We start from the raw sequence: 1,119,386 nt of genomic DNA, 5'->3' as shown, positions 1-1,119,386 counted from the left end.
CGGCTGTTGGAAAAACTTTTCTGAATAGAAATAAAATAAATGCGCTCATTGCAATGAATGTAGAGCAAGTGTTATGCTGTTCTGAGGAAAATTTGAAAAGTTTTGCAGATGGAATTACAGTTTTAACAAAATAAAAAATTAGTTTTTCAAATCTAAAACCAAAAAACAAAAGAGCGAAAAAGCAACAACAAATTTGAGAAGCAATTATTTGTGCTTATTTACTATATATATTCGTTTCATTTATAAATAACAATTTATCTATGTTATGATAGCCTTTTAATAATAAAGCAATAGCTTAAAGTTGGCATTGCTCTTTTAATCAAATAAATGCAAATACATTGTTTTTTTAAATCTAGTAGGAACATAAGATGTCCACAATTTGAAAAAGAAGTATTAGTGTGTATTAACCACATTTGTTATTTATTCTTTTTATTTACAAATAAACATTTTTCTTTGATACGATAACGAATCAAAGCTTTAGCTAACGAAAAGTATGTGTTACCTTATTTATTGCAATAGTCGTCTATTTGCCAACAATAGCTTCAGGCCAATAACAGACAGCAGTTCGTAAATAAGGAGTAAAAAGAAGTGTAAGCAAAGCAAGAGACAGTACAAACAACTGAACAACGATAAAACTGCTTGAAAAGCAGCAAACAGCAGGCAAAAGGCAGAAGGCAAGACAAACTCTGGCCACCCACACACACAGTAGTAGTATAGTAGTATAAAAAACTAACACGCACTATGGCAGCAAGAAGTACAACAATAATAATAGCAACAAGAATGTCCGTCTTGTCTGATATATAAAAAGCAAAATAATTGGCGTGTCAGACATTTTGTTACGCCCAATTTAAGTGCTTCCGCCTTTGCATGGCAGTCAACTACGCTTCGCTCTACTCGGCTCTGTTCTGTTCTGTGTGGCACGCAGTGTGGCAGACAATTGGAAAGCTGCACTCACAAGACCAGAACAGAAGGGGAGTCTAGATCGAGGGTCGAAAGTCACACCAATCGTGCGCTCAACCCTCGACACAGAATGCTGTAGGAAAAAAAATTTAAATGATTTTTCAGCTGGCGAAAGCTATTTTGTATAACTACTCGGATTTATTAAATTGCATTGTTGCAACTATTTACCTGCCGCATAAAATGCAGATAGGTATTTTTTTAATAAAGTCATGCCTTTTTTGTGCGTTAAACAAGATTTGCTTAGATTGTAAATTCAATGAAAAGTCCCGCGTTTTTTTATGAATGCACATTTGCAATTATGCTGCATTATTAATATATATTTCGTAATTACGATTATTTGCAAGCCATTCATTTAGAGTGTCTTTCGAATTAATCAAGTGCATTCAGTCGACATATTGACATTGTCGCCATTTATATATTATTATTAACATTTTTTTTGCGTGGTTGTATTTGTCCACACTAAATTAAAATACATCCGTTCGATGGTTCCGTTGACTGTGAAATAATTAATTTCCATAACAAAATTTGCATTAATTAAATATACCAAAATGGCGAATGTAAATGCGCATTTAAATGTAAATAATTAAATGAAGCATTATTCAATTGCCTCGGGCCAATAAATGCAATTAAGATCGATTAAGAGATGACAATATACAAAACAACAAAAACAAAATAAAAACATACGCATATCAATAATAACAGTTGGATGTCTGTGAGCGCGCTTTACGTGATTTTAATAGTTAATTTAATAATTGAATTTTAATGTATTATTGATTTTGCATGTATAGATAATTTGTAATGCTAATGGTAAAAAATAATACTCTTTAAATTTACACAAATTTAAGTTACTCTGTTGTTTATAAAGTTCTTACATCTAATAATTTTCTATTTGATTATGAAGTGTTTACTTCGGATAACAATTGTAGCTGCCATAATTTAATTATACCTTAAGTTATCACACGATTTGTAATAATAGCCATAAAAAAGAATATTTTCTAAATAATGTTTTGGTTATAAAATAACACACATTTCTCCACAACAATTTCCACGTTTTACGATAACTGAAAAGTTAAATGCCAACACAGCTTTCGGTGTTCGGAAAACAAACCGTTTGCGAGTTTGCATGCGATGCAAACATTTAGCCGTCAATCCATGTAATTACCAATACATACACAATCGTGCATACATATATAAATGTGGTTAGAAAGCTGCGTACTTCCGTTTAAAACCTTTGACTTCCGTTTAACAGTGCAGTTAAAATGTATGCAACAAGCGAAAGGCAAAAACATCTGAAATATTGAGCTTGTATATTTCTTCTTTCTCCTTTTTTTTTTGTGCATCGCATGCGACACGCACATGTAAATATTTTTCCCCCAATTTTTTACTTTACTTTATTTGCGCAAAGAAAAATGGGAAAGACTGAAAGATGATGTTGATATTTGTATGCGAGCAACGGCGATGGAAAGTATGCTACAGAAATATGTATTGAAACTGTCGCCGTTTGGGGATCTGCTGCGTATGCGCTTGCATATTATCGCCTGTAAATTATGGCGACAAAAAGCAATCAATTTTTAATTTGCGTTTAATTAAAAATGTAGCAGCCGAGGCGCAATTTAAATTGTGAACCGGGCCCAAGAGGCCGCCGCCGCCAATGTCAATAATGTATTTGGATCCGATGCTGATGCTGATGCTGATGCCTATGTCGATGTCGATGGCGATGTCGCTGTCGAAAGTTAGCAAACGCAAAGCGACGCTTAAATGACAGCAACCAAAATCTGGTTTTGTTGCAATCAATCATGTCCAGTCTCCAACACTATCCAACACTCACAGTCACAGTCATCCGGGCGATGCAGCGTCGTCAGCGGTAATTGGAAATAGGTGGCGTTGTGATTGCGTGGTCAGCGTATGCCAGCTGACACATGGATGTGCATATGTAGCTGCTGCTGCTGCTCCTGCCACCAGCCAGCAGCCATCGACCACCGGCACTGTGGTTGCCACTCAAAAAGTTTCGCATGACACTCACTCACTCATTTTGATGACTTTATTAGCGGGCGAACGTGGCGTATACGTGATATGCGCATAATAAGCATACGCATAAATTTGATAAACATCCAGCAAACAAAACCAACCAATAGCCAAATGCTACTCGATTGAAGCGCTGCTCATAATGTCAAGTCAAGCATGAATACAAATGCACCTGTTGCCACAGAGATTAACTGAAGTGCGACTCTGAAATTCGACAATCCAGTCGCCAGTCACAGACGCAGCAGCTCGTTGTTGTACAAATTATGGGCCATAAATTACTTGCGAGTCACCCGAGTTGGGACCATTGAGAAATTCCATTAACGTTAATGCAAATGTACCTGTCGCCCAGTCGCCGCCGTCGTCTGTCGTTTAAAAATGTCACAAACATGAAATTTAATAATTCTAATTTGTTAAATTTATGAAGTTTATTACTTGTTTAATAGACATAAATGCTATGGTGCCAATGCCATCCCGTTGCGTCAACTTCCACATTGTTTTGAATCCATCGCACCAGAACCATGGCCAGAAACAGAAACAGTAACTACCCCGACACCAACTCACCAACAGGAACAGCAACACAAACATGGTGGGAAAAGCCACATCAAGCCACAGCACAGCAAACGCTAAGCATATACTTACAACAGCAGGCGGCAAAATACATGTATCCGTGCATGGGATAAGTCTTTGTTGTTTTAAATACGACGACATTAAAATACGCTCTCTACAAAAGTTGTTCAAATTTATAAAGCTTTACAATAATAATGTTTAATAACAAACAAGTATTAAATCAACTGCTCTCGACTGAGATACCCGCTAACCATTTCAATAAAAGCTGTTATTTTTTTTTTAATGCTCCAAATTAATAAATATATTCTCTTTAAACAAATTGCAATATTTTTTAAGCTGTTTCTAATTGAATTCTTGTAATTACTCTCTCGCATTTTGAGTGCATTCAAAATTCGCTCTTTATATTTTATTTGCTCAACATTTTTTTCTCTCATATTTTTTTGCGTTGTTTAGCTCGCATTTCATGATGTTTTTCGCTGTGGGAACTTTGTTGTGTGGCTCTTGAATTTTTTTCATTTTATTATTTTTATTTTTCTTTTGTTTTTTTTTTTGTAACGCGGCGTCATGTCGCACTTGGAGCTTAGGCAAGTCTTCGCCGCTGTGGGCTACGTGCGGAAATGTCTCTAAATTGTGTGTAAAAATTTTTGGCTTTTCGTTATTTGTTTTCTCGCTCTCTCGCACTCCCTGTGTCCCTGTCTGTCTGTGCCGCTTTGTGCCCTTCTGACACCATATGGCCCCAGCAGATAAGACTAAGTAATTGATGGACATTGTGAAAGTTAAATGCAAACCAAAATGCTTTGCTAGATCTATCTATTAACTTGAGGTGACTGCAGGAGGGGGGGAAAAACAACATTAAATAAACGTGAACTGGAGTAGAGACTATTACTTAAAGTGTGACTCCATTTAAAACAAGCGTCCCAGCTCACATGGCAACCACAAATGACTAGCAATAGTTCGTTTCTAGTTTCTGCTAGCTGCAGTTGCAGTTGACTTGCTTCGGCTATCAAAATCAGTGTTTAACTATGAAATTGAGACATGTTCCTTGACTACATTTTGCGGTTTACTCAGATGGCACAGTTTTCCAGCAGCAAGCACTAAAATCCATGTACCGTAACGAGCTGCACTTTGTTTGCCTAAAACTTATCAAGGCCATTGCATGTGGATGCCCAGAAGCGGGTAGCCAGAGCAAACAAGCGGCTAAATGCTTCAAGCTGCATTGATCTAGTTCCCTCCCCAAGCTCTATTCACATATGTATGTGTGTATGTGTGTGTGTATAGCACTCGTATAGTCAATTGTCGATTTTCTGTGGATATTGTGCACTACGTATGTGTGTGTGAGTGTGTGTAGCCTTTTCTCTCTCGCATATCTCGATTCGAAGGGGTTTGCTGGTCATTTTCACTTGATTGGGCAATTTCCAACTGAACATTGTCTAAGCGACCACAAGCTGATGGCTAAATTAACTGGCACACATCGCATTTTCCATTTGCTTCTGACTACTCGACTCGCTCTCAAATGGTCATAAGAAATCAGAGAAAAGAAAAAGTCGATAGAGGCAGCTAAAAACAAAACATTGAATCGTCGTGTGTAATAACTTTAGTAATAACTTGAATTCAATAACAATTTGCCAGTTAACTTAATGTTCAATTGAATTAATAAAACATTTGATATTGTCTGCAAACGCAAAACATTCATATATTTAATGTCGAGACAGTTGCTCGCTTAAGCCACAAAAGTTTTTGTGCTACAAAACCATAAATTCCGCCTGAATTTTGTAAGTGTGCATAGTAAATGGTATTCGCAGGACTCTGGTCAGAAGGCCCAACTAAAAGCTGTCAACAAGGGCAAAATACAATAAATATGCGCTGCTTATGATTAATGATTTACGCACAAAAGCAAAACCCCTAAGAGTAACAAACGCAAGCGAGTGATAAAGACAGATGCAGAGAGAGTGAGAAAGTGAGTGCGCCTAAAAGCAGGCAACGGCGAACGTCAACAGCCAGCGGCTATGGGGCTGCGGCTTTCAGTTTGTTTGGCTTTACAGGCAGCGTAGCGTGTATTAAGGGAATTAAAATGTTATTATATAAAATAAGAATGAGGGCCCCTGAACAGGCTCAGGCTCAGTGCTCTGTGTTGCTGTAGCTAAAGCTAGAGGATGGTGCCAAGTGGTTGACTGTTTGGGCCAGCCACTGATCCTGGATAACGATGCGATAATCACACCCAGCACACAACCAACAGCAGCAACTACCATATGACAGACGAAGAGACAGTCGAATGGACGCTCAGACGGACGGACAGAGGAACAGAATAACAGACAGGTGACTTGTGCATAATTCTCAATTTTCACTTCTCTTGCTCTTTGTGCTGAACTTAATTTTACGCTCTTGCATTCGCCAACGGAAATAAGCTAGGGTCAGGGTAAAGCCAAATGGAGACGACGAAGGATCAGAGAGGAATGAAGTGCGAATGGATTTTGAAAAATTGACATGCTGGAATGAAAGCCACCCAAGCTGCCTCCATTTTAATAAGTTCCCTCTGTTTATTCAATTTAAAAGTGAATTTAAAGCGCAGAAATTTAAGGGTAGTAAAATACATTCTAAGGTTAAAGTTAAATTTAAAGTGCGAAGCTGATAAATTATATACAAATTAGAATAATGTATTAACATATATTGTATCAATTCCAAGTATGTATATTTATCCAGTTAATATAGTTGCAATTTTTAAAAAACTGTAAGTTAAGCAAATTTCAAAAACACTATATTAAATTACTATAGAGATTATGTATACGCACCGTTTACAAAACATTGTAAGATATATTATATTATTTTATCATTGCTCTAAAGAATGTAAACAATTGATATGAAAACTTTAGCATCTGCTGAAATAAATATTTAAATAGAAGCAAAAAAAATAACAATATTACGTATACGCACCGCCATGTATGTGGCCATAGAGACGGGTGTAAACTTGTAGGTGCGCAGCACACGAGACTCACATGAGCGCATGATAAAGAAGAGCATCATGCGGCGGTAGTTACGATCGCCATCATACCAATTATTATAGAAAGCCGCTGGCAACAATTTGTCACTCTAGAAATAAAATAAATAAAACTAAATTACATATTGCATAATACATATTACATAAATGAAAAATAACTTACAGCCAAGGTGAACTGAGTGCCGTTGTAGCAAATGAAAACCGAAAATACGAGAAAGGACATGAGGCCGACAGAGTACTTAAAGGCGGCAGCCAAATTGATCATGACCATGGCAAAGCCCATCAAACAGATGGCAATCGTCGAAGTGGAAAAGTTGCTCAAAAACATAAAGTTAAAGATGCGATTTATTTGCTGCTCAATATGCAGCAAACGACAGTGGTAGACTATCATTTCTTTTAGCTGCTCATTGGCCTCCGAGTGACGGGCATCCAACGTACTCAGGCCATTAGCCAATGCATCAAAGTGTAACCGCATCTGTGTGGTGAAAAAGCACATCAAATACTGACCGCTCATGATGACGGCCACACCGGACAAGGACGATATAGCCTGACAGATATATGAGGCAGCAAAGCTTAAAGCTGAACGCTCTGGCAAGAACAAATGCCAAGGATACCAGGTATCACTCTGCGCCTTGTATTTCACTTGCTGCGATGCCGCCAGCAGTTCATAGCACAGTTCCACAATGGGCAGCGAATTGTAATAAGCGTATGCAAATAAGAAAAACGTTGTTGAATGCTTCATCAAGCGCGTCGATTGCTAGTAGTAGTGCTTGATGCGATAGATTCGCTGTCGCCTAGGAGGATACAATTCTTGCAGTTCACCCAGCACAGCTTCGATTTCTCGGCGATAATAGAGTAACATCCACATATTACTTGCACCAACTAAAGTGAGTCCCATCACGCTGCAAGTCTCTGATATTTGTGCTATGAATGCGGAGAGTTCCTTTTGAGTCTCTGACAGACTTAGATCGATTACCAGACCGAGATTCTGATAGAACAAATTGATGGCACCCAATAGAAACCACAATTGCTGAACTAAAGTTTGCTCGACAGCTGGCGATTTACTCCCTCTCCACTCGTAGCATCGTATCATGGCCAAACGACATCCCAAATCTGGATAGTACATAAAATCCTTTAGCTGCATGATGAGGCACTCGAATGAAACTTGAAATTGTTGAAATTTGCTTTGCTTTCTCACTTTTATAGCAACTTTTTGGCATAGGAACTTACCGATAATTGAGGAAGAGCTCATTAAGTAATCTTTTTTCACTTGTGGAAATTACGAAAATTGCACAATATTAAATGAGCTGCTTGGGAAAATGCAACTGAAATGTTAGATCGATAATTTCTAAATTAGATAAACTATTTCAAGAATATAATCAGATAAGTTTGCAGCGAAAAAATGTCACAAACTTTTCCTGTTTTTTGTTGATGAAGACTGCAAAACAACTTAAATATTAATATAAAAAGCTAAAACCGAGGTGCTTTTAAATATTTAATACTTCTATTTGCCCGGTTTGTGTTCGGTAAGTGTTCAAGTTTCGCCTCTCATGAAAAATGGCAAAAGTTCCGAGAGCAGCGAGAGCAGATTTATCACCGTTGCGTTTCAGCAGAGGATTCCTGCCAAAATAGAAATGTTGCACTACAAAAAATACGAAAATCCATTTATATATAATGAAACTAAAAACTAGAATTTTCAAAGTATTTATACAAGTCTAAATTGAACTAAATGGAAATATTTAAGAAAGAGAAAGTAGTAAACAAAAGGCTGGATTGGAGATTACTTTAGGCAACTTATTGTAGTCATGGTAATAAAAGGAATAAAGAATTTAAGTTTTACTAATCGAGATGGCAAATTCCATTTAAGATGTTAACATCTGTAGTATTTATTTTATGAGCTTATGAAGTTGATAAGGTGTATAAGTAAACAGATACATACTCGTACATATGGAGGCTTGTTTTATTATAGGTTTTTTATTTTATTTAATTTTATTTTATTTGTATTGAGTGCATTGAGAAGCTGATGACAAGCAAATAACGAAGCGCGTTGTGTCGCGTCTCGTCTCGTCTTGTCTCGTTTTGTTTAGTTCTTTTATATTTGTGTCAACCTCATAATGTGATGCCTCTAAGCCGAGCTATCAGTCTTTTATATTTGGCTCGCTGCTGTTGCCATTGGCGTTGTCTGCCATCTTTGTGCGTCTATTTGCTTGCACACGCATGTGTGTGTGTGTGTGGGTGTTTGTCTATGTGTTTGTGCACTCCATTTCCGCCGGAAGCCCTGCGACAAACATACAGATTCGTCGCGCACTCGTGTATATATTGTACTTACCGCTTGCTGCCTTGTTTATTTCTTTGTTTATGGCCATTCTTGTTTTTATGGGCGACACTCACTCTCTCTCTCTCTCGCCCCGTTCCATCGCTTCTCTGATTGTCGCTTTTATATTTATGTGGTTTATACGCTCGCGCGCCTCATATGGTAACTTTGAGTCTGAGTCTCAGTCGCTGAGTTGGAGTCTATGTCAATCTATATGGCTTCTATGTCTATGAATTTCTCAGGGTTTGGCTTGGCCCTTTTTGCTTTATGGTCTGCTTATGGTGCTTTATTTATCCTTGTGAATTCGTTAGCGTCTGTTTGCTCTTCTTTTTTTCCCCCGGCTTTGGCATCACCTTTTGTCAGTCGTTTGTTGTGGTAATTAAACTTTGATTGCTTTCAAATTGTTTTTATTGATTGGCAGATTTTACTTCAGCATGAGTCGCCGTCGCCGCCCTCTTAACGAGTTTCGTTGGCATTTTCCAATGGAAAGCTAATAACAATTGCTGCTGTCATTCGAACAACTAATTGAGCTAACAAGTTTCTGTCGAAACAAGGAAAAGCGAGCATAAAATAATCAAAATTCCACAGACTTTTCAACATATGGAATTCAGCATATTTTGTACAAAAAATTAAAGTTATTTAAATGTATTTCAATTAAAGAAATTTTATTTAACAAGATACATTTATTAAGTGAAATTTGATTAAGCAAATAATTAGATTTAAGCAACGAGTTTACTTATTTTTAAATTTCAAAATTTTAATTTCTTTAATCTGTAAAGAAAATTAAATGAGATTTAAATTAAAGCTTTTTCTAGTCGATAATTTTGGCTTGATTTCAGACTTGAGCAAATATTTTGCATTGATCACATTTGGGGCAGCTGCAATTCTGCATTATGTGAAAGCAAAGCGATGCTTTCAGACACTTTGAATGCCATTTGGCCAACAATTTGAGTTGAACGTGTCCGCACAGTCCAAGACAAACAGCAGAGAAACTTGGCAACGCCAACAATTGGGGGAGACGAGGTTGCAAATAGACTTGCCCCGCGGAGATGCTACTTCAATGGCGGCAGCACGTACACAGACAGCCAATTGCCAGCCAGGAGGACTCAGGCTCAAACACGCACAGAAAGCAGAGAACAGAAAAATGAAACTCAAACTCCAACTCCGACTACAACTGCAAGTCAAACTCAAATCGAGCGGCAGCTGCGCGAAATGGACAATCTGAATTATAACCAAGGCAAAAAGGACGAGTGCAGAACGATTCGTGTGGCGAGAGTGTGAGTAATAGTTTTTTGGCTGGCAAAGCGCCGAGTGTCGAGCGCCTCCGCCTGGAATTTATAGACGGAGTCCAACGGAGTGGTATTCATTTTTGAATACTCGTATTCGTATTCGTACACTTGGCAAGCCAAAGCAGCGACATCCATCTTCCGGGACTCACTGACAACTGCAAGGAACTGCGCCCAACTGTTGGATTTATCGATCCTCCGTTCTATGGGGGCACATGGGTCGTATGGGCTATATGGGGCGGAGGTCATTGGGCTTGCCTTTTAAACTAATTAGGCTCTAGCTTATGGCCAGGACCAACACATGCTACTAATTTCCCCAAAAAACTGTTCACTTGTTTGTTTTTGGCCGCAGTCGAAATAAATTGCCAAAATACTTAGATTGGGTTAGGTTTCGGACGACCCTTATGCGTATGCCACGCCTCCTCCGCCCAACTCTGTACGTTCAGAACCTTTGGCTATAAATTCAATTCAAAAACTGAATTTGAAGCGGTAAGTTTTGTTTGCGTTGTTTACAAGATGCTCCTGTGCCAAAATAGTATCCTTGGATTTAGTTTACCTTTTTTTCCTTCTTTTTTACACTCGTGCCAAAAAATTATAGCCATTCGGAGAATTTATGCGCCACATGCCCATGGAAATTAAACGTTTTAGAGCAGTTTACGAGCAGTCCAAACAGCTGCATCTACTTCCGATTTCCACACTATAAAAATAGTGTGAAAAATTGTTGCTGCCGCCACAGTTAAAATTTTAAATTAAGATAAATGTGCCCATTAGTCAGCGAAATTTATTTGTTTTGATGCGAATTAAACGATGCGAGCAGAACAATGGCGAATCCCTTGACTTAGGCTAAATAGACTAATGAATTAACTATGACCCCAGTATCCACAAAAATATATCACACGATGATCACAATGCTAAAATGTACAGCAATAAATTATAATTAACGTTAAATGTATTATGGTGAGTTTTAATATACATGAAAAAACAAAGCAATATGCACTTAAATTAAAATGTCAATGATTTAATAATACAAATTATTATTCTAATTTGAAACATGTGTTAAATTGTTATTTGTATTTGGTATTTCAATTAAAGAATATATATCAATATTTTAGTGCAGTTTAATAAGAATTTCAATAAATCATTATTTAATTTATACAATAAGTAATTCAATTTGAATGTCAATGATTTAATAATTTAATAATTTTTATTCTAAATTGAAACATGTGTTAAGAAGTAATTAACTTCAGAATGCAATTTTTTTTTAAACAGAATATATATAAATAATAATTATTTATGTTAAGCAATAACTAATTACATTTACATTGATATCAATGATTAAAGTATACAAATTATGAATGATTTGAAACATGTTTTAATGAATATCAAAGATCTAATAAACTTTAAATATTATGTAGCTTATCACAAAGTCAGAAATACAGTTGTAATGTCTTTGACAACTTGGATTTTAAACAATTACTAAACTTAATTTCATGAAAGTTTTTATTTTATTGGCTTATCTCATGAATTTTGGTGGAATTTACCTTTTGCTGAACTGAAATGCTGACACATTTGTAAGAGCGTTACTAAATCTAATTACGTAATAAGCCGAATCGCAAACATAAAAACAATGTTTCAGCCTGTCTGTCGAGAACTTTTGTGCGAAGTAAATTCAATTAAAGTAATTCGACTGATAAAAACAGCCAAACAACAACGGAAAAAAGCGAGTTGATGCCCGTAATAACATGGTAAAAATAAAATCAAAGGGCGAAAGGTGAAATGCGAAGGGTGAATTGCGAATTGCGATGCGGATGCGGATGTAAGCTTCAGGTTAGTTCGACTAATTTGCGCACCTCTGGCTGGCAATAAATTTAATACTAATTAAGTAATGAAAGTGCGCACACACACATACACACATAACTGATGATGGCGCATCGTCTTGCGTCTGTATAGCTGCCCTTCAAGTGCCTCCACATGCCACGAGTAAGTAAGCGAATGCACATCAAAGGGCATGTACACGCAGTTTGTATACCCTTTAGCTGTGAAATCCAGCAAGCAAGTAAATCACGCGCCAACACACACAAAGGCACACACACAGAACACGCGCAGACATCAAGCACTGCAAATGTATACAGGATTCAAGGCATAAATCACAATTTCTTAGCCATTAAGACGAAACCGCAAAGATTTGCGGCACTTCTAAAGTTGATGATGAAGCGAAAGCGTCGGGTTTTGCTCCCTAACCACCAGGGGCCTCCGAAATTTGAATGGGACAGCCTTTAGCAGTGGCAGTGGCACCCAACACCCTGGCTAAAGTGGTGGTAACGAGGCCAAAAGAATGTAAAACCTCAGACACTGCCACAAAACGGAAACTTCTTGCACTTGCAAAAGTCGAAAAGTAGCTGCAAATTGTAAGATTTTACTAAATTTGTACGTGTTGCCAAAGTGTTGAATTTTATATTGAATTAAATATAAATACTTTTTCTTTTGTTTTTACTATTCACAATTATTGTTGATCTGCAACCAACCTTAGATTATTTATATTATTATAGCGTATCTTTTAGATATTCTGTAGTATTACACACCTCATTTCTTACAGTGCAGTGTCGTAAGCCGTGGCTCAACAATTTCTCGCTTGTTGCTAACAGAACAAGAGCCGTCACGACATTTTGAAGAAGCCAACAAACATATTTTGGCACTCGCGACTTCAGATACATTTGTAGCATAGATGCTGCGACCGCAGCTGAGAGCTGTTTAATAACACACAAATACATACACACACACAGACATGTGTATATAAATGTATATAAGTGTAGGTCTTAAATCAGCATTCGAATTAGTTGCTAAAGTTCTTTTTTTTTTTTTGGGGGGAAACTTAAAGCATGAATGTACACTTTAATTTGCTTTCACTTTGCCAAATAGCCACAAATAAATTCCGGCCACGGCCAAGAAGGAAGGGGAGAGGTGAACTGAAGTGAAGAGGGTAGCGAGAGCAACCAGTAAATTACATTTGCAGGACGCTCTCCCTCGACCCGCTAACAAATTGCTATGGCATTTTGTTTAGTTGCCGGAGGTACCGAAAAGTAGGCGGCCTGCCGTTAGTATAGTAGCCTATATAACATAGTAGGGCACAGCCGAAAGCCGAAACCTACAATTTTCTTCACTTTATTTCACACTTGGCCACTGTTGCTTCCCCTCCGCCCCCTTTCTTGGTAACCAGCCGCACATAAGGTGTGTCCATTTTATCTTGTTGCCCCAAAAAAAAGTAAGAAAAAAGCGAAACTGTAACATCGAGTGAAAAACTTTTCTCAACTGCTTTTGCTTTTGCTTTTCACTTCGCCTACTTAGTTACTTGCCAGCGTCCCAGTTACACCTACACGCCACCTGGCGGCTGTATTTATCAGTGTGTGAGTGTGTTGAAGTAATTCAACTATAGCGGTTGCATTTGTTGCTGCCAATCTGACAACAAAGATAAATTAGACAAAACACAGTCCACACTTCTTACTTGCCCCAAAAAGTATACTACAATTTAGTTCAAAATATTTTGCACGTCATTTAATGTTACACCAAAAACTGTTTAGAAACACTTTATAAAATTTAATTTATTATATTTATTTCATATTTTACTATTAGTTAGTCCTTACTTTTCAGTTGCCCCAAAAAGTATGCTGCAATTTCTTTTTTTCATTTTTATTTTTCAAATTATTTAATGTCGTTTTGCAAAATATTTACGAATACTTTGATTGAATTGAAATGTATCGTATTTATCTTATTTTTTGCAATAAGGTAATGCACATTTTGTGCTCAAATATTTGCAATATTTTCAATATTTCATATAAGTGATAGGGAAAATGCTTTAGAAACCAAAGAATTTTTGTCCAAGTGTTGACACACGCATTGAGCTGAGATGCCCAATTGGAATTTAGTTTTTTGTTTGCAACTAGTATTTTTACCTTGAAGCTCTGCTTTAGTTTGCTGTTGACCCCATTGCGACTATGCTTATTAAAAAAGTTTTTTTTTTTGTATATAGTAAATAGAAATAGTTTGCTGTTTTGAGGTCAGCAAAAGTCTTGTGGATTTAATGAGGCAGTTCAAATATGAGTACGAGTAAGACTGATAAACGTTGCCAAATTCACCACACAAAGGGCTCAATTGCAGCTGGGCGCCAGCATATTATGCGCGTAATAATACCGGTCGCAGTTTGTGCCACTTTGTAGCACAGGTAGAAATAATTTTCAGAAATTATATATGACCACTTAAGGCGTCATTAACGTTAACGACCAGGACAAGAAGAAAAGAAAAGAGAACTAGGCATGTTGCGGCGGTATTATGAAATGTTTAACAGCCTGGCTAAGTGCTGCCTGCAAGCTACTGAATTCTTTTCTTTCCTCGTTCTTCGTTTATTTTTTTGGGGGCCACCAAGCTGGCGAATTGGCTAGTGCTGGTGCTTGGGTAATCCAAAATTAATGGCCTGTCAGTCATAGTCGTCTACCACCGCACAGAGAACAGCCTGAGCCGAGAGCCAACTGGCAGCAGTTAAGAGCCCGTGTGTTTGGCCTTTCGGCACTCGTGTTCGCTGCCGCCTGCTGCAATTTCGCCTCATTTCGGTTGCAGTTTTGGGGCCACTTACTCTCGTAACATACAACAGCGCAAGTTCTGCTACATCCTGTCTTTGTGTAAATTTCCGCTTCCTTTCGAAAGTGTTTGCCAGCCAACCAACCAACCAAAGAGTCCAACAGATTCCGTGCTGCGGCTCAGCACAAGAGCGGCTTAATCGAAAAACGTATGAATGTAACACACACACACACACACACAAACACACAGGCAGGCAGAAGCATTCTTTTCGAAGGAAGTCTGAAGGCTGCAGGCAATCGGGTCTACAAGCCACAGCACCGACTGCACTTAAGTCCTTTTCGTATTGCGCTTTCTCATGCGCAGGACGATAGCGGGAAGAGAGAGAGAGAAGGGAGCCCAGTCAAGTTATTACAAGCGCAAAAATATTTTCACTTAAGTAGCTGCCACTATTTTGCTCAATTTATTTCAACATTCCCCAAGCTCTACTTATTTTTAATTTCTCTTCTTCTCTCAAAAAAAAAAAGAACCGCATATGCCATACACCATTTGAGTAGGTGTCGTTTTCTTTTCAATTTGCTCTTCTATGGATTGCTACACAAATAAAGCACTCTTCGTTTCGCAGACTGCAGTTGCAATAATAATATTGTTATATGTTCTTAGAAATTTCATTGCATTTCCAATGCATTTGAGCAACGAAAATTCAATTGATTTGTGCCAAGAAAATGTTCGCAACTGGATTGCAAGTAATATTGAGAATATTGTACACTTTTTAACTTTTGACAAAAGTTATGGCATTACATAAGTGATGTGGTAATTGGGGAAACAATATCGCTCAATGAACTAGTCATTTCTTTTATTCGACTTTTGCCTTTCGTAAATTTCATTCCATATTTTGTTACAATTCTCATCTTTTGGTTTACATGCTTTTATTTATTATTTTTTTCCCCTCTTTCTGTATAATTGTGGGTGCGTGCAACTTGTAATGCAATTTTTGGGCATTTATTTCTATATATACGAACAGTTTTTGTACGTTTTGCAACGCAACCATGTGCAAATAGTCAAAATTGCAGTCTCTGAATATGAGCTACAAATATGTAAATACCCATTAGTCAAGAAAACAGAAGGGGTAGATAATATTTTGTTTTTTTTTGTTGACATTTTCTACCTTCAAACATTACATTACAGTATTTAAAATAATAAGACAATTTTTAAAATTGAATAATCATTTTTACAGGGTATTGAAAAGCCTTTCATTGTCTATAGTTTAGTGCAAAAATCGACTGCCCAAATATGTTTTCCCCATGGTAGTGCATGGTGGTGCATTCGTGTGCATTTGGGCATTTAACAATGTGTGAAAATGAATTCATTTCACTAATTGAAATGCGGCGTTTCAGAATTTCATTTGAAACGAATGCTTGTCTCTCTCTGTGTCTGTTATTATTATTATTTTTGGAAATTAAGCACATACACTCTGCTGTCTTCGTTTTTTTCATTCTTGTTTGTTTGGTTTGTGCATTTTTCACTTTTCTGGTAAATATTAAAATACTTGCACCTACATTTTGCTCTCATGTGCGTATAAATGTCATTTTCTGCAAGTTATAAATATTTATTTTATTTATGAATATTTTAGCATGTTGTAGATTTATCTACGAAATTTTCTTCAATCAAGCACATGCATTATTAATATAAATTAAACTTCTTTCCGCATTAAATGAATGTGTCAACTTTCAGTTCGAAAAAATCAATAAAAAGTGTTGAGCCTGACAACATGTCGTAAATAATTCTCAACCTCTCGCACGTCAAAATACCCCGAGGCATGCCGTGAATTCCCAAGACTTGAAGCCTTGATTAGCTGCAAATGAGATGCAATGAGATACAGTGCGAGTTACTAGCGAAATAGCCGCTCGCGCCTGGTATCGAAAATTATGAGACGTTTTCGGCCAAAACGTATGCGAGTGACCCATAAAATAGCACGTATACGCCATGTATGCCGTGCAGACACCACACACACAACACAGCACAACACACGTAACTGGCGCGTTATGCTCGATGCGTTTTTATGATTTGTGGCATACTGCCAGCCCAGCACACAGCTGATTGTAAATCTATGCGGGCAAGCCAATCCCCTCGCTGCTTCTTCTTCCCCTAACTGCGGTTATTGCGAATTTTTTGTGGTGGTTGTAGAGTTCAGGGCTTTGGGTTGATTTCCACGCACAGCAGCAGCTGTCACTTTCATCTTTAAACTTTAATGGTAAAGCAAAGTTTTTGTGGTGCTGAGTTTTGGTCAGCAGCATCAGCAGCAGCAGGCCCGCACGTCTTGGCAACCATTTTTAGTGGTGATGGTTTTGCTGCCGTTGCCGTTGCCGTTACCATTCCTCTTGCTGTTGCTGTTGCTGTTGCTCTTGCTGTTGCTCTTGCTAATCCCCAGTACGTGTTCTGCCAGCGAAACGTTTTTCGTAAATATTTATTTATTATTTACTCCTGTGGTTCGTCCGCTCTCGGTTCTATTGCGCACCTTGTTGGGCGCAACCGAAAAAAAAATAAGAATTGACTTGACATTGTTGCTGCTGGCAGCGGATCTAAGGAGCTTCTCGTTTCAAATACGTGCCGTTTTCTTCTGCTTGTTACACAACTAAAAGCTGTCAAACACGGCGTATACTTAATATTAATTACATAGACAACAGGAACAAGCAAAGCAAACGCACTTTGTAATGCCCGCTGCTAATCTTTTTGCTGTCACACCAACAACAATAACAACAAGGCCGACGACGAAAAATCAAAAGCACACAGCAAAATTGTGTCCTGTAAGTGGACTCGTAAGCCTCAGCGACTCAACGACTCAACGAAGTCTCTGTGCTACGCAGTGATAAACATCTTGAAACTTATCCTGCTGCACTGAAATCATTTGGTTGCGTTTGCTTTGCTTTGGCAATTGACTAACTAGCAGTATATGCAATAATTAGTCAGCTTAATTATATTATTAAGTCGTTAACGTAATTACTTTAAGCGGACTCACTTGAGTAATGCTCTTATTGCCTTTCACAGCATAAGGAAATTAGCTGAAGTTCGGATGATTGATGGGCAAGTCGTAAGTTTAGTATATACGACAGAGTCGAGGCTCTTTAAGCGCTCCCTCTCTCTCTATTTAAGTTGGAAGTATAAAAATATGCCAAGTTTTAATTTGTTACCTACATTCAATACTGCGTTTTTTCGCTCAGTGTAAACACTTTCGTTTCTTGTCCAAGTATTTGAAAGAGTGTGGAACACCCATCCACTTGCAATTAACACTTAAATTAATTCATATTAATTAAGGCCCATGCTCCGCCCGACCGAAGACCAAATGAGAACGCACTTAACGCTTTGTGCGTGAAGAGAGAGAGAGGCTGTTCGCCTTTATGGTTGCCCCAAAAATTGGTTGGGCGTAGCAAAAAGTAAACGCATTTAACCTCAACGCAATCAACATGGCAAGAGCGGCAAATATTCGTATAATAAATAACAACAACAACAAGAACAAGAACAACAACCATGACGACGGCGACGGCGACGTCGACGAATAGCCAAAAGTCCTGGCCAGACACAACAGGACTCATTAATAAAGAGCGTGAAAGAAAATTGTGGCACAGCGGGACATGAGAACCACAACCACAAGAACAACAACGACAAGAAAATATTAATCACGTTTAATAAGTTGTAGAAATTAGCCAGCGTCTCGGACGGTGGTAAGTTGTGCTCCAATTTTGCTAATTATTATGAATCCCTATACATAGGGACTTTGACTTTAATACGATATGTGCATGTGGTTAACATTTGTTTAGCATTTTTCACCTGAAATACAATACGACCAGAGGCAAACAACAACTTTTACAGGGCCAAAACGACCGACAATTACACATGAAATAAATTTATTCAACTGCAAATGAGTTAAATATCAAATTTCGGAACAAAGCAAAAGTTTTGCCCACACACACACACAAAACTCTGCATGAAATGAAAAAGTTTCGTTTTTTATTTTTCTGTTTTTTTATATATTTGATACATAATATGCGAAAACAATTGCAATAAAAAGCGAAATAAAATATACATGTAATGAAGTCGGTTCGTTAGTAAATATTGGCATGTCGACAGCTAAAACTATGTTGTGTAATTGGTTTAATTATTAAAACGCAATTTCGAAGTTGTGTATGATATTTTAATTGGCAGCATCAGCCATCATGGTCCTCGTCATATGTGAGTAACTAAGTACTATATGATCCCCAATCAATTTCAGTTTCTTGAGCATCGAACTGAACTGCAAACAAAAAACTTTCCGGAGAAACTTTTTGTGTTTTTCTCGCTCTTGGCACTTGCAATTGCAGCGGAAGCTGATGGCAAGTTGACGTTAAGTTCTTTGCCAAAACTGTAAGTACAAACAAGACACGACATGACACAGAGCGCTTCAGACAGGTGAGAAAAATTCGGGAATGAAATAAATAAAGCAAACTAAAATGCAAGTGAAAAAAACTTAATAAAAATGTATGTATCAAGCTAAGAGAAGAAATTCTAATAAATTGCGATTTCTTTGCATGTCAAAACGAATAAATGGCCAGGAACAATGCGAAATCCATGCCGGAACTTTGATAAGCGAAAATTTGCAATGTAACAAGCAAACGGAAATGTTTCTATGGAACGTGAATTTCAAAGGCTTTCGCTTCGCTACGAGAGCTAGCAAGAAGAATATTATTCCAAGATTCGTTGGGATATAGTTTTTCGTTGATATATGACTTTAATGCTGAACAACGAATCCTTCGACAATGACATGGCCACAGAATCCCCACAAACTCCAAGACATAAATATCAATCAGAGCACTTTGACGGTGGAACGCCCACAAGCGAATTGAATTGCCTTTGAATCCATCCACGCACACATTAAGCATCTAGCATCCCACATCCAACATCCAGAGAAACCACGAGAAGCAACCACTGTCTATGTTAAGCTTGAGCTTGAGCTTGAACACAGGTGTTGCCACCTACACGACGCTTGATTTGATTGCCTATATTTAGATTCTGCTAAGAGCTGACGCTGAAATTGCATTAATATTAATATTTCGCCAGCGGCAGAGCAAGTGACATCAGTTAATCTAAGTAGTTCCCAGTTCAGTTCCCGTAGCTAATCAAATATGCAAGCAGTGTGTGAGTGAGTGGATGTTTATATGGTTTAATTTGAGCTCATACATACACACAAAGTTTGGCAAGTTGTGGATGAAAATAATTGGTAGAGTTAGTCCGTTGAATATATTATTGAGTATTCAACTTCGAGCTGGCATTTGAAGGCCTTCACCTATTGTGAATTACACTAAACCAAGCCAAAGATGACCCAATTATGCCTTATTAACATAGTAACTATGAAAATTACAGAGTTTACAGGAACTTCAGTATTTCAACTGAAAGCAGAGCCATCAATTGTTCACAAAGCTACCACAAATTTGTGCAGAAAAAGTGAAATGCAAAACCGAACTAATAAAAAAGTACACTCCAGTTTCAGTTAGTTGGTTTTTGCTTGCCACAAAGAGCAGCACAAAAGAGGAATGAGAGGGAATGAGCTTATTGCAATTTTATGATAAATTTGAAATAACTGCACAGCTTCGATAAAGGTCATTTAAAAGCAAAGTTGCCAAAGGAGGCAGCATTCAGGGTCTGCACTCGCTTCCAGTTGAAATAATTTTACGCACAAGAGCACAGCCTTCACTTCACTCCGCCTTTTCGCTCTTCCGTTTGTGTCCCCCCATAGACTACTGTGTTCATGTTTCCAGCAATGTTTGGGCCAAACAACAAAGTCATGAATCAGACATCTTACTTCCCGCAGTCGTAACAGAAGACCGTCCCGACCCCATATCACATTTGCTACCAAAGTAACAAGAAAAACGAAAAGAGAAGGAAAGAAAAGCATTGGCAGAAAGGCATAAGATGGAAACCAGCAAAATAAAAGCAAAGAAAAGAATGCAGAAGTAGACGCAGCGCTGTAAAAAATTACTTATCTGTGCCCCCCAAAATGATTTATTGGCCCAAATGCAAGCAAATAGCATTAAAAGTGCGCTCTTGCTGCCTGACCGAAGGGTTGCTGCATAAATAACCAAAACAAGACGCTTTCGAATGCGAAAATAAAATGCTTCAGTCAGCTAATGTAGGCGTGGTCAAGTACTGCCTGAATAGCCGAGGTGCTTGGTTGCCTCGTTGCCTTGTGGCTGGCAGCTGCTCAAGGTAAACTATGCAAGCACAACAACAATACAACAAACGGCCAACTCGTTTTAGCCAGACGGGCGTGAACTCAAGCTGAAATAGACCAAATTGCGGGTCAGAGGCAGCTTCAAGCAACAGCTGGTCTGGCACTTAAATCCACGCTAAAATATCCCAAAATATTTTATAGATGGATAGCTTAAATATTCACTAAGAAATTTAATATGCTTATACCTAACCATTTTGAATATTTGGCCTTTGCCTTCGGACAAAAATGTGAATGAAAACAATTTGTATAGATGAGGTAAAGCGATAACCTATTAACTACAAAATATTTCAAATTTCTTTTGTGTTTTATTATCTTTCTTTAGTATGAACTGAAATACGCACTGATGTTTTTTGTTATTTTATTAAGTTCAAAATCGGAATGAATAATAATAACATATTATATTATATTGAACAACATTCCTTCATTCAGTTCATCTGTATAACATTTTTTAATCTTATCTAAAACCTCAAATTCAAAATGTATTTTTACCATTTCATCAGTCATCAGTACGAGTACATAAATACAAACAGATTGTAGTCTTGCAATCTAAAATCAGAAAAAGATTGACATCAATTAGTGATCCCAATTAGTATTAGTAGTTCAAAATATAGAATACTAGAGCGTTGAGATTTAAAATATATGTGGCGTCACCTTGGGCAAAAAAATAACAATAAATGAGAAAACTACGGTCGAGATTCAACTGTAATAAAGGGGATTATCAGTATTTACAAAAACACTTCAGTGCCCCATTAGAACGTACTGCTTTGTAACATAGCAAGCAGTGCACACATTTTGTAATTGATTGCAAGCAGTTTAGAACTAAAGAATATTGAGTTTCTTGATGGAATTTTGACAAAATTCTAAACTTGTTAAAAACTTATCCACAATTTTAACTTTTAGCAAATGAAATGTTTCTGCGGTTAACTTGGCTTCAAGCTTGAAGCGCTTTTGTGGTAGCCTAGCCGAAAAGAAATTTAATAAAAATCATTTTCGCCTGATGTGCGGCTCTCAAAAGTTTGACAGCTGTCGCTCAAGATCTAAGCTAACTTTGACCTGAAGATAACCTCAGCTGTGATTGAACCTTCAGACTTGAGATTACATGTCTGCAGACAATATGATGAATATACATATTTATAAATCTATATTTTGTTGCACATAAATGAATTGCTCCCAATATAAGATGATAAGACTTGACTGGCTGCGTTTTTAATGTTTATGTCAATTTCGTTCAATCAGCTCACAACACCGAGCGAAAATGTTTGCTGGCCGATTAATTGTCATACTACTGGTATCTTATATCAATAATGAAGATGCCGTAACTTACACAAGTCTCCATCAATCGGTCTGAATTTTGTGTCCATCAAATCGATTCTGTGTACTCAACAGTGTGAAGGCCGAACGACAACGGAAATGCATGAGAAATGCGGCATTTATACGTTTTATAAAATGAAACCTCTTTTACTTGGGAGAATAACAATAACATTACCAACTGCTGAAAACGAGAATAAAGAACTGCAAAAAGATGTAAGGTCTTCAGGCCAAAAATCAGGAAATAGCGTAAAGCGCCATCCAAAACGTCAAACAAATATCAGATTTGGAATCCGAAATTGAAAGGCAAAAGATGAACAACCAATTGTAGATCGAAAGACAGAGAACTCTCCAGAAGGAAAATATCAATCTCGAAGCTGAAATTTAAAATCTGGTAGAAAACTTAAGGAAATATAAACAAAATGGGCCTTGGTTTTCTATTTCTTTAAAATAATAAAATACGCATTAAATTTCTATGAAATTGAGTTATCAACTAACATGAATACAGCATGAATTTTAAACCCATCGTAACCTCAAACTAATTTAAATTTTATGTTTTAGTTTTTTAGTCAAATATTTAGAGGTAAACCTGTTTCTATGGCATCGTAATCGATTTACATGTGTTGTAAATAAAAATACATATTATTTTTTACTTGTTGCGCATGTCAACGGACAGTTTTGCGCTTTGCTGCTGTCCAATCAACCGAATTCGTTAGTTCGTTAAAAAATAATAGTTTTCTGTTCATCAGAAAAAAAAACACTGAAAGAGAATACAAAATACTGCAATTCAATGCTTGACTAGAAAATACCTTCAAAAAAATATTTTAGTGCGAGCAAAATTTTTGCTGAAAACATAAAAGAACAACAAATTGTCTAGTAACAGCAGCTTTCAACTTTAATGTATTTGCTGTTGACTAGTTTTAAGGAAACTTTGACACTCAACAACACTATGGATTGAAACCTCCTTTGTTATGCTTAACGTTGCAAAGTATTTTTTCAACTAAATTGACACACAGATTGTTAAACAAATAGCAAAACATTCTGCTCTTGATAGCTGCATATGTAAAACAAATAAAGTACGCACGAGTACACGTTAAATTTATTAATTAAAATGTGTTAGATACCTTTGAATAAACATCAGCTTAATTGACTGAAAGCAACATAATAACGTTTTCGTAAAATTTTTCGATATAAAGTATGAATTAAAGAACATATATTTATTTTGTCTGAAAGAATGCAAACGGTGGTATACTAAAGTTGTTCTCAGTATTGTATTCGCTAAGGTTGATATGCTATTTTCGAAAGTAACTAAACTTAGTTCAAATTTAATTACAATACAATTGTTAATACTGATTTTCTTATATCCGAAAAAGGCGATATCGCAAGTGAGAATAGTTTGGTATATGTGTTTTACACGTACAAAAATCATAGCAACAACTGTCATCAAAAAAAATAAAGGAAATAAAGGAAAAATGTAACCAGCTTCACTTTAAATGTATTTTTGCAATTTTAATGAAATGAAATGCATGTGGGTTCAGGCTCGGGCTCAAACACAAGCCCAGCCTCAGGCCCAGGCCCAGGCCCAGTGCCAGGCTGAGTGTAAATGTAAATGCGCCGCCAGACACGCACGTGCAGCAGCAACGAAACAGCAACGCAACTGCCTCCCCGCATTCCTCCCGCAACACAACCCTATCAGAGCGGCATGCCTTTAAGGTTTTTACTTTTTTCGCTGCCTTTACCGTATATGAATATGTGGGTGTGTATATAGATGTGTGTGTGTGTGTGTGTGTGTTTAAATGCAAATTACATTTCATTTCATTATAGTATGCGGCATTTTGCACGTTGGGCATGAAATAAGAATGCAAAAAGTTCTCTGACTGCTTACTGCCTTCTGCTTTTGCTTTTGCTGCTGCATGCGAAACGAGTTTAAAATGGCGGCCGTTACCGTTAGATGCCGAGTACATACAGCCTTGAGGTACGCATTAGAACCGGACTCGGAGTCGCAGTCGCAGTTGAAGTCCGTTGTCGTTCACAGTGGCTGCCAGTTGAACTCACACTCAGCGTAGACACAGACACAAGCACAGACAGGCTGAGTCTTGTGCTGAGCACAACAGTTATGAACATTCACGCTAATGCTTTGTGAATGTTCCAGCATTACCTATACCCTGTGATGAAATTATAAAAGCTGGGTATTGCGAATAACAAACGAAACTAACTGAAATGCATTTTTAAATGAGAAAATCACCAAAGAAAGTAAAAAGGGACTAACGGAAACGGAAATGGATAAGATAGTATAGGATAGGATAGGATGGGATAGGATAGGATAGGATAGGATAGAAAAGGATAGGATGGGATAGAATAGGATAGGATAGGATAGGATAGGATAGGATAGGATAGGATATGATAGGATAGGATAGAAAAATTATTTAGTAACGATAATAATAAAATAATAAGAATAATATTTACGAGGGATATTTCTTAGTCGATCATTATAAAATGCCATTCCTTTGCTTGTTTTTATGTATAAATAAATGTTAGCAAGTGTTGCTCATCGCATTGGATACCCAGAAGAAGCTGTCCTCCTCTCTGCTAATATGCAGCACAGTGCCCACTTCTCTCCTTTATGCATCTTACCTCTTCTTTGCCCACTCTACAAGAATATCTATGTACGTTACTTCATGCTCTTGTCTATCCCTTCGTACTTGGTTCGTCCAGTGAGGCGACTGCACAGGTGCGCTTGCACCTTTTTTCTTTTTTGTTTTGCCTGCATTTGCCTCAGACACTGTTTTGCATGGGAAATTAAATTACGTTTAAGATTTAAAGTGCAGGGCACAAATTGCCATTTGCCGTGTGCTACTAAATATAATGAATTATAATCAACTTTTCGTTTCGCAAAATAAAACACAAGCAAATTGCTTTAGGTTGACGCAAGAAAAGTGACTCAAAATTCTCATTGCCTTCTACATCTTCTCCTTACTCTATTATTATGATGTTTTTTTTTTGGCGACGACAAGAAATGGATTTGTGTTGAGCAACAGCCACTAAAAAGATTTCCCCCAATTTATTTCGTACTAGTTTTTCGTACCTCGGACAGACGTTAAAGTATTTGTGTGGTCTGCAACATTTATAGCCGTAAACCGACCCAAATTGCCATGCATGTGCAAATGTGCGGAGCGAAGCCAAATATAAAACATGGCTGGCTTTCACTGAAATTACGTATACGCACTGTGCACTGTGTCACAACAAAGAGTGCGAGGGTGAATGTGTTGTTTCTTATTGTAGCTGCTAATTTAGTAGCACTTCCCGCAGCCCCTTCGCCAACTACCTCCTCAGCCAAACAACTAACCCCTTGTGCAATCCCTCTAAAAACTATGACCCATAAAGTTTTGCAGCAACAGCAATCCCCTCTCCATCTCTCCTCAACACCCCCCATCGACCACCCGCCACACGCAGTGCATATTTCGTTAGCAAATCCTTGTAAGCCACAAAGACTTGAAAATTTGTGCGGAGCCACAAATTTCATGGGAATAAAATTGCAACGAAATAAACTTATACTCAGACGCATACACATAAAAAAAAGCAACCAAACAAACACACACACACACATACACACGCATAGCCACAACAACAGGAAAACAACATCAAAAGAACACCGAAAATGCAATTGAAGTAAAAAGCACTCGAAAAATCAGCGGCAAAAACCTAAAACGAATGGGCACTCAATAGCCTGGTGGTCTGGTCTGGTTCAGTCTGGTCTCTAGTCTGGTCTGCTTGCACGGGAATTGGATGGATGAACTGAGAGCAGTGAGTACTGTGAAAACTATGAACTGTACTAACTGCTAGCTGGTGACTGGTGACTGGTAAATGGTAGCTGGGAATGCAGCACTAACAGCAAACCAATCGATTTGGCAATGCGTACTAGTTTCCAATTAAAAGTTTACTAATTATTTCTAAACTTTTGTGCAGCGATCAATGAGCACTGAGCATGCAAGCCAACAACTGGCAATGGAACTCAATAAACAGTGGACCCAAGTGAGTTAATTGCAACTAAAATAATGTAATGTTATTTTAATGTGAACATATTTAATATAAGAGAAATGGAAAATAAATCTATTTAATTTATAATCTTTTACAAAATAACCATCGAATTCCAAAGCAATAAAAATAGCAAAAAGAATTAAATCGAATATTTAACTAAATATTCGGCTTTTAAAATAACATAAATTTTTATTTCTATACTTTTTAGTGGATAATGTAACTAAATATTTTTGTAATACATACTCCAAATATTATTCATTTATTCATAAATAAGTTATTTCTTGAAGAAATAAAAAGTGAAATTGATAGAGAGAGGTTATTTTGGTTTATTATTTTAGAGGAAGAACGTTTGAAATTGGTGTTTTTTTTTAATTTTGCAGATGAATTTTTTTTAAAAACTATTTATAAATAGTTAAATTGATTATATAAATGAATTGATGAAGTTATTTTAAAAATCATTAGCAAATAAGAGAATGCAATTAAATTATATCTAGGACATCACAAAATGTTGTGTTTGCAAGTCGAAAATGAATTTGAATGAATAATAATAGCAAGAAGTACTTTACTGAATAAATATATAAATCAAATAATATTCAACACTAAAAAAGTAAACTATTTGAACTACTAATTAGTTATATTGCTCCACTGTGCAGCAAAGAGACAGACGACAAAACCGAAAATCCAGCCGCAAATTGGTTACGATTGCGAAAATGTGTAAGTGCCTTCGTGTGTGTGTGTGTTTGTGTGTGTGCGACTGTAGATGTACAACTGTGTAATAGTGTCAGTGTGTGTGTACGTGTGTAGTTTACGATTTGGCTAGAGGTGTGCTGACCAGGCAGCCATTTGGCTGATGAGACGCCCGGGATGTGTTCTCGTGTCCTCGACATCGTCAATATGGCAAGTTGCCGTAATTGACTATGCGTTGACTTTTGTTAATTTCGCTGCGTTATGGGCCGGCACTTGTGTTTGCTAGTTCCGTCATTTTGTTACCACACTCGCGTATACACACACACACTCACTTGCACACACTCTCACATAAAATGGCTTGCATTGAGTAGTCAATCAAAGCACAAATCGATTGCCATGACGTCCATTTGGGACAATGACTCGCAACGTGGGAGGCGGCATCAGCAGCGGCTTCTGGTATTAACGGCAATTGCATTTTGCCCGTGGCCATGTTGATTGTAATCATTGGCTTTCGCTGATGTCTGCGACATGCCCATTATTTTTGCAGTCTAACGAGTTTTGCCAAGAATCCAGCCACCCCCGTCTGCCTCTCATCTCAAACTGATTGGCACGAAATCGAAGTGCCAAAAGCCTGCAGATAAAAATGAAGAAGACAGGTAAAACAGAACGTGTCGTTACCAATTACAAGTCTAGCATCTAACACAGTAAAACTTCGCTAAGCCGATCAAAAGTTTTCATTAACTGCAACGTGATTTTTTAGCTAAGACGATTTTATTAGTGGCAAGGTACGAAGTCGAGTGAAATTTGTCAGTATAAAAATTAAGGAAAATAGTCAATAATTTGTTATATGGAAAATCAACTTAAAATATTCTTGTTTACTCGCATTAAATGTCGAGTTAATCGATCATATGCTGCTCTCACTTTGAAAGCCACATCATTTTCAATTACATTGTTAAGTAATTTTCAAGCACTTTGGCATGCATTTCACTGGCAAAACAAACAGCAGCAGAAAAGTCAGATGACAAATAGCTCGACTACAAATAATACAAGCGCAAGTACTCAGACTCACGCTCCCACTCACACTCGCTATCGCAAACGTATCTGATAGATATCCACGAAAACCCTATATCACATGGCAATTGAAAATGCGACAGCACTTTGCACAGCGACCAATATTTGTTATTGCAGTCCATACGCCAAAAGAGCGCGAGGGAGAGGGAAGGGGGACTTACTGCCGACACATTTGTCGCCGATTTGTTGGCGTCATTATGCCCCACAAACGTGGACGGTGGGGGAAAGAGGGACAGTATGGGTGGGAGATAATGCTCGTCGTGTCCCATGTTGACGCACTTAACATTGCAATTTGCAAGCTGTGCTTTATTTTCAGTCGCCATACGCGTCGTATACGCAACGCCAGACAAACAATTGTACACCTAGCACATTTACACAGTTACCTCACTCTCTCTACAGCAATTGACTCGATTTGTCTATTGTTTATCAAATGTTTGTCTGCATGTGTGGTCGCTTAATTATTTTTGCCTGCAGCGTTTCAAATTATTTTCCACTAAAGTCTATACAGCGATTATTTAGCTGACACTTCATTTTACCCCAGCACTCGCCATTGCCAGCAGGCATTTTTCAAATTGCGATTCATTAAAAACATAATTTAAATATGCAATCAATTTTCATATTTGCGTTTAATAAATAAACTCAATAGAATTTATCAAATTTTTATCTATTTAATAATGAAATAATTTAGAGAATTCCAAACGTTTTTAATTAACACAACTGACAGTTGAGGGTGTCTGGCCAACGGATATCCTACAAATATATTATGTATTGCTCGCTTTAACAATTTAGAATATAAAATACACTTTTTTAATGTACTGACATATTTAAATTTATGAATGAAAAAGGGTATTTCCTAGTTTCCCCTTTAATACGCTCGGCTTTTGTTTTATTATTTTCGTTTGCTGTACTTTTTTATTGCCATTCTATACAGACATATGTATGTCTATATATGACTTGCACATTTATTGGCATTATGCTTGTTGTTCGTGTTTTGTTGTTGTTCAGTTTGTGATTGTGATTCTGATTCTGATTCCGATTCTATTCGCTCTGTTTAGACATTTTTACAGTCCGGACCGCACTGCGTGAGCTGCATAAAGGGATTGGATTGGGGTGCTCTTGGCGGGCCCAACAAACTTCGCAGCACGTGATCACAGACTATAAACACACGCACACACACTCTCACACACACAGTGAGCTGGAAATGTACTCACACACGTTTCCGCGTTATGGCATTTTATTGGCAGCATTTTATTTGAAACGCGTGAGTCGCCAGAAACGTTTTGCTTTTGCTTTTGTTTTTGTTTATTATGCATACGAGTCTGAATGAATCCACCATAAAGTAGATTGATGACTCAGTCATAGAATAATAAAATATACGAATACGCGGATTAGTTTATAAAATTGTGCTATTTTTAGTCAAGCTGGGATTAAAATCAAAAAATATATATTCAAATCAAAATCGAGCTTTAAATTTATTTATTCAAGCTTAAGCTTGGTGGAATCGAAACATGTTGTTGCATATTTTAAACACTTTTTCAATGCTTGGGGAGCAGATAAGAATTGCATCCGAAAGTTTAATGCCTGCATTTGTCGCTGCTCTGCGGCAGTGTAAATAAACGACAATACAACACGTCAACACGGCTGGCAGTTGCCATTGCCATTGCCATCCCCATCGCCATTGCCATTGCAATTGCAGTTTTGTGCCTGCTGCACTAAACAAATTTTATTTGCTCACACACACACACACACACACACTTACTGTGAGATGAACGAAGGAAAAGTTTTGCCATTGCCCGAGGCTATGACCACGCCACCGTCATTGAAGCAAAAGCAACAAAAAAAAAAAAAGGGAAAACTGCATGTTTGCGATTTTCATCTTGTACGAGTTTATTTAATGCCTTTTTCTTCCCCTCTCCCTCCGTCGACACTCTTTGCCACAGCAATAGTCCTCGGGCTAGACTCTACTCGACTACTCGTTCTCTTGGCAGCCGGTTTGCAACGTCATTTCGTTGTTGCGGGAACTGCGGAAATGCCATGCTCCGGGTTTGTTGCCGCTGTCTGACGGCATCCGAGTGTGCTCAAGTCAAATAGTCAAACTGTCAAACTGCATGTCGATATATTCTTTAGCGTCTCTACTTTGAACCTCCGTCAACATGTTGCTCGCACTTGTATAATGATTTCAGTTGTCAGACGTTGTCGGGGCGTATGCGCAATTTTGCAGCCTGATTGAAATAAATCGCCTGAATTGCCGCTCGCATTCGCATCGCTTTCATATCTCGGTCACATTTGGCGTGACCCGCTTTTTATTTATTTATACAATTTTTACCATTTTTTTGCGCTTTGCACAGACGAGAGGCAATTGACAATTTATTACACATTTCATTGGGTGAAACATAAAAACGCACTATATATTCAAAGAAAATAATCGATCAAGCTATGCATAATTTACAATTTATTTGAATATTATTTTAAGCGCTGGCAACAACAAAAAAATTGTGAAAATACATTAATCTAGATACAATTTCAATCAGTTCAGCAAATAGATGTCCCATTAAAGCATTAAATTTGCCGTGAACTGCGACGACTGTAAATCCATTTTGTGCAAATACTTGTCAAAGCTAAAAACAAAAAAAAGTTGACCAACTTTAAGCATACAACTTGTCGTTTAAAATATGCAGCTCAAAAGTTGTCACTTTAATCCCTGTTCCTTATGTTTTGCTGCTTGACTTTTTATAGAAGATTCCTTTTATGCTTTTTTGCTTTTTCGCTTGCCGCTTTTCTTACGCAGACGTCGTCTCTGTGTGTCGCATGTCCCCAAAAGTCTCCCCCCTCCTTAAGTCTGCCGTAATCCAACTGCTTTTGAGCTGCAACTTTATCTTCTGTGTTCTGTGTTCTGCGTTCTGTGTGGCAATTTCAGTGCTGATTAATTGCTGCCTCTTAACGCCGTGGCTGACCACTCAAGGGCCGTCGACTAAGAGCACTTCCTTCACTTCACTCACAACAACAGCAACATCACAAAAACATCCGCTTTTGCCGCGTTTGCTGCTCTCACTCAGCTGAGCTCAGCTCACTTCCTTCTTTACGTTGCTTTGCCCTGGCCAAAAGTTCGAATTAATAACGCATTTTACTTTTCAGCATCCCTCGACACAGTTTTTGCAGTTTTTTTTCTCTTTTTTTTTGGGTTTCGTTTTCGTTTTGTGCTTGCTTTCAGTCAGGGTCAACGCTGCTTCGGGGTTCGGGCTTTGGGATTTCTCAGGACATGCAACATGCATTGAGTTGCATTTTTAATTAATTGAAATAAAGCTGACGCACTTGGCCACAAGCTGTCCTTTTGAAGGCCACATTGCACTTTGAAATGAGGTTAAAGCATTTTAAGAGCCAATTTCAGTTGCGCCGAAAGAAAAACAAATAAAATATTCACGAGTTGTAAGTAATGTTTGCAAGTAATTTAAACCCGCTTTCGCATTCTCTTTTCTGCCGCATTTTTTTGATTATTTATTTAATAATTGTTTATTATCTTACTTTCTTTTGCTGCAGTTGACCGTTAACTCGTTTTAAAGATAATCTTAAAACGTTCTTGGCCAAAATTTAGGCAATTAAAACAAAATATTGGCCTAAACTGAGCTGTATTTAGCACATTTACTTCAATTAGAGCAAAGTCTTTAACATGAAGTCAAGTTGGGGGGGGAGCAAAAGAAGTTCAGGGATAAAATGCAACAAAGTACATGTTATAGATACAATTGTGTTTGTTGTGTAATTACACAAATGCATTTATGTTGCGCAGAGACTAAAACACACATTCACTCTCACACACACACACATCAACAAATTTGCAGACGTTTTGTATTTGTGCAGCCATTCAGAACAGAACAAAACACAACAAAACAACTCACACACACACACACACACAGAGAGAGAGAGAGAGCAAAGTGTAAACAAAATATGTACATGTATGCCAACATTTTAGACTCGCTCGGGCGCAGAACATTTCCCCTCTCTCTCTACACACATACACACACACACACACATCACACACAACACACACATAATCAGTGGCATTTTCATTTGGCTGAATCAGCACAAAAGAGGAACCGACTCAGACTTAATTAAAATTTCATTGTATATGTGTGGTTCACCTTTTACTTGTTGTTGTTGTTGCTGCTGTTTTTCCTCACATTTGAGATTCTGATTCTGATTCTGATTTCACCCTTCGCCAGTTAAACAATTGTTTTTTTGTGTTAATGCGTTCGACTCGCTCTCTCGCACTCTCGCTCTCACTCTCTTTCTCAGTCTCTAGTTGTCGTTTATTGTTTGCCTCTGACCCTTGAGACATCCACACACACAATGCCCACTTGTTAGCCCTTGCATTTTAGCCATGACTTTCTATACCAGCTTGCGGCTCCCATTTACCAACAACCAGCTACCAGTTAGCACTTTTCCCATTTTTGCAATTGTCTTTTGCTGGCTCCGTAATTAGCGCCAATTGCACAAAAGTATGCTGCAAACACACACAGCAAAGAGTGAGACGAAGAGGGAAAGTGAAAGCCACACCCTTTCTGGTAATTGGCGAGCTTTTTGGGCCACCGAAATAGTCCGGGCCACTAATTTGCAAAATTGCTCAAATAATTGGCCAAGTTGATGTATTTCATTTTAAATTAAACGACGTTTCACTCCCGCAAACTGTCCCACCAAAAAAAAAAAAAAAAAAGTAGAGAAAAACGCACAAGGAAAGCGAAGCGAGAAAAAAGGGAAGCCACATTGCCACAACAGCGCAGCACAGCACAGCACAGCAGAGAACAGCACGACTGCAATTGGCAGCACGCTTTGAGCTACGAATTTAACTGAGTTTTGCTTTTTTAAGTAAAAGCGTTCTACAATGTCCTTGCCAGCCAAAAAACATTGCGTAAACATACAACACCATTTGGCAGTTTTTTCAATTTTAAATATATTTCCTAGTATTTTTTGTGAAGTATCAAAAATGACATGTGAGTTAAATTAAATAGTCGTATACTTAATATTTTCGAATATGCTACTTACATTGTCTGCAATTATAGTATTACTTTGTAAATACATATTTAAGATAAATAGTCATAAAAATAATATTGTTAATGATAAATTAATCTCATATCATTGCATTTATTTTTATGTTCGTTTCATTTACTTGAAGAACGATAATTTCTACTTGCAAAACTATTTCGTTCGTGTTGAAATTCTTATTAAAATTGTGTTAATATATAATTTCAATAAATGTTCTTAATTATTACTTATTTTGCAACCCTTTTTCTAATTTATCAAAAAATTTTAAATTTATAAAATTTTTAATTCCTTTTAGAGCATTCACAGTTCGTCTTTAAATTTTGGGAACTTTTTCTGTTTGCTTTCTGCTTAATGTACATTTTTGCATGTATATAATTTTAGCCAATTAAGCGCATTTACAGTATTTGCGATAATTAAGAATGTTGTGCAGCAATTTTTGGTGCATGTTACGTATACGCCGCGTGGTCCAAGTGAATTGCGGCTTTAAAACGCTGCGTCATTTAATCATAGGAAGTCGCACATATTTTTGCGTCATAAAATCAATAATAAATTTCATAATGCATATAAGAAAATTAATGATGTTCTCAGGCTCTCACGCCTGCGTGGAATTTAATGTGGCTGCTTTTGCTTTTGCCCCTTGGCGTTTGGGCTTTTGCATTTGGGGTTTGAGGTCACAAGTGGAATGCTGAATGGCTGAAGCTGAAACGATGACATAGATATAGACATACTATATACATATATTAAATGGATGGCATATTTATGGGTCAGCTGATTCTTGCGCACTTTGTTATTGTTGTTGTCGAGTCTTTTGCATTAACGGCACTTCTTTTTGTCATCATTTATCATCGATTGCTTGCATATGTCGTTGTCCTTCGAGTGGATTTCGGGTCATACAAATGACGACTATGGATCGTTAAAGCCAAACAAGATACAGATACTACGTGCTACGTATCTGCGCTTAACGATAAACTGTGAAGCGTTTCATGACGGAATGCGAATCGATTTCACTTTGCCACACAATTAAGGCGATATATAACGCGTTGTTATTGCTATACGCTCTCTCCCTACAGATTTACTGCCTTCTATGCTGAGAGGGAGATTGTAATACCCTTTCCCAATGGACAGACTTAGCTCATTTGCGGGCACTCATTGAGTTTTCCCAGTCATTGCGTTAGTAGGTTTTGTAAATCAACTTCAAATTGGCAACAAGCATGCAACATGGCAACAAACTTCAGTTGGCAGAGCAGCTGCATCTACTATTTACAAATTAAGTGCACTCAGAGTGCGTGTGGATTTGTGTGTGTGTGTGTGTGTGTGTTTGGGTGTGTGTGTGTTTACATGTGCTTGTGTATTTGGTTGTTGTTTGTATTCACATCAGCTTGTATTCACATGCAAATGAGTCAATATTCACAAGCCACGCAGCATAGCACACATAATGTTGGCAAATTTACCGCAAAATTTTATCATTTTGTTGGCAAATTGTGCACCGATTTATCCCACAGTGCACACACACGCACACATACACACACGCATTTGTGTACACTTTTAACTATTGCATAATTTGACGGAAAATGCGCTTTTCAAATTCGCACTCATCTGCTTGTCACTGTGTTCAACATTGTCGGTTATCTTTACTGCTGCTGCTGCTGTTGTTGTTGTTGTTGTTGCCGTCATAGCATTCGTTGTCTTTGTTGTTGCACAAAATTGATATGTCAATCAATATTTTTGCTGATTGATCCCATTGTCAGCGTGTCAAATGTTGAAGCTTCACTGTGGTTCATAACATATGATTAATGTTCACTGCGCGCTCATAGTCAAGTGACAATAACCAACTTATCTGATGTTCCAATAATTAAAGGCTAAAACGATTCCATTTAATTGCACCAAGCGAGAGTGAGAATGAAAGTAAATGAATGTGAGATAACATCCGCAAAATAATAATAATTAAAAATATATCAATTGGACTATTCTGTAAGCTTTAAAACACGCAGCCCTGACAGCTAAGGCAATGCATTATTGATGAAGAAGCTGTTACAAACATCACGCGAGCCATGAGCGCTAGATGGCGCTAGTATAGTCTTTCGACATTCATATTAAGATTGATAGTTTTTATAGAATATATAAAATTTAAAATAGAAATATATAATACAAATAATTTAAAATGAATGAATAATACAAATTTTATATGTTGGAGAATATGAAAGCAGTGGAATGTTTGGTATGCAAGTTTAAATTGTAACCTTTGACTGTGTTGGTAGGTTCTAGTTCTCGTAAAATGGGTTTTCAGGTTGAGAAGTGAGGCTTTATGTCGCTTCGTATGCGTCACTCTAGTCACTCTTCTCTTCTCGCTCTGACATGAGACATGTGTGTTCAATAAAAGAAAAGTAATAATTACGTTGCATCCCGACACCAGAACCAAGAGTAAGCGACTAACAGATTAGACATATGTACGAGTATATTAAAACTGCTAATTATCAGTTTTTTTACATTACAAATTTTAATAATACAATTATTAAAATATATTTGTATTTCAGATAAAATATTTTGTGCTACTACTATTAAAGGAATTAACTTAATGAAAGACAACTGTCAAACAATTAAATCGAATTTATATAGAAGAATATTCTTGAGGAATTTCGAAGTAAATATTCATTTCTATTTGCTTGCATCTTTGTGATTGGTGAGCTAAGCGAGAATCTGTTATAAGCAGTACTGCACCAGAGCTCTGCCCACTGCAGTTTGTTAATAATCTGTGCTTAAGTTGGGGAAATGTTAAATAAATCTGCTGACAGATGCTGCACACAAAATGAGCCAACAATTGACCAAGCTGGCGCAAATGAAGAGCTCGCTTCTCAGTGGTTCAGTGGCTGCATTGCCTTGTTATTAGTTTTTGTTGCTGTTGCTGTTGGCGTTGCTGTTGCCATTACCACTGCCGTTGCCATATTGTTGTTGCTGTGCATTTCGTTTTTGCCACTTTGAGTTTTGCTTTTGAACTTGCCAACTTTTTGTGCAAGAACGAAATGAAAATCTCAAATGGAGTGCGAGACCCGAGCCCCAAAGTCCCGACGAGTCCAAGTACGAGAGTCGAGAATACAAAAGACAAAAATTGTTCGGCATTCAAAAGCATTTAGAGAGGTGCGCGGGCAATTCGAAAAGTTTGTCGAATAGTCGACAAATGGAAAAATTGACAGCATGCCAACGGGAATGGGTGGATGATGGGGAGGGAAGGGGGAATGCTTGAGACTTCAATTTAAACTTTTGGCAAATTCATTTATTTTTATTCGGATTTTGACAAAATACTATGGAGATGGTGCGTTAAATTAGTCGACTATGACAGTTCAGTTTAGGCCATGGCTTAGAGACTTTGACGTTTTAATTTAGCATTTTGCCTGCCATCCAAAGGGTCGACTTAGCTTGGTAATCGCATTTGATTAGCCGCAGCAAATAAAAACTAATATTGAAATTAAAATAAATACAAGACGCTTTCGAGTGGTTCCCCCGAATCGGAAAGTATCTCCGTCCTCCGAACACATGTCCAAAATTTTGATGTGGGTGCAAGGCCACCGACATCTCAATTTTGACCACAAAAGCCTGGCTCTCTAATGCCATGAGCCGCAAAAAGGTCTTGTGCTCCCTTTTAGCTATATAGTACAGCAGGCGAAGGCTCAATTCGCTTAGCTTCAAACTTTTCCAAACCGAATTTAATTCAGAAAAAATATAGATTTCTTTTCATTTCACTCCTCCTTCTCCAATTTTGCACAGTTGTCAATAGTTTTTGTGGCAGGCATGCAGTGCCTTCAACTTTATGTTATCATCGACACTTTGAAGTGAGTTCAAAAGGTGCGTATCTAGTTAGGCACTTTGCCTATCTCTCTCCTTCTCTTCCTTTTTTTCTCTCCCCAACGCGTCTAGCGTAAATTTGAGAGCTGCCTATTTTTGGGATGACTCGCACAGTCACACAAAATTGGCATAGCCATTGAAATGGATATATGGAAAAATTCCATAGACGAAAAGGCAATTGGAAATAAGTCAAGTATGTGCGAATAGCAGGTAAAGAATTTAAACAATTTTTTAGATCACAATTTGCATATTGATGACCGGGAAAATGTGACGAGAAAAACATTTCTGATAGGACGGCGACTATACAAGAATATTTTTTAAATTGTTGATACACCATAAAGTGAGAATTAATAAATTACAAATCAGAAACGTCATATGTTTGTGGGCATTGCAAAAAGTAAAAGATACATGATATTAAATTACAATTGAATTAAAATAAAGAGAAAAAAATGCTTAAACTAAAAATTATTGAATAAATAAATGTTTTACTTATTGGAATTTGAAATTAACGAAGATATTCTATCGTCATAGAAATTTTCTAGTCAAACTTCTGGCCAGAAATGCTCTAATAAACATACAAGTAAATACAATTAATTAAGAATATTTTAAACATAAAATGTATTGTTTAAAGACACTTATTCTATAGTGAGAACAACATTTCTGGCCAGGAAAATACTCTTTTATAAAATGAATATTAAAATGATGTTAAAACACATTTCGTCATAAGAGAAATAATCTAGTTGTCAAGCGTTAAGCTTCAAATTAATAATTTCCGTTACCATTTGTTTTTTAATTCAGTTCATATTTCGATCTTAATTTTAATCGCTAGATAGATATTCCATAGTTTCCACATGAAGAACAATTAAATAAATCGATTTTAAAGTAAATTTTAAGCTGACAATATGCCCAAGGTAGAAGTAATCAACAAACAGATATGGGAAATGGAAATGAAGATGGAAAAAAAAGTTGCAGGAAATCAAGGATAATGAGGTGAAAGAGGAAGAGCGTCGCAAGGCCATAACACATATATGCCGAGTGCCTGGCTACTGTCCAGTTGGACGATGCACCGAAATCGTATTCCCATCGAATCTGATGATGCACATGCTGCATAAGCATAGCCGGAATGCCAGCATAACCACCTCGGAGGTCTTTGAGCACAAACCTTGTGTGGTCTGCTTCGATCCCACGGGCTATGAGTATGGTGAAAATCAATGTGTGGCATCGCTGATGTATGCCGGTGTGAAAGATCAACTCGATACGTTGCCAGGCATCAGCTATTTGAGTCTGCCGAATTCGGCGCTCATCCACGATCGTCACAAGTTCGACAATCATTTGCCCATCATGATGATTGGCTGTCGCTGCAGTTGGTATTGTCAACTGAAGGACAAAAAGCTGGAACGCGAATTGGTCGCTCTAAATGCCAAGAATTCTGGCATCTATGTCTTCTGGCTGGTGGCACCGAAGACAACACGCAAACTGTATTACACTCTGACTGTCTATGATCGACACTATCTAAACTCTCGCAGTGTTATTCGCACTGTTCGCGATTATACAAATTTTCAAAATCCCAGCGATTTTCTGCCCAACGAAGATGATTATTTGGTGTTGCGCGACTCCGAAGTCGATGAGTTCTTGAATATCAAAACGAAGAAGAAATCTAAGAAGCCGCCTAAGCGTGGAATTCCAATGGAGATCATAGTCTATGAGAATCCATCAACAACGCCCATTAAACATAGCAGCCAAAAGGATTTAAAAGCCGCAGCAGAACAAGTTGGAGTGCAGTATATTAAGGACACTTGCTGCGATCACGCTAAGCAAACCGGCAAATCGTCCTTGAAGAGAAATTCATGCCAAACATCTGCGAAAACCAATTCAAAGTTATCCGCGTAAATCGAGAAACGAATCATTTCTGTCATTTCCTTATTAACCAAATTGTGAAAATAGGCATTAAATATAACAAACTCATTATAGATACAAATATAATTTGCTTTACTCAAAGCATCATATAAAATATACAGAGTTTAAAATTAAAGACTTCAATTTGCAAATTCATTTGGAAAATCTTATAATTTATTTGTCTATTTTATTAAATGTTCAATTAAAACGTTCCAATTTTTTATGAACATTCAAAGTAGTATTTATATATATTTTCTTTTTATTTTTTTAAATTCATAATATTAAAAAAAAAATAAATAAATATACAGCTTCTATATTATATATACATATATCAAAAATTTTGGTTTCCTAATCTTTTTAATTCAAGATTATTTGCTTTCCTAATGAAACTCTGAATTCATTTTGAATATTATTTTGATTAAAAATATTTTTAAGATACAATAGTGGCTTCATGTGGGTTACATATAACCAGTAAAATTTGTATTTAGCGGTCTATATGGTAGTAATTGAATTGGATAATAAAATAAGAGCACAACGTAGGTACTTAAGAGATTCTGATGATTCTGATTGAATTACAATAATCTCTAAAATTGCTTTAAAACTTAAAATTGTTTAAATTTCAAATAATAGAAAAACTGCATTAATGATTTATTTAATATTATGTAACCTTAGTTGGAATATTTTTAAAACCTTAACAATAATTCAATTGAAATATATTCTTAAAAAAAATGGGTTATACATATCGTTTTCCAACTTGGTTTCCATTGGCTTGAAAATTCACAAATCTAAAATAAAACCACTTTTCAATTCAAATTCCAAATTGTTGTAATTGAATTGGATATGAAAAAAAGAGCACAACATGTGTACTTGCTAGTTGCTTCGGTTTGCAACAGTTTTCTCACTAGTGTAATTAATTACAACCATTAGCTGACTTTGCAGACTTATCACCTAATCAACTGTACAGAATGGTGTATGTGTATGTGTATGTGTGAGTGTGTGTGGTAAATATAATGCTTGTTACTAATCAATATGGTACAAGTTAATGAGCGTTGCGAGTGGACATGCAACAGGCAACGAATGCCGCACATTTCACTCATTTATTTGACTCTTATTTAATTTTCATTACAAATTTGAGGCCGCACGTGATGTGCATGCCATTTTCATTTCCCATTTCCACATTTTCATTTTCATTACTATTTGCCTTCGAGTAGATGGGCAGAGATAATGCCATACCTAATACATACTAACATGCTCGACCCTTGGCTCAACTGTTCGCATTTGTATGCGCCATTAGCAGATGAAATACAATACAAAAATTAGTTCAGGCCATGGCAGAGCGACAGACAAAAGGAATTGGAATACAATCGAGATATCATGTTGCTTTCAGCCAGCTGCTCTTGGCCATTTTCCTGCTCCTTATTTAATTAAGCACTTAATTATTTAATGCGCTGATTGTGCAATATTTCCAAAGTACCCCGACCACCTGCTTAAATTCGCCTTTGTCTGATTAATCAGAGCTCAGCCAGATGCAAGTAGTGAAAGTGTCAGTCTATGTAGGTGTGTGTGTGTGTGTTAAGGTGTCATAATTACCACATGCAACTGAAATTTAATCAGGCGACCACAAGCCGTTGAGTTGAACATGGCTCAAGTCAAACTCACCTGGGCCTTGGTAATTAATGACGCATTTCCACTGGGCTGCATTTAGTCGCATTATCACAGCACCAACTGAGCTGGCATTAGTCTTTGGCCAATTGATTGCATAATTGGGCTACTCACGGTTCAATTGAATAAGCAAAGTAAATAAATATCAAGCCAGCAAACGATTTGACAATTTCCATTTCGAGCTACCTTATTTTGCCTTTTCTCTCAATTTATGTTAATTTAATCATGCTAATATCTTCGACCTCAGACGTTCATTTGTCGCCATCTGGGACTGCAAGTCTGCTCTTTTAATTATTTTAATATAATTTTAATAGTGCCAGCCATTTTTCTTGCCAGTTGCATTTCATTACCATGTGCTGGCGTTAATTAAACTTTATGAAATGCCCAGCATTTGTTGCCCGTCCAGCATTATTAAACACTTCTGTGGCGTGTGTTCCGACTTCGGATTTCTCACAAATTCTACAACAATTTAAAGTGAATATTTCGCTATTGTCAAAAACTATCATATCTAAATAACAGAACAGTCTGGTGCATACATTTTGGCTTTTTAGTCTTTATTTGTGGTCAGTAAAGTGTCAATTTACTGTATGTGGCATCAAATTGATTTAATTAAATGTATACGAGAGCAATTTATTTGGCAACTGTTGATATTTGAACATTGAATATGGTTTTAGCTTCAACACAAGAGATCAAACGAAATAATTATTTGGAGACTGTTGGCAAACAATGTTGCCCATAAAAAGCATAAATAAATAAATATGTAAAACAGAATAAAAATGTTGATGCACTTAAATTAAGAACACAAACCGCTCGCTGCAATTGTGCAAGCAAACAAATGTGCAACTATATTAAATGGTATCGCATACAAAAATTTGTTGCGCCAACAAATAAAAATGTTGTAAATAAGCGAATGAAAATTGAAAATGGAGAATAAATATGCATAAAAAATTAAAATAAATATTTTGTTTTAAGCGAACCTATTTACAGCGCATAAGAAAATTACTTGGTGTAAAGTTAAAGTGTTGTTTGTAAATGCTTTTCATGCTCAACTGTAGAAGGACGACAACAAATGACACACACTGTTATCTCCATGAGTATACAAGTACATATATGTATATATACTATATATTGCGGGGGACTGAGGCAATGCATCTGTATTATTTCTGTTGTGCAACAGAAAATTTGCACTATTAATATTTGCATTCAACTGGCACAAACAGCTCCCTCAGCTCTCTCCCTTGTTGTAGTACTTGGATCTTTCAACACATTCGCCAGCGGCATTGTCAGTTGACAATGGCAACGGCAACGGCAGCGAACTGTGGGCGGTGGGCGTGGCTCGTTTGGCTGGCAATGATGCGTATTTTTATGCGAGCGCCTCTGAGTATCTATATTTAAAAAGGCTCAAGCGGCACTTAACTTGTGCTCAGCCCATTTGCTACATTGCAGCACAGTGGCGCAAAATTGATTGAAAAAGTAACAAGGAAGAAAGCTACATTCGAGTGTGCTCGACTGTAAGATACCCGATACCCATTTTGAATAGCAGCATAACAATTATTATTAAAATATATCGAATTAATATACCACATAAATACTATACAAATAGTTAAGGCATTCCTTGGTATATTGATACATTAGAGATATACTACAGATTACTAAACATACCAGATTGTCCGCCAAGACAGCTAAGACCCTGTTGCAGTATGTATTTTTTCCATGCGAAAGTATTTTTTAAATAACTTCTGCAAATTTTCAAAAATACTGTAGTTATTATTATGTGTTCCAACTTTAACTTCATTCTAGCTTCAAATTACGCATGTTTCGATTGGCGGAGATGCCTCCTTCTACCTGTTCCTATAGGTAGCGGGTATAACAAGAAAAATCTAAGAATTATGTTGGTCACCTTTAAAATTAGTATTTTTAGTTTCATATATATTTCTTCTGTCATATTTTCACTATAATTTTTCATAGGCTGCTGCACTGTGCCATGCACGTATTCGTAGCATACTTTTATGCGTCGCTTGTTGCGGTTGACTAAATTCATTCGTTTAATCGCTTAAATATAGCTGAAGGTTATTAAATACATAGATCAATGCCGCTCCAACAATGTGTATAAAACTTAAAACTTCAAAATAAAATAACTTGCATCGCTTTTAGTAAATCTATTAAACATTTGCAACTTTTTATAAGTTATGATTATGTTGGAGTGTATAAAGTATGTAAGCTGATACTCTTGTAGCAACCGCGAAAGTTTTGCTTAACATATAATATAAATTCAACGTTTATTATTCAACTTTTATAATCTGCTGTTTTCAAAATTAACTCCTTTTACTCTATACCAAATAGTTAAATGAAGTGTATAAAAATTGTTAAAAACAAGTATTTTGACTACAAAAAAAGTGTTGAATGTTTAAAGTTTAGTTATGTAAATCAAACAATAAGCATAATTATGCCTACGTTCGGTTTATATATTTAAGCATCAAAAGAGTTTCAACTTTTAATTAATAATTGACAACATTAATCGCCTATCATTACGTATGCATTGCGCAATAAATGTTGCATTGCCATTAATTCGTATATAGTAATTGATTAGGGATTAGTTTTTGCATATTTTAAACATACAATTTTAATTGATAATATTCAAATAATTTTTTTTTTTACTCTTTTTAATTACAATTCTACAAAATGCTCTTTAATTAGGAAAATAAAATCGTTTGAGCTTTTACAAATGCAAGAGAATCTCTGTCAACTAACAGCTAACAATTCTCTTTGAGTATTAGCACTTTAACACAAAGTCTTTAAATCCCATTGAATTGACCAAAGCTGGCTGAAATTCTGACAGCAGCAAGACCCTTGGCTCGTTTTCAGTTTATTTAACGCATGTGTAGCTTATGATAAATGCGTTAGGCTGATGGATGGAGAGGAAGTGGGAGAAGGAGTAGCGAGGGGCAGGGGTCGTGCTTTTGTTAAGCTGATGTCAATTATCTGTGCATACTTTGTGGCATGACACATATTGCTGTATCGCCGAGGAAAACTGTAACGGTGCGTCGACATCGAGAGACAAACAAGAAACAGAAACAGAAGCAAAAGCAGCAGCAGCAACAGCAGCAGAAGAAGAAAATCCCTTTTGCCAACAAGCGCCGCACACTGTAATTAAGAGACACTCAACGGTGATGAGGTGGGATGGCAATGGAAATGGGAAAGGGAATGGGAACGGGAATGGGAATGGAGATACTAGATATATGTATGTGGTATATGGAGGAGGTCTGACTGTGCCTGCGGCCAATGGCAATGGGAAAACAATGATGGGCAGACGTGGTGCGCCCTCAAAATGCTGCTGACCCAATTAGCAGACTCTCGCTGGGATGTTTCTTTTTTTCTGTTCTTTTTTTTTTTTGCTTTGGTGTCTGCTTGGCATCGATGGTGTTGCTGATGATGACGACGCTTAGCACTAGTTGGATGCCACGTTTTGTAGCCACGTTAATTAAATTATCACGTGTCAATTAATGCTGCTCCCAGGGCAACAGGCAACAGCAACGGCAACACTAGCAGCAGCAGCAGCAGCATCAGCAGCAGCGGCAACTCACAAAAAGAGACGGTGCACATATGACGGTGCGTATGAGTGATTTTAATGCAGCAACTGCTTCGGTTCTGTTGTTGTTGTTGTTGTTGCTGCTGCACTGTCTGTGCCAACTACTATCAACTGTCATAATTTTTTGCACCGTCTCTTGGCAACTTTGGCGATCCGCCTCGCTGCGAATTTATTTTCCACACTCTCCAACCAAAAAGTGTCGCTCACAAATTTTTGCGTTTTTGAGTCTGCGTCAAAGTTGCCGCTTGTGGCATTGTATTGGATGGCCTGCCACTCGCTGTTTGCTGCTCTCTATTCTCGGCTCACTGCAAACTAAAAAGTGTCGTTTACTGTGTATGGTATATATATATTCTCTTGGGACGACAAGTCTCGTTTAAAGTTTTTCAATTAAACGCTTAAATTCAGCGCACTTCTCGCTGTTCGCTGCTCGCTGCTCAGGTTTAATTAAACTCCGCCCACGGGGCAACAGAGAAACGCTAACTGCCACCGAGAGTCTCTAGAATTTTGTTTAGATTTATGCTCAATTTGATTGGCAAAATGCCTGAGGCCGGCATCAAATCATTTTGCGTGTACTTCTGGTTAATTAAGGTCCAAAACGTTGAGCCATGAGTTGGCAAAGCTTTAAGCACGCGACGCTTGCAACGAACCAAAACCAAAACCAAAAAACCCGCCTACAAAAGGCAAATTTTTGGTCCACAAAGTTTTTAGCAAATAATCGCTGAACTTATTAAGAATACGCCTAAAACCTCGCTCATTAAAAAAGGGCAACATTTTGGGCAAACTTACAAGATTTCCCTAAAGGTTGACTGTGCTTAACTCAAGAGTGAATCAATATGCTAAAGTAAAAAGAGAGGAAATGTATATTGTAATTTAATGCTAATGCGTGTGATAGACAAAAGGTGCCTATACTTTTCTATATCGATTTACCACGAACGTAGAAAAACTGCCGTCAATATTAAAGCAGGCGAAATTCTTTAATAAATACAAAACATATTCAAGGCGTAAACTGGCGCCATCTAGTGTTCGTGTTAATAAATTCACGCATATTTTCATATTAAGCAACCGCAACAAGTCGCATATTAAATTTGCCTGGTTTTCTCTACCCATTATTTTGTGTTAAGCAAAAAATCCGATTAATTTAAAGCCGTCAATTTGGCAGGCGCTTCGATAATCAACGCGTTGAATGTGCATATGAATTTATATATTTAATAAGGGCTTTTACAATAAAAATCTTGCAAAAGCATATTTCACGCCTAACAAGCTTAACAGCTCTCCCAGAAAAGGACGGCTGTTGTTATCCTTTACCTGTTGTGATGTTGTTGTTGTCGTTGTTGTTGTTGTTGTTGTTGTGCTTAAAAGGATAACCACAAAACCGCAAAATTTGTGTTGCATTTGCCAGTTTGGCAGCATTTCAAGCACTCAGCTTATGTAAATGCATAAATATACATTATACAGATATACAATATGTATGCAGTATAGATATACATATATAGATGTGTATATGTATGTATTGTGTCTATAGCATAGTCTCAATTTTAATAGCACACTTTTGGGCGCTGCGCCAACCACCTGTTCAGCAGGAGGAAGGAGAGTAGTGGAGAGGAGACGGAGGGAAACACAGGCATACATTCTCGAAAATGTGTCTCAGGTGTGAAACATCAACGACACGTTATTGTCGCCATTGCAGTTGTCCATAATGGTCTCCCCATAAGCTCCGCCAATGGCGCAGCACACAAAGAGTGAGAGACAGAGAGCGGAAGAGGAAGGGAGGGGAAGAGAGAAGGGGAGTGGGACACACAGATACGACACGGTCCCGCAGGACAATTGTCCTGCCTTGGCCGGCACATGCATAAACATTAACAAGCGCTTTTTATCGCCAGCGCAACATGCGCCACTTGCAATTCCTTTCTTTTTTTATATCTTTTTTTCATATTTCTTCTCTTTTTCTGCGTTAATTTTTTCTCTCTTTTTTTTTGGTTATTTGCTAGGCTCGCTTTTAATTTCACTTGAGGTTTTACGGGGCGTCTCGTTATGTGTGTAATTATGTGCAACGGAAATGTTTAGCACCGGAAATTATGCAGCAATAACTTTAACTGGCAGCCAAGCACTTAAAACACATTGCTAATATTGCCATACTCACGCACACCAATACACAAGATGCCCCCGCACACTCACACACGCGTAAACACGCGCAACACCCGCTGATCCTTTAAGCAAGCATTGCGTATACTCGATTTTTATTGTTTGTCATTTGTTTTGGTTCTGCTTTTATACGCTACACAAGAAGAAGGCGAAGAGGTATATTAGCAGTGTTGAAGTGTATGTAACAGACTTGAAATATTATAGGAATAATTATTGATTATTATGTTTTAATAGTAATTACTAATGAAAATTAAATGCAAATGCAGTCTATTGATGAGACTCTTTATTAGCTACTACATTCATCATGTCTGCGAAATTAAAAAGTACTCTTTTCGCTTTTCAAATTTTTATTATTCAGTATCATGAATATCCAATTAATTTAGTATAATTAAATTAATAATGCAACAGTCTTTTTTAAAGTTTAAAGGGTATTGCTTAGTCTATCCGCTATCTTAACCAGTCTTAGCCAGTTCCCCAGTTAGCAGTAAAATTCAGTGGCAACAAATATGAAAAAGACAAGCCGAGCATTACGCACTGGTTGCTGCTCAGGGATTGCCATTGGAATTGGGATTGGAATCGGAATCGGAATCGAGCTGACATTGCAGCACGAAATCTCAACATTTGTTTTACCCACTTAGACAAAATTAGCTTCAGTCCGTCGATCTGTCTGTCCGCCAGTCTCTCTCTCTCTCTTTCTCTGTCTCTGTCTCTGTCTGCCTTTGTATGTTTATGTTGTTTGAATTTGGTGTCTTTTATTTGCGGTTCGGCGATTGTGTATTTTATGGTTATATCATAAGATTTTCATAGCATTTATACTTATGTGGCAAAAAGGTGAGCTCAAATTGAAACTGCAATTCAATCTGTTTGTCTTTCGCAAGGATAAACCTGCTAAATTGTGCAGATTTCTCCCCAAGGACTTTCACAGCCGTTTCGTATTATTTCATAGTAGATACTACAGTAGAAAATTAAATTCCCAATCGAACTGTTTGAGAACGAATCACTTTTTGGTGACTCAAAACATAATGTGCAAAATGTATGAAGTCATTCCAGACTTAATTTAAACCACAGTCTTAATGGCTCCTTCAATCAACTTTCATTGCATTTGCATTAAAGTAGAGCTAAAAAAAAGAAAAACTTTTAATTTGTGGAAAAGAACTAACAAAGCGAACCATACAAAGTGCTCTATAATATGATATAATATTATATTGATAACGCAAACTGAAAGCATGTACGTGAATGAATATACTATATATTATAGTTAACGCATGACGATGCATCCCGTCTTAAGAGACTGCGAGTATGTGGCAAATGCCTTTAGCAGACAGAGAGAGATAGAGAGAAAGTTATCCACTTTGTGGCAACGAGCAAAGTTTCCGCAAATGAAAACTTTAAAAATGCATACAGCTTAAGAGCTGCACATCAGAATTTTTGGGTAAAGTTCCAAGCTAAAAGGAGAAACCGGTTTGGGTCTGAATAGTTGACAGGAATTTGTGCAAAGCTCAAAAATCCATGTCCGGAATTTAATAAACAAAAACCAAAAATGGCCGCAAAGCAAACTAACACACATCCATTCATGTGTACGTTGAGTACACACAACACTTGAGAGTTTTCTGGTGAATGCTGCAATTGTTTGAATCATGAGATGGAAAAATTGATTCAAATTGCATAAACATTGGTGCCCCTTGAGTCTATTTCGAATCGTAGCTGGACAGGCTATCTAATCAAATGGGTGGCCATGCCTAACTTATGGCAATTCCATCCATCAGGAGAGCCAGGAGATTGGAGGAGGGGCCGATGAGACACTTTGGGGCAGGGCTTTCTAAGCCGTTAAGCTCTCAAGTGCCATCGCTATAGTCGCTTCAGTGACTTTTCCTCTGTTGCTGTCTCTGTCTCTGTTTCTGTCTATGTCACTGTCTCCATCAATAAACTTGAGCAATTGACTTTTGTTCTTTAGGGCTGGCAACTTAATATTCATGATTTATTTGCCTTTATGCCTTTATACTATTGTTTTGAGGTCATCAAGTGCTTCAATTTGAACCCATCCGCAACGAACTGTAATAGCATTTTAAATACATTTAATGCTCGTAAATATTCCACCTGCCATTTTGCCTACAATTTTGTTATTTTATTTGCTGTCAACGTTCCTTAAATAATTTATCATTAATCATTTTCGCGGCCAGGACATGACCAGGACATTGAGCTCACTGCCAGTCACAATTTTGTTTTTGCTTTTTTCTGCCGCTTTTTAATTTTTTTGTACTTCACTTTTGACACAACATGGAAGAATTTCCATTTCATTGTTGCTTTTTGCCACTCTATGCTGTTGGTTTTTAATGCATTTTAAATCGTGTACATTGAGCAATTGTCAAGATCTGAATTAATGAGAATCTCCTTGATTTATGAATGTCGCCTGGCATTATAGCAGATTTTTAACTTTCATTTTGTTTTTGTTTTTGTTCTTTTTTCAGCCTATTTGAAATTCATTATAGCAACAGCGACAACATTAATCAAAAGTGCTGAAAAGAACAATGATGATTTGCTGTCAGGTTGAATGTCAAGTATACTGGGCTGGTATTTTTTGCTTTGAAATATACCAAATCGATCGACACTGCTTGACACTGCTTTGAGAGCAGTGGGTCATTGAACTGCTTTGTTAGCCGTAGGCCATTACACTGCTTGCTACATTCACAACGCAACAAGTATTCACTGACTTTGCTTATTCCCTTGTTTTATTTTTCTCCCCCTTCTTTTTATCTCTCACCTTCTATCAATCAGCTTATAGTCATTGCTATTGGATATGTTCAGTCTGGCCTTGGGGATACAAAACTAATTAACAGCCCATTTGAATGCCCTTGGCTATCATCAATTCTTTGGCCTTGCTAAGTTTGCGTCTCTAATGTGCAAAAAACACCTGCCCCTCCGCCACACAGATAAATTATCCCTTGTGTCTGCCTCCCTCTTAGAGGGAAAGAGGGTGGGTGAGCTTAGTCTATCCACCCAGCCATCAAACAATGGGGTATATCCAGCTAAGCAATTAAAAATCCTTTTGCGTAACATAAAAATACCATTAAATCTAGGCCGATTATCCTTTTGGGCCTTGTCTGCCGCTCTAGTGCCGGTCGACGCATGTGTGAGTGTGCACATATGTGTTAGTGTATACGGCGTGTGTTACGCACACTAATGCGAGTACATATACATAGATGTTTAGATAAACACCGAGGACTCTGGACCACTAATACACCCCGAGTGCTTGTCCAGTCATTTGGACATATTTCAGTTGTGTCCACTATGTAGTTGTCCTTGTTGTTGTTATTTTGATGGCCAATTGCATTTTTTACATAGCTCTGTGGCTGGTCCCGACGCGCCTCCTTATGGCCATAATGATTATTTTCGAGGATTATTTCTTCGGGTACTTTTCTGGCTATGCGCCTTACTTATGTTTATTGGCATTGTTAATATTTGTTTTCTTGCCCCATTGTTTATTTCCTCTCTTATTACATACACACGCCATACACATACACACTCATTTGGTTTTATGTTTTTTTTTGGGCACAAAGTATTAAAGCCATGTTTTTGTGGCAACTTAAGCAGCAGCTGCTGCGATTTAAGCTGGAACATTTTCTGAAGGCGTTGAAAAGTCTCAACTTAGCACACAACGAAATATTACCCCCAATATTACCTCGATCCCTAAATAATAATAATAATAATAATTTTTGGCGTTCAGATACAAATCATTGCTTTCGTTATGTGTGTATTTCCTAGAATATTATATATAGAAACGTATTTAATAGAAAAAACGCCGCTGGTGTCTTAGATAAACATTTATGAGAGCATTTTCCAGGAAAAGTAATTTTCATATGTGTTGAAAGAATAATAAAATATTTGTCGTCGGTTCACATAAAAGAACGCAATTATTTTAGCAAGCAAATTTTGTTATTTTCAAATAATTTTTGAAGTAGTTAATTGGAAGTATAAATTCCGAAAATAAACTTTAAAGTAACTGTACTGTAAATCTATTTTAAATTAATCTAAGTTAAAAAACTGGAAGCAAATTTTATTAGATAGTTTTATTATTATTTTTTATTTATAAATATTTTTAAAACCTATTTTAAGTTGATCTAACTAACTAACTAACTATTCATAGTATAATTGATAATTAGAAAGATTTTTTTTTAATTACTCTTTTAAATAGTTTACTTAAATGTAAATACTATTTAATGTATTTTTTATAATCTATTTCAAATTGATCTAAGTTAAAGTACACATAACATATATTGTTAGATAGTTACCCTCAATGTACATATTAAAGCATTCACTTTAAGCTTTGTTTAAAAAGCAAATCCTTACTTTCAAACTACGCGTACATCCAAAATTTATGCAAAATAACTCAACTACATAGTAGATGCTAAGATACTCGTATCCAATATGCACACACTACACTCTAATATTGGACATGGCGCATTTGCCTATCGGTTGGAGGAGAGGTTTCCATTGTTTACGCCAAATTGGCACTCAACTTTATGGGGTATTTGTCCTGCGTCCTGCAACCTGCAACCTGCGATCCGCGAGCTGCGGCCTTCGTGCTGTGCTGCAGAGTCTCGTTGTATGTAAATTCGCTTTGTGGTCATCTGAAATGCGACTCTCGCTTAGCAGTCATCGCAATTGCGGCATAATTACAATTTCAGTTCGCGTTTGCAGCGTTGCAGTGCCATTTATGTAGCTGTAGCAACAGCCACAATTTTCTTTGCTATTTCATTAAACTGCTCTTTGGTTTGCCAACAGCACGCCACAACCACACACACACACACACACACACACATACACGTATACATACAGTGTGGCAGCATACTATATGCCACATTTCGCTGCAGTTGCAGACAGCAAACTATTAAAGGCCACTTCAAAACGAAACCGCAGGCGGTCCACAGTGCTCCAAAACCTCTCTGTCTGAATATACGACTGTCTCTCTGTTTGTCTGTCTGTCTGTCTGTCCGTTTGTCTCTGCCTTGGTTGACTGCATGACTGTCTGTCTGATTGCTTAAAATTTCAGTTACGTGCGCGGTATACGTGTGTGCCACACCTGCCCCAATCGCAGTCACAGTCGCAGTCGCTGTCTCAGTCAGAATCGCACTCACTGTTGGGAGACAGAAACAATGGGGTAACTGCAAACTGGCAACGGGTGAGCTACGTAATTTAATGTTTTATTTCTAGACCCTCACACACACATATGTACACATAGAGTTGGCCGCGCTGGCGTATACGTAATAACAGTCGGCACACGTCGAGCACGCGATGCCAACGTGCTGCAACCTTTTCCTAACCCTATGACGTTAACGGCTAACAAATACCCACAACAACAGAGCTGAGCACGTGATCGTCTCACACACGACTAAATAGCGGCTCATAAAAATCTTTACCGAATTGAAGAGATCTAAAAAATAGTAAAGTTGAGGACAGCGTAAGGAAGTTGTTCATTAATTTAATTAATTTTATCATTATTATTATTATTATTATTATTGTTATTATTATTATTATTATTATTATTATTATTATTATTATTATTATTATTATTATTATTATTATTATTATTATTATTATTATTATTATTATTATTATTATTATTATTATTATTATTATTATTATTATTATTATTATTATTATTATTATTATTATTATTATTATTATCATATAATATTCATCAAAATGGAAACATTAATAATAAAAATATTTTTAAAGCTTTTCAAATTGGTTACTAAATATAATACAAGATTTACCTTAAAGCAATTTTTGAAATTTTCAGAAATTTATAAATTATAAATTATATAAATACAATTAATTGTATATTCGGCTTGGAATAATTAATGTGTTTCTAATGTGCATGTGAGGCTCAATTGTATCAAGAAAAAATATGAAAAATTTTCGAAGCAATTTCTAAATATCCTTTGACATTTTTCATTAACAGAACATTTGGGAATTCTAAAAATTAATACTTGATTCTAGGCATCAGATTGTAAATCTAATCTTTCAAAGAAAAGACTCTCTAACTACTCATCGAATTCTCTATTGTATCTGAAACTATCACGCGTGCAGAGCAGACATTGTGGCAAAAGTTTTTGGCAGACAAAAGTCAAAGTCCAAATTGGAGTTTAGTCGTCACCGTTGCTCGAAGTGTTTTCCACACCGCCCCGTGTACAATTAGGGTAATTAGTGCTACGTTGTTGCTATTAGTATTGCTGCCAATGTTGCCAATGTTGCCGATGTTGCTTGTTGCTGCTGCTGCTGCTACATATTGCTGCTAGTGTTATTGCTGTTGCTGCTGGGTATACACACTCGTGGAATAACATGCAAAGCCATTTTCATGTTACACATGCATAAGTATCAAAGCCCAAACGCCAACGCAATCAGCCGTTCATTTATTTTGTTTTTCGTGTTATTTATTTTTGTTGTCGTCGCGTGTTCACAACAACTTCATTGCTGTTGTTGTTGTTGTTGTTGTTGCTGTTGCTGTCGCTGTCGCTGATGTCCATGTCGTTGTTGCTGTCGCTTGTTATTGTTGATTTAAGTCGTGACATCGAATCACTGCCATATCACAAGTCTTGCCCCCAATTGACCCTCCAACAGGATTGGCTTATGTTCTGCATTCAATTTACAAAAATCAAATACATTTCCAGCCGCACAATCGGAATATATAATTAGAGGGTTCACTTCATTTGCATACTCACACACACACACACACACACACACACACACACACTCTTTCTCTGTCATGGAAAATGTTTTGCAGATTCCCTCATCAACATATTTATTCTTTTTTTTTTAGAAATTTCACTAATTAATATGTGCATGTGATTAAATTTAAATTGATAATAACTCGTTGGCCTGATGTTACCATCAACATTAAATTATTAAATTTTCTAAATAACTCTTGAATTTATGACAGATCAAATTTATTAATATACTTTCGAAATCAGACAAATTTACAATGAATAAATTTATAGATTGTCATAACAAACAAATACCAAAAAGTGCTTCTAACAGTTAATTTACTTATTGAACACTTTTGACTGTTATTGCGTCTTTTTGGAGTTTAAATTAAAATTCTCTTTGAAGGCGAGTGTCCAATGCATGGTGAAGAAAATGCACTGAGCACACAACGGTTTCCTTTTGGATCTAATTAGAAGCACAAAAGCGGCTTCTGCAACGGCAACAGCAATGAGGCGATGCGATGCGATGAGCTTGGCTCGCATCTAAGCGCATTAAGTATGCGCCTCGTGCGCCAATTAAGTTGAGTCAGCTTCGTATCAGCATCAACATTGGCGTCAGCAGCGTTGTCAGCTCCATTGGTCTGCCGCGTGGTTAGTTACACATTTTTTCATCAAGCCGCTTACAAAGCAATTAACCTTTTCGCTTCGCAGCCGCTTAGCGTTTGTAAATCTCTTAATCGCTGCGGACTTCAGGTGTGCCAGGAGATTGTTCCAAGATAAACTAAAATTAAAAAAAGATTGCAATATTAATTTGTTTTCATACAACAAACTAAGTGTTTAGTAAACACTGTTTACCTAGGTTTATTGCATTGTGCTTCGATCCTAGAGGAAAAAAATTATAAATATGAAACAATTAAAATATGCCTCTAAGTAACTCAATTATAAACCTAAGCGGGAACATTAAGTATTATTAGAATACAACATTTGTGGCTTGAACTAAAATGTTTTTCTGGTTGAATTCAAAAAACTGTTATGATTTATAGCTCGAACTAAGAAGATTATGGAAAAATACCAATTCCATGTTTCTATGAGCAAAAGATAATTGACCAAACGAAAGCTGGTAACACCAAGAGTGTTTTGCTCTTCTCTTTTGACTCTCTCATTCGCATTCGATTTATGTATCTACCGTAGAACGGTATTAAACGTGAATTTAATAACTTAAAACAAACATACGAGTTGTTCTTATTTAATTCTAATACCTGAGTAGCCTTTTTATAACAGAGTTCTTGCTGGTATGGAATATTAAGCAATTAACTGCATTCCCAATTAAATACATGTATAATCATTTTCAATCAACTGCTGCGAAATATAAATGTTATTGCAAAACCAAATCAAGTAATACAATATTCGTAGCTTACCAAAAGTCGACCAAAGGGAATTTACCTTGGAAACCTAGCAACATAGCAAATTTAGTTGCAATTCATTTTGCTTGACTTTACTTAACTTGCAGACAATTGTCTGTCGTCTGGCTGCCATGACAGTTAACTCCTCTTGTACCAGAGATGATAATGTTTGGTGCATAGCAGCGGAGCAATGGAAGACAGGGAAGGAAGGTAAGCTGCTGTGCTGAATGTATTGAGAGTTAGTGCTCATGGCTTAAGCCAAAGTCAATTGCAATTAGTAAATTTGACAATTAAAACATTTGCCAATATCTCTTTTGGTAATTTGCGGCACTCAACAACAAACAAGGTTCCGGAATACAAGCTTATTGGCAAATAGCACTCAAGAAGCCCTTGGCCCTCTTTGTGTTGGCAAAATTAGTCAGAGAAGCCATTTAATAAATTGGTCAAGCTTTTCTCACTGCAACTGGAAATTTAAATTGAATGTTGGAAACTGCAGTATATGGAAATGTAGCATCACGTTGGATGCAAAAACAGTAGTTATATATATACATACATATGTTATCGGAACATCACATCACTAAAATATTAAATTATTTATCGAATATCGATTGATGTTTGGTTGTCGGCAATAAAAAAAACTTATAAAACTAAAGTCTAAGCATAATGGCAATAATGATACACACATTCCACAAAGGGAAGATGATGCAGTTATTTAAAATCTTTAATTAGTTCAACTTTATGGCTATTGTCTGACGCCTAGTTTCATGGCAAGTAGTTAAAGAAAATAAATTGCAGTAAGAAATTAGCTTAAATATTAAAAATAAAACAAATTTACTAATTGCAATAATGTTTAATGCAATAGTAGGCGAACCTTGTCTGTTTAGACTTATTTTCATAGTTTACAAATAACTGTCGACGGTTTTTTTTTGTGCTCTCGTTGCGAGCACAACCGAAAAAGTTCATACTCTCTCGCTCTGAGCAATAGACTTTTGCTGTGTTCATTTCTGTTTTCTGTTGAGCGCTTTTCGTTGAGCTCTTTGTATTTCGGTCGTTCAATGAGCAGTGCGTAAAGAGCGGAACGAGAAACGCTCGCACAAAGAGAGTCAGCAAAAGACCGATTGACCGAAAAACTCAACGCAAACGGTCTTCACAGTGTGAACTTCACATTTACTTTCGTTGTTGTTGCAATTAATATACAGTAGAATCCGATTATAGCGACTTTCAAGGGACCGTCCTTATATCTGGAAGACCCACTAACCAAAAGGAGAAAAATAAATTTTTTTTTATTTTATAGTTGCCATAGATTTTTAAAATATAACTAATTTTTTAATCAATTTAATTTGTATTGGGACCCACCAAGTCATCGAGTTTTCGTCACAATAACCGGACGGACGCTATAAGCGGCGTCGTTATAGCCGGATTTTACTGTATTTCGTCTGCAAAACGAACGCTTCACGATTTGCTTGCCTATGCTTGTAAATGTACATATACCAAACATACGCAAAAGACTTTTTGCTTCACTGAACACGCCAAAACGGTCTTGGAACAACCGAAACAAAACAGAATAGAAAAAAGGTTTTCGGTCTGAGTGCGAGCGATCTCATTCAAGAACCCATAAATCGGTTACTCTTTGAGTCTTTTCGCAAAGAGTCAGAGAGAGACACTTATTTGCAGACAACGAGAAACGGTCGGCAGTTATTTGCGAGCTCTGCTTTTTTTTGCTAGAAATTAATCGAAAATCGAACTTCATTAGTAATGCAAACAATATATCGAAGCGAATCGTCATACTCGCTTTTGTGTTTCATCCCTAATTGCAATTTTGCCTCTTCCGTTTCTTTGCTGTCAATATTCGAAGTCATATGTTACATTAACATATGTCTTTAAACTAACTTTTTAAAGTTCACATTTTAGATAGCTGAGTTACACTAGTAATTGATTGTTAACGAAAGTAATACTTAATAGGACTGCGTGAAAATGAATGGGGCAAACAACAATTGTGCAATCTGGAAGCAGTGCGACAGCGATAGCGGCGATAGCGTGTCTACATTTTCCTCTGCACCACTTTGGAATCATAAAGGAGTCAAGTGCGCCTCACTGCTATCGCATGAAATGCAATCGCTGGAAAAGAAATTACAACGCATTATATTTATACAGCAAACGGATCAATCGTATCACTTGGCACTTGACGATATTCGTGATCAGTCCGAAATCTCTTTGTTGGTGGAGCCCAGTTTTTATGGACGCCATTGCAGTACATCTGTTATCGCAATTGCCACATCGAATAATACCTATATTTTTGATGTCCGTGCACTGGGTAAAATATTCAAGTCACTGTCGGAGCTGCTGGAAGCAAAAGTTCCTCGCAAAATAATGCACTACAGCCATCGGATCTGCGATTTATTTGCTCATAAGCACAACATTAAAATTGATGGTATTTGCGACACTTTCGTTGAGCTGTGTGTGACGCGTCAGGATCGAGGACTTTGCTCTCTAAGGGAGGCCATATCTTTAACATTGAATATACCGATGTCCGAATTAACCTGTGATGAGATCGAAAGCGTAAGTTTTAAACTACACACATTGATCTCGTGAAATTCCTTCTCCCACTGACTGAACTATAACCATTATTAACACTAAAATTGGTCTGACAGAGGAGATTTCGGTGTGTATTTCTACATTAAGTTCATGTACGACCGTAGCATAAATTTCAAGCAATTTTTATCGAAAACAGCATCCAATTAGGCGTATTTTTAATTTTAAAAATGAAACGGTTTAAATTTACTAGTATATAACGAATCGAATTGTATGTTTTTTAAAATAGTATGCCTTAATTAATTTTTCTCATTGCAGCCAAGGGAGTCGGTACGGAACTTTACCGGTCGTCCGTTGTCTAAGGATCAACTTCAGATCCTGGGAAAGCTTGCCATATTGCAACAAAAATTACACGACAGGCTAATTTATGGAAACATTTGCACTGAGCTGCAGCAAATGACTACAAACTTTAGTTATGAATTCAAAAAACATTCGAATTCCACTGAAGAAATTGCCTTAAATATGGCACCTGAAAGCAAAATAGGAACCGAATGCATCAATCAATTTTATTTAATTTCTACCAAAATGAGTGACTCCTGATTTATTTCTGTTAATACATTGTTATTCGAACTATGCATATAAAAACCTGCACGGACTACAGTAGAATCCTGTTATAGCGACTTTCAAGGGACCGTCGTTATATCCGGAACACCCACTATCCAAAAGTTGAAAAATAAAATTTTGTTTATTTTATGGTAGCCATAGGTTTTTAAAATAAAACTAATTAATGTTTTAATCAATTTAATTTGTATGGGAACCCACCAAGTCATCGAATTTTCGTCACAAAAACCGGACGGACGCTATAAGCGGCGTCGTTATAACCGGATTCTACCTTATCTATATTTTTGCTTGGCTCCATTCCAAAAAAAAAAGTTTATTATACCCGCTACCCATAGGGTAGAAGGGTATTATAACTTTGTGCCGGCAGGAAATGTATGTAACAGGTAGAAGGAGGCATCTCCGACCCTATAAAGTATATATATTCTTGATCAGCGTCAACAGCCGAGACGATATAGCCATGTCCGTCTGTCCGTCTGTGTGTCTGTGTGTCTGTCCGTCTGTCCGTATGAACACCTAGATCTCAGAGACTATAAGAGATAGAGCTATAATTTTTTTTCGACAGCATTTGATATGTTTGCACGCAGATCAAGTTTGTTTCAAATTTTTGCCACGCCCACTTCCGCCCCCGGAAATCAAAAAAATCGAATAACAAGCGTAAATTTAAAGCTGGAGTTGCGAATTTTGGTATATACTATAATTGCTATAGTAGTTATCATTCCTGAAAATTTGGTTGCGATCAGATAAAAATTGTGGAAGTTGTTAAAGAAATACTTTTGTATGGGCAAAAACGCCTACTTACTAGGGGGTCTTAGTTGCTTTGGCTGACAATCTGGTACATTGCGCCGTCTATGGTATATTTTGAATGGTGTGCTGTATCGATATACCAAACATACCATTTGGTATATTTTTAGTATTTTTTAGTATTTTCGGTATATTTTGAAATAATACCGCAATATTTTGCCCCTATTAAAAATGGGTAGCGGGTATCTCACAGTCGAGCACACTCGACTGTAACTTTCTTACTTGTTTTTTACTTTCTTTTGTGTATTTAAAACTCTTTTTAGTGGATACTTCCCCAGTTTACCAGTCTTGACTACTCCAAATATATAAATTATAATACTCTTCTACACTATGGAAACCAGATAATTGCAAAAACATATCTAAGCAGAGAATCGCCGCCCTTTCATTGTAAATGTTAACTCCGTAACTCCTACTTTCCATTTAAAAAAATGAATGTTGATTAAATTTATAAATGTTGCAAAATATGACTTTTATTTAATTGAAAACTTGTATATATACAAGCATATGTTTATGCTTATCATTGACATTATATATTTGCTGCGCACAATTTGGCCCGCATTCATTTAACGCTTTATTGAAGAGTACTTTTGTGAGCACATCTGATTAGTTTGAATTATTACGCGGGCACTTCTTCCAATTATCGAATACAATATAGGTTATAGCGATAGAATTAAATTCGTGTTTGAATTATCGATACAGCACAGCTATGCATCGATAGCAGCAAAACTTTAAAAGCATCGATACAAACAAATAATTAGATAATTTTACGAACAACTGCGACCGGCCCGCACGTGTAGTGAAGTTCAATTGCAAGTATCAATTAAGTTTTAGTTCATTAAAGCGCTCCAGATTGCATTTAATAATATAGAAATGGTGAGCAATAATTTAGCAATATATACAAACAAAATTATCATTCTATAGAATATTTTTGAGTCGGGCTTCTCGAAGTTTCCACACTGATAACTCGCCTTGCCGGGTTGTTGTGTAACTTTCTGGCCCCAGCATAGAAGGCAGATTAATTGATTAAATGATGTTTCTTCAATTATATGTTTGCAGGCTGCTGCTATTAAGAGAATCATCCCCATGTTGGATCGCATTCTGGTGCAACGCGCTGAAGCTCTAACCACAACCAAAGGCGGCATTGTCTTGCCCGAGAAATCTGTGGGAAAAGTGCTGGAAGGTACTGTTGTGGCCGTTGGACCCGGTGCCCGCAATGCTGTGAGTATATTTCATAATTAACATGATAATTGCAACATTATCTACATCTTAATTTTTTGCTTTAGACCAATGGCAACCATGTTCCAATTGGCGTTAAGGAGGGTGACCGCGTTCTGCTGCCCGAATTTGGGGGCACCAAGGTTCAATTGGATGAGAAAAAGGAGCTGTTCCTTTTCCGCGAGTCAGATATCTTGGCTAAACTAGAATAAACCATGTTTCATTTCAATTAGTACGTAACCCTAACAAATAAACGTTTAATGCAATGTTTTTGTTTGCATGACCCACAAAATAAATCTTGGAATCTTCGCTTACTATATGTATATGAAAACTATATATTTTATTTGTATAAAGCTTAAATTAATCGAGCTTCAGATTGCTCAGTCCATAGACCTGATTGAAGGCTGATCTGCGCTTAATATCTGGCAATCCCTCCACAGCGGCACGTTCCCGTGAAATATTCACCAAGGCCTCAAAAGAGCGCGGTTCCCAAATCGCCAAATCCGACAGCATTTTTCTGGGAAAGTAGTGAATACAATAAATATATATGTTTATCTTAAGTATTGTGTATATTGCTCACTTGTTCAGCAGAATATCGGATCGTGCGAGACCCTCCTTAAATGTGTCCAAGGCGACTCCGTATTGCTGGCAGCCAGCTTCGACGCGTGTCGTCCACAACTGAGCCATGTCCAGCTTTTTGAGTTTGCGTCCCTTAGTGGCATAGGCGAGGGCACGATGCACGCTACGTATAGCAAAGGTGTAGACATTGCGTGTGCGACTCCGATAGTGCTAAAAAGAATTATTTGTCAGTTAAAATATGGAATGGATTTGTTTTGATGGCTTACCGCTGCTAGTTTGAAAATACGTCGCTTGCGCCAGAACTCATCGGGGCCGCGTGCGCGAACCAACAGTGGCAGGTTTAGGAACACCATAACGCAGTGTTTTACAAATATTTATGGTAAATTTAAGAACTTTTAATTAATAAATGTAGCAATTTACATAACCTGCATGCCAAAATATATCGAATTTGTATTCGGCACAGCTGACTATCGGCAAGCTGGCAGCACAGCACAAGTATCGATAGCTACAAAGAGTATTCAATAGTGAAAGATTACGCCAAACACAAAAGTCACCGGTTCCACGTGACGTCACAACATACAATATTTGTATTTACTTTATTTAAAAAAAAAATACATTATTTTCTGCAATGTAAATAAGTGTGGAATGAACACTTCTAATTAGTTTTTTATTATAGTAAATTTACTTACAACGTAATTAATTTGTGTGACTATTGATGACGTACATGCAAGTTTGCATTGCGACGCAATCTTATACATAGGAATACTTTGATTCCAGTGTCAATAAACGAGTTACCAACGTTTTGCCGGTCAACAGACTTCTTGCAAATGATGTGAAATATCTAATTTTTAATGTGTTTTGCAAATCGCACAAAAAATCTTGTTATTTAGTTGTAATATTGTGAGAAATATCAAACATTTTCCCAGCATGCTGTGCAAAGAAGGCCGCGTCAGCTTGTATTGTTTTCTGATCACAGCGTGCTGTGTCCTGCTGCCGTCGATACCGCAGATTTATTATGGAATTGTACCAAATGTTTGGGGCGCCATCCTCTGGGGTCCTGTGTTGTATTACGCACTAATTAATATCATCATACGCTTTGTGCTGCGCAATACCGATTATCAGGTATGAACTACATGACTCACTTTGTTGGCCAGCTTTCATCATTGTTTTGATTTTTATTTTGGTTTTGAAGGTTGCCATTCGAGCCTCTTTTCTGGGCTTCACAGAAGCTGTAAGTGTGCTGGTCATTTGCTTTGCGCCCATGCAATGGCAGCAATTTGGCGTCTATGGCTGCTTTATGTCCTTCTTCCACTATTCGGAGTTTTTGGTGATTGCGTGGGCCAATCCACGCACGTTATCCTTGGACTCTTTCATGCTTAATCATTCGGTGCACTATGGGTTGGCGGCCACAGCCAGCTGGCTGGAGTTCATACTTGAACTCTACTTTTTGCCCGAATTCAAACGTTTTGGCCACATATGGTTGCTGGGCGTGGTTATGTGCACTTGTGGCGAGCTGATACGCAAGGTGGCCATCATTACAGCGGGTCGCAGCTTTACCCATTTGGTAAATGAATCTCTAATTCGTCTTTACTGTCAATTAGTTGCTCATTGTATTATCTATTGTCATTTAGGTGCAAGATGAAAAGCATGCCGACCACAAGCTGATCACCAGTGGCATTTATGCTTATAGTCGGCATCCGTCGTATGTGGGCTGGTTCTATTGGTCAATTGGCACACAGGTGATCATGATGAATCCCCTGTGCATTATTATCTACACACTAGTCAGTTGGATGTTCTTCTACGATCGTATCAGAATCGAAGAGTATTCCCTCTTGCAGTTCTTCAAATCCGATTACGTTCGTTATCAGAAGCGAGTCTCAACGGGCCTGCCTTTTATCACCGGCTATCAGATTGAGTAACACACAACCCCAACACAAAAAGTTAGTAAAGTCAATCACACAAACAACAAAACAAATGTAGCATTTAAGATTTTGTAAGGTTAATAAATTATAAATTCAAATCAAAGCAATGTGTATTGTTTAGAAAATAGAATTCTTTGTATTTGGTATTGTATTGAGGATTATTTGTGTAACAAAGAAGTAAATTATATGTTGCTTACACGGTGGATTATGAAACTAGTGACAAGCGCGATTATCAAGATAAGAATTCCAATGAAATTGGTAATTAGCTGCAATACGCGTCAGAGATAAAAAAGCAGGTGTGTCATAAGTATATATATATATATATAAATCATTGTCCGATATGGTGTGATATATTATAGAGAAATAAATATTTGCCATACAATGTTGTGGCCATAGCTGTAATCCTGTCAATCTAATCTGAATAGCTAACTCAGCGATTGCGCACATCCCGGAAACTGAACCGAGTTTGACCAGCTTTAATCGTTTAAATATGGTTCGTTTCCTCAATAAGCAATTGTTGGTGTACATGTATTCTTAAAAATATTGCTGTTCATAGAAAATTTATCAGTTAAGTTCATCTCTGGATCAGCAACCCATTGTGCTCGTAGAAACAAAAAACAAATTGTGTTTTATTTTTAGTTTTTGTGTATGTTAGTGGTATTTGTTTTTTATTATTATCAATTTAAATTCGAATATTGCTCTAACTTTTGTATATAAACCACAATGCCCACAAGTTGTTCCGTGCATAGCTCACAAAAATGTATATTAATGGGTGTCCATGTGAGTGTGTGTGTGTAGAATATATGTACAAATAATTATCAACGTTAATAAATTGTCTTAGTCACTCTTTGAACTTAATATTTGCAGTTGGTGGCTGCAAATCTCTATTTGCGCAATGCTTCTGCCTCTTACAAGGTTGTCAGTGTCTGTGTGTCTGTATGCTTGTGAATGTGTGTGTGTGTGTGTGCTGTGTGTAGATTATTTGATCCTCTGTGTGTTCCGTATTTATTCAACAAACTGCGGCGCACCGGAATACGTGCAACCGGGATTCTTGATGATGTGACCGGCCGCATAGTTGCCACAGCGTATGCACACGTCCAACGACTTGCCCTGCACAAACTGCGCCAGGAAACCACCAACGAATGCATCCCCAGCGCCATTGGTATCCACAATTTCATGCGCCGCCAAACTCGTGACCTCGAACTCTTGAATCGAATCGTGCTGAATCAACAGCACTGGGTCACAGCCCTGCGTGAGGATGGCAATGCGCGGCCTTGATGCATTTAGCTTGTTGAGAGCAACCAAACGTTTGCCAATCTCACGCAGATCCTCCTTCTCGGGCCAACCTTGGGCGGTGGCAAAGGCATGCGCCTCGGCCTCGTTGCCAAAGATGATGTCCACGTAGGGCATAACATCGAGCAGCGGCTGCATGAAGAATTGCGATATGAATGGTGCGCTGAGGTTCATTAGGAACGGCCGCTGCTTGGCAAGGGCGGCAGCTGCTACGCGCATTATGCTGGGCGGACTAACGGTCAGGAAGAAGCCCTAGAACATTGAAGGATATAAATGAATATAAATATGACGGATTTATAATTCCAAATTCCATAATTGCACTTACAGAGATATAGTAATAGAGCGCATTCTCCACCAGCGCCTTATTCGCTGGCTGCTCCAGATGATCGATGGTGAACTTGTTGGCCGCCGCCAGATTGGCACACAACGAACGATGGGTGCCCGTGATGAGCACAGCACAGGTGCCAGTTGGTGTGTCCGCACTCACTTGATAATGTGCATCGACGCCGGCCTCTCGTGCCTTCTCTCTCAAGGTGGACGCATAATCATCTTGACCAACGCAGCCAAAGAAGACGGCCACATTTGGTTTGCCAATGATCCATTGAGCAATGCGCAATGAATTTTGAACCGACCCGCCAGCGAGAAATTCAGCCCTGTGATTATCCACAAGCTCACGATATATGGGCATGTGTCGCTCCTCGGCCAGGATTGCATCATCTTCGTTCATCTCATATTTCTTGAGGAAATCCATGGGAACGGTGGCGGAAATGTCGAGCAGCGGATTGCCGCATCCGACAAGTGCACCTGTCCTACAGGGAAACAATTTTAAATCAAAATTAGTATTCATCGTCAATTTAGATGCCAAAAAATAAAATGTGCTTAAATTAAAGTACGAAACCTTGCGCCACACACTGATTTACACTGTTTGTCGCACATGCTGCCCCGAGAGCTTGTTGTAGTCTAATTAACAATTAGAAAGAAACTGAGACTATCAACAGCCATCCGCTGGAGGCAAATAATGTTTGTGGTTGTTATTGTTGTCGAGCTGCCTCATTCAGTATCAGTTGTCGATGAACTATAGCGATAGCCCCCAAAAAGAATACACTGATGACTAGAATAATTCACACAGACTTAAAAAACAAAAAAAAAGAAAACGTAAATAAATTAAACGCAAATTAACTTTTTCCAAATCTTCAACGACGTTTCGAAACAAAGTAAAATTTTTGAATTTCGATATATTTTATTAGAAGCTTCTTTTATCGGTATCGCTTTGAAGTCGTTATCGATACATGGAATCCAGCTGTTAACTGGCACATTTTTATGGAAGCCACTATATTCCAGCTTGTTTACGCTTAGCCTTTTGTTGTATTTGTTGACAAAAATGCCCGTTATCAGCGCGGCACTTTCATATGGCAAACAAATTTAAAAGTTCATTCATGCCCCGACCCGATGCCAAAAGGGATCAACAAAAAACACACCGAGAACTTATCTCACACACACATGCATACACATTTAGTACACAGCCGCCAAAGAGAATGTGACGATGATGGCACACGATTTTCACATGTCACTGTAAATTTTCGGCAATTAGATTGAAACGAGCAACACGAGCACGTGGTGATTTTTTGTAGAGATTAGGAAACTATGCAAGGGGCATAAAGAGGGGAGCGCCGGGCACCTCAACTTACTGTAGCTCGCTTGTCATTGTTGTTGATGTTGTCGTTGTAGTAAAAACTAGTTGTACTAGCTGGTTATGTAAACATAAAAACGTTATTGCACTTAGGAGATGCTAAAGCCTAAAATTGACTTTGTAACACTTTACAAATTATTGACTTAGTTAAACTACACCTATTACGCTATATGTGGTAGAGGTGGAGAGACATCGATAGCACTATCGATGGACAAGCACTATTGCGGCTATCGAATGTAGTTTTTACAATCGATATTGTATTGTGCTTTGCATTTTTAAAATCACGCGCTGCTATAACTAAAATATCAAAATATCGATTTATATAGCTCCAGCTCTCTATATATGTAAATATTAAGACTACCGCGGATTTATGAGCAATGATAAGTATTTGATTTTCTGTAGATATATAAAAAGGATTTCTTTTGATATATTTTTTATTAAGAAAGTATGTTTTTTTAACACATGAGTCGTAGTGTGACCATAAACATATATAATTTGGAAAAACAAAAAACTCGGCAAGCAAGTACCGCTTTGTTATACTTTCAAGAAGATTTTGTGTCACTTTAAACATTACAATTTTATGTTGAGCTATGCGTTGATAGTTCAGTTAAAACGAACAATTTTAAATTTATAGATACTCTCACTATTTTACGTTCTTACACATCTTTGTATTTCAATAGCATTTACCCAGATAACTGTTAAAAAAATAAAAACTTTATTTTTTATGACGTTTTTATATATGCCTCAAAATAATTTTCATGGGTTACAATCGCATTCTTAATTTTTTATCATTTCGGACTGTTTTTTTAAGTACGCGGCTTTAGGAGTTAGTAGCATAATGACTTGTCTGATATTGTTGCACGAATTTCCCCAATTCATCAGACCCCAATAAATGAATTCAAACTTATTGGTTATTTCTTGGCGAGATATGTTCCCATTTAAATTGCTGTAGAATTAAAAAATAAAATAAATTAGAACAATATATATGAATAGTTTTTTTTTTAAAAACCTGCAACTCACCAAAGTTGATGATCACCCTTAAGGTCCCACCAGCCCCTTTTTAATTTTGGGCACAGACAGAATTCTTGATTTTCACTAAGACGCATCATATCGCCGGCAGTTCCTTTGTAATCACCCAATGACTTTAGCTTGTAGTTTTCATCTTTCCCGCCAACAACAAAGTTGTCATATTCAGCAAAATACATTTTTCCGGCATAGTCATACATTTCAATTCTGAGAACATGCGGCTGATTGTTTGTTATTATGTGAATGTATTCCAATCCCATCCAAAAATCACCGGAACAGTCTCCAAATCCTTCATGGTATTCAATCAAGGTTCTTTCAAAACTAAATTTTTCGTTATGACGATTCTGAATCAGAAGATAACCAAGTGCATTAAATTTATACAGCGCAACTCGAAAGGGTGGAGTGTGTGTCTTGTGTCTTTCACAAGTTCCGTATGGAGTGTAAATGTGTAAATCATTTTCATATTCGTTAATTTTTTTAGTTACATCCGTCAGGTTCTTCTCTTTTTCAAAAACTTTGATATTTAATTCTGCAAGAGTTTCATCTAGTTTTTTGATGGTTGATTCACTGCTTTTAATCGGCTTATTGATGTCATTATTAGTTATCTGATTTAACTGTTGAGAAATATTTTCACCTTCGTAGTCATTCTTGTCAATTGATTTATTATATTCAATGTTTTCTGATTGATGACCTTTTTGATATTCATTTGTGAGCAAATCCATTGATTGGGCGACTGCATTTTCAATTAAAGCCCAGTTATTCGACAACGCGGCGATAATATTATCCTTCTCTATGATTTTCTGGTTGAGCATATTTATCAGCTCTTTGCAATCAGATAACTTTCCCTGAAGTTCGGCTACATTTTCTTCTTTCATTTGAAGAATCTTTGCAAATGCGTCGACATCAACTGAATGCTCAAGCAATACCTTGACAGCTCTTGAGTAGACAGAATCGCAATGGGATTCCCCAGAATTGTTCTGGAAAATAAATTACACATTAAAACCAAACGAAGAAAATTAAATTGTTAATTTACTAACAGAATCATTATCTGAAGCGTTTTCCTCCTTGTTTTCAGCTAATATATTTAATTCATTTTTTCCAGAATCCATTTTTTACTTTATTCTTAAGACTTGAAAACGCTTAAAACACTGTACCGCAAGCTTCTAATGTGAAATAAATGTTGAAGACTTTAGAGATGGCGCTTTTCAATGCATCGATATTTTTTTTTTAAATATTTTAAAACATCGATTTTTAATGGGAAGCATGTATAAAATAAATTAATTTTACTCATATTTTTAATGAAATTATATCTTCGTATACCATTTATTAATTGTATATATTATAATATTTTGGTAAAAGGGGAGTAAAACCGAAAATTCCCGCAAATAAAAAATGTTTTATAGCAATCAGCTTGTATAATTGCACAGTGTTGCATTGCTGATATCGAACTATCAAAGCAACCCTAAAGCCATGAAGTTGGCTGCAACACAGCTAGGGTCTCTTTCTTTCCGGTTGTCAAAAAAGGTACGAAAGTGTATTAATTGTGCCGAAGCCGCATCTCTGAAATTAATTCACAAATATGTGAGTAATCCTTAACAATAATAGTTTAATTTTTATCGTTTACAGTGCAGTGCATCCTCAACCTATCAATTATGGCCGACGTTGATGTGTAAGTGCAATATGCTCAAATAACAATTTCCAAGTTCAAGTTTGTTGATGAAATTAATTGGTCCGTGTTTATGAATTTACGTTGATTATAAATCTTCCAATTACTGAATATCAAGTGCAAAACGAACTGATAAACACAATTTCTGTCATGACTTGACAAGATTATAAATTAATATTAAATTTTCTACCCGCAGAGATGTTCCCTCCGCTGCTCCCGTCCTTGGCGGTGCCATGGATATCAACACCGCGTTGCAGGAAGTGCTGAAGAAGTCTCTGATCGCCGATGGACTCGTCCATGGCATCCATCAGGCCTGCAAGGCTTTGGACAAGTAAGTAAATGCGTTGAATTCTATTTCAATTGGCGTATCACGCTGATGAAATTAATTGGTCCGTGTTTATGAATTTTACATTGATTAACAATCTTTCCAATTACTGAGTTTTTAAAATTGGCCAAACGCATCCTCATATATTTGAATCACATGGTAGCTAAATTTGATTTTTCAATTATTTAGGCGTCAGGCTGTTCTCTGCATTTTGGCCGAATCCTTCGATGAGCCCAACTACAAGAAGCTCGTCACCGCGCTGTGCAACGAGCACCAAATCCCACTGATCCGCGTCGACTCGCACAAGAAATTGGGCGAATGGTCGGGTCTGTGCAAGATCGACAAGGAGGGCAAGCCCCGCAAGGTTTGCGGCTGCTCGGTGGTCGTCATCAAGGACTTTGGTGAGGAAACGCCCGCTTTGGATGTGGTTAAGGACCATCTCAGACAGAACAGCTAAATTAAACGGCTTATGTTTTGTCTGCTGAATGAGAGACTACGTGGCATGATTTTTTATTGCTAAACTAAATAAATTCGTAAGAAATCCAGACACATTACATTTTTGGAATGCTCTTTTAATATGGATTTTTGTTTAAACTATCATTGATGTAATTAGTTTGCCTGACAGGCATTTTTGTGCGTTGGCCAATCCTTCAATTGACACTCGCTGTAATGAAAAGATTGTATAGTGAGATACCCGGCTTAACTGAAAACTAAACTTGATCTTTACCGTGAACAGTAGTGCACGTGTTTGCAGTTCGCGCATTTCTTTTTGGCCGGCTCCTGACACGTGCCGCATTTGTGCGACGTCTTCAGCTCCGCATCTACACCGTCGCCAGCGGCACCTTGTTCCGGCTTTACTTCCTGCGGCTTCTGCAGTTCGAGATCAGCCAAATGCTGTTCCAGTTCACAAAGAGTTTCCGTACCATAGGCGCTGCTCAATCTGGTGGCCAGCGCGCATATCTCTTCCTTGTTGTTGTTCAAGAAGATGCCATCCTGACTCTGAGCTATTTGATAGAAGCCACCATCGCTTTCTACCTGCTTCAGAAGTTGCTCCTGTATTTGGGGCATGTCCTCTAAAATGAGATTTTGTTGCTTGTTTGCCGTATTCCCACTGAGCGTTAAGCGACTGACGAACTGCTTCAGCTCTATTAATACAGGCAGCTGATCCAACAGCGTCTCGTGCAACATTCCAAGCAGCTGGAATAGAAACGATCACAACTGAAATGATGATTAATAAGCCTCATTTTTCTTACCTTAGAGAGTTGCTTGCAACGCGACTCGTTTAGCGTGTAGTTCTCCATGAGCTGCGGATTAAGTAGCAGCTGGCGCACACAAAACCAAGCTTGCGCTTCGATCTTGGTGATTTTGGCTGCATCCTCGACCGCTGTCCATTTCTCGTCGATGAACTGCTCAAGTCCCTTGCTCGTCTTGCGTTGCCACGGCCGGAAACACAACACATCCACCATCAGCCAGGGAATATCGTGTGTGACGAGCAAACGACGTCCGGCACTTAAATGGAACAGCGACACATTGTCGGCCACATAATTGAGCAAGGAAACGCAACGCAAACCGATCTTATAGAGAAGATCGCGTTTTTGACGCTCCAATTCGGTGAGCACCGCTTCATCCACATCGATCTTGGTCTCGTTTTCATGGTAACCCATGCTCACCAGCCCAATGACCTGGGCCACACTTTGGGCACAGTAATCAATCAAATCCAGCACTGAATCCTGCAAAGATTCACAGCCGCTGGGATGATAGAGACAAAGATCTAGCAGCGCCACGGCAGCGGCCTCGTGATACAGTGCGGTGTAGATGAGAAATGTGGCCTGCGGATTGGGATCGATCTCCAGCAGATGTGGCAGCACCCGCGATTTCCACAGATTCACACAGTACGCCTCATGGATGAGCACCGAAAGTTTATCGCGCGAGATGAGAAACTCCTTAACCTCTTCCTCACGATGCTCGGCCACCTCGAGTGCCGCCTGCTGACTAAGCTTGATGATCATTTCGTGGACTTCGAGCCATTTGCTGTTGCCCACATCGCGGACTTGGAAGCAGCGAATGCTCTCCACAAATAAATATAGCTCTTCTGGATATACAAAGTTCAGCATTTTGCTTATTTACGACAGCGAGAGTTACAAGATTATGAAATAATGCTGCCAAACGTTGAATTGAGAGTGAGGAAAACTGTTAGATAGATAAATAAATGTTGTAATAGGGTTGCCATGGAAATGCAGAGGTTGCTATGCGAACTACACATCTATTTTGTACATTCAGATTTGTATTTAAATTACAATACATTGGGGAGATATGGGGTAAACAAACTCACGTCAATAATTATAATTGGGAGATTTTGGCATACATGAAATGCAACTTAACTATGTCATTTTGCTAATACTTTAAGTAGTGTGTGTATGCTTTCATCTCTCAATGCAAACATATATCATATACATTAAGAATCGAGAATAAATTGGTAATATATATGCATCTATATACATATACTATGTTAATGACTCGTCGCTTTTCACTTAATCACACGTTTTCAGTTTCGAATTGGAATTAAAATGCAGCCAATTCCTGCTCTTAACTCGTTAACGATAGAGCTTCACTTGTTGCTTAAGCTCACTATCACTGATGCGATCCTTAAGATTCAATTCATCCTCTTGCTTGCGCAATAATTCAAAAATCGCTGCCAGCTGTTCGCGCTCGATGCGCCGCTCCTCCTCAATTTGACTCGGCGAAAGATTCTCGGCCAACTGGTGTTGATAGTGCTTCGCTTTGATTTTCCCCATTAGATTACTGTAATTGTAATTGTTCATAGCCTTGTCGCCATCACCATCGCCATCACTCTCGCTAAACGCTTCTAATTGCTCCTCCTCGTCGTCCTCTTCATCTTCTTCGTAGGCTTCATCATCATCGATTTCACGTTGAAGTCGGGATCGAAGCTGTGCCTGCAGTTCGGCATCGTCTTCCATGCGCACCTCAGCTCCAATACCTTCGTCCTCAAGCTCCTGCAATGCAATGCGTTATTTTACATTAATTTGCCATAGCAACTGAAATTTAAATATGATTTTGTTTACTACTCACTGTGTCGTCCTTTAAAAAGTTGGCAAAGTATAATGATATTAATATGCAGAGCAGTAGCGTCGTCAAGGCGACCACATAATACCCAGATGGATCGAACCATATGTCGCCTGCTGCTTTCACCGTATGCTGCATTATTTTTTTTCACTTTATTGTTGTTTGGTCTTCTGCGTTTTTGTTTTGATATCACCATCTAGTGTTGGCAAAACAATCGATAGCATGGTAATCAAATGATTTCCTTACAATCGATTACAAAGCCATCCAATGTTTTCGATATCAAACTAGGCAAATGTTTTGCCTCAATCGATATGCAATTTCAACCGTTACTACCAAAATTACCAAAAACTAAACTCCTCGTTTATTAAAGAAAAAAATAATTATTTTCGTATAAATTTATTTTACTCAAATATTGGTTAACTTTGATATAGATTATATATTGGGAAATATTACCATTTTGACTCCGGAGACGTTTTGACATTTATTTCCCCAATCCTTAAGCCCCCAGTAAATGTATTCAAAGTCATTCTCTTTGATGTCACTCGAAGTTTTTCCGTTTAAATTACTGCACAAAAAAATAAAATATATAAGAATAATGTACACATTGTCTAAATAGACTAGGACTTACCAGTGCTGCACAGCATTTTTTACGTCCCACCAGCCTCTTTTAAGTGTGGAACAAACCTGAAATTCCTGATTTTCACTGAAACGCATCATGTCATCTGCGTTTCCAGTGTATTTACCCAGTGATTTTAGCTTGTAATTTTCTTCTTTACCCGCAACAGTGAAGTTGTCATACTCAGCGAAATATTTTTTTCCGCAATAAGCGAACATATCAATTCTAAGAACATGCCTTTGACTCGACGTTATTCTATGAATGTATTCCAATCCAATCCAAAAATTACTGAAAATGTCGCCAAATCCTTCATAATAGTCTTTCAAGTCTCTATCAAAACTGAATTTTCCAATTAACCTATTTTGAATAATGATGGCTCCTCGTCCTTTAAAAGGCTCCACTACAACTTCAAGGGGAGCTGTGTTTGGAATATGTAGAATTTGTCTTGAAGTTCCATATGGAATTGCAATTCGTAGGCGGCCTTCCCATTTCAAAAGCTTTTCGGATAATTCTAAAAGTTTCCCGTCTTTTTCAGTTAGTTTGGCAGTTAGAAAAGCAATAGTCTCCTCTAGTTTTTTAATGGTGGGTTTCAATGGATCATTGATGTCATTAATTGTTAAGTCATTTAGTTCTTCAGTAATTTCTAATGGAGAAATGTGGCCTTCTTCGTGTACGATATTATCAGTAGATTCGACAATTTCATCATTATTTGTGAACGGTTGATTATTAGCAATAAGAATTTCCATTAATTTGTCAAATTTAGTTTTAATTGAAGACGATTCATGAGATAATACGGCTATCAAATCATCCTTATCTTTCATTTTTTGGTTGTAAATGTTTATCCGCTCCTTATAGACTGATAATTTTATTTCAAGCTCAGTTACCTTATCTTCCGCATTCTTTATTTGATCGTCCTTTATTTGAAGAATTTTAGTAAATTCTTCGAATTCATTTCGTGTAACAATTGAATTTTCGAAAAATTCTTTTACTTTCCTAGCGCAGACAACTTCGCATGGGGTGTAATTTCGGGAATTCCCCAAATTAAACTAAAAAATATGAATATTTAATTAATTCAATGTACACCCATAACACGCCGTATACTAACAGAAAAGTTATCCGATGAATGTTCCATAGCATTTTCATCTAATACAATGTTCAATTTCTTAGGATCCATTATCTCGGCAGTCAAAGAAAATTAACAAAACTACACAACTGGCTTCTTGCGTACGTGATAGGGCAATAAACAGCTGATTAATAATCGAAATTTTTAACACCGATCAAATATAACTCTGCTATCGATATTGTACCATCGATCGAATATTCGATTTTCTATCTTGCTTTATTTAAAAATGTGGCATTATTCAAAACTTAAAAAAATAGAACACTAACATTTTTTTTTACCAATTCAGCTATTAGATTTTATAGTTGTAAGTTCTTTTTTAAGGTAAGCGGCTTTAGGAGTTATTCCGATTTGGACATAAGCAATATTGTGGCACGATTTTCCCCAATTCATCAGTCCCCAATAAATGAAATCAAACTTATTGGTTATTACTTTCTCAGACAGTTCCCCGTTTAAATTGCTGTAAATTAAAAAAAAAACAAAAATTGAAATTAATATATATGTAAAATATATCTAATAATATTTAAAATAGTCCGCAACCTACCAATTTGAAGCTTCAACCTCTTGGCTCCACCACCCCCCCCTAATTTGGGGCACACCTGGAATTCCTTATTTTCATTAAAACGCATCATATCGCCGGCATTTCCTTTGTAATCACCTAATGACTTTAGCTTGTAGTTTTCATCTTTCCCGCCAACAACAAAGTTGTCATATTCAGCAAAATATTGTTCTTCGCTATAGTCCCATATTTGAATTCTAAGAACATGTGGTTGATAGTTTGTTATTTTGTGAATTGTTTCCAATCCAATCCAAAAATCGTCGCGAGATTTACCAAATCCTTCGCAGTATTCTTGTAAACTTCTTTTAAAGCTATATGTTTCGTTGGTCCGATTTTGAATAATAATATAACCAAGTTTATTATATTTTTCCACATTAACTTTAAAAGGTGGTGTATGTGGAATGAACATTAATGCATTCGCTGTGCCATACGGAATGCAAATTCGTAAACCATTTTCAAAATCGTCAAGCTTTTTAATTAAATCCGACAATTTTTCGTCTTTCTCAATGACTTTGTCAGATAAATTTTTAATTGTTTCCTCTAATTTGTTGATGGTGGATTTAGTTGGTTTATTGATCTTATTAGTAGACAGTTTATTGAGTTCTGTACTAGTCTCTTTTTGAGATATGTTTTCGATTTCGGAAATGTCCTCATCATTTAAATAATCAATTGGAACCTTATGTTCATCAGTTTCATAATTGTTTTGCTGATTTTTCTTTAGCAAATCCATTAAATTATCGATTGTATTTTTAATAGACGTTGAACCTGCCGACAAGGAGGTTAATAATTCGTCCTTCTCTTTAATTTTCTGGTTGCAAATGTTTATCCGTTCCTCGTAAAAACATATTTTTTTCTGAAGCTCTGTTATCTTATCATTCGCATTCTTTAATTGTTCGTCCTTAATTTGAAAAATCTTGGTGAAAACTTCGACTTCTACAGAATGCTCGAGCAATTCCTTCACCGCCCTCGAGCAGACAAGTTCGCAATTTGATTCCCCTGAATAGTTCTGGAAAATATGTATGTACATATATACATATGTATGTATGCAAGTCATTGATTCAGCACATTTATGTATGTATGTATGTAAAGAAGAGAAAATTTAAGTGTAAATTCACTAACAGAATAATTATCTGGATATGTTTCCTCCATATTTTCATCGAATAGAATGTTTAATAATTTCTTAGCATCCATTTTGTTGTTTTTTTTTTATGAGTTGAATACACTTCGATTATACAGAACAGAAAAAAACAAGACAGATCTGCGCGTTCTACGAACAATACATTAATATTAAATATTGGCTCCATGACAAGGGTGAACAGCTGATATGGTATCGATATGTTTAATCTCCGATTTATCGACTTACTAAATCGACATGCAAAGGATCTTCTATAATTACATACATATGTATGTATGTATATATCGTATCAGATTCAAACCGTTTTTGTCTTTACAAATTGTAGAGGAACTAAATTTGATGGGTCATGTTTGTATTCGACAAACTTTATTATTTTATATTTAATTTGAAAATGTTTAACAAACAATTTTTTTTTACAGAAATCAATCATTTTTTGGTCTTATCAACATTTGAACAGATTTAATATGATTTCGCCCCTTTCCCCATTTGCCCAGTCCCCAATATAGATAGTGCCAATCATTAACTTGGGTATTAGAATACTTTCCATTTAGATTGCTGCAAAATTAAAAAAATAAATATGTCATTCTGGTTTAAAGAATTATCATTATTTATGGTCTTACCAATTTGGATTTGATTTTTTCAAGTCCCACCATCCATTCTTATATTTTGGGCAAACCCAGAAATTTACTTTTTCGCTCATTCGCATCATATCGCCTGCATCTCCGAAATAAATACCGAGTGACTTTAATTGATATTCCTCGTCTTTGGAACCAATTAAAAACTTGTCGTAACGTGCATAGTGTGTCTCATTCTCATAATCGACAATATGAATATAGAGTTCATGCCGTTGATGAACTGTAATTCGATGCATCCTCTCCAGTCCTAGCCAGAACTCGCCGTGGGGATCGCCGAAGCCTTTGTGATAAGTGGCCAAGTCTCTATCGAAGTCGACGCTGCCATCAAATCGACGCTGAATGACAATCCAGCCATTGCCAGCAATCTTATCATCCAGAGTTGGCTCAAATGGTTCAATGCCAGGTACTTGCATTAGTCTAGCCGTCGTTCCATAAGGTATATAAATACGAATAACCTTTTCACTTTGTGTCAATTGTTTTTTGATTTCTCTTTGCTTCAATTTTAAATTTAAATCTGCAATTGTCTGCTCCAGTCTTCTTATTGTCGACTCTTGTGATCCAATTTGCGATTTGCTTTCTTCAATTAACGCGATATTCTCCTTTAATTGAATGTCATTGGATTTAATTTTCGATTCCAAAATAGCAATTTGGTTATCCTTCTCCTTGATGGATTCTTCATTTGCCGAGATTTGATCGTCACAGGTTGATATTACCTCTTCCAATTTATCCATTTTGTTTTTTATCGAAGACGTTTCAAAATCATCTTCATCTTTTAAATTTCCGTTGAAAATAGTTGTCATTTCCTTCAAAAACTGGCTTTTTTATTCATAAACTTAACAGAATATTTATTGTAGATATTACTTTAGTTAATTAAAGAGCTCTTTCAATCGTGCAAGCACTTCCAACGTTTCAATAGCAACTAAACTGATAACTTAAAGTACAAATATAAGTATTGTGAACTGATAAGATGTCTGTATATGCAACTTGTAGATAATTGCCGATTACATAGTTTAATGACGTACATGATTATTCTCCACAATTAATCTTATGTGACTATTCTTAGCCTTATCGATTGAAAGTTTTATCGCTCTTATTACGTACATTTTAGTGAGCTGATGTCACTTAGCACATACGAATAAATTAGATAGATAGATAAATGAAGTGAATTTAGTTAGTTGGTTGAGTTATTGGCTTAAGATATTGTTCCGGATGTTCAAGGAATGTATCCAGAAAAGCAATGCCCTTTGGTAAGAACTGAATTTTTTCATCGAAATGATACAGCGGCGGCTCAAGAATATTTTCAAATGATAGCTTCTCCACATTAGTGATTTCAATGATAAAATTTGTTTTCTCATAGCGAGAGTGTGCCTCATCCTTTGTTCGAGTCATTTTTCGAATAGTTTTTCTGACTACAGTGCGATTGGGTTGCCTTAACGAATGAGAAAAGAATTTCGTGAATTAGTTATAAAAATAATAAAGAGCAATAAAGCTCTTACCTTATAAGCAAGGCCTGTTTTGATATTAATAACAAGCGCAGATCATTGCATAACTTTTTGGTCTTCACGCAAATAGTATCGATGTGTTTTAGAAATTTCACGACATCATCCACTTTATTGCCATCTAAAAGTATCATGAGATTGAATGGCAGTGCAAGTCTTAACTGAAAGTCCATCAGATGCGAAAGTACTCCCCATTGGGCTGTATAAAGTAAGAATAATTTTAATAAGTTTTCTGAGCTACAAACATTAATGCTTACACTTTGTAATAATGGTGTTAAAAGTCGTGGCTTTTATTTTGCGCACTTTTATATCAGTTTCCATAATATCCAGCGGTTCATAGTTGATAACCAAGCGAAATGTGCTAATTGTTTTATGCGTGACGATATATTGACGATCGCATTGGAGTTCACAATCGAAAATCCAACGAGGTGACTGTTCTTGCAGTGCGGTTTTCAATCGTTTGGCATAAGACCCGACTATAACAGGTTCGGGCAAATTTTTCGACATTCTAAAAATAAAATAGTTGCTCAATTAGTAGGAATAGGGTAAAACTGAAGGATAGTATTCGATAATAATAATTAGGTAGATGAAACAATTGAACAATAATAATAATAATAAAAAAGCTAACTGGAAGCTTAACATAAAACGTGCGACAAACAAGAAGATAATGAAACAGAGATCAACTTACTCCTCAAATTTGCGCTTGAAATCAGCAAGCAAATCTTGTAGTGTTATGCGATGTGTATCCTCATCGGATGATTCGCTGAGATCACTAACACTGGAATACCGTTCCATATCCTTGAGTTCAAAATATCTTTCGACTTCATCAAGCGTTGGATGTTGTCGCAAACGCTTCAATCGCTCAAGTCCCAGCTCCAGCGCATCCCAATTTGGTAACTCAAATGTTTCAACTGTTTCATTTGGCAGCGTTGCACTTAAGGAACGTCTGCAATGTGTGCATTTCTTGCACGCATACACAGACCCAGCTGGCGCTGGTGGATTTACTCGTTCGAGGCATGCCTCAGGCTCTGTTATAGGTTCAGGCTCCGCCTTGAGTTCGATGTCAACGCCATCAACAAGGCTGGCTTCCTCCTCGTCTAACAAGGTTGACACCAAACTTAGCCGCGTCTTTTCAATTTCATTGTCTTCAAGCGACAAGTCAATAACTTCAGCGGCGTCAAAGATTTCCGTATCTCCGCTGAGATTGAGAAACTTTTTGTGCGATCTTCCATAGCTTTTATTGCTATTCTCGTTGGAGCTGCCGCTGGTGCTTGAAGTGTTCTTTGTATCCTGCTTGGCGAGTTCCTTTTGTGCTGCAAAATGACTTGACACATCGGATATGGTAATCGGGTTGTCCTCATAAGTTGCTATTGTTCGTTCTTTCAAATTTTGTTCCATGGGTCGCAAGGTTTCTACACGTGTTTGGCGTATCATTTGCGCTCTAACCATTTGAACAGTGCCATCTAGCTGTTCAGTTTCTGAATATGGCGAGTTCAAGGACTTGCCAAGCACAAGAATATGTGATTTGTTCTTGCTAGTTGAAAGAGGTGCATCTGTTTCCTTAACTGGTCTATCCAACTGAAGTTGAGAGCTGTAAAATAAATAAATATTCGAATTATTGAATTAATTTAATTTGAATATCAACTTGACTGACTTGTTTGAATCGTTTTGTTTTCCAGAGTATTGTGTATTGCGTTTCTTTGGTTGTGGCAGATTTGGAGTCAAATGAGTAGGCAATCGTTTGACGTTAAAGGATGTCAATGGCGTACCAAAGATGGATTTATCTACTTCCATGTCCACAGACTGTTTCGATGCAGCATTTGTCGTTGCTAATTCTGAGTTGCCGATATTGCACATCTCCTCCACGTCTTCGTATTCGATAATTGAACGACCAGGTGTGATGGGGAAACAGCTTCGTTGTATCATTTTCTTGTTTTTGGGCGTTTCCATAGTCACTTTTCTGCTTTCTGTTTTATCATTGTTGGGATTCACATAAGTTTTACGCATCTTGGCATTCATTTGCGCAAGCCATTCGCCCGAATCTGAGGGAGAATCGCAACCGGCCTTGTCTGCAACTGGGCTGAGAAATTCCAAATCCATATTCTCAAGAAACGTTATTCTTGGTTGGATGCTACTTGGCTCAGGCGGTGTAGTTGCTGGCATGTCATCTTCATTCATATCTACGGACATACATAATGTCTGGTGAGGCTTTAGCACTGCTGGATATGTGGGGACTATTTCAATGCAACTGTCATCGATATCAATGACATCTTGTCTCGTCGTGGCTGCTGACTGTGTCTGGCAAATGTCTTTTTCATTCCTTATTGAATTCTCATCAAAAGGCTCAGGTAGAGCTAGAGTTTGTCGTTGATTGCTTTTCGAGGTCGGTTCCTTTTTAATTACTTCCCTCAAATGCAGCGTTGGGCACTGCTTCTGGCGAGAATCTATAGGAGCAGCCGCTTGTTTAATGTTTATACTGAAGGAGTCCTCTTCGATGGGTTCAGCCATGTGTAGTGTTTGTCTATGTTTATTGCTTTTTTGTTCTAGTGAACCACCTCCTATACTTGAATGCATTTCACGCTGAAGGGGTTGAATGTCTTCTTCCATTTCCTCCTCAAAGTGCAGTGTCTGTCTATGAATTCTTGACATCTGCAGAGCAAAAGAAGCACATTTTGCTTTAAGATGAATTGGTACATTGACTGCCTCCTCTTCCATTGGCTCTGCCATATGCATCGTTTGTGTGCGTTTGTTGCTCTTTTCTTCCGTTGAAGAAACTCCCTCATTTATCATTTCGCGTTGTATGGGCTGAATGTCTTCTTCAATTTCCTCCTCAAAGTGAAGTGTCTGTCTGCGAATACCGTGTGGCTTTACAGCAGAAGGAGCCAACTTTGCTTTAGGATCATTTGGTATAATAAGCAAGTCGACTTCTATGGGTTCAGCCAAGTGCATTGTTTGCCTGTTTCTGTTGTTAATTTCTTTCATTGCATTAGATCCTGCTTCTTGCATTTCCTCATCAAAGTGCAGCGTCTGTTTGCGAATGCTGTGAGTCTGTACAGCAAAGGGAGCGGGCTTTCCTCCAGGATCACTTGATATATTTGGCAAGTCTTCTATGATGGGCTCATCCAAGTGCATTGTTTGTCTGTTTGGCTTGAACGATTGCTCAATCTTATGCGTACTTGGAGCAACTGAAATAGATTCCTCACTTGCTTTCCCAACATATAAAGGCTTGGCTCGGTGTCCAGCAGTTAATGGCTTTAATTGCATTGGCTCCTCTTCAATAGGTTCGGACAGATGCAATGTTTGCCTGCGTCCGCTTTTCGACTGTTCTCCATTAGCAGCTGCTGGTTGCATTGCTTCTTCCTCGATGGGTTCAGCCATCAACAATGTTTCCCTGCGTCGACTTGATGCGTGTTCGAGTGGAGAAGGCAGATGTTTATTTGGTAAATGCCTTCTGTAATCGGTTTGGCGTTGATTGGTTAGATATTCCTTCTCTGTGATCGGTTCTGATTTCATTAGATCTTCTTCGATGGGCTCCGCTAAGAGCAATGTTTGCCGTCTGTTCGACTGATGTTCTACTTCAGCAGTCGGAAGTTGGGGGTTAAGTTCCTCCTCTTCGATGGCCTCCGACATCAACAATGTCTCTCTGCGTCGACTTGATGCGAGTTCAAGTGAAGAAGGCAGATATTTGGTTGGTAATTGCTTTGTTAAATCTGCTTTACGTTGGCTAAAAGAAGAAATTGACTGTACTCTGATTGGCTCCTCTTCCATGGGTTCAGACATGTGTAATGTTTGTCGCCTTCTTTCTTTTGGGTGCTCTACTGCTGTAGTTTCTATTTGTGGGTTCGTCTCCTCCTCTTCAATGGCTTCTGCCATTAGCAATGTCTCTCTTCGTCGACTTGATGCGTGTTCAAGTGGAGAAGGCAGGTATTTAGTTGGTAAATGCTTTTTAGCAGAAGCAGCTGACTGCACTTTCATAGGCTCCTCTTCCATGGGTTCAGACATGTGTAATGTTTTCCGCTTTCTTTCTTTTGGATACTTCACTGCTTCAGTTTCGAGTTGTGGATTTTGTTCCTCCTCTTCGATGTCTTCTGACATTAGCAATGTCTCTCTGCGTCGACACCGAGCGTGTTCAAGTGGAGAAGGCAGATATTTGGTTAGTAATTGCTTTGTTAAATCTGCTTTACGTTGGCTAAAAGAAGAAATTGACTGTACTCTGATTGGCTCCTCTTCCATGGGTTCAGACATGTGTAATGTTTGTCGCCTTCTTTCTTTTGGGTGCTCTACTGCTGTAGTTTCTATTTGTGGGTTCGTCTCCTCCTCTTCAATGGCTTCTGCCATTAGCAATGTCTCTCTTCGTCGACTTGATGCGTGTTCAAGTGGAGAAGGCAGGTATTTAGTTGGTAAATGCTTTTTAGCAGAAGCAGCTGACTGCACTTTCATAGGCTCCTCTTCCTTTCTTTCTTTTGGATACTTCACTGCTTCAGTTTCGAGTTGTGGATTTTGTTCCTCCTCTTCGATGTCTTCTGACATTAGCAATGTCTCTCTGCGTCGACACCGAGCGTGTTCAAGTGGAGACGGCAAATATTTTGTTGGTAGTTCCTTTCTGGCAGATGCAACTGATTTATGCTCTTCTTCCATGGGTTCAGACATGTGCAAAGTTTGTCGCTTTCTTTCTTTTAGACACTCCAATGCTGCAGCTTTTAGCTGTGGCTTTTGTTTCTCCTCTTCCATTGATTCTGACATTAGCAAAGTCTCTCTGCGTTGATTTGATTTGTGTGTTGGTGGAGCAGCTTGAGATTTGGATTGTGTGTCGATGATAGGACTTGGCATATCTATATCAATAGCTTCCGTAAAGCATAAAGATTGCTTGCGTTGCTTTGTGGCAGGTTCCATTAATGGATCTTTTTGTGGCGGTTTCACCTGGTCCTCTTCAATGACGTCTTCATCCATGTCTTCTGCCAAGTGTACAGTTTGTCTGCGACGATTCGATTGGACTTTGAATGGTGCCTGCGGCTTTGCTTCGTTATGTGGTTTTTGTGCATCCACGTAAATAGATTCGGCCATCAACAATGTTTGTCTGTTGACTGGCAATTTTTTTTCCTTCTTCGCACTTTGCATTTCTTCATCCATGTCCTCAGCGAAGTGCATTGTTTGTCTTCGCGCAGCTGTACGCGAATCCCTTGGAGGACTCTGCTGATCTTCGTCGATTGCTTCTGCAAAGCGCATTGTTTGTCTGCGTATTACATACTCCTTTTCCGCAACTGGTATTGCAGGCTCTTGAATAGACGTATCCTTGTCTATGGCTTTCGCCAATTGTGATTGATTTTGGTCTACTTCAATTGATTCATTCATCTGCATAGTGCGACTGAGTCTTTGTTTCGTTTGAATATCACTCTCATCTATTGCGACACAACGCTGCAACTTTTGTTGGCGTGTGACTTTCTCGAGAGCAGCTACAACGGCTGCTTCTTGTTTCTCAAGATCATCTAGTTCCATGGCAGTATTATCGTAGGTGGTCTCTCGCCGCGAGGCACTCTTGGAGCTATTTCTTGACTGTGTTTCATCGCCCATTTTGGCGTGGACCAAAAAGTTTGTATTATCCAGCATAAATTCATCAGCCTGGGAAAAGCGATTGTTGCGCTTAAACTGATCTTCCTTCTTTTTGCCGCTAACTGGATAATCTATAGGATTTTTCATAGGTTTATTTGGTTGTTGCGATACTGGCGACACCATCATGCTTTCACTAAAGTTGAGCGTGCCACGCGGTTTGATGGCATCTCTTAGTGGCAATTCCTGTTGATCCTGCTGCTGTTCCAGTCCATGCCAAAAGCGTGGTGGCTTCACAATCTTATCTGTTGTTGGTGTTCTCGGTCCATGGGGAAATAGTTGTATACGACCAGCGTTTAAGGCATCATTAAGCTGCCGAAAGTTGAGTTTTCTACTAATGTTGTTTTCGTTAATCACATCCAATGGTATCAATGGTGACGATGTGGATTCGTCAGCCAAATAGTTGATACAATCTCGATCTTCCATAGCAAACGATTCATGCTTTGGGGTTGCAGCAACATTAACAGCAACCGCAGCAGCTGCTACACTTTGCTGGGGATCTGCAAAAGTAAGAAATGTAGCTGCAGTTGCTTATTCATTAAATTTGCTTACCAATATCACTGAAATCACACGTTATATTATTGTCCTCAAAGAGCACGGTCTTTTGTTGCACAATATTTTCCTTGTCGGCCACACAACTCATATCGATGGTATTTAAAATCCTGTCTCCCTTGGCCGATTGCTTGCAGTCCAGCTGTCATACAAATAATTAGTAAATGACTAATAAATCTTCGACCATATAATCTCAATTTACCTCATCAATGAACATTTTCTGTGGCATTAAATCCATAGTTTTCTCACTTAACGGCACTTTATACATGCTATTTTCACGCAACTTCTCGCGTTCCACATCCGACAGCGACAAGCTATCGAACTCCATAGGCATCGTAGTGGTTAGACGTTGATATTTGGCCAATTCGTGCGGCATTAGCGTCAGATTGACGCTCGTCTGCAGTTGTAGCGTGAAATCGTTGTGTTGTTGCTGATCGTATTGTGTTGATATCGATTCTCTTATGCTCGTCATCTTCTCGTTCTCCTTGTCTCCTTGCCGCGCTGTGAGCTGCAGCAGAGTTGAGGTTGCTGCTGCTCCAGTGCCATGGCTGTCGTCGCCATTCGTATGATCCGAGATTTCATATGAGTTGTCATAGTCTCGGGGCTTCTCTGTGGTATCGAATTCGCTAAAAAAAAAAAAAAAATGGTACACTTATTATTAATTTGTAAAAGAAGGGAATGCTAAAATGCTGTGTTTGGGGACATGGCCTTACTGCTCCCTTTACTTAAATAATAATATTCTTATAGGCTTACTTACCGTATAAACTTTTTGCCACTGAAACTGATGCGACGATTCACTGCTTTTATGGTAGGATCATTTTCGTCCAAGACTTTTTTCAGCTATAAACAAATACATTTATTAAATTTCTATCGCAATTTTTTTTAATTATGCACTCACCGAACTGCGGGGTTTTCTATTCATGTTTGTCTGCTCAAATTAAGTTGTAATCTTTTAGTTTTCAGTTTGAAACCAAATAGACGCCAACATTGGACTTAGTGTGACCAGAGCTTAAATTTTCAAAAAGATGCAATATTGCAATGCAACAAATATACCAAAATAATGATGTATTTCATTGATATCTATGAACATATCGATAAATATATATATATATATATGGATCGATTTTGAGACGTTAATTTAATCGGACTCAATCACAATCACGGACTCATCTACAATATGTCAAAATCTCATTGAAGTTTTTTAAACCAGGAAATTTTGTATTCATTTAAATTCATATATTTCTTTATTTTTTTTTATCAATCGGCATTTCACTGACTTATATTCATAGCTGAAGTATCTGAGCTGACATCGGCAATGTGAAATGAAGCATCTTCAGCCGGCATGTCATCCTCATCGGTGTATAAGCGACGCAATCGTTCCTTGTACCTAAATAACATGAAACAGCATTAAACAACCGGTTGACATATGCAGAGTTGATACGACTAACAATTCACTATCGGGATTATTGTTTTGATTGCGGCACTTGTCCAACTTCTTTTCAATTGCTTTGACTGCCTCCCGATCCGGTGGCTCATAATTCTTGACCAGCATACGAATTTCTAGTTTAATAAAACAATCAATATGTGATAATGTACTTTAAAAATTGATTAAGCAATCAGTTTCTTACTGCGGACAGCTTCAATGAGACCGCGGAGCCTCTCTGGCGCAGAGACAAAGAGTAAATCGGTCACATAACTGTCCAGATTTTCCTGCTCCTTGCTAGCAGCATGCAGAATGGAAGCAAGAGCAATCTGCGAAGGAGTGTGCAGCATGCACGCGTCTGTAAAGAATATGGAGTCAATGAAGCTATCAATATGTGGACGCAAGCGATCTGGATTTATCATTTTGCTACGTGTCTGAAATACAATCAATGATAGTTAATTTGCCTATTAATTAAGTTATATCATTTGTATCTACACACCTTTATATCAATAAGAAAGCCTTCGATAGGTCGAAATGGATTGTGCACAGTGAGATAATAGTTTAATTGGCCAATTAAGAGTAATTCATTGGAGAGCACAATGTCTGTGGCCTTGTTGCGATCGCCTTTAATGTTGTTAACAAACTGATTGATGGACACATTGAATTCCTCCACTTTGCAGGCAACAAAAACACATGTGGCTCTAAAATATAAAATGCTTAAATGAATTCCATAACATAATCCATATACGTGCTTACAATATCTCCTTGGGATGATAGTCCATTGGTGTATTATTGAGGTAGAAGCGTTTGAAATAATGGAACGCTGTGCCAATCACACATTTTGGCATTGGGGGCTCGAAACGTCGACAAAAGTCCACCAAGTAAATTTCATATTGCTTCAGCAACAGGCGTTCTTCTTCCGGCGTCAGAAAGAAATCGTTTAGATTGCCAGTTGATGGAGCCTCAGCTTCGTGCTCCTCTATGTACTTGGTGTTTTGTTCGACGCGAAATACGCGCAGCTGTTCTTCATTGGCAAATGTCCAGGAACGTCTTTGTGAACTAAGTGGATACATTATGGCATAGTTTGTAAATTTTTAACAACAAACAATCAAAACAAAACTAGACGGCTTTGTCCACAATTTGTAAACTGTGCTGTCGCCGACAGTGTGACCGTAACTTGAACTTTAAAATATGCCACTTTCTCAGTATCGATATTTAAGCAAAATGGTTTGCCATTCTCAGTGGACAAACTCGCCTTCAATATTATCGTTTTCGTTATCCTGCATACTCTTAGGCGCCTGTTTTAAATGTAATAAATTCGATAGTTTCATTTGTCCAGCTGTTTGGATAACACGCATGTGTTGTGCATTTTGAACGTACGCAGCAACAGGAACAAAAGAAAGCATGGTGAAGGAGATGAGGGAGAAGTCAGGTCCAGTCATCGAAATTGAATTAATTTTAGTTGTTGCTTTTGTTTTGATGTTGATTCGGCATGAAATTGGGTCATTTTGATTGTTTGTTCTCTCTTAAGTGTAAGCAGGTACAGATTTTAAAGTTTACACTGAATTTTGGAGACTCTTACAGACACAAAACATGTTTGGCCTGACAAAGCCAAATATTTTTGAAGGCTTTTCAGCTGTGTCACCAATCGCATTGAACAGTGTTAATACCCTAATGGACTGAGTATGCTACTTTGTATGCAGGAGCTGTGTTCGTTGGCAATAAAATTGCAATTAATTTTTATTGACAACTCTGAACTCTTGTTACAACAAGCGATTTGTTGGCGATCTTTTTGTGATTTCACTGTCGCGATTCAGAGTTCAGTTTGCGAGCAAGCGCCAATATTATATGTATATAAAGCTGCTGCTTAAGATTGAGTCCAAGTTCGTTTTTAGTATCTCGAAATAAATGCCTTTGTTGATCAAATTGGACTAAAATGTGTACTACATACTTTTGTTATAGTATTTCTTTATGTAGACCACCCAAATATTGGGATCTACTTATGAAATACAATACAAAATAGATTTTGTGACGATTTACGACTGAACTGAAGTTTGGGCTTACAATAAAACCGAAATAAATAAATAAATCGCTGGTTGAAAAAGAAATCAGTTTACAATAAAAGCTGGCGAGCATTTACAAACAATGAAATTCAATGCAATAATTCAATATTCAATTGAATTTTAAGCACGCCCGACTCCAAGTTTGAGCCCCCAAGTTGAAGCTGACGACCTAACTTTGGCTTCTTGCAGCTCTGAAACTAGAAACGGGCAACTGGGAACTGGCATCTGGCATCTGGCAGCGTCTGACGGTCAGTCAGTCAAGACTCAGTGACGGCAATCCATCTTGGCTTGTCTGCGGCGCACGCGCACTGACTTGACTAAGGCGTAGCTGACTCAGACTCGGACTCAGACTCCAGCTCAGATTCAGACGAATGTTTAAGCGGGAATTGGCCTCAAAAAGATGACGGGCAAACCGAAAGAAATGTGGGGTGGCTTATGGGCGGCGATGAAGAGCACTGTTTATTGGCTATAAAACTGGACTGCTCGACGAGGCAAATACCATATATAGACAAATACCACAAGATTCCACGAAAACTCGCAAATTTTTTTTCACAAATTTTGAAAAATGTGACCTATTTGACGTTTATAAATTAAGTAATCTTTGTTTTAATTCTGAATACAAAACATCTAACTAAACTGAAGTTCTGTGAAATTTACACTTGAGCAAGAAGATCGAAAAATAACAATACATCTTTAGTTATACTTTTATCTCTTAATACTATATTTTTTAGTGTTTTTTTCTTTATGTACATTAAGCAATAATATTTTTGTCTAAATGAACGGGAACTTTTAATTGAAATTTTTATAATGTTTCGAATTTTGCAAATATGTACAAGTTGAGTGCTCAATAATATAAGATATAATTCAAATTGATTTTCATCATTAATATTTTACAAGCAGAAGTTGTAGCACTGTGTTATTATCGCACTAAATTTCTTCCATAATTTTACAGGGTATTTGTATTAAATACGAAGCGATTCTAGTTGTTACTTATCGTGTACACTAAACAATTGCATTATTCGCATGCTCTGCTCTCGCTTTGTGGTTGATCACAATCAGCGACATCAATAAAATCATTGCAAAAATATCTCCAACAAGCAATCTACACACACAACACTCACACACTCACATCCACACACTGAGGAACACTCACTCGCATACACACTTGTTGGCCTGATCACATTCGGTTCGCTTTGGTGCATAAATGCATTTTAAAGGCATTTGCCAGACGCTCGTTGCCTGTCTGAGAGATAGACAGACAACACACAGTCTTGTTTGTATTTATTTATTTATTTGTTTGTTTAAAAGATTGTTGCAGTTGCTGTTGCTGTGGCTGTTGCTGCTTCTGTTTGGCTGGCTGCTAATTGTGCGAGTGTCGTGGATTATGTTTGGCTTTTGGCATCTCACTTTGTCGCTACTCTCTGGGGGCGTGTTCGTACACATACACACACAACCAATATATACATATATATGTATAGTTGTCTTGTCACTTGATGCTAAACCAATGGGAGTTATGTACATCTACTTATAAAACTCACTTTAAGCATTCATTGGTTTGGCTAATTTCACTTTCAGTTCGTTGCCTAAGTCATTTGTTTTGCGCGCATAAAAGTCAAAAAAGATGTTGGGGTTGGATTGTTTGCAATTTAAGGTTGCAGACATAATAAAAAATAACACTCTAGAGTTAAGAGATTAGTTTTATACTATTTAAAAGGAATCTACATTATTTTTGTTTAAATTGTTTTATAAGTGTAATAAAATATAATTAAATCGTTACAGTTTACCTTTGATTACTCTTTCCTATTGGTGTATAGGTTTTTAAGTTCATTGCCTTTGATTTGCTGATTGGATTGGCTTGTAAATTTATTACTAATAATATTTAAAGTTAATTAGTGTCAGTTTACTGGCTAGATTAATAAAATTTCTTTCAGTCGAGTTTTCTTTGCTATGCTCGTTTGTTGTTTTACCCATCAGTTCGTTGCTTAAGTCATTTGTTTTGTACCTTCGCTGATGTCGGAATCAGTTGTCATCTGTCGAGCATTGTCATAATTACATTTATATATAGTCAATAAACTGATAGCTGACATTTGGAAATGCGTCAACGCAGCTTACGTAAGCGCTCTTGCCTTTGGTCGTCTTTCAAGGAGCCTTTGATCGTGTAAGCCCAGAGCATGTGACAGTTGAATCGCAAATATATTGAACAATTTGCTGTAAATGGTCATGTAAAGTCCACTCATGTGTCAATTCATTTTGCTGTGCGCTGACTTTCATAGTACAAAGTATGAATTTTTTAATAACAAATCATCGCAACTCAATCATGTCTAGGAATGAAAAACAAAAAAGAAAAAATCGGTTTTTGAATTGCGATTTGAGTTTTGTTTTCTTTTATTTGTATCATTTCTTTGCTGTCGCTTACAATTGTGTTTTCATAGCTTAAGTGTCTACTGAATAAATTATTTAAAAGTAAAAAACAAACAGAAAGTTCAATTGGCGAAAACAACACATACTACTAAGATGACGAATTAAATTAAGTGCTATAAATACGGGCTTAAATAAATTAAGTAAAATACAAATATGTAATAATCAAAAACACAATGCAAATGACAGTCAATAGAAAATTTGGCTAAACACAATTATTGCATTAATTATGCTTGATTTGAAGTGTGTTTCAATGCGTTTGAATTGAGCTAAAAACAAATTATTTGTACATACTTTCACTGGCACCAATATCAAATATATTTTTTACGGTAGTACGGAGGCGATTACAGAGTGACTGTGCTACAAACGACCCCAACTATGTGTGTGTGTGTGTGTGAGTGTGTGACCCATGGCACTCTAATGAATTCCAGGCTAGCTAGCTATGATCCTCATCCTGTCAGCGTTTGGGAACGCACTAGCGTCAGATCAAGCGGCGTCGACTTGCGCACAAATGTTGTCGTGGAGGAGGACGAAACGGATGGCAGGTTGGCTGACTCGCTGAGCGGACTACTATTGGAACTATTGGCCACCGGACTAACGACATCCGAGCGCGATCGCAGCGATAAATCAATGGGTTGCTCCTCCTCCTCGGCTGGACTTGCGGCGGGGAAGGGAAACAACAGATCCGATTTGAATTGTTCCTTGAAGATGGGCAACGGTGGCATGTTGCTGCCCACCAGCGAGGGTGGCAATGTGAATGGCGTAAACGAGCTGTACAACGGCTCCGAGTGACTGCGAAAGATGTCGAGCAGCTCTTTGTGTCGCCGCTGCTGTTGCTCCATCAAATCAGCCTCGGAGCTGCCCGCATACGTGGAGCTGCTTGGTCGCAGCGCTTTGCGTATGCTGCTCGTCGTAGCACTCAACACACTGGTGCCATCATCCGTGGGATCGCCGGCCGAGGAGGCGCCCGAATCGCTGGGCGTATTGCTGAGGCGGGACTCGAGCTTCAGCTGACGTTGCTGCTGCTGTTGCTGCTGTTGCTCATTCAGATATTTCGCTGCCTGCAGAAAGCCAGGCAGACTGGGCGACGAGGCACCGGCTGAGGCAGCTGCAGTTGCCGCTGACGCCGCCGATTGCAGCGTCATGCTGCTGGGCGGCGTCGCTGCTGTGGCCGATTTGATGCAGGGATTCGTTTTGTCCTGATACGTTTGACGCGCCTGATTGCTCGCCTGCTGCAGTCGCGCCAATTGATCCAGATTCGCATTCCCAACGCTGCCGTTGCCATTGCCCGCGCTCGCTGAGCCACCTTGCTGCTCCTGCAGCAGACAGTGGATCTTGAACCAGTTGGAGCGTCGGCCATAGCGCGATCCGCTCTTGGACATGCCCACCAGGAGACACTTGCGCAGTCGGCAGGCTTTGCACGCCGTGCGATTCTTTTTGTTGATCACGCAGTCGCCGTTGTGCTTGCAACCGGCAATTGCCGCAATATTGTTGTAAGTGCGTCCAAAAAACGACTGCAATGAAAAAGAGGTTCAACAAACGATTAGTGAAAATTATTGTACTTATTTATTATATTAAATCTACCATTTAATAGTACACTGGGACCTTCGACTCGAAAAATAGTGAAAATTATCAAAATTTTGTTATGAATTTTGTTTATTAATAATTCTAATTACTTTTGCAAATATTTCAATTCACCAAGTTAATATATTTTAATTTTATTTTTAATGGTTGACAAATTGTAAAAGAGGATATTACTTAGTGATTTATATTTGATAAGTTTGTTATGTGTAATCCTAAGTTTATTTGCTCTTAAAATTGCTTGAAATTTACATTTGAATTTATTTATTCTATTTATATAAATTAATGATATTTTATTTAAGAAAACTTCTATTTTCTATCTATATTTTTATAGTTGTTTTAACTATAATTATTATGTGATATATATTTCTTTGTTAAAATTGTTTAAAATTAACATACGAATTTACTTTTTATACTTTCTTTCTGTATACTTTTTACAACCAGAATCATAATAAATATTTAAGTGATTTATAGTTCTTTATTTTGTAAATGTTTACTTATTAAATTCGATCAAAATTTACATATGAATATATTTTTTTTTATTTACAAATCGCAAATCGCAAAACTTAAATTTTCTGTTTATATCTTTCTTTTTATACAATTTTATTCTTAATAATTTTGTAATTGTATTACTTTTTTTTTATCATTTATGCTATTAAATTAGAGAAAAATTTATCTTCCCTTCTCTACTATTATACTATTTTTAGCTACAATTATCATAAATAAATATTACAGTGAAAGTTTTCCACAATATATAAATAAAATAAATTGTATTATTACATTTTATTTGTCTAAAATATGTTATGCTCTCCTATTTATTTACCTTAGAAACCAAGAGATTTCTCATATCTCACTTTTGCTGTTTTACCTTTGCTCTTTTTGGCACCTGCGCGCTCACCTGTGATTAGCATTCAGCAAGTGGCATAATTTCAACAATCTGAATGCTTCAATTACCAAATGCGCGTTAATAAATTGCCAACTCGCAGACGAAGGGGAGTTCCATGCACTATTTATTGTATCTGAATACACTTTTGTATCTTTGTGTTTTGTTTATGTTTTTTATGTGCTCTTTTTTCTATTTTTTTTTTTTGGTTTTTGGCCAACTCATGCTCGAACTCTGATTGTCTTGGCATTTGCCGCGCTGCTGATGAAGTTCATGTTCAGCAATGAGTTTACAATTGCGCTGACTCATCTAATATGCATGTAATTTTTATTTGATTGACTGCAGTTTACAATTGTATGTTAGTTGCCTTGATCTCGCTGTAGCTGTAGCTCTACCTCTAGCTCTATATATTGTAGTATCGCCGTGTTTGCTGCTCTAAATTCGCAGAAATCTTTTTCCCATGCCATTCGAATGGGGTATCCCATTGTGTGCTCGCGACTCCGACTCTACGGAGTCGTAAGTATCTACTTAAAGTCAATTAAAAATCGATTAATCTACCGAATTGAATTTTAATTATAGCAATAACATTTTTCACTCTTTACTTCGCTTTTTTTCCTTTTATGCTTGAAAAGTAAAAGCCAAAATTAAGTTTATTTTTGCACATTTTGTGGGAAATACATACGTATATAGAAGGAAAGTAGTACTTACTAAAATTCGTGTCTATTACAGTAAGTTTTCTGGCAAATATTTTTTGTATGTGTAGAGAATTGGCAATTAAATATTCTGTTTTTAATTTTTCTTCATATTTATTACATTTGTTTTCTATTTTTGGATGAAATTATGTTGAGCAATCATTTTTAATATCTGAAAGCCTTAATAAATAGCATAATTTGAAATTGTTTTTGATTTTACCTTGCAACCTTCACATGTAAATGCTCCAAAATGAAAACCAGCCGCCGGTTCGCCGCATACTTTGCACAGCTGGTTCATCTGAAATAAAGACATAAATTACTTTAGGTATTTGCTAATAAATCTCCAACGATACTCATAATTTAAAAATATGTTTTATTAAAATTAATTATTAAATGTTATCTATAGAATAAAATTTACTGCATCTTATCAGTTACAAATAAAAACGAAAATATTATTACATTGGGTATGTTGTTATTCAAATTATTTTTAATAATCTTTATAGATATATTTTTCAGATTAATTGAGTTAATTATCAGTTTGATCAGATTATTTCAATAATCTTTACCTCCTTTACTTTAATGATGCCATCATTTTAGTTGGTTGCTTAATCGCTTTGGATCACAATGTGGTATATTTTGTATATGTATGTATATATGTTATATGTACTATGTAGTACTTTGTCAATATACCAAATATAGCCCTTGCAATAGATTAGTATTTTTCCAGTATATTACTTAGGTATATTTTAGGAATAAAACCGCACTGCTTGGGTTTAATTCAAAAACAGTATCTTACAGTTCAGTACACTCGACTATAGCTTTCTTACTTGAATTTTATATTTATTACATTTCATTTCTATTTTTTTTTCAGAATTTATTTCAAGTAATCATAAAATTTTTGAATAACAAAAAAAAAACCCCTAATAAATAGCATAATAAAATTAATGTAATTTCATTAAACGTTTTGGCCTAAAGACAAGCAAAGTTAAATCTTTCACGATTGTCCTTGTTGTTGTTGCTGTTGTTATTTCTGTGGTCGGTCACATACCCAGAAAACAGTGAAACTGCTTAACAGTAATAATAACAGCCAGAATAGCAACAACAACAACAATAATGAGAAGAAGAAGAAGCATAACCGATGACCCACTGCGTTTCTCTTTATTTTTTTTTTGTGCTTTTTGTGATTTTTCGCCACAGGTCGTGGTTAGAAATTGAGGTATGCAAGCGACCGGTTTGGGCTGGCACCATATCCAAGACTCGATTCCTTGGCCACTGTCGCTTCTTCTTCCGCATCTTCTCCCCATCTACCGCCGCCACCCGTTGTCGTTTCCCTTGCCGGCGAAAGCTCTCTACATGTGGATGGGTCGTGTTCACACATCTAATGTACGTAGTGACTTGTTTTGCTGCGCCTGATGATCATAAAGCTAAGGTCAAACAGAACAAAAAGAAACTGGAGAAAAAATTACAAACATTTTGCGTCAAATATTTGATCAGCGTGAAAATGTTTGGGAAGATCACACAGAATTCTCTATGTGTTGTCGAAGAGGGGCATGAAATTGTCAAACGACAACGGCAAAAATGTGCAATGCAAAGCTGCTTGTAGAATATTTGATAACCTTCTCATATGGGCAATAAAGTAGCTTTTATTTATTGAGCATAAATAATTAAATTAACTTTGAATATATGAAAAGAAAAATAATTCGAATTTCAACATGTATAATTTAAATAGCCAAACTTTTTTATTCAGATTTGGTTTTCAAAAATTCTCAAACAAATGACATACAAAATGTTTTGTTAAAAAAAACGTGAAAATATAAAAGCCTTTAATAAAACATGATATTAAAAAATATTTGTTTCTAAATATTTTCAATAAAAATGATGTAAAAAATAACTTTTTTAAATATTGAGGTAACTATTCTAAATAAATGTTATCTAAAAGGTTTTCGTACAATTAAAAAAAAAAATTTAAAAGAAAGAAAAAATTGAATATATTTGTTAAAACTATTCTAAGAAAATTGTAAATTTTAAGTATTCGTATGATATATAATTTTAACATATGATGTGATAATTATTTTGCTCTCTAAAGTTTGCAAATAAAAACTTTTGTTTTCCTTTGTTAAATTGTTAAAGTAAACATCGATCTGTAAGTGTTGTGTCAAGCATGATCAATAATAAATAGACTTTGCTAACACAAACAACTAGGTTTTATCAGCTACACGAAGCGCAATACATAAAAGTTAAGCTTCGGCGACAATCAAGATTATCGATGGCACTTAGCACTTGGGGGAATTTTGGGTCGTCTTCTCAGGCTTTTCTTCTGGCACTTTGTCGACTTTTCGCCATTGCAAATACAGTTTTTTATATGTTTCCTTTTTCTTTTTTATCTGCACTGCTGCTTCTTTTCTGGAAAAGCGCACCGCTGTGCCTAAAATTGTCACGGTTTTTTTTTTCAGCGGCCGCTGCCGCTGTGAAGGTGCAAATTTAATGTTTGCCAATTTAGCAGCGCTCGCTGTCACCTTTGGTGTCCATTAGCGCGCGTTTATATGCAAAGTGGCGGTCTGGCGTGTTCGCCATTATCACAGGAGCAGCATCACGCCGGGGCCACCACCTGCTGAGCGTTGCTCTGGCTGCCGCACAAACAACAACAGTTGTGTCGCGCCGCACCGCACCGCACCGCAAAAGCCAATGCAAAATCAAAAGCAAAAGCTGCCAAAGCGATTCGCCCTCCTGCCCAGCAAAAAGCGGCGAAGTCAGTGTCAGAGATATGGACACACAATAACGAACCTAAACTCGCAAATGCAATGCAATACCCAGAGACAACTGCCAAAGACGTGAAGTGCTTATGTTTAATGCTCGCCATTTACCCCCTTTTTGTTACTTTATTGGGTCAAAGCACATTTGCAGGCTATTTTCTCAGTGAGCTGAGCTGCGAAGGAAATCCGGATTGATCAACTGAAAAGTGTTCTACTTATTTTATAGCATTCTTATATCTCAATTATTTTCACTTAATTATATATTTCTTTTTAAACTAAGATATCAAATATTTGGGTTTATATATAACGTAATTTAATTTAGTAGAATTTGGCAGGATTTCAAATAATTAAATTCAGAAAATAACTGTAAACAACTCACATAAAGAATTATAGGATAAATTGTCATCAAAAAATGTATTAAGTAATTTAATTTTTATTAAACATTTTATATTTTTATTTTTTACTTTCAAAGTGCTACAATAAATATTTAGTTAAGTTCATTTACATATTTAATTTTCTATATTTCCTATTTCTTTTATTTAATTGAATTAAATGAGGAATGCACTAAATAGAATCGTTTAGAGTTCAGTATTCTGGTTTTGATTAGAGACTTTGCTAGCCACAAGATATTGATCTTAAGCCGATCATTGTCGATGTTTCGAGTGGCTGTAGTTACATTTAAATACAAGTTTTTCTTTTTGGTGTTTGCATTTGCGATCAGAGGTAAAGACTCGTTCATTTGGTAACAATGAGAACAAGATCAGTTGTACTTATGTAGCTAAAGTTTTGAACAAGCTCATCAAGTAGCTGTTGACATAGACAACAGTCGAAGGACTTGCAGTCCATGAGTGTGGCATAGTAGAATAAACAACAATAATAAAAAAAATGTGTCCTTAAAAGCAAACAAAATCATGTACAATACTCGTACAAATCAGATAAAAGCTATTGCTGACAGACCTGAAGAGGGAGAGCCATTAAGAAAAGGTGTTCAAACAAGCAAACCACGATTGTTGAAAATATTTTGAAGCAGCTACAAAATAGAACAAGTCCAAGTCCAAACAGGAGCAGAAACAGAAACAGAAACAGCAAAAGCAACAGACAGACACACAAAACTGAACAAACTAAAAGATCGAGATCGGTGACACACAGCACAACCCCGAATGGACGACGACAATAAACAATTGCCCGTAATATGCTTTATTATTAGCCTTTTGCCAAAAGACATTGCAATATGCAAATCCATTCAACAGAGTCACACGCTCTAGTTTGAATTGTTCGCTTCCTGACTCGATCGTCTCCCATCTTAATGCTTAGCCCTTTTTGTACTTGATTGCCAGCAGCAGTCAGACAATTAAATGCATGAATATCTTCAACATTTTACTCTTTTTTTTTTTTTTTTTTTGTATATTCCACATCTTCGTTTTACCAACAACTCTTGTCGTCCTATTGTAATCATTTCTTGACACTTATCGCACAAAAGGCAATAACATAATTAATGAGCATGTCAATGAGCGTCTTTTGTTTTCATTTCTGCTTCCTGAATGTTGTCGCTTAGGTAATCCTTTGAGCATGACAAAGCTTTGCCCAAGCAAGTGCCCCCAGACATGTGACCGAACTGGTAGTTGATCCCCAGTTATTCGAGTAGCTAGATTATTTGATATAAGTTTCTATTTTCTACTCTGTGATGATACATACGCTTTAATATTTCAGTTACATACTATATGCTGGTGTATTAGCATATGATATAGTCAATTGCCAGCTGATGCATTTTATTAAAAGAAAAATCTAAAATGCAGCTACGACTCACTAGCCATAAATTAGCCAAAAGGTCAAGGCTGGCAAATAATGATCAATTTATGCAAACACTTTTGCTGTTGTTGCAGATATTTAATTATAAAATTGAAAACAAAATTGAATATTAATATTATTTAATCGAAAATATTTTTCACATTTTTTTTTTTTGAATTAAAATTTTAATTTTATCTAATTTTTTCGCAAAACTTTCATATTTAACTGCCTAGTCTCCAAAGCTAATTTTATTAATTCACTTTAATCTGCACTCACCCTTTCACAATTCGATTGTGCAGAAGACTGCACTCAAAACATAAATTGTATTTGTAGTTTTCTTGTATTTTGACACAATAAACACACTTTATTTACTTTTAATAATTTTCACAATTTATTTGAATTATTTTTATGAATGATCTTTATGCAATCAATTGATCATTTTTTGTGCTTGTTTTGTTGTTGTTGTTGCATTATTATTTGAACCAATTTAGCGACGGCTTTTCACGCGAAACTCGTGAGCAATCACGTGCCGCACATAACCGATAGATAACCGCGATATTTATATCGCGAGAGACACTTTGAAATAGCGGTATTCTGCAGCCTTGCGATGCTTTGCAGCGTAGCGCCCATCCGAGACTAAATCCTCATCATCGTTCTGAGCTCCAACCAACCGACTGACTGGCCCTGGCCTCAAAGATCATCAGCAGCAGCAGCATTTGAAGTCGCGCGCGCACGCGTCTTCTCTTCTCTGTGTGTGTGTTTGTGTGTTTGTGTGTGCGCCTGCATGCATGTGTTCGTGTGAAACACACTGTAACATCCCAGCAGGAATTTATTCCGGGCTGGAAGCATGCAATTGGAAAGACTTTTTGAAAAGTCTTTTTTTTATTTCTTAAAAATATAAATGTTTTACAATATGATTTTTTTTTTAAATTTTATTTTCTAACATTTAAATTACATAAAATAAATAAATATATTTTAACGGTATTATTTAATATGTATTTATTTTGCTATCTTTTACTTATTCTGTTTGTATCAAAATTTTTCTGGTACTTAATTGATTTATATATTCAGTAATATGCCTTCAGAGTAAGGCATTTTCTCTAGACTTTAATTAAATACATGAAATTTATTTCAATTGATTATGATACTTCTGGTTTACATTTAAAGATATTAATTAAAAACTATTAAATATTGATTAATTACAATTCAGAAATTATTATTCTTATTTATTTATAGTTAAACATTGATTTTTAGATAAGAAATAACTTTGGGTCTAATTAAACTGTAGTTGTTTAAAGCGAGCTTCTGATTTTTAGGATGAGCATCAGCAGAAAATTCAGCTACTCGTTTAACTAAGCATTGCAGAGGGCAATCACGATTTCCTGTTTACAAACAGCTGCTGCTGTTGCTGCTTCTGCTGCCGCTTCTGCTGCTGTGCGCTGTTAATGTTAAGTGCTGTGAACTGTTAAAAGCCGGCTTTCGGTGTTCAACGTTGTTGTTGTTGTTATTGTTTTTGCTAGTGGTGGTTGGTGTGCTCTTTGGATTGCTCTTTGCCTTTTCATGCTGCATTGTGGTTGGCTGTTGGCAGCGGCACGATCTGCCAGCGTTCGTTTGTTTTCATTGAATTTCTCGATGTGGTTGGCTGTTGATTTTTTTTTCACGATTTGCTTTGCTGTTGCTCTCTTTGTTGTTGTTGTTGACTTTACACACAGTACAGTTATTATCGCTCGATTGCATGTGCCAGTCGCTCTGCCACTCTGTGTGTGTGTGTGCGAGAGTCTGTCTCTGAGTGTTTATATTGTAAATGTGCATTCATTTGTATTCGTATTGGACTAATGTGCCAAAGAGGTGGGCACTTAATGCCCGTTGAGCTGTGTAAATAAAAGCGCCAGAGCGAACAACATTTTCTAATGAAATTAGTAGCTTGTTTACAAAATGGTGAATAAACGAGTTTGTTGCCTAAGTCTTTCGTTTTACGACACTATGATTTAAAGCGAATATATTTTGCGTGTGACCAACAAAATATACTGAGCTGTTATTTAAGTTAAATGTGGTTAAAGATGGTAATATAATCATCGTTTTTATGACTACGAATTATTATTTTTCAATATACCATACTCTACTATTATTACTTTTCTTTCCACAGGCTGATATCTTTATAACTGTAGATTCGAAGGAAATCTACTTAAGATTAGCTACTCCTCAAAATTCAAAGATTACGTTGTTAAAACACACCACAAGGATTAACACAATGTGGATATTTTTTGGAAGATTAGTTGTGGCATTCTTAAGCGCAGCAGCAGTCAGATACTATTCGTGGCGCGCGTTTTAACGCGTTCTTTCTTTATCTAATTGAATTCGCTTGTCATAAGCCAGATCTGTGGCAGTTGAGATCAGTTGTGAGTGGTTCCCCGCAGGGGCAGGGCAATGTCAGTAGTAGGTAGGACCGCTTGTGTCACTTCATGATGATGATGATTTCATTTTAATAACACCACTTGCAGTCCACTTGCAGACAACAGTCCGAGCTGAGAGAGTGAGAGCGAGAAGAAGATCCATTTAATGCTCCAGACTCAACAGCACCACAACCCGCTGGAGCCGTTGTATGTCAACACCAGTTGACGGAGTAACAAGGAAGCGCAACACTCTAAAACGACGTGTAATTTATCACAGCACGAGCAGCATTTAGCCATGAAACTGGACGTGTACAATGTTGTTAGATTTTCCTCACCGACTAACTACGAATATGACTTTAACTCTAACTCCGTCTCTGACTGTGGCTGTTGCTGTCAGCAGCGCTGTCCTCGCCATAATCTCTTTCTCTCGCATTCGCATTCGCAGAGTCGTCATAGTCATCGTCATCATCATCGTCGACATTTCTTCTCGGTAGGCAAATCTGTTGCATCTGGCAGCGTTTTAATTTTAATTAAGTTTACGCGCTAGTCTCGGACGACGAACGGCCTTAAACCTCATAAGCCGCCGTCGTAACTGCAGACTGGCAATCGCGTGCTCATGGTGATGAGTTGGGGCATTAGCTTTGATGCCTGCTCATATTTATTAGAGCGCAATCTACTTCAAATTATTGTTGAGTACCACTGTGCAGAGAGTAAGATTTATTTACGAGCTACTCGTTAAAATACTACACTCATATTTGAATATGTGCTTGTAAATTCACTGAACTATCTAGATTGGTTGAAGATCTAATTTTTAATAGGATTTGCAAGTAAAAAGTGAATGAATTTTGTACAAGAACGTTTGGTTTTATTTTTTCATTAATTCTAAACGGTTAAAGCTGGAGTAATCTAATTTCATTTAACAATTATAGGAAGTTTTTTCTAGATACTATATATTTAATTTTTCAATTAAGAAATATGCTCTTGATTACATTTTTATTAAACTATAATTAAATACTCATATTAGCTATTCAGTCAAATAATAAATAAATGGATAGTATTAAAAAATCAATAAAAGTAAAGAAAGATGCACAAACGTCGAATTCGAATATGTATGTAAATGGTAAGCAAATCATTGCATGAGAATTACAATGACAGCAAGGCCAAATAAAAAGACCAAAACGAATACCGATGATGAGGATGTTGAAAGAGTTAAACATGCAACATTTCCAAATACAAATTGTCGATTGCCAAAAACAGTAGCAGGCCAACAAAATAGGCGACAAATCTGCTTCTGCATGCGGCCAAAGGCATGCCAAGTGCAACAGCACAGCAGCAACTTCGCAGGATAGCCAAGCACCTGAGAGAAGACTGAGGAGTGAGGAGGGGAGAGAAGGGGGACTCTGGGAGGATAGACGAATGCGACATGGCCACATGGCGACATTGCGACATTCGATCGCTGCCAAATCGATCCAGATACAGATACTTTAAATCACAATTTCAACTGAGCGCAAGCCAAGCCAAAAGCGTTGCACAAAATCAAAATGAGAGAAAAAAAGAGAGAAAAGCAAATAAAAAATAGCTGTGCGCACATGTCAAAGGCGGTAGCAAAAAGCTACCAGCAACAGCAACAACTACAACACCAACATCAGCAGCAACTTGGCAGCAGCATTTTATTTCAATTTCAATTGATTGTCGTACAATCGCCATGAATAATTCAATTTTACAATTGCATTGCTCTTCGGCTAGAGAAAGATAGAGACAAACACAAACACAAACACACACACATTGACTCACACACACATAGAGGTGGGCGTGAGTGCGAGTGCGATAGAAGCTAGAGTAAGAGTAAGCGATACGGAACATATTTTAGTCACTGTCTGAGCTGCTGCTGATGTTGCTGCTGCTGCTGCTGGCTGTCAATGTTGCTGGCGACAGTGAAAACAACAAAAAACAACAACAGCAACAAAACGGTTTACGATGAAGACGACCACCTATAGTAAGTATTACAATTACACACAATACTCGTAGTCATGCCAGATATTAAAGTACCACTTTGTAGTACCTGCTACCAGAATAAACTGAGTCACAGCAGGAAATCGAAAGCTGCAGATCAATCAATAAATCGTAATTGTACTCTCTAATTTTTATTGCACAATTAATTTATTTATAAAGTTGTTAATTACAACTACGGCATAAAGTTTAGTTTATGAGTTAAATAAAGAGTTGTGAAATTCAAGTTTAATTTATTTTTTTTTAGATTTTATGAACTACAGGATATCAAATATTGATGGCTTCAGCAGCATGCGGTAATATCTAAATATAGTTTTTTAATGGTTGTTAAAAAAGCGTTGAAAACATTTAATTTAATATAACTTATAGCAGGTCATCAAAGTTTATAGACGTGTTTAATAAAGTCTCGCACTCATTATTGAATTGCAATAAAACAAAACGAATTCAATTTTAAATATATCAACTTCCCTTTCCAATTTTAAAATCCAACCACTTTCGCTGGCTAATTTCTTTGACAGCAAACTACAAATGTTAACAAATGATGGCAGATGGACTGGGGCGGAAATAACTGAGGGGAATGAATCAAAATATCATCTTGAACCATTAGCAAAGTTCAGTTATGTTACCTTTTTTGAGAGAATTGAAATGGACTGTGGACTAGTTCATTCATTGTTTGATTAATGAGTTTATTATGCAACAATTATGTATGTAAACATTTCCAGTTTTCAAGAGCACGGCTCATGTCAAATTAATGAACTTGGCTCTTGACTTTGACACTTCATAAAGGTGTCGACGCTCAAGGATGGGAATGGGAATGGGATGAATGGTCCAGGACATCGTGCTGCATGCAAGAGCTTAGTAGAGTGTTCCTAATTTCATTTGGCGCAGTTTTATGCAGAGGCAGGCGCTGACATCCCAATCCCTGACGCACATAAATCACCGCACTGAAGAGCCTGGAAAATTTGCATAACTTAGCAGCACTGATGCTGACGCTGATGGTGACTCTGACATTGAATCTGCCTTGGAATCTGGAAACTGAATTCGTTCTACTATTCTCTACCTAAAACTAGTTTGCATCCTGGCATGGGACACACAACAGCTACTACAACGACGCTTGCAACCTCTTTGCCACATGATGGACGAGTGTCAACACAATGCTCAGGCTCTCTTCGAGGCATAGGTCGGCATCTGCGTCATCCAATCTGTGTGTGTGTGTGTGCTCCGCTGCGCCGCGCCTTTTTGGGGCACATATTTGGCCAGTGATGTCATCGCAGCGCACATTTCTCCAGCTCGCATAAGTTCGTAGCCCAATTTGTTAAGAGCGCGTGCTTCAGTTTCGCTCCTCGCAACTCGCAACTCGCGACACGATGCGACGAGCCGCGGCGATTGTGGCGGCATTTGCTCAAAAGAGCCTAATAACAATTGTGCGATCTGGTTTGCTCTTCTGGCCGTGCTTCACTTTGCTCCAGACGCTCCTCTTCACAGCTAACGAGCACATGTTCGCCAAGGCGTACCACAAATGCTCTAAGAGGTATACTTTGTTTTGTTTTTTAAATTTAAAAATTTAACAAAAATCAGACATTGTTTTAAATACATGTTTTTAAATCGAGAAAATAATATATCAAATTTTAATAAATGGAGTTTTCAATTTATTTTTAAATTCTATAAAGAAACAAGATTGTGTGCATAATGCCTAGAACACTTCTTGATCCAATATCTAGATCTGTAATAAATAGACTAAACTTTCTCAACATTATTATATAAAATTGAATAAAACGATAGCTGCAAGTTTATGCTATCATCCCTATGAATACTTATTGTGTATCTAAATATTTGACTTCACCCAACTTTTTCCAAATTAAAATATGTAATAAATATAAAACATACAACTCAAAATTATCTTAAAGTGTGAACTAAGGATATTCTAATAACTTTGGATTGTTTTTTAGGGGTAAGATTGATTTTTCTGTTTTTCGTTGATTTTTTTCCCTTTTGCACAAATTTAGTATTTTATGTCTTTTTTTTCATACAATTTTAAAACAATTTTTATAGCATTAGACATTTTTGCGTACATTCTTATATAAAAATGTAAAGCCTATTAAAGTAAAGGAGACTCTTTGAAATAGTAGAGTATATAACAAAATTTTGCATTTGGCTGTGCAGAGCCTACAAAAAAATTCTGAAAATTAAAAAAAATATACGTATATAAAACGAGTGACAAATTGGAGCGCCTTCAACTTGAGTTTCAGCTTCAGCTTGGCTCTGGGTGTAAGTAGCGCGTACAGCTCGCGACGTATGTGGAAAGATTTTAGGGCTTGGCTTTAAGTGGATTTCATTTCGTTGCGCCCCACAACAAAAAATTGGTTTACCCTATAAATCTCTGGTAGTACGAGTGCGATTATTTTTTTCTCTTTTTACGACTGACATTAATTGAATTTGGGGGCTGTTGTTGGAAGCTTATGTTTTGGAGCTGCCCTCAACTTTTGGCATAGCACACGCTTCATTTGATTTATATGCAATGCGTAAGCGACTTTACAAATTGCCAAAGTTCAGGCTTTATTCGGGGGTTCAAAGAATTGCATATGCCACAGTGGGAATTGGTTTGAATTGCCTCGCCCCAGCTTCTGCAGCGGCTTTAGAACAAAGTGCAACCGAAATGCCAAAGACAATTGCATCACATTTTCATTTCCCTCCCGCCACGCTCTTACTCTCTTTGGATTTGCAACTTTCTTTTGGTATGCTTAATAGTGCAGACCAACTGGGCTAGTGCCGCGACTAGTCGGGTGCTTTGGGGCAAGATCAAAGCTCGGCGATATAATTGGTCGTTGTTTTGTTTGACCGCAGATCTGTGCGCGCACAACATAGCACTGCACAGCATTCACATCCAGAACCACATAGAGATGCACTTTGGTGCCTGACTTTGCCTCTGCCCGCTTAATAATAATTCGTTTTGGCAAACAATGTAAATTCTTCATTAGCCTAGCTTCCTAATTTGCTAGGGGGAAAAGAACGTTCGCTACTTGGTAATTGAAGGCATGCCAGCCAGAGCATCCGAACATCTTCAGTTTCAGATGGAGCTGAAGGAGCGAGATCTGGATAAAGGTATTTATGAGGGTTGAGTTGAAATTCGTTACATTTTCAAATTGTTTTGCTATATTGGGAAATGTGTCAGGAAAACAAACGTTAAACGTTAAATCATGGCATGAAATTGTATTGCACTCTCTCATTGGAAAGTCACATCTGATAAATACTTTGATATATTCTCCATAGTTGTGTGCATCCTCATAGTCATCTGATGAGTTTCACAATGCGACATTCGACATTCTGGCGTGTGCATATTCGAAATGCTCTCACTGTCGCAATTTTTCACTCCACATGCTACTCTCTTGGAATGGGAATGCTCTGGTGATTGATCGATTGATTGAGTGATTGACAACGGCGCCAATGAAATCAAAGCTGTCGCTTAGTATAAGTTCACGTTCTCTCTCTAATTAATTAAATGCCAAATGCCAAACATATCAAAATCAAATCAAATATGGCAAAAACCTGCACAGTCTGTAGTTTCCAAGTCTCTGCTAGACTCTCTTCTGGTTGGAGGTCTGGGGTTCCGGTTGAGGTTTTGGGTTCGGGTTTGGAACTCCGCGGAGTATATTACAATAGGAATTTCCTGTTTTATAGGTGCTGTGTTTATTTTGGCCCGCTCTTCGGTGTCGACGACTTAGACGGCGACTGCAACTGCGACCATTCTTTACGAGCGGCAATAAATTTAACAATTTGTTTAGTGGAGACACACACACACACATGGCAACACACACACACATACACACTGCACTAGAGACACGCAAAGTGTCTACGTAGCACCATATATGGCATATGGGGACCTGAGGCGCAGATGCCAAAAGCAAAGCAATTTGTCCAGCGGTAAACAAAAAACGCTTTGGGGCCACTTGGGAGTCTGCGTCCAACTGGACTGGTTATAAGACTTGCAGTCAATTGTTCTCCCAGACATTGAAAAGACCTCGACTTATAGCGGCAGCCGTCGAAAGCAAGAGTATTAAAAATGTTGATGCTTTATGGACTTCAAACGTTGTAATCTAGCTGAGAGCAAGAAAAATAACATTTACTATGAAAATATGTTGGAAATTATAACTAAAACTAAAAAATTGAGAGGAGCGAGATCTGGATAAAGGTATTTATAAGGGTTGAGCTGAAATTCGTTAAAAAAATGTACAATATATATATTTATTGAGGAAAATATATATATTTTAATTCAGGTTTTTCTAATAGTTGCTTTAACAATTAATTTGAACTTAATTTTAATTTATTCATTTCATTTTATAGTACTGTATTTCATATCAAGGCTATAACCGCAAACTAATTTCCAAAGAAATACATTTCAATAAGATAAGTGGGGATTTTCCTTAGCTCAGTAGTGATTGCATTTTTAGTGCGCTTAAATAAATTTATGTAGCATTACCACAGAGATTATTAAAATCAACATTCTAACAAACTAATTTAAAAATTTATATATAATTTTTTTTACATAATTATGCATTCATTTAAATTTATTTTTGACTAAGATCAATAAGCACTTCTCTCAATGGTTCTTTTAAGTCAACTGCCTAATTTGATTATTTATATTTAACATTTTGCTCATATGTTGATTTAAACTATTTTGTTGGCAACACTTTTATTGTTACCAAATTAATTTACAAAGCAATACGAGTTTCAGCAATTGATTTTTGATTCTAAAACATAACTGCAAGCAACTTTCTCTGCTGTTGCTAGGCAACTGCACTCTGATGGATAAGTTAAATTCGGCACACTGAGCACAGAGAGGAGAGAGAGAGAGAGTGTAGAGGTGGAAAGGGGTTCGAGGCGGTCAAGGGGTCGCTGGATGGCGCGGCGTCTGGACAACTCTTGGCAAGGCTATACACAATATTTCTTAAATTAAATTATCAAAAAGAATTTCGCTAGTTGGCATGCCTAGCCCGAAACAGCATGAAGAAAGAGCGAGCGAAAGATTTGCCCCACCACGCCCCACTCGCTTACAGCTGCAGCCCCAAAAAAAACAAAACCGAGACAAAAACCTGTCTGCAGCGAGGGGCCTAAAAGAAATTCCGAAAATTTTCCCACACTTCTTGGCTGGAACAGACGACGACGTCCACGAGGAAGCCAGCTAGCAAGCCAGCACAGGCTGCACAGCTACTCATATTTGTTTATGGCCAGGTCGTTCTCTCTGTCGCTGTGTCTATGTCTATGCCTCAGCGTGTATGTGTGTGTGTGTGTGTGTGTGTCGTGAAGCACATGTTGCATTTGCCTCCGTCCGTGGTTGATGAGCTGCATTATATGGCTGGCAGTACGAGTATAGAGTATCGGCATCCATCCACACACGAGGCCGTGGCCAATGTGGAGGCCGATGCTGCCAATGCTGCCAAATGGGCATCCACTTGTTGCTGCTATTTACCTTTTGGTTCTGCTTGTTGCATTGCCTCCTTCTCTTCTCTTGGCTTTTCACTTCTGTGTCTTATTGTTGCAGTTACTTGTACATTTCTTGTTGCTGCCGCTGCTGCTGCTGCTTCTGCTGTTGTTGTCTTCGCGCATTGACACCAATTTTATTTGCATATACGCCCTTTCTTTGCGGCAAGTGGAAAGCAACTGAAATCGAACACTGCCTGGCAAATAAAATTGTTATGGCCATTGAAATGGAAACTCTAAATCTTCTGACTATTATCAGGATGCTTACTATCTTATCTATCTTTTTAAATACCCTGTAGACACTCTGCAATGGCAGCTCAAATTGGCCATATACTTATATTTTAGTACAACTTTAGCTTCTCTCTAGCTACTACAGCATAAATAAACCAACATTTATTTGAAACGGATTGGTACCAAGTTTGAGTTAAGCTACGGACAGTTTATTGTATTCTGATAATTTCGTAATAATACACATTTGTTGACGGTTCATTGACAACCTTTTTTTTATACCCGATAAAGGTATAAGATCTTGATTAATCTTGGAAATGATACAAATTGTATAAGTTATTTATAAAATGGTTTTAAATGCAAAAATGTTTCTGCTGTGGAGTCTTATTTGTTTCGGTTGACCATGTAGTATATTTTGTTCTCTATGCTATATTATGAATGTAATAGTATCAAGTATTAATTTGGTTTATTTTTAGAATAGTATGGTAATATATTGCTTTAATTAAAGCTGGGTAGTGAGTATCTCATAGTTGATCACAATCGATTGTAGCTTTCTTATCAATTGATTTTAGATTTATTTATTTAACTTTCAAAAATATGAATACAAATTTTATTATTTTATTACGTTTAGTTTGATTTACCTTTTATTCCCACAAGTCCTATTCCCTTATTCTTTCACTTTTATTTGCTCGCTATTTATGCCTTTTACCGAGTTGCAGTTGATTGATATTTCATCATTCTTCCCTGAGCATAGCAAGTCATCAGCCTCATCATCATCATCATCATTGTCATCGTCAACATTACCATCATCATCATTATCATTTGCGACACATTACAGAGATCTCGTTTAGCTACGCATAGTTTAGTTTATAACGTCGATTAGTTGCACTATAAGCAACACCTTTAACTGCCAACAAATTACAACTTTATCATGCCGCAAACGATGACGATGACGCTGACGCTGACAATGCAACATTGCCTGGCATTGCCTGGCCCATGCCACTCTATCCATTCTGCTCTCCATCGGTTCGCTTGCCGCTTACTCTGAGTCTGAGTCTGAGTCTGAGCCTGAGTTTCAGCTCGCATAATTAATGAAGTGCAGGAATGGCGATGCTCCGGGAAAACCGCAAAGGCAACTGCCGCCGCGCGACACAAATGAAGCTATTGCCGCTGGCCGAGAGTCAGTTGGCATCTGAGACACCAGCTCAGCAGCCGCTGACTGCAACTTTAGCTCGGTCGCAAGCTCCTCCATATTTATACAGAGCGAACACGTTAAATAAAAGATAAGCAGCAAATGCGGCGAGTGTCACGCGCGCCATAATTGCCAGCTGATGATGTCTGGCAGCAGGATGTTGGGATATCGAGAATTGGCTGTGGGGAAATATGACTGAACTATCCTTTGCAAGAGCAATGTAATAAACTACAATCGGTAACCAAATTAGAATAGTGCGAGAACACATTAAATGAAACTTGTGAAGAGCAGTTCTGTAAGTAATGTTCATAAATTAAAATAAAGCTAATTCCTTATAAGTAATGGAATATAATAAAACTTTACTTTACTTTACTTTCCACAACTATTTCATTCAGCGACTCTATTTATTATTTCTTGTTATTAGACGCAATCAACAAAACTAAATTTGAGTGTCTTAACTTGAACGTAGAAATAAGGCAATAATAATTGTATTAAGGATTAAACAAAATCCTAACATTTATACCTTCATTTAAGTTTATAGAATTGAATTGCAAGCAGAAAAAACGAAACAAATAATGCCTTACATATTATAAAACAATAAATTCCAAAATAAATAAATATATTTTGAAGGCTGTGAAACTGAGTTGCACCAGAAGTAAAAATCTAATAAAAGAATAAATTTAATAAAAAAAGTAATTTTATATATTTTTAAAATCAAACTTTAAATATTCAGTGAATAAACGACATTCTTTAAATATTTTTTTTATATTTATTGACTTAAACTAATAGCCAGATTTCAGGAAATTCAATAAACGAAAATGTAAATATAATAGTCTAACAAACTAGAGTCCTTTGTCGTAAAAAAAAGTGTTGTGCATTTGTCTTAATACTAAAAGCCAATACAAATTGAAAATCCCTGTGTGCCAGGACAAGGGCAGCAGCTATTAGTATGCTGTAAATATAGTATGCAATATGCATCATTTTTGATTTTTGTATGCGTGTGCACGTCGTCTTCGGATCGTTGTCGTTGCCTTGGCTTGGTTGCTGTTCCCAAATGCATTTGTCAATGTCGTTGACGTGTCGCTCTGACACTAGCACTGAATGAAAGTCCAAGTCCTCCGTTTGCACACAAATACAAAAAAAAAAGAAAAAACTTTCGCCTGCGCATTGTTGCATGCAACTGAGCTGCGGGCAAGCGACTTGGTCATAGTTACAGTTTAAAGGAGTTGCAACTAGGTGGGCAAGAGGTGGCAAGAGGATTGGGATGCAAAGTCGCAGTTCGAGTCGAAGTTGAAGGTGGCCTACAGGTACTGAGTAAAATGCGTGACGTGAACGAGAGGCGTCTGACTTGGTTCGCTTTTATCGTTTTTTTTGGCTGCCCTATTCATAGGACTGTGGCATACAACATAACTCTAATTTGCAACATTTCACGTTCATGGCCCAAACAATAAATACGTTTTGGGGGCAACTAGTTAGTGGCAAATGAGTTATGACTGTTGCACTTGGTACCGACACATTAACAATGTTTGACGAATGGCCAAAAAAAAAAAAAAAGAATAACAAGTAAAAATGCTACAGTTGAGTGTGCTCGACTGTGAGACACCCGCTACCCATTTTGAATAAAAGCTAAACAGTTTGCTATGATTCTTAAAATACAGTAAATCAAATATACCGGAGGCTATCATTGCTTTATTCATATAGAACTTTATAAAAATATATCATAGATCACAAAATATATCAAATTATAAGCGAAAGCTACTAAGACAAGTAGTAAGAGTGTTTCTCCCAGTGTTTCTTCATAAATAACATCTACATTTTTAATTTTTTATCGCAAATAAATTTTCAGGTATCATAAATACTATAGTTATCTTTGTAGCAAAACTTTTAATTAGCTTGATCTGCGTACAAACAAAACAAGCGCTGCCTTCAAAAAATTATATCTCTATCTCTTATAGTCCCTGAGATGTAGGTTTTCATACGGACAGACAGACAGACGAACACGGCTAGATCGTCTCGGCTGTTGATGCTGATTAAGAATGTCTATATTTTATAGGGTCGGATACTTATAATACTCTTGCACCCTACGAGTAGCGGGTTTAACAACGGTCAAAGAAAAATAAAACGAGACTGAAGCTGAGGCAGAGGATGCTTCAGTTCTCAGCTGTAGATACTAAAGATCCCAGAGGCAGTTCCCGTATTTGGGTTGTCCAACTTTGAGCACTGCAATTACTATATGAGTGAGTATATTCATACGCGCTGTGTGAATACACTCGCAGTGATACTCGTTTGCATTACGCACTTGTCGCTCTAAGCTGATCCAGCTTTGCCATGCCTGATTGCCATCGCTATGAGGCTGGCAAACGTAATTAAAATGAAATCAGCATACGGCTTAATTTCGTCTTCTTCACTTTGCAAAGCAAAAAAGATCTCTTGGATTTGAAATTTTCGACTCGTCCGACTGCTTCTTGTTTGTCTAATGCGTAACATCGTTATACCCCCGTCCTCCGCCCATCTATCATTGCAGCTGTCTCTCTTATTAGCCAGTCTCTCTTGCTCCAAATCTGTCCGTTCTCATAAATCTGTCTGACATTTTGCATGCCAGTCATCAGCTCTTAACTCGCGCCATGGATTAATTTAAATCCTTTTTCTTCCGATTTATTCAGGAATTTTTCTAGCTACACCGTTAACACTTTATGGATTTTCCATGCTTTTTCCTGAAGTATTCAACAGTTTTCTAATCGCGTTATGCATAGAAATGCCCTAATTGAAGAGTAACATTTGACACATTTTTAATAGTAATAATAAAATATTAAAATTCAAATCAAAAAATTTAAAATACTTTTAAAATCTTTTCTTTCGTTAGTTATGTGCAGTAATTGCAATAATCATTGTCAATTTTTATTAGGAATTCGATAACTTGGCACATTTTAATACTAATAATAAAAGTAGCTGCAATAGTTGTTAGTCACTTGGGATTCTAATATGAAAATTCAATACTTTGTCACATTTTAATAATAACCTTAAAATGAGTTCTTCAATATACAAAATATCAAATTCTTACATTATAAACTAACTGCAATAACTGCTTTAAACCTTGGAAATATATTTTCCAAAACTTTTCTACCTAAAGCTAACTATTATAATTGCTAATAATAATAATTTTATCGTTTGCCATGTTTTAATAGTGAAATTAAAATGAGTTCGTTCATACAACAAAATTAAATTAAAGATATATATTGAAAAGCTTTTCAATCTTTAGCTAATGTAATAATTGGCAATTCTAATTAAGAATTTGATAAAAAAGTAATGTTCTTGTCGCAACTAACATAAAGCAACTGGGAGTCTCTGGAGCTGCATTGGTTTAAGGCCATAACATAATGCTGCTTACGGCTGGTGTTTGCCTTATTGTGTTGACAGTTTTGTAATTGATAACATGGACTAAACTGTCATAAACTGTCGTAAACGATGTACAGAAATGATCTTGATCTAGATTGTCCAATACAGACGTCAGATGTAGCAAGTAATTTACCAAAAATGATTGAGAATGAACTTGTTGCAGTTGCCGCCACAGTGTCTCTCTATGACTATAAACAATCAAGAGCTGTAAGAGCTGTGTGGTGTGAGAGCAGAAAGATCTAGATGCTGACTGGATCTGGGGACTGTGTCTGGCTATCGAGGTGAACTTGTAAGGAGAGCCCCCAAAAAGCTAACACAACACAAGAGATGCCCCCAAGGCGCTGCCGTTGTCGAGTCGCATTTCAAAAGACAGCGCGGAGCACAAAGATATCGACCTGTGGGTATCATCGATCATCGATCATCTGGCCGCGGTCTAAAAATGGTTTCCAGCTGCGTAGGAAAACACCATCGCATGACCAAATCGCAATCGCTAAGTATTCGATACTTTCTTCATCTCTTTGCTCGAGTTGTGATTGCGTTTTGCGATCTCAGCGTCAGCGTCAGCGACAGCGACGACAAGTTTGCTTTTTTCCACTTGCCTTATTTTGGGTTGATTATTATACATTTCTTTTGTATTATTTATTATTATTATTATTAAATATCAACGTCGTTTGTCGTTAGACAATTTTTCGTTATTTATGAGCTCAAGTTATGCCTTTTGGGTGTTTTTGAAGAGAACCAGCGATGGCGATGCGATGCGATGATGATAGAGACAGTGCGGCGACATATAGACGTAAACGTAGACGTAGAGTGGTTCGACCCGACCCCATAATACTATACATACATATAAGCAATGCCAATTAATGACCAAATTAGTGGAGGCACTCATGGACAACACTTGACCGCTTATGGCACGGGATTTTCTACTGATTTGGTTCGAATTGTGATTTATTTGAGCGCAATGTGAAGGCTCGCTTTGATTTCTTTGTTAGTCATCGGCAAATGGCGGTGGCAATAGCTGTGGCGGTGGCGGTGGCGGCGGCGGTGGCGAAAGTCCAACGAAAGGAATCAACTCGTTGGAGAACCAAGTGAAATGAATACGAATGCGAAAACGCGCACTCACGCACTCACAAAATCGAATCGACTTCAATGTCAACTGCGCCTGCCATATGCCATATTCATAGTTCTCGGCTCAACATCAAAGCTTTACGATGCCTTTCATATATTCCCCTTAGCAAAAAGGACACCAAATCAAGCTATCCCACATCTCAGTCATCATACAACACAACAGTCCAACCAACATTCAGTCGTTCAGTCTAACAATCTGTCAGTCTCTCAGTCGTCCAGTCTCTCTTCTCTGTCGTCTGTCTCGCGCGCGTAGTAAAAGCTGACAGACCATACAAGGGCCCAACTATTGCTGTGAAATATGATGTGGACTAACTGCTAGTTACCAGCAATAAAGAGTAATTAGCGCCCGGCATTTAATATACCAAATTTAGCACTCTCAATAACTGTTAAATACAAAGTTAACCCTTGCTACTGCATTTACGACACATGTCTGGCCATTCGAGTAGCCTGAGAATCGACTATTTTGTTGCCAATTTTCTCATGACGAAGGTCAGCTTTGATTGTTAACCATTTAAGAAATGAAGAAGTTATGTATTTTTAGTTTTACTCTCTTAGTTCATCTCTAAGTATTTTTCAAAAGTTGAACCTTAGCAATCAATATTTCAATATGCTATTTTAATGCCAAATTATGTAGTTATGTTGAAGGTCTACTGTTATTATTGTGGGCTTTAAATAGTATCAGCTTTTAATTTTATTTCTTAACGACGAGATGTTCTGTATAGAACTTTAATGTTTTCTCTCTTACGTTATCTAAAAGTATTTTGAAAAGCTACAACTTTAACAATCAATATTCCAATCGACTATTTTTCTGCTGAATTTTCCATGCTAAAGTTCAGCTTTTATTATTGTTATTGTGAACTTAAAATAACATCAGCTATGATTGTTGAAACTAAAATAAATTGTGAAGTTGTGGGATCATTTTAATAGATTTACTCTCTTACCTAATTTACAAGTATTTTTACAATCACTATTTCAATTTTTATCGACTACTTTATCAGAAGTAAAAATTAATCGTTTCTACAAATTTACTCCCAATTTATTAACCTTTTAGTACCTAATTAATACCATTTCGACTCATAACATTTTTACTATGATTAAATGCAATAACTTCAACATAAACTATTTTATGTACTACAGATTTAAACAGCAGTCTTTAAAGCAACATATCATGAATATTTGCGTCATTAACTTAACTTCATCATTGTACTATGAAAGATATTTATCTCTTATATAGGTATACCTATATATAATTTTACTATTTAAAATGTTATATATCTGGCTTAACTCAATAAAACCTTCATATTATTACTTAAAGAAACAAATGATCATGTATATTTATTTCATCTTTATAGGTATTTTTTCTTTTTCCTACCTTCAATATTACTTACTAATTCAAGATTTTAATTTCAGCTGCAACAAACAACTGCACCATTGCAACATATGCTGACGATACAGCCATTCTGGCAACAAGCTCTTCTCGAGACGAAGCATCTCAGCTGTTGCAAAGTGAGCTCAGTCTGATTGAAGCCAGGTTTCTTCGCTGGAAAATTAAAATAAATTCCCTGAAGTCTGTCCAAATAACTTTTGCACTAAGACCAGGAAGATGCCCAAATGTAACACTATACGGCTCAGCAATTCCAGAAGATACCTGTGTGAAGTATCTTGGCTTGCACCTCGACCGCAGACTAACATGGAAACCGCACTTAAAAGCGAAATGTCAACAACTTAAAATAAAACAAGTAAGAAAGTTACAGTCGAGTGTGCTCGACTGTGAGATACCCGCTACCCATTTTTAATAAAGGCAAAATATTGCGGTATCATTTTGAAAATATACCGAAAATACTTAAAAAATACTAAAAATATACCAAATGGTATGTTTGGTATATCAATATAGTACCGCATTCAAAATATACCATAGACGGCTCAATATGCCAGATTATCGGCCAAAGCAACTAAGACCCCTAGTAAGTAGGCGTTTTTGCCCATACAAAAGTATTTCTTTTATAACTTCGACAATTTTTATCTGATCGCAACCAAATTTTCAGGAATCATAACTACTATAGTTATTATTATATATACCAAAATTTGCAACTCTAGCTTCAAAATTACGCTTGTTATTCGATTTTTTTGATTTGCGGGGGCGGAAGTGGGCGTGGCAAAAATTTGAAACAAACTTGATCTGCGTGCAAACATAACAATTGCTGTCGAAAAAAAATTATAGCTCTATCTCTCGTAGTCTCTGAGATCTAGGTGTTCATACGGACAGACGGACGGACACACAGACACACAGACGGACAGACGGACATGGCTAGATCGTCTCGGCTGTTGACGCTGATCAAGAATATATATACTTTATAGGGTCGGAGATGCCTCCTTTTACCTGTTACATACATTTCCTGTCGGCACAAAGTTATAATACCCTTCTACCCTATGGGTAGCGGGTATAAACACTGAAAATGTCCTGGTTACTAAGTAGAAAATCAGCGGTTACTTTGGAAAACAAAATTCTCCTCTACAAAGCCATTTTGAAGCCTGTTTGGACATACGCTATTCAGCTCTGGGGAACAACTAGCAATTCTAATATTGAAATACTTCAGCGCTACCAATCAAAAACATTGCGACAAATTGTTAACGCTCCATTTTATGTAACCAATGCAAATATTCACAGAGATTTAAATATTCCAACTATAAAAGAAGAGATTAAGAAATATAGTAAGAAATACACAGACAGACTTCACAATCATGAAAATAATTTAGCCCTAGCTCTTTTAGACAATAGCTCAACTGTTAGAAGACTTAAAAGATTTCACATCCTTGATCTCCCTGATAGGTAAATTTTAAGTAAACAAGATGTTATATTTAATAGCAGGTTTCACTGGAAATCTGCTATTCCTGTTATGTAAATATTAGTCATAAAATTTTCTTATTGTCTTAAGACAGATTGTAAATAAAAAATTGAACGAAAAAAAAAAAGCTTCAACTTTTTATTCAATTTCGTTGAAAATGTGATTCGCCTAATTTATTTCTATAAATTAATTTAGTATTTAATTGTTATTTCGCAGACATTTGAAGCATTCATTTAAATTGGCAAATTTTCATAGTTGTAGCTGGTAAATTGTTATTAAATTTTCCTCCTGGCTGCACTGCAATTCTTCCTGTCGCTCTTCCAGTTGCAGGTTGTTTTCATAACTGGCTTACAAATTGAAAAACAAATTACTGTCATAAATGTCAGCATTACAACATGACGGCAATCAATACATCAACCTGTTGTCAGTGCACAAAACACAAAACACACTGTACACTCAACAAACATCAAACAACACACAACAAAAGTCAACACAACACAACACAATAAATTATGACAGTTTCGAGTGCATAAAGTATGTAGGAAAAAAACTGAGTTGACTTCTTTTTTTTGCTCCCTCTTGTGTTGCAATTATAAACGATCAACTGGCGTCAAACTGAGCTGGGGATCGAATGGCCAGCAACACATTCGAGAAATTCTACAAATGGCTGAGAGCCAGTGAATGCATTTAATGAAATCAAGAACAGCGCCAATCAAAAGATTGCCTCACAAACAACAAAAACCAAAAAACAGAGCTACAACTAAATGATTACAAAAATCTAAATTGAATTTCGCCATAAATTGAATCAATGGCAAACTTGGCGAACAGCCAGATCGTCAGATCATTCGCAGCTAATCCAAACATGAAAGATCTTCGAATAACCAAGTTGTAGTCGCCATTGCGACTGTATAAATTCTAAGATGAACGCATAAAATATATCAAACAGCACAAAAAACGTCAAAGGAGCTCGATGAAGCTGGCAAGGTAGAATCAGCGGATACACTTTAGTATTGTATATGAACTTAGGAATTTAATTATATAGAAAGAATGAAAATTAATAAATAAAAATAAAATAAATAAGTTTGGAAGGCTTCATTTCACATTTTTGCGGGAAAATAATCTTTTAAGATTAATGAAAATAGCTGAGGATAAATAACATTTAAACATTAAATTTTTAATACGTAGCTGACCTTTTATTAAAACAAATTTGAAGATAAAGAAAACATACTATAATTCTAAGTTCCTAATAAAAGTTTTCCAAGATAAAATTAGAAACTGAGTTTATTAATTAGAGAGTTCGAAGTAAATATAATATTGAAATCAATGAAGTAAATTTGTATGTTCTGTTTATTAATTTATTTTAAAGGAGGCTTATAATTAAACCCTTTCATGACTTTAAGAGTGATGAAATAGTTTATAGTAGTTTTAGTTGATTTACAATTAGCTGTATTAGCTGATGTACCCAAGACGACCTATTTTCTGGCACTAAAGGGCATCTAAAACGTTGGGTGCTATTGTAACGGTGCACCGCTGAGATTATCTAAGAGACTTAGCTTGGGAGCTAAGCTTAAACGTAGTTGGAGTTGGAGTTGAAGATGGACCTGGAGCTGCCTGGACGGCGATGGCAGCTTGGCGGCTTGTGGAGCTGGCAGCTCGCAGATCACAGCTCGCATTCGCAGCGTGGCAATCAATAACTTAAATTACAAAGTAATTGCGCTGGCATTCACAGCACGCTGTATCAGCTTCTGATCCAAGGAGCCAGCTAGGAGAGAGAGAGAGGAGCAGCACCTGAAGCACCTCTTAACTGTGGCGGCGGCGGCGGCTGGCATCTGTCTCTCATCTCGTCTTGTCTCTCAATCTGTCCATGCTGTCTGTTCGTCTGTCTGACTGTTGTCTGTCTGTCTGTCCGACGTCTGCTTGCCTGCCTGTCGTCACAAATGTTACACTTGATGGTAATGATGATGGACAGATTGGTACCAAAGTCACTCAAAAGCGTTGCCGTTGCCAAGCTCTCAGCTTCGAGCTCACAGCTCACAGCTCCCAGATATCTGTGATCTCTCAGCTTAGCTTGGGGCCGAGCCAATCCGGTAGCCGCTCTGTCAGTAAGTTGAAAATTGTTTTAAAATTGCTGTTACATGTCTGAATGCAAGCAGATTGAATTACAAGCTCACCGCGCAACTGCTTCAACCATCTCAAGTGCTTCACCTCTCTCTCTCTCTCTCTCTCTCTCTCTGTCTCTACCTTCCTCTCACTCGATCATTTGGCAGCGAGTAACTGGCGCGTTTCCAGTCCAAAATTAAATATTGCACATGTGCACAGCACCCCAAATATGATCGCGATTACAGTCTGAAAATCAGTCAACGCGTATATGGTATAATCTAATTTTAAGTGTTGACACATTCGATTCGCACACAGCTGATTGATCAACATAAAAGTGGCAGATATAAAAAATATATACAAAAAAAATAAATGTGAAAAAAGTTTGAAAAAATAAGTTTTACTAAATAAATAAGAAGTTTTTGAAAATGTTTTCCTCAAAAGAATTAGAAGATGCCAAATTTCTAATTTTCTCTTTTTGTTCGTCTATTTACCCTTGGACTCTCGCAAATATTTAATTTTGTAATTAAGTGTCCCTTGAATTAAATTAGAATATATGTAAATAATTTTTGTGAAAGCGGAAAATTAAACTTGTTTTTTTTTATTGAAATTAATTCTTTGTATCATTTGACATAGACATCGATTAATGTTGTACAATGTAAACATACTACCATATAAATAAATTTATACTTAAATAAATATACTTGATAAAACTAATTTTTTAATAAACACTGTTTATAAAAATATATATCCAGCAATTGTGTAGTTAAAGCTCTTTAAAATATGCTTCAGTTAAGTTGGCGAATAATTTGCGAAGAAAAATCAACAACTTAAATAATAGTCGAACAATATTCTAAGCACTCCCTAGTCGATTACATAATGAGCCAGACGTTTGCCAACATTACGATTGTTGACAGTTTCTCGATATTGAAACTGAGATATTTAAAATGTGCGCACTGCGTACGCGGACCATATTTAAAAGGCTTTCGGACTGACTGTGAAATTATGGCACCAACTGACCGTATTTGGCTAAAAGTGTTTCGGTTTTTGGCGCGGACATGAACTAAAGCATGATTTATGGTTGCTATTGAAGTCTTGGAATGGACCATAAAGAAGTGACACGTTAGCACACAAAGCAAAGGCATCAAGTGGCGTTCACTTGGCTTGCAGGAAGTGAGAAATCAACTGCATTCAACAGCTACTACTCCTATGTATAGAGCAGAGTAGTATCGATGTGCACAAGTTTAGCTTATGATAATCCTGGCATGAGTAATGCCTAAGCCACAAAAGATGATTCCCGGAGTGTGAGCAATAATAAATTTCACTTGTAAGTGTAACAATTTGTATGTTAAACGCGCCCAGAAACCTCAAGCCTCTCATCTGTTGCCCCGCAGGCGGTAACAGGAGCTGCAGCAGGAGGGGCAGGAGAAGAGCTGCGAAGGAAAAGCGCAGACAGACAGTGTCCCGGGGGAGTCGTTTGTGGCGCATCGGATCGCAGCGTAGCGCATCGCACAGTTGTTGCTACCAGGCGGCGCAACTCGGCGGTTGCATTTGAAAAAGAATAGACAATTGTTTGGCTGCCGCAGCATAACAAGTTGAAGGCAAACGCTCGCACGCTATGCAACAAGTTGCAAGTGGCCAGGGGAGCACTCTGCCTGCCAGTGGCAGCAAAAAGCAAACAAAAACAACAGCAAACAATATAATAATGCCGCACGGAGCGGGTAAAACGCGAAACGCGAAACGCGCAATGCAAAAGCAATGCGAAGCAAAACCGAATGAAAATAGATTTGTATCGAGAGGCGGCTTCTCTGAAGCGCGCCTTGCGATTTGCAAATATTTTGTCATTGTGTGGCGAGATTTATGGAGTGGAGGCTGCTGCGACTGCTGCGACTCACTGCAGTACGAGTAGCAGGCGAAAATGCTGCACACTCGACGATTGTTTCCAGGAAAAACTTTTGGCCAGCAAATATACCGCTAGCTAGCTGGCTAAGGTTTGCTTACTTAGACGCAAACCTAGCATCGCGAGTCGAGTGTCAGCGCATGACTATGTGACACAATTCTCACTCACCTGACATCCACAGCAGGCTGTGTTTGCCGTGTGCAAACATCTCGGCTGCTTCTGCTTCTGCTGGCTGGTGGGGGCAGCACTTGGTATTAACCAGGCTCAGCATGTGCTATGTGAATGTGTCACGGGGCCAGCACGCTCACCATCCACAGCATGCCCACGATCTATCCTCAAATAGTCACATTCTGATGATGATTCCATTTGCTGCCGAACATAGAATATTCCTAAAGTTACCAAGAATCTGATCAAAGATAAAGTTTTTTTAATTTCAGTTAACTTTGTTTTTAAACTATATTAAATTTAAATTAATAAGCAAAACAATCACATTTCCATTCACTATCTAACAGAATTCTGATGATTATTCCATTTGCTGCCGAACATACATAGAATATTCCTAAACTTGCCAAGAATCTGCTCAAAAAAAGTTTACTAAATTTCATTTAACTTATTTATTCAATTATTTCAAATTTAATTTATTTAGCAAGGTAATCATATTTCCATTCACCACCTAACATAATTCTGAAGATGATTCCATTTGCTGCAGAGACAAGAATTTTCCTCAAGTTGCCAAGTTATAACTTTCTTATAAAGTAATAGCTTTTTTTTTTAGAATTTTTTAAATTTAGCTGATTAAATTAGTTATAATACTCGTAGTATAGTAGTTCTAATTCCATTATTCATCTAACAGAATTTTAATGATGATTTGCTGCATAGCTAAGAATATTCCTATTACCAAGAATCTGTTCAGAGCTAACGTTAGCTAAATTTAATTTAATTTCGTTTTTAAGATATTTTATATATAATTTATTTAGCAAAGTAATAACATTTCCATTGATAATCGAACTTATCGCATTTGATTTGCTATCAAATAAAATGTATATATATGTGATGAACCAATCAACCAGCTGGAAAATAGCTGCAGCTGGCATTCAGCGCAATTTCATGGGGCAATGAAGACAAATGACCAACATGCAAGTCATTACTTATCCACACTTAACACATCGCGGGGTAATCAGTGCGCATCAAGTTTGTCGCCTAAGTCATTCGTTTTTTTTTCTTTCTTCGAAGGTGTTGCTCTGAGTAATTGGCCAGCGCAGCAATGTGATTTGATTAGCATGTAGATCATCATATGATCATCAGAAACGAATGTGATCAATGCTGTCGCTGCAGTGTAGAGCAGGAACAACAGAGGGGAGAGCAGGCGAGAAAGAGAGAGAGAGAGAGGGAAAGAGAGATGAAGCAAGCTGTCTGACAGACACAAATAGATAAATTGTTTTGGCGAAAGATTGGCTCGACTCAACGGGCGATCGGGCTGTGAGACAGTAGCATAGGTTATGTATTCCCTCCCCCCTCGATCCCTCGATGGCAATGCCTGGCAACAATTTAGCGCTCCACGGCAGTTTGTCGCCATTAGCGTCGAAGTGAAATCAAATGCTCCATCTGGCTGGCTTCAAACAGCAACCAGGCAGCAGGCAACTGGCAACTGGCAACAGGCAACAGGCATGAGGCATGAGGCAATAGGCAGCCTGGCTTCAGTCTGATGTGGCCACAAATCTGATCGCCTGTGACGGCATTAGAAATACATACAATACAAAAAGCAGACGCGGCACAGCCATACATTTGTGTCATTTGTATGCAAGAGTAACAAGCGAACGAGCCAACAAGCCTAAGCAGCCAACGAACGATCCAAGCGGTCCAAGTCTCGTCCCAGCAGATTAGCAGACCTCGACGCTAACAGCGAACAGCGTCCAGGCCAAAAGACCGCCCCAGAGCTCTGCCTATGTGTGTGTGTGTGTGTGTGTGTGTCAGTTGAAGTTGGACAGCGCCAGAGAGATTCATGAGCACACACAATGAATGGCTGTCGGGTTGTCGGGGCTGCCGATCAGATCGATGCCAGAGCTCCATCGATTTAATTACAACAAACGCGTCAGCAAATTGCCTGACGCGAACATTTGCACACTTTGAAAGCAAAGCAAGCAGCAAAATCACAAAATCACCAACAACAACAACAGCAACAAAAAAGTAGTATAACAAAGAAAGCGCAGTTACAATTTAGCGAAGATTGAATACTCTAAAGGGAAGCAGATTTGTACTAAAGATAAAAAAGTAAAAAAATAAAATAGTTTTAATTCAAATGTAGTTTATTTTGAACTATGCAAAACTTCAATTTAAGAAAACCCATTTTTATTTATTTTTATTATTTACATTATCAGTAATAATACTGTAAAACTTTTTCACAGAGTATGCGCAAATAAAATAAAAGCAATTGCTGACAACGCTTTGCACTGCCTCTGGGAAGCTTTGGTCACTAGACACTAGTTACACTCCAATCCAGCGCAGAGCAGCGCAGCACATCGATATCCACATCCACATCGAGGTACAGGTCCAGGTCCAGTGCAAGAGTCCATCGTGTACCTTGAGCGCCATCGAGTTAACAGCAAGTGGCGGTGAAATCGCTTTGATCTAAACTCAAATCTTTGTTTTGTTGACTGTTTTCCAGCTGCGCTTTTGGCATTGCCCTCTTCTTGTTATTGTGTGCCCGCTGATTCCGAGTGGTTCTGCCTCTGTTTTCCACCTATCTTTGCCACCGCTCTGCCCCAGCTCAATGTTAAATGCCACCAGGTTCACTTGCTGTGATTGCAATTGAATTACAAACACACACATAGTTTGTGCTCGTATTGGATGAATGACATTGACGGCATTGGTTGCTGTGAATGCAACTCTTCTTTGTGTGTTTGTTGGATTTGTTGGTCTCGATACTCGGTACTGAAGGTGTGAAAGGTGTTTAGTCTTGACTAATTGTTGGATTAAAGTGACGAATACAAAGTAGAAACTGACTTTAATGCTACCAACAAGTTCGGTTGTTAAGCTGACATCTAAGCAAAACTACAACAGCTTAGTCAACATGTTTTTAAAATAGAACAAATAATTAGGTTAAATATTCAAAAATAAAATAAGTTAGATATTGCCAATATTTTATATATTATCATTCAAATATATGATTCAAATTTCTATTACTACATTGATATTTTAGTTTATAAATTAAAATTTTATTTTAGGCATATTTTAAGTATTTGCAAATGTTTTCACCTCAATATTTTTGATATTATGTTCTTAAGCTAATTTTATGAAACAACAAACAAAATTTGTATTCCTTAAACCACTCTTAAATATCCACTTTTTATATTAAAGTGTAATTTGAATCAAAAACATTTTTAAAAACCAAAGCCTCTCTAGCATAATTTATTTGCTTCATAAGTGTTTCTTTAATCCGATGAAAGGTAAAATAATTGCATAATATAATTCAAGCCTCTTTAAATTGTAATTTCAAAATGGCAAAAGGATCAACAAATGAACTGTAGGTAGAAGCGTGGAGAAAGGTACGTGAATAACTATTGCGAATTGTCAAAACAAATTGATTGTTATATAATGAACTATATATTGTTCGAGAATGAGTTATGCGTAGCAAATGCTGCAACAAACATAATGAAAACTGTGCTGACAGTTGGAAAACAGAGTCAAAACATCGATCGAGAGAATGCCGAGTCGATGCTTGACTTGTTCAACATTATTTATGGGCTTAGTTTAATGCCGTTTTGTTTCATTGGCTAGACAGAAGGTCATTGTCATTGGGTAGCTGTGGAACTGTGCCATTATACTGTGTTTTATCGTATGTGCGACGCTGCCTTTTGTTGTTGTCTTGTTTCCCAACACGAAACGGGGCATTAATCAATAAATTTGTTTGGCTGCCAGCGACGACACACCGCACAGCTCCGCACCACATTGACGACCCCTCGGTCGAAGCATCAGGACAACAACAAACAATCTGTGTAGCGAAACAAAGCGCAATGTTCTTTCAACAATAAAAGCAAGAGCCAGATAATGGCATGTGCTCTAGCTAGTCCTTGTCCTGGAAATATATATTATCTATGTGTAACTCTGCGCCCTTTTTGTTGTGACACACAAACTGAAAACTGATGACAACAAACTGAGAGTCAAGCGGGAGGACCAAAAGGGCAGCTGCAGTCATTTCAGCAATAATCTCAAGTGGTTGTCGTTAGATACAGCGAATGGTAGGTGTTGCAGTGATATGTGGAGTTACTCCTTCGGTTACGACTCATTAAACAGCAACTCACACATATTGATAATGTGCCAATATCCGACTTATTTTAAGCACTAACCACCGCGTTAATGATGTCGAAGTAACGCCATTAATTTACTGCTGGGAAAAGTTTGGCAGCAAAGTATCAGAGTTGTTGTAAAATATAGATTTTTCTAAAAATTATTTTATAGAAATTGTAAATACATATACGTAAAGTTTGGTGCAAGGTTAAAGATTTAGATAAACTGCATTTATCATTAATATTGATGGAACTTACCATTCATTTGAACAAAAATATTGGCAGCAAAATTAGAAAATTACTATTCATTCATTTCCAAAATAAGAAAGATTTTCAGCAAGGATGCAGAATTTTGAATTATTAAAAATCAAGTTGTTACAGATAAATATAAACATATTATAGTATTTAATTTTGTATTATATTCATGCTGTTTGATTTAGAAATAATACTTTTACTTTTTCATCATTTTATTTAAGATTATTATTATTCTGCAATGCATTTCTCCATTGTCAAACATAATATAATATGTGAATAAATAAATTGTATGTTGAATAAGTAGTCAAAAAAGAAATATGACCAAAATTTGTGCTCTTTTCCAAACACTTTTCCCGTCTTGCAGCAGCTGCTTAAAATAAGTTTTTGTTGCTTTAATGATTGAGTTTATTTCTTGATACTTTTTTTTGCGTTTCTCTGCTCAGCAGCTCTTTTTGTAGTGCAGCCAGGTGTGGAGGAGGGTCGCAAAATTCCCCGATTATACCGAGTCGTACGCATGCCAAACATAGCCCGAATATCTGAGCGTTTAAAGGAGCGAAAAAAAGTGTGAAACGCATGCGCTGCTGTCTTTGTTGGCAGCTGTGTTGAAATGGTGAGCTGAACTGAGCTGCAGAGTCCAAGTCATTGCTGCTGGACGACAATGGAAGCGGCGAGTGTTGCAGCCAGTTCAGAGTTGGAGTTGCAGAGTTCAGAAATGGTAACAAACGATTACATCAATTTATGCGAGCAAACACTATAAAGTAATTTTCAGCTCAAAATAGTAATGGAGCAGCTTCACTTGGAGCACTTGGAGCACTTGAAGTTGACAATGGAGCCGCTATCCGGAATGGATCCGAATGGTTATTGTCAACCAGGCAGTTGACTACCAGCTGCCGTTACCAATTTGGTTCAATTGCAGCTCTATCTATATCGGTGTATCTGTATCTGTATCTGAGAGTTGCATTTGTAGCTGTATCTGTTAGCGGCTTGATGAGTGTTTGTGGTAATTGTTGTTGAGCTTAAGCCCGAGGCATGTATTAATTAAGTTGCCTCTTGGCTTTGCCAATAATAATTCAAAATGTTTTAGCTACCAGCAACAATTGCAGACATGCAACAAGCTTAGCGCAATGTGCAGCGGCAACATGTTGCAGCTACCTGAACATGCAACCGAAGCAGAAGCAGCAGCAACATCAGCAACAACAGCAAAAGCAGCAGCTGCAACAGCATTGGAATCAGATAAACATGGCGCGTAGTTTGCACTAATAACAACTCAATAAATAATAAATGCAACATTCACCGCAGCCACACAATAATAAACATGCGCATCTTTATTTTTTTTTTTATTTTTACTATTTTTCACCCATTTTGCTCACTTTTTGCTGCTGCTTTTGCTGTTGTACTATTTGCTTTTCAAGCCTTATTTGCCTGTGCAAATTTTCCTTAACTTTAGCTTTTTTGCTGGTTCCCAGAGACGCCGTCGCCGTCGCCGCCTTCGCCTTCTTCTTCACCGCCGACGCCAAGATCGAAGCAACCTGCAAATGGGGCTTCCCCACAGTTCCCCACACCATGTGCTCCTTGGCGATGTGTCTGTGTCTGTGCGATCTCGTTCCCAATTGCGATTTGTTGCCGGCAACATTTTGTGGCAATGGCAATCAACTGCTGCAGCAACATTTTGTTGTAGCCGGCGTAAAATTTATGCTAATATCCATTATGTCCAACATGTTATACTTTTTGTACCCAGCATTTATTGCTGCGGATGGTATTATGTACTCAACTTTCATTGCACTATAGCACCAATAAAAGACAAGTGTTTAATAAAGATGATTATTTGATTATGATTATATACAAATTTATAATATTATTTCAAAATAATCGATTGCTTCTATAATATTTAAATATATATGAACTTAACTTATTATTATCGTCTATAAAACTTGTAGATTATTAATATTTTTAAAATAATTCATTGAATTGTAAGTATGATATTTAAATATATCGACTTGAACTGTTGCTGAAAAGTTTTAATGGTATAGTAAAATGTTGTATCTCTAAGATTATATAAATTTATCAACTTAACTGTCAGTACTAATTTGAAAAGGGTCTTTCAATTAAAATACGCTTTTTTATTTCTTAGCTTTATTTTGTAAAGTTCTCTTTCAGTCGCCCTGGTAATAAAATGCAGACAATAGAACAATTTAATAGACTAATAAATATAGAAAAATACAGAAAAATTGCGATTCGATTTTTTTTATTGTAACAACAATATTAAATGCTTTTCTATTACTATATTTTACGAAATACAAAATACTTATTTTGGAATTAATTTAATGATTATTTAATTTTTGAAGCACTAAACACAAGCTATTTAAAACTAGTGCCATGCTTAGCTGTAGTTCGCTTTAATATGTTTTCCTTATTATCTACAGGATATGCTTGTAGTTTGTCATATGCAAAGCTGTGACGTTCTTCTTTTTTTTGGCCAATGCGGGGCGTTAACTTGAAAATTGCTGGTTGCCTGTTGCCTGTTGTAAGTTGCAAGTTTGTCTGTTGCAAGTTGCTCAGTAGCGCAAGTGTTGAGCTCTTAATAGAAAAATCGAAACGCCGCCGTTGCTGTTGCACTTGGAGCAGGAGTTTGAGATGGAGTTGGAGTTGGAGTTGGAGTTGGAGTTTGTATTGGCAATGCCAAGGCAAAGATCCGTAGGCGGCGGCATCAACTAGGGGAGCAGCCAGCCTCGCATCTGCATGCGATGCTGACGTAAATCAGAAGGTGTTATCGTCTGCATAAATATTGATATTGTTGGCGCGAGTGATAGCCGGCGTCGCGCTTGCAGCAGTAATTGCAGCAGCCTCCAACTTGGACTCCTTGGGAAAATTGCCATCGCCATTGCCATTGCCATAGCCTTTTGCCTATAGACACACTAATGTTGCCGCTTAGGTGCGCCTAATGGCTGAGTGTGTGTGCGAGTGTGTGTGTGTGTGTGTTTGTATTTTGCCTTGTGAACGCCTACTTCTTTGGCAATTGCTTTTGGGTCTTTCGGTCTTTCGAGGTTTCGCTTCACATTCGCCTCGACTCGACTCGACTCGCCTCGATTCGTTGGCTCCATCGACAATTTAGTGATTCGAGATTAGGAGGTGTAAATGCGCTTCGAAATTAATTTGTTAGTCACAAATTAAATTTTTATTATTAAAATGCCTTTGCGTGTGGTTTATATGCCTTTCGCCGTTTGCTGTCTTCGGACTCTCTGGACAAGTTAATGATCGTAGCCCAGACTTTGACTGCTAATTCAGCTGTTTCTAGCTGCGAAGTGTATGCTAATGGCGTGAAATTAGCCAAAGGATTTTTACTACCATTTGAGAAAATGCCATTAATGTGACCGGAAAATTAAATTGAATTCAATGGGAAAGCAGTGAAAAATTCCACAGTTTTAGGAAGGTTTTTTCACTTTCAAAGCTCTACTTTAATGTGAACTCTTCGGTGTATCGAAAACCAAATTAATTGCTTCCTTCGAACTTCTTTAAACTTTAATAAATTTGCAATATTTTCTATTCGTATTGTCGTTTCGTAATGCTGACCAAGCTGACCTCAATCGAGAGACAGAAGCTAGTATCTGATCCATTAGCATAACTCTGGCATAAATGAAGACATTTCGATCTGTTTATTTTTTCATTTGGCAAACACAGAAAACAAATATCAACATGATCATGCCAATAATGGGAATCAGAGCAGCACAAAGGCAACTAAAAATTTTCCCAGCTTTTATTATCGCAAAGCGATCTTCTCCAAACATTGTGCTTTGCTGTTGTACTATTTGGTTGGCAAATGCATTGAATTAAATTAAAATTCAATGACAGCATTTAGTGGCTGGATAGAGGAGAGAGCAGAGAGAGGAGACGAGAGGAGAGGAGGGAAGGCACCTACGATACGCTCTTGTCGTGTGCAAAGAGTTTTGTGGCTCAAATCAAAATGAAATCACGGACAAAAGAACACGCCAACTGGAGTCCCAGGTCCAAGTGCTCGGCGGTTGTCCAAGTCGAAGGCATTTCGAGCAATTCGTGACTCAAATGAACCGCAGAAAATCATCACAAAAACGAAGACAACTACAACAAATAAAAAACAGTAGCCAAAGAGCAGAGATGGAGGAGGAGGGATGACAGCAGGGATGGTTTGGAGGAGGCGCCATGACAAAACAAGATCAGTTATGGTAATGATCATGGCAGATTTTGAATACACTCCATGAACATTGAAATAGACATAGACAGAGACATAGACATGGGAGCTACTGCTCGCAAGCTTAATACTTGAAAGCGGAGCTACTGCTGCTGCTACAGTAGTTGTTGTAATACTCGTATGCCTAGCAACAACAGAAGCAGCAACAGCAACAACAATAACGACAACTACGGGCAAATGACAAATCCGCTGGAGAGTTGGGAAACGACGACGACTTCGACGACGACAAATGTGAACGGAATTGGCGGCAAAAATTAAAAGCTTTTGCGCACAAGGGAAAAACTCGGCGAAAAATTATAAATTTAGGTGGAATGTCAACGTTATCGCCGCGCTCATATCTATTGGATGCATCTGCAGCATCAGCAGCCACAGCAGTAGAGCTTCCACTGTCACCAAATAGACGAAATACACTGATAAATATTAATTGATCATTAGAAAGAACTCTTTATTATACATTTTTACAAGCGAACGTAATTTAAATTACAAAAAAAAAACATAACAGGCTAATTTTGTCTTTGCTACTTTTGCTAATTTGAAATTGCATTTGTATTTATTTAAGTAGGAACAAAAATAACGTAATACGCTATTCTAAAAATTACTAACAAAAAATTGTTTTATCAACTGAAAATACTGTTTTAACAGACTATATGTTATATTGTTGGAATATTAATGTATTTCTTAAATACAACTTTAAAGACAAACAAAGACTACTTAAATGAAAGTTTACTTTATAAGTACTCATAATAATTTAATATAAATTAAAATGCTATTTTGCCCATGAAATTTTTCTTAAATTCAGTTTTCCCGTTTACAATGCTTTTTTGCTTATATCTTTATAAGTAAACGAATATTACATAAATGCAGGTATGTCAAATAATTCTCCAAATCAATCCATGTTCAATTTTAAAGCTATTCCCTTGATGTAATTTTTGTAAACTTTAATTCTCTTAATAATATTCCCGTTATATGACTTTACTCGACTTTTATCTATAGAATCTCTGAACATTTCTCTATGTGTAGCATCAGCGGCATTTAGGCATTTGCATGCCGACAGACAGAGTTGCCTTCAAATAATGGCCATAAGCATTTGGTAGGTGTTTCATGGTAGCCACCAAGTCATCGACAAGCCACCTAAACCACTATATACACATATGTATATCCAGTATAGTATAGTATGGAAAAGCAGGCAAACACCAAAACCACAGCAACAACAACAACAACAATTGGCATCGCCCCATCGGTTCGGGGCAGGCAAATTAAACTGTCGAAACTATTTCATGTCCAATGCGCGATTTGGCAAACAATTTGTGACATTTGAATGGACGTTCAATGACAATTGTGGCTTGGTCAGGAGGCTGTTTAGCTGGCTTTTTAGCCAGGCATTTGATACGCTTTCGGCATTGCACACACCAAAAATTCTATTGAACTTTTGGGTTGGGTTCACCAACTGCGAGAAATGTGGGAAATTTTATGATGCGCCAACCAAACGTAATCACACCAGAGGAAAAAATTTTTCAGGTTTTGCAGATACAGTTACGATCTTATAAAGAGCACAAATTGGTATACTTTTTGGTTATACAATAACTAATGCTTAATGTGGAAAATATTGTAAAACTTATTCTGTTTATGTACCTTAGTTGTCCGCCAATGTTTCAAAACTGAAATTGGGATGATAAGCATATTTTTGATGCTGAAATGTAGATAGGTAAATACCTATCAAATTTGTTATAGAATTTTTTCTAGTATTTTATTGAAATACTAAATATTGGGCTGTCAGAGTTGACCTTAAATATTGTAAGCTTTATGAATAAAATAAATGGTGATCAAGAAAACAAAGTGTTTGTTAATTTAAAACTCAAATACTTAAAAATGTAGTTTTGTAAATGTTTCTACACTCTGTTGATTGAGTTTGTAAATGGCAAGCACATGAAATGATCAGAAGCACTCTCAACAAATCTTTGGCTACTGTTGCAACAGTAACAATCAGAACAAGCTGAACAACAAATCCGACAGAGGGAAGAGCTGAGAGAATACTGTGTACAATGATTAAGATTAAGTGCTGATCTGATGGTGTTCAACAATAGATAAATAGCGCATTTGGTGTGGTGGGGAGATCTCTTAAAGCACTCAGCTTCGGCTCGTTTCCAAACTGTCCAAGCGAAAGTCAAAGACCATTTTGTAAAATGTCTCACGTTCTGATTTTTAATCTTGACCACAGGCAATTGCTACCTTTCTAATGCGCGTTTTTATTGGTTTGCCACAGCTGCTGTTACTGGCTGCTGTTGCAGTTGTTGTTGTTGTTGTTGCTGCTGCTGTTGCTGTTGCTATTACTGTGTTGCAGTTGCAGTGGCAATGGCACCTCAGTATCGGCAGCTCGCAGCTGGAATTGTGGCCTGAACCTGAAGCTAAAGAGCTAAAGCTGGAGCGCATCGCATCGCGTCGCTGGCGTGTCAATGCCAGCATAATTTGCTTGCAACATTCAAGTACAACACACGATGCGCAGGCATGGAAAATCTTTTTGCCACTCATTGCAACTGCAACTGCAGTGTGTGCAGTGTGTGTGCTAATTTTGTGTGTGCAACATTTTGCCGGCCCGCATTTAATTTGCGCTCATTTTAATGGCCAAATCGGCCAAATGCAAAACTCATGTTCCACATTGTGAAAATGTACGCACTTTGGACCCCACAATCCCCCAGTAGTGTGTATGTTGCAACATTTAGCTTGCTTGTTTACACTGCCTGCCAGCAGTTTACTCTCGCCACTTACCACTTGCCAGTTACCAGTTACCAGCTACTATCATTTACCATCGACCAGTTAAGCCGTAATAGCCTATTTACAAAGCACTACAACTAACTGTAGCAGTAGCTGTCTCTATCTCAGTGTCAATGCATTGCCTTTTAGTGCTCAGTGTATAAATTACCAGACTCTTGAACTGCTGTCAGACAGCTACATCGGAGCAATTGATCACTTGCCAAGTTTTACTCTCGATTGATATTGATGCTGTAGAGCTGCCTGTTCAATTTATTTTGTGAGTTCGATTACTCGAAGGATAAGCAAATTAAGTGTGTGTTATTGCGATTCTGTAAAAGATGCCTCCAAATAAACATAATTGCCTAAACATCTCTATTATTATTATTTTATTTTAAATGAAAATTGTGGTACCAAAAAAGAGTGCTGCAAACTATATGTCTATATCAATATTCAACTTTACATATATTAACATACAATAATTTAAATTAAAAGTAACTTACATAAATTTGCAAGATTCTATTAATGCTCTAATGCAAAGCCAATAAAATTGCTGCAGAAGCAATATCGCTGAACAAAAATCTATAATAATAAATATAATATTTATATATAAACTTTACAAAAGATTTTTTGAGATTTACGTATATTGATATACAATCTACAAGCTTATCTTTCAGCTAACTTTCTTCTTACCTTAAAATCAAAACCAAAAAAAAGTTCTCTTCAAATGTCAAATCAATAAATTTGCTGCAAAAAAAAGAACCTGAAAGCTGCAAACTTACTATTAAAAATAAAATGAAACCTAATTAAAAGTAACTTAAATACATTTTCAACTTTCTAACAAATCCTCTCTTTGAATGTCAAGCTAATTAATTTGCCTCGAAAAGTTTCTCTAAAAAAAAAGTTCATGAGACCTGCCAACATCCAATCTAAACTGCATTCTAAAGAATTGTTGCATCTGCAATTCATCTCTACTATTACATTATTTTGAAAGTAAATTAAAGTGTTGATAAAGATATCAATTTTCAATTTATAAAAGACTCTGAATTATTTGTATACATATATATTTGATATGCAAGCTATAAATGCATATTTCTGGTCCCTTACTTCTTATTTGAAATTAAAATTAAACTAAATTAAAAGTAAGTTAAATAAATTGCTATGTTTATATCAATCGTTCTCTTTTCATGTTGATAAATTTACTGCTTAAGTTCTCTTCCAACAAAAATCACCTGAAAGCTGCTTACAGCCATTCCAAAATGCATTCTAAGCGATTGTTGCATCTGCAAAATGAGTCAACATTGAAACCGGGGGCTAGTTACTCATATTTGCAATTCCCATGCAATGCAGTCGGAGGCAACCAAATTGATTTTGGCATTAAATGTCAATACGGCAAGCCTTTTATGAGAATTGTAGTGATCGCATTTGTGTGCTCCATATTAAGGATTATTATTGATTTGGTTGCCAAAACGGGGAACAATTGCAGCGATTACCCGACGCTGATAGACTAAACTGTCAATCGATATAAGTATTTGAGAGTCCGAAGCGAAACCAAATTAGTGCAACAATGAGTGCAACGTACACAGTCCAGAGTCGAGTGCGGAGAGTCGAGAGTGCAACCTCCATTTCGACTACTACATAATGTCAAAGTGTCCCGCACAAGTTGGCAACAAAGTTAATGCACTTTGCAAATTGTTGTTGTTATATGTATGTACATATGTATGTGTGTGTTTGCTCGCATGTATTTTAATTAACGCTTTTGCAACAAACTTGCCATTAGTCAGATTTTACAGCCCGTGATTCTTTTTGCAACGCCCGCATTACAAATAACAGTCAAAGCTATTCGCAGGTTCCTCTTTGTTGTTGTTGCAATTTTTAGTAGTAGTAAAAATTGTTAAATAGTCTGCGGCAGGCCAAGAGGTTGGGCCTAGGCCAAAAGTAGCAGCAACGGCAGCAGTTCAACAACAGCAACAGCAACAGCATCAGCAGATCGGCAGCTCGACAACAAACGCACCAGATGCATAGATGTTTAAGAGGAAAAAAGTGAAACCACTTTGGCATCATTAACATCGACTCTAAGCCCTCACTGTCTATGCACAATGGTTGAAAGAAACAAACTGCTGTTAAATTCCATGATCACTCAAAGAAATTGTTCATCGGATGTTTCTAAAAGTACTGAATGTATAACCTTTTTTATGTTGCTTTATTGAAAGCTTTGTATTAATAGTGTAGTATGTTATTTTTTTGGTAATATCGTGATTTTTAATAAGTTTGTAATAAAACCTATATCAACAAATATTTAAATGCTTTCTTTAGTGAAATTGATAATACAGGAAAATATCGAAAATGCAAGGTCGTTTTAATCTATTCGATCATTACATTATTAAAAAAAACGAAAAATGCATACCATTTATTTAAGAACAAATAAATTGATGAACACCTTATTAATAATTTGTTTAAACTTTAAACCTTAATTCAATAAATAATTACTTAAGGCTTCCTCTTAAGAAGAAGAGTCGGAAAACTTTGATACCACATAAGCTATTAAAAATTATAGATATATAATACGATCATTTTGTATGTATATCGTTGTAGGTTACTATTACAAATTTCAGTTTCGGTTTGCAAATTTTGCGTGTATAATTGAATACTTTTTCCACTGTATCGTGCTTCGGTTTCACGCCGCCCTCCTACAAATTGAAGATCATCTGCTCATTCGCACAACCTCATCAGCTGGCTGCCACCTTTTGTTTCTTGTTGTATGTTTTTTTAATTTTCTTTTACCCCCGCAAACATTGTTGCACCTGCACCAGAAAGCCCTCGAATCTGCATTGTAGGTGAGCTGGTGGAATACGAGTGGCATATTGAATGTGTGTGCATTCCATACTATACTATACACATATATGTACATACATATATGCAGATCGCCTGCTGATGATGTTGCCAATGCTGTGGTTATTGGCTGCCTCTTTGTCTGGTCAATGTAATTGGCAACAGGTTTAGCCAAGCAACGGCAGCCCGCTGCTTATTAACAATTTGATTTATGCCCAGTTTCAACTAATTGCCAAACGTTCAGACGTTTTTTGATGGATATGAATGTGATTTGCAAAAGGTAAAGCTGTGATCTCATACATCTTTAAACTCCTAGTAGTATATCATAGTATGTTGCATGAATACATTACGAGGATTTGTATAAAGAAACTGCTCATTAACAAGAAACAACAATTATTTTAATATTCTGATAAAACTATAAAGTTTTATCGTTGACATAAAGTTTTATAAAGAACTGCTTCTCTTCAGAGAACTGCTTCTCTTTATAAAACTTTATATCTACGATACAACTTTATAGTTTTATCAGAATATTAAAATAATTGTTTTTTTCTTCTCTCTACCAATGTTTAAATCTTCGAAATGTATTCATGCTTTATAACAAGAAACGATTCATTTATTATTATTTATTCTGATTTTCTGATAAAGAAAACAACTCATAAAAAATCTATTTGTTTAATATATCTATAAAATCACAAAGTTGTGTTGAGAATGTATCAAATAATTATACATTTTAATATCTTTATTTTTTATATTTTATGAAGATTAATATGAAATGTAGTTTGTTAATTCAATCTACATTAACCTAAATAGTTTTCTACTTCACATAATTCATATATGTATAGTATTTCTTAGCTAGTTCACTGTTTGTCATATAATTAAGCATACGCCTAGTTGGGCGTCGTTTAATCAGCAGCTTTTGTCTTTTGCTTGTGGCACACATTTTTGGCATTGCCACAAAAGCAATTGCCACGCCGCAGTGACTGTAACTGTGACTGCAACTGCAACTGCGGCGGCGGCAAATTCGCCTCAGAGGTTGACAAAATCGTGTTGTTGCAGTTCCGCATTGAATTGCTGCACAACAAAAATTGGTCGGCGGGCAGCTGAACTATGCGACGTCCTCTGCTGCTGTGCATCTTTGCAACTGATTTATCCTACTTCTCCCCTCGATCTTCGGTTGCACATATGTGCAAAAACATTTTAATGAATTAAAACGATCAAATGGCAAAATACTACAACACACTTATTTATTTCTTTTCGTTGGCTTTAACTTATTAAAAGCGATTAAACTTAGAAGATGCTGGCAATTTCAGCTACAATTCCGATTTGCGGCGACCATAATCGAAATTGTTAAATAACAATTCAAATTTATTATACCACTTTGGCATTTAGAAGGTATTTATGAGCATTTGTGCAGCTGGTGAGCAATAAGATTAGGGTAAGAATTATGAAAATGTATCCAACAAAGTGAATAAATTTAATGAAGATTAAAAGAGTACAAATAATAATAATACATACTTGAAGTTATGAATTACAATTTGTAGATGAATATGAATAAATAATATTAGTATTTCTTATATAAATGAAGTGCACAAATTAAAGAATAATTATTATAACCAACTGTTAATTATGATTTCTAGGTAAAGATGAATGCAATAATACATAGAAATTGTATAAATTAAATGTAATCTACTTTAAAAAAATGATAATAATACAAATTTTAAAATTATATTATATTATTATTTCTTAAATGGAAATAGAATACCATTCAGTTTGGATCACCAGCTCTGAAAGTAGTTTATTCGATTGATATTTAAGATCTAAAATTAGTTGATGTTCCAAGCTAAATCTTATTTGATACAATGAATATATTATATAAATATTTAATTTTTATCAAAATTGAAAAATCTACCATTTAATTTACTTTTAAAAATGTAGCACATTCGTTTAATTACTTCAATTTTGAAATCTGCAACTTCATGAACTGTTTATAAACTACATTTTAAATTTTGGATCTATGCCTATTTCAATTGCAACCCACATGAATTTACTGTCAAATCTCATAACGATTAATCGCCCGATTAGTGGCAATATAGATTTCGTTTGCAACATAGAACCAGATATATGGGATTGCTAATAAGGCAATCTGGGGAGCAATCAAGTGTCAATACAGGCACATAAAGTGCCAGATTGGTTGGAAGACAAAATAGATGCGCCGAGTCGACCATTTATTACAACTAATATGCAGCTCGAAGTCGAGATTATCCCCCCTTCGTACTTCTTCTGAGTGAGCTGCCAATCGGGCAGCGATAAAATATTTGGTGGCATTCGATTGGAGCCCGAACATGAGCAGACTCACATCGTAAAGAAGCAACACACGAGAGAGAGAGAGAGAGAGAGAGAGAGAGAGAGGGGGAGGAAAGAAAAGATGCGTATATTTAGTACGTTCCGGTTTTTGGTTACGTATCGTTTTCATAGTGCGAAAAGCAATGCAAGGGATTCGAAAAATTCCCAGGCGTATGGAGCGACGACGAAGCGGACGACGAGATGGCCATCTAATAAATTCAACTAATTAATGGCGAGTATGAGAGCAGAACAGATTGACTCTTCTGTGTGTATGTATGTGTGTGTGTGTGCCACGTAATGCCGCACAACAAAAAGAAAAGCAAAACCAGTGCCGAGGCTGCACATTAGCACAAAATCTACATGATATTGAGATGCCGATGCCGATGGCGATGCAATGCCAATGTTGACCATGGCCAAGTTGCAAGTGCCTATTTGGCTCTTGGCTCTTAGCTCTCGACTGTTGGCTCTCGGTTGCTGCCAATCGACAAAGCGCACACCTGAATTCCAGGGCCAAAAGCAAAGCCAAGATCTCTCTGCTCATTACGCTTCACAGAAGCGTGGCGTGGCGTGGCGGCAACGTCCTTAGATACAGATTTCTTATCATTAATTAAACTTAAGCATGTTAGCTACCGTGTTCACAGATATCGAGCGCAGTCTCTCACTCTCTGTCTCCCTCTCTCTCCCACTCCTCGACTCTCACACTCTTTGGCCCCAAGGCGATTGATCGCGCCACTCAGCAGCGAGACTTTGTTGCAACTGTTGCGACTCCGGTTGCGGCACACGCCTTATCACAGACATGCAATCGCCCACAGTTTCGCATTCCCCTTCCCCTTCCATATTCCATCTTCAATGCGGCGAGGGCGAGAATCTTTTTACTATACGAGCATGTGGACAACTTCACTTGATTATTTATTGCACCTACTCATGATGTTAACAGTTATTAGTTTAGCTTAGCAAGTTTAAGTGAATTATTTTCAGAGAAAAATTTATATAGGCTATAAAGCATACATTTCAATTGATTTCTTAACTTAATACTTTAATTAGCTTTTAGTTGATATATAAATTAAACTAATTAAATTATATTACATTTATTAGGACGCACTTTTTTATTATTAATTGGTATACATAATTTAAACATCTTGAATTTATATTTATTTAGACAGAAAACTTACTTTTAAAATATTTTTTTAAAATAAGATAAAGTATTAAAAAGTAAAATATGCAATTTGTTAAAATATAAAGCAACATTTAATGTAAACCTAAGATTTATGTTTACTTAATTACACTTTGTTTAAAATATATATTAAACAAAACAAAACTTTTGCTGTTAATTGTGAAATATAATTAAAACATATAAAAATTCAAATATTGAAATGCATTTTTTTCCATCAACATCAAACAATATAATATGAAAGCGTTAATATACTGACTTTTAATGTGTGCAAATTAAAGAATTTCGAAGTTTTTCCTTTTTTCGATATCTTCGAGAGCGACATTTATGTTTACAATGAAGTTCTTTACAGAACATTGATTTTAAGAATATAGAGTGCCTTCTTATATTTAAGTATAGCCAACTATTTGTATAATGAATTACTTCAACAACAGTGTAGAATCTTTTTAATTATCAATCATAATTTATTGCATTATAAGTAATTTTGAAAAATATTTGTAATACAAGTATCATAAGAAAACCTTTTCTTTGATTATCAATGTAAAGTATTCTAGTTTATGTGGGATAAATCTAGCTAAAAATACGTAAATAAAGTAGAAGCTCTATGCAAAATTGTCTGAAACATCGCTATCCGTTTACTACTTGTAAATTCTGCCGGGGTATCTGAATCAATACATTTCTTACAACTGTGTATTTTCTCTACCTAAGAGTTCTTCTGCGGCACCTTGACAATGACGCTTTTAACTTCTGTGTAGTTGGACAAAGCATATTCGCCATTCTCCCGCCCATGGCCGGACATCTTATAGCCGCCAAATGGAGCTTGGGCGGGCAGGTTGTTGTAGTTATTGACCCAAACGGTGCCGGCGCGCAAACCATTCGCCAGATAGTTGGCCTTATCCAGATCCTTGGTGTAGATACCAGCAGCTAGTCCATACTCCGAGTTGTTGGCTCTCGTGATGGCATCGTCGAGATCCTTAAAGCGTATCAGCTGCTGCACGGGACCGAAGATCTCCTCACGAGCAATAGTCATGTCATCCTTGACATCGGCAAAGACGGTGGGCTGCACAAAGTAACCAGGCATATCCTCAGGACGTTCACCACCAGCCACCAGCTTGGCGCCTTCCTCCTTGCCCGACTTGATGAGGCACAGAATCTTCTCCATTTGCTCTTCGCTGATCTGTGGTCCTTGCTCGGTCTTCTCCTCGAAAGGATTACCGACGACACGTTTCTTGGCGCGCTCTGCGCTGCGTTGCACAAACTCATCGTAGATCTTGTCCTCGACAAAGGTACGCGAACCCGCACAGCAACATTGACCCATGTTGAAGAAGAGCGCAAAATGCGCCTGCTCGACGGCAAAATCCAAATCCGAGTCGGCCAAAATAATGTTGGGTGATTTTCCGCCCAACTCGAGTGTGACACGCTTCAGATTCGTATTGCCTGAGGCCAGCTGTATCAAGTGTCCCACCTCTGTGGAGCCGGTGAAGGCAACCTTATCGACATCCCAGTGATTGGCCAGCAAAGCGCCAGCTTCACCGAATCCCGGCACCACATTGACCACACCCGGCGGAAAGCCTGCCTCTTTGATCAGTTGCGCAATGTACAAGGCTGTGAGACTCGTTTGCTCCGCCGGTTTGAGGATGATCGTGTTGCCAGTGGCCAGCGCAGGTCCGAGTTTCCAGCACATCATTAAAATCGGGAAGTTCCAGGGTATAATCTGGGCGCATACGCCCACCGGCTCGTGGCGTGTGTAGGCGAAGAAGTCGCCATCGATGGGAATCGTTTTGCCATGGTTCTTATCCGCCCAGCCGGCAAAGTAGCGCAAACTCTTGATCGACATGGGCAAATCCACGTTGTAGGACATTGCATACGGTTTGCCATTGTCCAGCGTCTCCAGACTTGCGAGATAAACCCAATCGCGTTCTAAGAGTGATGCCAGCTTGTAAAGCAGTTGGCCACGATCCGAAGCATCCATGCGACGCCAGGGGGAACCCCACTTGAAAGCCTGACGCGCCGCCTTGACGGCGAGTTCAACATCCTCCTTGCATCCGCATTGCACTTCGGCAATCGGTTCCTCGGTGGCGGGATTGATGGTCTCGAAGCTCTTGCCCGACTTGCTCTTCTGCCACTCGTTGTTGATGAAGATGTCCGTGTGACGGACTTCCGGACAAGTTTGCGGCTTTGGGATTGAGCTGGAGTACTTCAAGAAAGCAGTTACATTTCGGTGTCGTATACGCAATAAAGCGCGAGTCCTTAAAATATTAAACATACTAAACTATTAAATTAAAAAAAAAGAAAAACTTTTATAAATTTGGAAAAGCCTACGTACTGTAAAATGAAAATGGAATATGAATTTGCTGTGTCAAGTCAACATTTTAAGGGAAAACTGTCAAAAATAGATTAAGAAAATAAGCATTTCAGTTGAAGTTCGACTTTTACAAATAATTTATGTTTTGTTAAATGAAAGTTTAAAAATATAACTTTTAAATACAAATATTGAAAAATCTCAAGTAATTGAATTTATCACTTTCGCGATCGAAAAGTGGGATTGTTGTGACTTAGCTGTTCTTCAACTAATTTTACTCCAAATGTTTGTTTACATTGTTATCCTAACTTAACTAAAGTGGCGAAGCGCAGCGAATTCGCTCAGAAAGCTTTATTGCGCTCTCCCTTCACCCTAATTTAAACAATTTTAATAATTCCCTCAGAAATGTCAGCAAAATTGCTAAACATACTAAAAAATACAATTTTAGGCTTACAACAGTTTAGTTAAAATAATTCTTTTGTATATTTTTGATTCTTTTATTGTGTTGTGTTTTAATATCGCTTTATTAAATTATTCATTTTTATACCCGCTACCCATAGGGTAGAAGGGTATTATAACTTTGTGCCGGCAGGAAATGTATGTAACAGGTAGAAGGAGGCATCTCCGACCCTATAAAGTATATATATTCTTGATCAGCGTCAACAGCCGAGACGATATAGCCATGTCCGTCTGTCCGTCTGTGTGTCTGTGTGTCTGTGTGTCTGTGTGTCCGTCCGTCTGTCCGTATGAACACCTAGATCTCAGAGACTACGAGAGATAGAGCTATAATTTTTTTTCGACAGCATTTGTTATGTTTGCACGCAGATCAAGTTTGTTTCAAATTTTTGCCACGCCCACTTCCGCCCCCGCAAATCAAAAAAATCGAATAACAAGCGTAATTTTAAAGCTAGAGTTGCGAATTTTGGTATATATAATAATAACTATAGTAGTTATGATTCCTGAAAGTTTGGTTGCGATCAGATAAAAATTGTGGAAGTTATAAAAGAAATACTTTTGTATGGGCAAAAACGCCTACTTATAAGGGTCTTAGTTACTTTGGCTGACAATCTGGTATATTGAGCCGTCTATGGTATATTTTGAATGTGGTACTATATTGATATACCAAACATACCATTTGGTATATTTTTAGTATTTTTTAAGTATTTTCGGTATATTTTCAAAATGATACCGCAATATTTTGCCTTTATTAAAAATGGGTAGCGGGTATCTCACAGTCGAGCACACTCGACTGTAACTTTCTTACTTGTTTTCATTGAATATATTATTTGTGTATCCACATTATATTTTATGCGCGTGATTCATTATTGGATTTTGAGGGAATATTATAAAATAAATTATGTATTATTTGCATTATTTATATATAAGTACAACAATTCACATTATACAAAGAAAGTTCAAATGAAAAAATAATATAACATACATGAAAGTTTTCTTTTGGAATATACTAATAGTTAGTTAACTACATCTTATTTTTATTAAGAAAAAAATAAATTATTTAAATGATTTAAAGAGGATTTTAAAGGGATAAGCATGCATATATATGGAAATAGTTTGAAATTAAAACTGAATGAAGTCTTCATTATAAGTTTAGTAAATGAAAAAGTTGTTTTTAAAAAATAAACGAAAACTCGCTATCAAAATGCCGCGAAAATAAATGAAAGTTGGATAGAGAATAGGTTTGAGTTTTGATATCCAAAAATTGTAACCGCCAGGCAGTTGAAGTTTAGCTGCAATTGAAGTTGCAACTGAAGTTGAAGCTGAAAGCTCTCGAGCTGGCGTTGTCAACAAGGTAATTTATCAGGTAAGCGACATAATTACCTGCCACTTATGGCAATAAAAAAAAACGTCCAGCCCATGGCAGCAAACTTAAGCCGGGATTGCAGCGACTGCTGAGAGAGAAACGGAGAGAGACTGAGGCTGGCTTTGGCTTTGGCAGCGAACAGGAGACGCATTCAAATGCCATCCACAGGCAGTGTGGCAGCATCACAGTGGCTGCGGCAGCCGTGTTGCAAACAGCTGAAGGATTTATGTTCTTACAAAACGCTCCAAGGCGCCTAACAAGTGACCCAACCAACACACGACGACGACGAAGAAGAAGCTGCTCCACAGCAATAGATTGATCGTTGTTGTAGTTGGCGATGGCGAGGACAGCGACGGGCGGCGGGCGGCGGGCGTGCAATGTCCGGCATTGAGGCGGGCCAACGGGGCGTATGTGCAATGAAAATTCCCGCCGTTTTCGGGCTTTTTGCCACCGTTTAGCGCCTCGCTTGCAACTGAAACTGCAACGGCAACGGCGACGGCAAAGCTGCAACTGATTCCCACACCAGCTGTGCCGGCATTTGTGCTTTGATCTTTGTGCTAGGAAGCTGTGAAGTGCTTGCAAATCTTCCAGCAGGAGCTTCGTGTTTCTATCAACATTGTTGTGGCTGTTGCTGCTGTTGTTGCCGCTTGCGAGAGTTTTGCCGCTGGAAGCGTTGACAAGTCACATGAGCATTGTCCATGGCTTGTGTTTTTTGTTACATGCAACAACAGCTGCTGCATTGTTTTTTTGCTTTTAACGAAATCGAAACAGGGCAACACCCACATTGAAGTGCAGCTCTTCAGGATTGTAATTTTATGCAAAGTGATGAAATGGAAGCTTCACTTTGAGCTGCTTTTGGCAGCTGCAGTTTTTCACGAAAAAAGGTAAATAAACAAAGGACTGACATAAAGTACTTTAACTTAGATTAAAACAAAGGGAAATTGGAAAGCATTTGCATCCAATAGTTGGCTTAAGTTGCAAGTTAACAAACTCATAAAATAGTTTGAAAATTGTCTTAAGTCGAATATAAACATTAAAGTGAAAATAGATTTAAACTCTCTTCAGCTCAATATAGGCATTAAAGTTTTGTTTAAAAATTATAAAGATACAGCATTTTATTTGTATTGCATTTTTGTAATATTGTAGAAATCTTTTTACAGGAAACTTTGTGCTTAAACTTAAAACTCTTAAAGCCATTAATTTTATTTATGTTTTCAGAACTTTATTATTTATTATTTATTTTACAATGATAGATACAATTACTAAAATTCAATTTATTTATATTTTTATTAAATCTAGTATTAAATTCTTAATTTAATTATACAGTAAAGAGTGTAAAACATAATCAATAATTAGGTATTATATGAACAACATTTACTTCTGCGGAAAATACAATAAAGATTCTAAGTCAAAAGTCTCAATAGTTATTTTTAGCAATATTTGAGACTTAGTCAAAATAGTCTTAATTTTGATAGTTATATAAGTATTAAATTGACACAAATTTAATAAAAATATACAAATTACGTAAATGTTACCATATATTAATATTATTAGTACAAGTTTTTGCTCTTTCATTTATGAAATTTAGTCAAATAATAAATTTAGCGATGTTTCAGAAATAATCAGTTAACGACAGTCTCCAATTTTGCATTTTTTTTTTAATTTGAATCAACACGGTTGAATATGGGCATTTCCACAGAAAGGTCCACCGCGACCAAAAAATTAAAATTTCTTGAAAATGATTTTTTCCAACATGGTTACATAAAGAAATATTCAAATTTAATAAACTTGAAAGAATTTTGCATTTATCATTTATAGATTTCAAAATATTCGAATGCAAAGTCCCGCAAACGCACCTGTTGTGATTATGATGTTTGTAGGGCATATTTTGTTTTGATAACAACTTCTAAAATAAATGCATTATGCTTTGTCTTTTGCTTTGTAAAATCATTTGGAGATTGCAAGAAACGAAAGAGAACGCAAAAAGTGACATGCGATCACCAATAACGGTAAAAATTTTGATTTGCATTATCACTTATTTTAATGTCCCGTGCGCGACCGAAAAACAACATTTCTTATCAGTAAATCCAAATCACTTGTTCGAATTGCATCAAATTTTTTTTGCAAACAGAGTTTATGCGCGCAGTAAATATATAAATAAAATTTGGAGAAAAAAAATATTTGTATTTTTGGTGATCATTTAAAGTTTGTCCCGTGCGCGACCGTAAGTACACAACATAAGTACCAACTTATTCCTCTCTCATATTTACACAATATGAATGATGGAGTAAGTTGGCAGCATTGCCGCAAAATTAACAAGTAAGAAAGCTACAGTCGAGTGTGCTCGACTGTGAGATACCCGCTACCCATTTTGAAAAAAAGCAATATATTTGCGGTATTATTCTCAAAATATACCAAATATTCAACAAAAATACTAAAAAATATACCAACTGGTATATATGGTATATCGATATAGTACCGCATTCAAAATATACCCTAGACGGCACAATATACCAGATTGTCAGCCAAAGAAACTCAGACCCATAGTAAGTAGGTGTTTTTGCCCATACAAAAGTATTTCTTTAATAACTTCCACAATCTTAGTCTGATCGCAACCAAATTTTTAGGAATCATAACTATTATAGTTATTATTCTATATACCAGAATACGCAACTCTAGCTATAAAATTACGATTGTTATTCAACTTTTTTGATTTGCGGGGCGGAAGTGGGCGTGGAAAAATTTGAAACAAACTTGATCTGCGTGCAAACATAACAAATGCTGTCGAAAAAAAATTATAGCTCTATCTCTTATAGTCTGTGATATCTAGGTGTTCATACGGACAGACACACAGACGGACAGACGGACATGGCTAGATCGTCTCACCTGTTGACGCTGATCATGAATATATATACTTTATGGGGTCGGAGATGCCTCTTTCTACCTGTTACATACATTTCCTGTCGGCACAAAGTTATAATACCCTTCTACCCTATGGGTAGCGGGTGTAAAATAGTGGTGGTAAAAATGTCCCGTGCGCGATGTCCCGTGCGAATTTACTTCAAATTGAATTTAAAAAAAAATACAAGTCGTTTTTGAAAAAAATTATAATCTTCTTAATGAGGCATCAATGCACAAAAATTTAAAATTAGTTGCATTAAAATATTGCCTCTGGATTAGCTGAAATTTGCGTTTGAATTGGTTGACCTCTTAAACCACTTCCGTTTTGTGTCCCGTGCGAATCACTTGACTTCTGCAATTATCTTCTAAATGAAAAAATACCCATCATCAATCTTTGCACCAATGAAAGAGCTAATAAAATGCTGTACATTAAGCGTTTCAGTTGAAAAAAAAAACGTTTCCTTTTTGCCGTGTTTTTACTTTGAACGCGTACGAATGTCCCGTGCGCGATTTTGGAAATGCCCATATGTAATATTAAATACTATTTGATTTACTAAAATATGAGCATATGTCAAATATTATTGGAATCAGCGCTACTCTACCCTCAAGTTAAGTCAGTAATTTTTTATTATTACTTGACTATATAAATACAAATTCATTAAAGCATAGTTTTCGGATTTATAGATTTGTAAAATATTGTCAAAAAAATAACTTTAATTTAAAATAGTTACTTATCTATGTTTACTCAGATATAGTTATGCCCAGAGTTATTATTGAAGTTCAGGGCGATGAAAATATTAAATCTAAAACTTATAACTGAGGATTCCCATGCCACAAATAATTAAACTGGTCAGCTACCAATAAACTAGGCAATTTCCTTCTAGATATTTCTCTCTTTGTTGGTCTTGGCTCAATAAAATGCAATGGACTGCTTTGACTTTGACCCGTCGCTGATCCAATGAACCCCACCTGTTATTATATGCCGTTAGATAAATGCTCTGCCCGACTTCGTAATGCCAAAGCAGAAGAAAAACATGCAAAAAGTCGCAAGGAGGAAGGAAAGGAAGAAACAACAAACTGCAGACAGACAAATTCATATTTTATTGGCTCTGACCAAGCTCGGCCGAAAGCATTAACAAACAATGCTCCAGCAACAACAACAACAATAACAACAACAAAAGCAACAAGAGATCAATGCTAAGCAAATATTTTCACTCTATGCGATGTTGTTTTGGGGCTGGTCGATTGCCTAATCTGAATTGAGCTTCTGGTTAGCAGCAGTTTGTTTGTCTTTTGGCCATTGTTGTTGCTACTTTTCGACCAAATTGTATTTTGAACATAATTTTCATATGTCGGGCTAGCAGTTATAATCACGTTCACAGCTCGTTAGCCGCATGAATCGCTGGCCAAAGCCAAAGCCAAAGCCAAAGCTACAGCTAAAGATACAGGCACAACCACAACCCACCTGTAGCCTGGCTGTTTTTGGCCATAATTGTCCGGGCCACATATCGTACATAAGACGCCATCAGCATCACCATATTGACCATTAGCCGAGTGCGTTTGCATTTTGTGCATCTTCATCGATTTCACCACTTGGCGCGCGGCGCATAATTGGCCAGGCCGGGTCAACAGAGCCGACGGCAACCAGGCAACAAGGCAACCAGGCAACCGGGCAACAGGTAACATCAGCAAAAAAGTCAGCAACACGTTTTATTGTTGTTGTTGCTGTTGCTGCTGATGATTACCGATATTGCCAGGCAGTGAGAAATGCGTCGGATGCGTGGAAAACTCTTTTCTTTTCTTTTTTTTTTGTGTTGCGATGCATTTTCTTGCCAAAATCTGGTGGCTGGCGGCTGCTTGGAAAATATGCACTTGTGTCGTCGCATTGGCTGGAAAAGCGCTTGCATGGCATTCCCATTCGTGGAGATCGTGCACCCGCGTTGTGCAGTTGGCCGCAAAGGAAAATGGAAGCGGGTTTAACACCCGCAGTTCAATGCATTTTCCTACTAAATAAAATAATCTATCGTAATGATTGGCAATCACATGGAAATGCAATTAGTTTATTCTTATTTGTACAACTAAATAAAATCCTGAAGAGCTTTACAAACAGCATACTAAATTCAATTGTATCTTACATTTTCCACTATTCAAATTTACCGCCAACCAGTCTCAGCTGTTTGCTGGCGGCATTGCCAGTCGCAAATTTTACAACAGTGTGGCAGCACTGTTTGCTCCCGCTGCGTGGCAACACTACACAAAACTGTAATTAACAGTCGTCGTCTGTTAAACAAGTTGTGCTGTTATGCTGCCGGGCAAACAACACCAATACTATGGAATTCGCACCACCAACACAACAAAAGACGCCAACGCCAGCGCCGCTGCTGGCAGTGAAAGCTTTGGACCAAGCGCCGCTTCGGCATTGCAACTTCAGCTTCAGGTTCAGTCGCTGTTCATTTTCTAACGGTAACGGGTTCGCTGCGCGCCGTTCGTCCAAGCGTGTCCAAAGCTTGCGTCGCCGTCACCGTCGCGTCGTCGCTTTGAGTGTGCTACACAAACAATAATAATAAAAAAAAAGCGCTAGACAAAATAATAATAGATGCTAATTGGCTGCCATTGTTATTGTTGCCACTGTTGTTATATCGATCATATTAAATGCTGACCAAGCCCAATAAATACAGCTAAAAAGTTTGGCCTTTCGCATTTCCAGCGAATTCGGCGAGTGTAATCAAATAAATATAAAAATTAAAAGCAAAAATCCTTAGTACACTCACACGCACACACAAATACAGCGTGTGTGTTGTGATTGTGTGCGTGTGTATAGAAATGCTTCAGTGCAGCAAGTTTTAGCGCATGCGTCGACGTCGTCAACCAAAAAAGTCGCTGCCAACTTTTGCATTAATTGTATTTTTCGACGAGCCAAAAAAAAGCAACATTTGCAATTACAACAACAACAAACACTGAGACCTGAGACGGTATGTAATTACATGCAAACATATACACACATATTCGTATACAAGCGAACACGTTATGTTTATTAATTTACAAACATTTTTGTTGGCTGTAAGCTTGACGCTCGCTTGCCGACGACGCCTCTGCCTCTGCCGCTGCTGCTGCTGCTGCGTCGATGTCATCAGAGCCGTTTGTTTGGCTTGTCCCCCATACCAATACCCACCCACGGGCACGCACACAAACACACCATTTGTACTCACACAACAGATACACACAGACACGCACACACACACACACACACACATTCACGCAACCAGTCAAACGAGCCGCATTCGTCGTACTCGCACCCCCTTCACTACTTCTGCAACCCAGCAAACAATACTCCACTTCCACCCGCACATTTACTACGCGCGCTTGTCGAAAGCTTTTTCCAGTTGTGCTCTGCGGCGTCGGCTACCATTAGCGTAAGCTTTTTCTTTCATTCAAGTTGTTGGGAGCATTGCCGCCGCTGTCGTCGTCGACGCCGCAGTCGACGTCGTTATGTTGCGTGAAAGTTAATTCCGTTTACTATCGGCATTCATCAACATCATCAGCGGTGTTGGCGTTGCCACTTTGCCATCATCACCCACCTCATCCCCGGTCTCACCCCCTGCACAATGGCCTGTCCTTTCTTCCCTCGCCCCCCCCCCCAACCACTCGCTGAGCGTCTTGCCGGCTTTTGTGTTAAGCATTTAAGTCATAATTGACATGCATTTGGCGATATGTGTTGACAGATAACTATAATTCCTTTGCTCTTTGCCGAGGCTTTCAAGCAGCTTTGCCATTTTTGCGCCCTCAAAAGCTAAAAAAAAAAAGAACTACGATGATTATTTTAATGGCTCTCAGCATTAAATCCATAATGAAGGTGCAGATGGTAGCTCTAGCTCATGGAATTAAAATTCTTGTGCTCGCAATAAAAGATTGTGAGGATTTCATGGAAGTTATGGCTGCTATTTATCATACTTGTACATCTAAATAATCTGAACGCGATTAGCGCTTAAGTATTCTAAATGGAAATCGATTAATCTGCCTCAATTGAAAGTACTTATTTCATAAAGGCGTAAGAAATGAGAATTCTAAAAGTAAATATTCTATTGATTAAATATATTATGAATTAATTAGACTTTCGTGTTGAGTATCAGCTTTTATTAATGACGGAAAATGGGAATAGGAATACATAGTATCTCGATTAAATATATTCGGGATTAAGTTCGAACTTCTGAAAAAAAGATAGAAGAAAAAGGAATTCAAAAATAAATAATCAAATAGCTTATGGATTAGTTGATAATCTTGTTAACTTTCAACATGTCAAATGAAGATTAATTAATATGACTTAAATGAACATTTTTTTTTAAATGGTCTACGGAATATATTTCTGACGGATTAGTTAGATCGAAAATCTTTAATAAAGGCATAGAAATGATTATTATTTAGATTATATATCATTTGGATTGGGTAATTGTTAATTGTATTTAGTTCTTAATAAGAACATATTAATTGGGAACTCTAACAAAAATTATTCTGTAAATCAAATATCTTTTGGATAATTTAAGATACTACTAATCCATTAATCATTATCCATTTTCTCATTTAAGTTTGTTTATTAATATAATTTTGATACATTTACTTAGCACAAATTTAATTTTAAATGATTAGTATTCCACTATTAATTATTATAAATGATTAATTCAGTTATGCGAAATACTCAGAAATGATTAAATATTAAATATTTACCACTCTTCTGTTAATCATTGTAATTAAATGAATTATTTAATCTGTGCAAATAGAAAATCAAAGCAATTGAGATAAATACACATCATCGTCAATGACTTTGTGCTGCTTGAAAAACCACAGACAACATGTTCAATTAATTCAGGACAAAAGCGATTAATATTCTAGGTGTTGACTGTGCAAATTCAATAATTTGTTTTTATAATTTAATTGAGAGCCGACATAATAGATTGTTAATGCCCTAATCCCCTTGTAATATCCAGTCTTGGCTATTATGTATGTGTATTCGAAAAACTCGGGCATTTTATTTTATCACAAAAACAAAACAAAACAGAAACAGAAACAGGAAAAGCAAAAGCAAAGCTCTTGCTCTCTAAAAGCATTTGCAATTCTGAGGTCACTTTCAAATTCAGCGTGTAAATTACATTTGAAAGGACATAATCCGCTTTTTGGCTTAGCATTTTGTGCGAGACAAAAAACCCAAATTGCGATGCTCCCCCCTCTCCCGCCTATGCCTCTTCTCTGTCGCCCCCAACTTAATCAGAGCGACGTGCAATTACTTGCATTAGGGAATGAAAATGGCAATGGAAATAGGAATGGGAATGAGAATGCTGAATGCGAATGCGAACTTTGTGCTCATTCTCAACGTTCAGTTGGCTCTTGAGCTTACTTCTTCTCCTGTGTGTGTGTGTGTGTGTGTGTGTGTCCTGACTGCCGCCAACTTCTGCTGGCAGCATCCCGTGTTCTTGCACCTTTTGTCATCATGCCTTTCAGCAGCTCAACGAAGCGAAGCACGAGGCACAGTACAGCAGAGTGAGAGACAGAGATATCGCACTTAAATTGCACTTAATGAAGCTGCATCATCACATTTTGCATTTCATCCTCGTCTCAGTCTCAGTCTCAGTCTCATCGTTTCATCGTCTCAGCCTCGTCCTCTCTCTCAAGTACGTGAGCTGATTCTTGACTTTTGTGTGAAACAATGGCAGCAGCAGCCACTTGCATTCAGCAGACAAATGAGTGGAAATTATGCCAAGACACTGGCAATTAATAAGTGGAAAAGGCGACGGCCACCATGGCTGCCACCTGCCACATGCCGCATGCCTCACCTGGCCAAAGCACTGGGCTGCCATCATAAAGATTACAAACGCCCCCGGAGACGCACAGCCGCCTGCCTCATTTGGCACATTTGCCTGATTTGCATTCAAGCATTTGTTACACAGCCCAAAGAGTAGAGAGAGAGAGCAAGAGAGAGAGACGGAGAGAGGAGGTCGCTTCTAGACTAAGGGGAGTATTTCGCCAACGGGACTCCACATAATAATCCCCCGAACATAGCCGAGTCCACACAATCAGCACTTGGTAATTGTTATGGGGAGCCAGAACGTGAGAGAGAACGAGAGCGAGAGGAAGAGAGAGGGAGAGAGAGATTCCCAATCCAAGCGAATGTGCAACTAATATACATAAACAGACACGCAAGCTGTACGCTGGAATTAAGCAGAGACCAAAATACACACACACTCCACTCCCTCTCACACCTACACACACGTAGAACACACACACACCTTCGCACTCACGTACACGACAATCAATATAAACGCATTTTCATAATTAATCAATGCTGAATAATTTGTGAGGCCGCGCCAGCCAAAGCCAAAGCCAAAGGCTCTCAGCTTGGTTTGTTGACATAGGCAGTGTGTGTGTATGTGTGTGCAAGTGTGTGGCATTAGGTGTGCGAGCGTGTCAATGTGTGTGCGTGAGAGTGTGTGTGTTAATAAGCAAATCTCAGAGGTTTGCTTTTGGCTTTTATCGGTCGCAGCGGCGGCTTTGTGGTTACCCACATAACATATCAATATGAAAACACACGAACGGATTTTCCAGTGGGTGGACGTGCCAATAGCAACAACTATAACAACAACAACTGTAACAAAAACAACAACAACCTCAACAAACAGAATTACAATAACAAGAGCTCTGTTTAGACTAGCAAAGTGAATACATTTTTGTTCAAATTCTGCTATAAATTGAATTTACTCTATAAACATAAATAAGCATATTCATAATTCCCAAAAGATTTATGATACTTTTGGCTGCCTTGTCAAACCCTTATCACGACTGCTCAACATTATTATGAATTATTGGCTTCCAAATTGCTCAACTGATTTCCAACTGAACATTTAACCGATTTTTGACATAAATTCAACACAAATATCGCATTATTTCAAAATTTATGTTTTATAGATATGAATTTATTCTTGGTTTTTCTGCTGCAAGTGCAAAAAAAAAACTTTTTAGATGACAAATTTTAAATTATTTATATAAATAAATTTGGTTAGAGAAGAGATGAAATCGTTTTAAATATAAAACTTAATTTAAGCTCACAAAATACAGACAATTTTTAAATTTATGTATATTAGATTATTTTTTACTGAACAATGAATTTATGTGTTGAATGAAAAAGAAATATTTTCATAAACATATTTGGTTAGAAATGAAATGAATTCGATTTAAATATAATGGTTAACTTTAGCTCACAAGATGACATAATTTTTAATTTTGTGTTATTTATGTTTTTGTTTAATTGTAGTTTTTGCTTAATGTTAATACAACAGATTTAAATGAAAAGTTTTGCGAAACTTTAAGAAAAATATTCATATGTGTTAAATTTTTTTGAATTTAAAGTTGTTTTTATTGACTTATTTGTAGGTTTTGCTGAATGTTTTAAATGAAAACTTAAATCAAACTTTATTTCTGAAATTTATTTTGTTTTTAATGGCAAATGCATTTATTTGTTTATTTATTTGAATGCAAAATGTTGTGCAAACATATTTATAAAACAAATTTTAATTAGAAAAGACATTAAATCCTTTAAAATGGAATGGGTAACTTGTTGACATAAACAAAATTATAGAATGTGCAGTTAATTCTCCAAATGTTCAGGAAATAATGCTAATTATGATTTGGCAAACAAACTAGTTGTGAAATGATTTCCAAAAAGATTAAAATACAATCATAAAATAAAAAAAAAGATAAACACTAAATGTAAGAAAAGTCGTAACTTGCCTAACCTAGCTCTCTTTGCAAATTCAGCACACAAAAAACAACATAATTAAAATGTATTCAAGATAAACATTTCCATGTAACTGGTGTGAACAGGGCTTCAATTTCAGATTGGCTTTCAGTGAGCTAGCATTGGCAAAAACAAGCAAAAACCGCAACTAAATGACTAAAGCATCATCTCAACTAAATTTTCCGACTGTTCGCACACTACACACACAAACACACAAAGAGAGTGAGAGAGTGTGTGTGTGTGTCTGCGCATTATGTGTATTTAAAGATCATTAGTGTACAATTTGTTGCACGTATAGGTTTAATATACATATCGATTTCCACCAGTTGAGCGGTCTTTGAGCTTAACGCCAACAACGTCGACGCCAAACGCGGCATTGTTAAGAATGATTAAGAGGCTCACCGCACGGCTTGCCGGCGAATGGGAGATGGTATGGGAGTTGCTCTTAGAGAACTTGCAATCGCACTCTCTCTTTTATTAAATGCCCCCTGGCAGCGGCAACATTGGCTTGTGGCAAGTAGCTGCTGGCAGCTGCCAGGCGATGTCAAGGCCATATGCGTTTAACTGTGTATGTGTGTGTGTATTTGGCGTATCTATATGTAATTATCGAAATATAATGTGACACGGGTTATACTTATATATACAGTATATAATATTATATATGAACGACCTGCAGCATAAGAGTACGTGAGCAGAGCACTTTGCCTTTTCCTTCTCGTTCTCGTTCTTGTCTATGGCGCACTCAACTCCCTCGTTGGCAACTATTAAACGCATTTAATTGACGCTGGCAGTTTGCTGGATAAAAACAAAAATTTCATTTTCCGAGCACATCTGCTGTGTGTCTGCTTTCTGCCTTTTTCCAAAAATTCAATTCGCATTGCCTCTGTTTTTGCTGCTTTTTCTTTAAGCAATCAAAATCACGTTTTATCGTTGAAATTAAATTATTCTTTTTTTTTTATTTTTGTTAATCTAACAGAATGCGTTGAGTTTACGAATTCGGCTACACATCAAATTTATATGCATATTTATTGCTATTTTTAACAATTTATATATTTGCCACTAAAGTTTAGATACTTCACAAGCATTCAATAATAAATACGATTTTTTATTCCAAAAAGTTTGTGGTTTGCCATTTGCAGACAGCAAACGATAATTTAATATATGTGCAACTGAAGTTTAGATGGCTTCAAAATATTTAAAAATAAATGCGAATTTTTATTCCAAAAGTCTGTGGTTTGACATTGACAGACAGCATTGTTAATCTAATCTATTTTGAAAAATTTCGATATTTGCAACTGAACTTTATATGGCCTGAAAATAAAAATGAGAATTTTTATTTAGGATGTGTCATTTGAAATGCACAGAATAAAATGGTACTTTAATATGTTTTCAACTGAAGTTTAGATGAGTCAAAAATATTCAACAAAATTTGGGAATTTTATTCAAGATGTGTGACAGCCTAAATTAGAATTTAATACATTTGTAACTGAAGTTTAGATGGCTCATAAAAATGGAAAAAAAATTGCAATTTTTGTTTCAAATTTTTTGTTTGGAACTCAAGCCTTGATGCTTCAAAAATCTTGAGTAAAAAAAATGAAAATTTTCATTTAATAACTTAGTTCATCTAGAAAAGCATTTATATATTTCACTTTAATATATTTTTTCTTGATTCACTCTTCCTAAAAGAAAAACTTATTAATTTGTTCTAAAACAGAATTTTGTACAAATATTTTGCTCAAATTCTTTGTACTTACTTTTAGCAAAGTTTAATATTTTTATATACTATCCAATCCCTTAGCTGACCTACATAGAGTCAAAGCAAACAAGCAGTTTTTGTTAGCAGAACTCATTGTTTGACCCTATTTCAATTGTTGAGAAGAATATGTTATATACTTGCTTGATTTTCCACCTGTATAAGCGCTTAGTGCGATACTATCTAAATATATTATGTGACATTTTGTGTTTTTTATTTAACTTACTAACGGTGTATGTGTGTAGGAGTGTGTGTGTGTGTGTGTTACAAGCGAGTGCACAAAGTCAATTGAACCGTTTCGTCGAGGGAAAAAAAGATTACGAATGAAAGTCGGAGGGAAGAAAAACATTTGCCAAGGTTGGCAACAAATTAATGGTAGCAAACGTGGCTGGCGTGGGAGTACATGTTGTTGCTTGCCACATGCAGACATGACTGTAATGAAGCGGCACCCACACACTCAAACAGCCACATATACATGCATATATACACACATACTTATACAGATGGCGCTGGGGTAAATTCCGCGAATGCTCGCGGCTGAAGCTGAAGCTGCAAAGGAGCAACCCATAAATATTTTTCGAAATAAATTCTCGTTTACAAATTATGATTTTATGACTTTTTGATGGCGTAGCCACAAAACTCCCTCACACACACACATATACATACGCCTACACACACACACACATTGGTATAGATATGCAGAGAGACAGAGAAAGAGGCAGAAAGAGAGAGAGAGAGAGAGAGAGAGAGACAGATTGGGGAACAAAGTGTCGAGGCAAATGCTGCAAGGCAAACGCTTGCGTATTTATTTATTGCCGCCTCACGCCCTCTGCGTTATATCAATACAAAAACTCTTGCACTCACATTTGCACATTTTAAATTAAAAAAAAAACCCCACACACACACACACAAGTGAGTAAAATTGGCACAAAAAACAAAGCTGGCCAAAAAGAAAAACTTTAAAGCACAAAATAATAAAAACAAAAACCAAATAAAAGTTATTTCTGAAAAGCGAGCATAAAAATTTCGAGTTGAATGCAACTTGCATGTGTGCGCTTGTCTCTGTCTCTGTGTGTGTGTGTGTGTGTGTGTGTGTGTGTGTGTGTGTGTTTTTTTTTATTTCGACTTTGCTCTACTATTACTAGTTTTAATATGCTAACGAGATATACAATATAAATAAATTATGATGGGTATAGGGCAGAGCGATCCCCTGTGGTACGGCCGTGAAGCAATGCTTCACAAGAGACATAGCGCCACCTATTCCATCGACTCTCTCCTGGCTCTCTCCATGCTTCGTTGGGTCTGCATCACAGTTGACACAAACTCGCATATCACGACCCAGTTGCCCACTGATTGCAGCATAAGCGGGACCAAGTTTCCCACCGCAATCGATACGCCAAGTGCCCTTTCCAAGTCATTGCGTAGTGATCCGTAAATCTTGCAGGCGAACATAGTATGCTCAGCATCCTCCAGTGTTCCACACTCAGAGCAGTTGCCAGAAGCTTCATGACCAAAGCGGTGCAGATAGCTTCTGAAGCATCCATGGCCGCTTAGCACCTGAGTCAAGTGGAAGTTGACTTGGCCGTGCTTCCTGCCGGTCCATTCCCCGATGTTCGGGATGAGCCGATGCGTCCAGCGGCCTTTTGGAGACCTATCCCAACGTCGTTGCCACCTCTCTAGGCATTCTTGCCGACCTGCCGTCCGCACGGTTCGCGTTTCGGCGTTGCTGTGGTACCGGGAACGCAGCTGCCGATAGGTATCAGCTCGCTCTCTGGCCATTTCCACAAACGGAGGTACACCAGCAATGACGAACGCAGCGTCCTCAGAGATTGTGCGGAATCCGCTAATGATGCGGATGGCACTCTTCCTGAACGCTGCCTCCAGCCCTTGGCAGTAACTCCTAGTGTCCAGTGCTCGAACCCATACTGGTGCCGCGAACAGTGCGATGGATCGCATGGCACCCGCGATCAGCGATCGTCGCAATTGTTTTGGGCCTCCAATATTCGCCATGAGCTTCGAAAGTAGCCGGTTCATGCCTGCAGCTTTATTGCTCGTCGCTTCCAGGTGCTCTCGAAAGCTGAGCCTTGTATCGATCCATACTCCCAGATACTTAATCGCTCTTTTGGACGAAATAGTTGTGCAACCAACCGAAATTTTCGCTACTTCTACACGTTTCCTGCTGCTTATCAGCACGGCTTCCGTTTTATGCGGCGCAAGTGCCAGCCCAACTGAGACAAGCCACTGCTGGATGGTCGCAATTGCTTGGTTGCACACACTCTCGGCCTGCAACAGCTCCTTCCTCACGACAAGGACAGCGATGTCGTCTGCGAAGCCAACCATGTGCGTGCCCGGTGGGAGGGTTAGTCTCAGGATGCCATCATACATGACATTCCACAGAAGAGGGCCCAAGACCGACCCTTGTGGAACACCTGCCGTCACGACGTACTCCTCTGTACCAGCGCTTGTCTCGTACAATAGCCGCCTGCAGGATAGGTAGCTACGCACGATTTCCAGAAGATAACTCGGCACTTGGAACACTGCCAGAGCCTTGAGAATGCAGTCCCAACGAGCCGAGTTAAAGGCATTCTTGATGTCCAGCGTGACCATTAAGCAGTACTCCTTGGCTCCACCTTTCCATCTGCTGCCCGCTATGGCGTGTGAGGCGATCTCCACAACTCTAGTCGCTGCGTCGACTGTCGATCTGGCCTTGCGAAAACCAAATTGATTTGGCGATAGGTCACCTCCTGCGGCAATAGCGCGCTCCAGCCGGGTGCATATGATTTTCTCCAACATTTTTCCCGCATTGTCAATGAGGCAGATTGGCCGATATGCAGCAGGTTCGCCCGGATTCTTGCCTGGTTTAGGGAGCAGAACCAGTCTCTGCGATTTCCAGATATTTGGAAAGACAGCCTCCTGTAGACACCTGTTGAACATGTCAACGAAGATTTCCGGCCTCAGAGCGCAGGCGAGCCGAAGAGCTCTCAGTGGAATGCCATCCGGCCCAGGCGCCTTTCCCAGCTTCATGCTTCCAGCGATAGTACTTATCTCTGCACTGGTAACTAACTCAATTGCCGCACTATTATTGGATGTGGCGACATCACGATTTCGCACCGTCTCACCAGCTGTAGTCGGAAACAGCTCACGGACAATGCAGTGCATCACATCATCCGGTGGCATAGACGCTTTGTGTGCCGAGATCTTTTAGTGACCAGTTGATACGCCTTCCCCCATGGGTCGCTCTCCAAAGTCTCACAAAGCTCGATGAAGCATTTGCGTTTGCTCGCCTTGATGGCATGTTTCAGAGCTTTCCGCCTCTCTTTGAATTCGCGCTGCCACGATGTGTAGGACGGTCTGCCTCGCGATCGCTGGTAGCATCTTCTCACGCGGTTGCATTCCCGCCTGGCGGTGGCGATATCCTCATTCCACCAGTACACTGGCAGATGGTGATGGGTGGAAGATCTTCTGGGGGCATCGTGTCTTTGCATGCTTGCGCTAACGCATGCAATGCTATCGTAGCCATCTGCTCGGCGCTTCCTGCCGCTTCCATGCACTGGATGCGAGCGCTGAAGCGCAGCACATCCATCTTATCCGCGTTGAAGCTAACCCATCTTGATGGGTCACTTGTATTGCTGGGGCGCCGCCCGCCAACTTCGCACAGAATGGCACGGTGGTCGCTAGCTGTGTAGGCGTCGCTCAAGCGCCAACGTGCCGAAGGCGACAACGCGCTGCACACGTAAGTCAGGTCGACTATGGACCCCACGCCAGCTCTGCAAAAAGTCTGCTGCGTGCCCTCGTTCAAAAGGATTAGATCCAGCATTTGAAACGTCTCCGTCACAATCGAGCCTCTCGCATTTGTGCAGGGACTGCCCCATTCCATTGCCCATGCGTTGAAGTCGCCGCCGACAATTAATGGGGAGCGGCCTATAGCATCTGCTGCGAGTTCATCCAGAGTGCGCCCGTATTCCTCCAGAGACAGACTGGGGGCCAGATACACGCTGTAGACCCATGTACCGCCAATTTTTGCTCGCACAAATCCACGTGCAGCATGCTCGTGTCCGAACTGCAACGGTGATTTGCCGCACACCCAGATTGCTGCCTTGCCCGTAGTATCCGCTGCCCAGACTGAGCCTGTTACCGCTCTGTACGGTTCACTTATGATAGCTACATCAGCGCTATCGTCTCGCACTGCTTGCTGAAGAAGATCATGCGCAGCTGCACAGTGATTTAGGTTGAGCTGGACTACTTGCATGAGTGTGCTTTCGTTGCGCTCTTTGCTACCAATGGGCAATTGCGACTACCAGCCTGGTGGTTTAGCTGTTTGCTTCCGTTTGCGCTGCAAATGTAGCAATTCGCTGCGTTGGTGCACGATGCCACTTTGTGGCCAGGTACTCCACATCTTAGACAGCAGTTACTCCTATCTATGAGATTTTTGCATCTGCTGGCTATGTGCCCGATCTCAAGGCATTTGAAGCACCTCGTCCTCTGCTCTTGCTCCACAATTCTGCAGCGAGACCACCCTACCTTGAGTTTGCCCAACTCAAGGATTTTTGGAGCCCATAGTGGTGGCACCTGAAGAATAGCTACCTGCGTGCCTGCGTATGCCGCTCTCAGGCTCTTCAGCTGGCACACGTCGATAGGAACGCCCGCTTGCGCATGCACTGCTGCCAACACTTCCTCCTGTCGCGTGAGTTCGTCCAAGTCACGAATAGCAATTGTGGTCCGCTGGGTTATGCTGCGCACCTCTGCGCAATCCCCTAGCACGTTCTCGATTGCGTCCTTCAGTTTGGAAGTACTGTCCAGCCCAGAGCCGCCGAGCTCCAACAGAAGATCTCCCTTGGCAGTTCTTCGCGCTGTGATCACGCTATCAGCGACATTTTGCAGCTTCCCATCCTGCCGTCTGGTAACCATTGAGAGCACGTCACTATAGCTCATCTCTCCTTTTGCACTGACCACCAGTGCGTCAGGGCGTGGCTTGGTAGTGGTCCTCTTCCTCCCCGTGCTTTTCGACTCCACAGTAGTCCACTCGGCGTGAGTTACTGCTGTTTTATTTCGCTTAGGTGGAGTTTTCCTCGGCTCCGCCTCGGTGTCCCTCTGTCTCTTGGGCGTTGCCGACGGCTTGATGCCGGTTGCCGCTGACACGACTGCTCTTGGGGCCGCTTTATCCAATGCTCCTTCAGTGGCTGTGTCTGTGGTGACTGTGACGCTTGCCTCTTTACACAGCTCTGTTGCGGCTCGATGCAATTTCTGCATTCTTGCCAACTTGCTCCTCATTTTTTCGTTGATGTGCCTCTGTGAGGCAAACTGCTCGGAAAGGCCGTCCAGCTCCGTGCCCAAGCGCTCCAACAAGTCTTTAAACGACCTCTTCCCACTGGTTGGGTCAGCAACAGGCACAGTGCGTGTGCCCGCCATATCGTGTGTGTGTGTGTGTGTGTGTGTGTGTGTGTGTGTGCGAGTTTACTGCTGTTGCTGCTGCAACAGCAGCTGCTGCCATTTCCCAGGCATTTTCCCGATTCGGTTTTTTTCTCATTCACTTTTTCGTTGCCTACTTTTCGGGGCGCCGCATAATTTATGACCGCCTAGCATTAAATTAGCCAAAGCGCAGCATGAAAAATGGCCCCGCAGACGGCAGGCGACGTCCAACGTCCGGCGTCCAGCGCTTATTAGGCACCTACAAAAATAAGCGAACGAGTAAAAAAGAAATACACAGAGTAAATGTATAGCGAACCCTACCGCCAATTGCCAGGATGGCACCCGCGGCGTGTGACGTTGAAGTTGTTGAGCATGGGAAGAACACACACAAACACAAACACACACACACACATACACATACTCATGCATTCATAGTCTTCGTCGCTCCCCCGAGCTATTAATATTACGGTTTGATTTTGAATTGTTGCACGAACTTCGTCTAATTAGTCACAACGCGCTAGCAGCTTGGATGGATGGATGGATAACTGGCTAGCTGCCAGGCATAAAGTGGCATCAGTCCCAGCCAGCGAGGGCTGCCCATAAAAAACTGCTTGTAATAATGTGCTTTATAAAAATGGTGGCAAATTTCCTTAATTGCAATTTATTGGAAATAAGGAATAACAAAAAGCTATTAGTCAATGCAATATTTTTGGTAAAGTGTAGGCAAGTTACAAATAGAAATACCAGTTTTTTTTAGATGTACCAACTATTCATTTAAAACTTTAAATGTGCAGCATAGTCTTAGCTATTAATTATAGTAATTATAAAAATACAAAAAGCGTTGGAAACTTTAAGATCAACTCAATTTTGAAAAGCTTTTTTCAACAATCCTTTTCAAACATGCCCAAAAGTATGCTATGCAATTTTTCACTTCTTTTTTTTACAAATTGTCTAAGTGAATACGTATACGTATAAAAGTTTATAAGAATCTTAAACATTAATTTTCACTATTTCAAAGAACGTTCACATAAGACGTTCTGCTTTTAAATTGTATTAAGATTTTTATCTCTAACTGAAGGATCTGAAATAAAAAGATCTTACATTGGCATTATTCATGTAAAGGAACTTGCATGTTCAAAACACACTCAAAAAAAAAAAATATCACATTCATTTACTCTTGTGAATATTTAAGTTTTTGTCAAAAATCAGATTAATTGATTCTAGGCTTCAACTAAAAATGATAAATTTATTATTCTTTTATTCATACATTAACTATTTTCAACACATACATATATTTCTGAGAATGCCACAGAAAACTATTTCTAATTTGATCGATTGATGCTATGTTTTTACTACAAAATATAAATGAATTCATTTTTCATTCCTTTTTCAAGTATTTTCAATACTTATGTTGTCAAAGAATGAATTTCAAATTTGATTAAAAAATGCAATGCTCTCACAACATCAACTCTTTTCTGGGATTCATAAAATAATTTCAATATTTTTTTTTTAAATAAAATTTCGATAGATGCTAGTGATCAAATTTCCTATAGTGTTATGCTTTCACTTCATCATCTTATCAGACATTTATTCATTAAATATTTTCAATAATTAGAAATCCAAATGAATAGATGCCATGCTCTTAGCTACTCCTCAAGTGAACCTCTCTGAGCACATGAATGCCATGTCTCTTTAGCAGTAGCTGTCGACATATGAATTCATGTGTGTGTGTATGTGTGTTGTGCTGTTACTGTTGCTATTTGTTTGTGTTTACTTACAATTATGAGTGTGTTGTCATCTTCGTCGGCGTCGTCTTCAGCTGCCTCGTCCACATTCAAGTCCACGTCAGCGTCAGCGTCGTCGTCATCGTCTCAAGCATTCGCACACTTGGCGCTTTTCACAAAACTTTTTGCTATCCTTACTTGAAGGCTTGGGGCTGTGGCTGTGGCAGTGGCAGTGACAGAGGCAGAGAAGTGTATGCAGCATTGCAATAATAATTACAAATGTTGCACAATAAATTGCAAAGTAAACAGACTCAACGCTCTCTGGCAACGTTGTGGATGTGGCAGGGCCAGAAACGAAGACCGACTGCAGTGGCAAAATTACTTCCTGCTCAAGCGTCAGCGGAAATGTGCATACAAATGCCAGACACACACACACACACACACATGCGAAGCACACACACACACACTCACTCGGAGAGTGGAAGTAAAGTTGACTGCTTGCCGTAGCAGAGGAGTGATGAGGGAAGGGTAGAGGGGCTACACAGGGGAACAGTCACTTGTCAAAAACAAAATCAGACAAAAACTCCCCTCGCGGCAGCGACAAGATGCGTAATTGCAGCTCCTGCTTCTGTTTCTGGCTTCTGTTGACGACTGTTGCGCTCCTTCTGACTGAATGCGAATACGAATGCGAATACGAATCCGATGGATGCACAGGATGCGCACAATTCGCTGCATTTGCATTCTTGTTGCTATTCCAATTGCTCTCCTTATTGCTGTTGTTGTTGTTCTTGTTGCTGTTATCATCTTGCGCTTCTTCTTGCTCTTCATATTGCGTCGTGGAATGCAATAAATCTTGCCCAGCAAAACAATGACAAATGTTGTGACTGTCCTGTCCAAATTTGTGGTTTTGCCCCCCTGCGGACACTTCATTTGATATCCGCTGTTAACCCCAAACATGTTTCCTATCTCTGTCTATCTTTCTCTCCCCCCTTCTCTCTACCACACCCGAATGAATATTTTGCAGATTTGCCGCACCGGAAATTGAGGTGTTTATGGCCAACAGAAGCCACAGTCAGGTGACTTGGGAGGTCTCCAGAGAGCAGAGTGCAGCAACTTGAGGCTTAGCTTGATATTGGGGAAAACGCAGCAGAAAGCTCAACTCGATGTTTTCCCCAAAGAAATCGCAGCTTACTCGAGTTTTAGTCGTCAAGAATGTGAACTATCAGCTGCACGGTTTGCGAGCAATATTTCAGAATTAATAAGAAACTGTTCTGCTTCACAAGTTGAGTGCAATTGAACTGATTTAAGTGTGCAATCAATTTTAAATTGTTCAACAGTGATTTTAATACGAGAAACAATGAGGGTTTTACTATAAAAGTTTATTTAGCATTCTTATCTTACAAAACAACAAAGAAGAGTAACACAAAATTCTTTATACTGCAAGCTATAATAATGTAATTTATTATGGCAAAGAAAATGATGCTTCAAAATGTTCAGATAGTGTTATTTTTACTAATTTTGTGTCATCCCTAAACAAACAAACAAAAATTAATTTTTCTTGTGAACGAACTGAATAGAGATTTTCTTCCTTCACAGTTCGTTTTTATTCAATTTACTTTAGAATCCTAGTTCAATTTTCGTCAGTTATTCACTTTTAATCTTAATGCTTACTCATTTTGTTGAAGTTGTTTTCTGGCTCGTAGTTTTCCTTACTAGTTTCGATGCGTTGCAGCAAAGCCACATATCAATATGGTTATGCCTTAACACAAAATATATATTACACATTCAAAAGGTTTGCATATGATGTACATTTTTACAAATTTTGATTTTTTTGTGTTATTAAAACTGTATAAAGTAAATGCTTGAATCTATACTTTCTTTAATGGAAAATCAAACGAAAACATAATATAACAGAATGATGTATAACAATACTGAGCGATATAGGGAATAAAATCCAAGGAACAAAAAGCACACTCTAGTGCACTGTTTATTGAAATGAACTAACGAATTTATTCAGTGAATTGAATGATATTTAGATAAGGTATATATAAATACTATTTGGAATTAAAGGTCTATATATAGGTCTAAAGTACAATCCATTTAATTTACCAGCAGCGTTAAGTCAACTAAAGTTTATTATCTTAGATATCTTAAAGACGTTCTGATAATTATTTTATTTAAGTATACTTAAGGTATTTTAGTATAACTGTTGTATCTATTTCAAAATGTTCAACTTCTTAAACGTCGTCTTATTTCAGCTGGCGCTGGCGTTGCAATGTAGATCACACCGTGTGGCAACCACTGTAAGCTAGCGACATGGTGGAATCATCGAGTTTGGGGCGCACGCCGCCAGCGGCACAGCAGCCCATACCACAGCAGCATTCGCCGTCGCCGTCGGGAATGCGTTGTGGCAATCTGGAGACGCGGGTGCGCGGCTCCTGGTATCGTGTGATGGTCACACTCGAAACGGACTTTCTGGCCATCAGTCTGGACGAGTCTTGCGAGTCCTCGCAGCACTCTGGCGATGGGCAGTCGACCACATTGAACGGCACACTTGGGTAAGCATCGATAGCATCGAGTAGATAAATGTTAAATTATTGGAATCGTATTTTTGCAGAAGCAATCACAGTGGCGGCGGTGGTGCTGGACAGAATGGCACGCTGCCCAGCTCGGCATCGTTGCAGGGCATGGTTGTGCAGGACACGGAGCTGGATGGCACGGGTTCGGGCAGCGGAACGGGGGGATCGGCAGCGGGGGCGGGCACGAGTAACAACGACAACGGAGAGCTGTGCCTGAACAACAATAACAATGCGGATGGCGTGGGGCTGGACATGTGCGATGTACCTGATCATGTGGCCAATCAGAAGCGACATGTGCGCATCATCAAGTCGGACAACAACGGACTGGGCATCTCGATAAAGGGCGGACGCGAGAATCGCATGCCCATCCTCATCTCGAAGATATTCCGTGGCATGGCCGCCGATCAGGCCAAAGGACTCTATGTGGGTGACGCCATACTCACGGTCAATGGCGAAGAGCTCCGTGATGCCACCCACGATGAGGCAGTGCGTGCGCTGAAGCGTGCCGGTCGAGTGGTGGATTTGGAAGGTAAGTACCAACCTAAACACCCAACCCTATCAACTCATGTGTGTGCTTGCTAGTCCTGTCAAATGCTGACATTGTTGTTTGGCCCCAAAAAAAGAAATTGAGATAGAGAAAAAATAAGAGATAACGTGTGCAAGAGTGCGAGAGTGAGAGCGAGAGCGGGAGTGCTTAAAAAGTGCCATTGAGAGAGTCAAACTAACAAGCAAACTATGTGCACAACTATGCACTGCAAAAAAAATATTTCAAAATAAAAGTACACATAAAAAGTTTCGCAAAATTTGAAATTGCAGCATTGTATATTATGTTTTTATCCAACATTATTATAAAGCACATTTTTAGGTTGGCTAAAAGAGCAAACAAATTTAATTTGAGAGTTTCTAGAGAAATATAAAAATATTTAAATAATAAAAATACTTACTTTTGAAAATATGGTTGTATTTTATCTAGACTTGTAATCTTAATATTAAAGAATTCTTGAATTTTCGAAGTAGGAATATTACTATTTATTTGTATTATTATTGTTGATTTTAGCAAATGTATCTTAAAAGAAATTCGACATAATATTTTCATTTAATGTTAAATCTGGATTGTTTTTCTTTTATGAGATGCAATCTTAAGATGACGTTTTAAGCTATCTTGAAGACATTTACGTCAATTTAGAATTTCGGTCTCTTATCTTAACTGAGCAATTTCCTTTTGGCGAATATAACATAAAGTGTGATCTTATCAATGATAGTTCATAGTTAAACATACTGTAGGATATAATAAACTAAAGTAACTGAATATAAATTGTGATCTTACTACAAGATTACTTTTTTAAATGTTAAATGATTTGTTCTGAAGTTCAGAATCTGAAAACAATTTTTAACGAAAGAAGTGAAACTAAAATTTTTATTTAGGTTTTAAACTTCTGTACATAAAGCGAAAAAGATTCATTAAATTACAAAAACGTAACTAAATATAAACTATGATCTTCTTAATAGATTTTTTGTTTCATTTTAAAACGATTTTTCTCTCTGTGCATTGCTTTTGACGCAAGAAACGAAACTTAATAACGTGCACAGCACGAAGTTAACGCAAATTATAATTTTGCCAGTTTGACTTTAAAACTTTGTCAGTTTTTTGTTGCAGTGCAGCTGATGCAGTGCATACGTGGGATGTGGGATTAGTCAGCACAACATGCGAGTTACTGTCCGCTGTCGCTTTGTTGCTCTTGTTGCTGTTGTTGCTGCTGCTGCTGCTGCAGCTGTGTACTGTTATAAATCCCCCGCATACTGTGCCGAGCCCCTCTCCCACCCATCTTTTGCTGTCAATGCACCCCACCTCTTTTTGCCTGTTGACTCTTAGCTGTTGACTGCTGTTAGTTGCGTTTGGTTTTGTTGGTCGCTCGCTCGCTCGCTCTTCGTTCGTTCGTCGGTTCGTTGGCTCGTTTTGTTGGGTGGGTTGGCTGGTTGGCTGGCTGGCTGGCTGGTTGCTTGGTTTGTTTGTTTGCCTTGGCTCGGCTTGGCAATGAGTAATGAGAAAAGTTTTCCTTCCATTTGATCAAATGGCCCCAAAATACATAGTAGTCAGCCACCAGAGCCGAGTGGGCGTGGCATTCCACTTGCCACTTGCCACTTGCGAATTGAAATGAATGCTACGCACTACATTTTCATACGGCAAAGCAAACGAAGACTCGGTGCCAAATGCCAATATATACATACATATATACATATATATAGGATAATAACATGCCCGAATGCGAAACGGAGATGCTCTACTAATTACTTGGCTAAATACGCAAGTTGCTTGTGGAATTTTCATACCGAAAAGCAGAAAAACTCGCATCAGCAACGTTAATCGAAATGAAGCGATCCTCGGGCCTCGGGCTCTTATTATGTCAAAGTGAGCCAAGCTATAAAAGAGCTTTGCCTTTTTTCGGTAGTTTGCCATAAGCAGCAATTAGATGATTGAGCTAGACTGGCAAATGGATTTGGGGGAAGTTTAAAGCAAACAATACGCAATGAAGCATTGAGCACAATTTTGCTAAAACAACACAAAGTACTTGTGCATGTGTGTGTGTGTGTGTGTGGCAAACACGCACTTCAGTTTGACTTTGATGCAAGTCAATTCCATTTCCGGACAACAGCTGACGAAGCACACGAGAATCGAGACTCGAGACTGAGACGATGAACAAACAACAAACAAGGACTTATAGGCTATCAGCAAATATTTATTATCCATTGTCGATTTGTCAGCTGGGGTCAGTTGAATTTGATTCCGAACTTAGTTCCGACGACGCAGACGCAGACGTTCGCTGCGACGTTGCTTGGGCCGCTCCACAGCAAGAATGAGACGTCCGAATTGACCACCGGCTGCGTTAATGGGCAACAGTATCAGGCGACCGCTGGCCAAACCATCGAGGGCCGCCGCCTCGCTGAGCTCCTGTTCCGCCTCCTCAACCAGTTCCACCTGCGATTCATCCACCTCCAATTCGTTGTCGGGCTCCTCCAGCTCGGGTGGTCCATAGCTGCGTGCAGGTGTGTTTGGTGCTCCATAAGTGTTGGCTGGCGTTGTGGCCGCAGCGAGGGGGGGCAACTCGGCGTCATTGCTGACGCCGCTTAGCGGCGCCTCGGCTTGGTCAGGCAGGGCAGGCAGATCAGCAACAGGCTGCTGCTCAATAGCAGGGCCATCAATGGCAACAGCGGCAAAATCCTCCACAGCCTCGCGTGTGGGTGGCTGAAACTCCTGTGACGGCGCCTGGGCAACCACCTCGATGGTATCCTCGGGATTCACTTCGGAGTCGGTTTCGGGTGCGCCATAAGTGTTGGCTGGCGTGCGTGCATTTATCTCAATTTCCGTTTGCTGTTCCTCTTGCTCCTCCTCATCAACTGTGGTCGTGGTGCTTTGGGCATCTGTGCTGGCGAATTCCTCGACCTCAACCTCAACATCGCTGCTTGAGGTGGCTGCGGCTGGCGTCGTTGTGGTGGCCAATGGCTCCTCCAACTTAGGCTGTCGCTCGCTGGGCAAATCGAAGGGGATTTTGGGACGGAAACCAGCTGCCGGATATGGTGTGCTTGCTGCCACCAATTCCACTTGTCGCTGGCTCTTTATTGACTGCCTCGCATGCTTGCGCAGCGGTGTTGCCGTTACGATGGTGGCGGCTAGCATTAGGCTGATCAGGATTAGTCCAGTGAATGACTGCATGTTGCTGCTGCTTGCTAAACGGTATATGACTGGCTGCTGTGGGTGCACTAGCTTTTATATCACCGTTGAATTGAAGTTGCGTTCGAGTTGAGTGCGGATTCTACATCAGAATTCAGTAACGGTCGCAAGGTCGCCTGTATTATGTAGTTTTTCGGCTATGATAACGATAACTCTTCGGGGCAATGCAAATGGGACACGAGTCGCAATATTCGCGCAATTTAAAAACGTATCGATGGCCCATCAAATGAGCCATCAAGCTCAATGTTAACGCCGCTTTAATATGATACAACCTCACGGCGACAATATTCAACCTCAGCTCCGCACACTCCCACGCCCCTGAAGGCACATCAAACGTCGACGTCGACGTCGATATCCACGTCCACGTCCGTTTCCATTACCCATGCTATCGCTAGCTTCGTCGTCATCGTCAACGTGCCTCGCATTTCGATGCGTGCACCTCGCACACATGCCGCTCCTCTCGCCCCCCTCCCTCGCTCGCCATTCGTTGGTCGACAGCTCCATCGCTGATCCATTTCGCCAAAAAGTTTTGTCATCTACCGCCCCGCCCCGCCCAACAAAAATTAAGAGCACATAAATTCCGAGCAACTAACTAAGCCACCGCTCAACGCATATTGAATGCCCTAACTGGCTGTAAGCTAAAAAGGGTTACGACTTACACAAATATCCTAAAGCTAGTCTCATTTTCACAGCGACATTCTTAACTTTCTCCTTGAGCATTTCATTTTGCGAAATGAGTTACAAACTGAATACTCTCTGACATTGTTCACATCATGTATTTAATGTTATTTTGCTTTTATATTATTTCATAAGGTATTTCTTCTTGATTATGCTTAGGAATAGCATAAAAGAAAATAATTAATTTATTTCTATAAAGAAATTACATTATTTAGATCATATAATTAATGTTATTTTACTTTTATATTTAAGCTAAATTATTCGTTTTTATATGCGATTTATTTTCAATTAAGTATTTAAAAAATATAGTTTATGTCCATCAACAAAATTACATTATTTAAGTTATACATTAATCTGATTTTGCTTTTAATTTCTAATAAATTATTCGTTTTCCTTATTTTTGAACATGTATAGAAATGGCATAAAAGACAATGAAATATAAAGAAATTTGTTTCACATTGAGTGAAAGACTTGGCCAAATAAAATGCTAAACCGAGTCAATTATTAAATTCCAATAAAAATAAAAAATATTTTAAAGAAAAAGATGCAGATGAAAATTCTGCATGACTTCCTTAAATAAAGAGCTTTAGCTTTTTATGCAAAGCTCAAAGATGTAGACGAAATTTAAAATTCAGTTCGCATTTCTTAACAGACTTTACCCTTAAAAATAATAAGTATTTGTTGGGCTAAATTATGCAAATTTCAATTGGTATATCAAATGGACAAATCACGACTTTAGAAAACATGTCTTTAGAAAAAGTTTACCACTTTAATTATTGATGATCTAAAGTTGGCTTAAACAAATGTTGAAATAAAGTTGAGCAACTTGCTTTACTTAATAAAAATACCTTTGTAAGGCTAGAGTATATGAAATTAGCCTTTTGTGTTGATTTGATTATGCATTTTAGGAGGCTTTCATAATTTCAATGGGGGACTGGGCATTAAATGAAATTGGCCCAGATCTATAAGCACGTAAAGTGGCCCAAGCAGGCATTAGCATTAACCCACACACAATGACAGTTGGCAATTGCAATTGCTAAGGTCTTTTTTGGGGCCATGCGAATGGACTGAGCTGTGACTGAGACTTAGACTGCGAATGAGAATGAGAATGGAAATGGGAATGGATTAGGCTGCAAGCTGTATGCTGTAAGCTGTAAGCATGACCCGTGCCTGTTGGCATCTTCGGCTCGAACTTCAATTTACAACTTGGTCCAAGTTGTTTGCCAGACTTGGTTGCCATCGTCGTCTTTAGCCATGCTCATTGTAATTTAAATAAGCTACCCCCGGCCCGTATAGCAACGATTCCAGCGGCGCGAAGCGGGAGCTGGCCAACTTTTGCCAACCGTCCAGTTGCACAAATTCCAGCAAAACTCGCTCCGAACTGCCAAATGTCAACGCCAGATTTCATCGCCCAGGCAAAAGGCGTCGACAACAGTTGGCTACACAGCTTCGCTTCAGTTCCTTCCCGTTGTCCCCCCTCTGTCACCGTAATGTAATGCCTTGCTTTGCCTTGCCTTGGCATTCTTTACCCTCTGCCTACTAAAAGTCCATTAGCAATGGTTTTTACAGCTTGGCATACTTTTGTGGGCAGGCAGTCGACACTCACACACACACACCGACACACTCACATACACACATCCGCCCGCATCTGTACGCTGCCCCCTCTGACCACTCGCCTTCGTCTCTCTGGCAACGCAGCGCGTGAGATTTTACTCTAAAAACTTTGTGCAAAGTTTTAACGCACGATTTGCGAGTGAGAACCGCCTGCACTTGATATCATATTTGTGCGCCCACGGACACGCCCACTTTGGCTGCCTTACGGCGTGATTTATGCGGGCGTACTTCGCTTCCCTTGCCAAAAAGGTGTAAAAAACTTACTTCTCTCCCCCATTTCCCTCTGCGCCACACACCTGTGTAATCTTTGGCCAGACTTTGTCTGCTAAATGCTCAACTCGTATAAGCTGCATTTAGCACTTAGATAGACGGACATGGATAATTGATTTTAATTAAACTTTTGCAGTATGCTATAAATTTCGTTGTTTATATTTCTTATTTATTTCAAATATGTACATTGAAGGTAAATTTATTTTATTTATATGTTTGTATGTTTGCTATACATTTTGTAATTTATATTTGTTATTTATCTACCAAACTATTGTGAAATATATATTAATTCAAGTTATTTGTTCATTTTCATTTTAAGCATTGACATTGATTTGAATTATGTGAAGTCGAGCTACACGTTTTTCATTCCATTTAATCTTTGTTGTTATGTTTATTGTGTATACATACAATATATTAATTTCTATTGTACATATTAAATTTTATGTCTAATATTTATTAACCAAACTCTTATTATTTATTTACCAAATATTTATAATTTATAGTACTTTAATTTATACGTTCATTTTCATGATAAATATTATTGTGTGTATAAAATATACATTGATAATTGATTTGTATTAAACTTTTCATACCTTAACTTGTCATTGCTTAAATGAATTATTTAGTTACCAAACTATTGTAAAATTCATATAAATTTAAGTTATTCATTAATTTCCATCTTAAGCATTAACATTTAATTTATTTGTCTAAAGTTAAGCGTTAAAGTGTTTTATAGCAAGATTCATGTGAAGCAGCACATTTAACATATTTACTTTTAATAAGACAACAAATTGCTCTTCATTTAATTAATGAATATTTAGCATATTTATGTAAACAGTTGCTTGGTTATTAATTTGCACGAACACACAAAGGCAAATTAACTTTAGAAGAGTTGAGTTGCCCCTTTGTGCAAAGGTGACTCTCACATATCAAGTATACGCACATAATGTGAAATTTTAATTAAATTAAGGATTGCATTTAGTTTATTGTTAATTGCGAGCAATATGTGCAGAATGCCGTTAAGAGAAATATTGTTTTTATTTTTCCGTGTGTTTCTTGCAGTATTTGCCAGAGTTTCAATCAAAAGTTGAGAACTTAAAAGGTCATGTGAGTTGAGTTTGCTTTAATATACTGGGCTCATATAAAATATATATTGTATACGAAATGTAATATATATGCACATATCTGAGTGTGTGTTTGTTATATAACTATAACAGTTTACATTTGGCTTACAGCATTTATGGTTTGTTATTGTTGTTTGTTTATTTTCAGTTGTTGTTTTATTTCTCATTTTTGTTATTCTTCTTTTCTGGAATTGCAACTTTATTTACACTGAAATGCAAAAATTTGCACAACTTATTACAGTTGTTATTGTTGTTTCTAAACTTTTGCGTTGCGTTTAGGTTTTGTTTGCTTTTTAGTGCACTCCAAGCTTACCAAATCTCCACCCGCTGCCGCCTCCCACACTTCTAAATGCTGCTGCTCGGCTGCCCAGTTCTCAACAGCGCCTGACGCTATGCTACATTTTTTTTGTAGCTTACTTGCTTGTTTGTTTGCTAGTTGTCGGTTGCATATTTCTGTATGTAAATGTTTACTGAGCTTCCAGCTTCAAGCTAAGGCAATGGCAACGGCAACGGCAACGACAACGAACAACGACGACAACGTCCACTTGGCAACCCGTTTGCTACACGTAAATGCCAAGCAATTAGTGCGGCAATGTGGCCAAGAAGCAGGCGAAGCTGGGAGTTTGAAGTCTGTCAGACAATTATGGCGGCGGCTCGGGAGCCGTCTGGACTAATTAGTTGGTCTAAACACACGAATTGAGTCGCATAAAACGACCCAAACCCTCGGCCAACAGTTGGCATTAAGTGTGAAAATTGAATTTTCAAATCACTCGAACGACAACAACAACAACAACTACAACAACATCGACAACATCCTCATAGTCCACGTCGTCGTCGACGTCGTCAACGGAAATGCAAATGTGCAAATGTTGTGGGCGGAACGGGGTCCGGTGCCCAGATAGACGAGCATCTATGTATACTATACGCATACACATACATATACATATACAAATCTGCCACAAGCCACCTGCCATCAGCATTTGCATAGAGGCTGCACAGTGGTGCACAATCCATTGAAAATGTCTTAGCAATAAGAAAAGTCGAAATTTATATTACAGAAATTAATTTTGTAATTCTTACAAAAACTGTTTTTTATTAACAAGAAAATGTATTTTACAATATCAGCTATAATCCACTTCTTATATAATTAATATCGAAGTCAATAACAATACAAAAGACGCATATAAAAAGCAAAAGAAAAACTCAGATTCATTAAAGATTTAATGTTAATTTGAAGACTCTAAAAATTATGTTGATTTTGAAATTAAATTCGAAATGCAAAACAAAACGTTAATACATAATTATAAACGATTGACTACTGATTTAAAAATTTGTTTAAATCAGTCTAAATTATATTACTAAAGCATAAATTGTGTTGAATTAAGTTACAACTTGAGGCTTTTTAAATATATTGCGTTAGAATCTGACGTAAAGTAGAAGATCAACTTACTAAACTGGATTCAAGAAAAGACTCTTCCATAATGCTGTATTTGGGAATATAGTTTAAAGAATTGTTCTCTAAACTTACATCTTTACCAAGAAAAGCAAAATTTTCAATTTGTTTTAAATAAAATTAAATCATTTCTGCTGGGGCAGCTAAAGAAACGTTGTAATTTTGCGTGCTTAAGCTTAATAGAAAAGAAGCTTGACAACTTTCTGTTAACACACGTACCACAGTGCGTATGTGTGCTTGCAAATCGAATAAAAATGGAGCGGAAACTCTAATGAATTTATGCCGCAACGTTTGTGTTTGACGCTGATGCCGTTGAGAGCGAACTGATTGAATGCTGTGTGTCAGGCTGGGAGTATGTGTATGTGTGTGTGTGAGTGGTTGATGTGTCACCACATCCTGTGCAGAGCCTCACATGTGACGCCATGGGGCAGGGAGGCAGGCGGCAGGCAGGCAGACAGACTGGCAACGACCACAACCCCAACATCCTTTTTGGCATGCATATTCATGTGCCTCAATATTGATGTCTGTCTTCTGGCTTCTTCTATTTGCAGTTAAATTCCTGCGCGAAGTAACGCCCTACTTTCGCAAGGCGAGCATCATTTCGGAGGTGGGATGGGAGCTGCAGCGAGCGTTCCTCTGCCCACTGGGTCCGGGTGCGCCAACATCGCCGCCAGCTCCAACGCCCAAGACGACGCCGCGTGCCGATACGCGCTACATTCCGCTGCAGCTGACGCATCTGGCGCGCAATCTGAAGTACATCGATCCGGGTAAGTTTCTTCCTCACCCCCGATGCTCCCTAACCCAATAATAGTGGATAGTGTGAATGGTAATCGAACAATTGCTTTGCAGAGAATCGCTGCCTGGAGCTGCATTCGCCGGATGGCGTGCACTCGTGCATTCTCCGTGCGGCCGACTCCGCCGAGGCGCTCGTCTGGTTCAATGCGCTCCACTCGGCCATGGGCAGCAGCACGCAGCGCGCTTTGGTCGAGGCCAATCGTGCGTTGGTGAATCTCATCGGTGAGCTCAAGCACATTGGTTGGCTGAGCAAGCGTCTGAATGGAAGCGGTGGCGGCAGTTCTGGCAGTGCTGGTGGTGGTGGCGGCAGTGGAGCCGCCAGCGGTGGCAGCGGCACATCCAATAGCGGGGGTGTTGCCGGCGAGGTGGTAAGTGGGAAGTTTACAATGTGAAGCACATTTGACTAATCGCTGTTAATGATTTGTCTTTAGCCAAGCGGACGATCCAGCTCGGAGAGTTCTGATGAGACCGACAAATGGTTGCCCATCTTTGTGGCGGTGACCGAGCGCGAGTTTCGCATATACGAGAGTGCTCCTTGGTCCGTGGAGGCTTGGAGTCGACCCTTGGAGAGCTATGCGCTGGCCACCACACGTTTGGCGGGCGCCGGCAATAATTCCTCATTGAATGTAAGTACATTATAATGTCGATAAATTGTATAACTAATAAAGTGAATCAAAGCAAAAATTGGAAAAATGGTATTATTTTGTAAATATACCATGTAAATATACCTAAACATTCTAAAATATACTTTTTTTTGTTATTTTTGTTATTGTGCTAAACAAGTGGTATTATCCATTCTTTCTAAATATATACCATTTAATTCAAAATATTTCAAACAAGTGGTATTGATTTAAAATATACCATTTCATTCGAAATATACTAAACAATTGGTATCATCTATCAAATATGCCTAATAAATATATCAATAAATTCAAAAATATACGTAAGGGCTTATATACCATTTCATTCAAAATATACTAAACAAGTGGTACCAATACATTCTAAAATATACGAGCTTAGACCCCATTTCATTTCAAATATACCGTAGATAACAGAATATAATAAACACGTACTATTTTCTACTAAATATACCAAATAAATCTATCCAAAGTATACGCAAGGGCTTATATACCATTTCATTCAAAATATACAATAATATACAAAACATACCATAGTATAAACCAATACAATTAAGCTACGCCAACTTAAGCCGGTTTTTGCCACATCAAATTATTTCTTAAAATACTTCTAAGATTTTATCTGACCGCAAACAAATTTTGAACGTACATCACTTTTTTTTTGTTACAAGTAATTAGCTTAATAAATAACGTAGTTATTATCTATAGTATATAATATGTTCTCAAATATTTACAGGGCCAGCAAACGACAGTGTTTTGTGTGCGCTGCGGCACAGCCCGGGGAGTGCTTGTGTATTGGCTGCGATCGGAGACGCATCGGGATATGGCTGCGTGGGCACGAGCATTGGTTCAGGGCTCCCATCAGGCGGTCAATTTGCAGCGAGAGTTCTCGTTTCGCTGCCTGTACCAGGGCAGGCAGTGTCAATTGGTTGTGCACATAAATCGCGGCTTCTTTCTATACGATTGCGGTGGATTTGCCTCATCCACGCCCACAGCGGCGGTGGCCAACAAAACGCAGCTCTGGCAATTTGCGTTCGATAAGCTGAAGGGTTCGGCGGACGATGGCAATCGCATGCTGTATTTGGATTTTGGCGACGATGGCGAAATCGTAAGTCAAACAGCATACATCTACTGCATCGATACCTGAATTCAACCTTCTTTTATTGCAGGAACTAGACATGGAGTGCTGTCCAAAGCCAGTTGTGTTTGTGGTTCACAATTGCCTCTCGGCCAAGGTGCACAACATTGCCTAGACTGAGGCAGAAGCTGATTAGCTGGGTGTAAAATCTCTCAGAACAGCCACAGAACTTGAACAATTATGTATTAGCAACTTTGTTTTGATTATATTATGATTATTTTTAAAGTGTTTTTGTTTTTTTTGTAATATTTTCACTTTATTTTGTGTTTAATTATTTAATTGATGATATTAATCAGCACATTTATTTAATTGTTTTGTAAATTAGTTGTATATCAGTTATGTTTGTAAGTGATTTCAACATCACATTTTTGAGCTACCATATCGTTAGGATCTGGCAAATGCCGAGTGAGCATTACGTGCTTCCCCTTGGCTATGGGCTATTTGTAAGTTTAGCAAAAAGAAACAAAAGTAGAATCTTTTTGAGTGCGAGCATGAGGAAGAAAATAACTAAAACAAAATAATATTGAAATAACAACAGAAAAGCACAAACCAAAACAATTTTTATATTGTAAGTAGAAGTAAATTCATTTTATACGTGCAGACGAAAAAGAATTAGAGCAAAAAGAATACCATCTAATATGATCTAAAATTAAAATTTATATCGAAATCGAATATCTACAAAATAACTAAAATTTACATCTAAATCCAAATCTGATATCTACATTGAATACACGTTGAACAATAATTATCGTAATTGTACTTAACTAATTGTATCTTGTATCTAAACGAAGCACACATATCTCTCGATGTATTAGGCCCCTCTACCCATATACATATATACATATAAATACATACGTACATATATCGAATATCAAAATCAAATCCATCATGCCATACCAAGTATATACAAAATAATACCTAGCAAAAATCCAAGAATAAGACAAATAACAAAAGATACGCATCTATGTATTTTCTTGCCATTTCGCAACTTCCCCACAACATTCTATTTGTACAACATCGATCGATCATATGCAATTATTATACAAACAAAACTAACGTACATAACAAACATGAAATATTCATTTTATGAAATTAGAAATTTCGTGCAAAACAAAAAACAAAATTAAAACCAAAACATAAATTCAAACGAAAACGAAAAACAAAAAATCAACCAAGAAAATCAACATAAAATCATAAACTTAAGACGTATAATATTTTTAACGTAAGTAGTGTTGAATCTTCGATAATAAACTTATATATAATAATATAAATAAAACATAAAACGTGTGTTTTTCAATGGGAATGTTAATTGGGAAAAATTAGATTTATAATCATGAATTGAAACGTTATTCTTAGCAGCGTTTTCTTTTTTATATTAATAGAAAATATTACTAGGTTTCATTTGATAAATAAAAGACATCAAGTAGTAAAATTGCATGTAAAATCATTTTAACTATTTCTATTTATGGAAAATGGCCAATAAGATTCTTATATAATCATTCAAATTTAATTTAAAACTTTCTGATATTATAAATGTGACAAACATCATTGGAAATTATATAGAGCACTGTAGGCTTTAGCTTAAAATTCATTTTTACGTTGCCATCCCATCTAGAATATTCAGGAAGACAGTTAGCTTAACAGGAACTGGCTTAGTTTGCCATGCAACTTTGATGTTGAATGGCTTAAACAGATGCAAAGGATTGTGAGATGTTTAGTTATTGACATGACTTTACAATATATATATGTATATAGCACAAGGAATGACCATAGATATATATATATATATTTGTGTATGTGTGTGTACCTTCAGAGAGTACGAGAACATGTGGCTATTTATTTCAATTTTCTCAATTCGCATTTAAGACGAAAACAAAGTCACCGAGTGAACGTGACCAGCATGTCGAACATGGCCAACGCCGACAACGACAACGAACACAACTGACACTGGTCAGCCGCAAAAACTTTGCTCATCAGCAACAACAGCAACTACAGCAGACAGTGTTTGCTTGCGACGAGACAGAGTGAAGAGGTAGGTAGGTGGGTGGGGGAGGTATGGAATGTAAAGCGATTTTGGGGCTGACTCGGTGACCATCATTGCGGTCAACGGGCAGGTTTAAGGTGTAACGAACGATGTCCGCCTTTTGGCCTCGACGTTGACACGATGACCACGACTGAGACACTGGCCACCCACACAACCACACCCACGCACACACACACACCGAAGCAGATAGAGAGAGAGAGAATTACATTTCCGGCTTTTTGGGGGTCGGCATGCGGAAGTTGCGCGTCAATTTGGTCACCTTCAGGGCTAAAATTATGACAGCTGCTTTAGTTGCTGCTTCAGCTGGATACTGAGTGAGTTTTTCGGGGATTGACTGGGAATTCGTATAAATATGCGATGTTGGCAAATGTCAGCGCTTAGTAGCACATTCAAATAGCAAATAAACAGAACTAGACCGAAACCTAGAAGATGTGGCAACGATTTGGCATTCATGTGACACTGATGCTCGTCATCGTCCTGGCGAGCACACACTCGGCTGTCATACGCCCAGCAGAGCCAGTGGAGACGACAACAGCAAACACATTGAACGCTGCCGAGGAGACGACGACAATGGCGACGGTGGAGAGCAGCACACCACAGTTTGCAGTGAGTCGCGACAAGGATGCGACTGTGCAAATAGAACTTGAGGCTAGTGTAGATCCAGCGCCAGGTACAGTGGAAGGTGATCTGAATGTGAGGCTGGACAGGCAGCCGCAGAAGTCAGCCAAACTGTTGCTGCTGAGCACGCCCGCCAAGCGGCCCGCTGAGGTGGAACAGCAGTTCGAGGAGCCGGATGAAAGCGAGACCGCAGCTGCTGGCAGTTCGGAGGCCAACGTGCCGACCACAACGCCACAGCAGCAGGAGGAGCAATTGGATAACACCAGCACCACGGAGCACACAGAGACAACAACAGAGGCGACAGCAGCAGTCACTACAGCAGCAACAATTGACCGCAAAGCAACAACTGCAACAACAACCAAACTGTTTGCCATTGATGCGACAATATCCTCGAAGGACTCGTCTGAGCCGAACGTCGCTGTTGCCGTTGCCACAGACAATGCCACAATTTCGATTGCCGAACAGCCGCAGCCAGCTGGCAACAACAATGTGGCCATTGAGTTGGCCCTCGTTGAACCTGAGGCCGAGTACGTGCTGCTCGACACAAGCCCGGACCTGGCATCCGTCTCCGTCTCGTCGGTCACACATGATGAACTGCAGCTGGGCAGCTTCACGCACATTGACAGCGATGCTCACTTGCAGCCTGTGGTGCATTCTGTGGAAATCGTACCCACCCGCTTCGATGACCCCCTCATTGTCAATTATGTGCACAATTTCCGCTGATTCTCTCTCCACGCAGCTAAGCAAAATGGCCACATCCATCGCTGTGACCGCAAAGTTAATGTTTGTTTTTATGTTTTACACAACGAAATACATTTAACAGAATTAGTTTTAGGCAATTAATAATCGAAAATTTATTAAAAAAAAATATTTACTACTCTGAGAAAATTGTATTTGATTATTAAGTAAACGCTTATACTGAAGGTGAAGTGACAAATTTGATAAGCTATCTCTTGATAGGCTTATCGCCCCTTTTATTTTAGGTGATTACACATTCAGCAAATATTCAAGTAATACAGGTTCAATTATTATTTTGTAGTTGTCAAAATGTTTATTTAATTAACATACTTTTGATACTTTAAAATACTTTTAAAATACAGTTTTTTCTCCTACGAACCTTTTATCTGTTTTAATTTAATTACATATATATTATATATATTTTGAATTGTGCAAATCGCATTTGCAGTTATCTTATCAGCCAACAAGTAATCGAAGAGACATTGTGGGCAAAACAAAATTTTTTATGTTAGTTGAATCATTGACAATAAACGTAGCTTTTCAGATTAAGCGCAAAAGTAAAAAGAATCAAGAAAAAACTAGAACACTAATACAAATGAACAAATGGAAGTTATTAAATTTGCAATAAATTTACGTAATAAAGAAAATGAATACCATTATAAAACATAAAGCTGAATGAAAAATTTGAAATTCAAAATTCAATTAAAAAGAGCAATGTTTACAGTAACCAATCTGAACCGGAAATACAAAAAATATTATATATTGTAGAGTTTTTTCAAATAAGCTTAAAGAAATGAATGATTCTATTAATTAAGTAGAGTCGATGGCCTTAGTTGCTAGCACTCCCTTCTTTTAGTTATTATATTATTTTGTATAATAATTAACATGTAAATAAATAAATTAATTAATTAAGTAAGGTATAAGATTTTAAAGTTAGGCTTCCAACATTGGTTAGGGGCAACTTTAAGCTGAGTTCCCTACCAATACAAGATATCCATTACCCATTTTAAATAGAAGCAAAACAGCACGCTATTTGATACCACTTTTGTTTTATTTTAATATAGTAAATGAATAAACTTAAAAAATGTGAAAATATATCAAAAGCTATATTGTGTATATTAATATACTCTTCATTCAAAATATACCATCGAATGCAAAATATACCAAAGCTATTTTGTCCCAGCTGTTGTCGCTGATAAAGAATAAAATTTCTTTATGGTTTCGAACTTCGAAACTTTCGAAGATACATTCTTTGTCTGTTGCAAACATTCGCTGGAGACACTATCCTTTTAAATCTAAGATAATCAACAAGGCTTGGCAGCGAAATTTCAATATATTACATATATTTCTGAACCAATTTCTAAATGATGTTTGCATTATTCTGAAATAGTTCGATAACAAGGAAAACAAACGACTTTAATATAGGAATTAATAGGGGAATTACAATTACTCAAAAGTTAACAGTATAATAGGATTGACTTATTGCTCTACCAACGCTGCTCCACATGCGTTGTGTAGACGAATCCACGACGTGGCGCCTGCATTAGAGGCTGAGAGCGTAGCGGAATCGCCACCGGAATGCCATTAGCTGATGCTGGTGCTGGCACTGGGATTGGGGCACTGGCAACGAGGACAGCTGGTCCCAGATTGCCGGTGATAACGACACTCTCAGCATCGGGTTCGTCCTTGGAGCCCGGCTCCGGTGTAGGCATCAATGGATTCGTGCTGACACCGCAAACTGGATGATTGGCATTATCCTCAGATGCAGCTGGAGCTGCATCAACTTGTTGCTGTTGCTGCTGCTGCTGCTGTTGTTGTTGTTGCTCTGTGGGCAGCAGAAATGCGCGACTTGGTCGATAGCCAGCTGCTGGATACGGTGCCTTAGCATAGGCGCGTCCAGAGCGCAACTCAACCTGCGACGGAGCTGCTGTTGTTGTTGCTGCTGTGGCAACTTCCAGATTATCCACTGTGGTTGTCAGCACGGTGGTTGTGCTCCAGTCAAGTGACTCTGTTGTGCTTGTTGTGGCTTCATCCAAAGGCAATTCAGTTGTTGTTGTCGTCGCTTCATCGCCACCAGCTCCTGAACCTTCACTGGTCGCGTCTACCTCACCCGGCAGCCAGAAGGCGCGTCCCTCTGGTCGATAGCCAGCAGCCGGATACGGCGTCGGCTTCAGCTCTTTAACATCTGCCTGCTGTACGTCATCCTCCTGAACGCTGGCCGCATAACGATTGATTCGTATCTGACGTGTCTCGGCGATTCCAGATGCCCAAAAGCATAGAACGAGAGCGAATATCCACTGCATTCTATATACATATAACGTCTGCTATCTAATTCACCCGATATAAGTGTCTCAACTGATTTGCGGCCCGGATGCGTCTGCTCTTTTTATACAATGTTCTCGGTCCGTCTAAGGTCTCAGCCAATGAAAGCGAGAGTCGTCCCAATCCAGTTGGAGAAGTCATATCGAGAAATATATGTACATGTGTCTATATACTGAATCGGTTTTGTGTATGTATGTGAGAGTGCATAAATGAGACATCATTAGGCGCACGGTTATCACATTTAATGATTTATTTTATAAATTTATACGTAATGCTCTTCAATGCAGCTAAAAGAGGGTATTACAATTTAATAAATTGTTAAATTTATTAAAATTGTAAAGCAATAAATAATAAAGAAAAAAGAAAAAGAAATTAAAATCCATATGAAGTACTTTCAATTTTATTATTGAAACAATTGCATTTAAATTGCAGATATTCAAAATATGTACAATATATTATACATATTATTAATTGAATATTATATTTTAAGAGTTGTGATCACTGCGTACAGGGTATTTTGTTGTCTAACATTCTCAAGTGCATATTTGACATTAATTTTTGTTCACTTCTGGTGTTTGCCAGCTTATCCACGTCCACCACGTCCGAATCGTCGCCATGTTCTATGGAAATAAAAATGCGTTTCCTACGTGATAAGAAAGTTAAAATAGACTCACAACACCATTGACAACTTGGCCACATCAATTGAAAGCGAAAATTTGTTGTCAATTGCATTATGTCAAGTCTCGATTCGTTTTATTTACATATTTATACATTTATGTATAGGTATTTATTTATTTCTTTTTTGACTGTTAGAATTTTTATTAAACACTTATAATCGATATTTATGCGATCAACGACTGGGAAGGGAGGTAATCGTCAAGGGCAACTATGACTAACTAGCCACGTCATGGCACGTCCTCAGTTGGCACACCATAAAGATCGCATATTTGTATATAATAAATAATTTAATATTGAATATTTATATATTTGCTACTAAAATAATATTCTAATTTCCATAAAATGTAGGAAACATACGAATGAAAAACAATTATACATTTCAATCAGAACAATAGAGTATTCAAAATATGAATATTAAAGGACTAAGTGAAAATATAATAATATGTTATAAACGTAAAGCTAGAGAAATTAAACCTCAATAAAACAATTAAACAAACCTAAGAACCATTCACCAAATTGGCCGGCTGTTTTTGGCCTATAAAAATGTAATAATTGATAACAAACTAGTAAACAAAAAAAGTAATAAGTTACTCAGTGATTAAACTTGTTTTCTAGATTATCGTATCTTCAAATGTAATCTTATCTTATCGAAATACATTTCGTGCAAATTTCTCTGCATGTTCAGACATTAGTCTTCCATCAACTTTAGAGTAGAGAAGAACACGGAAGTTAATTCTCAATTTATAAATCAGATAATAAAAATGGAAGATAAGAAACTTAATATACAATTGGAAGAAAATGATATTTCTCAGAAAAGCCTCGAGGACAATTTGGTAATGCAAACAATTAAAATCCTATTACTATTTAATAAACTTTTATAAACTGCTATTTGTACTAGATCGATAATAGTTCAAATTTGTGTGACTCATCATGCTTTAAGGCTGTGAAACAATTGATGGAAAACTCCGATAAGAAAGAAGAATTCGAGGATTTTATTTATATAGTGCATATGAGAGATAATCAATTAATGGACATAAAGGATAAACTCTCAGATCTTGAAGTAAAACTATCAATTTATAAGCAGCAAATTCTGGAGAAGAATAAATTAATAGACATTTTGAAAAGGAAAATTTATTTATCAGATGAAGCAAAAATTAATAACAATGAAAGAACGATTACAGAAACGAACAAGATAAATGCTGAAACAATTAAGGCTAAGGATGAACTAATAGAATCACTTAAAGAATCACTTAAGTTATCTAAAGATAATCGAAAGCTATGGGATAGTAATCAATTAGCAATGACAACAAGAATAGATCTTCTTTTGGCTCAACAGGCAACTGCTAATGAGAATATGATTGAAAAAGATAATGAGATTGTACGGCTAAAATCAAAAACTGATACAAATGAAGTAGAAATTAAAGAAAATATAAAAATTATTGACGAAATGAAACATGAAATAAAAACTGCTAATGAGAATATGATTGAAAGAGATAATGAGATTATACGGCTAAAATCAATAATTGATACAAAAGAGGTAGAAATTAAAGAAAATATAAAAATTATTGACGAAATGAAACATGGAATAAAAACTGCTAATGAGAATATGATTGAAATAGATAATGAGATTATAGGGCTAAAATCAATAATTGATACAAAAGAGGTAGAAATTAAAGAAAATATAAAAATTATTGACGAAATGAAACATGAAATAAAAACTGCTAATGAGAATATGATTAAAAGAGATAATATCATTAAGGAACTAAGAAAAGAATTAGAAAAGGCTGAAATTTGTTTAAGAGATTTATGGTTCTTGCGTCCACGGTCATTTGACTTATTATGATGAAGAACATAATAATGATGATGATTAATTAATTAATTTTTTAATTTTAAAATTTTTTTTATTAAATATAAAATATTTTTTTTTTAAACTTCAATTAACAAATTTCTAATATAAACTTTATCTAAAAAATGATGGAATGATGGAAAAAAAATGGGATGACTTCTGAGTGCCATACTAAAAAAGATCCCTTTTTACTACTAACACTGTGCCTAGAATTTCGTTGAGCTCTTTGCTTGTGTTTGTCCGTTCACAGCTGATGATCAGTTGATCGTAGAGCTTTTAAAACGATTTGATAAATCTAATAAAAGCATCTGTTGTCGACTTGTGAAAAAATATGAACGCTTTTAAAATTTCAAAATTTGAATTAAATGCCACTAGCCAGACCAAATCGCCCAATGTTCGTCGTGGTCAAAACAAACGAATTTAAAAGACTAATCAATAAATTGGATATTCGAGATTACTGCGTCCTTGAAATTAAGTCACTTAAAGGTAATCTTTCGTTTAATTTGCATTATCAGCTAATCATCAAAGATACTATCACGAAAGGGTTAATTGCTTTAAAAAAAAAAACTATCGAAAGACTTTGAAGAAAACAAAGATTGCTTAGTAGTTCGCCCATAAAAATGTTGTACATAAATGTATGCCTAAAATTAAATAATATAAGAAAGCTACAAGTGTACTCGACTGTGAGATACCCATTACCCAATTTCAATAAAAGCGAAATATTTCAAATTTATTCTTGGAATATTTAGTATATATAACATATCATATTTATAATAATATACTATTATTTTAAAAAGATTTTCATACGTAATACACGTTTATCTTATAGCAACCAATCAGGAATTCATACTGACTGTAGTTACGTATGTAGCAAAAATTTGCGGGGCAAAAGATGAAGTCGCAAATATGTAATACAAGTCTAATCTGAGTTATATGTGTTTATACGAATAGACCAATAGACAGATATGAAAGCATCATCTCGGCTAATGAGGCTTTTGGGGCCGGAGATGCCTCCTTCTGCCTTTTACATATATTTTCTGTAGGCACAACGTTATCTATCATACGCTTCTACCCTATGAGTAATCTTCGTATCTTCAAATGCATTTGTACCTTATCGAAATCTTTGATTTCGTGCAAATTTCTCTGCATGACAGCCATTAGTCTTCTATCAACTTGGCAGAAAAGAAGAACACCAAGTTAATTTTGAATTTATAAATCAGATAATCAAAATGGAAGATCAAAAGGTTAATAAAAAAAGAAAATCATATTTCTTAAATTATTAATTAAAATTATATTATTTTTTAATAAAAAACTGATATTTTTCTAGTGCTAGTTTCTAGTTCTAGAGAATTCCAAAAAGAAAGTGGTATTCGAGGAATTTATTTTATTTTTTATTATTATACTAATTTTAGTATTTAATACTACATTTAATAGAAAAGAGAGTACTGAAACAATTAAGACTAAGGATGAACTAATAGAATCATTAAAGGAATCACTTAAGCTATCTAAATATAATCGAAAGCTATGGGATATTAATCAATTAGCAATGACAACAAGAATAGATCTTCTTTTGGCTCAACAAGCAACTGATAAGAAGAATATGATTGAAAGAGATAATGAGATTGTACTGCTGGAATCAAAAATTGATACAAAAAAGGTAGAAATTAAAGAAAAAATTAAAATTATTGACGAAATGAAACATAAAATTATTAGAAGAATCTGTCGTTAATCTATGAAGTCACAAATATGAACTACATTTGAAAAATTTAAAATTAAAATTGTAGAAATTTCATATGTAAAGGCACAACCGACAGATAGACATGTCAGCATCGTCTTGGATATTGGCGATGATCAAGAATATATATACTTTTAAGATCGGGAATACCTCATTCTGCAGATTACATACTTTTTCTGTAGGCACAAAATTATCAATTTACTGCTTAAACTCGTTTAAAAGATTACGACTAGCGCAAACCTATAAAAGCTCATAGCTTCGAATGCATTCTTATCTTATCGAAATTTCGTGCAAATTTCTCTGCATGACAGGCATTAGTCTTCCATCAACTTTACAGTAGAGAAAAACACGCAAGTTAATTCTCAATTTATAAATCAGATAATCGAAATGGAAGATAAGAAACTTAATATACAATTGGAAGAAAATGATATTTCTCAGAAAAGCCTCGAGGACAATTTGGTAATGCAAATAATTAAAATCCTATTACTATTTAATAAACTCTTATAAACTGCTATTTTTACTAGATCGATAATAGTTCAAATTTGTGTGACTCATCATGCTTTAAGGCGGTGAAACAATTGCTGGAGGACTCCGATAAGAAAGCAGAATTCGAGGAATTTTTTTATATGGTGCACATGAGAGATAATCAATTAATGGACATAAAGGATAAACTCTCAGATCTTGAAGTAAAACTATCAATTTATAAGCAGCAAATTCTGGAGAAGAATAAATTAATAGACTATTTGAAAAGGAAAATTTATTTATCAGATGAAGCAAAAATTAATAACAATGAAAGAACGATTACAGAAACCAACGATATAAATGCTGAAACAATTAAGGCTAAGGATCAACTAATAGAAACACTTAAAGAATCACTTGAGTTATCTAAAGATAATCGAAAGCTATGGGATATTAATCAATTAGCAATGACAACAAGAATTGATCTTCTTTTGGCTCAACAGGCAACTGCTAATGAGAATATGATTGAAAAAGATAATGAGATTGTACGGCTAAAATCAAAAACTGATACAAATGAAGTAGAAATTAAAGAAAATATTAAAATTATTAACGAAATGAAAAATGAAATAAAAGCATTAGAAGATACTGTTCTTAGACAAAATAGTACCCGTAAAGAAGTACTAAATAAAATATGTCAATTGCCCAAACGTACTACTCTTAAATTGATTTGTGTGGAAATGAATTTTCGTAGTCTATTGGATTTTCGTGATTACAGCGCTCTTGAAATGAAGTCACTTAAATTTAATCTTTCGCGTACTTTGGATTCTCACAAAGCCCTCAGAAATACAATTAGAGAAGCGTTATTTGCTGTAAACCGACTATTTGCAAACCCTGAAGAAAATAAAAATAAAAATTCCTTAGTAGTTCGCCCATAAAAATGTTATACATAAATGTATGTATAAAATAATATAAATAAATAATATAAATAAAATAATAAAATATAAAATAATTTAAGAAAGATACAATCGAGTGTACTCGACTGTATGATACCTATTACCCAATTTCAATATAAGCGAAATATTACAAATTTGTTCTTGGAAGAACCAACATATTATATCGACAATACTTTTAAATATACCAAAGTCGATATTTAGTATATATATCATATTTAGAATAATATACTATTATATTAAAAAGACCGAAGAAATAAAGACTCTTATCATCAGCTGTATCATATTAAATTATTGCATAAGTAATTCATACTGACTGCAGTTATGTATGTAATTTGCGGGGCGGAAGTTGAAGTCGTGTGTTCATACGAATAGACCGACAGACAGACATGACAGCATCGTCTCGGCTATTGAGGATGATCAAGAATATACATACTTAAATACTTTGGGACCGGAGATGCCTCCATCTGCCTTTTACATATATTTTCTGTAGGCGCAACATTATCTATCATACGTTTCTACCCTATGAGTAAGATATAATTTACTCAATGGTTACACTCGTTTAGAAGATTACGACTATCGCAAACCCATAAAAAAAAAAGTTCGTATCTTCAAATGCATTCGTATCTTATCGAAATCTTTGATTTCGTGCAAATTTCTCTGCATGACAGGCATTAGTCTTCTATCAACTTGGCAGGAAAGAAGAACACCCAAGTAAATTTTGAATTTATAAATTAGATAATCAAAATGGAAGATCAAAAGGTTAATAAATAAAGAAAATTATGTTTTTTAAATTATTAATTAAAATCGTATTACTTTTTATTAAAAAACTGATATTTTTCTAGTTCGATATCCGTCAAAATTTGTGTGAATCATCATGCTTTAAGGCTGTTAATCTTTTGCTGGAGAATTCCAAAAAGAAAGCGGTATTCGAGGAATTTATTTTATTTATTTTATTTTTTTATTATTATACTAATTTTAGTATTTAATACTACATTTAATAGAAAAGAGAGTACTGAAACAATTAAGACTAAGAATGAACTAATAGAATCATTAAAGGAATCACTTAAACTATCTAAAGATAATCGAAAGCTATGGGATATTAATAAACTAGCAATGACAACAAGAATAAATCTTCTTTTGGCTCAACAGGCAACTGCTAATGAGGATATGATTGAAAGAGATAATGAGATTATACGGCTAAAATCAATAATTAATACAAAAGATGTAGAAATTAAAGAAAATATAAAAATTATTGACGAAATGAAACATGAAATAAAAGCATTAGAAGATACTGTTCTTAGACTAAATAGTAACCTTAATGAACTAAAAGAAGAAATACTAGAACTATTTCGCACAGATATTTACAAAGCATGCAGTACAAACGAAATACAAAAATGCATTAAAAATTTAAATATTTGTAATTACAGTGACATTGCAACTAAGACATTTAAAATACGATTTTCGGAATGTATCCATGCGCAACTCATTTACAAAGATACTATTACGAAAGTACTAATAAATAATTAAAAAAAAAAACCAATGGGGGACCTTTGAAGAATATGCCAATTACTAAGTAGTTCATTAATACAATTTTAGTTCATAAATGTATATATTGTATAATTTAAAATAATGGATTGTAGTTAATATTTCGTATTGCATCCAAAAAAATAATAAACAAGAAACTTACAATCGAGTATGCTCGACTGTGAGATACTCGCTACCCTATTTCAATATAAGCAAAATATTACAGTTTTATGCTTGGAATATACCAAATGAATATACCGAAAATATTATTAAATGTACCAAAGTCGGTATTTGGTATATTAATGTACTACTATATTCAAAATATACTATAGAATTAAAAAGATTTTTAACCACAGAAATGCAGCCGTGTCGTGTCATATAAAATTATTTCATCAATACTACTTTTTTATCTGAAATCAGAAATTTATAAAATTAGTAATAATTAGCTATGTATATACCAAAAACTTGCAGGGGGGAAGTTTGAATGGCAAATATCTAATGCAAATTTGGCTTTTATAGACTCTGAGATCTAAGTGTTGATATAAGCAGACCGACAAACAGACATGGCAGCATCGTCTCGGCTATCGAGGATGATCAAGAATATATATACCTATGGAATCGGACATGCCTCATTCTGCCAGTTACATACATTTTCTGTAGGCACAAAGTTATCATGAGTAACGGGATTACAGAGAAATAATTTACTCACTGGTTAAACTCTTTGAGAAGATAACGACTATCGCAAGCCTATAAATGTTCATATCTTTGAATGCATTTTTATCTTATCGAAATACATTTACTGCAAATTTTTCTTCATGTTGAGACATTAGTCTTCCATCAACTTTGCAGAAGAGAAGAACACCTAAGTCAATTCTTAATTCATAAATCAGATAATCAAAATGGAAGATCGAAAGGTTAATATACAATTTGAAGGAGTAAATAATTAAAATCCAATTAATTTTCAATAAAAAACTGATATTTTTTCTAGTTCGATATCAGTCAAAATTTGTGTGAATCATCATGCTTTAAAGCTGCTAAACAATTGCTGGAGAATTCCGATAAGAAAGCGAGATTCGAGGAATTTATTTATTTATTTATTTTTGTTTTTTGTATTATATTAACTCTAGTATTTAATACTATATTTAATAGAAAAGAAAATACTGAAGCACTTAAGACTAAGGATGAACTAATAGAAAAACTAAAAGAATCACTTAAGCTATCCAAAGATAATCACAAGCTATGGGACAAGAACCAATTAGAAATGACAACTAAAATAGATAATCTTATGTCTCAACTGGCAACTGCTAATGAGAAAATGATTAGAAGAGATAATGAGATCGTATGGCTTAAAACAAAAATTAATACAAATGAGGTAATTGAGGTATTAGAATATGCTGTCCGTAGACTAAATAGTAAACGTAATCAACTAAAAAGTGAAATTCGTATTCTATATCAAACAGATATTTACAATACATGCAGCACAAACGAAATACAGAAATTTATTAATAATTTGGATATTCGTGATTACAGTGGAATTGAAATTAAGTCACTTAAAATACAAATTTCGGAATATATCCGAGAGCAACTAACGTACAAAGACATTTTTACGAAAGGAATAAATTCTTTAAAAAATACTTGTTACTAAGTAGTTCTTCAATACAATTTTAGTATATAAATGTATTTATGTATGTATAAAATAAAATAATGGATTGTAATATATATTTTGAACTTCATCCAAACAAATAATAAGCATGTAAGAAACTTACAATCGAGTGTGCTCGACTATGAGATACTCGCAACCCTATTTCAATATAAGCAAAAGAGTGCCGTTTTATTCTTGTCGACATTTGGTATATTAATGTACTACTATATTCAAAATATACCATAGAATTCAAAAGATTTTCAACCAATAAAAATGCTGCCGTGTCGTGCCATATAAAATTATTTCATCAATACTACACTTGATAGCAACTAATCAGGAATTTATAAAATTAGTAATCATAGTGACTGTAGCTATGTAGCAAAAATTTGAGGGGCGGAAGTTTGAATGGCAAATATCTAATGCAAATTTGGCTCTTATAGACAATTAAATCTAAGTGTTGATACAGACAGACTGACAAACAGACATGGCAGCATCGTCTATCGGCGATCGAGGATGATCAAGAATATATATACCTATGGGATCGGACATGCCTTCTTCTGTCATTACATTTTCTGTAGGCACAAAGTTATCGTACGCTTTTAACCCATGAGTAACGGGATTAATGAGAAATAATTTACTCACTGGTTAAACTCTTTGAGAAGATAACGACTATCGCAAACCTATAAAAGTTCATATTTTCGAATGCGTTTTTATCTTATCGAAATACATTTAGTGCAAATTTCTCTTCATGTTGAGACATTAGTCTTCCATCAACTTTGCAGAAGAGAAGAACATCCAAGTCAATTCTTAATTCATAAATCAGATAATCAAAATGGAAGATCGAAAGGTTAATATACAATTTGAAGAAGTAAATAATTAAAATCCAATTTATTTTTAATAAAAAACTGATATTTTTCTAGTTCGATATCAGTCAAAATTTGTGTGAATCATCATGCTTTAAAGCTGCTAAACAATTGCTGGAGAATTCCGATAAGAAAGCGGGATTCGAGGAATTTATTTATTTATTTATTTTTGTTTTTTGTATTATATTAACTCTAGTATTTAATACTATATTTAATAGAAAAGAAAATAATGAAGCACTTAAGACTAAGGATGAACTAATAGAAAAACTAAAAGAATCACTGGAGCTATCTGAAGATAATCGCAAGCTATGGGACAAGAACCAATTAGAAATGACAACTAAAATAGATAATCTTATGGCTCAACTGGCCACTGCCAATGAGAAAATGATTGATAAAGATAATGAGATTGCAATGCTGACATCAACAATTAGTAGAAATGAGAAAGAGATTAATCACGCGATTGAGATTATTATCGGATTGAGCCGTCAAATAAATGGTGACTGATGAACAAGGTTTAAATCCTACATCCTTTGTGAGGTTACTAATTATGTCGAAAGTATTCACCAATCAAAAAAAAAAATGGATAATATATATTAAAAAACGAATAAACCATTGAATAAAATTAGTTAAACACATTTCTTGATTCCCATCCAAACAAATATTAAATTCTAGACTTTAGTTGAAATAACTTTCGATTGTTGGCCCTAATCGATTTATTGGCGATCAAAAGACACTCTCCAGTCACTCTACAATCGCTCCGCTTTTGGATTGATTAATGGCGGAACTATAAATTCGAGCTTCCAGCGCAGCGTAGCTCTACTGCTAGTTCTTCTTTCAGGTCACGTCTATAGCTCATAAAGCCTCCCACCGATCGCAGAATAGTGTGCCGCATGTGTGTGTGTCGACGTCAGAGCGTGTGCCAAAAAAGGATGCCCAAGCATGGAGTATGCGATGCGGCGCACACTAAACAGCTTAGCAATTCCAGTGGCACTTCCAATGCTTGTCCTAGGTATAAAAGCGATGCGCAAGCCAGTCAAGAGCAACAGTTGTCGGCTTCAGCTTTCCAGACACAACCCTCAACAAGAAAATCCTTCGCAGCGATATGGCCAAGTTTCAAGTGGTGCTAATGATTGCCTTCGGCCTGTTGGCCATCGTCGGAGCCCAGCAGCAGCAGCAACGGCAGCAACGACAGCAGCAGCAGCAACAATTTCAGCGCCAGCGTTTGAGCCGCGGACGCTCGCGTTACTTTGCTCGTCAGGAGTTGGCACCAGCAGCGGATGCCGATGCCGCCGTTACGCCATATCCTCTGGCCGATGAACTTAAACCGGAAGTGCCATTCGATGAGGCAGCCGCTCCAGCCGCTGCTGAGCCGACGCCAGATGCCGTCTATGGGCCACCAGATGCAGCGCCAGCACCCAACAATGTGCCCGACGAGGTCTACGGCCCGCCCGATGTCACTGGCAACGATCTGCCCGCTGCCGCCGATGTGCCTGCCGAGCAGCAGGCGCGTCTAGTGGCCGCCAGGCGTGCGGCCAAGCTGCGTCGTGCCAGCCAGCCAGTAGCAGCAGCATCTGTCAGTCGTCGTGTCGTCTCCGCTGCGGCACGTCCGGCCAAGCTGAGCGCAGCCAGACGCTTCTAGAGAGATTCCAGTGCATCTGCTTGCGAGCTGCCTGAGCTGGGCAGTCGCAGAGTTAGATTCCCCGCTAAAACCCATGACGATTCAAAACGACGATACTTCGATGATAATGATGATGACGGCATGCAAAACACACACACACACACACGCACACTGCCACAACACAACACAGCACAAAACATTCACTCACAGCGTAAATAATATATTACTTTGGATTGTATGAGAATTGCAAATAAATTGTTTGGAAATCATAACAAAAGTTCTCCATATACCTATCTAACATATGTACATACATATATGTATGTATACTTGCGTGCATTCAGACAGACATTCCCACTTGCCTCTCTGTCTGTGAATCACAGCGAGCTTTTGGCGCGGTTTTGCTCCCAAATGGTTGTCTGGGGTCCATTGTTTTAAATCGCAAACCGAAAAACCGGTTGCGGGACATACGCGTGCGCGTCATAAAAACAAGAAATTGATGACGAACCTCCCAGAGTCAGAGATTACAGTTGAGTTTGGGTATCTCCCTGACCGCAAGTAAACAAGAAATGCGCAATCTCTCAGCATTAAGACGATGCTGAAATACCCTCAACAAATTTACACCCGACCGGACATAGCATTTGAATATTACAAGTTTATGCAACTGAGATTACAACAATAGATATTTAAATATTTTAAAGCTCACCATTTAACCTTAATAATTGCTTTGGCAATGCCAATTATTGACATCATTAAACAGGACTTTATTTTTCTGACAATTCAATACAAAATAGCATAACAAGTAAGAAACATAACTTTAACTGTAACCATTATAACATATACACATCTTTCTTTTGTGGATTTATATTTGATATATTTCTATTTAAAATTTAACCAAACATATTTAGAAAATGATATGACTTAGAGAAATCAAACAAGGCATCTTTTGTGGACCTGTACTTAATATTTTATTTGTCTTAAGTATATAATTTTCTAAGATTGTTTTGGTAAATTTGTTCTGCTCTGATGCTTTTGTTGGCAAACATTTATTGTAATTTACTTTTTCGTAAAAGTGACTTTTCGATTCAAAACTTCAACTATAATTTAAATTATTTCCATTCAAAAGATGGAATCATCTTTTAGATTCCATGCATACTGGAATTAAATTTGATTATAATTTTCGAAATATATTTTCAGTTCAGTTTCCTCAGCGGAGAATAAAATATTTTACAAAATAAAATAAAAACGGATACAAAAGTATTTAATTTATATTTGAAAAATTTCTTTCATTATAATTTTCGAAATATATTTTTAGTTCTACATATTGTAGAATAGAATATGTAATTTATTTATAATTGAAATATTTGTTTTATTATTTTAGTAAATCTGATTACAATTTTCGAAATATATTTTCATTTCTATTCCTTCTTCTAGAATATTTCACAAAATAATATAAAAATAAAAGCAAACTTGAGGACACAGCTGAAATACCCCAAATTTAATAACTTAAAACCGTAATAGTTGCTGTGAAAAATTATTACAGAGGAGCAGTGAAGTGTACAAATGTAATTTTACGACTACGTGCATATAGAAATTGGAAATTTGGTATGAAAACACAAATCAGTATGTGACATTCGGAATGATATGGCAAAACTGGAAATAATCTATGGGGTCAGCAAGGGTGTCGAATCGTTTTGATAAGCCCGACAACTTTATTGTGGCTGGACTCAGTCTCAGTCTCGATCTCTGTCTCTGTCTCTATCTAACTGAGCGACTTCGCCTCTGGACTGAGTCAATTAAATGCTTGTCGAACAGCATCTGGCAGCTTATTTAAATAATTGCGAAAGCTTTCAGCTCTCAGTCTCAGTGTCAGTCTCAACAAGACAGCAACGTAACTTAACGTAGGCGAAAAGTGAAATTGTGCCAAAAACAATATATGGTCAAAATGCTGCGAAATTTGTGCATATTCATGATACTTGGCGTCGAAATCTCGCTGGCTCAGCGACCCTCGTTCGCTGGCATCCGTCCGCCCGGTGGCCTTAATCAGAAAGATAAATATCTGGGCACACAGAATACGGCCGTGGAGAATCTATCCGGCGTTAGCATTGCCACACGATTCGGTGAGGAGGCCGTTGCCCAGAAGACGCCAATTAATCTACCATTTGGCGCCTCACAAAAGCCGCCAGTGGGCGTGCCCCTAGTGCTGCCCGTCAATAATTTTGTGCCACTGTCCGACCCTGTGCCAGTGGCGCCTTCACAACAGTCATCAACAACAGCCGCGACAAGCGCGGTAGGCGTGGCCAATCGTTTTGGTGGCAGCAATGATGCCACGATTCCACTCAGCGGCACCGCGGGAGTGGCAACTGCGGCTGCCAGCCCGGTGGCCAATGCGCTGCCCATCGATGCTCGCGGCGATCAGGCGTATGTGAATCATCTGAATTCGCTGCCCGAGGATCAGCGTCCGTTCTGGTTCCTCAACTATCAGGCTATCGAAGCATTGCGCAACAGCAGCAGACCCAATGTGAATGCAGTTGAGAATCGGGGATCTTTCTTTGCGGGCTAAAAAACTTGCTTTTCAGCTTTTAAGACATTGCTTTCTTAATATAATTAAAACTAAGCACTCTCGTACATAGAAACAAGTATGCGCACACTCGAAAACAAATGAGTGGAATTACACAAAACGTGAGCTAAGTATTCCACGGAATCTGAATCTGAGATGGCGATAATAATTCAGTGAATTATTAAGTCTCAAGTATTTAAATAAATACATTTTGAATTGATCACATACACATCTGTATATGAGGAAAATGTAAAGCAGTTGCTCCTTATTGAATTTGTAAATATTATTTATTCATTAATAAATTAATGTACATTTAGTTTATATTATACATTTCCTCTTTCCAGCCATCCAGAATATGTATTCTTAATCAATACATCTCAAAATAAGCCATTAAGATTGCTGCAAACTCAAAGAAAGTTAATTCAATTGAATTCCCTTTAGTTTCTGTTTATGCTAACACAGTTTGTCCTTTTCATAATACGTCGACGCTTTCATCTTAGGCTTCGTTTTGCAATCATCTATTTTGGAATAATTCAATTAAATCATTCTGTAATATTTCAATTAAATCATTCTGTTCTCTAAAAAGCTTGTAAAACCGTTCAAACATTTCGCCATTGTTCTCAAAAGGCTCCAGTTGAAGATTACTTTCCGTAAAGTTATCATTATTTCCGTTCTTGAACGATTCAATTCGCAATTTTAAAAATTCAATTTGATCATCCTTATACTTCAGCTTATCTTTATACAAATTCAACTTTTCTTCGTCCAGTGCCGCTTTCATTTCAAGCTTTGATAACTTAGTTTTTAGATCGTATATTTCGGTATCTTGCTGTTGTATAACGTCGTTTAAATTCTCCACTTTATAATTTGTTACACATTGATTGTCATAATGCTTGATCTGAAAATTTTATAGATTTCGAATTAATTTAATGGAACACATATATGAATTTTCATGGTACTTACAAAATAGTGATCGAAGGTGTCGCATTCCGAATTTTCAGCTAATTGTAAATTTAGCGTTTTACCTTCCATGATATAGAGAATACTATTTTTCAATGACGTGAATAGAAACTTAGCTGGCGAAAGTGAGTGACCACAACTTTACCTCCTGAATTCAAAATGTGAACTGACGTTTTCTTTTTAAGATTCTAGGCCTTATATAGTTATCATAGAGGGGGTTTCTATTCTAATGAGCTTCTTCTAGGTAGTGCTTCGTCCTTTTGTTTACCTGCGATGCTTAAATGTATAATCCCTCTCTGGTGTTTTACAATGGGACTGTTTTATGATCAGCCATCTGGTGTTAAAGTAATACGACTCCAGATGGCTCATAAACCTGACAATTTCTCTAATCCCCGATGGAATTTTCGGATATGCATATTATATCTTTAATATTAGCGTGACCTGCTTTTGTAAGTTCGACAAACAACGATTTGTACAAATTACATATTAATTTAATATTATAATAATTTCTATAACAGCATTGCATTTAATTATTTGGGCAATTCCTTTATGGGCCTTATCAGCATTTGCACAGATTTGATATAATTCTTCTTATTTCCCCACGTCTTGTATCCCCAGAAAATATATTCGTGCTTCTCAATACTTGTATCGGTAACTTTGCCACTAAGATTACTGCAAAAAACAAACGAACAGTGATAGTGAGATATTAGCTTCGAATTAATTGAACTAATGGCTGCTTACCAAGTGGGCTTCACATTCGGCATCCACCACCAACCATTCTTGTATGCTTTCGTGGCAACAGAAAATGCTTTGCCCTCATTTAAACGCATCATATCGTTGGCATCTCCGCTGTAATGACCCAATGACCTCAGCACACCTTTCTCCTGCCTGCTGCCCACAACAAAGTTGTCGTATTTTGCATAATGCGCAATGCCATCAAAGTCAACAATGTGTACATAAAGTTCATGCCGCTGATGCGATGTTATTAGATGCATTTTTTCGAGTCCAAGCCAAAAGTCGCCAGTCCTCTTGCCAAACCCATCATAGTACTCGCCTTCATTTCTCTTAAAATCACAGTTGCCGTTGACACGACGATGTATGACAATCCAACCTGGACCGGCAATGTTATTCTCCAGCACAGGCTCAAAGGATTTCAATTGTGGTACTTTCATCGACAATTTCGATCCACCATATTCCATTTGAATACTGATATTATCATTTTTCGTAACCAGTTCGCAGTTCTTCTGCGTATAATTTTCATTGTTCTTTGACGGTTCATTGGTCAATTTTAAAGACTCGATTAGATCCTCTTTAGATTGCAGCTTATCCCTATACAACTTGTCCATTTCTTCACGCATCGACACTTTCTTTTCAAGCTCCGATAACTTAGATTTGAGGTCGTTTATTTGACAATCTTGCTTTTGTATAACATCGATTAAAGTTTCCTTTCCGTTATTTAGGTTATTTGAAGAATCATAACGATTGTCAAAATGATCAAACTGCAGAATGAATAGATTTAAAACTGAATTTTATGGAGTAACTTTGACATTTATCATACTCACATTGCGATCGTCTAATAAGTTGCATGCTGAATTTTCAGCAAATTCAATGTTTAGCTTTTTGTCTTCCATAGTTATTTTTTCGCACAGAACTCGATCGAAACTGAACTGATTCACGAAATTTTCACGGTTATAAATATTTTTCTTTGACTGATAAGAAATTGAACGATAACTGCGAGAAAGACCCCCCATTATCTAATTTGGCATATACATTCATGTGTATATCGATCTAAGCAGCTAAATCAAAGATAACAAGTTTCTTTGTTGTTATCTATTATTATCAATCATCAATGCTACTCAGTAGCACTCTTATAAAAATGTATTAATTGTGAATTATTTGCTACTACACTAGGAATAGAAACCCCATAAATTTATATATACTATGAGTCAATTAAACTAATGGCGAAATTATAAAATGCTAATTAAATTGCATGTGTAGCTTCGAGTTATTGTCTTGTGATTCTATAAGTTAGTACCATAAACATGACACATTTTGTTCAAGTCTGGCGTTCGAAGTTCACCATTAATTGATTGTGCATTACTCAGAGACTGTCACAATAGGATTTACCTTTGAAAATAGAATAATTTGCCAGCTATATATATATATATATATATATATATCAGACGAACTTTTTAATAAGAGCAACCAGTGAATTGCTGCAGGAGAAGAAAAGAAAACTAGCTGAAAAGAAGAAAAAATTTAAAGTTGTGCATGTTCGATAGCGAGATACGCTGTATTCCATACTTAGTATTAGATACAAGAATAATTAAAAATTACTCTGAACACTAGATGGCGCCAGTGTTTTTTTAAATAGTATTTTCTTGAATACATTGTATGGGATAGTTTTTCGTACACTTATGTAGTACAAAATAATGTCTTCGAGAAGTTCTGAGTATTTCTAGTATTCTCACCTAACAGATATAGTTTTCAATTAATGTTGCTGAATAAAAAATACTCACACATCAGAAATGAATGTTGCCCTGAACTCTTGGGTGCCATTTGCAATGAGCACAGGGTACAATAACATTTTATAAGCAGGCGAAAGCATGAAAAATGCATTCAAACGCTGCTCTGAACGCTGAGAACAAAGGCGAAACAAGAGAAATGCGCCGGAAAAAAGGACACTCTAACGACAGGACGAAATGGATTCAAACAATGCAAAGTGCTTGGCAACTTGAGCTGCACTTGAATGGCTTGTTAATGGCCAATGATTTATCCAAGTCGAAGGCGCCAAAGTGTCTCAAGTAAAAGCAAAATGCGAAAAACAAAAATAAAATAGCAGCAAAGTTATGTTTAACGTTATTTAATAGACAAAAACACAAATAACAGCCTTGGGCTTAACACGTTCAATAACAATTAGGCAATCAATCGATCTCTACCAGCCCAGCTGCTGTGGAGCTGCGTTGTAGGCTACCACATACGGCTGCTGGGCACCGACATAGTAGAATTGTGGCACTGGAGCAGCAGCAGCCACGGGCACGGGAGCAGCAACTGGGGCAACAGCAGGGGACAGCTCCTCGAGACGAGCGATGCGTTGACGCTGACGCAGAGGTTGAAGACGCAAACGTTTGGGTTGAGCCTTGGCCAGCTGCAACTTGGCCAGACGCTGGCGACTGATGCGCAGACGAGCTGGAGCAGCAGCGGCTTGAGTTGTCGCCTCCACGGAGTTCTCATCGGTGTCCAGCTCTTCGGCATCCACATCCACATCGACATCGTCGCTTGTCTCGGGCTCTGGCTGCGGCTCAGCATCGGGTTGGAAACTATTCACATCCGGCTCCTGCTCGGCGGGCAGCTCATCCACATCTGTCGACGGCGGTGGGCCATAGATAAGAGCTGGTTCTTCGGGCTTGAGTTCATCGGCCGAGGGATATGGCGTTGGTGCCACCTCCTGGCGAGCAAATTGCTGACGTTGACGCAGCTGGAGGCGCAGTCGACGTGGCGCTTGCGCTGCCGTCGAGGCAACCAAAATGGTCAGGAGCAAAAGGGAGCTGATGAGCTGATAACGTGCCATGATCGTATAACTTGTGGTGAAGCTTTGTTGCCATTCGTATATGGAGCTTGTACTTTTATACTCATAGTAGTTGGCCCCGTGGCCCCGTGGCTCGAACAATTCTAGACCAGCGCCGCAACGCAACGCATATAAAGCAGTCAATAATTTGATAGTACCATTCAAAAACCAAAGAAAATAAACAAACACAAGTCACAACACAGCACAACACAGCAACAAAAAATAATTGACCTGCATGACAAACAGGCGCCGCACAGTGCTTCCAAATGCGAGTTAACATTGTGCGAGCAACAAAAACTTTTAATGGGGTTTTCGGCATTTCACAGAGGTCGCCTTCGAACACTTCTGGGAAACAAGCGCACATGTTGGGGCCTCAAAATAACAGCGAGTTCAGTTTTGCATTGCCAAAGCATTTCAATATTAGACAAATTAATAACAGATATATTTCAGCTTAATTTCTCTTTGTACTTTGTACAAAAACAAAATATACAACTTTTTTATAAGTACTGATAAAGATAGCTGATTTGTAGCAGATCATAGTAAAAAAAAGCAATTTGAGAAACTTAAAGAGTAAACTATGAAAATATAATCAAATATCTTAAATGAAAATATAGCAATAATGCCAATACTCCAGTTGATTTGCCGATAAGTTTTTAATAGTCTACTTATAAAATAATTGTATATATTATATTTATTTCAGAAATTAAACTGAAATCCATCTGATTGTAAAGAAACAAAAAATTTTAAATTTATCAGAAGCAAAAGTATACAATATTTGAATATGAGAATAAAATTAAAACTGCTGAAAAGCTAATAAAATATCTTAAATGGACCAAGTCGATATGCTTAAGATATATTTTCAAAAGGGGGCTTTTATATGAATACTATAAACTTACATAAAGAATAAAGCTTAAGCCAATATGATGGTAAAGAAAAAGGTAATTCTGATTCTATCACAAGTATTTACTATATTTTAATATAATATAAAAAGAAAACTATTGAAGTTAATGAAAATTTTATATTACATCTTGAATGCAAAAATGATTACAATGTCAAAATCTTATTTCAATTATACTATATTATATCAAATATACTTCTTTATGTTGTCATGGCTTTCTCTGACGGAATTTGTCGCGTGCGACATTATAAATCAATTTGAATAATGGTAGTTCTTTTAGATCTGGATTAGCACTATATTTAGAGCTGCGATTAATTTTAGGAACTTTTTCTGTATTACGATAAAACTATATAAATTCGTTCATTATGCAGTTTATACGAATTCGTTAATTTTCGAAATTATCTTAAAACAGAAAAAGAAATCCAAAATTATTCTTAGCTCTAATCAAAGTGCTAAAGTGAAAGTGCTAAATTCACAACATATTATACACATTTTTTTGTTTGTACTTGATTAACCATTTATTTGATTGATGAAACCACAATTTAAAATTAATTGATTAAAACATCTGAACGCCTTTGCTCCAGTGTGCTTGCTAAGTGATTGTCTATGCAATGATCGCTTCTCGTATGTTAAACATAGCGCATTTGGTACCACTGTGCGACTACTTTAAAGCGCTTGGAGTTCAGAGTTAAGTGCCCAAGCGAATTAATGGTCAATGGTTATGGGATGGACATGGGCCCTTGACAAAATATTGTCACGTAGGTACTCGAACCCCGCAAACAAAATACAAAAAAAACCATCATCATAACCACTTTTTTGTCCCTCACGGTGCCATTTATGACTGCCAAAATGTTGTGTATAAAAGCTGCACGATTGCCACTCGATATCAACATTCTAACAACAATCAGCAATTCAGCAACATGGCTTTCAAGTTTACCACCTCTCTGCTCATCCTGGCTGCCATCGCCGCCTTGACTTCCGCGGAACCAGCGCGTTTGCGCAGTCGCAGTCGCTCCTCTCGCCTGCAGCTGGCTCGCCAGGAGGCTGCTCCGGTGGATCCCGTTGTGGATGCGGCACCCACGCCCGCCTCGGCGCCTTATCAACCAGCTGGCGTCACTCCCGAGGTACCATTTGATCTGCCTACTGAGACGGAGACGGAAGCGCAACCAGATTTGACTTATGGCCCACCTGCCGAACCCGACAACACTTACGGTCCACCTGCTGAGCCCGATAACACTTATGGTCCGCCTGCTGAGCCCGACAACACCTACGGTCCTCCGGCTCCCTCGGCTGATCAGGATCTGCCCGTAGAAGACGCTGATCCAGCCTCCGAGCCCATCCCAGCCAGCCTCATCCAGCCACGCAACAGTCGCCTCCGCTTGCGTCGTCCAGTGGCAGAGAAACTACGCGCAGCTCCAGTCCAGATCATCCGCTCGAGGCCCGTTCTAGTGTACACCATTTAAGGTCTAAATTGTTGTTAATACTTAAGCGATTTATCGAAATTTTTGTTACAAATAAAATATAAGAATATCTTTGTTGGCATTTTAAACGGAAACATTTTTTCATTACTTTAGTGGGGAAAAACAATATCCAAACAAATCACAGAATTTCTTAAATCTATAACTCAAGAAGTTACTGTAAGTCCCGTTGGGCGTCCCCTGACGTTACTCAACAGAATTTTACTTTCGAAACATTTGCATAATCATAAAATGTGTTTGGAGAGTGTTTATGGTACTCGTTTTTGTTCTCTTACCATTAAATAAAAGTTCCAGTTCAATTTGATATTTGTAATATTAAAATAAGTATATTTACTCGTAAATACATATCTATATATTGAAAGCTAACTTGTTTTTGAGAATTACTGGTTTCACTTTAAGGTAGTGAATGTGTTTTATAAAAAAATTAATGGAAAACAAATATTGATTGATATTGATATAATAAAGTTATTACTGACAGGCACTTAGTCAATAAAATTGAGTATGTTATATTATATAAAATATACTATAAAACAGAAGATTAATATACAAAGCGAAACTTTGGAAATAAATTGTTAACGTTATTACACCTAAATTTGAGAATACTTTAGACTGAAAACATTTAATAAGCATTAAGATTTGTTTTTCTACTACTACGAAAAATTAAAATTACAACAATTGTTTTTAAATAAAAGAAGGCGAGATTATAAGTTATTACATTTCATGCATGTTATATGTATATTATTTAAACAATAATTTATTAGATACGCAATACCTAAAAGAGAAGATATGAGTAAAATTCATTGCGCTCTAAATAAAATGATTATTTCCATTTCAACTGGTTAAAAATTATTTCTATTTATATAATATATGGGTAAAACCATGACGGATTTGTACCATGCGAGACTCTGTACAGTGAAAATAACATAAACTGAAACAATTTTAAAAACAAGAAAAGGGAATTCATTTAGCTCTAAGTTAGTACTTTAATTAGAGCTAAAAATGGTTTAACATTTTTTTTTCTGCTTTAGGATAATTTCCAAAAAGAAAAAATTCTTACGCAAACCAAAAAAATAAACGAATTTATATATTTTTTATCGTAAAACAGAACAAGTTCCTAAATTCAATCTTAACTCTAAATATAGTGCTTATCTAAAGCTTTAAGAATAACATTCATTTATTTTTAAAACTTTTTCAGTTTATGTTATTTTCACTGTAAAGAGTCTGGCACGGAATAAATTTCGTTATGGAGTTACCCATATTGTATTATTAATTACTAATATATTTTTTAATCAAAACACTAAATGGTAAATTTTATTGAAATAATTTTTTTCAATTTAAATAATTAAAAAAAATTTACAGATTTAATAGGTGTGAATATTCTTCTTAAACAATACTTTAAAATATACTTAATAAAATTAATATTATTATTTATTTCGTTATAGTATTCATTTATAAACAATTTACCATATTATTATAATATATTATTTATAATGTTAATGTTATTTTTAATGTTAACAATAACATATAAAGATATTTGAATTAAAGAAAGGTTCTGCAGTCGAATTTAACAATATGTGGAACAATGTTTTCAAAGTCCTATACTACGAATAAACTGTCGTGTAGGGATAATTTCGTTTTATCCAAGATGAAAAAATGTTATAAGATATAATTCATAATAAATCGCAAAAGGAAATAAAAATCTGTGACCTTGATAAGAACAGCATAATTGGCAAGGTGCAAGAACATAATTAAAGGCAATGAATATTTTATGATTATTGCCTCCGTTTGACCTAGAGAAGAATTATGTCTAATGGGAAGGGCACTCCTCCCAACACCCAACGCCCAACACGTTCCCCCCATCAAGGCCACTGGATTCATATGAATATAAAAGCCATCAAATAAAATTATGAATAGCCAAGAACCAACAAATTGTCCAACAACAAAAAATAGAGAAACGAGCGGACAATTCGATTACGAGCTAAAGCTACCATCGACGACGGCGTGTTAATGAGCAAGAGCTCATCGGAGAAGCTGCCATGTGTTGCATACGGCACATGGCACAAGGCACATGGCACTTGACGCTGTTAGCATTGGCCGCTAAAATTGGGAAAAGGGTCACGTAGTCAGCATTAAAAGCAAAACAGAAACTCAAAAGCCGACTCGATCGGGGCAACATAATCAAAGTGCCGAGTGCCGAGCGAACGGGATAAACAACAACGTTGCTTGGCCAGGCCTAAAACTAAAAACTGAAACTGAAAGTGACGAGCATAAATTATAAAAACAAACTGATCTGCCGTCGACCGTCTCCCGTGACCCATTCGAGTATAAATAGGCCGCCGTGTTGCCCAACTCAGAACATAAACCAAACAGACTTCACAATGACTAAATCAACAACTTGCACTGCCATTCTATTGTTGGGCTTCGCCGTTTTGGCCAGCTCAGAGCCACTGCGTCAACGCTTTGTGCCACGACGTGGCTTGGCACGCCAGGAACTGGCTGCGCCTCCAAGTCCAGCGCCCACAGGCTACCCAGAGGCGGGCATAACGCCCGAAGTACCCTTCGATTTGCCCAGCTCAACTGCGCAACCGGAAGTGAGCTATTTGCCACCGGATAACACATACGGACCACCAGACAGCGTTTACGGACCGCCCACAACAAGTGCGGACGAGCCAGCGCCAGAACCCGAGCCGGAGCAAGAGCCAGAGCAGCCAATTGAAACGGACGACATTCCAGCACCAGAGGAGGCGGAGGAGGAGACGCCTGGCGATGTCAAGCTGCAGCCGGAGCCTGCACCTGAGCCTGAGGATGAGAATGTGCTGGTGGAAGTGTCCGACGATGGCACCGTCATTGCCGTCTCCACGACACTTGATCAGCCAAAGTCAGCGAGATTCTACCAGCGATTCCCCCAAGGACGTCGCCGTGAGCAGCCAGTGCCACAGCGTCTGGTGCTGCGACGCAACTGGTGAACACTTAATTTCTAATCCATAATCCATAACATGTAAACGCTATTAATAAATCTTTGCTTTACACGTAATCGTAATTGTTGTGCTTTACTCACCATCGTCCACCATTATTTGGGCACGTAACCTCTTTTTGGGGTTTGCCGTATAAGTCATCGGACGACCTCGTCGGCATTTTGGTCACTGTGGCCAATGTGTGGATGAAGGTCATCCATGGGCGTATTTAAAGCCACCTTTAGGCTGTTGCTGACATCAGTTTATGCTTGTACAGCAAAATGTTTGGTGGTGCTTCTTCTGTTCGCTTGGTGACGCTTTGTGTGCTGCTCAGCTCGTTGGCTGCCAGCGAGGCGGCAAGATTACGCTTTCCGGGTCCTGTGCTGCAGCGTCAGGAGGCAGCGCCATATCCCGCAGCTGGTGCAACGCCTGATCCACCATTTGAGTTGCCCACTGAGCAGGAGGCAAACTTTCCTCAGCCAGACTTGACTTATGGTCCACCCGAGGAGCCGGAATTGGTGTATGGGCCACCAGAGGAGCAACCCGAGCTGGTTTATGGGCCACCAGAGGAGCAACCTGAGCTAGTTTATGGGCCACCAGAGGAGCAACCCGAACTGGTTTATGGGCCACCAGCTGACACTTATGGCCCTCCAGCTGCAGAAGTGCTGCCTGATCAGACCTACGGGCCACCAGCGAATGATGATGCCAATGCTGCAGCACAAAGTGCAGCCACCATCAGTTTGGCCAGCTTGCGACCTGCGGCACAGTTTGTCCTTCCTCTCGTGCAACGTTTCAACACTTTCCGGCAGCTGCGTCGTCCAGCGACTTCGTCACAACGCAGACCCGCAAAGTTGACGACACGGCCACAGCACAGACCAGCAAAGATCGTCACGGTCAACGCAGCTATCTTTCCAGCCACTCAATTGACGCTTCCGTTTGTCGAGCGTCGCATTCCCTTTAGACCTGCGCGCCTAATTTTGAATGCGCCATTGAAGCGAAAGCCAGCGAAATTAACGGTTAATTCACTAGCACAACTTACGCCAGCTATACGTAGGCCTATTGTATCGGGTGGTCGCATTATTGCCTATTCTGACAGAGCGCAGAACTGGTAAATAATTATAGCACTTGTAAAATATGATTTTAATAAACACAAGCACTTGATTTAAATTGTCGTTATTTATTTTTAATTGGAGAATAATAGAGATGGGAGATTCGAGAAAATACTGTCTGCGGTATTTATGAATATCGATATATTTGTATATCGGAATGCGAAAATCATTTGATTTATATTATTTTCGGGCGATTCACTTTATGTTCTTATTACTTTTATGTTTTTAACAGGAAAAATTTGTTAGTTCAATTTAAATTAGTAAAAGTAAAATTGTTAGTATTTTATAAATATCATAACATTGAAAACATGACATTTCTTAGTTCACTGGAACTAGCTCAGTTCCAGAGCATGCTTCTGTCACACTGTTTTAGGAACTAAACGAAATAAGCACGCTAAACCAAAAATATTTAACAAGTGCCGGAAGAAGTAAATAAAACACGACTTATTCAATTAAAACAGTTAGTACCATATTGGTTAATTAAATAACTATAAGATCAGCAGCATTTAACTGCTAGGAGCCAAACCACAAACTACAAATCATCGACAACGTGAAATTCAACAAAAGGTGCGATTTTGGCGGCAGCAATAAATGAAATTAGTCTAATAACATTTGTTTTTAGTTAACATGGCTGGAGTGCTTTTCGAGGATATATTCAATGTCAAGGACATGGATCCAGAGGGCAAAAAGTTTGACCGTGTCTCCCGCCTGCACTGCGAATCCGAATCCTTCAAAATGGACCTTATCCTGGACATCAACTCGTGGCTGTATCCCATGGAATTGGGTGACAAATTTCGCTTGGTGCTGGCCACAACGCTGCGCGAAGATGGCTGCCCTGACAGCGGCGAATACAATCCTATGGAGCACGAAGGAACGCGCGCAGACAGTTTTGAGTATGTGATGTATGGCAAAATCTATCGCATTGAAGGCGACGAAGCGCACAACGAATCCTCACGTCTGTCGGCGTATGTTTCATTTGGTGGCCTGCTGATGCGTCTGCAAGGTGATGCAAACAATTTGCATGGCTTCGAAGTGGATCAACATATGTACTTGCTGATGAAACGACTGGCATTTTGAGTTGTATATAATAAATCAATTATATTTGTACATTTCTGTTTCCATTCTAGATTTGCAATAACAAAAACATCAGAGAAGTGTGGCTGTAGTTTGGTTCACCAAATATACCATAAAAATTGAATATGCTTTAAATGGTTGAACGCTTGAGATTATGGGAATTTACAAATCGAATTGTTTTGAAGTGTTCAGCAAGCAACATTAGGCTTGGTTTAGTGCAATCGAAAATAAATCCAAGTGAATATGCATATATTTTGAATAAATTCCTGGATATCGTCGCACTTGGTATATTTTTCGATCTCTAATAGAATATTAAAAATCGTTGGTCTCACTGCAAACGGCACAGCGGGTGTGTGTGTGTACGTTGTAGGGAGAAAACTAATTAAACACAACATAACAACTAAACAAATCAATTACTTGGTTCTCCTCTTTTTGGAATGTAATGCAGTGCTGCAATTTGTGTTTGTAAATTACAAAATGTTGTCTGTGCGGCTTCTTAAGGTAAAGCAAATGTGTAATGTGCAGTGCAAAAGAAATGAAAAGAAAGGGGCGTTCGCTGGGCGATTGCACTGAGAGATAAATAAACAAATAAAATGCAGAAAATTGTATTTGCCAAGCCAGCCCAGCAGAAATTGCTCTGTTGGTTGTGTGTGCTTCTGTCTGTCTTTGTGTGTGAGCTGCGTGTGTGTGCGTGTTTGTTTTACTTTTGCTTGCAGCTGCTTCATGAATTAATCACACTTAATTTTGCGGGTAAGTCCGTCTTTTGCTCTGATTTAGTTGTGGTGTTGGTTACTTATTGGATAAATTGTAATTATAGTAGCTGTAAACAATTGCTATTGGTGCTGGTTATTTTACTAACAGAAGTTGTTGATCATTTGTTGTTGTGATTTCAGCGCCACACAAACAAAAGACTTCAATGTGTTTTGACCCCCAGCCAAGTCAAAAGTCTGCCCCTTTGGTGTCCCCTTCCTTCCATTTGCCTATTTAGCATTACAAAATTGTGTGCTGCTGCTGTTTTTGTATTCTTTTGTGTCGCACACCTTTTGTGAATTATTTTCGCTGTCGTTCGTGCTTTTTCCAACGTTCTCTTTCAATTTAATGAATCGCGCTGGTCGCTGGTCTGCTGGGCTGACTACCGTGCGAACGAACGAGAGAGCAAGATGGAGAGAAGTACAGCTGGGCTGCAGTACTCATAGTTACAGTTAAAGCTCTTTTTATTTTGGGATGGGTTTTGGGTTTGTTGTTGGTGCTTCGCGGTCGTCAGTTCACGTTCGCGCTTTCAATTCGCTTTTCAACAGTTGTTTTCATTTTCGTTTTACGCTTCATTTGCGTAACGTGCAGCTGTGTGAACGGTGACTGTGAATATCGCTGTCCCTGTCCCTGCACTTGGAGCAATCATGCTTCAATGCTGCCCTCATCGTCGCCATCGTCATATTCATCATCGTTGTACAGTAAGTTTTTGGCATGCGCCACCCTTTGGCTCAATGAAGCGTCGCCAAAGGTCTATAAACCTCCACACTACCAGCATGTGTGTGTGTGTGTGTGTGTGTGTGTATATAATTATGTATGTGTGTCTGAGTGTTCTCACATCATGGGCAATCTGGTCGCCAGATGTTAACATACATTACTTAGCGCTAACTGTGCCCAGGGTCATCGTCAACTACTCTTGATTTTTACAGTCTTTCTTTGTTGCGCTTGCATTTTCCCAATCGTCGTTTCATTAGAACTTCCGAGATCGACAGCAGCAGCAGCAACTACAGCGGCAGAAATAATTTAAAAAGGTATAGAAAAATGAAGTTACCATATTTTCCATAAGTTAACTCTGTTATCAGTCTTTAGACCTTATCAGTTATTGCCTTTGTTCGTTCGTGGCTTATCAGTAATACACGCTCTCTTTGTCTGCCTGCCTCCCACCTCACATTCCCTTCAGATATCTCGCTCGCATTCGCTCTCGCTGCGTTTTCCAAACAAAAGATTGAGAAAACAAACTGAGAAACTCTTCCAAGTGAGCTCCATGTAACGTGTATGTGTGTGTGTGTGTACCTGGAAATTCTAGCTGATAAAGTGATAAAAGCAAATATTTCGTATTGCTGCACTGCGCAAAATTGTGAGTGAATTGGATAAATATGGGTTATTCTATATAAGTACGTTGTTTCCTAGCAGAAACTTTGGTTATATGTAGAATTTGGCGGAAAGGGACGATATTTCACTAAGGTTTTACCCTCGTTTCTGCATTATTTTTACATAAAATGGTAACATTTTCTCTCGTTTTATTTCGTTAAAAAAAAACAATATTTTAATGCCAGTTGCATATTAAGAGATTGTATATAAAAAGGAAACATTTTAAAGAAACCATTTATTCAAATCTCCCAAAAATTGATTTCTTATATAAAATATTGAATGTTATATCTAACATCAAATATTATGAGATAAAACCCATTCATTTCGCTTAGTGTATTTGTCTCTAAGCACTACGCTCCCCATTTAAAATTGTTCTTATCGTTTACTTCAGTTTTAAAAGTTCGGTGGACACAGCTGAAATTCATATTGTGTTTCGTTTCATTCCGTTTCGATTCGTGTTTTATTCTTTTGTTGTTTATTTCTTGTGAGTTGTGTCGAACGTGGCATTGTGAATGCTAAATAAATAATAGAACTTCAAATTTCTCTTGCAGCAAAACGCTTAACTAAATCGATATAACACGGTGTTTGGGACTCCTTCTTAAACTAAACGTAGACCAAAGTTGAACTCTCCTCGTAGTAACATTAACCCTCTAACAAATCCCATAAACAACAAATAAAAGTAAAATAAAGTAAAGTAAGCAGCTGGTGCCGGGTGCAGCGATAGCCATAAGACTTAACTCCCAGCATGGTGCGCAGTCGTCGCAGTCTCTCCAAGGAGGATGCCGCATCTCTGCTCACCGACAGCGGCATCTCGTTGTCATCGCCGCCGGCGGCACGCGAATCCTCGCCCACAACAACGTTACCACCGATACCGCTAAAGCGACGCAAGAGTAGTCTTGCCAGTCTGCAGGATTTGTTTGTGACTGGCGCACAGGATTCCACAGATGACGATGACGATGATGCTGCTGATGAGGGCGATGCCGAAACGGATGCAGACTATGTGCAACCGGAGCCCAAGAAATCGCCACGCAAGGCGGACACAACGAAACGAAAGCAACACGTGTGCAGTCATTGTTCCAAGGAATTTGGTGGCAAGACGGATCTGTTGCGCCATGTGCTCATCCACTCGGATGAGCGGCCACACAAATGCACGGAATGCGGCAAATGCTATCGCCAGGCGGTGAATCTCAAGAATCACATAACCACCGCCCACGAGCACAAGAAACAATTTGCCTGCACCGCATGTCCCAAGACTTTTGCGCTCAAGGAGCGTCTGAGGCTGCACATGCGACTGCATTCAGGCGAAAAACCGTATCCATGTGCGCTGTGCGACAAACGCTTTGCCCGCGGTGGTCAAGTGAGTCAAGCAATGCTAATTTCCTTTCGAATTCACAGTTTAATAGTTTGATACCATTTACAGCTGCAGCAGCACATGGTGTCGCATCATAAGACGAGCATACAGCAATTTAACTGCACCAAGTGCTCGGCCAGCTTCTCCACGAATGCCAATCTTCGCGTGCACATGGAACGCCACGAACAGGGCATGGAACACAGATGTACCATCTGCGAGAGTCAGTTTGCCAACGAATTAGCGCTGCGAGCACACATCAATCAGGAGCATCACAAGCTCAGCCGTTTCGATTGCGAGATATGCCACAAAACCATTGAGCCGGATGAGGATCTGGCAACGCACATGCAGAAACATGCGGCAGTTAAGACGCACGTCTGCGAAGTGTGCAATTCGTATTTTACACAAAAGTCCCAGTACAATGTCCATATGCGGATGCACACAGGAGAGCGTCCCTATCAATGTCGTGTGAGTCAAGGCGAGAGTTTGGAGAATGACAGATATTCATGTAAGTTCTTTTTGTGCATTGCAGATCTGTCATCAGACCTTTGCCCACTCCAGTGTGCTGAAGCTGCACATACGCAAGCACACGGGCGAGAAGCCGTTTCGCTGTCAGCTCTGTACGGATGAGGTGGCCTTTTCGCAGCTGGCGCATCTCAAGAACCACATGAAGAAGATACACAAACAGCAGAAGCCCTACATGTGCGAAGGCTGCCACGAGTTCTTCAAGATCAAGGTGGAACTGCAGGCGCATGCGGAGCAGTGTGCCAAGTGCCAAGTTACGCAGGATGAGCCCAACGATAATCAGGCGGAGGATGCGCAAACATTGTCCAGCATACGCTTCAATATGGCTGTGGTGCTGAAGAAGATTAGCTCGGCACAAAAGCTGCGACAACTGGGCTACGAGAAACGTCTGATTGATAATGTTATAATTGCATCGCTGAAGTTAGCGCAGCGGCCATCGCATGATGATGCAGCGCTGACACCGTTGGCCCGACTGCGCTTAAATGTTGAGGAGTTCCTCAAGTGGATTGTGCCGGCACCCACAATGCAAAAGTTTAGCGAGGAGTTGCTCTCGATCGATACGATACTCGATAAGATTGCGACAATGTATATGAAACAAAAGTAGAAGCTGTTGAGGTAGTGAAATACTTTCGCGAGTGATTGTGCCATAGATTTAACACATTTTAGCATTAGTTCTTGCCATTTAATTTAGCCCAAGAAATCCTAACAAACGTTGCAACCAAATGATTTAGCCCAAAGATATAAACACTTTAAGCACTGATTTATTATGTGAATTTACCCAACTTTATTATTTTTAAGCTAATACCAAAAAAATGAAGATAAATGAAGTAACAACTTGCCAGAGCAGTGCTTAAACTTTAGATTAAGTTCTAATTTAATTCAATGTGGCCATGCAGAATTATTTACATGAGTGTGTAAGCCAAATGCATTTTGTACAACCTCATTGTAATTAGTTTTAAACTGTGCACAACCATTTAACAAAACCAAATATCGAATTCAACAATTACATATAATGCAAAAGTACAAGTTAAGAAATGCAAACTGTAAGTCAAAGAAAAACTTGTAAAAAACGAAAATAAATGAAGTTAAAAATGCAAAATATTTAAATATAAAGTTTATATTAATAATGTATAAATGCTTATTGAATTTTAGCACTATTATTTGTAGTGTGGATATATCAGTTAATTTATTCATTGTGTATATGGTTGACAAATTCATATGCTCTTATGTATTATGTTTTACAAAAACGTTAAATAGTTGGCGTGCTTCAAGGCAGATCGGATCACACGCATTGCAAATGGACAACAGAGGCAAAGTCGTCAACACACCCAGGGAACCAAAACTGTCTAAATGACCAGCGAAGAAACCACAATAACAGTTATGTACAATCGTCAGGCATTGGATCTAGCTGCTGCTCGACAGTTGGTGGTCCCCCATGGGAGCATGTGACCATGGAACGATGGAGCCATGGGCCCATGGCTGTAATGCTATATGCTATATATGGTCGCGTTTGTGCAAATTTATAAGCCACTCACATTAAGGCGGCAAATATTTTTATGGCCATGTGGTTACAACTGTTGCCGCTGCTGCTGCTGCTGCTCAGCACTTAGACATTCACCTGCTGTCCGCTCAAGGCTTTTCATTGCCCCGTCTCACTATGATCTCCTCTTCCTCTCTTTGAATTGCGATTAATGAAATTTTCACAGCGAATTTATTGAAATGGTTGCTTGCCTTGGTTGGAAAAACTTCAGCGCGCGAAATATTTGAAAATTGTATATAACATATCTAATACTATATACTAAACAAGGTTGTCTGAGTGTTTGTAGTGTGTGTGCATACTTTTTATGATGGAGCCCAGAGAGCTGTGTGGCGTTGGCGTTTGTCCATTGCGTGTCATTGGATGTTAAGGTGCGCCTCGTCTGCTTTGGCCACGGCCAGCAGCTTAATGTCTACATTTGTTCTGGCCATTGCGTGTTCAGTGGCTGCCCTTTCCTTTTGCCATGCACCACCACCACCTCCTCTTCCTCCGCTCTGTGGTTCCAGCTGCAAACCAAAGCTTTGCCATTGACTTTGGCCACTGACTGCGGCTCCAGCTGCTGCCAAGGCGCATTAGAACAAATTGTTCTTGTTACGATAGGAGGATGGACATGCCTTTTGCCTTGTTTGGACCGATGGACAGAGTGCCACTGCTGCGGCTGCCTAGGCCTCGTCTGCTAAGGCTGCTGTCATACACCCTGTAAAATGCTTCAAAAGAAATATATCACATGTTAACAACGAATGTATGAATAAATCACTTCGAAATATATTTTATTATTTTCACTTCTTAATTCAATTAACTTCTATTACTTTTTATAATTTTTAACTAATATATTTTAAATTTAAATTCATTTACTTAGATAATGCTCAAATATAATAAATGTTTTGTTAATTTATTATACTAAATGAAGTATTAAATTACAAACTGAATTGTAACTAAAGGGGCAACGAAAGATAATTAAATGTATTATATAAACTATGATAAAATATTGAATAATATTTCTAACAATGATTTCATATGATAAAACTATTTGTTTAGAGAAATTGATTGCATAAATTGCATCATATAATGAAATTCTTCTGATATTAGGGATAAATTAAAAATACAATAAATAGTGACAATATTTTGTTACTATGAAATTAAATTGTTTGTAAGTAAATAAATTTGTTGAATTTCTGAATATTTAAAGTTTATCAACAGCTAAATATTTCAATGGAATAATATTTCTAAAAAATGTTTCTAATCATTTTGAAGATATGCTTATTATTGTTAGTCAAGGATATTTGCTGGTTGATCATGCCCCAATTGAAGTAGCTTCAATTGAAGATGTTTGTTATTTGTTGTTGTTTGTGACTTCTGCGATTGTAGTTGTTGTTGTTGTTCTACTAGTTTAATGCGCTGCGAATTCGTGAAACAAATAGTCGCAGACACAAGAGCTCTGTAACTAAGTACGCATGTTTCTTGGCCGGCCTCAACTTCATCTGCATGCAAATTTCGCCTGGGCAATGTTAATGATGGGAAAACTGTGCGCTTGATACAAAACTTAAAGAGCTGCAGACGTAAACGAAGACGTAGACGGAGTCGGAGATGGAGACTGAGGAAGACACAGAGAACCATGGAGAAGAAGGAGGATCAGTACCAATGACAGAGCTGTGCTTGGCTTAGCTTAGCTTGGCAGCAATGACGATTCTGGTTCTCGTTTTCATTTTGTGTAGCGCAGCAAATTGATTTGGTTTTGCTTGTCTGCCTCTTGCCTCTCCCGTCTTTGCAGTTGACGTTGCCCGTTTTGCATTATATAATGTGCATATATAATTCTTTTGTTGTCTGATGCTAATTTGCAAAATTTGCGCTGACATTGAGGTAATGTCATAGCTGAAATCCCTCAGCGAAGCCAGAGCTGATACCTTTGCAACGAATCGTGTGGCAAGTTGACCAGCAAGTTGCCTCTTGACTGACATCTAATTGTCCAGCTAATGGGGAAAATTGCCAGTAGTCCACTTAAATATAGAAGAGCATTTTCCTAAACAGAACCTTTTGGTTTATAAAGGAGAATCTTTCGTAGTTAAATACTCTCTTTTTTGTAAGTCTTGCCTTGCAGCTAGTTTGGCTAGACCTTAACATTTAGGAGTTTATGGCTGCTTGTTGCTTGTTGACCATGGAATTTGGACAAAAGCTCATCTGCCGACACATGTCGCGGTCATTCAACTTAACTCAACCTGACCAAAGTCAAAGCCAAGTCAAAAGTCAAAAAAGATATGCAAGCACACAGACTCCAGCTCAAAGCATAAATATACACACAAGTATGTACTGAGATGTAGATGTATGTATGTACATATATGTCTACATATGTATACGTGTTGAAGTATGTGCGTCTACATCTGCTGCTGTTGCCGCTGTTGTTGCTGGTAATCCTTGTCTGCCCTTTGCAGCAGCAGCAACAGCAACAACAATTACAAATGAACGACTTCTTTGTTCTGTCAGCAATGCTTGGGCCCAAGCCTCAAGTTGCAGTCGCAGTCGCAGTCGCAGTTTGCGGTAGCAGCCCAAAAGAGGGGGCGTCGTCAGCGTCTACAACTCACACAGAAGAGTGTTGTACTCCAAAGAGCAACAGCAGCAGCTGCTACGCATAAAGCATAAGCCATTTGGCCATTTGGATGCTGCTGCTGCTGCTGCTGATTCTGCGGATGGGCTGGCCAAAACAAATACACAAGGATGAGACTGTGAGGCTGTGGCAACAAAAATGTGCAACGTTATCATAACTAAGTGCATGGGATGCGTGTGCTCCCCGAAAGCGCCTGCATATGCATAATTCATGCTATTGAACCCTCTCTGCAGACAACAACAAGAACAGTCTCAAGAGAGCAAGATGAAGAGCGGAAGAGCAAGAGAGGGAGAGAAAGAGAGAGGGAGGCAGCAGGCGAGACTGGACCCTGGACATGGACATGGACATGAACCTGGAGTGGCTGTGCGGCCTGGCTAGAAAAATTATAATTTCACAAGTCATAATAGGATTTGCAATTCAAATGCGAACGCAGAGCACAGACAGACACACACACACACACACACACACACACAAACAAGCAAGCACACAGACAGCAAAACTCGGAGTCAGAGTTGGAGTTGGAGTCATAGTCGAAGTCGTAGTCGTAGTTGGACACAGACACAAAACGCAAATACAGAACTCGCAAGTCGAGTTGCGCAAATTTCTGTGGAAGGCGCAGTCAACAAATGACGACAACAATGAGCCTCTCACAGCTCACAGAGGGGACGGGGAAGTAGCTGAGAGGAAGTGCAGCCATAGTTTGCGGCATGGCAGACAATGGTTTCGGACACAGCACACGGCATGGCCAATATGTCAAAAATATTAAGAGACATGGGCCATCGAGCAAGGCATAAATATGCAAACGATAAGGCGCTCGCTCGCCTCTATAAAGTTGTAAAATTGACAAGCGTTGCTCGCTGCTCTCTCCCTCTATCCTTCTCTTTCTCTCTCTCCCTCAAATAAAGCAATAAAATGCGCTAAAACATCGAAGACATGAGGACCCCATCGCTCGACCAGTAGCCGTTCTGCCTTGGTCCAAATGCAAAAATTAGAAATGAAAGCCAGCGGGTTGCCTGCCTAGAAATTTATGCCAGTCCCTCGCATCGATTGGGTTTTTGGTCTGCTGCTGCTGATGTCTGAGGTCTGTTTTTGGTGGCTGCCGACGACAGTGGAGCTAACTCAATCAGTGGAGGAGGCACGCTTGACCATCTATTGAAGATCAATGCATTGCATTGGCATTGCCAATGTGCCATCGGTTGATGTTGTTGGCCTGGGGAGGAAGTGCAGCTCAAGTATCCTACCTGCAGATAACTAATGCGCTACCATCGTCATAATAATGTCAACTGTATGCTGATGATGTTTTCCCCCCATTGGGGACACTTGTCAAATTGCGGCCAAAGGAGCGGAGGGGCTGGCGAAGTCAGCGAAGCAGCTACTGCTTCTTTATGCTGCACATTTCTGATTGTTTATCTTAAGTAGGAAGTGTGTGTTTAGCATTGTTCATGCGGTTGCCAAGGGTAAAATGTGCACACAACTTCTAAGATACGGCATACGGAGGATCAACAGCGAGGAAATAAATTATTAAGCTCCACTAGTTTAGGGATTAGAATAAACACAGCAATTAGTTGGTTCAGTTTTTCTTTTTTAATAAAACTCTTAGTAAATATAAATATATGAAGAATATTTTAATTCAATGGGATTTCGTGTTTTCTGGTTTTTTATTTCCATGTAATCACTTTAAAATAGATACTTTTCTCTATTTTATTTTAAATGTATGTCCGCTTTCTTAGTCAGTTGATTTTTCCAACAATATTCTTCGCTTGTTTTACACATTATTATTGAGAATGCTTGAAATTAGCATAGTATTAAATAATATTCTTCTACTATGTTTCAGACTTTTATTTGAAATACTTGCAAATGTGAAGTTGATTGTCATTTCTCTTTTCTTTATTAGCTGTATCATTTCTTAATGGCTAATTCGTTAAACGATAAAGTTTTTGCTTCTAAAAATCCTTGGTATGAAAAACATTTCAATTTAATATGAGATAGCATATTAAACATTTCTTTTTTATGTATTTAAGTTGATAATAGATAATTTTCTCTATTTTATTTGTTTTGAACACCAAGCTACAATGATTTCCGTTTCTGAATGAGTTAATTTTACAAATTTTTATTTGGAATCCTTGCAAATGTGATTTTTATTCCCATTTTCCTTTCCTTTATTATCTGTATCCTTTGCGAGCAGTCGTGTCAATGGCTAATTTGCCATTTGTTTAACCCCTTTGTGCTTCCACAGAACCCAGCTGAGATGAACGGAAAACAAAAGACTTGGACAACGAACTTGACAAAGTTTTCTAGGTAAAAAGGCAAACGGCCAGCTTACGCGTAAGTTGCTCTCAGTTTTGTGCTCAGCTGGCGCGTCATAAATATTTAATGATAATGATGATATGGCGAGGCAAGGTAAAGGCAAGGCGTGCGCATGCCACATACTACTCGAACCCTAATCCCTGCATGGCCATAGAAATAGCCTTGATCTTAGCCTTAAGCTGCGGCTTTGCCGTTGGCTTTTACCTTCAATTTAAATCAAATGTGCGCGCCGATGCCGCGCTGAGGTTTTACCTTATATTTCTCATTTTGTGTTGTGTTTTATTTTTATTGTATTTTATTTTTAGCATAAGCATATGACCGACACACACACAAACACACACACTCACAGACAAAGCTAAGTTTTGCGCTATTTTTAGAGGTGCATTTAAGTGGCGACCGCTTTTGCGGCCTGAACTCTGGCTAAAATATGTCCCGCTGTGAATTATGTGTCTACATAAATTATCAGTCCAGGAATTAATCATTTTTTATGCAGGACTGCTGCGCCGGACTGCGGACCCGCGCCACACTTCAGCCTCAAATCCAGTTCAGTTCAGCTCAGCTCAGCTCAGCGCTCAACTCAACTGAACGTTGTGTCCATTAGGTACCAGGGCATAGTCATAGTTTGGCATCGACTCGTAACTGGCCCAGGCTTGTGGCCACTTAAAGTCGCTTTGCATTTTTGTCTTTGTCTTGGCGCCTTCAGCAAACACTCTGCACATTGCAGTTCAGCATATTGCAATAGTAAATAAAAAAAAAAAGAAAATACATAAAAATAAAATCTATTGACTGACTACAAGAAAGAGAGGAACATGATATATTAGCGTGTTTGCATAAATTGAGCATAAATCATTTACTGTTAGTTTAGTTGTGTAAACAACAAGTGGATTGCTGCATGCTTCTATTTGCTTGCGCCGTGCTGTACAATTGATTTTCTGGAGCAATTCCCATTGCCCTACAAGCGCTTTGGCCCCCAAACCAATAATTTGATGTCGTTGGCCATATTGAGATTGTGCTGCAAGTTGTTGTTGCTATTGTTGTTGCTGTTGCTGTTGCTGTGGTTGCATATAATTGATACGTGTTGCACTGTGCGCAAAGACAAAATCTGTCCGCGGGCTATTTGCTTTGGCTGCTCGCTTGTTCAGCGAGAGAGAACGCATCTGCAACACGAGTGGGGCGTGGCAGAGGCAGCCAGCGACTCCGACTCCGACTGCGACTGTGGCAGACAAGTTGATGCCCGCCCCAAAACTGCTGCGTCGCCAGTTTGCATTGCATAAATGTCAAGGAAATCGCATGTCCACCCTCGTTTTGTGTGCAATTTTATTGCGCAGTATCAAGGCTGAAAGGCTCTCCACAGCACCGTGTGTGCTGTATGGGGCGTGGCAGGCAGGCTGGCTGGCTGGCTGCAAGAACTTCTACTTCAACTGCAACTCCAACTCCGACTCTGACTCGAACCCATTGGGGCCGACCCACTTGTAAAGCATTTTATAATTTAATTTTCATACGAACGCCTGAAACGTCGCGACGTCTGCGCTATCAAGTGGGTGTTGCTATCGATTATTATCGATTACTTTTGTGCCCTGGCAAGCATAAATCAGTGCTGGGTCCTGTAGGGCTCGACGAGAGCACTCCTTTGCCTCAGCCCACGCCTTCGCTTCATCCTCTTTCCATTTCTTACTTGTCTTTCAGCAGTTCATTTATCTCTTGGCAAATGGCATAGGAAAACAAAAGACTTAGGCAACGAACTAAGTGCGGCTGTCTTCTAATATTCTCATCTGTCGCCTGTCTGTCTTCCAGCTTCTTCCTCGACCAGCACTTATACTTGTGGCGTGCTACCGTCCGGCAACAAAAGTGATAATTAATGTGTAAACTGAATCCCAAAGCGCTCACCTTCTTTGCATCTCTCTCTCTCTCACTGTCGTGTCATGTCCAGGATGCTGGTCGAGCGAAAACAAAATTGTCAACAGGGGGAGCAGAGACCGAGTGAAAGAGAGAGGGAGCGGGAGAGAGAGAGAGAGCGCACTCCGCACTCTGCATGCTAACCAAGGTGCTGACACTAAGCACTTGTCACCCAGCCCCAAGTCTCCATCGAGTCCAACTCGCTCGCTGCATGCGTGTGTCTCCGTTTGTCTCAGTTGCAGACTCTGCCTTTGCCTCTGTCTCTGGGTTTGTCTCATGCAGCTGGACAAATTGCAGTTGTCGTCGTCGTTGTCGTTGCTGCTGTTGTTGCTGCTGTTTCTGTTGCTGCCTCCTTTGGCCCCTTTTATAATATTTCTGCCAGCATCTGCCCGTTGCTATGTGCGTAGTTATGCAAACAGTGGCCAGCCACAAACAAGTTGTCAGTATGTGGTTGTTGTTGTTGTTGTTGTTGTTGCTGTTTCTGTTTGTGCTCCTGCTTCGGTTGTCGTAATTAAAGGTCAACATTTGTGCATGTTGTCAATGGCATGATCAGGCAAACGGAAAAGCAAATTAGACCTGCACAGCTGCAGCATCGACGCATGTTGCCAGCTCAATTGCATGTGAAAAATGTGCTTAAATAATTTTCGAAATTGCGAAATAAACCATAAAATGTTTATGCAATTTTTCCTAATGCATTTTCAATCAATGAGTTCTTTTAAATGATATTAATCTTATTGGCTCGAATGGATTTTTATTCATGATTGTAAGTTTATAAGTTTTTTAGTGATCGTAGTTATCACAAAAACGTCGCTGAACTGAAGATTGCTAAATAAATTTCGTTCTTTATACTACAATTATATATAATAATTTATATTATTATTCTATTCTAATTTAAATTTAATTGAATATATTTTAATTTTTAATTGACATTCATTTTATTTGTCAGAATTGATTTCATTCATGATTTTTTCCCTTGCAACTTTCAACAGGTTTTAAATGATTTTCTTCTTTTTTTTTGTGATTGTAGTTACTACACAAATATCGCTGAACTGGCGATAAGTTGCTGGAATTATAGCTGCAGTATCAATGGATGTTTCCCGCAATGTTAAACTCTGCTCAATTGTATGTGAAAACTGTGCATAAGTAATTCTGAAATTTGTAAAATAAAAAGTTTTTATAAAATTCAATTTATCCCAATGCATTTCACATAATGAATTCTTAAAACTCAATTGAATTAATTTTATCTCAACTTTTAAATGCTCTTCATATTATTTGCTAGATTTCCTTAATGATTTTTTTCTGTTGCAACTCTTAATAAGTTTTGTGTTTTTCTTTCTCGTTATTTGAGTGTGTGCAGTTGTAGCATCGATGGATTGTAAACTTAGCTAATTGTATATGAAAAAGTAGATTTTTTTGAATATTGATAATATAAGAAATGCACTTAAATATAAGTAATTAGCAAATTCATTAATTCTATATTCTTAGTTGAATTTAATTACAAATATACTTACTTGAAAATTTCAACAAGTTTTTGGGTGTTTTTCTTTCTTGTTGTTTAGGTGGTTGTAGCTGTTACACAAATGTCGCTGAACTGTCAGTAAGTTGCCGGAACTGTTGCAAATACAGCCAAATGGGAAGTACTTAAAAGCTGAAGCTGTTAACTTGGCTAGTTTCGACAGCCACTATCACTATAACTAGCCTTGGCAATGGCTTTGACTGTGGCTCTGACTCTTGCTTTTGAGTCTGGGATGTTTGCCACGCTCATTTGCAATTTTATATAAAAGAAAATTTCCATGATGATTACCGACTGCGAGAGAGCATCTTGTTGTTGCTGTTACTGTTGCTATTGCTGTGGTTAGTTTGTTGCTTGTTGCTTGCGGCTGCTGTCGATTTTTTCAATTGCTCATGGGCTGCATCAGGTGCAAAAATTTCACTTTTCGTTCGTTTGTGTGCTGGCGCATTATTACTATTGTTATTCAACCAAAATAATTTTAATTTTAATGAAACTGGCCGAAGTTGCTGCTCCATTGCGCGCACAAATTGCAATCTGTTCTGCGGCCTTCTCTTCGATGTCTGCAACAAAAAATTTTACTTTGCTGCTTTGACTTCGTCATGCTTTCTTTGTTTTAATGCACAATGTGCATTGTTGCTGCTGCTCTCCTTCTCTTAGTTGTTGCTGGTGTTGTTTTTCCCTGCACTAATTACAGCCATAGCTGGCTTTTGTGATTGATTGCAAGTGCAGCGTTGCAGTTGCACTTGCCACAGTCTGCTCCCATGAAGCGTGGCACGTGTTGCGTTCACGTTCGCATTCGCGTTTGCGTTCGCGTTTAATGTGCAGTTTCTATTACTCTCGCCTCTTCTCACTGCTGCTGACTGAAAGTGAAACTTTTAGCTTTATGAGCTCAAAACTCTATCTCAATCTGTGGCTGCTGCTGCTGTTGTTGATGCTGTGGCTGTGGTTGTCGCTGATGCTGATGCTGGGGCGGGGCCTCGGCCTAGGCTTGCCAACAACTTGCACTTTTGATAATTGACCTCATTTAAGATGCGACTGCTGCGATAAGCCAGATAGGAATTAAAAGCGGCATCCACTAATTTAGCCCAAGTTCGAGGATCGAAAGAGACAGAAAGATAGAGAGACCATCTCAACCAGTTGCGCAGCCTGTCCAAGTCCAATGAAACTAGCCAGCCACTCAGCAAGGCTGTGTGTGATGCTTATCGAGCGGCCCTTAAGCCTAGACCAAAAGACGTTGACGTTGGCTGCTGATGCTGCCAGATGCTTCTGCTGCTGCTGCTGCTGCTGCTGCTGCTGTTGCCAATTGCCAATCGCGGCCAGCAATCGCGCCTCGCTAACGAGACGACGATGACAACGTGCTGCAGGCACTATCAGCGAGGGTTTATTCAGAACATTTCCCAATTTTGTCACTAATTAAAGACATGCCAAAAAAATAAAAAAATATTAGACTTTTAAGCCAAATTTATTTAATGCAACTTGCTACGAAAAAGATTTAACACCTAAATTAATATTATACAAAAATTCTGATTAATATTCTGAATAATATATGACCAAATAATATAGTAAAAAAATAGTTTTTATTTAATTTTTAAAATGCCTAATAAATTATAAAATATTTATACATAGATATCTGATTGAGGAAAAGCCAATCATTTTTGAACCTTATTAACAATGAGTATGCTAAAATTATTTCATGATTGTGACTTCATATGGAATATTTCATATGACTACTACTAAACTCGAGTCTTCTCAACTTTTTATGCTTCACTAATTTTAGCTGCTAAAATACTTTATTAATAAATCAGAGTAATTTTTTTGTAGATAATGACTTGAAAATATTTTTATGATATTTTTTAATTTGATTAAAAAATGTTTGCGCTGTATTGATTTCAGCTGCATGCATATTTTCAAAACAAATTATCAATGAATGACTTGTAAATATTTGAAAATATTTGTTAATTGCAATTATTAGTTACAATGATTTGAGCTGCTGCAATCTTTTCATAATGAATCGTAGCATAATATAATTTAAGTTATTTATTAATGTGTTGACACATTGTTCGCAACTTTAGGAGCTACCCTCGTCCATTTGGATGATTCTAAACCTGAACCTGAGACGCGCCTTGCGGTGGCTGCCGCTGCATAAGCATCTGTAACTTTTCGCGCTTATCTAAGCAATAAATCTTCGATGGCGGTGGCAAGTTCCCAACTTGCAACTCCCAACTCCCAACTGCCAGCTACCCAGTTCAAGTCCAAGTCGTGCGGGCGTTGGCTTTGCCTTTTGCCTTAGGCCAACGCTAATGCCAATGCCAGAGCTTCAGCCGCACTTGATGGCCAACTGACTAAGTCGACATCTGCCTCGCTGACTGACTGACTGACAATCAAAGTCTCGATGCGCAATACGCGATATGCGCAATCGCTGCCCAATTCTTGGCGATCCTCAGCCACAGTCTAATGGTCGAATGTCACACTTCCTATCAACCAGAGAGTTGCAATCATACAATTGCTGCTGCTGTTGCTGCCTAACAAATGCGACCCACATACGCGACCAGTTGACTGACCAAATTTTAGATTGACTCCCCTTCCCCATCCCACCTTTTGCTGAATTGTGTTGCGGAACTCGCTTGCATTTTGCAGTGGCTCAGTTGCAATAAATTTCAATTTGCTGCCTGCAACTGCAACTGCGACTGCAACTGAGACTGCGAGCCAGGGCCTGGACTGTCTGCAACTGAGTCTGTGTCTATGTCTGTGTCTGGCTAGGCTGCTTGGCAACAATGCAATGCGGAGGTAAAATGATAAAAATTCGATTACATTCAGGTGTGAAACGTACATATATCGCAGCGATTTACTTGTTTTGTACACAGCAAACACTTCAATTGGCAACTGGCTCAGCTTGGCAGTCGTTGCTGATACCCTTTAGCCATAAATATTTAGAATATTAAATAGCTGCCAAGGCAAGTTGAAACGTCGTCTGCTGATATCCTTGAACAGTTTATAAACTTTAAGTATTTAGAATATTTTGAAATTAACTTATATTTTCGATACTCGCTGCACATCTAATCACATCGAATCTAGAGAAAATAAAACAGGAGAATATTTAAAACTAAATACGGTTACGTTTGATATGGTAATTATGAAACATTATAATAATATGGATACACTTATAACAACTTTTTTTCGGTCAAAAAACAAGTTAAAATTGCGACAGTAGAAGTTCTTGACAGTCGCTGTAGTTTATATACTATAAGTATTTAGAATATTTAATAACTGCTTTTCTTCCCCAGCTCCTTAGTTGATATACTTTAAGTATTTCAAATATTTTATAACTACTTTTCCATTCAGCCAAAAAACAAGTTAAAATTTCGTCAGTAGAAGTTCTTGTTGCCAGGTCGCAGCAATCTTTCCATCCGTGTCAGAGCAGCAGCCACTGCAGTAGCTCATTGGAGAATCGGCTCAAATATCACTTGGGCTGAAGCTAGAAGCTTGCTTGGCTGGCATCCTTTTTCCCTTGTCGTTGTTCTTTTTTCTGTTTTGCTGCTTTGCTGTTCTGCTGTTCTCTTACACGACTTCCATTTGGGATTGGCCTCGGCCCTTGTTGGTCATTAATCATGCGCTGTGAACGACAAGCGTATAAGTTACTAGCGCATTGGCCCAAAAAAGGCCAATGGAATGGAGCTCAAGAGCTCTGCTCTGGCCCTGGCTTAGGTCACTCCTGTGTTGGAGGCTAACAAAGAAAGTAGTATATAGAGCTAGCATATTGCTCAACAAACGCCTAATTGGATGCAGATGCATAACGTGCCACATACATATTTCGCGCGATTTGCGCTCCGTTGAGTTTTTCGGCAATTTTCCATTGCGAGCATGCAATGGATTTGTGTCATAACTGAAATTGCATTCGACTGGTTGCACGCGATTTTCTAAGCGCATCGCCAGCTACAACAATTAAAACCAGTTTTCACTTTTACCACCAATAACCCCAAAACCCTTTTCCCTTCCTGGCCAACGAACCAAGGAGCCGAGCAACATTGCGAGCATTTTCTCTACTCGCATGTGAAGTGCAGAGACAGACAGATCAGAGTGCTGAGAACATTTCGCATTGGAATTTCTATGAGTACACCCACAATGGACACTCAGTGCACTCACAATGCACTATTCACTATTCATACTCCAAAGCCAGCAATGAGTTTGCCATACTGGCCGTTTGTTGAGCCGTCAACAGCCATTAGCACTTTGGCACATAATTGATACGTGGCCGGGCCATAAAGCAAAATGCATAGACAACATATACAACCATACACACACACTCGCACACACACACACACACACACACACACATCCATATCGACTGGCGACTAGACACTTGGATCTCAGAAAATGACGTTGTAAAAATGGCAGCACGTTGAGCGGCTTTTTCATGCTGTGTTTTTCCCCGGCACAAGATTTTCTTATACAACACCTCGGGGGCGTTTTGTGCCGTTTGCCATACGACACCAAAAGAGATGAACAACAACTACAACAACAACAACAACAAAAAGCAACAAGAACTTAAGAAGGGCTGGGATCTCTCTCCAGCTTGCAGCTTGCACTTGGTGTATGGAGTATGAGGTCTGCAGTCCGCAACGTAACTAACAATTTATTTAATATGCTGTACGTGCGCTTTAATAAAAGGCTCAATCAATCTGTGCGCGAAGAGCAACAACAACAACCACATAAACCGAAACAACAATAAGAATATAACAAAAAAAAGTGAACCCTATGAAAAAAATCAAACATGTGGGAACAGCACATTAACAGCTGCTCGACGCAGAGATGCTCTTGACAGTTTATTTCAATGCTTAATAAATATCTACAAGAATTTATAGCAACAATTTGTTACAATATTCGCAGTTAATACGATTAAGTTTAAGATTAATAATTACATACACAATTTAAAAAAAATATTGAGAAAATATTCAGAATATTGAAAGTCAATCAATTTATGTTAAGACAATTTATAGAAAAGACATTATTATATTATTAATAATTAATAATTTTAAAATTAGCTTCAATTCATTCTATTAATAAGAAATAGACTGATAACCAAGTTCAGGATTGTTCTATTAATATTATAATAATAGTTTAAAACCACAAAAATATGTATTTCTATTAATAAAAGTCATCCATTCCAGTTACTTGTTGTGAATTATGAACTTATTGAATTATTATTTTGTCAAGTTCCTCAATAATATGAATATTAATTAAACTTTACAAATAATTTTAGAATTTAAAGAAATAATATAAGAAATTAAATTAATTTTCTTAATTCTAAGATTCTCTAAAGGAAATGTTATTATGTAATTTTTAAATTTAAAAGTAATTTTTCCTATATCAACAGCGTAGATCGACTTATATGAAAACAAATTCAAATATTGTTTGATTTCAAATAAATATTTTAAATATAATATAAAATTATAAACAGTTTATCGTTTTTCCTTATGCTCCGCAAGCACATTTATTTTGGAATTATATGCATTTATTGCATATTAATATTTGGCGTTGTTTTTGTTGCATGCTGCATCGCGCAGAGTCAACACTCGAGTTTGCATATGCCACAAGGGCATGGCGAAGAAGAAGAAGAAGAATCACTTTGAAGTGTGCATACAATGTCTGAAGTGCTTGGGGCTTGTGATGCGAGGTGATGTGATGCTGGGTCGAGCTTGAATTTGAGTTTAAGTTTAAGTTTGAGTTTGACTTTGAGTTCGAGTTCCGACTCGGAGTCAGAGTCCGAGTCCGATACCAAGTGTAGTGACAGTGAGACAACAGCGACGTCGTCGCTGACTTGATGACTGCGTCGATGTCGATCCTTTGCCCCTGTCTCTGCCGCTGTCGCTGCCGCTGCAGACAGCGTGTCGAATGGGATATGTGATGGTGCAGCGATGCAGCGTGGTTGCTGCTTGTGCAGCCAGCGGCTTGGTGTGGGGCGTTTTGGTTGCTGAACGGCTTTTCGCTAATGAAGCCATAAAGATATGTATTATTCCTATGCCATAAATTTAGATGAGCCGCCTTGCGCTTTGGCTATGACACCCACATGGAAATGGAGATGGACATGGAGACGAGAGGAGCAGCCCGAAAGGGGTAAACAGGAAAAAGAGCGTCCCTTTGCATCTGGCACGTCGCCGCTTTGATTATCTGGCAAATGTTTATGCATTTGACGATGGTGCTGCATTTAATTTTTACAACAATTAGCCACGCAACTGCTAAAGCCCCGAGAAGAACGCTTAATACTAACGCTGTGCTGCGCTGTTGCTGCTGGCCATGTCTAACCCTTGCCTTAAAGGTTCTTATTCGATAGCTGTTTCAGCTGTTTTTAGCTGTGCTACCTCTCTCTCTCTCGTTCTCGCTCTCAAATGCCTAACAAGGTGTCAATATCTTAAAAATGTTATCTTTCTGCACATAAAACTCAAGCGGATCATAGTAAATCAGCCTTTGGTAGGCAGACGATGGCCCAGGCTCTAGCTGTGACTATGGCTTTGGCATTGGCTTTAGCTTTGGCGTTGGCTTTGACGATGGCCTGGCCAGGCCGACGAGCCCTGCCCAGCTAGCCAAAAGAGATTCAACAACAATGGCCGATCGAGCCAATGGAGCGAGCAATGCGCCTTTTATACGCCGGATTTACGAGCCAAACCGACGACGTCGTGGCCAAGAAATATTCGATGGCCAGGCAACGATTAAAACGGACTCTTCACGCATGCGCGCGCGCACACACACACACACACACATACTTACACAAACATAGCACTAGCGATGCTGCTGCTGTTGCTGCTGCATAATGGGCAGCAGCTTACAGACACAATGCTGTTCAGCTGTTTAGAAACAGTAGCAATTAATGCAAATTATTACATTTACAAATAGGTTTTCACATTTTATTTTTGAGTCGAAGACCCCAGCACTCAGTACTCTTTACTGTATAATTAAAGATAATATTTAATATCAGATTTAATATAATAAAATCAATAAAAATAAAACACATTTTATAAATATTTTAAGTTTAGTCGTTCAACAAATATAAGAATAGAAAACTAATATTTGCACATTTTATTAAAAATAACTCTGATACTATTTAACAATCATATTTATTTATGGCCAGAACAGTGGACTAAAAATTATTATTCAATGTATTATATAAAGTAATGAATCAAATATTAAATTCAATTTTATATTATAAATAATAATAACACATTTTTTATTTATTCTTCTTTATAAGTTATTTTTAGTATTTATTTATGAGTGTAGAATCCATGGAGCAAAAAATTCCTTCTTAGCAATTAAATTTAATTTGAAAGACGCCAATGCTTATATAGACGTATGAGAAGTAGTTTGTTCTTCTATATAATAATCTTGAAATAAATCAATTATAGGCAGAATTCTGCATTGAAAATAATTAAAGGTAAGGAAAGGAATATATAACATTTTATATTTAATTTTTGCATTTTTGATAGAAAATAATATGAAATAAATTTCAATAACTTCCGTATATATAATATTTTAACATATAATATATATAATAGAATATTATTCTAAACATAAATAAGTTTTAAGTAGTACAATTTAAATAATAATAATTCATCGACAGAGCATTCAAATAAAAATAGTTAACAATATTCAAAATTATTCTAAATTATTATTATTATTATTTATTTTTCTACTCAGAATTACACTCACTTTATTTATCAGGGATGCCTCAGAAAACACTTCCACTCGAATTTCACTTGTAGGTGCCAAAATCCTAAATCACTTGTGATTTCTGTGGCACCCCTGTATGTTATAAGAAATTGACGCATAAGATTTAATCTCAATGTACAACATTTGTTGATTTAATTTAATTTCTTTTTTCTTTCCCATTTTCTTGACTCATGAATATTTAATTGCAATTTAAACAATAACTAATGAGCAGCTCCCCCACTTTTGTGTCCAGCAATGTAAAAAGGGGCTCGCTAGCTGCCTGCTTGGCTGGGTGTTTGCCCTGGCAGCATTTGCAACACCAGAGCGGCATCGACATGAGCATCGGCATCGACATTGCACTCAGCTACAGCTTCAACTGGGGCTGGAGGCATGCATGGTGCATGGCCATAGGGAGACGAGGGAGGGAGAGAAGCGGGAAGGGGGGAATCGCATCATGTGCGCATTGCACGCACGTGATTAAAGCGCAGCCCCGTTGAGTAAGTTGAAGGGGATAGGGGGGAGAGCCCCGCTGGAGCGGGCGTGCGAGCTCTGCTTATAAATCAGAATTCTCTGTGCTGCTCCCAATGACGTCGACAATGAACTCGAAAAGCCGAGCAACTGCGGGTACGCAGCACATATTGATAAATAAATAAGTTTTGCCAAAGGCTTTTGTCTTTACAAGTAACTTCAGTTGCTGTTCCTGATGCAGCTTGTTTTTTTATTTTTGTGTGTGTTTTTTGTGCCAAGTTCAATGCACTTTATGCAACTGGTTTAAATTAAAATTTGAAAATTCATTTTGGTTGATTTATGTGCAGCATCTCTGGTTGCACGTCGAGTCGCCTTCTTTTATACTGTTCTTTTTTTTTTGTATAGTATATTGAGCAAATTAATATCAGAATGCTTTACGATGCAAATTATAAGAGCCCGAAAGAACCTTTTTGCGAATCAACATTCACATTTCAAACGGCGTCCATGGCTGACACTTGACCCTGGCGCCGGATCGTCTTGTTGCCAATAAATTAAGGTGTTCAAAGATATGCCGCAAGGAGCACAAAGCAAACAACAACCAGAATAAACAACAAACAACCAGAAATCTGGTTTGCCAATCAATTGACTTCAAACTTTCATATAGAACACGAAAGAATACTCCAACGTTTTTTTAATTTTTTCTTTTCTAAGATGCTGCAATTTAAAGTTATTTTTCTCATTTCATACTTAGCATTCTTGCTGGTAAATTACAACCTCATTTTGAAAGAAAATTACATCTTCAGCGCCTCTGTCAATGTCAACTTAGCTGCCGCCTAATCCCAGCTTATGACGATTTAATATCTGTCTGCCTTCAGAGCTCTTTAATTAAAGTGTCGCCTGGCCAACTCTTTAGCATAAGCATAATCCTCAACCTTAAGCACTTAGCCTCAAACTCAACAAAATTCTAGCTAGCTAGTTTTGTCGCGTCGCTGACTACGCATTTTGCCGCTTCGTTGCACGATCAAATTTCAGTGTGCTCCATTGACAAACCGGAGACACATTGCGTTAATAACTGATGACTGCACAGCGAGTTGTTGATTTGGCTCGTGCGCAGGCAAAAAAAAAAAAAAAAAAAAAAGAGTTAATTATCTTGGGCTCACATTTCATTAGCAATTGGCTAAGATTTCCTTTCAAGTATGCTGACTTTGCAAAAATGCCAAAAAGAATTTCGAGTATAATTTCTTTTTTTTCTCGAAAAGTTCACTCTGTATTTCGTCGAGTGTAGTTTGCGTCTACTGTTCGGTATGCAAACTTATAAAGTTCGCTCCTTACATGCTTTCTTTATCAACATCAAAACTACACTGTGAATACGAATACCAATATGAATAGTGGAGTGAGTGTGAGTACTACTCATAAATGCGCGTTAGGTATGCTGACACCTCAATCTGGCAATCAGTCATGTACAGTTCAGTTCTGTGGCTGATGCCGACCGCTTGTGGCAGCCAGCGCAACGCACAACTTGGACTACACCTTCATTTATGTGACGGGACAAAAGTGTTGGGGCATGCCGAAAGGTTATTTACCCGCCTTTACGTCAATAATGGAGTACAACAACGGACTGACAGCCGGCCGGCCGGCTGACTGGCTGACTGCCTGGCCACAGTTCTAGCTTAGACAGATCTCCACTAACGATACCGTATGCGGGGCATTTGCTCTCCCCTTCTCCCCTCTTCACACTCCCACCACAAGAGCGAAGTCAACACGATCTACATAACATTTGCTGCGGCTAATGGCTCGTTGTGCGCTATGCCAAATATGGATTGGAATGGAGATGGCTGGATGCGGATTTGTTTCTGGATTTAGATTTCGATTTGGATGACCAACGGCCAATGGGCAGAGTGTCCAATAAATGCGTACACTTTGCAAAATAAATTCAAAATTGCTAATAATAATTAAAAATCAATTGTACTGAAAAATATTTCTAGCAATATTTAAGAAAAACAATAAAAAATGTTTAAAAAAAAATAATAAAGATTTTCAAAAATAAATATTAAATTTCTTCTAACACAAAATATATATTCAAAATTAAATAATATATTTATTTATTTTATTTTATTAGTGTAATATGTATATGACATGATAATAAATTAAAAAAAAGATTATCACTAAAAACTAAGGTTTGGTAAACACTCAATAATTATTATATATAATTACTTTTAGATATATAAGTAGCTTGCAGGCAATTTTTTTTATAAAAACAACGGAGATATTCTACGGATCCATTGTATTATGAAAATTTGGTTATTTCTTTATGACATTATACAAAAAAATAATGTAAAGATTTTTTTTTCGGTCGTGGTTTACCATTTTCAAGAATTGCCCATATATTAATTATTGCTATTATTAGGACAAGCTAAACATAATTTTTATAATGTAATCTATTAATTTAGTATTCATGGAAATTTAAAAATTAAAAAAATCTGTTCTTAACATAATTAGTATGTTTTTCGCTGCTATCGAAATTGATAAGGCAAAAGTGTAAAAGAAATTTAGCAGGTCGTTAACAATATAAATTTGCGGGGCCATTGCCAATAATAATACTTTCGAATGTTACATTGTTGATAATGGATTTGCAAGTGTAAGCTTGACTTGATTCTAACGGTGCTCCAGAACAATAAAAGCTGAAGATCAGAATGTTGCCGCAGCTCTCAGCTGAGTCTGAATGAGGCCTCCGCAGAAAGCTGAGCAGAGTTGAGCTGAACTATATCGATATATCATTAGCAGTCTTTTGATTTACAATCGCCTTTGTTTTGGCCTTTTGTTGGGCCCATTTTGGCGAGTGGTTCGACTCTTTGGTGTTTGGTGTTCGCTTAGCTTAGCACAATAAATGTGCCTGAGTGCGGCTAATAGCACTTTCCAGCCAAAAACCAAATAAAACAATAACAACAACAACTGAAAAGAAGAATACTATTCACATATGCAGAACGAATGAAAGTGTTCTCTATAACAAGCTCCAATTCGCTTCCAGACAGAGTGAAGAGGGAGAGCAAAGCAGAGCAGCGCAGAGCAGAGCAGAGCAAAGCAAAGCAGAGAAGAGATCAAACCAAAGTGTTTGGTATGAGTTGCAAGCGACTTCAAACATGCCTCAAACGGCTCAAGACTGAACCGGGGGGCCAAAGCAAAGGCGAACTTGCAGAGCGGACCAAGACACCAGTCGATGTTGGTTGGGCCTGGCGAGCGGACGTGACGAGCGCGTAAAACGTAAGAGGCGAACATAAAACGATACGATAAAAAGCGATAGCGTTGAACGAAAGACGAAAGCGAAGACGACGAAGAAGAAGTAGAACGTGTAAACGACGCTTTTCTGTTTTGTGACTGTGCGTGTTTCTTACTGTGTGTGTGATTCTGTGTTTGTGTGCGTGTGTGTGTGTTGAGCATGTGCAGCATTTGAGTTAGCACGTAACGGGCGTAACGGCGACTACTCGATCCAAATGGCCAACTGGACTCTGGCCAGACGCTGGATCGAGGCCAGCAGACTGCTGCTGTTGCTCTTGATCATCCTGCAACTGATTGCAGCAACGCCAGCGGCGCGCAATCCCAACACCAACTACAACACAAACAGCAACAACAACAATAACAATGTGAACAATAATAATATTTGGCGACGCGTGCGTCTCGTGACCAGCGTTAGCGCCAGTTCGCCCGCCCAGGAGCGAGAACGCAATGCTTATCAGCTGCTCAAGGCCAACAATAGCAGCTCCACTTCAACAACAACAACAAGCACATCAACAACAACAACGACGTCGACGACGACATCGACGACGCCTGCGACACCGCGTCGCAGTGCCAAGCAGCTGCTGCGTCGCGAGGATCAGCTGCATGTGCTCGAGGGCAATGTGTCGAGTGCGGCGCGTTTGGAAATGTCCACGGAATTCTTTGTGGTGCCCACGTTGACAGCGGGCACCAGGAGCAGCAGCGGAAGTAGCAATCGCAGCAGTGTCACCACAACAGCCACGCCCACGCGCAGTCAAGGCGCCCGAGCACGCGCCGCCAATACGCCGCGTGCCACACAGAGCAGCAACGGAGCAACTGGCAACAGCAATGCGACACCGCCCAGCATTGTGTCCACCACACAGCTGCCGTTCGCCGGACTGCGCAAGGAGGTGTGGGTGGTGCCCGTGCTGGTGCTGGCCAGCTTGACCATGCTAATGATGGGCGCCTTCGAGATCTTTGTGCTGTTCAAGGCTTGGCGCACTTCGCCGTCGCGTCGCCATCTCTTTCTGGGTCAAATGCTGCTGCTCGGTCTCTTCGCCTGCGCCGGACTCGGTGCTGTCATCACTGCTCAGCCCACGCTGCTGAGCTGCGGCGCCATACGCTTTGGCGTGGGCGTTGCTTATGCTTTGGTCTTTGCCGCGCTGCTCGTCAAATGCGTATTCCTCATCAGTCTGAACGGTGGCGTCTATTTGCCCGCACCTTATCAAGGATTATTGCTGCTCTTTGCGCTGCTCATTCAGGTGGCCATCGGTGCACAGTGGCTGCTCACGCAACCGCCGGAGATCTACACGACAAGTGTGCCGGTGATGGGCAGCGGTTTCCTCTCCACGACGGTGGCATCGCAGACCAATTACTCCGCACTCTTCTATCCCACATCGTATACGACGTTGGATGGCACGCCGGAGATTTATACGCGCATTGCGGCCGTCAGCACTGTGTTGATACCGCTATGCAAGACGCAGTTCTCGGAGCTGCTCTTCTCGCTCATCTACATTGTGTTCCTCATCGTTTTCATTGCTGTGCTGGCGATCAAGTCGCGCGGCATACGCGACAATTATCGCGAGGCGACCTACATCGGACTGGCCATCGGTGGCGCTATTCCCATTTGGCTGGGCTGGATGCTCTGCGGCTTGGCTGTGGCAGAGCGGCACAAGGATGCGTGCATTGCTTTTGGTTTGGTGGCCACATCGGCCACCGTGTTTCTGGTGATGTTCATGCCCAAGGGCAGGCAGCTGGCGGCAATGGGCAAGGAGGGACTCTACGTCGAGGATCGCGAGGAGCAGTTCAGTTCGTTGAGTCGCGCCGGTTCGGGCTATTCGCCGTCCTTCTTCCACTTCAAGCCCATCAAATACGGCGTGATGAGTGGCATGCCCAATTCGGCAACGAATACGGGCCAGGGACTGAGCTCCAAGCACTGCTCCAGTGCCAACAATGGTGGAGGTAAGTCTCTCGTTCAGTGTTATCTGATGTTATATCGTTTAGCTTAGGCTTAAAGCACTCTTTGGAGTTTGTCACAATTGCGTGCATCGAATCGCATTTGCAGGCCAGACACAATCGTAGTCACAGACGCAGACGCAGTCGCAGACCCAGACCCAGCCTTAGCTGCAGGGTGTCCCTCGCCTCAGCTGTCAGTTGCTATTAATTTTGTAATAACTTTCTTTTCTTGCTCCACATGTGCCGAGGGGTTGCGGGAAGGGGGTATGTGTGTGTGTGTGTTGCAAGCCTCGAGGCGAACTCTTGAACTCTTTGTTGTGTTTATCTGCTCGTTCGGTCTTTCTAAAAACAAAAACGTAGAAAAGCAAAAGTCTTGACTTTCAAACGGTAGCCAACACACTGCACAGTGGTCCAAACTGCAACTGTTAAGTCCACAATTTAGGCATTGTGCACATAGCAAGCACATTAATTATAGAGCTTAATGTTATTGTTTCGTATTTTATAAAGTTTTTCAGCAATTTTTCTTAAATTTGATACAAACTAAAACAAAAGACTTAGGCAACGAACTTGTAAGACATTTATACAATTTGTCAACTTTGTGATGTTTGTTTTAGGCTTTTTTAGTTATTCTTAAATATGTATATCGTTTAAGGAATTTCATAATAAATTATTTTAAAGACTAACTAACTTTTTTTTTTTGATATTCTATGACTTTTCCTACATTTTATGCAGTCAAAAACGAAAGACTTAGGAAACGAACTTGTAATTAATATGAAACATTTAGGGTCTTGATGTTTTGTGTTTGTAGAGATTAACATTATTGTTTCGTATTCTCGACATATAGAAAAATATTTAACAAATTCAATATTTCATTAATTTAAATCAAGCAGCTGCAAGCAAAAAACTCAGTCGTCAAAACTGGCATCATTTATTATATTATTCTACAAATTATTTAGTTTTTTTTTCTTTTATTTGAACAGTTTAAAACAAAAGACTTAGGCGACGAACTTGAGCTTTATATTGCTTGTTTTTTTCTTCAAGAATTTTTGAGCCATATGAAAAAGAATAATTCTTAGATCAAAGAGTTATGGGTTTGTATTCCCCAAACTAAGAATTTCAAAGAATTTCATAATTTCACGCTGATACAAATAAAAGATTCAGGCAATGAACTAGATTCATTTTTTATTAGCTTAACTATTGTGGAATTATTTTAAGAACTATTAAAATTCATCTGCAATTTTCCTTATTTTTCTCGGCCAAAATCAAAAGACTTAGGCAACAAACTTGACACACACTCACAACGAAAGGAAAATTTCGTCGCAATAAAGCTCAATTGTAGATAGCGCAAATTGTATATCATCAATTGCTTATTGCTGCGCCGCTATGCTATCAATTTTGTGCCACTGTGCAGCGACATCAACTGGGCTTAAAATTGTTTTGCCATGCCGTGTAATTGTTTGGCATATTAATTTCCTCGAGGCCGTCGTGTAAGCCAAGTGTAAAAAGAGCACTCACACACTTACACACACACATACATACATGGAGTTATCCATCTGTCTATCTGCCAGTCTGTCTTTCTGTCTGTCTCTCCGTCTGTCCGACTGTCTGTTTACCTATCTATCTGGCTGTCTCTATCTCCATGTTCATTTGTGTGCTCGCAACGGCTGCTTTCATTTTCGTTGGTGAGAACGTCGCACAAGTTCGTTGCCTAAGTCTTTTGATTTAGTTCCCTCTGCTACGGCGGCTTTCTTAATAATTTTTGATAACTGCTGCGGTTGCTTCTCTTCTACTTGTTGTTGTTGTGCTAATGGAGCCATCAACGAGATCATATTTATTAGCTAGATTTCACATCTGGTCATTAAATGGTGTTAAATGTCATTGTCAATTTGTAGAAATTGGCCGCGACCTCCGACAAAAATGGCGATAGTCAAAGTGGCAAGTGAAACGTTGCCACGGGCAAACAGAATGACATCAAAGGAGATCATTTCTTTTTTGCCAGCATTTTTGTTTGAAATTTCTAAACAACTACAAAGCCGATCAGCAAACAAAACACTGTCTTTTCTTTTGGCTTTCTAATGAAAGCAAAAACAGTTGGATAAGTTGGCAGACAGCAAGAAGAGGGGGAAGTAATGAGTGTGCGTGTCCGAAACATGCAACACACATTTTTACACTTTTACGTAATTTAATTAATAAAAATCCATTAAATTTATGGTTGCATTAAACAATTAACAACAATATTTATAGCCCAAAAGAAAGTAAATAATTGAATAAAGACGAATTCGAAATGCACTTTCTAGGGTTGAGTTAAAGTCTACTTTAGTTGAATAGAATTGCTTATTGCAATAATTTAAATACATTAATAGCAATTGCTTATTTTTAATTAATTGTTTATCGTTTATGTCAACACTTGACAAACAAAGTTGTATGTTAATTAGAGCTATTCAAAACTTAATTAATGTAACCAATTAATGTCTAAATGCTTAATTGCTTATCGATTTTTAATGCGAATACGCAGAAGCACAAATCGCATTATTTAATAACGGATTTGTCATGAGCAAACGCAATTGATGACTCGCCATGGGTTATTCTCGGCGTTTAAGCTGCCATAAGCCAACTTACGTAACAATTCTTCTGGTTAGGGTATAAATGTTGCAATAATTTACCGAATTATAACACTGCGCCGCTGGGCTTAAGTAGGAAGCGTTGCACATGGCAGCTCCTTGACGATGACTTTATGTGTATGCGAGTGTGTGTGTGTGTGTGTTAGATTGCAGCTCATGCCACGCATGAAAGCAAATACAAGCGATACAAAAAGCAGAGAGCTAAAGCCATAGCTGGAGCTGGAGCTGGAGCCGCGCACAGCCCACTGCCGAAACGCTTCGTCTCACGCCAAGTGCCTGTGGGCAGCCTCGCTCTCTGCATCGACTGCGTCGCAGAGCAAAGAAAGCAAGGCAAGCAGAGAAGACAGCTAGACAGACAGACAGACAACAAAATATAGGTAGGTTCGTAGTATATACACACAGATAGATAAATGAAAGATATAGTACTTTTGCCAGGCTGCATATATACGTCAAACTGTCTGCAATTGAAAGTGCATTTGAGGGTAACAGCAACAGCAACAACGACAACATCAGCTATGACAAAAAATATATATAAAAAAAAAAACGAAACTCAAAGACAAATGTCTGGAGACACAGAGCACAAAATCAAAGTTGGCACAGGGCTTATAACAAGCCGGAGATGGAGATGGAGATGGAGATGGAGACGGAGCTGAGCTGAGCCAAGCTGAGCTGACATTATCGGGTACCGTCCCCAGGTCCGGGCCTCTGGCATGTGTGTGGGTTGTAGTTGTGATTTGAGCCAAGCGAAGCCAAGCCAAGCCACAGCGCTGAGTGAAGTGACTGAGGTACAGGCAAAAAGGGTTTTTGCTTGATTAAGGGCAAAACAAAAATCAAAATCCAAATAAAAAAAAACTGGTGCTGTACGTGGGCTGCAAAGCGAACAAAACAAAAAAAAACGAAAACGTAACAACAAACAAATTTACATAAACCAAAGTCAAAAGCAAAAGTAGTTGAGTAACAACAACAAGAAAAATAAAAAGACACAGGAAACGAACCTGCACAGAGCAGCTCAATTTGCAATGATTGAAAGCCTTAAGAACATATGGAATGTGTTATCTGATTGAATTGAGAGCGAGCGCAAAAAACTGAAATATCCAAAGTTGTGTCGACTTTTGATGGCTGTTGCGATAAACATTTTTAAGCTTCAGCAGAAGTCCAGTCATTAAATCGTAATCGAGGATAAACTCAAAGGCAAATAAATGAACCGTTCTTATATAAAGCACAGTCAAATGGTTTCTAATAAACCCACAAGATCAAATTTCCTGTCAAACAGCACAAGCATACCTGCAACTCTAAGTATGTGTGTGCGAGTGTGTGTGTGTGTGTGTGTGGTCGTTCTCAGTAAGCAGTTCGGCACATAATTCACTGAGCAATTTGCAACAATAAACTAAACGACAGCTAACGGCGTTGACGCCAAGGAATGAGCCAAAGTCGAAGTCGAAGTCGATGCCGAAGTCGAGGTTGAGCCACAGACTCCGAATCACTCGATGATTGTTGAGGCAAAGGCAAAAGCCAAAGACGAGGAACGCAGATTGACAGCTTCAGCTACAGCTACAGCTTCAGTTTCAGTGCTTGGCAGAGCTCACTAGTCGGGTTGTTGTTGCTGTTCGGCTGTTTGGCTGTTTGTTATTGTTGTTGCGACGCGTCGCCAACATGGCCAAGGATCGGCTGCTGAGTTGCTGACTCGCGATATGGCCGATATGAGGCCGGCGGTTGCCGTTGATTGAACGCGCATAAACCGCTTGAAAAGAGTTCAAGGTTGCTCGCTTTAATTGAAGGCGCATTGTTGTAACAGCTACAACACCGCCAACCTGGCCAACACGACGACAGCAACGACGACGACTACGACAACGATGATGATGACGATGACGACGACGACGACAGCAGCAGAAACAGCAACAGCAGCAGGGAGCAACTGAACAAACTGAGCGATGACAGGCCTAGTCACAAAAATAGACACTCAGAGGGAGGTTCAATAAATATGTGGGTTTCACCACACAGGGCAACAACAACAACAAATGTCATAAATCAGCTAAATAAATACATTAAGATCTGTGCAAGAAGACTGCAAAATATCAGCGAAAACTATGACATGAAATCAAGTAATAATTAAGGAAGTCTGCCAAGACAATGACTTTCCATAAATGTTTGTTTATTTTATTTTCTTAATGCAATTATAAATGTGGGTTACAAGAAAAACTTAAAAATATTTCCAATATATAAATTGATTAATTAAACAATAAAAGCTGACTCGTAATTCTGTAAACTGTGTTCGTAGCAGCCAAATAATTAAAGACACCACTGAAATTAAAGCTAAGCGCATACAAGCAATAAATAATAAACTTAATGACACAAAATAGGATGATCAACACTTTTGTCCATTGGGCAGATAAGCCCTTTACGCAGCTAACTAAGTACTCAATGAACTACCCCATTATTTAGGTACTTCCGCCGCGGTTGCATGATGAAATCATTTTTTTTCGTGTTGTTGCGTCTCAGTTGTTTTTTGTTTTGTTCAATGATGTGTCGTCGTCAGGCACTTGAACTGACGATGGCCACTTGGTCAGTAAGGTAGAGGCAGAGATGAGGATGAGAGATGCATCTGCCTTGTGGCCTTTGTTCTATGCGACGGCGCATTTTTTCGTAATTTTATTGAGTGACTTTATGCCAGGCAGCTACATACATAAAATCAATCATTCATGCCGATGGCTGCAGCAACGACAACAGCAGCAATAACAATAACATCCAATAATAATAATAATAATAATCGTAGCAACAACAATGCTAATTCACTTACTTGTATTGCGTTGTCAACGTGCTTAACCGGGAGAAGGTTAAGAGCTCTGCGGAAGTTTTTTTCTTCATCTCGTCTCGTCTTGTTTCGTTCGTTCGTTGTTTATCTTGGGGATATGTCAATAGTTATCGCTACAATAAGCCGCCTGAGGAGGCCATAATGGCATATCGATTTAACTGTGCCGACTTTGAGACTTTAAATATACTTGAGAAACTGATCGATCTTTCAATGTCAACAAAACAAGCAAAACTTCAAGCTTAAGCGACTCGGCGAAACGTAAAGAAAGTTCTGTTATAATTAACATAATTTCTGATATTTAAAAGAATTATTCATAACAGAATCATCACAAGTTGCACAAGTCTTTTGTTAAACAAATTGTGGGCAATCAAAAAGCATGTCAACAGTTTTCCCAGCTTTATCTAATGATTTGATAATTGAGCTCGAATTAGTTTAAGAATTAAGGTAACTGTTTTCTAGGTGTGAAATGTTAAATAAATATAGATCTCAAAATGAACCTCTTACTTCTATAGAATTGTTCTTGTGAAGAAAGAAACAAGTTTGTGCCCTCAGTCATTTGATCTGACAGTGAAAGAACCTTCATAATCATGTAATACAAACGGCAGCCTTAACAAATTTTATTGACCTTCGAATAGCTTTCCAAAAAAAAAGTTGTTTTGCTAATGAAACTTGAATCCGAAGAAGAACTAAAAACAATTAATAATCGATATCTGAATGCGAAATAGTTATTGATTACTTTGACCAAAAAAATGTTCGTTATATTTTTAATAATATTATAATGTTGTATCATCAATCTATCGTTTAGAGTTTATTCAACTGTTTTCCAATATGTCCAACACACAACATTTACTTTTCTTTTGTCAAATTCCCCAATTTGAGGCCCTATAAACAACAATAACAGAAAAAAAAACTAAAACTGGCTTGATCGCTTCGAGTGGTTCACTGGATTGCTTTGACCACCAGCATCAGCTGTCAAAAAACAGCAAATATTGGAGATGGAAAAAAAATCGATTAGCCTCAATTGTTCTAAGCCCTCTTCAGCAGCACAAACAAAAAACCAAAGACTTAGGCAACGAACTTGAAATTGAAAAATACTACTCAAAAAAAAAAAGCAAGGAAGGAAAACAAATTGAATTGAACAGAAAATGGACAGCAAAGAACTGAGAACTGAGAGCTGACGATGGCGATGGCGATGACTATGGCGTAACGTACAAATCTGTGAAGTACGTGTTGCTGAGTATCTGTAGTATCTGTATCTGTATGTGTGTGTGTGTGTTGGTAACTTAATATATGAGTCGAGTAAACGCTGCAGCACGTGCTTGAAACGAGCGTCGCTGTATATTACCACAAAATTATAGCGGTTTTGCAATAACAACAGCAGCAGCAGCCCAGCCACAAAGACTGAGACTGCGACTGAGTCTGAAACTCTTGGATGATATTTAAGTTTTGCGCCTAGAAGTGGAGTCACAGAGCTGGGAGCTGGGAGCTGGGAACGATGTGGATGACGACGGCAACGGCGACGTTGTAAACGTAATCGATAACCAGTTCCGAATTGTTGCAATGAAACCGAAAGCGGAAAAGCCAAGCGATTGAAGCAGTAGTCAACCAGTTAGCCAGCGAGCCAAGCGAGTGGAGCAACAGCGGCAGCCAATGAGCCATGCCAACTGCATAAGTTAAATTATGACGCTAAATTGGCCAAGACCAAACTGATGCTGCGTACGGTATCAGGCATTCACTGATTTGCGGTTAATGCCACAGCACAAGCAGCACAAGCAGCGCTCGTATAATGCAAATTGAATTGTACTTATGTTAGCAATTTGAAGGTCAGACGCCCTTCCTTAGCCGAAATATGCAAATTGCCAACTGTGTTATCTTGCGTTTGCGTTTGCGTTGCGTTTGCGAGCATGTGAAAAATGCAACTCTTCCGCTTAGGCCTCTAACTGTGGCTAGACCCTTGCTCTCGGCTGGCTAAAAGCGAGCCACGTTCATGACAATGAACTCTGCACACATTCAGTTAGAGAGTGAGAGGGAGAGAGAGAGAGAGAGAGCTCCCAACGAACGTGGCCAATTAGTTATAATGCTGCTTCGTGATATCACAACATCTGGCAACTCACTCTCGAAGCACACACACACACACACATACACATTTATAGAACCCAGAGAAGTAGTAGTCGGGGGACGGAAGACCCCAGAGTTGTACGAGCTGCAGCCAATAAGGAAAAACTCGACGCTCGCCAAGGAAATTACTCAAGTCTGCAAAGTATGTACGAGCAACAAACAACAACACTAACAACAACAACAATACTCTAAGAATACTTGGCAGCGACTAGAACAACGACAATAAGAACAACAACAAGAGCGAACAATGACAATCTGCACGTAGCAATCAGTCAACGTGCGGCAGTTGGTTTAACTTTAACTTGTTGCCAGCGATACTACGTGTGAGACTCAGCTAGCGAGAGAGAGAGAGAGAGTGAGTAGCGAGGGGGGAGAGACAGATAGAGGGGCGAAAGAAGGGGAAGAGGCGGGCAGATCCGGCAACGAACGACAACTGCAAAATGCAAAACGTGGAAAAACGTTAGCGGTTAGTTGACTGTCAATAGAGATGAGCAATTATGTGATTTTCATGGTCAAGGTGGAAAGAAAGAAAAAACGTTCAACTTGCCAAATGCCGGAAAAGCTTTAAAAATACCAAAGCGTATAAACGAAGGGAAACTGCACAGTTATCTCTCATTATAGGTACTCGAACAACAAACACAAAAAATTGCTAAAACAATTTAATTTCGATTGTTTGATTTAAGCAAAATACAATAAATTTCCTAAATATATACAAAAATAAAATACATATTTTGTTTGGCTTAGTAAATTAATACATATTTCTCAGATTTTCATAATTTTTCATTATAAAATGAAATCTTAATTTAAACTTCAAAAATTAAATTCAAATTTTAAAACTTGGAACAAAATATTAAATTTGATATAATTTCAATATTCACCTCTTCCTTCAGTTTATTAATTAATTAAAAACTTTGAATATTCATAAAATTATTTATCAATAATATCCATTTAACTAAAACTCAATGCATATTCATAAAAATAAATTGATTATATACATTTTGTAATATTTCAATTTATTTTCTGCATCATGTAAAATATTTATAGGCACATATTTGATTCTCATATTTTCAAAATTTTTGCTTATTAAACTTCAAAAATTCATTTAAATGAAATTCAAAGCTAAGAACAAAATTTAAAATTTTTATAACTTAATCTCAAAAAACTTTCAATATTGATAATAATTTAATTGGAAGTAAACACAAATTTCTTAAATATATATAAATAAATAATATACATTTTGAAATTCTTTTGAAATATGTTATTTTCTACACTTTGAAATACTTTTGAATATTAATATTAAATACTTAGATATTCCAAACTTATTGCTATCAAATGAAAAAATAATTGAAATTGAAAATTAATCTAAATAAAATCTTTTAATATTGATAGCTATTTATTAATACAATTTCCTTAAATAGTACTATAATAAGTGGCTCTTACAGTCACTGCAATTAGTTGCCAGTCACTGACAGTCACTTGTAGTCACTGTCATCGCTAGCGAACTGTAACTTTACGCCCACACATGCAAAGTCTGGATGCACCAATACGAATGCAGTGCGGAACACGCACGAGTTGAGTCTGGTCATACATATTTGCACTTAATTAGCCATTTATTTTTGCTGTTTTGGCTCATTTTCTAGCTGTATTTTATGCAGTTGTCGTTGTACTTGTTGACGTTGTTGACGTTGCTGTTGTTGTTGTTGGTGTCCAGAATAGACAGCTGTTGCAAGTGGCAGCAGTCGCAAAGTGGCATATTTTATGCAAGCGAGCATAATTCATAATGGTAAAGCGAGCTAACTGACAGACACTTTAGCGCAGACGCGCAGAAGCTGGTGAAAATCTCATTTAGTTGGCTCTGCAAATGTGGAATCAGGCAGCCAAGAATTAAGCCAAATTTGCCGCTTCAGCTGCAGCAGCAGCAGCAACAAACTTGTTTGCAAATGTGCAACACACACACACACAACACACACAGACAGAGAGAGAGAGAGGTGCATATGTATTTTCATTTTCTGACACATAATTCCAGATTCACAGCTCGTGCGCTGCCAGGGCAGCAAGCAGAAACAAGCGAGCTTAATTGCAGTATTTGTTCTAAGTTAATTAGAAAACCAAGACGGCCACAACTAAACCAGCCAGATGGAAAGGGGATAGGGGAAGGGAAAGGGAAAGGAGGGAGAGACACAGAGGCCAGTCGGGGCATAGGCTTTTGCAATGGCATCAGAGAAACCAAGTCAGCATGTGTGTAACTGCTGCATTTAACACTGTCAAGAGTTCAGCAGCCAGGCAGGCAGCAGCCCAGTCAGCAGCCCCAATCTGAATCCCAGTCGCCAGCCTCTGCCTCTGCCTCTGCTCTCAGAGCTTAGCAGAATTTCCGACGTCGACGTTTTTATTTATCTCAGCCTCTGTTATTTTTGTTCAGTTTTTATGTCATTAACATACTTTACTGCACGTATGTGTGTGTATGTGTGTGTGCCGTTTTCTTACATTGCCCTGCAAGCTGTTGAAAATATAATAATCATAATTTATAAGCCATGTCTGAAAAATCGGGCAGCGACAGGCGAACAGCCGGCTGATTGGCTCGCATTTGTTTGGCTTTGCATGTTTTACTTTATTTATTTATATACCTTGTGTATAACAGACGCGGAACGAGCAAGCTAATGATAAGCTTGAAATTTGTGCACAAAAATAGAATTTCATGTGCTGCCAAACAAAAGACTTAAGCGACAAACTTGATGGTGTAGTTACCTAATTACTGACAAGTTTGTCTTGTTCGCACTATAATGTAATGTAATTGTTGCTAAAAATACTTGTCTACTGCTAATTACAAAGCTTATGCAAACAAAAGACTTAGGCGACAAACTCAACTTGCAATGCAAAAGACTTAGGCAACGAACTCGTGAGCGCAGTTAATCATGATTATACAAAATGTTATTCATAACAGTGCAAAACTAAAACAAGATTTACTTAACAAATATTTACAAGTTTAATTGATCTGAATCGAGCGATAGCGGAGACAAAGCACACAGCTGCGTCTAGTGGGAAATACTAATTTTAGCTATAGATTCTCAGTATAATTAGAGCCGCAACTTGTTTTGTTTCTGCTTAAGGTCTATGTTGTTTGTTTCTATCAGCATATCTATTTTTTTATTTTGTATTTTTTCTGTTTTGTTTTGCTGCTGTTAACTCGCTTAATAAACCATCTTGTTAAATGGTTGAAACTAATGGAGACTAGTAAATCACGCGAGCTATTGATAAGCATCATATTTGTGTGATATATATACACACACGGTTCAATGACATGCGGAGTTATATGATCAGGCCGGAACGTTGTTGAGAGAGGGGACTCTGATCTCTGATGAGTGCAATCAATTATATGCTTATGCGAACTATAAAATGTCATAAAACAGTTTCTTATAAATCGATTTATGCTGTTAATGACCTTGTCGTTCATAAATACACACGCAAACTGTAATAAGCTAAAGACAAACTGACGCTTTAGGTTTTTGCTCAATACGCACCATAATCATCAGACTTTCTCTATAGCTTGAGGGTGTTATAAAGTTGGCCCATTGACACGAAAGGTTTTAGCTCAGATTTGGCATCATTAAAGCTCACCATAAATTGCTGCTTAACTCTCTGCATTTTGTATATCTATGGCGCCTAGGCAAAAGTGTGAAATATGACAGAGTAATTTTGGTTTGCCTTTTTTTTTAGGAAATTAGGTTGTGTGTCTGGCGGCCAGTTGGGTCAACGCGGCTAATTAGTGGTCGCAGCTACATAAGTGGTCAGTGGTCAGTGGTTAGTGGTCTGAGCCGCAATGTGTGCCCAATGCAGCCATTGTGACATCTTTTTTCATTTTTCGTTATTTGATATATAAAATCTCGTTTACGATTGTTATGAACTTAAGACATTTATTTACCTTGCACTCAATTCATTTTCATATACATATACCATACATTTTTCTATCACATTTTTTTTTGTCAATCCATCAAACATCATGATCATCATCATCACCAACATCATCATCTTCATCTTCATCATTATCATCACGTTCATCATCATTGCGACACTCACAAAACACAATCTTATCATTACAACGGCAACAACTTCAATACCAAAATCCAATGGTCACCCTCATCGAATTTGTCAACATCATCCAAAATTCTCGACACGCTCACGACTCACACACATACATACATACACACGTACACCTCAATGTACATTACATAATCTTTTCATGTTATTTTTGTTGATTTTTATTATTTTATTCATCAATCATTTTGAATATCTTTTTCTCATTTTTGGTTTTGTTTCCGGTATTTTACCTTTTTCAAATTTAATTAAATTTACATTTATTGTCAAACCCAACACAAACCATACAAAAAAAAAAATAACGAACGACACACATCTGTATGTGTGGCACAACCAAAATAATTACTGTACATATATTTACACACTCTCTATATATATATATATATTTATTATTATACCCGTATGCCTATGTGTATATGTGTGTGTGTGTGTGTCACGGCTGGGTTTGATTTTGGTTTGGATTTGGTTTGGAATTGCTATCGATAAAACGCACACATGCACGCAACTGCACACACACACACAATACAACTACAACAAAACCCTATGCACACCAACAACAACAACCAAAACAACAACCACTTGGGTTCCGGGCCAGCAGATCGAGTCGCTTTGGTCACCGCCGCACCGCCGAGCTATACACGTATGTATCACTATTTTCCAGCACATTTGAGCGCGCACCCGTTTTGCTATTACCCACCCGCACCACCACCACCACCACCGCCCGCACCGCCCACACAGCTGGCCACACCGCTGACCCTCAAACAGCTGGGTAACTCGCTTACCTCCATGACACAGGCAACGCAATTGGCCAAAACGCTGCGCTATGCGCCAGGTAATAACATACTAGCATTCTTTTTTGTTTATGCTTAGCTCTTTATATCAATAGATCAATAAAGGCGGCAGTAAATTATTCAAGCAAACAGTTGTTTAAGCCAGTAATTATTTTAAGCTATAAAGTATTTAATAATTTAATAGAAGAACACTTGGTTTGGTTGATGAATAGAATTCACATTTTAATTTGAAAAATTTGGAATACAATTTTTGATTTTACTATCTGCAAAATTAATCTTAACTATTCAATACATTGTACTTATTAGGAATAAGAATATTTTTTGAATAACTTATTTTTTTTTTTAAAAACTTATTAATTTGCCTTCACAAACTTGAACTTATCTTTATCAGTTATTTCCTTGATACATTATCATAACCTACCACCTCTTCTCTTATTACTCCCTCCACATCAGGCATGTTTATACGACCCGACGAAACGAACCTTTATACGACGCTGGAGCCCACATTGAGCAGCAATCCGAATGTCTACTTCCAGCGAAGCGGCGCTGTGCATCCGGGAATATTGTACTGACTGAAGGCAGGCGAACAGGAGTCAACAGAGAGCCACCGGAGCTATCGAGAACACTGGAACTGAGTATTTTTTCGTAATATTAAGATGCAGCACATAGCGCTCCCTTCCCATACCCACACCCATTCCCTTTACCCCTTCCTCCCTCCCCCTCTCATCTAACCCTAATACGGCTCCCAAGGAGCAGCAATAAGTGAATGATGATTCAATTGAATAGTGTAATACTTTTGTCATAATTGCTAAGCTCATAGTTTGTAACGAATTCAATAGCATATAGCAGATATATATACTTAAGATATCTTATGATAAAATATGTACTGGAATTTTGATATATTTCAGCGACGACTCGAAATGGATTTGCAATTTGTAGTCCTAGTTAAAAGACAAAAAAAAACAAACAAACGAATAAGTTTAAATCGAAGCATAATTCACCATTTACACAGGCCATATAAGTATATAGTACGAACGTTGATCTAATCAGTTGATATTGACTATAGCTATTCTCATTTAGTCTGCAATAATGGTGAAATTAAGAACTATATATATATGGTGGATATCGATTGTTGCAGCCGATCGAAGAGAATTTAAGTAATTTAATTTAACAATCGATATCTATTATGCAAGATCTACAATAAAAATAAAAAGAAAATAGAACTAAGTATATCAAGTCTAGATGATTTTTTGTGTAGTATTTTATAATTGAAATACACTTTGTGTGCAAGTTTATAGTAATTTAATAATTGAAATAATAATAATCTTGATGATTTCTGACAGTTTTATAACGCACTAAGATTTATGCCTTCACGAGCAATTAAGCCCCCAATAATAATAATGGTCAACACAATTTGTTTAGCCAAGTAAAAGATCGTTTAAGCGAACACAACACAATAATGTTATATGTATGTACATAATGCCCCCGGGCAAACACACACAGACACACTCAAGCACACACAAACACGATGAGCAAATACTCTCAATAAAAGCTGATAAAAAAAAATAAAGAAGAAAACACAAAACAACTGAAAACAACTTACACTCAATTACGAGTTGTTGTACCACACAACGATTACGATTACAATTGCAATTACAATTACAATTAAATATAATTGCAAATTATTGGCATTGCAGCGCCTATTAACGCCTTCAAACAAACAACAACAAGAGGCCTCAGTAACTGGTATTGTCTATAGCATAGTCTATGCTTCACTTTAGATTGCAGTGAAGTGGATTGGACTTGGGAGGGGGGGAGGTACAGACCTATATTATTGGATGCCGATGCGGCAGCGGCGCTGCATGTTTCAAATAATTTCTTAACGCTTTGAGAGATTGGGTGCCAGTTGGCTAAACGTTAATGCTGCGCTATTATAGCCAAGTTCTAAGCGTAAGTGCCTTAAAGCAATTTCATTACACAGCAAACAGTGGCATAGACCAAAGACGCTTTGAGAGGGAAAAGGATTAGCCTTTGCTAATTCAATTGACATTCTCTTTAAACGTTTTAAATGTGAAAACAATGGATAAAGAAAATAAATAAAAATAAAAAACAGAAAAGAACTTATTGAAACTATTTAAGGGAATAAAGTATGTTATAAAAAATCGTATATTGAATTAAAGAATAATTATTATGGTGTTGCTTGAAATAAAAGCTTTTTGGAATATATCAAAATAATAAGGATGGATATCACTTATAGAAACTTTGGCAAAGACAATGCATTAACCTTTTTTTTTTTGAAGAAAGTATTTTGTATGCATTCTTGTCTCGATTTTGAAACTTTGAATTATGGAGTAAACGATGAACTTTTAAATATAATTTCTGAAAGTGATATAGAGAATAATTGTTAAGGAGTAGCTTAACATTCCTGTTAATTTTTTTTGAAATGCAACCTTAAGAAATCTAAAAGTATGAAATAATTTTTCGAGCGAGTGATTATAAATCATTCTCATGCTAATTTTGAAGTTGGATTATTGAGTAAAAGATGAAGTCTTCAATATTATATCTGAAATTTATATAAAGAACTATTGCTTCATGTTATTGTTGGATGTTTTTTTGGAATGTATAAAAATTATAGAGAGGAATTTTGTTCTTACAGCTGTTTGTTATAAAGCCACACAAAAGGCTTTCAGTTCTTTTTGCTTTTGTTCTTCAGCCTCTAGAAAAAATCCCCCTACTGCTAACGCCACTGGACATGGCCAACGCCTATCAATTGACCTTATAAGGCGAGACACAAACACAAATGCATGCCGAGGGCGTGTTGAGAACGGGCAAAGAAGTGATCCAAAGACTTGCAGCCTCGCATTAATTAAGTGCAACAATGTAGCATACAGAGTGAACACTAAACACTGAACCGAGTACAGATGCGAATGCTGGCTGAAGATGGACACACATAGTACGTAGTACTTACATAGTAACGAGAGCCACATAGAGAAGAAGCACATCCACAACACGTCGTTCGTATTAATGACATTTCTCACGAACATTTTGCTCGAGCTACTGACAACAACGCAAAAGACATACAGAGGGAAAGGGACGATGCAGAGAGACAGTGTCATGTCCAGATGTCCAGTCTCCAAGGCATGTCAGTGTCTGCATCTCAGCATCTCAGCATCTCCGCACTGGACTCCACTTCACTGCAGTCGCAGCAGTTGCAATCGCAGTCGCAGTCGCTGACTCGCCTCGGTTCAATTAGGCGCGCCTTCAAATCACAAGTCAATCAAAGTTGTTAGATTTGCCGTCCTTAGCTTTGAAAAAAGCAACAGAGTCTAGGTCTGGGCCCATCTCTTTCTTTTTCTCTTTCTCTGGACTGTGTCCAGCTGCGGTCTGGCGGTCTAGGTTGACATCTGTGACATGGCACTGCGGCGGCATCAATTACAACATCTATGACAGCACAGCGTGAAATGTTTGTACATGTCTCGGCGGCGCTTCCGATGGGACCAATTAGCCCTAAGTAGGCATTTCAATGGACTCTGCAATTAGCCAAAATCGAAACCAACAATTTCATTTCATCATACCCATCATCATTATCAGCAGCCAGCATCTAGCATCTTGCATCTAGATACAATATCAGTTTCGATATGCAGCTCCAAATTGCGATAGCCCCCAAAAGGGGCGTGCCAATATTTACGTGCAAATGGCGTTTGGTAACGCTTTATGGCCTAATGGGGCAACACGACTCGCCACAAATGCGCTTGCCACAGTTGCAACAACATCAACTGCGAGGGCGAGGAAAGCCACAAACATTACAACTGGCTGTCAGAGATGAGCAAAGTCACGGCAACTGGAGCATAGAATATTTAAATCAAATGCAAATACATTTAATAAGTAATTGGACCAAAGAGAAGAAGAAATTCAAAAAGTTTATTCAGTTCATGGATTGGTTTAATTAAACATGTAAGTTTATTCACTTTAATTATTTATTTTATTTCAAGTTTGATATTTGGAAGACGTATATTCCTTAAATAAAATTTAATTATTGATTAATGTATTTTTTTATATGTATTAACTTCATTTTAAGTAGTTTATATTTATCTATTTTTAAAGTGCGTAGATTGTCTTTAGTTACTCTTTAAATTTATTTAACATATGTTACTGGTTTATATTAAACTAATAAGTTTATGTATTTTTAAGTTTATTATTTTATTTATGTCTTATATTTGCAAGATTTTAAATTCATTTGACTATACTCAACTATTGATCTATGTATTTTGTTCATATAAGTTATATTTATTTAAATTATAATTATAATTAAATGTTAAGTTTATACTTTTCTATGTATAAAGATTATTTTTATGTTATTACTTTTTAAATTGATTAAACACAAATCAATTGGCTTCCGTATTTTGTTCCTATGAGATACATTTATTTAAAATAATTGGTCTACTTTATTTATTACTCTTTTTTATTTCATTTTTCATTGTTCTTCCTGTTTGTTACACTTTAAACTGATTCAACATAAATCAATTCATGTTTTGACATGTTATTTCGATCATATTTTATTTCTGATCCTCCCTCTGCTAAAATTCGACCAGTTTTGGAAATTTTTTTTACTATGTTCGTGTATTTAGAACAAGGCCATTAAATATTCATTGTTCTCTTCGTATGATGTTTATTGATTTTATTGACTTTAAGATTGATTATTGGCACGTCTAGTCAAGATATTAAGAAGCTTCCCAAGATATCCCACTGCTTGCACATATTTTGCGCCATTAGAAACTAGAAAGTCTGACACTAAGCCGATGCACATAATACGTATTAAGTTAAAGATTGCCTATAAACATGAAAATGCCAAAGAAAATATTAGGAAGTAAAACTTGAGCTACTGCACAAAAATACTCGAAGTCATAAAATATGCATTTCGGGATTCCGCTTTACGTTCTTGCACAATTTTTAATGGATGTTATGTGACCTTTAGTTGAGAGAGTTGTTAAGCAAGATGTTCTTGAACACCTTTAACTGGCATTTCTTCTGTTAGTTTGGTTTTTTGTTGCTTTGCTGATTTATCGCCTTTCAGACTTCTTATTATTTTGCACATATTTCTCACCACACACTGCAGCGGAGTGTTTGTTGTTATTGGCTTTAAAAATCGCAAGTTTATGGTTTGGAAAGCACATAGAACACAGTCCCAAGCGATTCTCCTGCTGATCACTGTTCACAGCCTCATCTCTTCTAGCCAAGTATTTGGCTAGCTGTCTGTATCGGAGACTGTGGAACTTGGACTCGAGGCTGAGACTGCGACTGAGACTGTGACTGGGTCTTGGGACTGTCTAACGCTATGTCTGGTCTTGGTCTTTGCTATTTTCCTTTTGTTTTACTCGGTTTATAATAATTTGCGTTGCGGGCAAATTAAATTAGTTGGCCAGAGCATTAACCGTAACATAATCCTTGAATGAATGGATGCCAGCGAACTGGCCACTGGCAGAGGCACCTCGGTTACTATTACTACTATTATTGCAGTGCAAATGTTACAGCCGAATAAACTTCTCTCTCTCTATATATATATATAGGAAGAGACGTCAAGGAATGACCATAACACTGTTATGGGCCCCAAGGGCAGCGTCACGTTGCTGTTGCTGATTTGATGGTCTGCAGATGTAGATGGCGATAGAGTTTGGCTGCAGTTGCAGTTGCAGATGAAGCTGAGGTTAGTCTGGCGATCGGCTGCTGATAAGCTGGGGCAGAACTGGTAATGCGTGCATTGACCGAGCACAGCCCTCGAGCTGGAGCTGGAGCTGAAGCTGAAGTTGCGACTCTCCGCTGACGTAAGTTGGAATTAAATTTGAGGTAAGGCCCCCATTTTAGCCTGGGCAGTGAGTACAGTTAACCTCGTTTAAGTGCGCCACGCACACAGCCGGATGGTCGGGCAGGCAGCAGAGCTGAGGAGAGTGGAGGGTAGCAATTGGACAGGCGTGCCAGTGTAAGTCCAATTAACAGTACCCAGAGTGCCCAGAGACGTCGCTCTAACTACGTGTCGTGCCTGTCGCCGTCCTGAAGGAAGTCAGCGGTGACTTGGACGGCATTTGTCGCATGCTCCTGCTTATAGCACAAACTATAAGATACTATATATATATATATGTTATATAACTGGTTCTGGCGACCGACAGACCAACCAACCAAGCGACCAACTCAGCCAAGTCGACCAGCCACCCAGCCAGCCAGCCAGTCGAGAAAACCAAAACGAAAACCAAACCAAACCGATGCAAAGCCATTTGGCAAACACCTAAGCTTAGAACCGGCAAGCCGGCATACAAGTTTATAGCGGATGCGTAAACGCATTTGGCTCAAATGCCGTTAGGGCCTTTGACTAAATTGCATGACCATGGACAGGGCCCCTTGCGCCTTCGGCATTGACTGCGAGTGAGACTGAGACTTCGACTGAGACTTCGACTGAGACTTCGACTTTGACTCCAGTTCCAGCTTCAGACTGTGTCTCTCACACACAAAGTGTGGCATTTGCATGCTGCGGCAAGGCTGTCGCAGTCGGGTAACGAGAATTGCCATTGACTTGGCATCTATCTTGAGCAATGTTAATGCATTACGTCCAAAATAGCCGCCCAGTTCGAAGCGACGCAACGCAACGCGATTCGATTCGATGCGATGCGACGCAGCAGCCGCCCATTTGACGTAATCAACAAAATGGCCCAAAATGTTTGGGTCATTGAATTCTTTTGCCTCGTATCTTTGAATCTTAACGGTTTTTACTGCTCTCCTCCGTTTTTTTTTTATATTATTTTGTTCTACTACTTTTCTAAAGGCGCGAGATCAATGTACCCACCACTCTGCCTCTCTGGCTCTCCTCTTCTTCTGTCTGCATCTCAGGTTGAGCGCACGTTGGAGTATCATTGAAACTGCTCTCATGCTCTCATGCCCTTTTATGTACATGCTCCATTGATTAAATAATCCCCCCAGTAAAACAATCATATGAGAGCTTCATCAACAGCTCAACACTTAAATGCTTAAATACACTACAGAATCGTTTTACTCAAATGTGCAATGTGTGCCAGAAAATAAAATAGGTTTTAAATTCTATTCCAGGATTTCCTTGATATCTGTAAGCTTTTTAAAGTACAATTTTCTATAAATTATTTAAAGTCTTATTTTTTTAAATTTTGTTTTAAGATTGTTTTTTTTTTTTAATTTCTTAAAGAATAGGAAAAAATCTAATAAAAATTAGTTTTAAAAGAAATATTATTGCTAATCTTTAAAACTCCGTTCTTAAATCTTAAGAAATAAATTATTTTTTGAAATTCTAAATAATAAAAGATAAACAAACCGGCATAGAAAATGTTAAATACCCCAATCGAAGAGAGAGAGAGCATTACGCAATAGTAAACGAAGTACAGACTATGTAATTATTTTTTTATGATCTTCAGTGAAATGGCTACCGACTCATCTCTCATCTCCCATCTGCCATCATCTATCTTTATTCGGGCCTCTAAACTTATCTGTATGCCATTAATTTTGGGTTGAGATCTCGTGTAGTTGAACTTTAAATGCTTGGAATTGTTGAATTGAATTAGGCCAAAGTGTTTCAGCAGCGTTAAGAAGATTGAAATGTGTTTATTTTTTGGTTTTTTCTTGTGTTCGGCTTCTTTTTTTTACTGCCTTCAGCAATGAAATGCAAGTTCATTGAGTTGTTGTTGGGATTTGGTGATAGAGTTGTTAAAATGTACGTGTGAAGAGTGAGAGAGAGAGAGATGGAAGAGTGAGACTCTCTCACACTCGTGAGGTGGAGAGATTTGGAGGTCGTTTAATTGTGATTTATGTGTAAAGAAAGTAACCAGGCTTAAGCTAAGCACTTTTCAACAATGAAAATTGCTAAGAAAACTTTACCTTCATCACAAAAGTGAAAGAAAAACAATTGGAAAATTGAAAAAGAAAACTGTACCAAACTAAATACACATTTTATTGGTAATAATACACTTTTTTTTTTAAGTATTTGCTAATGGAAAATCGTAATAATTTTTATTGGAAACTCATTATTCAAACAGATTATTAAGCCATCAGCATGACAAGTGATAGAGTTGAATGGCTGAGAATGAAATGAGATATCCAAAGTTAATTTAAATAAATAAATAAATGTTGTTCAATTCGTGATGATATTGCAATTAAGAGGTTAAAAGACAGCTGCCTTTTGTAAGCATCTTTGATCGCTGATCTATTTAAAGCTTCAATCACGATTCTCTCTCTGTCTCTCTGATTCTGGCCTGTCTTCAAGTCTGTCTGTCTGGCTGCCGTGGTCCAAATCATCTTTTCAAGATGTGTTCTATTCAGGCTGGCAGTTCCCCTCTGTGCGACTGTAAAGACAAGCCATTGTATGCAAAAGCCTCAAAACGTGCGCTAAATATAAAATTTAATATTCCAGCTTTTACATATGAGAGTGTGTTTAAGCCCAATGTAAGTAAGTAAGATGATGGGCTGGCAGGATCTGATCTGCGCTGATCTTCGTCTCCAGCAGTCACTTGGCAGTTCTTTCAGTGGGCTGTGGGCTAATGGGTGCGCTTAGCTAAAAAGCTCAAAAGTTCAATTGCCTTTTGGGATTGCTTGGGTTGATGTTGGGAGTTTGGGATTATTTGCTGATTTTTTACGACTATTTTGTATCTTAAAGATACAAGTTTATTTATGGCCAGCGCCAGGTTCACGATGTTCTGGCCGTAAAGTGCAAAAAGTGCATAAAATGCAACGAATGACATTGCAACACTCGACAACACACACACACACACATATACCCTCCTTACTCCTGCCACAAGTTGCCGCATCAGCGTCAGAATTCGAATCACAGAATCAGCCACTAAAGATGCAGTTTATATGTACGTATAAAGTTGGTATGCATGTGTGTGAGTGTGTGTGTGTGGGTAAGTTGAGTTTAATGTAGTTTGCTTGCTAAATGCAAACGCACAGCAGCAACCACAGCACCACCAACAGCAGCAGCACCACCGTGGCCACCGTCGCAGCTGAATGCTAAAAGGGTTTTGCTTTGGATTCGTTTATTTTATTTAGTTTGCAGTTTCAGTTTGTTTTTTTCGCATTATTTTTGTTCCTTTTTGCTGCTGATGTTGATGTTGTGTGTTGCGTTGATGTGCCTCATTAGGAGTGGCAAGCGGGAAACCAGTTTCCAGGGGCACACACAATCCACACAGACAATTGACAATTTAAACGAATTTCTTTCAAACACAGCACTGACATGGCTCCAACACACACACACACACACACACACAGATATGACGAATAGTCAGTCATTCAGTCAGTCAGTCAGTCAACCGCTGCGCCTGGGGCCGAGAACAGACAGCCGCCTGTATGAAGTGTCATTCATCTGCCCATAAACGCATTATTCAATATACAACTTCGAAGAAGGCGAAGGAGGGGGAGCAGCAGCAGGCAGCAGGAGTTGCAGGACTGCCGCAGCTAGACAAACGAGTGATCGGCAGACGAACAAGAACACAGCAACAACAACAGCAACAACAACAACAACTGCAACTGCAACGACGACGACGACGTCTGACTAAATGCCTCATACTGTGCTGGGGTCTTGAGGGGCTGCTGCTGCCTCCGACTGTGGCCAACTATCTGTCCATGCTGTCTGCTTAGTTTCAAGGTTAACAAGTTGCATTTGCAATTTGGGACCTCAGCAGCAGCCGCAACAGCATCGCTCGGACCTTTCCGACATCGACTTGCGAACCGCATCAATCGCTTTCGGTGAGAATTAAATGTTTATGGCTGTTTGCTGTGTTTGCCCAGCACCGCCAACCATTTTAATGAGCGACCTCTCCCCCATCCAGCTCCAATCCCAATCCCAATCCCATTCCCAATCCCAAAGCCAAAACCATCGCAAACAGCAAAAAGCACTCTACACGCAAAGCAATTGATATCCCAGCAACACACTAATCCAATCCTTTGCCTCGCTTAAAATGTTGCTAAACATTTAAGTGCAGCTAAAAACAATGTTGTCGGCGTATACGATTATACGATGTAGATATCTATGCGAACACATCTCAATGGGGATTTTGGGCGAATGCAAATCCCAGCGATTAATAGTTAGGGTTGCCTGGTAGGCAACCTTTTCATAAATTATCGTTCATATTAAGTACCAGAACGAGTCAAATTCGTGTATCTACTTAATCACCTGTCGTTAACGTTTTGTCAGGTTCAAAGAACGCAGAAATTTGCGTATCCTGTTTATGGTAAATATGCTGTTGTTGGCCATAAAGATATTTTGATAGATTGTATGTGAAAAATGTGGAATTCAAGATATATTTACTTCATTTATAAATTGTTTTCAAAACATAAATTAATGAATAAAACATTTTAAACATACTTCAAATCATAAAAAAAAACCCATTTTCTAAGTATTATTTTATTTATTGATCATAAAAATAATAAGTCTGAAAATAATGCAAATTGTAAACAACTTTATTTTAATTTCTTATTTAGGGAAAATATTGAACCCAAAAATATTAAAAATGATTTAAAATATATTTGTAATTCAAATCAAAAAGTAAATCTACATTTTAATAACATATTTTATTTTCTACTCTTAAAAATATTAACGCAAACATAATGAAACAAACAATGAACATATTTATAATATTACAAAATTCTGTATCTATTGGTTTTTTATATATAAATGATAATGTAATAATAATTTCAATTTTAACTATATAACTATTAATTTATTTACTTCCTCGTAACTAGCCTGAAAAGTATATAAACTATTAATTGATCACAATCTGTTTGAATTTAAATGGCATCAATAAAAAATATTTACAATCGATAAAGAAAATATGAAGTACTTATTATTAAAATATAAATAAAAAAATTAAAATATAAAATAAAATATCTCTAAAAATCGAAATCGCATGGAAATCGCAACTAATTAAATTTAATGTCATTACAAGTTCATTGAAATACTTATGAAAATGAAGTTGTAATTGGGATTCGTTGCACATATAAAGTGGAAAATAATTAAAACAAATGATAATAATGACATTTGTGGTCTGACCGAACGAAACGTTGTGGGGCAGAGAGCGGTGTGGCAACAACAACAACAACAACAACGGCGGGCAACAACATCAACTCGCAACCAACTGTGGCAGAAGGGCAGTAACGAGTGGACGACGCTGATCTATTATTCACTAGATTGTAAAAATGTAAAAATCACGCTTTCGTGTTGTGTATAAATTGAATGCAATTTATAAATGTCCAGGCATTGAATTAAATCCCAGTCCGGCCACATGGCCACGATGTTCCACCGACCTTCCTCTCACCTCGTCCCCTCTCGTGCTCTCTCTCTCACTCAGTGGAGCTGGTGATTTTTCAAAATAAACAACCTTGAGCCGCAGCAAAAGAACAATTGCTAGGGCAGCAACAACAACAACAACAACAATAGCAAAGGCAGCAGCAACAATAGACAAGAGCCAACAGCAACAAGAGTTGAGAGCAAAGGATCCGCGGTATCCCCTTAAAGGCACTGGGAAACGATGAAAAATTGCGCCAATTGAATTTGGCCAGCGATTGTGCCCTGTGTGCCCCAAAAGGCACAAGGGCGAGGGCCACAGCAACGTCAACAGCAACGGCATCGCTTGGGTGCAAATCTACTGGGCGGTCGCTTAGTTTTCAACGCATTTATCAATACCCAAGTGGCCGCAGTGCAACATTACCTTAGTCACTAGCAACATCACCAATATCACAGTCAATGCCAGCCAGGCTTAGCCTCGGTCTCGGTCTTGGCACGATCCAGCTCAGGCGTTGACAATGCCAGATCCCATATAAAACGATGCCGCCGCCAAATGGAAATGTGAGAAATCGATTTGAATTGACTTAAACATCTGTTGTGGATCTCTATTTACCTATTCGCAATTTAACAGCATACCATTACACTTACATAAATTGCAGCAATCCTTTATGTTTTGTAATTTATTTAATGCATTTTTCATTTTGTATCAATTTAATATATTGTTCGAATCAAATAAATATATTAGACAATTTTCAAACTGAACAGAATAACATAAGTTGTAAATATCCACCATACGTTTTGTTTATATCCGTTTTTTAAATACTATAATTGTTTAATTGGAATTTCGTTTACCTTAAGAGTTCTACAAAAATAGTCATATTTTCTCTATGATTATATTCGAAATAGTTTGGGTTATTAGCATAGTTTTGAGTGGATTCTTAAATAAATAATAGTAGTAATAGGTGTGAAGGCAGCAATAAGTTGCGGGACTAGTTAGCCTGGAAGTAGTTTTACATAGGTGGGTCAGACTAATCTTTTGGGTTATTCACTCACAGAATTGCACAATTCAATGACAAAATTAACAAAAAACCTAGATTGTTTCTTTTCAAAAGAAAGACAATAACATAAAACAAAAGAACACAAATTAAGTACAAAAATAAATTGAAGCTATCTAAATCAAATGACTAATTGTAATTGGATATGACTGCTCAAGTCTGCTCGGCAACCGCGCGTAGCTCCTCCATCAAGGAGGGCATGGGCGTTGGCCGAGTTGAGCTCGGCTCCAGACTGGCGAGCAGTTTATTTAGATCCAGCATATCCTCACGGCAAGCGTCTAGATCCTCGCTCAATTGGCACAAATTTGGCTGGCAACGTTGACTGCGCTCAATGAGCTCCAGTATGTAACTGTTGCGTGGACGTCCCGTCTCCTGGGCTGTTTGTTGAATGAGCTGCGAAGATAAGAATTCGTTAAAGTGTATTTGTAATTGGTATTTCAGTGTGTTTTACCTTTTTGTAGTCATCAATGAGATTGGCGACTTCATGCGCTGGTTCCATTGGCGCACTGCTTGCTGTTGACTTACCCGAATCGGATGATTCGAAACGAGCTCTTTCCGCGGCCAATGTTTCCTCCAGGAACTAACAAAATATCACTGAATTAGTAAGCCAATTCGATTTAGATATTAACTATCCAGTTTCTCACCTTAATCCTGGCCAGTGCCTGCTCGTGTTTACCATTTATTTTGACCAGTTTCATTTTCAGCGCTGGGAGCTCTGCTACAGCTTTAGCGGCTCTCAACTCCTGCCGCAGCATTTTAGTTAGCTGCGGCCAATTCTTGACGTGCTGCAATTTGCGACCAGTTTCCACTTCCAGCACTTGCACCAGTGTTTTGTGCCGCTGCCTAGGCGCATTCTCACGTTCCTCGAGCAACGCCTGCACTTGTGCTCGCAGTTCACTTAGAGCAACTGCATCTGAGGCTTGCGTCTGCTTGAGTTGCTGCAGCTCATTGTTGTTTTGCGTTTCATGCGCCTGACTCAGCAATTGCAATTGCTGCAGTTGCTCGTTTTGCTGGGCAAACAGCTCATTCAATTGATGCAGTTCCTCGGCTTTTTGTTGCAATTGCAGTTGCACTTGTTGCTCCATTTGTTGTGTGGCTTGCAAGGCTTCCAGCAGCTGCCTCCAGTCCGCCTCCATTTCATTGGTGTTGCGTATTTTTGCATCCTGTTGCTGCAACAATTTCTGCAACAAAGCAACTGTTTGTTGCTTTTGTTTCTTCACTGCCTCCAGCTGTTCCTCGAGCATCGCAATGCGTTCCTCCAGCTCACAGTTATCCTTGACAACAGCTGGTGTTTGAGTGCCCTGAACTTGTGCTGCTTTTCGCTGCTGTTGTTGCTCTAATTTGTTCTCCATTTGCAGCACCGCTTCACTCAGTTTACTGCACTGTTGCACATAGTGAGCCAGTTGCTCTCGTAGCTGCAACAGTTGCTGCTGTTGCTCCACATTCTGACTTTGCTGCGTCTCCAATTGCACTTTGGTGTGCTCGCATTTTGTGCACGTCTCTGCATATTGTTTGTGTAGCTCAACCAGTTGATGCTCCAAATTGTGCACCATTTGCTGTGTTGCCTGCAACTCATCAGCGAGCGCTGCCTTCTCAGCTGACAAATCCTCGAGGCGAGCGTCTTTTAGCGCCTGCTCCAGTTGCTGTGCCTCGAGCTGAAAGTTGAGCTCCTCCAGTTGCCGCTGCTGTTGCTCGTTCTGCGCTTGCAGTTGTGACATCACTTGCAATTCCGTTTGAAGATCGTGCAGTGCGTGTTTCAGAGCAGCTATTTCGCTAGTCTTGGCATTGATCTCGCTATGGAATGCCAAACTATAGCTGTGCATGGCATCTACGCTACACTCACTGCTTAATTTTTGCTGATAGTGTTGCTTCAGTTCCACAAACTCTCGCTCTTTCAACGCCATTAGCTGCTCCTGGGTTTGCAGCGTCTCGGTTAGTTCCGCGATCACTTGACGCAGTTGATCTCGCTCCGCTGCCACAGTGTGTAACGTAGACGCTTTCAATTCCAGTTTGTGCGCTAATTCTCGTTGCTCATCCAACAGCTGCTTGCACTGGCGAGTCATGTGTTTGTTCTCGAGCTCCACGCCGGCCAATTGGTGTTGCAATTGCAGCAGCTTGTCGTCGCTATCCAGACTTAAACGCTGTATGTCCTCCAAGAGTGCTTTCTTCTGCTTGCGCAGCACTTCAATCAGTTGTCGCTGATCCATGAGTCGCGCCTGCTGCTGCTCTGACTCAAAAGTATTTGCAATGCTGCTTGATTGATCTGCTTCCAACGGAAGAGGCTGTATTGCTACAGCAGCTGCTGTATGTGCAGAGCTTTGCAGCGTGGCGCATTTCGCTTGCAGCTGTTGCGATTCCTGCTGCAATCTCTGATTCTCCAACATGTATTTACGCTCCTGTGCATAAAGACGCTCCAGCGTAGCCAGACGATTATGTTTTTGCGTCTGCAGCTCATGTCTGTACCATTGTTCTGATTTACTCAGACGTTCCACTTCATTGCGCGATTTTCGCAGTTCCTGCGTCACCAGAAATAGCGAATCCTTGTGATCCTGCTGCTGTTCCTTGTTGGAATGGTTTGTTGCCTCCTCTGTCTCCGTTTCGCTGCTACAGCTGAACAGCCCCGAATCATCGGCCAAGGCTGCGGCACCACAACTGCTGTCGGAGTCCATCGTGAATCTACAATTGAAGTTAGAAGTTTAGCAATCTGGGAAAAGCAAACTAACTCATTTACAAACTTGCTGGCGTCTTGTGTCCTTGTTAGTTGCTAAATATAGCAGTAGTTTATGTAATTTGTTTGTTTTATACGCACTGCAGAGCGAATAAGCTACATTTTTGGCGTGGTAAACAAAAAACACAACAATTGAACAACAATTTTTGCCAGCAGCGCAGCTGTTAACAAGAAACCAATGTGACCAGCTCTGGCTAATTATACGACATACGGAAATATACCAGCGATGCAGGATGGTCAAGTGAACTGGGTCCAATTAAAACAATACCAATTCGAATTTATAAAAGCAAAGTATTCCATTAAGAAAATAAAAAACAATTGTCAACACATAACAGCCTAATTTTAAATATATGTAAACAGTAAATAAATAAATAATCTACGTAATATTTAAATATTTAATAATCTAACTTCAGCTATGTTGGCTAGTGTAGGTTTTAGTGCTTTTTGCGGTTGGCATTGCATTTATTTTTTGGTGCCGCGGTCACACTTGCTCGCAAAACCATCACAAAAATAAAAACTTGTAAGAATCTAATTGGTATTGTATTTGGAAACGCGTTCCCGTTGCAAATTTATTTGCAGCAATTGCAATTTACACATTTATACGACAACGTGAAGAATGCTGAGCTGAGCAATTGGACGCGATGCGAGCAGTATGTGTGTTTGTGTGTGTAAATAAGTAAATAAGAAGAGTGTAGTTTGCAATTGCGTGTTACAAAACTGGAAGGAGTCACCCACGAAAATAACAGCAACGGCAACAACAACAACAAAATACAATGTCCAGTTCCCAGTTTGAGTCTGGGGAAGCATTTGTCGTCTACTACGATGGCCAGGCGTTGCAGCTGCAGTGGAAGGGGGTACCGCCCTTGACACGATCGCCCGCATTGCGACTTTGCTCCGTAGGCGTCGATGAGGGGCGGGAGACGGAGGCGGGAGGAGCTTCAACTAATTGGCTGTTACTGCTGACCGCCGATCAATCGTTGTACTCCGCTCATCTGCTGCCTAACAGCAAGATGCTGGAACTGTGTCTGCTGCGCACGGACGTGGTCGACGTGGATTTCTGTCGTGGGAATCGTCAACTGTTTGTGGTGCTTGCCAATGGCAGTGTGCAACAACAGCTCATTACGGGCAACTGTTATCGACCCAATGCCTGGCAAATCCTGAGCTTTGATCCGCTCGAGCTGCACGACGAGGGCGTCTCCATGCGTCGTGTCTGTTGCTCTGCACAGGGCGTGGTCTTTGTCAGCGTCAGCGGCGCCACCTATGTACTGGGCAGCTGTGGCGAGGTCTTCAATGCGGAGCAGCCGCGGCACATGCGTCTATGCGAGGAGGGTAAACAGCTGCTCGACTTGGCCGCCGGTGATGAGCATTTTGTAATGCTGTTGGCACCGCATCAGCTCGCAGATGATGTACTCCAGCTGCAGCAGGAACAGTTACCCGACGAATCGCAGGCGGGATCCCTCAAGTCCTTGCACAGCGGCAGCTCGGAGCACAGTTTTGCGGCGAATACGCGGCATCTGCTGCAACAGGGTTACTCCTTGCTACACACGCAGCTCTTCACGTTTGGCGCCGTCAATGGTGGATTACTCGGTACCGGGGATCACATTCGACGTGCGCATGTGGCGCGGTTGGAGAAGCTAGACGGCATGGGCGTCTGCAGCATTGCGGCGGGCAGGCAACACAGCGTGGCACGCACTTTGGACGGACGGCTTTATCACTGGGGACTCAACAATCGTGAACAGTTGGGCGAAGATCTCAGTTCGCCTATGGAAATCTGTCTAGCGGAGCAGCTGACATCGGAACAGCAGACGGCGCTGGAGGCCACCTGCGGTGACTATCGTACGCTGCTGCTGAATGCAGCGGGACAAATCCTGCAAACCTTGCCACATGCTCAATCTCAGTCCAGTACATATGAGCAGACACTGCTGCATCTGCAGCTGGGCGCCGCATGGCCACGTCAGATGCGTTTGCTGCACTGCGCCGGCGGCTATACGTTGCAGAATTGCCGCCAATTCCAGCGACAGTATCACTACTTTCTCAGTCACCTGGAATCGCAGCTACAGCTGCTGCTCAAGCAACGTCAGGCGGTGCAAACGTTGCTCATCTGGGAGCTGCCAGCTCTGGCGCCGCTCTTGTTGCAATGGGAGCGCATTGTGTGTCTGGTGACGGCGACACTGCACTCGCTGGAGGGCTTCTATCGGGCGGACTACGTGCAGCCAGCGGATCTGTTGTTCATCTGCTATCATCGCGAGTACATCGAACTCTTTGAGGGCTACACGCGTGCCTACTGCGATGTGCTGTCGGTGAATGGATTTGGGGAGGCGGTGGCCACCATAGCAGCTCCGCCATTGAGTAATCACAATCCGCTCGCCGAACTGGCTGAGGAGAGCTATCTGACGCGGCTGTTTCAGCAGCCATTTGGTGTCTATCAGCAGTTCATACAGTTCATGGAGCTGCTGGTGAAGACGCAGCCGGAGTACGAGGAGCACCGCCTGGCCTGGTCGGAGTTTGCGCGTCTCAGTTGCATTAGCCAAGAGTTGGCTGTGAATACCAAAGAATTCTGGAGCAGTAAAGAGTGCACGCCACGCATTGCGCATCTGCGCGAACGAAAACGACGCGTCATACTCACATCGGCGCTGGTGCCGCTCAAGCTGGATATCACCGGAATTAGCATGTCCAGCAATAGCTTTATACTCTTCTCTGACTTCCTATGCCAGCTGGGCAGCCGTCATCTGTACACATATCCGCTGAATGCGCTCTGGGTATGGTCCGAAGGCGAGCTGGGACTGCGAGTAACCACGCCGGAGAAGAGTTTTGTGCTGCTCACCCGCAAATCGGAATCGCGCAAGGTTTGGCTGGATCAGCTGCAGTCAAGCATTGTGGCTGCTTTGGGGCGACCCTTGGGCAGCCCGGTGCCCAGCGTGCGCTCCGCGGCCTATGAGTACAGTCGAGAGCATCCTAAGTATGCGAGGGTCAAGGCGTGTGGCACGTGGCGCAAGGGCGTGCTGCATGGCAACTGCTATCTGGAGTATCCCGATGGTAGTGTCTACTGCGGCGAAGTGCATCACGGCGTCATCGAAGGTGAGCAACCATTTAAAATCAGTATTTTTTATACATGAGGGGTAGAAGGTCATTATACCTAAGTGACTATCGGGAATGTACAGAACAACTAGAAGAAGGCACTTCTAAGACCTTAGAGTAGTTGCAAAGTAATGAAATTAACTGCCTCTTCATCTGACTGTCTGTCCGTCTGTATTTATAGCTAGATTTGTGTAAAAATGCTAGAGCTATGTATTACTCAGTATTACGTCTATCTTTTGTGTCTTTACTATGAGCTACAGACTTATCCGTCTTTCTGTCTATCCGTATGCATTTATAGCCAATTCATATCAATTTTTAGCGCTGGACTCTAAATTAGTTTCAATGGTTCTGTAGTTTAATAGATATATTTCTTTAACAACGGTATTAATCCAATAACTCTCTTAATTTGGTGCATTTGATAATACCCGTATAATGAATGATTTCTGAGAATTTCGATGCGCTGTAGCAGGCAATAGTGGACAATTGGACAATAGAGTACATTCAATTCACTGTTTCTCTTTAACTCATTTCATAAACTCCTTCTCCATAGGTTACGGCAAGATGGTCATTCCCTCCACTGGCGTCTATGTGGGCAACTTTAAAGGCGGACGTTTTCATGGCTACGGCGTCTACGAAATCAATGGCAGTGGCAATGACACGGAGGTGTATGAGGGCAACTTTTGTGAGGGACTCTTCCATGGCCATGGCATGATGCGCAACAATCGCTACATCTATGTGGGCGAATACATGGCGAACACACGTAGTGGCTATGGTGTCATGGAGGATCTGCTGAGTGGCGACAAGTACATGGGCATGTTTGCGGACAACAAACGCTGTGGCATTGGCAGCTGCATCACGAATCGTGGTGACTACTTTGAAGGTAACTTTGCCAGCGATGATCTAACTGGCAACGGTGTGGCGGTCTTTGAGAACGATTATTACTACGAGGGCGAGCTGACGCTCCAGGGACCGAATGGACGTGGCGAGTATTATATGCCCAGTGGAGATGCGGGCCCTACTCTGGGTGCTAGTGAGGAGGACGATGACAACTATGAGCTGATTGGCAACAAGATGTTTGGCCATCTCAGCGGCAGCTGGGAAACGGTGCGCATACAAACTGGTGAGCTGGCGCTTAATCGACGCTTTCCCAAGTATCCCAGGTGAGTAAGAAAGTGAGTTTATTTTAAACAAGATAATAATATTTACTGCTTGCTTGCAGCTCACTTGGTCGCATGCTGGTGGATCATAATCGCAAGTGGCGCGCATTGTTTCATAACTTTGAGTCGGATGTGGCCAATTGCAGCATGATCAGCAGCAACAGCAGTCCCTTGCTTAATCTTTCCATGGGCACGTTGAGGAAGTCGTCAAAGACAACGCTGAGCACTGCGCAGATCTGGAGCTGTATTGCCATCTACATGAACAAGCAGCGGGCACGTGAAGCGGCCAAGCCAGGCAACTATTTCAGCAACATACTGCTGAGTTTGCCGCTGCCACAAAAGTCGTCGTCGCCATTATTGCCTGCATCGAGCAGCACGCCGCCATCGCAGACCTCTCTGAGTGGCAAGCAACAACACCAACCCACGCTGAGTATGCTCAATTCGACGCCGCGTCGCATTCACTCACAAGAGACGCTGTGCCACAAACTAGATCAGCTGCAGCGTTCGGATAGTTTGCTCTCGATTGGCCACAACTCGACAATGGATTCGCGCAGCTTGGTTAGCTTTGGTCTGGACGAGAGTCTGTTGAATCGCAGCTACAATGGCGACACTGGCGCTGGCAATCTGAGCAGCAGCTTCAGCAGTATGACACACAACCATACAAACCACAATAATAATAACAACAATAACAACATATCAAAGCTGAGGAAGAACAGCAACTGCTCGATCACGTCCACAACCTCGACGACGAGTGCAATGCTGGAGCAAGTGCCCAGTTTTGGCATGGCTTCGCAGCTCACGGAGCATGATGTTAGCTGCATACGTTTGTACCTGGAACAGGCCTTCAAGGATCGCCATCATCCGTTGTATGCGCTGAACGAGCGCATTGCCAACTGCTTTCATTACTCGTATGGCTATTGGAAGGTGAAACCCACGCCCATTCTGGCCAAACAGGCGATGCGGGAGTGGGAATCGATCTCGAGACGTATCTATCGTTTTGTGCGCAAAATGTTTCCTGCCTTGCCCGAGGATTATTGTCACCTGGAGGGCACCAGGGAGGTGATCTCACACATAACGCTGCTTTATCCACTTGTGCTGTCCGAGGGCATTTATTCCACACTCTTTGTGCTCTATGCTAACAAGTATAATCGCAAGGATGAGATCTACAGACAAAACTTGAATCATGCCGAGAAGCTGAGCGATGACGAGCTGGTTCAGTTGCTGGGCCATGACAGGTATGGACACAGAACACAGAATTATCACAATCTTTACGATTGCGATTCTCTAAATTTGGGATTTGTGTTGTTCGCGATCGTAATTTATTACTTTCGCAGTCGTAGAATTCCTCTTAAATGCCATTAAAGCTGCATGCGCCAAAAATTAAGCATAACGAGGGAAGTTTGTGCAGTAATGAAATGAAGAAACACTTTTGTTGTTTGTAGCTTTTTTTAAGTCATTGAACTCGCCTCGCTGTGGATATAAATAATTGTAGTAACACTTCATTCAGCAGAGGGATAACAATAATTTGTGAGCTTCGCTTGATGACGCGCTCTAGACAATGTGAATGTATCTTTTTACCTGTTTTACCTGTTTTCCATTGTCCCATTCAGTCGAATTTATTAATGATCTTTACTTTTGCTTTCTTATGTTTTGCAGTTGTCTCAATGCTGTGATGCTGGCCACGCAATTCGATGCCGCAGTGCAGACACTCAAGCAGCTGCAGGAGAAGTTTAGTCCCCAGGATATGTTGACTGTGATACAGCGCAGCATGGAGCTGCTAACTGAAGCTTATGAGCACGCCATGGCCGGTAAGTAAATCGAATAAGACTTGTTCATACATGACTTCAATTAATTTACTCATTTATTAATTGCAGCAGCAAAGGGATCCCAACTGAATGCCGACAATATGATACCGCTGTCGATGCTGTGCATGCTGCGTGCCGCAGTGCCGCATTTAGGAGCAGAGCTGGCGCTCCTCGATGACCTGACGGGTGGCCCCAATTTCCAGGCCGAAATGAATGGCATGGCCGGCTATTGCTACACCACGCTGAAGGCTGCCTACGAGCATGTCACAATGAGGGCACTCCAAAGGACACCTTGAACTCGAACTGGAACTGGAACTCGAACTCAGACTCAAACTTAATGTGTGTTTGTGTGTGGGCAGTTATTATTATTTTTTTGTTATTATTGTTATGGCTTTTTATGCAACGATCAATCTACGAGTATAGTGGCTAATTTATGCATCTTAAATGAAAATATATATTTATGTAATCGTTATATTGAGACTGTATATAGGCGAATCCATTTGCAACTGTTCCCATAGCTTAGGCTTAAACACTTAACTGTACAGTCTTTTGAAAGGTGAAAGATCTAACGATCTAACTGTGTATAATAATTCATAATAGCTTACAATTTAAGACTAACACATTCCCATTAAATAAACTATTTAAAGCGACGCAAAGTTGATGGCATTTTTTGATTTATTTAAAAAGAAGTGTTGAAATGGAAAGGATCGAAAATATACGAATAGGTTTTTAAAATGTTGGAGTCAGAGTCAGGTAAACTTTAATTTTGACTTCGGTTTTAAAATACTAATTTTCAATAAATAAACTTTATACAAAATGTAACTTAAATACGTATTCTATTTGAATAAAATTAAAATAATTTGTTTTTAATTAGCGAATAATTTATTCTTTTAATTAAAATAATTTAGGACCTTCTTAACGTCTTAACGAATTTTCTTGCACACGTTTAACATACATTTCTTTAAAAACCAAATTCACATTCATTACAATTTACCAGAGAAATTTGACTGAGTTTCGTGATTTAACTGTTTAACTTTAAGTTCACCTGGTTTAATCAAAAAGTTTTGAGCCGTCGGAAACAGGGAAGCGGACAAATGTTCCACGAAATGCAATTTATCAAACTTGTAAATCAAATACTTCTCTGGAAACGTTGTGCCCGTGTCAGAATTGTAAACCAATATGATGGGCTCTCCATGTTTGGCAATCTGTCGTGAGGCCAAATAGGCCAAACCAAACACCGCTTTGCGGAATATATTCCGACGATGATCTCGAAAGGATTTGGTGCGAAATGAAAGCATTGTCACGTTATGATACAGAGAGACATAATCTTCCGCCGAGCGCATGTGGCTGACAAACAAAATCGAAGCTTGTGGCCGAAAGTGCGAGATCTTCTGAACCATGCGTGTGGTGACACCGCAGACGACAATGACCTTGGCTTGCACCTCCAAGGAGGCGGCGACAATTGCCCGAGCAAGTCCATCAGCTCCCGTGTGCGAGGCATCGCAATGCGGCATCTTGGAGAGCGCCGCGACTGCAATGTGATCGAAGATGGCACTTTGGAGAAAACTAAAGTAAAAGGAATGTCCATTGTTGTCCGATTTGAAGACATATTTGTCCGGATAGTAGAAGGTATAATAGTAATGCGATGGATCCACTCGCAGATTCTCCTCATTAATTGTCCATGCATCCAGCAGAATGGGCTTCTTGGCCGCATACGCCTGCTGCATAAAGCATTCGGCATTGGGACACAAACGTAAAATATCCGGAATGTTCTCGGGATTGGACAGCTCTACAAGGAAACCATCGTAGCGCTCTGCAATCCAATTGAGCTCACCATCGCAGCCCTTCATCTCGTTGAGCACTACGCGCGCATAAAGACGCAGACCATCGCACTGCAGCGACGACATCACCTTCTCCATATCATCGACGTAGGCGACGCTACCCGAGATGTAGGAGACAACCACATTGATGCCCACCTCACGAGCGAAGGTCAAGTCCTCGATCTCCTCGTAGGAGACACGAAAGCGACTGCAACGCGCTGGAAACAGCACGGGCATGAAGGATTGCAATATGCCCGGTCGACAGACACAACAATAGACGTGCTCCAGACGCACCGAGCGCACCATCAGCTGTATATCATCGCCCAGGAGTATGATATCGAACTCCTTCAGATCGAAGAGCAGGAAGCGGGCATTAACATAGATCACTTGCGATGTGCACATGCGCGAGTAATTGCGATCCGTGGTCAGCATCACTTTAAAGCCCTTTTTTCATCTCGACTGGCGCGGTCATCCGGGGACTCAGATAGCCGGTATATTGATAGCGTGGCGACAACTTGGCAAAGATGGTGGACACCACCGGGAAGCCGTACTCCTTGGACACAGCGATCTCTGCCTCACGCAGCTGCACAATCAGATCCTGATTCTCTTGCAGTGGTCCAATGAACAAATCCAGCAGAAAACAGCGGATGCCGGAGACTAGAAATGAGTTGCGAGGAAACTGAAGGGAGAAATAAAGTAATTTTTTACTCACGCAGATACGTATGAAAGTCCTCTTGGCTTCGTACGGTGGTCAGTTCAATGCACTTGCGATTCTCGTTCATGGTCATGACGCCGGTTGAGTCCAATATCTGAAAGCCCGTAAAGAAATTGCCCCAACGTTCCTCCTCGAATGGTAGCTGACACATGTCCTCGCTTATATCCTCATTCGTCAAATCCTCACTCACCGAACACATCGGAGAGAAGCGCGACAAAATCTTCAGACTATGAATCGATGTTAATCTCGCGAAATCCTCGGGATTTCCCTGCACCACATCATCGTCGTCCAGCCCAAACAGATTAATAAACGCTTTGCGTCGCTGCAGCCACGAGAGTAGCTCCTTGGCCCGCAGCACACGTTCCACATCGTAGGCGGTCACCTTGAGGCGTCTGCAGATACTCTTGACCACACGCTCCATATTCCTGGGAGCCTCCGGTGACCCCTCACCACTGGCCGCACTCACATTGCCCTCTGATTCAATTTCATCCATGTTTGTGGTAAAAACTTTAACGAATTTTGTGTTTTATTTGACAAGTACACAAATTTATAATGTGACAGACTACAGAAATTATAGTTTACTTTTATGGATTGATAATAAAAAAAATTTTACAGATTATAAATCAATTCAGAAACAAAATCATCACATATCATGAAAATGATAGGTAATAACAAACTTCTCAGCAGCGAGAATATGGCCGCTATAACTATAGGGCTTCATTTGCTCTAATCTCAAAATTCTGTTTGATGACTTGATTAAAAATTCATTTTCTATGGGTAAAATAAAAGAGCTTCAATGATTTGACTTACTTAATTGACTGGCATCGTCTTTAATTTCTACTGCTGTTATTTCTTAAACTATTCTGAATATTAATCTATAATATTTACATTTAAAAGAAAATTTTTTTTTATAAAAGTTCCTGTATATATTAAATACCTATTTTAGTAGGTCCATAACTTTGTGAACACAATACTTATGAGTTTTATTGAAAATGTAGCATATAATTCATACATATAATACATATAATTCATTTTTCCACCAGCATAAAAAAGTATCTATAAGTTATTTATGATTTGTTAGCCGTCCTCACAAAGAGTTTCCTCTTCAATCGTTTTGCAGATCTTGATTTTTTCGTAGAATTTCGAGCGATAAAAGAAACCGCAACTCAAAGCGCAGGTAAATTTTTGTATAGAATTCACGTTGATATGCTTTGTTTTTTGTTTGAATTTGTTTATTTCCGTAATTTATTTGGATGTTTTGTGAAGCGAGAATGTTAAATTTAGCAACGCGTCAAGTGAAATGTTTACAATGTGAGAGAAAGTTAAATGGAAGCTGGCAAGCAAATATGTAGCTAGGCTATATTAGCTGGCTAAGCATCCGAGTTTTCCTTCTTTTCTTTTTTTGTTCCCCTTATTCGCCCCAAACGGGGCCCAGAGCACTTGAGCAGCCGAAGACTGCAGCCGAGGTAGAGGTAGCGAAAGAGCAGGCAGCAAGCGGCAGGCGGCAGGCAACAAACAGCGGACAGCAGGCAGCATCATCATTCTACGTCCCGAAAACATAAACATTCGGAATGTTTAGAGAATAAAAATTCATATTCCAGGCGAACACATTCCGACTTCCAATTCGTTTCTGTATCGCTGTGTGTGTGTGTGTGTTGCTAGCGTTGTTGTTTATTTTCGCTGAGAACTGACAGAAACATGGTCTGCTCTTGGGTGTGGCCAGTGCCAGTTTAGTCTAAACAAAAGCCAAGTGAATTTCCCTAACACAGCCTACACCTAAGCAAACCGCTTGAACTTTGACGTGAACTGCAGCACCGACAACAGCAGCCATCGGATCTGGCACAGCACAAAACATCGCAGCAGAATCAGAAGCAGAGCAGCGCAGAGTGCGACTCCTCCCTAATAAGCTATTTTGTCCGTTTTTAGAAACAATTTTCTAACGCAGCAACATCAGCAGCAGCAGCAGCGGAAACGTGTGTGTGGGTGGGAGATGATGATGATGTCTAGGAGGGGGCAATGTGGCGGGCAGGGCGGCAGCAGACGGCGGGAGGACCATGGGAGGCCAGCTGCTGATGGTGAGCATCGCACATACGACTACGTTGAATTGCCGTGCTCGTCGTCGACGTCGCCGTCGTCGTCGTTTTGGTTCGGTTCGGATCGTTCGTGCACTTGAGTTCCGGGCCCGCTCTTTGCCTCTCACTCCCGCCCGCTTGATGCCCTCTCGCTCTTGCCTTTCGTTTCGTTCTTCATTTTCTACGATTTTCGAATAGAATTTTTCAACAATATTTTTTTTTGTTTTCTTTCTTTTTTTTTTGGGCTGTCTTAGAGTTTTCAAAATTTTGGAGCGTAGGTGCAGTGTGTCGCGACGCGTCAGCGTGTACGGATCGGTGCGCTATAAGTTTTTATCCCCAAAAAAAAACTGACTACAAAAAAAAGGAATATTCCAAAAATATTGAAAAAAAAAGAAATATATATAGAAATGATCCGAAAGTTGTGAAAGTTGGTGCTGCAAGTGCTCTCGATAACAAAAGGATACAATGATTGGTATGAAGTGTTCGCCGTCTTTAACTGGCGGAAGTGGGCGTTATTTTTGAGACTGTTGCCAAGTTCCATATGTCTATAGATATCATAATATACACGTACTCGCATACATACTATATTTATGTACGTACACAATTCTTTCGGTTTTCCAATATTTATACTCTCAGCCTTTTGGCTAAAAATATTTTCCGTTAAAAACGCTGAAATATCCAAAAACAAAAAGAAACAGAAACAGCAGCAAAAAAAAAGAAAAACCCGAATAGCATAGAGAGAACTCAGTGCTGGTTGCCGCCTGCCGCCTGTTTTTCATAATTTTTCATCTTTATTTATTTATCGCACACATCTACACACATAGTATAAATACATAAGCTTGGTATATAGTAGAAAGTATAGGTGTATTTTCTCGTGATGTTCTCGTCAATTTTGCATTGCGTTTTGCTCATTTTGCATGTCGTCATTTTTTTGTTTACCCCCTCGCAAGATGTTCGCAATTTCGCAGCATTTCGCGGCCTTTGGAACGGAATGGTAGACGGAAAATTGGCATAAGGAAAAACTAAAAAGAGAAAACTAAGAACAAATCACAATTTAATGGGCAGTGCGCGTAGTTTACAACTTCCTTGACTGCACAGCTCTTTACTTTTCCCAAATTCTAAATATGTAACGCATGCCACGACATCAGCATCGCCATCACCATCACCATCGACATCGACATCGGCATCGACATCGACATGGGCATGGCATGGAAAGACAGCTGTGTCTTATGTGGGGGAAGTCCATAAAAAAAATATGAGACTAAAATCAAAACCAGCACACAAGTTATAAAAATAAAACTATTTTTGTATGGCATGCGTAGATCAGTCGACGTTTTGAGCAGCGCATTTGCCTTCTTTTTGGTTTTTTTTTTTTCGCAAAAGACATCAGCCTCTTGGCACAGTTTTCCAGATTCCCCCCAGTCGAGTTCATAAATCAATCAGGGCAAATTCAATTAATTCAATTCGAATTTCGAATACGAAATTAAAGTTTTGCGGCAGCAATGTGTTAAACAGATATGTATATATAAATCGTATCGTACTCGTACATGTGTCTATTCATTTCGATATACATATGTAAAGTTCTAGTCGATTTGTCTTTTTCCGCTTACTGCCGTTTTTATTGAGCGACGACAGGAAAGGGAAAACGGCGTATTTACTAAGAATTTAATCATCAATTTACATATATATATAAAGAATTCTCCCACACCTGCAGCGTATTTACTTGATCCTACTTCAAAACGGGTGAGTATCTCATTATTTATATTCATTTCGCCTTTTTAAACTCCTTCTTAATGCGATAATCACAGACGACAGCTTAAATGAGGCATTCAGTCAATTTTACGCTTAGTCAAATGATTCATCTGATTCACTAATGACTCATCTTAATTGTGCCGAAATAAATGTATATCTTAAAAGCATAATAAAATCCTAAAAAAAAAAACATACATACTTGAAGATACTTGAACAACACAATCAATCATAGAATTTAGATCTGTTTCTCATCAAAGCTTTTGATCTATATAGCAATGTGTACATATAACTTGTTCTTCCTCTTCTATGCCATTATACATTTGTGATTATATTTTTTTTGTTTCTGAATTCTAGTTCTTAATAATCTCCACTAAGCGAAAGTGAAGCACAGCTAGTTTCTTCGATATCAGATAAACAAATTCGCATTAATAATGACGCTAATTGTTGGGTAATTAATTCAAATTCGCTCTATACTATAATGCTTTGGCAAATATCAGAGGTACGATTACCGCCATATATCTATCTACGTATTTCACACTTTCGCTGAACGTATTTAGACAAATGAACAAAGAAATTATAACTGCAAATTCCAGGCTAGGCAACACAATGTGACGTCTCAATTAAAGTGAATGCATAAATTTCGAACGTGTCAAAATACTACGATTCATACATTGTTCTGAAACATTTCAAATACATTTACGTATATTCTCAAAATCGAATTTGAATTTTAAAAAAAATGAATTATACTTGCTAACATGAATTGAATTTATTTGTTCAATTTATGAAATTATTAATCTTTAAAGCAAGACATACAATGATAATGCATATTCTGCAAAATTTAACTACAAAATTGAAATTATTTGTATTAAAATACTGAAAGATTCATTAAAATAATATATGGTATCATTGATTCTCAATGTCAGCATATAATTAAAAAAAAGTTTCCGAATGCTACCGAGATATTTAAGAAATTTTTAAATTAAATATAAAGCAATTCATTATAGGATGATATATATATATTCTGACTTATTCTGAGGAGCTCAGTAATTCTTATTCTAATAAAACCTGTTTAAGTACGCACAGCAGACAGTTTAAAAATACATTAATATACATACTTGTTATACCAGCGAATAACAATTAGAATGTTAATTATTGCACAATTGAAAGCACACAAAAAATTGAAACAAAAAAGGTCAAAAATAAATATTTAAATGAGTTACAAATCAAGAAAAAAGAGAAACCAGTAATTCCGTTATATCGAACAGGCGACTTCTTCAACGAACAGTCTATGCATATACTATATATTTGAATATATATATTTAAGATCTGTTATTAGTCGATACATGTGTACATTGCCATATATCAAATTTATGTCAGAATACTATATGTGCATGTGGTCAAGTAATAGTATTTCCAGTTCCAACTATGTATATGTATATTGAATTTGCTCTCGATATGTATATGATGTATACTTATATTTTATATATGTACTATATATACTTATTCATATATATGTATATATAGAATCGTACCACCCCCGTAATCGAGGCATTGATATTTTTGTAGCATTTCTAATGAAACGAAATTAAATGTATAATTTATTGTTGCATAAACAAAAGCCAAGAAACCGAATCAAAAATCGAACGAAACGCAACCGAAGCGCATGTGGCACCTTTAAGTATTTCGATTTGTAGCTTGCCTCCCTCTACCACTCCATCTCTCCATCGCAGGTCTCTCGGGCTATGCATTGTGTTCCTCCGTGTAGAGGGTGCTGGAAAATTTAGTGCTCTCTCTCTAGCACGAACCGAGCCAAAAATAACAGAAATGTTCTTCTGTGAGGGCCGCGGCGATGAAGATGTGTGTTTGTTGGCGGGGCACTGAGATTTGTTTATAGTTTTCCTATAAACAATTGCAATTGAGAAGTCTTTCTTTGTTCGAGAAAAATCGAGGCAAACTGCATGCAGCCAATAAAATTCCGTAACCGAAAACAAATCCAAATCGAGGAGGAGGCTGAATCAGTGGTAACAATGCATGCAGAAATGTTGTTGGCGAACCGCATCATAATTTAAACATCATCATCATCATCACCATGATCATGATTGGATTCGACACTCTGGTGGTGTAAGTATAATCATGTTGAATTAATGAGTACAAACCGAAACGCAAGAGCTAAGTAAACAAGTGTATGGAATGCGGCGAAGACCCATGAATACCATTCCAAACTACACTTAACACACGGAGCAGCAATCTCTAGAGTACCGCATCGATTGGCAGCTCGATTATTTCTGTTCCCCCCTTAAAATTACCGGGGCGTATGCAAGCGCGCTTAATTGATATTAAATTAATTCTTAGAACGAGTTTCAGCGTGCGATTTGAACGTCTTAATGTATGTCACTGGTTGCCAAAAAACAATCGAAAAAAGAAGTGCAAAAAACCGGTAAGGAAGATGGCCTATATAAGACGTCTGCTCAACAGCAGCTGAAGTCAAACTGAGCCCAGCCAACGAATCAACAGCAACATGTTCAAGCTCGTAAGTTTCAAGCGCATGGATAACCCGTCGTGATCCAGACTCATTAAATTCTACGATGATCTCTCTCTTGCAGTGCCTTAGTGTCTTTGTCCTGTGCATCGCCAGCGCTCTGGCCGCACCCGTTGATTACGCGCCTCCTGTGGCCATTTTGGATTCGATCAATGAGAAGAATCAGGATGGTTCGTATCACTTCTTCTACCAGAGCGAGGATGGCACACATCGTGAGGAGACCGCTGTGGTAGTCGATGCCGGCACCGAGAACGAACATCTCGAGATCAGCGGCAACTATTCGTACTACGATGCCGATGGCAAGGAGGTCGTTGTCAACTACAAGGCCAACGATCATGGCTTTGTGCCCGAGGGCGGCAGCATCTCCAAGGAAATCTCACTGGCCGCCAAGCAGGCCAGCGAGGCGCAATATGTGCCCGAGACCGATTACCAGAAACCGCCAAAGTTTTAAATTTTAAAATAAAAATAATCCCTACAAAGTAAAAAAAGCGATTTTGCGAGTATTTTTTATAGTAGTTTTTTTGTAGGTTTTTTTATTCGATTAATGCAGAAACAATTTCAACTAACTACAGGATACGATTGCTAAGCTGTTCGTTAAAAATAACAGTGCGCTGAACAAGTTGAGAGTACAAACTACACAACTACTCGTACAGGGTATATTATAGGGTATACATTGTGTATATAGTATATAGTATAATATAGGGGCATTATATAATACAGAGCTCAAATGTTTATATATCGTTTAAAACAATGCAATAAATATGACATTAAGTGAGTAGGACATAGATACATCTTATGCACAGCAGACGCATTTCTACTACTTCTTCACTGGCGTCGCCGGCGGCGATCGATAGGAGTTGAGCAATCCTCCAGCATTTCCAGGCTTGCGGCTCTTCAGTCGCTGCTGCAACGTGTGCAACAGTCCAGCGAGCACATCGTGATTTGGTATCTTCTTGGCAAACAGCAGACGCTTCACGGAATCATCGTAGGTCAGCAGGGCGACCATGTTCTGCAGCAGAAAGCTCTGGCAGTACTCCAAGAGATTGTTGGCATTGTACACCTGGCAACGAAAAATTCAAAGTTTACAAATTAGCCAACTATTCTTAAACGTGTATAAAACTCTTTTGATTTACCAAGTAACTAAAAATAAAATTATATTCTTTTAAAATGGATTAACTTATTTATAGAAATTCACAATTTTGTTTATTTAACAAGTAACTAAATTAAGTATATGTAGAAATTTACAATTTTGTTTATTTGATTAGAACAAAAATAAATCAATTACGTTTGTATAATTTATTATTTGAAAATAGTTTTCGACTTGCTCATATATACTTTACTTTATGATGTTTAAAAGTGAATATAGTTTTGTAGTTTTATAATTAAACAATTCTTTTGAATTCATTTTTGGAAGATTTCTTTCGTTTTATATTCGAAAATATTTGTAATTTGCATGAGTGGCAATAAATACTTTTATTTCCGCGGAATACAAAGCATTCTAACTATGAAATATTTCTTTGAAATTCAATGCAAATGCGAGTGAATATAAAAATGTAATAATAATAATAATTTGTATTTACTAGTTTATTCATTAGTTTAAAGCTGTCAATATATATTATTGCTTAATTTCTGAATAAGAAATAAGAATAAGACAGTTCTTTAACATTTTTGTACCAAATTCAAAATTCAATCTTTAAAATTCTGATACAGTTTTTTATATATGCTGCCTAAAATATTTATAAATACAAACTAAAGTACAAAGCTGATTGTAATGTTGCCCATGTAAGAATGGTAGTAAATTTAGTAAGCTACTCCAATAATCGAATATCTTTTAAACTTATGTAATTATAAATGAAGTTATGAAATTTTTAAGCTGAACACTATTTTTAATCAAGCTCAAAAACCGACAAAAATGCAGCACTCATTTTGCTCTGTAATGTTTGCAATATTTATATATACAAAGTAAAGTGCAAAACTGCTTGTTATCTTAACTATTTAAGAATTGTAGTAAATTTAATAAGGACTTGAATAATAAACTACACTTGCCTTTATAAAAGCAGTTATAAACTCTTCAAGCTAAAAATTATTTCTACACAAACTTAAAAACCCGCACTCACCTTGGCATGAATATACATGGCGACGACATTGTCGACATCAACCATTTCGGAGCAGCGTGCCTCGGTGTAGCGCAAGAGTGCCTCCAGTTGAAAGAAGCTAGCGGCTGCCATCAGCTCGAGGACATCGGCGTGGGAGACATCGAGGGCATTGCAGCCGCCGCTGTAGAGGAACTGCATGACAAGCTGGAAGATGTGATAGCGAATGTCGTTGATCTGCACAGTGGGTGTGCTGTTGGCATCGCTCAGCTTGGAGCTGAGCATGCTCTGGAAACGTGGCGATGCGGTGACCAAAACAATCTTGTGGCCATAGAAGATTTTGCCCTCAACGCTGTTAAGGAATTAACATTAATAAATGTGGAATGTGGAATGTAAGTTTGTCTTACCGAAAAGTAACATCGCTTAGCTCTGGATTGTTGACAAACTTTGGATCGATGCGTGTGCCCTGCACGGGTTGCATAGGCGGCTGTTCCTTCAGCGGATGCAGTGCCTCCCAGCCGAAGCAGGTGGCAAAAATGTCGGCCAGCAGGAGCGTGGTGCCTTCGTTCTTATTGCGAAAAATGTTGAAGAGCAGGGGCAGACACTCGCTGACAAACTGGGCGCTGTAGTCATCGGGACACACCTGCAGAAAGTCTTGGAGCAGCTGATCGATGACTGCATCAAGGCGCAGCTCATGGGCAGCCGACAGCGCATGCATCCAACAATGTAGAGTCCAAGGCACGCCCAGCTTGCGCAGCTCAATGGTAATATCTACAAATAGAGAGAAGCAACTGTAAGTGAAGAAGCTATTAAGGATTAGATTTACTACGCACCCAAATGATTATTCTCAGCACTGTGGTACATGGCCTCCTGCAGCCGCTTGATCTGCGTCTTGTTGAGCAACGGCAGCAGATCCTCTCCAGGTCCAACCGAGGCAGCTCCAGCGCCACGCACGCCCACCACATCGCCCTCGGCCAGCATCTCCTCTAGGGAGAGCACATCGCGTGTGCCTGGCGAGACGGGATGCGTGAGCAGCTTGCGCAGACAGCTGCGATGTCCGTGTGCCGCTGCCACCGAGATGGCACAGAAGCAACCCTTCTGCGCCGCCGCCGCAAAGCAGAGCGTGTCCTTCTGCTGCGTGGAGAGAAAAGCATTTGCGCCATGTGCCAAAAGCAGCGCTACCATCTCCAGATTCCCTGTGCCCGCAGCCAGTTGGAGTGGCGTCAACGTGCACTTCTCCTCGCTGCTGCGTGCACCGCCCTCCACTTTGCCGCCACGCTCCAGGAGTATCCGCAGTGCCACATAGTTGGCCCGACTGGCGGCGAAGCTTAGCGCCGTCCAGTGCTGTGTGTCCGGCTGTATGGCCGGATAGCCATTGCTGCCCGCTGCTGGCACCTCCACATTGGGATCACAGCCCGCATCGAGCAGTGCATGCAGTGCCACCTCATCGTTCCGTATGCTGGCCACCATCAACGCAGTCAATCCGGCGCTGTTCTGCGTATCGTAGCGTGTGGTGGGCGGCAGCAGCTGAGCTGCTTGAGCGAGCAACTCAGCGCGTCCGGTGAGCAGCAGCTTGAAGGCCACACCGATGGTGGCACGTCGTCCCAGCTCGGAGGTGTCCTCGCCAATGCTGCTCACTGCCGCTGCTGGCGAACTGCAGCTGCTGGCGGTGCCTGTGACGCTGCCGCCGCCTGTCGAGCTGCTGCTGCTGCAGCTGTTGCCGAAGTGCGTCTTCTTGGTGGGCAGCTCCTCGTCGTGGGCCACGGCACGTATGGGGCAGTCGACGCCGGGGAGCAACAAACGCGCAGCCTGCGAGAGTAAAGGGTAAAGATAGTTATGGTAAGGGATTTCAGTGATTGAAATATACTATACGAGAAGCAAAAATTTAACAAATACTAAGAGAAGCCAAATGTATGGGCATTAAACTATCAGTCGCTTCTTATACTCGCTACCACGGTTGCCACTTTTGGTACAAATGTACCAAAACTGGTACATTTTTTATGCGTTGGTACATTGGATTTCTTTTTTTTTATTTTGGTACATTTTCAATATGCCTGCCTTTTATGTTCAAACATATTATTTTAACAAATGGCTCTGTTCCACCAGACATAAATTTTGAATCAGTTAGAAATTGAACCATGACTAAGGTCTATCACTACGTAAACAGTTATATATTGTGAATCACAATTTGTGAAATACAAAAGATCTTCCGTGAAAAAATGTGTGGTACATTTTTGCTAAAATTGGTACATTTTTTCAAAATTTTGGTACAAACAATTTTTTTGGAATGGCAACCATGCTTGCTACCTATAGAGTACTTTTGTATGGACAAAAAACCCTCGTTGTTACGGGAAGTAGTTTCTTTGTCTGACAATCTGGTATACTTTAAATTCTATGATATGTGTTTAATGTAGTACTTATCAATCTACCAAATATAGTCTTTGGTATATTTCAGTATTTCTGTTTACTAATTAATTTAGTATATTGTAGGAATGATATCATTTAGTACACCTACTTAATAGTTGAAAATAAAGAGATGACTCCAGTTGCTCATTTACTTACTTAGTGGCTCTTAATTTCGATTAATCACTGAAAAATATGTATGGGGTTTCTCATCCTATTCAATGTAACTTTCATATACTATTTATATACTATATAATTATTATTACTATTACTAATACTAATTATAATATTATATACTACTTTCTCACCTGCAGTATGTCATCCTTGTCAATCATAAGCCCGTTACGATGCTCGGCATGCGCGGAGGCGACTCGCAGCCACTCGGCCAGCGGAGGCAACACGACGTAGGCACGTTCATAGCACAACTCCTGGACATTCTGGGTGCCACTGTTGGGGGGCGCCTGTCCAGCTGTGGAGCTCTGTGCCGCCAGTTCGGTGTGCTCCAGCTGGGAGCAGCGCATGAAGTAGAAGAGCGCACTCAGTGCGGCATTCGACAAGGCGGCAGCATGCTGGAACTCTTGCTGAGTGCGCAGCGCCTTCTCCTTCAGCTCACGTATACTGCCCACACAAGTGGCCAACGAGAAGGGACTGGCCCAGCGGGGCATGGCCAAGGCGCCGGATGCAATGCGTCCGGCATTCAGATGCGCAAACGGTTGCAGCAAACCCCAGAAATCGCCGCTGCTAGCGATGCTTTGATCCAAAGCAGCGGCCGTGGAGTTGCCATTGCCATTGCCGCACTGCAGCATGATCTCCTCAAGCAGATTCTCAATGCCAGCGCAGAGATAGACCGCTGCATATTCGTGTATAAATTTGCCTAGTCGGGCATCCGTCATCCATCGAAAGAAACTGCCCACACTCAGCTGCAGTCCAGCTCGAGCGGATTTGCTCTGCTTCAGCGCACTCTCGCCGGGCACAGCGAACATCGCCGCAGCACGCAGACAGGCCTTGGTGCAGGAATCAGCCAGCGTGGAGCACAGCACCACCTTAAAGGCGCCTGCCACCTCCTGCTTGGAGCACAGTCCCAAGCCCGCCGAAAAGCGCTGAATCTCGCGGGCAATGCGCACCAAGGCGCGCTGCAGCAAATAGCCCAGCCTCGAGATGACCTCGACGGTCACCTGTTCCGCCTGCTGCTTGCAACGTCCGTGGCGGAGCACACGCATTATACACTGCTGACTCCACGGCGGATGCTGCAGCTCCACAAGTCTATTATGTGAATCCACCCAGACAAACTCATCCGCACTTGTGCTCGTGATCACCGTCTCCAGCGATGAGTAGCGTCCCAGGCGTCGCGCTGGCTCCGAACTCTCCGAGCCGGCACTGAGGCTGCTGTAGGTGCTGCTGCTCGTCTGGGAACGCATCGTCAGCTGCTGTATGGCCAACTTGATGTCCTCCAGCCCAGTGCCGCTCCACGGCGCCTTCCCTCCCGGCATGATGCCGCGATGCCTCCTTGAACGTGTGCTGCGATTGGTCACCCCAGCAGCCAGCCGATCCTCGGGCAGCGGTCCCAAAGTCATTCCTCCCGCTGGGGAGGAACTGTGGCCGCCTGTGTCCGACATGCTGGCATGGCCCGAGCTGCGATTCTCATCCGACGAGCTGTGGCATTCCTGCACTCGCTGCAGCGCCCGAAACTGTTCATGCTGATGTCTGGGAGCTGCCTGCTGCTGTGGTTGTTGCTGCTGCTGTTGCTGGGGAGGCGTCGCTGTGGGAATGCCCAGCGTGGGGCGACTGGGTGAGCTCTGCAAGCTGCCGCTTAACTGCGGTGGCTGCGACTTCACTGGCGTGCTCTGCACTGTGAGGCGAGCCGGTCCCGTCACCGCCCGCTGTGGCATGCCACCCTTGGCCACCGACGTAGCCAGCTGTGGCTGTGGCAACGGACTGCTGACCAGCTTGCTGCCACCCACTGGCGCCTTGTTCGGCTGCTGCGCCAGTTCCTTGAACACTCGTGGTGCTGGCGTGGCCATCGCCACAGCCAGTCCAGCGCCTCCGGCCTGCGGCGTGTGCGGCGCTCCCTGCAACTGTTGCAGCTGCGCTTGCGACTGCAGCGCCACGGGCGCCGACACCGGCACCGGCGGCAACCCCGTCATCTGGCTCGGCGGCTGCTGTCCCCCGAAGTTGGGCGGCAAATTTCCGGTCGGTCTGTCGGAAGAATTTGAAAAGAAAAGTAGAAAATTGTCCATTAATTAAGAGTTAGAAATTTAAGGAATTTGTATACAGAATAAACAAGAAATAATAAAATAACTAATAGTAAATTACATTTATCCATAAATTGTCATATAGACTTTCTCTTTTAGAATATTGAAATGTACATTTGTAATAATAAAAATCTATATTTAAAATGAAGTAAATTTACAATTAATTATTAGTCTGATATATAAAAAAAATAAATTCAATTTCAATACAAGCAAATAATATTAATCTTTCCTAATAATAGCGAAAATTTGAAATATCCAGTAGAACAAATTCGTAATTTTAGATGGAAATAAAATTTAGGGAAGATTTACAATTAAATAATAGTCCGAAATATAAGAAACAACAATCCAACAATAATTTGAGGAAACAGAAACAAACAGAACACTACATATTATTGATAGATAGTATTAGGGAATAATAATTATAATTAATATTAATATATTTAATATTTTATAAAATTGCAAATATTCAATATTATAAATGAAGACAATAAAGAAAATTTGCTATTAAAATCAAAAATATGTTTTTCTACTATAAAACATGGAAATAAAATAAATTAAGGAAATATTAAAATAAAATAAATATATTTATATATATAATGTGTATAATATTCCATGTTATACCATTTAAAATAATTATGAAAAATATATTCAATAATCTATACGTCTTATACTAGTTCAATGATTGAAAAAACCTTTAACTTTCATTCTTAATCGAAAAATGTGAGGTTAATACGTTCAGTCTCTAACGAAATTTAATTATACATACACACTTTGCATATAATTATAAACAATATTTGCCAAATCGTCAAAGTAATTGGAATCGAGTTCTGTCAATACTAAGCAAAATTTAATCCACATTATTTCTAATGCATAAATATAAATGTGATATTTATTTAATCACTAAGCAGGTCAATGACTGAATTTGAATTATTTCACAAAAATTCAATTTCAATTGAACAATTTTGAAATGAATTGAATTATATTCAACTCGTGCCTATAAACACTTCGAGAGAAATAAAAAGTATAGCTCAATAAAAATGCGTCATTCAGCAAAATATGAAGTTAAATAACAAATCTAAGAACAAACATTTATATAACAGTAGAACAATAAGAATTAATTTGAATTAAAATCAACGAAAATTTAAACATCTATTAAAATTCGGGAAGAAGTTTTGTCGTATGAGTGAATACACTGAAATAAATAAAAAGCGGAATAAAAAAGAAAGCAATCGCATTTAAATATGTTAGCAACCGTAAAGCAAAATTTGGCCCACATAAAGAGCACTCAGTTATGCAACTCATTAGAATTCAAAAACAGAACGAGACAAAACAAACAATAAAACTGCTTCTAACGGACTGTCATATATCTGTCATATTACCGCTTATCTTTCACACTGTCGTGCCAATCGAGTTGGCCACCTTTTCTATATATCTGCATATTTAAAGTATCGTTGAGAATGGTCTGAGGCTTGGGTCTGGTCTTGAGCATGAGCTTGAGCTTCAGCTTGGAGGAAAGGTGGCATCTAATTAAAAGTAGAGGCACACTCTCACAATATACTCTAAAGAACCGAGTGAGCATTACGAATAACTCACTAAGGAATTCTATTGTTAAATAATAGTTAAATAATCCTTGGCATTAAGTATGCAAATTTCTTGCAATTTTGTCACCAGCATAAATAAATTATATCAAGTAAATGACAGATATAATTATGATAATGCGACTTCTCTTCAAGGTCTCCACTTCATTAACTTGTTAGAGTATTCCCTATTCTGAGTTCGGGCTGAGCTAAACATTTCCTTTTGTTTATGAAAGTGGGTTGAGATTTTTGTTCTCACATTTCTGCACTGTCTTTGCGATCATCATCATAATCTTCTAACTGGGCTCGGTCAAAATAAAAAAACATAAAAGGGGGAATAGAAAATGAAAAGCCAGTTACGAGCAACTCATTTGCATGCCGCCAAAAGATGCGAATTAAATCGTTTGCTTTTATTATGATTTTTGATTTCATGTTGTAACATAAAACTTGCCTCTTATGTTGCTGCTGCTGATTGACCTAGAATTTTTGGCAGCAAAGTTTCTTTTATTGTGAAAAGTGTCTATTGTTCTTGAAGCTGGCAATCTGACAATGCGTTCAGCTAAATGCGATTTATTGTTTTTGAATTGTTTTTACAATGCATTGACATGCTCCCATTTAATGGATCTCGCGTCTTTATTCTGCGATCACCGACCTTTTGACATTCTTACAGTAGTCACAAGTTTATTTAGCAGTCCAAATATTAACAGACTTTAACTTGAGTTAAATACAATGGGAAAAGTTGAAACAATAGTGCGAGAAGTTTTTGTATTTTATCATTGTATAATTAAAAGATATTTATCTGTTTGTCTAGCTGACCAAGTTTAGCTGCTCATAAATTTTGAGTCTAAAAGCGAATAAAATAAACATATGACTATAATTTGCAAATTATAAATTAACTTTTTCTAAGCATAAAATTACCCAATACACAAACTGAAATTTATCTAAAATAGTGAAAATTTTCATTGCATACTTTTAGCTGCTAATGTTAATTAATTAATAACGCATAGGAATATCTTAAAGATGCAGCTGCAAAGCAACAAAACTGTGAAAATTCAATTGAATTTTTAAAAAGTGAAAAAATTATAAGAAAGGTAATAAAGAATACGATCTTCAAGTTCAGATTTTCCCTTTTACTATCGAATCCCATGCAAATAAGCCCACCAGTAACAAAACGTAATGAAAAAAGGTGGAAAAATTAAATTGAAACTGTTTTCACTTGCTATTCAGCTTGGCTTTGGGTGTTTTTTTGACTGGGCAAACCCTCTGCCTCCAGTTTGCTTTCACAATACTAGAATGGGAGCCCAGACAACAATTGTTGGAGTGGAAAGACAGACACAAAAAAAAAACAACCCAGAGTGAAAAATGGGCGAAAAATAATGGCAAATCATTTGAAATATTTTCACTACCGTCTCGCAGCACGTCGCCACTCCTGAACGTAGCTCCAATCGCATGAATCCGACTGACTGGCTGTCTCCGCATCGTGGCCAGGGTCGCTGTCATCATCGTCGTCGTCGTCGTCGTCGTCGTTTTGGTTATCGTCATTGCGATGTTGATGATGATCATCAGCTGCAAGAGCATCGGGTTTCATTTGGCCAACAACGGCTAGAGTTGGCTTTGCCACCGTTTCCACCAGCGCACTGGCACGCCGGTAATTGCCTTCAATTTTGATATTAATTACGCCATTCTGCACGCTCTCAATGTAGGGCGGTAGTTCATCAGCATCACCACCCGCAGTCACCTCCGTTTCTGCCTCTGCCTCTGGCACTGGCTTCGCCTGCTGCTTTAGCTCCAAATCTGGCCCTGTTGCTGCCGCCTCTTGATCTGGCTCTGGCTTCGGCTTTGGCTTAAGCTTGTCATTGGATCCATTGGCCTGCAGTTTGTGGCACATCTCCTGCAGCAACTGTGAGCGCAGATTGGCTGCTGCATCTGCGGGTTGTCCTCGATTCATGGAGTCACCAAAATAGATGACCACCTTGTGATTTGGTTTGACCTCTCGATCTCCTAGATTCCCAATCCCGTTCCCGTTCCCATTCCCATTGCTATTCCCATTTCCATTGCCTGGTTGTCTGCGCTGTGTGGCCGCCCAGTCGGGCAACTCTTCGATGGGCGTGGGCGAGGGCGTTTGTGTGGGGCGTGGCAGATCTCGAGGAGCCAACTGACACATTTCGCTGTTGCGCAGCGATTGCGGCTGAAAGTTCTTCAGCGAGATGCCTCGTCGCCTCAATATGAAGTTCTCATTTAGCATGCGACCCAGCAGGGAACTTGGTGGCGTCACCCCCACTCCCTTGTCTCCCTTCTGTTGCTGCTGCTGATGCTTTTGCTGGTGCTGCTTGGATTGCTGTGGCGGTGCCTTCTTCAGCTTGTAATCGCGCAGTTCGCGGCAAAGGCGACAGGTGCAATCTTTGGTGCAGTACATGTTGATGAGACAATGATGAGGCAAATCCCAATGTTGAATACACGATGAAGATGATGGTGATGTTGCAAGTTGATTTAGAATTTAAATGTTGAGATTTTTCGCTTTGGTTTCATTTCACTTTGCACTGGAAATCGCGACGCTCGGCGACATACACAATTTAATACACAAAATAATAACAACAATTATGCAAATTATAAATTATCATTGCTCTAGCGCCGTCTGCGCAACGTTCCGTAACCGCATCCAAACAAAATCTTTCAGTCGCAATCTCTCTCTCGCTCGCTTCTAATTCCGATTTAGATTCGAAAACTCCGATTCAACTCTTCGACGTTACCACGCGCGCTCAGACATCAAGCTCGACTGAAGCTTGCCAACTGCCAGCCGGCGGTTTCAAAGCCAAACCCAGCTGCTGCCTCGCTGCCTCGCTGCTTCTCTGCTCGCTGTTGACGCTGGCTGCGCTGCTGACGTCGAAGCTAGCGTTGTGTTAACGCTAGTCATTGTGTACGTCTCTGTTTTTCCTGATTTTTCACAGAGTGTGTACTCTATGCAGCGGCGTAGGCCTGGCTCTGCTGCCTTTGGGGCTCATGCCACCTTGCAGGTCTTTGGCTTGGGTAATTTCAGCTGCCGTGAGTTGTTGTTTCTCAGCTGTGTGACCAAAACAATGGCACAACTGTAACAGACAACAGCAGCCAAGGGGCAGGTAGAAGCACAACAACTATAACAACAACAACAACAACAGCAGGCGGAGATTTACTCCAGGGCAGAGCCCACAACAGCTCTGCGTACTCCCATTGAAAGCGATACTCGCTAAGCAAGTTTTCCCAGTCACTGTGATTGTGGTGGAAAAACTATTTCGAGTCACTTTTACTGTGAACATTTTTCATTTCAAATATATATCAAATGAGATATGATTTACTATCAGCCTGTATCTATGTTTTATTCTGATGAGCAGTTCTTAATAATTTATGAATATGTTGGAGCTGTCTCGAGGTCAGCATTGTCGTTTAAATATAAACACGACATAGTTCCAAAAATAAATTGTTTTTAATTTGCTTTTCGAATCAAACATAATGTTGTAAAGTAACATATTCCTGTTCCAAATTTACTTGATGGAATGTTTTTAAAATAGTTTCTGGCGCAATAAAATATTATATTTTTTAGACAATGTTATGAGTATTGGAAATTAAAGTAAAATAACTTATTGCTTAAATATATAAAATTAAAATGTAACAAATTTATATTTGATAAATATATAAACTATTTATCTTTGAGTTTTAATAAAATAAAATATATATTAAATGTAAAAAATGTACTTTTTTAGTATGAAATAAACAAGAGTTTTAATGAAATGAAATACATATTAATGTGTTTTAAATATATATAATAATATAAAAACATTTAAAAAAAAATTTACTTTTTAAATATGAGTAAAAATATAGAGATAATAATCTAAATTAACATTGAGTAATTTATATATTACAATATATTAAAGTCTACTAAATATAATTCCAATCTTCTGAAATTAATATATTAATATAATATTGGTGTATATTTGAATTCTATTTAAGTAAAATATAAAAGTGATTTCATTATTTCTAATACACATTGCCTACACTAAACTTTAATCTATCACTTTATGCTGCTCATCACTGTGCCTTGAGTTTGTGAATTTAATTATGTACAACTGTTTTGAGGGGCCGACTGCTGTGGCCTGGGACACACTCGAAGGTTATACAATCTTGACACTTATCAGATCGTTTTGCTAGCTTCCTTCCTTCCGCGCCTGGCCAACAGCAGATGGGAGCTGAAGCTCTTGGGTTCCCTCAGCTCAGGTTGAGGCTGAGGTCCAAGATCACGTTTTGTGTTCTGAGCATGTGCAGACACGCGTAGGTTGAGGCTCAAGATACATCTTGTAGATACATTTCATGTGTAGCAGTGATAAATTGGTAAAGCGTAACCTGCTTCTAATGATTTACAGCGCTCATGCTGATGTTGATGTTGATGTTGATGTTGATGCTGTTGATCTAACGGTTGTTTGAGGTTCTCTCTCTCTTTATATTTTATTGGGCAGCTTTAACATATTCTTTTTGTGTGGTTCAAGCGAAAATCGTATCCTAGGGCCTGCAGCCCAAAAACCACAAAACGCGTACGCAATTAGAAAGTTATGACCAATCGTTGGTCATTTGGTCAACGAAAGATGGAACGATGAAGAGAAGAAAATACTATTCCAGTGAGGAGGGGAACACAACGCCCACGTAATGCGGAAAAACCAACGCAAAAGACACGTCTAGAGGAGTGCGCTCTACACTTGCTCGTCGGATTATACAATAACTTTCTTCTGTGCACTCTTTTGACGGGGTTTCTAGCCCAACTTGCTGGCGTAGTTAATTATTTAAAAAAACAAAATTATGAACGAAACAATTTGCGCATTAAAAAGTTTAATTTACGGAATTGTAATGACAGACTATAAATATGCTTACACCCATTACACACAGAAAAATATTAAAGAAACAAAAAACCAAAAAAAACGACTTAAACAAAAAGAGCCGAAAAAGCAAAAGTTTAATGTAAGATTTGCGTGTTTATAAAACAACTCGACCAACGCAAAGAGTGTGAGAGAGAAAAAGACAGAGAGTGAGGGGGAGAGGTGGAAAAACTGGCCAAAGGCGGCAACTGCAATTCAAAAAGCCAAAAGGCAAAACCTCAAAGAAAAATTCGAAAGACAAAAAAACCTATTATCTCTGCCCAGCCCTTTGGGGGCTGCAGTAATATTCCAAAATATCCGAAAACTATCGAGTATGTGTGTCATTGCGAGTTGGCCAACTAATGAGATTACTGCAGTTACTCGAACCGAGCCCAACCTCAAAGAGAACTTTCGTTTTTCATGCCGACATTCAAACAGGAAATTGTTTTTGGGCATTTACTTAAAGTTAGTAGATCATTAGAACTCGGTCTTTGAGCAGACGTCTAACTTGTTTGCCTGCTGCTGTCCATTAATAACATCGTTAAGACATAAATATAATTAGAATTAATTGCTAATGTTCTCGCAAGGTTAGCTCAAGACTTTGTGTCGATTTCTATTCAACACGGCTTGGAAAACCTCAAATTCAGCTGCGATAAAGAAAGACTTTTCGTCACTACATTTTGACACTAAATGTTTTGAGTTGCAAACGTTTGTGTCAAGTCACTGCTTCAAGTCTGGGAACTGAAAACCCGAATTTCATCCAGTAGTAAATCTCGATTCGTTACGAAATGTAATGTGCCACAAACTGAGGATTTTAGATCTAAAGATAGAAAATCTTATTGTCGTAGTCAAAGTTAGAAATCAATGCACAACCTCATTTTACATACACTAAAATAGTTAAGAATAGTAAGAGAGTTGGCAATAAAATAAAACTGGTTCTATTAAATAGATGGTAAATCGGGGCTTGTCAAACATGATAAAGTGAAGATGTTGATCCAAATAACAATTTTAAACGGTATCTAATAGATACAAAAAAGGGAAAATAAATATAAAATTGACAATATTTTTATAGTGAACTCAAAATATAAACTTTAGATTATATTGGAGTAAAGAAGCTGAGAATATTTTGATGATGATATGTGCCAAGAAAGAATCTCTTAAGATTGTTATAGTAGTTGCCAAAAACTAGAAATGTTTAAATAATAAATATATTATATATATGACTGCTGATGAGATGAGCTAACAAAGAATCACTTAAGATAGTTATTGTAGTTGGCAAAAAAAAAAAATGACTACAAAAATAGAAGTATCTAATTAGTCTGCTAAAATTACCCGCCTAAATACTATTTGATTTAATAAGTGGTAGTTGAACTCAGGAAGCAAAGATTATTCATGGTAGAAATTGAAATTTGAGTTAATTAAGTAAAGCTAAAATTGCGTATTTAATTATGAGCCACAGAAAATATTGGCAACTCAATGACTCCATGCACGATTTGATTAATAAAATAAACTATGTATTATTTGTTTATGGTTTACAACAGGAAACGTAAAGCGGGTCAAAGACCAGCCGAGACTTTGATGTGCGTCTGCCGCTGCTGCTGCTGCTGCTGAATTCATAGAGTTGTAACCATAAGTTTGCTTTCGTCGTATTTTGTGGATGTTTTGTTTATGCAGCTAATTGCAGTGCTTATATAAGGTCTCTACTATAAGCAAAGCAATCAACGTAGCACTTGGTTGTTTTGTTTTGTGCTTTTATTTTGTGCTTTTATTATCTGTGTGACTCTTGTGTAATATCCAGATTTGATGCCTTAGTAGCTATCATTACATCTGCACCTGATTTGTAGATACATTTATAGATACGCGCGTACATGAATACAAAATATATGCGTTGATTGTGTTGGGGCGCTAACAAGATTTCCGCATCTTTCCGCCTGCTTTACATTGCCCATTAAGCAGCATCAGCATCAACTTTGCGAAGAGGAAAGGAAGCGAGAGTGAGGAAGACAGCAACAGTTGCGGTCATTGGATTGAAGGCGCGGGGCGATGCTTCCGTTGAGCTGCAACTTAGGGTCGCATTTGGTTTCAACGGCTTAATTAGTCAAGCGAGTGACGTTGACGTGACTATCTCTAACATGTGGCTGCTAGTTGCTAGCTGCTAGCTGGTGGCCTGTGGCATGTGGCATGTGGCAGACTGGGCAGCAGCTGACACTAGGCTGCCACAAGCAACTCCCACACTTTCGCGTCCAGCAATGCTGACTGCAGTCTCAGATATTTTGACAAGCGTTAAAAGTATCTCACAGATACACGTACAAATGTATGGATAATGTGCCTGATTTCGTTGCGCTTGACTTTAATGTGGCTGCCGCTGTCTTTGTCTCTCTCACTGCCTCGCGATCTGTGTGAAAGAAAGTGTTGGCAGCGGCTGCGACAGCGGCACGAGCAAGGTAAAAAGGTAACAATATTTTCACTTGCCTCATGTCGTCGTCGTCGTCGTATTGAAGATGCTTCATAGAAAAATGTAACAACTATGGCGGGGTTTATTGCCCCCAACATTGCACAGGCCCCAGGTCTAGGCCCATGCCCAGGCCGAGACCCAAAGCGTATGCCATTGTCATTGGCGTAGATAAAGATAGCAACAGCCGCGAGTCAGATACAGATACAATTAGTTTCTGTTGTTGTTGGTGTTGTTGTCAGCAGATAGCTAGCGAATTGTGTGCGGCTGGCAAATATTTCGAGTAAATTTTTCCTATTTCAATTCGTTTGCTGTATGTTTGTGTGTATATATTATTATGATTGTTATTGTTTGCAGCTAATTATTCACATTTTGCCATTTTCACTTTCATTTGTGTGAATTTCTATTCGTACTGTCATTTGTTTGTTGTTACACGTATTTCAAAACCTTAGCTTTTTAATTGTTTGTCCATGCAAAAAGTTTCCAAAATGCCAGTCATATTTCGGCTTCCTGTGTTGTCTTCTGTTGTGCACATGCATCACACACACACACACTCAAACACACACACACGTACGGAGACAACTCGAAGAGATTGAAATCTGCAATTGTTGCGGCTTTTGTCTGCTTGTGAAATCGAATCTGTAGTACAAAAAATTGATATATGTTCATCAACAGTTATGCAGAGTTTTCAATTAAATTGAATTAGTTGAGTATATAGTGACTGGCAATAGTCTAACTGAGTTATTTTTCCAAAAATAACTATATTCATAGCTTCAAGTCATAAAACAAGTTTGTGATTGTTTTTTGGCCCACATCCGCTGACCAAGTGCAGAAGTGAAGATCTTCTCTGCTCTATTCCGTCTGACACTGACAACGTTGGCATTAATTTTCCCCAAATTAACCTTGACCGGCTTCACAATGCGATTTCAAAAAGATATCTAGACGACTTGTACCCGTTTCTTCTTCATCTGAGTCTTCTTCTACAATAGTAAGAAAATCAAAAACCAAAAAAAATAGAAAAAACTGTCTGTAGATTTCCTAAAAATGGTCTGACTCTTTTGCTGTTGCCATTATTTTGTTGTTTTTGTTGCGTGTAATGGTATTACTGCCACTTCCGAAAAGAAGTTGGTCGCAGCTCAGAACGAAAAAAAAAGACAGCAACAAATAGTAGATGAGAAGAGGGACAGCAAACAAAAGTAAAGTTTATTGTCCATTCAACGTTTGGACGCTTCACGCTTTTGTGCACAATTGTGCATGCAAGTGTCCAAGACCAAAAATAGTATCCATTGTTTGGACTTCGACTCGAGACCTATCGGAAACAACAGCCGAGAGACAAAACAAACAAGAACCAAGAACGTAAAAAAACTATCTCTTTAAGCACCATCGATACTCAAGCAGCTTCAAGGCGTTACTAACAGAAAGTATCGATGCTAATATAGTCTGAAACTACAGTAATGATTTCGAAATTTTTAAATATGTATTAGAAAATATAATTGTTATGCAGTGGTAATTGAAAAAAAATGACTGAATTTTCCATTTAGAAACAATAACAGCGTGTTGCAATTTCTCGTATGTTTGTTATAACATTCTGGAGCTTAAGTCATAAAGGCGTGGAAATCCGCTTCGAATAATTCACACGAATAAACGCGTCACAAATGCTTATAGTCCAACAAAAATTGTTGCATACTTTCAGGCAGCTCACATAAAAGTCAGTTATTAGCGCCATCTTTGGGTTGTTGGATGCTCTAACGATATGGTCATGGTATGGTAAATTAACAAGTAAACATTGACTTAAGAATATGATTTAACCAAGAATAAACATTACTTAACTAAACATTATAAATATGATTTAAGCTAAAATAATATTATTTAAATTAAAAAAAGTTTTAAAATTTTCTTCTTACCTTCGCGGTTTTGGCCGCAGTATCTCATGATTGGCATCTGTTATGCAAAGCGGGCTCAGTGCGCCCGCTAAATGTGCCACGCCCACGCGCTCTGTATCCCAATTGTGGCGAGTGGGCATTTTGGCAACACAATTTTATAGCTGATATTTATATCTACAGACGCAGCATGTTGTAACACTGAAAGTGGACAAATAAAAAGTAATATTAAAAGTTGATTGAAGTGGATTGACAAAGCGCAGACATTGAACGCGTTTTGTTGTCGCCAGGTTGTTTGTTGTTGTCTAAGGCTGGTTCTGCAACTGAAGCAAGGCACCGCAAGTGCAATTAGTCGCTGCCAAAGTCGTCTGCACTTCCTCTGCTCATAATAATTAACGCAGCAGCAGCCGCAGCAGCGTCACCAGAGAAAGCCAACGAGAGTCGCAGACACTGATAGAGAGACCGAGAGACTGAGATTGAGTCGGAGACAGAGCAACAGAGGCAGGGGCGGAGTTGTTGAAGGAGGAACGAAGGCAACAGGAGGAGGAACGAAGCGGTAGCATTGCGTGCTTTGCGTCATTCGCCTTGAAAGTTGATCGTCTGTTGATCGTCTTGCTACTCTATAAATGGTTACTTGTCTGGGCTCTGGCTGCAGGTGTCAGCCAAGAACTTTGGAGCCACATTGGCATGCAATCAATGCCGTTCGATTTCATTTCGTTGGAAATTGTTGCCGGCCATAATGTCAGGCATTTCTGCTATAAAAATGCTTTTTATATACCCAGCACCTAATAAGCCAACGGAAGGGGCATATTTCGAGTAAAAGTTTTCTGCAATATACAAGATTCATATTCAGAATATCTCAGGAAATAACTTCTAACAAAAAAATTATTTAAAAATCAATAAGAGATCGCGTGCTCAACTCACAGCTCTTCGTATCAAATTACAGCATAAACATCAACACAAAACACTTTTTAAACGGCCTGTGCTCATAATTCTTAACCTATTTAAGCGTATACTTGATATTCGAAACTTTGACAAAGGTCGTCAAAAACAATCTGACAGTCAACGATTTTTTGAAATCAAATAATCAACAAATCATGATTTATTATATGTATTTTTTAATTCTTTTTGACAGAACTTGAATATATGTAAAATCTATTTTTCATCAAGCTTAGTTTAATTATGTAATAAATCATCTTTTGCGCGCTTCTTTAATTCGGTTTTGTAACTGGTTACACAATTTTTCTCGCAGTGCATACACTTTTGAGCCCTAATACATGATTATTTTCTTTGGTAACAGGGCATCATAAAGTTGAGCAGCTTCAAGTGCATCACACCAACTTGTTATGTAGCTAGTTGTGTTATCGTTCCCGGTAAAAATACTCAAGTTCAGGCAAATAGCAGGCCGATGTGTCTGCTGTCTGTTGTCTGTCTTCTGTTCTGTTCAGTTTTCTGTTTCTATTGAACACTGTAGTGCGATCTTATCGGAAGTGCCCAAGGGGACGGATGCTTGGATAGCTTAGCATGGATGGATGGATGGATGGATGTGTGGATGGATGTGTGGATGGGCGAGAGTGCGAGATGAGAATGCATTGCCAACGCCTAGTTTACTCTCTAAAATCACTCTTTGAAGATATGCCAATGTTTCTTCTTCAGATTTTCAGCTGTTTTACGATTACAAGCCTCGAACAACGACTCTTCGACATATGTCGGAGCTAACCATCCGTTATACGTTTTATGATTAATGGTTTGCTTCGATTTTATTCGTTGCTCTTTCTTTCTCTTTCTCTCGTCAAGACGACCTTATGAATTTCATAATTTTAGCAGATGTTTATTGTGCGGGCTTCCGTTGTTAATGGGGCTCGAGAAGAGCACTCAATGAAGAGTTCACATTGAGCTCGCAAACGTGTCTTAAATATTTGCTCAGCATTTGAACCGCTTGGCCCTTTAACGATATCAAAAGCTTTATTGAACCATTTGAGGTCATCTCACAGAGAGATTTCTTTTTGTGTATATATTTTTTATGGGCTCTTCTTCTGTGCCGGGGAGTGCATTAATTAAGCGTGCCTGCTTTGACAGTCGATAATCGAAAGAACGTCGATTGATACCCATATAAATAGCAGCTAAATTGCCGCATTTTAAACGGCATTAGTCGCTGTCCAACTCCATCCAGTTGTCCCATCGTCCCAGTCTCTAGTCAAGTCACCAGCTCTCGGATGCTCTTTGGCAGATTTATGGGGCTCCGGCGAGAAAGCTCTGTGAACTCTCTCAATGATTCTGTCTAGTCAATGATATCAATTTACACAGTTTATGGCCAACAGAGCTAAGGAGTATTATTTCTTCTTTCTACGTGTGTATTTTGTTTATTTTTTTCACGAACTGTGATTTCAGTTAAAGATATTCTACAAAAATTCTTTTAGAGTATTGTTTTATTTTTACGAGAGCAGCGCTTTAAATAGAAACGAAGTTCTGTGGAAATACAAGTGTGGCATAAATGCCAGAAAGGTTGCAAAAATTTCAAATTAAAACTAGAATTTTGCAATAACTTCAAAGAATGTTTGGAGAATTAAATTCTAAAGAGAAATTTCTTATTTACACGTATTGTAAGCAAATGTTGAATATCTATGAATAATGATTAATAAAAAGGTTGTTGAATTTGGTAATTCATAAAATTATGCAAATATAATTAAGATGACTATTTAATTTCTTTTCTATTCTGAGAGTCTGAAGTTGATTCAATTATTCTCAATAGAAAAGCAAAGTAAAAAGAAACGCAAAGTTAATAATCACAAAAGAAGACCCGAAAAGTCCAAGCTAATTGTCTCTGTTATTTACATTAATAAACTCTGCATTTAATTGCACACATTATTATGCTTTAATGTTTGTTTCCATTATCTGCACAAATAAATCAGCAAAATTCACTGTGCGTATTTTATGGCACGAAAAGAAGAGCGCGTAACAGGCTGGCCAAAATATGTGGCCAAAATCTGATTGCACTGCTTACCGCTAAATGGAATCCGAACTGACCGGCTTGAGTATGTGTTTATATATTTTTGTGCCCCCCCTCTCGGCTTTTTATTTTTATGTGCTTTATGGGCAGTTTTTTGCGGCTACCGCATTCCGAAGTGAAAGGCCAGAAAGTCAAAGAGAGACCGTGAAAGATACAAAATGTGGAGAAAAAAAAAAAAACAGAAATAAAAACACAGGCACGCACACACTAGCACTCACACTCACACAGACACCTGGACAGGAGATATGTATATTGGTTGGTGGGGAAGAAATTTCATAATTAATATGCCGCACAGGGAACTAACTGTTTGAAGCTGGCATGCCGCATTAATATGCAACAATGTGGCAGCAAGAAGAACTGACCAGGCGTTGGTGTTATCGCCAATGGGTTATTGAGGTTTGAGGTTTCTTTCTTCTGTCGTTTCCTCGGGTTTTTGGCCGGGGAACGAATTCTCTGTTCTAGCCGCATAGACGTGACACTAATAGATGTGGCCTTCTACGCCCTTTAATAATCATTTGAATAACGAAAGACAGTCCCTTCGATAAGCTGGGGCTTAGCTAGCTGTGGCCATCGCATCGCATCGCTATTGACTCGATTTGACTCTGTCGTTTTTTGGTTCCATTCATTAATCATACTAAAAGATACACGCTGAAAATTTCATATAATTTTCAAGCCTCCGGCTGTGATTTGTGTTTGTTGTGCTTGGGTTTCGGTTTCTGTTTCTGATTCGGATTTGGATTCGGTTCGATTTCTAGTTATTACTAAGATTAATTACGTTGCTTATGCAAATCGATTGTCATTAGCCATTTATAGCCATATTGCGGTGGCAGTTAAGCGCAGATACATTAAGTCAGATACAGATACAGATACGGACAGCGAACGCGATACAGATACAGATTGCGATTCAATAGCCAATTCAAAGCAAAACCCATTCGGTAAGCTATCTAAATAATTTCATCGATTTATTTATAACCAATTTGGTTAGTATTCTTAACTATGTGCCAAAAAGTATCTTATTTCTCTCTCCCATTATTTCATTCTTTGTTCAACTTCACCCAAGTATCTGTCTGTCTATTCTGACTTTCCGTCTGTCCATATGTCTTTCTGTCAGTCTGTCTGTTTGTTGGTCTCATTTATGGCCGGGGGCGCAAGCGCGTGTTAAAATGGCTCAAAACAAACAAATGGTCAACGATAACCGATCCGAAATTACTTTTTTTCCAAATGGACACGGCGCAGTGAGGCAGCAAAAATTGAAACGTTTTGTAACTGATACTCCCAAGGAATTCCATCGGCTGCGCTTTGCTGTCAAGCCTAGTGCAAACACTTGAATATGGAACGGGTTTCTTTTTCTTATTTTTTTTTTTATTTTTTTTTGCCTCTTCTACTTCTTCTGCGCTCTTGAGATATTAGACTCTTTACCACAACTCTTGTAACTTTACTTTGATTGCGGCATTACGACTTAACATGGGCCTGCTACTCAGGCAGCCAAGCGTCTAAGTGCGAGTAAATCAATCGCTTTGATTATGAGAAAAGAATTTCCTACTATTAGGAGGAAATGTGCTGGTCCCAACTTGTTTGCTTCTACAGTTAGCTTACTTAAATTGTAAATGCGGAATTATAGGTCTAATAATATCTTTTGAGTTATCTGTTGATTCTGCCGCAATTCATACTTCCTCTAATATGTGCAATCTTAAGCCCATTCACAGCTAATAAACACGTTCAAAATATTCCATTTAGCTCTACAGTTTTCTATTAGTAACTTTTACTAAATTCCGCTTAAGAATTAATGAGAGAATTTAGCCTCAAAATCTTATTCTCTAGATCTCTGACAAACTCCTCCTACTTCATCATATCGATAGCATCTCAAACAATTCAGAAATAACAAATCTGTTCAGATTGATATTGTGCAGAAAAGGTTAAACAAAAGCCAAAGAGAACAAGCAACAAAAGATAAACAATGCGATTGTTTATCACTCGTTAAAGAAGTCCAATCTATAACGTGGCTAATTATGATTCTGTTGCTGCTGCTGCTGCTGGTGCTTTCAACCTGAGCTTCTACCTGGCCTCTTAATAATTATGGTATGAGAGCAGGGCAAACTTTTTTCTTCTTTTTTTTGGATTTTTTGATTTATGTGAAAACGAACGAACCAAATGACTTTGGCTTTGGCTCGTATGTTTTCGTGTGTTTAATAAATTCAAAATTAAATTTTCTCTTAATTGCAGTCGCTGGCTGCCAGTCGGTTGTCGGTGTCGTCCGGGCAGAACCCGATCAAGAGAAAGTGTTTCTCTGTTTTTATTTTTATTTTTCTCGAGTTGAGCTGAGCTTTGGTTGCATGCAGCAGAAGCAGAAGCAGGCTGGCTGGCTGGGGCAACAACAGTGGCTCCTCGAAATTGGGTCACTCTGACTCTCTGCTCAGCCCAGCTAACCAGCCCAGCTAACCAGCCCAGCTGTTTCCTCTCAGTATCATTGTCTGACTGTCCGACTGTCTGTCTGTCTGTCTGTCTCTATCTGCCTCTCTGTCTCTGTCGCTCTGTCTGCTCTTTCGCTCATTGACATTTAAATTATGTAGGCGCAATTCGTGTGCTTTTCTTTTTCTTTATATTTTTTTTGGGCCACCAAAAATGCCACCGAAACAGCATTTTTGCTGTTCGACTGTCGCGTGATGTCAGCCAAGGGGGCAAATAGCTTAAGGAAAAAAAACCAACACACAAAGAGACAACAACAAAAATGTCTGACAGTGAAAAATATGTTTTACTGGCAGCTTATGCAATCCGAGATCAGATCACAAGTTGCTCTGCTGCACTTAACGGACAATTGGCCCATAGACAAAAGGGCCGCTCCCCTCGCCTCGCGCCTTCGCTTCACAGCCGCAAGTGGGCCAGCATCAAGTTGTCGCCGCCACAGCATAACGGTCTCGATTATGCGCCCATCAAACACCCAGCAACAGTGACAACGACAACAACAACAACAACAGCAACAGCAGCAGCAACAACTGGACCCATTGGTAATTAAAAAAGCAAGCTTGATCTGTGATCTTTGATTGGAGCTGACAAAGGTGTCTGTTTCTCTCCAAGTATAAATTCTCTTTTTTGTGGCCCTTTCGCTTTGACTGCTGCGACCCTATAAAATGATCTCGTAATGTTTCAATAATGCCAGCCATTCGATTCGATCACTCTTTTCAGTTAACTCTCAGGTGTGTCGGCACGAGCGACTCATGTTTCTCCACTCTTCTCTTCTCTCCTCGTCTCTCCTCTCTTCATTCTCATAATCGCAAGTTACAATCTGTATACGACTCAAAAGGCTTTCATACAATAGAATATTTGTACTCTTTGTGTGCAGTTCGAAATAAAAAACATTCCGAAACATGTTTTTCCGGGATTTAGTCAATACCTCAGATATTTTTAATAAATCAATTTCAACTGTTTTTTAATTATGCTAAAAGACTTTAAGTCGAAGCGGTTATGTCTGAAATTTCTACTAAACGCAAAGAAAATACATTTAATTTTAAAGAATGTTTGAAATTTATTTAAATATTTCTGCAAACTGGTTCGCAAACTGGATCGTAAAGCCCTCCCCTAACTTTTGTTGTAGGTGTTTAACAATTTTCCGGTTTTATAACATAAGAATAAACTTTACAGCAGCAAATAAATATTAAGAATAGTTTTTTGCAAGACTAATTTTATTAGAAATATCCATAATCCCTTCGCTGAATTGAACGTGACTCAAAGTTTACAAGAATTGCTTTCGACTAGCTTTACATTAGGAAATCGTAATTCATTTTATTTCTAAGCCCTCATGTTGTTTTACCAGTTTATTTGTGTGTTTTACATGGCTCTATTTAAAAAATCAGTTCTTTCCCATTGGCCGAAATCGTAAACAAAAGCGCAAAGGTGTCAAACGTCAAAGCTAAAGTCAATAAAAATAGTTAACCAACAAAATACACTCACATACACACACACACACACAATGGGTTGTGTGTATTTGGCTATTTACGAGCTTGTTTGTTAGCCACTTAAAACCAGAACGGCAAAATAGCAAATGTATCTATCAGATACGCCAGATACAAGAGTATGCGACATATTTTCTGCTTAGTGCTGGCTGCCAAAAAGGCGGCTTGACCGTTTTGCCTAAGCGTCATCTAAACAAATAAAAACAGTCAAAACTCCCGCTTGACATGAATTCGAATTTCGAATAGTATTGGGAATGGGAATGAGGAATTCAAATTGAAATTGAATTGGGTTGCGACACAGAAAATGGCTTTTGAGTTGCTGTAAGTTTGCATATTTGCTTAATTCTATTCAATTTTTGACCTGCACATAAATATATTCATAATTCGATGTATTATTATCGAATTAGCCTAAGAATCAACTCATTAGTAATGCGTTTCTAGGTGTGGAAGCCAATTTGCTACTTTACTTCAGATCATCCAAATAGAAAAAAGGCCTAGACAAATGATTTTAAATTGAGCATTAGTTATTACTACTGTTTTGGGGTGAAACACGAACTGATTGCTTTATTGATTTGTTGTATAAAGATCTAGTTCTAGTTTTGAATGAGGAGGAACGGTACTTTCAGCAGTTCAACATAAACAATCAATTATAATCCTTTATAATGTTTACTCTTCCAGAACATCTCTTGATTTTTCCCTAAGGCATCAAGAATGTTTATTAATGATTTTATGCTGTCGAGTTTTGCTTCTCCTTCATTTTCTATTCTTTTTTTTAATAAGTTTTTGACCTCTTTTTGATCTTTGGAATTTATAAATGGCAACAAACTTTTATAAAGTAAACTTTAAGAAAAAAATATTTATTTAAACATAGCGATTTTAAAGGGATCTGCTAAGCTTGTTGCTTAAAACTATTATTTTCTTTTAAAGTTGTTAATTTACTTTAGTTTATGTGACGCTTATTTTCACTTTTATAGCGAACTCCATATATGGTAGATCCTCGCTGTTTCTCAACTTCTCTCTTTCATTCGCTCTTTGTCTCCCTCTCCCACTCTTTCGAACTTTAGTCTCAAAATTTTCACTCACCTCTAACAGTTAAATCCTTGTGCTCAAACGTTTAAGCTGTTGCGCTTTATCCAAAGATATCCAAAAGGTAAACGCTCTCGATATAGAATACGACGAGTATCTGCACTACGTATGTATGTACATAGGTAAGTAAGTATGTATGTAAGTATGTTCACACTGTTTTGGCGTAAGTGGAGTATTCCGCTTCATAAACTTGGCATAAACTTGGCACACAAATCTACTCGCTGACTTACTGACTGACTGGTTGTTGTTGTTGTTGTTGTGTTGCGGAGGCTTGCGTGCAATTAATTAAACAAATTGCTTTACTTTCACCTAAAACTGCGAGTACTCAGCAAACAATTATTTATGTATTCACGAATGCGAGTACTTTGCAAATCGGCCAGGTATTTACATACTATACATACTTAGCATTTAGCACAAACACAACAAGAAGACAACAAGAAGGGGGCACTCGACACCAAAATTTACTTATGTTGCATGCAACGTTTGTTGTTGTTGTTGTTGTTGCAGTTGCAGTTTTGGCAGGTTTCGTTAACAGGAAAATTGACTTAAATATACAAATATGTGTATGTGCTATACATATACATACTATATTAAGTAAGTATGAGTATGAGTTGTAGCGAAAAACAACTTTTCGCGAATATTACACCAACACTCAAACACACACACTCTCACACACAGGGAGAGACACGCACACACCGATGAAAAACGCCCGCGGTGGCTGCGTTCGGCGTTAATCACGTTGAGAAGAATCGTTCTGCACGACGAAAAGTCAAAAACACAACTGAAACTTCTTTGGGAAAAAGTATTTTACAGCGCTCGGCACGCGCAATAGACCAACAATGGGTCTTTGCTTGGGTCTCAACAGGTCTTGAGCTCAACATTTTGAGTGAGTTTTTTTTTTCTCTTGTGCGTTGTTTTTTTGTTGTGTCGTTTTGTTGTTGTTCTGCCGATGAAACCAGTTGATCTTGTTTTTGAGCCGATTTTTGCTGTTTGGTGCTGCTCGCTTCGCCTTTGAGTTCGCTCTGACTTTAACTCCGGCTGCGAATGCAGCGACTGCGACTGAAGCGGAGGCTGAGGCTGAGGCTGTTACATGACTCGACGGCTGCTTCGTTGGTTGCTCCTTTTGGCAAGTTCGTGTCCTAAGTCTTTTGTTTTGGCTGCATTGCAATTGCTTTGCTCGTAAATGCATGGCATTATTATCTATGAGTTATTTACGCTTAGCATTTTTGCTCTTGTTATGACCAGACGTTCCATGGCCGTTCCGATGCTCGATTCGCTCTCCTCGCTCCTTGTGTATGTGTGTGTGTGTGTGTCGTGGGCTTGGCACACGCTCAACCTCAACCCCCTGTTTGAATGTATTGGGGAGGAGGAGGTGGAGAGGTGCATCAGGAATGCTGGACAGCACTGCAATAGCGACAGGTTTGCCAGCAAGCAATCGAGCCAGCCAGCCAGCAAGCGAGCACTCGAAGTCCACTGCAATTTGCACATTTGGCGTAAAAATCTTGGCTACTGTTTCCAGTTGCAATTGGCCAAATGTACATTTATTTCGCTCTGTTCCTCTCGTCCGCGTAGGAGTCGATGATGTCGGAGTTCAATGAACCGAGCCTGCCAATTCTTTTTTTTGTTAAGCAAAAAGGGATACCAACAAAGAGAAGGAGAGAGTTTGGCAACGACCTTGTCGTGTTTTGAGATTTGTGTCTTTGGCATCGTCACAACTTTGTTTTTGTTTTATTTTGGTGTGCTGTGTTGTTATTTTGGAATTTATTGGCCCAGCCGTTGTCCAGGTTAGTTTAGTTTAGTGTGCCATTGTTCTGACAGTCGGTTCTTTTCAAATCTTATGACAATAAAGAGCGGCAACTGTGGTCGCGGTATTTTTCGATTTTTCGTTTCGTTTCGTTGTTTTTTTGTTGTACATTTTGCTTGAAGCTGCCGCCATGTGGAAACCAGTCGCTGCAGCCCGTGTGCTCTGCTCCTGCCAATGCCCCAAAACGTGAACCAAGCCCCAACGCCAGCCACTTGATCAACTGGGCAGCCACCAACTGGTTGAGAGTTGCTGAAAAGCATGCGCCAAAGAATTTAGCCAGCGATTTTTGGAATGTTTTCAATGCACCAAGTGTGTGCAAACACCAAAAACAAAGACAACAATCGCTCACAAGGCAACGAAGCTCAAATACTCTGGAAAATAATAAAGTACTTGAACATTTTCATTAAGTTACACTAAACTATTTTAATCAAATTTTATTACTCATTCAAATTAAGCAATAACTATTAAATGCTACCAAGTATAATTGACTAACTAAATGACTTTGTAGTTTGTTAGAGTATTTGCGTGAATTTAGGCTGCAAGAACGGAATGCTTGGCAGCCAAATGACAGAGGGAAGCAACCTCAACCTCAACTGCAACCACAACGGCAATAGTTGTGGTGTCTTTGCAGACAGTTTGCAGCCACATTTAAAGGTAGCCCATAAAGTCGATGATATAGCGGCCTGATATCAGCAGTGACAACAACTGTAAGTAGTCATACATTTCAAAATATTATGTCAAAGCGCCACAGAATTAGCTTTAGAGTCGGTAGCTTAAGATAAGCATAAAACGTATGTGGTATTATATTATACTATATATTCTTGTGGTATACTATATTTACTTATCTATTATTCACTAAGCTCAAATTTGAGTTTTAAAATAACTCATGACATGGAAACAATATTTTTCATAAGATTTTAAGTATCGACCCTTTGCTTTAAAATTAACGTAAGCGTCAGAAATCAAATTTTGCAGGAGCAGGTTTTTAATAGTTCATCATCAATGTTGATTGCCAACCATTGGCAATGTTGTTGAGCCCATAACTCGCTTATTACATTTAATTGGCTTATGAAATTTTCGGCGCAGATGCGTTTGGTAATTGTCAACGTAAGTACATATCAAAATAAATCGACTAAAATGTCGCTTATGTTATTTTGATTTTATATTATGTAATATTTTAATTCACTATATGTTATGTGTTACCTCTTTAAAGATTTTTTTATTTTTATCCCTATTTATGAAATGTTTAAATCTATAAATATTCATATTCATTTTGTTAAAGATTTCATAAAATAGAGTAAAAATAATATTATCTTAATAGAGGATTCCTATTTTCTTTTATGTTCCCCTACTAATTAATCTTTTCTCCAATAAATTTCTTAAATTTTTCTTTAACCAAAAGAGCTCCTTTTGAACAATAAGATAAATCTGTGGGTCAGCATTAGATAAAAGATTAACAGGGCATTTCAAAGTCGCACAACACCTGTCAGTTGGTCAACACATTAGCCACTTTGCTGCCAGGAATTTTTATGCAGCAAGACAATGCACAGGGGCAACAAGACAGAGAGCCAAACAGACAGACAGACAGACGGAAAGAACAGAAAGAAGACGGAGGCACCAGCTGTTATTTTTACTAAGGTAATTTAAATGGCATTAGCGCTAATAATTTGCTTTTACCTACTTGGCTGGATTTGCTGAGATGACTGAGATGGCGAGATGACCACAGCGAGTGCTGGAAGCGTAATCAGAAAATCTCTTGCATCACTTGAAAATAATCATGGGGCAAGGACGTGACTGTGCTGTGTTGACGTTTTGTTGTGACAGCCGCTCGCAGACAGTGAACCGTTTTTGTTTTGGGTTTTGGGTATTCGGATTTTCTCAGTCCCTTTGGAGACCCGATTCTGGGGTTCCTTACTGTTTAGTTGTCGGTTCCGTTGTTGTGTCGCCGCATGGGGCATAAATCAACACGAGCCGCAAAATGCAACCGCAACAAAGCAACAGCAAAAGCAAAAAGGTAACTCGCAGGTAGCGACAACTAAGACAGCAGTGACGACGACATCAAATTCCGAGGCAACGTTCCGTTTGTGGACTCAGTTCTAAACTCAATTAGTAGTGTGCGTGTGTATCTCTGAATGTGTGCGAGTGCGTTGCATTCTTTGCATGCCATTGTGGCATTTGATTGATAATTTCGTTACGCCTCGAACATGTTTTCAAAATGCATTTTGATAACTTGAGTTTTTTTTTCGGACTTTGCCGTTCCCCAGATTTATTTATGACATGTTATGGACATGCTCGAGCCTTCGCTCTATTGTTATTGTTATTTGTCGCTGTCGTTGTTGATTCGCTTCCATCTCTCCCGTGCTTGACTAAGTGCCCGCATTTCTTGGCATCACCGCCTGAGGTGTGCCTCATTATTATTATTTCCCTGAACGATATAAAACAATTGGGTTAATTTGACACGGCATATCATAGAATTCAATGATTAATCGCATTTGTTATTTTGCAAGCAAAAGATTTATTTATTTGTAATTGTATATTTAATGCAAATTTTTAAAATTTGTTTGATGTTTATGTATGTATATAATTATTATATATGTATATCATAAGAAGATAATTGGCATATTTGTATTTAATTAGCTGAACTACATTGGAAATATTTGGAATATCACTATTGAATAAGAGCAAATATATTTGATTAAATTCATTTCTCTACTTACGTTGTTAAACCAATTGAATTTGAAATTCTGACTCTATATATTAATTTTTGTATAACACTTTGAATATTCTAAGTAAATTGTTTAATATCGCACTACTTAAAAATTTGGGCAAGATCTAAGGTGTAGATAAGTTCCTCGTGTATACTATATCATAATTTTGGTTAAGGCTAATATTTTTTGAAAACAATTTTCATTGAACCATTAAATATGCATCACGCCGTTTCTTTTGAATGAATCATTTTGTTAATGTAGTATGTAGATCAACAGCCACGACAAATGAGTGAATCCCCTGAAGATGTACCGGGAATTCTTTGATTAGACTTCAAGCTTCAGTTTGCCGTACTTCTGAAACTTGCTGAAAAACTCATCTCATTTCTTCACACCAACATACGAAACCGCTTTGCCGGATTTGCGCAGCTGTTCCAGAAGTTCGTCGGCCGATAAGTTTGAGGTAACAGTTACGGTTTTGTCGTCCAGATTAACATTCACTTTTTCCACCTTATCTGAAAGTGAAATAACAACAACCGAATACAGACATTATTGTTGGCAACCGCAACTACACAATTGCGGACGTCTGATAACGAAGACTGCAAATTCTCCAGTATTATGTAGAATACCAGAGCAAAGCTCCCCTTTCCAAAACTAAGATAGTTAACACATACATGCTAATGTATGTATATGTGTGTGTTTACTTACCGCCCAACTTGCCCAAGACCTTCTCCACAGAGCTGGCGCAGCCGCCGCAGGTCATTTCCACTTTGAATTCGTGCACCTTATAGTATTAAATAGAATAATTGCCAATTAGTTGATGTTACTAGCGGAAAATAAACACAGCATATTTGTATAGTATATGTTGGGCATATAGTATACATACGGTCATCTTGCTACTGCTGCTTGTTGGACGCGTCGAGTCCGCTGTCGTATGCTTGTAGATTTGCGGTAAATTAAACAGCTTGAAGGCAGTTATGCTTTTAATATGTTGTATATTTTTTAGACGTGGCACACACAAGAATTCACCGCTGTCGTTTGGCGATTCAATAAATTGTTACTTTTCCTTTTTGTTTAGCAGAAACTAAGTGTGACCACAACTTAGATCTCAAAACATATCATACATGGCGGTATTTTTTCTTGCGAAGCAAGTAACAATGGTCACACTGCTTACACAACAGCAGCCGGTAATTCTGTTAAAAAACTGTACTTCACAATTGATAATGCGGGCAATTTGAAATCCTAACAGAAATAACAACATATTAAACAAAAATCATTGTGATGGTTTGATTTCTTTACATTTTTTAATTTACTTTTAACAGCTCGTAATATTCTTATTTAAATTCAATAAAGATCTGTGTATGTATGTAGAAATTTTTGTTATATGCGCTTGGGGCATGCGCCAAATCTGTAGACCACTTGGTGGTCATACAATTGACCTGGATTTAACATTATTGACGGAAATTCTGGATTGTTCATGGCATCCGGATACTTCTGGGTCTCCATACAGAAAGAACCGTGCTTCACATAATGACTACCCTCTTTGCCAATGTTCTCCACATCACCGCGCTCCTCATCAGGCAAATTGTTTGCTGTGTATAAATGCAAAGCTGGCTGGTTTGTATGCACCTCCATATAGCGTCCCGAACAAGGATGCACAGCACGAGCCACGAGCTTCACCTGATTGGGATCCACATCCGTGCAGTAGCTGTTATCAAAGCCACAAATAGGACAGCGAGAAACCTGATTGATGCGTTTGCCCAGATTAGTCAAAGTGGAGAAGTCATATGGTGTATTCCGCAAAGGCATCAGCTTTCCCGTGGGGATTTGCTCTTGATCAGTGTCCACGAGTTTACTTGCTTTGATCATAATCATGTGCTGCATCAGAGTATCCTTGCCGGTGCCGTGTCCGGCCAGATTGAAGTAAGCATGATTCGCGATATTGATGCAAGTGGTGGCCTTTGCACGCGCCTCAATCCGCATCCCAAAGCAGCCGGCATCGTTGAGCGAAAAGTTAATGTTGACTGTCACCTCGCCCGGATAACCTTCATGGCCATCGGGGGAGATGTGTTGCATGGTTACGCCATCCTTGTGAATGCCCACAACGTCCCAGATGACGCTGTCAAATCCAACATAACCTCCATGCAGATGGTAACGATCCTTAAAGTTTCGCGATAGATGGATATCTTTGCCGCACATCTTGAACTGTCCGCGAGCAACTCGATTTGCCACCCGCCCAACTATGGCGCCGAAATAGCATTTTTGGTTGCGATAATAGCCGGCAACATCGTCGTAGCCCAAGCAAATATCCTCGAGCTTGCCATTGTGATCGGGCACCTTGATGCTTTGAACGATGGCGCCCAACGTGAGGACCGCAACCGACATGCCCTTCTCGGAGGTCAAGGTGAAGCGTCGGATGTGCTCACTCTTCTGCGACATGGGATTAACGGCAATGCCGAACACATCTTCTGTGACTCGCACCATTGTTGAAGTTCAACAATTTGATTGGCCTTTTCCAAAAAGATTTTCTAAACAAAAATTTCGTAGTTCATGAATCAAACTAAATAATTTAATTTTTTTAATGCAAAAGCATTGGAAATGGTTCCAAAGCCAACTGCAGCAAACACAACATGTATACATAAATTTCAAAGGTATTCTGAGATTTATGAAACTCTCGATTATTAATTGTATTATACTGGTTGCCCCAAATGAAATGTTCGTAGCTCAAGCTGTCAAAGTTTCATTGTGAAATCTTAACAGATCATTCACAAACACATAAGTTCGAATTTATCCATTCCAAATAAAAGTGTTCTTAAAAATGAATAATACCAATATATTGACCATACAATTGCACGATTCTCCCGAAGATCCATCGACATGTGCTATGGTGAGTCAATAACCATATTTATTGGTTTCATATATTATCTTATGTGGATATTTTTATAGTCATCAGCCGATTGGCAGCATATTAGAGAAAATTCATACAGTACCTTGGCCGAGTTGAAAAAAATCAAACTAACCGTATTCAAAGAAAAGCTCAATTTATATAACGAAAAATGCAGGATTAAGGACGATGTTATTTTGACTCTCCGCACATGTTTGGAGACATATAAAAATACGAATCTCAACAATAATGACGTTATTACATTTTTGAAATCCAAATTATGCGAACGAAGACAAAATTCTATTGCTATACAAAAGTCGTTTAAGAAACAATTAACCGAACTTGAAAATTCTAACAGGGATAAGAGTGAAAAAATTGTTAAACAGGATGAACTTATTACAGACAAAGATAATTACATACTGAAATTGGAACAGCAACTAAAGAAAACTGCAGATCAACTGCAAGAGAAAACTCAGCTCTCTTTTGACTATCAGCAAAGGATCGTCGCCTTAGAAGCCAACATCGAACAAAAGGATTTGCAACTTGCGGATAGGAAAGTAACTATTCAAGAGAAAGAAGATCAGATCAGTGTACTTAAGAATGAAGTGGCAACAACAAGGGACAAGCTAAACGCAACTCAGGAACTGTTGCGCAGTTGGAAAACCCAGAATTTCATACAGGCATTTAATAGTAAGGATGCTCATCGGGCCAAGCTGGAGACTGAACTGCGAAATAGTACCGAAAGGATCAAGAAGCAAAACGACCGTCTATTGCAATATTCGATTAAGGAACTCCAAGCAAGTCTCAGTGAAGAAGAGAGTTCGACAGAGTTGAAAGTGTTAACTTTGCCTCGAATTGGTTCACTTAAAGTGCTGGCTCAGAATTGCATCTCGGGGCCAGGCTGGATTGTCATCCATCGTCGGATGGACGATAGTGTGAACTTTAATCAGGGTTGGTTCTCATTCGTGGATGGATTTGGCGATATGGATGGCGATTTCTGGATGGGTCTGGACAATGTGCACGCCATGACAAAGAGGCAAACACATGAGCTCTACGTTCATTTAGTTTTTCCCAATAACGAAACGCGTTTCGCTCATTACGATAACTTTGCAATCAGTGGCAAGAATGATGACTATAAGCTGAAGTCCCTGGGTAATTATTTTGGAAATGCTGGCGATGGATTGCGACCTCATGAGCATTGCATATTCAAAACTGTGCGCTATAATAGCAAAAATGCTGTGCAGTATAATCGTTGGTGGCATCACGAGTATCCAAGTTGGTAAGTTTAAAATAAATATTTTATATTTTCACATTTGTATAAATTTTATTGTATTTGCAGTAATCTCAATGGGGTGTTTAATCATAAATCTGAGTTTGGTGTTTGGTGGTGTCGCCAGAAAGACACATTTGTTTTTGTGGAATCTGTTCAAATGCTAATACGGCCAAAACTAATATAAATTTATCAATAAAAGTATTGCTTTAATTATGAACCGCAATTGTTATGATGTATCTAAATTTGCAAGTTATGTTAAATTTATTAATATACTTATGTGAACAGTCAAATCCAGGCAAATCTGCATTCATTAGTGAATTTAAATTTTAAAAGGTTTCTTTATTCGTAATATTTAATCAGATTTAAAAATGAAAAACTTAAACAATTTCTCTATGTGGGACCAAGCATCTTCTCTGGTCGCACCCAGTCATCAAAGTCTTTCTCTGATATGCCAGACTTGAGAGCCTCGGCCTTTAAGGTAGTTCCATTCTTATGCGCCGTCTTCGCTATTTGGGCTGCCTTATCATATCCAATATGAGGATTGAGAGCCGTCACCAGCATTAGAGATTCATTCATTATCTTAGCTATATTAGCCTTGTTCGGTTTGATGCCCTTCACACAGTTGCTAGCAAAAGTATTGCAGCCATCACCTAAAATTATAAATCAGTAAATAAAATAAAAGATAAATACTTTTGAATAACACACTGAGCAGCTTGATGGAACGCAGCACATTCGAAGCTATCAGTGGCTTAAAAACGTTGAGTTCAAAGTGTCCGTTGGCGCCTCCAATAGAGACAGCCACATGGTTGCCCATCACCTGGGCACAGATCATCGTCAAGGCTTCGCACTGCGTCGGATTTACTTTGCCTGGCATAATGGAGCTGCCCGGTTCGTTCTCCGGCAAACAAAGCTCGCCAAGGCCACAACGAGGTCCCGAACCCAAGAATCTAATGTCATTGGCAATCTTCATGAGACTCACAGCGATGGTATTCAAGGCGCCATGCACCTCGACCATGGCATCTCGAGAGCCCAACGCCTCAAAGAAGTTGGGTGCATTGACAAACGGCATTGAGGTTAGTTGGGCAATGCGACTGGCGGCCTTCTCAGCGAATCCTTTGCGCGTGTTAAGACCCGTGCCCACAGCTGTGCCACCCAAGGCCAGCTGATAGACATGCGGCAGAACAGCTTCAATTCGCTGTAGACCATTGGTTAGCTGCTGCGTGTAACCGCTAAATTCTTGGCCCAGGGTTAATGGCACCGCATCCTGGGTGTGGGTACGTCCGATTTTGATGATGTCCTTCCATTCATTGGACTTGGCCATTAGTGCATCTCGTAGCTTGGTAACCGCTGGCTTCAGGCTCATATTCAGCTCAATGGCCACGGCAATATGAATGGCCGTTGGAAAGGTGTCATTTGAACTCTGGGATTTGTTGACGTGATCATTTGGATGCACCGGATTTTTAGAGCCCAAAGTACCGCCAAGTATTTCTATGGCTCGATTGCTGATCACCTCGTTGCAATTCATGTTGGTCTGAGTTCCAGAGCCAGTCTGCCAAATGGGCAGCGGAAAGTGACCATCGTCGTAGAGTTTGCCCGATATCACCTCATCACAGACACTCGAGATGGCAGTGCTGATCTTGGCATCCAATCCAAACTCCTGGTTAACCTCAGCCGCTGCCTTCTTCAACACGCCCATTGCCTGAATGATGGGTCTCTGGAGTCAAGGATTAGTTGTATTGCTTTGTGGTTTTTATCGGACTTGGGACTTACAGGCATGCGCTCGTTGACACCTCCAATGGGAAAATTGATGAGACAACGACCTGTCTGGGCGCCAAAGTAGCTATTGCCTGGCACCTCCACTTGACCCAGCGTATCGCTCTCGGTGCGCATGGAAACCTTGATTGCACTGGGGTCCGATTGCGCCATGGTACGGACGTCAATTAAAGTAGTGTATATATTTGATTGTGTCTGATGTTAAGGTTAAGATGTGTTTAGGGAATTTGTGTTTAACGAGAGAATAAATAACAGAAAGAGAAGGCCTGCTATTTTAGTGTTAGAAATTAAACACTGCTGATCAAAATAGTATAGTAAAGTACTGCTACCAAATTTGCGTAGTTTACCTTTTAATTAAAGGCTTTTATGTCTGCGATAAAGGTGTACAAACTGACGGACGAAGGTGTACAACAAACTGAACTCAAACTGTAATTCATAAAAGCAAAATATGAACTAGAATTTAAGCCTAGGGCAAGCTAATTCATAAAATTATTAAACAAATGAATGAGTAAATTTGTAAATTTAAACCAGCTCTATTTTATTTATTCGATTGTGAAAGAGTAGCTATATTTTCTATGTGGGTCCTAGCATTTTTGCCGGATTAACCCACTGATCAAAGTCCGTCTCCAAAATGCCAGCTCGTACTGACTCCTGCTTCAAAGTGGTGCCATTTTGATGTGCCGCCTTGGCGATGGCGGCAGCTCGATCGTAGCCAATAAATGGACTGAGAGCAGTGACCAACATCAGAGATTCGCTCATGATCTTATTGATTTTCTCCATATTCGGTCGAAGGCCATCAAGGCAATTGTTGCAGAAAGTATTCAGACCGTCACTCAACAGATTGATGGAACGCAGCACATTGGAGGCGATTAGTGGCATGAAGGCATTCAGCTGAAAGTGTCCATTGTAGCCACCCACGGAGACAGCCACCTGATTACCCATAACCTGGGCACAGATCATAGTAATGGCTTCACACTGCGTGGGATTCACTTTCCCCGGCATAATCGAGCTGCCCGGTTCATTCTCCGGCAGGCTAAGCTCGCCCAGTCCACAACGAGGACCCGAACCCATGAAACGAATGTCATTGGCAATTTTCATTAGACTCACAGCGATAGAGTTGAGTTCGCCGTGGAGTTCGACGAGGCAATCCCGTGAACCAATCGCCTCAAACAAATTAGTAGCCGAGACAAAGGGCAGACTTGTGATATCTGCAATACGTTTAATACAACGTGGACCGAAATCCTCGGAACTGAGTAGACCTGTGCCCACCATGGTTCCACCGAGTGACAATTGATACAAGTTCGGGAGAGCCGAGTTCAATCGTGTAAAGCAATTGCTCATCATTTGGCGATAGCCACTGAACTCTTGGCCCAGTGTTAATGGCACTGCATCCATGAGATGCGTGCGTCCAATCTTGATGATATCCTTCCACATCTCCGACTTTTTGGCCAAAATATCGATGGTCAGTCGTAGCGCTGGAAAAAGTTTCTCCTGCAGCTGCATTGCGACAGCAATGTTGATGGCCGAGGAGTAGCTATCGTTGGCACTGTGTCCCATGTTAACATGTGTATGTGGATCCACCGGATCCTTACTGCCGATCTGTCCGCCCAGCAATTCAATGGCCCGATTGCTAATCACCTCATTCACATTCTCGTTGCTGTGGGCGCCGCATCCCGTCTGCCAAATGGCCAACGGAAAGTGCTCCTCATCGTATAGTTTACCGGAGACGATCTCTTCGGCTGCCTTGACAATGGCATCGCTTATCTCGGTCTCCAGACCGAATTCCCGATTGACTTCTGCGCAAGCTTTCTTAATAATACCCAAGGCTATGATGATAGCACGCTGTGGTTGTAACAGTTAGATGCCTGATCTGTTCTTAAGCTGAAAGAGAAACTTACTGGCATGCGCTCCTCGGTTCCACCAATGGGGAACATTGTCAAGGAACGCATTGTTTGCGAGCCGTAGAGTCGATCCAAGGGCACATTCACTGGACCCAACGAATCATGCTCGACTCGGGTGTCCGTCTGGGTAAGACGAGCCAGCTTATACATTAGACTAAACATTTCCTTTTGATCAAACGACATCTTGGACAATAGCAATAGCAAAAGAGTGAGTTTAGCAATGGGAGTGTGTAATAAAACAAAAAGATATTACAAAGTTTGTAGTCTACTGTGTTTTGACATGCAATCGAAATAAATCTTTGTAAGCATTACTTCCAAGTTCTTGAGTTTATATTTTGAGGTAACAGTTATCAACTTTACTACCAATTAAGTCTTCCAACTGTTTCCGAAAATGTATCTAAAACTATGTAAAAAAACGTGAGCTAAATACTATTTATTTTGTATTATAAATCCACAACTCAGTTGTGAAATATATCTCTGTTCAAATAAGTATTTTAAATAAAACAACAATAAGATAGTTAGATAATGTCATGTAATCTAATGTATAAAAAAAAGCAGGGAGAAGCAGGAAACTTAAGTTATCTATTTAAGTGAAAGAACAAAAAGTATCATTTATTAGGCACCTAAAGAAACAGACAGCTTTATTGCATCGCATGTTCATTATTTGTTTTCACAACAGCAACGCCAAGACTCCTCAACATTGAACTTGTAGATGACCTCATGTAAATACTTCTCACCCGGCTGCAGGAAGATTGATGGAAACTCTGGATGATTCATCGAATCGGGGAATTTCTCGGTCTCTACACAAAACGAACCATGCTTGCGATAATGCGTGCACTCCTTGCCAATCATGGCAGCATCGCCATTCTCCTCATCTGGCAGATTGTTGGCCGTATAGAACTGCAGACCCGGCTGATTGGTGTACACCTCCATGGCACGACCCGAGGGTTTGTGCAGCAACTTGGCCACCAGATTGATGCCACCCTCACTACCCTCGTTGACCACAAAACAATTGTCGTAACCCTTGATCAGGCGGTCCTCGAACTGCTTGAGACGATCGCCCAAGAGCACAGGAACCCGCAAATCGAACACCGTATCGTCGACACTGACCAGATTACCAGTTGGGATCTGGGCATCGTCTGTTTCCACGATGTGTTTCGACAAAATCTCCACAGTGTGCTCGGCCAGAGCCTTGGGCCCGGCTCCATGACCAGCCAGATTGTAGTATGCATGATTGGATATATTCACACAGGTCGTCTTATCTGTAGTCGCCTCGAAGCGTACACCGAAGCGATTCTGATTGTCCAGCCAATAGGTTATAGTGGCCGTCACTTTGCCCGGATAACCCTCGTCGCCATCGGGTGAGACATGCCTGAAGACGATGCCCAAATCGGTCTTGCTCACCAATTCCCAAATTACGCTGTCGAAGCCAACGAAGCCGCCATGCAGTTGATACGTGTTCTTAAAATTCTTGGTCACTTTTTGCACCTTGTCACCCACCGTATACTCGCCCTTGGCTACACGATTCGCTACACGTCCCAAAGTGCCGCCAATATAAGCTGATCTTGTATTAATATAGCTGGCAATGTCATCGAATCCGAGACACACATCCTCGATCTTGTGATAGGCGTCCGGCATGCGTACACTCTGTATAATGGCGCCCAGTTGGATAACCGAGACGGACACTTGGTTCTGATTCGTCATCGTATAGCGACGCACCATTTCAGGGACTTTGGTATAAGGGTTCTTGGCCAGGCCAAAGATTTCCTCCTCTATTGTAATCGCCGACATGCTGACGCTGCTGCTGTTTCTGGGCACCTGCTCAAACTAAACTATTTTTCGAATCACAAAGCTCTAAGCAACTATAGCAAGGCAGACTGACACACCTCTTGAAAGTCGTTAAGGTCGCGATTCGCAGTCGCAAAGTCAAAAAGGGCAATAGACGCCTCTCTGGCGGCATCTAACGAACTGATGACGAGCTGCAGCGCCAGCGATTATTAACGTATATGAAGAGAGGCAATGATAACAGAATAGACTATACTACTAAGATTAGGTAAGTCGGGCAATAATAATCAATTGGCGCAATTAACTACAGCTATAATCTAAGAGACTTAAGAGAGCAGCCTAAAGAGTTTTTCAGCTCTGCTGAATACAATATATTATTTATGTATTTAATACAAGTACAATAATATATATGTAGTTAGACGTTTTCGAGTACTAATCAAAATAATCAAAAGAACATCGGTCAGTCGCTATCTTTAAATAAGTATATATACAAAACAAAGGCTGCGATAAGAGAAGCCTCCCTGTTTGAAGAAACATATTTACAAGCATATACTAATAATAATTGAACTTTCAGAAGCACCTTCCTTCAATACTTGTTAATATTGAAGAGTCGAACGCCATGGAACTGCGGCAGCTTTGGCAGAGTCACCACAACCAATGATATAAAGTTCGCTATGAAATGCTCCGTGTTGTTCCGTGTGTATAAACAAGTCAACAGAAAACTGTAAATTAACATAGAGATACAAATGTAAATGTAACAGCAAGAGAATAACAGCATTTGTTCGTCGCAACTTACAGCACAATTGGCACTGCTGTTAGGAATTTGCGTGTTGGCGTCAATTGAACGCCATCATCGATTTGCTCCCAATGTGTCCAGCGTCGATTTGCATCATTCTCAATGCTCATCCATGGCGCACCTTTGATAATATGCAGAAAATACAGATGCGCCTGTCCGAAAAAGGAAAAATTTGAAAAGTTTGGAATTATAGTTGTTGTTTACAGCGGACTTCGGATACTCACAAAGTTGTGCAGCATATTGGTTGTTGTCCATGCTATCGAAATGGTAACAAAGGGCACTGATAACAGCAGCAAATGTACAAAGAGTAATCCAAGGAAATAGGCAAGCCAAAAGCCTCGAGCACTTAACCAAGAGCTATTTGGGTTGGTTTCGCCATGTCCACCGGCAATTGATGTCATCTTCAGTATGACTGGATATGAGTTTCGAATCGATGTTTATAAATTCAGTAAGTAATAGAGACAATTCCGACTTGTTGTTTCTTAACAAAAAAGAAGAGAACTTTCTTACAGCTGTTTTATTTTAACACCTGTAGAAGAGTGTGGCCATAAGCAACATTTCTCATATATCCCTTCCCAAAACAAAAAAAGATTGGTTCAGTATTTTTACTACCTCAATATGTTGTCATAGTAGAACAAGATCAATTACACTATCTGTTGCACCCAATAAATGCATTGTATTATTTGAAATTTTAATTTATATTAATAACCTTTTATCTTTGCTATATAAGTATCATAAAAATTACAGAGTACATTTTCAAATTCACAAGAGCGCTTTAGCAGTTAATGAATCACTGTTAAATTAAATGCCCTTTTCGAACTAGAACTAGTTCTGTTGTGCTAAGTTCGCACAGTGAATCGCAAATTTTACCGCAAGCGTTGCATTTTCCCTAAAAAAATGTTAAAACTGTAAAAATATTACAGAAAAGTTATTTCTTTAAGCTTAAATGTGTTTCCATATGCTTATATTAGCTTAAAAGAGTGCAAAGAAGTTAAAATAAAATGAGTGTAAACCATCCCAAGCCGTCTGGTTCAGGTAAATTGTTGAGTTGTCCTCAAATTGAGTGAGACTTAATAGTGATTGATTGAATGATTGCGATAGGTACATCTGGGCAAGGCAGCAGTCATGCTCCAGGTGGATCAGGAGGAGGAACAGGAACGGGGGCAGTGCACATTCCCAGCATTGAGGAGAAGAACAAACAAATACAGCAGGAAGCGTTGATGGAGAAGATTCGAGCCAAGTACAGACAAAAGCCAAAATCATACGATGAGATCAAGAAATCAATACGAATGTACTTCATTGAGAAGCATTATCCATTGGACCCCGTGTGCAAGGCGACGCTGCAAACAGTTCTCGATAAACTGCAGCATTACATCAAGGTGAACTCGAGACACGGGCTAGTGGAGCGCCTGGAGAGCCTCTCTCGACAACTTGGCCTTAAGTTCATGGAGGATCAACAGACGCTATTCATTTCCACAGACATGTTCTATGTGGAAATACTGCTTGATACCGAAGGCAAGCTCAGCGACGTCAAAGTGCATCACGAATGCAAAAGTGAGCAACCATCCACGTCGCCATCCAGCTCCAGCTCTGCTGATCTCCTTAACTGCCTCAAGGCAGGCGACTTTGCCGACTTCACAGTCCAGTTGGAGGGCCTCTCCTCCATCTACCAGCTGAACGCGGAGCCTAAGGTCAAGAAAAAGGCTTTTGTGGCTCTCGAGGCAATGGAAACAGACATCTACAATCTGTACCAACAGCAACTTCAACAGCATCAGCAACCACAGATCGACAGCTACCAAATGATGAAGATGTCCTCGGTGGGATTAGTGATGCAGCGACGAGGCGGACATCCCATGAAACTCACCTATTTCTGTCCTCCTCTGCACCTGCTTGAATCGCAGGTGAAAGGAGAGCTAGTAGATGCAGCTGCAAGCAGAGACTACAGCATTGAGCAGGTTATGAAAAGCCCTGTTGGACTGCATGCCACTCTCAATCTGGAGGGTTCCTCGGCGAATAAATTGCAAATACTGCCAGTTGTCAGCTTCAGCAGCGAGTCTGGGCTTCCTCTGGAGCTGCCTGCTTATGCTTCACTCACTCAGAACAACTCGATGCTGATTCCGGCTACCTACGTGCTCCGTCTTGGTAAGCCGATGCCCGTCTGCATCGATTCTCTGCGTGCTCTGGGTCTCCCAGGAGTACCTTCAGAGGGAGACATGTCTGTGATGAATCTGATAGTACAAACTGCTTCCAGGCAGCTCATTAGGAACATACAGAAAGGATTGTATGTCAATCTCCCAAAGGAAACACACTGCTACTTTCTGACGGACAATCGCAGACTGCAGGGCACAATGTTGTGCTCACTGCAGTTCACGGAGCCAGCTCAGGTGCCCAAGATCATCGCATTCCTCAAGAAACAAGCGCTCTTCTACACACTTCTCGCCAGCTGCGTCAGGGAGCAGCAGAAACAGTACAATGGTGAGTCGCCATAAGACGGATTTCCCAAAAAAGTATAATCTCATGTATAATCTTTTACAGATATGGAAAGCACCATCATCTTGGAGGTGACTGCTGTGTCACTCAATCAGATCACGGTGGAATTGCAGCATCCTTACGAGGAGTCGCTGGCAACGGTGGACTTTCTGCTGGAAGATGGCGAGGCTACATGCACTATTTACTGCCTCACCAATGACTACGAAGCGCTTTCTCAGAAGCTGACCCGAACAGTGCGCCAGGTTGTCTCCATACCTATGGTCATCTATAAGCTACTCAAGTGCTGGGATGAGGAACACCTTCAGAAGCTGCATGGAATGGCAGCTCCAGGAGCTGGAGGCAGCTCAACCAGTGGAGCAGCTGGTGGCTTTAGCGGCGGATCAGGGTTAGGAGGAGGAGCCACAAACTTTGGCCAGTTTGCTTTGGATTCCAGCTCAGTGTCTGGCGAAGGCAGCAGTGGGGTTGGAGGTGGACTAGGAGGATCTGGTGGATTCAGTAGCGTCAGCAATCTAAAGATGGAGTCGACTCTGCGTTCGTTGGCGGATGCATTCGCTGACTCCACTTCAGCTGCTGCGGCCATTGCGGGAATCATTAATCTCAAGAGAGAAACGGATCCTCAAGCATCTTCGAGCAGCAGTTCACTTCCACTTTCTACCTCCGCCTCGACCTCTGGAGCTTCGAACTCTGCTTCCACTTCAAGCGCGGCAGCAAAGGCTAGCGAGCATGAGATCGCGGACAAATACAAGAACATCTGGAAAGATAAGACGCCCAACTTGAAGCACTGCGTCAGCATTACGCCAATTGCTGGGGATGTCAAGGCACCTCTCCAGCAACAACAGCAACAAGTTGATGTGCAACGTACGGGGGGCATTGAAATCATTCCTCTGAGTGCACCTAGCAGTGTGGGAACCACTCCAAGTGCCGGCTCTCCAGCCACTACAATCACCATCACACCGATCACAGGAGGAGGAGGGGGCAACGGAGCAGGCAAAGATGCAGCCAAGGAGCAGAAGAAGTCGACTTCAAGCGGAAGTGGAAGTAGCACCAAACGACCCCATGAGAGCGGGTCCTCCTCTTCCGCTAATCCGAGCAGCAGCAGCGCCAGCACCTCAAGTTCCTCGAGTGACAACCAAAAGGAAAAGAAGCGCAAGAAGAAACGAGATGACTCTCCAATGGGTCCCCCAGAGAAGATCTATTCTCGACAAAACTCCCCAGCTGGAGGTGGTATTACAGATTCCTCATCGAGCAGTGGCGTCGTGCGAAAGTTCTCGTCTCCTTCGACGTCATCTTCCTCCTCTCCCAAGTCTGGTGTGGCAGGAATGGGGGCAGCTCTTGGACTGTCAGCTCTTGGCCAACCTTCGGCGCGTCCAAGTCCCAAGCACAGTCCAGTCTACAGCAGCCCGAAGCACAGCAGCAACACCGCCTCGAACAGTCCCAAGTCGCCATTTGGCACCCACTCGCCCAAGCATGGATCCTCTGGAAAACCGAGCATGTCCACGCTCAAGAGCGCCACTGCGGCCACAAGCCTGAGTCTGAGTCCTAAGGCGGAGAAATCTTCAAGTGGCATCACCTCGAGTGGATCTACTGCAATATCGCTACCACTAGCTCTTCCTCTGCCCACAGGCCCATCTGTATCTGGAACTACTTCAGGAGCAGGATCAGGCAGCAATCCTCCAATGATGCGACCCGTGCCGCCTTTGGCCGCCAGCAGCAGCAGCCAGTTGCCGGCAGGCATCACCATCAAGAAGGACAAGAGCAGCCTGGGCATAGGCATGGGCAGTTCCTCGACTACCTCCTCCGCTTCTTCTTCAGGAGTCGTTGCAGCAGCAGTCGCCGCCCTTAAGAGTTCCCAGCAACAACAGCAGCAGATGAAGTCATCTGTGAGCAGTTTATCGCATCTGGCAGCGGGTGGCAACCTGGGCAGCTACTCAACGCCATCCGTGGCCGCTTTGGAACTGAATGCTGCGCTCCGCAAAGGCATGGCGGGATCGGGAACGGGAGTGGGACCGGGATCGGGTCCGGGAATGGGCGTGGCAGCGGGAGCGGTAGGCGCGGTAAGTCCGTTTTCATTTTATGAGTAGCTCTCGTGTGCCCACTTCCGCCTCTGCCTCCAATTCCTCAACTCCACTCTATATACACTATATCCAGCTGCACCTCTTAACCCATAGTTGCCATTTACTTTTCTCTGTTTGATCCTTAAGTAAACTTGCAATGCAAGTTGAAATTGGAACAATAGTCTAAGCAATGTGTTTAACTGGTGCAACTCGATGGATTAATTGTTAAATGTAAATTGTTATTATGTATATTAATATTAATTAATATTATTATTATTATTATTATTGCCACTGTAGTTTTTGGTTTCCTATTTGATTTATATAGTATTGAGTTCGTTTCGTTTGTAAATATATTTTCTTCTATTTTTTAATCGCATCCGTTTTATTTGTTCTGCTCTTATTGAGTAATTAATATTTGTGCTGGGATCTGTCTCCCTTCTCCTTGCTCCACCTTCTGCTATCTACACATACCAATACACATACAGTTGCTTTGCACGTTTGTTCCTTTAAATGATGCATGTTAGCGCTGCGCTGTTAAGGAGTTCTGTTAGCTAACAGCAACTTCGAATGTTAACAAACTGTTGTTGGTATTCGCAGCCTTCTATGAGGTTCTTTTATATATTGGCTAAGGTAATAATTATCTGACTATTACTAACGGGATTCTTTTTCTCTCTCTCTCTCTCTCTTTCGCTCTTTGCATGATTTTGACAATCCTTAACCCGCAATCGACACTTGTGCTTCTTTTTGACACGTTCTCCTTTCTCCTTCGTTTGATTGTTTTAATTTGCGTTTTCGGTTCGTTTCTCGTCCGTTTGTCTTTACACTCACACAAATACAACACACGCACACAACCACGCGCTTCCTTTGTCAGGTTAGTTTGATGACGTCGACGGCAGCTTCGACGGCAACCATCCCAACCACGGCAACAGCAACAATATCATCGGTAGCAACAACAGCAGCAGCAGCAACAGTGGATTCATCAGCCACAGCCTCGGGCACAGTGGGAACGGGAACGGGAGCAGCTCCTCCTCCTCCACTGGCAATAGCAACATCAACAACAACGGCAATGGCAACACATCATCAGCAACAGTTGCTAGCAGCGGCGCCACATAGTAGCGACAGTGGAAGTAGCAGCAGCAGCACGGGAGTAGGAGCAAACACTGGAGGGTCCTCGGAATACATGGTGAAGCCAAGCAGCCAGGAGGGTCTTAAACTGACCATCAAAACAGGAGGCATCAGCAGCAGCAGTTCAACTAGTAGCAGCAGCAGCAAGAGGGATGGTAAGAGGGAGAGCGGACCATCAAGCTCCTCTGGTAGCCGGAAGACACACACAGGACTTAAGCCAGGAGTGAACAGCGGACCAGCCTCAAAGAAGGCACACGCCTTAGGATCAAGCGGAAGTGGAAGTGGAAGCAGCTCCAGCAAACACCTCTTCCAAAAGGCCAACTCATCTGGCAGCCTGAGCACCAAGCTAGGCGGATCGTCCTCTTCATCCACATCGTCGGGTGGTGGAGGATTGCCTCTCACCAAGAGCAACAGCACCAACTCATTTCAAGAACATACGGCTCCCAAGAGAAGACCCAGCATGGGCAGTGGAGGAGCAAGTGGCAGTGGTAGTGGTCAGCGCAAGTTATCGCAAGGTGGTCACGGATCTGGAGGAAGTGGCGGAATGTCACCAGCTGCTTCAAGCGGATCAATGTCACAGCCACCACCACGTTTTGATCACCACACAGACATGATGACCATTCTACAGTATGCTTCGCCCAGTATGACAGCCAGCATGGAAGGCTTCATCAAAGGACTGCACAACAAGTTCCAAATACCGAAATTGTCGCAACGCACAGCAACAACCACAGCGACGAGCAGCAGTGGTAGCACCAGTAGCACTAGTGGGGCAGGAGGTGGAGGACAGACAACAGCTACATCTACAGCGACGACGTCTTCCTCCACAACTTCTTCTGCCTTGCAGGATCAGCAAGCCACAACAGATCCAATTGCCTTGTCCAGCGGCCAGTCAACTGCACCCACTTCCATCACTGCACAACAGAGCAACAGTGGCGAACAAGGATCAGGCGATGGCATCGACGAGGAGCTGCTTGCCAGCTTGGCAGGCGAATGACAGCTATTGTTCAATGGGCAATTTCCAATTTCTGCGATCATCACTTAGTTCCATTTGGTGCACTTCGACGGTGGACAGTTGTATGTTACACCTTAAATACGATTAATAGAAATTTAGATAAACATATATCCCAATAAAAATAAATAACTACAGCGTTGTTTACGATTTTAATAAAATTTATAATCTATTAAATTTCACTTATTTTGAATGTGGCGGTCTATAGTCGGTAGAAGGTTTTTATCGATTTAGCGCGATAAATTTTTAGTGTGTGCAGTCAAATAATCGATGGTCGAGAGTATATTTATAATACCAACGGAAAACACATGTTTACATCGCGAGCGCGCAACAAGTGGTATTTTTTTCACTTCGCCAGTCGTGAAAAGCAGATCGTGTGAATTGCTTCTTTCCTGCCGGTTATTCAGTGAAAAGCGGAAAAATGTCGAGCAACTACGAGGGATACAAGTCGCCACTGAGCACCCGCTATGCCAGCAAGGAGATGCAGTTTCTCTTCAGCGATCAAAACAAGTTCTCCACATGGCGCCAGCTGTGGGTCTGGTTGGCCAAGGCGGAATGTCAGCTGGGCTTGGAGATAAGCGAGACTCAGATCACAGAAATGGAGCAGCATATCAAGGACATTGACTTCGAGGCTGCTGCTGCAGAGGAGCGTCTCACGAGACACGATGTGATGGCCCATGTCCATGTGTTTGCTAAGCAATGTCCCACTGCGGCGCCCGTCATTCATCTGGGTGCCACATCCTGTTATGTAGGCGACAACACAGATCTGCTGGTGCTGCGCGATGCTCTTAAGTTGATACTGCCACGCGTGGCCACTGTTGTGGAACAGCTGAAGCGGTTTGCCGAGACATATAAGTCGCTGCCCACATTGGGATTCACTCATTTGCAGCCGGCGCAACTGACGACGGTGGGTAAGCGAGCCTGCCTCTGGATGCAGGATCTGCTGATGGATGAGCGTGCGCTGCGTCGTTGTCTTGAAGATCTACGCTTTCGCGGAGTCAAGGGCACCACGGGCACCCAAGCCTCGTTCCTGCAGCTTTTCAATGGCGATGGTCAAAAGGTGAAGCAACTCGATCAGCTCGTGACCCAATTGGCTGGCTTTAGCAAACCATACGCCGTGACTGGACAGACTTATTCCCGCAAAGTGGACGTGGAGGTGATGGCTGCCTTGGCCAGTTTGGGCAGCACTATCCACAAGATGTGCTCAGACTTGCGCATTCTCGCCTCGCGCAAGGAAATGGAGGAGCCCTTCGAGAGCACACAGATCGGCTCTTCGGCCATGGCCTATAAACGCAATCCGATGCGCTCGGAACGTTGCTGTGCCCTATCCCGGCATCTCATCACGTTGTTCAGCAATGCAGCCAACACTCATGCCACCCAGTGGCTGGAGCGCACGCTGGATGACTCGGCCAACAGACGTCTGACGCTGTCCGAGGGCTTCCTCGCTGCGGATGCGGCTTTGCTCACGCTGCTTAACATCTCGCAGGGTCTTGTAGTCTATCCCAAGGTCATTGAACGTCACATTGCGCAGGAGTTGCCATTCATGTCGACGGAGAACATCATCATGGCCATGGTGAAGGCTGGCGGCGATCGTCAGGTGTGCCACGAGAAGATTCGCGTGCTCTCCCAGGAAGCTGGTGCCCAAGTCAAGCAGCATGGCAAGGACAACGATCTGGTGGAGCGTGTGCGCAACGATGTGTACTTTGCTCCCATTCTCGATCATCTGGACGACATCCTCGATGCACGCACCTTCACTGGTCGCGCCAGCGAACAGGTGGACGAGTTCATTGCCGAGGAAGTGCAGCCAGTGCTGGTCAACTATGCTGATGCCTTGGGCAACGTGCAGCACATCCAGCTGAATATCTAAGCACCTTCTATTATTTTATCACTTAAGCTCAAAGCAAACAAATACAGTTTTATATTCCCACATTATTATTATCAGTACCTCTGTCTATGTTTACTTCACCCTCCAGTGGCTTTCTTGCGGTTATCACCGCTTGCATCGGGTCGAGTTCCCTGACCCCTAATGCACTTCATGTTTGTCTCGCACGTTTCTCTGACGCAACTAGCAACCAGTGAGAAAAAGTATACACTGCAAATTTGGCCTGACTTTAATATACCCGCTACTAAGGAATTCAAAATAGTCTTATTATTGTCGCTGCACTTGATTTTCACAAAATAGTCTGGTTTGTTAGAATTTTATAAATTTTGAGTAGTCTTTAAACTTTAATGTGTAATTCCAAATTTATAAATGATTTAATTTATGCATTACAAGACCTACATATAAACATATATTAGTCGCTTTCAGTTTTCTCACTCCTTAACAATTACTCATATTTGACATATTATGATAACCAAGATCTTTTAAAATTAAGCTCACAAGTTTTTTTTAATTAGTTAAAAAAATTTGTAGCTCTAACTTATGTAGTCTCACAGATCTAGATGTTTATAAATATGGACGGACAGGCAAACAAAAGTGTTATCTAGTTCATTTATTTTATCAAGTCTGATTTTTGCAGTTGTCATTAACTTTATATACCTCTCTAGTTTAAGATTAAGAGAGTATGACCACAGACCTTCAACAGCTTAGATTACATTATCTCGATCTCTCGCTATGCGATGCAGATGAAAACGAAGAGTATAGAGAAAGAGAGAGAGAGATCATCATTTCATAGTTTTATTAATCACATATGCCCAACATTGTCTTTGCTCTTAATATCTTAAATCTTGTACTACGATTAGATCTAAACTTAGTCTCTCATTCACAGTTCAAGATCATTTGTAGAATCAATAGAAGTATAGATAATTACTAATTAAGGAACAAATTTCACTCTCCAACTGATCGACATAATCGATGTCATTCGCCTGCCAAGCTGGCAAGCAGCTCCTCATCGATGCCATCGCCTGATCCTTGTTCGCCACTGCTGCTCTGTTGTGCACTGATGGAAGTCGGTGCAGTTGGACCGCCGCTGGACAAGGCAATTGGATCTGCTGTGGCTTGCTGGTCCTGCAAGGAAGAAGTTGTGGAGGAAGACGTCGTCGCTGTAGATGTAGCTGTTGTCTGTCCTCCACCTCCTGCCCCACTAGTGCTACTGGTGCTACCACTGCTGCTCGTCGCTGTGGTTGTTGCTGTGCGTTGCGACAATTTCGGTATTTGGAACTTGTTGTGCAGTCCTTTGATGAAGCCTTCCATGCTGGCTGTCATACTGGGCGAAGCATACTGTAGAATGGTCATCATGTCTGTGTGGTGATCGAAACGTGGTGGTGGCTGTGACATTGATCCACTTGAAGCAGCTGGTGACATTCCGCCACTTCCTCCAGATCCGTGACCACCTTGCGATAACTTGCGCTGACCACTACCACTGCCACTTGCTCCTCCACTACCCATGCTGGGCCTTCTCTTGGGAGCCGTATGTTCTTGGAATGAGTTGGTGCTGTTGCTCTTGGTAAGAGGCAATCCTCCACCACCGGACGATGTGGATGAAGAGGACGATCCGCCTAGCTTGGTGCTTAGGCTGCCAGATGAGTTGGCCTTTTGGAAGAGGTGTTTGCTGGAGCTGCTTCCACTTCCACTTCCGCTTGATCCTAAGGCGTGTGCCTTCTTTGAGGCTGGTCCGCTGTTCACTCCTGGCTTAAGTCCTGTGTGTGTCTTCCGGCTACCAGAGGAGCTTGATGGTCCGCTCTCCCTCTTACCATCCCTCTTGCTGCTGCTGCTACTAGTTGAACTGCTGCTGCTGATGCCTCCAGTTTTGATGGTCAGTTTAAGACCTTCCTGGCTGCTTGGCTTCACCATGTATTCCGAGGACCCTCCAGTGTTTGCTCCTACTCCCGAGCTGCTGTTGCTACTTCCACTGTCGCTACTATGTGGCGCCGCTGCTAGCAACTGTTGCTGATGATGTGTTGCCATTGCCGTTGTTGTTGATGTTGCTATTACCAGTGGAGGAGGAGGAGCTGCTCCCGTTCCCGTTCCCACTGTGCCCGAGGCTGTGGCTGATGAATCCACTGTTGCTGCTGCTGCTGTTGTTGCTACCGATGATATTGTTGCTGTTGCCGTGGTTGGGATGGTTGCCGTCGAAGCTGCCGTCGACGTCATCAAACTAACCTGACAAAGGAAGCGCGTGGTTGTGTGCGTGTGTTGTATTTGTGTGAGTGTAAAGACAAACGGACGAGAAACGAACCGAAAACGCAAATTAAAACAATCAAACGAAGGAGAAAAAGGATAATGTGTCAAAAAGAAGCACAAGTGTCGATTGCGGGTTAAGGATTGTCAAAATCATGCAAAGAGCGAGAGAGAGAGAGAGAGAAAAAGAATCCCGTTAGTAATAGTCAGATAATTATTACCTTAGCCAATATAAAAAAGATCCTCATAGAAGGCTGCGAATACCAACAACAGTTTGTTAACATTCGAAGTTGCTGTTAGCTAACAGAACTCCTTAACAGCGCAGCGCTAACATGCATCAATTAAAGGAACAAACGTGCAAAGCAACTGTATGTGTATTGGTATGTGTAGATAGCAGAAGGTGGAGCAAGAAGGGAGACAGATCCCAGCACAAAGATTAATTAATCAATAAGAGCAGAACAAATAAAACGGATGCGATTAAAAAATAGAAGAAAATATATTTACAAACGAAACGAACTCAATACTATATAAATCAAAAGGAAACCAAAAACTACAGTGGCAATAATAATAATATTAATTAATATTAATATACATAATAACAATTTACATTTAACAATTATTCTATCGAGTTGCACCAGTTAAACACATTGCTTAGACTATTGTTCCAATTTCAACTTGCATCGCAAGTTTACTTTTGGATCAAACAGAGAAAAGTAAATGCCAACTATGGGTTAAGAGGTGCAGCTGGATATAGTGTATATAGAGTGGAGTTGAGGAATTGGAGGCAGAGGCGGAAGTGGGCACACGAGAGCTACTCATAAAATGAAAACGGACTTACCGCGCCTACCGCTCCCGCTGCCACGCCCATTCCCGGACCCGATCCCGGTCCCACTCCCGTTCCCGATCCCGCCATGCCTTTGCGGAGCGCAGCATTCAGTTCCAAAGCGGCCGCGGATGGCGTCGAGTAGCTGCCCAGGTTGCCACCCGCTGCCAGATGCGATAAACTGCTCACAGATGACTTCATCTGCTGCTGTTGTTGCTGGGAACTCTTAAGGGCGGCGACTGCTGCTGCAACGACTCCTGAAGAAGAAGCGGAGGAGGTAGTCGAGGAACTGCCCATGCCTATGCCCAAGCTGCTCTTGTCCTTCTTGATGGTGATGCCTGCCGGCAGCTGGCTGCTGCTGCTGGCGGCCAAAGGCGGCACAGGTCGCATCATTGGAGGATTGCTGCCTGATCCTGTTCCTGAAGTAGTTCCAGATACAGATGAGCCTGTGGGCAGAGGAAGAGCTAGTGGTAGCGATATTGCAGTAGATCCACTCGAGGTGATGCCACTTGACGATTTCTCCGCCTTAGGACTCAGACTCAAGCTTGTGGCCGCAGTGGCGCTCTTGAGCGTGGACATGCTCGGCTTTCCAGAGGATCCATGCTTGGGCGAGTGGGTGCCAAATGGCGACTTGGGACTGTTCGAGGCGGTGTTGCTGCTGTGCTTCGGGCTGCTGTAGACTGGACTGTGCTTGGGACTTGGACGCGCCGAAGGTTGGCCAAGAGCTGACAGTCCAAGAGCTGCTCCCATTCCTGCCACACCAGACTTGGGAGAGGAGGAAGATGACGTCGAAGGAGACGAGAACTTTCGCACGACGCCACTGCTCGATGAGGAATCTGTAATACCACCTCCAGCTGGGGAGTTTTGTCGAGAATAGATCTTCTCTGGGGGACCCATTGGAGAGTCATCTCGTTTCTTCTTGCGCTTCTTTTCCTTTTGGTTGTCACTCGAGGAACTTGAGGTGCTGGCGCTGCTGCTGCTCGGATTAGCGGAAGAAGTGGAGGAAGTGGAGGACCCGCTCTCATGAGGTCGTTTGGTGCTACTTCCACTTCCGCTTGAAGTCGACTTCTTCTGCTCCTTGGCTGCATCTTTGCCTGCTCCGTTGCCCCCTCCTCCTCCTGTGATGGGTGTGATGGTGATTGTAGTGGCTGGAGAGCCGGCACTTGGAGTGGCTCCCACACTGCTAGGTGCACTCAGAGGAATGATTTCAATGCCCCCCGTACGTTGCACATCAACTTGTTGCTGTTGTTGCTGGAGAGGCGCCTTGACATCCCCAGCAATTGGCGTAATGCTGACGCAGTGCTTCAAGTTGGGCGTCTTATCTTTCCAGATGTTCTTGTATTTGTCCGCGATCTCATGCTCGCTAGCCTTTGCTGCCGCGCTTGAAGTGGAAGCAGAGGTCGAAGCTCCAGAGGTCGAGGCGGAGGTGGAAAGTGGAAGTGAACTGCTGCTCGAAGATGCTTGAGGATCCGTTTCTCTCTTGAGATTAATGATTCCCGCAATGGCCGCAGCAGCTGAAGTGGAGTCAGCGAATGCATCCGCCAATGAACGCAGAGTTGACTCCATCTTTAGATTGCTGACGCTACTGAATCCACCAGCTCCTCCTAGTCCACCTCCACTGCTGCCTTCGCCAGACACTGAGCTGGAATCCAAAGCAAACTGGCCAAAGTTTGTTGCTCCTCCTCCTAAGCCTGATCCGCCGCTAAAGCCACCAGCTGCTCCACTGGTTGAGCTGCCTCCAGCTCCTGGAGCTGCCATTCCATGCAGCTTCTGAAGGTGTTCCTCATCCCAGCACTTGAGTAGCTTATAGATGACCATAGGTATGGAGACAACCTGGCGCACTGTTCGGGTCAGCTTCTGAGAGAGCGCTTCGTAGTCATTGGTGAGGCAGTATATAGTGCATGTAGCCTCGCCATCTTCCAGCAGAAAGTCCACCGTTGCCAGCGACTCCTCGTAAGGATGCTGCAACTCCACCGTGATCTGATTGAGTGACACAGCGGTCACCTCCAAGATGATGGTGCTTTCCATATCTGTAAAAGATTATACATGAGATTATACTTTTTTTGGGAAATCCGTCTTATGGTGACTCACCATTGTACTGTTTTTTGCTGCTCCCTGACGCAGCTGGCGAGAAGTGTGTAGAAGAGCGCTTGTTTCTTGAGGAATGCGATGATCTTGGGCACCTGAGCTGGCTCCGTGAACTGCAGTGAGGATAACATTGTGCCCTGCAGTCTGCGATTGTCCGTCAGAAAGTAGCAGTGTGTTTCCTTTGGGAGATTGACATACAATCCTTTCTGTATGTTCCTAATGAGCTGCCTGGAAGCAGTTTGTACTATCAGATTCATCACAGACATATCTCCTTCTGTAGGTACACCTGGGAGATTCAGAGCACGCAGAGAATCGATGCAGACGGGCATCGGTTTTCCAAGACGGAGCACGTAGGTAGCCGGAATCAGCATCGAGTTGTTCTGAGTGAGTGAAGCATAAGCAGGCAGCTCCAGAGGAAGCCCAGACTCGCTGCTGAAGCTGACAACTGGCAGTATTTGCAATTTATTCGCCGAGGAACCCTCCAGATTGAGAGTGGCATTCAGTCCAACAGGGCTTTTCATAACCTGCTCAATGCTGTAGTCTCTGCTTGCAGCTGCATCTACTAACTCTCCTTTCACCTGTGATTCAAGCAAGTGCAGAGGAGGACAGAAATAGGTGAGTTTCATGGGGTGTCCGCCTCGTCGCTGCATCACTAATCCCACCGAGGACATCTTCATCATTTGGTAGCTGTCGATCTGTGGTTGCTGATGCTGTTGAAGTTGCTGTTGGTAGAGATTGTAGATGTCTGTTTCCATTGCCTCGAGAGCCACAAAAGCCTTCTTCTTGACCTTAGGCTCCGCGTTCAGCTGGTAGATGGAGGAGAGGCCCTCCAACTGCACTGTGAAGTCGGCAAAGTCGCCTGCCTTGAGGCAGTTAAGGAGATCAGCAGAGCTGGAGCTGGATGGCGACGTGGATGGTTGCTCACTTTTGCATTCGTGATGCACTTTGACGTCGCTGAGCTTGCCTTCGGTATCAAGCAGTATTTCCACATAGAACATGTCTGTGGAAATGAATAGCGTCTGTTGATCCTCCATGAATTTAAGGCCAAGTTGTCGAGAGAGGCTCTCCAGGCGCTCCACTAGCCCGTGTCTGGAGTTCACCTTGATGTAATGCTGCAGTTTATCGAGAACTGTTTGCAGCGTCGCCTTGCACACGGGGTCCAGTGGGTAATGCTTCTCAATGAAGTACATTCTTATTGATTTCTTGATCTCATCGTATGATTTTGGCTTTTGTCTGTACTTGGCTCGAATCTTCTCCATCAACGCTTCCTGCTGTATTTGTTTGTTCTTTTCCTCAATGCTGGGAATGTGCACTGCCCCTGTGCCTGTTCCTCCTCCTGATCCCCCTGGAGCATGACTGCTTCCCTGCCCAGATGTACCTATTGCATTCATTCAATCAATCACAATTGTCACTCAGTTTGCAGACATGTCAATTATTTACCTGAACCAGATGGCTTGGGATGATTTGCACTCATTTTGTTGATTTATGACGTTGTTATATATTGTCTATTTGACTTTATAACATTAAAATGTACTTAAATATACAACTTTACTGTTTTTGTTAACTTTCAATCACTTTTTTCATTTTTTCCGCGAGAAAACGAACGCTATGCGGTAAACGCGGCCATTAATGTTTGATTCGCGTGAGCTGAACCAGTTCGTTTAAGAGCTGTTCTTGAAATTGATTATTAAATTTCGATTGTAATTCATTTCGATAAAACTTCGCGTTTAACGGAAATACGAATTCAAAACGTGTCATCTTTTGTTTGTGCAATACGCACATTTGAGTGGAATGAAAATAATTTCATAAAAAGTTAATAAAATTTAAATAGATAACTATCACATATATAATTTAATTATTTATTATTTTATTCGATAAAAAAGACAGAAACTTAATTTTAAAAAATACATAAGAATACATGAATTGGAATTAATAAATATAAGTAAATTGTACAGAATGAAAACAAACTATTTATATCTATTTGATTTATTATAAAAAAAATTATCAAAATAGTACAAGTAACTTGAGTTTCTAATATTAACAAAACGTCCAGAATTGTAATTGTGAACTTCTACAAGATTTATTAAATTTTGATATGGTATTGGTGAAATATTGAGAAAATCTTAAGGGACTTGGCAATCAGCCAGATTTACCAGTCTCGTCTGTGTCCTTCGCCACTTCTGAGAATGACACATGCACACACACAAGCACATGGCAATAATTTTAACTTTATTAAGCTGTAGCGAGAGTTACCTGTTAGCTGGCTGCCAGCCAGACGTTCTTGTGCTTCCGTTCACTTACCGGAAGCTGCGTCAAATATCATAACTGGCACGAGAAGCGTATAATTCAATTGAAAGTCGGTTCGCCAAATTCACAGAACACGCTCTCATTTATATATTTACAATCGAAGATTCCTATATGATGTTTTTTTTTTCATTTTATTTTATTTCATTTCATTTTCAATTTCAATTTTCAGGCTCAGTAGCGCGACAGCGCGACAGGCTGTGTCAGAGCGGATATAAGGAGACATCGATGAGACGCTGAACGCCCGCAAAGCCCCAAAAGCCAACCACATTAACAATTTAATGAGCGCCCCATGGTGCTGTTTGCCACTTGACTAGTCAATCAATGACTTGAAACATTTGATGTGCTCTTCAACGCGTTGTTATTGGATGTTTCTATTATGCTGGCCATAAAACATAATTTCATTTTTCATTTATTTTTGCAGCACATGTCGCATTTGTTCCTTCTTATAGAGCATACGGAGTTCCGCACATCTTACGCTCTATTTACACTTCAATTAGCTCCCCTTCCTCCATTGCAAAAATATATATAGACAAAAGCGGAAGCTGACGAGGGACACATCCCCAGCTCAAATCACATAAATGAAATGCTTCAACTGCTCCCCTACTGACAGCATCTAATTTAACTTGATTAACGCAATCATGTGCATAATTTTTGGGCCAAACCAGCACCCAGCTGGGATTTCATTTGGTCGGCGTGAGCACGCTGTTTAGTGTTTTCTTAAAGTTGTACGCTTATCGGTTTCGCATTGGGTCAACGCCACGCCCACTCAGTCTATTATTATGGCTGCACAAAGGCAAAACACAAGCACATAAACAAAACCCAATTTACATAGAATAGCTAACGATTATCGCATCAAGTTGCCTTATGGTTGCCACAAAGTGCGCCTGCAGCGTTTTTAATATGCAGCCAACGCTACGCCTCGTGCAACATCCGGATGCACCGTCACCATCAGCACCAGCTTCAGCATCAGCTTCAACTATATCCACAGCTCCAGCTGGCATTCCCCGTCCTCACTCTCCTGCACCTGACATAAACAGCGGATGGCCAACTTACACAAGCAGAAAAGGAAAAAATTGTATGCACAACACTTGCATAATATTGACGATGCCGATGCTTAAACTTTTACCCTCCACTTGGCTGACTACAATGTGCAGAGTCCACCCTCCATGCCTCTTTGCTCCTGTCTTTTGCTCGCTACACTCTCTCCGGGAGTGCCTGACAGCCTTCTAGCAATTCGTGCTTGGTTATCGGCATTAACCGGGTTGACTTTGTCCCCGGGTCTAGCCGGTTTACACCAGCTCATAAACGTCTTGTAATGCAATAAACTTCAAGTTGATTATTTTTTGGCACAATGCAAATGCCTTGACAATGCTGCTGTTCCTACAGCATCTGTTGGTTTTGTTGGTTTAGGCACTGAATCTTAAAGTTTCTCATAAAAACTCTAAAGTTATTTGCATAAGATTGATTGCATTTTCGATTTAAATACATAAAGCCAAAATAATTTCGATTCGGATTAAGCTGACATTATTTTTTGTTAAAAACATAAAGCATCAAAAAATAAATGTGGTTATAAAATTTATTTCAGCTATCATTTCAGAATTCCTGTAGTACTATATAAATAGTTCAAGTATAAGACAATTTTTATATATAATTTTTGTCTTGAAACGTATAACATATACAACAATTTAATGCATTTATATAATTTTAAAATGTGTTAAGAAACAATATTTTATTTATTAAACATTAAAAATATAATAAGAAAGTCATATGAGAGATGTGTGTTCACAAATATTTTTATACATATATAAAAAGAGTAAATACTTTAAGGGAAGCTGAAATGTGTTTTTTCAATCTATAGGAAAACTCAAATTGAATTTGTTGTTCAGGAAGTTACAACGGGCTTAAATAATCTTATCTAATTGTAATTCTCATTACCTCGGTGTCATATTAGATGCGCATTAGCGTCGACAATCTTCACGGGATACGTGAGACAAAGTCGCCTTAAGTTTCTCGCTTACAAATTCCCTTTAAGCTGGCCGATAAATCCACGTACATTGTCGTAAACCGAAACACACGTCGCCACTGCAGCTTTAAACGCCAAGCCATGCGCCAAATGCATTTGAAATGCAATTCAATTTCCTTTGCCTGCCATCGTCCTTGGTAGTTGTTGGCAGCAGTTGCTCGTTGGCTCTTTGGCTGTCGATTGGTGTTATTGCTGTTGTAGTTGTTGTTGTTGTTGTTGGTCTTGTCGACGTTTTGCGCGTCGCTTGGGTACATTGGTTATTGATTGTTAGCCTTAATTTAGCATACAGCTCTTGAACATTTTCAGGTGAGTCAACTGCTTGCAGAAGTTCTTTGCGTCTTTGTGTCTGCAATTTACAGTTCAGTTAATTTGCCAGTGTCACGAGCAGCTCTGCTTTCCTTTTCCTTTCTTCAAATTGTCACCAATCCGCCACAGACTCATTTGTGTGTCTCTTTATCAGATCATGCTGTCTTTGGATCTGCGTTGTTGCCATTTGCAAATTGCAATTGCAAAATCGTGATGTGACTGTCACGTAATTGACATTCAGTTAAGTGACGGCAAAATACGCGGTTTATTTGATACAATTTGCGCGTCTAAGAACTTAATCTTAGTAGTAGAAGATTATATACATAGTTTTTTTTTACCATCGATATTTACTACCTGTAAGTAATTGCCAGAAGTGTTGACGGATGTTCGCAAACTTTTTTTCATTTGACGGATAAGCAAAGTTTTTGTTATTTTTAGCTCTTCCATACACTATTCATCCACTTATTCTTTTGAGCAGCTCAAGTTACAGCTTTTCCACTCTTTACATTAAAAACTGCAAATGTACTTATAGAAAGTTTTATGGCTTAGACAAACAGTTTTTAACTATTGATTGCTTTCACTTTCTTTTCTTTTACATTTCGCATTTAATAATATTATTTCTTTTAAGGAACATGCTGTTATTATGATATTAAAAATTAAAAGTCTTCTCCTCCTTGGCCTCTTTTTATTGGGTCAACTACTTACTTAGTTAGCTCGAGTTGCATTTTACGACTATCGCTGGCATATTTGTCTTCACAATTGATTGTTGTTGTTGGCAGGTGGAAAAGTTATTGAAGTTGGTCGACAAAGTTTTGCCATCAAACAAACCGACAGCTGCTCTCTTTATCTGTCATCGGCAATGCCGCCTACGGCTCGTTAGCCGCTTTGATGTATGTTACGTTTTTTGCTCCTTCGTTATTGCCGAACCCAGGACGAAAGCAGAGTGCGGGAGAGTGTGTCAGATTTGGGCAAAAGTTTTAAGACAACTTTCTTCCTATCGCCAACTCTTGCTTAACGTTAAGACTTTTGTTTGTTGCTTCAGTTGGCCGCAAATTATTTGCATGTGGCAGGTCAACCAAACCCTGCCCAACCCAATCCAACCTCAAGCGCATTCTATGAAAACTACTTCGATTAATCTTGTGTGTGGGCCGTGTCTTTAGGGGATTCTCACTCTGTTCACAGTTTGGAAATAGATATTTTGCACTTACATGCTTTTATAGTTTGGTTTTTATAATGTGTCAGTTTTCTGTTTGTTTTGCTTGTAGGTTTTGCCCCCCAAGGTTATCAACGGTGGGCGTGTCAAGCAACTTGACGTGCCCGCAACGAGGCCAAGTTAGAGTTGAGTGTGTAACTAAAAATATTGTAAAAGTAACTATCGTAGGAATTGTAATTAAGTGACAAATATTATATGCATACTTAAGCTTATACATATTATATATTTTATTTTACGATATACATTAAATCATTAATATAAGTTTATTAAATTTTCACATTCAAATAGACATTTTAAAATTTTTAAGTAAGTGTTCATTTAATCGCCATTGATTATGTGCAAATTGTTTTGAAGTTTACTGCTTGCAAGCAGTGCATGTTATACTTGGATAACTTTTCAATAATTATGAACAGCTTTCTCTACAAGCTCTCACATATCGATATCACTTATCGACATTTTCTGCACATCTCTAAGGCAAACTTTGAAGACAGCCAACAACGTGAAGGATTTTCAATCAGCTTTGACCACGCTCTTGTTGACTTTGCCCTCGCACAGTTATGGACTGGATGGGTTTGCTTATCAGGTGATTAGTGCTATCAACGCTTGCGGCCATGTTGCCAACTTCAATAAAGGCCAGGGATTAAAGACCAGAGTGAGTGACTGTGCGGGCGTGCAACTGTTGTTTACACCTTATGCCATTGTAATCAAGCAAGTGAATAAGCTGCAACACGATGGAGAAAAGAGCGGGTAAGAGAGGAAAGTAGTTGGCAGCAGAAGGCGGCAAGGCGGTGTAAATGCAATTTCCGTTTGTAGCAACCGGAATTTCGTGCATGGCATCGCCCAGTGACTGGTTGACTGCTTGACGGTTTGACTGACAGCCGAGTTGCAAGCAACAAAAAAACAACAATAAAACCAAAACGAGAACGAAAAAGACAAACAGCCAAGTTGTCCAACGGCCATCTGGTGGCTGCATTGCATCACGTGCCTCACGCAGCGTGTTTCCCACAATTTCATTAATTTTCTTTGCAATTGATTTCAAGTTGAATACTCGAAATTACTTGACTAGGGTATGTTATTCACAGCATACCCCAAAATATGCTCGCTTTTTAATATCTTCTTCCGCCTTGCATTATATTGAACTCGTTGTTGACCAGAGTGCAACAATATTGGCTGCACATTCATTGTACTTGTTGTTGTTACTCATCTTGTTGTTGCCGGACTATTCGCGTTATTGCTTTTTGTATATTGTGCTTGCAGCCTCTTGTGGCTGCCACAGCGCGCTGCCCTCGATTACATGATGCCCATTTTATGCTCGAACATTTTTTTTATGGCTTGCGATAAACGTTGTGATTCTTCCTAGAGCTTTCGCTTTGGTAATGATTTCATGTGCGAGCACGTTTATTATTATAAACTTTACAATTTCAATTGCTTTTTTGCGTCCCTCCCAATAAAAGTTACTTCAAAGAAACGTGCGGTGCCCATTTGAATGTTTTTGGTTCAGGGTTAAATGTTAATAACTTTCACTTGACTGCTCTTTAGTTTTTCATACTTTACTTCTGTTTGGACGTGCTTCCGTAGAGATGCGAATAACAACTTCTGCTTCCATCTTGAGGGTATTTAAAAAGTTAGTTGGTTGTATTAGGTAACTCCTGAGCAAGTTGTAGAGATTGTTTTCCTTCATACTTCTATATTATGTCATAAAGAATCACTTTTGCTTTCACCTTTTGCGAAATATAATTACTTTGCTGATAGCATTATTAAAAAATCTGTTTCTTTCATTTGATGATTTTCGTATTAAATGTTTTCTGTTTCCTTGCGACAACAGCAATAACAATGCAAGCAATTTCCAGTGCACAATGAGCAAAAGCCACTTGGTTAAAAGTAATTTGTGCGGCAATTAGTGTACGAAATGTGCGTCAGGAAACACACTCGAGGAGGGCAGACCTAGCATTTAAGTATGTATGTACATATATACATATGTTCATATGTGGCTGCCACACATTTCCAATTGCAAAGTGTAGCCATGCTTAAGATTTCCTGACGTTCGGAATGTGCCGCAAAGCAGGCAACATAAAGCAACACAAAGCACCCTTAGAGACAGCCACGTGACACGTGTGTTCTCAAAGCAGACGAGTATTTGGCTAAATAAGAGAGTTCTTTGTTCTTGATAATGAAGCTGAAAACTCCGAATGCCTGGTTAATTAACCCTATTCTTGCTTATAGAGTGTATCAAATTAGCGTATAATTTAAAGCAAATCGATTCATTAGGGTTTCAAGATTAAGTCTGCGATAAATAAAAGGAATGGGTATGATACGAAATAATAATCAACTTTTGTTTTGTTTAATTATAGCCAATCTACATGAATTTGGATTTGATGTATATTTTAAACACAATCACTGTGGTATTTATAAAATAAAATATTGCTCTTAACTCTTATACAAATCATTAATCCATTATTCACAATTTAAATTATTTGCTAATTATTTCTAATATATTGTCTCAAATAACTCACAAATCAAATAGAGTGGTTCAGTCGATGTAAGAAAGAAACGGCGATAATTCAATATAACAATCGACAGTTTAACTACCTAAGCTGAACTCACGACAAGTCACGCTCCGTCTCTAAAAACAGCGAGAAGCAAACACACAAATGTATTTTACACACACATAGACACTCATACGCACAAACCATTTTTCACATTACTCGCGTTGGCACTTGAGACAAGTACAAGAAGGACGCCGACATTGTTGTTGTTGTTGTTGTTATTGTCGTAGCTGTTCCCGTTGCCGTTGCCGTTGCCATCGCCAATGTCGCTTGACACTCGTGTGATAAGCAACGATGGCGACAAAAGCGACAAGTTGAAAGCAAACACACAGACCAACAAAACAATGCACACAGTAGAAGCAGCAGCATTAACAAGAACAACAACTACAACCCCAAAGCTGATGTTGAAGAACATTCAATGAAATGTTAAAGCAAAGCAGTGGCAACAGCAGCAGCAGCAGCAGCACTTACAATAAAAAGTGTCGACCACGTCATAGAAGTCGTCACATGGACGCACTTAAATGCCCCTCGAGCAATGAGAAGATGCCTTGGCTGCCACGCTTGGAGCACTGGCTAATGCTTCCTGTTTCCTGGTGGCATTTGAGCTTCGTCTCCGCTCGATGCTGGAATGCCTTCATTGTTGGTTTCCTGCAGTTTGCTGTCCACTTGGCGGCTGCTTCCGTTGGTCTTTGTCGTTCTCGTTGCCCAATGTCCGATCTCCATTCTCTTGCCATTTGCCATTGTCGTTGTCGTTGCCTCAATTGCAATCATATTACAAGCAACATTTAATTTAATTTGTTGCGGAAATCAAAAAGATACTTTCATTTCCAAACACACACACACACACACACACACAAGCACACACAGATTTAGAGAGATGGAAAGTTCATTTGGTTATCCTTTTGCAGTTCAACAACTGCTGCTGCAGCAGACGCACTTTGCGGTCAACTTATGGTTTCAGCTTGTCTCTTAATGGGCCGGAAAAAACATATATGGCTTTACTAACTCTGTTCTCCTCTGCTCTGGTTTTTATCCTTCGGTCGTTGCTCTTGCCACTCTCAACATCCAAATTCATGTTCTTCTTTTGTTCACTCGCAAGTTGCTTGCATTTAAGCACCCAAAAAAAAAAAAAATGGCAACATTTCCACTCATTTTTTGTGCTCCAATCGTTTATTGAGTGTTTTTCGAAGGCGCATGCGTTGTTTTCCCCTTTTCGATGGTTGCCAAATTTTGTGGATAGCTTCCCACATGTTTTGCAACATTCTATGTTTTTCAACGAATCTTGGCAGGACCTGTTGCTTGGCTCCCACTGCCCTTGAGTCTACTGCGCTTATATTACAAAACTTGATACGCAATTTAATTTTTTTACTGCGTATTTCAATTTGATAATCATATATGTGAATAATATTTAAGCTTTATAATTATTTATGAAATTACTAAATTTAATTCGAGTAGTTTTTTTAAAAAAAATTTCAATGAACTTTTTGATTTATTTTAACATTTTAAAACTTTTGTGCAAGCATTGTGTGTGGTAACTTAAAACTAAAATTTCACCAAATTATTTTAAATAGTTATGCTTAGTTTTATTCACAAAATAAATATAATAAATAAATTAACATATAATACCATTTAAAAGCTCAATATTTGCAGATATAATAACACAAATCTGCAAATAATTTGCTTTCGTAATATTTACAGAGCCAACTAAAAGTTTGATTATCGCAGCAAGATTTTAAACCAGGTCATAATTGTTGATGGCAAGTGCCAAGTTATCAGCGAAAATCAGCTAAGTTTGTTTTTGATCTCGATAAGTGTTGTGGTTCCTAACTGTTTATTTTGCCAGTTGCAAGTAGTATTCCTTGGGCTGTGTCCTTGCCTTTGTACGTGCTAAGAACGCGAATTGAGCCTTTTTGATCCGCTGCCAATTACGAAGGCAACAGACGGCTTACAAAATGCTCGCAAAGAGCCAAAACGACGACGTTCTAGAGGCCACTTAGTGCCTTTGTGGTCAGATAAATATATATGCGTACATACTGAGGCATTTTCCTCAGAAATCTGCTTTGAAATCCTTTGCTAAGTGGTATTCAGCCCGAGGAAAGGCAATGCCGACTTGTTGCCTGACCATTCTGCTGGCCTTGTCCTTGTGTCCTCCTCTGTATGCGCTGAGCTGTGTAGAAGGTTCAGTTGAAAGCCTCGACAACTTGAATTAGATAATTGACCGCATATTCGCATTGCATTTTGTTCATGAATTATTCAGATGTCAACTAGATTACGTATACGCGCCGTAACGAGCCGCAACTGGAAAATGATTTAACTTATTTAAATAACTGGGGACAGATGCAGCACAGCAGGAAAAGTTAAAATTACAAATTCAACTCGATTTTCATATTTTTCATAGTTTGACGAGTCGAAGGTTATTGTTAATGGTATCTTATTTATGTCCAATTCTGACAGAAGATAAACCAAATGTATTTCCTGCGAAGCGTGATGCGGAATGCCAATCATTGTGTCATATAATTGTTTTCATTTTCATGGCTCGAACACAAAATCGATAGTTGGCTAAAATATTGAAATTGGCAGTTTACTTAAATGGTTATTTTTATGTTCTGCTGGTCTGCTGAAAAAAGGGTTGTAGAAAAGCGACGAAAACGACCATTGAATTTAATTTGATGAAATTGTCTATAATGGTAAAAATATTTTTGTAAATTAATTTCATTTTGATGCAGTTAATATACATTTTAATAATTTTTGATTATTTTGTTATTTTTATAAAGCAGAAATAATGATTTTCGTTGAAATTTGCGGTTCAATAATTCGTTGCGAGGCACTTTTATTTAATTAAAAATTCAATTGATTGACGGATTTAGTTGTGAGTTGATTTTTTCACTCTTGAAACCCGTTAAATGAAATTTTGATGAATATTTCTCGTATTGCGTATTAAATTTTTGGTGTTCAAGATTGAATGAATAACCATATCCTTTTCGCTGTCCGCTGCCATTTGCAGTGTTGTTGTTTTTTGCGGATTGCCGCCGGCCACACTGGCCAACCGACTCATCCTCCCCCTATCTCCTTCTCTTTTATTTCTCCTTCTTACTTTCCATTCACATTGGCAACGCGCTTTTTCGCCGCATTTTTGATGTTGCGAAAAAAATATTTTATAAAAATTGTTTGCAATAATTTTTTATGGATCTGTACGGACACGCGCATAAGTTTTAACGCCGCCAGCAATTGCCGCTCACTCCTTATCACCCACTCTCTGTGGCACAGCTCCCAAAGGGGTAGAAAGCGGCCACAAAAAAGAAACGCAGTAAAAGCCTAATGAAAATACATTGCGACAATTGTAAAGCACACTGATGAAAACTGCTTTCACCATATTAAACATAAATTTAATTTCTTTTATCATTTAACATATATACGTAATTGAGACTCACTCTGACTGTTTGTCGGTTTCTTTTTTTCTCTCCTGTCTCTTGGCATATCCTGATGCGTTGGCACGCTTCAGCAATTATCGCAATTTTCCATGATTAAACAGTTGCCACGTCTCTTATCTGGTAACTGCAACCTGGTAACCTGGCAGCTGAGCATCACGGCAACATTGCATCGCGGATTCTGTGCACACACAGTTGCGGCATTTATTTAAAGTTAATTTCCCAATGTCCCAGACATTATTAATTCTTGATTATTTAATTCATCAACCGCATCAGTAGCGTAAAAATCCACAAAGTGACAAGCGAAAAGTCTTTGGGGCAAAAACTGGGCTTCCTTTCATTCAATTTTAATTAACACTCAGTCCTCGAAACATGTCTCTGACGAGGGTATTATTATTACGCAAGCGTATGTCTCAAGCTGCACTTCCTACTTCCTACTTACATTCTGCATTCGTGTTTGGATGATAAAAACATTTTTTAAGAACATAAAATTAAAAAGGATAATGTTCGAATGTGTGCATTATAAAAGGGGTTTTTTAAAGCTGGCTTTTGAGTTCACAACTTTAAAGTTAAATAGCCAATTTATACAACTGAAAATTTAAATATAGTATATACAAATAATAAATGTTTCTTTTTTAAGCTGATATTAAAGTTTGTAGCTTAATTAAAAAGGTAATTTATATATATGTTGATATATATATTTTTATTTTTTTTGTATAATTCATAATTGATATTTTTATGTTGTTTTTTTTTTATTAATATTTTCATATTTGTATATAATTTACAATACATCTATTTTCTTTAAGATACTTTTATATCCACAAATTAAAGCTGCTGTTAGAGCGCTGTAATTAACTTAATAAAACTTGCACAGGGTATTTGTATGTGGATCACAGCTCGTGATGTTACTTTTGCTGTTTTCGCTGATTGAGTCAAGTTGGCAGCTCGGTTGCCCTGTGTGTTGCACCTGCCACTTCCTTTTTGAACACTCAACATTTTCGTTGTCAAAGTCAGAGACAGTTGGGAGCTGGCAGGGAGTGAGGAAGGGGATCGTGCTGTGAGGGGTCAGTGTCGGAGCTCGGACCGTGCAAAAGTGCAATTTTACCGCAAAGGCGCCGTAGAATTCTGTGTGCTGTCCTTATTTTTTTTCTTTTGCACTTTTCTTGTTTCTTTTTTGTGGTTTCTTCTTTACTTGACTGCCTTTCACTTGCAGGCACTCAGCTGCTAAATTGTTGTTTTTTTGTTGCTGTTGCTATTAAAGTGGTTGTTGTTTTTATTGTGATTGTCGATGTTGCTCGTCATGTGCAGGTTGCAATACAGGAAACACACTCACACATACAGTCATAGGAGCATACTTTCAGATAATGGCACTGTCAGTCGCGCATTGAGCAACATCAATCATACGCACCGTTGTGCGTCGCACATTGCCTCAAGACAGACAATATCTTGAAGCTACCGCACGTTCTGCAGTGTTACAGCTACTTGCTTCTGACTTGTCAGTGTGAACACCTCTGTGGGAGTGGAAGTGGGAGAGTGGGCGTGGCACTTCGGGTGTGTCTACTGTCCTTTTTGTTGCTGGCTGTCACTCGCTCACCTCGACATCTCGCATTGTTGGTGCAGCACCGTGATTAATGAAGCGAAAATTGGCCTTGATTTCAGTTGTTGCTACCGCCACACCCTTGTCTACACGCAGTTATTACATTCATATCATTTGAATAAGCAAATTGGCAATTAATTAATTATTATTATGAATAAGCCACGCCCTTGCCAGCCCAGACTGACAAATAACCGAAACTTGTTTTCCACTTTTTGACTGCGAAAAGGTTGAAGCTTATGGTAGGTGAGGGAAGTTCAAGATGAGTCAACTAAATGGCACATTAATTTTAATATTTGTAAGTATGAGAAAATTAGAATTCAAATTGCTTTCGCAATAAAATTATTGTACTGCAATAAAGTCTGGTCGAAAGTATTATAAATATTTTCTTTATTTTCGTTCTATAAATAAGTTTCCTACTTTAGGGTAGAGTATACATATTTCGTTTCTTGTCGCTCGCTCAACTCCTTCTCCTAAGAAAGTTTACTTGTACTTTCTTTCTGCTATTTACTAAGCGCGCGCTTACAATTTGTTTTTGGGGCGCAACACACTGAAATTCATCAAGTTAATAAGTCGTAATAAGTTGTGTTTGTGTGTGTATGTGTGTGTCGAGGATTGTTTGGCTAGGCAGTAAGCTGATAGCCATCAGTTGGGTTAGTTTATGAATCCAGGGTTTGAGTACATTTCGTTTCGTTGGTATTTCTAATAATAACTGCGGGTGCACTTTCTAATTGCTTGCGACAAGCAAACAGCAACAAAGGCAGCGGCAAAGGCAAAGGCAAAGGCAGAGGCAACATGAACAAATAGCCGCATTGTCACAAGCTGGACACGTACTGTTGAGAGGGTCAGACAGAAGAAGTGCACAGCAACAGAGGGAAACATTCTGAGAGACAGCCAGGAAGAGTCAGGCTAATGGTCAGTACGGGTGGCACTTCAGCAACTGCGACAAGGGCTGCTGTTTGGCCCTGGCAAACAAATTATGTTCAAAATTATCAACAATGGGGACAAACTGCAGGCAACACGGCGAATACGCAATACGCTAAAGAAACTAATTAAAAATTGTTGCATGCTTTTAGGCGCACATTTTTGTTATAGTTTATCAAACTCATTTTATTAAAGCCTCTTTTGGTTTACAACTCCGTCACAAAGAGCATACTTTAACTAGAGTACCCTGCTAGCCATTCTTCACATTTTTGGCGCAATGAAATTGCGTTGCTCACGCACACAGAGACCGAGAATTCGAGAGCTGCGTGTGCTTGCTTTCTACTCGATTGTATAGCACATTTTTAGGGGCGTTCCGTCTGCGTCTTTTTTTGGAAGAAGAATTTTCGCTTTCATTCGCATTGTCTGAAATATGTTTTATTTTCTGGCGCTGTTTACTTTAGCCTAGGGCTGGAAGCTTGAAGAATACGTCGATGCTGGGCCCGCCATGGCATTGTGTTGTTTGACAGTCGGACTCGTTGTAATTAGAAAATCTCAACGGTTCCATTAATAATGTGTCAGTTTTTGAACAACGCAATCGGCGAGGCGCATCGCTTGATTTATAGGATGTGTGTGTGCGAGATGCCTGGATGAAGTCGAGTCGGAGGACAGCGCATTTAATGCCCTGACATTTGATTACTCAATATGGGAAATGGCGTCGACTTTGCCACTTCCGGCTGTCTTGTTAGGCGACCCTTTTGCCATCGTATCTTGACTACTAATTGAGTAATTTATGCGTGTTTGTCGTTGCTCTTCCGTTATCCAAGAGCAAGTCCAAGTCTAATTCCCATTCCATGCTGACTTCAGCTTTTGGGCTCCTAAGAAAGCCAGTTGAGCCTCGTGGCGCGCTATCTAAGCAGACGCCGTTGACAATTTCGAGAGTCAGCTCAATTTTTTTTGTTGGGCTCGAAGGCAAAGTCACAGTCTGTGTTTGCCTGTAGGCAAACGCAGCAAATTCATAAAACGTGACAAGAAACGCCAAGCGCTCTTAGCATTCAGCTTAACATAGCCTGGGTCTGTGTGTCTCTCTCGGTGTCTGTCTGTGCTTACCTTGATTGAAAAGCCAAAAGACGCACGCGGCATTTTCCGGTTGCTTCCAGCGTGCTAAATTAATTTGACATTTCTGGCATTGTTGCGGCGAGCATCCTCTGCGGCAACCTCTGTCTCGGTCCCAATCTCTGTCTCTGTTTCTCCGTTATCCTAGTCGTGATTTATGCAAAAGAGTTGACTCCGCTCTTCAGCGTGCCACAATGTTCCCATCGCGGTTGAGTTGCTGTCGTCTTCGTCGTGATTTGTGTTCGCTATGCGCGTTAATAAAAGAAATTTGACACAATTTGTGGCATAGTTAATTTAAGATTAAGTAAGTTTTTATTGAGTGCCTTCAACAAACTGGGTTGCTTATTAAATCATATTTTAGTTCCGCAAATATTTCACAATAAATGTATGCTTATAAATTGTTAGATCTTTCTTGTATACCTTTAATAAATAATTCTCTTTTTCAGAATGGAGGCTGAAAGGGTTGAAATTTCATCTACACACATCGTCTAATTTGCATTTGCCTTTGTTACTTGTTTCACTCATGTCAATATAACTCATAAATATTTGAAATCGTTACTTCCAGCAGTTAAATTAATCTATTACCTTATGCCAAGCTGGCACTTTATGGCTCTTTTGAAACTAGGGAATCGGTTTCTGATGATGCCAGCCAACCATCACAAAGTATTTCAACTACTCGACCCACAACTCCCGAAACAATTTCAGTTTTTCTTTTTTTTTTTTGTTTGCCTGCCAACTTTCCGTTTTATTTTATTTTATTTCGATTCAGCTCTATGCAAATTTTTATGCGTTGTCATTTGTATCATTAGCTGCTCCTTTTTTTGGTCCTTGCTTGTTTTGTTCGTTGCTCTCCCTTTTTTTTTTTGTTCTGTGCGTGTATGCCAAAGCAAAACAAAGCGCTGACGTTGTCGAACTGAGTTCGGGACTCCGATTTGGACATTACCCGGGATCTGCTGATGCGTGGCGCGGCTTTATGCTTTGTTATGCATTCAAGTGATTTCTTCTAGCCGCTTGTTGTAGTTGTATTTTGTGTTTTTTCTTTCGGGGGGAGTACCCAAAAATACACTTGGAAACTTTTCTGTTTTTGTTTTATGATCAATAGCGTAAAAAAATTGAAACATTCACCGCCGTTTGTCTGGTCGAATTTTATAGCTCAGCTGACTTTTAGGGCACTTTGAGAAATGGTCATAAAACTCTTTCGAAAAATGTAAAAATAAAAGTTGCAGACATCAGTTTTATACGCAAGCAGAAGAATTGCGGACTCTGCAATGTCCTTCCACCATTTGCATTGCAGTTCATTTATTTGCATGAATATACGTAATTTCCTGTTCCACAGAACTTTGCCTCCTGTCCACTAGGTTCTGTCCTGTCCTGTCCGTGTCTCGTCCTAAGCTTCTGTTGTTCAGTTAGTCATTGTCATTGGCAGCGTCCTGGCTACTACTACTATATTGCCACATCAGCATGTTATTCGCTTTTTAGTTGCCACAACAATGTGGGTCCTTGCCTGCAAACCGGATATTGCATGTGGCATGCTTGTCCTTAAAGTTATATTAAATAGTTTTGTGAAATTTTTAATGAATTACCATGTTCAGTATTGAAATCAAGTACACATATCAAGCTATCAAATTTGCAACATTTTGATTTCGATATTTTTGTTTATCATTTTAATGCTGAATTCACGAGTAAATCGCTTTTTAAATTGACATTTTATAAAAACACTTTTCAGCAGGCAAACAAAATGCGAGTATTCAAATTCTTGTGAATTGCGTATTTTGTTTGCCATTGTCCTTCGACTCTTGTATTATTTTCACGAAATTTTTTTTAGCTGTATTATTTTGCTGGCGATATTTTCGTATTCATAGCATGCTAATGACATTTTTTGTAGCACAACTCACATGCGAACTCTCTCTCTCCTTTTCTCCCTTTTTTATGTTTATACCCGATATTCATAGGGTAGAAGGGTATTATAACTTTGTGTCTCTAGGAAATGTGTGTATCATGCAGAATGGGAATCTCCAACCCTATAAAGTATATATTATCTTAATCAGCGTCAACAGCCGAGTATTTTTAGTTTTTAATTTTGAATAGTTTTAAATGAAAACCACAGTTCTTTTTTTATTTAAAATGAGTAGAGGGTATTTAACAGTCAAGCACACTTGACTGTAGCTTCCTTACTTGTTTTTGATGTGGTTGCTGATGGCGCTGCTTAGGGATAAATGCTACTTCATGCTTCTTACTCCTTTGCAAATGGCTTTCGTTTGCCAATTTTTTTATTTCTATTGTCATTTTCAGGTGGGGATTTTCTCTCCAACTCTCTCGACTTTTCATCAGTTCGCAGTTCACGGTCATTTGGCTAATGAGTTGTTTGCAAGTGTGGGAGTGTGTGTATGTGTGTGTGCTAATTAGAATGACAGGAAACGCGACATGGCTTTTCGTTGTGGTTAAGTTGAGAGCACGATATTTGCTACATTTTGTTCAACGCTTTTGTGGCGGTGGTAAGTAAAGCAGATTTTCCATTTCCATTAGCTACAGATTTAGCTGAATGGTTTCAATCGACTCTCGTGTCAGGGGAGAGAATCTATAATGGGGTTTTCCACTGGCCACTAAAAAGCAATTTTCAATGTGCATCAAAACGCAATCAATCATGCAATATGCATAATACACTTGCCACAGAGCCCTCGCTTCTTCTCTCAGCCGGGGCAGCAAGTAAACGCTATCCTTTGTCCATTTTGACCGTGTGGGCCATTAGGGCAAAAAGGTTCGACAGTTGGCAGCCAGTTGTCAGGGCAGACGACGAGTAAATAATAATAAAATATTCTCCAAAGCAGCCACGGCACGTGTGTGTGAAGCCAAGGCGTGCCTCACAGCTTGCAGCTTGCAACTTGCTACCCTCAGCATTCAGCTTTCAGGTTGCATTGTGTGCTTGCCTCAAGCAATTTGCCAGTTGCCTGCAGCAGCACTTTGGCTATTGGACATTGGGTACCAGCGAGCCTTTGGCATTTCGTTTTATGCTGTAAATAAATGGAAATCATTCACAGATGGGAAATCGAATTGGTCTTGACATGGATGATCCAATAATTGTTAAGTATTTCACAATGCTACAAATAAATAATAGTATTTTCATTTCTTACAATTTCTGCATTGAAATTGTTTTACTTTGACTTCGACTTGCGTACAATAATATTTGTCTTCATAAGTGAGACAATTTGTCATCAATATAAAATTTAACTTAATTTTTGATGGCACTTCTACTACTTATCGAGTATCGTGGATTTAAAATGACGATTGAATAGTTGGTAAGTATTCCAGAATAGTATTTTCATTTCTTAAAGTTTCTTTTTGATTTCAAGTTGCACAAGTGAAACAATTTGTCATCAATATCCATCTTGATTTAATTTTTGATGGCACTTCAACTACTTATCGAGTATCGCAGATGTTGACATCCTATTGGGCAAATTTATTGAAGACAACTCGAGAAGATTTATGCAAAATGTTCACAGCACAAAATGTCAAATATTTGCAAGCAATTTAAATTCTCTTAAAGCTGCCTACCACCTCCTCGAACTTGAATCCGAGGCATTTACATAGCTTATAAAAGTGTCGAATAGACACCATTTGCCATTTCATTTGAAAGCCATAAATCTACAACACATGCCGAGCTAAGGACGCATAAACCGACAGCAAACAACAAACAGCAAACAAATCCAAAAACTACTTTTAAGAACTTGACACGCACCAAGCACTAAGAAAACCTTTCACGAAAATTTACATAACCACTCTAAGGGATAAATGTAGGATGGCGTGTGCCTAAAAATCAGACTAATTTTCTATGGCTTGGAATGCTTAATGCTTCCCCTCAAATTGTCATCGGCAGCTGCTTTTCTTGGGTCTTCGCACAGATTTTTTAAAGAAATATTTATTGGCATAATTTTGAGTTGTCCCTTTTCAGGCCTTTTTAATTAAAATGTTACTTACAACAAATTGATTTATTAAATTTTCAAATTAAAATAATTCTTAAGCTGTTGTTTCCAAATTGAATTGATGACATTTTGTTGCGGACAATTTGTGTAATTTCGAAAATAATTACACAAACTTTGCTTGCTCGCATAATGTAAGCACAATGTAATTACAATAAATAAATGAAACCAAGGAAATTCCTTCGCACTTGGATAATAAGATTGACACTGACCAAAATTTCCAGGGATTGTACAAATTCAATTGCTTTGACTGCCAACAGGGAAATGTGTTTGTATTGAAATGAGAGAGGAGAGGGAACGTCGTTGCGTTGCTATCGATATTAAATTAAAACGATAACAAATTGTAATTACGCGGCACGACATGCAATTGAGGCCAAGAGCCGAGTCGCAGCAGCTAATGGAGTTTCGGCTGGGACCGGGGCAAGGCTGCTTCAGTTTGTGCTCGCTCTCGCCACATAAATAAACAAATTGACATAAATTAGTAAAGATTGAAAAAATGGCAAACGGTAGTATGGATGACCGGAGCAGCAGTTGGTCCTTAGCCCTGTGGCCAGTGAACAATGGATTCCGTGGACTGCGGCAAATTGCTGGTAGCGAGTTGCCATCTGCCTTTGTCTTTGTTGCTGCTGGTTGCTGGTTATAAATGTGGCTTTTATGGCTGGCCACGTGTGTGTATGTATTTGTGTGTGTGTGTGTAAAACTGTCAGGCTGCATTAAATACACATGTACTTGGGGCTCCATGACTGTGTCTTTTGTGTGTGTGGCATAAATTAGGAGCCAAATAAGGTCAAGAAATAAATTTCAATTTGATTGCCCCAGAGACATGAACTGCCGCCAGACTATCAACAAGTGGAGTGCAATCAATACGTTAGCAAAATTCCTTCAACCACACAACATGTAGGACAACAATTTCTCTTATTCTCGACATACTTTTGTGTGCTCAAGAATTAAGCGAAGTATCCATAAGTATAGACATTTCGTAGTTTAGCTAACAGCACATTTGGCATTTGTTTTGGCCTCTTAGCTACTTAGCCGCTAAGCTTTTTGGTAATATTCTATGACAAGTCAATTGTAAGCGGCAGCTGCATGCGTAATGCGCTTTTCGCATTAACACCAATTAGCAGCTGCTTCAACTAATTGTGCACCACTGAAACCACACGAACTAAGAAACTTGTCTGCATATTTGAAGATATAGATATAGAATTTGCATGGAACTTCTGTCTATGCATATATAATTGGAATTTGCGCAATAACATTTCGATGTCTCATCCAATATTGAAAATTGTGCTGGTGCCTCCTCGTGTTCGCTTGGCAATTAAGTTCAAGCTGCCGTTCTGCCTTGGCATTTGACATTTGATAACACATGCATGCACAAACATACAGAGCGCTAGAGAAACAGAGAGAGAGAGAGAAAGAGACAGACGGGGTGCAGGAGCGAGAGGGAGGGAGTCGGTTGCTAAGCCGCAGCCACCGGCTTGGCTATATTAGCGGTTATATGACAAACAGCGAAGTCTAAACCAAGGCAAAGCAAACACAAAGTGGCCCGTTTGTGTAAGCCAAAAGCAACAGCTACAGACAACAACACTCATTAGACGAGATTAAAGCGGCTTCCAGATGCTCTCTTCTAAGGTGTAAAACGAAGAAATAAAGATTATAAAATGCATTTACAAAATTAAATTTCTATTTAAAAGTAAAACACATAAAACTGAAAAGAATTTTTAATTTAATTCAAAGTCAACAATTTCTATTTTATTTGCGGTCTTTAAAGCAATTTAATATTAGAAAATGTATTTAAAAGATATGCCAAAGGTTAAAATTTGAGAGAAAAATAACTAGTTGAGTAAACAAAAATTATTTAAATATGATACACCTAGCATTGAATTAACATGAACAAAGACAAAATATACGCCGAGTAAACATATTTAAATTGCAACATTATACATATACATACATACACATTATAAATAAATCAATGAATATGTTGCACACAAATTACAAAATAAATGACGAAATAACAGCATGGAAATAACAAATGGAACCATATATTAAGAAAAATCGAACTGTGAGTACGCATATTAAATATCGAACTTTTTATATTCATTATAAAACTGCAAATCAAATAATATTTATAATTTACCCAAATAATAAATATTAAGTACTTATAAAAAACCTACATCGAATTGACATGAACAAAAATCAAGTATACGCTGAGCAAACGTGTTAAATATGAAACTTTTCATATACATACATTATAAAATTGCAAATAAATTAATATGGTTTACAAAAATTGTAAAACAAATAATGAATTATAATGACAACTTCAATGTTAGCATATAAGAGACGCATCACTTAAACTTAAATATTAAGTATAGGCAGTTGTAACACGCCCACATCAACTTCTATACTTGTACTGTAGAGTATGACTATCCAAGCCACACACTACATGGCATTATCTCAGCTGAGATGGCGTCGCCATACGTCGCTGCCAATGAGCATTATGCGCTTTTGTGGGTTTTTAAGTTTAATTAGTGAACGTTGCTTCGCTAGCTTCTGTTGCTGCTTCAATTTCTGCTTCGCCTGCGCGCGCGGGGTCACGTGAGTTGACTTTGTGGCGTTGAGATTGCGTTGTCGATTCGGTTTTTGCGGTCTAGCAGAGCAACCCCAATATATGATGCTTAAGTGATTTTTACTTGGATGTCGCACAGCAGGGAGACACACTTTGATGACAGTTATCAAAACGAGGTTTACAATATTTTACTAAAAGTATTTTTGTTTAGTCTGAGAACTGAAGCATATCTTTGTTGAGTCTTCGTTTGAGTTGCACAGCTGCTGCTGCTTTTCTTAGTCTATGAAATTGTCTGGCATTTTTATTATTTTATATTTGCCCCTATCGTCAGACAATTATGGCGCTGACATTGAGCATTTTGGCATTTATTGCGCATTTAATGCAATTAATGTCAATGCTCAACTCTGCAGTCTGATGTCACAGGAAATCCATTTATACGTATTATATGGTGCGAGCTAACACACAGAGTGAGGCAACTTTTGCAGTTTTATGACCAACTCGAGGAAGCTGCAAATGCTGCTAAGGAAACGTGTTTGTTGCCAGGCGGCAGAGCTTTGCGCCAAAATGGCGTCGCTGTTGCTGTGAGAATCCAGCCAGCTTGCATATCCTGTATTCACTGCAATCGAAATGCACACAGATTGAGAGCAAGTGAGAGAGAGAGAGAGAGGGGGAAAGAGAGTGGGAGACTGCCTCGTATCCCGTTTCGCTTTATACACAATAGCAAGTGGGGTCCTCCGCACATAAATTTTAAAATATATATTTCATTTTTGTGCTGTTTGCCGCATGCAAAACATACAAATATAACGTATACGTCGGCAGAAGAAAACATAACTCATACGCCCCCGCTCATACGGCTGTGCTGCATGCATTCCATCAGAAAAGTGCTAATCGGGCAAACGAAATGCTGCCTTCAGTGGGCGTGGCAAACAGGATCAGTCATGTGTGTGCACGAGAAGCATCCATGTGCAATTGTTTCGACAATTTTCGCATGGCATTCACAAGTGCGCAATTATTTATAAGTAGACGAGAAGTAGAAGTACTCATTTATGAACATATATGAACATAAGTACTTCGCCTGCTGAAGTATGTAAGGTATTAGTATTATTTTCAACATCTGAAGTGCTCGTAATTTCTTTAATGTGTTCTGCGTGCGTGGAAAATGTTTAATAAAAACTCTATAATTGCATTTCTACAATATTTATTATTATTATTATTAAATTCTCACTTGTTTTTATAACACAGCAAAAATGAGTGAAACAACAGCCATCGATTTAATTAAAATAGCTGCAATTTTTTTATATGATTTATAATCGTATTTATCATCCATGTATGTGTCTATTAACTGTTTTGGCTTTTGCTCTTTACTCGTAAGTTAAATTCTCTATTACTTATGCAGACACTCCATTTGGTGTTCATTAATAATACACTGCGAATCGTTAATAAAATTGAGCAAGTAATTAATAATATGAAAGCATCACGAAAGCGTCTAGGTTAAGCACTTGATTTATTTGAATTTAAGTTAAGCTTAAAACTGAGCGGAACAAATAGGCAGACAGTCAAATAGACGAACATCAAACAGGCGCAACAGGAAGCACATTTAAGTATTTGAAGTACAAAGTTAGCTGGCTGCTTCTTGGGTCGAACTCAAACTTTTGGCATTGACAATACTTTTCCAGTTTTCCAGTTTTTTGGCCCCCAAAAGGTTTTCTCGGGTCTGCCTTTCAAAAATGAATTTCTCTTTTCGCATGCTTGGCTTAATTAGCACGAAAAGGCTGCATACACAAGAAAAAAAACACAGAAAAGAAAACTCAAACAAATTGGTTTTAAATTTCAACATGAAATAAAGTTGTCCCTTTCACTGCCCTTCCTCATCCTGCTGCACTTAGTTACTCAAGCTTTTCGTTCGACTTGCCCAAATTTAGGCAGAAAAAGTAATTATGCGCATGAAAGTAGGCATTGCTTTGTATTCAACCTAAACAGAGTTGTCTGCTGCTGCAAATACTCCTTATTAGTATGAAATTGATTACAATTAAAGTATGCAAAACATATAATAATATTTTAAACATTTTATTTAATAAATTTGAGGCAATCATTTGTTTAACAACATTAACATTCCAAGAGCATCTTCTAGTCGTTCAATGGCGGGATTTCATACTTTTTTCTCTCAGTTCTGCATTGAAAAGTCAATTTTGGAAATTGAAATATAAATTATTGAAGCGTTAAATGGAGTGGCAAAGGTACGGTAGAAACAGGGAGGATGTGTGACAGGAGCTGGCCATGGTTGTGGAGGCTATGGTTATTGGCCAGTGACAAGTTGAAAGCTTGCAAAAATATTTGTAAATTGTAAGTGGCAAATGCATTGACAAATTTCCCAAAATTACGTTAAAGTTTAAAGTTGAATAATCTAAGCTGATTGGTTGCTGGTTTCAGCAATTCGAAATTTAAATTGGTAAACAAGATTTAAATATTTTTAATTTCAAAATAAATACCGAAATATGGTTGAATGAATATGATGAAAACTAAAGAGAATATGTTAGAAATCAACTATATTTAAATACAATTTTGTGTTAGTGTGCGATAAATAACTGAAAATTTAACTAAATATAGTTGAATTTACAATATATTCTCTTTAGTCTTCATCACATTTATTAAACCATATTTGAATTTGAAATTTTTGAAATTATTGCAAATTATTGAAAGTAGTGCAAACAGCTTTAAAGATTGCAAAACATAAATGTCAAATTACTTACGTATACTTAACTTTTAACTAGGCTGCCTGCAATTTTCCTCTTTAAATGCTTAAAAATGTCTAGCATTGTAGCATGACTTGAAGCAAGATGAAGTAGATGCGGTAAACATATTAATTATACGACTTCCCACATAAATTGCAAGGAAATATTGAGGCAGACAATAAATCAAAATATTTATTTACGATTTCAGTCTATAGAAAAAGCGTTAGCAATGCGGCGAGGACACTTCTCATTTGCCAGCTATCTCTCTCTCTCTCTCTCTGCTTCCTTCTTGCTCTCTTTTTAACACACTGTCTGTGCTCTGTGCAATATTCATAAGCGAAAATGTCTACTCCCTCGACCATTCCCTCTCGCCCCCCATTTTGCTGACATTTTTGTTTGGGTTTCTGTGTCGCCCGCATGTGGCATAAGCAAATATTTATATTTTGTGTGAAATGTGTTGGCATCGGGGGGATTGTGCCCCTCCCCCTCCCCCTCCCACTTCCACCATTTCCACTCTTTATTGTCGCATAGCTTGTTGTGTGCGTCTGTAGAGCGAGAGAGCAAACAACAAAAACATTCATCCATAAAATGCATAAATTGAAAATTCAATTTCACAAAAGGCATTTCACGCACAATTTTTTGCGCAAGCCGCAAAGAGTAAACCGAAAGACATAAAAAAAACTAGACAGTGAATTGTTTAATAAACAATTGAGGCACGATAAAAGAATTATACGAGTAAGTACATAAAATGCTTTCGGGTGTTGAGGAAGCTAATTAAAATAAATACGCCATTAAAAATTGTCATGCATGTGAGAAAAACTTTATCGAAATTTAAAGCTTTCTCGGCTGATTGAGCACATGTGAATAATTGTCAGTCCACAAAATGCTCAACAGCCGTGTCATCATTTTTATGGTTGCCCAAACAAAGCGACAGGTGAGAGGTTTGAGAGATTGAAAGATTGTCAAGTGTGAGCTATGGAAAGGGAAGCTGATTTGTGTAAATATTTGTCGAATCTAATTTCATATGGTTCGCATTTTGATTACCGATTGCAACTGGCAATTTTATAATATTTTTCGCCATTTTAAATTAACTGTATTTATTATTTTCGTAATAAATAAATCAAAATAACTTTGTGCTTTCTTTATAAACAGCATCCATCATCAAAAAGCGTCACATTTTTTCCATTTTTAGTGACTTAATCAACACTGAATTAATTTATATCTTACGTTTGCACTTTCATCAAGCGAAGATGTCGGAACAAATTTGAGATTTGTCGAATTGATATCAGTTTTTCATTTATCAAAGAAAGTGAAGTTGAAGTAAAAGAAGGCAACAACTGTCAATCAACTGGATGAAATCGGAATTCAATCAATATCGCAATCTGCCGCTGGACATATTCTGTTTGCGCTGCTTTGTTGCCACTTTTGTGCTCTGCTGTCCGAGTTCATTAAATAGAATTAAGTTCAAAAAATGTGAAAAGGAAAGGTAAATGTAAATATTTTGTAAAGGTTTTTTTTTAGCAGACACAGCAGTAAGAGACTTTGACTTTGCTTTGAAGCGAAGTAATTTTGAAGCAGAATGAATGTAAGAAACAAATAATTTTTAATAGAAATAAATTCAATTTATTGATAGCTAATATTTTAACAAATCATTTTGCATAATTCATTCTTTTTTTGAGGGTATTTTGAAGCTGTAACTTCTCTTAATACTCTTAAATGTTACCCTTGCGAAAATAATTGATTTGGATATGCAGGCTGTAACAAAACAGTCAGAACAATTCAAGCGTCTCGTATACTGACAGCTTGCTTGATTGAGCACAGTAGTAGCTGACATATTCTATGAGACATTGACATTGCTTAGCTTCGGATTGTTGAATGCCCAAAAGGATTTGATTTCTCAACTGTAACATAGGCAGTGCTCAGAATAAAGTAGTTAAAATACTGCAAGTATACATTTCCGGCTTAAAGAAGTTTATTCCCTTGGCTGGCCTCTTTTTAGTTCTCCAAAGTTGGACAAAATAAATGGTCCAAAGGAAGAAACAGAACAGAACTGAACCTCGAACCGAACAGAGCGACAAGCAAACTAACAACACAGAAATCCCGCAAATATGCCGAAATGTTTGCGTTTTCAGTCGACATGGAATTGGAAAGGGATTTGTTTTGGCCTCCTCCTCTTCTGCTCTCTCTCCGTCGATTCCCTCGCTGCTGCGCTGTCTGATGTTTCATTGTCGCCAACATTGTTGTCAAGCGACACTGTAAAACCCAGTTGGGGCTGTGTTCGAGTGGAAGCTAAAGCCAACTAGCTCCACGCGCGTCTCGTTCGGGTATCAAATCTGGCAGATTTTCTGTTTTTTTTGCATACCCTCCTCCTCTTCGATTGCCTCTTCAGTTTGCCTTTTGCTTCGGTTCGATTTCGAGCCCAAAAAATGTTTGTACATGATGAAGGGTTTCATTTGATTTGGTTGGTTTGCCATTTTTCTGGTTTCACCGCCTGTTACACTTGTTGTACTTGTTTTTGTTGCTGTTGTTGTTGTTTGACATGCACTAGAGTGTAAAAGGGGGCAACTCTATTTAGTCACATGCCCAACGAGCAAATGAAAAATCAACATTAAACATATGCTCATGTTGAACAAATCGCTTAAATTTCCATATGGCAACACGAAAGAAATGGCAAAAGGGCATCATAGAAAAAAATGTGGAGCAACAACCGCTTGGTGAGTCAAGTCAAGTAAATAAATGAATGGCAAATGTTTGACTGAGCACAGACAGAGACAGAAACAGGGCGCGAAAGACAGAGAGAGAGAGAGAGAGAAAGAGAGAGCTTGGGCCTCGAAGAGTGTGAGGAATAAAGTTCTTTATCTCAATGTGAATCTTTATGAATACATTTCCATTCAACTTTTTTTTTTGTTTGTTTCAATCCAATTTCACTTGAAAAAGAGCAACCAAAAAATCTAACAGCTGTTGCGCGGAATGTGCTACAAACTGTGGCTTTTAGTGTTGCAAGTGCGCTTCTGGTTGCATATATGCAAATTTCCTGCCACATTGAAATCAATTTCGCATGAAGGCAAAAAGTCAAACGGCGCCGCCATACGTAAAGCTTCATGCAACTGCCACAATGCAGGGCTCCTTCGTCGGTAGTCGGTTAAATGAACCGGAAGTGTTTTATGCAGCAAAAGATGCAATTACTTATATGTACATACATACGTATGTGAGCATCCATATTCATGTGCCAGTGGGTGGTGGCAAATGGAAATGGAAATGGAGATGGGGTGTGTCTGTGTGCTTTCGCTTGGGCAAGTGCCAACAAACGTGCGCAGCTTTTGGCATTTGTATGCAAACTCGCAAATATGAACGCCGAGTCCAAGTCTCAGTTTACTGGCCAGCTGCCACTTTGCTACCCTGCAACCAAGCAGTGGAAAGGCATATAATAAGTTAATCCAAAAAATACGGAATAACTTCGTTGAATTAAGCCCAAAGCGATGTATCGGGATCAAAAAATTGTACTTGATTTAAATGAATTAATTGATAATAATGCAATAATTCAAATAATAACATATTTAAATTATTAATGAAATATACATTATATAAATAATGTAATGTATAATGATATAATTGAATTTTTTAATCATGATAATATAATATTATTTAAAAACTTCAAAATATATATATATGTACATATATTTTTTATTCACTATACTTATTATCAAACCTCGTTCAAAGAATAATTCGCGTTAACTCCGCTTTAGAGGATTGAAGTTGTACAAAATTTAATTGATTTAAGAATCTAAATCTAGTATTTGAGGCCAACCAATTTAACGATTTAATCTCGAAGTCATCCAAGCTTAAATAAAACCGAAATCTTCACTTTATTTCTAGTTTTCTTGGTGTTTATTTTTAATGTGTTTACATCAATAACTTCATTTGAACCTTTCCCCATTTTAATACAGGATATCAGCTTGCCCTGCTGTCGCTTTGCTGGCCATGTTATTTGTTAATTCTATATATTTTTTCAGTCTATGTGCATCGTGCCACCATCCGCTGGGATGGTCCGCATTGCACTTAAGTGCTGCACCGCTTTGTGTGTGGCATTGTGTTTTGGTTGACAGAGCAGCCCGCCGCCAGAAGGACTCCCGTGGTGGACAGAGGCGTGGCAGCCTCTAGCTAAAAGTCATTAGTTGCAGTAAATGCAAACAGAGCACACGACGATGCTGGCAAAGATGAGAATACATGAGTTCACTTCGTATGCTGCCACAGCTGGCATTTTGCTGTGCTCACGATGACGATGATCGCCATTGTGGTATAACTTTTTATTTTACCATCATGCAATGTCTGCATCTCTAAGAGTGGTGTGCATTTCCCTATTTCATTTGCTAATGTTCCCTATGTTACACCGAGACTCACATCACTTTGCCGCGAACGAGCAAGATGCATTTTATGTTGCCAGTGATTCCAGTTAATTGATATGAAAGCCAAGCTGTGACAGTTTAGCGCAAAGCGCTTCAAAGAAATGTAATTAACATTCTCAACATGCGTTTTATAAAATTAGAATTTAAATACATCTATCATAGCTACAAAGTTGTAGTGAATTCAGTATCAGCATATACTGCGAATTTAAAAAAGAAAAATTGCCAATACACTCAACATACAAGAAGCTTGTTGATGGAAGCGATAAACCAAAGAAGCAGCAAATTGTTTGTTCTATTCAATTCAAGATAAAATGCAAATATGCATACAATAGTGATTCGATTGGCAAGAGTATATGGTAAAATATACAAAAGAAAATATAAGAAACTTCAATTCTCATAAAAGATTGTTTGAAAATGCAATTAAACTCGTATATAGTATTGTTCAATTTATAATTAGTTTAAGCTGCCTTGTTATTGATAGCCGAATACGAATTTAAGAAGAATTCAAGAAGAAATTCTTTAAATCTATTATTTTATCAACACAGAACCATAAAAACACATTATAGGGAAACTTATTCAGGCAAAACCTTATGTCCTTATCATGAGGATGTTTAAATCTAAAATCAATTTCAACATTAATAAAAAAGTAAGTCAGTTAAAAATATATCGAATTAATATATATACCACAAATATACTAAACATATACTAAAGGTATATTGATACATTCAAAATTCAGTTTAGAATGTAACATACTCGTATACCAGATGTCAACCAAAGCATCTGCAGAGCTCAATTTCTAGCTTATTTTTAGCTTGAGTTTGCTTCATTTTTTATAGCATGCTTTTCGGCGCACCTGCAGAAATTGGTATCTAGCTTATATTATATTTAGCTGAACCTTGTTCGATTTTTTATGGCTTTGCCAACACTAACTATTATTAAACATACCTCTCGCATTACCTTGTTTTGAAAACTAAAAATTAATTAAACTATCACGCCAGTTAGATATGATATTAAAAAGTTTTCTTTATACATTATTTGAAGTGCTTCCGTTGTAAACACAGTTTAATTAGTTGCAAACAAATCATATTGTAATTAAGTTAGTGATGCCGTATTGCACTCTCCGTTGATAGTTTTAGTAAAAACTTGTAATTGCAACATGCCACTCTGCCCAATTTGAGATCCGTTAAGTGAGCCCTAGTAAAATTCTACAGCAGTGTCAGTCTGAAAAGTTGAACTTTTAACTCTGGCTTCTTAAATAGAGTTAACCCTTGGACTATGTTGCCTCAGTTTGCCACAACTTTTGTTGCTGTTTTTGAGTGACACTTTTCGCACAGAAAAACTTCTGTATACTGTGTGCAACTTTTACAATGTTTAGTTCCAGTTGTTCTTGTTGTTGCTATTGTTGTTGTTACTGAACATTTTGGTTAAGTGGTTTTACGCGCGTTTACAACTTGCGAAACAGCTTAGCGAATTGCAGCGGTTTACATGTGACAATTTGTTCCTAAATTGAAATTAATTTCATTTGGTCGTCTGACTTTTGTGTTTTACAGTTTCAATTGTCTGTTACTGATTGTCAAAGTAGTTTTTACATTTACTTTTTCCTTTTTAATAACGTTTTTTTGGCAGCAATTAAAATGAAAAGATTTCTCGTTCGTTTCTTTTCTCTATTAATTATTCGGTTTTGAATTTTTTCTCTATTTATTTTGAAATGGTTGACCACATGAAATAAAATTGAATTCATTTAAATGCCATTTTTAGTTGTTACTCATTTTGAAGCTGCAAATAATTGAGTATTCTCGAGCACCCAAAAAAGCACAACCAAACAAACACTCTGCTACAAAATGCCAACAACTAAATGGTCATTAAATTTAAAATATTTAACAAGCATTTTGGGTGCACACAAAGTACAACTTTGCCATCCGCCCTTTTGCAGTTTATTTCCGAATATATATTTACTCAACTAAATACATTTAGTAAGTTTACTTTTTGTTGGAAAGTGCGATTCATCTTGGCATTGGTTGCATTTGCCACAGAGCAGCCACAGCAAAATATCTCTGAAAATGTTGCCATGTGGCAATGCAGCCACACGAAATGCAACAAAACCAGTCGAAAGCAAATAGAGGCACATATTTTAAAGCAGCACATACAGAGATGCCTGCCACATACATAGTCGTATATAATGTTCAACTTGTGTGTGTGTGTGTGGTAAGGATGGAACAGCAGTGTGCCAATGTGGAACTGGGCATGGTTTGAATTCTTCGCGTTGGCAATATTCGGGACCTCTTGGTATTGGGGTAACCAAATAATGTAACCCAAGTGTAAAGCTCGGGTAACAGAAGCTGTTACCAACATAACAGTTACAGTGCCACATGAGCCCTGCAGTGAGTGCTACGGTATCATTTATCGTTTTATCGATATCGTATGATATGTGGTCACACTCTAACAAGAAGCGAAGAAGGGAAAGCACGCGGAAAGCAAGATCGATATTAAAAAGTGTACCTTAATTATAATTTCATCATATCTCTTTATTCTAATAAATATCCATACAAAATACAAGCCTACACAAAGCCATCCCTTTACAGTTCAGAAGTGGGATCTGATAAGTTGTATGGATGTGAAAGCGTGAAATTGAGGATGATGAAATAGGAAAAGACATTGTGCAGAAACAAAACTGAGACAGAGAAAACCAGCAAGAATAGTCGGCGTTGAAAGTTTGCAGTGAGATGTGTTCTCAAGGTCTGTGTGACAAAGAAAACTGCAAATAACGGATTAGTTCCTTTTTCTTCGTGGCAGACGGATTCAAAGTCGTGGTTACACCAAGAGACGGTGGAGTCTTAGAGAACATAGCAGCAGTGTGCGTGTGTGTATTTGCGAAATACAAGACGTTGTGAAATACGTAGCAGCAGCGTACGTGTGTGAGTGTGTGCAGAATTATTAAAAATCAATAAGAGAACTAAACAGAAAAGACAAAATATGCACAAAATAACTGATCTTAAGGTGGATCAGTTGAAATTCCTTCTTCGCGGTGTGGATTTGCCAACATCAGGAACGCGTGCTGAATTAATCCAGAGACTGATCGAGCATGAGGGTTCGACAGAGATTGAGATGCCGCAAGCAGCTAGTCTTGCCAGTCAACAAGAAGATGCAATTGCGTCACAGGCAACAGCTATTTCGAAACTAGAAGGCGAAATGAGACAGCTAATGGAGATGATGTCCCAGTTTATGAGCGTTCAAAGACAGAATACATCGACAGTTCCTAGCCAGCAACCGCTAGCAATGAATAGTGAAATTCAATCACCAGATTCAAACAATGTATGCAGTCAAGGTCAGCAAGTAATTAACACAGCGAGGCAAGCGTCAGTGAAAGAAATAGCGAATACCTTGCCAGAGTTCGACCCCAGTGACAAAAACGCCATCACTGCCAAACAATTCATTGATCGGGTAAACAAAGTAGTTGATGCCTACAATTGGGATCAGAAATTTTTGCTGCTCGCCATCTACACTCGCCTCAAGGGTCCTGCCAAGATGTGGCTCGACTCATCACCAGTGGTACATACCCGATGGAGTAACTTTGCCGAAGCTTTAAACGACGAGTTTGGTATCGAACCAGACGAAGCAGAGATCCACTTCACTATGGCCAATGCAACGAGAAAGTCGAACGAAACTGTTAAAGAATATTGTTTTCGTATGTCAGCCCTTGGTGTTCGGTATAAGCTTAGTGAAGCAGCGGTCATAAGGTACGTCAGAGCCGGTCTACAGCATCGAGAGTTGCAAAATAGCATTGCAGCGATTCAGTTTTATAGTATGAAGCAGCTACGGGATGCAACTGAAAACTTCTTCATGAACCGAAACCGTTTCAGCGAGAATAAGAGGAATATGCCACCAAAAGATTACAGCGACAATCAAAAAGGCGAGGTCAATGCTAAGTCAGCAAAGCAGAAGGAAGCTTTGAAATGCTATAATTGCGGAGAGTCGGGACACTTTGCCAATTCTTGTCCAAAGCCACCAACAAAAACAAGATGTTCCAAGTGCAATAAGTTTCATGCACGGAATGAGAATTGTCAGTCAGCAACTGTAATGCGCGTGGGCACCTTGCAACCAAACATGCCCTTCCTAAAGAATATTGTTGTCAGCTCGCACTGTTACGTCGCGTTCATTGATTCCGGAAGTGAGGCTAGTATTGTGCGCAGGTCAGTAGCCAAAGAAATTAAAGCCGTTCACAGCAAGTGTGCCATGCAAATCAGAGGCATTTGTGGAGGTTCATGTATCTCAACCGAAGCTATACAGTTGGAAATAGTCATCGATGGAAAAAGTGTTTCCGCCAAAGTTTACATTGTCGAAGATAAGATACTCCCAGAAGATTTTCTGTTGGGCCAAGACGTCATCGTAAGCGCTAAACTGTCATTCGATTTTGAGAAGATCCAGTCTAGTGTCAACCGAGCAGTACCGATGTCAGCAGAGCTTCCATGCGATAATTTTCCAGACTTACTTCTTGGTAATTTCGAGAAACAAGAAGTGAAGGACAAAATGCGTGCGTTGTTGGAAAAGCTTCGCGCACAAAACGAAACTTTGATTGCTGATCTGCAGGCAATTGGTAGTCATGATGATAAAGAAATAGTTGAGCTGCAGCAATTAATTGAACAGAGGACACAGCAGATTGAACAGCTGCAATTGGCGCAAAATACGTTACGTGTTGATGCACGGATCACTGAACTTGAACTGAAGGAAGCACATCAAAAGATGGCAGAAATGGAGGAAGAATTGACCCAATACCAACGTAAAGCGGCGCAGCGCTTGGAGGAACTGCAAAAGCTGCAGCAAGAAGAGTTGACTTGCAACTGGGTGGCATTGACCAAGTACGAGGAGGTTAAGACACAACTTATCGAGTTGCAGCGTTCCGTTGAGTTTTATCAAGAAAGTGAAAAGGAACTTAAGCAAACGCTTGTTGAAAATGAGCTGACTGCACGCTTGCTCAAAAAAGAAGTCGACGAGAGCACTTTACAAGCCTCCAAAGCTATCGTGGAACGTACAAAAGCATACAACGACAAATTACAGCTAGAGAAACGTTTGGAAGAAATGAAGGTGCAGCTGGCATTGCTGCAGGACGAGCAAAGACTGCAGCAACAGCAGCAGCAGCAGCAGGAATATCCCCATTGTAGTCGTATCAATAGCATCGATGCCTCCCAATCGGGCTACACATCTGAGGATGTGCCATTGCAATTGGCCAATAATAAAGCCAACGCCAACGTATATAAAGTAGATGATCTTATTCTGGTCGAGAATGAGCCGTTTGGCACGGATACTTCCCGCAAATTGGAGCCTCGCTATAAAGGCCCTTTTATTATCACCAAGGTGCTGCCTAACGACAGATATCTAGTCGAAGATTTGCCACATGTTAAACGAAAGCAGAAACATTGCAAATCTGACTACTCTTCCGGCAAAATGAAACATTGGTGTCAGCTGCCGCCGGATGAATCAGACGAAGAAGACAATGGCGAGATCACAGCAAACGACTCTTGCGAGGACGCTGCGATTTGTCAGGAGAGGCCGACTGTAAAGCTCGGGTAACAGAAGCTGTTACCAACATAACAGTTACAGTGCCACATGAGCCCTGCAGTGAGTGCTACGGTATCATTTATCGTTTTATCGATATCGTATGATATGTGGTCACACTCTAACAAGAAGCGAAGAAGGGAAAGCACGCGGAAAGCAAGATCGATATTAAAAAGTGTACCTTAATTATAATTTCATCATATCTCTTTATTCTAATAAATATCCATACAAAATACAAGCCTACACAAAGCCATCCCTTTACACAAGCCAACCGTGCAAAAGAAATTTATCCAGTAACAGCTAGATGTTCCCTCCCTCCCCTCCTTTTGGTCTCGCTTGGTGGTCGTTACGTATACGCATGGATAGAAGCTGTTATGGTTTCCGCACTGAAGAAAAATTGTAATGTACTCGGCAGCTGCTGCTGATGCTGCTGCTGATGGAGGTTGCCCCACATGAGTTACGGACGCACATTCGTAATGATTATGTTGCAGCAGTTGTCAGACAGATAGTCGCCCACCTGAACGCACAGGCAGCAACAGCAGCAGACAACAGGCAACAGCAAGCAGCCTTTCAATTAGCCGTTGTTCTCGTTTGAGTTCGACTACGAGTACCTATGGGCAAATAAGCCTCGACTACTCGGCTTTTCGGTCCAAAAACAGTTTATTAATTTGGCCTTAAAATTTCAACGGGTCCATTACTCGCTCCCCACACACACACACACACACACACACACACGATTGCCATGGAAATCCGACGTCGAACTGATTGCAGAGACCACTAGCCTGGCATTGAGTCAGAGTAGAGAGAGTGACGTGCTGTTTTGTGTTACCAAAGTTACTCAGCTCAGTTCGCCCACAGAAGACACAATCAGTCGTCTGATTGTGGCCAAAAATCTTACAAGGCCAACGACATGACCTTGCCTTCGGCTATTGCCAAATGATGCTTGTTGTTTGTTGGCTTTGGCTTTGCTGTTTGGACTCGACACTCCACCTCTCCTCTGTGTATTTGTGTGTCTCTGATTCGATTTGCATTTTGATGTACAACTCAATGGAGTTCGAGGTGCACTTACATATGTATGTATAGCATAGGCTTTGCATTAAGCAAAGTCAACAGAACTTTAAGAGCAACAGATAGAGCCCAAGATAAGGTAATAAAACTATTTTAACCATGCTAAAATTCAAGAATTGTTCATAAGGATTCTATTATTCACAAAGTCAGCATAACTTTAAGCGCAACAAATATTGTTGAAGATGACACAAAGAATATATTTTAACCATGAATTATTCATTCAATTTAACAATAAAAATATTACTCGAAACATATAAATTTACAATGAAGTTAACAAATTATTTTAACCATGCTGAAATTCAAACATTGTTTAATAAACTTTCATTTTATAAGGGAAATATTACTTACAAAATCAGGCTATTTTTTAACCATGTTGAAATTCGAGAATTATTTGTTAAATTTTACGATGAAACTATTACCCGGTGCAATAAATATAAATAAATCTATTAAAGGCTGCTCGCCTTTGATTTACGCCCTGATTGCATAATTGCAAATTTATCAGGGCTACGGTAGCTGCGGTTGCGGTTGCAATTGCGGTGCGCCAATATTTTAAGCATAAAAGTCACTCAGTAATCAACATAATCATTGCGCCTATCGGCAAATAATTGTATAATCAATGGATTACACTCGCCAACAAAGCGTGCGTTACTTTTTTCCTTAAAAATAATAAAAACTTAAATTTAAAAATACAACAATTAAATTGCTGCTAATCAAATATATTTTTACGGCACTTTCGTTCAAATAAAATACAGCACTTTATATCATTTTTACCTTTACCTTGTTGATCAGTTTAATGGCTAAAAATACAACGATATCTGACGTATTTAATTTGGCTCTTAATGCCGCGCTATTGTTGGCTCATTTATTGCCAATTTGCGCAACTTATTTGCTTACCAAAAATTGACAACTCTTGTTCAAATAAAATGGTTTTACTATATAAGTCTGCTTATGCACTTATTGGCATTTGTTAAATAAATAATGTGAAATAATTGGTATTAAAAAATACTTTCAGCATGCCGCACATCGATCGAGATTGCTGTCGAACTTTATATACAGCACCGACAACTCTTCCGTTCAAGTTTAACTGGCAAAAAGGACATTGCAATTGTCAATTTGGCAAATTGCATCAATTTTTGATTGCCCCGTGAATGCAGGCAGCTTCACTCAGCGAGACGCCAAAACTTGTTCCCATTTATTCCCAGTGCTTCGTCAGGCTTTTGTCCCTCAATTCAATGGAATATCAAATAAAATTCCATTGTCATTGCGATGCAATCAAATCGAGCCAAATGTCAGACACTATTTGGCTATTCTTACTGAATTTCAGTGCCTTACATGGTACGGCATTGTCCGTATTTTGGCAGTAATAAAATACATTCAGCATCACAGAAATTCAAAAAGAAAATAGCATTATTAATACTACATTAGGGTAGAAAGGTAAGAGGAGATGACAACTGAATAGGCAATATATATATTTAAGAAAAGAAAGTAAATATTTACTTTAGATTTAAACTGCCTACTTATATTAAAAATAATTTAGCATATTTCCTTCTAATTCTAAGAAATGAATATCCAAAATATATTTAACTAAAGAAAGCAAATATACATACATATATTTAAAAGTGAAATTATTTACATTTTCTTATTGCTTAAGATGCTTGCAAATATGTATTAAAAAAATGATTTAATTTAATTCTTATTTCTGTTTAAGTTTGGGATAAAGAGATTTGATATTTTTTTTTTTATATTTTCTTGTAATTCTCCCAAAACTGTTTCCTGATATTCGAAGCGTGTAATCCACAAAACATCTCAGCTGCAGTTTTTTATGCCAAGGCTAAACCACAGCAGAGAGCAAATCGATGATTTCTGTCATTTTAATTAGCCCCAACAAAACGTTCCACGCACAAAACTAAGCTGCAGCAAAAACGCCACTCATTAGACAAATGATGAGACCGCAGAACTACACTTTGGGCAAATAAAATCAAATCCCACCTGAGGCAAAAACAGAATTCGCAAAACAGGGCCACCATAAAGTTGTTGTTGTTGTTCACTTTCATGAAGGATGCTTAAATTGCAGCTGATTAAGCGCAAGATTGAACCACCTTTAACCACATCAAATCGCAAGTGTGTGATGCTTGTGGTCGTTTTGGCTTTACAAAATGGATCATTATCATGCCACAAATGCCACAAATTAAACCAGCATCCCATTGCATAACGGTCAAACGAATAGACCAGCATTCCAGTTTCTGCTCTTGGCAATAAAAGAAAAGTTAATAAAACGAAAGTTTATTGCGGCTGCTTAGTAAAACATATGTGGGAAAAAGCAGAAAGTGTTTTTAAATGGAAAAGCCACTGAAATTGTAATTTAGAAATAATATTATAATTGACTTGAAATTTAATTAAAAGTTACTTAACCACTGCAGTCGTTCTTTATTCACTCTCTCTTAATTCTCTGCATGCTAAAGTTAAGTAAGAGTGCTTCGGTAGTTTGTCTTCATTTGCAGTAGCTTATGGAATATTACATACTTATGCAAACATTTAATGAATAAAACACCAACTGCTGACAACTGCTAAATATGTGTGTGTGTGTGTGTTGGCAACATCGCGAAAGAATATGTAATTATTTAATATGGCTTGACAAAGTTATTTCACTTACTTGTCTGGGGCATGTAATTCCGAAAAGTTTCTTTGTTCATTGTTTACTTACTTGCTTGCTGGGGCAAAAGTTTTTCCTCATTTTGAGCATTGCTCATACGCCGCGTGTTCGGCGCTGTCAAAACTTCTGTTTGCACGCCACCATTTTAATTGAACGCAAAATAACTAGGACACCTAAAAGTCGAGGAGAGACAGATAGTGACTTGTTGCTGCTGCTGATGGTGCTCTTCTTCATTCTCTTGGATGCAACCGACCCAGTTTGAAGTCGCTTTCAGGCACATAAATTACCAAGTAACAAATCGCTTGTCTACACATTTGTCCTACTAGTATGCTGCCGAGTGTACTCCAAGTATGACACTTGTTTGTTTTCTCTACAAAGTGGCAACATGACAAGCTACAAACACACAAACTCATACACATAAAGAATTACAGAATGTACGCTTCGACACGCAACAATTGACACGTGTGGCCATAAAGGCAACATTGTGGACTAAGCTGGGTGCCGATGGGGAACGGAGAATGATGAGTGGGAAATGGGAATGCGAATGGGAACGGGAACGGGAATGTCAACGGAAATGAATGCGAGTATAAAATGCTGGATATGAAGGACAATTACTTAATTGTCACAGTTAATTAATGAACTGTCTAATGTGTCAACAAGATATTTTTTTCCTCGCTTGTAATCACATTTGAAATACCTCAATTCTAGATTGCAAACATTTCATGCATTTTGTGGCTTTTTCAACATTTATTGTTTATTTAATAGTTTCTCTTTATTTTGATAGCTTTAAAACACATTAAATTATAATAATTTAATTATTTGATCAATTTTAATACTCGACTGCGACGGCATTTTTCGTTAATGTTTCCATCAACTCAACAATTCACATTTATCATTGATATAAACAATCTCAATATTGTATAATTACCAATTGATTTACGATTTCACATTCACTTACGACTTAAAGTTCAAACATTTCCATACATATATTGAAATATTTTGCACATTTAAATAGTCATTTATATATGTAATTATTTACTGGTTTTTGCTTAATTCTCTTCCTATGAATTTTACATCTTTATTGGCCTAAATAATGTTTAACGTACAACGATATTATAGTTTATATTTATATTTTCTAATTTTTATGTATATATTAGGTTGCTTAAATGATAGACTTTTATTTTAATTCGTGTCTGAGACTTTTTACTTGTGAGTTTTTCACCAAGAGTTTTCTATAGTATTTTATATATTTCAATAATGTCTTAAAGTTGAGTGCTTAGCTTATGTTTCTCTACAGATAATGCTTATGTTAAACCAATAACTTTCAGTGCCATTCAAATACATCATTACATTATTATTACTTTTCAATTTTTAATTTCCGTTCATTTAATAAGATTTCTTGTTTTGTTTTTGCTGAATTCCCTGCTTTTGAATGCAATTTATAATTACAACTCGCGTTTCCACCTGGATAAACACAGCGTTTGCCAATGAGTATATCAAATTTCTATTTATCTCAACCACAACAATCATTTAATATGTTAGATATTGTGGTTTTCGTCCTTCTAACTTAAGAACTAACAGATTCAGATATTACGTATACGCAGTGAAACTTTTTACACATGACAAACCAAAAGTACACAAAACTTGATGACATTTTTTTGAAAGCTTAATTCCACAAGGCTGCAAGAATGCTTGAGAGACAGGCAATTGGATGAGAGAGAATAACAGTCTGTCATCACCGTTTTATGTTTCACTTCGTTCTTCGTTGCAGCATCGCATATGACATAAACTTTCAAAAGAGGGGCTCATGGTCAACAGAATTTTGTATACTTTTGGTTCTTTTTCATTCTCCTCTCCCCCAGCATCGTTAACAGCATTAAATGCGGTTAGCTGGCAAAATTTCGAGTGTGTTTATTTAACTTTGCTAAACTTAATTTTTAGTGCTACAGTCATAAACACTTTACAAGCGCCTACAAGTATTTTTTTTGCTTTAAATAAATATAGTTTGATATTTACAATTAGTTGTCTACAATTAGCTTATATATATTGTTTAAATACATGCCTATAAAACAGTTAGCGATAAAACAGCACACATAATGTTTAATATTGAAATACACACACATCCGTTTGAATAACTTTTACAACTAAGAAACAGTTAACACTATTTGCTTTCATGGAGTGAATGTGACCGAGTCCAGAACTAGAAATTCTTCGTAGAAACCTTGTGTATTTAGCAATAGGCTTAACCTATATCTGTCTGTCAGCTATTGTGTTCAAATACTAAAATATTTACAGAAAGCCAGCGGCCTCACGGCAGGTAACTTGTCACTCTTTATCCGGTTGATTAACTCAAGTTCATGGCCATAAAACCAGCAGCTAAATTTCAATTAAATGACTGCAACAACAACTCTGAAATGTCTGTCAATTTTTCAGGGGGGTTTGGTGGCTGGCTGCCTTTCAATTTGTATTCAACCAGCTGTCACTGTAGCTTGAAACATATTTCCCTTGACTTGTTTTGTGGCCTGCACAAATCCCATCAATGTCAGCTTAGGCTTATTTGCTTTGCCCGACAATTCTTCTCCGTTTTCCTTTCGTGTTTTCTCTTTTCTTTTCCCTTTTTTTTTGTAGTGGGAGGCTGCGCAAATTATTTTTGTGTTGCCTTGTTGCTATTTTGCTCTTTTCGCTTTTGTTGTGGTTTTGTTTTACAATAGAAAACGACACAGTCACACACATAGCAAAAAAATGTGTGTGTTTCCACACAATTGAACCAAAAATTGGCACACGGAATTTAATTCCAGCGACAGTTAAGCTCGCAAGTGACGCATTGAGACGACGACCTTGTACTCCACGATTCACTTGGCTCCCTACAAAGCAAAGTCTAAATATGCAAAATGGCAACAGCAATTGCTGCAAAGTGGTAAGAAAGAACGAAAAAAATTTCAATTGCTTGTCAGCGCGAAGCAGGCTCAGTCACACACCCTCCGATACACTTACACCTCTACACTTACACTTACTTTCTCCCTCACTCTCTCTCTGTCTCTATCGTAGATATACAAATTTGATATCAAGCGGCTGCTTCAGCCAATTGCTTGGAGGGAAGGCAGAGTTCTTTTTGCCCCTGGCGCCAGAGCGCAGCAATTTTCGCATCGTTGTCACTTTATTTGGCATTTATCAGCACTTTTCGTACTACTCAGTGCGACTGTAAGACTATATGTCTAACAGACACGCCCATACGCCCCCCACTCTCTAGTAGCTTACACTTTCAGCTTTGTTGTTTATGTCACATTCCCCGACATCTCGTTGTTGCTCTCGTTGTTGTCGTTGTCGTTGACGCTGTCGTTGTTATTGGTGACGCCCTCCTCGCGCTCCACAACGACCAGCAACCGCGTCTAGAAATGCGTTTCAAAAATCTGCAAGGCAAAAAAAACGAAAATGGAATATAAAATAGACAGAAATATTTCAAAATATGGAAATATTATAAACGTTGTATTTGACATGGCCAAAATGTATGCAAAGCATAGAAATTATTTGTCCAATAAATTTGCTTACATAAATTGTTGAATTCGTTTTGCATGTCTTTTGTTTGACACATGCATAAAGTGTGCGAATGTGTGTGTGTGTATGTTGACTAAAGCGGCTTAGGCCAATTTGTCTTGGCAACTTTTGTCGTCTATTTGACAAAGCGCATTGCGTTGCCCCTGACAATCCTTGAGGCATCCAGGCAAATATTCAAATTCACTATTAGGATGCGTTGTCTGGCCTCGACTTGTCGTCGCGTGTTAATCGCCAGCATTGGCTAATGAATAACAGACAGACACCATTTGCCCATTGGCGTCCGCTGCTCACAATTAGCATTAGCCACTTGTTGCAGCTTAAGCACGCCATTTGCATGTGGGCGCTCCTTCATCATTCATCGCTGTTTTATTTTTTATATTCACTTCATTTGCTCTTGACGTATACGTAATAAAATTGCGTTGCGTATACGCGACATTGACATTGGCATTCAGCTGCCAGCGATGACGTTGAACAATTTAATTAATTTGAATATGCTACTACACAGTAGATTAAGTAAAGAAAATTTGCTTCTGTAGATGTTCAATTTTTTTTTTCATATTAACAAAGCAAGTGCAACCCGAGTGGAGAGAAGTACCTGTGTGTTATCTGCGCTTTGATTGTATTCTTGTTTTTTAATTTGATTTCCATTTTAAGCAGTTGTACACACACATTCGTCACATAAATTTTAATTTAACACATGCCAACACTTTGAATTTGATGTATTCGTTTTTCTTTTTATACCCGCTACCCATAAAGGAGAAAGGTATTATAACGTATCTCCAGGAAATGTATATAACAGGCAAAAGGAAGCATCTCCGACACTTTATAGGGTATATATTCTTGATGAGAGAACAGCCAAAACGATATATCTATGTGCGTCTGTTTATTTTTATTTTATCAGAGACTATAAGAGATAGAGATATAATTTTTCTTTTCCGCCTCCGCAAATCGTCAAAAATGGAACAACAAGAGTTGGTACATAAATAATAACTGAACGAAATTTTAGGTACACAAAATTATAACTATTTTTTTAATGATTCCTTAACATTTGTTTTCGATCAGATAAAAATTGAAGAATAGAAGAAATAAAAGAAAGAAAGAAATCGGGTCTTCGATGCTTTGGCTGACAATCTGGTATATTTTACACTTTATGGTATATTTTGAGTGTAGTACTATAAAAATATAGTCTTTCGTGTATTTTAAAATTAATGCCGCACTGTTTTGCTTTTACTCAAAATGGGTAGCGGGTATCTCTAAGTCGAGCACACTGATACAGTCCAACTTTCTAGCTTGTTTGCTTTGCTTTGTGCAATTTTTTAATCTGCTTTTGTGAATTTGCCGTGTTATATTTCAGTCGATTTTCATTACGCTAGCGTTGACATTTAATTAAAATGCATGTTCTCTTAAAAATCATGTTGCACGATAAATGCAAAACACTGCTTAGATAAATATTTGCGTAAATATTATTGACATTGGCATTAATGGCATATTTATGAAATGCCCGAGGTCTGCATTTGGTTGATTGGCTGCAGAAATTATTTGCTGCACAGTTTCAATGTAAATATTAACAACAAAAGTTTTTGACAAACTAATCAAAAAGAACAAAAATAAATATTATAAATAAACTTTTTAATTTAAAATGCAATTAGCATATAGACTTTTTATATTTTCTTTAATTCACATTTAAATTCAAATATTAATGAAGACAATGAAAAGCATTTTTTACGCTCGCTGACATCATAATGAGAATGGTTGAATATTCATGAGCGTGTATTATTTTTAATCGTTTTACACATTTTAATAAATAATTAATGTGAAAACATTGCCGCTGGCGACAAAATTCCTAAGAGTAATATCTCTCGCATTCAAGCAAATATTAATTAAAATGCCTTGGGCCAATTGCTTGCTTTGGAATCTTTAATGACGACTCACAACTCAAATTGGGACGACCCACATTGGTGTTGATAATTGAAATGAAATTTGCTGTCCCACAACAACAACAACAACAAGGAAGCACAACCTTATGAGCTACTATAACAACCAGAATTGAGGAGAGCACAGCACAAAGGTAAACTTTGCCCGGAGGCCTCAATCTCAATGGTTTTCAGTCTTTTTGTCGCCTCAGCGTGGCGCACAAAGTGTGCAAAGTCCGGAACTAAATCGAGGCAACTACGAGTACCTTTAACGCCACTTTATTAAGTATTCATTATTGTCAACTTGTATTGTGGGCTGTCTCTTAGAGGGCGTGGTCACACTGCGTGAGGTTGTGTGTGTGCCTGTGAGTCAGTGTTAAATTACTTTAAGCTTTGTTGTGGTCCGTTGAGGAAGAGGACGATGACGATGACGACGACGACGACGACGAGTACATCTGCTAGCTGAAACATTAATTGCCAGCGGCACATTGATGTTTATGTAATTAATTTTAATGGCTCTAGTTCACCACAACTCTCATCTCATCTCGACTCGTCTCGTTTCCTAAAAAGTTTCGTTTTATTGTTCTGTTGTTGTTCTTGTTGGTCGCTTCTACAGTTTCATTATTACCTACTACCTACATTTAGATGGTTGTGTTTGTAGTTGACAAAGTTTTGGGGCACAAACACACACACGCACAGAAAACAAAATCAATAACAAGAGCAATAATAACAGTTATAAAATATTTAGCCACCATTGGGGCCTATGAGGCGTATGTGCAATAAATAAATCAATGAGCAGATGGTTAGATACCAAAAGAGCAGGGGCTAAAAGTTGAAACACGTGCGAACACAAAACTTTAGAAGTTCCAGCCTTAAGGCTATTCGAATTTTAGATACTCTTCTACTCAAAATCCCCAAAAATAAAGTTAAATATTGAAGGCGACAATAAATTTGTATAACTGCCTATATGGATTAAAGCTCGCAGTTATTTAGATTAACGACTTTGCATGCAGATAAGTTTGCTCGACCTTTTAAGGGTGACCATTATTCAGTAAGCTCACAATTAAATGTGGCTTCCTGCAAATTTATGACCAGATTGACAAGCCAATGCTTCGAGATAACTCACTCTTATGTGATGCTCCCAACAGACTCATCAGACGATGGGCAGCTCAACGTCTTTAGGGTGACCATGCGAGCACATTACTCACTCTCTTAAGTTTTCGTTTTAGATAAGTATGACATACAACCTGTCAGTACGTCTTCCTCTCTCTCTCTCTCTCTCTCTGTGTTCAATCTCTTTTGCTGTCTCGCTCCTTGTGTCACAGTCGCCTTGAGTGTGCTTTAAGTTGCCGCAATTAGAGGCGAGCATAAACAAACTCGTCGAGGATGTGGCTGAGCCAGGTCCTCAGGCTGCCTGTAGGCGCATGGACAATCTGCGACGACGTGTTGAGGAATGTTCTTTTTAATGAATCGCAAGTGGGCTAAATATATGCACAGCAAAACCATCGCAATCTCGAAATGAGAAAACGTAAATGAGAACGTAATTAGGCAGCTGGCTGCCAGGCAAGTAAATAGAATGAAAGCAACAAACACTGCAGGAGCATAGATACATAAAAAGAATTGAATTGGGTGTGGCTGGCGACACACAGTGTAGACTTTCTGACATCATGCTCTAATGTTATTATCAAGCACAACATCGAAATCCAGCGAAAGTCTCTCACTCTCCACCCAAACCTATTAAACAACTAAAGGGTATCATAAAGTTGTCGTAAGGTCAACAAAACATTTTCGCACTCTATTAATCAGTTTGGCTATAAAGCGAATTTGCAGCAGTTTTAAGTATGGGCAATAAAAAATAAAGTGTATTTATAGAAATTTGCAAAATTTGCTGGGTAACGGAAGTGTTTAATCGTTAACGAACGAACAAACAAAAATGTTCGGCGTTAAAGTTGGATTTTGTAAATTGATATTGTTCTTTTCTCAATTTTAAATTAAAATATAAAACTAAAAATAAATATAATAAAATTAAACTAATAAATGAAACTAAATATAAATATAGTGTAAATTTATTGGTATTAATTAAATAAAACAGAGCGGGATGAAAATAATCAAATGAAGAATGTCAACAAAAGAACAATGATTAGAAATTAACCAGCAACGAAAGTTAACGATGAATATTTCTTGGAATTAAAACGAAAAAACGAATTGAACGATGTAGTTCATATAAAAATAAAGGAAAACTTATTCAGGATATTAACAATACAAGGAAAAAACTTACTATAAATTGGTTTCTTGAAGACAAAAAATAAAATTATATATATTTATTTATTTAAACCATTATTACATATCAAAAGAGCGGGCATCTCTCAGTCGAGCATTCTTTTTATGAACTTTCAGACTTGATAATGTTAAAATTATGCGTACACAACAAAATAATTATAATAAAGGCTTTTAAATACAAATGCTAAGCACACAACAGCATGGCAAGGCACAGACACAAGCACACACACACTCACACTCACAAAATATACAACGACAACGCAATGAAATTAAATGAGTTAAAAGAAAAGTGTCGCTTTAAATGCTTGAAAGAGGCGAGGAAGTACGGACACGGAAGAAAAACTGATGTATTTTTAATTGCTGCATACATTACAATAGATTTGCATTACATCATGAGGCGCATAAGGAAATTTATGTAGTCGATATAAATATATGTGTGTGTGTGTGTGTATCGCCACCCACGCAGTCACCAAAATTAAACCAGATCCTCGAGCTGTCAGGCAATTTAATCAGTGTGTGTGTGGGTGTATTTTGGACAGCGCACATGCAAATATTTGTTGTGCTTGTCATCAACGAAAATACAAAAAAAAAAAAAAGAAAATAAAACAGGACAAAAGACAAACAAAAAGGCTTCAACAGGCGGCGCCAGCTTGAAGGGGACTGGACTCGAAACGCAACGAAAAGCAAAATGAGCTGTAGTTGACTTGAAATAATTCCATCTCATATTTCAAGTTGTTGTTAACGCAGAGAGTAGAGAAAATCATTTCGTAATTAGAGCATCAGTCAACTGATGATCCTGCAGTTGTCAGTCCAAGTGAGCTGAGTACTTGAAGCGTTTTTGTGGCGAGCATTAATTAGAAACTATATTTGTGTTATTTATGTTGGTTAAATATAAACAAGCCAAATAGTCTATATACAACTAGTTTATTGTTATAGATTAGTCTTATACTTCTACATTATAATTATTAATATTAATTTAAAAATCTGTATGCTTGTCGTTATCATAATGCCTATGAATTTGGCTAAATTTCCACAGATTAAATATAATTTCACAGTCAAATTGCTTGGCCAGCCCTGAAGGCTTTTCGTTGTGTCTGGCTAGCCTAATGTGCGTCCTTGAACACACAGAAACAATTTACTCACACTTGACTTGAAGGTATTTCTTTTCACCCAGCATTACTTATAGCATCTTAATTTTGTTCGCATGCGAGATGAAAAATGGCGTGCAATTTGGCTGGCGCTGGAAAGTATGCTATGCTAAATGTAGCGCGTAACTTGAACTTGCGAAACTATTTGCCAGCGCACTGTGTTTGTAGTTGCTATTGTTGTCATGGTCGCTAAAATATTTGCTCGCATAAATTTGAAGTAGCCCGAGTTGCTTATGCGTTCAAATTATGTGGCATTATTCAAAATATTAACTTGAATTTGCACAAGGACAGCGAGCGAAGCAAACAACAAACAAACGATGAGGAGAAGTCGCCACGCTTGTTGACCTCCGTGTCAATGTTGGCTTTTGCTCCAATTTCCAAGTGGTACTCGGTCATTTTTAGTTGCTGCACGCTCGCACCATTTCAGACAAAATTAAATTCTCAATTTTTTTTATATTCGTTTCTTTTGTTATCATTTTTTGTGGCTTCGTTTATGGAAGCAGCGTGCAAACACACACACAACACGATACTTGCGGGAATTGAGAGCTAACACCCCGGCACTCATGTGCTCTGGCTCTGTGCTCGAGGCTCTACTTAGACCTTGCCTGCGGTTTGTTTGAGAGTTTATAAAATTAATTTGCTTGTGGCGAGCACACACACACTGTGTGTGCATTTACATAGTGGATGTGGAGAGCTTAGCGACGTCAAGCCTCAGTAACAGTTTGTGCTTTCAAAAACGAAAACAATATAAAGGGAATTTTAATTTTAATTCACTCACAGCGATTAAATAATGTATAAGTTACCCAGGCTGGGATTTGTGGAGCGATTTGATTGATATGCCAAGCACGTAGTAGGTGCCAAATGGAATGAGAGCAAGCAGGAAATATAACGACAAATCGAACAAGGAAACGGAAGCGACTGAGGCTTCGCCTCTGGCAGAGAGGAATAATAATAACAATATTAATGCCGATACTTCTGGGTGCCAAATAAATCGTTAGCCGCAAATTTTTGTGCAAAGTTTTAAGGAAATTTTCTCGCAGTCGTATTTTGAAATAAAGTTAAATTGATCAGGCATTGATCGATTGATTGGCAAGTGAAACTCGCAAGTAATAACCCAGCAAAATGTGGACTTAATAAAATTTCAAGAAAGAACCAAGATTAAAAAGTTTTCGTACAACTTTCGCAGAAAGACTTTTCAGCTGACCATATTGAATTTGATTTATAGTATACAAGAGAGCTTAGCATTGAAGTAGGCCAACGACTTTTTTGCTGGAAAGAGAGATTAAGCTAATTAAAGTTTCTTTTGCCTTAAGCTAATTTGATGTACTGTCGCCTGCCAAATTTAATCCACGCTCAACATTCGCAGCCTAATCTTCCGTTCGTTTCGTTTTTTTGTCGCGAAACAAAACAAATGTCTTAATGCCCTTTTCATTGATGCCTTAACAACTTATTCAAGTTCCAGAGCACGCGTATTTATATCTACATATATGAAGAACATCATCTACTGACGACTTACATAAAAACCTGTTTCATCAACAGTCCCCCTCAACGTGCACGACTGATTGTTATTTGTTACTTTGCTTGGAAAAAAGCTTTCGCAAAATGAATGATTATTTCGCACTCATCTGAGTGTGTGAGTGTGAGTGTGTGAATACATACACACACACACACACACACACACCGAACACTGACAGTTACATGTACTCGTTGGGTATCTAAAAACCAAAATCCAGACCCAGTCTCTCTCGCTTGAGCCCTAATGACATGCAGGTCGTCTACATGTTGACGAGCTGTCGGTCGTAAAATAAAATATATATACGAATAAAAAAAAGTAAAACATACTTATCGGGGCCAAAGCGAGGGGGTGGATGGTGGATAGAGAGGGACCCTCGTCTGGCGCTGATATCAATCGCAAATCGTGCGCCACGAAGTGCAGCCAACTCTGATTAAAATAATGATAATGTGCAGCTCAGTTTTTGTCATCGTTTCTCTGTTGACTTTGTCTTCATTTTGATGTCATTTTCTCTTCTCTTTTTTTTTTGAGTGTGCTGTTGATTTAATATGATTGAATTTCGACGTTAGCCATGTGCTGGCTGGCTGTGCCCAACTTTAATTACCACAAAGGCAACGCCTAATGATCATTTCAAAATCTTCTTTAAGCTCTGCACTTGAGTTGCTTATTTTTGGGTTTGGATTGCAAAAAGGTATTGAGAGAGAAAAAAAGGGAAAGTCACGCAATATTTTCTGTATTTTTTTTCCGCAAAAGTTTTTATGCCCTGATACCTTGAGGCACAGTTATGTACGAGTATATGTACCTGGGCCATAAATTATGAGCTGTGCAGCTGTCAGTTTTTTATATCCTCACTTTTCTTTTTTGTGCGTTTTGCGGACACGCCCACACGCTTACAAATACACAACCATACACGCAAACATGGGCCACAACTGGCCTACCTCAAAAGGAAGCCGCACAGCTGCCGTCGTTCCACATTTATGGTAATATTTTTTAACAGCTTTTGTAATGCTCTTTGCCAAGATTTCTTTGCCTCTCAACTGTATTTCTTTCAAAACTGAAACTGACTTACATGCGAAAGTTTTCACTACTTTTTCGCATAGATTTTCCAGCATTAAGTTTGAAAGACTCTTTAAACTGGCGCACAAATTACATACCCTGTAGTAAATGCAAAGTAAATGAAAGGGCACAGCAAAAGGGCATATTAAATGAGAAGACAAGTTAGCTGACATTTTAATGAATGAAATGTTTGCACCTACACTTTGCATTTTATAACTTAGACACATTTAGTTTAGAGGGTGTCTTTGAGTCCATCAGCTCATTGACATTTCATGTAACTGTTTTCTGGCACGTCGAAATTATGGCCGCCATGTCGAGATGTCTTTGTTTGTTTTCCCCCATTCATATTTTGCGTTTCTTTGCTTTTCCCACATAAATTAAGAAATGACGTTGAAAAGAATAAACACTGAAATGTTTGTTGTTGTTGTTATTTGTTATTCTTCGTGTTGTTGTTGTTGTTGTTGTCACTGCCTAGGCTGACAGCCTCTGAAGAGCCTCTGCTTTGGCTAGGCAACTTTGACGTGCGCAGCACACACCAACGTGTCGACCCCAGGACAGCAGGTTCACCACCTGCTGACAGGTGTTTCGTGCCTCCTCGTCGCAATTACAACGCCTCGCTGCGTTGAACGAAAGTGTGAATGAAAGTACACTGAGCGAAAACACAAACAGAATAACCCAGATTTTTTATTCTTCTTAAAATTTCACTTTTACATTATTTTTATCATTTCCATTTCATAATTTTCATGTATTTTTTGTGAATATATTTCTCTCAGTGGAGCTGACTTCTAACTACGTTTGTTTATTTTTTGTCTCCCTGGACTTGGTATTTTTATGTTTTTACAAGCATTTCATTCTATATTCGCCGCTGCATAATTATTTCAGCCACGCATTGACAAAAGCCGAATCCTTGAAGGCGTCTGTGTCTTAAAGTGTCAGACACGCAGAAGTCTTAAGACTTCGCAGCAAACGCAAACGCGAATGGTGTTATTAGTCCAGGTACTAAAATTGTATGCATAATCATTTTGTTTGCTTGTCAGCGAAATGGGAATTAAATTAGTCGCATTTATTTTAGATTTTACAAGGGGAAGTGAAGAGTGGAAGTTGGAATTTATTCAAAAGTTAAATTACAAATAAAAAGCTACAAGTTGCAATTTATTCAAAAGTAAAATTAGAATAATAAGAATAGACTGTAGAGCTTAATAAACAGGATTATGGTTGACTGTACATATTTCATACAAATCAAAATAAATGTTTTAAAGATATTTTGAAATATTTATTATTATTACATTATTCAAAGTTCGAGTAACAATAATTAAATGTTGCGCGTATTAAAGCTGCAGTTGTAGCAAATCATTTGTCTCAACTTAAAAATAATACAAAACAAAATAAATGTCTTAAAGAAATTTTTGACTAAAATTAGGATGATGGTAGTAAACTATTGAACTTCATAAAATTGTACTATTAGCAATATATCTAACTAAATTTTAAGATAAATAAGTAATTTCATGATAGAAAACGAACTATATGTTTTAAAAAAAATTATAAAATAATATTAGAATAATAGCAATTCATTCACAAGATCAACTCCCTATAATTGCCCTTGATTATTAAGTATTATGGAAATTTGTAAATGCTTGAAGCTTATTCTCCGAATCGATTTAATAATCGTTTAGGCTCTTCAAAGTGAACTGATACAATTAAGCGAAACTTAAACTATTTAAAGGAATTTCAACTACAAAGATTTCTCCAAGCAGCAATTGAGTCTAATAGCCCTCGTAAGTAAGTGAGCCAGAAACTGAGTTCGTTTGGTTGGATTGCGGCCTATGGCCGTGGGCTTGGGCAATTAATAAAAGCGTTTTTCGTTTCATTAAACTTGTAATTGTTAAGTTGGCTTGCTCGTTGGCTCACTGTCTGGTTGGCTGGCAACGGACAATGCATAAAACTAACCTCTGTTTGGCTAAGACCTCGTATTGGCTTTTCAACTTTAATAAAAGCCAAGCCGCAAGCATTTTGTATTATCCAGCTTGATCTTGATGTTCGTTCAGCGTCTTGCTATTCTCTTGACTTGAGCTTCATCATCGTGCTGCCGCTGTTGGCCAAATCATTAAACACAAAATTTAATTAACTGTTAATAAAGTTGCTAATAAACGCGCCCACCAACGGCCCTCTAAGCCCCTGTCAAGTTGCCCCAAATGCCTGTGGCTCATATTAAGTGGCATTAAGCTCTGCTGTCAACACACACATACACACATACTTGGGCACACACACATTCTGGGAAAAGCAGACTGAAGTGCAGCTTGAATCTTCTACACATATGCTTCCAAAATCTGTCTTCCACATTGTGGCATAATTTATGTATAAGCAGCTTCAATTTTTTTTCTTTTTCTTTTTTTTTTGTGCTGAACCCAGCTGATCCTGGCAATCTCTCACTAGCAGCAAACATGCTGGTCAGGGCACGTGTTTTCCCAAAAATAAAAGTTTGCTGGTCTGCCGTTTGCTATTTTCTGCCCTGCTATTTGCCATCTACACACACCTGGAGCTGACAGCAGCGACACGTGGCCAGCAGAACCACGTCCGTCACATATAACTCGCATCGATGCCCAGTTACCACATTTAATTGGGCATAAACGCTGCTCGCTTTTATAGACATTTTTCATCAATAACAAAGGCGTCTGCAATGGCCCATTAAATGTCCTTCCAAACACACACACTCACACTCAAAGACTGCACAGTTGGTCGCAAAAGATAAAAGATATTTTCGCTTGACAAGTTGATCAAATTGTCATTAATTGAGAAGAACATTACACAAAAAAATCATCAAATGAAATTAATTACAAAAGTGATAAAAAATGCAAAATGAAAATGAAAATTAATTAGACCAATTTATGGATGACTTTTAATTGCTGAGAGTGGAAAGGGTTTCACATTCAGCAATTCATATTTTCAGGCAAAATCACTTTCAAATACATTCTTTAATATAACAATTTTTATACTTTTCTTAAAGCTTTAATCTACTTCTTAATATGTAATAAATAATTCCTTATATAGAACTTAAATATTATTCAAATGATCAAGCCTAATATGAATTGACAAGAAAATGACATGCTGAAGTGATAAGTGACTGTAGCTGTTGCAATCAATTCAATTATCGTAAGCAATCAAATCATACTCGAATATTCGAATACGAGTAAAGTGATTGGGGATTTGTCTTAGTTGTCATCTCATCATTTGCGCCTCCAAAACTAACAGCCAGAATTGGAATTGATTTCTTTTGGTTTTTCGGTTTTTGTTTAGTTAACTTTGATATGCATCCCAGTGTGTATTGGCGTGTATAAGTCAAATGGAAATACTGTATTGCCATGCTCAGAGGTTCTACGTGCCTGGCATGGCAACGTTCGTAATGCCTTTAAGCCATGGTTACAGTCATCGTCGGGCACATTTGATGAGCGAGTTAAATGCTTCAAATGTTTTGTTTGCATAGCATAAGAGAATGTTCGCTAAATATGTGTTGGGTTAGGGTTATGGGATGGTAGACAGAAAAACATCTCCTGCGACTGAATTTAATATGTTTGTCGTAATTTTTATGGTTTATTTATGTGATATTCGATAGTTACTGCGGGCCCAGCTCAAGTTTGTAGCCACGACAAGTCAATAGAATTTATGACCATCAATTTTATTTTGATGTGTGCCGAAAAGTTTTTTTTTTGTTCTTTGTTTTCGTTGGTTTTTTTTGTTTGTGCTTTGTTTGTTATTGTTGTTGTCGATTTCCCAGCTAACTCGTTGTGGGGGGCCTTGGCCTTATGTGGCTATAATTTATGCCGACAGCTTCTTGAAAACTTTGCGCTCATAAATTGCGGAGGGCGGCGCTTAAACATTCAGTTAGCCCCCATTTGGGGAGTTAACACCTAATCCTGGACACTTTAAATCCGCTTGCCCGCAGCTACATCCGTTTTATAGTTACCTTGCAGCATTGTTATTGTTGCTGTTTCCTTCCTCAATTCCTTTTAATTGTTTGCTCAACACCTTTGGCTAGCTTCCTGCATTGCCATTGCCATTGCCATTGCCACTGCCACAGAAGCTCTGGCCAGGAATTGCTATTGTTGGCCGTTGCGCTCCATGGCCATACAACATAATAAAAGCTTGTTAACGTAATTGCTTAATTGGCCAGCTAGTGCGCTAGTGGCCAGGAATGAGGGGCAGAGAAAGAATTGCTGGCAGAAGAAGCTAAAGCAGCTCTAATGAAAATGTTGTTTTCGCTGCCCAACACATTAGACTGATTAGACACGGGCAGCGGGAATAAAAATAGAGCCATGTGGATATAAGTACCTTACACACTCACACACACACACACACACACTTACGTGTGTGTAGACAGACGCACTCACATACGCATATATTGAAATGGAACGTGTTGGGTTTTACATTACAGAGCTGACTTTTTCTGCTCACACTCTTTGGCAGGGTGTGAAAGCAAAACGGTAATTGCATTTTTATTTCATTATACTCTTACGCATACACAGCTCTAAAGCTAAGTCAAGTGACTAAGCAAAATGCGCATATGCAATTAATATTATTATGCTTTATACATTTGCATTTATTATGTAGATTTGAATTAACAGCGTGAAAGCTTGCACCTTAAAAAGAACGCCACCTATTGCTTGAGATCAGCAAGTGATTTGTTAAAAGCTTTCTTAATGCAAGCAACCTTCAGCAGCCTTTATGCATTATCTTGAAAGCAAATGTTAGTTAACAGAATGGTGAAACTGCAGCCTAGTTCACCATATTCTTTAAGCATAGGTCAGTTAGGGTAATCAAGAGTGCAGCTTTGCAGCAGTGAGTGAGCATCTAGCTTATGTAATCTGCACTCTGGCCTTGATTGGCCTGTTTACACTAATCTGTCAGCAAAAGGGCGTATCCTCAAATCTCAGAGGCAGCTGTTTTGCCATCGATTTCACCATCTGGCCAGAGCTTGATGGCAGGCACATGTGCCGCACACAGGAAGAGAGTGAGAGAGAGACAGAGACAGATAGTCCATTTCAATCGTCAATTAGACACTTGGCATTTGTGCGAAAGGAACTTCATTAATCGCTTTTATTTTCACAAATGTCAGGCTGTCAGTCAGTTCGGCTTATAGTGTGTGCCAAGCTGACGTCAACATCAATCCGATGGCCTAATACTCATATATTGATGCTGTTGATGTTGATGTTATAAAATAAATGCGTATCACCCATGAAAGCTCTGCATCAAACGCTGGAAATCATGTGGAAACACATGTTTCATGACACTTCAAAACCAAATGCCACGACTGAGATGATCGCGCGAAAAAAAGCAAAAAAGAAAAAAAAATGGAAACGTAAATGCTGAGCAATATTTTTTTTTTATTGCACGCCAATACCAAAAACATTTCACGTTGAGTGTAAGTAAGTACATATTGAAATCACGCTAGTCTGTTCGTATGTATGCATATATTATATGTATGTCTGTATGTGTGCATGCATGATAAGCAAAGCAAAGAGCATGCTACTGTAACCATTAAACCCGAGCGAGCACACACAAAGACGACAAATAACGAGCACAACATTTGCCTGGTGGTGGATGGCATTTGATTTTTATATGCTGCGATTTAGTATGGATTTAATCAGGGCCCTTTAGATTTTATAACACACTTTTGCACTTTTAGTGTGATTGATTGGAATTCGGATAGCTAAAATGCTAAAATGCATTCGCTTTCCACTTAAACAGAGTAAATAAAATATTTATATTCAAATCAATACTTAGCCAGGCATTGAACTCCGCTAACAGTTCTGTTTTATGGCGGAGCTGTAAAGTTAACAGTGCGCACAGCCTAAAAGCATGCTATGAATTTAGTAATGAAAATGGAATGCATAGTGAAATGCAATAAAAGTTAATTATTGCTAGAACTCTTAAGAGCAACTTAAACGAGTTTATCTTGCTACTTTCTGCATGAACTTTTTTTTAATTTAAATGTAGTTTGAACATATTCTACCTGGCCAAGTCCAAGACAAAGTTGAACAAGAAACTTTTCAAGGATAATAAAATGCGAAACACTTCAAAGTAACCATGTACATAGCTTGTATAGAAATCGAAACAAAAATAAAACAATGTGCAATAACAATTCATAATTTCAATGTAGAGAATTCTTGAGTTACGAAACTTCAAGCTATCACGTTTAGGTGGAGCCTTCCCGTTGCTGCCACAGTGGCAAACTTATTGCGGCAAATGTTCGAAATAGTTGTAAAATTGATTAAATAAAACTGGAGCAGGCAGCTACAACTTTTACGTGGAATGATGAGTAACAGCTCTAGCTCTAGCTAGGCACTTTGTCTGGCAAGTTGCCGGGGAATTCTTATCAGGCACAATGGCCACTGAAGCAATTGCATTGTAAGGCACAATTGTGATGGCATTTTAAAACTACGACTAACAAACTGCTGCAAAAAATGATCGCTTGCAATGTAATCGTAAAGTTGCCGTTAGTTCTACGATATCTAGACACAACTGCCCCAATTGCCAGTCCCCGGAGCAGAGTCAACTTTTGGCCCATTTGCCAGTCGCAGTCGCAGTGGCAATCACAGCACAACCAGACAGCAAACAACAAAATACAATTCAGTTGTTAAAAGTTTTACACTAACTCGCTGGCAAACTTGTTTACAGAGACAGCACACGGCGGAGCTGACACTCCCTTTCAATCCTCCTTCTCCTTTTTTTTTTGGTGTGGGAGTGAAAACTTTCCTGACTGAATCTGAGAGTGAACTGAGTGCGAGACGAGAGTACTGTGAGTCCGACAATTGCTGTTTGCAATTTCAGTTGCAGTTCTCATGCATAATGCATCAAATGTGAAATGTGCTTGGGAGGGGGCCATCAACTATATCACTTACCGTTCACTCACCGCTCGCTGTGATTTCATACTCGCAAGTCACAGCGAATCCTAGTGGGAGTTGGTGGAGAGTTTGGCTGGCATTTTTTATGCGAATTTCATAGCTGGGAGCTGTGCATATGGCTTGTTGACTGACATCACCCGCTCCACAACTCAGCAGACTGGCAAGCAACCCACATGCCAGTGGGTAATTAGGCTGAACAGCATAGTTTTGTGCCACACTAACGACTGCGCTGAATAAATCATAAATTAAAGGCCTCTCGGACGTTCACATATTTTGTTTGCTTTTGCTGCAAAGCCAACCGCAAACATGGCTAAAATGTAAATAACAACAACGATGCCACAACATACTTTAGATATTGTCGGACTCGGTGAGATAAAAAGAAAAGGTATTTAGTGCCCAAAGATATTTGCACAAATACGAATATCAACAGCATATTCCAGCAGCAAACGTATCTTAGATTGGCTACTCAAAGGCAGACTAAAACGCATGAATAGTTAACCCAGATATTGCTTTGTGTACATATCCGACATTGGTTTGAGGTTTATGAGAGCGAAATTGAAAAATATTTTGAAAATTTACTTTAAGACAGCAATTATTTTAATTGCTAGTAAAAAAATCATTTGTGGTTCGCTTCGAAATAGTAGACATGAAAATCCATTTTTGTTTATTTACTTATTCAAAAAATAAAAAACATCAACTTAACAAAAGTAAACAAATAACTGTTAGACATTCCAAAATAAAGAAAAAATTTTGTTTTGATGGAAACTGCATATTGAAATGTATCAAATAAAGTGTATATTCTAAAATATATCAGATTTCTATGTAGAGTATTATTCACTTCGATAAATAAACTGATGGTGAGAATAGCTTTAATTTGACTGCACATCAAATGCGTCAAGTTTGTTATTGTTGCCATTTGACGTTTAATATGAGTAGTAAATTTTCATTTAATCAAATAGAATTTCAATGCCAAGCGATATATTTATAAACTTTATGACTTTGGCCATCTCGAGTGGAGATCAAAACTGGGCAGACAGACGGACGGACAGACAGATGGCCCCATAACGTGCTCCCATAAAAAATTATAAATAAATAAGCCAATGTAAATTATTCTGCGTCAAAGCATTATGTTTATGAGGGACTTGCGCCTTATCGTTGGCCCCGGCTGTTGACCATTTTGCAACGCATTTATCTGACAGCTTCAGCTGGTAATTTGTGTACATATATTATGTTGTTATTGCTGTTGCTGTTGCTGTTGCTGCTGCTGCTGTTCTAAGAAATCAACTTGATGTTGTCGTCGTTGTTGTTGTTGCTGTTGTTGTTTGAGCACCTGGCCAAAGGGTCGGCACGTGCTAGAAACATTTACCTAATCCATTTGCAGTCCGTTGCCATCTGTCATCTCAGCTTGGTAAAGTTTTTCTTTTTACCAAAGAAACTTGACTTACAGTTGACAACGAATGAATGTCTAAACTTGCATTAAAATTGTTTCTTAATGTCCAAATCTTATTCATTTGTAAATTGAATAACTCTTTTTCCCCCCAAACATTAAATATGCATTGGAAAATTGCTGCACTTGGATATTTTAATTCATTTTTATTGCCATTTTGGGAAATGCAGCTGTGCGAGACTTGCACGATGACAGGCGCAAAGGACTTGTGAGTAGCTCAGACGACAGAGTTAGAGTTGACAGTTGATTTACTGCCCAGCACTGGATGGATGAGCTTCACTTGCCACTCCACTCTCCCCATCTAAAGCTGATGTCTTTTGAGCTTGCCAAATGAAATTTGCTAGCAACAGACAGACAAAGAGAGAGAGAGAGAGAGAAAAAGTAAACGAAATTCTTGCCAGCTGCTACTTGTCATTTGATTTGCTCTTGTTGCACTCAAGCTATCTCAGTTTCGACAACGAGAGTATGTGGAAAAGTGAAGTGGAAATTCATAAGCATTCATGCAGGTAGCAAACTCAATTTTTATGATTTTTTTTCTTTTGGTGAGGAAATGGAATCATTGGCATGGAAAAGGAAAACTCGGCGGCTGCACAATGTGGTAAACCATTTTGCCAAAAATCTGATAGCAGCCGAAGATGAAGATGAAAATGGATATTGCAGATGAGATATGTGAGTTGTGCCAGTCATATTGATGCATCAAATCGTACTTTGTATAGATAGTCACATAGTGTAGAAGGGAATATAGGAGGCAAAAGGAACCTTCTCCGACCCGATTGTATTGGTTGAATATATATAACATATGGTATATTTTGTTCTCTACGGTATATTTTGAATGTTGTAGTTTATGGATATACGAAATATAGCAGTTGGTTTATGTTAGTATTTTTAATAAGGGATATACATACATATATTACTTTGGGTCATTTTAGTATTCTTTTGGTATATTATTGTACTTTGGTATATATTAGCTTTTATTGAAAATGTTTAGAGAGTATTTTATAGTCGTGTGTTCTGGACTTTCTTACTTACTATAGTACATTTCTGGTTACTTACCCTGTCTCAGTTATATCGCCTACTGGCATCTGCTGGTCCAATAATAGCAGCGCCCAAATCGGCCAGCATATCCGAGTCCTGGCACTGACTACTCGACTCAAGCATGCTGATGCCTGTCGTATTATCGGAGCTAACAAATGGCGTCTCGCTGAAGCGAACTTCCACCGTCTGCTCATCTCCGGAGTCAATGTAGTCGCCATCCTCATCCGTGCGTCGTCTAATGCGACGCATCAACTCCACCTGCTGCTGTTGTTGCTGTTGCTGCTGCTGTGGCTGCGACTGGCGAGCATGCACGAGGGCGGCATTGATGCCACGCCCACTGAGTATGGGCGACACAGCGCCAGTGCCATTGCCATAGGTTGGCTCTCGCGGTATGATGAGCAGCTTCTCCTTCGGCAAACACGTCTCCTGAGTGATGCCATTGTCATCCTGATCATCAGCATCTAAACTTCCGCCGCCGCCTCCATCGCCATTGCCATGATGCAGTCGCGGACCGCAGGTGTTGCGATCACTGCGATTGTAGCCTCTGGTGATGTTGATGATGTTGTTGTTGGAGGGATTAAAGCAGGGCAGGACATGCTTAAACTCCTTGCGAAAGTTCTCATTGAGCCAGGCGTACAGAAAGGGATTGTAGCACGTCGAGCTCATGGCAATCGAGTGGGCCACAAAGAAGAACAGGATATAGAAGCGCCAATCCTTTGACTTGTCATTGAAGTCATCGAATATATTTACCAAATTGATGGGCAACCAGCTGAGTCCAAACACCGCCACCATTGCAATCAACATGCGATTCGTGCGCTTCTTGCGATCTCGATCCGCTTCCTCGCGCCGCGACGACTTCGAACCCGGCTTGGCCCGGGCACGCTGATTCAACTTAACGGAGATCCAAACGTAGCAAATCGATATGATGAAAAAGGGCAGCAGAAACTGCAGCACTGTCGTAATGGCTCCGAACACCTTGCGATATTGTTCCGCCGGCCAATTCTCCTCGCAGACCATCAGCGACTCGGTGTCGCTCATCAGCTGCATGTAAGCCTGGGCAGCCATGGTGTCGTTGGGCAAGGCGCTGCCCAGACTCGTGCCATTGACCTGAGTGTCATTGTTCGTCACCTCGGACATCTTCATGTACATGCCGTAGGGCAGAGTGGCCAGCAGCGAAACAACCCAGATGCTCACAATGATGCCAATGCACGTGGAGAGTTTCATGCGTGGATGGAACGGATAGATGATCACAAAGTACCTATCAATGGCAATCGAGGTCAGCGTCAGCGTTGATATATAAATGCTACATCCCTGTGCATACGAAACCAGGTGACACAACGTTCGACCAAATGCCCAACGGCCCATGAAAGTGTAGAGCGGCGTAAAGGGCACGGCGAGCACACACAGCAGAATATCGGATAGCGCCAGGTTGGTAATGAATATATTGGTTACGGTTTGCATCGCACGATTACGCAGCACCACATAGCAGACGAGAACGTTGCCAAACACGCCCAGGACAAACACTGTGGTGTACAGCACATAGAAGAAGATCTGCACGAACTGATTGTGCATAATGTCCGATTTATCCGCATCCGAATCAGAGCCTGCTGTGCTCGCCGTTGTGGTGGTCATCGATGTTGTAGTGGTGCTGGTTGTTGTCGAAGTGCTGCTGCTGCTCATGATGGTGGACAGAGTGCTGCCATCGAGGGGGGGGAAAGGGTTGTGCTCCAGTTGGCGCCCAGCAGTTGGGGCAACTGCGTGCTGGCCGATATTAGCCAAGCATTAACCGTCTCGTTGCTTACATTGGCCATGACTTTGTTTTAGCTGCCTAATGAGTCAACGGTGAGGAATAACTATGTATGTGCACTCTCTGCTGAGTGGGATATGCGGGCCTTGGCTGTTATTCTTGTTGATTCCTGTCCGGTTTCACCGGAAGTCCGCCACTTAAGCAGCCATTTCCGTCGCCTGTGCTCGGGCACACAAGTCTCGTCTCAAGTTTATCTTCAATGTTATATTTAGCCAACAAGTTTACTTTAATATTTGGCTCATTGCTAATTGTGTGGACTCTGCGAACAAAAAAAGAGAGAATGCATAAATAGTATAAAAGTATAAAGTACAAAAAATCACAGACAACTTCCATTAGATTTGTTTAAATGTAAAAGTTTTCAGCCCGGAATTACTTCTTAGTTGGAATTTGAAACTAACTTAGCTCTCTTTGCCCTTTCCCCCCCCCCCCCCGAATTTTCCGCGACTTCTTGTTGCGTTTCGCTTTTGTTTCGGTTTCGGTTTTGTCTTCATTTTCGTCTTTCGTCTGCGCGCTTCCCCCAAGGATTAAGTTGTTGCCTTGACTGGCATTTATTTCATTTGCCATCTCCCTCACACACACTCTAACACAAACACACGCTCAAACACATGCTGTCACTGTCTCGCAGCGCTTGAGACGGGTCGAGTCGGAGACTAGAGACGGTGTCGTTTGGCTTTATTAAAAACAATGTTGGCAGCCAAGTGCAGCAAAGCGGAAGTGAAAGTGTGGCATTAGCATCAAGTTTATTTCGGTCGAGGAAGCAGTGTTGGTAAACGCATTGCGACAGTGTCAGCACAAATCAGCAAGTCCTTTGATTACGCTCAGCGCAGCACAAATCAAATTAGACACTGCGACTGTAATTTAAAGAATTATTTATCATAGTGATTTAAATAATATTTAAAACATGTTTTGACGTAATAAGATTTCTTATTTCTTTGGCTAGCTATACATATACAAAATAATTTTAGTATAAAATTCTACACTTTATTTAATTCAATTTGCAATTTACAAATAAAGTAAGGAAATTATCATTCACAAATTCCTTTCAATACATTCTGACATTTTCATAGTGTGCTACAATAGATGCGAAGTATATATTAGACATACATTGTCACAATGCACCGAGCTATCCCAAGACTAAATAAATAGTTCACCAAATGTGTGGTTACTTATAGCTCATAAAAACCACTTGACATCTAATATAAAATCGCAAAGTGCATCTAACGCAAACTGCGTTGTGACATGTATATTTTAAATACCCGAAAAATGCACTTGACATCCCTAGAGAATTTCATGTGCTCTCATGTACTGCGTCATATTAATAATAAATATGAGTCTAGAAATTTTTGAAATAAACATCAGTTCTTTTCCGGTGTAGTTGAAATACTTGAACACGTCTTAATATTTTCACAAGTAGTGTTGCATCTATACATTTGTCTGTATAATATCAAAATTTAAGTAAGCATAGCTTATAAGCTATGAATACAATATTTATATTTTAAATTCCACTTAAGTTTAACATGTTTAGAAAGTATATGCTGTTCATATGGTTAAAAAAGCTTATCAAAAAACGATTAAGTTATTTAAACCAAGAACTGATTGAGTCATGCATTTTCACATTTGCCAATTGAATTTGGTATAAAATAATTTACAACACATGACTTAATTACAAAGCAATTAAGTTCACCACTTCCGTTGACTAATTTAAGCCTCAAAATTTCCAATAAATGATTTACTTCAATGCAGACTTAATCTGATTAAATAATTTCCACTGACTTATGGTTCAGTTTACCAGGAAGCGAACAATGATATGCATGCTTGAAAGATGCAATCAATTTCTATTATTTGCCAATTTCAGAGAACTTGATGGCCAACAGCTTAATTGATGAATCCTTGAGAGACAGAGCAACGCATCATAATCCGCAAGGAGGAGGATTGATTGCATTGTTCGTCTGGGCCAAATCACAAAATACAATTGAAGGATTTTCCTGGATTTCAATTTCCATGCTGGGCGCTGTAATTAATTTCATGTTTACAATCAAAGTTTCAAGTTCTGCCAGCCAAATACGAAAGTACACACGTACTTCAGCTGATAGTTTGTCAGGCGATGGAAAACGACACGAAAAACTGACAAAACAGCAACACATCCATAACCCGTATGAGAGAGCATCTAAATCTGAATCCGAGTCCGAATCTGAACTCAACCTCGAACTAGAACCTAAAATAGTGAGTACTGGTTACACATGCTGCATGTAAATGCAAATTTAATTGGATTTGGTTTAACAACTCTACCACTCTCTCTCTTCCTTTCTCTCTCTATGTTTCTGGCTAAAACTTTTACTGTGTGCAGCTTTATGTTTTCCCCCCAGCATGAACAAATGCAACAACAGGTAAATGTACATACACATTACGTTAGTTAAGCAGTGTTGGAACATTGCATTTCATAGCATCGTTAACTGAAAGCCACGTCCCCTTGGCAATGAGGTGAACAGTTAAGGCTTAAGCTGTTGCGAACGCAAATGAAAATTGCTAATTCCAAGCAAATTTAATGAATTTATAATTAATGCCTTCTACGTGATTACGACAGATTTTCGAAATAGACAAGAAATCTCTACAGTTAGCTGAGCATTAGCATCAATGGCAGCGTATTTCAAATCCAATACGAACTATTTTGTGATGGCCGAACGTGAACGGATTATAACTAGTTTAATACATATTATATGTTCGAAAGACAAAATAATGAAATATATATTTATATATATGGAAATCCCATTTATATATTCACTATATAATGGAAATGTAAAGCAACCAACTATAAAGAAAAGATTCAAAATACTTTACAGTAAAAAATGTAAATGCAAACAATTAATATATTTATATTGTATGTTTAAGACACTTTTTTTTTAAATTCAAACGTATTTACGTATGAAATGTAAGTAATCAACTTACATTATGAAATTGTAATTAACCACATTTTCACCTTTCAACAGAACTTTATTTTATAATCATTGTCAGATATTAACTTAAGTTTATTGTAAATATGATAATGACAAAATAATAAAATATATTCACAAAAATAACTTAACAGTTATATGTATATACAAATTTATTTCATAATCGAAAGCGAAAACCAACCACAATTTCTTTTCAAAAATCATTTCAACTTTACTTTGTTTCAGAAACCTTTGACAACTTTGCATAATCTGCCAGCATTGTCAATTGTCTTCATGAAAAGAAAATGAGAAAACGAGCCTGATAAACTTGATTACAAGTACAAACAGGTTTAATTACTTGTTTGGCCAAGCCCAAGAACAGGCAATTTGGCAGAAAGGTTACGCATCAAAATAAAGTGTTGCTCCCCAAATATTATGTAATAACAACTCAAGATACACAATCCATAACCTCGACGCGACAGAGACAGAAACACAGAGAGAGAGAGAGATGAAGGAATGTCAGAAAAGTGCTTTGCGCCGCGGGCCAGGAAAAATATACAAAATAATGTTGATAAATTAATAGGCGGAAGTGTGCCAAACGCTTGTCCGGAACTCGAGCTAGACCCACAGGTTACACAGTACAAAAGTGTGCCCCAGGGGGAGCTGGAGCTGAGCAACAACAACAACAGCAGCAACGAAAACGGGCTGCGACAGGCGGAAATTGTGTAAAAAATGGCAGTTAACAATTTTTTATTAACGCATTTGCCCCCCAAGAAGGAGGTGGGGAGGGACCACAACAAAAGCCGGCAACTACTCAGGCCATAAACATCATCGAAATCATTATCAGGCAGCCAGGCATCAGGCATCAGCCTCGGCAACATAATCATCAGGCTCACAAGCATCATTATCATCATCTTTATACACTTTGCCACGCTGCGGCTCGTCGTGTCGCCTTTAGCTCATGCTTATAATCATTACTAACAAGACAGCGCAGCGCAGCACAAAGCAGCTTGAGTGTGTCATCCTGTCGAGTGAGTCTCCGTCTGCTTCTGCTTCTGCGTTTGCAGAGGAGTCGCTAGTCGCTTGTCGGATGTCACAGCTTGGGTCCTTCTCGACGATAGCTGAACCTATAGCTATGGCTGTGGCTGCGACTGAAGCTGCTGCTCTGCGGCACTTGGTAATTTTAATTTTGATGCATTTGTCACACCATTTTTGCAGAACAATTTATCTTTGAGCTGGCAATATAATGAAACAAGGCGCTTTCGCTGGCTCTGCCTGGACAGCCGTTCACTTTAATGGGATTTTCCTCACGCTCTGTTTTTATAGTAGCTGCAAAAACCTTCGCCTTCTTTTCCACCTCAACACGCACTGTCGAATGACAGTCATTTTTTCTTTCCCTTTTTTTATAAGTACAACACATATATTGCCTACTTATTGGGGCACGTGAAACATTTTATGGACTTGTGTGTGCGTGTGTGTGGGGACCCGTTATGCATAGCTTATTATAGCTGAGGTATTAAAGTACCTTTTAATGTCGCATTTATAGCAAATACTCTCTCACCTCATCTCATCTCTTTCTTATAAACTTTATGCTATTGTTTTTGGTTTTTGAACGCTAACTTTTTTCCAGCAGCAGCAAGCAGTCGCTTAAATTTATTACGCTCTAAAATTGGCTTAATCTATTTTGGGTTAACGCAAGTTAAATTGACTGCATGTTGTAAAGATGAGCAAAACACCTTTAATAAATTGAATAAAAATCGAAAATAGAATGAAGCGTATTAAATTTATACACTCTACCTTAAAATAATTTAAACTTTTTTTTCAAAGCTGATTATACATAATAAATTTTTAAGGAGTTTAAGCATAAATTTGAGAATTTGTAACACAGTTTTCTTTAACAAATATCTAAGATATAGCTATAATTTCTAATCAAATATTTGGAATGAAAATAAATTAAACGTATTGAATATATTCACTCAAATTTTTTTTATTTACTATAGTAACGTGTCAATAACGTTCTAACCGTAATAAATATATCTCTTATTTAAAGCATTTTATGTAATTTTTAAAGAGTTTAAATACAACTCTTAGGAATTTTAGTAAATTTCTATTTCCTTTGACAAATTTGTGCAAATCTGAAATATATCTGCAATTCTGCAATATAACATTTCCAAAAGAGAAATTTTGCCTGCAAAACAATCAAAGCAAAAGCATTTGGCTTTAACTAAAAATGATTTATTTGTGCTTTGGCTGGATAAATTGCACACAAATGAATGCCGAGTATGTGAATTACAAAAATAACTTTGTTTCAAATTAGTAACCACATCCCACTTATGTTTTATTTGCTTATTTGATTGCGTGTTTGACTTGAGAAGAGAAAGAGAAAGAGAGAGAGAGAGGGATAAAAGAGAAAGAGAGAGGAAGAGGAGAAGAGCATGCGAAGTATGTAAATAAAAATAAAGTTGACCACAACAAAGAGCCCTCTTGTTGACTTAAATACATTTTAAGCTATTTCTCACACACAGACAGTTGAGGAAACTATGCCATTAACTTGGCCATAAATTTCACTAATGATGCCAGTAGCGTTATTGCCACAGTCAGTTGCTAGTTAAGCCATTACAAATGATCAATGCCCAGCTGCAGTTGTTCGTAATGATGATGATGATGAAGTTGATGATAATGATGATGGGGCAGCACACGCCTTTCAGCATTTCTACTAATTAACATGGCTATTTTTATGATAATCAATTACAAAGTTTTCACAGCAAACTTTTGCGATAGTTTCTTTCCGCCACGCATCAAAGAAATTACTCGACCCAACTGACAGATGGACGGACAGACGGCAAATAGATAGACAGACAGTTGAGAGAGGCTGAATGAAGAACATGTGTTCAGTATCAGAATATATTTGGAATTGGCTTGAATTTAATTAAAAAATTCACTGGAACACTTAAAAACTGTTGCCGAGCACTTTATAAATTGTTGAAATGTCGAACATTATTCATCACACATACATATATGTAGATATAATCACATAAGTGTAATTTATATCTGCTACATATACTGTCCATATACACATTCAGTCAATCATTCATTCGCATCCACATGGCGCACTTATTTATTTGCTGATTTATGTGGCCAACAACTAATTAGAGAATTTATTTCCATTTAAGCGCACAATGCACTTGAAGCGGAGCCAAGTCGTTAAACATTTGAGTCATTCACTATTTGCATTTATTTTTCTGTTTTTATTATTATAGACACATAAATTTCATACTTATATGAGTCTGACTAAAACAATAATGGGAGTGAATTAAGTGAGCAACGAATCATCAATACACTTGAAATAGTTTATTTTTATTCAAGTGCAATTCAGTATCGATTACGAAAGAAACAAAAAAAACTACATTAAATTAAATAAAGTTCTGATATTCATCAACATAAAATAAATATTGAGTGCTTTGTGAATTTTTTTGTAGCCACAAAGTATCACTTCAAAGAATATATATATTTTTATATATTATATTGCAGAATAATTAAACAGTAATTGAATTGTAAATGAAATGAATCGATTTAAGAACATTGAAATATATCGTACACAATAAATCTAAGCTAGAAACATTATTTATTGTATAATCTATTAAATGCGAATGCAAAGTGGCACAAGAGTTGGAATACCCCTAGTTAAAATATCAGAGATATTACCGCTTTGACATGCTGGAGTCACTTTGATCCCGGGGGCTATCGCATTATGTGATAAATGTTGCGCCCACAGTGCGAGGGGGCTTTAGCTTGGGGCGCTATGAGCTAAGCCCATTACTGTCTATATATGTATGTCGGGGAACGATAAGCGACAGCACATAAAGATAACACTCAAATCAAACTAAATGGCTAAAATTGGCAAACAACAGCGACAGCGAGACAGCAATAGCAACAGGAAATCCAGGCGCTGATAAAACAAAAAATAGAAATACTCGTACTCGTACTCGTACTCGTATAAAAATCGCAGTTAAACATTATTAACACAAACAACAATCTGAGTGTGCGAGCACAGACAATCGGATGGACGGCCCTTATAGCCATTAATAAGATTGTTTTTGCATGAATTTACGGCCAAGGGCGGGCCATCGAGTGACCCTAGCCCCCTGCCACTTATCCCAAAAGGCCAAACAAACAGAGCCAGAGAAAATGCACAAAAAATGTTAAAGCCAAAAGTAAATAAGAGCAGCTAAGGCCTATATGGTATGCCTCTTCGTTGCGCTATTTCATTGTGTTCCATATATTATTTTACGTGCTTTTTTTTTGCCATTCTACATTTATATTTGATTCGAAAATTGAAATGTTTGCCAACTGCGGAAGAGCACTTCAAGTGCTCGAGTCGAAACGGCGAATTGTATACAAATTACACAGGCCACTTTGGACTAAAGTTCAACGAGGCATGCAGACAAGCGGCAGGCAACTTCGCAGCTATAGACAGACAGATACGATATGGGCCCAAACCCAAACCCAAACCACCAAGTTCCCACCCAATCCATTCTTTTATGCTTTTCAAGTTGTTTTGCCTCAAATCTCTTTCAAATATAATTTGAATATGGCCAGCAATTACGGCCACTACACACGGCAAGTGCTCGGGCCAATTATAAGTCATCAAATTTGTTGACTTTGAAGCGCAAGAGAGAGCGGGAGAGAGAGAGATAGAAAAAACACGGGCTTTTGGGCAAAAAAAAGAAATTTATGAAAAACAATTTTGATGCCATTTTTTATGAAAAATATTTATATGGAATTCGCGTTTCAGCAAAGTAAACACAAAAATTCGTAAGAGCTCGCTGAACAAGCAATTATGTATTGTTGATGTCATCAGCAAATAGGAAATGAGATACTCAGGTTGTTTATGTTCAGAGACCGAGTATAATGGAGAGCCAACGCAACGCATCAGTTTTAAGTGTTATTTGCTTGGAATTTTCGCTTTTTTATATGCTCAAAGTTAAACATTGTATTTCATTTAAAAAGCAAACGAATTGTATTTATTTTAAGTTTATCATTTTATCTTAAAATACTACGTGTGGCTTGAAAGTCACAGATGAAAGATAAGATACTTATTTTTCATTTCTGGCAATTTATTTATTTAGTTTTTGCTGAAGTAAACACACTGTACAGAGAGAACAAAAAATGGAAAGTAGACTGCAATTTTAATCATCAATTATTTAAGAATTTACCTTCTTAATTCTATTTTGACATCTTACCAGCAGGATTCCAGATTTTATTTTTTATTTTCATTGCATTTTTATGTTAAGCCAAATAACTTTTTCTGAATGTGATATTATAGAGTAAATATTCAAATGCAATTCTATGTATATTTTATAGACCAACTTAGCCTTCGAGTTGATCCATTGAGACAGTTTATTTTAGGCATCATGAGCCATAAAGTGGCATCAGTTTTTGCCAGTCGTAACTGCTGCCTGCAGGCGATGCGCTTCTTTGCACGACTAAGCAAAAAAACAGTTTGGAAATTATTCTCATTCGCATTCACATTCACAATTTTGATGTGTCAGTTTGTGTCGAGAGTTGTGTGTGTGATGACCTCGTTGAGCAAGTAATAAGCAAAACGCAAGCCATTGCTAAAATAAAATGCCAAGGACACACGATGGCAGCTTTGAACTTTGAGTGTCATATGCCTGGCCAGAGGGGCAAGAGCTGCTGCTCCTCTCTTCCCCTACAGCGGGGAAGTGGAGAGTGGGAGCAGTCATACATGCAGAAGAATGAGTAATTTATCAAATGGCAACCGGTCTGCTTAACGAGTAGATTTGACGGGTCTGCACATGTCTACAAACCCGAAAGCACACCCTTACACACTTGTATTCCATATATCCGACTGTCTATCGCTTCGTCTCTATCTGTTTGTCCGACTGACAGTCTTTTGCCAGCTGCGTGTGTCTTTTGGATTGTGTGTGGGCGTGTGGGTGTGTTCTTGCCTCTACCATAATGTGTGGATAACAATTGAATTTTACAGTTGTTGAAAGTCTTTTGATTCATTTTCAATTGTACTTTATATTGGGTTGAGCAAGGCAGACAGTTCTCAAGTTTAGATCAGTTAAGAGCTGCACAATTAAAGGTAGCTTAATAATAATTGAAGTTCTTTAATATGGTGTAGCATGCAGTTAGAAAATGCTAAGCTTTTTCTTTCTTTCTTTATTCTTATGTGTTACATTAAATGGCAATTGACAAATAATGCCCGACTTTAATAATTAAAACTTCGTTATTTAATTTCATTTAATTTCCGCAAAGTATACACAGAGTCCTTAAACTTTTTAATCATTAAATGAGTACAATAAAATAAAGAATACCACAAATAATGCAAATAGTAAGTAATTTTAATAATTAAAGTTTTAAGCACACCTTATGGCATAGCATTCTTTGAAGGCTCTCTTTAAAGTGTACACAGAATCCTTCAACTTCTTAGGTATAAAATGATAACTATACAATTATGCATTTAAGATGTGACTTTAATAACATAAACTTTATTTAACTACTTTTATTGCAATGCATTTCTCTATGGCTTTGGTCACAGTGCAAGTATACACACAAAATACGTAGACTTTAAACCTGTCATAATAAAGTGATTACTAACATATAAAATAAATCAAATGACAAATAAGGAAAATAATATGTGACTTTAATAATTTAAGTTTTATTTAAGCGCTCTTGAATTTTCTAAGAGTTTCCACAAAGTAGGCCTTAAACCTCTTAATCATAAAATGATTATACTTGAAGGACAGCACACATGTGAGATTTCAAGTCGAGACCACAGAACTTTTGGTAATCTGGCAATTTTATATGCTTAACCCAGTCAAAGCAAGTCTTTTATCTGTTTGAATTTTATGCCATTTCATTGTTTATATTGCTCACTTGTTTAGGCGTTTAACCTTTTTTGTAGCTGGCACCAATATGAGCAAGTCAAAGGACCTTCCTGCCTGCTGTCAGCCCAGGCATTCAGCCAGCGATTTTCCCTTGTCTTTTGACGCCATTTGTTTGCTCAACCTTTGTCAGTTTCTCTCAGTTGCTCATTGTTGTTGTTGGTCTTGCTCTTTTTTGCTATAGCCTTGCATAACACCAACACATACGGTACAAGGCAATAGTCGAAGTGAGTGGGTAAAACCAATATTAATACAACTAAAACTTTCGCATACAAACACGTATCGCACTCGCTCCCAGAACTCGCTCTCTTCCTCGGTTGCCCTGCCCACGCAAATGAAAATCAATGAATTTTATTGCGAAAACTGTTCCAGTCGCTGTCGCATGTCGTTGCCTACTTTTGTGCGCCAACACGTCGACATGGCTTAAAGTAACTTTCACTTTCTACAGCAAAAGAGTGAGTGGGGGAGTACTGCACTCAGACAATGTGCGATTCAAGGGCCAGTGACCATTATTAATTGACCATTTGCTGCAGCCCGCAAAGCTGCTATGTCAGCCATTGCAACTATTTTGCGGTTAAGCAGGAGACAATGGCAAGCATAAATTTTCTACACACACTCGCACACTCACACACACAAGCGTATACTCACGCAAGGGTTTATTGTACTCAGCGTTCAACCTTTTTCGCTGCCATTGAGCTTATCATTGTCTTCAGGCTGCTTATCAAAGGCAACGCACTGTGAAAATGTCTTCACTTGGCCACAAAAGATAGTCAGGCTCACAATCATAATGAGTGCCCATTTGCCTGGGTTTAACGAAGGGGTTGAAGACAAGCCATGTTTTTGGGTGTGGCCATTTTAAAGATGTATCTATCACAATGTCTTGCTTTCCGGTTTCCTTGAATCTCTGCGCTGTGGCTGATAACAAACTCTAATTGTGGCGTAACCATGACAAGCTCTTGCATCTGATACTGATGAGCACTTTTATGCTTATTACCAAGAAGAGTAAAAGTAATTAATTTGCATTTGGCTAACCTTCAGCAAGGCATCTCGATTACCATTCGTCTTTGTGCATTGCCTGCAACAAGCTCATTTATCTATCTAGAGTGCAGGCTGCTCTTGCTGCATAGATATACGAGTATTGTATACATGACTAACACTACTTGGCAGCTTTTCCGGTCTGCTCTCTATACAAATTAATGAGCATCTAACTTCTTTTTGGCTTAAATGCTGGCAAAAATGTTGTAAATGGCGTTTTAATCAACGCGCCAAGCCAACAAGCAAAATTAATTAAATGTTCACTTGAAGCGCCCACCAACATCGACCATAGAAACATAGCAAAACCCAACAGCAACAGCAGAAGCAGCAGAAGCAGGTGCAGAAGTTGGAAAGCAACCACACGGCTCACCAGCCACTTTCCCAACTGAAAACCTCACTCTCTCGCCTTCTGTCTGCCTGCCCCGGACTTGCTTGGCTGTCGACAGTCCCTAAGCTCACAAGTTGACCTGCTGTCGTCGCTGCGCTCATCAATTTTTGCATTTTAATGATGTTTGAACCGCGCGTTTCAACCGCGTTCGCTCGCTTGCTGCTGCCAGCTCGATATCGACATCTCACAACGCACACGTTGATTATGATGGCCACGAACATGACCGAAATCCATCTAGTTTATCACAAGAAAGTGTTGGCCGAATTTAATACACCCTGAAGTCTAGTTTAAGAATTTGATTTAAACTTTTTGCGAAAGCATTTTGTCAACTTTTTGTTGGAAGAGCTAATCGATTGTGCCAAAAAAGTGAAGCATACTTTTAGGCTGTCAAAAGGCGACACCAAATTAGTTTAAAAGTGAATGGATGAATGATTTGATATTTATGATAATTATTAATATTTAAATGTTATGCTTAACTTAAAATTTAAATTATTGTTCTTCTTAGTTAGAGCATTCAGTCTGTCGCCTGTTAAGTGCAAACAATGCGCTTTTGTGTCTAATTTAAGTCAGGGTACTAATCTTTTGACCACGTTGCTCCGTTGTGTGATTCACGTTTAATTGAAATATAATTAATTTTCGTTATGCATTAAGGTCTTTCAGGCCAGGCAACACGATGATTCCCCCGTGCAATGTATGAATTATTGAATAAAGGCGAATGGGAAGCCACGAGGTAAAGGGCAAAGCACCGAAATGTACAGAGTGCCTGCTGGATGGATAGTAAATTGAAAAGGCATAACCTATCCCAATGCTCATTCTGTATGAGTGCGGGCAACTATGAGCATGAGCTGCTGCCGATCCCCAGAGAAATTTTCAAATCCTCTGACCTCAGACCTGATTGCGCCAATGCGACTGTTTGACTCGCTGACTGACTGACTCGACTAACTCACTGACTGACTCACGGGCTGGTTGTTAATGTTGTTGCGAGGCAAGTAGATTAGATTGCGCCAGATGTTGTTGACTGCGTGTTGCGTACCTAGCCTTGGGGTTATGCGCCTTGAAAACGGCAATCGTTTTATTGCCAGCACAGATTGGCCATAAAAATGTCACCTGTGACTTCAGACTGTCTGCGAGAAATCAAATGAATTCAAGCGGCGGGTTTGCTCATGTAACTCCACCAACAACCCATTTACACACACACGTCACACAATCACACACCCAACATACACATTGAAATGCATAATTTATGCAAAACTTAGAAAGCAATAAAAAGACGCAATAAAAGAGACGAGTAAGTGGGAAAGGCACAATGTTTAGCATATGAAATGTGAGTTACTCTTGAAAGCATGCTATGTAAATTCGTCGGTTGGATAGACCCTTTGTCATTGTTTATTTTTACAGAGTATTGCAGCAGACGCAGCATGAAATGTTTTGCCTGTCAATGCCGACATCAACGCACTTAGCCACACCCACAGCGCCCGCTTTAAGAGAACTTCTTTGATTTAAATGCAAATAGACATCAGCTGGGAACTGCGACTGCGACTACTTCGCTGGACATCTCAACACATTCCTCACTTCTGCTCAGTTCTCAAAACAACATCAGTGTCAACGTCAGCTACAACGTCATAGTCGCCGTCAACGTTAACGGGAATGTCGACGCCCATCGCGCACATCCTTCATTTCACATCTTTCATCTTCGTCTTGACTTTCGTTTTACTCGTTTCGTGGTTTTCACAAAATTCGCTGCTATCAGCGACCATTTGCCCATTTGGCCGTTTAGCATTTACCCCATTTTCTCATTGCGTGTTGATATGCAAATTGAAATGCGTTTTTGGCTTTCTCTCGCTTTCCTTCTCCTTACCCTTTCCTTTTCCTATCGTGCTACGGCTTCAATTCATGGACAGCAGAATGGCTTCAAATGTTTCGGTTATCGCTTTGCATTGGCTCAACTTCATTTCTATGCTTGTTACACATTCGATTGAGGCTCTTGGCAAATGCTTAAATGCCATGAATTTCGGATTTGGGTTTATTGAAATGTCTAGTTGGAAAATCCAAGACAAGCGTCGAGATTTATCTACAAGTTTTCTGTGTTAAGTCTCAAAGCAAACCTCCACACAAATTGACAAGACTAGTATGGAAAATAAGCTATTAAATTTCAACAATTGCTTTTAATTTGCAAGGAATATTTTGGGGAAACATTTTATATTAAATTCTTTCTAATTTTCTGCTTTAAATTTTCTAGTATTTCTATATGTTTTTGTTTTAATATTAAAATTATTTAATCATTGTTAATTAGGATTTGTTAGATTATTATTCCTTTTCATATTTTGTGCTTTTCATTTTATCATACATTAGCCTTAATTATTCAGCTCTTAAACTTATTTCTAATACTGTTTCTCAAATTGGTATTCTAATCAGTCTTTGAATCCTTGTTTAAATATTTAAAAATTTATTTTATTATGACAATAAATATTGTGTGTAGTTTTAGATTTAATTATTTGAATTGCTTAGCTTAAATAAATTAGACATTTAATCAGCTTTAAATAATAATGAAATAAGTAATCTTGTAATATATATTCTAATGCGCATTTTTATTCTATCATTTCTCATCTCATCTCGTTGATTACGTTTTATACTATATGCTGCTTAAAACAACAATTCTTAAATAAAATTTGTCGCATCTTGAGAACGAATAATCTAATTCTGCAACTATCTTGAATTATACTGTTATCACAGCAACTTAATAATGCAGTTTAACACCCAGACAATAACTCAACTGTCATTGTATAATATGCATTAATTATATTACGTATACGCATCAAGTCACATGGCTATTGCTTGGCCCAAGACAATAAGCCGTAGAATTAAGCACATGCGAATCCATAGAGACACACCCACACAGACAAATATAAATGCAGAATGTCATAACGATGACCAGCTGAGCATCGAGTTCCAGCCCGTATTCATTAAGCTGCAAATCGAGGCAGAGCAATCAAAGTCTTTGTCTCAATCTGTGTCAATGTGTGTGTGCGTGTGTTGATAAATTATCAAATCTACAATTGACGACAAGCAGCCCTGTCAGTTGAGTCCAATTAAAATCAATAGTTAGCCTAACAATCATTGTCATCAATCTTAAGATGACATTGCCATTGTCGCATAGACATCGTCAAGGTGTCGAATGGCTCTCGCTTTCGCTCTATATAAATATTTGTATTAATCGCCATCGAGTGTGCCCATTAAAATTAGCATTTGCAGTTTTAATTAAGAAAGGGCAAACAACAGTTGGGCGTGGAGGTCGTGGAGGTCCAGCTTGCGGGTCATAAAAACCAACAGAAAGCATAAAAATTTTCTCATTTCTTTCGCATTTCTTTTGTTTGTTCGGCCGAAATGCATTCGACTTTTTATACTTGTAACATGGGACTGTGGAACTGTGTTTTTCTTATTCATCGCCCGTTTCGTTTTCTTCATCTTCATCTTTGCTTTTATTTTGTATTTTTTTGTATTTGGCATTCTTGGTTTCTTTCTAACTTATTTGTTATGTATTCGTTGAGTACAAATAAAACTTTTTTTTCTTGTTTATGGGGTTAACTCAAAAAAGTTGTCTGAAAATTCAATTCACTCTGGGATCTGGAATCTGGGATCAGGCATCCCAAATATGTCGAACTTATTAGCAAGTGGGGAGTTTCGAGGATTACCCACCTGCTGACAATTGATTTAATTTCCCAGTCTGCGCTCAAGTTGCCTGTTTAACTTGCACTTGAAGTTGAAGTCTCCGTGTCAGGCCGTTAAACAAAAGCGAAAGCCAGAATTTTATGACAACGGCAACGGAACTCACAACAGTATAGAACGGAACACGAGACACAAACCGCAAACGCAACCGCAACTGTGGACCGTAACGTTAAGTTACGGATGCTACTTGAGCACGCTTCGCTACTTAGGATTTGTCTTTACCGGTTCCGCAGACACAGAAACGCGAGAAACACAACAAACACGCACGCTAAAAATCACGCGCGTTTTACACTTTTTGACTAGACAAGACAATGATTATACGCTACGTATACGGCGCGTATACGCAACGCAACGCGTCAAATATTCTGTTTATTTAGATATTGTGAAGATGTTTATATTTCATTTAGATTTATTTCACATTTGCCGCTTCGCGTCTAGCGCCAACGAGGAAACACAAGCAACTGACGACAGCCTCGCACTCGGCCCTCGTTGCCTTCGTTCGCATTCGCATTCACGATTCCCGATTTCTGTTTTGTCATACGCCGTGTGTGACGCTGCGCCGTCGACGTCGACGTCGTCGCCAGCAGCGACGCCAACGCTTGGCGATGCTCGTGTTAGCTCTGAAGTTAACCAACAGGTTAGCCGCTGATAAGCGCCCGAGTCCAAGTCAATCGTCAAATGTTGTCGGTACACAGGCGAGAGTCCATTGCAATTCCCAACCCCTTAGACGACCGAACGAAGTCTTTTAAGGTTTCCCCACGCAGCTGCAGCAAAGCGAAAACATCGCACAAATGAGTGGAGTGAAATTCCGTTTTGAGTGGCAACTTTGAGTGAGTTTTGTGTTTCACTGAATGTTTTTGCTTGACAGGCACTGTGGCTGTGGTTTTTGTTGTGGTTCTTGCGAAACCACAACCAAAGCTATGAATAATTCATTGGTTCTTGATCGCTTACAATTGAAAAATGTATAAAGGATATTATAAATTAAAATTTAAAAACTAATAACGGTAAAATATGAATATTCCAAATTTATGTTCATTATTTATTGAGTTGATTCAAAGCATTCTACATTACAAAGTAAGACAATTCAACTTATACTTATAGCAAGCAAATAATATGTATATCTTAAATTGAGATATTTATAAAATAAGTTTTCTTACACACAAAAAGGATTTTCATTGTGCAATTAAATTAAAAACTAAAACTATAAATTATGGATTGGATATGGTGGAAAATTTAATTTAATTAAATAGCATTTGCTACTTGCTTAAGTTATTCTATGTAATAACTTAAATAAAATAATTGACATAATTTGTTCGAGGCATATTAAAGCTAAGTTCTTATTTTATAGTTAACTTTAATATGCCTCAAATGATTACAATTATTTTATTTTATTTATCCCTAATAATAACATTATACAAAAAAGTTATCTTGACTGCAGCTCAACTATATCATGCCTATACTAAAATCATCTTAAATCTTTGTTTATTATACTTGACAGTGTCAATCAAAACATTCTTTAAATTTTGCAATAATAAAGTGGCTCCATTGACTAAACGGTTTGCTGCGTTTAAATCGAATTTCTTGGAATCCTTACAGCATTCCTTGGCCAAGCCGTTGTTGAGAACCAAGTGACTTGTCTAACCAGTCGGCTGCCCAGCATTTTGCTTGATTGTATTGGCACTGGGTTGAGTCGAGCCGAGTATTCAATCTAAGCTATTGGCCTGCTTACTTATTCATCTGGCACTTAACACATGCCGCAAGCGTCTTGCCGTCAGTTGTGCGCGTACTTACTTACTTAATTTTTGTTATCTGCTTTTCCGCGTTCCACAGCAAATCACAAGATGTCAGGGGCATTGTCAAGAGGCCCACGGCTACGACTCTGTCAACTGATGCAGCTGCGATTTATTTATTAAGGCGCGTCGACATGCCATCATCTTACACCTCCTACTCCTCCTCCTCTTACTCTCACTCCTTCATCAGTTTACAGCACTTGAGCTCGTTTTCAACTTACACGGAGTAAGAGTCAAAGTCGAAGTCGAGCGAGGACTGACTTTCGTGTAGGTTCGCTCTGTTAAGTGCGCACGTATCCTCACTTCCTTGGCATTATGCTTCATACTTTTTAAGCACATGACATGACACATTTTATGCGCTGCAAAGTGAAGTGAATAGTGGCCGTTCGTTTACTTCATCCCGCTTCGCCTCCTCTGTCAGCACCCCTTTGCAATACCCATATGACCGTAAACAAAGGCCATTTTCTTACCTGTGCCTGCGCCTGTGCTTGAACCCGAGCCTGAGCCTGAGCCTCTTGCCAATTTCCCTTCTTTTACGCTCGCATTCTCGCACTCATCCTTAAAGCATGAAACAAATTCTGTAAAATTTTTCAAGCCTCGCTTCGCTTGTATACATTTTTATTTACTTTGCAGGCATAACTTGGAGTTTGCCAATGTGCGGGTGTGTGTGCATGTGTGTGCGTGTGTGTGTGTGTGTAAAGAGATGTGTGTGTGACATATGAGCAGCCATCCAACCAGTCTGCTGACACTGTTGACATTGTAAAGTAAATTCGCGTTGCGTTGCGCATACGCCGCATGTGCCGCCTGCCTGGCAGGCAACTGCTTCTCTGCTTTCGACATCAACTTAGCCAAAGTCATTGCGGCTTTTTTTGTGCCTAAACTCGAGCTAAAACCAGGCAGGCTAATTCGCATGTGTTGCTGTTTATATTCGACTATTTACACATCATTTAAAGCTGTCTAACTTGAGTTTAACTTTTGACATTAAGACCGCACAACTCAAATGAGCAAAAAGGGAATCAAATGAATGTGCATACAAGCCAAACCCTTCCGCTACTAATTTGTTTATTTTATTAATTGATGACAAAAATCAAAATATTGTTAGCTTTTTAATTTATTGAGAATTGTATAAATTACTATTTTACATTCAAAGAATGACAACTACAGAATTATACTCATGCAAACATATTTCTATACATAATAAAATTAAAATTCAGTGTATATCCTAATTAGTATTATTGAATTTCTGTTAGTTGCATTCTGTAATATCTAACGAACAATAGTGACAATTAAATTTTTGCTGACAATTCGCTGATATGATTTCTATTCTGAATGCTCAATTATTTTTTTCTTCAATATTATGCACAAAAAAAAATGTAAATAAATTTCTGAATGCTAATTATTTTCCACTTTAATAAAAAAAAAAATGTATATAAACGTGATGCTTATTATTAAACAGTGTGAAGTGTATCGAAAGCGCATTTGATATTGAAATAATTAAAATCTAATTAATTACATACGAGTGTGTTTGCCACGCAATAGTTTTATTTTTTTTTTTGTCAACACAGCAAATCAATTATTAACTAAATAACAGCTTATGAATATTAATAGTTATTAGAACAACCCACATGGAATATATTAGTGCATATATTAATTAACCCGCTAATCCAGTTATTAAATTTCAATTATTGTAGATTCAATTCAATAAAAAGAGTGCGAATTGCTATGCAATTTGTAAAAATAATCGCTGCTTGAAATTATATTTCTACATATCATTTGTTCAATCTCAACAATTTCTCTGCTATCGTTGTTATACCCCAGAGACTTGTTCGCATTTCTTTCCCACATTATTCTTAAGCATTATTGCTGCTGTTGTTGTTGTTGTTGTGGTTGTTGCTGTTGTCTTTCCTCAAGAACAGCAACTGGCAATATTCGTCACTGACCTTTGGCGCATATTTCTCGACTGATGTTGCTGGCGCATATATAAATATATATATCTACTTATTATATGTATATATAGAGAGAGATATCTTTGCTTGATTTATTTTTAGCACTTAATTTACAAAAAAAAAACTCATTCAAACGTTTAATTTCAGCTGTGCTTGCTGCTGTTGCTGTTGCTGTGACTGTTGCCCTCCAGACGTGATGATACCACAGTGACTCAAATAAATAAATAGATGCAAGTCTTTTGATGGTATTTCTGGCATTTGGTTTTCCTTCTTTTTGTTGCCTTTGCTTCGTTTTGACATCTCTGGGCGGTTATATTATGCAGCCTAATTGGAATAAATATGTATTGCCAGAGGTAAAGCAACATGGCTGTAATATATGTGAGTTGAATTCGTTTTTATGTTCCTTCATTTTCGAGTCGGTTTTGACTTATTTCATAATTTACGAGCGAAAATGTTTCATTTCATGTTTTATGGCAAATAAATTATGCCCCCCAAAAAAATGGCAACGACTTCGACTGCGACTCCAATAGCGACATCGACAGGACAGCTAAGTCCTTCGATAAGAACTTTCCGAAAGATGGCAAAATAATGTCGTACAATCCGAGACAACCAACAAAAAAAAAAAGGACAACTGCAAACGGATAGCGTTGAATTTATGTGTGTTCATTGATTGCTGCTTGGGCGCGATTCCCGAATGAATTTATGTAAATTTTCGTGGTGCTCAATGCGACTTTTATGGAGATAGAATGCAGCTGAGTCCTGCGACCGGAAGCGTGTCCCCAACGCCAAGTCAACAGAGCGCAACAAGACAAAGGCATGGCCCAGGCAAGAAATATGTAAGTTTCTGCCACTGTGTGTATGTGTGTATGTAAAGTGGATTTAGGACCACAATCTTAACAGCGTCTTGCGTGCAGTCAATGAGCCCAGAAGTTGTAGGAAGTGGCTCTTAAAGTGGTCCAAGTGCTGGCCAAGGACTTCCAAATTGAAATTCGTGCAACCACAACAAACACACACATGTCTCCTTTTCTTTATGCTTGTATGCGTGAGTGTGTGTGCATGTGTGGAGTGTGTGTGTATATGTGGGCCAAGGTAGTGACACCCACTTACCATATGCGGGTCATTTATATGCAAAGCATGGTCCATGCTTACGATATGTTCACTCTAATAAGCTGGGCACGTGGAGTCCTCGGTTGCCAGGTTGTACTTTTCGCTGTATTAACGGTAATTTGGCTTCACTGCCTCCGTCTGTTGCACAGCAGGAACTACACGTATATGAGATGGAAGATGGAATTGCCAAAGCAGACTTGCAAATCGATACCTTCTAAAAATATGAGAACACCGTTAAGCATTTTGCAAAGGAGAAAAAAAGAGAATTAATATATCTGTATTATATTAATTTAAAAAAGAAATGTAAGGCCAACAAAGTTCACATAATATAATAAAAAAATTTTAATATAATTTTGAAAAAAATGAAGAAAAAAGAGTTAACTGCAAATCGACCTCTTAAACTAAAGAAACTAAAGAAAAACAATATAGGAAGCATAATACATCAATTTCAAATTAAATAAATTTTCTTTACAAAAACATCAATCAACATCCCCCATTCAAAACTAGTTCACTTTACAGGGTATTGAATAATTCAAATGATATGCCAAAGAAACGCATTTGCAATACATGAACATAAAAGATTTGCCGACTATTGTTGCCATATATGAATCAGAATTTGTGCGAATATATATTTATATGTATACTTGTATTTATGTGTGTGCTATTTGTTTGGGGGGCTGCGACACTTGTGTTTGTATTTATTAAATTCCAACAATTTTATGAACTTTGATATGCACTTAAATTGAACTGCTAGAAGTTTTTGTGACAGCTCACGTAACTGTCTCAAGAAAAGCTACTTTGGCTGATTTTATTCTCAACCCTCGTCTATCCCGATGGCAAGTTGTATGTAAGTTATTGAATGGTGCTTTCCACCTGACGGCCCTTAATCTTTAACACACATCAAGCTGATCAAATACGTATAGAATATCCCAAGCACTTGTTCGATAAATAATGACCATATTTGTTAAAGCTTCCATTTTATGGCAGCCACGCAGAAAGCACATTAATAATTTTCCTTTTTTAAAATTGCCAAGCAGATTAAATACTTTAGATGGGGTGCGGACTGCTGTTGAGCTAGAAAAATTCAATCGGAAAACGCATTTGTATTTTGGCTTTAAGCTTAGATAATCTTCAGAAACCACAAATCACATTGGGAGAGTTCTATTAAAAGATTTAAATGGTAAAATGTTCTGCAAAAATGTCAAGCTAGTAAACCGATTGTAAAACAACTTCAGATGGGGTTTGTATGTTATTATTATTATTAATTTTTTAGTTCTATTATTCTATTATTTTGTTCTCGTCGAAAACCTCACTTAGTTTGTTATGAACCTTTTCACTAATCTAAGATAAAATAACAAGATATATTCAATTTGCTTTTGCAAAGATTTTTACAAATATTTTATAAAAATAAATTACATATTTCATTCTTCTCGACACGTATATTTAATTGTTTATATTCCATCTTTTTCTAAAGAAAATAATCTCAAAAATAACACTAGTATATTTTGTATCTTATTACTTTCTGATTTTTTCAACAGATTTTTTTGCTTTAAATTAATATATACAATAACATATTCCAAAAATTATACTCCAAAGAATATTACCTTTAAGACAATATTTTCAATCTGCTTGGTGTAGCAGATTAATAAGAATTACACACTTCATAACTATTATTTTACTCCCTGCTTCTTCGTGTTATTTTCAGCTTACTCCTAAAAGAAAACATTAAATCTAAAAATATCTTAGCAAGATCTGTTCAATGTCATTCTGGTTTGCTTATTGCAACAGCTTTTCGTGCCAGCAACATTTTTATTATCCTTTAGCAACAATAACTTTTGGTCTTCTTAGCAAAACCATTTAAGCCCTTGTGGTCAGCTACAGTTCAGCTTAATGTTCTTCCAGACAGTCTGCAGTTGCTGCGGTTTTTATTTGTTGGTATTCTCTGTTGTTTTCTGGCAACAAGGAAAACATTTGCACTTAGTGTCTACTTTTGTCTATAGTATAAATATTTTTTGAGAGCAGCTCGTAAAATACGCAGCGCATAAACAATAAAAGCAGCGACTGCTTATCGCACTGAACCAATGAGGCAGCCAGCTATCATAAATGATTTTATGGCATGCTTTTAAGACATGCTTCAAATGCCAGGTAGTTATGACGCCAACTGGGCTAATGACCATTTCTCTGCTACTTAATATTACGTATACGCCGCAATCGCCTCAAGCATACGGTTTCCTATCTCCATCTCTGTTCCTGTCTCTGGCTCCGTGTGTGTGTGTGTGTCTAAGGAAGTGTCATGTTTGACCAGTTACCACAATGGCCTGGAGTGCACTTTAAAGCCAGTGTAATTCGAAGCTAGCCATTTGGGCCAGCTCCAGCAACGTTTTTCAGCTCCGGCTCCATCGATGACAATGACAGCATATCAGCAGTGTCGTTGGTCGTTGGTCGCCTAAAGTCTGAGTCGCCATTGTCCTAGTTGCTACTCATATTTCTCATTGGCTCTGATTCCCTTTCCTTTCCTTTCCTTTTCTGTTCTTTCCTTGCGCTTCCTGCACGCTGCCTCAATATGGTTTTGTGCGCCGGCCGTTTGCTACTGCGGCATTATTTACACGCTTATTTGTTCATTTTGCAAGCACTCGGGGCACTACTCGTTGCTCGACCAAAACTCCTCGCTTAATTAAAAGTTCCAGACCGCAAGCTCGCCTTTTCTCTCGCCCAATGCTACACACAATTGTATACCCTTCAACGGATGTTAGTCACATTTATATTTATTATGCCAAACACGCAGACACACACACACAAAAGTTTGCTGTCACAATTTGCTGTGTTGTTTTGCTGTTTGTCTGCCGTTTGCATATCTTTAATATTTATGCTAGTTTTTTATATGCTCTATACTGCCATAGTTTGCTGTATAATTCACAAAGTTGCAGGCCAAGTGCGGAGTATGCACATTAATTGTAATTCCGCAGCCAAAATAACGAGACAGTGGAGAACGAGGACATAACATACATATGTAGCATAGGCCCAGATAAGCTCGTTAGCATATGAGCACTTTTTGGCAAGCACAAACACAACAATAACTCATTTAATCTTTAGTGTTCTTAGGAATTTAAATGACTATAAAGAATGTGCTCGATTGTTGAACTCAAAAATACGAATACATATTAGGTAGGCCAATGAATATTCTTATTAAAAGAGCAGACGAAAAAGGAGTTCCAATAGTATTTTAAGAATAAGAATTCCAATTATGATATTTATGAATATTTTGTATATTTTTATATCGAATACAACTCCATAGTAAGGAGTTCTTACTGAAATGAAAGGAGCTGAAACTGAATATATAGAAACTTAAATAATGACTTAAAAATGTAGATAAAAGTATGTAAAATATATATCATAATGAGAAAAAAAAACGAAAACCAAATATAGATAAATAAATAAATAAATACTTATAATTGAAATTGATATATGTCACTCAAATATAAATGAATAATACGAATCAAAAATATAATAAAAATTACACATTTTATTCCTAGAAATATTCTTATTAAAAAATAAATTCCAAGCCAGACTTCCATGCACTCAAAACCAATAGAAATTGTGTAGAACTTTGTTGATAGTGCTCAGTTACTTCTATTATTTAATCAACTCTGCATGCACGCAATGACCAACTGCGTGTTGTGGAATAAGGAACACACATCATCTTATGGCAGGCAACAGGATTGGCAGCGGCAGCTTCATAAGCACATCGATAAACATCAGTTTGAAGTGGGGGACAACGACGACGTAGAAGTCGAGGACACTGTTGGTAAACTGAGGAGGTAAGCCGAGCTACATGTGGCTCCGGCGTAAGCAACAGGATAATTATCTGGCCATATGTTGGAATGTCCGGCCAGAACCAAAACAGCAGCCAGGAGCCAGCTAGCCGACCAGCCCAATGACAGTTGAGTGCTTGCCAGCAGGGCTATGTAATTGTAATTTAGACACTCACATACTCCACACACACACACATACAATGAGTGTAAATGTGTTGTGTGTGTGATGCCCCCATCCATGTGTTGTGTGGTGTAATTTTTTTCGCTGTCATGCGGTTAAATGTGCAAATTACGTGCCGTTTTTATTTCTGCTGCCAGCCGTCACTTGTTTTATTTCATTTGCTCACCTCATTTTCACAGCGTTTTATCTGCAGCCTGGCCACAATCACACATACACTCACAAGCGGACACAAAAACAGCCAAACAAATATATTTAAGTGCCCAGCGAACCAAACACTCGTATCCGATATAGCAAGCGATAATTTCTTGGATTTTCTGTGGTCTCATCTGAAATAGAAAACTTTATTGTTAGATATGAATTGCAACATTCAAATGACTTGCACTACTCTTAAGATAAAAACTTTAAAACAAATGATCAATTTTATAAAAAACTTAGTCAATGAATGAAAAATCACTCAAAGATTTTTGACTTCAAACCTTTGAAAATATATTCAATAAAAGTCTGAATAATATTTGTAGGTATAACTTTCAAATATTTTCAAGGCAGACATCATAGTCTATGCGATAGTTTTACCATTCCTTTGTAAGATTCACTTGTTGGTTTGTTGGGTTATCCCTATTTCTAACATGTGTGTGTTTAACCTAATTACAGTAAACGTCATTCTTCTCTGTTACGCGGTTTCCCTTTCTAGTGTATGAATGTGTGTACCTAGGCTGAGTGGTAACAGAAGTAACTAACCTATAAGGTAAGCTAAACTATCTATCAGGAAAACAAATTGCAAAATTAAAACATTAAACTGCTAAACAACTATCTATGCACATTCATTTCTATATATACATTTGCATAATAACATAAATACAATAAAATAATTACAAAAATATTAAAATTTACAACTCATTGCATTAAATGAAATATAATGTAAAATGCTGACAAAATACTTGACAACAATGACTGTGGCTAATATAAGTAAGATGTACAATAAAAATAATAAATTTAGTGGTTTTTAAAATAGCATATTAAAAATAATAGAAAAAACAATTTTTTGTCTCAAAATTAATTAAACGAACATATTGAATAAACAGATTGAAAGAGCATCTACCAATTCGACTATGTTTCACAATTCTTTACTATTATATTTATTATAATGTCAGCAATTGCCAGCTAGAGCATCATTTATAAAACCCCACACGCGACTGTTGTTGTTTCTGTTGACTCATTATATTCATTTAGAAATTCAATTAGCGCCATAATTGCAGCAAGTGCCTAATGATGATAATGCGTTTACCTCAAGAGCAGCCCTCAAACAGTTTCCACTCGCCGCAATGAATCTGAACACAAACATGAGAAGAAATTGCACTGTAGACATACTTGTACAAGTTACAAGAACATTATCAAGATTTAGCATCATTAGCATATTAAATATATTGAGTTTTCGTGGAAACTTTGTGAAAATAAATAAGAAGTATACACTTTGATAAATTCTGCACACATTTAATAGAGTTCATGGCGCTGGCCCTTGGCCATCTTCTACGTTTTCTCTCATGCAAATTTATGCATTTTATATAATTTATATGCTCGTTTTGACTAACAAGCTAAAAGTTTTTGCCATGGCACAACTTTCGCCATGGCAACACGAACAAATTTTGTAAAATGGCAAAAAACAAAATGTGAGAAAAAAAGAACAAGAAAACTGTTTTTAACATCATTTATGCAAATTTCTTGAACGATGCTCGCTTGCTTGACATGTTAGCTGGCTGGTATACCTATTAGATTTCCATCACAATGTTTCAGTTAATTAATACCGTAATATTCAGCATTTGCACATCAAAGCATTACGCATACGCCCCATGCACCATATGCTGTACTAAGGCGACACGACAAATAGAAATCAAATTAATTACAAATTATGTTAAGTACAAGGTTTAATTTTAAATTGGAAAACACGTGTTCACACTATACTAAAACAGCCGCCATGCCATTTAGCTCATTTTGACGGCTTTGTTTTTTTACTTTTGCCAGTATTTAGCACCTCATTAAAAGTTTTTATGATGCTAAGGACAATGAGGACAAAGAATGGGCTGAACATAAAGATCTGACACGTACTCAAGCGTTTTATTAGCCACCAAAAAAACAGAAAGGAAGGAAGGATAAGGTGAGGAAGGTATTATGCCTGAGGTAAGCTCCTTAATTGCCAATTTTTGGTATTAGATTTTCTGCTTTATTGAGCAAACCTGACGTCCGTTGTTATACTTTCCAGAAAGTGTGCATATAATAAAATGTCGCCAACAATGTGTTTAATCAAAAGGCATTTTAGTATCATAGAATACACAGGCTGCTTTCAAGTACGAGTCGCTTAAGGATTTAGATTTCAGCAAATTAATCTTTCTTTTTAGTCTCAACGAATACGCAATTAATCGGCAAACAATTGAATTCCCTTGCAAATGTTATTTCTTGAGATATTTTCTCTTACCATAGTTAGTAGTATATAGTTATAGAAATTATCTTTCATCTGATCTACAAAAACAATCTTTTTTTAAACTTTACATGAATAAACTTTCTTTCAATATCCAATCAATTCTTTTCTATTTTAGAATATCTACATCCCATTTAAACTAAATAATAGATAAATTCTTGCTTGCAGTTTTTACAATTTTTTATTTGCATTTATATATTTTATATACAATTTTACAATATGTTTTGCTAGTTGTGTCGTTTTCACTTGTCTCATTTTATTAGCTCGTTTTGTCCATCCATAATCTGTCATTTATCATCTGTATCCCATATGTATTGTATAATAATTGTTTCATACTCGTGTTATCTTAATTTATATTTCACAAAACAAAAAAAAAACTGGAGCCAAAACGTTTTGCTTGAAAAATCTAGAACTAAAATAAAAAATATCAACATAGGTGTATTGTATATTTGTCTGGAACGCAATTGAATACTTTGTTTATATAATGATTAAATAATCGTATCATTTTGTTTTTTATACAATTCGATTCGTTAGTATACTTATTATTCAAAATAGTCACATATACGTTCGAGTATATATGTATATAAGTAATATATATATATATATTGTATATACACTTGTATTATGTATGTAATTAACGCTTTACAAATTTTATTAGCATTTATCAAATTTGATTTACTACAGTGGATATCGCTAATATAATAAATAGATAATTGCATTGCTGAAGCATAGTACGCAGACGTAATCTGGATTTCACTTTAGCAGCATTTTCACGAGTGAAATTGTTGCGAAATTGTAACTCAGACTTCGGCTGATAATAACTTATAGGAAATTATTTACACATGGATACGAAATCCTTTTAATTTACAGACTTATATCAATTGGAGTTGTAGTATTTGAAAATATATTCAAATGAAATGAAAACAAGTTTTGATAGTGTTTTGGCAAATCAGCATTTGAGGCATAACAAATAATATATCAACCATTCTTTACTATGAACATATTTATGTATTGCTTTTGAACATTTCGGTTGCACATAACCGATACCAACTGTAGTAAGTACTTAGAACTAAGAAGCCTTTTTTGTTTGTTAAACTGCCACAACGATGACGTTCATAAATATATATATTGTTGTTGTTGTATATCTGTATATATATTATTAAATATGTTTACTAAAGACGATATGTTTACTAAAATTATAATAATAATGTTTAGTATAATCGTATAAGTATATGTCTACATCATTCATTATATACACACATACATATGTGGCGTGTTCAGTTTAATTAGTTTATAGTATTATATGGTTGGTGCCAATCTATCGATTGGCAGTTGACTTAACGAACTAAATTTTGTTCTAGCGGCCAGTGAAGGGCATCAATGCAATTACTTAGCAAATTGCTAAATTGTTTACACATCTTTTAAAGCTTAAGTTGGGTTTCTCGGTTTCTTGGATTCTCATTCCATTAATTTTATGTTTCTGGGATTTTGGTTTTTCTCAGATTCTAGGTATACAAGTTCTATGCGTTATTGTTTTTGTTAAATAGTTTACTTTAGCTAACTCATTTCGATTATACAATATAAAAAGCCAATTACTGAACAACAGCAGCTACTTAGTTAAGAGTTTTTTCTTACTACACAATAAGTATTTACAAAACGTTATCATTCTTTACTTAAATTCAATTATTTGTCAATTGATATTTGGTTAGATCAACCAGATGCTCGTACAGCATATCCTCCTGAGGCGTCAGACCAATCATAATCCAGCCCGATATAGCAGCAATGCTCCTCGTCACCGATAAACTGCTCCACACGCTCTGCACACTGTTGCTTAGCTAAACATATCGAAAGAGATATTATCGAAATGAAGTAGAAAGTATCACTTCAGTACTCACCAACTCCTGTTGGGTTAACGTTATGTTTGCATTGTTATTGAACAGATATAGTTTCTCGTCTATGGAATCGGAGCATATAGTTAAGATTATTGTTGCTATGTATATCATGGTGATGATCAGCCAACGGAACGATATTAATTCACTCGCATTCGAGAAGCTCCAACGACAGATATCCATGCTGAAAGTCAAGTAGAGTTATTAGTTAGGGATTACAAAATGAATAATAATAATGCTTAATGGCTAATAGATAAGATTAAAAGAGAGAGCGCACAATTTGGAATGTTAAAAGAGAACAGTAGTCCACTCTTTTAATAAACAGGAGGGAATAAAAGAAGTACCTAATTAATTATTTATAATTAAAACACAATTCCAATAAAGTTTCATAAAATAAATCAGAGATCGACGGAAAATACATATTTGCTAATTATTTTAAGTTAACTTCATTATACTTAAGTAAAGTATAGGAAATAATATGGATTGTATTCACAGACCCCAATTTTAATTAAATATAAGTTTGAAGGTAGATAAATAAACTTAATTAGAAGTATTAGCTGTTAGATAATAATAAGTTTAATAAGTTTATTATATTCTAATTACATATATTTATTTATTATATTATACTATCTAATGTTTCTTATTTTACTAAAACCAAAGAGAAAAAAAGAACAGACTATATCAGCAATGCTTATTCCATATTACTCTAAAGAACAACTTCAAATAATAAATCAAAACAATATGAACAGTTGCCATCTAATAGTACTTAATTATTTTAAATTCACTTTAAAATGCCATATTATTACATTTAATAAAGTAATGATTTTAATAATGCAGCCTAAGAATTTATAATCCCTAACAGTAAATGTTTTTCATCAACACTCTTTAAATTCCTTTTAAAATTAATTATAACGATGTAAGGGACGGACTAACTTGTATTTGTGCCCACTCATCTTTTTCATTCAAGTGCCCAAGTGTGGGTGCTGGGTATAATTAAGTTCTGAAGTAGATGTACAATAAACATTATTTGCTTATCTTATATACACATTACTCGCAGATGCGAAAGGTCAAAAGATTCAAGTGAAGCTCCCAGAGCTGTGTACATAGATCTGACATTTAGAAAAGCAGCAGCATCATCACATAAATCACAGAACACAGGATAACGTAGCGAAATGTCACACTCAGTTTTACACTTTCGCCGCCGCAGCTGTCGTCGTTGTCTGGGAGGAACGGAGAGAATTGAGGAAACGTAATGTGATGAGGAAGGCACAACACAACAGAGACAAACCGACAAAATGCCAAGCCAAAAACAGCAAAACCAAAAAACCAAACAGCCATAAGCTGAAGCAGACAATTTCAACGTTGTTTGGTCTACCAAACGACCCAAAAAAAAAATAGCCACCCACACACACATAAAAACACAGCACAGTCAGTGTGTTGCTTTAAAGGTCAAGAGTGCTGCAATATAAGTGAATGTGTGTGTATGTGTGTGTGTGCGAGTGTGCATTGCACAAAAAGAGCAAAGTTTAAGGGCATTAAAATATATATTTGCCAGATGATGAAATTGGCCACGCAACGAGAGCGCACTTACAAATTATTTCAATAATGACAACAGCCACGAAGCCAAACAAAAAGCGAACCTCTTGAAATTTGCAATTCAAAATTAAGTATAGCATACTTTTCAGCGTCCTCTAACGCTCTTCTTCCCTCTGCTTTCTTCAAGTGCCAATATTGACGCACACAATACGCCCACGCACACACATACACACACCCACACATACAAAGTCTAGACCACACATTTTTAGAGGGTCTCCCTTACATATTTATGTGGTCTTGGCTTGGAGGAGCTATCGTAAGTCTTTCTCACAGTGTGTTTGTGTGTTTGGACTTTTTTATTTTTCAATGAAATGTGCGGTTCGCTTCAAGGGTTTCCACCTTGGGGCCAGGCGGTGCGCTTTGAGGTCAATGTGTTGAGCACATCCACACACACTTTGCTAGCACGCACACCGCACTAAATACTTCAACTAAATTAGTTGACTTTCGCCTGCTATATTTAGCAATGTCCTACGAAGGCCGTCCGTCACCTAAATTGACTTGTAAACAACAACTAAGGACACTGAGCGGATAAGACAGACACTCGACGGTCATAAGATCAATACGATAAGGTTTATTGCCACGTGAATATATTTTCTAAGAATGTCCTAATTCAGGTGAACTTATAAGGCATTTAAGTTTGAGCAAGAGACTAGAGTTCACTCTTATGATAAATAAGCAATATTTTGCGTTGGACTATTCACATCTACAAGTTACGTTAAAGCTATTTCCTTTATGTCTGTCTAAAGTCTCTTTTAAGCTCTTTTGAACTATCATTACTCTCTCTTTAATTCTTGAAAGTAATCTCAACTGCAACTTACCGATCGAAAACCGAAACTAAACAAACGATAGCCAAGCAGTAGAAAGTGTTTAGATATATATCCGCAAATCCGGCATAATCGCTAATCAACGCCAATGTTTCACTACTTGTGGTCGTCGTTGTTGTGGTTGTTGTTGTCGTCGTTGATCCAGTTCCCGTTTCCGCTGACATTCCGGCATTCGCATTGCTCAGTTCTATCACCAGATTTGGCATCTCTGTTGTTGTCGCTGCTGTAATGGTCGTGGTTGTTGCCCGTGTTGTCGATACGGATGCAGCTCCCAAAGTCTCGCCCGCAAGACTCATACTATTGATGACCTTTGCCCAATCCGTCGGATGGCTGCTCAGCACAAAGAGTAGATGGGCCAAGGCTAGACCAGCTAGCAGCCCATGGCATATGTTCGATATGAGCAACCAAATTCGTTGAATAACACAGGCTAGTTGGATGTTGCTCGAGATGCCATTACTGAAATATATAGAACAAATTTTGAATCATGTTATAGAGAACAAATTAATAGTTAAAAATATATGGAGAGAATATAATAATTAGTTCCTTGATCTCAACATAAATTCACTATTTATTAAAACATTTAGAAAATATATTATATTTTTATATTATATATTTTGGGGAATTTCTATTGCAAAAGTAATATAAATATTATTCTTACTGAATTATTTTAATAAATTTATTAAAATGATTTTGAATTAAAAAACAAACTATAATAAGCAGCTAAATGAAATAATTGTTTAAATATTTGATGCAATTAATATCTCAACAAAAAGGTTTATTCTAACCTCAATTCCCCAAAGTAAAAACCATTAGTCCCTACAATATAGTCCCGATAATAGTAATTATGTTCCTTTATTAGTATTTTTAGTGACCAATTGAAATATTTTAGGGCATGCAAACAGTAGTTTTCTGACTTATGAAGAAAACATAAATTACACTCTCGTTTAGGTTAATGTCCTACTATATAATTAGGTAAATATATTATTGCTTTATAGATATAACTGCATAAATATTTCTGACTTAATAGAGCCCCAAACTTGCGTTTAGCATACAATGGATCTGTAACCTAACATTAGGAATAACAAATAACATACTATCTATGCAGGTCAATAAGAAAGCTATTAAGTCGCCGCTAATTGGGTTGTTTTCCAATTAATAATAAAGCCCTATTGACCTGAACCTCAATGAGGCATGGATCCAAGGAGCCTTACGCAATTTGAGTAGACAAATTGTCTTATCAGGCGAATTTGGCTGAAATCCCTTGCTGTGCTACACAACACGCAAAAACCAATTCAAATCAAATATGCTTTGTCAGGGAAGGACAACACACACACACACACACACACACACACACACACACACACACACACACACACACACACCGATACACAGACAGTCAACAAGCAAACGAACGGTAAAAGGACGACAGCAAATTTATTGAGTGAGCCTGTAGTCTGTAGCCTGTGGGGACCTAAAAATAGACCCAAATACCTAAATACCCCAAGCCGGCAAAAGCGCACGGGATTATTATGTGTTCGTCATTCAATAAGAGCAGACACCCCACCGGCAAGGACTTTGGACTTTGTTCCCATCCTGTCTTGCATATATTGTATATATATATATATCGTCTTCCTCGTCACTCACCGATTTAGCTCGGCATCGAGCAGACAGCGCGTATCTCCATAGCTGCCACGTCCACTGACGCTGTTGCCACCGCCACCGCCAACGCCCCCGCCGTGGGAGCGAAAGAGGCGTCCGGCTCCACCCAGCTCGGCAGCAGAGATGCCATCGATGGCACCAATGCAGCCGGAGCCAGAGCCGGAGCTGGTGCCAGCTGCTGCCCCACGCGCGGCACCAACAAAGGAACGCTTGTAGTAGCTCTGCTCGACGGGTCGATATCCCGATGACGTCTGCAGAAACATTTTATCGATGTGCGCGGGCGTATCGTCCGTGGGTGAGACGACGGGTGTGAATGGATTGTAGATCTCATCGCCGTCGGCGGGCGCAATGTCATCAGCCAGCTCTTTCAGGATGGATGATAGCCCGCCAGCTGAGTAAAGTTTGCCTGCAGATTGAACGAGAGCTAAACAGTGTGCGTAAGACAGAGAGGGATATATGAATAAAGAGAGAGCGACGGAGGGAGGAAGGTAGTAAATTAGGGAAAGTAAAACAGGGAGATGGCGAGAGGGAGAAGCAGCTACTGCGCAGCTGCGAGCTGGCCCAAAGCTTTTTCCTCAATGGAACAGCACTTGCAACCAGGACTCGCAATGGGAATGAGAAATAGGGATTTCGTCGACCGCTTACCGATGAGCTGACCCCGCTTATCCCGCTGCGATTTCGTCTTGCGATGCACCCGTCGCTCCTCGAGACTCTGATCAATCTCCAGCTCCCCCGACAGCGATGCGTCGTGCATATCCGAGCACTGTTTGAGGTAACGCATCAATGTCTCATTAGCCTGTCGCACCTCCATCTCGCCGGCAGCAATCAGCTTCCGTTCACGCCGCCGTCGCGACTCCGACTTGCTGCGCTTGCGACGCGGACTCTTGTCGAAGCTGTTCCGCGAACGCAGCGAACGCTGTGCCGGACTCGCCTGGGGATCGGACAGCGATTGCTGCTTCCTCGAGGCGCCGCCACCCACACTGTTGCCACCTCCAGCACTGCTGCCCGCGCCCATGCTGAGTGCCGAAGGTGTCGGGGAGCTCTGCTTGAGCTCGCGATCAATGTACCCCAAGATGCCGCGATGAAAGGACGAATCCACCTCCAGCGAACGCAGCGCCGGCGACTGTGGTGAATGTGTGCGTCGCGAGCGATGTCCGTGCGTTGCAGGCAACTGACGCAGCGTCTCCCTCAAACTCATGGCATCGCCCGAGGAATTGCGACTGCCATCGCTCTGCTTTGTCGGCTGTGTGGGCGACTCCAGATGTGTGCTAATCTCCGTTGGCTGTTCGACAGCCTCCACAGCTGGCTCGTCAGCACCTAGCGATGCGCTCTCCTCGAGCGTATCCTGCGTGGGCGGTGCATGTCCATTCACCAGCACCACGGTTTGCTGTGATGTCTGACTCGGTGAGCCGACCATCTCAATGCTGTCCGCCGAACTCTGGGCACTGATGCGACCCACCGTTGTGCTCGTTGTTGTGGATGCCGTATCATTGAGGGCAGCAGCACAGCTCTCCAGCGTCTCGACAACAGCCATGCTGAGATCCTGGCCATCGTGATCGGGAGGCGTTGAGGCGGCGGCGGCTGCTTCACGCTCCAGGCGACGTTGTCGCGCCTCCGTTCGTCGCTGACGCTGATGTTGACGATGCACCTTGGGCTGAGTGGCCTCCATAGCGTCTATCTCGCTCTTTCGCGCTCGCGCTCTCACTCTAACTAACTCTATGTCCAATTAGCCTAGACTCTTGTGCTTGTTCCTCTTACGATTTTGCTCGTTGTTGTTGTGGTTGTTGTTGTTGTTGTTGCTCTGCGTGTCTTCATAACAGGTGGATTAGTCCAGCAGGATGGATGTTTGAACTTTCGAGCAGTGTCCTGGCAAAGCTGCAGCTTTTCGCTTTGACCCAAATAATTATGCACCGCAGCTGCAGCTACACCCACACACACATACACACACTCGCACTCGCACACAGTCGCACACTTTCACAACAACAACACTTGAGAACAGCAAAGACCTTTGTGCATTTCAAGGCTATTGATCAATTTGATTTAGCCACAATTTTTGATGTGCTATTTGATATTTTCTTGACTTGAATTTTTTGCAGCCAAATAGCTGTGAGCAAACAAAATTGGTAAAAACACTTTTGAAGCACTAGTAATACAATTCTTTCTACTTATTTTTGTGTGTGCTAATGAAGGTCGCCCGGTTTTGAGAATTGGAAACGTATGTTTTGCTCGCGTTCGCGGCTGCTAAGCGACTGACTTGGCCTGGCCGAGACAGCAATGCAAAATGGCCTAAACAGGCACTGAAATCAACTGACACTGTCCTCTTGGCCTGACTTGGCTCACATTCGGTGGTTGGTTGCTTCGTTGGTTGTTGCTTGTTATTGCCGTCGACATTGTTGTTGTTGCTGTTTGTGTCCTGCTTCCTGAAACGTAGTAACGAGCGCAGCGCAAAAGCTTTTTCACAATGACGTCAGTGGCCGTGCGTGGTGAGCATTACCGCCCACACGCAAGTATTGGTGTGTGTGTGTGTGTGTGCGTGTATGTGCATGTGTGTACTGGCATTATTGACAAATGCTATTTTTAGGTAAGCGCCAGCGTAAGCAAAGGTGGGGAATTTTTGTTTTTAGCAGCACCTTGCCCCAAAACTTTGTCAGCTGCTTGGCCGTCTACACTGAGAGAAATAAAACAAATACAATTATATTATGCTAATAAGCACTTAAGCTTATCATATTATATTGCTTAGTTCATCTAAATTATTTTCATTTATTTACTTTTGTTATTTTGTTAAGTCAGCATCTTGGCATAGAACAACCCCAACCTCAATTCGCTACTTGCTAAGCAGCTGTCGTGTTTTTTGCGACATTTCACGCACACACACACACTCACACATATGCTTACCTCTCACCCACCTGCTCGCCATTTTGAATGTGTTCTCTCTTGCGTTACTCTCTTGCCAAGAGAGAGCGTTGGCTTGCAATCGATAAATGCGTGGTTATGTCTCAGCTTGGTTCAAGCTACTGCGCAGCTTTCAGCCTGTACATCATGTTGATGACGTCAATCGAAAAAGCTTTGCCTGTCCAAAACAACAACAAATGCGCACAGACAAAAGCCGGCTATGAGCTTTCTTCTTACTGCCCAGCATGCCATTTCGAAGGCGTCAGTCAGGCAAATTTTATTATCGTAAAGCGTGCGCGCCTGCAGAGGCGTCGTCTGGCGCTGCAGCAGACAAAGTAAAAACAACAACAACTCACTGGCGCAGCTGCTGGTTGCTGTTGCTGTTGCTGTCACTGTCGCTGCTGTTGCCCTTTCGCTTCAGCTAATGGCCCTTGAAATGCCAAAAGGCGTTGGGCACTTGAACTGTAGCACAGCTCTCGCTCTTCTGTCTCTCTCACTCTCTCTCTTTCTGTCTATTTGGCCTGCTCTTTCTCTCTGGCTCGAGCCATTTGCAAGTTAACGACATTGAGCATACGTCATTACCGTGACGTCACAGGTTGACGTCAGTGTGCGCATATTTTCGCTAAAAAAGAAATATGGAGAGGGCAAAGGACAAGCTGCGGAATGTTAAGGCTTTGTCAAATATCAAACAGCATACTAGAGCTGTTTGCTCTGGAGGATTACAGACAAAGTGAAGCTCAAGATAATATATTTCGCAATTTCCTTCTGTTTATTTGTCAGCCACTGGAGAAGTGGAGCGTGAGAATATTTATAAGAGTGCTATGTTGGCATTTTCTATGAATTGCTTAAATGACTAACTTTAATTAACCACGAAGTTCTCAAGAAAGTCCAAAGGTTAAAGAAGATGATAGCCTGTAAAATTTACAGTTTAAATAATAAGGGCATTTAATTTTTAATAATAATCAGAAATACCAACAACAATAACATGTTCATAGTAGTTAAGCGCCAACACTGCAAGCGCTTCACAACACTGTTAAGCGAGCTTGGCAACCCTGTCAGAAAAGCGTTACCGCGGGCAACAGCGCCATATTGTTTTGTCAATAGACTTTGTTCATGGCACAGCCGGTCACAGTTTAAACTGAGAGCTTAAAGCAAGGTGAAAATAAAATGCCTATATTAGAGGCACCTGCCGAGTACAACGAATCCTCACCGGAGCATTCACTGCAACCGGAGATTCCAATATTATTGGGACCGTTACCAGGACCTGCTGCACTCGCGCAGTTGCGTCCGCATCTGCCAGAGGTGCGACTGCAACAACAACAACAACAGCAGCAGCAGCAGCAAGTGGAGCGACAGAATCGTCGCATATTGGCACGAAGAAATTCCTACGATCGTGATGTGCCCATTGCGGAGGAGAATGAGCATTATCCGCCCTTCGTGCACCTGCTTCCAGTTGTGTTGCCGCCACAATTGCCCGAGCCCACGCTGGATGAACTGTTGGTAAGTGAAGCAGCAATAACAACATTAACAGTCGACTAACGGTGGTCCCACTGTTAAGTCGATAGTCGATAACAGTGCTTGATCGAACTCTCGTTACTGTTGACAGTCACTGTTAAGCTGAATAACAGCGATTGATTAAACGTCTGTTACACGCTTAATGTTAATGCTTAATGCTTTTGGTTTTTTTGCTGCAGCGCCGAGTTACACAACGCACGGACTTGGAGCATGTGGAGTCAGTGCGTCTGCGTGTCATTTCCTATTCGATCAGCCTATCGCGACTATCGCTATTTCTGCCCAGCCTGCAGCAATTAGATCTTAGCGGCAGCGTGCTCAGCTCTCTGCGGGATCTGGGCTATGGCCTGATGCAGCTCACCCATCTGAACATCAGCAATTGTGGCCTTAACAGCTTTGACGGCACCAGTGGCCTACCTGCCATCAGAGTGCTCATTGCAGATGGAAATATGATACAGCGAGTGGGACCACTCTCGGAGTTAAGTCAACTACAAGTGCTGCAGGCGCGCAACAATCGCATCAGCGAACTGGGCTTACTCTCCTTCCTGGGCTTGTGTCCGCAGCTAATGCAGGTGGAACTGGGCGGAAATCCCGTCTGTCGTTTGCCACTTTATCGGGATACGCTGAGACGCAGTGTGCCCACGCTACAGCAGCTGGATGGGCAACCAATTGATGTGTTGGACAATGCAGATCAAGAGGATTCACACAGTTCGGTGTCCAGCGAATCCGAGTCCGCAGTACGACCAGCGACGGCGCCACAACCCCAACACAGTGAAGCAGTAGCAGCACGTAATACGCGTCCAGCCAGCGCCTTGGTTTCGTTGGATGCAGTGCGTCCTCAACGGCAGTCCATCAGCTCGACACCTGTGGCTGGCTCTGTGTTGGGTCTGGTGCGACAACGGCGACGACGCAGTGGCCATGCCTGGGTAAGCTCCTCTAGCGGATCCTCGGGCAGCTCCTCAGCGGCCTCAACGCGTGCGCCCTCGATCAGCTCATGCTCCTCCGCCTCCTCGTCGCACAGCAGCCTGGACATGCAATCTAGCAACTACACTTTCAGTGCACGTGGCACAATCGATTAAAGTGATCAACAGCTACAAGTTTATTGTGATTAATTTAATATGTATAAAACATCAAATTGTTTGTGCAACAGTTGAATAAAGTTCACGAAATGTTTTCTTGACTAAATCAACTATTGCACTATTTATATATATTCTTTACTTTATAGATATGTTTATACTCTTCGAGAGCATCGTCTACCGCACTGGATCTTTGTCTACGTCGTGTGCATGTGTTCGTGTGTGTTATAAAAGTGATAAAAGCAGTAATTAATTCTAGTTCTACTCTGTGTAAGTATATTGAAATAGCGCAGCCGATGGAGATCGCACTGGTATCAACTGACTCTGACCATTCGAATTGCGAAACACGATATAATCTCTGCCATTGATCAGACGTCGCACTCCCGGAGCATTCTGCTCGCCACCAAGGATGAGCCCATGTCCATTGGCATCGAAGGCACGACGCCAACGCTGCTCGGCGCCGCCTCCACCGCCATGACTGAAGATGCTCTGATATGGCGGCGGTGGAGTCACATTCTGACCATGTGTGGACGTGCCCAGCAGCTGCCCCTCGCCGCTGTTCAAGCGTCGCAAGCCACGTAACCAGCGCGATGGCATTATCGATTGGCCATTGGTGGTACGTCCAACTCCATGTCTCGCCCACTGATTCGCCTCCCGTCTGCCATTTATGTAGCGGAACAGCAGCTCCGTGGTGAACACCGCAAGTGCAGTGGCGAATCCTGTTAGCATTATGTAATACGTCATCATCAGATCGCCGTTCCTCAGCTGTCGCTCTGTGCTGCCCAGATCTTGTGGGCAGATCTCGGCACTGGGCAATTCCCTGGCCGACAAGTGCTTAATAATGCCAGACTCCACAAGATTGAGCAATCTATATATAGATAATGATTGAAATAAAGATTTGGATAAGTAGAGATTATAAACTCACTCGGGATCGAAGAGCTCGCTTAGGTTGGAGCCTATGGGATAAGCAAAAGTGCGTTTCTTCTTCAGAAACGGTTCCTTGGCCATGGCAAAGGGACAATGAATCTTCTCATCGTTGAAGCTGACTGACTTTCGATACAAATAATCCCTATAGAGCATGATATTTATTGCTGGACGATCTCGCACAAACACATATCCATTACGTTCTACGTAGTTCTGAAGATTATATGTGTCGTTGGAGGCATCCGTAAAGACAGCATAATTATTATAGATCATACGGTTCAGCATGTTCAAAGATTCGTTGGTCTAGGAAAGAACAAGAAAGTAAGTAAGTAAAAATTAATTATGAAATGAATATATGAATATTCAATTTTTATTTACAAAAAAAGGAGAAAAAACGTAATATACAACACATGCAGATGAAAGAATTTTTCTTAATGAGAGAAAGTATGAATTTTCGAACTCTATATTTCAAAAATAGTTTTGGATTTATAATGAAATATAAAGAGTACAGGAAAATTTAACTATCTTATTTAAACATGCCAAAAAAAACTAGAGGACAACATTGATTACAACTTTTTTAGGGAAGAATGTATTTAAAAAAAAAAAACCATGAACAACAATTGTCTAAATAATTTTTAAGTTAAATACTTTTTTACGATAAAAACTAAAAATAATTCTAAGGAAACATACAAATATTTTCATCCATCCTAATGATAGGTGTAGTAATGTAATAATATCTAATGATAGTAGTGTTTATCTGTGGAAAACTCGTTTGGCAAATGAATTTTTCGATTTACATAACTTATATATTTTTATAGACATCCGACAATTAACTTACTGTACGTATGGCATACTCAACGCCTCCGCCTCGCAGTGAGACAAAGTGTTTGTTCTTCGAGAGGATATCGTTGACGGTGTTGTAGGGCAACGTGAACTTGGAGAGGGTGAGGAAAGCGGTCAAATTGGCCGTGTAGAACGATGTGAGAATTGTGATAAATATCCACCAAGTGGCGAAAAGCAGGCGTGTCGAATCTGGAATGCAATTGCCATATAGTATAAACGTATTTCATAATTGAAAGAACAAACTGAACGATTGCATGTCCAGTGACAAGGCAAGCGAATCGAGCAAACGCCATAACATGCAAATTGCCGATGGCTATCGCTGCATTAGGGTTAATTGCTCCTTGCAGCCAAATGTCAATGCAAGTGCTCACCTGCAATCGGAGAGAGAGTGCTGCCCTGTTTCATGAGAGCGCCGTAAACGAACCATGCACAGTGACCCAGGGAATATGGTTGTTGCACTGCATCCCCCGTGAGGCGATTGCGTATGATGATCAGCATATAGATGATGGGACCCACGGCCAGCAGCGAGACAAAGATGAGTATCCAGACCCAAAACTCAAAGGGCGCCAACAAGCCAGAGCCACTGGCCGATTCCCTGGGTCGCTGCATCACCATAATCCATTCGCCCTCATCCAACGTGGTCGTCGAGTAGAAGACAAAGGTGCGTTGCTCCGATAGCGAAGGTATAAAAGCAGCAGCGAGATCTACATTCTATGGGTTAATAGTTAAAGTAACGATTCTCAGTTCAACTCTCTCTCTCTCTCTCTCTCTCTCTGATTACTTACACTATTGTTGACCATCTCAATTAAACTGCGATCCAAGTCCGTTGTGGAGCCAATGATGTTATCTTGGGGCACCACAACATCGTACGTAAAGTTGAACTTCTTTTGCAGAAATTCAATAATCTGAAAGGAAACTCCTTGTCCAATTCTTGTGCCATTCTCCAGCACTTCAGTGTAGCTCAAGGGATAATCCTCCAGCGTTGCAATCCTCAGATGTTTGCCATTAATCCATTGCTTCATATTTCGCAGTTTCTCCTTTTTGTTGCGCAGCACCTCAAGCGTTTCCACTGGCGCTCGCTCTGCCAGGCCCACATCCTCTGCCTCCACCTCCAAAGGCGCCTCTGTGACCAAGCTGCCGTCAGGATTCAACTCGATTAGACCCTCTGGCATGGTGTCGTTTAAAGGTGGACAGGCCAAGCACAATGCTGCCGCCACCAGCAACTCAATGCCACTGGCCATTGCAAACTAGACAAAGTCTGTATTGGAAGTAAATAGTATGAGAGTATGGAAAATGTCAGTGCAAGTTAGTTCTTTATAAGTATCAATGTTAAACTGCACTTCACTTTTACTAAGATAGAAATCGATGGCTATTGTCAAGTAGTAGAGTTAAAAATACATTTTTTCCACGTATTGCAGTTTTTTAACAAATATTTAAACAACGATATCGATTGTTTACAAAACAAATTTTCCTTGTTTCATATTATTTTTCAATATTTCATATTATTTACATTGTCATTTAAATGTGACTCTTGTTCTTTATAGCGAAGTTTATATACCTTTACCTTGTCAGTAAAATTTAATTTAATATAAAATAACTTTAAACAGACAACATACATAATATGTATTACATATATATCGGTGATATAACTCGAACACTTCATCATTTTTTTGACTACAATTTATATCTTTAAAATTTCTTCGTCAAATAATTTGAATATTTAAAAAAAATATATATGAGTTGTTATTGTTATTTTTATTTTTTTGCCAATATATAACTATTGAAAGCAGTAATATAATATTAAAGTTATATTACTCCCAGACGTATTTTAGTTATCAGACGTGCTAAATATTTCTGTTATACTTATATGGCTTCCTATTGAAATTATTAAAAACTTTGCACTTATCATTACAGACAACTTTCCATTTTTACCTAATTCCGTTCGTAGCTCGATTAAAGGCTGAACTTTTTACGCTTTCGCATAATGTCCAAGGAACAGCCTTTATATTTATATATCCTTTTTATATTTTCTCGATTTCACAACGAACCGTTAACCACTGGGCGCCGAGCGTTACTGAAACTTAAAAAGTGTCCATTGTGGCTGGCACATGTGAATGTGTCACTATGGCATATGTATGCTTGACCCACTACAAACACAATTAACAATAATGACAAGTGTAAACATGAACTGAACAGACAGCGGAGCCCTTCTCGCTGCACAAACCAAAGCCAGGGGTTGAGTTTAGTCACAGGCCCCGGGGAGATCGTAAGCTTTGATTAGCATTCGTTTCTATTCCTATAACTTGATTGTAGTCATTCTGGAAATATGGCCAGGCTAATGAAACGAGGCGTCTATCGACAGCTTAAGAAAACACAAATATTACTCAAGTCGCTTGTAACTGGCTTGTTCAAGGACACCACGTATCCTGTGGGTCAAGTTTACAATGTGCCACCATCTATCTAATGGCCAAAGTTATGACTTAATGTGCCGCAATTACGCTTTCATTACGAAGCCAAATTAAATGTTTATACAAAAAAAAAAAGACAAACAAATTTAAAAGTCGAGCAATTTCAGCAGAACTTTTTTAGAAGTTTATTACCATTACATAAAGAAATGATATAGGAAAGTGGAAAATTCAATAAATTTTTTAGATTATTTTAATATTGTGCATAAAAATATTGCATACTTCTAGGCATTCATATTAAAACGTGGAAGAAATAATTATTTTCTTAAGCCCTGTACAGAATAAGTCAAGGTAACTTCTAAATTGTATTTTACTTTTGTTTATATATTTAACTGAAATATTAAATAATAAACAATAAACGATTAAAAATCGTTGAATGTAATAACATAATAAACAACCAGAGAACGCTTTCCTCATATTTGACAAAAATGTTGCATACTTTTAGGCTTATGCATACAAAGAATGCCAATAAATTATGTTTGCAAAAAGTGCTGCCTACTTTTAGGGTTTCTATAAACAAAAAGTTAAAAACTGGCAATGTTTTTCAATTTCCATACAATTTATTTATAAATACTAACTTAAAGTATATACAAGACCTATTTACATTATCCTCTAATTGTTATTAACCAAAGCGATTGCTGTTGTCCAATACCTCACTGCTAGTTCCTATAGACAGATTATTCTGACTACACTTGCAGTCCTCGCCATCGACACGCCCCTTACCAGATAATATGCGAACGCCCTCGGCAAATTTGGGAAAACCGGACATAGTTTCCTTTAGCGTGGTCATCATGACAGGCAGATACATGAAGAAGTCTTTGAAGTGACCCACAACTGTGTGATAATCTACAGGTCGCCCATTGCCTGTCGCACTTCCCCCCGTGCCCTGATAGTGTCCATCAATATCAATGTCATTGTCAGTCGGCGCAAATGGCATAGCCCAGCAATGTTGCATAACTATAATAAAAATAATAATTATTAAATATCAGTTTAATGTCAAAGCCAGAGAGGGGATCAGATTACTTGGGACTTACCCAACAAAATCGCAATTGCGACTACTTGAAATTGTTTGCTGTGAGCCATGGTACCAAGAAGTCTTGAGTTTGACGTATTTTCTGCAAATGCTCAGCTTTTGTCATTGCCGTCGACAATTTATAACATTTAACTGTGCCGGCGTAAGCAGAATTTCCATTTCATGTTTTAATCTCAACCATTGCTGTTGTGGTTTTTCTCTTTTCTTTGCGCTTAGCACAGCAGAAAACCCGAAACTCTTGTTGAAAATTTGATTTGACATTTCAATGTTCTTGCTCAAGACCTTTTTGGCCAAGAGCAAACTAAGAAGAGCATATGAGATGCAGAATAATAATAGTTGAATATTAACAATGAAACTATAAACGGTCTAGTACTATTATTTTCTTAATAGTTAAGTAGCTGTACAAATTATTTAATACAAAACGCATTTAATACATTTCAAGCTGAATTTCAACTGTTGGTCTTGTAGCGCCATCTAGAGTACAGCAGCAGCACTTAGCTTTTGTGGCGCCATATTAATTTTTAAATTAATTTAGTATGCACACACTGCTAGTATAGTGATGTGTACACACTGCTTGCACAGCAGATACTTACTCTAACTAACAACAGATGGCGCTGCTAGGTTAATATGTTTTTAATCACTTGCAATTTACGATTATTACATACTTGTGAGTTTATTAAATAATAAATGAATATTTATGTCGTCAGCGGAAAGCCGATTTTATAATAAGGAAAAGAAGTTAAGTTGTCTTTTATGAGTATATAGGAAAGCTTTTCATTCATAAAATATTAATTTATTATAGTTTTTAATATATTCAACACATTGGCGTATTGTGAGCAATTAATAATTAATATTAATTTATGTGTTCACGTAGTTTGTTTGCCAATTAGCTAACACTGAAACGTGTCTATCAGTTACAGTAATTATTACACCTTCAACACCTTTTAGCAATTCAATTTGTCAGTCAGTCAATTTGCCAGTTAATTATCCATTTAATGCTTCACATCAGCTAAACAACTAATCATTTCCATTGTAAGCAGAGCAAGTTAAAAATTGTTTGTTTTACAAACGTGTAGCGAACAGCTACAAAATACCCTGTAATAAAACAAAAGTGATATGAAGAGATTAGGAATTTGAATCAAAATCATGCGTGAATAACATGCTTTTAGAGAGCAAGTTAAACAGCTTTTTTTATTGATCAGTTAGCAAGTTCTGTGAAATAATTCCAAAATCAAATAAAGAATAAATTTATAAATTTTAATGAGACTTATATATCAATTAAAATTCATAATATTGAGTGAAAAACTCCACTAATTAAAAATATCAATTTCGATTAATTTCGAGTATTTTTATTAATTAAGCTTTATGTTCGATGCCAATATCTCTTAACGAATATAATAAATTGCAACAGTCGTGGCATTGATGTGACTTATAAGTCAAGAATGCGAGAGTCTCGCTCACTACGATCCGCTTGATTCTCCAGCATAGAAAAACCAGATGCAAAGTATATGCAAAGTACTTTACTTATACTTTATTTATACTCGTATATACAAAGTGTCAATCTAGCGAACTGAGTGCGTTACGTTTTGCGATTAAAATCGTCTCAGTTGCTGTCAAGTTCAAAGTCAAGCGAAAGTCGCGAAGTTGTCGCGAAGCCGCAACGCTGGCATTAACCTTAACACTGACCGAGTTACATGTGACGATGTCAGACCTTATAGAAGGGGCGGGTAGAGACGGGTAGACTATCATTTTATTAAGTGCAATCAACGCTATAAATGCTAAACGAAACTCAACGATACGAAACGTAATTGATGATTTTGTTTCATTTACCTTTTGGCACTTGCACGCGAAACCGTTGATCATCGAAACGCCTCAAGAGTCGTGGAGTCTCCGAGGGGAGCTGCGGGGTAATGCGTCCCATTAGGCATAATAACACGTTTCGACAACGAATTCGCAACGTTTCGATATTAAAATTAGCATTTATTATGTGCCGTCCAACATTTGTAACATGTTTTATTGCCACCCAAGTCGGTGGATGAGCAAAGGGGAGAGGAACACACACAGCACTTGTTATCTAGCTATCGAGAGGGTTATTCAGGAAATGGGCTTGCAAAAAAAATATTTACGTTGTTTTGCTAAAAATGTGTTAATACAATTAGCGCAATTAAGCTTTTATTATCTTTCCATGCAATGAGAAAATTTGCACAAAAGAAATTTCAGTTTCCTGAAGGGGAATACATTTTATAAAAAGCTAGCACAAAATTATATTATTTGTGACAACAGCTGTTTTTGTTAAAAAAAAAACTCGTAAATCTTTAGTAAGTCGATCTAATTTGAGCCCTAAATGAACTTGCATTTTTTATTGCCAGCAAAAATAAAGTGAGAGAAAATATTGCTATTTTTTAAAGGCTTTCTTTGCAAGGTAAGAGAGGTGATTAAATTAGGGGAAGCACCGAAAAATATCCATGCTTACATAATAAACTTCAAACATAATAACATTAAGTAATAATCTGGCTAAAATAAGTCACTTTCTAACTTTCCCATTCGGTAATTGAATGAAAAACAAAAAGAGTCGTAACTTAGATAAAAATTTGGCAAGTAAGTTTAGCAAAGCTTAATTGATTGATATTGAACATCAATTTATATTTGTTTAACTTGTTTTAAAGGGAAATTTAAAGTTTTTTTTAGAGAAATGTACAAAATTGTATTTTGCACTAAATCCTTATTTTGCATTATTTTATATAGCTGATGGAAAATGTTGTTAATTAACATTTCAAGCGGCGAGAACTCATAAAAACTTCCATTCGAATGGATCGATTTATTAAAGTCATTTTAGCTGACAGCCTCAAGAGCTGTTTTGTCTGTAAGTTATCCCTTTTAGTAGCTCACTTGACTTTGGCTTCAATTGCAATTTGCTCAACTCTCAGATTAATAATGCACATCGAATGTTTGTTCAGTGAGTAACCCCAGTGGCTAATTGATATGGGACAAATGTAACTTGGAGGGGGCGACGAGACTTCGCTGTAAGACACGCGCATTCCACTTTTTTTTCGAGACGTTCTGACATGTAAATTAAACAGCCACGCCCCCAACTGTTCAGAAGGCGTCTAATAAATTATGCACACTTTGTTTGAGCTACTCATTAGTCACGTCGTGAAGTGAAGTTTTTCGATACTTATCTATGTGTTTATATTTATCAAAGCGTGAATGAATATGACAAACATGCGAATGAGATAGAGACTTGGACTTAGCAAAGATATCACAGAGAGTGTTAGATAATAAGGCATTCGATTTTTGGCGCAACTTAAACAACGAAATCGGCGCGACTATTGATCCGAGTGATCAGATATGGATGCTGCTCGCTTGGACAGAGAAACTTCTCAAAGATCTGCGGATTGAAGGAACTCTTCTCCCCGGGCAACTCCAGCATATTGTTCCACATGGCATTCGCGGCTGCGGCGTGTCCACGCTGACTGAGGTGGAAGCAATCCTCGGAGAAGAAACGCGTATCCGTCTCGCCCGACTGAGTGCGGGGAAAGTCCTTGAACTGCGCGAAAGGCTGGGCATTGATGGTGAAGGTCTGAAAGGGATCCAACGAAGAAAAATAAATGATGCCTTAATCATAGATAGAACACTACATATAAAATATAACTAATTTTCATTTCTGCCTTTTTGGGGAATCATAAAGGTAATGATACTTGTAATAAATATATATAATATATAACATTTTGTATATGGGTTATTCTGTATTGAAAATATTGGGTTCAAAACTAAATAAAGTGAAAAAACATATACTAAAACATAGCTCTTGATCAGCATTTTAATTCAAGCTAAGAATAATTTTGTAATTCTGTTATGTTTCAAAGACAATTGCAAAAATAAGGAAGGTCATACGTTAAACATAAGATGAACGAATTTATATCTTTTTTCTTAAAACAGAAATAGTTCATAGAATCAGTCATAGCTCGTAGTATATTTCTAATCCAGAGCAATAAGAATAACCTTTTCTTATTTTTTAAGCATGTGTCACACGAAACATTTTTTGCCTGAGAATTCCCTTCTTTCATTTGCTTAATTCTTATTGTAAAAAAAATTAAATTGCTATGTTATGTTAAACCGTTTTTTTATGTGTAATCTATTTTAGCGGAAGATTTTTTGAAAGTGTTGCTATTTTCGCACCTGTACAGTTTTAAGAACTATGATGAAAATAGACGACTTCTAATAATATATCGAAAAGCCATAAAATGCTTAGAAAGTATGACTTGCAATTTGCTGCCTAAATTTGTGAATCATTCAAGAATTGAAGAGCCGAAAATACAAACGCCAGAAGGCATAAGTTGCTTTGGCATCTAATTCTGTAGCGCTTGCTAAATATTACTATATTATACCGCAGAATTCAATTCTTAGCAATAATTATATTAACTAAAACCAAAAGTTGATTATCAAGAAATTTGAATAACTGTAGCTATTAAAAATACTGAGATCAAATTTGTTAAATTTCTAGATTTATCTCACCTCGGTATTAAACTCTGGCAGATTGATGATCTCATAATCCTTGGCAATCCAGCGTTTCATGATGTCCTCATAGTAATCCAAATGCGCCTTCGACTTGCCCAACAAGCAAGGACACTCGAAGCGCAAAGTGCTATAACAAATAGGCGGCAAACCCGAAAGATTCGCCAGAAAACGCAAATTAGGAGCAGGTGCCACATTGATCATCAAGCGCGGAACATGATCACGCAGATAGCGATATGTCTGGAGCATGTTCTTCTCGTGATTCGCGATTGTAACCTCGGGCTTGGGATAGAAACAGATGTCGGTGCAAAAGTCATTGTTGCCAATGAACAAAGTGATCAGCTTCCAGTCGTGTGTCATATTCACATGCGGATCCCGTTGCAGACGCTTCACCAGCACCTTGGCCATATAAGGCATATCCCTGGACATGGCCGCGAGTTCGGCGACATTGAAACGCGAGGATCGCTCCGTGGAGAGGCCATCCTTGAGCGAGTAGCCGTAGAGATCGGGATTGAACTCCTTGAGTATGTTGGGCAACGTCAAATACTTGCGCCAATTGTACTGTCCACCAATGGACCAAGATGCACCACGATTCTCCACAGTGACATGTGCCAAGTTGGAGGCAAAGATGCCGTTGCCAGCTGTCAGTGAATCACCCATGGCGCCAATGATGTCAATGTCACCGGGACGCAAACGATGCACGCTTGTTGGACGTTGATCGCTGCGTCGTCCAGGTCCGTGTTCCGCATCGCAGAATTGCACCAAGGAACGAGTGCGTGCGCCCAAGTTTTGTGTTTTCTAGTGGGATAAAGTGAAGAAGATTCTTACTAAGAAAGTAACTCAAAAAACTTTGCTCAACTTACGCCCGCATCTTTCAAGCGCTGCACATTTTCAACCTGATCCCCTGAGCGTCCAGAGATGGCCAATCCAAGAAGCCTTAACGGACGATAAGCATTTCGCAGAGCCACATCCAAAGAGGTGCGCTGTGACGTCACAACTGCGATGGCAACAACAAGGGGCAGCAGGAACAATGACGCCTTCCTCATCTCGCTTTCAAGCTAAATACGCAGAAGAACAAGAAAACGGTTCAGATCGAGATTAACACATCGAGAGTGTTATGCTAGACTTTTGCTTTCGTTGGAATTCGCTGGTGACGTCCTCGATACACGAACCAGTTCTCAGAAGATGTTACAGCCGATGCTATTGTTTGTTTTTATATTTATTTTTGGTTTATTCACCTTTCGATCATCGTTTTGTTTTGATTATTCGTATAAGTTGATTTAGTCTTAGTCTGTTGACCGAGACAATTTGTTGTTGTTTAGCTATTTAGCATTTCAAAAATTTCATCACAATTTATGCAAATCTATGCAAAGTTCTACGTTCCGTTAATTTGCTCAATCATTCTGACCAATCTCAACAACAACAATTTATCAAATTGGAATAATTGACATTGGCTTCTAGACTTTATTTTTGAAGTCATCTCTGGAGAGTTCATTACATTTCAAGTCAAAGGGAAGCGAGAGCATTGACAATGATTTGGACACGCTTCTACTTAAAAAGTTATTTAACTGAATGAATCGCATGCGAATTCGGAAACACAAATCTATATTCATTTATAATAGGTTGGCAGGCGGAAGTGGCTGAAGAGTGGACCGTAAAAGCGACACGAATTTGCGGTAAATATAGCATTATATAATCAATCGGCTAGACAGCGTGCCAAATCCAGTTCTATATATGCCACGCATTGTACATAGATAGCATCTGTTTCCTTTTCGCATAATGCACAGCATGCAAACAAAAGACTTAGGAAACGAACGCGCCACACTGAACAACAAAACGAAGATGCAATCGCCTGAGTTTTGATTTAATTATGCAAATTACCTTTTTTCTTTGTTTACTATTATCTAAATTATTCGCAACACTTTTGCTTGGCAAGAATTTTACGACTTTCGACGTGACCTCTTTCAACTTTTTTAAATATTTTTTTTTAACGGTAAATCTTGCAACTTTCCCGACGACGAATTGCACAATTACTTAAAAGTATCGTATCGTATTTTATATATGCTACGTATATATAGTTAATAATTTATTGCCGCAGAAGGCAGCTGCGCGTCCGGCACCGTCAATCGCATAGAATCAACTGCTCGCTAGAATTTCTGATTATGTTGATTTTATATATGGAATAGCCCCAGAGTCAGCAGCGTACTACGCATAGAATAAAAAAAGGTTCGTACAAGTATACGAAACACGTAAAACAAAAAATAAAGAACAAAATACAATACGAATCAAGTGCGAATTTTGATGCTTGCGGCTGCTCAACTTGAACATATCCTGTAAACAACAATTACTTATAGAAAATACTTCTGTAACTATCAAAGTACATTTGAAATATAATTAAAGTTTTTAGAAATTTATGAATATGAAAATATTAAGGTACATTTTAATATGAAATAAAGTTTGAGTAAAAACAAGAGTTGGAAAATATTTGAATAGATAAAATGAATATAAATTAAGTTTTAATAAATTTAAGAATTAGAAAATAGTTAAGATATCTTTTTTATAATCTTACTTTTAATAGAAACAAAAATTTTTAAAATACTTCAGTAAATTCTATTTTTAAATTCAATTTGAATAAATATAATACTTATAAATTAAATTAAATATAATGAAAATACATAATGTAAACATAAAACAATATTTTTAAATTTTTGTTTTGAAAAAAAAAAAACTATAAATCAAATAATCATATGTTCGAAAAATTATAAATATGCCACCAAGAAAACAAAGCAATATTTTATACTTTAACTTTAAGTTCTAAATAGTTCCTCAATTAAAAAATATATATTATTAAATATTCATTAAATCTATAAATGCAAGCTTCAGATCTCTTAAACATTTCGCACTTATGTCATCGATTAAAAAATCAAAATATAGCTAAGATACAATTAAAAATGAGAAACAAACTAAATGAATATTAATCTTTGAAGAATTATGAAGCCACAGATATTTACCCCTATGTCAACATACCCCTTGCATAATTGTTTATTTACATGGTATAAATATATCAAAATTTTGCTGTCGCCGATTCTCATGCACACACACACGTAAACCCGCCAAAGCGCCGAGCCGGTCAAAGTCATCGCTGTCGTCTTCGTCGTCGCCGTTGTCGTTGTTATCGTTGTCTTCGTTGAAGTCTGTTGTAGTCGCTCGTCTGAGAGTTAGCGTAAATTCAGAAATTCACTTTCGTTCACCCGTTTAAAAATAGTCTCGAGGCGGCGTTGCGATGTTGTCCACTTGTCGGAGTTCACGCTTATCGCGATTGGCCCCTTTGTGGAATCTGTGGGTAGTGGGCACAAGCAAGTTTTACGGCTCAGACCAGACCAGAAATGAACACAAAGGGGGCGCGTTTACGTCGTAAGTCTGTTAGCAACGATGAGAGGGGAAGGTGAGGGAGAAGCTGTAAATCAGCTAAAAGGAAACGAGACATGCAACTCACCGACTTTAGTGGCATCCTCAGCATTTTAAGTTGGCTAAATCTTTTAACTGGACACACGAAGCGTGTGTACGTGATACGCTATGATAAGTAGAATCAGTTAAGTTTATATTTATTTTTATTCTAGTCGAAATAGTCATACAATTTACTGTCGCTAATTGGCGTTTGTTGATTTTATCGGGGGAAATGCAATAAAAAGATACTTTGCGGGATGAACCTTTGGAACATGTCGAGTGTTAATTGTTGAGAGGCAAACACTTAAAACAATCAAAACATTCCTTAGAAATGATGCCATAAATGATATGTACTAACATTCTAGTTAATATCCATAATCAAATTCAGGAATTGCTCTTAATCGATTATATAATTTGGCAAGGCACCCACAAGTAGAGAAACACTTCCACTTCCTCTACACACACAATCCATTGGATAACCTTGTGTATAATACTACAATATAATACAATAATAATAACGGCATGAAGCAATTAAAGAGAAACAACGAACGAAATGAAGAAGCAACAACTTGTTTTAAGTTAACAACAACAGCAACAAGAAGAAGGAACCGCCTTTTAACGACGCCACATCTAAAAACAATACTACTACATAGCTTGTAAAACGGTACGAAAATAAATGCTGATGACGTATTTAAGTACACTGAAAACGATTAAAAATCATTTAGTCAAGACAATATATCAATTATATCAGCTATGAACATTAAGTGGCCAACAGCAAAATATACCAGTTTCAAGATGATATATCATCACTCACTCACTCGCTTGGCTAAGCTTCAATTGCCATTGTTACTGTTTTCCAGCATTCTTATTGTTATGATTATTATTAAAACAATAATAATTATTGTTATCTTTGAGCACATGCCTGTCATTTTCTGTGTTTAACCGTCATTTTATTATGAGCAAGCGGTAATTCTTTATGTTGCAATTTAAATAAGACCTAATCAAAAGTAGTATCAGCTCATTCACAAAAGAATTAAATGTTTATGCAGCCATTAACAATTAATAGCTTACCAGCACGTTTATAAATTTATGAGTTGTCACCACAATTATAGCGTGAAGGGATTGTTTATTTCAAAAGAGTGCGCCAAATGTCGTTGCCGGTGGTTTGGCAGCAGTGAAAATTTTACCGCCACGAATTTGCATCTAACTATGTACATAGTGGAAAATTTTCTAATTTAAAAAATTTATGATTTCTATGAATGTTTGTTATTATAGATTGTATTGGAAAGATGACGACTATCAAAAGAGGGAAAGTTCTTTATTGTCCACTTGTATGGATTCCCTTATTTTATTTGAAAAACACAAAGGAAGAATTTTATTGATGTTTCTTAGGTTTCTCCTTCGTTTTTCAATGTCACATTTTTGTAGAAAGTGACAGTGCCGAAGACAGTCATCTAGATAGCGCATAGATCCTGTTAAGCTCACGGAAATAAAATAGCTTTCATTTTTAAATTAAGCGCCATTTTAATCGCATTTATCGAAATCTATATAAAAGTGTAACCATATAGCAAATATCAGTGTTCACCCTACTTTGGTATATCCTGTCGGAAATAAAACGAATATTTTGGAAATATTGTTTACGGTCACACACCGGCAAGTAAAACAGCTTTAAGCTCTTTTTTTAAGAAACTCCTGAAAAACCTGAAATAAATTCCATAAATAATACATGAGTTTATAATATTATCATCGGCTGTGAAAAACATCAATGTTTGCCATCAAAAATGAACGTTTGAAAAAATTGTAAAAAACATCGATGCATCGATTTTGCCATCGATGTTTCTCCATCTCTAGAGTGTCGTTATCACATTTCATAAACAAACACACATACATTGGGTGTGTTTGTCAGTCGGTACAACAAAAATAGCTAAGTAAAAGATATATGAAAGACAAGTGATAAGTGAGCAACAAGGGCATTGGTTGCCGCACAGCAGCCACATCACCAAAGATCACAGCATCAGCAGCAGCATCTTCAACAGACGACGCCGGCAAAAACAAGAAAGCTGCGGCAGAAAGAGACAGGAATACAAAAAGGAGGAGACAATATGAGAGCTTTGAAGTATATGGGCTGGATAACCGGCTGCTCGGTGTTCACCGCCTTCATATCGATCATCTGGCAGGCATTTCTATCGCTGCAGGCGCTTAACAAGACCACCGTGCTGCTCACTGGACTGCTGGCCATCGAGAGCGAAGTGAAGAGAAGTGGTTTGGAGCCGGCGCCCAAAGTAGCCGTTGGCTATGGCGCCTGCACCGATTTGCAGATTAATGCCACAGAATTTCTGGACACCTATTACAGGCAGCGCATGCCTAGCGTAAGCCCCGATTTTGCGGCCAACGAGGTGAGCAACGAACACGAATTGCTGCAATCGTTTGTTTATTACTTCAAGAATGGAGCAGCAGCCGAGTAAGTGCATCCACTCCTAATACTTATCATTGTTGATTATATGCATGTTTATCTTTTTCAGACGCGTTGTGGGCAACAGCTCACTGTTCAAGCAGCTGATCAGCTACGCCAAACAGTTGGACAAGGAGCGCATTCATTGGTACATGGGAGGCAATGCTCCTTTAATGGCTGTGCGTTTTGTCATGGAGGGAGCCGATGTACTGCTGGGTGCACACATGTCCAAGAAGTGAGTTGCTTTTGTTGTCTACCATGCAATGTAAAGTAATCTTCCATTATTTCTTGCAGATTACGTCCCTTGCTGCCTAAAGAGATTAGCTTGGCTGGCGATGAGATTGATGAGGATGATATACATCTGATATTAGAGTACAAGGCTGGCGATCGTTGGGGACCATACGAGGCGCCACGTGCCAATCGTTATATACTGCATAACGATAAGAATAATCCGCATCTGCGTTCAGTGGAGCAACTAACCGATGCCCTTAAGCAATACCATCCACAGCTGCTCGTTGTGAGCGGTTTGCAAATGATGGACATGTTCAAGTTCAGTCCGGGCGTGCGTGAGGCTCGCCTCAATCAAGTGAAACAGCAGCTTATTAACCAGCCCAGGGATACGCTTCAGCATTTCGAGTTTGCAAGCTATGTGGAGTTGGAGCTGCTACAGAAGCTGCGTCAGTTGGTGCTTCCCTATGTCGATTCGCTGGGAATGAACGAGCAGGAGCTGTCGAATCTGCGTGAAGTGCAGCAGCATGGCAGCACCACACAAGCCACCGATTGGAATCCAAGACTTGCTCATACGTTGGACCAGATGCGTGAGGTGTTCATCAGTCTGGCGGAGGATTATCACAGTCAGCGTCAGGCGGATTCACAACGTCGCCTAATTTCACGCATCCATGTGCACACCTTGGCGTATCAGGCTATATTGACCATTGCCAACTCCAAGTGGAAGAATACACGTGCTGCGGCTGCCAAAGCGGCTCTGACTGCCCATCGTTATGTCTGTAAATCACAGTTTGTGAGTGTGAACACAGCGTATATCTATGAGATTGCTAATCTGTACTCCTATTTTAGGTAAATCCTGAGTCGGTGTTGCTGGTGCTGGACGATAGTTTTGCCACCTCGGCCCAGGAGCAGGCACCACGTATGCGCATGAGCGCTGCCAATCCTGTACCCTGCTGGCAAGAGTATATCCAATTTGGACCGAGCAGGCAGCGCATCGAGGTGGAGATTTGTGTAGCGCCTGTGCTGGTGTGTCGCGTAGCCAAGAAGACGGCGGGTGCTGGCGATAATATATCCGCGTCGGGATTGGTTGCTCAACTGTAAAGTGGATGTAGTGCTAATGCAATAGCCATGACAACGAGCATTATTTTGATATACGGCAAAGACTGCTTAGTATTTTATATAGAACGTTTGAAAGACAAACACGACAAGACTTGAATAGCAAACAACCCGCAATTGATCCCAGGACACGATACAACCCAAAATCCACTATCTATAAACATTCCCTGTTGAAATACTGTTGAGATGACATTTATACTCAGCTGTTTAGCACCTTAGTGACCTTAGAAACGCGTTACCTTCAGTACTACATGAATCACGGACGCTGGCAAACTGCTCACGTACTTAATTCATACGGAACGGAACAACGACAAGAGTTAGAGATAGGCTCCATGCCTTAGTACATATCTAGAGATGAGTCCTTATCGCAGTGACAAAATTTATTGAAAATCGGGGAATAACCCAGTTACGAAAAAATCTTTGAAAGTAAGCAGTAGAGCAAGTTACTGATTGTTTCGGTTTCAACTTTGTCGTTTATATTCGCAAATCTGATCTATTGAATCTCTAACAATTTACACACTAATTATTTAATGTGTTCAAAATTATTCCTGACAAGCATTAATTATGCTACATAGTCTAAGTTTATAAGTATTTAGTTTTTTATCCTACGTATTGTAACGATGTCAACATTCCTACTTACAATTTGTTTTGCGCACTTGGTTTTAAGCTACACAAAAAGACAATGCATACATATATGTGTAATAAAAATTCCTGTTAATAATTAATTTGTGTATTTACTAAACTAACTAATTAAAATATAATGATTTTCAGAAACGCGAAATTCAAATTTCCGCACAATCGACTAGCGCTATACAATTTATCGCTAAGTGTGGCCATTGCATTTTTCTTGGTCTAAGTATACTGAAAAGTATAATTTTGGTATATTTTAAAATTTAATTTACAATCACACCGTTCGAGAAGTTTCGCTACCATTCTCAGCCGACGTCGACGTCGCCGCTTGAATTTTCATTACGCTGAAAAAACGTGTCGGTCGCGGTAGATAAATTGAAGCGTTTATGTATTGTTAATATAAATAAGCATAAAGCTTTTTACATATATAAATAAATTGCAAAAAATGTGCGTAAATATAATTACAACCATCAATGCAATAAACAAGCAAACAATGAAATTTATCGAGTACAATAGATTGCAAGAGTTTTTCTTTCACGAGCCAAGCAGCAAATTCATAATTAATGTGAAGAAAAAAACTCAAATCGAAGAGCACTTACAATCATATGTCAATTTAAATATCGTTCGATGCCGTGTTTGATGTGTGCTCTAGCTTTAATTAAACAAACTAATATTTTTTCAATTTTCTATTACAGTTGCTGAAACAAAAGAAGCCGCCCCTAAAAAAACTAGGCAACAAAGTCTAACCAAATAAATAGTTCAACTAAATCAATCAAAAACTAGAGGGAAAAATGTCTGTGATTGGCATCGATTTCGGTAACGAGGGCTGCTATGTAGCGGCAGCAAGGTCTGGCGGCATCGAAACCTTGGCCAATGACTACAGTCTGCGAGCAACGCCGTAAGTACATCACCATTCATGGAGTATGATGATTAGTTATTGTTGTATGATGTATTATGTACTGTTTAGCAGAAGCCACTAAATTCATTGTGCATAATCGTTTGCTCCCTTTCTTTGAGGTTATGTACAAATGTAAGTCATGCCCAACTGTTTGTACGTGTATGTGAGTATAGGGGTGTATGTGTGTGTGTATGCGTATGCGTATGGGTTTTGTTTGCATGAGTATACGCGCCTAGAAATTTCCAGTACTATTGTTGTCACTGGTAACGCGCTTTATATACAATTGTAAATGAAGCAAAATGTCCACAAATTTGTTGTAGAGTGCATATATGTACATCTATGTGCACTGGTGTACATATGGTGGGTAAAATGCATTCATGCGCTGATTGCTTAGGCCTAAATTTGGCTCTGGCTGTCGCTCCATAAAAAGCATTTCAAAATCAACTTTGGGATGTTGCACTGCGTTCCATATTCTATTCCAATTATTTTTGACTAAGATTCTTAATTTATAAAAATGTTGTAGACTGCGTGGGCGAAATTTCCACTTTTGCAAATATTTTTTTTTTTTTGCTGTTTTTTTCCTTTAATTTTGGCCAGTGTGCACACATATTCACACGCGTATCATCGCATGCGTCATGCGGTCACTCTGAGCACGAGAGTAACAGCATCAGTAAGAGAAGTGAGCGAGCGAGAGCGCAAAGGCAGCAGCTGTTGCGAGAGAGAGCAAAAGCAAGTTCGCACCAAAAGTTGTCAAAAATAAAATCGAAGCCGGCAAAACATACGATCGCATACACACAGACGCGCGCTCACATGCACATGCCCACAATGTGCTCAATACATACATAAGTCAAGGTGGTATCTGTGAGAGAGACTGACTCAGTTTGTTGTTGCTCAAGTTTTGACCATATTTGACCCGTTTTGTTTTATAATGCCTGGGAGGGTTGTTAGGCATATATTATTTTAAAATCATTAATTTTAATATCACCTCGTTTGCAGCTCCTTTGTGGCCTTCGATGGCAAGAAGCGCATCATTGGCGTGGCGGCCAAGAACCAGCAGGTGACAAACATGAAAAACACAGTTGGCGGCTTTAAGCGTCTGCTTGGCCGCAAATTCAATGATCCACATGTACAACACGAACTCAAGAGCATTCCAGCACGCGTTGAGGAGCGTAACGATGGCAGCATTGGCATCAAAGTCAACTATCTGAACGAGGATCAGCACTTCTCCCCCGAACAACTGACTGCCATGCTGTTCACCAAACTGAAGGAGACTTCGGCATCGGCCATGCAAACGCAGGTCAATGACTGTGTCATTGCCTGTCCCGTATTCTTTACCAATGCCGAGCGTCGTGCCCTCCTCGATGCCGCCCAAATCGCTGGCCTCAATGTCCTTCGCTTGATGAACGAGACGACGGCGACAGCGTTGGCCTATGGCTTCTATAAGAACGATTTGTTCGAGGATAAGCCACGCAATGTGATCTTTGTTGATTTTGGCCATTCGGCGCTGCAGGTCAGCGCTTGTGTCTTCACCAAGGGCAAACTGAAGATGATCGCCAGCAGCTGGGATCAGATTGGTGGGCGAGACTTTGATCTGGCGTTGGCCGAATACTTTAGCAAGGAGTTCCTCGAACGTTACAAGATCAATGCTAAGACCAATGCACGCGCCAATCTGCGTCTCTTGACCGAAATCGAGAAGCTCAAGAAGCAGATGTCGGCAAACAGCACTAAACTGCCATTAAACATTGAATGCTTTTTGGATGACATCGATGTCAGCTCATCGATGCAACGTTCACAAATGGAGGAGCTTGTCGCTCCCGTCTTGGAACGTGTGGAGCAAACATTCAGGAAGCTGTTGGCCGAATCGAAGTGGTCCGTCGATGACATTGACTCGGTGGAAATTGTGGGAGGCAGCACTCGCATACCATCGATCAAGCAGCTCATTGAGAAGGTTAGTCAGTAACTTGATTTCCCAAATATGACAAGATTTATGTGTTCTTTCTCCATTTTAGGTGTTCAACAAGCCCGCGAGCACCACACTCAATCAGGATGAGGCTGTGTCCCGTGGCGCTGCCCTGCAATGCGCCATCATGTCGCCAGCGGTGCGTGTCCGTGAATTCGGTGTGACTGATATACAGAACTATGCGGTCAAAGTACTTTGGGATGCCGAAGGTTCAGCGTCGAATGCCGAAGTTGAAATCTTTCCCCAATTCCATGCATCACCGTTCAGCCGTTTGGTTACAATTGCGCGCAAGAGTCCATTCAGTGCATCCATTGTTTATGGCCAGCCTGTGCCGTATCCGGATCAAACCATTGGTGTTTGGAAGATCAAGGATATCAAACCAACGGAACGTGGTGAGAGCCAGGAAGTTAAACTGAAAGTGCGCATCAATCAAAATGGCATTGTGCTGATTTCATCGGCCACACTGGTCGACCGCAAGGAACTGGAAGAGGCTGCTGCCGCCACTGGAGAGCAGGCTGCTGGCGAGGAGAAGGCCACCGGTGAGCAGCCGGCTGCCAACTCTGGCGAGCAAGCGGATGCTCAGCAGGAGGTAAGTTCAGCCAGCAAGCTGTTTGCTTTTCTATTTTTTATCGATCGTCATCACCATCATTGTTAGAACCATCATGATCATCACGTACTGCTGTTGTTATGGTGCTGCTCTGCTGGCTTCTTGCAGTTTTCTAACCCTTCCAAGTGTTTCTCTTCTTCTAACCGCTTCAATTCCGATTCATCAACTCAATATCAGCTTTCATTTGCCCTATTTTATTTCTCATACACTCTCTTAGTGCTGTTCGACTATTATTTATTTTCCTAGACATGAATGAAACCATAGCTAAATTCATTAAATAAATAACAGTAAATTTATGTTAATATTATTTGTAGTTTTATATCGAGAGACGTAATATATAATTTTTTATAGGGCAGTCTAATCCAGCTTATATTGTTTGATATCTAAAGGGCCTTTCTATTTTAATTTGCCATAAAAATTGCCCCCCTTCTTAACAAATAGATAATGAAGCAACTGTAAATATAGAACGAAGATAACGGTTCCCAAGCGGATTAATAGGACAAATATTGATATTTCATTGCATTAGGGGTTACTCATAAATGATTTTATATATATCATGCTCATTTATAGCTACTTGCAAAGTATTTTATCGCAATTAAATTTTTTACGTTCTATTTACTTTTGGAAATTGCGTTTGCTCGGGCTTTTCATAGATATTTCTTTTGGCGTTTTGCTTTTGGTTTCATTCTCGATCTAGTGTTTGTTGTAGTTGCTGTTGTTGTTGCTCTTGTTATTATACTATATAATTCTGAATATTTGAATATCGTAAATATTTGATATACATACTTATGTGTGGCACAATCATACATATATATAAATATCTATATACAACTATTACAACTACTATCCCAAATATTGGATATTGTGCGCTCGCGTTTGCTCTCTCTTAGGCATATTGTGAGAATGAGGATGATAATAATACATCAACAGCCTCATCACCTGGCGGACAAGGGTGGGCACAGCGGGTCAAGGGCTGGTTTGGTTCGGTACGTTTGCAAATACAAAACAAAAAAAAATACAAACAATTATTAAAGTCATTAATGCAATTTATAATTTAAATTTAAATACTGACAAATGTCTCGAAATTGGAAATGTCGTTTAAAATTGTGAAAATTAAATCAAGCACAAATAAATTGCGCTTCTTTTTCCCACCCTACAACCGATAATAAAACGAATGATGAAGACCGCTCATAAGCCGCCTACCCTGTGTGCTCCTACAAGAACAAAAAATAAAATATTTATATATATAAAGTACAAACAATACTAAACAGAAACTGTAAAATTACTTACACAATTTGCCTAAAAATCGCTTAAAAACATTTTCTTTAATTTTATATTATTTCCTCAAACAAAACAAAAAAAGAAAAGAAAACAAGTACAAGTAATAAACGTTTTTACAATGCGCCTGTAATCCACTGAATGCTCTCTAATAGAAATATGTATTCACAAACTTAACGACACGATCACGAATCTCTTGCTCATATATTGTAGGCTGTTGCTTGAGCTGTGTTTTTCCTCTTCGCTTTGTTGTTTGTTGTTCCGCTTCGAGCTATATTTCCTCTTTCTATTGGCTACACACAAATTGGATATATTTTGTATTTTTGACAAGCAGCTTTAGTTCTGATTGTATTTTCATGTCTTCCCTCTCTCTTTTTGTTATTCGCAGGGCAATGATAAGGCTAAGAAGAAGACCATTAAGGCCGTTGAGCTGCCTATGGAAATAGTTACCCATGGTTTCTATCCCAATGAATTGGCCAACTATTCGCAGCAGGAAGCTAAGATGATTGGCAATGATCAGAAGGAAACCGAGCGTATTGATGCCAAGAACGCATTGGAGGAGTTTGTTTACGATACGCGTAACAAGTTGCAGGTAAATAATAGCGGATTGAATGAACCTAAAGACCATGGCTAACATTCTCTTTTGATCTACAGGGTGGTCCTCTAGAGCGTTATGTGGTTGAGGCCGAACGTGAAGCGATTGTGGCGCAGCTGAATGATCTCGAGAACTGGCTGTATGAAGATGGCGAGGATTGTGAGCGTGAGATTTACACCAGTCGACTGTCGACACTGCAACAACAAACGGATCCCATCAAGCACCGTTCCCAGGACTTTGAGCAGTCTCCCGCTGCTTTCGATGAGCTGAAGAACAGCATTGCATTTGCACGCCAAGCTGTGGCAGAATTCCGCAAGGGTGTGGCCAAGTACGACCATCTGACGGAAACCGAATTCATTAACATTGCCGAAACTGCGGACAAGGCGCAAAAATGGCTGGATACCAATTTAGTCAAGTTCACGCAAGCACCACGCACTAGCGACAGTCCTGTGCAGACATCAGCGGTGCGCCAGGAGGTGCAGACCCTGAATGCCTGTGTTAATTCGGTGATTACACGCGCGAAACCGAAGCCAGCTGCCAAGACAACAACGACACCGCCCAAGGATGCGCCCAATGCGGAGCAAAATGGTGGCGAGCCAAGTGCAGCCGGTGACAAAATGGATGTGGATGGCAATGCGCAGGCGGCCACCAATGATCCATCTATGGATGTGGAGTGAGTTGTGCGCGTGCCGCGATATATTTAAATATGAATATATATATGTATGGTATTGGCTAACGATAAACAAGAAGAACCGATAGATAAACTATAAACAACAAAAAGAAACAAACAACAAAATTAACTTAACGTATACAATGAATATGAAAGAACAACAACAAATTGTATATGCACTTTTGCTTTTTCGACGCATCAGAATCAAAGCAAACTGGCAAATTGTAAACAACAACCGATGAAACTACATGTGTAAGCGTATAATACAAAATGATTTGATTAAGCAGGCACGATTGACAGCGATTGGCAGTGGCAGAGACACGGTAAAAGAAAAACATAGGCAGACAACAAGCTGCGCAAATGCAACAATTTCTGAATAATACAACAAACAAAACAAAACCAACCATTTCTAATCGACCATTTTTTGCATATAGTTGAATAACAAAGCGACACTAAAAAGAATGGAATTAAAATAATCAAATAAAACAATGATGATTCCAAAAAGCAACAGCAAGTCTTTTCACTTATTTTTCTGTTTAATATGCCTCTACGGGAGGTTATTGGCGCACAGAGTGTTTAAACAATAACAAGAGTTTTCCACGAATTGGCCATAATATTAAATGATATATACATATATTATTCGATTCTATACGTATATAGAGATTTGTATACTAATAGCGTTGTATGAATGGCAGCAGCATTTTCTGGGTTTTCAATTGAGCACAATATTTAATTGATGAAGATGTTTATAATCATGTTGTAACAGACTAGCAAAATTATCATATAAAATATATTATCAATCTGGTATTAGGTTAGTGCTGGTAAAGCAAATCAATATTAGATCACTAGAAAGCAATACAAAACCCTAAATCAAAGAATCAAGATTAGAAAATTAATTAATAACTAACGAATTTTCTATAGAAATAAATCAGAATTTATGTGACAATTCTAAATCAAAATTGTAAGGTATGATTTTACAATTTAAAATGCATTAAAAATGCACATAAAAAAGATACAACATATGAATATATGTCCTTTAAAATATAATTACATAACTTAACACAGAAAGAATTAAAATATAAATCCAAGGGTCTATTACGATCGGAATACCGACTTAGATATTTGAAAGAGGTATAACAGGAACTCGTCGCCTCACACTTTTCTGAATATATTTGGAAATTTATTTGCGCTTACACTAGCAAATATTTGATGATTTTCCATATATATACACTTTTCTATATATACAGAAAATTGTATACACAGAGCGACGTATAAAAGCCGGCAGCATTTCGTTGCTTTTTCAGTTGAGTTTTCTCTGCGAAACGTAGCGCAATATTTGATATTCGAGATTTTGGAAACAGAAAGTCTATCAAGATGAAGATGTTGGTAATTCTTTTACTGGGCTTGCAGGTGTTCTGGGCTACAGCATCACCCACAACGGTCAGCACAGTAAGTTATAAGATAATTATTATTTAAATATATTAATTACATGGTATAACAGTTCGAGATATCTGCTGATAAGAGCAGAGAATGCAGTGCTTATTGTGGATCAGTTGCGAGGCATCTTCAAGCAAACACAATTACAATTGAAAGCAAGGACACTCAGATAAAGGAACTCGAAGCCAAGGTAACTGAACTGGAGGCTAAACTTGCGAGAAAGGGAACTTCAGAGGCAGCTCCGGTGGAGTCAACTGATGACCTTGTGTCGAGCCTTCATCTGAAAATCGATGCTATAAGGAACAAGATCAAAGATATTGGAAACATCTACTCGGGATCGGTGAACGTTAAAAAACCAGTTAATGAAGAAAATGTTGAAAAATAATCCTATAAGTTTTGGAACGAATTTCACTAGAAATTATAATAAAAGATTTTGAACATTAAAAACTGAGATATTCATTTTTCTAAAAATGGTTAATTAAGTGGTCCGAGTTTCGAATATAATAGAATGCAGGTTCCTTAAAATTATTGCATACTAAATCAAACTCGTTTCTTCACACTATGTGTTTAACTTTGTGATTATATTTGGAGATTTATTTGCGCTTACAGTACAAAACATGTCATGGCTTATAAATGGGCTAGGAAGGGACAAAGGGAATGCCTATGTGAATACGAATACGAATGCGTGGTAAGCGTAGCGTAGAGTGTTTGAGTTATCATAATTGCGAGATAAATATAAGAAATTCGGCTGCAAGCTGGTGACTAGTTTTAATGTGTCGTGTACTTTTGGGTCTTAAGATTCGCTCGATGGCTCTTCGATGCGATCTAGTTTTATAATTAACGCATTTATGATGCAGGCGCCTGCCTCTTTGGTAAACCAGCACAGATCGTTGAGCAGATGCAGCGAGGATTCGTTAATGGCGCCAGCGCTGCTGTTGTTGCAACCACCGCCAGAGGCGACTCCAACCGAGCCCGCATCATTGGCAGCTTCGTGTTCCGTTGTGTGCAGACTACGACGCTTGGCCTCGGTCGCTGTTTTGCCCGTGGTGACGCCCGAGATGGACTGACGACGCACATAGACCTCGAACGAGGTGGAAATACGATGCACTCCCTGCTCGGACACATAATGATGCTGGGGCAGCACCGGTTCAATTACCGTGGCATTGGGTGAATAGTAGAGCTCGAGGCGTGTGCCGGGCTCGTCTTTGTGCGTGGCAGCGACGGTGTCTTCATCCATTTCCAGTGGCAACGGCTGCCCACGATCGAGTATTGCGCGTATTTTATCAACTCGTGTCATGTAATAGAACGGCAGCCAATCGCCATTCAGATCCAGATGAACTTGAGTCGATGCTGATCCAGCAGCGGATGATGTCGATGCGCTCAGCGCATTCACCGTCTGCTGGTTGAGCTTGAAGTACACCCAGCCCTCCAGCTTGTCGCCATTGCCAGTGCTGTTGCCGTTGCACTTGGCGCAGAAGCAAATTGGTTCGAGTCGCACATCGAAAGAGGCCTGCGGCAGCACGAGGGAAGCACAGAAGCGTTTCACCTGCTTCAGATACTCGCAATCATTCTGCTCCAACACGCCAGCTGCAGCAGCCGCCGAACGCAACGATTCCCTGGGATTGCTGCTCGAATTTGTATCGGATTCCACAGAGTTGAGCGACGAGAGATCCAGATTAAGTAGCGACATTTGATCGGGCATCAAATGATGCTGCATGCGCGTGTATTCGTTCTGCTGTAGTTGCTGCAATAGCAGCAAATGATTCATGTAATCGATCTCATCATCTTCCAGCACATTGTCGCCAGACTCGCTAGACAATTCACGCTCACGATCCCGTTCACGTTCTCGCTCGCTGCTGACTTCGACGACAGCATCTACATTGTTCTCGCTATGCTCCGACTCATGAGAGGCAACCATAGACGTGGACACCACATTGGAGCACAGTGCCTGCTCATCGTACTCCTTGTTTGTGTCGTAAACGCCGCTAGATCCATGTGCTTGACCTCCAGCTGCATTGGAACCGCTGGCTCCTCCGCCTGTCGATGTATTCAGCGAGTTTTGAAACCTCTGCGTGCTCTGGCTGCGTTGTATATTCAAATTGGTGTTGTGCTGCAACTGCAGCGACTCTCGAAGGCAGCTGTAAGGAAAGAATCAATAACTAGCTGTTGATGTTGTTAAATGGGATTTATCACTTACCAAGTGGATGAGGAACCGCCCAGCTCGTTCCGCTGCTGCTCCAGCGTGCGATTCTTAATGGAAATATTAAGCAACAGATTCTCAGAGACGCTCTCCATAACAGAACGTGTCCTGTGTATTGACAAAGGGTTAAGGAACAGCTCGAATGGAAATAAGAGTGAAAACTTACATGAGATTGCCGGCTGCAGAAGTGGAAGCGCCTGTTGGCAGTTCCCTGGCACTGTCGCTTAGCTGCTCCGTGTCCTTCTCCTTCTCATGCATCTCCAGATGCGCCTTCTCGCATTGCTGCGGCATATTGTCCAACTCAAGAGCCTCTGGTGCCTCCAGTATGGGTGTGCCATTGGCATTGCCATTGCGCGCGGCATCGCTGCCTGTGAGCAAAGAGATCTTCTCGCATTTGCCGTAGATATCAAAGATGGGGTAGACGTGTCCCGGTAAACCGCTAGCCAAATCTTCTAGATTTGTGGAGCCCACCATGATAACTGTAATACAATTAAAATTAGAATATCATTAGCGAACTCTTTACAATAGAATAAATATTTTCTTTAGAAATAATAGTATTTAAAATACGATGTTTATTATGGATAAACTCACCCAACATTCCGGCGTGTGTGAGCGTCATGGTAATCACAGTGCCTAGCTGGATCTGATCAAGTACTTCGCCATATTTGGAGGCCATCACCTGGCCATTGATGTTGATGTAGTCATGGGTCGCCAGCCAACAGCTGCGCTTGCAGTTCAACAGCGAAATGGGAATGGACATGGCTTGCGGACAGGTCGAAAGCACGCCCAAGCTGAGGGTGCCCTTCCATTTGTTGTTGATGGCATCCACCTTGATGCTGATGCTCTCACCCTTGCAAAGTGGCTTATTCAGGCAAACAATCGCCTGATTGAAGGACTTACTGCGACAGGCACTGCGTCGATCATCACCAAGACGGACATGCTTATTGGACACATCGACAAACTCATAATTCTGCGCTTCGGAATCAATAGATTCCAGCATTGAGCTATCCTGTTTGTTCAGCGGATCCATGCCAAAGTCCATCGAATCCTGCAGTCGCAGACTACATGGACGCAACGGCGATGCGGGACCTTGAGTGGAGATCACCTGCACAGCCATTGTGGAGCCAAGTAGCTCGGCCACAACATACACATCGTTGGGTATGTTATGGAACTGTATGTTCACATTCTCCGAGTTCAGCAAGATATTCAATGAGTTCTCCACACGCTCCAGCGTAATGCGATCATCGACACGCAGCCACTCAAGGGAGGCGAGGGATCGCTGGAGGCAGCTGGAATTGTAGCGCACCTCGTTGCCGCTCACATACCAAACGTTGGCCGGAATGCGCTTCAGGCTGGTGGGCAACTTCTTGCGCACGCTCTCGTCGGCCAGGTTGAGATCGGTGATGCCAATGCTGAGACAGCCTGTGAGAGATTTTAGAGCAAGCAGTTAAGAAAATGTTAAGAATTTGTGAAGAATACCATTATCATAAGAATGGCCAATTCAGCTGGTTGTAAAACTACTTCAACTTCAATAAATATATAACCAACTGGTTCCTAGTTCTAATTACTTAATGTACCCTTCTAAATTAGAACAAAAATCGTTTTGAAACTTTTAAGAAATTGATTTAAAAAATGAACTAATATACCCCAGTTTAGTAGAAATTTATCTTATTTTTTCTGATTTAACTAATTAAACGGACGGTCGACTTTCCTAACAGTATCAACCATTAATGGCTATTAAAAAGGGATACTCTTATGCATTTTTTTTTGTAGACCGTGTGTTAAATCCCGGTAATAAGAGTTAATTTAATTCGTTACACTCACCAGCAAACATGGGATTGATGGAGGTCAGCTTGAGCTCGAAAGGCGATCCAACGCTCAGCGGATGCTCCGAGAAAACCAGACAATGCGACAACGCTGCCGTTGAGCCTGTAAATCGCGACGCTTCTGTCCAATCCTTGGTCAAACTAACGCTACCCGAGACACAAGTCCAGCGATGTTTTGTCTCCAACGCCGGATGCTGTATAACCGATGTGGCCTGGCAGCTCTGTGAGTTCTCGCTGGTGGCATATGGAGCACGTATGTCAAGCTGCGTTTGCGTCAGACTAACCTGGGCGCACTGCCCGTAGAGATCAATTATGGCCCAAATGTTGGGCGCATGGCACTCGCCAGCTGGACCCTGATCCATGCCATCCACAAAGAAGTGTATGTAGTCTCCGTTTCGCATGACGCCGACACGCGTGCCCGTTCCCAAAGTGTCCAGATCGATGAGAACATTGGTGCGTATCGTTTTGCGATTGTGAAAGATCATGGGGCCACACAGTATGATCGTATCGTTCGCCTCGAGATCAGTGGCATTGGGCGCCAGTTGAATGTCCTCTGGTCGCGTGCCCGTCACGCCAATTTCAATGTTGCCCGACCAATGACGTACCATTGTCTCCAACTCCACCTCAAACAGTTCCCGATTTCGCAACGGTCTATTACTAAACACAATTGCATCATTGAACTCCGCTAGAGAATTGGGACGCGATGCAGTCAACCCGCTGTTGGAAATCCCCGCATTGGCACCATGTATGTTATGGAAACGCAGCGGCACCTCGCTGTACAGCGTTGTATTTGAAATGGTTGAGTTGCCAGTGTCCGGACTTCCGCACTCTGATGTGTCTATGATGCTGGCCTGCGCCGCCTGGCCGTAGAGATCAATGACGCCATAGACACGCTCCGGCACATTGGTGGCAGCTGGTCCCTGATCCACGCCATTCACCCAAAAGTGTAGAGTGCCGTCATCCTTGCGCACAACGCCCACGCGATCGCCCACCTGCAGGCGATCCAGATTCTGGCCATATTGCTCGATCACCGTGACACCATTCTGCATAACGCCGTTGCCCGTCATCATCCAGGTGCCAGAACTAAAGGGAGATTGGAATTATATTATTCTAGTACATACATAAGTAAATTACTCTACTTACCGCACATTTGTCATGGTAAAGGGAAAGTCTAGGTCGTCGGCTGTGTGCGTAGTGACGCCCATTTCCACAGAGCCTGCCCATTTAGTGACCACGCGCTCTAGTCGCACTTGGAACAGCTCATTGGGCCGCAGCGGACGTCGCGTTAGCACCACGCCATTATTAAAGTCGTCTGCGGCGCTGCAATAAAAGTGAGGAAAAGTTAATTTCAAGTTTAAATAGATTGATAAATAAATAAATTGAACCCTATTAAAGGAATAACTTGCAAGCTAATCCTAATACAAAAAAAACGTATGGTTACGGTATGGAAAAAGGTGTGGGCAACATAAAACTGAATAGCATCAGAAGGAGTAAAATTCCCAAATATTATAGACTCATCGAAGAAGTCTTTATATGAACGGACAGACTGATGGATAGGTATAGAGTTAGAGCAACTTATTGTAAATAACCTAGAATAGTTTAAATTAATCTTCATATCTTAAACTGCCTTAAAGGCTGTTTTCAATGTAGGTTTACTTACTTGGGTCGCAACGCAGTGCGTCCACTCTGCGTAACCGTCGCGTGGCTGCCGCAGATGTGATGAAACGTGAGTCTGTCGTCGTTGCGCGCAATGGCCCGTGTGCTGGAAATGGTTTCGCTGAGTCCGCCCGCTGCACCAGCCACATTCAACTCGCTTTCCGGGCTCAACAGGCTCAGCGTAGGCGTGCCCGTCTGCGCATGACTGCAAACCAAAGCCATGCCGGCAACAATGTTGTTGCGACGTGTCACCAGATTCTGCTGTTCCCGCTCATCGCGATCCACAATGGTCACCTTGATGGTCATGCCATAGAGATCGATAACGCCCCACAACGTGGCCGCCACACGTGTTGCCGCCACGCCCTGATCCTGTCCATTGATGTAATAGTGCAGATTGCTATTCGATTTGCGCATCATGCCAACGCGATCTCCTTCGCGCAACTCATCCAAATTGAACTCGCCATATTGTCGTCGAGTGCCTTTGCCATTGGTAAGTATGCCACAGCCGGACATCATGATGGTTCCGCTGCGCATATTCGTCATGGTAGCCGGAAAGTGCAGCACTGTGGGATTGTGCGTGGTGACGCCCACCTCAATGGAACCGGACCATTTGTCCACCAGCTTATCGATGCGTATCTCGAACAGTTCATTGTCGCGCAGTGGACGATGCGTCATCACCACGCCATTGTTGAACTCATCCAAAGGACGACGCCTCTCCGCCGAACGAAAGTTGGGCACCAATTTCACCAAGCTGCCACAGCGAGTGTGGAAACGTAAGCGATCATTGATATCATAGTATTCGCCAGCAGCACCTGCATTGGCTGAACTAGAGAGCACACTGCCAGAGTTGAGATTCAGCCGAGCCAGTGCATCCAGATTGCTACTATCGGCAACGCTGACATCAACGCTCATAGGCACGTCGAGATTCTGCACCACCTGCTGCAGTGGTTGCTGCAGCGGTGAGTCCAAGAGCTGAAAATACAGATGATTAAGCAAAGCAAAAGGGAAAGATATTATAGTCAACTTACCTCGCTACTGCTGTTTAGCATCGAACTGGCATCCGAAGTGGGACACAGCGAAACCTGTACACAGCGTCCATAGAGATCGACGAGAGCCCAGAGGGGCTTGGGCATGTTCTTAGCGGCCACGCCCTGTGACTCGCCATTCACATAGAAGACGAGATCATGGTTTGAAGTGCGCATGACACCTACTCGATCATTCTCGTTGAGTGTCTCCAGATCGGTGCCATAGAACTCGAGTAGACGACGGCCATCCTTGCGCACGTCAATGCCGGACATGACCCAGGTGCCATTCCGCATCGCTGTCGCACAGGCAACCAGCTCCAGATCATCCGGCGACTCCGAGGTGACGCCAATCTCAATACTGCCACCCCACGAGTGACTCTGCAAAGGGAATTAATTATTGAATCTGTCAATGAGTTCTTGTAACTGCAATGTACTCACCTTCTTTTCAATCACCACCTCGAAAAGCACATCGTCCACCAAAGGCTCAGCGCTGAAGACCAAAGCATGGCTAAAGTTTCGCATCAAACGCTGCGCCGAGCGATTTCCATCCCACAGAGTAATCGAGCGACCACAACGATTGTGAAAACGTTGTATGGATCCTTGTGCCATCTTCGATGATTTACACTATTCACTTAATTTATGTGTTGTATTGTATTTACTTGTTGTGGTTTGGTTTAACTCAATTGCATTTCGCATTTTGCAATTGCAGTTTTTTCTTGTCTTTTATGCATAATGTCTTTTCATTGTCTATGTGCTTGTGTTGTCTATTTATAACAATTGCAATCACTTGCATATACAAGCGACATTATTAATGTTGGCAACAATTAACTTATTTGTTGTTTGTTTATTCACTTATATTGCTAATGTTCTTTTCATATTCTTCAAGTGTTTTTCATTTGTTATATTGGTTTTTTTGGTAACATCACTTTAACAGCCCTCTGCAATGTTGACAGAGTTCGTTAAACTGTTGTTTAGCAGGCGGACAACTTCAGCATTTGAATCAGCTGTTAACTGTTAGCATGTCACATCACTAGTAAACCGTTAAAGCATCTTAACATTTGCATCGATAACAATAATAATAATCGAAGTAATATTTTAGTGTTTACTTGTTGATGTACACAATAAATAATCATTTAAGTTACGTTAATGTTATATTCGACTGACTTTCAAGTTTCTTCTCCTCCGAGAGCTCCCATAAAACTAGCATTGTTTACCTAAATTTATTTATCGGTTTAACTAGTTCATTTTGCTATCAAACTTCTGGTCACACTGTTTGGAAGTATACAATTCGTCGTATAGTCAAAACACATGTTTGTGTTTTAGCTGGAAGTACACAATTCGAATTTTAATTGATGTGGCGAGTTTTAAAGTTGTCGCTGACACAAGAAGAACCAATGAACTCTACGTCGTCATGAAACGCAGTGAAGACAATAGTCCCAAACGCAAAGCAATGAACACAAACACGAATTCATCCCCCGGACAGCGCAAGCTGCAAACGTCAATGGAACGCTTGCAGGTGCAGCAAGCAAATGTAAACAGACGCGCTGCCGGCTCCAATTGGCAAGCGGCGATGGGCAACGAAAATCACAATCAAGCAGCATCAAGTTCAGCCTCGACGTCAACAGCTGGTACCCACGAAACGGATGCCACATTAACCAAATCGGCCCGAAATCGTCTCAAGCGCAAAGCACAACGCAATCGTTACCTCGCCATGGACTGTGAGATGGTTGGCGTTGGTCACAACGGCCAGGATGCGATGCTGGCCCGCGTCTCCATTGTAAACAAGGTGGGTGAAGTGTTGCTGGACAAGCATGTGAAGCCACGCCAACCCGTCGTGGATTATCGCACCAGCATTTCAGGCATTCGACCAGAAGACATCGAGAATGGCGAGGACTTCAAAGATGTGCAGGCCGAGGTGGTGAAGCTGCTGCAGGGCAAAGTGCTCGTGGGTCATGCGCTGCGTAACGATCTCGCCGCTCTGGGAATTAAGCATCCTAAGGCGCACATCCGCGACACATCCGTCTATAAACCGCTCTGCAAAGTGGTCTCCAATGGCCACACACCTAGTCTGAAGCGTCTTACGATGGCCGTTCTGGGCAAGGAAATTCAGACTGGTGAGCACAACTCAGTGGAGGATGCACGGGCCGCCATGAGCATCTATAATCTTATTGCCGCCGACTGGGAAAAGTATCTGGAGAAGCGGCAGAAGCACCACTGACAGATCCCCAAGAAACACACACGAATCGCACTTTAGTATTGTAAGGTTTACCCATTGAGTTTTATAAGAGAAAAAGAGACAGTTGCATAAATGTATAAAATGTTGAAACTACGTATCTACTGTTTCTTTTGTCTTTGGCGCCTCATTGATGACACTGCCGTGTATCGCATTGTGTCGCTCCATCAAATCATGCCACGGATCCTCCAGCATCGAGCTGTGAAAATACTGCGAAAAGGTGTCCGTACTCGTGCTCCTTCCATTATTAAATTGCCTCTGTTGATGATTTTGCTGATGAAATCCGCGTCTTCCACCGCGTTGCCCGAAATTTCTACCTTGTTGCTGGTAAGGTGTTTTATTACGATAAAAATGCGGGGAGCTCTGTCGATCCTCGTAGAAACCACATTGTTGTTGTTGTTGCTGCGGCGTTCTGCTTTGATAGAAATGCGGAGTTCCTTGTGGCCTGTTTTGTTCTCTTTCGTGCGGTTGTTGCAGGCCGCCAGTGTGCTGTGTCCTGTAGTCCGATGTCTGCGAAGGATATTGACCCACATGCTGAGAGTAGGGCGAAAAGTAGTTTGTGTTTTTTCGTGGTGCACTCATTGTTATTATTACGATTATCAAGAATTGTAGAGTGTAAACAAAAAAGTACAACAGATTCTTTGCAGTGTGGCTGCAAATGGAAAACCAAAATATACCGTTTTCGTTAATTACAGACAACTTAAAAAATATATTCTAAAGGTGCATTTGAAAATTATATTTATAAGAACAATTAAAATAAATTTATAATATTTAAATTATTATCTTAATCCAGCAAATATAGCAAATTTAGTAAATGAGAGCATATCATTTTTCTCAATGGAGAATATCAGGGCTGCAGAGTATTCGATCAGCTGTTGCACGGTTCTAATTACTGCATACAGGAAACTTATCGATCAGCAAAAGAATACCGCCTATTAATGAGGTTTTAGAAAAGCATATTGTAGCTTTTAGTATTCCTTCAGAAACAAATTGCCATCTCGATTAAACAAATTACGAAAACAAGTTTGTAAAAACACACAACATATATTTCTCGTGACAAAACGTGCAATACAATACATACATATATTTTATTTTAACGGTATTTTATTGCTACAGACAGCTCGGTCACACCACCAATCAGTCTCGTTCGAAAACTCGACAAACGAAGAGGTTGTCAAGTCGCTGTTTAGTCGCGCCGTCGAATGCAAAGTGCATTTTTAAACAATTGCAGTGGAATTTCGCGTTCGAATCTTAAGAGTAATTAAGATGCAGAGTTGAATATAAAAAAGAATTAAATAAATATTAAAACGCATTTGGCAAAGCCAATACGATTGAGCATTATAAAGCTCGACTTAAAAGCCACACCGTACAAAATTGACGCTTTCAGGAGCGTTCGCGTTCTATTGAAATCTGCGCTTTGTCTGTGTGCTCCAGTGAATGTGATTGTGAGTGTGTGTGTGCGATTGTGTTTGTGATTGTGTTAGTGTGACTGTGAATGCGTGTGTCTCGTCTGTGTGTGCGAGTGTATATGTGTTTGTTCAGTTGCACATAAGAAGTAGCAGCAGCCGCAGCCGCAGCAACAACAACAAGCATATTACTCACTTTGCGTCATTTGTGCTTCGAACAAAATTCTTTTAGGGCGTGTAAATGTATGCGTGTGTGTCTCGCACACAACTACATTTATGTAAATAATATTGCAGTTAAGAAGTGCTTGCATTGGCAAAACCAAAAAGGGAAATAAAACAACAACACAGCAACTTTTTCGCCAAAGTTCAATAAAAAAAAATATTTACAACTCTTGGCCAAACACACTAACAAATTACAAAAAAATATATATATATTTCAAATATATATACATAAAGAAGAAATAAACATATTTTCGGCAAATTTATACAGACAATAAAATCGAAATTAAAAGCGAAGCACAAGGCAAGGCAAAGCAGCCAGAACAACAGCAACAACATCGCTTTGGATATCTTCAACGAAATCAAAGAGCAACTGTCAAGTTGCCCCGAACGCACTCGTGCCCTTTGCCGCACTGTATGGGGCGCGGTATCAACGTCCCTTAGCACAGCGCTAACTGCGGCGGCGAGCATCGAAGCCGGCGACGACCGCGACGACGGTGGCGGTGGCGGAGGCGGAGGCAGAGCTAGAAGCGGTGGCGGTGGTGCTGCTGCTGCAGGCGGCGGCTGGTGCACCGCAATAACATCAACGAGCTCTTCAAATCACGGAGCAACTGCATCGGCAACAACAACAACCAGCAGCCGCTTTGCCACCATCATGGGAGCCGTCAAATCACGCACCATGATCAACGATCTGGATCGCGATCGCGATCGTGATGAGCAGCAGCAGCAGCATCCACAGCTGAGAAATGGTCACCATGGCTCCTCAATTGGTGGCACACTGCAGAAGCAGGATCTTCGCTACGACATCGGCTCCAGTTCGCAGTATCATCATGTGCGGCAACCAAGTGTCCGCAGTCGCAGCCAACAACCGATGCCCACCACCGATGAGCTGGATCGACGTTTCGCCAAAGTCTTGGTAAGTTCAACTACCCAAAGAAGGATAATTAGTATATACAACCATATATATAAAGTATATCTGTAGTTGGCCCCTATCTCTGCGATCCACCCTCAATGCATTGTCAGTGCCCATCTCTCTCTAACTCTTGCATGCGCGGCTGATTGATGAGCTCATCTCATCTCTCGAAAGTGTGCGTGTAATTGTTTGTGTGTGTGTCGTGCGAGAGTGTGTGTGTGTGTGTGTTTGTGTGAGTCGATAACCCCAGCTGAACTCCTTGACATCTTTTACGCTGCATTTTGCAGTGATATCTTCATGAGAGTTCAGCATCAGCTGACTCTTTATTAGATCTACAGTTGGCTATTTTTAGATATTTTGTATTTCAACCCTAAGCATATTACAAGTTCTGAAATTACTACTTACGTATTTGTCTTGGTAAAAATGAGAATTATTGTACATTTTGAATTAATGAACCCGTTAAGTGATTAAATTAAAAAGTGTACAACTCTTTCTATATTTATGATTCTTAAATTACGACACAAGTTTCATTGTAGTACAAATGAGAGTCTGCAAATTGAAGAGTATTTCTTTGACGCACAAATGTTTATTTTTGTTAGGAGATTTTGACCGAAAACTTGGCCAAATTTGCATTTAGATGAATGAAATAATAGAACCTGTTAAGTGTTTATATTATACACAATTTTTTGTTGATATGCAAATGCTTTTTGGCAATAACAAAGAGTTTTTCATTTAGCTTGCCAAAAATTGTTTATTTAGAGTTCAGGAAGTGAACTGGAAAACTTTTGGTTTTCTAATTGATAATTAGGAATTAAATTCTAATTTAATTTCGAGCTGCATCACATTTTACAAAAAAGAAAAATTAGAAATGCAATAAATTGTTAGTAAATTTGTCTTGTATATAAAAAACAATTTAAAAAATATTACAAATTTATCAAAAATTCATTTGAATTGAATCAAATTCATGTCTAAACAAAAATAATTACATTTTCTGTGAAGTTTTAAGTGTGGATAGTTTTGTGATTATCGTAATGCTTGGCATGTTAAAGTAAATTAAAGAGAGTTTATTATTTATTTATTAGATTCTTGACAATATATAATTAAGTGCATAATTAGAAAACGTTTTTTGATATATTGACACAAATAAACCAATTTAAGTAAATTAAATTAAGTAAAATCAATCAATCGATTAGAGGTTAGTTAAATAAATAGAAACAATTTATCAAACAATGTTTATTTGCATGAAATCAAAGTCGTAGTTAAGCGTAAACAATTGATTTGTCTGTGCAGTTCTTAGTGTTGAAAGTATTGTGATTTTCATATGACTTGGCATGCCCCAAAGTTCCACTGGGTATTGTCTCATTTGTGTGTGTTCTGCGTCGATGTTGCTATCTCGCTTTCGCTGCACCACGCTCTGGCGGCGTTCTGTTCTGTTTGTCATCCATGGTGAAGTGCTGCTCCAGAGCACCCCAGGCAACAAAGTCGAACTTAATTAAACAATGGGCGCGCGCTTGATTATTGCCAAAAAAGAGACAATAAAATGAGACACATAAAAATACAACAAATAAGAGTGACACAATCCCAATCCCATTTCCAATCCCAAAACCATTTCAAATCCAAATCTCAATCCGAAGCTGCCGCATGCAAAAGGCAAATAAAAGCAAATTGATCGATTGTCGTCGTTCTCTTTCCCACAATGCTGACTCATTCCATTCAGCTGCCGTTGCTGTTGGGGCCTAGCTTATCGGTATTTCTCACCCGATTTGGTTATAAATACACTTATACACACTTATACAAATATAAAGAATACACGAAATCTTTATATTTATATGCGCTCAACTCAAGTTCTCACTTATCAACATCGTTCGCCGTTTCCCCGTCTTAAATATTGTGCTGTAATATGAAACGCAACTCAACGAGTTCTTTCTTTACACTTTACGCTTGTTTTAGACCCGTTCCCTATCGTCCGAATGGAGCATTATTATTTTGTCAAGTTGCATGCAACATCATTTCAATTTGTATATAGGTGAATTACCATATGTGTGGCATCGAATGTCTCGCTCGATTTGCAGATAAGACACATTTATTCAGATTTGTGTTGAAAGAGTTACGAATATTGATAATAATACATATTTCAAGATATAAGTGTTGAATTTATTTTTATGAGTTTCATTGAAAGAGTGAAAAAGAGAATATAGTCGGAAGAAAATCGACAGATTTCAACTTGATTGCAATTTATTTATTTTTGTATAATTATAGAGTGGGGAATATAAATAAAATTGCAATATATTGTATTTTTCTTTCTTTTTCAAATGTATATCAGCTCAGGCCTTCAACCTGAAATTGAAATTATAAAAGTATGATATTATATTTGTTTCTGGGAAACTATATTCTATTATTTTCTATTCTTCTGATCCCAAGGTATGATATTCTAAAGCAGATATCTTTTTCCTCTCTTTATCTCGGTAGCTGTTAAAATATTGTTATAGATCTCTTGTTTTTATCGCTTATGGATGTTTTCGGGCTTCAAGGGTATTCAGACTTCAATTTGCCATAGATAACACTTGTTGATTATTCTTGTTTATTTTGTTTGCCTCTTTTTTTGGCACTGAAAACTGTTTGACTACTTTTTTTTGTTTACTCTTGTTGTTTTTCTGCTCTTTTGTTGTACTACTCAAAATGTGTATTGTCATTTCGGTAGCGTTTTGGCCTCGTCGCGTCTGAGCTGGCCACATCAAGCCGGGCCAGCGGGCCAGGCCAAAAGGCTTAGGCTAATTTATGTTTACTTTTTATTTAGGAGCTGTTTAGTTGACTTGACGTCTGATTCTCTGCCCTTGCCCCTGTTGTGTCCGTGCCTTCAATTGAGAGCAATTGTTGTGCCTCATTCATGGCTATAAATAGTCGTAAGTAATTTTTTCTCTTTTGCCGCTAATAATTTGCGTTTTATGCCTAATCGGAGGCAGTTGGTGCAGATGTTTCCGGTTAGCTGCAAAGGCAGCAACAACAACAAGAGCATCAGCATCAGCAACATCGTCACAATGCTCTGCGTGGGTTGATTGAACTTAACATTTCGCTTGCAGATGCAGACTGCAAATTGACTGAGCATCAAGCTGAGCAAACAAAATCTTTGCCTCTTTCTGTCAACGCAGTCTCTTCGATTTACAATATTATATTTCCCCTTTTGGCATGCAGAACGCGTTCATAATGAAAATTGTTTGCCTTTCATAGAAATTAAATGAAGTCATCAAAACCCATTACAAATTTTAGTTTATTTTATGAATGAATCATTCTTTACTTTGCGCGTTTAATCTGTAGAGTATTGGTTCATATATATTGTCCACTTTATAAAACATTTGCTGTACTATAAATCTTAACAGTTCTTAAGTATTTTCCTTAGAAATTATTTTACCGGATGTATCATAGTTTGTTTAACTTGAGTATCTTAATCTTATTCAACTTTATTCGGAATTGATTTTGTTAAGTTTGTTAGAACCACAAAAGGAAATACAATAAATGGTTCAGTTGATAAGGCTCATAGTTTAAGTTTGAAATGATTTGCAATCTTTATAAAATTAAATGTTGTGCTGTGTATACATTTGTGGTTAAATTCTATTTCATAAGGTATATTAAATACTTGGAAATGCTAAACAATATAGGACCCGATGAAACTGCAATATTTTTATAGCTTTCACAATGGGGAAAACAATCTGTGGTTGACTTAATTATAATTAATAGTGGTTTAATATTTTGATTGCCTTTGAATGTACATAAACTTAAATAGGCTTAAGTTAATGGCCATGACTGTCTGTCAGTCTCTCTGTCTCTCTGACTGTCTGACTCTCTGCTTGTGGTTTATGCATATGTGGTGTCTGTTGTGGGTGTCGTTAGACTAACCACATAAAATCCTCATTAATTTACAAGCTTTCACACAACAACGACAACTGGAGTGCAACAACAAATGACTTTCACTCGTTTAATCATCATGATCATTGGGAGGGTTTCAGTCATCTTTGTCTAGAATGTGTTTATCGTAATGGGGCTCTGTGTGTCGTCGCTCTTAATGGCATTTTCAGTGGCTGACAGAAACCGCAGGTCTGACAACAACCCAAAAAAGCTGGCAGAAAGAAGAAGATGCAGCAAAACCACAACAGTTGTTGTTTTGTTTTTTTTTGTTGAATTAATACCCATTGTTTGTAGTCAGTCATTCAGCACTTTGATGACTTTGTCAGCATTTGTCCATTTACTTCGCTCGGCTTGAGCTTTATCTAATAAAACTGCGCAAAATAAAAAAAAAACGCAAAACTAAAACAACGATTACAACACACAACCGGAGTGTGTGTTTGTATTTATCTATTTTACATATAGAGCGTACATTTGTTTATCGTTGTGCTTCAACTTCCTTGGCGGGCCCTTTGGGGCCATTCGCTTCTTGCGGTTTGCAAAATGTGGAGAATGTGGAGAAGCAAAGAAAAGAACAGAAACTCGAATGCATCTGTTCTTTTGCGCATGATGAGATAGACTCAATGTGAACTGAAGTACGACCGACCCATAAACGGGTCATGTAGCACCCATCAATTATCGAAACATTTTGTTCTGCAACTGCAGTTTAGAAATTCGCGTAATAGCTCGTAAAATTGCGGTGATTTTATTCTAAAGAATCTCTTTATAAACTAGGTATGATAAATTAGAAAAAAATGAGTTGTAATTTAATGAAATTTTGAGCGGACTATTAGAAAATTTCAATTTTTAAAAGTAATTCTAGGTATGAGAAATAAGAAAGCTGAAAATTATTAAAGTATTATTAGTAAATTAGTATTTTTTAAAATAAATCATATACTTCCATCAAGAAAGTAGCAACTTCCAAGAGCATTTTATATTTGAAATAATTTATCGATTATTAGTATCATACATTTAGTAAATATTATTTCAAATAAATAAATATCAACATTTAGCTGCTAAGTATGAATGAATAGCTGATCTATTACTAATGTTGACTAATATTTATCTTTAAATTATTGTCATTCATATACTTAACATCAAAAATAAGCTTACTGTTTGTAAAAATATTATTAAAAATTAAACAAAAAGTTTTGGCTAAAAAATTAGAAATTGCTCAGAACAATAAGTGACTTATCGATTATGTATATTAACTATTATTTGCTTAACTTTAACTTATGAGCTTCGCATCTCAGTTTTTTCTCGATCTCCCCACAGCACGCATCAAGTGTTGAAATTGCATGTTGCACTTGCGATTTATTTACTTATCAAGCTGCTCATTTTGATTTACTTTCAGTTGGCAAAATGCTAATTAAATGCTTTTTTCGCATCGCACAATTTTTTTTCACAGTCAATTATTATGAATTTACACGAGTCTTCCGAGTCTTTTAACTGTGTGTTAATTAAGCCAAACAATTACTTCATTGTCATGCAATTTTCTTACAAAGTTTTTTTTGTCTGCCGTTGATGTTGTTTTTGCTTGTTTTGTTGTCGTTTTGCGAAACGTGTTTAATGTAATATTTTACAATAAATATATTTCGCAGCAATAAAATAATGCAAATGAAAATGGAAAATTATTGCAACGCTTTTTTTTTCTTTTTTTCTTTGTTATGTTTTTTTTTTATTATTGATTCATTATTGCCTTTTATGAAGTGAGTAAATGGAAGTGCTGTGGGCTGCCCTTGCAGCGGCGATCGGCGATCGTCGTCCAATGTCATGACGCCCAGTTACCTTTCGCATACACTACTAGTCTACTCTGTCCCTCCTCCCCTTCTTCTACTCCCTTCCTCACCTCACCCCACAGACCCCCTTTTGCCGGTCTGTTATACTCGAGCCCCTTGACGCTGAGTGATTTGCCTCGACGCGCTTTTTAAACAGCAAACAATAATAAAAAAAAAATACGATTGTATATATGGAATAATAATGACAAAAGACTCGCTCTCTCATTTATTCTCTCTCGTTCTCTGTCTGTTTGTGTGTGTGTGTGTTTTATATATGTATTTATGCCAGAGCAGGCAAAATACAAAAATTGTGTCTATATAAATTAGTCAACAACACATAATAATAATCCATGTGCGCCTGACCGTCGCACCGGATACGCATTTTAAAAATTTTGTTCAATGACTGTCTTTGCGAATGTGTGTGTGAGTATGTGAGTGTGTGACTGTGTGTGTGCATAATGCCTATAGAGCCTATGGAACCCCTTTGCAGCGTTTTAGATGACTAAGCCAAGTCGTCTTCAATGTTGTTGCTACAATCAATTTAGATGCCGGCGACAATTGTTTGTGCTTATCCACGTGAATAGACTCATCCAATTTGTTACTCAAACGCCTCAGCTATTAAACCGCAATTTAACCACAAATTTTAAAAATAACGACATAATAATTATACAGAAATTTTAATTTTAAATGTGACTTACAAATTTCGAAATTTATGTAGTAATTTCAAATATTTACATTAATCATTTTATTCCAATTTGAACAATTACTTTTAATAACCAATTGAACTATCTTCTACATTATTCAATCGTTCAATCCTTGATTATTAACGATAATATTGATAATAATAATATTTATAACTATTTCTTAAATATAAAATACATATACATATTTTGTTCTTTAATTCCGAATAAATTTAAAATAATAATTCTATTCAATTTCGTAAAATGGGTTTTACATTGAACTATCTTTTAATTTAGCCATGCGTTTTTCTTTATTGTAAACGACATTTCATAATAAAAGAGTATTTATTGAAAGCGACGCTATAAAATATGTTTGTAATTTAATTCCGAATAAATTAAAATGAATAATTTTGTTAAAATTTGTTAAAAAGATTTGATGACCAATTTCACTATCTTTTTAATTTATTCATACGTTTTTCTTTACTGAAATCAACGGGATATTTTTAAGCACTTCAGCTGTTGATATACTCACTTTATAAACTCATTATATACGAGACCGCATGCCGTGATTCATCTAATGATTTTTCCTACGCGAAATGTATCTGTAAACAGTTTTATTTTTTACTAGCTGGAACACAAGATATAAATAAGCTCAATCATTGCTAAAAAATGCAAACATATTGCAAATCCAAGTGTTGGCTGAAATATTAGCAAAGGAATTCTTTGAAAAGGGAAACGGAAACGTTCAGACAGACAACATGGAACCGTTATGTATACACGATAAATTAATGTTTGAACTTTGAGAAAACAAATGCGAAAATGTCAAGAATTAATGTTCAACATGCGTTTTGACAAGCGACTCGATTTAATCTTTATTTGTTATGTCCTCCACTCAAGTTTCAAAAGCTTTTGATTAACATTAGGTTGAGTATTAAAGAAAAGAAGGTATCTTTCAGTCGTGTAGAAATATTTTGGAAAAGAATTCGAAGCTCGCGTTTTATTTGATTTTGTTGGCTTGTGGTTTTAATTTGTCTAAAATGTTATTTATTTATTTGGCATTCTTATCAACGTCCTCTTCAAAATTAACGTCTTCCCCCCTCTGGCTCCTCTATTGTGACTGGTCATCCACACCCTTTCCTGCGTAGTGTGTGTGTGTGTGTGTTTGTTGTATCTCGTGTTGAGTTGTGTGTTGTGGATGTGTTGGCACTCTAATTAGAAGTCGCCTGCAGCTGCACCCAATTTGAAGTCACGTAACGCATATATTTGCTGATTTCATTCCTCCATAGAATGTGTTGTATGTAAAATACTTTTACACTTCGCTGGGGGAGTTGTCCCTCGTTGGTCTGCTGATTGATCTTCTTGATTGAGTGAATCGAAATCGTTAAATCGCCCGCAGCAGATGCTTTAGCAAAAAAATACAAAATAAACGGAATGTGTTTGTTATTGTTTATTTTGTTGCTTTTGTAGCACAGGTGCAGCATATTCAGGTGTCGTTTTATTTTATGTCCCATTGCCATGAAATATTTAGGGTTTGCCTATATATTTACTGAGGTTACAGACCCCATTCAGTTCAAGTATTTTTTAATCATAAGTGTAGAAAAATTCAACAGGTTTTTAAGTGCACATTATTAACTAATGTGTTCTGCGTTTCCATTTCGCTTGAAATTCGCATTAAAAAGTCTTTACTTTATTGACTGTATTTATTGTTTTATTCTTGACATATATTGAATGTCTGAGGTATTTATAGCAACCTGCAATGAATTCTAAGAAAAACTTCCTAAACTCAGTTTTTGCAATAGATTAAATGCTTGTGATAAGAGAAGAAAAGCAAATAAACATTAAAGATAATAATAAATACGTTTTATGATTCATTTAGCTTAAGAACAATGTCGAATAGTTCACAATGACATTAATGGCTTTATCAAATGCTATCAATCAGTGCAAAAGAACATTAAGGTTGCAGTTGACTCTACACTTAAATCTCTTTGTTAATATCTCATTATCAAGCTGTGAAATCTTAAAGAGATTGTCAAAGCAATTCTAAGCTACAATATTTTTGACAGATGCTCAAGTTTTCCCACTGCAATCACATTGTGTGTATACATTTTGGATTTACGTTGTTTTAGATTTATGAGCATATAGCCTAATGACTTTTAAATGTTATACCCATTACCAAGTGACATTTATTTACCCGGTTTTTTTCTCTCTCGCTCTCTTCTCTTCTCTTTTTAATTGCAGGCTTCAATGGATCTGCCGCCGGATAAAGCCAAGCTCTTGCGTAATTACGATGACGAGAAGAAGTGGGACATGATATGCGATCAAGTAAGTAGACTTCATAAATTTCACAATTTAACTGCGTCAACTCACCAAAAAAAATAAAAATAAAACTAGTCTCCCTCTCTTCCCTCTCACGACATTTTTTGTTGGCTGCGTGTTTATCATTATCGTTGGCGTCCGAAACTTCCTGTTTATGGCGAAAACGCAAATTTCGCAGATTAAAAGTACTTCCTCCTTCCCGCTTCCCTCTTGCCCCTTAGCTAGTTTTCTAGTTTAATAGTTGTTGCTGTGGGCCAACGCCTAAAACTGTTTAGTCGCTGCGTTCGCTCGACACCTTGAACTCTGACCTTAAAGATACCCGACAAAGTCGCTCAGCTCTAATTAACTATGCCAAATGACATGTGCCTTAATTGTAACTTGCATGTGCGCTAGATAAAAGCAACTCGAAGTTCATTCGATGTAAGTTTACACGGGCATACATAACGCGAAATTAATGGATTGATTTGATGAAGTAGAAAATGATGTAGGAAACAAATAAAAGCTATAAACGTTTAACGATTATTTCTTGAATGTCAAGTAATATTTTATGTGGCTATTTGAAAGTAATATAATAGTGGAATCTATCGAATTAAAGACTTAAAAGATCTGTATAAAAAGGTGTTAGGTATAAAAACGGATATTAAGAGACTTAAGATCGGGATAAATTGGGTATTAGATTTAAGAATTCAAAGATTTATCACAGAAAAATAGATTGAGGTGTATATCATACCTTAAGACTTCTTCCGAAAGAGTATTCAAATATTCCAAATTTCCATTTTAATAAAAGCGTTTGTGTATTAGAAAGCAAATGAAGAAATTAACATGAACTTTTGAAGACATGCGACGATCTCTTTGGCAACTGCAGAAATTCCAGACTTCATTTGTCAACTGTTCTCATTCTAATTCAAGTCGAGACACATTATAAGATGATCATTTATAATGATCTCTCGCACAGCTGACACCTGAGAAAGTTGTTGCTGGCCCCTGCACTTGGAAATGGGATTGCTGTTCGTTCGTATCTGTGTGCAATTTATCTTGAATTTGAACTCGCATGAACTTCGTGTTAGAAGAGACTCTACATCTCTTCCCCCCTCGCTCTCTCTGTCTCTCTCGTCGTATGTGTTGATATATTTGCTTGGTATATATCATTATTCAGTGCGTGCTCGACGTTTGGTTATTTTGTTTTATTTTATTTGTTATTGTCATTGTCGTTGTCGCGTTTGATGCAAAATGAATCCAATTTCAAAACAATTTTCGGTGCTTGTTGAATCCAAATGGCGTTGGAACAATTCCCCACAATGGGGCATTAAAAGTATAACATATTCAGTATTAATGATTGCCCTGAACATTGAGAGCGGATGCGAAGAGAGGCGCAGGCGATTATATGGAATATATAGACAGTCAGTCAGACAGACAGACATGTGTTTGGTTCATGTCTACAAATTCACATTGCGTGTTCTCTTTTTGATGGAGAGGGGCTGCAACTGGAGTTATGACAAAACTATTAACGTGTGCGACAGAGCGTGGTTCGATTTGACTAAAGCTATGACAGAGGCTGAGGCTGAGGCTGATACTGAGGTTGGGGTCTGGCCAGCGCATTAAACTGGGTCACTGAATTTTCAAGAGCTGCGCCTAGAAAATATTCGCGTGCATTTGGCGTTGGAGTAGCACAACCAACACACGATTTATGCAGCTATGCAGTCGTGTTTGAGGATGCACTGCCCACAGATATCCTCTACAAGCGAAGTGAATTAATCAGCACAAGCTTCAAATATTTGCATGCGCATTCATTGTTGATAAGTCAAAGCATAATAATAGTTATGCGAATAATATTCCAATTAAAAGTTGATGATCCAAATAAGAATAACATTGGATGTAGCTAGAAATGCAAATAGTAACAGATGGAAATATAGTAATATAAAATATTAATATTTAATATATAATCTTCAATTTATTCTGAATAAGATGGAATATACCTAGAAATACAGAATTTAATAAAAATAAAAGGAATTTAAAGTCCCCTAGAAATACAAAACTTAAAAATAAATGGGATTTACAATTACACACATCCCATCTTATATAGAATAAGTATAAGATTATATATTATGAGAAATACATAACCTAAAAGCAACACTTAGGAATATGAAATAAATAGAATGAAAACTTGATTGCATTTTCCAAACTAAAACTGATAATTTAAGATATAGAAGCTATAAATATAATTTAAAAGCTTAAAGATACTTACATATAAATAGTGCCTAAATAAGATTGATAAGTTTAATATAACTATAAATTGAGAGCTTAAAGATATTTGTAATGAAGGTAACAGCAATTCATGAATTATATCTTACATAAAATATATATTTTATAGTAACTCACTCGGCGTTAATTACTTAATTTAAAAATAGATACAAGGTAATACCTTTCGAAATTAATTGTTCTTTGTTTTTGTAGTTATTTTTATTTTCTTATTCATAGTGTTCGACATTGCCCGTTGAAATCTGGTTGCAGGGTATTAAGACATTCTCTGTTGGCGGTTCCTTAACCGCCTGCATGCCAACAGACCTGTTTTCCATAAATTCAGGCACTTCTTGAATGAAAACGCAGCCCACAAACAATGGACAAGAGGACTTCTCTCGCTCTGTCGCGCTAGCTTGCTCTCTTTCTTTTTCCATCTCTCTTTCTCTCTCTTGTTCTGGTGGCTTTTAGCTCTGGCTGTTGTGCTGTTGATGCCAATCCCAGCGACGACGACAACAACATTGGCAAATCCAAAAGCACTCGACTGCACTTCAGCACCACTCACACGGCCTGTTGACGTTGCTGGTGCAGTCGCTGTAGTTGTTGCTGTGGTGCTGCGGTGCTGCGGTAGTGCGGTGGTGCGGTGGTGCTGCCTCCTCACAGTGACAAAATGCAAATTATTATGACTGCGATAAATTGCAGTTTTTAATCGCTGGAGCCGCTTGGACGCCCCATGCTCCATGCTTTAAATATATGTATATCTCTCTTTGTTTTGCTCTCGCTCGCTCTTTCTCTCTCTCTTTCTTTCTGCTTGCTGTTTTTCTATTTTGTGTGTTCGACTAGGAAAAGAATGAAACTGGTTTTCCTTCGAGTTGCTGTGAGTTGCACAGGCAACCAAAAACCCACACATAGTTTCAGTTGTAGTCATGCGTTGCTGTTGCCTTTTGTTGTTGTTGGCATAGTAAAAAGCCAAAAACAAGTATACCACGCTTCATGCTTAAAAATGTTTAAAAGTTAGGCAAGCTATCGATGCTTATATGATCGTCGCAAGACAGAGGAACAGCAGGGAGGCAGAGGAGGAGGAGGGGGAGGAGACACCCAGAGCTATAAACCGTAAACATTGTACACAAATATGCAGTTGGCGAGGCACAAACACCAAAAACTACCAAAGCAGCCAAAACAAAAGTAAAAGCCGCTAAGTTAGTGTTAATGCATGAGGAGGTATTTCCATTTGGCCCGCGCTCAATACTTGCTTATTTTTTCCTCCTCACTTCTTTGTTTTTTTCTTATTTTTTTTTCGACTCTAAAATATACTATAATGCGCATTGCGCCAGCTACCGTGTTCAATTAATAGCAGACATTATGTTAGTTTGAGCTGAAATAACTCATAACAACCATGCGCTCACTTCCTCGGTAATAGAAAAATATACTTACTATTATTATGTCTGGCAACCGAAGAAGTTGACTGCATTTTTCTAACGACATGCAAGCATTATGCATAACATATATTGATTTGTAAAAGTTGCAGTCGCTGTGTGAAAGAAGGTTTTTCAGAGTTGCAATCTTTTTTTATTAGAAATGTTTCCTTATATATTTATGCAAAGTTATCTTACTAAAAATATAAAGAAAACTAAATAAAAATATGAAGTTTCAATGGAAAAAATAAAACTAGAAAACTTACTAAAATGGGAAAAAAATAAAACTAATAAAAATGGAAATAAAACACATAATAAAAAATAAAAATAATAAAACAAGTTAAAAGTAAATGATTAAAATGTTCTATTGACTGTCGCTTTACCCAGAAATTATTGGTCCTTAAACAAAAAGGGAATAAAATAATACTATTAATAGTTGTTATTACAAATTATACATATTTGATTTCAATTCTGTAATCTTTCATCATGTATTCTGTTGCATAATCGTTATTTATATAACCGTATCAACACCTTATAATCTCAGAGACTATTAAAAATAAAGCTATAATCATTTTTTTAACCATTTGTTATATTAATATACCAAATATTCATTGTGGTATACTATATTGTGTTAATTTGGTGAACTTGCACCACACTGTTTTGCCTTCATTAAGAACAGATTTGTTTTACCATTTATACTATTAATTTATTACTTTCTTGACTTTTCTAATGTGTATAGAAAGGAAACCTTGAAGTTTAGGCAACTCAAATAACAATAGTATAAGAGTATCTCTTAGTCAGCTATACATTATTTATTTTTTCAATTATTTACTTCCAGGAAATGGTGCAGGCAAAGGATCCGCCCTCCCATTACTTGAGCAAACTGCGCACCTATTTGGACCCAAAGGCGTCGCGTAGTCATCGGGTAAGTTGTGCTGTAGTCTTGTAGCTAAATGTGAACTGTGAACTCTGTGACTCTGTCCTATGTAGTGTAGTTGTCCTATGTCTATCGTAGTTGTCTCTTAGTTTAATGTGTGGTGCGTTTGTTGCAGCGAAGCGACGCCATTCCCTTAACCGTTAACCGACTAAAGAAAACCTCAATCTCAAACTCTCAATCTGAATCTGAAACTGAATCTTTAATCATATAAAATCTATATGTGTTTGTTCCAATATTAATGTGTAAATTTCAATTTCTCTACTCACAACACTGACAACAACACCACATACACACACACAAAACACCCGAATCCTTCCCACTCTCCTTCCAACTTTTCCCTCTATCTCATCAATCAATCAATCGAAAACCACAATCATTCATTATGTGTTTAATCCCTGCACTCATTTGTTTCCCATTCCCGACACTTTCTTCTCTCTCTCTCTCTCTCTCTTCTCTCTTACACTTACAGCTGTATCTGTTCTACTTTCTTTGTCAGAAACGCAAAATGGTTGGCGAATCGACATCCACACAGGTGCTGCGTGATCTAGAGATCTCGCTGCGCACCAATCACATCGAGTGGGTGAAAGAGTTCCTCGACGATGCCAATCAGGGACTCGATGCGCTCGTTGATTATCTCAGCTTTCGGCTGCAGATGATGCGACACGAGCAACGCTTACAGGACGCCCTCAGCGAGTCCGACGAGCGTCTGATGCATCCCAATGGGATGCTCGATGCCAGCGAGGTGGGTCTGGGCAACAGTTCGATGAGTCCGGGCGGTGTGGGGGCCGGCAATGTGAGTCTAACCAATGGCGATGTGTCGCGCCATATGTCATCGGCCAGTCATGGCAATCACTCGCAATTCTCGTACAGCTTTGTACGTCCCACGATTGCCGAGGTGCTCGACAGTCCCAGCCTCAAGCGTCGCTCCCGGCACATCGCCAAACTGAACATGGGCGCTGCCACCGATGACATTCATGTGTCGATCATGTGCCTGCGTGCCATCATGAACAACAAGTATGGCTTCAATATGGTAATCCAGCATCGCGAGGCCATCAATTGCATTGCTCTCAGTCTCATACACAAATCATTGCGCACCAAGGCTTTGGTCCTGGAGCTGCTAGCGGCGATCTGTTTAGTCAAGGGTGGGCACGAGATCATCTTGGGCTCGTTTGACAACTTTAAGGATGTGTGCCAGGAGAAGAGACGCTTCCAAACGCTCATGGAGTACTTTATGAACTTTGAGGCCTTCAACATTGACTTTATGGTCGCCTGCATGCAGTTCATGAATATTGTGGTCCACTCGGTGGAGGACATGAACTATCGCGTCCACTTGCAGTACGAGTTCACTGCCCTGGGACTGGACACGTATCTGGAGAAGATACGCATGACCGAGTCGGAGGAGCTGAAGGTGCAAATCTCTGCGTATTTGGACAACGTGTTCGATGTGGCCGCCTTGATGGAGGATTCGGAGACAAAGACATCGGCATTGGAGCGGGTGCAGGAGCTGGAGGATCAGCTGGAACGTGAGATTGATCGCAATTCCGAGTTTCTGTACAAATACGCCGAGCTGGAGACGGAGAACCTGACGCTGAAGGCGGAACAGGAGCAGCTGGCTGTGATGCGACTGCAGCTGGAGGAGCAGTTGAATGCCCTGCAGCGCATGCTGCAGCAGAACGAGCAGGAGCTCAAGAAGCGCGACACGCTGTTGCACAACAAGAATCTGGAATTGCAAACGCTGTCACGTTCCCTGCCACGTTCCGCGTCCAGCGGCGACGGTTCACTGGTCAATGGCAGCCTGTTAACAGGCACAACCACACATGGCGGAGCCTCATCACCGCTGCCACCGCCGCCGCCACCAGCTTTGCCTGCAGCAGCGGCAGCTGCACCACCGCCGCCTCCACCACCAGCGCCACCTGCACCGCCACCGCCGCCCATGATGCCGGGCCTGAGTCCGTTGGGCAGTCCCAATGGCAGCGTCACCTCGACAGTTCCCTCGCCACCGCATGCTCCGCCCATGCTCAGCTCCTTCCAGCCACCTCCGCCGCCAGTTGCTGGCTTTATGCCTGCTCCAGATGGTGCCATGACCATCAAGCGCAAGGTGCCAACGAAGTACAAGCTCCCCACGCTCAACTGGATAGCACTGAAGCCCAACCAGGTGAGCTTTACTTAATGTTAAATGTTTAAATGACATTCAGTTACAATTTTCTTTACTTTTTAGGTGCGTGGCACAATCTTCAATGAGCTGGATGATGAGAAGATCTACAAGCAAATCGACTTCAATGAGTTTGAGGAGCGCTTCAAGATTGGCATCGGCGGTGCGCTGTCCAATGGCAGCAATGGCAGCGAGGTGGATGGCACGCTCTCCTGCTATCCCAGCAAACGCTTCAAGAAGCCCGATAATGTGTCGCTGCTGGAGCACACGAGATTGAGAAACATAGGTGAGCCAAAGACTAGCATAAAATCAAATTCATGTACTAATTTATTTGTCTTCTCTTTCACAGCAATCTCTCGTCGTAAACTGGGCATGCCCATTGACGATGTGATTGCCGCAATACACAGTTTGGATTTGAAGAAGTTGTCGCTGGAGAATGTGGAGCTACTGCAGAAGATGGTGCCCACCGATGCGGAAGTCAAGGTCTACAAGGAGTACATCATCGAGCGCAAGGATCAGAATCTGCTCACCGAGGAGGACAAGTTCATGTTGCAATTGTCACGCGTCGAACGCACCTCATCCAAGCTGGCCATTATGAATTACATGGGCAACTTCGTCGACAGCGTTCACCTCATTAGTCCGGTAAGTGTAATGAAGAGTATTCAATTAATTGAATTAATAACTAATCTCTTTCTGTCCTCTTAGCAAGTGCAATCGATTGCCAGCGCATCGAATTCGCTGAAGCAGTCCAGAAAGTTCAAGGCTGTGCTGGAAATAGTGCTGGCCTTTGGCAACTATTTGAATAGCAACAAACGCGGTCCAGCCTACGGCTTCAAGCTGCAATCGCTGGACACACTGATTGACACCAAGTCATCGGACAAGCGTTCCACGTTGCTCAACTACATTGTGGCCACCATTAGGGCCAAATTCCCAGAGCTGTTGAACTTCGAGTGCGAGCTCTATGGCACTGATAAGGCGGCCTCTGTGGCGCTGGAGAATGTTGTGGCCGATGTGCAGGAGCTGGATAAGGGCATGGAGTTGGTGCGCAAGGAGGCCGAGTTGCGGGCGAAGGGCACACAGACGCATATACTGAGGGATTTCCTCAACAACAGCGAGGACAAACTGAAGAAGATCAAGAGTGATTTGCGTTTGGCGCAGGATGCGTTCAAAGAGTGCGTCGAATACTTTGGCGATTCATCTCGCAATGCAGATGCGGCTGCCTTTTTTGCACTGATTGTTCGCTTCACACGCGCCTTCAAGGTGAGAGACGAAGTTTTTCAATAAATAAACTTGTCTGAACTGTATTTATTGTGTGTAGCAACTGGATTTGGAGAATGAGCAGCGTCGTCGCCTCGAGCAGGCGAAAAAGGAGAGCGATCAGGTCATAATGCGCAACAAGGTCAATCAAAAGAAGCAACAGGTGAGTGGACGGCTGGGTGGAAGCTTAACGGCCGGCAGCAAGGCGGCCAACTCCTTCAAGTTTGTGTCATTCATATGAGATTCGATACTGTTCTCTGATCTGATTCTGATCTGCTTTTGATCCTGGAAATGTAACATGTTATGCTTTTAATTTATCCAGCAACAAATATATTGCCGGCTTAGCTTTGCCAGGCAGCATAGCACTGTGGATATGTCTCCCTAACTGCCAATTATGCCTACCTACCACCCACCTACATATGTAAACCATAACTGCAAGGCTCGCAACTTCTTAGCACGCACTCTGGTTATTTGGCTAACATCCTCTAGTAATACTCTCTCTCTCTTGGGGGCGGGCAGACTGGTTGCTGGTGCACGATGAATTTGGGCTAAGCTACCCAAATAAAAGAAAACTATCACAAAATAGAACACCTCAACCTATACTACCAACAACATTATCACGACCAAAATACCACCACAACCACCAACCACAACCACCACCAAAATACCACCAATCCACTAGCACGTAAACACCTTTGGGGCGGCATGTGATGGAACTTGTTTGTGTTTAAAATATATATTCTAGTGTAAGTCGCTTGGCTTGAGTGTTTGTATGTGTGATGCGTGTTTTTCGTTGTTGCTAACTTGTCCCTAATGAATTGGCGCCTTCCTTCCCCTGTCTCCTAATCCCCGTTCCACTTCAGTGTCTCTTAATCCAAATCCCCAAATTTGTAGAAATGCATGTATTCTTCAGTTTATTGGATTGCAAATAGATTAACGATTTAAAGGCTTCAGATTAAAGCATGAAAATTGAAAATGCCTTTTTTTTTCATTTTCTTGTCTTAAAAAAAAATAATGTTTGTAAAGTTTGTGTATTTTTGTGTATTTTCATTTATGTGATATTCAGATACAGCTAATAGACTTATAGATGGATTTTAATGCTGGCACATTAATATGATTCAATTTTTTTCATTTTGGAATGTCTGGCTGGCTACCAAAATTTACAAAAAAAACATATTTAGCTCATTTTATTTTTCCAAATTATATATTTATATTACATTTATGTCAACTAACCCAAGCCTAACACAAATCCTACACTAAATTCTGTATTCCTGACTAAGAACTAATTCCTGAAACTTGCATCTACTTTAAAAATGAAATTCGTTAATAAATTTCTGCAAAATCTTTTAATAGTTTCTGGTGCTGGCTAATGTTTAATGCGGAAACTTTTCTCTTTTGTTTTCACACTGTACGTTGTTGTCGAACAGTTGCCTACAACTTGCGCACTCTCCTTGCAGGATGCCGTCATCAATGAGCTGAAGAGCAAAGCGCATTCGGTGCGCGAAACGAAACTGTTGCAGCAGGATGAGGTCTACAATGGGGCATTGGAGGACATTCTTCTGGGGCTCAAGAGCGAGCCCTATCGCCGAGCAGATGCTGTGAGGCGCTCCCAACGCCGACGCATTGACAACCATCGCTTGTCACGCACTCTGGAAGAGATGGACTGCTAGACTGGCCTAGATTATTGGTCAGCTAATTTGAGGGCAAAGGCAAAAATCAAAATTCAAAACTGAAGCAAAAAAAAAAAAACTACAAAAAACATGAAAAAGAAAAGAAAAATTATATTAATAACGAAAAAAGTGTAAACGTATTAGAATGAGATACTGCATATGTGATTGGGCGATTTAATTGTTTGGACAAATACACACACACATATGTATATATACATACATATATACAGTAGCAGAGACACACACACATACACATTCCCAAAACCCGATATTTGTGCTTTTTACTCGAATACATTAACTATATATTTTTGATTTATAGTTTTTTTCGTCTTGCATGCTATTCCAAAAGTTTGTATCTCAAATTTCCCGGTACTACGACTACCTTTCTCTGTGAATCTCAATACTGAGATGATATTCAATCGATCGCCAAAATTTGTGAAATGCGTTTTTATACTTATGTATTTGATGGCATAGCGAATAGGTTTAAAAGCGTTTACACGGCGTATTTATCACATTTTAATTGTTAAATTAATGGTCTGTAAATACATATATAAATACATATATATTACTATATATATATTTTTAACGATTGTAAGTTTTAAACCAAATTGGAATTATTTTTTGCATCCGAGATGGCACTATTTTGTTTTTAAGTTGTATTTTTATCAATTTTTACATCTTTTAGTTAAGCTAATGAATTGTATGATGAAAGCATAATACATTAAATTGTACATTTCCTATTTTAATAATCGATTATTATTATTATTATTATGTTATTAATTTTGTTGTAATATATATTATCACACTCTTACACACTTTGCACACTGCTTAACAAAAGTAAACACAAATGCAATCGCCAAATATTGCAAGCAACATGAACAATTTTTGTACACGCAATACATTTTTAGAACGTTTTTTAAAAATATACACAAACAATTGAAAATCCAATTTTATAGCATTTTATGTAGATTTTTTATACAAAAAACTATGCATACATATTTATATATGTATGAATATGTAATATTTATGCAATTTATGAGCCAATTTATTCTCACAAGCCACGAAATCTTTGACGAAGACTGATATGGAGCAGTTAAAAATATACAACAAATACACGCAAATATATACAAAAAAAAATTAATTATTGAAAAGCTTTTTCGAATATACAGACCAGATGTCTAGTGTCTTTCATTTTCTAAACTCTCAAAACTTAACGAATTTAGTTGAACTATAAGCACTAACTACAAGTATAATGATAATTCACATACTTACGTATATATAATTTAAGTTAATACATATGTATGTACATAAATATACATATGTATGTACGCAGTGCCATTGGCATGATTGACATGGTCCTTATGCATATCTTTTCGTTAAATGTTTTTTTAGTTTGCCAAAAAAAAAAGGAATATGAAAATAAAACGAAAATGATAGCGACGCGTTTAATAAATTAGCAAGCTGCATTGTTAGTTTTTAATATTGTGTTATTTAATTTGATAAGCAACAGCATGGTATACGACAAAAAAAGAACGATAAACAGATGCTGCATTTTATATACAATTATATATATACACCACACATACATATACATATATAAAAAACCTTTAACTATTTTAAATAAATTATTATTAACCAAATAAACTAGCCAAAAGAAAATGCAGTGGTTTTTTTTTTAAGCGCGCTAAAATTTAAAAAATAAGCAGGATCTTAGAGTTGTCAAATGCTGCTGCGGGACTTGCAATCCTAAATGCTGCCAACCTCATTACATAGTGAGCTCTTGCCCTGCACTGTTATTTTAATTGGCGCGCATTTCAATTGTAACAGGTCTTCAAATTGCCACATTGAAACTTGAATGAAATAAATTTATGATAAATGTGTTAAAGCTGCGAATTAGTAAATTGCATTTGTAGCTTAACTGATGTTTATTGAAATTTTCTATTAAATACATGTTAAAAAGTAGAAACCACTAACCATATAATATTTTGTCATTAGTGGTGAATCTCTAAGATGTTGGAGTTCTACAACCTCATAGGTCTGTATTCGAAAAACAATTTAATAATTTAATCTCAGGAAATATATCAAAATTTACTAAACAAGTTGTTACCTGCAAAACTTTAGGTAATCTTGTTTGTTTTTAAATTCTCAGAGCGCTTTTTGGTTTGTTTTGTTTACTTCAGAAGCATCAGCTGACTCTGCAGAGCTGCTAACTTGCTTGATATTTACAGTCCGGTAACAGTGCGTGCTACTATTGTTATGCGTATGTATCGGCTGTTAATCTCAGAATGACCATCTCTAGTTTGCTTCAGTCCAGTCGCGAGAGTCGCACAGCTGTTTGCAAGAATTTCGCTCCTATTGGAATTTGCGTTTAAAAATGAATTAAAGACTAACGCAAACGAAAAGTTCGTATTAAATTGTTTATTAAATAGTGCGCGCCTACAGTGAGAATGTTTAAACGTACGTTCAAAGTGGTTTATCGACCAATTAGAAACAATTTTCTGCTACTGCCGGAACAATATTATGGCGTTGTCTCCACCTATGTAAGTGTCCAAAAGTCAACTTCTAAGGGGTCAATGGGCGCGAAGATTAGATAAGCTCCCATATGCATATTTGAATGGTGTTATTATTACTAAATCTTAGGATACGGGCTGTCTTAGCCTTCAGTACAATGGACGTGTGCACTATGCATCGTGGGCACCGCAGGCGGGCGGCGGTGGCATCAAAGACACTGAAATTGGGATCAATGCCAGGGCGGCCAAGGAGCTCGGTGAGTTACTTAACTAGCGGATGTGCTAATGTGTTGCCAAAATGCCATAATATCGGTTCTATACGCTAAATGCACTTTGCTCTCTCTGTCTCTCTTTTGCTTTTGCCATAGGTCTGCATGAAAATGACTTGGTCAAGTGCGCCCTCATCGCTGACGTCCTAAATCTGCGCAGCGTTCACGTCACTCCCGTCTCGGCCAAAGATTGGGAGATCATTGTGAGTGTTTAGTTCTCTACATGTGTGTGTGTGAGTGCGTGTGTCTTGTTTGTGTTGAGGTATGTGCTGCTGCTGCGGCCAGATAAAAATAATTTTTTATATCGGATTAGCTTTTGGCGCGGGCGTGCATTAAGTGTTTATTTATGTGCGGTCGTTAGTTTTTGCCGGCATTGCCATTGACCCCAACGGGGGGTTTTCTCTATCGGCGATGAGTATTTTACAAGTAACGGACATGTTAAATCGTAAAAAGCTATCGATATGCGGCAATCGCGGTGAGCAAATGGCGGTTGAAAATGATGTTATCGCGTGTGCTTAATTCAAATGTTGAATTGTATATCAAAAATAGCTATTTTTTTCTAGTGTTTTTATAGTATATGATATACCTCAAAAGAGAATTATAAAAAATGAAATTAAGTTTGTCGTCTGTGTAGTTTATACATTTTATGCGCATCTTTATTGTTAGAAAAAGAATAAAAAAAAACATTTAGTTGAAGAATTTAAAACCGACTATATATATAGTTTAGTTGGATGCCACGAGCACATAATTTGCCAATTATGTGTCACTTCGGGCATTGTTGAATCAAAATATAATAGACAGGGCTAGAATGATGATGAATTTTTAGTGATAGCATTTGTTTATTATTTATTTAATTTCTCTTGTGTTTGTAGTTATGGTATTGGGAAAAAAGAACAACCACAGCTGCTTAGGCTTTTGTTTCAGTTTTTTTTTTTTTTTAATTTTAGACTTATATTGAAATTAATGTTAAACATATTATGGAATATTATAGAAGAAACGATATAATTATTTAACCTACACCTATTGTACATATTTAATTTTATTTGGAAGATTAATAGAAATATCTATAAAAGTAAAAAGAAACAGAAAATAATTCAAGATGGTTAAAGCACTCATAGATAGTGAAAGACCTATTTTATGTACAGTCCTTTCATTTCACTTTTTTAATGATACATTCATATAACCATCTATCAAATATTATGATTTAGGAACTAAGCACTGAGAAGATCTCTGGCAGCGTTCTGGAGCAGACACGCATTGTGAACTCGTCGCAGATTTTGCTTGTTTGGATTAACAAGTCGATGCAAGTGGCGCTGACAGTGGGTAAATATCGTGAAATAATTTTGATGCACCACAACTAATTCTGTATGCATTAAAGATCGCTTGAAGCCACACATGGGTTATGGACGCATTGATCACAATACTGAGCTGGTGGTGGCTCCCAATCTGTACAAAGGACTGACCAATGGCAATGCAACTTCCATTGTCAATGGCAACGAAGAAGAGAGTACCAAGCTTTCGCGTAGTAAAACCAGCGCTCAAGTGCGTGATGATTTGGTGACGACTCCAGGGCTTGCACACTCCGCAACAATGAGCAACGTGAAGAGTAATCTGCAGCGCAACAAGCGACAGGATCATATGCAACGCTTGAAGAAGGATTTGCGACGCGAGAGCTCAGGCGTGTTTGAGTTTCGTGTGATACGCGGATTGTGGCACGAGAAGGCACAGGAATCGGATGTTTACATTCGACAGTCGCATTTGCCGGAGTTCATGGATCTGGAGCAGTTCTACAGCATGAAGACATCTTCCGATAAGGAGTACTATGTGCGAGTGCGTCTCGTAAGCGATGAGGATGAAGAGAACGATGAATTGCCGGCCACCATTCATCCCTCGATTGAGCTGAATGCGAATTTAATGAAGCTGCTGAACATCAAGGAGTTGGAGCGTGTTGTGCTGCGTCCCAAGGTGACTGTGGTTAATTTCGTGGAGAAGATCGAGCTGTTTGCGCACAAGAAGACGCACTACAAGATCATGGAGAATGCATTTAAGCGTTTTGTGATTGAGCGCACACAAAAGGCGCCCATGTTGTTTAACCAGGAGGAAGTGGTTCGTCTTGAGGATGATCTGCTCGTCACCGTGGGCATTTTACCCGAACATTTTCGCTATTGTGTGGTGGATGCACAATTCCTGAAAGAGTCGAAAATCTATGCTGCCGATCTAGTGCGTCCCGTTAATGAGATCATCAAGGAAAAACCAGCTGCAATAACGCCACTGAGTGTCAAGGATCTCATACGACTGCCCGAGTATGATAAGATTGTCGATCAAGTGGTCAGCGAGTTGCGCATGAATCTGTGTCTTAACGCACAGAATTCTGTGTTGCGTCAGGGAAATGTGCTGCTCACAGGTGCCGCTGGCACTGGCAAAACGGTGCTGGTGGAACGCATATTGGAGCAGTTGTCACAACAGCCGGACTATTGCTACTTTGACATCTTCTACTGCTCGCGCAGCAAGGGACGCAAAACGGAATCCATACAGAAGGATTTACGCAACATTTTCACCAGCTGCCTGCAACATGCACCCGCCATCGTTGTCCTCGAGAATCTGGATGTGCTTGCGCATTCTGCTGGCGAACAGTCGAGCCAGGATGGGGAATACTTCAATCGCATGGCGGATACAGTGCATCAATTGATCATGCAGTATACGAGCAGCAATGCCATTGCTGTCATTGCCACCGTCAATGAGCTGCAGACGCTGAATAAGCGTCTGAGTGCACCGCGTGGTCGCCATCTGTTCCAAACGGTTGCCCGACTACCCAGCTTGGAGCGTACCGATCGCGAGACCATCCTGCGTGAGCTGTGTAGTCACATTGCGTCCAGGGATTTGGATGTGGTCAAGTTCTCGAATCTAACCGAGGGCTATCGCAAGTGCGATCTCGTGCAGTTCGTGGAGCGTGCTATCTTCTATGCATATCGCATCAGTAAGTAAATGAATCGATAAATAATTAGTGTACTTAACACTTTGCTATTTAAAAACTTTATTTATAGAGTTGCAGGAGATATAAGTTAGTGCCAACTTCAAGTTTATGATACAGCTTGAAGGAGTCATCTCCAATCTTATAAAGTGCGCTATAATTGTCTGTTCACCTAAAGCTGTTGGTCGCCTTTAAATAGTAGAAGCTTTAGAACTATCAAATTTTATATCAATACTTATTGCAACAGTCATTTATTTTAGTCCCTTTTGGTACACGTAATAATAATTATATTCTATGGGATTTCTAAAAATTTCATTACGATTGGTTTTCATGAGTTTATCAGTTATTCAACAAGTCATTTTTTATTATATTTTAAATACTTTATTTGAACAAGTGAACATGAAATAATATTACAAAATAGGACGACAGCCCAATTTGAACTTATCTACTTAAACAGATTAATGCAATTAGAGAAAGACGATATCGGAAACAGAATATAATCGGGCTTTTATAGGAAAAAAATTATGCAATTATATAGGGTTTATATCTAGAACAATTTCAGTTACCAGTTGTTTTTTTCATATATATATTTATTTATTTATTGAGTCGCAAGTAATTCACAGTCGAGCTCACAAAACCTTCGCTTTCTTTCACTTTTTAGGCAAAGCTCAGCCGATGCTGACCAATGAGCAGCTGATTGACTCGCTGGAGCATACGAATTCCTATTGCCTGCAGGGCATACAAAGCAATCAAAAGACTGGCGCCGAGTCCGCTGCGAATGAGATGAGCGTCGAGGAGCTGCCTGGCCTCGAAAGTGTGGTCACTGTGCTCGAGGAGGTGCTCATGTGGCCCTCAATGGTGAGTGGGCTTCACCTTTGATTGAGCTCTTAATTAATCCGCTTTTTTTCTCAGTATCCAACAATATTCAACTCATCGCCGCTGCGCAATCAAGCAGGAGTGCTGCTTTATGGTCCGCCTGGCACTGGCAAAACGTTCTTGGTGTCTCAGCTGGCCAGTAGTTGGAGTCTGCGCATCATCTCGGTGAAGGGACCTGAGCTGCTAGCCAAATATATTGGCCAGAGCGAGGAGAACGTGCGCAATCTGTTCAATCGAGCACGCAGCGCCAAACCCTGTGTGCTCTTCTTCGATGAGTTTGACAGCTTGGCACCAAAGCGTGGCCACGACTCCACAGGTGTGACAGATCGTGTGGTCAATCAGCTGCTCACCGAACTCGATGGCGTCGAGGGGCTGCAGGGCGTCACCGTTATAGCGGCCACATCGCGACCCGAACTACTCGATCCAGCGTTGTTGCGTTCGGGTCGCATAGATCGTTTGGTTGAGTGTCCGCTTCCGGATGCGGTGGCTCGTGTGAGCATCTTTGAGGCACTGAGTTCCACATTGAATCTGGATGAATGCGTGGACTTTGATTATTTTGCGGGACGCACACAAAACTATACAGGCGCCGATATACAAAGCATTCTGACCTCGGCAAACATGGCGGCTGTTAAGGAGGCGCTGGCACAATTCGGACATGAGGTGAGTGTGAAAACTGTGAAGAGGGAGAAAGGTATATGTATAAACCTGTTGTTCGATGACGACCGGAAATGTGGAAAGTTCTTGTTAAAGCCAACCAGTTAGCTCTTCCGTTCCCAAGGGCTGGGACAAGTGCATGTTAGCTATTTACTATTTTTGGGGTTTTCTGCGGCACGTGACTGGCATCTGGATCAGGATTAGGTTTCGCCTGATGCGGGTGCTGCACTGCAGACAAGCAAAAGAAACAAAATTTCAACCTGCAGCACACTGTTGGCTGTAAGGTTTTTAGATATATAAGTCACGTAACGGATATTTCCTTATTGATATGCGATTATCGCGCATGCGCACGTAGACCAACAACAACTATGGACACATTTTGTTGTTGTTTCTTGTGCATAAATTAAAGCCGCCGGCGCACAAAAACAGCTCAAGGGCCGCGATAATAATAAAGAATGCAAGCGAAACCATGCAGAGGGTCTCTTTAAAGTAAATCCTCAACAATCCACAACACATGCTTAGAATAAAAGGAAAAATCGAAAACGCAAAGGAAAAGGAAAACAGGTAAAAAAAAAGAGAGAATCGCAGGAGCTGCTGCAAAGGATCGCAAACATTGTGTGTGTGAGTGTGTGTGATTTATGCGCAACTTGTATAAATATTATGGAACAAATACCAAGTACTCCCCCATCGAGTATCTTATGTTACTATCTATAAACCTGAATATGTGTTGGTATCTGTGTGTGTGTGTGTGTGCGTTTCCACGATGTCGTCGGTAATGTTGCGTCGTCAGCCGATCATCGTCGTCGTCGTCGTTGTTGGTCGTGTCGTTAAAAAGTTTCGGTTTTGAATCGATCGTTACTTTCAGTTGTGCGCGCACATTCAAGCAAATCGGTTGGTTCATACAAACTCCACACTAAGCTGGACATTTACGGTACGGTTCGCAACGCCAACTGCAACGGAAGTTGGCAACACTTGTCTCCCCCCGCAAGAGGGGGACGCGGGGGCCGCAAGTCTTGAAGTCTTGCCAACGAAGCGGAAATGCGCTCAGAGTTCAGAAAGGGCGCTTGCCAAAGGGACCAAAAAATTAAAAAATCAAAGAAAACCACAATAAAAACACTGTCAAAAAAAACAAAAGACATTTTGGTCTTTTTTTTGGCGGTGCCAATAAGACAAAGAACGTGATTTTTTTGGGCAAAACAAAAATAAAGATTTGTGTATGTGGACATGGCTTGTGATCGCTTAAGAAAATAAATAAACTCAAGTCAAGTGAAATGTAAATCAAAATTTCAGATAAAAACCAAATGAATGAGTGCATAAAAATGTCTGCAGCACTGTAAAATACAACAGAAAAAATTCATTCAAGGCATAAATGTCAAATGAAAATCTCGAATAAATTATACAAAAAAAAGTTATAGTGAAATAAACTAATAAGCAGCAAATATAAATTAACATAAATGTCGCATATATCTCTTGTCACGCCGCGTGCTCAGACTGCAGAATGTAATCGTGTATATCGTATATATATATCATTTCGATTCCAATTCATGAATACGCAGCTGACAAATAAATTTAAATGATTTCACAAATTTCCTAATAGAGTTATTCGCATTTCCAAAAATGTCGCAAGTATTTTACATTCGCGAGCAGGTGATAAATTTTGCAAATGTTCGAGCCAAACAAATCAAATAAAAACAACAACAGCAAACAAAAAAAAAAAAAAAAATAAAGTAAAGTTCATCGTTTCTAATAATTAATAATACTGCGACTGAGGCGCGAGACTTAAACGTTTCTAGCCATTTGTGAGTGTTTCATTTTGGGCCATCATTTCAATGACTTGGCAATACAAGAAAAGCAGCGCCAACAACGCCAACAACAACATTGCAAATAATAATAATAATACATACTTCAAAACACACGCGTTTTGTCTGCCGACAACAACAATCAAGATGGCAACAAAAAAAGTAGAAAAAAAAACTTAAAAAAAAACAACGAAGGAATTGAATAAATTAAATATCGCGACGTGTGTGCATATATCAAACAAAAATCAGCACCGGCAAAAAAGCAATAACAACAACAGCAAAAACAACATCAACTACCAAAACCAAATGCTGCTACAACAACACTAAGCGCAACAATATTTACAACAACAACAGGGAATAGCAGTTGCCATAAAAAATATAAAATATTTTTCATTAGTCCACAGTGGTTCAGGAGGCTAAAGTTCTACAATAAAATTTTGAGAAATTCAGCTTAGCACTTCTTAAATGTTCTTAAACTTTAGGAGAAAATATTGAGTTTTGATTAACTTGGAACTTGGATTTCTATTCAATATTAATGTATTTAAATGTTACGAGAAAATATTAGGTTTCGATCAATTAAGATTTTGGTTGCAGTTATATACTCGATAGAAATATAAATATTACAAGAAAATATTAAATTCTAAAATATTAGGTTGATGCGATATAAATGTATGCACATTCTATAGAAGGGAATATTATAGTGCAATGATAAATTGAGACTTGGTAACTCTTTATTTATATTTAAATATTTCCACTTCGCATTTAATTCCCAATTATTTATAATAAAAGCAACAAGTTGACACACTAATTAAGCAATTGTTATTGAAAATCTTATCAGTAATTGCTACCGATCTTTATATTTAATTGCCAGCGATTTATATTGATGTATTAATTAGAATCATTATCAGTATTTAAGTATTAAAATCTTGATTATTGCAAATTTTAAAATGGATTTTCTCAGGAATTAAAAGCTATTAATATTAACAATAAAAATGCAAATTTTCATCACAGCAATTAGAAAAAATGATTATTTATTCTTCAATTTCCTATTGCATATTATGAAATCTTGTGTCTAAATTAAACAAATTTAATTTCATGTTTACAAGTATTTTAATAGAGTTTCTTGTATTATAATCACAACATTAATATCATTAATAAAAGTTTTATTAGGTAATCAATAATAGTGAAACAATTCTCAACATCTTCGTAAGAATTTAAATAGTTTATTCTATATATCTGTACCACTGTGCTTCATAAAAGTTGCCTATGTTGATCTTAACAATTCACCCGATGATTATTATTAATATTGCATCAAAAATTTCTAACTGTACGAAGTTGTTGCTGTAGCTGTTGTTTTTGTAGTTGCTGCTGCTTTATTGTAGTTGTATCAATGGAAATGACGACATTTAACGCATTTGGCATGTGGCCCGATGTCTCGCATATATAGACAAACAAATATAGACACTGGACTTGGGTTATACGAATACATCGCGTTGACAACAACGACAACAACCAAGTGTGTAGCTCATTACAAAGGCAGTGCACATAATGGTTACCTCTTCTTTTTTGTCCCCTCTTTTTTGCACGCGGTATCAATTGGGCAGTTGGGTATAATAGGCTTGGGGATAACGTTAGGCAAACGGAAGTATCTGTTTATTTTGTGCATCATAGGCAAGGGCTCGGAACTTAAAACAAAACGTCTCTTGGGAACTGTTTAAGTCAAAGTCAAAGCAACTCATTTTGCTAAACAGAAAATTGATTGGTAAAAATGCAATTCACGTTGTGTTCAGATTTTTGCACACCTCTTTTTTTTAACATTCGCAAATACGTTTAGTTGAGAATAATGAGGAGAATTCGCACACAATTCTAAAAGAGAAGTGCTCTCTGCTAAAATAGAAGCTTAAATTCTAAACATTGTTTTCTTAAGTTTAAAAGCAACTGTTTGATTCAAATTGTGATTAGAATATTCTTTTGAAATTTGAAATATTTAATATCTTTAGTATTTCATGTGCATGTCTTTGTAAGGAGCTCACTCACACTTGTGTTCTTTTATTTAACACAAAAACCTACCGGGTATCTCACAATCGAACAAACTCGTCTGAAGTGCTACCATTTGTCTTTTCTTTAGATTTATTTTTGTGTCGAATATTGAAAAGAAGAAGACGCAAAAAAGTCGCTAAAGCCACGGCAATTGCTTAACTGATAGTCCATAAATTATAACACACAAATAGTAATAATAGTAGTGAAAGATAAAATGTGAAAACGAATGCAAAAAAGAACAAAAAACAAAAGAGGCAACACACAACATTTGGCAAGAGCAAAGCAAACAGCAATCACATTTGTAATAACAACACGACGCGTTCTACACTTGACAATGCAAAATCTGCTGATCATCTTTAGTGCCATCGTCATCGTCATCATCAGCAACATCCACAGCAGCAGCGGCAGCATCAGCCGAGGCAGCGACAGCAACTCTTTGGACTGCCAGTTGGAGAAGCACAGTTGCCTCATCGATGTGCTGAGGCAACAGACGCAGACTCAGACGCAGGCGGGTCAACGTCATCTGCCCGCCGATCTCGACATAACACTCTACTGCCCGCCATCCACAGCCATCTGGTACTATGAGAATCGTGCAATGCGACGCGGCAGTTATTGGCTGCTGGAGCGAGCACAGGCCGAGCGATCGGGACGCTATGCCTGCCAATATGAGCAGGTCAAGTGGGCTAATCTGACGTTGCGGATTGGCAACAGCAATCGGCAAAGTGACACCGATTTGGCCAGCTTTAAGGCCATCGAATTGAGTGTCAGTAAGCAAGCGCCAGATGCATTGGGAGTGCAGTTGAAATGCAGCATTGTCGATGGCAACGAGTCGCTCGGTGGCAGCATTAGCTGGTATCACAATGGAAATCGCATGCAATTCGAGAAGCAATCGCTGCACGTGTTGCAGCTGCAACCAAACGATGCTGGCGACTGGCATTGCAGCATCAATGGCACCGACAGCAACACTATACGCTTGGAGGCGCCGCAATTGACGCCTGGTTATCCGCAAAATATTAGTTTGCCGCAGGGTGAACATTCGCGCTTCGATTGCCGCTTGGAACCAGCTGAGTTGAAGTCAAAGATCACTTGGCTGCGACCGCATCATCCGGGCAACATTGAGGCGCTGTTGCAACAACTGCAGCTGGGAGACACTCGCGAAGTGGATATCATGCTCGGTAATCCCAAAGATTTGCTGGAGCTGGGCAGCGTGGAGCCTGCCGATGGTGGCTGGTACATTTGTTTGGCCAGCAATTCCTTCGGACGTACTTTAGGAGCTGCCTACTTGGATGTACTGCCACCGGCAGCAATAACAACCACAGAGCGTAGCACAACTGTGGCCACAACAAAGTCCACAACGACGACGACGACAACAACAACTGCAGCGACTATTACCGATGATGATCGCGATGATATTGAAAGCGGTAGCGCTCAATTTGCGCCCGTCTTCAAAAAGGAATTGAACTATCTGCAGCACGGGGTGTCGGCCAAAACGATCGTTTTGGCATGTCCCAGTAAAGCGAATCCCGCGGCCAACATAACGTGGACATTCAACAAAGATCAGACCGGCTATCGACCGTTGGATCGACAATTCGGCACCTTCAAGTATCGACGTTGGAGTCTCATTATCGAGGACTCCATTCAAACGGACACGGCGCTGTACATGTGCAAAGTGTGCAACACGCTTGGCTGCATTCACTTCGAGTTCAATGTGCGTGTGACGGACATAATACGCGCCTCGCCCATCATCCGAGTGCCCGATAACAAGACGGCGCTGATCAACACGCAGGTGAAACTCAAATGCGATGTCGTCTCGAATCTGGCAGCGAAAACTAGCTGGTATCGTGTGCGGTCAAAGAATCGCACGGATGGCAACAATAATCAAACGTTGTCGCTGCCCTTGCCCGAGCAAGAGCTCACAGTGATCGACATGGCAGCCAACTCGACAGAGGAGCATCCGATGCTGGTGCTCAGCAATGTGACGCACGCGGATGAGGGCTGGTACACCTGCATGAGCTCCAATAATCTGGGCACCAGCAATGCCAGTCTCTATCTGCATGTCGTCGATCATCTGCCTTTTCTGCACGTTGGCGAATTGCTGCGATCGCATCCCGTGGGCTTCACTGTGGCTGTTGTGATGATAGTCTCCACTTTGCTGCTTGGCAGCGCCTTCATCATGTACATACTGCGGCGCTTGCGTCGTGAGAAGCTGCTCAAGCATCGCATCGAAACGGTGCATCAGTGGACCAAGAAGGTCATCATCTACAAACCCGCCAGCCTCGAGGGCAGCTCGTGTGGCGGTGATCTGCAAATACCGGTCATCAAGATTGAAAAGCAACGCACGACTTTCTCGAACACCACAACGGGGAGTTCTTCGGATCCCGCACAGGCCTTCAATGAGTACGAGTTCCCGCTGGACTCGAACTGGGAGATACCCAGACAGCAGTTGGCACTTGGCTCTATTTTGGGCGAGGGCGCCTTTGGACGTGTCGTCATGGCCGAGGCGGATGGATTGCCTCGCAGTCCGCCTTCAGCTGCGAATGGAATGGGAACAATTGTCGCCGTGAAGATGGTGAAGGAGGAGCACACGGATGCGGATATGGCCAGTTTGGTTCGCGAAATGGAGGTGATGAAAATGATTGGCAAGCACATCAACATCATCAATCTGCTCGGCTGCTGCAGCCAGAATGGTCCACTGTGGGTCATCGTCGAATATGCGCCGCACGGCAATCTCAAGGATTTTCTCAAGCAAAATCGTCCGGGCACATTGCAGCGACGCAGCGACAGCGATGGCTATCTGGACGACAGAGCGATGGTGCGACAGCCGCAGCTGGGCGAGAAGGAGCTCATCATGTTTGCCTTCCAGATAGCACGTGGCATGGAGTATTTAGCTTCGCGACGGGTAAGCATTCGAATCTTGTAGTCTTTCTTGAGTCGTATTCAGAGTGGGAATCAAATTCCTAAAGAGTAGAGAGAGTAATTTATAAATATTTAGATTAAAGCAGTAGCAGTGGAAGTACTGTAAAGGGCGAACCGAAAAAATATATGAAAGAAAGCGAAAAAATGTTCAGACAATATGTTCATATCAGAATTGGAAGATACTTCAATAAATTGAATTTATTCCCTCTCAAAACTTTTCTTACGCATATAATAATTTGAAATACTATATCGTAAAATTCTTAAATTTGCTTATGTTATTTGTTATCTGCTAACCTGGCAAGCAACCAAACTTAATTGTCCGATCATGCCAAAAACCTTGTATATTCCAGTGACTTTTCCAATTATAATCTCTAGATTTTGTGAATATATAAGGGTACAGCTTAAATTCAAACCATTTTGTTTTTATACCTAATTGATCTTTCTGAACCATTCTAAAAATTAATTACTTAAAGCGTTTAATGTATATAGTAAATATGATGTTCAAAAAAACTTCCCTAAATGTTGTATAAAAAATACATAAATGTAGTAGTAATGTGAATTTGGTAACTGCCAGCAACCCTTGCTTAAGATTCTTCGGGATTCAAATTTCAGGCAGATGTGAGTTTCAAATGTACTATCGTCAGACTGAATTGAAAAACAAAAAGTTTAGAGATTTGTAGTCATTTAGATGAGTAAAATTCCTAGAGAAATAACTCTGATCCGAGACAATAAAATTTGAAGACTAGTTTATTTATTATTTGAATCATTTTTTAGTGCATTCATCGAGATTTGGCAGCGCGCAATGTGCTAGTTAGTGACAACTATGTGATGAAAATAGCTGACTTTGGATTGGCCAGAGATATACAGGATACGGATTACTATCGCAAGAACACCAATGGACGATTGCCCATCAAATGGATGGCACCTGAATCGCTGCAGGAAAAGTTCTACGACTCGCAGACCGATGTCTGGAGCTACGGTGTGCTCTTATGGGAGATAATGACCTATGGCGAACAGCCTTATCCGAATATAATGTCAGCAGAGGAACTGTACAGTTATCTAATCACTGGACAGCGCATGGAGAAGCCAGCAATGTGCACACTCAACATATATTTGGTGATGCGACAGTGCTGGAACTTTGAGTCATCAGTGAGGCCAACGTTCGCCGAGCTGGTCGAGAGTTTCGATGGCATACTGCAGCAGTATAGCAGTAATCCGAACGATGCCTATTTGGATCTATCGATGCCAATGTTGGAGACGCCGCCGTCCTCAGACGATGACGACGAAGGCTCCGAAACAGAAACATTCCGAGAGACTTCACCCCTTAGATATCAATATACCTATAAGTTTAATTAATTAGCAATTAAGTCTATATCTATGTCTATGGCTTTAACAAGACACTTTCATCGAGCATCGAATCAAAACACCTAAAATACTCATTAATAAACATGTCATTCGAATACATTCATAATAGCAGGCAAGCAATTTAATCAAATGTCTTTTACATTCCACTCGACAGAAATTGCCAAAGAAAATTTTAGTGAAGCAAAAACATCTCATCGAATCCTTCCAAACGACCCGCCCATCGTTGAGCACTGCCGATGTGGCCAAGTATAAGAAAACGTAAGTTTTAATACTTATTAACCAACATTAGATTAAATATTTAATGTAATTTACTTTTATATTTTAAAGGTACGCACGCTTTACGAACAAGGAGAAGGGCTCCAGGGATTTTGTGGCCAAGCGAGCCACATTGGCATAGCTCTAGAGACTAATTTAAGTTAATGTAGAGAACAGATTGGCTAGTTAAATCTGATCAACTAAAAATTCTATTTTCTATAGAAGATGTTTATGTTTTTGGCATTGTAAAATATTTTATTTTTTTGGTTTATACAAGCAAAATAAAATATACTTTTTTAAGAGGTTTTCGTTTTATTTACAACTAAATAAAATTACCTTAAATCAAAACATTTGAAGTAGGCAGATGATTTGGTATTCTATAGTATATTTTGAATGTAGTAGTATATCGATATACGAAGTATAACTTTTGGTATATTTGATTATTTTTGGGTATACAAACAAATTTGGTAGATTTTATCGCACTTTTATTGGAAATAGATCGAACGCGCTCGATTGTAGCTTTTTTTATTAAAATAATAACGAAATGACAACAAAGAAAGGTGCACTGTTACCTAACTGGGCAACTTAAACAAATCAGAAATAATAAACAGAAAATAAATATGAAGTAAATAAAGATTGTATAAATTGAACCTAAGGATATAAGGAAATCGCTGTTAATTATTAGGTCAAGACCCGAGCCAGCAGGTCTTGAGGATGAAATCGTTTTAGTCTTCTCTTGACTCTAGTGCGATGAGTTGGCGTTAGGCGCTTAGCCAGGCTGTTAGGGAAGGTAGCTTTTTTACTGAAAATTAAAATTGAAAACTGAATTACAAATAATCTCAGCACATTAAAGTATTTTCTCGGCTGTGTCAATCGTAGACTTCGAATCCCTGGTTATTTCAGATAATATTTGAGAGAGATACGTCTGCGCCGTATGTATAATGCATACAAGTCTGTAAATATATAGAATATTCTGATAATTCATGAGATCAGCCAGACGTTGTATGCAATCAGAGTTCATTTTAATCAAAATGCTTGGTGCATCAGTTGTGCTTCTGGGAACTTTAAGCTTAACATGCTGCGTCAACGGTTGGGCATTTGTTTCACGCTGGAGGCCAGATGAATCTAGTGAAGATATGGAGATGTCACCTTGGGCGTTGCGACAGCGTTTTCTGCTGGACTTAATGCTGCAGGTGCACAAGCCGCTGTTGCAACAGGAACTTAGCGAAATGGGTCATGAGCTCAATGAGAATCCAGAGGATTATGAAACAGTGAGTGAACTAAAATGTCATTCGATGGAGTTTCATAAGTGTTTATATTTCACAGGGCACTTGGCCACTGCTGTTGGAGTTTATGGACGCAGTGCATCAGCATCACATACTGCGTCCGTATGGCATCTACAGCCAGCTGCACCAGGAGCTACCACATCAGCTAATAGGCGTCTATCGCTTTTTGGTGCTCGCCAAGAATTGGAAAACCTTTCAACGCAACGCTTGCTTCGCCCGCATTCACTTTCATCCCGTGCTCTTTGTGAACGCACTCGAGATGGCAGTGGACGATAGGGAAGATTGTGGGGGTCTCAGGTTGCCCGCCATGCATGAGGTGCTGCCACAGCTGTACTTCGATAAAGAGATCATCCTTGAAGCACAACTCGTCTATTGGCAGCAGTTGGCGCCAGTGCCAACGATCAGTCGCAAACGCAGCTGGCGAGAGACAATCGCTGGCATTCTGTATCCCAAATCCTTGAGGCCATGGAATCCACAGCAAGTAGAATGGATGCCCACCTATCCAATGGTCATCCAATCGAAGAAATCTCGCACAACGTTGCTTAGCTTGGATGTGGAGCTGAATGGTTATTGGAATAGACTTATCAGTCGACTCATGATTGCAGATCAGGGTTCAGCTATAGTAGACGGCGATCGTTTAATGGCATTGCACGATGAACGTTATGAACGCAGGCTGAGTGGGAATCCAACCAGACCCCAAGATTATCTGCTGCTAATGCACAACATCAGACAGTTCGCCGCTCTTTTGCAGCTCGAGCAGTTGGCTCAAAATGGCACAAGTTCCCTGCAATTCATTGAGTCCACGCTGCTGACAACCGGAGGAGTGCCATACAAAGCAAGCTCAGGCCTCAATGCCGATGCCGTGTTGCACTTGATAAACGAATCGATCGAAGAGCTCCGCAATCACATTGATAAGGAGCTAAAAGATGAGCATGAAATGCAGACAATGTGCAAAGTTGGTCGCGTGATCGCCTCACGTTATTGGCATCTCTTCAGACAACTGAGTCTGGCCATCAATGGCGATCGCTTGCAACCCAATTTGCTGGGCATGGCCACCTCCAATTTGAGGGATCCCATTTACCGTGTACTCCTGCTGCAACTGGCACAACTAATTGCTGGCTACGAGCAACGATTTGCCAACAAGCCATTGCAGCAACATCACAAGCAGCAGAAGCAACAGTTGCACTTGAGACACATACTCGTGGGACGCTTGGAAACCTTTGATCAGCTGGTGGACAGCGATCTAATCAATTTAATGGACCAGCAGCTGCTGCAAACACAACGCAATAATCTGCGTTTGCTGCGGCGTCGCCTTGTGGCACGTCACATGCGTTTGAATCACAAGTCCTTCAACATCAGCTATCACATCTTCGCTCCGTCTACAAAAAAAGTTCTGATTAGAAGTTATCTGCTGTCCACAGGCGACAAGAATTCACCTAGGTTGCTGCTCGACAGTTTTGTCAGCTCCTTGACAACTGGTGACAATCAATTCGAACGTCACTTTGCCACTGCTCCAACGGTGCACACACTCAGTGATCTGTATGAGGCCAAGCAGCCATTGGATGGCGGCGTTTCTAGAGACTGTTCATTTCCTCATCATTTGCTGCTTCCTCGAGGCACTGCTGAAGGTTTAAAACTTCAGTTGCTAGTCGAGATTCATTCTTGGCATACTGACGAAGAGAGCTCAGGTTGTGCTTGGGCTGCTAGCAAAGAGATGGATTGCACAGCTCATCTGCTGACAAGCTCTCAATTTGATGTGGTTGTCTATCACAAGACTATTGAGTTACTCGAGACTGATCTATAGTATAAACTATATTTCTTGTTTTAAATATGGTAAAATAAAAAACAAAAAAATCTCTTTCTACGTATCAGCTTTCAGTTCCAAGAGTACTTTGAGTTTAAAAGACAAGGTAAATCTTTTCAAACTGTAAAGTATATTCTAATATAATTAGTTATTTTATACCACTGAAAAAATAATTTTAAGTCTACGTTTTCAAATAATATTAACCAATAAATAAACAATTAAGAAAGAAAGGTAGGCGATATTTCAAAAAACGTTATTGAATAATTATAAAAATTCGTTCTCATTATTAAAAGATCACAGCGATATTTACGGTCTGATAATTCCCCTACATCGACGTTCAAAGGATGAACAAATCTTGTCACAAAGTGTGCTTTGAACTTTGCTACTTAAAAAGTTCAGAGAGCTCGCTTTTCAGTTCTGTATTTTCGGTCCACAGTTAACATTCTAAATTTTTCTCAATTTTTTTTTTGTACATAAACAAAAATTATGCCGTTTAGTTTAAGATCTGTCCGAAGATTAGCTGTGGCCCAGAATGTTCAGGTTCTTAAGTGCGCTGTGCGCGCCATGGCCAGCGATGTGACGCTGCTCGAGGTAATGGAGTGCAAGATTAGCGAAGAGCAGGAGCGCATCAAGAAGTTTCGCAAGGAGCACGGCGAATTCAAGATGGGCGAAGTGACCATCAACATGATGTACGGCGGCATGCGAGGCATTAATGCGTTGATCACCGAGACATCTGTGCTGGATCCCGAGGAGGGAATTCGTTTCCGTGGTCTATCCATTCCAGAGTGTCAGGAGCAATTGCCCGCTGCTGAGAACGGCTGTGAACCGCTGCCCGAGGGTCTCTTCTGGCTGATGATGACGGGCGATGTGCCCACCAAGGGACAGGTGCAGCAATTGTCTTGCGAATGGGCCGATCGTGGCAAGCTGCCCGATCATGTGACCAAAATGTTGAAGGGCATGCCCAAGACTCTGCATCCAATGTCGCAATTTGCTGCCGCTATCACAGCTCTCAATCATGACAGTAAATTTGCAAAGGCGTATTCCAAGGGAGTCCACAAGACCAAGTACTGGCTGTATTGCTATGAGGATTGCATGGATCTGATTGCCAAGCTGCCGCTGGTTGCGGCTGCCATCTATCGCAATCTGTATCGCGAGGGCAAGGGACCCGATAAGGTGGACTCCAAGCTGGATTGGTCGGCGAATCTGACGAAAATGCTGACCTACGACGATCCTCAATTTACGGAACTGATGCGTCTCTATCTGACCATTCACAGCGATCACGAGGGTGGCAATGTCTCTGCGCACACCACACATTTGGTGGGATCAGCATTGAGTGATCCTTATTTATCATTTGCGGCCGGCATGCTTGGACTTGCTGGTCCATTGCATGGTTTGGCCAATCAGGAGGTCTTGGTTTGGGTGCAGAAACTGCAAAAGGAGACTGGCAAGGAGCCCTCGGAAAAACAACTGCAGGATTACATTTGGAAGACGCTAAAGTCGGGACAAGTGGTGCCCGGTTATGGACATGCGGTGCTCCGGAAAACCGATCCTCGCTACACCTGCCAGCGGGAGTTTGCCCAGAAGCATCTGCCCGACGATCCGTTGTTCAAGCTCGTCTCGCAGCTGTACAAGGTGGTGCCACCCATTCTCACCGAGCTCGGCAAGGTGAAGAATCCCTGGCCCAATGTCGATGCCCATTCGGGTGTCCTGCTCCAGTATTACGGCATGAAGGAGATGAACTATTACACGGTTCTGTTCGGCGTCTCTCGGGCACTTGGTGTCCTGGCGTCGCTCATCTGGGATCGTGCTCTTGGTTTGCCAATTGAGCGACCCAAATCCTTTTCAACGGATGCCCTTATCAAGAAAGCCACCGCCGGAAAGAAGGGAAAAGATAGTAAAAAAAAGTGAATGTAAAAAATTCCAATTCTTGTATATGAGTTAGACTGAATTTTCGGCTCATTAATTATATTTAGAATGCAACTAATGTTAATTTATAGAATATAAAAAAGAATTTTATTTCATAAAAGTGGTTTTTTAGTTGATATGATTATTTTCACAGAAAATACATAATAAGATTAGCATTAAAGGCTACAATATTAGAATTTGGTTTGACATTATTTACTATTAATGTAAAGAAATGTTATTAAAGAAACTAAAAGTTGATCAAGTTGAGCAGTTTCAAAGACATTCATTTAGATATTTTTTTTTTTTAAATTTGACATTGAGTATCTATTAGTCGAGCTTACCAAAAGTAGGTAGTAGTAAATTATAACTATAGCCATTAAATAATTCTCAAATGCGAGCTCATTCACCCCACAACGTGATTCATATAAACATCTTATCACGTATACGCACAGTGTGCTGACCTTATTGCTGATTCGGGTTTCTTGAGCTAAAAATAATCAGCAGTATCAGTTAAGCATAAAATAAAGCAAAGCTTTGCTACGATTGAAATCCTATGTTCAGTCTATTTTCCACCGGGTTTGATTGCAGTACTTTAAATTAATATGAAGAGCTTTATAAAGTGTGCTTCCTCCTTATTGATTTTATGTATTGCATCTTGCTCAGCTCAATATGAGGTAATAATTGTTTAAAAATGTGTACAAATGATTGTCAAAAATAAATAAATATTTTATGCTCAACAGAATTGTGAAATAAATAACGAGCTGGATAAGCAATGTGGAGCGTATACTTACAGCGTAGTCAAACCTTTCTTCAGATATGTGCAAGAAATAAGAGATGATATCGATAAAAGTGAATTGAAAGATAAAGAAATAAAAGAACAGAAAGAGAAGTTGCTTCAACTGGATATAAATGCAGTAACTATTAGGGAATTGCGATCACAGATTGCAGATCTGCGTCAAAATAACAATTATCTTCAAAGAACAATTGACGGCTTAACTTCAATTTCAAAGTGTGAAACATGTGAAAATAGATTTAATGCATTAAGCAAAGCACTTGCTGAAAGTAATAACCAATTATCAAGGAGAAATATTGATTTGCAAGCATGTCAATCAAGCATTACTGAGAAAGATATTCTAATTGATTTACTTGCGCCCAATAGTTGTGTTCGCTTTGGTCAAGCTGCGGGTATTCATCGCATTGAAGTGCCCGGGATTAACTCTCTTCTCTCATTCGATGCTCTGTGCGATAGTAAAGCAGCTGGTCCGGGTTGGATGGTTATACAACGTCGCTTCGATGGCAAGGAGAATTTCTATAGGGATTGGGCATCGTATCGCGATGGTTTCGGTTCATTAGATGGTGACTTTTTCCTTGGCTTAGAAAAGATTTATAGGCTAACAAGCTCGCAGCAATTCGAACTTTATATGTATATGGAAGGCTTTGATGGTTCCATTAAATACGCGCGATACGATCACTTTGCTATATCTGGTGAGGACGATGCCTACGCGCTGACCAGCTTAGGCGCATTCTCGGGGAATGTGCCAATCGATGAGCTGCGTTATCATGAGCACCAAAAGTTCTCCACTTTCGATCGCGAGAACGATATTTGGCCCAAAGGAAACTGTGCTGTCGACTACAGAGCTGGCTGGTGGTATAAAGCGTGTGCCAAGTGGTAAGCTCAGATCTGTGTAGTGTATTATATATAATAATATAATATATATATATATGTGTAGTGATATTATATATTATCAATTTTTTAAATTTCTTATTTAGTCATTTCACTGGCAGAATTCTTGATAGAAGCGTAAGGAATGGCACAAGCGCCTACTGGCATGATTTTATGGCACTTAGGCGAGTTCAGATGCTTATTCGCCCCAAAGATAAAAAAAAGATAGGCCCTGATAGCAGTAAAATGAGTTCATCTGATGAAATATATATGTACTCTAAATCCTAATTTATACATCAATAATAATAAGAAAGTGTAATGAATATACAGTTCACGCACGCAATCGCACGTTACGTATACGCAACATCTAAATATATACATTTTAGGCATTTAATAATAAAATGTAAGCACATTGTAATCACTCTCTGTTCTCTGATGATTGCCTTAGCACTTAACAATAATATTAAAACTAAAAATGATCTGTTAGTTTTTGCTATTCGATCATCGTGGTATCTATAACAAAGTTCTGACATTATGCGGGACGTATACGTAATCATTTCTGTATATTAGATACTTGATAATAAAATGAATTAACTATTTATAATAATAAAAATAAAACAAAAAAGGTTTCTAGTTCGCTAATCGAATATCTGGCCAACTTAATTGATATATTTATTTGCTGTAAGCACTATCCATTCTCTGATTATTCCCTGATTTATAATTCATTTATTTTCACCGTAAGTACTGTCGAACGCGACATTTTCTACCTGAGAATTTCCTAAATCAAACAACAACAAAATTTATGTATTTTAGTCATTTCATTAAATTTAAGTGATAACTTTCTTGTTCTAAGCATTGGCAGCTTGAGCCTGAGTAGCTGGCTCCAAGTTGTCCATGACGTCGCGGAACTGCTGCACAGAGAACTGTCCATGCTGCTCGTTGTGCGCTTGCGTGAGTTGCTGCCAAATGGACTCAAAGTCCTCGGTATTCACAATATCCTTGAAGATCAGCTGCAACTGATCGCGTGGTCGCAAAAATTGGAAATCGCTTGGCGCCAAGCCGTATAAAGTGGAAATGTCTGGTGACAGCAGATCCTTTACATGGGTGCCATCATCGTCGAGTTGTTTTGGACGTCGCGGACGCATTGGTGCCGCCTTGATGGGCTCCTTGCTGAGATCGGAACAAAGCAGGCGATAGGTTGTGTCCTTGTTGTAGACATTCGGCGGCATGGTGAAGATGTTGCCCATGGTGGGCAAAGGATGCTGAATGTTGAGCAGACGACAGAAGTCATCGTAGTTTACGCGCTCCGTGGTGCAGCCCTCGTCGATGAGCATGTGAAACAGCGAAAGAATTACACGCATCTTGTGAATGTCAATGTACAGATGCATCTTGTGCATCACCTCGAAAATCTTCTGCGCCGGCAGTTCCCGTGTTTGCGTCTTATCGCTGTGCTCAAGCACCGAGATCAGATCGAACATGTGGAAATCGGCACGTTTCTGCAGCTTGTGGCGCCACATATTGAGGTGGCCCAGCGCATCCACCAGATGCTTGTCGCTCTTGCACGGCGCTATGTCCTCGACCAGCATCTTGCAATCGCAGTCCGGCACATGCGTGGGTGTTCCATAAGTAATGTACTGCGGCACAGGAGCAGGGTATCTGGAGGCAAGTAGTAACAAATATGAATTGTAACCTGAATTTTAATCAAAACTTCTTTCCTAAAAGTCGTAATGTTGACCTTGTCTTTGGATTCTAGACAACACATTATTAGTCCCACTTTTTTTTGACCCTATATTCATAAGTTCTACATAAGTTTTTCTGCGAGCAGACATACAACATTTTTTACCCTCTTTCTATGAAATTTTACTTAAATTTGATATCAAGCAAATCTATGAATTCTTATTCCCATCTCTGACAACTCTTAACTGCTTCAATCTCTAAGATCCTGACAGATCGTCTAGCTGACAGACAGAGTATCCAAATTTCCTAGCAACTATCTTTTTATTTTAGGATAAACAAATTTCATAAATTTAGCTCCTTCAGTTTCTGATACCTATAAGTACATCCAAGTCTCTACAGACAAATCAAAACTTCTCTCTTTTATTATCTCTGTTTTGTACTCAGTCTAACTCCTTCAATCCCTGAGGACTACATTAGAGTTAATTGGGATATAAAGAAGGAAACATAAAGGATGAAAAGTCTTAAGGATATTTTCTCGGCTGATCAAAAGCTTATGTGTTTTAGCACTGCTAATTTAACTTAGCTCTCCACCTCCATAGATAATGGTTATATACACTAGGACAAGTAAAAACCTTAAACTCTGCTCACTTTTTAAACTTTTTGCCCAGACGCGAGTAAGTGCGATCGATAAAATCCATTTGCTCTTTGCTAATGATGATCACATGTCCCGAGCATTGTTGCATGCACCGCTTGGCCGACTGTCCCGAGGTATCCCCACGAGTGGCTTCGCCAAACGTGTCCTGCCTATCAAATGGCTGCTTATATCTGATAAGGATTAAGGTTAGTTGAAAGTACTTGAAGTACTCCAAGCCTCAACTCACTTTCGGTTGATTTGCTCAGCGGGAAAGTAATGATTGTGGCTGACAATGTATTTGTCATGGAATTGACCATATTCCTGATTCACTTGCTCGGGTTTTTTGGGTGGCAACACGAGATCATAGAGTCGCTCTTTAGCAGTAGTTTCGCGACCAAAAGTGCGACTCCAGTTGGTCACACTATCGGGCTTGGAGCCCGTCGGTTTTGCCTCAGCCAATTTAGCCTGTCTCAGATACATGTCCTCCGAGAATTTCTCCTTGAAGACTGTGAAGCGCGACTTGGACTTTTCAATGGCCAGCAGCTCCGGCACCGAGACAGTCGGCAAACAGGGCGTCTCGGGAAACAATTGTCCGCCATTTTTTAACTTCAAGCGTTTACATTCGGCGCGTATCAATTGCTCGGCCACCTCCTCGGGATGCATGACAATCAAACAGTTCCCAGTGGTGTTCTCGGTATCCACAGCGGAACTAACTCCCGCCGCTCGCATATCCGCATTGCGATCCTTAAAGCGACCCACATTGGCCATATTTTCTATCTATAAATACAACTTTGTGTTTGTGTGTTAAGGATTTCACTAGAATTAAGTCGATTGCTTAAAATTTGATAATAAATGCTAAGCTATTTTAGACATTCATAGTTTGTTTAAATAAATTAATTGTTTTATTGGCAAAAACAGCAAATATTAAACTACAACTTAGCCATGGCCTGGCTCCAGCCAAGCTGCTTGAGTATGCGAACATATATGGTACATTAAGGAGACTATAAGTAGGGTTAGGGGCTCAGTGCAGGACAGAATTTTTCTGCAGAATAAAGTCCCAGGTGTCCTTCCACCGTAGACTCGTCACTTCCTTGGCGGTCATCTTTTTGGAGCCATAGCTCAAGGGCAAGAACTTGACAAAGACAAAGCAGACGGCCAGCAGCCAAAGGATCAACGAAAGGCGATAGATGCGCACCACATGCTGCAGTCCAGCGCGACGTCCGCTGCAGTAGCGTCGCAGCAAATAATCCAGATGCTCGACAACATAGCACAGCAGAAGTATCTTGAACACAAACGCGGGTAGATAGTTGTGCAGGAAGAGCGTGCGGTCCACAAAGAAGTAGGGCAAATAGTGCACCAGATAGCCAACATAGAAGGTGTCGCCGGCAATGAGGAAACGTTGCCACTCGCTGCCCGTCAAATCGAAGCACAGGCGACGTCGTCTTATCGCATAGAAGACAAGCAGCGCCGAATAGATAAGCAGTCCAATGCTGGCCGTATACCAGATGAGCACATTGCCCAGCAAATAGATCTGGGCATTGGATTTGGCATCGAGCCAATAAGCAATGCCCTTGTCGAGCAGCGGCCATTCGTATGGCTGCGAGCTGTACATGTGACTCTGCACCTGCTTGGCATGCCAGAACATCTTCGTCTGCAGCTCCAGCAGCTTGGCCCAGAAGGTTAGCTTTGTGCGTTTCGTGGGAATCATTTCCGCCGAGAGCAACTGTCGCTCACGCTCGCGTTGATCCTGAGCTGTAAATTTAGAATGTATTAGAAGGAATTCCTGAAAATATCTGCATAATTCGTGACTTACTCTTGGTGTAACGATGTTCCTCTACATTCCAAATCGCATCCTGATGATTCTGCTCACGATCCGCAACCACTTCGTGCTGATTAAAACCCCAGTTGGGCAACTGGCGTCCGCTGAAGCGCAACGCTGCGCCTGTCGAGACGTGAATCAGTCGTATCTCGGACTTGATGGCATGCCAGCGATTGCCTTCCGTCTGTCGGTTTAGAATCTCCACACGCCACAGCAACTCGCCTTCCATCTTGATCTCGTAGTCAATGTAACAGCTAACTTCCTGACATTGCGGTGTCATCGGTGCAGCGACATCGTGTGAATTGAGGCCGCGACTCGTGATGCCGTGCACCAGTTGAATGATATCGCCATGTCGTATCGCCACCGGTTTTTCGCCCACAACCAGATCATCGCGATCGGGCTTCTTAACAATCCACCAGTTGTTCACATCCTTAAAGGAGTAACAGGTGACCTGCTGTTGATGCGACGAGCCACGCTGATCCTTATACCGCACCGGATAAACCGCTGCATGCGAGTGCAACCAACAGGTGCGTCCGTGCGTGTGTCGTAGCGTGATCTGTGATCCATGGACGACTGCCAGTGGTTGTCCCTGTGTGATCGAGGCGAGACCGCCATCGAGTGAGGCCTGGAACGCACTCGTCATGATGCTGTCGTGCGGTCCCGCCTTGTGCAGCGTCCGCAGGTGAATGTAAAAGATGCCCAGGTAGACGGCCAGCGGAATGCCCACGAAGAGCAGCAGCCTGCCCAAGAAATGCATCCACAGCTGTCGGGCTGCAAGGCAAGGAGGGTTGGTTAGTACATTTTTACGACTTCTCTCTATTTGTTACTCTCTTTTTCTTGATCTTCTCTTAGTTTCAATATACTACGTTCTAATGAAGATTTTCCCTGCTTCATAGGTTATTTTTTTTTAAATCTCTGTTTTTGCTTGTAATGGAATAGATTCTCCATTTCAAACACAACTTATAATCTTTTTGACAATATCTTCGCATCTTTGATTTTCTCTTTTTCAATAAATTACAGTGAAGAAAATCTCGGTTAGATTAAATAATTATGGTGTCGTTATTCGTATAGCAATACAATGAATTCATTATAAACATTATTAGGTTTTAGATTAGAAGTTTTTGTTGTGCTAATAAAACATTTTATGCTATAAATTACAACGGTCCATTATTTCCTTGCCTAACTAAATACATATATTTCTTTCTTTATTTCTGTCGATTATGCCTCTCTATTTTTATGCATTTATTTTTGAATAGGCATTTTATCCAGTCTGCTGATTTTGTGGCCTTTCGTTGTTTTGAAGTCGCCTATTATCTCCATTTGTCTATTTTATATTTACCCTTAAATCGTTTTTACTTATTTTCTGGAACTTTTCTTCTCCCATATATACAAACAGCTCCGATGATAATATCTGTTAACTCATATTTAGAAACTCGATCTCCCTCTTGATCTTCCCTTTCTTTTTTAAATCCAAAAGCTCATTCTCTTACTTACTCGACAAGGTCGCATCGTAGAGCAGATTCCAGAGATGACGACAGAGCAGATAACCTGCTAGTGCCAGCGCCAGGAAGCCAACGTACTTGACGCAGCCGGCGCAGGCAAGACTGAAGGCAGCCGCTGCTCCCGTGCTTATCCAAGTAAGGCTGCCGAGGGAGCAGCGCTGAAAGCGGAGCAGGCAAGTAATGCCCACGGTGCTGGCCAGCAGCAGCATTGATTCCATTAGAATGAAGCGTGACTGTGTCAGCAGTGAATTGTCCAGAATGATGAGGAGACCGCCCAGTGCAGCCGTCCAGCGGCGCATTTTGGCCTCCAGCAGCAGTTTGTAGACAACGGGGGCCAAGAGACTACCACAAAGAGCGGGCAAGAAACGCAGCCAGAAGATGGGTACATTGGAGGCATAAGCAGCGCCAATCCGAGGAAACGTATAATTGCCATCGTAGCCGGCAAAACTCACCAAACCCGCGATCAGTTGTTTGCCCAGAGGCGGATGTTGATCGAAGAAGAAGATGTTGCGCATATAGTGAGCTATATACTTGCCATAATGCAGCTCATCAAAGCTGAGGAGAGAAGAAAGAGTGTAGAGATTATAAACGAAAGATTTAAACTACTGAAAATGAGGTGATAAGTTCAATGAAACCGGGAAGAAATTTAGGTGGGAGACATTGAAGAAATGGGTGTTAGATAGTGGAGAGATTTGCTAGTAAAAAATTGGTAGAGATGATAGATTAGGGATTGAAGAAATGACAAACAATTAAATATATTTAATTGCTGATTGAAAAGATTGGATTTTGAAGAATAGGAACATTGATGAGAGTCGCATTTGACATTTGAATAATATTCATATTTAGTTCAGTGGGGATCTTATATAAAAAAGAGTGTAGAGAATATTAAAAATATATTCATTTTGAAGAGTGGGAACAAGTTGAATTTGTGATTTGAATAATTTTCAGATTTGCTGTCCATAGGGGAAAAAATAAATATTGTAGAGTGTAAAGAATAGAAATAGTATACTAATTTATGATGCTAATAAAATCTATGAAAATGGATAGGAAATGATCAGCAGCAAGAAAAACTCTGACATAGTAAAGCTTTGTAGAGAATTTTTTACGAAGACATTAGTATGCTGTAAATGCTGACCAAAAAGGAGAATGAGGTCAGTAAGGGAACAAGACACAAGACTAACGATAATGCTAGAGTGGAGAGAATGCAGCAGGGTAAGGTAATTGTAGAGTCGTGAGATTAGTAGCAATGACTGAAGCAAAGGTTAATCGAAGCTATGGAGAGATTAGTTGTGAATGGCAAAGAAGAAGCAAGGAACTAAAATGAGGTCAGTAAGAGAGTAGCATGAGATTGAATAGAAGATTAGAAACGAAACAATGGGCGGAAAAACATGAAGAAAAGATGTTGCACATAAACAACAAACGGGAGGGGAGACATTGCAAATTATGCATGTACATATGTGTATCTATGTGTGCATGTGTGCACGTATTCACTTACACAACATTTGGCGGCGTTGCCAGCTTATAGAAGCGCGTGAAGAACGCCAGCAGAAAGAGACCCCATGTAAAGAGATCAATATGCAAGCTAACGGTAAATTGGTCTGTTGAGGCTGCTGCTGCTGATGTTGTGTTGATCATGGCACTGTCTGCGTTGGCAGCGCGCTTCTTCGCATTGTGGACGTCGTCGTTGTCACACGAACCAGAAGAACTTGAACGCGAACGCGACTTTTTAGACGCAACCGAGGTGGGAGCTGCTGATGATGCTGTTGGTGTTGGTGTCGGCGTCGGCGTCGCTGCCAGCGTCGACGCAGACGTAGACTTGGAAACATCGCTGAGAAAAGATTGCCGGCTGCTCGAACGGCGACTGTGCTCAACGCTGCCGCGCAACGGCAGCGCTAGAGGCGTATTCAGATGGCAGTTAATGTCGCGGCAGCAGTCGAACATGTTCGATGTTGTGGGCAGCATGCCGTTACAGCACAGTGGTGAAGTTGAATTGCAAGTGACTGACGTCGTCGCTGAGGTTGCTGAACGGCTGCGAAAGTGAAGTCTTTCGTTTTGCTCGTTGCTGGCATTTTGATTTTCGATAAGGTTTTCCGCAACATTTGATTGTTGTTGTTGTTGCTGCTGCTGTTGCTTAGACTTGGAGCGCGTCGTTTTGCGTCGCTGCACTGTTGTGCCGCCGCTGCCGTTGCTGGACATGATGTAAACAGCAATTGTTGCAGCGTGAGAATTTTTATTGTGCCTTATTATTATTGTTTTTGTTGCTGCACCGCACTTTCACTTTTCATTAAATATGTGTATATTTGCATAACTACTTCATTCATTTAACACTTGCCTACTCTTCACTCTTCACGTTTGTTATTGCCGAGTAGTATTTATGTATATGTGCCACGTCTGCCAAGAAACCTGCTGCCTTTTGCTGTGGCAGAAGCTTTTGCACTTTGCTTTAGCTACTTTCGTCAAATAACTACAACGACAGCAAGAACAACAACACACATTTACATTTACGAGCGCCCAGCAGCTGAAGAAAGTTCAACACACACACACACACAAGAGCGCGCGTAAAGAGCACCAAAAATAAATGTCATGTATGTGTATGCAAGTATGTAGCACATATGAATGTGTGTGAGAGTGTGCTAACAGGCACGCGCATATTTTACGTTTTCTTTCTTTGACTTTGCTTTCGCTCGTACTCTCCGACTCTGATTTCGAATTCCGATTCGCGACTAGTTCGCTCAAGATCTCGACGCGCACTGTCGACCCAACTCACAACACAATGGACAGCCAAGGCAAGGCGTCTGCGCAGCCGCCGTCGCTGCCTCTGTTGTTGACTGCGCTGCTATATCTGGAATGCAGCAGGTTTGACCGCGTCTGCGTCGTTGTCTTTGATTCTTAACCCATTTCTGGTTCAAGCACACATACTCTCTTTTTCTCTCTCTCGCGTTATTTCTCTTTTATTTACTCTCGTGTGCTCTTGTGGTAAATGTTGTTATTCCTGTTGTTGTGTTGCCACCTGTTGACACATTTTGGAGTAGTGTTTCTTCAAGGTAGCACGTGACAAATCTGCAACAAGTTCAAACATAAATATTGGCTGCAGTCAACATACTTAGCCATAAGTGCGTATTTATGTTAACTTGTTTTTATATGCTTAAACAATAAACATTCACACATACTATACAATTGCAGAGACAACTTGTATAGTCTGAGCTTAAACGGTACTTTATTTATTGAGCAAGTTCAAGCGCCTTTGCCTTTGTGCTTAAACGGTATTCTACTTATGGAACAGGTTGTTGCGTCGTTGCCTTTTGCTGTCGATCGCTAGATGCTACTTTCTTGTTTGCCGAGTGCGAGCGATAGGTGGCGCTGCCCAGCTTATCAATTATGATTTGTGCTTAGCTTCTGATCGCGTTATGCAAATTCTATTGTATTCTTATGATGCAATATAATTTGCTAACTTTCAATAAATTTGTTCTGTATTGAGTAGTAGAAATATGCTAAATTTGATTCACACAGTATTTCTGTTGGATAGTTTATGACTAAAATATTAATAATATATATATTTGTATGTATGTATATGTATATACATATATACACACCCATATACACAGCAACTATGGCTATATACATATATTATTTTACCAAACAACGTATCAGTAATTTTAGAAAAATCATATAATCATATATGTATGCTTTATATATCATATCATTTTGAGTGATAACTTCACAAACACATTATTTTCATACAATTAATTAGTAAAATTGAATAATAATAATTTCATAAAAAATATCAAACTATTTATATATATTATTAAAATTAAATAATAGAAAATATATAAAAAATCACTAATAAAATGTTTAATTTTATCACAAGAATGTTTCGATTTGAAGAAAAACTTCTGTTGCAGTGAGTCAACCTACTGTAAATTGCAGTTGTTATGCTTGCTATGAATTTAGCGAAGATACGAACTCCCCACAATACACACACACACACATACAGACATGCATGGACTCAATGTGTGTGAGAGAGAGCATGCATGCTGTATGGAGAGAAACGAAACAAAACGAAAAGGAAGGAAAGGAAAGGAAATAAGCACTCGAGCTCAAACCAATTCAGTCTGGCGTTATGTAGACTTTGTCTGGTGTTGATGGGCGACAAGAGAGAGAGAGCGCGAATGGCAGAAGAGCGAGACAGCCGTTGCAGAGAGTTGCACTTGGTTTGGGTCAAAAGTCAAAGAGGTGGCAGGAATCGCCAACGAAGGATGGAGAGGCGGCTACGCAAACTGACTGTGTGCTGCTGACGATTGCGATGCTGTTTCCGTGTGTGTGTGTGTGTCTGTGTGTGTGTTGGTGTGCACTGAATACAGCTGCAGCTTGGAGTGCAACGCGATTGCGAACTGTGTGTGTGGGAGGGCGAGGGATGTTGGTTGGGCACTTGCAACCGGCAAAAGCAAAACAACAACATGGCCCAAAAGGAGGCGACGTGTTGAGGTTGCTGTTGCTGCTGCTGCTGCTGTTGGCGGATTGGTTGTGCTCTGTTTGGTCTGTGTGCTCTGCCCCAGCCTCGCGACAGGCGCAGGACTCGCACAAGTGCAAGGATATTGTCGCCACCGGCCGCCTGACATGCAACACGCCAACGCCAACGCCAACTCCGATGCTGCTGCTGTTGCTGTTGCCGTTGCCGATGCCGATGCCAATGCAGCAGCATCGTCGCTTTTTGACTGAGCCTCAGCCTCGCTTTGGGGGGTTGGGGGGAGGCGAGAGTTTGGGTGATTCTGTTGTGCCTGCTGCTGTTGCTGCTGAGGCGCAGACCGAGGCTGGGTAACTGGGCTCTGGGCCCTGTGCCGTGTGCCACTTTGGGCGAATGTTCGTGGCCGTGGCCGTGGCCTCGACTCGTGCGGTGCTCGTTTCACTCCAGCCAAGGCCAAGCCTGCAAAAGGACGACGTCGCCGTCGCCGTCGCCGCCAACGTCGCCGTAACCAAACGACGATAATGTGGCACAATGACATTGACATTGAACTAGGTCGAGGACGTTTCTCCACTTTTAGCCACCATTTTTGGTTAATGTCTCCCCTCCGCCACTGCCACCGCCTCCACCTTCTGCCTCTTCCACATCCACATCCGCACAATGCCTGTTTAACTGTCTTGATTACGGCACATGTTGTTTATTGTGTGTTGTTGCTGCCACATTATGCCTCATTGCAGTCTGTTGTTGCAACACAATACTGACCATGTTTGAGTGTGAAACGAAGATGCATCATGAAAGCAAGTGTGAAATAATTACATTATTAATTACTGTTAAATATATTCAATAAGTAAGTGAGAACTAAAGAAATTTAAAACAACTTTGCTCAAGTGCTTAATTGTAGCATACTTAATTGGGCAGGAAATGCAGCTAATTTGCATAGCATACTTTTGTGGGTGATTGATATATTGATATAGATATAGATATAGATATAGATATAGATATAGATATAGATATAGATATAGATATAGATATAGATATAGATATAGATATAGATATAGATATAGATATAGATATAGATATAGATATAGATATAGATATAGATATAGATATAGATATAGATATAGATATAGATATAGATATAGATATAGATATAGATATAGATATAGATATAGATATAGATATAGATATAGATATAGATATAGATATAGATATAGATATAGATATAGATATAGATATAGATATAGATATAGATATAGATATAGATATAGATATAGATATAGATATAGATATAGATATAGATATATAGATATAGATATAGATATAGATATAGATATAGATATAGATATAGATATAGATATAGATATAGATATAGATATAGATATAGATATAGATATAGATATAGATATAGATATAGATATAGATATAGATATAGATATAGATATAGATATAGATATAGATATAGATATAGATATAGATATAGATATAGATATAGATATAGATATAGATATAGATATAGATATAGATATAGATATAGATATAGATATAGATATAGATATAGATATAGATATAGATATAGATATAGATATAGATATAGATATAGATATAGATATAGATATAGATATAGATATAGATATAGATATAGATATAGATATAGATATAGATATAGATATAGATATAGATATAGATATAGATATAGATATAGATATAGATATAGATATAGATATAGATATAGATATAGATATAGATATAGATATAGATATAGATATAGATATAGATATAGATATAGATATAGATATAGATATAGATATAGATATAGATATAGATATAGATATAGATATAGATATAGATATAGATATAGATATAGATATAGATATAGATATAGATATAGATATAGATATAGATATAGATATAGATATAGATATAGATATAGATATAGATATAGATATAGATATAGATATAGATATAGATATAGATATAGATATAGATATAGATATAGATATAGATATAGATATAGATATAGATATAGATATAGATATAGATATAGATATAGATATAGATATAGATATAGATATAGATATAGATATAGATATACAGTTAGCTTAGTTAATTGAGGAATGCTTTGCTTAATTGCTTCCTTAATCCTCTTTAATTGCAGACGCAGAGAATAATAAACCTAACCTCAACTTCAATGCCACTTTAATCAGCTCAGCTTTGAAGTGGAGCAACTGCAGCAACGAAATTGATGAAATTTTTGGAATAAATAAATTACCAGGAATTTAGTCAGAGTCGGTAGCTAAGACAAGAAGAAGAAGACCAACAACAACAACAACAACAACAACGATAAAACAAAAGGAAGCTCTGCAATCAATTAAAATGCATACGAATGAGCTGCATTCTAATGGAAGTTGCAATCTCTCCTCGTCCCTCGCTCTCCTCGCTAACTTCCCTTAATCGTCTCTCTGACATTTTTGGCTGTGTCTGCAGTTTGTCTAAGTCTTTGTTTTTGCATAGGCGTAGACACAACCGGGGAAAGAGAGTGGGGAGGGGGGTTGATAAAAGTGTGAGAAGGAATGAAATTTTATTTATTTTAATTGAAATGAAATTTATTTTATGCACATTTTATTCAAGCTGCAGCCAAAAGGGATGCAATTTCTATATACCACATGGATTATTCATACATATACAACACACACACACATGCACACACACACACACATGCACATGTGTGCTGGAAAATTTGTTATATAGAAAATGCAACTAAAATGTTTGCAGGCTTTTTGCGTGTTTTATGCCCAGTCTGTCTGGCCACCGCCGACCTCCCCCCAGATGCCCGCTCATGCCGCCACTCGAGACTGTCTGCCCCCAGCTGCAGTTGCATGCCACAACAACAACAGCAGCAGCAGCAATAACAACGATAACAGCAACGTTGAACATTTTGTTTTTAGTTGCATTGCAGTCTGGCAAAAATTTTGCCATTTGATTGCCGCCTTTTTGTGTAGAGTTTGTTGCAACTTGCTGTTATTGTTGTTGTTGTTGTTGCCTGCTGCTGCTGTTGCAGTTAGGTGTTGCACACACACTGACGCACATGTGGCATGCAGCATGCAGAAAAACGCATGTAGCTGCATTTTGCGCACTCTCACACAGCAAGAGAGACCACTCACACACACACACACACACACGCACACACACACAGCCTTAGGGTGTTATGTGCACACGTATTTATATAGAATATAGAAAATCATTTTTTATATATAATAGTCTTTGTATGTATATAAATAAATAAGCCTATACTTGCACACATCTATACCTATATATATATATTTATGTATATATATAATATAATCTGTGCATCAGCTGCAGCTGTTATTTTATTATTTTTGCACATACAGTTTTCTTCGTTTTTTCACAGCCCCGCCTCCCCACACCGCCATTGAGCCCACTTTTTAGTTTGATTTGCATCAGCTAAAAATATAATCATAGCCGTTGACTTGCAGTACAGTTGTGTGCAAAACATTTGCAAACAATTTGCAGTTGAATGCTTTTTTCCTCCTCGATGTTAATGCATAGAAAAATCGAGAAACTACTGTCGTAGTAAAATAATAATTATAATTTAGTTTTGTATAGCAAAATTAAAGTATAAGTTATTAAAAATCTATAATATTAACATACAATTTTAAGTACAGTTTTAATATTAAAAAAAATATATGTATTTAAACGACAACTTCTTCTACTTCTATGTAATATCTATTCTATTCTCTTTTTCCAACAACTTTCACTGCAGTTGTAAAGATTTTTAAAACAATACAATGCAAATAACTAAGAAAAGTTTTTTCCTTTTAAAATATATACAAAAAAGAACTTACCTATTAATCTCTACATAAACAACTATTCTTAAAGAAATTCACTTTTATTTGCAAGGCAAAAACATTTAAAATTTCATGAAAACAAAACAAAAATTTAAGGAAAAAGTTTCAAATGAAACTCAAACTTAAATATAGGCCTTCAGCTCAACATGTATTTTAGAAATTCAGCTGTTATGTACCGTAGAATAGAAAATGTACAAATTTTTGGCACAACGTATCAAATGTGGTAACAAGAAACGAGGAGAGAATGGGAGGGGAGAGTTTGAAGCGCGCACTCTACAACACACACACACATACACACACTGATACACTCACACACAGTTGCAGTCGACACACGTGCCCCTCTAAACAAACACTCCACACTCACACTCTCTCCAAAAAGAGTCACCTCTTCGCACACACACTCACACCACATTTTAACACATGCACACACAATCGCAACACCTCTTCACACACACACACAGAGTCGCACTCATTCACACACACTTCTGGCTTTTGTGGGCGTTTTGTTTAGAATTTTAGATTTTAGCGCGTTTTAGAATTTTATGAATGAAATTTTTGGCGCAGACAAACTGCTACGCTGCGTCCACTCCTCTTCCCCTTCCCCCCACCCTTTCCGCACTCTGCTTCCCTTCTGGCAGAGAGTCACTTTTAGTTTTTCGGTTAGTTTTCGGTGCCCATTTTTGTGGAGGCAGCCTTGTGGGTGTTTTATATTTTTTTACGACTCGCTCGCTTCGACCTTGGCCATTGCCATTGCTATTGCTCTGGCTAGTGGATTGCCGTTGGGCTCAGATCGGATTCCAACTCCAACTCCAACTCTAGTAGTTCCAGGACTCGGTCTCCGGCTTGTTCTTGTTTAGATTTTGTGCCCACATCGTGTTGCAGTTGCAGTTTGTGTTTTTGTCCCGTTGTGTTGGTCCATTTTTGCAGTGACCCTTGTTGCACTTGGCACAAATATCTAAACGCTGCCTCGACACAATTTAAAGATTTTTACGTTAAAGTTTGTTGTACCAAATAGTTTTCAATAGTTTGACTATTTACGGGGAATCTAAGCAAGTCGTGAAATTAAAGGGAAACGTTTAAGTATGTGAATACAATATTTTGGAAATATTTTAAAAAGAAAACACTTTCTTATTATTAAATATTGGATTACTTAGCATGTGCCTAAAAAAAATATATAGGATAGGTGTTGTTTTTAGCTGAGATGGTAATCGAAAAAAAGCTTACGCTGGTTATTTTTGTGTTAGGGATGATTTAAGACAAGTTATTTAAAATTAATAAATGAAAACTAATAAGAATAAGGAATGAAAATATTAAAAACTATACAAAACTTTACAAAACATGTGATAAAGTCACGCTATTTCTGCGAGAATCCTAAGTCAAATCTATGATCCTTTTATATATAAATATATGTATATGTATACGTTTAATAACCGAAATTTAGTTGTTTTTTATAAGAAATAATTTCGTAAGCTGTCAATAGAGAAGCAGAAAACATGGTTACAATAATTACTCCAATTGAAATTAATATATTTAAGATTATATCAGATTTAGTTATAACAAAATAAAATAATGTATATACAAATTAATTGGGCTGGAATTTATGCTACATGTTATGCTCAGCAAATGAAGGCTGCAGAACTTGGGGCCAAATGACTTTATTAGAAATTGCGAAAGACTTTAGGCTGATGCAAATGTGTGAAAATGTTGTGGTCAGTACTAAAAATAAATCAATTTTTGAATTTAATTACACGGCAGTGTGGGTGAATGTGCATATGTGTAAGAGACCACATATAGTACATATGGATAGTACATAACCGCAATCAAAGCAGCAGCCACCACGTCCACTTTCCCCCTCTTCGATCAATGCATTTACTAACGCTTTACGCTTCGATTCTATATGTTATGTACATGAAGTTCGCACACACACACACACTCGCACGTATGCTGATATGTGTATGTGTTCGTTTTAATGAGTTTGCTAGATTTGGATACACATACAAATACAACAAAAATAACTGCGAGCAGCTAATAAAAATGTGTAGTGAAAAAAACTGTTGCATTGCCGGCGCGCGCTGTAAATTGACAACGGATAACGGACCAAAGGCAAAGCTCAAAACGCACTTGCTGAAATTGAGAGAGTGTGTATGTGAGTGCACGAGTCAAGTCGTGAGAGTGCCTGATATAGAGAGAGAGCTCGCGGTAAAGAGCGAACGTAGTTGTAAATATTGAACGAAACAACACGAGCCGACCCTCGCCGAATTCAAAACCGAAGCCGAAGCCGAGCCGAATCTGAAGCCGTTGTCGAAGCCGAGGCATTCGCAACAAACACAAAAGCGAAAGCGAGCAGTGCGTGACTGTCAACGCTCTCGCTCTCTCTCTTTCTGTCTCTCTAGTTATCTATCTATTTGTATGCGTGTGTATAGGCAATGGAAGTTTAAAGAGTTCACTTGGCCTTTGGCAAACCTATTTGGACAGCAGCATAGCATCCGCCCCCATTCGACTACACGTCCCGCTCCATCCCCTTCTTTTTCGTCTCGTCGTCACCAAACTCTACACAATTTTAGGCGCCCGGTCATCGGCCCAACAAGCCGGCCGGTTGGCATCACATCGCACAACGCACTGGACACACTTTCAATCAGTTTACGTTAAAACGTCAGCAGCGACACTACGTCACGTCGCTGCATTGTGTTTTGTGCATTCGCATAGCGCCTCCGTCTCTGCATTCTGTCTCTCTCCTTCTCACACTCACTCTCGCTAACTCACACACACACACATATACTAATAACACTTGCCGTGTGCTCGCCTCGAAACTACGACGCGTTTTTACTTTCACGCGGCCAATTCAAATTTCGGCGGGCAACTCAACAGTTCGCAGTGCAATTCAACAGTTCGATTTGTCGTCGATTCCGTCGCCGCATTAAAGAACATTTTTGTTAATTATGTGCTTGATTTAATTTGATTGCTGAGTTTCACTTTAAACCAGGTAAGTGTACTTAAAGACTGTTTTTTTACAGTTCAGATTCTTATAGCATCCGAAAAGTATGCTATATTTTTTTTAAATTTTGTTTTACCCGCATTTCAGTTGAAGAAGTTAAATAATAGAAAATTAATTTAGTCTTATACTTAGACAAAATAACAAATTGAACAACACCTTTAAATCCTTAATATATTGAGTACCCATATTAATATTACTAACCAATATATTCGCTTGTTAATCAAAGCGTTAATATTGATTCCTTTTAGTGAATGTCTCTTAATAGTTATGTTTTATTACTCGGAGATTCTTCCTAAGATCTGTACTTCATCAATTCTTATCTTATTGTTTTTATAGTTTCTACACAAATAACACAAAATAATATATTATTATTATTATTATTATTATTATTATTATTATTATTATTATTATTATTATTATTATTATTATTATTATTATTATTATTATTATTATTATTATTATTATTATTATTATTATTATTATTATTATTATTATTATTATTATTATTATTATTATTATTATTATTATTATTATTATTATTATTATTATTATTTTGTATTATTTGTGTAGAAAATTGAATTATTCAATTACATTATTATTCAATACATGCAATTTTAAACATTATAATTCAAAATTGTTTTTGCAATATTCTATACAGTCTGTTATTCTAAATTTTTAATAATTTTGCGAGGACAAGAATTTAAGTTTAAAGTATCCTAATATTTTGATTTAAACTAATTTTGTTTTTACACTTATGTATATTCTTTTCAAATTTTATTAGTTGTTCAGTTTTTAGCTATAAATATCAATAAACGGAAAGTGTGAGCTAAAAATAGTAAAATGTGAAGCTTTAAATAGTGTTGAAATGCACTTCAAACGGAAATAAATAATCAAGTAATTAATGCGTGCACATTACGCATACGCCCCCTTGCACGGTCAAAATGCAAGTGTGTCGCTGTCGTCGCTGCTGTCGTTGTGTGTGTGACCGCGTTTCCGGCTGCTACCAAAAGCAGTACATGCGTGTGTGTCTCTGACTCGCTGTGTGTGTGTGTCTGTTGTGTTGGTGTGTGTGTGAGTGTTTGCCTGAGTGCATTTCGCAGACGGGTCATGGCCACGGCCACGGCAACGACCATTGGCTTTTCGGTTTCTGCTGCTGCTGTTGCTGCTGCCATGCCGTGTGGCAGAATTTCACTTTCATGCCACAACAGAGCACACACACAGAGCAGAGAAAAGCAGAGGAAAGCAGAGCAGAGACCGAGACCGAGGCTGAGGCTGAGGCCGGGATAAACAACGCGAGACTTGCAGCCTCATTTTCGTCTTGCCAAACGGTAAATGGCGGCATGCAGCATGCAGCATGCACCCCCAAGTGGCACCCACTTGACGCTAGCTGCAGCAGTAGCAGCATCCACTTGTAACACATTCCCATGCACACCGACTGTGTGTGTTGCAAGTTGGCTTGGTGTGGGGGGAGGGGCGAGGGTGTGGCATGTTGACCAGCCCGCGGCAGCAACACCGGCACAGGCGCGACTTGGTTCGCTGCTCACGACGATGACGATGATGACGCAATGCAGCCCACACACACACACACACACACACACAGACACACATACACACATACAAGCAGGCACATGCAGATTGAGTGAGTGTGTACGGGAGAGTTGCAACGTGCCATTTCCTCAACCACAGGACGTTGCACGTTGTCGACGCTCTCACAGCTCTAGGCAAAAGTCGTATGCTCGGTTCTTACTCGATGCCGACTGCAGTGCTCCCCTTATCTGCCCCCTCCTCTGCCCCTTCCACTTCCCCCTGCTAAGCTCAACCCTTGCTGAGTGCATTTACCTCGACGTGGCACTGGGTGCAGATGTGCCCCAGGAGGTGGCACGATTGCCACAGCTCTGTCGTTTGCTTTATGGCAAACAGAGCTCAGTTAACAGCGTCGCGTCGTGTGCGTGGCCTGATTTCGTCGATTGGCCTTGTGCATGCCCCGTATACTCGTATATGGCATGCCATGCGATATTTCAGTGTCAGCAGGCGGCAGCATCTTTGTTGTTGCCACAGACACACAGCCATAGCTGCCCCCCAAAACTTCCATGGCTGCCTCCTCACGATGTGCCTGCATTTCTCTCATATGCAAATCCGTCGGCATTCCTGTTATGTGTGTTTGTTTATGTGTGGCCAGTGAACCCATTTGCCTCAAAAGTGGCATGCAAATTTGGTGGCTGTGCGAGGATTCAACTCATTCATGACCCACATCGTAAAAGATCTTAATCAGATAAACAAGTATTTCATATACAAATAAATAGAATATAGAATATATTCTATTTTTATAATAAAATATAATCTTTAACAAATTTCAATATATTAAAATAATAAATAAAAGAAAAATGTACAACCTTTCATATAAAGAATTCAGAATTAGTATAGTATAACAAATTATCTCTTACAAGTTACACAGTTCATAGTTCATTTCCTCCCGATCCAAGTCTAAAGTTTCTCTGCTTCTTCACACACGCCCCTTTCAATCTACGATAGCCCCGACGGCAGACACACTTGGGATTATAGCAGAAATCTTCAGCAGGGCAACTTATACCAGCTGGACATTTAATCAACAGACAGCTAACTTCCTCATTGTCAGCACAAGAAACGCCAACAACTTCATAGTTGACTGTAATTTAGGCGATTACTAAAAGGCCTAATTAAAGTATTATATTATTCACCATTTTCCGACAAAGTCAGAAACACAAAACCTAGAAATCCGAGGAATAATAATAAACTAGCACACATGACAATATTAGAAAGTATACTAAAGCAAAGAGAGATTTAAATTACTAAATAAACAGTATGAGGAATAAAATGATTATCAGCATAAAATTAATATTTAGTTCCACTTAGAAAAACAGTGAAAATGTAATAAATATGGACAAGTGAATTTAACAAAATTTTCAATACATAACTACTTATATATTTTTTAATCAGTTTCAATTTTTACTGACTCTACTATTACTATTTAGTAGATAATATATTTTAATTACCCTGACTATTAAAGTCCAACACTTACCGGCAGTACTTAAGTCTCGCTGGCCATATAATTAATTAATTAAGGATTGTAATCAATTTATATTTATTTCTACAACTAATTGTTGTCATGTTTGTTTGTTGTTGCTACCAAATTGTAATTGAAAGACAACAACAAGTTAGCACCATTGACTTTTGCCATACGAACTACTTTAAGAGAGCGACGTCAACGCTGTCGGTTTTTGCTCTCAGTGTTTTGCGCTCTCGTCCCTAGCTCACATATACACGCACCCACTTGCATACATATGTATATTGCCGGCACGAAGCTTTTGTCTCGTGCCAGTCGCACACACACACACGCGGCTCACTGGAGAGAAGTTGGGAGTGAATAAACGAGATGGCGGCGGGTCAGTAGCAAACTAACGCCACACGCCGCTAGGTGGCCCTGTCGTGAGTGCGGCAATCGACACAGACATAGAGACGACGCATGTGGATGGGGGCTGCAGGCTGCATATGGAGGAGGCGCATTTAAGTAGACTGCACCAGTCGCAGTCGCAGTTGCAGTCGCCGTCGCCGTCGCAGCGACGACGTTAGCGCAGACATTGCAAAGTTAGTTTGAGGCGCCATCATACGTTCTACTCACTTGCCCGGCCTAGCCACGAAAACAATACAAACATTTTTTGTATTTTCTTTTCCTATTTTTTATTCGCGGGCATCTCCTTCTGAATCACAATATGGCGTGTGTGTATGTGTGTGTGTACTTGCGAATACGTGGTGACAACGCAAAGAGAAAATAAAGAAGTACAAAAAACATAAATCAAAATACACTGTAAAAACGATTGCACTTTCACACACTGCTGCTACTGCCCAGCCGATTGGCAGCGGCGTCGGCGTCGAAGTCAGCGTCAGGTTTTCTTTGTGAACGAAGAGCGCGCCTTTCTCAGTTCGCCATTTATTGTGTCACGCTTTCGCGAAAAAATAAATAAAAATGGAAATACAAAAATATGGCTTCCGAGTGAAAGTCCATTTTTCAACAGCTTAAAAAGATGTCGTCAATTCTTATAAATTCGCGACAGTTGCCCAAATGTGTGGTGTACTTAATGTGTGTGTGTGTGTGTTCATGTGATTGTATTTGTATTGCTCTCTCTCAATTAAAAGCGACACTAATTTGCGTACTTAGTGAAAATCGATATGTGGCTGAAACTTGACATTCACGCTACACTTTTGCACAGCATTTCTTTTCGATTGACAATAATTTTATTATGATAATAGATAAACAGATTGTTGGCTATTTTTCGCCATTTATGCAAGTTATTGTTACAAAATTACGCACATACACGATTACAGGACAACCCTAACCTAATCTCAATGTTGCCGACATACTAAAAGCAAACAGACGCACAGTGGTGCGCTGTGGATAAACTAAAGTGAATACTGATGCAATGGGAAATTCCAAAGCGATAAAAGTTAGTGTTTAATATAGAATTTATACTTTAATAATAGATCGGCAATATTTGTAACACACTTTCAGAGACTTATTCTATACTTGTTACCACAATTTCCGTCCTTCAAAATGATGTTTAAGTCACTGTGCATACTCGCGGACTAACTGTAGTTTGTGCTCGTGCCTTTCTCGTATTGAGCGCAGGTTTGCCGCTCTTTTTTTTTGTTGCTGCTCACGCGACCGGCATATGCATGTGTAGGTGTGTGCGTGTCAATGCGTCAATATGTGTGCGTGTGCTTGTGAGACTGTGTGTGTGTATAGGTGCGCGTTTTGGGCAGTCAAAATAATAACAGCGGCTGCGTTTTCACTTTTCATTGAAGAGACGAATTGGCCTAACCTTAAAGTGTCTATATTATTCGATGATGCGAGTATTACCGCATGGCAGTTGCTGAAATTTCCATTAAGATAGCATGATGATGCTTCAACAAATATGTTAGAGAATAACTTTCCACTTTTTGTTGGTGTCTTTAAGATATAGACAAATACGAGTAATAAATAAGCTGTAAATTTCATATTAAACTATCCTTGAATTTAGTTCCGTTACCCATAGGATTAAATGGTATTTACGAGTATTATAGGAGAGGTATTATATTATAGGAAATGGATGTTAAAGATGCCGTGCCGGTCTATCCATCTATCCGTATAGAGAACTAAATCTCATAGACTATACGATATATAGGATAGGTCTACTTTTTTTTGTGCATCACTTAATTTTGTTATCCGCAAATCTAAAAAGTGAACAAACAATTAAAAATAGAAAAACTTGTTTTATTCAAAATAGTTTTCAATTTTAATAAAACTTCTAAAATACTATTAACTATTTTTATATATTCTACTTTCAGTTGCTTCGCACTCATTATTCAATTGAACGTGAACGAAGCCCCGCAATTAACGCACAATGAATTTCACACCGTTTGGGAACAGTTTTCCGGGCCTGCCGCAGTTTACCACAACGACGGCGCCGCTGGTGTCGACGGTAACTGCCGCTGTCACCGTGACCGATGCCGATGTGACTGCGGCGGCCAATCAGCAGCAACAGCAACAGGAGCCCGGCGGCAGCAATCGCTATCAGCAACACCAGCAACAGCAGCAGCAACAACAACAACAGCAGCAGCAGGTGACGCCGGGCGTGGCAATGGCGCACTTCAGTCAGCCGAGCATGAGCAGTGCACAGAGCAGCAGCAGTGGAGGTGGCAATAAGTTTCGCAGCGGGCAAGATGAAGTGCTGCAAGGTGATAAATACAATGGCCACTTGCTGGCAACAGCCACGCAACAGCAACAACAGCAACAGCAATATGCAACAGTTTATGCACCTAGTGCGACGGCAACGTCAGCGGATGCGTTGCAAGCAAGCACCTCGGGTCAGCAACAGCAGCAGCAACAACAACAACAACAGCAGCAGCAACAACAGTTGCAGCAGCAACAAGTGGTGGCGCCGCAGGAACTGACTCAGGATCTTTGCAATGCGATACTGCAACAACAAGGTGAGTGCAACAGGCAAACAGATCAGATTAAATTAACAGCTTGATGTCTCCACAGTGCTACAGAATACCTCCTGGCAGACAATCACGCCGGGCACCACAGTCGCCGACTACCTCTCGCATCTTCCAGCCAACACGTTGCCACTCTCGCTGCACCACTTTCTCAAGTACTCCGCGGAGACGATCAAAAAGGAGAATCAACAGAATGTGGTAAGCTTCAAGCTTTTACTCGATGAACTAGCTGACTTACTTGTGGCTCCTATTTACAGGTGCTGCAGGTGCAGACGGGACCAGGAGCAGCCATTGGCATCAATACCATTGGCACAACCACAACCATAAGCATACCTCAGCAGGAGCAACTGTCACTGCAGCAGCAACAGCCACAGCAGCAGCAACAACAGCAGCAACAGCAACAACAACAGCAGCAGCAACAGCAACAACCTCAAGCAACATTGCAGCTGCAGACGCAAACGGCTGTGGCAAGCAGCTCGACAGCTGTCAGTGGCACCAAAAAGAAGAAGCGCAAAAAACGCTCCAAGGATCGCAAGCCTAAACTGCGTCCCGGCGAGATTCGCATGAGCACAGCACTCGATGGCAGTCCGCTCTACATGTGTCCTGAATGCCATGTGGCATATCCCGAACCGGAGTTACTCGAAGTGCATCTGGTGGGGCACAATCTGGAGCGACGCTATGTCTGCGACATTTGCCAGGCATCGTTGAAGCGCAAGGATCATCTAACGCGACACAAACAATCGCACAATCCTGAACGTCCATACATCTGCACCGTCTGCCTAAAGGCCTTCAAGCGCAAAGAGCAGCTGAGCCTGCACTTTGTCATCCACTCAGGCGAGAAGCGGCATCAGTGCCAGGAGTGCGGTAAAGGCTTCTACCGGAAAGATCATCTGCGAAAGCACACCCGCTCTCACATTGCCAGACGCGTCAAGGCCGAGCTCAATAGTCATGTGCGGCGCGAGAATGGCACCAGCATGTTGCAACCCGTGGTTACTGCTGCCACAACGGCTGCCGTGCAGCATGCGAATCAGCAACAGCTGCAGATACAACAGCAACAGCAACAACAACAGCAGCAGCAACAGCAACAACAGCAGCAACATCACATCGTTGTCAGTCAGCAGCAACAGCAGCAGCAACAACAACAACAGCAGCAACAACAAGCAACTGGCCAGCAGCAACAGCAGCAAATGATAAATTAGCCAAATGATTTTTGTAAAGTCAGTTAAAGCAAAATTCCAAATCACAACCAAATCTCCCCGGAAACCTTTCGAAATGCCTTGCGGCAAGCAACAATTGTTGTTCAAAATTACGTTTTTGGCTCAAAATCCCAAGCTTTCGGCCCACATCATTTAATTGACTCCAACAAATCGGATATAAGAATATCGTATGCGAACATCGTATACGATATTCAACAATGCAATATCATAGGCTTTTTGGAGACTCCAACTGTAGTCTTCGCTGAGCTATGTACAGATTTTCCTAGTCGAGCATCGAATATCGTTTACGGTATTCAGTAATGCAATCAATGCATTTCGAAGACTCCTACCAGAGTTTCTCCGTCGACGCTGTACAATTATTTCTTAGAGAACATCTCACTGCAATAGTAAAATCTTACCTGGGCCTTCTCCCAGAGGCGCCTCGAATAACAAAGTTCATCTTAACTGTACTTCAAGGCTAATGTCAAATATCACGTACGATATTCAGCGTTGTAATAGCAAATACTTATAGGGAAGAGACCACAAAGTTTCCCGTTGACACTGTACAATTATTCCTAAGCGAACATCGAATATCGTTTACGATATTCAGAAATGCAATAGCAAATATTATTAGGGTTCTCCTCAACGAGATCTCCTTCACTAACGTACAAGTATTCCTAAGCAGCAACGTGACACAAACTTAGACGTACAAGTGCTAGACAGCTGGGACCATAAACTTGATTAACTTCCAACTAAAGCATAATCCTAAATTTAGCATACTTTTGTCTAAGCACTTTTGATTAGTGATTGATAAACGGTTATCTCCTATTGATAATATAATTTTTTATAATACCACTTATGTAAGTACGAACAGTGATAATATTATAATTATCGGATAGTGTGACATCGAACATTTCTCAGAACGAAGCTTAATCTCAGTTTTAATAACTATGCAAGCAAAGAACTGCTTCCATTTGAATTTACTAACAAATTTAGTTATATTCTTATCTGTTTTAATTTATATGATTGTAAAACTCGGAAGTTAGGTCCCAGATTACCGATCTATTAAGTAATCGGCACATTATCCACAAAGTACTTTAAGACGAGAAAGAAATTATAATTTTATATGCGATTCGCGTATTTTAGTGAAATGTATTTTTGTATAAAACGAATTCTACGTATATGTAAATGATACGAACAACGGTGTAAATGCAGTAAACTATTTATGTACTCGTAATACCTAAACAAAGCGCAATCTAGATATGTAAGTACGAATTTAGATACTATGAATGTACTTCAACTTTTGATAACACCGATTAAAAAATTTGTAAATACACCCCATGTTCATATTTAATTGTAAAGAGTAAGCAAAGGTAAAGTATAGAAATGATTTTTAACACAGTTATGTTTGAGTCTGATAAACAGTAAGTTGATGTTTTAGGTTTATGTTTATGCACCATTTATTTTATTCAATCAAGTAATCAATATCATTATGACGTAATTATAATTAATTATTCATATATGTAAATGTATGTAATTCATGTGTTTTTATAATGATGTAGGTATTGTATGTAATATTTATGTTTATGTATGTTTATTATATCGTATTTACGTGCTGTTTTCTTATATACTGCATATGCTCCATGCACGCGTATGCTTACATTTAAGTTATAACAAAATACGCGATAGTTTTCAGTTTAAATTGTAAATGGGAAATTCATATATGGAACTGCAGGGTAGGACAGCAGGGGAACTGGGTTGGGAAAGATCAGTAACGAGGCAAACGATATAACTACTAAATCGCAGGAGGAGGTAAGCGGATTTGAGATGTCGTCTCAAATCGCGCCGATTTCTAATTCTAACGAACTTTTCTTAATTTAAAAAGTATGCAATTATATACTATATAAATATATATATATATATGTGCATGTATATATGCGTGTATTTGTGTGTGTTTGGGTTGCACGTGGCCCAAGACATTTGAGTCCTGTGGGCGCTTCCTCACTCAACAATTTTAATTTTTCAAATCATATAATGTATGGGATTGCGCTTATGTGTCTCTTCGTGAGTGTGTGTTTATGTTTTTTGGTTATTTGTATATATTTCGTTTTCGTTGCGAAAATAAAGATCTCAATCACTGTACAAAAGAACTAAGGGGAGTGTGTAGCGTCGTCACACATCCAGAGCCTATGGACCGCATAGATACTTCCGCTTCTGATCGTCTATATAGTCGCGTGTGGACATCTGTATAGCCTGCTGCAGCATCTCGCTTTCGTTGATGCCTGCAATGGAAATGTCAAATGTAAAATTTATTAGAATTAGAGACTTCTCATTCCCTAATTGATTTATTACATTTTGTAAATAATGTAACATATTGCCTATAGAAAGTGAACAATAGGTAGATAAGATATTGAACAGAAAATTACGCAAACGAATAGATATGAAATTTATTAGATAGGAAGACAGAGCAAAAGGTATTTCGTAGCCATATTGTTATCATGGTTACGTTGCAGAATAATGTTCAATAGGGTCTAACAGTTGTGATTCTGTAGAAATTATTAATCAATCCCAAAAACTAATTTCCTGTCTTGTTTAGCAAATATAAAAGATACAATTTAGACTTACCATCATTGGCATAGGATGCTTCGAGGAGCTCCTGGTAGAAGCTGGAGTAGCTCTGCTTGGGCGGCGTTTGTGCGTCATTGCGCTTTGGCGGCGACTGTGATGACTGCTTCGATGTGCATGGTCGCTGTTCCGCCTCTGGGGTGTGAGCTCTGGCCGCCGCTGGCGCTGCATCGCGCTTGGGACTCTTACGCAACGGCGTCTCGGACGTTTCAAGACTGTAGAAATGCATAAATGAGATATAGAAATCTATCTATCGGTCATATGCTCACCTGTTGTTAGCCTCACGTGCCTCGTGACGACGTTTCTTGCTGCTACGCAAACCATTGTTGCGTCGCTGCGATTTGGACAATTTGTTAGCGCGCTGAGCGGCAGCAGTGTTTGGCGAGGCATTGCCGTGACCCACCGAGCTGGTGCTGCTCATGTCTGTGGCATCGCTCTCGTAGCCAGCCAGGTCGTTTACCTCGGGCGGCAGCTTGTGTGAGAACTGACTGAGATTTTTAGGCGACAGTGTGAAGCCAGTAGTTGTGCCTTCGCTGACATTAGAGCCGCTCATGGTGGCAGTTGTGTTGCTGTTATTAATGTTGTTGTTGCCGCTGACGCCGCAGCCATCGCTCGAGTACTTCGAGGGCGAGGCATCCGAATCGGTCAGTGCCTCAGCAGAGGTGACTGTCGATGATGTAGCCGAACCGGCGGCTGTGTTGGTGCTTCGCGTGCGCTGCATATTATCACGACACCACTGCAAATAGGATTCACGGGCAATCTGTTCCTCGATGGCCTCATTGGTGGCCTCCCAGTCTGTTGTCTTTAACTTATCCTCGAACATAGTCTTTCAAAGAAAAATAAGGAGTTATTGATGGCTCTTATTTTTAGTGCACCGCTAAATTTACCTGTTCGATTTCCAGCTGCTCGCTGAGACGCACCGCTTCCTTTGTTTGGAACTCAGGCTTGTAACCAGCCAAGCCCAGGCCGACACCCACAGTGGCATTGTAGGGATCGAGTATAGCATTATAGTGCGAGCCTCGCTGATACGACAGACGCAATGGCGGGTAACCAGCCTGCGATTGCTCCGAATTGAAGATGTTAATGGGTGCTGTAAAAGATGGATTATTGTAGATCATAATCAACTAAACTAAAATAAACGAATATTTTATTGCTTACTCGATTGGTAGCAGTAAACTTCAACTGTGCGACTGTAGATCTCTGAAATGGCCTGTATCTCGATGTGATTGCCATGGGCATCGCGAGCACGTTTGCGTTGTATATAGCCATTGATGTCCTCGGTGACAAATTGGCCAAAGTATTCACGATTTTCATGCTGAAACATTAAGTATGGACATTAGCAATGTTGATAAAATTGTCACGTAATCTACGGCTTACAATATAGTCCATTGTGTGCTGGCGTATGACATCGTGCATGCCTTCGTCCCCATAGATTTGTAGTGAAATCGAGCGAAACAGACAGGCACCATCCTCCTCGACAGGTTTCAGTTCGTAGCCCCGCTTTTCCATGCACTTGGCAAACTCTTGATCGCGACGCTGCCATTCTTCAACTGAAATCGTGCGCTCCTTTGGCTGCAGATGCTCATCGCCGCTGTTATAGCCTGTCAACGTCTCCTCCACAGCCTTTAGCATATTAGCAGCCGCAGCAGCTGGTGTCATTTGTGTTTGTGTCTTGGGCACGCTGGCCAAATGCTCTGGCGACTTGCGACCCACAGCTGTTGGGCTACTATTGCCCACAGCTGTGGCTACTGCGCCAGGCACAACGCTGGCATGCGGACTGTTGCTCGAGACGCCAGCAACCCCACTGCCCACCGCCAGATTCAGTTTCTCGCGCTCCAAACGATCGCGTTTGTGATGATGGGCATGGCTGTCGTGATGCTCGCGACGCTTCGAACGGGAACTGCTGAAAATTATTAGATAACAAATTTAAGCAAATCGTTTAACTCGAAATGTTTCTATGCTCACTTCTTGTGTGGACTGCAGCGATGTGTGCGTGCCAGCTCCTCATAGACCTCGCCACGTCGCTGTGGGCTCTGCGTAGAAATTGGAAATGACAATAGAAATGAAAAGAATATAGACAGTGGCTTGCTTACCTGACCATGACCATCGATGACGACATTGCGATGGGCCTGATTGACAACTGATTGCTCAACCACAACCTGGCCAGCACCATGGGATTCCTTGGCATCTGTGTCAACGACACGCTTGCCGCTTGGCGCACTGACTGGCTTGATAGTCATGCTGGCAATCTATAGAAATTATCTCTATTCTGCGTGCGATGCGATTGCCTTTCTCTTAGTTGCGTTTCAAGTGTTCAGCGATATTTGATGACATATGTAAATTTGGGGATGGGGAATTTCGCCAGCTCACTATTAGATTGTGTGTGTATATGTGCAACTGTATATGTGTGGGTGCGGGGTTCTTTGTCCGTAAAGCAATTAATTTGCTGCCTTTTGACTGTTGTTGTTTGGTCGCTGCTTCACTCTTGAGATTCCTTTCGTCACCGTCACAAACTCCGATTTTCTTACAATTCGTTTTGCTTGCTGCAGATGCTTTAAATTGAAAGTTGACAGACGACGAAGATACGCAAAACTAGGAAGTCGTAAGTCGTAGCCAACATAAATGGTGAAAATTTTGTGATTTTCATTTAGGTGTACTTATGTGTGTGTATGTGCGAGTGTGTTTTTGTCTGTGCCTGTGTGAATATGTATGTGTGCCGTTTTGCTTTCAATCGCCTGCCTTTGTCTCTGCACAGTTGCAGAAACGATTAATTTAAACACTATGCACGTCCACAATGGCTTTTGATTATGTGCTTTCGTCTTATCACAAATAACACACTCGATATTGATATTAGTTAAATGCTGTGCAATTTTGATTTTGATAGAGAAAACGTCGTTTCTGTTTAGTTGTTGGTTGGCTCTGTTCGATTTTTATTTACACCAGCCACAAATTTTGTCAGATGCGCACGTTGTTCTTCTTCTTTCGAATTTTGAGATTTTTTAGGAATTTCTGGTTGAAGTCAGCTTGTGCGAACATCTGATAGCCACAAACCAACACATAACACACCAGTGTTACCCCATTTTTCTTTTGCTGTACAATAGTCAGGCATGATTCGCATAATTTATCGAAATTGTCAAATGCAACGATATGTTTGCAAAATATATTTGAATTTATTTATTTATTTGCGGATGACGTATTAACAATTAAGTGACGAGGCCCGATGTGCTTCAATGATCAAAAGTTCATTTTTATTATCAAATATTAGTCTTAATAATAGAATTTTTGCGAAACCTAAATAAATATTAAGATTAATGTTATGTATTTATTCAACTGCGAGCAAACGTATATTTGCTCTTTGATATGCTTAAAAATCCTCTTGTTGGGAAACAGTTGAGCTAACAATTAAGATATGCTAACATATTTTATTTAACTTTGAATATTAGAGTTAACTAAAATTAGCTGAGCTCAATATTGATTAAGTCCCTCTAATGTCTTTCCCTTTTCCGGTTAAATAAAGAGCAAGTAAATAACATATGTATATTGTATGCATATATATTTTACAATCGTTAAGGAACAGAACTGTCATACTGATCGTACATAACTGTTACACAAGTTACAAGTATGACAGTTGTCGTAAATGATATTTAATTCGTTAAATAACGACCATTCCATGCGGCAGCACCCCATCCAGATCCATATGGATATCCCCATGTTGGTGCCATCCATCCTTGGGAACCCCACCAGTATGGATAAGCGCTGCCTCCATACTGAGTTCCAGTCGTACCAGCTGAGCTATATCTGACTCCAGTGTTTCCAGTATTCAAGTCAGAGCTATCACTTCCATCTGTTGTTGTAGTCCTAGTTTGACGAGACCACGATGTGGTTCCTGTACGTCGGGCATTCCTAGCATTTGCTTCATAAGGTAGGGTTACTTGAGCCCTCCGAATCACCTTACCAATAACACCGGGAACACCTTGTTGGTAAGTATTGCCATTGGTTGAGCTGGAATGTTTCGTCCAAGTGTGCGATGTATGAGTTCCAGTATTGGTACCACTATGGCTGCCGCCATTTCTAATCACTTGGATAGTCGGACTCGTAGTCTTAGTTGATGAACTAGACCAAGTCTTCGACGTAGCGGACGACTGAGAACCACCTGGATTTACAACGGTACTAGAGCTCGACTTATCATTACCAGACTGTGGTCTTCCTTTAACAACAGTTGTTGTAGTTGTTGTAGAACGAGAGCCTCTTTTTATGGTTGAAGATGAAGAACTAGTTTTTGAAGATCCCCCAGAAACGGTTGAGCCTGAATCAATGTTAGATGGTTGCGAGTGGCCGCCAACAATGCCACCTGAACTGGAAGTGGTTGTTGTCGTTGAGGTAGTTGTGGAACCAGACTGTTGAGTTTTGCCGGAATTAACAGAATTTGATATTTCTTTCACAGCTGGTTCTGAAGATGCATTAGATTCTTTAGAGATTATTGTCGTTGTGGTTTTTGTCGAGCCAGATTGATGGCCGTTGTTTGAGGTTACTTCCGAAACAGGCGCTGAGGACGCATTAGATTGCTCGGAGGTTGTTGTTGTCGAGCCAGATTGGAATCCGGAATTAACGGCAGAATTTGAAGATCCTTCAACAACTGGGTCTGAGGAAGCATTAGATTGTTCCGAAGTAGTTGTCGTTGTGGTTGCTGTCGAGCCAGACTGGTTACCTGAATCAACAACGGTATTTGAAGATTCTTCAACAACTGGGTCTGAGGAAGCATTGGATCCTTCGGAGGTGGTTGTCGTGGTAGTAGTTGTCAAGGCAGAATGATTTCCGCTGTTTGAAGTTACATCCACAACAGGATCAGAGGAAGCATTGGATTCTTCAGAGGTGGTTGTCGTTGTGGTTGCTGTCGAGCCAGACTGGTTACCTGAATCAACGGCGGTATTTGCAGATTCTTCTACAACTGGGTCTGAGGAAGCATTGGATTCTTCCGAGGTGGTTGTCGTGGTAGTAGTTGTCGAGCCAGACTGGTTTCCGGTGTTTGAAGTTACATCCACAACAGGATCCGAGGAAGCATTGGATTCTTCAGAGGTTGTTGTCGTTGTGGTTGCCGTCGAACCAGATTGGTTTCCGGAATCAACTGAAGTGTTTGCAGATTCTTCAACAACTGGGCCTGAGGACACATTCGATTCTTCAGAGGTGGTTGCCGTTGTGGTTGTTGTCGAACCAGATTGGTTTCCGGAGTTTGAAGTTACATCCACAACAGGATCCGAAGAAGCATTGGATTCTTCAGAGGTGGTTGTCGTTGTGGTTACCGTCGAGCCAGACTGGTTTCCGGTGTTTGAAGTTACATCTACAACAGGATCCGAGGAAGCATTGGATTCTTCAGAGGTGGTTGTCGTTGTGGTTGTTGTCGAGCCAGACTGGTTTCCGGTGTTTGAAGTTACATCCACAACAGGATCCGAGGAAGCATTGGATTCGCCAGAGGTGGTTGTCGTGGTAGTAGTTGTCGAGCCAGACTGGTTACCTGAATCAACGGCGGTATTTGCAGATTCTTCAACAACTGGGTCTGAGGAAGCATTGGATTCTTCGGAGGTGGTTGTCGTGGTAGTAGTTGTCGAGCCAGACTGGTTACCTGAATCAACGGCGGTATTTGAAGATTCTTCAACAACTGGGTCTGAGGAAGCATTGGATTCTTCAGAGGTGGTTGTCGAGCCAGACTGGTTTCCGGTGTTTGAAGTTACATCCACAACAGGATCCGAGGAAGCATTGGATTCTTCAGAGGTGGTTGTCGTTGTGGTTGTTGTCGAGCCAGACTGGTTTCCTGTGTTTGAAGTTACATCCACAACAGGATCCGAAGAAGCATTGGATTCTTCAGAGGTGGTTGTCGTTGTGGTTGTTGTCGAGCCAGACTGGTTACCTGAATCAACGGCGGTATTTGAAGATTCTTCAACAATTGGGTCTGAAGAAGCATTGGATTCTACGGAGATGGTTGTCGTCGAAGTTTTTGTCGAGCCAGACTGGTTTCCGGTGTTTGAAGTTACATCTACAACAGGATCCGAGGAAGCATTGGATTCTTCAGAGGTGGTTGTCGTTGTGGTTGTTGTCGAGCCAGACTGGTTTCCGGTGTTTGAAGTTACATCCACAACAGGATCCGAGGAAGCATTGGATTCTTCAGAGGTGGTTGTCGTGGAAGTAGTTGTCGAGCCAGACTGGTTACCTGAATCAACGGCGGTATTTGAAGATTCTTCAACAACTGGGTCTGAGGAAGCATTGGATTCTTCAGAGGTGGTTGTCGTTGTGGTTGTTGTCGAGCCAGACTGGTTTCCTGTGTTTGAAGTTACATCCACAACAGGATCCGAGGAAGCATTGGATTCTTCAGAGGTGGTTGTCGTGGTAGTAGTTGTCGAGCCAGACTGGTTACCTGAATCAACGGCGGTATTTGAAGATTCTTCAACAATTGGGTCTGATGAAGCATTGGATTCTTCGGAGGTGGTTGTCGTCGAAGTTGTTGTCGAGCCAGACTGGTTTCCTGTGCTTGAAGTTACATCCACAACAGGATCCGAGGAAGCATTGGATTCTTCAGAGGTGGTTGTCGTTGTGGTTGTTGTCGAGCCAGACTGGTTACCTGAATCAACGGCGGTATTTGAAGATTCTTCAACGACTGGGTCTGAGGAAGCATTAGATTCTTCGGAGGTGGTTGTTGTGGTAGTAGTTGTCGAGCCAGACTGGTTTCCTGTGTTTGAAGTTACATCCACAACAGGATTCGAGGATGTATTGGATTCTTCAGAGGTGGTTGTCGTTGTGGTTGTTGTCGAGCCAGATTGGTTACCTGAATTAACGGCGGTATTTGAAGATTCTTCAACAACTGGGTCTGAGGAAGCATTGGATTCTTCGGAGGTGGTTGTCGAGCCAGACTGGTTTCCGGTGTTTGAAGTTACATCCACAACAGGATCCGAGGAAGCATTGGATTCTTCAGAGGTGGTTGTCGTTGTGGTTGTTGTCGAACCAGACTGGTTTCCGGTGTTTGAAGTTACATCCACAACAGGATCCGAGGAAGCATTGGATTCTTCAGAGGTGGTTGTCGTGGTAGTAGTTGTCGAGCCAGACTGGTTACCTGAATCAACGGCGGTATTTGAAGATTCTTCAACAATTGGGTCTGATGAAGCATTGGATTCTTCGGAGGTGGTTGTCGTCGAAGTTGTTGTCGAGCCAGACTGGTTTCCTGTGTTTGAAGTTACATCCACAACAGGATCCGAGGAAGCATTGGATTCTTCAGAGGTGGTTGTTGTGGAAGTAGTTGTCGAGCCAGACTGGTTTCCTGTGTTTGAAGTTACATCCACAACAGGATCCGTGGAAGCATTGGATTCTTCAGAGGTGGTTGTCGTTGTGGTTGTTGTCGAGCCAGACTGGTTACCTGAATCAACGGCGGTATTTGAAGATTCTTCAACAACTGGGTCTGAGGAAGCATTAGATTCTTCGGAGGTGGTTGTTGTGGAAGTAGTTGTCGAGCCAGACTGGTTTCCTGTGTTTGAAGTTACATCCACAACAGGATCCGTGGAAGCATTGGATTCTTCAGAGGTGGTTGTCGTTGTGGTTGTTGTCGAGCCAGACTGGTTACTTGAATCAACGGCGGTATTTGAAGATTCTTCAACAACAGGGTCTGATGAAGCATTGGATTCTACGGAGGTGGTTGTCGTCGAAGTTGTTGTCGAGCCAGACTGGTTTCCGGTGTTTGAAGTTACATCCACAACAGGATCCGAGGAAGCATTGGATTCTTCAGAGGTGGTTGTCGTTGTGGTTGTTGTCGAGCCAGACTGGTTACCTGAATCAACGGCGGTATTTGAAGATTCTTCAACGACTGGGTCTGAGGAAGCATTGGATTCTTCGGAGGTGGTTGTTGTGGTAGTAGTTGTCGAGCCAGACTGGTTTCCTGTGTTTGAAGTTACATCCACAACAGGATTCGAGGAAGTATTGGATTCTTCAGAGGTGGTTGTCGTTGTGGTTGTTGTCGAGCCAGACTGGTTACCTGAATCAACGGCGGTATTTGAAGATTCTTCAACAACTGGGTCTGAGGAAGCATTGGATTCTTCGGAGGTGGTTGTCGAGCCAGACTGGTTTCCGGTGTTTGAAGTTACATCCACAACAGGATCCGAGGAAGCATTGGATTCTTCAGAGGTGGTTGTCGTTGTGGTTGTTGTAGAGCCAGACTGGTTTCCGGTGTTTGAAGTTACATCCACAACAGGATCCGAGGAAGCATTGGATTCTTCAGAGGTGATTGTCGTGGTAGTAGTTGTCGAGCCAGACTGGTTACCTGAATCAACGGCGGTATTTGAAGATTCTTCAACAATTGGGTCTGAGGAAGCATTGGATTCTTCGGAGGTGGTTGTCGTCGAAGTTGTTGTCGAGCCAGACTGGTTTCCGGTGTTTGAAGTTACATCCACAACAGGATCCGAGGAAGCATTGGATTCTTCAGAGGTGGTTGTCGTTGTGGTTGTTGTCGAGCCAGACTGGTTACCTGAATCAACGGCGGTATTTGAAGATTCTTCAACAATTGGGTCTGATGAAGCATTGGATTCTTCGGAGGTGGTTGTTGTGGAAGTAGTTGTCGAGCCAGACTGGTTTCCTGTGTTTGAAGTTACATCCACAACAGGATCCGAAGAAGCATTGGATTCTTCAGAGGTGGTTGTCGTTGTGGTTGTTGTCGAGCCAGACTGGTTACTTGAATCAACGGCGGTATTTGAAGATTCTTCAACAACAGGGTCTGATGAAGCATTGGATTCTTCGGAGGTGGTTGTCGTCGAAGTTGTTGTCGAGCCAGACTGGTTTCCGGTGTTGGAAGTTACATCCACAACAGCATCCGAGGAAGCATTGGATTCTTCAGAGGTGGTTGTCGTTGTGGTTGTTGTCGAGCCAGACTGGTTACCTGAATCAACGGCGGTATTTGAAGATTCTTCAACAACTGGGTCTGAGGAAGCATTGGATTCTTCAGAGGTGGTTGTCGTCGAAGTTGTTGTCGAGCCAGACTGGTTTCCGGTGTTTGAAGTTACATCCACAACAGGATCCGAGGAAGCATTGGATTCTTCAGAGGTGGTTGTCGTTGTGGTTGTTGTCGAGCCAGACTGGTTACCTGAATCAACGGCGGTACTTGAAGATTCTTCAACAACTGGGTCTGAGGAAGCATTAGATTCTTCGGAGGTGGTTGTTGTGGTAGTAGTTGTCGAGCCAGACTGGTTTCCTGTGTTTGAAGTTACATCCACAACAGGATTCGAGGAAGTATTGGATTCTTCAGAGGTGGTTGTCGTTGTGGTTGTTGTCGAGCCAGACTGGTTACCTGAATCAACGGCGGTATTTGAAGATTCTTCAACAACTGGGTCTGAGGAAGCATTGGATTCTTCGGAGGTGGTTGTCGAGCCAGACTGGTTTCCGGTGTTTGAAGTTACATCCACAACAGGATCCGAGGAAGCATTGAATTCTTCAGAGGTGGTTGTCGTGGTAGTAGTTGTCGAGCCAGACTGGTTACCTGAATCAACGGCGGTATTTGAAGATTCTTCAACAATTGGGTCTGATGAAGCATTGGATTCTTCGGAGGTGGTTGTCGTCGAAGTTGTTGTCGAGCCAGACTGGTTTCCTGTGTTTGAAGTTACATCCACAACAGGATCCGAGGAAGCATTGGATTCTTCAGAGGTGGTTGTCGTTGTGGTTGTTGTCGAGACAGACTGGTTACCTGAATCAACGGCGGTATTTGAAGATTCTTCAACAACTGGGTCTGAGGAAGCATTAGATTCTTCGGAGGTGGTTGTTGTGGAAGTAGTTGTCGAGCCAGACTGGTTTCCTGTGTTTGAAGTTACATCCACAACAGGATCCGTGGAAGCATTGGATTCTTCAGAGGTGGTTGTCGTTGTGGTTGTTGTCGAGCCAGACTGGTTACTTGAATCAACGGCGGTATTTGAAGATTCTTCAACAACAGGGTCTGATGAAGCATTGGATTCTTCGGAGGTGGTTGTCGTCGAAGTTGTTGTCGAGCCAGACTGGTTTCCGGTGTTGGAAGTTACATCCACAACAGGATCCGAGGAAGCATTGGATTCTTCAGAGGTGGTTGTCGTTGTGGTTGTTGTCGAGCCAGACTGGTTACCTGAATCAACGGCGGTATTTGAAGATTCTTCAACAACTGGGTCTGAGGAGGCATTAGATTCTTCGGAGGTGGTTGTTGTGGAAGTAGTTGTGGAGCCAGACTGGTTTCCTGTGTTTGAAGTTACATCCACAACAGGATCCGAGGAAGCATTGGATTCGTCAGATGTGGTAGTAGTTGTCGAGCCAGACTGGTTACCTGAATCAACGGCGGTATTTGAAGATTCTTCAACAACTGGGTCTGAGGAAGCATTGGATTCTTCAGAGGTGGTTGTCGTTGTGGTTGTTGTAGAGCCAGACTGGTTTCCGGTGTTTGAAGTTACATCCACAACAGGATCCGAAGAAGCATTGGATTCGTCAGAGGTGGTTGTCGTGGTAGTAGTTGTCGAGCCAGACTGGTTACCTGAATCAACGGCGGTATTTGAAGATTTTTCAACGACTGGGTCTGAGGAAGCATTGGATTCTTCAGAGGTGGTTGTCGTCGAAGTTGTTGTCGAGCCAGACTGGTTTCCGGTGTTTGAAGTTACATCCACAACAGGATTCGAGGAAGTATTGGATTCTTCAGAGGTGGTTGTCGTTGTGGTTGTTGTCGAGCCAGACTGGTTACCTGAATCAACGGCGGTATTTGAAGATTCTTCAACAACTGGGTCTGAGGAAGCATTAGATTCTTCGGAAGTTATTGTTGTGGTAGTAGTTGTCGAGCCAGACTGGTTTCCTGTGTTTGAAGTTACATCCACAACAGGATCCGAGGAAGCATTGGATTCTTCAGAGGTGGTTGTCGTTGTGGTTGTTGTCGAGCCAGACTGGTTACCTGAATCAACGGCGGTATTTGAAGATTCTTCAACAACTGGGTCTGGTGAAGCATTGGATTCTTCGGAGGTGGTTGTCGTCGAAGTTGTTGTCGAGCCAGACTGGTTTCCGGTGTTTGAAGTTACATCCACAACAGGATCCGAGGAAGCATTGGATTCTTCAGAGGTGGTTGTCGTTGTGGTTGTTGTCGAGCCAGACTGGTTTCCGGTGTTTGAAGTTACATCCACAACAGGATCCGAAGAAGCATTGGATTCGTCAGAGGTGGTTGTCGTGGTAGTAGTTGTCGAGCCAGACTGGTTACCTGAATCAACGGCGGTATTTGAAGATTCTTCAACAACTGGGTCTGAGGAAGCATTAGATTCTTCGGAAGTTATTGTTGTGGTAGTAGTTGTCGAGCCAGACTGGTTTCCTGTGTTTGAAGTTACATCCACAACAGGATCCGAGGAAGCATTGGATTCTTCAGAGGTGGTTGTCGTTGTGGTTGTTGTCGAGCCAGACTGGTTACCTGAATCAACGGCGGTATTTGAAGATTCTTCAACAACTGGGTCTGAGGAAGCATTAGATTCTTCGGAAGTTATTGTTGTGGTAGTAGTTGTCGAGCCAGAGTGGTTTCCTGTGTTTGAAGTTACATCCACAACAGGATCCGAGGAAGCATTGGATTCTTCAGAGGTGGTTGTCGTTGTGGTTGTTGTCGAGCCAGACTGGTTACCTGAATCAACGGCGGTATTTGAAGATTCTTCAACAACTGGGTCTGGTGAAGCATTGATTCTTCGGAGGTGGTTGTCGTCGAAGTTGTTGTCGAGCCAGACTGGTTTCCGGTGTTTGAAGTTACATCCACAACAGGATCCGAGGAAGCATTGGATTCTTCAGAGGTGGTTGTCGTTGTGGTTGTTGTCGAGCCAGACTGGTTTCCGGTGTTTGAAGTTACATCCACAACAGGATCCGAAGAAGCATTGGATTCGTCAGAGGTGGTTGTCGTGGTAGTAGTTGTCGAGCCAGACTGGTTACCTGAATCAACGGCGGTATTTGAAGATTCTTCAACAACTGGGTCTGAGGAAGCATTAGATTCTTCGGAAGTTATTGTTGTGGTAGTAGTTGTCGAGCCAGACTGGTTTCCTGTGTTTGAAGTTACATCCACAACAGGATCCGAGGAAGCATTGGATTCTTCAGAGGTGGTTGTCGTTGTGGTTGTTGTCGAGCCAGACTGGTTTCCGGTGTTTGAAGTTACATCCACAACAGGATCCGAGGAAGCATTGGATTCTTCAGAGGTGGTAGTCGTGGTAGTAGTTGTCGAGCCAGACTGGTTACCTGAATCAACGGCGGTATTTGAAGATTCTTCAACAACTGGGTCTGAGGAAGCATTAGATTCTTTGGAGGTGGTTGTTGTGGAAGTAGTTGTCGAGCCAGACTGGTTTCCGGTGTTTGAAGTTACATCCACAACAGGATCCGAGGAAGCATTGGATTCTTCAGAGGTGGTAGTCGTGGTAGTAGTTGTCGGGCCAGACTGGTTACCTGAATCAACGGCGGTATTTGAAGATTCTTCAACAACTGGGTCTGAGGAAGCATTGGATTCTTCAGAGGTGGTTGTCGTTGTGGTTGTTGTCGAGCCAGACTGGTTACCTGAATCAACGGCGGTATTTGAAGATTCTTCAACAACTGGGTCTGAGGAAGCATTGGATTCTTCAGAGGTGGTTGTCGTCGAAGTTGTTGTCGAGCCAGATTGGTTTCCGGTGTTTGAAGTTACATGCACAACAGGATCCGAGGAAGCATTGGATTCTTCAGAGGTGGTTGTCGTTGTAGTTGTTGTCGAGCCAGACTGATTTCCGGTATTATTAGGTCTTTCAGACTTTGTTATGGATGTTGTACCAGAAGTTGAGCCAGATTTGGATTTGTTTTTTTTCCATCCTGAATTTTTTGTAGTTTTTGTTGTCTTGGACCATTTTTTATTTCTGCTTCGACGCCCATTTCTATAATTAGCGTGTTTTTCAGACGATGGAAATTTAAGTTTATTACCATATTTGACATGTTCTTTTTCCCATGTTAAATAGGAATTGGAATCTGTATTTTCAATATCTACATCGGATTGATTGGGATTTTGTTTGGAATCAATTTCTTTTGAATACCCATCTCTCTTAGTAGAGGAACGGTGCCAATTTTTCCACCCTTTTTTGCCATGTTTTGAATTTTTCCTGCGACCACTCTTATTACGGCGACTGGATTTAACAACCGTTGTAGTTGATGAGGAAGAGCTAGATTGACTATTTTGATCGTCCGAGCTAAAACCTTCATTTACATTAAGATCCAAGGATGGAATAGACTGCTTCGATTCTTCTGAAGTTGTAATAGTAGTTGTTGAGTTGGATTGTTTGGAGTGGTTATTTTCATTTATAATTGGATCTTCTGATGATCCAGATTGTGTAGCCTGATCAGATCTTGTTGTCGTAGTGGTTCTTGATTGGTGGGTATTGCCATTACCAATGAAATTTCCAGAATGAGATCCCGATGACTCGGAGGATTCAGTTTTTATTGAGGTGGTCGCTGATGTTGTTGAGCTCGATTGATTATTCTTTCCACGACTAATCAGATTATCAAACCGACTGGAAGTTCTGTCATTGTGAGGCATTGCCCTTTTAATATCGTTAAGAATTTTATCAAATTGCAAAGATCCACTACTTTGGCCGGAGGTTTGGTGATTTTTAGCACAAGGAGCAGCTCCGGCAATTTCAGCGTCGTGAACAAGTATTAATTTGCCGAAAAGACGATCTAAGAGCCACAAACGAATATCCTTTCGTATCTCAAGAAGAGTTTGTCGAACACTTTCACAACACGGACCGGTACGAGTTGCCGTTTGGGGCTGTAGCTCCTGAGATGAGCTCACTTCTGTTCCGTCATGGATATGAGCACCGGCAACGAGTGCCACGAATACGCCCAAAAGAGCGATAGAATATAACCGCATGATCTACCAATAGCTAGACCTCCACTTTAACTGTTGGCGAAATTGACAGATTTAGCTCCTTTTATACCTTACCAAGTGTTAGCCAAATGTGTTTTCTAAATAATAATTTAGATATTTGCCTAGATGCTTTTGTGCAGTTAGGCAAATATGATATTGCTCAAAAACATTTGGTTCTCGCATTGTTCTGTGCCGAAAATAATGATATATTAGATACTTGACGCCGCAAATTGTGATCCCATAACAGTTCACAGTTTGGCAAAGAATTCAAAACAGATGTGCTAAATATTTGCATTAAGCTTAGATTAAACAATTATCAGACTTTCAACTTTACGTAAGTTATGGATACACATATAGTATACGTCTAAGACGTCAGATCTTCGGCTGCATTTGCCAAAAATTCGGGAGCGTGTTGAATAGACAATAGCCTTGTTTATTTGAATTCTTTCTCAGCATATTATAATTATCATAATTATGCCAGCATATTTATTCTCTTATTTCAATAATATGTGTATATAGTATATTGTGTATAGCACATGTGTAATGTGTGTAAGGTTTATCAAAACAATCATTAACTCGTGGGTTGTCCAATTAAAACTCATCTTTCTCAAATGGATGGTGAGGGTGGCCGAATTGACTGAAAAATATTGAGAAAGGATCTTATTAGTCGGTTGATAATATTTATTTTCTTAGGTTATTAATCAACAATGGAAAGCTTACGAAATATTAAAATAAACTAATTTGTTAGTGAAGCATTCTTCTACTATAGAGATCTTATACAAACAAGAGTGTGGGAGGGAAGCAGGCAAAAGTTTAAAAGCCACAATAGCAAAGATAAACAAGAACATAATAGGCCGTAGAGTAGGTAAATTAAACATACGTCGGTATTGGATGTCTTCTCATGTGAAACCGATGTTAGTTTTTGCCAGAATATTTACTTAACTAGTTGTATACACATATCATTTTGATCGACTGGTTTCTTGCAGATCGAACCTAATACTCGTCGTTAAATGGATAGTGCTTATGATCGCCAACGCTAAATAATTGTTAAGAAATAATAATAATGTAAAGATTTATAATCCAGAATTCCTTTGACACACTAACTACTCGAATTTCAAATAAATCAATCAAAAACCAAGTCTACTTACTTCAACAGGGGCACCAGGCGGCCATTGCACTCGAATCCTTCAATAGTCTTGATTTCCTCATCGGTCAGCTCGAAGTCGAAGACCTTGAAGTTCGATTCGATGCGATCCTTGGTCACAGACTTTGGTATGACAATGTTACCGCGTTGGATTTGATAGCGAATCAAAATCTGGCCAGCAGTCTTCTTCTTGTTTGCAGCAATTTTCTTGATCTGAAAAGGACATTACAATCAGTTAACCTTCTATTGTGTCAAAGTCATTGTTTGGCTTACCGCTTCTTCCTCCAAAATGACCGGATCACCTTCCTTGGCCCAAGGACGGTTGGGGCTACCCAATGGACTGTAGGCAGTAATGGTAATATCCTTTGATTTACAGAACTCAGCAAGTTTCTTCTGCGTCAAATATGGATGGCACTCCACTTGATTTGTGGCTGGTGGAATTGTGGCAACCGCCAGGACACGTTCAATTTGGTTCTTGTTGAAATTGGAAACGCCAATAGATTTGACCAAGCCATCCTTGACAAGTTTCTCCATTTCCTTCCAGGTGTCAACGTAATCATCGGGCGAGTAAAGAGTTTTGCCATCCTTATCGACTGGGAATAGTTCGCATCCCGACTTGTATCCCATAGGCCAGTGAATCAAGTACAGATCCAAATACTTCAACTTCAACAAGTCCAGTGTGTTCTCACAAGCGGATCTCACCAAATCCGGGCGATGGAATGTATTCCACAACTTGCTGGTAATGAAGAGATCCTCGCTGAAACCAAAAGATAAATTCTCAGTAAAATAAATACAAAATTAGAGAAGCGAATATGTTTTACCGCTTGACAGCGCCCTCCTTAATCTTGGCTTCAATTCCGGCTCCGACCTCAGCCTCATTTTGATAGACGTAGGCGCAGTCAATGTGACGATATCCAACATCGATGGCAGTTTTTACAGCCTCAACCACTTGGCCGGGAGGGCTCTGAAAATCACAAGAGTAGAATCAAGTCTTTAGCAGAAATTCTCATATTCATGTAAAAATTCAATTAGATGAAATTATGACAGTTTAATATGAATTATCTCCCATAGTGTCGAAGGTCATTTTTTCACAATATATTTTAAAGCCTCTACTAATTGGATTGGTCTGGATTGGCTTGACTTTCATTTTAGAGGAGCGTGATTCGAGATGAAATGAAAATTCGATTATCAGCTTATCAGGTGCTTGACGTCACACTAATCAGCAGCAAGGGTAAATTCGCCACCAAGGGTAAATTCGCCACCTCTAAAGCAAACTAAATTTAGAACGGAACAGGCCCTCTAAAATTTAAGCACTCCAAATTATAAACTTTCCAAAAAAAAAATAAATAGAATGACCTAAAAAATGTTATGTAGGGAACGTTTCTAATAATCATTTTCTTGTTTTATACCCTGGAGTAATCCGTTTTTATAACTATTTACTGATTTACTACGTGCCACATATGCACTTTAGGTTTCTCGAGTGCTGGGTATGTTAGTTGTTTGAGGAACAAGCATTAAAAGAGTCTAGATAAGAGCATTTATCAATTTGATTTCGAGCTTAATGCAAGATGTCGGCCACTTATGTGTGTTCATGCATGTATGTTTGTATGTGTATCTGTACTTCACATAATTTAAGAGAGCTGACGGGCAAGTTTTAAAAAATTTCCACTATCATTTTAAAAGTTGCGAGAGGTCACCTTGGGGTAGAAAATAACTACGTATATATATATAACAAATGTATGCAAATAAATAATTATATACATATTTCCTGGTACATTTTGAGATTGTCCTACTATCGCCATTTACATGAACGCCGCTTCAGCCCAAACACACCCACGCAGAGCTTTACTCATACAAGCAAAATTACCACACTCACAAACGCACACACAGCAGCCGGCGAAAAGCAGAGACGCCGTTGCCGGCAAATTATCAGCTGCGCGACGCGTGCAGAGCTAGTTCTAATTTTCGCCACAGAATACAAATAAATAATGAACGGAAAATTACACGCTTAGAACTAACTACCACATGCCTATTTGTAGTCTACACGTACACATTATACTCACATACATATGTCTTTCGTAACTAAATATTTGTTTTTGTATTGTACTTACATTCCAGGTTCCTAGACCAATGATGGGAATACTGTGACCACTGTTTAGTTTGACGGTTGGCACTTTGCTAGCCATTTTGCACGTAACGTTTATATTTTTTGCCCTTGTAAAGGATATAGTAAAGAATTCAAATACTTATTAAATATTTGATGTGCGCGACAAGCAAAGAACTAATCGACGACCGACAGCTGTTTGCCGCTTTTATACGCCAATCAAAAGCTCGACTGGGCTTTTGTAAAGCTTTGCTGCTTTCACAAAAAAAATAGTCGATAACAGATGTGCGATCGATAAGAAATAATAATATATATCGCTAGAAACATACGTTGGTTGTGCAATCGAATTCAAAGTTTCCGCCTGTCTCTCTTTGAGTGCACAATATTCGAGGAAACAAAGCCGTAGGCTTTTAATAGTGCGATAAACGCATGATTGTATTGCAATTAATTGCGGAATTTTATTCATCATAATTTAGCGAGCTTGTGCTTTGAAATTTAGTCTTTAAATAAATACTATATAACTTGAATCTCAAAGATATTTGGATTATAGTAGAAAGCAAACTTACCAGCCAAGTGCCAAGTCCTATAAGTGGCATTTCTTTCCCATCAGCTAGGATTGCTTTGGGTGGTGCATATTCCTGTTGGCACCTAAGAACACGTAATTCCTGATAATAGCTGAAATTCCATAATTAATAACTTACCATTTAAATCGTTCAGCCTTCTGGGCATACCCTCGAGTTGCCGTTTGAATTGCACAACGATTTAGCTGCAAAGTTAAGGAATTTTTTAAAGCAGCAAACATTTTGAATGCTATACTTTTTGGATCTATTGTCTATTTATATTGTTTTGAGTTAACAGCAAACGTTTCTACGATTACTTGATTAGTATGGAAAACAAAATTTGAAAAGAACTGATTAAATATGTTGACACTAAAGATGTTTATTATAAGAAATGAAAAGCTTAATTATTTTAAGAATGATATACAGCCTCTTAGAGTTACACACAAGAACATATGTGAATTTATAATGGAAGATGTTTTATGTTTGTTTTGGTACTGCAATTTCGAATGGATAATGAGGATGTCCATAAGCGGCTTTCATCGTCATGAAACGACCATTGCAATCGAGATCGCCGATGGCTTGCAAGTCGTCATTGTCCAATCCAAAGTCCCAAACCTTAAAATTATCATACATATGATGTTTGCTCACTGATCGAGGTATGACAATAATGCCCGATTGTGTCTGAAAGCGCAATAACACCTGGGCTGGACTACGATCGTATTTGGCAGCGATTTCCAATACAACTGGATGCTTCAGCAGTGGGTAGGCACCGGGTTTCTCGTAGGGCGTGTGAGCCGAGCCCAACGAACTATAAGCAGTAACAGCAATCGCATTGTCATAGCAGAGTGTAATTAAGGACTTCTGTCGCAGATACGGATGACATTCGATCTGCAGGACGACGGGTTTCAGCTTGGCCACGCTTAGCAATCGATTTATTTGCTGCTCATTAAAATTAGATACTCCAATAGCGTGGCATAAACCTCTATCCACCAACTCTTCCATGGCCCGCCAGGTGTCCACGAAGTCAATATCCTCGAAGACAGCTTTGCCAGTATCTGGACATGTAGGATAGAGACTATCACCCGACTTGTAGGCCATGGGCCAATGCATCAGATATAGATCCAGATAGTCCACACCCAGATTTCGCATACTTGTCTCGCAGGCAGGTCGCACCAAATCGGGTCTGTGGTGAGTATTCCATAGTTTGCTTGTGATGAACAGTTCGTCACTGAGGAGTAGCATAAATCCGTTAATAATCAATAAGTGCACATAAAACAGTAGTCGATTACCGCGTTACAACATCTTCCTTGAGTTTCTCAGCAATAGCTACGCCGACTTGGGCTTCGTTGCCGTAAATGTGCGCGCAATCGAAGTGACGATAACCGATATCAATGGCATCTTTTACAGCCTGCGTTAGGACATCGGGTGGACTCTGAAAACAGACAAAAAAAATCAAAAATTGAGAGCTTTAATGCATGTAATGCAAGTGCAGCGTTGCAAAAGCTCACACAAAAGCTCACACGCAAGTTCTTTTGGCATTGACATTGAAAAATACACATACATATACATATTTGTTTATTATTACTATATGTAATAGCAAGAGTTTTTTGTGATTATTCAATACTTTCGGTTTAACGGTTTCACTTTCCATACATTTTGTACTTACACGCCATGTCCCCAGTCCAACCATTGGCATATTTTTGCCATTGCTTAAAAGAAAATTCGGCGTCGACATTACTGCTAATTCGATTGGGTTATTAAGAAGACGCTTAGCTGTTTTTCATTTACCGAAAGTATACAAAAAAAGAAATAGGTTGGTAAATTTGACTACTAATTAATTTCATTGACAACTAACTAAATACATTTTACATATAGACACCACACATGTATCAAGTGAGATAAATTTAGAAATTTGTTGGCGACTACAACAATTTACTACCCTGACCTCTCAAGAGCGATTGCGAGTGACGTTCACTTTAAATTGACTATTAACTACCAATAATTGCTGCTTGCGCTTAAAATGAAATTATAACTTGGTTGTTTTTTTAAATTTTCAGTTACTTTTAAGTAAAATTGTACCTACATCACTAAGTGTGTACACACTGAATATAGAAATAATCGTTTGCTATCGATAACTGTTGCAAACACATCGATATCAAAATGTTGGTAGTTTACAGCACTGTTTTCGATTGCCGGCACGCAAAGAAAAAACAAAATACAAACAACAAAACGCGAAATGTTTGGCACGGTAAATAATTATCTTTCCGGCGTGTTGCGATCTGCAGAGGACTACGATGGAGATAGCTTGGGCACATTTCTATCGCTGCGCGACGTTCACGTGCAAAATCACAACTTGTACATAGCACAGCCAGAAAAACTCGTGGAACGCATGCTGAAGGCGCCGCTAGACGAAGTTGTTATTGCCCACCTAAAAGTGCTCTATTACCTGGCTCAGGAGCCACCTAACTACATGGAGGCATACACTCAACAGGCAGCCAGCTGCTCGGCGGTCGTTAAGTTGCTGCAGCAGCTCAAGGACGAGAACTGGTGCCTACCCCTCATGTATCGCGTGTGCCTCGATCTGCGTTATCTGGCGCAAGCCTGTGAAAAACACTGTCGCGGCTTCACACCCGGCAATATACTGGAAAAGGCTGCTGATTGCATGATGGCCTGCTTTCGCGTGTGCGCTGCCGATGGACGCGCTTCGGAGGAGGACACCAAGCGTCTAGGCATGATGAATCTGGTGAATCAACTGTTCAAGATCTACTTCCGCATCAATAAATTGCATCTGTGCAAGCCGCTTATCCGTGCCATCGAGAACTGTACGTTCAAGGACAGTTTTCCGCTGCCGGAGCAGATCACCTATAAATACTTTGTGGGCAGACGAGCTATGTTCGATTCCAACTATCGCGAGGCTGTCGAATATCTCTCATATGCATTTACCCATTGTCCAGATCGATTCGCGAGCAACAAGCGATTGATACTTATCTATTTGGTGCCGGTTAAAATGCTGCTCGGCTACTTGCCACGGAAATCCCTTCTGGAACGCTACGATCTGCTGCTCTTCCATGATCTAGCACTTGCCCTGAAGGCTGGAAATGTTAATCAATTCGATGAAATCGTTCGGCAACATGAACTCGTGCTCATTCGCAGCGGCATTTATTTGCTTGTGGAAAAACTGAAGTTCATTGTCTATCGCAATCTATTCAAGAAAGTGTTTATTATTCGGCAGTCACATCAACTGGATATGAGCGACTTCTTGACAGCATTACAGTTTGTCGGCGTTACCGATGTGTCCATCGATGAGACGCACTGCATCGTGGCTAATCTGATTTACGAGGGTAAAGTGAAAGGTTACATCTCACATGCGCACAACAAACTAGTTATATCCAAGCAGAACCCATTTCCTCCGTTGATTTTGGCTTAATTTTATGAGAAACTTTTAAATAAAAAATCAACTAAAGTCTCATTGTTCTTCTATATTTAAATTTCCGCCAATAACCGATAATCGATTTAAGCTCATTGCTTAACGTAATGCAGGGCTGCAGCATCATAGCAAGTGCCATCGTGCTCGATTTATTTTAAAATCTGAACTGCGCTCACACTGCTGCCACGTATATATTTAATATATTTAACACAACTTAAAAACTAAACTCGTCTTAAAATTTAAAGAATAAAATAATACAGACTTTGTACCATTTTAATATCTGAGTTCAGAAAACATCGATTTTCATTCAATAATCGATATTTAAAAAATAGTGACAGCATCGATAGTGCCGTCGTTGTGTTGCCATCTCTAGCTGTGTGTATATTTTCAACAGCTCACAGCTGAAGAAAACACTTTTTCGTGCAGTCCAATAAAACCACGATTTAAGTAATAGCAAGTGTGTGCAAGTTCCATAGAATTCAACGTCCCAAAACACAAAGTTGTAGTCATTGCCCACATTTTATTTCCATCGTTTTCAAGAACCGACTTCTTTTGCTTTCAACCGGCGCTGTGCTGACACAACAAAACACGCTTTGCTATCGCAAAATCAATATTACTAATTTTGCTTTGCACATTCAAATGACATAACTAACTAAAACGCATTTCAAATTGTCGTTGTTTGTCATTTCCATTTCCGTTTTTTGCAGAGCAACGCACTGTCGTCTACCATTGGATACTCTCTCTCGCTCACTCGCACTCTCACTGTTCCGTCGTAAGAGGCTAAAAGAAAAAAAGGGGTCAACATGTCAGCACCGGTAATTGTCGAGGCCACGGTCAAGCAGACGGCGACGGTAAGTTTAATGTACATATGTATATGGATCAACTATGTATTTACCTTTACCTTATGCATATCACATTGTTTAGCTCATTTTCATGCACGGATTGGGAGACACTGGGTACGTACTTTTGCAAATTGCCTAGCTGCAAGTCCAAGTGATTAATTCGTTTTCTCGCTTTTGATAGACACGGCTGGAGCAGTGCCTTGGCCGCCATACGACCTCCCTTCATGAAGGTGATCTGTCCTACGGCGCCCACGCAACCCGTCTCTCTGAATGCCGGCTTCCGCATGCCCTCGTGGTTCGATCTCAAGACCCTGGACATTGGCGGACCCGAGGATGAGCCAGGCATTCGTTCAGCTCGCGACGATGTGCATGGTATGATACAGAAGGAGCTGTCCGCTGGCATTCCGGCCAATCGCATTGTGCTCGGAGGCTTCTCTCAAGGTGGCGCGTTGGCTCTCTACTCGGCTCTGACCTTTGATCAGTCGCTGGCCGGCGTGGTGGCGTTGTCATGTTGGCTGCCACTGCACAAGCAGTTTCCGGGTGCTAAGGCGACTAGCGATGATGTGCCAATATTCCAGGCGCACGGCGACTACGATCCCGTTGTGCCTTACAAATTTGGCCAGCTGAGCGCGAGCCTGCTCAAGTCCTTCATGAAGAACGTGACGTTTAAGACCTATAACGGACTGTCGCACTCGTCGTCCGATGAGGAGATGAACGATGTCAAGGTGAGTGCGACATGTCGCCTAATTGATTTGGCATTATATCTGTAATCACTTAAAGAGTTTTCTTACGCTCTCTTTGCTTTTGTCTATTTCAGGACATAATCAGTAAATGGGTAAACTAATTTCCAATTAGCACTTTAGCACTTTTACCGCGTCCCCGTCTCCAAATTCGTGTGCATTCCGGCAAGCAAACAAGAATAACTACAAAATAATAACAACTAAAAGAATAACAATGAATCCAAAATTAATCAACACACACAAGACACACACAAACACACGACAATTTGATGTCGTCTTTTAGCCAAATTGAGAAATGTTGAGAAGAGCAATCAATTAATTATAATACGTAAAATACCTAACAATAGAGTGTGATGCGAATGCAGGTTGTTTCACCATACGATTTATTAATTACTTATCCTTTGTATAAGCTATAAAATATATATATCAGAGAAAGTTACTTTCAACACACACAAGTTATGTTCGGTATTTTCTGTTGATTTCAAACAAAACAAACAAAAAAAGAATGAAATGAAATGAAATGAAACTAAGCCATGCATATTTGATTACAAATTAACAATTACTAATAAACTTACTTAATCCAAAAAAAACCGAAAGAAAAGTAAATCTAAACTAAATTTTGAAATATCAGTACTTTTCAATATTTCTAGATCGATTCTTTTCTCAAAAGCATACATTTACAACTATTCGAATTTTGATTAATTTCGTTTGTTTTCGTTCTTTTCTTACTTTATTTCGTACAGCAAGAGTTACAGACAAATCATCTATAGTTTTCCAGCTGAAACTAGTTAATTTTTTATTTGTTTATGTAGTCTGTTTTTTTCTTTATTTTTTCCAAATAAAAACCCATTTATTTTGACCGTCAAATGCACTCAAAAGTCGCCATTTTGAATTCTGTATTTTACACATTGTATTTATATTAATCCTAAACTATAACTAAGTAGCTGTCGCATGACTCATCCACCTCTCATCTATATATTTGCAGACGCATTGGGAGGGCCAGAACATGGCTAGAAGGGCACAATGCTGCCAAATATCATAGTAGCTACATACGATACGATATATAGACTATGAAATGTAGAGTTGCAGTTCCTTCCACATAAAATCAAAGCTCCTCTACGCCCCGCCCCCCTAGTCATGAAACGCGACGGTGCAGATGTCTGAAACTAAACAGAAAAAAGAGAATTGTATTTTAGATATTATTTTGTACATACTTACATAATTTATGTAGTCTTTAGGCATACTATATAATTAGCTATTGGATGACTCCACTTTGTGTGGTCTGACGAGATGCAGTTTCGCTTAAGCGAACTAAACTAAATAAAGTTATGTGACGAAAAGCTTACAAAAGCCATCAAGAGACTCGAAAGGGGAATGCACGAAAACTCGTTGGGTCTTCGTAAATAGTAATCCGTTTTGGTTGTCAACTTTGCGCTAATGAAATAAGTTGTTTTAACGGTCGCACTTTTGAATCTGTTAACACCGTACTGAAAGTCGATAGATCGATAGCAGCGGCACGAGTTTGGCACGAAGTGCAATCGTTGCTATCGTTTTTCGTTATCGAAGCTTGAGCGCCAATTATTTAGCTGCAAACCGAAAGATTTCTATATTTGTAATGTAAAAGAAATTCAAAAAAAGAAAACCTTGGCATCTCTTAGAATGGATTAAAGAAGGTGAGTAAAAGCATAAAGGGCAATAAAAAGGTCAATTAAAAATTGATAAGAATTGATTTGATGCCTGGCAACCAAAGCCGGTAAATTGCAATTAATTTGGCGGATTTTGGCACAACGTAAACAAACGACATGTTTAGCCCTGCCTATCTGCCCCCACTTCCCCACTCATACTCGCACACAAGTCGTCACACACACAAATATACACACGATGGCTGGTGTGGTGGACGAACGTGAACATTCACGACTTCGTTGTAGTATTTTCGCTCAGTTGTTTCCGTATCGCCGCTAAGTTTGGACGCGTTTGCTCCGGTCTTGTGGCTTGCAAATTACGCGCCGTTCGTTTTTTTTTTTTGATAATAATAACTACGCGAGAAGAGTGCAACACAGTGGATTAACCGAAATTAATGTCAATTGTGAGTGAAGTCAATTTGACCAAACCCAAAAGGGGGCCAATCTAAGGAGCCAACCAAGATAACAGAAATAATTCAGAAAAAAGGAAAATAAAAAACAAAAAGTTTATTGAAAGCGAAAGTTAGGTGTTGCAGTTTTACGTTGCGCATTTTTCCTGTGGACTGCGCGCTTTGTTGTTGGTACTGCTGCTGCAGTTGCTGTTGTTGTTTTGGGTTATTGGTCACAAAGGAAGCTTCGCAACGTGTGTAAAATGTATTTTGTGTGCTTGTCACTCGCGCGTACCATCTGCAAAGTGCGATGCAAGATACGAATTGAATGTGTAGAGTACGCACACAAGTGTAGAGCTTGTTTAATATAAGCATAGGTGTGTATGTGTAGATATGTGCTTAAGAAGTGCGTGTAAGTTTTGTTGCAATCTTGCTTTCTGCATTTGCTTTTACTGTTTACACTCACACGCACATGCATAGAACAAATCAAAGCTGTGTTGGGGGTGTGGATAAACTCCTCGGCGGCGCCCTGTTGCGCCCTCTATTGTTCAGTGGACGTCTGTGTGAGTTCACAGGGAACGCCATTATTATTACGATAATAATGAACCCGAATCGACGATAGGCTATAAAGAGAAGTCGAGGCACGGACTATAAGAATTCAATTACTAATTTCAATTTTAATAGATACCAAGTTCTGAGAAATTTCAGAAACGTAAAAACCCGTTAAAAATCACTTAAATATTTAAGCACTTATAAAATGTGCAATTGCACTGAGACTGCACTTGATCAGTAAAAATTCATTTAGATTTGCATGGGTTTAACAACATTAATTACCTGACTACATTAAAAGTTCGTTGGCATCATCATTAATTGACAGGAGTTCAGTGATGTTGCAAACTGCGTAAAATCATACAGTAGAGCTCCCAAATTAGAAGTATGTGAAATTTAACTTTTCTGAATTCAAGTTTCTAAAGTGAGGTGTAATTTATTTATTTATTTTATTTTTTTTAGTAAGTTTTCTCTAATTGTTCAAACATTAGATTTATATTAAGAATAAAAATTAATTTACGAATGTGCACTGTATTTAAATAGCCTTGATTTGCATTTAAATCACTTAAGAGTAAAAGTATATATCTAATGTATTTTCCCTACGTCTCAAATTGTGATTAATCACTAATTCAGTGCACTGTGTACCCTTTAAAATTCTAGAGAATGAGAAACGCATATTATTTTTTTTTTATAAATAATTAGTTTTCCACTCACAGCTTCATCTCTTTTTTGTGGCTAAAAAACAAGCGGGGATTACTGTTCCTATACACATGTGAATTCAGCGATCGGAACGTGATTAGCACTATAATGAGTCTGCGTTTATTGTCTGTAGGTCATTAAAAGACAATTACATCTTTTAAAAATGATTTTACATAGCATGACAAATGCTTCAAATATTGTCGGAAAAGAGTACGTTTAAATTTGATATCAATCTTCAGTTAAGTATTGAAATAGTGCCCCAAAAAAACACAAAAAGCTCATTATAATTATCTCTCATCTTTTTATTAGTTTTAATTATAACTGTTCAAGTGATGGAAGGATTAAGAATCGGCATGATCATGTGAACTATTTATTTATTCTTTTCGAGTTTGCAAATCACTTATTGATATTATGAAATATACATTATGAAATATACATATATATACTAGAATTTTGAATTTAATTAATGTTCAATAGCAATTACTAATTAAAATTAAAACTACTTTTTTTTATACATGTCTTGATAAATGGGTGCATAAATATTTATGCCGTGATAATCAGCAATAAATTTTAAAAGTGTCATGACAGGTAGGAGATGAGTGTGATAGGCTGCGAGATAACCTGTAATGAATTGCATATTTATCATGGATTCCTACGGGAAATTTTTTTGTTTATTTGTTATAGTGAACAATAGAATAATTAAATTGCTTCCTTTTACTAATGCAAGGTTTAAGCCAATTAAATAATTCAAAAATATTTATAATTTATTATAACAGTTGGTCAATTATTGTTTGCCATTTTAAATCAATAGATATTTTATATTATAAGTACAAGCAATTATTCATACCAACGTCGTTATTGTAAATCAATGGAATGAACCCACACATTTTTGGAATAACCAATAAAACAGGTATTGCCTTTATTCGATAATCACATTGAATTATTCGAACGAATATTCACTCAATGTAATGCAATCTCATGAGTCAAAAGTTCCTCAGCTCGGTAATACAGAATACACGAGAGTATGTTGGGAAATTATTCGACAACAATAATTTGCATATTAGGCTACGCTTTTGATTTATGGCTATGCATGCTATTTTCCACATTGCCATTGATCCAAATCAGAGGTTTTTTTATTTCCGTTTCCTTATAAACTGCTCTCTATCTCTCTCCTTCTCTCTCTGCATTTTCGAACCTCCTTTAGTTTTTTATGATCTTCGGCTATGGTGTTGAAAAAAAGTCATCTTCGCTTGGTGTATTTTTAGGAGCAAAAATTCACAAAACAAGTTTCAACCGTCAGAGTGTTTTGCATTAATCCAACGCATTTAGGAATCAGGCGACGCCAAAGACTTTAAAAGAGGTTAATAAATGGAGGCTGAAATCAAAGTATTTTATATTAGCAATAACGAGGGAACGCTTTATACAGGGTGTTGCTAAAGATGAAATAACTGATGACGATGTTTAATATTATCGTAAAGAAGTGTAAGATATGAATTTTTAGAACTTTTTCGAAAGTATAATTCGCAATTTGAAATCAAACTCTCTTTAATAAATTCAAGGTCAAAGAAGGCGAAATTGTGACTTAATTATTATTACGGCATTCGTATTAGATCTTTGATAATTTACATATTTGTGTATGTAGGAAGCAGTCACTAAATGCTAATACAATTAATGCATCATGACAACAACAAAAACTGTCAATTTTGCGTCTGTCTGTTTATTTACGGTGAACACTCATATATTATTACCCCATCCGAGATGAGACTTGATAGATCTGCGATATGGACGCGGCGTTAAAAGCGGAACGAACGTGCTCCAACTGACGGGTTCAGCTGACAGACGATGAGTCTCAATTCTGTTAAGCTTCTCACTTAAGCTTCTAGTTTACCAGAGTCGTGAGCTGTCTACACGCCAGCGTGACTTGGCAGTTTTTGAAGCTCTCTTCAGCATTCGCTTAACGATCAGCCATAAAGAGTTGCATGTAAGGATCGGAATTGACAACGGTTGTCAGGTTAACTTCAGTGTGATTCAAGCATCTGATTATATCTGGTTTATTAATATCAATGGGTAACCATGTCAGCTAATGCCCAAGCCAGGATCATAAGCAACCGGTTTTAACCTGTTCCCAACAAAATCACATGGCGAACCCTACCAATTAGCGGTCCTAAAGTGATGTATATAATAATACATATATGTTTATAATGTCCTATTCCGGTTTTGGGGTTCAACTCTTATTAACCTGTTTCCGTTGTCACAGCTACTAATGCGCTGCGTCATTATTTATATTTTTCACGGAATTTCAAAATGAAACATTCGTTTGCTTTGAAATCACACATGTCAATGATCTGTGAAAAAACAAACAAACTTTAGTTTAACTTTTAAACAGTTGCAAAAATAATTGATGCTGTCTACTTGTCGTTTAGGCGCTGCCAACTTGTTGAACTGCTTAGCCATTAATCGAAGCCAGGTTAATCAATAAATTAATCCTCTTTAAATATAATATATTGGGTCAATGACATGCTTGATACATTATTAAAACACCTGTTACCTGTTTGGGAACACACACGCACTAGTACGCAAAAAAAAAACAAATATCGTTATTATAATGAAGGAGTTCGCTAAGTAGATAATAAAAATGCATAGATCGAAGCGAGTGCCAAAATTCTGTGGTGGGCTTAATGAGACGTGTTGTCCTAGGAATGCCAACTGCGAATTTATGCAGCTGATGCCAATCAAAGCAGCAACACCAACAATAACAAAAACACGACAATTGGAACACCCACTTTAACAACAACAAAAACAACAACAACAACAAGAATAATATTAATGGATTATCAATGTTTTTCAAGGCCGAAACGACAAGAAGAACCATAAAAAAGAACCAAAATGAAATGCGAAGATAACGCTTTTTATGCTTGTTGTTGTTCTTGCTGACACGCTTTACAACTTCAGCTCCCCTTTTCCCCGTTTCTGCATGAAAACAAATTTGATAATGAATAATTTTATATTTTCAGCGCGTAATCGGCGGCAATGCAGACGCCGCATAAACCAAAACAAAGCATTCCGTGAAATTAAGAAAATTTAAAAAAAACAAAAGCAAACTATGTGTGTCGCATGGCAAAAACAATAACAATAACAATATCAAAATCAAAAACAAATGCAAAACTTATAACTAGTGGCTAATAACACATTCCGCAAACACGACACGTAATCTAGCGACAATAACAACAACAACAACAACTACAAAAACTACAATTACTCATTGAGATCTATTCCAAATTTATTGATATTAACCGTGTACAACAAAAGTGGCATTAAAAAGCAATAAAACATTTTTGCAAATAACCTCAAAGCATAAGTGCAAATCATCCCGAAATGGATTCAACGCGTAACCTTCTATCCAAACAGTCCAAGGATGTGGAATTCCAGGACGTTTTCTACACAGTCGATCAACGCAATAGTTTCTGTAAGTATTTCATGTTCAATATGATCAGTATTAATTCAAATAAATAATTCTCAACACGTTCATAAGTCGGTCACAATTGAAGCGATTCCCATGGGGAATGTTTCTTTGTTTATGTGATGGCCTCTAGATTCTGTTGTTAAGATTTGAAACGTAGTTTATTTACTATTACGTACGAAATTTTAAATTAGACTTTACTATTCGAGTTTTTAAATGACCTAATCAGGAAATAGGAACTATTGTTTTCGAATTCATTTCAGTACATTTTTAAAATTCTATTAATATTTAAATATGTGTTGAAGATTGTTTCAAGTTCCATATCTAATTCATTTAGGAAACTTTTTTATATGTAATCAAAATGTAATTTATTTTGTAACGTTACCCAATTTTTTTATTTTGTTGAAAACGAAACATTTTTTCATGCTTTTCAAATTTCGAAATTCTGTTTCATAATTAGACATAACGGTTTAGCTTTCTTATACTTTAACTTTTAAAGTTATATTTAGATTAAAACTTGATTTGAATTTAATTCCGAAAACAATAATAATATATTTTCTTTTGTCATTCCACTTAAATTTTTATTTATTTATTTTAAATGGAACAAATTCACATGCTTCAAGTGTTTTTATGATAGTGTTTCGAAACTCTCTGTTATAATTAGTCATAATGGTTTCAGAAATATTTGACTTTCTTGTACTTTGAGCTGCGTTTCAACTAGTTGCATAATTACCAGTTAATATTTGAAAGTTACACGAGCGTTGAATCGCTTTTATAGCATGAAATACGCGAACTTGTTAGCTATTTCACAATCATACATATAGGGGTAATAATAATATGTAAGTTGTTTAGAGTTCCTTGTAATGCAAGTACCACTCTTATGGGTTACTAACTGTGCTTAATGACCGTGTTATACTTAGATATTACCCAGTTTTTGATGGTGGACATCCAATGTTAACCAGACTTTTGTTTCTCGTTTTGTTACACTTTTATTAAATATATTTTACATTTTATTTAGCGGTGCAGTATTTGATTATTCGTACAGTTGTTGTAAGTCGCGGATAATTTAAATGTTTTGCTTTTTTGTTGCGGTGTCTCGACCACAGCGACTATTTGGCAATTGCTTGTTGTCTGGCCAAGCGCTAAGTGTTCCATAATTATACGAGCTGGCGGGCAAATAAACTGAAAAAGAAGCAATTTACGCTTCTATTGTTGTTACAGCCAACACCAATTACAACATACAAACTTAAGCGTATACCCTGTAACCACAACAGATGGCCAGACATTGTCCGCTGACATTTCGGGGCAATCAATCTGTCACTCGACATTTGGCTGCATTTATATCTTAAACATGAGAATGGTCTTGTATACCCTTGAGTTGCTGCAGCTGACCTAAGGGTTAAGTACACGCATGCAAATCGATAAACAATCTAAATATTTGCAATGTTTAATAATGCAAAAATTGCTTGGTAAACTAATATAGCTGCGAACAAATATTCAAAGTGAATGAACATTTTTTACTTTGCTTCCGCCAAGAGTTTTGCTGTAATTCGTAATCTCGTCAATACATATTTACATATAAGAATATAGGGTATCTTTCTACACAGCAATGTGCATGATGTGCATGTGTCGTCTTTTTTTTAAATGTCTTCCAAATGGTATTGCTTTGCCATTTGGTCAGTCAGCCGATGTCTATGTCGATGGCAATGCTGATGGTCAGCTTAATGGACACTTTTAGCATTTCGGCATCTTTCTCATTTTAGTGCCGCGCCCAATTCTCGTCTCTCGTCTGAACTCATCTCTTGTGAAAAGCGGCATCGACATCGTGCAACGTGCAACGTGCAGCTTAAAACAAGTTTCGATCGCTTGCTGCAATACTGTGTCGGCCAATGTCTTTATTTTTGCTACTGTGTGCACAGTTTGTAGTGTGCGAATAATTGACACACAATTTACAGTCGAAGTTGAGTCGCACACTCATGTATCTAAAATAGAAACACTTGGCAGACCCCCCAAGTTCAGAGTACACTCCGTTCGCACATTTGCCATTTGAAAATTGATTTTCGATTGAATTTTGATTTGCATTAAATGAATTTGAACACGTCAGCATAGCATTCGATCAGCGTTTCCTTAGCTCAAATAACGCCAGCTGTAAACACATTTTTAAGCTGACACAACAGAATTCAAAGCAATGCTTTTGTTGACGATGATCCCACTGAAGGGTTCTTTTCAAGATATGAAGCAAATATTATATGATCTTCTTATATAAGGAATGCGCTCGTGTATGCAAATATCCATGTTGAATTCTCAGTTTCTTTTATTTAAGCTCTCAAGTTGCAAACTTGGACAGCAAATATAATTATGCGATTCATAACGTTTTTGAATGTCAATTTCAAAAGCTTTTAAATCTGCTTCGTTTTTGTTTCTTTTATTTCTAAACGATTATAATTTTAGATTGTTTATCAAATGTTCGAAATTATCACTCTGCAAATTGTTGCTAATCGCTGCACAGTTGCAGTGCTGACTTTAAATCAATATTTTTTGACTAATGCCTGATATTTTATCAACAAAATGTTTGTGTTACTGACCTCAGAATGAACTTCAAACAACATACTATTTAATCACATTTTCGAAACTGATTAGTTTTGTTCTCACCATTTGAAATTTAGTTTATTTCTCCTTCTCTTTTTGGCGAAATACAATTCCACTTAGCACAGTGTAGTTTCGCTTTTTATGTTCCCCTTGCTTAATTAAGAGTCGTTGAGTTAATATATTCTGCTCAAATTAAAGAGTTCTTAGTAATTCAACGCAACATACATTTTTAATTCGCCTTTCATTTTGTGGCATTTGCTAGCATTATAATAAATATTCAAAGAGCTTAAAACAGAGTATGCACATTTAGCTTGCTCTGTTTTTCTGTTGTTTTGTTGCGATCTTTCGCTTGAGCAATTCGACAATATCGTCATTTTAGATTTACTTCTTGCAAGCAGACCTTTCGCTGCTGTTGTTGTTGTTGCTGTTGCTGAGTTGTTCATGAGCAGCATGAGTTCGAAGTGCTTTTGCTGCGCACTGCTTGGGCAATAATCACAGTTAATCAACGTCACTCATACGCCATGTGCAACGCGCAATGGGAGGCGCGTGATGTCGCCAAGCGACAAAATGCCTCCTACTAACACAATGCTCGATAAGTATGTACACGAATGTAATGTACACACACACATACATACATACAAAGCTCAGTGTTTGTGTGTTTCTGTAAATTGTGCATGGCAACTCGTATATGCGACTTCCTCAAACTGACGGCGGAGGCAGGCAGCAAATGAAAATTATATTGTAGCTGGCGACAATGCTGCAAACAGCATTATGAGCATCAGTACAACATCATTATGAACATAATGATCACCAAATGGGGCATGAGCGCAGCAACAATAACAACGCAACCAGATTATGCTCAAGCGCAGGCCTTGCTTACAGCGCCAAAAAGCAAAAATAACAGCAACAACAACAACAACAATTGACCAACTTTGATTGAATAATTTTTTCGTCTTTCCCCTTCTGGCGGCATCTCTCACTCAACTCGGCAAATGCTCGCGAAGCATCGCTTCTATTAAAACTCGCTGTGGAATTTCACATTTTGATCAAAACACTTTTTCAACTTTTCCGCAAAAATACGCGACTCCAAGTCTAGCGAATAAAATTTCCTAATAAGGAATATACAAATTTTGCAATCTTGCTTTTGTACATTCATTTTTCTCAAGTCCCAACTTGTGCATGCTCTTATTAATATATTCCAAGTAAATAGCAGATATTATTCCTATCAGTCACAGTCATTCTTTCTCTGTCTCTCATTGGACATTGCTCACTCCTCCTATTCGTCATTCTTTTGTTTGTTTGCAACGCTAACTCTCATATTGCAATCGCTTAGTATTCGAATTTAAGTTTAACGCAAGTCAAGGTTACTGATAATACTTAGATGTGGGAAATAGAGACAGTGAGTATAATGGCAAAACTTGCAAATAATATTTACAAAAGCAATAATAGTAAAGATATATTTTAACCTTTTCAGAAATTGCAATTAAAAACCTATTTAAGCAATCTTGGAATCTACAACAATCTGAAAAAGAAGAAAATTTTAATTAGTTTCACAATTTATGCCCATCGTCAACTCATGGGTTTTATCAAACAACTTACTTAGAAATGGCGAAACTTCGAACTTTGTACTATTTATTTAATTTACATATATATGTGTATGTAAATATATTTGATTGGAAACGCTTTCTTCAAAAGAAAAATATTCCCGCTATAATAATGTAATAGTTTTATGAAGCAAATGTGTGGAATTATTTATAGTAGATATAAAAAAATACTATTTACAGACATTGTGGTTGTGGCACATTTCATTAATTATAGTATTTCATTAATTTTAGTATTAAAAACGTATTTAAGCAATCAACAATCTGATTAATATTACAGAAGACAATTTCAATTAGTCTCACAATTTATGCCCATCGTCAACTCATGGGTTTTATCAAACAACTTACTTAGAAATTGCGAAACTTGGAACTTTGTACTTTTTATTTGATTTAATATATTTGATTAGAAACGCATTCTTCAAAAGAAAAATATTCCCGCTATAATAATGAAGCAAATGTGTTGAATTATTTATAGTAGATAAAAAAAATACTATTTACATACATTGTGGTTGTGGCACATTTAATTAATTATAGTATTTAAATAAATTGTGAACTCTAGTTTAATGTGTTAATTACGTCCGTGATTATGAATTATTAATATCACATCGTCTCGTTTATCTCTGCATATTATATTTTATAGATCCAATTAATAAAAATCACTATTAATTAGTAATAAATTAAGATACAAAATATAAATATTTAGTATATAATATAATTTAATTAGATTGCTCAGAAACTAATCAAATTAAAATAATAAAGTTACTCTGTGCATTCAATATCAGGAAATTAACATAATAAATATATCTTTTCTAACATATGATTGACATATGACTGTCTGGAAATCAAACACTTTTAATTAACTTTTAACTCACTTGTGTGCAGAGACGGAATTTAATTAATGACTAAGATAATTTCTATCTCTAGTAGGGCAATTATTATTGAACTATTATTAGCTAATACTGGGTATGAAATTTTAAGCAATTTTAGTTGTAGTATTCCAGTATTGTAGACTTTATCGACCAATTAGAATGTTTTATTGCTATACTCTTTAATCATAGGGATTCATAACTACGTATATTTCCGGGATCGAATCTTTTATTAAGAGTCTTGCCAAACATGTTTTATCAATAAGTTATTGCGTATCACAAAGCAAATACTCACATGTTAATTTTGAAGTTCTAGATAGTCGAATTTCAAATTTTAAGAAGCATGTGATAATAAACACAAAAGTTGAGATAACCCGCATCTGAATGTTTACATATAAATATAAATATGAATGTGTACCCTGAGCTGTTTGAATAATTCGTGTACTCGAGATGTGATCAAAACGAAACCCTGCTTATCATGTCGTCACGTTCAACAGCCTCAAGTCAAGTCGCACTCTGCCCACTGGGACACACACACACACATTGTGTATTGAATTCTCAAATTGATCACGTCGCAATTTGGCTTTGTGAGTCACTTCATATTCGCACTCATTCTCTTGGTTTACTCCATTGCCGGCGCCTATGGATGTTAACAAAGCCAAAGCTGAGTTTCGTGTTTTCTGTCGTGACACGCAAACTAGGGCATTTTTTACCAAAACAAATTTATTACAATGAAAAGTGTAGAGAAATTAATGAGCCCAATTAAATAAATCGCATGCTTATATATTTATTATAATATCTTTGTTAAATGCATGAGTTTTGTATGTTTTGTTGATACAAATGTCAATAAGATTCATTGACTTTTATAACTTTATTAATTTTTGAAAATTTGTATAATAATAATATTTGTTTATTGAAGAATTGTTAATAATATATGCACAGACATACATTTATTTAATTGAAATTGTGACGTTTAAATTGTTCATTTAGCTCAAAACAAGTTCCCTTCTCTACGATTCAAAAAAATTCCAGACTAATAACAGAACAACCCGAAAGAGATCGAACTTGTCAGCTTTTATTGCACAAACTCAAACATAAATTGTCGGCCAAATTTTGTTGTTTGTCAAGACAGAGCGCCAGACTCGGGGAAACTAATTGATATGTAAACTTGGCTACTGGTCTATAAACGCCTGATACGTAAGCACATCGTACGCCACTCTTAAAAATTTACTACTAGTCGTATACGTACTTTTTGACAAGTTATGGCATTTCAGTGTTGTTACTGACCTTCTTTGATCTATGAGGCGAGGCACTGCACAAGGAATGCCAATTTGATTACCCCTGGGAGGTCCATTCACATTGCCAGTTATAAAGTTATAAAGCGTTAAATTGTGAGCCTTGTGGAAGATCTTTTTAATTTGTTTTAGCAAAACACATGTCGAATTGCAATAATAGCTCATTTGATTGATGAGTTAAACGATCTTGAAAATCTTGAGAATCATTCGCAAGCTATTTAACTTTTGAAATTAATATTTGAATTCATAAATTATGATGATATGTAAATTATGCCGCCTCTTTTTAAACTACAAATTATCAATCAATAACCTTATCAATTGAAGCGATAATGTAACATCCTCGGATCTGAGAACTTTGTATATGTATATGACTAATTTCATATAAACAAGGTTTAATCTTTTGACTGATCGCCCAAGTAAATAGGAAATGAAAATGCATTAAATATATAAGGCTCAATAATCAAAGGTGTGTGTTAGATCAAGTTAACATTTAATTTATTTATATGTTGCAGTAATTGACTTTTATAAAATATTGGCGCAACAATTTAATTAATATCTAATAATGGGGGCTTGAATATGATTAAGACCTTAGTAATTATAAGTTACGTGTAGGGTTGAGATTACGTAAAATTTGATTGGGATTTGATTTAATCAATATTTATACAATATATTCCGCTTAGGAACACAAGGAATACGATGGCATCATTATTCAGACATTGTAGCCCACTTTTGTAATAATTGTTGCTTTCATTGTAATCGCTTGTTACATCAAGGTTGTGTTGATAAGCCAGACTTGAACATTGACACATATTTGCAATACACGTGCATTGAGATGCTATTATCAATAAATAAATTGCACTAAAGCCTTTATTGTATTTAAACTAAAAAAAAAAAATGACTAATCATCATCAAAAGAAGAGTCTCTTAGCTGCTAATCGTGCTTAAACTACGACGTTTAGCTTTTAACTCTTAATTGTGCGTAATTCTAAGCTCTGGTTAGCGATCAGTTAAACTTTAACGGCACTCCCTACAGGTTACGCTTAAATTTGATAACCACAATAATTAGCATAATAAACGTTGATTGGCCACAAAAAAACAAAACAAGTTTGTTTTGTAGACGAAACTGAGCAAATTGTTTAACGTCCGTCGCGAAGCCAGAATTAAACAAGTAACACATTAAAGCGAATCGAAATTCTACCGCAAAAAAGTGCACAATCATTACAGGCGAGCAGAATGTATTGTGATGAAATACACACAATTTATTATTAGACTCTTTAGTGTTTCTAGAGAAAATCACCGCGGTTGTGGGAGATTTGTTTTGGCTCTTTGTCATACTCGAAAGTTTCCAAAAGCGAATGGAGCTAATAACACAAAGAACCGTCTGATTGATATTGCGGCGTCATCGTATGGTTCCTTAAGTTCGTCTAGACAGCTGTGGGATTTAAAATACGTACCGCTTTAAAGCGTAAGCTCCCCGCTACAAATATCACACAAGTCGCACTTAGGAACGTGTTTTGATTTTATTTTTGGAACCTTTTCTCGCCCATCAAAAAATTCTCCATTCTCTATTATCTATTCGTGTTTCCAATTTTATTGAGTGTTGTTTTCATTTTTTTCAGTTCGCTTAACCGGACAGCGGCAAATATTGAAAGGCGTGAGCGGAAGTTTTCGCAATGGACAACTGTCTGCCATTATGGGCCCCTCGGGGGGCCGGAAAAAGCAGTTTACTGAACGCTATTTCGGGTTTCAGGTAAGCATAAATTATGTGAAAATTTAACTTGATTTTTGAAACATTGGTGCAAATCTCAGAACTTGTAGACTTTTAGATACCCTGTAAGGTATTTTAAGCCAGAATAAACTTTATCTTTGCCATTGTTCATTATATATATATATTTATTAGCAGCTAATCTGTCATGCACCTCACCCAATATACAATATATATACGACTTAAGTCTTTATTATAAAAAAAAAAAACAAAAACATGTTATTCATTTATACAATAATAATGATATTGATAAGGTACGCTTTACCAATCAAGCAACAAATTCCTGTTACGACTTTCCATGAAGAATTTGGATTAAAAAAAAACCTGTGCAATAAATCAAGATAATATGCAAATTTTATTGAAATTGTACATCACAAATAAATACAATAAATATGATTGAAAATGTTATTCTCAAAAACATAAGCTCCTTATCGTACAACTACTAAGACGAGGTATTTGGTAATTATGCGACGTCACCATAACATACAACCTAAACATAGAACTGAGGGAACGCTAAATATCACATATCGAATACGAAGAGTATATAGTATTTAATGATTCTGTTTGGATAAAAGCTTAATCATCGTTCCATCATCTTGTCGATGTTTAAACTTTGAAACGAAGTTCAATAATAACATATAACATTGAGTATAAGAACACGTGCTAAAGGTCGTCTGCCTAGCTTTTTGTGTTTCTTTCTAGAATTATAAGAATGAGGAACTTTAACATAAGTTTCTTTTCCTCTTCATCTTCACTTTCAACATTCAGCTGTTAAACTCGTTTCGTTCTGGTTTTTTGTTTTCTATATTTGTTTGTGCAGAAAAAGTGGCGTAACAGGCAACATAAGAATGAAACGGGACAATGCCTGTTATATTACGCAGGACGATCATCATCAGACACTGCTCACTGTCGAAGAGCTCATAAATCTTTCATATGATCTGAAACTGAAGCAGAACCATAAAAAGGAAGAGCAAATTACGGAAATACTCACGAATCTCAATCTCAATCATCGACGCAACGTCACTGCCGAAAAACTGAGCGGCGGTGAACGCAAACGTCTCTCGATTGCCCTCGAACTCGTCGACAATCCGAATATCTTTTTTCTCGACGAACCGACCAGCGGCCTGGACGAGGTGACAGCCGCCCAGTGCATCCGCCTGCTCCAGCGAATGGCTCGTGAGGGTCGCACGATAGTCTGCACCATCCATCAGCCCTCGGCCACCATCTATAATTACTTCGATAGCATCTATGTGCTGGCCAAGGGTCAATGTGTCTTCCAGGGCTGCCCTCAAGCGACGATACCCTTCCTACGCCTTGCCCAGCTGGATTGTCCACGACACTACAGTCCTTCAGATTATAGTAAGTATACGTAGTGTTGACCTTTAATCAGGTATTTCTTATCAACTGACACCCTTGCATCCAGAATAAAAAGTAACAAATGTCCAAGTTATTCAAAAGTCTAGACTATGCTAAACTAAAACTAAATTAAGATGGAAATCGACCTTGATATTGTATATATTTATTTGTAGGTGTCTATGACACACTATATAATCCATAGAAAGCGTGACCGACACATAATTGATAACGAATATATTGAAACCAGCCGGATAGGCTTGCATAGAATCATAATCAGTGAAAAGTCAATGCTGTGCTGTTTTTCGCAAGTGCTTATTTAATTGGGTTCAATATTAAATGAAGTATATATGAGCAATCATTTATTTATTTATATAAATATAAATATAAATATATTTTATATTTAATTTATAATTCGGTGTGTTTCAGTTATCGAAGTCATCGATGCCGAGGAGGGGCAACTCGTGCCGCTGCTTAGCGAGCTAACGGACAACGGCAAGCTGACTTACATTGGTAGACAGGTGGAACCGCTGGATACGCAGTTGCTGCCACAGCAGGCGATAACCACACTCTTCGTTGAGCAGCCAAAACGACAATTCTTGCCCACTTTCTTTGCCGGCAGCGCCGCCTCCACCGACGGCAGTTTGATGGGCGCAGCTGGTGCTTTGCTGGGGCAGGTGAAGGCGTTCTCAAAACATTTGCATCAGGATCGCCGAAAGATCTCCGGATTGCAGCAGTTCATTGTGCTGATGCGTGTCATGCTGTTGCGAACAATGCGTGCGCGCATCGCATTGCTCATTCAGCTGGTGCATCATACGCTCTGTGGACTCTTCTTTGGCCTGATCTTCTTCCAGCTGGGCAATCAGGGTGCACGCATGTTCGATCATCTGAAGTTCTGCATTGGCGCTGTGCTCATGATTGTCTACACACAAGTGATGGTGCCCATTTTAAGCTGTAAGTTGAACAAATGAAATATTGGTCAGCTACTTTAATTCTTTCTATATTTTTGTAGATCCCGCTGATGTTAAGGTGGTAAAGAAAGAGACCTTCAATCGCTGGTACTCACTGATGCCTTACTATCTGGCGTTGACCATATCGCGACTGCCACTGCAGGTGCTGCTCAATGTCACGTTCATGGCCATGACTTATTGGATGTCCGGACTGCCTGAGCAGCTTTGGCGCTTCTGTATTTTCGTCGCCGTCGGTCTGATGATCTCGCTCGTTGCCGAGGGCATGGGCCTGGCCATTGGTGCCACCTTCAGTATAACAGTAAGTCGCCACTCTTCGTTAGGTCAACTGTGAAATTGATTGGCTCTTTTATTTGTAGAATGGCAGCGTCGTTGGTCCACTGATCATAGCTCCGCTCATGGGACTGGCTGTCTATGGCTTTGATTTTGCGCCACAAATAACATGGGGCATGAATGTGCTGATGAAGTTCAGTTATGTGCGTGTCGGTGTAGTGGCCTTGGTCCTGGCTGTCTTTGGCTTTCAACGCGAAGAACTCGACTGCGATGAGATCTATTGCCACTTCAGTGATCCGCGAGTGCTGCTCAAATTCCTCGATGTCGACAAGGTCTCGATATTGGATCAGTTCGGACTGCTGGCCATGCTGATGGTCTTCTTCCGCGTCATCATGTACATCAGTCTGCGCAAGCGCTGTTACACCTGATGAGCTCTGGCATCCGAATACTCATATATGTGTACCATTTATAATTTGTAGTTATAGCAAAAGTCTATGCTGTGATTTTGGTTTTACATGCCTATAAATCTAGTAATAGGAATTACTTATCGATGTACATACATACCAATAATACTACAATGGATACGAATCGCGTATGTGTTTTGTACGCTCCTCACCCAGATCATTCAAATAACTTGGTGCTTAGATAACTTCACTCTAGATTCTTAAGATGTAGTTAGCATACGACACACAGGTTTAGACATCGTTGATGCCTTATTATATAAGCATTATTAGTCATAAGTCCTCTGGTAATAGTGTCAAAATCAATCTATACTTAAGACAAAATACATTTTTATATTTTCACGTTGAATTTGATTGGATTTTTTCTAATAGATTTCATAATTAAAGGGTGTGCTTGAGTTATTGTTACTTATTGTTAGATAATAGAGGTTACACATATTCAAACACATTTCTTACAATTAATCAACTTTTTTTTGGTTTAACGTTTAAACATATTTTTTATTTGAAATAATTTGATTAATATTACATTCTTCGGTGGGATAATCAGCAGCGCATTCAATAAACAAATTAAAATATTAATTCAAAATATTCGGTAAATATAATTCTGAAAACTACTTCACTTGGAACGTTTCTTTGCCTTTGACGTTTTCATTTCGTCGTGCATCTTGGAGATCATAACATCCGTTTTAAGGCAATCTGTGGATAGTTGAGGATCAACTTGAAAATTCACAAGACTACCACTGCTAAGGGCAGTCGACACCTCAGTTAGCTTAAGAGAACTATAAGTATTCATCATCTAGAAAAGAAAAATTTGTTAAAACAGAGCCAAAACCTGTATGCAATATTATAATATTACATCTATCAGCTTGAAGTTGATGGGCTTATCGGCTTTTTTCAAGCCATAACGCTCGCAAAGATTGACGCACGTGTGTTTGAGGCTATGAATCCCGATGGTGTTCAGCGTGTCATTGATGGTGCTCAGCATGTAGGAGAGACGCAGAGCGAGTCGCCAGCGCTGTCGTTGCTCTAAGTTTGCCACCTGCCAGATATGCATTCTTCCCAAATGATTTTTTCCATTAAAGTGAACATCGAAATGGTTAACTGGCAGTGCCAGCCAGTATTCCAATGCCTGAGAAGGCATCGACTCTGGGACTGGCACGTTTTTAGGTCGCGGCGCCTTTAACAACGGCATCTTGAAGGCCAGCAGGAAATCAAATACAATGCGGACATTGGTCTCCGAATCCAATTGGGTGGCGACGATGGTATGCGCGCTGATGGGATAGACGGTGGTGTGAAAACACAATTTGTACGTGTGTTCCTGGCATTTCACAAGTGGTTGACTCCCTAGTATATTGTGGAGATCATTGCGAAGGACCTGTTGCAGATATGTCGAGGGTATTCTGTATCCCGCATGTGTTGATCGGCAGTCCGCTGACAAATAGACGTAGCCATCTTCACCAAATTCCACCTGATGTGCATACTTAAAATCCAGTATCAAGTAACAGTTGAATTTGGCAGGTACGTCTATATAGGCATTGCCCATAAATGTGGCTGATAGGAAGCACTTTAAAATATCACAAGGATGATAGAAAATTTGCGTATTTTACCTGTTTCCGGAAGGTTTGTAAAGCTATCTGCAAATATTGACTTTTGTTGTACGAGCGCTTTGTTTATAAAGCTGGACACCATATCGACATCCTTAAGAAAGATTTTGTGATCCTTGAGTGGAATCCTCAATTGCGTAGCAACCAAACAAAGTGCTTTTTCAAAGTTTTCAACCATTTTAGTTCACAATATTTTCTTTTTTTCCGCAAAATTACAATCAGAAGCTGACAAGAATACAAACGGAACTTTGACGTTTGATTAACTTTAACTGTCGGAAGTTACGGTTATCGGTACAGTTATTCATTCGTTTGAATGAACACAAAAAGGAACTTGCTGATTAAAAATAACAATTCTAAAAGAACAAAATTAACATAAAAATAGAGTTCGATTAGTACGAATATTTAAACACTGAAACCTAAAACAAAATCAGTTGCACATTTCTTTTCACATATGAAAATTAAAATAAAGTAACTGATAGTCTATCACTCGCATTGTATACTCGATTATTCGATTGTCAAGCAGCGTAGCAAGTACTCTTTCAATATGTGATTTCCCGCGTGCAAATATATTTGTATAAACATAAACATTGACATATATTACTCTATTTAAAGTTTTTCAACACTACCTCGAAGTTTAAATACGCAAAATATCCAGAAATCGAGAAAGCTAATGAAGTATAAAGTTTAATTTTTATTTTAAGCAACGATTATCGGACTTGAAGTTTTCAAGTTATTGTTACCGGCACAGTTCGAAGTCAAAACTTTTATAGAAGTCATTCGTTTGAATTGGCATCAGTTCTGCTTCGTTGTGAAGTTGTTAGCAAGGCATAGTTACAACTAAAATTTTTAATCAAATAATCGTGCGGTGTATTTCCATATTAAATTTTTTTTATTTTTCAAAGGTCTATCTTACACGTATATTCTAATTTTTCATGCTGCCAAGTTTCTCCTTGCGCTTCTTTACATGTTTCTTCACTTTGACCTTTCTCTGTTCAGCTTTGGCGTCTTTCACTGCCTTCTTGCGCGCTTTTTTACTGTCGGGCGACTCATCTCGCGGACGTGCTGAATTCTTAAATGCTTTTGTCGTTTCGTCACCCTCTTGTGATTCATCACTTTCGTTCTCACTGTCCTCCTTATCACTATCTCCATTATTTTGCTTAGCTTCCAGAACGTCTGGCTGTTTTTTGACATCTAGCTCAGACGTTAGGCCAGTGATCTTGGCATACACGAGATCTTGCTGTACACCCTGCTTGGCTTTCGCGACATCCCGTTCAAAGTGAGGAACCTGCACACAAAAATACTGGTTAATTTCAATCGAGCAAATCTAATGTATACTGAACACTTACCTCGTCCAAACGCTTGGGAATGTATGTGCTCTGCCAAACGGCCTCGTCGATCTTCTCTTGTGCTGTGATTGCATCGAAATCGCGATCCTTGATGCGTTCGGAAATACGCTCTAGACACTCTTCTATATTCTCTTCGGTAATCGTTTGATCCGTTATAAAGTCAAACAGCTCTTTGACGGTCATCGTGGCTACGGACTTTTTGCGGAAGAACTCCGATATGTTGGTGCAATCCTTGCGTAGAAAATCAAATGCATGCGGATGATCGTGCTCCACTGCTTGACTCACATCGATGATAACCAGCTGACCATTCTCGTAGAGGATGTTGAACTCAGAGAGATCGGCATGTACTAGACGACACTGATTGTAGATTCGCCACATGATGACCACACAATCACGGTATAATTCTCTCGCCTTCGATGTGCTTATCTCGACATCCTTTAGCTTTGGCGATGGCCAACCATCCTTACCGCAGAAACGCATGACGAGCACATGTGAACGCAAAAGAATGGGCTCAGGAACGGGTACACCAGCATTTCGCATACGCAAATAGTTACGCATTTCTTTTTCGGCCCATGTGCGTACCATCTTGCGAGGATTATGCTTGCAGTAACCGTGACGGAAGCGAAACTCACCCGACACATACTTGTCTCGGTCCTTGAACACCAATATGGAAGTCTTGTAGATTTTAATGGCATACTCGTCGGCACCATTCTTGGACACTGCATGATAAACGTTCGCCTCCTTGCCCGTGGAGATGCAGCCGTTGATTTCTTGAATCAGCCCTCGATTCAATAGCTTAAAGAGTATCATGCGAGTGCGTGGATCCATCACCTGCTCTGCCGTGGCGCGATCGTGCTTGTCGCGCACACGAACTCGTTCCGTCTCCTGTCGCCGATCGAAGCTAACCAATCGATTGGCCGCCTGGGCGCTCATATTTGCATTTGGATCGTATTTCTCGACGTTAATGCGTGTCGAGTAACGGCGTAATAGCTTCTCATTTGGTTGATAGCTGCTAACACGCTGAGTTCCTCCACCAACTCTAGCGCCAGAGCCGCCGCCTCCGCCGCTATTACCACCAGCTGCATTTGTGAGATGAGATTGTGCATTGAGCTTGTTAAAGCCACTGTAGGCTTCCTCATACGCATCATAGCCATCGTCCTGATCATAGTCTTCATCGTCATAGTCATCAGCGTCGTCCAAATCAGCCTCCTCATCGGCGTCGACATCATCAATAACTTTTTGACACAGATCATCGCTGGCCTCCTTTTCATTCAGTTTGAGGTCCTTGAATATGTCGTGCTTAACTGTCAGAGCTTTGAAGTCATCCAGCCACTCTGACTATAATAGTTATAATAATTATTTATAACGCATTTATTATTTAACAATCGCATTTATTAATTGAACTCACGTTTTTCAGGTCGCTTTCATCCTCCTCTGCATCGCTATATTTGTGAGCATCGGCCATGTTATGAAATTGGGTAACTCGAATATACGGCTGTAAATGTTTTAATATAAAATCGCGAATATGATCTATTCAACAATAATTGCGGCTTTTTTATATACACATGCAGCTTTTTAAGTTCTTTTTGTAGTTAATAACAATTGTGAAATTTGCGAAGCACGCACGTGTATTTACAAACAGCTGTTACTGTGGTACTTTGCCATTCATCGCGGTACGCCGACATTGTTTTGGTATTTTTTAATGTGAGATTGTCGGTTATCGATATCATACAATGTGTGAGAGGTTATTATCGGCAACATGGCATGTGAACTATAAACAATATAAATTAGTTTAATGCAGTAGTTATTGCACTTAATATATAATATCTTGCTAAGTTAAAGCATATATATGACTTCCAAGCCATGTTTGTGTTGGCAGAACTGAAGGACAACGTCCGCATTGGACCGGACCAATTTAATTTGAAGCTTGTTGATGCTGTGCGCGATGAAATTGACCGCAAACTTGCAAATAAGGTAAACAATATAAATTAATGAATGGGTATACTTTTAATAAGCAATTTATATACAGGTGCTGTTAAATGTTGGTCTGTGCATAGCCCTCAAAGAGATTGTCTCACTGAAGGACTCTATTATATTGCCCGGCGACGGTGCCTCACACACCGAAGTTCTGTTTCGCTATGTTGTGTTTCGTCCAATGGTTGGCACAGTTATCACCGGTAAAATACGCAACTGCAGTCGCGAGGGAGTGCACGTGACATTGGGCTTCTTCGATGACATACTTATTCCGCATGCGGCACTGCAACATCCGTCGCGTTTCGATGAAGCGGAGCAAGCTTGGGTTTGGGAATATCCCTTAGAGGATGGTGCTAAACATGATCTATTCATGGATGTTGGTGAGCCCATTAAGTTCCGTGTTTCCCGCGAAATATTCGAAGAAACATCGCCAATTGGCCCGCCCAAAACAGAGGGTCAATCCTCGCAAGGTGCTGGCACCTCCGCAGCAGCAGCAGCTGCCGCTTCAGCAGCATCTCAGGAAGTGAAAGCACCCTATAAAATCATTGTAAGACCTCTTAGCTTAGACTTTAACGTTATGCCTAGGCAAGCTAAAACTTTTCTACTTTACAGGGAGCTATTAATGAGTCTGGATTAGGTGTGCTCTCCTGGTGGGATCAGCAGGGCAAAGATGACGAAGAGGAGGAAGATGGTGAGGATAATGCAGAATATGACGATGAGGATGGCGAGGGTGCCTGTGAGGAATAACAGGCAATTAAATCTCGCCATTGTAGAAATAAAACGTAGACTTGTAAACGTTAAACATACATAACATATAAATTAAATAATAAAAAGTTAAATTTAAATGAATGAAACCACGAATTGTCAATTCTGCATTAGTTTATTTTCTTCATGTTTGTCTTAGATTTGCAAATCGCATTTGGTTTGAAGTAGTCCAAACAAAAATGCCCACTTTGGTAGCGCAGCTCTATTAAATAAGGTAGTTATACATATGTATATTTAATAATTTATTATAGTTTATATTCAACTCTTTGTCGTTAGCGACTTAGTTCTAGGAAGGGCGGCACAGGGGCGTCATTAAATCTTTTCTTTAATTATTCTTGCTTTGTATTATTTTTCAAATAGGTCTACATAAAATGTATCATTTTTGGATTGGAAATTGATTCGTTTCTTTGTATGTTATTTTGTTTTTGTTTTGCGTGCACATTTGTCTAAATCGACTAATTCTAAAACTTGTTGAGGGATTTTGTATCGTTATTGTTTGTTAGCATAGTTATAGTATGGTACAATTAGTGGTCGGGGCTGCAAAAGTGAGCTAAGTGTAAAGCAGGTTAGCAACTTTGCCTATATAAATAATATATTTTCACTTCTTTGAATTATTCACTTTATTTTGTATTTCGAAAATTGTTGCTTTGAACAGTAAATTGCATAATTTTTGATTTTATTTGCATATTGCATTCGCTTCTTATTTCAATCGCATCATCTTTTACGTTTCTTTTGTCTTTTTGGGCGCAATGTTTTATGTTAATTTACATTTACATATATATTTTATGTATACATATATATATCTATATAATTTGTTTGGTTTGTTTTCTTGCACAATTTGTTATGGTTAATTACAGTGAGATTAATTAAAATTTTGCTTTAAAAACTACAGTAATAAGTATAAATTTGTATTTATATTAGAGTTCATCTCGGTATTGTACTGTATTGTAAATATATGTATAATATAAATAATTATCCTTTGGGGTTCTTAAACAGCTCTCAACTTAACTTATATAGTAGTTAAAGTCCAGTTAAAATCACAGTAGAAATCATAAAAAAATTGTAAAACTAAAGCTATTTTAAGGATTTACAGTATTAAGTAGAGACAATAACTATGTATATGCATTGGTTTCATACATATATGTAGCACAAAAAGGAACTTCCCGACTAAAATTAACAATTCTAAAAGAAAAAAATAGCATACAAATAGAGTTCGATTAGTACGAATAATTAAACACTGAATCCTAAAACAAAATCAGTTGCACATTTCTTTTCACATATGAAAATTGAAATAAAGTAATCAATAGCCTCTCGCTCGCTTGCATACGCAATTATTCGATTATCAAGCAGCGTGGCAAGTGCTCTTTCAAATAATCAAAGAGTTCGTGCGAGGCGCCTGGGCAATTGGTCAGCTCGAGTTCCTGTAGATGACGCAACTGTATGAGGCTTGATAAGCCAGATGAAGTCAGTAGCGGGCAACCCGCCAGCGAGAGAACCTGCAGATTCCGCATCGAGCACAGGTGCTGCAGTCCAAAGTCCCGCACCTGAGAACACCATCGCAGGAAGAGGGCCGTCAGTGATAGCATTGTTGAAATGTAGCCAACCCCAATGTCCGTTATGTGAACGCATCTACAATGAAATCAATATGAAATATATTATGAGCATATACGTCAAAGAAAGTAACCAAATAAAACGTAAATGAAAATGAGTCATGTTCTCAAACATCGAGATAACCATTTGGATTATCGCATTCTAACATATATTTGAAAATCTTTCAATTATACGCCAAATATACTAAAATAAATTGAGTAATAAAGTGTATGTTATTTTCGGTTAAATGCTAAATATATTTCGGTAAGCGGGTAATAACGTCAGTAGAAAAAGTTCAATTTTTTTTGTTATTTTGAACAACGGTTATCAGAGTAGAAGAATCGAGCTTTGCTATATAAGTAGTATACAAATTATGTTTCATCGTTCAGTGTATAAGTGCTCTTACTTTCGCGAGGTTCTTCAAGAAAACAACTTTACTTTACCGGCAATGTATTCACAAATAGTATTATTAATTCTATCCGGAGTATTCTTATGTCAAGCTCAACCGCACGGAGAAAGATGTTTGAATTGCCCAGATTATAATGGAAATGCTATAATCGAAGCAGTTAATATAATGGAATTATATAATATTCTCATGAAAAAGAACTCTAATCATATCATTAAGGAATTGACAAATAGTGATAGTTGGGTAACCATAAAAAACCTAAACTTACTAATTGAAATACTCAAGACACAAAATGATACCATCTCTGCTCAAATGAAGGATCTACAAGAGCAGGTCGAGGAACAAAATAATACAATAGATAACAAAGATCTGCAAATTGTTAAATTAAAATTTCAGTTAGAGGAAATTAAAAAAATCAAAAAGTTAGAGGAGAATCCACCATCTAGTTGCATCCCCTTTGGCAGTTCCACGGGTGTACATCGAATCAAGGCTCTGGGCATCGATTCCTTTGATGTGCTCTGCGATAGTCAGACAGCTGGAGATGGTTGGACGGTGATTCAACAACGTCTGGATGGCAAGGAGAACTTCACCAGAAATTGGGCTGCATATAGAAATGGATTTGGCTCCTTTGACGGTGACTTTTTCCTTGGCTTGGAAAAGATTCATCGCTTGACCAGCGAACGACGTCACATACTTCACATTCATATGGAACACTTTAATGGAACTATCCATTTCGTTCAATACGATCACTTTAATGTCTCCAGTGTCGATGAACATTACGAGTTGAATCGTTTGGGACAATTTTCCGGGAATACAACGTACAATACTCTACGAATGCATATAAATCAGAAATTTACGACTTACGATCGTGATAATGACATTTCGGGTAATTATAATTGTGCGGATCATAATGGAGGCTGGTGGTACACGAATTGTGTTCATGCGTAAGTAATCAGAAGGTAACAACTATTAAATACAAGTTTTTCTAACTAGTTACTCATTTTTTATCAGTAACCTAAATGGACTTTTCTTCAATGAGAGCGTTAAGAATAAAAGAAGCATGCACTGGAATGATTTTGATGCTCTGCGGAGAGTTAAGATGTCGATACGTCCAAAAATAGATTAAGTAGTAATATAGTAATTTTCATAAAGGGATAATTGTAATGATCAAACAATAAACCTAAGATTTTCATAATTTATTTAAATCTAATACACCTGGCAATTAATTGCATATTATTCATTAAAAGGTTTTTTTATCTGCGTATTTTTTTTGTGTTCTTTTTTGCTGTGGCTTGCTACTGTTTGGAAGTCATGATTACAGCAATAAATAAATTAACGTGCCAGAATTGGGATTTATAAAAACTCCGTCAGTTATGTGTTCGAAGTAAAGCTGAATTTTGAATTCAAAGAAACTCTGGCACATGGCGTAATGACGTCATTTATTTGCAATTGAATAATTTTGGTTACTGAGTAATTGTTGTGCATACACGTGAATATTTGATTTATAGCTATGATTCCATTCATTTACGTCAGCATTTGAAGTACCAAGAATATAAAAATAATGGATTTATTAAGTAACACACTAAGCGATTTGAGTTGAGAATTCTCTAAATTGCACTTATATTATATCTAAAATTGGTGAAATTTAATACCAATGGGAAATGATAAAACCGGCTTCAAGAAGTAGATGTTTCAGGAAATGTACTATTTAAGTATTTGAAGCGCTGAGATAAATGATATTTTGAAAATGATAGGATAAGGAAGTAAAAAATGTAAAATGTAGACTGTAGACTGTAGTAGATAAATTTCTTCGTCCCTTAACAACACGTTCGTTTAGCATTGTCTAATAGCTAATAATTCGAAATAATTAAATCGATAATAATAATAATGAAATATTTGAAATGTTGAGTTAAGGAAGCCACTATGAAAAAAAGTATTTAATATTTTTCGCTTCTTTGGCTTAGTTTTAAATGATATTATATAAAAAACATAGTATATATGTATATTTGTGAAGCTAACAGGATGTCCGCAAGTCGAGCAGGAACTTTACTTGCGCACAGGCAAGCTCCTAAAAAAATGGAAAAATGAAAGGTGCTGCCACTTGCAGCTGCAGTCGATGTTAAGCGAAGGCGGAAATTGAATTTAACTCATGAATAATTACAGACTGTGAGCAGGGACTCGCACAGACACATCCAGATGACCTTAGGGTGTGTGGCATGTGGTGGGAGCGATGTGACTTACCTATCCAGAGTCAATTCCTCCAGCTGGTTCAGATCACAGGCAATATACTCGAGCGAGGCGTCCGTTATGCGGGGACACCAGGACAGGTCCAGGGCGCGCAGCTTCTGCAGATTCTCGGCAATCAGCTCGACGCCATCGTCGGTGAGTTTGCTGCACCCGGATAGGCTGAGCACCGTTAGATGCGGCAACGAATGCACTGCAATAATAATATGAAACGAGAACAAGAACAACGACAACGGTGAGCAACTCGATGATGATGAAGAAAACTTTACATTAACTTTCAAGTGGAAACTGAGGCCAAAAAGTTTGCACAGTCTCTCGCAACAGCAACAGCAACAACTACAACTGCGAATATAAGTACAAGAGCAAGAGCAAGAACAACAACAACAACAACAGCTACTGACTGCAGCAGCTGCCCCATTTAAGTTGCAGCGTATCCTTTGCTTCTTGCTACTTCAGCTGTCTGCCGCATCCTTCAGCTGCTTTTTGGCCTGAGCTTTTGCATAGTTCATGAAGCGTGTGATTTTAAGGCGAATTAGCTCCATTTTTTGGCCTTAAAGATGTTGCAGACAGCAAGCGCAATTGCAGTTGCAGTTGCATCTATTGTACTTGGTTTTTACTTAATATTTAACTAATAATATTATAAGTTACTTAAGTAAGAGAAAAATTTCTCAATATAGGAATTATATTAAATACTAGTAGTAAAAATAATTTTCCAAATTTTATTTATTTTATTTTTGTGTTTTATTATTTTGTGCATATTTCCAAAATGTTTTGTCTGTTCTGTCATAAATTAAACATTTAATAAATATTACGTAAAAATATACTTGCAAGGCAATGAAGACATTTCTTACGCATTTTCGTCGAATCTAGTCTCATTTATACAGCTTTTTTCTATATATACTTGTATAACATATATTCTCTGAATCAAGCTCTAATGCTTTTGGAGTCAGTTACAAACGGTCTGCATGTAAAAAGCAGCTGATGACCTAAAAGCCTAACTTATTGCTAACTATCTTCCACAAAGAGTTTTTGCGCAAAAAATAATTCTGACTCAGCTGCGAGAAAAGTGAACTGGGAAACCGATAATATATGGGGAATGTAATTATAGATTATAGTATGTATGTATACAAGCTGCCCACACTCATGTATGTACATAATATATATAGAGTTTCGCAGAAACATTTAATTATTAAACAACTTTCACAGACACGCACACATGGACACTTGTTTTAGCTTGTGTTTAGGGCCGAACTAATTGAATTGGAACAGTAATTGAATTTTGCGGCAATACGGCGAGAATATGTTGGCTAAAAGCATTTGCATATATACAATTTGGTCCTTTGTGCTTTGTTCAATTCTCTCTAACTGGATGCATGTGAAAAGTGTCAACACTTGAGACCGTCCACATCGATTTATTGTCTTAATTGTCAAGCAGAAATACACCTTTATTTCTATTAAATTCATTGAATAAAAAGCTATAAAAAAATTAAGCTAATAATTGAAGAATTTTTTAAAGAAAAAGTATCTCAATCATTGAGTGCAACTATCTTGCAGATAAAGTAGCGACATCTATTTGGGTTCGTTTGTTGTTGTTTTCTTTAAGTTTTAATGTCGCCCAGCTAAAGGCTGTCAAGAGACAATGACAACTTTGTTCCATTTGCGTCTGCCCCAGATTTGTTCTACATTTTGTGTGCCACATTTTGTATCTCTCAACTGCAACTTGCAACAGTTGACATTCTTTGAATGTGCCTGTTTATGCAAGTCTAAGCATTATACTATAAGTATGAAGCGATATTTGTGTAAATATTACTATTGATTTGACATTAGCGAATTGCTTGACAGAACTTTCTTTTAGTCTACTTCCAATTTGCATATTCGATCATTAATGCTTGAAGTAGGATAAGAGTTAGCTTGAATAACTAAGTAGTTAAGCTTCTGTTGTTATATCTTGAGAAGCAAAACTAAAAATCATTAGACACATGTGCAAATTTTAATTGACAAAGAAAATGCCAGTTTAATATGCCTTAAGAAATTTCTTACTTAGAAGATTTTCAGGATTTATATAAAATTTATAAAAAGAGTGATATTATATAAAAATTTCCATCAATTTTGTTCACTGTATTTTCTCTTAGCCAAATTCCCCGTTCTTTAAAAGCTTGCACTTTAGATTAAGGCTAAAACTTAGCGAGTTCCTTGACATTCCCGACGCAAATGCGAGCATTAAAGGGTTGTCTGGAATGCTCTTGAGTGGCAGGAGAGAGAGAGAGAGAAATGAGGGAAAGCTGTGGCATGCGGCTACAATTACCGTTCGTAAGCGGCTTAAGCGAGCGACTTTGCTAGACAAGGGGAAGTTTTGCCAGGTGGCAGTGGAAGTGGATGTGGAGCATAGTCTGGAGTTGATTCGGCCACGTGCCTCAGATTTCCATGTGCGGCGGCGGCTGCATAAACAACGATAAGAACAAAACGTGAAAAAGGCCACACAAAAAGGCAAACAAACTTCGAAGTGAAGGAAAATAAAGCGAGGAACTGAAAGAAAATAAAGAACTCGCACATGAAGCAAGATGAAGTCCAAAAATGCAACTTAAGCGGCTTTTCACTCGACTTGCTGAATAACTGCAATAACAACAACAACAATAACAACAACAAGATGTATTCATGTTGCATTCAAGATAAACTGTGCCCCACTTTGGTAGATACGGATTCGACAACGATTCGAATGCCGCCAGAGTGTACGTGTGTGTGTGAGCGGAAAAGTGCATCTCTTGTTTGGCTTCTGACCAAAAAAACCACAAAAGGCATACAAATGCGATTTAAATTACAAAATGAATACTCTCGCTGGGGGCCAGCTTTCAATCGTTTGCGTATTCGCACTCGTAAATGAATAACTGCGTTTCACACTCATGAAAAATGCATAATCAACACTCTCGATGCTCGAAATTCGATGCTGTTACAAAGCTTCGGCTGAAACCAATCTATATAGAATAATACCAATGACTCAGACTTGAAACCTTATGCAATAATTCAAGAAGAAGTTGGCAAGAGAAAGCTGACTAAATGAGGTGATGAAATAGAAATAGTAAATAGGAAAAATTAAGTAAAATAGAAAAGGAAAGACGCACTTTTAAGAAAGTGACCAAGATATGATATATATTATAAAAACATTCAAACAAACAAATTTGACTTGTGATTTCAATTTCTGTTAAAGACAGAAAATAAAATTCATCTATTCAGTATTCCTTTGGCTTTTCTAATTCTAATGTTTATGCTAAGATAAGTCAAGATATCAGACTCATCGCTTGTTAGCTGCTTTGAACTGTTTGTATTGGCCTTAAGCCACAGCAATGGGAGAATAACAGTAACGATGACGACGACAGGAGGCTGAAGCTAAATAAGTGAATACCCAAAGGCAGCTAACTGTAATTGTATCCACTGGCAACTGTTGCAGGCAGCAGCAATAGCAACAGCAACAGCAACAGCAGCAATTGTGGGTTAACTTGGCAAATAAAAAGGGGGACACATCAAAGCTAAAAACCGCAATAAATATAAATATAAATGTGAGCAAAAATCAGTCAATAACAAAGGCCTCTGAGTGTGAGCATTTAAATGAATGCTGACTATTTCATGCATATGACAAAATGCCACAAGGGACAGAGATAGGCAACAGAGATGCAGATACAGATACAGATACATAGTCACAGATACATTTTCACAGCTACACATGCAAATACACAGACTTGCAGTTGCGTTAGATTGCGATTACAGTGCATTGGGAGACTGCGATTAAGCACTCATAAACCACAGCGCGAAGTGGAGGGGGACATTGAGACAAGAATCCAAAGCGAGGCACGAAGTCTAGCGATGACAACGTGAGCAGACACGAGTGTCTAGCAGATACAAATTCTTAGTAAAAGATCTACATTATTTGCTTAATAAAATTCTATGTAAAGCAATACAAAGAAATAAGACACCTACAGAATACAGAATTTTGAAAATTATACCGAATAAAACTGAAATATATTGTAATGTGTTGTTGAATATATCATTTATATGTACCAAATTAATATACAGAAATATATATCGAAATGTATATATGGTAAAAGCAAATATAGCTCTCAAGAATATATAAAATTAAGATATAATAATTAAATGCACCAAATTTATATACCAAAATAATATAATATATAAATGTGTATACTTGGTATACCAAGTGTTGGCAAAAAATTATAGTTGTTTAAAGACTTTGCTCCTGCTTCTTCGTTGTCTGTTAATGGTATCACAACAGTCAAGCACGTCACGCACTCAGCTCTAATCGAACTGAGTGAGACAAGAGCGAAAGAGAGAGTGCGTTGATTCGATTGAATTACACGCTGAGATCAATCATTGCATTGGCATTAGATGCTGTGAGATGCTGCAATTGGAATCGGTTAAAATTCTCCGAGACTTGCGCGTATTTATCGCGCCTGTAATCGCCGCTTCAATTCATTTCATTATCAGCTGCACTTCGAGACACAACTAAACGGCGCCAGTGACAAAACAAATAAGAAACAGAAAAAAACACCTTCAGAATAAAGGACTTAATTCAATTGTGTTGCAGTTTCGGTTTGTGACCGACACTAACGGGTATTTGTCCACGTGATCCTAATGCTTGCTTTACTCGTTTCTGCGATCACAAATTCTGAAATTGCAACGAAAATCAGCAACAAAAAACAACATTATGATGCAAAAACCAAGTGTATTACATGTAGTAAAGTGATATGGTCTGATTTGGGGGCCGCCAAGTGCGGCGGGGGTCAACGTGAGTTCAGTGATGTGGCAAACTATGAAAACTGTGTGAGATATTTTTACAAGTAAAGAGAGAGAGAGAGAGAAAGAGAGCGAGAAGCGCTGGAAAATATTTAATACATAACGTAAGTATTTGCAACAGTTGAAACCAAAAATTTGAGTCACTTTTTATGTAACATTTTATACAATAATCTAGGCAATCAACAACTATCAGTGATTGTGACAAAACTTTACGTATTGTATAGATTGAAATATGCAAAATAAATAGGGTTACTCAAGAAAAAAAGCCAAACTTTTAGTTGTTCTTTTTTGATTTATTATTTTGATTTAATTCTAATCCCAAAAAAGAACAGAATTAAACATTTTGTCTAATATCTTAATATCTCTTTTTTAACTGTTCAATCATAAAATGTATTTGTAAAAAGTTGTATAATGCTATTTCCGAGATTGACTTATTGTGCATATTTAAAAATGTAATTTGCATTTTACCGTTTTTTTTGTTTGTACCTTTAAATCAAAAATTGATGTCTGAATCGAATTGGATTCCTGGAATCGGGTAACTAGCGAGCTGCTTGATATGTAAATGGGAATTTGCGCATGGCGAAACATTGCGAGGACCTTCGAATAGTGACATCAAACATGAAACGAAAAACAACACAACATATACACACACACACAGAACACTCACACATACGCCATACCAACATTCATGGAGCTAAGCCAACAATTTGTAACTTGTGTCTCTATGAGATACATTTGCCATAACAACTAACGACATTTGTGTGAAGCCTCGTTTCGTATTCGCTGTTGGCATTTTTGGTTTTTTTTTTTTTCGGGGCACATATGCGATAGGCATTGGATCCTTATGGCCGTGACACCCTAAACCTCCCCACCTCTCCCTCTCCGTCTCTTTCGATGTCTGCCTCACTTGTAGTTCTTATCCCTGTCCCATCTGCATTTATTTAAAGCTCTTGCCTCTTATCTGCTTTTACACGCTGATGTTGTCAAAACTGTCGAAACGTATTCGAATAAGTTTTGCCATTGACATTGGCATCAAATAGTTGACATAGATACGAGTATTTATTTATTCATGCTTGAGCCTGATACGACTTGAAGTCAAGCACACACACAAGTAATCATTATTTACTTTTATTTGGATTGTCATATTCGATCCTTTGCCTAAAATGATGTTGCCTTCTAAATAAAATCAATACTGTTTATCAAAAAATTGCTGGTAATAATTTCATCATCAACAACAACTTATTTAGATTTGTTTACGCTATAAATAATGTAAAAAATTGATCGATATCTCTTAATGCACTGCTATTTAAAGTTGTTAATATTGAGTATGCATAACTCGCAAATATTCTCGCAGTTTGCTGTCATTTTTACTGTCAATTACCAAATATGACAAATTCGCGACGCACTCATAAATTTTCATGTTAAATGTTAGACACGAGCCGCACATTTTTTCCCCACACATGATTTTTCCTTTGTTTTGTATTGATTTTTCGCTTCGCTACGAAGTTTTCTTCTTTTTTTTTTGGCTGTTTTGTTTTTTGTTCTTTTGCATGTGAAAAGCTGTTTAGCATTATGGCGAACGTTATTATTGGGAAATAAATGCCAATGGCCAAAAAGTTTGGCACTAACTACCATAATTGATGTCAGTTAGCATGGATTTCATTTTAATTGTTGCTACTTTAAGCGCTCGCTTTAAATTGCATGCGGCTTACGTGGCGTATGAGTGATGTCAGGAAGCGGCTTAATTAGTGCTTGTGCAAATGAGGTGAGTGCATTTAATTTGCTTCATTCATATACATATATTTTTGTGCATATTTTATTTACATCATTATTTATTTATTTCGCAGCCGAGCAACCACATGTGATAAGTTAAAGCCCCCCAGGCGACACTACAGGGCGTATGCGTAATTTAATTGCGAGTTTATATACTTAAGTAATTGCATAAATTAACACGAATTAAAAGAGTTAATACACACTGCTCGCGTGGGGCATTTGAAATTCGCTTTGATGAGCTGTTTGAAGTTGCGTTTTTGCCTTAAATTCACTTTAAATGCTTTAGCATACTTTTCATCCTTAAACAAAATTTGGTTTATCTAATATATATTTCATTTTATAAACAACTTACTGGGCAATAGTTATCGGTAAATTCAAGCCAAAAGAATACACTTTTTGTTGCTGTTTTGTATTCAGTTTAATTAAACAAAGCTAAAACAAAAGTTTTTCACCATTTCGTATTTTGTTTTTTGCTTCACGCTGTTTTTGTTGCATGTGCCAAGTTGCATGTTGTGCACAACTTTTTCGCGTTGCTCTGAATTTTAATTGCAGTTCGGTAGTAAAAAACAAAACTTCCGTTTGTGACTTTTAAAGTTGAAAGTTAAATTTCGAGAGTAGCAATAATTATTATAGGTTTCCTCACTTTTTGTGCGTGGAGTGGATAAATATTTTTCCATGATGGCAGCAACAAAATATGCACATCAAAGCAAATGCCAAGCATTTTGCTGAGAACATACGAGAGAAGAGCTCGAATAATAGAAAGAAATATTTTGAATATGCGAGAATAGTTTCAGCTGAGAAACGTAAAGGAAGAAAACTTGTTGGGAGGAGTTCTTTGCGTCATGTCAATTCAGATTAATTTAGGTTAAATATTTAGCTACAATAATTAAGCCTTAAATCACAAAAGCTAACAGGTAACGCAGCTGGCAGTTGCCCCCAAACCGAAAGTCGAAAATTGGCCAAAAGTTGAGCGTGAGAACTGCGTAGGAGCGCTGAAATAATGAGCTAACTGAGGCAAATACTGTTAATGTTTTGGCAGGCCGCGTGTGGGGCTCATTAGGCTGATGTCTTCGTCAGCTGCCGCAAAATGGCGATAAGGATTACGTAAGGCAAACAAACTGAGTGAGTAAAGAGACGAGACGAGAGACGAAAGAGGAGACAAAAGTGTTTAAAAATTAAATTAGCAACAAGCGATAGGCCAATTTTGTTGCCACGTTTCTTGCCTCAGTTCTGTTTAATTAACTGAAAATTGCGCACAAGAGAGAAAGAGCAAACAATTTGGCACAAACAATGTATGTGAGAGACAAATCGTGCAGCGGGTGGTCAAATTATTCAACAATTGACACAAAGTATTGCAAATCGCTTAAAATTTCACTTTTGGCAATTTGACAAATGTCGTCTGTGATCTCAATCAAATTTAAATAAATATATCAATAGTGACACAGCTCGAACAGCATTGCAATTTACTAAAGCCTATTATTTGTCATTTGTCTAGCATTCAATTTGAATAACTTGAGCATTCGTTGAGTCAGATTTACGACTATTCGAATGCTTCCAATGTTTATGATTTATCTGTCATTCTAGTTGCAGAATTTAGTTGACTAAAACAAAGCTATTAAATTTTAATTTTCACTGATATGTGTACATAATGCAATGCTTTAAAATAAAGCTTATACCTTAGTATCTCTGCTTTCATATTTATCATCCATCAGCAGCTGAATAAAGAAAGTCATCCTTAAAGCCCTGGCATAGACTTGGATAGTTTGCTTAGGAAACTGCACTAAATACATATTTCAAACACTTTATTTGAGTCATTTCCGGTGCTTTAGAGCGAGCAACTAACGAGAACAGTGGAAGAAAACACAAAAGTGGGTAAACAAGTTTCAGTTTTTATAAAAAGAAGAAGCCAAGTGAAATGAGACTGTGTTGATGATGGAGTCGCAGACAAGGGGCCGCAGCTGCCAATCAAATGCAAGCACACACTACACTTAGACACACACGCACAACACCCACATATTGCACTCGCACACACACACTTTATGCTTTCACATGACCTGAAAAGCGATGCGCGTGGGAAACGCAACAAAAGGGCACTTCAGCAGTTGCAGACAGCTAGTGAAGAGAGGAGTCACAGACAGATGGGAGAACGTGAGAGAGAGTATGGAAGGGGGAATAGGTGTATAGTGTGGGCGTGGGCGTGGGCTTGTCTAACGGACCAGGCTGCCACTGGGGAGCCATTGAGCGACAGTGGAGCTAAGCGTTTTAATACATTTTTAATAAGGGCGCGTTACGCGTGATCCACGTCAAAGCTCCACCTCAGGCCGTTGCAGCTCAACTAAAACCCATATCTCTTCCTCTTTTATTGCATATAGTCATCCAGGGAGAATGCTAGGAACTAAAAGTTTAACGAGCAAATGTTTTAAAAATAATGTTGAAATTTTTATCGCGAAAGTAAAGCTGCAGAAAATGCAGTTCAGAAATGCCAAAAGTTTATTAATTCTGAGCTGCGCAGAAAAGTATGCTACATTTAAGGGGGGCTTATCAAAGTGCTTTTTCCAAGCAACTGATCCCAAAGGAAGAATATCAACAACGAGAGAGCTTATCATAGCTGCAGCGTGGGAGCAGATGTCTTAAGACTTTAGCTGCGTAAGTTGAAACCAAAGCATAAAGCTGTCATCATGCATTCACCATTTATCAACACAAGAAGTTTTCACCAAATCAGGAACGAGCCGAAGTTATGTTTCAGCTGAGAAAAAACCTAGATTAAGTAACACAAAACTGGTTTAATAAGATGAATTGTATAAAAACTTTCTTTCTGTTCACCCAATTATAGTTTTAGCCAGCAAAAGCAAAAACAAAGCGCAAATAATACTTTCCTGAGCTTGAGCTGTTTAATAGCATTAGCTTAGCTCCTACAATTTCATCACATTTTCTCTACATTTTCTCTGGTTTAATATTTCCATTCTATGTTCATGTTCTCCGTTTAATACACAGATTTAATGTCACATTGCTTATGGCGAACTTAACGATTTAATGCTTTAATCAATTTGTGCCCAAGTATTATATATATTACTCCTTCGCTTTCTGCGCTGCGTCTCGCTTTTGCCTTTGAAAAGCTCGTCACTTTCGCTGTCAAGTGGCATGCAACTGCGTCACGGCCGCACAAAATGGCCGACGATGTGAAGAGAGTGTTCTTTGACTGCGGTTGACAGTTGGCGTTGGCGTTGGCGTTGCGCTGACGTTCACGTTGACGTTGACGTCGCTGAAGTCCTGTGGCCATACTCTGTTCCATCATTGGCAGCATCATGACTGCAGCTCCAAGCATTTGCTTCAGCTTTTGCTTTTGCTTTTGCTTTTGCTTTTCTCAGCCCCCTTTTACTTCGTGTGTGCGCAATTTTTGTTGCCTACTTTTCAGCGTCACACTCGGTCAGCGTGTGCGTCATTGCGTGCAGTTATTTACAGCGTATGTATGTGTGTGTGTGTGTGTTGTAATTGTGGTTGTCATTAAAATGCAATTAAAATGAAATTCATGTAGGCAGCGATTGCATGTTAAAAAGAGGGTAGTTCAAGTAGTTGCCAGTACTTCCATCTGCGTCGCAACTTTCCCTCTTTTTTCCTTGTGTATCTTCTCTGTTGTAAAATTGCATTGCATAAAAGCCGCAATTACTGCATTTAGATTTACGAGCATATTCCTTGTGGCTGAACTTTCAACTAAGTTCGCCTTATATCTGTCCTCAAAGTGAATGTGGGTGTAAGTGAGAGATGTAGAGAGAAAGACAGAAATAGTTTGCTCGTGTTTACAGTGGCAACGCTTGACTTTTTGCTCTGCCTGCAAGTTTATGTTGGTTCGCAACTTTTATTCATTCAAACTCAACTCGTTTCCAAGCTAATTTAATTTCATTTTGACTTTTGCTTGCTTTTTGCTAATTAAAATTTATCCTCTTATCAATTGCATTGCAATTGTGGTGTTTGCTCTGCTCTGTTGCAGCGCCAAACCATTAAGTTGGCAGCACCATTGCAAAGAGTTGCCACATGTTCAACAAAGTTGAACATACTTATTCAACCACGTGTTAATGTCAACATTAAATGGATAACTGATTGTTTACAGCAAATGGGGCTATTAGCACGCTTTAACATTTAACAGTCAGCATCTCTGACAGTCGGAAATGCTCACACATATTCCGTGTGAAGCACTTTGAGGTGGGTCAATGGAGTCTGATTGCGAGTCCGAGTTCATTAGCTTGACCAGTCGCCGCTGGAGAGCACAAGTTGACATTGATTGATGTGGATATGGTTTATCGCCTGGCCACAGGATTTTTTGAAATCATTCCGCTTTCCCTTTTTGCGGTTTACTGACCTTAAAAGCCACAACAAGCTAAAAAGCTTTTTAAATTGAACTACTAATGGAACTAACTACTAAAGAACAAAGCACAATAACTTTTGACATGCTACTTGAAAAAGAAATGCACACGCGCTCGCTTGTAAATGATAGACAAAGAAATGTTTGTTTAACACAATGAAAGTTCATTAAGCGAAAACTGTTCTATATTCGCCATGTGTTGTAATTAAGATAAATTGTTGAGAAATTCAATTATTTATTTAACCTAAAAATAGCTTTTGAAACACACACTTTTCAGAGTAAAAAGCAGCCATAAAAACCTTACAATTGTTCCTAAAAAAAATCAACTTTTATGAAAAAAATAAAATGAAACAAAATATTTTGTTAAGATACATGGTTTTTTATTTTAGGGGATTAGGTAAAGTTCATGGGCAAATACCGTGTGCACAGCAACAACAAAAAGCCAGCGACAATTGATTGACAAGTTGGCCGAGTGGCTGAAGGCGGCAAGGGAGGAGAAGAGGAAGGGGAAGGTGCGTGGCCAACAGCACGCGTCAAGCGAGCAATCGCTGTCGTTGAGCTTTTGCTTTTGCTTTGCTTTTCTTTGCTTTGCTTCTGCTTATAAATAAGTTAATTAAAATTTGCGCGCGACAACACAGAAGCCGCAGCGCAGCGATGGCAACGTTGATCACAGATGATGACAACAAGAACAACAACATAAACATCAACAAGAGCAACGCCACCGACAACTACAAAAAGAAACACCTTGAAAATTTTAAATGTAATTAAATAAAAACGTTGCGATGCGATGGGAAGATGGGGAAGCAGCAGCGGGAAGCGTTCTTGTTGTGGTTTAGCCAAAGCCATTTAGTGTGTACTAAATACAAAGTATATATCAAGAGTTGCGGTAAGAGCACAACGACCACTTGACTTGACAGCGCAGCAGTAGCGGCCACGCCTCTCTCCTCCACCCTCTATCCTACGCCTCAAGATTACGAACATTCTCTGTGAACTTGGCAAAAACTGACGAAGATGAATATTCAGTTGGTTACGCCCAAGAAATTCGTTTTTACAGTTGGCACAGCGTAGACTTTAGGGAATTCAGCAGAGATAAATAATGTAAAATACACAACAAAAAGTAGAGATGTGTAATATAGTAAAAACGATTTTTGCGAGGGTTGCTTTTAGCCTTTTTCTCCAATTGCCATTCGGAAAAAACAGCACCATTCATTATACAAAACATAATTCGTAAATCCCAAGAATTTTTTTACAACGATTTGTTCTTTAATTTTCTTAATTTTAGTACGAATTGTTTTCGAAGTAAATGTTCATTATGTATATATTTTAAATGCAGATTTACACCTGTCACCCATAAAGAAAAAATCGAATCTTTGCTTTTGACATATTCATTCAGAATTTTGTGTTTTCAATTGCGAATAAGATTGAATAATTTACTTTCATTTATGCATTTCTTGATTATTATTCATAATCCATTTTTCAAATATGTAAATTCTTCATAAAGCATTGATGATTACAAATCATAATCCGAAGAATTCAATACTTAAAAATCTCATCCGTCAACAGATTTATCTGCACAGTGGTTGACACTGAAGAAAAGACAATTGTACACTGATGTGTGATACTTTTAAGCATTTAACAATTGCTATCGGGTGAAATGTTAAATGTTTAAGTTCAAATCGAATGCTGTCAAACATTAAACATTTATCATCAATTTTCTATCAATCAGCAACCACTGTGACCTCAACTGATTTGTGACACTGTTTTGCGGACAGTTGGATGCGGAACCAACACGACGGGGTTTTAGCATTATTTGTCTGGTGCTCGGGACGCATCTCGTCGCTTAGTCTCGTCTCGATTCAAGAATCAGACGGGACTCGGGCTGCTGAGCACTTGCGGTTAAATTGATGGACATTTTCGTTTTTGGTGGCGACATTAATGACAATTGCAATTGTTCAGGCGCGAAACGAACCGCAAACCACTTTATTAGCAACACAGACTCAACAGCGAGGATGACGAAGAGAATGATAATGATGATGCTGCTGCTGCTGCTACTGAGAATGAAAATGTTAATGATGTTGTAGTTGTTTGTTGTCGTTGTCTTTGACAGGTTTCCTCGTTGCGCTTTGGTTATGCTTAATGAATTTCGACATTTTTGTTGACATTGTCAATTAATGTGAGATTAACTTGTGCTCCCACTTAAAATGCGCGAATTTCGTTCGCTGCCAGGCATTGCGTTGCGTGCTCATAAATCACGCATACGCCCAGTTGAACGAACTCGCTGCCAATTAGCCTCAGGGGCGCCTTTATTTTTCTGTTTTTCTGTTGTTTTTTTTGTTGGTGAGTGTTGATATCCACACACATATAACATAACACGGTATCACTCGGACATTTCCGTTTCCGTTCCGGCATTGCCAACTCTCGCGTGCCAAATGATGTGTCACCTGTCCGCAAAAGAAATGCAAAAAGCAATAGAAAGCCTTCGGCTGGTGAGTGAGCGCAATAAAAAGTCCGTTGGCATCTGGCCCAATTCTGTTTTTTTTTTTCGATGGAGTACTAAAAAATCATGCTGTAGTAGTATTCCTAACTATTCGATTGAATAGGAAATGCTACCCACACCATTACCAACTGCCTCCTGTGAGAATTGAACTCACGACCGCTGGTTTACAAGACCAGCGCTCTGCCACTGAGCTAAGAAGGCGCTTGAAGAACGCTCGCTTCTTGCAGCTCAAAAGAGTTGAAAGCAAAGTCTGCAATTCAATTACGTGGAGCGTAGGCGAAATGCAATTAGCTAAATGGCTTCGTCATGTTGTTGTGATAAGCGGGGGCAAGAAATGTGCCTCGCATATTCTTCAAACGGCGGCGACATTGAGTCTGTAAGCTTATCAAAAGTTTTCCTGTCGTTGTCGTGGTTGCTTTTGCTTTTGCTATTGTTGTTGCTGGTGCGGAGTGACAGGCAACGCGAGAAAAGGTTTATGAAACTTCTGGTTTGGATCTTTGCGTTCGCTTTTGCATTTACCTTGACTTTACAAGGTTGTCCTTCAAATTGCGCACAAATCATCAAAGTTATTCACAGTCGCTAAACTTATTTCGCTTCAGTTTAATTTACTTTGCCATTTCCCTTTGAACAGTTGCAGCTGACTATAAAATTCTATTTCCAATCATATTTCTGTGCTGCTTCCGTTCACTCTATAAATTGCAATTCACAATAAATAAAGCTCAATCAAAGAAGAAAAGAAACTTAAACAGAGTTTACTTTTCATTCTCAGTTTCATCTGTCAATAACACAATCTACATACAAATTGTTCTTCATCTTCTCAACCTTCTGTCTATTTCGAACGTGCAATAAATAATTAAAATTTCCTTATTTTGCGGGCAATTTTATTTATTGGCGGTAAATTTGACGCCAGCCATTAATTAAATATTTCCGGATATTGCAACAATGCGGTAAGCCGTAAAGCATTTAAATGAAAATACAAAATACCAAATAAATAACATAAATCGAAGTCACAGCAAATGTAATAGCATCGAGTATTTGTGTTTTTTGATTGCCTCTGGCTCAAAACCATATTTTATGGTCGATGCGACATTGACTCATTAAATATGTCAATTATTAAATAGATAAATATAAATAAAATGTTGTTCGTATTTCCTGCTGGAATTGAAACTTGCTAAACACCAAAGCAGAGATGAATTTCTACTCATTTTGCTTTAATTTGTGGCTTTTATCACATTGTCTTGGCTCGTAAATTGCGCATTAATAATGCAAATGCTTTCATCGTGCGGATAGCAAATTAACAGCCGACAATAAAACGTAGGACAACCAAAATATATATTTTACGTAGCATTGTGCGTGTTCATTGTTGAGGTTAAGAGAGTTTTAACTAGGTGGCAACCCCGTAAGGAGCTAAGATAAAGGGTTTTCAAAACAACAACAAGCTTATTTTTTAAGATGTTTAGATATAAAAACAATTGTTTATTAAGATATCAAAATTCTATGCTAATGCCAGAGAAAAACATTAATCAACCTCATATTTTTGTAGTTAAAATATCGCAAAATTAAATAGAGAAATAGGAAAATATTTAAACTAAAATGTAGTAATACACAATAGAAAAAAGGTTATAAATAAAAGACTCTTTAATCCGTAAAGCTTACCCCATTTTATATAGCTTTAAGAACTAATTTACATGCAAACTCACATGTGTTGCACAGCCATAAACAAGTTGGCAGCTCCGGTGGCAGGCAGCGAGATGCAATAATTTAATTTTCAATGCTCGGGCATTCTGCTGAAAGGCTAACTACAGTTATAGTTTTATAGTTACGGTAACGGTTACTAGAGTACGCAGTGAGAGGGGGGAGGAGAGTGGAGCAATGAAGCGGGGCCAGAGCAAACGTGCCACATAATTGGACTCCGGAGAGAAGCGGCGATGCGTGCTGTCGAGTTGGCAGCCCAAGTGGCAGCCATTTGGCTGGGAGCCTGCAGCAAACTGGCTGCTTAATTTGCTGCACTTCAATGGGCCACGAGGCATGGAGATTAAAGTAGGAGTCGAGAGGGGTTAAAATAGGGGAGTCATGGAATGTGTTTGTTCGAGTTGATTGCGACAAGTTGAAAGTGCAGGGGCGTAAAAAAAGTGCTGAAGCGTATGGCAGCCATTTTGTAATTTGTAATAACCACATTCCCATGATATTACAACGACAACGATCGCAGGTAGTCGACAAGCAAATATCCTATTATGTCAACCAACTAGCTAGAAGAGTGTAAAACATCTCACGCTTAATTGCAAGTGCAGGGTATCCAGAGAGAAATTGCTAGAAGCACTCGAACTGCAGCACAAATTGATTTGAGGGAGTGAAGCTAACAAAGGGTCGCAAACAAAGGTGAAAACCTGACGAGTTAAAGACCACAAAACGCAAGGAAACCCTTGAGTTGTGCATTGAGCATGTCCTATACATAATAATGATTTAATAAAGTTCATTGCGCATACCCTGTAAATGACGTGAATAGATAAAGTCAATGTAAAATAAGGTAAGATTGCAAACCCTAAGCAACAAGAGGAAACTTTTGAGTTCGGTATTAAGTATGTATTATAAACATAAATTTTAAATTACGTTATTTTGTATTTAAATAGTGTAAAATTAATAATTAAACTCAATGTTAGATAAGGTAAGATTGCAAAAAAACCTCAACAATAATGGTATTATAAATATAAACATGGTTTTATAAAGTTCATTGCACATATGCTGTAAATGATGATTTAGTATTGAAAGAGTTTAAAATTAGAGTTACTATACAAAAATATGATTTAATAAATTGTATTCCACATCTCCTATAAAGAATGTAAAGAGGGTAACTAAATAATAATATTAAGTTAGATGTCAGATTGCAAAAATTGATTTCAAGAACCAATTCGCTATCCTCTTCAATAAAAAAAGCAGACCTAAAAGGATGCTCAGCTGGGTGGTCAGCTGTCGCAGCTGTTGTGTCCGTTTGAATGGCTGACAAGGGTGAACACATCTGTCTGTCTATGACGTCAAAGGATCTGGTCGTATAGATAGCATTCAAATAAATTTGCCTCGAAAGGTTCTCTCGAAAAACACAACAAGATAAAATGTCGTACACAATCATAAAGAGTGAGAGCTTCAATTAGCTGAGTGAAAATGCTTTAGAAATGTTTAGAAAATGATTTCAAATGATTCATCAGCGGCAGCTGGGAATGCTCATACTCATATATTCATACCTGAGTTCTCGTACTCGACTCGCACTTGTTTTGTGCGGATAGAGAAAATACGCATTCACACGAATATTTCATTGTGCTTTATTGTTGTTTATAATGCGGTACATAAATAAATAAGTAGCTGTAAGCTGCTTTATAGCTCCTGCTCCAATAGGCACACACCTGGCGGGTAACCGACGCAGCTCTTTTGTATGACTGACAGCACTGTAATTCCATATAAGAAAATGCCGCTTCCTCGTCCTCGTCCTCGTGCCAATAACAATTGCCACCATGCTCCAAACATATTGTGAACTTGGCCCGTTTCGCTCAGCTCTCTGTTAACAATGACGACTCTGCGTATTCTATACGCCTCAATGAACTAATTGTTCGCTGTTGCGAATTAAACAAATCAAAATGAGACGCTACAATACGTTCTAATTGGCATTTTTGTCACCAGCATTGAAGCGTTAAAACAACACAACGACCTATATAATAATGATATGCACCATTTGGTTTAATATTAAATCGATAAATATATTGTTGGGAAATTGTTTCATTTCATTTCTATACGTTCGCTATTGATACTAATAATTTCCTAAATATTTTTGCATTTTGCGAGAATTTTGTAATTTAAACAACAGCTATTTGTCTTGATATAGTTTGGTATATTTATAAATTCTAAAAGCTCTGCCTCACAATCTGGTATATTGTGCACTGTTAATATACCAAATATAGCCATTGGTATATTTTAGTATTATTGGTGGTATATTAGTTCGGTATATTTTAAAATATATTTATAATATAATAATACTGCACTGTTTTGCTTCTATTCTAAAAGGGTAACGGATATCTCACAGTCGAGCACACTTAACTCGACACACCCGTTTTATACCATATTTGTATTTATATAGATATCTATGTACATACATACATATATCGATATTTAATTGAAAATGATTCCGTCTCGAACATAAAAGAAGTAGTTCAATAAAGAGAACAATAAAATCGTAATTCCTTTAACTCTTTTCCATTCATTTACCAATTTGAAAGCTCTAGTAATACGCAAGGCATATTTGTCAAGCGCTTAACCAGTAGACACTTTAATAGCATGATTAATTTTGGTCAATTTCAGTAAACAGTTATTAATCTAGTTTTGGATTGAATTAAGCTGGGCGACTTACCGATATTAACAATGCCATGATTGGTTAGTTCCCAGCATGACTGTAAGCGTAATATGCTCAAGCTGTGACTTTGCTTTGGTGAAAAATATCCGAGGGCAGCATCTGTGACATGGTAAGCCTGTTGGATGCGACAAAAGCGACAAATTCAATTAAGTATGAGTCCATGTTCAAAGTGTACCTCCCTCTCCCTCTCCGGCGTCTGCCTCATTCCCCATTGGGGAACGTGCAGTCGTCATATTCAACACTTGCCTGCAGCGAAAACTCGTACAAGGATGGCAGCAGCTGGGCCACCGCTCCCACAGCCTCGTCCGCAATGTTGATGCAGTCCGCCAGTGACAAGGACACGATCCGCGGCGTCAAACAGGCCCAGAGCCCGGCCTCGGTGACCTCATTGCAGCCGGCGAGCTCAAGTTCAAACAGACTCTGCAATTGTCATTTTTATTTACGAAATTATTCTTTGTGTCGCTGCCCATTTCATTTTTATTGCCCTCAACTTAGATTTTAATTAAAAACATTACACAATCAAGTGGGGAATACTGGAGAAGGACGCCGCATTTTATGTGTGGTTTTGCTTGGGTTTATATTTAATTAAAAGTAAAATTAAATAAGTTTTAATATGAGCCATTTATATAATAAAAATAATCAAAAATGTTCATTCACTAAATTTATATTTTTGTTAAATTTAAACTTGAAGTAATCATAAATAAATTGTTTATTGTACTTTATCATTATCTTCGTCATCATCTTAAACTTTTATTGCTTTCAGTTTTGCTTCACATCAAATGACATTTTATAGGTGTAAGCAAAATTCTTGGGAATACCCTTATTAAACATTCAGTTTCATTATTTGACAAATAATCGCAGGAAAAGTGTTTACATAGTCAATGCTCAGAGGTAAACCCCAAGCAGGGAAATCAGAATAATAAAGAAACTCTCAAGCAGCAATAGTTTTGTTTACGCAACGAGTCGCAAGTACACGGTAAACATTTTAAAGTAATCAAATAATTGCTTTTCGAAGACAATTTATAAATTACTGACTGCGTTTTATTGACAAAAAGATAGACAAACTAAACAAAAGACTTTACAACAGAGCTGCAAGCAAAGAAATTTACTTAAAACGTTGACGATATTTAAATCAAAAGTTCTTGGCAACTGAGTTAACTTTGACCTTTTGCCGAAGCCAAAACAAAACGAGAATGAAGGCAAATAAAACAACATTTGCCGATACTCGTAAGTCGACCCACATTGCGTGCCAGACAATATGTCGGGGGCATTTGATCTGACTAGTCACAATTTTGTACCTACAATTGTTGTCGTTGTCGTTGACGTTGTTATTGCTATTGCTATTGTTGAAGCCGTTGTTTTGGCCAAAAGTTTAGTACGCTTCGTGGCGACACTCAAGAACTTTGGCTCATAAACGCGCAGCGCAAAAAATACACGTCAAATTAAAGCACAATAGCAATAAAAAACGAAAATTCAACGGGAAATGCGAAATGGGAAATGGAGAAAAGAACAAAAATACTCGAATGTATGTAAAAGTGGCGACACACAAAAACAAAGTACCAAAGACTACAAAGTTTTATCGCTAACTGCATCAACAATTGCACGTAGCACAGAAACTGTATAAACAGAACTTGGACTGAATTATGATAGTTAACCGTATCGGAAAATGTAGCAACTTGAAATCAAGTATTACATCGGAAAAGTTGCATGTTACCTACAAATTGGTGTACCCAAGAAGATAAAGAATAATCTATAGATCTAAAGTAATTTAGTTTACTAAATATTTACATCTAAATAATCTCGAATTCTTAATAATCAACAAATTATAATTTAATGCAAGTTCAGCTATGAATTTAATAAAACTTAAAGAGTGCATAGATTATTAATATATATTTATAGATTATAGATTATTGAGTTGATAATAATCCAAAATGTATGGTAAATATATAAAGTAACTTAAAGAACGCAAAGTTTTATGAAGAATTATTCTTAGTTATTAGTTTTATTATTAAACTAAATCTTTTTATTATTACTAAAATATTTTTAAATCTTAAAAGATCTTAAATTTAATTAATCTCATTTAGTACGTAGATCTATAATACTTAAATTTACAAATATTTTATTTATTTTATTTTATTCAAGTATTCTACATATTCAACTTTCAATAAATTTTGTGAAAGTCAAACTTATTATTGATCTCAGTTACCAGCCAAATTAAGGCTATACAATCTGAAGTTAACTATCACACAATTCCCAGTAAACTATAATTATTATTAATGCAGCATATATCAAGCTTCGTTTGCCTATCAATGGGAGTCATATAAATGACTTGTAAATATAGAATGCTTTTTTGGAAGTTCTGCCATTGAAGCTATTAGCCAACAGATGTTCATCTATCTTATCAACATCTGGGGATTATATATTTAATTGTTTCAATTATTGAGATATATGTTAATAGAGCTAACCCTCTTATCAGGCCTTACGATATGTAAATGACATGCCATCTAATTGGATTCCAGCTAATTGTGGCTCTGAAATGACTTCATTGTTAATACCAAAAATGCTTCAGGCCACTCCGCTAGCTCGTAGCTTATTTGCTTTTATGGCCAATAGTTCGGGGAATACTCGAAAGTTTTGTTGTTGTTCGCCTGGCTTGGCCACACGTGTTGTATCCAGGGTAACTTTTTTCCACATGTTGGCAGCAAAATCAATAAGGCTAAAGGCAAACAAAACAATGCGCCAGGAGTACAATGAATTCTGTTTCGCTTGTTTTTCCTCCCCTTTGTTCCTCCAAACTTCTCCGTTAGCATAAATTTCACATACATGATTTAATTAGAGAAACTCTATTTGCCTGCCAGGAATTTCGATTTATGAAATTTCTTGCAAAGTTATAAAAGTGAGAAATTCTTTATAATATTTTCATCAGATATTAATTAAATTTCAAGCTAGCTTAGTTTCTGGCAAAATTCATAAGTTAATTAGCCATACTTTTGCATTACTCGCATAATTTGTTGGCCAAATCGTGCAACGGCCAGGAAATTCTTCAGCATATCCGGCAAAGCAAAGTTGGTGGCCTTCTTTATGGGTCAGCAGGGTTCAGCAGCAATAGCAATAGCAATAGCAATGGCAATAGCGACTGCGAAGGGTCAACTTTAGAGTCAGCAATGCGGAAATTACGTATACGCGGCGTGTGCGCCGAGGGCAATTGCGGGCATATGGCCCATTAAATATGAACTCGTCGCATTTCCGTCGCAATACTTGAAACCCAACGGCAAATTATAGACGCTTGTTAATGCACAAAAACTATAGTCAGCATGCAGCCAGTGCACAAGACAAAGGGACAAAGGGACATAGGGACACAGCAGCAGCAGCAGCAGCAGCAGCTGCACAATGCAATGCGGCCCCCAAGGGGAGGTGGAACAGATGCCTCCTTCCCGTTCCCCAAGGTCAAATTTTCTATATTGCTGAGCGCAGTCGACTGTCAACTGTTCCAGCTGTTCCACGCATGCCATTCTTGTTGACATATCCAGCGACAACAATTTGCAATCAAACCATTTGTCAAGCGCACACACACTTATACACTCCCACACACTTACACTCACACTCACAACAAACTAGGCTCATGAACATGACATGCATTCACATTGAATTAATTCCGACATTGCAGATTGACACGCAGCCAACTCTGACTGACTAAGGGACTGACACAACCGCAAAATACTTCTAGATATACTACATATAGGGAGAGACCAAGAGTAGGAGAGAGTGAGAGAGTCAAAAGTTGGCCACAACCAGTTCGGCCAACATTATCCACTTTGCACTGCGCGTGTCTCTGTCCGTCTGTCTCTGCTGCCTCCTGCTGAGTCCGTTATAGTAGATTACACTGGCAGATTGCATCGCTTTTGGCCCATGGAAATGAATAGATTAGTTCTCTGTGTGTGTGCTGCTCCCGTTACTTGCGAACTTGGCATTTGGCATTGCCACAACACTGAGACACAAAACATAAGCACACACACAGCTGAGTGCGGCAATTAACCTAACGAAGTTCATTTGAATTCAAGTTACTTTCGACTTTTGCCAGATTATGCAATACAACAATGCTAAAGAGCCTTCGAAGAGTTTAAATGAAGTGACCAAGGACGAGAAAGTGGGTGCTTGCGAATGCTGCATAAATATGAAACAACGTGAATAGACAATATGAAAAAGGTACTGTAGAAATTCTAATGAAATCCAGTTGAAATGATGTAACCTTAGACGAGCTTAAGACAGCTTTTAGAGTTAAATGACAACTTGAAGAACATAAATGAAGTGGAAGCACTAGAAAATTGAGATGATTGTAAAACGAAGAATAAATCTTGACATAAAGTGGATTGTTGAGTAAATTAAATCCAGTAAATATAAATGTTTAAGATATGTTTATAAAAACGAAAATAGGTAATATACAAATATAAATATACACAAAAGAGTTGCTGACTATATAAACAAGTAAGAAAGCTACAGCTACAGCTCTACTCATTGCGAGTAAAATAAAAATAGTGTTGTATTCATTTTAAAATATACAACATTAATATACCACAAAAATACCAATATGTAACAAAGGCTATATTTGGTATATTTATATAGTATAATATTCAAAATATACCATGGGTAGCGGGTATAAAAACTAAGGCACAAGTGAAACTAAACAATTTTGATGATGCAAGCAAAAAGTTAACACAGAGTAAAATAAACAATACAATAAATGCCAAAATCAGCTAACAAGCTTACAGCAAAAGGTAAATATAAATATCAAGATGAATTTAAAACGTTTGGTGAATTTAATAAACATTTACTACAATAAATAAAGTGACCATGGAGGTGTTGAAGGTGAGCATCTAATTAGAACACGGCTTGAGTGGGTGTTAAGGACAAATGCATAATTTAATAAATATATTTTCATTCTGTTGCCAAGTAAATATGGGAAAAACATACCCATGAAAATAAGCGAAAGGAATGTGATAAATGTGTTGAATATATACAAAGAATATGTTGCCGATTTGGTTGATTTTGGCAACTGATTGACAAACAGTCGAATAAAAATCAAAACTCATGCCACGTTGGCCACGCATCTTATAAAACATTCACCATGCGAATCAGCACTCATTAGACTTACACTCACTCATGTGAATAAATTTTCATATTCACATTCATATTCGTATTCTCATTCGCATTCGCATTTAGCACAAATTAGCTAAACGAATTATTTCACTAAATTAAATAAAATTTATGGCGTTTGCTTTGATGTGATTTGCGCTTGAAATTGATCGCATCAATTCGTTATGAAATTACAGAGGAAATGTGTAGAAATTAACAGACGACTTCCCTTCACCTGTCTGCCATCCTTCCGCTCGCCTCTCTTCTCTTGCCACTCCCCATTTGGCATATTCAGGGGGCATCCGATGACACACTTTGCCACCGAGCACGTTTCATTTTGCTTGTCGTGTGGTTTTTAAATAAGTATTTATACGATATATCAAATGAAAATAGTTTCCACTTGCCGGTCAGCAGCAGCAGCAACAGCAGCAGCATCAACAAGCAGGCAGGAATTTTGGGTGAGTTTATTTTAAAATTACGTATACGCCGCGTGCCATGCGACTGACCAACATCCAACTGACGCCCGCCCACGGTCATGGGAAGCTTGTTTGTTTTAGCTGCCCATTTGTCTGACCAAAAAGTGTGCGAAGCAATGACAGCGCCAGATGATAAATACCCAAAATTCAGAGCAATCTATCTTTCGAGTAAGTACAAATCTCTTAAAAGCTCGGCTATTACTCTTAGGCATTCTTTTGGATTATTCGAGTATTCAAGTTATGTCTACAAATTGTAGCAAAACTTCGAAAAGTTGACCAAATAATTATTTAATAGAATAACTAGTATATTATTAATATACTTTGCACGTTGTTCTTATAATGAGTGGATAAGAAAACTAACAATTTCTCAACAAATAAAAAATATAACAATAAATAAACATTCTTTAAGATTATGCTCTATTATTTTAGAATTTATGTATTACCTAAAAAATGCAGCGAAACTAAAGAAGCTAACGAAGCAATTATATATCATTTACAAACACAACAAGTTCTGTCGGAGTGTGATGATATGAATCTGGCAATTCCTTAAGGAATAAAAATTATAATATTAATATTGAGAATTACACATTTCAACATTGTTATTCTTAAACATTATTTTTGATTATTTTCCATAATTTCAGTATTTAAAGCAATTTAAAGTATTCCTAGAGGAAAATCTTGAAAAGTTAACCAAGTTTTGTTAGGAAAAGTTAACCAAGTTTTTTCATGATAATATGTAGTATAAATAATTATACCTAATCTACATGAACTTACTTAATCTGATTAATAATTTATATATTTTTAATCAACTCATTTGCTAAACTCACCTGCAAATGGTCGAGCAGTGTTTCCAATCCTCGATCGCTGATCGAAGAGCAGCGCAGACTGAGCGAGTGCACGTGCTTGGAGGCGAGCGGAAACGAGTGCACCACATCGAGAGCATCCTCATCGGAAGCTCCCACGAGGCCGAGCGCATGGAAGCCGCGTCGGATGAGCGAATTGTAAAGCTTGCCGCGATCACAGGCGGGCATCTGGCGCAGTTCGCGACACTGCAGCGTGGGCAGAAGGCCGGACCAATAGCGAGGACTGCGGTAGAGTATGTCCCGCCACTTGATGCACACCTGGGCGAGCACACGTCGCTCGTATGGGGAAAAGTATTGGAAAAAGCGATTCAGGAAACGATCGTCGAGCAGCAAGGCATCGATGCTCTGGATGTGTGGCGGGTGCTTGTGGAGTATCAACGCGGATTGCGTTACAGCCGCAGCCAGCTGGGATCCAGGTGCATACGGATGATGCAGGTGAGGATTGGGCAGCTGTTTGCGCAGTTGCAATGGCGTCCCGCCGGCACCGGCGACCTTCTGTGCCGCCGCCATGCCCATGGTACTAAATGTAGGCGAACCGGGCGCCGGAATCATAATGTTCATTTGCTTGGCAATCGATTTGACCGTGGGCGTGGGCGGTGCGCCCAGTGGCATGCCACCCGGTGGTGCGGGCACGCCACCCGCCATCACCAGATGATGGCTCGAATTAATCAACGTGGAGCCGGCCATGGCTTGCAGTTGCTGTTGCTGCTGTTGTTGTTGCTGTTGCTGCTGCTGTTGTTGCTGCTGGTGTTGTTGCTGCTGCTGTTGCTGCAGCAGATGCGCGGGCGGGAGATGCGCGGCGGGCAGAGCATTGGAGCTGGCTTGTTGTTGCGCAGCGGACATGGAGATGAGCGTGGCGCCAGGCGCAGCTGCTGCTGTTGATGCACTTTGTTGGCCACCACGCGATGGCTTATCCGGCGTCTGTGGCGTATTCGAGCCGGAGTTTGAGCTGCTGTTGGCGTTGGAATTGGAATTGGAGTTGGAGTTGGAGGAGTTGTTGCTGCTGCTGCCGCCGCCGCAGAGTGCGTTGGTCACACGCTCCATTACTGAGGTCTTGCCACTGGATGAGCTGGCACTGGACGTGGAATTTGGGGAGGAGTTGTCACTGGTGTTGCTGCTGCTGCCGCTGCTGCCATGATGATGCTTCGAGCGTAATCCCAAACCGTTGATGCGCTTCGATAATTCGGCGGAGGCTCGCTCGACCACGCCTTGCGCCGAGATCGATGACATCGTATTCTGTAGCAAATGCACTTTGCCTCCGTCTCTCGCTCCCTCGCTCGCTCTCGCTCACTCGCTCCTGCTCGGTTGCTTGCACGTATGCAGACACAATGGTAACGACGCTGTCTCGCTCGCTCGCTCGCTCGCACTCTGCTTTACATAACGTGCAATTGCAGCATGTTGAGAGGGTTTGACCTTGTTACGCCTCTTCCTGCTCCCCGCTTTCTCTCTCGTTCTCTGTCTCTCTTTCTCGTGCTTGCTTCACCTGCAAAACACAAACAGAAGAGTAAAAGTAATGTTAATAAAGCCTTAGTTCAAGCTGCGTTTTTACAACTCTCTTTATCTCCCTCACACTCAGCACGAACGGCAAAATAAAGCACACGAATTTATGTTCCACATTCATTCCTATGGCATGTTGTTGTTGCTGTTGCTTTTGCTTTTGCTGTTGTTATTATTGTGCACGCCATTCCGCCATTCCACCTTTTGGTCATTCCTCATATCCTATTCATCATTCCCCGTTCGCCGTTTGCGATTTGTTGTGGCTACGAAAACTTCGGGCGATAAAGCGAACAATGTAAAGGCAACAACAACTACAACTACAGCAAGAGAAGTGCAAAGGCGAAACAACAACTATGCCAAGGTAATGAATGGCACAACGGATGGATGACTGTGCTTGTTGTTGTAGTTTTTGTTTTTACTCTGCCTCTCCTTGCTGTTGTTGTTATTGTTGTTTAAAGGCCATTTCGGTACTCTGAACTATAAAGCGAGAGGCTAAAGCTCGCCTAAAGGATTTCAAGTTATAAACACGTGTTAATGAATTCATTAAAAGCTGTGCAGCAAACTTTTCTTTACGATTTAGTGAAATTAGCATATTTTATTAAAGTTTTACCCTTGCTTTGATTACTAATTTTGAATTTCAAATTTAATTCAAAGTAATATTGATTTAATTTATATGTCAATAATTTTTCTTTATTTTCGAAACCAAAAAATACTAAAACTCAATATTATTTTGAAACTAAAATATGATATTCAATGAAGGTAAATTTTTTAATTTCATTCATTAATTTTAATTATATCTAAATCTGCAATATTCTAAGTTTCTCCAATTGAATTACGCTTGTAAACAAACTCGAATGCTTTTATTGAATTCAACATTGGAGCCAAGGCTGGACATTCAATTAGCCAAGTGGCAATGCATTTTCAACCAGTTGGGACACGATAAAAGTAGAAATAGAAAGAAAAACCCGGGCTTAAATGCAGGAAAGGGCTATAGATTTCGATGCAAGGCTATTGTTGGCATTCCTGGCAAATGATTTAACGTGTCTGAAAAGTTTTTGCCACTTTACACAGCTGGCGAGTGTCATTAATAACGAGACATCACAGCTTTAGCGGGGTGTACTAAGTACATGGAAATCTGTTCGCTGCAAGCCAAGTTGGTGGAGGTTAAAAGAAAACACATGAAATCCTAAGCATGTCAAGAGCGTTCGTATGTCTGTGTGTGTGTGTGTGTGTGTGTGCAGCAATTTAAGAACTTAACCTGCTTCCAATCTCGAGACAAATGAGGTTATTAAAAAGCTCTGTCGGAGAGAGGTAAGTGAGAGGTAAGAAAACGACAGCAAAATGCTCATCAGGTCGAACAAAGGATCCTGGGGCATGAAAGACAATTTAATTGCCATAAATAGGGTGGCCCTGTTTATGCTTCACATGCTTCTTCTCCACCTCCACCTCCTACGCTGCGCCGTGTGGCATGTGCCACATCTTGCTGTTGGACTGGAAGGTGAACGACGCGTCGTTTGTCATGTTGCAGCGTCATCGTCGTTGTCGCTGGGAACGGGTAAATCTTAGCGTTTGCCTTCTCGTTGTCTGCCTTTTCCGCTGCTGGGTAACACAATGGGGCAAGAGCAAGAGAAAACAATGAAAGCCTCTCAAGTTAGGAAGTCACTGACGAACTGGGGGGCTGAGAGCATTGTCTCTGACTTCCTCATCGCTCTGTGTGTATGAACACTTCAATTTCCTCTATTCTATCTCTGAAGTTGTCTGCAGTTTGTCCCCCAAAAATTCTTGACCTATCGAACACACTCCGCGGACAAGGTTAACTATTGTTTCCAGAACAGAACAGAAAACTTGGGACACTATTGTGCACATTCTCAGATTTCTTGGCTTTCTAAAGGACTTCCCTTTTTAAGAAAGTTACATAAATGCCTTTGACTTTCAGACAAAGTTGATTTCAAAGTCCCCGAAGCTACTGCGCCATATTTATTTACTTTACACATATTAAAATGTTTCGCAAATTTACCAACTCAAAAGTTGGCATTAGCTGCTGACAGCAATGAGTTTATTAAATGTTTTTCAAATTTTGCAAAAGTAAAATTTAGTTATATTTTATTAATGACTCACTTTTTTTAAAAAAAAACTATTAAGATTTCTTGCACCAGACTAGCATCAAAATTCTAAAGATATGTTTTTGAATCTCAACTTAACTCACAAATTATCATAATACTATAACTAACAGCCATATAAATCTTTAAAATCCACTTGGAGGAAGAACAACATTTTCAAAAGTTTCTCATAATGGTTAAATTGCATCTATTTGATTAATTGCTTGCTTTATGGATACTTTGGAATCATTCAATTTATATTGCAATTTAATTCAAATTAATTTTGTCTACTTTTTGAGCTGCATCAATTATTTTGATTGAGGATGGACAACTTTTGGCATTTCAAATGAACTGCAATTTCGAATGAATAATTTGATGAATGTGAAAGTGGAAAAACAGTTGGGAAATGATAATGCTCGACCAAAAGTAGAGACAGAGGCAGCTGTGTGGCATGCAACGAGAATCGACAGTAAAGTTTGTGTAGCAATTTCGCAAAACAAGCTGCATACTGTGCGGTGAATGAATCAGAATGTAAATCTGAATGTCATCACCCTCCCTCGCACTCTCAGCTTATGTGTGTCCTGCTCGCACACACAGTCACACACACATACACACAGATATGCATGCGTGAGAGTGTGTGCGTGCACTCGCCCGTAGTTATTTCATTTTTATGCGACCCTCCATTTTGTGAGCATTTTCCGCCGCTTGGCTGTGCGTCTATTTTTGGAGTTGGTTTGAGCCGCGGCGAGACAAAGCGAGACAAGCTTCGAGGCGAGTTGAGTTTTTGTTGCTGTTTCGCGTGCCTCGTTCCTTCTGCTTATTGGATTTCGCCGCTGCCGCGTAACGGTAACTACAGTACGCTTTAAATCGCTTCGCAGCTCTGCACTGTGTGAGGACTTGGTCTACATCCAAGTCCCTCTATGCTCACCCTCACCCTCACCCTCGCCCTTCATCGTAACCCTGCCCGTTGGGTTTGGATTTGTATGCGTGCTGCGACAGCTTTATATATCGATTTTCGTCCCGTTGTTTTCATTCCCATTTGCGCTTTGATCTAAACGATGAAAACAAAATAAATCTCCCGGATAGCAAGCGACTGTCAATCATTTCTAATATCCTCGCAACTTTCGCAACATTGTGCAAGTTCATCCAACAACAACAACAACAGCAAAAAATGGAGAATACATAAATTAAATAATTCAACATCAAAGTGCAATCAACATTCATTGTTAAGCTGCTTACTTTACTTTAGCATAAAATATTTTCCATTATACATAGCATACTTTTAAGAGTAGCTTGAATTAAAAGAGCTCTGAAACTATTTTAATATTATACGTCCATTTGGCTGTTGTTCAACTCAATGCTAATCCCAAGTGCTTTTTTAGATTTTCATTCATATAAATAGTTTTTCTTTGTGTTTTTGTAAGCTTATTCAACAAAAAATAACATAAAACTTTAGAGAACTGTATTCCAGTATTAGAATTAGCATAATTTGTTGAGTAGTGTGAATAAAAATGCTCTAAACTACTTAAATAATTGGTATGAATTTTATGGTTTTCAAATTCTATGCTAATCTCAAGTACTTGCTACTTTGGATTTGTTTTTAGCACGATTTATTTCATTGGGATAATTCTTAAATTAATAAAAAACTGGATTTGGTTTTCTCTTTCAGTTTGTTTTAGTTGAATATTATTTTACGGGTAAAAATCTTTTTCTGGTTTAACATTGATCTGGTTCAATTCATATGCTAACAAGAAATATATAGACTTAGTCAGGTTAAAAATCGAATTAACTCGATGTGCTGCAGCTATCAATGGGCTGATTCATGCAACACATGGCATCTGTGCGTCAGTGTGTTTTTAACTGGGTCAAACTGCAAATGTGACCCGATTCATGGCAGATAGCTTTTTCTATGTGTAGACCTAGCTATATGCCCACCTATATAACTGTTGTACTGTATATAAATGCGTATTGAAGTCTCAATGTTGATTAAGCCCCAATGAGATTGTGCTGGCATGGCAAATCAATATGGAAATCAGCTGGAGGCACAACCTGGTAGCCAGGTGTGCGTTCCAAAGCGAAAATTGAGCCAAAACAAGCGGACGATAGACGAGAGACGAGAGCAATGGCAATGGGTCGCGCCAGCCTGTCTAAAGTCCTTTATTATTATGGGTAGATGTCGCTGGTATGACATCACAAGCTCAAGCTCAAGCTGAAGCCGACGCCAAGCGAAGCGAAGCAACCCTCTGGGATTGGGGGTGAGAGCGGGCGGTAAGCGCCCGGCTTTTGCTCGGGGGTTGCAAGTGCTGATAGAGCTCAAAGATGGAGATGGAGAGTCCTTTACTTCTGCTGCTGCTGCTGCTGCTGCTTGGTGTCGAATGGTGTAGAATGCTGCTGTAGAGTGGAGACGAGTAAAAAACAGACAAAAGCAAAGCAAACAAATCACGTGCAACCCAAATGTTGAAACAGTTCAAACGTAAAATTTGGCAACGTGAAACGCCAACCGAAAATCTGCTGCTATGGAAACTTTTGTAAATATATATAGTAGATATATGCACACACCTGATTATTTTGTTGAAATAAATAAGTTATTTTCAGAATATATATAACAGAGTATATATGTAATTGTATTTATTTGTTTGGAATTTTCTTTGCTTGTCGCATGCAATAAAAATCAATTCTACCAAACGTTGCTGCGGCGTGTTTGTTCTTGTGTTGTTTAATGGTTTCTTTGGCTTTTATTTTTTGTGCTTTCGCTTGCGACCACCACTCAACCGTTAACCGTTAATCGCGCATGGGTTTCTATTACTTATTCAGTTGCATACGCGTAAAAACTGCACACAATTGCACAAATGTTTTTGAGAAACCGCAAAAACAATATTAAAACTATTTGCACGCATTTATTTGTTTGTGTTTGTTTGTGTGTTGAAAATGTTGAGCGCCGTGAAAAAAAACGAGTAAACGATTAAACGGAAAATTTAAGCATCCGAGCGTAAGCGCGCACGACTCATAACTAACTGCAGGCCAATGCGAACAGCGAAAGTGGCGAAAGTGCAAAAGCTCCCAGAGCTCCCAGAGAACAAAACAGAGTGCGAAAAAGGAGCGTGCGCTCTCGCATTGTCTCTCATGAAAAAGTTCGTTACATGGACATGGACTATAAAATGGTGGACGGCGAAACTGTTAATATAACATTTGCTATCCCTGTTAAGCACGCCACTGTCTGTTAACATTGTTTTTGTTGTGTGGCACAAGAGGATGCGCACTGCAGTTGTTTTCGCTGACTTTTGTGAAGTAAACAAGCGAAATACACCCCCCAAAATGGCGCTCTTTAGTTTGAGAGAGCGAATTTAAACATTGTTGAAGAGAGAAAGCTCGCACTATAGCCTAAAACTGAATTTGTTATTTAATTACATATTTGGAAATTCATAATAGTCTCTATATTCATTTACTGTTTATTAAAAATAATTGTGCTATTTATTGCTTCATTTGTTTGTTATGTTTAAATAAATATGAAGAATTGTTGTTGAATAACGGATTTATATTTGTACGCTTTCATTTAACCTAGACCTCTTCAGTTACTTAATAGGTTATTACCCTTGTAACAGCAAAATTCACTTACCTTATACTCGCTCCCTTTGGCTATGCCCTGTGCTTTGTAAATAGTAATGGTACTCCATATAAAGAATAATTGTAGGCGATTATATCATTCACACTTGGCTGGTTTTTAAAAGTCATCAATATGTATGCACTTTTTGTTTATCTAGCCAAATCAAACAAATCAATTATTAATAAATTCAGAATAAAGTCTTAAAAAAAGAGCTACCAAACTGTTTTTTTTTTAAACGAGTGCCAGGGTGTGACCGTAACCAATATTGTTGGTATAATTTGCAAACACGAATAAAGTGGCGTTTCATTTCAAACAGCTTATTATTTTCGTGCTTCAAGTGTTGCTCTTCTGGATCAGATAAAATTTTCGATCAAATTGAATGTTTCGAAAATATTTGAAACCGAAAACAAGTAACGGGCAAGACCTTATTTCAATTTCAGCAAAACACACGCGCTCACAATTTCGATTACTCTGTTGGCTTCCCAAAGAAGAAGAGGCATTTATCGATAGTTAACAGGCCTATCTCATGTTACTCGACATACTCTCATGCTGTTAGTCGGCAAGAAGAAGCATTTGAGCGAAAGAGGAAGACACAAATAATAATTTGTAGTTTGTTAAAATTGATTAAACATGTCCTCGACGTCAGCGGCCGCATCAAATGCAGCACCCGCCAAAACAGAAGTGCGTTATGTGACAGAAGTGCCCAGCAGTCTGAAACAATTAGCCCGCTTAGTCGTTCGAGGTTTCTACTCACAGGAGGACGCGCTCATCATCGACATGTTAGTGCGGAATCCATGTATGAAGGAGGATGACATCGGCGAGCTGTTGCGCTTCGAAAAGAAACAGCTGCGAGCACGCATAACCACACTGCGCACCGACAAGTTCATACAGATCCGTCTGAAGATGGAGACGGGACCCGATGGCAAGGCGCAAAAAGTCAACTATTACTTTATCAATTACAAAACTTTTGTGAACGTGGTCAAGTACAAATTGGATTTGATGCGGAAGCGCATGGAGACGGAGGAACGCGATGCGACCAGCCGCGCAAGCTTCAAGTGTTCCATGTGCTCCAAGACATTTACTGATCTCGAGGCCGACCAGCTGTTCGACACGGCAACATTGGAGTTTCGCTGTACGTACTGCGGCAGCATTGTGGAGGAAGACAGTGCGGCGATGCCTAAGAAGGATTCACGCCTAATGCTGGCACACTTCAACGAGCAGCTGCAGCCACTTTATGATCTGTTACGGGAGGTGGAAGGTATTCAGTTGGCGCCCGAAGTCCTTGAACCCGAACCCGTGGACATCGATACGATACGTGGCATCACTAAACCAAATGCCATGCGGCCGGACAGCATGCAATGGTCGGGTGAGGCGACACGTAACCAAGGCTTCGCTGTTGAGGAGACTCGCGTCGATGTCACCATTGGTGGCGATGATAACTCCGAGGCGGTTGTGGAACGCAAATCACGTCCGATTTGGATGACAGAGAGCACTGTGATAACCGATGCGGATGGCAGCGATGGCAACTCGCTCAGCGAAACAGCACAACCGTCATCAACGTCCGGACATCGCAGCAAAAAGGAGAACGAGGACATTATGTCAGTGCTGCTGCAGCACGAGAAACAGCCCGGCGAGCGGGATGCGCATTTGAAGGGCATTCACAGGGGTTCGTCAAATGCCAACTCCAGTGATTCCAGCGATGATGAGAATGACATTGACAACACAAAGATACGTGAGTTTTTCAATGCATATGCTAATGAACCTCCAGCTAAGTCTTCTCTTCAATCTAATGTAGCGAATGTCGATCTCGATAATTACATCAACTCAGAGTCGGAGGAAGAGGACGACGATGTGCCCACCGTGCTGGTGGGTGGACGACCGCATCCACTGGACCAGGTGGATGATAAGCTAATTTCACAAATGACACCGCAGGAGAAGGAGAATTACATACACGTTTATCAGCAGCACTATAGCCATATATACGACTGAGTTGCAATTAGAATATATGCATATAAGTATAGGCTCAATGATAGTTTAAGTTGTATATTAAATTGGCTTGCAAATTGGAAGCCTTCGCGATTGATAGTAGAGCGTATTTCATTTTAAGCATTATCAAATGGCGCCAATTTTATGCAGATCTAGCCATCAGCTGAGGGTTGGCGTCTGTTATGTTAACATTCAAATAACATAAGCCGCAATGGAATGCTCGAAAATTTGCGTTAACAGGGCGTAATTATGTCATGCGGTCTGTTAAGCTTACAGCTACGCAAAGTTGGCCGCAAGTGCAGGAAGCTTCTCAGTGTTAATTAGCTTGCTAGGGCTTGCTGACCAGCTGTTCCCATCAGTTTTCGTTTCAATATCAGTGGCCTCACATTGAAAGCATGCTGCGTAGTGTTAGTATTACTGGTGTTTGTGTTGTGGGCGTCTATTTGACACATTCGCCAAACTGTGTGCACTAACTAGATAAGCGGTTGAATGTAAACAGTATTAAAGATATGTTTCTCTAATGTGTAAAATCAACACGACCTAGTCTGGTCTACTCAGTTCTTCATTGCCGCTTCGTCGTTCTAATTAGAATCCTCAACCACCAAAAAGGATTAAATTGCATGTGCTGAAAATATAAATGCCGTCGTAGCAAAGAACATAAGCAATATTTGCGAGCAAACGCGTTATGCTGACACCTGCAATTTTATTTGGAATACGAGAAACGTGATCGCGTAAACTACAAGTGGATGTGTGTGCTCGTGTATGTGTGCAGCAACTTGAAAGAATATTTAAACTATTCTCATGCTGGTAATTGCACGGTTTGTGAAATAAATAAACAATATTTTGGAATTAAGTGCATACAACTTGCCAATCATAAAGAATCGCAGCCATCTATCGGAAATTTCCGACTGCCCAAATTGAAAGCCAAAACTAATTGGCATTTGATGAATCGCTGTTAATAGGAATCGAAAATTAAGGAAACCGAAACGAATTGAAACGGAACGAAACGAATCAGCAGTGAAAATGAAGGTTAACATCGATAAGGACTTGGTGCCCATGAAAGCCCATTACTTTCTCTTCAATGCCGGTAAATAACCCACATAACATTACTTAATTACAAGTACCCTTTTAATTACTCATTCTATCTGATACCATTCTAATACTACACGCACTTTTAATACTATGACCATGTTAAAATTGAACATTTCTTGAATGTATTGATACACATTTATTTGTGTGCTATGCGTTTCGTAAATATAGGCTTGATAAGAAGCTTAGTTAATTAGCAGTTGTTCAACATTCAATTCAATCAATTTGATCCCATAGTAGTTTAAGCTGCCAGCTCATAGTGCAATGCAAACACTGTTCGACAGCAATATACGCACAACTGACAATGCCAAACAATTCAAATACAACAAATAACTCATCTATTATCTTATCATGAAAAAACTCTTTCCTATTATTTAAAAACGGAACAGAACAATGTATATTCAATTTCCATATCTACTGTTTGCAATATTCTTTTAGTCTCATTGTGTAAAATTCCAAAGGTTCTTCTCATGCAAAATAAGCGCTAATAAATGTCTTTTAAAGCATTCATAACGCATATTGCTGCAAATAACAGAGCAAGGTTGCTTTAGTTGAGTCCAAAGTTAATATGTCAATTAACTAAGCCGTCAGTCCCCACGGTGCTTAGCCCACTTCGTGACCTGAGAAGTGAGACAAAGCTGCTATCAGCAATTAAAGTAACGTTCTTACTTTTAAATTAATTAAAAAGTTACGCAGCAACAACTTGACGACCAAATACAATGTATTATACAGGTTTATACTTGGACAAAGCGAATAGATTATAATCGCAATAGCGGTATATATGACTCCGATTGTTGATTTTGGGAATTGCCACAAATATACGTTCCATAATTATACCCAATGCTTATCAAACGCAAACACCCACATTTCATATTTGGACAATTCACACTAATCGCTGGCCAGTTGGTTTTACATACCCTGTAAAATGCCCAATTGGGAATAGAACGACACAATTCCCAATACAGCAATTTTTCTATAAAATAAAATAAATTTATCTATTCTTGAAACTTAAATCATGTGTTAAGCATAATAATGATAATGATAAACAACAAAAAATATTAAAATTAATTTGGAGTTAAAACGAAAAAAATAACAAAAAAAAATTGAGGGTTTTATTGCACTTGTTGTATCATATATGTTATAACTATTATTACATTACTTAAATCATTAAAAGAAATCTTTATTTTAACAAATTTTGTATAATAAATAACAATTTTCTAATTCCTTTAGTCCTCGCTATTTTTTCATTTGTAAGTTTTGCATATCCTCCGCAATGTTTCCTTCGTAGTTTACAGGGAATTTTTGTGCTCATCACACATTTGATTGCATTTAGTTTAGCACTTCAACCTCTCAGACTCATCAACACCCACGCCCATGCAACTAATCTAAATATTTTGTTTTGCTTCTTTCCGACAATTCGAAACTGGGACAGGAACCGCACCCGTTGTACCCTTTATGCCACAGCTGGCGACGCAGCTGGGATACTCCTCGGTTGTCGTCGGCACCATGTACATGATCTTGCCTATTATTGGACTCATAGCTAAGCCACTTTTTGGCTATATAGCCGATCGGTAAGTTCTTGAATGATTCAAGTTTCTTATCGTCAACTATTAAAAATGTTTTTGTTTGTAAGATGTCTGCAAATTCTTTTAATCTAAGTAAATTGCCCTAATGATGGTAGTGGAGACGTGATCTAATGTTGTTATGTTGACAACCATATAACATGATAACCAACCCTTTCACTTGGGGAATACGCTATTAAAACAAATGTTTTTATTTTACATTTTCCAAAGTTCAACTATTGTTTAATTATCTCACATTTTCATAATAGAAGATTATATTGCTTTGAAATATATCTTGATTTCTTTTAATGAATCACTATGTTAAAGTATATTCTCTACTTAAACGTTATCAATGTTTCGATATCTCTCTGAAATTCGAATCTGGCAGAAATTTGAACAGATTGAGATTTGATTGAGATTTATTTTTTTTTTTCTTGTTTTCTTAATAATTTTTTTTTTATCAATTTGAAAAAACAAATGATCTAATGTATTTTTAAATAAGTATTCTCAATTTTGTTGTATTAGAATTACATTAATTATAATTTTTGAGCATCTACTATAACATAAACATATAAGAAATATTAATATTATGGACATAACTATTTCTTTGATCATTACACAGTTACCATCAGCATCGCCTCCTTTTCCTGGGCGGACAGGCACTCACCGCTGTGGCCTTCTTCCTGATCATGTTTGTGCCAGCCGTGGATCAGGAGACGCAGTTCCATTGCCACGCCGGCGTCTCCTCCATACGCTACTGTTCCAACTACGCCGCTGACACGGAGCAGCAGCTGGAAACACACTTTGCCAATCGAACGTTGAGCTGCCAAATGCGCTGTCAAATGGTGCCGCCAATGTGGGACATTGTGTGCAACAATTGGCTGCAAAACAAGACGCAAAGCTGCCAGACGAACAGCAGCAAATCGTGGATTGACTTTGACACCTACATCAGCATGAATGACGTCATTGACGAGCCAATGTTGAATGGCAAGGGGAGATGCCTTAACTTTATAATACCACACGACAAGGGCGTGGTGGACGCACAAAATGTGACACTCTATTGCCCCAAGGAGAATGATATATTCCGGCCCAAGTGCCAGATGAATTGCAATGACTCGTACTTGGAGAAAATGTTGCCCGCCAGCCGGGAGCTTAACATGAGCAGTGCGATGGCCAAGCCAGAGTTTTGGTTCTTCTTTGGCATGCTCATCATCAGCTGGGCGGGCATGGCTGTTGTGGTGAGCATTGGCGATGCAATCTGCTTTGGCCTGCTGGGCGAGCGTCATCATCTGTATGGAAAGCAACGTTTGTGCGGCTCTTTGGGTTGGGGCGTCTTTGCCGTGATCGCTGGTCTGCTTGTGGATGCCATGTCGAAGGACGGTTCAGAGGTGAAGAACTACACAATTGTCTTCTGGATGACGCTTGTCATACTGGGCTTCGATATGCTCGCGTCTACCAAATTGAAGGTGAGTTCGATATCTTTCCTCGATCAGTTATTTCTGAATTGAATTATTTTCTGTTTAAACTTACAGCACACTCAGACGCACATGTCGTCCAATATTTGGAAGGATGTGGGCCAAATGTTCCTCTCGTTGCGTTGTGTCGTCTTCTTTCTTTGGTGCGTGGCCATTGGCCTGGGCACTGCGCTCATTTGGAATTTTCTGTTTATCTACTTGGAGGAGCTGGCGAAGCCCTTCGATGAGGGAAACTATATAAAGACGCTAGAGGGTCTAGTCATGGGCATCCAGTGCTTTGGTGGTGAGCTGCCGCTCTTCTTTCTGTCCGGCTGGATACTGAAGCGTATTGGACATGTGAATGCAATGAGCCTAGTTCTCTTTGGCTTTGGTGTGCGATTCATACTGTACTCAATGCTGCAGAATCCCTGGTATATACTGCCCATTGAGCTGCTCAATGGTGTCACCTTTGGCCTCTTCTACGCTACCATGGCTTCGTATGCCAGCATTGTGGCGCCTCCAGGCACGGAGGCAACTATGCAGGTATCTTTAGCATGAATTTCCTGTTGTTCGTTTCCATTCTAAAACTTTCTTTTCTTGCAGAGTCTTGTGGGCGCCATCTTTGAGGGTGTTGGCGTGTCCATTGGCAGTCAAATTGCTGGTCAGCTCTTTGATGCTGTCAGTGCTCGGACTACGTTTGAGATCTTTGGCATTGCCGCCTTCATTATCTTCATCATTCACGTCTGCGTCCAAATGTATCTGCAGCGCAATGTCCCCTATGAAAATGGTAAGGGTAGGTCCTCAACAGCCTCTGCTCCAGCTTCGGCTTCCGCTTCCGCCTCGCCGCCCACGACGGCGACTAACACTGCCAATGAAATGCATACTGATAGCCCAACTAGCCCTAAGAACCTTGATGACTTTAGAGACGTCGACTTGAGCTGATCAACGAATTTATAGCAATTTTGTCTTACATACAGAAGAGATCCCTGTACAATTATACTCGTAAAAGGACTTGAATACTTAATTCAAATCTGACGCTACAAACAACAAGAAATATATATGAATTTATGTGACTTAAGCAGAAGATTATTGCCAGAGTCTGACGTAGGTTAGAATCATCAAATGAAATGAAAGAAACGTAAGATATTATTCACACTAGAATCCTGAAACAATTGAAGATTATATAAAAAGGCTATAGTTTCTAGATTACCATCAATTCAAGCTATGCTCAAATAGTATTTAAATTAAGAGTAAAGCTCAAAGAGGTTTCGATTCCCACAGTTCCTCAGCTCTTTAATCACAAGATATTTAAGCAGGGCTTAATTCAGCGTTATTCGATTAAAGAGAATCATTAGAAAAAGGCAGCTAAATTATGAGAGATTAACATTAAACATTTATAATAAACAATTTACCAATTTAACTACATAATAGGAACCGACACATGCTCTATCTTAATACACAAAACCATTTTTTATGTTTAGTACAAATCACTTTGTATACGATCTTAAGTTTTTGCAAATCTTTTCTTGCCATTAATCTGTGAAACACAAAAATAAAATTGGAAATTTAAAAGCCATACATAATTTTTTGGTTTATACACTCTTTCGAACTCTTTCGGCATTAGCTGTAAGAATAATGTGTAAGAATAAAAATATATTGTTGAAAACTTTGTAACTAATCCATATTCCAAATACTTTTAGGCACTGTCAAATATTTTGCACCGACAGATGCAATGCACATGCTGAATGAACAGGAATATACAAGTTTTACAAGTAGTGTTAGCTAAGCTGCTTCTCCTCCTCTGTGATCCATAAACTGAAACTGAAACCGTAATCCGATTATCACCCGGAAACAACAAAACCCAACACAATACAACAGAAAGTGCTACTACGTCTTCTAATTCTTCCAATTACCGCTGCATGCTGAATTTCAATTCAATCTTAAATGTATTTATAGTGATTATACCATCTATCTAGTTGTACTTTAACTTTAACAATCGTAGTCCACACACAACACTCATTATGCATGCTTATCTCAATCACACACATTCAAGAAATGTACCAAGTTTGTCAGCTGCTTATTGTGATATCTCTCGTGTCTTATATACAAACTATATACATAGATTATTTTGTCGCTTAGAAAAACTCTCTTTGATCTTATCACAATAAGTCAAGCTGTAAACTTGTTGCCTACGCTATATAAGCATGGTATTTTTTTAATTTTATTGTAAACTCTGAGAATGTAATTTTGTCACTGTATTAGCGCTGTGAATGTTTAATTCTTTACACGACAAATATTATGTATATTATTAAATACGTCGATCAATCCACTGAAATTGGCCTCTCTTGCATGTGGCTTTATTTCAACGTAATTCTCTGTGAAAATCTCAAAAAGTATTGAAATAATTATTACAAAAATATATAGACCAATGAAACAACAACAAACCACACACAATATATATATTTGTTTAATAAATTGTTTAACGTAGTTATAGTAAGAAATCTATACAAAATGTTACGTTTATATTTAGCTCTTAGATATTAATTTCTTTGTTCCCGTTACCAAAGGAAAAATCCCAAATGCTTTTTTTTTGTCGTTTTTCGTAATTAATGAATTAAATGAAGTGCTTAGACGTAAAGCCAATCAGCTAATGGCTAATGGTTCCCGATCAGCGATTCCTCGTGCTGTTGCCTCTCAAGTTTGCGCTGATAATCGCGCTGCTTGCATGTCGCCACATTTGCCGCTCGTTTCTGTAATCAGTGATACGAGATACGATATATGTATGTACACTTAGGCTATATTGTAGTTAAGCTATTGCATGTGCTCTACTTTGTAATCATTCTTAATTACATACTATTATTTTTATATCCTATACTATTATTTTTTTTTATATACATTTATGGCTTTTTCAAAAATAATAAAGTTACGTTAATGGGTTCTACTTTGTTGCTCACCTTCAACACTTTTGTACGTTGGTAGATATTCTGCATTTCCTTCTTGATTTTCGCCAGTTTCTCTTTATAACGTCGCACATCGTTCATCTAGAATATCGTAAAGTTAAACGTATATATTTCATGGCTTATGGCTTACATTGCCCGCCCCATAAATCTATTAAGCCCCAGCGATAAGACGACATGTGATTTTCCCACCCAATTTAAATACTCCGACGGGGCTATTTATGATAACTGAACCATTTACGAGGGCTGTTAAAAATAGCCGAATATCTATAGACGACTAGACGATACCCGGTAATTATAACACAATGAAATGAATATTGATTTACAATAGTATCAAAATGGGAACTGTAAGTATGATATTGTACATCGTTAAAAAGCATCAACAAATTTTACTTTAACTATAGCTTTAACAATTTCTATTTGAAATAAATGAAATTAATAGGAGGACTAGATATTCTTCATTTATATATAATTTCTTCATAATCGGACACTACCCAATTTTAAATATAACCGTATAGCCGTGATCTGTATTTGTTTTATCAATTTACATTTTTACTTACCATTTCATTTAATTTTGCCACTTCACTGCAATCCAGTTTGTATTTCTCTTTGGACAAGTCTATGTAGATTTTGTTTTGCTTTCCGCTGCAATAGAAAATTGATAGTCACATAAGTAGTCACGTAAACAAACAGCACAACTTACATCAATTCCTTGAGCTGCCCTCGAGCCCGCGCTAACGGAGGCTCGGCAATTTGAAGTAGGCCATAGGATAACTGTAAAGCTGCCAGGCTGCATTCATTCTCACCAGCAACAGTTTGTACGATGTCATTATTGTTATTTGTGGCCTGTTCATCAGCTATTCCAACGCTGTTGACAGCGCGATCAACATCCAGTTGATTAATTACACTGCAGCGGTTCAATATTTTGTGTTTATTTATGAAACATTTATAAAGAAAATATGCTAATTACCTATTTAGGTTGCTACTTCTCAACATTTCGAAAACGAAGCAAATCAAAACAAAGAGTGAGATAAGCTATCAGCTGTTGATTAACAGTGCTGTAAATGGTTGAAAATAGAAAGTACACATCGATTGACGTATAATCGATAACAAGCCGAAAACAGCTGATAGAACAATAAGACATTTTAGTTTGTGTAGAAATAAAGCGCAAAGCAAAATTATTTATTTAGCTTTTAAAATGCGTTGTGCTGTAAGCAATTGTGGTAACAATAATCGCAATGGCAATAGAAAGAAATGGCGCTACTTTCACTTTCCCAAGGACAAAAAGCAACTGCAAAAATGGATTGAGTTCTGCGAGCGAGATATACCAAATACAGCAACAGGTAGAACATATTGTAATAATAATAATAACAATAACAAATGTCAATAAAATCAACTAATTGTCAGCCTGCATCTGCAATGAACACTTTACACCTGATGACTTTGAGCGTAATATGCAATACGAGCTGGGTAAGTTGCTAAGTGGTATTTGTAAGTAGACCAATAACTGCAGCGTATCCAATTGGATTTGTAGGCTTTACCCGTAAGAATCCAACCAAGCTAAAGCCAAACTCTTGCCCAACTGTACGTTGTCAACACCACAAAGCGTTAGCGGGGAATGTGAAACGAAAACGCGGCAGGGCTAAAAAGGATGCGGAAACCCATGGAAACGATGAGGATTGTTTCCCAACTCTAAATAAGCCAGAAGAAGAGACGGATGTCGAAGGACAGCTTGATTGTCCTGCTGATCTTGCAGAAAGCGAAGAAAATGAATTAATCGAGTTTACCATCAGCGAAATGGAAGAATATGGTCCAGCTAATGATACCTCTTCTGTTGACGGAATGGATATTGAAATAATTGATTCGCTGAGTCCACAAACCACCAGTGAGGAGCATGTGGAAATCATCGATTCAGAGAGTGACAGCTATGTGAAGCACTTGGAGTTAGAAGTGTATGTTAAATATCACATATCTATATATATAGTGTTAATTTAATGAATTCTATTTCTAAATATAAATCAACAGAAGCACGCTGAAGCGGCAGGTGTTCTTCCTGAAGGATGAGCGCAAGAAATTGATTGAAGAAATTCAAAATCTGCGTGCAAAAAGCAACCAAGAAGTGAAATCTGAGGAGAAATTAACAAATGTAACTACAATTGAAATGGTATGCTTATTTTACTTAGGTAATTACTAGAATTACTAGGCTAGAATTACTACTGCTGTCTTTAAGACTGTACTCAGATCACACCAATTTTGAATATATTCAGGCAAATATTTAGTTAGTAAATGCAAAGTCTAATTCAATATTAAAAAATTAATTTAATAATTAAAAACTTGTATAATTTTTTGAAGAATTTCCTTACGAGCATAATCTAATGCTAATATGACTCAAGTCTTAATAATTAAAAACTTGTATAATTTTTTGAAGAATTTCCTTACGAGCATAATCTAATGCTAATATGACTCAAGTCTTTGAATTATATCTTTGCCGATCGCCAGTTGATTGTATAAATTTTGTCTAGATTAATAACTGCTTTCTGCTTTTATTTATGAATGCTGCAATGAATTTAACTATTTAATCCAGAGAATTGGATTGCTAAGCAATACATTTTTTATTTAAAAAGTTAATCCATTCCCACTTATTTTTGTTCAATATGTAGACTAAATATTAAATCACCAAAAAAAACAAGTTTCAAAATTGATAAATAAATAATGAACAAGTTTAAGGACTTCATTTTAATACTTTTTAATATTAACGACCTCAGAATAAATTATAGTTTAGGGCTTAAAAAAAAGTATATAATCATAATAACACAAACATTTTTAATTTTGTAATAATTTTTATCTTTATATATTAAACAATTAATTGCTAATTTCTTCTTACGTGTATTTTAATCTTTAACTTATTGATTTTACAAATTTGTATATTTTTTTACAGTTCCCAAAGTCGACAAAGACAAAACCAACAATCAAGAAGACAGTCCTGCTCTATACGGCTAATATTGATACGATTCGAAATCTGCGCAGAACAAACAATTTGACTGATTAAATAAATAGCTAGTTAAGCAATAAGTTACAGATATAAGAAATAGTAAATATATTCTTTACAACGAAACTATTTTTGAATAAATATGGTCGTTAAAATCGCATTTAAAACGTTTTTCCATTTCGGGATAACCATGTATTGCAGAAAGTAATTTTTCCTAGGAATTGAAATGGTCGACAGATATGAAGTTCTTTGGAATTTTACCTAAATGCGTGGAATTTCCGTTGAAAAACATGCGATAATACTTTCTTCTATCGCGTCTTCGCTGATCCTAACGCGCAGGCAAAAGTTACAATCATAAACGCAGGCAAGAAATTTTCCACAAGGTCAAAGTCATTAGAAGTTCGAAATACTCCGAGGTACCTACGATTTGCTTACTACCTGCTAGCGTATAAAAGCGTGCTGCAACCAGCAATCGATCTGCATTGCAAGCACAACTCTCCGGCAACCAACACCATGGACACTCCGGACGAGGACCCTGCCATCCATCGGAAGGAGCTGCAAGAGTAACAACATCAACTCAAGTGCTGGACTTGTAGGGAGACGGGAATGGATTCGCCCAGCTTGCAGTGTCAGCAATCTAGCCAATATTAGTCAAATTGTACATTTAAGTTAAGATGTAAATAGCAATTGTAAATTTTATTTAAAGTGTAAATAGCAATTGTACATTATTTAAAGTCATAACTTCAATTGTACATAATCCCCCTGTTAGCCGTAAATAGTCATATTATTTATTGTCTCAATTGTAAATAGTCCCAAAAACTAGCCAAATTTTTAGGAATTATTTTAATTGTATTGTGTATATAATATGCTGCTGCTGCTCTGCTACTGATACTGCTACTGCTACTGACGTGATATTTTCTGCAATAAAATAAAATTGATACACAATCAAAACTTTTTGCATCTTTCAATTTTAATTCTTTAAAACTCTGCAGTTGTTAAATTTAACTTTTTCAGCTTTTGATAAAAAAATCAATTCTTATTACAAATTTATATTTCCTTTTTTTAACATATATTATATACATATGTATATGTTATGTATATAAATTTATATATTTGTTGAAATAGTAATTGTTATAAGTTTATCACTTTTCAAATACTTAGAAATATGTAAAACTATTCATATATAAAAAAGGGTATCTGTAAATCAACTAACAAAAGTCTAGACAACCCCAGAAAATATTGATAAAGCATTTCCTGGTTGCCAAGGAGTCAGAGAAAGTCCTTCCGCATGTTTATCCTAAGCAATTTTTTCGACGAGTAACTCAACATAAAATTCAAAATAAATTCAACTGCATAAATATGGAATACATATTTAAAAAGGAGCGTCGCACATTTGGGACACGTGTTCATTTCGAGGATAAGGATGAGGTGATATTCAGCGAAAACTCCAATCCAGAGTTGGTCAAGAGCTACATTCTAAAGAATCCCGTGGACCGCGTTACACAATATGCTGGCCAGACATCGCTTAGTGTGGCAAATACCGAACGTGCCACATACAAGAGCACAGGCATTACGCACAATGAGGGCGGCTGGCCAAAGGACATCAATATGCATGATCCAGAGCAGACGGTGCGCTACAAGCGTAAAATCGAAAAGGATGAGAATTACATAACGCAAGTGATGAATTTAACAAAGCCCATGGAACACTACATACATCAGAACAATGCTGTCAACATCTATGAGAATTACTTTGAGAATATGGATCCAGCACCATTGCCCGAACCATGCAAATCGCGCACTGTCAACGTCTACCGAGATCCCAATCCTGTCAAGGTTCCGGTGAAGCATCTATCCTGGTCACCGGATGGTGGCATCAAAATGGCAGTTAGCCATTGTGACATGAAGTTCCAAGGCGATAAGACGGGACAGCGTTGCAATTCGTACATATGGGAAGTGGAGAATCCCAACGAGCCGTTTCTAACACTTGAGCCAAAGGTGCCGTGCGTTTGTCTCGAATACAATCAAAAGGATCCAACGAGTCTGGTCAGTGGCATGTACAATGGTCAGGTGGCTGCCTGGGATACGCGCCATGGCAAGCATCCGGTGATGATCAGTGAACGTGAGGTCTGTCATCGAGATCCCGTCAATTCGGTGCTGTGGAACAACTCGAAAAGCGGCACCGAGTTTTTCTCAGGTGGCTCCGATGGTCAAGTGCTTTGGTGGGATACACGCAAGCTGAGTGAACCATTGGATCGATTGCTCATGGATCCCGTGAAGAGTGATGAGCAGGATCTTTCGCGTTCCTATGGCATCTCGGTGTTAGAATACGAAACAACTATTCCTACAAGATTCATGGCGGGTACAGAGATGGGAATGCTCTTCTCCTGCAATCGCAAGGGCAAAACGCCAACCGAGAAGATACAAATACGCGTAAGTTATCGCTGTATTATAGCATTTGATGAAATATTTGATGATATTCCCATAGATGATGTGCCATTTGGGACCCGTTTATGCCATCACACGCAATCCGGCATTTGTGAAGAACTTTCTCACTGTTGGCGATTGGTGTGCTCGCATTTGGTCTGAGGATTGCCGAGAGAGTTCGATTATCTGGACTAAGAGTAGTTCCTCCATGCTGACAGATGGTGCCTGGAGCTATACCAAGTAAGAGTTATAGACGTTTTAGTTATAACAAATATACAAGACTATATTTATCTGTTTGCAGGGTATCGCAGTTCTTCATCACCCGCATGGACGGAGTGCTAGACACTTGGGATCTGCTACAGCAGCAGAATGAGCCGGTACTGACAGTGAAAGTCTGCGATGAACCGCTCTATTGTGTGAGGACCAACGAGAACGGTAAGTTCGTTAGCTGTGGCAGCAAACTGGGCGCCACATTCCTGATTGAAGTGTCCGACAACATGGTCATGTCATCCAAGAATGATAAGCCGCTACTCACGGCGGTAAGTTGCAATCTTAGCTTGATCTGCGAAAAAGTTTCTCAAAATAAAAACTCATTTTCCATTTAGATGTTTGAGCGTGAAAACCGACGTGAGAAGATCTTGGAAGCCAAGTCCAGGGAAAGCAAGCTGAAAATTAAGGCAAATCATGGACAGGAACAAGCCGACATGACCATGCTGAATGGAAAAGTCAACATGGCGCCTTTTGCCAGTGCCTGTGAACAAGCAGCCACGGAATACTTTGCCGCTGTGGAACAGGAACGTTTGAGACGTCTGCCCGGAGGCAAGCGTAGGTGAACGGTTACTTTTTGTTCTTTTGCTGTTCATGATGTGCTAAATTTATTATTTTTCCATTGCAGAGGATGTGGAGGAGGTTGATGTGTCAGAGGCAGAAAGCTCAAAATTGTAGATGATCAATTGCTGTGCACTTTTTAATTGTAAAGTTCCTTGTAGTGAAATTAAACAAAACTTAAACGTTACAAAAATTGGGTTTTTTTTTTCTGTATAACGACATATTTGAATGTTTGCCAGCACTGTTTTAGAAGTGAACGATACATTGTGGTGGTCAAGCGATAACTACGCACAACAGGCACTAAATCGATTGTGACTACATCATTCACCATTGAATCATCGAAGAGAACGTAGCGTGCGTGTATATTGACTGTGTTTTACCTTTTAAGCAAGTTTCAAAACAAATGTAAGTGCATTTAGTATATAAAAAACAACAATAGCTGTTTGTCAACAATAAAGGAAGTAGTGAGTGTGTCAGCGCAAGAGTAATTCAAGGAAATGTTTAAACTGCGCGCGTAATGCGAGAAACGTTTGATGTTGCACGTTGATGGGCTGCTGCCTGCATTTTGGCCTACGTGACTCAGAGGCAGTTATCAATGGCGCAACAACAGCTGCTTCAAAAGTTCAGTGACCAACATATATTTTAGTGCAACAGCAACCCCCGAGCAGCAAACAGTATTCAAAAATGTTAACTGATTTTCGTTAAACGCAGCATTCGTTAGACAAGTGTCTCCTAATCAACACACGTGTTCCCATTAAATAATCAGCAACAGTTTAACAAATACAAATACAAATACACAAAATACTGTAGAATAACAAAGTGAACGTCTAGGAAATTGATTTGTGATTTGAAAAGTGCACAGAAAACCTTGACGAGTAATTCTAAAGTGAAGGTGAGGAGACCACGGTTCTGATTCATTTTTCGAAATTTAATTGTTTCTTTGTTGTTTGGGCTGCATTCATTGTGTCTGCCCCGTTCCATTTAAATCCCGCGAACAAATTCGAGAGAAACTTTGCTTGTCTGCAAAAGTCACGTAGGCCATTGACTGCGTTAATTTCGCATTTACTTGACTAATCAACAAGGTCATTTCTGTTATTGTTTGCAGCTACCGACAGCCCTCAAAATGTTGGACATTGTCCAACCCAGCGAACAGCTCGACAGCAGCAACAACAACAATGAAGTGGTTGTTATTCGTGCCAAGCCCAAGAAGGTGTTCAAGCCCAAGGCGCGCATCAATCGCATACCCCAGGAGCTTCTCGATGATCCGCTCCTGCAACGCGCCATCGATCGCCTGCCCTCGAACTACAACTTTGAACTACACAAGACCATTTGGCGCATCCGCGAGACGAAGGCAAAACGTGTGGCGCTGCAGCTGCCAGAGGGTCTGTTGATGTACGCCATGGTTATCAGTGATATTATTGAACGCTTCACTAGCGCCGACACCGTCATCATGGGCGATGTCACATATGGAGCCTGCTGTGTGGATGATTACACAGCACAAGCTTTGGGCGCCGAACTGTTGGTGCATTATGGCCACAGTTGTCTCATTCCCGTTGATCAGACGTGTGGCATTAAGGTGCTCTACATATTTGTGGACATCAAAATTGATCCATTGCATTTCCTGGACTCTGTTAAGCTGAACTTTAAGCCCGATGTCGGACAAATTGCCCTGGTCAGCACGATACAGTTTGTCACAACACTTCAGGCAGCTTCCGCCGAGTTAAAAGCAGCCGGTTATGACGTGCTGGTGCCACAGGCCAAACCTCTCAGCCCAGGAGAAATATTGGGTTGCACATCACCACAGCTGCCGGAGACAACACAAATGATTATCTACCTGGGTGACGGACGCTTCCACTTGGAGTCTGCCATGATTGCCAACCCGCTGCTAAAGGTATTTGAATTACTGTAAACAAAACTGTAGCAAGTCTAAAGGGTTTTTCTGAATTACAGGCTTACAAATACGATCCGTATGAGAAGAAGTTCACCGTAGAGCATTACGATCACGGCGCCATGCAGGGACTGCGACATTCGGCCGTGAAGCAAGCCAAGCAGGCCAAACGCATTGCTATCATACTGGGCACTCTGGGCAGGCAGGGCAGTTCGCGTGTACATCGCTTCTTGGAGAAGCGACTGCACGCCAAGGGCATTGAGACGACCACCATACTGCTGTCGGAGATCTTTCCGCAGAAACTCGCGCTGTTCGCTGACATTGATGCATTTGTGCAGATTGCCTGCCCGCGTCTGTCCATCGACTGGGGATCAGCTTTTGAGAAGCCATTGCTGAATCCCTATGAATTGTCCGTGGTCCTCGGTGACATTGAATGGACACCTGACAACGCATCGCCTCGCAATAACGCATATCCCATGGACTTCTACGCTAGCGGTAGTCTGGGCCCTTGGACGCCCAACTTTAAGCCACCAGCGCTCGGCGAGTGCGAGAATCGCCCATCTGCCGACTGCTGTGGCCGCTGCACACGTGCCGAGCTAGAGAAGGATGATACTGGCAAGGCGGCGGCATTGGCAGACCTATTGGATTTCAAAAAGGGATAAGGATCGAAAGGGAAACAGATGACACGTCGTGTTCCTACAACCATAACTCTCAAGCGCGACTTACTGTTGAACTAACTAAGAAGTGATTTAGTTTATGTGCCCGCCCAGCCCAAATGTAATTTATCTACTAATTTAAGTTAGTACAAATTTGATTTCTAAGCTAGTATCTCTATAATTTAGTTAACAAACATTTGTGTTCATCTCATTTCCAATTATTTTACAATTTCAATATGCACAACGAACGAGATAACTATAACTACAACACCCTAAAAGTAAGATATACATTAAATTGTTAAGGGTTTAATTGCATTCACGAATGCAATGCAATTGTTTAATAAACACTAAATTGTAAAAGTCAATATAAATTGCTCAATGTAAAATATTTTCCCTTTACTTCCTCACAGACATCAAACACTTTTCGAGTTGCCTCATAAATAGTTTAAGAGTTTATTTCAAACATAAAAATGTACGCACAAATACGATCACGTATAAGGTCATATAGTTTAAAGCAAAACTAAGTGCATTCTGCGCACGATATTATTATGTTTTGCTTGGGTATATAAATCAGATTTGTAAGACTTTACATACATAGATGTTTAACTGATCTCAGGACTTGAGAAAGTCCCTTTAAGCATTAGATTGAAAACGTCTACATATGGAAAACATAGTCGTAATATCTTCGTAGTTGTTTACCCGCTTAACTTTTACAGAATCTTAACATTACACGTATGTATATGTATATATATATACTATATATATTTATTTGATTAATTTAGGCTTGGATCCGTATGCACTTAATGTTAATATTGGGACACGTATTTGTATTTGATTCTGATATAGTACATACATTGATTTTATTTATTCTGTATTTCAGATTTGTTATGTTTTATTTTGTTTATATTTATGTATTAGGTAGGTGTATTCGTTTCTAGCTTTGCTTCCTGCAACATCACATGATTTCTGTATCATAATTACTTTAAAGGTTTCTTTTTTGTGGAGATTGTAAATAGAGCTTCAGTTTCTTTTTAGTTTTTGGTAACATTCTGGGCAAATTAGTAACTGGTAATCGGTAATTGGTAACTGGGTAACTTATCTTCGAATGTAGCACCAAAAGCAGCTGATCATAAAATAACTACACTTAAGTCCTAAAAAGATACGTTTAAAATTCATAATTCTTATATAGAACAAATAGAATTCTCTTGAACGATTCTCGAAAATAGTAAAATTAGTTTTTATTGATTTTGTTTACCTTGTCTTTGTTTTTGTTGTTGTTCTTGTTTATTATTCTCTGTTGTGGCAGTTCGTTTTGCATATCTCAAAAATACATCTGGGGACAAATGATCTGGAATCACAACCAATGTGATGTACGATACTCGCTTCAATTCGAAATTCAACGTGATAATTTGAATATCCGGTTCAATAAAACAAGAGGCTCGAAAACAAGTCAAGAGTATACATATAGCGTCTACACACAGATTTAAAAATCTAATCAAGCCATTCGGCGGATCTGAATCCTAACAATAAACTATGCGAACTCAGCGTAACAGTTGAGCTCCCTTAAGAGTTAAATAAAATAATGTAAGTAGTGTCGTTAAAACTTTATCACTTTGCTTTCTGCTCAACCAAAGAACTCCACTCATCACTCCCTCCTCCCGCTCTGTCTCTTTGCTTTAAAACTTTAACATACACAATAAAATTCTCATATTTCCCTCGCCTCCCTCGCGGTCTGTCTAAAAATATGAATATATCTCTTTGCTCTCTCTCCCCCCTACTAAGCTGCCCCCCGCCGCATTGGTCAAGTTTTGGTTTCCATTTTTAGTCTGCTGGCATCTTACAATGAGAAGTACTTCAAGAACTGTGCCGGCGGCACAGGCTGAGCCAGCGCCAATTGGCCGCCAGCCTCCTCGACACGTTGCTTGTAGTCGGGACTCTGATCGACAATGCACGGATGACCATCGGAGGGCCAGAAGAGGCAGCAGCAGGAGCGGCACAGGGCCAGCACCTCGGCGAACTGATAGTCATCGTTGACGCCGTAGGTGCGTCGCAGCTGATGATAGATCTGTTTCCAGTCTTTGGTCTCGCCCATCTGCTTGATCTTGTCCAGGTCCAGGATGGTGTTGATCTGTCGCTGATTGAAGTGGAAGCGTGTCAGTTCGCGCCAGATGCGTTGCTCCGACACCAGCTTAGCCATTGTCTCCCAGGCCTCAGCAGCCGACTCCAGATCCCGATGATCGGCAATGCACAAAATGATCTCGCGCACACACTCCTCGGGCAGCTCGTGCAGCTTGGGCGTTGCCTTTGGATCGGGCTCGCGGATTTCAATCTGACTGGCGACGCGTTGAATGCGCTTAATCCGGGCCACATGCTCCTGCCACAGATAGGTGCTGCCCAACGGTTTTCCCCAGCACTTTTGGTTCTCCTGGTTGACAATGTGCTCCAGCTTCAATGCCAATCCACGCAGCACATTCGGATGCTGCTGGCTGTCATTGACTGTCGATAGGGGAATGCGATTAAATATAATTACACCATAGAATTCCCCCTTGATTACTCACCATGTGAGGCCACCTCCTCCACCATTTGGAGCAACTGACGCTGTGCACTGCCTGGCAGGCTGGCAATGCCCTTGTTGGAGACGAGCAGCAGGAATGCACAGATGTAGTGGAAGCGCTTGCGATCACGCACCGAGCGACGGAAGTCAAGACGCTTCACTGCCTCGGTTAACCCATTGAAACCTGCAATCTCCCGTGTGCAGCGTATCGTGATGTGATAATGCGGTGGCATGCATCCCACCTCGTCGTTCTCTCCCTCGCCACTGATGCCCAGGTCTGAGATGCTGCCCTCAGAGCTATGACTGCAATTAATTGAAATAAATATATGAACAATCTTTCAGTTATTAAAGTATTTAATACTATGTTACAATAATATTTAATATTATATTATTAATAACCAAATTATTTGAAAATAAAGCTAAGGGTAGCTTAAATATATACATATACCTTTTACTAAAACTTCCCGTCAGTGGAGGTTTCAATTCCAATTTTCAAGATTATTCCAACAACTTTTATTACCCCTAAACATTTTCTGTGTCTGAACTAATTTAAGATACTTCAGGAAACAAATAGCTCATCACTCTTTTGATGACAAGAAATGATTGTAATCTCTTTAATCCCAAACGGCGAAAACGAGATTATAACCGAATCGTTTGAGCCGTCGGAAGTGTCCACTCTTAGTGTATTAGCAGGGTATAATTGGCCTGAGCCACAATTCGGAAGTGAATGCAATTGGCCTCTCAAACAACCTTCTCTCCCGCTCCCACAAACCAACCATTGCCAGTGGCCAACAATTTTACCAGTTGAACAACTTTAAAGTTTTTTTTCTCAAATATTTATTTCGTGTTTGTTTTTTGTTTATTTGCTTTATTTTAAAGATTCGTCAACCGCTTTTTAAGAGGCGGAAGCTTTGTCGAGTTTTTCCAGCAGCTGTTGCATGTGTGTGAGACTCGTTTATTAAATTAAGCGATTCACACGGCAGGTACGAAGTGAATTGAGGGGATTTGAAGTGATGCTGAGACTAAGATTGTCGTGTTTCCTTCAATTACAAGATTTGTATTTTTTTTGTACCCATTGCAACTTGCACAACTGCAATTACACGAGTTGAAAAAAGAGACAACTATTATCAAAGCAATAATAACAGATTACGATACCCTGCTTTCATGAACTTGGACAGTGGGGTATATGAAATGTTAGCTAACAAATTAGGGGTTAAAAATATACAGAAAGGGTTATTTCCCAATGTTTGATGGCACATCAACATTTTTTAAATTGAAGTTGAATTATTAGTTATATGTATTATTTTATTTATCTAAAATGTTATTTGAACATTAATGTTTAAAGAATTCTTATATTTTTTAACTACACAAATATTTGTTTTAGCTATGTTCAGGAATAATCTCTATAGACAGTTCTCTTCAGATTTACTCATTCTAGTTCCAAGAAAGCATTGACAATTCAACTGACCTACTTTACTTTAGAATTCGCTACAAATAACATATTTTATTATCTTAATAACTTCCGAGAAATTCTCAGGTCCACAGAGCTTACTCTCAATTTAGTCACGAGTTACATTTGAGCATTCTAAGAGCTGTCTCTTAGTTAGTTAATTGGGCTAACTAGCTGCAGTCGACTGGCCAATAGGTCGATATGCCTTGACCATATTTAGAATGCGGCTGAAATTGTTGGCCAACCAGGACGAGGACATGTCCTTCGGCGACTGCATTTCAATTTTCGACCAAACTGGGTCAATTTCTCGCTCTCCGAGTAGGTCTATGTGAATGAGTTTGTGTGTGTGTGTGTGTCAGTTGTCTCTGCGAGTTGCAATTTATTCAAAGTTTGCTGAAATTGACTTTTAATTGAAGTTCCGTCTACATTTTTTACCCTGGTGATACTTTTTTGTACTTGTACTTGAGCAAAGTTAACTTTTATTTCAATATCTAGTTAACTTTACGTTTTTTGTTAGCATACTTGTATTTAATTTTCTTATTTACTCTAGTCAACATCATACTAATTTTATTTGCTTTTACCAAATTATTAAGTTCAGTAATTTTAATAACATTTTAATAATGAACTGCCGAGAATTCATAAAGGAAGCGTCTAAACAAATGGCCAAGTATCTTAGGAAATTGAACCAACCGGTCTCAATTGATGAACTAGTCGACGCTGGCAACTTACACCTCTATCTTTCAAATAGAAAGATACATGAGTTTAAGCGATCCTTGGAATCTCTTCTTGATGCCGGTGTACAGATGCGTTGCATAAGAAGATGCAATGCGCATTATTTTGCGCCATCGCACTATGATGATATGTCGGAAATGCTAGAAATGGAAAAGGACGCGGAACTATCGGATGTTGATGCTGACTATTTATTCAAAGCTCTCTGCGATCAGGATAGCAGCGACTAAATGTTACTATCTTTTCGATAACAAAGCAAAATTATTTTACCAAATTTACATTAAAAGTTTTGATAAAGATAAAAACGATCCTTAAATAAGTCTAAATCGATGGCAAAACAATTGAGCTCTATAACATAAAACCCTTTTCATAAAGAGAGCTGCCTCCCAAATGACCCCTAGTTCTATTGTAACAAAAAAAACTTATTTACAATTCGCGCGCAGCGAGTGAAGAAAGTGCAAGCTCTCAAGGCCCCACCTCCTGACTGTAGTATAATAATAGCAGCTGAAACAAAGAAATTGTAATTGTTTGCTGCTCAGTCAACAGACTCGACTCCAGCTCCAAATTTGAACCAGCCAAGCATAGAGATGGAGACACAGAAAAAGAGAGAGAAAGAGAGCAAGGTAGCGTGATTGTTGGAGGGGGCCGACGACCACGTGATTCATACATGTATATAAATCAGTCAACGACGTCATCATCAAGCGTTCGTTTACCTTTCTTTCAGGCAAATTAGACAAAATGCAATGGGATCGCAACGGGCAGCTGGGAACTTGGTACTTGGTGCTGGGTACTGGGTACCGGGCACCGGGATCTGGGGATCAGGCGACTGCAATTCGCTTCTCTATTTTTAAGACCTTTTCGACATAAATTATTGTGATTCGGTCTAGTGGAGGAACGGCGTGGAGTCAACTCGAGTCGACTTCTTCTACAGTCTAATTTTAGTTGGAAGTTGGAAGCTATCACATGTCGCTGTCGCTCTCTCAATGGGCATTATAAATAGACCAGCGATATTTGGGAGTTTCTTCGAGAGCTGACAACGTTTTGCAAGTTCCATTAGAGTGCGGTTCATAGTGCCACACCATGGAACAAATAAGTCAATTATTATAACGAGCGAAAGAAAGAAAAAAGCACTATAAAAAGCGAGTACTGTAGATAGCAATGATTAATGCGCACGCAACACTGTCCAGCAAAATCATAGATTGTGCATAATGTACAACTATTATTCATGAGATTGCTTTGGAACGAAACTCCGATATGTATATCTTAATTCTGATAAGATGCAGATGGAGAGCTTAGATTTGTTTTTGCCGAGTTTAAAAAGAGTTTCATTTGTGCTTTGTCATCGCTTTACCATGTTGTCTAGTGTACAAAATGGATTTGAACGCATTTCCATTGGCTGCACCCGACTTTTGAAAGTGTATAAAGAAATAAAGAAACTGAGAGTCGATTCAAAAGGCCAACAAATGTTCAGTGGTGAGTGCAGTGAAAGTGGGTCCATATTCACAATCCACACTCCACATCCACGTCCGCGTCCACGTAATGCACTCTGATTTGTTTTTGTTTTTCATGCAATTTGATTTTTTTCGGTTATTTGAATTTTTAATTATGATTTTTTCGTGCAATCGGCAATTCGACAATTGCATTTTTAATTGGAATACTTCGAATGAAAACAACACTTAACACAGTTATGAGGTTTCCACCTAAAAATCAAGTGGCATTTCCTAATTACATATGTATTATATGTAATAATTTCCATTATGCAATTTACAATTGAGTTTATGCTTGAACGACATTTCCTGAACATGTAAATATTTTAAGAATTTCAATTGAAAGCTGGAAGCTTTGCGTGAGTTTTTTGTTCAAACTCACTCAAATATTAAAAATAAATGAAATGATTTAAGTTTCAGAAGATTCCTAGTATTAAATAATGCAACTAAAACTTTAGTATCATATCAAAAATTAACATTTTACTAGAATCTTTCTTCCAATATAATTTACTATATATCTTAATTAAGCTGCTTGCACGAAGCATGACGTCGATTAAAAATCGATTTGAGTTAGGAAGTTGAGCTGATAAAAGTGAGACGAGACCTTGAGCTTTTAGCGTCATGCCAAGCTGCCAAATATTCACGCACACAGACGCACTTTAGCCTAAACTTGACCGAGTTGTGGCCTCTCAGCCTGTGTATGTGTGTGCAATGGAAGTTGCCAAGGTTATTTAGCATGGGTGTTTAAACCTCAGTTCGTCCTTCAGCTAGTACGAAGGTTCCCCAAAGCTAATATATCACAAATGTATCTTTAATGTAACATAGAACTTCTTTTCGGGGGTACAAATACATTCTACTTCTGCATCTAAATTTGGAATTTGAATTTGTTGCAGCTTCCGCATTTTCCGGCCATATAAGTAACAGCGTACGTACCGTGACCGCCTGACAAATGCCAAAAATAGTTTCTCTTGTTGCACTCGGGAAAATCTTCTTTATGACATGTCAAAATAATCACTTTAAGATGACTTTTTCCGTGTGCCTGTCTATTTTTTGTTCCTGGGCTCTGTGGCTCTGCCTCATGTAAATCTTTGGACGCTTTCAAGTGGATCGACTACACGACTACTTCGTCCCATTCCCTTGAGATATAAGGGAAAGCATCTACTATATATAGTCACCGTAATGCGTTTCTTTTAAAGTTCCATGCTCTTTGCTTTCATACAGATTTTTTGCCTGAACAACTAGCAATCAATCAAATGGGAGCGCCTATCAAGGTAATTCACCCAACCTCTTTTTGCAAGTCGCCACTTTCACCCTCATTTCAAGTGAATCACTCTAATGATTATATAGACACGCCATAAAAGACAAACCTCCTAAACTTGCTAGTATATCTTATATGATTGAAATAAAAGCTCTAGGAATACATTATAATGCCCTAGATAACTCTATTCGTTGTTTGAACGATTCATTTCGAATAATTAAAGTTAATACAATAACGCTCAAACGCATTCATGGAGATTATATTATACTACAGCGTTTCAACATTTTCCCTTTCGTCATCGTCATTTGTTGTGTTTTGTTAGCATTGCGTTGCCTTAATGATGTTTTGTGTAATCATTAGTTTAAGTTTTGAAGCTTGAAGAAAAAGGTGAAGGGCATTCGCCTTGGTGGCCCACGCTTTGTTATCTATTACATTAATAAGCTTGTTAATATTTAACACTATTCTTATAAAGTGCACAAAAGTGATGCTGACGAAGGCTGATAACAATTTTAGTGGGTCGCAGCACTTGGGACCTTGGGGCTTTTCATTTTTTAACAAAACGGAACATTTCCGGTGACCTTGCCCTCTCTTTCGTCAATTAGGTTAGGTTATCTTATCGATAAATTGGCAAGTCGCGCCAATTTTGAATGAAGCAGTTGCACAGTTTATGTAAATTGTCTATGAAAATGGCACAGTTGACAAACAAACATTAACAATTTCCTTTGTTTCAATGGGGCAATACGCAATATAAAAATCAAAATCAATTGTCATCAAATTTTGTTTTGTCATCGATCAATTGATTGCTAATCAGCACCATCTATTGTTCCCGTCATATCAAAAACAACAAAAAATAAAATAAATAATACATATGAAGACTCACCGCTTGCGTTTGCCACCGCATTCGAGCACCTTTTTGCGCTCCCAGCCCTCCTCGGTCTTGACCCAAGCCTCGCCAGGTGAGCGAAAATCTTTCGAAATGAACGCCATGTGTACTTTTTGTATATATGATGCGTTACTAATTACGGTTTATTACGTATTACGAATATTATTATTTAATTACTCGTTTATTTTTTTATGTTGTTTGTTTAATTGTGGACGGCGTTTTCACTGCTGCAAGTGTAAAAGATATAATTTTTCTTGTGTGAATTTCAAAACTTTATGCAATTCTTCAAGCACTGCTGCTACAAAAATTTGTTGCGCATTTTCCAAGTTTATCGGCGAGTCGCACTCTCCACACTCTTTGCTCCAACTACTTTTTTTTTGTTATTGTGCAGTGTAAAACAATAATTGAACATATAAAATAACACGCAACAATTAGCAATTAATTACTTTTATCAATTATTAGCTTCACCCTTTTCTGCACGACTCGTAATCGAAATTATCACAAGAAAGAGTATAGAAGCGTTGACAAGTTTGTTGAGCTGCGGAATCAAAACAAAATGAAAAACGAGCCAAATAAAGACAAAAGCCTAAAGTCAGAGAGAGAGTGCCCAACGTCAACAAAACGAGAGAGCAAGAGAGCGCTGTACCAGCTGTTCGTTCAGTCACTTTGATGAGTCGAGCATAGGTTGAAGGAGAGGGCGAGGGTTTACTGTTGGCGTTCAAGTGGAGCACGAATCGTGCGTTGTTTTGTTGTGCTGTCTCTTCTCGTGCCTCGTGTGTGTGTGTATGTGTGCTGTAGGTACACAGCTGATTTCTGCAATTACGCGTTTGTTTTGCTTTTGTTGTTGCTTTGTTGTTTTTTTGTTATACATTTTTTCCAGCTTGGGTTTAAAAACACGCAACCAAATTTTTATATCAACATTTGAGCTGGGCTTTACTTTCATTTCCTCAATTAAGTAATATCTATTCACACACAGTATATATGATAAATAATGTACATTCAATATGTTTATGTCTGAATTTGTAATTGCTTTGCAATTATTATTCAGTACAATAAGCAATGTACATTCTGTTTAGAATTCGATATTCGTTTCTTATTACGCACTTTGTAAAATTGGCTGGTCTAGTTTTAAATTGATTTCCACGCTGCTATTTTGCTTAGCAGTGGCAGGCAGGCAATATTCCAGCTCCCACTTAGTAAAATTATTATAGCACTCGGCGGAACACAAATAACAATGCTACCACGCAGCTCCACTAACTCCACGAACTGCTTCACTCGGCGCGTTTAACGTTGCACTCGAGCCCCAAAAACGGCAGACACTATGTTGCATGGCATTGTGCACATGTTGCCCAACATTCCATGAACTCTAGTCACACACTTGGCAACATTGTGCAACACATAGCAAAGCTAAAGCTGCGAGCTTAGCAACAAATGATAGTTGGCAACATGTTGACTTGTTATCGTATCGATAGCTGAATTCAAGTCGATTTTTCGCTTTTGCTTTCTCTAATTGGATTGAGTATATTTTGGAGATAAAAGACATTAATTTATACGGGCATTCAAGATTTAGGCTTTTTTTGTTTTTAAATATTAGTTTGGTATTAAAGATGTGCGATTTATTTGCCTAATAGTTATTTGACGATGAACAACCGATGTTAGCAATAGAAAGGTTTTCAAATAAGATACAAATATCGATATATTGTTGTTGTTATCGATGTTTCATTCCCCATCTCTGATGTGAGGGATTTCATAAGTTTTGCCGAAAAATTTCAATCACAAATCAAGCAGGCGCACATAACAAACGTAATCTGAATTAAGTAATAATGTCGGCATCGGATCAAGCACCCAAAATCAAGTACGGCGAATCCGCACCAAAGCTAGACAGAGCCCAGCTGCAGTTCATGAAACTGATCGAGGAGCAAAACTTTGATCGTGTGCAGAAATTAAAGCGCGTGCGACGCAATAACCTCCTCACTGCCGGCGCTTTGGGACTGTCTGTGGTGGCCATTTACGGCTATTCAATATTCTCGGTGCAGCAGGAGAAGTTCCTCGACGATTTCGAGGAGCCCAAGAAAGTGACAACCAACTAAAGTGCCCATCAATCGTTGTCTACTCTTAGTCCTTTAGTCGTTAAGCGTTTCTTCTTCATTCATTTTCTACAACACACTGAAATCGTTGCACCAATTACAAAGTGAGTACTTCTCTCTTAGAACCGTTGGAGTACTAATTAACACTTACTACAACATTACAGATGTCTCAAGCCGCCGCACGTATCCTCAACAGCGGTGTGCGTTTGCCACCGTTGCCCACCATTCGGGAGTTAGTTAAACTCTACAAGCTGCAGGCCATGAAGCAGCTCAGCCAGAACTTTCTCATGGATGAGCGATTGACGGACAAGATTGTCAAATCTGCTGGCCGTATTGATTCGCGTGATATTGTTCTCGAAGTGGGTCCCGGTCCAGGCGGCATCACACGCTCCATTCTTCGCCGGCAGCCACAACGCCTCATGCTGGTCGAGAAGGATGAACGCTTCACTGGCACGCTGCAGCTGCTTAAGGAGTGTGCGCGTCCACTCGACTTGCAAATGGATATTTACTACGAAGACATCTTACGCTTTAACATCGAACAACATGTGCCAGACACCGAGCAGCGTATCCATTTGATTGGAAACCTCCCGTTTGCAATTTCGACGCGCCTGCTCATCAATTGGTATGCCGATGTGGCAGCCAGACGTGGCGCCTTTCGACGCAACGACACTTGCATGACGCTCACCTTCCAGAAGGAGGTGGCCGAGCGTATTTGCGCCGATCTGGGCAGCGAGCAGCGTTCACGGCTTTCCATTATGTCACAAATTTGGACGGAACCGGTGCTCAAGTTCATTATACCGGGCAAGGCGTTTGTGCCCAAGCCACAAGTTGATGTGGGTGTTGTCAAGCTCATCCCGCTCAAGCAGCCCAAGACACAGTTGCCCTTTGCGTTGGTGGAGCGCGTAGTGCGCCACATCTTCAGCATGCGCCAGAAATATTGTCGCCGTGGTTACAGCACCTTGTTCCCGCCCGAGATGCGTGAGGAAACCACTAATAAACTCTTTGAACAAGCCGATGTAGTGGATACGCTGCGTCCCTTCGAGTTATCCGTTGCTGAGTGTTTGCGTTTGGCTGAAGTCTATGCTGAACATCTGGAGACGCATCCCGAGGTGGCCACTTATGACTATCGTGGGCCAAAGCAGCGGCCCAAGTGCCTGGACTGAGTGGAACGATTTCATTGATTTGTTTTTCCTTTCTATTTAATTGTATAAAGTGTAATACATAAGTAGTTGAAAAAAATTGTAAACCAACCCGTTGATGGGAATTGAGTGTAAATTGCTTATCAAAAGTGTGGACGGAATGTTTTGTTTGGACGAGATTCGAGTATAAGATTCAACTGTCGTTAATGCTAAGGCACTTAAAAAAGGTACTTGAAGCTCCAAGTAAGATTCAATTCGATTGGAATGTGCTAAAGATGACGAGCAACAGAGCTGCGACGCTAGCCAAGAGAGAACTCTTTAGACCGCTGACACCATTGCAGCGATGATCGAGGAAGCAGAAGCAGTATGTCGTATCTGTGAAATAATCACGTTTCACATCGTGCTCCTTGATCGTGTGATTAACATAATTGGCCAGGATGACATCCTGAGAGGCTGGTCGGCATCCTTCGTATTTGTCGGCTGGTATGTCGCGACGGAACTTCAAGGCGCTGAGGCAATCACGTGTTATGGTCTCCTGGGTTCCACGACGTTCCGTCAGCTTGACACAAATGTCGTCGCTCTCGGGGCATTGTTCGCCCAGGAAGCCAATGCCGCGCCAATTGAACTTTTCGGCACAGCCGGGCGTGGCCGATGTGCAGCGATAACACCAAATGGCAGCACCTAGGACAGCATAAAAAATATCAATTAGCACAATGTTGTTATAGCAGCTGCTGCTGCTTCTTCTTCTGTTTACTTTTTGTGGTGAATCAGATGCCTACCTTCGTGTATTAATGCTGCGATTAGCAGCAGTACAGTGATGGATGCCAGCGTTTGCATTGTTATTGTGTAAAAATTAAATGGAATTCAATAAATTTATATCTTAATATTGATAACACAAAAACAGCGACAAAACAACGCCCAAACTTATTGAAATGATGTTAGCAATGTGACCGCAAATGAAATGTTAATATATACTAATGTTTTATGTGCAAAATATACTATTAATTATATTGACACCAACTGGTAACACTTTATTGGGCATAGGGAAATTTCTCAAAAGCCGGTATTTCTTAAAATGATTTTTCTTTCTTTAGTTGTTATCCTTTTACTTTTTATAATAAAAATGTGCAACTACCTCTATAGATAAAAGTGGTTAAATTTACCCATCAGATCAGATACTATATAAAATGTACTGCAAATGCTTATTTCGTATATATCGATAGCCGCTGCTATTTACCCAACACTAGTGCTTCCCAACAGTGTGGAAACAGTGTGAGCGCCAATTCAAAAGCTCAAACAGCACCAATACCTCAAACGTACCACCGTAAACCAAATATTGTTTGTGTTAGGTGGGAAAGTAAAAGGTTTTATCTTTGTTTACTATTTACTACCATGACTCAGTCAAATGTTGTTTGTTTACGACACATAATTTATTTGTTTGGCATCAATTTGGCGACTTTACAGCCTATTTCCGACACACATATTTTTGGAGTTTCCTACCACCGGTCATATGTATTTTTAGAGCTGCGAAATTGATATGCAAATCAGAAAGCCACGGAAAGAGCGAGCAATAAACTTTTGCTCGTATTTGGTGATCGCTTTTAGAGTAATTTTTTTTTATGCGAGGAATGTGCGATGTTTGCCAATTTAAAGGCCAAGATGAATCAGACGGCCAAGTTAAGGCGGCACTGTTAATTAAACGAACCGTTGTCGGTTGGCAAAGTCCAAATAAAGAGCGAAGCGGCAAGCGCGTAAGACCAGTGAATGCAAAACGTATTGAATCGTCACGCAAAGAAAGATGCTCAAATATGGAAATGACGAAATATCTTTTTCGGGCTACAATGGGCAAAAAATATGAGAATTGGAATTCGAATACATAAAATACGCTGTAGTTATTAATATTTCATTAATTGTTTTTTTTATTTGTTGTTTTTGTATTTTTGTTGTTGTTTATCACTAAGAAACTAAACAATTTTATACAGTTAGTCACAATTGCAAATATCGCATACAGTGTTTTTTGAATAAATCAAAATAAATTAATGTGTTTATAACTAGAGAAGACAAAGAAGTTAATATGTTCACACATGAGATATGATAAAAGATCATCAAAAGGTTTTACAAGAAATTATGCAAATTATTTTTGTTTTGTTTTGTTATTTACAAATTGGAATAATAAATAAATTATGTCTGCTAAATGAATCATTCACACACACACACACACACACTCAGAATAAACAAACAAACAAGCTAACTAAGTCATTCACACGCACTCGCAAAACACAGTTACTAGAGAACTAAGAATACATTTTATGTAAAATCACGTTTCAGGTAGAGACCGCTCCTCCCCCTTTTCCACCGGCAATTGAACCGGGCGGGGCGCTTGGCAAAAGAGAGCAAATAGATGCCGTTGCCGTTGTCTAGACGGAGACAACAAACTCCTTGCCGGTCTTGAAGTCGACGCACTTGAACTGCGGACAGCACTTGGGGAAGCTCCAGTTGAGGTCACTGGGCAGCTCCTCGCAGCCGGGCATCTCGATGTAGGGACAGGTCTCGATATTGATCTGACGCGCCTCAATGTCGCACGTCATGGCGGCACAGATGCCCTTCGGCTTGTATTCCTTGTCGGGCAGCATGAAGCGTCTCGTGAGCTTATCGTAGCATTTGCCGGGATGCGCTGTAAGTATCGTGAAAAAGAAGAAGAAGCAGAATGCGAATGTTAATGTGAATTCAGTTAAAGCGGAAGTTGTTTTTCTGCTCTCGGTTCCCTGTTGTGCTTTATTACTACAACTGCCTGCACTTTTTCATCATTATGTATATGTGTTATTTATGCACAAGGAAGTTGACTACAACAATACAACAACAATAAAGAACTGCGTTCTATGCAAAACTCAACTGACAAGACATGCTATATATATGTATATATGTATGTACATATATATTTATAGTTTCCATAAATATCTGTAAGTATTTACTTTACTTTCAAAATGATTCGTTTTGAGGTTTCTTTTTATTTATTTTTATGATTTTTGCATGACTTGCCGAAAAGACTTAGGCCACAAACTCGCAAACACAAAAGACTCAAGGCACGAACTTGACAGTCATGGCGAAACAGAATAAGTAAAAATACATTCAGAGCTCTCTTGTGGCATAGTTATAAATAAAATCTCTTCAAGTCTCAAGTGGTAATTGCAAACAATTGACTTGGCTTTTATATTTATAACGATTTGCCGCCGGCTGGAATTTGCCGCAGCTAGCTGCCTGTCGAAGTTTTGATTAATGGTACTCCCCATTTGCCATTCAGGTCGCTGGCGGTACAATCTCAAAGAGTTCGTTCATTCATTTTGATTTATTTTACGTGCTGTTGCTGTTTTGTTTTTTTTTTTGTTTTCTTTTCCTTCTTGTTTTTGTTTTGTAGCTAATTGAGTTGGCGATAAAGAAATTCGCCAGTGAACTCATCGCCTATTTTTAAGCGTTAATTAGTCAGCGCTTAGGTTTATTTAGCTATTCGTGCTACTAAACCCGGTCAGAAGTCGAACGACCTTCAGCGAAATAAATCGAGAAACTATTTTATCAAGATCTGCGACATTTTTGTAACACAAATCCGCATAGCTATGCAAATGAATTTGATGAACAAAACAAAAAATCAGCACATTTCTTATGCTAATTTTTGGCAGATGCGAAAAACCCAAAAATACAAAAAACCGAAATTCGTACAAAGAAAAATACGGAATGACTAATTTAGTTGTTGTTGCCAATTTTGTTTTGCGTTATTTGCCCAATTTTTTCCATCCATCTCTTTCTTTGACGTCAACAAAAAACAGCAAAACAAAATATCAATCAAACTATGCTTAAAGAAAAATAAAAAAAGAGAAAAAAACTAATCTCTTTTTATGTGACGTCTGATGACTGACGTCGATGGCAAACAGTTACAATTAAAAGTATAACAACTCTTTGGAAGCCAACAAATCGAAATTCGAAAATACTACGAGTATGTTGAGACTAAATACAAACATACATACTTGTATCCTCAACCTGTTTCATAAATCAATCAGAGAAACTGCCAACTGCTTTCAGCTTTATGCGCTTTTTTTATTGTTGCTAAAGGTCGTTTAAAGCATCTGACCATGTTTATGTGAAGGCTTTGTTTATGACTGAAATTAATTAAAAACTTAATTAAAAAGTTTCCAATTAAGTGACATATCGTGCTACTAGCTCCCCAGAATATATTTATATTTTTTTTTGTTTTTATTTCTATTAAATTTTTGAAAGCTATCTAACGATTCTATCACATCTTTAGCAAAGTTTGCAAAACAATTGATTCTCTAGCAAAGAACATTTACATTGAGTAGTTCATTTTTTTTTAATACTAACCATTGTGAACTTGCGCGGGTTGCGTGTAAACAGCAGATTCAACAACGCAGGCGAGGCAGGCGATCAACGCGAATGCAACACAAACTTTTTCCGCGTACATTTTGCTTAGTTTTGTTTGATATTATTTATTTGTGTGTAAAGAATGCTTTTTGTTTTTTAACTTTTATTCACTTGGCGTAAACAGACGTAGATGTTTAGCGTAAGATTTTTGAGCTTTGTATTTTTGTGTAGAGCTTGGCTTTGCACTGGGCACTTAACAGTCAGCGACTGAAGCTATAACGGCAAGAGGCGCTCATATTTAAGCTCGCCAGCCAACAGAAGCGACCGACCGTTGTGTTGCTCTCACACACACACACACACTATCTCGATTGCTCTCGCTCTCTTTAGTGGGATTGTGTTGTTTGTGGGCTGCAAAGCACATGTTTTCTTTTTGATTGCGTTGTTTGAGCTTCGAGCTTCAAGCTTCGCGCGCTTCTTTCGCCACACATTTTTGCGTCTTGGGTTATTCCACGCCTAACACGCACCATAAATCTTAGAGCACACATACATATGTATACATAATAACTAGTATTTATAATAACATAAGTATGCACAAACTTGGTTTGCCGGCGAAATGCTCTCTCTGCTCTCTCACTCACTTGCTCTCTCTTGACATGGCCGCCATTGTTTTATGGCTCTCCCACGCTGAAAAAGCACGCCATTGTTCTGCATTATTTGCAGTTTGCTGTAATTAATTAGTGTGCGATTATTTCAAATGGCAGTTGGTTGTTTTGCCGGCGGCGACATCTTACCAGATCCGTAAAGATCTACAAACACCAAATGTGGGTGTCTACAATTACTTGGAGGCGTTGCAGCCCAGCCCCATTCTGTGGCTTTCTTTCATTTTATGACAAACCCAATCTGATCTTGACTTAGTCAGCGGTAAAATATGTAACTTACATGGGTGTTTTATGTGCATCAGAAAATAACTACAGAATTGCACTAGTGACTGCCATACAAGGATTCTTTCTCTATAAAATTCCATTTTCTTATTTACGTTTTGAATGTCGTTCTTCATTGCGACGCCTTGAGAAAGAGAGGGAGAGAGAGAACTTGATGAACCTGCCGCTGCGACGTGTACACTGTACACTGTACAGTGTACAGGCTAACAGTGCTTATTATCCCATTCGAGCGACGCCAAGTTGACGCCGCTGGCCGTCAGGGGGCGTTTCGCTTAATGGAAACTAGTCGCCCGCTGCCTGTTTTTGTTTTATTGCATACCAATCTTTAAATACTTCTTAGTTCCATGCGGCTTTGATCGAGTCCATGGCACAGGCATATATGGATGCCTGTAGCTAGAGCGAGGGAGAGTGAGGGCAATTATCAAGAAGCACGATAAGAGCTTTTGGTTATTATTTATATACTCACTTCTATGCTCGAAATAAACAAATGAAATTTACGTAACCCAATTGACTTGTACGCTTTTTGATTAAAGTCTCACAATGTGGCTGGCTTTGTTGTTATTTAGGGGTTCGTTCTCACTTGATTGCGTCTTGGAGCCCCCCGAATACTGAATACCCGTTAAACCCGTTTCGTGCCTTGATACGCATGTCACACTTGCAACGAGCGACGCAAAGTCGCGACAGGCGAATCCGAGCTCAAGCTTCAGCTCTCAAGTTCGACAAAGATAACAGCAGCGACCGTGTGACGTCAATTTGTTGTTTTGCTGTTGTTGTTCTACCCAGCAGCTATTCAACAAAAGGGTATAACTTGCAAGTAATTTAAAATATATATTTCTTTATCGTTATTTTGTTTAATAAATATTCTATTATTTTTCCCCACAAATGTAATTAAGATAATTATAAAACCCAATATGACTTAACCAAGCCAAATGTAATTATTATTTATTTATAAACATATATTTACTATATAAATGATGTGTCCTGAAAAATGTCCATCAATCAGATTAGAAACTTTGACTTTATTCTAAAGGTGTAAGTAGAATTTAAGACATTAAAAAGAATTCATTTGTTGACTGCTATTATTTTTTATCGGGTATCTCAAAGTTGAGTATTTTTGTCTGTAACTTTGCAACTTGTTGATGTTGTTGGTGTTTTGTTTGGTTGTGTTTGGAGTTGTTTTTTGACATTGCCTTGGCCTGGCGAGACTGAAACCGAATTCATTTAGCGGCGCACGCTGGAATTTATTAATTATGACCGGGTACAACGTTTTAGCACACGACTTGGGGCGGGGGGGCTGGCGGGGCGTGGATCTGTGGCTTGGCGGAAGCCAGAGAGGCAACTTGGAGCCAGGGGGCAGCTATGCTAAAAATTCCATTCCAAGCAGCCGTTTTATAGCTGATTTATTGTTTATTCGTTTTAATGTTATTGCTCATTTTTGGCCTACGTGCTGGACCCAATGTAACTAAAGCAATAACAACGATAAACCCCTCGGCAAAAATCGAAACCAAAAACAAAAAAAGTAAATAAATAAAACAAAAAACCGAATTGATAAATATTTATGGAGTTTGGGTTTTTGTTTTGACGTGACGCATAATTAGTAATAAATTGTATATTAAAACAGTCGCAGTCACATACAGTAGCACGATTTCGATACCGTTCAAGCGTCCCCCCTCCCCCCCTCCACTTCCCTCGCTCGCCTATACGCACTTAATAAACAATTAATTGCTGATTAATTTCAGTGGACGTGTGCCGCATAAAGTCGAATCACAAGATGCTTGATTACTCCATGATGCAGTCAGTCCCTTATTCCAATTGACATGTAACCATGTGACCATGTGAACAAAGAAACAAACAGCTGAGGAAATGGCAACAGCATGGGAAAGGAAATGTTCAGCAGGCGTCATCTTAATAACATATTTTTATTTGATGACTTCGATTGCAGTCTAAACAACTGTTGCTAAAGTTTTAATCAAAACAAATCAAAAGTGTTACGATTCATTTATTTATTTGCCTAATTTATTCAGTTATTCTTTTGCTCTCCACATGCATAACAAAAGTTCCAAATGAACGTACTTGATTGTCAAGTATAATGTTATAGTTAAACATTTGTTTGGTATTCCCCAGAATTGAGTGAGAGATATTGAGTGATGGGCGAAAGAAATTTCTTTAAAAGCAACATCGGAGGCAGACTTCATAAATTAATTTAAGTTGAAATTTGCATATTTAACACGTCGTTTTTTTTTTATTTATTTTTTTTTGTATACATTTTCGTTTGGCAAAAAACCCCGAAAACCCAAAATCCGTATACAAAAAACATGCAAGTAGAAGCTGAGAGTCTGGCGCCAAAGAAATTGCCAATAATCCATCAAGCGGTTTGAGTGGTTTTGTTTATCACACACTCCCCCTAGCGCCTCAGATTCGGAAAGTCAGCGTCTTAGTCTAAGTCTAAGTCTAAGTCTAAGTCTAAGTCTAAGACAGCTCCAGCCTCCGACATGTGCTAATCGCTCGACGGTGCGTTGCGTGAAGTTTTTATTACACGTCGCCGACGCGACGTCGCTACTGTCCAGACCGGTCCATAGATGAATTTTTTTTGAATCTATTTCCCGGTCGAAATGTGACTGCGATTGTCTCTAATTATGCAGGAATTTTAGATGCGGCGTCCGTCGACGAGTCGCCACGATAAATTCTACGAATTTGACAGTTTTTTTTTTTCTTAAATATTATTGTTTTTTTATTTGACCACCGCATGTCATAAATTCATTTCAAAGTGATGGAATGTAAGGTGTGACTAACTTACAAGGTTCACTTTAAAGTTTGATGCTCATTGTGGTCAATTTTAAATTATTGTTCAAAGACAACTTCCATAAATTTACATCTGAGTTGAAACTATTATCCAATATAGTATATGAACTTTACAATAAAATCTTTAAGATGAAAGATGCAGTTTTAAAACCAAAATAATTGGTTTAAATGATTGAATTGATTCGAATTTCTTACTTAGAAATATCTTTGTAAAATCTTGCATGTTAAAACTGATATCCTGGGAATTTCCATTAAAGCATTCTCACCTCGACGAAATCTGTAATAGGAATCCCAGATTAGGCATTGCATTAAGACTCTCTAAATTGAAGCAAAACTAAAATCAATTTCAGCTTCTTTTAATTTGAAATGGACCTGTGAAGCAATGGACCGTGAGCAACTGTCATTTGCGTAATTCTATAGTCGAGTTAATTTGTTAATTTATTTTGTCCACAGTATCTAATGGGTCTCTGTCACTAGGCAACTCGATGCAGCCCACGCGCTGTGTTTTAGAGCCTGGACGCTTCACTGCCACAAATCACTTAGCAGGCGACGAATTGGCGATATTAAGGAATGCAGCAGCTAATCGAAAACGACTGTAAAATAATGAAAATTAAATTATATTTTATATGTAGCTACAATACGAGGGCAATCAATACATTTGCCAAATTCTTTTTGTTTTGTTTTGCTGTTTTGTTGTTGTGGATGTTTTTCTTATTGTTTTGTTTTATTTATCGAGGCGTCTCCAAGTCGCCGGCTGCTCTATCTCCGTCGTCATTTCGGGTTAAACCCAAAGAGAAGAGCATCACTTGGACCCCTCGCCGTCGCCGACATCGCGCCACATTGAATAAACAAAGTCGAACTAGTCCAAAACGCCGGCGACGCAGTGACGCCGTCGACTTTCACGATCCGGTCTGCGTTTGAATTTCAAATGAGTGACGTGGATTAACCAAAATATATATGTTAGTCTGTATAAACAAGTCTGCATATACATAGACATCCAAGAGATCTTTGATCTAAAATCTACATTAGTGATACCGTATGTACGCCACAAAGACAATTTGCCAAACTTAAATTTTAATTAGTCGAATTTGTCAACAGAATAATGTCCAACACAACTCAAAACAACGATGCGAACGATGCGAAGGCCAGAGAACCCAGATGAACCTCAGGAATTCCCATTCGCTTCGTTTAAAGATTACATTTATTTCTGTATCCATTATACTCTAGCGAAGCTAATGCTGTGGAAGGTTTAGGGCCGGTTTCAAAGTTGCAATTAGTAAAGATAAATTTTTTTTTTTTTTTGGTGAATGCATTTCCCATTTTTTATTGAAATATTTACCATTTAGAATAAATCTTGTAAACAATGATACTGTTTAATAGGAGATATTTTAAAATATGAGGTAACAAGAGTATTTAAACTTCAGCATGTTGAATATTGCATTTCTTGTTTCATTTCAAGTCAAATTTGCATATCAAATTTATCCGCTGCACGACGCAGTTTCTTGGACTACTTTTATATTGATATTTCTTTTTGTAGTATATACATAAATATTTGTTTATGCAAAAATCGATATAAATTAGTATATAACGTTTATATGCCAAATCCCAGACAATTCATGTATCAGAGGACAAGCCAAACATACATGCATACCTGATTATTCAATGCGAATATGTATGTATAGTATTAACCCAAAATTTATTATTGAATGAAAACACTTGCGACTACTATGAGTGGCAACAATTTCCCAATAAAAGCGTGTATTAGTTGATTTAAAATTTGTTTGAAACAATTTGTAAAAGTAGTTTAAATTTAAGATTAAGGATATATTTTATTAATTTAATTCGCTTATAAGTTTCCGTTGTAATGATTTCTTTCCTTGCTCAACAGAAACCCTGAATTACTGCACGGGATTAACAAGCTGATGATGAAGAAAAAAATAACGGTTCCTTTTAGTAATTGGAGAATGTAACAATTATTTACAGAGCGATTTGATGAAATCATATTATTTTATTTTTTAAAGGTTTCACTATATTAATAATAATACACATATACATATTAATTAAAGAATTTTTAATGAAAGAAGTTACATATTTGAAGTTGAGTGAACCATGTATAATTTTAAATTGTGAATGCAACCTAAACGTATCGATATCGAATTATGTTATCGATTAAATTCCCTCAGCAACTGTGGTATATTTGTCCTCTTTTTTTTAGATATTTTTTGAGTGTTGCTGTAAATCAAATACTTGGATATTTGATTCGAATTACAAAATTGGGATTTGACTGTTAAATACAAATTTTAATCAGTATTTTACATAAATAATCATTAAAAATGAAATCAAAAATTTTTACAATACTTTTCTAGGATAAGGATATGTCTTTCAAAAATAAAACCATTGTTCGTATTATTTTCCATTCTGTCCAAATTCAATGAATGCCTATTAATGAAATTCAACTGCTAAATAGATCAAAGTGTATTCATTTCAATTGTACACAAAATGAAAGACTATAATTACACACTTTTCAAAAGTAACGCTTACAACTAGACGAATATATCTTAGATTTATGGAATTTGCATCAGTTGGTGTTGTTGTTGTTGCTTTCGAGCGCATCCATCTCCAAACATTTGGGTTGCTGTTGTGCTTCCGTTGCCAGCTGATGCGGTTGCTGATCTACTTCCTGCTCTGCTTCTCGTTGAGACTCCTGCACCGCTTCGGAGTCCTGATCCGCCTCGGGCTCCTCCTCCGCCTCCTGTTCCTGTTCGGGTGTCGTTGACGGAGCAGCCAACGAAGACGAATCAGACTCTGTTTCTTCGCTCTCCTGGTCGTTGTTGAGCTCATCGTGGTTGCTTGATGTTGGCGGCGGCGAGGATGGCTCCGCTGTCAGCATCGCCTCAACAGCTGCAGCAGCAGCAGCTTGAGCACGAGTGCGTGTGCGAGTTGTGGGCAGCGGATAACAGAGATTCGAGGATTGTGGCAGCTCATCGTCGGAGGGCATCACAAAGTTGGATTCGTTGAGCTTGTAGAGCTCCAGATACTCATTGTAAATGTGCTCCCATTGTATGTGCGGCTTCAGCGATTCCAGCACGCAGTGCATCAGCTCGTGTTTAGGCACGGACTAGAAGTATGACCGAGAGTTACAAGATGTCTTGGCCCAAATTGTGATGAGTGAACTTACCTGATAGCTGTTGCAGCATTCGTCGCTATTGATGAAGCTGTCGAGGAAGATGCGCAATCGTTTTTCGGTACCATACGTAGCCAGCTGAAATGTGAGCATCGTGTGCCAATGCTTAAGCTCCTCGACAGCTTCGAGGGCCTCGCAGAGTTTAATCTGGTTCTCCAGGAACGACACTTTGGCTGTCTGTTGCCAGCTCTCTGGATCGCTGCAGAAGAATTAAAAGCAAATACATTAATTAGTTACACATTTCACTTCATTGCAGTACAGCACATTCTACTCACATTTCGACAGCGCCACGCAAACTGACAATGTTCTGTGTATTCGCTTGCATGTTGAGCAGCGGAAACTTGCGATTCATATGCTCCAAATCCCTGGGCAACGAACCCCGTATGCCATTGAACATGATGGCATCGCCCGTGGCCAGCACCAGCCATGACTTTAACGTGGTCGAATACGAATACGAATTGCCGCTAGGGAAACCCATCAATGGCATTCCTTGATCTGTGATGGCAAACTGCAGCGTCGTGCCATGTTTGCTCAACAGCTCCAGGCAATTGGTGGCCAGACGTATGCAACGCTTGCTAATGTCCCAAATCCTTAACAGACCGCAATCGGTGAGCACTCCAACCATTTGATTGTCCGGACTGAAGGTGCAATGTATCACTGAGCCTGTCAGTGAGATGGCGGGAAAAACGGGGCAGCCGGTGGACATGGCCAGCAATCGCATACTGCCATCCAGGGAGCCCAACATTACATATTTGCTGCACAGATTCACATTGATCACAGGGGAACCAACATACAACTCCCACAACTGTTCGCGACTCAGTTGTGCTGTGACTTTGGCCACCATTCCGTAGCCCGTCTTTAGATGTCCGTTCTGCACATAGATGCGATAGTCTTGGGATGATTTCGTGAATTCACATTTACTATTTGCCGATATTTGAGGCTTGGGAACGATCGTATTGCTGTTGTTGCTTATCGTATCGCCCAACACCTGTTGCATCGAATTCCGTCGCGGTGTAACGACAGCTGGGGCTACCACAGGTGCTACAGGTGCAACGCCATTGTTAAGGCTGCAACACATGAATGAAAAGCGGTGGGTGGGAATTGAAATGATGAAGAAAAGGTTGAGAGGTTTGATTAATGCGAGAACTATCTATGATACTATTACTAAAGAAATGTCTATAAATGTCTATACATTACGTTCTTAATGTTACCATCACTGTCTTACTGTCGACTATAGGTAAACTATCCATGTTACTATCACAGCTGCGGATTAATCTCTCTTGTATATATTCTAGTGCTTAGTTCTGTCTGACTGGCTAATTCACTGACTGAGCTATCAACGCTATTAAATCTTTGCTCACCTGCTTGCTGGCGTGTGCATTACGCTGGTGATGGTGGTCTGATCCATATCGTTGAGCGGTATAAACACCGGCGTGATGCGTCGCTTGCCATCCTTGGTGCGTGTCTCAGTCTGCTTGCTGATGGCGCGCGCCGGCGAATTAACAACACCAGTTCCCGCCTGGACGGGCAATCTACGATCCATGGCCGCATTGGGCAACGTCAGGTTACTCAACTCAGGCAACGCGCGAGCGACTTTCTTTGGCGGTACATAGAAGTCATCGATACAACCGCCATATTTGCGCTTAAAGATCGCATGCTCCTCCACGCCCGACAACCGAGTCCCCAACTCCTGTTCATTGAACTGCAGGCAGGCGATGGTTCCATCGCCACTGCAGGCCATCAACAGACACTGCTGTGGTCCCCACGAAATGTCCAGCACACTGTCATTAAATAGCTCATGGATGACTACCATGGGTCGTTGCAGCGCCGTCAACCAGACGGACAACGAGCGATCCCGGGAGCCAACGGCGAGGACACAATATTGCGTCGGTTTGCTGGGACTGCCGCCAGTCATGTGACGCTTGAGGATGGAGTTGTGGAAGCGCACACACGTCACCGCCTTGCGATGCCCCACAAAATCCTGGTCGCACTTCCAGCCCTCGCGTTCAATGATCTGTGCCGTAGGACCGCCGCCGTTCATCGCATGGGCCGAGACTAAGTACTGACCATCAGGTGACCAGCTGAGCCGCAAAATGTGCGTAGTACCGCCGCATTCAAGAAAGGGTTCACTGATCGTCGTACCGCACATCCAATCGTTGGTGCGCCAGACCTTGATGCTGCGATCATCCGACTGCGAGGCCAAGAATTTGCCAACCGGATCCCAGGCAACACCTTTCACCAGTCCCGTGTGCCCCTTGAGCGTTTGAAGCTGGGTGGGCAGATCGCGTCCATCCCACACAATGATTGTGTTGTCAATGCTGCAGCTGGCCAAATAAATGTCATTGGGTGACCAAGCCAAATCCAACACATCGCCATCGTGACCGCGCAAAGTGTGCTGACATTTCCAGGATTCGTGATTCTGTTGCATGCCTCCGGTGCCAAAGACGCCACTGGATCCTTGCGCCTTGCGCCATATCATGATCAGCTTGTCATCGGAACCTGAGGCCAACAGCTCTCCATTTTGTGACCAGCGCACGCAATTAACACATGCCAAATGTTGGTCCATTTGGCACAGCATCTTTGGTACACTGGCATCGTGCTCATCCTTTTCACAGAGCACCGGCTTCAGGTTCCATATGACTATACGACCCGAATCATTGCCCTGGCCACCAGTTGCGAATTTTGTGCAATCCTGATGGACGTCCACCGAGAAGATTGGTTTATCTACCAAATATGACACTGTTACTGTTGTTGTTATTATCGTTGGTGGTTGTTTCTTACCATCGTGGTGCACCCAGCCCGGCTTCACCAGTCTCATTTAATGCCGTTGTCGCTCTCCAGTTGTTGTACTGATGAATTTCCACGGATTTTGGCATCCGGACTATCACGTTCCAATCAATTCTTGATTAAGATGGTTAACCAAAGATCAAAGTTTGTTTCATTGATAAATTTGATGATAACTTTGAGACGCCCAGTCCCTTCTTTTTGGGTTCCTAGATTTATTTGCCGGTGCAAGCATTAAGTGTGACCACAGTATATATTTAGACAAATGCTCTAAATCACACAACAACATGTCGTCAGCATACCACCACTTCTTCTATATGAAAAATTTGGAATTTGGTATATTTCCACATTGAAAGAAACTTCAAATTGGCTTTCTATGCCATTTCAATTGGATCTTAATTAGGTTATTAGCTGAATTATTATTAACATTTGTTAAATAAAATTAAAATTAAATTAAAATAGTTAATATTGAAAAACTATTAAAAGTATAGATAGAAAATAATATTTAAAACAATGTTTCAAGACAGTAAATATTCCAGTTGGATTTCATTTATGTAGTGATATACTACTAGACCTAAACCTAAGATAGATACTATAATCATTTTAATTTAGATTTTATTAAATATAAATAATTTAAATACATTTTGTGCATTTGTTTCCTATAATAAAAAAAATATTAATGAGTAAACAAACAAATAAAAATAAAAAGGCCGGAATTCAGATTAATAATTACCGCAATTATATTTTTGGAGTGAATAATAAATATATTATTAATCTCAACTATTTGACTGCAACACAAGAAGTTTGCCATAAAAAATCGATACATCGTTGCACCGATAGCCCGCCGATTTTTATCCACCTCTAATGTTAGTTGCGTGATTTTTTTTTTGGTATAAAATTAACCAACGAGCGGTGTCAACGGAATTGTAGACAGTCAACAGGTGCAAATAGCTCCTGTGGTCATGGCTGAAGTCAAAGACTGGCGTCCATTTGTTTATGGCGGTTTGGCATCCATAACAGCTGAATTTGGTAAGTAAAACAGCAAAAGCTCTCCCAATTTAGCGGCAATGATTCGTGCGTTTTATGGGAGGCTTATTGCTTACCCACGATTCTGATGTAAACAAACTCTAGTCTCATGTATTTTATTCGCACATGTCTATGTATGTGTGTATTTTTAATACAGGGACATTTCCAATTGACACAACAAAGACTCGATTGCAAATTCAAGGACAGAAAATTGATCAAACTTTTTCTCAACTGCGGTACCGGGGAATGACCGATGCATTTGTGAAAATTTCAAAGGAAGAGGGTCTGCGAGCATTATATTCTGGGTAAGTGTGTAAGTGTAAGTAACCTCAAACACACACATACAGATGTAAAAGTGTAAATGCCATGCAAATTGATAAGACGGAGCAACTGCAGCAACGTCTCGTGTTCAGCATGCCACTAAATGGTCTATACACTTTGACCTTCAACCGACTGATAAGCAACCCCCTTACTCAGACTTTGTTAGTAATATGTGTGTGTGTTGTGTTGAGATAATCATCGTATATCGGCTAATCGTTTGTGTTGCAGCATTTGGCCAGCGGTATTGCGGCAAGCCACCTATGGCACTATCAAATTTGGCACCTACTACACACTGAAAAAGCTGGCCAATGAGCGGGGACTGCTAACGGATGAGGATGGCAGCGAACGTGTCTGGAGCAATATATTGTGTGCAGCAGGCGCTGGAGCAATCTCGTCAGCAATTGCAAATCCTACCGACGTGTTGAAGGTGCGCATGCAGGTGCATGGTAAGGGCACCGACCACCTGGGCTTGATTGGCTGCTTCCGTGAGATACACAAATATGAGGGTGTGCGCGGATTATGGCGCGGCGTGGGACCCACAGCACAGCGAGCGGTAGTCATTGCATCCGTGGAGCTTCCCGTCTACGATTTCTGCAAGCTGCAACTGATGAGCGCCTTTGGTGATCATGTGGCCAATCATTTTATGTACGCTTTTTATTTCTTAATAATTTAATTTTCAATTAATTTGGAATATCCTATCTGCAGTTCTAGTTTCATTGCCAGTCTGGGCAGCGCTGTTGCTTCAACGCCCATTGATGTGATTCGGGTAAGTGGCAACATTTGAAGCATTTAAAGATTACTCTCTTCTTGATGCTATATATTTTTCCAGACTCGCCTGATGAACCAAAGGCACGTGACTGTGCTGAATGGAGGCGTAGCTACGGCGGCTGCATCAGCGTCAGCATCATCCCAACGACTCTATAGCGGAAGTCTCGACTGTGCAGTGCAGACAATACGCAACGAAGGCCTCTTGGCGCTCTATAAGGGCTTTATACCTACATGGGTGCGCATGGGACCATGGAATATAATATTCTTCATAACTTACGAGCAACTAAAGAAATATTAGAAAAAGATAACGATGGAGTTAGAGATAGAGATAAAGATATTTAGAGACATCAAGTACAAGGTGTATTCAGCATTTGAAACCAAAAAGATCTATTTTATAATGCCGTAAAAACGGTTTAGCTAAGCATCTCCATATAGTTGATATCGATCCAGGGAGTAGACACTAAAGTGCCTCATGCATATTGGTTATTTAATAGCCAACGAAACTCCTTAATCCAAAATGGATAAAAGTGACAAAAATTTTGAAATCATTCACGCATACACATAGTACATATAGAGTACACATACTAATAGTATTTGCATTTCGTAGAAAGAAAATATGCAATATTTGGCATTTCGTTGTTCTCATCTAATTTTGCATTTACCATAAGAACAAATGTAACGAAAATGGTTGAAGTTTAGCTTTCATTTCGTTATTTTTAATTTTTCAAAATAGAAGATTTAGTTTGGAATTGTATTAAAAACGCGCATTTCGTTTATTCAAAGCATTTCTATAATTTGCTTTGCATACAAATCTGTGCTGTAAATATGTACATTAAGAAATACAAAATATATATAAATAAATGCATACAGCAGCAAATGTGGCAACTGTATGTAATATTAAATAAATATGTAATTTGAAATCTCATAAGTCAATGAAAAATGCAATATGAACGTTAGGGGTTATGATTTTGCCGAATTTCTTTCTTTAGCCCGCCGATTACTCACAGTTTCGTTAAAATTATATTTGAATTGATTGATAAATCATTTATACACACGATTTTTATTTTGAAAATGTACTGTTCTCAAAATATTTATCAATGTCCCACGATATTCAAATTGGTGTAGTTTTTGTGGATTTCTAAACAGATTTGTACTGAATTTTTAATGCGACTAATTTTGAGAGAAGAATGTCTCTAAAAAAATATATTTTTCTTTTGCTTTAAATCTATTTTTAAGTTGCAGGGGCGTTTAAGTTATAAGTAAATTATTAATTTTACGCTTTTGGCTTAAAGATTCAGATTCAGAAGGTATTACAAAACATATCACATAACCAAATTAAAATAAATAGTTTTATCATAAGGCAAGATAGAAAATGGTTAAATCTAACTTGAAAGGTTGATCAGTACTGTTTCCGTGGACATTTATCTATAATAAAAAATGATTAATAATACCATATTGTGCCATAAAACACTTGAACGTCATTCAAGTCTGTTAGGTGTGCAGATAGCCTGATGATAGCTGATGATAATAAACATGTATGCATATTTAAAAATGCATATTTTGTCAACATTTTTTCTCTATTTGTATTCCAATATCAAGTTTGACTTTCCTATCCCGTATATCAAATATACATAACCCACATAGTTTAAAAATAGTGTCATTCTAAATTTGACACACTACACTTGGCCCTCGCTTAACATGGGGGTTACATTCCTAGAAATCTTCGTGTTAAGCGAAATCGTGTTAAGCGAAACATGGATTCAGTACGTTCGCAAAATTCAAAATTGGCAGAAACAAATGTTTTTTATTGTTCAAATTTGGTATGTTTTTATTAAAGTTTCATACATATGTTCGAAATTAACCAATAGTTATTATGCATTTGCCTTCAAACTAAAAGTTGGTATTTAGTTAAAAAAGTTGCTTCATATAATAATTTAACAGGTTAATCTTTATAGAAATTTTAAAATTTCAAAAAGTAAGGAGATCATATGTTTCTATTCATATCAAGTTTGAAATGCATTTGGTGGCATTTATAGCTAAAGCCAGTATGCTTCAACATTTTTTCTCATTTTGGTGGCTTCTTGTCAAAAAATCGTGTAAGAACGAGGTTTTTAGCGTGTTAAAAGGGGGATGGGAGCATATTTGTAACCGTGTAAGACCGAGTTCGTGCTAATAGAGTCCGAGTTAAGCGAGGGCCAGGTGTATATATATTTTTTCTTAAAATTACTGCGGGTTACTGATTGTCATAAGGCAAGGCAGAAAATGGCCAAATCTAATTTGAAAGGTTGATCAGTACTGTTTCCGTGGACATTTCTCTATAATAAAAAATAATTAGTAATACCATATTGTGCTATTGAAAGCCATAAAACACTTGAACGTCATTCAAGTCTGTTAGGTGTGCAGATAGCCTGATGATAGCTGATGATAATACACACGTATGCATATTTAAAAATTCATATTTTGGCAACATTTTTTCTCTATTTGTATTCCAATATCAAGTTTTACTTTCCTATCCCGTATATCAAATATACATATGTAACCCACATAATTTAAAAATAGTGTTATTATAAATTTGACATACTATATATATATATTTTTTTAAAATTGCTGCGGTTTACTGATTGCAAAAAGTTCGCTTTATTATGAGTAATCGTTTGACGCAGTTTATCTTAGTGACTTTGTTACAATACAAAAAAATATTATTTAGTTCTTTTTGAGCAATTGAAGCACACGATCATGGATCTCCAGCTTGAATTATCCAGGGCCTTCCAAAATCGAGATCTGAACACTTTCGAAGGAGCTCTAAAACTACATGCTAATCCCAATCAGCCCGATGACTATAACATTACAATCTTTGAGAAGGCTTTGGCGACCGCAGGCTGTGGAGAATATATTAAGCTTTGTCTTCAATACGGTTGCAGTGGAAATTACGTAAGAGTACAATATCAAAAAATGTATGTGTAATAGATGTGCGTCAGTGTAATAGATGTTTATGCAATTGCAGATTAATACAAAAAATAAAGCTGCTTTAAATTTTGCCAGCGATTCGCGAGATAGTGGAAATCTTAAAGTGATACTTGACCAAACAACAGTTCATTTAAACAACAAATACAATGGCCTGACGCCAATAAATTCCTTGGCTAAAAACTTGACAGCTGAAAATGCCAGCGAGGTAACAAAGTGCATAAGGTTACTCTTGGAGAAGGGCGCGTGTCCAAACATTGCGGATAATGTGGAAATGAGACCCTTGAACTATGTGATCTTCAAGAAAATCGAGCCCAGCATAAAGCAAGAACTTGTCGACTTATTCCTTCATCGAATTGACATCTATTTAGATGAAGAGCTGCGTGCTGGTTTGTTGCATTGGAATCCAAAACTCAATCTGCCCGAGGCATCGATTCCTTCGAGCGAAGTTAATAAGGAACAGTTACTGAGAGCTTTACGCACTGGGAATGAGGGGCAATTTTGCCAATGGCTCGGCAATTATGAGGGAGATTGTATCCATTTGTACGAGGAGTGCATAACGAATGGCCATCATATAGCCCTCGATTCTCTGCTGCAACATTATCCTACAAAGGATAGGCAAAAATTCGTGGAATTTGCGATTGCGTATGGCAATTGGTGTGCTCTGGACAAGCTGCTGCAGAACTGGCAAATTCCCAAGAATATGGATGTGCTTAGCTCCCTTGTCTGCAGATTAGACGAAAGACCGCTAAAGAGTTTCAGTGACTTTGTCAAATGCTTTGACATCCTGCTGCGCAGTGGCCAAGTGAATTTGAATATGCAGGATGAGAGTGGCAGAACCCCACTGCACTATGCCACAATATACAATCATGAGTACGCTGTGCAGCAGCTGCTACTCCATGGGGCTAGCCTCAACATTGACAGCGTGTTCGCAGAGTTGGCTATCGATACCATTGAGCCCGAGCTGCTGGAGGAACACTTTGACAACTGCATCACATCGAATGGCAAAAGTCGGGCTGCTGAGGACTTTGCGGTGACGCTTAACCTCAAGACGCTTAAGATTCCCCATGATATGAAGTCTTCGCGGAAATCGCATTCCAGTGAAATGAGAGCTATTCGCGCTATTGGCAATTCGAAGACGCATTGTCATCTTCTCAACCATCCGTTGATTACATCACTCATAGTGTGTTTTAAATGGCAAAACATTTCAAAACAACATTACATTTACTTTACGATGTCAGTGGTCTTGCATCTATTGATGGCACTCAACATACTTTTTATATATACCCATGAAGTCGCTGGAATACTTAAGGTTACCTTTATGGCATTATCCTGGTGGAGTATTGCATATTTGATAACTGTCGAGATGGCTATGTTTGTACTACTCGGATTTAAGCTGTATTTCAAGAGATGGAGATGGATTAATGCAATTCTCGTTGTGCTCGCAGTGTGCACCAATATTTGTGCTGCTCCCGATTCGAGTCTTGGCAAAGGACGCATCTTTGCAGCATTTACAATTGTTTTGATTGCCATTAGGTTGATCGCTCTTGTTGGATCGTTGCCCACATTCTCTTTCTCTCTGTATGTTCTCATGCTTTGGGAAGTGTGTTATACATTCATAAAAAGCTGGTTACTATATTCAGTTTTGATGATTGCCTTCGGATTATCCTTTTATCTGCTCGACGTTCTAAAGTCACCAAATACGAGCATCGTTGGTGCTGTCATAAAGACGATCGTCATGTCAACCGGAGAATTTGAAGAAAGCAGTATTAAGTTTGAAGAATTTTTCTTCGCTCGTCTATTCTTTATCGCATTCGTATTGTTCATTGCAATTGTGTTGATGAATCTGCTGTCAGCTTTGGCATTCAGTGATATTCAGGTAATATTATTCTGTATTTTGAATACTAAGCTCACTATGACTGACATAAATATTTCCATTTCAGGCTATCCAAGCTGCTGCTGAAGTTTATAGTCTTAACTCCCTTGTTGATTTGCTGATGTCCTATGACATGTGCCTCGATAAATATAAATTTTTAAAGAAGTTTTTAAAATCTACTGAAATTCCAGAGCTGGCATTTGCATATCCAAACAAAGAACAATTTGAAATAACGCCCACAAATAATGTCGAAATGGAACCCCCTATTAACGCCAAAGCTACAACTGAAATTACGATAAATATTCCTCCAGCACGTGTTATTATAAACTTGAGCAAATTGACGGTCAAACGAATCCATCAATTAATGGAGAAGCGATCAAAAAGAAAGAGCAACTGTTTATAAATTAATGAAACCTGTGGAAATGTAGCATCATGCAAAAACAGAATATATATATGTTACATATGTTATCGGAACATATCATCACTAAAATATTAAATCACTATATATTATATTATATATCGAATATCGATTGATGTTTGGCCTTACATGGCCTCACTATTTCTTAATCTCTCTCTATTTTGTCGTTGACCATCTTACAATAAAGTCGTGTCCGCTAGTTGCTCAAAGATAAATAAATGTGTTTTATTTGACAACTGAATAAAAGTATATGGAAATATTAAGTGATACAACTGAAGGGTTCAAGAAAGAGAAGTCGCCGTACTCGTCTAAATATTATCTGTGAGGATTGGATTGGATTGACTGGATTGACTGGATTGACTGGATTTTCAACAGGTTATGCGCCCAGGCATCCATCAAAGATAAGTACACGTGAATTATAATTCTAAAGATGGAGAAATCGAATCGCTGTTCGACGGCGAAAAATATGTCATCTGGAAGTTTCGTATTAGAGCGCTTTGGAGTGAAAATGACTCAATTAAAGTAATTGACAACAATCGAGGTGAAGAAAATACGGATGAGTGGAAGAAGTTAGAAAAATTGGCCAAAAATACAATAATTGAATATCTTAGTGATTATTTTTTAAGTTTTGCCACAGACGAATGTAGTGCTAAAGAAATTTTGAATAATCTAGATTCAATTTATGAACGCAAAAGCTTAGTTATCAGTTCGAAAACAATTACTTTCATTAAAATTAAAAACTGATATGGATTTGATAAATCATTTTTATATATTTGACGATTTAATAACCGAACTATCTGCATCTGGTGCAAAATTAGATGATTTGGACAAAATCAGCCATCTTTTGTTTTCTCTGCCTGTCTCGTATGATAGTGTAATTACTGCCATCGAAACACTTGCAGAGAACAATTTGACTTTAGCTTACGTAAAAAACAGATTACTTGATCATGAAATTAAATTAAAGCAGAAATCTAAAGATACAAGTTTAAAAGTTTTGCAAGCTGTGAATAAAGTAAATAATCTTCAAAATAATAATAAACAATTTCAACATAATAATAAACAATCTCAATACAAAAATAATAAGTTTCATGATAAAGCACAGTTCAAATCAAAGCTCAAATTTAATAATAATAAACCAAAATGTTTTTACTGTGGCAAGATAGGGCACTTAAAGAAGGATTGCTATAAGTATAAGAGAGAGAAAGAAAATGAGAAAAAGAAAAACCGGCACAATTGGCTCAAGGTGCAAAATGAAACAGAAAGATCTGGTTTTGCATTTATGCTCAAACGTCACAATAATATTGGTGATAAGAATATTTCTTTCCTATTGGATTCAGGTGCATCTGATCACTTGATCAACAATGAAAATCGTCTCTCAAACATTCGCCATCTTGAATCACCTATCAAAATTGCTGTTGCAAAGTCAGACGAATTTCTAATTGCAACTAAAAAGGGATCAATGGAATTGTTAACCGATACTTTGACCAACATCACCGTAAACGATGTATTATTTTGTCTAGATGTATCACAAAACCTTATCTCTGTTAAAATGATGCAAGATGCCGGTTTTACAATTGTATTTCATCCAGGAGGTGTGCTTGTGAGTAAAAATAAAATAAATATTATGAACGTCCATTTTAGTGCTACTATTTCTTCTGTAAGGTTTACAATACCTAAAAAGGCATTTGTATTAAATAAAATAAATTATAACATATGGCATGAGAGGTTACGGCATATAAGTCTGGGAAAATTTCTACTAATATACTAACTAATGTTAATCCATTAATGATTAATGTGAAGCCTGCAAGCAAACTAGGCTTCCTTTTAAAAAGTTTAAAAATAAAGATCACATAGATAGGCCATTATTTGTAATACATTCCGATGTCTGTGGTCCGATAACTCCTCCCATAATAAATAAAAAGAATTACTATGTTATGTTTTTTTTATAGATCAATATACACATTACTGTATAACATTTTTGTTAACTTACAAGTCAGATGTTTTTGCTGCCTTTAGGGATTTTAATCTAATGAGCGAAGCCCATTTTAATCTGAAAGTAGTTAATTTGTACATAGATAATGGGAGGGAATATTTATCGAATGAAGTGCGAGAATTTTGTGTTGAAAAAGGCATCAGCTACCATTTAACAGTTCCACACACACCTCAGCAGAATGGTGTATCCGAAAGGATGATAAGATCTATAACTGAAAAAGCTCGTACTTTAGTTATAGGAGCCGACCTACAGAAAAGTTTCTGGGGTGAAGCTGTGTTAACAGCAACGTATTTAATAAACAGAAGTCCAAGTAATGAACTTAAAAATTTCTTGAAAACACCATATGAAATGTGGCATAACAAAAAGCCAAGCTTAAAATATTTAAAAGTTTTTGGTTCCACAGTATATGTTTATAATAAACTACCTAAAAGGAAGTTTGATGAAAAATCTTGGAAAGGTATACTTGTGGGGTATGAACCAAATGGATATAGAGTATGGTGTGTTGAAAAAGAAATATTTGTAACAGCAAGAGATGTTGTTGTTGATGAAACAAATATGGTAAAGTCTAGAGCTGTGGTTGACGAGGATATGCATCTTAATAATGAAGATGGAGAAAGTATTCTGTCGAATACTGATAATGAAAATGTCCTCAATAATAATGAGAATTCTAACCAAGCTGATGAACAGCCTAGCGACATGGTAGATTTTGAGAATGCCGATCCAGAAATTTCTGGTGAAAAGTCTTATGAAAAAGGAGACTTGGAATCGCAGATAAATATTAGAAAAAGTGATCGAATAATGAATAAACCAAAGTAAAGTATCTTATAGAGATTTAATAACTAATTGTGTGATAAATACACAGTCTTTAATCTATTCTGTACCAAATAAATTTGTCGAGGTTAAATACAATAAAGATAGATCACATTGAGAGAAATCTATTAAAGAACAACTGGACTCACATATGTTAAATAAAACTTGGTCAATTGTACAAAAGCCTAAAAATAAAAATATAGTGGATTGTAGATGGGTTTTTACAATCAAACAAAATGAATTCGGTGAACCAATAAAATATAAAGCCAGACTTGTTGCTCGCGGTTTTACGCAAGAATACTTAATTGATTATAATGAAACATTTGCACCTGTAGCGAGAATATCCAGTTTTAGATTGATTATATCCATAGCAAATCAATATGCCCTTTTAGTACATCATATGGATGTAAAGACAGCATTTTTGAATGGAATATTAAAAGAAGAAATATATATGCAAATACCTGAAGGTCTGAAGGGTATAGAAAATGAGGTTTGTAGACTACATAAAGCAGTTTATGGCCTCAAGCAAGCTGCTAGGTGTTGGTTTGAAATATTCGAGAAAGCATTAACAGAAGTAGGCTTTGTTAATTTACCAGTAGATCGTTGTATATATATTCTTGATAAAGGAGATATATTCTCTAATATATATGTATATTCTTTTATATGTAGATGACTTAGTGATATCTACCAAAAATAAACAAGTAATGATGGATTTTAAATTATACCTAATGAACAAATTCAGAATGACTGATTCAAATGAAATTAAATTTTTTTAGGTATTAAAGTTGATAGAAGTGATGGTCAAATTAGTCTTAGCACGTCCAACTCAAGTGGGAGAATCGCCACCAGGCGAACAACTGCCTTTTCAATCAATTTGGCTACTTCAAAAATTAATAATTAAAAATTGGAAAGCACATCCAACAAAATGAGCACTGCAAAACAAACCAATAAAAAAAGTGTCACCAGTTCTGAAGCCACGCGCTCAGAAATAACGGACAAAGCAACAAAGCAGAATAAAATGGAAAAAGTAAAAACACCAACAATCACCATGGATAACGGAACTAGCAAGGAAAATTTAAATGGATACTTTTACAACGACAACCACAAAGGCCCTTACGCGGTATATCTGGAAAAAACTTTAAATGGAAATGGCGGAGCCATAAACTCCATCAAGCTGGACGGACGGTGCAAAGTCTCTTGCAACTCGGCGCAGGCCGCTAATAACTTGGCTTACTGTGGCGATTTACTCGCAGGCTGCTACGAGCCAAAGATACCTCGCCACCTAGTAAACATGGCTGGCATTATTTTCAATATTCCTTTAAACCTTTCAGATTCCGATATTTTGGAAAACATTAAATCTGACATCACAATAGACCAAGTCGAACGCATATTGAAAAAATATAGAATTGACGGACAGCATACCCCCCCTTTGGACGAGTAAAACTGTGGTTTAATAGAGCAGCGATTCCTAAAGAGATAAAGCTTATGTACTCTAGACTGTCTGTTCAGCCGTTCATTTATTTTTGCCAATGTTTCTGCTGCTTCCGGTTTGGTCATCTGGCTAAACATTGCAAGAGCAAGGCCAGATGTTTTAGGTGCGGCCTTGCACATGACAAGCAGGTTCCTTGCGGCCCAATCTCTCTCACTGCAAGGAGCAGCATCTGGCGACTGACGCAAATTGTCCAGCGAGGATAAAAAAATATTCGATTCAAAAAATAATGGCTTCCGAAAATATCTCTAGAAAGGATGCAAAAACTAAATTCCCCTCCATTTTTCAGAAAGCTTCATACCCTCCGCTCGATGCTTTGAACTTCCCACAGCTACCCAAGCAAACAGGCAACCCCAGATCGGCCAGATCCTCTAATTCTTCACTTCAGAGCACGTCAGTCCAATCCTTTTCAAATCCTAGACCAGTGAGAGCAGCCAGCCCGAACCACTTCTTTGCTGAGGAGAAACTCAGTCAGTTAGGCACCAAAATTTCTGCCTTTGTAACTGAGTGCAGAGAAGACACCACAACCAGTCTTTTTTGAGCTTTTCTCATGGAGCTTAGAGATTTTATAAATTCAGCCAACGCTGAGATAGATGCATATAAAATAGCTAGCCAACTCTCCCTTGGAAACGTCTTATCATCATGAAGATCCTCCAATTTAACATCCAAAGCCTGACCTACAACAACAACAAACAACTTCTATATATGTATCTCGACAACAACAACATAGGCATAGCTATTATTTCAGAAATCTGGGTTATGGACAACAGCGATTGTAGCATACCTGATTACAAATATTATTGCATGCCTAGGGAAGACGGATATGGAGGGATGGTAATATACATTAGAATATACCTTTAAGATACTAAATCCCATTACCAAAATCGAATGCGTTGGTATTCAAACGCTAAATTTGAAACATAATCTAAATATCTTTAGTATTTATTCCTTCCCCTCCACCTTAGCTTCGGACGTTGGACTTGGTTTGCAGAGTATCTTTCAATTTGCAGCAGGTCTTAATAACCCGTCTCTAGTCGCGGAAGATATAAACGCCAAGCTAACATCCTGGGGTAGCCCAAGCTCTAACTCCAAAGGCCAACTTGCGGAAGATGCTGCCATGGACGCGGGCTTTATTTGCCTTAATGATGGTTCCCCCACATTTTCCCGTAGCTTAAACCAATCCTCCGTCTTAGATCTAGCGTTTACCAACTCAAGAGCTAGCAATATTAGATGGTCAGCGCACGATGAGCGCATTACAAACAGTTCTCATTTCCCAATATTCATCTGCTATATCTGCTATGATAATCTTCCCTCAGCAACATCACATAGAAAAATTTTACATAACAAAATCGCAGACGCCTTCGCTGAGTGTGAATTCACTAGCCTAGAGGACCTAAGCGAGAGTGTTAAAAAACTCACAAAGCAGCACACTATTATAATTAGTTCGGAATATAGATATAAGCCAAAGAAATGGTGGGACTCAGAAGTAGACAGGTTGTTTAGATTGAGAAATGCTTGCAGGAAAAAGTTTTACAGCACAAAAAAGAGAGAAGACGCACTGAAAGCTTTTGAAGCCGATAGAAACTTTCAAAATCTAGTTAAAAATCGCAGAAAGTCCAGCTTCCAAGAATTTGTGAACGAATTTTCCTCAAATATTTGGAGCAAAATTAAAAATATAAAAAACTACAAAAAAGTTAAAAGAATTGGTAACAAATGGACGGAAGAAGAGGATCAAAACTTTCTTCAAAGTGTAGTAGACACCACAAGACCTATGTGCCCCCAAATCGTTGGCAACGGCGTAAAAGACACCGACCCTCGGAATCTACCCTTCGACTTATTGGACTTCAATGAATTTGTAAATGCTAGAAATCCCAACTCTGCCAGAGGTCTTGATGGCATTTCATACAAAATGATCCAAAAGCTGGATCACAGAAGGAAATGCTGTTTCCTGGAGATGCTAAACAAGAAATGGTCCATGGGCGTCATTCTTGAAAGCTGGAGAAGGATTGGAGTAGTCCTCATCCCTAAGAAAGGTATGTACTCCTCAATAGTAAGCAACTACAGACCGATTTGCCTATTGAGTGTCCCATTTAAAATACTAGAGGGGCTAGCGAAACAAAGAATGGAGGAGCATATTCGCGCGAATTTAATAATCCCAGAGAGATCATACGCTTTTCGCCGCCAGAGATCTATAGCCTTGTGCATCAATGATCTAATAAATAAAGTTCAATCACTGAAGTCCAAGCAATATCAAGTTTTAGCAGCATGTCTAGACCTCAAAAAAGCTTTTGACTGCGTAAACATAGACATCCTCCAGTGTAAGCTAAACGAACTAGGTTTTGATAGGCATTTGGTCGAGTGGATTGCTAGCTTTTTACGCAGGAGGACTCTAGTCAAGGGAAATTGTGAAGTTACAATTGGTAAAGGTGTGCGTCAGGGTAGCTGCCCTAGTCCAACTCTGTTTAATTTGTACACGGCAGGACTCCACGATCTAAATGGCCCAAAATGCACTCTTTTTCAATACGCAGACGATTTCTTTTTAATTTGCTTTCACAAAGAATTCAATACAGCATCCGATCTACTTCAACAAAAGATAAATGAATTTCAAATTGTTTGCAATAGCCTAGACCCTCAATTCAACGCAGCCAAATCCAACGTCATTCACTTTAGCACTCACAGAAGACCCCTACCCATTTTCCATCAAAACAGGCCTATAAAAGAAGTCAGCCAAATTAAATACCTTGGCAGAGTCGTGTCAGCGTCTAGCTCCTCGTCAGCGCACATTGACCAAACGATCTCTGAGACAACAAAAGCGTGTACTTTCCTTCGGCTCCTAAGCGGCTGTCGTTTCGGCATACATCCGTCACAAAGCCTAACTCTTTACAAGGCATACATGAGAAGCAAATTGGAATATTGGAGGGAATCGAATCCTCTGTTCTACATTGCACAAAACTGACCGGCTTTACTCATTTTTTTTAAAAGTTCCGCAAAGAACAAAAAATCAATTTTCAATTCTAGTATTCTCCTTCTATTTAATGAAAAAATGGCCCACTTAAAAAACAATAATTTTGAGCTATTTTTTACTGACGGGTCTGTTACAAAACACATTCGAGTGCAGCCTTTTTGCACGAGAGGTCAAACCACATAGCCAGTTATTACACATACAAAGTACTGTCTTCACTCTCTGCTGAACTCCTTGCAATTGACAAAGCACTTGACTTTGCCTTATCCAACAATCTTCCTCGTGTCGGTATTCTTACGGACAGCAAAAATAGCATTATCAATCTATGCAAAACAATCCACGGCAATCATATTGCAGTCAACATCATTGAAAAAATAAACCGGCATCACCATCTAAAGTCCATAGAAATTCATTACATTCCGGGTCACTCCAACATCCCACAAAACATAATAGCCGATAATGCAGCCAAAAACGCACCCACAGAAGGCAGCTTCACATTGCTAAACTGGTCAGTCAAAGACGCAATTAACGAGATATACAAACGCATTAAACTGGAATGGGAAGAGGAGTACAACTCCTTCGTAGTTCGGAAACCTCGAGGTTTCTGTGACATCTTTCCATCTTTAATCAAGAAACCCTGGTTTTCCAACAATAAATTCAATATGAAACCAAAAGACATAAAAACGATAAATCTCTTTTTAAGTGGTAACGGCTTCGATAAGGTCACACTTTTCAAAATGCATGTCGCGTTGGACGACTTGTGCGACACTTGCGGAATTATCGATAACGCTTCACATGCAATACTCAGCTGTTCAAAATACGATACTGTACGTCAAAGCATTTCCTTAAATCCGCTTTGCATACAAATCTGTGCTGTAAATATGTACATTAAGAAATACAAAATATATATAAAAAAAAATGCATACAGCAGCAAATGTGGCAACTGTATATTAAATTAATATGTAATTTGAAATCTTTTAAGTCAATGAAAAATGCAATATGAACTTTAGGGGTTACGATTTTGCCGAATTTCTTCTTAAGCCCGTCGATTACTCACAGCTTCGTTAAAATTATATTTGAATTGATTGATAAATTATTCATATACACGATTTTTATTTCAGAAGGTATTTACTGTTCTCAAAATATTTATCAATGTCACACGATATTCAAATTGGTGTAGTTTTTGTGGATTTCTAAACAAATTTGTACTGAATTTTTAATGCGACTAATTTTGAGAGAAGAATGTGTCTAAAAAATATATTTTTGTTTTGCTTTAAATTTATTTTTAAGTTGCAGGGGTCGTTTAAGTTATAAGTAAATTATTAATTTTTCTCTTTTGGCTTAACGATTGTTCAGAAGGTATTAAAAATATATCACATAACAAAATTAAATCTAATCTAATCTAACTTGAAAGGTTGATCAATACTGTTTCCGTGGACATTTCTCTATAAAGCTATAAACACTTGAACGTCATTCAAGTATGTTAGGTGTGCAGATAGCCTGATGACTATAATAAACACATACGCTGAAAAAACCTTTTTAAGATTTTAATTTTAATATGATTTAAGAATTAAAGAAAAAAAAAATTATGTAAATCGAAAAACTGGTTTAGGAATTATAGATAAATTTCTACCACTGAGATGATGAACCTATTCAGTTGAGCGGCAGTGTATGCACTGAAACCCTTATAAACAATTTTCGAATTAAAAATGCATATTTTAGCAATATTTTTTATCTATTTGTATTCCAATATCAAGTTTTACTTTCCTACGTATATCAAATATGAATAACCCACATAGTTTAAAATTAGTGTTATTAAAAATTTGACACACTACATATATTTTTTCTTAAAATTACTGCAGTTTACTGATTGTAAAAAGTTCATTTTATTATGAGTAATGGGTTGCCGCAGCTCTGATAAGGTCGCGGAGTATCTTAGTGCCATTGTTACAATACAAAAAAATATTATTTAGTTCTTTTTGAGCAATTGAAGCACACGATCATGGATCTCCAGCTTGAATTATCCAGGGCCTTCCAAAATCGAGATCTGAACACTTTCGAAGGAGCTCTAAAACTACATGCTAATCCCAATCAGCCCGATGACTATAACATTACAATCTTTGAGAAGGCTTTGGCGACCGCAGGCTGTGGAGAATATATTAAGCTTTGTCTTCAATACGGTTGCAGTGGAAATTACGTAAGAGTACAATATCAAAAAATGTATGTGTAATAGATGTGCGTCAGTGTAATAGATGTTTATGCAATTGCAGATTAATACAAAAAATAAAGCTGCTTTAAATTTTGCCAGCGATTCGCGAGATAGTGAAAATCTTAAAGTGATACTTGACCAAACAACAGTTCATTTAAACAACAAATACAATGGCCTGACGCCAATAAATTCCTTGGCTAAAAACTTGACAGCTGAAAATGCCAGCGAGGTAACAAAGTGCATAAGGTTACTCTTGGAGAAGGGCGCGTGTCCAAACATTGCGGATAATGTGGAAATGAGACCCTTGAACTATGTGATCTTCAAGAAAATCGAGCCCAGCATAAAGCAAGAACTTGTCGACTTATTCCTTCAACGAATTGACATCTATTTAGATGAAGAGCTGCGTGCTGGTTTGTTGCATTGGAATCCACAACTCAATCTACCCAATGCATCGATTCCTTCGAGCGAAGTTAATAAGGAACAGTTACTGAGAGCTTTACGCACTGGGAATGAGGGGCAATTTTGCCAATGGCTCGGCAATTATGAGGGAGATTGTATCCATTTGTACGAGGAGTGCATAACGAATGGCCATCATATAGCCCTCGATTCTCTGCTGCAACATTATCCTACAAAGGATAGGCAAAAATTCGTGGAATTTGCAATTGCGTATGGCAATTGGTGTGCTCTGGACAAGCTGCTGCAGAACTGGCAAATTCCCAAGAATATGGATGTGCTTAGCTCCCTTGTCTGCAGATTGGACGAGAGACCGCAAAAGAGTTTCAGTGACTTTGTCAAATGCTTTGACATCCTGCTGCGCAGTGGCCAAGTGAATTTGAATATGCAGGATGAGAGTGGCAGAACCCCACTGCACTATGCCACAATATACAATCATGAGTACGCTGTGCAGCAGCTGCTACTCCATGGGGCTAGCCTCAACATTGACAGTGTGTTCGCAGAGTTGGGTATCGATACCATTGAGCCCGAGCTGCTGGAGGAACACTTTGACAACTACATCACATCGAATGGCAAAAGTCGGGCTGCTGGGGACTTTGAGGTGACGCTTAACTTCGGGATATTTAAGATTCCCCATGATATGAAGTTTTCGCGGAAATCGCATTCCAGTGAAATGAGAGCTATTCGCGCTATTGGCAATTCGAAGGCGCATCGTCATCTTCTTAATCATCCGCTGATTACGTCACTCATAGTGTGTTTTAAATGGCAAAACATTTCAAAACAACATTACATTTACTTTACGATGTCAGTGGCCTTGCATCTATTGATGGCATTCAACATACTTTTCATATATACCCCTGAAGTCCCTGGAATACTTAAGTTTACTTTTATGGCATTATCCTGGTGGAGTATTGCATATTTGATAACTGTCGAGATGGCTATGTTTGTACTACTCGGATTTAAGCTGTATTTCACGAGATGGAGATGGATTAATGCAATTCTCGTTGTGCTCGCAGTGTGCACCAATATTTGTGCTGCTCCCGATTCGAGTCTTGGCAAAGGACGCATCTTTGCAGCATTTACAATTGTTTTGATTGCCATTAGGTTGATCGCTCTTGTTGGATCGTTGCCCACAATCTCTTTCTCTCTGTATGTTCTCATGCTTTGGGAAGTGTGTTATACATTCATGAAAAGCTGGTTACTATATTCAGTTTTGCTGATTGCCTTCGGATTATCGTTTTATCTGCTTGACGTTCTAGAGTCACCAAATACGAGCATCGTTGGTGCTGTCATAAAGACGATCGTCATGTCAACCGGAGAATTTGAAGAAAGCAGTATTAAGTTTGAAGAATTTTTCTTCGCTCGTCTATTCTTTATCGCATTCGTATTGTTCATTGCAATTGTGTTGATGAATCTGCTGTCTGCTTTGGCATTCAGTGATATTCAGGTAATATTATTCTGTATTTTGATTACTAAGCTCACTATGACTGACATAAATATTTCCATTTCAGGCTATCCAAGCTGCTGCTGAAGTTTATAGTCTTAACTCCCTTGTTGATTTGCTGATGTCCTATGACATGTGCCTCGATAAATATAAATTTTTAAAGAAGTTTTTAAAATCTACTGAAATTCCAGAGCTGGCATTTGCATATCCAAACGAAGAAAAATTTGAAATAACGCCCACAAATAATGTCGAAATGGAACCCCTTATAAGCGCCAACGCTACAACTGAAAATAGGATAAATATACCTCCAGCACGTGTTATTATAAACTTGAGCAAAGTGACGGTCAAACGAATCCATCAATTAATGGAGAAGCGATCAAAAAGAAAGAGCAACTGTTTGTAAATTAATGAAAACAAAATTGCAAATATTAATTTAATGTTGAGTTAATTTGTAAACAAAATAAAAATGGAAACTGCAATTAATTGTATTATATGTATGTATCATAAAAAATTTGTTTGACTTACTGCATAGCAATCAACGCACAATCCCAATGCATTGGATGTATTTTTTCGATTAAGAAGATCAAGTTTTCAAGCAGCATTAGCCAACTACATATGTATGTAAGTAAATGTACCTGGTCACAAATTGATTACAACAATTCGCGGTAAATTCTGACACAATTTTCATAACTATTTTTACAATGTATTCTATGTGTAAATTATAATAATCTTAATAACGTAGTTTGCTCTAGTATATAGTATGTATCTATTCCTCTGCTGAAAACCTTATTATTAGCATATTTATCGAGTATTTAATTGTTTTCATCTTCTTATAAAAATATCGTAACATATTTTAAGTTAACTTAATTAGCTGCCCAGCGTCTTTTAATATTTATTCGCGGTTTTCGATTAATGCATGCTGCTCACAAATTTATTTTGCGCGTCAACAAACCCGTGGTTGGTATCACTGGGCCACTTGATGGTACTGCCGTTAGTACGTCAACGTCCAAATAAAAAAATATAAACGTTTTTTTAACAAAATCCGACGCTGGTGACCGCACCATAAGCGATACAAATATCGCTAACGCCAAAACCAAAAAAAAATACTATACGAAGTCTTTGTTGGATTCACTAAATACTATGGAAATATATTCATAATCATTACGATAGAATTTAGATATCTTATCGATCCTTTCAGCCTCCATGCGATGAATGACGAATTCGATTGCAAGCGGCGACTGGAACGCGTGCACCATCCCTATAAAACGTTACGAAAATTAATTCACTATATTTGTAGAACTTGATCAAATTGTGGCTTTTATTATGGATTTTGTGACTGCTATTTCAACGGGAGCTACCATAGAAGTAAGCAATTAGTACATGGTATGGCAATCAAATAATTAATTTTGTTACATTTATAGTATGCAACACAAAAGTATGCGTGCCGTTTCATTGAGACCGTGGCACTTAATCCGCATAACTGGTTGAACCAAGTGTCGCATCATTTCGTTGGGCAATGCTTTGAAGTGGTTGGACTCAACTTTAATGTCACCGTGGAAGACTTTTCGCGAACATATGATCATCCATATCGGAATAATAATTTAACTTATTTATTTTCTGCAGTGCCATTTGCACTGAAGGGCGTCGAATCGTTTCTGGAGCAATTGCCCACGTTGTTAGCATATTTCGGTCGTGAGCTTATAAAGGATAAGCCAAGCCATGCAGGTCGACTCCAACGATTCTACGAGTTGACCCAACCTGTGCCATGTTACTTGAAAGTGATAAACGCTTGGACGTTTGTGGTGCGGAGCATTACCAGTAATTTACGACAGGAGGACAATACGATTGATAAGTTCCTGATTGAGCCGCTGGCCAGATTGTCATTCAGCATGCTGCGTGGGCTGGTGAAGCTGTTGCCTGGCTCCAATGACGCAATGCTTAAGGTTATATGTCTCAGACTCGCTACTCTGGGACGGTATGGCATATTGTATGTGTTTTCGCTTATATAATATTGATATAGTTGATGATAAGTACTTAAATTTCTTTTACGTAGCTTCGTGCAGACTTATGATTTTATATTGTCACCTATGCTAGACATATTTGAACAGCATTTTGAGATCTTTTGCGAAAAATCAGCTTTACTTTTCGTCTACTGTGCCTTCAGTTGCGAGGTAAGTAGACAGAAAAGCATTTCATAAATAAAAATTTTTCATATGCCGTTCACTTAGATGTCCGACAAGTCCAGTTTTGTACAGTTGTATAAATTTCTGGGAAAGATGTTAAATATGTTTGCCGAAGGACAGCAAAGTGATGCAAATGGCAATCTATACTTGCGGCTATTCACGAATGAACTGATCACCGACAGATTTCTTGCCATACAGTTTGCCACTCTTGAGCCCTACAATAGCAATGCTGTGCTCATGGCAACTCTACAATATTTGGAGACGCTGCAATGGTAAGAATGGCTTTCGTTGTTTATTTAATAACCTTCTAATCATTTTGTAATTGCAGTCACTTGGCTAGCACTGAGGCGTTTCCCATTCGCTTTGTAGAACAAATTTTGTTGGTGGTTCTTAACGGTTCGGCGACGAAAGCTGTCTGTTCCGTGGCTGCGCAGTTGTATATAACGCTGTCAAACCGACAATACAATAAGCAAGAGATTGTAGTGCACATCATAGAGACATTCTTGAAGACTCAGCACAACTCACGCAGATGTGCCTCCTACGATCAGGGCATAACCTTATTAAGGAATTACTTAAAGGTTTTGATGGAACACTTTGCTGCACTGCAGCGCTTTGGATACTACATAAACGTGATGTATTCGAACAATGTGCGTCATGAACTGGTTCTCTTTACTGCTCATAGCATATATGCAGTCTTTGAGTTCTACACCAGTCAATATAACAGCAATGCCTTAGCTCGCCAAGAGGTTCAGATGCTGCTCAGTCATTGGCCTCGTCTACTTAAACGAAATGCACAACGTTCGGTAGCTCGTGCCGTGCTCCTTGGCATTTATTGCATCGTCGACTTTAGGACTTTGGCTGAGGATAACATAGAGGTGAGAATGCGGATACAAAGTTTGTCCAGAAAAATAAACCAATTCGATTGCAGCTTTTAAAAAGTCTAGAAACGTTTTGCTTGGACATGTTTTTGACTGATGAGTCACTGAACGGAGCTGAGTTTGGATCGCTTTTCACTAACATTTGCAAATCAATAGAGGCGACTGGCAGTACAGAGCTGCTCGTAATGGCTGCCCAGACATTGCAGGATCAATGCGCGGCGATTTCAGTGCAATTGATTTGCATGGAAGGGGATGAAGGGCAATCAGAATCAGAGAATCTGTTGCAGTCTTATGCTCAGTGCGTACGACGTCTTTGTGCCCTGCTCAAAGAGAACAAGCTGCGGGGTCATCAGGTGTGTGATATGTACGATATTCTTGCGAGACAACTGCTTAATTCTGGCAAACGAAATGAATGCTTGGGTAAGCAATATTCAAATAATTTTTGGTGAATCTTGCTAATTCTATTTATTTGATGAATCAATGCAGATCTGTATGGCTACGAGTGTTTGGCCTTAATGCTAGCACTGCTTTATAGTGAACAAGACGAAGTTGAACACTTTGAATTGCATAAAGATAAGGTGCTTCAAATAGCCAAGCAGCTTCGTGATGTTTGCGTTAAAAATTTGCGCAAGGATTTCATGAATTTTTCGCAAAACAAGCCATGGATTTGTTGCATTCTCTTACTTCAGGTAGGACTTCATTATTGCTTGCCATTGGATGCAGCTATATATGATTTGCTGATTAACAAAATCTCTGATCAAACATTGGCTCAAGAGGCGCGTGGTAATATGTTATTCTGCGTCCAAATACAGGAGATACACTTTCTCTTTCGCCAACTTCATAGCATCTGTCCGATTCCATTACCCAGCAATCGCATTTGGAAATCCTTGCTACAGTTTCAAATGGTAAACACGATCAAATTTAATATGACTGCTATTAACATTTTAAACGCTTATAGATTGTAAAAATTCCAGACCTTATAAGTCCGGAGCTGGGTGAATTAATTCCAATTCTTATTAAGCGACACTTTGTCTCCTACGCTCGTTGCTTGCCCATCATTAATCTGCACATTTGCAACGAGTCCACAAGCAGGAAGCGCGTAAATCTTGCATTGGACGCCCACTTTCAACTGGTAGAGCAGCATGCGAGTGTCAAGGAGGCGTGGCTCCTTAGATTGTATGTCTTCAATGCCTCTCTTGAGATGTTGGTCAAGAACTTATCGGCACGACGTTCAGCGAACAAAGTAGTACGTCAACGTAATCAACTCGTGACGTTGCAGCATCTGATTTCCCTGGTGTCCACACTGCGTCTTGAGAATTCCCATTTCATGAATATGTAATATCCTCTAATATGATCTTAGTTCGCCTAAATAATTCACTTTATTTGTAGTGGTCGATTACTGTACAGCCTCAAGTCAATTGCAGTTGGAGATCAAAATAAAGAAGAATTGGACAAATTTCTGATTCAAATCAGTGCTCATAAGTATCGCTGCGAGGATGCTGAGGCAGATACTGCCTCCGAATTAAGGCCATTGCCGGTCGGGCCTTTAACCAAGTGGGAAGCTGAAGTGTTTAGTCCAACAGTCATCCATTCTTGAATATCTTCGATGTTGTACGTAATATTTTAAAGAATAGGTATATCAATTTATATCGACCAAACATTCTTGTTTCTATATATAAAGTGCTTATTATGATTATTATTCCCCAAGGATTATAATTTTTAACAATATCTAATGATCGGAAGCAGAAACTTAAAGTTGATAATTCTAAATAACAATTAAATTAGCAATTACATGCCATAATGAAAGAATATGGATTAATGTAGTTTTCCTATTCTAAATATTATTCAGATTAAAAAGAACATTTAATGAAGAAAGCAGCCATATATTATATTAATTTGCGTTAAATTTCCAAAATATTCAACACATTCACAGAAAAATACAACTTACCGCATATATTATAAAAATAAATTTATAAAATGTTAGTCCTTGATAAAGAGCTTTAGTTGTCAATCTTATTTGCATTTTTCTATCACTATGTCAACTCCCAATTGCCAACTAATTTTGGCAAGTTTGGCAGCGCCTCCCTAAGCAATTATATTTGTTTTGACGTTCCAAAATTGTCAAACCGGAAATTGCTAGATTCACAGTTGAAGTGATTTGAAAGCAGTAAAGAACAGGTAATTTATGAATTTTATGTCGCTTTTGAAAGCTTCTCATAAATTTAAAACATCGCGTTTGGCATAAAATGTCTAATAACTTTAGTATCGACTTCGATTCCCCAGTGACGCCACCTCAACTTTCATCACTTGGTTTGTGCCATTCTTCGAAGATGTCCAAAGCAAACGAATCGAAACGTTTGCTTCGATCCCAGAAAACCAAGAAGGATGACGACGAGCTGTTTGTCAAATTACCCAAGTTTAGTAAACGGGTTCGTGGCAAGAGCTCCTTACAGAAGCAAGAGGACGAAAGCGATGTCAATTCAAAGGCGATTCTGCCGGCTAATGAGAGGCTTTACAAGTTCCTGAAGCAGCCAGCCTGCCAACGCTGGATCTGGTGTGAGTTTCTCGAGTCTTTCATCGACAAGACGATCCTGGCTAGCGCCTATAGTCCAATAAACTATAAGCAGACTCGATTCGCCCAGTTGGAGACTGATGAACTGCCCAAACGGTGCTGGCAGTTCATACGTCGTTTAAATGGAAAACCTCGCCGCTTTAGTCCAGCATTTATAGCTAGCGAGAAAGCGGAATTAGAGCGTTACCGTGGCGTCATTCGTCAGTTGCAACAGTTCAGACTGGATGCGACACAAAGTGTTGAGTCGCTTCCCAAGCAAATACCGATGCCACTGCCTATGGACGCTAAGGTGGTCAGTTTGCTGAGCAAACCTCTCCCGATGCTCCGCAAGGGACGTGTGATTGGCTACGATCCAAAGGATTGCAGTTATCTGGTCAAGTTCGATATGGGGGGCAAGCATACTGTGCTCAGCAGGGCCGACTGTTATTTGTATACGCTGCATGAGTGCAAGAGTAAGTCGCTAGCTGACATCATCAATGAGACCCCCGCTGATAACGAGCTGGATGCTGTCGCAGAAGACACGACGGGTCAAAAACGATGCCATCCGTTGTTTGCTGCTTTGTTGCAGCTGCAAAAGCAATTGACATTGAAGCGCAAGATCATCAGCGACATTACTGCCATAAACGAGGAGTTTGTGGGTGGCGGCGTTCCAGTAGCGGCTACACGTCGCGATATCAAACTAACGCCACAACTTGAGAAGCTTCAACATCGCTATGCGAGCAATATTATAACTCTGCATCGTGTGAATGCCGAAATTCTGGATAATCTGCGTGTAGCGCACGAACAAATGGTGGTGTATGAGAAGGATTATCTGCAGAATAATGACATACCGTGCAACAAGATATTGGAAAAGTGCCGCTTCCTTGCCGAACGGGATCTAAAAGCTTCATCGAATCAAATGTATCTCAAGGGGCAAGCCACACGTGAATTGATTCTGCAACTGCAGACTTTGCTCTACTTGTGCACCGAACTGGGGCAAGGTAATGATATTGAAGTGAATGCAGTATTAGATGACTATATCAACAAACTAGTGACCGAATCGACGCCGGAGCATCTTGCTGATTTCCAACATGTAATCGGCATATTGCACAAGCTGCGCGATCAGATTACGACCATGTGGAATCTGGAATCGGAGCGCAGACAACAGCAGCTGCTTCAAGTGCAACAGTCGGACATTGCTAGTTTTGTGATAACTGAGGAAGGTGACATCGATATGAGCTTGTAGAGTAGTGCCTTGTAAAGTTATATTATAATAAACCGATAAATTGTATCGCCTTTTCAAATTCGAAAAGTGCCCAAAAGTGTGCCTGTATTGTTAATATAATGTGACCGACTTACTAACTGACTTATATATACATTATAAGCCGATTTTGACAATCGATAATCAGCTCAATTCGCGGCAGGTTGAACATCTACTCATTCAAGTGGGCGGGGGTAATACTGCTAAAAATATGAAAATAGTCTTTATTACCATCAGATAATCTATTTAAAATACTTCCAAAATGCTGTACAAGTCGTAAGTAAGAAGTAATAACAGAAATTTGACCAAGATTTTGTTATTAAAATGTGATTTCCTGATTCCAGTGAGATGAGAAAGAGAATGTCTGCTCTCGGCGTAGCTTCCATGGCCACCTCATTGACAATTGACTCGGATGTGTCGCCGATAAGTGCAGCTGATTTGGAACGGAGGTCTCTGGTTATTTGGCGTCGTCCCTGGACGACCTTAAAGTATAGCTCATTGGAAGCATGTCTGCTGTTACTTAAGCTGCTCGTTCGACTACTAGATCGACGTCTTTTGTTGGGAGTTGTGATCTTGATTGTTTTCTGCTGCTTGCCGGGTCCTCAGGAGAAATACGTGCGAATCTGCCGGCATAATCTGGGTTTTGCTCTTTACTGGTTGGGCTTGGGAGTTCTGTCATCGGTAGGATTCGGGTCGGGATTGCACACATTTCTGTTGTATCTTGGACCACATGTTGCGGCTGTTACATTGGCTGCATACGAGTGTCAGACTCTGAACTTTCCAATGCCGCCCTATCCTGATCAGAAGATTTGCCCAAAGGAAGGAGTCTATGAGCGACATGTACCGAATGTGTGGCAGATATTGACTAAGGTGCGCACAGAATCCCTATTGTGGGGAGTAGGTACAGCTCTGGGAGAGTTGCCACCTTATTTCATGGCCAGGGCTGCGAGGCTATCAGGGAAATGCATGGAGGATCGTCAGGAAATAGCAGAGCATCAACGACGTAGCTGGAAACTTGGTCTATTCGATAGATGCAAGCTGTTTGTGGAGCGCGTTGTGTTGCGCATCGGTTTTTTCGGCATTCTACTTTGCGCCAGTGTGCCAAATCCTTTGTTTGATCTTGCTGGTGTTGCGTGCGGTCATTTTCTAGTCCCATTCTGGAAGTTCTTTCTAGCCACGTTGATTGGCAAAGCGATCTTCAAGGCCAACATACAGCTGCTGATCGTTGTTATTGCCTTTAACGAGGATCTGGTGACCAGGCTCATCAATTCATTGGGCCGCTTACCTTGGTTCGGGCACAAACTACAGGCGCCCATTCAAAAAGTTTTGACCAGTACCAAATTGCGTATGCACCGTAAAATCAAGGACGACTCCAGTAGCGGTCTTGGAATTGTGGCACATGGCTTCCAGATACTCGCTTTGCTTATTGTAACTTACTTTATAGTGTCCTTATTAAATGCGCTGGCCCAGAAGCATTGTCAACGTATGCAGGATAAGGAAAGAGAGGAACGTACTCAGGAAATCGAACTGATGGAGCATCGATCAAATGACAGCGACACTCAACAAGTAATGGAAATCAGCGACTTACTCTGATCTCCAATACCACAAAAAAGGACTACAGTGATGTCTTTTTAGGGTGCTGCCAAGTTACTGTAATGTTAACAGTGGGGCAACAGTGACGACGAGTGACGATGAGTTGTGATACTTGTTACTTGTGGTACAAAATGAAACATTACATTGAAATTTGTTGTATTCTTTATTTCATTATCATTAGTTTTGTTTTGTTTTGTATTTGGGTTTCTGTTCTTGTTGATCTTGATCTTTATCGTATTGTTGTGGTTGTTGTTGTGTTTAGTATCCATTGTACATTTACATTCAACAGCAATTTAACACAAAGCTAAGCATCGACTTAACGCAACGGTTTAATTAAGACATAATTAAGTTTATATTATTTGGGGATCGAAATTGATTGATTTGTTATTATGCCATTTGATTTGTTTCGTTTTTAATATGATTCGTATAAAATGTTTTTTTTTTTTGTTTGTTTGGTTTTAAACTAAGCACACAGACAACACACACATTCAAATGATGCAAGAGTTGATGATTGTTGATGTCTAAGGATATCGAGCAAACACAACATACAAACATATCTTCTCATCTAAAAAAATGCCGTTCTTACATAAGTAAATATGTATATTCAATGTATTTACTGGGGGTTGGGGGAATTACACCCTCTATGCACACATTCACACATACTTCCTACGCCTACTTCTACAGCTAAATTTCGTCTAACATTTGCACTACGATGAGTATATGGCCTGGCCTCCATTTTGTAGTTGTATTCCTACACCTACTCGGATATACTATATAGTATAGTATGTACTATGTATATATCTTTCTCTATGCTTCGAAAGGGGTTTGTCCAGTACCTTGATTTTAGTCGAGCTTTTATCGCTTGGTTCGGCATTTCCTTAACATTCTTTAACAAAAATGAAACATTCTATGAAATGCATAAGATGTAATAATCAAACGAGTACTAAGTATGTTAAATATGCACATTTTTGTGTGTTTTGATGATTATGTTTGAGTTACGAGTACAACAATTTTACATTTCATATGCTTATGCTTTCTGTATTGGTTTCCCAATTTCTTCTTCTACGATTTCTTCTCAATGATGTGTATGGCAAATGGCTTTAGTACTTAATGGGAGCATTTTATTATAGATTTGATTCTTCTGTTTCATTTTTTTTATGTTAATATCTAAGTACATACATACATATACATACAAACAGACGTAAAGTTTTTACTAATTGCGGCAAAGTCTTTTCAATAGAAATAGAGAGATAGATCGGAAAAGATTTTGAGAGACAATAAGAATCAGACAGATAGTAAAAGTGTTGAAGAATGAGAACATTTACAAAAAAAGTTACAAAACATTTTGTAGGGATTGCCATTGAAAATGGATTTCCAATCTTAACTCATTTCTTCATAAGCATTTTAAAATTTTCTCAGTTTTCGTACAATTTTCACTAATTCGATTAAATTGAATTTTCTTTACGTTTCCTTTTGTTTTTTTTTTTAGTTTGTATATTTTAACTACATTCATATACGACACGATCGTTACAAATATCTCCTTTGTTTATTCCTTTTTCTTTTCGTTATTTAAATATTCCTGTAATGCATAAATTAGTTTCGGCATTTGAAACAATTTTATGTTATGTTTTTTCACTTTTTAAATAATTGAGATTAATTATTTATTACTTTAAGTATTTGTTGCTTTTTTGAGATATTTTCGAGTTCTTATTTTCATTTTGTTTCTAAAATTTGACGCCTAATACAATGCTCTTTTTTTGGTTTTTGCTTATAATTTTGGTTAAAAATTCTTTTTTGCCATATTACCATTCTATAATTTACGATAAATATTGGTATGGATTTCTTTTTCATATTACTTTATATGGTTTATGCCAAAATTTTGTAAGTAGGAAACAAGCCAAAATCTTTCAAAATATTAGGATTAAAAGCAAATTTAATAATATATCATTTCAGTATGGTTAGTTTCTGGCATTTATTTAAAGAGCAGTTTGTTGTTGGAACATATGTATGTATTTATTTATTTATTGCAGCTAGTTTCTTGTTGTTGCTTTTCATCTTTACAAACGCCTAGACATATTGAGTATTATTAATTTAATGCTATTTTTAATTTAATTTAAAGAAACTTTGAAATGAACGGAAATATTTTAGTTGCTTGTTTATATTAATATTAATATTTTTTCTCTGTATGCCTTAGTTTTATTTACGAACATAAATGTATTCAACTGTCTAATGGAAGTTGTTTGAAAGACGAATCGTAAGCAGCGTTGTTAGTTGTTAATTATTATTATTATTAATCGTATTTATTAGGTATTGAATTTGATTTTAAATATTTCTCTCGTTTTGTTTAGTTTTTTTTTAGTTAAAAAATATTAACGGCGGGAAGTACTACAATCGTTCTTGAAGCAGTTTAGTTTTCCTTTAGTTAATACACAGTGTAAGTTAAATCGTATTCATTCGACTTGTAGCAAAATCTTAGACTTTTATTTCGGTTCTTGATTGTAGAAAAATGTATGCGGACTACTTTCCCATTTCCCAATAATTTGTATTTACTTTCAAAAATGCATTTTGTGTCTTTTGTTTGTTTATTTGTTGTTGGTGTTGTTGTTATTTTGGTTGTCAAAAAGAGCAAAAATGTGTGTGTTTCGTATTGTCCTTTAATGTCTCAGAAATTTGTCATTTAGCATTGGCTGTTGATCCGTTGATTTGTTTTTATTTCGAATGTGAGTGTCGAGAATCGTGAAATCTGATGAGGGCTCTGATAGGATTGCTGACTCTTGAAATCTTAAGTTTTCAAAGCTATGGTCAATGACAATGAAGTGTATGAGAATGTGTTCCTTGTAGTTCGATATTTTGTTTACTTTTGTTTCAATATTGTCTACTACTTATTTACATCCCTTGTTTATGTTGTTCTTGTTCTTGTGTCCATTTTATGATAACTCGCATTATAGTATTATTATTTCATTTATTTAGAATTCGATCAAATTTTCATCCAAAATCAACACTCATCTTTAGAATTTGTATTTTTGTTTGTATCCTAATGGTATTTTATCATTTTGTTTTTATCGGTTATCAGTTAATTGGTTATCATTTAATCATTTTGCATATTGAGCTTTAATACTTTTTGCGGTTTCTGTGTCGTTGTGTCACTGTTCCAAAAAATCCATTTAAATGCCATCGATTATTTTAGTATTTGTCCATTTCTGATGCTTACTCACGGTTCGGTTTAGAATTTCCCATAAACAAATTGAATACTACGCGCGAAAAAAAGTGCTAACAATTACCATATATAAGTACTATATAATAATAATTATAACTGAATTAATTGCAAGGATCCTTTGTGTAGCTTTGGAGGCTCTTATTGTAAGACTTTGACCCTTCATTTCTTTTGTCCTATAATCTAAAATCATTATCTTTCTTTTGTATTTGTATTTGCAATATTTCTTTTGTTTGGGGTTTGGTTTATTTCAGTATCAATAATCGGGGTTTAGCTATTTTTTTTTTCATTTCATTTCAATTAATTAATTAATTAAATTAATTTTGTTTTATTTTTTTATAATATTTATTTATAATCTATATACAAGTGCATTGGTTATCCGACAAAATTGTGCGTTCTTACGGCACATTTCGCCCAACGCGTTCGAGATTCTTCCTGGGTACGAGTAGATCTCTTAAATATACACCCTGCGCGGTGATGTCCACATTATTTGTTGTTAAATATAGTCAAACAGTCCTGTAAGTGGCAAGGGATATATGAATTAGTGCAATTTCAAAAAAATATAATATCATTGGATATCTGATAACTAAGAAATATACTAGTCAAAGTATTTATCTATTATCTATAAAATATAAGTAAACAATGCCCTGGAGATTCACGATACTTTAATTTCATATAAACTCAATAAACTTGCACAATAATATAATGATTGAAATTATTTAAACTATAATTAATTTTATTTCGCCTTTTTTTTTGCTACTTACTTCATTTAATGCTCTGCAAATATCCATGAAATCACTTAATTAAGTGCAGATTATTGTGCTCAAGTCAATTATTTAGTTGGTTGTTTTGTTTGTTGCTTTCGTTCTTTCACATTGATCCAGTGTTAGTTAACCCGGAACCGAAGTCAGTTGTTTTGTTGCTTAAAAGAATCGAGTGATTTGGTAATTAAACAAACCATTCGTCCTTTTGGGCAGCAGCGACATTGGCGGCATTGGCATTCGGATGATTGCCAGCTGCAACGGCGATGTTCGTCTGACTGAGTCCGGCGGAGTTTTGTGAAAGATCTTGACCTAATTGACGGAATTTGCCAAGCACCAAATGGGACGGACTTTGGTGGCCATCTTCAAGTAATTGTGTGGAATGCGGTGGTACCCGGATGGTCCCGCAGGGTGATGCCAGTTTCCCGAACCTGGCGGCAGTTGTGTATGCTCTCTCGTTAGCGTGCCTCCCATGCCCACTCCCATGCCATGGAAGTGCAGATGCTTCGACGATCCATTCGTATCCGCATTGTGATGCACTGCAAAGTGATAAAGGTAAAAGTAAGTAATTGAATTGATCAATATGCTGAACTATGCTTACTTTGCAGGGCTGTGTTCTGATTGGCAGTGTTCTCATCCTGACGACGGCAGACACAGATCGCAATGGCCACAATGAGGGCGCTAAGCACGAGCAAGACTCCGACTACGATTAGCACGAACCAAGTCATGTCCACGCCAAACACAGTGCTTGTTGTCTCATCTTCGCAGAGAGAAGAAAAAGGTTATTCAGAGACATTCACAGCATGTGGTCAACACTTACTCTGGCAAAGATTCTGCACAGACTCGTCGGAGTTGTCGCCACAGTGGTTGACGCCATCGCAGAGCAGATCGGGACTGATGCAGAACTCGCGTGTGGCGCATGTGAAATCCTTGCACGTGTGCTCTGCAAGAAAACGGGAATCAAACGGACAGCTCATTAGGCATTCCTTCAGTGCTATGTTAGGTGTGTAGGTGCTACTCACTTGGGTCCTTCACCGATGTTATCACCAACTTGAAACCGTTCGCATCTGTTCCCCAGCCATCGGTCACGTACTTGAGCGTCACGAAATTCGTTCGTGTCAATATCGCGTTCACCGTGCTCTTCGTATTGCGACAGGAGATGTCAATCTGCAAATTCAATCAACTTCATTAAATTCCATTCAATTATAAATACAAGTACACACTCGACTACAGCGAGCATTTGACTTGAAGCCGCACGCTTTTCTTTAACAGTCACTCTAAGATGTTTTCTTTTCTTTAAAAACTCGCAAATTTTGCTGGGTGTTCTTCTGTAAATTTCTGTTTATTTGACATTTTTCTACTCCTAACATTTTCTCGTAAAATTTTACTTTTATTGCGGATTCCGAATTTACAAAATTCAACTAAATTACGTTTTCGGGTTTTGTTTTCCATAAGCAACTTAATTATATTTTTAGCCTGTGAAGTTGAAGTTTAGTAGAACACTTTGAAATGTCTCATTCCTTTTATCTTTACAGATTTAGGATAAAAGAAATTCGCTGCTTTCCATTTAAATCATATTCTTTGCTTATTCTGAGGATTTTCTTTCTAAAATTAATTCTAATATTCTGTCAATCGAAATAACATATGTTGAACAACATAACTTCGCCATTAAATTTCATTCTACGTTATCACATCACTTAAGATGAATTGCAAGTTAAAGAGCATCTGAATTTCCATCGAAATGTTCACGCTTTTCTCGTCAAAGCGTAATTAATGAACATTTCCTTAGCTTCGCTTAACGTTTTCTACATCATGCCACGCCCCCCAGCAGCCCGTGCAACGCAATTGCAATTGCAATTTGAGGAATGGAAGTGTCGAGCTGTAAGCAGCTTGTTGGCAACGTCACAAAGACGAGAAGTGCATGCCACGTCGCTTCGCTTCGCATCGCATCGCGTTGCGTTGCGTTGCGTTGCGTTGTGTCGTTGCATCCCTCTAGATGCTCCATCAATGCCACATGTGGCATGGGAGTAGTAAGAGCATGCCACCTTGGAGGCAGCAGCGGTAGGAGCAGCATCAGCTGCCAGTGGCACGCTGCATTGGTTGCCTCAATGTGCTGCGGTTAACTACGCATATACGGGCCCAACTTCAGACTCCCACGTTTGCTCATCTTCCACAATTCACAATCCCCAATCCATGGCATCCCATGGGGCAAGTGCCCGCATGCAACTGTGCCACTGCCTCAAACGATATCGAGTTGTTCCGGGGTGAGTGTTTTGATTATTTTTTTATGATAAATGATAATTGATTAAAATAAATGGCAAATATCCTTGACTTTCTGTCGGTTTCTCTGACTGGTTGTCTGCTTATTTCCGTAAATTTGCTGCGCTGTGGCGCCACTGTGCAGTTGCCACCTTGCCACATAATGAGCAGGCAGCACAACGTAGATGATGATGATGATGATGATGTTGTGGCACGTGCACGTTCTCTTTGTGTGTGTGTGTGTGTGTGTGTAGTGTGGCTGCCACCCAAAAGTTGCAACAGGGTTCATCAAAGTCCACACACGCTAACCTCCTTTCTCCCTCGCTCTCGCTCTGTCTTTCTCTCGCTTTTGCTCTCCCTCGCTCTGACTGTGCGTGTCATCGTCGAGGCCTTTGCTGTGGTTGCTTTTCTTGACACAACGCTCTGCTTTTTCGCTGCCGCCGCTACCGATCCTGATGCTGCAGCATGTGGCAGAGGCAGCCAGGCAGGACTGCAGTTGGCCGGCATCTTCGACGTGCGGCGCTTTGTGGCATATTTTAATTTTGTTGCAGCCCAAAAATGTAAACTTTTCTCTGCTTACCGCTTACCCCTTTGCTTTGTGTGTGCCATACTCATAGACACACACACACACACACACACTCGAACAGTGTGGCAATATTTTAATTTTGCATTTTTGAAGGCAGTGACAACTTCTTTTGTCGCAAAAGTATTTACATACCCAAGGACTCGGAGCTGTGCAGTCGAGCAGTTGAGGACTCTCGACCGAAAATGTTATTAGTTTTTGGGGGCTTCGCCTTTTGCTTTGCTGTGGCCGTTGTGGCATGCAAATGAGCCCAAGACTCGAATTGAGTCGCATGGCAAATTCATAAATCTTGCGCCGCATTGCTCATACGCCGCATAGTACACAGATAAACATTAGGAGCTGCATCAAGTCGCACCATCTCACTGTTGACGTGGCAACTTGGCAACTAGGCAAGGTGGCAAGAAATCAAGGCGTGCAAAGCTGCTTAGGTCACTTGCAAACCGACTCCCAGACTTTCAGACTATTCTCTGACTCTCTGACTTACTAAGTCGCCTGCAAAACAACTCACTCGACAAATATTTAAGCAAAGGCTTTCCCACATCGTACGACTATCATTGCAACATAGCAGCAGCAGGTGAACAACAACCAGGTTGCACAGAAGAACGAAGGCATTTTCAAGTGGGGAACCGCAAAGAGAATACATATTTATAATCGGATTTGAACTAAGCAGATGCGCCTTCTACTTACTGCACACATATGTGAGAGAGTCTATAAGTACGAGTAGCATTCGAAAGCGAGTGCTTAGTGCATTTTATTTTTTATTTTTTTGTATTTCGGTCTTAATAGAGGGCGACGTACTTATAACACCTTCTGCACTTGCAATGACTAAAGATTATTTATCGATTTGTCGTACTAAAACAAGTTCCATACAACTAGTTAACCAAGATAACTTTTAAATCAACATCCATTTTATTATCACAAAAAAATTATGCATCACAATAAATGTCGGTAATTTCCAATTACTCTTTTGTTAATGAACTAAACATGAAAATAATATAATTTATGTTAGTTTATTTAAAGCTTGCCTATTTGACTTTCGTTATGACCAATTCCAAATCATAGTTAAAAGCAATAAAATTTAATCGATTTATGTCATTAAAGAGAAATGGAAATCATACTTTATATGCATCGAATATTTAATACCAAACTCATAGTTCTTGTCATAAATTTTATGCACTTGCCGCTAATTTGAGGCAAGAAAATGAACGGTGTGGCAACTTCACCTTTACGACCCAATCACGTTTGACGTTGGGCGAGCTTGTCCCCCAACTAACTGTCTGTCCATCTTGGAGCAGAGTTTTCATAATTGGAAGCTTAAGTTGCCATCGATTTTGTCATAAACTGTGACGCGTTAATATTTGATGCGTTGCCTGGGCCAACAGCAATTATGTAAATTATGTAGAGCAGCAGGAAATGACCGCAAAATATCCTGTAATGCTTAGGAAATTTGTAAAGGAATTGTTAAACTTTAATAGTGTTTATTCCAGCGTATCTGCAAGTCGAACACGTTTCGGCTTAGTTAGCATATTTTGTTTGGCTTGTCCCTGGGCTATAAAAGATTTAGTTGCTGCTTATGCGCTGCATTTCTGGCCACTTGCCTTGGCTTACATTTCCAAACACACACACACACACATAAACAGGCACTCATATGCTGGCACGCCCACATGCGCATAATATAATATAATGCAGTCCCTGGCTGTCGGGACTGTTGCAGAGAGTGGGGGGGGGCGTGTCATGAAAAATGAAAATTGTTGCTGATAAAATCGTAGCGCTATCAGCAAACTCAGCCCGGCAGTTGGCATGTGGCAGCTGCCAGTTGGCGCCGCATTGCAACCGCTGTGGTGCACTCAGGCAACCAGCAAAGCGCCCCACTTTCCCTCCCTGCCTTCCCTCGCAACGAGCTAACCCAACCAGGCAAACACCCAGACCAAACGAGCCACATTCTTGCCCGTTGTCATCATTGCAAATGTTGCAACGGGCTAAAATTATGCCTACATTTTGTCTCTCTCTCTCCCGCTTGTGTGGTGTATGTGTGTGGATGTGTTGCAAAGCGGAAACCCCCGCAGGGATTGAACCTAAAATGTCAGAGGCATCAGCGTGCTCTGATTGTGTATGTGGATCATGAGGCTGCGACACAAATTTCCCCGCAATGACTTTGCCTTTGACAACTTTTCCGCAATGATTGCCCTTAACTTTAGCTATAAATAATACTGTTATTGCATTGAGCATATCCCTTAAAATGAGAGCTTTCCCCTTAGTAATTGAAATTTACACGATGGATAAACAATTAAAGTACTTTAGTAATAAATTTGCACTACTTTTTAACTTTCCAAAGTTAAGAAACGTCTATCATGGACAACTCAATGTTATTGTCAAAGTTATCGCTATTTACAGTCAACTTTAAACTTACCTTGGGCGTTGATACTGCATGCGCTCCATCGTAGACCAGCAGATGATCATTGCAGTCTAGTTGGAGCATATCAAAGCGTAGCATGAAGCGCTGCAGAATCGTCTGTGTCTGAAAGGTGATAACACAGTCCAGATTGCGTTCGTTTTGTGACCAAAGTACAGCTCCGTCAATTTTGCGATAAAGTTGCTGCAGAAAGTGATTCTTGCACAGCGATTGCATATAATCTGAAAGCAAGCGAGAGAAAGAGAGAGAGAGAGAAAGAGTTAGTTAACAACGATTTAACAGTTTATGTTAGACGAAAAGTTCAAGCACACACAGGTCGTATACTTAATAATATAATAATTTTGTGGCGAAATGCAGCGTCTACATTTCCATCTGCTGCCGACACAACTTCCTTTAACTTTCTTCAACTTAATGGCTCAGATTTCCACAGCGGCCGACGGCAGCGACACCGCCATCGACAGAGAGAGCGGCGGGCTTTCGTGCGTTGCGCCGGAAAATGTGCACTTAAATTTTAATGGTAAAATGAAAAATTCATTTACGCTTCGTTTCACGTATAACCCGCACATGTTTCCCGTGCATTTTGCTCAAGTACAGTTACTCGCACTTGTGGAAAATTTTATAAATAGGTATAAATATGCCTTGGGCCAAAGCAATAAACGGAGCATAATGCATGAGCAGCGTAATTTATGCTATAGAAATTTTAAGTTATCGATAGTTTATGCAAACGATTAAAGCTCGTTGAAAATGATATATTATCAACTATGAATTATCGATAGCTATTGTAATCGATTATATACCAAAGACATGCTTTGTGTATGCATGAAAGAGAACGCATGAGTCCGCGATAGAAGCTTTTTAAGCACAATTTGAAGTCAATGAAATGGAGCTAATGAAGAGGCGCAGCTGGCTTGGGGAATGTGTATATAAATTGCATTATTTAAATGTCTGTCAATTAGTTTTAATAAGCAAAACTATAGCGCTTAAGTGCGAAATCCATTAACATGAAATGAACGCCATTACCAAGAGGGTAGCACTCCAAAGCAGACAGGGGCAGGGCAGGTGGTGTGTTGGAGTGGAGTGGTGTGGAGTGGAGTGTAACGTGGCGGAGATGATGGCCATCGTTGTTGGCCATTGGCGCTGCATGCAAATGAAGTCTGAAACAGTGGCAAAGGCAGCGACAGAAATTGTCACATAAAAGCCAAAAGCGTGCCCTGCCAATGCGAATATTTGAGATTTTAATGAAACACACGCACACACATTATGGAGTGTATGTCGGTATGAGGGTGTGTGTGTGTGTGTGGGGCGTGACGGCGAGGCTTACGTGCGCCTGATTTCAGGCAATTTCCTGCTTAGCAACCGCTTCCGCTTTCGCCGTTGCCGTCGCACTAATTCAATTTCGCTTCAATAAAGCGTACACGAAGCAGTGTTGCCAGATTCTCTGGAGTAAAAGTTGCTAGATTTAAGAAAAAAAGTTGCTAAAAATTGCTAAAAATTATAAAAAAATTGCCAAAAAAATTGCTAAATCTTTTAAATGTTCTTTTTCAAATAGTATGTACATTTTTAAATAATTTGAGAATAAAATATTGAAATTAAAAATTAAAAATTTAAATAAACAGGATTTCATATCTTCTTTTGTTAACATTACAAAATACTTAGAATTTCGTCCAATTCTTCTGCTTCCTTACTATCCGTGTACTTTACGTTTCCTGAAATTTGAACTAAGTACTCGTAGGGAAGTACATAATTATGGCAACATTTGTTATGCCTATGTAGTCCAATACATATGGGTAATTCCAAAACGAAATTTGTCCCGTGCGAGACTCTTTACATTGAAAATAACATAAACTGAAACAATTTTGAAAATAAGAAAAGTTTATTTTTATAGCTCTAGATAAGTACTTTAATTAGAGCTAAGAATGGTTTTGGATTTTTTTTTCTGTTTTGTTTTCTGATGTGATAATTGCAAAAATTAACCGATTCGTACGCAAAACCAAAAAATGAACGAAATTATATATTTTATCGGAAAACAGATCAAGTTCCTAAAATCAATCTTAGCTCTAAATATAGTGCTTATCTAGAGCTTTAAGAATAACATTCACTTATTTTTAAAATTGTTTCAGTTTATGTTATTTTCACTGCAGTGAACTGTAAAAGTCTCGCACGGGACAAAATTTCGCCATGGAATTACCCATATATAAATATATTTTTTTTAAATTATTTTTTTTTTAATTTTTTTTCATATAATTAGCTTCTTTATTAAGTATCGAACCAGTACAGCAGGAAGAAAATAGTACTATAACAACACAGCTAAAAATGTATTTTGTTGAACCAAACCTCATATTAGTGTAAGGAGATTATGTGAAGTTTACGATTGGGTTATCGTTTTGGCGAAACCTTGACGTTTCAATCGCCTCAACGGTCTAGCTGGTAGGAGTCTCCTAGCGAGACTAGCAACCTGTCGCTATATCGGCTCGTATTTTCAATTGTTTAAACTCAAACTAACCTTATATGCAATATCGCATTTAATGTTATAATGCTCATACAGTTACGTCAGTTATGTTTTGCTATATTCATTTGTGAGAATATACGTTCAACTTCAGCGTTCGACCAAGGTAGGGAAAAGATTTTGAGCGCAAAATTTGCTAAATCACTAAAAGGGTTTTGATTCAAGTAGCTCTTATAATCGAACCGTTGAGTTAAATACAAGTTCCGATTTCATTGTGAACTATTAATCGCAATTTTTGCAGTGAATGGCAAAAAGAGAATACAAAATAAAAGGGCTTTAAGTAAAGTATAAATGAAAAATTGCTAAAATAGCTAACAAAAAATAAAAAGTTGCTAGATTTGTAGCTAATAGCATTTTCAAAAAAAAAGTTGCAAATATTTTGAAAAGTTGCTAGATCTAGCAACTAAATTGCTAAACTGGCAACACTGACACGAAGGCGACACAGGCGACGCAACGCTTTCGCTCTGCGGCGAAAGAAGCGAAAAAGCAACTGCTAAAAAGATGTCGTCGCAACGGGAGAGCAACATTTATAGCTGCTAGCGGGGAGCTTGAGGAGGTTAAGGAATTTAGTGCAAATTCGTTTTGCGCCTTAACCACACACTCACTCACTCACACACACACACTCGCACAGGCTGTCACACATGCAAGCGGAGTGGTGTTGCCACCCAGTCATAAGCGCTGGGTGCTGGCGTTGCCAACTTCCTAAATTGAATTCACAATTGAATTCAATTGCCGGCAACAGCGGCCTTTTGTTTTAGAGCGAGACAGCCATATCCTCCCTCAGCACAGCCCGCACCCCGCATCGAAGCAACTGCCGTCCAGGTGCCCGGCACAGACAATTTTTGCGTGTTTTATATGTAATTGGCAATTTTGTTACACATTTCGCTTTGATCTTCACCGCCAGGTGAGGCAGCCAGTCAGCCAGCAGTTAAGCTGGGCGTGCCCCCGAATTGTGGGCGGCTGCACACAATTCTGCCGACAGGCTGCCATTTTGGCAAATAATTCACGATTTGTCCCCCAACCCCTTCGCCATCCACCCAAAACCAAATGAAACTTTTCCTTGCGGTTCGTTGGCTTTTCCCCTTTTGTTTTCTGTTTTCTGTGAGTGTGTTTTTTTTTTGCTGTGTTCCCTTGTTTTATTTTTACCGCTTGCCCCAAGATTGATTACAGTTTCAGCTGATGATGTGCCCGGAAGTTTCTGAATAATTTAGAGCCAAATCTACATGATGCATTAAATTAAGTTTAACCGGTGTGGAGGATGTGCCACATATACATAGATAAGACACCTTAAGGCGTAAACGTGCAACTTCGGTGAGACTTGTGATATCTTTATTAAATTTAAAGAAAATTTAGTAATTCTTTGGAATGCGTAGATACCAGAAAATAATAAAATTAGCATAAATTTTTTTTGTTTATTTTGTATAATATGATATCGTTTTCATTCATGAGCAACTTTTCGCAGTGTTGTACGATCAACAATCAGAATTTCAAAAATAATGCATCTCAGTTGTTCCTAATTAATAACGTTGCAAAACTTAAGTTAATACTGAAATATTCGAAATTTATAGTTGTCACTCTGCAAAATGTTTGAATATTTACTGTTGCCATCTTCAACTTGATTTAATTGGCATTACATGAGTTCTTATGAGCATAGTTGAAGCTGTATCTGTCTGCATTGGCAATCAAATGCAATGCAAGGGATAAGGGACATCATTCAGAGACAGCGATAAATAGAATTTCTGCACAATTTGACACAGAGACAGCGCTGGATTGAAGCTGCCAAAGGATACAGGATACAGGATAGAGGACATCAGCATGAGCAGCATCAGTATCAGCGTCAGAGTCTGACAATAGTAAAATATCAATTACGAATGGGAGTAAAGTGCTCAGGCGTACATATTTCCATGTAGACAAGGCAACAGCAGCGAAATCCTTCAATCATTTCTAGCCCAAGACTGCAGTGTTGAATTGAGAAGGGAGCTAGCTGCTGCGAGGCAACGAGATGGGGTAAACACCTCCCGACATAACATCAGGATTATGCTCGTGTTGCGCAGCTGTGGCACCACTGTGCGCTGACATTGGGGGATTCGAGAGGAGTATACAAAACACGACGGCAAACAATCCGTTGTCGAGTCCTTTGGGAAGCGACAGAGACAGAGGCTGAAGCTGAGGATGAGGATGAGCCGGGAGACACAAGGAGCTAGCTCATGTGACAACTGAAGTTCGCTCTGATAGGGGCTAAGGACAAGAGACGGAGAGAAAGAGAGACAGTACAGTGCCAGATACATTTTCTATAAATTAAGCCCGAAAACAATTCCATTTACAGCGGATGCCCGGGGCTGAGGGGCGTGTCTTGCGCGATATTGCAGTTATCCCAATCCCCGTCCCCGTCCTAAGCCTGCCTTCCTTGAAACTCCATTTATGCAGTCGGAGAGTAGCTTAACATTGAATGGCATTTCGGAAATATGGGATTATACCTAGCGCCTAATGTAGTATTTTTATGGGTTGCCCCCCTAAACGCAAATACCGTAAATACACTCAACATCGAAATACCCTGTCGTTCTATAAGGAAAAGTACCTAAATTAATCCCGCCTTCGCATGAACATTCTTTAGACCGATTCGCTTTTACATTTTCTAAACTTTACTTTATTCTTAATACAATAAATGATCACAAATAGGAAGAAAAGAATCAAAAATGATGTCTATCAAATTAAGATTGTTGCTTTGTGCTTTTATAGTACAATCTTAATCTTAATTCAAAAAAATTTTGCTGAATTAGGTATGATTTTACAGATGCAGGATTTTACAGGGTAAGAGCTTTTTATGTTTTCCCTCTGTGTATTTATGAACTTCCCCCCAAATCATGCCCCAGTTTAACCGACAATATACTCCAAACATTCCCAAAACTACAACACATACAAAATACGCCAAGACGACTGATTTAGGCATAGGTCTAATCCCGCCTGCCCCGTTGTTTGGTCACTTGAAATGGCCTCAGTTGAGCCCACTTAATGGTCTACAAATCCAAGGCCAAATTATGGCTCAAAGTCTTGCCTTGTTCCTGTTCTCCACCCTGACTAAGATTTGTTTCGTTTTTTGTTGCTTTTGGTGTATTAAGTGCTCAGCTTGCAGAAAATGAGTTTCACGTGGGCAGAAGGAGAGGGAGGTGGGAATGTGAGAAAGTGAGGTTCTGCTGGGGTTTCGGTTAATGGCCAGATTAGTTAGTCGCAATGTCATTTGTTAGCATGAAAGCACTGCCAAAAAGGATTAAAATTAGCATAATTAATTTCAAGGACTTGCTCCTTACACCGCTTTATGTGCTTGTTATTAATCGAAAGTGCCGCGCCAAGGCCAAACTGCGTGCGAATGGCGCCACAAGATTTGAGCTGCGATACAAATGATGTGCCAAATAGATGGAATGAATCAATTATGTGTGACCTCAAAAAAGGAGAAGAGTAAGGGAACTAGTTAAGATTGAAATTGTTGAAAGGAGCATAGAGAAGTTGTCAAGGGAAAATGACCATAAAATATAAGACCAATTAATCAAGACAGACTAAGATAAGCTCGAAGGTAGAAGCATAGAGTGTTGAGATTTGAATTGTTGAAAGAAGCGCAGATAAGTTGTCAGGAGAAAATAATACTAATACGTTATAAAAACGAAAATAGATTTAAATAAGAACTAGATTCAGATAATATTGCTAGTTTTTCTAGTCATGATTTCACGAGAATTAAACATGATAAAAGAAAACCACCTTGAATGACTAAAGCAACAGTGTCTTAGTAGACTTGAAACTTACGGCACATTCCAAGAAAACTTGTAGAAAGACGAGTATCAAAATATAAAGTTTAGAGAAGTTCTTTAACTGGCTGAAAGCAGCTTTCATTTCGTAGGAAACAATCTCTTCAGGCAGCCAAGATAAAGACAGAAAAATAGTTGAGGAGAGAAACATAACAAAAGCGGAACTAAATAAGTCATTATCTTGCTCTTAAAGATGTTAGGATGCTTTGCTTTTACCTCGTCGTGGCAACGGGTGACCACTAAAACTCAAACTGAGGCCAAGCCCAAATTGTGTCATCAAAAAGCTGCGGCTGCCGTTGCCGCTGTGAATGCGAATGCCTGCACTCCGCACTCCGCACTCCTCATGCCGCTCTCTGAAGTTGGCACTCAGGATGGGGCACTTAAAAAGAGGCAACCACAGGACCGCAGAAGTAATAACCAGCTGGCAAAAAGGATACTCGAACGCAGCAAAAACCGCGACTGGTTTGGGGGCCGGTTCTGGTCTGGCTATTTGGGATCCTTAATGTTTCCGGCCAAGTGTAGCGTTGAGCTGCCGGAAGTATTTGCTGCTCTTTAATGCGTTTACTCAAACTCAAATGACAATGCTGCATTCGTGCCCCTCCCCCTACCTTCAACCCGCCTCTCTCTCTCTCTCTCTTGTCGTCGATATGCCCCCATTATCGGGGAGTACTTTGGCATCTGCTTGCAGAGCACACACAACACATTGGCGTTGATTTCTCTGGCAACATCTCTGACAGCTGAATTGGCAAAAGGAATTCCAATGCACTTCTGTCAGTTCACCACCCCAACCCACTCCCTCAATGCAGCCACACCCCCTTTATTCAGCCCACTCCTTTTGCACTGCTTCTTGTCGTTATACTGCTGCTGCTGCTGCTGCTTCGTGCTGCTTCGTGCTGCACTCTATCTGCAAACAAGCGAGAACTTTGTGCAAGTAGTTTGACTAGAGGAAAATTATGTTTACCTTGCCACAACGTTCTGACGTCTAATATCGAGCTTAGCGTCTTCCTTTCGACTTCTTTTCACGTCCTTACAAGGATACCAAGCATCGTATGTATATACACACATACATATACATATGCAACTCCCCCAGCTGCTGCTTCTGCTCTGGTGTCCTGATGTCCTGACACGGGCGGACAGCTGCTGTGGGCACCTGCCCATTTCTGCAACTCAACCACCTAATACCCATGCAAGATGCGAAGCTGCTGTCGAAACTGCTGTCTATTCCCGGGTAGCTTCCATCCATCTGCCTGATACTTGCCCCAACTGGGTCAAGCCTAGATCTGCGCCACTAAAAGCTATGCCGGATTACTTCAATCAAATACTGAATGCATTTGCTATCATCAACATGCTGATTCTCATTCTCAAGGTGTGCATGTGAGATATAACCAATCGAAACCAGAAGACGAGAATTTTAGCCTGAACACTTTCCCAACACTTTCCATTTACAAGTTTTCTCGTCTAACAGACAAAACGTTATATCGTTCAGACATACAAGTTAGGATTTATTGGAAACGGATTTAACTTTAAACTTGTCAAAAGAATGTCGATAAATCTTTTACAGGTTTATTTCATTTATAATAAATTGCAAATTTAATCTCGATATTAATTTTACTTAATGCTATTTTCATTCTCTAAGCAGCTCTTTAGCTTGCATAATTTAATATTTAATAGTAGACAACAACTCCTGAGCTTCATCCGCCTTAATTGAAACCCTTTTCGACTGCCAATTGCTTGCAAATTTTGGCAAATAGCTGAAGTATATGTTGTTAAGTCTAGCCTGAACTTGTGCTCGCCTTGGGAAGCTTAAGCGCTTAAACATTTGGTCTGGATTTTGCAAAATCTTTGTTGTTGATGGAATGTGGAGAGAGTGGGGATGGTGGGGGACTGGGAAATGGGAGATCAGCTTGACCGCCGACATTGAAATGCAAATGCAATGTAAATATTTTAAACTAATTTTCAGTGATTATGCAAAACCGCAAATAAATCTGCAGCAATGGCATAAAATTCATAGCCAAAGCCAGAAAACCTCTGAGCCGGACTACAAGAGGATAGTTCTACGACAGAACCACGACCAGGAGCAGGACAACAACAACAAAAACGGCAACAATGGCAACTAACGGAACCACAGCAGAACCTAAAGGCAACCAAGCTACCAGTTACCAGTTGCCCAGCTACCAGCTGAGTGCGTGACCCCAAAAGGCAAGGCAATATGTATAGGAAGGGGAGCGGAGGAGGTTCAAATTGAGGTTTGTGCACTTTCAAGCATGGCGAAACTTTAGCTATAGCTAGTGTACAGAGCGAGGGGAAGTAAGGTCGGGGGAGGGAAGTTGTTTGGCTATTTCGCTGCAACAAAATAATTTCGCTGGCTCGTTTGTCAAACTAATGGCAGGAATTTGAGCAATTTAAGTAACAAAGGTTAAACAATGAATTTCCTGTTCGCCAATATTGAATTTAGCTGACCCCAAGCTAAGCTCCACACCCTGCCCCTAGCTCCCTCTCACCCCAAATGTTTCTCGTTCACACGCTCTGCTCTGCTCTGCTCTTTTATGCTGTGTGAAGATGTCATCCAAAGTGCCCCCTCCAAATGCCTCATCCAATCATACACACAGTTGACTAAACCCGACCAAATGTTGCCAGCTATTGCGTCTTGTCCTGATCCAGCCATCCAACCGAACCAACCATCGTGTGGCAGCCAGCTGCTGCCGCTACTGCTGCTGGGGCTCACACGCTCCATTAGCGCGTCCAAAATGCCGCCTCGAGTGCTTCAGTGGCTTGGACTTTTGCTTTAATGAAATATGTGTGTGTATATGTATTATATTGTGCGACTATGTACATATACTCAATTCTAATCTGAAGTAAATGCTTGCGCGTTAGGCCATGGCATTTTGGCCATACTCCGCTGAAGCTGCCCGCGATACGTCTCCTTTAGTCCCTCGCCTTCCCTACCAATCCCCTCCACGGAGTCAGCGCTGCGTAACACATTGTCAATTTAATTGAGCCTTGGGGGCAATGTTGTGGGCACTGTCGCAGTTTAAGCATTAATCCCAGCACACAAGTGGATCGTGTTTAATAGAGATGACACCGTGACAAGCTATTGACAGCTAGTGTAAGAGCGAAATTAAGGTACTACAATGCCATAGATATTTTAACAACTCTATTTATATTTCGGGCAAATGTTGTCGTCATTATAAGTCACACAATACCTGGCTGAGGTACGTGTGATTGACAGCTAAGCTTAAAATAGTGTGGGCCAGCTTCAATCAAGAGCAATTAAAATGCCGAGGTTACTGAAAATATTACATGATTGACAACTTATGCTATCGATATATATGTCGACAAAATACAAACTATAAAATGTTAATTACTAAAGTATTATAATTTAGAGGACTAAACAACTAAAATTTGTTTACTTTTAGTAATGGTTTTATTGCTATCTCCAGCTTAAACATGCAATGCCACCAGCATACAATATACCCGTGTCTTTCAAGTCTTATCTCATTTCACTTCAACAATGCTTTCATATCGCATCATCTCAATTAACTTGACATCGTGATTAGTCGTGCTATCGTGTGCCCATCTCTAGCTCCTCACTGAGCAGAGGTGTCAACCGCAGCATCAACTAAACTTGGAAGCACGTTTTAAGCTCACTAAGTGGCGCTGCCAACTTGTTTAATAATTCATAAAGTGCAACAAATATACTACAAACTTCCATTTCTCTGTTGAGTGCTGCAAAAGTTTATTAGAAAGCAGGCAAGAACAAGTAAATACGAGAATTTCGCACTGAGTGTTGGCCTCTTAAACGCATCATTAAACTTTTGTCAGCTGGCAGAGTAACGGGTAATTGCAAAAATGTGGCAACCTCAAGCCGACCAACGGCAGTCGCAGTCGAGTGGGTAGCAAACTAATGAATGGACTCTGACAGCATAGAAAAAGGACTCTCCTAATGGTCGTCAAGTAAAGTCCTTTCCCCCTTGTCTATTCAGCACTGGGTCTTTCATTTGATTCCATTGCAATAATCAAGCAAATTGTCGCCTGTCAAAATGTTCAAGTTGCAAAAGTGTGAAAAGTTTTTAGTAAAGTGTCAGGACATCGGTCGCATCAGGACTTTTACCATGATCAATTGGATGTCGGAAGTCAGGCAAATTAAATTAAATGAATGGGTATCAAATAAGTAATGAGATCTATTCATAAACACGCCCTTCACATACCCCTTTTCATTTTTGATGGTCTGTCACATTGCGCACTCGATTGTCGCAATTTTTCTCACGTTGTTTTCGGACTGGCTTTAATGCCCGTCAGCTCGTTGCTTTGCTTTCATTTCATTTCGTTTCGTTTCATTTCATTTCTCTTCGTTATCCAATCTCTGGATTGCTCTTTGCTCGCCCACCACGTCACCTAATGCCCGGGAGTGCCATTACAAATGTCACTTGGGCAATTAGCGCCTGCTTCTCGTGCTTTTATTCCCTTTCTTTTTCCACTCTCTATTTTTTTTGTCTTTGCATACTGTGATTCCCAGCTGGTCGGCGGTTTCTCTGACTATCTGTCTATCCAACTTTTTAGCACTTTTAAACACTCAGAGGAAAAGTTTTCGGACAGCTGCCGCTAACTGTTGACAAGCCTCTTCAAATGATGTGCCAAATTTTTGAATAACTTGCGACTGAAGGCGACGCTTCGCTGTTCTTGAGTTCTTTCTCAACTAACTGTTTGGTTATTTCATTGTTTTTCAATTGTTAGAGCGCACCCAGTGAAGTAGGTGTAAAATTTACTCAACTTTCCCATTATTATTTGCAAGGATGGCCTCCTCCTATTGTTATGTTGGCTGCGCTTTGTTGGCGAGCAAGGTGGCAACGCTGTGCGACGCATAATGTAAGAGAAAGAAAACTTAACAAGGTGAGATATGCAAAAGCTGCTTTGTCATTTTCTTCCTAATTCAACTATTCACTGCTCAAAGCGATTATGCCCTTCAATAACAGATTTATCGATTTACTTGCTTCGATTTATGCATTTGAAATTTCCATTTTCATTTCCCATTTTGCTTTTGCTCCAAGATCCCATTGGTTGTTATTCAATTAGTGCGTATAATTTCCAGCTCAAGGAACACTTCGAGCAGAAAAGAAGAAAACACAAAAACAAAAAAAAAATCATAATAACGAAAAAGCTAAAAATTAAAAGTGTCCTGCGAGGCTTATCAAGTTTTATCCGACTGCCTTTTGAACTTCTCTTTGTTTTTCCTTTTGCAAATTGTTAATTAAACTTGCGCCGCCTTTAGCTGCTTTCCATCTTGTGCCTCTTCCTCCGGCTTCCAATGTCGTGGCCCGCCTCCTTACTATGTTTGGCATGAAAGCTCTTAAATATTTAGCAAATAATTTATCTTTATTCATTTAATAAAGAATTTGTTTTGCGTGCGGCGGCAAAAGAAACGAAAAGGCAACAGACAAGAAAGGCGAAAAACTAAAACCGAAGGAAAACAAAGCAAAAATTGTTGTTCTATAGTTTTTTTCGTTTTTTTTCTTTTTTTGTTAGCAAGTTTTTGCTTTTCTGCTAGTTTATTACGCTATTGTTGTCTGCCTAGTAGTAGTTGTTGTTGCAGTTGCTGTTGTCTTTTTTTATTATTGTTGTTTAATTCTTCTAGGCTCTTGTAGTAATATTTTGTAGGCGGCGGGGCAGCGGTGGCAAGGGGTTGGGAATATAGTATAATATTTGCTGCTTTGTTTTGCGTGCGCGCGAATTTCTCTTTTATGTCGACGGCTTCTTTTTCGCAAGTGGAACACAGCAGCAGCAACAGCACTGACAGAAAGAGATAGCGATGCAGAGTGGGAGCAGGAAAGGCATACAGCAGATACACAGTAGCAGCACTCTATACAGGATATACACGGAGATAGCCAGGATACACCCACAGCTCAGCTCAACACAGCCGCCAAAACACAAAGCCCATCAGAGCCAACACGAAAAAGGTTTGGGATTCGCTTCGTTTTCTTTCTATTCTTTTCCGTGTTTTTTTTTTCGTTTCGTTTCGTTTTCTTATTTTTTTTTTTTGTATTTTATTTTATACATTTTTTTGTTGTTATATGGAATAGAATAGAATAGAATTTTCTGTGCATTTGATTACAAAAGGGACACACGCGCCTAAGTGAGAAGCATAATGAAAATGCTCTGCACATTTTCATGTGCTTTTCTACTCAATTTTCCGAGATACGCAACTAGCAATCTCTACGCGTAATTGTCTCTAAATGTCGTGCACATTGTTTGCGTAGTCCATCCATTAAATAATGGTGTTATACGATATTTAATTACAGTTCTCATAGTCTGCAAAACGAGTAAATTTAATTTCTATTAAACTGTTATACTAATTTCTAGTTTACGGATGAAATTGAATTTTAATTATTTAAGTGATTCCTATCATGCGCAGAACTTCGAAACATTTTTTTACCAATCAATTGGAATAAATTATTCCCACTGTTTGTGGCTCTGTTATTGCAAAAGGCTTCAATAAACTGAATAAATTTTCAAATAAGGACAATAATTAATTATAATTACTGAAAACAATGTGAACAATTAGTGTGGCAAGCGAAATGGTGAATTGAATTCGCAACCCAATTACGTTTACGATTTATTATTATCATCACAAATTACTCAATTTTGCAGGCAATTAAAATTGAATTCAAATGCGTCAAATTCAAAGCAAAGTGTGAGGCATAAATAAATTTGAAAACACGACACAAAAACAGAGAGAAAGAGAGAGAGAGAGAACATGCCATCACATATCAAATATCGATTTCGAATAATAACAGTTTACTGTTTCTCGTTTGACCGGAAATATTGATAAATAACCCGAATCCCCCCTCCACGCTTCACGCTCCACGCTCCACCCACCATCCATTGCCACGCAGCTACCACACAATGCGCTGCCCCAGCAATCGCCCTCTGCCACATTCATGGACAATTTGGCCAATTTATTGTTTGGCTTTCGCACGACGATGGGAAAGGGTGGCAAATGCGAGCGGGGAGAGAGAGAGAGCGGGGGAAATGAAGGATTTGCCAATGGCAATAGCCCAAAACTTCGCAACGCATCAATCCTCCATTTGGCATTGGCTTCCTCCAGCGGAGGAGGAAGTTGGGGGGAGTGAAATCGAAGGAAGGAATAGAAACCCCTCCTCGCGGGTTTGGTAGAAATGTTTAGCTATAAATGACATTTGTTATGCCTTGCTTGATTTCATTCGCGCTTCGATTTCACAGCTATGAATTTATTATACTCCCAAACACATACGCGAGAGCAGTATCAACATTTATCTATTCACTCAACTGTGAATCGAGTTAACGACTCTGAACTCGGCCCATTTTCCTGCGATTTGAATGGATGCATTTCATAGTCACTTGACTTCGTAGGCATATCAGGTAAGACGAATCGATGTGGGAAATGATATATGAAACTTAATTATTTATGAATAGAAAACATCTAATTCATATTTTCTCTTAATTCGAATAGAATTTAAGCTAAATTTAATTTGTTTCTTTAATCTTTCAGCATGTCAAACGCCTTGCTTTAATCCTGCCGATTGCCTTAATATCCTTCTATCGCTTTTTATCGATAAATCACGAAATGGGCAACAAAAGCTTTTTGGAGCTTATACAAAATTTGTGTGGTATGTCGCAAATTTCAAATCCTTTTTATTTCGTATGCGGATGGATTGTTATAAAATTAAAATTTATTGCTTCCGCAAAGCTGTCATAATGTTAACCTCCTCCTCCCAGTTCCCACCTCCCTGCTCCCTCTGCCATCTGGCCTCTCCAGACTCCACACTCTGCCCTCTGGCCTCATCTGTCTCCCCTCTTTGCCATCCTCCCAGCTGCAGGCTTTAGTACGTGTGGGGTCCATGGCAGCTGCCTTTGCCTCCGCTTCTGGTTTTGCCGCAGTGGCAACTGGTACTGCCTCCTCCTTCTCTTCGGTGCTCCGCTCCCACACTCAACATCCACAACCCCAAAGCAGACCCAAATCCATCCATTCATATTTATGCCAAACAAAAAGCAAAAGTTTTATGCCATTTCTTGGTCGTCGACAGTTGTTTTTCTCACAATTTTATTGGCAGTCGGCCATCAGCGGCTCGGCTCTTGGATTCTGCCCAAAAGGAAATCTCTCCCCTTTCTCTTGCCCCTTTCATCCTTCTACTCCTTCACATTCCCCCCTTTTGGTTTGTTCAGACTGTCACCCAAGCAACATGACCCATTTTATAAAATTGTGTAATGCTCGTATTATTGCACAAATTCGCACAAAGCGACACAATTGTTTACAGCATCGGTGGGGAGGAGAGAATGGATGAACAGCAGAGAAAGGAGAGAGATACTGGCAAGCTTATTTCGTTAAGCAACTGATTGCATCTTCAATATTCAACAATGCGGAAGCAAGAGAAATGGAACTATACAAATAAATTCGCACATTTAAATTATCCATCAACTCGTAATACGAAGAGAGAATTGAACGAGAGTTCTTCTAAAGCCTACATTGAAAAATATACTTCAAAGAGAAATAACATTTTAAAAGAGAACGTTGAAAGTGTCCATTAATTTGATATGCAAAAACATTTACGAATGGCAGGCGAAAAGAAGAGCGAAAAAGCTACACGTAGCAAAAAGTTAATTATAATACGATGATGTGGTAAACATTCAACAAATTGAATAAGTCCTAAATCGTAGCACACCGTCAGTGGAGTCAGGAGAGGAAGCGAAAGAGAGAAAGGAAGGAGTTTTAGGGACGCAAAACTCAAGCACCGAGCCCAACTTGTGCTTCAGATAATTTGAAGTGAACACACAAAGTAATTATGAAAACCACTTGCAAATACGAAAGACAGACAGACAGACAACTCTCACACACACTCACAGTGTGTACATATTTACTCATGTAAGTGAATGTTTGGCGCTGGAACCAACAAGTTTGGCTCGAGCCAAGTCGAGACGAGGCGAGGCGAATCGAGTCGAGTCGAGTCGCAACTCGTGCGAGTCATTACAAGTTACGCTAATCAAGTTGAACGTGCGCAGCGCATCAGCAGCAGCAAAGGAGAAGGAGAAGAGGAGCAGGAGCAGGAGGAGAATACACTAGGGCCGGATGTCAGGCAGACCACGAGAGGAGGAAAGGAGGAGCGAGCGCGGCGTTGAGTGTTTTAGACAGGAAATGACAATTCAAATTAAAGACAACGGTCCAAAAAATGCACGAATGTGGCAACTAACGATTATGGAGGCAGGCAAAGGACTGCGGAGAAGGGAGGGAGGGATAAATGAAGTGCAAATTGGAAGGGATGGGGCTGCGTAGGGCAGCAGAGGTTCTGTGCCTATGTAACGTGCGCATTGCCACTTAACATGAAATTAATTATGAAACTTTTGTGCAAAATTTTGTTGAACGAGTTGCGAATGAAGCTGAAGCCGAAGTCGAGGCTGAGGCTGCGGCTGAAGCTGAAACCTTCAATGCTGTCGACGTCGCGGCTTAAGCCTTTGGCCGCGCCCCTTTGGGGCAAGCAAACGGAGCAACAAAAAAAAAAAAAAACATGTAAGGCTGAGAAAAAGTTTGCGACGCGTCTGGTGATGGGCCTGGGGAAAATTAAGTACACGCCACGTGGGCCGCAAAAGTCTGTTGAGGACAGTCAACAAGGGAAAGTACGCATGTGTATGTGTGTTTGTGTTTGTATGTGTGTGACCGCAGCAAACGGCCGCAGCAGCAAAACTTGTTGTTGTGTCGCCTCCGGAAATGAGCAAGTAAAAAGCCAACAGCAGCAGAAACAACAGCAACAAGAAGTGAGCCAAGAGCCAGGCAGCAGAGCAAATCCGAGACGTCACCCAAGCTGCGCTTAGGCTGTGCGAGAAGGAGAAAGAGAAAGAGAAGGAGAAGGCAAAGGGATGCTGCAATTAGAGGCGCACGCTGCCAGTAACAGAAACAGAGCTGCAAACAGCAATCCGCAGTTGGAAGCCGGAAAAGGGGCCCAAAAAAGTATGCAGCAACTTTTTTGCAACTCAAACTTTTTCTGCCGCAGTCGACGTCGACGTCGCCGTCTCAGTCACGGTTGACGTCGTCGTTGCTATCGCGCTATTTGCCAGCTTGTAAGTTGTTTTACTTCAAAATTTTTTAATTATGATTTAATGTTAAAATACGGAAATAATTTGTGGCAAACAACTTGCGTCGTGACGTCGCAACGCTTCAGCGAATTTCATTTCATTTGCCAGCAAATGCAGCAGCCTCACGCAGCTCCCCCTTCTTCCCCTTTACCCCTGACACATATCATTCCCCCCATCTATCAGCCACGTACTCGCATGTGTATCTGCGTAGCACAGCCCCGAAGGTGTAGCAAATTATTGAGGCTTATGTAAACAGCTCATTATGCAACTCTCAACTAACTACGAGAGGAGGGACTTGATGTAATAAACCTGAATTTGCAAAATATGTTTACTTTAATTAGAATTTAGAAATTGCGAAAATGAATAAATATATGTTTGCTATTACAACTTGCTTTATATATATTGCTTATTATTGTAACTCATCGAAAGAAATTATTTTCAAATATATTAATTCAGAAAGTGATAAAAATATATTGAATTTTTAATACCAGTAGAATAAATAACGTACAGCTAAACATGATTTATACCTTTCATATTATTATTACTCATCAAAACTAAACTCTTCAAAGAAACAGCAAAATGTGGAAATTAATCTGAACAACATTAATTAAAGTAAATACAGAAATGAAGCCAGAGGCTGGATTGCCAGGGCTGAGGTAGGTTTATTGTTGTTGCCAGAGCTTATTATGATCTCCATTTCGCTTTGTTATTGCTGCTTTGATTAAAATGTTTTGGCCAAAGTCAATGCCAAGACAAATGTATCGCACACACACACCCCACACTTACACACAGTGAGAGAAAGAGGGAGGGAGGGAGATAAGCTGTTTAGTATGCAAGTTGCCTTCTCATCGTAAAATTGTATTTATATGTTGTTTATTCTTCGCATAAACAATATGTAAGACAATGTGAACAAATTACCACAGAAAAGCCAACACACGCACACACATAAAGAGGGAGAGAGCGAGAGAGAGAGCAAGAGGGGAAGGCATACATATCATGTGTGTATTTTATAGTTGCAGCATTTTGTTTTTGTTCGCTTTTTAACAACATTTTCATGCACTTTTATTACATCTGCTCGTTGCTCGATGATGAACATTTTATTGTCGTGCCAAAAGAAAAGCAAAGAAAAATCACACACATGTTGAAACTCACGAACGCACACACATGTATATAAAATGAAAGGAAAAGGGAAATTGTGTGCAAATATTTTGTTACATGGACCACAAAACAGAAGCTGTAGCTGAAGCTGAAGGCGAAGCTGAAGGCGAAGCTGAAACCGAGGCTAAAGTAGGAAGCTGAACGCAGCACATAAAAAACAGCACAGAATGTGACAAAATGTAACACATTTCAGATGGAAATTAGAATTCCAGCAGTCATCACAATTTTGCTTACTGCATTTCGATGCTCAGCTTTAGCAAAACTTTTAAGCTCTAAATATTATTTGTAGAGATAGACAATACTTTCCTTTTCTTTGAGTATTTTATTCTGGTAAACTACAATTTTTATAAGCAGTGTCAAGATTAAGCTTTTTATGTTCTTTCTTTCCTTAGTTTTAATAATAATTCAAAAATCTACTAGTTTCATTTTATTATATTCTTGATACACATTCTTTATACAAATTTTCTCTTCAATGCCATAGCATTTTATACTTTATTTTTTGAATTATCTAACGTCACAATAGAAATGACTTATTTACCACACTTTCCCATTTAATGGTTCAACAATTGAAATAAGTATATTAAACTCTTCTTTTTATTAACATTCTCGCTGATAACTTAATTGAATTTAATTGCTCAACTTTATTATTGTTTCAGTTGCCTATGTGATTCTTCTTTGATTAAATCAACCGCTTCAATTTTTTTAATTAATCAATTAACTTGCAATACAATTTGCAAATTAATCAAATTATTTGAAATGTCAAAAGCGCATTAAAGGCCACGCTTGAAATGGCAGCAAAACTTTTCGTTTTAGTTAAGCTTCGACAAGCGAAAAAAAGGGACAAATTGTTTTCAGAAACTCAAGTGGACAGCGAACAAGGAGAGGGATAAAAAGTTGAACAAAAACTTTGATTTTAAGCCAACATAAATACCATACATATATGTTTATCAATAGTTATATAGATGGATACCCAGACAGACAGACAGACAGACAGATAGATAGATTGTTGGGAATACTCACAGTGTTTGCTTTTCTCGGCGGCCACTTGACGCTGCGGCGTTTGGGCCACAATGACAAAGAGCACGAGGAGCATTAGAAGCCATCTGGGAATGCCCGTGGTTGGACTGGTTGGGTTGTGCTTCTGGAACTGCAACTGGGATTGGGTTTGAGAGGGGGAATGGGAGAGAGAGGGGGAGGGGGAGCGGGTCGGGATACGTGCACATCGTTCGTGTGGGGTTAAGCTAAGGTCAACAGCAGCGTCGCCATCGTCCACTGGTGGCCCCGGGCCACATGATGTTGGCATCAGCAGCATTTTGTTGTTCGCTCAATTTTCGCGATTTTCACAATTTTCACTGTGGATGCTGCTTCGGCTGCAGCTGTTTGTTTTTTGTGTTTATTGTTGCTTGCGTTATTATTGTTCTTGCAAACGATTTTCATTTTGTTTGTTTCGTATTTCTGCGGGCAAATGTCATTCTTTTGCAATTAAAAGCATTCATTTATGACTTTGCTCGTGGTGGCCCACACGGCGTATGCACAATGTTTTTAACGTTTTTCCGGTTTCCGTATTAATTGTCTCTCAGTTGTTGCTGCATTTGTCATCAAGCCTGCAAAACACAATGAAAGAACGTTCAGCAATTAGAAATGGAGCAGGCGATAGAGGAAAACAATATACTAAAAGCAAATCGATATCGTCACATATTTGCTTTGGGAAATCAAAAAATATTTTGCAATACGAACAGAGATGGAATGATTTTGCTTTAAAAAATTCAAATCACATAGTTGCTATACAAAAAATAATTAAAGATACATCAAAATCCTGTCATACTTTCTTTTGTCTCTTAAGTATTTGACCGAGATTTAGAAAATAATCTAATGGACACCCCGCCCCCTCGACTTCTTTATCTAACATGTGATGCTTGTGATTTCATCTCTTGCTGCTGCATTATGATGCCATTGATGCATATCACATATCAAGCATAAATTCGCATTTCTGTTTCTATTGCAAAGCACTGACAAATGAAGCGATTGCAAACTCGCTTCCTCTTCCGCCATCTCTGTCGCTCTTTCGCCATTTCTGTCTAGCGCTCTATACGATTCATAAGTATCACATAAATGCAGAAATCGATGCATAAATTTAGTCAGAGGAGGGATTGGGGATATATTGACTATTGCGCCAGTGCAAGCCAAGGGGGCGTATGCGCATTTAAGAGTGCATTGCAAACGTGATATTACGTATACGCAGCGTGGCACAGTTTATCATTGAAATACTGTTATGCACATGTGTGTGTGCGGGTTTGAAATAATAATGAGACTCAACTGCATGAGTGGGTAATAAGAAACTGGCGTTGATTTTAAAGAGACGCTCCCGCCGCAGCTGCAACCGCTTCTGCCCTCGAATAATTCCTTGGTTAAAAGGTGTACAGGGAGGGGTAGATAGGCGAGGTGGGGGAGGCAGAGGGCATACAGTGGCCAACTGCAGGCCGAGCGCCACGGGACAACGGCTGCGCCTTTGTGCCATCAAAAGTTTATCACATTAGAAATCAACGGCAGGCGCCGAGTAGACGACGCAAGCTCGCTTAGCTTCCTCCCTCTCTCTTTCTCTCTCTGTCACTCCCTCTACACTCATTCTATTCTTGTGCCACATAAAAGGCAAAATAATAATGAGAAGCCAGAAGCAGCAGCAGCAGCATAAGAACCAGCAACAAAATCGGGAACAGAGGCAGAAGCAAAGCACAACACAGCTCAGAAAAAAAAAAATGAAAAGAAAAAGAAAAATTTATCACACATATTTTGTTGTGCTTTATTTGCTTGCCGCCCCCCTCCCTCCGCACTCTTCCTTCCCACTCTCTTTCTTTCCGACTCTCTGGACCATTCAGGACTCGCTCGGACTTTGTATGTGTCACATACACGCGCGCGGCACTGTTTGTTATCCTTCGAGCGTTCCAATTTCGCCTTTAATTAAATTTGATTATAGTTTTCCTCATTTTCCCCGCTATGCCGTGCTTCGACTTTTCCGCCAAGTTGACTCCCAGCAACATTTTGGCCTCGGGCCTTATTTCTGATGCCAATTTTATTTGCTTTTCATTCTCGTTTTGAGATTTTAAATTGGAGCACTGCTTTCAGTTCAAGGCAAGATTTCTTCTGTTATTCTACATCTACAGCGAAGTAGAAAAAAAGAAATGCAATTTTCTTTAGCTTCAGCATTGTTGACTTAAGAAATTGCTAAGAATTAGCTTATGAAATTGCTGGATTTTCTTGGCTGGATATAAAAAGCAATTAAGACATATTTCTGCTGTCATCTATGTCATTTTATGACAGCTAATTTCGTGTTTTAAAGCTTGCCAGAAACTGACTTAAATTATAAGATACAATTATTTGCAATAAATGATTCATGTTATTTAAATAGCACCTTTTTTTCAACTATCACGATAGTATATACGATAGTAATAGTCGCCTATAAAAACCACATAGGCATTACAGAATTTATAAAGTCAATTAAAGAACTTACTATAGTAAATAAAAATTGCAGTAACTACCTCAAATATGCAACAATAATTGTTGGTAATAAATTATGAAGCAAATTTGCACTGTCACGATAGTTTAAACGATAGTAATGGAAAATGAAACTAATCGCTTTTAAAAATAACATAAACACAGACAATTATAGACACAGCTACGAAGCTAACAGAGTCAATTAAAGAACTAATTATGGTGAATTATTGATGTGCTAATTAGTAGCTATATAGCTTCGTTTAGTTGTATAATCGTATATCGCACTTTATATGTGATGCATGTATGTGTGTGTTGTATACACGAATATTGAGTAGCGATTGTAAAGTTTTGTTGTGCTGTTGCTATAGTTGGTTTAGTTGTTGTTGCTGCTGTTGCCATGGCAACTCTGGTTGCTTGAACCCAAAGTGATTTACTGGCAGTGCTGGTAATGCAAGACGACTCAAAATCCTTATTATCCTTGATTATCGCTCAGCATTTGCTGCTCCTTAACATTAATGAGAATAGATTGCCCGGCAAGTGGTTCAACAACAAAGTGAGAGATTAATGAAGTAGATGTTGAATATTAAATAACAGTAACAGAGCAACATCGAAATACAGTACACAACAAAAAATACAAATGAGCAAACAGCAGTACAGTTAACAAAGCTGGACAAAAAGCTTTAAAAAAGTGTATACAATGTAACTAACTAACTAGCAGAAAGTGCGACTACGACTACAATGAAATGGGTTAGTGGCGACCAAAAGTGGGATGTTCTGGGAGATGGTTGCCCCTAAAAGAGCGTAAAATGTAATTGTTGTTGCTGTTACTGTTGTCGTTGTTAGTTGTTGGGGTGAACGCAGGAGGTCGAGGGAAGCCGCATAAATTACAAACACCGGCAGCATATCAACAAAAATGAAAATGAAAAAAACAAAAGCCCAAAAGCAACAAACGCGTCTAAAGCCGCTTTAGACAGGCGAAACAAACAAACAACGAAACTAACAACAACAACAACATCAACTAAGTGTGTGTGCGTAAAATGCGGCGATACAATGGAGGAAAGCAAAAAAAAGGGAAAATAACTGTGTACGAGTCGACTGGCATACAATTAATGGCCCTGTGGGGTTTCATCGGGCAATCGCTTTGGAGTTTCATTCCTGACGCTTACTTTGGGCCCCCTACATACTGCCAGATGATGCGATATACGATAGATAGATGGATAGATACGCCTCTATATGCCGAATCGGGGGGGTCTGTGTTATTGTTTAAATTTAGCTGCCATTACCCAGAAAGTATTATTTATGACTCGGCTTGACAAAGAAGCCAACGATACTTCGATATGCATAAAGGCAAAAAACTAATTGAAATTTGGAACAAACTAAAGGGCAAATCAATATTGAACCTTTGTTGCTCAACCCTTTTGAAAGGGTTCTTACAATGCCTTATATAATGTGTATATTGATGTGATCAATCTAACTACAAATCACATATAGAATGAAAGTGTTGATGCAATGCAGTGAGTTGAGATCAAATCAGAAAGAACTCTGTAGTGAGCTATTATAAGTGAAACTAATTTTTGTATTAAGGAATACTAAGTTTCATTTATAAATTAATTCAATGATGTGCTTTATGTTTAATACCTAGCCCACTAATCATTCCAATTTAATAGACAAGCTGCTTAATAAATGCTGCCAAGTTATCATATTACACTACACTTATTACCAGCATTGAAGATTGATTAGTTTTAAAATGCATTCGGTGCAGAAAACTCATTAATTATCAACTTAAACTAAAACATATTATCTCAGTGGCAGCTTTACCCCCATTTATCAGAAAAGTATATTTATTCTATAGAGCGGAGCGAGTAAATATTCACAAATTTCCATTAACAACAGTACATTAAATCCACAAAAAAGGAGAGCAAAATGCAGGCAGCATAAATACAATCTCGCACACATTCTCTGGGGTAGTCAGTTACTCATACAGACGCAGTAGCAATATTAACTGCTGGTCTGCGATAAACAAAAGGAATTACTTTATATGTAATGGCAAAGTGTTTTTATGTGTGTTGGCAACACTTCACTTCATGCAAGCAGCCAAGCAAGCCCGACAATCCAGCAAACCCGGCGGCAACCCTGCAACTTCCCTCCTCCTCCACCGCCCCCGCCATCATCATCATCATCACCATCGCTCAACAGCAAAAGCACTCCCGCTCGATGTCTCTGTCTCAATTTGCCCCTCTACTGCGGCCTCCCCTCTCCCCACCCCTCCTCGCCCATTGTCCGCCCCTACGGTTGTCTCTACGCTTTCTTCCATTCCGTTTCGTCTCGACTCGTCTCGTCTCGCTTGTCTGCCAGTCAGTCTGGCCGCCCTTCTTCTGGCCATGTCCATTTGTCTGCTCAACGTGGCCTGCCACCAGCAACAACAACAGTTGGCGCCACCTACACACACACACACTCAGACACACACACACACCACACACTCAGACTCATGCACACAGACATGCTTGTAGCACTTGCCTGTTGTGCGTTCGTATTTCATTGCCGTATGAGTAATTTTTCAGGCGAGTCGTCGAAAAGCCGCATTGTTTTGGCCAGCACACACCCTCAACTCGCACACACACACACACACACATACGTATACACTCTCTCACTCACTTGCATGTGCATTTTAAAGCAATTTCAACTGGTTTCCTCTTTATCCTGCCATCCATTGCACTCCCTCCCTCCCCTTGTGCCTTTTTCCTGTCGCCCTTTGTTCAGGTGCCGACGTCTGGCAAAGCTTTTCGCGTTACTTTGCATCATTTCTCATTTGACGTCATCGCTACCCCTAAATTGTGGACACTACGGGGAGGCGTAGACAGTGCTGCGGGAAGGTAACACAAGCTGGGATTGTGGCGGAGAGTCAACAAACGCCTACGCCGATAAACACGCACACACACACACACACACACACACACACACACACATAAAACTGCTCGCAATGCGAAATAATGTAGAACAATTGCCGAAGCTCTTAAATATTGATAGATGACCTGCTGTTTCTGTAGCAATTGATGTTCATACCCAACTGCTGCTTCTTTTGTCTCCCGTTCAGCTCTCATTAAGTGATGTAACTACGTGTTTATCCAGGGGGGAGTCTTAATATAGAACTGAATGTGAAGAACAATGGAACAATGGAAAGCAGCATATTATCGATCTTTGGCATAATCGCTAATATGATCGATAATTAGCCATATATACATATTATCGATGTTTGGCGCAATCGCTAATATGATCGACAGTTAGCGATAACCACCAATAAACAAGAGTGTCAATACAAAATACATAGATGAATTGAGTATAGTTTAAAATCGACTAGGTACATATGAATAAATCTTTAAAGATGTATCTTGCTTACTATTTTACTTATTATGAAGTATTTGGCACAACATTGTGTGGAATTTGGTGCTTAAACAGGTTGCATCATTGAATATTTTTGAAAAGTAGAACTTTCCCCCGCACAGCGGTGTGTAAGAGAGGGACGACTAATGACTCCCCATTTTTAATGAAGCGTCAGTGATTCAAAAAGTGTGGTTGTATTTTGGCCAAAATTTTGGTATTTAAAAAAGTACGGGGTATCGATGGCAATTATTGCTCTAACAAATTATTTCAAATTACTTTGCAATTAAAAAATAAAAATAACCTTTTTGTACAAGAACCTGATCTTGATGGAGTTTGCTTAATTAATGCAAAACGGAAATAAATACAGTGAATTAATTAATGAATAATAGATTAAATATATACAATCACATACTTGTTAATGAACCCAGTTGATTTATTTCAATTACATTTGATATTCTTCTTCAACTTTTGCATAATAGAATAAAATCATTCAAACAGATGCGCTTAGTGTAAATACGTTTTAATGTAAAGGTCGGAGATCAGACTATCAATAGTTAGAAAATAATAAAAGACTACCGATTTTTTTATAATAAACCTAGCAAGAACATTTTAAATACGACTTTAAATGGCTCTGAATTCCTAGTATGATAATCCAATTATTAACTTTTGTCTAATCATTAAGAAATCGCTTGTATAGTAAAACAATATAATTAATGAAGCTTCAACTTTTTTCAAAGAAAGGCTTTTGATATTATTTACTCATAAGCACTCTTGCAACAAAATATTATTTTTGAGTTCAGCTACACATTCTAAATTTAATTACCGAATATTCCACATAACCTTTAAGCGGATTACTAAGCACTCCACCAATCTCTCTGTTTAAAGTATATAAGATTACCAGTTGATTACACCCCTTTTCAAGTGTCTTTACAGTGCAGCGGATAAAACTAAAGCTCCTAGTTAACACTAATTACATCTGAACAAGGCAATCCTTGCTTCTGCACGGCAAAGTGCTTGAATTTTCCTTGCTTAAGCTAGCGAAATTGGAGAAAAACCAAAAAAAAGACAAAAGATTACATCACACCATCCCGGAGGCGATTCAGATAGCTGGTGTGCTCTCCATTCACAGTGGTTGGGTGACTCAGGTGGCCTCGCATCTGGATGATGCGAATCTGTATGTGGAATTATAGCCCATTGCAAACCTGAAGATAGCCACACCCACTGACCTCTCTTCAATAATCCATTGCATGTCTGTTGCACTGTCAAACTTAAGGATCTATCCTAGTGCAACTTGATTAACAATCTTATGGCCCCATTAACTATTTGAGTACTCGCGATTTCGGGGTTCTGAGTAATAGTTTGTTAAAGATTTGGCACCATGATGTGCGATGATACTCGATAAATGTCTTTAGAAAACCTTTGCTGCAACACTACTAAAGCTGATTTGTTTATTCTATGTCAACGCACAATCGAAACTGACAAATATAAAACGCAATTCGAATGGGTTAGGCAAGGGAAAGTAGCCTGTAAATCTATCTGTCAGTCACTCAGTCAATATCTGAGTCCAACAGCAATAGCATCCGCTCTAATCTTATGCCGCCTTTGTATGCCACTTATAAAGCTCATTTCCTTGAGCGCCAAAAGTGCCAAATCATGAGTTTCAGATAGGATTGTGCGATAGCAGGCGGCGATGACAAAATGGGTGGAGCAACTGACAACTGGGTCAATCCCAAGACGGAAAAAAAAAAAATGAAATACGCACTCTAGGACCACACAATAACGATGACGGCGATGATGATGATGAGGTTCGTTGATGATAGAGCCAAGGAAAGAAGTATTCGATTTGGATACGCACAGATTAATAGCGAGAACAGAGCATAACCCAAGGCGTATGCGGAGGAGGTAACGGGCAGCTTGTCGACAAATCCGCAAGAACAGAACCGCAAAAGCGCCAAGGCAATCGCAATCACATTTATTTATTTATTTTTATGTTTAGCAGTTGGCAGTTTTCTCATTTGTGGCAAACGCAGCACAAAAAGCTGACAGACGACATCGTATCAAGTATCCCAGCATATTAAGAGGGAGGGGTTTGGGGAGGCTTTCTCCATTGAAAGGGTCGAGGTCAGCCTAATGATTAATACGATTGCCAGCTTGACTGCCTGATGCCTGAAGTTACGCATTGGCCGCAAGATGAGGCACAACTAGTTTATATATGGATCAACTGTGCTTGCCTTGCACCTGCCACACACACACACACACATGAAGAAGTGTATGCGTATGTGTATACACCTAAACGAGCCTACACACAATGGAATTGTACATAAAAACGCAACAGAATGATATTCCATTACACACATCCTGACCCTGGCTACGAAAATGCCACATACTCCCAATACACACATAATAAGCTCTGTACATAAGCTTTGTAAATATGTAAATACCTTAGATATGTATATACACCGCTTGGCACTACTTTCACAGTGTACATACCCAACACACACACAGCTATATGAAGGACTTTTAAAATCGACCACTAACTACGCCTAAGCGTAGCATGTGCAAGCGAGATGGCAATGTTAACAGCGCCTTTGAGCATTGCTCTCAGCGCTCGCTCACAGAGTTACTGAGAACATGAGCAAGAGAGCAACTGTGGTGGGTGTTGGGAGACGAGAGGCGAGTCATCGGCACTGCTCGTTTGCAGCGTACTATACTCACAGGCGTAAAAATGTGTAAAACTCAGCTCTCTGATGAATGAGATTAAGCGCTACTCACACACACACTCACGCATACGCATACATGTGCAGCGCGTGATGCCGTACTGAAAGTAAAGCAACCCCCTGGCACAGGCGCACACACAACAACAACAACAAGAACAAACACAACAGTTACAGTTACAACAACAACAATAACAACATCCACCAAAACCGACAAAGCACTTGCTGCTGTCGCCGCCGCTCTGTCGCTGTCGTTGTCTCTGCTGCTGTTGCCTACTGTGCTGCGCTGCGCTGTGTTTGCGTGGTGTGTGTGTGTGCGTGGGGGAGCAGGGAGAAGTATTGCTTTTTACTCGCTACTTTTTTGCTCGCGTCTCTGTTAGTTATTTTCTAATGCGCCTTTTTGTTTTATATTTATATTTTTACTGATTATTACTACCTCCTGTTGTTTTCATGGCATTGATGCTTGCAAACAAATTGTTTAATCACACTTTTTTTTATCAGTAAAGCACAGCTTTGAACTTTGTACTCTAGTCGACGCCCGTCGCAAACGGCAGACGAGTTCTTAATACTCACACAAGTATATTAGATTATCAGCGGCTCAAAAGCTTACGCGTTGTGGCTTTGCCATTCGTTTCACACATTAATTCCTTGTCAATATATTTATTTATGTACATTTACTTGTAGTATTTTACATTTCCACATTTCACATTCTCACTGGACTCACACACACGCATTGCGTGTTGAATGGCACTCCAACCGTGTTTCGTTGTGAACGTTTCAACGTTTGCGCTGCAACTGTGACTCTGACTGCTACTCGTTAAGTGAGCAGCTCTCACATTGAATGCGTCAAGTTGGCAGGCCACTGTTAAGTTTATCGATTGATTGTTGTGCGAGCGAAATAACACTACTGCTAGCACAGCCCGCTTGTCGCCTGTTGGGTGTTAAGCTGGCAATGGCAATGGCAACTCGTCGTCAATTTGAATAGATATTGTTTCATTATGTTTTTCTTGTATTGCCGAATCGTTCAGCAGCCACATGTTAATAAATTTCATGAGCATAATTTCTTAGTCACTGACAGTTTTTAATTCACACTTGTTTACACTCAAATCGTTACTCAATCTCTGTCGTTTTGTGCGACAATACCAACTACGACGACGACCTTTGGCTGCATTTTGAGAAAAGCCGGCGTTGTCGGTACGAGATTCACCCCAAAAAGAGCGTGAGTCCAACCCTATAAAACTTTCTCTCTCCGTCTCTCTACTCTGAGTCTGTTCTCGCTATTTGAGATGCGCCTGCGATGACTCTGATAGCTCTTTCTGTTATAATAGAATTTTACTGTACTCGCACTTTTGGCGCCTAATTTCCTTACCCTACCCTAACCTAACAATGACATACTCACATTGATATAAGTTTACGCAGTTAACTATCGAAACTGTCCCAAGAAGCATCTTTGTACTTGCATTGTAATGTCCTTGTACTATATCATACTACTTGTATATTGTGTGTGTGCCGCAGCCACTCACATTGACAAGGGGTGCTGGTTCCGGGGTGTCTTTTGATGAAGTGTCGGCGTTTCCTTATCACCATGCCATGTGTAACTCGAAACACTGTGTCGTCTAATGTCTGACTCTGTCTCAGTCTCCGACTCTTTTCACGTGAATCGCCCAGGGAACAAAATCGATTTCACGCTGTTCCCTTGCCTAGATTGTTAGCGGCATGTCCTGTAATTTGTCGCCACACATCAAGGACTCAAATGCCCCCATCGTTCCCAAGCGAAGTTTAACCGAATTAATATTGAAATTACTAAAATCGAAATTTTTCAGTTATTATGCATTAGCAGGAAAAGTATAGTAATTTGATGGTTTATTCCCTGTAAATAAATTACACTGGATAACATAAAGTATGAACTATGATGATTAAAACTAACACCATAACCAAATATATAATAAAATGCTAAAATACGCCACTCAAGTTATACATATAGTATATGTTTTTAAATATTGTAGTATACCCCATCACCTATTATATAGAATACATTGCTATTTTACCTTCCACTCTCTATTTTTTCTCTCTTTTTCTTTTACTTATTACACTAGACCATTAGCTTTTGGTTGTAAACTCCTCGTTTCAGGTCAAGCCAATTACCAGGTGTGCAGAAATGTGTAACTGGATTTCCATTTACGCAAACGTAATACTTATTACATAGCTTTGAATCACACATAATGAAACCTTCCGCCTTATCGCTACAATCTAGTTTTTCCTCTATTGATTAAAGATTTGACAAATTGTCCTTACTACCAATTGAACATTTCACTTCACTGGGGAAGTTGCAATACTTTAGCTTAGTGTTGATGTAAAGACCTTTGGGACATTGCCGCGGTATAGCACGACCATTGGCGCAAACAAAGAACTTGTTACAGGACCTGGGATCACTAATATAATCTCCATTAGCTGCGGAACTACAATCGGGCCTAAACGTAGACAGCTTTTTCGTTGCATCATCAGTTTCCTCATGAACGACATGTGAGATCAAGGGTGACTTCGTGATGACGATACCATTTTCATCAAGCGAACAGTCTACTAAACTAGGATAATTGCAAACCTTTTTCTTGATATCGAAATAAAGATTTCCTGGACAGCTACGAGGTATGGCACTATCGTTTGCGCAGACGTAAAACTTGATACAAGACTCTGGATCCCTCAAGAATACACCATTTGGCAAACCATGGCAATTGCATGGTTTCTCAACATCTGACTGTGTCAATACAGACTCTTCTTCTTTAGATGGTTTCTTAGTAATATTTGTCGAGGAATTGATTATTAGCAAATTTTTGAAATTGTCTTGGTCGGGTTTCAAAGTAGAATTTGGAGACTTTAAAGTAACTTTCAAGTTGGAATTAGAAGAAAGATGTGGTAACATATCAGTTTTGGATTTGTCTATAGAAACCTTTTCTGAACTTAAATTCCCTTCGGCGGCACTCAAAACATTGGTGAAATTTGAAGACTTCTTTGAATTGATGATTTGCTCGCTATCAATATCACATTTAACGAGACTGGGGGAATCGCAAACCTTTCTTTTAAAGTCGAAATACAAACTTCCGGGACAGCTTCCTGAAATAGCCCTTCCATTAACGCATATGTAGAACTTGTTGCAGGACTTTCGATCTCTTAAATAAGCACCATTTGGTAAGAAGTCGCATTCAGATAAATCAATTAGTTCAGTTTGTTTTGCAGAAGATGGTTCTCTGCTAGGTCTCTGGTTAGCATTTGCATTTGTTTGTAAAATTGCTGGGGCAAGTTGTGAGTCCTCCCCATTAATCAAACTTTCATATTTATCTGTGATCGACGAGATTTCATCATAGTAACTCTCCGATGTGTATTGCATGTAGTTGGAACTTGTAGCCGATTCAGTTAACTCAGAATTGGATAACTCTTCGTCTTCGTAACAATTTACCAAATAGGCAAAATTACAAATCTTATTTTTGATATCAAAGTAAAGGTTCTTGGGACACTTTCGGAATATCGCTCGCCCACTTGCACACACATAATACTTGTTGCAGGACTTGGAATCCCTCAAGTGACTACCATTTGGCAAAATCTTACAATATTCACTTGCCTCCATGGTGGAGGCGGATGGTAAATTTCCTTTCAGAAGCTTTCTTCTTATTGAGTTTTTTGAGTTTCCATCCACTGTGCCATCCTTGAATGCCATTTGAAGTAATACTTGTAACTTCGGGATTAAATTGTTGTGCTTAACGCCATTTAGGAAGATTTCTTCAGACACTGAGGACACCGTGGAGCTATCAAGTTCAGTCACTGGTGAGATCGATGAAAGCTCATCTTCGTCATACTCTTCAGTACTTAATGTGGCTTGATTTGAATAGTCTTTGTTGAAGCTTGATTCCGAACCAATTTGTAGTAGTAGTAACAATATATCTCTACTAGTTAAATAATTTGAATTAGCTCCAAATATTCCGAAGAGTCCTGAGGGTAATTCTGTGGTGGAATAGGGATTCTCTGTGGAGATCTCTGAACTCCAGGTAGAAAGATTGGTAGAGCTCGAGCTGGAAGTTTCAGTGGAAGTTGATTCCGAGCTTGTGTTCAAATTTTCTATATCCTCGGAGCTGGAGCTCTCTGTTGAACTTTCTGTGGAACCCTCTGCTGTTGATGAGTAAATCTCCGAACTTGAAATGGAACTCTCTGTGGAGCTGGAACTCTCAATAGAACTCTCCGTGGAACTGTCCTCTGTTGATGACGAAGTCTCCGAACTTGAACTGGAATTCTCAGTAGAGCTATCTGTAACACTCTCTTCAGTTGATGAGGAACTTTCGGAGCTTGAGCTGGAACTCTCAGTAGAACTCTCTGTGGAACTGTCTTCTGTAGATGAGGAACTCTCTGTAGAGCTGGAACTCTCAGTAAAACTCTCTGTGGAACTGTCTTCTGTTGATGAGGAACTCTCTGTAGAACTCTCTGTGGAACTGTCTTCTGTTGATGAGGAACTCTCAGTAGAACTCTCAGTGGAACTGTCTTCTGTTGATGAGGAACTCTCAGTAGAACTCTCTGTGGAACTGTCTTCTGTTGCTGAGGAACTCTCTGTAGAACTCTCTGTGGAACTGTCTTCTGTTGATGAGGAACTCTCAGTAGAACTCTCTGTAGAACTGTCTTCTGTTGATGAGGAACTCTCTGTAGAACTCTCTGTGGAACTGTCTTCTGTTGAGGAGGAACTCTCAGTAGAACTCTCTGTGGAACTGTCTTCTGTTGATGAGGAACTCTCTGTAGAACTCTCTGTGGAACTGTCTTCTGTTGATGAGGAACTCTCAGTAGAACTCTCTGTGGAACTGTCTTCTGTTGATGAGGAACTCTCTGTAGAACTCTCTGTGGAACTGTCTTCTGTTGAGGAGGAACTCTCTGTAGAACTCTCTGTGGAACTGTCTTCTGTTGTTGAGGAACTCTCTGTGGAACTGTCTTCTGTTGATGAGGAACTCTCTGTAGAGCTGGAACTCTCAGTAGAACTCTCTGTGGAACTGTCTTCTGTTGAGGAGGAACTCTCAGTAGAACTCTCTGTGGAACTGTCTTCTGTTGAGGAGGAACTCTCAGTAGAACTCTCTGTGGAACTGTCTTCTGTTGATGAGGAACTCTCAGTAGAACTCTCTGTGGAACTGTCTTCTGTTGATGAGGAACTCTCAGTAGAACTCTCTGTGGAACTGTCTTCTGTTGATGAGGAACTCTCTGTAGAACTCTCTGTGGAACTGTCTTCTGTTGATGAGGAACTCTCAGTAGAACTCTCTGTGGAACTGTCTTCTGTTGATGAGGAACTCTCTGTAGAACTCTCTGTGGAACTGTCTTCTGTTGATGAGGAACTCTCTGTAGAGGTGGAACTCTCAGTAGAACTCTCAGTGGAACTGTCTTCTGTTGAGGAGGAACTCTCTGTAGAGCTGGAACTCTCAGTAGAACTCTCAGTGGAACTGTCTTCTGTTGATGAGGAACTCTCTGTAGAGCTGGAACTCACAGTAGAACTCTCTGTGGAACTCTCTTCTGTTGATGAGGAACTCTCGGAACTTGAGCTGGAACTCTTAATAGAACTGTCTGTGGAACTTGAACTTTCTATAGAGCTCACCATTAAACTTTCTGTCGTAGAGCTTGAGATATAAATTTCAGTTAAAATATCTTCCGTGATTATACCTTCTACAGTTGTAGAAGACAGATCTTTGTTGGTAGTAGCGTCAGGGTCGGGTGATGATGTTGTTCTTGGTGGAGATTTGGGTGGCGAAGGCCATAGCGAGCCAAAGATATTAAAAATTATTGGATGGTCCATGGAAATATTTTGAAAGATATTGAACACATTTTGCACACTATTGACATCTCGGGCAAAAGTTTGTTTATCTAGTTTGGCAAGATTGCTTGACATAATGTCCTTGACGCAGTTCTGGGATGGTAGGTTGAAGTGATATCCTTCAGGGCAATTATTTCTGGTCTTGCCAAGCAACCCCAGGCAAAGGTAGTATGCACGTGGATCGTCTGAATCAGCTACTTTATATCCAAAATTTTGTCCAGTGCATACATCCGAGGCGGATGCCTGCGGAACAGTCAAAAGACCTATCCACAGGAAGATCACTTGAGAAATCCATTTGTTGTTAGAATCCTTATTTTTTTGATAGTTCCATTCATAAATTGACTTACCCAATTGCATTTTAAGTGTTCATCCGGGAAATGCGAAGAGTATCGACTTGACGTTTCCTTATATACCATCCGAAACAATCAGGCTGAAAGCCTTTTCAAATTCTCATTTCCAAATTGCAAGTGCTTACAACGAACTACTACTAACAACACAAATATTTTAAACAAATTATTTCGGTGTTGTGTAATATTCTATTTGCACCTGAACTTACAGAAGATGTCATGAATGGAACTCTTGTAAGACACATGTTCTGCTGCACATGCAATCATGTCTGCACGGTATTTTGTATTTCCCCCACCTATTTCTATCTTTCTCCCAGTTCATCAATGTGCTACCAGAAAAGTATTGAGGTAGATTCTGTAAACAATTAACTCAAAGTGATATCCCGGAGAAATTACTGTCTCTTGCGAGTTGAAAAAAATAAATATTGAAATATCATCCTGACAGCGGGTTGGTATAAGACCTATCGGACCTATCTTGACAAAGCTGGAACATAGTTCGTCTAGTTTATACATATCTCACTAATAGCTGTCATAAATAAAACCATCGCTAATTAATTCAAAAATTCTATAATTGGTATTATATACTACAAATTATTGTGACTAGAAAATTGTATTAAATAAATTACCCTTAAAGTCAACTATTGATCATTACATTGTTATAGCCAATATTTCATCACATCCTTTTATAAAATGTCTTATCTGATCGTTGATTCAAAAAATGTTTCACATAGCAAAAGAAGTCCAAAATCTACAATAATCATTTTTTAAAAACGTGAGTCATGAGACTTATGAAATATCCAACTTTCTGGTGACAATTGTTTATTGTACTCAATCTCTTATGTTTGCATTACGCATCAATTTGTTAGATCTCACAATAAAGCTGGTAGAACTGAAATAATCTATTATGAAGAGCAGCTTATCATTAATCACCTTGCGTTGAGGTTCTGTTTGCTTTGATAGTGTAATTGCCCCTGCGTTACCTGCGGTTTCTTTCCGATTTGAGCTACATGTGCATATAGTATGTATAATCAAGATCCCTCCCTTCTTCCCATTCACCTACCCATCTATTGTCTAGCAAGTTTGGCGGGTGTGTACCGAGGTCCGATTAGTTGATGAGATAACGGTACCGAGGGCTCTACTTATCGTAAGTATTCTTGCAATCGTCAGCGCACTTGTTGTTGTCCCTATCGTTATAATTTTTGTTGTTGTAACAGTTGATACTATTTTTAGTGTTGGAAGCGAGCTTTTTTTCTGGAAAGCACTGGGCTGCACCATGTATAGACCTTTTGGTTCGGGTTCTTATCGTAACTTGTGTGGCTTCGAATGTACCTGGTTGAGGAAAACGAATTCTGTGTTGGATTTTGTCGCCTCTGGTATTCGAGCCAATAAGTTCGGCCACCAATTCGCATTTTATCTTTTGCATTTTTATTATTATTTTTGATTTTTCTTTTAATTTTTTTTTTTTTTTTATTTTTTTACTGCAAATTTTTTGGCAAATCAACGGGTCACCTGCACCTATTAAAGAACAATGGGAATCATGTAGTGGGTACGCCTGATAGCACCCCGCACATTTGATAGCAAAACTTTAGACTGTATTTGGAGTGTCATTATCAAAAAATCAAATTTAATGCTTACGATCGCCTATTACCATGTCTTACGAAATTATCTACGAATTTTATGTCAACTAATCCAATAAAATTTTCATTGTTAGTATGCAAATGCATAAACAAACGTAATTTGTCTTTGGCTGAGTGTTAACATGTATTAAACTTTTATTATGTTTGTTTTGTTTTATGAATGATAGACGATTGATGAATGTTGATTTATTAGATCGGCTAAAGAAATAATTGACAGCTGAAAGATCGATGTAGATGTGTTCAAAATAATAATTCAAAGTATACATATATTTAATATATTATAATCTGGATAATATTTTCAGCAATTTATAAAACTTGTGAATTGTGAACTGTCTAGAGGCCTCTTAAGGAATATATTTAAAACTCAATTACATTATTTATTATTTTATTGGGTAATATTGAATGATATGTATTGTAATTCGTTTACCTCGTTCTTATATAATATTATATGAGATACAATGATGTTATTCAACAATGTAAATTTTCTTTTAAAAATATCTTCCCAACTTCAAAATTTGAAATTTCTTGTATGGAGTTTTTAAAAATATGATGCTATACAATGGACTATAATTTGCATATGGCAATAGATGGTGCAATGGATTAGAGTGGTCTCGAAACTACACAACGCTGTAATGTGCGTTTGGTTCATCCGTTAGCTAACGAGACCATTCCAAACACGATAACGATCGCAGAATTTTGCACATATCAAGCTGACAGCTACTAGCCTCAGACAGATCCATTACAGAACTTGTGGGGGGTCAGCAGGGTGTGGTCGGCTAAGGGGTCGCTGCTGTTGCGCCGTGGTAATCAATGCTTATCTATCGTCGGTCTGATAAGGTACGATTGACTTGGGGAAGTGTCATGTCCGGTAACAGATTAAAGACAAATTAATTGTACATTGAACAAGTGCTTCAAGCACAAAACAAAACTAAAATCTGTTTCTTCTTTATTTTAATGGAATTTATATATGGGTATGTCCTTCGATCAATTTAATTCACTTTCCGTGCTCATCTGCTTCACCTGTTCGCGTTGCAGGCGATTCCCATAGGTGCGGGAGACGAGATTCCAGGTGTCCAGAAAGCGATCCATGCACTGAGTTATGCAACGCTGTTCGGAATTATCCAAAGCCTTGCCCGGCTTATTGATGCACTTCTTGAAACACTTATCGGTCATCTTGGATAACATCTCCTGGGCGTTGGCCAACGCGATTTGCTGCTTCACTTGAACAATCAGTTCACCCTTCTCCAAATTAGCGTGGGCCATTTTCCCTAATTGTTAATGTACTTGCAATTTTCGAAATCAATGTAAATTTCCCGAGATTTGTGCGCACAGATACTTTTTTTTATTTATGAATAAAAGCAACTGTCAGTCTTGACACATTTCTGTTTCGATTTCAAATGAAATGTTATTAATTTTGTATTTTTACTTTATAGAGCGCGCAAATTTAAGATATCTGATTAATAATGCAATAAAAATATATAAAATTTTGATTATGAATGAAAATATAGAAATTTTCTTTTAATTAACTGGTCATCTTAATCAGGGGTTTTCCAATACACTTATGAAGCGAGTAACCAACATTTTCCTGCCCAAATACCCTTCGATAAAAAGCACGCAATAAATTTTAAGACACTTGATAAATTACATTTATTTATGTTAGCATACATACAATTCGTTAGGATCAAGTCCCTTCATTACACATTTTGTTGGAAATGTCTATAAAGTTAGCTAAACTTTAACATGTATAGTAATATTATTGCATAATATAATTAGTTTGTAATTAGCGTTACACATTGATTTAAAAGATCTTCTGCTCAGATTAATTAGAAAAATATACTATAAAAAGATTGCAGTTTTTTAATAATAATTTATTTATAACATTTCGTTAAGTATTGGTTGTTTTGTTTTTAGTTGATGATTTTGCTGAGAGTACGACAAAAAGTCAGATTGTGTATAAAAATAAAAACTCTAGTTTTATTTTTTAACAGCATTAGGCGTGACCCAGTGAATACACTATAGATCAGATAATCAGTATTATATAGTACTTAATATTCTTTGGAACGCATTTGTTTACGAATCGTTCGATCATATTGCCGGACTGAAATTGCTTTGGCAGTAAGCGATGCCTGGATTTTGGCTCCTTAGATCCTAAGCAAATTGAACGTGTGCGTTTTAATTTTTGTATATAAAGGTCCAAAAGTTATGTTGCTGATATTTGACAATTGCCCGATCCAAATTGAATTGTTATCAATATTTGGTGTATATACGAAAATCCGACTTTTTTAATACTGTAATAAACTCGCACCAGGCCCAGGTCAATGAACTAGTATTCGGATGAATGTTTAACTACAACTAGGTTCATACATACATATACTATATTGTATTTGTATATTAGAAATGTGCACTTTTCGGCATCCTAGGGACTGACCTGAATAATTATTTATGCTTGTGTATAAAGATATATACATAAGTATCTACTTATGTTTGATCAGCAAATATCACTTATATTTGGTTGACTTATGTACATTCTACAAATTTTTCAGCTGATCTTTTAGATGTATATATTTTTTTAAAATTTTTTTTGTGCAATAGTTAAACACCTTTGGGCATGTGTGTTAAGAGTCTGTGTATATTATGTACAAGTGATAGGTACAATTCTATCGGATGTCAGCTAAATTAACATAAGAATAAGTATTTTAAATAGTATACGGTATATGGAATGTACAATCACTTTGAGTATGTAAGTATTATTGCGTTGAAAAGACAGGCACAGTATGTGTATATGTATGTGTTTTAGCCAGATTGTCAGTTATAAGGGGAGGTTGCAACATTCATTCAATTCCTAGGTACCGAACCCAAGCGATGCCAATCGCACAGCTCCTGACGCAAATCATGCTTGGAGAGATCTATTTCAAAGCCGCCTAACAGTTCATTCTCCTGCAGCGTATCATGTGACCAGACCGTCACCTGCAGCCGACGCTGTTGCACCACATCCAGCGGCATACGGTACTCCAACTGCAAATACAAAACATTCTTAGCCAACAATCGGTTAACATTATAGGCTGCTTTGCTTACCGTCTCCATGAAGCTGGGCACACATGTTTTGCGAACAACTTTGGTTTTGCGTTTGGTGGCTTTGCTGGGATCCGGTTTCAAGTAGCACTTGACATAAGTATTTGGCTCCTGACCGCCCTGCAGCATAGGCAGTCCTTTGGCGTGGTGTATCTGCAAGATCGCGCGTTAGTTTCGCTAATTCGCAACTACTAATTGCTTCACTCACCATCACAGTTAGCACGCCGCGTTGATATTGCAGCGATAGTCGAATCTGTCCAATTTCATTGGGATTCTCTCGCGAGGGCTGGCGTTTGACTTCTACAAAGAGTAAGACAATTTATTAATCAAAAATATGACATAATTCTTTAATTATTTACCTTTGATTTTGGGCATTTCCAGTTTAGCCTCCTGCTGATCGCGCAGTAAAGGATGGAAGAATGTGTAAACCAGATCCGAATGAGCTATTTCCTCGGCTGCATCGAAAAGCGACTTTAAGAAACGCTGAATCAATGGTAAACGCTTTTCCGCTACAGACTTAATATTGGAACGCCCCACATGAACGCCAGCTGGAAGACTATAATAAATGTACATAAAAGAAATCGTTAGTAATTATACATTTGAATTAAATGGCAGTAAAGGGCAAATGTGAAAAATGAATACTAGTATGTTATCCTTACAATCAAATAATTTGAATCCAAATAGATAAACTTGATTTTCTATTCATACTTGTTATCTTAAAATTCTTTATTAATTAAATTCCCCACCCTCTTGATATCATATCAATTTTTGGAGGTAACAAAATGTATAAAATGCCAAGGTTTGACATATTTATAAAAATTACAGTAGACTTATATTGGTTTATATTACTATCCATTAGTTTAAAATAATATATCCATTTATACATTAATAAAATAATTATTATTTTAATATTTCAAATCGTAATACTTGGAAGCCAGACTACTAAGAATTGAAAATCCAATTATTATAATACAAATAATTATCACAATCTAAGATTAAAAAACAAGTTTTAAGAAGTTGCAGTGAGAATAACAGTCAATATTTGTTGGAAATCAGAGAAAGCTTAGGAGATCTGATATTTAAGATAACAGAGAGAGAAGAATTTCATAAACTATGATGAATACTAAGAATCGTTTATAAACTGAAACTGAGCTTAATAAGAACTAAGTTTCAAGCGCAATTAAAAGTGAAATCAGAGTACAATTAAGCAATAAAAAGAAGAGCGGTGATTGCTTAAATTGGGGAACTCGCTGTTTAGGGAAATGAATGTTGAGTGGTAAGAAAACTTGGCCAAAACAACAGACAACAGATAAATGATATATGAGCATAGAGCGAGTGCTTATCAGTTGACCGCGAAGTGGGAATGACTCTGTCTAAAACAGGTAACATAGCTAATGGCTGATAAATCAGCAAAAAAAAAAAGAAATATATATATGTACAACAACAACAACAACACAAAACTGGCTGAAGGCCGCGCAAAGACAAAGAGCGGCGCTGTGGGTGAAAGAAGAGCGAAACAGCCAGAATCGAGAGTCGAGCATTGGGGAGCAGCAGCGTCGTGATATCGCTCCGATAAGCGTCGCTGTCGCTGCCATCGCTGTAGCCGCTCGCTCGCTCCAATCAGTTAACGAGCGAGCTGCAAAGCGGACGGCAGAAAACAAAAAAACGCTGAGAACGCGGGAGCTGCGTTGCCGAGAGTCGCGGCATTGGCGTTCGATTAACGACGACGTGGAGAAGTCAACTGAAGACCAACCAGAAAACACACACACACACACACACACATCAAAGCGAAAAACGACAGAAAATAAAACTCCATTAAAATCAGGTGTACAACTGCAAAATGCTGGCCAAAAATATTTAAAGTCATGGCTCAGCTAACGTATGTGGGCCAAGGTAAGTGCACTATCTATCTGCAATTCAAAATTCACCAATTTACCCAATTTGCGAATTTCAACAACTCCTGTTGCAGGTCACTTGGCGGCCTTTGGTCCGCTGCTGGCTTCCGCCATGCTGCTCGTGAGTCTCGTCTTCGCTCTGCTCGGCATCAAGTTCTGGGGATTCCGACGGCGTCTAACATTTGATCGCACTTATACAACACAACAGCAACAGTCGCAGTCAACGTCGCAGTCACAGCAGCCGCCACGTTATGCAGCCTACGAATCGCAGGTGGGTAGCATTAACAGCAACAAGAATAAACAAAAACAATAGCAAGTTCACAAAAAAAACTTGCTGCATGCGCCATTTATAAAGGTTAATAAGGTATCATGATACGTTCGATACCTTATGTGAACAACAAAAACAACAACAAATCAGCAATAGCTACAATACGACTCATTTATGATAAGACAAACAGCAGGTGTTTGTATGAGTGTTTGAGTATGTACTCATGTGTGGGTGAGTGCTTTGCTAGTGCTGGCAAAACAAACACGCGATGACAGCATGAAGCTCGTGCAAATCGATGAAGAGCTTGACAGACTGATTTAAGTCCACAAATATATCGATCGTGGGTTCTAAGCGCAGCTTTGTCACTCAAAATTGGAAAATGCAATTTAATGACTATACGATTTTATATAGTAATGAATAATAATAATAATAATATAGCAAAATCAACCAATGCTATAAATGGACTGGATTGATATAAAAATATTATATCTTAAATTTACGACAGTTACTTTATTTTAGTCCTCCAATTGTGAGTTAATATTTTAAAACGTGTTGATGCGAGTCCATCTCTAACGTATCACAGCTTTCAGTATGCATGTATTTGTCAATGGTCATGTGTTCGTGTGTAACGCTTTTACAGTTAAGCGTATGACGCATGCGATAGTTATTGTTGCGTTTACGGTTGTTGCTATTGCCATTGTTGTTGTTGTCGTTGTTGTTGTGTTGCTGCTAACTGAACAGCTGAGAGGCCACAGCTGTTTTAGTCGTTGCAGCGAATAATGGGAATTGACGCAAATCGAATTGCGGGGGACGTAGAACGCACCTAAAGGAATGCCCATTAAGAAACAAGTTTCGAAAAACCAAAACTAACCGAATAAATTTGCAGGTTAACGGCACCGACAACGCTGTACATGGAGTGTTTCGACAGCGTAATACGGAGGAATTCGAAAGTACCAGACCCACAAACTCTGCAGGTAAAGCGCGCCAACGATCATTTCGTTTATACGATATTTTTATGTGATATTACCTGAAAGTGAATGGAATTGCAAGTTGGTGGCCTGATTAGTCTTGGAACAATATATGCGAGAGCTTTACGAGCTTTGCGAGGTAGAAACAATTTTTAAAAAGAGACAAAGACCAGTTTCATATAGGAATGGCCATCTTATGGGGAAATTTATAGATAGGAATATAAGATAATATGATATGACAATTATCTGGATCTTCAACGATTTTAATTATTACTCTATAGTATATTTTTATTATTTGCGAAGACAATTTATTTACCGCTTTCTGTTTATCTTTAAAATATATACAAACATATTAATTATTATCTTTATTTCCAGGTAGTAAATACCTAACAGGAAGTGTACCAAATCTTTCGCTGGCTTCCCTTGCGCCTCGGGAACGCAAGGAGGTGCCTACAATACCGGAATTGGCTGGCTCAGTTCCGTATCGCACTGGATCAGAGCCACAGGCAGCACGTCGAAGACGACGTGACGTTTACAGTGCCAACTATGAATACTATAACTCGCCACCTACTCGAGAACCTCCAACACCGCCAGTTGCTGTAGTTGCTCTAGCTCAACAAGCAGCAAATGAACCTGTCGCCCAGCAACTGGACATGCCCAACTTTGATCATTTTGCTGAGAAGTATGAGCTAATCAGCGCCAAGCTAGCTGGCGACGGCTTACAGCCAAGACAATCCCAACTCACACACAAGGAGAACGGACGTTATGTCAAGTATGAACAGGTGGATGATGTGCCGGAATTGCTGACACCCGATGATGATCACGCAGGAGCACCCATATCAGTGGCTGCTATGGTACATAACGTGCCCAACTCGCCACAGCCGACAATGCAGCAAGAACCACTAGATGGAGCAGTGGTGGAACCTATATTGCAACAAGAACCAAAAACAGAGCCTATATTGACACTGGAAACAGTAGCTGAACCTAGATTAGAACTGGAACAAAGAGCAGAGCCCAGGATAAGAAAATTGGAGCCTCAACCTGAACTAGAAGTGAAACTTCAGTTAGACAAGGATACACAGTTTCAACTGGGAGAAGTAACAGAGCCTAAACTAACAATCGAGCTTCTGGAACCTGAAGTGGAATCAAAGCTCATTCAGAAACAAGAGCCAAAGCTTACATTGGAAGTGAAGTCACCGTTGGAAGCTACGCAACAATCTCTTTTAGAGCCACAAGTAGAGCTTTCAACTAACCGCAGCAGTCGAATAATTGATGGCCAGTTACTTCCCCTGGAACATACCGATTCCGCATTTGTTGTGGAGATTATTGCGGGCACACCCGATGCCATTGAGCAATCGAGGCCAGTGCTTGCCCCGAAATTATTCGATGACCTAGAGCTAGTGTCGCATCACCAGGATGATGATTTCGAGCTGAAGCGTTCCTCCTATGAAATGAACGAAGCGGATATTTTGGACATGCAACCGGACTTTTCTGGCATGCAGATGGAGCCAGCGCCCAGTAGTCCGCCAGGGTTTGGCAAGGGCATCGAAGAAGATTGGGAAAATTTTGAGAATTTAGACCCCGTGACGGATATTCCGGAGCCCAACTGGTCGGTACATCCAGCTATCCTGGAGTCCCCATTGTCAGAACAACGAGATAACCATTTGGAGCTGGCAAATGAGGTGCAGCAGGAAACGCTCTTCCAAGAACTTGAACTAATGGAGCCAGTAGTTGAAGCACCGCCAACGGAGCCGCCACCATACGAAGCACGATTGCCGCCTCCGCCCGTGCTGCCCGACTATGAGTCCCTGATGCAACAGGAGAAGTTAAAAACACCACGGAATTTGCCGAAATACGCAGATGTCGTTAGTCAAAACAGATCCAATGGCACGAAGTATGTGAGCAGCATAGAAGATCTGTTTGGAGAACTGAATGGCGATGCACCCACAAGTAGTTCCAGCCAGGTGCGCAATTTCGAAGAGCTGTGCGAGGAACTGGAGATCGCCCCCTCGCCGGTGCCAGCTCGACGAGCACCACAGCCAGCTCCACGCGTCTCCAAGCCTGCAACACTTAGTGCTCGAGGAGATGCGGCGCCGCTTACATGTTACGAACCGGAGGAATTGCCCAACTCCAGTTCGAGCGAGGAGGAAACAGTGGAGCCGGTGCCACAGCCTGCCAAGCGGCAACGGCATGTACGCTTCGATGTGGAGAACCTGCAATACTATCAGTCTGCCGAGGTCCCTAGCTCCAATGAGTCTGAAGTGGATTATGAATCTGCCGAAGACGTCGAGTCTGAGACAGAGTTTGCTCCACGAACGATGCAGCGCCTGATTACACTGCCAGCTGATCTAGAGGCGGATGTGCCCAGACTGTTTGGAACCCAGGTCTCGCAGGAGGAGAGCGACGACGATGGAGCGTTTGGACGTGCCATTCGTCAGCATCGCACCATGACAGAGGCACTGCGTCCAGTTGTTCAACTGGAACGTAACAGTGACAGAGGCACAGAGGCTTAGGAGGGAGATTTCAATAGCAACAATTAAAATGCTGCTCTTCATTTCCTTAGCAATGACAGTATTTTATCTGTACATAATTCTATAAATATATTCAAATATATATCTATAGATATATACCCATATAAAATAGTAGATTGCCATATAACATGTTGACTATGTTTAAATAAAGTTGTAAATATAAAACAATTTAGCAAACGAGGGAAATATCGTGCAAGCGAAAAGTTACGTCTTTGGAGAAGATAACGAAATCAAATTTAAAATTTGAAGGCCAAAAGCAGTTGTATAGACTATGCAATTTTCAACAGCGAAATCTTATCAATCGATGTTGGTAAAATTGCAATTAATACCCCCTTCCAAACTAGTTATATGTATAAATCTGAATCTCACTTACCTATGCAGTTTGACCAGAGGAAAGTGTATGCACAACTTCTGATGGAACTCAGTGAACTCGCGATACGAACGAAACAGATGCGTGGGATCTCGTTGTCCATGACGCGTTACTTGCAATATGTACATATAATACTTTTCCATGCTGTAATGCTTCTGGAAACGCACAACTTTGACGATCTTCAGCCGACCATCCTGCTGCATGCTGTAAATGCAATACAAGTTATTTAGACAGCTCTTCAATAGAAATACTGGATTTATTCAAAACTCACGTGTATTTGCGAGGGACAAAGGAGAGCAGTTCACCGGTGCCCTCGTCGTTGTTGAAACGCATCTGAGCGAGATTGTGTAAAAAGAAATTGAACTGAGTGAACCAGCTCTTCAGCGAGGATTGTATCATCTTGGCAAATGTGGCCGCCGCTTCAGGATTCGATTGCGAGGGCAAGAGAGCACGACGTACATAGGTAACAGCATTGGAATTTACACCCGGCATACCCGCCGTGGCCATGTGGGCCAACGTGTGCAGCAGGAGATCCGCATTCTTGCGCACAATATTGAATGCACGACAACAGAGGTCGACAAAGTAGTGAAAGTCCGTCGACGGTTTATCTCCGCCATTGATCACATAAGCCATGTCCGATGTCAGCACAAACGGTGTGCGATCTCTGTTTAAAAAATAGGTTGTTAATAATATGCAGAAAGATGTCAGAAGTTTTAGAAACTTACCTTTTAAAGTTGCCAAACATCTGCGCATCGCCGAGGAATTTACCAAAATCAATATGGAATAAGTGTCCCGAAGTCTTCAACATAATGTTGTCGTTGTGTCGATCACATATGCCCAGCACATAGGTAGCAACGCTGTAGCCAGCGCAGGAAAGTGTGAAATTACGCACAGCACTTTGATATTCCAAAGGACTTGGATTCTGTTTGCCCAGCCACTCGGCAATGGGACGATCCTTGAACGAGCCCGTCAATCCGCACTCCACTTGAATCTTACGAAGGGTTTCCGCCTCGGAGACTAGCTCAATCATGCCGCTCTTGTAGCCGGTGGGCACACAGTTGAAGGTGACCATCTTGAGGTCCAGACGCTCTGCCAACCACATTTTGTTCATGATGCGTATGAGCTGAATGGTCAGCATGTCCTGCTGCAGATCATCGCCGCACTGCAAAGTGAAAAAAGTTGTATATACAGGTACCAATTGATTGAATAGTTAAAAACCTTAAAAATCGCGGGAAGGGGTTCAGCATCGGGTCCCACAAAAGTGATCTTCAGTGGCAACGTGTTGGAGTTGAAGTAGCTACAGTTGCGCACATTAACGCCAGTCACCTCCAGCTCTGGACCGAGCGGCAGGCACGTGGGCTTCTCTAGCAGATCCTGATGTACCTGATCCATGCCCGCAACGAGACTCTTCTGACGCATTGATTCTTTTGCTTCCTTAACTGATTCTGCGATTTTTGCCAGATTCTAAAAAAGATAAAGTCAATTAGCAAAGGAAAACATGATGATTGGTTTAGATTGCACACCTGACACATGCGATGCTGATACATAAAACGCTGGAGCATCTTCTCGCCACAAATGGCCATTAGAGCACGCAGCATCATCTTGTTGCGGCGATAGTAACGAGCCTGTGTAATCTGCGACTCATCGTACTCCTGATCAACGAGCGCAGCGCCAATCGAGTTAAGCGGATCATCGGGTAGACTGTGCACCAGAAGCCAGTACATGTGATGTGCAAAGCGTGGCGACTCCAGACACTTGGCCAATAGGAAACGTGCCAAAGCGGAGGCCTCATAAGTATCATGCTTCAGCGACTGCACGAGTTGGGGCAGAAAGTCGACTAACTGATCGTTGGGCATGTGCGAGATCCATTCCACGGCTTTCTCACGCACCTTGGCATCCGGATAACGTGGCAGCAACAACTCTAGTGCCTGAAGCGGCGACAGAGGCGCCCAGGAATGCAACAGCGAATGCAGATCAATGAGATTTGCATAATCCCAGCTGTGCGCTGCATGCAGAACTTTGGGCAGCGCATTGGGATAGTTTTGCAGATACAAACGCTTCTCCCAGAACACTTCCCGGCGCTCCGAAGCACCCGTGTAGCCTAGCTCGGCTGTGTCCAGCAACTCTTCCTGCAAATTGGCGTCCAACGAAGCAAAATCATAGCTACAAAAGTAAATACGCAAAAGGTGAGCAACGTAATCTCGTAAAAGCCACGCAACTACTTACTGTGGTGCTGGCTTGGGGGCCTCCTGATGCTCAGGGAACTCAATACGTCCACCGTAGGGCGGAACTTCAATGCTCAGCACAGGGCAGAAATCCGGATGCGGATGACAGCCACGCGCTGGCGCAGGTCCCAGCATTTTGTCCGTGGTCGGTGGCCAAACAGACAGCAAATAAGGGCCACAGATCATGGTGCGTTTGAAGTCAAACAGCTGAATAGAGCACCAACCCAGCTCGGTGGTCACCTGACGCCTCTCTCCATTTGGATCGGCATTCGGTTCATTCTCGCTTGCCGCCTGCTTGCCATACAGCACAAATGTAATACGCGCCTCCCGTGGCAGCGTGCAAATGGGATGCTGCTCAAAGGTGAGCCAAGCGCTAAAGTTGAGACGTGGAAATAGGCCACCAGTCGTATCACTAGAGCAGTTGAGCACATGTGGCTTAGACAACAGACGGGTGCCGTAAACAAGCTGCACACAGAGGGAGTAATCCTCATACTTCCAGTTTGGTGGTGGTCTGTGCAGGCAGTTGATACTGACCACAATCGGCTTAGAGACGCACGAAATGGGTATGGGAGCTAGAAGTTTAAGAATCACACATTAGCACGGCATCGAAATGAATAAATATTAATCACACTTACTCGTTGAGTAGTCCGGCGTCTTCACGGAGAAGGCAACGCGAAAAACATTGGCATAGAGTTCCACCAGCTCTTGGACTGCATCGCGCAGTCGATTGCACTTGAGTTTGATCTGTTCGAGCAGCGAGCGTGGTCGTAGCGTCACTTGCGCATATTCACCATAGTCACTAATGATCTCGGGATTGTTGGCGCCCGCCACACTGTACTTGGTCTGTGCCTCCTCACAGATGCGCTTGAGTTCGCCAATGCAGCGCGCAATCTCCAGAGTATCTATGGAACCCAATAAAGCACAAATGGCTTTGACAGCCTGCACTACACCCGAACAGCTGACCACGCTACTTCTGCCAGCTGGCGTGCCATCCACTGCAGACTCCAGCTTGTCTATCTCCATTTCGAGTGTCTCGATGAGTATCATCATGTTGTCGTAGGTGACAATGGGCACCACCTCATTGGGAAGCACATGCTCCGGCAACAGATCCGCATCGTGCTCATCATCCTGCGCTGTGCGTGCAATTGCTTGCATGTTGGCTGCACTGCTCACGCATAGTCCCAAGTGTACATCCTTTTCCAGCTGAAAGCTATTGTGCACACACTCCAGCTGGCTCAGCTTCGATGTGGGCGCCAGCCATTCCAGCAAGCCAATGGGCTGAAATACAGATAAATTAATAAAGTAAGAATATTGCTAAGAAAATTTGTTTATTGCAATATTATTTTGTACGGTTAATGAAAGGTTTCTTCTAAAGCTTCTCAGATGCATTACCAAACACATCTACAGTAGCTATCCACATTTTAAAACAAACATATTCGTAGATCATACAAGAGTGATTGAGAACTATTTTAGTGGGTCTACCATTTTTGATCTCTTAGAATTATATATTTTTACATGTGGACTTCCTTTAATTGCCTTAATTTCAAAAAATATATTATATTATGATTTATGGAGATGCATATTCATTATAGATGCTTTTCTTCTACGTAGTAAGCTACTCTCAAAGTAGTAGACACATCAATGTAAGTAATTAAACCTCTCAATACGCACCTTGACTGCAAAGTCGGTCACAGTGCCCTTCACTTGTCCCTCCAGTGAGGCCAAAGCCTGAGCCACAACCTGCGCCACCACAGAGTCAACTGCAAGCAAGCATAAAGCATTAGTTTAACAACACTAAACACATTAATGAGGTTTACTTACTGTCACAGGTGAAGGTCACTGGCGTGCCGTAGCCCTTGAACTGTTCACCAGCCAAAGAATTGGCCAATGCATGAATTTGCAGCGTATTGACAGCAGGATGCACAATCACCTTGATGCTGGTGTCCATCATGTAATGATAATTGAACTCAGCTGCAATCACATGACCCACATTAGTGTCTTCATCCGCATGGGGATAGCTGCCACGCAGCTCTCGCACCATGTTGTAGAACTCCAGCAACTCGGGATCATCTGTTCGCTGCTCACTGATCAGCTCGTAGAGACGTGTGCAGGTTTTCCGACGATCCAGCACCACATGGGCTGGTATGCTGTTGGTGTAGCTGTCCGTGAAGGGCGATTGTTGTGTTTGCTGTGGCCGCGATGAGGATGTGGAGGCCATGCTAACGCTTGACTCGTACAGCTGCTGATTACGTGGCGGCAGCGGAGGAGGCGGCGACACCGAGCCTGAATTGGAGGCAGCCATTGATGCTGATTCAATCGCTGTTGCTGCTGCTGATGCTCCTGTTACTAAGGGCGTCGGAGATGGCGTGTGGGAATGCGTGGGCTGATTGAGGTAATCGGTACGCCAGCCAATGGAACTGACACTGACGCTGCCACTGTTGGCGGCATTCTTGTCCCACCTGTTGACGGCCTCGTACATGGGATCCGAATACTGTGTGCCATTGTCGCCGCTGTACAGAAAGTCAAACGGATCGTACTCGGCGTAGTACGAGGTGCAATCGGAGGCGCCGTCGTTGCCTGCAAGTAGCGAGTGCATTGAGTTAGTATTATCAATGAAACACTGAATCAAATCAAACAACGATTCACATCGCTGGCAATTCTGCAAATGCCACACGACTGATCACATTGAGCAGTCTGAGGGGATTCAAGCGTGTTGCCAAAAATAAAGACGTCACCCGCGAATTGGACTCTAAGCGAGAGAGAGAGTGAGACTGAGAGTGTCGGAGCGACAGCAGAGAACAAATCACAAATCTATGCTAACAAATCCAATTCTGTCGTAGAGACGTCTGCGCCTTCCCCTGGCCCGCCTCCTCTGTCTGTCCATCTAATAGCCAATTGTACACCCACGCAAGGCGACACCTACACAACATTAAATATATATATATATATATATAAATACGTATATATAGCGCAAAGATTGTCTATGACCTTTCCCCAACATCTGCTCAGCAGCTGTCAACACTCATATATTTTTACTCTTTCAACTTATTCTGATATCTTATAGAGGAAATCATCTATTTGTTTATAGTACAAAATATTTGATATATAAACATTTAATCTCCTTTGAATGATAAACAGAAGTAAATATTTACATTTACATAAAATTTATTTCTTAGTTTGCCAAAATCTATCAATATATATCAGATTTGGATGTCTTCGCAAGTTAATTTTTATAAAATGATATTTTTTAATAATTACTGTTATATACAACATACAACATATATTGAAATTGTTATATATAGAATAATAAAAACAAAATGTCTCTCGATGCAGCAATGGAATTTTAAAGTGTTAAAAGCTAATCACCAACAACTATGAAATTCTAAGGAAAGCTAAAGCATAAAGCAAACATTAATGTCTATATATACATACATATGTTAATATTACTGTAGAACAAAGATGATAAGATCAGTGATCGACAACGATCTGCGATCAATTGCAAATGATTTTTAGCACACAGAAAACGTGGATGAAGAATGTTTAATAAAACAACATAAAATTGGTATTGTTTATTCTCAGACATTTAATTTATTACATTGGTCTCAACGTTATACAAGATTTGTATTAAACATACGTATGTATATATATATATATTTTAAATATATTATGTATGTATATAAGTTTCGTTTAGATGTATGCATGTTATTTATGGAGCTGCAAATCACAATCTGGTTCTTCGTAATACTCTCAAATAATATTAAACTGAAATAATACATATTCATTTGGAAAACCCAAATGAAAGTGGACAAACATGTCAAATTCGTGTTGAAAATTTTAACAAAAAATCATAATTAATAAAAGGAATTAGTTAAATTTTTGTTGTGATTGTAAATTTGTAAATTTACTCGCTTGCAGTCTGTATATAGAAATACAAAAGTATCTCTAGATATTTATTCTGCTGCAGTCGTGGAAGGCACGAATTTCAATATGTGATGTGTGTGTGTGTGTATGTGTGTGTGATGCAAGTAGGTGGTTGCAAGTGGTGGTTCTATTAACATATGCATGACATGTATATTTTTCGCATATTTTTTTTTATTTGTTTCCACACCGAAAAACCCTGAGCCCATTTTTGCCGTTAGCTGGTGATGTATTTCTTTCTGTCACCTGACTTTTCTTATACATTATGTTTGTTGTTGTTGTCTTTTCATTGTAGTTGTGGTTGTGGGTGGTGTGTTAAGTGGTTGCAGTTTTGGTAGTAGTAGTGGTAGTAGTAGTACTTTAGTATGGATAGTAGTAGTAGAAGTATTCATTGAAAAATGTATTACTTTTGCGACACTGCAAGATAGAGAAACAGAGAGTAATAGTTTAACAGGTTTCCTTTTTCTTCGATTTGTTTGTAACTCAATCTCTATATACTAAATATAACAACAACAACAACACCAACAACAGTTACAGCAGCAGCGGTAGCGTCAGACGTAAATACGATTGAATGACCGATGAGAACTTAACCGAAACCAAAACACCATAATTAAAAATAAAATTATAACAGACTGCACTCTAATTAAATTCCTAATAATAAAGCAATAATTTGACTTCACTGCCAGCGAAACAGATGAAATAAAACTACTTATTTCTCCTTTACTTTAATTAATAAAAAAAACCAAGGGGTTAGGGAATTGAATTACTACAAAATTATTCAAATTTGGACTCACGACACCTCAATCGGAACAAAATATATGCGGGACGATAACGACTTTATTTACAGAAATATTTAATTTTGGATTATCAAAGAGTCAAATTCAGCCAAGTCAAATCAATTAATGAAAACAATTATTAAAAAGTTCTTATACATTTTTGATGTATGTAAAATTCTGTACAATAATTTGATTAATTTAATGAAGTAAATGTTACTGTATTACAACCTAAATTCCCTAAATAATTAAAAAAAATATATTTATAAATCACCAAATAACATTTCCTCTAAATGATTTATAAATTTGAGCACTCGATAATTTTATTCTTCTGTTTATACCTAAACAATACATGGAATTTGCATAAAATGTCATCAATTCTATCCACAGTTCTACGTGACAAGCTCCCTAACCGCTTTGATATACGCTTTATAAATGGCAATTCGCTATATAAATATATTGTTACACAAATAGAGTATGACCCATAGCTTACCAGAATTCTCATTGAGCAATGGATCGAATGCCTCCAGCACACTGACACGGGAACTGCAAAGGAAAACGCAAAGTTAGATAAAGAATTCAGACATTCAAAAGTTGTTAATGCATACTAATCATCCTTGTTCAGATCGATCAAATCGTTGCCAGAGCGTTGTGGCATTAACGATGGTCCAACCGAAGGCACGCTGCCAATGGGGGGCGTGGCACGACGTGGATTGACATTGAAACCGGCAACACTTGGAGCTGGTGTTGCTGCAGCGGAATGTGGAACGGAGTGATTCAGTGGGCTACTGCTGATGCTGCTGCCACTGACAGTAGTTGCTCCTCCCAGTGGCGTACTATGGGGACGGGAAAAGTCCACATGCGTGGAACTGCCGGCACTGCTAGGAGCGTAGCCGGCATTGCTGGGAGCGTAGCCAGCATAGCCACCGAAGCCATAGCCATGCGATGGATATTGTGGTGGCATATAGGCAGCCGAGCCGGGCACCACGGGCGCCGAGAATGTGGGAGCGTAGTACATGAAGCCTGCCTGCTGCACAGGTGCCACTGGCTGTAGCGCCAACTGATTGGGCATGCTGTAGAGCCGCTGCAGTTCCTCCTGGTTGAGTGGTCGTTGCTGTGGCTGCTGCGCTGCAGCCTGATAAGGCACCAGTTGCATGCCCATGGCACCAGGTACGGTGCCATAACTTGGTGCAGCGGCTGGCGGCGGATAATGGACGGGAATTGGTGTGGCAGCTGCCACCGGACCCACGGGCACTAATGCTGACTGTGGATTGTGGGTCTGCACGCGTTGCAGATCCTCAATCAGTCGCTCAAACGTGCTGCCACCGCCGCTGTCCGCCGTTGGCTGCTTACTGGTCGGACTGGCAAAACAGATCAGATCGCTCTCCCCATTGCCGTTGCCATTCCCATTACCCGTCTGCGCAGGCGGCGTGCGTGAACGTTCCAAATTGCCCAACGTGGTGGGCACCTGATGCACCTCCGAGTGACGTCGCTGGACGACATTGTAGCTGCGTTGTTGCTGATGGTGCTGGTGTTGTTGCTGTTGCTGGGCATAATATTCGGCAGAGCTGGCGCCATACTTCTTGTGCCGCCTGTAATCATCGAGGGCCTGCTGTTCCAAGCTGAGCGCCGTTGCTTTGGCCAAATCCTCCTGGAATTGCCGATCGTAGTCGATTTGCGCCTGATTCGACATTATCCACTCAGCGTCTTTGTCCGCGATCAGCTGCAAAAGAATAGTATATGTATAAGTATTTATTTCTCAAATTGTTGATTTCTGTCCGCTTTCAACTTGATTCGAACAATGTTCTTTGCCCATTTCTGTCGCCTCGCTTATCTGTGGGCCACGTTCGGCTCTAGGCGATAACAGAAAAAGCACGATAAAATAGATTACGCGTTGTAAACCAACTTCATAAAGAACAAAACAAAAATATACAATTATTTTTTGGGGGATCGGAGTACCAGCCCAAGGCCAGATATGATTCAGCAACGCTCAATCACCAATAAATAAATATGAAGACTATCTACCAACTAAATATATTCTAAGCAATTTCGCACATTCTTATCGACATGCTTGAGCAATTGAATATTATTCATGGTATGAGAGTATTTTCAGGGTATTCCCAGTGATAATACCTGCTCCAAATCATAGCTTGTCGATGATCTAAGGCGTATCTTCAAGATGTTTCTATAAAACTTGTGAATTTTAAAGATTAAAGATCTCTTTAATCTTTCCTTATTGTCCAAAAAAAGTCATTATGAGTATGGTAGAGGTATTCCTAATACTTTCTACACTTGACGAAATATATGTTGTATGTATCACAATATTTATTAGAGTATTTTCCGAGTGACATCTTGTGCTTTTGACATTATAAAGTGATCTTAATTGAAGCGGCAATTTTACATTCATAAATTTATAACAAATTTCGTCAGCTTTTTTTTTGTTGTACCTGTTCAATGACCCGCGTTTGTGCAGACACTGAGAGAAATACGCAACTAGTAACGAAGTAAACAAACACAGGGTTGTTTTTGAAAACTGATAAGACAATCAGCTGTTGTGGCAAACATCTGTTTGACATAGATATCCGAAACAGACTTGAGATTAGCTAACGGAAGTATCTCAAATATGATAAGTGATAAACAGCTAATATGTATGTTTCAAAATAATTCAATATTAAAATAAATTCAAAAAAGTTTGTTACTTAACAGAACTAACTAATGCCTACACATACATTACTTTATCGAAACTTGTGAATGTATGCGTGTGCATACAATATATGCCCTGTTAATCCAAATAATTGCCCCAAATGTGTATGTGTATGTTAAGTTTACATTTCATAGAAACGCCGCGATAAGGCAATTGTCGTTGTAGGTTGTTGTTGCTGCGATTCTGTGTGTGGCGAATGAAAATAAACAAATGCGCGACTTTCTCACGTTCGCCTTAAGAGAAACAGCTGTTCAGCATGAATGCTTAACACACACACGTGCGCACAAACCCATACTCATACAACCAGCGTAAGAACACAACACAGATGTGGGGCCGGTATATACACACACACACACACATATATAAAGGCTACAAAAAAATCTATGAAAGCAAAATGGGCAGCAATGCATATATGCAAAAACTTTTTTTACCGGCAATGGGAAAGTAGCTGTCAGGGTGGCTAAGGTTAAAGACAATCAATAAAGCGTATTTAAAAACTAACAAGCAATAAATAATACAAAAGAGAAACAGCAATTCGTCGAGTTGAAATTTGCATACGTACAAATGTACATAAATATTTCTGCACAAAGGTGTGCACACACTCATACTCTTACATGAAACGTAGAGTTGTGTGTGTGTTTTGTGATTTCGAAAAAAGAACGAACAGCAAAAATGCGAATGATAAAAATGCTTGAAATTCTTTTATATAATGATAATAGAGCTTGTCGCTGAACAAGTGAACACATTCACACAAACATTCAAATAAGCATTTATGTGCACAATTGTAACTACATACATACATTAATCGTAGGCAATTTACATATGTACGTACACTGGCATATCTACATATGTACAATTTGTACGTATTTGTGTGCAGATGTGTTTAGTTTCACTTTTTGGAAAACTTACTTGCGCTGTTGTTGTTTTTCTTATAGTTGCTTAATACTCGGGCTTCGAATGGTGTTGCCTTAAAGTGCATATGCTATATATTTATTCCGTTTTCATTGAATTTCTCGTCTCTTCCGCGGCTTTGGAGCTTCCTCCACTTACACATACATGCACACATACAAACAGATATAACACGAAGACTTTTTACTTTAACACGAAGACACGAACAAACAAAACAATACGATTCGGACTAAACACTTATTAACACGTAGGTGCAATACATTAAATTCTCTTCAATACATTTTATTTACAATTGTTTTTACTTAAATGCTTCTAAATTACTTCAGTCACCGCGCACAATACACGGACTAATAACAAACGACTAGGTGTGTGTGTGTATGTGTGACCATACTCATCATTTTAAAAAAAATACATCTCAAAGTTGATGGGATATACCAAATTAACTCACAATCGTATGTACACATTGGCAGCAGACAGACAAGCGATAACATTTGACAGTTTTGTTTTTAAATTTTAATTTTTTTATTTGCAGCTCAGTTTAAATTAAGATTTGCCAACATCAAGTCTTCAACGTCCAATGTATTGCCATTAAGTGCCAATTTCTTGGCATCATCATCCAATCCACTAATTGCATTCCAATACTCCAAGTCTGCATTGCTCGATAAATTGTACATGCGTCGATAAGACGCATCGATGTTATCGTCCAACATGCGATCCACAATATCGCGAGCCGGCAGTGGCGGCACCTGTTGAACAGTAGCCGTTGTAGATGAAGCCGGCAGTGCATCCGTTGAGGGTTTTCCTCTGTTATGAGAAGCCATGCGCTGTGAGAATTCCACGTTCTCTACGCCCATTTTGCAAAGAGCACATTTGCTCTGACCAATCTGCTCCTTCAACTTGTGCAGCGCAATCCGATCCTGAGCCAGGAGCATGCGTTCCTGTGACATTTGCGCTTCCTTCTCGCTCAGCTCGTGGGCTCGTTTGCCCAGGAGTTGCAGCTTGGCGTGCAGCAGCTGCTCCGCCTCACGTGCCTTGTTCTCGGCCATGTGGGATCGATTGATGGCCAGACGATAGGCACTGGAGGCCTGCACCACTTCATCCTCCTTGACATTGAGGGCATTTTCTTTGTCCTGCAACACACGCTTGCGCTGTTCCAGCTCTCGCTGCTGCTTATGACAGCGATCACGCTGCTCATCCGCCTGCTTGATGGCATCGCGTGCCACTTGCAGCTGCGCCTCCAGTTCTAAGCGTTCCTTCTCCGTGTCGCCCTGTTCGTGCAGTTTGTGCTGCATCTCCAGCTTCTGCTGCTCAACCAACAGACGTGTGCGCTCTTGCTGATTATCCAATTGTAGACGCTCCATCTCTGCCAGCTGCATGGACTTCAGTTCCTCAATTCGTTTCTCGTCGCGCGCCATTTGATCGCGATGATAGAGCTTCTCTTGCTCGAACGCTTTCTTCTCTGCCTCCAAGTTGGCCATGCGCTGACGTAACTGCCAATTCTCCTCGGCCGAGTCCTTGGACAGGCGACTCAGCTGAAGCTCCAGCGTGCTAACTAGCTCCATCAGGCGTCGCTTTTCCTCCTCTGCACTCTCTTCGTCAATCTTCAATCGTCGCTCGGCGTCCGCCAGACGACGTTCCCGCGACTCAAGCTGCTGTTCGCGCTCCTTGGTCGTGCTCAATCCCTCGCGCAGCTCTTGCAGATCACTAGATGCCAGACGCAGCGTTTCTAGATAGCTGCCATGATCCCGCACAGCAGCCTGCTCCAGCAACTTGGCTTGGCGAATACGTTCTAAGTCCGCTTCATGCGAGCTGCGCAAGAGACGCAGATCATCCTCGTGATCCTGCTTTAAGGTGGACAGCTGCAGCTCATAGTCTGCCTTTAGTTTATCCAGCTTGCTGGTGTAGTACTCGCGCAGCTCGGAGTTTTCCAGCTTGAGGCGCTCCTGCACTGCTTCGCAGTGATCCTCCAACACCTTCAGCTGCTTCCTAAGGAAATAAAGATTAGCTGAAGTTTGTATGACATTTGTTTGTTTCAAGCCACTCACTTGTAGCTGCTCTCAATCATCTGGATCTCTTGCTCGTAGTTGACCTTCATGTTGGCCACGAGCTCCTCCAACCGCAGTTTCTCAAGCAGATTGCGCTTCACATCCGTCTCCAGCTGCAGCAGTTGCTCTCGGGTCTCATCCTTGGCAGGTTCAGGCTGTTTCTGGCTAGCAACTTGTTTGGCTTCCACTATGTTGCTATTACTGTTGGTGTCCTCCATAGCAGGCTGGGTCATCAGCAGCTGCAGATGCACATTGATGCGCTCCTGCTGTGCCTTAATGTGCTCCTCCATTTGGAGCTGACGCTGCAGTTGCTGCTGCAATAGTGTCTGGAAACGGCGATCCTGAGACTCTTGCTTGCGTTGCATCTCGAGCAGCGCGCGTTCCTGACTCTTCATCTGGGCAGCGATGACCAGTTGCGTCTCCTGCTGTTGCAAAGCGTTGTAGCTGTGACTGCTCTCCATGTGCATGTTGTTCAGCATGAGAATCTGCTGTGCCGTGTTATCCGCCATGGGACGCAACTCTACCTCCTCCGCATCTGTATCTGCCAAGCGTAATACATCTGCTGTACTTTTGGCTTGCTCCATTGGCTGTGTTGACTCCTTCACCTGTTGTGGTGTGTGCGGTGTCGCTGGACGCTCCGGCTCTGCTTCCACCGCTGACTGGCTGTCAACTCCCAATCCCAGCCAGTCGGCGGTACCACGTTTCTTGGATACAGGCGTCGACATCCCAGAAACCGTTGCATTCGTCTCCTTTTCACGTCCGAAGAGTCCCAAGGGATCCGCATTGAGATTGGTCGACTGCGCCGATGCCGAGCTGCGTCGCCCTGGACCGCCGGCAGTCTTAGGACGTGCCTGCGAGAGTACATTCGAGGTGTCAGTGGTGGTGTCCGTAGATTGACGCGACATGGAAGGTTTTCCGGTTGAAGGCCGTTTGGTGGCATCGCTACCGCTGACGATGTCATCGAATATGTTGCGTTTTGGCTCTGCCGCCACCAACAAGTCATCCAGTAGATTTTTCCGGGCACCGCCTCCACTCTTGGGACGTTTTGGATCAAAGCCCAAATCATCATCGTCGGCGTCGTCCATGGACAGCGATGGCTTCTGCTTCACTATGCGCGGTGTGCTGGTGGCATTGGGTTTAGTGGTTGCGGCAGCTGATGCTGGACTTTGGACATCTGCTTCGCTCTCCTCTTTAATGCCAAACAAATCCTCAAGCTTTCCTTTGGGTCGATTTGCTTTGGGCAACTTTTTTCCAGTTGATGGTGCATCAAAGAAGTTGTCGTTGTCCAGGCTGTTGTCGCTTAGCAAATCTGCCAACGGGTCATCACTAAAATTCATAGTTTTATTTATTTCAGACCACTTTTGGTACAACTTGAAAGAAAAAGAAACAAATTTGTTTGAAGCAAACGTTGCTTAGTAACGTACTTTGCCTATAACCGATTCAATTTTTTTAACACATTATGTACACACTGTTTTTATATCGGCATATATCGATTTAAAAAAATTGACTATGGAACCAGTGTGCATGTAATTAGTTACACCAGTTACGTATTTTCTTTGCGACACATTGTTGAATTACAAAATTTTTGTTTGTATTATCTTTCCCTCTTTTACCCAAACCACAATTTAGCCAAAGGTTTCAATTTACAGAAATTGACAATGATTCTGCAAAACTCCTACGTTTTAAAGAGTAATATCGATATATCGTTTTAATGTAAATAACGATGCAGCCCTGCTAGCCTTACCAACCATCTGTAGAGCGACGCTGAAGTAGACAACTTTATAGTAAAATTAGTTTTTATTAAAAATGAGCAATATTTACATACAAGAGCCGCCCACGTCGGGAAAAGTGTTACTTAAAACGACAGTGGGCGACATAGATATCGAACTCTGGGCCCGCGAATGTCCCAAAGCCTGCCGCAACTTTGTGCAACTTTGCCTCGAGGGCTATTACAATGGGACAACATTCCACCGGCTGGTGAAGGGATTCATTGTACAGGGCGGAGATCCGCATGGCGATGGCACTGGCGGTGAATCCATTTACGGCCAGCCATTCAAGGATGAGTTCCATTCGCGACTGCGTTACTCACGTCGTGGCTTGGTGGGCATGGCAAATTGCGGGAAGGATGACAATGCATCGCAGTTCTTCTTCACGTTTGCGGCAACGCCAGAGCTAGAAAATAAGAACACACTTTTTGGCAAAGTCACTGGCGATACGATCTTTAATATGCTCAAGCTGGAGGAGGGTGATGTGGATCACCAGGAACGTCCCATGTATACGCATCGCATAATCTCCACCGAGGTATTGAGCAATCCCTATAACGATATTGTACCGCGTGCGCTGCCCAAGGCTACAGCCAAGTCCAAAAAGAGCAAAAAGGAGAAGCAAGGGGTTAAGTAAGTATTTGGCTTCGAAAAGTATTTACATTAATATAAATTTGAATTGTAGGAACTTTGGTTTGCTTTCCTTTGGCGAGGAGGCCGAGGGCGATGAGCAAGAGACCACTATATTCGTAAAGCAGAATGCGGGCAAAGCAAAGTCGCTCCATGATGCAACGGATGATCCCAAACTGAGCAAAGAGGCAATTAAAGTGCCTAAAACAGAACGTGCTCCAAGTGAGGAGCGTTTGTCCGATGACTGCGAGGAAATTGATGTCAAACCAAAAACCAATGCCTCTGACATCATTAAAAGTAAGCTGGCCAAGTCCAAAAGCAATGTGGTAAAACGTGAGATCAAAAGTGAATCAGAAGACGATGATGAAGATGTACTGATGACACGAGAACAGGAACAGAATATGAAGAAATCAGAGGAAAAGTAAGCAGGAATATTTGTGTATCAAATGTACTCATTCTACTTCAATTACTAAATCTTTTAGGAACAAAATTCGGGAAGAAATTGAATCCCTAAAACGGCAATATCAAATGGACAAATTGGCCAAGGACAAGGAAGCCTCCAAGGAGTCGGAGAAGAGTGCAAAGACTGCTGGCATAAAGGCAGCAAGTGACAATCATTATATCAATGATTTCATCGAAGCAAAAGAGAAATACACCGCAAAAACAAAGAACAAACTCAATAACAAAGGCAAGGACAGAGAGAGCTACACCTTGGAGTTATTATCCAAGTTCAAGTCTAAGCTGGACAATCTAAAATACAAATCAAGCGCAGAGAATGACGAAGCAGATGCTAGCACCACCACTGTGGATGAAACTGTTGTGGAAAAAGATATTAAGGGAGATGACTGGTTGGCGCATACATTAAATTTCAATAGCACTGCTCCTGTGTTGGCCAAAGACGCCTCCACCAAGGGAGATGATTGGTATGATGTCTACGATCCACGCAATCCGCTAAATAAACGGAAACGGGGCGCAACAGAGCACAGTAAATCATCCGGCAAATCGAAGTCATCCAGAAGACATAATTGATTTATAGTAATAAATATTTTAAAAATCGTAAATGTCCAATATAACTTATTACTGGGAATTTAAGTAAAAGTCGAATAAAATAAACGTTTAATGGTCTTTTTTAAAAGGTGGCGCCATCATTGAAAAATTACCAAATTATGTGTTACTGTGCTGGTATTAATTCAGTTGGTATATTCTGCAAAGTAATGTAGTATATTTCGAAATTCAAGTTGTGGTCACGCTGGCGACAGCAGCTGAACAATAATACAAAAAAAACGTACTCAAGGTGAAGTAATTTGGCTTAAAAATACAGGTAATTGTTGCAAAGAATTAACTCCAAATAGTGCTGAAATTCGTAGTGTAGAATGACGTCATGCTAACACAAATCTAAATTCGCGTAACACAACGAATTGCAGCAAGTATTTGCGTCACTCACAAATTATTGATTTTATTCAACATTTGTTTCCGTTGTTGTCGTCAGAGCTACGCACAGCAACTGTAACGGGGTTACAAGGGGGGACAAAGGCAAGGCTGCTTTAGTCACCATTCCATCCACAAGCAGCAGCAGCAGCTGAAATGAGTGCGAAAAGCAGACGCCCTGGTACGGCAAACAGCCAAACGCCGAACGAATGTGTTCAGGTTGTGGTTCGATGTCGTCCCATGAGCAATCGTGAACGCACCGAAGGTTCTCCGGAAGTGGTCAATGTGTATCCCAATCGTGGTGTTGTGGAGCTGCAGAATCTGGTGGATGCCAACAAGGAGCAGCGCAAGGTGTTCACCTATGATGCCGCCTACGACGCCAGTGCATCGCAAACAACGCTCTACCATGAGGTGGTTTTTCCCTTGGTCAGCTCGGTACTCGAGGGCTTTAATGGTTGCATCTTTGCGTATGGCCAGACGGGCACGGGGAAAACGTTTACAATGGAGGGCGTTCGTGGAAATGATGACTTGATGGGCATTATACCGCGTACGTTTGAACAGATTTGGCTGCACATCAATCGCACCGAGAACTTTCAGTTTCTGGTCGATGTCTCATATCTGGAGATTTACATGGAGGAGTTGCGCGATCTGCTTAAACCGAATTCCAAGCATTTGGAAGTGCGCGAACGTGGTTCGGGGGTCTATGTGCCCAATCTGCATGCCATCAACTGCAAGAGTGTCGATGATATGGCCAATGTGATGAGATTGGGCAACAAGAATCGAACTGTTGGCTTCACCAACATGAATGAGCACAGCTCTCGGTAAGTATTTATTTTTTTTTGCCACATAGAGTTTTCTACAGTTTCTAATTTGCTTTCAGTTCGCATGCCATCTTCATGATCAAGATTGAGATGTGCGACACCGAGACAAACACCATTAAAGTGGGCAAATTGAATCTCATCGATTTGGCTGGTAGCGAACGACAGTCAAAGACAGGCGCTTCCGCCGAGCGTCTCAAGGAGGCCAGTAAGATCAACTTGGCGCTGTCATCACTGGGCAATGTCATTTCAGCACTTGCTGAGAACTCGCCTCATGTGCCGTATCGTGACTCAAAACTAACGCGACTGCTCCAGGACTCATTAGGTGGCAATTCCAAGACCATTATGATTGCCAACATTGGACCCTCGAACTACAATTACAACGAGACATTGACGACTTTACGGTATGCGCAGCGTGCGAAGAACATACAGAATCAGCCGGTGAAGAACGAGGATCCGCAGGATGCCAAGCTCAAGGAGTATCAGGAGGAAATCGAACGACTAAAGCGACTCATTGCCCCGCAGCAGCAGCAACGCAGCGAGAAATTGGCAGCCGCTGCCAAGAAGCGCGTAAAGAAACCCAAACGAGAGCCAGTGCGTCGTGAACTGACGGACAGCGTGACGCAGCAGCAGCTTCAGCCGGCCGAGGAAGAAGAGAAGGAGAGCGAAGGTGAGGAGTTGTCCGAGCCCGAATCGGACAAAGAAAACGAGGCGGAGGTGGCCAAGTCCAGCGAGCAATTGGAGCGCGAGCGTGTGGAGAACGCCAAGCTGGCTGCCAAGTTGGCGGAGCTGGAAGGCCAGCTGGTGCGTGGTGGCAAGAATCTGCTGGACACTTACAGTGAACGTCAGATTGAGCTGGAGAAGAAGCTGGTGGAGATTGCGGAGCGGAAAAAGCGTGAAATTGAAATACAACAGCAGCTGGAGCTGCAGGAGGAGACAACGCTGGAAATACGCGAACGCAACGTTTCTCTAGAGCAGGAAGTGGAACTAAAGAAGCGCAAACTATCCAAATGCTATGCCAAGTATTTAGCGCTGCAGCAGGAACTCAACGATTGCAAGCACGATCATAATCAGGATCTGCGCGAACTGGAGATGGCACAAAATGAGCTAGTCAAAGAGCTAAAGCGACAGCTGCTTATCATTGACAACTTTGTGCCCATCGAAGTGAAGCAACGTCTGTACACGCAGGCCAAGTACGACGAGGAGCAGGAGGAATGGAAATTTGCCTCGCTGCCCATGCCTATGACCACCAGCGATGGCAAGTTTAGCAACAAGCGTCCCGTCTCGCATCCGAATCGCCGCCGGCCCATCTCCGAGTATGCCATACAGGAGGCGAAATCTAATGCGCCCGGCGCCATACGCTTTCGCAGCGAGAACATACTAAACTATGAGCTGGACATGCCGTGTCGCACCACCCAGGAGTATCGCACACCCAAGGTCTCGGCCTCGTTGCAGGCTGTGCTGGCGCAGGCCATGCAAACGGGCGATGACATTGACATTGTGGATACGCACACCAATTCTTTGCGCCATCGCCTCGAGAACATCATCAATGGCAACAGCAGTAGTGCTGCAACCACTGCTGCGACCACAGCCTCAACAGGTATCGCCGGTGCTCCCAACACACGTCTGGCCAAGAGCACAAGAAGTGGCTTGCCAAGCGCCGGTTCCGCGTTGGATTCCAATCGACGACCGCCCACTGGTCGCATGCCCGTCAAGAAACCAGCCTCAGCTTATCCCAAGGCGCGTGGCCTAGTCAACAAGTAGTCCCAGGAGAGACTCGTATTAACTCAGTCACACACACACAGAATCACACACACACACTAACCAAAGTTCTCATAGTCACAGTCAGCATGTAAAAAATAACGAATCGAATCTACTCTTTGTTCTAGTTGCGCATCCTATGCAAACCCAAGTCTTAGCCCAAATCTTCGCACATTTCTCGCTTTCTAAAAGTATTTTGCATTTCTTGTATTCCCTTTAATTTGTTTAAACCTTTTTTTTTTGGTTTATTATTTTTTTTTTGTTATTGCAATTATTTTTTAATTGATTTGTTATTGCTTTTTGGTGCGCCGTAGTCGCAGTTGCAGGCGGCGCCTGCATTTTGTCCCACTGTGGCCAAGTCATTCATTTAATGTGCAATTTAATCTTAAGTTTAATGTTTATACTTAATTGTTTACTATTACTTTATGTTTATGACTATTATTATACTTACTTAGTACAAGCAGCTTAGTTAATCTGATCAGACCAAATAAAGCAACTCAACTCAAAGCAAACTCTGCGGATCGTTCTTTATGTCTTTCATCTTTAACGTAACAGTTGTTGCCGTATTTGTCATCCTGTTTGTTTCAGAAATTCAATATGCGGATAGTTATTTGGAGATACATCCATCGATTCGAAATTATTTAACACCTCTATATTGATATTAAAACCATTTCACTTCTATTTACATTGCTTTGCCCACAGCATATTCTTGTCATGCTTCACAGCATTCCCAGCTTCTATTTGAGCTACCTAGAGTACGAATGTTTTATTTAAGCAGAGTTACGTTTAATAAATGCCAACAGATTGCTTGATTTAAATTGAAAATGCAGCAGAAAAATACTTTATGCCTTTCGGGGCTTTTCCTTTGCGATGGTTCACTTGATGACTTTAAGGCCACGACCAACCTCAATGAAAGCCTGCACAGCGCGATCGATTTCCTCCTCCGTGTGGGCAGCAGAGATCTGCACACGGATGCGAGCCTTGCCCTGGGGCACCACCGGATAGCTGAAGCCAATCACATAGATGCCACGAGCTGAAATGAATTAGAGAATGAACGATTTCGAATCCAAATCGTAAGTGAAGAATTTCGGCACTTACTGAGCATTTGATCGGCAAAGTTGGAGGCGAGGCGAGCATCACCCAGCATGACGGGACAAATGGGATGATTCTCGCCGGCAATGGTGAAGCCAGCCTTGGTCATTGCGTCGCGGAAGCGTTGCGTGTTGCTTTGCACACGCTGGCTGAGCTCGCTGGAGCTGAGCAACATGTCCATCACCTTGAGGCCCACACCAACAACAGCTGGTGGCAGCGTGTTGGAGAACAGATAAGGTCGCGACTTCTGGCGCAGAAAAGAGATGAGCTCAGCAGGGCCAGTTGTATAACCACCCGAAGCACCGCCCAGCGCTTTGCCCAGCGTCGAATTGATAATGTCCACCTCGCCCATGACCTGATCGTATTCCTCTGTGCCGCGTCCCGTGGCGCCAAAGAAACCTGTGGCATGGCACTCGTCCACGAACACGAGAGCGTTGTATTTCTTGGCCAGCTCAATAATGCGAGCCAGTGGCGCAATGTTGCCATCCATGGAAAAGACACCATCGGTGGCAATGAGCTTCAAGCGGGCATCGCTGGAACGCAGCTGCTGCTCCAAATCGGCAAGATCGCGATGCTTGTAGCGCTGCTTTTTAGCCTTGCACAAACGAATGCCATCAATGATGGAGGCATGATTCAATTCATCCGAGAACACAGCATCCTCGGGCGTGAGAATGGCCTCAAAAATGCCCGCATTGGCATCGAAGCAGGAGGCATACAAGATGGTATCCTCACGGCCATGGAACTGGGCAATCTTCTGCTCCAACTGCTTGTGTATGTCCTGGGTGCCGCAAATGAAACGCACCGAGCTCAAGCCAGCGCCATAACGTTCCAGCAGCTGCTGACTGTAGGCAACAATCTCGGGATTGTTCTACGCGCAGTTAAATGATAAATAATGGAGTGAATTAAGGTTGTAGACGATGAACTCACCGCTAAACCAAGATAGTTGTTGGCACAGAAGTTGAGTATGCGCTTCTCGCTGCCCTGCACAGTGATCTGTGTGCTCTGCGAGGATGTGATGATGCGCTCCGCCTTAAAGGTGCCCGCCTCCTTGATGGCGCTCAGCTGCTGGCCAAGAATATCGCGTAGCTGCGACTGCGCTGCAGCGCTGTAGTGACGCACTTGGCCCACAGCTGTTGGGGTTAAGTTGCATAATGCAAATAAGACGAATTATCGTGACAGATGTTCAATTGAAAATACGAATTACACGCTTACCGCGCAGCGACAATATCTTTGAAAAAGCTGGCATTTTTCGACGTATACTTAATCTCGTTTCGTATACTTAATGTGTAGACAACAGACTGGCAGCACACGTCCGTCCACTCAACGCCTCACATGGAACTGAGCGACCCAGCGACATCAGCAAAACGGGCCCCCAATGCAAAAAGTAAAAACAAAACAACAACAAACAATATAGTAAGCAACAACAAAATCATGGCAACAACAAGTTGAAGGCGCTGTCGTTGTCGTCGTCGTTGTCAGGCGAGCATCAGGTTTGTTGTTGTTTTCCTGATTTATAAATACATAGACCCCATATATACATACATATATCATCGTATAAGTGTTTAACTTTGTACATAACGAACTGTTATTATTATATTAATTGAATTTGCTTTCATTTTCGTTGTCATAGTTGCCGCTGCCAATTGTTAAAATTTCATTTTTCTCTGCACTGGGAGAAAAATAACAACTAAAATTAGCAGAATGAGATTCAAAATTTCTGGAATATTATTACTACATATAAAGATATAAAATAATAAAGCATATAGAATTATGTAAATTAACAAATTAATAGTTCATGTTATAAGTAAAATACATGTATGTATACTATATGCTCTCCAAAATAATATTGATTTATATAAATTTATCATCACAATATTGACTAATAAAATTCTTAGCCTAATCGCAAATGCAAACATATTATAAATACACACATAATAAATATAAAAATGTGAAAAATGATATTATTCGCCACATTTATGACGTAGCAATGATATTATGCATTGCTCAATTAACCTTGTCAATTATGTGATCCATGATCTACTCTCTTCGCAGTTCTTTTAATGAAATAAGTGACAATGCCATGACCAATTAAGCTATGTTGCCTATGTAAACAAATTAAATTGATGTATGTATTTGAAATTGATTCATGTAAATAGATTAAGACTTACATTCATATATATGTGAGCTTTTGATTTGAACCTGATTAAGCGCATATGATAACCCAGATCTTTCATTGACAAGTGCATATTAATGTGCAAATACATAATCAAAATGTATTTGGTATTAGAATTGGCATAATAAACATATAGCAATATAATAAGCACATACTAATAATAATTCAATTAACGTATTAAAAGCAGTAATTACATTGATATTTAAACTCTACAATCTCTCCACCGTGACCGGCATGCAAGCAGTGCACTTCTTATGCATGAACAGATTGGCCTGCTTGCACAGAGAGCCAGATTAATCTGCTTGCACGGTATGTTAAAGCAGAGAACAGCCACAAAAAAGCTATGTTTCCAAGCACAGACGACTGCATAGCAAGCAGTTTAATTCGATTGACCTTATTTATTTTATTTTTATATTTTTGTGAATCAAGATATAAAATTAAATTCACAGTTAGCCATTGAAATGATTATAAGACAATCGAAATCCGCTGCCAACGAAATTTGGTGATTTTTTGGCCACAATCCTTATGCGATCACTTTGCATATTAAATGCTGCAGGCAATGTAGAGCCACAAAAACGCCGTTGAGTTTCGGAATCATCGTCAAGTTTTTCGTAAACACTAATATTATTGAGGTCGCAATTAGCGGCTGAGCCCATGTCGAAAGCTAAGCGAAAAAAAAATTGCGTTATGTCTAGTAATAATATACTATCGATATATAACAACTCACTTTTGAAATAGAATTGTAGTGTGATTCCGGCTGGAACCGAAATGTACCACGTGCACTCAGAGAAGTCATGATTATCATATGGCGGATACGCAAGCTGACCTTCCAAGCTGGTTAGATTCCCTCCACAACCAGCCGGCAGTGTGTTTACGTTGGAATGGTAAAATATTGATATACTTCCTACATTGGATGAATCAATGCGAATCGCGTTTGAGGTGCTCAAAAAGGAGGCAGGCTTCGATTTGTAGTCTTTTGTAGCATTTAAGAGCGTACGATTTGCGCCCACGTCTGTAATCTATATTAAAGAGAATTCCGTTAATAGGCTTCTAAATAAAGTCAATTGCATTTTTCTAACCAACAGATGGCCTGAATCTATGAACTGATAAAAGTGCGCAAAATCTAATTCAAGGGCCACAGCGTATCCGTTAGGTACACGAATTTCATTAATGCAATTTTTGGCCTCGGATCTATCCATGCCATCATAATTCAAAATCCCATCCAAAGATACAAAGGTACGGTTGCAATCTGAAAAAAAAAGGAAACAGGTGCGAAATATCCGAGAGAGATAAATAAACAATTTATCAGTTATTCATTCAGCTATCATATCTTTGTTAGCATGTATTATGTATACCAATTTGGACTTACTTATTTTCGGTCTTATTGTCAAGTTTAGTTCATAGCTTACATCACTTCCAGAACTGTGGAAGATCACATTGAAGCTTCTGATGTAGGGGAGATACCAAGTAGTATTTCTGAATTCTCCGCAATAATACCTTTCAAACTTGTTGAGAGAAACAAGACTTAGTAATTAAGCAGACGCTTTCTTAGCCAATATGTCTTACGTAATCGGCCTTGATAAACACATAGTCGACGCATCTGCGGGTCAGTGGAGAGACATCCGACAATTGTACGTCATGCACATCGATTTGAATGTCAGAAACAGTGGTGATATGCCAATTACAGTGAATATTGCCCTGGAAGGTGCTAGAGATGCTCTTGGAACTCAACCGGAGATTGATGGACTGCAAATAAAAGTTTATTATTAGAGCCCCAATCGAGCAGTGAAAATATACTCACCTCATTCCTGCCTAGAGTATAGTTAAGCTGGCCACAGAAACTCGGTTCTATTTCAAGCAGTATCTCAAAGCTGATGTTCTTTGAAGGCGCAATAGCGCTTAGCTTGATTAGCATTTCATTGTAGGAACTGTAGAGTTTGGAGCCATTACCTAAATGGGCGAAATAGCTGCCCAGACTGGCACTGTTGCCATCGAAGCCATCCAATATCTCAAGTGAGCTGCATTTAGGACAAGCTAGCTCATTCAGTTGGAGCTGCTTCAGCCATACGGAAACACGATTACCGAGCGGCACACTAACGCGGAAATAACAATGCAATTCATCGCCAGCAGTGCTGGCATTCAGCTGATAGGATCGTACCAGATCCAACCGAGTGTTGCCCTCGCTAAGCGCGAGACGTTCGTTACAATTGGGGGTAAAGTGCATGCTGGCCACAAAGCCACGTCCACTTTCATCCCTATAGCGGGGTAGAGTGGCCACAATCAATGCCTCATTGCTGTCGACCATGACGGATGGGTTGGTTAAGTTACCACACAGTTTACTGATCAGCTGCTCCTTGCTGTGACTGCTGCCACGATAGATGCTCAGATCGTCATACTGACAACGGTTCTCCAGCTCAAAGTACTTGAAGCGAATAAAGATCGCATGCTGTGGCGGTGCCAGTACATGCCACTTACACTCCTGGCGAGACTTGTAGGTGGTGCCCAAGTCGGACAGAAGCGGACGCAGCGTGAATGGAGCAGTGTAATTGCCACCACAGCCAACAAACTGATACTGCAGCTCGAAGGGAAATGTGGAAGAGACTGTCGTAAACACAAGACGCAGACGTTCATATCCGCTAACCTCGAAACTGGGACACATGGTCTGGTTAATCAGCTGCTCCTTCCCATTTACTGTTCGATATGCATCAAAGTAGGAATTACGACAGGCCAGCTTCAGCCAAGCTGGATTACCCTTGGGTTTGACGGTGACCACCAGTTGGTACTTGGTGTCCGTGACGAATTCATAGTTGCAGCGCATTGCGTTATTCGAGGTGCTTCGATAGGTATTGCCACCGCTATGCGTTTGCAGCTCCCTGCTTACCTGGAGCTTCATATCACAGGTCGTGGAGATGTTGAAGGTGAAGCCATCAGCTGTGATGTTGCCATTGGTGCGAAAGATTATGCGTAGACGATTAGACTGTGTATTCAGAGGCGCAGGCAACTCTCGTCCACAGAGTGTGGCTATCGTTTCCCAGAGATCCGCTCTATAGTCTAACACCTCGAGCCGATCCTTGCTGCAATTGGGCGCCATCTCAATGAAGAACCGATCCCGGAACTCCAAACGCAGCGATAAATCCGACGGCGCTTGATACTCCCACATAAGCTCAATGTTGTTTTTGTATTCTGATGGACCAACAGTCACTAGAGGCGCTGGCCTATCTCCATATAGCACTTTAATTCCGACTCCCAAACTCGAATCTTTTAGTTTTTTGTTGGCAATCAGCTGGAACTCGCTGCTTCCTGCTTGATACTGAGTGGCATGATAACGCACCACGTAGCCGATTCTAAATGGTATTGTGCTGTTGCTTGTCACGACCGTGTCGCAACAGAATCTACTCAGTTCACCGTCTCCGAATCTGGCCGTTATGCTCACATATTCATTCTCACAGCGATCAGCGAAGCTAAAACTACTGGCATTGACTTGCAAGCCGTTAAAGTTATCATTATTCAGATTCCATACACATTCGAGGACGCCAAAGTGTTCCCTCAACAGTGGCAGTTGCATTGTGGTGCCGTCCATCAACCTAATGTCTCCGCCACATGGATAACGTCTATAAGTGGCCCGGAAATTAATCCCAATGTCCGACTCGCTTTGAACGATCTCAATGCGCCCAAATGTGGTCGCCAGCGAGAAAGTGGCATCTCCTGGACGTAATACTTTCAGCTCCCTTTCCACCTGATCGGTGAACCTGACCAAACCACCATACCTCAACATGGAGTACGTGACATTAAAGCTGATGGTTACCTGCGGATCGGACAAGAAGTGCAAGTGACAGTAATAGCGGGGCACTTGCAACATCTCCACATTGGAAAGCGTGCCTGCAGCCTGTTTACCAATGTCCGGCGGGCAGGAGGAGGCTTCCATCGACGAAAAGCGTGCATGGATCGTCTTTCGCGGCAGGGAGGACCGGAGTATAATTTTAATGTTCAAAAGGTTATCGGTAGATTCAATAAATCTGCTACCATTGTAGGTATTCAAATCAAAATCGACTATTTTGGACAACCCTCTCATGTCATTGTAGGCAATAACGTGCAATTCCGACGAGACAATTCTGCAGAAATACATTTGAGAAAAGAGCAGTTGAAATAGTAGTACAGTGAAACTTCAAAAAGTTAACGCCTCTATTAAATCGAATACTTTTTATGCGACATTCTTTGGAAGGTCTCGCCTTTTGGCAAGTCAAAAATGATGCGACCATGTCACATATGATATATCCGTGCAATATAGTTTTTACTTTATCCAATCCAATGCTATTTGTATATGGTTTGTCAGAATCTGAATCTAGCATTGTATGCTTAAGAACAAGGAAACATTGTCACTCTAAGGTCTACCTATAGTATATTCGCTAATATGAAATAATTTAAGCAGTATGTCCGTCCGTATTAGAACTTTATATTTGAATTCAAAACACATTTTGTTTGTGTTTAAAATGTAATGCGGTATCTCAGAGCCGAGTACACTCAGCATACTTACGATTGTTTTGATTGAGTGAGGGGTATCGGAGTAACGGAACGCAGCTCGTCTAGGTTGAGGAATTCAAAGCGAACGCGTTGACCCTTTGGCACCGTAATACGCCACTGGCAGAACCGCGCCCACTTCTCAGGAATTAAAGTCCGTGATAGTTGTAGCTCCCCAGAAACAGCATTGACAGCGTGATTGCAGGCACCAACAACCTTGTTATATTGTAGACTAAATCCTCGGTATGTATTAAGCTTAGAGTTCTTTGTCACGAATCGCACAGCAAGTTCGTTTGTTGAAAAGGGAATCGAATAGGGTATCTCTGTGAGATTTCCATAAAGTATTAACATGACACGGCGTTCATCTAATAAATCCAAGAACTCAAGGCGATCCAAATCATTTGCATCTGCTTCCCCATCATAGGGGGACATGCAGATCGGCAATTTTGACCTCGATGTGAGTATCGGATCGAGTCTTGACCGTATACTCGCATTCCGCCGGCTTGGGATAGCCGCCCAGGAAGGGGATAGTGCACGGAACTGATGACACCACTCAAGGAAGTGTGCTCGCCACCGCACTGACTTACCGAAACATTCAGCGAGAAACCCGCATGGGGTTCACTGAGTTCCGACTGGTAATGCACCAGCAGCATATTTCCAGAGCTTCGTGTACTCGCTGGCTTGTGGCATGTGCGGAGTAGACGACGTGAGATCATTGTGGAACCATCGTAGAGCTCGACAAACTCCTTGTCGCAATTCTGTACACTCAAGTCGAAGATATCTACGAAAGTAGCAGCAACGGTTTCGCCCAACGGTGCCACTATCAACCACGTGCAGTCCGAGTACGCTGGAGGATAACCCGGATACTTGGGAGTGCTAAGCACGTAGCTGGGCGAGAGATGGGTTAGTCGAATTTCAGAGTGACAATCATTGTATTCTCGATATGTTAGAGTCCAGTTGTTCTGCACGTGCCTAGGTCCCATGCGGTTATTCCATTTTTCGAACATCAAATATTTGATGGTAGCATGTGGTCCACTCGTCCGATATGACTTCGTATTAAAATTCAATTGGTTGCAGAACTTGCCGTGCGGCAACATCGGTGCTCCGGTGTCGACACCATCATAGATGAGTCCATAGTGCGTGCAAGTGTTGTTGACAGCCTCTGAATGATAGTCGATGCTTATGTCGACGACACTGCCGGGTCGTACATTGATGTGATACTCACAGACGATACTATCTTCCATATATTGATACCACCACCTTTCCTTCTTAGGAATCATGATGGTGCCCACCTTACCAGTCATATTGCCACCACAATTGGTTTCGACAACTGCTCTAAAGCCGGTACCATTCATAGATACGTCAGAGACGAACTTGATTTTTAGATATGGTGAGCCTTCGACACGTTTTAAAAGCGAAGTTGCGCTCATATTGCAGACATGCAACTGCTCCTGCCAATCCACCATATTGCTTGAGGTCTGAATGCTCAGATAGTCCAGCGCACACTTGTCCGATACCTCCAGACTGGCATCATAAAGTTTTGCAACGACATGGCGATCATCATCCTGTGCCTTGAACTCCCACTCGCAGTTCAACCTCGGTCGATAACCATGTGGATACCCAGGTGACATCACTTGAATCCGGTCTTCGCGTCCCACTATGTAGCTCATGCCACATCCTTCGGTTAGCGTCACATTGCCGGACAGCTGATCAGTTCTCTGAATATGCCAATTCAACAGAAAGGCGTCGAAATCCGCATTTACAGTTTTCAGATAGATGATATTGCTACTCGAGGTGAACTGCCAGGGCGAGTTCTGTATTGGGATGCGCAATCCGGTGTCATCAAAACCATCAAACAGCTAAAAGCATCAAAATATATAGTCACAAATTAATTTGTTTTTTAATAAAGCGAACATCGCAAACTTAATTAATAATACCCGACTAAAGAAGGGCATTGCTCTCTTAAGCTACTCTTGTTGTTAGTAGTCAACTAATTAATTAATCTTTTCTTTTAGTTACAGTTCTGCCGAAGGTTATTTCCACTACAATCGATAGAATGATATTTATAAGTAGTAATGAATTATAAAATTATAAATTATAAAAGCAGATTAACTAAATAATAACACATAATAATAAGCAAATTCTAATATATATGAAGTAGAATAATGTAGTACTACCAAGATCAATTATCGCTACCCTCGCAGCTTACCTGCAGTCCAGTGTTGTATTCCTTAAAGTCAATCACGATAATCGAGTCAAGTTCCGCAAAGATGCGCCAAATGTAAGGCTGCTCATCGCCACGTACCGCAAGCGTTGGTGGCGATTCGATCTTACCACTTGTGATATTTGAAATTTCATTGATGTGAGCTGAATTAAATAATGATTTAATGAGGGAACAAATAAAATTGTTATGTAAACGTACCATAATTCCAGCGTAACTTGAATCCTTTCCCAGTGCTGCCAGACTGACTTCGAAATTTCACCCAGACGTCCGAGCTAACAGTCAGGGGCTCCACAGGCAGCACATTGTCACAGTATAGACCCAGTAAGGAGCCCGTCTTACCAGCACGTACTTCGAGGAAATCCAAATTGCAGTGCTCGGACTTGAAAATGTCCATTGCCTCGAATCTTAGTTCAATGGCATTGCCAGGACGGAGATTCGTTTGCCATTCGCATTCCACATTTGAGGGATAGCTGTCCGGATAGTTGGGAGAATTAAGTGTGCCGCGTGCGGACTTAATTGTACCTCCACAGGAATTATCGAGGGTGCTATATTGAGCTGCTAGCAGAATGCCCACTGCTTCAATGCGTGCCACGTTGGTGGGGATAACCAAACTAGTCGGATGCTCTTTGCATAGATTATAATAAAGCACATCATCCTCATCGTTGTATATACATAATCCTGTCGTGCAATTGCCGCCTTGTGATGTGCATGGACACTCCAGTTGATTAATGTTAAGTGTAATTCTAGTTCCATTTTCTGACTGAATTTCCCAAATGCAATTTGTATCAAGTCGAGAGTTTAGATAACCCTCCTGGTCAATTCTCTTACCGCCGCATCCTCGTTGAAACCGCATCGCAAACTTACCCCATGCACCTTTTTTGGCTTTAAATGCCACATGAACAGTGCCCTCCATTGTTAGGGACTCTAAAGGGTCGTTGCCACTGTATTGAATACTGAAATGTGCCGGCGTAATTAAATCTCCTTTCTTCAAATGCTTGGAGCCATAAATTAGTAGACTAGACAGCTCGGAATTCGTCGTAAAATTGAAAACATCGAAGCTGAATTGAATAGTATAGGGATGTTCAACCTGTTGAAAAAGTTTGGGCATTAATGGTTAACGATTCAGGCCACTTCACTTAATATATTTTTCACTTAATGGTCTTTATGCCATTGCAATCCATTTACTTTAAATTTAATTTACAATCAAAAAACCCAAAGAAAATGATTCTACCTTAAAGTCTTTGGACAACCACCATTAAGTTCTTTAAACAGCCACATATTTTAAGATTCAGTTGTGGTCGTTAGAACAGGTGTGCATATATATTATATATTACAATAATTCTGTTAACTTCGCTAAAAGTTGTTACTCTACAGACTCACCTCTACGACCCATACGCACTCGATATCCTTATCATAAACATCCAAGCCTTGTTGGTAATAGCTGGGAGATGCAATAAGTCCGCTGCTCGCACTAATGGCGCCTCCACACTTGGCTGGCACTTGAGTGTACGTGGCTTTCATGTATTTGCGAGTACGTTGCGTGCTGCTACGGAATCGGATATGCAGCTCATTTGCTGGGGAGGTGAATTTTTGAGCAGTGAACTCCACTTGGCAGCTACGCAGCATGACATCAGATGCATTGTTGCCAGACCAAACGGTCAGCGTATCCTGACTGCAATCGTGTTGGGGTGTCTCAATGTGCAACTCCTCAATGGAGAGTTCGATTTGATAGCCTTTGGGCACCAGGATGTGCCACTGGCAATCCTCATCGACACTGAATGGAGCATTCGGTGTCTCAATCTTGCCACTGGCAGCGCGCAACTCTTCGCCGCAGCCCACACGCTTGAATTCGGCATGGAAACCCTGTGATTCGATCGATGTATCACTATTGAATTGCACCACCAGTCGATTACCCACACTAGTGACGACATCTTGAGTGGCGGTGCATAAACGTCGCTCGCTCACGAGCTGAGTGTTCCGATAGTCGCGAAGCAGCACGTAGTCAAAAGCACAATCGGGATCAACGGCTTCGAAGCTCATGTGGGAGATAGCCAACTGCACATGACTCTTGGCCTCTCCAGCTCGTATGTCCCACTCGCATTTGGTATTGGTGTCATACTTATCGGGGAAATTTGGTGTCTCAATGGCGCCACTCAGCTGCTCCAATCGCACAATGCAATTGGTCGTGTAGTCCAGTAGAAAATGCATGCCTTCAGGTGATTCGTCATCCACATTATAGCGCACCAATACTTGATTTCCACTGGATCGCAATGCCAATTTCTCGCCTACAATGCTGCAGTTCAGTGGCAGTTTGGGACTACCAACAGTGGGTCCATCGTAGATGGACAAGAGACCATTGCACAGATCGTCACGGCTCTGCAGCTGCAGATCCACCGTTGATCCAGCAGACACACTGATCTGCCAATCGCAGGCCAGAGCACCTCGATTGCCCGACATGCTGTGTGGCGAGTGTATAGAACCTGACGATGAAGTCAGCTTGCCGCCGCATCCAACGGTTGTAATCTGCCAGTTGAAATGGAAGCCACGTTCCTCCATTAGTGCATCAGAGTGAAAGTGTACATACAGGGCATTCGCATAGGAAGGCAGTCGCGGTGGAATATCCCAACCACAGTAGCGTCCTATCAACGGTGCTTCCGCGTGGTCGCCATTTCTGGATTGTCGACAAAAGTAAGAAAAATAATAAAGATTGTTAGAGAACGATTTTTTCAGGAAAGCTGCAAAAAAAGGGATAAATATTATTTCTTTATAAAATTATTTTTCTTAAAAAAAATTTATTTAAGAATTTGACGATTTTAACAATTGTGTTGTTGGTCGAAAGCTATGAGTCTTCAAAAGTAATGTCAATTAAAGCACCTGATCTCCACATAGTCATCAGTGCAGCGATCCGAAGTACTTTCCGTTGTGAAATTGTGAACAATAAGCTCAAGGCGTTCTCTGAACGGCACCCTAATGATCCAAGTGCAATTCTCAGATGAACCATAACTATCTGGCCAATTGGGACTCTTAATGATACCGTAGCGTGCTGAATAAGTGCCGCCACACACTGTAAATGATGATTTATGATTAATGAGGTTAGGGTATAATATCGCTGTGGTTAACTTACTGTCATTAGCTGGTTTGTAATCAAAATTTAGTTGTGAGATAAATTGTTCCCCAAATGCTCTTATAGTCAGAAGATTCGAATCGATGTCTTCACTCAGTTCAAATGGCTCTAGTTGTCCCCCTTTGTAATTTCGAAGTAGTTTCCCTTCCCCCACAGTGCTGTTATCAAATAACTGTAATTTTCCCCGTCCCACGTAGTCAACCATTACTATATGCAGATGCTTTCTGCCTGGCACTTCAATAATCCATTCGCAAATAGTATTGCGAATAAAATATTCGTAGGTGTCCTGCGTGGAAGTAAAGACGCCTCCACATTCCGCGGAGGTTGCCTCGAATTGAAACCGAAGACCACGAGCAAGCTGAGGATTGCTAACTCCATGGAAGTGCAGTCGCATCTGGTTATTTTTGGAGACCAAAACAAGATTGGTCAGATTTTTTGTGTACCGTTGTTTATCGCTTGCATTCCGAGAAAAATAAACCTGCGCACAAAAATAAAAATAATAAAACCCAATTTATCATGAAATATTTACCAACATTCCAACTTTACTCACATCCAAATAGTTCGGTTGAATTGAAAAATGTACAGATTCGTCGTCATCTTGATCCACAGCAGAGATTGTTTCCTCCCCACTAATCGATAGATCGATTATTGTAAGTCGGATCTTATATTGTACAGGAATATTTATATGGTATATGCAGTCCAAGTTCTCCAAGTATCCATTCGGATAATTTGGAGTCGATAAATCTCCCGAATTTGATGTTATATTTTCGCCGCAAACTAAAGAAAATAGATGGTTTAGAATCTTGCCACGAGGATCAGATATGAGGGATGTGTATTTATTGTAGGGGTGAATAGCTTTTCATAATTAATTTTGAAGTTATATACATACCTCGAGTGTATCGCACTTTAAAATTCCTTGGCAGCTCCAAGCCTGCCAGCTGATACTGATAACGCAGTAGAATCAGATTGCTGCTAGATAAAAGAAAGTGCTGATTGGCTTGCATCATAGTATTGCAGAAGAGTCCTAGCAGCGGCTGATCAACGCTGGACCCGTCGAATACCTCAACAGTCTGCAGCTGGCATCCCATGAAATCGAGTTGCTCGAAAATGAGCTGGATTCTGGTGCCCTTCGGCTGTTGAACGAGGAACAAGCAAATGGGGGCATTCATGTGGCCAATTATTAGACCACTCGCTTCAGTAAAGATGCCACCGCAATTGGGATGCCCAGCGATCACTTCGTAATGCACTTGGAAGGAGCTGTCCATGCGAACTAAATCTGTGTGGAAGTGCAAGCTTAAGCGATTCACTGAGCTGTAGAGAGGCGCTGGCTCAGCCGATTGGCAGGCCCGATATAGCTGTCGATTCGTTTCATATATGTTCAGATAATCTCCTTCACTGCAATTGCTTGACTGCGGCGTTCGACTCTCAGAGGGACCCAGTGTAATCTCATAAAAGTGCAGCAGGAAACGTGTGCCAAAGGGCGCCGACAATTTCCAGCGACAGTCGATGCCTCGTTGCGCCTTGCCCGGATAACCGGGAGAGCGCAGCACACCCGTCTGACCCATTTCCAGGTCGAGTTCCTCGCATGTCATGGGCATTGAGCTCCAGGTTAGATTAAAGCCATGTCCCTGCGTGGCATTGTTCGAGAGAAACCAGAGGAACAATTGCGACTGTGTGGTCATCACAGTGCCATTGCCGAGCGGCAACTGCTGGCCACAGAAGCGACCAATAAGTCGGGCGGTCAAAGATCTGCCATCGTGCAACTGCAGAAAGTCGGCAGTGCAATCGGTGCTGTTCTCCAGATCAAAGAAGGTAAAGGTCACATTCAAGATCATTCCACGTCGAGTGGCAATGATGAAGGGACACCGCTCATTCGGTTCATATGCCAACTGAGTGCTGTCCTCGCTGGGTGGAAAGCGTACGCTGCCAGTCTCATTGCGCAACGAGATGCCGCAGAAGCTGCGTAGATGAGAGCAGCTGCTGCCTGAGTAGCCGGCTTGGCAAACACACATGAACTCATTTCGTGGCAGTAGGCGGCAGGTGCCGCCATTGTGGCAGGGATTCGGATGGCAAGCATCCGACTCCATGCACAGGGCACCCTTGTAGCCCGGCTGGCAAATGCAGCTGGTGCCACGGCCACTCAGTACACAGGTGCCATTATTCTGGCAGGGATGATTATCGCAGGGCTTGCGATTCGAATCTTCGGTGCAGCCATCGGCGCCATAGCCATGACCATAGTATCCGATTCGACAGCTGCAAACCACCGTCTCCGAGATGTATTCGCATTTGGCGTGATCGTTGCAAATCTGTTCGCCGTCGCAGGAATTGGACTTAGTCGGTGAGCAGCTTCGCCCATCACCCGTCCAGCCAATGGGACAGCGGCCACAGCGAAATGAGCCCTCGGTGTTGATGCAGCTGACCGTCGGACGCTGACTGCAGCCACCATTGTTGCCGTCTCGACACTCATCGATATCCCGACAGTACTTACCATCCCCAGTGTAGCCTGGCGGACAGGCGGCACAACGAAAGCTGCCCGGCAAATTGATGCACTCATCATGGCAGGGATTTATCTCGGGTGCACACTCGTCCACATCCCGTGTGCAGGGATTGGCGCTTGCCTGAGTCACATTCGCATCAGCCCACGTCCAGCCCTGATCACAGATGCACACATAGCCAGCTGCATTGCTGGCGGACAGGCAGGTGCCATGACTGCCGCATAGCTCCGCTGACTGATTGCTCAGGCAGGCGTTGTGATGCAGTCGACAATGAACTCCCAAGTAGCCAGTGCGGCACACACAGCTGTGGAATGGTAAAGACTAAAATGGAATCATTGATTGAAGAGTGAACCTACCGATAGCTGCCAGGAAAATTGATGCACATGGCATCGTTCATGCAGACGTCCAAATCTGTGCTGGCCAAGTCGAAGCACTCATTCACATCATCCTCGCAAGTGGCGCCCTAAAAGGAAATTGCGAAAAATAATCGGAAATATATGTAGGAACGAGGAGGAGAAGAACTCTGCTCATCGCTGATGAAAGATTGAAATTTCGAATGATGCATGTTATAGAAATAAAAATTCGAATCTCAACGAGCCTCAAGTATAAATTATTAATTGATGGGAAACTCAGTATTAAATTTATTAGTATTAATATGTTTAATAAATTTAAATAGCGTATTAATATACAAACTTGGTAAAAATAATTCATTTATTAGTGCGAACTACATTGTATTAGAAATATTAGTTATATTTTTACTTATTATGATATTTATTGCGATCTGATCCTTGTTATGCTAGTTTCAAATATTCAATATTCATAAATTGACACTTTATTTGATTCAAATTTGACGAACTAATCGGCTTGTTGTTAGAACTGAGATAAGCACTGGTGTACGCCCCACAATAGCAAAGGTCTCCGCCCACTTGAAAGAACCGCTTACTTACTTGCCAGGTCTTGGGACAGATGCACTGGAAGGACTTATAGGCGTCATGACAGGTGCCGCCATTCTTGCAGGGATTAGAGGCACACTCGTTGAGGCGCAGATTGGATTCCAGCGTTGTTAAGGTGTTTCCCACGACCTGGACACGCTGCAGAGTCCGTCGGAGCACGCGCTGACTGAGGCCACACCGTCGAGTGCCATTGTGCATGTTACTCAGCCAACGAGCGAGTCGATTGAGGTCGCGTTGAACACCACGAAACTCCTCTTTGAGTGCATCCAGGGATAAGGGCTCTCGCTGTGCTGCTGTTGATTGTGCGGTGGCTGCACGTCGGCGCCGCTGCAACAAGGCAACAATATCCACTTCATTGAGCAGCAATGAGGCAGCATCTCCTATCAGACGCAAAGTGATGTTTCGATCCTGGGCTGCCTCAATAAGCAATGTGCCATCGTCAACGGCCCGAAGCAACGCTTGATCACGACTAGAACTTGCCTCTGTCGGTGACAACTCTATTAACAGGATCACGATAAAAGACAGAAAAATCTGAATAATATAGATCCTTTTACACATTTTATGCACAAGTTTTCATTTTAAGCTTTGTAATAAATAGATTTTACACTTATCAAGCTATATTTATTCGTGGATGATCACGCGCTGACTGAAACTGGAGTCGATCGCTTCCCTTTTATAGCAAAGCTCGGCAAATAATACATTGACATATCAGAATTCCATTTGTGCGAGTATGAAAATGAGCGGCGATTATTGCGTGTGTGTTGTTGATATGCTTTATTTATGCTTACGATATGATACCCTATCAAAACAATGTCAATAAAACTAGGAACCTTAAAGAAAACTATATAATATATAAAATTGTGAAAATCCTGACGTGCACTGCGCGGCAGTCCAAGTGTTGTATAACATTTACAATTTATTTATATTGCCTGATACATTAACTACTTACAGCTCCCCACATCATAAATCGAGCAGCGTTTATAAGCCGAAGTCTATATAAGCCACTACCACCTCATCATTACTCATTGTACTCGCTAAAAAATTTGAACAATATCTAACAGAACTAATTTAATTGCACTTTCTATATACTGCTGTCATGACATCATCGGTCATTGCCGAAAACCAGCGTGTGATCTCGATCTAATGGTTTACCGGTAGGCACCATTATCCTAAATTAATTTGAATTGATTCAAAATATACTGTATTCATACCTCAGTTGAAATGCACTTAACATATTAGCGTATAAATGTAGAAGAGTACATTAATATGCTAATATATTTTCAATACATATTTATATTTTCTTATTTAGTCCAATAAAAATTGGTATTCAACAGCAAGTGGGAAATGAAACGCAAAAATTCTTGAGACTATTTGCCCTGGCTTGTATAAGATGTACTATATTGTATAAGAAATAAGATGTATAAGACTGCTGTAGATTGGCCAGCTTGCTCTGAGAGACACAGCTTAAGCAAGCAGTGCCAAGGCAACAAGTCTGCTTGCATTTCTGTACTGCTTGGCAACCAAATGGACAGTAGGTAAAAATACATAATATTATATTTGGATTTTATTTGTTCCTTTTATTAATTAATATACTAAGCATCTTATATATGTGATTAACAATAAGTCAATATTCAATTATTCGGCAAATTGATTAAAGTACAAGCGAAAACCTGTCCCAGCGAAATTGGGCGATTTCTTGGCGACAATTCTGATGCTATCGCTTTGCATCTTGAAATTATCAATAACTGTTGGGCCACAGAACAAATGTCGAAGAGTTTCGGTGTCATCATCAAGTTTTTCATAAAACTTGATATTATCTAGATCACAATTGGTGGTTGGACCCATATCGAAAGCTATGGAAAATTAAATAATGTATTATTAGTCTTTGTAATAAAACCAAAAAATATATCGATAGCTTACATCTGAAATTAAATTGAAGTGTAACGCCCGCTGGAATCGAGATGCGCCAGGTGCACTCTGAATAGTCGCGACTGTCATAAGGAGGATTCGCAAACTGGCCTTCCAGACTAGTTAGATGCCCTCCACAACCAGTCGGCAGAGTATTTACATTGGAATGATAATACATTCTTAAAAATCGGACACTGGATGTGTCAATGCGTATCCAATTTGAAGTACTTAAAATGGACATAGGCATCGAATCAAATTTATTTGTAGCATTTAAAAGAGTGCGATTTGCGACCACATCTGTAATCTATATTAAGGCATATACTATGAATATGCAAATAAATAAAGATAATTAGGTTTCACTTACTAGAAAATAACCAGAATCTGTGATACGATCGAACTGCACAAAGTCTAATTCCAGAGCTACGACGAATCCTATTGGTACTCGAATTTCATTGCTGCAATTCCGGCTTTCAGATCTTTCTATTGAATTATAATCTAAATTACCATCCAGAGCGGTTAATGTACGATTACAATCTGAAAATTAAAAAAGTTAAAAACATGAATTATATTGGTAAGCTGCATTTAATATATGAAATAAATTCTGTTTCCATTACCAAAACCTTTGAGAGGCTCAAAATTTACGTAGACCCTAAATAATAATTTGTTGACCATAGTAATCTGATTTTTACTTACTTTTTTTTGGTGTTATTGTCAAATTTAATTCATAGCCTGTGTCGCTTCCAGACCTGCGGAAGATTACATTGAAACTTCTGATGTAAGGGAGATCCAAAGTGGTATTGCTGAATTTTCCGCAAAAATATCTGTTAAACTTATTGAGGGAAACAGGATTTAGTGACAAAGCACAGGCTTTCTTAGCTAATATGTCTTACGTAATCGGCCTTGATAAACACATAGTCGACGCATCTGCGGGTCAGTGGAGAGACATCCGACAATTGTACGTCATGCACATCGATCTGAATGTCAGAAACAGAGGTAATATGCCAATTACAGTTAACATTGCCCTGGAAGGTGCTGGAGACATTTTTGGAACTCAATCGAAGATTGATGGACTGCAAAGAAGAGTTTATTATTAGAGCCCCAATGAAGCAGTCCAAATCTACTCACCTCTTTGTCTAAAGTATAGTCCAGCTGGCCACATACAGACGCTTCCATTTCTAGGAGCAGTTCAAAGCTGATGTTCTTTGAAGGCGCAATGGCGCTTAGCTTGATTAGCACTTCGTTGTAGGAACTGTAGAGTTTGGAGCCATTACCTAAATGGGCGAAATAGCTGCCCAGACTGGCACTGTTGCTATCCAAGCCATCTAAGATCTCAAGTGAGCTGCATTTAGGACAAGCTAGCTCATTCAGTTGGAGCTGCTTCAGCCATACGGAAACACGATTACCGAGCGGCACACTAACACGGAAATAACAATGCAATTCATCGCCAGCAGTGCTGGCATTCAGCTGATAGGATCGTACCAGATCCAACCGAGTGTTGCCCTCGCTAAGCGCGAGACGTTCGTTGCAATTGGGCGTAAAGTGCACGCTGGCCACAAAGCCACGTCCACTTTCATCCATATAGCGTGGTAAAGTGGCCACAATCAATGCCTCATTGCTGTCGACCATGACGGATGGGTTGGTCAAGTTACCACACAATTTACTGATCAGCTGCTCCTTGCTGTGACTGCTGCCACGATATATGCTCAGATCGTCATACTGACAACGGTTCTCCAGCTCAAAGTACTTGAAACGAATAAAGATCGCATGCTGTGGCGGCGCCAGTACATGCCACTCACACTCCTGGCGAGACTTGTAGGTGGTGCCCAAGTCGGACAGAAGCGGACGCAGCGTGAATGGAGCAGTGTAATTGCCACCGCAGCCAACCAGCTGATATTGCAACTCGAAGGGATGAGTGAGGGACGACATTGTTTTAAAAACAAGACGCAGGCGTTCATATCCGTTCACCTCAAAACTGGGACACATGGTCTGGTTAATGGTCTGCTCCTTCCCCTCCACAATTCGATATGCATCGAAGTAGGAATAACGACAGGACCCGCGCAGCCAAGCTCGATCACTCTTGGGTTTGACGATGACCACCAGTTGGTGCTTGGTGTCCGTGACGAACTCATAATTGCAGCTTATTGACTTTTTGAAGATGCTTCGATGTAAATGGCCACCGTTTACCGTTTGCAGCTCACTGCTAGCCTGGAGCTTCATATCACAGGTCGTGGAGACGTTGAAGGTGAAGCCATCAGCTGTGATGTTGCCATTGGTGCGAAAGATTAGGCGTAGACGATTCGACTGTGTATTCAGAGGCGCAGGCAACTCTCGTCCGCAGAGTGTGGCTATCGTTTGCCAGAGATCCGCTCTATAGTCTAGCACCTCGAGCCGATCATTACTGCAGTTGGGCGCCATCTCAATGAAGAACCGATCACGGAACTCCAAACGCAGCGTCAAATCCGATGGCGCTTTATACTCCCAAAAAAGCTCAATGTTGTTTTTGTAGTCTGATGGGCCAACGGTCACCAGAGGTATTGGTCTGTCTCCAACCAACATTAAATTGCCGACTCCCAAACTCCAATCTTTTAGATTTGTGGCAATCAGCTGGAACTCGCTGCTTCCCGTTTGATACTGAGTGGCATGATAACGCATCACGTAGCCGATTCTCAATGGAACCATGCTTTTGCTGACCAAGTCCGTGTCGCGACAGAATCTAGTCAGTTCATCGCCTCCTAATCTGGCCGAAATGCTCACATATTCATTCTCACAGCGATCAGCGAAGCTAAAACTACTGGCATTGACTTGCAAGCGATAAAGGTTAGCATTATTCAGCGTCCAAACACATTCGAGGATGCCAAAGTGTTCCCTCAACAGTGGCAGCTGCATTGTGGTCCCCTCCATCAAACTAATGTCTCCGCCACATGGATAACGTCTATAAGTGGCCCGGAAATTAAACCCAGTTACGGGCTCATTTTGAATGATCTCAATGCGCCCCGTTGTCGTTGCCATCGAGAAAATTGCGTTGCCAGGAGGCAATACTTTCAACGCTTTTCGAACCTCATCGTAGAACCTGACCAAGCCACCAGGCTTCGTTCTAGAGTACGTGACATTGAAGCTGATTGTTACCTGCGGCTCCGACAAGAAGTGCATGTGGCAGTAATAGCGGGGCACTTGCATCATCTCCGCGTTGGACAGCGTGCCTACAGCTTGTTTGCCAATGTCCGGCGGACAAGAGGAAGCTTCCAACGAAGTAAAGCGCGCAAGGACCGGCTTCTGTGGCATAGAAGGCCTGAGCAAAACCCTGACGTACATAAGGTTATCGGTGGATTCAATAACTCCGCTGCCATTGTAGGCATCAAAATTAAAGCTGACTATCTTAGACAAGAATGACATGTCATTGTAGGCATTAACGTCCAATCCCGGTCTGTAGAATGAGAAATAATTGTGGGTAAAGAAAAGATTATATTATGAAATCCTATCAAAAGCTCTGCACTTATCATTTTTCTGAGTTGTACGTATGTATATCAGGGTCTATAGTCGCTAGAATCTGAAAGTTTAGACGAGTCTACAGACAGACAGGCGGATATAGCTAAATCGTTTAAAATGTTATCTACCTTTTACATAATTTTGTATTCAAAACAAGTAAGAAAGCTACCCGCAACCCATTTTGAATAAATACAAAATATTGCGGTATTATTCTCAAGATATACCAAAAATACTACAAAAAAAAAACAACAAATGGTATATGCATACCAAATGGTATATTTGTTATATCGATATAGTACCACATTCAAAATATACCATAGACGGCACAACATACCAGATTGTCAGCCAAAGCAACTGGCCATACAAAAGTATTTCTTTAATAACTTCGACAATTTTTATCTGATCGCAATAATCAGGAATTATAACTACTATAGTTATTACTGTATATACCAAAATTCGTAACTCTAGCTTCAAAATTACGCTTATTATTCGATTTTTGTGATTTGCAGGGGCGGAAGGGGGCGTGGCAAAACAATGCTGTCGAAAAAAATTTTAGTTTTATCTCTTATAGTCTCTGCGATCTAGGTGTTCATACGGACAGACGGACATGGCTAGATCGTCTCGGCTGTTGATGCCGATTGAGAATATATATACTTTATAGGGTCGGAGATGCCTCGTTCTACCTGTTACATACATTTCCTGCCGGCACAAAGTTATAATACCATTCTACCCTATGGGTAGCGGGTATAAAAAGGGAGCATCTCTCTCCCGAGACTATGTATATTGAAAATTATATTTGTTTTAGAAATTTACATTGATCAGTTGAATCAAACTTACATTCGTGATATTCGTGTATTGGATTTTGGCAAATCGGAACGCAGCTCGTCAAGGTTAAGAAACTCGAAGCGAATGCGCTGACCTTTTGGCACCGTAATACGCCACTTGCAGTATCGTTGAAACCTTTTAGGAATCAAATTCCGTGATAGTTTCAGCTCACCAGAAACCGCATTGACAGCCTGATCGCAGGCGCCATCAACTTTGTTGTACTGTATTCTAAATCCTCGGTAGGTATTAAGCTTAGAGTTCTTTGTCACGAATCGCACAGCAAGTTCGTTTGTTGAAAAAGGAATAGAATAGGGCAGTTCCGTGAGATTCCCATAAAGTATTAACAAGACACGTCTTTCATCTACCATATCCAAGAACTCAAGCCGATCCAAATCATTTGCATTTGCTGCCACATCATAGGGCACATTCAGATCGGTGATGTTGACAACGATGTGTGTATCCGAACGGGTTTTGACGGTATACTCGCATTCAGCCGGCTTGGGATAGCCACCCAGTAATGGATAATTTACGGAACTGATGACCCCACTCGGAGAAGTGTGCTCGCCACCGCACTGACTTACCGAAACATTTAGCGAGAAACCCGCATGGGGTTCACTGAGTTCCGATTGGTAATGCACCAGCAGCATATTTCCAGAGCTTCTTGTTGTCGCTGGCTTGTGGCATGTGCGGAGTAGACGACGTGAGAGCATTGTTGAACCATCGTAGAGCTCGACAAACTCCTTGTCGCAATTCTGTACACTTAAGTCGAAGGTATCTACGAAAGTGGCTGAAACGGTTTCGCCCAACGGTGCCACTATCAACCACCTGCAGTCCGAGTACGCTGGAGGATAATCCGGATACTTGGGAGTGCTAAGCACGTAGCTGGGCGAGAGATGGGTTAGTCGAATTTCAGATTGACAATCATTGTATTCTCGATATGTTAGAGTCCAGTTGTTCTGCACGTGCCTAGGTCCCATGCGGTTATTCCATTTTTCGAACATCAAATATTTGATGGTAGCATGTGGTCCACTCGTCCGATATGACTTCGTATTAAAATTCAATTGGTTGCAGAACTTGCCGTGCGGCAACATCGGTGCTCCGGTGTCGACACCATCATAGATGAGTCCATAGTGCGTGCAAGTGTTGTTGACAGCCTCTGAATGATACTCGATGCTTATGTCGACGACACTGCCGGGTCGTACATTGATGTGATACTCACAGACGCTACTATCTTGCATATTTTGATCCCACCACCTTTCCTTCTTAGGAATCGTGATGGTGCCCACCTTACCAGTCATATTGCCACCACAATTGGTTTCGACACCTGCTCTAAAGCCGGTACCATTCATAGATACGTCCGAGACGAACTTGATTTTTAGATACGGTGTGCCCTCGACACGGTTTAAGAGCGAAGGCCAGCGAGTTGCGCTCATATTGCAGACATGCAACTGCTCCTGCCAATCCACCATATTGCTTGAGGTCTGAATGCTCAGATAGTCCAGCGCGCACTTGTCCGATACCTCCAGACTGGCATCATAAAGTTTTGCAACGACATGGCGATCATCATCCTGTGCCTTGAACACCCACTCGCAGTTCAACCTCGGTCGATAACCATGTGGATACCCTGGTGACTTCACCTGAATCGTGGCCTCGCGTCCAACTATGTGGCTCATGCCACATCCTTCGGTTAGCGTCACATTGCCGGACAGATGATCAGTTCTCTGAATGTGCCAATTCAACAGAAAGGCGTCGAAATCCGCATTTACAGTTTTCAGATAGATGATATTGCTACTCGAGGTGAACTGCCAGGGCGAGTTCTGTATTGGGATGCGCAATCCGGTGTCATCAAAACCGTCAAACAGCTAAAAGCATCAAAATATATAGTCACAAATTAATTTGTTTTTTAATAAAGCGAACTTCACAAATTTAATTAAAACTACCGGACTAAAGAAGCGCATTGCTCGCTTAAGCTACTCTTGTTGTTAGTAGTCAACTAATTAATTAATCTTTTCTTTTAGTTACAGTGCTGCCGAAGGTTATTTCCACTACAATTATAAAATTATAAATTATAAAAGCAGATTAACTAAATAATAACACATAAAAATAAGCAAATTGTAATATTGTATATATGAAGTAGAATGCTGTAGTACTACCAAAATCAATTCTCGCAACACTCTAAGCTTACCTGCAGTCCAGTGTTGTATTCCTTAAAGTCAATCACGATAATCGAGTCAAGTTCCGCAAAGATGCGCCAAATGTAAGGCTGCTCATCGCCACGTACCGCAAGCGTTGGTGGCGATTCGATCTTACCACTTGTGATATTTGAAAATTCATTGATGTGAGCTGAATTAAATAATGATTTAATGAGGGAACAAATAAAATTGTTATGTAAACGTACCATAATTCCAGCGTAACTTGAATCCTTTCCCAGTGCTGCCAGACTGACTTCGGAATTTCACCCAGACGTCCGAGCTAACAGTCAGGGGCTCCACAGGCAGCACATTGTCACAGTATAGACCCAGTAAGGAGCCCGTCTTACCAGCACGTACTTCGAGGAAATCCAAATTGCAGTGCTCGGACTTGAAAATGTCCATTGCCTCGAATCTTAGTTCAATGGCATTGCCAGGACGGAGATTCGTTTGCCATTCGCATTCCACATTTGAGGGATAGCTGTCCGGATAGTTGGGAGAATTAAGTGTGCCGCGTGCAGACTTAATTGTACCTCCACAGGAATTATCGAGGGTGCTATATTGAGCTGCTAGCAGAATGCCCACTGCTTCAATGCGTGCCACGTTGGTGGGGATAACCAAACTAGTCGGATGCTCTTTGCATAGATTATAATAAAGCACATCATCCTCATCGTTGTATATCCATAATCCTGTCGTGCAATTGCCGCCTTGTGATGTGCATGGACACTCCAGTTGATTAATATTAAGTGTAATTCTAGTTCCATTTTCTGACTGAATTTCCCAAATGCAATTTGTATCAAGTCGAGAGTTTAGATAACCCTCCTGGTCAATTCTCTTACCGCCGCATCCTCGTTGAAACCGCATCGCAAACTTACCCCATGCACCTTTTTTGGCTTTAAATGCCACATGAACAGTGCTCTCCATTGTTAGGGACTCTAAAGGGTCGTTGCCACTGTATTGAATACTGAAATTTGCCGGCTTAATTAAATCTCCTTTCTTCAAATGCTTGGAGCCATAAATTAGTAGACTAGACAGATCGGAATTAGTCGTAAAATTGAAAACATCGAAGCTGAATTGAATAGTATAGGGATGTTCAACCTGTTGAAAAAGTTTGGGCATTAATGGAAAACGATTCGCGGCCACTTCACTTAATATATTTTTCACTTAATGGTCTTAATGCCATTGCAATCCATTTACTTTAAATTTAATTTAGAACCAGAAACCCCAAAGAAAGTGATTCTACCTTAAAGTCTTTGAACAACCACCATTAAGTTCTTTAAACAGCCACATATTTTAACATTCAGTTGTGATCGTTAAAACAGGTGTGCATATATGTATATATTACAATAATTCTGTTAAGAGTTGTTACTCTGCAGACTCACCTCTACGACCCATACGCACTCGATATCCTTATCATAAACATCCAAGCCTTGCTGGTAATAGCTGGGAGAAGCAATAAGTCCGCTGCTCGCACTAATGGTGCCTCCACACCTGGCTGGCACTTGAGTGTACGTGGCTTTCATGTATTTGCGAGTACGTTGCGTGCTGCTACGGAATCGGATATGCAGCTCATTTGCTGGGGAGGTGAATTTTTGAGCAGTGAACTCCACTTGGCAGCTACGCAGCATGACATCAGATGCATTGCTGCCAGACCAAACGGTCAGCGTATCCTGACTGCAATCGTGTTGGGGTGTCTCAATGTGCAACTCCTCAATGGAGAGTTCGATTTGATAGCCTTCGGGCACAAGGATGTGCCACTGACAATCCTCATCGACACTGAATGGAGCATTCGGTGTCTCAATCTTGCCACTGGCAGCGCGCAACTCTTCGCCGCAGCCCACACGCTTGAATTCGGCATGGAAACCCTGTGATCCGATCGATGTATCACTATTGAATTGCACCACCAGTCGATTACCCACACTAGTGACGACATCTTGAGTGGCGGTGCATAAACGTCGCTCGCTCACGAGCTGAGTGTTCCGATAGTCGCGAAGCAGCACGTAGTCAAAAGCACAATCGGGATCAACGGCTTCGAAGCTCATGTGGGAGATAGCCAACTGCACATGACTCTTGGCCTCTCCAGCTCGTATGTCCCACTCGCATTTGGTATTGGTGTCATATTTATCGGGGAAATTTGGTGTCTCAATGGCGCCACTCAGCTGCTCCAATCGCACAATGCAATTGGTCGTGTAGTCCAGTAGAAAATGCATGCCTTCAGGTGATTCATCATCCACATTATAGCGCACCAACACTTGATTTCCTCTGGATCGCAATGCCAATTTCTCGCCTACAATGCTGCAGTTCAGTGGCAGTTTGGGACTACCAACAGTGGGTCCATCGTAGAGGGACAAGAGACCATTGCACAGATCGTCACGGCTCTGCAGCTGCAGGTCCACCGTTGATCCAGCAGACACACTGATCTGCCAATCGCAGGCCAGAGCACCTCGATTGCCCGACATGCTGTGTGGCGAGTGTATAGAACCAGACGATGACGTCAGCTTGCCGCCGCATCCAACGGTTGTGATCTGCCAGTTGAAATGGAAGCCACGTTCCTCCATTAGTGCATCAGAGTGAAAGTGTACATACAGCGCATTCGCATAGGAAGGCAGTCGCGGTGGAATATCCCAACCACAGTAGCGTCCTATCAACGGTGCTTCCGCGTGATCGCCATTTCTGGATTGTCGACAAAAGAAAAAAAAAAAAATAAAGATTGTTAGAGAATGATTGGTTCAGGAAAGCTGCAAAAAAAGGGATAAATATTATTTCTTTATAAAATTATTTTTCTTAAAAAAAATGTAGTTAAGAATTTGACGATTTTAACAATTGTGTTGTTGGTCGAAAGCTATGAATCTATAAAAGTAATGTCAATTAAAGCACCTGATCTCCACATAGTCATCAGTGCAGCGATCCGAAGTACTTTCCGTTGTGAAATTGTGAACAATAAGCTCAAGGCGTTCTCCGAACGGCACCCTAATGATCCAAGTGCAATTCTCAGATGAACCATATTTATCTGGCCAATTGGGACTCTTAATGGTACCGTAACGTGCTGAATAAGTGCCACCACACACTGGAAAAGCATAGTTATATGATTAGTAAAGTTAGATTAGCAAACACGGAGGTTAACTTACTAGTATTTGCTGGCTGATAATCGAATGCCACTCGAAAAAATGCTTCTTCACCATATACTTTTATAGTCAGAAGATTCGAGTCGATCTCTTCATTCATTTCAAATCGCCTGTCTCCGCCGTCGTAATTTCTAAGTAGTTTTTCCTGCCCCACAGTGCTGTTATCAAAAATCTGTAGTTTTCCTTTTTTTAAAGGGTCATACATATCAACATGCAGAAGTTTTCTGCCTGGAACTTCAATAGTCCATTCGCAATCAAAATTGTGAATAAAACGTCTGTATGAAGCCTGCGGAGAAGTAAAGACGCCTCCACATTCCGCGAAGAGTGATTCGAATTGAAAGCGTAGACCTCGAGCATGCTGAGGATTGCTAGCTCCACGGAAGTACAGTTTCATCCGGTTATTTTTGGAGACCAGAACATGATTGGTCAGATTCCTTGAGAAACGCTGTTTATCACTTGCATTCCGAGAAAGATAAACCTACAAAAAAAATGAAAAATAATAATACCCACTTTATTAGGAAATATTTCTCTATATTCCAACTTCACTCACATCCAAATAGTTTGGTTGAACTCCAACATTCACAGATGCGTCGTCATCCTGCTGAGCGGCAGAGATTCTTTCTTCTCCACTAATCGATAGATCGATTATAGTTAGTCGAATCTTATATTGTGCAGGAACATTTATATTGTATACGCAGTCCAGGTCCTCCAAGTATCCATTCGGATAGTTGGGAGTCGAAAAGTCTCCTGAATTTGATATTATATTGTCGCCGCACTCTGAAAAAACGAGATAGTTTAAAGCCTTTCGATATATAAACTATATAACATATGATAGATAATACACCGCGCATGGGAAATTCTTTAAGTGGTTAGCTTTCCATAATTACTTTTGAAGTTATATACATACCTCGACTGTATCGTACTTTAAAATTCCTTGGCAGCTCCAAGCCTGCCAGCTGATACTGATAACGCAGTAGAATCAGATTTCTGCTAGATAATAAAAGCTGCTGATTTGCTTGTGTCATGTTGCAGAAACGTCCCAGCAGAGGCTGATCAACGCTGGATCCGTCAAAGATCTCAACGCTCTGCAGCTGGCAACCGGGAGAGCCCATGAAATCCAGTTGCTCGAAAATGAGCTGGATTCTGGTGTCCTTTGGCTGTTGGACGAGAAACAAACAAATGGGGGCATTCATGTGGCCAATTATTAGACCACTCGCTTCAGTAAAGATGCCACCGCAATTGGGATGCCCAGCGATCACTTCGTAATGCACTTGGAAGGAGCTGTCCATGCGAACCAAATCTGTGTGGAAGTGCAAGCTTAAGAGATTCACTGAGCTGTAGAGAGGCGCTGGCTCAGCCGATTGACAGGCCCGATATAGCTGTCGATTCGTTTCATATATGTTCAGATAATCTCCTTCACTGCAATTGCTTGACTGCGGCGTTCGACTCTCAGAGGGACCCAGTGTAATCTCATAAAAGTGCAGCAGGAAACGTGTGCCAAAGGGCGCCGACAATTTCCAGCGACAGTCGATGCCTCGTTGCGCCTTGCCCGGATAACCGGGAGAGCGCAGCACACCCGTCTGACCAATTTCCAGGTCGAGTTCCTTGCCACATGTCATGGGCATTGAGCTCCAGGTTAGATTAAAGCCATGTCCCTGCGTGGCATTGTTCGAGAGAAACCAGAGGAACAATTGCGACTGTGTGGTCATCACAGTGCCATTGCCGAGTGGCAACTGCTGGCCACAGAAGCGTCCAATAAGTCGGGCGGTCAAAGATCTGCCATCGTGCAACTGCAGAAAGTCGGCAGTGCAATCGGTGCTGTTCTCCAGATCAAAGAAGGTAAAGGTCACATTCAAGATCATTCCACGTCGAGTGGCAATGATGAAGGGACACCGCTCATTCGGTTCATATGCCAACTGAGTACTGTCCTCGCTGGGTGGAAAGCGTACGCTGCCAGTCTCATTGCGCAACGAGATGCCGCAGAAGCTGCGTACATGAGAGCAGCTGCTGCCTGAGTAGCCGGCTTGGCAAACACACATGAACTCATTTCGTGGCAGTAAGCGGCAAGTGCCACCATTGTGGCAGGGATTCGGATGGCAAGCATCCGACTCCGTGCACAGGGCACCCTTGTAGCCCGGCTGGCAAATGCAGCTGGTGCCACGGCCACTCAGTACACAGGTGCCATTATTCTGGCAGGGATGATTGTCGCAGGGCTTGCGATCCGAATCTTCGGTGCAGCCATCGGCGCCATAGCCATGACCATAGTATCCGATTCGACAGCTGCAAACCACCGTCTCCGAGATGTATTCGCATTTGGCGTGATCGTTGCAAATCTGTTCGCCGTCGCAGGAATTGGACTTGGTCGGCGAGCAGCTTCGCCCATCACCCGTCCAGCCAATGGGACAGCGGCCACAGCGAAATGAGCCCTCGGTGTTGATGCAGCTGACCGTCGGTCGTTGACTGCAGCCGCCATTGTTGCCGTCTCGACACTCATCGATATCCCGACAGTACTTACCATCCCCAGTGTAGCCTGGCGGACAGGCGGCACACCGAAAGCTGCCCGGCAAATTGATGCACTCATCGTGGCAGGGATTTATCTCGGGTGCACACTCGTCCACATCCCGTGTGCAGGGACTGGCGCTTGCCTGAGTCACATTCGCATCTGCCCACGTCCAGCCCTGATCACAGATGCACACATAGCCAGCTTCATTGCTGGCGGACAGGCAGGTGCCATGACTGCCGCATAGCTCCGCTGACTGATTGCTCAGGCAGGCGTTGTGATGCAGTCGACAATGAACTCCCAAGTAGCCAGTGCGGCACACACAGCTGTGGAATGGTAAAGACTAAAATGGAATCATTGATTGAAGAGTGAACTTACCGATAGCTGCCAGGAAAATTGATGCACATGGCATCGTTCATGCAGACGTCCAAATCTGTGCTGGCCAAGTCGAAGCACTCATTCACATCATCTTCGCAAGTGGCGCCCTAAAAGGAAATTGCGAAAAATAATCGGAAATATATGTAGGAACGCGGAGGAGAAGAACTCTGCTCATCGCTGATGACAGATTGAAATTTCGAATGATGCATGTTATAGAAATAAAAATTCGAATATCAACGAGCCTCAAGTATAAATTATTAATTGATGGGAAACTCAGTATTAAATTTATAAGCACTAATATGTTTAATAAATTTAAATAGCGTATTAATATACAAACTTGGTAAAAATAATTCATTTATTAGTGCGAACTACATTGTATTAGAAATATTAGTTATATTTTTACTTATTATGATATTTATTGCGATCTGATCCTTGTTATGCTAGTTTCAAATATTCAATATTCATAAATTGACACTTTATTTGATTCAAATTTGACGAACTAATCGGCTTGTTGTTAGAACTGAGATAAGCACTGGTGTACGCCCCACAATAATAAAGGTCTCCGCCCACTTGAAAGAACCGCTTACTTACTTGCCAGGTCTTGGGACAGATGCACTGGAAGGACTTATAGGCGTCATGACAGGTGCCGCCATTCTTGCAGGGATTAGAGGCACACTCGTTGAGGCGCAGATTGGATTCCAGCGTTGTTAAGGTGTTTCCCACGACCTGGACACGCTGCAGAGTCCGTCGGAGCACGCGCTGATTGAGGCCTCCACGTCGAGTGCCATTGTGCATGTTACTCAGCCAACGAGCGAGTCGATTGAGGTCGCGTTGAACACCACGAAACTCCTCCTTGAGTGCATCCAGGGACAAGGGCTCTCGCAGTGCTGCTGTTGATTGTGCGGTGGCTGCACGTCGGCGCCGCTGCAACAAGGCAACAATATCCACGTCATTGAGCAGCAATGAGGCAGCATCTCCCATCAGACGCAAAGTGATGTTTCGATCCTGGGCTGCCTCAATAAGCAGTGTGCCATCGTCAACCGCCCGAAGCCACGCTTGATCACGATTAGGACTTGCCTCTGTCGGTGGCAACTCTATTAACAGGATCACGACACAAGACAGAAAAATCCAAATAAAACAGTTCCTTTTACACATTATTCACAAGTTTTCATTTTCACCACCGCACTTAGGATAAATTAGAAATGTCACTTCACGAGTTAGGGTTGGTTATTCGTCGTTGATCGCGCGGAAACTGAAACCGCAAGTAAAGATCGCGTTCATTTTATAGGCAACGTAAAGGGGGCGTATTGGATGAGGCTTATTTGAGGAATTATGGCTTATCAATTAATAGGATTTAAAAACAAATACATTACATAGCCATTTACTCGGATTTCGGTAAAAATTAATAATAATTATTAATAATAATAATAATAATAATAATAATAATAATAATAATAATAATAATAATAATAATAATAATAATAATAATAATAATAATAATAATAATAATAATAATAATAATAATAATAATAATAATAATAATAATAATAATAATAATAATAAAAAATTTACTTTAATAATCTCGTCATATTAAATCAACCAAAATAAATAAACGCAAAAAAATGAAATAATCTCCAAATTCTTTTCGTTTACTTCTAAATTATGTTTCAATTATGCTATTCAACTTAACATTCACTGATAAGCTGGAAATAGTTTTTTAATATGTTCATAAAATGCTCTATCTATGTTTGTTACCAATTCCATGAACAAACCATGGGGTTCTATGGTGTAATGGTTAGCACTCTGGACTTTGAATCCAGCGATCCGAGTTCAAATCTCGGTAGAACCTTCAAATTTGTAATTTTTTCTTGTTAATTTTTTTTACATTTTTAATTTAAAGTAAAGTTGTATTTCTAACAGTTTATATATTTACTCAATTTTTAAATCAAAAACTATATATACGCCTAAAATTATGTGATGATCTTTTCTGCAAACTGACAGTGCGAAATTAGCACTGCAAATGTAGTGCTTGCAAATTAAAGCGAGATAGCCAGATGTGCTCACTGCTCATTCCGTCAATCGCAAATACCTAAAGAGCAATGGCCGCGCAGTTACAGTGCAGCCAACCTACCATAAATTAAAGATAAGCTATAAATAAACTCCCCATGGAATGCACTGCTCGGTTGTTGATAAAAGCAGAGCAAGCAGTCTCTGACGTCACAGTTGCTCGCTCACTGGGGAATTTGTGGCATCTGTTTGTGTTCCTGACCTAAGACAAGAAGTTATTTATCTGCGAGCAAATTTGCCCCTTTTTTATCACATAATGTTGGACATTTCAATCAAGTACATTCGTATAATATTTATTTGAACTATTTACAAAAATTAATATTACATTTACGTATAATAAAAAAAGCTAGTGCTTGCTTTTCTTCTTCTTCAATTTGTGCTTAGATTTTTCGCTCTTCTTCGACTTTTTCTTAACTTTTTGTTTTGATTTCTTAGGCTTTTTACCACTGGATTTCTTGTGCGACTTCTTTAACTTCGCACGTTTTGCCTTTGAACTACTGGAATCGGAACTTTCCGAGCTATCCTCATCGCTATCAGCGCTATCGTCGCTACTAATCATTGTACGCTCCACCCAATGTTCCGCCTTGCGTTTGCTTGGCGCATGTTGCTGCCACAGTTGCTGCAACTTGGCATCGATATTGGCCTCCGCATGCTTTGAATCGTTACCTGGTGGCGGCTGCTTCAGTTGACTGGGCAACTTGGGGCCATAGAGTTCTTCGGGCGGAACTTCTGCCATGGCCAGTTCCTTGTCATTCTTCAGTCGCTCCTCGCGTGATTTGTATGCAATTTTCAATTTGTTGCCCTCGATGGGTGCAAATTTGGGTTTGGGTGGCAACACATTCGACGGCTGCTCTTCGCTGGGCTTAAAGAGCGCTGCAAATAATCCTCGAGGCGGTGAGTTGTTGCGCAGCACATTAGCAGCTGCCGCGGACGCGGGTACGGCTGCAGTGATTGGTATGCCCAGAGCAGCCTGCATAGCAGCCAATTTCTCCGCAGCCGTCTGTTGTGCCTCTTCTTCGACTGCAGCGGGTTTTGTATCCGTCTCTTCATCGCTGTCGTCAAATATGCTTCTGAAGAGATCTGTCTTTTCCGAAATGGGCTGATCACGTGACGCATCCACAGCCAGCTCGAGTGGCGTTCTTGGCACAAAACTAGGCTTAATAGCAGGAGTTTCTGATGCAGTTTCTGATCTCTCAATCATTTCTACTGGCTTAGCTGACTGTTCTACAGATTTAAGTGGCAGTTCGACCGCAACCCTGGGTTGCTCTGATGGTAGACTTGGCTTCTGAGGCGGCTCTATATGCTTGGGTATTATGTTGGGTGTTTGAAAGTTTGCCTTGGTATTGATTGAGGTTTCCAGATAATCGAAAATGGACATTTTAGGCTTTCCTTTAAGATCCTTTTCGGGATCGGGTAACGCTCCTCCAAAGGGCTCAGCAATGTTGTAGCGCTTACACAGCAGCGCATTGGGTTTCCACATGCTCTTTGTGCGCGTCATCACGATTTTCTTTGGCTCCGTTGACTTAAGCTGTTCCTGCTGGTGTTCCGCCTGCACCGTAGCCTCCGATACAAATCTATCAAGCATGAGACCAGCTAAAGGACGATAGATTTTCGCCGCCTGTATAAATTCTTTTTTCTCCATTTCGCGATCCCACAGCGATAACGTTACCGGCTGCAAATCAGCCAGAAATTGCGTAATTTCAGCGTCATCTTTCAATTTTGCACTAAGGAACTGTTCATATCGCTGCTGTTTAGCTTCGTCAGCGAGGAAGGGCTTGAAGCCGCCTGAAGGTGTTGTTGACGCTGCAAAAAAACAAGAATTGATTATTTTTAGCATTTCTTCATGACGATTGTACATACTTACCCAAGTTCTTGGTCTTGGATGCCGCCTGCTGCAAGATGGAAGCATTTGTTTGCTGCAATTCTTTATTGAGCTCCACAGCAAGCGATGGCGCTGGCTGCTCCTCGCCCGTTGTTGTAATGAGTCCTCCCTTGGTAAAGTTATCACTCTTAGCGCTGATCAGCTCTAGCAAGGATTTGCTACGCTCCTGTTGATTACTCACGCTTGTCGCTGTTTTGAAAGGATTTTTTTTCGTTGTCTGCACCACTTCGCCCAACAGCTCAGCACGCTGCTCGGGATTAAGATCATGTCTGCCCAGACCCGCCTTCTTATGTTCTTGCGCCTGCTCCAACCTGCGAGCCCTTTGCGCATCCATTGGTGCAAATCGACTGCGGCGATGCAACCAATTGCGTGGCTGAAAATCACGTGGCAAGTCGATGGTATAAGGCTGTGATAGTGTGCTGTTGCTTTTATCCTCGCTGAAGCCATCTATGACATGCCGCTGCTGAACATACTCCACCTTCTTCTTCTTAGGCTGTTTGTCGGCCAGCGAGAAATCGTAGCGTGTCATATCATCACGGGCATAGATATCATCGTCCTCCTCCTCAAAAGCGCCCACACCAAACGCCTGACCGCGTATAGAAAGTTGTTTCTGCTTGGCCGCCGCCTCTAGCTGACCAAACAGATTGATGTGCTGCATGGGGGCCGCTGGTGTGCTACCCTTGGAGAGCACCGGGGCACGACTCAAGCCTGAGTAGCTCATACCGAAGCGATTCTCTTTGGGCGTATAGAAAATGGGCTCATAATCATCGGGGGCAAAGGTTATATCCTCATCGTCCTCCTCCTCCGGCTCTTCATCATCATCAGCTTTGCTGCTGCTAGGTAATCCCTCGTTACCATAGTGCTCCAGCAGATACTGTTCCCTTTGATTGCGAGCCGTTGTCTGTCGCTTTTCTTTGCGCGTCTGTCGCGGTCCAACACCTTGTCCCGGCTTCCAGCCCATGCTTTTCAAGATGCGCACAGCGACTTTGTCGCGCACTGGACGCAACAGTTGCTCCAATACAGGGACACCGGGTATTGGACCATCAACCTGTGGCTGCATAAGCTTACGCTTGCGCTGCCCGGTGCGCTGTTCCTTTTCGCTGTCCTTGGCGAACTCATCACGTGTGCGTATGCTTTGAGGTGCTATGCCGAATTCACCCAAATCTTCTTTGTCCATGAAGTCTTCCGGTCGCTGTTGAACTGCAGCTGCTTTTTCGCCGCGGGAACTCTTGAAATTCTGCGGTGTCCAACCCTCCAGTGAACCGACAGTATTCCAAAAACCAGCACTAAAGCCACCGGTGAACGCACCATGAAATCTTCTCTTGCCATTTTCATCTTTCACAATTTGATCTTCGATGGACAATGGCTTCTTTGCAGGCACCTCATCTAAACGTTTACCAATAAAATATATATTTTCCAATAGTGCATAGCATGCTTACCCTTTTCCAATGGCTCTAATGGTGTACCGAAACGATGTAGATGCTCCTCCTCATCCATTTTTTATTAATTTTTAGCTTTTTGACAAAGGTACAAACAGCAAGACCGTAAAAATGCTGTCAATACGCGCTCAGCTGGCATACTAAACGTAAACAAGCAGCCAGTGCTGCCAGATCTTTTGAGATATGGTCGATATCAACAACAGTTCATTTATGCCGGCTATTAAATTATAAATTACAAGATAATATACTTATTCTTTTCTAAAATGTTGTCTCTATTAATGTAAAATTTACCAATTTGCCCATTTTGTATTGTAGAGCAGCAAAACGGTACACAATTAGTACATTGGAGGCATTTCGCGTTGTATTTGTATATTTACAAAGCATTTTTTGAAATTTTGCTTATGGTCACACTTCGACAACTAAAAAAAAGCTCTTTTTATAAGAAACAAACAGCTGTTTTTCGCTCTCGAAACTTTTTCAGTTTTAGAACTTTATTTATTTCACGAGAATTTGTTAAAGATTTGTGTAGACGGCAACAAACAATTGCTCGCAGTTTGTAAGTATTCGAAACACACAATGGACGGGTATGTCCACATGTGTTTTAGACCATTTGGCAATGGTTGCATTTGCGGCACTTGTGTATGCGTGTGTTGGTGACTAATGATGTCAACATTTTTTGGTTTCTCTTTTTTGCCTATTATACTTTCAGCTGGCTGGCATTTGCCATTTTAATAAGCTGGACGTGACTCTGGCAGGTGCATAGAAAATACACGTAAGTGATGCAGTAGCTCTTAAATTGGAAAATAAAATTTTTATTAAATGCGACTTTTTTTGCATGCACTTTTCATACACACACATATGTATATACATCTAAACATGACCCATACAACGCCATCTATCGAACAGTTTCATAACGCACACACGCACAAAACTGGCAAAGTGACAGTGGCAACAATAACATCGACAATAACAAGATCATGTCGGAGAAGAATATCAAAGTGGGCGCCCGGGTCGAACTGACCGGCAAGGAGCTGTTCGGCACGATCGCCTACGTTGGCATGACCAGCTTTGCTGTTGGCAAGTGGGTGGGCGTGGTGCTGGACGAGCCGAAGGGCAAGAATAGTGGTTCCATCAAGGGGCAGCAGTACTTTCAATGCGACGAGAACTGTGGCATGTTTGTGCGGCCCACGCAGCTGCGTGTGATAATGCCAGCTGGCGGCGATAGCGGTGGTTCAGGCAATGCCACGCCCACGCTGCAACCCACAAAGGCACGGCTTAGCGGATCACGCAACTCACTCTCATCCAGTCGCCAGTCATTGCTTGGCTCACGCACACAACTCACCACATCGTTAAGCGAACGCACCGGATCCAGCAGCAGCTTGGCTGCTCGCAAATCTCTTGCGCCTCAGAGCAGCAAGGATAAGGATGTCTCCAGCACGGGATCGTTGGCAGCCGAAGGCGGCGGTGGCAGCGGCGGCGCAGGCGCCACAACATCCGCTACCGCATCGAAGCGTGCTTCGTTTGTGGAGACCGGCTTTCTGGAGATATTGAAGCCACAGTTTACACCATCGCAGCCCATGCGTTCGCCCTCGTTTACGGCCACTAGCACGACGGAGGACAAGGTTGCCTTGCTGGAGGCACAAAAGACCAGCGCAGAGCTGCAAACACAGCTGGCGGATGTCACCGAGAAGCTTGAGACATTGAAGCAGCGTCGCAACGAGGACAAAGAGCGTTTGCGAGAGTTCGACAAGATGAAAATTCAGTTCGAGCAGTTGCAAGAGTTTCGCACCAAAATAATGGCTGCCCAGGCATCTCTGCAAAAGGAACTGCAGCGGGCCAAGCAGGATGCCAAGGACGCCATCGAGGCCAAGGAGCAGCATGCCCAGGAAATGGCAGAACTCTCTGACAATGTGGAAATGATTACGCTGGACAAGGAAATGGCCGAGGAGAAGGCAGACACGCTGCAGTTGGAATTGGAATCGAGCAAAGAGCGCATCGAGGAGTTGCAGGTGGATCTAGAGTTGTTGCGCTCCGAGATGCAGAACAAGACAGAATCTAGCATAGCGGCCAGTGATGGTGGTATGTCCACCTATGAATTCAAGCAGTTGGAGCAGCAAAACATACGCCTCAAGGATACTCTCGTGCGTTTGCGTGATTTAACGGCGCACGACAAACACGATATACAGAAGCTAACCAAGGAGCTGGAGATGAAGCGTTCTGAGGTCGCAGAATTAGAGCGCACCAAGGAAAAGCTTAGCTCCAAAATTGATGAACTGGAAGCCACAGTCGCCGACTTGCAGGTGAGCTTCTTTACTGTTTCTTTAATGCTAGCAGGCATGTTCCCAAACACCCGGCTAAATACCATTCATTTTATTAGAAAATCAAACTGCATATCAGTTTGTTGAGTTTATTAATTTGTGGGATTTTTGTGGTATGACTTTTTTACAATTTCCTAATTAGTTAACTCAAATTATGCTTAAATTAATTTTCTTAAGTTCATTTTTGTTACATTTTTAGGTGAAACATTTTGTTTTAAACTTCTCGTGTAACATACTTCATTTATATACTTAGGTACTTTTAATAAACGAATTTGACAATTTAGGACCTGCTAATTTTATACATTTCATTTGATATATATTTAGTAACCTTCTCTGTTTTAAAATATATCTACTTTTAAAAGTTTTTTTTAAAGTTGTACGTTCCTTATTGAAGTTATAAATTTTCAAATTGTTTCGGGAACAGGCCTGCACCGCTTAGTATAATCTAAAGCACAATTTTTGCTGGAAGCTCCAAGCTGCTTTTTAAGTATAAAGCTTTCGCCCTCACCCTCAAACTCCCAGCTCCTAGCTTGATTCTCTCTCTCTTTCCTTTCGTTTACTTTTAACACTTGCAAAATTTCCATTCCCCGGCTCACTTTTGCTTTGTTTGGCTTTTGCTTCAACACCTGTCACATTTTTGTTAATAATAACAAAACATAGACAATACATTTGCTGTTCTTTCGCTCCCAATTCTAAATAAATGTTCATTTAATTTCTTTGCCGGCCTACATAAAAAAAAAATCAATAAAAATAAAACTGGTTTGCAGGAGGTAAATTCAAATTTGTTGTACAATTTGTCATAATTCATAAAGTCATATTTTGTTTATCCCCGCTAACCCATTTCAACACTTATTGATGGAAACTTTATTAAAAATCGAATTTGTTATTGCCATTCTAAAGGAACAAGTGGATGCTGCACTGGGCGCCGAAGAAATGGTCGAACAACTGGCCGAGAAGAAAATGGAATTGGAGGATAAAGTGAAGCTGCTCGAGGAGGAAATTGCACAGCTCGAAGCGCTCGAAGAAGTGCACGAGCAACTGGTGGAGAGCAATCATGAACTAGAGCTGGATCTGCGCGAGGAACTCGATCTGGCCAATGGTGCCAAAAAGGAAGTACTACGCGAACGTGATGCTGCCATTGAAACGATCTACGATCGTGATCAGACCATCACCAAGTTCCGTGAGCTGGTACAAAAACTCAACGAGCAGTTGATCGAGCTACGCGATCGCAGCTCCAGCAACGAGCAGAAATCACTGCAGGATCCCAGTCTCAAACTGGCCACCGAGACCATCGATTACAAGCAAATGTTTGCCGAGTCCAAGGCATACACTCGCGCCATCGATGTGCAGCTGCGACAGATTGAGTTAAGTCAGGCCAACGAACATGTCCAGATGCTGACTGCCTTTATGCCCGAATCCTTCATGAATCGCGGTGGAGATCATGACTCGATACTTGTTATACTGCTCATCTCGCGCATTGTCTTCAAGTGTGGCATCGTTGTGTCGCAGACCCGTGAACGCTTCCCCGCTGTCGAGGCTGTTACTCGCGAGGCCGTGACCCAAGGATATGCTGTGCAGCAATATGCGTTCAAATGCCGCCTGATGCACTACATCCACAATCTGCAGTGTGCACTGCATCAGATACTCTACGGTCTGAATAGCTGCACTCCGGACACGTTGTTACGTGCTGGCAGCTCGCTGCCCGAGATGGTGGCACAGGAGAAGATCGTCGATGGCATCATCGAACTGCTGAAATCGAATCAGCTGGATGAGAACAGCACCACGGACAATATCGAGAAGTGTGTGGCGTTCTTCAATGCCATGAACTCGGTGCTCTTGGCGGGCGAGCAGCTGCTGAACGAAACACAAATGATACGCGACTGTGTTGCTTCGTTGGGCGCCGCCTGTGAGTCCATTTTGAATGACACAGCGATTGCCAAGGTGATCATCGAGGAGGCGGGCGCCACAAGTGATTCGATGCTGCTCATTCAGTTCCTCAACGAGCACATGGAGAGCATCAAGCAGCAGGTGAAACTGATCAAGCGACGCCTGCCCAATGATCAGCATGTGATCAAGTGTGGCCTGTCCCCACACAAAATGGATGCAATGCGTGCGTTGGCCCAACAAATCAGTCGCATTATGTCGGCCATGCATGCGGCCACCAAACAGGCGCTGGCTGCCATTGTGGCCAATACGGAGAGCGATAATGCGGCCGAGCATACGCTGCCCCAGGACAAATACTGGTCACTGCTCTCCGCGGCTTGTGAGCGCATCTACGAGCAGGACGATCGTGGTCCAACGCAGAACTTCAAGGCGCTGCTTGGACAAGCGAACACTGATCTACAGCACATTGCCCAGCATCTGCTGGACAAGGAGTATGAGATTATGTCCGCCGCAGGTGCAGCACCACGTGTCCAAGCGCAGAACACGCCTATCAATCAACGCGCCCAGCTAATCAAGAAACAGCTGGAGCAGAAGAATGTGCTGGCCGCAACGCTGGAGAATCGGGAGGCGGACATCAAGCAGCTGAAACTGGCGGCCAAGATGAAGCTGAACGAACTGAGCGAAATGCAAATACGCAAAGATCTCGCCGAGAAGAAGCTGAGCGTGCTTCAGTCCGAGTACGAGCATGCGGTTAACAAATGGAAACTGCAGTACGAGGAGACGCATCAGAATCTGCTCAAGAAAGAGAAGGAATTCGAGGAGACCATGGATCATCTGCAGAGCGACATTGATGCGCTCGAGAGCGAAAAGAGTGATCTGCGCGACAAGCTTAAGCTAAACACAAGCGTGGGCAAGAGTCAAGCCTCTGATTCGCACTCCTCCTCCGCGCACAATCTTTCGGGCACTGGCCTAGGCGGTCCGGGTAGCGCCAATGCAAGCTACACGGCTCCGGCTGGCACCGCGCCGCTGGTGGCCGAAGAGATGCAGCTGCTGAAGTGCGCCTTCAACCAGGAGCGCAATGAGCGTTTGCGTTTGCAGGCGCAGGATATGCGCGCCAAGTTGCAACAGTTTGAGCCCATCCATGTGCCTCAGCCGCAGGATCAACGCATCAATGCGCTGGAGTCACAGCTGACGAAGATGAAGCATGCCTGGGTGCTGTCGCTGCTCCAAGTGCAGGCCAAAGGCGGCAACGGTGGCACCGCCAATATCAACACGATCGCCATGCAGCGTCGCCATCAACCGTTGCCCCAAAAGTCGGAGATCAGTACGCAAGCATCACGTCTCGCTTCAGACATTCTGTCGGAGTATCTGCAACGGAAGCCACATCGTGCGGCGAGTGGACAATTCGCCGCTTTTCCCACCGTCGATGTGAAGCGTGTGCTGCAGATTTAAGCGGTCAGCGACGGGGCAATTGGGGCAATCATTACGTAGCTAGGCTAGGTCACTTTTATAATGCTTCGTTTTTCTGGCTAGCACAAAGGTTTTAGCGAAAGGGGAAATCCCCATCTTCAGCCCACACACAGAGCGACACACGCTAGTAGCTTCTTTGGCTTGTCCCCCCACTAACAACCTACACTAACTAACAATGATCCCTTCCTTCGTAATAGTATCTGCCTTGTGTGGTCACCAGCGTGCTTCTGCTCATTGAGGTCTATGACTTTTGGATGCGCTCGAGGAAGAGCAATCGATTCTACTGGAATCAGGTTCTCCTCCACTTTTTCATTGGGCTATGGGATTAAGTGATGGTCGCACTTCTTTTATTGTAAATCTTATTTAATTTATGTTTGTATCATAATAATAATGCTATATGTGTAACTTATGCAACTGTGTATCTCCACTGAAATCAACTCAAGCGAACCCAGAACCCAAAACCCTTTTTATAGCTACTATATAAATTAACAAAAAAAAATGTATTATGTATCCATGAAGGCGAGAAACTATGTGAATAAAAAGACACAATCTACTATTTGTAACTAAACACAAATTCAATTTGCATATGAGGAATATATACAGTTATATACAATATACCAATATACACTGAATAAACGAGTATATTTTCCAGATGTTGTTTAACAAATAACTAAACGCTATTTTATTTAAAAGCAAATACATAGTTGAATTTGATATTCAGGAAATTTCAAATAGTAACGTTCGTTTGCCGAACAGCTGATTGCGTTCCACTTGCCATCCACTTGTCGCTCTTAAGTCTTAAGTTCCAATAAGCGTGAGAGAGCGCACGCTTTTGCTCTCTTACATTGTCGCTCTCACTCACACTGCGACTGCTTGCTCAACACGCGAAAGCAGCAACAACAAAAGCAAGGCCCAATGCCGCCTGGTTACAGCAACAACACGAACAACAACAGCTGCAATAGACACATAGAAACTATTACACTAGCCGACCATAAACCATGATGGTCACAAAACTGTGTAGTAGCAGTCCCCTCCCTCTGCCCGCCCTTTACTTTGCTCTCGCCCGCTTCGCTTTAGCAAATGCAAATGCAAATTGCTAACAGTTTTCAATCTCTTTCATTGCCCTTTTGACTGCCCAGCTGAGCCTTCAGCCTGACCTTATTCTGGCCCCCTTTTTGAAGTCCCTGATTCGCTGGTTCTTCTTCATGTTCCCGACGACTTTTCTTTAATTGCGCGCCCCGCTTGCCGGAAGCCAAAGCGGATCTACAACGTCATTACGATCCTAACCTAAGTGATCCGCTGTGAGTTGACCATTCATTTGGCTCCATGGAGGGGTATGGAAGGGGGGAACTTATTCTCCTCATTTGTTGTGTTTATAGAGCGGCTTTAATGTGTGTCGGCTCGGTTCGTTTTGGGTTCGCTGTGCTGCGGGCTCGCCTTTTTTGTTCGCTGTCAATTCTCACGCCCAACTCTGACCTTTTTACGGTATATTTCGAGTTTTTGTATTTTTGTTTTTTTATTTTTGGGGTTTTCCGTGGTCTGTTTTGTAACAGTTTTTCATAGGCAGTCTGGTAAGTTCTAATGTATGTTTTGAAATTGTAATGTATCTGCATCTGTATCTGCATGCGATTCGCTCTGCTTGCGACGTCCGTCAAGAATAGACTGAGTTGCTGATGAGATCCTTAACTGTCACTGACACACATATCCAATAACCAAACAACACACTAACTGACCCAAGTTCTCTTGTCATTGGCTTACATTGCGAAAAAAGACCAAAAAACGCAACGGCAACAACAACGAAAATATAAAGAAACAACAATCAAAACAAAAAGTTGGCTCATAAAGCAAAGCTTGTAATGCCCCCGGAGCTGTTGACTCATGCCAAGTGCCAAGTGTATAAAAAAACAAGTAAGTAAGCTACAGTCGAGTGTGCTCGACTGTGAAATACCCGCTACCCATTTTGAATAAAAGCAATATATTGCGGTAATAATCTCAAAATATTAAAAATAAATATGCATGTATTTTCGATCGGAATTTGAACTCGAGCAACACCGACCGGGTGGTTAAAAAAAAAAAAAGTTTGTACTTCTTCGAGCGGGTTCGAACCCCGGCACCACAACATACGCGGCTTGCACTCTACCACCTGAGCTATCGCATTGTTTAAGAACCCTTATGCATACAGATGCTAATATAGACGAGCATGTATATACGTATACGCATACATACAATACATACATAGCAGGCGGTTTTGCTCATACAAAATATTTCTTTAACAAAATCCACAATTTTTATTTATAATTGTTGTAAATACGATTAAAAAAAATTTTGTACCCTGAGCGGACTCGAACCCGAGTCCCCCGACTACCACAGCAGTAATAAGCTTGCACTCTACCAATAGAGCTATCGCAGTGCGTCTTGCATACATATACAAATATAGAGGCGAGCATGTATATACGTATACGCATACATACAACACATACATAGAAAGCGTTTTTGCCCATACAAAACTATTTCTTTAATAACTTCTACAATTTTTATCTGATCGCAACCAAATTTTCAGCAATCATAAATGCTATAGTTATTATTGTATATACCAAAATTCGTAATTCTAGCTTTACAATTACGCTTGTTATTCGATTTTTTTTGATTTGCGGGGGCGGAAGTGGGCGTGGCAAAAATTTGAAACAAACTTGATCTGCGTGCAAACATAACAAATGCTGTAGAAAAAAAATTATAGCTCTATCTCTTATAGTCTCTGAGATCCATTGTTTCATACGGACAGACGGACAGACGGACAGACACACAGACGGACAGACGGACATGGCTAGATCGTCTCGGCTGTTGACGCTGATCAAGAATATATATACTTTATAGGGTCGGAGATGCCTCCTTCTACCTGTTACATACATTTCCTGCCGGCACAAAGTTATAATACCCTTCTACCCTATGGGTAGCGGGTATAAAAAACAACATAATTGTGGTATTATAAGACATGTCAGAATGATCAGTTTCATGTGATGAGCTCAAAACATACCCTTTAGTCATAAAACTTGGAAAACATACTCTTTATTTTGTTGTTGGTTGTTAATTATTGTACTCTTTGGGATCATAAAAAAAACTTAAAAGATTTATTTTATTTTTTATTTAAGGTACTAACTTATTTTACTTATTTATAGCTTAAAATACACTGGAATGCTAATGGTTCTTATATTATAATTAATATTTTCAAATTTCATACTTGCATCATACCTTCGTACTTTCAAAACAGAACAACTGACTTACACAAAATGTATAATAAGGATGGTTTTAAAATGAAATTTAACATTCTATGTTCAAAATTTATAATCTTCAGTTCAATATCAGCTTGTTTAATGAAGAACACGCTTCAGTTTTTGAATATATCAACAACATACTCTTTATGGTTTGCAACACACCGTTTGCTAGTCTGGCATACCTTAAGCAATCAGACTGTAAAGGGTATTAAAGAAATAATTAAAAACAATTGTACGATACGCAGCAGAGCAAAATCAAAACCGAAACCAGTTTGGGCCGAGACGAGACCTCAGTCTTATAAACTGACCACAAGAAGAGCGAGAGTGCAATAGCAGCAACAAGCTTAGGAGGCAGCTCAAGAACATGCAACGACGTTACAACCGACTGATGATCACTCAGAACTCCAACTCCGGATACCCTACAAATGTTAAGGCATGATCTCTCAGTCAGCATCAAGAAGCGGAAGCGCGCAAGTTTTATGCTTATTGCATTCTTTGGGGTTCTGTTAGTTACGCCTGGTTAAGTTCGAAGCTCGCAGCTCGAAGCTAAGAAGCTCGATTTGGTAAATGACCAAACAGTAGCCAACAGACATCGGACATCAGCAGGGGACGCCCCCAAAGCATAAACAAAAGGCCACGCAAGACATATGCTACCATCAAGCTAATGGCTTGTGGAGATGGCTGCGATTCAGAGTCAAGTCTCGTGGTGTGCTTCGGTTTGGTTTGGTTTGGTTCCGTCTCCGGGTTCGAAGCTGTCAGAACAATGGGGCAAGCGCTAGATTCGAGCTTGAGGCATCTTCACTTTGGCCACTTGAAGTGCTCATTGTGCATGTTGTTTTGGTCTGGTGTGCGGCACTTCTTGAGATTTGTTTAGTAGCACGCACTAGACGCTATGTCTATGTCTGAGCTCCATTGTTATTAACACTCTTATATGTGGACTCATTGTTGTTGTTGCTGGCCTGGCGTCATCTGTCGGCTCACTTGGCTTTTGGAGGTCCAGAGCGCATCCGACTACCCCCATCCCTAACCCCTGCCCTTGCTTCGCGCTCAGTTGCATTGTAGTTCACTTGAACGCTTTCGTAAGCCAACCACAAAAGGGTTAACAGAGAGCGAGAGAGCGCTCAAAGCACGATGAGAGCGCAATATACAACAGCTGGTGCTTAAGAGAGCGCGCTTCGAACTGGTTGGCTTTGAAGTTGAGCTGCGCTTAGCAGGGTTGTCAGGTTGCTGACGATATGCAAAGATACAACTGCAGCAAGTGGAAAACAACAAAACTATGGAAATTATATGGGGAAGTAAATACATAATCAATTAATATAATTAAAATATAGAACTAATTTAAAATTAAATAATTAAGTTTATTTTAATACTGATTCATAGTTAAGACCCTTTACACAAAAAATAACTATTCAAACCTGTATTTTAAATTTTGTTTATTACGAATTACTATTAAATCGTACTTTCAAAGAATTTCTAATATCATTATACAATATGTTTACAAACTAGATTCTTAATATAGTAAATAGTAAACTTATCTAATAGTAAGATCCATCAATATCTCATTAAACTTTAAATAATCTCTATATGTTTTTACAACCTTATCGAGCTTTATCTATATTGAGTGTCTTAATACTCATTCATTGTCGCTTTGTCTCCTAAATTTTAAATAAAAAATGAAATACATTTTGATGTTCAAATATCAATCACTTTCCTAATCATTCTAAAATACCTTTCGAAATTTTCATCAACTTTATCTTTTTAATTAAGTTGTTGGGTATTACTCACCGTTTATACCGCAGCTACTCTCTATAAATACGAAAGAGCCGTTGCATTCATATCGCATTATTATCTATTAGCACACAACCTACTTTATAAGATACACTCACATATCAGCAGCCTTGAATAGCAGTGTTATCTTTCCGCAGTACAATCCAGCTGCACTTTCCTGGCACTCGACAACCCTGTTGAACGCTCTCTTAAAAGCGCGCTCTCTTCGACGGTTTGTTTAGTTGTTGTTGCCAAGTTACCAAGTTGGCTTGGTTACTCATTTGTTTTGCCAATTTTTGTAGCGTTGTTGGCCAGTTTCAGTTAATACCGAACACTCGCGCCAGCCAGACGTTGTGTGTGCCCCGCACACTCACAACACACACACACACTCACACATACTCACAAACATTCATTCATATACGTATAACTCACAGAGAGTTGAGTAAAAACCCAAAAAACTAGCGAAGTTCAAACATCGCGTCGGCATCGGCATCGGAATCGGAAGTTCTTTTTGGCTTGTCGTCGTCGTGACCGAGGTTTCTGTCTGTTTATTTACATATAAACATAAATACATGCAATATATGTATATGTGTATAGTTGTGTAGTTAGTTAGTCGGGTTTGTTGCGAAAGTGGAAAGTATCTCATAGATACGTTGCGATTTGAGCGCGCGTTTGTTTTGTTGTTTTGTCAATAAAATGCCAAACTGAGAACCCTTCGAATTTATACTAACAATAATACCAATCTATAGTGACTGTGACACAAATAACGGAAGTGCTCGACTATATCCAATAACAACAACAACAACAACGACAGCAATAGCAACAAAAACAACAACTCAACAGAGCATTTGTTGCTAACCAAGCACAATAAACAACAACACCAATTTAACGTTGGCCAAAAACGAACGCGTTAAGCGCATTATACATTTATTGGCTAAAAACAACAACAACAACAATAACAACAAAAAGCTACTGCCACCAAATGCAGTAAAGCGTGAAGTGTTTGCCAAATGAATTTTCTATATATTATAATTAAAACGAAATAAAATGAAACTTCGTTGCTTCGCTTCGAAAACAAAATGAATTAGAAATTTCAGTGTGTTCCAAAATTGGCGCGTTCAAAACTCGGTTTCTAGGCAAAAATATATACATATATTCGTAGTGTGGTTATTGTTAGTAAACAACGAGTGGTTCTTAACCCTTGCAAGGGCCAGCCCCATACCTTTGCTCTATTGACGTGAAAGTGTGCTTTTTTTAACCCCAGAATGCGATACATTTTATGTTTGAGATACTAAAACTTTGCTACATTAACCCCCAGTTGTCTGTAAACTGAGCTAAGATATCGTTTATTTTTGCTCACCACTACAAGTCTACGTAATCCCCATGCATAACATAGCTATACATTTTCTCACGTAGTTATTTACTTTAAATATTGTAATAGTTTTCATAGGAAATGAGCTTAAATTCCGCAACCATTTAAATATATTATAACTGATTTACAAATGTTAGCTTAAGATTCCATTGCAATTAAAATATTAGTATTTATCTGAATTTAATTGACTAATTGAAAAATGTAAATTAAAGAATTCAAATATAGGATTACCGTCCATTTGTAGCCCTCATTGAAACCTTAACCCTTCACAGGGCCATCTTAATTGCATGCAGCTTTACTAAGCGTTCATTTTGCATTAAACTCGGCAGTAAACAGTATTTATATGTCATCACCGTGTATATAGTATGCTGTCTTAATTCCACCTCCCCTCTCTCGCCTTTCTGACGCATTAACCCTTCTCTGGCCTGGTAATCGAAAACGTGCTTGTAAATGTGCAACGTGAGCGGCGCTCCTTTTGGGGTAAAGCTTAGCTCAGTTTACGTGCCCCACGCTTTTGTGGGCAACTCTTGTATTATATTACCACATGGCATGCTACTACTACTACTACTACTACAACCAATTCGGCTCTAATTCTCATTATTGCTATATTGTACTTATCCAACTTACTTAACCAAAATATCAACTGCAGTTTGAAGTCTCATACAAAACGCATGCTGAGCTGCTATTGAGGCAGCAGACACCTATGGAAATATCATCATGTGGCTTGGATCTGTCAGCGGCGTGGCAAAGCAACAATATAATCGGCATCAACAGCAACCAGAGCAACAGCAACAGCAGCAACTGCAACAACAACAGCAACAGCGACTACAGCGCGTTGTCTTGCATCTGAAAACCTAACAGCAATCAAACGAATAATAATCGCCGCTAACTAAAATAAATCGCTAATCGCTGCTAATCGTAAATCGTTAATCGTTCGGTTGATCATCAGCAAATAACAAGCAATAATAAAAGTATCGCATTTGTGTTATGTTTATGTGTGTGGTGTATTCTTTTTGTTTGTTTATCTGTTGTTTGTAATAATAATACATAATAATAATAATAATAATACCATCATCACAACCTGCCTGCCGCTAACGATCATGCATAGACCAAAGCTAGCAAATCCTATAACTGCTGCCGGTATTGCCTCATCCATATCAAACAAAAACAACAACAGCAACAACAACAAATCAAAACGTTCACGTCAATTCAGCATCAGCAAGCAACCAACAACAACTAACGAATCTGCTACAGTGTCATCGTCAACGTTGCCACACTACGAACAGCATTCGAATTCGCATTCGCATTCACAATCGCAACTAATTGACGCTTCAATTGATTTAGAACATTACATCAGCGCCATGGAGGCACGACGCAACGACAACGAGCCGGATGTCTGGGCTCAATTGCAGCAAAAGGAATCGGATATACTGTTAGCCGCTGAGCTCGGCAAAGCCTTGCTCGAGAAAAACGAAGAGCTGGTGAAGCAGCAAGAGAAACTAATTGAGGACTATTCGGGTAAAATTGAGGTAAGTTACAATTTTATCGCAGCAATAGCAATTAAGCGAGCTTAACTGTTAACAACTATGTTATTTAACATGTGAGTCCTTATTAGCTGGCTTACATTCGATCGCACCAATAAGAATCGAATACGACTGTTAATAAGAATGTTATATAACATTTCAGTGTTGTCCTTATTATGTTTACATTTTGCCTTGAAGTATTTACCTGCAAATCACTCATCTTAAACTTTACATTTATATTGTTATTCATAATAATGACCTCAACTGCATATGTATGTATATACGTTCACTGCAGTATGTCATTTGCATTTTCTCTATCTACGATTAGTAATCTAAGTTAAAAGGCTGATATCGATAGCTACAGCTTAACATAAGCATAAAATTAATCGTTCTGGCTTGCAGCCAAGTTCATGTTTAGCAGATCACATTGAAAACTGCTTGCTGACTCACACTCCATTTACATCGATTTTTAAGTGAAATAATAAGTGACGCGTGGCTTCAGTTCCCAGCAATTAATATAACCATCGACATGAATAATTTAAGGCATATTGATTTTCTACTGTTCACCTGCCCAACTGACCAACTGCAGTCATTTTGTCAACTGCACTGGACTCCTCCTAGGTATGCATTAAATATTAACACACACCAAAGTACATAATGTATACATAGCTCCCAAATGGATGGCCAACGAAATGTTTGTCTGTCATGTCATACGGAATTCATGACAAAAAAGTGCGCAGTAAACATTCGAAACTACATACAGACGTACATATTATACAAATGTATGTATGTGTTGGTTTATATAGTGCATATGTATTATCTGTGTTGAGCTATCGATTTTTTCATGCACGTTTACTTTGCATTTGTTGCATGCCAGCCAGGAACGGTTGCAGCTGAACCGTTATTTAGTTCTTGCCATTATCAGCTGAACACGCGCTAAGCTGCCTGATAACGTCAGCAGTCGACAGTCAAAGACACAAAGTAAAATAATAATGCGAGCAAGTCTTGTTTGTTTCCACTAGCAAATGTCTGTGCGTCGCGACCTTGAACCACAGTGGGTGTTGTCAGCGCCTGCACCTGTTCACATACACCCAAACACACATACACACGACGACAATAGACAATTTCCTATAGATAATATGGCAGACCTAATGCTTAGATATCAGTCGAAATGTGTTGTGGTTCAAGGCATTACAAGCACCCGGCTCAAGTTCGTGGCCGTTCGTTCATTAGCATATTACTCGAACTCCAACTACTTACACAATATACTAGAACCATTTGTCCCTTCTCTCCCGATACTTGGGCTAATGGCAATGTTCTTTATTGGTTTTGTTGACATTTACCCACTAGAGTACAATAATTTCTTATCAATAATATTGGCTTTTCTGTTTGGGTTTTTTTTTTCGGTTCTGTTTTGGTTAATTCGTCATGTAAATGGAGTTGGGACGGAAATTCGTGGGCTGTGACTCTCGGCTATAGGAAGTATAGTGCCCTGTAGGTGTCAGTAACCTAGACGGAGGACAGAACAAAATTCGTTGAACTTGACTCTCCGATGCGTTTCAGCGGGTTATTCGAGTACTTGACGTGTTTGTTTAGTCATGCCAAGTTCTGGTTCGACTTTTTCTGTATTTGTATTTAAAAGTGTGCCATGACTTCATCTACGCTTACGAAATGAAAGTAGTGAGGGTTTCTCTAGGGAACTGATCCAAAGTATTGTCATAATTCCACAAAACTCATTGTTCAAGGATAAATCGTTAAAAATATCTACGCTGTTTCCATGTTGTGCAGGATGACCTCTCGATGATCGATTGTTCAATTGCATGCTTATTAAAGACCTATAAGAAAACGACGGGCTTAGTGAACTATTTACCATCGGACGCTCGGCTCATTACAAATTTAAAGCGAAACAGCAGTATGTGTGTTTCCCATGTTCCATATTCCACTTTCCATTAACCAAAAAGCAAAAAGCAATTCGCTTGGCCCAAATGAAATTGGTCAAGCCGCAAAGGTCAACTGCGCAGTGTTGAGTGGGTCCATTTGTCATTCGGGCGTTGCGAGTGAGCACAAAATACTCCGAATATGTTCCATGGCAAAGGAGGAACATACTCGACCTTATAGTGTATATAGTTTCTTAACATGTCTATCATCAGTCTGCCTCTCATTATTAACACTTCTATCTTAGTGACTTTGAGAGCTACAACTGTCCATATTAATAGTAATGTTTAGATATCACTAACAGGTATTACATAGTCGAGCCTTTCTCTTTCCCGAACACGAAGAATTAGTGGCATGTGGATATAGCATAAATCTCACATTCTGTCACCTTGACTATACTTATAGTTAGGCTAGGTTGTGGGATTATCATTTAGCAAGTGACGTTTGGACTTTAGGCTCGCTTGTTTTGGGTTTTTTTTTGTTGTTGCGGTTTTTTTTGGCGTGTTTTTGGCATATGCAAAAAATACAAAAAATTGACTCTAATTAATTTTGTAGCTACTACGCGTTTTATTCAGACTGCTCGCTGATGCGTCATAATCACAATGCCATTCGCCATTGCTGTTGTTGTTGGTCATTTTAGTTGATGTCCAGGCCCAGTCTATACTAAAAGTATAGTATAGTTTTGTATTGTAGTTTTGTGTATAGAGCTGTGGCTGCGGCGGACTGACGTAATTAGACTTGGGACTGGTCGTTGTAGGTGTTGGTTGGTTCGTTGCTCCAGTCATCATCAAGCGCGCCTTTTTTTGCGGTCTGGTGAAGCGTGTGTGCCAATTTACGAGCGCTGGTCTTTTATTTTTAGCCAACATTTGTAATACATATAACATTTTATGGCCTATGCCAAAATTCGACTATGTAAATCAGTTCGACAGAGAAGCTTCTCATTCGTCGCTATTACATACTTTGAAATTCGCCAATCTGGAATCAAAGTTAATTTCTGTATTCAATGTGAGAACTTCCATGCTTATTGAAAGTTATCTGGTTCACAGTTGAACACAAAACTCTTTTGCCTTTGTTAGCAAAACGTGTTTATACGCCCAAGTGGCTGGCCAAGTTATATCTAAACAATTTGTTAACTAAAACTCGCTCTCAACGGAGAACAATCGTCGTCTATCAATTGAGCTGATTTCTCAAATCCCTCTCTCTCTCTTTTTGTCTGTGTATTGCTCTCGCTCTCGTTAATCACGATTTGCAGCCAATTGTTAAGCGTTAAATCTGAGAATACTCATACGCCCCGTCGAACCACTTTACCGCTCGATTTTATGACGCGTTTTGTTTGTCATTTTCGGAACACTCGCTCCAAATAAAAAATCGTATTAAATGCTTTGTGGAGGCGTATTTATGTTTTCAATACACATATATATAAATAGTTGTTGTGTTGTCGTTACCCCTGGCCTTTTCGAAAGTATTATGTGCTATGTTATGTCCGTCTATCTGCTTTAATAAGTTGTTTCAGCTTGCCGATTTAGTAACCAGTTTTGTATTTTTCTCTTCTAATTTGTTAAAGTGCCCGCTGACTGGAATGGCATTTTCCATTGACTATAATTAGTTCTTTGATCAATTACTTTGCAAAGAACTTTTATAAATGCCATTTAAGTGCTGTTTGATTAGTCTTGATTGCAACAGGATGCATTTAGCAGCAAAGTGAAAAACCATCATTCAAAATAATTAACAGATATCTCGCTGGGATTTAAATATACAGAAATTACTCAAATACAGTTAGTAACGTCGCCCAAAGTTGAAGTGGACATTTTACAGTTGCCATTAAAAATAATTATTGCCTAGAAACGCTTTTCAGCTTAGGTTGGCAAGATGCGGTAGCTCAATTTCACACTTTAAGACAGTTGGCAACGCTATTTATCGATAACTTGACTGGTCAACGAAGCCTATCGAAATGTGCTTGGTGAAGTCGACACTTTAGAGTTGCCTAATTTAAAAATACATTTAATTGTGTTTTCCGCATTTCGCCCACCCAACAAAAAACTGACTCACTCTCTTGCTGGCCATATAAAGCAATCAGATCTCCAGTTGTGCTCCAACGCTTAAGAACGAATCGTTCAGATCGTGTGAACAAAGCCCAACCCACACAACTAACAACAATCACACGCAAGTGGACATTGTACTTACACGCAAGTCACTCAAAAGCACGCATAACTGATCAATGCTCCGATTAGATAATCTAATAATAATTATATTTAAAAATATATTAACTTACTTTCAATGCGATGCAAACAAAATCCACAAAAGCTTGGCTCACATACGCAATGCGAACTTGTTGTGGTGAAGTCATCAACACATCGTCGATGTCCGACGATTTATCGACGTATTCGCTAAAACAAAAACAACAAAGAAAGGCAAATAACAACAAAAAACAATCAAAATACCAAAAAAAAAAGAAAAAGAGCTGCAAAAAAATTTCAAAATTAACTTATTTGCATGTGTGTTGAGCTCGTCCAGCCGTCCCCAATTGTTGAAAACCAGTTTCATAAATGTTTAAATTTTATTTTATTTATGTATTTGTATTTGTAAGTGTGTGCGTATGCAGATTTATTTTGCTGTTGATTCTTTAACACTGCTGATTCACATGCAGAGAGTGAATCTTCTCGCATTAAAGCTCATTTACCTTTCATCTCACAAAGCCCTCAAATTTGCCACATTCCTAGACTTGACTCAACTTGACTTCGCTCTGAGTTCTTTGTAAATTATTTTGTACGTGGTGCGGGCAGTTTTATGACTTGGGGAGAGTTCCCCCCCCTTCTTGCTATGGTATACGTAACCTGGTTAATAGTTATTTTTTGGGTTCCGTAGTACCTTCTGCGAATTAAGGTCGCACAACATAGTTGCTATGATTATAATACTACACACATTATAGAGAGAGAGACTGGAACTGGGTACTAGGTACTGGGCCTGGTATGGTCAGCCCATTTACCATTTTCCACTTACCGCTTGCCCAGTAATGGCATTTCTTTCTATTGTTTTTGGTCTCTCTCTTCCTCTCTTGTATGGGTCTGCAAATGTCATGGTGACTGTTGGATTCATCGTCATCGTCGTCGTCGTCGTCGTCGTCTATTGCAAATTACTTTCCTTGTTGTGCGCTGTTGGCTGTGTTTTTTGTTTAGTGTGTCACAAGGGAAACTCGAGTTTTTAATGCGGATTTTCCGTATTGTTTGCAGGGCCCCTTTTGCTTTTTAAATGCTTGCTACATGTGCTGCTAATGAGCTTTATGTAAATAAAAACTATGGATCTTGCATTGCCGCATTGAAAACTGTTTTAAGAGGGTTTTGAACTCGCCACTCGCAACAGTAGCGGAATCGGTGATTATTATGTGAGCTTTATAATTGGTGTTCTAGTGTTGAGAAATGCAGATAATTAATGATGACGTATAGTCTTTTTTTTTGGATATCAAAAGAACACTAAGATTTATTTTTAGTTTAAATTCAACTAAATAGTTATTATAAAGAATTACTATTATTGTACATCAGTAGTGCGAATAGTGAATATTTTCCAATGTTTACAAATGCTAGTATTGAATGACTGCGTATTTCATTTCAAGTCCCATTGCGACTTGAATTTCTTTTTTTGTTCAATAAATTTAATTTTTAAAATTTGCCAAATTTAAAATCAAATCACGTCGCAAGTTACCTTATTCGTTAGCACCTTTGTTTTTATAATTTTCAGTGGAAACCTTGAATAGATTTAATCTACTGGTTTGTTTTCGTGGACTTATGCAACACAAAACATTATATATGGAAGACGTGCTACTATATTTCGCTACAGTTTTGTAGCCTAAGAATCGGTTAATACTACTGTATCAATTTTAATTTAACAATATAATAAATATAAATACAAAGTATAATTTGTCTTGTATCACTTTTAATAATAAAAACCTTGCTTATTTCATGTTTTTTTATATGAGTCTGATATTAATTACTCATCAATCACTCGAAATGCGTAATTTTCCGATGTGTTTCTTCACGCCTGATTCATTGACTTGTTTCATTGTCAAATGAAGTATTACAGTTAGTAGAGCCCAACGATAGGCCCCCCGTTGTAATTGTCACAGAGTCTGCACACCGCTTGTGGCTCATCAAATTACAGATCTTCGATCAACGGAATGGGCCTTCATCTTGGATTCATGATCAGCTAACTGCAGCTGTATGGATAATGACGAGCAAATTACATATTTCCATGTTATTTAATGAACTTGTAGGAAGTGAAATATTGAATGCTGCTGCTCTGCATGTCCGGTATAAATTAAATAATAATCGCATTTGTTATTGATTCAATTTGGATAATAACATAATGTGAGCCTGTCTCCTCTACGCCATTGGCAAACGGTAACAAATTGTCTTGTCTTCTTGCTCGTGGAATCCTCTTTGCACTGTCAAAGTTTTATTGATGTACAAATTACAATCAGAGCGCTGTTGTTGTTGATGTTTGTTGTTGTTTATTCAGAGACAGCCTGTAATTAGCCAACATGCGATGTGAGGTCGGGAATTTTGTAAAACCTGCCTAAGAGCAATTTATGACTGACATTGCGCCTAGCTTGTTGACTCCCAACGACTCCCAAGACTACCACAACAATGCGACACCACCTACTGCCACCTTCTGTTTATTGTTATGGCCATAGACTCCCATATAAGTGGCCTCTGTATGTGTGTGTATGTATAATTTTATTTAATTTTTCTTTCAAAATATATTTTTTTTATAACGAATCGCTGAAGGTGAAAGCCTTTTCACTTTCGAAACCAAATTTAATGTCAAAGCGTGGCATGGGAACAATACAATTACTGTTGATCATATGCCACGAGATGAGATGATGATGATGCGATGAGAATGCGCATATATAATATATCATCACACACATATTATACGCAGTTTAAGTAGGTGTACCCATAAATTTGAATAACAAATTAAGTCAGAATCACATGCAATTTTAAATAATAATACTGATCTAAAGATTCAGGTATAATATTTGTTTGTTTAATATTTCATCATATTCAGTCAATAACTGTTTGAAAGTTACATATATGAGAATAGTTGTTGAAAGTGTGAAGTAGGAAGAGAAGATCTAGTTTTTATTTTAAACCTAAATAGGAAACGTTCTCTTCATAACTAAAACTATTAAGTAAGATTAAATAACTTCTCCACATGTGTAACTCGAATCAATGTCCATGCGCCTTTCAATTATCCACTCTTACCACAAATTTCTAATTTATATCAATTTTTATTGGCAGTTTCTGCACGATTTCCAGCTCATTTACTCTTATTTATTTTTGCAATTTACCCCTTATTTATTGCCAAGCAATTTATGAATGTACTTTCAACATTTAATGAAGCAAATTAAATGAAATATATAAACTAAATTGAAACTCCAGCTTTATCGTTTAATATCTTTTATGCTCATCGTTAAATTGGACTCAACTTTTCAATCAATAATCTATTGAGTGAATTGCTCGCTTTCAAATCAATGGAACCGAGTGCATTTGGTGGCACTTAATTCCCATTTATTTGGTCGGAAAATCAATATCTAATGTTGACTCAAGATAGTAATAATAACCCACCCTAATATAACTCTGCTGTAGATACCGCATAATATATCATATTATATCATATCATATCATGTCATATCAGTGTGGACTTATCAAACCAAACAACCCACTCACAAACCTTTTTTTTTTCTTTGCTATAGACCCACTGACTCATTGACATCTAATTAAAGATATTGTTATAGTATAGCGAATACATACTCCTCATAGATAAATAGAAGTACATGAAGCTTACACAAGTCGATGAATGTGTGTGTGTGTGTGAGTTTGGGGCCTGCTAATTGGCCAGCTTTCATTGCAATAATAAAAATATTTGAATTGTGACTAAGAGACAACAACGAGCCCAGCGAACAACTCAAACTGCCAACCAATTGGCAAATTCAAAAGCCAAAATACATGTGCATATGGACATACATATGTATTTACATTTATATTTATATATGTATTATGGCAAATATTCATATATGTGTATGCCAATCGAACGTTAGCATGATGACAATAATAGACGATTTCACAAAATACGATACCCTCCAGCGAAAAAAAAAACTTATTTTTTTGAAAGCTATGGCAATGACTACAGGTTACCCTGTAGCTAAAAATATAGTAAAGATATCTATTATGAGATCAACAATAACTACATTTAAAAACTCAGAACTATAAACTACGTAGTTTCATGAACTTCAGGCCTTATTTTCGTATATTCTTAAGCTTTAAGTATATAACAAAATATATTAAAAATTAAATAACGAATACAATTCCCTATTGCAATCAGATAAGCAGGAGTAATTAAGACTTTTAGGCCTTAACTTAGTATATTCTTTAAATTTTGGTATATATCAAAAGATATTAAATGAAATCTTGGTAATTTTTATATTTGTTTCTAAAATTTTGATACATTAAAAAGAATTATATACTAGCTTATAACGAATATTTCATCACTTACATTAACATCATACCCTCTCACTCGTAATAGTTTACGGGGTACAAAGGAAACAAGCATAAATACACATATAAATACCCTGAGCTGAATTGCTAAACTTTTTGCCTTGCCTCACGCAAAATCTGATAGCAAATTTGAGTGTCAGCCAAAGTGGCCTAAACAATGTGTCTGAGAGTCGGTGGCAACTGCGACCAGTCGATAGAGAGGGGTACAAACTGATGGAAGAGGAGGAAACGCGCTCAAGTCTTTTGTCAGTACTTTTGGCGTGTTTAATTTAATTTGGGCTTGTTGCCCCTCAACTCCCAGTGCCAATGACTGTAATTTATGCACCCCTCAAGCGTTTCACCAACAACATCACAGCGCGCTTTGCCTTTTTTTTAGTTCGAATTCGAATGGCTTAACTATAACCATAGATATTGGTTAATTACAAAGCTGTCTGGATTCTGTTATCGCGCATAGATCAACATATTTATGTATAATATTCAAGTGAATATGGCCAAATTGTTTGGGGGTTAAAGAATGACCCAAAAGTGTCAGAGATGTGGCTCAAGAAATGTGGTTGCTTTAATTTAACAACTGATTTTTATTACACTTATTAAATTTTCACAATATTTAATACTAGAAGAATTAACTTAAAGTGTTTCTATGCTTTCTAAAGAGTTTAATTTAATAGCAAATCATTATAGAAAAGCGCTTTAAAAGAAAATGTTTCCACTGGCAACCAATTAAGATTTGTGTTAACCACTAAAATTGAAGTTAGTTGGTCTAACAATAACTCATCCACAGCAAGAGCACTGAATAAAGCACAAGGTCACGGCGAAATAACAACAATTAAATACCAATTTGATGCCCAATTAACAAGACTGATCAACATTAAAGATTTCTGTTGAAATGGAAAACAAGAAATGAACAAAAGAAAAAGATGCTAAAGCAATGCCTTGTGGGCAAGTTCAAACTGACTGAGCATTGCACAATTCAATAAAATTAGTTAAACTACAAATTTGACCCATTTAGCGTGAGTCAGCGATTGAGATGGCAACATCAATTGCCAATTGCGAGGGCGAGTGCGAGTGAGTGAGACAGAGCAACTTCGATGCTCTGCTGCGCATGCGCGACTGCGCAGAGAAGTAGAAATAGAAATAAGCTCTTAATCGAAGAGTACCAGACCTCAAAATGCCCTGTGTGTGCGTGGATATATATTTAAGCATAATTATAGGTACCTTAGAAGTGATTATTTCTGCGTAGAATTTATAAACTGACTTTTGTTACACTTAATTGACCAGCAAAAGCCCTGAGTATTCGAATAATTACTATAAACTTACTTAATGTAAATAAGATTTCATTCGATTTAATTGCATTATTTTTGCTTTCATTATTGCGAGAGTTGATTTAGGATTTTAATACACGCAGATGCTTCTGTTCAGGAATAATAATGTATTCCCAGTATGCTAATTAAAACATACGTAATAATAGTGATTACATGAAATTATTCGCAACAATCTCAGCATACTCTTCTTCGCACTATGTTTACAGGGTATGCAGAGTTGCATTCGAAATTGTTTTAAAGACTTCGATGTGATAGAGTCGCCTAGATAGTACTACCAACATATAATGCAAGTTAGTTCGTTGCGAAATTATGTAACGGCTTTTTGGCTAAACGGCATTATTTTTGCGCATTTGGCAAAGTGTTTTTTAGCCTCTTTTTTGTTGTTGTTGTTTTTCGTTGGATTTGTTTTGCTTCTTCTTTTCCATTGTTTAAGCGTTGCAATTGCGCTAAGACTGTACTTTAACTGGCTGTCTCTCTCTCTCTCTCCCCCTCTTTCTCTATCTTGCTCTCTTTATCGCCGTCTTGTAATTAGCACTCTTTTACTATTGTTTTGCCGTTTGCGTAAATGTTTTCTCCCCCACAAGGCACTTGGAGAAATACATACCATATATAGACACATATAGGGAGCGTTTTTTTTTGTTTTTATTGTTTTCTTGTTTATGGCGAAAGGAAAACATTTAGCATAGCCTGAGAACTAAGTCGATTGTCACTTTGTTGTCGTTTTGCATGGGACTCCTCTGCAATTACTTGCAACTGGATAAAAGGTGGCAAAGTACCTGGTGATTGTTTGTTGGATAATGTGCGCCTAAGTTATGGACAGATTGCCACACATTTTCATGTTGTTAAGTCAGGAGTTAGCTGGCATTATTCAAGTTAACAACCTCCATATGGTGGAATAGTGGTAAACGATACCAAGACTGTTGTTGGCTATAAACTTAACCTGTCGGGAAGGCGTTGTTGAATAAGCCTAGAGCCGTAAGAGCTCTCTATAAAGACACTGTTAGTATTTACCTTAACGGCAGACTACAGTAATTATTCAACCAGGGTGTCTAGAGCTATGGGAAATCTTAACGGTGTTTTTTCAGTCACTGAGGATTAATCTCTTTTTAATATGTCTTTAGTATAACAATATTCATATCGTAATTCTCAAATCCTAATTAAGAAAAGTTCTCCAGTAAGTTTCATGCTTCAGAGATTCGATTTATTTAAAATTCATTATTCAATGCTGAACAATCTATAAAAAAGATAATAATTATTATGTGAAACTCAAATGTTTTTTGTATTCGTAGTAAACGTATAACTTTTTTATTATTTCAAATATATTATCTAAATAAAAAAAGAAAATTTTTTTTTCCCAATCTCATTCCAAAACGATGTTTCACTATTCAATGTTAAAAATTGTTGAAACTATGAAAAATTAACAAATTTTGTGCAAAACTATTCAAATAAACTTTATATTTCTTGTAAACGTATTATTTTTATTATAAATATAGTTTCTAAATCGTATATCTTTAAAGTATTTAAGAGAACCATTTCCCCAAAAATGCTTTAACAAAATTTTGTTGGCTTTCCGGCCAGAGATAAATCAATATTGTTTGAGTGGGGGAACTCACAATTCAAATGGCCAACAATTTGGCCAAGTTATGTTGATAAAAACAAACCAAAAAGGCAAAACAACGCCAAATTAATCATCTAAGCAGAGACATAAAACATTGTTTTCCCATACATAATTAGCTCATAAATTTTTGTCTTCAGTTGAACAAAGAAACTTGCAGTTTTCAGGCACAAGTCGAAATAATCTGCCTCTTCAAGTATTTCTTGAATTGTTTTTTCCTTTTTTTTGAGCTGTGCTAAACTGAGCTCATCCAACCCCCTCTAATTAGGAGGGGTTTTATAACCCTGACTCTACTTAATGGACTGTTCTTTGTTTTCAAGCAAGTTGCTTCAAGATTAATGACGAGGAAGTCTTAAGTAAACAAATTATTTATAAATATTAGTAAATAAAAGTCGCGAAAGTGAAATTACAGCATGAAAAAGTCAAATGTATAAAAATAATATAAACTTGCTAATTCTTTTTTTGAGGTGCGGCATTTGACAAAGCAACTTATAAATTATTTGCATATGAATGATATGAGTTTGGAAATCTAAAGATCAGAAATTCATATCATTTAAAAGTTAATCTATATTTAACTTCTGTTATTTAAACTTTCGTTTTACTTGGTATTTTGCCCCATATTTGTGATTAACTCTCGAATCGTGTTAAAAATAAAACAATCCACTCAAAAAGTTGAATTTTTTCGTCTGTTCATCGACATTGTATAATCAATATTATTATTTAAACAGTTGGTTTTCCTGCAAGTTCATCAGCTTTAACACAGTGATAATTTTTCATAATTTGTGTAATATTATTTTTTAGTTTTTCATCATGTTTTGCAATGCACAATTAAAAAACTGTTTAAATTGTAGTTATTGTTGTTTTTTCGGTAGTTGTTTATTTTTCTTGTTTGAGTTTTTTTTTTTGCTTTGAGGAACACAAAAGAATTGCGAGCGAAAAGCCGCAGTCAAAGCGAAGACAATTAAAGACAAAACAACATTTTATTGTTAAGTTGTGCAATTTTTAATCACCTGCTGAAAAACATGTGAGAATTAAGCATAGACTGGAAAAATCACACATGGATGGTAAAAGAAGACCTTGTCGTTAAAGCTGACTGAAGAATGAAAGAATGTAAGATCTGACAGGTCTATATATTCAGGATTCTTTCTTGTTATTTAAGAATTAAATTCGAATTCGTAAAGAAAATAACTTTTTATAGATGTTATCCTACAATTCAATATATTTTATATGTATTTCTCAATTTCCTACAGAATCTACTTTTATCTACAAAATTGATAGCAATTAAATTATCGAAACGAAACTAGTTCTGCGAAATGACAAAGATATTTTTGACAAAACAAAAAAAAACACTCCTGTCATTCGTACTCCCAAACAAAACAATTATTTGAGCATTATCAAAAGAATTCCTAAAGTGATTATTATAGAGGTACACATCAAGTTCAGACTATTTTGGCAAAGTATCTTTCTTCAACTTTAATTGTGGTCTTTGGTGCTTTATTGTGCTGAACTCGCTTGGGCCGCAGCCTTCGTAAGCTTCAACGGTGACTAATTGTAGAAGTTACTTGAAAGTAGCAGCTACCTCATCAACCCAACTGCCTCTTGGTAACTCTCTTTGTATCTTTTCATCTTTCTTTCTGAGGTCTGTCTGTCCCGTCTCCATCTGTCCCGTCTTTTTGCGCTTTGTTGACTTGACTAGAGAGACATGAGCCCACGCACTTGTGTCGAGTGCGACATGTGAAAGATGTCGGGGAATGCGCTGGAACTTGCTGTGGCAACTCGAAAACCAAAAAACAAACTTATGCCCCCGACCACGCCTCCGCCCCGCCCCTTTTGCTACTCAAGCCTCGTCGCAGAGCTGTGCGCATGCGCAGTGGGCGTTACAATTTGCCGTAACATCTCATATTTATGGCCTAATAATTTTGACTGTGCTTTGGGGCTTTGTTTTTAATTAAAGACACCTTGATTTAGAACTTGCCAACTTCCCCCTTGCCACTTGACCCCCTGACCGCACTCCAATTTTGATGAATACTTTTTTTATTGCATTTTCACGCGTCGAGTGAACACTGCAAATTAGCCCGAAATTGTTTGCTTGTTTTTGGCTGCTTATCAAAACTGTGATATGAATGAGGTCTGATTTATTTCTGCTCTTTCCGTTCGTTCGTCTCGATAAGATAAGAGACATGTTCGTACTTTTTTTTGCAATTATCAGATGAATCATGGAGGGAAAAAAATATTAAGTATACGTAGACCTACATATATAAAGTTGCCAACGAATCACACACATTTATCATAATTACCGAAGTGCATTTATTATAATGCCCTCTCCAAAGCGCAAAATATTAAAATCCCTTAAATAGCCAAATGAGCAGCTCAACGAGCTTAATGAATTCGGTCAACTTTAAAGGTTTTCGCTTCAAAATTTACATTTTAGTTTTCTTCAGCTGCAGCTGTTCACATTTACTGCAGCTGGGCGAACTTAATTATATATATAATATAGAAAATACTATCATTAAAACATTATTTAATATTACGTTATCATTAACCCCGCTCATAAATTAAGTAGTTTGCAGTGTCAATGTTTTAAAAGACTAGCAAAATTGCAAGTATTCTTATCTTTTGCAGCTGAAATGAGCTCATTTCTTTGCTTTATTTTTTGTGCTATTGTTATGAAACTTTCAGAATACAAATAAGTTGGTTAAATACAGCTCTCAAACAAATTTCAGCGAGATATCACGCACATGGTGGACACAGAATGGTTTTCAACCGTCATCAATAATTTCCAAATACATTTTTACAGCGTATAACATCTTGCATCAACAAAACGTACTCTCTTGTTTGTCTCCTTTGTTGTCGCGATAAATTGCGCCATTCAAAAGTACACCAAAAAAGGCCTCACTCGCTTTTGAGCTAGTTTTAATTAACTGTTTCTCCCTCTTTGATTGCATTTTACATTAAATTTAAGTGCCGCAAAAACGCCGCAATGAAAATTAGCTTGCTCAATTTCGTTCACTTTTTTCACAATTTCTTTAACAATGGGAATAAACGGCGAGCAACCCAACAACTGAAATTGTCAATGCCAAAATAAATATGAAATGTAAAATTAAGTGCAATGAGTGTATAAAATTTAGGCGTTTTGTTTAAGCTTCAAGTTTTTCTTTTGTGCCCTTTACAAAAATGAGCAAATAACTGGGTTAACTTAGTGCAACGAATGAGAAATACTCTAAATAAATGTTGCAAAATTATCAATGATAATTGAAAGAGTAAAGTACTGCGGCACTAATCGAGGACATATTCATGAATTGCTAATGATATGGAGATTTTGTGCAAATCAATTGATTCCTCATATGTTAATCGAATTTTGAAACAAGAAAACTTCGATTCATCTTCAATGAATGCCAATGGAATCGAACAAAACATATCGATGACTCTTCTATTTGATTTCTTCATCATCTTCATATTCGACTTTTGTTGCAATGTCTTTTGCACAAAGCTGCTGACACTGTTTTGGCTCTTGGCTCTTGCAAGGCCAAAACCTCAAGACCCAGCCATCCTCTAGACCCATTTGATCGTCTACAACAATAACTACGACAATGAAGTGTATTATATGCCATTATTATGATGGCTATTATTATGGCTGCTTCTTTTTGGCATTGCTTTGTCCAAAGAGTCTGCAAGTTGGGCAGTCAACTGTGGAAGCCACGCCTCCTCCACTCCCCTGCCATGCAGCCCACAATCGAGTCGAGTAGGAATTGCGACTAGAGCGCGACGTGACCTTAAAGCGCATAAACAAACTTTGGCAATTGTAGGAAAATTAGCATGTCGCATTGTTGTATTATTTTTCATGGGTTTATATTTTGTTTTTTGTTCAACGCATGCGGTAAAGACGGGTCATTGCCGCAACGAACGAATGAATGAATTATTTTGTACGAAATAAGGTCAATTGAGTTTTCCGCATTGCAAATCTTGCAATTCTCATCATTGCTCGTTTGTTGCTTGTTATCGATTGTAATTAATATCGAAAGTCGAGTGAAATCAGGCAAGAACATGTCAATTAGACATACATATTTCTTATTAGTTAATGACTTAATTATGCAGAGCAATATGAAAACTAGCTTCATTATTAATAATTGTTGCATTTCTCAAACAAAACGAAACACTTTCAACACTTTTACATGCATAAGCTAACATAAATGGCATCTTTCACAAGACTTCCCGTTTATCCGTTTATCGGAGAGCGGCCATTAATCGGACTCAGTTGCAATTAGCTATCATTTAAATGAGCTCAAAATGGCCCAAAACAACAAACACACACATCGCTATTATTAGACGCTTAGTTACGACTAATTTGCATAATGCTTTTCCATGCCAATAAAATGCAAAGTGCAATTTGCTATTATGTGTGAAATTTCTGCGGGCAGTGCGATATGCCAGCGCTTTTCTGCAAATAATTAAAATGAAATGCAATTTAATTGGCCGAGCGAGCGAGGGAAAAGCATGCAGCGTCGGCGTCGGCGTCGGTGGTCGAAACAAAAGCGAAACTTGTCGAAAAAATGCCAAACTCAAACTGAAAGTTGGCAATGCGGCCACACTTTGCGCATACGCAACTTGTTTGCAGATGGGCAACGCTGTCTGTGCATCCGACTGCAGCTGATTTATTGCAGAGTTCAGCTGAGCTTAGCTCGGCCCAGGGGAAATGTTTGCACAATTAATACGCATCACTCGGCAAAATGTTGTCGATGATTTTTACATGGCCATTGACTCATGCCACACTAAAAGCTGAGCTCACGCCTCTGACTCATTGCCGGTCCGGTTTGTTTCGGCGCAGCTTTGCTTTGAGCCATACAAAGTGTTTATTAATAGACTGCTTGGGTAATTGCAAGTATTTGACATTCGAAGAGCTTCGCACCGCCTCCCTCCATTGCTGCCTCTGTGGCTGGGAGACACGATTCTTGCAAGCAGTGTGCAATTTAGTTAATTATTTACAGCAATTATCGAATGCAGTTGCTTTGTAGACTCTTTCAACACCTAACAAAAAATAAAAACTGCCACAAAGCGTTCGTCATGCTGCTGATGATTTTGTGACGTCACGCAAAACTAATTAGCAATCGATTTGGCAACGTGTCTTGTTACATTTGGCAAGTAATCGCTCTTAGTGTGTCTGTTATCGCTGCGCTAGATTTATCGACTGCATTTGAAGCACCCACTTGTTGCTGCTGCCCTTCTTTTGTTTTAGCACAGAAGCGACAAATTTACATTGATGGTGACTCAGCGCAGTGGAGGGCTTGCGGCATTTGTGTCAATTGCATTTGAGCATTTCCTGCCCCTAGACGCATGCAATTTGTGTGCTGCAAAAATACAAATATTTATAATTTTCTTTGCAAAACCAAATAAGCACTCGCACCACACAAAAGTGGGTCATGTTACGTCGCATTTGAATACAAAACAACAAAGCGAAAAGCAATAACTAACATAAATACATATGTGCGAGGGTCGATTCACATGTTCCGATATACAACGTTGTATCGATAACATAGCAGAGCGGGATGCTGCGATACAACTGACAAATCGACCCGCGCATGCGTGTGTGCCGCTTAAGCAAATTACAACTGCCGCCGCTTGCTTTTGTTGATCATGCAATTGCAATTAGCTGCGACTGTATCTAAGAAATTTGAAAAATATACGTAATAAAATTAAGTCGAAAACAAAACTGGCCAACTGGCGGCGAGAGCTCATCTCATTTGTTATTGCGTATATTATACAAACTACATGCAAACATATGTTGTGTATGTGTATTTCATTTAATTTGAACAAACAATTCACAAATGTACGCTCGCTCGTTTGGCTGTGAACTCATTTCTGCGGCTGAGCTGATGCCAACTTCCGCTGTTGTTAGCGGATTTTTAAAGCCGCCACCGCAGCCAGCGCTTACAGCCATCATCAACACATTTCATTGAGCGTGAAATAGAAACAGAGAAAGTATGTACAATAATTTTATTTTTATTCCCTCTCTCGATGTCTGTCTCTTTCTTTCCATTTTTGTTTTGTTTTATTTGGCCAGCAAACTGTCAGTGCAGCCGCCGCCAGTTTGCAGTTTGCAGTTTTTTTGTATTTTTCATTTTCTTCTTATTAAAGTTTTCCATTGTCTGTCTGACTGCAGTTTTCTTTGCTTTCTGCTGCAATTGCAATTGTTAAGGCGCGAGCCGAGCGTCGCCCTCTTTAGCTGCAAGACAACTGCAGCAATTTTTGTGGTTTATTTTTTTGGCGGCTTCGTCGTCGCATTTTATGCAAATTGCCGGTAATTTTTATCAAAAGCTTTTCATTTACAGTTCCAATTTATTCGCAGTTGCTTTTCTGCTGCGTTGACTTCTCATATTTATTGCTGTCTCTTTAATTTGTGCAATTGCGCTACGTGTTTGTAGCGCATTTTCCGCATTTCGGTTCAGCCGATAAGATAAAGCAAACTCTCTTCAAACCAATTTGCATTGTATTTATAATGATATATGTATATTTAAATAAATGCTCTTTATTTGTGGCCTTTTTATCGCTGCTCTGGCGTGTTCTTTGTTGACTGCTGAAGGTTTCTCACATTTATCGATTAAACTTTGCATGCAATTTTCAATGTCACCGCAAACCTTCATCTAAAAAATATACACCTCACCCTCTCAGCCTCACCTGCTTGCCAAACGGCTGGCAATTATGCAAATTATTTATAACAAAGCTATTATGATTGACAAGCGAAAGCCGCCTATAGAGTCTAGACAGACTAATCGCATTTATCGATAATTGTATCGATCATTAGAACTCACAATTTTCATTTAAAACTTATCGCTCAGCTAAACACAGCTTAAGCGCTGAAGGAAATTGCCAGTTTGAATAAGTGTTGAACGGGGATGTTGGACCGCAAAAAGAAGTGAAAATTCAATTGCCAATTGCATTTCAATTTGAATGATGTGAATTTTGTGGTCGTCTTGTTTTTTGTCTTGCTGATCTGGCAACGGTGTCAAGAGCCCAAGGCGCCATTGTTGTTGTTAGCTGCTGCTGGTTCAAAGTTGATTTGGCAAAATGGCGGCGGGGAAAACTCAAAATGGATCAAAGAGAGATACTTATAGTGGCATTAACATGGAACAATTGTACATACTTCTTTCTCCCCGTTGCAATTATTGTAATTAACTGTGCTTGAGGGGGATGCCATCATTCGATAAGGTTATTGTTTGTGCTGCATAGCGAAGAAGACGAAGAAAAAATATTCAAAATGCAAATGGAACCTGTACAATTAGTTGTCGAGTTGTGTTAACCTTGCGGTTGCCTTTGTTACTCGATTGTTTGTTTCTTTTTTATACCCGCTACCCATAGGGTAGAAGGGTATTATAACTTTGTGCCGGCAGGAAATGTATGTAACAGGTAGAAGGAGGCATCTCCGACCCTATAAAGTATATATATTCTTGATCAGCGTCAACAGCCGAGACGATATAGCCATGTCCGTCTGTCCGTCTGTGTGTCTGTGTGTCTGTGTGTCTGTGTGTCCGTCCGTCTGTCCGTATGAACACCTAGATCTCAGAGACTACGAGAGATAGAGCTATAATTTTTTTTCGACAGCATTTGTTATGTTTGCACGCAGATCAAGTTTGTTTCAAATTTTTGCCACGCCCACTTCCGCCCCCGCAAATCAAAAAAATCGAATAACAAGCGTAATTTTAAAGCTAGAGTTGCGAATTTTGGTATATATAATAATAACTATAGTAGTTATGATTCCTGAAAATTTGGTTGCGATCAGATAAAAATTGTGGAAGTTATAAAAGAAATACTTTTGTATGGGCAAAAACGCCTACTTATAAGGGTCTTAGTTACTTTGGCTGACAATCTGGTATATTGAGCCGTCTATGGTATATTTTGAATGTGGTACTATATTGATATACCAAACATACCATTTGGTATATTTTTAGTATTTTTTAAGTATTTTCGGTATATTTTCAAAATGATACCGCAATATTTTGCCTTTATTAAAAATGGGTAGCGGGTATCTCACAGTCGAGCACACTCGACTGTAACTTTCTTACTTGTTTTTTTATTTTTTGTGTACGTGCACATTGTTTAGTTTACTTACTTTCATTGTCTGCTGTTGCTGTAGTAATTGCTGACGCGTCATAGAACAAATAATATTTTTTCCTTTTTTTGTTGTATCTCTTTGCTGTTTTTCTAATGTGCATTTAATTAACTTTCCATTTTTGTGTTGCAGAAACTTGAACAAGAGAAACATGTGCTGCGCCAGAAGTTGGCCATAGCAGAGGATGAGAGTGATCAGCGTGTGCTCGAACTGCAATCTGATCTCAATGAGCTCAAGGACAAACTGCAGACACAGGATGCGGCCATTAGGCAGGCGGAGAAGGAGAAAACCATACTGATCGATGAGCTGCAGCATCAGAACACACGACTCACCGAGCAGATTCAGGAGGCGCATGCCACCGAAATGAAGCTCAGCGCACAGATCCAAGAGCTCAAGGATCAATATCACTACAGAAACAGCAGTCTACAGGTAAGATTTAAATCCTATCAATAAAGATCTTCATTTTATTTATGAATTACATATGATAGGAGCACGTGAACAGCCTGGAGTCGATAAAAACCGAACTAAACCTCACCACAGGCAAACGGCAGGAGTTGGAGCGTCGTCTGCAGCACGCGCAGGAGGAGAAAGAGAGCCTCACCTCATCGCTGGAGGAAGCATCAGACAGAATTCATATGCTGGAGCGACATGCTCGCGAACAGGAAACAAAATTAGAGGTGAGCTCAGAGCATATAAATCTCTGACAACGTTATCACGTCCGATTCATTAGTGTAGTTAAATTTAAACGAAAATGAAAATGAAATCGAAATTGAAATCGTGATTTTGCCAACACTCTGAGATTATTTATGTCGTTCCCAAGAACTGCGCAATTTCTCAAGTGTTTGAATTTATCTTATCTGACTTTCTTTTGCCCATAATTTTGTGCACAAAGATAGGTTGAAAGTTCGCTGGTCTAGAGTATCTCGTAACTGTTTCATCTGGCATCTTTCATCTTTTTGCAGACCACGTTACAAGCATTGGAGCGCTCTCAGCGTGAGAATAATGTGCTCAGCGAGCGTTTGGGCGCGGTAAGTTTGTCTCTTTCTTCCAACGTTTTACAGATCTGTACTAATAACTGTAATTTCATACTAACTAATACTAGTAATGCTAATATTTTATTGATCGCATTGGGCTTTTCTGGGTTCTTCCCTAATCATTGCAACATATGTTGGATCAACTAAAAAATGTAGATTATTTTCAATGTTTTTATTTCTGTATTTTATGCTTTTATTTTCCAATCATCATCAATTGAATTCAAATTAAACTATAGTTGACGTTTAATAGCTCAATTTGTAAGATTTTCTTTGAAGAAAAATCTTACGTAAAATTACATATATCAGCCCGATTTTAATCTAAAGACATTCGCTTGTTTAGGACACCAACTCCATGCCCGGCAAGAAGAGCCTGCAGTTCGAAATGGAATGCGATGAGGAAGAGGCGAGCTTCACGGAGACGGGCAAACCCAGCCAAATGTGGATAGAGGCTCGTTCGGTTTACATACAGCTGAAATCCCTGGTGGATTCGCTCAAAGTGAGCCATGACGATGACTCAGGTAAAGAATTTCCCAAAACTATCAATTGCAAATCGCCTAACACATCTCGTTTTTTTTTGTTAGGTCTCAATTCGGACATATCGCTGGATCTGGAATCCATGGATAACACAATGTCCAGCACAGACCGCAGTGAAGGTGATCACATCGCCATTGAATTCCGCCAGGGCATGCTGTCTGCCATGTCGGATGAGCTGACGCGGCTGCTGCTCAATCTGGATGCGGGCAACTTCAAGAAAATGCTGGATCAAACACGCAATCTTGTGCTGGAACAGGAGGATGAGATCAAGCGCAGCCATCAGCTGATACAGCAGCTGGAGGCCAAGGTCACCGTGACGGATGTGGAGTTGCAGAATGTCAAGGAGGAGCGCGATCAGGCACGTGGCGATTTGGTTGACAATACGGATCGCGATGAGCTGCTGACAAAGGCGCAAAAGGAACGCGATGCGGCCAACGAACGTCGCACCAAGGCCGAGGTGGAGCTGGCCAAGAATCGCGTCGAGTTAATGCAGGCCAATAGCCAGCTGCTCGAGTCCATACAACAGAAGGTGGAACTGTCACAGCAGTTGGAGCAATGGCAAATGGACATGCAGGAGCTGATCGATGAGCAAATGCGTTCCAAATTGATTAACAATCGCCGTGTGGCAAGCAGCGAGACGACATCAGCGCCGCCGAGCAGTGCTGCCGCCAATCTGGCCAAACGTGTGTCCAGCTATAAGCTCTGGAGTTTATTTCAGCGGTAGATGGACAAATTTGACAGCGCGCTGGAAGATCTACGCAACTCTTATATTTTTAATGTAGAAAAGACGTGAGGAATAAGCAAAAAAGAAGTTGAAGTTATAAAATGAGCTATATATTTTTAATATTTATACACACACAAAAGAGAGCCTAGGCATATATCTATATATATACATATATGTATTTGTACTTAAAGATGTTGTAATTTGTATGTACTATATTGAAACGATGCGCCCTTCTTCGGTTTTGTAGTGAAATCTTTTTGAATTACGCTTTATTAATCTTAAAAACAAAACAAAAAACATTACTTATGTATGTATTATTATAATTGTACTCTCGTACCTACGTTTAAACAATATTTCTGTACACAAATTATCTAAACGCTTGCTCTCTGTCTCTATCTCTCTAACTATCTCCTTGTTTAGTTAATCTTGTAATTGTTTAAGCTGAAAACGGAAAATCAAAAAACATATCGCGCCATTTGGTTGAGCGTCTAGTGAATGGCTTTTAAAGCCTTTTGCTAGTTCATAAAACTTGTGTTTGCGATTACTGAAATCAAAATGTTATGATCGTATCTCTAACCTATAATCGTACTTAACCATAATTAAGTGTAAGCAAAGCATTTATGTTAAAACTAAATATTATACGACATTATGTGAGTATATACATACATATATATGTTTTCAAGCAGGCAGACAACGGGATTGCACGCGTATTGCGCGTCAGACAGACAACTTGCCTTAAATACGGACAATGAAACGAAAAGTTTAACATTTTAGATTGTTTAACTACATAACTTACCAATAAATCTATACAATATAAAAACTACAATTATTTGTTTGTTTAATTTTCGATTTATCTTCCAATTCATGGTTATCAAGATGGCGTTACATTTTTAAATAACTGAAAATCAACAAAATATCGATATATTCACAGAAATAATCGATTATATGCACTCCTAACGGCAGCCCTGGATGTAGAAGAAATAATTTTTCAATTGAATTTGAAAAGTACAAGGAGTACAATAATCGAAACTATAAGTAACAAAATAATAGATCGCTTCATCGATTATCAACACATTTTGTAGAGATTATAAGTAATTAACGACCAGACTTGCAACTTGTGTTTCGTTTTGAAAATGTTAAAAGTTAAAATACCAACATTTGGAAGAAAGTATGCTATGAAAAACACACTTACGGTAACTTCACAACTTTTAAACGGAATTGTTTGCTTCCACATTATCATTTATATAGATTCATTTTAAAGAGTCCGCTTTATGGAAACAAAAAAGGTTTTCTAGTTTTTCTTCAAAAAGGTTTAGTTTTAATAAAGAGAAGACAACAATTCTATTTTAAAAGTTGCGCATTTTTTTAGAACAGTATTGATAGTGTGACCACACGAGTAAGGTGAATGTCAATATTTTCATTATGAAATTGGTATATTTGGCATGTGTGTCAAAAAATAGTGTTATAATTTGAAAATCGTCTTTCGGTCACGCTGATTCAGACCCCTAAGTTTTTCGAAGAACAAAAAGAACGGCAGGACGAGGCAGCAGTTTCAATTTCATTCCTAATTTATAGTAACAGTAGTAAGCAACCAGAAGAACACACGGCAAACAATGCCTTCGGCTGCTACCACATTCACCAACAACAACAACACCAGCAATAGCAAGGAGAAACGCGCCTCGGTCAGCTCAATTGGTGCGAGCAGCATTGTCGGCAGCGGCGTGGGTGGTGGCGGCAGCGGCGGCGGCTGCAACAATAGCAACGCAAGCAACGGACAGCATAGCAGCAGCAGCAACACCAATCTCGCTGAATGTGCCAAGACTGTTGTTGTTGCAGCGGCGGCAGCTGCAGCTGGTAGTGCAGATAGCCAAACCGATTTGACTAACAGCAGCACCAACAACAACAATAATGTCAATGCCAAAACGCTGAAATTGACGGCTGCTGCGGCCGCTGAACCGTACAATCCGATGAAGCAAATTCTGGTCATCATTGAGCACAAGATTCGCAACTTGGAGAAGCGCAAGGTAAGCGTGAAACATGGACATTAAAGTGGGACATAGTATGGTCTGGCAAAGCCCACCATTTTTTATTTTCATATTCGTTCGTCGCCCGCTTTGTTTCAGTTCGGTTTTTTTTTGCTCGTGTTGCTTGTTCCCTTTGTGCACGCAGATTTTTCGCGACGCCATGTTTGCTATCTGACAGCGTTGCCAGATAGTTAGTCGTGATTGTAAGAATAAAAAGTTTATTTTTACTTTATGCTCGACTTGTGCAAATACATTTAAAAAAATCAAAAATGTAACATAAAAATATTCATGTGGTAACGGTTTTATGCACAGAAAGTGTAATTTGTGCGTGCGTTTACATAAAGAAATTCTTTCGTGTTTGCTGCAGCCGGCCGGCGAAAATTCTGGCAACGTTTTTAATGACGCATGTGGCCCGACATTTTTGAACTATCGTATTCCGATTGGGTTTCGATTCGCGCTTTGTTTGTTTTTTATATTTTGTGGGCAAAGCAAAGAAAAACATGATGCGTCGCCAATGTTATCTTCTAAACAATGACTCATGCTTCCCATTTTATTTTATGTGTCACTTATTATTATTTAGACCAAACTAGAATCGTATCGGGCTATCCAAAGTGGCGGCAAGGAACTGAGCTCCGATCAGGCAGCTGCCGTTGCCAAATACGATTCTGTACTGGCGACTACGGAATTTGCTCGTGACTTCTCCAAGCAAATTCAGCAGATGTGCAAGGAGGCCGAAAAGGAGCAGAAAAAAACAGGCTCGCAAGGTAACAGTATATTAAGAGTTTGTGAAATTGCAATTGTTTAACATTAACAATTGAAACATGCAGGACAACCAGGCAAAGACTGTGGCCGAGACTGCTAAGATTCGTGATCTCTTGGTTATGCAAAACGTTCTCTCCTGCTTCATCGATGAGCAGGTGCGCAATGATTTCTTGACCGGCGAGAATGGCGCCTGCAAACTGGAAACCAACGAACTGGCGACGCTCGAAAAATTGTAAGTATTAGCAGGGCCTATTTCTGTTAATTAAAATGATGTTAAGTTTCTTTAACACTGGCTTAACATCTGAGATGCTGTTAAGCCCCGCTAATGCCTATTACATTAGAAATATTTATTTATTTGTTATAAGGCGTAGCAGCACTGGCTGCTTTGGCCTTGGTTAGAAATAGAATACTTTCGGTATAGATTAAAGAAATTTGTATCAAAGGGAATTCATTTAATTAATTTCTGTTCTGTAATTTAGCTGTGTGGAGGTGCAAACTCGTCGACCGGAAACGGCTGAGGACATCAGCTTTCTGACGACCGCTCAAAAGGCTGCCGAACTCTTTGCCATGACCATTAATGCGCGCGCCAAGCCTTATGGTGAGCTGACGTTCGAGAAATTGCTGGCGCTCTTCCACAAGGTTCAGGATTGCGGCTATTTGGACAAGTACTATTGGATTCCCTCAACGGATCAGGGCAACAGCACGGACAGCGGCACGGCTAGTGGTGAGGGCGAGACACTGTTGAACGATGTGGCCAACAATGCTGACGTGGCGGAAACTTTGATGTCTGAGCCATCGGTGCATAATTCTTTGGAGGAAGGTCTGGATAAGCTGTCGATTGGCGATGCTGCTGGAAATGTGTTGCCCGAGCTTCATCAGCAGGAGCGTGCGCATCTGTTGCACGAACCGCCGCAGCATCAGCAGCAGCGTGTGGTTGTTCAGCCACCGGGCGTCTATAATGCTACGCCAGCGGCTGCTGCAGCGGGCAACGCGACGACACCTGTGCATGTTGTGTATGCAGCAGCGGCACCGCCGCCACAGCAGCAGCAACAGCCAACGCATGTGGTGCCACCGACGCAGCATCCACATCCCCATCAGCTGCTGAGCAGCCCCGTGAATCTCCAGGCCTTACAGCAGCAGCCCCAGGCGGGCGTTGCCGCTGTCCCGCCGACGGTGCCACCGCAGCAACAACAACAGCAGCAACCGCCGCACTTTGGGCCGACGACAGTACGTGCTGTGGAGCATAATTACTTCAAGCAGCCGCCGCTGCAGCAACCACCACAGCAGGCAGCAGCTGCTGCCGCTGCTGCAGCTCATCATCAGGCAGCAACGCCACAGCAGCAACAGCAGTTTATGCAGCAGCTGCGTCCGCTGTCCGAGGTACTTGGCACCGGCAGCTTCCACTTTCTGCAGGACAGCGAACTGGATGCTCCGGTGGAGGTGATTACTCCCCAGCAGCAGCAGCAACAACAGCATCAGCCACAGCAGCAACAGGCGCCGCCGCCGCAACAATTGCCAGTGGCTGGCTTAGTCTTCGAACAGCAACAACAGCAGCAGCAGCAACAACAGCAGAATCATGTCGATGAATTGCATACCATAACCACGCTGACCTTTACCAATCAGTCCTTCCCGTCCCTGCAGCAGCAACAACAACAGCAGCAGCAGCCTCCACAGCAACAACAGCAGCAACAATTGTTCTCGCCAGTGCTGATTGCAGACCAGCAACGCCAACAGCAGCAGCGCATGCTGATCGTGGCACATTTGCCGCCACAACAGCAACAACAACAACAGCAGCAGCAACCACAACAACAACCGCCGCAGCAGCAGCAGCAAGCAACGCCAGCTCCTCAAGGAATTGGTATGCAACCAGGCGATGTGACTGCAGTGTTTCCCTATGACAGCGCCGTTGTCAGCTACGAGCAGCAGCTACAGCAGCAACTGGCTCTTAACAAGCCGCAACAGCAGCAGCAACAACAACAGCAGCAGCAGCAACATCAGCAGACAAAGCACAAGGGGCAGCACCCACAATTTGGGGGCTACAGTGAAATCATTGAAAGCGATGTGTTCCAAGCTGATGACAACAACACGAATGCAGCTGCCACCGCTGCACTGACCAATGTGCTCAAGACTCAATCATCGGCACTGGTGGAGCAATCGCCATCTACAGCCACTGCTGGTGGAGCAGCAGCAACGCCACCTTCCGCTGCAACCAACAGCAGCAGCAACAACAACAACAATAGCAGCAACAGCAGCAAGTGGAGCAGCGAGATGAATGCGATGAGCAGCACTGCATCGAATGGCAGCAACAGCAGCACTAACAACAAGCAGGAATGGTCAACACCACGCGACAACAGCAGCGGACGCGGAGCTGGTAACTACGACAACAACGATACTGCCAACAATCACTGGAACAACTCCAACTCGCAGCAGGATAATGGCAACCAGGTGCGTCGCAATTCTGGCAACTATCAGCAGCGTCGTAATGGTGGCGGTGACGAACGTGGTCGCAATGGCGGCGGCAATTACCGCTCGAGACAGTACGGCAATTCGTCGTCGTCGCAACAGCAGCAGAATGGACGTAACAGTGGCGTTTACTTCCGCAACAATGAGTCCAACAGTGGAGGCGGCGGAGGCAACGGCAACAATTACTATCAGAATGGCGGCGGCGGTGGAGGAGGTGTTGGTGGTTACAACAAGGAGTCGCGCTATGATTCATCTGGTGGCGGCGGTAATTCGTATCGTGGCCAGCGCGGTGGCAATCAACGCAACGGCAACGGACCCTTTGGACGTCCAATGGGTGATCGTGGCCGCAACACGGCCGGCGGCTCTGGGCCGGGCAATGGCGGTGGCGGCAGCGGTGGCTACGTGAATCAGCGTCAGTCACAGCAACGCATGCCGCTGAGCCTGGAGAATAAAAACTGAACAGTGAGCGGGAGAAGAAGCAGGAGAAGCGTCGATGTCGACGGCGGCGCAGCTGTTTGGCCGTAGCCCATGTATTAAACGAAAAGCTCCTCTCACACACACACACATACACTCTCTCTCACTCACACATCCATCTACATATTTACTATATTAGCACCACTCTCACACATCCACATCCTTCACGTTCACACATACTTTACACGCAGCGTTGCCACGTTAGCAGTCGATTTACCGTTAGTCGGCAACGCGCAAAAAAGCTCCAAAAAAAGAATACAAACGAAAACAGTTTGCGCATTTTTTTCAAATACAATTAAATGTTTCTATATAATGATTTATTTAATTAATTAATTAATAATAAAAACAAAACAAAAACATAGTAATTAGATGAACACTTAACAAAACACCACACGACAAACAACAAACATACAGGAAAGTTCAAAAACACATACACAAAACAAAAGCAACAACCAACAAGAATATAATGTAAATTGGGTTTCTAAAACCCAAGAGCAAAATACAAAAACAAATCAAATATATTTAAATTGATTGCAAAAGAAGCGTGCGGACAAACAGCTGCGACTTGAAAAGGAAGGAAGAAACGAAGCGGAACGGAGGAACGGATACAAAACTAAAGAGGAAACGAGAAGGAGCTGAGAAAAGTGCGTACAACTTTTCAAGTTAAAATAAATACATGGAAACAGAAAATAAAAGTATTTATACGTCTTAGCAATTAAATTACATTTTTGAAACATACAAATTATATTTAATTAACTAATATAATACATTGCGAATGGATGATGAAAATATGAAAAACAAAAACAAAAAACGAACGGAATGCAACTTATGTAATTTACTATAAACAAATATATTTATAGTTTGTGCTCTTACTACAATTTATTTTCTTTTTTATTGCATTTGGTTATAAATATTTGTTTGTTTTTTCTGCCAGCACAGAGCAAAAAATTTGAAATGCGCGCATATATTTAATAGATATCTACAATGGATTATATGTAGAGAACTGTATTAACAATTATTGCATTACAACATTATGCCCCACTTATGTGCATTATAAACAAAGAAACAAACATGAATTATGTATTTGCAAAATAGTACATTAAACAACAATTATATAAGTAGCAAATGTTTTTTTAATTTTGCAGGCCATTTGCCTGAATTGAAACTTAATTTGAATTGGATTCGTTAAGAACGAAATTTGTTGAATTTGTAGATGGAACTGCTTTCGTCAGGTGGGCAATTGAGATGGGTTTATAATTTTGATTTGATTTCGTTAAGTAGAAAAACAAGTTTGCTTGCAATTGGAATTTCTTTCGTTCATTTTTCGTTTACAGTAAAACTTGCCTAATGTCTAAATATATAGTACAATTCATAGTTTTTAAGATTGCTTGCTCTTAATTTCAGTTTTTGTTGGAGTGTCGCATAGAAACCAAAGACCTGCCAATATAAATGTTATACCAATGCCGGATAATGTCGACAGCGGCTCTTGATAAACGAGTACACCTAAAATGAACTAAAGTTGTCTAATTAGAAGAGTTGCACTTAAGTACTGCAAGCAAATACAAACCGATAAGACATAATTGGAGGCGGCTGTCAAGACGGTTGCCGTCAGTGTTTGCTGTGACATTTGCAGCGCCTTCAGAAAGTAGCGCATGTTGCAAACATTGCAGAATAGCATAAGGATCAGAGGCAGTAATTGGATCAGTGCAACTTCTAAAAGAAAAACAAAAGAAATCCATAAACGTTTGTTTGGCAGCAGCATTCTGTGTTTTTACGTACCCACATACGAATTGCCGGTTGTTGACTGCACCAAGCGTAGGGCGCCAAGATAGCTGGGCATCTTGCCAAAGAAGCTGCCGCCGGCAGCGCAAGCGCCAGCTAAAAAACTATAACGATATTTTAACAGAGCCTCCATTTCAAAACAGCTGTCGTACTCGGTGTGACCGCTCGTCGCATCAGAGAATTTTCTGCTGTAGACGGCTGATGGCTAGTTTTGGATAAAAATTGCGGCATGCGCATTTTTAGTACATTTTGAAAATACAAGTTGCGGTCACGCTGCCGAGGCAAGCACATTTTCGTGAAGTACAACAACTGAATTTCTTCCAAATTAGCCAGTGGAAATGTACGAGTTGAAAACTTTGTTGCCCCAATTCGATATCAAACTGCCCACCTGTATGTACGACTTAAAGAATGTCAGCCTCGCCGCCGGCGGTGCAACAGCAGGAGACACCGCAGTAAGTGCAGTGCAATAACGTTTCCACCAGCTGCCGTGGCGAATTTTAGAGATGAGCGCGAATGCTTCTGCGACTCGAAAGAGTCACAGTGCTAAAGTGACAGTGATATTTGTTATACTATTTAATGGTTGCACAAGCCTCCAGTAAAGATACTTTTCACTCATAACGCAAACATTTCATTTTCATGCAATTCAAAGCACATTCAATACAATAATGGCGTTACGGAGAGTGCGAGCAACCCAAAAAAGTCAGTAACTTGTGCACTTGATTTGGACATTTTAGGCCGACAAATACAACAATTGCTAAAGGTTAAAAGAAACAACATCTCTATATACTAAAAACACACAACAAATTATCAATCTATTTATAAACATTACTCTGACTAACGCATAATACGCACGGTGCTTGTGTTTTTTGTCTTTTGTGCATACTGTGATCACATTAGAAATGGGCGCATGATGAAATTTTCAACGCTAAGCTTCCAATATACCGGCTTGGGAATTCAACGATGACGTCAATGTCATTGTCACGCGCCCATCTCTAATTTACATACGATTGTCATCACTAAACGTTAGCACTGCTTGCACCTGTCTGATGCATAACGTCCTTTGTCTACTTGCAGCAGGAGGATACAGCCGCTGTGGTGAAGCGCCAGGACAAGGTGCTGCAGCAGCTGGAAGAGCTGAAGGCGCAATTGGGCAAAATACGCGCCAGCTTAGGAGTGCGAGTATGTGGAAAGACCATCCAGCATACGACAGCCTACCAAAATGGAGGACTTAAAGAGGTGAGTATTTGAAGGAAGTGTGGTGGAATTTGAGAGAAATAAAAAAGACATTGCCTTCACCAACAGGTGCCACTGCAAGATGTTGTCGTCAATGGTCATCCCAACTTTATACCCTATGCGCTGTTGGCTTTGAAGAATGCTTGGCGTGATTTGTACACCATCGATGTGAAGACGTTCACACACTCGACAATGGCAGATATTGGGCCAGCTGCCCGTGAATTCGAGGCCAATCTGGCCAAGGTGCCGGTTAACACGGCATTGCCCAAGATTAACGTAACGCTGATCTGGAAGAACTGTAAGCAGAACTATTACGTTATTAATCAGTCATAAACTTAATTTAACTTTGTATTTACTGCAGGTGAACACACGGAAATGATCAGTTCACCTACTATGTATGTGCCCATCTACGGCGAAGTGAATATCATCAGGTATTTGGGTCGTATTGGACCCACCGAGTATCGTTATGAGAACTCACCACTCTGCAATGAGATCGACGCCGTGCTCGACATTTGCTATCAACTGCTGCGTTGCACCACACACAAAAGCCAAGTGGCAATGGTGCGATTGCTGGACAAGCGACTGCAGCAACAGCAGTACTTTGGTGGCCAACAAATGTCTGTGGCCGACATCGGCGTCTACAGCTCCCTCATTCGCATGCCTGCCATCACTGACAAGGATCTGACACCGGCGCTACTGGCATGGCGTAAGCGGGCCAAGCTCGTTACCCAGATCTAAGGACTTTACTCTACTCAATGCGAATGAAAATAAAGTGTTAGCTAAAAATTAAATATAGTTTACCACGCTTTTTTGTTGGCATCACAATTACTTAAGCAAAAAGCTTCTAGAGGGTGGAGAAACAAATAAAGTAAAATATATTAATTTATTATTGAATAAATTATTCTTTTAAATTAATACAACATTTTTCCTTAAATTTGAACTTTTATTAAAACTTTGTGGTCGTGTATCCACAAGTAACATTTCTAAAAAATGATTGCTAATAAAACTATAATTACACCCATTTAAAATTTTGAAAAAATATGTAAATTTTTTACATTGGCTTCTCCATGTCAAGCAGTGGTCTTTGCAATTTGGTACTTTAACATCTGTTAACCGCGCTGTTAATTTGAACTTTACGCAAGTAGTTCAAGCTCAATTTGAAGCAATGCATCGCAATCAGTAACTATAACTGAACATTTTGAAATCTTAATAGTTTTAAATGTTAAGTTGTGATATTAATTGCCAAACGAACCAATGACAAAAACAGCACAAGATACAGGCATTGTGAAGCACTCCATTAAATTGGTCTCAATATACTGCAGTAATTTTGCAAGCAGTGCAAACGAAAATAAAGCAGTTTATCAAGCAGTTGGTTCACAGCTTAACTAGTTACAAATAAAAATAAAACAATTAATTAATTAATTAATTAAACAATGACTTTCAATCGAACAATTAGCACATGCAAACTAAAAAACTCGTATTTTTTGTTGTCATTTTATTTGGCTTATTTATCTTTGCAATTTAATTTATACAATGCGTACTTTTCGTTTCTCTATATTGCAGATTTAGTTCTTTTTATTCATATTTCGGTTTTGTTGCACTTACAAATTGCTTAATTTCTACATTTTAGACATTGACAATCCACTGATTTAATCCGCAAATTTTTATTTGTAGTTTTACGCTTCACTTTAGCTTTTTTTTAGGATAAATCTCTCCCCATTTGGAGGTTAATTTTGTATATTTATTTTTTAAAAAATCCTCCCCGCCTTACCCACTCTTCCGGCATATATATATGCTTTAATCTGTGGTTTAGTATATATATATATTTTTTTTTTAAATAATAATTTACAGCTAATACATTGTATATATATTCATATTCAGTTGTTTTTGTTGCTTTTCTTTGTTGTTGTTGAAAGGATTCGCAAGCTGCCGAAACTCGATTCAATGGATTGGTTCAAAATACAAAATAGGCCTGGCCAGAAAACTGAAGCTAACTGGCTGGCTGAGGGTTATTAGCTGTTTTGTTGCTGGAGCTGAGTTTGATTGGCTGACTGGTTTTTACTTTTAGTTGTTGTTGTATATAGATGCAATAACTTGTGTATCGGGATAAATGACATAAGCATAGCGATTTGGGGTTGTTGTTGTATTAAACGCCTCCTAGCTCGATTCACGCACACACAGACAGATTGTTGACACCAGACTTCGACTTAAATGCTACACGGAGGCCTAGGGCAAGGAGCTATTGAGGAGAAATTGCAGATGCTTCTGGTTGTGGTTGCAGCATTATGAGGTTTCGCCCTTGCCGCTATCATCGGCAGATTCGGTGTCATCCGCTGAAGCGCCACCAGCTGCAGTTGTTTTCGTTGCAACCAGACCATTGTTGTTCTTGCATTTAGTTTTGCTAATCGCAGCACTATCGCCATTACCCTTTTCCTGCTGATTCTCTTCATTTACGTCGTCGTCATCATCGTTGTCATCCTCATCCTCTTCATCATCCTCATCGTCGTCCTCGTCATCCTCATCCTCGGAATCTGTGGGCAAATCTTCAGTTTCCAAATCGAAATCATCATCATAGAAATTCGCATCCAGTCCAGACTCTGTACTGGGCTTAACCGTTGGCTTCAAACAGTAATCCTCCAGTGTCATGGGCACCACAATGCCCTCACGCTTCGCTTCCGCATTGGCAGCCAGCGCCTGTTTGCGTATGATATTCGGATACTCGTTGTCCTTACCCTGCAGTGTAATATTAGAACATGAATGGTATCATAATGAAAAGCCAACCGCTTACCTGCGAGTCCCGCCATCTTCGATACATCACCGAAGCATCTACATTCGCCGGTGAATAAGTGTTGGGTTCATTGAGCAGCGATATGACCGAGAGAAGAATGGTACGCACATTCTGTGTGGGATTCCAACGTTCGCAGGGCAGTTCGCCGCTCTGCGGATCATCGACCGGAGGATGTAGTATCGATATGCATAGATCCCCGTTCTCGTAGACGTTCGGATGCCAGACCTTGGTGAGGAAGCGTATGGATGGCGGCGAATATGGATAATCATTTGGGAATTTCATATGTGCCTTGAAATAGCCGCCCTGATACAAGGTATCCGGTGGCCCAAATATGGCCACTTCCCATTCAAATAGATTATCATCGTTCATTAGTTTCACACGAAATCCCTCCACCGGCTCCTCTTGCAGGGATTTGTATTCCATGGCCAGGGCACGAACTGCTGAGCTGCTGGGCTGTTGCGTTGATGTTGCTGTTGTCAGTGAGGATGTTGTTGTTGCCCCGGCAGCGGCCAAGAGCGTTGACGACGCATTTTGCGATGTGGATGCAGCGGTGGTCATTTGGTTCACCTACAAGCAATAACAAAAAAAAAAAACTAAATAAATCAAAAACGAGCGAATGTTTGTGTGTGTGTTGCTTCGAATATGTATCAGACGTCCAGGGTCAATATCTTATACGCTGACGCAGCCGAGGGAAGCAGAGGCAGCGGCTGAGGCAGAGGCAGCAATAACAACAACAGCAGCAACGTAGTCGTCGACGTCGTTGACGGATTCAAGGTGAGCAGCGGCACTCACACATACAAACACGTACACACGTACACTTACAAATTCATGCATGCATGCATTCAAATTGTTGTTGCAAATGGAACTTGAAAATTTTTAGTTTTTTGGATAAGCGATTGTCGCGCTTTTGTCATCTACTATTATATTTTAAAACGTATGTATCTATTTGGCCAGAGCGAGAGCGAGAGAGTTTAGAAAACGATGCGTTTTTCGTTGCCCTCCTTGTACTGTTGTTTTCTTGGTGGTATTGGAGTTGCTCTTGTTCTTGCTGTTGTTGTTATTGTGGTCGGCGTTGTGAAGCAGACAACAAAATATTTTTGAGACAAAACACAAATAAAAATTGACGCATCAATGTGCGTGTATGTGTGTGTCACAGATTTTGTAATTGAACGCAAACAGCCTATTGTGTTACAAATACGTACTTCTTTTTCACTGATAAACGTGCAATGAATAACTTGCTTAATTAACTGACTTGCTTTGTATTTGTATTCACTTCTTCGTTTGCAACAATTTCACTTTACACATATTCGCCATAATTAGAGATTCGATACTGAGCCGTTGCAGTGTGACCACATTTGAAAAATTTTAAATATACGGTTTTTTGTCAAAAATATAATGTTCTCACAAAACAAGCTTTAACTGAACTTTGAAAATGTAAAACTGTCATTTCCGTTAAAGAATTAATTGCTTTTGATTTATTTTTCTTTTTTAACTTTGTTGTTCAACTTATTGTTTGAATATGGTATTTTTCCCACAGCTGATAGTAAATAAGATTGTCAACGGCAATTGCCAAAGTAACATAACATTACATGCCAAAGTGTGGCCACACTTTAAACTAACATTGGTAATCGTTTGAAGTAATCGATAAGGCAGTGTGCTTGGAGACATTGAAAATGTTATCACTCTGTCGAGCTCTATTGGCTCTGTTATACAATTACTGGAAAAGTGATTTGTAAACTAACCAACAGCTGTTAAATTCGAACTTTGAAATTATATTCTAATTTTGATTACTAAAAAATGCAGATGGCTTATAGGTTTAATTTACCAATGTTTTATATTAGAATTATGATTGCCAACAAATTAACTAAATACAAAATTTTACCTAAAACCGATTAACGATTGTGGCCGTTTATTTTCCATGAAAAAATGAATGCTCACTGTTAATAACAGCACTGTAAACTGCTCGCGTTTTTGTTGTATGCGTGTGCAGTGTTAAGCAACAGTGAACAAAAAGTGCTGCGAGTTGCAAGTCGTGCGTGCGTGCGGAGATGTGAAAATTATTTTAAGAGCCACGAAAACTAACCAATTAATTTAATAGATAGAAGAAAAAGAGGGGCAACAACAATTCCGTGCCGCGTTCTTACACATTTCAATCATTAACAAAGTTGTCGTCGTGCATGTGGGTGAATATCATTTTCCTTCGTTCAATATGCTGCAACGCGACGCGCAAATCAACGCTTAAACTGTGCGAAGAGAGAGCGAAAAAGCAAAAGCAACCAACAAAAAAGTGCATACAGGAGTGGCTGCTGCGCGAGCATAAAAAAAATTGAAATTGCCAAATCAAAGCAAGCATACACATATACATACGTACATACATAAATATACAAACACATAAAAGATCATTCGAAAAATCGGTAACGAACGAAATAATAATTAAACCTAAATGTACGAAGAAAATTCAAACAACGCCCAAAACAACAACAAAAAAACGAAGAAAAATTAACAGAAACAGCAGCAGCAGCAACAACAACGATATCTACAAAATAGCAACAACAACTACGCTGTTACACATTCCAGTGGAAAGTAAAGGGGAAACAGGAACATGTTTTTGACCAGCATAAAACAGCAGCATCAAATTGTGAGCGAGCACATTTTTCTGTGAAAAACGAACGCCCGAAAGAAAAGCGCTGCCCACACACATACATAAACATATACATACACACACGCAATACGCAGGCAAATAAACGCACGCATACAAGCACGCAAAGCGTTCACACATATACACAAACTCGCACACACACAACATACACAATGTCCAGCTGGGCTGAACGCGTGCATCGACGCGCCGCCGATTTGGGCAATGTTGTCACCTCCTGCGGCCATCCAGCGACAGCACCTGGATATCCATATCGTCTGGAAAAGGTCAAGTTTGGTGTGCCGCTGGAGGAGGTGTGCAAGCACAACAACAACATTCCGGGACCGCTGCTCGTGCTCATACTCAAACTGAATAAGGAATCGCCCAATCGTCGCGATGTTTTTCGTGCTCCTGGCCATCAGGCATCGATGAAGAAGCTCATCCATTTCCTGCAGGCGGGACGGCTGGTGAACGTCGATAAGTATTCGGTATTCACCATTGCGAGTGTGCTGAAAAAGTTTCTGCGCAAGATACCCAATGGAATCTTTGGACGCAACGGTGAAATGGAATTGTTTGCCATCAATGAGCTGCAAAACGAAGCCGAGCAAACGGATCGTTTACACAGGTGAGTTGTAGTTCTTCCTATCGATAGTTTGTAGCAAAACTAATTTTTAGTTGTAGTTGGGTAGTGCATCGATACTTAAGCTTACAAGTCGTGTCAGCACGGGCTCATCTCTAGTTTCCTCAACGTACTCATCTTGTGTGCAAGTGCGAGAGTGTGTGTGTGGGGTGTGTGTGTGTGTATTGTAACTAGCTTGCGGTAAACTTGCTGAACCGGATCTAGATTTGGTTGCAGCTCAAGAATCTTCGCTACACACAGAAGTTGCGCTGGTGGTGGGTGGGGGGAACTTTTAGTTGAAATTAAGTGAAAAGCGTTGACTATACTGCTGTTGTTATTATTATTGTTGTTGCGTTTCACGCGCGTTTAAACTTGGCACTTGTTGACACATTTGCCAGCAGATTTTCACCAATTTTCACTTGAGCTCGCAGCGCAGGCGACAAAATTGCCTATTGCCTTTCGGAAGCGCCAACAGCTCCCCCTTACGCCTCTTACACCTCCACTACCTTCCCATCCCCCACCTGAGTGCTTGTAAGTACTTAGTTTGCAGCTGTAAATTGAATGTTTTGCTTGCTCGTTTTGCTTTGCTTCTGCTTTACTTTGCTTTGCTGTTGCTTTTGCTTTGTTGCTGCAATCGATTTCTAACCAAACTGAATTAGAGCATAAAGCGTGGGCAAATAGACAGAGAGACGGGCAGACAGACAGACACTGACAGACCCACGCATGCTCAATTAAAATAAAACGAAAATGTTGCAGTTTAATAGGTTTTATAATTTACTATTGTTATTGTTATTGTTTTTTTTTTTTGCAATTTACTATTGCAATCGTGGGTGAGAGGGAGCCAAAAAGTTGGCTATGCGTGAAGTGAGCGGCGCTTGCAATTAACGATTAACATCGCAATCGATATAATCTTGCGTTGTTTGTTATCGGCACACTGGAAGTGTGAGTGTCTGTGCGAGAGGAAGAGGAAAAGGAAAAGGGAGAGAGGCAGCGTTGCCAACTTCGTGCTGATTGACAGCTGTTTGATTGCAGCCGCTTTATATTGTGTCTATTTTCGGGGCGTTAACTATAACTAACTAAATACAAATTTCTACTTAATTTTTTCTCGCTCTCTGCCACTTTGATGGATGAGAATGAATGTTGCTGAACTGCGTCAGCAGTGGCAACGTTGCTATTGCTGTTGCTGTTGCTGCTGCTGTTACATTAATGCTAATGTGCGTGTAAACAAATAACGTCAGCAATAAAACATAAATTTAATTTTCGGGGGGCAGCATGCGTAAAAATCGACCGCCAAATTATTTTTCCATATCAAGAGAGACGCAGATAGCAAACGTAAATTTCATTTTGGTTACTGTAAACTTTGCTTGCGCCCGTGGCTAGCATACAATTATATACACATTTATTGTTGTAATTGTTTATGTGCTGCCGTTGCTGTTGCCATTGCTGTTGCTTACCTTTCTTTCATTTGTTTATTTACATTTTAGGGCAGGCACAGGCCGCCAAACCAACAGCAGCAACAACAACAACAACACGTTAGGCAATCGCAATCAGATTCGTTGCCGAATCAAACAAATGCGCGAAAATAGCGACTCTGCTGCTGAAACATTTATAAATAGATATCGAGAGACGCGCGTTTGAAACTTTGTATCAATTAACGTAAACGTAAGAGCGACCCAGCAGTTCCTCCCCCCTCCTCTACCACTACCTCCACCACCGCCTCCCTCCAATTGCCACTCAATTCAATCAGTTGGCACATCGTTTAAAATTTGTTTTGTTGTTGGCTGTTGTTGTTATTATTGGGCACAGACAAGCGACGTCATTGTTGCACGTTTTTGCAATAGACCAAAATATTATATACTATACTGTGTGTGTGTGTGTGTTGCTCTTCTGCAGATTTGTTTGTAAATTACACGCTACAACAACACTAGTAAATCTAAGCAAGACGCTGCTGCGACGCTGACGTCGGCTGAGAAAGTTTTCGATTGCAGGTGTGTCTGTATGTGTGTGTATGTATATGAGCTTGCTCTCTCTCTCACACTGCTACTACAGTCATTGCTCTCTTGTGCTCTCGCAATACATTTTGCTGTTCCTGTGGCTCCAACTTGTTGCCTGGCCAAAGCTTTTTGGGCTGCCACTTCTAAGCTTTTTTCGTTTTCGAACGCCTGTTGCTTTACGCATTTTGTTGCTTAAGTGTGCGTGGCGTATGTGTGTGTATATTTGTGTGATTTGTTGCGCTGGACAGAGCTTAAGAATTTTTATGAAAGCAACTGCAATAAACAGAGGCAACAAAGCTTTCTCAGTGAACTGAACCACATAAGTAGCAGCTTCGACATGAATTTTTTATGTAAACTTTGAACTGGTTCATTGTCAAAACTATGAAACTAAAGTGTTTTAGGATGCGACTGTTGCTGCTGCTGCTTCAACGGAGATTAAACAATTGCCATTTAAGGTAGCAAATAAATTGTGATGCCAATTTAATTTGGAGACAATAGTCGGGGGTATGCAGTTATTGTCGCTACACAGCTGCCCGACTGCCTGTCAAATCATGTGTACATAACCCGAGCTAATCGACTATTTACACAATTGCCAGCCTGGCAGCCTGACTGACTGACTGACTGACTGCCTGCCTGCCTGGCTGCGTGTCTTGACTGCCAGAATGTGTCACTCAGTCCAGGGACAATAGTTGGGCAGAACGCAAGCTGCGGCTGTGCGAATATCGGATAAGTGCAAAAATTGCCCGCTTTTGTTGTTGGTCTAGACCGTCGACGTCGACGACGTCGGTGTCGTCAAAAGGGGCAGGGACAGAGCGAGCGAAAGAGATGCAGACGGAGACAGAGAGAGGAAAACAGTTTATAACAAAAGCCGCATTGTCCAATGCATTAACAAGAGAAGACGACGACGACGACGACGACGACGACGACAACGACGTCGACGTCTTGGTCTTGGACGTCTGGTTGGGTCTATTGCAATATCGACTGATGTTCACTTCCTGATTATTACATTATGTAGTCAGTCACGGGCTGCAGAGAATTCTCTTGTTTTCTTTTCTCCTTTCTGCCTTTCTCTGTCGCCCTGCAAAAAGGGCTTCGCAAATCGCAACAAGAAATTACAATAATCAGAAGCAATATGGAGAAAGAAAGAAAAAGAATAAAAGTTTTGCCTACCTCAGAGAGTTTCCATTGGCCGTGCTGCATAAATAAACCTAAAATGCCGCCACAGTCAGTCAGTCAGTCAGTCAGTTAGTTAGTCAGTCATTCAATATAAACAACATACAATGCCCCAATGCCCAAACAAAACCAATAAAAGTAAAATAAGCGAGTGTATAATATAAATATACATGCACACACACTCACACATAAACTACATATACATTTAACGCATATAAACACTGTCTGTTCCATAGTACAAAATGTGCGTCAGTTGAGTTCAGTTGCTGGGCCCTGTTTCTGTTTCTGTTTCTCTTTCTGCTTCTGTTTCAGTTTCTTTTACACTCGTTAGTCTTATTTCTTATTCATATTTCTGTACTTCTGTAATTCTGCATCTGCATCTGAATCTGTCTCCATTTCCCCATCTCTGTCTCTTTCTTCGACTGTCTGGAAGAAGTTCTTCAACGATTGCCCTCAACGCTGAACTTCTCGCCCAGTCACAGTCATAACTTAAGCCACACATGCCAGACAAAACACCAGCCTTAAAAGACTGTCAAGTCAAGTCTGTAGAAAACTGAGATCTGAATATATGCCTTTAATGTGACAAAAGACAATCAATATTGTTGACACGATGGTTTTATTTTATTATCAAATGTTTTCAAACTTCTTAATTATATTAATTTATAAATAATAAATTAAAAAGGGAAACATAAAAACGGAACTTCTAGGATATTGATCAATTAAATTTCATAAATTATAATTTCAGTTCAACTTCAAACTCATTTCTTTATAAATTTTCAAAGCCTAGGGTATTTTTTAAATGAACACTCGACTTTTGTCTATTTGCTGGCTTCTTATGGTCGGGTCAAGCGAGTATCATGATGTTTGCACTTGATGATATGTATATATCCATTTGTGCATATATCAACTCGTACTCATAGCCTCTAGAGTATATATAAAAAAATTATATATATGTTGAAACTGCTTTTTATTATCGTGCATTGCGTTTGCTGTGTTTCATTTGGCTCATTATTATGACGTATTGTCTTTATTTTTTTTAAATTTTTTTGTTATTGTACCCCAACAACAAATCCACAAACACTGCGGCGACAACGACAACGACAATCGCATCTGTTTGACTCGCTCATTTTTGCTAAATTAACACAAAGGCCTCTGGGGCGTGGAGAGGCCGCAGATGATGATTATTGATGCAGCTGTGGCCGCAGAGTCGAAGTTGAAGTTGAAGCCGAGTCTGAACGCTAAAGATATATTTACCTCGCATGATAAATGCCTAGCATAAACATTGACCACACTGCTTAGTGGGCAAAAAACTGTGTCGACGATAAGCGCATCTATTTAAAACAACAACAATAAGAAGAAAAAAACACAATACATAAGAATAAGCATAAGGCAGCGAGTTTTATATCGTAGTGTAACCCATTGACGTCAGCAACTACCGAGCCAATGATTTACACTTCATTGTTTAGTAGGATTCTTGTATATAGAAGTGGTTATTTATTTACTTCGTCAGTTTCTAAACGCTGACTCGAATTGTGGTTAATACTTTAATGAATTGTGGTTACAAATTGTAACAAAATGAAGCAAATTAAAATTGAAATTATTGTTGAAATCGAAAGTATTATCAGTCTTGTAATAAAAGCGATTTATTTTTCAATCAGCAAGCAGGCAAACTTAATGTAAATTAAGATTAATTATGTGCAGCTGAATTTGTTCTCTTATCGTTTTCGCTTCAAATTTGACCTATACTTTTCCAAATATTTGCATTCAGTAATCGTTCACTTTTTTTGACCACATTATTAGCATTTTTATTCAGCAAGGTTCGCTTCGTAAGATATATGTATGTAAAACTAATTTGAATATCTCGGAGCTCAGCGATCTCTGGGTCGTCGGCGTTATCAGGTTGAGGAAGAGAGTCGCATCTGAAATCCGAAATCTTTCAAGTGGGACAAGAGATGTGGGAATATATTGAAACTGGTTTCTCTGTAGGGCACTCAAATACGTAACACAATGCATATATAATACAGAGCTTTATACAAATGCCTCTTATACTACTTACATACATACATATGTATATTGTGTATGTGTATTCATGTGAGCGATAAAAAGAAAAGGCAAATCAAATGCGCGGCACTTGAAAAAGGCAGACGACTGAAACTGACTCTTGACAATGAGTGTGAGTGAGATCAGGAGAGAGACAGAAGAAGACAGAGAAGCAGACATATTTCTTTTTTATGAATGAAAAAAAATACAATGATAATAACAATAAATGAATCATCTATAAAGTGACGCAGCGTCGCGACGGCCTTAACAGTAGCAACAATCACAGCAACAACAACAACAACATCATCAAATACTACACACACCTTAACTATGGCGAAAAAAACAAAAAAAACTCTATTTAGCATCCAATTCACAGAAAACAAGAGGCCTCTAAAATACATATTCGATGTGTCGCTATATAGCCGGTTTCTGATGTATTATGCAAATACAATCTAAACGCTTGGAATGGCAACACGGCGCATGCGTAACGCGCCTCGCTAGACTATTATATAACCCATCGAGTTAGCCACAGTCCCTACCCCTCATTAATATTACACATCAAAAGAAAAGCAAACAAACAAACAAAAAAAAAATTGAATAAATTTAATTAGGATACCGCACAAAGATATACTCTATATAGAGAATAATTATATAATTTATAATGCTTAGACAACTTTAATTCAGTGTTAAGTCAGAACTGGTAATTGCCTTTTGTAATTGAACAACTGTTTTCAACACCTCTCGAAACACTTTTAACACTTCTAATAGCCGTTGAATGGGGCAATATTGTTGCTATTATTTAATTCCAAGCAGTGAAAACAGCTTTGAAAGTGCATAAAAGCTTTGAATGACATTAAATTATATGTGCGGCAATCACATAATATTCTAGCAAGGCGCGTGCAACTATTAAAAGCCATTAGAAGGCGTTGTTTCGTAAGAAATATACGATTTTTAAAAGTAGTCTTTAATCTTATAAAAGCTTTTAGTGTAAAAAAGCGCATTAAAGCAGTATCTTTGCTTAAAGAAGCTTCTTTGCTGATAAATATACGATTTTTAGGAGTAGTTTTAAACCTTATAAAAGCTTTTAGTGTATACAAGCTCATAAAGCTGTATCTTTGCTTAAAGAAGCTTCTTTGCTGATAAATATACGATTTTTAGAAGTAATCTTGAAACCTTTAAAAGCTTTTAGTATATAAAAGCTCATTAAAGCTGTGTATTTGCTTAAAGAAGATTATTTGCTAATAAATATACGATTTTTAGAAGTTATCTTAAACCTTAAAAATGCATTAGTGTATAAAAGCTCATTAAAGCTGTGTCTTTGCTTAAAGAAGCTTCTTTGCTGATAAATGTACGATTTTTAGAAAAAGCCTTAAACCTTAGAAAAGCATTAGTGTATAAAAGCTCATTAAAGCTGTGTCTTTGCTTAAAGATGCTTCTTTGTGGATGTGCGCTCATATTCTGTGGCAAAGTGATTGTACCCCGAATTAATGAAATTAAAAGCGCATTAATCATCCATTATAGTTACAGAGAAAAGCCAAAAAAAAAAATACACAAACCACAAGGGTCGTGCTGCTGTTGCTGTTGCTGCTGCTGGTTATCGTTGCGATAATATCAGGCGAGAGCGTACAACACAACAATCAACACAACACAACACTTGTTTCGTTTGTGTCGATTGTGTATTTATTGTTATTGTTGTTGTAATTCTATTTAACGGCATTCCTGGTAATTAATGCAATTAGTAAACGATTTGTACGCATTCCATTTATGGGGTTATCGTCGTCGTCGCTGAGTAACCCAAAAAATAGTAAACAATATCGCTGAAACTGAACTCGAATCAGTTAATAATTAATAGTACAAAACAAATTATTAATATTTGTCTAGATAGTGTAATGCTATCAGTTAAAGACCAGAATAGAACGGTTTCGAGTTCGAGTTCGAGGTATCCCTCGAAGAAGTCCAAAGAAACGACATGCTTCGATAAGATTAGAGAGTTGAAGGCGATCTATATAGATACAATATAATGATATTGTTGCAACCGCGGCACGTTTTCATTTTGCTTTTATATATTTACTTTTATTTAAGTATTTTTTGTTTTTTTTTTCTTTTTTTCTGTATTTGGGGTCGTTGATATTGCGTTGGGGGCCAGATCTGGAAAAAATGTGTTGAACCCATAGGGCATTGGGTGGGCAATGCTCGGGTTTTTTTTTTGGTTTTTTTTTGCTGTTTGTATCGCGTTTTACTTGCTGCGTCTTCACTTCACTTCAGTTTACTTTTTTGTTGGTTTTTGTTTGTACATGAGGAAACAGGTGAACGCGCTGCTGATAGTTGAAAAGATGAAGTAATTTTATATATAGCCTTGACCCAAGTGATATCATTCAAGCAGTGTGTTTATCACGCATGCTGCATTTGCTCTCGATTAAAGATGATTAAGTAATGTAAGCAAAGTGACTGAGAGTGAGTTATTGTAATTAATATAAAGATGATATATAGACTAGGAATATAAAATACATTATACATCATATTATTATTATAATATCATTATAAAGGGTCTATAATTATGAACTTAGTCAGCTAAAAATATGAATGGTTTCAACTCTTCAACTATTCTTCACATCTATCACGATTTCTAATGAAAAGCGCATTAATTTCTCTTGAAAGCACATTATGATTAAAGCTCTTGTGATCAAGGTGCATCTGTGGCTCTTCTTTGTCTGACAATTGACAGGCAACAGACAGCCGGACAGACTGAAGCTGACTCCTTATAAACGCTGTTATTATACTCTCGTACTCTCGGTTCATTGTCAATCTTCTCGCAAGTTTTCACTTTTTTGTTTTCTATGGCTGCAAACGGGTGGGGAGAAGAACGAGGAGTAAAGCGCATTAATTGATTGGTTAACTGTGATAGTTGTTGCTTAGTTCGCTTCGCTGGTCTTCAGTCTACAGTTGTGTAACGAGAAATAGACGGAGAAATACACAGAGAAAGAGAGAGAGAGTGTGATGGAGTGAAAGAGTGCGCGAGTTACCAGTTTGTGAGCTTGTGAGTTGAAGTTTGTTTGTTAGCCAGGTTTTCCAAGCCGCCACATGCCAAAATGAAAGTGTGAACAAACCAAGCAGCTGCTCAGCGCTTTTGCCCCAAACCCAATCTTGAAACTCCCCTCGTACCTCATTCAAGTGACTTTCTTTGATGGCCCTCGCCAGAGCCACAGCGAGAGAGAGACAATGAGTCAGTGCACTTTGTAATAAATATAAAAACACATGAGTAACAATTGTAGTTGCCTTCCCCCCCTTTCCACTCCCCCCCTTCGCCTTCCCAAGAGCATAGATAAGACGATCTTTTACAGGGCTTCCGGCTGACATTTCTGTTTATACGATTATAATATATGTGTATTGTAGTATTTTTTTTTATTGCATTTTCTGGGTCATTTCTAACGAACACACACACACACATACATACGTGCCTCTCCTTTGTGTTATTTCTTTTTGTGATTTTTTGTGTGATTTTATTTCTTTTGCAGATTGTTTGCATCACTGCCCAAGTATACGCAACATCTTTTAGTTTTATTATTTGGCACATTCCGCGTCATCGCCAGCAATGCCGCCAACGCCTCCACGGGCATGACCAGCGAGGCTCTCGGCGTCTCGGTGGCCCCCAGTTTCTTTCAATCGTGCGTTAGCGATGGCAAAACCGCACGCATGGAGGATGTGCTCAAGTTTAAGGTGAGTTAATCATCATATTAATCATACCTGGTTGGGTGGTATTTAATATGGATTTATGTTTGCTTTTACAGGTGGCTACCAAGATCATGCAACACATTATCGATAAGTTTGCCACACACGATATCTTTGGACGCGACAATTACGAGTACTATGCACGCGTCACAGGACGCATTCTCAAGGTGCAGGACGAATGGATCTGCAGCTTCCAATATCCGCCACCGCCACGCGGCAAGTTGGCGCAACAGAAATATGCATGTGAGTGGCGAGTTAAGATTGGAGATTTCGAGATAATTATAGAACTAGTGAAAGTTATATAGTTAATAGTTTAATATTGTGTATGTTGACTAAGAAGATTTATGATTATAGACCTAGTGAAAGTTATAGTAATAGTTTAATATTGTGTATGATGACTATAAGAAGATTTATGATTATAGAACTAGTAATAGGTAAATATGGTGTATGTTGACTAAGGAAGATTCATCATAGGTTGCTTACAAAGTCAATTTGCTCATAGCTTAGATTCAACCGACATAATTCAGAATGTGTTTCTTATTTCAAGATGCTACTGTTTAACGACATCCCAACATTCTTGCAGATAAGTTAGATATCTTCTTTTATGATAATAACTCGAAGAGTCTTTTTTGCAATCTTAAAGTGAATGCAATCTTTGTATATGAAAGATGACTGCTGTACTTTATATTAGATATTTAATAATAATACTAATTAAATTGTAGCAATTACACCATCATGAGTTATCGATATCATGAGTAATGTGCTGTTTATAAGCAAGGACATCTGGGTCTTGTAAGTTAAATGTAGCACAAAGAACCTTTGTCACCCAGAAAGAAAGTTAACGCGTGATTCATTAGAATATCAAATGATTCAGAAAACCTTATTCGTACACTTGAAGATCTTTTGTGTTTTAAAATCATAATCATTGCGTTATTGAATCATAGTGCTAATATTTATCATAAAACAAAGATACTACTATAGATAAGATTAATGGTAATGAAGAATAATAATAGTAATAGCATTGTCAATTAACTTAATAATGCTATTACCATTGGTGATGACAATGATAATGATAATCGTATGAAACGTGTTAACGGTGTTGACAATCAACAATCTTCATAATAAAGTAATTGTAAAAAAATGTAATGATTGTAATGACAATCTATCTTTTCTCTCTATCTATCTACAACTCGATAGTGCAACATTCTTTGGAGGCGGAAAAGACTTGGCTGCAGTGTCAATGCGAGCGTTGGGGATTACGTGAGTACTCCATAATAACATATTTCAATCTAGATCTAAGTACTCTACTATCTACATCTATATATCTCTCTGCTAACGCTCTCTATCTAACGAACTGATCGATATGTTTATCGACTGATCGATCGATCTAACTGTATTTGGGGTATCTCTCGATGTGTTTAGTCCTTAAGAGTCCATCGCTTCTTGGGCAATTGTGTTTGCTTTTGGGGTTTAATATTACACATGATACTTTACACACTCTTCTTCTCCCTTACTATGCACAACACTCTATTAGTTTCTCTCTCCCTCACTTGCAATGTCTTATCTATCTATCTGTCTCTATATGTTTTTGCACCTTTTTGCCACTGCTTCAGTCTCATTCTATGCACGATATCTAAAACAAAAAAAAATGAAAAAACCAACTCTATGTCTACCATATTTATGTCTATTTCATTGCTCATTCAAAAACCAAAAAAAAATCAAAATAAAATCACGACGAACAACAACAATTATACGATACGCAATACGCATACGATCAACACAGTGGCCCAGGAGGAATCACGCTCGACACCTGCACTCCTGACCAGCTCCAGTTCGGCGCTGGAGAACAGCGTGCTCTCGCTGGGCGTGTCGCCGGAGCACTCATTCATCGAGAGCTGCGCTCGGCTCTCGGTGTCGCTGGAGGGACCCGGCATCTTTGCCATGACCAGCTCTCCGCTGCCGGCCAAGCGCAATGGCAATGGGAACGGCAACAACGGCAATGGCACCGACTACGATTACGATGATTATGCCGACGATGATGAGGATAACGATGAGTTGGCCCACGACTTTGCCGCCGAACTCGAGCTGAGCAGCATTGCTCCAGCGATGCCAGGCCAATTGCAACATCAGCATCAGCAACAGCAGCAGCAGCAGCAGCTGCGTGGCATGCAGCGCTTTAGGCAGCGTCAGGCGCAACCGTTGATGAGCACAACGAACAACTCGCAGGACGACGATGACGACGAGGATGATGATGAGGACGACGAGTTGACCACGGTGAAGCGTCGCTATCGTCAGAACAAAAAGAAACCGCTGGCCAGCAGCCATCATCAGCGACGTTTGCGCGCTGGCACCAAGAGTCTCGACGGCGGCGGCTGCGAGCGACGTGGCAGCAACAGCAACACAGCGGTGGCAACTGTTGTCGCTCCAGTTCAGGCCACAACGCCAACAACAACCACAGCAACTGTCACTCTGGCCAGCAGCAATGGCGGCAAACTGAAGCAGCAGCAACGCACCTGCAGTCGCTGCAATCGCGGCATTCGCCACAGCAGCTCGTGCAGCTCGAATTCTGGAGGAGCTGTTGGCTCCAATGGCGGTGCAGCGGGCAACAATGGAGGCGGAGGCAGCGCCGGGGGGCATGACCATGGAGGAGCTGCGTGCCGTCAATCGCTATGCGGAGAGCACCAAGAGTCTCTCGTATTTGCCACAGGTGAGGGATAAGTTCTGGCCAGGCTCACGCATATCCGTTTGATGCCCCCCCCACCCCCTATCTATCCTCCATTTCCCTTCCTTTAATCCTTACTTCCTCCACCCAAGCCTAGCGACTAATTAGCTTGATTTTTAAGTTTCGTATTCTTTTTACAGGTTTGAGCAAGCAAAAAGAATTATTAATCCATTTAGTATTTTAAGTTAATCCTTCTTGATTTTCGAATTTTTACTTTTGATTTGTAATCCACTTATTATTATTTTTATTTTTATGATTATTTAACGCTGTGTATTTGTTTAATTTGAAATTGATTATGATTTTGTTTTAATTCTTTAATTGTTTTAATTTTTTTTCTTTATAATTTACATTAATTTACATTAACGGACAGTCGCTGCCCTTTTCCCCACACTCCCCCTCTCGCTCTTTATATATTTCTGTCTCTTTTGCTCACAGACTGAATTTTTTGGATTGTGAAAATTTTTTTTTCTTTTTGATTTTTACAACATATTTTTGGAACGTTTTGCGCCTATCTCTCTAGTTATTTTTTTTTGTTGTATTTTGTTAAATATTTAACTCAAGCTGCGCCTGCAACAACAACAACAACAACAACTACTTACGCACACACATACACACATGAAACAACAACAACACCTTTTATTTAAGTTTAATTTTAAGCATTAAACTGGCACAAATCCCAGACAAACAAATACAAACTACACTTTTGCTAAAATAAAAGTACAAAATCTACACATACACTATACTAAAAAATGAACAACAATAACAAGAAAAACAACAACGCATATGTTTTGTGAAAATTCTATTATTTATAATTTATTTACTTTTGTTTTTGTGTGTTCTTCTTGCATTAAGAGTATGTAAGGAATGGTTTAAAGAAGATGAAAAGAAATCATTTAAAAATTAATATTAATTAATAAAAGCAACTTGAAGTGAGTTCTGACAAACGAAACCAAACATGCGTATATAATTTATAATTTATTTTTTAATTGGCATAAAGACAAACAAAAAAAAAACAACTATTGTAGATATTTCATACGTAACATACGATTAAACTATTATTGTACATAACTCATTTGTCATCGTACTGGCGAATAAAATGAATCACACTCGAATTCATTGAGCTTAAAATCACAATTCACAAGTTTTGTGTATTAAAGAGTTGTGCCGTATTTGTTTACATTTTTATTTGCCCCCTTATCAGTTGTTATCATCACCACAAGTTGACTGAAAAGGAAACACAACAAGCAACACAAAAAAAGAAAAAAAACTGCACAATCAATCGAGTATTTAATTAATACTAGTTTAAGTTATGTTTAAGCCATTGCAATTGTTTTTTGTATTCGCATTGTTAATGTTTAATTGTTTATCGTTTATTGTTTATTGTTAGTTTGTAGTTTTGTTTGTTGTCGTCTTGTCGTTGCCTCAATTAACTTCCCCCTCTCCTCAACCCTCAAATTCCCCCTCTCTTTAATATACTGTCTGTTTCTTTATTGTTTTTGTTTTGTTTTTTGTAGCTTGTGCTCGTTTCTTTGTATCTTGTATCTATGTCTTGTTTTCTCACACACTCACACACACTGTCACACATTCACATACATGGAAGCCAAACAATTGCATTTGAAATTTCCTCAAAGTTAACACAGTTTTTGTTAATGTTTCCTATAAAAAATAAAAAAAACAGAATTATCAAATGCTTGTTGGCGGCTCTACTTAATTTATGCCAAAATGTTATTAACTCGTACTTAGTTGTCTCTTTGTATGCTTTTGTTTAAAACATTAGGGGTATTCGCTGCAAAGAAAATTCTGTAGTTACTTAATTGATAAAAACAATTGTGCTAAATTTGCTGTTTATTATTTTAATTTTGTATTTTTAAACTTTTTTTGTAACACTATTATTTACTTTGCAAATTTTGTATTTTCTCACATTAGTTTTTTTATTTTTTGCTTTTAATTAAAAACTTGAAGATTGCTACCATCAAAGTTTAATTGTTCTACAGTGAATACCCCTAATGTTATTTATTTTTTAATTATTCGCATTATTCTTTTTAGTTAAAACTATTAGCTTTAACCTTGTATTTCTTTCGCCAGCTTTTGTTATTTTAAAAAAACTTTAATTGCCACAGTGAATACCCTCAATGCTCAATGTATTTGTGATTTTTATTCTTGAGAATTGTTATCAATATTTTGCACTATTTTCCGCTGCTTTTGAAATGAATTTGTACATAATAATTGTATTTGTTAATTTCCTTTATGTATTGCTTAACAAGTTTTATTTGAAATATTTTTGCATTATTTATGATTTTCAATTTGTTTGAAATGCAACTGCAAATGTCTTGACAATTCTTTCTTTAATTAAGCAACAAATCTAAAAAAAATTCAAAATTGCGCCTAAAAAAACTATTTAGAAATTAAAGAAAACAAAAACGAAATGCCAAAACTCTAATGCGAAATTTTCGAATCCCCGTCTTCCCCAAAAACAACAACGACTACAACAACAACACATCACGACGACAACAACAACAACCACACATGACAACAACAATTGCAAACTAAAAATCAAACACACAACAACAACCAACAACAACAACATGCAAATATGCAATGCGTTAGGTTCATGAACGGCAAACCGCACGAATGCGCACCAGGTCCGAATGGTTCCTGGGGCCAAGGGATGCGGTTGTCTCGCTCCAGCTGCCGGCGGACACGTGCAGCAACTGCTGCCTGGCCGCAGCAGCCGCCGCCGCAGCTGGCTACTTGGGCGGCGGCAGCACACGCGACATGCGGCAAACGGTTGCCGGCGGAGCAGCTGCTGCTTTGGAGGCGGAGCGTAGCCAAGCGGCGTTGCTCTATCACTTTTATCGGCGGCAGCAGCGTGAGCTGGACCAGGAGGACATGATGGACACCGAGGATAGCTACAGCTACGGTCGTCAGCAACAGGAGCAGCATCAACAGTTGGAGCAACAGCAGCAGCAGCAGCAACACATACATTCCAAGGGTCTGCTGAAGCCGCCGCAGCAGCAGCTACAGCGTCGTCTGCTGTTGGACGTCAATTCGGGTAGTTATAATAAAAATGCAGCAGCGACAGCAGCACTAACAGCAAACATCACCAACAATCATCATCAACAAGAACAACAACTACTACTTACCGGCAACAACAACAATAATAACAATCACAGCAGCAGCAGCAGTAACAATTTGTTGCAACATGCTCAAAGCTTCTATCTGCAACAACATGACACACTCAACAATTCATGCTATTACTCAACACAGTGTTTGCCAGCAGCAACAGTTGCTGCCGCTGCTGCTGCTGCTGCAACGGCAACTGCTGCTGTTGTCGTTGACTCTGACAGCGATTGTGATTCGCTTGATGGTCACGTGTTGCACACGTTGCAGGCTCATGAGTTGCAGCAACATGTGCAGCCGACATCGTTGCTCTTGCGACACTCGACTCCCATATTGCTGCCACGACAACAGCAACATCAACAGCAGCAGCAACAGTTGCAGCAGCAGCAGCTGCGTCGTTTTGGTGGCAGCGCTTCTGCCACAACGTTGTATCAGTCGATTGAGTCGCCTAATAACAGCAACAACAACAACCATAACAACAGCCACAGCAGCAACCACCACCACCACAACAACAACAGCAACAACTTTGTCACAGTCATTTTTAATGTTTTGGATTTCTTGTTTTAAAACCATTTTCATTTTGTTTTGAACGTTTATCATTTTGTAAAATCACAACATAAAAAGTCTCTCAAAAAGAGAAAGCGAATTGCAAGTGTGGAATGCCCCCGCCTGTTGTTGTCCCCTCCGCAATGTAACTCCCATGACTTGCAACTAATAACATGAAACCAGAATAATAATACTATGTGAAACAGTGAACTATGTCCCAAGCATCCTCATGAATGTCCTTAATTTAATCATTTATTATTATGTTTTTAAAATCTCATTTGTGTTTATCATGCATCACGATTCAATATCGAAACGTTAATCTAACAATTTGTACGTTTTTAACTTGAAGATACTTGTGATCTAAAAAGATTTGTTTTTCAGATCGTTACGAAAAATTTAAGTTTATTTTTAACAAAGATTCTCAAAATGCATTTATATTTAATTATAAATCTATTTCTTTTTGAATAGTGTATTTCGAAACGACAGCTAAAGCTTCAAACGAACGAAATGATTCGAACTCTCTAAGTGATTCTCAAGAATTAACGCCTCTCTCTGCAATTCTCAAAAAGTTACAGCCTTTCTCTGCAATTCTCAGAGACTGCAACTCGAAAATTTGCTTGCATGATAAACGAGCAACATGAAATTTTACTATTTTATTCAGATTTGTAAAATAAAAAAAATCTGTTTTGTTATTGATACGATTTCGATTTATTTGTAATTTATTTAATATATTTATTTAAACGTTATAATATTTCGTTTGTAGTTGTATACGATTAACATTTAATTTATATTATAATTTTATTTGATTTATTGTTTTGATCAAAATATACAATAATAATAATTTAGAACTTGTGTATTTAAATTAAATGTTTTAAGCGCTTTGTTTCGTTAAATGTAAAGACAGCACACAAACATACAAAGACACCTGTATACTTAAACATATATACATATACATACACATATATATTTGTTGTAATTGTTGTTTCATTTTTATGTGTACTAACCCAAACATAAGTTTTGTGTTTTCTGTGTGTACAACTTTGTGCTTCGTGTATTTGTTTATGAGTTGTTTTTGTTCTGCAAGCAAAAAAAGCGCCACACCACGCCCACAACAACAACAGTAACAGCAACAACATCAGTCGAACAACCACCAAAACAAGAACTACCTAGAAAAATAAATAATAAAAAAAAAACAAAGCAGAACCAACAACCATCCACCACCAACAACAACAACAACAGCAACTAACAAACTTAACCTCAACAACTCTTTATGAACAAATCTTATTTTTCGTTTCTCTCTTTCTCTTTTGCCACTTTTCCCACCGACCTCTGCCGCCCATCATCATCGTGTACATACGTTACGAATCCGTCTCGTCTTCTTCAGTTGGCAACATCCGTTTGAGTAACAGCGCCGAGTCCATACAATATGCATCGCGTCGTCCCAACATCAGTCTCGGCGGCAATCCCAACAGCGGTGGCAACAACAGCAGCATCATCAATCCCAGCAGCAACACTCGCCGGCTGCTCATCAATGTGCCGCGTCAGTATCCGTTGCGTTCGTCGCTGCGTCGCCACAAGGAGAAACAGATTGGTGGCAGCCAGAGCAACAGCAGCAATAGCATCAGCAACGAGCAACTCACCGGCAATGTGGCTGGTGGCACAGCGGCAACCGTTGCTGCTGCGCCATTGAATAAGCCACTGTTGCTGGTGGGTATGTTGCCGGGCGCTGAGCAGCCGCCGTCGGTGCGCAACTCGATAGCCGATTGTGGCAGCATTGACTATGACAAGATGGACACCATGGAGCATCAGGTGAACGTGGAGTGCAACACAACACAACACAGCTTCAAGCCGCCGCGTCTGTAACAGCAGCAGTCGCAGGTGCAACAGCTGGAGGCAATAAGCGACGCAGGCTCAAATAAGCAACACATTTCATCAACCACAACAACCACAACAGATTTAACTAATTAACACAAACACACACACACACACGGAACACTCATTTACTATATCCTAGTATATAGCATATGTATTTGTATTTATGTGTATAGCAAGAAAAGGCTGATTTTCTTTAGTTTAAAAAAAAAAATGATACAACAAAATTAACGGATAATATGTCGGATATTGATATTGCAACAAATTGCCAAATTTTATTTGAACTGAAATTCTATGCATTCATTTGTTGTACAATTCATACGAGAGTTTTGTTTCCCTCCCATTCATTTTTTTTTGTTTTTTTTGTATTTATCTTTTTAAAGCCAAGAATCTCTTGTTATATTTTTTAACTCAAAATTTCACTCGAAAACATTGTCAAAAAGGAAATAAACGTAGGCTAAGTGTGAATTTTCTTTTTCGAAACTTTTGACCTGAACAACGACACACTGCAAATTGTACATGTACTATAGTACTATATACTATATAGAAATATAACAGTTGTATAACAGATTACCAAGACTCGCCCAGCAATCAAAATGAACAGTTCAACATTTGTAAGAAAAACAAACGTAACTCAAACTCAATATTATTATTATACTTATTAATATTATATACGTAATAGTACAAAAAACAAGATTAAAAAAATTAAAAAAAAAATCGATGAGGAAAGGTGTAGAAAATACTTATAAAACCCATGTAAATAGAATGTTTTAGCATTTAATGAATAGTTTTATATATATTTAATATATTCAAAACCAAGTTGTAATATATTTATAGCTAATGTCTGTGTGTCCAAAAGATGTTATCTATACATAACTATAGATATACCACATTATTATTAATCTAACTTAAGACTAGCACAGCTCGAGCAATACGATCGAGAGGCTAGGCAAAAACAGAACCCACAGCAAACGGTGCAGAATTCAACAACAACAACAATTAAAATTAGAATTACATTTATAGGAAGAAGAATCAATCAATCATTCAGAGTGTTAAGAAACTTGCCCAGTTGCAGCCAATTTACTTACGTAAAGCATCCCAAACTGAACAGTCGTAATTTTTTCCAATTTTTACTGCTCCCTCCTCCATCATCTTTTACTATCTTCCTCCTGACCCCATCCTCCAATCTCAACTGAGAGAACTTTCTGATTTTTCGCGTATTTATGCGAAAAATCTATGAAAGTTGCAAAACATTTCACTCGCTGTGCTACAAAACCAGATTTGTGTGTTTGTTGTGCGAAAAATCAACAGAACAGGAAAACAAATTGAATTTATACATAAATATATTATTATATATGCAAAATTAGTATTAGTTAAATGAACCTTGAACGTCGCGAACGTTTGGCCATTTCTTCATACAAAGTGTGAAGAAACCCAATCTTAAAAACAAAACAAAACAAGAAACGTATAAAATGAAAATCGATGAAAATATCGACAGAACACCAATATTTGTTGATCAGCAAAACTTTTATTATCAACATAATTTTTTATATATTATATATTGCCCGTTTATGTTAGGCTATAAGCTATATAGAAATATAAATATATTGATAGGTATATATATATACTACATATATATTGTATATGTATAAATCTTACATAGTACGATTTCGAGTGAAGTACATTCATTAGCCCTTAAACAAACAAAAAAATATATATATTATAGATCTTATGTTGTATATTATGATTATGATTAAGATGCGAAAGGAATAACCAGCATCTGTTCCATATATAGAGATTGTAATCCATTCATTCATTCATGCTGCGAAGGCATTTCGAATACATTTTTCAAATATTTTTAAACAAAACAAATTGGCTTTTCACTTTTTTTTTTAAATATATATATGTATGTATATCGAATGTGTATAAAAAAAGAAAATAAATTGACATTCTCTCTGTATAATTTCTTTTCTCATTAATAGCAAAAGTTGCACATATAAAAAAATAAATGAAAGAAAGAAGTAAAACTGTATACAAGATTACAAGAATCATACATATATTGTAAGTAATTACTGAATGGGAAAAATAAATAACTAAATTGCAAAACGAATTGAAATTTTGAGACTTGTGAGGGAACACATCTTTTGGTCAGCTTATACTATATTATATGCTATATAATATTTGTGTTTAGTTGTACAAGGCCTTATCCACTATGATGCCATTCTCGATGAGGAAACTTTCTACATCGGAGGCATAGAAGTCATCGCTCAGATCATCGGTGAGACGCACAAAGTTGCCGATCAACGCCTGCGCTTTATAGACCAACAAAGCGGGCAGTCCTTTGGTGCGGAAGTCACGACTCATCCCAGCCACAGAGCTGCAGATTTTGGCAAACTTAATGGACGGATATTCGCTGGCTAAGGTGTCCAGGCAGTTGTTGAGAGTGGAGCAGGCGGACTGGCCACGCTCATAGATATGTATGATAATGGTGGTGTGCTTGCTCTCCTTCTCCACGCAAGAGAGAAACTCCTCGTGTGTGGACAGTTGTTCCACCTTACCAAACTGCTGATTGTGCCCCGTTTGTCGCAACATTTCAGCCATGCGTTGCTTCTGATATTGCTGTAGAAAATCCTCACTCATCAGTTCCGCGAACTCTGCATCGAGCTCTTCTTGACGCTTGCGTTCCTCATCCTCGGCAGATGTGGTTGCGTTCATACTCAGCTTTTTGGCTAGCTCCATGCGCTGACGTTCGGTTTCTTCGCGTTTCTCCGCTTCCAATTGCTTGTAACGCTGCCAATCCTTGACCACACCTTTGGGACCCGTATTCGTCGAGCCCTGCGACATAAATCCGCCTGCGGGTGCTGCATTTCGATCGGTATTGATTGTCAGTCCCCCGCCGCCTCCTTTGCGAGAGCTGCCAGCGCCGTCGTCATCGCCATCGTCGCCATTATCCTCTTCCTCGCTGCTGCTGCAGTAGTATTGCAGTTTTTCACCCAATAATTTATCTTCAAGCGTCGCCATTTAACTGAATTTTTTAATTTAATTAAAGCAAATTTTTTTCTTTTATCAAAATGCAAACAAGACTCGCTGCGTGAGGTATACAAACGTATCGATACTTTTAGCATAGGGGCGCAACAGCTGTTTCGTGCATTTACGTGTTTGGGTGAATGGCAAAAAGCAGTGGGCTATCGATAAGGTTTTATGTGAGTGTTATCGTACGCGCACATTTTAAAATTTAATCTTATGTGTAATACGTATAATTCGAAAGATTTCACGCAACATTTCGGGAACTTCGAACTGTTCTATCAACTGCTCCATGCTATTGAAATCAGACTTTTCGAGCTCATCGCAAGAGTCATCGTCGCTGCAAGCGGCATTTGTTAGTGCCAAACGCTCGGCAAATGAAACAATGCCACACCAGACACGAAAATCTAATTCGCCACAAACGTCCGTTTCGTAGCCCAAATGGCTGAGCGTATTCTGCACATTGGTAGCGGTGCCATGGAACTCCAGAACATCCTCCAGTGCCTGAGGCAAGCTGCGCCACACCATAGTGCGTTCCTTGTACTCCACAAGCGGCACTTCATCGTTGCCCAGAGCCAATTCGCTTTCCGGCTCCTCGCAGCGACTCAAGTACTTGAGGAACACACGCTTATAGAGTTGCTTGCGCTGCTGCGACACCCACACATATTTGCTCAGATAATCCCAGGGTGTCATGTCTGTGAAGATTTAGAGGCTAAAATTGCAGTCGTTATGCGACATTTAATTGCGATACAAACTCTTGAGCATGGAGAGATCCATGGGTACATCGAAGCGCGTAGCTGACTTGGAGAACTTGCGTGGCATCTTGGAGCTTGAGCTGCTAGACGTTGTCTTATCCGGCTCCTCGACAGGCTTGCTATGCACCACAGTTTTGGGCATATACTTGATGGCTTCACGCAGCGCGCGATTCAGCTGTAGAAACAGACAAGGAAATAAGAAGAAAAGTGGATCACTTTGATGCTTACGTAGCGACCAAAGGTGTTCTCGATGAGGTCCACGGTGAGATCTGTTTTCAGCGCCTGAAATGCTTCCTCAGTGAGAAAGCTTCCCTTGAGGAGAATGGGCTCCCTTTCCGTCTCGCGCTTATCCTTGGGCAGCAAACTGATGGCATTGGGTATCAAGCTGGGACGCGTGCTAGCGTTTAGAGAATCGGGTCCCAGAGCAGCCACCTGAGTCTCCGGATCCTCACTCAAATGGAAAGTAGTGGTGGCTACATAGGAATGAGGAATTATTGCTAGCTAATCTTCTAGTGCTTCTCCTCCACTCACCTGTTGCTGGCTTCAACTTCTTTCGTTTCTTGCCGCGGCGGGCATCCTCGTCGCTCATGTCATGTTCATTGATGCATGTTTTGGGCGCCTTTGCCTCCAGATCGGCATGTGGATCCATGCTGGATGTGAGATTAGCGGTGGCCAGCGAGGATTTGGGCCGCTGTTCGTTGGATTGCTGACGACGCGGTTTCTTCTCCTCGTTGGCCCCGGCGCTCTTGGGTTTCTTGCCCTCATCGATGCCGCTTTGCGTCAGCTCTGAGCTGGGCTTCCAGTAGAGGGTCTCCTGCGAGTGCGAACGTCGCAGATCTAAGATTATCTTCTTGCGTTGGATGTTCTCATGCTTGCCCCACTCCGGAGTAATGCAGCGACGATAAAAGGAGCCAGCACTCGTTCTCGTATGAATGCTCGTAACTGTGGGCGTGGGCGTCATTGGCCGAGAGTCGGTTTCCGCATAGCGTCTGAATAGATCCTCTGGTATGTTGTCTGCCTCATGTGGCTGCAGTTGCTCCTCACGTTGTTGCTGCTTATCTTTTGCGCCCGTTTGCACGGGGCTTTTGCCCTCGATGGCCAGCGATGTCTTCAGCTGATTGATGACATCCTTGACGCCTGACGGTGCCGGATGATTGCACAGCACCGAGCAGCCCTTGGCAAAGGGATTAAACAGACCACCAAAGGGACGCAGCGAGAGCGGCATTGGAGTCGCCTCAAATTTCAACGGCATACGCGTATCATCCGCATAAAGATGCTTGCGCTGCGGGCAAACCAAGCTGGATTAGCTGCTTCCAGTGAGTTGTCTAATGATGGCGTCCTCCATCCTCATTCATCACTTACCTTTTTCACATATTTGATATGCCGCTTTGGCGTGGGCACCAATCCAGTGCGTGTTGTTCCGCTCATCGTTTGCAACAAACTCAGGGAGACGACAACAATGCCGCCGGCGAGGAGTTCATAAACAAGCGGACAACTTCGTTGCTATGACGAGTGGCAACCCAAAAGTTTTCATGTTGTTATTTCCTCAGTTCCCAATTGCGATTTCGCAAGCATTTCCCAAATTGCTATGCACGGAGGCGAATGTGAAATTCAGAACAGTATAACTACGATAGGAAAATCTAGAGTGTTTACTTTTCAGTGCACCTTTTAATGCTAAGTTGTACAAATTTCGACATGCTTTCCTCCTGTGAGATACCCGCTACCCATTTTGAATAAAAGAAATATATTTTGCGGTATTTTCTCAAAATATACCAAATATACTGCAAAAATACTAAAAATATACCGAATGGCACAATATACCAGATTGTCAGCCAAAGCAACTCAGACCCCTAGTAAGTAGGCGTTTTTGCCCATACAAAAGTATTTCTTTAATAACTTCGACAATTTTTATCTGACCAAATTTTCAGAAATCATAAATACTATAGTTATTATTGTATATACCAAAATTCGGAACTCTAGCTTTAAAATTACGCTTGTTATTCGATTTTTTTTGATTTGCAGGGGCGGAAGTGGGCGTGGCAAAAATTTGAAACAAACTTGATCTGCGTGCAAACATAACAAATGCTGTAAAAAAAAAAATTATAGCTCTATCTCTTATAGTTTCTGAGATCCAGTGTTTCATACGGACAGACACACAGACGGACAGACGGACATGGCTATATCGACTCGGCTGTTGACGCTGATTAAGAATATATATACTTTATAGGGTCGGAGATGCCTCCTTCTACCTGTTACATACATTTCCTGCCGGAACAAAGTTATAATACCCTTCTACCCTATGGGTAGCGGGTATAAAAATAGCAAAAGAAAAATAATTCAGTTTTCAATTTGCAGTTGGATTTTCCGATTTATATTATTAGACGATTTAAAAAAATAAACCATTTCATTGAAATATTTTTAAACAGAAATCTATTGCTAATTCAATAAATGACTATTGTCATAAAGTTGTTTAATATTTTTACACCCTGAACTTTAATGATTTTATAATGATGAACATATTTTGTTTACTAAATATTTATTCTGTTTTAAAATATTTTCTTTATTAAAAATTTCCTAAAATAAATGCATCAACAAAAACATGCGAAATCAGCAGAGAAATATAAAAAGAGAACACAATTTTATTCAACCCCTTCTCAATTGTAAAGTTTTCGAAACTATAGTTGGACCCCTTTTCGAAAGTCAACTTCCATTGCAATTTCAAAGGCCTTCTTCACATTGAAAACTAACCCAATTAGGAGCATTTGCAACTTGGCGAAATTGTCAACATAACATATGCGACATGTGCTGTCTACAAGATCAAATATTGTAATGCAATTTTAGAGACTGAAATCTGTCCCCAAAATTAAGAAAGTGTCGAACTTAGCGAAATAGCCAAGAGATAGTAACTGGGAACATATTTCTCCCTTTCTCTCTCTCTTTTACTCTCCCTATGTCAAAACTGTTGCCTACTCTCGGGCGTTGAAATGCTTCAAGACGTTGCGAATTGAAAGTTTGAACATTTACATAAACACTTTATTATGGTATAGAGCAGTTTGTGTTGTTTTTGTTTGATGTCGCTTATAACTAACAGTTAAGTAATTGAAATTTGAGGAAATTGCATTTGCAACGTGAGTCCTCAGTACAAGGAGCCGCGATGATGCAAATGCCTCAAACGCTGATCCAGCAGTTGTCGTTCATTGGACAGCGACAGCGTCGACGACGATCGATGTATGGGCGGCAGGACATGACAATCTCGGCTCACAGGAGCAGCACTCGATGCCACACCAGCTGCTGCCGTTGTTGTTGTTGCTGCTGCTGTTGGGGCAGCAGGGTTTGTTGGCTCAATTGGTCCCAGACCGACAGTGTTCCCCACAGCGCGCGAGCGCAGCAAATGATTACGCAGCGTAGAGCGAGAGCGACGACGCAGCGAATTGTTGAATGAGATCTGCAGCGAGAGGCGCTTCTGGGAGAGCGAGGCCAGATGCTCCGGCGACAGCTCAATGATCTGCGAGGCCATGGCAGCCGCTGTCGCTGCACTGTAGCTGGGCAGCGAGGTGGTGGGCGAGGTGCCACCGCCACCGCAATTGCAGGTGATGGAGGTCAGCGAAATGTTGTCCGCATTGGCATCTCCATTTGCAATGGCGGCAGCTGCTGCTGGTGTCGTCTCCACTAGACTGTAGGCCACAGCTGGTTCCTTAGCGCCGCCGGCTTCGTTGTTCACATGCTCAAAGATCTTGATGACGGGCACAATGGCTGGAGTTAGGATAATGCCTGCCTTGCGGAACTCCTCGAGTGCATCATCATAGGTTGGCAGACCAGAGACAATTGTGTACGAGGGCAGCGATTCGACCTCGTAATCCGGCGGACAATGACGGCAGACTTCGATGGTGGCATCGCTGTGATTCGCACGATCTACAATGAAACAAAAGTACAAATTGTAATCAGCTTAATGGAATTGCATGAACTTTAAAAGTAGCTGTACAATGTTGTCTAACACTCCCCAGTAAAATGGGCAAAAACAATTGAAATTACCAAATCAATTCTGTCTTGTACCTTTGGGATAACAGGCAAAAAAAAGCTCCCCATTCTCTATTGCTACCTCTAGTTTTGGGGGTTGTGTGGCGCACATTAATGAAATTTTTATGCTCAAATGTCGCAACGTTTTGTTAAAAGCCACTAAAACTTCCGCCCGGTGCGCCGGAAATGTGCAAGCTGCGTCCAACCCTTAAAAGTAGGCAACAAAATTTTTATTGCAATTGGCTAGTAGCAAACTGAACCTGGAAGGGGAAATACCCTGTGCCCAAGGCCCCCCAAGTGGCACACCCTGTGTGCTGTGAGGTGAGTCAGTGGAAAAACTGTTGATGCGGCAAGCGTTTTAGAGACGTGCAACACGATTTTCAAGATTAGCCGCATGCTGCGTGGTCTTTATTGAGAATGAACATACGAAAATGGTGAACGCTTCGTTTCACACCCTTTTGTGTATGGATTTAAATTCAGTGCGGGCGCCCGGGGGCGGCACCAGAAGCGTTTTCACACCCACATGAACGAACGGACCTTCATTTTTTATGCAACGCTTTGTAAGCTTACGAAATTAAATTGATGATGCACACTGGCTACACTTTTTTTTGTCTGGGGGCGGTAGACAAAATGGAAACTCATTGTCATTTGTCAGAGTAGTACGGGGAAAGAGGTGGGGATAAGCTGTATTGTTTAACCATATGTAGATACGGCTTTGACTTTGTTAAGCAAACAGCTAAGCAAAGATCTAAGCTTTTATGTAATTTTCAATTGACTTTTGTTAATTGCTGCAGAATGAGCTAGCAGACAACTTGTTTTCTCGACAGGCTGGCAACACTTTCGCTTTGCATAATCTTAACAGAGTGCGGAACAGGGCTTATCGATAATCTGACAGTTATCGAAGTCAGCTTAAAGCGATGGCTGTCTTAGGTTAAAGACGAATTAAATATAAACAACTGCTTGGAGCGTTGAATTGAATATTAAATTATGAGAGAAGAGGCGTGCCACTTAGCAGCATCATTTGATGAACTGTCTGCGCGGCCATAAGCCCCCAAAAGGACATACGCATTTCAATTCCCCAAGCGCAGCTTAGCACCACAATAAAATGAAGTGCAGCAGTAAAAGGAATATGAAAAGAGCGACGACGACACGGACACAATGGGGAAGGGGCGAAGGGGGGAATGCTGTGTAAGTGCGTGGAGCATAAAGTATGCGCCGCAAGTGATAAGCCAAAAGCAAAATGGACACCGAAAGCCTCACTAGTCAATATGCTAAAGGTCATGGGAGGATGCCAAAAATACTACAACTACGACAACAAACAAGGGCAACGACTACAAGCTGAACTGGAGCTGGAGCTGTAGCTGGCAATGAAGCTGGAAGCAGCGGGAGCTTAGTGGCAACAACAAGAAGCATAACCTAAGGCAGGCCAAGGATATTGGGGCGTTCACGAAAAAGTTAAACACACTTTATGTTGGGGGCTGTGCCCGGGTCGGACAAAAATGCCTGGCATTGGATTTGGGCGCCAAAACCACCGAAGCGACCAACAAAAAAAATATACGAAGCGAAGGCAGAAAGGAAAGCAAACGATGGCGGCCAAAAAATGACGTGCCCAGGACGATGGCGACATGCCCGCCAGCAGTAAGCAGCAAAAGCAGCAGCAGCAGTTCAAGAATAACAAGCAAACTACATATAGGTAAGTGTATGCGACTGTGAAATACCAGGTAACTATGACTACGATTAAGATTTGAATATAATAACGAATATGATAGGTTAGTCAGGTGCTAGCTCAAGCTTCAGGACCTTTACATGATAGCAACAGCTTTAACAACAGTCTACGTCTCAAGCAAAAATTTACTGGACAACGCCGAAAAAAAAAGAAATCTTTCATTCAAATTAAAAACAAGTGATAAACAACTGAAGTACAGGATTGCTTTTAATACTCCACATAAAAATATTGTTTATTATGCTGTTAAATCAGAGACAGTCGGAAAACTGAATTGGTTTTATGTGGACTATAAATTTAATCGAGCTACTAACTACATTTTTAGCTTGCACTTTAGGAACTGTCTTTAATGATAATCAATTGTTGTTTATGAAGAAGTTATTAATATTTCGTATGATATTTACTTTAATTTGAATTATCGAGTTTTATAAAACCGTTATACCCTTTTACCGGGTATAACAAATATTCGAGGGGAGACTCAGTTATACGGAAGGATGTCTTCGGTCTCTGATGCTTGCCAGGCACGTAAGCAGTTGATGCCTGCTCCCATCTACCTACTGCCGTCTACCGTCTGCCCCCAACCTGCTGAAGGAGATGAAGCAAAAAGAAAACTCCACAGGCCACAGTTTTTGGGATGCTCGTCCTTTGTGCTTTGTCCTTGGGGTTGGTAAACACGGCACCAAATTGCCGTTTAAATTTCTCCCCAATGTATGTGGCTCCCAAAACGGGGAGCGGCCTTGAAACATTATGATGACTACTGCCAGGAGTTACCTATCCCCGAAAGTGGAAAAACAATGCTGCAAACTTTAGATTTGAAGTTGTGGTTGTCAGGCAATGTGTCTGGAGACGTTAACTGCGACCTATGCCTCCAACCTTTGGAGTCTGAGCCATGTCAAAGGATCGCAAAGCCGCCGCACTGTTTAATGCGTCTGCTGAGCAAAGGTTCGTTGAGCTGTGGTCGCTTAACTAATTAAACTTGTTTCAGGTACGAGGACATGCAAATATTTTTAAGAGTCTCTACCCAAAACGCATGTTATGGCCAAATTGCAATGTGTTTCGACGATGGAAACATGAAAAATGTATTCCGGCACATGCTAAACGACTAGAGAATGCTCTTTCCCAAAACGGCAAAGTCCCTTGACATCACGTCAAGTTCGCTCACTCAACTTGTCAGCTGTCGTAAGTATTCGTTAATTTAACTCACTAGTTGTCAAGTCATAACATTGCTGCTGTTTGTTTGTTTCCGTAGTAGCGCATTAAAACTAACTGCTAAATTATTGGGAAAGTAACCCATCCATCTCGGGGATCTTAGGGCCTGCCAGGATGCTGCCGGCGATGTTCGTGTGTTCGTGAGGGGCAGGAAAAAATGAAGAAAAATTGCGGCATGTCAGTTAAAGGCACAACAACAATAAAAAGGGACAAAACAGAGAAGAGATGAACATGAAGACATTGTTGGGGACTGAAGTCGAGGCGAACACGCGCCAAAAGCATCCAACAACAATATTAACAACAACAGTAACAGGAACAGGAACAAGAACACGAATAGAAACTGGCAGCAGAAGCTGATGCTGCTGCCAGGACGAAAATGTAATAAGTGTGTCTATTTGTTCGCAAATATTTCATTTCCCGTGCCTTTATTTCACATTTCGCATTTCGCCATAAAGACACTCGTCCAACTCCCGCACAAAGCGTTCTTCGTTCCTGCGTTCGGCGAAAAATGAGAAAACCCAGGAAGAGGAAAACGAACACGAAACGAAACGAAAGCTTAATTTAACTTTATGATAACAATGACCAAATATTTAGCTACCTAATGTTCTTAATATTTTGTTAGCTATTTCGAAAAGGTAACTGCGATCATTGCCGTATGAATGATAACAAAGCAGATGAGCTGCCAGGTAACCTCTAATTAACTAGATGTCTCTATTAAGGATACATATGATATATTAGATTAGGCAAGGAAGTCGTAGTGAGGAAATCCCCTGAAGGTGACAAGGTCAACAAACTCAAAGTTGAGTATCTTAATAGAAATTCTAGTGACACAGACTTGAATGTTTTATTTAGTGCCTTAAAATGTAATAGCTGAAAGAGGCGAATACAAAATTTGTCAAAAAATTGAATACCCAATAAAAATTGTAAGTTGTTGGTTAATATTAAAATTATAATTATTGTTTTATTGTGTTGCCAAGTTTAACTCTTTGGATTTACCTTTTTAAAACTCAACTATTTGCTGTTTCTTGTTTAAAGTTGAAAGTCTAAACACATATGTAAGTTTTTAATTGGGGAATTGTTACCTTTAAGGTTATCTTGTGATAATTTTAAATATTTCCAGTTTTAAAGTCAAACAAAAGTCTTCAGTTTAGGAAAGTTACATATATATATTTTTTCGATGAATTTTACTAAAGCCACTTTGAACCCAATTTTTACGAGGATATGTATTGCGAATTTGACGTTATGCTAAACTTGCTGCTTAAAGTTGATTGTTTGCCACTATTAGACATGCAATTAATTATGGACGTATACGTGGGCCAACTATTAGCTAAATGTATATTATTTGGCTGTTCATTTAACTTAAATAAGTATATTTGCCGCATGGGCAAAAACGTCAGCGTAATTTATGCAATGCACAATGCACATGTTGCCACGGCGTTGAATGTTATTAAAAACAATATAAACAACTTGCAACAATAGGCGGGCGTCTAGTGTAGAGCTAGAGAAGAAGGCATGTGGGGGTTGCGTCGCATGTTGTTTATGTGCGTGTGGCTTCAATGGCAGCGTAGGCGGAGAGGCAGAGACGGAGGCGGTGGCAGCGTCAACGACGGCGCCGGCAGTACAATGAAAAGTGGACCACAAAGTACCAGTTGCCAGCAGCCAGTTTAGAGTATTGGGGCGTTGCTTTGAGTGGGCGCCGGAAGCGAAGAGCGGGGAACGGGGGTTCTCGGCACTGCTGTGGCTGGCAGTGCGGCAATTTTCAAATTGACTTTTGCACATGTTGCCCGCCGTAACGAAATGCGGCCAAACAATGTACACATGGCGTAAGTTTGATAAATAAAAAAAAACGGAAAAAACAGTAGCGAAAACGTTTCCACCACATAGGCCGTTATTTTATATGTATATGTGTTTTTGTGTGTGTTTTGCGGGGAGGCATAACGGTTAGCCACGAAGTAGCATAGAAAGAGCAAGAATAGCAAGAGACGCGCAAAGCGAAAAAAAATAATATGATGCACTGGAGGCCGCACTTAAAACGTGCCAATTGAGCGCGTGAGTCGCATAAGCAAAATGCTTTTGGTTTCCTTGCCAAAAAAAGGCTGAACAACAGTCAGGTATCTATCAAAATCGCATTAGGCGCGTCAAAAAACATCAGCTGCAGCACGTTTAAAACTGTTTACATTTAGATTATCAACCAAATCAGCAGATCATCAGCCAACACATATCGATTAGCGATAAGGCGCGAAACTGTTAACAACTTTTCAATCAGCAGTTCGATCACATTTTGCACGATTCTGTTAACGGCACGAATAACTTGTTTTACTTTGTTGTTACGTTGCCACCCTGTCGCACGCTGTAAAGATCTCAACAGGTCTGGCAATAATGATCTCATTTGTTGATATCTGGCAGCACTAGTTGGTGAACCAAGTTCACACGAACGCACTCTGGCAATACTAGCACGCTCAAAGAACAAAAGAGTCACAGCGCGAGAGACTGAGGGAGAGTGTGCGTGTGACAGAGAGAGAGAGCGCGCAAGAGCATTAAAAAAATCTGCCAGCGGCGTCAGTGGATTTAGTTTTGTTGTAGTAGTCTAAGTGGTGCGCGTAGTTTGTGCTCCCAAAGCAACAATAATTATAATTATATTTAAAACGAAAAAAAGCTGCAATTAATTTACACAAAACGAATACAACAAATTGGCCGCAGTGTGTGACATGCTAAAAATGACAAATGTGCCGATGCCGACAATGCTTAAGCTAGGCAGCAGCAGCACAAACACAAGCAGCCGCAGCAGAGGCAGCAACGGCGCAGCAACAACAAAAAAAGGCACAGCATAATGGAGTAGCCGCAGCTGCGTCGCTGCGCTGCGCAACAGACGACACGGACGAATCCGATGAGGACTCTGAGTCTGAACTAGATATTGAAGAAGAAGACGACATTTTGCTCGGCGATGCCGACGATGATGATGTTGTGCTGCAAATTGACAGTGAGGATGAGGCTGAGTTGGAAGCGCAGCGCATACGCTTGGATGATTTGAAGGCCGCTGCCGCAGCTGCAAAGTCGCAGGTCAGTAACGGTAAAGACGTGACTGCGACTGCGACGCAGCAGAAACAAAAGCAGCAGCAGCAGCAGCAAGAACAAAAACACAAACAAAAACAACAACAGCAACAACAACAGAAGCAGCAGCAGCAGCAGGCGCCGCAGCCAGCGACGCGAAAGCCGCGTGGGCGGCCACCCGGCAGCACAAATAAAAACAACAACAAAAATCAGCGAAATAAAAACAAACGCAAAAACACAAACAGCGCCTGCGTCAGCGTCGGCGCAAGCGTCGCTGTCGCTGATACTGTTCCTGCTGCCGCAACTATTCCCGTCCCTGTAGCTGTTCCCCTCTCCAGCTGCAGTAACTGTTCCCACCACAGGTGCTGTACCCACTCCAGTAACTGTTCTCCCCACAATTGCAGCTACTATTCCATCACCTGTCACAGCTGTTGTTCCCACTCCTAGTACATCTGCTGTTCCCACTCCTACTACAGATGTTGTTCCCACTCCTAGTACAGGAACTGTGTCCACTCCTACTGCAGCTGTGCCCACTCCTACTGCAGCTGCTGTTCCAACTTCTATTACACCTGCTGTTCCCTCTCCTGCTGCTGTTCCCACACCCATCGTAATCGCCCAAATACACGCGGATGAGAAGGCGCATCGCTTCATTTTTAGCTGCGTCAGCTGCTCGCTGCTCTACGGCGATGCCGAGTCCCTCTCCCAGCATTGGCACAAAACACACAATCAGCAGGTCAAAGCCACACCGTCAGCTGCGGATCAAATAAAGCTGGAGCCGCCTTTGGAACTCAACGATGACATCAAATTGACCGACTTGAAGTGCTGTGCTCAACTTTGGCTAACGGAGGAGACGTCCAAGCAGCAACTGCGCTGCGCCAGCTGCAGTGAGCAGTTTAAGCTGAGCAAGGAGCTGCAACTGCATCTGGGCAAGGAGCATGGCATCTTCAAGCTGTTGGTGCCGAAACGTGAGCCAAGCGAACCAATGGTGAGCATACCATGCGAAGTGGGCAGCTCATTGCAGCCACTGGAGCTGCCGGAGACGCCGCCGCCCGAGAAGGAGGCAGCGGACAAAGATGATCTCGCAATGATATCCGCCATGGTGGCGGAGATAGCGGCAGAGCGCAATCCTAAGGTTAACAAAATGATCATCAAGTTGCCCTCGGTGGGCAAGCAGCGAGGACGCAAGCGCAAGAAGAAAGAACAACCAAAGCCAGAGGAGGAAGTAGAGGAAGAGCAGCCGGAAAGCAAACGCAAGCGAGGACGCAAGGTGCAGAAGGCAGTGCAGCCAGAGAAGACACCGGAAGAGGAAGAGAAGCAGGAAGATAATCAGGACAAGAATCAAGAAGAGAAGCAGGAAGAGAAACAAGAAGATCAGCAGGAAAAGCAGCCCGAGGAGCAGCCAGAGAATCAGCTAGAGAAGCTAGCAAAGGAGTTGCAGCCAGAGATCAAAGAGGAATTAGAACCACGACGTCCGCGCAAGTCCCGCGCTTTTGTCGACTATGTCGTAGATGTGAAGGACGAAGAAGATGATGACGACGGGGACGATGATGAAGAAGATGATAAAGACAGCGATTCGGATGTGGAGACACCTCACAATAGTTCGACAGACGACAGTCATGGCACGCCATCGATTAAGCGTGAATCTTCGGAGGAATCGCAGCGCAATGGCGGCACCATTCACACCTGCAACTTTTGCAGCAAGACCTTTCAGCGTTTCTCTCGGCTGCAGGATCATCTGCGTCTGCACACGGGCGAGAAGCCGCACGTCTGTGGCGAATGTGGACGAGCGTTTCGCCTGAAGATGCGTCTTGCCGAGCATCAGTTGCGCCATCGCACCGAGAAGGCATTCAAGTGTGAGCTCTGCGATCGTCCGCTGGCCACCAAGCAGGATATGTCACTGCACATGCGTCACCACAAGAACGATCGTCGCTACAAGTGCGATCGCTGTGGGAAGGGATTCGTGCGCAGCTCGGATCTGGCCATTCATGTACGTGTCCACACGGGCGAGAAGCCCTACAGCTGCGATCTGTGCGGCAAAGCGTTTCGTGCTCGCCAGAATCTCGTCGTGCATCGACGCACCCATCTGGGTGACAAGCCAATTCAATGCGAGCTGTGCGACAAGCGTTTCTCCCGCAAGATCGATATGCGTGTCCACATGCGTCGACATACAGGTGAGTGCTGCAATCTTTGATAGTTTCCTTGACTCTTTCTAATCTTCAACATCTTTTAGGTGAGAAACCCTTCAGCTGCAATGCCTGCCAACGTGGCTACTCCTCGCGTGTTAATCTGCAGCGTCATCAGCAACGTGAGCATGGCGGCAAGGCTTCAAGTGAGCCAAAGGTGGAGGAGCCAGCGACTGAGGAGGTCAAGGCAAAGCCGGAGACACGGCGTCCGCGACGCGAGAAGCTGCAGGAGAAGATTGCCGAGCAGGAGAAACTGTTGGACGAACTCAAGCGCAGTCTGAGCACGTTGCCCGAAATTGCCGAGGAAACAAAGGAAGTGAACGCCGAGGGCAAAGTGAATATGACAGAGTTGGCTGCGGATGCTGGCGCAGGCAGAGAGACGAGCGTGGGCATGGCACAAGTGTCGGTGACGGTGTCCATGCAAGTGGAGCCCGCTAAGCCCGATGACGATGAGGAGATCACGCCGGAGAAGGAGAATGCACGTCAGAGCGGCTCCACATCGGACGCCGTGTCGAGCAGTGGAAAGACGAAGACTAATCGCAAGATAACGAGCTATTTCACGGTCGTTGGCCAGCAGGCGGAAATCTAAAAAGACTTATCGAGACCAATTACAAGAGCCAATTCAATTCACTTCAATTAACAATTAACAATTCAATCAAATCCAATCCAATACAAATTTCTTACTCATTAGCTTAAGTTGCCGCTGTACTTGAAATTCTGTAGCCTAGGATGAACCTCGCAGACCAGCAGAAGATTTCATTTTCTATATAAGATTTTCAATTTTGCAGGGATTAAGTATTCTCTCTATATATATATGTATAGACTATACTATATAAATCGGTATAGATACCGATTAATTTTTGAATGAACAAGCATTAAGCATAATTAATTACTTTTTTTTGCATTTGCATTTAATTAACTTTAACGAACAGAAAAGACTACGTTTTAAAAGCATTATTCATACGGAAACAAAAACGCGAAACGAAAGAAAAACACTAAAAGAGACTGCAAAGAAAAAGTTTATAATTATATTGTACACAGAAAGCATTTGATAAATGTAATATTGTGAATATTAATAAGTTCAATTTGAAGCATGTAATAGAAGGATGAGGATATCGCAAGGTTATCCTTAAGCACAACTGTACTTCTAACACAAAATTGTAATTGATTTCAATTGAAAATGTAACCATTATTAAATTGCCAGTCATGAATTATGCAATTTAATGTGCTATGTGTAAACCTGATCAACATTACGCATACTCAATTCCAAATTATGCTTAATTATGCATAATTATAAATATTATACTTTTAAGAACTCACTCAATGCAGCTCACCACACACTCATACGCACACACTCCCACACACACACACACATACATATATATTTATTTTAGAGTGTGAGTTCTATTCTCAATATGATTTCTCGAATCTTAAGCTAAGCAAAAAGACAACAACAAGAACTACGCAGCAAATTCATTTGGCGAACAAGAAAAGAAAACGGAAGCGTAGCATTTCTTAATGATTTAAGTCGAACGCGCATTTATACTTATAAATCGTATTTAGCATTAGCATTAAGGCCAAGTCCAATGAAAATACATTTATTTTATAATCTAAATACTATAACTATGCAATTATTGCGGCCCACATCGAAATCAACCCTCTCTCTCTCTCTCCCATCCAGGGGTGTGTCTAGCAGCTGCTTTCGATTTTGGGATCAGACATTAAGGGGGGGTGAGTTTGACATATTGCGACGGCAAAATTTCAGCATAGTTTTGTCATAAATGAGGGTAGGCTTTTGGCAGCTCAAAAAGGGGATGATAAATTGCAAGAGCGCAAATTACAAAAAAAGAGAACAAGCAAGAATTTGCGAAAGGATCTAGTTCGGAGAGCTGGAATCAAAGCGAGAGCTTTGGCAAAAATGTGAACTGATAAAGTTATGAATTGAATTTATGCTACAGCAATTAACGATGATCTCATTCACCAACCACTTTTTCCCATTGAGTTAATCAAAGTTTTATGAACATTTTTGTTCACTCTATTTTGATCTATACGAGTTGATTTTCGACATAATTTATTACTCATTCCTTATCGTCTGCAGCGCGACACTATGGCACTTTATTTAGCTATATCATATTTATATTTATTTATTTTTTTTGACACTCTGGCGGAACAGCGTATCGTTTGTAAACAAAAGCGAGCGTCAGACAAAAGCATGAAATCAGCGAAAAAACAAACCAAATCGAATAAAAACCGCAGCTAAGCAAAAAAATGGACAGAAAGAAGAAAGAACATGAAAAATTTTTGGTTTGCAATGCAATATTACGCATACGACGTGGTGCAGCGGCACCACATGTCTCTCAGTGTGTGTGTGAAGTACAATAGCCAAAAAGATAGTCAACGTGACAGCTAACATGCAGACAACAGCAACACACACATACACACACACACACACACATGCGGACAGTTGGCGATTTTTGTTGTGCAAAAATATGCAAATTAAGTGTGGCGACTTTTATTGTTACTGTTGTTGTAGTTGTTGTTGTTGCTGCGCTTCGCTGTTGGTGTAGAAAGCGTACAAAAAGCGCACAACAAATACGAATAAGAAAGAAAGACGAAAAAATAAAATAAACGACGTATACACATTATTTGGCTGACGGCTGTAGAAAGCAAGCATGCCGAAAAAAACAAGTATACGCCCCGTTGTACAGTCAACAAAGGCAAGCAACGCTGCGCGTGTGTGAGCGCGCGTATGCATGTGACGCTGGCTGTGTGCTTGTGTGTGTGTGTGTTGTGTCTGCGCTGATCGCTAACCAAAGCCGCAGTCTCAGTCTCAGCCGCAGCCCTTTTTTTTGTATGTGTTTTGGGCTCTGTCAGCATTTTCACACTTTTATGCTGTTGCCTTTTAATTGAATTTCGTTTCGTCGTCGGCGAAGGCGTCGACTTGCTGTGTCGCTTCTTTGCTTCTTTGCTTTTGCGCTTTTCGTTTTCTTTTTCTTTTTGTGTTTTTGCAGCTGTGGTTAATTTTAAAACTAGCCATAAAAGCCACACGCAGCGACGACGCTGACGTCAGCGGCGGCAGCGACAGCGACAGCGACGCTTGGCTTTTGTCGCCAATATAATTTACCATCCAGCAAAAGTTCTTGCGTGTTCGCTCTCTCTCTTTCGTTTCTCTCTCTCGCTCTCTCAGTTTGCGGCTCTCTTTTAGCTGTGGCTGTTTATTTGTTTGTGTTTGCCAAGTCGCTTTTGCTCTTCTGCGCGCTCTGCTTGCTGCATTCTTTGTGCGGTCGTTAACATGCGGCGTCGTCAAACTGTGGAACGTGTTTGCTCATTGTGGTTGTTGTTGTTGCTTCCGTTGCTGCTGCTCTTGTTAAAGTTCTTGCTGCCGCTCACGCTGATATTGTTGTTGTTGTTCTTGTTGTTGTCTGTTGGCGTCTCCCGTATACATGTGTATTTAATAGCGCGACGCTTCTTGTTTTGTTTTGTTTTGTTTTCTTTGCGCGTTCTTTCTCGCTCTCTTTCTCTCTCTCTCGCTTTGTGAGCCGCTTGGGCAGCTGCTGTGAGAGCCACTTAGTCTGCGAGTGATTTGGCAACTCTGTTAAAGCCCGCGCGTCGTTTTTAAAATTATTTGAATTGCTAACGGTGCGTATGAGTTATTAACGCTTGATCATTATTATTAATGTATTCAAGAAAATGACATATTTCAGTTAATTATAAAAAGTAAAAAGTGTATAACAAAAAATAATAATTACACATAAAAAATTGATTTTTTCAGATGCAATATTTGTTAAGGGGTTTATAAGTTTTGTATTGAAAAATAGCAGTTTAAGTGAACAGGGTTTAAATGCTACTTCATAAATGCATATATATTTTTTTTTAAATATTTACAATAAGTAAATAACGTCTCAAATGCTCTTTTAAATAAATAATTGCGAAATATAAAATTTGTGTGAAAAAATAAATTAATTGTCGTACATCAAAAAATGCATTAGATTTATATTATTATATGATTTCTCAAATGCTTTTTAAAATAATCATTGTATTTATACAAAATCAAAAAAAGATAACATAGAATGAATCTGGGCAAGTTTATAAAGGTTATAAAAAAATGTTTATAAGCACTTTCATTAATAAATAATGGCACTAGTCAGTAAAATATCTAGTGCATTTTAATTTCATATTTTCAGTTGTCAATTAATTTATTTTACTTGCCGTTCGCAAACAGTTAAATTCCTCGCCCCCACCTCATAACGTAATTTAAAACCGCCGCTGACAGCTCATCGTTGCGTTGTATGTTTGTATGTAAAAAGCATTACAATTATTTATCCATAAATCATGCAACGATTAATAAATAAAAATCGCAGTTCATTTCCGCCGACAGCGAAAAGACAAACAAATAAATAATCAAGTAAACAAAGAGAATGTTAAAAAATATGCCAATACAAAATATGCATAAATAAATCATAACTGGGTAAAAAAGAATCATGTCGCCCAACGGCATGTTAAACAAACAAAATCATCGTAAAAAATAATTCAAAAGTCAAAATAAACACGCACGAAAAACTGCAAAAGTCAGTAAATAATATTGCAAATAAAAAGTAGAAAAAAAACACATTATATGTAAAAAAAAAAGAAGAGGAACACAAATTGATGCTGGGCGCAGCTGGCAACTAACCGCTGCATGTGCATAATTTATAAAGCTAATTAAACGCGCATTTAACTAATTAAAAATATAGCGCGCATCAATTATTAAAATATGCTGCAACATCATCGTTGCAGTGTGGCAATGGCAGTGGCAGTGCAACGCTTGCCCCTTGGCCAATTATGATGATGTTACAAATTTGCAATTAAAATGGAACAATTTTTCGTAATGCATTTGAAATATCGAATGCTCAACGTGGCGTATGCGTAATGCTAATCAAAACGTATATTACGTATACGACAGCGTGACATGTGCTGGAATTCGCAGGGGGTGTGCCGAGGCAAACAAGTGTGTGTATAATTTGTATGTGTGTGTGTGTGTGTGTGTTTGTATGTCATGCGAGGCAGCTAATTTGGTGTATTGTCGATTTTTTGGCTTTTAGCAGGCAAATACTAATTGACATTTTGCTATGAATGGCACAACAGCCGCATAGGCGGAGGCGTTCAGAGGGCGTGGCGGTTAAGCAAGGCAGTGAAGTGGCTCCGAGGGGGTTGGGGGAGTGTGTGAGGTTTTTGTGGCAAACGGAGTAAATGCAATGCAAAAACAGTTTCAATTAAGCAATTAGCGCCATTGAAACAAATCCAACACGTTTTGTGGCTTATAAACTGAAGCATCATGTCGACATTGGTTAGCTAAACGAACCAACCACATTTCCTCTTTCACTCCTCCCCCCTTCCAGCTACAACGCCACTGGCTTTTGCCTTTGCCCGTTTTAGTTATTGGCCCGTTACGGATATTAGCAATACCGAAATGCGAACACAGAGTTTTAGTTACTGCCGCTAATTTGCCATTGACTAAGCGTTCATCTCCTCCTCCTCCTCCTCACCTCCTTTTTTTTGATTTATTTTCGGGCATTTTGGGAGGGGGGTTTTTCGATTCATTTAGCATATTTTTGCGAATTTCGCCGCCACAAATCGGGAGAATAACAAATAATATTTGCATTTACTAATAATGTCTACAATGTATTGTAGCTACAAATCTATTCATATATTTATCTGCTTATATATAAGCTGCTTAAATTTGTGGCATGCTGTGAAAAAAGCAACATTTGATAAACAAGTAACACATCTATTGACGTCAATTCTATGTAAAGCAGCTTAATGCTGAGCTGAGCAAGGGAAGGGGAGTTGGGTGAAAGTCTCATGATGTTGCATTGTCCATTGCCATTGCAATTTGCGCTTTAATAAACTGCGGCAGCTTGCGTTGTGCTAAATGTTAATTACTTGCAAATTTAATCAATGCCTAATTTAATTAACAATTTTGCCGTTTTATTTGCGAGCAGCTGAGTCGGAATTAATGGCAGCGCAAAAGTTTAATGACTTTTTCGCTGTTCATAATGTACTGTCGCGAAAAATCACCATTAATAAGTGTTTTTAATTGAAATATAAATAAATTATTAATTAGTGCCAAACATAATGAAAGCGAAAATATTCTAGGAAATTCATTTTCAAATACTCTTACAAAAAAATGATATTAAAATTTATAACGCCATAGAAAAACTCATAGCAGATTAAATAATTAAATTACTACAAAATCAGTTTCCACATATTTTAAGTCTTAAACAATTTTAATTTAAAATGGTTCGTGTTTAGTCCAAGCGTTAATTTCCTTATTAACTTTAATGAACATTAAAGCAAATTACTGTTGAAACCTTATTGCACAGCAATATTAAGTTACTCAAACGTTACAGCTACTAAATTAGCATTGTTAAAGTGGAATATCTTTTGTGAGTTTTTAAAATTAAATGAATTTCGCGCAATTGCCCAAAGGCTTAAATTGAAAATGCGAAAAAATAAAACTACCAAAAAGGGAAGCAATTATAAAGATGCAGGCAAATCAGTTAAAATGACAACGATGCTACGCCCGCAACAATGGCAGCTGCAGCAACAAACAACAATCCCGGCAACAGCAACAGCAACCGACAACAAACAACAACAACAACAACGACGAAGAGAAGAAGAAGAAGAAGCACAGCTACCACATAAGATAAACAACTCATTAAAAGGAAATTAAACAGCTATGAACCGAATAACGTCACTCATACGCACTGTGACACCGCAGACAATACGTACTACGTTGCGTATGAGTGACGTACTACAGCTTGATAAATACATAAACTCATAAAGAGACATGCATACCTGTTATTGTTGTTTGTCAGCAATTTAAATAAGAATTAACAAAATAAAAAGCAAAGTGAAAAACTGAATTCAAGTTTATTTAAATGTGCGACATCAAGTTTACGATAATTGCGGCCTATATAAATATATTTATAGCATAGAGAGAGATCTACGTATGCGAATAGCATTAAAGCTAAACGCAAAAAAAAACGAAGAAAAACGTGAGAAGTGCTAAGTGGGCTTTGGCTGATAACATGCACTCTGGACGGTTGCCAAGGCCCGAAAAGTTGCCAGTGGTTTTTTGTTGTTGTTGTTGCCCGACGTGGAGGCGAACGTGAGTCAAGCCATGTTGCAAGTTGACAGATTACAGTGCAGCAGCAGCAACAGCAGCAGCAACTAGCAGACATTTGATTGATGAATTGTTATAGTGTGTTTGCTTGCGAGTGTGAGTAAGGTACAAATAAAACAACTTAGATCGCACTTGGCAAGCAAACTTTGCCGAAACTATCTTTAAGATAGTGGATAGTGCTTTAAAGACTGCTCACAATGAATAACATTAGTATTAAATGTTAGTAACAGCAACTTTGAAATGTTAATCTTACTGACTCCTGAAAATTTATTGCGGTAAAAAAAATTGTGAAAGTGATTTAAGAAATACTTTTTTTTTATAGACAAACTCTTACTTATTGGGAGTCTTAGTAGCTTTGGCTGATAATCTGGTATATAAGCACTTTATGGTATCTTTTGAATGCAGTAGTATATTGATATACCAAATATAATCATTGGTATATTTTAAAATTAATACCGCACTGTTTTGCTCTTATTCATGATGGGTAGCGGGTATCTCACAGTCGAGCACACTCGACGGTAACTTTCTTACTTATTTATTCAGTTCCTTGCATTATTTTTCTTTAATTTATCTTTAAATAGATCATACAAAATTAGTTTATACTTTCATTTTGTAACATTAATTTACTTCATTTTCATATCATTTAAAATAAATATAAAATGTATGTAGTTTTGTTTAACAAACAACTTCCCAACAACTAATTTCTCTTCGCCCTCAACTACTTTATTTAACATTAGAGACTGCTGGAAATGATCTTACTCGTAATTTTATTTTTGTATAATCCTTTTTTAAATTATGTCTTATTTTGTAATATACAATACTTTTATTTTAAATAAACTGCTCTAAATATAAAAAATATGTAGTTTTGTTTAACAAAAGTGTTCCCAAAATAGCTGAAATGATTTATTTAAAAACAAATAAACTCTCAGGGGATTTAACTACTTTGTTTAGCATTACTATTAGCTGTGTTAACAGCTTGCTCTAATTACATGTGCTTCCCTTTTGTCTTTTGTGTTTTTATTGACTTGCCCATTAGAAATTGTTGAAGTGCGCTTTTGTACTGTGTGCAGTTATCAGTTGCCAAGTTGGTTATCTTGACGAATGCAAGTGAATATCGTTCATTCACATGCTGACCCGCTTTTAAGTGCTTTGGTGCTCTTGTCTCTGTAACTGCCTGCATGTGATGCGCCTGTTAACAAAACCCTAATCGAAGTCAATACAACACAAAACAACACAGTACAACACACACAGAAAGCAGAGCAATTGTCTAAACCAATTGAGTTGTGTCAGAGCCAAAAGCCAAGAGCAATGGCAAGAGGAATCGGATTCTTTTGTTTAGTTTGAGGCAGTACAAAGCAATTTTAATTAATTAACACAAATTTGCAATGTAATCGAGCCTCGAACTGGGCAAACACAGCACTGAGCACTTGAGAGGGAGTGAGACTCTTCGATGGATGTTGTCTTGTTTGGTCCAAACTGGGCCACTTGACTGCAGCTTTAATTAACTGGAAATGTTATGTTTGCTTTTAGCTGACAAACAAAAGGTCCAAAGGGGCCAGATAAGAGGCGAATTGCATTTGTCTATGTGGCCCTAATCATTGCTGCTCAGAATTTATTAGCTAATTGCCTTATAATTTATAATTAGAGTCAGAGCTAGAGACAAATTATGATAGCAGTAGCAACAGCAGCAGTAGCATAAGTCTAATGCTGGAGTTCTGTTTCTAGCTCGACAATTATTTGGCAATTGGCTAAGCAAATATCAGACAGAGACAGTGAGGCAGTGAGACAAACGGACAATGCTGTTGTTTATTTATCAAGCTGTGAAATATTTGTGGAAATGCTTTTATTTGGGCTTTAAGATGTATTCAAGTCACAAGACTCATTTGAAGCCATTCTATTCGCACTACTCACAGCTCGCAAATGCAAATAAATAACGTTCAAATTTCAATTTATTTGCATTAGTTTTGCTGCCGTGTCTAATTGTGACTCATCATTATCATCATCATCATCATTATCATCACAAGCATTGCCAACATCATAATCTTCATCATCAACAACATCGTCAGCTTTAACTTAATCATCGTCGTTGCTTCGTTCGCTTTTAGTTTGTGTTCTGTTTTTGTTCCATTCACTGTGTAACTTCTTCTGCCCGCAGACTTTGCTTTACTACTTTGTTTGTTTGTTGATGTTTTAGTTGCCTAACTGCCCTGCACTTCCTCTTCTCCCCCTCTTGCATTTACCTTTTTTTGTTTGTGCTTGGCACATTGCATCGCAGACACGCGCAAAAGAACAAAACGGGCTTATTGTCGTCATTGTGAAAGCTGTTCTTGAATTCAATTTCTGATTTTTGATTAAACCCCCACAAACGTTGCTTTCAGTTGATGGCATTTGTTTTCTTCTTGATGATTAGTCGGGCTTTTTGTTAGCTTTAATTAGCAGTTAAGTATTAAATACTAGCATGTCTAATTGGCGGAAATTGGGAGAGCTATCTCAATATAGGATTTAGCACATTTTCATTTATCGATATATGATGGCTTGTTAACACATGATCGATAATTATTCGTGATGTTTGGTTTGCATAGCAATAATATTTGTATCACAATTAAAATATCGATAACTACGTAAATTTTTGCAAAGCAATAATATTTGTATCACAATTAAAATATCGATAACTACGTAAATTTTTGCAAAGCAATAATATTTGTATCACAATTATGTTTATCGATATATAGTATCGATAACTTGTTTGTTGTATATCGATAACTGATTCATATTAGGGATTTTTGGATTGCAGAAGCACATTTTGGAACACATATACATATATCTATCGATGTAAGATATCGATAAAATGTATATTTTTAATCGATAACTATTGTTTTTATCGATATCAATGAAATGTGTAGTTCAGATTAGAGTGGAAGTAAATATTTGATTAATGTCTAAATTATTAATATACTCCTCATTTCGATAAAAAACTAACACACCGATAAACATGTATATCGATAAACAAAATTGTGATTTGAAGTTTTATTGAATGAGGTAAGTACGAGTGGTTATTAAGTATACGCCGTGTGGCGCTTGTCATATGGTGGCACTCACATGAATTCTTCCACTGTTGAAACTTGTGATACAGGAAGCAGGCGCATATGAAGAAGATGATAAACACAATGAGCAGCGTGAGAATGACCCCAATCCAAATATCGCTGACGACATGCGCAAAATCCTCCTCTTCGCCCGTGTAGATGCGCGAACCGTGCGCAATGTGTGGCGTTGGGTTACGAGCGGCGGGCAAGACATCGCTAAAGAGCCGATCATCGACATCGGCCACATCGTTGGCTGTGGCACCGCCACTCAAATTGATCTCCACCTCCTGGCGATCGATGGTGAAGTTCCCTAAAGCGGAATCCAGGCCGAGAGCAAGTTGCTCGAGTTTGTTGATTAAAATTGAGTAGTTGCCTGGCAAATCGAAGCCATCCAATTGGAGTTTCTCTGCACTGCTGGTGGCATTGGCCAGTGTGGTTGTCGTTGTTGTTGTGGTGGTCAGATTCATGGCGGTGGCATTGAGACTACTCGACGGCTCTGCAGCGGCAGCGGCAATCTCAAGGCTGTTGTCATCAAGGCCCGCCAGCAAATTGCCCGTCAAATTGAGCGCTTTGAGTAACTCGACCATGTTCAAACTTCTCGATATTTAGTTATTTAGTTATTCGGTTATGTGATTTGTTGTTTGCAGTGTTGCTGTGTGGATGGTTGTTGGCTGTTGGCTGTTGACAATGGCACACGCGTTCAGTGGCTCAGCTTTGTGGCTGTGACTTCATTTCGCGACTGAAAACCTCCGACGAGTGTAAAGTTGCAAATTTGTTGTGGCGCTTTTTGTCGACAGCGACCGAGCTGTGTATAATATTTTTTATTTTTACTCTCTTTTTTTTGTATTTATTATTTTAACAGTTTGTTGTTGTTGTTGTGGCTGCTGCTTCTGCGTTTTTGTTAAAAATCTTTTTATTTATTTCTGTTTCGTTTCGTACATTTTATATACATGAGATTTTTCACTTTTCAACTAATTGTATTAACGCGTTTGTGTTAATTCGCCATACGCATCTGCGGCTGTGGCTGTGACTGCGATTACTTCGACTGCTGCTGAAGCTGAGTTGTATATGTATCCGTAGATGTATCTGTATCTGTATCTGGTAGATACATTATACGTCGCTTATTCGTTGTACAAATATTGATAGTGGCTATTAAACTCCTTGCGCGATTTATCTTAGCAATAAACGTTACTAAATAAAGTATTGGACTCGCTTTAAGCTATAGATATAGCCATAGAGATAGCTGCAGATGTAGCTGTATCTGTATCTATATCTGTAGCTTTAGCTCTGGCTTTATTGATTTTCTCAACTCTATAAAATTGTTGTTTGGGTCGTGCTTGTGCTTTGCTCTGTTTCATTTACTGTTTCCGACTTGCCAGCCATAAAAAGTTCTCCTGTTTGATTTACCAATTGCCAGCTACATGTGAAGCCCCCGCTAAAGGACACACGTGCGTCGTCTTGGGTGCAGTTGCACTTAAGTTTCAGCTAGAGATCTTCAAATGCCAAGACATAAGTTAAGCAATAAATTAACTTTAAAACGAAGCGCAGATTATGATTCATCAAACACTTTTATTTTAGATTCTCCAAATTATCAACTGCTCTGTTTTAATTAAGAAATCTCAAAAACTTTTCAGCTGTTTTTCCTTAATGCTGATAATTAAGCAGAACCGGTAATCACCTTTTATGGATTGCAATCTCCACTCAACTACCAATTAGATGCAATTGTATTTAGACTAAAACGTGATTGTTGCTCGTAAAATATTGCGGCTCACTAAACCGCTTCTAACTACCGTAGACCTCAAGTTATTAATAAACTTAGTTGCAATATATTTTTATCTGTGTACAATTTTATGAAGTACTCGCATTTGTATAACGTCATTAAGGGCGCAATTAATGAATAAATCAAGTGGAAAATTTCAAGTTTTCAACGCTCAACGTTCGCAACTGCATCAGAAAAGTTTTCAGAAGGGGGCATCTAAATTGACAGGCCCCAGATAATGCTTGGCGGCCCCACAAACACATGCTACAGTTTATAATATTATAAACTAGAGCGCGTCATAACATAGCTTGTTTTTGATGAATTCATATCAATTCTATTGGAGATAAAGCAGCATGCCGAGTGATCTAACATTCATACATATGTATTAGAAAATTAAATAATACTTTTATATACTCTATATGGAAATGCATCAGTTATATTTCTAATTTATTTTTGGCTCTGATCTATTTTCTTCAACAATATCAATATCAAAGTAACAATCTTATTTGTTATTTCAAAAAATGTAAAACTTTAACTCCAAATTATAACTTGTCTGATATTGTTAAATATATAAAATTTATCCTTCACATATCTTGCTTCAAAACTTTGTTTATCTTTTCATTGAATTCCGTGCAATTTCTTAAATTACGCTCGCTTGATCAATCAAAATACATTCGAGAAATATATGAACTTAAGCAATCACTTTATAGGCACAATTCATTCCGAATGAACTGCCATTTCAATCAGTCGCTCTCAATTAAATTGAAGAGTATATTCTCAGCATCATTAAAGCACATAAACAACATTTTTTTTACGGCATTTTCTTATGATGAACGAAAACAAAAAACAAAACACAACAAAAACACAAAGTGAATAGAGGAAAAACAGAGCAAAGACACAGCGAGTCACGCAAAATTGAAAAGCAGGAAGAGATTGCACTTTATATAATATTTATAACTGATTTTTTTTATTGTTATAATTATTTATTATATTGTGAAAAATTCTGTTTAGCGGGGAATGTGCTTACATTTCGAAAACTCTTAATATTTAATAACAAATAAAATTGTTGTAGACTGCTCAATAGATTTTTGGCGCCATTTCGATTGCTTTGCCGGCAACAACAATTAATTTGCATAAACGATTTCAATCGAATTCGACGAGACGCGATGAGTATTCCACGACCTCTATCAACAATTTTTAGAATTTTGTGTTCTTTTTTTCGACTTGGAACAACTCGCGGCGGATTTGCAAATTTCGGTTGTTTTTTTTTGTTGCACTTTTAATTTATATTATTTATATAGAATTTATTGTTATTATAATGTGTTGGCAATTTGTCAAACCGAACGCGCGCGCTTGTTTACAACAATTAAAAAACTGTTTCGTAGCGAGCCGCAATTACAGCCAAGTTAACTGCGATAACTTAATGTTAATGTTAACGTTAACTTGCTGCGACAACGACAGCGTAAACGGCGACTGCGACGTCAACTGCGCTGCCAGCTTTGGCTGCTGTGTTTGTGTATCTGTGTGTATCTGTATATCTGTATATCAGTAGCTGGACAGGCACAGGGACTGGGACAGCGTCTGAGACAGCACACAGCAAGCAGAGCAAACAAGCACCTCGAACCCAGCTGACTGCTGACTACTCTGTCTGCGACTGCCGACAGAGCTGCTCTTGTTGCCGACTGTATCCGTGTATTTTGCTGTGTGTATGTGTGTGTGTGTATCTGTAGCTGTGGCTGACGTGAAGACGCCGCAAAAAATACGAAATGAAAAAAAAATGAAATCAACTAAAACAACGCAGCGCCTGACGAACGGAGGCCCCCATCGACTGCGAATCGGACGCAACGTCAATGTTTTCACTATCGGAAATAAATTAGAAACAAAAACAAAGAATCAACAGTTATGCGGGGAGTGACGTGCTGTGAATACCCTACTTTCAAGTGGATGACATACTTTAATTCATGTTCTACATTGCTTTTTTTTTGCTGATCATTGCTCTTATGACTTTGGGATGTACACAAGAATTACTATGAAATATCGGATTTAATTTTGTAATGATGAATGATTCGTTGATTTTTGCTATAATTAGAAAATATTGATCAAAGAGACTTAGACTTATAAAAAGCAGATTTTTTTTGTATTTTTACCTAATTTTGTAGATCATTAAAGATTTGTGTAGTAAAAATTTCAAAACTTATTTCTTGTTATATAAATTTAGTTAACCATTAATGTAAGCCTCTTTTTTTGGTGAAATTCTTAGTTAAGAAGTTACACATGATATATAATATTTATATTAATTTGTATATTTTTGGTAAAACCTTATATGGTATAAATAATTTGATTTTTAAAAATATTATTGAGAAAAGTTGAAAATGTGTTTTCATAAATGTTCCTCTATAATTAGATATAGATACAGCAATATTTGATACACTTCGATTGTTAATATTCCCATGAATTACTTTAACATATTCAGTCCGAAAGTGCCATTAGTTTTAGCTAGTTTTTATACCCTAGAATTTATATATAAGTTACAAAAGTTTGATTCTATTTATAAAGTAGTTGAACCAGTACAGATTTAAAGTAATATAAAATGTAAAAACTAAATAAATTGAATACATGTAAATTCTTTTATATAAATACATATTAAATTGAATACATCCTTAGGTAGGGTACAACAATAACAAAAGGCCGCAAAATGTAGTTGCAGAGCATTTTGCCGATAGCAGCGAGGCGTTGTTGTTGTTTACTTCTTTTTTTTTGTGTATTTGTTTAAGCGAATATTTGAAAATGACTTGAGAATATCATTTAAAATCAGTAAACAATATTTACCATGAAATGCGTCAAGTGTTTCAAATTCCCAACCGTGTTGTTTTATTTTTAATTGTAAATAAATATTTAATTATTTAAATGCAGTTCTAATGCTCGCAGGCAACATTTGTGAATTATGCGCATTATTTACAATTAATTGAATGCGTTTTCGAACTTATTGAACAACTGATGAAGCATAAAACAATGCTTTAATAATAATCTATGACAGCTGTGAGTTTGTGATTTGAAATGGGTAATTGAGACTATAAATTTTGTGTTGTAAATTTCATATTTAATATAATATATAATTGAATATTACTGAGTATATTTTAGTCATTAATAAATTCATGGTTGTCTTGGCTTTTCGCATGTCTCTTGATTAAAATTTGCATTTAATTATTTTGTATAAATTTATTGCCAAAATTCCGTTCAATTCGATTTGTGCAATTTGCGGCTGCAACATCGATAATGCGTTTTGTGTGGCACGAGGTTTGAGGTGAGAGTGGGCGCGGTGTGTGGCACGGTTGCATATCTGCGTTAAATTGCTGTATGGCAATTGTGGCATCGCTTTAATGCAATCGCATAATGCCCACATAGGCGTGGCCATAATGATAATCAAAACTTACAATCACAATCGTCGTTGCAGTTGCAGTTGCAGTTGCTGTTGCAGCATTCATGCTCGGCACTCGTAATTACGCTCAATGCACATTCAGCATTCAATATTCGTTCTATGTATTCGCATTGTTTGCGCAATATTTTGCAAGTTATTTAAATTTTTTGTTGTAATTGTAATCATTGCATAAAGCCGCAATAGACTCCATTCGTATATTTGTATAAATGATACCCTGTAAAACTAAATAGAAGGGGTATTTCAATTGCATTATTAATTGAAAATTAAGATAAGACTCGTTTCAGTTGCTGTCCGATTGCAGTTAGTAATTTTACAGGGTATCTTTATGCTATGCACTCTACATTCTGTGGGTGTGTTCAGGCATCAAATCCAATTAACATTCTACACAGCTTAGTGATACATGATTTGAGTTATCAGCTCGCCGCTCGACTCGACGCAACTGAACTCGACTCTCTGCGATTCGGATTGATTGCAGTACTTAAAAAAATGAACATCGTTTACACGTGGTATAAATACATGTGTAATCAATTACTTCTAGCACACACCCTCAACTGCGATATTGAAATTTCGAATTTTCCCAAAAAGTTTGTCAGCTTTCATTAGGTGCTCACTTAATCAGGCATCCGGAAAAAACACCTCGATTCTAAAGTGTTTATTTTGGCACGGAATTTGCTGACCAATTTGGATTTGAATTTGATAGCCAAAAACAGAAGTTTTAAGAGACTGAGAACTACTATTTTAATTCTTAAACCATTAGCACTAAAATGTGTTTTGAATTGCTAAAATAATAGAAACAATCCTAACTTTACTTTCTATTTAATGATTTCCATATTGCGTCTTTTATATGTTTATCAACCTTTTACAATGAAATTCCCACTTTAGTTAATTGATTTGATGAACTACATTTAGAAGAGTTCAAGGCCATAAGTAAGAGCATTTTTTTTCGAGTGCATCATTTTTATGCATAACAATAAATACAATAAAGTGTTTATTATTAATGCTGAGTCTATTTATTGCACGTTAAACATTCATTTAAGCTCAATTGATTGGCCCTAAGCTCTATTTAAATGGCACATATTGTATATGCATCTATTGTATTAAGAGTGCATGTAAATTAGCCTCGATTCAAACAATAAAAGTACTCGAGTTCGTACTCGTACATGGAGTGCATATCCATGGCTAATTAATAAATTACATTTAATGGGACATAATACTAACGCGTTAAACGGAAATAAAAAGCAAATTAAACAATAAGCGCGCATCTATCGTATTTTAGTAAATCATGTTAAATTGCGGGTAATTTAATTCAAACACACACACGAACGTTGCATATACCCTGCAGATATGGCAGATGCTCTCGATTTAAATAGAACTGATAATATGCCCCATAAATTTTGTTATAATTTGTTTATCTGCGAGTGTGTGTGTGTATGAGCTGTGTGCATCTATCAAAAATTATTGTTGACTGTTTGTGATAGGTGGGTTTTTAACCAAGTCTTGAGTGCTGCTGATAAGAAATGAACTGAAACTGAAACTGATTCTGTGCGAAATTCTCATGATTTATGAGTGGGGCGGCTGCATTCTATGGCACCGGATGCTTATCTGGAGTGTCGTTTATTATCTTGACAACTCGAATACCCGATTGTCATCAACGCGTATATCAAATGAGGCAGACCAGAATTATAAATATGTGTTAAGTAGCACTCGTAATATGAGTATAAGTATGTGTTATTTATTGCCCTTAGGCGATGCCATTGATTGCACTTTGTTTACTATTATTTGACTTTTGCAATTGTGCAAATACGAGATGAAATATGTGAGAATTAAACATTTAAACCAAGCTGATAAATTGCTGAAACTATCAACAGATTTTGGTTTCAACTGGTTTTCTGTTTACGGCCACGACATGCAATTATTGGGTGGGGTAAAACAATAAGACAATACATTAGCAACTTAATTAGATGCTTGTAAACTCGGAGAGGTGTATGTCTATGCTAGTAAAAGTCAGCATTATTGGCAGGAAACTTTCCTGGGTTTGCGTCCAGAATCGAAAGATCATCCACCACAACACAGTTCACAACTTGCAGCACAGGTAAGGTTTATGACTTGGCTATGATATTCTATTGGTCTGCTAGTTTTCGCACCCTTAAGGAGCTAGTTGGTTCTTGCTCGCACTAGATCGAATAGGAGCACAAACTCACCACAGTGCTACTTCAGAGCAGCAACAGAAATGATAATACTAATAATAACAACAATCATCAAAACAGTTGTGCAAGTCATTATTAGCCACCGTTTTTTTTAGACAGCTTCGTTTTTTGTTGATCGGTGCCAGGCAACGAGCATTCAACTGGTGTCTAAACTGGTTGCGCATGCGTGAATTACCCGCTAAACTGTACTTGATTTAATCATGGGACCTAAGCTCATAGCTCACATATCATATGATACTGAAGTAAGTGAGTCAAGCGCCAAGAGGTCTGGTTATAATATAGCTGCTTGATAACGATGATAAAGCCGTTAATGACTTAATGCCACCGGAATATGCGATCGTAAATCCATCAGTTAACTATGCGTTTCATTGTGTAATTTGCCAATCTGTGGAATTCTCTTTGCACTTTGTTCGGAATTCGTCTGTCGGCGAGTCATGCTGATTAGCATGTTGTGTTATTAACCCTTTGGATAGATCTTGACTTGATGTTTACAGCGAGTCATAGTTGAATACTCTTTACAGTTCGTCATTTTTGTTTGCACTTTAGTCATATACACACCTGCTCTCTCCTGTTTTACAACGCATCTATTTATAGTTCTTTCTGGTCTGGTGAGGCATAACACTTATCAGCAAGGTCAGGTGTGAGTTTTTCCCAAGAGCAAATTGACTTGGCTTTCTTCAACTAAACAAATTTGCCTATTGCGTTGACAGCAGTTGTCATAAATTATTATTTTAAAGGTATTTCCTAGTCGGTTTTATAGTGCAAGGCATTTTTATTTTATTTACCAAATGCGCCAGCTTATTTAGTAAATGAATAAGCCAGTTCTGTGGACTTTTAATCGTCGGTGGCGTAACTAAGAGTGAAAATAGGCGGAAACTTTAGACTTTAATTGATTGAAATGTGAAACGAGAAAATACTTATCAAGAAAAAATTTACTATTGCAATTAAAGATATTTAATTTATTGAATTGTTAAACTAATGATTGATTGTAGATTATAAAAATGTTTACCTTTGTGTTATTATAATTTACAAAGATAGTGAAATGAAGGTTTTATTTTTAGCTTTATTAAGAAAAGTGAAAATAAAATATGATACCGTTTATTTCTTCAAAATTTCTATATTAACTCATATACTCAGAAAAGTAAAGAAAATTTGTCGGTAAACTTAGGAAATATAAAAGGAAAGAAAAGAATTTTTCCACAAAAAAATAAGAAATCAATTCTAAGGATTTCACACTTAGGATATTGTTATTATTATTTTAATCCTAAAGTGTTCGAAGCAGTTCCTTAGGAAAACGCCTAATAAGACGCACAGAAGATGGGATAGAATAGAATTTATAAGTATAAAAAACGTTGAAAAGAAGAACTAAGGAAAATATAATAAAAAAGGAGGAAGAACAGTGAACAAAAGCAATTGACCTTTCTTTTATCATATTATCTTTAAATTGATAGTGATAATATACTACCATTTCCTTACTAAAGGGTCACTTCCTAAAGAAAACCATTCAGCGAAGCTATTGTCTTATAAAGTACAATATATGGGCTGCTGTCAGTTGCATTGACAGTAATACGATTTGTATGTTAAAATCCTGCTGCACATGTAAATTTCAATTTGATGCAAAGCGGAAATGATCAAAAACGCCTCATTACGCATCAGTTTTAGTTTCCGTTCCCGTGTCGAGTTCTAGTTTTAACCATGGGTGCCTTGTTTTTTAATGCAGTATTAACAATAATGAAAATACAAAAGTCGATTTCTGGGCACTATTGTGGACATTGTTGACAAACAGCTCGTAAATTACTCGCTCATTTTTCAGGCATTTAATGAGCGTGGCATCGAGAGGAGGGAGCACTGAGAGAGAGAGAGAGAGGGCAGGGGTTTTGCACCTTTGTCATTCGGTCATTCAGTCACTCGGTTGTTCTGGTCTCCGCCTCAGTCACGGTTCTGGCTGAATGCACCGCAACGGAAGTTGACGGCGAGTGGTGGCAATGAGGTCAGCGTCAGTGAATGAGCCTTTAAAGTTGCTTGGTGACAATCCGCTCTATGGGATATGGAATATGGGATCGATAATTGAATAGCATTTTCCTTTTGCATAACTTCTCGCTATTGAAGTTGTTGCCCCTTCGTGTGGCCCCTTTTCAATTTCCTGTTCTCACACAGAGCACAAGAGTGCCATACAAGAGTGAATATAGCCAAAAGGCAAACAAATCAATATATGAATAACCCGAGCAATAGATGAAAAAGAAGCGCAAACGATTGTGCGAGTCTCTAGCTACCTCTCTCAGTCTCTTCAGATCCTTGCCGTATCCTTGTATGTACCTGTTGTTGTCTGGAGTCTGAGGCGCAAAAGGCAGACACCACAAAATAACACAACAGACGCACAGTCGCAGTCGCAGTCTCAGTTCCGAGCTGTGCTGTGCCGTGAGTGCCTTTTGCGAGGGGTGCCTAACCGTTTCCGTTTAGCAAAGAAAACAATAACAATGAGAGATTTTTCAAGCAGATACCGAGGGGCTCTTTACCCATCTACATCCACATCCACATCGACATCGGCATCGGCTGCGACCGGAAAAGCGCATTTAACGCGATTTGATGGTTTACAAATTGGCTTAAACAGCTATCTCCGGCAGCGGCAACAACTGACGGCATTTTCTTGTATCCTTTTTCTATTCTCATTCCCCCTTTTTATTCTCTGTTGTTGCCTTTTTTTGAACCGATTGAGCATGTGTTCCTTGGGAAGGATATGCCGTGAGATGCGGCATGTTGCGCTTGATAAGATTGTAGCATTGCTAATATCTCTTGGGCCCCGAAAGGAGTTTGCGTGTCGCCTTAGACAAAAGGATTCGACATTGAATTGCATTCAGCGATGTTTGATTGATACAACACACCAGCTGTTCGTAGTTCCGTCTTGGCAATCTATGCTTATTAAGACAGAATGATGAAAATAATAATCCTTGCAGAGATCCTGCAGACGAATCTAATGACAGCTGTAGATCTAGCAATTTTCTCTACAAATCCTCATTTATTAAGCACTTTCCATTTTAGAATAAAAATTTTATTAAAAAATAACTCTCATCCAATTACCTTAAAAATTTTAAATGGTCTGAAGATTGAATAAAAATGTTCAGATGTTTTAAATTCACAAAATATTGTAAATAAAATGCTATTCTATTTATTTTAAAGTGCATATAACTTTTGATTTCAATGACAAGTTACAGAAGAATTGCAACTATGTTATTTGTATAGTTTAACTATTTAAATAAGTTATAGCAACTAGTTAGCAACTATTCGTAGCAAATAGTTTTCCTTTTTCGTAATTCAATAAAGTGACACAAATTTACCGAGAGCAATTTAAAATTGCAGTTTATAAATTTTTTATTTCGTGTTGTTAATTTAATTATCCTTGAATACATCTATTGATTGAATTCAACTTCGTTACGTACTTTATATTGTTGTAGAATTGAATAACATTTAATATTGATTATTACATACTACTTCCGTTGCTTTAAATTTCTGTTATCCGGCTCAAAGAACTAGTTTCGTTCAACCAACTTCCGACTTAATATTGTTGGCTTCAGACTGATAGCGTGGGTGTATCTTAATTTTCGATCTATGCAGACAACTTGAATCAAGTTGCAGACAAGTTTTGCCGGCAGTTCACCTTGCCACATGCCACCTGCCATCTGCCACCTGCTACCTGCCACTTGTCCGGTGTGTGGCGTGGCGGCAATCTTTAGTCGCTGTTGAACAATCAATCATAATTGTTTTTCAGTTTGTCAACAAAACTTGCGGAGAAGAAGCCGAAGCAATCGCTTGCGTTGCACTCACACACTATTTTATCGCAATGCGAGCAGACAGCAGGCAGCGTGCCACGCCCTTTTCCACACCAGTGACAGTGACGCCCTCCTAAGTCCTAACAAAAGCGGTTGACTTTGCCACCGTTGGAAGTGGCATGTTGCAGCAGCGTTGAATGTTGCTCGTTTCGCGTTGCGTTGCATAAACTTGCACAAAAAGCGCGCCAAGGGAGACAGCGACAGCTGATAAGGCGCTGAAACGGAAGTACACACACACATAGAGAGAGATGTATGAGTGTGTGTGTGTGTGACAATATGGCGTCGTCAAACGTGTGACAAATAAAAACGCAACCAGGAGAATGTTGATGGAGCGAGAAGGAGAGAAACGCAACAGTTTGTTGAGGGTATGGGGAGAGTAACAATGGAAGAGGGGAGAAAGGAGAAGGGGGAAGGATGCAAAGGAGCTGACAGGGTGGCATATTGATGGACTCTGAAGCTCTGGGTTGCGTTGAGCTATCAATGCCGCTGTTGGAATTCCCCAGGCGACGAGCTCTCTCTTTCTCCCGCTTGCTCGCAGCCAGTGAAAACCGATTACGTTAGCTGGCGACTAAAGGCTGATGATATGCAAGGACACCACACACACACACACACAGAGGGAGAGGGAAATACATCCCCAGTCTGCATGCTGTGCGAGTGTTTGTCCTGTGTGTATTCTTGTACAGTATCTGTGCAAACACAGAAGACGAACAGACGCGTTAACATATGATTGTCGTGTGTCTTGTCGCTGTCTGTGACTGTGTCTGTGTCTGTGTGCTGCACATAAAAAGGATAAAGGATAACGAAGCGCAAATTTCAAATAATCATGAATATTACATGAGCTGCAAAGTAGACAAACGTTACACACAGGACACATTCACATCCAGAGAGAGAGAGAGAGGGGAAGCAAGGGATTGTGAGGCAGCTGCTTGGACGGGGATTTATATGAAAATCATTCACACCAAAAAAGCCCAAATTATTTATTAATGTTCTATGCAAAATGTGCGCTCTGTTCGGTACTCGCTAAGCTGCCAGTTTGACAAACTCTTAGGGACACTTTTTCCTACATTCAAATTGACTTCTGAAAAGTTGAACAATCATTGAGCTGAGAAATCGATTATCAAATTTATTTACTTTGCTCCTCGACTTGGGCTCAGCGCAAAGGACATTAAGGGGATAGAGGCACAACAGAACTGAATCGATATAGGTCTATTTATAATTTAAAGAACGCAGCAAGGCGTGTAAATTGTGGAGAGATGGGGAATTTTATTATCATTGTTAATTTTGATTATTTGTTTGATCATAATTGTATTTCACAGTTGTTTTAGGAAAGTTGGAGTGAAGGTTTAAAGAATTTCTTTTGCTAAAGATTTAAGAATAGAAAACAATTTTAGGTTAAATTTAAGTAATAGTAAAGTAAATTGTACAAATAAAAAAATATCTTTTCAATTAACTTTTGCTATTAAGAAATATGCTGTTAAGAAATATTTATGAGAAGTAGTCTCGCAATTTCAGCCAAAATTTAATATAAAACGAACGTTCTTGAATCATATTTATTTGCTTTAGCTAATAAGAAACCCCTAAGATAAGTTGTCATTTCATTTTTCTCGCAGGCATTGTTGCTGGGCAACCCTTGTGAATGATATGACAAGCTAGAGAACATTCAGCGATTGCATTACAGCTGCACTGACGTGACGTCATAAAGGAAAAGCAAGAGCAAAAGCAAAGGCAAAGGCAAGTTGACTGATAGTGCGAGCCCCCGAAAGGAATCAAAAGAGAAGCCGGCAATGAGCTTGCAATAATGTGATAAGCGCAGCGGAAATGAAAACAAGCGCAAGCGAGCGTTGACGATGAATGGGCATGGGCATGACAACAACTGACAACAACAACACCGACAACACCAACAACAAGACAACAATAATGCACAGCAATAACAAAAGGGAGAACGGGACAACAAGCTGTGGCGCCCACAACAAAGCGTCAGACACTTAAAAGTCAACGTCAAGCGACGCGCAATAAAAGTAAAATTGCCATCGGAGTCTTATTGCAGTCTCATTGGAGTTGAACTACCGCAATTGCCGCCCAACTCCAGCCCAGTTTCCCACCTCGCTCCACACACATACGCAGCGATCTACCTACTCCCCACCAATTCACCACACTCCGAACTCCACAACTGATGTGTGTGTTTGTGTGTGTGGCGCATTTTGCTTCAATTATTTTTATTGGCGCGGCGCAAAAATTTATGTTGCATACTTTGCAGCGCTGCTGGCGTAGCGTGGCGTTAATTTCGTTATGGCAAAATGCAATGCCTTGACGTGTGAGAGTGTGAGTGCGAGTGTCAGTGTGTGCATGTGTGTCTGTGTTTGTGTTTGGGAAAGGAAAGGAAAGTGTGCGCCATCGCGGCGCCATGGCCCCACTGTGAAGCGGAATATTGAAAAGTTCTCGAGTATCTTAATTAAAGGTTAAGTGTGCGCCTTTTGAAAGCGCGAATTATGGTAATTTACGTTGAAAGCCAGCCAAGTGGGCGTGCCAAATGTGGGCGGCAGCCGACAGCAGCCAGATGGGGGAAAGAAAGCTCTTTAATAAGTGAGTATAGTGAGTGGATGAGTGAGTGAGTGCACTTCACAGAGTGAAACTCAGCAGCTGATACGCATTATAAACTCTCTCGAACTTATCAAAATGTTAAGTGCGCTGTAGTTTAATACGTATTGAATATATTGTGCTGCTAAAAGTTCACATACTTGTGGCAAGGCTTCCCCATTTAATTGTATACTATTACTCAAACTTTTGTGAAATAAAAAGTTAAATTGCTCTAGCGTCATAATAGCAATGGCTTATGGTATTATTAAAAGTATTTTAGTTGATGAAGTGCGTGCTAGGATTTAATTATTTAATAGCTCGAAAATAGTAAAATTTCTGTTATTCTAATTTAAGCTAGAATATGAAATTTAAAGGGTTATAAAAAAGAAAAGTTATTACTTTATTGTTTAAGGCTATCATAGATATAAATGTAAAATATTCAGAGCTGAACTCGTAAAGACTAATTACTTTATCAAGTAATCAAGGTATTCGTTCGACAAATTTGAATATATCATTGTGAAATTTGGCATCCGCCAGCTATCAAATGTTATTTAATATTATTGCATGACTGCAAATAATTAAAATCGTACAAAACGAGGCAATGCACGAACTGTTTAAAATGCGATATGTCGGTCAGAATTTATTCGTGGTGCATTTTAAATGACACAATTCAGTCCGGCGATATACATACACATACATACATTTACATATACATATAATAACAAAAACCATCAATACATGCATTTAATATAATTAATTATCATAAATGACACTACAAAACGAAACCAAAGCAATTTGCATTTATTTATCTGCACACAGCGAAAGCAATTAAATACAACTTAATCAAATTGCATAATGTCAACTTCAAATACTCCCGAACTCTGGCCAGACTTTAAGCGAGACTTGGAAAACCAATTGACCTCAATACGAATACGAGTGCAACAGCGAATAACTATGAATTACTATGAGTATTCAGTCTCTTAGTTGTCTCTACTCGGCGAACAATCAATAAAATTTACCCACAATCAGCCAGCGAACGTGTGAAATTGTCTGTCGACATCTACTTTTCTCGTTTCTCGCTTCTCGCTTTTCTTTCTCTTTATTGACTCCTCGTTGTCTCGGTGTTGCTTTGGCTTCTCCGTTGCTCGGTGACAGAGTGGACAGCGTTAATAAAAAATGCAAATTTTATGCACAATTTGACAAAAAATGTTGTACAATAAATACAAATTAGACGAAATGTCGAAGCTCAAGCTCAAGCTCCTAGTTCGAATAGGAAAATCCAGAGAGGGAGCGATTAGAGTGAACCGAAAATGAAGCAAATAAACCTAATCAAATGTTTCAACAGTGAAATCAATGTTGTTTGAGTATCAGAAATTGCAAAATAAATTGAAGCTGACAGTATAGTGTTGGGATTAGCAAATTCAAATTTAAAACTTGCTCTTTAATCAAATATTCCTTTGACTTGTAGCCAAAGTTATCTGTACTTGAAATCAAATTTGAGTAAGAGGATTATAGTTGCAAATTGAGGAAAACAAATGAAAATATCTTTATTGTTCTCTTGATTAAACAAGTTATTGGGCATCAAGACAAGCACTTTTATTTTAAAATTTTCAACTTTGTGCTAGGTATAAACATTAAATTTTTTACATTTCTCCAGCTGCTTGAATCGTTTTTAGCCTGAATGCCACTTCCAAGATTCGAATACACACAACTTGGAGCTAAAGAGGCGGCAAATCCAATATTATGTTGGGGCAAATTGCAAGCTCACGTATAGAGCGATAGCTGTGAGCGATATTTTCAATGCGCTGTCGGTAAAAATTACGCACATTTAGTTAAGTCCCCGGTCCGATGATGTTTTCAGCGAGCAACTTGGCCAACGATGCCAGCGGCAGGACATGAATATTTTAAAAAATTCGCAATGCTCTCTTAACGCGTGTTGCTGTTGTACGTGGGCAGCAGCAGCTCGAAAGCTCGACAGCTCGACAGCTCCAGCAGCTGTAGATGCTGCAGGCTGCTCCTCGCAGGAGACACGCAGAATGAATAATTTAAGACTGGGAGTTTGCTGGGGAGATGGGCTGGAAATGGAAGGCCGACTCTTGGCGTCATCAAATAAATGCCAAATGAGCAATCAAAGTGCCATGAAGGACTAACTAAGCAGCCGCTCAACCTAACGCCACCCAATCCTCCGCCAATCCTCCAATCCGACGCTGATGAGTGCCCCGTAAAAAATGATGTACACGAATAAACAAGCGTGGCAAGCGTGAACAGGAGAGGGAGCTGAAGCGAAGAGAGAGCGGGAAGCAAGTCCAATGAAGCGCATAAACAGCAAATAAAGCTGTGAATATTTTTCCATTATAAATAAAAAGAAAAGCAAATTTAAAAGACACGCTGAAAAAGAACACAAGTATCTTAGATACCCTAGAGGTATGAGTAATATTACTGAAAGGCAGTCTCAAATGTCCAATTATACTTGATGGGATATAAAATAGTTATGATTGTTTTTTATACTTTGTCATTTTTTTTACTTTATAACATATTTTTGTACATATTAATTATCACAGATTTTTATATATTTCTTCAAATATAATTAAAATGCTCATGTGTAAAATGTTCATAACTATTTAAGAACTAATTTTGTTTTGAGTATTAAAATTGTCTTTTATTTATTTTAAATGCAGAAGCCTTGCTATTTAACATAAGAAAACTAGTAGAAAGTAAGTTCGGAAAGATCAACTTATTTTGCAGTAAGCGAGATGAAAATTTCAGCTTTTTAAATTCACATTTATCTATAATATCATAAGAATATAAGTTTTAATACAACAATATAATAATCTTAACACCTATTACTATCATAATAACAATTATGAAATTTAATTTATTGTGAAATAAATATGGAATTATTTACAACTTGAATTAAATGTTTAAGAACAACACAACTTAGTTTACAGTTTAAAGATTAACAATACTAAGCATAACAGAAATGTTTAGCAGATTATCATAGCTCACCAAATATTTTGTTTTCATCTGTAGGGTATGCTCAACTGAATTATAGATTAAATTGAGAAACTAAAGAGAAGCAAGCACTTGGCAAGCATCGCAGCATTTGCAATGCGAATCTTCTGGCATTGTGTGTGCGGCATAGAGACAAAAAACTTATTATACGCCAAAGCTGCATCAGCTGTGCCCCAATATAAATGGAGAGAGAAAGAAAGAGAGAGAGAGAAAGGCAAGAACAAGGGCTAGAAGCGAGACTCGAGGGTGCACTCAGTTATTGTCTCAGCCATATTGTCGATACGTAAGTAATTGGTATGTACAACTGCGCCTGCTGCTCGGTTTGCCAGGAGCTGCGAGAAATGCGGTTATGAATTTCTGAGCAGAGCTCTGTAGTTGATACCCCCCCTGATACCAGAGAGAGAGAGCGAGAGAGGGATAAGCGGGGGAATAGGTATCGCTGCAATTGCTCCACAGAAGTTTTATTAAAAACTTGTGCAGCAGCGAGTTGTGTTGCAGTCGATGCACAAGGCGCTGATATATAATATATATATACATATATAAGAGGCTAAATAAAATGAGAAAGTTTCATAAAACATTTGTGACTTTCGCAATTTTTTATGGCTGCAACTTAAAGTTTCGCTCCCACTCACTCACTCTCTCTCTATGGCCATCTGTCTCTTTCTAGTGCGCTCTACTTCGCTTTATAGGCTATTAACTTGGGCCACGTTTTTGTTGGGGTTTTGCTAAAGTCGGAAAGTGCAAGAATTTATCGCATGACACACTAAGGCGGGTCTCATGCAGTTATCGAAATGGGCCAGTGCGCTCAAGTGCATGCATCGAGATGGCCAAGAGATGGGGGTTAGCGATGGGAGGACAGCAAATCGATTACTTACTCAGCTTTCAGCTGAGTGCTTACGGTTTACGGTTTATATTGCCAACGCAATGGCCGCATCACAATAACCTTTCATGATTTGCCGTTGTCGTTTCGATAACATTGTTTGGGTCATCTTAAAAACGAGTTCGGCAATGTGATTCTTGATATCGATTGCAGAGATGAGGAAAGCGGTATAAGCTGAAAATGTTTTAATTATCGATAATTGATAATATATTTGATGTATGTTATTATTATCGATCATTAATAAATGATTTATTAATCGATTTTATGTATGTTATCTCTATTGATCATTGATAATCAATTTAAAATATGTTATCTTTATCAATCGTTATTAATCGATTAAATATATATTAAAAGTATGGATCGATCTTTTATAATTGATTCAAGAATGTACCTTAATGATAAGCTTGAAATTTACATAACTCCTTCATATGAATTCCAATTAAAATACTGTAATAATTTAAAAATTCAGACAATTTATTGTTAAACGCATTCATTACCAGTTTTAATTACAATATCAGCTTCGTCTCCTTGGCATGGCCTAAACCAAACTTTGGCTTAAAGGCAACATAACTTATTTGCAGAACATCAGAATGGAATGGAAATTCTACTGTTGTACAAAAATGTATCGATTTAGTTGCACAAAAGGCCAGCTTGTAGCCTGCAACATGCCGACGAAGTATGCAACAATTGAAAGCCACTTAAAGCCACAATTCGAGAGAAATACCAACAGCCGTTGGCCAAAAGATAGGTTATAGCCCTAGCTACAACTGTAGATGTAGCTGTAGCTGTTGCCATTGGGCCAAATAAATTTGCAAACAAATTTTGTGTTATCGATATGAACGTCTAATGACCCATTGACTGCTGATGCCAATGCACTCTGCCACTAGTTCGATACGATGCGATGCGATGCTATGCTATGCAAGAGTATTGGCCTAATGAAACCCAATATCTTTGAGAATTTTAGGGGGAGGCGCAAATGCAGACTATAGACTATGTGCACATTGCACATTGCACAAGTTGCAACCGATAACTGCATGGTGCATTTGATTGTTTGTGGTGTGTGTTGAGAGTGTGGCTTAGGGAGGCGTTCATAAACTCAAAATGATGCCAAAAATATGGGCAATTGATGTCTATGGCTGTACGTGTGCATCTAACGCTCGTTGACTTGGCCAAAAGCCAATTTCAGTCAAAACGCATGCCAAATTTGCCAATAACAAAACCAAAACGAGATACGAAAAATGGCTAAATATTTTATGTTATCGATGAGGCAAATACACAGCGACCTCCACTTCCTCCTTTTTCTCAGTTCTAGCTGCTGCTGGTGACCCAACAAAAACAAATTGCAGTCGCTGCAGAACACATTTGCATGAGTCTCCCAGCGCTTGCAAACGAAGTTCCCGCTTAGAAAGTAGTTCAGCAGTGGCAGTTGAACGCATTGACATCCCATACAAATGTGTGTTCTGCTGCTCGCACTCGTATACCCTAACTTACCCCAGAGAAATTGCAGTTGTGTTTGCTGCTCACATATTTCGTATATTTGGCAAGTGCTTCCCTATGGAATTTATAGTTGGACGCGTTCAATGCAAACTGATGAGAGTTTTAGTCTTATTTTGAAACTTTAGCCAGAATTTGCATGAACATATAATACTTTGGAGACTATTTTTGTTTAAGATCATAAAGTATTTTAGGGAAGAACTCGATTATGATAATTTGCTAAGTTATAGTGACAATGATCACAGTAATGAAAACCCTTAAACTGACTATGAATTATCGATATTGTAAGTTAATTTAAAATTAGAGATTTAAAACTTTAAAGTAATTTTTAGTGGTACATTTTAAAATTTGTAAATCATTAAGGAATGATAATTGATTATTTAAAATTTTAAAATGCAAGATTTATATATTAGTATTATTTAATTTGCCATTCGATTTTATCCACTTAAGTTTCACTTTAAGTAAGTGCATTAACACTTCGTTGACTTTCTTTGTGTTTGTATTTTTCGCTTATTGTTGCCGTTTTGTGTTTTTGAAATATGTCTGCATTGTCGCAAGGGAGGGAGAAAGCATGCTGCTGCGAGTGTATGTGCAAGGCGAAGCAAATGAGATAAAGTTTCATTGTCTTCGTTGTTGTAGTTGTTTTTGTTCTTGCAGTGCCATTTCTCAGCAGCGCCAAAAAGTATGCCATGCTTTTTGCGTTCGCTTCGTTACCCACTAAAAGCTCTCGTGCATTAAAACTCACCTGCATGAAGGTCGCTCAGCTCGTCGGCATTGACGGCGGCAGCGACGTTGCTGGCGGCAGCGCCGCTCTCCACACCACTGAGCGAAATGCTGGCACGCTTCTTCCCCCGCCAGACGCTGATGCCAAAGCACTCGGCACAGCAGCAGAAAACAAAGCCCAATATGAGGAGCACCCAGGCGGCGACCATTAGGACAATGGTCGATGTGGAACGATAGCTGTAATTCTCTTCTAAAAGTACCAAAAAGTTTTCGTTGCTGTGATTGTTGTTGGCAATGTATTCGACATTGTTGCCATTAGAGTTTACGTAGTAGTTGTTGTTGTTGTTATTATTGTTAATAATGTTTGGTTGAAAGGCGACATCGACAGAGGCGAGCGCCGCATAACTGTTGCCCACCATGTGGAAGAGCGGTTGCAATTTGGTGAGACGCATAAGTGTTATGTTTGACATGTTGGTGGTACCATTTCTTGGTGGCAACAGCTGCACTCGTTCGGTCACTCACTCACTCATTGAATCACTTAATCAATCACTACGTCACTTGTTCAATATCACCAATTTGTTTGAAGTACGCGCCTTTGCAGAAATACGGACGAAACGTGACTGGTTCCAACTTAACACAACTCTGAACTCAACTCGGCTCAACTCAATACTCTATACAAAGCGACGCCGAGACACGGCTCTCGACAACTGTCAACCGGGCGTCTGCGACTCGACGTGCAACTGGCTTATTATCTGGATCGTTGCTTTAACCACTGCTTCACTGCTTTAGCTTTAGCTTTAGCAACTGCTACTACGACGCGGCGTCGCGACGTTTCATTTGTTTGTGTGTGAAAAATGTACAACAACAAGAACAACAAAAGCAATATTAAGCAGTATCGTAGATGTTGACAGCCGCAGAAAATTTTGTTTTTGGCTCGCAATCTTTATTATCACACATGTGTATTTAAGCAGATAGATCGACTGGCAAACAGACAGACAGACAGACAACCATCCGCACACAATACTTGTGTGTACAGTATTACGTATGTATGAATGGAGATCGCTCTCTCTCTCTCTCTATTGCTCACAGTCTCTGCCTCTTATATCTAATTAAGTTTTGTTTACTTGCGAGAACGCTAAAAGTTTTGTTTACTTTTGTTGTGGTGTGGTGATTTAAGCAGAGCAGTGTAAAGCTTAGCTGTCTGTCTATGGTGAGTTGTGGTTGTGCTTACACCTGCAGCTGCAGAGTGCAAGTCTAGACTGTGGTGAGTTCTGACAGACAGACAGATAGATAAGCTTACCATCTTTCAGCTGCAGCCTGTGCCTCCAAACTCGCTGTGTTTGCCCCCAAAGTGGTAGAAGGTGCGAGCTATAGCTAGATTTACTCTATTTCTTTATTTTATATCAGAAGTTAGGCAAATTAGAGTGATTGTCGTTGATGTGTGATATTTTTGGAGAGCCAGTCGATTGATAAGCAACAACAGAAGTGCAGAAATTCAGGAAAGTTCCATAACTTGTATATTAATAATTACTTGAGTCAATAAATTGATATTCTCGAGAGCGACTAAAAATAGAAGCAGAAGCGCTCGATTTGGTTCAAATAATTTCACAATGAGTTGACTAATGTTGTTAACAGCTGTATTTTAATTGATTTTTACATTTTACACATTATTCAACGTCGTAATACCTTGACAATATTGGCACAGCTCAATTCTCCACACTCCACCAAAGATACTGTAAATGAAAGTTTGTATAATTTAAGTTGTTTTGTATTAATTTTAAACTTACATTCACAGGCAGCGCGTTCCAGTTGACAACGAGTTATGTTTTTCCATCTGACATCTCTTCTTCGGCATTCGGCGTTCAAATATTTGGTGACATCATCTTCAATGCCGATCCTCGGCTCATTTCTCTCACAGACGCGAGTTAGTTGTTCGCAAATCCTGCGATCTGCCTGGACTTGGAGCAAGCACAAGGAGCAAAAGACTATGAATAGATGACAGAGTTTACGTATGATACCTGAGAAGACATTTTTGTCTAGCTTACCCAAGAGTAGCACAAATTTCGACATGATTATGAAGAGTTGGAATATGTCTGCTTCTGTAGCTGTTCTCAGCCAATATACCAGGTATTTATAGTCTAGAATCGACTTCAGGAAGCAACTTACAGGTATTGTTATTAATACAGCTGTCGAATTGACTTACATGTTATCGACAATGGATTTAATTCGATTATTTTTCGGATATATAAAACGTGGAGATTGTCTCATAACAATTGATGTTGGTTGACCTGATTCTTAAGCACTCTCCGGCCTATAAAAGCACACTCTTGAGCACATTTTAATATCACCAATCAATCACTTTTAGTCGAAATGCATATCCAAAACATTCTTATATTCTCTTTGATCGTCTGCAGTGTGCAGATTAGTGTCCAGAGCATCGATTGCGATGAGATTTACAAGAGCTGCACAAAACGTGTGAAAACTGGTCCTCAACTAGATGAACGAAAAAATAATAATTGTTCCAAGGAGGTGGAAAAACGCTGGATCTGGCGCAATCTCACACAATGTGAGATGCAACGTCTGTACTGTGAAAGTAAGTGGTTATAAGTCCTTTTTTTAATTGCGCTGAAGCTATTAATACATCTTTGTAGATCCTGGAAGGCAGTTTACTTGTGATGCTATAGCCGAGATGGCTAATATGAAACGCAGGCGTTTGACTCGTTGCATCACTTGCGAGCCCCCACGATCTACTCGACGCACCACCCGACGAACTACTCGCCGCACAACTCGTCGCCCCACTCGCCGAACAACTCGCCGCACAACTCGTCGAACTACTCGACGCCCCACTCGCCGAACAACTCGTCGCCCCACACGCCATACAACTCGTCGAACTACCCGTCGCACTACTCTTCGACCCTCTACTAGACCTACCACTACCACCTCTACAACACAAAGAACCACTACACGTCAAACCACTCGCAGAACTCCCCCGCGTATAACTACTCGTAGATCTACTCGCAAGCCTTCTATTCCATAAAGTAAAAAGTCTAGTTACAAGCATTAAATAATATAGAACATCAATGTCACAATCTTTAATATTCTTTTGATGCATAATTAAATCATTCCATTCAAATTTGCGAGAACGATGAAGAATGTAGTAAAAGCTTACTCAAGTTAAAAAATGTAAAGTTACGAATAAAAGCTTACTGAAGTTAAACAAATTTAAAGTTACAAATATATATTTTGTAGTTTATTGGTCAATTTATAGATTTTGATTTATTTGTAAATTTGTTTAGTTCATTATTTAACGTCGAAGGACCCGGACGATGTTGGCACAGCTCAATTGACCGCATTCCACCAAAGATACTGTAAATTATAAAATATTGATTAGTTTATAATTTTGAGTATGTTTTGTTTGTAGCTTACATTCGCAAGCAGCGCGTTCGAGCTGACAACGAGTAATATTCTTCCATCTGACATCTCTTCTGCGACATTCGGCATTCAAATATTTAGTGACGGAATCTTCAATGCCGATTCTCGTTTCATTTCTCTCGCAGACACGAGTTAGTTGTTCACATGTCCTGCGATTCGCCTGCGATTTGACTTGCAGCAAGCACAGGGAGCAGATGACTAGAAATAAAATAAGTTTAATTATGATCATTAATATGATATTTATTATAAAGCTTACCCAAGAGCAGCACAAACTTCGACATAATTGCTATGTGATGGAACTGGACGTATTCTATAACTGAAAGTTTCCAAAATGTCGGGTATTTATAGTCCAGAATCGGGTTAAGCAAGTTATTCACAAGTATTATTATATTGACAGCTGTGGATTCGGCTTACATCGCCTTAACAATGGATGTAATTTAGCTATACTTTTGTTTGTTTATACTATAGACATTGTCTGATAACAGATGTTATTTGACCTGATTCTAAAGCAGTGTCTTGACTATATAAGCTCGTTTCTTGGGCAACTTATTTATCAGTTATCGATTACTCTCAGTCAAAATGCATATCCAGAGCATTGTTGCCCTCTGCTTGATCATCTGCTGTGCACAGATCAGTGCCCAGAGCGTCGATTGCGACAGGATCTACAAGAGTTGCACGGACTGTGCAAGGAATGTTCCTCAACGAGATGAAATTAATCATAGAAACAATTGTCCAAGGGAAGTGGAGGAGCGTTGGATCTGGCGTAATCTTTCCCAATGCGAGATTCAACGTCTCTACTGTCAAAGTAAGTTGAAAAGAATCCTTTTTCCATTTTACACAAGCTAATTATGAATTTATGTAGATCCTGGTAGGCGCTTCACTTGCGATACCATTGCCGAGTTGGCTAAAATGAGGCGCAGGATTACGCCTCGTTGCATTCGTTGTACGACTCCGCGAACCTCTCGTCGCACCACTCGCAGAAGATCGAGTACTTCACGTAGACCGACGACTCGTCGTACTTCTCGTAGATCTACGTCACGTAGAACCACACGTAGAACTACTCGCAAGCCATCGCCATAAAGCGGAAGATTATGAAACAGGGCTTGGTTGAATATTAATCAGAATAAACAAAATTCAATGGAATATAAATAAACAATAAATTTCGATATGCTTTTAAATACATTTCATTCGGCTGCTCCAGCTGAAGTGCTTTTTAAATACTTGTTACGGTTTAAGTTTTCACAACACAGACGCCCCAATCCCAGTCCCCATTCCTCATTCCCAACCGAACCCATAGCCATGACCAACGATATCCTCACACCACATTGAGCCCAAACCCAAACCCACTTGAGCTCACGTCATGAACATGATTATGTACTTTATGAATGTGCAGTAAGATGAGTGGCAGAGAAAGAAATATCATCAATAATTGATACAAACTGTTGAATGCTCTACAGCATTTTTTAAGGCAAAAGCGATTTTTAAAGTACTCCACAATATTTGGGAAATTTTAAAGCTTTCAACAGTAAGTAAAGTGAAATTTAAAGCGCTAGAAATATTTAATATTACCAGTTTCATCACTTAGCGTTGTTGGCCAGTTGCAAATGGCCATAATGAAATGGTCCTCAGAGTGAGCTGTGTAAATGGTTTTCACAGGCTGCTCCAACTGCAATTGCTTATATAATACTCTCGTATTTGAAATTGAAAATCTTTTTGGCGCTGCACTTGAAAAATGCTTAGGACCAGGCCATGGATGATGAACTTTATAAAACTCTTGACCACATTTGCCGCAGCTACAAGCCTCCTCCCGCTCTCCAACGTTCCCTGCGCCTTCCCTCCTCAAACCTTGCGCTGTCCTCGCCTTTGGTCAGCTAGCAACACTTTGGCCATGTCTGACCAGCTGACGGCTGTGGAGTTAAGGGCTGTGGCCGAGTGAGAGGAGGGGCGAGCGGTGCAGAGTGCGAGCATTGCACTTGACTTTAGCGCCACTTGTAAGTGTAAATTTTATTTGAGCCAACCAAGTGTTATAGATGTAGATACATATATACGTCGTGTAGATACATATTTATCCATAGCTACAGCTATAGATATGTGTGTGTGTGTGAGTGTGTTGAAGTGACTTTGCTGGTTATTGGCGCTGCCTTTGGCCTGCTGCTGCTGCTGCTGCAGCAATGCTGGCTGGCTGGCTGGCAACTCTTGGCCATCTCTTGAGGTTGGCCTCGTGTCGCTGACAGTTAAGTGCTGATAATCGCTTTTGAATTCAATTTTCAAGCAAGTAAATTTAACACACAGACAAAGTTGAGATTCAAAATGTGCAACACACTCTAATTTCGACATCCCTCACTCTCTCTATCTTCTCCCATTCGTGGATGCTGGATGGCAGACAAAAAGGCTTTGTCCTGTCCCTAGTTGCCCCTTTTGTGCTGTGGGCGTTTGTTTTTTTTGCCCGACTCTTTTTCTCTGGGTTTTTGTGGCTTGGCAGGGGCGAAAACTGATTTTCTTGTTGCTGCTGCTGCTGTTGCTGTTCCTGCTGTTGCTGTGGCTTGTTTTGTTGTTTTTGGCTTTGTGGTTTTTAATTTGTAAACTAGATTTGGGGCTGTGCTTGGCACCGAATTTGGTTTGTTACTCATTTAATCAAAGTCCCCTAAAATGCTTTAGTTATAATAGATTTATTCAAGCATTGCGAAAATGTTTCAAATTCTGTTGGCTAAACATTGGCATTTAAGTTTTGTTCTTATTTAAGTTTCTGCTTTTACCATTTTTTGCATCACAGAAATATAAGGTTAGCATTTGGTTTAATTTTTAAGGCATTCTAAGGAAACAATTTATTATTTCTTTCATTTTAAATTACTAAGGAGGTTAAAAAAGAAAAACAATTCTATTGAATTATAAACAAAGTAATGACTGATTTTTTGTAAATAGGCAAGTTTGGAAAATAGTACTTTTAAGTTGGATAATTGAAAATTAATTAAGGTTATTTTTAAATTATTATTATTGGTTCTTTGCATAACTTTTAATTAAGACTCTATAATATAGCCGAATTTTTTTCTCTTTGAAGCTCGTTTGTCAGTATAAAAATCTTATTATTGGATCGTAGTTGATCCGTCTTTGAGTCATTTTGGGAGCATAGTACGTGCATTTGATTGTCTCGTTTCGCTATTTGTCTGTGTTTAAGCGCGTTTGTGAGTCAAAATATCGTTTCAGGTCCGTTTGGTTGTCCACTGGGTCAAATGTGAGTATGTATGTGTGTGTTTTGGAGCTAGTAAACAAGTGTCTTTGAGTTATGTATGACGATAAATCTTGTCTGGTGCAATGAAGCTAAGGCAGCCTGATATGCTCGCTATTTTCGGAATCAGCAGCCAAGTTTAGTGCATCCTTCACGTACTTGGCATTACTATAAAACCCAGCCACATACGAGCATACACTTGCAATTGTCAGTAAGAGATGGAGAGGGATAGAAAGAGACAGAGAGCAAGAGATCCAGGAGCTTCATCATCTTCAGACAGCACGCACAGCTTTAGCATCTACATTTTTCTTATGGTCATGGCGTCCACTTGATGCATTCTCAACTCCAATTCTAGCCAGTGTGTGCTCTATGATATATTTCTAAATAAAAGAAAATTTTTCACACGAAATTGTTTTGATTTGTCTTGCCATTAAATAGAATTGGAATTTATTACTCTAACGTTGTGAGAAGTATAAAGAAATATGAGAAAATATAATATATCGGAAGAAAAGGCATTTAGTGAGATGTTCTAAATTTAAGATTTTACATAGTCTCAATACTATTTATTTAGTGCTTATACCGAAGTATTAAGAGTAATCAGACAAGCAATGCTTATAAAATGAGAATAAATATTAATATATTTTAATATTTTATTATTTTTTATATATTTTTTGTTGCATAAAATTTATAATTCCTACTTAAAATTATTATATATTAAATATAATTTTCTCTTAAACATATTTGAAGTAATATATTTATTTTAACAAGTTTAACTTACTTGTATATAATTAAATTGAAATAAACATTTTGTTAAAATATGCTTCCTTTCTTTTCGAGCCCGCATCCCTCAACTAATCATAAATTCAGAGGTCTTGCCAGCAGGATATATTTATGAGCTAATCATTATTTCTAATTACTGCACAATTCCGTTGCTCAAAAATAATTAGAAGACAGCCGCCGACTAGCCGAGTGCCAGAATGGTGGCTTCCAGGCATGTTGAGTAACAACATAACTAAAATCTAAATCAATTTCTTGTGCTGTCCTTTTGCCACACGTAGCAACGTGCCACGTGCCAAAACAACAACATTAACAATGCCGAGAGTAACAGTTGCCATGCACTTGAAACCAAAAAATTTCATTACGTGGCTGCAGGGGGAAAGCAAGGGAGGGGGACGGGGATGAACGCCCTTTGGCGTTGAGTCAATTACAAAAAGGAAACTGTTTTAGCGCTCCCCAAAAACAAACAATGCGATGACGTCGCTCGCGACCCACTCGATGGCGACAAGTCAAAAGGGGGGACGAGTCAGGATGCTGTTATATAGTTGCTTAATATTTATCTAGCAGTCGTAATCAGCCAACTCAGCACTGACATGTGTCGGACATCTTGATAAGGAGACCAGAGACCCCAAAACCAAAATCGAGCTCAATCCCAACTCGAGTCAAACCCTAATTCCAAATCTGTCGCAATTCGAATGAGTTTTTAATAAACTGTTGGTTAATGATAAAATTTACAAACAAAGTAGAATTGATTGAGGATACGAGAAGGGGGAAGGGTAAGGCTCAATAAGTCGGCGTAGCTCCCGATAATTCTGACATATTTCGGATGCGACGCGTGCTAAAAGTTTTAGTTAGGTGCGCAGGCTATTGAATTTAGTTGGGTGTGAAATTTGGCAGCTTGTTACGAAACTAGGGGAACACAAGACGGTTGAAGAGGGGACAAGTGGAGGCACATGGTACCCAGGAGCTCAGGAACAGGCTCCCGGACGACCCCAATCATGTAGCAGCTTGTAAAATGTGAGCGTGAAAAGAAAATTGAAAAGTTCTTCACAGTTGCAGACTGTTGAAAGGCTGTTGATTTCAAGAATTCTTGAAAAGTTGCATCAACTTGTTAAGCACTAAGGTTTGACTAGCGCAACTTTGAGTGGAACTGCGCTTGCCAAATCCAGGGGTCGACTCTTACAGGCCACTGACTGCTTAAAGAACAACAATGAAACTTTAATAAATGGGAAGGATATTAGCAAAATGTTCGTAAATGAAGCTCAAATAAAATGTAATTCTTCAACTTTTAGAGGTGTTTCAATAGAACGGGTTTTTTTTATGGGCATTTTATTAACTCAATACTTTATGGAAATACGACCCAACAAAATAGTACAAGAATTGTGTTTATTACAACCAATCTACAAAAATTCAACAACTAATAAACAATTTATAATGATATTTGGTAGAATCAGTTTGAAGAAATAGATCATGGTACAATTGCATTTACTATGTTGAGGAAAAGATAATGGCCTACTAAGATTTACCACTTGGGTCTTGCGTTGATAGTTGAGGTAGTGAATGAGTTATGACAAAGTTATTTTATAAATTAAAATATTAATTTAATATAAGTAAAAGGTATATGAATTAAAGTACTACATTTGGTTGTAGTTTTTTATCTTTCGTATTTAATATTTTTATTTATGAGATCTTATATTGTAATATTTATATTAGGTGTAAATTCTTGAAATGACATTTAAAGGAATTGTTCTATATTTTCAAGCAGTTGAAAAACTGGTTTCACATTCCAATGAGTCAGTATCGAAATTCTTTAAAGCAAATATTTGGAATCTCAAAGTATGTTGAATAAGTTTGCTTTAAGAGTGAACAAAGGAACTTGGCCTAGCCATTTGGGTTGGTTAGCAATCCACCCAGAACTCAGCTGTCCGCATGCAAGCCACCCCCTTTTTAACGGCGCCCACATGCTACACTCCCCATCCTTGCTTAGCTATCCCCCTGACAAAATTTAGAAGCGCTTCTTCCGGCTCCCGTTTTGGGCATAACGATGGCACGTTTTGCTGCAATCCCAATGAGGAAATGCTAATCCGCATGTAATATTCGAAAATGATATGAAAATGCCAAACCAAACAACCACCCAACAAAAACCCATTCCGTATCGAGGGGAGGCGGGTTGGGAGGCCCAATGCCAACATTACTCAATGTCAACATCAAAATTGCTTTGGAATTCATGCATTCATTTCATTCACTCACACACCCATTCATTCATTCTTTCACTCACTCACTCATTCATTTGCCGCTTAAAAAACTAACGCCGCAGTATAGAAATTTTCATTTCGCTATATAGGAAAGTGCCAAGGGATCTGGCCGGGTTGAAGTCCTGCTCCAGCTCCAGTTTAGCTGCGCAGGGCGCTGATTAAAAGTGGCAACGTTCTGGGGTTGAGTTCTACATTTTGGTGTCGCGTTGCAACCTTTTCCATTTGCGGTACACGAAGGGTCGCCCTCGACGTCCTCGTCCATGGGGGTTGTCATCTGGATCTGTGGCTGCTGCTGCTGCTGATGTTGCTGTTGCACTTGTTCCTCTGTTTCCTCCACAGCTGAAAAATTTCGTCACAGACTTTGGCGTGAAATTTCGTAACGAATTTTCTAAACAACAACAAGAACAACAACAACTACAAAACAACAACTCGTGGCTCATTGTAATTTTTGTAATGTTGCAGAATCTGCTGCATGGGCATGACAAAAAAGGACCAAGGGAGGAAGGAAGTTTGTTTTTGTTTAAAAATTATTATTAGAAATTCAGTTGGTTGTTTTGTATTACGAGGATTCGCGTGATGGGTTGCCAGGGGAGAGAGACTGATGCTATGCGGGGGAGCGTAAAGGAAGAGAGCGAGAGAAGGGAGTTGTACCACAGCTGGTGCCACGAATGTGACCGGCATTTGGCCGCAATGTGGTCGATGTTAAAGGACTCGCTACGCTCTCTCGCTCGCTAGCTTCTATGGGCAACACTCCAAATGTGTTTGCCGAATCATGTGCTTGGGGTTTTAATATTTTTGTACGGGGCAAACACAAAGTGCAAATGCCAAGCGATTTGTTTGCTCTCTTGCTTGAGGGTGGGTTGCATGTTTTCTTTTCCGATTTATATCAACTATTTTTTGGCAGACACTTTAAAAATTATGTCAAATTATGAGCTTAAATTGTTGACAAAGCTGCGGGCTGCAAAAGATTATCTAGTCGATGGAAATGAGCAGCAAATGAAGTGTGGAATTGCTGTTGATACTATCTAAGTCAATCTTTATTTGGAAATTACTTAAAGTAAGCAATTGCGTGCTTCTTTAATATTATTAAGTTGTATTTAAAAAGACATATTGTATAGACATATTAAAGCAGTTATATTTAAAAAATTCACTTCAAATAGTATTTAAATTTAAACATGTTGAATTATAAAACTTATTTGTATTTTAAGTAAGTACTGTATAGACATATTAAACCAATTGTAATTACAATAAAATTCACTTAAAATACTATTTAAATTTAAACATGTTAAATTATAAAACTTATTTGTATTTTAAGTAAGTATTATATTTTATTGCAAAAATGGTTTTCTAAAACGCCTTTGAATCTTAAAGAGCTTAAAGTGACAATATTTTTAATTTTTGTTTTAATTGTGATATTTTACAACATTTGTAAAATCAATTTTATTAAATTGTTTTTATTGTACTGTTAAGAAAACAATTGATTCTCAAAAGAAAAGAAATACACCATTTGTTTAATATATAATTCATCTTTTGTCAGTTAATTGTCTTATATTTTTGTGTGAAAATATAATTTATTTAAGCTAAAGTCCAGCTGTCGACAGCACAATAAATATTTGAAAATTTGTGAGTGCTTAGAGAAGTTTTGTCTGAATAATAATAATACGTTGCTGTTTTTCCAAATGAAAAGTGGAAAACATTGTGATGTTATGGCGCTGGTATCATTAAGAATGCTCAGACAATAAGTTTTTCATTACAGAGACTTACACGAGAGCCAAACAAAGCATTTTTGGCCAAACAAAAGTTGAGCTTTTCGGATGCTTAAACAATTCAATGGACTGCAGTTGCCCTATGCCGCAGGCTCTTCACCCCGCCTGCTACACTTTTAGCTGGCTGGCTGAAACGAAAACCAAAAGCCATAAGCTGCAGAAGTAAGTTGAAATATTTATAATGCTGTCCAACACTTGGCTGACCACAGCAACAGCAACAACAATGAGAATGGGAATGGGGGGAACTGAGAATGGACAGCACATTGACCGCAGCACAAAAAACACAATAAATTGATTTTGTATCTTTGTGAACAAGTGCAGAGGAGCAAGCACAAAGATACAGATACAGATACATCTGTCGACTGTAGATACATTCGCAGTGTGTATGCACAATGTTGCAACATACGCCCCGATAATTATGAAATTTGATGCGCAAAGTGAAACCAATAAAGAAACCCCAAAGAAATCCAATTCCGAAGAAAGCAAAAAAAGAATACAAAAACAATTTATGGCCGAACAACGCCCCGAAACAAAAACTTTAGAAATGCGACGCTTAAGAGGCAAGAACGCCCCGGCCAAATGAGGAGAAGAGAGAAACAAAAGGCAAGAAGCGAAGAAGGCGTGCCGGCTAACGTTTGAGACACTACACAAAAGGACAACAACATAACATATGCGAAAGGGATAATAATTCAGGCAAACTAACAAAGGATACGCGACGAGAAAGAGAACGAAAACGAAAACGAGAACGAGGACGAACCATATAATAATAAATACTCGGGCGCGCCAGATGAACCAAAGCTGACCGCATTATTGGGCACAGTTCTTAGAGTCCTTTTAGACGTGCACAAAGGACACCGCCGCGCACTTGTCCTGCATGCGAACGAGGGACAATGGACTGCAGGACTACATGGCTACAGGATTGCAGGATTCGAGGACTTGCTAACGATGCGACACGCGCGCAGCTGGACACCGCTTGTTGTCCTTCGAGCCAAAAATTGACATTTAATGAGCCCGAGGACTACACACCTTTCTCACTCTCTCTCCCCTACAGACTGTATCTCTCTGTCTATTTCTCTGTTACTCTCTCTCTCTCTCTCTCTCTCTCTCTATTTGCGTGTTTTGCCGCTATCTGGTTTATGTAATCGCATAAATCGTGCAGCCAGCGGGAGCTGCTGCATGCCCCAGGCAAGTGCAACACCTTTTGTTATCATTCAAAGCACTTGCTTTACCTCCTCTATCTCTCGTCCCTCACTTGCACTCTCTCTCTTGATTGTGCAGCCATTTGGCAAATATTACATTGGCTTACCTGGTTCTGGTTGATGTCGGTGTCGGTGTGTGTATGTATTGTATGTTGTATGTCTGGGATTTCGATTAGCTCACATATCAAAATGGGCACGATAATTGTTTTCAAGTTCGTGGCATGTCAACAGCAGCAGCACGTCGAGATGTTGCAACGTCGATTTTCGAGTCAATTTATCTGTCTAGCCGGCGATTTAATGATTTTGTTTTGGCTACACTCTCGATACGAGCCTGGGAAACTCATGTCCAAGTCATTAGGATAAGACACTATATAAATCGAAACAATGAGAATTAGTTGTACCTATAATTTATAGTTCGACATATAGATAGAGATTTAGAAAGATAATTACTGTATGAGTCATAATAGTTTTTGATGTTATTATAGATACATATATATATACATATATGGTACAGTTGAAAATTTAGGACCTTTGGGAACAAACTTACCAACATATAAACAACATTACTATTAACATAATGAAACCAAGAGAAAATTAAATCGTTAGCTTTTAATATTTAATTTTGTTTTAACTTTTTTTTTTGGTTTAGTAAAATGTTTGTTTGTGATTATTTTACCATTTACAAAGTATTTTATAGTATTATTGTATTAATAGATATCTTTTGATTAATTATTATTTCTTGCCAACTTTTTTCTTAGTTTAGTAAACTTATCGTTTGCCTGTAGCATTATCAAAGTATTGTATGAGTCTTATATTTATTTTAATATTATTTTTAATATGTCTTCAGCACTTTTTTAGTCACCATCATTTAATTAGGTCTTCAAAGGATTAGAATTTCTGCAGATATTAATATGGTAAATACGAGACCTCTCTTTGAATGCTTCTATCAAAGAGATTTAAGCCATCTTATCTCAACTACAGAAGTTGCAAAGTGAATACTGACTCCGTAGACTCGGTAGCTCTCAACATTGAAGTTCTGTAGCTCCTAGTTTTGAGTCTCAGCTTTCCAAAGTTGTAACTCATAACTAGTTCCAAATAGATTGTAGCTTTCTCTTCACGCTCTTCACTTGCTAATTGCCCGTTGTCCTTTGTGCGCTGGCCTTAACATATTCAATGTGTAAGCAATTCAAAAGCAACTATCGTAATATCATTTCGGGCATTGTCTGCATTTATGGTGTTGGACCAAAGTTTGGGGCCAATAAAATGACACATTTGCCCAGTTGCTAATTGCAAGCCATAAATTAGGCCAAATGGCTAATGTCTGCTGGCTGAAAGGATAGATAAGCAAAGAGAAATGGAACCCGGAGAGGGTGGAGGGGGGATTGTCGTAAAACTTTAGATTGCATTAAACTGCGAGTGGAGTTGGTAGGCGCAACTATTTAATATGCGACATGCAACAAGCCAAAGGAAGGCGGCAGGACATGTAGAGGAAATCGTAGACAAAGCACAGCAAAATATTAATTATGACAGTTCACTATGCTATGCGAGAGAGCGTGTGTATGTGTGTGTGCCTTATAGACTGTGAGCCACTGCCATTGGCCAAAATTTGCATTTATATTAAAAACAAACAACAAACCAGCCAACGACAACGACAACGACGACGACAACAGCAAGAGGCGCTGCTGTCTGGAGTTGGAGACAGGAGTCTGAAAATCCGTATGATGACAGACGCCAAGGACTTGCGGCATAATCAAAGACACGTCACCAACAGGCTATGACCAATTTGCAGTCACACCAACCACTAGCAACATCTCTCCCCCTCTTCATCTGGCTAAACGAGAAGCCAAAACTGATTTTGGACTGCGGTCGGCGCTTTAATTATGCCTCATATATCAGTTTAGCTCTTCAGTTAGTTTGGCTAAGCATAAGAATAATTTCGTTTTGATTGCAATTACAACCCCCAGCTGCCTCCCCCTTGGCTGTTGTGTGGCAAGTGCACTTGAGGGTTGCTTCGCTGCTGTCTGAGTCACAAGTGTTGCCAATTGTTTGTAACTGTTTTGCCAGCAACCCCAAACAACACAAAAAAAAGCTACTCTGTGGTTGCTCTGTGCAAACTACATGACCCCCAACCTCATCCCCCTCAACGTCATCTTCTCTGCTCCCCTCGCTCATCCGAGCCGTGGAAAATTATTAGATTTTATTGCACGCAACATTTCGGAATGAAATGAAAAATTTGTCGTTGTGTTGCGATTTATTGGCATTGCGTTGCCTTTCCTTTCTCTTCTCATTTCACTCCCACTCATTTCTCTCTTGTCTCGCTTTTTATATATTTTAATATTTGCAAGTGGCTTTTGGATGATTCGCCATGGACCAGCTGCCTTTACCCATGGGTCATGGGCAGAGGAGAGCAGCACCCTTTCAAAAGGGTTACCCGAAATGCACTCGAGCGCAAATGTTTACGAAACAAAATTAGTTTGGGGATTTGCATTTGAATATACGACTGTGACTACGTCTATAGTTCGTTCTCTACTGACTGTACTATAGAAAGTTCTGAAATAAAAGTTGATGATGGGTTGACTGACAGTTGAGCTGAGTTCTCTTGTTATGCTGGGCATGGAAATCTGTTTGCCATTTGCATATGTAATAAGTGAAAGGGATCGGACAGCTGATGGATATGATAATCATGCGCTTATCACGAATCACAATTGCGTAACTTCAATAATAATAATAATAATCACAACTGAATATGATAATCTTATATGCGGTCCATTGTAATGGTCTTTGTTATGATGCTCAAGTGATAGGGAGCTAAGTAGTTGACCATTGTGCGTTGACCAAGAGCTACTTTAAACCAAATATCAATAAAGTAAGTTTATATATGGTTCAAAACAATATTTAAAGATAAGAAAGATTAAGAAATACATTTTGCACATGCTTATGAGAACTAAATATTAAGATGAGTCTAATTCTCAAAAAAATAATAACAAAATATATAAGGCTAAATTTGTTTATAAAATACGACCAAAAATATTGAAAATATGACTAAATCAAGGAAATTTTTGAGAAAATATGCGAAAAATATATATGAAACACTAAATTATTGAAAAATTTGTATTTTTCTAGGAAAGTGATGTAGACATTCTTCAAGCATATGTTACTCACAGACTGCAACTCTTGATTGACAGGCAACATATTTTCAATGGTCAGCAGGTTACAGCTAGACCACAGATGTTGGACCGGAGTTAATCTTACACTCTAGCAGTGGAAAAAGCATTCTCTAGAGAAACTATTTACCTTTATTATATGAATATCACAAGAGTGATTAGTTTGAAATTTTTCTGTACGAGTAAAGAAACTGAAAATTTAGAGATACGATAATGAAAGTGTACTATATAATACTATATAACATTTATGTAAAATTGTCTATCTTATTTCATAGACATTGTAATATATGGTATTATTATTTGTTATGAATATCATATCTTAATATCATAGACTCGATTGTCTTTTTACGACTTTTGATAAAATAGTTTACATAACTATTTAAGATTAGCGTCCTGCAAAGTTCTCTTAATATTTCATATTATAAACAATTGTAAGGCACTTATCGTTTACCCATATCTAACTTGTAGCAATTGCCAGCTGTAAGGATCAAGATCTTGTAAGTATCTGTGAGATCATATCTCGAGTCCTTCACAGAATGCTGTGTGGTCATTTGAAGCCGCTTAGTTGGTCATCAATAGACTTTCTAACTATTGTCTTCACGCACTTCTCTAGAAATTTGAGGGCTACTTTAAAACTCATTCAACACGCGTCTTGTTAGCATAAAGAATCTTCTCAATTTCCATAGAGTTGGGGGTAACAGTTGGCGTTGTCCGCAGCATTGGGTTACACAACTCAAACAGATGCAAAGCATAGACAACGAGAGAAAGGTAAAGTCAGGGAGGGAACTTGGATTTGTAGTTGGTCTTAGGACTACTTATAGTGCAGGTCGGGACAGTCAGTCGGTCCGGGGGAATGGGCATTTAGCGCATCCTAACAACTGCTACATGACACCATATTATTAAATTAAATGCGGACACGCGCAACTGGCAACTGGTAACTGGTAACTGGCCACCTTTGTTGCAACGTGCTGTGGCAACAGATGGAGCTGGAGGCAGGCGTTAGTTGCCAGACAAAGCAAAGGCGAAGGCGAAGCCAAAGCCCGTTGACCATTAATTCTCGGGCATAAATGGGATTTTGCTTGGCCTGCAGCTCACCAGCTCCAGTTGCCTCTTCTCCTTGGAGTTGGCTTTAACTAACAAGCCAAATGCTTGTTCCTGGAAAGGCAATCAATAGATTTGATGCAACCGATAAGCCAAATGAATGAGTTTTAATTATGCGTTTGCCATACACTCTCTATCTTTCTCTCCCTTGTTTTGTGGATTAAGATCTGTCCACATATCATGTAACAGTTGCTATTGGGGCATGCTACCTTGCACCCAAATCTGTGTATCTGCAGCTCTTCATATTTCAATTGGCCAAGTCAAAAGTCAGCTGCCCTCGAGCTGCGTTTTATGCTACCTGCGGCTGCCATCCAATTTACTTATTTGATTTTTGTATTCGGGCCAACAAACATCTGCTACTTTTTGGTTCTTCTTCAAATTGATGACGACAGGTTGCAGCGATCGCAGCTTGATCCTCAGAACCAGACACAAACCCAAAAAAAAAACTATGGTCTGCAGTCTGCTGTCTGTGACGTTAATCGACTAAATTGTGGCAGCTGAACTGTCAGTTTTGTTAAGTGGGCTGCCTCTCAGGTACTTTAACATTGATGTATTGTTGGCCAAATTCAGACGATGCTGATAATGATGATGATGATAATGATAATGATGGCGATAGTTGGGCAGCTTGCGACGCCTTTGTGACTTGACCTAAAACTAGTTCGTGGCTCATTAAAGCCTTGATTAATGTTAGTGCAACTCATTTAGCACTTATTGTCGCGCCTTTTAGCCAAAAACATTTTATGGCCAGCACAAGTGGCTCTTCGTTTGTTTCCCCCCTGCGCTGCACTTGTTTTTGCTTGCCACGGTAATTAGTCTCGCTTGTTGTCATAAATTTTCGCTACATTTTGTTGAAAAGTCGCATTTAATTGCACTGATTTACAGTTTCGGTTGCTTCCTTCTCCTTCTCTGTCTCTCTTCACTCTTTTGGTTGTCTTCTTCGCCTTGCCCTGCCCGTATTTACGTGCCAAATTAATGAGGTTCTTGTATCTCTCGAACACATATTTCAGCTTTAATTTGATGTTTCGCTTCTCACTTTTTTGCGACTCTTCTCTTGTTCCAGTTGCAGCTGCAAATTTTGCAGCGAATTAAGCATCATCTTTGTCTTAGATCTCGACTTTTGCGTTTTTAAGGCAGATGAATTTTGAAACTGGGTTAGGGGCAGGGCAGAGGGCTGTCTGGCAGACAGGAAATTAGTCCAGTGGGATTCTAACAGCAAGGATTGCCAAACATACTTGCAGAGACAACTAATGATGAAAGAATTTCTTTTTGCGGATTAATTGTTTCATTGACAGTTCTAGCATACATATAATAAATGAGTAAATAAGAGTTCCACCTGAGCTTCAGTTCAGCAAGGTGTTTTATAAGGCATTAAATATAATTTTATTTGGAATTCTCATTTGTAAACATGTTTTTTTCAATACTACTAAGATAGCTTTAACTTGATTCAGAATTCGAAAAATTTATGATTTCTATGCATTGCTAATGAGCATATTTGAAATAAATGAGTAAAGAATGTTTATATGATATATTTTATAGATTCTATAATAATTCTGAGATATAGTATTTCAGCCTGCTCTTATGTTCCTTTCATAAAAGTTAAATGTAAAAAGAGCTTCGGAGTTGATAGATTAGTTCATACATTAGTGTACAGAGAGACTATATTGACTGAGGAATCAGCTCTTTGTGCCCAACTCCATAAGGGTATTAAGCAATGGGATCTTAACTGTCAGCTTGCCAGCCTAAACGGAACAATTAGAACTTCAACTGCAAGACGACTTAGACGTCGACATCAACTTGTGCATGTGAAATCATCGGCTCGTCAATGAAGTTTTCCCCCTCAATGGAATAATTGAAACTCATCATGTTTTATTGGGTACGTTTGTAAGGTGTCAGACTGTGGCATCATTAATGCCCTTATCACGTATTTCAATGGGACAAAAGCACACTCCCCCTGACTGGCATTCAGCCCCCTTCCCCGCCTACTTGGAACACCTCAAACTCCTTGTATGGATTATGGGATTTGTCTTAAAATTGCCACCCTTAATTACTTGTAAGCTGGAAGCCTCCCTGCACACATCGATTGGGTTCACTGGGCAGTTTGACTTTGCAATTTTTACCCCCAGATTTTGGCCCCCTTCCCTGTCCGTCATCTCAGCTGCGCTTGCCTCATGCTTGAGTTAAAGACGCCCCAGTGGTCGAGCTGTATCGTTGATTAAATTGATGATGTTTGATGACTTCTGTGTGCTGATTTCGTCTTAGATTTCGCCTTCATCTTTTGCCAATGGTCAAGGACCACATATGGTGCACACACACATGTGTGCACCATGCCACCCCCCGCTCATTACACTGCATTGGACATGCATCAAGACGCTCCCCGCCTTCTCCCCTGTTGCCATTCCCCCGGGGGAAGCAGAGGAACGTCGCTTGTGGATAAAGATGACTAGAGAAGGCGGCATTCTTCTGAGAAGGAACTTGAGACTGACCTTAATTAATCTTGTGTGCTACAAGTTGCATGCCACTACTGCAGCCTGTAACCTTGCAACCTGCAACGTACCACTTGCAACATGCACTGTGGCCAATGCTGATTAATGCGAGGCGCAACTTGCCGCGTGACTAGGCGTTATTTTTTTTGTAATACGCCGACCTGGGAAATGAGTTGCATGAGTCGCCTCAATTCGGGGCGTGCTACCAACTAATTGCGTGGCTTTGTTCGCCTATATAGCAAGCCTGACTTATCAACTATATATGCATCCATGCATTGGAATGCAAGTCAAAGAGCACTTCCTGTTCCTCCTCTACGGCTTGTTGGTTCAACTTCCTCTACACAAAGTTCACAAAGCGCAGCTCAATGCAAATAGATCAAGAGAGCACTGGACAGATGCAGGTCTTTGACTCTGATGCTGTTCGGGCTGGTGACAAATGCCTCCAGGGTGCAATAGAGAGACATGTAATGAAAGTGCGAATGAAATTCTCATCTTTACTTTTTTGTATGCTGCCACAAGAGGTAAGTAGAAAGTTCAAATAGAATTTAACCCCAAGCGCATATTTATAGCACGTTCTACAGTTCATGCTGCCAATTCCCTCCCCTTTCCAAAAAAAAGCTTACGTAAAGCAAATACATGTGTAACCAGTCTAGGTCTTTGTGTGTGTGTGTGTGTGTGGGCGTAAATGTGGGCGTGTGTGTGTGGTTCTATACCCTTGACTGTCATGCTGAAAATGACCTAAGGTAAAAAGAGATTTGCTTTTGCTTTCGCTTTAGTTGTTGCTGTGGCAGTTGCAAGAGTTTCATTTTGTTGAAGGTTGTTGGCCTCGGGGCACAGATTCGATTCGCCATGATATGCCAATGATAAGCAGATGATGCACAGCATTTTTTTTCGAGCAAGTGCAATAGAAGCTATGCTTTTTAGAATTTAAGCGAAAAAATGTATATTCTGGGATCACAATTTAAAAAATATGATTTATATATCTAATTTTAATACTACTTCAAACAAATGTTTTTGAACACATAAAATTAGAGCAATTCCTTCTCATATTATATTCTTAACTAATGCAATTGAAGCGACTCCTTCTCAGATTTTATTCTTAACTAAGCAAATTTTGAGATACTTTATGATTATTATAACTATTTGTCCCATTAAAAGCAACGAAGATTTTATGAACATTTTTTACAATATTCTTTCAATAATATGAGAAGCATGTTTTCAATTATAATTCGGGCAAATTTTTTCAACCATACTTTTATTATATTCTTTCCTCTTTTAGTTTTATTATTTTTCTTGTTCCCAACTACAACCACTTCATCATTTAATTTATTTGTATACGAAAAAATCTTCAGTACTAAATCTACCACATTCCAATTCTAACCCCTGGACAGCATATCATATAGAAAATGTATTCCTTCTGAAGAATTTTTCCTAACAACATGCATTATTGATATATGTAATTCAGAGCAAGGATAGATCGTCAACTATTAATTAAATTTAGTTGGAGCACTATTAATTTCCAGAAATTCTTTGCTTACTTCACAGAAACCAAGTGTGTTAGAACCCAACTCCTTGCAGTTTAACCCCAAGCAAAGTTGTGCATTTCATTGTGAACTTGTGGTAAATCGTGCCTCTAAGCTGGCTTCACTAACCCAAGCGAATAGTTATTTCCACCCTTTTTTTGAGTTGACAGATCGGCAAACCACTTCAACCGTAGCCGCTGTCAACTCAAACAAGAGAATGAATCGGGGTACTCAAACTCAAGAAACTATAACAATAAAGAGCGGAAATTAAAGTGTGAAAACCGGCAGGAAGTTGACTTGATTACAAGAGAGTGAGAGTGACAGAGTGTAGGTGTGAGTGTATGTATAGGTTAGAATATGGCAGTATACTCGCGTGTGTGTGTGTGTGGTGTGTCTGGCAAATAGAAAAGTTTACAATGCATTTCATTTGCTCAACTGTCAACGGTTGGATAGCAGAGACAGAAGAGTAGACACGAGACAGGAGACAGGACACAGCTACAGGCCACAGAAGGCGATGCCTGTGATTGAATGTTAAACATTTAATTTAAACTTGCAACACCACACACACATTCACACAGACACTCGCAGAGACAGCTGAGATTGGGACTCGGCAGGGCGTAATTTATGCACGTACATCAATTCGAATGCATCTAATTTGGTAAACAGCCAGCTACTCATCGTCATCAGCAGCAGCAGCATCGGCAGCGGCAGCGGCATCGTCACACCTGCGTGGCAACAACTATTCCTCGTCTCCGCTCCCCATCCCCAGCTGACGAGAGTGACGACTTGGCTTAAAATAGTTTGCATTTGTTTTCGTTGTACTTAGCTGATGCTGCAACATGTGGCATTGGCATTGCTGCCACTAAGTAGCCTGTCTGCCTCAGCATCTGTGTCTCGGTCTGTCGCTATGTCGCTCTGTCTGCCGCACTCTGTCTGCGATGCAACTCCGGGGAGTTCGTTGCGCTTCGCTGGCGTACATGCAGCTCATTTAGTTGACATTTATTAACGTCACATTGCGCGCAATGTTTGACAATTAATTAGACCAAAGATATGGCAGACGATGTGAAATCTCTCTCTCAATTTCGCGGGCAGCCTCAGCTCCAATCACTCATTAGCTGCTTAAATTAACTTTAAATTTAGCTCAAATTGAGACTTATAAATAAAAGTGCTATCAATTCGTTTCAGTCGGCAGTTCCTCTATTGAATTTTTGATAGAAATCTGCACTAAAATTTCGTATAACATTGTTTTTTAATTTTTCTTCCAGTTGTAGTGATATTTTAACTATTAAATATTCATTAAAATCTGCCCTGAAATCCGCCTTACTCCACTTCTAAATATCTTATTTTAATACATTGTTTATACCTCCATGATAAATACATCTGTCTCTACAAAATCTTGCTTATTTTTTATGGGACAAATCCTCTTTAATTTTCTATTGATCACAAAAATGTTACTATCGTACTCCTTTCCAAACCAATCGTAATTTTAATCTGCTAATTCAACAATCATTCAATATCAAATTCCCACTTAAGATATGACCCTCAACTTTACTTTTATTTTTTCAATTGAAATCCAGAGGAATGGACCAAAAGAACTGACCAAATCAGAGCAATTTTCTAAGTAAACATTTCGTGCCCAGTCCCTTGCACTCAATTTTTTTCCAACTTTGTCTTACACACATACCCTGTGTGTGTAGGAATATCAAGCAAAAAGCGCCAGGATTTTTATTTATAAAACACTTGAAAAAAAAGCTGAAGAGAACACACAGTTTGGGAATTTTTTTTGGGAGCACACTCGCATTGACACAGGGATTTCGTCCCGAAAAGTGGGCAAAAAGCAGAGAAAGAAAACAGTGGCAAATGTGCAATGAGCACTCTGAACAGAGATCAAACAGCAGGACCACGAGCTGGGCGCTGACTGTCGTATCCTGCTGGCAGAGTCCTTTGAGGGTTTGTCGAGTCGCTTGAGCGAAAGTTTGTTTTGCTTTTGCAAATGTCACATGAAAAATGCGTTCGCTCCGCAAATGCCGGCACTTTGCATGCCCAGTAGTTCCTTCTCCACCTCCCCCTCGCATACTCTGCGTATCATTCTCCCCGCCAAGTGGGAGGATGGGAGAATGGGAACATAAACCCCCCTTCGAGAGGAACATGCTGTTGGTCTCGCCTTGCACGAAATTTCCATTTAATGTGTTTGCGCAAAGTATTAAAAGGCAACGACGATTGAGTATCGAAAAGAAGTAAAGCAAAGCAAAGAAGCATCCAAAGAGGGCTGAGTTCCCAGTTCCCAGTGAACAGGGTTGTCGTCCTGCAGCCTGCAGTCGCTACTGCTCCTGAGTGATTGCCATGATAAGTGGCCCATTATGATGCCAGTTTGCACAGTTTGAGATTGCTCTGCGCTCCATTGGAGTCCTTTTCATCCGTCTCTCCCAGTTCCTTGGCTCGTCGGTTCGGCAATTCGTCAGTTGCGGCGTTCTTTAGTTTGTAGTTCGTCAGTCTAGTTGCCTCGCCTGCCGGACAATTCCTGTTTAATGCATATCAAAGTGGACAAAGTTCTGGTTGAAAAAGTGCGTCATTGTTCAAAGTACTGGACTCTCGGATGATGGTCTGCTGTTTTTGCATACCCTGTAAGAATGAATATGAATTGTATTGCCAAAAAGGATCACAGGATTATTTTTAATAATTTTGTTAATAAGTTAGCTGAGAGAAATCCATAACACGATATTTAAAATCTTATTTTAATATATTTTGCATTCATAAATACTTTTCCTACAATGTTCTTTTAGAGCAGATAGAGTAACTCAATAGTAATAGGCAGAGAGAGGAATATCAATAGAATTAAGTTTTTTTTCCATTTCTTCGGAAAATGTTGGGCCAAGAAAGTTTTATTATTAATCTTCATTTAGATATGCAATTTTCGTATGCTTTCATGTTACCAAATTTTGTACATTTCTTTACAAAAATAACTTTTTCACTACTTCTCAGAATTGGGTATCTATTGGTCTATCATGTCATAATCGCGCATAGTTAATTCTTTTTTTTCTGTGGCTATCAGCATCTTTAGTGGAACCGCTGTTGACAAAAGACATTTAATTTTGCCTTCGTTTGCTTTTGCCTGCTTCGAGTATCTCTGCCATAAAGTTTCTCGTTCCTTAGAGTACATCCCTTTCCGACTCCTCCCCACCCACCTTCTGCACTATTCTCCTAGACTTTTTGCATGTCCGATTTTTGGTCTGCGACAGCGAAAACTTTGATAAGTGAAATTTATTGTGGGCGCTTTGAGTTGTCCGCTCAGCGTGGACATAGAATGAGCAACTGATGGTGCTTTGATGTTCTCCCCCCCGAACATCCCGTTCTGCTCTTAATGTTTTATGGCATTCATAGTGCAGTTTTGAAAAGCAATCGAGGTTTTGTTGTTTATGAAAACCCGAGACAGATAGTTGAAATTTATAGGCAACACAAGCAGCAGTTTGCTGCCAATCAAAGCGATGAATGGAGGATTCTTTGTTGGAGCAGAAAACTTCGTGATGCTAACTAGGAATATACTAATAGTAATATGTAGTTACACCCTTAACACCTGACATTATGCATCGATCATTACTCATGCTATAAAAGAAAATCCACTTAATCTCGCAACGAAACATTCAAACATTTATTAAAGACATGACAGATCTTTTTTGCTGACTAGCAGGGGCTGCTTTTCTCCCCATTAATTCAGAAAGAAAACTGCAACAAAAGGTATAATTTATAGTTCGACACCCTTGGAGTGTAATACCCAATGCTCAATGCGCAATGCTCAAAGCTAAGGGGGCGATTAGGGGAGGTCGCAAACACAGTTCGCCCACGTAACGGGCCAAGGACATTGGTTGGGTGGCAAAATGTAATTGCTGCCGCCCCAAAATTTGGCATAGACCTTGAAAAAAATGAAAAGGGAGAATCGAGCGGCAGTTGAGTGATAGAACTTAAAGCTCAAACGCCCCCCTTTCGCAATGAATATTTACGGCGACGAGCGCCCGCTCTTGGGTCCTCTGAGGATTATTGGGCTTTATGCAATTGCGCGCAAGTAAAAATCTAATTTATCCGTCTGCCACCCTTCGTTTTGTTTGACAATTGCCTGAAATGATGCCCCATGCATTGGCATGAGGCTGTCTCTGCCGGCACGTAATTTCCAGGTCTAGCTTTAAGGGAATTTGCCTGCAAAAATTGCTTTGCTACTGCAGCTTCAGCTACCCTTTGTTCAGGTTGAATTTTGGGGTGGTTGCACTGTGCGCCCGGTGGTGGGTGGCTGGGTGGTTGGTGGGTTGATAGGTCTCCGGCCTCATCATAACACCACATGTTCCAAAATTGCTGCTGGCGCCGTGAAGTCGCCATCTCGAATCAAGCATCTCGTATACTTCATGTAGATTTCTATCTATTCTATTGTCTGACTTTGACTCGTGTTGGATTTTAACATTCATTTCGTTTGATGAGGCGCAAAGTTGTGGAATTTATTGCGGGACTTGACAAAAAGTTAAGTGGATTTTACGTAAATTAATGAGTCCTGAATCAGCTCCTGACCCAAGGGTAGTAAGCTACCCTTTAAATGAATCTACAAAATGTAAATTCTATTGCAACTGTTTGTAAACGAATATGGGCAAGTGAAGGCATTTTACAATCACATAACATCACAGCATATTCGGCTCTACAAATCCATTTAATTTAAATATTATACATAATGCGTTTCTTTATCTTACGTAGTTATCACATCATCCGCATTAATCAATCGTTTTCATATCGTGTCTCAAATATTAATTCCTAAAATATAGTAATATCAAATGGTGACAAAACTGTAAATTATTTAATATTATGTAAATAGTATTATATTTTATAAATGTCGAACCCAGTTTTAATAAATTGTTATTATTTGATTTGATGAGATCAATGTGATGTATCTATTAGACAGAATCTAATATGAGATTGTATAATGAAACTTTAGCTGTTGATTTATAATGAATCTTGACTTTAGACTTTGACATTATAAATTCTCATCTCTCAAGATTTATTATCTTAATTAAACCATTAACCGTTAAGTACTCGCAATCTTAATCATGTGTAGAATATACCCCACATGAATATGCGAAAGTACGGGAGTGCTACATATAAAGATATAATATCTAATCTTTCAAAAACTATTGCAATGATATTAAAACGGTTTATCTTAAAACACTCACCACTCAAAATTGTAGTTTGGTTAGAAAACACCATTGGACCTTCAGATCTACCGAAACCATCGCCATGTACGAACGTAAACCTCTGGAGACTTCGTGCCTTAGACCAATGATGCAGTTGCGCTGCATTGATGATCAGGAATCCGGGGAATCTGCTGGCAATTGGCTGCCTTTGAAGCAGGATTGGAGCACTCGTTGGTGTACATTGCCTGAACGCTATATGGATGGCTGGGCTGATCTAATTTCTAATTTTAACACCCGAGAAAGTGATGTATTTGTGGTAACATTTATGAAAGCCGGCACAACTTGGATGCAGGAGCTGGCTTGGATGCTACTTCACAATCTGGACTTTGTTAGTGCTGCTAACAAACAAAGTTTTCTACGATGCCCATATTTAGAGTAAGTGATAAGATAAAATAAATACAATTTCTCTATTATTTTAATACATTTCAATAATTTAGATTCTCAGCGCATAATGATTCAGCTAAATTTCCTAATACATTAAAAGCTGCAGATGATCTAATTAGTCCACGTGTGATAAAGTCACATCTACCAGCTCAACTTTTACCACTTCAGATTTTTCAGAAGAATCGCAAAATCATTTACGTTGCCCGCAATCCTAAAGATGTTATCGTATCGGCTTTTCGCTTTACAACTGCTATAAAAATGTGGCAAGGTGATCTAGATACATTTATTGATGAGTTTTTAAATGATAAATTGCTCTACTGTTCCTACTGGTCTCATGTGATTGACTTTTGGAGGATGCGGAATAATCCAAACATATTTTTTGTAACCTACGAGGAAATGAAGCGAGATCTGAAAGATGTCATTCAAAGATTGTGCAAGTTCTTGGGAGTAAATGAATTGAAAGAATGTGAAATGAATCAACTTTTGGAATATTTATCATTTGATAATATGAAAAGTGAGTTTTGATATTTAATATGAAAAAAAAGTCTAAAATTCTTCATATTTCAGAACAAGAATTTCTCAATCCGACAAGCTTGATTAGAAAAAGAGAAAACAGCATTCGAGAAGACTTTGAGTAAGTTTTAATATCTTATTTGCATAGAAAATAAGTGTTTGTATCTTAGCATCTTGGCATCTTGTATCTTGGCATAGATGACCGTGTAACGGGCAATATATAATTTTATCAGTATACAATTTAATCAGCGTAAAAAGCCGTTACTATGTACATATATAGCACAGTTATGCTTATCTGCTGGTTTCCCTCTGTCTGCCAATATATCAACTAGATCTTATATTGTTAAAAACGTTTTTATACCCGTTACCCATAGGGTAAAAGGGTATTATAACTTTGTGCCGGCAGGAAATGTATGTAACAGGTAGAAGGAGGCATCTCCGACCCTATAAAGTATATATATTCATGATCAGCGTCAGCAACCGAGACGATGTAGCCATGTCCGTCTGTCCGTCTGTGTGTCTGTCCGTCTGTGTGTCTGTCCGTCTGTCCGTATGAACACCTAGATCTCAGAGACTATAAGAGATAGAGCTCTAATTTTTTTTCGACAGCATTTTTTATGTTTGCACGCAGATCAAGTTTGTTTCAAATTTTTGCCACGCCCACTTCCGCCCCCGCAAATCAAAAAAAATCGAATACCAAGCGTAATTTTAAAGCTAGAGATGCGAATTTTGGTATATACAATAACTACTATAGTAGTTATGATTCCTGAAAATTTGGTTACGATCAGATAAAAATTGTGGAAGTTATTAAAGAAATACTTTTGTATGGGCAAAAACGTCTACTTACTAGGGGTCTGAGTTGCTTTGGCCGACAATCTGGTACATTGTGCCGTCTATGGTATATTTTGAATGGTGTACTATATCGATATACCAAACATACCATTTGGTATATTTTTAGTATATTTTTTAGTATTTTCGGTGTATTTTGAAAATAATATCGCAGTATTTTGCCTTTATTAAAAATGGGTAGCGGGTATCTCACAGTCGAGCACACTCGACTGTAACTTTCTTACTTGTTTTTTAATAGTTTTATGCGCCGTGGAATTGTTGGGTCATACAAGGAAGAACTCTCTACTGATCAAATTGCGAAAATCGATCTTTGGAGTCATACCTATTTAAGCCAATATGGAATTTGTGAGACGGATATTTTTGGTAAAATATAAGATGCATTCAAATAAGACATGAAGTTAAATTTTTGTCATTAGTTTTGTTATTTTTGCTCAATTTTGATCATACCGAATATTGTTGTAGTTATTATGTAAGCTTACATGTTTATACTCTATAAAAATGTATGCTAAGGTACAGATAATAATTTTAAAATAAAGAAGATGAATTGTTGGATTGCCAATAAATACTCCTACAAATTATGATTTTTCTTTATTGTCTTTCAAATGTCTTTCATACTAATTTTAATCTGTAGGTAACTTCAGTTAAATATTTTAGCTAAGAGCTAAGAACTCTTACCATTTAAGCTCTGATAGTTCCGTTAGCCAATTTACTAAATATTTTTATAACATTTCTTCGTAAAATATTAACTGATTAAAACAAGTTGATTCTTTTAGTATGGATTCGAGCTTTCATCTTCAGCTTGACTAAATCTTGGCTTGAAAACTTTCACGACGTATAAGTTCATCTTATACGTCTTATACCTCGCTCTTTGACTTTTTTAAGCCTTCAGTCTTGGCCGAAATGTGCGCGACGTAAGCTGCAGTGTGTTTCTCTTCCAAAAAAGTCTAAATATAAATAAATGTAGTCATTGTTAATAATTAAGAATTGTTGATTAAATATGTTGGGCCATGACATGTTAATAAAACATCGAAAATCGATTCTGTTGCTGCTGCTGTTTGCAGCGATTTGCAATATTATTGTCTATCTGTACATTATGGAAAGAAAGACACAGGCAACACAAACTTCAACGACATTTAAAACAACAACAATCGTAAGAGAGACAGAGACTGAGCTCAGTCAGCTGGCTGACAACGAAGTCATCGCTGGACTGGGCGCCATGGGGAGGGCGGCGAGCGGCAACTGGACCAAAGCTCAGCTGTTGGCAATGGAGCGCAGCGAGCGGGAGACGGGCTACAATGCTTGGCTCTCAGAGCATATATCGCCAGAGCGAACGCTGCACGACATGCGGCATCACAGGTGAGTCGAAGAGAGCGTATAAGAGAGAGGGAGACTGACAAAAGCATTCTCTCTCTCGCACGAAAGCTGCAAAAAGCTCCAGTACCCAATGGAAAAGCTGCCCACGATCAGTGTCGTTATTGTTCAGTATAACGAACAGCTGAGCGTATTGTTGCGTACGCTGAGCAGTCTTCGAAGACGCACTTCGCCCAAGCTGCTGAAGGAGATCATTTTAGTGAATGACGGCAGTGATCATGACAACTTTACGGACACCTTGCAGCAGCAATTTTCGAGTCTCCTGCTCCAGCTGCGGCATCCAAAGCAGTTGGGCCTAATGCAAGCGCGTCTAACGGGAGCGCGCAAGGCCAAAGAAGATGTGCTGGTGTTCTTGGATGCCCATGTGGAGGTGACACGCGGTTGGTTGCCACCGCTACTCGCACCGCTGCTGGAGAACAACAAAACTTGCACCACACCCGTGGTGGATACCATAGACTACGAGAACTTTGCCTACAAACGTGGCAAGCCATCGCGCGGCTTCTTCGACTGGGATTTTAACTATATACAGCTGCCACTGCTAAAGAAGGAGCTGGCGGCTATGCCGGCGCCACACGATAATCCCATCATGAATGGCGGCCTTTTTGCCATCGATCGTCAGTGGTTTTTCAAACTGGGTGGCTACGATGAAGGACTGCGTATTTGGGGCGCTGAGCAGTTCGAGCTGAGCCTCAAGATTTGGCTCTGCGGTGGCCGATTGCTCGAAGTGCCTTGTTCCCGAGTGGGTCATTTGTACAGAAGTGGCAACTACCATGTGAAATACACCAAGTCGGAGAGCGCCATCAAAGCTGTGGGCAGAGTATGTGTTGAGAGTGAATTTCTCTAGATTGGCTTAGCAATATTTCTCGCTTGCAGAACTACAGACGTGTGGCTGAAGTCTGGCTGGATGAATATAAGGACAAGTTGTATGTGAACATGCCTCATTTGACCCACATCAAGGTGGGTTCATTGAGCAAACAAAAAGCACTTCGCGAGCGCCTACAGTGCAAACCATTCAAGTGGTTTCTCGATCATCTGGCCAGCGACTTTCTTGCCCTTTATCCCTTGGAGGAACCTGTGGACTATGCATTTGGTGCAGTGCAGAGCGTGGTTGCTCCCAATCTGTGCCTGGAGAGAGCTGAATCAGCTACACATCCTCAGCTGTTGCCCTGCGATAGGGACCTCATGTATCCCAAAGAACAGCAGAAGTGGAGTCTAAGCTTCTTTCGTGATCTGCACTCCAGTTTCCATTGCCTTGAGTTGCAGGAGCGAGAGCCTCAGGCTGATGTTTGGCTCTGGCAGTGCCATCATCAGGCTGGCAATCAGTTCTGGTTCTACGACTCCAACTCCAAGCAACTGATCAATGGACAGAGTAAAGCCGATCAGCGTTGTATGGAGGCAGCAGTTGCAGAGCATAAAATTGTTGCTAATATTTGTAATTCCACAAACCAACGACAACAATGGAACTTTGGGTATGTGGATGAGACGCGACTGGAAGACTTCTGGAGCAATTTGCCGGAAACTTAGGAATGTAATATTGATTAAAAGTTGAATACAGATCTAAAGGAAAGTTTTTTATTTACTTGTTTACATTTACGGAACTGCTTTTTTAATTTATTTACTTAATTGTACACATTTCCATCTAAATTGAACTGTTCTTCGTCTGCTTCCTGCCAATTGTTAGCAGGGGGCAATCCAAACTGTTTCACTTGGTAGATCATATAGTAGAGATTATATGCATCTGGCATATATTCGATATGTGAGCTGATATACCGCACTGAAACTGGTATCTGGTTCTGAAATTTAACATAATTGGTTAGAAAACTGATTTTAATTGTATTTATAAACTTACATTCTCAACATGATAGTAAGAGCGATCTAGGAAGTTTTTGTGCAGCTCCAGCGAAGCATTTAGTGGAATATTCAGATGTTCCTTGAGCTGTAATGGAAGTATTCGATGGTGGCCCAAATGATCTCGACTATCGCCAGCCTGAACATTAATATTGCTCAAGCAACGACTCAATTCTTCAGTTGCAGCGCCTCCCATTTCCCCTGATCCGCAAATCGACTCATCGGGCAGTGCTTGAAGAACAAACCGTTGAAGAGTGGCGCTACTAAAGATAATGGCAGCGCGATCGTACATATAGACCTTGAAAATATTGAATGTAGAAAAAGTTATAACTTGAAATAATGTACACATATTGAAAAGTAAGTATTGGTGAGTGTAGAAAATAGATAGAGAAAGAGACACCGGAAAAATGTTCAAACTGATAATATTGATAATGGCATCGGAAGTAAGACTTTCTAGATAAAAGAATTGCAAATAATTTAAAAATAATTGAAGTAGAAGCAGAGAAAAATGGGAAACCATAACATTGAATGATTCAATGTTTGGAAACAAATTCCTTATAAAATCAAGTATTTTAAACTTAAATGTAGGCTGCACTTTTTAAATACTCGCTTTGGATGAAATTGTTAAATTAGGCTCAAAAAAGACAAACGAACTGAAAAACTGAAAATACTAAATGGGTAAGTTGGATATAGATAATATTCAGACAATTAAATAAGTATAATGGAGTTCTTCTTCTGTGTTCAGTGCTCACCTGATTTGAGTGAGATCTCAGCTTACAGCCAAAGTAGACAAGCTCATCTGGGTTCTTGGACTGCAGCATATGCCGAAGATTCTCCACAACCACAAAGCTGCAGAAAGCATTTAATATATAATAAAAGTAATAATGTTAGAAGATTTGCTTGACTAACTTATCGTCATTGGCGTAGAGGAACCAATCAGCTTCATCGAAATGATATCTGTGGACGTATTCCAAGTGGGCACGGTATTGATGCCACTTGTCCGGCACTTTGAGAAATACGGCAGGTTCGATCTCCTCGTGGGAATCATCGCTGACAAAGAGGAATCGATCACAGTGGTTGGCCCAGGTGCGTTTGATGTGAATGGCGGTGGTGGATTGTCGATAGCCATACGTGGAGATGATGCAGAAGATGCGCGGTGACGGGGTTGCCGGGGGAGTTGCAACATTGTTGATACTTGCATCGCGTTCCGAGAGCAGCATGACCAGCATGCAGAGCATGCATAGAAAGAGCAGCTTGTAAAGCGTGGAGCAGAAGCGGGGGGAGCAGCTGCTGCATGGATTCAAAATGCTAATTTTATTCTTGCCGCTTAGAATGAAGCGTCGCGTGTTGAAGAACCGTCGCATGCTAAAATCGAAACTGAAATCAGACTCCACAGTTGAGAAGAAGGTGGACGATGATGATGGTGATGGTGATGGCTCTCTGTGCCCGACTACAATTTAATTATATTGAGTGCTTTTGTCTGTCTCGCTTTGGGTCTTTGCTTCATTCCCTTCCCTGGTGTTGGTTCCCGATTGGTTCGCCGCATACAAATTGCCTTTTTCAATTAGAAATATTAACTCACCTGGCAAGGTGGCAAGTCTTGAGTTGCATTTGTTGCTGTTGGTGTTGTTGCAGTTGTAGCTAAAGTTGAAGTTGATGCAAAACTTTGGTTACGCTTCGTTTGCAGTTTGAAATTGAGAATTGACAAGTGAAGTTGTACGCGATGCGGTGCAGTGCGGTGCGGTGTCGAAGTCAGGGGCGTGTCCAAGTGGGCGTAGCAGTTGCCTCCAGTCTTTTACTATCAGCAAAAGCCATTGACAATAGCCGACTCAGGTGGGGGAATGGAGTGGCTTTCAAATATTGAATTCCAAATGTGGTTAATGGGGCTGAGCAGCAGCTACTGAAGGTGTTGAAGTCTGAGAGAAGGGGTTTTAAGCCATAGTCGAATTATATGAAAGTGATGACTGCATTGATACAGAACTTTAACTGAAAGGGTTGAACAACTTTAATGCAATTCAATGCCTTTGCCATTAAATTGAGTATTATATGATATGCTCCACTTTGTGAACTTTCTATGAAAACTTAAGTTGTTTGTTAATCTATTTCATATTTTCTTTAAGCAGTAAGAAATCATTAAATGCCAGTTGTTGGCAAGTTTTTATGTCAAAATTGGCTTTTTAAATGTTCTAAAATTGCAACTTTTAGTTGTGTGTGCAATAAATATTGCAAATTATTTAATAGCCATGAAAATCGTTGACTACGAAGCTTGAACTCTAAATAATTTTTACAAAAGTCTTTGACAGTTTGCAGTTTTGTTTTATTATTAAAAATGTTAAATTCCAAAATTATTTTATAACACGTTTATTTTATATTGCAAATCGCAAAAATATTTCAAATATTTGACTAAAAGCGATTTCATTTGCAGTTGAGTTATTTAAAAGAAGGAACAATATGTCAAAATAATCCCAGAAAAAAATGACAAATAATTGTCATGTGAACGTTCGCTCATCACTTCTCAATTGTTTTATTTTTTTTTTTGGAAAACACACTAAGAACACTTACATAATAACTATAATAACATGTGAGCCAGTTCAAACGAAACTGTCAAAAGATGCATTAAAGAAGAAAAAGAGGAAAAAGGTAAACGATATTTCTCATATGTGGCATTAATGTCTCAGTTTACGTGCTCAAATTACCAGATGAGTTGTCATTGTGGGCTAACAGGTTGGTAAACAAAAGGCCTACATATGTGAAACAACAACAACAGAGTTTACAAGGAATATATGAGAGGGGGTGTACAGTGAGTGTAATCAGGAAACTGAGCAAAAAAAAAGCGCAATGTTGCATACAATTTGCCTTTCTCCCTTGACGAAGAGATTCAACTAGCAAATCCAATCGCAATCCCGTCCCCGTATTCAAAAGTGGCAGAGCCTGTGGTAGAGTGGCAGACATGATGCAACAATGACACTTTGCAGTTGCAGCAAAACGGAAGTAATTTCGCACAGACAGCCATCGGAGACAAAAGGCATGAGAAAATCTGAGACCTGGCCAGACGAAAAAACAGACAGACAGACAGACAGAGTTCATTGATGAACACGTATCTCAATCAGTGTGTGGTGTAGTACTTAGGTGTGTGTGGGCTGAGATTGTTGTGTCATGTGTGTGTGAGTGTGTCGTGAATTATGTGAGAAACTCTGAGCCTAACTATTTAGCTGTTATGTTAGATGATATGTGGGTTACTCGGAAGTGCTCCTAAAGTAACCGAAGACATAATCGAATTGAATCATCTGAAAAAAGGAAATGCTTGACGCACGTAATATAGTGGTGAACTTACCCCAAAATAGATTGAATCACTTGCAAAAGGTTTAGTTTGTTGCATATTACGAATACTGGTAATGAATAACTATACGTTAATAGGGAAAATTATATAACGGAATTGTAATATGAGTCGCACATCAGCAAAGATTATAAAATTATGTTAATATTTTATTATTATATCGGCGACAATAGATTTATAATATATTCTACAAATTATTACAAAGTTTTTGAATGTGAAATTATCTGCGATTAATATACAAATATATACTTTACTTAGTTTGTATTATGGTAATAAGTCATGTAATCTAAGCTATTTGATAGTGTTAATAAGAATTTATCACAAAATCATTATATCGTTAAATTGTTTACATTACTTACGAAATGAATTTCTTTATGCAATATCAGTTAAATCGACTACTGCGACTACTGCTTACTTTCTGTGCCTTTGCTTGTATGTATTTAACCCTAGAGTGCAAATTTAAATAAGCATTTTTCTTTTTAATAACTTTATTTACTTTATTTGGGATGTTAAATTGTTTATTTGTTCAATTAAAATTCAACTGGGTAGTCATATTCGTATATAACTTCGTCTCGTATGAGAATCTGGCGATTATATTCGTATGACAACTATTATAAAGCTAAGATCAGCAACAGATGTGTGACGAACGAAACCCATTTCTTTTTAACAGCAACAGTTACTAATTACTTAAGCACTTAATAGTAATTAGAGTTAGTTAGCTAAATAGAATAGATGAAATTATTTATAGATGAAGTTAAACATTGGCTTGCCATTCATAAGAATAAACTTGCAGGCGAAACCGTAATCATTGCTGAAAATCACGCATATCTATAAATCAATCTTTGGTTCTGTTGAGCACACATGAAAACCATAAGCAAACCTCGAAACCACACGAGAGCGAGAGTATTGAAAATTTAAATACACGTAAAGCGATGTACAAACAAATCCCATTTGAAAAACCATGTCAACAAGTTAGGAAGATCTGAAGATCCGTTTCTGAATGAATGAATGACGATCCAAAGTAAACAATGCCAAGTTCAAGCCGCAAATGTGCGCAGTAAACACGATTTAGGAAAATACAACAAAACTACACATAATATTAATAAAACAAAAAAAGACTACAGAAAAAACAGATTCAACACGCTTAACAAATTCTAGACACAGGTCAGTCTCAGCGTGTGTACGAGTGAGTGTTGATTTATTTGCCAAACAAACAGTCGAAATAATTGTAGATAATGTCGATAAGGTGAGGTGCTATACGACATGTTAAATGTTTATTTTTTTTTCGCTCTCCCATTTTTTGCCATATTATAAACAAACCAAAAACCGGTTGTGGGATGAGAGAACCTTTCGATTTCATAATGTTGCGACTATTTGCTCTTGACTCTTGATGGATATAGCTAATTATTTTTGCATAGTAAACTCTTTGTCTAGCCATAATGAATTAGCTAATGGTTGAAACATCGATTTCTTCTTAGCAATTGACAACATTAATAAATGAAATATTTGAATTAGTTGTCGATAAGTGCGACAAGTGTCAGAGAACTTTTCTTATTCTTATTTTAGTGCTTAATTCTCGCTTCTAGCGAAGAAGGCGTTGACATCTTAAGTACATCATAAATTTCCTATTATATACGAGCATATATACTCAGAGATTAAACCGAAACTCTCGCACATAATTCATTCACCCGGAATTATGGACAGAGTTCAAAGAAATATTGTTTTCATTTTATTGAGTGTAGAATATATATTAATTATTTATTTTCATATATAAGTAAAATAAAAACAAGTTTTAAAATAAACATAAAAATCGAATAATTCTTATCTCTTGTCTACAATATTCATTTGATTTTACCTAGGATGCGATACTTGGGGTCTTCAAACAAACTTTAATCTACTTTTAGACATTTATTGACAATGACATCGACATGATTGAATTGATTAGACAAGTAAATCAACAGCTTATTTATTGTTCTTTTTTGCCGCATTTTTAAAAACATTAATTTCATGACGATTTCGAAAAATGCGCACGAAGCTATCATTTATTGATAAGCTGAACATCTGCAACTCAATTCGTGATTTACAGCAACATTATTGTTAATCATTGTTAAAACGCGAATCAATTAAATGAATTCGAATTTACCAATTAAATGTAAATTGATCAGGGCGTATAACAAACTGTATCTATTGTTTTTCTTCCTCAAATGATATGCGGTTTTATCTTTGCTAGTTAAATTGTACCTTGGGGATTCTCAATATCATATTGCTGAACGATCTGCAGTGTATTATCTTCTGTATAAGTGCTATCAACGACTTGAGCCTGGGAAAAATGCTCAGTTTCAGTTTTCAATATCAAAGAGCTAACACAATTTGTACCAATTATGAAAGGAAAACTCCCCGGAGTGCAATCAGCTAAGCGCATATATGCATGAAGTTGTTGCAAGTTGTTGTTGCTGTTGTTGTTGATGTCGTTGGACAAAAGGCAACGGCAGATAAAAAGTGCTCTCTAAAGATACGAAGATACTTCCTTTTTGCCGTGGCGCAGTTGATAAAGGAAACGGTTGTGTTTGTGTGTGTGAGCGAAACCACAAAGCACCAAAGGAAGCAAAAGAAAAGCGAGAAACGAACAACAACAACGAAAAACTAAACAGAACAGTCAAGCGAAAGAAAACTAAGAAAAGCGATGGAAAATGGAAGTGAATGGAACGGAACCGTGATGTCACAGAGACCCATAGCCACAGGCTGATAACTTTATCAATGAAAAGTCAAACGGAGTTAGAGTTGGGAGAGCGGCACATAAAGAAGTCTAACGAATGTCATAACAATATGCAAGCGATAAAAATAATATGACAAAGAGTCAAAGAGCGCGACTGAGAAAGGCAAAGGCAAAAGCAATGGAAAATAGAAAGGGAGTGGGGGCAATTTATGAGTGCCACAATTCAAATTGAAGTTATGGAGATTATTGGTTGAACTCATACCTAGCATCATCTATTTAGAAAAACCAATCGAAGTCAAATGCACAGATCAGATCTGACAATAGCCAATTGTCTCTAGTGTTGACCACAGTTCAGCATCTATTTGTGTGGTAGTCTGTGCGGTCTTCAGGTGCTACCATGCGAATACAGAGAGGTGGCACCTTTTTCATTCTCCACTTCACTACCCACAGAGTAGACCAATAAACTGTAGGACAGTCTACAAATAGAAGTGGACTATTGAAACCATAGAACACACAAACTATGACACGCAGATGAAGACGAGCATAGAGACGTTTCTGGTTTCCTAGTTGCACAATGGATTCAGTGTTGCGTGTAGTTAAGATTCTTGCGGAAGTTGTGACATTGTCTGATCCATGCAAACCGGCTACAATTTATGGCTGAGCAATTCTCTAAATTCCACATAATAGTTAGTTGTTTCAATGTTTAAGCAATTGTCTTTTGTTTGAACGTACTTTGAACTTGCGACTAAGTGAACCTCTCTCATTATAACAATTAACAATCTCGGCACTTCAGTTTCCTCTTGTCGTGTTAATTTTCCTCAAATTGTTTTTAATTGATAAACATTTGCTCACTTTTGCAGTGTTAATCCAATTTATTAGCAAATCAAGTGAACCCAATCGATGTGCAGCGCATTCGAGTGAAATGTTTGGCGAGTAGAATACAGAATGTAGAAGTTGCTACTTAAAATAAGTTTCCACTTTAATGAGATGACTTTAGTTATTATGTTTAGACTTTGCTTAAGTATGCTGAGACATAATCCTGGGCTTTATGTGTGCTGTAAGCCAATGTTGTCACAACAAATACCCCAATTCTAAGCACTACAAATAGCCACAATTAAGAGGGGCCATAAAATGCAAATCCCATCTGTTCTTCTTTTTTTCTTCTCTTCTCTTTTTTAGTGTATTTCTGTTGAAATCTGGTTGGCGACAACCTGCTGCTCCAATCCAATCCAATTCCAATTTCAACTTCAACTCCAACATCAACTCCAGCGAAGCCAAGTCGAACAAACATTAAGTTACAAAATAAAATCTTTGGGCCATAAAATTAAAATACAGCGAAATACGCAGAAGACACTAAACTCCAAGCGAGAGCAACAGAGAGAGGGAAAGAAAGAAAAACAGAGAGGAGGAGAGTTGGAGTTGGCTGTGTGCAACACGTTAATCTTATCAACCAAACAAACCTGCGAGCAACCTACTTTATATGTGCATGTATCTCAATCTGTGTATCTCTAGCTGTTACTGCATTTATAGCTGTATCTGTATCTGTATCTGTTTCTCTATCTGTATCTGTAACTGCGTCTGCGGATGCTGGGAAACCCTTTTTACATTCCGTCTGCTGCGCTTTGATGTCGTCTGATGCAAGCGCCCAGATAGCAACAGTTAAACCTCTCCCCATCTCTCTCCCTCACCACTCTTTCTGTCTACATTTGGTTCTATTTTTTACGAGGCGGATTCAAGTTAAGGTCGGACGAACATTTAGCAGCGCGCTCATAACTCCGCATCATCTAAGTTTTATTTGCATTTTGATTTTGGTTCCCGTTCTCGCGTCTCTATCTCTGTTTGTTGTTTACTAAAACAAACAGCAAATATTTATAAGCTTTACTATTCAATTTTTAGTATTTTTTTCAATTTTATACACATGTCAAACTTGACCCACGCTGAATTTATGAGTATATTTGCAAGTCCAAGTTCAACTCAGTGATTGCTAAGCACATAAGATTCATACTTATATTTATATCTTTCATAGCTCATTTACTATGATGTGGTATATTATTTAAATAACTAGTATGTTATTAGTTCTTTTGACTCTTGTTTACCGTCTTTCTACGCTGTTATGAACGTTGGCAATGTTCTCGAGCTTTTACTACTGTAAATATGCGCCACAAATATTTATTCGAGCACCGCATTTGTCTTGCCATTTTACAAAGGCAAACAAATCAGAATAGACAAAATCTTTATAGCGTTTGCCTTTTATTTCATCCATATTTACTTTTGTGTCTTTGGTTTTTTCTTTTGTTGTTGTTGTTGTATTTTGCCAAACCTTTCATTCACCTTTCGGGGTCGTAAAATAGAAGCCATGTAAAATGTGATGATGTTTGCCCAAGTCGCATGGGAAGAGATAAATATTTCAAAGCTAAATTACGGCAAGACTTTAAAAAAAATTCTCGACACGAGGCGCAAACATTTTAAGGCAGTGTGACTTTTAATGCGAATCCAAATAAAAATTGTTTAAAGAGCTTAGTGAAATGACACAAGACATGCCACAAGGCGGATACAGCTGGATTTTGTTTAAACAAAAATGTGTAAATTCTTTTCAACTCTTTCCGCAATTTTGTGTTACTTTTGATAAAAATTTTTATAGCGAAATTGATGTTAAAATGTTACTATTTTTTTAAAATTTTTATGCCAATAAATCATAGCTTTCTGCGAAAACATCATAAAAATGTATGCTAATATTGCTGTTATTCCAAAAAAAAATTTTTTCAAGCTTTACTTTGATTCATTGTGACTTTTTTGATTGGCAAAAATTCACACAAATTTCAAATTCTTTAAATTCTGATAGGCTCAACAGTTTTTATTATCTTTGATAGATACTGGATTCTTAATTACAAAAAATTTAGATAATCTCCTCATTAAATATTTATGATTTAATTTTATGTTGCTTAAAAATTTCTATATATGTACATATATATTTTGAGTATACATATCACATTCGCTGTTGATCTGAAAACTGTATAATATTTGCATTAGTTTATTTGAAATTTCTTAGGAGTTTGGTGAGTTTGTATTTTCGGTAATTAACTTGATATTTTGGGTAATAAACTTGATTCTAATTAAAAGTTGCGAAATATATGTTTAGCTTAATCATTTTGAAGCTGCTTGAAATATTTCAAAACTGGAATAACCATATCTCAATTAGTTTGTTTAAAATCAAAAGCGAATTACCAAATAAACGTTTGTTTAATAGACTCTCTTAACAATATTTATGAGGTTTTTGCTCCGTTTGTTAAATATTTATATAAAGTTTTTACAGTTATACGAGTATTTTTTCCACTCTCCATATATTTTTTTCGATACAAATGGTTTTGTTCTCGTGTAAATATATTTATTTATGTACATTGCTTCTGGGGGAGACTAATGTGAACCGTTTGAAAAACTGGCTTGCGATTTTTGCTGTTGTATTTTATTTTGTATTTATTTCTTTTTTGCAATGCCTTCTGAAAAGTGGGTCAAATATTGCGTATGACGTCGATTTCGGATTCGGATTCGGTTTCAGTTTTTGGATTTGTATTTGGAGTCGTCGTCATCGCCATCGTCGTCGGCGTCGTTGGAGTCGTTGTTCGATTTCGTTGTTCGACCGGTTTTCACTTTCATATATCGGCGGCGGGGCGTCTGTGGTTATTCCAGAGTTTTGGGCCCATGGATTTAGCGCTTAATTGAAAATTCATTTAACTAAATTCCGTTTCGAGGCACAATCCGTGGGCTAATGTGCATGTTTTTTCTTTATTAATAAATTGTTCGTTTCATTAGCCTGGCCCAATCCAACAACAATAACAACAACAACAACTCTCCAGAGGGCAAACTTTCACCACATCTGCATCTATGAGATGGTTTTTTAATAAATTGTTTGCCCTTTGGATGCGCTTTCTATGCATCTGCATGACTATTTGAATTTGGGCATTTCATTTGAATTATAAGCTAATTATGTTGTTTATGTTGTATAATATTTTGATATGCTCAACGGCAAACACATGTTTTCTTGCATTTTGCAATAAACTTTTTTGAGCTGCAGTTCGAAATGCAAATGAGAACTCTTAAGATGACATGATATGATATGGTATTATGGCATAGTGTGTTTCTCTAGTTCGAAAAGCGTGACTAAGGTGTTAATAGTTGTGCCCTTACATATATATCTATTTATTTATTATATTGTATAAGCCATTTCAATTCAATCCATTAGCTTGGCAATTAGTTTGCATAAACAAAAACTCATTAGCAAGCAACCTCAAGTACGCACTTCACATCTCCGATATTTACTCGTCTTGTGACGATTCACAATTAGAGAGAACAGTTTATTTATTCTTCATTAACATACTAAAGTTGTAGAACCAATACGAAATATGAGAATAGCTGAGGAATTGAGGAATAACATTTGCCAATGCTGTTGATAACAGAACTCTGTTATGGGAACTTACGTTAACAGAGATGATGAAATATGAGAATGTCCAAAGAAGTAAGCTCTGAGCTCAGTTAACATTATCAGAGATGATGAAATATGTCAATGTCTAGGGATGTAGGGGACTAAAATTTGCCAATACTGTTGTTAACAGAACTCTCATAAGTTAACATTGTCAGAGAACAACCAGATATTTTTTGGAGGCATGTCCGAACGTGCTTTGATTTATTATAAGCACTTGCCACGCTTTGATAGCCACGCGCATGCGCAACATATTCGAAATTTACTTTTTGCGTTGTTTTGTTTTGTTTTCGAAATTCGGAATTCGATTTTGGCTAATGAAATAATTTGCACACATTGCTGCGCCACAACAAAAATTTAACAACTTTTTCCTTATTTTTTCTGGTTGGCCGCAAAAAAACAAAAGCTTCGCTAATCGATCGTTGAGAAGGAAAGAACTGAGAAACTGAGAAAGCTGACTCAACTCGTGAGACTGATCATAAACTTGAGAGTTGTCATAAATTACAGAAATTACAATTAAAATATATTGTTTGGCACGTCTCGAAAGTGTCGCCAACAAAAATGAATGTCAGTAATATGCTAATAACACCTATCGCCTCTCTTTGCATGCAGTTCAAGTGAATAGCCCTGACTGACTGAGTAGTGAATAGTGAGTGCTGCAAATGAGTGCAGAACCACGCCTCAGTTGAAAGTCAAGTTGCAAAAGTGAATTATTTTTATTTGCCACTTTACGATTGCGGTGTTTTATCACCCGGCCGGCAATAACTATTCATTTATACACTGCGAGGTCTTTTAAATAATGCTTTACGATTTTGTTTGCCAATTGCTGTTGCCATAAACAATAACGCTGCCATTTATTTCGACTGCAAAAATCACTAACTGATAATCGAAATGAATATTATTTTACAAATAAAATTGCAGCACGATGTTTACAAATGAGCAGCAAAGCCGATAAGATCTGCTACTGAGAGAATGCAATTTTTATAATTTTAGAATTAATTATGACAAATCTCTTCAGAACGCTAATCTCCTTTAATAACTCGGTTTATTTCTAGACTATCACTTTAATCGGAATTGCAGTTAAATGAATATTATTACCCTTAATTCCATTTTAAATGTTAGCAACAGCTTTAGCTACTGTTCACACAACTTTGTCATTGTCGCCACTTGGTTATTGTAATTTTTTTATTGGGCTCGCAATCAACAGGTAAAATTATTACCTTAGCTATTCAAAACACTATTGTGTTTGATTTATTTCTTTGTAATGTCTATCAATCATTTGAAGCGCGACTAATTACAGATTCAATTAATTTCTATTTATGCGGTTTTTTTAACCGGCACCTGAGTGTAAACTGCAATAAATATTTTTAGCAGCTAGTGTGTATCATTATTTATGTTCACGTTGGATTCAATTGAGAGCTCGGTGAACGGATTTGCATAGTCTGACAGCGAGCTTATCAAAACAAATGACTGAAGCGAGTGCAGTGTTAGTATTCATACTATTCGTCGTAGTAGTCACGTGGCACGTCCTTTGTTCAATGTCAAATTCAGACTGTCTGCATCTCTAGCTAGCTATCTATCTGTCTCTCAATCTGTTGCAACTGTCTCAATCTCGTCTCGGAAGTTTGCTGGCACAAAGCACAACAAAGAATTGAGCTGGGAAATCCCTTGACGGGGTTGCTAACAGAATGTCTGATAAGGACCAACTGCGATTGCAACTGTGACTGAGTTTTGATTGCGATTGAGGCATCAGCTGCTGTGTGCTGTCAATCAAATCGTTTATTCAAGTTGAAAGTCATCTCAATGATAACAAGAGTTCGATGGCAGTGAAAGTAAATGAAAAGAAAGGGTTTTTTTTTTGGAATAATTTGTATATTTTTGTAGTGTATAATTTATTATGATCTACTTAGGAACTAGGTACAAGCTTTTACCATCAAATATTATTTAAGCATTCTTGCGAGTTGTCTTTTCGATAATCAATAATCACAGCTCTTAGTTTAGACTTAAGTATTGTATATGATATTGGGAACAGCAACAATTATTATCACAGAACACATTTGGTTAACAGATATTCCTGAAATGTATGCAGAACAACTAGCTTTAGCATTTGTCGTCTTGGCTTTTCGTTGACTTTTTCTTCTCATCGATCGTCTTAAAGCCAAATACTTCGGCATAACTGGGCACAAAATTGGGCTTAATGCTTTCGCATGTGGGTGTGTTAGTTGCTGTTGTTGTTGTTGTTCCGCCAATCGCTGTTGCCGCTGTTGTTGCTGTTGAAAGCAGCGGTGTTGTTGCCTCGCACAATGCGGCTGTCTGTGACAGAGTTGCCGCCGTTGCCGACGACGCTTCCCCAGCAACGGCATCTATTGTTGCCGTGGTTGCCGTGGGTGTTGTTGCTGCTGTTGCTGCTGCTGCCGTGTTCGCTCTTTCATGCTTATTGAATACATTAAACACGCTTGGATAGACAATCAAACACGACGATTGCGGCGTTTTATGCAACAGCTCCAAGGCGGCCTCATAGCTGGGCAGACCCGATACCAATGTGTATTCCGGTACCGGATCCTCCACATCGGGTCGCAGTTTCAATGCCTCGATATCAACAATTGTGCACTGCGTCGAGCCATTTGCATTGTTGTGATCTTAAAAGAGAGAAAGAGAGAGAAGTTGTTGATTAGCTAAGCTGCATTTATGTGGGTTGTGCTAAAAGTAATCGCCCTGTAATTTGACCTAATTTGAGTTACAACTATGTGAAAAGATATCACAAAGATAAACACTTCCACAGCTGTTCAAGCATTTTAATGAATGAATAGTACTAATATGACAAAAGCGTATTGAGGTAGTCCCTCAATTAAATAAATATGCAAATCTAATTATACATTTTAAAATGTATTTAAGTATATGCAGCTAATCAGTTTTATTCTCCGTTTAACTGCACGCAACATTTTATTATTGAATTTATTTTGTAATAGTTGCTCAACTTTGAATTTATTTATTTAGGTGCGGCTGATCTGCATCTACATATTTTATTTATTTATTTAATATACATGTATGCGCTGCACATTCATTGTTAAAACATTTTGTTGTTTATGGCTCACATTTTGTTGTTGTTGCTGTCGTTGCCTTGACGCTGGTTTAATGCACTTGGGCTACTTTTATTTATTTTTTTTTATATTTTGATGGCTATTGTTGTGATATCATTTTCGCTGACACCGAAATACCTTGAGAAAGTTCTATGAAGAGCGGTGAAAATTCGACAGCATTTAGCAAAACAAATTCGCAACAAAACACCTGAGTTGAAGTCAATTTACGTATTGATATTACTCAATGTTGACATTATTATTTAACCCGAAGTTAATCGTTGCATTTAACCCCATTTAACTTAGTTCAGTCTCTATGATTTGCATAGATATTGAAGAATAGTGAAGGAATCTCATGTAACCTATATAATTATCACCCTTGTGATAATTGTCATCCATGAATGGATCCATTCATTAGCCAACTTTATGGAGAATGTTCTTGATTCATTAGTCTAGTTTATGGCGACAATGTTGCGAATATCACGTAGACCACGATCGAAATGTTGGTAGAACTAATCAAATGGCCAACTAAAATAACTCATGGTTGCGATAACGTCTAATCAATAATATTGACTATATCAATGCGAGATTATGTTGAAAGGCAATTCGTCAGATCTTTGGAATTCTATACGAACAGTTGAATATATACTTACAATTGCGTTTCCAGGTACGAAATTGATGGTACAGGAAGCACGAGCATATGCAGAATACCATCGAGATTAAGATTAGCGTGAACACAATGCCGATCCACACCTCGTTCATGAACTTGTCGTACTCGATCTGTTCCTGCAGTTTATTCACACTGCTGCTATCGAGGACCACACGATTTTGGAAGTCGAAATCCATGTTCGCTGCTTCACTGGAATTGTGCCCGAGTGGTTGATCGTTGAGTGTGGGATGCTTCAGTTGAATTGAATTGAAGATTGTTGCTCCAATCTTTTGCAGAATATCACTATCCGTATTATCACTGTTTTGATTCTTGTTCTTGCTGGCCTCGAATATCTGCCGGGCGACACCGATAAATTGCTGAAGCGGCAAATCGCGCGACTGCTCGTAGTTTAATGTGTGCGGCAGGTTCTCCATATTGCCCTTATATTGGGTGTGCGTAAAATAGATAACTACTATTCAACTAAAGTATCTCAATTACACGGAGAGTATCTCTTTTTTTTTATGGTCTTGTATGTTGTTGTTGTTGTTGTGGCTACTCGGTTTGTTAACTGCGGCACACTTTCACTCTATCGCCAACTTTATCTTCATCTGCTTCTTAACTTCAGATTCGCTGTTGCTTTTATCTTGTAATTCTCGCTCTCGGCGCTGAGCTCACGACCGACGTAGTCGACGTCTGCAAACAAACTGATTAACGATCAGCGCCGCAAAGGCAGCCGAAGGCAGCTCGGCTCGAACTTCACTCAAGAGAGAGAGCGAATGAGAGCGAGAGAACGCTGGTGATCGCAACCAGCGTTGCCAATTTAGCTATTTCCCCGCTAGATCTGACGGTTTTCAAAAGCAAAATGCGGGATAAATTGAAAACTAGCGGCTAGCGGGAAATTTAGCTATTTTCAAAACAAACCTGATGGAACTTTAGTTTTTTAAAAATATCTGGTACTTTTGTGTATTTTTATGTTTTACTATGCCACACTTTAAAACCTTGCAGTATTTTTGCATTGCAATGGTAAAAAAACATCGATATGCCAAAAGATCTTTGCATTTTTATCGATTTATAGTTTTTACTAGTTTTATACTAGATATACATGACCATCTGTGTATTTCACAATTTCCAAAACGATCGTGTGGGGCAGTTAAAATGCCCAAGACTTATAACTCCTTCTTTAAGAATTGGTTAGCTCTAGATGCAGCCGATGATCTAAAATGAAAATATTGCAAATGTACCATTAATGCGAAACTTTGTGATTTGCAAGCACATGCCAAGACAAACAACTATAAGTCTTCGTCATCTGCGTTTTCACAGTCGAACAAAATAACGTTTGTTCCGACTGTCTCTAAAAAAACGACGCATTCATTGGTCAGCCCCATTGACCATTTGGGATTGTTGTGAGGGAACAATTTTCGCAGAACAAAGTGCACCAGAATAGGGCATGATTGATGAAATTAACTACTCAAAAATACTTAATAAAAATATTGTTTTACTAACGTAGCTTTATATTTTGGCTATCATCCTTATTTTCTGGCGGTTTCTAGCGTTTTTCATATGTTACTTTCGCTATTTTATGAACAGAAGAATTGGCAACACTGATCGCAACAGTGAGTGAGAGTGAGTTTTGCTACCTGGGCTGAAGATGCGCTCAAATGCGCTCCGTGAGCTGTTCATTTACCGCTTGGCTACGCATCGCTTGCTCCCTCTCTCTCTCCTCTTTGGGAACTAATCTTCTGCTGCTGCTGCGTGTAATGCTCGGCTCGCTTAGTCTTTTGTGCCTGCTCAGACAATGCCTTCGAATTATGGGCACATAATTGGCGTTACAAAGCGGCGCACATGTTGCTCGACTGCCTCTGCGCAGTCCCAGTTTTAGTTCCCGTCCCAGCTCAACTTCTTCGTACTGTTATGGAGCATCGATCTTCATTTCTGTTCTGCACTCTGCTTCGTTTCTTCGATTTCGTTTGTGCCTGGCAAATGACATATTTCTACATTTGTATTGTTTGGGAAAAGAAATTATTGCTGTAGGATAATACGAATGCGTGTGCGAGTGTGTGTGTTGGATTCTTTGACGGGGCCTGAGACCATTTATCGTTTTTTTCTTTCGTTTTTTTTTTGTTAATTTTTTCTTTCTTTTTTTGGTGGGGTTTTAAATTACAGCTACGTGCAGATATCTTATTTCGATACTCGCGAGCAATTGGTGGGCGCACATCGTCTGTGTATTCACCTGGCTGAGAGATGAGAGTTTAGCGATAGCATCTCAGGTAGGAGACAGGAGACAGCAGAATGCAAGAGTTGCGCATTTCTTAAATTGATGGATTTCCATATCCATAATCGATGCATGGGAGAAAATTAAAGAGGGATGGTCTAAAATGACAGGCGATCTATACGCGGAATAATAGTGAATGTATGCTGAAAGAATTCTCTATACGATCTTATGAATGATATTTAGCATTTAGATTAAGAATAGAATATTACGAGTTGTAAGTTGTAAATTTAACAAAGTTAAAAATAGATAATAAATTTATTCCAGAATCTGATTATACGAGATTAAGTTCGTTAGCCAAGTTATGTAAATGTATTCCCATCAGTTACAGATCATTCATTAAGAAACAAGAATATTCTTTGCAAAGATAAAAGTTAAGTTTAGAAGAATTTAAGAGATATGAACGCTCGTATATCAGTTGATCATTGGTTATTAGTAGACTGTCTGTTTGCCATTTTTCATTAGCGAGTCGATAAGGAATCTTATGGCGAATGCACACACTTCAAAACTCAAAACAAAGCGGGATACGATCAGTTTCTCATACATGCTGGAAAAAATGAAATTGCTTTTCAACGAGGTTTCGTCTATGATAAATTTGAGTGCAATTTACAAAAGGGTTGGCCAAGTCCGGGAATTGTCTGGACGCTGTTGATGATGATCTTGATGAGCTCATCGAGTGCACAAAAGAACATTCTTATCATGATTGTCTAATCTATCCAGGCAACGAAATGAATCAGCAGAACAGCAAGCAAAGATGACGTTGATCTTGCTGAGAGACTCTTTTAGCAGCCCAGCAACCCAGAGGGAAGAACTTAGACCGTCGATTGTCTATTACGAGGGTCAGATTAGCAAAGATTTCTGGGTTGTACTTTGTGTCACAGTTGATGACGTTTTTTTTTTTTGCCTTGCTTTGCTTCTTTAATTTTCTCTTGCGACGCGTCGTTTCCAGCTCATTTAAGACTGGAATTTGTGGCTATTGTGGCTAGCCATATGGGCTGGGACCGGATCTTGAAAACCTTTTTGCAATAACTTCTGCCCAACTGTCAGTCGCTTAAGACAATGCCCCTCTAATTAGGTGAGGTAAAGAAACGTTCTCAGTGACCGACCCCGATGGCAAATCCCCGACTTAGACCCACATACGAGTTTAACAGTAGCTACCAGAGCAGCAGAGTCTTTGTTAGAATGTCTTCTGTTTTGTGAGTTCACTTTGCTGGCTTTCTTTGGACTGCGCTGACCCTTTGGGGCCTAGTTGACCGAGTTCTCTATATATGTGTACGTGTGTTTGTTTGTGTGTCTTTTAAAAGCGGCCCAAGTAGCTTTAATTTAAGACCCTAATGAGCCATTTAGGCATTCTGCATTCTGGCTTTGTCTGTATGCCACTCAATGCCGACTACTGTGCGCTGAGGCCCCACAAAAATAAATGAGTCCACGGTCAGTCGGAGACTCAATCCGCTACGGATTGCATGCGGGTGATGGCACTGATAAAGCCGCTTAATTTTTCACTGTCCATGGGGCCCGATTTGATGCTCTGCTTTGCATAATGCAACCCAGCCAAACAAACACACACCGAACCAGCCCCAAATACAATTTAACATAGTTTATTAATTTTTTAGATACTTCTCTCTCTTTGTCGTTGTTTTTCTCTCTATTTGTTGTCAAGCTCTTCTGACATCTATAAATCGGCTTAAATTTGATCTTGAACAATTTACAGTCAAGCTTCTCTAAGTCGAACTGACCTCGATTGGGCTTGTGTTTAATTCAGAGACAACTTTAAGCAAATTTAACAATAAATCGAACTTAAAATATATTTCGTATAATTAAATGCAATCTTCTTAGTATTCTAGTTATTAAGACCATAAAAAAGAATTAACTGTTGAAGGCTATAATTTAAGGAATATTGATTTAAGAAATACTACAAAAGGGTTGATAGATCTTCCGATGATGGATTTTATATATCTTCCCTAACTTTATGAAGCAATGTTTTATTTATAGATCAATGCAATTGATTTTTCTATGACATGCCTTCTAAGCATGTTAATAATGATGTTTCTGGGATTTATTGCATTGATCCTCTTTTGACAGGCAGTTTCACTTCCTTGTTTTTTTTTTCAATTGTAGGGTTCATGTGAAAATCTGTAACTATTTTCCGCATAATTACAAACACTCAATGCATTTCTCACACTCTAATTGAGCAATCAGCTGCAGCATCAGGCCAAGAAAAGAAATAGGAAATTCTACAGTATATAGAAGATATAGAAGAGTGGGAACTGCAGTCACAGCCTGATATCAACTCCTGTGGTGGACTGTGCGCCATAAAGTAAAAGACCCGATTAGTTTAAAGACGTCCTGCCAGGCAACTGGAAGCACTTGTTTCTCGACCCCAGACTTAACTTCTCCTCTGACTTTGCCTATGACTTTGCCTGTGACTTCGACTTCAACTTCGAGTCGAGCGCAGCAAGACGCAACAGACCAACAACTGTGCTGAGCTGTGACGCCGGGAGGCAACAACAATAACAACAATATATGCTGCATAGGCAGGTAATTGCTGGAGTCCGGAACGCACTGAAGTGAAACATTTGTCATATGGACCGAGACGTGCCGTGAGCTGCCCTGGGAAAGTTGTCAACGTTAGAGCGACGCTTTGCCTCGTCTTGCAAGTCGAGCCTTTGCCTTTAATCTGTGATATAGGTCATGCAACCCTCAAGGTTCCGCGTAGTGGCATGCCTCCATCCAACGTGCCGCATGCCACGGCATTGTCTGTGCCTTTTGTAATCTCAACTCGACTTGAATTCGTAGAAATTACGCATGAGCATGTTGCAGAAGCAGCGCCAGCAACTAGGAAAGTAGCCTTGTCCTGTTGCAAGTCCCTGCTATTATGCATGTTGCATGCCCCACTGTGTCTGCACATCCATCTGACTAACAAGTGCACTTTGAGTGCCGCTTTCATTGCATGCACAATTAAAAACGCAGTTAGACAAAAAAAAAAACATGAAGCTAGTGAAACAGTCACAGAAAGCAACTCGAGCTGCAAATTCCCCCACTGCAAAGCCACCCAAAAGAACTCAACTCAACGCTTCAACCCATTCAATGTCAATGAACCGCAGCAGTAATATCACACACACACTCGTGCACACTCGCACACACACACACTTGCACACCTACATACGTAGCTGTCGTTGGGATTGAATTCTTTCCTTATTTGTTTATGGTTTTGCCCCGTCTCAGATAATCTTGGGCGCGTTAGCTTCAAGTTCGTTGCGCTTGGCCAGGTTGCAACGTAGCTGCGATTGGGATTGGGAATTGTTATTGCTGCTAGGGCCGAGACAGCGCTACGTATCTATATCTATATAGTACTTATGATGTTATTTCATTTTATTGTCGTCTATCGTTGTCGTCGTCGCTGTCGCTGTCGACGTTGTTGCTGTCGCTGTCTTCTGTCAAAGTTCTCTACATTTTGTTGGTTTATCGCTTCATAGATTTTCTATGCTTCAATACAACAATTGATTGAACATTATTAGCACTCAAGCATAAATATTTTCGACATTCTAGTCAATCAACCGTCTTTATATGGTTGTGTGTATTTTCTTTAGGTGCAGCTCACAACTTCTTCTACTAAATCGATTTTCTTGTTTTTGGTTAATTATTTTGCGGTTGACGTGAAAATGCCATCAACGTAAATCAATTTGAATAACCCTTGAATGGAAAATCATAGTAAAGCATATAGCTTGCAATCTGAGTGCGTTTTCTTAGATTTCATTTAGTGTTGCATCTAGCGCCGATGCAAATTCAATTAAAACTCGATTGCTTGTTAATTACTACATGTTAAAGTGCAGATCAAAGATTAATTAAATGTTCAGCTGTCGCTAGAAATGAAAGCAGCATCACTTAACACTGACGATCTTATGCAAAATCGTGTTGAACATTTTCAATGACTTTACTATATTACAGTTTCCCTTTAAGTTATCATTAGAAATCTTACGAAATGTCAACGCTCCATAGAACTTTGTTACAATCGAATCTACGATTATTTTTAAACTTAAAACCGGATTTATAGGTATGCTAATGAGTAGGCAATATATTACAGATGTTAGCAGAGCTTTCATATCAATCTCGACGATAGTAAAACTTATTTTACACATTTTGCGATTATATGTTATTAATTATCTGATTATTAGATTAAGCTTATGTCGAATGAATGTAAGTTTGTATACTCAGTAGTAATGCAAATGTAAGTCAGTTGAATCTGAATTGTAAATTGAAATTGATAAATAATTAACTCGAACTGAATAACAATACAAAGCCATTAGATAAGTACTAATAAATTATTTCATATTCCCATATTGAGAGTCAATATTTTAAGGAGTATCCATCAGCCACTTCCTTTAAATTAACCACCTCTGCTTAAAGCACATACTTTGTATACTAATAATAATAATATTTTTCTGACAATTTATACCCTTAATCCACGAGATTACTTTGATTTACTAATTAAAAAAACGAGCGACAAAAAAGTTTTCAAAAAAAAAATAAGATTGCTAAAAAAAAAATTAGAAACTCGTGTGGAACATTAGACTATAGATCGTCGGTTGCAACAAAGTAATTCCAAGTCCGGGCTTTTCACATACGCAATTAACCTTAATTTCGCACCTGGCGCCCAGCGCAACTGTTCCCAATTGGAGTCACAGAAAGAGAAATAAACCAAGGAAATGTTGTGACTGGACAATTGATATACTATGATTGATTTCAATGGGGAAATCGACTTCGAATCGAGGCGAGTCGAGTCGAGTGGATTCGCCTTATCAGTTGCTTGTTATCGCCAGTCCCCCTATTGTAAAATGATATGCAAGGTGCTTGGCAGGCTTTCAGCTGGGGCAATTCATCACATTCATCAAACAGTCGTACACGAAATACACGGAATTCATTAGCCATAAACTTTCAATTTCAAGAACTGCCCGACGCCTTGTCGCGGCTTGTTATTATTGACATTACAAATGTTATTGATTGATAGATAGGCTGCAAGAGGGAGGAGGTGGAGGAGATTGCTGTACTCAAGGTATTGTGACTGCATTTCGTTTCACTTTTCCACGGACTGCTTTTCTTTCATTCCGCTGAAGTCACGAAATTGAAAGTACATGTTAATTATTTCCACATACAACGCCAACAATCACCTGCATTCATTGTGCGACTGCAGTTAAGATGGAGTTGGAGTTGGAATCGAAGTTGGAGTTGGAGTTGGAGACCCGCAGAGCCGATCAATTTTCACTGATAAGCGCATTAGTTTTCGAGTGTTACCTTGTCCAATTCCCCCCACTTGCCCTCGCATACGTTGCATGCCTCGTTGCGTCTCTTGGTGTCAATCAGTTCCAATTCGAGTCCCTCTCCTCTTTCTTTTTTTTTTTTGTTGACATTTCTTTCTGCCTCGTCAACGTTGCATGCAAACAATGAAATCGGTTTTTATGTTGTTTCTTTTTGTTGTACATTTTTCAATTTTGTTGTTGTTATTTTTTATGGGAGCAGGAGGCGTTTGCATTGGATCCATCAGTCTGGCGACAGTAGCATTACAATGCATTTGCTTTTGACTTTTCGGTTTAGCAATTCTGGGAAATTGTCACAGGGGCGCTTTGTTTCGCCCTCCAAGCGATATGGTCAAGAGATATTGGAAATTGAATGCATTCGTACGAGTATTGGTAAAAAGTGGGACAAAAATGTGATTTTCCAATTGATATAGGCATGCGAAATCGATTTATTTTGAAATAATGAGAATTATTTTTTAAATTTAACACCTTCTTTTTCAATCTGTATTTAATTATTGATTTTTTCAGGTAAAAATAAGGGTATATTAACGAAGGGATTTTACTTATAATTAGGTTCTTTATAATTGATGTAAGAGTTGACAATCATAATAAAAAAGGAATTCAACATTGTCTAGACGACAAGAAATCTGTAAGTAAAGAAATCTTGCAACACAAATACATTTTCATAAACTATAAAAAAAAAACAAAATTTATATATGTATATAGCAAACAAAATAATAAAATTAAATATGTAAATACTAAAATATTTAATTGTTTTGCAAATCATTTTTACAAAAAAGCAATTACATTTTTTAATTAAAATTAAATATATCTTTGTTTAACGGTGGATTAAATCACTTGATGCCTTTCTAAAATGGTTTTAATGTTGTCAATAATTATGTTACCACGTCAAGAAAAATCTTTTTTTCACGCCATTCATTGTGCAGAATTTTCTTAAAAAGTCTTTCGTCACATTTGAAGTGGCCTCTTCGTAATTTGCATTTCTAATGAGGTTAACTGTACTCATAGCTCGTAGCTGCTCTAATTACATGTCTTACACGACTCAAAGTCACGCCCACTTCGCGCCTCTCTTCATTCAGCTGTCCATTGCAAGCGACAATTAATTGCATGCCAAGCTCTTGACGCTACCTTATCAAAATTAGTATATGAGAGAAAAGATTGCCCGAAGGCACAGCAACAATTATTATGCTGTCCCTTGGAGCATAAGCAACAGCTGTGGAAGAGGCAGTGGCGGGGGAAGGGGCAGAGAGATGGTCGTGTATTTAAAGTCCAATCTGCAACAATTCAATTAAGCCAATAACTAAACCAATTTGTAATGCGCTGCAGCTTTTTAGCTACAGCAACGAAGAGGACCATGATGATGACGACGATGATGATGGCGTTGGCTACAAAGTCTTTGAGAATTGGGGTAAGTACGTGCAAAGGAGACAGAGAGAGGGAGAAGGAGAGGGAACTGTGGCAAAGCTAATGCCAAACACAAAGCCATGCGGCAGCGAGGCAAATCCAATTAAACTGGTGACAACGACGCTGCAGCCACTAAAAAAAGGGCAACACAGTCAGAAAGAAAGAGAGAGCGATTGTTAGAAAGAGAGAGGAGGTAACTGTGTGCGAGGGAATGCGGGGGCTGAATAGCGCATAAAAATTGAATAAAGCGCAATTTCAAATGACTGTTGTGGACCATGGAGCAATGCCACCTGCTGCTGGTTTACATTTGCAAAAGTCGACTTCAAAGCAATTGCGACATAATTAAGTTGACAACAACAACAGCAACATCATCAGCAGCAGCAGTAACAGCAACATGAGCAGCACCAACAACAACGAGCCAAGTCAACGATTGACACCAGTGACCCAGTTTAACGCGACGGATAAAACTGGACGCGGTTCTGGCTCCGACTCTGACTCTCTGACTGCGACTCTGTCACCGACTCCCAACGAATCGCGTCTCTCGTCTTTCGTCTTTCGTCTCGTGTCTCCGTCTCTGTAAACTGGAACTGACTATGAGGCGAACCGTGTGACGTCGCCGTCGTCATCGTGGTTGTTGTTGTTACTTTTGTTGCTGCCGTTGTTGCAGTTAAAATTGAAAATTAAAATTGTTAGACAGCGTGTCGCGAGCTGTCGCCTGTCACTAGCATTAGTTCAACATATTACGTATACGCATGCCCTACTCTGGACTTTAACTATTGCCCCGTGGCGCAGCTTAGCTAAGCTCCAATTGAGCATTAAATAAACTAGAGATCAAAAGGCGCTTCTATTGAAGTAGTAAAGAATTCGCAAGTGCAATAAAAGTACACGGAGAAATTGCATTACCTATTGAAGTAGTAAAGAATTCGCAAGTGCAATAAAAGTACACGGAGAAATTGCATTACCTAATTACTATAAATAAATATATAAAATAATTTAAAGTGCTTAAGATACTTTTTATTACTATTTCGTTTCAGACTACAGAGAACAGAATATTAAGTCGTATAAAGTAGAAGAATATTCAAGTGATTTTAATCGTTGAGAATGTTTTGTTAATCCTTCTAATATTCTTGACTTTAAAAAAGTCGTCTATTCAATATACTAAAAATATCACTAATCATTATACTATATTTATAATATCCGAAGATTTTAGAAAATAAAATTAACTTAATATTCCAGATTTTTTAAATCTTAACTTTTAATAAACTATTATATATTAAGAATTTGTTACATGTTTATGCAAGTTTATAAATTGATTTTTACTAAAAAAGATATTATTTATTGTTAATACAATAAAGATTATTACTATTTACATATGTAGGACATTTTCAAAGTTGACGCGACCGAACTAACCGCAAAGTCATTTGGTTTTAGGCCGCTATTTTAACGGGTTTTGCCAGCTGCATGTTGTCGTCTGGCAGTCTGGCAGTCTGTCTCTCTATCTGCCAGTTTGTCTGTCTCTCTGGCAGTGTCTGGCTTGCTTTTGTTGTTGACTGCTTCTTAATTTCACACCAACGCCGCCGCCAAGTGGCAAATGTTTTTGCGGTGCTTTTAATACTCGCGCTTTACCCAGCTCCAACTCCAGCTCTAGCTCCAGCAACGAGCTTCTGGCTGCTATGACGACAAAATCCAATTAAAGAAATTATATTTGCACGAGCATATAAGAAAAACCTGGTCACATTTGCGGCAAATTGTTATTAAAACCATTATAAAGAAACTACCAGTTGGACACGAGCAAAGGAGACTAGAGCGACGATGAGGATAAAGAAGAGTATGGGGGAGAGGAAGAGCACTTAAAATGTTGACGCCTCAACCGCACGAGAAAGTTGCGAGTGCATTCAACATTCCTTTTTTCCAGGTTGAGTGTTTTGTTAAGGATCTGGGATTGTTTTTAGAGGATGTGCCAGAACCGCATTCTCAATTCCATTCCCATTCACATTCACATCCACACATGCTTAACTTGAGAGATGCTTAACAAATTTCTTAACGTAATTCCTATGAAAATACACAGCAGAAGATACGAGATACAAGATACTATTTGCTGGCCGCTAGCTTCATATTGTATAAGGCTGGAGGGAAGAATCAGCGAAATTTATGAAAACAAATTGCTCAAATTACAAGAGGTTCTCATCTGTTTTTCAGTTTCCTTTCTCTTTTTTTTTGTGTGTTTTGCACTCACTTACAATGTACTTGTAGTTTTATTTGTATCTTTAAGATGCATGTGGGCGTAAGTGTGCTGCTTAAGTGCATTTTGGTATGGATTACGCCAGAATCGAGTGTGTGTGTGTTTTGTAGAGGAAGTGGTTGGTGTTTTGTCTTAAGCAGTGAACTACAAATTTTCCAAAATAGTTATCGAATTGTCAACGGAAAATTTGTTGCTGGGGAAACCCTAAGAGCTTGAGACTTAGATAAGTATATCTATCTCAATGATTCACTCATAAAATGTCATAATAGCACGAAATTAGCCTGATGATAAGTGTTGGATTGTAAATACCAGAGACCGATAACGAAAACGCACATCATCTGAATGAGTAATGGAATGATTCAGTTACTCGGGATTAATAGAATTTGAATAATTTGTAAAGCTGTACACGCAATTCATCTCTCACTGACCTCGGGCTCACCAATTTGATTTGAGCTGCAGCATTTGTAATACTGTAAAACTGTAAAATCTCCAAAAAGGGCATAAATCTAATTTGGCTTTTTGAGCTCTTTTATGATGGCCATCGAGCGGATCGTTTGAAAAGAGAATTGCCAAATGCCCTGTTGATGTTGCTGCTGATGATGATGATGATGATGATGGGCTATCTAAGCGCCCAAAATGTACTACTCCAAATCCATTTACACACCTGACCATAAAACTGTTAAAGACCAGTAGTGCTCGACTGCGAAATACCCTTTAAATTAAACTATGTGAGGAATTATTAGCTCTGGCTCATATAATTGCACTACGGAATTGTATTCTTCATTATTATAAAGTAATAATAATAATATAAATAATAAGAAAACACTTATTACAGTGAATGCTTTGAGAGTTGTGCTACCCTTTGAGCATCTTTGCTGCAGGGTATCTACTGAAAGTTAAAAGCCATTCAACTTGGCCCGCAATAAAACGGCAAATGCGAGCGCGAAATATTTTCCAAACGCGCACACGAAAATTATTTTATGATGCTTTTAAACTAATTTTCCGGAAAAAAGCAACAACAACAAGAAGTGAGAGCTGAGAACGCGAGCAAACGTGCGAAGGCACTCGAAATTGATGGAAAACGAGCTGAAGAGAAGAGAAAGAGCATAAAAAAAAACACTGTTGACGGAACGCGTGAGGATATTAAAATTTTATTTACCTGAAACCGAATTTTGAAACCAAGTTTAGAGGCCATTTTACATGCGTCGGGAGTAACAGGTTAGTTCGAGTCCTTAAACTCTAGAACTGTTGCTAGTTTCAACTGTAATGACTACAGTTACTGCCAGCAGTTTGTGGCCACACATCACATAGTTCATGGTCACGAACTGCGCATAAAATGGTCGACAGACTAAGAAAGGTTCGAGTTCGTGGACTGCGCAAATTTGTCGTGAGACACTTTCCCTTGTCCTTGACGACTGTCGTCTTATCTGAAGGCCATCAATCTAAATTACATTGCAGGTGGGGACGAAGTATTTTTAACTCGCTGCTGCAGCAATAATAAAAAATATTTTAATGCCTTTGACATTTGGACGACAAATTGATTTATTGAAGATGGATTACACAGGAAGTGAGCAGAAGTTGCAACATGCTTGCAACCAAATTGACATGTTCTGCACCATAATGAAGCGATCAGTGGCAGAGTCTAAGGAGCCTAAGGCCTCACACTGTTCCATAGAATTCGAACTGGGATTTGGACGTTGGTCTATTCATAAATTTAGGCACTGCCTGCTGATTTGTCAGCACCACAAAAGGAAGAGTGAAGAAGCGAGTGAGGCAGGACATCAAGGACATGCTGGGTATTCGGTTGTGTCGCAGGTAAACTCCTTATTGTCTCATCCCAAATCATCCCATCTCAGCTTCCATCTCAGCTGGCCTTTTGTGTTGCTCTTTTTTTTGCCATCCTCTGTTTGCTTTTGCAATTGACAGGCTGCCTTTGCTGCCTTGGAAGCGTGGGCATAATTATGGTCTTCAATCTATTCCCAGAATTTCAAAAGCAACTTCAACTCCGACGCAATAGCTACGCAGTGGGCATTATCGGGTTTCGAGTTTGTGCTCGGAGTGTAGAGTTTACTTGGAAATGAGGCTACATACTCTACAGGATTCATTACTGAAGGTGTCATAAATTCATCCTGCAGTCTCTCAAGTTGATTTGACTGCTGCTCCTGTGGCACAGAAAGAGAGAGAGAAATAGAGAGAGATAGATTCAGTACTCATCATCATAACTTGCAGGAATAAAATTGAAGATACCTTCCAACACAACATAACATAACTTAATGTGACGAACGAGCAGTTTGTTTACCTTTTCGGTAGCCTGTCATTGACATATCATAACTCAAAAAATATCGACAACTCATGTCGGGTGTGTGTTTCCTTTGCACAAACAAGATAGTAATTTCCTGTATTATTTATTTACTTTTAAGTAGTCGCTGTACACGATGGAACGATGGAAGGCAAAATAAAAAACTGACTTATCATCATGTGGAAAGTGTCCTGACAACAGAACTCATTCATAAATCAAGGAACGCAACACGGCTGCACAAAGTATTGTTAATTTTCGATATATCTATGCCATGTTTTTAGAGGAAACCTCTTAAGTGTTCCTTAGTTGATACAAGAAAAAAATATGTATGTATATAAAAACGAAGGAAGCTGAAAAAACTGCTTCCTCATGGTTATTTCAGTGCTCGTAATATGATAGTCCATAACTTCGTATGGCAGGACAGCTGACGAGCGAGGAATCGAGTAGAAACTTCGTGTTCTTGCTTTGGTTGCATTTTTAGAATAATGTGTATTTTTGTTTCTTGGTGAGCTACTTTCATTTTAAGCGATTTTCCACAGCTCTATGAAAAGTTGAGTCATTTCTGGGAACTGTCTTTTTCTGTTGCCAATAAAAATAGAGACGAAATGGAAAAGAAAATGGGTAAAAGTTCTCAAAACGTGCTGAAGCCATAAATATCAATTAGCTTAGATAAAGATGCCGAAGCGAGCCACGGGCTATACGATCCGAAACTAAGGCTAATTGTAGTTTGACTCGAGTCTGCCGGTGGTCCACTTTGCGACTGAGACTTAGACGAGATTCTCTGAGAATCGGAGTCTGAGTCAGCGACGGGTCAGCGTACAGGTTGAAAAGGAAGTCGTTAAATTGATAAGGACAAACTGAATGGAAATGCGCTGCAGGAAAAACTAAAATGATTATAGAATGTGAGCAGAGTGCCAGGTCACGTTCCACTCATGGATGAGTCACACATACACGTATAACTATATATAGAGGCAGACAGAGAGTTCGGCTTATCGGGGCAGTGACGCCACCGCCTCTTGATAAGCTGCTACAAATTTGATGACGCAAATGTCGCCGACCATTTTCCCGGTAGTTGCTGCCACTAATTTGTTGCTCACTTTGTTTGATGTCGGCTCTGTGGGCGGCACTTTGAACTGCTGCCTGCGGCATTCTTTCCGACTCGTTGTATCTCTCTTATCACTTGCCGTTGCAGTGTGGTCCTTATCTCGGCATGTGCTACGCAGCCTCCTTATTGTCTCGCCTCTCTCCTCTGCTCAACTTTGCTCTGCTCTGAGGTGGCCTTCTCTCTTATTTGCTTGCATCTTGGTCAAACAACAACAGCTAGTTGGCATGCAGTCACATCGACCTCACTTCTGTTGGTTCACCTCCAAAAATGTGCCCTTCCATTGGAAGCATTTGCCAAGCTTATCAGACAACAACGTAACCCTGACCTAAGCCAACTCACATTGCTTATTTGCAGATGAGATACTAGATACTGTATCTGTTTGCTGTAGTTCACACTTCTCAGGCTTATCATCTACGTCTAAGGTATTTTTGTTTTTAAAGTATGTTTATGTAGTGCACTTTAGAACTAGAACGGTATAATAATTAATTCTTAAATAAAAAAAATTGTTATTCTAAGGAACTCAGCTTTGTTTTTATGTCTGAAGAAAAAGTAAAATGAACGAAAATGGAAAGAAGAATAGTAGATAAAAAAAAAAAAACATTTGTATTTGCTAGGGTATTTTGATATTAGAATTTTATAATAATTTAATTTATAATAAATAAGTGAAAAAGTAAAATGAACGAAAATGGAAAGCAAATTTATTGTGTTATTATTCATAAAAATAATACATTACAAAAACTATTTTTATTTCGTAGGTTGTTTTAATATTTGCACATTATTAATGGTAAAAATATTATTATTATGAGCTTAGCTCTCTTTTTATGTCTAAAAAAGTAAATGTTTAGGCCTTAAAGTCCAATGAGTGAAAATGGAAAGCAAGTTTATTACATTCTATCATAAAAATAGTAACTAAAAACTGAAGATATAAAGTTCAAACTTATGAACTGTAAAATAACCTTAGATATTCATAAATTTATGGATTTTTCATCTTTACGAAACAAGTTAAATAAATTATATTTTTATAATGCTGTATTAGTAGTATTATACTTCAGTATATTAATAACTATGGTATTCATTTAACTTAAATACAAGAAAAAGTACGGCTCAGCGAAGTCACTATGCGCATCTTTTATGGCCAACTTTGGAGTTCCTTTTCAACTACCCGAACAAAGTTATTGCTTAACCCACATAGTCGGGCACATTCGTACATTGAATTAGAAGTTTACCAAAATGCGGCAACAACATAGATTTTACAGCCAAATCATAAACACGAACTCGACTCTGATTAAAATTTCATTTCGCACTTTCGACTGCGATGCCGTGATTGGGTGTTTTGGGATGTTTGTTGTTGCAAGCGCTGGGTGCTGTACTAGGACAGGTGCCGGGTACAGGTAGCAGCCCCAAAACGAAAAGCAAAAAGAAAAACGTAGTGCTGGGTCGTAAAAAGTGCAGCGAGAACCGCAGCGTAACGCGTCCACTGCAATGCAGCTGGTGAAATGTCAGCGCTGCTTCAGGTTTTATGGCCCACACCGCAAATGGCTATGAGAATGAATCTAAACTGAGTGGCTCGGTGTCTGGGTCTGGGCCATGACCAGAGTCAGAGTCATAGCGAGAGCCCGGGTCCGGGTGTGTTTTGGGTCTGAGACTGTGTCTCTGGTCTGGTCTGGCTCTAAATTCGGTTAGGGCTAAAACGTAAAAGTTTTATGGCTGGCGCAGGGCGTGCGCGTGGAAGATGCTTTGGGCCAAGTCAAAAAGCAGCGCGTTGTGTTGACGTCAACATCTAGCTAGAGATGGGAGCGTGCGGCACGATAAGTGAAGTTAGTTCACTCTGTGCAATGCAAAATAAACTAATTAATTTGTTAGCGTTAAATCAGTTCGTGTCACGACTTGTTACGCTGCCAGCTTCGTTAATACAATTTTGCCTGTAATTAATTTTGCATGCAAGTCAGCAAGTCAAGAGCAGCAGAAGCAGCAACAGCGAGATTGAGACTAAGAGTCACAGACAGTGACTGACGATAGTCGGAAAAGTAGTATGAGTACTCGCACTCGCACTCACACTCGCACTCATACTTTGGCTCAGGTCTCAGCTTTCGGCTTTATTTGGAAGTTAATAAACGAACGTCGCAAACACGGCAGCTGATTTTGAATGCCGCATGACGTTTTAGCCGATTTTGATATGCCAAATGTGTCGCTAAATGATTCTTATTTTCGTTTCTTTCCTCCCCAGGGCACCACCTGACTAACTGACTGACTGGCTGTCTTTATGTTTGTGTGCCGTTCTGTTTGCGTGTGATGCGTACGTTACGCATACGCCGAGTGTGACAAGCGCAGTTTTGTGACTGGCATTAGCTTTTAACTTGACTCTTCGTTGTTGTCGTTTGTTGTATGCAAATTGGCTGGAACAACAACAACAACAACAAGAGCGACGAGGCAGCAAAACTTGTGCCGTGACAGACAGATCGAGAGCTGCGACCGAGGTTCAGGTTTGTAAAGTTTGCATTGCATTTGTCAGCCAGCTCATTAGTGTGCCTGATTGTTGTTGCTGTTACTGTTGCTGCAGCATTATTTATTTGACATTTTTAACACTTGGCTTACGACTGACAGTTCAGCGCTTTTTCAGCCTTTTGCGCTATTTACACACTTCCAGCCATATTTGCCAACAAGCGCAAATTAGTTAACTGCATTGAGTACATTTTTTGAATTTGTTGCTCTTCTTCTTCGCTTTTGTTGACTTTTGGCATTAGCCGCCTCACTAACTGCCAGACTACGTCGTCTTCTATATATTTGCATATTTATCTCAGTTCGTGTGCTTGCAACTAATGGGTAACTTAATGCAGATTTAGGATTAATAAATATAAATATTTCCATTGCAAGCTAATTAGGAAAACATTGGGAGAAACTTCTTGAATCGATCAAACTTCAAAATTATTTGGAATTTTGTTTATAATAAATAATACAGAAGAGAATGATTAAAGTGGAAAGTTGAAAGATATAAATAATTTATTGAGGCCAAAGCAACTTGACTTGTTTAATCAATTACTTTGAATTTAGATGACAACTTTCAGCTGTCAATGGAATATGAAAATATCGAGTTGTCAATGACATGAACATAACTTTATTATGTCTACACTAAATATACGTGGATGTCTTATTAACTTATGACCGTCCGCAACAAAATTGCAGTGAATGTAGGCTTTAAAAGGATTTAAGCAGTTGATCGATTCGATCAGGACCCCGAGGGAACAGCATGCATTCCGACTATATCTATAGAGGGTATAGGAAGGCTCGTCGAAACTTCTCGCTAAAAACCTATTTCTTGCTGCTTTTATGGTGGATTTTGGCTGCGGGACAGTGGGCGATGGTGTGTTTGGTGTAAGTGCAATTAATTTATGACTAAATGTCACTGCAACTCCAACTTTTGATGTTTCGAACTTAATAGTAAAGAGATTCAAGATGCATTCCGGGATCATTACTACATAAGTCTGGTGGCCTTCTTTTTATCAATTTTTATTTTTGCTCTGTTCCTGTTCATCGAGAGGCTGCGCTACAATGCAATTCTGTCCATCATAATTTCATTTATTATTGTGAGTATCTGTCGGGCATTGCAATGTTTTCGATAATGATAAAACACATTACAACTTTTAGGTAGAGTTGCAAATTCTTGCCCTCTTCATGCTCGTCTCTCGCTCTTTTTGGGGAGAAATGCTTCTGTACTTCGCGATCTGTGTAGTAGCAATATTTATATTTGTGATCATCGGATTGATTGTACCAAGACAGGTGAGTGAACGGCCCAAAGTGTTGCAAAATACATAGATAATGGACAATTAATGAACTGTTTAATGTTATAGATCGATTGCACGCTCCATATAGCTTTACTTTTTATACTCGCCTTTCTCTTTCTTCTTATCACCGTCTTCTTTCTTATGCATCAACTACTGGTCCCAGAGATGTGGAAAGACATTAAAAAACATGGCTTTTATCTGATTCAAATTCCAATTACAATCACCATACTATTAGTGAGTACTTTCTATTCACACAAACCATTTGTATTTATTTTGAAATGATAACTTGCAGTTTGTCATGTACCATGCGCAAACAATAAATGGCGGGAGATTCGCGGAGATGCGTCTCCATGATTTTTGTCTTGGATCATTGATTCTTTTCCACGATTTTCTCATCATTTATTGGTTAACATTCTACTGGCAAATGATGTCAGGATATGTCTCACCCGATGACTGGACACATTTATCAACGTTTTGGAATCAAGATAGGAGAGTAGTTCGACTCGATTTCGATGATTATACAGAGAGCATTTTATCCAATAATAAAGCAGAAGAGAATGTTGTGTTTATTTCTCAACATCAACCAACTTCGGATCAACCGAAACTGGGAATAACTCTTGACTTTAGGGAAGACGATGTGCTAAGAACACCAATACCGATGAGTGAACGAAGTTGGAGGCTTAAACGTTTAACAAAAGACATTAGAAAGGCAGATTATAGACAAATAGCTACAGAAGAGGGACCTGGAATCGATTATATCAATTGATTTGAAATATAATTTTTAAAAAATACAATTTACCTTAAAAATTTAATAAAATTGTGATTGTAATTGAGAGGAAATATACTGAAGGCTATACTATTTCATTCAAAATATATTATAGCGTACAAAATTCACCAGATTATCAGCCAAAGCAACTAAGAGACATAGTAAGTATGCGCCTGTTATTCGTTTTTTTTGATTGATCTGCGTGCAAATATAACAAGTGTTGTCGAAAAAAAGTACATCTCCATCTCTTATAGTCCATGAGATCTTAGACGGGCAGATGGGCATAGCTATATCGTCTCGGCTGTTGGTCTTGGTTCAATTTTGAGATCTTTACATTAATGAAACTAGATTATAATCTTGAATTTGAAGATTGGGCAATCTAGAGTTTTTTTAGAACTTTGATAATGTTTTAAAAATAAACCTTGTTTAAATTTTGCCATCATACAATCTATATTTCAGATTTTATTCTTGATTTTAGAACGTTTTTTCTTTCTGTGGACCTTTCTAGTACACACAAAGTTTATAATACTCTTCTAACCTATGAGTAGTCGTTAATGTTAATGATTAATCAGTCGGTTAATAAAAACGGTCAAATAACTTTATACATATATTCGTATAATTTTAAAATTTACAGATACTTTACCGTTAAATGTCAAATTTATATTTATAATTTATTTAATTCTTGTGAGCTGTTTTGTTGTCTGCTGTAAATGATATTTGTCAAGCACGAAGTTTTGGAAGTTTAGAGTTCCGGCTGCCATGAAAGCGAGCTACCAGAAATACCGCATCTACAAGAAAACCCGTCGGAAGTTTGCTTTCCAGTCTTATTTGCTATTGTGTGTATGGCTTGTACTAGGTATAATACAATGGTGTGTTGTCTGCCTTGCGTAAGTTGCATATGTCACAATACTATATTAATTATATGTATATGTATATATGTATATATATATATATATATATATATATAAATTGCAGTGATCCCGTAAGAGAAGTATTCTATGACTATTATCAAGTAAGCTTTATCACATTTGTCGTAGCGCTTCTGTTTTTTTCCTTTTATGTATATTTTGAGAAGCTACGATTCAACAATGGTCTTAACTATCTGATCAGCGTATTAATTGTGAGCTGCATTTAATTATTTATCCATTATAATTTTAGCATTGAGTTGTATTTTCAGATTGAGCTGCAAATAATATCGCTTTTCGCATTGGTTGCACGAGTATATTGGCCCGATCTGATATTCTTTTTTGCATTATGTGTTCTTGTATTGTTTATGGCTATATTTATTAGCTCTATACTTCCAAGGCGGGTTAGTTCATCTCTAAAGATTAGACAAACCTATGTATACATTCTCATTTCACAGATTGATTTAACCATAGACGTGGCACTGCTTTTCATTTATGGTTTCTTCAGCATGTTGGGTGCAATTTTCTTTATCATGTGTCGTTTTCTGATAACTGAGAAAAAGTTAGGACGCTATATAACCAGGGAATCTCAATCTTTTCTCATTTCTGAATTATTAATTTCCTTTATGATTCTCATGGTAAGTTTCTATGCAGTTGTTTTTTTTATTAAATCATTCAGATTAAGAGTATCTTCTTTTGATAGTTTGTCATGTATCATGCTCAAACCATTAATGGAAGCCGATTTGCGGAGATGCGACTTAATGACTTTTTGCTGGCATCGCTAATTCTCTTCCATGACTTTCTTATCATTTATTGGCTGACATTCTACTGGCAATTCAACAATAAACCCTTGACACCTGACAATATGCTAAGAACTACCACAGCATCAGATGATGAAGAAAAGTATTATGACGAAGGTGATACAGAAAGTCCTGTTGGTACAGAGGATAGCAGTGAAGCTGATCTTGTTACAACGGACGATTATATAGATGATACATTTTCCGATGAAACTGACGATGTTTTGAGTTCTACATCAGTAATGTCTTCTGATGACGAGTATTTTTACAGTAGTGAAACTTCTTCGGCAGCAACAGACGATTATGTTGACTATAGTTCTGATGCATCTTCTGATGATGCTAGCGCTGAAGATTCTAGTGAGGTTTCTATTGTAACAACAGACGATTCTGAAGCTAATATTACGGGATCGTTTTCTGGTGCTGCAACTTCTAGTGTCGATTCTAGTGAGGCTTCAGTGACAACATTAGTCAATTCGAGTGCTGAAATTACAGGATCGTTTTCTGAAGCTGCAACGTTTTCTAGTATCGAGGCATCTATGGCAACATCTATCGGTTCTAGTGTGGCAATTACGGAATCTTCTGCTGCAACTGCAATATCTTCTGAAGGCGATCCGACTGAGGACTCTGTGACAACAGCAGTCGACTCTAGTGCTGCAATGACGGAATCTTCTGCTGCAACTAAAACATCATCTGATAATGTTTCTACTCAGGTTACTGTAGCAACAACCGACGATTCTAGTGCTGCAATAACGGAATCTTCTACTCCAACTGCAATGTCTTCTGATAGCTATTCTACTGAGCCTTCTGTGGTCACAACAGTTGACTCAAGTACTGCAATTATGGAATCTTCTAAGGCAACTGAAAAGTCTTCTGATGACGATCCCACTGACGATTCTGTGACAACAACAGTTGACTCTAGTGCTGCAATTACGGAATATTCTTCTGCAACTCCAACGTCCTCTGATGATGTTTCTGGTGATGATGATGTTTCTGGTGATGATGATGTTTCTGTGGCAACAACAGTTGACTCTAGTGCTGCAATTACGGAATCTTCTGCTGCAACTGTAATGTCAACTGATAACAATTCTACTGAGACTTCTGAGACAACAACAGTCGCTTCTACCACTACAACAGAAGAAACCACCACAGATTATTATGATGATTATTATGATACTATTATCGATGCTGAAACTGAAGTTCCTCCTACTGAAACAACTTTTGGTAATGGTAATAGTGAGGCTACTGTGGCAAGAACTAGAACTAGAAGAACTCGAAGAACTCGAAGAACAAGAAGTACTCGTTCAGGTATTACCAGATTTTCCAGATTTTTTGGTATAGAATAATGTCTTCTAATGACGATATACAACATAATTGAAACTGCAGTTTTCATGTACAAACTCTAAATGGCGGGAAATTCGCGGAGATGCATTCAAATGATTCTTCCTTTGGATCATTGCTTCTTTTCCCCGATTTTTCCATCATTTATTGTCTATATTTCTAGCGTCAACTCATATCTAAATTAAGAAAATATTGAGAGCATTTTATCCACTAATAAACTTGATAAAAAAGGTTGCGTTTATTATTCAACCATCATAAAAAAAAACTGACAATAACTCTTGATTTTAGGGAGGCCAATTCCAATGATCCAAACTGCAGGCTTAATCCAACAAACTGCATAACAAAACAAGTGAGAATGCGAAAGTTGAATGTGCTTGACTTTGAGATACCCGCTACCAATTAATAATAGGTAACAATTTTTCAGAAATGCCCAAATATCATAATATAGACTTATAAATCGGCTGACCGATGATCTTTAAACAGTGAATCGGTAATTCAAATACCAAAGATCTTTAAATACTTATATATACTCATATAGTATAGCTTTAAAAGTGGCAGATACTTTCCGTTCAATGTCAAATTTATATGTTTAAATTATTTAGTTCTTGTGAGCTGTTTTGTTGTTTTTGTTGTCTGCTGTAAATGTTTGTTACCAAGGAGTGATATCCATGTTCATTGACCCTTTGGAGCTTCGGCTACCATGAAAGCCAGCTACCAAAACTATCACATATATAAGAAAGCCCGTCGAAAATTTGCTTTTCAATCGTATTTGCTGTTGTGTGTATGGCTTTTACTGGGTATAATACAATGGTGCGTTGTCTGCCTTACGTAAGTTCCTTATGTCACAATATTATATTTATAAATAAATATCGAAAAATTTCTGTTCGCAGTGATCCCATAAGAGAAGTTTTCTATGACCATTATCAAGTATGCATTATCACATTTGCTGTAGCGCTTCTGCTTTTTTACTTGTATGTATATTATGAGAAGCTACGATTTAACAATGGTCTTAACTATCTGATCAGTGTATTAATTGTGAGTTGTATTTAATTATTAATCTATTACAATTTTAGCATTGAGTTGTATTTTCAGATTGAGCTGCAAATAATATCGCTTTTCGCATTGGTTGCACGAGTATATTGGCCCGATCTGATATTCTTTTTTGCATTATGTGTTCTTTTATTGTTTATGGCTATATTTATTAGCTCTATACTTCCAAGGCGGGTTAGTTCATCTCTAAATATTAGCAAACCTATGTATACATTTTGAATTCACAGATTGATTTAACCATTGATGTGGCACTGCTATTCATTTGCGCTTTCTTTAGCATTTTGGGTGCAATCTTTTTTCTGATGTGTCGATTTGTCATAACACAAAAACATTCTGGAACAAAAACTTTTTTCATTTTTGAATCATTAATTTCTTTAATGTTTCTCATGGTAAGTTTCCATTCGCGTTGTTTTCTAAATTATTTGGATAAAGATTTTATTTTTGATAGTTTGTCATGTATCATGCTCAAACCATTAATGGAAGCCGATTTGCGGAGATGCGACTCAATGATTTCTTGCTGGCATCACTAATTCTGTTTCATGACTTTCTTATCATTTACTGGCTAACATTCTACTGGCAATTTCACAATAAACCCTTGACGCCTGATAATATTTTAAGACAAACGACGGATCGTACCACAACAACAGTTAACGAGGAAAAAACACATGCAGAGGGTAGTGAAGACGATGTTACAGTAACGGACGACTATTACGATGCAACTGATGAATCCCTATATGAAAATAGCGAAGAAAATACTGTAACATCTGATGTTTATAGCAATGCAGATTCTAGTACCGAAGCAGAAATGTCATCTGATGACGAGTATTTTTACAGTAGTGAAACTTCTTCGGCAACAACAGACGATTATGTTGACTATAGTTATGATGCATCTTCTGATGATGCCAGTGTTGAAGAGTCTAGTGAGGTTGCTATAACAAACAATTCTAGTGCAACAGATACAATATCTTTTCCAGAAACTGGTAACGATACCAATAATGTTTCTGCGGAAACAGACGACTCCGGTGCTACATTTACAGGAACTTTTCCAGCAACTGCAATTTCTTCTGATGACGGTTCTATTGAAACTAATTTTACAACAATCGATTCCGATGCTGCAATTTCAGAATCTTTTGCTACAACTACAATGCCTTCCGATTACGATCAGGTTTCTGTTGCAACAAAAGTCGATTCTGAAACTGCAACAACAGAATCTATTGATTCAACTGCAATATCTTCTGGGGACGATGTCAGTTAAGCCATTCCTGTAGACTTTAATTGAAAATGCAGATTGTCATGTGCCAAAATTAAATTCCGGAAATTCCAAGTCCATTATAATGGTTTTTATACTGAGAGCATTTAATTCAATAAAAATCTAAAAAGAAGGCGTGTTCGTTGGTTAACCCATATGGAATCATCCAAATCCAATCTTTGAAATGAGCGAGAACGATTTGGAAACTTGTGCAGAAAATGGTAAAAACTGTCAAATGTTTATTAACATTAACCTTTATTTATTTATTTATTTATAAAAGTAGACAAAAATTTATAAAAAATCTTAGCCTACTAGGAGAAGAGCAACATTAACCTTTAATCTTATACAAATAACTACAGGAGACCAATATCGGTAGAGCGATGAGGCAGCTGAAATCCATTATATGTGTCATGTATAAAATTAAGCCAATTATAATTTAATTTCTCTCCGTACTCAATAAAATCATAAATGAAATGCCCGGTATATTTGTCGGTCTGCATTCCATTGTTCGATTTTAATGTAAGCTTAATTTGCATACCTAATGTTAAGTTTGCATGTGATATGCGAAGAAATTGTCGGCCTTACAAAGAAATAACTCAGGATGTTGTGATTTATAAAATATTGCATAGTTTAAAGGTTTCTAGATATTTTTTCTTTCAGTGTCAAATTTATATGTTTAATTGATTTAGTGCTTCCTAGTTTTACTGTTTTTGTAGTCCGCTTTAAGTGCTTGTTGCCAAGGAAGGACCTCCATAATTATTGGCGTTCTGGAGCTCCGGCTACCATGAACGCTGACTACTGGAACTATCGCAGATATAAGAAAGCCCGTCGGAAGTTTGCTATTAAATCTTATTTTCTATTAAGCGTATGGCTTCTACTGGGTATAATACAATGGTGCATTGTCTGCCTTACGTAAGTTCCTTATGTCACAATATAATATTTATAAATTAACATATGTATAGCTCGAAAAATTTACTCTCGCAGTGATCGCATAAGAAAAATATTCTTCGACCATTATGTAATAAGCTCCATTACATTTGCAGTAGCGCTTTTGCTCTTATATATCTATTTATGTATTGAGAGGCTACGCTTTGTCAAATGTCTTAACGTTCTGATCTGCGTATTAATTGTGAGTTTCACTTTATTATTAATCCCTCAAAAATTGAGAATATTGTTGTATTTTTAGGTTGAGCTGCAAATAATATCCCTTTTCGCATTGGTTGCAGGAGTATATTGGCCCGATCTGATTTCCTTTTTTGCATTATGTGTTCTTGTATTGTTTATGGCTATATTTATTGGCTCTATACTTCCAAGACGAGTTAGATTTATTTTAAATATTCTTCTGTCAATTTAAGCACTCCGATTTTACAGATTGACTTAACTCAAAATGTGGCAGTGCTTTTCATTTTCGGCTTCTTTTGCATTTTGGGTGCAATATTCATTCTCATGTGCAGTTTTCTGATACCAGAAAAAAAAAAACCAGGTCATATTCTTTACAAAGAATTTGGAAGTTATCTCATCTTTGAATTATTAATTTCCGTGATGATTCTTGTTGTAAGTTTCAATTGTTTTTTAAAATGATTCTAATTAAAATTTGCTCTTTTATAGTTTGTCATGTACCATGCACAAACTATTCAAGGAAGCCGATTTGCGGAGATGCGACTCAATGATTTCTTGCTGGCATCGCTAATTCTCTTTCATGACTTTCTTATCATTTATTGGCTGACATTCTACTGGCAGTACAAGGAAAAACCATTCACACCCGACAAAATTTTACGAACAACTTCAGACCCAACCGGAACACCAGATGATGACGATTCCAAATCGGCGTCAAGAAGAATTATTGGAAAACATACTGCTGCACAGAAACATACAGAAACAACATTACAAACTGTCATTGAAGTAACGGACGATTATTACGATGCTACTATTGTCACATCCAGTAAAGATAGTGAAGTCGAATCTAGTATTGAAGTATCAAAGTCTACAGATGTCGATTATTACTTCGATATTGAAGTATCAAAGTCTACTATTGTCACATCCAGTAGAGCTAGAGAAGTTGAATCTAGTATTGAAGTATCAAAGTCTACAGATGTCGATTATTACTTCGATATTGAAGTATCAAAGTCTACAGATGTCGATTATTACTTCGATATTAGGGAAGTCCCTTTAGCAATGACACACGATTCAAGCGATACTATTTTTGGAATAACCGGCGATTCTGGCGATGAACCATCAGAATTCTTTGGTGATGAAAGCATAATGTCCAATAATAAAAAGGAAGAGCAGGACCTGTATGCTCCTCAGCACACATCAGAACCACTAACAATAACTTTTGACTTTATGGAGGACGGTATTGCAACAGCATCGAAGTCAATGATTCAAAGAAGATGGGATCGTATAACAAAAGATGATAGTGACATGTTTATTAACATTAAAAAGCCAACTGATAATCATATATCTACTGAAGAGCTACGTCGCTATAACGTTAAAGAAACTGAAATCGAGTTTATGTGACAAGTATTTATTTATGATTTACTTTTAGAATTAAAAAAAGTAATGAATGTAATGATGTTTAAAAAATTACCTTATATATGACAATATGATGAAATTTAAAATATTCCAGATACTTTTCCGTTCAATGTCAAATTTATTTGTTTCGTTTAATTTGTTCTTGTAAGCTGTGTTGTTGTTTTTGTTGTCCGCCGTAAATGTCAGTAAAACGATCATTGGTGCTCCGGAGCTCCGGCTGCCATGAGAGCCAGCTACCGGAACTATCTCATCAATAAGAAAGCCCGTCGCAAGTTTATTTGGAAGTCTTATTTATTTTTATGTCTATGGCTCATATTGGGTATAATACAATGGTGTGTTGTCTGCCTTGTGTAAGTTCCGTATGTCACAATATAATGTTTATTTATGTATATCTATAAAGATCGAAAAATATCTGCTCGCAGTGACCCCATAAGAAAAATATTTTATGACCATTATGAAGTATGCTTCGTTACATTTCTTATAGCGCTTATTCTCTTTTTCATTTACGTATTCGTTGAGAAGCTACGCCTAATCCATGGCCTGAGATTTATAATCAGTATATTAATTGTGAGTTGGACTTAATTATTTATCCTCATACCATAATTCTAGCATAACATATTTTTAGGTTGAGCTGCAAATAATATCGCTATTCGCCTTGGTTGCACGAGTTTATTGGCCCGATCTCATATTCTTTTTTGCAGTATGTGTCGTTGTATTGTTTATTTTCATATTCATTAGCTCCATACTTCCAAGACGGGTTAGTTTTCATTTAAATTACACTTTCCTAATAACCCATTTTAATTTCGCAGATTGATTTAACCCAAAATGTGGCAAATCTTTTCATTGGCGCCTTTATTAGCATATTGGCCGCAATCTTTATTCTTCTTCGTTTTCTGGTAGTAGAGAAAAAGTCTGGCTCTTTCCTTTCGAACGGATCACTAAGCTTTCTCGGCTTTGAATTAATAATTTCTTATATGATTCTCATGGTAAGTAATATTACAATAGATTTGTAAGTCTTTCGGATTAAGATTTTGTATTTGATAGTTTGTCATGTATCATGCACAAACTATCAAAGGATGCCGATTTGCAGAGATGCGACTGAGTGACTCCTTGCTGGCATCCTTAATACTCTTTCATGATTTTCTTATCATTTACTGGCTAACATTCTACTGGCAATTCCACAATAAACCCTTTACACCCGGGAAAATCATAAGAACTACGACAGAGATAACTTCAACGCCAGATGAGGACAATCCGGAATCTGATTCAGATATGACTTTCGTCGACACTGCAAAACCACATCCCTTGTCAACAACCGTTGCATCTTCTGCAAAAATCACTAGCACTGCAAGAACAACTGCTTCGTCAACAACTGCTGCATCTTCTGAAAAAATCACTAGCAGTGCAAGAACAACTGCTTCGTCAACAACTGTTGCATCTTCTAAAGATACTACTAAAAGAGTTACAAGCACAGCAAAAACAACAGTTGCAACATCAGCTTTGTTGTCAACAACTCTTGCATCGTATGAAGGTACTAGCACAAAAGTGACAAGCACAGCAATAACAACTCCGTTGTCAACAACCGTAGTATCTTCTGAGAAAGTCACCACCACTACAACGACAACTCCTTTCTCAACAATTGATGCATCTTCTAAAGATACTACTAAAAAAGTTACAAGCACAGCAACAACAACAATTGCAACATCAACTCCTTTGTCTACAACTGTTACATCCTCTGATGATACGACCAAAAGAGTCACAAGCACAGCAACAATATCAATGGCAACATCAGCTTTGTTGTCAACAACTGTCGCATCTTCTGATGTAGATTCGAGCATTGCCACAGCAACTCTTTCATCAACATTTGGCACTCCTTCTGATGAAGCTGCAAGCACTGCCACAGCAACTCTTTCCTCAACAACTCATGCATCTTCTAAAGATACTAGCACAAAAGTGACAAGCACAGCAATAACAACTCCTTTGCCAACAACCGTATCATCTTCCGAAAAATTCACCACCACTGCAACGACAACTCCTTTGTCAACAATTGTTGCATCTTCTGAAGATACTACTAAAAGAGTTACAAGCACAGCAACAACAACAGTTGCAACATCAACTCCTTTGTCTTCTGAAAAAGTTACAAGCAAAGCCACAACAATTCCACTGCCAATAACTGATGAATCTTCTGAAGATACTGTTGCATCTTCGGATAAATATTCAAGCAGTGTCTCAGCAACTCTTTCGTCAATAACTGGTACATCTTCTAATGATACAACCAAAGAAGAGTCTTCTTCTGAAACCGTCTTGTCTTCTGATGACTATTACTACGACGAATCAACTGAAGCTTCATTGTCAACCACGGTTGCCTCTTCTGATGAAGATTCAAGCAATGCCACAACTCTTTCGTCAACAACTGGTACATCTTCTGATGAAGATTCAAGCATTGCCACAACTCTTTCGTCAACAACAGGTACATCTTCTAATGATACAACTAAAGAAGAGTCTACTTCTGAAACCGTCTTGTCTTCTGATGACTATTACTACGACGAATCAACTGAAGCTTCATTGTCAACAACTCGTACATCTTCTGATGAAGATTCAAGCAATGCCACAACTCTTTCGTCAACAACTGGTATATCTTCTAATGATACAACTAAAGAAGAGTCTACTTCCGAAACCGTCTTGTCTTCTGATGACTATTACTACGACGAATCAACTGAAGGCTCATTGTTAACAACTGGTACATCTTCTGATGAAGATTCAAGCAATGCCATAACTCTTTTGTCAACAACAGGTACATCTTCTAATGATACAACTAAAGAAGAGTCTACTTCTGAAACCGTCTTGTCTTCTGATGATTATTACTATGACGAATCTACTGAAGCTTCATTGTCAACAACTGGTACAACTTCTGATGAAGATTCAAGCAATGCCACAACTCTTTCGTCAACAACAGGTACATCTTCTAATGATACAACTAAAGAAGAGTCTACTTCTGAAACCGTCTTGTCTTCTGATGACTATTACTACGACGAATCAACTGAAGCTTCATTATCAACAACTGGTACATCTTCTGATGAAGATTCAAGCAATGCCACAACTCTTTCGTCAACAACTGGTATATCTTTTAATGATACAACCAAAGAAGAGTCTACTTCTGAAACCGTCTTGTCTTCCGATGACTATTATTACGATGAATCTACTGAAACTTCATTGTCAACCACGGTTGCCTCTTCTGATGAAGATTCTAGCACTGCCACAACTCTTTCGTCAACAACTGGTATATCTTTTAATGATACAACTAAAGAAGAGTCTACTTCTGAAACCGTCTTGTCTTCCGATGACTATTATTACGATGAATCTACTGAAACTTCATTGTCAACCACGGTTGCCTCTTCTGATGAAGATTCTAGCACTGCCACAACTCTTTCGTCAACAACTGGTACATCTTCTAATGATACAACTAAAGAAGCGTCTACTTCTGAAACCGTCTTGTCTTCTGATGACTATTACTACGACGAATCAACTGAAGCTTCATTATCAACAACTGGTACATCTTCTGATGAAGATTCAAGCAATGCCACAACTCTTTCGTCAACAACTGGTATATCTTTTAATGATACAACCAAAGAAGAGTCTACTTCTGAAACCGTCTTGTCTTCCGATGACTATTATTACGATGAATCTACTGAAACTTCATTGTCAACCACGGTTGCCTCTTCTGATGAAGATTCTAGCACTGCCACAACTCTTTCGTCAACAACTGGTACATCTTCTAATGATACAACTAAAGAAGAGTCTACTTCTGAAACCGTCTTGTCTTCTGATGACTATTATTACGACGAATCAACTGAAGCCTCATTGTCTACAACACGTGCATCTTCTGATGAATATTCAAGCAATGCCACAACTCTTTCGTCAACAACTGGTATATCTTCTAATGATACAACCAAAGAAGAGTCTACTTCTGAAACCGTCTTGTCTTCTGATGACTATTACTACGATGAATCTACTGAAGCTTCATTGTCAACAACTGTTGCATCTTCTGATGAATATTCAAGCAATATCACAACTCTTTCGTCAACAACTGGTACATCATCTAATGATACAACCAAAGAAGAGTCTACTTCTGAAACCGTCTTGTCTTCCGATGACTATTATTACGACGAATCTACTGAAGCTTCATTGTCAACAACTGGTACATCTTCTGATGAAGATTCAAGCAATGCCACAACTCTTTCGTCAACAACAGGTACATCTTCTAATGATACAACTAAAGAAGAGTCTACTTCTGAAACCGTCCTGTCTTCTGATGACTATTACTACGACGAATCAACTGAAGCCTCATTGTTAACAACTGGTACATCTTCTGATGAATATTCAAGCAATGCCACAACTCTTTCGTCAACAACTGGTACATCATCTAATGATACAACCAAAGAAGAGTCTACTACTGAAACCGTCTTGTCTTCCGATGACTATTACTACGACGAATCAACTGAAGCCTCATTGTTAACAACTGTTGCATCTACTGATGAAGATTCAAGCAATGCCACAACTCTTTCGTCAACAGCTGGTACATCTTCTAATGATACAACCAAAGAAGAGTCTACTTCTGAAACCGTCTTGTCTTCTGATGACTATTACTACGACGAATCAACTGAAGCTTTATTGTCTACAACACGTGCATCTTCTGATGAATATTCAAGCAATATCACAACTCTTTCGTCAACAACTGGTACATCATCTAATGATACAACCAAAGAAGAGTCTACTTCTGAAACCGTCTTGTCTTCCGATGACTATTATTACGACGAATCTACTGAAGCTTCATTGTCAACAACTGGTACATCTTCTGATGAAGATTCAAGCAATGCCACAACTCTTTCGTCAACAACAGGTACATCTTCTAATGATACAACTAAAGAAGAGTCTACTTCTGAAACCGTCCTGTCTTCTGATGACTATTACTACGACGAATCAACTGAAGCCTCATTGTTAACAACTGGTACATCTTCTGATGAATATTCAAGCAATGCCACAACTCTTTCGTCAACAACTGGTACATCATCTAATGATACAACCAAAGAAGAGTCTACTACTGAAACCGTCTTGTCTTCTGATGACTATTACTACGACGAATCTACTGAAGCTTCATTGTCAACAACTGGTACATATTCTGATGAAGATTCTAGCAATGCCACAACTCTTTCGTCAACAGCTGGTACATCTTCTAATGATACAACCAAAGAAGAGTCTACTTCTGAAACCGTCTTGTCTTCTGATGACTATTACTACGACGAATCAACTGAAGCTTCATTGTCTACAACACGTGCATCTTCTGATGAATATTCAAGCAATATCACAACTCTTTCGTCAACAACTGGTACATCATCTAATGATACAACCAAAGAAGAGTCTACTTCTGAAACCGTCTTGTCTTCCGATGACTATTATTACGACGAATCTACTGAAGCTTCATTGTCAACAACTGGTACATCTTCTGATGAAGATTCAAGCAATGCCACAACTCTTTCGTCAACAGCTGGTACATCTTCTAATGATACAACCAAAGAAGAGTCTACTTCTGAAACCGTCTTGTCTTCTGATGACTATTACTACGACGAATCTACTGAAGCTTCATTGTCAACAACTGGTACATATTCTGATGAAGATTCAAGCAATGCCACAACTCTTTCGTCAACAGCTGGTACATCTTCTAATGATACAACCAAAGAAGAGTCTACTTCTGAAACCGTCTTGTCTTCCGATGACTATTATTACGACGAATCTACTGAAGCTTCATTGTCAACAACTGGTACATCTTCTGATGAAGATTCAAGCAATGCCACAACTCTTTCGTCAACAACAGGTACATCTTCTAATGATACAACTAAAGAAGAGTCTACTTCTGAAACCGTCTTGTCTTCTGATGACTATTACTACGACGAATCAACTGAAGCCTCATTGTTAACAACTGGTACATCTTCTGATGAATATTCAAGCAATGCCACAACTCTTTCGTCAACAACTGGTACATCATCTAATGATACAACCAAAGAAGAGTCTACTACTGAAACCGTCTTGTCTTCCGATGACTATTATTATGACGAATCTACTGAAGCCTCATTGTCAACAACTGGCACATCTTCTGATGAAGATTCAAGCAATGCCACAACTCTTTCGTCAACAACAGGTACATCTTCTAATGATACAACTAAAGAAGAGTCTACTTCTGAAACCGTCTTGTCTTCTGATGACTATTACTACGACGAATCAACTGAAGCCTCATTGTTAACAACTGGTACATCTTCTGATGAAGATTCAAGCAATGCCACAACTCTTTCGTCAACAACTGGTATATCTTCTAATGATACAACCAAAGAAGAGTCTACTTCTGAAACCGTTTTGTCTTCCGATGACTATTATTACGACGAATCTACTGAAGCTATTTTGTCAACAACTGTTGCATCTACTGATGAAGATTCAAGCATTGCCACAACTCTTTCGTCAACAGCTGGTACATCTTCTAATGATACAACCAAAGAAGAGTCTACTTCTGAAACCGTCTTGTCTTCCGATGACTACTACTACGACGAATCTACTGAAGCTTCATTGTCAACAACTGGTACATATTCTGATGAAGATTCAAGCAATGCCACAACTCTTTCGTCAACAGCTGGTACATCTTCTAATGACACAACCAAAGAAGAGTCTACTTCTGAAACCGTCTTGTCTTCCGATGACTATTACTACGACGAATCTACTGAAGCCTCATTGTCAACAACGGTTGCATCTTCTGATGAAGATTCAAGCACTGCCACAACTCTTTCGTCAACAACTGGTATATCTTCTAATGACACAACCAAAGAAGAGTCTACTTCTGAAACCGTTTTGTCTTCCGATGACTATTATTACGACGAATCTACTGAAGCTATTTTGTCAACAACTGTTGCATCTACTGATGAAGATTCAAGCATTGCCACAACTCTTTCGTCAACAGCTGGTACATCTTCTAATGATACAACCAAAGAAGAGTCTACTTCTGAAACCGTCTTGTCTTCCGATGACTATTACTACGACGAATCTACTGAAGCCTCATTGTCAACAACTGTTGCATCTTCTGATGAAGATTCAAGCACTGCCACAACTCTTTCGTCAACAACTGGTACATCTTCTAATGATACAACCAAAGAAGAGTCTACTTCTGAAACCGTCTTGTCTTCTGACGACTATTACTACGACGAATCTACTGAAGCTATTTTGTCAACAACTGTTGCATCTACTGATGAAGATTCAAGCATTGCCACAACTCTTTCGTCAACAGCTGGTACATCTTCTAATGATACAACCAAAGAAGAGTCTACTTCTGAAACCGTCTTGTCTTCTGACGACTATTACTACGACGAATCTACTGAAGCTTCATTGTCAACAACACGTGCATCTTCTGATGAAGATTCAAGCAATGCCACAACTCTTTTCGTCAACAGCTGGTACATCTTCTAATGACACAACCAAAGAAGAGTCTACTTCTGAAACCGTCTTGTCTTCTGACGACTATTACTACGACGAATCTACTGAAGCTATTTTGTCAACAACTGTTGCATCTACTGATGAAGATTCAAGCATTGCCACAACTCTTTCGTCAACAGCTGGTACATCTTCTAATGATACAACCAAAGAAGAGTCTACTTCTGAAACCGTCTTGTCTTCCGATGACTATTACTACGACGAATCTACTGAAGCCTCATTGTCAACAACTGTTGCATCTTCTGATGAAGATTCAAGCACTGCCACAACTCTTTCGTCAACAACTGGTACATCTTCTAATGATACAACCAAAGAAGAGTCTACTTCTGAAACCGTTTTGTCTTCCGATGACTATTATTACGACGAATCTACTGAAGCTTCATTGTCAACAACACGTGCATCTTCTGATGAAGATTCAAGCAATGCCACAACTCTTTCGTCAACAGCTGGTACATCTTCTAATGACACAACCAAAGAAGAGTCTACTTCTGAAACCGTCTTGTCTTCTGACGACTATTACTACGACGAATCTACTGAAGCTATTTTGTCAACAACTGTTGCATCTACTGATGAAGATTCAAGCATTGCCACAACTCTTTCGTCAACAACTGGTACATCTTCTAATGATACAACCAAAGAAGAGTCTACTTCTGAAACCGTCTTGTCTTCTGACGACTATTACTACGACGAATCTACTGAAGCCTCATTGTCAACAACTGTTGCATCTTCTGATGAAGATTCAAGCACTGCCACAACTCTTTCGTCAACAACTGGTACATCTTCTAATGATACAACCAAAGAAGAGTCTACTTCTGAAACCGTCTTGTCTTCTGATGACTATTACTACGACGAATCAACTGAAGCCTCATTGTTAACAACTGGTACATCTTCTGATGAATATTCAAGCAATGCCACAACTCTTTCGTCAACAACTGGTACATCTTCTAATGATACAACTAAAGAAGAGTCTACTTCTGAAACCGTTTTGTCTTCCGATGACTATTATTACGACGAATCTACTGAAGCTTCATTGTCAACAACTGTTGCATCTACTGATGAAGATTCAAGCATTGCTACAACTCTTTCATCAACACCTGGTACATCTTCTAATGATACAACCAAAGAAGAGTCTACTTCTGAAACCGTCTTGTCTTCCGATGACTATTATTATGACGAATCTACTGAAGCCTCATTGTCAACAACTGGTACATCTTCTGATGAAGATTCAAGCAATGCCACAACTCTTTTGTCAACAACTGGTATATCTTCTAATGATACAACTAAAGAAGAGTCTACTTCTGAAACCGTTTTGTCTTCCGATGACTATTATTACGACGAATCTACTGAAGCTTCATTGTCAACAACTGTTGCATCTACTGATGAAGATTCAAGCATTGCCACAACTCTTTCATCAACACCTGGTACATCTTCTAATGATACAACCAAAGAAGAGTCTACTTCTGAAACCGTCTTGTCTTCCGATGACTATTACTACGACGAATCTACTGAAGCTTTATTGTCAACAACTGGTACATATTCTGATGAAGATTCAAGCAATGCCACAACTCTTTCGTCAACAGCTGGTACATCTTCTAATGACACAACCAAAGAAGAGTCTACTTCTGAAACCGTCTTGTCTTCTGACGACTATTACTACGACGAATCTACTGAAGCTACTTTGTCAACAACTGTTGCATCTACTGATGAAGATTCAAGCATTGCCACAACTCTTTCGTCAACAGCTGGTACATCTTCTAATGACACAACCAAAGAAGAGTCTACTTCTGAAACCGTCTTGTCTTCTGACGACTATTACTACGACGAATCTACTGAAGCCTCATTGTCAACAACTGTTGCATCTACTGATGAAGATTCAAGCACTGCCACAACTCTTTCGTCAACAACTGGTACATCTTCTAATGATACAACCAAAGAAGAGTCTACTTCTGAAACCGTCTTGTCTTCTGATGACTATTACTACGACGAATCAACTGAAGCCTCATTGTTAACAACTGGTACATCTTCTGATGAATATTCAAGCAATGCCACAACTCTTTCGTCAACAACTGGTACATCTTCTAATGATACAACTAAAGAAGAGTCTACTTCTGAAACCGTTTTGTCTTCCGATGACTATTATTACGACGAATCTACTGAAGCTTCATTGTCAACAACTGTTGCATCTACTGATGAAGATTCAAGCATTGCCACAACTCTTTCATCAACACCTGGTACATCTTCTAATGATACAACCAAAGAAGAGTCTACTTCTGAAACCGTCTTGTCTTCCGATGACTATTATTATGACGAATCTACTGAAGCCTCATTGTCAACAACTGGTACATCTTCTGATGAAGATTCAAGCAATGCCACAACTCTTTTGTCAACAACTGGTATATCTTCTAATGATACAACTAAAGAAGAGTCTACTTCTGAAACCGTTTTGTCTTCCGATGACTATTATTACGACGAATCTACTGAAGCTTCATTGTCAACAACTGTTGCATCTACTGATGAAGATTCAAGCATTGCCACAACTCTTTCATCAACACCTGGTACATCTTCTAATGATACAACCAAAGAAGAGTCTACTTCTGAAACCGTCTTGTCTTCCGATGACTATTACTACGACGAATCTACTGAAGCTTTATTGTCAACAACTGGTACATATTCTGATGAAGATTCAAGCAATGCCACAACTCTTTCGTCAACAGCTGGTACATCTTCTAATGACACAACCAAAGAAGAGTCTACTTCTGAAACCGTCTTGTCTTCTGACGACTATTACTACGACGAATCTACTGAAGCTACTTTGTCAACAACTGTTGCATCTACTGATGAAGATTCAAGCATTGCCACAACTCTTTCGTCAACAGCTGGTACATCTTCTAATGATACAACCAAAGAAGAGTCTACTTCTGAAACCGTCTTGTCTTCCGATGACTATTACTACGACGAATCTACTGAAGCTTCATTGTCAACAACTGTTGCATCTTCTGATGAAGATTCAAGCACTGCCACAACTCTTTCGTCAACAGCTGGTACATCTTCTAATGACACAACCAAAGAAGAGTCTACTTCTGAAACCGTCTTGTCTTCTGACGACTATTACTACGACGAATCTACTGAAGCTACTTTGTCAACAACTGTTGCATCTACTGATGAAGATTCAAGCATTGCCACAACTCTTTCGTCAACAACAGGTACATCTTCTAATGATACAACTAAAGAAGAGTCTACTTCTGAAACCATCTTGTCTTCCGATGACTATTACTACGACGAATCTACTGAAGCCTCATTGTCAACAACTGTTGCATCTTCTGATGAAGATTCAAGCATTGCCACAACTCTTTCGTCAACAACTGGTACATATTCTGATGAATATTCAAGCAATGCCACAACTCTTTCGTCAACAACTGGTACATATTCTGATGAAGATTCAAGCACTGCCACAACTCTTTCGTCAACAACTGGTACGTCTTCCAATGATACAACTAAAGAAGAGTCTACTTCTGAAACCGTCTTGTCTTCTGATGACTATTACTACGACGAATCTACTGAAGCCTCATTGTCAACAACTGTTGCATCTTCTGATGAAGATTCAAGCATTGCCACAACTCTTTCGTCAACAACTGGTACATCTTCTGATAAATATTCAAGCACTGTCACAACTCTTTCGTCAACAACTAGTACATCTTCGGATGAATATTCAAGCGACGCCACAACTCTTTGGTCAACAACTGGTACATCTTCTAATGATACAACCAAAGAAGAGTCTTCATCTGAAACCGTCTTGTCTTCCGACGAATCTTATTACGACGAATCTACTGAAGCTTCATTGTCAACAACTGTTGCATCTGTTGCAACAACTGGTACATCTTCGGATGAATATTCAAGCGACGCCACAACTCTTTCGTCAACAGCTTGTACATCTTCTAATGATACAACCAAAGAAAAGTCTACTTCTGAAACCGTCTTGTCTTCTGATGACTATTATTACGACGAATCTACTGAAGCTTCAATATCAACAACTGTTGCATCATCTGATGAAGATTCAAGCAGTGCCACAGCAACTTTTTTGTCAACACCTGGTAAATCCTCTGATGAAGATTCAAGCACTGCCACAACTCTTTCGTCAACAACTGGTACGTCTTCCAATGATACAACTAAAGAAGAGTCTACTTTTGACACCGTCTTGTCTTCTGAAGACTATTACTACGACGAATCTACTGAAGCTTCATTGTCAACAACTGGTACGTCTTCTGATGAATATTCAAGCAATGCCACAACTCTTTGGTCAACAACTGGTACATCTTCTAATGATACAACCAAAGAAGAGTCTTCATCTGAAACCGTCTTGTCTTCCGATGACTATTATTACGACGAATCTACTGAAGCTTCAATATCAACAACTGTTGCATCATCTGATGAAGATTCAAGCATTGCCACAGCGAGTCTTTTGTCAACAACTAGTACATCTTCTGATGAAGATTCAAGCGGTGTCACAACTCTCTCGTCAACAACTGGTACATCTTCTGATGAAGATTCAAGCAGTACTACAGCAACTCTTTTGTCAACAACTGGTACATCTTCTAAAGATACAACCAAAGAAGTGTCTACTTCTGAAACCGTCTCGTCGTCTGACGACTATTATTACGACGAATCTACTGAAGATTCATTGTCAACAGCTGTTGCAACATCCGATGAAGATTCAAGCAGTGTCACAGCAACTCTTTTGTCAACAACTGGTACATCTTCCAATGATACAACCAAAGAAGAGACTACCGTCTTGTCTTCTGAAGACTATTATTACGACGAATCTACTGAAGATTCATTGTCAACATCTGTTGCAACATCCGATGAAGATTCAAGCAGTGTCACAGCGAGTCTTTTGTCAACAACTAGTACATCTTCTGATGAAGATTCAAGCGGTGTCACAACTCTCTCGTCAACAACTGGTACATCTTCTGATGAAGATTCAAGCAGTACTACAGCAACTCTTTTGTCAACAACTGGTACATCTTCCAATGATACAACCAAAGAAGAGACTACCGTCTTGTCTTCTGAAGACTATTATTACGACGAATCTACTGAAGATTCATTGTCAACATCTGTTGCAACATCCGATGAAGATTCAAGCAGTGTCACAGCAACTCTTTCGTCAACTACTAGTACATCTTCTGATGAAGATTCAAGCGGTGTCACAACTCTCTCGTCAACAACTGGTACATCTTCTGATGAAGATTCAAGCAGTACTACAGCAACTCTTTTGTCAACAACTGGTACATCTTCTAAAGATACAACCAAAGAAGAGTCTACTTCTGAAACCGTCTCGTCGTCTGACGACTATTATTACGACGAATCTACTGAAGATTCATTGTCAACAGCTGTTGCAACATCCGATGAAGATTCAAGCAGTGCCACAGCAACTCTTTCGTCAACTACTGGTACATCATCTGATGAATATTCAAGCAGTGCCACAGCAACTCTTTCGTCGACAACAGATGCAACTTCTGAAGATACTAGCACAAAACTGACAAGCACTGCAACGACTGCAGTTGCAACATCAACTCCTTTGTCAACAACTGTTAGATCCTCTGATGATACTACCAAAAAAGTGACGAGCACAGCAACAACAACAATTGCAACATCATCTCCGTTGTCAACAACCGCAGCATCTTCTGAAAAAGTCACCAGTACTGCAACGACCACAGTTGCAACATCAACTCTTTTGTCAACAACTGTTAGATCCTCTGATGATACTACCAAAAAAGTGACGAGCACAGCAACAACAACAGTTGCAACATCATTTCCGTTGTCAACAACCGCAGCATCTTCTGAAAAAGTCAGCAGTACTGCAACGACCACAGTTGCAACATCAACTCCTTTGTCAACAACTATTAGATCCTCTGATGATACTACCAAAAAAGTGACGAGCACAGCAACAACAACAGTTGCAACATCAGGTCCGTTGTCAACAACCGCAGCATCTTCTGAAAAAGTCACCAGTACTGCAACGACCACAGTTGCAACATCAACTCCTTTGTCAACAACTGTTAGATCCTCTGATGATACTACCAAAAAAGTGACGAGCACAGCAACAACAACAGTTGCAACATCATCTCCGTTGTCAACAACCGTACCATCTTCTGATGGCGATTCAAGCACTGCCACAGCAACTTTTTCGTCAACATCTGGTACATCTTCTGTTGATACTACCAAAGAAGACTCTACTTTTGAAACCGTCTCGTCTTCTGATGACTATTATAACGACGAATCTAAGGAAGCTTCATTGTCAACAACTGTTGCATCATCCGATGAAGATTTAAGCAGTGTCACAGCAACTCTTTCGTCAACTACTGGTACAACTTCTGATGAATATTCAAGCAGTGCTACAGGAACTTTTTCGTCGACAACAGATGTAACTTCTGAAGATACTAGCACAAAACTGACAAGCACAGCAACAACAACAGTTGCAACATCAGCTTCGTTGTCAACAACCGTAGCATCTTCTGATGGAGATTCAAGCACTGCCACAGCAACTTTTTCGTCAACAACTAATACATCTTCTGTTGATACAACCAAAGAAGACTCTACTTTTGAAACCGTCTCGTCTTCTGATGACTATTATAACGACGAATCTAAGGAAGCTTCATTGTCAACAACTGTTGCATCATCCGATGAAGATTCAAGCAGTGTCACAGCAACCCTTTCGTCAACAACTGGTACATCTTCTGAACAACATTTAAGCACTGCCACAACTCTTTCGTCAACTACTGGTACATCATCTGATGAATATTCAAGCAGTGCCACAACAACTCTTTCGTCGACAACAGATGCAACTTCTGCAGATACTAGCACAAAACTGACAAGCACTGCAACGACTGCAGTTGCAACATCAACTCCTTTGTCAACAACTGTTAGATCCTCTGATGATACTACCAAAAAAGTGACGAGCACAGCAACAACAACAGTTGCAACATCATCTCCGTTGTCAACAACCGCAGCATCTTCTGAAAAAGTCACCAGTACTGCAACGACCACAGTTGCAACATCAACTCTTTTGTCAACAACTGTTAGATCCTCTGATGATACTACCAAAAAAGTGACGAGCACAGCAACAACAACAGTTGCAACATCATCTCCGTTGTCAACAACCGCAGCATCTTCTGAAAAAGTCAGCAGTACTGCAACGACCACAGTTGCAACATCAACTCCTTTGTCAACAACTATTAGATCCTCTGATGATACTACCAAAAAAGTGACGAGCACAGCAACAACAACAGTTGCAACATCATCTCCGTTGTTAACAACCGCAGCATCTTCTGAAAAAGTCAGCAGTACTGCAACGACCACAGTTGCAACATCAACTCTTTTGTCAACAACTGTTAGATCCTCTGATGATACTACCAAAAAAGTGACGAGCACAGCAACAACAACAGTTGCAACATCATCTCCGTTGTCAACAACCGCAGCATCTTCTGAAAAAGTCAGCAGTACTGCAACGACCACAGTTGCAACATCAACTCCTTTGTCAACAACTGTTAGATCCTCTGATGATACTACCAAAAAAGTGACGAGCACAGCAACAACAACAGTTGCAACATCATCTCCGTTGTCAACAACCGTACCATCTTCTGATGGCGATTCAAGCACTGCCACAGCAACTTTTCGTCAACATCTGGTACATCTTCTGTTGATACTACCAAAGAAGACTCTACTTTTGAAACCGTCTCGTCTTCTGATGACTATTATAACGACGAATCTAAGGAAGCTTCATTGTCAACAACTGTTGCATCATCCGATGAAGATTTAAGCAGTGTCACAGCAACTCTTTCGTCAACTACTGGTACAACTTCTGATGAATATTCAAGCAGTGCTACAGCAACTTTTTCGTCGACAACAGATGTAACTTCTGAAGATACTAGCACAAAACTGACAAGCACAGCAACAACAACAGTTGCAACATCAGCTTCGTTGTCAACAACCGTAGCATCTTGTGATGGAGATTCAAGCACTGCCACAGCAACTTTTTCGTCAACAACTAATACATCTTCTGTTGATACAACCAAAGAAGACCCTACTTTTGAAACCGTCTCGACTTCTGATGACTATTATAACGACGAATCTAAGGAAGCTTCATTGTCAACAACTGTTGCATCATCCGATGAAGATTTAAGCAGTGTCACAGCAACCCTTTCGTCAACAACTGGTACATCTTCTGATCAACATTTAAGCACTGCCACAGCAACTCTTTCGTCAACTACTGGTACATCATCTGATGAATATTCAAGCAGTGCCACAGCAACTCTTTCGTCGACAACAGATGCAACTTCTGAAGATACTAGCACAAAACTGACAAGCACTGCAACGACTGCAGTTGCAACATCAACTCCTTTGTCAACAACTGTTAGATCCTCTGATGATACTACCAAAAAAGTGACGAGCACAGCAACAACAACAGTTGCAACATCATCTCCGTTGTCAACAACCGCAGCATCTTCTGAAAAAGTCACCAGTACTGCAACGACCACAGTTGCAACATCAACTCTTTTGTCAACAACTGTTAGATCCTCTGATGATACTACCAAAAAAGTGACGAGCACAGCAACAACAACAGTTGCAACATCATTTCCGTTGTCAACAACCGCAGCATCTTCTGAAAAGTCAGCAGTACTGCAACGACCACAGTTGCAACATCAACTCCTTTGTCAACAACTATTAGATCCTCTGATGATACTACCAAAAAAGTGACGAGCACAGCAACAACAACAGTTGCAACATCAGGTCCGTTGTCAACAACCGCAGCATCTTCTGAAAAGTCACCAGTACTGCAACGACCACAGTTGCAACATCAACTCCTTTGTCAACAACTGTTAGATCCTCTGATGATACTACCAAAAAAGTGACGAGCACAGCAACAACAACAGTTGCAACATCATCTCCGTTGTCAACAACCGTACCATCTTCTGATGGCGATTCAAGCACTGCCACAGCAACTTTTCGTCAACATCTGGTACATCTTCTGTTGATACTACCAAAGAAGACTCTACTTTTGAAACCGTCTCGTCTTCTGATGACTATTATAACGACGAATCTAAGGAAGCTTCATTGTCAACTACTGTTGCATCATCCGATGAAGATTTAAGCAGTGTCACAGCAACTCTTTCGTCAACTACTGGTACAACTTCTGATGAATATTCAAGCAGTGCTACAGCAACTTTTTCGTCGACAACAGATGTAACTTCTGAAGATACTAGCACAAAACTGACAAGCACAGCAACAACAACAGTTGCAACATCAGCTTCGTTGTCAACAACCGTAGCATCTTCTGATGGAGATTCAAGCACTGCCACAGCAACTTTTTCGTCAACAACTAATACATCTTCTGTTGATACAACCAAAGAAGACTCTACTTTTGAAACCGTCTCGTCTTCTGATGACTATTATAACGACGAATCTAAGGAAGCTTCATTGTCAACAACTGTTGCATCATCCGATGAAGATTCAAGCAGTGTCACAGCAACCCTTTCGTCAACAACTGGTACATCTTCTGAGCAACATTTAAGCACTGCCACAACTCTTTCGTCAACTACTGGTACATCATCTGATGAATATTCAAGCAGTGCCACAACAACTCTTTCGTCGACAACAGATGCAACTTCTGCAGATACTAGCACAAAACTGACAAGCACTGCAACGACTGCAGTTGCAACATCAACTCCTTTGTCAACAACTGTTAGATCCTCTGATGATACTACCAAAAAAGTGACGAGCACAGCAACAACAACAGTTGCAACATCATCTCCGTTGTCAACAACCGCAGCATCTTCTGAAAAGTCACCAGTACTGCAACGACCACAGTTGCAACATCAACTCTTTTGTCAACAACTGTTAGATCCTCTGATGATACTACCAAAAAAGTGACGACCACAGCAACAACAACAGTTGCAACATCATCTCCGTTGTCAACAACCGCAGCATCTTCTGAAAAAGTCAGCAGTACTGCAACGACCACAGTTGCAACATCAACTCCTTTGTCAACAACTATTAGATCCTCTGATGATACTACCAAAAAAGTGACGAGCACAGCAACAACAACAGTTGCAACATCATCTCCGTTGTCAACAACCGCAGCATCTTCTGAAAAAGTCACCAGTACTGCAACGACCACAGTTGCAACATCAACTCTTTTGTCAACAACTGTTAGATCCTCTGATGATACTACCAAAAAAGTGACGAGCACAGCAACAACAACAGTTGCAACATCATCTCCGTTGTCAACAACCGCAGCATCTTCTGAAAAAGTCAGCAGTACTGCAACGACCACAGTTGCAACATCAACTCCTTTGTCAACAACTGTTAGATCCTCTGATGATACTACCAAAAAAGTGACGAGCACAGCAACAACAACAGTTGCAACATCATCTCCGTTGTCAACAACCGTACCATCTTCTGATGGCGATTCAAGCACTGCCACAGCAACTTTTCGTCAACATCTGGTACATCTTCTGTTGATACTACCAAAGAAGACTCTACTTTTGAAACCGTCTCGTCTTCTGATGACTATTATAACGACGAATCTAAGGAAGCTTCATTGTCAACAACTGTTGCATCATCCGATGAAGATTTAAGCAGTGTCACAGCAACTCTTTCGTCAACTACTGGTACAACTTCTGATGAATATTCAAGCAGTGCTACAGCAACTTTTCGTCGACAACAGATGTAACTTCTGAAGATACTAGCACAAAACTGACAAGCACAGCAACAACAACAGTTGCAACATCAGCTTCGTTGTCAACAACCGTAGCATCTTCTGATGGAGATTCAAGCACTGCCACAGCAACTTTTCGTCAACAACTAATACATCTTCTGTTGATACAACCAAAGAAGACTCTACTTTTGAAACCGTCTCGTCTTCTGATGACTATTATAACGACGAATCTAAGGAAGCTTCATTGTCAACAACTGTTGCATCATCCGATGAAGATTCAAGCAGTGTCACAGCAACCCTTTCGTCAACAACTGGTACATCTTCTGATCAACATTTAAGCACTGCCACAACTCTTTCGTCAACTACTGGTACATCATCTGATGAATATTCAAGCAGTGCCACAACAACTCTTTCGTCGACAACAGATGCAACTTCTGCAGATACTAGCACAAAACTGACAAGCACTGCAACGACTGCAGTTGCAACATCAACTCCTTTGTCAACAACTGTTAGATCCTCTGATGATACTACCAAAAAAGTGACGAGCACAGCAACAACAACAGTTGCAACATCATCTCCGTTGTCAACAACCGCAGCATCTTCTGAAAAAGTCACCAGTACTGCAACGACCACAGTTGCAACATCAACTCCTTTGTCAACAACTGTTAGATCCTCTGATGATACTACCAAAAAAGTGACGAGCACAGCAACAACAACAGTTGCAACATCATCTCCGTTATCAACAACCGCAGCATCTTCTGAAAAAGTCAGCAGTACTGCAACGACCACAGTTGCAACATCAACTCCTTTGTCAACAACTATTAGATCCTCTGATGATACTACCAAAAAAGTGACGAGCACAGCAACAACAACAGTTGCAGCATCATCTCCGTTGTCAACAACGGTAGCATCTTCTGATGGCGATTCAAGCACTGCAACAGCAACTTTTTCGTCAACTACTGGTACATCTTCTGTTGATACAACCAAAGAAGACTCTACTTTTGAAACCCTCTCGTCTTCTGATGACTATTATAACGACGAATCTAAGGAAGCTTCATTGTCAACAACTGTTGCATCATCCGATGAAGATTTAAGCAGTGTCACAGCAACCCTTTCGTCAACAACTGGTACATCTTCTGATCAACATTTAAGCACTGCCACAGCAACTCTTTCGTCAACTACTGGTACATCATCTGATGAATATTCAAGCAGTGCCACAGCAACTCTTTCGTTGACAACAGATGCAACTTCTGAAGATACTAGCACAAAACTGACAAGCACTGCAACGACTGCAGTTGCAACATCAACTCCTTTGTCAACAACTGTTAGATCCTCTGATGATACTACCAAAAAAGTGACGAGCACAGCAACAACAACAGTTGCAACATCAGGTCCGTTGTCAACAACCGCAGCATCTTCTGAAAAAGTCACCAGTACTGCAACAACCACAGTTGCAACATCAACTCCTTTGTCAACAACTATTAGATCCTCTGATGTTACTACCAAAAAAGTGACGAGCACAGCAACAACAACAGTTGCAACATCAGGTCCGTTGTCAACAACCGCAGCATTTTCTGAAAAAGTCACCAGTACTGCAAAGACCACAGTTGCAACATCAACTCCTTTGTCAACAACTGTTAGATCCTCTGATGATACTACCAAAAAAGTGACGAGCATAGCAACAACAACAGTTGCAGCATCATCTCCGTTGTCAACAACGGTAGCATCTTCTGATGGCGATTCAAGCACTGCAACAGCAACTTTTTCGTCAACAACTGGTACGTCTTCTGTTGATACAACCAAAGAAGACCCTACTTTTGAAACCGTCTCGACATCTGATGACTATTATAACGACGAATCTAAGGAAGCTTCATTGTCAACAACTGTTGCATCATCCGATGAAGATTTAAGCAGTGTCACAGCAACCCTTTCGTCAACAACTGGTACATCTTCTGATCAGCATTTAAGCACTGCCACAACTCTGAAACTGACAAGCACAGCAACAACAACAGTTGCAACATCAGCTTCGTTGTCAACAACCGTAGCATCTTCTGATGGAGATTCAAGCACTGCAACAGCAACTTTTTCGTCAACAACTAATACATCTTCTGTTGATACAACCAAAGAAGACCCTACTTTTGAAACCGTCTCGACTTCTGATGACTATTATAACGACGAATCTAAGGAAGCTTCATTGTCAACAACTGTTGCATCATCCGATGAAGATTTAAGCAGTGTCACAGCAACCCTTTCGTCAACAACTGGTACATCTTCTGATCAACATTTAAGCACTGCCACAGCAACTCTTTCGTCAACTACTGGTACATCATCTGATGAATATTCAAGCAGTGCCACAGCAACTCTTTCGTCGACAACAGATGCAACTTCTGAAGATACTAGCACAAAACTGACAAGCACTGCAACGACTGCAGTTGCAACATCAACTCCTTTGTCAACAACTGTTAGATCCTCTGATGATACTACCAAAAAAGTGACGAGCACAGCAACAACAACAGTTGCAACATCAGGTCCGTTGTCAACAACCGCAGCATCTTCTGAAAAAGTCAGCAGTACTGCAACGACCACAGTTGCAACATCAACTCCTTTGTCAACAACTATTAGATCCTCTGATGATACTACCAAAAAAGTGACGAGCACAGCAACAACAACAGTTGCAACATCAGGTCCGTTGTCAACAACCGCAGCATCTTCTGAAAAAGTCACCAGTACTGCAACGACCACAGTTGCAACATCAACTCCTTTGTCAACAACTGTTAGATTCTCTGATGATACTACCAAAAAAGTGACGAGCACAGCAACAACAACAGTTGCAACATCAGGTCCGTTATCAACAACCGCAGCATCTTCTGAAAAAGTCAGCAGTACTGCAACGACCACAGTTGCAACATCAACTCCTTTGTCAACAACTATTAGATCCTCTGATGATACTACCAAAAAAGTGACGAGCACAGCAACAACAACAGTTGCAACATCAGGTCCGTTGTCAACAACCGCAGCATCTTCTGAAAAAGTCACCAGTACTGCAACGACCACAGTTGCAACATCAACTCCTTTGTCAAAAACTATTAGATCCTCTGATGATACTACCAAAAAAGTGACGAGCACAGCAACAACAACAGTTGCAACATCAGGTCCGTTGTCAACAACCGCAGCATCTTCTGAAAAAGTCACCAGTACTGCAACGACCACAGTTGCAACATCAACTCCTTTGTCAACAACTATTAGATCCTCTGATGATACTACCAAAAAAGTGACGAGCACAGCAACAACAACAGTTGCAACATCAGGTCCGTTGTCAACAACCGCAGCATCTTCTGAAAAAGTCAGCAGTACTGCAACGACCACAGTTGCAACATCAACTCTTTTGTCAACAACTATTAGATCCTCTGATGATACTACCAAAAAAGTGACGAGCACAGCAACATCATCTCCGTTGTCAACAACCGTACCATCTTCTGATGGCGATTCAAACACTGCAACAGCAACTTTTTCGTCAACATCTGATACATCTTCTGTTGATACTACCAAAGAAGACTCTACTTTTGAAACCGTCTCGTCTTCTGATGACTATTATAACGACGAATCTAAGGAAGCTTCATTGTCAACAACTGTTGCATCATCCGATGAAGATTCAAGCAGTGTCACAGCAACCCTTTCGTCAACAACTGGTACATCTTCTGATCAACATTTAAGCACTGTCACAACTCTTTCGTCAACTACTGGTACATCATCTGATGAATATTCAAGCAGTGCCACAGCAACTCTTTCGTCGACAACAGATGCAACTTCTGAAGATACTAGCACAAAACTGACAAGCACCGCAACGACCACAGTTGCAACATCAACTCCTTTGTCAACAACAGTTAGATCCTCTGATGATACTACCAAAAAAGTGACGACCACAGCAACAACAACAGTTGCAACATCATCTCCGTTGTCAACAACCGCAGCATCTTCTGATAGCGATTCAAACACTGCAACAGCAACTTTTTCGTCAACAACTGGTACATCTTCTGTTGATACAACCAAAGAAGACTCTACTTTTGAAACCGTCTCGTCTTCTGATGACTATTATAACGACGAATCTAGGGAAGCTTCATTGTCAACAACTGTTGCATCATCCGATGAAGATTTAAGCAGTGTCACAGCAACCCTTTCGTCAACAACTGGTACATCTTCTGATCAACATTTAAGCACTGCCACAACTCTTTCGTCAACTACTGGTACATCATCTGATGAATATTCAAGCAGTGCCACAGCAACTCTTTCGTCGACAACAGATGCAACTTCTGAAGATACTAGCACAAAACTGACAAGCACTGCAACGACTGCAGTTGCAACATCAACTCCTTTGTCAACAACTGTTAGATCCTCTGATGATACTACCAAAAAAGTGACGAGCACAGCAACAACAACAGTTGCAACATCAGGTCCGTTGTCAACAACCGCAGCATCTTCTGAAAAAGTCAGCAGTACTGCAACGACCACAGTTGCAACATCAACTCCTCTGTCAACAACTGTTAGATCCTCTGATGATACTACCAAAAAAGTGACGACCACAGCAACAACAACAGTTGCAACATCATCTCCGTTGTCAACAACCGCAGCATCTTCTGATAGCGATTCAAACACTGCAACAGCAACTTTTTCGTCAACAACTGGTACATCTTCTGTTGATACAACCAAAGAAGACTCTACTTTTGAAACCGTCTCGTCTTCTGATGACTATTATAACGACGAATCTAAGGAAGCTTCATTGTCAACAACTGTTGCATCATCCGATGAATATTCAAGCAGTGCCACAGCAACTCTTTCGTCGACAACAGATGCAACTTCTGAAGATACTAGCACAAAACTGACAAGCACCGAAACGACCACAGTTGCAACATCAACTCCTTTGTCAACAACTGTTAGATCCTCTGATGATACTACCAAAAAAGTGACGAGCACAGCAACAACAACAGTTGCAACATCATCTCCGTTGTCAACAACCGCAGCATCTTCTGAAAAAGTCAGCAGTACTGCAACGACCACAGTTGCAACATCAACTCCTTTGTCAACAACTGTTAGATCCTCTGATGATACTACCAAAAAAGTGACGAGCACAGCAACAACAACAGTTGCAACATCAGGTCCGTTGTCAACAACCGCAGCATCTTCTGAAAAAGTCAGCAGTACTGCAACGACCACAGTTGCAACATCAACTCCTCTGTCAACAACTGTTAGATCCTCTGATGATACTACCAAAAAAGTGACGAGCACAGCAACAACAACAGTTGCAACATCATCTCCGTTGTCAACAACCGCAGCATCTTCTGATAGCGATTCAAACACTGCAACAGCAACTTTTTCGTCAACAACTGGTACATCTTCTGTTGATACAACCAAAGAAGACTCTACTTTTGAAACCGTCTCGTCTTCTGATGACTATTATAACGACGAATCTAAGGAAGCTTCATTGTCAACAACTGTTGCATCATCTGATGAATATTCAAGCAGTGCCACAGCAACTCTTTCGTCGACAACAGATGCAACTTCTGAAGATACTAGCACAAAACTGACAAGCACCGAAACGACCACAGTTGCAACATCAACTCCTTTGTCAACAACTGTTAGATCCTCTGATGATACTACCAAAAAAGTGACGAGCACAGCAACAACAACAGTTGCAACATCAGGTCCGTTGCCAACAACCGCAGCATCTTCTGAAAAAGTCACCAGTACTGCAACGACCACAGTTGCAACATCAACTCCTTTGTCAACAACTGTTAGATCCTCTGATGATACTACCAAAAAAGTGACGAGCACAGCAACAACAACAGTTGCAACATCATCTCCGTTGTCAACAACCGCAGCATCTTCTGATAGCGATTCAAACACTGCAACAGCAACTTTTCGTCAACAACTGGTACATCTTCTGTTGATACAACCAAAGAAGACTCTACTTTTGAAACCGTCTCGTCTTCTGATGACTATTATAACGACGAATCTAAGGAAGCTTCATTGTCAACAACTGTTGCATCATCTGATGAATATTCAAGCAGTGCCACAGCAACTCTTTCGTCGACAACAGATGCAACTTCTGAAGATACTAGCACAAAACTGACAAGCACCGAAACGACCACAGTTGCAACATCAACTCCTTTGTCAACAACTGTTAGATCCTCTGATGATACTACCAAAAAAGTGACGAGCACAGCAACAACAACAGTTGCAACATCATCTCCGTTGTCAACAACCGCAGCATCTTCTGAAAAGTCAGCAGTACTGCAACGACCACAGTTGCAACATCAACTCCTTTGTCAACAACTGTTAGATCCTCTGATGATACTACCAAAAAAGTGACGAGCACAGCAACAACAACAGTTGCAACATCAGGTCCGTTGTCAACAACCGCAGCATCTTCTGAAAAGTCAGCAGTACTGCAACGACCACAGTTGCAACATCAACTCCTCTGTCAACAACTGTTAGATCCTCTGATGATACTACCAAAAAAGTGACGAGCACAGCAACAACAACAGTTGCAACATCATCTCCGTTGTCAACAACCGCAGCATCTTCTGATAGCGATTCAAACACTGCAACAGCAACTTTTCGTCAACAACTGGTACATCTTCTGTTGATACAACCAAAGAAGACTCTACTTTTGAAACCGTCTCGTCTTCTGATGACTATTATAACGACGAATCTAAGGAAGCTTCATTGTCAACAACTGTTGCATCATCTGATGAATATTCAAGCAGTGCCACAGCAACTCTTTCGTCGACAACAGATGCAACTTCTGAAGATACTAGCACAAAACTGACAAGCACCGAAACGACCACAGTTGCAACATCAACTCCTTTGTCAACAACTGTTAGATCCTCTGATGATACTACCAAAAAAGTGACGAGCACAGCAACAACAACAGTTGCAACATCAGGTCCGTTGTCAACAACCGCAGCATCTTCTGAAAAGTCAGCAGTACTGCAACGACCACAGTTGCAACATCAACTCCTTTGTCAACAACTGTTAGATCCTCTGATGATACTACCAAAAAAGTGACGAGCACAGCAACAACAACAGTTGCAACATCAGGTCCGTTGCCAACAACCGCAGCATCTTCTGAAAAAGTCACCAGTACTGCAACGACCACAGTTGCAACATCAACTCCTTTGTCAACAACTGTTAGATCCTCTGATGATACTACCAAAAAAGTGACGAGCACAGCAACAACAACAGTTGCAACATCAGGTCCGTTGTCAACAACCGCAGCATCTTCTGAAAAAGTCAGCAGTACTGCAACGACCACAGTTGCAACATCAACTCCTCTGTCAACAACTGTTAGATCCTCTGATGATACTACCAAAAAAGTGACGACCACAGCAACAACAACAGTTGCAACATCATCTCCGTTGTCAACAACCGCAGCATCTTCTGATAGCGATTCAAACACTGCAACAGCAACTTTTTCGTCAACAACTGGTACATCTTCTGTTGATACAACCAAAGAAGACTCTACTTTTGAAACCGTCTCGTCTTCTGATGACTATTATAACGACGAATCTAAGGAAGCTTCATTGTCAACAACTGTTGCATCATCCGATGAATATTCAAGCAGTGCCACAGCAACTCTTTCGTCGACAACAGATGCAACTTCTGAAGATACTAGCACAAAACTGACAAGCACCGAAACGACCACAGTTGCAACATCAACTCCTTTGTCAACAACTGTTAGATCCTCTGATGATACTACCAAAAAAGTGACGAGCACAGCAACAACAACAGTTGCAACATCATCTCCGTTGTCAACAACCGCAGCATCTTCTGATAGCGATTCAAACATTGCAACAGCAACTTTTTCGTCAACAACAGTTGCTACTTCTGAAGATACTAGCTCAAAAGTGACGAGCACAGCAACAACAACAGTTGCAACATCAGCTCCGTTGCCAACAACCGCAGCATCTTCTGAAAAAGTCACCAGTACTGCAACGACCACAGTTGCAACATCAACTCCTTTGTCAACAACTGTTAGATCCTCTGATGATACTACCAAAAAAGTGACGAGCACAGCAACAACAACAGTTGCAACATCAGGTCCGTTGTCAACAACCGCAGCATCTTCTGAAAAAGTCACCAGTACTGCAACGACCACAGTTGCACCATCAACTCCTTTGTCAACAACTGTTAGATCCTCCGATGATACTACCAAAAAAGTGACGGCCACAGCAACAACAACAGTTGCAACATCATCTCCGTTGTCAACAACCGCAGCATCTTCTGATAGCGATTCAAACACTGCAACAGCAACTTTTTCGTCAACAACAGTTGCTACTTCTGAATTTACTAGCTCAAAAGTGACAAGCGCAACAACAACAACAGTTGCAACATCAGCTCCGTTGCCAACAACCGCAGCATCTTCTGAAAAAGTCACCAGTACTGCAACGACCACAGTTGCAACATCAACTCCTTTGTCAACAACTGTTAGATCCTCTGATGATACTACCAAAAAAGTGACGACCACAGCAACAACAACAGGTGCAACATCACCTCCGTTGTCAACAAACGCAGCATCTTCTGAAAAAGTCACCAGTACTGCAACGACCACAGTTGCAACATCAACTCCTTTGTCAACAACTGTTAGATCCTCTGATGATACTACCAAAAAAGTGACGACCACAGCAACAACAACAGTTGCAGCATCATCTCCGTTGTCAACAACGGTAGCATCTTCTGATGGCGATTCAAGCACTGCAACAGCAACTTTTTCGTCAACAACTGGTACATCTTCTGTTGATACAACCAAAGAAGACTCTACTTTTGAAACCGTCTCGTCTTCTGATGACTACTATTACAACAAATTAACTGAAGTTTTATTGTGAACAAATATTGCATCTTTTGGTAATTTATCAAGCAATGCCACAGCAACTCTTTCGTCAACAACTGTTGCAATTTCTGAAAATACTAACACAAAGGTCACAAGCACAGCAACAACAAAAGTTACAGCTGCAGAAAGATCAAATTATTTGTCAACAGCTGTACTCTTCGAAGTATACTTTTCGTAGTAAATATTAAGGTAATCTAATATTGATTCTTTTGTCAACAACCGAGCAAAAATCTTGATTCTGGCAAAAAAAAATTGTGGTTTTGATGGAGATTACTGGAGATGTAGCAGCATTATATTCGGATGATAGAGCTACAGAAGGTTTATACTTTATGACATTTATGACTCTTTTTAAGCTTAAGTAATAATTGACTGCTGTGAGATGGGGCAATACTAACTATGTAATAAATACTGTCGATGTAATCGAAGCAATTTTTCATAATACTACTGTTGCAACAAAAGACGATTATGATTACTATTATAAAATCAACTGTATTCAAAAGAATATATATATATATATATATATAATATTATATGTTATTTTTTCAACCGAAATATTGAAAACCCAGTAACCTGTTCAATGAACTTTTTGTTGTTTCTTCGACTAATTACGGCGAGCACACGTTCGAAGCCCCATAAAACCATTCTCCTCATGCACGTACAAACTGTGCCTTCTCCAAAAGACAAGCAGATATGTAGATATAACATTGCGTATCGGTTATCTTTGAGGTTAACAGTGTCAATGGTCGCTGAATTTATGCCCTCATTACCCTCTAAAAGATGTGGCTGTGTAGATAAAACAGCAACTACATTGAACAGCAATTATACTTTTACTTCTCTGTCGGAGTCTCTGCATTGCCTTTAATATCTATTATTAATATTAATTTATTGCAAATAATAGAGTGCATTGAGATGTTATTTTAATTGTGAAATTTGGACACCTTCAAGCAGTTATGAAAGCCTTGAACCTAACTCTAAATAAATAAATAAATATGCAATAAGTCGATTTTTAATTGTTTTTTTTTTTTACAATAAATAATACAGGGTATAGATAAGTCGGTTATACGCTACTCGCGGCTTTATGGCTTATGTTTTGGTTGTGATTTACAGCTAAACACGACCGCGACACAAAGTTAGCAGAGATGGAGCTGCAACTGCATTTGCAACAGAAACTGCCACTGCCACTGCTGGTGATGGTGTTGATGTTGTTGCTGCTGTCAGTGCCAGGTTCTACACCCACTTTACACCCCCCTCCACTCCTTTCTTGTGCCCTACCCAAGCCCTTGGCCCCCGTCGATGGCGATGTGGTTGTTGCCGACGCTGTCCACAGTTTAACTGGCAGTCACTCATGACTGTGACCTGAACCAGATACACGATGCACGATAATATAATTTATGGCCCTGTTTTGGTGTTTCTTGCTTCGCTGCGTTATGGAATGCTTGATGTGGCGTGTTACTCTGTCCATCCGTCTGTCTGTCTGTCCGTATGTCCGCGTGTCTCTATGTCTTTCTGTCGGTCTGTCGCTCGTCGACTCATCAACAAATCGTACATTTGAATACAAATTGCAGCATTACACACGAGTCGAGGCGAGGCGCAGAAACCTCAACAAAAGTGTCAAATTTGACATGAAATTAAGTATTTATTATGCTCGCACGAGAGCTTTGACTTAACCTGGTTCCATTCCAGCTGCTGTCATTCGCATTCGCATTCTCAATCTCTTTCTCGATCCCAATGCACGTTCACCATTTCCCCAGAGTTAATCAAAATACCATGCATTTCTATTTTTGCATAAATATTTTATTTTGCTTGCAATTTCTCTTTACCATAGTTGACAATATTTATTCGTTTATTTGCTTTAGTTAATTTACTTAGCTTGGATTTTTGCATTTTCGATTGAAGTTTTTGTTTCTCTCCCTTTAAAGGCCTATACATAGATATATTAGATATTTTTCTTGTATCTTGAATCCATCATAATATTTTTGCTACTTGCTGTTTTGCTTTTTAAGTCGTTTTAGTAACTGCAACACTTTAAGAACTAACAGTGCTTGATCAAGAGGTGCGAAACCAAACCAAAATCAAAATTACCTTTAACTAAATGCGTTTCAATTAAGGAGATACTGTTCTGTGGCAAATACGCTAACTTGTCTTGGGGATAAGTAAAGAAGAAAATAAACTTTAACAAATGAGTAGGTAGGCTTTAAAACCCATTAAAAATTGTGAGAAAAACGTGGAACAAATATATCTAATCCAATTAGCAATTACCAATAGAAAACCAATAAAATTGTAGCGTAAAATTAAAAAACCAAACTAAAGAAACTAAGAAAATAAAACAAAATGAATGTTGTTCTTTGATTTTCATTGTAGGTCGTTTTGTTGAATATATTTTTAGCGTTTATATTTTGTTGATCATTAACATTTAGGCTTAAACGATAGGCAATTCGTTTAAATTACTTAATACATAGACAATAAATAATACTCAGTCTTGGATAATACATGATATATAACAAATAACTAAAACAAAATCATGAAATCATTTCATCTGTCATCGAATTTAGTTTATAGGATCAGCCAGAGGATGCAAACTACAATATTTACAAGTGACTAAACATGTAACCATGATCTCTGGCCCATAATCTATACCCAATACCCTTCCCCCGCAATCCCCCCGTTCCCGTTTGCCCCTTTAGATGCCCTGCCAGCTCAGTTGATGGGCAATCACGCGGCAACAACAACAACCAATGAGGCGCAATCATCGTCAGCAGCTGCCGCCGGCAGCAAAGTTTGTGCCGCATCTGTTGACGCAGCATTGGCCACCACATTTCGATGCTGATGCTGCTCCTCCTCCATCTCATCCGGCATGTTAATGCAAATAGAAGGCGAGCTTTTGTCCTCAGTCTCCGCTTGCCTCAGCCTCTCACTCTCCGTCTGCATTTGAATTTGCGTCTGCCTCGACGAATCGTCTGTTGCTGTTGCTGCTGCTGCTGCTGACAGTTTGCACTTTTGCAGCTTATTCGAGCTGCACCGCTGCACTGCGTCCTTTTCCCAGTTGGCAATGCACGCACGATGCTGCAGAAGCTGATTATGATGATGATGGTGATGATGATGCACTGCCGCCAGACTGGGATACACAAACTTCATGCCGTAGGCAAAATGACGCGGCTGATGATGCAACGCCTCATCGTAGCTGGGCAGACCTGTGGCAATTGTGTAGCAGGGTGGCGATTCAATTTGATAGAACGCCGCCTCGTTGCCTCCACCGACTCCAACGCTGCCGCCTGTGGCAGTGCCTGCAATTGGACTCACAAGTTGCGAGCCAGTTGCTGCTCCATTGGCTGCTGGCAGCTGCTGCAACAATCGACGGGCATCGCAGCTGATAAGGTGATGACTGGCACCGTGCGAGGAGTAGGAATCGCTTGCCGCATGAATCTGTGCCCGTATGTCCTTGTCTGCAAATAAATAGAAGGTAGATAGAAAGTTGTTTAGTTTCTGTTGGCTTTGACTTTGACAGACGTCTCATTAGATTGTTTGTGTGCTATGTGCTATGTGCCATGTGTCCTGTCCTCGTCCCTTGCCACAGTCCACACAAAGGACACTTGTTGGATAGGAATAAACGAAAGAACGAAAGAAAGAACGAACGAAAAAAGGAAGCAGCACGTTGGGCTTGGCATTAAATTCAATTTAGCGTAAAGGCGCAAACGCTTGAACTTTGTGAATGCCAGGACATGAACAGGAACCTCAGGATCTTTTATTGAAAAGACACAAAAAAATACGCAAAAACAACACAAAGAAAGAGACAGCCAGCAAGCGAGAGACAAAGAGGGGAGAAAAGAAACTTTTGTGCTGACCGGAAATGCCTGTGTGAGTGGACGGACAGGCAAAGTTTCCCATTCACAACAACAGCAACAACAAACTGAATGACTGAATGACTCACTGACTGACTGACTGACAACAACAAGATGCGAAGAACATTTACAACTACAACTACAACGAGTAGGCAATAACATGCCGGAAGTGCGCGCGTGGCACATGAACAAAAATACAACAAAAATAAAAGTAAGAATAATAAAAAGCAAAATGAATAAATACTGAAGAAGATGCAGAAATGCAGAAGGCATAAAAACGCCGGAAAGTATGCAACGGCGTAATGTTGAATTTTTATGGAATTCAACCTTTTTCTTTTGTCCGTTAAACCAAAAAATGTCATAAGACCGAAACTTAAAAGTGTTTATATGGCTTTTAAGCTTTATTCGCCCGTTAAACGAGGTATTAAACAGATTTTCATAGACTTCATGAGGCATCAAATATTTTCCAAAGTATTCTACAAAGTAGCATGAAACTTGTCTGAATAAATATTCATTACAATTTATCATCGACTGTAGCTTTTCCCCAAAATAACATTTATTGTAAGCCCTTTTATCCACAATTGGGCAACGGGGCATTCCAATTATGATTGAAAATAGATTGATCCGAACAATAATAAAGTGAGGGATTGGAGTTGCATTTATTGCGTGTTCTGGCTGCACAATGTTGCAGTTATTAAATGCGATTTAAGCCACATTCATGTGGGTGCTCGCTTTATGCAATTGAATGCAGCAATTTCAAAAATCTCGACAATTTTTTTAATTGTCAGCGAAAATGTTGTTTTTCACCGCGCTTCTTTTTGTTTTTCTTTTTTGGACTTCGTCGTTGTTGTTTTTTGCATTAAATTAAATTTAATTTAATTTTTTATTTGTATGTGCTAGAAGTTCGCATGAGTAAATATTTTGGTCAAATGGTTTTCCATTAAAGCGATGGCATTTTTTTTTGCATTTGAGTGTGTGTGTGAAGGGGGCGTGGCAGGCAGTGGTAGTCGTAAGCCTGTTGAACAAAAAATTTTCGCATTACAATATTAAAACAGAGAAATAACAACAACAGCAAGTGTAACAAGAGGAGCAGCAGCAGCAGCAACATCAACAGCAGTCGCACAGTACTTGTAGTCATACTGTTAGCAGGCACTGTGCTGTACACTGGTGTGCTGCTGGCAGCGTTTGTTGATTTATTGTTATAACTGTAGCACAAACTCGTATATTTTTCGGGTGCTGCCTCCTGGACGAGCACTTTCACAGACCCATTTTGACTTTTGTTTCATTTTTTGATAGACAGACGGCAAACACGACCAACTGGGGCCGCAATGGGCGTGGCACACACACACACACACCGCACACACACCAACCACACACACATGCTGCCAGCTTCATATTTTATGCAAGTATTTGGGACGCCTCTTCTCCTTTTGCAGCATGCGAAAACGCAGCCGGAAAAAAAGGAAGTTGTCCAGAAAGGAACGAATCGAAAGGAGGCGAAGAGAAGAGTGGAGCATTTGCAGTGGCTACGGGAAAAAATTAGCACGCCATTTGTTTTTGGCTTTTGTTACAGCTTTTTTACTGCCCAAGCGCCGAAATGTATGCAACAATTTAAATTCATTGCAATGAGCTGACGAACGCTGAAGGGCCCAACAATTGAGTTCGCTTCGCTGCGCTCTTTTATTTATTTTTTATCCACGCATTTTTTTTTTTCGTTTCTTTTGGGCTTTTCATAAATGTTTGTTCATTTTATTCTTTTTTATGCGTCGAACAGTTGGCGCTGCTTTTTTTTGAGGTTGGACGGTATTTTATTACATTTAATCGCTTGGCAGGTGATTTCAATGAAAGTCGAGTGTTGAGTGATGCTCAAATTAAGTTTATCCCGAATTATCCGTCGACTTATTTTGCTCACTCGAACTTTGGAAGTGACAGCAAAAACTATTTGCAAAGCCAAGACTTAACAGCTAAAAGTATTTGGGTAAACAATAGCGTTCTAATTGGTAAACATTTGAAGCAACAACAAAACAAAAGAAAGAAAAAAAACATGAAAAGAAAATGAGTCTAACTGATACCTCGAGGAATGTTTTTAGCAATTTTGTTGGACAAAGCTCAGAGCGAGACCACAAAATCCATTATAAATTGAGGCAGCTTTCAGTGTCCTTCTGCTGGAGTCAAGTTTTTGGCAGTTAGTTTTTGTGTCTTGAAGAAATTCGAAGAAGGAAGTCGATGGAGTAGGAGTAGAGAAAGAGAAGGAAGAGTGTGCTACGCTTAATTACATTTTTCAGGCAGCCAAGTAAATTATGCACAACCTATACAACATAATAAACAGTGGCTGGGGGCAGCTCCTGTTTCGTTCGTTCGTTGTTTCGTTGTTTCTGGTACTTTGCTTCAATTTACAAGTGCCTGACTGCCCCCGCTGGCTGTTGTCCTGTTAATAAATTCAGTTGTGCGCTGCTCTAATTGATAACAAGCCGAAACTTGCTCCTCATTTGTGAGTGTGCGAGTGTGTGTGAGTGCTAGTGTATCCTTGCTTAATAAATAAACTGTGAGGCTGTGAGAGGCAGCTCGCCAGGTTGGCATCTCAGGCGCTCGTTAAGTATTTATAAGGTAAACACACTCGCTTTCTTCTCTGCCTCCATCTCGCTTGCTCATAGCGTCAACAAAGCACAAGAACCTGACCAGGGACTGAGGAGAGGTGAGGCAGGGCTGCAGCACACGTAGCGAGCATTAAGCGCACAAAAGCGTGCTATGAAAATCGAGCAAACTTAAGCCAAAGTTGCTTAATTATAAATGACACACGTGTGTGCCTCTCACTCACACACACACACACACTAGCGATGCACCTAACACAACTATATATATATATAGATATGTATGTGTGTGTGTGTTTAGCCCCTATCTATGTAGGCCAGTCTAACGTGTATTACCCGAAAAAAAGCGAGAAGAGAAAAGCAAAAACTAAACCCAACACGACACTAACGAAACTAATTAGACGCAGAGGCGCCCCCAAAAACAGGCAACACTCGCTCACACACACACACACACGCACACTCACGCACATATCGCTCAAAGCTCAAATTGATATTTTACGTAGTGGTTCCCCCGCTCCCTCCGCCCTTGTCGCCGAACCGAACAAACACTCCTCGCTGCCATTTGAGGCGAGGGGCAGCAAAAGTTTTTAAGGCTCGTTAGCACGAAATTGACAGTTTGACAGTTGAGTTGGCCATACTTTAATGCCACGGCCTTTGGCCTCCCCCTCTAACAACTTGTGTAATGCTCTCTATCTCGCACACACTCTTTCGCTCTCGCTCTCTCTCTTTGGCTATCTGCGTCTCTCGCTCTTTCTGGTTTTGGCCTAAATAAATCATTTGGCTAAATTGGTCTGCAAAAAGTTTGACACTCGAGTTGAGACTTGTGTAAGTTGCATAGTTAGGGCCAGGTTGTACAGCTTGTTGCTGCTCTTGCCCCTTTCCTCCCCTCCTCGGCCACCTCTTTGGGGATTCACATGAGTTGAGTGTGTGTGTGTGCCTCTAATTATGTGTAAAGTGCCTAAGCATATGATTTACTTTTTGGCATTTATTTACAACACTGTCAGTCTTTTGGGGGCACAAGCAACAGGTTCACTTTTCCAGCATATTCAACTGACGCTTCAGGCACTTTTTCTTAGAATTTGCACATATATCCATTGCTTATAGCAGACATAACAAAGTGTATTCAATTTTGGCTTTTGTTGCCCTCACAAAAGGCATGCAATATCCGGACGAAATTACTGCCAACATTATGATACTCTACTAGAGGGTAATCAAATTTTTGGCAGACTATAAAAGTAAGTGCATGAAAACAATGCAGAATAATAATCAACTTGTTCTTTAAATTTAGTTAAAGATAACTTTAAATTTTCTAATACTTTTATTTTTGGAAATAATAAAATGAAATTTCGCAGATACACTTTTTATAGTATTTAATATTATTGGATCGAATTTCAGGAAAACCACTGAATTATATCGGAAAATAAGAACATATCTCTAACACAATAGAAAGTAAAGAAGATTTAGGAAAAATCTACTCTAAGCAGAGCATCAGAACTTCGACTACGCTCACAATGTAAAATTTGCGAAATGTTATCCTTACATATTATATTGTATATTACGCATCTCCTGCTTTATCACTGTCCATTCAACGCGACACACACAATTTCACGCCTTTCTCTGCAAAGTCAGTCTCTCCACATTATCTGCCACTCGCAATGGGCCGAAGTGGGAGGACAGAGTTGGGAGTCGGTTGCTGTGGTAGGTCAATTTGATATTATAAATATGCGGCACATACACATATATTTTGTGGCATCATAAAGTTGTGTATCTAAAATTACAGCGCCCTAACAATTTTCGAAGCGCGCCAAAATTTATGAGACTGTCGGCCATAAAGGCACATAATGCGAATAGAGGGGAGTCAGAGCGAAGAGGGGAGGCGAGATTGGAGGAGCACCCTCTGCATTTTATATTGTTTAGCCTGGCAGCCAAAACAGCTGGATAAATGGACGTTGATAAGGTCGAAACAAACAAACACACACAGAAAAAAACCGAAAAACAAGCGACAAACATTTTGATTACAGGACGAGGGAAGTTTCAATACTTACTGCACTTTTTCCATGTACGAAACTTGCGATAGAAGTAACAACTGAAGAGTATGAAGACCAGTGATAACACCACCAACGAGGTGACAACACCAATCCACAAATAGTTGACAATCGCATGCATATCGGCATCACCAAAGATTTGCTCCCACGTCGAATTGTTATCCGCATCCGCATTGTTGCTCTCTCGCAGATCGGCCAGATCGAGCACTACTGAATTGGACAGTTGTTCGGTGCTAATGCTGGCCGACGCAGAGGCAGAGGCAGCGGCAGAGTTGCCAATACGCTGCAGCAGAGCGTTGAACGAATGCAGTGCATCAATGTGGCGCAGATCGTGCGCTGTGGGTATCTCGAAGGTGATTTGATTCTGTTGCATGTGCTCGGCGATGGCAGAGGGACTCATGCTGCTTGCCGGTGCAGCAATGAATTCCGCAAACAGTTCTCCAACCGTTGTTGTTGTCTCCACGGTCTCCACAGTCAGCGGGTAATCCGTTGTGCTGCCCAACGACATGTTTGTGTCTTTGCGTTTTTTAGGTTCACTTGAAACACAGTTACAATTTGTTGTTTAGTATATCTCTTCTCGCAAGTTGTTTTTAGCTATTTGCTTTGCGTTTCGTTTTAGTTGGCACACGCGTCACGACACGTAAACAAAGCGTTTGTCTATAAATAAAATCGAAACTCGAATTTCGATTACGTATACGAAGACGATTCGTCTCTTATTCAGTGTTGTTTTTTTTTTTTGCTTTCACGTTGAACGCTGCTCCGCACACTGCGTCCGTTCGCTGGGGCGGCTCGTTGTTGACTGAATTCGCCTCTCGCACTGCGAGCGTAAGGTAAAAGCAAACGCAGCGAGTCGAACTGCACGCCAGCAGCTGCAATGTCGTCTGCTCTCTCGCTCCGGCTCTCGCTCTCACTCTCGCTCAGCGGGGATATTTTTACGCTCACTCAATTGACTCGCAAATACTCGCTCAACTCCCTTTCGGAATTCACTCGCAAGTCGAGTTGAAGTACAATTCCTTGGCGTAGCATGTTTTCCTTGGCAGTTCTTTTCATTTTAGTTTGCGTTATTTTTTTTCTGCTTCTTTAATGCTTGACATCCTCATTGCTGACCCAGTTTGGAGAACGCTCGCCTTTTTGGCCAAAGACAAAGATGTCGACATTTTGGTTAAAGAAAACTTCGACCCGGTCACGTTCGTGACGCATTTCGGGGCGTTTAAACTTTAAAGTTCTCAAGTTCTTGAAGTAAAAACCAAATTGCAGCTCGCAAAACTTCCAGCGTTTATAATGAGCACACGCCAGAGGAGGAGATTCAGGGGGACGGGATTGGTGATAAGCCTGAGCTTGGTCATGGATTTATGGGAAGCAAAGAAAACATGGATTTAGTTTAGAAACTTTGGAACTGTTCATCAGTTCTTATGGTTTCGCTTAAGCTCACACAATATAAAGCAGCTTAAAGTGTTTCTGTATGAAGAAGCACTGAAAATAAATTGCAGAAAATGCGTAGTTTTGAAAGTGATTAAATACATTTAAATTTCAGCCACATACAAAAACATTTCTCTCTTCAAATTTAAATATTTGTATTTCGTTAGAAACTGGAGCAGCGAAACTTTAAATGTGCCCTCAAATGAATGGGAGCCGAGAGCAACAACTCAAATCTCAGCCATTATGTGTCCTCTGGGTGAAAGGAAGCCGCAATGCATCCTGACCAGCTGGCAGCCACCAGGACCAAGCACATGAATGTATCCTGGACACGCCTCCAGCCCAAAAGGCTGACCAAATGCCGGACAGCAAAACTCAATGCACAAAGGTGTTCGTTGTGGCAAAAAGAGAAAAAAAGCAGAAAAAGGAAACGTGCTCAGAAAGTGGAACAAATGCAATCTTCGCACTCTCACTCCAGATACTGCAGCAACTTCTACTCTCAGACTCTCACTCACTCACTCAGTCACACTCTGGCTCAAAACTATTCTGAGTGACACTCAAGAACCGGTTTAGACAGCGCGCCTGTGCGCACTCAATGAGCGGGAATTTCCCAAACGAGAGCGAGGCAAGAGCATAGAGTAAATTTCCCTTTTTTGTGTGCTACGCTCACACACTGAGGGCGAACACAAGCAAATTGCCAGCATTCGCCTTTGAACTGCGCCCGGCTAAAGGTCACAGACGCGTGGGCGCTACGAACGACACTTTGCCAAATAGATTTTACGTAAAGTCAGCAACTGGTTTCGATGGCCAGGGTAGGTGGAAAGAGAAGCGTGTGCAGTACATGGTTGTAATTGCTGCAGGAAATTGAAATAGATGCCCGATAATATGCACTTAGCTACAGCTACCAAAGTCATTCGATAAATGCATTAAAACTTTTCGACGGCAGCCAAAACTTGGGCCTCTTCTTTCGGTCTCTCTTACTCTTAGTCTGACTTTGGCTATGACTTGAGGCAACAGCCAAACGCTTATCGTTAATTAGCTTTCGACTAATTTTGAACTTAAACATAAGTTTAACTGCAACCGGCTTAACGTAGATTGCCGCACAGATTTATGTCCACAAGCCACGGCAACAGCAAAGTGCGAAAGCGGGAGGGAGATGGGGCAAGAAAAGAGGTGGCAAGACAGACCAGAGAAATGGGAGCAGTTCGGCTTGGTTAAATTACATAGAAACAGAGTTAATCCAAGAGTAAATATTTAATATTGATACACAAACAAAAATTGTTGTTCAAATGGAAAACTTTTAGACCTACAAAAGTTATATACAAAACAATTTCGCTTTAGGAAATTTCAATTTAAAAGCAAATATTTAAAATTGATAGATAAATACAAAATGCGATATTCTAAAATCTATAATAGATATTGCAAAACAAAACACAAGCACATTTCATAAATACTAACATGATTCCATTAAAAACATTCAACTCTGTTTTATGAAATCGCTCTTTTTATAAATTGAAACAAAAATAACTGAGAGTAGTCATTTCTTCTTAAAATTCTGAATAATTTGCTTCACCGAGGGAATTTTATATTTTAATCAGAGTTCATGGTTCCACAATGTTTTTCCAAATTATAAAAGTTTCACTATCAAAAGATTAAAACATATTTTTTGATGGCAAAAATTTACTTAACCCCAAAAGTTTCATGCTGCACAAGATGAATACTATATGTTTATATTGGCTTAAAGAAAGAAAAGCAAATCATTTTATCTCAGTTTTCATTTGAGCTTGCTTTGCATTTTTCTTTTCTTGTGCTTGAGTTTGTGTGGTGCTTGTGCTTGTTCTTTGTCGCTTTCGACTTTCTTTCATTCTTTCACTTTAATCGAGTTGCTTGTGAATGGAAATTAAATTCACAGCACTTGACTTGTCGCATTCAATTTGCAAATTTGCAACCTGCCTAAGAATATAGAAACCCGTCCTCGCCCCAATCTTCTCCCCCTCCTATGCTCCTTAGTACTTCGACCACCCAACATGACTGGCACTTTTCAACACATATGACAATGGACTGGATGCCACGTCATGTTCTATCTTTTGCATCTTTGCTTTGCAAACGATAGAGACAGACAAAGAAAGCCAGAAAGAGAGAGAGAGAGAGGAGAGAGAAAAAGTGTAGATGTGGCCAGTGAGGCAGAAAGTTAACTTTTATAAACAAATTTACACCTTTCATTTTGTGCACGTTTTTAATATATATTTTCTAAGAAAATATGTAAGCTGTCAGTCCCCATGAAGGCTTAGACATATATTCCATGGCATATTCGCTCTCATAGTCATAGTAGTCATACTCACCAGGTATGCAGATGCTCTGTGACACCAAACTAAAAGTAAATTCATTAAAAATTCCATCATAAAGAATACCTAGACAGAAGCTGAGCTGAACCACAGACACAGATGCGGGGACGGGGCGAAGCGGAGGTAAAGTTGTATGCTTTTTACTCCAACTAACTAAAAGTAAACCATAAAAAGAGGCAAGTACGAGGGATTGGCTTGTTAAAGGAAGACGACTTGGAAATACCTAGGCTAAATGCTGACGTAATTATATGTTAATAATTTCTGTCTTTGTAAATGGATTGTGCTGAAATTTTGAGGATATATTACAAACAAAAAAATATATCCTTAAGCAAAGCTTCATCATCAAACTTAACGTATTAAATTATTTAATTTTCGAATGAAAAGAATTTTTGTTAATACGGATATCATTGAGAATCTCAACTTATCACAACGCCATGGCACCCTACCTCTATTTCGAATAGGGTATTAAAAAAGCGACAAAGTCAAAAGCAGCAGACAGACTCTGTAACTACACCCTCCTAACTATGCGAAACTCACGCGTCTGCTCTTTGATATCTTTCAGCTTCCATCACACTTCACTTACATGCTCTTTAACATGTCAGCATGTCAGCTGAAAAAGTGAGAGATACATAGAGACGAAGACTGAGACAGCGACGCAAAGTGGGAACAAGGACAGCGAGAGAGTGAGAGAGAAAGAGAGAGTATCTGCGTGACATAGTGACATAATAAAAATGTTAGGATAGTCGCAGTTTTGCTGCTGCAGCGCAGAAATAGCTGAAATTTCAGTTATGCCTTTAGCATTTCTAAGACCATTAATGAAATATGCAATTTTGGCCCAAGTTTAACTTTGTGTGTGCATCTGCATAATTGCCTCGGGATTATGGATTAACATAAATCAATCAAATGGCAAAGAGAAAGAGAGAGAGCCAACCAGTTTAGTTTGCTTTGCTGCTACGGAGAATGCCTGTGAAATTGTGCAGAAAGGCAAAAGGCTGAAAGAAATGCAGAGAATGCCAAGGATGCAGGACCTCAGCCTTAAGGCAAACCGCTTGGCTGGCTAAACAAATACAATTGCATAAGTCCTGGCAATCCTGACAGCCCCTGTCTCTTCCTGCCTGGCTCTTTCTTTCTCTTTATAGAGTTGTATGTTTATCATATGTGCGCTTGATTAGCGCTGACAACATATGCAGGCAAGCCAAGCAGGCAGGCAAGGCAGTCAGGATGCCAGGCAGGAAACTAGTCAAGCCACAAAAGGACTGCACAGCACAAAACTGTTGACAAACAAACAAGTGCTCATTTCTTTTGGCATACCCTGTAAACTGGGGAAAGAAAAGGAGAATAAGCTATAAAGAAGTGCGAAACTTGATTAAGATATCAGCCATTTGATGAGTATCTTCTGTGCCTTCAACATGTCTTTGATTCTTTAAATTTATAAAAGTCTTAAGTTAGTTTGTTATCTTTAGGTTACCACAAGTTCAGAACTATTGATATGTAATATAAATAAAAAGATTTGTTAGTACTCTGAAAAGTTACTTGTCTGACTTCCTACAGGGTAACTGCCAGCCGCTCATCCTCTGCTTTCGTCATCCCTCAGCTTGCTTATTTGTTTTTGTTATGCCGAGCTGCATATTTTCTTTTGGGAAAGTGGCACAACAAATATGGCTGAGGAGGTCCTGTTCGTACTTAGTGCTGCTTTCAGTCTTCAGTTTACAGTTTTGAGTCTTCAGTTTTTGTTGCATGTGCAGTTGCTGTTTGTGGCATGTTGCATCATGGCAAAACAAAGGACCGAAGAACTGCATTCAGCATGTTCAGTTTTAAAAGGATTTGCAGCTTGAAATATGTGCAGTACATTGTTAAAAACACTATTTACACACACACATACACAGAGACAATGCTCTTACATTATAAGTACTTTGCAGATATGAAGGGACAACTATAGAGATTATGCAAATAGAAATTACGACCGAGAAAAGAACAATTTGTATGTTAAGTAAGACCCGAACAAAAAAAAAACTCAACTGGTTTCAGTACCCCAAAAAGACAACTACAAACAGTCAATATAATTTGCCAGACAACACTGCAATTATAACGGATTATTCAGTTAACAGGATGAGGAATGAATAGATAGTGTATAGATATATAGTTTAGAATCAATGTGCAATTGCCAGTAAAGATTCTTAATAAAGATACTTTTACTTTAATCTTAATTCCTTACACATTTTTGTCTAACTCATCTCAATGCAATAAGGAATTAAATTCGTTATTACAATAAAATAATAATAACAATAAATTCTTCACATATTTGTGCTTAGCTTGAGCAATAGTAAAATAATGTTAAACAGACTAGCTATAATTTAAATTTTAAAATTATATATTTTATATTTTTTCCATATCATTTTCATGTATCTTCTCCGTAAAGTGCATTTCTTTTAAGATTGCCAAGCCATTGCCCTTTAGTATTCGTGTCTTATCAATTATTCTTAATGAGCTGCCGCTTATACGACTATTTCAACTATTCTGGTAATATTTCAAACTAATTATTTATATGCTAAATTAATAGCTCTCAGCTGGCTCGCACTGCAGAAAGGGTGGCCCAGAGAATTGAGGGGAAAGGGAAGGGAGAGAGTTTTAAGTATTTCCTTGGATCCCAAGTTGAAGCAGTCGTAATTAATCTATTTCAGTTTCAGTCGCATGCTTTTGCCATTTCGACCTACATTAATTTCGTATTCATTGCTCGGTTGCAGCATCAGCTGTTGTAAGGCCACTTCCCTCACTCTCTCTCTCTCACTCTCTCTCTCTCTATGTCTCCATCTCTCTCTCTCTCTTCCACTTCTGTTCTGGTAAGTGGAATCGCGTGCCATTCGCGCATATTTCGCGCACTTGAAAAGTTTTCTGTGCCGCTTGCTTATTAAGAGGCAGCTGGAGCAACAAACTGCATGGGCCAAAAGAATTTGAGCCATAATTCAAGTGCGGCTCACAAATACAGAAATACAGATACAAGATACAAAAATACAAATACCAATACAGCAGCAAATAGCAAATACAAATAGGAATATCCAAACCCGTGACAGGACTCGGCCTGTCTCCGGCCAGAGTGAAGATGGATAGAAGAGAGCGCGGGGATCAGAGGGGATGCGGTTTGTGGGCCTTTTGCTAGCCGGAAACTGGCTGCACGCTTCTGTTTTGTGCCTTAAAATTAATGAGCTGACAGGGTTGCGGGTTGCAGGGGCATCAAGCGTGGCAACAAGGCAGCGGGGCCGCGCCAGAGTTGCCACACTTTGCGCAAACTAATTCCGAGCAACTTGTTACAGTCGCAAAACTTTTGCAAGGACCTAAAGCAGGACGACCTTCGTGCCAGTTCCTGCCGGCGCATCACGCCGCACGTATCCGCATTCGCATCCGTATCTCTTGCTGCCGCCTTACATCTCAGCCCTCTCCCCTCACCACTCAACTTGCAGCAACAAACAACAAGAGCAACAACAACAAAAAAAAAATGAAAAGCCAACATTATTTGAGCAAAATTTTCGCTTCAAAGTTTGCTTATTGTTTACGTGCGTTGCTTCATTAAGAACTGTCGGAGAGCGGGACATTCAAAGGGCGCGCGGGGAAGGATGAGGATGAGAACGAGGTGAGGAGAAGTGCCTGAGGGGCGTGAGATTGCCGCGAGGGTTACTTGACTACAGTTACAATTCCAGAAACCTGAATTGGGTCAGACAGTCGACAATCGTACTGCAGTTGTACGAGCAACATCTACAACTGAACTGAACTGAAGTGAACTGAAATGAAGTGGAGTGGAGGGTTGTTGGTGCTCGAGAGGCGCGTGTTTATTTACTTTTGATATAGATTGGATTGTTTAATAAGTGTGAGAGCAGATTAAGTTATGAACTGTTCCACATACTTTCATAATTCGATGCGAAGTTCTCACATTCTCACAAAGAATTATGTGAGCGAGCGCATGTGAGAACTTTTCGTATCATCTGTGCACACAACACACACACACACACTATCGTATTTCTATCTCTGTGCATGTATTAGTGTGCTTTTGTTTGCGAAAGCTTATTGCATTAGTGCTGCACTCAGAGCAAGCTTAAAGCTTTCTCAACGTTCGCATACATGAGAGCTGTCTGTGAATGAAAGTTAATTAAAATTTGTTTAAACTTGCTAATATAATATCGCATTTAAACAGGTAAGTGAACAGCTCATTAGCTGCAGGATAATTAAAGCCATTACGAGGTTTTCTCAATACCCACCAAACGAGCAGTCATTTCATTTAAATAAAAATGAAAATGAAAAGGAAAAAATAATGCCAATCGAGTGAGCAATCATTTGAAACAAAAGAAACGAAAATAAATACCAAATAAAGGCGGAAATTGAATAAGCAACTGAGGCAAATAATCAAAAAGCAACAAAAGCCGATCAAACGACCAAATGGGGCAAGCGAAAATACAACGAGAAATAAAAAAACATTCGAATGGCCAAACTGACGCCTGCCATTCAAAACAAAATCATTCAAATCAGTGAAGTTGCTCCAAATCAGCGTAGCACCAGTCAAAAGTCCAGAAATTAACATTTCCACCAGAGTAAACAATCAGGAACTACGCCAAAATCACGAAAAATACAAAAAAAAATGGGAAAACGAAAATGCGGGAGAAAAAAGGAGATTACGTCGAAGATGCCCTGTAATTGAAATTTAAAAGTGTTTATTATTTAGATGTATATTTTAAAGTGAATTAACAAATGAAATTTAAATTACTTAAGGAAACTTAGATGTAATTAATTTTAGGTATTATTCCATTTTTTTTTTTATTTATTTACTTTTATATACAATGGAAATATATTTTAAATCAATATTTAAATTCACTTCATTAATTGTCTTTCTTATTGTCTTCACTAAATTGAATTCCTGAAATGTCAAACAAATCCTTCAACTTTCCTTAATACTACTTTGCGCTTTTATGTTTCCAGGGTATGCAAATGCTGTGTAAATTGGTTTGCGGGCTGAGGAAAGCTAAGCGATCCACTGCAGTAAATATTCGTAGACAGCGGGGAAAAATAAATGTAAAAGTGCGGGTGTTGGGGGGCTGCACATTAGCAAATTCAAAGAGAGGGGAGAGCAATAGATGGAGTATTAAACAAATTTATTCGATATAATTAGAAAACTTGGCGACTTCTGAAGTAATTCGCTTAATTACTTTAAGTGCGCAAATGACGATGACGACGACGTCGTCGACGTTGAGAGAGATGACTGCCAAGTGAGTCAGTGGCTGTTGCCCAGCTTCAGCTTCAGCTTCGACTCCATCTCCATCTCCAACTCAAGATGCTGTTCTCAGCTGCTGCCTGGTGACAACACAAGAGGCGCCACAAGCCAATAAAAGTTGCGACCAACTAAATCGCAAGTGGCAACTTTGGCGTGAATAATGCGTAGGACCAGCAATTTCTGAAACTGTGAAAATTAATTGAAGCCCAGTCGCAACTCGGTTGATGAACTGAAAAGGGAAGGTAGGGCAAAGTGGGTAACCTTGACAATAGATTGTAATTCTACAGAGAGGCAGAATTTTATGCCGAAGCAATTGCATGGAATAGAATTTTGTGGTTATAACATACAAAAGTAACTAAGGAAATTAAATTGAAACTATTGAAGAAAATCCGAATACATCTCTGATGTGAAAGAGCATTCTTAACTCAAATATGTTTAGAATTTTATGAATACATTTAGGTATTTCTTTAGACTTACATCTCATAGAAACCCTTTTATTTCGGTATTTATTTCACAGCACACTTTCCAGATCCTATGGAAAGCTTTCGCCAATTTTTAATCCTTTTTCCGGTTCACAATTACCAAGTTAATATTACCTAAACAATTTCAATATCTTTAAACATTTCAATCATCAATTTCTTTATCACTTCCCTTAAGAATCATCCTTTTGGATACGCCCTGCAAATCTCAGGCGAAAAATCAGTATTTAAGTGCCATTTGCAATCCCCGGTAAGTAGGCCCTAATAATACATCAATTAAGTTAAGCCAACCTCTCTCAAATGAAGGTTGACTGTCGCACTGAGAACTGACCTGTCCCAAGACTCAAGACGAAATACGTAATACCTAATACGAAGAGGAAGAAGCTCGAGTGTACCGTAACCCAGTCATGACTACGGTTTATTGTGGGCAAACGTGAAGCGTCGAAAGTTCCGGCACAAACTTGAAAACATAATCCCACATCCGGTGGCCACAATTTCCGGCAATATGAAAAAGCCACAGCAAGTACAGCAGCAACAACAACAACAACGGCGACGACAATAATAATAAGAACACCAAGTCGAGCAACAACAACAACAAGAGGAACAACAAGCATGCTAAGCCCTAAAAAACAAAGCTCTCGTTGCCACGTTGAGCGATAACAAAAAGCGAGTCCTTTGGCATGGCCGGACTTGAGCAGAAATTTGTGTAAATTTGATGGCAGGATTTGCCGTGGACAGAAGGAAAACATGGCGAGGAGATGCTGTTTCTTGCTAAAGTTGGCCGGAAAGCGCGTCTCTAATAAAGCTGAACGAGCAAAAATGAAGATGCGATGCGGCAATAAGGATAAGACGAGCCAAAGGCAAAGGCAAAGGATAAGGCGCAGCTACTTATGGCGCACATGGATAGATGGCAAATGGTTGAGGCCGCATTAGGCATGCGGCCAGCTAAGAAGCCAAAGGACAAGGACAATGAAATGGCAAAAAGCAAAGGCAGCAGTAATGGCAAAGGCGTTAAAAGCCAAAGCAGTGCCCACTCTCTTTCTTACTCCATAGAAAGAGGAAGATAGGGAGAGAGCGGGACAACTCGGCTGATAATGATGTTATTAACATAGCAATTCACATTAGTAGCCGCAGGCAGAAGTCAAGTTGTGGAGGAGGAGCTATGAAGAGCGGACAACTGTTAGCTTAATAAAAATTAATGTTTATTTCGCGCTTTTGCTTTTAATTAAAAATTGTCAGGCCAGCAAATTGAAAATTCAAATCTGCAAAACCAAAAAAATGTATCACGAAAATTTCCATAGAAAACTTTGTGCCTCTCTCCTCTACCTACCCCACCCTTCATGCCCCACTACGCTTGGCTTGAAGTGTTTTGGCCATAATGCAAAGCTTTTAGCATAAACTTTGCTTTACTGCGGCCAGCGCCCTGCTTACGTTTTTGTCTAGTTCGCTGTCGCAAATGGCAAAAGTTTGAGCTTTAAATAATTGGCGAGGCGAGCTGGCAAAAGAGGAGAGAACAGAAGGAAGAGAAGGGAATGCTGCCAGTTAGTTTTAAATATTGTTGCTAATTTGCCACATTGTGCGTGAACAGCAGGCGTTGTCGTAACTGAAAAGAGAGAGCAGAGAGAGCTGAGAGAAGAGAAGGGGCCTGAAAGCTGGATTAAAATTATGAGCTTGCCATATTTTTTGAAGTGTGCGCGACAAAGGCAGCCTCCAAATTCCCTCCTCTGCTGCCTCTCTGAGGCTCTGCTGATGGAAGCCTGGCAAGGACAAGCGTTGCACAAGACAAATCCTGGACCAAGTTTTCTTCGAGTGGACAACAAGAGATGAGCAGACGCTGAAGCTAAAGCTGCAAAGTGCGAAAAATTACTATGGCGGCAGTTTTCTCTGCTTTCGCCTCTCAAATTCTTTTTTTTTTTTTGGGTTTTTGCTAAATTAACAAGAAAGATAAGTTACAGTTTGCAATGCAGAATATGATAAAGTAGCAAATGCCCTGGAAAATAACAAAGATTTATGTCAACTGTTGGCACAAGAAATTCATGAATTCAAGGTAGAAATGAAGTTGCATATGTGAGATATAAAAGTAACTTGTAGATTTTAAAGGCTAAAAAGTTTCGCTGTAAGAAGAAATTCAATAAAAAATGAAAGCCATAATATTATAAATTGGGATTAATTTAACATATTAAAAAGAGACTTAAGCTTCAATCATTTGCTTTGTTTAAAATTTGGTAAATTTGGTAAGCAATCAAATGTATCTACTGAAATATTTACTTTCATTTATAGTTAGTTATAGTCAGTTATTAATCCACTGAAGTATTTTCTTGAATCTATATTGTTTTTTTTTTTTATATGTATATATTCAATTTATCAATCAATCTAATACGTTTTATTTAATATGCCTTTCACGCCATTCCATTTGTAGGGTATAAAAACCCATTTATCAGAGATTGCACAAGTTATTAGCTTACAAAAGATGGTGTTAATATAAATCCTTCAATAGTGAGAGATGCTGGTGACAGAGAAAGGGAGCAATGGAGTGAGTGAAATAGAGAAGTAAAGAGTTGGAGAGACTGCGAGGCAGTTAAGCTAATTAAACACTTCAGCTGCGCCGCAGCTAGTGAATAAATATTCGTACTATTCATAAAGTATTCAGAGGGGACTGCGCAACTTGCAGCACACACATAGAGAGAGAGCAACATACTGCATTTGGAATGCCGCAACTTTAACTAACTGCACGGCATTCTAAACAATGGCCAGAAACACGGAGTTGACCACAACCGGACGCCTGAAGCCTGAAGCCTCCAGAATCCCCGAAGCTCAGTATGAGTAGGAGTTGCTCAGTCAGTGAACCAAAAGCTCATCCGATTTCGACCCCCTAGATGATGCGGCTGATGCTGCTCGAGGGAAGCGAAGGAGAGAGGGGGGTGAGAGAAGCTATGCATGCTGTGCGGCAACTGTTGGGCAGTTGAGCCCGTTGTTATCCTTTCGTACCCGGAGGCTAGACTAGGCTGGTTGGATGGTCGGTTGGTTGGTTGGTCAGGCCAAAACCGCACAACTGTTTTGGCATCTTATTATGCCCGGTTGACAGGTGCATGACATTTTGTGGCTGCACGCATCGAGTGGACAGCTCCCCGACAGCCTCCGACAGCTGGCGACGTCCACTTGCTGCCCTCTTGCTACTGCAAATTGCTTGTGTTGCTTGCCACGTTGCCTCTCACGCCACGCATCCTTTTCGACAGAGAGAGAGACAGAGAGAGAGGCGTCAACGTGCAAATAAAAACGTGCGACGCCCTTTGAAACCACAGCAAACAACCTGCTGACCATTCGAACTGCATCTGATATCAATTGCCCACGCCTCGCATCAAATTGCATTATGCCAAAGTAAATACAAATGGGAAATTTAATACACATGCATTTATTATACAATAAATGTATATTTTTCCACTTTATCCCCGACACTGCAAAAAAAAAACGAGGTTTATTAAAAATGCCAAACACTTTGCCACCTCCAACTTTTCCTGGTTTTTTTCACTTTTTGCTGACTGGGAATCGAACAGCATTTCGCAAATTGTTGACAGCTGTCCCTAGCAAAGGGATTGAGAGAGGGGTGTACTAGGCGCACAGTAGCGTATTTTGAAGCATGTCTGTGCTCTGTCTGCAGTGTTTTAATCCTATGTGAAAACTACTTTCCAATCTGACGCCTGACAACGTGGCGTGAAAATAAATTAAACGACAAATTTGAAGTTTTAGTCGGAAGTCGACTGTGAAATGGTCTTCAAAAGAAAGTATCTATTAGAGCTATTTTTGAATGAAACTAGAAAAGGAAATGGTTTAATCTTTGAAAAAAGTAAAACTAGCTGAAACCGTTATATAATTATTATTGTTATAAAATATGCAATCTTCATCACTATTATTGCGACTAATTCTATTAATACCAATACTTAAAACTGTTGTTAAATCTAAGTTTGACTTAGCTTTAAAACAATTAAATTAAACAAATTCAAAGTATTTCGTAAAATAATTATTAATATTAAACTGTAACAGCTACATTATTCAACACTATCTCTGCGTTACATATATATTAATACCATGACTTAAAATGGCTGTTAAAATAAAGTTTTGTCTGAACTTTAAAAGAAATGATACAAAAGACCAAAACAGAAGGTTTCTTATAATGATGAGTAGCTGCAAATATTGTTGCTGCTCTTTGCCTTAATATGAGGTAAATATTTAAGCTAAAAACTACTTAGCAAAAACTTGAAATATTATTATGATTATTTCTATTCATGATTATTTCCATCACCTTAATTTGAAACGAATTTTAGCTAAATTAACATATGCATTAAATTGACGATTATTTCAAGCACTTCAAACAATAATAAAACACTTTTGAAGCAGCTGCAAGTAATCTGCTTAAATATACGATTATTTCTGTTTGCATAAATAATAATTTCAATAGTGTGCACAGCTACCCCTAAAAGTAGTGCAACAGCTTATCGTTTTGCAGGGCACAATTTGTGCTGTCGTGCAAATAAATTCAAGTTCAAAAATTTTCTGTCTGTCATTTCAGGCCGTGACATGCTTCAAGCAACAGTCAGTCAGTCAAACAGTCAAACAGTCAGTCAGTCAGTCCTTGCAGTCTGTTGTCCTTATTTGATTTCTCACAAAACACAAGCGAGATCGAGAAGCAGAACCAGAACCAGAGAACCAAATCTAGACCCAGGCAGAGGCAATCTGAGTTGTCGAGTCGTCGTCTGTGCTGTCTATCTTCATTTGATTCCGAGTCGATTTCCTGGCAAAAACGCGAACAGAACCCGTCGTCCGGCTACGTCATATTGACATAAGTCAACGGATTTCACATTGGTCACGTAGTGAGGCATCTGCCACAACTGCCACGTCTGCAACGTCTGTGCATGCCGCACATTATATTTCTCTCGCTCTTGCTCGCTGGCTGTGTGTTTTGGCATATATGAATATTTTAGAAATGTTTTCTGCTTTCTGCTATTTTTCGTTGTATTTTGTTTTTGGGGAAGTGGAATGAGAAAACTTTAGACGTTTCGTTATGTACAACACCCAATTAAAAGGTTTTTTATCACCTCGTGTATGTATGACAGTTGGCTGCCCACAGATTCCGTTCTGGGGTCTTGAACAGATCTATAAACACGTCAACTCACAACTCGGCGCATAAATATGCAAATTTAATGTGTTTTTAAATAATTTTCTCTCTCTCTATCTTAAGTTTTTCGAGACGTTTTTCCGGTCGCCTCATTTGCAGCCCACGTCAACAACAACAAATGCGCTTTGAATTTTCTATTTTTGAGAGATTCGATTCTAAACGGGTTAAAAGTTTAATATGATCATCGATCAGCTGCAGCAGCAGCTTCTCCACCTCCTCCTCCTCCTCCTAAAATATTTACATGAAAGTTTTGTGTGTTTGGAAAGTTTTACCAAATGTTTTGGACCATTTTTATGGGTTTTAGATTGGGCGTTTATGAGAAAATGTTTATGATACGATTGTGAAAAGAAAAACATATCTAATCAAGAAACATGACTGAAATCGCCCGGATTGCGCCAAAGATTTACAGATTGTTAAATCTTCGCATCGAATTGATATTTAAAATGTTTATAAACTAATAAAACTCGAAAGCTCAAAGCCATAAAGAATCAACTTGAATTATTTTTTGAAATATATAATCAAAATGAATATAAAAATAAAAGGCATATAATAACTTTAGAAAAGTGCAGAAAAGTTGACTTCCTCTTGAGTTTATTATCCTTTGGCTTGCAGGAAGAGGATTTTATGAGTATTATTTTATTTTTATTACCAAACACTAAAATGAATTACGTCCGAATGTAAATTCTTTTGTTTTCCGAGGGTGCATCAAATTAATTTTATTTTCATGATGACGCCACCGCAAAAGCAAAAGTTTTGGGCAACCCCTAAACCGAAATGTAGGCAACCCTTTTTTTGGAGTTTTTCTGTACTTATTTGTATTTTATTTTATTTTTTTTATTTTGTGGTCTGCCTTTAATCAGGCTTTTTTTGCGAGAGCAAACCAACTGAAAATATTCAAAGTGCGTACTTTGAGGCAACACATAATTAAGCTTAATAAATTTCTAATTATCAGATGGACGCTAAGTGAAAAATAAGGCTAAAAAGGGTCGAAGGACTCACTCGGGCGCAGTTGGCAACACATGGTTGGGTCCCCTACTTGCAAATTAACCCTTTTATAGAGGGACACAGACAGACAGAGAGCGATGGAGGGAGTTAGAGAGAGAGGGAGACAGACCCTGGACTCGGCGGACAATTAAAAGTGCGCTCATAAAATGCCAGTTTTATGTTCAGTCGCTGACTGCAGTTGAAATTTGAATAAATTGTACAAAACGGCGACGAGTCACTCACAGTTGGTGAGAAAGAGAGAGAGAGAGAGAGTAGTAGAGAAAGAGAGAGACAACAGGAGGAAGAGTTGCTCCCTCAACTGTCGGCAATGCTTCCCACGTCCACTTTTTATGACCTGACCAGAAATTAAAAGTTTATCTTGATTTCCCTCTAAACAGTTTGATGAACAAAAGACAACGGCGTTGACGCAACCAAAAGCCCAGAGAGGGAGCGTTGAAGAGAGAGGTAGGTTGAGGTATTCACGAGTCGAGCTGCATAATTAGACACCCGTTGGGTTCATCCAGCAGTGTCCCAGCTCTGTGATGTCCAGCTATGTATGCAAATGCTTCACTCTCTCTAATTCATTCTCTCTCTTCCCTACTCCATCTTCCTCCCTCTCTCTCTCTCTCTTTATCTGTCGCTAACTGTCCCAGCATTATTCACGCTCAGTTGACCACCTGTGAGCGGCATGAGACAGCATTGATAGACTATTGTTACGGCGAAAAAGACAACAAAGAAAATATTATGAAAGAGTCAACTAAAATGCTAAACTAGCAAACACCCTGCAACTGAATACAACATCTATAAGGCATAAAAATCAGTTTACTTACATTTATTTTGTGGCATTCATAACTAAAATACTATAATAATAAATAAGCTCTAACTTTATATCTAATTTTTACGAAAAGTCTTAACACCACATTAACTTACATCAAATTAATGATTCTATAATTCAAAATATCTTTACTTATACTTTTAAATATATTTATGTGTATAATAGCAAATATACAAGAGTTCGTTTCTTCAACTATATTAAAATTATGAAATATTATTCATTTCATCACTAACTTGTAACTCAAAATAACTCTATGAAAACAAAAAACTAAAAGAATAGTTTCAATTCCTAATAATTGATTTAATTCTTATTAATACGTCAAGTAAAAAATCTGATATCAATAAACTTCTATTCAACCATCACTTCCTCTCAGTCAGCACACCCCACGAAGCACGAAGCGCTACAGGGTATGCACAGAAAATGAATACTGAAAGCTGGACAATGTCGTCGACTTTTTATCGCGCTAAGAAAATTAACATAATTGAATTAAGCATCGATAAGCGCTTCAGCTGCAGTTTGCTCTGATATCATTAGCTGCTGTCAAAGTTTCTGTTGATATTCCAAGTTGTTGTTGGTGTTGTTGTTGCCGTCTCTAGAGTTGGTGTCTCTAAAGTGGCAAACGCAGTGGCAGGTTGCGTCAGCCAATGCTCATGTTTTGCCATCATTAATTTAACATTTGATAAGCACAAAACTGGCGACTGGCAAATGTCAACAGAGGGGGAGTGGAGTGAAAAGGGGTCAGATGACGGAGGCTAGAGTTCAGAGGCCGGAGGCAGCTTATGCGAGTGGTGATGTAATTGCCAAAATGTCAATAAACATTTAAAATTTTAAAACCCTTTGGAGTAGCAAACGCATCAAAAGCACCGCATAGAATTGATTAAGCAGGGTTGTCAAGCAGCTAAAAAGTGAGATAGGGTGGTTGCATTAAAGAGTGTGTTGTTTAAGCTGAATAAATGAGAGAGAAGCGAATAAAGATAATAAATTAAAAGTTTGAAATATTTTAAATATGATAAATAAATTTAATATATTTTTTTTAATTCAAATGAAATATGATATAATGATAAAAAATCAAGTAATGTAAAGGCTAACTACAATTTGTAAATAAATTTCCTTTTTTTTTTAAATTAAAATCTACAAAATTATTTCTATGAAAAGTTCATTACAAAAAAACTTGCCCAATTTCAATCTAATAAATGCCATATTTCACGCAAAAGTAATAAAAAATAAATTCAATATTAATAAAGTTTGTTTATTTATCTTTACTAATTAATAAATTTATTTCTAAATATGATTGTGGTAATTGAATTTTATATTAAATATAAAATTGAATATAGAAGTTAAGCTGATAACTTTAATTAATGAAAATGTCAACAAAATGTCTTAAAGTTAGTCAGCTTATGGCATTTAAATGTAATGTTTAATATTTATTTTCTCATCATGCGTTTTCCATGTATTTACACAGAGTATTATCTGAGAAAACACACAACAAATTGGCAGCTTTAACCCAATTCGTGTGCTCCGAAAGTGCTTGGCAAATACACCTGGCAACCCTGGTGGGCAGAGCCAAGCGATTAACACACCCAAACCAAAGAACCAGGCGAACCAGTTGGCTTACAAGTGCACAGCCATGTCCTAAGCCAAACAAACAAACAGAAGGAGAGACAGTCAGACAGACAGACAAATATTTGATATTTAATCTTATGAAACGAGTAAACAAAACAGAAGGCAATCGCAGGGGAATGGGTGGAAAATGGGGGAAAGCTGGCGACAAGCTCTGAATGAATTAAACAGGCAGCGCATGAAATTGTAATTAATTAAATTTAAAGTCAACTTCTTGTCTGCCAGGCAGACTGAAAGACAGAGAGACGGAGAGGCAAAGGGAGATTGGGAAGGCGCCTACATAAAGGATTAACACGAACACGAAAACAATGGGCAACAATTTGACGCTTAAACTGTTCCAAAAACCAAAGACAAAATGCAAACAACAAACAAAAACACACGAACAACACGAAGCAGAGTGACGTGAGTGGGGCGTTGTGGGCGGTGGGCGTGGCTTTGGCCCAAAAGTGCTTTTAACCTACTTTCGTGTAAACAGACACACACACATGTGTGGAGAAGAGTGTGCATAAATAAACTTAACCTACCCCCAACCCCCATTAAAAAGCGACCCGCAGAAAAGCGCTTTGAATATCAGTTGGGAAAAAAAAGTGAGGAGCAGCGAGCGTGGACCGCACTTTGTCGCGTTTGTCGCGTTGCGTCGCCATTTCTCGTTGCTTTCAACAGAATTTAATCTCATTTACACACCAACACACTCACACACGTATTTACAGGACACACACACACACACACTCTTTAGTTGGTAATCCTTTAAATGAGTTTAGCGTCACGTTCGCACTTATGCATTAAACACGTGTTTTTGCCTGGCATTATCCTTACCTAGCACACACACACACACACACAAGAACACTCTTATACACCTCTCTGTGCACTTAACTCATTCACACTCACACAGACACACTCGCACACACTCACACCCCGTTGGATATGCAATGCTTTTTTGCACTCGGCACAATTCAAAATGTCAATTGAGGCATGCGGCCATGTGGCAGTCCAACAGCACTTGAGTGCCACAGCAGCCAGAGGAGAGAACTCACAAGTCCCACAACTACCCTAGCTCCCCTCCCCTTCTCCCCTTCCCTTCTCACTCTGCTTTGCACCCATGCTGGTGCCCTGATGCGAATTGTTGGACGTCAAACATTCACGACATGCGCCGCGGGCCGGTCTCAGTTTAGTCCACGTCGTTGCACCTACAACAACTTCCAACTTCCAACTTGCAACTACCCCTTGCCGCTGCTGTTGCCGTTGCCGGTGCAAAACTTAGTCGAGTGGGCGTGTCTCGTCGCCTCCCCCTTTGCCACTGAGCATTGGCACAAAAGGGGACAACAGAGAGGCGGCACTCAGTGCGCAACGTTGGCTCATTAAAGTGGCATATTTCACACATAGCCCCAGTAACAACAACAACAACAAAAACAACAACAGCTCGAAACAACAATCAACTTCATATATGCAGACTCAGAACTTTTATACCCTCACCTGGCATCTAGATTGCTTTTGGCATGTCATCAAATTTATTTTAAAACTTGCAGTAGAAACAGTGCAATGATTTTTTATTGAAGTCTTCAACATTTAAGTGCATTTTGTTAATTTAATGAAAATCGAATGTATCGAAATTAAATTAAGTATACGCAATTTAAGTGATGTTGTTTAAATTGATGCAAATCTATTTATTAAATTTCTTTAATATTAAATTTTATAAAGCTTTCATAGTTTTTGTACCCATTTGATTTTATTAAGTTTAAATTTACACATTTTGTTTAAAATAATTAAAAGCACTCTTTAAATTACCAAGTTAATATACACACATTTCTTAAATTTAAATTATTTTCTTTTTTCCACCAATTTAAATACTCCATATTTTTTCTCCAGTTCAATGAATCTTTCTCTTGGTATTTCTCAAATGGATAACAATAATTTATCTGCACTAAAAGAAAAAAATCTAGATTGAAAAGTTGAAATCTTGATTTAAAAACTTTGATCTATATATCCAAATATATATTAAATCTTAAAAAGTTTGTTTTATTTTAATCATTTTAAATTTTGGAATTCAATTTTAAACCTTCTTGCTTAAATTTTGACATCATATAATCTTGAATTAAAAGTTAATGTTTTATTTACTACATAATATATAAATACCTATTTTAATAATTGCAGCTAGTTTTAGAACAGCAAGGAATTACATATTTTGTAGAAATGATTCATCTCTATAAATTTTTAATACATTTCGCAAAAATTTCTTTATTTAATATTTTAATAGACCTTGTATATTTTTCAATTATTTCTGCTCAATGCATAATTTCCTTTTTCTTTTCGTTTTAATTTATTCAAAGATCCTCATTATTTTGCTAGAAAAGTTTAACTTCTCCATACCTTACTTACTGCTTAACACTTTTCATACTAATTTCCCCAGCTTTAAATTCGTTGTACTCCTTGCTGCAAACTTTAGAGTATTAAATATTCTATTTAATATTTATCTCAATTCTCACACAGTTGACGTTCTTCTGGGCATCTGTGGCATGTCCTGGTCTGGCTTGAAAGTACAGTTGAACACTGTCTCAGTTAAGTGCTGGCAATTTTAGTCTTTGAAAAAATAAACTTTGTTGTTCTAGTTTGTGTTGTTGTTGTTGTTGTTGCTTTCTTGTTGTTGTACATAGTGCATTGCGTCGAGGGACGGTGCGAGTATGTGGCAAATTATTTTAATTGTTTGGCAAGTGCTTAGAATGCCGTCGACTTAATGGACTTTTTGAGGCAGGCAGCTCTACATAGCACAGGACACTGCAAAGGACATACAATGAAGGAGGCAGGAGGGAGTCTCAGGGTGTGTTCTGTGTGTTTGTGAGTAAATTAATATCAAGGGAGTTACGCATTTCGGTTAAATTAATATTCTTTGTTAAGTTAATTTCCGAAAGAGGTTCTAAGTGCGTCATAGGCATTGTGGTTAAAACTGTTTGCCGACCTACAATTGAATTATGTAAGTGCTATACAAAAACTTCAAAGGAGAAGAAAGACTCAACTTGACTTAAATTAAGCGTTTAATGTGAAAGTGTGTTATTTTTATAGAATTAAATTCGTTGTGCTGATAATCTATTGGTTAAATTAAGTTTAAAAGTAATTGTGCGCAACGAAAATCGATTTAACTTTTAATTACTATTCAATATTCATAAATAGTGTTGCAACTCAATGGGAGAGTGTGTGTGTGTGTGTGATTAAAAAACTCTCTTAAATTTACACAAATTAATTCCACGAACATTGAAAGTTCCCTTTATAAACAAGTATTAAAAGCAATGTTTAAAATGATAGTAAACTGTTCTAGTTCATACCCTGTAAGTAGCCGAAAATCATATCGAATTTCATTTACCATAAATCTTGTTGATAGGATTCAAATTAGTTGTAATTATCTTGATAGAATTAAAGTGCTTATACCTCAATTGTTTATGCCCCTTTCCATTGACACCTCTTTTGCTGGGTATAGAGATAAATAAAAATGGGAGACATGCGGCAAAAATAATAATAAATAACGCGCCAACGAGGCGAAATCAATGTGAAACGCGTTGAAGCATGTCATTAGTATGTGTGGGGGGCGGTCCAAACCCCAACCGTGGGCGTGGCAGTGACAAAATAACCGCATGACGTCAATCAACAGTGTGTTGTACTGAATAAGTGAGTGCATGTGTGTAAGTGTATGTGTTTGTGTAATGGGATAATATATAATCGAGGCATATCAACAACTTGCCACAGTGTTGGTTAACACTTCAATAAATCGATAAATGCATCAAAGAGAAAAGCTGTTGCATAATTATCGGCGCACAGCCAGCACTTTAATTAAATTGGCTGCGTTCGAGTTTAGTGTCCTTCCATCTCCACCCTCGACACTCCTTCTCCGCATCCCACTCACTCAGCTGCGCCCAGCATTAATCATAAAAATTGCAATCAATTGGCAAAAATTGAAATGGCTGCCAGTTGGCTGACGTCCCATTCGAATCGAAATACTTACCAAAAAGGGTACTTCAACTATTTGATGGAGTTTGCAAGGTTTACCAATTTGGTGTTTCATATTTCCAAAAATAAAATAGGAGTGTTTACAAAAAATATCAGGATAAAATTTGATTATTATTTTGCTTATTTATAATAAATGTTTATTTCAAATTTTATTTTTCAAATAATATAAATATATACTTGTTATCATTTATTATTAATAATTGAAAGTACAAATCGAATTGAATATATCAATAGGTATTATTTAAGCTTCTTACTTCCTATATGATCCGCTCATAATCTTTACGCAATTCTTAATAATTAAATGATGTAACATGTTTATTCTTAAAATCTGAAAATTTCATAAAATGTTGATTAACGACTATATATATAGTATATGTAACCTTTTATTTCCGATGTCCCTTGCTCTAAATGTTTTCTTAACTCCTTGAAAGTTTTGCGATTTAGCATTCGTATGCGTAAGTTCAAAGTATTAAGCTAATTCTCTAAAATTTTAAAAACTTATAAAATAAATATTATATATTCACGCTTTAACATGAATATTTATGAGTTTAAATCCTAGAGCTGAAATCATTGAAATCTTAAATGTTAATTTATTAATATAAATATATTATTATATATTCTTACTATACGTGATATTTCCGGTGTCAATTGTTTTAAATGTTATCTTCATTTCTAAAATTGAAAATTGTGTGATTTAGAATTAATATTCGAGAGTACGAAGTCTAAAGCTTATTCTCTAAAGTCTTAAAATTTTATAAAGGGGTTATATATAAATGAATTTCCGATTTAACATGAATATTCAAGAGTTTAAATCCTAGAGCTTTCTCTCTAAAATATTCAATATTCATATATGAATATGAATATACTCCCCAATTTTTCACTGACTTTACGCGATTTCCCTTGTTTAATTCCCTTGGCTAAAAGTTGAATATTTTTGACTTACTCCGTGAAAAAACTTCATTGGAGTAGCGTATGTACTTCACTTCACATGAGAAGGAACATTTAAATGCTGTTATAGCACGCTTACTTGTTTGCCATTCCAAGTGAATGGACGCGTCTGTCAATGCTGATGATGATGACGTGGATGTGAATGTGGATTGCAAGGATGCCGATGTCGATGCCGATGCCGAAGCTGATGATGTGGTTGGTTATGCTCGGGTAAAGAATATTGCAGTAAGGTAAGCTCCAGAGGCAAACGAAAATTAAGTTGGCAAAGCGTTCAACTGCAAGTAACACCCCTTCCTCTTCCTCCTCTACCCACCTCCCCCAACATCAACACAATCTCCCACTTGGGGATGGGTTGGCAGTAAACTGAAGTTGCTGCACGTGACCGACAAACGTTCGCCCAAATCCCAATCCCAAGCCCGCTTCCAATGCCAGTCAGAGTCGCAGTCGCAGTCGCAGTCACCGTCACAATCGCAATCCTAGTGCCAGTCAGCAGTTGAGGCTGCCACGTGCCGTCATCGGCAGCATTGCAGCAGTGGCAGCAACAACAGCAACAGCAGCAGCAACAGCAACAGCAGCACTTGTCAGCATATGTCGAACGGGCTCAAGTGCCACTGGAAGTGGCACAGTTGCTGCAGCCTGCAACAGCTAGATGATTGCTTTTACGGTCACCTGTGGGTGTCATTAAATGATATCGCACAACTAAGTCAACCAGCATTGAATTTCAGTCATTATACAAACAGTTATAAGCTTGATTACGCTGTGGCCCTATTGCCCTACTGCAGTCCAATGAAATAGCCCTCATTTATGCATAATGCGAAGAGTATAAACTTTTTCATATACTCTGCAAAATATTACCTTAAATAAATACACACATGATAATCACTTTGAAATTTAAAAGTTTCATCAAAATACTTATACAAATACTATTATGGATTCATCAACTAAATTAGTATTTTAACCTAACTTACTCAAATTGATATTTCGACTACTTAGTTCGAGTCTTCAATTCGAACTGATCTCTATACTACATATGTATGTGATTAATCTACTACGTGCCCAAGAATTTTTCACTAATATATTCATGGAAATATTCGCAATAAAATATTTATATAATTAAATACCTATTGAATAATATATTCAATCGTATTTACTAATAGTATTAAGATTTTTACTAATTAGTGTTTTACTCAATTACTATTTGAAGCTCAAATTAATATTTGAACTTAATTCCTCTTCTCAATTTCGTACTGAACTCTTTACTATGTGAATACTCTACTTCAGAGCCAAGGATTTTACTTCTCGCATTTAATCTACTCTCAGTTGTGCCTTCATTAAATGTTCGCTTCACTTTTAATGCCATTTGCCAGTCTCCCTTATTTTTTATGAATTTTATTTAGCAGTTGCTTGCTGTTGTTGTCATTTATTGTTTGTAGTTGTTGTTGAGTTCTTTAATGCTGTTAAATGCATTGCAATTTTTATCTGTTGTGAAGTTGTTGCTCGCTCTTCTACGTGACGTTGGCGTTTTACTTTTGCCTTTGCCTTTGGCTTTGCATTATTTGCATTTGAAACTGGACTTGCATATCCGTTTGCATATCCTGAATGCCAGTTGTAGGTTCCTTCCTGCTGTCCTGTTGCGTGGTGTTGTGTTGTGTTATCTTGCGGTTTTTTATATCAAGCTGAGAATTTTCTCATTAATTTCAACGTCGCTTTTTTTTGCCACCGCTATTCATGGCCAACGTTGTCGTCGATGTGCTCTGTGGTTGTGTGGACAGTTGTCGGTCTCCGTTCTGTGGCAGAGTCGTGTACGCTGAGTGCCACAAGCCTGGTAAATGAGTGTGCCATGTGGCAGAGCACAGATAGAACTATTCACATTTAATGATATGGAAGTATTGAATGCGGCACAACAATTTCATTTCATTGCGAGATGGGAATAAATGCAATGTCGGATTTAAATAGAGTCAATCAAATGTCAACTTCTGTTAATTTAATCTTGAAGACCTACATTGCTTATATATGTACGTTTTCCTTATCAATACTACACAATTTAAAAAAAAGTACTCTACCAAAACATCTTCTAACCCATCTTCATTTCTCTTTCATAACTACTCTAAATTAATCTTGTCTGCACACAAGCTTCACATAATTTAGGGAAATTAAAGAAATTTGTCGAAATCTTAAAGATAGCATCAACAATTTCCTTCACTTACTCGCACTCGAAAAAATAAAAGAATCGACTGGAAATCAGTGCGGCAAAGTGGAAGTTCACACAAATTAGTGCCGGGGTCAAAGGCAAGTCATGAAGGGAAGAGAAGAAGTGCAAGACAAACACCAATTAAATGCATATAATGATAATGTTGTGCCGAAAAGTCATTTGGAGCTAACTAAATTACAACTTCCACTTTACATTAGATGGCAGGAAAAGCGGAACCTTCACAATGTGCCCCCCCACTCTCTGTCCGTTACTTCTTCAACCTCAACCTCAACCTTAGGCAAAACGACCTCGACCTCACCCAAGACCAAGAGCTGCGCCATCGAGTCGTCGGTGTAGAACGGAACTGGAAATCCACACAAATTAAAAGTCTGCTGCAGTTGCAAGTAAGAACAGATGGCTACTGCAACCTAATGAAAACAAACACTTCCACAGCAACAACAACTACTACAAGAGCAACAGCAACAATTACATTGCGCAGTGGAAAAACTAACAACAAAAAGAAAGAAAGAAAACCTCGTGTCTAAAAGTGAACTGTAAACTGTAGCTAAAACCATTGTGAAGTTGGTTTTCGGCTTGGTTGATTCGCTTGAAGTTCAATGCTGAAGTTCATGAACTTGGAACTTCGAAAGGGTTTTATCGGGTCGCTCCACTGCCTGCTGACAGAGCAGTTTATAATTAGAAACCGTAAGATGGCTAAAAGAAGAACGAATAAGAAGTCGAAGACGAAGGCGAAGACGAAGTCGAAGATGGAGAAGTCGCAGAAGTAGTAGAAGCCATAGTGCAGTTGTAAATAGAAGCAGAGCTCAGAGACCGACAGTTTGACTTGCCTCAAGTGTCTGACAAAAAGTCAAGTGGATTTTGGCGGCAAAAGTTGCGTTTGCCACAGACCCTTTACAAATCTACCACCTCCTCCACCTCCTCTACCTCCTTCACTTCCATCACAATCTTCCTTTGGCAGCGACGTGCGTGGGATTTTGTGTTTACCCAAGGCACAGACCCAGACCAAAGTCGAAGCAACAGCAGCAGCACCAACGGATGATGAAGTTGATGATGATGATGATGATGACAAGTGTGCACTGCTCCTGCGATATTGACAGAAAAAACAAAAGCAAACAAATTGTCGGTGTGCAGTCGCGTATGTAAATAAAAGACAAGAAACCAGCAACAACAACAATGGAAAAACCTCAAGTGTCCCGGTGCATAACGAATAGACAAATACCCTGGTGATATCTGAATAACACAAGATATGTGGATAAAAAAGGCATAACAAACTAAAATTTTGAATATTATACAATGAAACATAATTGAATCCATAGAAATTCATTTTTCAGCTTCAACCAATTATTAGAATTATAGATTTAAATATTAGTATAATATTAAAGTCCTTAAAATTTAAAGATCTGATTAATAAAAAAGACTTTTATTTATATCAGATCCAAAAAAAAATAATAATGTATGTCTATTGTTATTTCAACAATATTCAACAATATTATAATTGAGAGTCGAATCAAAATAATTCGAATGAAAAGTAGAATAAAGATATATGAATAATTCAAGACAATCTTCTTTTATTAATCTAAAATTTTATTAAAATATCATCATCTACATTGCTAGTCTATTTATTTACTTCTTCTACTATTTCTTACAAATTCAATAGACCCAGTTACTTATAGAGTATATTTAAATACGGTATAGCGGTGGCAACTTATCAACATTGAAATGAAAATCGGTTTAAAGAACAAAAACCTCAACAATCCCGAGAAGGTAAAAAACAAAAACAAAAAAAAGTGAGCAGCAAAGTGAAGATGAGATTGTCCATTTCCATTTTTCACATGTGGCCAGCCTTTTGTTATTATTGTTTTCAGCAGCTTAAGCAACATTTAATACTGATTTAACAAGAATAAAGCCGAGACAACAACAGCAACAGCGCAGAGAACGAATTATTCCAATTTCGACATATGTTTATAGATATGTATATGAATGTATGTGTGGGAGTCTGTGTATGTGCGAGAGTGTGTGTGTCGCTCGTGGTTAATCTTTAAAGTGTGCACTCTCCATCTGCATCTCTATCTCTTTCTATCTGCATGTTTGTGTTTCGATTTAAAATTCTGTGCACGCGCCATGCATTATTTTCTATATACGATGATACTCTCAGTTATTCGTACTGGCAAACAAACGAATACACTCGAATGGCCGGTGTGAATGTTTGTTGTTGGGTTTTTGTTTGCATTTTCCCGCATATGCAAATAAATACAGAATAATAGTATAACGAATATATGCGAAGAATATGAACAGATATGGACAATAGTCAGCGATGCTTTTTAAATAAATATCACAAATAATGTTGCCTCCCCTTCCCTTCCCATCTCTCTCTTTACCCTCATCTACTATTTGCTGCTGTTTCGATTGATAAGCGGGGCGAAATGAAAACTGCAAACTGCAACTGCAAACTGAAAACTGTAAACTGCAAACTGAAAAGTGCAAACTGCATTGCGATAAATTGCAGGAAATGCAATATAAAAATGTTTATTTGTCATAAATTGCCATAGTTGGCATATGGCCCTCAGCATTAAAAAGGCAATCAAAAAGCAAAGAACATAAAACATACTCGCTAAAGATGGGAAGTGAATGTGATGGGGGCGAAAATGAGGGAATCAAATGCAAGGTGCGGATTATTAATACTAAAACCAAAACAGTTGAGTAATAATAATGAAAGTAGCGGTTCGGTTATGATAGTTAAGCTCTTAATATACACTTTCTTTTTATACCCGCTACCCATAGGCTAGAAGGGTATTATAACTTTGTGACTGCAGATAATGTAAGTAAGGCAGAAGGCAGAAAGACGCATCTTCGACCTCATAAAGTATACATATTCTTGATTACCGACAACAGGTAATACGATATAGCCATATCCGATCTCAGAGACTATAAGATATAGAGCTGAAATTTTCGACAGCACTTGTTATGTTTTCACACATATTAAATTTGTTTCGAATTTTTTAGCACAAAAATCGAAAAGCAAGCATTAATATTAAAGCTAGAGTCGTTTTTTGATAAAATTTGAAGAAATTAAGAAATACTTTTGTATGAGATAAAACAAGCTTAGGATAGTTGTTTCTTTGGCTGGCAATCTAGTAAATTTTGCACTTTAATAATGTAGTACTACATCAAAATAACAAATTTAGCTTATGATAGATTTTCAATATTTTATGTTATATTAGTTTGGTATATGTTAAAATTAAGACCGCAATGCTTTGGTTCTATGTAAAATGAGTAGCGAGCACACTCGACTGTAGCTTTCTTACTTGTTGAGCTTGCCTTTGATTACATAAAGTATCTGCATTAAATGTACATGTCACACACTTGAAAACTTATTTACTTTGCTTTGGTTACAAACTAATTTCTTAAGAATGTTTATTGTTGACTGCTGCAGAAATGAATTATATTTTATGGTTGCAATATACGTTCAAACTGTGAAGATAAAAACTTGATATACTCTTTGACACTCGAGACTACGACGACGACACGTTTATAAATCGTCAGTCAGCAATAAAGCTGGCTAATAATTTTTATCCTGTCTGTCGACTTTGGGGCTATTACGAGGACAAACATGAGGCATATACGAGAAACGAGAGATGCATAGTATATATCGCACTCGTAAATCCTTCGGACCGGCCATCTGCATAATGCATTTCTAGCCAGACCAAAAACAAGACCAACTAAACCATCATTTATCACATTTATCGCTGCAGGCAGCTCAGCTCAGCTCTGCTCTGCTCTGAGCTCGGAGTGCAATGCAAAAATTCTATTACAAGGCAGCAGACCGAATGCTTTCAGTTTTTTCCCCCTCCTCTCTCTTAGTCTGCATGACCTGCAGGAAGCAATGCCAGCAGACCATTAAAAATTACAATAAGCGTAGAGAGAGATGGATGCTGAGCTGTAAAAAAGTAGTGAGAAAAAGAGGCAGATAGTTGAGAATCTGGCATATCATGTGCGATAAATTTCCCGAAGAAAACTGCCGAGCAAAAAGGCACTGCATCATTTTCTATTGTGCACAAAAAGAAAACATGTTGGCAGCTAGACAAGTGTGACAAACTCTGAGATATTCTGTAGAGTGAGACATATGTGATCAAGGAATAAGCAAATCAAGAATATTTATTAACTAGTTGTAAATAACATAGTAAATAAAATTAGTATACTCTAGCTCTGAATGTATTCATATCCAATCTTCAGAAATCTTCTTCACTAGAAAATAAGACATATTTTTTTACTTTTCATGATTCTATCATACCTCTTTTCCCTATCTTCTTTATCTACAGGGTATTCATATAAAAGAAAATTGTAATGCACATGTTGGAGAGCGTTACTCGAGATTCAAAAAGAAATGCTCCTTTCGCTGGCTGCAGTTTGTTACAATTTATCAATGTCCTCGCATTGCATATAATCCGCGTCCATAAGGATCAATAAGGATAATGCGAATATATGTCGTATGTGTCGTGTCGTATCGTAAAGAGACGTGTGTAGGTGAAACGTCGACTCTGCCACATGTAATTATCGTTTATGCCGCAACGTGGCACGATTCGTATTTGGATTGGAAATTGGGTTTGGGATTGGGCATCGATTTGGAACTGGAATTGGAATTGGAAATGGGGGAGTTGTCTTTAATTTGTCATGGTTTTCAGCTGCACATGCCAGCCCCTGTTTCTGTTTCTGCGTCTGATTCTCTTTCTCTTGCCGTATTTGTGTTTTGTGTTTGCGATGTGATAAGCACATGTTATGGTTTTTCACACTTACAATAGCTTAGTCAATGCGGCACATGGAGATGGGGAAGGGGCTTTTGGGGGGATTTGGATTTGTGTGCTATCGATTTTGCCTTTTCAGTTCAGTTCAGTTTTCAGTGGCGAGTTGCCGTTGCTGCGGTCGTGTTGCAACATGTTTTGTGCTATCAGAATTATGATTAATTGATTGCCGGCAGTTATCAGAGGGGTAGTTGGGGGTGTAGTTGCGGGCAAGGGGGCGGGTCACGCCCCATCAATTTGGGGCGGTCAACGGCCGATTCTCGATTGTCGACACCCTTCGCCCCTTTCCATAGAAAAAGCAAACAATTCGAGTGAAAAGCATTTAAAACAATTCTGCGGCAACTACTTTAACACTCATACCGCCGCCCCATTGATGGCAAACAGCTGGAAGACGCTGGCGTGGCATCCACAGCAGCCACAGCCACAGCACAAACACAACAGCAACAGCAGCAAATGTGCAACCAAATTGACAGCCATAATCAAACATAAGCAACATTTAATTGGCACAACGAGCTGGAAGGGAAGCCAATACGAAATTAGGATACCCTAAATAAAACTGGAAATGAAGTGCAGTATGAAATTGGAAGCTAAAAACTAAATAAAATATTAAGTATTTATAATTTTAAAAAATTTATTTAATTAATTTAAGTTCTGAACCAAGCTAAAGGACTCTCTTTGTCAAGAAGTTAGTGTAGTCTGCGGCTGTGGCAGCCACATGTGCGCTCTGCAATCATTTAAATAGTTATTGCACTTTTCTTGCAACACACACACACACACAGACACACTTGCGGCACTTACACGCACACGGCAATGCAATTAGTTTAAAAGGCCAAAAAGAGAGCAAAGTGACGTTTTGGCGGAGGCAGCGGGAAGTGGAAGCTTGACAGGCTGACAGCACAACAAACATGCCCCAGCGGGCGGTAGGAGGCGTGAGGAGGGGAAGCAAGGAAAAACGACTGCCTGGAAAAATGTCAAAGCAGAAATGAAGCCATTAAATGAACGGCAAAAGTTGCCCAAAAAAGCTGAAAAAAGACAGCAGAAGAAATAAAGAAAGAGAGCGAGCGCATAAAAAAAAGGGGGAAGGAAACTGCAGCCAACGCCAGTGGCAACACATTTAACACCCGCGGCAGCGTTGCAAGGAAGAGGCAGCAGCAAAGATGAATGGGGCAGAGAGAAAGAGAGAGGGAGAGATGCTGAGGGGGACAATTCTGGTCGACCGAAGTGGGGAAAGGAGACTCTAAAAGGACTGGGGCAACACACTTTGACTGGTTCAAACGTCATCGTCATCGCCGCAGTCCGCAACATCATCGTCATCATGCGGGGCAACTTTAAGGGAAAGGAGAAACCGGGAGGGGAACTACGTCTACGTCGTAAACGTCAACATCTTTCACGTGTGTGCGACTCTCTGACGTTTACAGCGCGCGATAGAAAAAAAAAGAACGAAACGAAATATACTATACAGCACCCAGAGATTGAAGCCAAGCGAGAATGGTGCCAACATTTTTGGGTTGAGTTTGAGTCGAAATTTTAATGGGCTACAGCCCATTGTGGTCATGTCATTAAGTGCAGCAGGCAGCTTGCTTTTAAAGTGGGCGTGGCTGAGCATTGGCAATATGCTAGTTAGCCATAAGGCTAAGTAATGGCCAACTACTTAGGAACAGGCAAGGACAAAGACCATCGTAATAAGCTTGTGCTGTTAATTCGTTGTTAAATATTGTGGAGAAATAAAAAAGGAAATGGATTTTGCTGTAAAATGATCAAGGAAGTTCAGAGCTGACCTAGAACAGCATTTTTAGTTAAGAGCTGTAAATGAGCCAAGTATTAATGATATAACTTGGGTGAGAGTTCGAATAGAACAGTCTTTTATATTTCTAAACTATATTTTTTTACAATAAATTACAGTCCATAATACAAGAAATATTCCTATAAGAAACCAAGTAATGTAAAGGTGTTTTCAGAAAGTAATTTTCTTAAGTCTAGACAAGTTTTTTCCATTTTTCTAAACTGACTTCTTCATGAAAATTGATCCTGCTAACTAAATTCACAAAATTAAAGTAAAAGTTGTTCCAGATATATCTAGAAATAAAAGTGATCAATTAAAAAACGAAGATTGACTTCTGAATCCTTGGCAACTGTTATCTAACTGAACTTCAAGAAAATAACAATACTTTATTTTATAATTTAACATTTCAGTTATAGTAATCTTACATTATAATTCCATCTTAGATCAATTAAGTAAGTAATAATTTGAACATTATAGAAGTTACTAGATAATATTTAAATACAAAGATTATTGACTCTTAAGTCCTTCTTAACTTATCTTAAAAGAATCTTCAGCCACATAACATACACATAACGAGAAGTAAACTATTTGGCAAGCAGTCAAGCTATATAAATTTCCCAAATTCCGACCTACAAAATACCTCATAAGCTGTCTTCGACTAGAACAATAGATCAAGTTCACTTGTTAAGCTTGATTGCCAGCATTTTGCTGCTTTCACTCCACAAATTGCAAGGTCTAGAGGAGAGTGGCACACATCTGGGCGATAAAGCAGCCGCCCCTGATTAGCTGTAACCTGGTGTAACTTGTGTAGCTGTTTGTTGGGTAATTAGACTAAGCAATTAATTAAGCTGGCAGCTGTAGACAGATGGAGAGACGGAGAGCGAGACAGGTAGGTTTACGGGATGAATCCTTAAAGTTAACAATAAATAGGTTATGCTATCAATTTCCATATTCCATATGCCAGCTTCCCTGGGCGGATCGTAGCGCAGCGTTAACATGGCCCAAAACAGCAGCCAGACAAGACAAACGACTTCTGCAGTGCGGAGAGTGGGATACAGGAGAAGAGAGTGGGGAAAAAAGGAGACAACATAGAACACGTGAGTTGTGCAACATTTTTGCAAAGTAATTGCTCATTTTGACAGCTCGTGCAACGCCCTTGTTTGCAGTTGCCACATGTGAAGGGGGTTGGCAACGGGAGAAGTTTCTTCTTTTTAGGGCTTTGTCAGGCTTCGGCTTGTTGCTTCCTGCCACTAGCAGCAGCAGTAACTTGCAGCAGCAACCCGCAGCAACCTGCAGCATCAGCTTCGCGTCGTCTTTTTTTTCTCACATACGAAAAAGCAATAAAATCTTATAGTTTGTTTTGTTTTTGTACTCCGGCTGCTTCTGCTGCTGCTGCTGCTGATGGTGCTGCACATGTGGCATGCCACCAGCGTACAGTGCAACGGTGACAACGACAACAATGACGACACTGACTACAGACAGTATTCTGTCACTGACAGCCTGTCAGACGACACAGGCGACTCGTAGCTGTCCCCCACTTGTTGTCAACTGTGATGCACTTGCTCCTTTGCTCCATCTATCTGTACACTACATTTTTATCTAAGAAAGCGAAAGGGCATGTGGAATAAGTGAGAAAGTTAGTAAAGTTTCTAGGGAATATAAATGGGAGTGTTTGAAAAGTATATTTGGAAATCATAGATCAATTTATTTAAAGGAATTTAAAGTTCTCCAATAAAAACATTGATAACAAAGAGTGACTATGAATAAGATCGTCAATATATTTAAATAAATACACTTATTTTAGTAGAAATATTACTTACAAAATTAAAATGTCATGAGCATTTTTTTTTTTGTTGGTATTTTTAAAAAAGGTGAAAAAGTTGATACAACAATTTGTCGATAAACTAAAAATTAATTAAACTATTACACTCTAAATATATTATGCGAATTCCATGTGCTATCATTTGTAAACAAAACAATATCAATATATTATATATAATTTAAATATTTATATAATAAAAGAGCAACTCTTAGTCGCATATTCCCAACAATCCTTCGGTAGAACTATCTTTTGTTGTCGCTTGCATTGTTGCTGGATTTTAGTGCAACTATTAAATGCATTTCACAATTGTTGTCGATGGATTTGTTATAGTTGGCAATAAAATTAATATGCATGTTGGGGGCAACACAGTTCCGATGACATTCGAACAACACGCAGCCTGCGGCATGCAACATGCAGTATGCAACGACATCTGCTTTGCATATCAGCAAACGCCATCGAATGACAGCTTTTTTGCGTCTTTTATGGCAATTGCAGCATTGCAGCTAGACGCATTGTCCTCCCCTCCCTCAGTTTGTAAACACAGAATGTAGAATGTGTATTACTTTTTACTGGAAGACATTGTCTAGCACGACGAACGATGATGGCTCCCCAAACGAGGCACAGAATCGTTCTCAATTTAAACGCATGACACAACACAAAAGTGTCAGTCAACAGCAACGAGGAACAGAAGGGATGATAGAAGCAAACGGGAAAGGGGAGCACTTCATAGCAATCTGTCACAATCAATTAATTGCCATAGAAAATATCAACAGAGCACATCAAACAAAAGTCTAGCAAAGGTAAATGCCCAGCCGTCAGATACAAGATACTTCATACGATGAGATACAAGATACTCGGCTGCCTTTGGCTTTTATCAGCACGCACGATCACTTCAAAGAGGCAAACAGAATCAGTGAAACGGAAGTGATTGCATTCACACCACCGCACCACAGCAACGCACAACACACAGCACAGTGCACAGCTGGCCCAAGTGGGGCAAATTGAAGTTGTGGTTGTGGCACAACAACATAGTTCAACGTAGACGCGGCGGCACTTCATTTGATCAACGCTCGATCGCATTTAGCAGATACTTTTGTGCTGCACACGTCAGACCGATAATTTGATCAACTCTCTGTCAGCTTCCCCACATCAGACATAGGCAACAAACCACAATAGACAAGACATTTCCGAGATGTGTCAACCTAAGGTTAACTGGAATTTTTCAGGGGCAGCGCTCTACGCTTGGTTGCTCCTCTGAGTTGTGCTCGATATGTGTTCCTATTAATTGCTAGTGACATATTTTTGGGACACATCGAAGGTGTTTTTTATGGCCAAATTGTAGCTAGACTATAAATATGATAGTTGAAAGAATTTTGTTGAAAATTCAAAGGGTTGGACAGAGGGTTTTGACATTTAAACCAAAGAATTTATTGTAAGAAGGATTTTTATACTGAATAAGAAGTATAAAGCAACTTTGAGCTTAAAATGAATATGTAAACAATTAATGAAGCGAAGTACTAGAAAAGCATACTTTAAACAGAAGAAAGCTAGTGTTCTAGTCGCATATTCTTGAGACATTTATCTGTTCAGTTACCAGAAGCAAATTTCAGCTATATGAAAGACCTGAATACATTTTGTTGAAAGGATTCAAAAGAAGGAAAGAGGGTTTTCATCTTCAAGCTGAAACTAGCCTATGAAATTAGAGGTATGTAAGTTTTGTTACTGAATATAAAATATATGTTAAATTGGTAAAGCTTTAAGGCACACTATAAATTTATAGCTGCTAAAGAAATAACGGTTTGCTTAACAGCAGAAAGTAAGTATGGAATTAATTGTTTAACGAAAGAACTTTGTGTTTAAAGTCAATAAATTTGACCATTTAAATTTCATCACACATGAATAAACAAAGACAAAAGAAATGAATATTTTATATTTTAAAACAATTACTACATTTCATTGATTAGTTACTTGCATGACCATTCGTCAATTAGTCATTTAGTAATAATAATAATTAAAAAGGAAAGTTAGAAACTAATGGAATTCTCTTACGAAACTGAAGACTCCGCTCATAGAAATATTTTATGAGTTGCTGGTTTGTGTAATGAAAAAGTATTTAGTTATTTTTACCAAATGGTTTTTCCTGGTGGAAAAAAAAAACAAAAAAAGGAATTGGAAACTGCAAATGAAATGAATTTTCAGTCATAAATAATACGTTGACAGTTGTAATTTTCGAAAGTAATCAAGCAAAGCTAATTAACAACAGAAACAGAAACAGCAACTGAGGGAAAACCAGCAGCCAAACTCAAGTAGGAAAAGGTGCGCTCTTCAAAATAGTAGTGTATACTTAAAGCTATATAATATATGTGTTTGAGTGTGTGTATGTGTGTGTGTGTATGTGTGTGTGGGGAGATGCGAACAACGTGTCATCTATGAGAAAGTCGGAACAGCGCTAATGAGAAAAATATGACACAATTGTAATTATCTCTATCGGAATGGTTGTTGTTCGCTGACTGTCTCAATGCTCAACATTTAATGCCAATGTGACAGCACTCGAGGGCAATGCTGGTGGCAGTTGCAACAACGAATACACGAATTGTAGTGTGTGTGCAAGATGAATGAGCATGAATTATAAACACATAAAAAACAGCAACAACTTGTGCAACTGGGCAGTGAAAATAGTTGTTGCCACTGCAGCTGACATTTCAGTTAATTTTGATGTATGTTACTGACCAAAGGAGGCGTTGCCATCCGCTAGATGTGTGTGTGTTCCTCTCCCTTCCCTGAAGACCCCGAGCTCTTGTTAAGCCAAACGGATTTTCAACTCCTGCGGGAAAATAGAAAATATGGCAAAAGAGAGCAGCGTTTTGAACGCTTGAAATAACAATAACAATAACAAAACAATGAGCACTCGAAAGGAGCGAGGAATGATATGTGGGCTCGTAACTCGTAGTCTCGTAAACTTGCTACACCTGCCGCTTAATTGGGGAAACCGAACAGAAGAGAACAGGTAAGTGGCAGTGACCCTGTTTTGTAGCATGTTCTATGTTCAATGTTCTATGTTCTCGCTGTTCTCTGGCGCCATAAAGTTTCATTAAGCGTGACGTGTTTTATAATTTTTGTGTAATCCAAAACCGCCCCCGTTACCAAACTTGCTATCAAAAAGCCGTAACTGATTAACTAAATGCCCATAAACAGGGAAACTAACTGAAACTGAGCGAAAGCAGCATCCTACCAACAACCCCTATTAAAAATGATCTACGAGTAACTGAAGAAAAACAAAAAATGAGTAAATTTTTGGCTTGTTTTCATGGGAAAATGGGAAAATTGTCCGCACAGAGTCTGTGGGTGGCAAATTCGTGGTGGCCGAGTCCTTACCTCGCATTACTTGCACTATTTTGTCAGTTTGTGTGCTGTCATTGCGGCACTCAAGCGTACTCTCTCTCTGTCTTTCGTGCTCAGCGGCATCTTTCGGGATCATTTAGCTGGGTGAGAGTGCAGGAAAAACTGAACTCTGGGAAAAAGAGATCTTTATCATTGAACTGTGACACCAAAAACCGGCAGCATAAATAATCTCTGGCACAGGAATTTAGCCCAATGTTCGAGTTTAAAACGCGTCTCATTGACCCAGTTATCGATTTAGCTCGCAATACGCCAAAAAATTTATGCACAATATTTCTTTTGGCTGTTGTCTAACAATTGGCAGACATCTGAATCAGGCAATGCAATGCATGTAGCTATGGAAATGTTGTGTGATGTGTTTACACAAGAGATGTACACGAAAATGGAAAATGTAAAATGTAAAATCGACGAGAATCGACAAGTTGAAATTCAAAATACGAAATTTACGAGGCAGCCGACGAATTCTCACACTGTTTATCATAAAAAAAGAGAGAAGAAAATACGGCAGCAAAAAAGATGATAGGAAGTTGAGAGGGGCAGACAGGGAAAGGAAGAACGGCAAGCCAAAAATCAGTGAAAAAGCCTGGCAAATGTTTACACAAATTACGTTGCTCTGCCCCCTCCCGTTCCACTCCCACTTCCCTATCGACTCCCACTCAAATTGAACGGCTACCGTATTGGAAAATAAACCAATTGCCTTGTGCATCCGATAGATACAAATTCAGAGATATACATAGAGAACGAAGCTAGAGGAAGACAGGACGTGTGGCAAGTTGCAAACATGCCCGGGCTGACAAACACTGTATGTCGGAGCGATAATATTTTTCCAGCTCAACATACGTTCTGTTCTCTTCATGTGTGTATGTGTACAATATTTAAATGTGTAGCTGTAAGTGGAAGTATATCTATGTATCTATTGGTAGTACGTTTGCAAAGGCAAAGGCAAAAGCGGATTGAAGGTGTTAAATGGGCATGAAACAGCTGCATTGCGACGTGGACGAAAGGACAATCACCAAACAAACACAAACACAAATACAAACTCCTCTCTCCGCTATCCGCTCTTTGCACGTGTGGACGAAAAAGCTCAAAGGACATGTACAACATTTTCCAATTGGTAATGCAGCAGGCAGCGAGGCACAGGGGCCAAATTGATCGGTTGCCGTTGCCGGTTGCCGGTTGCCGTTAACCGGCAAACGGGACATATGTAAATACCAATTTACGCTACGAAATGTCAACAACTACAATTACAACAACACAGCAGGAGCTATAACAAGGGTCGAAGCTAAGGTCCCCCGGGGCTCCTTCATAACCCTTTCTCTCGCTCCTTCTTTTTTGTTGTCTGCTCACACACAACACACATATTATACAATGCGTAGGCAGCTCGTCCTTTATTTAAATTCAATTTAATTCTTGCCCCCTTTTTTTCGTCGGTGCCATATTAATTTCCATATCGATCAATTGTAACTGACCAAACACGCTCCCACCTTTCGATTGGGCAGCTGCCCCGCGGCACTCCCTCGACTCCCTCCTCAGCAATGCTGACCTAAATACAACTAATTGAGCATGACGTAATTAGTCATCTATTCACAGGGTTGTTCCTCTCGTTCCCATTTCTCGGCTTCTCTTTATTTTGATTTATATTTAATGGCCATGGGAAAAACAATTTGATTCATTGAGAATACATTGAAAATGCATTGCAAATGCATTGGAAATTGCAACCACAAATTATGTAGGAAAAACCTCAATTCAGTCCTTTGCCATTTGTCATAATTTCCTAGGGACAAAATGTTGCCGAAAATGCTTTCAATGAGATCTTTGAACTCATTTATTACCAATCTCCATAAAGCAAATTAAATGTGCGCCTTAGAGAGTTGTCAACAATGTTTTGAGAACATTGAAATGAACACAATTTTAACAGATTTATTATTTAATATTAGTATAACTTTCTGTTTAAAATATTAAATTTGAGATTCTATTATAAATTTAAAAAACAAAAAATAGTATGTTCTCTAGTAACTCCATGGTATATTTTGAATGCAGTACCCTATCAATATACCAAAAGTAGACTTTAATTTTAAAATTATTACGGCACTTTTTTGATCTATCTCAAAATGCGAATATCTCAGAGTCGACCACATTCGATTGAAGCTTTGTTACTTGTTTATTATTATATCAATGAATTTCTGTTATTCTTTAAATTTAATTAAGAATCTGTTTATGTTAAATGGTATTCAATTGTATTGGTCAAAACAAATTATAAGTGTATCATAAAACATTATACAATTTATGTTTAATTCAAATTAATTTCAACTTAATGTTGAGCAAGTGAGCATTCGTCATCGCCCAAGGCAGCTGATGCTTATTAAATGTGGAGCTGAACCGCAATGGCAAAAGCTTATTTATTATGGTAAGGGAGCTGCAACAAATCTCTTAAGCTCAAACAGCACCCACAACACAGGATAAGCGCAGCAGAAAGGACACAAAAAATGAAGGATGCAATCCAAGGCGAAGCAATCCAAGGAAAACCCCATTACCGAAATGAATTTATGCACATTTCAAATAGAGTGAAACAACAAACAACAACAAGTTGAAGGAAGAGTGAGAACTGTAGATACTCATAGCATGACCATGACCAGGATGACGACAACAAGGAGTACTACGAAGAAGAAGAAGTAGAAGAAGCAGAAGCGGATGTGCTGCGAGTTGATGATGTTGACGGGGAAAAACTGCAAAGATGAAACACTGCAGAAATGAAAAACTTTGCATGCTGAGTTCGAGTTACAGTCGGAATCGGAGTCGGAGTCATAGTCGGAGTCGTTGTCTGTTTGTTTTGGTTTTTTGCTGTTGTCGAGAGCTGAATAACAAATTGCCAGAGAAAACTAACTAGACCAAATATTTATTTTTTAACACGTTAATCTCACAAATCCCCTGCTCAAGTGCAACAACAACAACGAGAAAAACATCAAACCGCACACAGTTGTCTGTGTAAACAATATGACACCAGATACTTCATGCCACAACCACAATGAGTTTCGAGTTGTTCTTTCGTTCGTTCACGTTTTTCTACAGATTTGTAAATCATGATGATGGCCTGGACACCGATTCTCACTGGACGCAGGAGTCTAAACAAACACAGCTCAGACAGCACTCAGTAACAGTAGCCAAGGCCCAACAATAAGCATTGGCCATAATCAGCCGCAGGCCTCAGCAAAACAACAACAACCATATTACGAAGAATCGGAGCTGTCACCACTTGACTTGACTTCTCCCCAGACTCGCTCTGAGTTGCCCTCGGAGACGCCACACACCATCCGCACTGCACTTTTTCTTTTTCCACATAAAACATGACGCAGGCGTCGCAGCCTGCTGACAAAAATGTCGCGCCCAAAGGCAATGTCACTACAAAAAATACCAAATAAATTATGATTGTCTGACACGACGAATTTAGAATATCCTACGAGACTCAAGAATATGGAATTATAATTGATCAACAGCAGGCTTCAATTGATTTATTTGCGAGAAATAAATCACAACATTTTAAAGCATTTATATTATTAATTACAAACGTAAATTTAATTAATAATTCTAGATAGCCAATGCATTGACATTGCAATGTCTATTAGAAATGTATATTCTTGTGTGTAATAATATTTATATATAATTATTTAACATATTTTAAATGTTCATTTGAAATGTAAAAACAACAAAAATAAAAAAACATCAATTCATATTGCTTAGAAATTTTAAATTTAAACATCTAATTTTATTATTGCAATGGAAAAGCTACATATGTATACGTATGTAGTTCATATATAAGGTTTAATATTTAAACTTACATATATTAGATTGACAAAGAAATTTCGATTTAAATCTCTTATATTTAAAATATATTGCAATGCCTTTATATGTATTAAATAATTTGATATATTTCATTCGTTATAAATTATGTTATAAATACCACATTAGATTTTGATTATTAGATTTTAAATATTGATTGCAGTATGAAATTTCTTTTCAGTGCAATTTATGTGTTAAAATAGTAATATATAAAAATAAATCTTTAACAAAATGAAATTGAAAATTGCAATTTTAATTTGTTTGCAAATTTCAAATTTCCTTCCTATAAATATTTTGTTTGTTTATAATTTCAATCACAAGTTTCGTTTCCAATGATTGTTTATCACTTTACTATCAATATTTTCTGGGTCAATTTGCAATTTGAACATTGTACTGAAAGCAATTGACAATAAAGAGTATTTAGTCGGTGCACAGCAAAAATTAAGACTGTGAATTCAATTTGTATGAAAAGCTAACAGAACAGGGAAAAGTACGTATTTTTCCCCTGTTTTTTCTTTCCTTTTTTTAGCCACTCGACAGAAACGAAGCCTTTTCGAGGCTGTCCAACTCAACTGTCAGGCGACTACGTTGAGGTTTTCTAAGTGAGTGAGAAATGCTATATTTGTGTAAATGTATGTGTTTGTGTGTGTGTGTGTGTATCTGTGTGGTCCACTCTTGACGCAGTTCAAGTGGCCGTTGGGTTTGGCCCCAAAAGGCAACAACAGAAACAACTCACTGGGTGGCATCGTCTAGATTGTGGGAGGGAAATGTGAAATGGGTTGCAATTGTGTTCGTCTTTTGTGTGTTTGTGTGTGTTAGTGTGTGTGTGTGAGTTGGTCAATGCGCGAGCTTGTTAATTATGATAACCAGACAGCTGGGTCAGTTTAACACAATAGCCAGAGTACAGTGTAAATGCAGAGCAGCAGCTAATTAGCGATGGCTAACTAAAAGCCTGCGCCTAATATCGAATTGAGCAAGTAGCTGGAGACCTGCGGATCTCCAACAGCGACTCGGACACGAGCTGCTTCATTAGCGCACATTAGCGAAAACTAAATTTCCGCTTTCTGCTGATGAAGATGAAACACATGCCAAGAACAACAACAATCGAATAACAACAGCTGAAAGTGAGCAATACAAAGCGAAAACCCATCGAAACGCCGCAGGTGATTTTTGTTTTCAGCCAAAAATAACAAAACCTCGTACCTCGAACCGAAAGCAAAACACGCAGCAATATAATTAAGAGCCTCAAGTGTATTTAAATCAAAAAAAAGCATAAGACAAGAACAAGCAAAAAAAAAACAAAACAAAACCGAAACCGAAACTTGAAGTCGCGTCATAAAGGAATTGGGCTTAAGGCTTTCGGTTTTGAGCTCTGGGATGAGTCGATTGGCAGGCAGCTGTTGTTCTGGCTACGCTTTTGTCTGCATTTAATGTTAATGCAGAAGTAAACCCCATGGAGCCCGAAGATTCACACTGACACAGTGCTCCAAACTGTGAACGAATCGAATTTCGGCAAGCTGCAAAATTTTAAATGCACTACACAGCAAACTAAAGGGGAATGTGACTTAAATGAGCTTTAAAGAAGTGAAAAAATAAATTAAATACTAGCTAGGATATATCTTTAATAAAATGTCATGTATTTGACCTTTTTAGTATTAACCCAAAATATTATCTCAATAGGAAATTTTCTTAATATGCTTTAATAAGATAAGAAATTATTTTAAATAATAATTCAAAAGGAATACAGCTGAATCTACGAAATGGTCCAAGATGTAACATTACTATTCTATTTCATCCCAAATAAAAATAGGTAATTAAATATTTTTCTCCGGATTAACAAAATTTTGTAACACTAGTTACTATTTAAGAATATATTTAACATATTATATAAATAATATATTATATTCGATTCATTAATTTCTTCTTGAACTTTAAATCGTGCCATCATTTAAATTACAAAATCTAATGCAATTTATTGAACCAACGAAAGGTGCCAGACGTCATATTACTATGCAATTTATCCCAAGTAAAAACAATTGATTTATTATTTTCAATATTAACAAAATTATTAAATACTTGATAATATTTAATAGTATACATGTAGTATAAATATATTATTTAGATAATATATTAGCTTCCATTTATTCATTTCTTTCCCAATTTTAAATGTTTAAATATTTCAATTTACAAAATCTTTTACATAGACACACCTAATAAATTTGTAAGCCTTATGCAATTTATTTTACCCACACAATTTTAGCAATACGCACAAATTGAATTTTGTGTAATAAGTATAAAGTCATCAGCAAACTTCTCCACATAATTATTATAGCCAACTGTAGAAGATTATTTTGATGGGCCGCCAGTTTGTGCGACTTTAGCTGTAAATATCGGGGCAAAAAAATTGATGGCACACAGAGCACGCAGCGGGAATCGAGTACTGAGTGAGTGAAGAAGGGGGAGAAGAGTGGGAAAGGGTAAAGCAGAAAGAGACTGGGGTCTGACAGCGAGAGACTCTTCTGCTGTGTGGGGCACACCTACCCAGAGTGCCTACAAACTAACATACACAACAAGCAAGTATATGTTATGAAGATATGCCAGCTACGCACACGCGAATAACTCGCATTCACAATGCGTCCCAATACTCCCTCTGTGCTCTCCCTCCCCTGTTGTCCCCCGTTTCCCCCCCTATGTGGCCACTAAGCCGGGTTGTGCGTTGCGTGTGATGTGCGTGAAATGCAACTAAATCATGCCGCGAAATATTTCAGGGATTTCAGAAACGCACACAAAAGAAATGAGGCAAGAGCTGAAAAGCAGAAATCTGAAGGGCATTGAGAATAAGTCGAATGTGGATGGAGAGCACAGAAAGCAGAACGCAGAATGCAGAATACAGAACACAGATGAAGAACACGCTCCCGCCAGTCGGCAGATGGCCAGCAAAGCAAATGGACAGAAAGAGAGAGAGGAGCATGTTGCACGTTGCACGTTTAACGTTGAACGTTTGCTTGTTGTTGTTGATAACTTAAATGCCACATTTAGATACAAAATTTCAGTAAAGGCGGCGCATAAATCAAGCGGCAAGATCACCAGAGGCTGCCCTGCCACAAAGCAGCAGCAGCAGCAGCGGAAGCAGGGGGCGTTGCTGGAGACGAAGAACAGAAGAGCAAGAGGAAGACTGAGACGGTGAACTGGAAATGGAGATGGCGACTGCAATATGATCTTCAGAGTCTGTCTCATATAGTATAGAAAAACAGTTTCATCCAACGTATGTGTCTCGTGCGTTTAATTATTGTCATTTTTTAAAGCAATTTTGTCCCCCTAAAAGACTTTGCGTAGTTGGAGTGAAGGAGTTAAGGCAAAATCCAGGGGGAGAGGTGTCGCCTGGGAGCTGCTTAGTCACAGCTCTTTATCATCATTCGACGCCCTCATTGCCGCGCGTCGACATCATTTGACACTTTTCTGACATTTTTATCATTTAAGTCACATTCAGTTTTTGTTTATGCTCCCCGATCAGAAGCACACAAAGAATCGACCCCTTCAGCTTTTATGCCTTATGACAGCTTTACATTCCACATCTCCATCTCCCACATTCACATTCGATCCCCCCACGCACCTCTCTCCACTTTGAACAATAAAGATATTTTATTGTTGCCCAATACTGTGTTCTGTACTATTTGGTATTTTGGTATCTCTTTGCCTTAATGAAAGTGTTGAGTTCGCGTTGCGCTTTTTTTTTTGTCTTATTCCAACATTTTAATTGTTTGTTTATAGTCAACGCATTCGGGGAGCATTCGTGGGGCTCGTTAAGAGGCCCCCAATGATAAATTGCCAGACGTGCAATGAAAAACCATTCAAAATACGCCATTAAAAATTGTTGTTCAAATTCCCTTTTCGACTCAAATTGATTTAAGTTGCCAGCGTTTGTTGAAACACGAAAATGCATTAAAAACTTACAGTTACCTTAAACAACTCTATTAAAATAGAGGGATGTCTAAATGTAGCTGCTGCCTTTGCTATAGAACTCTGTGAGTACCTATGGCAAACATTTCAAAACATTTCAATCAGCTCGCTTTTTAATGTGCGCACTAAAAGTTAAGGATGAGCTGAAAGAGGGATATTTTAAATGTAGGAACTGAGTAAACAAATAATATTCAATAAAAAGCCAGTACTGACTGACTAAAAAGGGGGAATAGTGATTGAATAGATTTCAGTTTACTTTAAGTGCACTCTACCGTAACTAAACTAAATTAATTGGTAGTCCATGTAAAGGGAAAGAAAGAGAAAATAACTTTAAGCTAATGCTTTTATTTAAATCTAATTCAAAGAGTAGCTTAATGATGAAAAATTATGTTGTCAACGCATTTACAGATAGCTAGTTGGAAAAGTTTTAATCTAAATTACAATCCATAGTAGAAATGAAGTCAAGCAACGTTAAAGATTGAGATTAAATTTTGAGAAGAACACCCACGGAAAGGAAGCAAGGTAAATTGATTTAAGATTGTAATCTATTCCCAAACTAGTTTCTAGTCGTTAAGGTGAGCTAAATGTTTTTATGATGAACTAATCAGAGAAAAGAAAATTATATATGTACATGGTTTACAATATTGCTAAGAATTTCATTAGAAAACAAGTAAAATACACAACAAGCAATTGATGTTAAATATTAATAAATACTTTAACAATAGCTACTACAGTAGTTAGTTGTACCAAGTTTCCTTTAGTTTACCATAGCTCTACCATTTCAATAACAATAATTGATTCAATGTTATCAATAATTGTAAGTTCTAGGAAAACAACCACCAAACTGCAAACTGCAGCAAATTATGTGCACTTATAAATCAAATAGCCTAACAACACGGCCACTATAATTATGGGAAATTTATAAAAAATTACATAATATTTACAAGATGTTATCGAAGTTAAGTATAGGCCAGACAGACAGAGAGACACGCGGACAGACGGATAGCCAGACAGACAGACAGACGCACAGACTGCGCCAGACAGCTGCCTCTGGAGTTAACCGAGTTAATTTGTCTATTAAGCGAACGTGGGTTGTAACCATTCTCTGAGACAGCGAGTAAAGTCAGAGAATGAGAAATTTGTAAATGAGTCTAATCAGTCAGGCAAAAGGGTAAGCCTATAATTTCGTAATTACGTGTACCAGGAGCTGGCCAAAAGGAGCCAAAAAAATGAAGGCAATAAGTCAGAAAAAAAAAAAACAAAGAATACAGAACGCTTGCATGTAATGCATAATTTTTGGGAATTTGTACGATCTTCAGCATATTCCCAAAACAACCATAATTAGCAGATCCAAATGGGCTGCCCCGCTGCTTCAGAGTTCTTCGGTGGTTGCTCACCTCAGGTCAAAACGGTAGCCACCGACTTTACCCATCGCCCAGTTGCCAGTTTCCGTTCCAGTTATTGCGATGCAACCGAGATAGAGAGAGGAGAGAGACAGAGAGACAAGAGAGAGAGAGATGCAACCTTTATAGAGACATCAACAGCTGTGGCAATTTTGACATTTTGATTTGTGGTTTCTTGCGAGCGATGATGAACACGTTTATGATGTTGCCATGTGGTCGATTCGTAGTCGACACTGAAAGCCGGAAACTCTAACCCAGATATCCATAATAAAAGAAGAAGCCAATTAAAATAGAATTTTAACTGAAGACTAGAAGCTGACTTTAATTACCTTGCTGGAAAATATCATGAAATATTCAACACTGCATTAACATGAATATTTGAACGAAAATAAACGTTTTAAAACGTGCAAAATTTCAGGAAATATTCAAAACATAAAGCAAACGCTTTAATGTAAATATTTACCAACAAATCTTGTACATTGTAATTGCGAACCTTGATTAACTGCAGACATGCGAAATTTATCATTCGCAGCAACACAATATGTAGCACAATGTGTGTGCAGGGTACAACAAAATATAATGGAAAATTGTTTAGAAATATTCTGTGGACCACAATGTGAAAATGTCAGGAGCAGTTGTAACCACAAAAATAAAATACGACGATGACGACGGAGAGTTTGTTATTTTGAAACAAATTGCAATGGCCCCAAAGTTCAAAGAACCCTCAACTGACTGGCCATCCGCTTGGCTAACAGAAACATGTGCTCCGTTATGACCTATTTGGGTCATCATATATTTTTGGCACAGGACCTTTTTCCTTTTTTTAGGCTACTCTGCTTGTCTTTTATTTTAAATAGCTCACGCGCCTACGCTTTTGTCAAGGCTAGGGACAAACTCACGCACTTGCTAGCTTTATCTATAAAATATTTACTCTTGTCAGAGGAAATTTGTAAACCATTTTTAAAATACAAGCATGTTAAGGAGGAGACGATGAAGGAGGCGTCTCCCATGGTTGCTATTCCCACACATATGCTCTTGTCGTCTATGTCAAATTACTGTTTAACTTTTATGGTGTTTTGTCGTATTTTGTCGCATTTCGCCAGCTATTTATATATACCGATTGTTGTTATATTATTTTTTTGTAGCTTTTGCAGCTTATTTCTTTGGCATTTTTCGGCTGTTCGGCATGTGACGCAAATGTGACATAAAATTTGAGGGTAGAACATCCCCCATTCTCCAGCTTTTTTCTCCACTGTCTCCATCTCCATCTCCTCCACTCACACACACACAATGTGGCGCTTGTCTTGACTTCGATTTGTTGTTGCATGGCATGTTGCGTAATTGCTGCAATCTGTGGGGCGCTCTTTGGAGGTGGCTGGCTGAGCTATTGGAGCCTTGCCACATGTTGTCCCAACAGCTTTTAAATTGTTATTGATTGGGCCAGCCAGAGACACACACACACATACACACACACACACAACTTGGCCGACGAGTGTGTTTGTGACATGTTTTGGGGGACAGAGTTGTAAGGAAAGCGAAAACAAACAAATTAATATATGCACATACTTATTAAACATACTGTATATTGGAAATTGGGTTACCCAAAATATCTGGCGACTCAATAACAACAAAACAAATGTTATGTCACGACGTAAATATGTATATATGCATGCTGATATCTCAGGACCTTATTAAGATAATGTCATGAAACTTGATATGCACGCAATGTGGAGTATGGAGTTAAGTTTGTGAGAAAGAGGTTAAACCTTTCACTAATTTAATTGACCCAAATAGCTAAAACATTTAAGGCGAGTACTTAAATGAGACCCTCATACTCTATAGGCACCAGGTAAAAAAAGTTTTGATATTATAATAAATATAATAGCGAAATAATCAGAATTTTAGTAGGTAAACCTTACGAAACTTAAAAACCTCAATTAAATAGTAAGTTGATAGAATTCTTGAAGTACTATCCAATATAGCTCAAAACTTAATATAGTTAGTCAACATCAGTTTATTTTAATATTGATATAAGAACTCTAAATTCTGACCAATTAAATATCGAACAAAACAGAATCTTTTAGATTAAACTTTACGAAATTTGGTCTTTATAATTGAATATTACGCTTTATAGAATTCTTAAACGAAATACTACCCCAATTAACTCTAAATTTGATATCACAAAATTTGGTTAACTTTAATGTTTAATAATATGGTTTTAAAAAACTCTGATATTCTGGTGTTGGTCTGTTTTATTCCATAATTATATTTATGTTAATATTTATTATGTACAATCCCAAGTACATCTGCATTTACAATAGTTGAAATCACAAAATTTGGTCAACATTAGCATTGAATAGTATGGTTTATCACCAGCACTTATAAATATTAAACATTAAAGATTGGTAAACAGCAAATGGCAATTTCCGTTATCAATGCAGCTGCAGCGGACACTCGCACTATAACATATAGTAGTACATAGTGTACATGTCATATGCACACACATTCGATGATCAAAAGAAACATGAACCGAGCCCAAGAGAGCAAAAAAAAGGCGCCCAAAGCACTAGCGCCTGACCATGGTCACTGCAATGCACTTTTCTTATCTAATTGCATTTAAAGTCAATAAATTAATAAATAGCAAGCAATAAATTTAGTAAAAACAAGCCATTAATAACACTTTGGTTGACACAACAACAGCAGCAGCAGCAGCAAAAACGAGAGACCTCGGTGGTAATGTCGGTGGCTGCGGCCACAGCTCTGGCGTCTACGTTGGGTCAGGTCAACCAGCCAGGCAGCAGCTAGCCATCGAGCCGGAGCCAATGAGTCGCCAAAAGGTCGCTGACATACGCAGAGAGTGTGAGGGGAAAGGGGAGGAAAAGTTGAAAAATTGAGCGCACAATGTTTTTGTCACCAAAAACCGAAAACCGAAAACTAGCGGAAATTCTAAAGAAAAATGAAAAGTTCGTTCAATTCGTTGCACTTCGTTGAGTTTTGAAATGTGGAACGTAGCCGTGGTTCTTCATGTTGTTCCAAGTTCCTGTGAGACCCTAGTAATAACTTCGATGAAAGTGTGGGCGATTTGTGTGAGTTTTTGGCTTAACAATACGACGCAATTAATTTTAAAACTATTTAAATCAGCGCCGTCAACAATTGAAATTTTTATTGTAAATTAAATTTGATGGCCCAGCGACCCGCATGCCACACACTCAACATGCAATGTGAAACGTGCAACATGCAACAGAGAGAAGATATCAATCCTCAACGCGTGCCACTTTCCATTACCGAGAAGCTACTCGTATTTTAAAATACTATACATGCTCAGCCCAACAACTGTTTCGGGTAATTTGTTTAATTGAAAAATCGTAAAATGGCATTTTCTTTATTCTGTTTTTTTTTTTCTCTCTCCTCAACAAATTGATTTTTATGACACACACAATTGACAATTACGGATATAACGGAAATTTACGATGCAATGCATTAAGCCTTCTATTATTATGGTGCTTGCGTTTTTCCAATACAGATTCCTATTCCCATCAGAAACAAAAAGTATGTGTGACAAGCAATAAAAATAAGTGTGTCACCAGAATTGCAGTGAAAGCTATTCTACAGATCTCATGGAAAATATATATAGAATGTAATATAATCGAGAGTGCATATTTAAATTGATTTAATGTTTATTTTTTGTAATACATAAAGAATTCTATGGAAATACTTAAACAATAATATTAAACAAATTTTTAATTTTATGAAAGCAATTCGATCATATTAATGAACTAATATTTAAGTTAATATAAATATATATAACACTTACTGCATCTAGAATAAGTACACGATTTCAACGACAAATTTATACTTCAAAGACATAAATCAATAAACATAAATATACATTTTAAAGGTGCATTTCGAGTATGTATTATGAATATTTTATATATTTTCGTTTTATAAGAATACAAGTTTTATATTAACCATATGCAATCCAACACAAATATTTAATTGCAAGAATCAATTTAATACCTCAATAACTTAAATGTCCTTTGTAGGAACTATCTGCTATTTGCCGTTATAGCCACTCTAGCATTTAAGTATTCCTAAAAAGCTACAGCACTCGCACTCAAAGCCTAAGACACCATAATCTCACTCCACACAGTCAATTAAATCAGACTCTCCCCAGCTCCCAATCTTAGCCATTTCTACTCCCATTCTGATTCCCATTCCCCAAGCTCAGCCAGGTCAAGTCTATTAGCCTAAAGCACGTAGCACATTTGGCCGGCTAAGAGAGTCCTGTGGGTGCCCAGCAGCTAGCAACTTGCAGCTTCCAGCTTCCCGTATTCAGCATTTAGCCTGTTCCGTACACAATGTGCGTAGGCAATCAGACTAGACAGTGGCATATAACTTGGGAGACCACCGACAAACCACAGAAATGCACGCCACTCAAATTTGTGTGGTGCGGTGGTCTTCGTGTCAGTTTTTGTCTGAGTTTCGTATGTGTGTGTGTGTGTGTGTGTGTGTGTGTGTGTGTGTGTGTGTGTGTGTGTGTGTGAAAATGGCAGAAATAGTCGGAAAAGTGGTGAAATGCTGGCTGGAAACGTGTGCTTGCTAGCTTGCTGGCTGACAGCCGACTGACTGACTGAGTGACTGTCTCTTGGACTGATGGACTGACAAAGTGCGTTCCAGAGACAACAAATAGCATTTGGACACGCAATGGGAAATTTATGTTAGATAATGCCTTGTTCTAGTGTGTGGTGTGTATGCTGCTGATCCAGAGATAAAGTTTCAAATTAGTTTTGTGGCTGGTAATTAAATTTATTTTTTTATTAGGCCAACCGCACAACATAATGGAACAAACGAACAGGCCAAAAGGTGAACTGAACTGGCTCTCAAAATAAAGCTGCCAATTTTAAAATGAAATTTTGGCAACAAATACAAAGCTAGCTCAATCTAAATTAAGGTGTGGTTTCTAATGGAAACTCAGCATGTTTTGCCATAAATTCATACTCGTAAATATCAATTTCAATGTTTAAACAATGTGAAATCACAAGGCAAATGGCCCGTAAATATCAATAAGAAATTATGCGAAATTGTAAGAAAAACTATTCAAAGTTTATCAATATTTATTTAGCCAATAAAAATACTCGATTTTAAAACCTCTAAGCACATTAATTAAGGGCATCAATCAATTGATTATCAATAAATTTCACTAGATTTGGCAGAGTCCACAAGATGTGATAACATCTCAAGCTTTAAATAAGTTATGGAAATGCGAGTAAGTTTTGAAATTGCCAAGCACTCGAATTGAATAAATGTTGTATAAATGTTGGCCACATTTGCATAATCGAAAAGCTTTCGGCCTGTTCTTGGCAGTGCCAAAATGAAAGGCGCCTCAATTTGATTAGCATTTGATTCGTGAACTTTGCCGAACAGAGCTGTCAGTTTGGTTGACTTGATGACTCGTATCGACTGTTCGTTAGATTGATTGATTGATTGATTGATGACTCAAAGTACCAAGCAGCTAGCTAGCTAGCGAATCCAATTCGCAAGTTGCCAGTCGCAACTCTTAAAGAGGTCTTTAAGGTCGAGTTGGTTTTTCCGGAGCTTTGCAGAAAGTCAAGTCCGTTATTAGTATGTTACACAAGGGCGCGCAACCTGTTAACCCAAAAACCCCAAAAGAGAATCTCGCCAAAAGTAAAAAGTTCTTTTGTATTATTGTAACTGAAATTTCTGACAGCGACAGCAAAAACTTGCAAGCAAAAGGTAAACAAGCACGTGAAACAAACGAAGCGGATAAAACAATATCGGGAAAAATTCCATAAAAAACGCCAAAAGAAAAACTCATCTGAGCCAAGATATGAGGGGCGAAAAGGTTTCCTAATAAAGTCGCTAACAAATTGGAGCACATACATATCGCCGGGGCGAGACATAATCCTAAGGTTGGTTGCCTTGGCCTGTCCTGACTTGGGTTATGATAAAGTGCGAGAAATTCCTGAGGTCTTGTCTCCTCGAGGAAAGCGCCGCCAGGTAATTGAAATAAGCGTGGAAATTTATAAGGCTCAAAAGTTGGAACGAAAAAAGCTTTTTACCTTGTTGTTTTTTCCTTCAGACCTCCTTCAGCCTCCGCTCCAAAGACCTCCTCGAAAATGTATGCGTGTCTATTAATTATGATTTCGGGTCTGCTGAAGAGGCAGCTCCCCGCTGCCCTTGGCCCCACCTAAGCTATGCTCCCAACTGAGCGCCCACCTGCGCTCCTGGAGGCCTGGATAATAAATTCAATTTAAATGAAGCGTAAAATTCAATCAGGTCGTGGTCGAGACTCCCGACTCTGACTCTGACTCCAGTTCAGTTGAAGATTCCGTTTCAGTTTCGTGGTTTTTAGTTCTGAAGTTTGAGGCTACTGCGGCTGCGTCTGTGGCTTCTTAGGTGGTAAATTGTTTCGGGCCCAGAGCACTCGACAGATTCTGCGAAATTAGAGGGCAATGCAACAACAATAAAGAAGTCAATTTATATAAATTTTCCGTCTCTCCGTGTCCCAAAGACCCTGGCCTAGGCTCCTGCCCCTACCCCTACCCCGACCTCAGTCTCGGCCCTTGCTGCGGTCTGTGGCTCAAATGCAATTTAAGAACTGGTCTCGGTATTGTTTTTCCTTATTGTTCTCTTACGTCTCTGCTTTGTTTTTCTTTAAGTCACTCTGCGAGTGTGTTCTCGAGTGGTTTTTCTTTTCATTTTCCTTCTGCTTTTTTTCTTTCTTTTGTGTTGTACAATTTTAAATTAGGTAGCATATGTTTTGCGGTCGACTGCGGGACAGTATTCAATCAAAATGATGTTATTTTAATTTCGAAACGGATTTGCGTAGAGAATTTTTAATAAATTGTCTTTTATGGGCTCTGTCTTCCTCTTTGGGTATGAGCTACCCATAAACAATTGCCTTGCGGTTGTTGCTCTACTTCTTCCCTTCACTTCACTTTGCTCCTCTGCTGTTCATCGAGTATTCTATGTTCTGCGCTCTGTTCTGTTCTGTTATGTCCTTTGCTCTAATTTTATTGATGGTGTTTCATGTGCAGTGAATTGTGCGGACATTTGTAAACTGTAATTGCAGTTGGGTTCCGCACTCCAAATCCCCAGTACTTGGTGCTCGCAACTCGCTGCTCGACTTTGGACAAGACGCAGATGTAGTTCCCATATAAATGCATATGTTTTGCAGGCTTCACTAACTTTGCCCAGAAAGGAAACGAAGCAGCCGACAGCTGTCGAGGAGGGTATTTCAAATGGGCAAATGTGTTGAAAGCAAATTGTGAAGACTTGCCTTCGGGGATTAGATTAATTGAACCAGCTCCTAACAACATACACGCCAAGAAATCAACTCGAGATGAATGTGAATGTGAGTTTACAAAAAAAAAGGGTTACACAACAAGTGTGAGTATACTTAAGGAATAGAAAGAACGTAAAGAAATTACATGAATTGAAGTGGAAGATAAAGAAATATGCTAAGAAGCAGCTTTAAAAGAGTTATGGAAATAAACAAGAAGGAAAAACTCAACAATCAGAACTTATAAAATAGAAAATGAATAAATAGATTATATTAAATTATTGGTTATATGAAATATTCTTTTAAATAAAAATAACTTAAATATTATTTTATAAATATTCACTTTAATATAAAAGGAAAGATGTAGGACGACAGAAGTAGGTTCAATTCTCTCTTAGAAATCATGCAACAGTCTTGATTACTTTTTAGTTGTTCGTTCTCAAAAGGGACTCAATTTACTTAAGACCAGCTAAAATAAATAAAGCCAAGATACACAAAAAGTAACCCATTGCTGCCTCACTTCAACACCTCCTTCCTTAACGTAGTTATTACTGTGGCCAAAGTAAAATATTTGCTTACCTTTGTCATATGTAAAATACAAATGCCGAAAAAGAAATGGAATCCATACCTAAGATCTGCATAACGCTGAGCTTTCGCTCAAAAGGTAAAGCAATCTAATGGCTACAAAGCTTAAGCTTCAATTTGATAAACGTAAATCCCTCAAAGGAGCCTCAGTCAACATTTGTCGGCGAAGCGAACCCCCAAAAGTGGTCGCCCCCGGCGACGTTTAAGCCAACATTTCTTGCCCCGCTAGAAATTGCGAAATCAAAAAGGTGGCCCAAAGCTAAAGTATAGAAACACACACACACTTCTACTTCCACATACTGAGCATACATATATGGTATTTTTGCTCTGCTTGGCATTGATTTGAACATTGCGAAACATTTTGCTGTGCTGCGGTTTGTTTACTTAACCCAGGGTGGCGGGACGGAGCCGCAACTATTTAGAAAATTGAGACACCTACGGCTAGAAGTAACCGCCAAGTCTATTAGAACGCTGTGTTTAGAAGCTGTAAAACAAAATATTTACACGCGTTTCAACATAAAAGGCAACGCAACACGCAAAGGCGGCAACGGCAGCAGCTGGGACCATGAAGTCGAAGTCGAGGTCCTGCCCACAGGACATGCGAACGAGACATTAAAGCCAAAAGGCTCCCAGCGAAACACTTGCCGCAAAACAACTGCAAAAACATCTGAGAGAGAGCGAGGGAACAATTTTTGCCTCGAATGCTAAACATTAAACTGACAGGCGGGCCATGTCCTGGATCCTGGCTGGCTCCTTCTTCTGCCTTCTTCCGACTGCCACGTCACGTCTGCTCGACGCTTTTAGTCTAAATAAAGGCATTTAAAAGATTTAGAGCAAATGAACCTAACCTCAAGCATTCGCTGCTCTGTCTGCCATTTCTCGTCAAGCTTTATGGCCGAGGGAGAAGCACAAAGAGGGCGGAAGGCGGGGGGCGTCGCATAAAAACAAAAGACACGCATGTCCTTGTCTGTCTGTGTGACACTTTTATGGCAAATTTAAGACACGCAACTTCTACTTCTTCTTCTCTTGCTTTCCACTTTTGTAAGTTTTTTGGTTTTTTGCTTCGTTTTGGGTAATTTGTCAGTCGACGCTTTAATTTCTCTGACTTTTTGGCATTTGTTGACTACATGTGTGTGCGTGTGTATGTATCCTGCTTGTATCCTTGCCTTTCCTGCTGGCCCTATGATGACAAAATGACGCAAATAAAATTGTGTTGTGCATTTCCTTGGCCCGCGTGCATGTAATTGCTTAATTTTTTATATTTTCCCCTTGATTTTATTATTTTTATTTGTTAATTTTATTTTTATCCTTATTTATTTGCGCCCTTTTTCAACGCACTTTTATTGGGCTTTCCTCACCGAGCAGATTCGCTGTTAATTTTTTGCGCTTGATTTTTATCTCTTCGCCGTGGAAGTTAATTAAGTTATTAAGAGCGTCCTTTGAGCCCACTGAGCGAGTCCCCAAAAGCTGTTTATTATTATGTATGTTCTTCTGCTTTTATGACTGCCACACCACAGCACACAGCACCCACACAACACACACTCACACAGACCACAGAGCACCTAGATCAAGCCAAAAGATATTAAGTCCTCCCTATAGGGTTAGGGAACATTTGCTGCTGCTTTTTAGCTAATTAAATTGCCGTCTCTGAAGGCTGATTACCATCGCTGATATTAATATGCTAATAAATAACACAAAGTGTTCTTTTTATAGTTTTTGCAGTAATACAATATTAATGAATTGATGCCATTTCTTTTAATTTACTCGCTTCTAATGAAATATTGGGTTACTACTTTCGAACTTATTAATTGAATATATTCAAAACACATAACATTTAAAATTCCAAATTTTACTATATGTAGTTTTTCGATATTTAATGCCATTAAGACTTATACTTAAATTATAGTGAATTGATATATTGTAAAAACCAATATTTAAATGTAGTTTTATGACAACAATAATTCTTAAAAATCCAAAATTTATTTTAATATTCAGCCCTGTGTTTTTTTTATGGTATCTAATGCTTAAATCAGAATATAAAACCACAATATTTTAAGCAAAGTCTAGAATTGAAATTAAATCAAATGTTTTTGCAAATTAATTTCATTAAGTAGCAAATTGCAGTTTTGGTTAGCTATGTTTTGTTGAATCACAGTTTAATTCCAGAAATTTACCGAAGTATACTTCGATTTCAAGTGGTTTGTCAACTATTTAAACTTTGCATAAATATACTTAGTTACTGTGCAAACCGAGTCATAGACTAGTTTCCCTATTATTAGGATCCCGACGCCTACGAGAACGCACAACTTTTTAGCCGCAACTTGTAATGCAAATGAACATTAGCAATTCCAGAGCTCGGTTCGTAGACAATGGGATTACATTAAGAGAGTACTTTCCATAGAGGCCAATCCATTGTTATGCATAAAACTCTCTAGACTTTATGCATAATTCAAAATGTCCGTCAAGTTGTCATAAACTGCACGAAGCAGCAAACGAAACTGAGCCAAAAAAATTAGGAGATGGCGTAAATGTGCTTGCCAAGAAAGGAGAATGCTTCAAGGACTCTAATGAAATGCAAGAAAATGAATGAGCTGGTTAACTAACTGGCCAACTGGCTGGCTGCCTGCTTGACAACTGACTGACTGACTAAGTGTCTGATTGAGAGAGTGACTCACTCACTGGCTGACTGGCTGACTGGCTAAGTGACAGACTGCTGCCTGTCAGTGGCACTCAGTCAAGCAGCCAAGTTTCAACTTATTGCAAATGTAAATATTTTGTTTTAATTTCCGAAATGATAAAAACAACTTTTATGCGGGTCTTCTTCTCCTCCTCGCAACCGCTCAGTGAGTGAGCAGAAGATGTTGAAAATGCAGGGGGAAGCGGGGCAATAGTTTTGGGAAATTTGTTGAAAAACTGCCGGTAACATGAGACAACTCTCAAACGCAGTGATACGAGCATAAAATTATGAAAACTAATTATAGGGGTGCATCCCAGGCGGGGAGGAAAGAGGATAGTTGAGGTAGCAGATTGGAAGTTGCACGTTAGCTGAGGTGTATGTGCCTGTGTCCTACTATCTACTATGTTATATATAGTGAGAGCGAGTGGCAGCTCTCACTATCCATGGCCGTGGCACGCAAGCGTTCAGCATAATTAACCACTTATGTTTAAACAAATTTTAAGTGCTGTCCCAGCCCAGAGGCGGCCTGCTACCAACGTGGGAATAATCAGAAGAGTAACAATAATGTCAACCAAAAGCAAACAGCGACGAATATCGAATACCCTAAGGGAATTAAAGGGTGTCTTTGGTTTTCCATTGAAGCGTATAGAGTACGGGATAACTCTTTTGATGTGGCATAATAAAGGAAATAAAAGTGATTTAATGAGACTGTTGCGAAACTATGCAAAATATAATGGTGAAAGAATTTTTTGGCATTTCTTTATTTAGAATAAATCTGAAGATTGATCTTTTAAAAAAACATCATGGTACTATAGAGGATATAAAGCTTTCCAAAATTTAAATATGAAACTAACATTTTTTAAAAAAGTCTTTAGAATGAATCTAAAAACAGATCTTTTTCATGTAATCTGATATAAGATAAGATATATTTTTTAGAATATTTCGAAAGATCGCTCTTTTGATATAAAATCGAATTTTGAAAAACTTATTTTAAAATATAGATTCATCATTAGATTTAACAGAGATTAATAGTACCACATTATAATAAATAATTTGCAAAACTCCATCGAATCTTGAAATGAAACCATAATTTATCACTTCTGCTTAGAATAAACATAAAATTGAAAAAACTACCAACTACTCAGACTTTTACATGGACCACAGAAGATCTCTCAGTCTTCTCGACATACCCTCTAAACGTAGGGTATCTTAAGCTTGCAGTGTTACACTGCAGCAATGCGGTGAAGTTTAAGTGAAAAACTTTTTGTTTTTGCCGCAAAAGTTTTGCAGCATAGCGCAGCAAATTGCAGCGGCTGCCATCGCAGCAATGGGGAAAATCACAGAGAAGTCGACAGAGCAAAAGCAGAGACAGAGTTTGGGGAGGAAAGAAATACTAAAGTGCGGTAGGAAACGGAACCAAGGAATGTTAACCAAAAACAAACAGCAAACAACGCAATGACATTGATTTTTATGTGCTCCACTCACTTGCCATATTCCCTTGGCCCTCGCTCGCTCTCTGGAGCTCCATCTGAGTCCAGGATCAGGCCACAAAATGGAACAACTCAAGTAATCATTAACACGCATCGTCGTGAGAGGCCAAAAGCCGGCAGAACAGGGCAGGGCTACGCCCACCGATGTTAAGGCCAAGTTAAGCAGCTTAGCGGCAGTTGCATGCAAACGGAAGCACATTGTAGCTGCAGGACCTTAAAAGGACATTACACTCAGGACACATCAGCAGCAAGCCAAAACTACAACCAAACACACACACATACAACTTCAATGTTGTCAGGACACGCAGACAGCGCAGTTGAATAGCCGAATACTCTGAGTACACTCGTTCTTGGCTACAGTTGAATATTGTTGAATAGTTGTGCATCTAGTTGGATAGTTGCAATTAAAACCAAAGTACTTTTGCCTTTTTAAAATAGTTTCCTTTTTGGCAGGCCCGCTCTCTCACTCTTTTACTCTCCTTTCCTCATTTTATCTTTCTGTGTGCCTATCTGCCATTTCCTTGTTCTTCCTGCACTCGTTCCCTAACTAAACAGACAAAGGCAAGTGGCAGAAATGTAGCAATTACTTTAATTATTGGCGGCAGGAAATGGGTTGACAGACAGAACTGAGAAGACAACCAGACAGATAGACCGACTGTGAGTTGGCCAGTGGAGCATACAGATAGAAGACAGTCAGACAATGCGAGGGCTGCCCAAAGATATGTTCTTTAGACGCATACCAAAACAAAAATTGTTACGAACATAAAGATAGTAAAAACATAGTTCAAATGAGTGAAGCAGTCAAAAAAAAAAACTGTTTAGTTTATTCTGGAATTAAAAATTTAGATAACTATATTTTCAATATTTCATGATCAGCTGAAAAACGTAGAAAAACTACAATACATGATTGACATAATTTATATAAACTTAAAAAAGTTATTGATATAAAGAATAAATCAAAAGAAAGAAACAAAGTACAACTTTTCAAATATCAACATGTAATTTAATCGATTTGAGTGAAAATATCACTTATAGAATATTTTTCCAGGAATTAAAGGAAAACTATTAGAGAAAACTTTAGTAAATGAGCTGTCAGCAGAAGATTTTCACACTTCGACTGCTTAACTATGAAATTTCAATCAAACTAATATATCTGACTCTATGTCAACTGCAATGTTTAGAGTATAAGGAAGTTTACTAACTGCTCTCGCTGTTGGGTACTTGGAATCTCTTGCAATTTGCACGTTTCGTTTTCGCACTCCCCACACCCACGCAATTACAAGGCCAAGAAGGCACAACAGAAAAGAGAATGAGTGTAAGCGGAGTGGAGTGGAGAATGTGGGGGTAAATCTGGCAATCAGAGTCGCGAGTAGTACAAAAGTTTCATTTCTTTGATTTTCGTCTGGCGCTGCATACTTTTTGGCGCCTTGGCGCTGATTTTCGCGTTTGTTCTGATTCGCACTGCTCGACTTTTTTGCTCAGCTGATGTTAGCGTCACGTAAAAAATTAGTGACCACCCGCTGTTTGTTTTCCCTTCCCTTTTCCGTGCAATCCCTTTGTGTCCCCTACCCTCAAGAGTTCGATTTGGCATTTTTTGGCACGCCCTGAAATGGAATTCTTTTCATTAGATGCAAGTTCGATGCTACCGTAAATTGTTTGCTCACGTTCTATGCAAACTTTAAGCATGATAAATGAATGAGCATGGCATGCAGCTCTTCAATGGTTGCTCTTGTTGTTGGGCAATTAACTTTTGCCTTTTTCAATTATATTTTTTTATTGAAATGCATTTTCAACCACCGTAGCAATCTCTTCGTTCACTTTGGCATAATCCCATAAATAAGGCAGTCAACGATTTGATGGTAGGGATCGTTAGGTAGCTCAACCCGCATTTATCTCAGCATCCCTAAAAAATATAAGAACTGGACACAGTAGCTGGCATTTTTTGTTGACAGCCTCGACAATGATAGAAAAACGAGAGAAAAAACTTGAAATTGAGTCGTAATCGATGGATGTTTTCAAAATATGACAGAGACTAGAAACTAACGCATATTATAGGTATTCCCGTTGACAAGCACCACCATAAATTGTCAATCAAAATTGTAATTCCTTATAATTTCAAAAGAGTCCAAATCGAAAGCCCAATCAACGTCTGTCTCCAACTGCAACTTTGACGTTTGCATTGTTGTCAGAGACGGCGACGAACTCAAAGAAAGAGTAGAAAACATAGATTGAGACGGAGACGGAGACGGAGACAGAGACGAAGCCAATTTGTCGGGATTTCGGGCAGCAGATAAGCGGCTTAACTTGGCTTATAAATGGAAATTGCAGTCAAGACGCGTTCCTGTTTATTGAAGATGATGACGATGTCGAGCTGACAATGATGATGATGAAGTTGCATGCAGGCGATTTGAAAAAATCAGATTAATAACTTCGATTGCACTCGCCAGCAACAGTGACTACAGAATGCAACAGGAAGAGAGTGAGACAGCGAAATGATGCAGAGAGTGAGGGAGAGAAAATTACTCTGTTTTCTCTACTCTACCTGATAATTGGCTCACGTTCCAGGTAAATACTCAACGCATATGCTCCAAGCTAGAGGATTTTCCTCCTGGATGTATGTATGTGTGTGTGGGTGTGTCTGTGGATTTTAATTAAAATTTTTCACTGCGCTTTTGCAATTTGATTTTAACAAAAGCAAATGTGCAAATAGAGTATCGAGTGTTACCATAAAATTGGATTTGCTCTTGGCTCTTAGCAGAGAAAACACTTGAAATCGAATCGGCAAAGCTTCAAATCAAGGCACGTAGACAAAATGATTCTAAGAAAATGTCTCTGTTTAAGTTTGTCAATAAAAATAATGTCAAATAATTGAATTCAACGCTTGAAAATGTAGTTTGAGAAGTGGAACATTTAAATAAATCGCAATAATGTCAATTCACTTTAAATGGTTTTTGTGTTGAAAGTTTTCTTCTTGTCTTAGCAAGAAAAGAACGCTTTGCAAAAAAACCAAGAAAAACAGATGGAAGATAATTATTTTTGTGCACAAAACTAAATGATTAAAGTGAAATTTATAACAACACATGTAGTATCTTATACATTTTAAAACTATTATTTTTAGAGTTACTTTCCTTGAAATGAAATTCAAATGAAGTCATACCTAAATTAAACATTTTCTTTAACTTCAGCACCATATCATTCCCTAGAAATATCTTTTAATTACGATCTAATCATATCTAACCATACAGAACTTCATACACTTAAATTCTGTTTAAAATTGGAAACAATTTAACTAATTAAACATTATCTTAACTAATCCACTTTGGCTGCCCATTAATCAGCGGCCAAACAAATAAATGGAAAAATAAATAGAAACGCTGTCCACTTAATTTAAACAAAATTAAAGTTTTATCACCAACTTGGGACCAGAGCAGACAGCAAAGGGAGCAAAACACACGCCAATCAATGGACACCAGCATCGTGATGGGAGATATAATATGAGCCTAGCACACTGAAAAACTCAATGAGCTGATGAGGCAGAGGGCGAAATGAAGAAATTAGCAGCAAATAGAAAACAAATTAGGAAAGGGTCCCGTCTAGACTCCATAAAGGGGCGCACTCACACAGCTCTCGACCATGAAATGAAAATCAAAGTGATGGTCAGTTTATGGTGGTGTGGTGTAGTGTGTGTGTATGTGTGTGTGTGTGTCTGGTGTGTGTCCACTCTTGGTCCACTGTGGTCGAGTGGCTGGTGATTGGACGTTGGTGGTGGACAGCCCGCACATCATATGAGTGATAAGACTAAGGCTAACTCGATTCCCGATACAGCTGCCATAAAAACTGACCAGAGTTCGTGTCACGCAGGAAATAAAGAAAATTTGCTGCTTGATTGCTGCTGGAATCCCCCCTCTTCACCTCTTCACCATCTTCAGCAGTCCTCAGTCGAACCCAAACCCAAACAAATCCAGCAACCGACTGTCAATTGTCAATCATGATGATTTCTTTCTGGCTATCATTTAACTATTGTGGGGGATATAAAAACACACACACTCACACTTCTATATCTATGTGTATGTTGGATATATAATATACTCGTACTATCCATCGATAATGAAATGCTCATGTGTCCTCCAGCTTTATTTTATTTTACTTTTTTTTTCAACTTTTGCCGAGGAAGGCAAAAATCAAATGTGCTTAGCTGATTGCTTGGGGACCTGGGTGTGACTATCCCTCTGTGCAAGTTAGTGTGTGTGGGTGTACATAGATGTGTATAGATGTGTGTGTGTGTGTGTGTGGCAATGACTATGACAAATTTTATGCTGATGCTGCATGTAATTTCATTGATTAACTTTCTATGCTGATATTCTGCATAATTTCGTGTGCGACAAGTTGTCAAAAATTGGGTTAGGCATGCATTGAATGTCCTGGGAGATTCAATGAAAATAGAGAAGCTTTAACAGCAATACATTTGTGTTGGAGCTAGCTTAAAGACCAATCGATATTCTATTGGATTAGATTGGCATTAAAGCGGAAGAGCTTGTGCGAGCTTAAACGTGTTTAAAGCGCACATTAAACTTTGTGTATTTCCTTCTATCTTAATACTGTACTCTCTCTTTTATGGACTACATCAAATGCAAATGAATCAGTGAAAATGTGCTTAATTGAGCTATAACTATGGCTGCACAATTACCACTTAGTTAACTTTATATACCCCGGAATATACCCCTAATTATGACATAAAATAACCCATGCGATTGCACAAAGAAATATGAACCGATACGATTCTTTCTTAACTAATCAAAAAAATTGATTCGATTAGCTGCATAAAAGAAAACTATAACTCGTCGCAGAGTTATTCATACGATAAACTTTATGAAAGGCTGATTAATGTGAACACAACAAAAGAAATGTCATAATAAATCTTTATCAAATGCCTCGAAAATATGACAAATTATGAGCCACAAAGCGCAGTCAAAGTCGAAGGCATAATAAATCAACAAATCAAATGTGAATCGCTGAATAAAGCCCATGAGAAATTTTGCCTGACAGCAATTAGAAATCATTTAATTGCAGCAACAAAGTCATAAAAATAAATTTAATGAAATTAGAGAAAAGGGGATTTACGCAACACAACAACAGTTCATCAATAATAATCATCGAGTTGGATGTTTAGTGAAATTTACATGATTTGGCCATAAATCAATGAGGCAAACCCAAAGCATGGCAGATAGGGGCAGGCCATTAATTGGGGCGTCAATTTGAATTTGATTGTCGACATCCGCGTCGACGTCGCCTGTCGAAATTCAAAGAAGAACTTCAAGTCACTTTAACACTTTCAGCAGCTACAAAAATCAATAGGGAGCAGAAGTTACCGAAGTATCAGAATGCAATTTGCTAAACCAACACCTTGTCCAGCCTTTAGCCTCTCCTCTTCCACTCCCCCACACCCGTCACAATCCCCCCTTTTGCCACTCGTTGTGGCAGATTTTCAACAAAATTTCGCTTGGGTTTTTTGGGCAAAAGCCATATTTCATTCGCTGCCAGTCAAATCGGACAAGCTAACAGACAGATGGACAAACAGTCGAAACTGTGGGAATAACTGGGGAATAAGTTCAAATAAAAATAACAAAAGATAAAAACGCACTGTGCACGAGAGATGCCCCATGTTTGCAGCATGGAGTTGTACAGAGTGGCAAACCCTATCTCATCCATCCAAAAGTAATTTAACTCCACTTCAAAACTCCAACCAGACTCCAAATACTCTCGTACGTGTTGCAGGCAGAGAGTAAGGCAGAGGAGGCAGGAAAGGCAGCGGCGCTTGGCTGCTGTCACTGATTTTCCGCTTCATATTTATATATATATAGTGTAGTATGTATGTGCACATACCATATAGGAACAGATATGCCATGCCTCCAGAGAGACAGACAGTAGTCGAGAAAAATTGTGTTTATTTTTGTATATATTATATAAAGGCAGCCAGGGACAGATTTTCGTTGAATGCTCCGCATGTATGTAAATTTATTTATTTTCCATCTTTTCCTTCGGTCTCAGCTCGTTTTCTCTTCTTCTTCTTTCTTTTTTTTGCGCTTACCCCAAATGAGGCAAGGCTGGGAATTTTCTTTTGGGGGGACAGCCTGTGTCTGGCTCATGTTATCGGCGGGCGGGATTTGTAGTTGACGTGAAAATTGTCAAAGGGCGCTTAAAGTCTTTGGCTCGCCTCGTTGTCCTCGACTCGGCCTCTGTTTTCCCTGTTCAAATTAAAGAAAATATTATTTTTAGGCCTGACAGCCCAAAAGGATTGAAGTTGGGATTTGCTATACGTGGCACCTCCAACGGAGCTGGGGAGATTGACGCTGGATTTGACATGCTAATGGTTTGTTTTGGGAGGGTGCCACGGCAAATGCACTGAAAATTGCCGCGAAACGAGAAACGCCCCACGTAGCATTGTATATACCATATAGTATGGTATACACGAGTATGGTTATGTTATGGAGTGTTAGGTTCTCACGCCTTGACAGATGACTTAAGTGAGAATGAAGAGAGGGGTGACAGGCACAGTTGATGCGTGGAAAATGATTGTTTAAAATGTCTACAGGGAGTTTAAGATTCGACAAATGGTGATAAATTCGGATTCGACAAAGAAGGAGGTACCCAAGACACAATATCTCTATTAAGGAAGTAATCTACATGGAAATTTCAGTTAAATAAACTTTGTGTATTCCCACAGAGTAAATTCAATGTTGAGGTTGATTTTACGGTGAATAACTCAGGAGTAAACAGGTGCAGTATAAAGTTATGAACTACTTTGATAAGAAATTATAAAATTGTCCTCCTGCGTTAATCTCACATTATATTCTTTTTAGTTATGGAATACACAAATTAAGAAGAATTTGTAAAATTACTCAATTCATAATACTACGATCAAAATTATTGAACAAGTATATAATCCCGAAAAAGAAATATTATATTGTAGTTTTGTATTAAAAAATATTATATTATATTATTGCAAAAGAAAATATAAAAGTTTGTATATGCAAAAGTATCAAATTATATACTAACTATTCAATAGCTTCAAAAATTTTTAATTTTTTTCCTTAAATATATTTTTTTAAAGAGTTACTTTTCCCTGGGGGACAACAATCAAAACTCTATGAAGATATCACAAGTGATAACTGAGTTATGAATAGGTTAACATGTCCTTTGGCCATGTTGTTTGGCCAAGTGTGGGCATTGCACAATCACATTTCGCTGTTTGCTGATTTCGGTGTCTTGCTTTTATGAGCACTTTTCACATTCCACACGCCCCAATGGCAGCACGCACTTGTTTTATCGCTCATACTCGTAGTTCGTATCACATTCCTTTCTCTCATAACAATGGGGCAGTCGAAAGTCGTGCTAGAGCGAGACGGATAGGGAAAGGGCAAATGAAAGAATGAAAGAGAAAAAAGAGTGCGACGAGTCGCGGAGCCAACACATTTCGGTGATTTACATTGATAAAGTTAATGGAATGGAATGCGTGTGCGCTTGCTGACTCAACTTCAATTCGGATTCTCAACTCCAACACTTGGACTCGACTTTCAGTTGGAAAAAAAGAAAGATAGAGCGAGCGAGAAGGATATATGCAAAAATTTGCATTTCTTGCCAGCGTCACACGCCAAACGGAAGTTGTATACAAAGAGTTGCACTTAAAAGCTACCCACAAATGTTCCCATTCATGTCCAGAGACCAAAGAAACTCCGGAGTCGGTAGTCCGAGCAATGTTCCCTACATGCACACATGCAATTTTTATGGCTTGTAAGCCATTTCAGGCATCGAAATGGTCTTCTGCTAAAAGCCCTTCCCATCCCCACACATAGAGAGGTGTTATACTTTGTCGTTTTTTTAACGTGGTTCACTTCAATCCGATTTTTTCGGCGCACTCTGGCAGCGGAAATGAAATGCGCCTAATCTAACAAATTTTCGTGCTAATTTGGGTCAAATGCGGATTTGCATAAATTTACCGGTTACCGTTCGCTGTTGGTGTTGCCACCTTATCAAAGTCCATTAGAGTCGCACCACTCGACTCGAATTTTTGCCCGTTGTTGTGTACGCAAAGCGCGCAAAAAAAATTATTATTTTCTCGGCATTTAAGTCATACTGACACATGACAAATTCCACATGAACCTACTCCCCTTTCCAACTCCACTTCCCTCCCCGCACGTTGGGCGCCACTGCCGAAAGTCATTAGCCTAAACACCCACCGCTTGTGCCAAAGTGTTTGTGGAATGGGATCGCCAAATGGAATTTTGTCATAAATGTTTCTGTTTCTCTTGCTGCTCTTGTTGTTGTTGGCACTCTTGTTGTTGCTCTTGCTGGTGCTGGCGCAGTTGCTGCTCTAGTGACATATTTTCGTGCAAAATTTCACGCTCATGCATATTTAAATCGCCTAAAAAATATGTGTAAAAATGGCAGCACAACGAACCGGGAACACCCTGTAAATTTGAAATTTTTATGCACTGATGTGACAGTAATATAATATAATAAATATATAAGATACTACTTTTATGGCACTGCTTAGATCAATTTAAATAATTGATTAGAGCCATAAATAATTAGACAAAATAAGAACTAGATTTTTGTTTTCCTTATATGTGAAATTTACTAAATTGTAAATTTAAGTTAGTTAGTCTTGATTAAATATTATTTTAGGAAATCTAATAAAAGTGTTTTGTAACTAAATTGAAACATTTTTGTAGACAAACACATTTGCAAACTTTAAATTTTTTTAACATTATTAATTATATTAAGAAGAAACTAAATTTACTCAAAATTAATTCCGTTCAAAAGTTTTTAGGTCCAATATTTTACGCAGTAAAGGTATTTTCGAAACGAATACTTAAGTGTTCGCTATCAAACGAGCTTTACCAGCGAAATGTGCTTACTAAATAAGAACGTGCATTAAAAATTACCCTAGGATAGCGAACACGAAGAGCGACAGCAGCTGATAGCGAACACCAAATCGGCTTTCCCCCCAATACTTGTACCACAAACTTGGGCCATATACAATATGTATTTTTGCATTTCTGCAGCTGTCCAGAGAGGACATCAATCAAATGTCGTGGAGCATTTAAAGCAAGTACGAATATTTACCCAGGTTATTATTGGACTCGGCGTGCATAGTTTGTGGGGCGTGTCCTTTACCCGGACCGTTCCCTAAAGTTCTCGCAGGTTCCCGAGGTGGTGATATTGTAAGTGCCGAGTTGCGTGCCAGACAGCCAAAGCACACGCCTTGTTCTCTGCTCTGCCCTCAGCCCTCTGCCTCTGCCAGCGACTCGCATCAAAAGGTGTAAAATGGGGCGTGGCCATTGGCACGAGACCAAAACGTTGACGCCACGGGGCGTCCAGTCGGCAATTTGGTTTAAATTGTTGCCATTTGTTCACACACAGAGCAAAGCACTGCACACAGCGCCAGGCTAAATGTTGCATAATAATTCTTTTGTTTAAACTGTACAAATTATAACAAGAGAGCAACCATCGATCGATGCTGCTCGACTGTTAAATGTCCGGTATATTTACTTTTTTGGAACTATTCAAAGGGTTAACTCTTTCTTCAAATTGGATCCAAGTATCAAAATTTAATGCATAACAACTTGTTAAATTGAAAGCCAACTTAAATAAAATACCTAAACATATCGTATATTACTTAATTTATACTTTAATAATATTAATATTATAATAGACGAAAAACACAACCAAACATTTTCAATGACCACAAAGTTGATACGCTCTTCTAGTATTTCTTTGTCGGGTATAACAACTACTATGCGACAATTTGGTTTATGGGCTTGGCCTCGATTCTTGAGAATATTGTTGCGGAAGGCTTGATTTAAGCTGCTCTTGAATGGTAATTGCTTTCTTAGTTATAACATGCACATGGACTTGTTAAGGGATCAAGGGACTAGGATTGTGCCAATAGTATGAAGAAGAAAGAAAAATTTTATAATTTGAATAGTTTCTCAGGATAATAACAAAAGGAATTTTCTACTTAAATAAAAGAAAACAGAATACATTTCAAATTGTAACATTGAAATATCTAATCTATTACCCCAAGGATGTAAAGTGTAGATTTGAAGTGATTGAAATTAATTTAATAAGTAATATTGAATACTGCTGTTTGAGTCTTTATAAAATTAGCCTTTTTAGCCTTATCTATCAAATTATTCCTCCTAAATTGCATTATATTGTAAAATTTAATATTGATTTACCTTTAAGCACAACTTGTAGAAACTATGAGCACTCTGCAGCATCGGTTGAATGCACCCATTTATGAAAAATGTAACCTCAGCTGACCCGCTGCCAGATTGGCTTTTGCAACAGCTTTTTGACCTACTACGACTGCAGCATGGAGAGGACTCAAATGCAATTTCCTTGCTCAATTTTTTATATGCACATTAAACGTCTTTTTACATTTCAATTTTCAGAGCGAAAGCCAGCCACCCGCAATGTGGCACCTGCCGCAGCACTTGCAACACAACCCACACCTGAGCTGTGCTACTCTATAAGCGTATAAAAATTAATATTTTACAAGAAGCCCAAAAAACTGGTAGAAATTCAGCGCAGCGCTATTGTTATGGCGAAGCAGAAGCATCATATGAAAGGAGCAGCCACCGGAGGAGCAAGAGTAGCTAAAGGAACTACTGGAGCACTCAGTGCAAATCCAAATGTGTGCTTAAAAATGCATGAGCATTCAGTGTGCTGGAAAACTAGGTGAAAGCGGTTCCCATATGAAAAGTGTGGCGAAACAAGTTGATTTTCCATTTCAGCAATAAATTACCTCTATTCTATGTATTAAGAGAGAGAGACTGGCGCCAGTGAGCTGAGCCCACCCACAGTCACAGTTTAGCCCGATGATTTTTGCAATTGTCCTGACCACAAAAACACGCAGACAAACAATCTTGCTTTACCCACAGAGGCTCAAACCACACTCGTAAAACAAATCGACAAAAAAAAATGAAACGAAACTAAACAAAAGGAATCAAAAATCACATAAATTGAGCTAAGAAAAGTTCTCACGCATCGCGTATAGATTTATATGCACGTACATAGCATAGTACACCTGTGGTTAGACTCACGTCCACGTTCACGTCCACGGCTCTTCTAACACAATGGGAATTGCCCCTAAAACGTGGGCCAAACAACAATGGGCCAACAACAGACTCGCAGACGTCTCGCGGTGCAGCATCAGTTCTGAGCACAAAGGCCACAGAAGAAGCTAAACAACAGATGACAAAAAACAAGAAGACGAGAGAAAAGAAAAATTTATATAATTTCTTGTTTTCCATTTTCACTATCGCATTCTATTCTATTTTATTCTATTGTAACACCATCTCGTTATGGGGTGTAGTTTTGCTTTTGTTTGTTGTTTTGTTTCTGCTTAAAAATGGGTTTGACATTGTCTCTCTCTCTGTCTCTTTGGGCAATGGGGCAAAAGTGTTGGGCCAGAGACCCCGCGTGGAACTTGAGTCGAAACTATCGCGTTAAACGCACGTTGATCTTTTGTCAGGATCGTGTTATAAAATTGATTACACACAAACAACAAAAATAGAAGAATAACCAGCTATGCGTGTTCATAAAATTTATTATATGATTTCCATGAACATGAAAAGAGTCGAAAAACAAAAGTTTCTATGTATCAAAACTAAATTACTCTGGTTAAAACTTGGGTTAAAATCGAGTTAAATCAATTTACTATTAGTTTTATGTCTTGTTTCGAATTAACTTTTAATTTAATTATAATTGGCTAAGGTTCCGAATGGAACCCAGTGAAATCAATTTGCTATTGGATTTTAATTTAATTAAATTTTAAGGCTTAACACATGGTAAGTTATTTTTTGTTTGAATATCAGTTAAATCAATTTTTTATTTAGTTTTACATTTCATTTAGTTTTATGTCTGATTTGAAATAAACTTTTTATTATAATTTGGAGCTTAACTAAGACTTTCTTATTTATTTTTCCATGTTGCATATAGTTTCAAATTTAAATTTAACTCAGTCTCTCCGAAATAATCCAAATACTCTCCTTCAAAAAAAAAACTCAACAAAAGTTTGCATTTTACAATTATCCCTACTAACGGTTACTTTAATCTTAACTACCTTGCAAATTGCTGAAGACATTACGTAAACTGCCAGTCACAACTGTTGTGATATTGCAACACCCAGTTTTGTTTGACCTGCCTCTCGTATCAACAATAACACCTCCGCTTTGGCACAAAATGTGCAATTTTTGAGAATATATTCAGGGCATTCGCTACTTTGGCAGAGCAATTAATCGGCAATTTTGCAGGCGGAGGGAGCAAGGGGTGAGCGAGGGAGAACCGGAAGTACAAGGGACTGTGGCAGGTTGTTAACTCTGACAACACATTTGGACAAATCCGTATTTTGGACTAAAGGACAACAACAAACAAGCTGCACATGGTTTCGGAACATGGCGAGCAAGGTCCCAAAAGGCTCAGCATGAAAAACACATGGCAGGAAAAATGGAAAATCAGGTCAGTTCCAACGGGGCTCAGGTTCAGTTGCTGCTCTTGGCCCAATGCAAGTTGTAATCGTTAGAAAATTCGAACATATTTGACAGAGCGCAAAAGTAAACAGTAAATTGACAGGGACGGGGGTTGATTGGTTGGGGGAAGTAAGAGGTCGCTCGAAGAGGAGGAATTTTTGATACAGTTTTCTGATGCAGATCCTGTCAACAGGCAGCGACGAGTGAGAAATGAGCAGAGCAACACCAACAGCAACAGTAACAGCAACAAACACATAAACACATCCAACAGCTTGTTGAGCGATAAAGCAATTAGAAGCAAAATGGGATTTTGCATTTGAATTGCTGCTACAATGAAGTCCAGGACAATGGCCCAGGGGGTAACAGTGCATGTCAGAGCAATGAGATGCAGTGCAGCCAAGGGGGTGAGACAAACTGCACAATTTTGTTTACACAAAAAGGATTTCAGACGCGCTCTTTAAGCTCCAACAATGACTACAAAGATGCAACAGGGAGCAAGAGAGCGAGAGAGAGAGAGAAACAGAGAGAGTGAAAGAGAACTCCCTTAACTGACCTACTTCAGTGGCTGTTGCTTTTTGGTGTTGTGGCAGGATGCAGACACAAGGCAGGATGCCGGATTGAGGTTTCGTCAAGGAGCTGCATTTTCATGCATTTGGCGCAGTTTGAAGTGTTGAGCCGCATATAAGGAGTATAAGCTGTCGAGTTGAAGACAGCAAAAGGGAGAAAAACATGGGAAGTGTGCAGAGAGATGGGTGATGGGAGTTGAGAGATTGCCTCTCGTATCAAGAAAGAAAAATTCGCTTCGTTGCGCTGAAAGTTTTCATATTTGTTCGCCTCGTCGAACTTTTGAGATTGTGTGCACATTGTGTGTGTGTGTGTGCGAGTGTGTGGCAGCCAATTTCTGAATAGTCGAGAGTGTGATATGCCATAAAAAGAAATGAGACACTTTTGGCTCTTAAGTCAGCTGCTACGCGATAAGCCAATATGAGTAAAACGAAAATATGAACTTGAAAAAAGTTGACGAATATTTTACAGAAATTGCTAAAGCCGCTGAAAAAGCTGCGACAAGCCACAAAGCGATTAAAACTTGCTGCGATAAATTATCGATTAAGCTAAAATGAGCTTAACTTGACAAAGCTGCTGCAGCAACTTGAGTAAGTAAAGCGATTTTCAATTCTAACTTTTTAGCTTTTATTATAATAAGTAGTAACTAACTTTTAAGCTAAACATGCAGCTAGCAGTTGGCTTTCTCTTTGCATAACTGCAAAGTCCAGCTTTTACTTGGCAGGATGCAGCTGCTGGACTAATTCATGCCAGTCTAACCCACTGGTAGCCACTCAACAACTGTAATTTTTATTTCAAAACAAACAAAACAACAAGCTAGCCAAGCCAAGCGAGCAACCAACTAACAAAGATCCCTAATCTGGAGTAAATCCAGCGTCGGGTTCGCAAGGCTTCTCTTGCTGCTGCAGACGACATTGTTTTTGCCCTCCTGAATTATTCGCACATATGCAAAGTTGGCAAAAAGTGCGAAGCAAGGCGAGTCGAGTCGAGTCGAGCAGAGTCCTGGCAAAGGACAGCAGCAGCAGCAGCAAAAATGAAAGGATGCCTTGGCCGAGCACAAAAACAGACAAAGGGCGGAGAGAGAGTGCTCGTCCTATAACTCGCAAAAACTCCCTCCACAACATGAACAGCAGCCCGACAATGACTGTGCAAATTTGGTGCAGATAAGCAGCGTCCGAGAACTCTCTCACTCTCTCTCTTAGCCCGAAACTAATGCTCGCTGACATGCAAAAAAAAAAAAAAAAAAAAGGGTAAATGAGTGACAGGATATACAACAGGCCAGACTCAACGAGAGTGCCACATATATATGTATATAGCATCAGGCGATGAAACAAAAGAGCAAAAGAGCTGGCCATCGACTGTTTCTCTCTTCTGCGCTTGGTCATGTTAAATGCTATGACAATTGCTATAATTGTCAACTGTCAAATGGCATTAACAATTTGTTGTTGCTGCTCTTTGCAATTGCCCGCGCACTCAATTGTGTGCGTAGGTGTGGAAATTTGTAAATGAAAGCGCACACTGCCAAAAGCGGAGGCTGAAAAGGGTCGCAGCCAAAAAAGGGAAAAGGGATGCCAACGAAGGAATGGGAAATGGAAATGGAAAAAGAGGCTTAAGCCCAGCTGGTTAGACATTTGCTGTTTTGATTCCGTCAACGAGATTAAAGAGCAGTCTGAAATTAGCAGACAATGCGCCTTTCCATTCCTTTATGCTCTTTCATATCCTACACCCTTTACATTCTCTATTCTCGTAGACAGTGCTTGATCTATACAAACCAATCAAGCATTTAGATAAGGTGTTATATGCAGAACGAAAGAAGATTTGCTATAGGCAGCTGGTAGCTAAAAGAATATATTCAATTACGGTAAGAATAATTCATAAAATTAGTAGTTAATTATAGAAAATAAAAAATATAATAATATAATGTAATTTATTTAGTTGTCTTTTTACTGAAAAAAGTATAAAGTAAAATTCAAACAAATTAGCGCAAATTAGAGATTTTACTTTAAGCAAATAATTTTCTTTGTATAAGAACACATACTTAAAAAAGATAAAGATAATTGTCTGATAGATATAGAAAAGAAAAATAGAAAAAAAAAAATTAATTTGTACATTTAAAAAAAATGTAATTATTTATTTTACAGAATTTTGTTAGGAACTTTATCCTGTAATTATGATATATCATACGTTAGAGAATGTCTTTAATTAAACTATACGAGACTATACGTAGACTTAGATTATTACAAAATATATTTGTAGATTCTGATATACGCTAGTATAATGAAATGTAATTATTAATTCGCTGTCTTCAATTTAAAAATAAATAATTTACTTAGATTTTGCTTAAAATTACTTATAATATAGATATAAGAACAAAGCCAATACTTAAGATATAGAAATTTTATAGGAACTTTTTCAAAGAAAATAGTTTTATGTCGAAGAAGATCGCTTGTTTACTTATTCAATTGACAAATAAAAGTTTTGCTCAAACTCAAAGCTGAATTCCTTCACAGCCTCAATTAGCTATTGAAACAATGCTTCAATAGCTTGACTATAATAGTTTTTCTCTTCTGACAAGTATGAGCATAAAATCACCACACAGCGACAGCTTTCAGTTGGTAACTTTTTCCGTAATGCCAAACCGAGCAATCATCGTCAAGTTGGTAGCGCGTGATGACAGTTTTTGCCAGCCACTAAATGTCAAACTTTTTGACATGTCTAAGGGGTAAAAGTGAGGAACAAGCAGAGAGAGAGAGAGTGAGAGAATATAGTGAATACCACCGAGAAGTGTACAGTGTGTGTGGTGACATTTCCCGACTCATATGTGACATTCAAGTGTCATCAAAAAGTGAACGCGCTGGTTTGCATTTTTATGAGAATGACAGAGAGAAGCTCTGCAATGACTTGAATGATTTTCTTTTACTTTTCTGCCATTTTTGCGCAAAAAAGAAAGGGAATCATGGTAAAAGATTTTGCATAATTAAATTTTGTGTGACTCAAAAAAGAAGCGAAAACGCAGAAGGAAATTTTGTTGTTAGCACAAGTATCTAACAGATACAGATACACGAGTGCACAGATACAAAAGATCTGCGGCGCCTGCGAATCAGCATAAAATAATTGAAATTGTGTGCGCTCGGATCTATTTGAATAAACGCAATTTGAATGCAAAAGCACGAAGTGCAAACAAGACGACAGATGGGAAACACAGGACACGGGACGAGCCGAGTACACACAGGACTCACAGGATAGATGAGTCAGATACACAGGATGGCCCAGGACCACCGCTCTGTCTGATGTTGATGGATGGTGTGGGACGTGATTGTGATTAGAAGGCGCTAATGTTGAACGCTTCTGAAAAGGGTTGCAGAACTTAAAGTGCTTGAGAAAAAACCCAAAAACCCCAGATGAAAGATATGAAAACATTACGGATTCGAACTTAAGCTAAATATATAAAAACCAAAAAGGTGTTAAGCTAAGTCATCCACTCTAAATATAAAGGAAATAAAGCGTATGCTTTTGAAATATTCTTTTATAATGCTTATTCAGTCACTAAAAGAAAATATAGATAATATTTGTAAGGGCTTCTTTTAAATATGCACAAATACAAATAGGTTACAAAACTATTTGAAATATTTCAGAGAATGTCTGAAATCAAGGGGTAAAGATAGATGGATGCATTAATCTAAAGTCTGCTCAACAGCATAGACATAAGTGCCATCATTACCATACCAATTTCTGGAACTATTATTTGCCATTTGTAAAACCCATTAGAAGCCCACATATGTCAACTCCCTATGCTAACCACAAGCCAAAAAAAAATAAAAATAAATAAGAAACCATAAGGCCAATAATTGAAATGTCAAATTCGTGCTAATGACAAATGTAAAAGCCCCGAAAACTCAACCGAAATTAATAAATGACACAGATTTTAGCACTTTAGTATGGAAAATGCATATTGAGGAAGAGGAGTGAACACAAAAAACAATCCGACGAAGCACTCAAGAGACAAAACTGTTATAAAAACACAAGTGACAAGTGTGGCAGACATATGGATGGGGAATGGGAATGGGATTGAGAATGCGAGGCATTGAGTAGGAGACATTCTGAGTGTATGTTGTGTGTTGTGTGCTGTGTGTGTGAAGAGTGGGCAAGAGACCCGCACAAGCCGCAGACATACAAATCTGAGATCTGAGATGTGTGGCATGGCAGAGAGAGGGAATCAACCGCACACTGGAATTTTGACACATTTGACAGGCGAACCGAGTGGCACTTGGCAAAGCAGCCATTTGATAGCCTCATTAGTGATGAGCCACTGCAGCAGCATCAACAGCAGCAACAGCAGCAGGAAGACCCAAGCAAAAGAGTAGCTGTCAATGTGCTTAAGAGGCTCCTTTTGGGTTCCTTGCGTAACTCAAAACCAAAAGGATATCGACCGTAACGCATGAGAATTTGACACTTGCTTCACTCTGGCTTCAGGCAGCCCTCCCGCACATATGCACCACATAGTCCCTCCTATAAATATCCAAAAGGCCACCAAATAAATACTTAAGAGACGTCGCCCTACATAACCAAAACATGCTCCAGGGAAGCAGCACGAAACTGGGCTGGTCCCAGAGCCAAAAACCGAAACCGAAACCAGAACCAAGCCAAGCCAAGCCAAGCATTGGACAACCATGGCACTGCCCCAAAGCATTTAGTCATATTGAAACATTAAAAAAGTCAACACCCACATGGCTAAACTAACAAACCAACACAAACTTCGACCGTATGGTCAGAGAGCGAGCACGATAAACAAGTCAAGGGGTAGTCAGAACCAGAGTTCAGCAAATGATGGACAAACCAAAGTGATAAAATCTTATGATCTAATTGAATTCTCGTATACGCTACCACAAAACGAAGAAAAGGGAAGAATGCGAAGAAGCCAACAATATTTCTTCTTAAATTTTACATATAATATTATAAAATATATATTTCTTACATTATTATTTCTAACACATTCCTAGCAATCTTATTTAAAATACTTTACATTGTTCTTCTTGAAATCAATCATATTAAATATTAAAGCATAAATAGTCTGTAATCTCTTTTAGACATGTAAAATTATATTTTCGCATTATTTTAATAATGTTTTCTAATTATTATTCCTATTTTTTGTTGCTAGAATATAGAATAAGTTTTATTTTTCCTTAAAACTTTCGTTAAAGATAATAATTACAATTCACACATTGTGATCCTTTAAAATATTCTATTTTTTTTAGATCTTTTCAGCCCTTGGGAACCGTAGTTATGTAACACGATCACTGTTATAGGATACTTTGTAATAATATTTTGTTGTTGCCTGTCTTGCTTATCGAATCCTTTGCAATCTCTGGTATTCCCCACAATCTTAACTGCTCCCGCTGGCCGAGGGTAGCGCAGCAATGCCCCAAAGCAGCCATAAAAATGTCAAAAAATTTCTATGTATTCATAAACACGTGTGAGTCTCTCTCTCTCCCCCTCTCGTCCTCTCTCTATGTCTCTCCGTCAAAGACCGGACTGTGGACCCCCGGGCCAGAAAACCAAACACGCCTCGCCGCAATGTGACCACAATGTCGCTGCTTTCCTCTTCAGACACACGCTGTACTTTATAGTCTGTCTATTCATACATGAAGGACATAGTTTATATGGTCAGTACATAACTTAAGCAAACCCCAACCCAACATAGAGCTCACACATATGTGCATTTAACATGCAAACTACTATGAGCCCAGCAAGGACTTTTAGTGCCTGTTAACGTTATTGAGTTGCGAGCGAGTGGAAGGGGGACGAGCGCTCAAATTTCCGGTCAAGCGAGCGAATCCTTACATATTTCTTTATAAGTTTTTTTTTTGGGTTCCCTTTAGCTTAACGCCCACAAAATTTCAGCTAAATTAAATTATAAATATGGCAAAAAGTCGCCGGCAACGGCGCAACACACAAAAATAAAGTGGCCCAAAAGGCAGCCAGAAAGGACGTTGCCATTATGATTCATGACAATGTCTGTCCCCTCGCTCGCCTCACCCCCTGTTGTCCCCGCTTTGTTGGCGTTAGTTAAAGCTGGACAATTTTGGACAGTTCCTTAGTTTAGGAGCTATCGAGATATCTGCTTACAAAGTGCGTGTCAAATTCAAGAAGCGAGTTATTCAATCCTTTTTTTTTGAGACATTGTCTGCATAGTTTGTATGCTCAGTTCAGTGAGCGACATTGGCTTCTGATATCCTTTATCCTGTTTGATTATTTTTCGGACAGATTTGGGTTAGTGATAAGCCTACGAGTGAGCAAAAAGAGAAGAGAAGAGAAGAGAAGAGCCTAGATATTACGCCAGATACTGGTGATTGATGAAGGTTCGAGTCTATTGAGGCAGCTTTCAAGTGGATATTCAATTGAATATTTGGAACGTGTGTAATCCTTGATTCCAATCAATTGGCACAAACATTTCACAACTTTTGCTTTTCAATTATGAATTTAGATTCAAAGCCATTTATTTCTTAAAGCTTGTTATTTAAAGTTCATTTTGATTCTAAAAGAACAAACTATTTAAATAATGTTAATATTCCTTAAAAACTTTAAATAAAATTTATATTTTCTTTTATAATTCTTTTATTTTTCCAACTTGTAATAAACACTTAAAGAAAATAATTTATTTATTTAATTCACATCAAACTTTAATCTTTCGAAGAGTTCATTCTCACTTCTTGTAATCAATTTATCTAATTCGATTGCTTAAGATGTCCTCGCTCGAAAATCAAAACCAATATCAAAAGGATTTCTCAATTGCTTGGTTTATTTACTTTTCCTTCGAATGCCCATTAAAAGTTTTTCAATTTCTCATTTGTGCTCATTATCCGCAACTTATTCAACCCAGTGATCTATATGCGAAATTCAAGTAATGACTTTCTACTCGTTTGCACTTTCCACAAAAAACAACACGAAGGTCAATCGAGTGCTGCGATGTGGTCCTGCCTCACGTACATAGCTGTGGCTGTATCAAATGACCGTCGAGAAACCAATAAACGAACGAAAACCCAAAAGCAAATCCTTAACTGTGGTTAACATCTAGCAAATCCATTAACTGGCACACTTGGAGCGTGAAAAGGCGACGCCACCAGTGGAAAGAACATCGGGCTGAGCCAGCCAAAGAACACAAAATAAAAGAAATGGATATAAAAGCAAGTGGCGAATAGTAGAAGAGTAGAGAGAGGGGATGTTGTGGAGGAGTCGAGCTAGCGGACCACATCATTTCATAACACTTCCAGTTCATATAATCTATTTAACCCAAATTTAAACGTGCCGTGCGTTTGTTCAGTGTTTAATCAATTGTAAAGCAATTTTCGCAATGTTTTTCCTTTAAACGACGCGTCGCTTCGGGTTTGCTGCGAATTGGAATTGTGTTGGGTCCGGGATTAGAACTGAACGCAATGTTGCGACTCCTTGCCATTTTGTGCACTCTGCGAAATTGTTGTGGGATCCTTCAAGCGCATCGCATGCCAAGCGAAATGCAATTTGTGAGGCGTGCGTTTCTCACAGTGTATCTGTGCTTGGCTGCCTTTTTACTTTGGCCATCTATCTAAACGGCTTCTGCTCCATTTCAATGGCAACTGTTTCACAGCTGATAAAAATTGGCAGATCCGAGCAAAAGAAAAAAGGCAAAGCATAGTGAATGGCAAACCAAAAAGGTGGCCAGGGAAAGGAGGCGAGGGACTGTCAGCTAGGGGCATTGTGCCTAATCGTCTGCGTAATTGCTCTGCCACAGTGCGTGAATCCTGCTGCTGTTGCTGATGCTGCTGCTGATCCTGTTCCCTGATCCTGATTGTTGTTGTTGGTTTTAAAGAGCATGCCAAAAATGATTGCTGCAGCTGTCGTCGGTCGTCGTAGGTCACTTAAACCTCCCACACAGACACCCGTTAGCCCCGTAACCTTGTAACACCGTAACCCCAGCACCCTTATGTCTCGACAAGCGCTAAATTTTCAATTAACTTTCCCAAAAGGTCGCCCTTGTGGTTGAATGTCCTTGTTTAATTTGATTAATTGCTGCGAAAATGGTTCACTTCGTGGTTGGATTTGTTGTTTGCACACTCTATGTGAGTGTTTGTGTGTGCGAGTGTGAGATGAATGTGCTATTCAGGTATTTCGAGGTGTCATTTGAATGTTGATTGTGCGGAAAGGATTATTGGGTTCAGAGGTGGGCACATTGCCAGAATCAGTGACAACACAATGTACGCATGCGAAAAGGTAAATAAGAAAATTTAAATTCAACCATTATAGAAACTGAAATGGGATTGAAATAAATGTCTATAATATTTAGTTATTATAAATTAAATTCTGGGGTACAACGTGTAAAACCAGAGCAACTGAGGTCTTCAAGCTGATATTATAACTAGCCAGCTTGATCCGCTACTTTGTCCGCGATGTATTCTTGGATTATTTTGACAAATTTGTTTTTAGAAATAGGCTATAATTTCTTATAGTTGAAGAACAATTGACTAATGGTAGTAATAATATAATAAGATATTAAATGATTACTAATCTAAAGTATTCTGGAATCAGACCTTTAATATAATCCTAAATAAAATGTAGTAAAATAAATCAAAGAAATCAATGTTTTTATAATAAAAAGCCTAACGCAATCTGAAAATCAACAATCAATATTCATCCTATTGACCAACTCACTCCATAAGAAGTATTAAATGACACCCGATACCAATGTATCTGATCATCTTTGAAGTGCTCTTGGCACTCACATGAATTACCCATACCGAATGCATTCTATCATCCATTTGCCCTACCTTAGCTTTGGTCCATTAAAAAAGTGACTCCCGCTGGAAAAAAGGACGAAATGGACGAGAGCAAAGCGAGATGTGTTCACTTTTGACCTTTTGCATTCTCTGGTTAATGCACAAAGGCGAATGCCTAATTGAATTGTAGCAAAAGTGAAAATAGAATAGCAGAAATTGGGCAAAAATGAAAGGAGCAGGACACTTAAGAATCTTTTGATGGCAGTGCCAGTCGCTGCTGTGGCAATGTCAGTGGCAGTGGCAGTGGCAAGGACAATGGCCGCATTGTGTGTGTGCCACAAACGGATGTTATATTCAGCTTCAGTTTAAATGAAAAGGAAGCAATAAAATCATTTTTTTTTTTTATTTTGTCGTATTTTGTGTAGAACTGCAAGCAGACAATTTGTAGCGCTTCCGGGGCCAAAAGGAAGCTGCAACAAACCAGCTAAAATAAATGCCTCTCCTGTCGCATCTTCGGCTTCGACTTCGACTTCCACTCCAACGCCAGCATCAGCTCCGACTTCAACTCCGACGTCCTACGTCGTCCTGTGAGAGCAACATTAAAACAAACTATAAAATGCAATCGATCTAAACGGTATAAACCGGAAAAGTAGAAATGTGGCATTGTATTTATAATGGAAATGGGTTTTTCTATTTACTTCTATTTTCTCTTACGAACAGAAAAAATTGCACATAAAAAATAGGAAAGAAAAGCAAACAGGAAATAAAAGAAAATAATTCGTTTGCGAGACGGAGTCGGAGACGACGACAGCGAAATGAAAAACTGTGATATTGATAAATGTGATATTAATGGCAAAACGTTGAGGGAATTTAAAAGTTTCGGATTCGCTTTGTTGATGCAACGCGGAAAAATGAGCTCGGTTTACGGGCGATTTAAAGCTTCATTAATCACAATATAAATTAGGATTTCTGGCAAGAAAAGAAAACATATGGCAAAGGAGGAAAGCGTAATTAAATAATGGAAATTGCAAAGCAAAATAGAAAGAGTTAACATTTAGTTCTTTTTTAGTTTTTCGTTTTGTGGCATTTGAAAAACTTTAAATAAGTTTTCTGTAAATTTTACACTTTATTTTATGAACAATTTCATAGTACATTTGACTTACAATCTCAACTTTAGATTGCTTCCCTCAGTAATCATAAGTAGAATATAATCTCGGCTGCCTCCTTGCTATGATTTCTCTTTTTATATTACGACTTTCATGCCAGAACTTTGAGCTTTCTTATCGTGGTCATTACTCAAACTAGTACTACGACTATTCCCTACTATACTCCAGCTCTATGTCTATTTCAATGTTAATGCCCTCATATTTTCTCATATCTGTGGTTCCCATTAAATAAGCAAATCTCTCTGACATTGCTCGTATGTTTCCCAAACTTATCTACCCTCCACCCTACTCCCTTTCTCTCGCACTCTCCTCCGTCTGTCAGCAATTTTGCGGACAAGTCAAGAAAATCCCCCCGAAAGGACACAAAAAAAAACCGTCAACTAAGTAAATCTCTTCGCTTGCTAACAATAATCTGACATAATGTTTCAATTATGCGTCGTTTAGCATTATGGACGCTATATGAACGATCCCCGTCCCCCATTTCCATGAACAAACCACAGAATGAGCAAGGACAACATACAGGTTTTTCTTGGAGGGTCGGGCAACTTCCCAACCCGCCCCCCTTGAGTAGCATTAGGAGCCAAAACAGACGCAACATTTGGAGAGCTAAGCAAATCTTACTAAAATAAACATTTTAGCATTAAATTTACATAAGACGCGACAATGAGGCAACTGGCTAACGGGAGAGAGGGGAAAAAACAAAGTTGTGGGATAAGCAAAAAAGAGAAGAAGCAGCATCTACTTAGAAGACATTTTCCATAAGCAGCAACAGTCAACTTCATCTAAATATGAGTACGCATTCCAGCTTCAACTCTCCCCAGTTTCTTTCCCCCATCCCCACTAATTCCCTCAACGCCTACGACTACCATTTGAGTCCCTCCCTTCCCTCTCCTCATCACTGAGTTGTCTTGCGTATTTGCATAAACATTAGCAAAACAAATTTGCACATTTGCCCATCCAAGAGTTTTGCGTCAGCCTCCAATTGCGCACCCGACATATGCAAACAAACCGCAACAACAAAAACCAGAAAAAAAGCAAGGGGAAAGAGGTGCATAACTCAGCTTACAGCACTCAGGGATACCCTGCAAATCTACGGAAAGGTTGTCTGAGTTTCTGAGAGATCTAGAAACACAAAACTTAACTTTTGAGTTCTTGTCTTTTATTTAAGGTTGAAGTTTTTTTCCATTTTATCATTTATTACTACTCGTATAACAATTTTCTTTATTACTATAGTAATCAAATATATTCGAATCATTCCCACTACATCGAGTGCATACCCCATAAACAAAATGTTTGCTGGGTGTAAGACAACTGTCAAGTTCATGGCGCACAAATAAGATGAAAATGAAGTTAGAGCACCGATGAAAACGGAAGTCTTTAGGCCAACGTCAAACCCAAAAGGCGGAAGCGGAAGTGCGTGCCAGTCAGACGGCAGAAGCGAGACAGCAACAGCAACAGCAACACAGACGGAGACAGAGACAGAGACGAAAATAGAACAGTAAGAGGCGAAAAATATGCTAAATCAGCCAAAAAATGCTTATAATCATTTCAAGATGACGAACACCATAATGATGATGATAATGTTGATGATGATGATGGGAATGGCGTTGTCTGTATGTATAAAAATGCTCTGAACTTGTCTCACTTGTTTGCTCCTATCTGCCGTCTGTTTTGTCTATGTTTTCTTAGCAACTTTAGCGCCATTTTCGCCAGTTTTCCAGCAAAACTCCGAAAACATTTTGTGGCACAGCAAATATGCGTTTTATTGAATTTTATGGTCCTCGTCGACCAAAAACTCCCTACTGAATGCGGCTGCTGCCAATTCAAAGTTTTTTTTTTCTTTTGTGACTTGGCCAAAATCTTTGGCTAAGAAAAAAAAGAGGAAGTGCTTAGTCTGGCCAACCAAGTGAGCGTGAAATATGCCAATGACTTTTTGCTGGCTCCCAAAAGCCTTGAACCACACTGTGACGACACATTTTTGGCATTGAACTTGACGCAGGGCTCAGGGAAAATGCACATGCTCAAGTATTTAAAATTGGAAAGTCATTTTGTGGGTAGCTTGTAAGAAGCGATAACATTTTTATTTCACATTAATGATTTAAAGTATATATGCATAATTTTATAGCAATGTTCTAGAAAGTTTACATTTTCATTTTAGATCAATAGTTTAAAGCGTATATTCAGAATTTTATAGAAATGATTTAACAAGTTTACATACAATAAAATTTGACAATACGACGATTAATAGCACAAATATTCTGAAGAAATAGTTAAAAAGTTTGATTAATATACTTATTAATCCCATTAATATAATTTACTTAATAGTACGCCAATCGTTTATCATTATTATTATTGTTAGGCTAATAAGATAAAAAGATAATAGTTAAGTTAAAATATAACTGAAAATATCATAGTTAATATTAAATGTGTTTCGCCAGTGAAGCTTAGCAAGTGCTCTGAAGAAATTGTTTTAGATTTAATTACAATTAACTTTAAGGTACACCAAACGTCTCTCAAATTAGTAAACTAATATTTCTGCCAATCACATGGCAATTTTCCAGAAATTGATGAATTAATTATTACTAATCAAGCTCTTGATGAAATGGCATGTTACATTTACTTTAAATTAAATTAAAGTCAAGGTTATTAAACAGTCTTAAAGCTCGAAGCAAGTAAAAGGTTAGTTCAAGTGGTTTTGAATCGCAATGAAACCTCAGAAACTAATTAGTCGAGGCGAGAATGCAGCACGACATAGAATCTAATCCTTGGCTGAGAGGCTCTAAAACAATTTCATTACAAATGTGTCGGTCATTGGGATGGTTGGTTGGATGTGCACACTTCTCTATAGTGCTCTATAAAATGGTTGTATATGGAATCAATTAATCAACGCCTCATAGAAACAAGCAATGGAAGCTAAGGTCTCAAATAAATTCAAATCCTTTCGACAGCTGACCGCACTGAGCCTAAGCCAACAACGACAACGACACTAGCAACGACTACAACAATAACAATAATAATAATAATGGAGAAATGCATAAAATTTCAATTTTCTCTAGCGTAAACAACAAATTTGTGGAGCCTAGAGACGGCAAAGGGAACGGGGAAGAAGACAAGAAATCAAAGCCTAGGGCGAAATTTAATTGCGTTTAACCTGAAATCAAATTTTCAGCAGGCTACCAAGCAGGCGGCCAGTCTTAAGATTCAATCAACGTACGGTCTACTTGAGGCCAAGGACCAGGACAACAGCAGCAGCAGCATCAGCATCAGCAGGAGAGCAGAGAATAAACAACAACAAATCAAAAAGGCTCATGTTTATCTTAATATGAAATACTTTTTTCCCACACAACAACTGACTGACAGACAGACTCTGGGAAAAGGGATAATAAAATTGGCAGGGAAAGCCCAAAGGCAGGAAAATAAACAACAACACGCTCGACTGGCTGCTGCCTCCTTGAAGGATAGTTGAGGATACTAACCGAAAAAAGGCTTAGACAAGTTTTGCTGTCTGATGTGTTGTGCTGTGTGTGTTTGTATGTGAGTGTGTGTTGCAATGATTTTGATTTTGATTTTGATTGTGGCATTGATTTCACTCACAGTTCGACAAAAGAAACGAGGCATCTGCTTCTCCCCCTCAAACCGTTTAACACAATCAGGATACAGCACACAAGACACTACGTATACATATATCCTGGCTGTGTTTCCCTTTTATATATTTACTTTTATTTTGATTACATTTCGACTTTAAGCCAAAAGTTCTTTGAGCCACAGACCAGCAATTCACACTTCATCTGCCTACGGAATCGAGCCCAAGGGAAAAGGTTCCTTGTGCTTGTTCTCCTGCTGCCTCCTAAAGCATTTCGAACCCTTTTTGGGCTAACCAAATCATCGACTAATTTGCTAGAGGCCAACAAACACTGAAATTGTTATTTCGTTCTCTTCTCTTCTACTTTTTTATGGGCACACACAAAAAATTAGCCGCCTTATCAACAGGTGGAGAACCCTAAACAGCTGTAAACTCGCCGATCTCTGAACTCGGAACATTTCTTTGTCATCTTTCGTTCCAGGTAAAGTGCATATATAAAATAAAAAATTGTATTTTGAATCCCGATTCTGTGAATTTCTGTTATTACTACCCTTTATGGACGAGATGCTTATCTAGTTGGATTTGTCTCTCATCTTTTTTGTTTTCTTTACGAACATCGTAAAGAACATAATAAAATTTTATTAATAAACGCAAGCGCCTGTCAAAATCTAATGGATAATGGATTTTGATACCGACTGCCTAGAGGTTAGAAGGGTATTATAGTTTAGTGGTTAAACGGCGAGGTATAATTATTATCAAAGATCTATGTAAGTAGATCTCAAAGAATTTATTCTAGAAACAATTGTTGTTGCAAAAATGAAGTTAACTTGAATCCAACGGAATGTGTTTTGGTATTGAATATACTAGAAGAATATTTAAATACTGAGTACAGGTATACCAAGGTTGATCATACAAAAATATACTTGAATGTTTGTGGAAGACCGCGATTAAAATCTGTCGACTAACAATTTAAGGATTGCTTTTGGATGGTTAAATGAAAACGCATTTGTGAGTAACTGCTCAAGGCAGCTGAAGATGCAGATGTCCAGCTGTTGTATTAAAAATCAAAGAAACCTCAAGGATAATTTGTTATAAGAGACAAATATTATTACAACTTAAATTCCGAGGATCGAATTTCAGTTAAAATTGTAATATGTTAGTTTTAGCTGCTATAAAAACCATACTTAAAAAGCATGATAATTCATTTTACAACTTTAATAATTAAATCACTATTCCTTGCTGGAATACATACATTAATGTTATGCCTTGCTCCCTTTGAATATTAATAAAACTTGTATATAATCACTTAGTAAGCTGCTTGCATTATATAAATTATTGCCACTAGCATTTCACCCCACAGAATCGATGAACCAATTAAAATTAATTTTATTCAATCGAAACCAAATCCCAGTTGGGTCTTCACTTATTCTTTTGTGCTCCAACAACGTCTGCTCTCCACCTTCGGATGCTTTTCATTGTCTACTGCGTCGACGTCGACTTCTGTCGCTTAAGGAGCGATTATTTAATTTCAGCTATTAATGCTGTGACTCCCCAGTTGCCAGTTGCCAGTTGTCAGGCTCCAAGCTTCACACAGCTCCACATCTTCCCAGTTAGTCAATGCTTATTGATGTTTAGTTGCTGTTGTTGCCGTTTGTTGAGCTCCTGCTTCGGCTCCATCTCCTGCTCCAGCTTTAGCTTCAGCTCCGGTTCTCGCTCCATCTCCGTGCAGCTCTGTGGCATTATTTCACTTGCGTTTCCACTTTTAGCTTTGTTTACTTTTACGCTTGCCGCACAAAAGCCCCAAAGCCCCAGCACCATAAGCAAACCCTTGGCCGCAGCCAGTCGATCCACATAAACCCAGGCACCACATAGAATTGAACAAGCCGCACTATGTTTGGGTATTTGTATTTCGTGTTTTATACCCTGTAATTAAGCAAAGGGACTGACTAAAGAGAATTTGAATGGGATTATCTGTGTAGCAAGAGTTTTTAATGAATGAAGTGTCTCGTAGATGTAAATAATCACTCTCTTTTTAAACTATTTAATTTATTTGTAAACAACTCTTTAAAATATTTAAAATAAATAATTATTTTTCATTCACAATAAATTTAAGTTTAAGCTAAATTATTCTCAACTATTTCAATTCAATTTGAAATACAAAATATTCAAAATATTCAAATTTTATAACAATTTTTTGATTAATTATTTAACTTACTACAGGGTATTTGAATAGTTGCTTCCTTTTGTTGATTACTTGCCAACTTGTTTGGTATTTGTATTTGGTGTTTTTCTTATGCCTTTTGCGTTTCTTTATTTCATTTTTTTGTTGTTGCCGTTGTTGTTGTTGTGTATCCTGCTCCACTGCGATTCCCTTGACAATGCAATAAATTGCGCAAAAATTGGAAAAATAGAATTTTAGCCACACCACAACGCAACGGCAGTAACGACAACGACAACAACAACAACGACAACAAAAACAACGACAACATCAACAGCAATAACAACAACGTCAACGAGTCCTTTGGCTTTGTGGGTGGCTCACGCAATGCGCCCAATATAGCGATTCGTTTCTCCTTTGCCGCTTTGGCGGTATCCCAAATAACACCGACAACAACTACAACAACAACAACAAATAACAGTAACAACAACAAGAACAACAACAACAGCGGAAATCAAGTGCTAAGCTTCCCACAACGCAATCAATTGATTTCTATTGTTTTGTTAAAATGTCGTGGCGGGTCCCCAACCAGTAAGGTCCTTCCTCCTACTCCCTCCCCTCACTTTATTCAATATTTTGTTCTATTTGCCGTTGTTTTCTCTTTCTCTCGTCCTCATGCTCCCCACCCAACTTCCTTGTCCCCTTTACACACTATGGTATTTTTATATAAATTGCTTTGTTGTGGTCTTTATTGAAATTTTTGAGGTTACTTTTGTGATTGTTGCTTTTTTGGCCAGCTTCCAGTTCTCATCTATCCCATCCCCAAGCTCCAAAATAAAAAAAAAAGACTCCAAAGAGCAGAAAACAACAAAAAATAACAACAACAACAACAACAACCTGATCCTAAATAAAACTGTGCATTATTTTTGTTTATTTGTTGATTTTACTTCGACGTCTGTCGCCCATTTTTGCATTTTATTTTTATGGCCTTTTCTTTTTTTTTTCTGCCGTTGTTGTTTTCTGTTTATTTTGCTGAAATATTCATGAGTTACGTTTTCAGTAAATGAAAAACGTTCTTCGGGGATTTATTGTATAGTCAGTCTCTCACCGGACCTATGAATGCTTGATAATTTATAGTGTTCGCCTTTCCGGCAAATATACGAGTATGAAATGCATATTTTGTCTATGGCAACATTTAACGAGTTACAAATGAATACGAGCATAACAAAAACTACGATTGAATAAAAACATTTGCAATTGGGTAAACTCTTTAAATCGTATTTTTCAAGTGATTGCAATTTGAATTGACAAGTGGAAAAAAATTCATTAGGAATACATTGAGATAATATGAAAAATATGCAAATCCCTTTGTTGATTTTTTTAGATATATTTAAACTAAGTGCATAAACAATGGCTAGTTTTTACATTTTTAAGTGATCAAGTATTTGGGAAATTAATTGAGATTAAATATTAAACAAGCCAGAAATAAAAATGATATACTAATTTTTAAATGCTTTAATTCTAGAGAATATTTTGTAATTGTTTTACTACAACGATTTCCACATTTTCTACATATTCAGGAAAACTGAACAATTCCGTTGATATAGACATCAGACTCCTAGTATGTTAGATAATAGAACAATGATAAATTCTATAGAATCTAAAGAATCAACAGAGTAGATGATGATCAACAATTCAATTTTTCTAAATAGAGAGCTGGACGTTCTTCTCCTCAGTTTGTGTGTTTTGGGTAACTCCTCATAAAGATGCAACATTACAACGATTAAGAAAATAAAGAAGATATCTTCTGCTTTGATTCAGCTGAAAACAGCGAGACAAATGCTGAAAGAGAAGCAAAGAAAAGAAGAGAAAAATGTCATGATTATGGCAAATTTTCGGTGCCTTTTGTGGGCAAGAATCACAAAAAGAATTGCGCTTTTGAGCGATGTCCCTACATATAGTATAGAATACAATACGGGGAGGACAATAATCGACTGCTAAATCTCAAATGTCATGGCAACTTGCAAAGGAGGATGATGCTCTTTTATGATTCATCCTCTCCAGGGGGTTCGTCAGCAGTAGGTAGATGATGTCGATCTCTAAACTGTAGGCAGGTTTCACAAATTAGAGGCTGCCTGGCGTGCACCAAAAATGTCGTAGCACTCGCCAGGGGCGGTCTACGGTTCCTTGTGCCTTGTGTCCTGTGTCCTGCGTCCTAGGGTCCGGCATGCGTTTTATCTCTGTGACCAGTTTTATGGTTGACGCGAGCATCTTGCGATTTGACTTTGTGCTACATTGTCCTGCCGGCAGCTGCGTTTGATATCCTTGTATGCTGACGTCTCACTCGCAATCCTACTGACAGCTTCCCTGGTAGCATTTCCCTGAAACCCAAAAGAGACAAAAAAAAAACGACAAATGTACGAAAAGAAGACAAATCCAAATGGAACCTTTTGCGTAATGTTTTCTACTTTTCGTTGCTGTAGGTGCTTGCTAATTGGCTTATTGTCAGTGTTTGATAAGATTAGCTACAGCTGCTGCTACTGTTACTGTTGTTACTGCCACCATTCCTACTTTCCCCGAGACTCATTCTCTCTCTCTCTCCACCTGCCCTATTAATATGCACTCGTTGCCTGACAATTTATAGTTCCATGGAATAAGCGCCATGGCGCGCTTGTTATCCTTTCCTGTGCCCCAAACATTATTTAAATCGTTAAGCAGACAAACAAAATTCCACACCACACACACACACACACACACACATTATCTCAGTCCAATTTCCAATCCCAATCCCAATCTCAAATCTGAATCCCAATGCAGCAGGTCGGACGGCGCCAGGAAGCCAGCCAGCTAACCCAAGCGCATCGAGCTCCTCGTTGTCATAATTTAAATAGCGTCCACGCGTAAGCCGAGGCAAAAATATGGTAAACTATTGTCGGAGCACTTTGTGGCCGTGCTCTCCCTGCTCTGCCTGCTCTGGCTGGTCGGTCATAATTTTCCAGGAAAAACGCATGGAAATGAGCATTAGACAAAAAGGGTTTTTTTCACCCATTTTAACGATTATGCAATGCGCCAGCCACACTCGCTTTTCTCGCTCCTCTTTGGCTCCCCTCACGCATACCAATTCAGCCTTTTTACCTGTTGATAATACACAGCACAAGTTGCCTGGGGATGAGGCCATGAACGAGTGTGGAGGCGGGGGCAGAGACAAGCGACGGGGCCTTGGGGTGCTGCCGGAAGGTTGTGACAATGTTATGCGCTAATTGAGCACAAAAACATTCTTTTGCCCCCCCGTTTTATAGCCATATTGTTGCACTATGCTACAAAACTTGCCACTTACAAATGATACTTCAATTACTCTTAAATATTTTATTTGAAATTATAAAAGAACTTTAAATTATACAATTTTTATAAGTTTAACAATATGTGAAGAGAAAAGAGAAAACTATAAGGTCAATATTTTTAAGATAAACTTTAAAAAACCTAATTAAAGTTTAAAATTTGTTAGATTTGTTTATTTTATACATACTAAATTATATGATTATAATGATTATAATATATGATTATTCCATTCTTTTAATTATGTTTAACATTCGAAAACTACACTGAAACAAATATAATTATTAATATAGATAAATATCTTTGAGATAAATATAATAAATTAATAGTTCAAATTTATATACTTTATAAATAATAATTATTTAAAGTACCTAGTTATTCATTATTAAATTATTAGAGAATTGTTATTCCCATTTAGATATTCTTTTATATATAATAAACTATTTCAATCTCAGTTCATGCAACTTGTAGCAGAGTGTAATGCACTCAATATGCTTGCTGCACGCATTGTTCTTTGCCACACGTGTGCCAACCAAATAAAAAGAGAAGAAGGAAAATTTAAAAAACTTGTTGAAAATTCCCCATATCTCGTTAGCTCCTCTCATTTGCAGCGCCTTATGACAGTTTTATGAGCTCTGCTCCCCCCAACTTCTGCACTCTGCTAGTTTTGTTTTAAATGCAGGCAACAAAAAATTATAATTATGCATAATTTAATTTTATTATAATACGCATTTTCCATATGACATTGTTCGGTATCGAGACATTCTTGGAAGACGCAGCGGAAGCCGCTGGCGACAGGCTGCTCTTCCCCCTTCCCCATTCTCATCCCCTTCCACTCTAACTCCGCTGCACCATTGTATGTGTATGTGTGTGTGTGTGTTGTCATTTTACACAAATTTATGCATTCTTCATTTTTAGTGGTAATTTGATTTTGATTTGGGAATTTTAATTAATAATCATATTTCGGGGCGCCCGATTCTCGTATTGCATTGGTGTTGATACACAACAAGGGAGCCCAGCGAGAGGGAAGCAAGAGAACAGACATGGGCATTGAATACACAAAAATTCAATTCAGCTTAAAATAATAATTTTATGGCATTTAAAACATCTAATTGGGCAGAAAGAGAAACAGTTCTTTACACATCACTAAAAAAAAGCTTTTAGAAGCTCACCCAGGTGTGGCCTGTTTATGAGATTGGTTAGTTTTTAATGGCCTCTATAATGATGAGGGTTATATGAAGCCCGTAATTACCAGACAACTGTTGAAGTTTATTGTTGGAAAATTATGTGATCTATTTTTATGGGATTTGATAATAATAGTATGATATCAAAGATATGTGAGATAAAACTTTCAATCGACAAATGGTTTAGCAGAATTCACTGAGAATTTTCAGTATTTTAGATGATTTTTAGCTTAAAGATAAATAATCAAATTATATGTAATAAAGGAATTGTCAGAAAGGGAAAATGAAGAACTGTTTAAATATTAAATAAGAGGATAGTCGGTGCATAGTCTAAAAATTAGTAGTTTTAATAAAATTTACTAATTCTTGAACTAAATTTTCATGATTCAACAGTTTTTTCAGTTCGAACGAAAAAGAATAGAATTTCTAGGAACTATCGAAGAAATGTGAAATTGCAAACGGAACTCACGTCTTGGATTACAGTAATCTCATCTGGGAGATCAGAAAGACTCAATTAGTGTCCGCTTGGGAGCATCTAAAGAATCCTGGCCACTGGACGGAAATTGGCAAAAAGGATCAATTTTCTGCGAAAGGACTTTTGAAGCGCACACTTTAACGGGATAAGATGCGTTTAAGCAAATGAACACACAAAGGCAACACACAAAGAGTACCAGACGAAAGAGAAGTAATAGAAGTAGTAAAAAATAAAGAATCCAAAACAGGCAGCAAACTCCGTCGGCAGTGCATTGAAGTAGGCCAAACAAAAGAGCAAGGAAAGCACTTGGCCAGGGCCAAAACGGCAAATGGTCAACCGTCTGAAGGAACCACAAAAGGCAAACGGCGGCAGCTGGCGAAAGATGACCGGACAAAAGATTAATAAGAGCTGAGATGGGCTCAAAGTGGCAACAAAAGGGAGCCTGCTAAAAGGAGCAAAGACGGAAGCAGCTCCTCTCTTGCAATCTTAATTCCGTTTAGCAAATAATTTCGAATCGATGCGTATAAAGCGCATCGAATTCGATCAATGTGCAACCCAGCTGCATGTCTAAACATGTTGTATCCTGTTGCGTGCCGCACGCTGCCCGTCTCCCGCTAAGGACTCGAATGCATCTCAGTTCGTCTCGGTGTTTAGTGAACAATTTCATGGCAGTCGCAAAATGTTAACAGCTCACTTCTTTCCTTTTGCATTTCGCCGCCTGTTGACACTTTCAGCTGTCCTGTGAAACACCGCCCGTTGTCACCAGCAGTGTCCTTTGGTGCTAATATGCTAAGCAGCAGGTTGCCAAAAAAAAAAGAAGAAAAACTAAAAACAACTTGAAAAGAAACTCGTGCTGTCATCAGTGTTTCACTCCTACTGCGAATTTAGCCAGAAAAAAATTTGAAAGTGCCGACGCAACTGTGGGAAAGTCTCGCTGACGCTTCCTTGATCCCGAATCCAACTCAAAACACTTGACCCACATCCCAACGATATCAACAATCTAATCAAAACAATGCGCATACCCTCGCATCAAATTGCGCCGCCTGTAATCGCTACCGCAGAGGATCAGTTGAAGATCTATCACAAAGGACAAGCGATTTTATGCTACATTAAATATTATCAAAAGCAAAATAAACCATATGAAAGCATTAGATAAGTGGCATCTGCCCAGACCCAAATCAAATGTGGGTATCAATAACGTTTTAGTTAGGGTTTTCAAATCAAGATATTTTGAATGAGGAAACCCACAAAAAACATACAACAATTGCTTATTCATTTTCAGAGTAGGCTTTTTAATTTCTATAAAAGTAAAATACTTTATTTGAACATATTGAATTTATAGCAAGCCTTGACTTTTTATAATGGGGCGCCCAGGTAAAATCATAAACAACCACAGAATAAGGATAACCAATTCAATTTGTGGGCATACGAAAAGTTGCGATATAATTATGTGTTTTTAAATGATGCAATTTCAATTTATCACTAACGATCAATATAATCAGAAAGCGAAGCGCGGGTTGCATGAATTGCCTTGAGTCTTGCATCTTTGTCACAACGATAATATATCTACCAGATATTATTGTCATCTGCAATGCCTGGATAGATGCGTAGGAAGAAGGAATTAAAGAAATCGCATAAATGATTGAAAGAAAGCCAAAACGAACAAGTAAGAAAGTTACAGTCGAGTGTGCTCGACTGTGAGATACCCGCTACCCATTTTTAATAAAGGCAAAATATTGCGGTATCATTTTCAAAATATACCGAAAATACTAAAAAAAATACTAAAAATATACCAAATGGTATGTTTGGTATATCGATACAGCACACCATTCAAAATATACCATAGACGGCGCAATGTGCCAGATTGTCACCCAAAGCAACTAAGAGCCCTAGTAAGTGGGCGTTTTTGCCCATACAAAAGTATTTCTTTAATAACTTCCACAATTTTTATCTGATCGCAACCAAATTTTCAGGAATCATAACTACTACAGTAATTATTGTATATACCAAAATTCGTAGCTCTAGCTTTAAAATTACACTTGTTATTCGATTTTTTTGATTTGCGGGGGCGGAAGTGGGCGTGGCAAAAATTTGAAACAAACTTGATCTGCGTGCAAACATAACAAATGCTGTCGAAAAAAAATTATAGCTCTATCTCTTATAGTCTCTGAGATCTAGGTGTTCATACGGACGGACGGACAGACACACAGACGGACAGACGGACAGACGGACATGGCTATATCGTCTCGGCTGTTGACGCTGATCAAGAATATATATACTTTATAGGGTCGGAGATGCCTCCTTCTACCTGTTACATACATTTCCTGCCGGCACAAAGTTATAATACCCTTCTACCCTATGGGTAGCAGGTATAAAAATTATCGTTTTACTATTGTGGAGTTAGTCAATAACAGCCAAGAAGTATGCAACAGTTAATTTTGGATGTTCTTCAAACGCTCTGCCTGAAAGTATGCTACAAATATTTTGTGTGTTTAGCCTAAATTCCACTTCATTTTCGAATTTTCGAAAACCACAAGCCAATTTCATTTTGTGTATTACTTGCGCTTATTTGCAATATCCTATGTTTAAATTTTACTTGCAAAATCATTAAATAGCTAACTATTAGCTATGCGCTATGTATATTAAATTCGAATTATTAATAATTAGTTATATGGGACTAGCTAGCAAAATTTTGTTTCACATCTTTAGGTTTATTTTCTATATAAATATATATATACAAATATAGTATATATATTATATACACACATACATATAAGGAATTTATTTATAGAGTAGTCAAAAGTAAAATGACCTTGCCACATACTTTACCTAATACTTCAAAAAAAATCTGATGCAATTTGAAACAGACATTGCGGAGATAACGCGTAACAAACAATTTTAGTATAAAGTATTCATAACACATGTCGAAAATCCTTCAATGAAATTAAGTTCTTTGAGACAGGTAAGACTAACTGACCCACATTTAACGATAGTAACCTCATTACGTTGGCCCAAAATTTGAGTAGAGTCAAATATTTGCTCAGTTGTCTAAAATTTGCGATAATCTCTTAAGTAGTGCTTAGTATAAAAAGAGCAGTTAGTTGTTCAGTTAGCATTATAATCACTTGCATCTATAATTAATTATCAATATGTTTTCCAACAAATTTCTGATTATGAGCTTCGGTGAGTTACAAGGATATGGTGAATACTTATAGAGGAGCTTCTAACAGCACACACATTTTTGCAGCTCTTTTCGCCGTGATCATTGCAGTGTCTGGTGCGGAAATCAGCGATCGTCGCTACCGCTGGCCTAACTCTAATGAACAGGAGGCTGACGAGAAGGAGACCGATGAAGATGATGAGGAAGATGACGAGGATACTGCCGATGGTAATAGCCAAGAAGAAGAACAACAAGATGATGATGATAATGGTGATGAAAGCCAGGAAGATGCCGAAAATGATGACGACAATGAGAATAATGCTGAAGAAGAGAGCGAGGAGAATGCTTAAATCAAACTTCACAAAATTTCACAAAATTCCATTTAAAATGTTATCCATCATTTAAAGCTGCATAAGTTACAAAAAAATAGCAAACTATAGAGTTAAAGCCGTTAAAATATTTTTAAATACTTGAAATAAATATTGTTGAAATCAAATCACAACAAATGGTTTTAATACAATAACATATTTATAGTTAATTTCAAGCCTTATAAATTTTTTCCGCAAACACTATATGTTGACTATTACCAAAAAAAAAAACTTTTGAACTTTTGATAAATTTGAAAAGGAGCTTGCTGATAAAGCTGTTGTTGAAAAAAACATGAGAGGCCGACAATTACTTTAAGTTTTGATTAGAATAAATGCGTTCCAATAGATAACGAAATCTAGGGCAATGGAACTAATTTAAGAATATTGTTCAAGAATGTCCCTGACATTTGCAATGTTTAATTTTCAAATATAATTAACAATATTTTTAAAGTTTAGTTATCATAATCTTCCTATAAAATATCTATCAAGCTTATCCGCAGCATAGTGTGTGATTAGAATTGGATTGAAACATTATTAATTTCTCGAAGTTTTTAATTTGTAAGTTTCCTATTCTGCATGATCCGATTCGTGATCCGCAGTAGCGAAAGCTGTCAATAATTAAGTTTAGTGATGATTGCTAACCAACATTATTGTTATTACTTGTATAATAAATTTTATTTAACATAATTTAATTTATGCATAATAATTCAATTTCATTATGGTTTACATACATTTATTTATTTATATTTTAATAAGTAATTGTATTATGCATTTAAATATATTTTAGGTATATTTAAACTATGACTAAAAGTAAACTTCACATAATTATGCCTTCGTTCAATAATTTAAGTTAATTATGCTCAATTCAATTACATACTTGCTTTACTAAATTTTAAACATGTTTATTTTTATTTGATTGTGTTAGACGAGGAAACCAAAGTTGGAATGAATACACAGCAAAAACAAAAATTAGAAACAGAAAACGCTAAAACATTTAACACAATTAACTTTTACAATTACTAGACGGTTCTTTAAAAAGAGCTTTCTCTGAGGTTCGCCTCTCTGCCTTATCATTTTTTCATCAACATTGTCGATGCCTCTACACCGCGAGAGATCCTAACATAATTGCGACGCAGTTTGATGATAAGGTTTGGTCGCCAAACAAATAAATTGCACACGTTCGTTCTTCTATATAATTAGGCATTTCTTTTCCGTTGATTCTGTTTTCACTTTGCTGTTCCTGTTATTGTTATTGTTGCTGTAGGTGCCTTTTATGCGTTGCGTTGCGTTTTGAGTCTTGTTTTCTCATCGCACATTCCCAGCCACGTTGCACGATCCGCTGATCCCTTCATCACACATTGCTGTCCGTGCCCACGGCTCCGGTGAAAGAGAACGGCTGCGCATTGTTCACAATGCCCGCCCGATCGTTCGTCGTGGACGCAGCATTTCCACCGTATCCTGTTTGCTGTGCCGCCGCACGCATATCATCAGCGGAAGCTCTAAACAAGTAAGATAATAAATAATTAGTTAATAGCAAATGAAGGCTATACAAGTACTGATAAAGATAATACTGGGAATAAAAGACAAAATTAATAGATCACTAAAAAGTTTGTGTGCGAACAAAGGAATCGTGCATTGCCAAGGTCCAGTCGAAAGAACAGAAATTCCAATTGTACAATTGGTAAAGATTATTCAAATAACACTGGGTTTGGAGGTCTAACTATTAAAGGAAAAAAGAGGCGAAAAACTCAACAAGTCTAATTGAAAATCCAATTTCAAATGGAGATCGGATTCAAACTACATAAAAGGAAATCAAAAATGGAATACTTAAATTATCGATCGAGTTAGCTACGCAACTATTAAAGGAAAAACTATGCACTACAGAATTAAACAATCAGTTTGGGCTAGTTGACAACATAATAATTTTTGATTGCCTGGATGTTAGCGTACTTCTTGCTGTTGCTGTTGTTCTTGGTGTAGTTGTTGTTGTTGTTGTTGTAGTTGGCTTTTTTGCTGCATACTGGACTGTTCTGGGGCAGTTTGGCATTTACAATTCATTAGCATTTAAGTATATATTTAAATTGAAGCATTTCATTCATTTAAGATAACCAAATATTTGATTGAGTGATAATTTTTAGTGTTGCGTTCGATATGAAATCAATATACATTATTTTTAACTATGTAATTTGAACTAGTTTTGCAAGCTAGGACTCTTCTCTGGCTACCAGTAACACGTTATCATATTGAGATTATGCAAGTAGTATTTATTAAGAGATAGAGAGCAAGCCACATTGGATGCCAATATGGATCCACTAGGATGCTGAGTTGTTTTTTCTTTTTCTTCTTTTAGATAATGTGTTGCGAGTATTGTTTTGCTGCGAGTTACTATTTAGGCATAACAAAAACTTAAACTTAATATAACTAATATAAAATAAATACATATGCTCTAAATTGTAGGGAATGTGTCTCTGTGTAAGGCCAAAGCTTTAGTGAGATTACGTCTGAGAACTGATTTGTTTACAATATTTAGAAGTCAATTATGAACAATTCAGGTATACATTAATAGCTCGAAATATACATATATATTGTGTATATTATGATATGAAAGCTAAACGAAACATTTAACATTTGAATTTGATTGGCATTCAAGCAATGCATAATATCAAGTTAATAGTTTCCAATTATAGTTGTACAATTATTGCTCAACGATTCATAAATTTACTTTTAATTTGCATTTGTGTGGAAGCTGCTCATCATTCGTTACTTTAGGTTTGTTTTCTAGTGTTGATTTGATTTGTTTTTTGTTATCAATAGAATTTTCTCACTAAAAAATAAACTTTACATATATTTATATATATTTAGTATATATACATATGTAAATTATTATATGTATTTATGCATATGTATGTTTAGTATATTTAACTGTACTTTTAACAACACCGTCGCACTCGACAAAAGACATTTAAAAATGGAGAAATGCAACTACATGCAAAGGACGACAAATGACCAAACAACATTTTGCAAACATTGTGTTTAGTAACAATTATGAAAAGTTTCCTTTCGTTTTCTTTTGTTTTTCATTTTCAAATTGGTGGGGTGTTTTTTGTATTATTTATGATGTTTTTTTTTTATTGTTTTTGGTTTTTGTTTTTCACTTTCAATTGGAACGAACACTAAAAGCTATGCGCCATAAAATATTTGTTACTCAATATTTCATCATGATATTTCTTTGTCTAATTGCCATTGTATTTGTTTTAGGTTTTCTTTTCTTTGCGTTTTTGGGGTGTTTGTGTGAGTATCTGCAGTGAAGGTGTTTTTGTGTTTATGTCTGTGTTGGAATTGTTAATTGGTTTTGGCAGTTTATGCATTTAATTGGCGTGTTTATGTTGGACGCCAAACATCGGGGTCTTCCATGAGTGTGATATGTTGATCGCCGCCCATTTGCATTTGGCCGCCCGCCTGGTCGCCTCCCATTTGTGTGGGCGATGTGGCCGCAGCAGCCATGTCCTCGCGCGAAGCTCTAATGTTATGCATATATTGATATTTCGTGTTTTTGGTCGATTTAATTATGTGTTAGATAACATTAGTTAGAATTGTAAGCGTAATCACAGCGCAAGCACGTCAAGGAATAGAGAAAACATTGGTTTCGATTAGCATTTAGTGCCTTCTCCTCCTCTTATCATCTTCACTCTTTACACGATAACAGACTAAGAGACTAGCCAACTAATTTTGTTTACAGCTTACAGCTTGCTAACAATACTCACTTCTTGCCTAACGCCATCATGCCGTATACGGCTCCAGTTGCGAAGATTAAGCCGCTGCCAAAGAGACTCGCCAAGCCGAAGCACATGAAAATGGGCGGCACAGCCAATCTATGGACAAAAAGAGATAGTAATTAAATGGAGTGCACAACGCAAAAAGAAACTGTGTGTGTTACTTACGCGCAGTAGAGACCCGCTCGGAAGTACATTGGCTTGGTCTCCACCTTACCCGCCAACTGATCGACCTGCTCGATGCAGGGAAAGCAACAAGGCGCTTCCAGCGCCATCACTATAAACCCGGCCACCATTTGAATGATGCCAGCGACCAGGCATGATACATTCAGTGTGAGAATCGAGACGACGTTCCACAGACCGAAGAGTATGGCAACTGCAAAAGAAAAGGTCAATTAATAAGTGATAATACAGATTGAAATCAGAGAGTTTAAAACGTAAATGAAATCACATTTTAAGACTGAATGTTTGTAATTTTTTATAGAAAAGAAATAAAGCGCAAGCAAACCACCCACAACATAATCAAATAAGGGGCGTTATTTTCAGCTTTCTCAACATACAAAACCAACATAACTAATGCATAAATTATCTATTTAACGATTAATTATATACATATGTATATAACTTCAATCAGTGCCAACTAAAAACGCCTACCACATTTGGCCTCATTATTGCACGCAATTTTTTAACATGTCGAGCGTAATCTAATCGTTGGAAACTGACTCATCCAACTGCTAAATTCGCTACAAGGTTGAATTCTTTTATTTTCTACAAAAAAAAAGAAAAATAATTTAACAAAGAGAAAGAATAATAAAATACATTATAAAAGTACTATGCGGAGAGCAGAGAAGCGTGACAAAACCAGCAAAAGCACTTGTTCAAATTGGAGCATTGCGGTGATCTGACAACTGGACAAATAAATAGAGAATAAAGAACTCATTGTCACCGACTATCTGTCCGTCCGTCTGTCTGTCTGTCTGTCTTCTAGTTGCTATAAGCTAACGATCTATACCGATGAGGTAAATGATACTATATTCAAGCACATGCCTACGAAATTATAATATTTAAATATTTTATCAGCTGAAAGCGTAGTGCGAGCTTAAATTCGACTGATAACAATTGTAACAACTAAGCAAACGAATGCCTTAATGTGTTAATTAAGTCACTTGACTTCGTAGATAATTCTAGAATTTAGAGATTTATGATTTCCATAATTATAACCTAGGGTATTATGAAACTGTAATCTTAAAAGATAAACAATTGAAAAGCGAACTCGTTCTGCCGGTAAACTGATCTCATTTTTGAGGTTATTGCGGTTCCGATCTGAACTCAACAAATGCTATTATTATTCATAATCAGCATTTTAGTGTATGCAAAAAATAAATAAAAACCGGTTTAAGGAAGCCGCAACAATGATTTGCTTAAATTTGAATTAGTTATCATGAAACATACCGCAGTGATTCGTTGAACTCATTGGAAAAATGATTGTTTTCTCATTTTTCTTTTTATAACTTTTCTGATTACGAAAGTAAGTTGCAAATAAAATTATGTGTCATTGACCTTTTTCTTATTTTACATAAAGCGGAACTCATAAAAGGTACAAATAACATATAGTATAGTATATTTCCTATTGAGTTGCAATGTTGGAGAGGCAGGGAGGAGGAAGGAAGTGCGGTTTGAATGTCATGGCAACTCTGGGTGGGAAATAAAGAAAACACAATAAAGTATTACGCAAAATAACAGCACACTGAGAGAGAGAACCAAAAAGAGAGAGAGAGAGCGATTGTGGGTGGGAAAGTGCAAATAGAGCGTAAATGTTGCTGATAAAATAAAAATAAATAACAATAAAAAAAGAGCCATGCAAATTTAATGACAATTTAATGTGCAAGGAAAACAAAGAATTCAGAAACGCTACAAAGGCAACAAAAGTTATGCATTCTGTGTGTATGTGTGCATATAAAGGGCACACATATCGACACATACAGACAAACATTTCTGTATCCTTTTGTCTTTATCAATGTCAGGTCGAAGAGCGAGCGAGCGAGTGTGCGTGCTATGAGTGTTGTGTCGGGCGTGTGAGTGTTGGGGGTGGCACACACACACACATTTACATGAACACGCGCGCACAGACAACAACACAAACACCAGCGCATATGTATACACTCACACACACATACACATTGACACGACGCTTTGAATAGATAACATGCAAGGCCCATTAGAATAATAAAAAATCGATGCAACTAACAGTTGTAAATGCTGTTCTTGCCATTTGTTGTTGCTTGTTACTGTTACTGTTTTTGTTTTTGGGTTTTCAATACTCACAGAAAGAAGCAACGATGCCCAGCACTCGACTGCCATATTTGAGATACCAGGGCGCTTCAGGACCGCCAGCAGGATCCGGTTGTTGATTGGGTCGCGCCAGCAGCCCCGTAATCTTTTCCGCAAGCGACTGCACACATAAGAACAATGCAATTGATATGGTGATTAATCATAGTCAGTATTATGCATTTGAGAAAATCGACAAATTCGGCATGCAGTTTTCGTTTTTTTGTGACGCGGCCGCTTCACACATACACATACACGCACAAAAACACCTTTGCACACATGTACAATTCACGTCAGCAAAAACTTTGGCCGCGTTCAAGTTTTGCGATTTGCATCGCAATGCACACACACTTTTACATACCATTTTGTTAAGCAACTATTTAAACTTAAATTATATTTATTGAAACACAAATTTAGCAATTTTATGCTCTTTGTTTGACCAACGAAAAAACGCAGAAGAGAATGAAATGCAGAATAAAACAGATAACTCAAGACAATCGACTCGTCGTTTATTTAGCGTTGCCACCTTTCAACACATACACCTCAATAAACTGTCGTGCTCCTCTCTTTACAAATAAAAATGCTCCTCATGGAGACAGTAAGAATAAATTTAAATTTAACATAACTTTTAACAGTTTAACGTATTTTCAATGGATTATCATTTGCTAACATTGAAAAAATGTTTAAATATTTTCTGAAAAACATTACCCACTTCTCAGTTGTTGGTTGTAAAGAAAAACACAATTTCTGTTGCTGGTTCTCGGGAGTACAAAATAAAATTTGAACAGTTTTATTGCCGGTTTTTTTTCCTTTTTTTGAAAAATATTGCCATTGATTTTTGGGTTGCACATAAAATGAATAGACGGGAATTTGGTAATTAAGGGAGGGGATTCAGATAACTATATTATGAGTAATTTTGTATTTTAACGTTGCGTTGTTCTCGTTTTCGTTAACTTTTTTCGGTTCGGTTTTAATTTTTGTGGTCTACAATTTGCCATTCGTTTTTTGTTATATTTTAATTGTATTGGACGTTGTTTTTAATCGACAAAATTTGATGTAATTGCAAAGGCAAAGTAAAAAGGTCGGTATTGAATGGGCATATGATCTAGACTTAGTCTACGGCAAGTGTAGAGTTTCAAGAGTTGGAATATGTCTCTCAAATGTTTTGAGTTTTAAGTGTGTAGACTTTAAAGTTTAAACTATTATTGTATGGGGGTCCAAGTAGTTCACAAATTTATCGGATTGGTTTGCTTAAATATTAACTTAAATGTTGTTTTTAGCTGTTCTTGTTGTTTTGAGTTTAACTGAACGTTAACTACAGTTCACTATTTGCTATGTCTATTGATTTTGAATTTGAGAAACATAAATTAAGATTAAGTAGATTTGAATGTGGAATAGTGGGGTAGATTTACTCGTAGTATGGTTAAAAGCCGTCGCTTTCCATGTTGCACATAATCGGCATAAACATAATCATAAATGTAATTTTCTCTGTAGTTAATACAATTTATAAATTTTCGTTGCGATTTCTTTTTCATATTGTTGTTGTTGTAAAAGTGGTTTCTATTGTTTAATATTTGATATTCATTGCAATTTGACGATGGTCGGTCTATTTGT

General features: G+C 39.1%; 140 protein-coding genes, 10 long non-coding RNA genes and 4 other non-coding genes across 214 annotated transcripts; 81 read left to right on the top strand and 73 right to left on the bottom strand.

The window, feature by feature from the left end:
- Nucleotides 1-6,371: 6,371 nt before the first annotated feature.
- On the bottom strand, nt 6,372-7,691 carry LOC133845330 (putative odorant receptor 69a). The gene is given in 3 exon segments (XM_062279762.1): nt 6,372-6,425; nt 6,484-6,639; nt 6,711-7,691. Coding segments are annotated over 3 exon segments (1,191 nt in total).
- A 14,529-nt stretch (nt 7,692-22,220) lies between these two features.
- On the top strand, nt 22,221-22,774 carry LOC133842752 (uncharacterized). The gene is made up of 2 exons (XR_009894431.1): nt 22,221-22,323; nt 22,368-22,774. It is a non-coding gene; the product is annotated as an uncharacterized LOC133842752 (long non-coding RNA).
- Nucleotides 22,775-37,714: 14,940 nt separating this feature from the next.
- Nucleotides 37,715-39,014, top strand: LOC133844001 (uncharacterized). The gene has a single exon (XM_062277782.1). The coding sequence runs from the start codon at nt 38,055-38,057 to the stop codon at nt 38,850-38,852; it is 798 nt and encodes a 265-aa protein (XP_062133766.1). The 5' UTR covers nt 37,715-38,054; the 3' UTR covers nt 38,853-39,014.
- A 14,167-nt stretch (nt 39,015-53,181) lies between these two features.
- Nucleotides 53,182-53,966, top strand: LOC133845110 (uncharacterized). The gene is made up of 2 exons (XR_009894692.1): nt 53,182-53,606; nt 53,667-53,966. It is a non-coding gene; the product is annotated as an uncharacterized LOC133845110 (long non-coding RNA).
- LOC133845111 (uncharacterized) lies at nt 53,182-54,306 on the bottom strand. Of its 2 annotated transcripts, none has more exons than XR_009894693.1 (2): nt 54,215-54,306; nt 53,182-53,736 (listed from the first exon to the last, which is right to left on the bottom strand). It is a non-coding gene; the product is annotated as an uncharacterized LOC133845111 (long non-coding RNA). The 2 variants fall into 2 exon arrangements; XR_009894694.1 differs by lacking the exon at nt 54,215-54,306 and adding an exon at nt 53,811-53,830.
- Nucleotides 54,307-56,180: 1,874 nt separating this feature from the next.
- On the top strand, nt 56,181-57,823 carry LOC133843915 (protein Exd1 homolog). Its single transcript, XM_062277681.1, has 2 exons — nt 56,181-56,917; nt 57,209-57,823. The coding sequence occupies exons 1-2, from the start codon at nt 56,333-56,335 to the stop codon at nt 57,488-57,490; spliced, it is 867 nt and encodes a 288-aa protein (XP_062133665.1). The 5' UTR covers nt 56,181-56,332; the 3' UTR covers nt 57,491-57,823.
- A 1,208-nt stretch (nt 57,824-59,031) lies between these two features.
- LOC133841116 (10 kDa heat shock protein, mitochondrial) lies at nt 59,032-59,823 on the top strand. Its single transcript, XM_062273413.1, has 3 exons — nt 59,032-59,185; nt 59,369-59,530; nt 59,596-59,823. Exons 1-3 carry the CDS (start codon nt 59,183-59,185, stop codon nt 59,737-59,739), a joined length of 309 nt encoding a protein of 102 aa, XP_062129397.1. The 5' UTR covers nt 59,032-59,182; the 3' UTR covers nt 59,740-59,823.
- Nucleotides 59,824-59,848: 25 nt separating this feature from the next.
- On the bottom strand, nt 59,849-60,585 carry LOC133841115 (large ribosomal subunit protein bL20m). Its single transcript, XM_062273412.1, has 3 exons — nt 60,373-60,585; nt 60,108-60,316; nt 59,849-60,044 (listed from the first exon to the last, which is right to left on the bottom strand). The coding sequence occupies exons 1-3, from the start codon at nt 60,457-60,459 to the stop codon at nt 59,888-59,890; spliced, it is 453 nt and encodes a 150-aa protein (XP_062129396.1). The 5' UTR covers nt 60,460-60,585; the 3' UTR covers nt 59,849-59,887.
- Nucleotides 60,586-60,794: 209 nt separating this feature from the next.
- LOC133841114 (protein-S-isoprenylcysteine O-methyltransferase) lies at nt 60,795-62,881 on the top strand. 2 transcript variants are annotated; one of them, XR_009894261.1, is made up of 4 exons: nt 60,795-61,228; nt 61,299-61,670; nt 61,738-62,324; nt 62,388-62,881. XR_009894261.1 is itself a non-coding variant. In XM_062273411.1 (3 exons), exons 1-3 carry the CDS (start codon nt 61,034-61,036, stop codon nt 62,023-62,025), a joined length of 855 nt encoding a protein of 284 aa, XP_062129395.1. In that variant the 5' UTR covers nt 60,795-61,033; the 3' UTR covers nt 62,026-62,881. The 2 variants fall into 2 exon arrangements, 1 of the variants encoding a protein (XP_062129395.1); XM_062273411.1 differs by having other exon boundaries at nt 61,738-62,881.
- On the bottom strand, nt 62,558-65,199 carry LOC133841113 (uncharacterized). Of its 2 annotated transcripts, none has more exons than XM_062273410.1 (3): nt 65,010-65,199; nt 63,647-64,130; nt 62,558-63,573 (listed from the first exon to the last, which is right to left on the bottom strand). In XM_062273410.1, exons 1-3 carry the CDS (start codon nt 65,024-65,026, stop codon nt 63,034-63,036), a joined length of 1,041 nt encoding a protein of 346 aa, XP_062129394.1. In that variant the 5' UTR covers nt 65,027-65,199; the 3' UTR covers nt 62,558-63,033. The 2 variants fall into 2 exon arrangements, with proteins under 2 accessions (XP_062129394.1, XP_062129392.1); XM_062273408.1 differs by lacking the exon at nt 65,010-65,199 and adding an exon at nt 64,220-64,405.
- A 555-nt stretch (nt 65,200-65,754) lies between these two features.
- On the bottom strand, nt 65,755-67,230 carry LOC133841449 (angiopoietin-2-like). The gene is made up of 3 exons (XM_062273951.1): nt 67,075-67,230; nt 66,032-67,014; nt 65,755-65,957 (listed from the first exon to the last, which is right to left on the bottom strand). The coding sequence occupies exons 1-3, from the start codon at nt 67,144-67,146 to the stop codon at nt 65,789-65,791; spliced, it is 1,224 nt and encodes a 407-aa protein (XP_062129935.1). The 5' UTR covers nt 67,147-67,230; the 3' UTR covers nt 65,755-65,788.
- Nucleotides 67,231-67,564: 334 nt separating this feature from the next.
- On the top strand, nt 67,565-68,582 carry LOC133841451 (small ribosomal subunit protein eS12). The gene is made up of 3 exons (XM_062273953.1): nt 67,565-67,706; nt 67,900-68,034; nt 68,218-68,582. Exons 1-3 carry the CDS (start codon nt 67,690-67,692, stop codon nt 68,483-68,485), a joined length of 420 nt encoding a protein of 139 aa, XP_062129937.1. The 5' UTR covers nt 67,565-67,689; the 3' UTR covers nt 68,486-68,582.
- LOC133846662 (small nucleolar RNA U18) lies at nt 67,748-67,818 on the top strand. Its single transcript, XR_009895003.1, has one exon. It is a non-coding gene; the product is annotated as a small nucleolar RNA U18 (small nucleolar RNA).
- On the top strand, nt 68,074-68,146 carry LOC133846663 (small nucleolar RNA U18). The gene has a single exon (XR_009895004.1). It is a non-coding gene; the product is annotated as a small nucleolar RNA U18 (small nucleolar RNA).
- LOC133841448 (zinc finger MYND domain-containing protein 10 homolog) lies at nt 68,252-70,285 on the bottom strand. Its single transcript, XM_062273950.1, has 3 exons — nt 69,282-70,285; nt 68,756-69,225; nt 68,252-68,692 (listed from the first exon to the last, which is right to left on the bottom strand). The coding sequence occupies exons 1-3, from the start codon at nt 70,140-70,142 to the stop codon at nt 68,638-68,640; spliced, it is 1,386 nt and encodes a 461-aa protein (XP_062129934.1). The 5' UTR covers nt 70,143-70,285; the 3' UTR covers nt 68,252-68,637.
- A 7-nt stretch (nt 70,286-70,292) lies between these two features.
- Nucleotides 70,293-71,315, bottom strand: LOC133841450 (matrix-remodeling-associated protein 7). Its single transcript, XM_062273952.1, has 2 exons — nt 71,119-71,315; nt 70,293-71,042 (listed from the first exon to the last, which is right to left on the bottom strand). Exons 1-2 carry the CDS (start codon nt 71,248-71,250, stop codon nt 70,623-70,625), a joined length of 552 nt encoding a protein of 183 aa, XP_062129936.1. The 5' UTR covers nt 71,251-71,315; the 3' UTR covers nt 70,293-70,622.
- A 242-nt stretch (nt 71,316-71,557) lies between these two features.
- Nucleotides 71,558-74,711, bottom strand: LOC133840585 (angiopoietin-related protein 2-like). 2 transcript variants are annotated; one of them, XM_062272495.1, is made up of 5 exons: nt 74,527-74,711; nt 73,393-74,413; nt 72,834-73,308; nt 71,797-72,774; nt 71,558-71,677 (listed from the first exon to the last, which is right to left on the bottom strand). In XM_062272495.1, exons 3-5 carry the CDS (start codon nt 72,900-72,902, stop codon nt 71,675-71,677), a joined length of 1,050 nt encoding a protein of 349 aa, XP_062128479.1. In that variant the 5' UTR covers nt 72,903-73,308; nt 73,393-74,413; nt 74,527-74,711; the 3' UTR covers nt 71,558-71,674. The 2 variants fall into 2 exon arrangements, with proteins under 2 accessions (XP_062128479.1, XP_062128478.1); XM_062272494.1 differs by lacking the exons at nt 71,558-71,677; nt 71,797-72,774 and having other exon boundaries at nt 73,036-73,308; nt 74,527-74,698.
- Nucleotides 74,712-74,880: 169 nt separating this feature from the next.
- LOC133840586 (angiopoietin-2-like) lies at nt 74,881-75,977 on the bottom strand. Its single transcript, XM_062272496.1, has 2 exons — nt 75,163-75,977; nt 74,881-75,097 (listed from the first exon to the last, which is right to left on the bottom strand). Exons 1-2 carry the CDS (start codon nt 75,975-75,977, stop codon nt 74,965-74,967), a joined length of 948 nt encoding a protein of 315 aa, XP_062128480.1. The 3' UTR covers nt 74,881-74,964.
- On the bottom strand, nt 75,971-83,757 carry LOC133840050 (uncharacterized). Its single transcript, XM_062271704.1, has 9 exons — nt 83,734-83,757; nt 83,593-83,675; nt 83,038-83,461; nt 82,836-82,977; nt 78,331-82,783; nt 77,365-78,267; nt 76,934-77,184; nt 76,674-76,875; nt 75,971-76,606 (listed from the first exon to the last, which is right to left on the bottom strand). Exons 1-9 carry the CDS (start codon nt 83,755-83,757, stop codon nt 76,345-76,347), a joined length of 6,744 nt encoding a protein of 2,247 aa, XP_062127688.1. The 3' UTR covers nt 75,971-76,344.
- A 308-nt stretch (nt 83,758-84,065) lies between these two features.
- LOC133843882 (cyclin-H) lies at nt 84,066-85,425 on the bottom strand. The gene is made up of 5 exons (XM_062277640.1): nt 85,015-85,425; nt 84,758-84,959; nt 84,464-84,692; nt 84,284-84,395; nt 84,066-84,222 (listed from the first exon to the last, which is right to left on the bottom strand). The coding sequence occupies exons 1-5, from the start codon at nt 85,329-85,331 to the stop codon at nt 84,105-84,107; spliced, it is 978 nt and encodes a 325-aa protein (XP_062133624.1). The 5' UTR covers nt 85,332-85,425; the 3' UTR covers nt 84,066-84,104.
- A 3,257-nt stretch (nt 85,426-88,682) lies between these two features.
- Nucleotides 88,683-97,094, bottom strand: LOC133845331 (protein embryonic gonad). Its single transcript, XM_062279763.1, has 3 exons — nt 96,713-97,094; nt 92,116-92,193; nt 88,683-90,253 (listed from the first exon to the last, which is right to left on the bottom strand). The coding sequence occupies exons 2-3, from the start codon at nt 92,191-92,193 to the stop codon at nt 89,189-89,191; spliced, it is 1,143 nt and encodes a 380-aa protein (XP_062135747.1). The 5' UTR covers nt 96,713-97,094; the 3' UTR covers nt 88,683-89,188.
- A 40,310-nt stretch (nt 97,095-137,404) lies between these two features.
- On the bottom strand, nt 137,405-139,307 carry LOC133842911 (aldehyde dehydrogenase, mitochondrial-like). Its single transcript, XM_062276205.1, has one exon. It carries the CDS (start codon nt 139,228-139,230, stop codon nt 137,668-137,670), a length of 1,563 nt encoding a protein of 520 aa, XP_062132189.1. The 5' UTR covers nt 139,231-139,307; the 3' UTR covers nt 137,405-137,667.
- A 7,120-nt stretch (nt 139,308-146,427) lies between these two features.
- LOC133842895 (beta-1-syntrophin) lies at nt 146,428-175,812 on the top strand. The gene is made up of 8 exons (XM_062276191.1): nt 146,428-146,961; nt 162,917-163,216; nt 163,276-163,766; nt 172,658-172,873; nt 172,956-173,269; nt 173,333-173,527; nt 174,276-174,647; nt 174,709-175,812. Exons 2-8 carry the CDS (start codon nt 162,975-162,977, stop codon nt 174,790-174,792), a joined length of 1,914 nt encoding a protein of 637 aa, XP_062132175.1. The 5' UTR covers nt 146,428-146,961; nt 162,917-162,974; the 3' UTR covers nt 174,793-175,812.
- Nucleotides 165,937-166,982, bottom strand: LOC133845169 (uncharacterized). Its single transcript, XM_062279538.1, has one exon. It carries the CDS (start codon nt 166,947-166,949, stop codon nt 166,029-166,031), a length of 921 nt encoding a protein of 306 aa, XP_062135522.1. The 5' UTR covers nt 166,950-166,982; the 3' UTR covers nt 165,937-166,028.
- A 1,275-nt stretch (nt 175,813-177,087) lies between the features above and the next one.
- LOC133842607 (uncharacterized) lies at nt 177,088-178,392 on the top strand. The gene has a single exon (XM_062275779.1). It carries the CDS (start codon nt 177,151-177,153, stop codon nt 178,060-178,062), a length of 912 nt encoding a protein of 303 aa, XP_062131763.1. The 5' UTR covers nt 177,088-177,150; the 3' UTR covers nt 178,063-178,392.
- A 1,080-nt stretch (nt 178,393-179,472) lies between these two features.
- Nucleotides 179,473-180,452, bottom strand: LOC133844718 (ras guanine nucleotide exchange factor P). The gene has a single exon (XM_062278821.1). It carries the CDS (start codon nt 180,378-180,380, stop codon nt 179,565-179,567), a length of 816 nt encoding a protein of 271 aa, XP_062134805.1. The 5' UTR covers nt 180,381-180,452; the 3' UTR covers nt 179,473-179,564.
- Nucleotides 180,453-181,556: 1,104 nt separating this feature from the next.
- LOC133840049 (kinesin-related protein 4-like) lies at nt 181,557-182,920 on the top strand. Its single transcript, XM_062271703.1, has 2 exons — nt 181,557-181,910; nt 181,976-182,920. Exons 1-2 carry the CDS (start codon nt 181,839-181,841, stop codon nt 182,918-182,920), a joined length of 1,017 nt encoding a protein of 338 aa, XP_062127687.1. The 5' UTR covers nt 181,557-181,838.
- Nucleotides 182,921-184,696: 1,776 nt separating this feature from the next.
- Nucleotides 184,697-186,309, top strand: LOC133845164 (uncharacterized). Its single transcript, XM_062279534.1, has 2 exons — nt 184,697-185,117; nt 185,183-186,309. The coding sequence occupies exons 1-2, from the start codon at nt 185,046-185,048 to the stop codon at nt 186,050-186,052; spliced, it is 942 nt and encodes a 313-aa protein (XP_062135518.1). The 5' UTR covers nt 184,697-185,045; the 3' UTR covers nt 186,053-186,309.
- Nucleotides 186,310-189,815: 3,506 nt separating this feature from the next.
- Nucleotides 189,816-190,919, top strand: LOC133842850 (uncharacterized). Its single transcript, XM_062276124.1, has 2 exons — nt 189,816-190,083; nt 190,157-190,919. The coding sequence occupies exons 1-2, from the start codon at nt 190,069-190,071 to the stop codon at nt 190,601-190,603; spliced, it is 462 nt and encodes a 153-aa protein (XP_062132108.1). The 5' UTR covers nt 189,816-190,068; the 3' UTR covers nt 190,604-190,919.
- A 134-nt stretch (nt 190,920-191,053) lies between these two features.
- LOC133842849 (transcription factor btd) lies at nt 191,054-191,994 on the top strand. Its single transcript, XM_062276123.1, has one exon. It carries the CDS (start codon nt 191,202-191,204, stop codon nt 191,736-191,738), a length of 537 nt encoding a protein of 178 aa, XP_062132107.1. The 5' UTR covers nt 191,054-191,201; the 3' UTR covers nt 191,739-191,994.
- Nucleotides 191,995-193,568: 1,574 nt separating this feature from the next.
- On the top strand, nt 193,569-194,595 carry LOC133842044 (uncharacterized). Its single transcript, XM_062274941.1, has one exon. The coding sequence runs from the start codon at nt 193,651-193,653 to the stop codon at nt 194,275-194,277; it is 627 nt and encodes a 208-aa protein (XP_062130925.1). The 5' UTR covers nt 193,569-193,650; the 3' UTR covers nt 194,278-194,595.
- On the bottom strand, nt 194,037-196,904 carry LOC133842043 (fibroleukin-like). 2 transcript variants are annotated; one of them, XR_009894349.1, is made up of 4 exons: nt 196,794-196,904; nt 195,973-196,730; nt 195,235-195,903; nt 194,037-195,169 (listed from the first exon to the last, which is right to left on the bottom strand). XR_009894349.1 is itself a non-coding variant. In XM_062274939.1 (3 exons), exons 1-3 carry the CDS (start codon nt 196,860-196,862, stop codon nt 195,762-195,764), a joined length of 969 nt encoding a protein of 322 aa, XP_062130923.1. In that variant the 5' UTR covers nt 196,863-196,904; the 3' UTR covers nt 194,037-195,761. The 2 variants fall into 2 exon arrangements, 1 of the variants encoding a protein (XP_062130923.1); XM_062274939.1 differs by having other exon boundaries at nt 194,037-195,903.
- Nucleotides 196,905-198,049: 1,145 nt separating this feature from the next.
- LOC133842046 (DNA translocase FtsK 1) lies at nt 198,050-198,860 on the bottom strand. Its single transcript, XM_062274943.1, has one exon. The coding sequence runs from the start codon at nt 198,800-198,802 to the stop codon at nt 198,167-198,169; it is 636 nt and encodes a 211-aa protein (XP_062130927.1). The 5' UTR covers nt 198,803-198,860; the 3' UTR covers nt 198,050-198,166.
- A 1,376-nt stretch (nt 198,861-200,236) lies between these two features.
- LOC133842045 (uncharacterized) lies at nt 200,237-201,258 on the top strand. Its single transcript, XM_062274942.1, has one exon. The coding sequence runs from the start codon at nt 200,618-200,620 to the stop codon at nt 201,158-201,160; it is 543 nt and encodes a 180-aa protein (XP_062130926.1). The 5' UTR covers nt 200,237-200,617; the 3' UTR covers nt 201,161-201,258.
- Nucleotides 201,259-203,500: 2,242 nt separating this feature from the next.
- Nucleotides 203,501-204,209, top strand: LOC133841500 (protein TsetseEP). The gene has a single exon (XM_062274029.1). It carries the CDS (start codon nt 203,554-203,556, stop codon nt 204,139-204,141), a length of 588 nt encoding a protein of 195 aa, XP_062130013.1. The 5' UTR covers nt 203,501-203,553; the 3' UTR covers nt 204,142-204,209.
- A 51-nt stretch (nt 204,210-204,260) lies between these two features.
- On the top strand, nt 204,261-205,301 carry LOC133841499 (uncharacterized). The gene has a single exon (XM_062274028.1). It carries the CDS (start codon nt 204,411-204,413, stop codon nt 205,239-205,241), a length of 831 nt encoding a protein of 276 aa, XP_062130012.1. The 5' UTR covers nt 204,261-204,410; the 3' UTR covers nt 205,242-205,301.
- Nucleotides 205,302-205,592: 291 nt separating this feature from the next.
- LOC133841501 (DNA-directed RNA polymerases I, II, and III subunit RPABC3) lies at nt 205,593-206,345 on the top strand. Its single transcript, XM_062274030.1, has 2 exons — nt 205,593-205,805; nt 205,861-206,345. Exon 2 carries the CDS (start codon nt 205,866-205,868, stop codon nt 206,313-206,315), a length of 450 nt encoding a protein of 149 aa, XP_062130014.1. The 5' UTR covers nt 205,593-205,805; nt 205,861-205,865; the 3' UTR covers nt 206,316-206,345.
- Nucleotides 206,346-206,655: 310 nt separating this feature from the next.
- LOC133841498 (zinc finger protein OZF) lies at nt 206,656-211,412 on the top strand. Of its 4 annotated transcripts, none has more exons than XM_062274023.1 (4): nt 206,656-206,813; nt 208,985-209,790; nt 209,854-210,249; nt 210,314-211,412. In XM_062274023.1, the coding sequence occupies exons 2-4, from the start codon at nt 209,179-209,181 to the stop codon at nt 210,908-210,910; spliced, it is 1,605 nt and encodes a 534-aa protein (XP_062130007.1). In that variant the 5' UTR covers nt 206,656-206,813; nt 208,985-209,178; the 3' UTR covers nt 210,911-211,412. The 4 variants fall into 4 exon arrangements, with proteins under 4 accessions (XP_062130007.1, XP_062130008.1, XP_062130009.1 ...); XM_062274024.1 differs by having other exon boundaries at nt 206,656-207,062; XM_062274025.1 differs by lacking the exon at nt 206,656-206,813 and adding an exon at nt 207,124-207,763.
- An 8,269-nt stretch (nt 211,413-219,681) lies between these two features.
- Nucleotides 219,682-221,645, bottom strand: LOC133844566 (uncharacterized). 3 transcript variants are annotated; one of them, XR_009894613.1, is made up of 2 exons: nt 220,160-221,645; nt 219,682-220,088 (listed from the first exon to the last, which is right to left on the bottom strand). It is a non-coding gene; the product is annotated as an uncharacterized LOC133844566 (long non-coding RNA). The 3 variants fall into 3 exon arrangements; XR_009894612.1 differs by having other exon boundaries at nt 219,682-220,028; XR_009894614.1 differs by having other exon boundaries at nt 219,682-219,797.
- A 9,896-nt stretch (nt 221,646-231,541) lies between these two features.
- Nucleotides 231,542-246,950, top strand: LOC133842471 (uncharacterized). 3 transcript variants are annotated; one of them, XM_062275566.1, is made up of 3 exons: nt 231,543-233,544; nt 245,843-246,013; nt 246,426-246,950. In XM_062275566.1, the coding sequence occupies exons 1-3, from the start codon at nt 231,822-231,824 to the stop codon at nt 246,542-246,544; spliced, it is 2,013 nt and encodes a 670-aa protein (XP_062131550.1). In that variant the 5' UTR covers nt 231,543-231,821; the 3' UTR covers nt 246,545-246,950. The 3 variants fall into 3 exon arrangements, with proteins under 3 accessions (XP_062131551.1, XP_062131550.1, XP_062131549.1); XM_062275565.1 differs by having other exon boundaries at nt 245,780-246,013; XM_062275567.1 differs by lacking the exon at nt 245,843-246,013 and having other exon boundaries at nt 231,542-233,544.
- An 11,032-nt stretch (nt 246,951-257,982) lies between these two features.
- LOC133846458 (golgin subfamily A member 6-like protein 4) lies at nt 257,983-261,222 on the bottom strand. The gene is made up of 4 exons (XM_062281452.1): nt 261,056-261,222; nt 258,965-260,996; nt 258,772-258,900; nt 257,983-258,713 (listed from the first exon to the last, which is right to left on the bottom strand). Exons 2-4 carry the CDS (start codon nt 260,987-260,989, stop codon nt 258,474-258,476), a joined length of 2,394 nt encoding a protein of 797 aa, XP_062137436.1. The 5' UTR covers nt 260,990-260,996; nt 261,056-261,222; the 3' UTR covers nt 257,983-258,473.
- Nucleotides 261,223-261,531: 309 nt separating this feature from the next.
- LOC133846457 (alsin homolog) lies at nt 261,532-267,765 on the top strand. Of its 2 annotated transcripts, none has more exons than XM_062281451.1 (5): nt 261,532-264,126; nt 264,677-265,286; nt 265,346-266,518; nt 266,940-267,091; nt 267,161-267,765. In XM_062281451.1, the coding sequence occupies exons 1-5, from the start codon at nt 261,822-261,824 to the stop codon at nt 267,382-267,384; spliced, it is 4,464 nt and encodes a 1,487-aa protein (XP_062137435.1). In that variant the 5' UTR covers nt 261,532-261,821; the 3' UTR covers nt 267,385-267,765. The 2 variants fall into 2 exon arrangements, with proteins under 2 accessions (XP_062137435.1, XP_062137434.1); XM_062281450.1 differs by having other exon boundaries at nt 267,158-267,765.
- Nucleotides 267,766-267,966: 201 nt separating this feature from the next.
- Nucleotides 267,967-270,213, bottom strand: LOC133846459 (uncharacterized). Its single transcript, XM_062281453.1, is given in 3 exon segments — nt 267,967-269,376; nt 269,378-269,565; nt 269,621-270,213. Coding segments are annotated over 3 exon segments (1,989 nt in total). The 5' UTR covers nt 270,117-270,213; the 3' UTR covers nt 267,967-268,071.
- A 5,602-nt stretch (nt 270,214-275,815) lies between these two features.
- Nucleotides 275,816-276,474, top strand: LOC133842310 (endocuticle structural glycoprotein ABD-5). Its single transcript, XM_062275361.1, has 2 exons — nt 275,816-275,977; nt 276,051-276,474. Exons 1-2 carry the CDS (start codon nt 275,966-275,968, stop codon nt 276,435-276,437), a joined length of 399 nt encoding a protein of 132 aa, XP_062131345.1. The 5' UTR covers nt 275,816-275,965; the 3' UTR covers nt 276,438-276,474.
- Nucleotides 276,276-302,343, bottom strand: LOC133842309 (ankyrin repeat and BTB/POZ domain-containing protein 2). Of its 2 annotated transcripts, XM_062275360.1 has the most exons (7): nt 301,567-302,343; nt 293,548-293,724; nt 280,791-282,678; nt 278,913-279,888; nt 278,487-278,850; nt 278,104-278,431; nt 276,276-277,046 (listed from the first exon to the last, which is right to left on the bottom strand). In XM_062275360.1, the coding sequence occupies exons 2-7, from the start codon at nt 293,664-293,666 to the stop codon at nt 276,804-276,806; spliced, it is 3,918 nt and encodes a 1,305-aa protein (XP_062131344.1). In that variant the 5' UTR covers nt 293,667-293,724; nt 301,567-302,343; the 3' UTR covers nt 276,276-276,803. The 2 variants fall into 2 exon arrangements, with proteins under 2 accessions (XP_062131344.1, XP_062131343.1); XM_062275359.1 differs by lacking the exons at nt 293,548-293,724; nt 301,567-302,343 and adding an exon at nt 285,718-287,055.
- Nucleotides 302,344-305,888: 3,545 nt separating this feature from the next.
- LOC133841564 (copper transport protein ATOX1) lies at nt 305,889-307,174 on the bottom strand. The gene is made up of 3 exons (XM_062274137.1): nt 306,965-307,174; nt 306,787-306,862; nt 305,889-306,593 (listed from the first exon to the last, which is right to left on the bottom strand). Exons 1-3 carry the CDS (start codon nt 306,968-306,970, stop codon nt 306,460-306,462), a joined length of 216 nt encoding a protein of 71 aa, XP_062130121.1. The 5' UTR covers nt 306,971-307,174; the 3' UTR covers nt 305,889-306,459.
- A 189-nt stretch (nt 307,175-307,363) lies between these two features.
- On the bottom strand, nt 307,364-308,708 carry LOC133841563 (galactose mutarotase). Its single transcript, XM_062274134.1, has one exon. It carries the CDS (start codon nt 308,560-308,562, stop codon nt 307,459-307,461), a length of 1,104 nt encoding a protein of 367 aa, XP_062130118.1. The 5' UTR covers nt 308,563-308,708; the 3' UTR covers nt 307,364-307,458.
- A 96-nt stretch (nt 308,709-308,804) lies between these two features.
- On the top strand, nt 308,805-310,452 carry LOC133841562 (fibroleukin-like). Its single transcript, XM_062274133.1, has 3 exons — nt 308,805-308,965; nt 309,025-310,241; nt 310,302-310,452. The coding sequence occupies exons 1-3, from the start codon at nt 308,897-308,899 to the stop codon at nt 310,417-310,419; spliced, it is 1,404 nt and encodes a 467-aa protein (XP_062130117.1). The 5' UTR covers nt 308,805-308,896; the 3' UTR covers nt 310,420-310,452.
- A 104-nt stretch (nt 310,453-310,556) lies between these two features.
- Nucleotides 310,557-312,301, bottom strand: LOC133843412 (probable fumarate hydratase, mitochondrial). Its single transcript, XM_062276939.1, has 3 exons — nt 312,006-312,301; nt 310,941-311,949; nt 310,557-310,885 (listed from the first exon to the last, which is right to left on the bottom strand). The coding sequence occupies exons 1-3, from the start codon at nt 312,159-312,161 to the stop codon at nt 310,626-310,628; spliced, it is 1,425 nt and encodes a 474-aa protein (XP_062132923.1). The 5' UTR covers nt 312,162-312,301; the 3' UTR covers nt 310,557-310,625.
- Nucleotides 312,302-312,521: 220 nt separating this feature from the next.
- LOC133845067 (probable fumarate hydratase, mitochondrial) lies at nt 312,522-314,221 on the bottom strand. The gene is made up of 2 exons (XM_062279406.1): nt 313,907-314,221; nt 312,522-313,850 (listed from the first exon to the last, which is right to left on the bottom strand). The coding sequence occupies exons 1-2, from the start codon at nt 314,090-314,092 to the stop codon at nt 312,582-312,584; spliced, it is 1,455 nt and encodes a 484-aa protein (XP_062135390.1). The 5' UTR covers nt 314,093-314,221; the 3' UTR covers nt 312,522-312,581.
- Nucleotides 314,222-314,487: 266 nt separating this feature from the next.
- LOC133845064 (galactose mutarotase) lies at nt 314,488-315,898 on the bottom strand. The gene is made up of 2 exons (XM_062279403.1): nt 315,796-315,898; nt 314,488-315,736 (listed from the first exon to the last, which is right to left on the bottom strand). Exon 2 carries the CDS (start codon nt 315,698-315,700, stop codon nt 314,570-314,572), a length of 1,131 nt encoding a protein of 376 aa, XP_062135387.1. The 5' UTR covers nt 315,701-315,736; nt 315,796-315,898; the 3' UTR covers nt 314,488-314,569.
- Nucleotides 315,899-316,058: 160 nt separating this feature from the next.
- Nucleotides 316,059-317,019, bottom strand: LOC133845065 (ORM1-like protein). The gene is made up of 3 exons (XM_062279404.1): nt 316,715-317,019; nt 316,491-316,642; nt 316,059-316,416 (listed from the first exon to the last, which is right to left on the bottom strand). The coding sequence occupies exons 1-3, from the start codon at nt 316,889-316,891 to the stop codon at nt 316,281-316,283; spliced, it is 465 nt and encodes a 154-aa protein (XP_062135388.1). The 5' UTR covers nt 316,892-317,019; the 3' UTR covers nt 316,059-316,280.
- A 315-nt stretch (nt 317,020-317,334) lies between these two features.
- Nucleotides 317,335-323,316, top strand: LOC133845062 (mediator of RNA polymerase II transcription subunit 1). 2 transcript variants are annotated; one of them, XM_062279400.1, is made up of 4 exons: nt 317,335-317,525; nt 317,592-318,965; nt 319,026-321,034; nt 321,911-322,173. In XM_062279400.1, the coding sequence occupies exons 1-4, from the start codon at nt 317,492-317,494 to the stop codon at nt 322,145-322,147; spliced, it is 3,654 nt and encodes a 1,217-aa protein (XP_062135384.1). In that variant the 5' UTR covers nt 317,335-317,491; the 3' UTR covers nt 322,148-322,173. The 2 variants fall into 2 exon arrangements, with proteins under 2 accessions (XP_062135384.1, XP_062135383.1); XM_062279399.1 differs by having other exon boundaries at nt 317,339-317,525; nt 321,906-323,316.
- A 198-nt stretch (nt 323,317-323,514) lies between these two features.
- On the top strand, nt 323,515-325,100 carry LOC133845063 (adenylosuccinate lyase). The gene has a single exon (XM_062279402.1). It carries the CDS (start codon nt 323,590-323,592, stop codon nt 325,033-325,035), a length of 1,446 nt encoding a protein of 481 aa, XP_062135386.1. The 5' UTR covers nt 323,515-323,589; the 3' UTR covers nt 325,036-325,100.
- A 729-nt stretch (nt 325,101-325,829) lies between these two features.
- On the bottom strand, nt 325,830-331,847 carry LOC133845066 (mediator of RNA polymerase II transcription subunit 1-like). Its single transcript, XM_062279405.1, has 4 exons — nt 331,640-331,847; nt 330,206-331,577; nt 328,127-330,143; nt 325,830-327,270 (listed from the first exon to the last, which is right to left on the bottom strand). Exons 1-4 carry the CDS (start codon nt 331,671-331,673, stop codon nt 326,026-326,028), a joined length of 4,668 nt encoding a protein of 1,555 aa, XP_062135389.1. The 5' UTR covers nt 331,674-331,847; the 3' UTR covers nt 325,830-326,025.
- Nucleotides 331,848-361,657: 29,810 nt separating this feature from the next.
- On the top strand, nt 361,658-364,859 carry LOC133843649 (restin homolog). Its single transcript, XM_062277288.1, has 2 exons — nt 361,658-364,669; nt 364,702-364,859. Exons 1-2 carry the CDS (start codon nt 362,308-362,310, stop codon nt 364,731-364,733), a joined length of 2,394 nt encoding a protein of 797 aa, XP_062133272.1. The 5' UTR covers nt 361,658-362,307; the 3' UTR covers nt 364,734-364,859.
- Nucleotides 364,860-369,350: 4,491 nt separating this feature from the next.
- LOC133845395 (prolactin-releasing peptide receptor) lies at nt 369,351-407,093 on the bottom strand. The gene is made up of 3 exons (XM_062279857.1): nt 406,225-407,093; nt 389,473-391,520; nt 369,351-372,018 (listed from the first exon to the last, which is right to left on the bottom strand). The coding sequence occupies exon 2, from the start codon at nt 391,132-391,134 to the stop codon at nt 389,479-389,481; it is 1,656 nt and encodes a 551-aa protein (XP_062135841.1). The 5' UTR covers nt 391,135-391,520; nt 406,225-407,093; the 3' UTR covers nt 369,351-372,018; nt 389,473-389,478.
- Nucleotides 407,094-415,362: 8,269 nt separating this feature from the next.
- LOC133844260 (uncharacterized) lies at nt 415,363-417,504 on the top strand. 3 transcript variants are annotated; one of them, XR_009894583.1, is made up of 4 exons: nt 415,363-415,672; nt 415,742-415,835; nt 417,110-417,265; nt 417,348-417,504. It is a non-coding gene; the product is annotated as an uncharacterized LOC133844260 (long non-coding RNA). The 3 variants fall into 3 exon arrangements; XR_009894584.1 differs by lacking the exons at nt 417,110-417,265; nt 417,348-417,504 and adding an exon at nt 416,333-416,550; XR_009894582.1 differs by lacking the exons at nt 417,110-417,265; nt 417,348-417,504 and adding an exon at nt 416,347-416,550 and having other exon boundaries at nt 415,489-415,672.
- Nucleotides 417,505-417,714: 210 nt separating this feature from the next.
- LOC133843633 (uncharacterized) lies at nt 417,715-425,826 on the bottom strand. 2 transcript variants are annotated; one of them, XM_062277266.1, is made up of 5 exons: nt 424,177-425,826; nt 423,517-423,955; nt 421,867-422,328; nt 419,459-419,636; nt 417,715-419,398 (listed from the first exon to the last, which is right to left on the bottom strand). In XM_062277266.1, the coding sequence occupies exons 1-5, from the start codon at nt 425,198-425,200 to the stop codon at nt 419,243-419,245; spliced, it is 2,259 nt and encodes a 752-aa protein (XP_062133250.1). In that variant the 5' UTR covers nt 425,201-425,826; the 3' UTR covers nt 417,715-419,242. The 2 variants fall into 2 exon arrangements, with proteins under 2 accessions (XP_062133250.1, XP_062133251.1); XM_062277267.1 differs by having other exon boundaries at nt 423,517-423,937; nt 424,177-425,825.
- Nucleotides 425,827-427,510: 1,684 nt separating this feature from the next.
- Nucleotides 427,511-429,111, top strand: LOC133844442 (dynein axonemal assembly factor 1 homolog). Its single transcript, XM_062278426.1, has 2 exons — nt 427,511-427,923; nt 428,118-429,111. The coding sequence occupies exons 1-2, from the start codon at nt 427,591-427,593 to the stop codon at nt 429,012-429,014; spliced, it is 1,230 nt and encodes a 409-aa protein (XP_062134410.1). The 5' UTR covers nt 427,511-427,590; the 3' UTR covers nt 429,015-429,111.
- On the bottom strand, nt 429,033-432,830 carry LOC133844441 (ionotropic receptor 93a). Its single transcript, XM_062278425.1, has 6 exons — nt 432,711-432,830; nt 431,564-432,036; nt 431,150-431,489; nt 430,774-430,967; nt 429,937-430,238; nt 429,033-429,879 (listed from the first exon to the last, which is right to left on the bottom strand). The coding sequence occupies exons 2-6, from the start codon at nt 432,017-432,019 to the stop codon at nt 429,273-429,275; spliced, it is 1,899 nt and encodes a 632-aa protein (XP_062134409.1). The 5' UTR covers nt 432,020-432,036; nt 432,711-432,830; the 3' UTR covers nt 429,033-429,272.
- Nucleotides 432,831-433,783: 953 nt separating this feature from the next.
- Nucleotides 433,784-434,361, bottom strand: LOC133845074 (uncharacterized). The gene is made up of 2 exons (XM_062279412.1): nt 434,278-434,361; nt 433,784-434,200 (listed from the first exon to the last, which is right to left on the bottom strand). Exons 1-2 carry the CDS (start codon nt 434,324-434,326, stop codon nt 433,866-433,868), a joined length of 384 nt encoding a protein of 127 aa, XP_062135396.1. The 5' UTR covers nt 434,327-434,361; the 3' UTR covers nt 433,784-433,865.
- Nucleotides 434,362-437,007: 2,646 nt separating this feature from the next.
- Nucleotides 437,008-437,418, top strand: LOC133843738 (uncharacterized). The gene is made up of 2 exons (XR_009894538.1): nt 437,008-437,139; nt 437,204-437,418. It is a non-coding gene; the product is annotated as an uncharacterized LOC133843738 (long non-coding RNA).
- An 11-nt stretch (nt 437,419-437,429) lies between these two features.
- On the bottom strand, nt 437,430-439,849 carry LOC133843737 (phospholipase B1, membrane-associated). Its single transcript, XM_062277403.1, has 3 exons — nt 439,655-439,849; nt 438,792-439,589; nt 437,430-437,856 (listed from the first exon to the last, which is right to left on the bottom strand). Exons 1-3 carry the CDS (start codon nt 439,835-439,837, stop codon nt 437,581-437,583), a joined length of 1,257 nt encoding a protein of 418 aa, XP_062133387.1. The 5' UTR covers nt 439,838-439,849; the 3' UTR covers nt 437,430-437,580.
- Nucleotides 439,850-443,940: 4,091 nt separating this feature from the next.
- Nucleotides 443,941-446,755, top strand: LOC133839891 (ADP-dependent glucokinase). The gene is made up of 4 exons (XM_062271524.1): nt 443,941-444,699; nt 444,761-444,925; nt 444,985-445,711; nt 445,768-446,755. The coding sequence occupies exons 1-4, from the start codon at nt 444,341-444,343 to the stop codon at nt 446,017-446,019; spliced, it is 1,503 nt and encodes a 500-aa protein (XP_062127508.1). The 5' UTR covers nt 443,941-444,340; the 3' UTR covers nt 446,020-446,755.
- A 198-nt stretch (nt 446,756-446,953) lies between these two features.
- LOC133839890 (heat shock 70 kDa protein 4) lies at nt 446,954-453,180 on the top strand. 2 transcript variants are annotated; one of them, XM_062271522.1, is made up of 7 exons: nt 446,954-447,111; nt 447,360-447,562; nt 448,559-449,510; nt 449,572-450,111; nt 451,020-451,115; nt 451,796-451,999; nt 452,062-453,180. In XM_062271522.1, exons 2-7 carry the CDS (start codon nt 447,456-447,458, stop codon nt 452,677-452,679), a joined length of 2,517 nt encoding a protein of 838 aa, XP_062127506.1. In that variant the 5' UTR covers nt 446,954-447,111; nt 447,360-447,455; the 3' UTR covers nt 452,680-453,180. The 2 variants fall into 2 exon arrangements, with proteins under 2 accessions (XP_062127506.1, XP_062127507.1); XM_062271523.1 differs by lacking the exon at nt 451,020-451,115 and having other exon boundaries at nt 446,955-447,111.
- A 784-nt stretch (nt 453,181-453,964) lies between these two features.
- LOC133843703 (uncharacterized) lies at nt 453,965-454,556 on the top strand. Of its 2 annotated transcripts, none has more exons than XM_062277354.1 (2): nt 453,965-454,121; nt 454,174-454,556. In XM_062277354.1, exons 1-2 carry the CDS (start codon nt 454,047-454,049, stop codon nt 454,492-454,494), a joined length of 396 nt encoding a protein of 131 aa, XP_062133338.1. In that variant the 5' UTR covers nt 453,965-454,046; the 3' UTR covers nt 454,495-454,556. The 2 variants fall into 2 exon arrangements, with proteins under 2 accessions (XP_062133338.1, XP_062133339.1); XM_062277355.1 differs by having other exon boundaries at nt 453,967-454,121; nt 454,180-454,556.
- Nucleotides 454,022-461,780, bottom strand: LOC133843696 (neuralized-like protein 4). Its single transcript, XM_062277345.1, has 9 exons — nt 461,255-461,780; nt 460,820-461,194; nt 459,796-460,763; nt 459,279-459,455; nt 458,134-459,218; nt 456,901-457,731; nt 456,476-456,788; nt 456,307-456,417; nt 454,022-456,247 (listed from the first exon to the last, which is right to left on the bottom strand). The coding sequence occupies exons 1-9, from the start codon at nt 461,423-461,425 to the stop codon at nt 454,903-454,905; spliced, it is 5,376 nt and encodes a 1,791-aa protein (XP_062133329.1). The 5' UTR covers nt 461,426-461,780; the 3' UTR covers nt 454,022-454,902.
- Nucleotides 461,781-461,986: 206 nt separating this feature from the next.
- On the top strand, nt 461,987-463,655 carry LOC133843701 (RNA exonuclease 4). Its single transcript, XM_062277352.1, has one exon. It carries the CDS (start codon nt 462,228-462,230, stop codon nt 463,032-463,034), a length of 807 nt encoding a protein of 268 aa, XP_062133336.1. The 5' UTR covers nt 461,987-462,227; the 3' UTR covers nt 463,035-463,655.
- On the bottom strand, nt 463,066-463,631 carry LOC133843702 (GATA zinc finger domain-containing protein 10). Its single transcript, XM_062277353.1, has one exon. It carries the CDS (start codon nt 463,629-463,631, stop codon nt 463,143-463,145), a length of 489 nt encoding a protein of 162 aa, XP_062133337.1. The 3' UTR covers nt 463,066-463,142.
- A 1,254-nt stretch (nt 463,656-464,909) lies between the features above and the next one.
- Nucleotides 464,910-485,502, top strand: LOC133843697 (formin-like protein). 3 transcript variants are annotated; one of them, XR_009894531.1, is made up of 10 exons: nt 465,182-465,590; nt 474,223-474,306; nt 478,792-478,878; nt 479,387-481,045; nt 481,109-481,328; nt 481,392-481,684; nt 481,748-482,302; nt 482,361-482,462; nt 482,622-483,045; nt 483,727-483,869. XR_009894531.1 is itself a non-coding variant. In XM_062277348.1 (9 exons), exons 1-9 carry the CDS (start codon nt 465,330-465,332, stop codon nt 483,967-483,969), a joined length of 3,531 nt encoding a protein of 1,176 aa, XP_062133332.1. In that variant the 5' UTR covers nt 464,910-465,329; the 3' UTR covers nt 483,970-485,502. The 3 variants fall into 3 exon arrangements, 2 of the variants coding, with proteins under 2 accessions (XP_062133332.1, XP_062133331.1); XM_062277348.1 differs by lacking the exon at nt 482,622-483,045 and having other exon boundaries at nt 464,910-465,590; nt 479,360-481,045; nt 483,727-485,502; XM_062277347.1 differs by lacking the exon at nt 482,622-483,045 and having other exon boundaries at nt 483,757-485,502.
- Nucleotides 485,503-486,286: 784 nt separating this feature from the next.
- Nucleotides 486,287-499,922, top strand: LOC133843700 (peroxisomal ATPase PEX1). Of its 2 annotated transcripts, XM_062277350.1 has the most exons (9): nt 486,289-486,509; nt 486,610-486,736; nt 486,848-486,951; nt 487,957-488,071; nt 488,127-489,725; nt 490,381-490,577; nt 490,632-491,255; nt 499,524-499,627; nt 499,697-499,922. In XM_062277350.1, exons 1-9 carry the CDS (start codon nt 486,417-486,419, stop codon nt 499,764-499,766), a joined length of 3,033 nt encoding a protein of 1,010 aa, XP_062133334.1. In that variant the 5' UTR covers nt 486,289-486,416; the 3' UTR covers nt 499,767-499,922. The 2 variants fall into 2 exon arrangements, with proteins under 2 accessions (XP_062133335.1, XP_062133334.1); XM_062277351.1 differs by lacking the exons at nt 499,524-499,627; nt 499,697-499,922 and adding an exon at nt 495,177-495,363 and having other exon boundaries at nt 486,287-486,509.
- On the top strand, nt 495,315-499,528 carry LOC133843699 (fibroblast growth factor receptor homolog 2). Its single transcript, XM_062277349.1, has 2 exons — nt 495,315-497,987; nt 498,779-499,528. Exons 1-2 carry the CDS (start codon nt 495,315-495,317, stop codon nt 499,358-499,360), a joined length of 3,255 nt encoding a protein of 1,084 aa, XP_062133333.1. The 3' UTR covers nt 499,361-499,528.
- A 706-nt stretch (nt 499,923-500,628) lies between the features above and the next one.
- LOC133841534 (fat-body protein 1) lies at nt 500,629-502,782 on the top strand. The gene is made up of 2 exons (XM_062274082.1): nt 500,629-500,895; nt 500,951-502,782. Exons 1-2 carry the CDS (start codon nt 500,629-500,631, stop codon nt 502,712-502,714), a joined length of 2,031 nt encoding a protein of 676 aa, XP_062130066.1. The 3' UTR covers nt 502,715-502,782.
- Nucleotides 502,783-503,124: 342 nt separating this feature from the next.
- On the top strand, nt 503,125-504,740 carry LOC133841535 (probable citrate synthase, mitochondrial). The gene has a single exon (XM_062274083.1). It carries the CDS (start codon nt 503,201-503,203, stop codon nt 504,620-504,622), a length of 1,422 nt encoding a protein of 473 aa, XP_062130067.1. The 5' UTR covers nt 503,125-503,200; the 3' UTR covers nt 504,623-504,740.
- Nucleotides 504,741-505,165: 425 nt separating this feature from the next.
- On the top strand, nt 505,166-506,585 carry LOC133841536 (angiopoietin-related protein 7-like). The gene is made up of 3 exons (XM_062274084.1): nt 505,166-505,293; nt 505,360-506,288; nt 506,390-506,585. Exons 1-3 carry the CDS (start codon nt 505,222-505,224, stop codon nt 506,568-506,570), a joined length of 1,182 nt encoding a protein of 393 aa, XP_062130068.1. The 5' UTR covers nt 505,166-505,221; the 3' UTR covers nt 506,571-506,585.
- A 504-nt stretch (nt 506,586-507,089) lies between these two features.
- LOC133845396 (EF-hand domain-containing family member B) lies at nt 507,090-566,760 on the bottom strand. Its single transcript, XM_062279858.1, has 4 exons — nt 566,750-566,760; nt 508,841-509,382; nt 508,608-508,784; nt 507,090-507,938 (listed from the first exon to the last, which is right to left on the bottom strand). The coding sequence occupies exons 2-4, from the start codon at nt 509,359-509,361 to the stop codon at nt 507,131-507,133; spliced, it is 1,506 nt and encodes a 501-aa protein (XP_062135842.1). The 5' UTR covers nt 509,362-509,382; nt 566,750-566,760; the 3' UTR covers nt 507,090-507,130.
- On the bottom strand, nt 509,437-514,689 carry LOC133845393 (protein O-mannosyltransferase 1). The gene is made up of 4 exons (XM_062279854.1): nt 513,410-514,689; nt 511,907-512,469; nt 510,407-511,183; nt 509,437-510,345 (listed from the first exon to the last, which is right to left on the bottom strand). The coding sequence occupies exons 1-4, from the start codon at nt 514,108-514,110 to the stop codon at nt 509,615-509,617; spliced, it is 2,772 nt and encodes a 923-aa protein (XP_062135838.1). The 5' UTR covers nt 514,111-514,689; the 3' UTR covers nt 509,437-509,614.
- On the top strand, nt 526,654-531,789 carry LOC133840872 (transcription factor SPT20 homolog). Its single transcript, XM_062273002.1, has 4 exons — nt 526,654-526,861; nt 528,599-529,240; nt 529,296-529,447; nt 529,507-531,789. The coding sequence occupies exons 2-4, from the start codon at nt 528,655-528,657 to the stop codon at nt 530,446-530,448; spliced, it is 1,680 nt and encodes a 559-aa protein (XP_062128986.1). The 5' UTR covers nt 526,654-526,861; nt 528,599-528,654; the 3' UTR covers nt 530,449-531,789.
- On the bottom strand, nt 531,888-536,048 carry LOC133840871 (uncharacterized). Of its 2 annotated transcripts, none has more exons than XM_062273001.1 (8): nt 535,164-536,048; nt 535,036-535,103; nt 534,448-534,970; nt 534,229-534,385; nt 533,958-534,160; nt 533,340-533,896; nt 533,071-533,285; nt 531,888-532,727 (listed from the first exon to the last, which is right to left on the bottom strand). In XM_062273001.1, the coding sequence occupies exons 1-8, from the start codon at nt 535,308-535,310 to the stop codon at nt 532,633-532,635; spliced, it is 1,965 nt and encodes a 654-aa protein (XP_062128985.1). In that variant the 5' UTR covers nt 535,311-536,048; the 3' UTR covers nt 531,888-532,632. The 2 variants fall into 2 exon arrangements, with proteins under 2 accessions (XP_062128985.1, XP_062128984.1); XM_062273000.1 differs by having other exon boundaries at nt 534,448-534,973; nt 535,164-536,047.
- Nucleotides 536,607-547,288, bottom strand: LOC133840048 (serine-rich adhesin for platelets). The gene is made up of 5 exons (XM_062271702.1): nt 544,801-547,288; nt 541,225-544,705; nt 540,365-541,152; nt 537,543-540,280; nt 536,607-537,509 (listed from the first exon to the last, which is right to left on the bottom strand). The coding sequence occupies exons 1-5, from the start codon at nt 546,950-546,952 to the stop codon at nt 536,715-536,717; spliced, it is 9,954 nt and encodes a 3,317-aa protein (XP_062127686.1). The 5' UTR covers nt 546,953-547,288; the 3' UTR covers nt 536,607-536,714.
- On the bottom strand, nt 547,379-551,052 carry LOC133840518 (aldo-keto reductase family 1 member B1). 4 transcript variants are annotated; one of them, XM_062272387.1, is made up of 7 exons: nt 550,899-551,052; nt 550,764-550,845; nt 548,915-549,057; nt 548,367-548,850; nt 548,098-548,306; nt 547,830-547,985; nt 547,379-547,586 (listed from the first exon to the last, which is right to left on the bottom strand). In XM_062272387.1, the coding sequence occupies exons 1-6, from the start codon at nt 550,997-550,999 to the stop codon at nt 547,943-547,945; spliced, it is 1,062 nt and encodes a 353-aa protein (XP_062128371.1). In that variant the 5' UTR covers nt 551,000-551,052; the 3' UTR covers nt 547,379-547,586; nt 547,830-547,942. The 4 variants fall into 4 exon arrangements, with proteins under 4 accessions (XP_062128371.1, XP_062128370.1, XP_062128373.1 ...); XM_062272386.1 differs by lacking the exon at nt 547,830-547,985; XM_062272389.1 differs by lacking the exons at nt 550,764-550,845; nt 550,899-551,052 and adding an exon at nt 550,205-550,381.
- On the bottom strand, nt 551,117-552,813 carry LOC133840520 (aldo-keto reductase family 1 member B1). Of its 2 annotated transcripts, XM_062272391.1 has the most exons (4): nt 552,697-552,813; nt 552,424-552,530; nt 552,047-552,189; nt 551,117-551,985 (listed from the first exon to the last, which is right to left on the bottom strand). In XM_062272391.1, the coding sequence occupies exons 2-4, from the start codon at nt 552,490-552,492 to the stop codon at nt 551,235-551,237; spliced, it is 963 nt and encodes a 320-aa protein (XP_062128375.1). In that variant the 5' UTR covers nt 552,493-552,530; nt 552,697-552,813; the 3' UTR covers nt 551,117-551,234. The 2 variants fall into 2 exon arrangements, with proteins under 2 accessions (XP_062128375.1, XP_062128374.1); XM_062272390.1 differs by lacking the exon at nt 552,697-552,813 and having other exon boundaries at nt 552,424-552,613.
- On the top strand, nt 552,842-554,226 carry LOC133840517 (PCI domain-containing protein 2 homolog). The gene has a single exon (XM_062272385.1). The coding sequence runs from the start codon at nt 552,994-552,996 to the stop codon at nt 554,182-554,184; it is 1,191 nt and encodes a 396-aa protein (XP_062128369.1). The 5' UTR covers nt 552,842-552,993; the 3' UTR covers nt 554,185-554,226.
- On the top strand, nt 554,498-556,883 carry LOC133840521 (acyl-protein thioesterase 1). Of its 4 annotated transcripts, none has more exons than XM_062272393.1 (6): nt 554,498-554,641; nt 554,892-555,035; nt 555,109-555,140; nt 555,208-555,751; nt 555,844-555,861; nt 556,752-556,883. In XM_062272393.1, the coding sequence occupies exons 2-6, from the start codon at nt 554,988-554,990 to the stop codon at nt 556,806-556,808; spliced, it is 699 nt and encodes a 232-aa protein (XP_062128377.1). In that variant the 5' UTR covers nt 554,498-554,641; nt 554,892-554,987; the 3' UTR covers nt 556,809-556,883. The 4 variants fall into 4 exon arrangements, with proteins under 4 accessions (XP_062128377.1, XP_062128380.1, XP_062128379.1 ...); XM_062272396.1 differs by lacking the exon at nt 556,752-556,883 and adding an exon at nt 556,510-556,644 and having other exon boundaries at nt 554,499-554,641; XM_062272395.1 differs by lacking the exon at nt 556,752-556,883 and adding an exon at nt 556,510-556,644 and having other exon boundaries at nt 554,499-554,641; nt 555,807-555,861.
- LOC133845394 (ATP-binding cassette subfamily G member 4) lies at nt 557,695-574,065 on the top strand. The gene is given in 8 exon segments (XM_062279856.1): nt 557,695-557,852; nt 562,100-562,551; nt 570,516-570,601; nt 570,603-570,646; nt 571,482-572,020; nt 572,444-572,968; nt 573,027-573,283; nt 573,342-574,065. Coding segments are annotated over 7 exon segments (1,884 nt in total). The 5' UTR covers nt 557,695-557,852; nt 562,100-562,460; the 3' UTR covers nt 573,684-574,065.
- A 139-nt stretch (nt 574,066-574,204) lies between these two features.
- LOC133845397 (uncharacterized) lies at nt 574,205-576,105 on the bottom strand. Its single transcript, XM_062279859.1, has 4 exons — nt 575,947-576,105; nt 575,324-575,673; nt 574,573-575,267; nt 574,205-574,512 (listed from the first exon to the last, which is right to left on the bottom strand). Exons 2-4 carry the CDS (start codon nt 575,496-575,498, stop codon nt 574,333-574,335), a joined length of 1,050 nt encoding a protein of 349 aa, XP_062135843.1. The 5' UTR covers nt 575,499-575,673; nt 575,947-576,105; the 3' UTR covers nt 574,205-574,332.
- Nucleotides 576,106-576,178: 73 nt separating this feature from the next.
- Nucleotides 576,179-578,323, bottom strand: LOC133845389 (serine/threonine-protein kinase RIO1). Its single transcript, XM_062279852.1, has 3 exons — nt 578,075-578,323; nt 576,667-578,004; nt 576,179-576,605 (listed from the first exon to the last, which is right to left on the bottom strand). The coding sequence occupies exons 1-3, from the start codon at nt 578,129-578,131 to the stop codon at nt 576,243-576,245; spliced, it is 1,758 nt and encodes a 585-aa protein (XP_062135836.1). The 5' UTR covers nt 578,132-578,323; the 3' UTR covers nt 576,179-576,242.
- An 81-nt stretch (nt 578,324-578,404) lies between these two features.
- Nucleotides 578,405-579,410, top strand: LOC133845391 (DNA-directed RNA polymerase III subunit RPC8). Its single transcript, XM_062279853.1, has 3 exons — nt 578,405-578,640; nt 578,696-579,187; nt 579,253-579,410. Exons 1-3 carry the CDS (start codon nt 578,530-578,532, stop codon nt 579,385-579,387), a joined length of 738 nt encoding a protein of 245 aa, XP_062135837.1. The 5' UTR covers nt 578,405-578,529; the 3' UTR covers nt 579,388-579,410.
- Nucleotides 579,411-579,501: 91 nt separating this feature from the next.
- On the bottom strand, nt 579,502-609,434 carry LOC133845388 (F-box/LRR-repeat protein 16). 3 transcript variants are annotated; one of them, XM_062279849.1, is made up of 5 exons: nt 607,914-609,431; nt 601,724-601,897; nt 601,475-601,592; nt 583,643-583,838; nt 579,502-581,034 (listed from the first exon to the last, which is right to left on the bottom strand). In XM_062279849.1, exons 1-5 carry the CDS (start codon nt 609,177-609,179, stop codon nt 580,737-580,739), a joined length of 2,052 nt encoding a protein of 683 aa, XP_062135833.1. In that variant the 5' UTR covers nt 609,180-609,431; the 3' UTR covers nt 579,502-580,736. The 3 variants fall into 3 exon arrangements, with proteins under 3 accessions (XP_062135833.1, XP_062135835.1, XP_062135834.1); XM_062279850.1 differs by lacking the exons at nt 579,502-581,034; nt 583,643-583,838 and adding an exon at nt 600,380-600,683 and having other exon boundaries at nt 607,914-609,432; XM_062279851.1 differs by lacking the exons at nt 579,502-581,034; nt 601,475-601,592; nt 601,724-601,897 and having other exon boundaries at nt 583,676-583,838; nt 607,914-609,434.
- On the top strand, nt 581,643-582,626 carry LOC133844579 (angiopoietin-related protein 7-like). The gene is made up of 2 exons (XM_062278641.1): nt 581,643-582,345; nt 582,413-582,626. Exons 1-2 carry the CDS (start codon nt 581,714-581,716, stop codon nt 582,525-582,527), a joined length of 747 nt encoding a protein of 248 aa, XP_062134625.1. The 5' UTR covers nt 581,643-581,713; the 3' UTR covers nt 582,528-582,626.
- On the top strand, nt 588,127-595,810 carry LOC133843680 (uncharacterized). Its single transcript, XR_009894530.1, has 3 exons — nt 588,127-588,552; nt 590,009-590,213; nt 590,296-595,810. It is a non-coding gene; the product is annotated as an uncharacterized LOC133843680 (long non-coding RNA).
- Nucleotides 596,030-601,845, top strand: LOC133845392 (uncharacterized). Its single transcript, XR_009894752.1, has 3 exons — nt 596,030-598,025; nt 601,426-601,586; nt 601,704-601,845. It is a non-coding gene; the product is annotated as an uncharacterized LOC133845392 (long non-coding RNA).
- On the bottom strand, nt 597,208-597,279 carry Trnat-ugu (transfer RNA threonine (anticodon UGU)). The gene has a single exon. It is a non-coding gene; the product is annotated as a tRNA-Thr (tRNA).
- Nucleotides 609,435-615,702: 6,268 nt separating the features above from the next.
- LOC133840669 (general transcription factor IIE subunit 1) lies at nt 615,703-617,234 on the top strand. Its single transcript, XM_062272622.1, has 2 exons — nt 615,703-616,881; nt 616,945-617,234. The coding sequence occupies exons 1-2, from the start codon at nt 615,780-615,782 to the stop codon at nt 617,136-617,138; spliced, it is 1,296 nt and encodes a 431-aa protein (XP_062128606.1). The 5' UTR covers nt 615,703-615,779; the 3' UTR covers nt 617,139-617,234.
- Nucleotides 617,235-617,444: 210 nt separating this feature from the next.
- Nucleotides 617,445-624,837, top strand: LOC133840668 (major facilitator superfamily domain-containing protein 6-A). Of its 2 annotated transcripts, XM_062272621.1 has the most exons (6): nt 617,446-618,222; nt 619,657-619,795; nt 620,409-621,252; nt 621,319-621,783; nt 621,844-622,027; nt 622,941-624,837. In XM_062272621.1, the coding sequence occupies exons 1-6, from the start codon at nt 618,159-618,161 to the stop codon at nt 623,024-623,026; spliced, it is 1,782 nt and encodes a 593-aa protein (XP_062128605.1). In that variant the 5' UTR covers nt 617,446-618,158; the 3' UTR covers nt 623,027-624,837. The 2 variants fall into 2 exon arrangements, with proteins under 2 accessions (XP_062128604.1, XP_062128605.1); XM_062272620.1 differs by lacking the exon at nt 622,941-624,837 and having other exon boundaries at nt 617,445-618,222; nt 621,844-622,835.
- On the bottom strand, nt 623,690-625,295 carry LOC133840671 (biogenesis of lysosome-related organelles complex 1 subunit 6). The gene is made up of 5 exons (XM_062272626.1): nt 625,168-625,295; nt 624,901-625,104; nt 624,758-624,842; nt 624,195-624,281; nt 623,690-623,990 (listed from the first exon to the last, which is right to left on the bottom strand). Exons 1-5 carry the CDS (start codon nt 625,191-625,193, stop codon nt 623,895-623,897), a joined length of 498 nt encoding a protein of 165 aa, XP_062128610.1. The 5' UTR covers nt 625,194-625,295; the 3' UTR covers nt 623,690-623,894.
- On the top strand, nt 625,290-627,341 carry LOC133840670 (52 kDa repressor of the inhibitor of the protein kinase). Of its 2 annotated transcripts, none has more exons than XM_062272623.1 (5): nt 625,290-625,540; nt 625,605-625,667; nt 625,732-626,149; nt 626,223-626,361; nt 627,136-627,341. In XM_062272623.1, exons 1-5 carry the CDS (start codon nt 625,396-625,398, stop codon nt 627,244-627,246), a joined length of 876 nt encoding a protein of 291 aa, XP_062128607.1. In that variant the 5' UTR covers nt 625,290-625,395; the 3' UTR covers nt 627,247-627,341. The 2 variants fall into 2 exon arrangements, with proteins under 2 accessions (XP_062128607.1, XP_062128608.1); XM_062272624.1 differs by having other exon boundaries at nt 625,368-625,540; nt 626,223-626,343.
- Nucleotides 627,342-628,392: 1,051 nt separating this feature from the next.
- LOC133846288 (uncharacterized) lies at nt 628,393-629,043 on the bottom strand. Its single transcript, XR_009894860.1, has 2 exons — nt 628,901-629,043; nt 628,393-628,820 (listed from the first exon to the last, which is right to left on the bottom strand). It is a non-coding gene; the product is annotated as an uncharacterized LOC133846288 (long non-coding RNA).
- LOC133846282 (dynein axonemal intermediate chain 2) lies at nt 628,546-630,622 on the top strand. 2 transcript variants are annotated; one of them, XM_062281145.1, is made up of 5 exons: nt 628,546-629,616; nt 629,672-629,850; nt 629,912-630,149; nt 630,216-630,435; nt 630,506-630,622. In XM_062281145.1, the coding sequence occupies exons 1-5, from the start codon at nt 628,546-628,548 to the stop codon at nt 630,553-630,555; spliced, it is 1,758 nt and encodes a 585-aa protein (XP_062137129.1). In that variant the 3' UTR covers nt 630,556-630,622. The 2 variants fall into 2 exon arrangements, with proteins under 2 accessions (XP_062137129.1, XP_062137130.1); XM_062281146.1 differs by having other exon boundaries at nt 630,216-630,439.
- Nucleotides 630,623-630,728: 106 nt separating this feature from the next.
- Nucleotides 630,729-634,711, top strand: LOC133846283 (2-(3-amino-3-carboxypropyl)histidine synthase subunit 1). Of its 2 annotated transcripts, none has more exons than XM_062281147.1 (3): nt 630,729-630,843; nt 631,544-632,329; nt 632,389-634,711. In XM_062281147.1, the coding sequence occupies exons 2-3, from the start codon at nt 631,562-631,564 to the stop codon at nt 632,986-632,988; spliced, it is 1,368 nt and encodes a 455-aa protein (XP_062137131.1). In that variant the 5' UTR covers nt 630,729-630,843; nt 631,544-631,561; the 3' UTR covers nt 632,989-634,711. The 2 variants fall into 2 exon arrangements, with proteins under 2 accessions (XP_062137131.1, XP_062137132.1); XM_062281148.1 differs by lacking the exon at nt 630,729-630,843 and adding an exon at nt 630,955-631,330.
- On the bottom strand, nt 633,404-642,633 carry LOC133846284 (F-box only protein 25). Of its 2 annotated transcripts, XR_009894859.1 has the most exons (5): nt 642,448-642,633; nt 641,341-641,570; nt 635,541-635,839; nt 634,238-635,478; nt 633,404-634,133 (listed from the first exon to the last, which is right to left on the bottom strand). XR_009894859.1 is itself a non-coding variant. In XM_062281149.1 (4 exons), exons 2-4 carry the CDS (start codon nt 641,445-641,447, stop codon nt 634,820-634,822), a joined length of 1,065 nt encoding a protein of 354 aa, XP_062137133.1. In that variant the 5' UTR covers nt 641,448-641,570; nt 642,448-642,633; the 3' UTR covers nt 634,217-634,819. The 2 variants fall into 2 exon arrangements, 1 of the variants encoding a protein (XP_062137133.1); XM_062281149.1 differs by lacking the exon at nt 633,404-634,133 and having other exon boundaries at nt 634,217-635,478.
- Nucleotides 642,634-643,070: 437 nt separating this feature from the next.
- On the top strand, nt 643,071-643,433 carry LOC133846287 (cytochrome c oxidase assembly factor 3, mitochondrial). Its single transcript, XM_062281153.1, has one exon. The coding sequence runs from the start codon at nt 643,167-643,169 to the stop codon at nt 643,431-643,433; it is 267 nt and encodes an 88-aa protein (XP_062137137.1). The 5' UTR covers nt 643,071-643,166.
- A 161-nt stretch (nt 643,434-643,594) lies between these two features.
- Nucleotides 643,595-644,705, top strand: LOC133846285 (dimethyladenosine transferase 1, mitochondrial). The gene has a single exon (XM_062281150.1). The coding sequence runs from the start codon at nt 643,595-643,597 to the stop codon at nt 644,591-644,593; it is 999 nt and encodes a 332-aa protein (XP_062137134.1). The 3' UTR covers nt 644,594-644,705.
- On the bottom strand, nt 644,612-645,528 carry LOC133846286 (uncharacterized). The gene is made up of 2 exons (XM_062281152.1): nt 645,349-645,528; nt 644,612-645,250 (listed from the first exon to the last, which is right to left on the bottom strand). The coding sequence occupies exons 1-2, from the start codon at nt 645,404-645,406 to the stop codon at nt 644,820-644,822; spliced, it is 489 nt and encodes a 162-aa protein (XP_062137136.1). The 5' UTR covers nt 645,407-645,528; the 3' UTR covers nt 644,612-644,819.
- A 932-nt stretch (nt 645,529-646,460) lies between these two features.
- On the bottom strand, nt 646,461-649,212 carry LOC133843618 (uncharacterized). Its single transcript, XM_062277247.1, has 2 exons — nt 648,941-649,212; nt 646,461-647,243 (listed from the first exon to the last, which is right to left on the bottom strand). The coding sequence occupies exons 1-2, from the start codon at nt 649,038-649,040 to the stop codon at nt 646,987-646,989; spliced, it is 357 nt and encodes a 118-aa protein (XP_062133231.1). The 5' UTR covers nt 649,041-649,212; the 3' UTR covers nt 646,461-646,986.
- A 5,841-nt stretch (nt 649,213-655,053) lies between these two features.
- On the bottom strand, nt 655,054-658,902 carry LOC133841902 (protein HIRA homolog). The gene is made up of 5 exons (XM_062274745.1): nt 658,649-658,902; nt 657,229-658,591; nt 656,143-656,934; nt 655,862-656,066; nt 655,054-655,801 (listed from the first exon to the last, which is right to left on the bottom strand). The coding sequence occupies exons 1-5, from the start codon at nt 658,683-658,685 to the stop codon at nt 655,262-655,264; spliced, it is 2,937 nt and encodes a 978-aa protein (XP_062130729.1). The 5' UTR covers nt 658,686-658,902; the 3' UTR covers nt 655,054-655,261.
- Nucleotides 658,903-659,527: 625 nt separating this feature from the next.
- Nucleotides 659,528-661,672, top strand: LOC133843223 (mitochondrial uncoupling protein Bmcp). Its single transcript, XM_062276666.1, has 5 exons — nt 659,528-659,680; nt 659,835-659,982; nt 660,227-660,643; nt 660,704-660,764; nt 660,828-661,672. The coding sequence occupies exons 1-5, from the start codon at nt 659,614-659,616 to the stop codon at nt 661,062-661,064; spliced, it is 930 nt and encodes a 309-aa protein (XP_062132650.1). The 5' UTR covers nt 659,528-659,613; the 3' UTR covers nt 661,065-661,672.
- A 1,830-nt stretch (nt 661,673-663,502) lies between these two features.
- LOC133844074 (transient receptor potential cation channel protein painless-like) lies at nt 663,503-666,013 on the top strand. Its single transcript, XM_062277903.1, has 3 exons — nt 663,503-663,697; nt 663,771-665,609; nt 665,674-666,013. Exons 1-3 carry the CDS (start codon nt 663,503-663,505, stop codon nt 666,007-666,009), a joined length of 2,370 nt encoding a protein of 789 aa, XP_062133887.1. The 3' UTR covers nt 666,010-666,013.
- A 9,184-nt stretch (nt 666,014-675,197) lies between these two features.
- On the top strand, nt 675,198-677,883 carry LOC133843850 (transient receptor potential cation channel protein painless-like). The gene is made up of 3 exons (XM_062277589.1): nt 675,198-675,475; nt 675,549-677,387; nt 677,452-677,883. The coding sequence occupies exons 1-3, from the start codon at nt 675,281-675,283 to the stop codon at nt 677,785-677,787; spliced, it is 2,370 nt and encodes a 789-aa protein (XP_062133573.1). The 5' UTR covers nt 675,198-675,280; the 3' UTR covers nt 677,788-677,883.
- Nucleotides 677,884-678,628: 745 nt separating this feature from the next.
- LOC133842023 (uncharacterized) lies at nt 678,629-682,042 on the top strand. The gene is made up of 9 exons (XM_062274913.1): nt 678,629-678,749; nt 678,806-679,371; nt 679,438-679,555; nt 679,613-679,839; nt 679,896-680,442; nt 680,496-680,865; nt 680,932-681,350; nt 681,404-681,780; nt 681,835-682,042. Exons 1-9 carry the CDS (start codon nt 678,708-678,710, stop codon nt 682,040-682,042), a joined length of 2,874 nt encoding a protein of 957 aa, XP_062130897.1. The 5' UTR covers nt 678,629-678,707.
- Nucleotides 682,043-682,493: 451 nt separating this feature from the next.
- On the top strand, nt 682,494-684,308 carry LOC133842028 (protein lin-9). The gene is made up of 2 exons (XM_062274922.1): nt 682,494-682,623; nt 682,729-684,308. Exon 2 carries the CDS (start codon nt 682,776-682,778, stop codon nt 684,240-684,242), a length of 1,467 nt encoding a protein of 488 aa, XP_062130906.1. The 5' UTR covers nt 682,494-682,623; nt 682,729-682,775; the 3' UTR covers nt 684,243-684,308.
- Nucleotides 684,309-684,402: 94 nt separating this feature from the next.
- Nucleotides 684,403-686,734, top strand: LOC133842030 (vacuole membrane protein 1). 2 transcript variants are annotated; one of them, XM_062274924.1, is made up of 2 exons: nt 684,403-684,533; nt 684,602-686,734. In XM_062274924.1, the coding sequence occupies exons 1-2, from the start codon at nt 684,520-684,522 to the stop codon at nt 685,848-685,850; spliced, it is 1,263 nt and encodes a 420-aa protein (XP_062130908.1). In that variant the 5' UTR covers nt 684,403-684,519; the 3' UTR covers nt 685,851-686,734. The 2 variants fall into 2 exon arrangements, with proteins under 2 accessions (XP_062130908.1, XP_062130909.1); XM_062274925.1 differs by having other exon boundaries at nt 684,457-684,537.
- Nucleotides 686,735-687,316: 582 nt separating this feature from the next.
- On the bottom strand, nt 687,317-723,245 carry LOC133842033 (uncharacterized). 2 transcript variants are annotated; one of them, XM_062274927.1, is made up of 8 exons: nt 722,806-723,245; nt 713,666-714,249; nt 695,078-695,301; nt 690,848-690,992; nt 690,646-690,768; nt 690,427-690,585; nt 689,829-690,364; nt 687,317-689,580 (listed from the first exon to the last, which is right to left on the bottom strand). In XM_062274927.1, exons 2-7 carry the CDS (start codon nt 713,955-713,957, stop codon nt 690,138-690,140), a joined length of 1,170 nt encoding a protein of 389 aa, XP_062130911.1. In that variant the 5' UTR covers nt 713,958-714,249; nt 722,806-723,245; the 3' UTR covers nt 687,317-689,580; nt 689,829-690,137. The 2 variants fall into 2 exon arrangements, with proteins under 2 accessions (XP_062130911.1, XP_062130912.1); XM_062274928.1 differs by lacking the exons at nt 695,078-695,301; nt 713,666-714,249; nt 722,806-723,245 and adding an exon at nt 691,051-691,236.
- Nucleotides 723,246-724,078: 833 nt separating this feature from the next.
- Nucleotides 724,079-726,347, bottom strand: LOC133842027 (peritrophin-44-like). Its single transcript, XM_062274921.1, is given in 1 exon segment — nt 724,079-726,347. A coding segment is annotated over 1 exon segment (1,620 nt). The 5' UTR covers nt 725,945-726,347; the 3' UTR covers nt 724,079-724,324.
- On the bottom strand, nt 726,336-728,495 carry LOC133842026 (uncharacterized). Of its 2 annotated transcripts, none has more exons than XM_062274919.1 (5): nt 728,413-728,495; nt 727,216-728,346; nt 726,636-727,140; nt 726,567-726,585; nt 726,336-726,434 (listed from the first exon to the last, which is right to left on the bottom strand). In XM_062274919.1, exons 1-4 carry the CDS (start codon nt 728,420-728,422, stop codon nt 726,582-726,584), a joined length of 1,650 nt encoding a protein of 549 aa, XP_062130903.1. In that variant the 5' UTR covers nt 728,423-728,495; the 3' UTR covers nt 726,336-726,434; nt 726,567-726,581. The 2 variants fall into 2 exon arrangements, with proteins under 2 accessions (XP_062130903.1, XP_062130904.1); XM_062274920.1 differs by having other exon boundaries at nt 726,636-727,095.
- Nucleotides 728,496-730,940: 2,445 nt separating this feature from the next.
- On the bottom strand, nt 730,941-731,451 carry LOC133845479 (mitochondrial import inner membrane translocase subunit Tim13). The gene has a single exon (XM_062279948.1). It carries the CDS (start codon nt 731,310-731,312, stop codon nt 731,034-731,036), a length of 279 nt encoding a protein of 92 aa, XP_062135932.1. The 5' UTR covers nt 731,313-731,451; the 3' UTR covers nt 730,941-731,033.
- A 220-nt stretch (nt 731,452-731,671) lies between these two features.
- LOC133845476 (phosphatidylinositol 4-phosphate 3-kinase C2 domain-containing subunit beta) lies at nt 731,672-750,016 on the bottom strand. 2 transcript variants are annotated; one of them, XM_062279943.1, is made up of 16 exons: nt 749,683-750,016; nt 746,678-747,792; nt 746,563-746,615; nt 743,200-743,955; nt 743,050-743,138; nt 742,014-742,656; nt 741,380-741,950; nt 740,677-741,316; nt 740,372-740,617; nt 739,879-740,315; nt 739,425-739,817; nt 739,157-739,357; nt 733,481-733,677; nt 733,330-733,421; nt 733,125-733,274; nt 731,672-733,064 (listed from the first exon to the last, which is right to left on the bottom strand). In XM_062279943.1, the coding sequence occupies exons 2-16, from the start codon at nt 747,760-747,762 to the stop codon at nt 732,885-732,887; spliced, it is 5,733 nt and encodes a 1,910-aa protein (XP_062135927.1). In that variant the 5' UTR covers nt 747,763-747,792; nt 749,683-750,016; the 3' UTR covers nt 731,672-732,884. The 2 variants fall into 2 exon arrangements, with proteins under 2 accessions (XP_062135927.1, XP_062135929.1); XM_062279945.1 differs by lacking the exon at nt 749,683-750,016 and adding an exon at nt 748,203-748,404.
- On the top strand, nt 734,738-738,951 carry LOC133845478 (uncharacterized). The gene is made up of 4 exons (XM_062279947.1): nt 734,738-735,014; nt 735,091-735,287; nt 736,171-736,258; nt 736,628-738,951. The coding sequence occupies exons 1-4, from the start codon at nt 734,987-734,989 to the stop codon at nt 738,763-738,765; spliced, it is 2,451 nt and encodes an 816-aa protein (XP_062135931.1). The 5' UTR covers nt 734,738-734,986; the 3' UTR covers nt 738,766-738,951.
- A 90-nt stretch (nt 750,017-750,106) lies between the features above and the next one.
- Nucleotides 750,107-753,162, bottom strand: LOC133845477 (calponin homology domain-containing protein DDB_G0272472). The gene is made up of 2 exons (XM_062279946.1): nt 751,728-753,162; nt 750,107-751,668 (listed from the first exon to the last, which is right to left on the bottom strand). Exons 1-2 carry the CDS (start codon nt 753,062-753,064, stop codon nt 750,216-750,218), a joined length of 2,790 nt encoding a protein of 929 aa, XP_062135930.1. The 5' UTR covers nt 753,065-753,162; the 3' UTR covers nt 750,107-750,215.
- Nucleotides 753,163-753,386: 224 nt separating this feature from the next.
- LOC133842029 (spliceosome-associated protein CWC27 homolog) lies at nt 753,387-755,199 on the top strand. Its single transcript, XM_062274923.1, has 3 exons — nt 753,387-754,123; nt 754,176-754,541; nt 754,603-755,199. The coding sequence occupies exons 1-3, from the start codon at nt 753,534-753,536 to the stop codon at nt 755,147-755,149; spliced, it is 1,503 nt and encodes a 500-aa protein (XP_062130907.1). The 5' UTR covers nt 753,387-753,533; the 3' UTR covers nt 755,150-755,199.
- A 100-nt stretch (nt 755,200-755,299) lies between these two features.
- LOC133842024 (kinesin-like protein Klp68D) lies at nt 755,300-758,639 on the top strand. The gene is made up of 3 exons (XM_062274914.1): nt 755,300-755,441; nt 755,610-756,369; nt 756,429-758,639. The coding sequence occupies exons 2-3, from the start codon at nt 755,705-755,707 to the stop codon at nt 758,128-758,130; spliced, it is 2,367 nt and encodes a 788-aa protein (XP_062130898.1). The 5' UTR covers nt 755,300-755,441; nt 755,610-755,704; the 3' UTR covers nt 758,131-758,639.
- On the bottom strand, nt 758,479-760,568 carry LOC133842032 (2-amino-3-ketobutyrate coenzyme A ligase, mitochondrial). The gene is made up of 4 exons (XM_062274926.1): nt 760,432-760,568; nt 760,147-760,349; nt 759,226-760,087; nt 758,479-759,160 (listed from the first exon to the last, which is right to left on the bottom strand). The coding sequence occupies exons 1-4, from the start codon at nt 760,463-760,465 to the stop codon at nt 759,003-759,005; spliced, it is 1,257 nt and encodes a 418-aa protein (XP_062130910.1). The 5' UTR covers nt 760,466-760,568; the 3' UTR covers nt 758,479-759,002.
- Nucleotides 760,569-766,226: 5,658 nt separating this feature from the next.
- Nucleotides 766,227-768,103, top strand: LOC133841028 (uncharacterized). The gene is made up of 2 exons (XR_009894249.1): nt 766,227-766,367; nt 767,926-768,103. It is a non-coding gene; the product is annotated as an uncharacterized LOC133841028 (long non-coding RNA).
- On the bottom strand, nt 766,276-772,516 carry LOC133841027 (cubilin homolog). Its single transcript, XM_062273278.1, has 8 exons — nt 772,148-772,516; nt 771,809-772,035; nt 771,259-771,736; nt 771,009-771,198; nt 769,515-770,805; nt 768,333-769,221; nt 768,120-768,277; nt 766,276-767,769 (listed from the first exon to the last, which is right to left on the bottom strand). The coding sequence occupies exons 1-8, from the start codon at nt 772,425-772,427 to the stop codon at nt 766,276-766,278; spliced, it is 5,007 nt and encodes a 1,668-aa protein (XP_062129262.1). The 5' UTR covers nt 772,428-772,516.
- Nucleotides 772,517-772,587: 71 nt separating this feature from the next.
- On the bottom strand, nt 772,588-775,583 carry LOC133840047 (cubilin homolog). The gene is made up of 4 exons (XM_062271700.1): nt 774,701-775,583; nt 774,110-774,216; nt 772,682-774,057; nt 772,588-772,613 (listed from the first exon to the last, which is right to left on the bottom strand). Exons 1-4 carry the CDS (start codon nt 775,262-775,264, stop codon nt 772,588-772,590), a joined length of 2,073 nt encoding a protein of 690 aa, XP_062127684.1. The 5' UTR covers nt 775,265-775,583.
- A 669-nt stretch (nt 775,584-776,252) lies between these two features.
- LOC133841026 (cubilin homolog) lies at nt 776,253-790,357 on the bottom strand. Its single transcript, XM_062273277.1, has 16 exons — nt 789,709-790,357; nt 789,118-789,224; nt 787,147-789,065; nt 786,790-787,016; nt 786,243-786,717; nt 785,992-786,181; nt 784,497-785,787; nt 783,324-784,212; nt 783,111-783,268; nt 780,938-782,787; nt 777,740-780,038; nt 777,505-777,684; nt 777,308-777,443; nt 776,979-777,148; nt 776,627-776,918; nt 776,253-776,559 (listed from the first exon to the last, which is right to left on the bottom strand). Exons 1-16 carry the CDS (start codon nt 790,270-790,272, stop codon nt 776,342-776,344), a joined length of 10,965 nt encoding a protein of 3,654 aa, XP_062129261.1. The 5' UTR covers nt 790,273-790,357; the 3' UTR covers nt 776,253-776,341.
- Nucleotides 790,358-790,894: 537 nt separating this feature from the next.
- Trnaq-uug (transfer RNA glutamine (anticodon UUG)) lies at nt 790,895-790,966 on the top strand. The gene has a single exon. It is a non-coding gene; the product is annotated as a tRNA-Gln (tRNA).
- A 505-nt stretch (nt 790,967-791,471) lies between these two features.
- Nucleotides 791,472-794,766, bottom strand: LOC133842021 (G patch domain-containing protein 1 homolog). Its single transcript, XM_062274912.1, has 3 exons — nt 794,506-794,766; nt 793,049-794,452; nt 791,472-792,987 (listed from the first exon to the last, which is right to left on the bottom strand). Exons 1-3 carry the CDS (start codon nt 794,561-794,563, stop codon nt 791,531-791,533), a joined length of 2,919 nt encoding a protein of 972 aa, XP_062130896.1. The 5' UTR covers nt 794,564-794,766; the 3' UTR covers nt 791,472-791,530.
- Nucleotides 794,767-794,912: 146 nt separating this feature from the next.
- On the top strand, nt 794,913-800,751 carry LOC133842020 (dynactin subunit 1). 2 transcript variants are annotated; one of them, XM_062274910.1, is made up of 4 exons: nt 794,913-795,061; nt 795,215-795,277; nt 795,412-796,805; nt 797,724-800,751. In XM_062274910.1, the coding sequence occupies exons 3-4, from the start codon at nt 795,483-795,485 to the stop codon at nt 800,157-800,159; spliced, it is 3,759 nt and encodes a 1,252-aa protein (XP_062130894.1). In that variant the 5' UTR covers nt 794,913-795,061; nt 795,215-795,277; nt 795,412-795,482; the 3' UTR covers nt 800,160-800,751. The 2 variants fall into 2 exon arrangements, with proteins under 2 accessions (XP_062130894.1, XP_062130895.1); XM_062274911.1 differs by lacking the exons at nt 794,913-795,061; nt 795,215-795,277; nt 795,412-796,805 and adding an exon at nt 797,472-797,593.
- Nucleotides 800,752-805,539: 4,788 nt separating this feature from the next.
- On the top strand, nt 805,540-830,750 carry LOC133842025 (bicaudal D-related protein homolog). 3 transcript variants are annotated; one of them, XM_062274915.1, is made up of 7 exons: nt 805,540-805,762; nt 807,245-808,117; nt 827,771-828,067; nt 828,127-828,315; nt 828,601-828,666; nt 829,013-829,190; nt 829,254-830,750. In XM_062274915.1, exons 2-7 carry the CDS (start codon nt 807,689-807,691, stop codon nt 829,928-829,930), a joined length of 1,836 nt encoding a protein of 611 aa, XP_062130899.1. In that variant the 5' UTR covers nt 805,540-805,762; nt 807,245-807,688; the 3' UTR covers nt 829,931-830,750. The 3 variants fall into 3 exon arrangements, with proteins under 3 accessions (XP_062130899.1, XP_062130902.1, XP_062130901.1); XM_062274918.1 differs by having other exon boundaries at nt 805,541-805,752; nt 807,933-808,117; XM_062274917.1 differs by lacking the exon at nt 805,540-805,762 and having other exon boundaries at nt 806,718-808,117.
- Nucleotides 830,751-831,427: 677 nt separating this feature from the next.
- Nucleotides 831,428-835,987, top strand: LOC133845717 (caprin homolog). Its single transcript, XM_062280261.1, is given in 5 exon segments — nt 831,428-831,954; nt 832,535-832,699; nt 832,701-832,718; nt 832,782-832,948; nt 833,196-835,987. Coding segments are annotated over 5 exon segments (3,204 nt in total). The 5' UTR covers nt 831,428-831,543; the 3' UTR covers nt 835,639-835,987.
- Nucleotides 835,988-836,563: 576 nt separating this feature from the next.
- Nucleotides 836,564-837,592, bottom strand: LOC133845720 (uncharacterized). 2 transcript variants are annotated; one of them, XM_062280269.1, is made up of 3 exons: nt 837,433-837,592; nt 837,221-837,366; nt 836,564-837,166 (listed from the first exon to the last, which is right to left on the bottom strand). In XM_062280269.1, the coding sequence occupies exons 1-3, from the start codon at nt 837,566-837,568 to the stop codon at nt 837,032-837,034; spliced, it is 417 nt and encodes a 138-aa protein (XP_062136253.1). In that variant the 5' UTR covers nt 837,569-837,592; the 3' UTR covers nt 836,564-837,031. The 2 variants fall into 2 exon arrangements, with proteins under 2 accessions (XP_062136253.1, XP_062136254.1); XM_062280270.1 differs by having other exon boundaries at nt 837,221-837,363.
- A 150-nt stretch (nt 837,593-837,742) lies between these two features.
- On the top strand, nt 837,743-839,463 carry LOC133845719 (probable aminoacyl tRNA synthase complex-interacting multifunctional protein 2). 2 transcript variants are annotated; one of them, XM_062280267.1, is made up of 5 exons: nt 837,746-837,887; nt 838,085-838,195; nt 838,510-838,671; nt 838,738-838,966; nt 839,030-839,463. In XM_062280267.1, exons 1-5 carry the CDS (start codon nt 837,774-837,776, stop codon nt 839,404-839,406), a joined length of 993 nt encoding a protein of 330 aa, XP_062136251.1. In that variant the 5' UTR covers nt 837,746-837,773; the 3' UTR covers nt 839,407-839,463. The 2 variants fall into 2 exon arrangements, with proteins under 2 accessions (XP_062136252.1, XP_062136251.1); XM_062280268.1 differs by lacking the exon at nt 838,085-838,195 and having other exon boundaries at nt 837,743-837,887.
- A 1,108-nt stretch (nt 839,464-840,571) lies between these two features.
- On the bottom strand, nt 840,572-842,815 carry LOC133845718 (ubiquitin-conjugating enzyme E2 R2). 4 transcript variants are annotated; one of them, XM_062280265.1, is made up of 3 exons: nt 842,659-842,815; nt 841,457-842,023; nt 840,572-841,401 (listed from the first exon to the last, which is right to left on the bottom strand). In XM_062280265.1, the coding sequence occupies exons 2-3, from the start codon at nt 842,012-842,014 to the stop codon at nt 840,952-840,954; spliced, it is 1,008 nt and encodes a 335-aa protein (XP_062136249.1). In that variant the 5' UTR covers nt 842,015-842,023; nt 842,659-842,815; the 3' UTR covers nt 840,572-840,951. The 4 variants fall into 4 exon arrangements, with proteins under 4 accessions (XP_062136249.1, XP_062136250.1, XP_062136246.1 ...); XM_062280266.1 differs by lacking the exon at nt 842,659-842,815 and adding an exon at nt 842,465-842,616; XM_062280262.1 differs by lacking the exon at nt 842,659-842,815 and adding an exon at nt 842,279-842,434.
- Nucleotides 842,816-843,454: 639 nt separating this feature from the next.
- Nucleotides 843,455-862,534, top strand: LOC133840158 (uncharacterized). The gene is given in 8 exon segments (XM_062271834.1): nt 843,455-844,716; nt 853,433-853,634; nt 853,706-853,889; nt 854,844-854,906; nt 855,430-856,268; nt 856,270-856,353; nt 858,976-859,420; nt 861,419-862,534. Coding segments are annotated over 8 exon segments (2,745 nt in total). The 5' UTR covers nt 843,455-844,267; the 3' UTR covers nt 861,898-862,534.
- Nucleotides 862,535-863,414: 880 nt separating this feature from the next.
- LOC133840159 (phosducin-like protein) lies at nt 863,415-865,034 on the bottom strand. Its single transcript, XM_062271836.1, has one exon. The coding sequence runs from the start codon at nt 864,925-864,927 to the stop codon at nt 864,094-864,096; it is 834 nt and encodes a 277-aa protein (XP_062127820.1). The 5' UTR covers nt 864,928-865,034; the 3' UTR covers nt 863,415-864,093.
- A 100-nt stretch (nt 865,035-865,134) lies between these two features.
- Nucleotides 865,135-867,113, bottom strand: LOC133840160 (uncharacterized). Its single transcript, XM_062271837.1, has 5 exons — nt 867,048-867,113; nt 866,217-866,967; nt 865,914-866,158; nt 865,686-865,860; nt 865,135-865,625 (listed from the first exon to the last, which is right to left on the bottom strand). Exons 1-5 carry the CDS (start codon nt 867,111-867,113, stop codon nt 865,135-865,137), a joined length of 1,728 nt encoding a protein of 575 aa, XP_062127821.1.
- Nucleotides 867,114-868,697: 1,584 nt separating this feature from the next.
- LOC133841774 (uncharacterized) lies at nt 868,698-908,778 on the bottom strand. 2 transcript variants are annotated; one of them, XM_062274496.1, is made up of 2 exons: nt 908,057-908,778; nt 868,698-869,597 (listed from the first exon to the last, which is right to left on the bottom strand). In XM_062274496.1, the coding sequence occupies exons 1-2, from the start codon at nt 908,502-908,504 to the stop codon at nt 868,822-868,824; spliced, it is 1,224 nt and encodes a 407-aa protein (XP_062130480.1). In that variant the 5' UTR covers nt 908,505-908,778; the 3' UTR covers nt 868,698-868,821. The 2 variants fall into 2 exon arrangements, with proteins under 2 accessions (XP_062130480.1, XP_062130479.1); XM_062274495.1 differs by lacking the exon at nt 908,057-908,778 and adding an exon at nt 888,133-889,320 and having other exon boundaries at nt 868,701-869,597.
- Nucleotides 875,389-879,087, top strand: LOC133844391 (uncharacterized; the record flags this gene model as incomplete). The annotated part of the gene is made up of 3 exons (XM_062278344.1): nt 875,389-875,943; nt 876,008-877,856; nt 877,916-879,087. Coding segments are annotated over 3 exons (2,946 nt in total), but the record flags the coding sequence as incomplete, so codon positions are not given.
- Nucleotides 908,779-909,656: 878 nt separating the features above from the next.
- LOC133841776 (uncharacterized) lies at nt 909,657-910,140 on the bottom strand. The gene is made up of 3 exons (XM_062274500.1): nt 910,080-910,140; nt 909,822-910,019; nt 909,657-909,767 (listed from the first exon to the last, which is right to left on the bottom strand). Exons 1-3 carry the CDS (start codon nt 910,102-910,104, stop codon nt 909,706-909,708), a joined length of 285 nt encoding a protein of 94 aa, XP_062130484.1. The 5' UTR covers nt 910,105-910,140; the 3' UTR covers nt 909,657-909,705.
- LOC133841775 (salivary glue protein Sgs-3-like) lies at nt 910,015-911,171 on the top strand. 2 transcript variants are annotated; one of them, XM_062274497.1, is made up of 3 exons: nt 910,015-910,161; nt 910,449-910,627; nt 910,686-911,171. In XM_062274497.1, the coding sequence occupies exons 1-3, from the start codon at nt 910,046-910,048 to the stop codon at nt 911,069-911,071; spliced, it is 681 nt and encodes a 226-aa protein (XP_062130481.1). In that variant the 5' UTR covers nt 910,015-910,045; the 3' UTR covers nt 911,072-911,171. The 2 variants fall into 2 exon arrangements, with proteins under 2 accessions (XP_062130481.1, XP_062130483.1); XM_062274499.1 differs by having other exon boundaries at nt 910,079-910,161; nt 910,221-910,627; nt 910,686-911,170.
- Nucleotides 911,172-911,262: 91 nt separating this feature from the next.
- LOC133844949 (uncharacterized) lies at nt 911,263-911,848 on the bottom strand. Its single transcript, XM_062279242.1, has 3 exons — nt 911,723-911,848; nt 911,461-911,664; nt 911,263-911,400 (listed from the first exon to the last, which is right to left on the bottom strand). Exons 1-3 carry the CDS (start codon nt 911,745-911,747, stop codon nt 911,339-911,341), a joined length of 291 nt encoding a protein of 96 aa, XP_062135226.1. The 5' UTR covers nt 911,748-911,848; the 3' UTR covers nt 911,263-911,338.
- Nucleotides 911,849-912,012: 164 nt separating this feature from the next.
- On the top strand, nt 912,013-912,648 carry LOC133842636 (uncharacterized). The gene is made up of 2 exons (XM_062275819.1): nt 912,013-912,271; nt 912,329-912,648. Exons 1-2 carry the CDS (start codon nt 912,046-912,048, stop codon nt 912,544-912,546), a joined length of 444 nt encoding a protein of 147 aa, XP_062131803.1. The 5' UTR covers nt 912,013-912,045; the 3' UTR covers nt 912,547-912,648.
- A 24,187-nt stretch (nt 912,649-936,835) lies between these two features.
- LOC133843646 (polypeptide N-acetylgalactosaminyltransferase 8) lies at nt 936,836-938,882 on the top strand. Its single transcript, XM_062277284.1, has 3 exons — nt 936,836-937,290; nt 937,357-938,122; nt 938,179-938,882. The coding sequence occupies exons 1-3, from the start codon at nt 936,932-936,934 to the stop codon at nt 938,827-938,829; spliced, it is 1,776 nt and encodes a 591-aa protein (XP_062133268.1). The 5' UTR covers nt 936,836-936,931; the 3' UTR covers nt 938,830-938,882.
- LOC133843647 (glycoprotein-N-acetylgalactosamine 3-beta-galactosyltransferase 1) lies at nt 938,879-943,015 on the bottom strand. Of its 2 annotated transcripts, XM_062277286.1 has the most exons (6): nt 942,906-943,015; nt 940,736-941,069; nt 940,063-940,518; nt 939,906-940,002; nt 939,155-939,451; nt 938,879-939,098 (listed from the first exon to the last, which is right to left on the bottom strand). In XM_062277286.1, the coding sequence occupies exons 2-6, from the start codon at nt 940,762-940,764 to the stop codon at nt 938,925-938,927; spliced, it is 1,053 nt and encodes a 350-aa protein (XP_062133270.1). In that variant the 5' UTR covers nt 940,765-941,069; nt 942,906-943,015; the 3' UTR covers nt 938,879-938,924. The 2 variants fall into 2 exon arrangements, with proteins under 2 accessions (XP_062133270.1, XP_062133269.1); XM_062277285.1 differs by lacking the exon at nt 942,906-943,015 and having other exon boundaries at nt 940,736-941,214.
- An 8,514-nt stretch (nt 943,016-951,529) lies between these two features.
- On the bottom strand, nt 951,530-954,120 carry LOC133843474 (protein commissureless 2). The gene is made up of 2 exons (XM_062277046.1): nt 953,414-954,120; nt 951,530-952,322 (listed from the first exon to the last, which is right to left on the bottom strand). The coding sequence occupies exons 1-2, from the start codon at nt 953,841-953,843 to the stop codon at nt 951,784-951,786; spliced, it is 969 nt and encodes a 322-aa protein (XP_062133030.1). The 5' UTR covers nt 953,844-954,120; the 3' UTR covers nt 951,530-951,783.
- Nucleotides 954,121-971,120: 17,000 nt separating this feature from the next.
- LOC133841631 (dentin sialophosphoprotein-like) lies at nt 971,121-976,021 on the top strand. 3 transcript variants are annotated; one of them, XM_062274254.1, is made up of 9 exons: nt 971,121-971,415; nt 971,483-971,627; nt 971,689-971,820; nt 971,892-972,059; nt 972,118-973,478; nt 973,567-973,711; nt 973,769-973,900; nt 973,955-974,134; nt 974,200-975,406. In XM_062274254.1, exons 1-5 carry the CDS (start codon nt 971,291-971,293, stop codon nt 972,589-972,591), a joined length of 1,044 nt encoding a protein of 347 aa, XP_062130238.1. In that variant the 5' UTR covers nt 971,121-971,290; the 3' UTR covers nt 972,592-973,478; nt 973,567-973,711; nt 973,769-973,900; nt 973,955-974,134; nt 974,200-975,406. The 3 variants fall into 3 exon arrangements, with proteins under 3 accessions (XP_062130238.1, XP_062130236.1, XP_062130237.1); XM_062274252.1 differs by lacking the exons at nt 971,121-971,415; nt 971,483-971,627; nt 971,689-971,820; nt 971,892-972,059 and adding an exon at nt 975,920-976,016 and having other exon boundaries at nt 973,211-973,478; nt 974,200-975,598; XM_062274253.1 differs by lacking the exons at nt 971,121-971,415; nt 971,483-971,627; nt 971,689-971,820; ... (1 more) ...; nt 972,118-973,478; nt 973,567-973,711 and adding an exon at nt 975,920-976,021 and having other exon boundaries at nt 973,750-973,900; nt 974,200-975,598.
- Nucleotides 976,022-976,165: 144 nt separating this feature from the next.
- Nucleotides 976,166-978,182, top strand: LOC133841634 (uncharacterized). Of its 2 annotated transcripts, none has more exons than XM_062274260.1 (5): nt 976,166-976,441; nt 976,522-976,666; nt 976,724-976,855; nt 976,909-977,070; nt 977,130-978,182. In XM_062274260.1, exons 1-5 carry the CDS (start codon nt 976,332-976,334, stop codon nt 977,934-977,936), a joined length of 1,356 nt encoding a protein of 451 aa, XP_062130244.1. In that variant the 5' UTR covers nt 976,166-976,331; the 3' UTR covers nt 977,937-978,182. The 2 variants fall into 2 exon arrangements, with proteins under 2 accessions (XP_062130244.1, XP_062130243.1); XM_062274259.1 differs by having other exon boundaries at nt 976,166-976,459.
- Nucleotides 978,183-978,549: 367 nt separating this feature from the next.
- Nucleotides 978,550-981,184, top strand: LOC133841633 (uncharacterized). 3 transcript variants are annotated; one of them, XM_062274255.1, is made up of 7 exons: nt 978,550-978,842; nt 978,915-979,059; nt 979,117-979,248; nt 979,302-979,484; nt 979,539-980,812; nt 980,885-981,029; nt 981,088-981,181. In XM_062274255.1, the coding sequence occupies exons 1-5, from the start codon at nt 978,715-978,717 to the stop codon at nt 980,445-980,447; spliced, it is 1,497 nt and encodes a 498-aa protein (XP_062130239.1). In that variant the 5' UTR covers nt 978,550-978,714; the 3' UTR covers nt 980,448-980,812; nt 980,885-981,029; nt 981,088-981,181. The 3 variants fall into 3 exon arrangements, with proteins under 3 accessions (XP_062130239.1, XP_062130241.1, XP_062130240.1); XM_062274256.1 differs by lacking the exons at nt 978,915-979,059; nt 979,117-979,248 and having other exon boundaries at nt 978,768-978,842; nt 981,088-981,184; XM_062274257.1 differs by lacking the exons at nt 978,915-979,059; nt 979,117-979,248; nt 979,302-979,484 and having other exon boundaries at nt 978,716-978,842; nt 981,088-981,182.
- A 1,057-nt stretch (nt 981,185-982,241) lies between these two features.
- LOC133840046 (serine-rich adhesin for platelets-like) lies at nt 982,242-1,007,588 on the top strand. The gene is made up of 4 exons (XM_062271699.1): nt 982,242-987,900; nt 987,953-995,687; nt 999,220-1,004,646; nt 1,005,743-1,007,588. Exons 1-4 carry the CDS (start codon nt 982,242-982,244, stop codon nt 1,007,586-1,007,588), a joined length of 20,667 nt encoding a protein of 6,888 aa, XP_062127683.1.
- Nucleotides 1,007,589-1,008,658: 1,070 nt separating this feature from the next.
- LOC133842892 (protein commissureless 1) lies at nt 1,008,659-1,016,872 on the bottom strand. The gene is made up of 2 exons (XM_062276186.1): nt 1,016,069-1,016,872; nt 1,008,659-1,011,036 (listed from the first exon to the last, which is right to left on the bottom strand). Exons 1-2 carry the CDS (start codon nt 1,016,574-1,016,576, stop codon nt 1,010,306-1,010,308), a joined length of 1,239 nt encoding a protein of 412 aa, XP_062132170.1. The 5' UTR covers nt 1,016,577-1,016,872; the 3' UTR covers nt 1,008,659-1,010,305.
- Nucleotides 1,016,873-1,110,516: 93,644 nt separating this feature from the next.
- Nucleotides 1,110,517-1,111,786, top strand: LOC133843427 (uncharacterized). 2 transcript variants are annotated; one of them, XM_062276964.1, is made up of 2 exons: nt 1,110,517-1,110,564; nt 1,111,415-1,111,786. In XM_062276964.1, coding segments are annotated over exons 1-2 (240 nt in total). In that variant the 5' UTR covers nt 1,110,517-1,110,563; the 3' UTR covers nt 1,111,654-1,111,786. The 2 variants fall into 2 exon arrangements, with proteins under 2 accessions (XP_062132948.1, XP_062132947.1); XM_062276963.1 differs by lacking the exon at nt 1,110,517-1,110,564 and adding an exon at nt 1,111,018-1,111,326 and having other exon boundaries at nt 1,111,391-1,111,785.
- Nucleotides 1,111,787-1,112,940: 1,154 nt separating this feature from the next.
- On the bottom strand, nt 1,112,941-1,118,290 carry LOC133843113 (calcium channel flower). Of its 2 annotated transcripts, none has more exons than XM_062276522.1 (5): nt 1,118,134-1,118,289; nt 1,117,770-1,117,896; nt 1,115,613-1,115,820; nt 1,115,436-1,115,543; nt 1,112,941-1,113,170 (listed from the first exon to the last, which is right to left on the bottom strand). In XM_062276522.1, exons 1-5 carry the CDS (start codon nt 1,118,134-1,118,136, stop codon nt 1,113,023-1,113,025), a joined length of 594 nt encoding a protein of 197 aa, XP_062132506.1. In that variant the 5' UTR covers nt 1,118,137-1,118,289; the 3' UTR covers nt 1,112,941-1,113,022. The 2 variants fall into 2 exon arrangements, with proteins under 2 accessions (XP_062132506.1, XP_062132507.1); XM_062276523.1 differs by lacking the exon at nt 1,112,941-1,113,170 and adding an exon at nt 1,114,790-1,115,191 and having other exon boundaries at nt 1,118,134-1,118,290.
- Between the last annotated feature and the right edge of the window lie 1,096 nt (nt 1,118,291-1,119,386).

Source organism: Drosophila sulfurigaster, chromosome 3 (assembly GCF_023558435.1).
Source record: "Drosophila sulfurigaster albostrigata strain 15112-1811.04 chromosome 3, ASM2355843v2, whole genome shotgun sequence".
Classification (NCBI taxonomy): domain Eukaryota; kingdom Metazoa; phylum Arthropoda; class Insecta; order Diptera; family Drosophilidae; genus Drosophila; species Drosophila sulfurigaster.
The sequence above is the reverse complement of the archived record's forward strand: the minus strand, read 5'-3'. Positions and strand labels throughout refer to the sequence as shown.

What these genes read in the sequence shown, in the direction of transcription:
- LOC133844001 (XM_062277782.1), top strand. Translation starts at nt 38,055, where the DNA reads ATGATGCACATGCTGCATAAGCATAGCCGGAATGCCAGCATAACCACC.
- LOC133843915 (XM_062277681.1), top strand. Translation starts at nt 56,333, where the DNA reads ATGAATGGGGCAAACAACAATTGTGCAATCTGGAAGCAGTGCGACAGC. An exon ending in CCTGTGATGAGATCGAAAGC is followed by an intron (nt 56,918 to 57,208) that starts GTAAGTTTTAAA and finishes TTCTCATTGCAG; the next exon opens with CCAAGGGAGTCGGTACGGAA.
- LOC133841116 (XM_062273413.1), top strand. An exon ending in GACCCGGTGCCCGCAATGCT is followed by an intron (nt 59,531 to 59,595) that starts GTGAGTATATTT and finishes TTTTTGCTTTAG; the next exon opens with ACCAATGGCAACCATGTTCC.
- LOC133841115 (XM_062273412.1), bottom strand. Translation starts at nt 60,459, where the DNA reads ATGGTGTTCCTAAACCTGCCACTGTTGGTTCGCGCACGCGGCCCCGAT. An exon ending in GTATTTTCAAACTAGCAGCG is followed by an intron (nt 60,317 to 60,372) that starts GTAAGCCATCAA and finishes AATTCTTTTTAG; the next exon opens with CACTATCGGAGTCGCACACG. An exon ending in TCCGATATTCTGCTGAACAA is followed by an intron (nt 60,045 to 60,107) that starts GTGAGCAATATA and finishes CTACTTTCCCAG; the next exon opens with AAAAATGCTGTCGGATTTGG.
- LOC133841114 (XM_062273411.1), top strand. Translation starts at nt 61,034, where the DNA reads ATGCTGTGCAAAGAAGGCCGCGTCAGCTTGTATTGTTTTCTGATCACA. An exon ending in TGCGCAATACCGATTATCAG is followed by an intron (nt 61,229 to 61,298) that starts GTATGAACTACA and finishes TTGGTTTTGAAG; the next exon opens with GTTGCCATTCGAGCCTCTTT. An exon ending in GTCGCAGCTTTACCCATTTG is followed by an intron (nt 61,671 to 61,737) that starts GTAAATGAATCT and finishes ATTGTCATTTAG; the next exon opens with GTGCAAGATGAAAAGCATGC.
- LOC133841113 (XM_062273408.1), bottom strand. Translation starts at nt 64,257, where the DNA reads ATGTGCGACAAACAGTGTAAATCAGTGTGTGGCGCAAG. An exon ending in AAATCAGTGTGTGGCGCAAG is followed by an intron (nt 64,131 to 64,219) that starts GTTTCGTACTTT and finishes GTTTCCCTGTAG; the next exon opens with GACAGGTGCACTTGTCGGAT. An exon ending in CGCTCTATTACTATATCTCT is followed by an intron (nt 63,574 to 63,646) that starts GTAAGTGCAATT and finishes TCAATGTTCTAG; the next exon opens with GGCTTCTTCCTGACCGTTAG.
- LOC133841449 (XM_062273951.1), bottom strand. Translation starts at nt 67,146, where the DNA reads ATGGATTCTGGAAAAAATGAATTAAATATATTAGCTGAAAACAAGGAG. An exon ending in ACGCTTCAGATAATGATTCT is followed by an intron (nt 67,015 to 67,074) that starts GTTAGTAAATTA and finishes TTTATTTTCCAG; the next exon opens with AACAATTCTGGGGAATCCCA. An exon ending in AAGGGTGATCATCAACTTTG is followed by an intron (nt 65,958 to 66,031) that starts GTGAGTTGCAGG and finishes TTAATTCTACAG; the next exon opens with CAATTTAAATGGGAACATAT.
- LOC133841451 (XM_062273953.1), top strand. An exon ending in GCCTGCAAGGCTTTGGACAA is followed by an intron (nt 68,035 to 68,217) that starts GTAAGTAAATGC and finishes TCAATTATTTAG; the next exon opens with GCGTCAGGCTGTTCTCTGCA.
- LOC133841448 (XM_062273950.1), bottom strand. Translation starts at nt 70,142, where the DNA reads ATGCTGAACTTTGTATATCCAGAAGAGCTATATTTATTTGTGGAGAGC. An exon ending in GTTGCAAGCAACTCTCTAAG is followed by an intron (nt 69,226 to 69,281) that starts GTAAGAAAAATG and finishes TTTCTATTCCAG; the next exon opens with CTGCTTGGAATGTTGCACGA. An exon ending in CACGTGCACTACTGTTCACG is followed by an intron (nt 68,693 to 68,755) that starts GTAAAGATCAAG and finishes TTTTCATTACAG; the next exon opens with CGAGTGTCAATTGAAGGATT.
- LOC133841450 (XM_062273952.1), bottom strand. Translation starts at nt 71,250, where the DNA reads ATGCAGCATACGGTGAAAGCAGCAGGCGACATATGGTTCGATCCATCT. An exon ending in ACTTTTTAAAGGACGACACA is followed by an intron (nt 71,043 to 71,118) that starts GTGAGTAGTAAA and finishes ATTGCATTGCAG; the next exon opens with GAGCTTGAGGACGAAGGTAT.
- LOC133840585 (XM_062272494.1), bottom strand. Translation starts at nt 74,598, where the DNA reads ATGGATGCTAAGAAATTATTAAACATTCTATTCGATGAAAATATGGAG. An exon ending in CATATCCAGATAATTATTCT is followed by an intron (nt 74,414 to 74,526) that starts GTTAGTGAATTT and finishes CATATTTTCCAG; the next exon opens with AACTATTCAGGGGAATCAAA.
- LOC133840586 (XM_062272496.1), bottom strand. Translation starts at nt 75,977, where the DNA reads ATGACAACTATTTTCAACGGAAATTTAAAAGATGAAGATGATTTTGAA. An exon ending in AAAAAATCAAATCCAAATTG is followed by an intron (nt 75,098 to 75,162) that starts GTAAGACCATAA and finishes TTAATTTTGCAG; the next exon opens with CAATCTAAATGGAAAGTATT.
- LOC133840050 (XM_062271704.1), bottom strand. Translation starts at nt 83,757, where the DNA reads ATGAATAGAAAACCCCGCAGTTCG. An exon ending in AGAAAATGTTCATTGATGAG is followed by an intron (nt 82,978 to 83,037) that starts GTAAATTGAGAT and finishes TTTGTATGACAG; the next exon opens with CTGGACTGCAAGCAATCGGC. An exon ending in AAACAAAACGATTCAAACAA is followed by an intron (nt 78,268 to 78,330) that starts GTCAGTCAAGTT and finishes TTTATTTTACAG; the next exon opens with CTCTCAACTTCAGTTGGATA.
- LOC133843882 (XM_062277640.1), bottom strand. Translation starts at nt 85,331, where the DNA reads ATGTATCCACTTAGTTCACAAAGACGTTCCTGGACATTTGCCAATGAA. An exon ending in TCTCATTGAAGCTGTCCGCA is followed by an intron (nt 84,396 to 84,463) that starts GTAAGAAACTGA and finishes TTATTAAACTAG; the next exon opens with AAATTCGTATGCTGGTCAAG. An exon ending in AATAATCCCGATAGTGAATT is followed by an intron (nt 84,223 to 84,283) that starts GTTAGTCGTATC and finishes CATGTTATTTAG; the next exon opens with GTACAAGGAACGATTGCGTC.
- LOC133845331 (XM_062279763.1), bottom strand. Translation starts at nt 92,193, where the DNA reads ATGAACCAGCTGTGCAAAGTATGCGGCGAACCGGCGGCTGGTTTTCAT. An exon ending in TTACATGTGAAGGTTGCAAG is followed by an intron (nt 90,254 to 92,115) that starts GTAAAATCAAAA and finishes TTTTCATTGCAG; the next exon opens with TCGTTTTTTGGACGCACTTA.
- LOC133842911 (XM_062276205.1), bottom strand. Translation starts at nt 139,230, where the DNA reads ATGTTTAATATTTTAAGGACTCGCGCTTTATTGCGTATACGACACCGA.
- LOC133842895 (XM_062276191.1), top strand. Translation starts at nt 162,975, where the DNA reads ATGGTGGAATCATCGAGTTTGGGGCGCACGCCGCCAGCGGCACAGCAG. An exon ending in GGGGTGTTGCCGGCGAGGTG is followed by an intron (nt 173,270 to 173,332) that starts GTAAGTGGGAAG and finishes ATTTGTCTTTAG; the next exon opens with CCAAGCGGACGATCCAGCTC. An exon ending in GCAATAATTCCTCATTGAAT is followed by an intron (nt 173,528 to 174,275) that starts GTAAGTACATTA and finishes AAATATTTACAG; the next exon opens with GGCCAGCAAACGACAGTGTT.
- LOC133845169 (XM_062279538.1), bottom strand. Translation starts at nt 166,949, where the DNA reads ATGCAGTCATTCACTGGACTAATCCTGATCAGCCTAATGCTAGCCGCC.
- LOC133842607 (XM_062275779.1), top strand. Translation starts at nt 177,151, where the DNA reads ATGTGGCAACGATTTGGCATTCATGTGACACTGATGCTCGTCATCGTC.
- LOC133844718 (XM_062278821.1), bottom strand. Translation starts at nt 180,380, where the DNA reads ATGCAGTGGATATTCGCTCTCGTTCTATGCTTTTGGGCATCTGGAATC.
- LOC133840049 (XM_062271703.1), top strand. Translation starts at nt 181,839, where the DNA reads ATGGAAGATAAGAAACTTAATATACAATTGGAAGAAAATGATATTTCT. An exon ending in AAAGCCTCGAGGACAATTTG is followed by an intron (nt 181,911 to 181,975) that starts GTAATGCAAACA and finishes TATTTGTACTAG; the next exon opens with ATCGATAATAGTTCAAATTT.
- LOC133845164 (XM_062279534.1), top strand. Translation starts at nt 185,046, where the DNA reads ATGGAAGATAAGAAACTTAATATACAATTGGAAGAAAATGATATTTCT. An exon ending in AAAGCCTCGAGGACAATTTG is followed by an intron (nt 185,118 to 185,182) that starts GTAATGCAAATA and finishes TATTTTTACTAG; the next exon opens with ATCGATAATAGTTCAAATTT.
- LOC133842849 (XM_062276123.1), top strand. Translation starts at nt 191,202, where the DNA reads ATGGCCAAGTTTCAAGTGGTGCTAATGATTGCCTTCGGCCTGTTGGCC.
- LOC133842044 (XM_062274941.1), top strand. Translation starts at nt 193,651, where the DNA reads ATGGTCAAAATGCTGCGAAATTTGTGCATATTCATGATACTTGGCGTC.
- LOC133842043 (XM_062274939.1), bottom strand. Translation starts at nt 196,862, where the DNA reads ATGGAAGACAAAAAGCTAAACATTGAATTTGCTGAAAATTCAGCATGC. An exon ending in ACTTATTAGACGATCGCAAT is followed by an intron (nt 196,731 to 196,793) that starts GTGAGTATGATA and finishes TTCATTCTGCAG; the next exon opens with TTTGATCATTTTGACAATCG. An exon ending in CCGAATGTGAAGCCCACTTG is followed by an intron (nt 195,904 to 195,972) that starts GTAAGCAGCCAT and finishes TGTTTTTTGCAG; the next exon opens with TAATCTTAGTGGCAAAGTTA.
- LOC133842046 (XM_062274943.1), bottom strand. Translation starts at nt 198,802, where the DNA reads ATGGCACGTTATCAGCTCATCAGCTCCCTTTTGCTCCTGACCATTTTG.
- LOC133842045 (XM_062274942.1), top strand. Translation starts at nt 200,618, where the DNA reads ATGGCTTTCAAGTTTACCACCTCTCTGCTCATCCTGGCTGCCATCGCC.
- LOC133841500 (XM_062274029.1), top strand. Translation starts at nt 203,554, where the DNA reads ATGACTAAATCAACAACTTGCACTGCCATTCTATTGTTGGGCTTCGCC.
- LOC133841499 (XM_062274028.1), top strand. Translation starts at nt 204,411, where the DNA reads ATGTTTGGTGGTGCTTCTTCTGTTCGCTTGGTGACGCTTTGTGTGCTG.
- LOC133841501 (XM_062274030.1), top strand. Translation starts at nt 205,866, where the DNA reads ATGGCTGGAGTGCTTTTCGAGGATATATTCAATGTCAAGGACATGGAT.
- LOC133841498 (XM_062274023.1), top strand. Translation starts at nt 209,179, where the DNA reads ATGGTGCGCAGTCGTCGCAGTCTCTCCAAGGAGGATGCCGCATCTCTG. An exon ending in GCTTTGCCCGCGGTGGTCAA is followed by an intron (nt 209,791 to 209,853) that starts GTGAGTCAAGCA and finishes TACCATTTACAG; the next exon opens with CTGCAGCAGCACATGGTGTC. An exon ending in AGCGTCCCTATCAATGTCGT is followed by an intron (nt 210,250 to 210,313) that starts GTGAGTCAAGGC and finishes TGTGCATTGCAG; the next exon opens with ATCTGTCATCAGACCTTTGC.
- LOC133842471 (XM_062275565.1), top strand. Translation starts at nt 231,822, where the DNA reads ATGGCCAACTGGACTCTGGCCAGACGCTGGATCGAGGCCAGCAGACTG. An exon ending in CAGTGCCAACAATGGTGGAG is followed by an intron (nt 233,545 to 245,779) that starts GTAAGTCTCTCG and finishes CCGGGCCAGCAG; the next exon opens with ATCGAGTCGCTTTGGTCACC. An exon ending in AACGCTGCGCTATGCGCCAG is followed by an intron (nt 246,014 to 246,425) that starts GTAATAACATAC and finishes CCTCCACATCAG; the next exon opens with GCATGTTTATACGACCCGAC.
- LOC133846458 (XM_062281452.1), bottom strand. Translation starts at nt 260,989, where the DNA reads ATGGACTCCGACAGCAGTTGTGGTGCCGCAGCCTTGGCCGATGATTCG. An exon ending in AGGCACTGGCCAGGATTAAG is followed by an intron (nt 258,901 to 258,964) that starts GTGAGAAACTGG and finishes ATATTTTGTTAG; the next exon opens with TTCCTGGAGGAAACATTGGC. An exon ending in TCATTGATGACTACAAAAAG is followed by an intron (nt 258,714 to 258,771) that starts GTAAAACACACT and finishes TTATCTTCGCAG; the next exon opens with CTCATTCAACAAACAGCCCA.
- LOC133846457 (XM_062281450.1), top strand. Translation starts at nt 261,822, where the DNA reads ATGTCCAGTTCCCAGTTTGAGTCTGGGGAAGCATTTGTCGTCTACTAC. An exon ending in CAGTTGCTGGGCCATGACAG is followed by an intron (nt 266,519 to 266,939) that starts GTATGGACACAG and finishes TATGTTTTGCAG; the next exon opens with TTGTCTCAATGCTGTGATGC. An exon ending in TTATGAGCACGCCATGGCCG is followed by an intron (nt 267,092 to 267,157) that starts GTAAGTAAATCG and finishes TATTAATTGCAG; the next exon opens with CAGCAAAGGGATCCCAACTG.
- LOC133842309 (XM_062275359.1), bottom strand. Translation starts at nt 286,727, where the DNA reads ATGTACTGCACCAAAGATTGCACCTGTCGCCTTTGCCGCGAACTGCGC. An exon ending in ACAAGGATGACATACTGCAG is followed by an intron (nt 279,889 to 280,790) that starts GTGAGAAAGTAG and finishes TTACTCTCGCAG; the next exon opens with GCTGCGCGTTTGTTGCTCCC. An exon ending in CCATGTATATTCATGCCAAG is followed by an intron (nt 277,047 to 278,103) that starts GTGAGTGCGGGT and finishes TTTCGTTGCCAG; the next exon opens with GTGTACAATGCCAACAATCT.
- LOC133841564 (XM_062274137.1), bottom strand. An exon ending in GGTCTTGGGCAAGTTGGGCG is followed by an intron (nt 306,594 to 306,786) that starts GTAAGTAAACAC and finishes TTTCACTTTCAG; the next exon opens with ATAAGGTGGAAAAAGTGAAT.
- LOC133841563 (XM_062274134.1), bottom strand. Translation starts at nt 308,562, where the DNA reads ATGGTGCGAGTCACAGAAGATGTGTTCGGCATTGCCGTTAATCCCATG.
- LOC133841562 (XM_062274133.1), top strand. Translation starts at nt 308,897, where the DNA reads ATGAATAATACCAATATATTGACCATACAATTGCACGATTCTCCCGAA. An exon ending in ATCCATCGACATGTGCTATG is followed by an intron (nt 308,966 to 309,024) that starts GTGAGTCAATAA and finishes ATATTTTTATAG; the next exon opens with TCATCAGCCGATTGGCAGCA. An exon ending in CATCACGAGTATCCAAGTTG is followed by an intron (nt 310,242 to 310,301) that starts GTAAGTTTAAAA and finishes TTGTATTTGCAG; the next exon opens with TAATCTCAATGGGGTGTTTA.
- LOC133843412 (XM_062276939.1), bottom strand. Translation starts at nt 312,161, where the DNA reads ATGGCGCAATCGGACCCCAGTGCAATCAAGGTTTCCATGCGCACCGAG. An exon ending in GTGTCAACGAGCGCATGCCT is followed by an intron (nt 311,950 to 312,005) that starts GTAAGTCCCAAG and finishes CCTTGACTCCAG; the next exon opens with AGACCCATCATTCAGGCAAT. An exon ending in GCGTTCCATCAAGCTGCTCA is followed by an intron (nt 310,886 to 310,940) that starts GTGTGTTATTCA and finishes TTATAATTTTAG; the next exon opens with GTGATGGCTGCAATACTTTT.
- LOC133845067 (XM_062279406.1), bottom strand. Translation starts at nt 314,092, where the DNA reads ATGTCGTTTGATCAAAAGGAAATGTTTAGTCTAATGTATAAGCTGGCT. An exon ending in GAACCGAGGAGCGCATGCCA is followed by an intron (nt 313,851 to 313,906) that starts GTAAGTTTCTCT and finishes TTACAACCACAG; the next exon opens with CGTGCTATCATCATAGCCTT.
- LOC133845064 (XM_062279403.1), bottom strand. Translation starts at nt 315,700, where the DNA reads ATGTCGGCGATTACAATAGAGGAGGAAATCTTTGGCCTGGCCAAGAAC.
- LOC133845065 (XM_062279404.1), bottom strand. Translation starts at nt 316,891, where the DNA reads ATGACATCAATTGCCGGTGGACATGGCGAAACCAACCCAAATAGCTCT. An exon ending in CCAATATGCTGCACAACTTT is followed by an intron (nt 316,643 to 316,714) that starts GTGAGTATCCGA and finishes TTTTTCGGACAG; the next exon opens with GCGCATCTGTATTTTCTGCA. An exon ending in ACAGCAGTGCCAATTGTGCT is followed by an intron (nt 316,417 to 316,490) that starts GTAAGTTGCGAC and finishes GTTAATTTACAG; the next exon opens with TTTTCTGTTGACTTGTTTAT.
- LOC133845062 (XM_062279399.1), top strand. Translation starts at nt 317,492, where the DNA reads ATGAGTGTAAACCATCCCAAGCCGTCTGGTTCAG. An exon ending in TCCCAAGCCGTCTGGTTCAG is followed by an intron (nt 317,526 to 317,591) that starts GTAAATTGTTGA and finishes TGATTGCGATAG; the next exon opens with GTACATCTGGGCAAGGCAGC. An exon ending in CAGCGGGAGCGGTAGGCGCG is followed by an intron (nt 321,035 to 321,905) that starts GTAAGTCCGTTT and finishes TTCCTTTGTCAG; the next exon opens with GTTAGTTTGATGACGTCGAC.
- LOC133845063 (XM_062279402.1), top strand. Translation starts at nt 323,590, where the DNA reads ATGTCGAGCAACTACGAGGGATACAAGTCGCCACTGAGCACCCGCTAT.
- LOC133845066 (XM_062279405.1), bottom strand. Translation starts at nt 331,673, where the DNA reads ATGAGTGCAAATCATCCCAAGCCATCTGGTTCAG. An exon ending in TCCCAAGCCATCTGGTTCAG is followed by an intron (nt 331,578 to 331,639) that starts GTAAATAATTGA and finishes TGAATGCAATAG; the next exon opens with GTACATCTGGGCAGGGAAGC. An exon ending in CAGCGGGAGCGGTAGGCGCG is followed by an intron (nt 327,271 to 328,126) that starts GTAAGTCCGTTT and finishes TTCCTTTGTCAG; the next exon opens with GTTAGTTTGATGACGTCGAC.
- LOC133843649 (XM_062277288.1), top strand. Translation starts at nt 362,308, where the DNA reads ATGCACAAAATAACTGATCTTAAGGTGGATCAGTTGAAATTCCTTCTT. An exon ending in GGAGCCTCGCTATAAAGGCC is followed by an intron (nt 364,670 to 364,701) that starts CTTTTATTATCA and finishes CTGCCTAACGAC; the next exon opens with AGATATCTAGTCGAAGATTT.
- LOC133845395 (XM_062279857.1), bottom strand. Translation starts at nt 391,134, where the DNA reads ATGAGCAGCAGCAGCACTTCGACAACAACCAGCACCACTACAACATCG.
- LOC133843633 (XM_062277266.1), bottom strand. Translation starts at nt 425,200, where the DNA reads ATGGAGGCCACTCAGCCCAAGGTGCATCGTCAACATCAGCGTCAGCGA. An exon ending in TAAGCGGGGTCAGCTCATCG is followed by an intron (nt 423,956 to 424,176) that starts GTAAGCGGTCGA and finishes CACACTGTTTAG; the next exon opens with CTCTCGTTCAATCTGCAGGC. An exon ending in TTAGTTTCGGTTTTCGATCG is followed by an intron (nt 419,637 to 421,866) that starts GTAAGTTGCAGT and finishes CTTGACTTTCAG; the next exon opens with CATGGATATCTGTCGTTGGA.
- LOC133844442 (XM_062278426.1), top strand. Translation starts at nt 427,591, where the DNA reads ATGCCTATATTAGAGGCACCTGCCGAGTACAACGAATCCTCACCGGAG. An exon ending in CCACGCTGGATGAACTGTTG is followed by an intron (nt 427,924 to 428,117) that starts GTAAGTGAAGCA and finishes TTTTTGCTGCAG; the next exon opens with CGCCGAGTTACACAACGCAC.
- LOC133844441 (XM_062278425.1), bottom strand. Translation starts at nt 432,019, where the DNA reads ATGGCCAGTGGCATTGAGTTGCTGGTGGCGGCAGCATTGTGCTTGGCC. An exon ending in TTGAGATGGTCAACAATAGT is followed by an intron (nt 431,490 to 431,563) that starts GTAAGTAATCAG and finishes ATTAACCCATAG; the next exon opens with AATGTAGATCTCGCTGCTGC. An exon ending in TTGAGTATGCCATACGTACA is followed by an intron (nt 430,239 to 430,773) that starts GTAAGTTAATTG and finishes GTTCTTTCCTAG; the next exon opens with ACCAACGAATCTTTGAACAT.
- LOC133845074 (XM_062279412.1), bottom strand. Translation starts at nt 434,326, where the DNA reads ATGGCTCACAGCAAACAATTTCAAGTAGTCGCAATTGCGATTTTGTTG. An exon ending in CGCAATTGCGATTTTGTTGG is followed by an intron (nt 434,201 to 434,277) that starts GTAAGTCCCAAG and finishes TTTTTATTATAG; the next exon opens with TTATGCAACATTGCTGGGCT.
- LOC133843737 (XM_062277403.1), bottom strand. Translation starts at nt 439,837, where the DNA reads ATGAGGAAGGCGTCATTGTTCCTGCTGCCCCTTGTTGTTGCCATCGCA. An exon ending in AGCGCTTGAAAGATGCGGGC is followed by an intron (nt 439,590 to 439,654) that starts GTAAGTTGAGCA and finishes TTATCCCACTAG; the next exon opens with AAAACACAAAACTTGGGCGC. An exon ending in TGCCAGAGTTTAATACCGAG is followed by an intron (nt 437,857 to 438,791) that starts GTGAGATAAATC and finishes GATCCCTTTCAG; the next exon opens with ACCTTCACCATCAATGCCCA.
- LOC133839891 (XM_062271524.1), top strand. Translation starts at nt 444,341, where the DNA reads ATGAGAGCTTTGAAGTATATGGGCTGGATAACCGGCTGCTCGGTGTTC. An exon ending in AAGAATGGAGCAGCAGCCGA is followed by an intron (nt 444,700 to 444,760) that starts GTAAGTGCATCC and finishes TATCTTTTTCAG; the next exon opens with ACGCGTTGTGGGCAACAGCT. An exon ending in GGTGCACACATGTCCAAGAA is followed by an intron (nt 444,926 to 444,984) that starts GTGAGTTGCTTT and finishes TATTTCTTGCAG; the next exon opens with ATTACGTCCCTTGCTGCCTA.
- LOC133839890 (XM_062271522.1), top strand. Translation starts at nt 447,456, where the DNA reads ATGTCTGTGATTGGCATCGATTTCGGTAACGAGGGCTGCTATGTAGCG. An exon ending in TCAAGCAGCTCATTGAGAAG is followed by an intron (nt 449,511 to 449,571) that starts GTTAGTCAGTAA and finishes TCTCCATTTTAG; the next exon opens with GTGTTCAACAAGCCCGCGAG. An exon ending in ATACGCGTAACAAGTTGCAG is followed by an intron (nt 452,000 to 452,061) that starts GTAAATAATAGC and finishes TTTGATCTACAG; the next exon opens with GGTGGTCCTCTAGAGCGTTA.
- LOC133843703 (XM_062277354.1), top strand. Translation starts at nt 454,047, where the DNA reads ATGAAGATGTTGGTAATTCTTTTACTGGGCTTGCAGGTGTTCTGGGCT. An exon ending in CACCCACAACGGTCAGCACA is followed by an intron (nt 454,122 to 454,173) that starts GTAAGTTATAAG and finishes ATGGTATAACAG; the next exon opens with TTCGAGATATCTGCTGATAA.
- LOC133843696 (XM_062277345.1), bottom strand. Translation starts at nt 461,425, where the DNA reads ATGGCACAAGGATCCATACAACGTTTTCACAATCGTTGTGGTCGCTCG. An exon ending in CATCAATCCCATGTTTGCTG is followed by an intron (nt 457,732 to 458,133) that starts GTGAGTGTAACG and finishes AATCTCTCACAG; the next exon opens with GCTGTCTCAGCATTGGCATC. An exon ending in TCTGCAGCCGGCAATCTCAT is followed by an intron (nt 456,418 to 456,475) that starts GTAAGTTTTCAC and finishes GTCAATACACAG; the next exon opens with GACACGTTCTGTTATGGAGA.
- LOC133843701 (XM_062277352.1), top strand. Translation starts at nt 462,228, where the DNA reads ATGAAACGCAGTGAAGACAATAGTCCCAAACGCAAAGCAATGAACACA.
- LOC133843702 (XM_062277353.1), bottom strand. Translation starts at nt 463,631, where the DNA reads ATGAGTGCACCACGAAAAAACACAAACTACTTTTCGCCCTACTCTCAG.
- LOC133843697 (XM_062277348.1), top strand. Translation starts at nt 465,330, where the DNA reads ATGGGAGCCGTCAAATCACGCACCATGATCAACGATCTGGATCGCGAT. An exon ending in GGGACATGATATGCGATCAA is followed by an intron (nt 474,307 to 478,791) that starts GTAAGTAGACTT and finishes ATTTACTTCCAG; the next exon opens with GAAATGGTGCAGGCAAAGGA. An exon ending in AGGCGTCGCGTAGTCATCGG is followed by an intron (nt 478,879 to 479,359) that starts GTAAGTTGTGCT and finishes TTACACTTACAG; the next exon opens with CTGTATCTGTTCTACTTTCT.
- LOC133843700 (XM_062277350.1), top strand. Translation starts at nt 486,417, where the DNA reads ATGTTTAAACGTACGTTCAAAGTGGTTTATCGACCAATTAGAAACAAT. An exon ending in CTTCTATGCATATCGCATCA is followed by an intron (nt 489,726 to 490,380) that starts GTAAGTAAATGA and finishes TTCACTTTTTAG; the next exon opens with GCAAAGCTCAGCCGATGCTG. An exon ending in GTGGCCAAGTATAAGAAAAC is followed by an intron (nt 499,628 to 499,696) that starts GTAAGTTTTAAT and finishes TATATTTTAAAG; the next exon opens with GTACGCACGCTTTACGAACA.
- LOC133843699 (XM_062277349.1), top strand. Translation starts at nt 495,315, where the DNA reads ATGCAAAAAAGAACAAAAAACAAAAGAGGCAACACACAACATTTGGCA. An exon ending in AGTATTTAGCTTCGCGACGG is followed by an intron (nt 497,988 to 498,778) that starts GTAAGCATTCGA and finishes ATCATTTTTTAG; the next exon opens with TGCATTCATCGAGATTTGGC.
- LOC133841534 (XM_062274082.1), top strand. Translation starts at nt 500,629, where the DNA reads ATGCAATCAGAGTTCATTTTAATCAAAATGCTTGGTGCATCAGTTGTG. An exon ending in ATCCAGAGGATTATGAAACA is followed by an intron (nt 500,896 to 500,950) that starts GTGAGTGAACTA and finishes TATATTTCACAG; the next exon opens with GGCACTTGGCCACTGCTGTT.
- LOC133841535 (XM_062274083.1), top strand. Translation starts at nt 503,201, where the DNA reads ATGCCGTTTAGTTTAAGATCTGTCCGAAGATTAGCTGTGGCCCAGAAT.
- LOC133841536 (XM_062274084.1), top strand. Translation starts at nt 505,222, where the DNA reads ATGAAGAGCTTTATAAAGTGTGCTTCCTCCTTATTGATTTTATGTATT. An exon ending in CTTGCTCAGCTCAATATGAG is followed by an intron (nt 505,294 to 505,359) that starts GTAATAATTGTT and finishes TATGCTCAACAG; the next exon opens with AATTGTGAAATAAATAACGA. An exon ending in TATAAAGCGTGTGCCAAGTG is followed by an intron (nt 506,289 to 506,389) that starts GTAAGCTCAGAT and finishes TTTCTTATTTAG; the next exon opens with TCATTTCACTGGCAGAATTC.
- LOC133845396 (XM_062279858.1), bottom strand. Translation starts at nt 509,361, where the DNA reads ATGGCCAATGTGGGTCGCTTTAAGGATCGCAATGCGGATATGCGAGCG. An exon ending in GCTGAGCAAATCAACCGAAA is followed by an intron (nt 508,785 to 508,840) that starts GTGAGTTGAGGC and finishes AATCCTTATCAG; the next exon opens with ATATAAGCAGCCATTTGATA. An exon ending in CTGGGCAAAAAGTTTAAAAA is followed by an intron (nt 507,939 to 508,607) that starts GTGAGCAGAGTT and finishes ACTTGCCTCCAG; the next exon opens with ATACCCTGCTCCTGTGCCGC.
- LOC133845393 (XM_062279854.1), bottom strand. Translation starts at nt 514,110, where the DNA reads ATGTCCAGCAACGGCAGCGGCGGCACAACAGTGCAGCGACGCAAAACG. An exon ending in GCAACGCCGCCAAATGTTGT is followed by an intron (nt 512,470 to 513,409) that starts GTAAGTGAATAC and finishes TTCTCTCCTCAG; the next exon opens with CTTTGATGAGCTGCATTATG. An exon ending in CTACGATGCGACCTTGTCGA is followed by an intron (nt 511,184 to 511,906) that starts GTAAGTAAGAGA and finishes CTTGCCTTGCAG; the next exon opens with CCCGACAGCTGTGGATGCAT.
- LOC133840872 (XM_062273002.1), top strand. Translation starts at nt 528,655, where the DNA reads ATGAATTTCACACCGTTTGGGAACAGTTTTCCGGGCCTGCCGCAGTTT. An exon ending in TGCGATACTGCAACAACAAG is followed by an intron (nt 529,241 to 529,295) that starts GTGAGTGCAACA and finishes ATGTCTCCACAG; the next exon opens with TGCTACAGAATACCTCCTGG. An exon ending in AGGAGAATCAACAGAATGTG is followed by an intron (nt 529,448 to 529,506) that starts GTAAGCTTCAAG and finishes TCCTATTTACAG; the next exon opens with GTGCTGCAGGTGCAGACGGG.
- LOC133840871 (XM_062273000.1), bottom strand. Translation starts at nt 535,310, where the DNA reads ATGACTATCAAGCCAGTCAGTGCGCCAAGCGGCAAGCGTGTCGTTGAC. An exon ending in GCACGTGAGGCTAACAACAG is followed by an intron (nt 533,286 to 533,339) that starts GTGAGCATATGA and finishes GCATTTCTACAG; the next exon opens with TCTTGAAACGTCCGAGACGC. An exon ending in AGCATCCTATGCCAATGATG is followed by an intron (nt 532,728 to 533,070) that starts GTAAGTCTAAAT and finishes TTTCCATTGCAG; the next exon opens with GCATCAACGAAAGCGAGATG.
- LOC133840048 (XM_062271702.1), bottom strand. Translation starts at nt 546,952, where the DNA reads ATGCGGTTATATTCTATCGCTCTTTTGGGCGTATTCGTGGCACTCGTT. An exon ending in AAACACCGGAAACCAGTCTG is followed by an intron (nt 544,706 to 544,800) that starts GCTCGACAACAA and finishes CCGTTGATTCAG; the next exon opens with GTAACCAGTCTGGCTCGACA. An exon ending in AAACACAGGAAACCAGTCTG is followed by an intron (nt 540,281 to 540,364) that starts GCTCGACAACTA and finishes CTTCAAACACAG; the next exon opens with GAAACCAGTCTGGCTCGACA.
- LOC133840518 (XM_062272386.1), bottom strand. Translation starts at nt 550,999, where the DNA reads ATGTTTGCTGCTTTAAAAAATTCCTTAACTTTGCAGCTAAATCGTTGT. An exon ending in AAGGAGGGCGCTGTCAAGCG is followed by an intron (nt 548,851 to 548,914) that starts GTAAAACATATT and finishes TTTTGGTTTCAG; the next exon opens with CGAGGATCTCTTCATTACCA. An exon ending in TCATTTTGGAGGAAGAAGCG is followed by an intron (nt 548,307 to 548,366) that starts GTAAGCCAAACA and finishes TGTCCTTTTCAG; the next exon opens with ATCAAGAAAATTGCTGCAAA.
- LOC133840520 (XM_062272391.1), bottom strand. Translation starts at nt 552,492, where the DNA reads ATGTCGACGCCGAATTTTCTTTTAAGCAATGGCAAAAATATGCCAATG. An exon ending in TTGGACTGGGGACATGGCGT is followed by an intron (nt 552,190 to 552,423) that starts GTAAGTACAAAA and finishes GTCTGTTTTCAG; the next exon opens with AGTCCACCCGATGTCCTAAC. An exon ending in AAGGAAGATGTTGTAACGCG is followed by an intron (nt 551,986 to 552,046) that starts GTAATCGACTAC and finishes GCTACTCCTCAG; the next exon opens with TGACGAACTGTTCATCACAA.
- LOC133840517 (XM_062272385.1), top strand. Translation starts at nt 552,994, where the DNA reads ATGTTTGGCACGGTAAATAATTATCTTTCCGGCGTGTTGCGATCTGCA.
- LOC133840521 (XM_062272393.1), top strand. Translation starts at nt 554,988, where the DNA reads ATGTCAGCACCGGTAATTGTCGAGGCCACGGTCAAGCAGACGGCGACG. An exon ending in CGGTCAAGCAGACGGCGACG is followed by an intron (nt 555,036 to 555,108) that starts GTAAGTTTAATG and finishes CACATTGTTTAG; the next exon opens with CTCATTTTCATGCACGGATT. An exon ending in CACGGATTGGGAGACACTGG is followed by an intron (nt 555,141 to 555,207) that starts GTACGTACTTTT and finishes CGCTTTTGATAG; the next exon opens with ACACGGCTGGAGCAGTGCCT.
- LOC133845397 (XM_062279859.1), bottom strand. Translation starts at nt 575,498, where the DNA reads ATGGTTGAAAACTTTGAAAAAGCACTTTGTTTGGTTGCTACGCAATTG. An exon ending in TACAAACCTTCCGGAAACAG is followed by an intron (nt 575,268 to 575,323) that starts GTAAAATACGCA and finishes GCTTCCTATCAG; the next exon opens with CCACATTTATGGGCAATGCC. An exon ending in TCAACTTCAAGCTGATAGAT is followed by an intron (nt 574,513 to 574,572) that starts GTAATATTATAA and finishes TTTCTTTTCTAG; the next exon opens with ATGATGAATACTTATAGTTC.
- LOC133845389 (XM_062279852.1), bottom strand. Translation starts at nt 578,131, where the DNA reads ATGGCCGATGCTCACAAATATAGCGATGCAGAGGAGGATGAAAGCGAC. An exon ending in ATGAAAGCGACCTGAAAAAC is followed by an intron (nt 578,005 to 578,074) that starts GTGAGTTCAATT and finishes TAACTATTATAG; the next exon opens with TCAGAGTGGCTGGATGACTT. An exon ending in TTCCCAAGCGTTTGGACGAG is followed by an intron (nt 576,606 to 576,666) that starts GTAAGTGTTCAG and finishes TTTTGTGTGCAG; the next exon opens with GTTCCTCACTTTGAACGGGA.
- LOC133845391 (XM_062279853.1), top strand. Translation starts at nt 578,530, where the DNA reads ATGTTTGTGTTGGCAGAACTGAAGGACAACGTCCGCATTGGACCGGAC. An exon ending in ACCGCAAACTTGCAAATAAG is followed by an intron (nt 578,641 to 578,695) that starts GTAAACAATATA and finishes ATTTATATACAG; the next exon opens with GTGCTGTTAAATGTTGGTCT. An exon ending in AAGCACCCTATAAAATCATT is followed by an intron (nt 579,188 to 579,252) that starts GTAAGACCTCTT and finishes TCTACTTTACAG; the next exon opens with GGAGCTATTAATGAGTCTGG.
- LOC133844579 (XM_062278641.1), top strand. Translation starts at nt 581,714, where the DNA reads ATGAAGGATCTACAAGAGCAGGTCGAGGAACAAAATAATACAATAGAT. An exon ending in TACACGAATTGTGTTCATGC is followed by an intron (nt 582,346 to 582,412) that starts GTAAGTAATCAG and finishes ATTTTTTATCAG; the next exon opens with TAACCTAAATGGACTTTTCT.
- LOC133845388 (XM_062279849.1), bottom strand. Translation starts at nt 609,179, where the DNA reads ATGTCATCGATCTCGGCGCAAGGCGTGGTCGAGCGAGCCTCCGCCGAA. An exon ending in TGTACGAGTTTTCGCTGCAG is followed by an intron (nt 601,593 to 601,723) that starts GCAAGTGTTGAA and finishes CGCATCCAACAG; the next exon opens with GCTTACCATGTCACAGATGC. An exon ending in GAGGAATTGACTCTGGATAG is followed by an intron (nt 581,035 to 583,642) that starts GTAAGTCACATC and finishes ATTTCATTGTAG; the next exon opens with ATGCGTTCACATAACGGACA.
- LOC133840669 (XM_062272622.1), top strand. Translation starts at nt 615,780, where the DNA reads ATGTCCTCGACGTCAGCGGCCGCATCAAATGCAGCACCCGCCAAAACA. An exon ending in CATTGACAACACAAAGATAC is followed by an intron (nt 616,882 to 616,944) that starts GTGAGTTTTTCA and finishes AATCTAATGTAG; the next exon opens with CGAATGTCGATCTCGATAAT.
- LOC133840668 (XM_062272620.1), top strand. Translation starts at nt 618,159, where the DNA reads ATGAAGGTTAACATCGATAAGGACTTGGTGCCCATGAAAGCCCATTAC. An exon ending in TCGCGTCTACCAAATTGAAG is followed by an intron (nt 621,253 to 621,318) that starts GTGAGTTCGATA and finishes TTAAACTTACAG; the next exon opens with CACACTCAGACGCACATGTC. An exon ending in GCACGGAGGCAACTATGCAG is followed by an intron (nt 621,784 to 621,843) that starts GTATCTTTAGCA and finishes CTTTTCTTGCAG; the next exon opens with AGTCTTGTGGGCGCCATCTT.
- LOC133840671 (XM_062272626.1), bottom strand. Translation starts at nt 625,193, where the DNA reads ATGTTGAGAAGTAGCAACCTAAATAG. An exon ending in GGGCAGCTCAAGGAATTGAT is followed by an intron (nt 624,843 to 624,900) that starts GTAAGTTGTGCT and finishes TTTCTATTGCAG; the next exon opens with CGGAAAGCAAAACAAAATCT. An exon ending in TGGCAAAATTAAATGAAATG is followed by an intron (nt 624,282 to 624,757) that starts GTAAGTAAAAAT and finishes ACGATATTCTAG; the next exon opens with ATGAACGATGTGCGACGTTA.
- LOC133840670 (XM_062272623.1), top strand. Translation starts at nt 625,396, where the DNA reads ATGCGTTGTGCTGTAAGCAATTGTGGTAACAATAATCGCAATGGCAAT. An exon ending in TAATATGCAATACGAGCTGG is followed by an intron (nt 625,668 to 625,731) that starts GTAAGTTGCTAA and finishes TTGGATTTGTAG; the next exon opens with GCTTTACCCGTAAGAATCCA. An exon ending in ATGTAACTACAATTGAAATG is followed by an intron (nt 626,362 to 627,135) that starts GTATGCTTATTT and finishes ATTTTTTTACAG; the next exon opens with TTCCCAAAGTCGACAAAGAC.
- LOC133846282 (XM_062281145.1), top strand. Translation starts at nt 628,546, where the DNA reads ATGGAATACATATTTAAAAAGGAGCGTCGCACATTTGGGACACGTGTT. An exon ending in GGTGCCTGGAGCTATACCAA is followed by an intron (nt 629,851 to 629,911) that starts GTAAGAGTTATA and finishes ATCTGTTTGCAG; the next exon opens with GGTATCGCAGTTCTTCATCA. An exon ending in ATAAGCCGCTACTCACGGCG is followed by an intron (nt 630,150 to 630,215) that starts GTAAGTTGCAAT and finishes TTTTCCATTTAG; the next exon opens with ATGTTTGAGCGTGAAAACCG.
- LOC133846283 (XM_062281147.1), top strand. Translation starts at nt 631,562, where the DNA reads ATGTTGGACATTGTCCAACCCAGCGAACAGCTCGACAGCAGCAACAAC. An exon ending in TTGCCAACCCGCTGCTAAAG is followed by an intron (nt 632,330 to 632,388) that starts GTATTTGAATTA and finishes TCTGAATTACAG; the next exon opens with GCTTACAAATACGATCCGTA.
- LOC133846284 (XM_062281149.1), bottom strand. Translation starts at nt 641,447, where the DNA reads ATGGCGTTCATTTCGAAAGATTTTCGCTCACCTGGCGAGGCTTGGGTC. An exon ending in TGCGGTGGCAAACGCAAGCG is followed by an intron (nt 635,840 to 641,340) that starts GTGAGTCTTCAT and finishes AATTAATTGCAG; the next exon opens with TCATAGCTCTGAGGGCAGCA. An exon ending in GGAGGAGGTGGCCTCACATG is followed by an intron (nt 635,479 to 635,540) that starts GTGAGTAATCAA and finishes CCCTATCGACAG; the next exon opens with TCAATGACAGCCAGCAGCAT.
- LOC133846287 (XM_062281153.1), top strand. Translation starts at nt 643,167, where the DNA reads ATGTCGGCATCGGATCAAGCACCCAAAATCAAGTACGGCGAATCCGCA.
- LOC133846285 (XM_062281150.1), top strand. Translation starts at nt 643,595, where the DNA reads ATGTCTCAAGCCGCCGCACGTATCCTCAACAGCGGTGTGCGTTTGCCA.
- LOC133846286 (XM_062281152.1), bottom strand. Translation starts at nt 645,406, where the DNA reads ATGCAAACGCTGGCATCCATCACTGTACTGCTGCTAATCGCAGCATTA. An exon ending in CGCAGCATTAATACACGAAG is followed by an intron (nt 645,251 to 645,348) that starts GTAGGCATCTGA and finishes ATGCTGTCCTAG; the next exon opens with GTGCTGCCATTTGGTGTTAT.
- LOC133843618 (XM_062277247.1), bottom strand. Translation starts at nt 649,040, where the DNA reads ATGTACGCGGAAAAAGTTTGTGTTGCATTCGCGTTGATCGCCTGCCTC. An exon ending in ACCCGCGCAAGTTCACAATG is followed by an intron (nt 647,244 to 648,940) that starts GTTAGTATTAAA and finishes CGATACTTACAG; the next exon opens with CGCATCCCGGCAAATGCTAC.
- LOC133841902 (XM_062274745.1), bottom strand. Translation starts at nt 658,685, where the DNA reads ATGAGACTGGTGAAGCCGGGCTGGGTGCACCACGATG. An exon ending in GGGCTGGGTGCACCACGATG is followed by an intron (nt 658,592 to 658,648) that starts GTAAGAAACAAC and finishes CATATTTGGTAG; the next exon opens with ATAAACCAATCTTCTCGGTG. An exon ending in ATGCACACGCCAGCAAGCAG is followed by an intron (nt 656,935 to 657,228) that starts GTGAGCAAAGAT and finishes CATGTGTTGCAG; the next exon opens with CCTTAACAATGGCGTTGCAC.
- LOC133843223 (XM_062276666.1), top strand. Translation starts at nt 659,614, where the DNA reads ATGGCTGAAGTCAAAGACTGGCGTCCATTTGTTTATGGCGGTTTGGCA. An exon ending in ATCCATAACAGCTGAATTTG is followed by an intron (nt 659,681 to 659,834) that starts GTAAGTAAAACA and finishes TTTTTAATACAG; the next exon opens with GGACATTTCCAATTGACACA. An exon ending in CTGCGAGCATTATATTCTGG is followed by an intron (nt 659,983 to 660,226) that starts GTAAGTGTGTAA and finishes TTTGTGTTGCAG; the next exon opens with CATTTGGCCAGCGGTATTGC.
- LOC133844074 (XM_062277903.1), top strand. Translation starts at nt 663,503, where the DNA reads ATGGATCTCCAGCTTGAATTATCCAGGGCCTTCCAAAATCGAGATCTG. An exon ending in ACGGTTGCAGTGGAAATTAC is followed by an intron (nt 663,698 to 663,770) that starts GTAAGAGTACAA and finishes ATGCAATTGCAG; the next exon opens with ATTAATACAAAAAATAAAGC. An exon ending in TGGCATTCAGTGATATTCAG is followed by an intron (nt 665,610 to 665,673) that starts GTAATATTATTC and finishes TTTCCATTTCAG; the next exon opens with GCTATCCAAGCTGCTGCTGA.
- LOC133843850 (XM_062277589.1), top strand. Translation starts at nt 675,281, where the DNA reads ATGGATCTCCAGCTTGAATTATCCAGGGCCTTCCAAAATCGAGATCTG. An exon ending in ACGGTTGCAGTGGAAATTAC is followed by an intron (nt 675,476 to 675,548) that starts GTAAGAGTACAA and finishes ATGCAATTGCAG; the next exon opens with ATTAATACAAAAAATAAAGC. An exon ending in TGGCATTCAGTGATATTCAG is followed by an intron (nt 677,388 to 677,451) that starts GTAATATTATTC and finishes TTTCCATTTCAG; the next exon opens with GCTATCCAAGCTGCTGCTGA.
- LOC133842023 (XM_062274913.1), top strand. Translation starts at nt 678,708, where the DNA reads ATGGATTTTGTGACTGCTATTTCAACGGGAGCTACCATAGAA. An exon ending in CCTTGCTACAGTTTCAAATG is followed by an intron (nt 681,351 to 681,403) that starts GTAAACACGATC and finishes AAACGCTTATAG; the next exon opens with ATTGTAAAAATTCCAGACCT. An exon ending in AATTCCCATTTCATGAATAT is followed by an intron (nt 681,781 to 681,834) that starts GTAATATCCTCT and finishes CTTTATTTGTAG; the next exon opens with TGGTCGATTACTGTACAGCC.
- LOC133842028 (XM_062274922.1), top strand. Translation starts at nt 682,776, where the DNA reads ATGTCCAAAGCAAACGAATCGAAACGTTTGCTTCGATCCCAGAAAACC.
- LOC133842033 (XM_062274927.1), bottom strand. Translation starts at nt 713,957, where the DNA reads ATGCTGCTGATGCCAACATCATGTGGCCCGGGGCCACCAGTGGACGAT. An exon ending in CGCCGAGAAAAGCAAACACT is followed by an intron (nt 695,302 to 713,665) that starts GTGAGTATTCCC and finishes GCTTGCTTTCAG; the next exon opens with ATTATATGCAATCGCTGTGC. An exon ending in ATGCAGTATCAACGCCCAAG is followed by an intron (nt 690,993 to 695,077) that starts GTAAGTTTAAAG and finishes TTGAATTTGCAG; the next exon opens with ATTGACATCTCCTGTCGCAA.
- LOC133842026 (XM_062274919.1), bottom strand. An exon ending in GAGTTCCAGCTCTACAGAGA is followed by an intron (nt 727,141 to 727,215) that starts GTTCCTCATCAA and finishes AGAGTTCTACAG; the next exon opens with AGAGTTCCTCCTCAACAGAA.
- LOC133845479 (XM_062279948.1), bottom strand. Translation starts at nt 731,312, where the DNA reads ATGGCCCACGCTAATTTGGAGAAGGGTGAACTGATTGTTCAAGTGAAG.
- LOC133845478 (XM_062279947.1), top strand. Translation starts at nt 734,987, where the DNA reads ATGGCTCAGCTAACGTATGTGGGCCAAG. An exon ending in ATGCAGCCTACGAATCGCAG is followed by an intron (nt 735,288 to 736,170) that starts GTGGGTAGCATT and finishes ATAAATTTGCAG; the next exon opens with GTTAACGGCACCGACAACGC. An exon ending in CAGACCCACAAACTCTGCAG is followed by an intron (nt 736,259 to 736,627) that starts GTAAAGCGCGCC and finishes CTTTATTTCCAG; the next exon opens with GTAGTAAATACCTAACAGGA.
- LOC133845476 (XM_062279943.1), bottom strand. Translation starts at nt 747,762, where the DNA reads ATGTCGAATCAGGCGCAAATCGACTACGATCGGCAATTCCAGGAGGAT. An exon ending in GACGCCGGACTACTCAACGA is followed by an intron (nt 741,951 to 742,013) that starts GTAAGTGTGATT and finishes TTAAACTTCTAG; the next exon opens with CTCCCATACCCATTTCGTGC. An exon ending in CCTCTGGTCAAACTGCATAG is followed by an intron (nt 733,678 to 739,156) that starts GTAAGTGAGATT and finishes CATTTATTATAG; the next exon opens with TCTTCCAGCTGGCGTTCATG.
- LOC133845477 (XM_062279946.1), bottom strand. Translation starts at nt 753,064, where the DNA reads ATGAATTTTAGTGATGACCCGTTGGCAGATTTGCTAAGCGACAACAGC. An exon ending in ATGATTGAGAGCAGCTACAA is followed by an intron (nt 751,669 to 751,727) that starts GTGAGTGGCTTG and finishes TTATTTCCTTAG; the next exon opens with GAAGCAGCTGAAGGTGTTGG.
- LOC133842029 (XM_062274923.1), top strand. Translation starts at nt 753,534, where the DNA reads ATGAGCAATATTTACATACAAGAGCCGCCCACGTCGGGAAAAGTGTTA. An exon ending in AAGGAGAAGCAAGGGGTTAA is followed by an intron (nt 754,124 to 754,175) that starts GTAAGTATTTGG and finishes TTTGAATTGTAG; the next exon opens with GAACTTTGGTTTGCTTTCCT. An exon ending in ATGAAGAAATCAGAGGAAAA is followed by an intron (nt 754,542 to 754,602) that starts GTAAGCAGGAAT and finishes TAAATCTTTTAG; the next exon opens with GAACAAAATTCGGGAAGAAA.
- LOC133842024 (XM_062274914.1), top strand. Translation starts at nt 755,705, where the DNA reads ATGAGTGCGAAAAGCAGACGCCCTGGTACGGCAAACAGCCAAACGCCG. An exon ending in ATGAATGAGCACAGCTCTCG is followed by an intron (nt 756,370 to 756,428) that starts GTAAGTATTTAT and finishes ATTTGCTTTCAG; the next exon opens with TTCGCATGCCATCTTCATGA.
- LOC133842032 (XM_062274926.1), bottom strand. Translation starts at nt 760,465, where the DNA reads ATGCCAGCTTTTTCAAAGATATTGTCGCTGCGCG. An exon ending in AAAGATATTGTCGCTGCGCG is followed by an intron (nt 760,350 to 760,431) that starts GTAAGCGTGTAA and finishes TAACCCCAACAG; the next exon opens with CTGTGGGCCAAGTGCGTCAC. An exon ending in CTTTGCCGATCAAATGCTCA is followed by an intron (nt 759,161 to 759,225) that starts GTAAGTGCCGAA and finishes AATTCATTTCAG; the next exon opens with CTCGTGGCATCTATGTGATT.
- LOC133841027 (XM_062273278.1), bottom strand. Translation starts at nt 772,427, where the DNA reads ATGAATGCCCCCATTTGCTTGTTCCTCGTTCAACAGCCGAAGGGCACC. An exon ending in TTCAACCGAACTATTTGGAT is followed by an intron (nt 771,737 to 771,808) that starts GTGAGTAAAGTT and finishes TTTTGTGCGCAG; the next exon opens with GTTTATTTTTCTCGGAATGC. An exon ending in TTACAAACCAGCTAATGACA is followed by an intron (nt 771,199 to 771,258) that starts GTAAGTTAACCA and finishes CATCATTTACAG; the next exon opens with TGTGTGGCGGCACTTATTCA.
- LOC133840047 (XM_062271700.1), bottom strand. Translation starts at nt 775,264, where the DNA reads ATGTGTAAAAGGATCTATATTATTCAGATTTTTCTGTCTTTTATCGTG. An exon ending in TCTGTCCCAAGACCTGGCAA is followed by an intron (nt 774,217 to 774,700) that starts GTAAGTAAGCGG and finishes ATTTCCTTTTAG; the next exon opens with GGCGCCACTTGCGAGGATGA. An exon ending in AATTTTCCTGGCAGCTATCG is followed by an intron (nt 774,058 to 774,109) that starts GTAGGTTCACTC and finishes ACCATTCCACAG; the next exon opens with CTGTGTGTGCCGCACTGGCT.
- LOC133841026 (XM_062273277.1), bottom strand. Translation starts at nt 790,272, where the DNA reads ATGTGTAAAAGGAACTGTTTTATTTGGATTTTTCTGTCTTGTGTCGTG. An exon ending in TTCAACCAAACTATTTGGAT is followed by an intron (nt 786,718 to 786,789) that starts GTGAGTGAAGTT and finishes TTTTTTTTGTAG; the next exon opens with GTTTATCTTTCTCGGAATGC. An exon ending in GACAATAACACCAAAAAAAA is followed by an intron (nt 777,149 to 777,307) that starts GTAAGTAAAAAT and finishes TTTAATTTTCAG; the next exon opens with ATTGTAATCGTACATTAACC.
- LOC133842021 (XM_062274912.1), bottom strand. Translation starts at nt 794,563, where the DNA reads ATGGATGAGGAGGAGCATCTACATCGTTTCGGTACACCATTAGAGCCA. An exon ending in ATTAGAGCCATTGGAAAAGG is followed by an intron (nt 794,453 to 794,505) that starts GTAAGCATGCTA and finishes GTAAACGTTTAG; the next exon opens with ATGAGGTGCCTGCAAAGAAG. An exon ending in ATCCAAGACCAAGAACTTGG is followed by an intron (nt 792,988 to 793,048) that starts GTAAGTATGTAC and finishes GTTTTTTTGCAG; the next exon opens with CGTCAACAACACCTTCAGGC.
- LOC133842020 (XM_062274910.1), top strand. Translation starts at nt 795,483, where the DNA reads ATGTCGGAGAAGAATATCAAAGTGGGCGCCCGGGTCGAACTGACCGGC. An exon ending in CCACAGTCGCCGACTTGCAG is followed by an intron (nt 796,806 to 797,723) that starts GTGAGCTTCTTT and finishes GCCATTCTAAAG; the next exon opens with GAACAAGTGGATGCTGCACT.
- LOC133842025 (XM_062274915.1), top strand. Translation starts at nt 807,689, where the DNA reads ATGCATAGACCAAAGCTAGCAAATCCTATAACTGCTGCCGGTATTGCC. An exon ending in AACAGGAAACAAAATTAGAG is followed by an intron (nt 828,316 to 828,600) that starts GTGAGCTCAGAG and finishes ATCTTTTTGCAG; the next exon opens with ACCACGTTACAAGCATTGGA. An exon ending in GAGCCATGACGATGACTCAG is followed by an intron (nt 829,191 to 829,253) that starts GTAAAGAATTTC and finishes TTTTTTTGTTAG; the next exon opens with GTCTCAATTCGGACATATCG.
- LOC133845720 (XM_062280269.1), bottom strand. Translation starts at nt 837,568, where the DNA reads ATGGAGGCTCTGTTAAAATATCGTTATAGTTTTTTAGCTGGCGCTTGC. An exon ending in AACCGGCAATTCGTATGTGG is followed by an intron (nt 837,367 to 837,432) that starts GTACGTAAAAAC and finishes TTTTTCTTTTAG; the next exon opens with AAGTTGCACTGATCCAATTA. An exon ending in CCTCCAATTATGTCTTATCG is followed by an intron (nt 837,167 to 837,220) that starts GTTTGTATTTGC and finishes AGACAACTTTAG; the next exon opens with TTCATTTTAGGTGTACTCGT.
- LOC133845719 (XM_062280267.1), top strand. Translation starts at nt 837,774, where the DNA reads ATGTACGAGTTGAAAACTTTGTTGCCCCAATTCGATATCAAACTGCCC. An exon ending in CAACAGCAGGAGACACCGCA is followed by an intron (nt 837,888 to 838,084) that starts GTAAGTGCAGTG and finishes TGCAATTCAAAG; the next exon opens with CACATTCAATACAATAATGG. An exon ending in AAATACAACAATTGCTAAAG is followed by an intron (nt 838,196 to 838,509) that starts GTTAAAAGAAAC and finishes GTCTACTTGCAG; the next exon opens with CAGGAGGATACAGCCGCTGT.
- LOC133845718 (XM_062280262.1), bottom strand. An exon ending in GAAGATGGCGGGACTCGCAG is followed by an intron (nt 841,402 to 841,456) that starts GTAAGCGGTTGG and finishes ATTACACTGCAG; the next exon opens with GGTAAGGACAACGAGTATCC.
- LOC133840159 (XM_062271836.1), bottom strand. Translation starts at nt 864,927, where the DNA reads ATGGCGACGCTTGAAGATAAATTATTGGGTGAAAAACTGCAATACTAC.
- LOC133840160 (XM_062271837.1), bottom strand. Translation starts at nt 867,113, where the DNA reads ATGAGCGGAACAACACGCACTGGATTGGTGCCCACGCCAAAGCGGCAT. An exon ending in ATATCAAATATGTGAAAAAG is followed by an intron (nt 866,968 to 867,047) that starts GTAAGTGATGAA and finishes GTTTGCCCGCAG; the next exon opens with CGCAAGCATCTTTATGCGGA. An exon ending in AGAACACCTTTGGTCGCTAC is followed by an intron (nt 865,861 to 865,913) that starts GTAAGCATCAAA and finishes CTGTTTCTACAG; the next exon opens with CTGAATCGCGCGCTGCGTGA.
- LOC133841774 (XM_062274495.1), bottom strand. Translation starts at nt 888,703, where the DNA reads ATGGTCGAGTTACTCAAAGCGCTCAATTTGACGGGCAATTTGCTGGCG. An exon ending in TCAACAGTGGAAGAATTCAT is followed by an intron (nt 869,598 to 888,132) that starts GTGAGTGCCACC and finishes GTTTCATTGTAG; the next exon opens with ATCGTGCGAATCACAGCGAT.
- LOC133841775 (XM_062274497.1), top strand. Translation starts at nt 910,046, where the DNA reads ATGATACCTGAGAAGACATTTTTGTCTAGCTTACCCAAGAGTAGCACA. An exon ending in GTTCTCAGCCAATATACCAG is followed by an intron (nt 910,162 to 910,448) that starts GTATTTATAGTC and finishes GATCGTCTGCAG; the next exon opens with TGTGCAGATTAGTGTCCAGA. An exon ending in GCAACGTCTGTACTGTGAAA is followed by an intron (nt 910,628 to 910,685) that starts GTAAGTGGTTAT and finishes ACATCTTTGTAG; the next exon opens with ATCCTGGAAGGCAGTTTACT.
- LOC133841776 (XM_062274500.1), bottom strand. Translation starts at nt 910,104, where the DNA reads ATGTCGAAATTTGTGCTACTCTTGG. An exon ending in GAAATTTGTGCTACTCTTGG is followed by an intron (nt 910,020 to 910,079) that starts GTAAGCTAGACA and finishes ATCTATTCATAG; the next exon opens with TCTTTTGCTCCTTGTGCTTG. An exon ending in GGAACGCGCTGCCTGTGAAT is followed by an intron (nt 909,768 to 909,821) that starts GTAAGTTTAAAA and finishes TTTCATTTACAG; the next exon opens with TATCTTTGGTGGAGTGTGGA.
- LOC133844949 (XM_062279242.1), bottom strand. Translation starts at nt 911,747, where the DNA reads ATGTCGAAGTTTGTGCTGCTCTTGG. An exon ending in GAAGTTTGTGCTGCTCTTGG is followed by an intron (nt 911,665 to 911,722) that starts GTAAGCTTTATA and finishes TTTTATTTCTAG; the next exon opens with TCATCTGCTCCCTGTGCTTG. An exon ending in CGAACGCGCTGCTTGCGAAT is followed by an intron (nt 911,401 to 911,460) that starts GTAAGCTACAAA and finishes TATAATTTACAG; the next exon opens with TATCTTTGGTGGAATGCGGT.
- LOC133842636 (XM_062275819.1), top strand. Translation starts at nt 912,046, where the DNA reads ATGCATATCCAGAGCATTGTTGCCCTCTGCTTGATCATCTGCTGTGCA. An exon ending in TCAACGTCTCTACTGTCAAA is followed by an intron (nt 912,272 to 912,328) that starts GTAAGTTGAAAA and finishes GAATTTATGTAG; the next exon opens with ATCCTGGTAGGCGCTTCACT.
- LOC133843646 (XM_062277284.1), top strand. Translation starts at nt 936,932, where the DNA reads ATGTTGGGCCATGACATGTTAATAAAACATCGAAAATCGATTCTGTTG. An exon ending in CACGACATGCGGCATCACAG is followed by an intron (nt 937,291 to 937,356) that starts GTGAGTCGAAGA and finishes CTCGCACGAAAG; the next exon opens with CTGCAAAAAGCTCCAGTACC. An exon ending in CCATCAAAGCTGTGGGCAGA is followed by an intron (nt 938,123 to 938,178) that starts GTATGTGTTGAG and finishes TCTCGCTTGCAG; the next exon opens with AACTACAGACGTGTGGCTGA.
- LOC133843647 (XM_062277286.1), bottom strand. Translation starts at nt 940,764, where the DNA reads ATGCAACTCAAGACTTGCCACCTTGCCAG. An exon ending in CTCTACGCCAATGACGATAA is followed by an intron (nt 940,003 to 940,062) that starts GTTAGTCAAGCA and finishes TGCTTTCTGCAG; the next exon opens with CTTTGTGGTTGTGGAGAATC. An exon ending in TGAGATCTCACTCAAATCAG is followed by an intron (nt 939,452 to 939,905) that starts GTGAGCACTGAA and finishes AATATTTTCAAG; the next exon opens with GTCTATATGTACGATCGCGC.
- LOC133843474 (XM_062277046.1), bottom strand. Translation starts at nt 953,843, where the DNA reads ATGGAGAACCTGCCGCACACATTAAACTACGAGCAGTCGCGCGATTTG. An exon ending in TCGTACCTGGAAACGCAATT is followed by an intron (nt 952,323 to 953,413) that starts GTAAGTATATAT and finishes CTCTCTTTTAAG; the next exon opens with ATCACAACAATGCAAATGGC.
- LOC133841631 (XM_062274252.1), top strand. Translation starts at nt 973,351, where the DNA reads ATGAAAGCGAGCTACCAGAAATACCGCATCTACAAGAAAACCCGTCGG. An exon ending in TTTCCTTTATGATTCTCATG is followed by an intron (nt 974,135 to 974,199) that starts GTAAGTTTCTAT and finishes TTCTTTTGATAG; the next exon opens with TTTGTCATGTATCATGCTCA. An exon ending in AACAAGAAGTACTCGTTCAG is followed by an intron (nt 975,599 to 975,919) that starts GTATTACCAGAT and finishes TCTTGATTTTAG; the next exon opens with GGAGGCCAATTCCAATGATC.
- LOC133841634 (XM_062274259.1), top strand. Translation starts at nt 976,332, where the DNA reads ATGAAAGCCAGCTACCAAAACTATCACATATATAAGAAAGCCCGTCGA. An exon ending in TGGTGCGTTGTCTGCCTTAC is followed by an intron (nt 976,460 to 976,521) that starts GTAAGTTCCTTA and finishes TTCTGTTCGCAG; the next exon opens with TGATCCCATAAGAGAAGTTT. An exon ending in GCTCTATACTTCCAAGGCGG is followed by an intron (nt 976,856 to 976,908) that starts GTTAGTTCATCT and finishes TTGAATTCACAG; the next exon opens with ATTGATTTAACCATTGATGT.
- LOC133841633 (XM_062274255.1), top strand. Translation starts at nt 978,715, where the DNA reads ATGAACGCTGACTACTGGAACTATCGCAGATATAAGAAAGCCCGTCGG. An exon ending in TGGTGCATTGTCTGCCTTAC is followed by an intron (nt 978,843 to 978,914) that starts GTAAGTTCCTTA and finishes TTACTCTCGCAG; the next exon opens with TGATCGCATAAGAAAAATAT. An exon ending in GCTCTATACTTCCAAGACGA is followed by an intron (nt 979,249 to 979,301) that starts GTTAGATTTATT and finishes CCGATTTTACAG; the next exon opens with ATTGACTTAACTCAAAATGT.
- LOC133840046 (XM_062271699.1), top strand. Translation starts at nt 982,242, where the DNA reads ATGGCAACATCAGCTTTGTTGTCAACAACTGTCGCATCTTCTGATGTA. An exon ending in CAACATCTGGTACATCTTCT is followed by an intron (nt 995,688 to 999,219) that starts GTTGATACTACC and finishes AACAACTGTTAG; the next exon opens with ATCCTCTGATGATACTACCA. An exon ending in CAACAACTGGTACATCTTCT is followed by an intron (nt 1,004,647 to 1,005,742) that starts GTTGATACAACC and finishes AACAACTGTTAG; the next exon opens with ATCCTCTGATGATACTACCA.
- LOC133842892 (XM_062276186.1), bottom strand. Translation starts at nt 1,016,576, where the DNA reads ATGTCGTTGGGCAGCACAACGGATTACCCGCTGACTGTGGAGACCGTG. An exon ending in TCGTACATGGAAAAAGTGCA is followed by an intron (nt 1,011,037 to 1,016,068) that starts GTAAGTATTGAA and finishes ATTTATTTGCAG; the next exon opens with ACAAGGACATACGGGCACAG.
- LOC133843427 (XM_062276963.1), top strand. Translation starts at nt 1,111,293, where the DNA reads ATGTTTTCCAACAAATTTCTGATTATGAGCTTCG. An exon ending in ATTTCTGATTATGAGCTTCG is followed by an intron (nt 1,111,327 to 1,111,390) that starts GTGAGTTACAAG and finishes ACATTTTTGCAG; the next exon opens with CTCTTTTCGCCGTGATCATT.
- LOC133843113 (XM_062276522.1), bottom strand. An exon ending in GGGCATCGTTGCTTCTTTCT is followed by an intron (nt 1,115,821 to 1,117,769) that starts GTGAGTATTGAA and finishes TTTCTTTTGCAG; the next exon opens with TTGCCATACTCTTCGGTCTG. An exon ending in ATGATGGCGTTAGGCAAGAA is followed by an intron (nt 1,113,171 to 1,115,435) that starts GTGAGTATTGTT and finishes TTACTTGTTTAG; the next exon opens with AGCTTCCGCTGATGATATGC.